This window comes from Chaetodon trifascialis, chromosome 13 (assembly GCF_039877785.1).
Source record: "Chaetodon trifascialis isolate fChaTrf1 chromosome 13, fChaTrf1.hap1, whole genome shotgun sequence".
In the NCBI taxonomy this organism is placed as follows: domain Eukaryota; kingdom Metazoa; phylum Chordata; class Actinopteri; order Chaetodontiformes; family Chaetodontidae; genus Chaetodon; species Chaetodon trifascialis.
In genome coordinates, this window is record NC_092068.1 from 68,626 (window position 1) to 1,222,058 (window position 1,153,433).

At 41.9% G+C, this 1,153,433-nt stretch overlaps 12 protein-coding genes, 1 long non-coding RNA gene and 2 pseudogenes across 20 annotated transcripts; 8 read left to right on the forward strand and 7 right to left on the reverse strand.

Annotated features, from left to right (window-relative positions):
• Positions 1–144,799: 144,799 nt before the first annotated feature.
• chchd1 (coiled-coil-helix-coiled-coil-helix domain containing 1) lies at positions 144,800–156,195 on the forward strand. The gene is made up of 3 exons (XM_070977536.1): positions 144,800–145,148; positions 151,379–151,497; positions 152,278–156,195. The coding sequence occupies exons 1-3, from the start codon at positions 145,010–145,012 to the stop codon at positions 152,386–152,388; spliced, it is 369 nt and encodes a 122-aa protein (XP_070833637.1). The 5' UTR covers positions 144,800–145,009; the 3' UTR covers positions 152,389–156,195.
• Positions 156,196–187,670: 31,475 nt separating this feature from the next.
• LOC139340971 (transmembrane 9 superfamily member 2-like) lies at positions 187,671–557,134 on the reverse strand. Of its 2 annotated transcripts, XR_011602988.1 has the most exons (18): positions 556,892–557,134; positions 555,365–555,432; positions 551,157–551,250; positions 539,527–539,654; positions 538,656–538,785; positions 538,012–538,136; positions 537,619–537,730; positions 536,291–536,370; positions 534,308–534,416; positions 529,060–529,192; positions 527,337–527,456; positions 523,773–523,830; positions 523,469–523,628; positions 523,010–523,161; positions 522,467–522,578; positions 521,835–522,006; positions 518,113–518,966; positions 187,671–187,681 (listed from the first exon to the last, which is right to left on the reverse strand). XR_011602988.1 is itself a non-coding variant. In XM_070977149.1 (17 exons), exons 1-17 carry the CDS (start codon positions 557,006–557,008, stop codon positions 518,899–518,901), a joined length of 1,938 nt encoding a protein of 645 aa, XP_070833250.1. In that variant the 5' UTR covers positions 557,009–557,134; the 3' UTR covers positions 517,359–518,898. The 2 variants fall into 2 exon arrangements, 1 of the variants encoding a protein (XP_070833250.1); XM_070977149.1 differs by lacking the exon at positions 187,671–187,681 and having other exon boundaries at positions 517,359–518,966.
• Positions 188,550–193,460, reverse strand: LOC139341467 (uncharacterized; annotated as a pseudogene).
• zswim8 (zinc finger, SWIM-type containing 8) lies at positions 266,568–692,102 on the forward strand. Of its 2 annotated transcripts, none has more exons than XM_070977145.1 (27): positions 266,568–268,239; positions 281,026–281,179; positions 289,660–289,754; positions 290,109–290,281; positions 299,181–299,288; positions 299,434–299,515; positions 299,673–299,793; positions 300,424–300,625; positions 301,986–302,161; positions 302,355–303,684; positions 305,065–305,196; positions 305,467–305,646; positions 314,352–314,535; positions 315,348–315,446; positions 315,658–315,782; positions 316,454–316,775; positions 317,901–318,056; positions 321,365–321,587; positions 328,136–328,425; positions 328,577–328,800; positions 330,488–330,985; positions 346,568–346,745; positions 346,909–347,082; positions 356,879–356,998; positions 357,659–357,837; positions 360,155–360,973; positions 692,093–692,102. In XM_070977145.1, exons 1-26 carry the CDS (start codon positions 268,062–268,064, stop codon positions 360,356–360,358), a joined length of 5,907 nt encoding a protein of 1,968 aa, XP_070833246.1. In that variant the 5' UTR covers positions 266,568–268,061; the 3' UTR covers positions 360,359–360,973; positions 692,093–692,102. The 2 variants fall into 2 exon arrangements, with proteins under 2 accessions (XP_070833246.1, XP_070833243.1); XM_070977142.1 differs by having other exon boundaries at positions 314,352–314,534; positions 315,338–315,446.
• Positions 402,067–473,777, forward strand: ndst2a (N-deacetylase/N-sulfotransferase (heparan glucosaminyl) 2a). Of its 3 annotated transcripts, XM_070977146.1 has the most exons (16): positions 402,067–402,205; positions 435,787–435,848; positions 453,563–453,607; positions 453,768–455,390; positions 459,656–459,743; positions 460,062–460,216; positions 460,448–460,633; positions 463,127–463,255; positions 464,054–464,236; positions 464,476–464,572; positions 464,656–464,779; positions 465,528–465,702; positions 465,857–466,027; positions 470,419–470,528; positions 470,716–470,818; positions 471,650–473,777. In XM_070977146.1, the coding sequence occupies exons 4-16, from the start codon at positions 454,317–454,319 to the stop codon at positions 471,773–471,775; spliced, it is 2,721 nt and encodes a 906-aa protein (XP_070833247.1). In that variant the 5' UTR covers positions 402,067–402,205; positions 435,787–435,848; positions 453,563–453,607; positions 453,768–454,316; the 3' UTR covers positions 471,776–473,777. The 3 variants fall into 3 exon arrangements, with proteins under 3 accessions (XP_070833247.1, XP_070833248.1, XP_070833249.1); XM_070977147.1 differs by lacking the exon at positions 435,787–435,848 and having other exon boundaries at positions 402,083–402,205; XM_070977148.1 differs by lacking the exon at positions 435,787–435,848 and having other exon boundaries at positions 402,094–402,468.
• On the forward strand, positions 478,633–493,055 carry LOC139340972 (uncharacterized). Its single transcript, XM_070977150.1, has 2 exons — positions 478,633–479,121; positions 491,326–493,055. The coding sequence occupies exon 2, from the start codon at positions 491,331–491,333 to the stop codon at positions 492,840–492,842; it is 1,512 nt and encodes a 503-aa protein (XP_070833251.1). The 5' UTR covers positions 478,633–479,121; positions 491,326–491,330; the 3' UTR covers positions 492,843–493,055.
• LOC139341636 (uncharacterized) lies at positions 498,534–499,498 on the forward strand. Its single transcript, XR_011603010.1, has 3 exons — positions 498,534–499,017; positions 499,082–499,108; positions 499,332–499,498. It is a non-coding gene; the product is annotated as an uncharacterized lncRNA (long non-coding RNA).
• Positions 611,955–920,678, reverse strand: piezo1 (piezo type mechanosensitive ion channel component 1 (Er blood group)). Its single transcript, XM_070977141.1, has 54 exons — positions 920,275–920,678; positions 866,979–867,074; positions 840,940–841,105; positions 837,529–837,670; positions 810,069–810,285; positions 808,834–809,047; positions 789,317–789,488; positions 782,996–783,103; positions 782,249–782,321; positions 774,518–774,621; positions 774,180–774,259; positions 773,544–773,724; positions 772,779–772,884; positions 772,106–772,287; positions 771,723–771,871; positions 770,879–771,037; positions 770,168–770,274; positions 758,066–758,232; positions 756,735–756,911; positions 746,911–747,036; positions 745,134–745,334; positions 744,646–744,850; positions 743,316–743,420; positions 742,531–742,687; positions 723,997–724,240; positions 716,854–716,950; positions 716,437–716,602; positions 715,355–715,444; positions 707,159–707,241; positions 696,132–696,200; positions 686,839–686,939; positions 684,530–684,668; positions 684,136–684,210; positions 683,405–683,577; positions 683,192–683,301; positions 682,613–682,789; positions 682,198–682,456; positions 678,883–679,071; positions 677,368–677,565; positions 676,943–677,192; positions 670,633–670,765; positions 670,251–670,398; positions 669,247–669,399; positions 667,138–667,199; positions 666,823–666,981; positions 666,304–666,451; positions 655,592–655,780; positions 649,531–649,623; positions 648,321–648,493; positions 634,825–634,947; positions 634,655–634,734; positions 634,042–634,231; positions 613,679–613,820; positions 611,955–613,448 (listed from the first exon to the last, which is right to left on the reverse strand). Exons 1-54 carry the CDS (start codon positions 920,336–920,338, stop codon positions 613,320–613,322), a joined length of 7,800 nt encoding a protein of 2,599 aa, XP_070833242.1. The 5' UTR covers positions 920,339–920,678; the 3' UTR covers positions 611,955–613,319.
• Positions 920,679–921,277: 599 nt separating this feature from the next.
• cdt1 (chromatin licensing and DNA replication factor 1) lies at positions 921,278–933,180 on the forward strand. The gene is made up of 10 exons (XM_070977489.1): positions 921,278–924,247; positions 924,526–924,660; positions 925,911–926,215; positions 926,865–927,059; positions 927,344–927,489; positions 929,161–929,261; positions 929,493–929,681; positions 929,920–930,075; positions 930,195–930,396; positions 930,958–933,180. The coding sequence occupies exons 1-10, from the start codon at positions 923,771–923,773 to the stop codon at positions 931,119–931,121; spliced, it is 2,070 nt and encodes a 689-aa protein (XP_070833590.1). The 5' UTR covers positions 921,278–923,770; the 3' UTR covers positions 931,122–933,180.
• Positions 932,881–970,569, reverse strand: aprt (adenine phosphoribosyltransferase). Its single transcript, XM_070977500.1, has 5 exons — positions 970,296–970,569; positions 968,079–968,182; positions 954,284–954,417; positions 954,118–954,196; positions 932,881–933,963 (listed from the first exon to the last, which is right to left on the reverse strand). Exons 1-5 carry the CDS (start codon positions 970,382–970,384, stop codon positions 933,824–933,826), a joined length of 546 nt encoding a protein of 181 aa, XP_070833601.1. The 5' UTR covers positions 970,385–970,569; the 3' UTR covers positions 932,881–933,823.
• A 45,254-nt stretch (positions 970,570–1,015,823) lies between these two features.
• tk2 (thymidine kinase 2) lies at positions 1,015,824–1,022,591 on the forward strand. Of its 2 annotated transcripts, none has more exons than XM_070978019.1 (10): positions 1,015,824–1,016,088; positions 1,017,468–1,017,502; positions 1,017,750–1,017,824; positions 1,018,246–1,018,299; positions 1,018,765–1,018,854; positions 1,019,032–1,019,105; positions 1,019,558–1,019,646; positions 1,020,326–1,020,405; positions 1,020,645–1,020,725; positions 1,021,004–1,022,591. In XM_070978019.1, exons 1-10 carry the CDS (start codon positions 1,015,905–1,015,907, stop codon positions 1,021,088–1,021,090), a joined length of 849 nt encoding a protein of 282 aa, XP_070834120.1. In that variant the 5' UTR covers positions 1,015,824–1,015,904; the 3' UTR covers positions 1,021,091–1,022,591. The 2 variants fall into 2 exon arrangements, with proteins under 2 accessions (XP_070834120.1, XP_070834122.1); XM_070978021.1 differs by having other exon boundaries at positions 1,015,836–1,016,088; positions 1,017,473–1,017,502; positions 1,021,004–1,022,588.
• Positions 1,022,592–1,049,931: 27,340 nt separating this feature from the next.
• LOC139341492 (spermatogenesis-associated protein 2) lies at positions 1,049,932–1,064,832 on the reverse strand. Its single transcript, XM_070978044.1, has 5 exons — positions 1,064,491–1,064,832; positions 1,056,314–1,056,423; positions 1,055,623–1,055,749; positions 1,050,802–1,052,811; positions 1,049,932–1,050,064 (listed from the first exon to the last, which is right to left on the reverse strand). Exons 1-4 carry the CDS (start codon positions 1,064,827–1,064,829, stop codon positions 1,052,479–1,052,481), a joined length of 909 nt encoding a protein of 302 aa, XP_070834145.1. The 5' UTR covers positions 1,064,830–1,064,832; the 3' UTR covers positions 1,049,932–1,050,064; positions 1,050,802–1,052,478.
• A 442-nt stretch (positions 1,064,833–1,065,274) lies between these two features.
• nvl (nuclear VCP like) lies at positions 1,065,275–1,128,893 on the forward strand. 3 transcript variants are annotated; one of them, XM_070977479.1, is made up of 24 exons: positions 1,065,275–1,065,392; positions 1,067,708–1,067,782; positions 1,068,395–1,068,465; positions 1,073,508–1,073,560; positions 1,073,906–1,073,996; positions 1,074,133–1,074,193; positions 1,076,344–1,076,586; positions 1,083,965–1,084,070; positions 1,084,428–1,084,504; positions 1,084,728–1,084,862; positions 1,098,893–1,098,994; positions 1,099,114–1,099,231; positions 1,099,544–1,099,688; positions 1,100,872–1,101,184; positions 1,102,690–1,102,908; positions 1,104,953–1,105,057; positions 1,110,624–1,110,686; positions 1,111,012–1,111,131; positions 1,112,170–1,112,269; positions 1,112,966–1,113,072; positions 1,124,954–1,125,030; positions 1,125,483–1,125,574; positions 1,127,473–1,127,570; positions 1,128,685–1,128,893. In XM_070977479.1, the coding sequence occupies exons 2-24, from the start codon at positions 1,067,726–1,067,728 to the stop codon at positions 1,128,727–1,128,729; spliced, it is 2,598 nt and encodes an 865-aa protein (XP_070833580.1). In that variant the 5' UTR covers positions 1,065,275–1,065,392; positions 1,067,708–1,067,725; the 3' UTR covers positions 1,128,730–1,128,893. The 3 variants fall into 3 exon arrangements, with proteins under 3 accessions (XP_070833580.1, XP_070833579.1, XP_070833581.1); XM_070977478.1 differs by having other exon boundaries at positions 1,083,968–1,084,070; positions 1,102,687–1,102,908; XM_070977480.1 differs by having other exon boundaries at positions 1,083,968–1,084,070.
• On the reverse strand, positions 1,093,790–1,095,025 carry LOC139341008 (THAP domain-containing protein 6-like; annotated as a pseudogene).
• A 3,562-nt stretch (positions 1,128,894–1,132,455) lies between the features above and the next one.
• On the reverse strand, positions 1,132,456–1,140,878 carry degs1 (delta(4)-desaturase, sphingolipid 1). The gene is made up of 3 exons (XM_070977499.1): positions 1,140,478–1,140,878; positions 1,135,177–1,135,919; positions 1,132,456–1,133,139 (listed from the first exon to the last, which is right to left on the reverse strand). The coding sequence occupies exons 1-3, from the start codon at positions 1,140,557–1,140,559 to the stop codon at positions 1,132,993–1,132,995; spliced, it is 972 nt and encodes a 323-aa protein (XP_070833600.1). The 5' UTR covers positions 1,140,560–1,140,878; the 3' UTR covers positions 1,132,456–1,132,992.
• Between the last annotated feature and the right edge of the window lie 12,555 nt (positions 1,140,879–1,153,433).

Consider the following 1,153,433-nt stretch of genomic DNA (forward strand, 5'->3'; position numbering starts at 1 on the left):
GTCAATTTTGACGGTCTAATGCAGCGAAAGTCACTATTTAAGATTCAGCTGTAGTGATGTATCAAACTATGTCAGAATGACAATTCCACTTTAGAAACATTCAATTGTGCATAGTGTTGAAGGACAACATAATTTATTTTGATTCCGTATGCATTTACTCTGAAAAAAGGAACAAGTGTTCATATTATCTTATTATGTGTTTTTCTCGCTCTGTAGCGTCAATTTTGACGGCCTCATGCAGCGAAAGTCACTATTTAAGATTCAGCTGTGGTGATGTATCAAACTATGTTAGAATAACAATTCCACTTTAGAAACATTCACTTGTGCATAGTGTTGAAGGACAACATAGTTTATTTTGATTCCGTATGCATTTACTGTGAAAAAAGGAACATGTGTTCATATTGCTCTTTATGTGCATTTCTCCCCCTGAAAGTGTCAATTTTGACGGTCTAATGTAACGAATGTCATTATTTAAGATTCAGCTGTAGTGATGTGTCAAACTATGTTAGAATGACAATTCCACTTTAGAAACATTCAATTGTGCATAGTGTTGAAGGACAACATAATTTATTTTGATTCCGTATGCATTTACTGTGAAAAAAGGAACATGTGTTCATATTGCTCTTATGTGCATTTCTCCCCCTGAATGCGTCAATTTTGACGGTCTAATGCAGCGAATGTCATTATTCAAGATTCAGCTGTAGTGATGTATCAAACTATGTCAGAATGACAATTCCACTTTAGAAACATTCAATTGTGCATAGTGTTGAAGGACAACATAATTTATTTTGATTCCGAATGCACTTACTGTGAAAAAAGGAACATGTGTTCATATTGCTCTTTATGTGCTTTTCTCGCTCTGAAGAGTCAATTTTGACTTTCTAATGCAGCGAAAGCCACTATTTAAGATTCAGCTGTAGTGATGTATCAAACTATGGCAGAATGACAATTCCACTTTAGAAACATTAAATTGTGCATAGTGTTGAAGGACAACATAATTTATTTTGATTCCGTATGCATTTATTGTGAAAAAAGGAACATGTGTTCATATTGCTCTTTTTGTGCTTTTCTCGCTCTGTAGCGTCAATTTTGACGGTCTAATGCAGCGAAAGTCACTATTTAAGATTCAGCTGTAGTGATGTGTCAAACTATGTCAGAATGACAATTCCACTTTAGAAACATTCAATTGTGCATCGTGTTGAAGGACAACATAATTTATTTTGATTCCGTATGCATTTACTGTGAAAAAAGGAACATGTGTTCATATGACCATTTATGTGCTTTTCTCCCTCTGTAGCGTCAATTTTGCCGGTCTAATGCAGCGAAAGTCACTATTTAAGATTCAGCTGTAGTGATGTATCAAACTATGTCAGAATGACAATTCCACTTGAGAAACATTCAATTGTGCATAGTGTTGAAGGACAACATAGTTTATTTTGATTCCGTATGCATTTACTGTGAAAAAAGGAACATGTGTTCATATTATCTTATTATGTGTTTTTCTCGCTCTGAAGCGTCAATTTTGACGGACTAATGCAGCGAAAGTCACTATTTAAGATTCAGCTGTGGTGATGTATCAAACTATGTTAGAATGACAATTCCACTTCAGAAACATTCATTTATGCATATTATTGAAGGACAACATAGTTTATTTTGATTCTGTATGCAGTTACTGTGAAAAAAGCCACGTGTTCATATTGTCTCATTATGTGTTTTTCTGGCTCTGAAAGCGTTAATTTTGACGGTCTAATGCAGCGAATGTCACTATTTAAGATTCAGCTGTGGTGATGTATCAAACTATGTTAGAATGACAATTCCACTTTAGAAACATTCATTTATGCATATTATTGAAGGACAGCATAGTTTATTTTGATTCTGTATGCAGTTACTGTGAAAACAGCCACGTGTTCATATTGTCTCATTATGTGTTTTTCTGGCTCTGAAAGCGTTAATTTTGACGGCCTAATGCAGCGAATGTCACTATTTAAGATTCAGCTGTGGTGATGTATCAAACTATGTTAGAATAACAATTCCACTTTAGAAACATTCACTTGTGCATAGTGTTGAAGGACAACATAATTTATTTTGATTCCGTATGCATTTACTGTGAAAAAAGGAACATGTGTTCATATTATCTTATAATGTGTTTTTCTCGCTCTGAAGCGTCAATTTTGACGGACTAATGCAGCGAAAGTCACTATTTAAGATTCAGCTGTGGTGATGTATCAAACTATGTTAGAATGACAATTCCACTTCAGAAACATTCATTTATGCATATTATTGAAGGACAACATAATTTATTTTGATTCCGTCTGCATTTACTGTGAAAAAAGGAACATGTGTTCATATTGCTCTTTATGTGCATTTCTCCCCTTGAAAGCGTCAATTTTGACGGTCTAATGTAACGAATGTCATTATTTAAGATTCAGCTGTAGCGATGTGTCAAACTATGTTAGAATAACAATTCCACTTTAGAAACATTCAATTTTGCATAGTGTTGAAGGACAACATAATTTATTTTGATTCCGTCTGCATTTACTGTGAAAAAAAGAACATGTGTTCATATTGCTCTTTATGTGCATTTCTCGCTCTGAAGCGTCAATTTTGACGGTCTAATGTAACGAATGTCATTATTTAAGATTCAGCTGTAGTGATGCGTCAAACTATGTTAGAATAACAATTCCACTTTAGAAACATTCAATTTTGCATAGTGTTGAAGGACAACATAGTTTATTTTGATTCCGTATGCATTTACTGTGAAAAAAAGAACATGTGTTCATATTGCTCTTTATGTGCATTTCTCCCCTTGAAAGCGTCAATTTTGACGGTCTAATGCAGCGAAAGTCACTATTTAAGATTCAGCTGTGGTGATGTATCGAACTATGTCAGAATGACAATTCCACTTTAGAAACATTCAGTTGTGCATAGTGTTGAAGGACAACATAATTTATTTTGATTCCGTATGCATTTACTGTGAAAAAGGGAACATGTGTTCATATTATCTTATCATGTGTTTTTCTCGCTCTGAAGCATCAATTTTGACGGTCTAATGCAGCGAAAGTCACTATTTAAGATTCAGCTGTAGTGATGTATCAAACTATCTTAGAATGACAATTCCACTTTAGAAACATTCAATTGTGCATAGTGTTGAAGGACAACATAGTTTATTTTGATTCCGTATGCATTTACTGTGAAAAAAGAAACATGTGTTCATATTATCTTATTATGTGTTTTTCTCGCTCTGAAGCGTCAATTTTGACGGTCTAATGCAGCGAAAGTCACTATTTAAGATTCAGCTGTAGTGATGTATCAAACTATGTCAGAATGACAATTCCACTTTAGAAACATTCAATTGTGCATAGTGTTGAAGGACAACATAGTTTATTTTGATTCCGTATGCATTTACTGTGAAAAAAGGAACATGTGTTCATATTATCTTATTATGTGTTTTTCTCGCTCTGAAGCGTCAATTTTGACGATCTAATGCAGCGAAAGTCACTATTTAAGATTCAGCTGTAGTGATGTATCAAAGTATGTCAGAAGGACAATTCCACTTTAGAAACATTCAATTGTGCATAGTGTTGAAGGACAACATAATTTATTTTGATTCCGTATGCATTCACTGTGAAAAAAGGAACATGTGTTCATATTATCTTATTATGTGTTTTTCTCGCTCTGAAGCGTCAATTTTGACGGCCTAATGCAGCGAATGTCACTATTTAAGATTCAGCTGTGGTGATTTACCAAACTATGTTAGAATGACAATTCCACTTTAGAAACATTCATTTATGCATATTATTGAAGGACAACATAGTTTATTTTGTTGTCCTTGTCCTTCATATGTCACTATTTAAGATTCAGCTGTGGTGATTTACCAAACTATGTTAGAATGACAATTCCACTTTAGAAACATTCATTTATGCATATTATTGAAGGACAACATAGTTTATTTTGATTCCGTATGCATTTACTGTGAAAACAGCCACATGTGTTCATATTGTCTTATTATGTGCTTTTATCGCTCTCAAAGCGTCAATTTTGACGGTCTAATGCAGCGAATGTCACTATTTAAGATTCAGCTGTAGTGATGTATCAAACTATGTTAGAATAACAATTCCACTTTAGAAACATTCACTTGTGCATAGTGTTGAAGGACAACATAGTTTATTTTGATTCCGTATGCATTTACTGTGAAAAAAGGAACATGTGTTCATATTACTGTTTCTGTGCTTTTCTCGCTCTGTAGCGTCAATTTTGACGGTCTAATGCAGCGAAAGTCACTATTTAAGATTCAGCTGTAGTGATGTATCAAACTATGTCAGAATGACAATTCCACTTGAGAAACATTCAATTGTGCATAGTGTTGAAGGACAACATAGTTTATTTTGATTCCGTATGCATTTACTGTGAAAAAAGGAACATGTGTTCATATTATCTTATTATGTGTTTTTCTCGCTCTGAAGCGTCAATTTTGACGGACTAATGCAGCGAAAGTCACTATTTAAGATTCAGCTGTGGTGATGTATCAAACTATGTTAGAATGACAATTCCACTTCAGAAACATTCATTTATGCATATTATTGAAGGACAACATAGTTTATTTTGATTCTGTATGCAGTTACTGTGAAAAAAGCCACGTGTTCATATTGTCTCATTATGTGTTTTTCTGGCTCTGAAAGCGTTAATTTTGACGGTCTAATGCAGCGAATGTCACTATTTAAGATTCAGCTGTGGTGATGTATCAAACTATGTTAGAATGACAATTCCACTTTAGAAACATTCATTTATGCATATTATTGAAGGACAGCATAGTTTATTTTGATTCTGTATGCAGTTACTGTGAAAACAGCCACGTGTTCATATTGTCTCATTATGTGTTTTTCTGGCTCTGAAAGCGTTAATTTTGACGGCCTAATGCAGCGAATGTCACTATTTAAGATTCAGCTGTGGTGATGTATCAAACTATGTTAGAATAACAATTCCACTTTAGAAACATTCACTTGTGCATAGTGTTGAAGGACAACATAATTTATTTTGATTCCGTATGCATTTACTGTGAAAAAAGAAACATGTGTTCATATTATCTTATTATGTGTTTTTCTCGCTCTGAAGCGTCAATTTTGACGGTCTAATGCAGCGAAAGTCACTATTTAAGATTCAGCTGTAGTGATGTATCAAACTATGTCAGAATGACAATTCCACTTTAGAAACATTCAATTGTGCATAGTGTTGAAGGACAACATAGTTTATTTTGATTCCGTATGCATTTACTGTGAAAAAAGGAACATGTGTTCATATTATCTTATTATGTGTTTTTCTCGCTCTGAAGCGTCAATTTTGACGATCTAATGCAGCGAAAGTCACTATTTAAGATTCAGCTGTAGTGATGTATCAAAGTATGTCAGAAGGACAATTCCACTTTAGAAACATTCAATTGTGCATAGTGTTGAAGGACAACATAGTTTATTTTGATTCCGTATGCATTTACTGTGAAAAAAAGAACATGTGTTCATATTGCTCTTTATGTGCATTTCTCCCCTTGAAAGCGTCAATTTTGACGGTCTAATGCAGCGAAAGTCACTATTTAAGATTCAGCTGTGGTGATGTATCGAACTATGTCAGAATGACAATTCCACTTTAGAAACATTCAGTTGTGCATAGTGTTGAAGGACAACATAATTTATTTTGATTCCGTATGCATTTACTGTGAAAAAGGGAACATGTGTTCATATTATCTTATCATGTGTTTTTCTCGCTCTGAAGCATCAATTTTGACGGTCTAATGCAGCGAAAGTCACTATTTAAGATTCAGCTGTAGTGATGTATCAAACTATCTTAGAATGACAATTCCACTTTAGAAACATTCAATTGTGCATAGTGTTGAAGGACAACATAGTTTATTTTGATTCCGTATGCATTTACTGTGAAAAAAGAAACATGTGTTCATATTATCTTATTATGTGTTTTTCTCGCTCTGAAGCGTCAATTTTGACGGTCTAATGCAGCGAAAGTCACTATTTAAGATTCAGCTGTAGTGATGTATCAAACTATGTCAGAATGACAATTCCACTTTAGAAACATTCAATTGTGCATAGTGTTGAAGGACAACATAGTTTATTTTGATTCCGTATGCATTTACTGTGAAAAAAGGAACATGTGTTCATATTATCTTATTATGTGTTTTTCTCGCTCTGAAGCGTCAATTTTGACGATCTAATGCAGCGAAAGTCACTATTTAAGATTCAGCTGTAGTGATGTATCAAAGTATGTCAGAAGGACAATTCCACTTTAGAAACATTCAATTGTGCATAGTGTTGAAGGACAACATAATTTATTTTGATTCCGTATGCATTCACTGTGAAAAAAGGAACATGTGTTCATATTATCTTATTATGTGTTTTTCTCGCTCTGAAGCGTCAATTTTGACGGCCTAATGCAGCGAATGTCACTATTTAAGATTCAGCTGTGGTGATTTACCAAACTATGTTAGAATGACAATTCCACTTTAGAAACATTCATTTATGCATATTATTGAAGGACAACATAGTTTATTTTGTTGTCCTTGTCCTTCATATGTCACTATTTAAGATTCAGCTGTGGTGATTTACCAAACTATGTTAGAATGACAATTCCACTTTAGAAACATTCATTTATGCATATTATTGAAGGACAACATAGTTTATTTTGATTCCGTATGCATTTACTGTGAAAACAGCCACATGTGTTCATATTGTCTTATTATGTGCTTTTATCGCTCTCAAAGCGTCAATTTTGACGGTCTAATGCAGCGAATGTCACTATTTAAGATTCAGCTGTAGTGATGTATCAAACTATGTTAGAATAACAATTCCACTTTAGAAACATTCACTTGTGCATAGTGTTGAAGGACAACATAGTTTATTTTGATTCCGTATGCATTTACTGTGAAAAAAGGAACATGTGTTCATATTACTGTTTCTGTGCTTTTCTCGCTCTGTAGCGTCAATTTTGACGGTCTAATGCAGCGAAAGTCACTATTTAAGATTCAGCTGTAGTGATGTATCAAACTATGTCAGAATGACAATTCCACTTGAGAAACATTCAATTGTGCATAGTGTTGAAGGACAACATAGTTTATTTTGATTCCGTATGCATTTACTGTGAAAAAAGGAACATGTGTTCATATTATCTTATTATGTGTTTTTCTCGCTCTGAAGCGTCAATTTTGACGGACTAATGCAGCGAAAGTCACTATTTAAGATTCAGCTGTGGTGATGTATCAAACTATGTTAGAATGACAATTCCACTTCAGAAACATTCATTTATGCATATTATTGAAGGACAACATAGTTTATTTTGATTCTGTATGCAGTTACTGTGAAAAAAGCCACGTGTTCATATTGTCTCATTATGTGTTTTTCTGGCTCTGAAAGCGTTAATTTTGACGGTCTAATGCAGCGAATGTCACTATTTAAGATTCAGCTGTGGTGATGTATCAAACTATGTTAGAATGACAATTCCACTTTAGAAACATTCATTTATGCATATTATTGAAGGACAGCATAGTTTATTTTGATTCTGTATGCAGTTACTGTGAAAACAGCCACGTGTTCATATTGTCTCATTATGTGTTTTTCTGGCTCTGAAAGCGTTAATTTTGACGGCCTAATGCAGCGAATGTCACTATTTAAGATTCAGCTGTGGTGATGTATCAAACTATGTTAGAATAACAATTCCACTTTAGAAACATTCACTTGTGCATAGTGTTGAAGGACAACATAATTTATTTTGATTCCGTATGCATTTACTGTGAAAAAAGAAACATGTGTTCATATTATCTTATTATGTGTTTTTCTCGCTCTGAAGCGTCAATTTTGACGGTCTAATGCAGCGAAAGTCACTATTTAAGATTCAGCTGTAGTGATGTATCAAACTATGTCAGAATGACAATTCCACTTTAGAAACATTCAATTGTGCATAGTGTTGAAGGACAACATAGTTTATTTTGATTCCGTATGCATTTACTGTGAAAAAAGGAACATGTGTTCATATTATCTTATTATGTGTTTTTCTCGCTCTGAAGCGTCAATTTTGACGATCTAATGCAGCGAAAGTCACTATTTAAGATTCAGCTGTAGTGATGTATCAAAGTATGTCAGAAGGACAATTCCACTTTAGAAACATTCAATTGTGCATAGTGTTGAAGGACAACATAGTTTATTTTGATTCCGTATGCATTTACTGTGAAAAAAGAAACATGTGTTCATATTATCTTATTATGTGTTTTTCTCGCTCTGAAGCGTCAATTTTGACGGTCTAATGCAGCGAAAGTCACTATTTAAGATTCAGCTGTAGTGATGTATCAAACTATGTCAGAATGACAATTCCACTTTAGAAACATTCAATTGTGCATAGTGTTGAAGGACAACATAGTTTATTTTGATTCCGTATGCATTTACTGTGAAAAAAGGAACATGTGTTCATATTATCTTATTATGTGTTTTTCTCGCTCTGAAGCGTCAATTTTGACGATCTAATGCAGCGAAAGTCACTATTTAAGATTCAGCTGTAGTGATGTATCAAAGTATGTCAGAAGGACAATTCCACTTTAGAAACATTCAATTGTGCATAGTGTTGAAGGACAACATAATTTATTTTGATTCCGTATGCATTTACTGTGAAAAAAGGAACATGTGTTCATATGACCATTTATGTGCTTTTCTCCCTCTGTAGCGTCAATTTTGCCGGTCTAATGCAGCGAAAGTCACTATTTAAGATTCAGCTGTAGTGATGTATCAAACTATGTCAGAATGACAATTCCACTTGAGAAACATTCAATTGTGCATAGTGTTGAAGGACAACATAGTTTATTTTGATTCCGTATGCATTTACTGTGAAAAAAGGAACATGTGTTCATATTATCTTATTATGTGTTTTTCTCGCTCTGAAGCGTCAATTTTGACGGACTAATGCAGCGAAAGTCACTATTTAAGATTCAGCTGTGGTGATGTATCAAACTATGTTAGAATGACAATTCCACTTCAGAAACATTCATTTATGCATATTATTGAAGGACAACATAGTTTATTTTGATTCTGTATGCAGTTACTGTGAAAAAAGCCACGTGTTCATATTGTCTCATTATGTGTTTTTCTGGCTCTGAAAGCGTTAATTTTGACGGTCTAATGCAGCGAATGTCACTATTTAAGATTCAGCTGTGGTGATGTATCAAACTATGTTAGAATGACAATTCCACTTTAGAAACATTCATTTATGCATATTATTGAAGGACAGCATAGTTTATTTTGATTCTGTATGCAGTTACTGTGAAAACAGCCACGTGTTCATATTGTCTCATTATGTGTTTTTCTGGCTCTGAAAGCGTTAATTTTGACGGCCTAATGCAGCGAATGTCACTATTTAAGATTCAGCTGTGGTGATGTATCAAACTATGTTAGAATAACAATTCCACTTTAGAAACATTCACTTGTGCATAGTGTTGAAGGACAACATAATTTATTTTGATTCCGTATGCATTTACTGTGAAAAAAGGAACATGTGTTCATATTATCTTATAATGTGTTTTTCTCGCTCTGAAGCGTCAATTTTGACGGACTAATGCAGCGAAAGTCACTATTTAAGATTCAGCTGTGGTGATGTATCAAACTATGTTAGAATGACAATTCCACTTCAGAAACATTCATTTATGCATATTATTGAAGGACAACATAATTTATTTTGATTCCGTCTGCATTTACTGTGAAAAAAGGAACATGTGTTCATATTGCTCTTTATGTGCATTTCTCCCCTTGAAAGCGTCAATTTTGACGGTCTAATGTAACGAATGTCATTATTTAAGATTCAGCTGTAGCGATGTGTCAAACTATGTTAGAATAACAATTCCACTTTAGAAACATTCAATTTTGCATAGTGTTGAAGGACAACATAATTTATTTTGATTCCGTCTGCATTTACTGTGAAAAAAAGAACATGTGTTCATATTGCTCTTTATGTGCATTTCTCGCTCTGAAGCGTCAATTTTGACGGTCTAATGTAACGAATGTCATTATTTAAGATTCAGCTGTAGTGATGCGTCAAACTATGTTAGAATAACAATTCCACTTTAGAAACATTCAATTGTGCATAGTGTTGAAGGACAACATAGTTTATTTTGATTCCGTATGCATTTACTGTGAAAAAAAGAACATGTGTTCATATTGCTCTTTATGTGCATTTCTCCCCTTGAAAGCGTCAATTTTGACGGTCTAATGCAGCGAAAGTCACTATTTAAGATTCAGCTGTGGTGATGTATCGAACTATGTCAGAATGACAATTCCACTTTAGAAACATTCAGTTGTGCATAGTGTTGAAGGACAACATAATTTATTTTGATTCCGTATGCATTTACTGTGAAAAAGGGAACATGTGTTCATATTATCTTATCATGTGTTTTTCTCGCTCTGAAGCATCAATTTTGACGGTCTAATGCAGCGAAAGTCACTATTTAAGATTCAGCTGTAGTGATGTATCAAACTATCTTAGAATGACAATTCCACTTTAGAAACATTCAATTGTGCATAGTGTTGAAGGACAACATAGTTTATTTTGATTCCGTATGCATTTACTGTGAAAAAAGAAACATGTGTTCATATTATCTTATTATGTGTTTTTCTCGCTCTGAAGCGTCAATTTTGACGGTCTAATGCAGCGAAAGTCACTATTTAAGATTCAGCTGTAGTGATGTATCAAACTATGTCAGAATGACAATTCCACTTTAGAAACATTCAATTGTGCATAGTGTTGAAGGACAACATAGTTTATTTTGATTCCGTATGCATTTACTGTGAAAAAAGGAACATGTGTTCATATTATCTTATTATGTGTTTTTCTCGCTCTGAAGCGTCAATTTTGACGATCTAATGCAGCGAAAGTCACTATTTAAGATTCAGCTGTAGTGATGTATCAAAGTATGTCAGAAGGACAATTCCACTTTAGAAACATTCAATTGTGCATAGTGTTGAAGGACAACATAATTTATTTTGATTCCGTATGCATTCACTGTGAAAAAAGGAACATGTGTTCATATTATCTTATTATGTGTTTTTCTCGCTCTGAAGCGTCAATTTTGACGGCCTAATGCAGCGAATGTCACTATTTAAGATTCAGCTGTGGTGATTTACCAAACTATGTTAGAATGACAATTCCACTTTAGAAACATTCATTTATGCATATTATTGAAGGACAACATAGTTTATTTTGTTGTCCTTGTCCTTCATATGTCACTATTTAAGATTCAGCTGTGGTGATTTACCAAACTATGTTAGAATGACAATTCCACTTTAGAAACATTCATTTATGCATATTATTGAAGGACAACATAGTTTATTTTGATTCCGTATGCATTTACTGTGAAAACAGCCACATGTGTTCATATTGTCTTATTATGTGCTTTTATCGCTCTCAAAGCGTCAATTTTGACGGTCTAATGCAGCGAATGTCACTATTTAAGATTCAGCTGTAGTGATGTATCAAACTATGTTAGAATAACAATTCCACTTTAGAAACATTCACTTGTGCATAGTGTTGAAGGACAACATAGTTTATTTTGATTCCGTATGCATTTACTGTGAAAAAAGGAACATGTGTTCATATTACTGTTTCTGTGCTTTTCTCGCTCTGTAGCGTCAATTTTGACGGTCTAATGCAGCGAAAGTCACTATTTAAGATTCAGCTGTAGTGATGTATCAAACTATGTCAGAATGACAATTCCACTTGAGAAACATTCAATTGTGCATAGTGTTGAAGGACAACATAGTTTATTTTGATTCCGTATGCATTTACTGTGAAAAAAGGAACATGTGTTCATATTATCTTATTATGTGTTTTTCTCGCTCTGAAGCGTCAATTTTGACGGACTAATGCAGCGAAAGTCACTATTTAAGATTCAGCTGTGGTGATGTATCAAACTATGTTAGAATGACAATTCCACTTCAGAAACATTCATTTATGCATATTATTGAAGGACAACATAGTTTATTTTGATTCTGTATGCAGTTACTGTGAAAAAAGCCACGTGTTCATATTGTCTCATTATGTGTTTTTCTGGCTCTGAAAGCGTTAATTTTGACGGTCTAATGCAGCGAATGTCACTATTTAAGATTCAGCTGTGGTGATGTATCAAACTATGTTAGAATGACAATTCCACTTTAGAAACATTCATTTATGCATATTATTGAAGGACAGCATAGTTTATTTTGATTCTGTATGCAGTTACTGTGAAAACAGCCACGTGTTCATATTGTCTCATTATGTGTTTTTCTGGCTCTGAAAGCGTTAATTTTGACGGCCTAATGCAGCGAATGTCACTATTTAAGATTCAGCTGTGGTGATGTATCAAACTATGTTAGAATAACAATTCCACTTTAGAAACATTCACTTGTGCATAGTGTTGAAGGACAACATAATTTATTTTGATTCCGTATGCATTTACTGTGAAAAAAGAAACATGTGTTCATATTATCTTATTATGTGTTTTTCTCGCTCTGAAGCGTCAATTTTGACGGTCTAATGCAGCGAAAGTCACTATTTAAGATTCAGCTGTAGTGATGTATCAAACTATGTCAGAATGACAATTCCACTTTAGAAACATTCAATTGTGCATAGTGTTGAAGGACAACATAGTTTATTTTGATTCCGTATGCATTTACTGTGAAAAAAGGAACATGTGTTCATATTATCTTATTATGTGTTTTTCTCGCTCTGAAGCGTCAATTTTGACGATCTAATGCAGCGAAAGTCACTATTTAAGATTCAGCTGTAGTGATGTATCAAAGTATGTCAGAAGGACAATTCCACTTTAGAAACATTCAATTGTGCATAGTGTTGAAGGACAACATAGTTTATTTTGATTCCGTATGCATTTACTGTGAAAAAAGAAACATGTGTTCATATTATCTTATTATGTGTTTTTCTCGCTCTGAAGCGTCAATTTTGACGGTCTAATGCAGCGAAAGTCACTATTTAAGATTCAGCTGTAGTGATGTATCAAACTATGTCAGAATGACAATTCCACTTTAGAAACATTCAATTGTGCATAGTGTTGAAGGACAACATAGTTTATTTTGATTCCGTATGCATTTACTGTGAAAAAAGGAACATGTGTTCATATTATCTTATTATGTGTTTTTCTCGCTCTGAAGCGTCAATTTTGACGATCTAATGCAGCGAAAGTCACTATTTAAGATTCAGCTGTAGTGATGTATCAAAGTATGTCAGAAGGACAATTCCACTTTAGAAACATTCAATTGTGCATAGTGTTGAAGGACAACATAATTTATTTTGATTCCGTATGCATTTACTGTGAAAAAAGGAACATGTGTTCATATGACCATTTATGTGCTTTTCTCCCTCTGTAGCGTCAATTTTGCCGGTCTAATGCAGCGAAAGTCACTATTTAAGATTCAGCTGTAGTGATGTATCAAACTATGTCAGAATGACAATTCCACTTGAGAAACATTCAATTGTGCATAGTGTTGAAGGACAACATAGTTTATTTTGATTCCGTATGCATTTACTGTGAAAAAAGGAACATGTGTTCATATTATCTTATTATGTGTTTTTCTCGCTCTGAAGCGTCAATTTTGACGGACTAATGCAGCGAAAGTCACTATTTAAGATTCAGCTGTGGTGATGTATCAAACTATGTTAGAATGACAATTCCACTTCAGAAACATTCATTTATGCATATTATTGAAGGACAACATAGTTTATTTTGATTCTGTATGCAGTTACTGTGAAAAAAGCCACGTGTTCATATTGTCTCATTATGTGTTTTTCTGGCTCTGAAAGCGTTAATTTTGACGGTCTAATGCAGCGAATGTCACTATTTAAGATTCAGCTGTGGTGATGTATCAAACTATGTTAGAATGACAATTCCACTTTAGAAACATTCATTTATGCATATTATTGAAGGACAGCATAGTTTATTTTGATTCTGTATGCAGTTACTGTGAAAACAGCCACGTGTTCATATTGTCTCATTATGTGTTTTTCTGGCTCTGAAAGCGTTAATTTTGACGGCCTAATGCAGCGAATGTCACTATTTAAGATTCAGCTGTGGTGATGTATCAAACTATGTTAGAATAACAATTCCACTTTAGAAACATTCACTTGTGCATAGTGTTGAAGGACAACATAATTTATTTTGATTCCGTATGCATTTACTGTGAAAAAAGGAACATGTGTTCATATTATCTTATAATGTGTTTTTCTCGCTCTGAAGCGTCAATTTTGACGGACTAATGCAGCGAAAGTCACTATTTAAGATTCAGCTGTGGTGATGTATCAAACTATGTTAGAATGACAATTCCACTTCAGAAACATTCATTTATGCATATTATTGAAGGACAACATAATTTATTTTGATTCCGTCTGCATTTACTGTGAAAAAAGGAACATGTGTTCATATTGCTCTTTATGTGCATTTCTCCCCTTGAAAGCGTCAATTTTGACGGTCTAATGTAACGAATGTCATTATTTAAGATTCAGCTGTAGCGATGTGTCAAACTATGTTAGAATAACAATTCCACTTTAGAAACATTCAATTTTGCATAGTGTTGAAGGACAACATAATTTATTTTGATTCCGTCTGCATTTACTGTGAAAAAAAGAACATGTGTTCATATTGCTCTTTATGTGCATTTCTCGCTCTGAAGCGTCAATTTTGACGGTCTAATGTAACGAATGTCATTATTTAAGATTCAGCTGTAGTGATGTGTCAAACTATGTTAGAATAACAATTCCACTTTAGAAACATTCAATTTTGCATAGTGTTGAAGGACAACATAGTTTATTTTGATTCCCTATGCATTTACTGTGAAAAAAAGAACATGTGTTCATATTGCTCTTTATGTGCATTTCTCCCCTTGAAAGCGTCAATTTTGACGGTCTAATGCAGCGAAAGTCACTATTTAAGATTCAGCTGTGGTGATGTATCGAACTATGTCAGAATGACAATTCCACTTTAGAAACATTCAGTTGTGCATAGTGTTGAAGGACAACATAATTTATTTTGATTCCGTATGCATTTACTGTGAAAAAGGGAACATGTGTTCATATTATCTTATCATGTGTTTTTCTCGCTCTGAAGCATCAATTTTGACGGTCTAATGCAGCGAAAGTCACTATTTAAGATTCAGCTGTAGTGATGTATCAAACTATGTTAGAATGACAATTCCACTTTAGAAACATTCAATTGTGTATAGTGTTGAAGGACAACATAGTTTATTTTGATTCCGTATGCATTTACTGTGAAAAAAGAAACATGTGTTCATATTATCTTATTATGTGTTTTTCTCGCTCTGAAGCGTCAATTTTGACGGTCTAATGCAGCGAAAGTCACTATTTAAGATTCAGCTGTAGTGATGTATCAAACTATGTCAGAATGACAATTCCACTTTAGAAACATTCAATTGTGCATAGTGTTGAAGGACAACATAGTTTATTTTGATTCCGTATGCATTTACTGTGAAAAAAGGAACATGTGTTCATATTATCTTATTATGTGTTTTTCTCGCTCTGAAGCGTCAATTTTGACGATCTAATGCAGCGAAAGTCACTATTTAAGATTCAGCTGTAGTGATGTATCAAAGTATGTCAGAAGGACAATTCCACTTTAGAAACATTCAATTGTGCATAGTGTTGAAGGACAACATAATTTATTTTGATTCCGTATGCATTCACTGTGAAAAAAGGAACATGTGTTCATATTATCTTATTATGTGTTTTTCTCGCTCTGAAGCGTCAATTTTGACGGCCTAATGCAGCGAATGTCACTATTTAAGATTCAGCTGTGGTGATTTACCAAACTATGTTAGAATGACAATTCCACTTTAGAAACATTCATTTATGCATATTATTGAAGGACAACATAGTTTATTTTGTTGTCCTTGTCCTTCATATGTCACTATTTAAGATTCAGCTGTGGTGATTTACCAAACTATGTTAGAATGACAATTCCACTTTAGAAACATTCATTTATGCATATTATTGAAGGACAACATAGTTTATTTTGATTCCGTATGCATTTACTGTGAAAACAGCCACATGTGTTCATATTGTCTTATTATGTGCTTTTATCGCTCTCAAAGCGTCAATTTTGACGGTCTAATGCAGCGAATGTCACTATTTAAGATTCAGCTGTAGTGATGTATCAAACTATGTTAGAATAACAATTCCACTTTAGAAACATTCACTTGTGCATAGTGTTGAAGGACAACATAGTTTATTTTGATTCCGTATGCATTTACTGTGAAAAAAGGAACATGTGTTCATATTACTGTTTCTGTGCTTTTCTCGCTCTGTAGCGTCAATTTTGACGGTCTAATGCAGCGAAAGTCACTATTTAAGATTCAGCTGTGGTGATGTATCGAACTATGTCAGAATGACAATTCCACTTTAGAAACATTCAATTGTGCATAGTGTTGAAGGACAACATAGTTTATTTTGATTCCGTATGCATTTACTGTGAAAAAGGGAACATGTGTTCATATTATCTTATTATGTGTTTTTCTCGCTCTGAAGCGTCAATTTTGACGGTCTAATGCAGCGAAAGTCACTATTTAAGATTCAGCTGTAGTGATGTATCAAACTATGTCAGAATGACAATTCCACTTTAGAAACATTCAATTGTGCATAGTGTTGAAGGACAACATAGTTTATTTTGATTCCGTATGCATTTACTGTGAAAAAAGGAACATGTGTTCATATTATCTTATTATGTGTTTTTCTCGCTCTGAAGCGTCAATTTTGACTATCTAATGCAGCGAAAGTCACTATTTAAGATTCAGCTGTAGTGATGTATCAAAGTATGTCAGAAGGACAATTCCACTTTAGAAACATTCAATTGTGCATAGTGTTGAAGGACAACATAATTTATTTTGATTCCGTATGCATTCACTGTGAAAAAAGGAACATGTGTTCATATTATCTTATTATGTGTTTTTCTCGCTCTGAAGCGTCAATTTTGACGGCCTAATGCAGCGAATGTCACTATTTAAGATTCAGCTGTGGTGATTTACCAAACTATGTTAGAATGACAATTCCACTTTAGAAACATTCATTTATGCATATTATTGAAGGACAACATAGTTTATTTTGTTGTCCTTGTCCTTCATATGTCACTATTTAAGATTCAGCTGTGGTGATTTACCAAACTATGTTAGAATGACAATTCCACTTTAGAAACATTCATTTATGCATATTATTGAAGGACAACATAGTTTATTTTGATTCCGTATGCATTTACTGTGAAAACAGCCACATGTGTTCATATTGTCTTATTATGTGCTTTTATCGCTCTCAAAGCGTCAATTTTGACGGTCTAATGCAGCGAATGTCACTATTTAAGATTCAGCTGTAGTGATGTATCAAACTATGTTAGAATAACAATTCCACTTTAGAAACATTCACTTGTGCATAGTGTTGAAGGACAACATAGTTTATTTTGATTCCGTATGCATTTACTGTGAAAAAAGGAACATGTGTTCATATTACTGTTTCTGTGCTTTTCTCGCTCTGTAGCGTCAATTTTGACGGTCTAATGCAGCGAAAGTCACTATTTAAGATTCAGCTGTAGTGATGTATCAAACTATGTCAGAATGACAATTCCACTTTAGAAACATTCAATTGTGCATAGTGTTGAAGGACAACATAATTTATTTTGATTCCGTATGCATTTACTATGAAAAAAGGAACAAGTGTTCATATTATCTTATTATGTGTTTTTCTCGCTCTGTAGCGTCAATTTTGACGGCCTCATGCAGCGAAAGTCACTATTTAAGATTCAGCTGTGGTGATGTATCAAACTATGTTAGAATAACAATTCCACTTTAGAAACATTCACTTGTGCATAGTGTTGAAGGACAACATAGTTTATTTTGATTCCGTATGCATTTACTGTGAAAAAAGGAACATGTGTTCATATTGCTCTTTATGTGCATTTCTCCCCCTGAAAGTGTCAATTTTGACGGTCTAATGTAACGAATGTCATTATTTAAGATTCAGCTGTAGTGATGTGTCAAACTATGTTAGAATGACAATTCCACTTTAGAAACATTCAATTGTGCATAGTGTTGAAGGACAACATAATTTATTTTGATTCCGTATGCATTTACTGTGAAAAAAGGAACATGTGTTCATATTGCTCTTATGTGCATTTCTCCCCCTGAATGCGTCAATTTTGACGGTCTAATGCAGCGAATGTCATTATTCAAGATTCAGCTGTAGTGATGTATCAAACTATGTCAGAATGACAATTCCACTTTAGAAACATTCAATTGTGCATAGTGTTGAAGGACAACATAATTTATTTTGATTCCGAATGCACTTACTGTGAAAAAAGGAACATGTGTTCATATTGCTCTTTATGTGCTTTTCTCGCTCTGAAGAGTCAATTTTGACTTTCTAATGCAGCGAAAGTCACTATTTAAGATTCAGCTGTAGTGATGTATCAAACTATGGCAGAATGACAATTCCACTTTAGAAACATTAAATTGTGCATAGTGTTGAAGGACAACATAATTTATTTTGATTCCGTATGCATTTATTGTGAAAAAAGGAACATGTGTTCATATTGCTCTTTTTGTGCTTTTCTCGCTCTGTAGCGTCAATTTTGACGGTCTAATGCAGCGAAAGTCACTATTTAAGATTCAGCTGTAGTGATGTGTCAAACTATGTCAGAATGACAATTCCACTTTAGAAACATTCAATTGTGCATCGTGTTGAAGGACAACATAATTTATTTTGATTCCGTATGCATTTACTGTGAAAAAAGGAACATGTGTTCATATGACCATTTATGTGCTTTTCTCCCTCTGTAGCGTCAATTTTGCCGGTCTAATGCAGCGAAAGTCACTATTTAAGATTCAGCTGTAGTGATGTATCAAACTATGTCAAAATGACAATTCCACTTGAGAAACATTCAATTGTGCATAGTGTTGAAGGACAACATAGTTTATTTTGATTCCGTATGCATTTACTGTGAAAAAAGGAACATGTGTTCATATTATCTTATTATGTGTTTTTCTCGCTCTGAAGCGTCAATTTTGACGGTCTAATGCAGCGAAAGTCACTATTTAAGATTCAGCTGTAGTGATGTATCAAACTATGTCAGAATGACAATTCCACTTTAGAAACATTCAATTGTGCATAGTGTTGAAGGACAACATAGTTTATTTTGATTCCGTATGCATTTACTGTGAAAAAAGGAACATGTGTTCATATTATCTTATTATGTGTTTTTCTCGCTCTGAAGCGTCAATTTTGACGATCTAATGCAGCGAAAGTCACTATTTAAGATTCAGCTGTAGTGATGTATCAAAGTATGTCAGAAGGACAATTCCACTTTAGAAACATTCAATTGTGCATAGTGTTGAAGGACAACATAATTTATTTTGATTCCGTATGCATTCACTGTGAAAAAAGGAACATGTGTTCATATTATCTTATTATGTGTTTTTCTCGCTCTGTAGCGTCAATTTTGACGGCCTAATGCAGCGAATGTCACTATTTAAGATTCAGCTGTGGTGATTTACCAAACTATGTTAGAATGACAATTCCACTTTAGAAACATTCATTTATGCATATTATTGAAGGACAACATAGTTTATTTTGTTGTCCTTGTCCTTCATATGTCACTATTTAAGATTCAGCTGTGGTGATTTACCAAACTATGTTAGAATGACAATTCCACTTTAGAAACATTCATTTATGCATATTATTGAAGGACAACATAGTTTATTTTGATTCCGTATGCATTTACTGTGAAAACAGCCACATGTGTTCATATTGTCTTATTATGTGCTTTTATCGCTCTCAAAGCGTCAATTTTGACGGTCTAATGCAGCGAATGTCACTATTTAAGATTCAGCTGTAGTGATGTATCAAACTATGTCAGAATGACAATTCCACTTTAGAAACATTCAATACTGTGAAAAATGAACATGTGTTCATATTATCTTATTATGTGTTTTTCTAGCTCTGAAGCGTCAATTTCGACGTTCTAATGCAGCGAAAGTCACTATTCAAGATTCAGCTGTAGTGATGTATCAAACTATGTCAGAATGACAATTCCACTTTAGAAACATTCAATTGTGCATAGTGTTGAAGGACAACATAATTTATTTTGATTCCGTATGCATTTACTGTGAAAAAAGGAACATGTGTTCATATTATCTTATGTGTTTTTCTCGCTCGGAAGCGTCAATTTTGACGGTATAATGCAGCGAAAGTCACTATTTAAGATTCAGCTGTAGTGATGTATCAAACTATGGCAGAATGACAATTCCACCTTAGAAACATTCAGTTGTGCATAGTGTTGAAGGACAACATAATTTATTTTGATTCCGTATGCATTTACTGTGAAAAAAGGAACATGTGTTCATATTGCTCTTTATGTGCATTTCTCCCCCTGAAAGCGTCAATTTTGACGGTCTAATGCATCGAAAGTCACTATTTAAGATTCAGCTGTAGTGATGTATCAAACTATGTCAGAATGACAATTCCACTTGAGAAACATTCAATTGTGCATAGTGTTGAAGGACAACATAGTTTATTTTGATTCCGTATGCATTTACTGTGAAAAAAGGAACATGTGTTCATATTATCTTATGTGTTTTTCTCGCTCTGAAGCGACAATTTTGACGTTCTAATGCAGGGAAAGTCACTATTTAAGATTCAGCTGTAGTGATGTATCAAACTATGGCAGAATGACAATTCCACTTTAGAAACATTCAATTGTGCATATTGTTGAAGGACAACATAATTTATTTTGATTCCGTATGCATTTACTGTGAAAAAAGGAACATGTGTTCATATTACTCTTTATGTGCTTTTCTCGCTCTGTAGCGTCAATTTTTACGGTCTAATGCAGCGATAGTCACTATTTAAGATTCAGCTGTAGTGATGTGTCAAACTGTGTCAGAATGACAATTCCACTTTAGAAACATTCAATTGTGCATAGTGTTGAAGGACAACATAATTTATTTTGATTCCGAATGCACTTACTGTGAAAAAAGGAACATGTGTTCATATTGCTCTTTATGTGCTTTTCTCGCTCTGAAGAGTCAATTTTGACTTTCTAATGCAGCGAAAGTCACTATTTAAGATTCAGCTGTAGTGATGTATCAAACTATGTCAGAATGACAATTCCACTTTAGAAACATTCAATACTGTGAAAAATGAACATGTGTTCATATTATCTTATTATGTGTTTTTCTCGCTCTGAAGCGTCAATTTTGACGTTCTAATGCAGCGAAAGTCACTATTTAAGATTCAGCTGTAGTGATGTATCAAACTATGGCAGAATGACAATTCCACTTTAGAAACATTCATTTGTGCATCGTGTTGAAGGACAACATAATTTATTTTGATTCCGTATGCATTTACTGTGAAAAAAGGAACATGTGTTCATATTATCTTATGTGTTTTTCTCGCTCGGAAGCGTCAATTTTGACGGTATAATGCAGCGAAAGTTACTATTTAAGATTCAGCTGTAGTGATGTATCAAACTATGGCAGAATGACAATTCCACTTTAGAAACATTCAGTTGTGCATAGTGTTGAAGGACAACATAATTTATTTTGATTCCGTATGCATTTACTGTGAAAAAAGGAACATGTGTTCATATTGCTCTTTATGTGCTTTTCTCGCTCTGAAGAGTCAATTTTGACTTTCTAATGCAGCGAAAGTCACTATTTAAGATTCAGCTGTAGTGATGTATCAAACTATGTCAGAATGACAATTCCACTTTAGAAACATTCAATACTGTGAAAAATGAACATGTGTTCATATTATCTTATTATGTGTTTTTCTCGCTCTGAAGCGTCAATTTTGACGTTCTAATGCAGCGAAAGTCACTATTTAAGATTCAGCTGTAGTGATGTATCAAACTATGGCAGAATGACAATTCCACTTTAGAAACATTCATTTGTGCATCGTGTTGAAGGACAACATAGTTTATTTTGATTCCGAATGCATTTACTGTGAAAAAAGGAACATGTGTTCACATTACGGTTTATGTGCTTTTCTCCCTCTGTTGCGTCAATTTTGCCGGTCTAATGCAGCGAAAGTGACTATTTAAGATTCAGCTGTAGTGATGTATCAAACTATCAGACAATTCCACTTTAGAAACATTCAATTGTGCATAGTGTTGAAGGACAACATAATTTATTTTGATTCCGTATGCATTTACTGTGAAAAAAGGAACATGTGTTCATATGACCATTTATGTGCTTTTCTCCCTCTGTAGCGTCAATTTTGCCGGTCTAATGCAGCGAAAGTCACTATTAAAGATTCAGCTGTAGTGATGTATCAAACTATGGCAGAATGACAATTCCACTTTAGAAACATTCAATTGTGCATAGTGTTGAAGGACAACATAATTTATTTTGATTCCGTATGCATTTACTGTAGAAAAAGGAACATGTGTTCATATTATCTTATGTGTTTTTCTCGCTCTGAAGCGTCAATTTTGACGGTCTAATGCAGCGAAAGTCACTATTTAAGATTCAGCTGTAGTGATGTATCAAACTATGGCAGAATGACAATTCCACTTTAGAAACATTCAATTGTGCATAGTGTTGAAGGACAACATAATTTATTTTGATTCCGTATGCATTTACTGTGAAAAAAGGAACATGTGTTCATATTGCTCTTTATGTGCTTTTCTCGCTCTGTAGCGTCAATTTTGACGGTCTAATGCAGCGAAAGTCACTATTTAAGATTCAGCTGTAGTGATGTATCAAACTATGTCAGAATGACAATTCCACTTGAGAAACATTCAATTGTGCATAGTGTTGAAGGACAACATAGTTTATTTTGATTCCGTATGCATTTACTGTGAAAAAAAGGAACATGTGTTCACATTACGGTTTATGTGCTTTTCTCCCTCTGTTGCGTCAATTTTGACGGTCTAATGCAGCGAAAGTCACTATTTAAGATTCAGCTGTAGTAATGTATCAAACTATGTCAGAATGACAATTCCACTTTAGAAACATTCAATTGTGCATTGTGTTGAAGGACAACATAGTTTATTTTGATACCGTATGCATTTACTGTGAAAAAAGCAGCATGTGTTCATATTACTGTTTATGTGCATTTCTCCCCCTGAAAGCGTCAATTTTGACGGTCTAATGTAACGAATGTCATTATTTAAGATTCAGCTGTAGTGATGTGTCAAACTATGTTAGAATGACAATTCCACTTTAGAAACATTCAATTGTGCATAGTGTTGAAGGACAACATAATTTATTTTGATTCCGTATGCATTTACTGTGAAAAAAGGAACATGTGTTCATATTATCTTATGTGTTTTTCTCGCTCTGAAGCGACAATTTTGACGGTATAATGCAGCCAAAGTCACTATTTAAGATTCAGCTGTAGTGATGTATCAAACTATGGCAGAATGACAATTCCACTTTAGAAACATTCAATTGTGCATAGTGTTGAAGGACAACATAATTTATTTTGATTCCGTATGCATTTACTGTGAAAAAAGGAACATGTGTTCATATTGCTCTTTATGTGCTTTTCTCGCTCTGAAGCGTCAATTTTGCCGGTCTAATGCCGCGAAAGTCACTATTTAAGATTCAGCTGTAGTGATGTATCAAACTATGTCAGAATGACAATTCCACTTTAGAAACATTCAATTGTGCATAGTGTTGAAGGACAACATAGTTTATTTTGATTCCGTATACATTTACTGTGAAAAAAGGAACATGTGTTCATATTGCTGTTTATGTGCTTTTTTCGCTCTGTAGCGTCAATTTTGACAGTCTAATGCAGCGAATGTCACTATTTAAGATTCAGCTGTAGTGATGTATCAAACCCTGCAGTGGCGTAGCTAGGCTGTATTCCACATGGGTTTTGAGGTCAAAGGGGCCCGACATTGCACACCCGAATAGAGGACAGAAAAAAGCCAAAAAAGTAAGGAATAAGTAAGCCAGGAATACACCATGACAGTGATTAGAATTGAAATAGCTGCCTTGTTTTATTGCTATCCATTCCCACCCTTTCCCCAGACCCTATACAAACAGGCAATACAATAAATATATAAATAAATAAATGACATACATGACCACCATAACATAAATAACATTTTCCCAACACAATCCCGATACAAATAAACACACAAAATAAAATTACAATAAAATAACTTAAGGTGCCATTAAACTCCCGTGACGGGCATATCAACACTTTCCCAATACAATACACAAAATAAAACTTGGCTCCAATAAACAACTCAAGGTGCCATTGCACCACCAGGCATAGAAATCTAAGAAAAACTTCAGTAAACACTGGTTAACTTAAAAGTGCAGCTGCATGACAGCAAAAAGCGCTATTGAAAAAATACAAAATAAATGAGTTGGGAACTTTGCATTTCTGCCACGATTTGACTTAGCCTAGAACTTTGTTTTTCTTTTCTTCATCGTAGCAAATGTCTCAACAACATCGTTAAAGTTAGCTCTCTCAGTAAGGTCTCTCTCAATGAAAAGTAATGCCAGGTTTGAGAGACGAGACTCACTCATCGTTGAGCGCAGGTATGATTTAATTAGTTTAAGGCGACTGAAAGTGCCTGAAAGCTCTGCCTGCGCACTGCTTATTGGAACAGTCAGATAGATCCTATATAATTTTTCAAGGTTTGGATAGGCCCGGTGCAGGTCATTTGCAATGAACTTAACTTGAACTGCAACTTATTGTTTCATTCTTCAGCTCCGTTTTATATATTCACACACGTTTGTTTGTCTCTGCTCCAAACCATGGATGTATTATGGTCTAAATGCGCACCACCTTCAGAGCGTCTTGTTCCCATGACAACTGACCGGAGAAAGACACATGGCGCGTCATGTTTATGGGCTTCATCTGTGGCTGTGGCCACACCAAGCAGCTGGAGCGGATCCAGGTTCGGTCACGTTCAGATTACCGGTAGTGTCGGTTCTTGTGACAACCCGAGTCTCAAGTCTGAGGTCATGATAGCGCATGTTACCGCAGACAATGCTTGTTTACGTGCTGCTGCTCGGACCCGTGTCGTCATGGCCTGGCTGCTCCCACCACGACAGAACAGATCTGTCAGCTTTGTGCATTTGGCCGCATCCTCAATTCACTTCTTTTTCTTTCTTGCCCTCCGCTTATCTGCACCACACATCTCTTTTTCTGATGGCTTCTTTCTTTTAAGCATCTTTGATTCTACCTTGCTTTTTTTTTTTCTTTCTTTCTTTTTTTCTAGAAAAATAACGGTCGCCGTCTGAGCGGCTGAGCCAATCACAATCAATAGACGCATGGATCAGTTCAAATTGGGAGGGGGCGCTCGTATCCCCCCTTATATGCAACACAATGCAGTGACCCAGTCTGATGTTACACTCCGTGCTACCTGCAGCTGCGAGGGTCAACCGAGGCGACATTACATAAAAAAAAAAAAAAAAAAAGTTTGACCACAAGAGGGCCCATGGGTTTACAAAACCCACCAACCCTACGTCATCTACGCCACTGTATAGACCTGTTCTATAGGAAAAGTATTCTCAAATGACTTATGTTGTGACCTGGCGCTATATAGAAAATAAAACCAAATCGTGGACCACATGTATTCAGTGAAAAAGCACTCTCTGCCCGCTGGTGGGTGGGTGCGCACACACGTGTGTGTGTGTGTGTGTGTGTGTGTGTGTGTGTGTGTGTGTGTGTGTGTGTGTGTCACACACCCTTCTTGCATGTTATCCTTCCTCTGTTATGAAATATTGCACATTTACACAAAAATATTTATTAAGTATCTCAGTGGAGCCAAACTGTGAGACTGCACCTTCAGCATGTTCAGAGGAACATGGCAAGTTGCCTTTACTTTGTGAGGCAGGAGGACCAAGCTGATAAATAGGCCTCAAAATGTCTTTCTGAAAGAATGAAACATACATTTTTAAAATGAAGAAGCAAATTTAATCTATTCAAGGTACATGTCTGTCCTCACTCATGTACATTCTGAATCTCCTCATCAGTATTCTGAATAGCAGATGCTGGAATAAATCCCTCTAAATTTATGTAAAACATACACACATTTTAGAGACACGATTCACTGAAATAAGACATGTCCCCAACAATGTCATCAGTATCTGACACACTGACAGTTTCCTGTATGGCAGTTACATGAAAATACAAGTGAATGAATTCTCCGCAAGTGAAACAGCAATAATGTTACATCTTAAAAATCAAACCCGCATATCCACATATCCACCATGAAACTAACAGCGTAACGTTAACGATACCATATGGCACATTAGCCAGGCTAATATGCCATGCTGAGAGTTAGCTAACATTATGCTGTTAGTTTCATGCTAGGACTTATTACAGGCTAATGTGCCATATAGTATGGTGGATATATGGCGGTTTGATTTTTAAGATGTAACATTATTGCTGTTTCACTTGCGGAGAATGTGTTCGCTTGTCATGTGTGTTGAAAGCTGGTGGGGGGTTTTTTTTTGTTTTTTGTTTTTTTTTGGATGTGCTGCATTCTCACCATAATGGGACATTGTGAGTCTCTTTTTAGCGAGTCTGGCAAAAGTGCTTTTGAAAAAATGCGCTCTCCATTTCCAGGCATGACTGAAATGGAACATTGTGAGTCGCACAGGATATGGCAATAGCAACATGAAAATGCAAGTGAACACCTGTGTGGTAGATTAAATTAGCACTTTTAACTGTCCAGTGAGACCATGCAAAACTGTTCATTTTAAAATCTTCATTTAACCTTACTTGCCAAATGTCCAGTAAACACAGATATGTGAGTTGTGGCTCTTTCAACGATACCAACGCTAAATGTTCTTTCACATTTTTACAGCATAGAGTAGTTACTCTAGGCAGCTGCCATATAGGAAACTGTCAGTGTGTTAGATACTGAGGACATTGTTGGGGACATGTCTTATTTCAGTGAATTGTGTATCTAAAATGTGTGTATGTTTTACATAAATTTAGAGGAATGGTATTTTATTCCAGCATCTGCTATTCAGAGTACTGATGAGGAGATTCAGAATGTACATGAGTGAGGACAGACATGTACCTTGAATAGATTAAATTTGCTTCTGAAAGAGTTATCAGTACGCCATTTGAACAATTGTATAAATGTATGTTTCACTCTTTCAGAAAGACATTTTGAGGCCTATTTATCAGCTTGGTCCTCCTGCCTCACAACGTACGTTGAAGGTGCAGTCTCACAGTTTGGCTTCACTGAGATACATAATAAATTTTTTTGTGGAACTGTGCAATATTTCATAACAGACGGCACAACACACAATACACAAGAAGGGCTGATTTGTTGTCACTAGGTATGATGAATTTAATGAACTCGTTATCATTGACAAGACTTTATTGATCCCACACCGGGTAAATTTATCATGCACTCTTAATGCTCTCTGTATCTGCAAGGCCATTTCTATGTGGTGATTTTTTTTTCTCAACTGTACTCTAAATCAGTGATTCTCAACTGGCGGGTCACGGTCCAAAAGTGGGTCGCAGACGGACATCGGGGCGGAACTCCGCCATGCGCGATCCAGAGAGCAGAGGAGAAGTGTAAACGTGCGACCATGTAGAGACAGACATGACATGCCGTCCTGTAAATGAGATAAATAACATAAGGATATTTAGTTTGTTTAATAAAAGGACAAGATATAGACCTGGGCTAAAAGTAGCTCTTAGTGACGTCATTCCTCGAAAATCTCCGAATTCTTCGAATTCTAAGATTTTTCTTAGAATTTTCCCTTGGTAAGATAAAAGTTATTCACAAAGCGTCTTGGGCCTTAAGAGAGCTCCTACTGTGAAAAACTGTTAGGAGGAGGGAGGAGGACGTTTACGAAGCCTAAGAGTGCCTTAAACAGACAGGGATTGCAGCACGTACCAGCGCTTCTCACACTTGTCGCAGGTGCGTAAAAGGAGAGGGAACGACGCATTGATCTGATGGGCAATGCGCTCCCAAGTCTGCCTCTTCCCTTTGGCTGTAATCCAGTTTCCCTCTTAATACTGTTTTATTTTCATCCACGAGCTGTGCAGTTTGGCTTTCTTGTTCTCTTTTCGTTTGCTGTTTTGGTCATTCTGCCAAATCTAACCGTCTTTTACAAGGACGCCAGCAAAAACAGGAATTGCTGACAGCTGAGTCCACGTGCACCATTCATATCAAATACATTAAGTAGTAAAATGAACAGCATGGACAATAAATGTTACAATAAGCAAATCAATATAATCGGCATGTGAATGAGGTACGTTCAAACATTTTGAAGCTGTGTCGTAATTAATTTCATTTTGCTGATGTTCATTATCATGACATAAAATTAATGTCATGATTACACATTTCTTAATACAGTCCAAGTTATGTGATGGCTGATTTTACTGTCCATTCATTATTAGGAGCGCGGAGCGTTTTGTGTGTGTGTGTGTGTGTGTGTGTGTGTGTGTGTGTGTGTGTGTGTGTGCGTGTGTGTGTGTGTGTGTGTGTGTGTGTGTGTGTGTGTGTGTGTGTGTGTGTGTGTGTGTGTGTGTGTGTGTGTGTGTGTGTGTGTTTTTGTTTATCACAGTTTCTAGACGAATACGTCATACCTAGCAACGGGATCAATCACACCTCCTCACTAAGATAAAAGTTGCTCTCAGACACTTCCTGAATCACTCTTAAGCTAAGATTCCTTGCTCTGAATTTGAAGGCTAATTTAGGAGCTCTGTTAGGGGACTCTAAACAGCTTTGTGAATATGAGCCATGTTCTATAGGAGAGATATTCTCAAATGGCTTATGTTGTGAGCTGGCGCTATATAGAAAATAAAATTAGATAAAATTCACTTGACCTTCAAACTGCAACCTGAATGTTCAACCTTTCCACAGAATTCTGTCTTGGCTGATTTTTAAAAGTGCAATTCATTATATTAATTGTTATTGTTAAATTTCAACAATAAAATTAAGTCTATAGACGGGCTACGGGTCAAAGTCAAAAATCAACTTTGTGTTGATAACACCACATGTACAGGACATAAAGAGGGGTCCAATTAAGTCCCCTGTGTGCGAAACAAAAAAAAAAAAATGCTGTATATAAAGGTAAAAACAATAACAATACAAGAATAAAGACAAAAACATGACAAGTGTTTAAAATAAATACAGGGGTATACAAAACTACTGAAGAGTACCAAGACATAAAAAGTGATCACAAAAAACTGTGAGTTATGAAAATCTCATATGTACGGCGCTTTGGAATAAAAGCGTCTGCTAAATGACAAATTAATCGTAATTGTTAAAAGTGTGAGGATAAATAGTTTAGTCTGGTGGAGCTTGCATGGCGCCTCAGTAGACAGAGCATATGATGGGTGCTGGGGCTCTCACTCTCCTTAATTTGTGCAGGAAGTAGAGGCAATGCTGGGCTTTCACTGCCACTGATGCAGTGTTTCTTGTTCAAGAGAGGTCCTCAGTAATTTGGTGCTGCTCACCCTCTCACAGTAGAATGATTTGTGGTAAGTGGGGGGTGTTGGGGATGGGTTCTCCAGAAGTCAATTACAATCTCCTTTGTTGTCTCCACATTTAGGGAGAGATTGGTATTTCCACACCACATGGCCAGTGGGTTCACCTCGTCCTTGTAGTTGGTCTCATCACTGTTGCTGATGCCGAGCAGTACTGCATGTGATCTCTCTGTAACAAAGTCCTGCCACCAATTCCAGAGGAGGTTGCACAGGCCAAGCTGGTAACTGCTGAGGGATGACAGTGTTGGATGGTAAACTGACGTCTGTGAACAACATTCTCATGTAAGATTCTCTTGTGTCCAGGTGGGCGAGAGCTGAGTGGAGAGCAGAGGAGACTGCATCATCAGTGGACCGGTTGGCCTGGAATGCAAACTGAAATGGGTCCAGGAGAAGTGGGAGGCTGGAATTTTTTGCATGGCGAGCCTTTCAAAGCACTTCATGATGGTGGAGGTCAGTGCAACAGGGCAGTAGAGTTTCAGCACCCATGTAACTATTAGCAGTTGAGTCTGAGCTCATAAGAGCAGTCACAAAAATGAATTAAATCACTTTTGACATGCTAAACATAAAACACACTGATGGGAAACTTGTTTTTTTTTTCATGGCAATAGATACACTGCAGACACACAGCAGCTGACAAAAAGAGACATAGACAAACTTTATTGTCATTCAGTAAACAGCAGGTGTATACTGATTGAAATTTGTATATCCAGCAGGCTCAGCACAGGGTAAAAAATAGTTAAAAATTATACATGTGTATATATCTATACACTATATGTATAAATGAACAGTAGGTGGTGAAAATATTTACAATTATCGTAAAGAATGTTAAAATAAATGGCGGTATAATTTTGCATATACAGTGTATATATAAACAGTATGTCAAATCAACAGTGTGTTCAATAAACAGTAGAATATAGGTTAAGTTAAGGAATAGCAGCAGGGATATGCGGTAAGTGAAAAACAAGCAGCACAAATATACAATTAGGTAATTTTAAAGTGTATAAGAGAAGAATGACCTGAGGTGACATCAGTGGTGCAAAGATGCTCATTTAGAGTTCAGCAGTCTGATGGCCTGAGGGAAAAATCTGTTGCAGAACCTGGTGGTCCTGCAGCGAATGCTGCAGAACCTCTTTCCAGAGGCCAGCAGGGAGAACAGACCATGGTGTGGATGTGAAGAGTCCCGGATAATGTTAACGGCACGGGAGATGCAGCATTTAGGCAGCGTTCGGCAGCGCAAAAAGAGGAGATAAATAGAGAGAAATATTAGCTTTTGTAGCTGGTAATTAGCCTTTTCAGCCACTGTCAGTATTCAATACAAACAAATTATTAGACTGTAAACCATTAATCAAATCAATAACTAAGCTGTCAGACAACTCTGCCATACTTAAGCAGTTACCTAGTGTTTCTGTGGTTGTGACAAAACCTTAAAAAAAAATATATATATATACACATGAAATATACACACACACACACACACACACACACACACACACACACACATATATAGCATTTGAATTCCCTGTGGTCTCTGGGGAAAACATTATACCATTATATCTCCCTTCAAGAAATCTGATGTATTGATATATGTATGTGTCCGCACACACACATTACTCCAGAAACACAAGATAAAAGGCATTATATGTCGGCAGTCTTCTTGTCAATTTGGCATCAAAACAATCCACAAAGACAAACTGTAGTTCCACACAAACAGATTCTTTTCAGCTTGTCAAAATGTTGCTATTATCACAATATGAATTTCAAACAGCTTCTGTGTCTGGGGATCGGACCGTCAGGGAGGACCCAGGACAAGCTGGAGGGATTATGTCTCTCAGCTGGCCTGGGAACGCCTTGGGATCCCTCAGCAGGAACTGGTGGAAGTGGCTGCGGAGAGGGCTGTCTGGGCGTCGTTGCTGAGGCTGCTACCCCCGCGACCCAGACCCTGATAAGTAGAAGACGACAAGATGAGAGACGAGACAATATGAATTTTGTAATCACAGAAATTGTACTAGCACTATTGTGAATATATGATATGATATGGCACATCCCTGAGGTGATTTATTAATTTACTGAGGAACATCCCAGTACTGTTCCAGTACTGCTCCCTTATTCTCATTTTAAATTCTCATTTTTTCTTTCCATCTCAGACACACTCAAATGTGAGTATCAATGAAGTATGGCTTAGTTTTGTTTTGCTTAATTGGAAATGTTCACCACATAAAACAAATGTGTATTTGGTGCCTCTGACACTGAGGCCATGTGATGTTGACACTGAAATCAAATGAGCGTGACTATTTTGGGTGAAGCTCTTATGAAGTGCCATTAGGTCTGAGTATCAAACTTCCAGCTCAGAGACATTCAACTGTGGATATTTTTGAAGGCTATCAGTGTGGCCCACGTACAATGACCAGCCAGTAAATTTTAACTAGTGTAGTTATAACATGAGCTCACCAGAGAGAGCATTAACACCATCTTTGCCTGTTATTGAAAACACTAAGGACAGCGATCTGGAGAGGTCTTGTAGTAGAGTATGTTGTTTAAGGTTTTACCATTTCAGAGAAGAAAGGAGCCAAAGATTGTGAGCATGTCAACTGCCATGTGTTTCATTACTTGCACTGTTGTACACTGGAAAGCGCTGTATAAGTTGGAGCTATAAAATATTATTTTGATTATTATTTTTGATAATAAGGAAATTATTTATTTCTGTATTGCTGTTTTTCATTAGTGTCCTCATATTGTGGAACGACATGGAGCGAAACACAGCGATCCAGGATCCCTTTCATCTGAGGAGGGTGTGATCTACACTGCTCAGCTTACTTGATCATACCTGTGGCTGCATCGGATGGAACAGATGAGCTTCATGAGATCTCCAGACTGCACACATTCTACAGTGGTAGCACACACACACACACACACACACACACACACACACACACACACACACACACACACACACACACACACACACACACACACACACACACACTCACACACACAAGCACACAAGAACACATAAACAAAACAAACCTTTTTTTCAAATGAAATGTCCATCTCAGACACACTCAAATGTGGATGTTCATGAAGTAAAATGTGGCTTCATTTGACTTACATAGCAGTTGCTGCACATACACAGCAAATTGTGAGAAGGTAATATAAACTTAAGAGAAGAAGCATTAATATCGCTAGTCACTATTTAAGGTTTGGCTGTTTTTATGTGCCAAACTGTTTCAGAAATAAATCTGCAGCTGAACAACACTCAAATGGGAATGTTTTTGAAGGCCAGCATGGCCATGATTCAGCTGTTGTTATATTCCAGACTGTCTTAGAATGAAAAATCCACTTGAGAAACATTCAAGTGTGAATGTTTTTGAAGGACAGCATGATTAATCTGACTTCCTTTGCAGTTACTGTGACAAAAACATGTGCTCATTATGCTTGTCTAGCTAGCTTGTCGAGCTTATATAGTGTGATTTGGAGAGAAAAAACAACCCCCATTTTAAAATTCAGCAGTTGTTTCTTTATGTGCCAAACTGTCCACTAATGACAATTCCACTTTAGAAACTTTGAAATGTTGATGGTTTTTGAAGGACAGCATGGTTTAATTTGACTTTGTCTTGATTTGTGTGTTGATTTTGTGGTTGTGTTGCTCACACAATGTGGTTTTGAGTGTAAAATCACATGATCGTCACCATTAGAGATTCATTTGTTTTTATGTGTCAAACTGTCTTAGAATGACAATTCCACTTTAGAAACACTCAAATTAAGATTAAGATTAAGATTAATTTTATTGATCACTGCACACACATGCTTCAGGGAGGAGACTGCACACACACCATGCTTCGTGAAATTATTTTCTCCGCGTTTGACCCATCTTGGTCCATCGTTCCTCCTCGGTGGACCAGGAGCGGTGGGCTGCCGGCGCCTGGGGACCCATCGTTTGTCGTCATCATGCATGTTTTGAAGTGGGGGTTATTTAAGGAGGAAACCCCAGGTGAACACGGGGAGAACATGCAAACTCCACACAGAAAGGGCCAGCAGCAGGCACTGAAGACATGGTGGAGGACATGCCACCAGCGACCACAGCGGGATTCGAACAAGGGACCTTCTAGCTGTGAGGTGACAGTGTTACCACTTGCTAGCACCAAATGTGGATGCTTTTGAAGGACAACATAGTTTCATTTGACTTCTGTCTCAGTTACTGTGAAAAATACTGGTGTTGATGTTGTGTTTGTCTCGCTTATACAGTGATTTCAACAGTGAAACCAAATGAGCATCACCATTAGAGATTCATTTGTTTTTATGTGTCAAACTGTCTTAGAATGACAATTCCACTTCAGAAACACTCAAATGTTAATGCGTTTGAAGGACAACTTAGTTTCATTTGACTTCTTTTTCAGTTACTGTGAAACATATATCTTGTTAGAAACATTTAAATGTAAATGTTTATAAAGGACAACATGTTTTAATTTGAAATCCTTCATAGTTACTGTGAAAAATACAAGTGTTGATGTTGTGCTTGTCTCGCTCAAAAAATGTGATTTTGAAAGTAAAATCAGATGAATGTCACTATTGAAGATTCAGCACTTGTTACATGCCAAACTTACAGAATGATGATTTCGCTTTGGACATATTCAATTGTGCATGTTTTTGAAGGACAACATATCCTAGAGATACTGTGAAAAAAGCAACAAGTGTTCATATTGTCTAATGTTGCACTTTTCTCACTCAGAAAGAGTCATTTTGACAGTCAAAAGCAGCGAATGTCACTATTTAAGATTCAGCTGTACTTATGTATCAAAATATATTAGAATGACACTTCCACTTTAGAAACATTCAATTGTGCATGTTTTTGAAGGACAACATGGTTTATTTTGATTACATAAGCTGTTACTGTGAAAACTGCAATAAGTGTTCATTTTGTCTCATTATGTGCTTTTCTGTCACTATTTAAGATTCAGCTGTATTTATGTATCAAAATATGTTAGAATGACAATTCTACTTTAGAACCAATCAACTGTGAATGTTTTTAAAGGACAACATGCCTTAATTTGATTCTTTTCAATTATTGTGAGAAATACAAGTGTTGATGTTGTGCTTGTCTCACTCATGTAGTGTGATTTTGACAGTGAAACCAAAAGAGCGTCCCCATTTAAGATTCATTTGTTATGATGAGCCGAACTGTCTAAGAATGACAATTCCACTTTAGACACACGCACGTGTGAATGTTTTTGAAAGACAACATGCTTTGATTCTACTTCCCTCACAGTGACTGTGAAATATACAAGTGCTCATTTTGTGCTCCTGTCACTCATATGTAGTGATGTTGACAGTAAAATCAAATGAGCGTCACCATTTAAGATTCATTTGTTTTTATGTTTCAAAGCATCTTGAAATGACAATTCAACTTTAGAAACATTCATCTGTGCATGTTTATGAAGGACAACATGTTTTAATTTGACATCCTTCACAGTTACTGTGAAAAATACAAGTGCTGATGTTGTGTTTGTCTCGCTTATACAGTGTGATTTTAACAGGGAATCCAAATGAGCATCACCATTTATGATTGATTTGTTTTGATGTGTCAAACTGTCTTAGAATGACAATTCCATTTGAGAAACACTCAAATGTCAATGCTTTTAAAGAACAACATGTTTAAATTTGACCTAATTCACAGTTATTGTGAAAAATACAAGTGCTAATGTTGTGCTTGTCTCGTTCACACACTTTGATATTAACAGTGTAAGCAAATGGATGTCACAATTAAAGATTCATGTGTTTGTCTGTGTCGAACAGTCTTAGAATGACAATTCTACTTTAGAAACAATCAACTGTGAATGTTTTTAAAGGACAACATGCCTTGATTTGATTCTTTTCAATGATTGCGAGAAATACAAGTGTTGATGTTGTGCTTGTCTTCTTCATGGAATGTGATATTGACAGTGAAACCAAAAGAGCATCCCAATTTAAGATTCGTTTGTTTTATTGTGTCAAACTGTCTTAGAATGACAATTCCACTTTAGAAACATTCATCTGTGCATGTTTATGAAGGACAACATGTTTTAATTTGACTTCTTTTTCAATAATTGCAAAAAATACAAGCGTCCATCTTGTGCTTGTCTCGCTCATGTAGTGTGATTTTGACAGTGAAACCAAAAGAGCATCCCCATTTAAGATTCATTTGTTATGATGAGCCGAACTGTCTAAGAATGACAATTCCACTTTAGACACATGCACGTGTGAATGTTTTTGAAAGACAACATGCTTTGATTCTACTTCCCTCACAGTTACTGTGAAATATACAAGTGCTCATTTTGTGCTCCTGTCACTCATATGTAGTGATGTTGACAGTAAAATCAAATGAGCGTCACCATTTAAGATTCATTTGTTTTTATGTTTCAAAGTGTCTTGAAATGACAATTCAACTTTAGAAACATTCATCTGTGCATGTTTATGAAGGACAACATGTTTTAATTTGACATCCTTCACAGTTACTGTGAAAAATACAAGTGCTGATGTTGTGTTTGTCTTGCTCATACACTGTGATTTTGACAGCAAAAAATTAAAATGAATGTCACCATTTAAGATTCATTTAAAAATCATCATTTAAGATTAAAGAGAAATACAAGTTCGATGTTTTGCTTTTCTTACGCATGAACTGTGATTTTGACAATGAAACCAAATGAGCTTCACCATTTAAAATTACCATCCTAACCATATAAAGAGCGATATGAACACTTGTTGCTTTTTTCAGACTAAATGCATACGGAACCAAAATAAACTATGTTGTCCTTCAAAACTATGCACATTTGAATTTTTCTAAAGTGGAATTGTCATTCTAAAACAGTTTGATAAATCACCACAGCTGAATCTTAAATAGTGACATTCGCTGCATTAAACAATCAAAATTGACGCTTTCAGGGGGAGAAAAGCAGATAGAGAGCAATATGAACACATGTTGCTTTGTTCACAGTAAATGCATATGGAATCAAAATAAACTATGTTGTCCTTCAAAACTATGCACAATTGAATGTTTCTAAAGTGGAATTGTCATTCTAAAATAGTTTGATACATCACTACAGCTGAATCTTAAATAATGACATTCGCTGCATTAAACCGTCAAAATTGACGTTTTCAGACAGAGAGAAGCACATAGAGAGCAATATGAACACTTGTTGCTTGTTTCACAGTAAGTGCATACGGAATCAAAATAAACTATGTTGTCCTTCAATAATATGCATAAATGAATGTTTCTAAAGTGGAATTGTCATTCTAACATAGTTTGATAAATCACCACAGCTGAATCTTAAATAGTGACATTCGCTGCATTAGACCGTCAAAATTGACGCTTTCAGAGGGAGAAAAGAAGATAGAGAGCAATATGAACACATGTTTCTTTTTTCAATGTAAATGCATACGGAATCAAAATAAACTATGTTGTCCTTCAATAATTTGCATAAATGAATGTTTCTAAAGTGGAACTGTCATTCTAACATAGTTTGACAGGTCACCACAGTTGAATCTTAAATCGTGACATGAGACGGCTTCTGAAACAGGACTCAGATGCAGAGCGGCAGAATCACAGTTTATTTCTTAAAGTACAACAAAAGAAGAAAAATAACTTAGGGCGCCGATATACGGGAACGGAGATGACAGTCTCTGCTGGAGGACACTCGACAGCTTCTAATAAAAAACACAAAACTCCATTAAGAAATGCACACGGGCAAACAGTCCAAAAACAACGCTGGAGGGAAAACTCAACAGCCACCGCAAAGAACTCAAAATCACCACTCACTGGTAGGAAGAAACTCAGGTGCTGGAGAAAACTCGACAGCCTCAGGTAAGAACTCAGGGAGGATGGCAAAAACTCCGCTGCACACAGCACACAAAAGAAAACACAAGCACTGGAGAACAACTCGACAGACACTGAAACAGAAATCTCCGCAAAGGGAAAGCACTCAGGCAGGAACAGAAATTCACAAAAATCACGCAGCGTGCACAAATGCGACAAGGCTGGATAACACGAGGCAGAGGTCAGGCGATCGGCACTGAGACATGGACACGAGCATAAGCACGGGTATCATCTGGCACCAGAGTGAGGGAGCAGCATGCTTAAGAAGGGGAGTCCTGATTAACGACAATTAGTGACAGGTGTGTCAGGTAGACGCTCAAACCCCAGCACGATCAGCCCCGCCTCTGCCTTGCTCCAGCCCTGAAAAAATACACAGAGCAGTCAGAGCAGATCACTAAACCACGGCCACAACAGTACCCCCCCCCAAGGGGCGCCACCGGGCTTACCTGGAAACTCAGCATAGAAGTCACATAACAACTAAGGGTCTAAAATCAGAGAGTGCGAAACCCACGATCGCTCTTCAGGGCCGTACCCCTCCCGGTCGACCAGGTATCTAAAACCATGGCCACGCCTGCAGACATCCAGAATGCGGGAGACGGTGAAGGCAGGATGACCATCGATGAGGCGGGGGGGCGGCGGTGGAGCGGCCTGAGGATGCAGGGGACTGTCAGCCACCGGTTTGAGAAGAGAGACGTGGAACACAGGATGGATACGCAGGGCGGAGGGAAGCTTCAGGCGGACGGCACTGGGGTTGATTATCTTCTCCACCGTGTACGGACCGATGTATTTAGGAGACATCTTCTTGGAGTCCGTGTGAAGAGGGAGATCCCCTGACGACAACCACACCTGTTGGCCGACTTGGTAATCCGGAGCCGGCGTGCGATGACGGTCTCCGAGCCGCTGGTTACGCACAGCCGTTCATCCCAGAGCCGCCCGGGCCTCCTGCCAAACCCGTCTGGCCCGGCGAAACTGTGCCTGGACGGAGGGTACGGCCACATCAGCCTCCTGGGTGGGGAACAAGGGAGGCTGGTAACCCGTCATCACCATAAAAGGTGACAACCCCGTGGCAGAGCTGATCAGGGAGTTGTGCGCATATTCCACCCAAGGAAGATGTGCGGACCAGGAGGCAGGGAGACGGGATGCCACACACCTGAGGGAGGCCTCCAGCGCCTGATTGGCTCGTTCCGTTTGACTGAGGGTGATACCCTGAGGTGAGGCTGGCTGTCGCTCCCAGCATTAAACAAAAGGCTTTCCAAACTTGAGAAGTAAAGTGGGGTCCCCGATCTGTAACGATGTCTAGCGGAATGCCATGAAGGCGGAAAACATGCAGAACCAATAAATTTGCGGTCTCTAAGGCTGAAGGCAATTTGGGGAGGGGGACAAAATGGACAGCCTTAGAGAACCGATCAACTATTGTCAATATAGTGTTACCGTCTGAAGGGGGAAGGCCGGTGACAAAATCCACTGCGATGTGGGACCAGGGGCGTGGTGGGATGGGCAGTGGCTGCAGGAGACCAGCTGGGGCTCGGTGAGACGGTTTGTTCCGGGCGCAGACCGTGCAGGCAGAAACAAAACCACGGGTGTCGGCTGCCATCGACGGCCACCAGAAGCGTTGTCGGATCAGAGAGAGGGTCCTGTGGGCGCCTGGGTGACAAGCAATTCTGGAAGCGTGGCCCCACTGAAGCACTGAAGATCTGACTGCAGGTGGAACAAATAGCCGGAGTGAGACGGCGTGAGAAGAAGGCGCAGGGATGGATCTTGTTGTCCGCAGGCAGGCGCTGGGAGAGGACGGCCCCGATCCCTGAATCCGAGGCGTCGACTTCAACCACAAATTGACGGGCTGGATCAGGGTGAATCAGAACAGGTGCGTTAGTGAACATATGTTTTAATCGTTCAAAAGCAGCTTGAGCCTCAGGTGACCATTTAAACTGAATTTTGGTGGAGGTAAGCTGGGTGAGAGGAGCAGCTAAGCGACTGTAATTTCTAATGAACCTGCGATAGAAATTAGCGAAACCTAGAAACCGTTGTAGCTGCTTCCGGGTGGTTGGAACAGGCCACCCTTTAACTGCCTCGACCTTGGCCGGATCTGCTCTGATCTGCCCTTTTTCGACCACATAACCCAAAAAATTTACAGACTTTACATGGAACTCGCATTTTTCAGCTTTGACATATAGTCTGTTTTTCATTAGTCTTTGCAACACATCCCGGACATGACCTACGTGTTCCTCATAGGTGCGAGAAAAAAAATCAAGATATCGTCTAAATAAACAAACACCACGCGGTTCAGCAAGTCTCTGAGCACGTCGTTGACCATGGCTTGGAAGACAGCCGGTGCATTCGTTAGTCCAAACGGCATCACTAAGTATTCAAAGTGGCCTAGGTGCGTGTTGAATGCCGTCTTCCACTCATCCCCCTCCCGAATCCTTACTAAGTGGTAAGCGTTTCTTAAATCTAATTTGGAGAAAATTCCAGCCTCATGGAGAGGACTGAAAGCTGAGTCAATGAGGGGAAGAGGATACTTATTTTTTTACCGTAATTTCATTCAGGCCGGTGTATTCAATACATGGGCGAAGTGTTTTATCTTTCTTTTCTACAAAAAAGTAGCCGGCTCCCACTGGAGATGAGGATGGATGGATCAGGCCGGCCGCCACTGAGTCATTGATGTATTTCTCCATCGCCTCTCTCTCGGGTCTGGTGAGGTTGTACAGCCGCTTTGTGGGGAGAGGCGCACCTGGGAGGAGATCTATTGCACAGTCATAAGGGCGGTGTGGTGGGAGAACACACGCCTGTTCTTTGCTAAAAACCTCCTTGAGGTCGTGATACTCACGGGGAACGCCGGTTATGTCCACCTCTTCAGGAGGGCTGTCGGCGTCAGGGATCTTAGCGGGGACAGCGGCTTTTAGACAGTGTGTGTGGCAGCCGCTGCTCCAGCTTCGGATGGTGGAGGTGGACCAGTCAATAAGCGGATTGTGTTTCTGCAACCATGGGATTCCCAATATGACAGAGGACATAGGTGAACAGATTACAAACAGTTCTATGTACTCATGGTGATTATTAGAAAGAATTAGGTGGATGGGTTCAGTCTTATGGGTGACCACCTCCAGTAGCTTCCCGTCGACCGCTACCACTTCCTTGGGAGTGGGAAGTCTATTCAGAGGGAGATTGTGAGTCTTTGCAAATTCAAAGTCAATGAAATTATCGTCAGCACCGGAGTCCACTAGCACCTCTAGTGGGAGTGATTGTTGTGTGCCATGAATCATACCTTGCGCCGAGAATCTTGAGGAGGAGGAAGAAGAGATTCGGCTCACCAGCACCTCCCTGCCTGCTGATGAGCCCGGCCTTTTGGCACTTCAGGACACTGTGCGAGGAAGTGTCCCTTCTGCCCACAGTATAGGCACAGCTGATCTCGACGACGCTGCTGCCGTTCTGCGGGAGTGAGGCGTGCCCGACCCAGCTGCATGGGCTCCTCGGATGAACTCGGTCGAGCTTCGGAGGTGGCGGCGAGTGGAGGGGAAGTGGGTTGCACCGATTCCCCCTGCCCGCTCCGAGGGAAGGATTGAGGACGTGATGCTCTACGCTTATAAATCTCCCTGCGTCTTTCCCTTATACGATTGTCGAGGGAGATCGCCAAGTCTATAAGGCTGTTGAGTGAGGAGCACTCATCTCGAACTGCCAATTCGTCTTTAATTTCATCCGCTAACCCCTTATAAAAAATCATTTGTAGTGCCGGCTCTCCCCAACCACTCTCCGCTGCCAGAATACGAAAGTTTACTGCATAAGAAGACACTGACTGATTTCCCTGCCGTAAGTCTAGCAGGCGACTTAGCGCCTCTCCGCCCTTCAACGGATGGTCAAACACTCTCTTCATTTCTTCGGAAAACAGGTTATAATTTGTAACTAACTCAGAATTCTGGTTGGAGATAGCAAGGGACCAAGCTGCCGCTTCTCCCGATAGTAAGCTCATAACAAAAGCTATTTTGGATTGATGGGAGGCGTAAGTGGTAGGTTGCTGGCTAAAAACCAGTGAGCACTGGAGGAGGAACTGTGCACATGTTCCGCACATGAGCCGGGATGGGTATGAATGGTTCCCTTGCCTGGAGGGTGGCGTTAAGCGGAGGGTCGGCAGCTGGCGCTGGAAGCAGAGGATCGGCGGAAGACGCAGGGGAGTCACGCTGGTGGTGAGCTGTTGGAGATGCTCCATAACCTGGCGCAGTGTGGCTTCATGCTGTCCGATCAAGACCCCCTGGCTGGAGAGGGCTTGTTTCAGCGGGTCCGTCTCTGCTGAGTCCATATTGGCCAGATGATTCTGAGACGGCTTCTGAAACAGGACTCAGATGCAGAGCAGCAGAATCACAGTTTATTTCTTAAAGTACAACAAAAGAAGAAAAACAACTGAGGGCACCGATATACGGGAACGGAGATGACAGTCTCTGCTGGAGGACACTCAACAGCTTCTAATAAAAAATACAAAACTCTGTTAAGAAATGCACACGGGCAAACAGTCCAAAAACAACGCTAGAGGGAAAACTCAACAGCCACCGCAAAGAACTCAAAATCACCACTCAAAAAAACTCACTGGTAAGAAGAAACTCAGGTGCTGGAGAAAACTCGACAGCCTCAGGTAAGAACTCAGGGAGGACGGCAAAAACTCCGCTGGGGAAAAAAGCAAACAGCACACAAAAGAAAACACAAGCGCTGGAGAACAACTCGACAGACACTGAAACAGAAAACTCCACAAAGGGAAAGCACTCAGGCAGGAACAGAAATTCACAAAAATCACACAGCGTGCACAAATGCGACAAGGCTGGATAACACGAGGCAGAGGTCAGGCGATCGGCACTGAGACATGGACACAAGCATAAGCACGGGTATCATCTGGCACCAGAGTGAGGGAGCAGCATGCTTAAGAAGGGGAGTCCTGATTAACGACAATTAGTGACAGGTGTGTCAGGTAGACGCTCAAACCCCAGCACGATCAGCCTTGCTCCAGCCCTGAAAAAATACACAGAGCAGTCAGAGCAGATCACTAAACCACGGCCACAACAGTGACATTCGCTGCATTAAAGCGTCAAAATTGACGCTTTCAGAGGGAGAAAAGCAGATAGGGAGCAATATGAACACATGTTGCTTTGTTCACAGTAAATGCATATGGAATCAAAATAAACTGTGTTGTCCTTCAAAACTATGCACAATTGAATGTTTATAAAGTGGAATTGTCATTCTAACATAGTTTGATACATCACCACAGCTGACTCTTAAATCGTGACATTCGCTGCATTAAACCGTCAAAATTGACGCTTTCAGAGGGCGAAAAGCAGATAGAGACCAAATGAACACATGTTGCTTTGTTCACAATAAATGCATACGGAATCAAAATGAACTATGTTGTCCTTCAATAATATGCACAATTGAATGTTTCTAAAGTGGAATTGTCATTCTGACATAGTTTGATAAATCACCACAGCTGAATCTTAAATAGTGACATTCGCTGCATTAAACCGTCAAAATTGACGCTTTCAGAGGGAGAAAAGAAGATAGAGAGCAATATGAACACATGTTGCTTTTTTCAATGTAAATGCATACGGAATCAAAATAAACTATGTTGTCCTTCAATAATATGCATAAATGAATGTTTCTAAAGTGGAATTGTCATTCTAAAATAGTTTGATACATCACCACAGCTGAATCTTAAATAATGACATTCACTGCATTAGACCGTCAAAATTGACGCTTTGAGAGCGAGAGAAGTACATAAAGAGCAATATGAACACTTGTTGCTGTTTTCACAGTAAATCATACGGAATCAAAATAAACTATGTTGTCCTTCAAAACAATGCACAATTGAATGTTTATAAAGTGGAATTGTCATTCTAAAATAGTTTGATAAATCACCACAGCTGAATCTTAAATAGTGACATTCGCTGCATTAAATCGTCAAAATTGACGCTTTCAGAGGGAGAAAGCAGATAGAGAGCAATATGAACACATGTTGCTTTGTTCACAGTAAATGCATATGGAATCAAAATAAACTACGTTGTCCTTCAAAAATATGCACAATTGAATGTTTCTAAAGTGGAATTGTCATTCTAACATAGTTTGAGACATTAATACAGCTGAATCTTAAATAGTGACATTCACTGCATTTGACTGTCAATATGATGCATTCAGAGCGACAAAAGTACTTAAAGAGACAATATGAACACTTGTGGCTTTTTTCACAGTAACTGCCTACGGAATCAAGATAAACCATATTGTCCTTCACAAACATGGACAATTGAATGTTTCTGAATTGGAATTGTCATTTAATGACGTTTTGATACATAATTACAGTTGAATCTTAAATAGTGACATTCGCTGCATTTGACTGACAAAATGACACTTTCGGAGCGAGAAAAGTACACAATGAGACAAGATGAACACTTGTTGCTTTTTTGACAGTAACTGCATACGGAATTAAAATAAACCACGTTGTCCTTCAAAAACTTGCACAATTGAATGTTTCTAAAGTGGAATTGTTATTCTAAGATAGTTTGACACATAAAAACAAATGAATCTCTAATGTGATTTTACATTCAAAACCACATTGTGTGAGCAACAAGTACAAGAAACAACAAGTACAAAATCCACACAAAAATCAAGACAAAGTCAAATTAAACCATGCTGTCCTACAACAACCATTAACATTTCCAAGTTTCTAAAGTGGAATTGTCATTAGTGGACAGTGTTTGGCAAATTTACGAAACAACAGTTGATTTATGACATGGGGTCATTTGTTTTTTTTTCTCTCCAAATAATACTATATAAACTTGACAAGCTAGCTATATATATATATATATATATATATATATATATATATATATATATATATATATATATATATATATTCGCTGCAGGACCACCAGGTTCTTTTTTCCCTCAGGCCATCAGACTGCTGAACTCTAAATGAGCATCTTTGCACCACTGATGTCACCTCAGGTCATTCTTCTCTTATACACTTTAAAATTACTTTATTGCATATTTGTGCTGCTAGTTTTCACTTACCGCATATCCCTGCTGCTATTCCTTAACTTAACCTATATTCTACTGTTTATTGTACACACTGTTGATTTGTAGTTTTGTGTACCCTGTATTTATTTTCAACACTTGTCCTGTTTTTGTCTTTATTCTTGTACTGTTATTGTTTTTACCTTTATATACAACATTTTTTTTTTGTTTCGCACACAGGGGACTTAATTGGACCCCTCTTTATGTCCTGTACATGTGGTGTTATCGACACAAAGTTGATTTTTGACATTGACCCGTAGCCCATCTATAGACTTAATTTTATTGTTGAAATTTAACAATTACAATTAATATAATGATTTGCATTTTTAAAAATCAGCCAAGACAAAATTCTGTGGAAAGGTTGAACATTCAGGTTGCAGTTTGAAGGTCAAGTGAATTTTATCTAATTTTATTTTCTATATAGCGCCAGATCACAACATAAGCCATTTCAGAATATCTCTCCTATAGACCAGGGCTCGTATTCACAAAGCTTCTTAGAGTCCTCTAAGAGAGCTCCTAACTTAGCCTTCAAATTCCAAGCAAGGAATCTTAGCTTAAGAGTGATTCAGGAAGTGTCTGAGAGCAACTTTTATCTTAGTGAGGAGGTGTGGTTGATCCCGTTGCTAGGTCTGACGTATTCCTCTAGAAACTGTGATTGGTTGTTCCAAAAAGTGAAAAAGACAAAAAACAAAAACGCTCCTAGTAATGAATGGACAGTAAAATCAACCGATCATATCACTTGGACTGTATTAAGAAATGTGTAATCGTGACATTAATTTTATGTCATGATGATGAACCTCAGCAAAATTAAATTAATTGCGACACAGCTTCAAAATGTTTGAACGTACCTCATTCACATGCCAATTATATTGATTTTCTTATTGTAACATTTACTGTCCATGCTGTTAATTTTACTACTTAATGTATTTGATATGAATGGTGGACGCAGACTTAGCTGTCAGCAATTGCTGTGTTTGCTGGCGTCCTGTTGTAAAAGATGGTTAGATTTGGCAGAATGACCCAAACAGCGAACGAAAAGAATACAAGAAAGCCAAACTGTATACAAGAGCATTGCCTGCTGTTGGCACAGCTCGTGGATGAAAAATAAAACAGTATTAAGAGGGAAACTGGATTACAGCCAAAGGGAAGAGGCAGACTTGGCAGCGCATTGCCCAGCAGATCAATGCGTCGTTCCCTCTCCTTTTACGCATGTGCGTCGAGTGTGAGAAGCGCTGGTACGTGCTGCAATCCCTGTCTATTTAAGAAACTCTTAGGCTTCTTAAACGTCCTCCTCCCTCCTCCAACAGTTTTTCACCTTAGGAGCTCTCTTAAGGCCCAAGACGCTTTGTGAATAACTTTTATCTTACCAAGGGAAAATTCTAAGAAAAATCTTAGAATTCGAAGAATTCGGAGATTTTCGAGGAATGACGTCACTAAGAGCTACTTTTAGCCCAGGTCTATATCTTGTCCTTTTATTAAACAAACTAAATATCCTTATGTTATTTATCTCATTTACAGGACGGCATATCATGTCTGTCTCTAAATGGTCGCACGTTTACAATTCTCCTTTGCTCTCTGGATAGGTGCGCAATAAAGTCTTGTCAATGATAACGAGTTCATTAAATTCATCATACCTAGTGACAACAAATCAGCCCTTCTTGTGTGTTGTCCTTCCTCTGTTATAAAATATTGCACAGTTCCACAAAAATTTGTATTACGTATCTCAGTGAAGCCAAACTGTGAGACTGCACCTTCAACATGTTCAGAGGAACACTACAGTTGCCTTTACGTTGTGAGGCGGGAGGACCAAGCTGATAAATAGGCCTCAAAATGTCTTTCTGAAAGAGTGAAACATACATTTTTACAATTGTTCAAATGGCATACTGATAACTCTTTCAGAAGCAAATTTAATCTATTCAAGGTACATGTCTGTCCTCACTCATGTACATTCTGAATCTCCTCATCAGTATTCTGAATAGCAGATGCTGGAATAAAATACCATTCCTCTAAATTTATGTAAAACATACATACGTAATACAAATTTTTGTGGAACTGTGCAATATTTCATAACAGAGGAAGGACAACACACAAGAAAGGCTGATTTGTTGTCACTAGGTATGATGAATTTAATGAACTCGTTATCATTGACAAGACTTTATTGATCCCACGCCAGGTAAATTTATCATGCACTCTTAATGCTCTCTGTATCTGCAAGGCCATTGCTATGTGGTGATTTTTTTCTTAACTGTCCTCGAAATCCATGATTCTTAACTGGCGGGTCATGGTCCAAAAGTGGGTCACAGACAGACATCGGGGCAGAACTATCGCCATGCGCGATACAGAGAGCAGAGGAGAAGTGGAAACGTGCGACAATGTAGAGACAGAAATGACATGCCTTCCTGTAAATGAGATAAATAAGATAAGTCTATTGAGTTTGTTTAATAAAGGCACAAGGTATAGACATGTTCTATAGGAAAAGTTATCTCAAATGACTTATGTTGTGATCTGGCGCTATATAGAAAATAAAACCAAATCGTGGACCACATGTATTCATTGAAAAAGCACTCTCTGCCCGCTGGTGGGTGGATGCACACGTCACACACACACACACACACACACACACACACACACACACACACACACACACACACACACACACACAGGGAGAATTGTAAACGTGCCACCATGGCTTTGTAAGTAATTCTCCTCCTTACTTACAAAGCCATAAATGGCCAGGCACCTTCTTATCTTAAAGAGCTCATAGTACCTTATTGCCCTACTCGAACACTGCGTTCCCAGAATGCAGGTCTACTTATGGTTCCTAAAGTCTCAAAAAGCAGAACAGGAGTCAGAGCATTTAGCTATCAAGCTCCTCTCCTGTGGAACCATCTTCCAGTCTTTGTCCGGGAGGCAGACACTGTCTCTACATTTAAGAGTAGGCTTAAAACTTTCCTTTTTGATAAAGCTTATAGTTAGGGCTGGCTCAGGCTTGTCCTGGACCAGCCCCTAGTTATGCTGCTATAGGATTAGACTGTCGGGGGACCTCCAAAGATACACCGAGCTCCTCTGTCCTTCTGTCCCTCTCCATCTGCACGCTTTCATGTCCTACCACGGCATGTTACTAACTTAGCTCCTTCCCCGGAGTCTTTGTGCTTTGTCGTCTTGCAGGTTACACAGTGGCTGAATCTGGATTGTGGATTTCAGCTGCGTCTCCTGCCTTGGCCCTGCCTGACATCCACTGCAACTGCTACTGCTATTATTACATCCACTGTCACTGTTACTGTGATTGCACGTCTGTCTCTCTGTCTCTGTCTCTCTCTCTCTCCCTCTCCCTCTCTCTCTCTGACTGCATTTCTGTCTGTCTGTCTGTCTGTCTGTCTGTCTGTCTGTCTGTCTGTCTGTCTGTCTGTCTGTCCCTCTCTTGCTCTCCCTCTCTCACCCAACCGGTCGAGCCAGATGGCCGCCCACCCAGAGTCTGGTTCTGCTCGAGGTTTCTGACTGTTAAAAGGAAGTTTTTCCTCGCCACTGTCGCCAAGTGCTTGCTCATGGGGGAATTGTTGGTTTTCTGTAGATAAAAGAGCTTGGTCTGTACCAGCTCTATATGGAAAGTGTCCTGAGGCAACTTCTGTTGTGATTTGGCGCTATACAAATAAAATTGAATTGAATTGAAATTGAATGTCATCATCCATTCCTGTCAGTGTTAATCTATTTTGTGGAAAAGGGGCACTGGTCATTCGCATAGGACGCCCAGTAAGTATCTCACAAGAAGAGAGTCCAGTTGTCTTATGTGGGCGGCCTCTCATGAACATTAATGCGAGTGGTAAAACTTCAATCCATGAAAGATTAGTTTCTGCCATTCCACTGCCCCTCCACTAGCTGGGTGGTAGGCACAATGTGTTTTCAGATTTATTCGGAGGCTGTCTGAAAGGCTCTGAATTACATTGTTAACAAAATGAGATCCATTGTCACTAGTTAACTTGGATGGAAGTCCCCATCTTGGGATTACCTCTCTCAACAATGCTTTTGCAACTGAGACAGCTGTGGCATGTTTACATGGGAAACACTCAATCCATTTTGAAAACATGTTTTCTCCGCGTTTGACCAATCCTCGGTCCGTCGTTCCTCCGCGGCAGACCAGGAGCGGTGGGCTGCCAGCTGCCAGCCGATGCCGGTGCCCACGCCCGGGGACCCATCCTTTTTTTGTCACCGTTGGTCAGGCGGTGATCTTCTTGCATGTTTTTAGTGGGGGTTATTTAGGGAGGAAACCCCAGTCAACACGGGGAGAACATGCAAACTCCACACAGAAAGGCCCCCTTTTTCCTCGAGCAGCAGGCACTGAAGACATGGTGGACACGTTAAATGTTCAAAAGGACCCTCTGGTTTAGGATGGGCTGACAAGGGCATTGTTTCACCTCTGCCAACATTGCTTGTTGCACAAATTAAACATTTTGTGCAAAAATTTTCAGCAAATGCCAAAAATCCTGGTGCATACCATAATCTATTTACAATATCCATCATCCCCCCTTTTGATACACGGTCAGGACCATGTGTCAATTTTGCTAGGAAAGGGAATATGGATTTTGGAAGAACTGGGAGGCCTTTAGAGTTTACCCAGACTCCATTTGGGAGTTCATTACACCCTTTTCGTCTCCACAATGCTTTTTCTCCATTATCTGCTCTTGTTTGCAGCAAAGAGACATCATTAAGAGAAAAAACATCATGTTGGACAGACAAAGGCATTTGCAAAATGGGGGAGACAGGTGAGAGCCCAGACTCCCATTTGGGAGTTCATTACACCCTTTTCGTTTCCACAATGTTTTTTCTCCATTATCTGCTCCTGTTTGCAGCAAAGAGACATCATTAAGAGAAAAAACATCATGTTGGACAGACAAGGGCATTTGCAAAATGGGGGAGACAGGTGAGAGAGCAGGTACTTTCGCAGCAGTATCTGCAGCTGCGTTACCCTGTGACACAGGGTCAATAGATCTTGTATGAGCTTTACATTTGCATACTGCTACTGAGGCTGGTAGAAGTAATGCAGACAAAAGGTTAATAATGAGACTTCTATGGGCAATTGGTTTGCCTGAAATAAAGAAACCACGGTTTTTCCACAAAGCATGGAAGTTGTGACAGACATTAAATGCATATTGAGAATTTGTGTAGACTGTGGTGGTTTGTCCTTTTTGACAACAATTTGACTGCCTGAGCGGATAGATTATTAGGTAATATGGCACTTTCAATCACATTATAGTTCGTACATATAGCATAAGAAACACAAGGGGAACCATTAGAGGGGTCCCTCATGGCAGAACCTGCTACAAAGAACACAAGTCAGGGTTAGACAGGGATGTGTCAAACAGCGCATCATGTGGTTTTGACACAATGTCAACCACCTCTAAGCAAGAATGAGGTTCTCCATTTTCAGTTGTAGGAAGCAGAGTTGATGGGTTAAAGACAGTGCAACGTTTTAAAGTCACATGCAACATTGTTAGTAGAACATTTTGCCAGTACAGTAGTCCTGCTGGTGTTAGGTGAACAGAACATGCACAACAAGAGGACACATAGCAACAATGCCAGCTGTGTCCATAAATGCTTCAGTAGCGGCTGCTACAGCCCTTAGACATGCTATCATAGGCCTTTCTGTTGAAAGTCGTTTTGAATAATAACCTATCGGACGCTGTCTGTCACCATGGGATTGTGTCAGGACTGCTGACATAAAACCATCACGTTCAGACACAAAGAGATTGTAAGGAATGGTGGGATTTGGGATTTAGACAAAGCTTGTTTTAACTCAGTGAAAGCTGTCTCTGCATCAGAAGTCCAAGTCAAAAAGTCAGTCATAATCAGGTGGCACGGTGGCTCGGTGGTGGTAGCACTGTCGCCTCACAGCTAGAAGGTCCCCGGTTCGAATCCCGCTGTGGGCGTGTCCTCCACCATGGGGGTTGGTGGAGGAAAAAAAAAGGGGCGGTGTGGAGTTTGCATGTTCTCCCCGTGTTCACCTGGGGTATCCTCCATAAAAATACCCCCACTAAAAACATGCAAGAAGATCACCACCTGACCAATGGTGACAAATGAGAGTTGGGTCCCCGGGCGCTGGTCAATTGGCAGCCCACCGCTCCTGGTCTGCCGTGGAGGAAGGACTGACCATGGATGGGTCAAAAAGCAGGAAAGAATTTCACAATTGCATGGCGTGTACAGTTTCCCCTCCTCAACTATGCATGTTGTGTGTAATGTGACGAATAAAGGAATTCTTAATCTTAATCTTAATAATCAAATGTTTTCCCCCATGTGTGATGTCATACAGGGGTTGGGAGATCACAAAATCACAAATTCATGGATGGCAATAGCCTGCTTGGGGGCGAATCAGGGCGAACAGGAATACTAAAATATGCATTTGCTAAATCAATAACTGTAAGTCAACAGGAGTTTGCCAGAACCTGTGACATTAGTGTTACAAGATTAGGTACAATTGGGGCTGGATGTTGAACACCCTACCCTGAGGTGTTGGACTGGTCTCCAACCCCCATTTGGTTTCTTTACAGGCAACATGGAGGTGTTACATGGTGAATTAGGGCTTTCCACAATGGCACTTTCATTTATGAATGACAGGAGTAATGTTTGTCACATTAACAGAATTAATTTAGGCGGTGTCTTCTAATGTTAATTGTACACATTGGTGGAATATATGACAACTAGTTCATCAATGTTGTCATGAGTGTCGGGGTGTCTGTGAATGTGTGTGTATGCTGCTCAATGCTGTGGCTGTGTCACTGGGAGTCCTGGAGAATGAACATAGTCCTTTAGTTGGTGAATGTGGCCAGGAGCTGGTCTGTTGGAAAGTCTCAGGGGTTGCACAATTCTGTGAGATGTGCCCGTAGCTGTCACATCTGTAGCATCTCAACTTGCCATCCAGCTGTCTTGAACCTGCTGGCTGTGGGCCCAGCCTTTCTGGTGAGATCATTTTCTTTGCCTAAGATGTTGTGAGCCCCCCTATAGTCTTTTGCGGATCAGGTAGCTCCTCAGCAATCTCCTTCAGTTCATCTCGATGCCATGGCCTGTACACAAGCACCTCTGGATCCCAATGTTCATACAATACAATACAACTTTATTTGTATAGCACATTTAAAAAACACAAAGACAGCCAAAGTGCTGTACATAAAATTATTCAAAAAATAAAATAAAATTGAGAAGATGAAAAAGAATAAATAAAAGTCAGGCAAATATAAAACACTTAAAACAGAAAACAGAAAAAACAGACAGATGGGCTCACGGCAGGTGCTGTTTCGGGGGGATGCCAGTCAAAATAAATTAAGAAGTGTTAAAAGCCAAGGAATAAAAATGTGTTTTTAAAGGAGACTTAAAAACTGGAAGCGAGGGGGCCTGTCTAACATTCAGTGGCAGCTCGTTCCAAAGCTTGGGAGCCACGACAGCAAACGATCTGTCTCTGAGCTTAAGGCTTGTTTTGGGGACTGTGAGCAATAATTGATCTGCTGATCTCAGGGATCGAGGTGGACAGTAAGGCTGAAGAAGATTGGAAAGATACGGAGGAGCGAGGTTGTTCAGGCACTTAAAAACAAATAGTAGAAGTTTAAAATTGATTCTGTAGTACACAGGGAGCCAGTGTAGGGAAGCCAGGATGGGCATGATGTGCTCACGCCTATGGGTCTGGGTAAGCAGGCGTGCAGCAGAATTCTGCACAAGCTGCAGACGGGCAAGAGAAGCCTGGCTAATTCCTATGTATAACGAATTACAGTAATCTAAACAAGTCGTGATAAAAGCATGAATTAATTTCTCTAAGTCAGGTCTTGATAAAATGGGTTTCACCTTAGCAATCTGTCGTAGTTGATAAAAACTTTTTTGTACGACACTGCTGATCTGTTTCTCAAATTTAAAATCAGGATCGAATTTGACCCCCAGATTTGTGACACAGTCCTTGAGATAAGGTGAGAGAGGGCCAAGGTCGACAGGGGTGGGGGTGCAGCGGCTTGGTCCAAGCAACATTACTTCTGTCTTATTCTCATTTAGACTTAAAAAAATTAAGTGAAAGCCATGCTTTAGTGTCGGTGAGACAGTCTATGAGTGGCTGGACTGAGTCTGCATTGTTTTGAGGCAATGGAATGTAGATCTGGCAATCATCAGCATAAAAATGAAATGACATATTGTGTTTCCTGAAAACAGAACCGAGGGGTAGAAGGTATAGTGCAAATAAGAGAGGGCCAAGGATTGAGCCTTGGGGGACCCCATATGGAAGAGGAGCTGTTGAGGACACAATGTTGTCAAGTTTAACACAGACGCTTCTGTCAGTCAGGTACGATTAGAACCAGTCGAGGGCAACACCCTTAATGCCCACACAGTGCTCAAGGCGACAGATTAAAATGCTGTGGTCAACAGTGTCAAAAGCAGCAGACAAATCTAAAAGCACAAGGACAACAGACTTGCCAGAGTCTGTTGACAAGAGAATATCATTTGATATTTTCAGAAGTGCTGACTCTGTACTGTCGAGGGCTTTGAACCCAGACTGGAACAGCTCAGTGATACAATTATCTTTTAAAAAGGGCAACAACTGGTTGTAGACCACTTTCTCTAAAATCTTGGAGATATACGGAAGGTTAGAGATAGGTCTGAAGTTGGAACAGAGAGAGGGGTCGAGGCCTGTTTTTTTGAGTAGGGGCCGTACTACTGCGTGTTTAAAAATCACAGGCACTGTACCAGAGGAGAGACTACTGTTGACAATTGCAAGGACACTTGGTCTAATAGTGGCAAGAACCTCTCTAAACAAATGGGGGGCATACAGTAGCATCTGCAGGGGAACCAGAGGGCTTCATGTGATAAACCGTGTCCTTCAAAATGGAGAGGGACACTGGCTCAAACTGGCCAAATACAGATGTGCAGGGCAGGGGAACCGAAGGGTCATGGGAAGACTGAGAAATACCGGCTCTTATTGACACAATTTTCTCAGTGAAAAAGTGGAGAAAGCTTTCACAGGTATCAGGGGAGGCATCAGAACCAACAGACTTGGTAGCGTCAAGGACTGTATTTAGTCAAGTGTGTGTGTCCAAGTTCATGAGTGGGACGAGACACAGACTGCACAAGGTTAAAAGAGTCAATAAGATTTAAAAAGCTCCTGGAGATCGGCTCATCTGGGCAACAGGTGTGAATATTAAAATCACCAATAATAAGAACAGGGTCATATTTAGGCAAAATTTCGGCCAGAAATTCCGAAAAGTCACTTATAACGTTCTTATTGTACTGGGGTGGTCGATAGATGACAGCGCATAGGACAACACGAGAGCGGCTCAGTTCAAACAAGCAAAGTTCGAAGCTTGTGAAGGCGGATTGCAGGGAAATCTGCCGACATTTAAAAGCATTTTTAAAAACAACTGCTATTCCACCCCCTTTTCGACCCGACACCCGCAGGCAGTTAAAATAGCAGCAATCCGGTGGTGAGAGTTCAGTAATACAGGCCGAATCACCAGTACCCAGCCACGTCTCCGTTACACAGAGAAGATCCAATCCACGAGACATGAAGAAATCCCTCAGAATATGGGTTTTATTTGCCAGTGATCTTGCGTTGACCAAAGACCAAACCTGGCAGGGACCAGTATATCCGAGGCATCAGCTGTTCGCGGAGCTCGATGCAGGGTCCGTAGATGGTGGGGATTCACCCCACGCCAGCGGGGATGTGATGTGATGTGGCGCTGTAGAACGATGGTTTCAATGGGGAAGGTGACCGTTGGAGGTGGCAGTGATGGAGGCAGTGGTGGCTGGGGTCTGTAGGGGGAGCTGGTATGGAAGACTGGGCTGTGAGTGGTTTGTGATGTGGGCGTAGATGAAGAGGACTCCAGCGAGGGGGTGTGCCAGGTAAACAGTCAGTCGCTTGGAGCATTTTGGACAGCGTGTTGAATGTTTGCCGAAAGCGTACAGCTGCCAAGCCTGCTAGGATGGACACCGTCGGCTCTGTAGAACGACGGACGGTTCCAAAACAGGTTAAAATTGTCAATAAAAGCAAAGTTAAAAGCTCTACAGGTGGACTGTAACCAGGTGTTGAGGGAGAGGAGTCTGCTAAAACGCCCTGCTCCGCGGGTGTGGATTGGCAGAGGACCGCTGAAAAGGACCCTCTTTCCAATGACTTTTAAAAATCTAAAAAGGGCCAGGAAGTCATTTTTAATCAGCTCCGACTGCTGTCAAGAGGAATCCATGCATCCCACATGAACCAGGACCCGGGTTATGGAGGAAGGGGACGAAAGGAGAAGTTCTGGAAATTTATTTAAAATGACCGGGACTGTTGCTCCGGGGAGGCAGTGTGTGGTGGCGTTAAAAAACCGGACATTCCTTATTATAGAATCTCCCACTATGAGAGTGGTAGGATAGAAGAGGGGGCGAGGGGATGAAGAGGAAGAGAGCTGTGAAGAGTAGTTCGCGTTGGCAGCCCTGTCCACACGCGCAGGATGGACAGCTGCAGGCAGATGGGAGGCCAGTGCCAGAGAAGGAGTTGGAGGGGTACTGGCAGCGGCTGAGGGCCGAGGACGGCGCGAACCACCGGAGTGAATCGCCCTGCAGGCCGCTTCCTTTGCAATCCTGCGCCGGGAGGAGACGGAGATGGAGGAAGTCGGGGGCCTGGAGAGGGAGAGAGACCTCGTACACTGTCCCACTGAGGACTGAAAAGCCGCCCTGTCAGCACCCACCGCGGACGGAAGGACAGCAGTCTCAGCAGCCGCTGTTGCCAGGTGAGCGACAGTCGGAGGGATTCCAGTAGATCGTGTCGTGGAGCGTGGCCGAGAGTGAAGAGATCTTCTTGAACTGCTTGTGGGCCAGATCCATACACCGTGAGAGCAGAAGCTCACTGTCTTTGAGTTTTGCAGCCAGTCGGTGATTTTCTTCCGTCAGGTAAGAGATCCTATTGTTAGCTCTGGTGAGCAGAAGGTTGTCCTTAGGTGAGGTCGGGGTAGCCGGTGTAGGACATAGGTGGTGGCTGGGGAGCTGCAGGTTAGCCGCAGGAGACGGGGCTGAAGCCATGGCGGTAGCTGGAAAGACAGAGATCAACTGCGGCAGCAAAGGTGTATTTTGTGGTAGAATGACAGTTCGCCTGGTGGGGCATCAGAAGCAGTTTGTGGCAGTGTGATGAAAACTTACGCGCGAGGACTCCAAAAGGAGTCCAGGGCGTTAGGATGGCAGTAACACAGAATAATCTGCTTGTCGACTTTCCGTGGAGCGGGCACTTACCGGCGAGGGCCCAGAAACTGGGCCCGGTGAGGAGATTAGGCTTCCGGTAAGCAGGGCGGGTGAGGTTGGCTTCAGGAGTTGACAACGAGCCGGCTCGTTAAGTTACGTCAAAAATAAAAGGTCAAAATGCTGTCAACCATGGGCTGGGTTTTTCACGGGGAAATTTTCCAGAATATAGTGAGTCGAAATGCCAAACAGCAATAAGGGAACCCAGAAAAAAAGAGGTTTAGTAAAAAACCCTTCGCCGCACGAATGGAGCTTTCGGCTGATAGCAGTGTGCTGCAGTGGTTCACACAAACTCAGTAAAAATACAGTGATCGGAAGGTGTGATCATTAAAAGCGACGGCCTGATTAAGAGACACACTTATTAAGAAGTAGAATGTAGATTTAAAACCACTTAAAAAGTAATACAACAAGTTTAATAAGAGTTTTCCTACGAGCTGAAACTAGCTGAAACTAGCGAGGAGCTGTCAGTTTAATATACTTACATACTAGACACTGAACGAGTCACAAGAAAGTTCAATTTCTTTTTTTTTTTTCATTTCTTGTTCTTTTCTTTCAGTTTTACTTCTACCAATGATATGGTTGTTGTTGATTTTTTTTTTTTTTTAAACTGAGGAATCCCCCTATTGGGAATCCAAACTTAGTTGTCCAGACATCTAAATATTTCAAAAAATTAAAACCCAGATTAAAGCCCATTTTAATTTCAATGTTCACCAAATGATTTTCGCTGAATATTAGTACAGTATTGTAGCATCAACCGCCCCTAAAGTTTAATTATATCTAATAGAACTTCCGAATTTCTATAAGGATTATCTAGAACTCCTTGCTATTTCTTAATAACACATAACATACACACAATATTGTGGGCATATATATACACACATACGCATATATGTGTATATATATATAAAATGAGCTCTTTCACGTGAATCATGATTTTCAACAGCCTCTTGCTGCACCGATATTGCTTTTTTTTTTTTTTTTTTTTTTTTTTTTCTTTTCTGCTCATGCATCTTCGTCACCAAATTGTAATGGAAATTATCCTTGTTGCTTTGTGAGAGTTGCTAATTCTTTGAAGAATTATTGACTCGGTGTGATGAATCAGGTCTCTTTAATACATGCAGCATGGAGGGAAGACTCATGCAGAGTGTTCTCTCCAGATCTGCACAATGTCTTGGCTTTTATACTTTACAACAAAAAGACAAATGGTTGTCACATACATCTGGTAATGATACATCTTTCCTTCAAAAACAATGACCATTTGGGGGAGTTCACTCATCCTGTTTCCCAGGGTTCATACTATACCATAAACTCCTCAGGTACAGTGAATCGCACCTTAAACCCCCCCTGCCCCCAATCCTGTTGGCTCCATTGAATGTCCTTTGGTCCTCTTTCTCACCTCAGTGAGAAAGGGCCACAAAGACTTTTACAATTCGTAGACTGATTCCCAGGATTAGAAAGTCTAATTGCTACAGTTTCTGTTGATAATGCCATTCACTGCTGTGTGGAGATTTTCTGTCACTGGAGTACAGCCCACCAACAATTTCATTTACAAATGTAGAATCATGATCTAATCCTATATGATAATCAGGTCAAGTTAGTGACTCCAAAGTCCAAGTGGGTACAATAAAGATGTACAGAGATAAAGAGAGAGAGAAAAAAAAAAACAACTCAGATGAAGCAGATATCAAAGAATTGAAACAATTTTTTTGAAATCACAGATGTTAATCCTGTTAGTTGTGTGCAGGATTGTTTTTTTGTTCTTTGCAGAAAAACAGAAGACAAACATTAATACAGTCTCTTTCTTCATTTCCTCTGGCCTTTTGAAGGGTAACTTTCTGCGCTGTGATGAAATATAGCTGACCATTACCATCCACCGGGGGCTCCACCAGCTGAACCTGCACTTGCTAAGGCCACCGAACCTTTTTTTCAGCATTTTGTCCTCTTCAGTCTGGAAGAGACTAAAACAAATCACTTGAATTCCAAATGTTGACTCCAGAAGGGCATGACAATTATCTAAACGAATACTTAACTTAATGAAACTTGTCCAGGTGGGGGGTTGTGAAAGATAGCAGTTGACCTCCTCCATCCTGCCACTCCCCTACAGCTGGGCTGATAATCAGAGAGGGGAAACTGTACTCACATTCTTCACTCCACTGGTCACACGCTGTATGATTATCAGCAAAAGCTCTGAGGAACTGTGGCAGGGCAGCACAGACTTCCTCCACTTTGTTGATCTGATAGAGGTGATGCCGCTGTTCTCTCTGAGGACGTCTACAGATGCTGCCACTATCTTCATCAGATGGTCCAGTTTGGTGCAGCCAGCCCCTCTGAGTTTGGCTCACAGGCAGGCAGACTGCAGTGTATGAGTCGGTAGCAGGTTATTATAAAAAAAGGTTCCTCGAGCAACCACATGCTCATTTGCGTAAAAAAATTGAAAATCTGCCATGCCTGCAGTACAAAGCTGTAGAAGGGTGTCAGTCAGGTGAAGTCCGTAACTTCAGGTTGTAAGAGAAAAAGCTGTTTATCATAGCCCAAATGGCCAGCTCTCCTCAGCAACAGACGAGCTGTGCTGAGCCAGCTTGGGCTGCAGTTATACAGCAGTCTTTGGGCAGCCTGGAGTCAGAATGAGGCAATTTTGGACTGGATGTTGATCAGTCCCTGCCCCCCTTCAGCCACTGGTAGACAGAGAGCTGCTTCCCGGACCCAATGCTAGGCAGAGCAGAAAAATTCCAGGATGGCTCTCTGAATGTCCTCTATCAAGCCTCTTAGTGGCATCAGAGCGTTGAGGAGTCGAGGCCACCAAGTCACTGGCAATCAGAACTATTCCCCAATATGACAACTGGGGTAGCAACCATTTCCATTTAGACAAACAAGCGCACACTTTTTCCCTTAACTCCCTCCCAGTTCTTAAGTTGAAAGCCCTCTGTGCCCAGAAATACTCCCAACAATTTCAGCCCCGCCTTCCCCCACTCAAATCCTCCAGGCAGACTGGGCACTGTCTGATCCCTCCACTGTCCCACCAACAAAGCTTCACTTTTTGCCCAGTTTGCCGTGCAGATGAGGCATTTTCATACAGGCACAGGGTATCCTGCAAACATTGAACATTCCCCTGGCCTGTAATAAAAATGCTGACATCATCTGCATAAGCAGAAACGGCAGGAGGACCTTCAAGTTTGGAGGAACTGCCTGAGAGAGACATCTGAGCTGACCACTCAGCCTGCACAGCAAGGGCTCAATAGCTAAGCTATATAGTTGACCTGAGATAGGACACCCCTGTCTTGTCCCCTGCTGTACAGTGATTGGCTGACTCAGCCCTGCACCTGTCTTCACTATGCATTGAGCACCACTATACAATAACCTGATCCAAGCCAGAAAACCATCATCTATACCGAAAGCCCTAAGTGCAAAAAACAGATAAGAGTGATCCACCCTATCGAAAGCTTTCTCCTGGTCCAAAGACACAATACCTAAATCAACATTATAGGATCCAAACAAATCAATAATGTTGTCCATGATTGTCCTGTCAGGTACACAGTAAGTTTGATCTGAGTTTAAGATTACTTCCAGGATGTCCCGAAGTCTGTTTGATAAGGCTCTGGAAAGCACCTTATAGTCTGTGCAGAGGAGGGCAACTGGCCTCCAGTTCTTCAGTAAGGCCAGGTCTCCTTTCTTGGGCATCAGGGAAAGCACTGCTCGCTGACAGGAGATAGGAAGCGAATCCTTCTCTGAAACACTCCAACAACACAACATGTAAATCAGATCAAAGGATATTCCAGAACCACTTATAAAAGTCAGAGGAGAGACCATCTGTCCCTGGTGCCCGTTCTGATGCCATCTGGTTGACAGTGACTGTCAGCTCCTCCAGAGTCAGGCAGGTCATCTGCTTCCTCTGTGCCAACAATCTCTCCAGACTGAAAAAGAAAGAGCTCGGGGCATCAATGTCTTTCAGTTGGAGGAAGCGAGACCTAACGAGAGCTCCCTTCACTCTCTCCGCAGAAAGGAGCTCAACTCAAACCTCTTGTCCCGCAATAGATGACCTGCAGTGGGATCAGAGTCTCTATATGGCCCCTCTTCAATATTCCTAATGCTGGCTTCAAGTTCCTGAACTGCTGCTTTGATCTTAGCAGTGGAATGAGAGGGGAACTGCTGGCAAAACACATGAATTTGTGCCTTACCAACCTCCCACCATACCTCCCACCGGCTTTTCTGATTTTCTACTGATGCCAAAAGCGTTCAAAGCTCTCACAGAAGGTATGGTCTTACAGGAGTTTATTGTTAAAAAACCAATAGGACTTAACCCTTTCACCTGGCGAAATCATCAAGTCTATACTAACAAGGTGATGGTCAGTGAAACTAACTGGGCTGATGTCACTGTGAGCTTGTCAGGAACTGAGACTTTGAGAAATGTAGATCCTGTCTAGTCGGGCTGCACTCACCCTGTTATTTCTGACCCTCACCCATGTGTATTGTCTGGATTGTGGGTGTTTAATCCTCCAAGTGTCTAACAGATCCAGGTGAGTGAGGATACTTTTAAGTGTAGTACTTGTATCACTGATACAACCCTCTAAGTTACTGCACCAGTTCTAGGTTCTGAAGGAGTGGGGAAACAACACAAAAATTAGACCAGAGACGATGTAATTTAAATACAAAAAGTGGGCATGTTACTGAATTTGACACAGATTTAAGACAAAAATAATAATTGTGTTATATTCCGATGACTTTTATTAACCTTACTGTATAAAAATTATGCTCGGACCATGGAGCTAGTTAATTGTTCTATTGCTCACCTTCAGCATACAGTGGGAACAGCCCAGTGGCACAATCAACATCCGGTTCACAACACGTTACGTCATTGTTATAGAAACCAGTAAAGGACAAATACACCACAAATTGGCTGTATCAACTGTATCAAGTGAAGGATTTCCAGTACCTCGGGGTCTTGTTCACAAGTGAGGGGACAATGGAACATGAGATTGGTCGGAAAATTGGAGCGGGGGGGCGGTATTGCATTCGCTCTACTGCACCATTGTGACGAAAAGAGAGCTGAGCCAGAAGGCAAAGCAAAGCTGGTCATGAGGGCTGGATCATGACAGAAAGAACTAGATCGCGGGTACAAGCGGCTGAAATGGGTTTCCTCAGGAGGGTGGCTGGCGTCTCCCTTAGAGATAGGGTGAGAAGCTCAGTCATCCGTGAGGGACTCGGAATAGAGCCGCTGCTCCTTTGCGTTGAAAGGAGCCAGTTGAGGTGGTTCGGGCATCTGGTAAGGATGCCCCCTGGGCGCCTCTCCAGGGAGGTGTTCCAGGCACATCCAGCTGGGAGGAGACCACACGGAGGACCCAGGACTACGTGGAGAGATTATATCTCCACACTGGCCTGGGAATGCCTTGGGATCCCCCAGTCAGGGCTGGTCAATGTGGCCCGGGAAAGGGAAGTTTGGGGTCCCCTGCTGAAGCGGTTGCCCCCGCGACACAACCCCGGATAAGCAGGTGATGATGAATGAATTCTTGAACACTTCACACTCAGTTCAAGTTCAGTTCCAATTATGTTGTTAGTTCCAGTTCAGTTTAGAGCTGTTCACTCCGACTCAGTTCAGTTTGAATAAAGGGAACAAAAGATTCGACTCTACTACCGCTCAGGCAGCGAGTTTAGCAACAGCTCAAATGCGTCAGTGGATAGTGGATAGGATAAAAAACCTGACCTGCACGACAGGTCACAAATGGAATAAATTATACTATCAATTTGAAATAAGACTACAAATTTGCAAGTTAACATCCAAGGAAATGTGGTTACAGAGCAGCATTTTCAATCTTAAAAACACTGTCCTTTAAACAGAATAAAACATTTCAAATGTGGTGACACTCTTTCACTAACACAAGGTGCAATCATTCACATTTGGTCTCCTTAATAAGCAAAAAACACATTAACTGCTAAACAGGATTAACGATCTCCTCCGCACGCTTCAACATTAGCTCTTTGCTAGCATCCATACGCATACATGTTACAGAAAACGTTTACGATAAAACAAGTGAAAACTCACCAAAAAATGTTCTGGCTAACTTCAATACAATCCTTGTGCATAGCACCCCAGTTGGTATTCTTTTTAAGGTCTTCAGTAAACTCTTTCCAAAGTATTTTGTCTGTTAATTTTCTATGCTTTTCTCATCTCCATCTCTCGTCTGCGGCAATGTGTCGTGATTAAAGGCATGAGGCAGTGAATCTCTTAAAGGAGATGGAACGTAATAATTTTTAACAGCCATACTTTTAATCATTTCCACTAAAGGAGCTTTCTGACCATTTTAACTGACTTTCCATGGATTAAATGTACATATTTCAAACAAATGAACATTTTAATCTAATTTTAATCATCAGGTCTTAACTCTTGGTGAATCAAATGTAACTTTTTTAACTGATTCAACATTTTTATGTATTTTAATTAACTATTTATTTATGTCACATTTTAAGGTGGGTTACATCAGGCTCTGAGATGACTGTGGGTGGGGGTTCCTCACTTGTCCTGTCCATAGAAGTCTACAATGTAGTTGAAGTCCCCACCAATGATCTACTGATTCCTCAGCTTGTTTTTTTTTAGCAGTGTAAAGAAATGAACCATTTCTGCTCCTTGGGTTGGGGCATATATGTTCACAAAGCAGTACATAGAACTTTCTATTTTTACAATCAACAGCCTACCCTTCACCACTTCAGTGGAGGATAAAACAGTAGCATTTGCAGTTGCTCTAAACAGAATAGCCACTCCTGCACTAAAGTTATTGGCATGGCTTAGGGCATACGAGCCTTCCCACCATAAACCCCAATTATTATCTATTGGCATAGAATAAGAAAAAGCTTTATGATTGATTTTTATGATTTTACACATACAAGGAATTTGCTTTGGTGAGGTTGGTGCATGACACATCTATTAAATTATTAGTTTGTGTCTCTTGCAAAAACGATATATCAATTCTTCTTTGAGTAGTGATTTCAGTGATTAAGGCTCTTTTATGCCTATCCCTCCCACCATTAATGTTCAAAGACCCTATTTTTTTGGTCCACATAGAGAGGCCAGAGAGAGAGAGAGAGAGAGAGAGAGAGAGAGAGAGAGAGAGAGAGAAGCTGAAATAAGCAGGCACCAGTAAAGAGAGGAATCCACTGTGCAATGCATGACCATGTTACTCTTTAGCCTTTTTTCTCAGAGTTGTAAAAATGTTTTTTTTTAGTTGGAAGCGTTTCTTTTCATTCAACAGGTCAAAACCAACCCATCTTTTCAATGTCAACAGATTAAATGAACTTTTCAGTATCAGCAAAGTAGTCAGTCACTCTGTCATCCAGAAAGTCATTTATCTTCTTTAAAGAATAGAGATCTACTTTCCTTTTAGAAGTTTGACCAAAAGATACAGTATCTGAGCCACACTCGATGGCTTCTCTTCAAAAAGATGCCTGGCTGCTAAGCACACCCTGTCCTTCATTTCTGTTCAATTCAATTCAACTCAATTCAATTAAATTTTATTTGTATAGCGCCAAATCTCAACAGAAGTTGTCTCAGGACACTTTCCATATAGAGCTGGTACAGACTGAGCTCTTTTATCTACAGAGAACCAACGATTCACTTGGCGCTTGGCGACAGTGGCGAGGAAAAACTTCCTTTTAACAGCCGGAAACCTCAGGCAGAACCAGGCTCTGGGAGGGCGGCCATCTGCCTTGACCGGTTGGGTGAGAGAGGGAGAGCAAGAGAGGGAGAGTGAGACAGACAGGCATTCCTTCAGGAGAAATGGAGTTGTAAAACATCCCAACTTTCATCTGATTGACCATAGTGAGAAGCAGATGAGCCCCCTTTATGAATCATTACTTAATCTTCCTCTGCAAGGTGAAATCACATCGCTTGTCTGAAAGCTGTCCCAATGGCGCGACAGCCTATTGCTGATTAGACATGCTTCGGAGGATAATACCATCTGCAACACGCAGTGCAAACTCAGTTTCTATTCTGTTCTTGTTTCTGTAAGTCTTAATTTTCTTGTCGTCTCTTACAGTTGTTTTTCCACTGAGTTTCATCCAGCCTTCTTTGTCTTAGTTTTGTCCACTCGTTTGGTTCTTTAAGTTTCTCCGTCTTCTGTGCTGCTCAAAGCAACACTGAGTAACATGAGTTATTCTTCAGAAGACATGTTTTGTTTTTGTCGTGAAACTTTCATTTTACTCGCCACGTTAAGCCGCATGATTTGTTTTTTTAAATACAATTCTATTCAAGTAATAATAATTTTGGAGACACTTTTTGACTGGCCATCGAAGAGGTTATCAATCTTATTATTGTTTAAATCTAAAGTCGTGCTTTGCGGTTACCAACTAAGCCAAAGACCTGTAGCCTGCTGCTGACCCGCTGGTCCGGGTTAGATAACCATCCAAAGCCATTCCTGGCCTGCCGCCAACACTGTAGAGTTCCAGTTCCTGAACATCCCTGTCCAACATCGGCTCTCAACCTTGGTGTGCCTGGTTCTTCAACTGGATCTCTGAGCAGATCGAGCCACAGACAACCTCTTTGTGTCTGTTCGGAGCAGGTCTCGACAGGAACGTTGCTGACAAGTAGGCACACATTAAGCGAGTTGTGAATAAGAGTTGGTCCGTGAGGTTATGACACTGTTAATGTGCCTAAATTCTCTCAATCATTCGTTCAAGACACTAACTTTTGCGTCCCCGGTAGTTTTTCCTTAAACTACTTCTCACTATCGGCAAACTCATTCTGCCATTGTTATTGCTATAAGTTTCTCTCTGCAATTGTTTGTGTTATTTCAGATCACCTTTATCCTCTGTCGCACTATTCATAATAAATTATTCATTACTCATAATTGTGTTTAATAAATAAGACCTTTTTATTCAACACGTGGTCAGACGGTGTCCTTTTGAACTGGATATTAACGATCCCTGTATCTAGAGTTTATGCTTCAGATTATCAGACTGGTCTACTGTTGGTTTATTCGTTAGTATTTCATCAGCATTACAGCAGTTAATCCCTGCAGTCCTTCTTAGCTGAGGAAGGTGGTGCCCTGGTATTTTATCAACGAATGCAACATCAAATTAAGTCAATTCCCCTACACCAGATATAATGAAATCTGAAAAACAGGGATAGGAAACCATTTAAAACTCTCGCGCCACAACCACCACCACTCACGCTCACAGTCACTGGAAACGAAAATGAGAGGAGAGGGGAGGAGGAGGAGGAGGAGAGGCGAGGCAGTTTAACATGAGACCAAACAGGAAGTGCAGAGTTACAGTGGTCCAATCTGACACTCACTCTGTAAACACAGAACAGGAAACAGAGTGGACGGTGTGCAGGTTTGATTCATGGTGTTTTCTCTTCACACAAAGACAGGAAATGAGTTCATAAGTCGACACGCAGCACCATCTGCTGCCTGTTCACATTAACATGACTTCTGGCAGAAACAATAAACTCAGGACTTCCTTTTGGTTTGAGTGTAGCCGTCTGTTTCCTCTCATCTGATGTTTGATGTAAACATCATAAACCTTCAGCTGTCCTGTAGACCGAACGGTTATCTTGATGAACTAACTACTAATAATTATATAACAAGAGGATGGAAATGTGTGTGATGTTTGGACAAAGGCTTTAAAGGTCACTCACTCTTCGATCTGAGAGATGAACTTGGTCTCAAACGTCCCCGGGGTCCGCAGCAAATCCAAGGTCTGTCCCTCAAACAGCAGCTTGTCCTCTAGCTAGCTAGACGATTTCTCCCAGATACATGCCACTGATCATCTTCTTAAAGCTGCAGCACAAAGAGAGGCATCAAAAAACAAGTCTCTAAAAAGGGACAAACACTTGTTCTGGAAACATTTCCTCAGCTGCTCTCAACACAAAAGATCATAAACTGAATCAAGGACTGCAGAGATGTTTTGAGGACAAATCTTCACAGCTCTGGGGATCACCTGACCTCCTCTGGTGCCACCAACAGGTCAAAGTTCTCACTGTGAAACATTTCAGCTACAGTGATGGCTCCAAGAAATCTCTACAGCTATTGAATGCACTGAAGTGGTTGTTGTTCTGCATGTCAACCGATCGTCTCAGCGGTTAAAGCATTTTCCGAACGGTCGCCGTACATACGTGTGGACGCTGGGGTTGATGGACGTCTTGTTCACCACCTCACTCCGTCAGGATGTATATCCGGGAGCCATCGTCTCCGAAGCCGCCCCACCCTGTGTTGATGCACATGCGCCCATCCTCGCCCTCCACGCGCTTCACGTTCTTCATCTCCTCCATGTAGCAGGCATTGGTTCCTGTTCCTGCAGAGGAGGAGCATGACACATCAGAGCAGACCAGATGCGTTTTTATGGCGGAGTGAATGACATCATATGCTGACACCGGGTTAGCAGAGGGGGGGATGTAAATAGCTACGATAATGACATGTGAAAATTCCCTGGGCAAATAATATGGCCTGAGCCCAACAGTCAACAGTTCAATGTCCGGGCAACAGATACGTTTCCTTGATCCTAATATGACCAGGATTACACCATCGGTTGTTAATTAGATTAGCAAGCCCCCCTCCTTTACGCTTACCGCTCTCGGTGCAATCCCAGTTGGCCCGAAAAGTCTGAAAGCCACTGATGGAGACGTTGTCGTCAGGTATGTCCTGGTGCAGCCATGTCTCCGTAAAACACATCAGACTGGTACCGGTACTCCCCCTGACTCCTCGCAAGTGCTGTTGGCTGGCCTCAGCATGATCAGCTGATCAATGGAGTAAACAATGCGGTGATGAAGTGAAGATGAAGCCTCAGCAGTCAGACTGACCCCTCTCCTGTGAATGACCTATTTCAGTAACTTCACCATGTCTTCACCCTCCACTCTGGGGCAGTTGAAGCCTTTGGTCCAGCAGATGAGGATGCTCTGTGTTGAGACGTTGACTTTGAAAATTCAACAGTAAAGACAAAATAGGTTTTTGAAGAATTTCCCTCTGCACTGTAAACCTGGATAAGTTGATTGTACTTAAACCATTTGTGTCAAGTGATTGCCTCAAATGGTTTAAGTAACTGATGGTAGAGAAAATGAATTTGTTCAAGTATAGTCAACTTAAATCTACAGAATTTAACAATTTTAAGTTATATATACTTAAATGGTTTAAGTAATCAACAATAGAAAACATTTATGGAGTCTACTTAAAAGATAGTCAGAACTTAAAATTATAACTCAGATACACTCAATTTTTTTTGTTTTATTAAAAATATGAATATATCAAAATATTATATTTGGGATAAGAAAATTCCAATTAAATTCTTCTTGACCACACAATGCAGTACATTTTATTTAGACACACATTAAAGCAAAAAATATGTATTTACAATGATGCTGTGTGAAATACCAGATGCAAATCCAAAGTAACAGTAAGACCATGTTGTCATAAAATGATCAAAATGGGTCTTTGCCAACAATTACAACAGTACATTCTTACTTCTTCTTACATCTTGCCTTACAGTACTGTTATGGGGAACATCTTGTTTAACACTTTAACATCTTGTTTTGTGCTCTGGCATACAAAAACATCTTGTCACTGTGATAGAAGGCCTGACTCTTAGCTCTGAGTCATAAATATCATGTCCCCAGAGACAATTAGTAGTGGCAAACAAGATGCCCATGGAAGCTCTCCTCCTTATTTACGATGTCCGCAAATATTATCCTCACGCCGGACACAACACACATACACACATATGGATTACTTATCACATGTTTAGAGGCTAGTACTTGAAGATGTCTAGAATGTCCTGAACTGATTAATGTACTGGGCTGGTCAATCCCAACTCCTTAAATGTGAACGATTGTCTGTGAACGGTGCTCATTCTGGCTGAGATCCTGAGGGAGCTCTGTCAGTCTGAGTCCAGCGCTGCATTGCTTTACCTGTGACCTACGATAAATACTTTGACTGTGAACTGAAGACTTCTCCGGACCGTTCTTGAGCTTCCAATAAAGAACCGAGCTTCAAAGCTAACAGTACCTTTTTATGATGCAGCAAATAGAACATGTAGTGAATTATGAAACGATTTTTCCTTCCAAATACAATCACAGCACAGTTTTTTAAATTGTTTGCTCTGTGAACAGTTTTCAAGTTTGAAAAAAAAAACAAAAAACAAAAAAACAAATGTATACTGCAAGTGCAAAAGGATAAACTGTATGCTTTGTGTGCCATGCAACAAAGCAGGCATTAAGAACAACTATGCAGTGAGGACCAGAGTTGGTAAAAATAAAACTGCAACTTCCTAACATGTGTCCTCTGTAGAATTATTCCAGTAAAACTAACAACATATGCAGTACTAGAAGTATCTATACAGTGCTGTGGAAAAAGTATTTACGCCCTTAGTGATTACTTACTATTTTGCATATTTGTCACATTTAAATCTTTCCGATCATCAAACAAATTTTAATGTTAGACAAACATAACCTGAGGTAATACAAAATGCAGTTTTTAAATAATGATTTTATTTATTAAGGGAAAAAAAAACTATCCAAACCTATATGACCCTATGTGAAAAAGTAATTGCCCCCCTTGTTAAATCATGAGTCAACTGTGCTTAACCACATCTTTTTGAAAGCTGAGTTCAATTTCACTGACCACACCCAGGCCTGATTACTGCCAGACCTGTTCAATTAAGAAATCACTTAAATAGAACCTGTCTGAGAAAGTGAAGTACGATGCAAGATCTCGAACACGAACACATCATGCTAAAGAAATTCAAGAACAAATGAGAAACAAAGTAATTGAAATATATCAGTCTGGAAAGGGTTACAAAGCCATTTCTAAGACTTTAGGACTCCACCAAACCACCGTCAGAGCCATTATCCACAAATGGAGAAAACTGGGAACAGTGGTGATCCTTCCCAGGAGTGGTCAGCCTAGCAAAATTACTCCACAAGTGCAACGACGACTCATCCAGGAGGTCACAAAAGAACCCAGAACATCTAAAGAACTGCAGGCCTCATACGCCTCTGTTAAAGTCAGTGTTCATGATTCAACAATAAGAAAGTGACTGGGCAAAAATGGCATCCATGGGTGAGTTCCAAGGCGAAAACCACTACTGACCGAAAAGAACACAAAGGCACATTTGCCAAGAAACATCTGGATGATCCCCAAGACTTTTGGAAAGATATTCTGTGGACTGACAAGACAAAAGTTGAACTTTTTGGAAGGTGTGCAATCCTTTACATCTGGCATAAAGAGAGCACAGCATTTGATAAAAAGAACATCATACCAACAGTGGTAGTGGTAGTGTGATGGTCTGAGGCTGCTTTGCTGCTTCAGGACCTGGATGACTTGCTGTGATTGATGGAACCATGAATTCTGCTGTCTACCAGAAAATCTTGAAGGAGAGCGTTCGGCCATCAGTTCGTGACCTCAAGCTCAAGCACACTTGGATTATGCAACAGGACAACGACCTGAAACACACCAGCAAGTCCACCTCTGAATGGCTTAAAAAAATAAAATTAAGGTTCTGGAGTGGCCGAGTCAAAGTCTGGACTTAAATCCAATTGAAATGCTGTGGTGTGACCTTAAATGGGCAGTTCATGCCCGAAAACCCTCCAATGTGGCTGAGTTAAAACAATTCTGTGAAGAAGAGTGGGCCAAAATTCCTCCACAGCGATGCAAAAGACTCACTGCCAGTTATTGCAAAAGTTTGATTGCAGTTATTGCTGCTTAATAAATAAAATTTGTCTAATATTAAAATTTGTGTGATGATCTGACACATTTAAGTGTGACAAATATGCAAAAAAAGGGGGGGCAAATACTTTTTCACAGCACTGTACAAAACAACAACACTGACAATTATTTCAGACTAGAAATTAGAGAGAGCAATTAATAGAGAGCATACTAAAAAAAGTATGCTCTCTATGTGTTTGGCTTTTATGCACATTGAAAGTGGAGTATACACTGCTCTGAAATTTACATTCTTTAAAAGTTTGTGATTTACTTGAAAGTGGGTACTCCACAAATATGCAAAGTATTCATTTTCAGTGCAGGGTTCAAGAAATTCGCATGAGCAGCTAAACTTAATTTGAGCGTCTACAGTGTGTGGTTGATGGCAGATTGCCGCCCACTCAGAGCCTGCTTCGGCCTGAGGTTTCTGCCTGTTAAAAGGAAGTTTTTCCTCACCACTGTCACCAAGTGCTTGCTCATGAGGGAATTGTTTGATCTCTGTAGATAAAAGAGCTTGGCCTGTACCAGCTCTGTATGGAAAGTCTCCTGAGACAACTTTTGTTGTGATTTGGCGCTATGCAAATAAAATTGAATTGAACTGAATTGAGTTGATAGAATGTACACATACATTCCTGATCAGTAGCGGAACAAATCAGTGCCGGCCGGGGGCGGGGCACATGACCGGCTCATGATGTAAAGCTCATAATAACATCACTTTCAGTGTTGCTGCGCCGCTGCAGACACGCAGATGAGACGCAGGATATGTGAACAGGAACACATGCGAGAGACGCAGCAGCTCAGCAACGCCATGCACAAGCACTAGGTGTGCTGTGTGGCCCCGACTTCAGCACCACGGAGAGCAACGGTGTCATTTTGAAGTCAATCAAACTGACATGAAGTCTAACAAACCAATAGAACAAAAACATTAGGCTACATGGCCCCTAATAATAAAACACCACAAATTCAAAGCAATTCAGCACCGTGGATAGCGACCACAATATTCTGACACCCACTTGAACTATTTCAACTAATGAGAGCACAGTAGGCTAATGTAGCAACAGCTATAAAGTTTAGTAAAACTGGCACGGCGGCCCACATGTTCACATACAAACACAAATTCAATATGAAGTACTAGACCTACTCACCACTCTTTGAAGGGCATACGACGAGCCTTGAGCTCCGCAAACTCGTCCACGATGCGCCGTATGTCCCCTTTTCTTTGGTCTCTCATTCTCTATGGACAACATGGCAAGTCCACTCAGTCTCTCCTGTCCCACTGTGCTCCTCAGGTGGTTTTTAATGAGTTTCAATTTGGAGAATGAGCGCTCAGAGGTTGCAACGGTGACGGGAAGAGTGAAAAAGAAAAGGAGGGCGGTGCAAACCTCACTGAATGCAGAAGTTACTGCAGGGTGGTTGACAATGAGAATTTTTGCCAGATCCGCAACAGACTTTTGCTTTGGTATCTGGTTCCTGAAAGAGGTTCTAAAAAAAAGCAGCTGGCCAGGGAAACAGGGGGCGATGTCCCAATTGTAGTGCTCACGAAGCCACTGGGCAGCTTGGTATAAATCCTCATCCCCTGCTTTCAGCAGTGTGTTAGGGTGAATTGCCTCAAACATCTTCACAGTCCCATTTAAGCTGGTGAATCTTTGGGACAGTTGCTGGATGATGATGTCAAGACAGGCATTGAAAATGTTCACCTGGAAGTTGCTCTCTGTGTCAGTGGGGCGACTGTCCTCAGACAGTTCATCAAAGTGACGCTTAACTTTTCTGGACTTAGCCTCATCAAATTGCTCCCTAAATTCCATCAAAACACTGATGGCGTTTTGCAGTAGAGTAGATGCTTTCAGAATGTCCGCGTCCTTTGCTTGCAGTAACTGTGAGGCAGCGTTTATACACTCCAGAATCTTGGTTTGCATGTTGACCAAAAATATGAAAGAAAATTTGCTGATGGCATTCTTGAGTGCACTTACTTCACCACGCTCATCTTTATTGTCACTGGTCAGAGATATTTTGATGAGGGCTTTTAAAATGTCTCCATATCTGTGCCTCAACGCAAAAAGAGGAGCATTTTGAGAAGATCAGCGAGCGGGACAGAGGCGTTTAAATGTGACATTTCTGCTCTCTGGCGTCATTAACTCACCGAGGAGTGCCCATCGTTTGATACTGTGACCAAAAAAGTTGTACAGCTTCTCTACAGTTTCATAGAACTGCTTCACTCCAGGGACGTTTTTAACAGAGTCGTTGAGAGCTAGGTTGAGATTATGAGCAGCACAATGAACATAATGGGCCAGGGGCTCCTTCTCTGTTATTCTTGCCTGTACGCCTGAATGCACACCACTCATGTTTGCAGTCCCTTCATAGCCCTGTCCGCGGCATTTTGACAGATCTATTCCGTTTTTCTCTATAGAGCCCAGGATTTGGTTTTCATGTTCTGACGCTGATGAGCCCACAGTCGCTTCAAACCCCCAAAACACTTCATTGATCTGTATATCTGTTGTAATATCCATGTCATTCTTAACAACAGTAACGTAACGTTTGACACATCTTGCGTTGTGTCCATGATAATGGAATAAAACGGGGCTTCGTTTATTTCATTAATTATGTCAGCTTTCACACGTTGAGATAATATGTAAATAATCTCATCTTGAATCTGGTGACTTAGGTATTTCACTGACCCTTCTGGTCGGTTGATTAGCTCTTTCAAAACAGGTTCGTATCGAGCTAATAATTTGATTATTGACAAAAAGTTGCCAGCATTTCCCTTTCCTAGAACCTCCCCGTGACCCCTGAAAGCCAGGTTGCATGAAGCCAGAGTGAGAAGCCAGAGTGAGAGTGTACATTTACAATGCGCTCCACGACCTGTCTCCAAAAGAAGGCTGCATTACGCACATTCCTCTCCGTGTCGGTGTCTATTGTGCTGTTGAGTTTCCACTGCTCGTAGACTGTGCATGCACCAAGATGTATTTGCGTGGATTCATGCTTTTCAACTTTGGTGGAAAGATGTTTCCAGTCTCTTATTCCGTTTACCCATGCATTGTTGTAATATGGGGCATTTCGGTTGGCAATAAGCCAGCAAGGCTCAAAGTAACAGCAGTCTAATTTGGGGGAATAGCACAGCCAGGAAGTTTCATCCCAACTTTAGTGGTAGAGGTGTAATAACTTTCCAAAAAACACAGATTGTCGTTATCGGTGGGAAATGGACCTTTTGGTCTGCATGGGCCCATCTTAAGGATATATCTTTTAACGTTGGCATCCTGGATGTTTTTAGCAAAATTGGCCCGATCAGTCGGAAAACACTCCAGAGGAGGGTTTACATCATCCGCGGCCTGTGTGTCACCCGTAGCATGAGGAGGAGACGTGCTGCTTTCATTTCCTGTGTCCAGCACGGGTGAGGAGGGGGGCCATGTGTGATTGGGCAAGCTCACTCATTTTCTCCAATTGCTCTCTCATCTGGACAACAGAGGATATAATGTTAACAGATTCCCCTCTCCCCTTGCCTCCCTCCCAGATCTCTCTCAGCAGTGAGAGAGGTCCCCGGACTTCATGCCCATACAAAAGTTCAAATGGAGAGAAGCCGGTGGAGGCTTGGGGTACTTCCCTGTATGCAAAAAGGAGATACGGCAGCCACTGATCCCAGTCCGTGCCACTGTTGTTAACAAACTTCCGAAGCATCTGCTTCAGGGTCTGGTTGAAACGCTTGGTCAGTCCATCAGTTTGAGGATGATATGTTGTGGTCCTCAGAGTCCTTATACCAAGTAACTTGTACACCTGTTTCAGCAGAGTGGACATGAAGTTAGTTCCCTGATCAGTCAATATTTCAAAAGGGAAGCCTACTCTGGAAAAGAACTGCAACTGTTGCAGAAAGCAACAGATTTGGCTTTTATGGATTTCAGTGGAAAAACTTCAGGGTACTTTGTGGCATAGTCTGTGATAACCAGCATGTAACGGTTTCCGGCCTTACTTCTTTCAACTGGACCCACAATATCCATCCCCAGGTGCTCAAACTGGGTGCCAATGATGGGTAGTGGTTGGAGCGGAGCTCTGGAGGGAGTTTTAGCGGATGTTATCTGGCACTGAGGGCAACTCTTACAGAACTGAGTGACATCTCTGCGCAGGCCAGGACAGTGGAAGTGATGTTTAATGTGCACTGTGGTTTTGTGCTTACCTAGGTGACCAGCCTAGGGAACAGAGTGCCCCAAGGTGAGTATGGTGTCTCTAGCTGCTTGGGGAACCACTAGCTGCAACACTGACCCTTGTTGACGGTAGAGTATGCCATTTTGCAGAATATACTCATCCCTGTTAAAGTCCAGCTCAGTTCCTCGCTCCTTCTCCTTTACTTTCTGAAAGAGAGACACTAAAGATAGATCAGTTCTTTGCATCTCACTAACACTGTCTGGCATTCTAAAGCCTAAAGGTAAATCTAGCCCAGTGCTGTCTGATGGTTTCACAACTGTATGTTGGAATTTCTCCTGCCTTCTCTGACTGTGAGTTTTCCGAGGCTTCCCGGGTGTGGCCTCCAACTCGTCATTGTAGAAGGGTAGGGCACTGAGAGTCTCAGAGTGGTCAGCGGATCCTTTTGCCTGGGCTCTGGTGACAACAACATTACTTTTTCGGCTTTGGTCAGATTCCAACAAATCAAACAGAACTGGGAGGTCTCGTCCTAGCACAGCAGGAAAAGGTAACTTATCAACAACTCCAATGTTCAACAGGTAAGTTTGTCCATCTACTTTTACATACAGGTCAGCTGTTGAATAACTCTTCTCATCCCCATGTACACAACAGATAGGTATGGAGTCTTTGGTGCTGATTACATTTGGAGGTACAAATTTCCTGTGCACAAGAGTCTGATCACTCCCCGAATCAAGTAGAGCCTTGAGAGTCATTCCATTTACTTCAATGTTTGTCATTTTGATGGACTGGTCTTTTCTTAGCTCAGGATCCACATGAGAGTGTGGCACAAAGCACATTTGAGTCATCTTGGCTGAATTTTTAGGGCACATGGGCTTTGTGTGGCCTTCTACTCCACAAAGATAACAGATTGGCCTTTTACCAGAATGTTTCAATGGTCGGCTAGCTGGCTGATTCTCCACCATAGGAGGCTTACCCGCACCGGTAGCTAAACCAGGCCAACAATACCAACAGGGGCCCTGTTGGTATTGTTGGCCTGGTTTGCGGTTGTCCTTTGTTCTCCATGAGTTGTAGCTCCATGAATGTCCCTTCTTCCGGGCAGCCACAAAGACATCAGCCAGCTTAGCAGCCTCCAGTGCTGACTCTGGGTCATGCTCTCAGATCCAAGCCTGAAGCTCAGGGGACAACATTCTCAAATATTACTCCAATATGATAGTTTCACCAATTTCCTGGATGGTTTTACCTTTTGGTTGAATCCACTTCCCATACAGTTCCTTGAGCCTTACATACAACTTCTTGGGGCTCTCATCAGGGTTGACCTCTAGGAAGCGAAATCTTTGCCTGTAGGTCTCAGGGTTAATGTTATACTTGGAGAGAATGGCAGATTTTACTTAATCATAGTCAACAGAGTCATCAATGTCCATATGCACATACGCACTTCTAGCTGTTCCGGTTAGCAATGGGATTAAATGAAAAACCCAGTCTGATTTCTGCCACTGGCATGCTACAGCAATGCGTTTAAATGTAATAAGAAAATGTTCAATGTCATCATTGTCCGTTAATTTTTCCATTCTGGGCTCATGGTGTGAGCGAGCCTGACCTGCAGGGACCATGGTTGGATTGGTGGGCTCAGTTTGGGCCTCATTCTGCTTTGTCTTTCGGGTCTCCTGTTGCCCCATGTGAGCCCGAAGAATGGCCACCAGGTCTGACAGAGTTGGCTCCCGACCTTCACCCTCAGTGCTCTCTACCACTCCAGAAGCTGCATTTTCCTCCTCTTCACTGGCTTGCCTCTCCGGGAGACCTGTCAGGCTTGCAGGCCCTCCTGGCTTCCTTCCGCTTTTTCCTCCTCGATTCTTTTAGCCTCTTTTTAATGCCAGGGGCAGCAACAAAAAAAAAGGGGAGAAAAATCCAAAAACTGAAGAAGAGAGGAAAAAAAAATACTGTTTCCTCCACTGGATGATCCCACCACTGCCACCAATTGTCAGGGACCAAGCAGTAAGGCACGAGAAAAACAGGTGTTTGGTGAAAAAGAAAGGGGGTTTTATTTACCCAAAAAAGATGCAAACAATATAAACCAAGAATTCAAAAAACACGGCCTATAAAAGAGGTCAACAAAAGATAACTCTACTCAAAATAACAGCAACAAAACAGGGTGTTAACTTAGCAAACTGACCTAACAAAATCTTCTTCTTCTTCTTCTTCTTTATGGTGGGTGGCAACCAGCTTTATGGAGCATTACCACCATCTACTATGTTGGAGTGTGGACCAGAGATAGAAGGAGGGGAAAAAAAACTAAACAAAACAAAAAACTAGACTCTTTTAATCAGATTAGTTTCTTTCATAAAATGAATTCAACCCCCTAAGCAACAGGCAAATACATTTTTTAGGCTTAGCTCTCCTATGCCCTGTTTCATGACTTCTTGCTTTAGTGTTTCTTGCTCTCTGGTATACTTTTGGCAGTGGAGAATTACATGCTCTACTGATTCCTGTACCTGACAATATTCACACAGTCCTGAACGATGTTGGTTTATTAAATGAAGTGTTTTATTGAGTTTTGTGTGTCCAACCCTCAACCTTGTTATGATGTTTTCCTCTCTAGTACTTCTTTTCACTGTCCTCGGTGTACCCACTTCTTGTTGTATTGAATAAAGGTGTCTTCCTGTTGTTCCAGTGTCCCAGTTATGCTGCCATTCTTTAGTGATGTTTCTTTTGATTATTGCTTTTGCCTCTGATTTACTGAGTTTAATGTCCATAATCTCTTCATTTGCTAGAGCTTGTTTTGCTAATGTATCAACTAATTCATTTCCACTTATCCCCTTATGGGCTGGGACCCACATAAAGCTTAATACAGTTTTCAAATTCTTGATTCTAAACAATGTTTCATATATTTCATTGACGATATCTTGTCTACCGTGAAATGTAAATGATTGTAATGACATCAGCGCGGAACATGAATCTGAACAAAGAATGACCTTATTAACTCTTAATTCTTCTATCTGCTGTAATGCTGCTGCGATTGCCAACATTTCAACTGTATATACCGATAGATGATCTGATGTTCTTCTCTTCATGGAAACTTTCAATGCTGGTATACTAAAAGCAAACCCAGTACTCCTTGTATGAGGATCCTTGGATCCATCAGTGTATACTTGGACAAATGACTGATATACTGTCTTTGACCAACACTCCAATGTCTCCAAACTCTTTATGTAATTTCATTTTTTCCGATATAAAAAAATCAACTGTCACTGGGGGAAACAGCCATGGTGGAGTCACTGATAAATGTACTGTAGGGGTTTATGCCTTCACACTCAGTGTCATGTTTCTGGCTATTTCCCCACTAGTCCATGCAAAACACTTCTTTTTGTCTCTTTCTCTCTCCCAACATGACAGGAGTACTTTAGTTGTTGGGTGTTGATCCTCAGAATGCCCTTGAAGGTTTGCCCAGTAACTCATCATTAGCTGTTTACATCTAAGATATAGTGGCATTTCACCAACCTCGACCTGTAAAGCAGACACAGGAGTTGTTTTAAACGCACCACAACAGAGTCTCAAGGCTTGTGCCTGTATTACCTCCAACTTCTTCAGTAGAGCTTTTGCTGCAAATCCATAGACAAAACAGCCATAATCTAATACTGACCTTGTTAGTGCTACATATATATTTATCATTGAGGACCTGCTTGCTCCCCAATCCGACCCTGTTAGACATCTCATCACATTTAGTATCTTTTTACACTTGGTACTTATCTTATTAATATGTTCATTCCATGTTAATTTATCATCAAACCATAATCCCAAGAACGTGAAGACTTTCACTTGTTCAATCCTTTGTCCATACATCTTTATCTGTGCTTCAACATTTCTCTTTCTTGTGAACATTACTGTTTTGGTTTTTTCTACTGAAAACTTGAACCCCCATGAATATGACCATTTTTCCACAACAGTAACTGCCTCTTGTATTTTACTCATAACATGATTAATGTTTTTCCCCCTTTTCCATAAGGCTCCATCATCAGCAAACAAAGATCTTCCGATATCATCTTTAACCTGAGAAAAAACATCATTTATCATAATAGAGAAGAGTACTGGACTGATGACACTGCCCTGTGGAGTACCGTTATCTACTCCATATCTTGCTGATAAAGCGGTTCCAATCCTGACTTGTATAAATCTATCAAATAGAAAACCTTTAATCCAATTAAATAATCTTCCTGATATCCCCATCATATTTAATTTGATCATTAATCCCTCTTTCCAAACCATGTCATATGCCTTTTCAACATCAAAAAAGACTGCCATTACAGATTCTTTACTAACTTGCGCTTTTTAAATCTCTGTTTCTAAGCACACAACAGGATCCATGGTTCCTCTTCCCCTCCTGAACCCACTCTGATGAGGTGATAGAATTCCTCTGCTTTCCATGTAATATAACAACCTTTCTGTAATCATTCGTTCCATTATCTTTCCTATGTGTGATGTCAGTGCTATTGGTCTATAGTTCATTGGACTTGACGGATCCTTGCCTGGTTTCCTTATAGGAATAATTACAGCCTCTTTCCAACTAGTTGGAAACTTTCCTGTTTCCCATACTTTATTATAAAGCCCTAACAGTTTCATAGATCCTAAAACTCCTAAATGTTTCAGCATTTCATGGCAGATCTCATCCTTCCCTGGAGATGTTAAGCCAGACTTTGCTATTGCCCTCTTCATTTCCTCCAATGTAAATGGGCATTCCATTGCACTGTGTGTATCTTCCCTTCTCTTAAGGACACCAGGATATGCTGATCTTGTTACTTCTCTTCCTCTCTTACCAGTTATCAGAACTATGGATTTAAGTAAAAGCTTTCGCTAACATCTCTGCCTTCTCCTCATCAGACACTGCTGTCTCCGTCCCCATCTTCAGTAATGGGTATTGCCACTCCCTTCTGATTCCCCTCATACCTTTAATCATATTCCACACATCTCCAATTGGTGTTGACCTCCCAATTTTGTTACAAAAAAACTGTCAGCTTTGCCTTTAAGCATTACGAATTGTTCTCCTTACCTTTGCTTGCGCCTGTTTATATTTAATTAAATCCTGAAAATTCTGAGTTTTTTTTTTAGTACCCTGAGAGCTTTATTTCTCTCCTTCACTGCTGCACCACATTCCTCTGTCCACCAGGGAACTGCTGTAGCAGAACTGGCCTCTAACTGACCTTCTCTTACCCTCTCTGCAATACTCCAGAGAAATGGAGTTGTAAACCAGTCTAACTGGTTGAGTTATAGACCACCTGGTTTGCTTACAAGGAAGGTGTTAATTTCAGAGACAAGATGTCTGGCCAAGAGGAATCTCCTCCATGTTTTCTTTTCGGGGAAGCCAGAGACAGAGACACCTCAACATCAAAGGTTGCCTTCTCCTCACCTTCTCCTCACTATGTTTCTCAACGCTAATTCTCTCCTGATAGCCCCATGAGAGATCCGGACAATAAAACTGTTTGAATGAATGGTGCCAGGCTCCAGAGGAACCTCCAAAAATCAGATAATGCTGATGGGTTGTAAATTGGACATTCCTGAAGCAACTTGTGGTGTATGCTTGTGTGTGGTTTTTTTTCTAATACTCCAGGATAACCAAACTTCTATGTTGAACTTAACTTTTGATGTTTTCACCTTACAGGGCTCCCAATATGTATAATATTGATGTTTTTCCAGTTTCTCTAACTTGAAGAATGACAAAGTTGTGATTTTAACTGTTATATAGTTTGTCTGAATTTTTACCATGGAACCATACTGCCATCTAGAGGTTCGTAATGGTCAGGTTGAATACGTTTGACGTGATGCGTTTAATAAGTAACCGTAATAGTGATAATCATCCATCCATCCATTATCTATACCGCCTATCCCTTTCGGGGTTGCGGGGGGCTGAAGCCTATCCCAACTACAATGGGCGAGAGGCAGGGTACACCCTGAACCGGTCGCCAGCCGATTGCAGGGCCACATGCAAAGACAGACAAACATTCACACTCACACTCACACCTACGGACAATTTAGAGTCATCAATTAACCTAATGAGCATGTTTTTGGTCTGTGGGAGGAAGCCGGAGTACCCGGAGAGAACCCACGCATGCACAGGAAGAACATGCAAACTTCACACAGAAAGGCCCTGCCTGACCCGGGGATTGAACCGGCAACCTTCTTGCTGTGAGGCACCCGCACTACCTGCTGCGCCACCGTGCAGCCCATAGTGATAATCATTTTGGGCAAATATAGTCTGCCTTTCTTTATTTCTTTATTTCTTTATTTTGTGTTAGTTATACCTTGAGTCATCATTCATATTAGGACGAGTATTATAAATTGTTACCATGATTATCATTTAATGTTGTCATCCAATCATAGGAATTGCCTAACGTATGTTGTGAACAATGTTGAAATGTCACTGAAAATCGCCCATTCAAAATATAGGTGATTGACCATAGTGAGAAGCAGATGAGCCCTTCGTACGAATCATTAATTAATTCCAGCCCCATGAGGTGAGATTACATCGTGTGCCACAAACCGTCCTACGTGAGCGACGGCCTACCCATTAGACACGCCCTGGAGCGAGATTTAAATGTCTGCAGCCGCAGCATGAATTCAGTGCGCGTTACTCAGTCTTGTTTTAAGTTATGTTACGTTATGTTTTAGTTTTGTTTATTACTTCTTAGTTGTCTTAGTCTTGTACAGTCGTTTTGCTCTTTAAGTTTTTCCCGTCTTCGAGCTACTCAAAAGCCATACCGAGTAGTGTGATTTATCTTTCAGAAGACGTGTTTCTAGTTTTGCCGTAAACTTTCATTTTTCTAAGTCACACGTTTTTGTTTTAGTATCTGTAAATTTTAGTCAAATAATAATAATTTTGTCGACCCTTTTCGACTGGCCATCGAAGAGACTATCAATTTTGTTACTATCAGTCTAAAATAATCCTTCACGGACTCAACCGAACCAAAACCCTGCAGCCAGCTGTTGATCCTTGGTCTGGGTTAACAACCATCCGGAGCCGTCCCTCATCTGTAACAGACACCGTAGAACCCAGTTCGAGAGACATCACCGTCCAACATCAGTTCTTCACCTTGGTGTGCCTGGGCCTTCCACCGGACCACCAAGCGGATCGAGCCACGGACAAGCACCTGGGCATCTTCGAGTTAGTTCGGAGCAGAATTTACTGGGACGTCATCAACCAAGCAGGCATGCTAAGCGGGTTTGAATAAGAGTTGGTCCGTGAGGTTAAGATACTGCTAATTTATCCAAATTCTCTCAACTATTCGTTTAATCCCTTAACTTTACGTTCGCGTCCCTATTATCCCCTTACAACTACTTCTCACTATCGCCAAACTTGTTTTACCATTGTGTTGCCATAAGTTTCTTTTGTGTTATGTTATATCACTTCATATCTTCTGTCGTACCATTCATGATATATCATTCATTATCCATAATTCTACTTAATAAATGAAATTTTGATTTAAGTCCTGGTTAGACCTCCTTTTAAACTGAATATATATGATCCCTGTATTCAGAGTTTACACTTCAGATTATCAGACTGGTTTACCGTTAGTTCATTCGTTAGTATTTTATCAGCGTTATAGCAGTTAATTTCTGCAGTCCTTCTTAGCTGAGGAAGGTGGTGCCCCGATAGTTTATCAACGAATGCAACATCAAATTAAGGTAGTTCCCCTACACTGCCTTCCTCTTCATTCGTCCCTTACTTCTAGAGATAGACTTGTTAGCGGCTTCTGATAATATATCTCTAACCTTTTTATCAATGAGCTCAACATCTTCATTTAAGTCAACTTTATCTATTTCAGTCTCACATATATTATTAAACATTTCCCACTTTGCAGTGCTAAAGACCCATTTCCCCAGTATTTCCCTTTGCTTGCTGTGGCTTCTTTGTAGTGTGAGGCTACAAGACACCGGAAAATGATCACTTCCAATTGATGTTTCTCCCAACACATCCCACTCACATAACCCTGCTAAATTCCTGGATACTAAAGTTAAATCAAGTACTGATGTCTTTCCTGTGTGCACATCAAATCTTGTCCCTCTCCTGTCATTTAAACAAACCATGCCTTTTCTCTCTAACAGCTCTAACAGCTTTAAACAATTTCCCCTCGGGGATAAATAAAGTAATTCTGATTCTGATTCTGATTCCTCAATAACCTCACCATTTGCATCTGTCTTATTCCCTCCCCATAATGTGCTATGTGCATTAAAGTCCCCACATACCACCACCCTAGTGCCATCTAACCCTTCAATTTGTGCCAACAGATTAATTTCCTACAAGCATTGTAATAATTTACAATTATAAACTCCCCTTCCCTTGTCCATACCTCCACTGTCACATTCTTGTTCATTTCCTTTACTCACCTCTCTAAATGAAATACCTTCTCTAATAAATGTAGCACATCCTCCTCCTACTCCATGTTTCTTGTATGCAAATAATATCTGGCTTACTGGATAAATCATCCAAATACTTCTTAAACTCCTGTCCATTAGCTAACAAACTTCTAGCGTTCCATTGTAGTAGGAGGATCATTCACTACTACTATCCAGCCCATGACTGTTCCTGGCTCGCTTGACTACAGAGGTCCTGCCTCACTTCCTCCCATGACAACCCACTGATGTTAAGATGGTGAACTGCCGCCTTTACAATTATTTGTATCCTTTCTGTTTTTGATTTAACCTCCATTGTTGCATTGACTACTCCTTCTTTAATGGTTTCTTCTTTGAACTGCTTCTTTCCTCAACTCCTCCTCTCTGAGTTACCCTCCTCACAGCCTCTGCGTATGTGATCTTGTTCTGGGCTCTAACCTGTTGTATTTCCACTTCTTTCTTCATCACTTCACAACCCCCATAAGCCACACTGTGACTGCCACCACAGTTACAGCACTTTGGTTGCTCCTGTTTACATTGCCCATATTCATGATCCTCTCCACATCTAGCACATCTTCTTTTGCCCTTACATGTTTTAGCTGTATGGCCAAATCTTTGACAGTTATAGCATCTCATTGGCTTTGGTACAAATTCCCTCACACTAAAACTAAAGAAGCCCAGAGTGACTTTCGCTGGGAGCACTTCCTCCTCAAACTCAAGCACAATACTCTCACTGTCCTTCTTTACTCCCTCACGAGTTACCTGCAGCCGCCGAACCCCCCCTTTAAGGTTTGCTTTTATTTCCTCCACTGAGACCCCAATTGGCACCCCCCAGATGACTCCTTTACTCCACTTACTTCCTCTGTCAATACGGCTTACACTCACCACCTTAAACCTCCCTATTGCTTTCAGCCTGCCTGCTCATTCTCTCTTTTCCTCACTCTTGCAAACAATCAGCAGATTGCCATCCTTCAAAACCTTAGCTAAGTATATGTCCCCCACCTGATTTCTCAAAACGGTTGTCAACTTCATTGTGCTCATTGAGGAAATTCCCCCCTCTTCACCAAATCTCAGCATGATTTTAAACTCGAAACCTTCCTGATCTCGTTCCTCCATCCCTGCTCCATAACTGCCCCCCATATTTTGGGTTTTCTTAGCGCTGGTTTCTGCAAAATCACCCCCTCTTTTGACACCCATTCTCTCACTACTCTGACTCATATCCATAAATTCATTTTCATCAATATCAATGTCAGAATCTCCCCACTCTGGTCCATTCACAACATAGTTGTGCCTACCCGCCGTAGCCGCAGCGTTCCTCAGATCACTGGATTTTCCCATCCTTGTAAGTTCTCCTTGTTTTCGACCACCAGCTGTCAAACGTGACTTTCGGCTGGAGTCATCTGTTAGATTTCTCTGATTGTTTGGTGTTAAAGTTTTAACCATAAATTCGCGCTCACGCTCACACTCTGTCCCCCGCTAGCTCTCAACAAAGTGAATCAGAGAGGGACTGAATGACCTCGAACACCCCACCCCTCCACGCCAAAAGCTAACCTAACAAAATGAAACACAAGGGAACATATATAATTATTTGGCCAAACCAACTAACACAAAAAGGGGAAAACAAAATGAACATCAACTAAAACTAATACAAAGGAAAACCTAACTAAACCCAAATCCCCCTCTGACATGGCTGGAGATGGTCTGGCCTGATGAGCTTGCCACAGGATTTAATGGGTCCAGCCCCTTGGCCACACCTTTTGCATCTCCCAGATGATACCTCCCACATGCAGCATGGTAACTCAAAGAAAGGAAAAATTATTAATATAACAGCCAAAAGAAACTCATTCTAGCCTTACAATGTGAAAATGTGTGCACTCCATTTAAACAGTGTAAAGCTAAATGAAAATAAAGAAATTATACATCAAATAAACTGTGTGGTGTGGACATGAATTGTTTGGGGTGTGGTTGACTGCAAATCAAATGAACCTGTGTATTGTGGTTGACTGCAAATTAAAACATGTAACTGAAAGCACAGTATTACCAAAAATTGTCCTGTGTGGCCTTGGCCATCACAATTTCTAAGGATCAAAGATCCTTTGAGCCCCCGTGAGCCTGTGCCCCTCGGAGTGCTCCCCCAAGAGCACTGTGCCCTTATCTTAACCTAAACATAACCCTTAGAAATTGGCCCTAACCCCAACCGGGATAACCTTTGACCCTGGGTGATTTTAATCGTATTTTGGTCTCTTTTTTCTAACCCTGACAGGCCTTATTATAATTTGGATACATATTGAGGTGGAGAGGCCTTTAATAATAATAAGAATAATATCTCCTTATGGATTCAGGGGCAGGGATATATATGTCTATATATGTGGATGAATGTATAAACACAATTTCTTATAAGAGACAATTGGTCTCAGTGCATGAAGACATGGTCTGAGACTCTTCTGTGGGGGTGGGGCTGCCCCATCCTGGGGGGGGGGCTGTGATGGAGTGTGCATTGATCGCGCCGTCTCTTTCATCTTTCACTCTCAAGAGAGCCAGTGCTTTTTACACCACAATACAGTGTTTTTTTGAATTTTTTCAACACATACTACGCCCACGGCCTGTACGGCGCAGACGAAAGAGACGGATGGATCCGGGTAAGCTACTGTAGAGGCCGGCTACAGCAGCGCAACGAGCAGCCCTGGCGCTCCAACCATGCGCCGCGATGGGCATCTCCTCACTTTTGCCGTGATCGCCAGCTTCCTCCAGTGAGACCATTGTATGCTTCGTTCACCAGACGCTACTCCCGGTCCCACAGCAGCTATCCAGCCTACACGACGGACCACAGCCGACCTGGTTTTCACCGTACGCCAGCAGTGAGCTACCCAGTGGCACCGCAGCCTCGGCCGCTAAACACCACATGATGATGAGATTGCGAATCTGGCCAACTTTTCTGACCCCGACTGGCAGGGCCCGTTCCAGATCGCATCAGGCTGGGCTCGAAAGAATCTGGGCCGTAGACTTAAGACAGTGACACTGCAGGAGGTCGAGGCTCTCTTTCAGGCTCACTTCCCCAGCCAGGCTTCGCTTCCCACTCCCAGTGACACCCAGAACGATGTCCAGCCCAAGCCAGCAGCTCCCACAGTGGAGCCTTCTGTTCCAGCAGCAGTCCCCCCATCAGCGGTCCAGCCCACCACCGCTACCCAGCCGCAGACACACGTGACTATGTCATCAGCGGCTCCAGCTTCTTCACCAGCTCCATCCTGTCCAGCTTCATAAGGGTCCACCATTATCACCGACCTGAGTGGAGATGACCGCTCTCCTGCTATATCCCTGGGCTCTGAGGAAGAGGCTCTTTTTCGTTCTGCCTTTCCTTCTTCCTCTCCCCTCCCCTCCCTTCCTCCATCCTCTCTCTCCCCCCTTTCAGCCCTGAATCCCAGGGACAACGAGGAAAAATCAGAGAGGACGAGGAGGCTGAGTTGTTGGATAAGACCTTAGGAAACACCAGCACCAGGTCTGAGTCTACTCCCCATCTTTTGGATTTGAGGAGCCTTTTTAGAAAGCAGTTTAATTTTATTTTTACTTTATGGATTTTTATATTCTTTTTGTTTCTCTTAACTTTTTTTTTTTACTACCCTCACGGCCTAGCTTTTAACAGACCCCAGAAGAGCAGCAGGAGACATGGAAAAATGAACTCCGAAGTGGTGAGTGAAAAACAACGAAAAGCGTGTGCACACTGAAGAAAATTTCATCTCACCACTGAAATTATGTCATCCATGGACGACTGAACTGCTTTTAACTGCTTTTACTGGCCCCATCGGAGGCCTTGGTGGTAACCTAGGGAGGGGGAAGCCTTGACCAGGCCCTCTCCCTATCCTGTCAACACATTACTAGGCCTAAACCTCCTTACTGGAGACCCACATCTGGGGGAGGCGGATGCTCCTCTGCCTCGCCTATCCCCCTGGACTTTCCCCCACTTCAATCAACCACCACTGTTTCATCTAACCCCAACCCTCCCAACCGTTCCAACACCCCTCCCACAGCCTCTACCCACCTCTCCCCTAATCTTAACCTTTCTACCCCCTCTAATCCTCCTCCTAACCCCTGTTGCTTCATCGGATCCTCCAGCAGCTCCTCCCCCTACTCCTCTTCCTCCCCTCACCCCACGTAACCCCTGTGTGGCCCATACGAGTTCCAAAATCCTGGAACTCACAGAGGGTGAACCAGCCTCATCCACGCCTGCACCGAGGACCAGCCCGACATTTTCCATGCCAAGATTGACACCGATTGTCCTCCACCCACCACCGCATGCATCCTTTTCCACTCCCCCTGTCCTGAAACTTCAGGACAACCGCAGCACTCCGGCCCCCCCAACAGGCCCCCAGACCCCCTGCTGCAAAACCCACCAAGGCCCCCCCACAGCCACTGACCCCACATTTTGGATCCCACACCACCACACGCAGACCCATGAGACACGTGCGCACAAATAAAAAATTCAGAGACTGGGGTCTGTGTGTGAGAAAGAAATACCTCATCGTCGGGGATTCCAACGTGGCCAGAATTCCTCCGTTTCAGTTCCAGGACCTGCAGATCGATAGCTATCCGGGTGCCACCTTCCAGCACGCTGAGGCTCTTCTATATAGAGCCATCTGTATGGTGGAGGTCGATGCTGTGATCTTGTCCTTTGGTCTTAACAGCAGGTCACAGAGCTCTCCTGTGGTGGCTATCAAACAACTTAAAAAAGCCATGAGTGCTGCGAGGCTCAAATTCCCTGGAGCCAAGATCATGATCCCTCTGGTGAACTTCTCCCCCACCCTGCCACGGAGGGAATGACATAACATGCAGGTACTCAACACACACATCATGAAAAACTATTATTTTATCCCCAAGCTCCCGGCCGAGGATTTCGTGACTGGTGCTGATGGGGTCCACTGGACTCACTCCACGGCTGCTAAGATGATTCAGCATTGGTCTCACCAGGTAAACTAGAGGTCCCCATGAGCCTGTCGATTCAGGAGGGGTTTAAAAACGTTCTAGTTTAGCTCAGCAGACCACATTGACTAATGCTCAGCTTTCCTTGCTAAATAAAGGACTGAACTTTATTCCGACCAGAGACAGTGGAAAAAATATTAAAGCTCAGGTGAGACTAGATCTCCATAACTATCATCGCAGATTAAAACTATTGTCCTATTATGGAGATGAGGGTACATCTACTAAACAACCTTTTACTTCTGGATCGACCTGGATCCCCCCAGAAATTAATTAAAATAGACACAGATTATTTTCATAACTATTAATTATTTTCCAGGATGAAATCCAACTTGACTCCTGAGGAGAATTTGGCCCTCCAACAACTCAGCCAGAACCAGGAAATTGTGATTAAGCCTGCGGATAAGGGAAGCGTGGTTGTGGTGATGGACCTCCAGCAATATCTGTGGGAGGGACATAGACAGCTTAGTGACCAAAGATATTATTCCAAATTGACAAAACCCATTTACCCTGAAACATTTCAACTTGTAACTCAAATCTTTCACAAAATATTTGAGAAAAAACTTATCAATTCCAAGCAACGCAATTACTTAATAGGGGACTCCCAACCCCATCCCAGGCATTTTTATCTGCTTCCTAAGATCCACAAAGATCCTGCTAGTTGGAGTAAACCTCACCTGATTCCTCCGGGGTGTCCGATTGTCTCTGACTGCAGCAGTGAGACTTACCGTTCCGCAGAGTTCATTGATTATTATCTAAATCCATTGGCCAAAAAGCATAAAAGTTATATTAAAGATACATATGATTTTATAGATAAAATTAAGAACCTTATAATCCCTGATAACTCAATCCTTTTCACGACTGACGTGGACAGCCTCTATATCCAAGAGGGCATTACTGCCATCAAAAACGTCCTGAAGCTAAACTATGATAAAAAGAGACCGGACAAGGAGCTATTACAATTGCTAGAAATTAATCTAACTCGGAACGATTTTGAATTCGACAGCCAGTTTTTTCTACAAATCAAGGGCACAGCCATGGGCAAAAAATTTGCCCCGGCCTATGCTGATATTTTCATGGCAGCATGGGAAACGGCCGCTTTAGAAAAATGCGATAAAAAACCTTTACATTACTATAGATACCTAAATGACATATGGGGGGTCTGGACCTACTCACAGGAGGATTTTAATGTTTTTTTAGACACCCTGAATAACCATAATGCCTCCATTAAATTAAAATCAAATACTCACCTGAATTCGGTCGATTTCCTGGACACAACCACCTTCAAGGGTCCCAGGTTTCCTAAACAAAATCAATTAGATATCAAAGTTTATTTTAAAGATGCATTATTGCACAAAAGCAGTTTTCACCCCAAACACACCTTTGTGGGCCTCATTAAATCACAATTGTTGAGATTTAATAGAATATGTACGCAACCTAAGGACTTTAAACAGGCGACGAAGGTGTTATTTTTGGCCTTGTCCACAAGGGGGTACTCCAGGACTTTCCTTCGGAATTGTTTTAAGACCTTCCAGAATACTAAACCCTCTGATGTCTCCTCTGCCCTGCCTTTTGTAACTACTTACTCACCAGTTACATTCATTAGACAGATTAAAAATAATTTGAAAACTAATTTTAGTATCAATTCACCGGACAATGATCTCAGGATTATTGCCGCATTCAGACAAAATAAAAACCTCAGGGATTACCTGGTGAGATCAAAAGTCAAATCGAGCCGCCACCGTCCTACCGGCCCACACAGCAGCTACTTCAAACAACGCGAGTGGGTTTATGACTTCCATGGACAATGTGTTTTTAAAACGGCCATACGGGGCAATGTATCCTCGAAAAACTGTGTCTATTTGATTACGTGTAAAGTGTGTGATAAATGATATGTGGGAGAAACTGGACTTCCATTACACTTACCCTTTCCCATATGCTAACCCTGATCCTAACCCCAGGTACCATCCTTTTAACCCTTTTAACCCCTCTAACACCTCCAACCCCAACTCCCCGCCTAGTGCTCCCCCCCACCCTTTCACTGAACCAGACACTGCTTTTCCTCCTTCCAACCCTCTGGACCCCCCTACTTCCCCTTTTAATCTAACCACACAACCTCTCTCCTCAGGCATCTGTGCACTGGTGGGGGGTGACGTTGCGGCGGTGGTGGGGGGCCCCGATGGAGTGATGCAGCCCCAGTTGCCCAGTCGCAACCCCAGGCGGCTGGTAAAGGTGCAGCTCAACCCCATCCTCCGAGCTGTACTCGACCGCCTGGGGACACAGTCGGCTGGGTCCCCTGCCGGGGCCCCCCCCGCTCCCTCCTCCTCTCCCCCTTCCTACCACCACCATCCCTCTTCTCCACACACAACCAATAACCCCACAGAGCCTACGCAGCTGTACAGCAACGTCGCTCTTCCCTGCAGTAATACCATTTCTCTGCGGCAACCCCCCAGAACCACACACACACCCACGTACTTTCCACAAATTACAGGATTCGCTGGAGGTGCGGAAGAAGGTACTCATCATACAGTAGGCGACTCCAACCTTTCCCGTATACCCACATTTAGGGACCCACACATTCAAATTGACAGTTTTCCCAGAGCCACGTTTCACCACATCACCGCCATCTTGAAGAAGCTGCCACCTCAACACACCGTCACCCAGGTCATACTTCCCGTTGGACTCAATAACTGCCTTTCAGAACATGAACCCTCCACATTTCTCAAACAGGCACAGCAGATGTGGAGCACCAGCCAGATCACTTTCCCGAACGCTACCATCTACTTCCCAGTAATAAACTTTTCACAGAAATTGGACCACCGTAAGCAGACCTTACTCACTAGACTCAACAACACAATAGCCTCAAAATACAATTTCATCCCAGAAATTAACCCGTTACTCTTTCAAACCACCGCCGACAATATACATTGGACTGCCCAGGTGGCCGGGAGGATATTCACCTAAACTTTTAAAGGGTGAAAACTGCTCACCTCCCCAACACCCCTCAAACATAACTAACCTTTCTGCTCTTTTCTCCCCCACAGCCACGCAGCTGGAGATATTAGAGAAAGGACTCACCTCAGGAAGGTCCTTCCTTCCTGCAGCAGTCAGACTTTACAACCAGCAGTGCTCCCAGTAGACCACGCACTCACAAGACTTTCAATATGACTGCACTATAATACACATTAACTGTGTTCATTCATACTGTGAAGATATTTATATCTCAACTTGCAATGCAATATATCAATTCCTATGTGTAATATAGGAAACTATTCACTATCATTACTCCAGTCAGGAGTACTATCATTTAATGTGAAATGTCAGTACTGATGGTCAATATCAGTATTGTTTGCTCATATTTCATTACTCCTTGTTTATATTGTTGGTTGATATTTAATATTTAATGTCCTTTTACTGATGCCCTCTATGCTTGCTATCCACTTTTGCTGCTGTAATATTTGACATTTCCCCACTGTGGGACTAATAAAGGTAAATCTTATCTTATCTCATCTCATCTCATCTTATCTTATCTTATCTTATCTTATCTTCATCCCGACTCCCAACCCTCCCACCCGGCCAGAACTCAGAAGGGACCTCCATGCCTTCCGCAGAAGGCTAAAATTAATTGACTACTTCCAGAGGGCCCAGGGGCGGGAGCCTGTACCCTTCACGGGACCGTCCACATGGCAACCACACCCGGACACCATCTCACCAGCCATAACAGAACTCATTACCGAAAACAATCGGGCACTCACACATTGGTACCCCCGTCCACACAGAGCACCCAACATTAGTCAGGAACATAAGCGCACCCTCAGCACACTAGGTACATGCAAACACATAGTAATCAAACCAGCTGACAAGGGGGGCCAAATTGTCATTCAGGATAGGGATAATTACATATTAGAGGAACACAGACAGTCAAACAATAGCACATACTACAAACCACTCCAGACTCCATTACAACAAGAAACACAAACACTAGTTCGGGCCATTACAGACACATTACACAAACAGAAATACATCACAACTAAACAGAAGAAGTATCTGGACGGTCCCAAGGAGCCCAGGCCCCGCCTCTTCTACCTTCTACCCAAGATCCACAAGCCCCCTGGAACATGGACGGTCCCTTCTATTGTTCCGGCCGGCCGCCCCATCGTTAGCGATTGCGGCTCAGAAACATACCCGATAACCGAATACATAGACTATTTCATCAATCCCCTTGCCAAACTTCACCCCAGCTACATTCAAGATACGTATCATTTTGTACAGTCCATAAAGAACAAGCAGGCCATACTTTCCTATTCACCATAGACATAGATTCCCTATATAATAATCCATCCATCCATCCATTTTCTCCTCGGCATCCTATGCCGCTTATCTCTTTCGGAGTTGCGGGGGGGCCGGAGCCTATCTCGGCTGTCAACGGGCGAGAGGCGGGGTACACCCTGGACCGGTCACCAGCCGATCGCAGGGCACATACACACACCATTCACACTTAGGGGCAATTCAGAGTCACCAGTCAACCTAATGAGCATGTTTTTGGTCTGTGGGAGGAAGCCGGAGTGCCCGGAGAGAACCCACGCATGCACGGGAAGAACATGCAAACTTCACACAGAAAGGCCCGACCTGGGAATCGAACCTGCGACCTTCTTGCTGTGAGGAGCGCACACTACCTGCTGCGCCACCGTGCAGCCCTCTATATATAATAATAATAATAATAATAATAATAATAATAATAATAATAATAATAATAATAATAATACATTTTATTTGAAAGCGCCTTTCAGGACACCCAAGGTCGCTGTACAGAAAATATACAAACAATGATATAAAATACAAGATAAAAAACTGTAGAGGAAGGGTTCAGATGTGGAGAGAGAAGGAGGGTGGGAACAGAGGTGCTGGTGAATGGAGTTGATTTTATCATTAAAGAATAGCATCAAGGAGTTACAGGTGTTGTTGTAGCCAATTTGAGTTTGTGTGGGTGACTGAATGTGGGTGTGTCTTTGGTGAGGCACTATGGTTGCTAGGGGTTACCTGCACACCTGTGGGCATGGGTGGTTGATTAGGCACACTAAGGTGAGAGGAGGGACACACAATCAGCAGAGGGAATCAGGATCAGGAAGCCACACAGTTTTTCAACCGTGTCTGTGTGTGTGAGGGCTGAATGGGTTTTGTATCACATTTTAGTGTTTTTGTTTTTTGTAGGAGCTCAGTTTTGAATCTTTAGCGTATGGCTTTTTTGTAGGAGTCTTGTTTGTTGGTTTTAAAGAATTGAAAGTGAATAAAGTATAAAACTCATATCCAGGAGGACCTCATTTTTGCACACCACCATGAGTTGAAAATAACTTCAGATTCCCTCAAGTGGCTTTTTTTTTGTAGCTAGATTGCCACTACATTTTGTTGAAAAACTACGCTTCTTGCTGCACCCCAGCCTACTCCATGCCAGCTGGGTCCAATCAAGCAGATGCAGACAAAGAAAGCCTGGACAAAGCAACGCTGAAGAATCACGGTAGGACTGATTGAGAATTGTTAAGCCATGTGGAAGAGATTGGCCTTCTCACAATAGGGATACAGGTAAATCCCGCTACAATTCAAATAAAGCTCTGGCCTTTAAATCAGTCAAAATGGATGACATGGCTGTAGCCGTCAATCAAGGTGAAAAGGAAAGTGAATGTGATAAAAGACCAATCAAACTCACTTTTAAAGCATTGGAAGCAAAAATTATATCACAGCAAAGGGAAAGGACTCTCAGAATAAAGAAACTCCATAAATTAACAAAGGAAGTTCAGCAACTAATGACTTCAAAGGAAAATGTGTCTGAAGTGCAAACAATGCATGAAGTGTTCTTAAAGTTGTGTGTGGAAACCAAAGAGTTGCATCAATCATTGAAATCACTATTACCTGAGGATGAAATGTTAAAACAAGATGAATGGTATGAAACCCGAATGCAATATAATAATGAAATAATACAAAAGGTTGAAGAGTGGTTGCTTGATAAAAAAAGACCAAGTTGATGATGATGACGTTGAAGGTGACAATGATGTTGCTGCTGCTGCTGCTGCTACAAATACAAATGTGTCTAACAATGATGCTGCTGCAAATACAAACATGCTTGACAATGCTGCTGTTTCTGTAGTCAATGATGATATTGCTCCTGGTGATAGCATTTCTAATGTTGGTCGTAAAACATGTTCATCAGCTGGCCGCTCCAGCCACAGGTCTTCAAGGTCTTCAGCCTCCTCTGCATGTTTAAAAGCAGAGGCTGAAAGGGCTGCTCTCCTCGTAATGGCAGCTGGCCTCAAAGAAAGACATGATCTTGAAGCTCAGGAGGAGCAAATCAGAAAGAAAAGGGAGCTTCTTGAATTGCAAAATAAAATTGCTGCTCACACTGCAAAGGTCACTGCGCTGAAGTGCAGAGAATCTGATGGGCAGAGCTCAAATCCCATTCAAATGGTATGAATTCATATCTGGAAAAGACAAAACGCAAATCATCTCTCAGGCCCTCTGCTATGGAATTTGTTCCACAAAAGTCAGACCATCAGTTCCATCATCCATCTATAGGCAGCAGTAAAGCTGGATTGCCAATGGAGGCTCAGTTCAACCAGTCAGACCATCAGCTCCATCGTCCATCTACAGGCAGCAGTAAAGCTGCAGTACCAATGGAGGCTCAGTTCAATCAGTCAAACCATCAGCTCCATCATCCATCTACAGGCAGCAGTAAAGCTGCAGTACCAATGGAGGCTCAGTTCAATCAGTCAAACCACCAGTTCCATCATCCATCTACAGGCAGCAGTAAAGCTGCATTGCCAATGGAGGCTCAGTTCAACCAGTCAAACCTTCAGTTCCATCATCCACCTACAGGCAGCAGTAAAGCTGCAGTGCCAATGGAGGCTCAGTTCAATCAGTCAAACCACCGGTTCCATCATCCACCTACAGGCAGCAGTAAAGCTGCAGTGCCAATGGAGGCTCAGTTTAATCAGTCAAATCACCAGTTCCATCATTCATCACTAGGAGGGAGCAAAGTTGGCTCAATGGGTGCACGACCCAAGGAAAACTTTGCACATGGTGGACCAAGGCCTTGTGCTCTGAATCCAAAGCCAAACATGCTTCAAGGACCTCAGGAAGCTTTTCATGTACATCACATGCAGGAACCCACCCTGAAATATATGCAGGAACCCATTCAATACGCTGACCTAATGCAAACTGATGTGGATCAATGCAATCTGTTAACCATCATGCAACGGCAAAATGACATTACAGCTCTTCTGATACAGCAACAGTCCTCATTGTCACTCCCTTCAAGAGATAAACCAACCTTTGATGGAGACCCACTTGAGTATAGTGCATTTATAAGAGCATTTCAGCACGGGGTGGAAGGAAAGGCAGCTAGCAGTTTGGACTGCCTGTATTTCCTAGAACAGTATACAAAAGGACAACTGGTTAAGAGTTGTCAACACATGCCACCCGACAGGGGATATCAAAGAGCAAAAGAACTCTTACAGGAACGATTTGGAAATGAGCAAAAAATAGCTAGTGCATATATGGAGAAAGCTCTGAAATGGCCACCAGTGAAATCAGAGGACATCAAGGCTTTGCAAGCCTTTTCACTGTTTCTCCGTGTCTGTTGTAATGCTATGGAAGATGTCAGTTATATGTCAGAAATGAACATTCCATTTAATATGCGTGCTATTATCCTGAAACTACCTTATAAATTGAGGGAAAAATGGAGGAACGCTGCTTATGAGCTGCAAGAGAGGCATCAACGTCAAGCAGGCTTCAGTGACATTGTCAAATTCATTGAGAGACAAGTATCTATTGTTTCTCATCCACTTTTTGGAAACATTCAGGACACAGCCATTTCATCACCAAGTCACAAAAATGGAAACAAAGTCTCACAGGCTCGAATCAATGGAAAGGGAAGTAGTTTTGCAACTTCTGTGACGGCTGTCAATTCTAAAACTGTGACTGAAATGCAAAAGAAAAAAAACTTACCTGATGAATCAATAAAAGTGTCTTGTCTGCTGTGTGAAGAGGGTCACAAATTGGAGTTGTGTCCCATAATGGAGAAGAAGCCACACCGAGAGAAAATTGACTTCTTAAGACAGAAAGGTGTTTGTTTTGGGTGTTTAACTGCTGGACACATGAACAAAGACTGTCATAGGCGTCTGTCTTGCAAATTGTGTAGCCTGAAGCATCCTACCATCCTCCACATTCATTCAAAGAAAGAGATCAAATCAGAGGACGCACAGCAGCAAACAAGAGAGAACAGTCATGTAGTTTCTCCTAAGACATGTGGCCATATAGGGGCCGGAGCAGAGGATTGTGTCATGGCAATTGTACCTGTACAGATCAAGGCCAACAAAGGCAGCAAGATACTGACCACGTATGCATTCTTAGATCCCGGCAGCACAGCCACTTTCTGCTCCGAGCGACTAATGAGGGAGCTAAAGGTTAGAGGAAGAAGTGCCAAATTTCTATTGAAAACAATGAACCAAAAAAGGTTTGTCAATAGTCACATCATCTCAGGACTGGAGATAGCTGCACTCAACAGTAACACCTACTTTGAATTACCTGATGTGTACACACAGTGAAAGATGCCTGTGACCCGTGATAACATTCCACGGCAGGAAGAACTGAGTGTCTGGTCTCACCTAGACTCTGTCAAAATTCCAACCATTGATGCTGATGTGGAACTGTTAATCGGAACCAATGTTCCAAAGGTAATGGAGCCATGGGAGGTGATAAATAGTAATGGTGAAGGACCATATGCCATCAGAACCCTATTGGGCTGGGTTATCAATGGACCACTGAGAGGAGGCGGTGAAACTGACAGCAGCTGTCACACCATTACTGCCAACCGAATATCCATTGCTCACATAGAGGAACTGTTGGTGAAGCAATACAACCATGATTTCAATGAAAAATCAACAGATGAAAAGCCAGAAATGTCCAGAGAAGATCTAAAATTCATGGACATTATGAACAGCTCGGCCGAACTTAACAATGGGCATTATTGCTTGAGATTACCCTTCAGAAATGATGATGTTATTATGCCCAATAACCGTCACGTCGCTGAGCAGAGGGTTCGCTGTCTGAAAAAGAAATTGGAGAAAGATGTCACATTTAAAGAAGAATACACTCAGTTTCTCAGTGATGTCATAAATAAAGGTTACGCAGAGAGGGTGCCAGAACACCAGCTGGAAGGGAAAGCAGGCAAGGTTTGGTACATCCCACACCATGGTGTGCACCATCCAAAAAAGGGAACCCTGAGAGTGGTGTTCGATTGTGGTGCAAGTTTTAAAGGCACCTCACTCAACAGTCAGTTACTGCAAGGACCAGACTTGACAAATTCTCTGCTTGGAGTGCTCACAAGGTTTCGTCAAGAACCTATTGCAGTGATGGCAGATATACAGGCAATGTATCACCAAGTCAACGTTGCAAAACAGGACAAAGATTTCCTCCGCTTCCTCTGGTGGCCGAATGGCGATCTGACACAACATCTCACTGAGTACAGAATGACAGTTCATCTGTTTGGCGCAATATCACCCAGCTGTGCTAGTTTTGCTTTAAGAAAGGCCGCTGAGGACAACAAGGCAGCATTTCCAGCACATGTCATTGATACCATCAAGCACAATTTTTATGTGGATGACTGCTTGAAGTCTTTACCTTCAGAAGCTGAAGCCACAGCATTGGTGAGGGACCTGACAGCTGTATGTTGTTTGGGAGGCTTTCAGCTGGTTAAATGGACCAGCAATAATAGGTCAGTGCTGGAATCCATTAAAGTGGAAAAGTGGGCCAAGGAACTAAAAGAACTGGACTTTGACAGAGACAATCTTCCTGTTGAGAGAACACTGGGGTTGCAGTGGTGTGCAGAAACCGACACCTTCAGGTTCAAGATGGCAGCACAAGAAAGACCATGCATGAGACGAGGTATTTTGTCTATTGTAAGTTCAGTGTATGATCCCATTGGATTTTTGGCCCCCTTTACTTTAACTGCCAGATTGATGCTGCAAAACCTTTGCAGGCTGAGCTACAGTTGGGACGAGCACATCCCTCAAAGCTACCAGCAGCAGTGGGTCAGGTGGCTAGAAGATCTACAAAGGCTCAGCACATTCAACGTGCCAAGATGCATCAAGCCCAAAGATTTCGGACAGCTCGTAAGTGCCCAATTACACCATTTCTCTGACGCCAGCGAGGACGGGTATGGCACAGTCTCCTACATTCGTCTGCTGAATGAAGAGAACCAGGTTCATCTGGCTTTCATACTGGGAAAGGCACGAGTCGCTCCAGTAAAAAAGATGACAATTCCTAGGATGGAATTAACAGCTGCTGTGCTTGCAGTGAGGGTCGACAGGATGTTGAAAGCGGAGCTGCAGTTAAGCCTGGAAAGTTCTATCTTCTGGACAGACAGTACAACTGTGTTAAAGTACATTGGGAGTGAAACAAAGCGTTTTCACACCTTCGTGGCAAATAGGGTTTCTGCCATAAGAGAAGCTACTGTCATCTCACAGTGGAGGTATGTGGACACCAAGCAGAATCCAGCTGACGAGGCTTCTCGTGGGGTCAAGGTTGAATATCTTCTTAAATCCAGCAGGTGGATCTGGGACATTGCGGAAGAAATCACCTGCTTTCCAGACTCCGCCAACGTTACTGGATCATTAATGCAAATGCTGCTGCCAGAAGGCTTCTTTCTTCTTGTGTTATTTGCAGACGCTATAGGGGAAAGTTGGGCGAACGGAAAATGGCAGATTTGCCAAAAGAGAGACTTCAACCTGACCTCCCACCCTTCACAAATGTGGGTGTTGATTATTTTGGCCCTTTTGAGGTGAAGGCAGGCCGCAGCCTCGTTAAACGCTATGGAGTCATATTCACTTGTATGGCCAGTAGGGCTGTGCATTTGGAGATGGCATATTCTTTGGATACCAGTTCTTGCATCAATGCACTGCGCAGATTCATTTCCAGAAGAGGCCAAGTATCACATTTCAGGTCAGATAATGGAACCAACTTTGTTGGGGCAGATCGTGAGTTGAAAGAAGCTCTGTCCGCACTGAACCACAAGAAAATTCAAAGTGCATTACTTCAGTCTGGAGTGAAATGGAGCTTCAATACTCCTGGTGCGTCCCATCATGGGGGAGCATGGGAAAGAATTATTCGTATGGTCTGAAAGGTATTGAACTCTGTATTTCAGCAACAACACACGGACGATGAGGGATTTCAGACTCTTCTGTGCGAGGTGGAAGCCATATTAAATGACCGTCCCCTTACAAAGGTCTCGGATGATCCTAATGATTTGGAACCCTTGACTCCAAACCATATCCTCTTATTGAAAGGCAAACCCGCTCTACCACCTGGCCTTTTTGAGAAAAGTGATCTTTACACCAGACGACGATGGAAGCAAATTCAATTCCTTGCAGATCTCTTCTGGCACAGGTGGATTCGGGAGTACCTACCTCTACTACAGGAGCGACAACAGTGGATAAAGGACAAGAGAAGCTTTGTTGCAGGAGATATTGTTCTCGTGGTGGATTCTACTGCTCCTCGTGGATCATGGCTGTTAGGGAGGGTACTGCAGACCTTTCCTGACTCACGAGGACTCGTGCGGTCTGTCAAAGTTCAAACCAAATACAACGTATTGGAGCGACCGATTACGAAGATCTGTCTGCTGCTGGAAGCTGACTGAAAACTCTTGTAAAGACTCTTATTGGCATCAAGTTGGACTGTGGACATGTGAACATTATTGATTGATTGGGCATTGTAATTGGCTCCAGCAATTCTATTGTGTTGAATTGTTATGTTATTATACAGTAACAATTAGGGGCCGGTGTGTTGTAGCCAATTTGAGTTTGTGTGGGTGACTGAATGTGGGTGTGTCTTTGGTGAGGCACTATGGTTGCTAGGGGTTACCTGCACACCCGTGGGCATGGGTGGTTGATTAGGCACACTAAGGTGAGAGGAGGGACACACAATCAGCAGAGGGAATCAGGATCAGGAAGCCACACAGTTTTTCAACCGTGTCTGTGTGTGTGAGGGCTGAATGGGTTTTGTATCACATTTTAATGTTTTTGTTTTTTGTAGGAGCTCAGTTTTGAATCTTTAGCATCTGGCTTTTTTGTAGGAGTCTTGTTTGTTGGTTTTAAAGAATTGAAAGTGAATAAAGTATAAAACTCATATCCAGGAGGACCTCATTTTTGCAAACCACCATGAGTTGAAAATAACTTCAGATTCCCTCAAGTGGCTTTTTTTTGTAGCTAGATTGCCACTACAGGTGTCAATAGAGTAAAGGTGGGGGGATAAGGAGTGGGGAGGCTGGAGGATCTTGTTGAGTAGTGAAAAAAGTGATTTGGTGTTTCCTTCGTTGGATGCGATGAGACGATGAGTAATAAGCAGATTTACTGTGTGCAATGGAGTCTTTGTAATGAAGAATGTGGGTTTTGTACATGTTCATGTGTATTGTGAGTCCAAATTTTTTATAGAGCCGTTCCAGTTGGCGTCCTTTCGTTTTCATTGTCCGGAGTTCAGGAGTGTACCAGGGAGCAGATGATGAAAAGGAAACAGACTGAGTTTTCAGTGGGGCAAGAGAGTTGAGGATGTTGTTTAAACCATTGTTGTAGAGCGCTGTGAGATCATCAGGGTTGGAGAGAAAATCCGGGATTGAGATACTGTCAATTCTGGAGCAGAGAGTGTCAACATTAATGTCCTTTAAATTCCTGAATGAGATGAGATGTGGAAGTTTGATTGCAGAGAGGGAGAGTGCAGCACTGAATGTGAGGAGGAAATGGTCCGTTATGGGAGACTAACATTAAAACCCCACTTGGCCTAGCTGCTGTACAGTCAATAAATATCCAGACCCCACTCGAACCGATGACCACATCCTACAACTTTTGGAATTAACACTCACCTGTAATGATTTCATGTTCAACAACCAGCACTATCTCCAGCTGTGCGGCTGTGCGATGGGCTGAAAGTATGCACCAGCCTACGCAGACATATATCTGGCCCACTGGGAGGAAACAGCATTTGCCAACATCCCCATCAAACCCAGACTGTATTTCCGGTACCTGGATGACATCTTCAGCCTCTGGGACAGCACACCGGAACAATTCAACACATTCATCGACACTCTCAATTTACACCACCCCAAAATAAAACTGAAACACAATTTGCAACCTCACACAATAGAATTCCTGGACACAAGTGTCTTCTTCCGTGACTCCAGCAACCAAAACAAGGTACTGGCCACCAAAGTCCACTTCAAAGACACAGACCGCCACGCACTCCTCCATAAATCCAGCTACCACCCAAGGCACATGTACAGAGGTCTGATAAAGTCCCAGCTGATACGTTTCCACAGGATCTGCACCTTCCTGGAGCATGTGGAGGAAGTCGTCAGCACCCTCTTTAGTGCACTGAGGCCTAGGGGTTACTCGAGGCGCTTCCTCAGGAGTGTCAAGGCAGAGGTCAGCCAAACTTTTAAAGACAAATATCACCATATCGTCCCCCAGCCAGCCAGCCCCACCCTCGTCCCCCTGGTAGTCACCTACTCGGAGACCACCAGCAGCCTCCCCTTCACCATCAAAACCAATTTCGAGGAGGCTAAAAGGAACTGTGATGCCTCCCGAAGGAACAAAAACCTCAGAGATATATTGGTGCATTCAAATTTGAACAAACCAACATAAACTGGGGAAGCGCGTCGAGGCTCGGCGGTTGGTTTTATTTCTCTGCCCCACATTTTTAACCCCCACGCTAGAATAGGCATCAATCCGTGGCAGGCCTTCAAACCCTCAACGACTAATGTTATATACAGTATGCTATTAGGTGCAAGGCCTGCCACAAAATGTATGTGGGGCAGACCAGACACTCAATTGCCACTAGAATAAAACAGCATTTTAACATTATGAACAACGGGAGTGGCACCAGTGTCCTGTATGTAGATTTTAAACGCCATGGCCAACACAATGTCCAGAGCATGGGCCTGGAGAGCAGAAGGGATTGGACCACGGGCCAGAGACAGGCGGCGGAGAGGAAATGGATTCATCTACTAAAGACCATAGATCCCACAGGGCTAAATGAAAAGTATGGCTGATGAGTCCATTTCCATTTGATAACAAACCTTTTTTTACAGCATTTACTAGAAGTGCTCACCTTACTTTCCAGGGCCTCTTCTCCCACAGGTTTCTGACAGGGCTCCGGCTGTGGCAATCCAAGAAAGAAACATTCTTCTTTTAATGGTCCTCTTTTTTTCCACAAATTGTTATTGTGATTTAACCTTTTTACCTTTTTAACTTCTTTTCTTAAATTATTCATTATCTATAATTGATATATTTATTCTATTTATATGTATGTATATATATGTGTATAGGTATAGATGTGTGTATGTGTGTGTGTGTGTGGGTGTGTGTATGTGTATAGATATATATTTTATGCATAATTTAAATTTTCCTTTATATACATTTTTATTAGTTCTTATTAAAATTTATAAAAGGATTATTTCCTCAAAGAGGCCTCTCACTGCAGCCTGAGCCCCAATCAAGCCTTGCTTTTAATAACATGTGTTTTATAAAAACCTGTGGGAAGTTGGTGTCATTATTATGATTATGATTATTATTAACACCTTTTATTAAGAACAAGCTCTTTTACGTTAGAATTGTTTTTTTGTTTTTTGTTTTTTTTTTAATAAATGTAAGGCTTTAGGCAAGGTGTTTCATTCTATTCTGTTCTTTCTAAACTATACCGAATGGACGACGTCTTAACTCATTCACCCCAACATGGGTCTTTATTTAATTTCCAGCAGGTAGCACATTTCACTCTCTCTAGATCTCCCTGCTCTATCCTGTGTCGCACTCAAAGCGGTCCCCGGAACAACATAACTAGGAACAATTCTATCGTTACACAAGGAACAACAGAACCATGCACGACCCTATTTAAACCCTTTGTGTATATGGATGTGTTTGTCTCTTATTTAATTTTTAACCTCAGCACTTGTTTATATTTTTATACATTGTCATTTTTACTAGCACTTATTTAAAGGCACTTTTTAATATGCTTTAAGCACCTATGTTTTACTAACCCCCCTTGTTCTGTGTCTAACTTTTTACATCTTAGCACTTATCATTTCTTTTCTTGTTATTATAATGTATAAAGCTTGCTCTTTTTAACTAATGACAGCCCTAAATGTGACAGCAGAGAAATTAAAAATCTAGTAATCTCTATTAACTCTATTTTATTCACTATTGATGTGATAGCCTTTATACTAATATAGACATACAGGAGGGTATAGCTGTCAAGAATAATTTATATCAATATTATGATAAGAAAAGACCTGATAAGGAATTATTACAATTGTTAGAGATTAATCTGACCCTTAATGGTTTGAAATTGATGAAATATATTTCCTGCAAATTAAAGGCACAGCTATGGGTAAGAAATTTGCTCCTGCCTATGCAGACATATTGATGGCCTCCTGGGAGACTGCTGCATTAGAAAAGTGTGGAAAAAAAGCCTCTGCATTATTTTAGATATCTTGATGATATTTGGGGTATTTGGACATATTCAGAGGAGGACTTCTCTGTCTTCCTGGACATTTTGAATAACCACAATTCTTCCATTAAGCTCAAGTCCACTACCCATTACAATTCGGTTGATTTTCTGGACACAACCACATTTAAGGGCACCAAATTCACAACACACAACCAATTGGATATCAAGGTTTATTTTAAGGATACTGATATGCATGCACACTTTTGCAGGCCTAATTATATCCCAGTTATTATGGTTTCACAGGATTTGTACACAGCCTGAGGATTTCAAGCAGGCTACAAGAGTGTTATTTTCTGCTTTGTCCACCAGGGGGTACTCTAGGACTTTCCTTAGGGACTGTTTTAAAACTTTCCTGCAGGTGAAGCCTGTGCAGGTTGCCACAGCTCTGCCCTTTGTCGCCACTTATTCACCGTCAACGGTACAATTAGTCAGGAATATTTCCACAGAGGAGTTTTGTCTCCTTTCTCTTAACTTTGTACACCTCACTCTTTCAGTACCACTCCTCATTGTGCCTCCTACAGAAGTTTTCAGACAACTCTGTGGTGGTGGAGTGTATAAAGGATGGATGAGAGGAGGAATACAGAGCAGCAGTGGATGATTTTGTGGAATGGTCTGGTAGAAATCACCTGCTGCTTAACGTGGCCAAGACCAAGGAGATGGTGACTGACTTCAGAGGGAACAGGATGACCACAAAACCACTGTGTATTCTGGGGGAGAATGTCATGGATATGAATGTCATGGATAACCCTGAACATCATCTTCCTGTCATGAGCCATTTCACTGTACAACAGTAATTTAAACATTTAACCACCATTCTACCAACCTCACAAACTCCAATATTTCAATTTTACATATTATTTGCACTATTGCACAATAATGTTTATTGTTTACATTTATTTATCAATTGCAGCTTGGACATATTTTTCCTGGTATATCCTCCTGAGAACCAAGGGGAAAAAAGTATCTTTTCAATTTTATTTATTTCCGATTTCCTGCCTCTTTGGCACTAAAACAACAACTCACAATTTAGAATTTTATGAAAATATTTTTCAATTTTACAGCACACAACAGAATGTTTTTACCATAACACAACGAAATCATAATAGGCTGACAAGAAAACAAGAATGCCAATCCATTTTTTAAATGAAACTGAACATTTGGCCTGTATCTTTTGTTGAACTCCTTAACAAAAGTGACATTATTAAACATTCATAAAGTTGCTATTATTTTTCCTAACATAAAGTTTAACTTAACTCTGACTCCAATTATGATTCCTGACATATTAAAAAATAAGAAAATATATGATATATGATTACCATCGTTAAAAAACAAAAAACAACAACAACAAAAAACATATTTTAACAGTATTTGACCTTTTCTCTTTTCCTGGCAATTGCATTTTGTGCAGTCTCCATTTTGTCTGCATGAAAACAAAGTTCCCCTCATCCCACCCAAACACATGAGATATGATTGGAAAGGCCAGGTTGTCCTCTATTGTGTTAGGATCCTGTTTTATTTTGGTAGCCTTCCCTCTTGTGTCTTAGTTCAATTTACTTCCTGTATGTTTCCCCACCCTGGTGATTGTGTTATTGCGTCCACCTGTGTCTGTTTAGTTCCCCATCTATTTAAGTCTGTGGGCTCTATTTTCGACTCCGCCGCCGGCGCAGTGGTATTTTCGAGCGGCGCAGGCAGGCGCACGGCGCATTTGGTATTTTGGTAGACCGAGGCGTACAGAGGTGAGCCAGGATGGGCGTTGCGGCGCAGTAGGGGGGAGGTGTCGGCATAATGAGCCGGCGCATTGGAATTTTCGACCATTTCGGTCTGTGCCGGCGGCGTAAAAGTGCGCTGAAAGCTCGCCACCTCAGACCTGGTCAACTCTGGGCGCCGGCGGCGCAAGTGGATTTTCGTAAACCGGCGGAGTTGTGCGCTCACGTCACCAACACCTCACAGTCAGGTTTCCACAGTGTCTGGCATTTCACTGCTATCAATTATTAGCAAAAGCCGCGATTCAATGCAACTATCTGAGTCAGTGCATACAGTCAGACCTAAATTTATATATTTTGATCAGTATCTCATCTGACCACATCGAAAGCGCGTTCGGCACGCGTAATGGTCACTCAACCTGACTGAATGTACACAGGTGAAACAGGGATGTCTGGTGATCTGTGACTCAAATTGCCTGGTGACAAACGTATATGCCACTTTCCCCGGGTCGGCACATGACTCGTTCATCCGGCGAATTCTAGCATCCCTACAGTATTTCAGGGGGACATCCCTCTGGATGTGTGGCTGCTAGGTAGTAACGGCTAACCTCTGAAAACGTGATAACGCCATCTATCACACCGTCAACAAGACGGCAGCGTGGTTTTAACGGTGTTTTCAGCAGTGCTCGGTCAGTCATCGAACGCACACTGCGATCAATAATTAGCAACAGCGACGATTCAATGCAGCTGTCAGCACATACAGTCAGACCTAAATTTATATATTTTGATCAGTATCTCATCTGACGACATCGAAAGCGCGTTCGGCACGCGTAATGCTCACTCGCCCTGACCGAATGCACACAGGTGAAACAGGGATGAGAACTAATCGGTTAACGTTGCTGTGCCAACCAGAAACAGCCGTGGCATCCTACAGAGCATATATACTGCATCGATCTCAGAGCACTCGAGAGACAGAGAGAGACAGAAGCATGGAAAAAACGTAAGTGATGATCGTTGTCCGCTATTACCCACGTCATTTCATTCCAAATACAAATGTTATCATAGTAATGCTTAACGTTATCTACAAAGATGGAGTACATCATTGCTTTGAGGAGGATGAGTAGGAGGAGGAAGATTTACCATCTAAGGACCTCATATTTAGACATCAGAATCAGAATCAGAAATCCTTTATTTATTCCCGAGGGGAAATTGTTTTTGTTGCAGTGCTCCTTACAATAGAATTATAATAAAATTAGAAAAGAAAGAAAATAGAGAGAACTATATACATAAAAGCAAATATAAAAACAAAATATTTATATTGAGTATATATATGTCAGGAGACATGAGTGACGTCAGTCTCCTGGAAACTTGCCATGCGCCTCGCCAGCGGTGTTCTTAAAGGTGAGGCAAGGAGCTGCTGTGATTGGTGAAAATTTGACTGGCTGTGCCAAACCCACTCCACGCCTTCTCCCCTCCCGAGTTGCGCCGCTGGGTGTGACTGAAATGAGAAGGAGGTGGAGATGCGCCGGCGGCGCAGCTCACGAAAATACCAAAGTCTGCGCGCCACGCCCCATCGGGGCAGCGGACCTGACTTTGCGCCGCGCCTGCGCCGCGCTGGTGGCGGAGTCGAAAATAGAGCCAGTGGCCAGTTTCCTGTTTGTAGATTTTCAATAAAAACTCTGCATAGAATGGGAGAAAATAAATACCTGAATTCACAAGTGAAACCGTCACTCCCAGGACTTTTTCCAGTTTTGCTTTTCTGAATTCCCATTAGAATTTCTGTTTCTCCTATTGACTGTACTAAATCATCATTCAGTTTATCCGTCACTGTTGGGAGGTTTAAGACTTCCAAGTACTTTTTCATTTCCTGCTTGTCTACTTCTGCTTCATCTGGGGTATAGAGGTTTTGATAGAAATCCCTAAAACATGAAGCTATTTCCCACTTGCCCCTCTTACTTATGAAGTTTTTATCTATAATGGTGGTTACTGCAGTTTTTTTCTCTCCGTTTCTTTAATTTAGTTGCTAATATCTTCAGTGTTATCATAGTATGTTTGTCTGCAGAGCATGAGTTTCTTTTCAATTTCTTGTATTTCTATTGTTTCCAAAGCTTTTTTGCTACAATTAATTATGTTTGTATATCTTTATTCATCCATTTTTCATGCTCTTCTTGTAATTTCTTTACTTTATTTTCCAATGCCCTCTTTTCTTTTTCTCTTTGCCTCTTTTTCCAGCAAGAATATGCTATTATTTCTCCTCTAAATGTTGCTTTAGCAACTTCCCACAGTATTATAGATGTTACTCCCCCATTATCATTTATCTCCAATTAGGACTTCATACTATTTTTTATTTTTTCCTGCTCCAGATCTCAGATTCATACCCCTTGACAAATATGATTTAAGTATTCATTACACTTGAGGTCTAATTTGAGCTATTTTCGAGTTATATTTGGAGGTTTGTGAGGAGCCTCACTCACAGTGACATCCACTCACATGCAGACCGGAAGGCCAGTGACCATCTTTTGTATGGAGTTATTTTGTGCCACAATCCTGAGCGAGTAATTGTAGATTTTTAGCACAGAAAAATATTTTGAGCACAGAACAATATTTAGAGCACAGAAAAATGTGTTGTGAGCACAGAAAAATATTTTGTGAGTACAGAAAAATATTTTGTGCAAGGACACAAATCAACTTTTGAGGACAAATTAAATGTGTGCCCTCTCACAAACTCGTTCTTAGTGCGCAAGCAGTCTGCAGCATACTTGCTCAAGATGTGTCTCTCTCTCTCCCTCTCGACTTGCCCTCAAGTGCGCTCAACTTCCTCTAAGTGCTTGCTGGAGTTGTACATGGGTGTTACGAACATAGATATACATAGAAAGGCTAGATAGCTTACAGACGCTGTGAGCCAATGAGGGCTGACGTCGCTACGTGGCGTTACCTAGGGGCTGCTGGCTCACTGATAACATTAATGCCTATGGAGCATGTACTATTTAATTAACCATAACTTGCTCAATTTTCAACCGATTTTTAAACGGTTTGATTTGTTATAAACGCCAGAGATGTAGTTACGTTATTGCATATTTATGGATAATTATAACCATGGACTTCCATATTAAATTGAAAAAGTAGATAGTAGACCATTACCTGCCATAGCTGCACACATATACAGTGAAATTAAATCGTCAGTGTTTATGTTAAACATTTAATAGTTTGATATTTTATATTTCTAATTAATACATATATTAAATATAAAGGGGTAAGTTGACCCACATGATATTTCAAACTTAACCTCAATAATGTATGTACATTATATGAATTGTGATTCATACTGGCAATTTACCCCAAGGCTTTTGGTTCATCTTGCCCCATGACCATTGTTTTGATAAAACCTAATTAATTTAATGATTCAGAATGATCTTTTGCTAAATGATTCACATAGTTCTATACATTGAATATCACTAACATGCATAATGTATAAGTTTAGACCTGGGTCCATTTGCTTTAGCATAAAAAATAATTATACCACAGAAGTCAAAGAATTCCACAGCCAGTTGGAAATGATGTTTGTGTTCTTATTTTAGGGTCTCGTGACAACTCATGTGTATAGTTTTAAAGATCAAGGGGATGGTTTGTTCATCTTACCTGTTCTACCCTACATATATTTTATTATAAATTTTTAAATAAACACATTCAGTAACATGACATCAAGGTTTCTTTTATTAACAGGTGTGCACAATTACAAAACAATTCAAGATTCACTCCAAACCAACAGTAACACTAAACCATGCAACATTCACTCCAAACCAACATGCACCCAAAGTTCCCATTGCCTCCTCTTCTCTGCGTTTTGGGGAAACCTTAAAAACATGAGAAGATACCAAGATATATGAATTATTGACAACATTTTACACCCTTCTTACCTTTAACATTAATGGTAAGGACAAAAATACTGAGTTAAATTATGATATTGTCGGGGTAATTCATGTAGCCTATGCTTGAATGCCATTATGAAAACCTAAATAACAGTAACATGTTAAAAGAAATGTGAAAAAGAAATTGTGTGGAGAGCCAGACCTTCTGGCCAGGCTTGTACGCCGGAGCTGGTCGACACCTCCGATCCGCAGCTGTTTTCATATGGTCCACACTGCGTAGGAGGACCTTGCGGGCGGCTGCCCACATGCGGTGGCAACGCCGGACCATGGCGTGAGCCGATGGCACCATGATTTCCTTTTCTGTCTCAGAGAAGACAGGGGGCTGGTAGCTGAAAACACACTGGAAAGGTGACATGCCCGTGGCCGAGGTGGGGAGGGAGCATATTCCACCCACACCAGATTCTTGCTCCAGGAAGCCGGATTTTGCGACACCAGACATCGAAGGCAGGTCTCCAACACCTGGTTGAGACGCTCTGTCTGTCTGTTGGATTCAGGATGGTACCCAGAGGTGAGGCTGACGGAGGCTCCGATGAGCTTGCAGAACTCTTTCCAGAATCTGGAGACGAACTGGGGCCCCCGGTCTGAAACAATATCTTTAGGGAATCCATGGATACGAAACACATGAGTCATCATAATCTCAGCTGTTTCTCTGGCAGATGGCAGCTTGGGCAAAACAATAAAATGAGTCATCTTAGAAAAACGGTCCACCACTGTGAGGACAGTGGTGTTACCTTCAGAGACCAGGAGCCCCGTAACAAAGTCCAGAGAGATCTCAGCCCAGGGACGGGTAGGAACAGGGAGTGGCTGAAGCAACCCCATCTGCGCTCTGGAGGAGGTTTTATTGCGGGCGCAGATGGAACATGCCTCCACATACTCTCGGACCTCTCGCTCCATGGAGGGCCACCAAAACCTTTGGGAAATGGCATGCATGGTTCTTTTGACTCCCGGATGGCAGGTGAGCAGCGAGGTGTGAGCCCAATGGATCACCTGTGGACGCCTATCAACAGGAACAAACAAGCGATTCACCGGACAACCACAAGGTGTCGGATTCTCACCATTAGCTCGCTTCACCTCAGATTCTATTTGCCAAGTCACTGCTCCTACCACACGGTTCAGTGGTAGGATGGGCTCAGGTTCCTTGACAGTAGGCTCGGGGTCGAACAGACGGGACAAGGCATCAGGCTTGGTGTTCTGGGACCCCGGCCTGTAAGACAACACAAAGTTAAAACGGTTAAAAAACAATGTCCATCTGGCTTGGCGTGAGTTCAGTCTTTTAGCTTTGCGAATATACCCAAGGTTTTTATGATCTGTCCACACAATGAAAGGCTGCTGTGCACCCTCTAACCAATGTCTCAATTCCTCCAGAGCTATTTTGACCGCCAACAACTCACGGTTTCCAACGTTGTAATTCTTCTCAGCAGGTGAAAGCTTCCGTGACAGGAAGGCACAGGGGTGAAGCTTGTCGTCCTTCTCTGAACGCTGGGAGAGAACCGCTCCCACCCCGTTGTTGGAGGCATCCACCTCCACCACGAATTGCTGGCTGGGATCAGGAACCGTGAGAATGGGGGCGGTAGTGAACCGTGCTTTGAGCTGCTGAAAGGCCTCTTCAGCTTGGGGGGTCCACAGGAATGGAGTCAGTGGAGACGTGAGAGCATGGAGGGGTGCAGCTATGGCGCTGAAGTTTCTGATGAACTGTCTGTAAAAGTTAGCAAATCCCAAGAATTGCTGAACCTTTTTACGGCTATCAGGTGTCAGCCACTGAGCCACAGCGTTAACTTTAGCCGGATCCATTTGCATCTTTCCAGGGGCTATGATGAAGCCCAGGAAAGATACAGTGTCGGCATGAAACTCACTCTTTTCAGCTTTAACATACAATTGGTTCTCCAGCAACCGCTGGAGAACCTGGCGAACATGAGAGTCTGAGTCTGGGGAATAGATCAAAATGTCATCTAAATATACATAGACAAAGTGGTTCAGGAAGTCTCGGAGAACATCATTAATCATGGCTTGGAAGACAGCAGGAGCGTTAGTCAACCCAAAAGGCATAACCAAATATTCATAATGACCACTGGGTGTGTTAAAACCTGTCTTCCACTCATCCCCCTCTCGGATGCGGACCAGGTGATAGGCATTTCTCAGGTCTAACTTGGTAAATATTTTCGCCTGCTGAAGCTGGTCAAAGGCTGATGACATGAGTGGCAGAGGGTACCGATTTTTAATTGTAATATCGTTAAGTGGACTATAGTCAATGCATGGGCGAAGTGACCCATCTTTTTTCCCCACAAAAAAGAATCCTGCACCAGCTGGAGAAGAGGAGGGCCGAATGAGACCAGCTTTTAAAGAGGACTCAATATAATCAGTCATGGCCTTCTTCTCAGGACCAGAGATAGAATACAGTCTCCCCTTAGGAATTGGGGCCCCTGGAATCAAATCAATGGGACAATCGTATGGTCGGTGGGGAGGAAGGGAAGTAGCCTTACTTTTGCTAAAAACCTCACCCAAATCATGGTAACATTTCGGAACTGAAGACAGGTTGGGAATGTCAGAGACTGCGTCACAAGTGATTGAAACAGCATTAAAAACAGTTTTCACACTTGAATCACAACATGACTTTAAACACTTGTCTTTGCAACTCTCAGCCCAGTTGACAACCCTCCCGGTGCTCCAGTCAATGTGTGGGTTATGTTCTTTTAGCCAAGGGAACCCCAAAATAAGAGAGTGCTGGGTGGTAGAGCTATACAAATGGAAGCACATGAGTTCATAGTGGTTATCAATAATTACCATCAGTGGTTCAGTCTTGTGAGTCACCTGGAATATTAAGCTCCCATCTACAGCACTGGCCTCTATAGGCTTGGATAATTGTTCAGTTTTCAAGTTGAGCTTTGTGGCCAAATCCCAATCCATGAGGCTCTCATCGGCCCCTGAGTCAATGAGTACATCTAGACAAACGGTGATGTTTTGATGCTTTACCTGGATTTCCGTTAAAGATCGAGGGGAGAAGTCAGTGGAGGAGAAGCGGCTCACCAGTATCCTCCCGTCTACTGGCAAGCCTGCCCTTTTACCGAACATGCTGCAAGGAGGTGGCCCTGCTGCCCGCAGTAGAAGCATCTGCCTTCCTGCAGGCGACGACCACGCTCCTCTGTGGACAGTTTAGCTCGTCCCAGCTGCATGGGCTCCTCTACCTCCTCGGAGAGCCCCCTTCTCCGTGGAACTGAAGATGGAAGGCATGAGGAGGTCCGTCCACTGGATGTAGTAGCATGATAACGACCAGCCGGTGACGCCATTAAGTTCCGGCTTTGTTGACGTTCCTGCAAACGACTGTCCGTTCTTATGGCTAGGGTTATTAATGAGTCCAAGTCTGGTGGCAGATCAAGGGGCACTAACAAATCTTGAATCTGGTCAGAGAGACCCTTTAAAAAGATGTCATAAAGGGCCGTGCCATTCCATCCGCTGTCTGTGGCCAGGGTGCGAAAGCGGATGGCATAATCGCTCACAGAGTCCACGCCTTGCTTGACACAACTTAACTCCCGTGCTTTTTCTCGGTCGGATGAGAGGGGGTCAAAAGCCCTCCTTAGAGCCAGCTTGAATTCGTCGAGGGATCCACTGATTGATGAGCCACGAGACCACTCAGCCGTAGCCCACGCTCTCGCCCTCCCGGTGAGATGAGAAATCATGAATGCCACTTTGGACCGTTCAGTTGGAAAGGCTGATGGCAATTGTTCAAAATGCATTTCACAGTCAACAATAAAAGGTCTGCATTCTCCAGACTCACCGGAAAACTTTTCAGGGGGAGCGAGGTGCAGACCCGTGGCATGGAAAACCGGGCCCGATGTAGCTCCAGCAGCCACTGGAGGCGATGTGGCAACTGTGTCAGGAGAGGAGGGACCTTCCCGGAGGTGAGTGAGGACTTGATGTATTTGTGCCGCCAGGTGGTTTACTTGGGTGGTCATGGCTGTTTTGAAATCCTCTTGACAGTTCGCCAGCTCCTTCATCCCACTGTGCAGGGAGGACATCTGGTCTTCCTGCTGATTCAAACGGGCGTTTTGGGAGCGGATGGCCACTGTTAATTGATCTGAGTCGGCTGGGTTCATGCTGGCTAGTTCGTAATGTCACGACTAAACTAGGGTTTGAACCCAAATGCACAACTCGAGACCACAAAGTACAAAATAAATGATTTTAATGTCAAAGTGTCAACATAAAGACGAACTAGCACAAGACAAAGGGAAACACCAACTATATATACACATGAGGGCGGGGAGACAAGACATAGGTGAAACACATTAAGAAATACAAAAGGCGGGAAAGGGACAAGGGGAGGAAGTAAACATGGAGACAATACAGGGGAAGATGAGATTATCAAAATAAAACAGGAAGCCACAAGCCAACACTAAATATAACTTGACCTATTTCTAGGATATGACAGAAATATTCAATGATTATTATGTAAACAAATGGTAGAAACATTTCTAAAACGTCAGGGTCAAAATAACTTGTATTATACAAGTACAAATCCACTAAGTTAGCAACAGTTATCCTAAATATGTCCCTCAAGTCATTTCTTACCAGTGAAAAGTGATTCCACGGGCTCTTGTTTTGAAGGAACGTTCGTTTGAGCATCCATATGCTGCACAAAAGTGTGGCATCTTGTACTGTAGGGGGGTATTTCTGCAAACACAAAGCCAGCCAGTTACTGTATCACAATAAATCTAAATCGAGGATATTTCACTAATGAAACAGCTTGGAAATCATGTTAAAGCGAAGGAGTAATTATGCCCTTCCCACCTGTATAGAATTAAGTCCAGGTTACTTTGTAATAGTCCAAGTGGCTCACATGTCTCATTCACAACCTCTTGTTTCTTTGCTAGCTAATACCCAACTGCATCCACACAAATCATTTCATTTAGACAAAATATGTTGGTGTCATACAATTATTATTGGTCTCACGGAAACCTATATAATAATTGAAGCTCCCAGATTGCAGCCTTGCAAATGGCTGTAACAAACACACAACTATGCAGCGATTTTCGAAAAGAAAAACTGCAATTTCAACAGGTCTGCGCAGCCTTAATCATAGCCACGTTAATAAGGTTTTTAATAAACCAAACCATTTGTAAATCCGTCAAGAATTAAGCAAGTTAGGGGTATTTTTGTTTGTGTAAGTCGCTCACCTTCCATTGACTACGAGAGAGTGCTCCAGAAAAGTCCCCCCAGGTAGGATGGCCGACCGGTGACGACGCCGGCGAAAGTCCCATCAGCCATCTAGCCTTTCTATGTATATCTATGGTTACGAATGTGCCACAATTATCAACCAATCAGAAAACTCAGGGGCAGGTGGGTACATTCTGATTGGCTGCTTCGGCTCCAATGAGTTTGTAGCATCCCGGTGGAGTTGTTGCTTCCTACCAAAGGTCAAGACGGAGGAAAATTGATTTCATTCATTTTCAGTCAGTATTTCACTCTAAATATTAGTATTATTGAATGATATTACATTATAATGCTGCCGTGCTGCGTTAATTGGATTAACATTAACGTTACACGTCCATGTATCTTGAGACATCGGCCGCTGAGTGACAATTTTCACTCATAACCCTCTTTAGCAATCCTGGCTGCTGCTAGCTTCAGACGATGTCTTCTGAAGCAAATGAACCACGGTCACATGTAAGTTTGTGCTTTAGTATTATGTCATGTTTTATGAACCTTTATGAAATTATGTTTGTTTTTGTCTGTACACTTTTAGCCTGTAAACCAAGTTAGCTATCTTGGTAGGTTGCTAAAGTTAGGTCAGTTAGTTAATGTTGGGGAGAAAAGCAGAAGCTTACTAACATTAATGTTACTTACATGATAGTTGGCAAAATTGACAATGAAAATAAAAAAAAGAGACAACGCATCAAAAGCCGGCGTTGCGCCACCAAACGCCCACTTCTAGTAAAATGTCTGTTGGCAATGAATAGGGTGCATCACATGGCCCGTTTCTCTTTCTCTTCCCTTTCCTTTCCCTTTCTCATGTAGTTTATTCTGAGACATCACATTACAGCACGCGAGTACAACAGGACATGTTTTAAGTATGGTTCATGTGTAATTGTTGCAATTTTAACTGAGGAGATGTTAATGTTAATCCTGAATTTATTTAGAGCCATGGTGCAGTTGAGTCAGCAGCCAGTAACCTGGTGTCTTTGCTGCTTAACACTCAAGCAGTTCAACAAGGCCGACAGAGACAGGGCAGCCTGCCCCTGCCCCTAGAAATCTAACTGTGCAGCAAGAGATGGCAAGGTTTGTTATTCAGTCACATTTTCATTTGCATTAATATGTATGTGTGTGTATATATATGTATATATATGTATAATTTGGTAAGCCCCATCTGTTAAATCCCGTGTAAATTCAAATACACATTTTGATTCACCTCCAGACAGGACTTTCGACTTTTTGAAAAAACATATACATGCTCTTTGGAAATTTAATGCATCACATGATTGATATTAAATTCACATAAAACTATACTTTTTTTTTAAACCACAGATCATTTCCTGATTATTTCAAATCAAACCTCAGTCGTGGTAAAAAGAGGTGTTTGACTGCCACCAAGCATTCTATTAAGATAACCAGTAAGACAACAGCTCTGAATTTTTTTCTGCTGCCAAAAAAAACAGCCACATACCGCTGCCACCTGAGGAGCTTGAACTCCTCCAGGCGGGCATGGGAAGACAAACTTTGTCTCTTCCTGAAGATGGTGACCACTTAGAGGTACAGTGGTCAACTCCACTTGTTTTTCTTATCATTGAAGGTTGTTTTTGTAAGATGTCACTGTAAGTGATTCTCTCTCTTTCTCGCTCTCTCTGCTCACCAAGATTTATAGGTTCCTGACTGGGTTTCTTTCTGGGGGATGGCTATTGCATAAGGCAACAGGTTTGTAAGATTAAGATTGTATTGTTGAGTTTATTTGTTTATTTATTTGTTTGTTTATTTGACAGGGACAATGGACATACACTCTTTATCACATCCCACTCTCTCATTTATTCCTGATGTACATAAATCCTTATTGTGCATTTGATCACTGACTGTAAACATTAGAGATGGTAGACTGACAAAGACCAACAAAATGTAATTTTTCCACAACCATTTTTCTTTATTTTTCTCAAAGGTGGCAGTGGTCAACGTAAGCTCACTGTCATTCCACCAGAAGCAGAGGGGTATTCTGTCAAAGCTCTTCGAGCTGTTTCTGCAGGTGGCAAAGCCACTTTTTACATTGTACCACTGCAGGAGACATTAGACACGTCTCCTCTGCCTCCCAACTCACAGCAATTTTCAAAAATGCCAAAGAAGACATGCTTCCAGTGTGATGAAGTGATGCCTTTGCAGATGCTCGCAGTACACATTAAGACATGCAAGGGAAGACTGTCCTCTGATGACACTGACGATGAGGTGAGATTTTTATTATGATCATTTTTATTGTTATTTTGTTAAACTGTTTTTACAAAATGACAAGGAAAGTATTACATGTTAATTAATCACTGTTTTGTGAATCTGCAGTCCTCCGATGTATGTGTATGTGTCGAGAGCAAGCACAAGGTAAAATCAAAATCACTTTATTTCCCCTTTTACCGGTAATCTTTTGTTTTGGCTCTCTGTAATGTAAAGAAACGTTGTTTCAAATTTCAGGCAGTTTGTCCAATTTGTACCAAAGAATTCCTAGACATTGAGATAACAGGCTATGCCTGTTATCTCAATGTCTGTGTGGAGAGAAGTAATCTGCTCTCTTCTCTGTTTACATTTTTTTCCCCACAATTAATGGCCATGTATGTATATGCAGTGTTTGGTCTTTTAAATTGCAAATTGTTTGAATTTACAGTGACTTAAGTGACAGCTTTGAATGTACAGTGACTTCTGCAGAAAATGACAGTAGTCCAAGTATGCCTGCTCAAACTGCAGCATTCAAACCAAAAAGGTACATTTTATTAGGGCGGGCTTTGCATGAGTTTATATCAAATACAGAATAAATGATGTGTGCCATCATTTACACCAGCCAACCTGGGGTCTGAAATGAGGAATATTTTAACTTGACTAATATTTCACTGACGAGAAGTTATCCCAATGAGAGAATGTATATGGATGGATATTATGTTCATAGTTTTCACTCTTCCCTGTTAATCTACATTCTATAGTATAGACAGTTATGGAATAACTAAATCTGATCAGATGGCGATCCCTGAGACCAGTTCATCAAAAAATACAGGTTCATAGCCTGATGTGTTTCAGTTGTAGGTCCTTGATACCAAAAAGGTTAAGAACCACAGATTTACACATATGCTTTTGTGTCTCTCACAACAGCTAGAAATCACATTGTCTCAAATCATTTTAACTGACAATTAAAAACACAGCACATGGTGCAGTTTTGTGTAAGCGCATGTAATCTTATTACCCTTTCTTTCCCAAACACTGTTCGGCATATTGCTTAATGACACCATTATGTGGCAGTAATGTATACAAATAGTTTAGAAATTAATTTGGGAGTTTTAATTTTCTCTTTTCCTCAAGTACGGAAGATGTGCTTCATTGAACAACAAGTTGACACCAGTACAGAGTTTAAATTGTGCGTCGACAGAGAAGAGCTTCCAGACTGAGGCATTCTCCAGTGGAAAAGGAAAGAAGCTGCATCTCCTGCCAGTGCCCTTAAGGTGGTCTATATAGGAGAGGCAGGCATTGATACAGGAGCACTTAGGAAAAAGTTTCTGACTGGTAAGTTGGTCATTTAACTGTTTGTTCTGATATGAAACAAACCCAATGGATTATCTAAACCTTGGTATTGCTTTTTTGCTTAAGATATGGTTTCAGGTATTGAAAAGAGATTTTTTTGAAGGAGCTGGGAACCAGAGTAAAAATCCCAAGTATTATTTGACAGATGTTGATAATGAGAACTTTAGGTTGGTAATATACACATTTTTGCACACTGATCATATATGGGAAAGAATTTTTTCTTTTACTCAGATTGTTTCTATGTTGCTCACAGAACTGTTTGTGAAATAATGGCAGCCTCGCACAAGGTGGTCCACCCCCTGCTTTTTTGAGGGAGTGGTGCTACAACTTCCTCCGCACAGAAGAGGTGGACTTAAACTCTCTGTCTCAGGAGGATGTGACCAATATAGAATCCTGTCTGCTCATCAGCAGGGTCAGCATTCTGTTTAGTATTGTTAGATCTGAATTAGATTTATGTTTTACCACATATTGAATTCTCTATTTTATGTTGTACATTTTCAGGTTAAAAATTCTGCAGATGGTGAGTCTCTGATGTTGTTGGCTGATGAAATTGTAACCTGTGGATACACAAAGCAGATCAAACTGGACAGCAAAGAAAACATAATTCGGTAAGTTTTCAAAGAATAACATTTTAAATATTTTTCATGCAAAAATGTTAACTTTGCAACAGTTTTGAATTTTTGTGTGCTTTTCTTCAAAGAGCAATTGTCTTACATTCTACAACAAGACTGATTCCAATGCTGCAGGAACTCAGAAAGGGCCTAGAACTGTATGGCCTGGTGAACCAGATGGCCACAAACCCTGAAGCTTGTCACTCCGTTTGTTCTGGGGAAGATCATAAAGGTAACAATTTTAACTGCCACTTTCTACACAGAAACTGCAGACATTCACTTTGCTCGTTTTTTTGTGTGTGTGTTTCAGTCATAGCCTGAGTTTGAACATACAAGAATATTTAACTGAATCTGCATTCACTCTCTTTATAGCCTGATGCTGACTTCATAATGATGAACTGCCAGTCGCAATTCAGTGAAAAGGGGACATCAAAGGAGAGAACTGAGAGGAAGATAATCAGCTTCTTACAAGATTTCTTGCAGGAGATCGAAATGTCAGGTACTATATACTGTACATATACCAAGCACACACGTCATTTCAATGTTTTACTGACTTTGTTGTACCGAGCACATATAAATGTTTTGAAATACTGTAACTATTTTAAAGACAATTACTTTAAATTGCTCTTCTTTATCTGTATTTGAATCATTAATACATCCATCACAGGTGGGGAGACAGTGCAGCTGGTGACACAGGGCCTCTTGCAGTGCAACACGTGTTCCAGTGGATGACGGGGCAATCCCACATCCCCATCCTCCCTGATGAAAAGAGATGCTTCAAAATAACGTGCAACTTTAACCATGAATGCAGAGAGCAGCAAGGACATCACTCAGTGTGTTACCCAACTGTCACTGCATGTATTCAGGCACTTATGATGACTTTAGAAGAATCATGAGTGAAGCAGTTAGATATGGTGGTGGATTCCACAGAGTCTAATACTACCAGCTTTGCTCAAATTAAAGCAAGAGGGCTGTAACACCCGCCAATGTAATAATGCCCACAAACGTAATAAACCACAAACGTTATAAGAATATGCTGCTTTTAATGTAATAATCCTGCAAACGTAATACATTTTCCACAAACGTAATAGCCGCTGCCTACTACAAACGTAACACGCGATTTCCCAAAAATGTAATAACTGTTACGTTTGTAGAGATTTATTACGTTTGTGGGGAAGTGAAAATCTTCAACTTTCAATGTTGTAATAACTTCCCACAAATGTAATAATGCAATGAATAATGGTTGTTGCTGTTGTTTGATTGTTGTTGTTCTTACCTACTAATAGCCTACTGACCGTGGGTACGGAATCCAGATGATGACTCTCGGCTCCGCGATCATGGAAATGTGAAATCTCTGTGTGTTAACTAATACGGGTGCACATGGAATCTTAGAGTGCTCGGACTTGGTAGAACAGGACTCGAAGCAAAATGTCTGTCAACTTAAAAAGTAACTTCTGCTGAGGCCCCTGCTGCCAGCTCTTTACTACAGTATATTTTAACGTTTTCATTTAGTAAGAAATGTAACTTACCCTTTTTCCTCATCACCCTGTCTGGGTTTATTTTGCGATGGTGACTTAAGAACGGTGTAACTGCAAAATGATGTTCTCCGTACACCTTATGTGTTACATCAAAATGAGTTGGAAGGAGCAGCAGTCAGTTCCTAGGGATGGGCCTGCTTAATTGATGATCGATCTTTTATAGATTTAGGCCTATTTTATTTAGGATATTTATTGTTGTTTTATTGTCAAATTGTTATGGAGAAATAAACCCCGGTTTTATTTCTCCATATCAACCAACTAACTCCATATTATCTCGCTTAATATGCCAATTGCATAATTTAGCGAATTTGCAAGTCCAGTCACTTGTCTGCTACAACCCTCCTCTTGTTCATTTGTTTTCAACTTTTCAATCAGTGGATTGGTGGATTATTATATTACATCTTACGATGTGTGTATTTGTGTATAGTCACATCTGTCGGGGCGCGGTGCCACCGACACGAGAGGAGAGACACCGGGTCCGAGCCATATTTTCTTCTTTTATTTTTTATAAAGGTCACCATCCTTACAGGTGAAGCCTAAGCACACAGACGTTCCGCTTTTCTGGGTTCTTATTGGATTCAGAATGAATACAATCCCATCTTTAATGATATGTAGGCTATACAGCCTGGTCTACGTTCAATAAACTACAGTAGATTAACGTTAGGTCGGAGGGTTTCCCCCCTACCTGTTTATCGACAGGGCTGATACTGACAGAGGACGTAGACTATATGTGATTGACGGAGGGAGATAGCTTGATTAAAAACAATCCTGTGAAATTATGAAGAAATCTGGATTTATTACTCATTTGTAAACACAACACTTATCAGTCAATAGGCAAGAATCCAAGAATCCATATTTTTATAACATTTGTGGTTTTTTTACGTTTGTGGGCATTATTACATTGGCGGGTGTTACAAGGACTCCACAATGTTTTGTGTTCTGCAGTGAATAGAGACTGGTAGTTTTGTTTCCATGATCTCTAAAATCTATGTTCTAGATGTCAGTCTCATTCTGTGAATTCTGCATCGTTACTACTGGTTGAACATTCGTTATTTCAGGCATATGTTCTGGTTGATAAAACTCCTTTAAATGCCCCTCCTATTCCCTTTTTTTTTTGCTTGCTTGTCCATTAATAAACTTGAGGCGATGTTTTAGGGCAAAGAGCTTTGCACTGTTGTAACCATCTCAGTTCATATTTCAATATTTCAGTGTCATTGTTGGCTTGACACACAGTGCAAGAATTGTGCGTACAAGTCACAACCATGTGACTGAGAATGGTCCAGGGGATCAACAGCTCTCTGAAGTTCTTCTAGAACTTCGTCATCCAGTGGGCACACAATTTCAGGAACCACAACTTTACTGTTAGTCTTCTTGTAGCATGGCACTCTCCCAGTCAATCCCTGGGTCTTGAAGATCCTACGAATTCAGAAAAGCAGTTCAAACTGAGTAAAATTAAGTTAAGGCTCTGTACTTAAACTATTGTTATGGCGGATTTTTTTGTATGTGTGTTTAAAAACTAAATGCACAAATATTACAAAAAGGTGTTTGTTTACTCAAAAGTTTTTAAAACTAATATGAGTCATTCCATGAGAATGGTTAGAATTGGACTTACATATTTTACTTTTTTTTTTTTTTAACCAAAATGTATTATTTCTATGTATATCCCACATCATTAAGGATATATTTAACTGTTAGAAAAACACATTTTCCCATCTCAGGCATTAGTTTTCTTTTATTATTGATCATTATTTCAAGATGTCGTCACTGTAATTCTTCAACCCCGTTATTGTACACTATGGAGGCTCTCTGTGTTGTGGTCCTGATTTTGTGTTTTCTGTTTTTGCTTCCTCTGACCTTCTCTCTCCCTCTCTGGTAGTGCAAGTGACGAGGGGCGGAGCGATCTCCTGGAGCGCTGCTCTCCCGGCACACCTGCAGCTCGTTCTGCCTAATTCACCTGGCTTCTTAAGCCGCCCTCTGGTAATCTCCAGTGCCGGAGAATTCTCTCAGATCCCCGCACGCGGAGCGCCTCCCGAGTTTTTCTGCCTCTCGTCACGAGTTGTTCGCTTTCCAGTTCTCGAGTTCCAGTTTGATTAAGTATTATTTTTGTTGTACTTTGTATCTCGGCTTTTTCCCAATCATTGGTGATTTTGTGTTGGAGTTTTAGTTGTTACTTTTCTAGTGAAAATCTCAGTTGTTACTTTGTTTTTGCATCGTTCTGCTGAACTGATTTTTTGTTGTTACTTTGTGAATAAACTGTTTCTTTTTGACACTCTGCTCCTGGGTCCTGCTTCTCCATTGTCTGGCTGTAACACTCTGAATATTATCATTAAATGTATTTCTAAAGAAATCAATATTTTCACATTAATCAGATGTCCCCCATACTAATTCAATAATTTTAATTAGAAAAATGACATAAAATCACACATTTTTGCTCTCTTAAATCATGAAATGTAACTAATAAGTGAAAACACTTGTCATTTTTCATCAAAAATTTTGTTTAACTGAAGAATTGTAATCAAAATCAATAATCATATGATAGCTCTCAATATTTTAGACAAAAGTCAACAAACATTAAATTATTTTTTTCAACATTTTGTAGTAGGTGTGACGGGGTTGAGACTAGCATGACGGGGTTGAAGATGGTTACGGGGTTGAAGGGACAAATACAGCTTCACATGTAAATAGTTGTTTACTCTCAAATTCAATGTATAGGACTTTCCATTAGCATTATTTCATTTTGTACAAATTGCAGTTGAATTGAGTTTTATTAATCTAAAGTAAAAACAACCACAACAGCATATTAACAACTAACAGTCATTGTAAAGTGAATTGCTGAAATGTAACATAATGTGTATAGTTTGTGTGTGTGTGTGTGTGTGTGTGTGTGTGTGTGTGTGTGTGTGTGTGTGTGTGTGTGTGTGTGTGTCTAGGCACAAGAGAGGTGTGCTGAAAGTCACCTCGTCCTTGTTCCTATAACATATAGTTAAACTTGTAAATTGATGAACTGGTTATAATAATAACAATAATTATGATTTCAATGTGTCTCTGTATCAGCGCCTGTGTCTGTGTCCATGTCAGAGTGTTTTTGCATGTGTGTGCCTGCATCAGTGTGTGTGTCTGTATATATGCATGAATCTGCCTCTTGTTTCATTGAATTCATCTTGTGAGTTGGTTCCACACCTCTTTCGAGACTTCCACATGGTGCTTTGTCACATTCTGTGGGGGTGGAATGAGTTCCAGGACATCATCAAACAGGTACCAGAGGATATCATCCTGATGCGGCCAGAAGAATCAGTTTGACCCAACATGATGCACGCATTTGACCTGGACATGTGTTTCTTGTATGTTTAGAATGATGCCTGGATACAAATCATCATCACATCTGAGAATACACCATTTACCAATCAGCTCTGGACTTTCCCACTGGATTTCTTTTTCTGGATTCCCCCCACTGGCTGGCTGTGACACAGCCGTTTGTATCTTATGACCAAAGCTGAAACACTGGGTGTTGAAGCACTTGCAGTTTAACTACTTCCAAGTTGTGCACATGCAGCTTACATCACGAACCGTCAGTTCTCCTGGAGCCAGAGTAATGACTTGGTGAATTCTCATGGTACAGCTGGTATCTGCTTTGACATTTTCTCCATTGCTTCCTCAACATCTTCACTTTTCACAAAGAACAGTTTCACATTTGTGTTTGTTTCAGACAAGGCCCTGAATAACTCCTCTGCATCTGGGATGTCACAGTCCTTTGCCACCATCATGTCAGCTACTCTTTTTAAGGCTCCCCCGACACCATATGGTGCTCCTTTTCCATGACTAGCCTGAACCAGCCTTGAATCCTCTTCTGCCCAGTTCTGTAGTGAATAGGTAGAAGTTGCCCCGTTGTTTGTATTGTGTACAGGGTCCGTCGCTTAAAAAGTGCAGCACAGACACTTGTGGATGTTGGGCTTGGAGGTAATCCAGCACAGGATTTAGGTGCTGCCATATTGCTGGAGGGCCTTTATGTCTACTGGGGCAGATGGTGCTAAAGCACACAGGCTCTGGGTGTCCACCAACATACAACACACCCGTATGAAGGGTGGCCTGCTGATGTGAAGCCCCAGAGTGGACCGCCTGAACTTGAGAACTGTATTTACAGCTGTAGTTTTCTGAGAAGTCAACATGTATCAAAGCCTCTTCCCCTGACATGTTGTTCTTCAGCTCACGGCAGAAGGCATACTGCTGCTTGATATTAAAGTGATGCATTTTAAATCTCTTTACATAGCTGTGGAAGAGCTCAATGAGGTCCTCTTGTGTGCCCTTTCTTGACTGTCACCTTGACAGTTGCCTTTTCTCCCTTTTTGTCTATCTCCTTCTCCTCTGTTACCCACTGGGTAAATGATGTGTTTGGGGTGCTGTTGTATGCACTTGTGATGTGAACAGTTTTGTCCTTGCAATGGACACATTCTCCATACATGCAACTCTTGCTGGATGAGTTGCAGCAAACCTTCTCTATCAACTCTTCAATATTGGCAGTCTCAATGAGTTTCAACTGACTGAGCTTCAGTGCCAGAAAGCTGAGATTTTGATGCAACTTACACATGCATGTGTCACATTCAGAGAGAGTTGGATTCACAACCCAAAAGGGGCGAAGATGACAGAAAAGGGAGTAGGATATCATCTGGTCTGGGTTTTCTGCCAAAAATCTTCTGTGGATATTTTGTATTGTATCCATCAGGAACCTCTTCTGCATTTTTAATTTGTTCTTTGTGAGTGTTTGTTTGGTTCCTGTGGTCATTCTACTCACATCATCCCTGAGATAGAATGCCTTGATTTTTTTTTGAAGTCTTCAGTGAACCTGCTGGTCCTCTTTCTTTCAAAATGAAGACTGTCATGATGTTTAAAATTCTTGTTTGAAAATCAGAGGGAGTCACTTGCAAATTTTTGCAACCTGTATTTTTTTATAATTCTCCCCGTCGTGATTTTGGCAATCAGCTGCCTTTCTCTGTCCTTGGTGGCTTTTTTGTATTTATTCCTAATATAAAGTGATTCATGGTAAAGTAAGTTTTTTTTTATTTGGGGGTTAATGGGGCAATTTGAAGTGAGTTGTGTTATCTTTGACTGTGGTGAATCCGAATATTTCTTTGAATGTTGGCACCTTTTTTTTGTATTTTTCTTTGCTTTTTCTTTCTTTTTCAAGTTTTTCCTGTAGTTCCGCTACTTGCCTCTTGAGCTTATTTTTTTCTCTTCTGTCCGTCTTCCAAGCCACCAGACGTTGCCTACAAAACAAAACAATAAAAGTTTATTTGGGTGTGGAAAGTTATGTCTTTTTTCCTCCAGTTTTTGAGCACTTCTTTCCTCTCCTTGCTCCTATGGTAAGCACTCCACATTTTTCTTTTGTTACATTGCTCTCTTTCACTCACTTCTTTAATTGCTTTCTTCTTCCCTGCCTCTACATTCTTTCTCCATCTCTCATGCTCACTCTGCAGGTATCTCTCCCTTCTTTCAGGATCAGCTTTAAGGCGCTCTCGATACTTCTTCTGCCTTTCTGCTGCAGTTGTTGGTGCCATCTTACTTGCATCTTAGACATGGAACATAAATCACATTCCGCATGCATGCAGTATAAGAATGTTGATTGAATATATAATTAATTTATATAACTGGATAACTTAACAACCAAAGTCTTAAAATCTCATCCCCGTCACAATCTCACAACCCCGTTACAATCAAACACATAATGGGGTTGTGAGATTGTGACGGTTGAGATTTTTGTACAAAATGGCCGCTGCTCAATGTAGTGAATACCAGACGGAGAGCACATGGCATGCATGAAATTCAGTATTAGCCTATATTCTTGAAATAACAAAAAACTTTTTCATAAGTAATAGTCTTCTATCTTTTTTTCATGTTACGGTGTCAAGTCATTGAATTTGACAACCACAATATCGCAAGATAAATGACCAAAATGAAGGAAAAGATGGGAGCAACTTGCCTGTCTCTGTGGTCCTGTTGTCCAAAAGACTTCAGTGATGTCACTTCCTGATGTATATGCAATTCTGGATCATACCATTGTATTTATGGGGGTGGGATCATTCATGTGACGGGGTTGAGGGATTACTCAGGTACAGAAATAATGTGATTTTAATGAATAATTAACAATTAATTTTGGAAAAAAAAAAATCATTACCAGCAAAAGAGCACAAATAGATGTTTAGGTTGACATCAAAATTTATTGACTTTTTAAATAGTTTTATTTGGTATTTTCAAAGTAAACTTTCATCAAGGCCATGAGGGACATGACAAAATAGGTGGTGTCAAAAGATTTTTATTTCTCATAAAAAGACAAAACTTAGTTCAGTTTTATACAGTGTAATAAAGGGTGTCTTTCAATGTATATGTAAAGCTGTTTAAATATAAAGTTTGGTGACCTAATAGATGAACTACCCCTTAAGAGGTGAGAGGGACCAAACTATTGGTAGTAGAACAGATAGCTATTGTTAATTATATACCTCTGTCAGATATGCCCCATCACTTGATGTAATGGAACTCAAAGTCATTATGGTTTGTTGATGAAAACATATCTGTCTACCCTTGCAACACAACTGCTTTTAAAATGTTTTATGTGAACTACCTTTATTATGGTGTACCTCAAGTTTCTTCCCTTCGTCTAGATCTTGTAGATGTCCCATACACCACAGCTGTTCAGGAGTGAGACCTCCCTCTGTCCACAGAGGATGATTATTCCATCCTTCAGTGAAGGTGTCTGCTCGTAGTCAGAGGACAAAAATGTAGTGCACACCAAAGAGGTGGACCACATCAGAGATGTCTAGTAGCGCATCTTCCTCCAGAGAGTGAAGAATGTCGTGGTACTTGCTAGTGACCGCAACCCAGACGTCCTGCCAAAGTCTCTGAATCCTAGAATGAAATTTTAATTGCTTGACTTGGATTTACAAAGCTATTTTTGCTTTCATTAAAAGGAAAGGCAAGCAGATATGAATTAGGGACTACTTAGAGTTAAATTCTGAGAAACTAGTATAGCAACATGAAATGCTTTGTATTTTTAAGCACTTCCCGCAAGAAATATGTAAGGTAAATGTTTAAGAAATGCAACTTGATTGATTGCTGCCATGGACATGATTTAAGTCAAATCATTTCTATTTAAGATTTTTTTGTATATGAAAAGAATAACCATCCACCCATCCATTTTCTATACCACCTATTCCTTTCGGGGTTGCAGGGGTTGGGGAGGATGGGGGGGGCTGGAGCCTAGGGGCAATTTAGAGTCACCAATTAACCTAATGAGCATGTTTTTGGTCTGTGGGAGGAAGCCGGAGTACCCGGGGAGAACCCACACATGCACGGGAAGAACATGCAAACTTCACACAGAAAGGCCCTGCCCGGGGATCGAACCGGCAACCTTCTTGCTGTGAGGTACGCGCACTACCTGCTTGCGCCACCATGCCGCCAGAAAAGAATAACTAGATGTGATCATTATTTGATATTAGCAGGAATTCCATACTGACATCTACTGGCCAATGCAATGATTCTATTCATAGCTGAGCTGTGGGGTTTGCATAATGATTTCTTAGCACTCAGATTGTTGGCAGTATTTTTTTATGCGAAACAATGATCAAGGTTCACTACCCTGTAAAAGAAGAATTCTTTGGTAGAGCTGGAGATAAACTATACACAATTTGTATGAACTCACAATGGTAAAAGAACTTAACATCCTAAGCAGCCGATTAGGATTTTATGCCTAGGCCTGTTACATCCCTGAGTGGATGTTGAGAGCTTAACAGTATGCATATTAAGCTCTAATTTGTAACTCAAAACAATCTACATTAAGCCGATGACATTAACCACACACATACACACACACACACACACACACACATGCATACAAAATCAATTACCTTCCTTGAGTATCCGTCCACTCCACCAAAGATCACAATATTGTACCTGTTCAAGAGGGGAGAAAAGGTTGAAATATAACTAAGGCTGTTCTTAAATGTATGACATGACTCCACTCCCAATATTCTGGATGTAGATAATTGCATGAACAGGCTATTTTACTTGTCAGTTTGTGATTTGTATCAATGTGGCCTAAGGAGAGAGGGCCGCGGACAGAATAACTTCACACCCCAGTTCTAGGATCCGTGAGAAGATCCCTGCAGTATCAACTCGGTGCATGGAGGCCATCATTCTCCACCACTGAATGCGAAGGTCCAGTGAAACCAGATGGCCTTGAACCATTCGGTATCCAGCATTTGGCATCTGAATTTTAACACCTGAAATTATGTTGTCAAGTTCTTGGTCAGTCACAGAACTGAATGATCCTCTTACTGACAAGCCAAATTCTTGCATTCTCCTGTAAACAGTTCTTCTTGAAACACCAAGGCATGTTGCAATGGAGAAGACTGGCAGATGGGTGTCCAGCAAACTCTCCAGTTTTCCTTTCTCTATTACAATTTTGGGGTGACCAGGACCTGCACCAACTTCTGTTTCCTGTTCCACAACAGGCATAGAGCTGACATTAATTTCCCTCTGGACAACGTGATGGAGGTTTTGGAGTGCCTCTGTAATCTCTGATGCACCTCCTATCTGCTCAGAGAATGATCCAAGTAGTACAAGATCATGGCGAGTTAGGAACTCCAAATAATCCAGATTTAGTGGTTGCTGGTTTAAGGCAGATTGCAGTCTGGGAGAGGTCTCTCCATCAACTGCTGTCTCAGTGTATCCTGTTGGACAGAGAGAGATCAATAAGAAAAAAAAGGGACTCATGGTCAGCCATGCGTTGTATTTGACATCTCGGGTTATGCCTTATGGTAATTTTTCCAAAACAGTCCTACAAATCTACAACAATCTTTCAAAGAAAGGTACAATTACAGATATAACTGTAAACAAATTGCAAGTGCTGTAACTTGACACCATAATGTCTAATGTTCTCTTTAAAACTTCCGTGCTCCAGTGAGCCAGCCCTCAACGGCATGAATAGCAGCAGCACCCTGACTCCGTTACGCCTAAATGGAATGTTTCCTCTACTTAATATATCATCCATTACATCTGTGCTTGCCCTTCTATTAAGACAAAATGGTTCCCAATAGTGTTAGAGCTTTAAAATTAGATGTGTGCTTCAGCTGTGGATGTGTAACATAAGATTATCAAACTTGATATATAGGTTATAAGTCTATTTCAGTTAATGACGACAGACATATCAATAGTCATATTAGTCATGTCAAATTTCTTCAGGTGTTATATGTTGAAATGAGCCGGAAGAAGGTGCCTAAACTATTCTTTAATTAAGACTGACAATTTTGGCAACTATCAAGTAACGTTAATGTTAGTAAGCTTCTGCTTTCTCCCCGACATTAACTAACTGACCTAACTTTAGCAACCTACCAAGATAGCTAACTTGGTTTATAGGTTAAAAGTGTACAAACCTACACTGACAAAAACAAACATAATTTCAAAAAGGTTCATAAAACATGACATAATACTAAAGCACAAACTACTTACATGTGGCCATGGTTCATTTGCTTCAGAAGACATCATCTGGATTGCTAATCCAATTAACGCAGCACGGCAGCATTATAATGTAATATCATTCAATAATACTAATATTTACAGTGAAATACTGACCGAAAAAGCATTAAATAAATTTTCCTTCGTCTTGACCTTTGGTGGGAAGTAACAACTCCACCGGGATGCTGCAAACTCATTGGAGCTGAAGCAGTCAATCAGAATGTACCCACCCGCCCCCAAGTTTTCTGATTGGTTGATAATTGTGGCACATTCGTAACACCCCTGTATAACTTGAGCGAGCACATAAAGGAAGTTGAGCGCACAGTGAGGGCAAGTTGAAAGGGAGAGAGAAAGACACATCTTGAGCGAGTACGGTGCGGACTGCTCGCGCACTAAGAATGAGTTTGTGAGAAGGCACACATTTAATTTGTCCTGATTTGATTTGTGTCCTTGCACAAAATATTTTTCTGTGCTCACAAAATATTTTTCTGTGCTCACAACACATTTTTCTGTGCTCAAAATATTTTTCTGTGCTCACAACACATTTTTTTGTGCTTACAAAATATTTTTCTGTACTCAAAATATTTTTTCTGTGGTCAAAATCTACAATTGCTTGCTCAGGATTGTGGCACAAATAAAACTTCATACTTTTGAAGTGTGGAGCACAGTTTGATTTAGGGCTGCTTTGAGGCTGTTGCCACAGGAGGTTTGTTTGAAAAAGGCTGTTAGTATATCAGGTGTTTCGGGTGAGATTAGGGATTTTTTTCTTCATCAGGGTTGTTTTTTTTGTGTGTGTGTGTGTGTGTGTGTGTGTGTGTGTGTGTGTGTGTGTGTGTGTGTGTGTGTGATTATTGGTTGCTCATGCGTAATGCTTTTTGCAGTATGCATTTGTAGGGGGATTAACTTAATTTGATGTTGCATTTTTTGTTTGTTTGATAAACTATCGGGGCACCGATAGTTAATTGTGTCGTGTTAATTCTGTTGAGCACTTTCATGTCAAGTTTAATCACTCATGTCTAGTCTTGTCCTTCACTTCCTGTTTTATTTTGTACTCACCTTTTCCCTTTCCTTTCAGGCACTTGACTTCCTCCCTTTGTGTGATTTTCCCTCCACGGTGATTATCTCTCTGGCCGTGATTGGACTCACCTGTGTTTCCCTCCCTCATGTACAAATAGTCCTTGTCTCCCTTTGTCTTGTGTCAGTTCATCTTGTGTCACATGTCAGGTGTTCTGTCTGTTTCCAAGAAATTGTCAAGTTTATCGAATCTGTTTGCTTTGAGTTGTACTTTTGGTTCTCTACAGAGAGTGTTTTTTGTTGTACCTTGTAACCTCATTGGAGAGCGCTTTGTGTTGTTTTTTGTATCCTCCTTGGTGAGCGACTTTTGTTTGAGCATTTCTCTTAAGTAAAACCTTTGTTAAAACCTTACTGCCGACTTTGAGTTCCACCACGTCCCTGAGTCAAGTTCTAACACTTCCTCCGCTAAGAAGGACCGCTAAAATTACCTGCTATAACGCTGATGAAACACTAACGAATGAACTAACCGTAAACCAGTCTGATAATCTGAAGTGTAAACTCTGGATACAGAGATCATTTATATTCAGCTCAAAAGGACACCGTCTAAACACGACTTAAATCAAAGTTTTATTTATTAAACACAATTATGGATAATGAATAATGTATCATGAATAGTACGACAGAAGATATGAATGATATGGCATTACACAAACAATTGGAGAGAGAAACTTATGGCGGAATAATGGCAGAATGAGTTTGGCGATAGTGAGAAGTAGTTTAAAGGGAAAATAGGGACATGAACATAAAGTTAAGTGGCTGAACAAATGTTAAGAGAATTTACGTAAATTAACAGTATCATAACCTCACGGACCAACTCTTATTCAAACCCGCTTAATACATGCCTACTTGTCAGCAACGCTCCTGTAGAGGCCTGCTCCAAACTAGCTGAAGATGCCCAGGTGTCCGTCAATGGCTCGTCTGCTTGGCAGTCCGGTGGAAGACCCAGGCACACCAAGGTTGAGAGCTGATATTGGACAGTGATGATTCAGGAACAGGATTTTGACGGCGAGGAACAGCTTTGGATGGTTATCTGACCTGGACCAGCGGGTTAGCAGCAGGCTGCAGGGCTTTAGCTTTGTTGGTAACCGCGAAGCAAGACTTTAGATTTAACAATAATAAGATTGACAACCTCTTCGATGGCCGGTCGAAAAGTGTCTCCAAAATTATTATTACTTGACGAGAATTTACTAAAGACAAAATAAATCACGCAGCTTAGTGTGGCGAGTAAAATTAAAGTTTCAAGGAGAGCAAACTAGAAAAGTACGTCTTCTGAAGAATGAAATCAGCACGAGAAACTTAGAAAACGACGGAACAAAAACACGAAGACAAAAGGACAACTAGACAAGAAGAAACAAAAAGACAACTAAAACTAACTGAGTAACGTGCACTGAGTTCATGCTGCGGCTGCAGACATTTAAATCTCACTCTGGGGCATGCCTAATCAGTAGGCCGGCCCTCACGTGGGATGGTTTGTGGACGCGCAATTTCGTTTTATGAGGTGAGGAGTAACTAATGATTTACACTAGGGGCTCATCTGCTTCTCACTATGGTCAATCATGTATATTTTAAATGGACGATTTCATTGGCATTTTAACACTGTTCCTAACAGGTATTAGGCAAATCTTATGAGTGGATAACAATCTTCAACAATAATCAAGACAACAATTTCTAACACTCATCGTAACATGACAACATTCAACAATAGTCAGACAACAATTTCTAATACTCATCGGCATATATATATGATTGTTCAAGGGATAATTATCATAACATAGAAGCGAAATAATAGAAAGGCAGACTACATTTGCCGAAATGAATATCACTATTATGACTACTCCTTAATAAATGTCTCATAAAGCACAATCAACTTAAACACTACGAACCCTTAGATGGCAGGAAGGCTCCATGGGGGACCTCAGACAAATTTTGTAAGAAAGTTAAAATCACAGCTTTGTCATTTTATAAGATACAAACACGGGAAAAACATTGATATTATACAGATTATGAGCTTAGTAATGTGAAAACATCCAAAGTTAAGTCAAATATAGAGATTCACTTATCCTAGTCTACTAGAAAACAAGGTACCCAGATCTACAAGCAATTTGTTTCTATCTAATTTACGACCCATCAGCATGATCTGGTTTGTGGATTCCTCTGAGGCCTGGCCTTTGTTCTCTCGGCCAGTTTTACTGTCCATATCTCTTATGGGGCTATCATGAGGGAGCATTAGCATCCTCATGACAAACATTGTGAGCAAGGTAATCTTTGATGTAAAGGTATTGGTAATCCCAGTTCCTTGGGAGAGTGTAGAGAAGATGTCTCTAAGCCAGACATCCTGTCTCTCTTTGAGTTGACCTCTACCTGTGGACATTCTAGATGGTAAATAATTCTTAAAAGTTAGTCTGTTTTACAACTGCATTTGTCCTGAGAAATGCGGAGGGGAGAAGAGAAGGTCAGTTAGAGGCCAATTCTGCTACACAGTGCTTTCAAGAAATATTACATAGCAGAACCCCAGAGGCCTGCTGAACTACATCTCCCTGCAAACCTATGTAAAAATGGAACTAAATGGACTTCCAGGGAGATATGATGATGATAGTGATGATGATGATGGTGATGATGATGATGGTGATGATGATGATGATTTATTTCTTTATTAGCTAACAAGAATATTTCCATTGACTAACAACAGAGTTTCCCTTGAGTACCCCCCCCCCCTCCCCCCCAACCCCGAGAACCACTTTTACATCCCACAATAAAGCAGTGGTATTGCTATGGCACCATCTCTGTCTGGACAAAGAAGACATTTACATTTAATACAGCTTAGTTTGCATATCTCTGCATTGTCACAAAGCCCAATGACTTTGTACGTGCCTATGTAAGTTGAATCACAGGGATACAATCTTCTGTACATTATATATACATCTTTATCTGACTGAACAATATTCTCCACTATCGCAAACCAATGTCCTACTTCAATAAAATTATCTCCCATCTTTGTGGACAAAGTAAACAGATTAGTGGAAACCTTGCACTGTTGAAAGGATGTGAACAATCCACACATCAGTGTGGATCTTCTGTAATATTGGGTTATTTGTGGAATGTGGTGCCTCAATATGTGGAATTTCAGATAACCGTTTCACTATTTGCTGAAGAGGCTGGTGTGTCCCAAAAAAAAAAAAAAAAAAAAAAAAAAAAAATATATATATATATATATATATACACACACACACAGTCATATGCACAGCAAGAAACAAGTTTCCTAGTACAATGAAATTCTTACTTTGCCGTCCATGTCAAGATAAAAAGATATATAAAAAGCAACAATATGAAACAAAGAGCAATCTAAAGAATCAAAGCTAATAAAATAAACAAGTCTGAGATAAATGAATAGAATTGCAACGGTTATAAACAGAAATTGCAAGTGAAGAGTGAAGAGTAAAGTGTGAGGTACAGTGCAGTTATGAATGCAGCTGAATGAATGAGGTAGTCCACGATTAGACTCCAGTTAACTGTTAAGGAGCCTGATGGCTGCGGAAAGAAGCCATCAGGCTCCAGATTGAAGAAAGAATTCTTCAATTTGGACGTCCTACATTTCACACTTCTGTACCTCTGGCCTGAGGGTAGAAGTGTGAACAGTCTGTGCTGGGGGTGGGTGGGGTCTCTCAGGATGGAGGCAGCTCTCTTGTGGACCCTGTGGTGGTAAATGCTCTGCAGAGAGGGCAGTCGAGTCCTGGTGATCCTCTCAGCAGTCTTTACCACTCTCTGCAGGCGTACAGCTGCTGGTGAGCTTTCTTGACCAGGTGTGTGGTGTGAAGTGTCCAGGTGAGGTCCTCAGTGATGTGGATACCTAGATATTTTAGGCTGCTCACCCTCTCCACCTCAAGCCCCCGGATAAACAGTGGACGATGTGGTCTCTGCTCCCTTCTCATGTCCACGATAATCTCCTTCGTCTTGTCCATGTTGAGGGTGAGGTTGTTGTCCTGACACCATGACACCAGACTGGCCACCTGCCTCCTGTAAGCTGCTTCCTCTCTGCCAGTGATGCGTCCTATCACTGCGGTGTTGTCTGCGAACTTGAGGATGATGTTTTCCATGTAGGAGGCGACACAGTCATGGGTGAACAAAGTGTAGAGGATGGGGCTGAGGACACATCCTTGTGGGGTGCCAGTGTTGGTGATGATGCTGGCCGAGGTCCTATTTCCATTCTGACAGACTGGGGCCTGCCAGTCAGGAAGTCCAGGAGCCAGTCACAGAGGATGGGAGGCAGACCAAGTGTGAACAGTTTGGAGGTGAGTTTGTGGGGGATGACTGTTGCAGCAAGTAGGTCGCCGGTTCGATTCCCGGGTCAGGCCTTTCTGTGTGAAGTTTGCATGTTCTTCCCGTGCATGCGTGGGATTTCTCCGGGTACTCCGGCTTCCTCCCACAGACCAAAAACATGCTCATTAGGTTAATTGGTGACTCTAAATTGCCCCTAGGTGTGAGTGTGAGTGTGAATGGTTGTCTGTGTATATATGTTGCCCTGTGATCGGCTGGCGACTGGTCCAGGGTGTACCCCGCCTCTCGCCTGTTGACAGCTGGGATAGGCTCCAGCCCCCCCATGACCCCGAAAGGGATAAGCAGCATAGAAAATGGATGGATGGAGTCTTTGTTTTCCAGGTGTGATAGGGAATGGTGGAGGGCAGCAGTGATGGCGTCTGTGGTGTATCTGCCCAGTCAGTAGGCATATTGCAAGGAGTCCAGGTTGTCTGGTATGCTGCTCTGAATGTGGGTCAGCACCACTCTCTCAAAGCACTTCATTATGATTGGAGTGAGTGCTACTGGCCTGTAGTCATTCAGGCAGGTGGGTGGGCTCTTCTTGGGAAGGGGGACGATGGTTGTGGTCTTGAAGCATGAGGGGACTGTGCTCTGTCGGAGGGAGAGGTTGAAGATGGAGGTGAGAACATCTGCCAGCTCATTAGCACATGCTCTGAGGACCTGCCCAGGAATGTTGTCCCGTCCTGCTGCCTTGCGGGGGTTGATCTTCCTTAGGGCTTTGCATACCTAGCCTGATGAGATGGTTGGTGGAGGGGAGGGGGATAGGGTGGCACCAGTGTGTGTGTGCCTCCTCTCTGTGCTGTGGCTGGTGGTCTCAAAGTGTGTGTAAAACGAGTTGAGGTCATCTGGCAGGCTGTCTGTGGAGCTGATGGTGCTGGCGGTGATCCTGTAGTCTGTGATGTACCGCAGGCCTTGCCACATTCACATTCACATTCATTCGAGTCAGCAGTAGAATAGTAGCCATCCAGCTTCTCTCTGTACTGCTTTTTGGCCGCTGTGATGGCTTTACTACTTTGCAGCTTTGTACTCCATCTCATTGCCAGATCTGATTGCACGAGAGTGGACACGCAGCATGTGGCGTACCTGACTGTTTATCCAGGGCTTCTAGTTGGGGAACTTCCTGACTTGCATGGTGGGCATGATGTTGTCAACACAAGTGCTGATGTACCCAGTCACATACTCAGCGTAGTCCTGCACACTGACAGAGGAGTCCTCCAACGTGGCTGCGGCTTTGAACACATCCCAGTCTGTCCGAGAAAAACAGTCCTGCAGGGTGCTCTCAGTGTCTGTGGTCCAAAGATTAACCTGTTTGGTGACAGGGTTTGCCTGTTTTAGTCGTTGTCTGTAGGCCGGGTACAGAAAAAGAGAGATGTGGTCTGAGTGTCCAAAGTGTGGACGGGGTGCAGCCCTGTATGCACCACGTATGATGCTGTAAACATGGTCCAGTGTTCTTTTCACGGGTGGAAATATCTACATGTTGGTGGTGTTTGGGTAGTACAGTCCGTAAATTACACTGATTAAAGTCGCCAGTGACAATAAAAACAGCATCTGGATGAGCCATCTCTAGCACGCTGATGACGTTGTGGAGCTTGCCGAGCGCTGCTGTAGAGTTAGCTCGCGGGGGTGTAAACAGTGGCCAAAAACACTGCAGTAAATTCCCTCAGCAGATAGTAGGGACAGCATTTCAGCAGTAGAAACTCCACGTCCGGCAAGCAGTGTTTATCAAGAGTCCGTATATCTCCACGCCATGAATAGTTGATAAACACACACACACCTCCCCCTTTAGTCTTACCGGAGGCTGCGGTCCGGTCCCCTCGATGTACAGAGTGGGTCTGTAGCTGAATGGCGCACTCTGGGACTTTGTCTGAAAGCCAGCTCTCGGTGAAAATTAGAGCACAGCACTCTCTTATTTCCCTCTGAGCTGTAATCCTGGCTCTTAGCTCGTCCAATTTTTTATTTTTATTTTTTTTTAATTTGTGTGTTTTTTGTATTTCATAACGTTTAATTGGACCTCAACAGTGGTGCTCACTTCACACAATCTGAACGAGTGACTTTGTTTGCAATTATGTTGCATGCAGTTCAAAAATTAATGTGAACTTTCATGCACAACACCAACCATTTTGTAGCTAGCATTAGCTGCTAACTAGCTCTATTGACTTTAACCACATAAAGTACTCATGGTCATCTTCCCTCATTGAGTGGTAATGTTTAATGCGCCCCACAAACACAAAAAAAAAACTTTGAAGAAATTTGGGGGCATCTGTTTGAAATTAAACATGATGCAGTGACTTACCAGACATTAACAGTTAGTTCTAGCTGCTAGTAGCTAGACACCTTTGCCAAATGCAATTAGCTAGCAATCTATTTTTTGTTTTGTTTTGTTTTACCATAATTCAGTTAAAACTTACCATAAGCGAAGAGGAAAGCCAAACAAGTGAAGCAGTCAAAATGGCACTGGCTGATTGTAACAGTGGACCGTTCCAAATAAGTCCATATGCGGCTGAGATATTTGTTTTTTTCTTACCTAGATGTTTGTATTTTTCTTACAGGTTACGCACATTACCCGATAATTTACACATGATAAAAATATCACAATCAATTGTCTACAGCACACTGTGTTTCACATTGTGTTTCATTTAAAATATATGAAACCCCCCTCAATTCACAATTTTTCTCATTTTGCCACCACAGCTGCAACTCATCTGCCACCAGATGAAAAATGGTTGCGTGATTAGCTTGCAAAATTCCAGCAGGCCAAGTCTACTGATGATTCTTTAAGTAGGAATAAAATGGGAACACACCAAAGTAACTTTTCTTTTTTTAATTTTCGATGATGTCAAACAGTTTAAAGAAGTTTACATGTTTTATAAAATATGCAGGTACAAAAGTAGAAAATCAAAATACCTAGCAAAATCATAGCATGTTTTTCTTTTTACACAACAAAAATTGTCTCGTGAGAAATTCCGAGAGTGTGACCTCGCATATGATTGGACGCCTCCTCTGACGCAAAGACGTTGCAGAAAACGCAATTTTATAAATGGAGTTTGGATCAAAAAAGTTAGGGTTGGGGTCCTGCTAAACTTTAACTCTGTTCATACAATGGCAGGATGTCATCTTCAGTTCACCCCAGAAGGCACTCCTCTGTGACAAGTGGACGGCCTGGCTGTAGAGCGACTATATCTAGAAAGTCCAAACAATTTAGAGAAGAAACTGCTGAGCGCCTTCAGTGGATTGTCTCAGCAGGTAATGCAGCTGATCATGCAATTGGCGAGGAGAAATGGCCGAGATAAAAGCCAGACTGCTCGCTCTGGAGGAGCAGCCCCGGCTGAATTGCAGCTGTGGAGACGACCAGAAGAGAAAGAGACGGGTGCATGAGTTGCAATAAGTAACGTTAGCATTTAATACTACATTGTGCAGTTTTTAGGCCAGCAAACCTTTATTATTCTTATTGCACTACGTTCCGAACATTTGGTAACCGTTCATGTTACATTTAACATTACAATGTATTTTTGTATTTTAAAGGAAAAGGTGTGGCGTCTGCACAATAGTGACGGAAACGACAAGCGATATGAATCTGAGCAGGGGTAAGTTAATAAAATACACAGAAATACGCAGGATATACTGTATTCTGTATTCCCACAACAAAGCGGTGACGTCACACTGATGGCAACTTTAACTGGGAGTCCAGACATGGATGGTGTGGACAGAGGAGTCCTTTTATGTAAGTTTTTTTTATTTAACCCCTTTCTCTTGTTTCTTGTTGTTGTTGTTTTTACTTTCCTGAAGCCTGTCTTAATTATTTCAAAAGAATATATATTTTCTTCCAGCGGCCTGTAAGACATATTACGAGACGGTGTAGAGGAGCTTCAGGTATGCCCAGCCAGCTCTTTCAGTTCAGACAGCAGCTGTGAAGATTTCAGCTTGCAGCAGACGGGTAATAGTTACATGAATGCCGCTTTATTTTCACAACAATGTAAAAATGGGCTGAATTTTATTTATTAGCTGCATTGTTTTTGACAAACATGGTCACATATGTTATCATGTGTTATTGTTTCTTAGCAGTACTAATATTATATTAATACCTTCTTTAATACCATCTTTCCACAGTCAGAGGCTCTCCCAACTCTGCCAGACACTTCAAGAGTGGCTGGAAAATGACACACCGCAAGAGGCTTCGCATCGAGTCCCCGTCAAAGCGACAGGCGGCAACTCAGTATGACCCAGAGGCAGCAAAGAAACATTTAGCCTTAGATTCTTTTTTTCATGCACCATGGACCAGCGGCATAGCCCAACCCAGAGACTCTTATCAGTGAACCTCTCTGCACATTTCCTTTCTTTTTTTTCCCCAGTAGTCACTGATTTTATTTGGTTTATTTTTTTTTTTTATTTTTTTTTTTTCTATTTATCTATTCGTGAATAACCGACGATATTCGGAGCAGGCAAGCCTCCCCGTAAACTGGCCGTAAATTGCCGATAATCAACGAATTTTGTGGGGGTTTACTGGTCGTAAATGTGGTTTTTCATGCAGCGGTGTGCGTGCAAAACTGTATGACTGACAACATAGATTCAACATTGATCTAATGTTTGCCATTCAACCAACCAATTAGACTTAGACTTAGACTTAGACTTCCTTTATTGTCATTGCACAAAAAAACACAGCAGTGAGATTTTGGCAACGAAATGTCGTTGCTTGGCTTCCAGATTACAGCAGAGATGGAAATTAAAAATATAGTCTATATAACTAAAGAAAAATTAAATCCAACCATAATACAATGTTGATTTAATGACATTTTTTCAACTTTTAAATTTCAGTGGTTAATCCACCATCAATTTTCAACCATAACCATAAATCAACCTTTTTGACCAAAACTCTATGTTGATACAACATCTTTTGCTAGCTGTCTATAGCTGTGTCTCAGTTCAGTGCCTCCAAGACATATTAATGTTTCTGTTAGACAGTTAAATATTTCATTGTGACTTTAATATGAAAATACAGTTATGAGGTTACTTTATGGTTGGCCAGTGGTATCTAAAAAGCCTCATGTTCAGAATTTGACAGCGTACAGAGAAAGCCTATGTTACATATAATTACATTTTTCATGAAGGAATAGCATTGAAGCTTCCTCTTTATACTTTATAGTGTTAACCAAAAAGTGAAAAATTATGTTGTATTACTAGATTTCATAATTTTGCATTCATGAGTTTGCTATTCACAAACCTAAAAATTTGTTATTGAATTTCACAAGAAAGTTTGACAGGCACAGAACACCGTCCTACCTATGGTAAATCACTCCAGTTCTGTATTACTGTCTTTGACATGTAAAGTGAGGTCTCTTTTTTTATGGGAGGGGTGATCAAGCCATGGAAATATTTGTCAGGAAAGTCATTTAGTGTTGATCTGAGGGCCTGGTGGATTATGGGATGCTACAGTACAGCAAAATCAGGGACACACACACATACTGCACATGCATATTTATACACACACACACACACACACACACACACACACACACACACACACACACACACACACGCACGCACACACGAACACACACACACGCACACACTCACAAAACAGTGGCAGGGTTGTAAAGGTCAGCATAGGTCTCTGGCAAAGTGTACCTGAACCTGGCAGGTTGTGTTCAAGTACAGACTATGGGCTCTATTTTCGATTCCCCTGCCGGCGCAGTGCAGGTGTGGCGCAAAGTCAGATTGATTAAGTCAGTTGACCAATTGATTATTTTGCATCCCCGTTTCACCTGTGTACATTCGGTCAGGTTGAGTGACCATTATGTGTGTCGAACGTGCTTGCGATGTGGTCAGATGAGATACTGATCAAAATATATAAATTTAGGTCTGACTGTATGTGCTGACTCAGATAGTTGCATTGACACCTCCCCCTACTGTGCCGCAACACCCATCCTGGCACACCTCTGTGTGCCTCGGTTTACCAAAATACCAAATGTGCTGTGCGCCTACCTGCGCTGCACAAAAATACCACTGTGTGGGGTGCGCACCCTGCGCCACAACAGCAGCAGAATCAAAAATAGAGCCCTATGTGTATAAATGTGTCAGCATGCTTGACTTTGTGTAATATGTGACTGCATGCATGTCTGATCAGAGATCCTGTGTTTTGGACGAGCCTTCTAAATAGGCTTCTTCCCTGGCAATTCATCTCAGAAGCCCCTTTTTTCCTATTATTTTAACACAAGAACATCTTGTATATTGATTGGACAAATGTTCTAGTACACTGACCATCAGGCATGTGCATACACCACACTGACATGGACACACAACTTTGTAAAATCCATTTGTAGAAGCATGTAAAAAATAAGTGTCCAGGTGTTGGCTCCAAGCCAATACTATTTGTGTTATTTATTCAAATAGATGCAGCATATTCACCTCCTCTGTGTGTGTGTCTACACTTTGATAGAAGACAGAAGGTGTGTTCTCTTATTCAAAGAGATCCTCAGTTTCTGTTCTGTATTCCTTAACAAAAAAAAGGGGAAAAAAATGAAATAGCAGAACAAAAGGCTAGACAACTAACACAAACATGTACACATGCATACACATTATCTTTCTCTCTTGTTCTCCCTGACACACTCTTCCTCTGTCCCTTTCCATCCTTTGTCCATCACATTTTCTGACACACACAGTGAGGTGCATTGAAGCAAAGCAGAGCACACAGCTGTGAATCAGCCCAGAGGCCTATCCTTGTGTTTGTGTCTCTGTGTGTTTGTCAGTCTGGACCACTGACACACAACCAGAGGTGTAAGCACATGGACAGTGAGAGAAATGTTTGGGTGATGTGTAACACACTCACCAGTTTGCTTTACAGGTAATAAGAATAGAATTCACCAGAAATTTACATTACGGCGTAGCATGTCAGCACAGCAGATACATGTTTTCTCTTCAGTTCATTTTTATAATCGTATTGCACAGAGGCCTGTCACTGAAAGTGAAACTCCTCTCTAACCTCAATTAAAAAATACATTTTGCACCTGAAAGAGATTCAGGCAGACCGATTTTTCTATGGTAACTCTCACAAAAAGAAAGGACAGGAGAGGATGAAGGGTAGCTGGAAGTGTTGCCAGTGGCTGCCCATCCTTGACAGGAATCAGTGGATTGACAGAAGAGAAAAGAGTCTGTGTCATGCAGTCAGTGAAGCTGTTCAGAGTGAGGAGATATACCTTTTGCTGTATGAGTGTTTGCCTGCATTTGTTTGGATTTACTAGCAGCAAACTGGCTTATATTATGAAGCTACCAGCCAGTGGTTGAAAATCACACACAAATACCCATACAGCTGTTTGACCATGACTGCTTCCATTGATTTAATTATGAAATATTTCTTATGCAGTATTCTGTCCTGGATAACACGTCAGGTGTCTTTAGACAGATAGCGAACACTGAAGACTCCGTAGACTTGATTCCAGTTCAAGGGTTTACTGAAAACTTGCTTGTCTGTTTGTAGTCTGTTTGTATTTTGTAAAACTGCAACACAGTAAACATACAGTATGTTACAATTATATCAAATTAAATATATGCAGCAACACTGGTTAGGCTTACACTTTCCTTTTTTCCTTTACCGGGTTATGCATTGGCCAAGTGCCCACACAATATCAACTTCAACACATCTCTTTCTTAACAGGATGTTCTCACAGGCAGATGACAAAATAAACACATTAAACAATCATAGTTTACACACGAACGCCGCACACAACGCGGATGAGGCTGAACAATAACATGAATTTGTTATGCTAATAGCGACGCTAGTTAGCATTAGCATTGTACCGTCAGTGTTGTTCACTAACCAACATATCCCGGCTTAATCCCTTGTCCTAGTTTTGTGCAACATGCCTTAGATACGAAACAAAACAAAAAACAAAAAAAACAAAAACAAAGTGGCTCTCGCTCCGACTCTGATCGTTCACTTCAAAGAGCCGGCTCTCAGGGCCGTTTTGTTCTCGGCCAACACATCATAGACATAATATACGTAGACGCCTCATTGACTGACGCTTCCTATTGGAGCTGACGTTCAGCGCAGCCGCCATCTTGGATGGGTCTCCCATGCGTCCCCAGTGCATTTATTTCTACGGAGGAAGGTGTATGTCCAGCTACAATTATCATCATAACTCCTCTAATTTTTACCCGATTTTCACACGGTTTGGTTTGTTACAAACATCAGAGATGTAGTTATGATACAGGACGCTGTCACACATTAAAAACAAATGCTTTCACACTGAAATACTTTGTCTTTGTTAAAGAGCATAATACAGACATATGGTATGGCATATTAATAAATGAATTAATTTTAGATTTTAATAAAGAAAAAGTTTGATTGTTCATTTGATTTCTCTCTCTCTCTCTCTCTCTCTCTCTCTCTCTCTCGCTCTCTCTCACACACACACACACACACACACACACACACACACACACACACACAAAATCATGGCCCTTCTGTACACACCAATAACACAGGAATTTCTTCATTTTTCTTTTTGTGCGCTGAGTTTATTTAATGTAAAGTTAAGCACAGGCACATGCACGCGTGCGCGCACACACACAACAACAACAAAAACCAGACATCTCGCATAACCTGTTGACATGCCTATTAAACTTTGAGTAAGTTTTTATACCTATTTGTGTATAAAACTTCACCAAAACAAACTGTCGAAACGACGAAGGTTTTTTCTTTTTGGCCAACTCATCATGTGTGTCGGCCCACAGTCCACTGCTGCTTTCAAACACACACACACACACACACACATACACACACACACACACACACACACACACACACACACACACACACACACACACACACACACACATACACACACACACACACACACACACACACACACACACACACACACACACACACACACACCGTCTGGCCTGACGTGTCTAAATTTAAAGAACTGTTCACAGCTTTAGGATGACAAAGATTCCATAATAGCCTGGACTGAAACTGCTGATGTTTGTGATGTACACTGATTTTAACACATACATACATACAAAGCTCCCATATATACCTGCTCAGTACATTTTTTCCTTCTTTCTTTTTTTTTAAGGCCTGGAAAAGTTAGCTTTAAAAGTCCAGGTCATTCCAGCATCCTACACTACCTTGTTAAGCTTGTAACTGGGGCTGGGAAGCTAAATAAAATAAAATAAATAAATAAAATAGAGGCATTGTTGCGCTCTTTACGTTGACTTCGGTTGGCTCTGGTGCTAGCGGAGACCCACCCAATATGGCGGCGACGCTGGATTATTATTATTATTTTTATTTTTTTTTTTAATTATTATTGATAGTGTCCACCACACAATATATACATTACAATATATACAAACACCAGTGTATATACAAATATACAATATATACAAATGTACGTACCTGCAAAATTAATTAAACATGTTGAAGGATTCGCAAATGTTCAGAGTCTTCATTGCTCTTTTGTCTTTTACACTGTGTAAGGAGGTCATATAAAACTGTACTTCCTTTACTCTACTTCCTGCTGTATTGTTGGAGGTTTTTGACTCCACTTGCACTTGTGAATATAATACTTGCCATACAATATAAGTAAATTCAAGATGTAACTCTTTCGATGTTCGCTAGAACTATTTTCATAAAAAAATAAAACATCCTTTTCTCTCAGCTGAATATTGGAACCAGTCTGTACATTGTAGAACTGCTCTACTTTTGACCAAAATATTTGACAACAAACACATTCAAAAAATAAATGGCAGATAGTTTCTGTCTCATGGTTACAAAACACACAGTTTCTCTCCACGACTCCAAATCTTACAACAACATGATTCGTTGGGTAAATAAAATGTAATATTTTAAAGGCTACTTCATTGATTTTATTTGTTACAAAAAACTTCTGATTGAACGTCCATACAGATTTCCAGTCAATATTTTCAAATTTTGAATTCCAGATGGATTTTGACTGAGGGGTTGAGGTTTGGTGGTACAATTTTTCTAATATGTTTATTGGTACATTTATTACTTATTAATTGTACTCCACCAACAAAGAGTTTTGATGAATATTGTGTGTTCTCCTCCCCTCCCCCTTGCAGAAGTGTCAGCAGTCCAGTAGGAATTGCGTCAAATACTATTGCATATTCTTTAGGAGTGACAGGGATTTTATATTTCGTTAGGAATTCTGTATAGCTGTACAGGTGTCTGTTTCTATTTAATAATTGTGTGACAAATATAACGTTGTTTCCCACCCAACCATCAAGGAACAATGTTTTATTTTTATATTTGATGTCTTTATTGTTCCAGATTAAAGATCTGTGTGGAGAGAAACTGTGCTTGTATATCATTAACCATGACGGCGACGCTGGATTACGCTCCAGCACGTAATGAGGCGTCTATGTATATTATGTCTATGGGTGCTTTTCATTACATTTAATTGTGCCTCCTCGTCTCCTCTCTCCTTCGTCGACCCGGAAGTCGTTTCCCCTCCGCCATGATGAAGGATCTTCCAATTGCTTAAATGCACCTGAAGGAGACGAGGAGCGAGGAGAGAGGAGGCTTCTGAAGGAGATCAGAGTGAGGATACACCGGTGTAGCCTACGCGGAAGTCTTTTATTATTTAAGGGGCGTGTCGTATGTGGCACACGTTTGAATCATGGCGGGAGCAGGTCTTCACAAATGTAATCTTGATTCTTGTTTCAGTTGTGTCCTTTTAACAATTGTATCTGTCACCAAGAAATTAATGAAAATTCTTGGTATATATTTACGGTTTTTTAAAGCAAGACTACAAGGCTGTTGGTTTAATCTACCACACACCCGTCCTCTGTTATGCCTCTAACGGCATATAATTGACAGCTGTGCAAACGTCATCAGTAATTGACGTCGCTTCGGACTGACGCTGTGGAGCGAGGATTTTTCATTTCGGAGTTTCGTCTCCTCCGTCCTCACGTCCCTTCCTCGCATCCCTCTTTCATGTCCTCGCTGGGCGGAGCTAAGACGCGAGGAGAGGAAGCGAGTGGAGGAGACGAGGAGACCAATTTATGTAATGAAATGCCAACACATCACTACTTTACGTGGGTTTTACGACACTGAGTTGCTTTTTACGGCACAACATGGCGCTACACACCTTCATGCTGGAATAAGGCGTTGAATTGAAAACCGTTTGCACTTTTCTTCTTTTTGTTCACAGGGACTTCCACATATCAGCGCAACGTAGCAGCTGTCCGTTGTGCTCAGGCAGAGTAACTAAGGATCGGAAGAGGTTGTAAGAAGTGAAATGGCAGCACAAAGAGGCAACTTGTTTCAAGAGAAGATTAGCAGGCTGCTCAGCAGACCGAATGGGAAACCAGTACTCAAACCCAACAGAACTCTGGCTCTGAGAGATGCTGTAGCTAACCGAAAGCTGAAGAAAGGAGGTATGAAATATTGTGTGATTACTTGGTCTCATCTGAAGTTTTCTAATTGTACTCGTATAGACTGTGGCTTCTTATGCAGGTTGACTTTCACAAGGTCAGCAGAAGAGACATCTGAAACCCGGATAGTCAACAGCATAACGTGCAACACAGTACGTCACGATAAAGAGTGGATACGTATACTCAATTTATTAAATGAGCGAAACAAGTAGGGGAGATCTGGTATGAAAATGACACTTTTCAAATAAACGTCATATTTAAAGGCAACGGCAAAGACAGAAACTGTTTGTTGTGATCAACAACTCATGTGTAAGCTATGATTCTTTGTGCGGAGGTTTCGCAGTTACATTCGACGCTGTCATTCGGGATAAAAGCAACACAGCGATATAAACTTGGAGCTGTTAATATTATTCTTGTATTTATTAAAAATCTCTGGCAATGTGCTTGTTTAAATCTAATCTCCAATATATTATGTCCTTTCTCTTAACACAAAATGTTACATTTCAAGTAGCTAAACTTTGAATTGGTTCTTTTTTCTTTCCCAAAACTCTTTTCAATAACATTAACAACAAAAATATACAGTAAAGGCATAGGTTGTTGATCACTGACCTTAACATTTAAAAAGTAATTTATACTTTTATTCATATAAACTACTGCTTCATGGATTATGCAGTTATATATGTATGTTTAAACTGTAACATCTTGTGCAGGTTGACTTTTGTTAGGCTACGTTCCCACCAAACGCCTCAAATCGCGCCTCAAATGAAATCGCGTCGCGCCAGACGCTCCAGTTTTGACGCTGGTACATAAACCCCTTGACGCTTCATCGCGTCGCGCGACAAGCCCGCCCAACAACAACATTTCTTCCGCCATTTCATTCTCTCGTCGACCACGTCCGTACGTCAGCACGTCGATGACGATCTCAACGCTGATAGGCTGTCGCGGCACGTCTTCATGCGAATCCGCCGCAAAAGTTCAATAATTTCAACTCGAGCGATGAAGCGATGACGCGATTGCGCGGCGCGATGGACGCGTTGGCTGCGAAAATCGCTCTCATCGCGTCGCCCCATCGCCATATGGACGTCCTGGTGTTCCCTCGCAAAATGAAACTGCCAGAAACAATGGAGGAGCTGCTCATCGTTGCCGTCACCGCTCACCCAGAGCTTTATGACAGTTCAGCGTAGCATAGCCCCAGTTAGCATAGCTTGCTTTACTAGCATACTTGTCTGGTTCATTCAACAATAGCTGCAATACTTTGTGCAGTACAGGTACAGTGCAGCGATGGTGGTTATTTCAGCCATGAGCCGTTTCTCAATACCAAGTACGCCAAGTTCGGACTTACGAACTTTGCAGTTCGGACTGAGCAAATTCAACTTGGGAGTACAGTCTCTCCAGGACGGGAGAGCGCAGGACTGTCATTGCATGCAATTGGGACGCCAGCGTACTTGATGACGTCACCACCTCAGCTCGTCCGTTAGCAGGACGACACATATCCGAAAACTTTGGAGCAAATTTTAAACTACGCGCTATCGTGATGAATCGACCACAGATTTTAAGTTTTAACATCCATTTTATCGCATGAAATAATCTTAAAACCACATTCCGGTCGACGAGAGAAAGAGCTGTTGCTGTCGCGCGACGCGATGCTGCGTCAAGGGGTTTTTGTACCAGCGTCAAGGGGTTTTTGTACCAGCGTCAAAACTGGAGCGACTGGCGCGACGCGATTTCATTTGAGGCGCAATTAAATCATTTTCATCGCGTTTGGTGGGAACGCAGGGTTAGGTACTACGAAGAATAAGGAAGCCTTTATTGTTGTTTGTGAGAGGTCTACTCTACCTTTGCAGATATACTAGCTGTCATTATGCATCACAGTTTTTGAATGGAATTTGACATGTAGTCCTCTTCAAATTGAAAAGCTATGCAGGGAGGGTAGCTTCTTACCCCAACTATTACCAAATTAGGTTGGTGCAATATGATATTTTTTAATAAATACTGTAACACGCACAATGTGACCACATTAGTGGCAAGGCAACAGAAATGCTCACTGTTAATCTAGAGGGGCGAACAAAACAACTACAATTAGTGATTTGGCAGACGCTTTTATCCAAAGCGACATATGTATGAATTCACACACCAATGGCACAGCATCGGGGGCAGTTATTTTGGGGTTCAGTATCTTGCCCAGGGACGCTTGTGGACTGCCAAGGCCAGGGATTGAACCAACAACCTCCTGATCGGTGAATGACTGCTCTGCCTCGTGAGCTACAGCTGCCCCAGACAGTTGTTACTATCATCCCAACAATGACCCCTGACAGCTACAGCTGACTATAACTCTGACTTGTCAAATTTCAGGATGTGTTTAAGTACTAAATACTCTGTCATATTGTCAAAACTATGACGTGAAAAAATATAACTTGATTTACACACTGTGATCCAAAACAACTTTTTCGGTAAAACACCATGAAAGTATGGATGTCTCCACAAGATTTTTTACGGTTTTGATTAAGTGTTGCATGCTGTGTGTTCTGACACAGTTAGGCCTATCAAACTCAGAGGTCTCAGAGACTTTTGTACTGGCTCTACCCAACTCTGTGGGATTGTATTCTATCATAATGCTTTAGGTTGGGCCATATGGGTGCAATTTTAAGTGTAAGTAATTGTAATTTGATATCATGATATTTATAGATAGACAGATAATACACACTTCATGCTCTATTGGTTGAATCCAATACCCAGTGGTTTAATATGTTAAATATGTGATCTTATTTTGTCCAACCAAACAAATATTTGACAAAAAAAGTAGTCTTCTACCACACAGAGTTTGTCTTGTTTCTTTACTCATAGTCGTGTGTTAATTTTTAATTGTGCTATAATATGATGATAAGATCATATTGTGTCATCATTTTAGTAAAATCTGCTATTGAATGGAAAAAGGTTACATCTGAAACTGGCAACTGATAAGTTTTGTTGTTCAAGTTTATATTTCACACTACACAAACACACATGCACACATTGCCAAAAGTATTGGCTCACAAGTGACATCCCATTCTTAATCCATAGGGTTTGATATGACGTCGGTCCACCCTTTGCAGCTATAACAGCTTCAACTCTTTTGGGAAGGCTTTCCACAAGGTTTAGGAGTGTGTTTATGGGAATTTTTTTTACCATTCGTCTAGAAGTGCATTTGTGAGGTCACACACTCATGTGGGACGAGAAGGCCTGGCTCTCTACTTTATCCCAAAGGTGTTGTATGGGGTTGAGGTCAGGACTCTGTGCGGGCCAGTCAAGTTCATCCACACCAAACTTTCTCATCCCTGTCTTTATGGACCTTGCTTTGTGCATTGGTGCACAGTCATGTTGGAACAGGAAGGGTCCATCCCCAAACTGTTCCCACAAAGTTGGGACCATGGAATTGTCCAAAATCTCTTGGCACAATGCAAGCAAGCAAGCAAAGTATATTTGTATAGCACTTTTCACAGACACCGGTCACAAAGTGCTTTACAATTACACAACATTAAAATCAAATATGTATATGTACAACAGTTATTCAATCATATACAGCACCACAAAATAAATAAATGAATAATATAAAATAAAATACATACATACATAAAATATACAGTCATACAAGAAGCATTAAGATGTAAAATGTCAGAGTTTATCCAAATGCCTGTCTGAATAAGTTGGATTTTAATTGTTTTTTACAGCTCTCCACAGAATCAATACAATGCAACTTAGCTGGTAGGCTGTTCCAGAGGTTTGGAGCTGCACACTCAAAAGTACGATCACCATGAGTTTTGAAATTAGTCCAAGGAACACTTAGCAGACCTGCGTTAGATGATCTTAATGCTCTGCCCAAGTTGTAAGGGTGCAGGAAGTTACTGATATATTTTGGAGCCTGGCCATGTAGGGCTCTGTAAGTAAGCACTATGATTTTAAATTGAATTCTAAATTGCAGTCAGACAAGTACCGTTCTCCTGGCAACCACCAAACCCAGACTCCTCTATCAGATCGTCAGATGGTGAAGCTTGATTCATCACTCCAGAGAATGTGTCTCTTCTTCTCTAAGTCCAGTGTCGACGTGCCACTGCATCTGACGCTTTGCATTGCACTTGGTGATGTATGGCTTGGATGCAGCTGCTCGGCCATGGAAACCCATTCCCTGAAGCTCTCTACGCACTGTTCTTCAGCTAATCTGATGTTTGGAGGTCTGTAGCAATTGACTCTGCAGAAAGTTGGCGACCTCTGCTGGCTGACTCCACTCCGTCATTTTACATGGCCTACCACTTCGTGGCTAAGTTGCTGTCATTCCCAATCACTTCCACTTTGTTATAATACCACTGACAGTTCACTGTTAGTTGTTATAATACCACTGACAGTTCACTGTACAAAATTTAGGAGTGAGGAAATTTCATGACTGGACTTGTTGCACAGGTGGCATCCTATCACAGTACCATTTCCTGAGAGCAACCCATTCTTTCACAAATGTTTGTAGAAACAGTCTGCATGCCTTAGTGCTTGATTTCATACACCTGTGGCCACAGAAGTGATTGGAACACCTGATTTTAATTATTTGGATGGGTGAGTGAATACTTTTGGCAATATAGTGTGTAAGGGCATGGTGACACATGCAAAAATTAAAAATGGCAAACTTTCTTTTCATTCTTTTCCATTTTATGGGAACTGGTTATGTGCAAGTCATGAATGAATGATTCAAAACAAACAATGTCTCAGCCTCAACCACTAGCAAAGAAGTGTGTGTGTTTGACCCACTGGGCTGTCATTGTCACACCCTGCACTGACCACATACAGTTTAGCAGGATTACATGGACAGGCAATTGGTCATTTGCCTGCAATTGGGCAGGACTGTACCTTAACAGTGGAATGCAGTTCATCCTAAAAGAAATGATCATCAGTTTGTAGATATAGCAAAGATAGAGGAACATGAACAAGGCCATATTAAATTGATTATACCTTGATTGGCAAGTATGTCAGATCTCGGGATATCCCCACAAGCAAATACTTTGAAGAAGGTCAGTGTTAATGGTAGTGCCTGGTGCCCTGATTATATTCTTGAAGCCCTACACATTAGCATGACTGAAAGAAGTGTGGACCCTCCTGTGTGGGCTGCAAAACTTGCACATATTTTTTTCTGGTATATAGTTTATAACTATGGCTCTCTCTCTTTAAGAATGGCTGCTTTTCTTTGTTTATGGATGTAGTTATAATGCATTTTAGTGTGTTATATTATTGTAATATGTTATATAATATGTATTATATACATATTATATAACTATTTACTTAGATATATTTTTAAGAGTTCTATTTTATATACTTATATACTTTGTTATATTTTAAAAAAATGCTCCTATTCTATGTTTATATAGTCCATTATATTTTTTAAGAACATTCTTTTCTCTTCCTTTCTCATCCTTATTCTTCTTTACGGCATCTATTTTATGTTATGTCTATCTTTAACCTGCTGCTGCAACAAAAGAATTTCCCAATTGGGATCAATTAAGTCAAGTTTAAGTCTAAAACAGTTGAAAATATGCACCCATCCTCCACTACTCTCTGATACTGTGTGGTGCTAGTTTGGGCTTGATGACACTTAAACACACCCAGTGTTGCATGACCAACAGGTGCATGTTCAGCCTTGCTAACCTGCTAAAGGCAAAAATGCACATGGTGTGTCCTCCACTGGAAATTTCTGCAATCACTGAGAACTTTTACCTTCAGTGACATATGTGAACCCTTTCTCCTGTTGCTGACAATAATCCCTGACAGTTTTTGACTACAGAGCCTCTTTCAGCTCTAAGTGTTCAAATATTTTGTGTAGTGCAGTGGGATAGGGATGCTGAGTGGACTGGCGGAGAAGTTGGACCTAGAGCAGATAGAGGACTTTGCAGAAGTAAAGCCAGCAGACCGAGAGGGAGAGAGGGCATGAGTACCAGGGCCCTGCTTTCATAGACTTGCAACACTCATTCATTACATTCATTCATTTACTTATTGAATTGGGACAGTGCACATTAATCAACATATCAGCACTAGGCAACAATGTAAATGTGCCAGAATTAGCACAATAGCTAAACACTAGGCCCAGGTGTCACCAGGAGGCACTAATCAGCATCTTGCCCAACACTGAAGTACAATGTATGGAAATACAAAGACACTGCTTAATAATACCAGTGGGAGTCATTACAATGTGTTAACCTGAACCTTCTTCTGCACAGAGGCAACCTGTATCACAGAGATGTCAGTCTTGATGGCCTGTTGGAAGCAGAACAACTTTGTGGACAGTCTGTGCTCTAATGAGATGAAGGCTTTTTACACTTGTGTCGAGAAGGCTCAGGTATGTCCACACACACAGTAATGCAACACAAGAACTGGTTTGTGCTGTAAAATGACATGCATGTGTATCTATGTACTTACCCATGGTAGAGGCACAAACATCAAAGAAAAACGACTAAATCAACAAAATCTGAAATCAACAAAATTGGTCAGGCAAAATGCTTCACTTCTGAAACGCTCTCAGTGGGGTATTAAACTGTGTTGGACATGTAGCAGCGGGAACAGTGAAATCTCCGTGTAACATTATTTATGCATCGTGGGAACATTGGTTGCAACAGTCTGGGTGCTTTCATCAGGTGAACTTTCAATACAGGATGTCTGCTTTCAATATAGATAGAGCAGGAAGTTGGGCAATGAGGTGATGTCATTTAGAAATATGTTGAGTGCAGACAGGCAACAGTTAGTATCTCCTAAATGACAATGGGAAAGCATTTTATTATGAGAACAATTTGCATTAATGTAGCAGGGCTCAGTATTTCTGCCTACTCTTGTCATGCTTAGGATAATTTCCACGGGCAAACAAATAACAACTGACAATGTTCACAGTTGTTACTACTCTTTCGCTCTCATTTTTCACTTCACAAGATTGTTGACAAACACTATGGAAACATGGTAAGTTAGCCAGGGGGTAGGGTGGCTAACTTTACAGGCTTAAAATAAGTCTTTCTGTGGAACTGTCTAACTTGTATCACACTGATAGCGAAATGTTTCCTAGTTGCACTGAACAAACACATTACTATATTAAAAAGCACTGGTAACAAATCATCCTCCTCTTTTACAGGCTGCCATGAAGAATAAATCTGAAAAAATCAGCATCCAGGGGGGACGTCTGCACCCAAAACAAGCCACAACCCTGCTGAAGAGATATCCCAACCTCTGCACTGAGATCTAGGAAACAAACTTTTTTAATGAATATGCTATACAGGTGCAGGGTAAAAAAGAGCCATTGGACTTACTTTTGTAACTGGGATTCATCATGGTGAGCTGTTGTCAATTGCTGTATAATTCAACAGTGGGACACAATATATATTTATTAAATAAATAAATCAAGCAATTCATAACAATGAAAAAGATCAATTCCACATGCAGTCTACAGAGGAAGTAGAGGGGCTGCTAACAGTTCTTAAACATAATTATTTTTTAGCGTGGTGAGATGGCACCAGAAATATCTTTGAAACGTATTAAATATATTCGAAAAAATTTGTGTATTATATATGAAGTTTAATAGTTGCTTTCAAAAGTCACAGCTTTTTTGTGTTGTGTTCATGTTGAAAGCACATTGATTGTTTTATACATTCATTGTGAAAGCTGGTGTGTAACAGTTATATAGTACAAAGTCAATATAGTAAGTATATTGTATGGAATTGGGACACTGCCCTTTCTTTCTTTCTTTCTTTCTTTCTTTCTTTCTTTCTTTCTTTCTTTCTTTCTTTCTTTCTTTCTTTCTTTCTGTGCATTGACCACCTTTTTTAAATCACAAAATTCTGTGTTAGATTAGATTCAACTTTGTTGTCATCATCAAAATGGAGCACAGACCACAAAATGCAGTTTAGCATCTAATCAGAAGTGCAAATAGTCAAAATATCCTAACATTACTGGTTGTCACGCCAGCTGTCTCTGCTGATGCTTCATGTTCTTAGACACTGGGCGGTTTTCACCACCCATTGCAGGGCCTCTATAAATATGTGTGGGGCTTGTATGAATATATGGTTAGGTACATGGGCACAGAATTGTACAAGTACAGTACAGTCCAGCCCTTAATTAGTCCTCACCATGCTCTTAGTTGGTGCTCCAAGCTCACAAGCTCTTACACCAGCATTACTCCATCACATTACATGTTCCTACCAACCATTTTCTAGCAGAAGATAGTAGTATTTTTTTAGATTTATGACTAATAATATTTTTGTTAAAGTTCTGTTGTGTTATGTAAGAAGTCTGCCAGTGTTGTATTATTTTTCTTATCTGTAACTTGACAACTGACTGCCAAATAAGCAGCCTGTTCAATGCATTGCTTCCAAATCCACATCATAACACAAGCTCCATGCATGCTTATATTTTGGCTCCTCTTCTGACCCTCTAAGAGGATAGTTCTTTTAATTAAGAGCTATTAAATGTATGTGTAGTGAATAGACTGGATCAAACAAAAGCAAGGGTATGGTCTTTAAATGGGTACTTAATGTTGTATTGGACTTTCATTGCTACTATGCAACGTACTGACCATCTGGAACAATTGGTGTCCAGTGTCTTGCCCAAGGCCACTTGTGAACAGGATGAGATGTGGATCGAACCACAACCCTGTGATTAGTGGACATTCTGCTCTTCCTATGTTTGCCAGGTTATTTTCTCATATTATGACGAATCTCATCCAGACAGAGACACAGAAGACACGCACCTAGATGAGCAAGAACAAGTTGGTGAGAGGTTTTAAGTTTCGGCTTCAATACATTTTCAGTTTATTGCCCAACCCTAAGTAGTACCATTAAAATTTTAACGATAGCTGCCCCTGTCATTTAAAAATAAGATTGCATAGAGGTATGTATTGAAATTAATCATACAGCCCTACTATAACCAAAACTCTTTTCATAATGACAACTTTCTTTTTTCATGCCCTGACTTCAAAACTAAGTCAAACAAATAATTGTATGTGAATTACACTAATATGAATGACACTAATGTAGTAACACGACTTACAAAGCATGTCCGGAAAAACTGTTCTGGGTCATCCCCAAGAAGGACTGGGAGACCACGGAGAACCACTGTGCACTGTTCTGTTACATCAGATCTGTAAGAGGGAGGGAGAGAGAGAGAGACTGCAGAGTGCACCGATTCTCCCTGACTGGAGCTTGGTATAGGAGGAGGCGACATAAGAATGGGGAATATTTTCAGTGTTGCTCTTTGGGGTAAATCACTAATGTCAGAAAGGTTACACAAGGCATTATTGAAGTCAGGGTATTCATATTGGATGGCTAATTTATATTTAAGTTCCAGACACTCTTCCAACAGCTTTACCAGGGTGTCAATGTCATCTGGTTTTTCAGGAAGAGTGATTTTTTGCATATCACTATCTTGGACAATTACCCGAATGATCTTCACCATGGTTACAAAATATTCTATACAAAAACAAGAAAATAAATGAAAAGGGTTATGATGAGAGTTTCAGGATACTTACCTCATTTCCATATGGCAAGGCCTCACCATTTACCAGTTGATATAGTGCTTCAAAGTGACATGTAACCTACCCTTGATTTGGTAAGCTGCTAAAGGTAACGGATCATTCAGTTCAGAGGGCTGAACAACTGACAGAGAGTGCAGCCTACTGCACAATTCAAAAGAGCGCAAATGCTCAATGTACCATGCAGTCGGAGGTCTGCAGACAAACAGAATGTCAGAATTTACTGTCAAAATCTTCACAATTTGCATGAAGTCTGGGAGACCTGAACACAATCCAACCGATACAACCATGTTTGGGCAGTACTGGATGCCATCAATGTGAACATTGGATGCAACAAGCACAGTACTACAACCAGTGCTCTTCAGACGTAGATGTTCCTGAATATCGTCAGGGAATGATGTCATGAGTGAGCTGCTGACCCTGTCCTTTTGGACCTTTGGCTTGAAAAATGAGCTGGCATCCATGTGATACGCTATCACCCTTTGATGCTTGTTTTTTTGTTTTGTTTTGTTTTGTTTTGTTTTGTTTTGTTTTGTTGAAGCTCTGAGCATCTCTGATCGCTTTCTTAAAGAATTTGTGCTTGCCTTCAAATCTGATTGTCCACACATTTCTGAGTGGTCCATACATCCTTATCAACTGAGGATAGTGTTCTATGTGATGGCGTTTTGGACGCAGTTTAAAGTTTGGAAAAACTTCTCTAAGCAAAACCCTGTGTTCTGAAATCTTGCAATCCAAAAACTGAATTGAATCCTCAGTAAACTGGAAAGACACGGCCAATTCCAGTATGTCTTTCAGTAGCATTAAGATTTCCCATGTCTTGTCCTTCTCTACCACACAATCACCTATCAAGAGTGGAGGGAGTCTCAGGAGGGTCCAATTTTCGTGACCATTTCCTCCTATGGTTCCCTTAGTTGCATAGGATTTCGGAACCTCCTTGACTTGAATCTCCTCCCTTGTGGCCATTCAAAATCGGCAAGGCAGATTTACATTAAAACTTTCTTGAAAATCTGTGAGTGAATGAGCACCCAAATTATTTGCCAAGACATATAGCACAGTACATTTTACACTGCGCCTAACTGCTGGACATATACTCCTTGCTGTTCAAGAGTTTTGAGATCCTGAATCAGTGGGTGGAGCACTTTTGAGTAGTCTTGTTCCTTGACCACATTAGTTTTGCACCAAAGAGCTAACTAAATAGCATGCAAAGATGATGTGTGTTTTGCTGGCAGGTTGGCAAGAACCCAGTAGATGGCACAAATCTTGTGTTTCTTCCTAGATGTCCCGAGAGGGTTAGCCACTTCAAAATCATCCATGTAAAGATTAAGAGCTGTTCTACATTCGTGTTCCAGGAAAAATGAGTTTTCTTTGTAATGCGTGCCATCCTTGTAACTCTTATATTGCCCCGAGGAATCATCTGATGTCAGCACCTTGTCCAGAATTTCTGGTTTATTCAACATTTTTTGTATGCTTAGTTGGCAACTGTAAATTTCATAGTTATGAACAGTTTCGTTTATGGTAAATTACTACAAAAAAAAAAAGAAAAGAAAAAGAAATAGTAAACCTGCTTTCAGTAAATTGCCTTTAAAAATAGTTAGTTAGTAACATAAACCTGTTTATGGTAAAATATAAATTCTGTCTAATTTACGCTAAAATACTGGCAGCTGTGGTTGCCAGTACAAAATATGGTGACAGTGTATAAAACATAACAGTATGCTTACTTGCAACCATAAATTCCATAGTTGGGAACTGGTTTTTGTTTATGGAAAAATACAATGAAAAAAGCAGATACATTGTAAACCAGTTAATGGTAATTTTAAAACCAGCTGTAATACAAACCTGTTCAAGGTAAACTATTTTAAAAACAGATATACTACAAACCTAATTGGTCTCTCAGTGAGAAACACAGTATAACTGTATTGAATGTCACTTTCTTGCAAAGTTCACTTTTACATCAAATTACCCGCAGCTGTGGTTGCCATTTAATAAATATATATATATATATATACACACACACACACACACACACACACACACACACACACACACACACACACACACATATATATATATATATATATAAGCTGCTTTTGCATTTACACAATTTCTAAGGAAAACATATTGAACTAATCCAATAACTTGTCCAGTATACTCACAAAACAGGGTTGAGATCTTAAACACATACTAAATATAAAGGATAATCCAGAGTGGGTTGAATAAGCATGGAAAATTAGCCACTTGCCCTGGGTTGATCTAGAGTAATGAGTCACTGAGTCCAGACTTCACTGAAGATGACGCTCAACATGGGATAAAGTCTCATATGGATGTGATGTTCAAGAAACTGGAACTTAAAGTGCGTGTTTCCACAGGTTCCACCAGAAGAATCATATGTTGTCCATCAGGTGTTCACAATGCACTGACTTGATCCTCTCTAGAACCAGAAAACAGAAACAAAGCAAAAGTTAGATTGATGCAGTGCTGTGGCATGATGCGTACACAGAGATAAAAACTCACAGCCTTTGGTTGTTAAACTGAAACTCTGATGAACTTTAAATAGAAGAAACCATCACTCTGAAATATAGTTTTGCTGGTCGCTTTTATAATTGATAGTGTATCAGGGTGAAAGGCAGAAAAGGACACATTTCAGTACTCAGATAGGTAGTTGGCAACTACCTAATCTTGGGCCACTGAACTTTTTTCAGTGTTGTAGCAAACAAGCATTCGTTGCTTGTTTGAGTGGAGGAGTGTGTATTTGTGTTGCAGTGTGACAGAGATGAAACAAATACTGATGATTGCTTAGTGTCCCCACCACAGTCTGTGGACCTCAGGGTACTCAAAAAGTTGTAGCTAGGTGGACAAAGCAACACCGGGGCGCAGCAATCAGTTGGGTTGAGCAAAGTCTCCATGAGGAATAAAATATCTATATACTAGGAGTTAGTAAAATCACTAAGAATAACAGATTTATTTTAAGAATAAAAGTTTTATTAAACAGTGATCAAATACTGAAAACAACTGAACAGGACTTGGATGGCTGAGACTGGCAAGAAGCTGAATCAAATTAGATCATGAACTGCATAAAAAAAAGAAGCCTTAAAGCCTTCTGTGGTTAAATTAATGTACACTGAACTGTACAACCACTCACCACTATCCTTGGTAAGACTGGTATCTCAGCAGAAGGGTAGACTAGTAGACGTAGTAAGACCTTAAAGAAAGAGCAAGGATATAAAAGAAGACAGGAAATGAAAGATGAAATCTCAAGCATCAACTCTTCCACTCTTCAATGCAGATTGTAAAATGCAATCAAATGGCTGCATTCAGACTCCAAGACATAAACAGTTGGGCTGCCCAAGTGGCTCACCTGGTAGAACACATACCTCATGTTAACCTCATGTGGCCAAGGTTTGATTCCGGCTTGGGCCCTTTGGCAGTAAAGATGGACAGGAAAAGCAGAGGAGATATGGGATGATATGCAGTAATATATAATAAAGCAGAAATTTAAAAAAAAAAAAAAAAATCTTTAAAAGTTAAAAACAGTGATCCCTGGGTCGGGCGGGGCCTTTCTGTGTGAAGTTTGCATGTTCTTCCCGTGCACGCATGGGTTCTCTGCAGGCACTCTGGCTTCCTTCCACAGACCAAAAACATGCTCATTAGGTTAATTGGTGACTCTAAATTGTCCTTAGGTGTGAGTGTGAGCGTGAATGTTTGTATGTCTGTATATGTTGCCCTGCGATCAACTGGCGACCGGTTCAGGGTGTACCCTGCCTCTCGTCCGTCGACAGCTGGGATAGGCTCCCCGAAAGGGATAGTTGGATATAGACAATGGATGGATGGATGAATATGAAAATAGCTTGCTTTTGGCATTTAAAATGGATTGGAATCTCATCATTTTCCTGGGTGTCAGAAAGGACAGCAAGTTTTTCCCTCCAAGTCCACAACCACCCATAGAAGTTTGAATGCCTGAAGAATGGCAGGAGCGCAAGACTGAAGTTTTACACTTGTTATAAAGACAAGATAATCTATACAATGTATAATGTCCATAATGTACAATAAGCCAGTTCCTATAAACGTAACAGAACCAAACTGCTTATTGAAATGCTAAAGTTGATGCTAAAGAACACTGTTCTGAATGTCATTGGTCAACAGTTCAGTCTTCAGTTCAGTTGGATAAGACCATCATTAACTCTCTCCTCTCATGATCAGCAAGATCTGTGATGAGGGTGGGGAAGGGTACTCTTGGGTTCACTGACAGTTGCTTCTTGTTTTTCTTTGTTTCAACTTTTGTGCCCTTTTCTGGATTGATGATGAAGAAACACCTTTGGGAACACAAGAATTCATAATCAAACACTATATATAGTGATTTATTTGAAAGGAAGAAAACAAAAAATTATGTCTTTACCTCTGAAGGAACTCAAGTGTGGAACCCAGATCCATGGGATAGTGGATATTGAGGCAGTAATAGCTTCCAAACATCAAACAGATGGCAGAGATGAAGGTGGGGATTTGGTCATTCACAACCATGCGGTCCACACTTAGCATGAACTGCCTTGAGGCATAGCAGGAAGTTCCTGCAAAGAAGATACAAGTAGAAAAAATACAGCACACCAGCTATTACCATCCAAAAGTTGTCTGAAAAAGTTTTTTCCAACTGGACAGTTTAAAACATGACAGTGCATTTCATTTAATACTTCCTTACATTTGCTTAGGCTACTTCAGTAAAACTGATTATCAGCTTACCACATACAATGATGCATGGCGTATCAGGCAAGCTTTCAAGTTGTACTTCTTTTGCCAGACATGTTTCTTCTACATAATGGAAGTGATTCTCCTCTTTTTCATCAAAATAGGAGAGAAGAGGCAGCACTATATCCTTGGCATCTTCTGAGCATCCCTCCAACTGTCCTCTCTGAATTTTCAGCTTTGTGGCAGCCTGCAAAACTCGTTTACTCTTGTCTGCACAAATCGTTCTCATGAAGTCCAGAAGCCGCTTTCCCTTTTTCTCTACACTGGTGAGGAAAGTCTCTTTCAGAGATACCCCAGTGAGCTCTTGGAATTGGACTGTCATGCCAACCTCCTGGAACAAAAAAGGCCACTCCTCCATGAGGGATCGCAGATCTGTTCTGTTGTTTATCTCTTTACGTTGGGAGTAGTAGGTGCAGTTCATAAGAGCTTTTACCTCATCTGGGCTGAAGTTGGTCTGTTCACGGAGCACCTTCATTTTGTCTTTCTTCTCCTGTTTGCTTCCTGGCATCTCAGTCACTGGCATGAATTCCATGGCCCACTTTATGTAGCCATATGTGTCCTGAACAGCGGCCCTTTTTTTGGCTGGAATTTCATCTGTGTCATACCTATCTGACCCTTGTCTGTGCTTCATTACCCTTGGCAATAATAAATAATAATAATACATTTTATTTAGAAGCGCCTTACAAAACACTCAAGGATACTTTACAGAGTGGTTAAAAACACAAGCAAAATATACAGAATAAATAAGGGCACAATAATTAAAAACACATCAAGTTAAAAACAAGCTAAAAGGAGAAGTAAAATTAAAGAGAGAAGGCAGTCTGGAACAGATGAGTTTTGAGTCTGGATTTGAAGATGGGGAGAGAATCGACAAGACTGTGAACCAGGATGGCAGTGGTGCGAAGGGTGAGAGAGGGGCAGAGACGATTGATGTTACGTAGATGGAAATAGGCAGACGGGGTAATGCTATTGATGTGAGAGTGGAAAGATAGTGAGCTGTCGAGGATGACACCCAGACTCTTAAACTGAGGGGAGGGGGACACTGTGGAGCTAACAATGTCGAGGGAGAAACTGTCAGTTTTGGAAAGGGTTGATTTAGTGCCAATGAGAACAAGTTCTGTCTTGTTACTGTGTAGTTTAAGGAAGTTTGAGGTGAACCAGGATTTGATCTCAGAGAGACAGAGGGAGAGGGAAGAGGGTGGGAGAATGGAGGATGGTTTACTTGAAAGATAGAGCTGGGTATCATTTGCGAAGCAGTGGAAATGGATACCAAATTTACGGAAGATATTGCCAAGAGGGAGAAGATAAATGATGAAGAGAAGGGGCCCCAGGACAGAGCCCTGGGGCACACCAGAAGAGACGGGGGAGGGCTGGGAAGTGAAGGATTTGAGTTGGATGAACTAAGTACAGCCTGTGAGGTAGGAGTGAAACCAGTGCAGGGGGGTGTTGGTGATGTCTATGGAGGAAAGTCTGTTGAGGAGAATGGAGTGAGAAACGGTGTCGAAGGCCGCACTCAGATCGAGGAGGATGAGGATGGAGATTAAACCAGTCAGCTGCCATGAGGATATCCTTGGTGATTTTTATGAGGGCCGTTTCTGTGCTGTGATGTGGCCGGACTAGGGACTGGAATTGCTCATGAAGACTATTGTTGGTGAGATGGGAGTGGAGTTGAGAAGCAACAGTTTTTTCTAAAATTTTGGAGATGAAAGGAAGGAGAGGAATGGGGCAGAGGTTATTGAAGTCATTGGGGTCTGATCCAGGTTTCTTGAGAATGGGACTCACAGCTGCAAATTTGAAAAGAGTGGGGACAATTCCAGAGGACAGTGAGGAGTGAATAATGACAGAAATGAGGGGGAGTAGAGAGGGGAGGCAAGATTTGACAAGAACTGTGGGGATGGGATCAAATCAAATCAAATCAGATCAAACCAACTTTATTTATATAGCACTTTTCATACATAAAATTGTAGCAAAAAGTGCTTCACAGGACATAAAACAAGAACCCCACCCTCCCGCCCCCATATGTCCCTCCCACCCCCCCGCCCCCATATGTCCCTCCCACCCCCACCCACTGACAGAGACCCACACATCCACTCACGCACGCACGCACGCACACACACACACACACACACACACACACACACACACACACACACACACACACACACACACTTGGTTTTTGACATGGCCTGGTACTGAGGATCCTGGTGAGGAAAGTCGCATAAAGGGGCCATCCACACCAAGAGGCACCACTGTCCGCAGACATAGGGAGCATCGCCATGGTGTGGAGGGCCCCCATGAGGAGACATTGGAGCTACTAAGAAAATAAAATGCAGTCTAACAGTAATGTCTAAAAGTAGTAAGAGCTGAGATAATTCAAAGAAATAAAATGCACAAAGAATTAGATTAAGTGAATTAAATAGATGGAAAACAATTAAAAAGAAATAAATAGATAAATGAACAAATAAAATCAATTAAACGCCAGACTAAAAAGGTATGTCTTGAGCCTCCTCTTAAAAATATCAATGGTCTCTGCGGCCCTGAGGCTCTCTGGCAGGCTGTTCCACCGATAAGGGCCGTAATGGCTGAATGCAGCCTCACCGTGGGTTTTTGTCTTAATTTGTGGAATGGTTAAAAGGCCGGTACCAGAGGACCTCAGGGTCTGTGAGGGCTGATATGATAAAAGCAGGTCAGATAAATAAGATGTCCCAAGACCGTTAAGACATTTAAAAACCAATAAAAGAATCTTAAAATCAATCCTGAAGCGGACGGGGAGCCAATGCAGCAATTCTAAAACTGGTGTAATATGCTCCCGCCCTCTGGTCCTCGTCAGCACGCGAGTGGCTGAGTTCTGCAATAATTGTAGGCTATTGATGTTCTTTTTAGGAAGACCAAAGAGCAGGGCATTACAGTAATCTAAGCAACTCGAGATAAAAGCATGCATTAGCACTTCCGGACTGGCCTGAGAGAGAAACGGGCGGACTCTGGCTATATTCTTAAGATGGTAAAAACCTATCTTTGTAATATTCTTTATGTGGGGAATAAAAGTGAGCTCAGAGTCAAAAATAACGCCCAGGTTCTTTACACATTGTGATGGTTTAAAATCTTGTAGTTTCGGTAAAAGTTTCTCTCTCTGGCCTTCAGGACCGATGACTAAAACCTCTGTTTTATCCTGGTTGAGCTGGAGGAAATTATCTGCCATCCATGACTTTATATCTAAAATGCACTTAAGAAGGGCATCAAGTGGCATTGTGTCATCAGGGTTAGGGTTAGTCATCAGCGTAACTGTGGAAACTGATGCCATGTCTCCTGATGACATCCCCCAAGGGAAGCATGTAAAGATTAAAAAGAAGTGGGCCTAAAATTGACCCTTGGGGGACCCCACATTTAATTTCCTGTGTTCTGGAGGAACATGTATCCATACTTACAAAGAAAGCTCGATCCATGAGATAGGAGCGGAACCAGTTAAAAACAGTACCAGAGAGGCAAACCAGGTGCTTCAGTCTGTTTAATAAAATGTGATGGTCCACTGTATCAAAGGCAGCGCTAAGATCCTGTAAGACCAATACTGTCAGTTTTTGGTTATCTGATCTTAGCGCAAAGATTTTTTGTCATTTAAAATCTTCACAAGTGCTGTCTCAGTACTGTGGTTCATCCTAAAACCAGATTGAAATTTCTCAAAAATATTGTTTCTCATTAAAAAATAATTTATTTGTTTAAAAACAGCTTTTTCTAAAATTTTACTTGAAAATGGTAAGTTGGATACAGGTCTGTAGTTGTTTCTTCAGAAGGGGCTTCACCACTGCCGTGGGGAAAACACCCATCTGAAGAGAGCAATTGACTATGTTAAAAATCTGTTCCTCAAAGAATTCATAAAATGTCTTGATGTGGGAATTGGGTCTAAGAGGCAGGTTGTTGGGTTTACTTGGGAGAAAGCTCGACCAAGGGCCCTTGCATCAACCAGGTTAAAACTTTCCAGTGTTTCCTCGGGTAAAAGCAGTGATCCAGGTGTATTAAGAACAGCATTCTGATGGGATAAAAGACTGGATCTGATGTTATCAATCTTACTTCTGAAGTGGTCTGCAAACTCCTCACAGAGGATCTCAGTTGGTATCATGGAGGATTTATTAATATCAGTGCTGGTTAAAAGATTGAAGGTGAAAAAAAGAAACCTTGGATTGTTTTTATTGTCTGCGATGAGTTTTGAGAAATGAGCCCTTCTTGCCAGTTTGACTGAGTTATTGTAGGTTTTGAGTTGGTCCCGGTATATTTCATAGTGAACTGTTAATTTGGTTTTTCTCCACCTTCTTTCTACACTCCTGCATTTCCTCTCAGTTTTTTGATGTTGTCATCTCTCCACGGTTGTGTTTTCTTTGTTCTTATTGTTTTAGTTAAAAGTGGAGCCACTGCATCTAGTGATGTCTTTAACTTGTTATTAAAATCATCAACAATAAAATCACAAGGTAAAACTTCGGCAGGATTGCTCTGTAAAATCTCAATAAAATTAGCAGCCACTTCAGAAGAAAGACAGCGTTTCCTCACCGCTCTCACTGGGGCCTCTTGATGGCTAAAGCTGGTGATGTTAAAAACACACAATAGTGGTTAGACACAGCCAGGTCAACAACAGAGGACACACCAGTGGACAGGCCGTAGCTTATGACCAGGTCCAGGGTGTGTCCTCTGTTGTGAGTTGGCTGTGTAACGTGCTGGTTAAAATCCATGCAGTTTAAAATGTTTAAGAATTCTCAGGACGTTGTGTCCGATCCGTTATCAATGTGTACATTAAAATCACCAGTTATTAAAATCCTGTTATAGGTTGAGTGCACGATTGAAAGTAACTCTGAGAACTCACTGATAAAAGCTTTGGAATAGCGGGGTGGCCTATAGACCGTAATACAGAGGATAGGGGGACTGCTAAAAACAAATGCATGGTGTTCAAAGGATGTGTGAATGTTAAAGGAAACTTCATGAGAGTTAAGAGATTTCAGAATAAAAGTTGCAGTCCCACCTCCCCTCCCTCCCCTGGTAAAAAATAAAAAGTTAAATCAGGTGGACAGGCCTCAGTGAGGGAAACTCCTGCCTCAGAACCAAGTCATGTTTCTGTGAGCAATAAAATACCAAGCTTATTATCTAAAATCAGATCATTTATGATAAAAGTCTTGTTTGAAAGAGAGCACACGTTCAGCACGGCCAAATTAATGTCCCTGCCGAACGTGCGCACCTCGCCACCTCCACAGGTCCACGGCACCAAGCAGCTCCGTAAAGCCACCCGGGGCCGCGGCCCAGCAGAGATGGGCCAATGTGGATGGGAATGGCGTGAACTGATTTTTACTGGGATGGGGTAGTGAACAGTGGGGATATGGTCACGGTGGGGGATAGTGGATCCATGGGGGGCGGTGTTGAGTGAGGCAGGACTAGGAGCTGCCACAGAGGGTGGAGAGGAAGAGGTCTGGAAGGGGGTGTGTGGTGCAAACCGGCGTCAGTCACGTGCAGCGCATGTGGCAGATTGCACCGCGTGTTGCAAATTAGCAGCTAGCATAGTGCTGCCCAGTTTGTTTGGGTGTACACCGTCTGGCCTGTATGAGAAAGAGCAATTCCAAAATAGATTACAGTTGTCAATAAAACCCACCTCAGTCTCTGCAGGCGGAAAGGGGGTAAAATCCAGAGCAGCAGCAGACATAAGCTTGGGCTTTGCACCCAACAATAGCCAGCGGTCATCAGACTGGAGACATGGTGGGACCGAGGCAGCCAACCCGGTTGAAGTTGGATTATCCCCAAGGCCAAGGGAAGGCTGAGAGACAGAGGCAGCCAGATGGTTAGCATCCGCGACCGGGATGGTAGAGTCCAACTCGGAGTTGACCGGCTGACCGGCGCCCAATGTGATCAATGAGTCCAGGAGCTTTCTTCATTCCGGATCCAGTAAAGATCAGAGATATGGCACTCGAGTTGTGCAATGGACTGGGATTTTTGGAGACAGCCGTCGCACCTGTGTGGGGAGGTAAGTGGAGTTGCCGTAGTGGCAGCCATGGATGTAGCAAGCGCCACCACTTTCAAATTTTCCGCCGTGTTTCCGCTCCACTTTTTGACCATCCAGTGTATATCCCTAATGGGATATAACAGTGACAGCAGACAGTGGAATAAATTATTTCAACTATTTGCTATGGATGTCATAGTCTGGTGTGTATGAGCATTGAAAAATTTGTGTGTGTGTGTGTGTGTGTGTGTGTGTGTGTGTGTGTGCGTGTGTGTGTGTGTGTGTGTGTGTGTGTGTGTGCAAGAGAGATGTGGTCTGTAATATCAGTGCGTAAAGACTACCAGCAACGAAAAGCAGCCCTGGCTGAACTTGATAATTCGGGAGTCTCTGTTCAAAGCGAGCACAGGCTTCAGGGGATCCTATTCGGCCGACTAGGATCCCCTGAAGCCTGTGCTTCAGGGAAGAGGTGTCAGGTTTGTGTGCTGATGGGGTGTGCTGGACAGTTGAAGAACACTCGCAAAGTAGCTGCCATTTGTTTACGCAGCTGCGCCTGGTCAGCAAGCTATAAACTTTAGCCAGGGCCAGAATTGTACATTTCTACCTGTCTCCAAACATGGAACGATGTTTCCAGCTCCATGTCAACCAGGAGCAAGCCATGGAAATCGTCACTAAGGCTGCATGACGCAGCGCACCTCCGCACTTCCAGCCTCAGATGAGTGGGCCTCTGCGTTACCAGAGCTTTGAGCTTTGTTACCGGGCTTTGAGCTTTACTCCCGGCCACTTTTTTCCTCCTGGCCACACAAAATTAGAGAAAATATCCGCAATGATTCACTTTGCCGACACGCTGTCTCAATCGAGATGGCTGAAGGAGGACTAGCTGGCGTCTTTTTGGCCGTTGCAAGTGGAGTAAGCATCGTCGCTCAGTGGATATAAAACATTGGAGATGACGTCTCTGTGTCGGGGAGAAGTTCGAGTGGAAGTCGAAGTCGGAGCTTCTGCTCAGTAAACAAGGACTACAGCAGAAACTAAGGTGATGTTGATAATCTTGAAAAGGTAGGCTTTAATTATTATTTAGAATTATTTGCATATTATTTACATTATTATTACTGTACTGGAGCTTCCAGGGGGAAGGCTGGCATGTCATGCCGGGATTACAGGCTCGAGAGCCCGTTAGAAACTCTCTGCCATCCCTGGGGCAGAAAAAGCCGAAATGTCCTCTTCGGTTGCCTATTTTTTGCATCCTTAGAAAGAATGAATGATATATTTGATTATGATGAAGAAAAATAAGTATTCTTTTTTCACCGTTGGGTGGCCTACTGCAGCAGCATTAATGGTCAATGTAACATCTGGCTAAGGAACAACTGGTGCTGTTGGTCGCTATTGTTAAAAAAACAATCGGTGCGCAACGCATCTTGGGATATGGCAGGCCGTGAAGGATAGTAGCGATGCATCCTCCGAAAACAGGGAAAAGGAGGACGCATTTGTTGGCTGCATTTGGAGGACCCTTCGAATTTGGACAAATTGGGACAGCCTTCGCGCAGCACTATGACGTAATTGGCCTTCAAATCCATCTTCCGAAAGATGCAGCCCCTGAATTAGGACAAAGCCATCGTTTCTATGCAAGACTCTTCAGCTATTTCTTATGGACTGATCTCCTGTTGCCGAACCTGCCTGTTTCTAACCACACCTGTTCTCCTGTACCCTGGTAAATATTTTAGCTTTTTGTCCCCGACCATGAGTCTTGCCTTACCCTTCCTGGATTTTTGTTTGCCTGAGAGTGTTTTAATGTTTGCCACACCAAACATTTAAAGAGACTCTAAGACTCAGCACGTCCTGAATCTTTGCCTGCCTGTGACAGCTCGGTGTTTGATTCCCTGTATGATACCAAATCAAATCAAATCAAATCAAACTTTATTTATATAGCACTTTTCATACATAATAAAATGCAACACAAAGTGCTTTACAAGGGTTAAAATCAATATTAACAAAAACAGAACAACATTAAAAACCCATCCCTCCCACCCTTCGTATGTATTAACACACACCCCGAGATACATGCGCGCACACACACACACACACACACACACACACACACACACACCACAAATGGTTGAAAGAGTAACAAATAACGAAGCAGAGTAACAAGTAACGAGACAAGGCAGGACACTGTGGATTGAGGATAATGCCACCTTTGGGGCCGTCCACACCGAGAGGAGTCATCATGGACTGTGAGCACAGGGGGCGCCAGCCACCCGGGCCCCCCGACCCTGACAGACCGGCACCGAGGTAGAGAGCCCCCCGACCAGCCGGGCCGAAGGGACGTGAGGATGGCACCAGCAGCAGACCAGACACAGCTCCCGGTGTGGAGGACCCCCCTGAGGAAACACCGGAGTTAAAAAATAAATGAAACAGTTAAAAGATTAAATATGATAAAATAATACAAAATATGAACCAACAAACTAAAAGGCATCAACATAAGATAAATGATAAAACATAAGAAGAATTCAATGGTCACTTAAAAAGCCTGATTAAAAAGGTGCATTTTTAACCTTCTCTTAAAAATATCAACGGTCTCTGCAGTCCTGAGGCTCTCCGGCAGGCTGTTCCACAGGTGAGGAGCATAGTGGCTAAATGTCGCCTCACCGTGTGTTTTTGTTCTGGCTTTTGGTATGGATAAAGGGGCGGTGCTGGAGGACCTCAGGGACCGCGAGGGTTGATATGGTAAAAGCAGGTCAGATAAATAAGATGTCCCAAGACCGTTGAGACATTTAAAAACCAATAAAAGAACCTTAAAATCGATCCTGAAGCGGACAGGGAGCCAATGCAGTGACTGTAAAACCAGCGTAATGTGGGCCCGCCCTCTGGTCCTTGTCAGCACGGGTGCAGCTGAGTTTTGCAGTAATTGGAGATTTGAAATACTATTTTTGGGAAGACCGGAGAGAAGGGCATTACAGTAATCTAAACAACAGGAAATAAAAGCATGCATTGGCACCTCTGTGCTGGCCTGAGAGAGCAACGGGTGGACTCTGGCTATGTTCTTAAGATGATAAAAGCCTATCTTTGTTATATTTTTGATATGTGGGATAAAAGTCAGCTCAGAGTCAAAAATCACGCCCAGGTTTTTTACAGATTGTGACGGTTTAAAATCTTGTAGTTTTGGTAAAAGTTTCTCAGTCTGGCCTTCAGGACCTATAACTAAAACCTCTTTTTTGTCCTGGTTGAGCTGCAGCAAATTCCCTGCCATCCATGACTTGATATCTAAAATGCAGTTAAAAAGGGTATCTATTGGCTTGGTGTCATCAGGACACACGGCAATGTACAGCTGTGTACCATCAGTGTAGCTATGGAAACTGATGCCGTGTCTCCTCCAAGAGGAAGCATGAGAGAGCACACTTAATTTCATGGGTTCCTGAGGAACAAGTATCCATACTTACATAAAAACATCGGTCTGAGAGATAAGAGTGGAACCAGTTAAAAACAGTACCAGAGAGACCAACCAGGTGTCTGAGACTTATTAATAAAATGTGATGGTGTACTGTATCAAAGGCGGCGCTTAGATCCAGTAGAACCAAGACTGTGAGTTTCTTGTTATCTAAGTTCCACCTGATGTCATTTAAAATCTTTAAAAGTGCTGTCTGGGTACTGTGGTGCATCCTAAAATCAGACTGATGTTTCTCTAAAATGTAGTTTCTGTTTAAAAAGTCACTGACTTGGTTAAGAACCAGTTTTTCTAAAATCTTACTTAAAAAGGGTAAGTTGGATACAGGACAGTAGTTATTAAGAAAGTTGGGGTCTAAATTGCTCTTCTTCAGAAGAGGCCTCACCACAGCTGTTTTAAAAGCGGTGGGGAAGACACCCGTCTGAAGAGAGCAATTCATAATGTCTAAAAGCTGTTCCTCGAAGAATCCATAAAATGATTTTAAAAGTGATGTGGGAATTGGATCTAAAAGGCAAGTTGTTGGGTTTACTTGGGAGAATACTCGACCAAGTGTCCTCGCATCAACCAGGGCAAAACTCTCCAGTGTTTCCTCAGGCAAGGACAACAATTCAGGTGTGTTAACAGATAAAACTTGTTGGGATAAAAGGCTGGATCTGATGTCCTTGATCTTTGTTCTAGAGTGGTCTGCAAAGTTCTCACAAAGAGCATCAGATGGCATGTTAAGAACTTTATTAAAAATTGTGCTAGTTAAAATATCAAAGGTGGAGAAGAGGAACCGGGATTGTTTTTGTGGTTTATGATGAGTTGTGAAAAATGAGAAATTCTTGCCTGTTTAACTGCTTTATTGTAGATTTTGAGTTGTAGTCGCAGAGCTTCGAGGTGTTAACTTAGACTTCCTCCATCTCCTCTCAGTACTTCTGCATTGTCTTTTCAGTTTGTGTAATTCGTCCTTGTTTCTCCACAGGGGTGTAGGTTTTCATGTGATTGTTTTGGTTAAAAGTGGAGCTACTGAGTCGAGAGTGGACTTCAGTTTGCTGTTAAAATTATCAACAATAAGATCACAGGGTGCTGGTAAAATTTCAACAGGAGTACTCTGTAAAATCTCAATAAAATTTGCAGCCACTTCAGAAGTCAGGTAGCGCCTCCTCACTGTTCTCACCGGGGCCTCCCGTTGTTTAAAACTGGTGATGTTAAAAAACACGCAGTAGTGGTCAGACACAGCCAGGTCTACAACAGAGGACACACCAATTGACAGGCCATGGGTTATGACCAGGTCCAGGGTGTGTCCCCTGTTGTGAGTTGGCTGTGTGACGTGCTGCTTAAAGTCTAGACAGTTTAAAAGATTTAAGAATTCTCTATGCATTTGTCATCAACATGTAGATTAACATCACCAGTTATTAAAATCCTGTTATAAGAGGTGTGAATGATGGATAAAAGATCTGAAAATTCACTGATAAAAGAGCTAGAGTGGTGGGGTGGTCTATATACAGTTATGCACATAATTGGAGGGCTGCTAAAACAAAGGCATGATGCTCAAATGATGTGAAACTGTTAAAAGACACTGCAGTAAAAGTCAGTGTGTTGTTTACAATTGATGCAGTTCCACCTCCTTTTCTCCCCCCCTCTAGTAGAAAATAAAAATTTAAAATTTGGTGGGGAAGCCTCTGTGAGAACAACAGATGCGTCAGTGCCAAGCCATGTCTCGGTTAAAAGAAGACAATCTAATTTATAATCTAAAATCACATCATTCATTAAAAAGGTCTTGTTTAAAAGCGAGCGCACGTTCAGCACTGCCACATTAGTGTTCCTGTTGAACATGCGCTCATCGTAGTAAATCAGTTGAATGACAGAAAACATTGGTTGGTTTGTGCGTTCTGTGGGAGATGATGGTTTTAATGGTGTGGACGGTGCTGTCCGGTAGTTCTATGGGCAGACGGGGGGTGTGGGGTGTGTGTGTGTGTGTGACGTGCAGGCAGTCAGTCACTTGGGTGTGACTGTGCCACGGACAGATCAGCTGGTGCTGATTTGGAGAGATTGGCGTGCTGCACACCGTATGCCAGGTTGGCGGACAGAATGTGGGCACCTGCTCTGTTAAAATGGAGTCTGTTTGGGCCGAAGAGGTGCCGTCTCTCCAATACGTCAAAATTGTCAATAAAACTGACGTGGTGAGAGTTACAGGCAGAGGAGAGCCAGGTGTTGAGGCTGAGCAGCCTGCTGAAGCTGCCTATCCCTCTGCCACAGGTGGGAGTAGGGCCGGAGATGAAAACACTCACCTGGGACTGAGACACGGTGTTGAAGAGGCGGGCGAAGTCCCTCTTTAAGAGTTTGGAATGCTGTCTGGCGATGTCGTACGGTCCTGCGTGGACAATAATCCTTTTTGCCTGCGGATGCGAGCGCAGGATGTCTGGGATTTTCCCTGTTATGTCCATAACGGTGGCGCCGGGGAAGGACAGGGTGGACGCCCCCCTCACGCGGACGTGCCTCACAATGGAGTCCCCGATGGCGAGTGTTGTGGGAGCGTCCACTCGATCTTCAGGGGGGAAAGCCAGCTCAGCCACCGCGCCACCAACACCAAGTCCCCGGGTGTGTTCCCTCACCTGGTGCGGGGATCGTGAGGAGTGCCAGCGCACCGCGTCTTTAACCAGCCGCCTGCGCTGGGATGAGGATGAGGAGCGGGACAGTGGAGGCCGTGTCCCTGTTGGACACCCACCTGATGCAGGACATCCCTCTGCTGGAGGACAGCTAGCCGCGAGCGGAGTAAAGGCTGTCGTGTCCATCAACGGGGGCATGATGTCAGATGCCGTAGAAACAGGCGTAGGTTCCTGGTGTTGGTCCCAGGCCGCCAGCTTCTCGCTCACGGATAAGGCCGCATATTTATTGGTGAGCAGCAGGCTTGGGGGAGAAGGAGCCCCGCCATGGGCCCTGCTCGGAGCCCTCTTCCGCCTTCAGATGACCACTTCGGTCCAGGGGGTCGCCTTGCTTGGGGTGGAGCAGACGGGTCGATGGCAGGAGGAGGACGGGTCCCAGAGGACTGTGTGCCCAACTGCAGAGGTAGCGTATTTTGGTGTGGACTCATCGGTCTGTGAGGACTCCAGCCAGCTGGACACCCCCAGGAGACGAGACCTGAGGGTGGACAGCATGGAATCCTTCCTCAGTAGCTTGTCCAATATTTGTTTTTTGTCCGCGAGAAGGTCAGCGATTGTTTTGTGTGCTATTTTTAGCAGTTCTTCCAGCTCTCCAGGTGACTCGGCAGAGCCCGGTGAAGGCATGGTGGCTCGTAAGCCACACAAAGTTCTCGTGACCAGCCTTACACTAAAAGCAGCTAAAATGCCCAAAAACTGAAGAGCTAAGAAAGGCTAAAAATCCAACTCTCAGAAGTAAGTTAAAAGGCTAAAAACAAGTGTCAATACTGAGAGCTAGGACAAGGACTGAGTGCCAAAAACACGGAAGTCAACTGGAAGTGTGCTCTCTCTCTCATCATGATCTGCTTCTCCCAGAGACTGTCTTGTTGCTGCTAATCTGGTCCAACCAAGTTTACGATTAATGTGTGGACGCTTGTAATACTCACCTTCCATATCACCTTGCTTACCTTTTTGTTATGGTCGGCTCAGCTAAAAAGGTATTAAGGAGTAGGTGTTTAACCATGAATAACAATAATCATTATCTGGTTATGTGATCAGTTTATTAGGATTTTTACCTCATAGTTTTGTTTTTGAAGCTCCAGATTCTGGATTATTATCCAACAAGTCATCCAGATTTTTTACCGCCAAGCAACCTGTGCGATACAACAACAAATTTGTAGCTTGCTCCAAATTGGTATGTAAAGCATTTAAACTGCCTCAAATTGAAACTGAGAGTCAGCGCTTTAAGATCATAAGGGATCACTTTAAGGGATTTTTACGACCCCTTAATCCCCCAAACCTTGATCAAATCCAAATAGAATTATGTAAAAGAAACTACATTAACATTGCAAAACTAAAATAATATGTCCAGCACATTCTTCTTTTTGTCGAGGGAGCAACTTTTAAAAAAGCTCAAATAACACTAGATAGATAGATAGATAGATAGATAGATAGATAGATAGATAGATAGATAGATAGATAGATAGATAGATAGATACTTTATTTATCCCCATGAGAGGAAATTCAGGTGTCCAGTAGCACATATGAACAGATAAAAACACACATTACCGATACAATAGTAAATAAGATAATAAATGAATGAATTAATGATGGTCAACAGTTTAACAGGGGCTGTTATACAGTCATATGGCAGCAGGAATGAATGATCTCCTGAACCTCTCAGTTCGACAGTGCAGGGCCAAATCACAACAAAAGTTGTCTCAGGACACTTTCCATATAGACCTGGTACAGGCCGACCTATTTTATCTACAGACACCCAACAATTCCCTTACGATCAAGTACTTGGCGACAGCAGCCTTTTAACAGGCAGAAACCTCAGACAGAACCAGGCTCTGGGTGGGCGGCGATCTGCCTCGACTGGTTGGGTGAGAGAGAGAGAGAGAGAGAGAGAGAAAGAGAGAGTGAGACAGACAGAGAGAGACAGACAGAAATGCAGTCAGAGAGAGAGAGACAGGGAGAGATAAACAGAAACAGTGATACAGTAACAATGACAGTGGATGTAATAACAGTAGTAGTAGTTGCAGTGGATGTCAGGCAGCACCGTGGCAGGAGACACAATCCACAATCCAGATTCAGCCACTGTCCAGGGGAACCTGCGAGGTGACACAGCCAGGGCCGGTTCTAGAAAATGATGACTAGGGGTGCATCTCAGATCAGAGGGGGTGTACATGCCTGGCACGTTATGCAACACTAAATTATGCATTTTCCCGTCATTTCAAGCTGAATGATACTAGCCAAACAAGAATATTTAAAGTGTCTTTCAAATGCTTTATTGCAGCAATATTGTAGCAGAACAACAAAAAAGGCTACATTTAGTCTGGGCTACCTCACCCATCAGACAATCTAGCAACAGATGTTTCTTACCCTGAAAATAAAACATAGAAATTCAAACTAATTTTATCTATACAGCTCGAAACCATCACTAAACATGACAGTCATTTCAAGTGGAATGATACCAGTCAAACAAGAATATTTAAAGTGTCTTTCAAGTGCATTTTTGCAGCAATATTGTAGCAGAACAAAGAAAATGCTACATTTAGTCTGGGCTACCTCACCCATCAGACAATTTAGCAACAGATGTTTCTTACCCTGAATATTAAACAGAAAAATAAATAACAAAAATAAATGTAACCTGTGTGGTCCATTTAATCAGACAGAAACTGCCATACCACAGCAAAAGGTGCAGGTTTTATGGGAGTGGAGACAGTCTTCTGTGAAGGCACTTCCAGGATAGTGGCACACTGACACCACCAGGGGGCACAGGACCCTTATTGAACAGAGAGAAATGACAAAGGTTAAACTAAGCTCATAAAAATAACATAGGGCACAGTAAAACAGAATTCTATTTAAAATATAGGCCCACCTAGAGGAACGGCATACCTTTACTTAGTAGAGCTGCAGCCTCCTTGAAGATGTGTTGAATTTTCTCAGCAGTTTCTCTCTCCACTCTCCAGTGAACTTTTGGGTGAAGTCCTTCTCAACAGCAATCTGAATCAGATGGGCTTTTCTTTTGTGCAACATGCTCCCTCTGTGTTCACTGAACACATTCTTCAACATAGAGAATGAATTTTCACATGTTGCAGTTGATGCGCCAAAGGTTAAGCTGAGTTTCACTGTTTCTATGACAGTTGACATAGCTGCCAGAGACATGCTGTATGTTTTCAAAATGTCCTGTTGTCCAGCTTTTGTTTTTGTTCAATTTGGCCATTTCATCTTTCAAAAAGTGCTTTGCCACAGTAAACTCAGCTTCTTTAGCATCTATCCCTGTCAAGTCCAACAGAGGCTTAGCTTTGTTGACAACCATGAAATGTTCACACTCTGGGTGCACGGCACACAGCGCCTGCACTAGTTGGCTATTTCTTTTATTAAATCTAGCAGTCATTTCTCCCACTACTGCATCCAGAGTACTGAAATACAATATTTTGCACTCTGTCTTCTCTCCCACTTTTTTGTGACGGTGACCAACTGGTGTTTCCACCACAAAGTCTTTCAAGTGACTGGTCATCTTTTCTCTTTGTCGTTTGGATTGTGAGGGCGTGGCAGAAGAAGGCTCTGTAATCTCTCTCTCTTTTGTGCATCTCCGCCAAAGTGCATCAAACTGACTGTCACTTCTAAGTTCTTCCACACATTCAAGTGCACTTTGGACAAGACGGACACCAGTGTAGAGGTCAGTGGATTTTGGCAGGGATGGTATCAAAAATCTTCTTAAAGTCCTTGTCCTTTTTAAGTGTGTAATCCATCATGGCTAAAAAAAGACCACTAGTTGTCTCACCTATTGTAACCAAAGCCTCAACAGAGCCACGGAAAGGGAGCTGGTTTACAGCCAGGAACTGAATGATGTCCACAATAGATGTCACATAAGTGCAGTTTCTCTCAAGCTGGTCTTCATTCACAAGCGTGTACACCTCAGTCTTAGTCCCTTCTCTTCTGATCCTCTCCTGCCACAACACCACTGATGTCATGTTTTCTCTGCTTGCTTCATGCCTTGCCAGTCCCTTATCACGCACAAGAGCATGGCGCCAGTTGTTGTAGCCACTAGTGGTGAAGGCATCTCTTTTACTATGGCCAAATCCAAACTTTCTACACGTGTAGCAAAATACTGCATCGTTTTTGCAGGAATATTCTAGCCATTCTCTGTTATCGAACCATGAGCTGCAAAACGAACGCTTTACTCCTCCAAAAATGATGATGGATACCTCTGCAAACGCACTTGAAGTGGCTCCTCCATACCTAGGTCGTCAGGTGGGCAGGGCGCCTGCTCTGGGTCTTGGGCTGAAGGGGGGGGGGGGGGGGGGGGTTGGGGGCTGCGGCGAGTGAGCAGCCGGACGAGGCTACTGCTTGCTCCCCAGCAGCAGCTAAGCTAACTTCACGAACCTTAAGTTCAGATCGAGTCTCGTCTCTGTCTCACGACCACCGTTGTCTGACTTGCTGGCGTGGTTGTGCTTGAACTATTTTCGAATATTCATTCTTTGTGTTAACGGTGCAGCAGAGAGCAGCATCTTACTGATGCAGGTAACTGCGTGCTGGACGCAGATGAGTGACGTGCCCTAATGCGCGCGCACTTGTCTACTCTTAAATGTAGAGACAATGTCTACCGCCTGGACAAAGACTGGAAGATGGTTCCAGAGGAGAGGAGCTTGATAGCTAACCATAGTAGGCCTGCCATAAGTAAGCCTGCATTCTGGGAACACAGTGTTTGAGTGGGGTAATAAGGTACTATGAGCTCTTCAAGATAAGAAGATGCCTGGCCATTTATGGTTTTGTTGGTAAGGAGAAGAATTTTAAATTCTGTTCTAAACTTTACAGGGAGCCAGTGCAGAGTGGCCAATATTGGAGAAATATGATCTCTCTTCCTCGTTTTTGTCAGAACACGTGCTGCAGCATTCTGGATCAACTGGAGAATATTCAGCAATGAATTTGGGCAGCCTGATATTAGGGAGTTGCAATAATCTAGCCTGGAAGTTACAAATGCATGGACTAGTTTTTCTGCATCATTTTGAGACAAAATATGCCAGATTTTTGCAATGTTAATGTTAATTGAGGATGCCGTGCACCATACTCCTCATCCTCCTTTCCACCATGGACCCCACTGATTCCACCCTCCTACCCATCACAGAGGAACACCTACTGATCAGCTTATCCAGTCTGTTACTGTCTCTAACAGTCATACTGTTTCCCCAACAGACAGCACCACAGAGGAGAACATCAGGAACCACAGACTGGTAAAAAATGTGCAGCATTTCATTACATACGTCAAAGGACTTTAGTTTCTTTAGAAAGAAAAATCTGTTCTTACCTTTTTTGTACAGCGCACTTGAGTGTACCGACCAGTCCAGTTTGCTGTCAAGGTGCACTCCTAGATATCTGTAAGACTGAACAACCTCAGTGACCTGTCCATCAATTGTGACAGGCAGACGGGGAAGTTTCTTCCTGCCGAAGTCCACAATCATCTCCTTGGTCTTTGATGTATTCAAAATGAGACCATTCCTCTTACTCAGTGAATGCAGTGATGAGTCTCCTGTATTCCCCTTCATCCTCCCTGTTCACACATGCCACAACTGCTGTACTATCAGAATATTTCTGAATGTGACACGATGCAGACTTGGAGGCAAAGTTAGCAGTGTACAGGGTAAAGAGGAACAGGGATAACATTGTTCCCTGCGGGGCCCCAGTGTTGCTCATCAAAGTCCTGGAGACACTATCACCCAGTCTAACATACTGTGGTTGCTCTGTCAAATAGTTGTGAATCCAGGAGATGAGAATAGGATCCACTCCCATCTTCTCAAGCTTACCCCTCAGAATCAGTGGTTGGATGGTATTAAAAGCACTTGAGAAGTCAAAAAACATTAGCATCACATACCCACCAGCCCCATCCAAAAATGAAAGAGTTTGGTGTAGCATGTAGAGGACTGCATCATCCACTCCTATGTTCTCCTGATAGGCGAACTGCAATGGGTCAAGTGCCTGCTGTAACTGTGGTCTATGTAGCTGGAGTAACAGCCTCGCAAAGGTCTTAATGACAGATGTGAGGGCCACTGGTCTGTAGTCCTTAACCCCTGCTGGCCTCCCTACTTTAGGAACTGGCACAAGGCAAGTTGTTTCCACCAGACAGGAAATTGCCCAGTTTGAAGACTCCAGTTAAAAATGTTATGCGGAGGCACAGCCAACTCAGATGCACACTCTTTGAGAAGCCTAGGTGAAATTCCATCAGGACCCGTTGACTTAGCAGGACGCAGCCTCTTCAGCTCAGCATGCACCTCATCCACAGAGAGGTGGAAGTAAGGGGGTGCCCCAGCAGCAGAGCTGGAGCAACTGCTAGGTGGAGCAGAGCCGGAGGTGTCAGCAGCCAAGGTGGAGGAGCCGCTGGGTGGAGCAGAGCAGGAGGTCCTAGCAGCAGAGGTGGAGGAGCCACTGGGTGGAGCAGAGCAGGGGGTCACAGCAGCAGAGGTGGAGGAGCCGCTGAGTGGAGCAGCAGCAGCTCAAATAACACAAAATAGGTGACATGTATTTACCACAAAAATGACCACAAGGCTTTAATTTTCATGCTTGGGGCTGTCTGGTGGCCCCATGCAACTTCTTAGTTTGCTATGATCCAAATGGGCCAACTGTATATGAGCACTGTTACGGCCCCAGCCACATTTAAATTGGAAATTTTTCTTTGTGCGTTGCATTAGTCTGTTTGTGGTTTAGAGTGGGACCACTTTGGTACATACCTGATGAATACCTGACTCCAGGAGTCACCTGGGGCCAGAGTACTCCACCAAAACCATTACGCACTTATCCCCTGTAGTTTTGAAAATTGCCAATTAAAAAGTTTGACGCTGGCTCCAGCGTATGGACTATGTTACTGTAGTCAGTTGCAGTGGATTACAATGGACACCAAGTTTCACAACAAAAAATATTTAAAAAATTAGGAATTTAAAATCCAATTTTCACTCAGATTGTTAGGTTACAGATTTGTTTAGAAATGTATTTTTTTTTATCGTCGTTTAATTTTTAAATTTTATACATATTACCCAAATTCCCTGACAAAGAAAGAAAATAAGGAGTTTTCATTTGTTTGCCCCCCCTGCTCTGTCTCTCTCTCTCTCAGTCTGTCTGTCTCTCTCTGTCTCTCTCTCGTACACACACACACACACACACACACACACACAAACACACACACACACAATGAATACAGACCTGTTCCCTGCATGTGCAATACAAAATAGCTCACAAAGTCAGACACATCATACACTTCTCAAGCACAATTTATCAAAAGTATACTCATCAAAATCCGAAACTTGCTCTGAACCAAAGTGTTGGACAGACAACACAATTACCACTATTGGGCCCCACTGTGTTTTTGTGTAAAATTCTTTGAGAGAAAATTGGTTTATAAAGACTGCAGTACTGAATGAATTACAAAGACACATCTTCATTCATCTCATTAGATTTGGTATTGTCTGTGTTTTTTTTAATTCTTTATTTTATCTTAAAGGTCAGCGTTTTCTTGTACTTCATATAATGTGATTTACTAGAAGGGTGTATAACTGACTGAGTGATATTTTGTGTCTGCATCTCTGATCTCATGTCAAGAAGGTTTTACACAACTGGGCTACTGGCTCAGTTTCCCACATGGACTCAGGCTCCCCCTGCCTGAAGAAGACAGACTTCCCAGACTACATGCAGCAGTATCCAGGCTGTGTGCATATTGAGGTATGCCTCCTCTATCACTCTGTCAATCAGAAGAATAGACAGGAAATATAAACTTAAGCACTAAATTTAAAATTTAGTTTAAAAGCGTGTCTTTGAGTATTGTTTTTGACACTGCAAAGTAATAATTATATTCTATGGTTATATCCATCTCTCACCTTATATTTTATGCCCTCTTCATCATTTCACCCACATCTATCTCTTGAAAATCATGTGTACGCCTGGTCTGAAGTATGCATAAGGGTGCACACATTCTCACTGTCCATTCTTCTTTAATAAGCACCAGTTTATTTGTGGAAAAGGTGTATGTATGTTTTTTGTGTGTACACATTGTTTATACATCTGGGGCTGGCTAGATAGATAGATAGATAGATAGATAGATAGATAGATAGATAGATAGATAGATAGATAGATAGATAGATAGATAGATAGATAGATAGATAGATAGACAAGTGGATGGATGGATGTCACCATAATGGGCATATTGCTTGGGTGGCCCATGGCAAACAGGAACTTCTGTGCCCTAACACCCTGTTCTTCCCACTCTGTGCAGTGTACAGTTTCACAGTGATGGAATTCTACTTGAACCCCAAATTGCTATGTGTTAATTTGATTGGTATATTTTAAGTTATAACACCTTCTTTTAAGAATATGCAGCATATAAAACAATTAAAAAACTTGATTTTGATTCAGGAAACCTCATTAAGAGAGGTTCTCGGGATCAGGAGATAAATCAGGACCATAAGGCTGTTATCATGTCAGCTGAAACTTTTAAGTGCTCTTGTGTTTGGCTGTTCCAGGACAGTTTACTTTGCGTGGTTGTTAATTTTTCCTTGTAGTGAGTGTGATCTGCTAATTGTTTTAACATCTACTGTTAGAGGGGATGGGCCTGTTGCAGGCAATGGGGTGTGGGCGGCTTTGCAATTGTTGCAGGAGGTGGGGCCTGTTTCCATGACAAGTGCAGGGCTGAATCTAATATTACAGGTGGGTCTCTAATGGCAAGATGGAGCTTGTGATGTGTAGGGCCAAATGTTCATCACAGGGCCGCATCCTAATAATCTGCTATAGTGGGCATGGTCTGTACTTTGTGAGTGTGTGAGCTGGGGTTTTTGCGTATGGACCTTGTGGTCCATCACAGGGGCAGGCCCAATGCACATTGCAAGGGATGGGTGAGCACAAATCAATGAAGCAGCTTCCCAAAGACCTTCAGACAAAATTTTACACCCATTACTTCCTATATCTTTGTTGACAGCTTCTGTGCAACACGCCAATCTTTCCGATCAACAAGCCAAATTCTGATGACTATCGGTTGGTGCATAATTAGCGCCCCATAAATGCCATTGTAGAGGCAGAAATACCTGTGGTCCCGGACCCACACACTATACTCTCTAACATTCCACATGACGCCTGGTGGTACATGGTCATTGATCTCTGCTCAGGATTTTTTTAGTGTACCACTACACTCAGACTCACAGTGTCTGTTTGCTTTCACATACCAGTAACAGCAGTATACTAACATACATCTCGCACAAGGCTACATTGAGAGCCCCTCGATATTTGACAGAGTGTTACCTAATGATCTGCAATACCTAGACCTCACGAGCACTGTGTTACAGTATATGGATGACCTACTGGTTTGCAGCACCTCCAAAGAGCAATGCACAAAAGACTCAGTCTCCACTCTGATGGCATTGGAAAAAGGAGGGCATAAGGCAAACAAAGACAAATTACAGTTCTGCCAGTCACAAGTTGAATACTTGGGCAGACAGCTTTGTGGTAACAAATGAACCATTGCACCCTCACAAATTAAGGCGGTGTCAAAAGCTCCCAAACCACAAACGGTGGGACTTGCTCTTCTTGGGGATGGCTGGTTTCAGTCGACCTGTGATTATGCTATCAAAACAGCCCTGCTGCGTGACTTAATTTGAGCTGCAGGTCAAACAAATGGCTCAGCTGAGTTGCAGTGGAACCCAGAAGCTGAAGGTGCCTTTGAGTCCCTTAAACAGGACAGGCAACAGGCACCAGCACTTGGTAACCCTAGCTATGCTAATGTGCTTCATTTGTATGTTGCAGAGAAAGCAGGATATGCAAGTGCAGTACTGATGCAGGAAACTCCCACTGGTAAGGAACCACTAGCATATTACAGCACTAAGCTAGACAACATTGAAACAGGCCTGCCTCCCTGTTATTTAGGGCTGGCAGCAGCTGCTTTTGCCTTCCAGAAAGCATCAGCCATTACAATGGGGCATCCTACCATTTTGTAGACATCTCATCAGCTACATGCATTGATCACTAACCCCAGATTTGTGTTGACACACAAAATACGAGGTAATCCTCTCAGCCCCAGAGCTTACCATTCAATGCTGCACCACAATTAATCCTGCACATGGATGGTGAAGCCTGTAGACGGGACGCCGTGCGATTGCATTGAAAAAACGAGAACAAGAACAATGTGTTCTTGAAGCCACGGCAAGATTTGCATATATAATCAGCCCATACCAGCACAACTTATTCAACCTATTTTGTCGACGGTTTTGTTTTAAGGATGCTGCAGGAAACCATGTTGTTTATGCTATAATACAACTGCATCCTAATGACACCTTTACTGAGGTGCAAACCAAGAAATATGCTCAATCTTGTTGCACTACTTGCAGAAATCAAGGCTTTGACTGCAGCATGTTGCCTGACAGCAGGAAAGACTCTAAATGTCTATACAGATTTACAATAAGCATATGCAGTTTGTCACATTCATGGCGTCACCTGCATGGGGCCTATAGTGCTGGCTGGAGACTTTGAACCTCTCACGACCTTAACATCACTGATAGCAGCACAGGCTGCAGCAGGCCCCTATGAACACTCTGTATGGCACAAAGGGGGGGGGGGGTAAAAATAATGTGACAGGTCCATCACCTGGGTTATGGCGTGGTACACGTGGACATTTTGTTCTCCCTACATCTTTAACTAAGATTGCTATTCTTAGTGCGCACAAGGGGGAGGTGCTGAGACGACTTCAGGCTGTATGGTGGTCACCGTTTTTGGCAGCTATGGTTGAAAAAGCACTACAGGAGTGTGAGGTATATGCACAATACATCCATCCATCCATTTTCTATACTGCACATCCCTTTCGGGGTCAGGGGGGGTCTGGAGCCTATCCCAGCTGACAACGGGCGAGAGGCGGGGTACACCCTGGACTGGTCGCCAGTCGATCATAGGGCAACACACAAGACAGACAACCATTCACACTCATACTTGCAACTAAAAATTAATAAAGACCTTCAGATCAAGTCATTTCTACCCTCACTGAATCTACGTACTATTACTAATGAACAAAATTAAAAATTGACAGTTGAAATAAAAAAGAGCATTACACTCAGCATTTGGGAGACTAAAGCAAATGGACGTGGTTTCAAGTCTGAGAGGTATATATCAATGTAGGAACTGTTGGGTCCATCCATCCATCCATCCATCCATTTTCTATGCCGCTTATCCCTTTTGGGGTTGCGGGGGGGCTGGAGCCTATCTCAGCTGTCAGCGGGAGGGCGGGCAGGAGGCGGGGTACACCCTGGACCGGTCGCCAGCCGATTGCAGGGCAACATATATACACAAACAACTATTCACGCTCACATTCACACCTAGGGGAAATTTAGAGTCACCAATTAACCTAATGGTCTAATGGTAAAGAAGTTTTTTGGAGATTTGGCTTCCTAGACACAGGAAGACAGATGCCAGTTCCCTTTTATAGGCAGCCATATAAGGGACAACTGCTTGAGCAATATGAAAGAGAACAAACCAGCTATCTGCGACACGTAACGCAAATACATAAAGCTGTCTTCCAACAGATAAAATCTGTTTCAGAGGAGAGGAACACTGACATTCCAGAGCCACTGAGGAAGGTCTTGTCTGGCGATTGGGTCAATGTGAAGGTGTTCAAACAGAAGTGGAACAAAGGCAGATGAGAGGGACCCTTTAAGGTTATCCTATCTACCCCAACTGCACTAAAAGTAGAGGGTAAGAGAGTTTGGTTTCATCTCAATCACTGTTGCAGAGCCAGAGATCCAAATCAAGCACTAAGGGATGGCGCAGCCGCCCTGCAGGGACCAGGAAGGGACAGAGAAAGGGACCACAATGCCGCCCTACGACAACCAGAAAGAGAAGCTGACGCCTCCCATCTGGAAGATAGACAGTCTTCAGAACCACAAGGAGAGAGACGATCACAGAGACTGGCTGAGAAGAGAAGGCATGAAAGTACAGACTCAACAAGTAGTGCAGCAAGTAGCGGTTCACTGCAGCTCAGACAGTCTCCTGAAGACAGTATGGGGGAAAATGATGAAAGCAGCCCTAGACTAGCACCCAGTGCAGAGGAAGAAGCAAGTGGAGAAGATGAGGGCACCCCTTGGTCACCATTCAGTGTAGGAAAAGGGACATCAGCACAAACATGTCCACCAGAATTTGACCCATTTAGCTCTCTCAACTGGCTGCTGAGAGAGACGGATTGGTCTCCAGAAGACTAGCTGGAGAGTTTTGATAATATTGGCCATAGGAGTGAGCCTAATACTCCTCAGTATAAAAGAACAACCACTAAGAAGTAAGACAGAGCAAGAGCAGATCATAGAATGTGCCCTGGCTGCACGCTCAGTGGCGGCTAACTTAGGAAAGATACCGCTAAATAAGACCATCACACTCACATATGTAAAATCAGCTCACTATGATCAGACATTGATTAGGACCAGAAGGCATAAGATTAAACATTCAAACAGTCCACGAACAGTGTCTGATAGAGGGGTTAGTGGCAATGAAGGTGCAATGTTCACGAAGTCAATGCACAGAAGTAAATTCGTGCCAAACTATGACTGCTGAAGAAACAACTAATTGACCCACAATGTACTGAAAAAACGTAAAACCAGAAGATTTACATGAACCCTTAGATTAAGATACTATATTGGCATAGGAAACCAATGTGTTTTATCAGTGGATAAAGTATTCGGTCAGACAGGTCAGCAGAAAAGCATGTCTGACCTGTTACAGCCCAAAGAAATTACCAGAGGTCAGGCATATTCCAGGGCTAGATAAGAAAGCTTGTAAGAGGCGGACTACTTGTTTGCTTATAGTGTAGTAGCAATGGCAAGCAAGATAGATGATGACAAGGATAAGTGGCTAGAAAACACAACAGTTTGTCCCAAACCATTGAGTGGTACGCTTCAAACATGGGCACCACCACTCACTAAATTACCTACAACCCTGCAGCCTGTTCCAGCAAGTCCCGCTCATTGTGAGCTTTTTCCTCATTTTTAATTTTGTCTTTGTAATATTTTTTTAATATATTGTGCTCCTTAATTGATCTGTGCACTATGGAGACCAAAGTCGCCGTGTTTGCTCTCTTTCTCTTGTTTTCCTCACTGTTTTTGACCATGTCTGGGAACCCCGCACGCAGCCATGGCCCTATTGTTTACAGTAGGGATCAGCTGTTGGCGTAACACCACGGTTCTGCCCCACAAGAGACCCGATGTTCCCCATGAGTTGAAGAGGAGGAGACGGGGAGTCATGCTGGAGCTGATCGCCGAGCCAGAAAGAGGAGACACAGACCCGTCCTCCCGTCCGTTATCATGGGGAATGTGAGATCTCTTCCCAATAAGATGGATGAGTTAGCGGCGCTGACCCGACACCAGAGGGACTACCGGAAGTACAGCATCATGATTTTTTCAGAAACATGGCTGACTGTGCTGACTCCAGACACGGACGCGGAGCTGGACGGCTTTAAGCTGCTGGAGGCATACAGGACGAGGGAGAGTGGTAAGAGGAAAGGAGGAGGGCTGGCAGTGTTTGAGAATAACAGATGGTGTAACTCTGGGCACATCACTATTAAAGAACAACTCTGCTGCAAGGACATTGGACTGCTGGCCGTTAGCATGAGGCCATATTACCTGCCGCAGGAATTCTCACATGTTATTGCGCTAGCCGCGTATATCCCCCCCTCTGCTAACGCTGATTCAGCCTGTGACGTTCTCCACTCTGTCACAAGCAGGCTGCAGACAGAGCACCCACAGGCCCTCCTTCTTATCTCTGGGGACTTTAATCATGCCTCTCCATCCTACACTCTGCCCACCTTCACCCAGTATGTCACATGTTGCACCAGAGACAGCAAGATACTGGATGTGTATTATGCCAACACCAAGGAAGGATACACTTCATCACCCCTCCCTCTCCTGGGAAGATCCAACCACAACTTCGTTCATCTCGTGCCTGTATACAAACCTCTTGTGCACAGGTGACCTGCTGTTTCCCGCACAGTGAAGAGATGGTCCGACGAGGCTTACGAGGCTCTGAAGGACTGTTTCAAGACAACTGTGTGGGAGGAATTCTGTGATTCTCAAGGAGAGGACATTGAGAGTCTCACACACTGCATAACGGACTATATTAACTTCTGTGTGGAAAACACCGTACCCACCAGGACTGTACGGTCTTTTTCCAACAACAAACCGTGGATTAACCGTGACATAAAGGCTCTTCTTAAGGAGAAGAAGAGGGCCTTTGTCAGGAAATAAGGATGAGCTGAAGGCTGTGCAGAGGAAGCTGAGAAGGAAGATCATAGAGGGGAAAAACCCCTACAGGCGGAAGATGGAGGATCAGCTGCAGGAAAAAAATGTCAGTGTCTGGAGAGGCCTAAAAACCATCTCTGGCTACAAGGAACCTGACTCCCAAGCTTCGGGGGACCAAAAGAGGGTGAATGACCTGAACTTATTCTTCAATACATTTGATCAGTTATCTGCCCCTCCCCCGACCCAGTCCTCCATGCTGCAGCCCCCCCTTTCCCCCTCTACAACACTCAGCTCACAGCCACCCCCCAGACAGCATGAAAAGTACTATTTCCGTCAATCATCGTCCCTGTATATTGCTGTGAAAGTTCTCTCTCAGACCCTGTGACTGTGAGGTGTTAAAATGCAAATGTAAATGCTGCAAGCTATACAAATGCAAATTGGGATTGTGTGTGTGTGTGTGTGTGTGTGTGTGTGTGTGTGTGTTCTATGCCTACAGAATACAGACTTTTTTTTTTTCATGAGGATTTAAAAGTGTGTTTAAATAATTGTATAGGTTACATACAGGATAAGTGTCCTGACTCTCAAAAGCCTTTCATTTTCCGCTTGAATTGCTAAACCAAATTGTGAAAATTAAAGCATCTACAGTTCTTGGACACGTCACAATTTTTAACATTTTGCCACCACAACACTAGATGAAAAATGGTTGTGTGATTAGCTTGCAAAATTCCAGCAGGGTAAGTCCACTGCTGATTCTTTAAGTAGGAATAAAAAGGGAGCACACCAACGTAACTTTTCTTTTTTTAATTTTCAATGATGTCAAACAGTTTAAAGAAGTTTACATGTTTTATAAAATATGCAGGTACAAAAATAGAAAATCAAAATACCTAGCAAAATCACAGCATGCTTTTCTTTCTACACAACAAAAATTGTCTCGCGAGAAATTCCGAGAGCGCGACCTCGCATATGATTGGACTCCTCCTCTGATGCAATGACGTCAGCCGAAAACGACCTTGGCGTGTCTGTGAACATTGTGACCAGGAACTCTCTAAGACGCATTATTATGAGCGTAGAAAACGCTATTTTATCAATGGAGTTAGGATCAGAAAAGTTAGGTTAGCGTCCTGCTAAACTTTAACTCTGTTCATACAATGGCCGGACGTCGTCTTCAGTTCACCCCAGAGGGCACTCGTCTGCGACGAGTGGACGACCTGGCTGCAGAGGGACCATATCCAGAAAGTCCAAACAATTTAGAGAAGAAACTGCTGAGCGCATTGAATTGTCTCGGCAGGTAACGCAGCTGATCACGCAATTGGCGGCCAACTTAAAAGGAGAAATGGCCAAGATAAAAGCCAGACTGCTCGCTCTGGAGGAGCAGCCCCGACCGAACTGCAGCTGTGGAGAAGACCAGAAGAGGAAGAGATGGGTGCATAAGTTGCAGTAAGTAATGTTAGCATTTGATACTATATTGTGCAGCTTTTAGGCCACCAAACCAAAGTTTGGTTACTGTTCACGTAACATTTAACTAGGGTTGTCCCGATCCGATCACATCGGGAATCGGGGCCGATCGCGTGAGTGCAGACTCGATTGGTTCGGACATTATGTTCCGATCAGGTATCGGATAAATAAGGTGGGAAGGACAAAGCTGCTTTTAACACCACAAACTTAATACGACACTTCAATACACTGCACTGCAGTTTACAATACACTGCACTGAGAATACGAGTTAGGAGTGCAGTTCCAAAAAGCACAATACTTGCCTTAGGCTACTTGATAACGGTTAGGGTGCAGGGTGTCCATTAAAAAGTGTTGTGGACACCTATAAAAAAGTTCTGGTCAAATAGCCTGATTGTTCTAAATCAGGGGTGGGCAAACTGTTCCACAAAGGGCCGCTGGGGCTGCAGGTCTTCTTTCCAACCAAGCAGCAGCACACCAGACTTGACTCATTCAATCAACTGATCTCACTCTTCAGACAGCTGATTGGTCAAACTGTGAACTCTTGATTGGTTGGAAAGAAAACCTGCAGCCACAGCAGCCCTTTGTGGAACAGTTTGCCCACCCCTGTTCTAAATTATTGCGCTGGCTCAAACGCTAGTTGGTAACCATGGCAACAGAAACTCAGAACATACATTAACATACGTTGTTTCACAGATTATTTATCACAACGGCAAGACGGTAGAGGACACACGCAAGCGGTAAGATCACAAGCGGTATCACGTAACATAACGTTAAGCAATCATCTCACTTCCCTCCACTGATTAGGCCTAATATAACAGCTGTGGCCAACCGAGCTGCAGGTTCTGTGGCCAGAGCCGGTTACCTTGGCAACGCGTCACAACGAGAGATATTAAATAGTCCACTCAGCCACTTCTTGTGAAAAACTCTGAAAAATGGTAAAAAAACAACATTAACGTATTAATAATTGATTAAATATTTCTTTCTTTCGTAAGTGACCTTTGTATAAGCGGGATAATGCCCTTCGAGGTGTCCATTATCAGAAATGAAAGCGAAGTCCATTCATCCATTCGGATGCTTCGCGTCGGACGGTTCACGCCTCCGCATTGTCCATTCATTTCTGATAATGGACACCTCGTTGGGCATTATCCCTTACGTATTGTTGCACTATTCCTAATGTGAAGAAAATTTTATTTCTGTGTTCTGTTCTGGGGCTGCACAGTGGCGCAGCAGGTAGTGCACGTGCCTCACAGCAAGAAGGTTGCAGGTTCGATTCCCTGTGTGAAGTTTGCATGTTCTTCCTGTGCATGCGTGGGTTCTCCCCGGATACTCTGGCTTCCTCCCACAGACCAAAAACATGCTCATTAGGTTGACTGGTGACTCTAAATTGCCCCTAGGTGTGAGTGTGAGTGTGAATGTTTATGTGTATGTGCCCTGCGATTGGCTGGTGACCGGTCCAGGGTGTACCCCGCCTCCCGCCCGTTGACAGCCGAGATAGGCTCCGGCCCCCCCGCGACCCCGAAAGGGATAAGCGGCATAGAAAATGGATGGATGGATGGATAGATGTTCTGACTTGAGACTGTAATTCAAGCCACCTCATAGAAGTTTACAATACACTGCGCTGCATGCATGCACAATTGTGCATAAGTGTTACATGTTAATATAAGAACCATTGGTAAAAAAAATAATAAATAAATAAAAAAAAGGGACATCCTGGATCTTATTCTTTGCTCTTAGTTGGTTTCATAATGTTTTATAGAAGTATCTGATTGGGACTTGTTATCGGCAGATACTCAAAATCAAATGACTCGGACTCGGGGGGAAAAAAACGTGATCAGGACATCCCTACATTTAACATTACAATGTATTTTTGTATTTTAAAGGAAAAGGTGCAACTTACAGGGGTAAGTTCATAAAATACACAGAAATGCACAGGATATATTCTGCAGAATGTAAGTACTGTAAATGTAAACGTTGCATGACCTGTTTGTACTTTTTGTGTTATACAGATTGAACTTGTCCCACAACGAAGCGGTGATGTCACATTTGCTGGCCACTGGGAGTCCAGACATGGATGGTGTGGACAGAGGAGTTCTTTTAAGTAAGTTTTTTTTAATTTAGTGTAGTTTTCATAAGGTGGATCGTCAAATAAATGAATCATTAAAATAAAATATACAAAAACAAACAAATATATATGTGTGTGTGTGTGTGTGTGTGTGTGTGTGTATATATACACACACACATGTATATATATATATTTATATATATATATATATATATATTTATATATGGGCTGCACGGTGGCGCAGCAGGTAGTGCGCGTGCCTCACAGCAAGAAGGTTGCCGGTTCGATCCCCGGGTCAGGCGGGGCCTTTCTGTGTGAAGTTTGCATGTTCTTCCCGTGCATGCGTGGGTTCTCTCCGGGTACTCCGGCTTCCTCCCACAGACCAAAAACATGCTCATTAGGTTAATTGATGACTCTAAATTGTCCGTAGGTGTGAGTGTGAGTGTGAATGGTTGTTTGTCCTTGAATGTGGCCCTGCAATCGGCTGGCGACCAGTTCAGGGTGTACCCCGCCTCTCGCCCATTGTAGCTGGGATAGGCTCCAGCCCCCCGCAACCCCGAAAGGGATAGGCGGTATAGATAATGGATGGATGGATGGATATTTATATATATATATATATATATATATATTTTTTTTTTTTTTTTTTTTTTTTTTTGGGTGGTGCACAGATGACCAATAACAGCAGAGTTGCCATCCAATCGCATGATCACTCACTCATGTGTTTGTAGTTGCTATCCAATCACATGAGGGTTTCCTTTTAAAATGCCTGTGGAATCATCCAATGGTTGTTTGTGAAGCCAGCAGGCCAGCCTGAGTAGATCAACAACGGTAGTATTCATGTACTAATTAGAGCTAGGCCGGTGGAACTAACATCCCACCTAATGAAGACCCTAGAGCGGCTGGTCCTTGTTGATCTCCACCCCCTGGTGAGCTCATTGCTGGATCCACTTCAGTTTGCCTACCAGCCTGGCATTGGGGTGGATGACACCGTCATCTTCCTGCAACACCGAGTTCTCTCTCACCTGGAGAAGCCTGGGAATTACGGGTTTCAAGTGGGCTTGTCCGCAGTTTCCATGGTGGCCCCACATGTTTGCTCATATGGGTTTCAATTGGGTTCTGACTGGGTTTCAGGTGGGCCCAAATTGGTAAATTGCACGGGACCCATGTAGGCCCCATATGTTTGCCCATATGGGTTCAAAGTGGGATCACAAAAGACCTTAAATGGAGCCCAACTGGGCAATGTACCTGAGACCCATTTAGGTCCCAGCTGTGTGACTTTAAGAGGGATCTAACTGGGCTTTAGGTGGGACCCAAGCAGGAGACTGTTATGAGACCTATGTAAGTCCCACCTGTGTGTCCCCATTTGGTCTTGAAGTGAGCTCTGGCTGGGTTTTACATGGGGCCTAAGTGGGTCAGTTCTATCGGACCCATGTAGGCTCCACCTGTGTGTTCCCATATTGGCTTGAGGGATTTTACTTAGCCTTAGGTCAGGCTGAATTTAAGTGGATTTGTACACAGGTTCCAAAGTGGTCCCACCTTTCCTCACTTGGGCTTTGATTATAAAGCTGTGTTTCACCTAGTTTAATGCTTTGGGGGAGGGTGAACAAACACACGACTTCTCATTCATCCAGGTCATTGTAAGCTTCAGGGCATTCAATCATTCGCAACTGGTCAACTGCTCAGTTTGTCTTGGAAGACGTTTCGCCTCTCATCTGAGCAGGCTTCATCAGTTCATGTGCATCAGACTACATAGGACAGCTCTAGTCTAATGAAATGGTGTTAGATTCAAGTATTTATCCTCTAAGTGAGGCCAACCCCCAAAACCAAGGATATTATCACTCTATTGTGAGGCAAACGATCCCCCATTAAGGGGTAGGGTGCAACCCTTGGGTGTCAACGACAGTCACCTCGTTAGTGTCCCATTCTTGTCATTGGGAGGCTCCTTGAGCCATGTGTGTATGGCTTTGTTTTTTTATTTTCAGAGGCTAAATTTTTGAATCTCTTTGGAAGAGATGAAAGGACAACATTGTATGTGGGAGATAGGTGGTGTCTCAGACCTCCCCCTCTGTTCAGAGACGGTTTTTCAGCCTTGACATAGATGGCTTCTCTCACTCCTCTTTCAAACCATCTGTCTTCTCTGTCCAGAATATGCACATGTTTATCCTCAAAGGAGTGTGCTTCCTCCTTGAGGTGCAGGTAAACAGCTGAGTCTAGACCTGAAGAGTTAGCTCTTCTGTGTTGTGCCATGTGTCTGCTCAGTGGCTGTTTTGTTTCCCCAATATAAAAGTCTGTGCATTCCTCACTGCACTGGACTGCATACACCAGATTGTTCTTCTGAGTAGGAGGTGTCCGGTCTTTGGGGTGCACCAGCCTTTGTCTGAGAGTGTTCCCAGGTTTGAAATATAACAGGATGTTGTGTTTGTTAAAAATTCGCCTGAGTTTCTCTGATACACCAGACACATATGGAATGACAATGTTATGCTGTCGGTCTCTCTTTTCTTCCTCAGTCACCCTGTTCTTTCTGGAAGCGGCTGAACTTTGCACAAAAGACCAGCTGGGATAACCACAGGTTTTCAGGGCATCCCTCAGGTGTTTGTGCTCCATGTCTCTGGCCTGTTGGCTGGTTGGAACATTATCAGCTCTGTGTTGGAGAGTTCTGATAACACCTAGTTTGTGTTCCAGTGGGTGATGTGAGTCAAAAAAGAGGTACTGGTCTGTGTGAGTAGGTTTTCTGTAAACCCCAATATGGAGGCTCCTGTTCTCTCCAATGTGGACATCACAGTCCAAAAAAGGCAAACTCATGTCCTTGACATCCTCTCGAGTGAATTTGATGTTCTTGTCCACTGAGTTAATGTGCTCAGTGAAGGCTTGCACTTCTTGGCTTTGGATTTTTATCCATGTGTTGTCCACATATCTGTACCAATGACTTGGTAAAAACAAAGTGTTGTCTTGTAACAACTGCCGCCTCACTGTTTCCACTGCATCCTGAGTTGGAATGCATGTGAACAACGATGTGACATCGAAGGAAACCATTGTTTCTGATGGGTCTAGTTTTAAGTCCCGGACCTTATTTGCAAAGTCCATTGAGTTCTGGATGTGGTGTGGCATTTTGCCAACCAGTGGTGCTAAGATGTTGGCCACAAGCTTAGCAATGTTGTATGTCACAGAGTTGATGCTGCTGACAATAGGTCTGAGAGGCTCTCCTTCTTTATGTATTTTCGGGAGTCCATAGATGCCCGGGATGGACTCTTGTGGGTATAATCGGTGATATTGCAAACGGTCAATGGCTCCTTCTTTCTGTAATCTTTGCAATATTCTATGATTACTCTCTTGTACCCGCTGGTTGGGTCTTGTTTCGGGCATTCATATGTGTTACTGTCATTGTGGAGTGAAAGAATCTTGTCTTGGTAATCATTTGTGTTTAGAATTACCGTGCATCTCCCTTTTTCTGCTGGCAAGATTGTGATGTTTTAATCCTTGCTCAGTGATGTCACAGCTTTTCTTTCCTCATAGATGAGGTTAAAAGGGGGAGGTTTTGCATTGGATAGAGCTGCCGACACTTTCAACCTGAGCTGTTCACCTTGTGTTTCTGTTAGGTTGTTTTTCTTTATAGCTGATTCTGTTGCCGTGATCAGATCAACTATTGGGACTTGTTGTGGTGTCATGGCAAAATTCAATCCTTTAGCTAAAACCTCCTTCTCTGGCTGGGTAAGTACTCTGTCAGACAAATTCTTAACCCATCTATTCTGTAACTCATTTTGTGTTGAGTCTTCACTTTTTTGCCTCCAGGTGAGCAACTGCATATTGGAAGTGTTATGTCTTGACTGCAAGTTCTGAAATTTCTTTGTTTGTCTGTCTTAGTTTTGTTGTGCTGGGCAAGTTGGCCTTTCAATGTGAATTCTGTGACTTTCTTACAGACATCTTCAGGTAGTGATGACATAAGTTTGTGCTGTAGGTTGTCAAATTTCACTTTTAGGCTTTCAATGGTGAAATTGACCTGCCTTACTCTCTCATTCAGCAGTTGTTTTTGAGCCTTTTCCAGGATTTTGTTGGTCCTGTAGCCTTTCATGGTGGATCGTAGGCGTAGGCTTACTGGTGTGAGGCCGTTTTGTCTGTATCTCAGGTTGAACCTGAGATGGTTTCTGTAATCTGACTTTTTCCAAGCCATCCTTTCATATTCCCGCACCATTTTTAGGGTAGCCAACCCAAAGTGTTCAGAAACATGCCTGATCATCCAAATCATAGAAGGAGCCATTGACCGTTTGCAATATCACCGGCATCAACATACAGGCATGTTTCTGAACATTTTGGGTTAAGTAAATTTTGACTTAAGTTGTTATTTGGTGCTATATAAAATAAAATAGTATTAACTTCACTTTGGGGGGGCGACACTGCAAAGTGAGGTTAATAACACATATTTCAGGTCAAATATTCATATTTAAGTAAATAAAAAAAAGTGCTACAATTTAGCAACAAACATCCCAATATAAAGTTGTTTTTCAATGAACATGTTTAATAAAACTCAAAATTTACAAGAGGGGAGAGAAGGTTATGAAATTTCCCACAAGTCAACAACTCACTACACATTTCTTAAAGGTGGCTGACATGCCAGCATCTCAATTTCTGAGCTGAGTAAACTTTAACAAGATCACTGTGTTCCCTGCTGCTTTCTGTTGTTTATTAACCTTATTTTGTTTTCAAACACATTCAGGGCAACGAACATGACATACCAAACAACAAAATAGGCAAACAGGTCAAGAGCTGCGAGTGGGCTATTATTTTGGTGTAAACGAGACTTAACTGACAGTGTGTTTTTGCGTTCCTACTGTATGGCAATGCCAGGTTACACCTACTGGGACTGCATGTCTTCTTGGCCTACCCGTCCAATTTTTTTTAAGCTCTCTCTAAGCTCTTACTGTCCTGTTTCCTCCTCTGTTACGGGCTCCAGTGAACCACTTGGAGAGGGCCTTCTCTGCATCCTTCTGGGTAATTCCTTGAGTTAATGCATTCCTCTTAGAAAAATTAATCAAATAAACAAATAAATAAAACAAAATAAAGAAAAATAAACCCCTAAAAATAAATCACAAGACCCAACTTAGTAGCTGTAGCTTGATTTTTACATTATGAAACTGTTGTGACAGACAGTCAAAACTGACATTCAGAAAGCCTTTATTAGTCTCCCGGAGGGGAAATTTCATTTCAGTTACATCCCGTCCAAGAAACATGAAAAGAACAATGACGCATAACATGGGGAGTGCAGGAGCGGGAGAACTGTGGGTCTGCACAATCAAGCAATCAGCGCCCCGTTTACTTACAGCACAGACACTGAGGGGGCATGCACGCAGCCACATTCCGGCGCCTCACGCAATGTAGCACAGCAATGTGCTACATTGCGACAAGGAAAGGAGGCGTTGAGTTTGAGGGGGGTGTGTGTGTTATATGTGTCTTCGTGCGTGCGTATGTGTAAGCCCATGTACATCATCTCCGCTCAGTCCCAACCCATTGTCTCTTCCGTCTGATGACTGATGACGAAGACACAGCCGTAACCGTGGAGACGACCTCGGAGAGTTCTGATCCAGAAACAAAGTTCACGGGAGTAGAGGGTGTTTGGGGGAGGAGATAGGGCCAGAGCATCCTGTCTGCATAACATCCAGGAGAGTGGAGAGATACCGACCTTGGGAGGGCCAGTTATCTCGGGGAGCCAATGAAGATAACAATTTGTTTGGGTTAGGCCAACACTGCAATTTTTGTCTGCCTTGAGTCTTTCTGAGTCTCCCAGTGGCTGTAATTCAAATACATCCAAATTCGGTGGTCAATTTGATCAGAGCCGAGCTGACAACTTCTCCAAGTTGGAATCCACCCTGTGAAGGAGTTCAGAATTCGCATCCAGCCTGCGATTTTGATCAAGAATTGCGTCCAGTTTGCGACTGATCTCACTTGTCGCTTGAGTCTGAGTGTTGACAGCCCTGCACATTCCATCAACCATGATGGGCAGCCTCTTGGTAGCCAAGTGTCCTGCCATCAACTTACGAACTTTGCAATAAATCAGGAAGCTGCTAACATTCATTCAAAAGTTTGTAACCACTGCAAAGTTTTTATTGGACAAGTACAGTCTGATGGGTTGGCCAGCACAATTGTTTGATCTAAATCCTATTGAGCATTTGTGTAAAAAGTTATTATTAGTTGTATGAGAAGTGTCCTACTACCCAATCACAGTATGACAAGTAATTCATGAAACTGGGTAAGATTTCAACTGATCTACAGAGACCTAATGATCCTGATAGTTAGAATGGCCAAGATCTGTAAAAATGTCCTCATTAAACACTTTGATCAAGAGAGTATTTGAAGAATAGAGCAATTAATACTTGTGTGATACATTTAAAGAACATTAGTAAATTTCAGCATCTCATAAAAATCAGCCTGAGGCATTAAAGAATGTCTATAAATTCCAAGAAAGGTTATGGTTACACCCTTTGTCTCCATCCCATAAATCGAGAATATGAACCAATTCTTACAAACAGACCACACAATTACCCTGCTTATTGAGTTTTTCCTCCTGACATTAGTGTATGTATAGAAAAGCAAAGATTCCTAAATCTCATTCTCAATATATCACCACAAGAAATTACATTTAAAATCGGTAATTACAGAACATGATCCAGTAACTATGTAACCTTAGATATTCCACATGCACTAATGTTGGCAGAACTTGTTTCAGCTATTATGCTCCCTTTAAATTGAATGAACTGCAATCTGCCCTAAAACTTGAGACATTCATCTTGGCAATTTTAAATCTCTGTTTTCTGATGTTTACTATAATTGTTGTGTTTTTGCTAATTCCTTTTTATATCTTGTTTTTTGTTGCGTTGTGTGACTGCTGATTAAGAATGTTCCTTGTTCTCAGGTCTTCCTTGTAATAGAAACCTTAAAAAAATAATGTACAAGAAGTCAAAGTCTAATCCAAACCATGCATTTGGTGAATCATTGCACTCCTAATTACTTGAAATAGAAATAGTAGTCTTTCACATTATTGAGATGTTTTGATGAATTTCATGCTACCTTGATGGAGAAAAGTATTAGGTTCCCTATAAAAACCTAAAAGGTTATCAGTAATTACAAATTTTTACAAGTATAACTTTTTCAAGTATAGGTAGGGGTATCATAAATCGCCTAATAACACAAAGCTAAAAAAAAAACAAAAAAAAAAAAACACCAAGTTGTAGCACAGAATAACAAAGTTCAAAAGACAGTGGCCTCTGCTCAGATTTGTCAGCTGTCAGCCTCAGCGTGCATCTACTTCAGTAGATCAGATATTTTGCCAAATGTCAACATTTTAAGCTTGAAACATAAAGGAAGTTACATTAGGTAACATAAACTGAAATTTACCGTATACAACATCAAAAAGACGCAGCTCTCGGAAGTTGTTCTTGCCATGACGTCGTTGGGGTTGCATGGGGGCTTCTAACACTCAGTGTCTTGCTGGGGCTTCAAACACTTGGGGTCGCACTGGGGCTTCGAACATTCAGGGTCGCATTGGGGCTTTGAACACTCTGGGCTGCACTGGAGCCACTGCCTCTTGAAGTGATTTTAGGCTTATATCCTGCTCCTGAATGACTACCAAATTCAAGAGGAGGAGAAGGTGGCACTTCATCCTCAGCACATGAGTCAGCTTCCTCCTCACTTGATGAAAGAGCCTGGGCTTTTTTGGGTGGAATACATCCAGATGAAAGATATTTTAGCAAATTATAAAAAAAATGTAATACTTAAAGGTTACTTACAAGTTACTTAAGCATAGCAATGTTTTAGTAAATATACTGGGACAACATTAGCATCAATCATCAATTATGCATTATCAACTGTTGTAAAGAATTTGGTGTAAGACCCTAAAATGTGTCAGTATGGTCCAAGTACTACAGGCATGCATACTCATAAAAGTTTAGGGAAGCACTAAAAAATATGACATAATTGCCTATCACCGAATATTGTTTATCATCGATATTGTTGTATATGTTGTTCAATATGATTCATGATGAAACTGTACAGAAACTGGCCATGGACTAGAGATGAATTCATCTTTTGGGCTACGACATCCTTACAGCAATTAACAACATAAAAAAGTGAAAAAAGATGTTTGTGCCAGTTGAAAAATCAAACAATTATTACATCCCCAGTGAGGTTTACGGTCCATTCCACAGCTATGTTCAATTGGACAGTCCAAAATGTGAAATTATCATTCATTTCACATGTGTCAGCCATGACAGGCAGGACATTTTTAGTGATCGTGCTGGCTGAAAATAATTCTGTAAAACTACATATATATGTACATATACATTTTTCATACAGTTGGACCCTACTGCCATTATACTATGACAAAACTGTTAAAATATGCAAAATCTGCCTTGAAGTATTGTGAAGGAAACTATAAAATTCCACTATGGATAGTACCAGGTTTAAGTAAATTTTCATTACCTTCTATGTTGTTTCTTTGGAACATCATTGTCTGTTTGAAGATCAGATGTAATCTCTGCTCGTGCAAGTTTATGTCGAGCATCCCCATATGTATCTTAAAGACAAAAAAAAGTAGAGGTTAATCTAAATCTCATACAGCTTCAGACTTATCCCACTCCCCCAAAATCTGATTTGTCCGCATGTCCAATTACACGCACACTGCATGTCCTCCATGAAGCATCTGGCTGGAGTTGCTGCTTAACAGCCTTAGTGATGTTAAGACTTAGGCCTGAGGGCCAAAAACAGTCCATCTTGTGTTCATCAGTAAACCAACACTATGGGATTATATCCACTAGAGTCTTTCCTTCTCTTGATTCTTCATCTCTGAACTCCACAACACTGAAGAGGGCCATGCTGCAATGTTCATAAGGTCAATCACTCATCATGTAACTGTGGAAAAGCCACACATCCCTCTAGCATAGGAAGCAGTATGAGTTTTTTTGTTAAGGCAGTCACAGGCACAGCATGAAGCTGGTCAGAGAGTTGTATCACTGTTCTGATCCCCACACAAGTTGAATCAATAGGGCAATTGTAAAAGCATCCTTGTCTCTCATAAAACTGACACACAGTGTACACGGCTCCTAATAACACCTCTAGAATATTCCTCATAACAACAACTCTGCCCTCAACATCAAAGCAGTTGTTGCCTTTAGAGCAGGAAATAATATTTGTCTCATGTCTATACTTCTTGTACTGCATACGAGCAGGGAACTCTGGGAGAGTTGGACCATCGAGATGTGGTTGTTGAAGCTTATTCCTCATTTCCTTTCCATCATCAAAAGGGATAGGATTTTCACCTAAATGGCGTACAACTTGTTGAAGGGGATTTTGTGGCCTTCTTACCAGCCGTTTTAGTGTGTCGAGATAATTTTCAAAAGGGAAACATGAAACACTGTCTAGGGCACAAAACTTTCTTGCATCATCAGCCAGGTGTATAAGACTGTGGGTTTTGCTCTGATTCATATATCCTAACAAAGTTAGTCACATAACATTTCAATAGTTTGTCTGCATAGCCACAGTATTCAGAACACAAGGCTGGGCTGAGAAGAATTCTCATTGCTATTAACAGTAGCATAAAGTTCTTACTGTCGTGTAGGTAGGCATCCTTGTAGAACCACAGGGCCTGTATACAACAGAAATTGTCTGAATTTAGTGGCCTTCAACTGACTGTATTCCATAAGTGACTGTGGTTTTCAAGAAAAATTCCTTGGGAGATGTTCTCCAATGGATTTCAGATGGCCAGTGATAACACTGATGGTGGCTGCAGAAACCCGACACCTTAAAGGTTCTTTGATCCACAGACTTACAAGTTTTCTCACATTTCCTAAGCAAACTAAATGCATGTAATCAAGTACAAAGCTCGACACCATCCCAATGCCAAGCTTTTGTAGGGGTGAAACACCATGATGATGTTCTTCATCATATTCATATTTTTACACTGCGTATCTGTTCTAAGTGGTGCTTTCATATCAGGAAACACAACCTTATTGTCCATGCAAATCCCATGCTCTGTACAGCGTTCACAGGAGTTGTAACCAGAATGACCCTTGGTACATTTAAAGAAGGCATGGGCAGGTGCACAGATGAAAGCATCCAGAAGTACAATATTGTAATGTTTTCCATTGCAAACCCTCATTAATTATTACCTTCAGGTCCTGAATGAAATCCATTAAGTAATCCTCAGCAGAAGTTGGCTTTGTTGGACCTGCATACAGACCAATGATAATAACATCAGATTTTGAAAGTTCTTTAATCTTGGACAAAATGGGCCATAACTCCATTTCTGAGCTTCTGAAGAGCGGTATTCATCATCAATATTAACACGGAGTCTTAGAGTCTTTGTTGAAGGATATGATTCACGTGACAGCTGTGAAATAATTGCATTTGACACTCCAAAATGATAGTAGCTGCCGTCTCCAATTTCTTTGACCTCACAGGTTTTTAAGGACAAAAGAGTCCTTGGATCTATGGGTAGATCCTGGCCGCATTGCACTAAAATATGCAATAGTTCTGACAATGCACTGTGTGAGATATTGTGATTTCGGGCCCAAACAGCCCATTTCTTTTTCAGTTCATCACAAGGGTTAGTTCCTTCAGTGCTAGCATCCAAATTTAATTCTTCACTAGGATCACTGTAGAACATCTCAGAATCTGATTCTTGGCCACTTTCGTTGTAAACAGTCTGGGCCTGAGAATCCAACTTTTCATTAGGAATCTGGCTGTCCACTTCAGTGACATAATCCAGATTTGAAGACAATTTGTTTTTGGCATGCAGGTCTTCCAACATCTGCAAGTGCCCTGCAACTTTGGCTTTAATGCGTCTCCATTTGGTTTGAGAACTACCATAGTAATCAATTTTTCTGATCTGTAACAGACAAAGATTTTGACACTTACATATATGCATATGCCCAAATATTTGAATATTTGTCTAATCACTTGTTGATCTGGGGCCCGTTTCACAAAGCAGGTTTAGTGAAAACTCTGAGTTTGTTAAGCCTGAAATGAAGGAAACTGTTATTTAAAAAAATCAGTCAGTCGGTCTATATGAGAAGTCCACTTTTTTTCCACTAACATGGCATGTCCTTTTGACAACGATCCCGTGGATGAAGGTGCAGCATTACTGCGCAGCTAAATATTTGTCGGGAGATGGTTATCAGACCGCGCATTATCTTTTTGAACGGTACCGTTTCACGTCACAGTCCATCATCTACACACACAACCTAATCCGTCCTTACATTTGCAACATTACCAGCCATAGTCATGCTCTTACATCCCAGCAGATATTGTGCGTTGCGCTGCGTTTCTTTGCAAATGGAAGTTTTTTGTGTAACATCGGAGATGCAGAGCACTTAAGCAAGGCAACTGTATGCAGGGCAGTCAGAAAAGTGTGCCTCGTGCTGAAACGGCTATTGCCCATCTTTGTGGTTTTCCCTGGACATAAACCCGTCAGAGTCATCAAGGAGGAGTTCCACAGGATTGCAGATGAATGATATAGAGATCCAAATGAATTTTAAATTATATTCCATTAATGACATTGTGCTGCAACCTCAGACTGGGATTAGTAATTTTAATTTCTTTTAGGATTTCCCTGTGTGATTGGCTGCATAGATGGCACACACATCCCCATCACAGCTCCCTCGCATAATGAAGCAGATTATGTGAATGGGAAGTCCATTCACAGCATAAATGTGCAGGTACATGTAGATTGACTACTGTTTCAAAATGTTAAAGACTGCATCATAATTCAACATCTGTCATTCTCTGCACTGTCAAGATCGTATGTGATGCTGCATACTTAATTTCCAATGTGGAGGCCAAGTGGCCTGGGTCTGTTCATGAATCAAGGATTTATCGCGAGTCTAACCTGAGCAACAGACTGCAACATGGCAAGCAGCCTAAAGATTTGCACAATATAATTCACCTGTCTCCCTCCTTAAATATACTCTGATGCATCCCCTACACATTACAGGAGAGTTTGATGGCCTTCTGCTGGGTGACAGAGGTTACCCATGCCAACCCAGGCTGCTGACTCCTTACCCTGACCCTGAACCAGGCCCCCAACAGAACTTCAACCGGGCTCACTGCAGGACAAGAGCCCGGGTGGAGATGACCATAGGCCTGCTGAAAGCCCGTTTTCAGTGCCTACGTCACCTCAGGGTGACCCCTGAGAGGGCCTGTGATATTATTGTGGCATGTGTTGTTCTTCATAATATTGCTACTATTAGAGGAGAGCAACACCCTGCCCTACAAATTGAAGACCCTGATGATGACCCCATCCACCCGCCAGCTATTCAGGACAGCAGAGCAGTCAGAGACACCATATGCCATAGTCACTTCAGAGATTGAGTCACCATCATCACCATCACCATCACCACAGCAATCAAATAAAGACACAATACACACTTCATTTGGTCTTCTTTATTTCCTACAAATACAAGAGCTAGATTAGTTAATGTTCCAATAGTTAACATAATTAACATAATTCACCTGTGACCATGCACCCACCTCTAATTTGTGTTCCAGTATTTCAATTTCTAAATCTGCCTTCCTAATCTGGTGGTCCAAGTATTGCATTTCTTTGTTGGTTTTTTGGGGATTTTTTCAGCAGGTGAATTTTATAAATCTCTTTTACTGGTAACACATAAGGAGGACATTAAATTATACAGTTGCACATGAATTCCACGGAATGAACTTCTGGTGTTTACTGAACATCCATCTTACTGTGTCAATCTGTGCAGTGGAAGTTGAGGGACTCTCCTGCTGCTGCCCAGCCATGCCCTGTGAAAAAGGATGAGAATGTGTTAATGCTTCAGTGTAGGATAAATGTCACACTCTATATTCCACCAGAATGTTAAGAAATGTAAATGGGAAGAGAACTATCAGTAACATATCAAGATGTTACCTCTATAGGCCTTTCTGGATCCCCCTCTGTAAAGGCAGCAGACAGAGTTTCTTCATGCTCTTAATCCTAGATGAGTGATATGTTTCAGTATACTTAAATGACCATTTGGCAAAATCTTTGGATATTGCCTACTTACAGTCACAAGGTCTGTTGTGGCATGAGAGGGCTCCACCAGGCAGATAGCACCATCAGAATCTGTTGGGACAAAAAAAAAAAAAGAATAGACTTATAAGAGATATATTGGCCTAGGCATATTACATTTTATAAAGGCACTTGTGTCTTGGGGGGTAAGCTCTGAAGATGAGCTCCCTCCAGGAATTCCCTCAGCCACTGGCCTTCCTAAATTCTGGCTTAGGGCCAGCTCCTCTGCCTCTGTTAGAGGTGGCGGTGCTGGGCCACTACCCATTTTGCAGGCATCTGCCTTCTTTCTGTTGGCTGAGCAGAAGTCTGTGTTAGTTTAAATAGGCTTAATTATTTAACAGAATATGATATAGATGAGAAGACATTTATGTGTGTGAAAACAGCATTATGTTGGGGATAAAACAACAGCCACTTAATATTTACTTTACAATGTAAAACATGATCAAAATGAGGTACCCCTATTAAATTATGCCAGGGTCTTACCTGTTTGAACGATGTTTTTATATTTCATCTTAAGCTGCTGCAAAGTGCGCTTCTCCCCCGCGGGATTGCATGAAATAAATTAATAAGCTACCATTCAAGCAGTTTTCCCCTGTAATATTATTGCGATTGCAAAGGACTGCATTTAAACTCACGCACTGACCCGAGCAGCAATGTTCTCCCACGCCGTCTCTCTTTTGCGGATGCAGCGGCAACCTCAGGACCTCCTCCCTGTAGGCTGTCTCGTCACCCCCCTTGATGAGCCCGACCACTGTGGTGTCGTCAGCAAACTTGACGATCAGGTTGTTGTTGTCGGCTGGGCTGCAATCATGGGTGTAGAGACAGTACAGGGGGGGACTCAGCACGCAGCCCTGTGGGGAGCCGGTGCTCAGTGTCTGTGTGGAGGAAAGGTGGGGGCCGAGTCTCACTGTCTGGGGCCGGTTTGTAAGGAAGTCTCTTATCCAGGCGCATGTGAGAGGGGGAAGGCCGAGCGTGGTGAGTTTGGTGATGAGAATGTCCGGAATTATTGTATTGAAGGCTGAATTGTAATCCACAAAGAGCATACGGACATAGCTCTGCTGCTGCTCCAGGTGTGACAGCGCTTAGTGGAGGGCTACGGCGATGGCGTCTTCGGTGGATCTGTTTGCCCGATATGCTGGTACGGATCGAAGTGTGAGGGGAGATAGTCCTTGATGTGCTATAGGACCAATCTCTCAAAGCACTTCATGATTACTGGGGTGAGTGCCACAGGGCAGTAGTCATTCAGGCTGGTGGTGGGGGCCTTCTTTGGTACCGGGATGATTGTGGCGGATTTCAGACAAGGTGGGATGACTGCCTGGGCCAGGGAGAGATTGAAGATCCTGGTGAAGATGGGGGTGAGCTGAAGGGCACACGTCTTGAGCACCTTACCCGGAACTCCATCTGGGCCAGTAGCCTTCTTGGGGTTCACTGCCAGCAGCACCCGTCTGACCTCATGCTCCCTGACAGTGAGTGTGGGGGTGCAGGGACTGGAAGGGGGGGAGGGCAGGGCGGAGGCTGACGAGTGTTGCTGTGATGTTTCAAAGCGGGCAAAGAAGCAGTTTAGCTCCTCTGCCAGCGCCGCATTCTGGTCCCCTGATGTTGTAGTAGGACAGCCTCTAAAGTTAGTGATGTCATTGATGCCCTGCCACACCGCCCATGTGTTGTTGGACAGGTGGGACTCTATCCCCCTCTTATGGTCCGCCTTGGCTTTTTTAACGCCTCTCTTCAGATTTGCTCGAGCAGACCTGTAAAGGAGGTCGTCACCGGACCTGAAGGCAGCATCGCGGGCTTCGAGGAGTTTGCGAACCTGGCTGGTCAGCCAGGGTTTCTGGTTGGGAAAGACACGAATGTTTTTGTCCACAGTCACATTTCCGATACAGAACTTGATATAGTCCAGTATCATTCCAGTGAATGTTTCCAACTCCTGGTGTTCAAATAGGTCCCAGTCAGTCTCTGTGACGCAGTCCTGCAGCCTGTAAAGTGCGTTGTCAGGCCAGGTTGTGATGGTCTTTGTGATGGGCCTGGCACTGCGTTTGAGGGGGGTGTAGGCTGGGGAGAGCAGGAGGGAAAGATGGTCTGACAGCCCGAGGTGGGGGAGGGGTGTAGCTCTGTATGCGTGGTTAATGTTTGAGTAGACGTGATCCAAGGTGCTATCCCCCCTGGTGGCACAGTTGACATGCTGGTAGAATTTCGGGAGTACTGTCTTCAGGTTGGCCTTATTAAAGTCTCCTGCAATTATGTGGACACCATCTGGGTGAGCCCGCTGGTGTGCGTTAATGGTGTCTGACAGGAGGGAGCGCGCTGAGTTTACATTGGCATTAGGTGGAATATACACAGCCGTGATGATCACTACAGTTAGCTCTCTAGGTAGAAAGAAGGGCCGACACCTTACAGACATGTACTCGAGGTCAGGGGAACAGTGTTTGTCTATAACAGACCCGTTGTTGCACCAATTGTCACGTAAATACAGAGCCCCCCCCCCCCGCTCTTACCGGAGTCCTTGGTCCTGTCCCAGCGTAGCATCGGCCTGCTAGCTGCATGCTAGCATCGGGTATGTCTGCGTGGAGCCAGGTTTCGGTGATAATCAAAACACAGCAGTCCCAAGCATATCGATTCCCCGCGAGTTGTAGTTCCAGGTCGTCCGTTTTATGCACCAATGATCTGGCATTTGAGAGGTACAGGCTCAGTAGAGGTGGCTTGTGAGGTCGTTTCCTTAGCCTTAGCATGACGCCGGACCTGCAGCCTCGCTTCTGTTTCCGCACCCTCCTCCGATTGCGCCGCCTCCAAGACCCGATAACAATCCACGGAGAGCCCGGTGGTCTCACTATCTCGTCTGGGATGTTGTGCGTGTGATGGTAATCACTCGTGACGAGTGTCTGGTGCTGGTTCCCGATGTCCAAAAGGTTCTGGCGACTGTAGTGGATGTTCGCGGAGCCGACAGTGCACAAACACACAAGAAAGAAATACCAAAACAGCAGAAAGAAGCACTGGAGGGAAGAGCCGTGAGCCGCTGCACCTGCGTATGCCGCCATATTAACGAGAGGATGGTATCACTCTATTGTGAGGCAAACGATCCCCCATTAAGGCGGGGTAGGGTGCGACCCTTGGGTGTCAACGACAGTCGTCTGCCTCGTTAGTGTCCCATTCTCGTCATTTGGAGGCTCCTTGAGCCATGTGTGAACGGCTTTGTTGTTTATTTTCAATTTCAATTTCAATTCAATTCAATTCAATTCAATTCAATTCAATTCAATTCAATTCAATTCAATTCAATTCAATTTTATTTGTATAGCACCAAATCACAACAGAAGTTGTCTCAGGACACTTTCCATATAGAGCTGGTACAGACCAAGCTCTTTTATCTACAAAGAAACCAACAATTCCCGCATGAGCAAGCACTTGGCAACAGTGGCAAGGAAAAACTTCCTTTTAACAGGCAGAAACCTCGGGCAGAACCAGACTCTGGGCCATCTGCCTCGACCGGTTGGGTGAGAGAGGGAGAGTGAGACAGACAGACAGACAGACAGACAGACAGACAGACAGACAGACAGACAGACAGACAGACAGACAGACAGAAATGCAGTCAGAGAGAGAGAGAGAGAGAGAGAGAGAGAGACAGAGAGACAGACATGCAATCACAGTAACAGTGACAGTGGATGTAATAATAGCAGTAGCAGTTGCAGTGGATGTCAGGCAGGGCCAAGGCAGGAGACGCATCTGCAATCCACAATCCAGATTCAGCCACTGTGTAACCTGCAAGACGACCAAGCACAGAGACTCCGGGGAAGGAGCTAAGTTAGTAACACGCCATGGTAGGACAAGAAAGCATGCAGATGGAGAGGGACAGAAGGACAGAGGAGCTCGGTGTATCTTTGGAGGTCCCCCGACAGTCTAATCCTATAGCAGCATAACTAGGGGCTGGTCCAGGACAAGCCTGAGCCAGCCCTAACTATAAGCTTTATCAAAAAGGAAAGTTTTAAGCCTACTCTTAAATGTAGAGACAGTGTCTGCCTCCCGGACAAAGACTGGAAGATGGTTCCACAGGAGAGGAGCTTGATAGCTAAATGCTCTGACTCCTGTTCTGCTTTTTGAGACTTTAGGAACCATAAGTAGACCTGCATTCTGGGAACGCAGTGTTCGAGTGGGGCAATAAGGTACTATGAGCTCTTTAAGATAAGAAGGTGCCTGGCCATTTATGGCTTTGTAAGTAAGGAGGAGAATTTTAAACTCTATTCTAAACTTTACAGGGAGCCAGTGCAGAGTGGCTAGTATTGGAGAAATATGATCTCTCTTCCTGGTTTTTGTCAGAACACGTGCTGCAGCGTTCTGGAGCAACTGGAGAATATTCAGCAACGAATTAGTAAAAAATTGCAATAATCCAGCCTGGAAGTTATGAATGCATTGGCTAGTTTTTCTGCATCATTTTGAGACAAAATATTATTTTTGCGATATTACGTAGGTGAAAAAAAGCAGTCCTTGAAATTTGCTTTACATGGGAGTGAAAGGACATGTCTTGGTCAAAGATGACTCCCAGATTCTTTACAGTGGTGCTGGAGGCCAGCTCAATGCCATCCATAGCTGCTATGTCATCAGAAAGTGACTTTCTAAGATGTTTAGGGCCTACTATTATAACTTCAGTTTTGTCTGAGTTTAGCATCAGAAAATTGCAGGTCATCCAGGTCTTTATGTCATGAAGACATGCTTGCAGTCTCGTTAACTGACTGGTTTCTTCCGGCTTCATTGATAAATATAGCTGGGTATCATCTGCATAGCAATGAAAATTTATTGAGTGCTTCCTGATAATCTTACCTAAAGGAAGCATATATAAGGTGAATAGAATTGGTCCAAGCACAGAACCCTGCGGAACTCCTTAGCTGACTTTAGTGAGCACAGAGGAGTCGTCATTAACGCGTACAAACTGAGAGCGATCTGACAAGTAGGATTTAAACCAGCTCAGCGCAGTTCCCTTAATGCCAATGAAGTGTTCCAGTGTCTGCAATAGGATGCCATGGTCAATGTTGTCAAATGCAGCACTAAGATCCAATAAGACTAGTACAGAGACAAATCCTTTATCAGATGCAATTAGAAGGTCATTTGTAACTTTAACCAGTGCTGTCTCTGTGCAATGATGTACTCTAAATCCTGACTGGAAATCCTCAAGTAAACTATTATTGTTTAGAAAGTCGCACAGCTGATTGGCAACTGCTTTCTCAAGAGTTTTTGAGAGAAAGGGAAGGTTGGATATCGGTCTATAGTTGGCTAAAACCCCTGGATCAAGAGTAGGCTTTTTAAGTAGCGGTTTTATCACAGCTACTTTAAAGGACTGTGGTACATAGCCTGTTGATAAAGACAGATTGATCATGTCTAATAATGAAGAGTCAATTAGAGGTAATACTTCTTTAAACAGCTTAGTCGGGATAGGATCTAAAATACAGGTTGATGATTTTGATGATGAAATTATTGAAATTAGTTGGTGAAGGGTAAAACAGTCTAAAACTACGACAGACTGAGTAACAGTTTCTATGGTATCTGTGTTTGAAGACAAAACAGCACCTGTTGAAGGCAGGAGCCGATGAATTCTGTCTCTAATAGTTAGAATTTTATCATTAAAGAAGCTCATGAAGTCATTACTGTTCAGAGCTAAAGGAATACATGGGTCAACAGAATTATGGCTCTCTGTCAGCCTGGCTACAGTGCTGAAGAGAAACCTGGGATTGTTCTTATTTTCCTCTATTAGTACAGAGTAATAGGCTGCCCTGGCACTGCGGAGGGCTTTCCTGTATATTTTAAGACTGTCTTGCCAGGCGAACCGAAATTCTTCCAAATTTGTAGAACGCCATTTCCTTTCTTTTTTCCGTGAAGTTTGCTTTAATTTGCGGGTTTGAGGGGTATACCATGGAGCTAACCTCCTCTGTTTAACTTTCTTCTCCTTTAGGGGAGCAACAGAGTCAAGTGTCATACGCAATGAACCTGTAGCACGATCAACCAGGTAGTCAATCTGGGAGGGACTAACGTTAGCATAGGAATCATTTGTTGTATTGAAACTGTAGTGTGTACTACCTTAATTTGATGTTGCATTCGTTGATAAAATGTCGGGGCACCACCTTCCTCAGCTAAGAAGGACTGCAGAGATTAACTGCTATAACGCTGATAAATACTAACGAATGAACTAACAGTAAACCAGTCTGATAACCTGAAGTGTAAATTCTGGATACAGGGATCGTAAATATTCAGTTCATAAGGACACCGTCTAACCAGGATTTAAATCAAAATATCATTTATTAAGCAGAATTGTGGATAATGGGTAATGTACCATGAACAATAAGACAGAAGATGGGAGGTGATATGACAGAACACACAAGAAACTTATGGCAACACAAGGGTAAATAAATTGGCGATAGTGAGAGGCAGTTGAAAGGGAATAATGGGGATGCGAACACAGAGTTAAGGGGAAGACGATTAATGGAGAGAATTTGGACGAATTGACCTAATCTTAACCTCACGGACCAACTCTTATTCAAACCCGCTTAGCGTGCCTACTTGGTTGATGGCGTCCCGTTGTGCTCTGCTCCGACCTGGCTCGAAGACGTTCCAGATGTTCGTCCGCGGCTCGATCTGCTTGGTGGTCTAGTGGAAGGCCCAGGCCTCCAAGATGACAAACTGGTGCGGAACGGGGCGTCTCTGGAACTGGTTCGGCGGTCGGTTACAGGTGATGTACTGCTCCGGATGGTTGTGAACCGGACCAAGGATCAACAGCTGCGGCCGCAGGGTTTGGTTCGGTTGAGTCCGTGACGGATTATTTTAGACTGATAGTACAAATTAAGAGTCTCTTCGATGGCCGGTCGAAGAAGGCTACAAAATTAGTATTACTTGCCTAAATTTACTAATGAAAACAAAACAAAACGTTGGGCTAAAGAGGAAGTTAACTTTGAAGTTTACGGCAAATTGTAAGAATACGTCTTCTGAAGATTATTTACGCTACCCGGAATGGCTTGGAGTAGCTCGAAGATGAAAACTTAAGGAGCAAAACGACTGTGCAAAACTTAAGACAAAAACAAAGAAAAGAACTCAGCTGAGAGTAACTAGACGTGAAAAGAAAACAAAGGAACAGGACTAAAACCAACTAACAAAAACAAAAATCTACTAAAAATCTACTACTGTATCGCGCACTACACGCAGTTTTAAAGATCGCTCCGGGGCGTGTCGAAAGGCAGGCCATCGAATCACGTGAGACTCTTTGTGACGCGCGGTGTAATCTCGCCTCATGGAGCTGAACTAAACAATGAATCATACGAGGGGCTCATCTGCTTCTCACTATGGTCAATCACATATAATTTCAATGACAAATTTTCAATGGCATTCCAATATTGTTCACAGCAGGCATTAGATACTTTCTATGGTTGGGTGACAACATTAAGTGACAACCATGGTACAATTTTATCCCAACAGGTATAATAACTCAATGAATAACTAATACAAAAATAAAGGTAATAATAAAGAGAGGCAGATTATATTTGTCAAAAATGATTATCACGATTACGGTTACTTATCGAAAAATGTACCAAGTCAAGCATATTCAATCTGACGGTTAGGAAACTCTGGATGGCAGTATAGTTTTGTGGTGACAATTCATACAACTTTTTATAAAACCGTTAAAATCACAACTTGGTCATACTTCGGGTCAGAGATACGGGAAAAACATCAATATTATGCGTACCCCGAGTCCTGCAAGTTGAAAACATGAAAAGTTAAGTTTAACATAAAAGTCTGGTTATCCTGGGGTATTGGTAAAAAGCACACAAACATGAGTAACTAGTTGCTTCAAGGGATGTCCGGTTTACGACCCATCAGCATTTGCTGATGTTTGTGGATGTTCCTCTGGAGCCTGGCGTTTGTCTCTCCAGACGGTTTTATTGTCTTGATCACTCTTGAGGCTATCAGGAGAGAATTAGCATTGACATGAGAAACATAGTGAGGAGAAGGTGAGGAGAAGGCCACCTTTGATGTTGAGGTGTCTGTGTCCCTGGCTTCCCTGAAAAGAAAACATGGAGGAGATGTCTCTTGTCCAGACATCTTTTCTCTCTTCGAAATCAGATTGCATTATAGGTAAACCAGATGGTCTACAATTCAATCAGTTGGCGGGTTTACACCTCCATTTCCCTTGAGTATCACCAGAAAAGGAGGGAAAGAAGGGGTCAGTTAAAGGCCGGTTCTGCTACAAAACATAGCATTGAATTAAATACTGATGGGGTCATATCCTTAAATTTAGCTACAGCACTATCAGACAGAGTCTGATATAAGAATTTTTGCCTACTGGCTGGTTGTCTGGTAATATAAATTCAAAAGTTATTAAATGATGGTCCGATAAAAGAGGATTCTGTGAGGAGACTATTAAGTCTTCGATTTCAATGCCATATGTCAGAACAAGGTCGAGGGTGTGGTTAAAACAGTGAGTCGGTTCATGTACATTCTGATGGAAGCCAACTGAGTCTAATACTGAGATAAACGCAGTGCTAAGGCTGTCATCAATGTCGACATGTACATTAAAGTCACCTACAATAATTACTTTATCTGCTTTCAGACCTAAATAGTTTAAATATAACTATGATTTAGTGACTCCCAGAACTTCTGAATGTCTACTGCTTAGCACTAAAAACACAGTCACTATATTCTCACTGTATTGTAGATTGCACTTACTGTTTAGCACACATGGAGGCCTGCAAAGGTATGGAAGGGAAGGAATAGAACGCAAATCCATACAATATAAACAAAAGTATGTGTTTGCAGGTTTATGTTTCTTTACAGTAGGCAAAAAGATCTACATAATAAACTAGGATTAATTGGCGCTAGACTAGGGTCTGTGTGTCCACTAATCTCTCCACATCACTCTACACAAGACATGTCTGACCGTCCAAGGGCTGACTGACAGTACGACCTGCAGATGGCAAGTAGTTCCATACTCCCTCCTCCACCTTATCAATGCAACTGGCAAACACAGATGATGACTGAGGGTTCGATCCAAGCAGTGTGCACCCATCACCTGGCCGTCCCAGCCATGCCTTCCACTTCGGGGCTCCGAGGGAACTGGATGAGCCACCCGAGGTATCCTCAACCCCCACCAAGACCAATAGATGTGCCGATGCCAGCGACCATCACCCAGGCGACTGGAGGAATGACTGGAGGACAACAACCATATGCTGAGCACTCCTATGCCAGCACATCAACCAATGTCCCAAACCCAATCACCACTGTTGATGTCATTGCTGATGCCACCCCAAGCTAATAATGCCCCCACTGCTGAAAGAGAGGCTGTGACCAGTCAAGCTGAAGCCTCCACTCACGACACCCCTATCTTACATTACATTACGCTCCTCTTACCTTTGGCCGAGTTCAAGCTCCACCTGCTAAAAAAAACACCTGCACAGTGCGCTTATATCATAGAGCAACACAGAAAGCTCCTCTCACGTGAAGCTCAAAAACGGTCCCGCCATCGAGCACACCTATATATTACAGAGAGATGGAGGAGAAAGAAATCCCCCTGCAAGACAAAGAAGCCATTCTGCATTCGAAAGAAGACCTCCAAGAACATGTTAATCACCAAATGGCAGCAATTATCCTAAGGGATGCAATCATTCGTCAACAGGATGAACTCATTCAACAGCACAAAAAAACTATTCCAATAAAAGAGGACATCATTCGGATGTTGGATGGGCAACGACCCAAACCACCAGCTTCACCAGACATCCATGCATGAATGAATGATTACTGAAGGGGAGTCTGAAAAATGATGTAAGTGTTTGTTGCTATGTATACTCATCTCATAACCATTGCATTTATCAAAGTATGATATTACCGTGTGATAGCTGGATATGCAAGTGTGTTACTACTGTATGGTATAACTGGAAATCTGATACTACTGCATGTTAACTGAAAACTTAATACCAAGTATATACACCTCACTGTCTTTGGGAACGGTTCACTGCATTTTTCTTCTTAGTAAATGTTTACATTTACAAGTTGATCAGGATCCCTGTTAATAATAGCATGGTAGAACCGGCAACACTGTGATTTTACAGTCATAAAGGGGGGAGCTGTAGTATAATTTTTTCTAACAGATATGTGATGACTTGAGAAAAACCTGTAACTAATGGTAACCAATACTTGATTTTACTGAATGAGAAGCTGTAGTAGACACATTAGAGTCATGGGCACACTGAACTCATAAAGCATCCTTATCAGCACTCTTATCATGGGCTTTCAGGGACTTTCCTATGACTCATACACATGTGTCTCTGCAGCTGCTTCTCTGTGTTGTAAAGTTAACCCTGGTAATCTCATATGGCCTACTTTCTGACAGCAGCCTTTTAGCGTGTATTCTCATATATCTCATACTCATGTGTTTTACCATAATTACTGATGAATGGAATGTTCCTATAATCTCACCATGATTTGATATAAGCGTAAAGTGCTTTTACTGACAATGCTATTGTGTGATATGCTCTTCTACTTTGTATTATGCACTTATTACTCTATATTGGGTTTTGTTAATTTTGTTTAAAAAATGGTATGGACAACAGTTAAGAAATAATGGTGTAATTTGGAATGAATAGAGAGAAAAATATAAGGGTGTGCCCTGAGGCTGCACTCTTGCTGAAGCAGCATTTACCAGGGAAGATTAGGGGAAAACCAAGGCAGATCAGCTGCCAAAAGATTACCTTGTAGCAGAACTGGCCTCTAACTGACCTTCTCTTACCCTCTCTGCAATACTCCAGAGAAATGGAGTTGTAAACCAGTCTAACTGGTTGAGTTATAGACCATCTGAACTGTTTACAGGGAAGGTGTTAATTTCAGAGACAAGATGTCTGGACAAGAGACATCTCCTCCATGTTTTCTTTTCCTCAACATCAAAGGTGGCCTTCTCCTCACCTTCTCCTCACTATGTTTCTCATGGCAATGCTAATTCTCTCCTGATAGCCCCATGGGAGATCAAGACAATAAAACCGTCTGGAGAGACAAATGCCAGGCTCCAGAGGAACCTCCAAAAATCGGATAATGCTGATGGGTTGTAAATTGGACCTTCCCGAAGCAACTTCTGGCATAGGCTGTGTGCTTTTTCTCAATACTCCAGGGTAACCAAACTTCTATGTTAAACTTAACTTTTGATATTTTCAACTTACAGGACTCGTACGCATAATATTGATGTTTTCCCAGTATCTCTGACCTGAAGTATGACCAAGTTGTGATTTTAACGGTTTTATAAAAGTTTGTCTGAATTGTCACCACAAAACCATACTGCCATCCAGAGGTTCCTAACCGTCAGATTGAATATGCTTGACTTGGCACATTTATCGATAAGTAACCGTAATCGTGATAATCATTTTTGGCAAATATAGTCTGCCTTTCTTTATTTCTTTATCTTTATTTTTGTGTTAGTTATACCGTGAGTCATCATACATATTAGGATGAAATTGTTACCATGATGATCTTTAATGTTGTCATACAATCATAGGAATTGCCTAATGCATGTTGTGAACAATGTTGAAATGTCATTGAAAATAATCGTCCATTCAAAATATATGTGATTGACCATAGTGAGAAGCAGATGAGCCCCTCGTATGAATCATTGATTAATTCCAGCTCCATGAGGCGAGATTACATCGTGCGTCACAAACCGTCTCACGTGTGTGATGGCCTGCCCATTAGACACGCCCCGGAGCGAGATTTAAATGTCTGCAGCCGCAGCATGAATTCAGTGCGCGTTACTCTGTCTTGTCAAGTTATGTTCTAGTTTAGTGCGTGTTACTCTGTCTTGTCAAGTTATGTTCCAGTTTAGTGCGCGTTACTCTGTCTTGTCAAGTTATGTTCTAGTTTAGTGCGCGTTACTCAGTCTTGTCTTAAGTTATGTTATGTCTTAGTTTTGTTTGTTACTTCTTAGTTGTCTTAGTCTTGTACAGTCATTTGCTCTTTAAGTTTTTCCCGTCTTCGAGCTACTCAAAAGCCAAACCGAGTAGCGTGATTTAATTTTCCGAAGACGTGTTTCTATAGTTTGCTGTGAACCTTCCTTTTTCTAAGCCACAAGTTTTTGTTTTAGTCTGTAAATTTTAGTCAAATAATAATAATTTTGTAGACCCTCTTCGATCGGCCATCGAAGAGACTATCAATTTTGTTACTATCAGTCTAAAATAATTCTTCACAGACTCAACCGAACCAAAACCCTGTAGCCAGCTGTTGATCCTTGGTCCGACTAACGACCATCCGGAGCCGTCCCTCATCTGTAACCGACACCTCAGAACCAATTCCAGAGACGTCACCGTCCAACATCAGCTCGTCACCTTGGTGCGCTTGGCCTTCACCAGACCACTGAGCAGATCGAGCCACGGACGAACATCTGGAACATCTTCGAGTTAGTTCAGAGCAGAACACACCGGGACGACATCAGTCAATAGGCATGCTAAGCAGGTTTGAATAAGAGTTGGTCCGTGAGGTTAAGATACTGCTAATTTATCCAAATTCTCTCGACTGCTCGTTTAAATCCCTTAACTTTACGTTCGCGTCTCCATTATTCCCTTTACAACTACAGATGCAGCAGCCTCGAAATTCCCCTCCAAGCCAGAGGCCATCCAGCTCCCAGCCGGCTGCCAGCCAGCTACCAGTCCCCCCCTCCTCTTGGGGGTGTGCCCAGAATCCACTATAAACACGCCTCTTCATTCAATTGCAGGGTGTCACCAAGAGATGGCGTGTCCCTCACAGGAACCCATCTCAAGGGCAAAGATTTTTACTCCACTACATTCATCTGCTTTAGTAGGCTTATTTGTAGTTAGGCAGTCACAGTTACTCAACTATTTTACGTTGATTATTTAGATCAACTTATTGATTAACTTATCTAGATCAAAATATTTCTTGCACAAAGTCTTAAAAAAGTCATAAATGTGTGTTTCCATCAGCCTGTTTTAATGCATATTTTCGATTTGCAAACAGGAAATTCCTAAGTTTTTCTCTCACAATATACTGTATGAATTTTTTTGTCAATCAAAAAAAACAAACTCATGTAAAAAAGTTGTATATAATCACTTCCTATATGATAATAACCATACTTCACCTTACAGAAACAGTCGAAAAGGTTCAGTTCCCATCTAAAAAAAACAAAACAGTTTTAACTTGTGAATGCAACGCATCAGCTCAAAGTTATGACATTATGTGGCGGAGATTTGGCGCAGTTGGTAGAGCGTCCGCCCCATGTATGAAATTCTCTGCAGTGGCTACGGGTTCCATTCCCTCTTTCAGCCCTTTGCTGCATATTATCTTCTTCGAAAAAAAAAAAAGGTTACAAAATCATTCCTGAGTCATAAAAGTGATGTAGCTTTACAAAACAGCCTGTGACTCCAAGAATAAACAGGCTCCATCTGTTTACATAGAGTTTGCTTTTGATAATTATCAACAAAAATGATGACCTAATTTTACTTTACATGCGCTAGAACAGAGACAGAGCTGCAGGAGCAGAGCGCGCCATCTGGAGATTCCAGGGCTCTCCTATGTTTTCTGCAACAGACGCGTGGCTCTCGGCAAAAATAATTCAATTCAATTCAATTCAATTCAGTTTTATTTGTATAGTGCCAAATCACAACAGAAGTTGTCTCAGGACACTTTCCATATAGAGCTGGTACAGACCAAGCTCTTTTATCTACAAAGAAACCAACAATTCCCCCATGAGCAAGCACTTGGCGACAGTGGCGAGGAAAAACTTCCTTTTAACAGGCAGAAACCTCGAGCAGAACCAGACTCTGGGTGGGCGGCCATCTGCCTCGACCGGTTGGGTGAGAGAGGAAGAGCAAGAGAGGGAGAGTGAGACAGACAGACAGACAGACAGACAGACAGACAGACAGACAGACAGACAGACAGACAGACAGACAGACAGACAGACAGAAATGCAGTCAGAGAGAGAGAGAGAGAGAGACAGAGACAGAGACAGAGAGACAGACATGCAGTCACAGTAACAGTGACAGTGGATGTAATAACAGCAGTAGCAGTTGCAGTGGATGTCAGGCAGGGCCAAGGCAGGAGATGCAGCTGAAATCCACAATCCAGATTCAGCCACTGTCCATGGGAACCTGCAAGACGACAAAGCACAGAGACTCCGGGGAAGGAGCTAAGTTAGTAACACGCTGTGGTAGGACATGAAAGCGTGCAGATGGAGAGGGACAGAAGGACAGAGGAGCTCGGTGTATCTTTGGATGTCCCCCGACAGTCTAATCCTATAGCAGCATAACTAGGGGCTGGTCCAAGACAAGCCTGAGCCAGCCCTAACTATAAGCTTTATCAAAAAGGAAAGTTTTAAGCCTACTCTTAAGGCTCTTAAATAGACCAGGAAGTGGCCAATAGACAGTCATATTAGTATTGGTTGAATATGCGCAAATTTTTTGCGATCGCAAGATTTCCTGGTCGGACTGATAATATACATTTTGATGCATGAGGTAGGTGGGAAAGTTGGCTTATCCATTAAGTGTAATGGAAACATTTAGTGAAGTCTATAAAGTAGCCAGCGACACAATATTAATATCCGTGGCACAAACTGATTTTTAATTACTGGAGGTACGCACTCCCCTCAGCCCTCCACCTATTTTACTGGCCATAGCTAGTCTGTGGGACAGTGGGGGCTGGGAGCCTGTTTGGCTGGCAACCATCCATTGAGTTAGAACAAAGGATACACTGTAATGCAAATAATGACTTTTCAGCCAACAACACGGCTGGCTCGACACTACACATGCCTGACAGAGTGACAGACAGGAGAACATCATGACGCCCGTGGTGATGATGCGCAATGTGTCAGTGAAACTACAGGTTTACTCAGCTCTGAAATGTGCCGGGAGTTAATCGCTTCAAATGCACAAATGCAGTGAAGTTCACAAACCACCAACAGTTTATAGAATAGGATGGACAGTCTATCAGTGGCCATTAGAGCAGCTCTCTAATAATTAAAATAGATGTCACACTGTGCGGAAGAGCTTAATAAGTTAACAAGAGATTTGGCCACGACAGCTGAAACAATGAAACAATTGGATTTATACTAGAGATACAGTATAATACTAGATAGATACAGAAATCATCATCTGAGAAATACTCATGATACTGATTTCACTGTTTATTGGCCGTTTTCATGTGTGTGTGTGTGTGTGAGCTGATTGGCCAATAAAAACAAGTTGATTGGCCCATCTACATCGGCCCATTGGCCCTTTATGCCCCACAACATTGTTTTTTTTCATTGGTCTGATTGGCCCATTAGGATTATTCATGATTCATGATGTGGGGGATGAGGCTCACTGGCTGCGGAGGGAGAGTTGATGTTGTAGTAAGAACCTGTCTGCCTGGTCTAACATGATGAAGTCATGTTGAACATTTCCGTTTCCCAAAAAAAACATTTATTTGAGGTGCAGCGGCACAATATTAATATCAAACACGCATGCACAACGCCTGACATAAAAAAAAATGCATTCTTGGTGCGCTTCTGAGTACTATGTTTACCCGCAACTATAACTTCTTTTTAATAGTTACTGTTTATATTCATTGCGTGAACAGTCTGAAAAAAGAGACAGAGACACAGAGAGGAGGACACAGACAGTCACACAGAGTGATGAAAAAGATCAGTGATAATTAACTACAGTATATTAAGCCTAGGGGCTGCACGGTGGCGCAGCAGGTAGTGCGCGTGCCTCACAGCACGAAGGTTGCCGGTTCGATCCCCGGGTCAGGCGGGGCCTTTCTGTGTGAAGTTTGCATGTTCTTCCCGTGCATGCGTGGGTTCTCTCCGGGTACTCCGGCTTCCTCCCACAGACCAAAAACATGCTCATTAGGTTAATTGATGACTCTAAATTGTCCGTAGGTGTGAGTGTGAGTGTGAATGGTTGTTTGTCCTTGCGTGTGGCCCTGCAATCGGCTGGCGACCGGTTCAGGGTGTACCCCGCCTCTCGCCCATTGTAGCTGGGATAGGCTCCAGCCCCCCGCAACCCCGAAAGGGATAGGCGGTATAGATAATGGATGGATGGATATTAAGCCTATGATGTTGAACATCGCAGTGCGCAGTGCGAGCCGTCTGCGGCGCTCCGCAGCCGCCTGTGAAGGCAAACGAAATCTGGAACCTTTCAGCTCAATGACATGGCTTTGAAAGCACCAAGTGACTTGTTTTTCTAACGAATTTCGTTAGATTAAAATATGTAGAACTGTAAAATATCACTTCCATGAGGCTGTTCAGTCAGACATTAACAGATCACAGGCTGAAATTGGCATTTCATCCTCCCGTCCCTCCCTCTTCAGCGCACTGTAAATGATTTCTGTCCAGTAATATACAGTACACACACATACAGGACTCTGCGTATTGCTGGTCGCCGCATCAAATAGCGACCCGCAAATCTAAAATGCGCTACAAACAGGAAACCCACCAACTGAAAAGCAGAGTGGCTCCGTGAATCAGGCAGAGTATTAAACATTTAACTGTTTAGCAGTTCAAAATGCTAGAAAAACGCGACGCACAACTTCTGTTATTCATGATCAATTTTCTGGGCACAAATCACTCGGCACACGGAGATGCGCTGGGAGCCTCTCCAAAGGTGGAGAGAGATGTGGAGGAAAAGGCAGGATGGGCAGATGAGCAGATCCAAGAAGTTTGTGAACGAGCACTACAATAATGTGGATGATTAAGCATAATTATATTTAAAAAACTGCACAGGGTGCTCTACTAGACAAGCAGTTTTTCTTACAGCAGTGGAGGCTATGTGCAGATCTAATGAACGACTCAGCAAAGCTGACACGGTAATAATGACTGCTCCTCCTGGTGGACTGATCGAGCGAGTGCAGGTAGTTTCCGCAAATGGAGCTTAGGGGCGTTATGAGTTGGCCCCGCGCCGATGACGTCATCGCGGGGGATCTCATTACAGTCACGAACCCGCCTACTGCAGAGCAGGGACCGGTCACGGACCCGCCAGGGCCCCAGCATGAAATTAGGGGAATTTTGAGGCCGCTACATCTGTACTTCTCACTATCGCCAAACTTGTTTTACCATTGTGTTGCCATAAGTTTCTTTTGTGTTCTGTCACATCACCTCATATCTTCTGTTGTATTAGTCATGATATATCACCCATTATCCATAATTCTGCTTAATAAATTATATTTTGATTTAAGTTCTGGTTAGACGGTGTCCTTTTGAACTGAATATATATGATCCCTGTATCCAGAGTTTACGCTTCAGATTATCAGACTGGTTTACTGTTAGTTCATTCGTTAGTATTTTATCAGCGTTATAGCAGTTAATTTCTGCAGTCCTTCTTAGCTGAGGAAGGTGGTGCCCCGTCATTTTATCAACGAATGCAACATCAAATTAAGGTAGTTCCCCTATACACTACAACCTAATGGTGTAAAGTTGGAGAAACTTTAGAAAGAACTAGAGGATGCCCAAGAGGCATGGAATAACCTGTACCAAACTGAATGTAAAGCAGAACATAGACCACTGAGGCTCAGAATCCTTCTGGTATGCATTCTGTGCGTATCTGAACAAATTCTCCTTATTGTCAACAATAAAGTCTTTGCTCTTCAGAATCTTGACTCCAGCAGATCATTATTGAACATCATCAAAAAGATTTTTTTTTCCTGAACAATTGAACACAGCTGAATTTTGATTTTTGGTCCTTTGTAGCTTGGAACTTCGGTTTCATTAGACCACAACAATGCTCTGTCCCATCAGTTTTCTCCCGGCTTTTGTGACACAGATCCTGAGACCATCTTGTCAGCTTCTTGCATCATTGAGGAGCAGAATAGTGAACCCAATCCTGGTATGGGCCTACATGCAGCCCGCATGTTTGTTCAAAATACAGTTTGTTTCCAAGTTCTTCAGTGGGGGCATTCGTATTCATCGAACCCCTTAAATTTCTTCAGTAGTCCTTCTGGTGACCTACGATCACTCAGGACACAAAAGAATTTGTGGCAGCTTGTACAGTGTGCACCCAAAGTAAAGCCTCTCATCGCCTTCCACCTGGTATGTTACACCCCCTACCCATCCCAAGCAGACCATGGTCCCATATAGACGTAGATTTTGTTACCGGCTAACCGCCTTAGCATGGTCACATTGTAATCTTAACTATTGTTGACCGCTTTTCAAAATCAGTTCATTTTGGAATGCCCCTGCCTAAATTCCCTTCTGCCTTAGAGACAGCAAACATCCTGGTAGCTGAGGTCCTGAGGTTAATTTTGACTAAGTCTTAGTTGCTTACTAAAAATCATTTTAAAATTAGTTTTAGTCTGTCATTTACTGAAAATTGGTTTGGTTTAAGTCACGTTTTAGTCCTTTATATGTTTTGCATCAAGATTTAGTCCATCAAATCCAGGTTTTGTTTACTGATTTTTTTTAAATATAATTGTATAGATTAAGATCAAAAAGACATTCATAGCAACCTAAAAAAGATTGGCAAAAGTACTTAGTTTGCTCAATGGCTGACTTGAGACAGCAAGTAGCACTGGCTCTGCAATCCGCTCCATCCTCATTGGAAATGAAACAAGTCTCTTTTTTCGGATGCAATATAAGATAAATGTTTCCACAGGTCATCTCTCTTCCTCCTTCCCACCTGACATGCTGGTGAAGATGAGGCACTCATCTTCAAGTGGCCAGCAGCAGCTAAAATAGTTTCTTTCAGCTTTAAACTAGCTAGCTTAGACGTACAAACTGAAGGCGCACTCGAACGGGTGGAACAAACAAAACTCCACGAGGGAGGTTGAGGCTGAGCAAAGGCTGGACATGGCTGGTAGGCACTGAAAAAGAGAGAAATACACATGAGGGCAAAAGAAAAAGCCACACAAATACTGAGACAGCAACTGGCAATCGACTGGAGATACTCACTAGACACAGGCTCTGGAAACTCATGGGAGAGATCAGGATAATCCAGCGACAAGCCAAGCTGACAGGTTAGCGGATCCTAACGGCTCTATCAGGACGGTCGCGATGAAAATCATCTATGAGGGAGGGATCCAAGATAAAGGAGCGGGGCACCCACAAACACTCCTCAGGACCATACACCTCCCAATCCACAAGGTACTGCCAACCCCTGCCTCACCTCCTGGTGTCAATCAACTGGTGAACCGTGGAAGCGGGGCCCCCATCGATGAGCTTTGGGGTGGAGGGAGTTCGGATGGAGGACACCAGCTTTAACTGGGAGACATGGAAGGTGGGATGGATCTTCATAGAGGGACAGCAACATTCAAACATTTTAAACAAACATTCAAACATTTTTAGTCCCACATACACACACAGTCACTCCTTCGCGTTCTCTTTCTCCTTCTCATCCTCCCGTTTTTGTCTCTTCTGTGCCAGCCACAGATCAATGGTCTTACCCTCACAGAGAGCACAAAAGTTCTCCTTTTTGTGAGGACTTCTGAGCTGGCTGTGGCCAGGGACGGACTGACCATCTGGCATACCCGACGTGCTATTTGGGCCGACAGTCGGACACTTTTTTTATTTTAAATATTGGTCTGACCAGCCCATACAGACAGTTGATCAGCGGCCTGATTGACACTGGGCTGACTTGATTGACATTCGGCTGGCCCAATCACATCGTTAAACACCCTTTCGCTTCGTCCCTGTGGCGTAATGCATTCGGCAAAAAAAAAAAAAAAGTCAGCACAAGTTGTTCATAAACACTGACCGGCACTTGCCCTCGACACACGCAGTTCTGCGGCCGAAAGGTTTTCTTCACTGACACGTGACGGGGCTCATCTCACCCAATCATATCATGAAACACTTCCCCTTTTTTATGTCGGTAACGTAATCTGTTAGGACCTTCGAGAATGGAGAGAAAACGAAAAGGAGGTGCAGAGAAACTGTGAGAGAAAAAGAAGCTGGCTTTTCAAGCCAGTGCTGCAAAATGCACAAAAATTTCTGATATGTTTGCCACAGCAGGGCCTTCATCAGCTCCCGTGGTCGATGACAGTGGTGGTGGTGACACTGAACAGGGACATGCAGTAAAATCTGCGGTAAACCGGGCTGCTCTCAGAACACTTGTAATGAGGAAAGCAACCCAACCCCTTGGTAAATCTGACAATGATAAAACGTCAATAACATATTTTTGGCTAATGTTCTATGGCCAGGTTAGTTTGTATTCTAGTTAGTTTCTAATACCTGTATACGCAGGTATTCATAAGACATTGTGTATGTAGCCCTCTCCCTCATTCATGTGTTATCATCCCTCTTAAGTTTTCAGTTTCTACACCACTATTTTTATCTTAAAGACTGACTAATAATTCTCTCTCTCTCTCTCTCTCTCTCTCTCTCTCTCTCTCTCTCTCTCTCTCTCTCAAACATACATACACAGAGTTCAAAGTTCATTTATTAGTTCAGCTACATTCATCCTTTTGGACTGGGTCACTTCACAGTTTATTGAGTACTACTCTTGGAAGGGTTAGCATCTGATCCATCATTTGTCATCTCTATTCTTTTTCTTTTTCTTTTCTTCCTCCCTGAAACACATACCTATGTGTTAGGTACCCAATAGGATCCATTCTGCTTAAAGATCCATTAATGTGATGGAGTGGTGGAATACACTTTTTTGTAGTGTTAATAAATTACACCTTTTTTTGGAAGTATTTAACGTGTCCACCCTCACTGATTCCCGTTTACTCATTGCATGGCTTAAGGTACATGGCTTTTAAGAGTTGCACAGTTGGTATACACATTCAAGAGACCGGAAAGACCGAAAAGGTCAGTGCAGTGGGTCAAAATGGTCCAAAATGCCATGGCCGATTTCTTGTCCCTGTCCGCCCCTGGCTGTGGCTATAGTCCTTTTGTGCTGGCTGACCACAGTGGTGGCATATCCTCAACTTGTGAGGCTTCCACTTTTTTGGTTTCTCCCCGCTGCCACCCTCCTCCTCCTCATCATCATGCTTCCTCTTCATCCTCCACACGGTCGTTCGAGGTATGGTGACCTCTTTGGGCCTGAGCTCCTCCAGCCACTGGTGCCCACCAGGCCCATGTTCCAGGGAACAGAAAAACTGTCAGAAACAGGTGATCTCTCCAACAGAAACACACAACAGCAATCATTATCACAGTGACATTAAATTGATGTGTGAAACACGACATGAGGTCACTGGCGTTTTGGGGGTCCTTCTCTCTCTTCTCTGCCAGCCACTCCTCCACCGAGCAGCCCTCGGCTTGGGAGCAGAAGTGCTCTCCTCTGTAGCGGCTGTGGCCAAATTCTTTGGTCTTTGGCTGGCCACAGCGCTTGCACAGGAAGTGCTCAAAAGTCTTCCTTTCCATTTCTGGAGAGCACCCAACTCTTGGGCCTGTCGCTGCTGCGCCTCCCTGAGCTTCCTCTGCCAGGCTGTGAAGCGGGGCACACTGGGGCTGGCAGCAGAGGTGGTGGTGGTGGTGGTGGTGGTGGAGGAGGAGGAAGAGGAGGAGCCTGCAGCATCACTGGCAGTGGCGATGCTTTACAGGCCTGGTGCCAGGGGTCCACGGTGAGTGACAGCGAGACCAGAGACATCCTCAGGGACAGGGAATGTAAAAGGCTGGTCAGGTTGCAAAGGCTCCTACTGCAGAGCCCTGGCTGTCGGCAGCGGCTCTGCTGCGGTCTGCTCAGCTCTGGGCCCCGGCACCTTCAGGCATGCGCTGCTCGTCAGCATCTGCTTGCTCCTCTGGTTGTGCCTGGTGGGCGGAGATTGACAGATCAATGTCACGCTGTTAAAAATCCCTGCTGTATAATTTTTTTCCTATGCAGACATGTGATGACTGAACACAAGAAGATTTTTTCTGAACAACTGAACATGTTTAAAACTTTGATTTCAATACACCACACTGTCCACCGCTGACATTCTTACAGTCACTGCATGACATGACATGAAACACAGAGTCTGTAAGGTCCTTGCAGTTGTACACATTATCTTGAATTTGGCTGTAGTCCCTCATGACAGACCCCCAGCGGTTGATCCGGACCCCGGCGATGGTACGGCCCTCACAGTGAATGCGACACAGCCCCAAAAATATGGCCTCCACCATCCTGCTGGCTTTAGGAGACTGTGCCGTACCTGCGCCCTGCCCAAGGAAGGAACTGCACAGAGACAGAGAGCTTCAGGACTGGAAGAAATCTGGCTTGTCGATCTCAAACTACACAGAGCAACAGCAAGAGCCAGATTGTGTCAGGAGAGGGACTCACAGCTCACACAAAGAAGAATGCATCTGATATGTCAGCACACACGGCACACTTATCGTTTTCACACTGTCCGCGCCTGGCGTGTGGGCACATCTGGAGTGGCCAGCCTTGAAGTAGCCCTTGACCAGACACTGCTGATGGCGCGGGAAGAAGGAGATAGGTGTCCTTGTCTGACAGCTTCTGCCAGAGCATGGCTATCTCCCTCACCTGCTTCTACGTCACAAAGGCACTGTGACGCAGCTCTACGAGGGCCAGGGGGAACATGGCACCAACCTGATGAGAGAATGAAACACGTCTTTATAATCCACCTCCGCTGTCCAAGCAGGAATGAAAGAATGTGTTTTCAATTGACTCGCAGTACTGTACCTTGCACTGTCCGGTGATGGCACAACAGTCCCGGTCCATGTAAAAAAAACCTGAGGAGGAGTCTTTCCAGCCTCTCTGTACCGCTGCATCAGTCCAGCTGCCATGGGCAACATTCCGTCCCCCTCGGAGTCAGTGAGGATGGACATGACACCTGCCCGTGCTCGTTGGCCACGTTGGTGACCCAGGCGGCTGAGCTGGCAGCATCTCCGGCAAGCTTCTTGGACATCTGTACAGGAAAAGAAAAACACGTGACACAATCAAAACAACAATGACAACAACAATTGCATGACATTATCAAGCTCGCTATCATGTACGCAGAACAATGACAAAAGCTTGCCTTCTTTGTGGAGTCCATCTTCAAGATGTCCCCAAAGATGGACGTGACCCTGCTTTGCTCTCTGCCATCCGAGGGAGGGCCTCCCTCACACAGACCGACAGCAGCCAGGGAATGCTGGTGACTGGGTGCATGGGTGGGATGGACACCTGCCCATGCTGTGCCACACCCATTTCGTGAAGCTTGCAAACCAGAGAGGTAGCTCACGACCACACCATCCACTCTCGGATGTGCTGCTCCACCAGAGCAGCACAGAGGCGAGACGCACTGTTGCCCAAGGTGTGCTCCTTCAGCATCCCAACCACCGTCTTATCGCAGGCCAGCCTGTGTTCTGAGGATGGAGAGAAGCAAGAGGCAAACAAAGATCAACAAAAATCGAGCTGTCAAATGATGTCTCAATGACAACTCCCCCATAGCTGTGCTTACTTGTATGTAAGAACAGCTGGAAAGCACTCCCGGTGTGCCGGGTCCAGCTGCTCTAAGATGTCCTGTGCCCACGCCACGTACTTCCTGTGACACGAACAGCATTCCAGGTACTCCGTGCCCATGAAGTATGAATGTCCGTTCATGTCCAAGACTCTCCGGATGGTCTTGTACATGCCGGCACCGCTCAGCTTGTGCCCACAGGTGGGGCACACCAGCTTGAATGTCCACATCCTGTGGGGCACCCACAGGAAGAAGCAGCTGTGGAAGAAGTCATGGGCTGAGGCGGGGGGCTGTGTGTAGAGGGGCCAGTTAGAGGGGAACCACCAGAGGCGGAGGTCGGCGGTGAGGACTGCCCGCTCGCGGCTCTGGTGAACAGCACCTGGCCCAGCCAGTCTTGCTGCTCTTCTAGCAGCGTCGAAATCCAGCTCTTGGGCAGCAGCTGTGGAAAAATTACAAATAAAGATTCCACCAAACAGCTCATGTGGACCACTACTGTAGAATAATTTTTCTAACAAAGATATGTGATGTGCTGAGGAGATGTCATGTGGCAATGCTTTATGATAAATCACGTGTTGTGTATTAGATTAAGGAAGTGCATTAGTATGCTGTGTGCTCTGTTTTAGATCAAGAAAGTACATTAGTATGACATAGAAGAACATGAGTTAATGAGGCTGAAATGCCTGTCATGAACTATCCATGTAACCTGACTGTGACTTTGTGTTATGTACTCTGTCCTTGTAACGTCACTGTGATCTTGATGTGATCCTAAGCGCACTTGCATAAAACTATTATTTTTAAAAAAATATCATAAGCAACAGCCAAGAATAATGGTGTCTGGAACTAGTAAGGTCAGGGCAGCGGCGGCTGCAGCTGCGGGTGGGGGGGCTCCAGGCATAGAGGGTCCAGGCAGGGTGGAGTGCCCCTGACAGCTGCAAAACACACACACACTCACAGCTGTCACTGTGATCACTGTGTTAGGGCTGATGCACAAACAGTGCGTGTGCACTCACGCTGAGATTCCACCTCCATCGTGGCGACGAGGAGCACATCGTCAGGGATCTCTGCGGATGCCTGCCAGCAGAAAAGAAGCAAACGTGTACATTGGCATTTACACACAAACACACAACTTATGCAATGCCTGTGGTGGGGGGAGGGTGTCTCACTCGATGGGGCCTGAGGAGCAGCAGAGGCGGCAGCTGCAGTGGCGGCAGCAGCCTCTTTGTCCCAGCCCACCACGTACAACTGCAGCCCATGACATCCAGGACCCCATCTTGACATTCTGCCTCCTCAGCCACTGCAGGTAGCTACAGACGTGACAATGGCAAAAAGGGCAAAGAGTTTCCTCACACGTCATCTCACCTCCACCACCACCTGCCCCCTTGCCGTTGCCATACTTACATGCAACTCTCTGTGCTGGTGGACTCGTACAGGGACCTGAATGTCTTCTGGGCATGGGCACTGAACCCCAAAAGTGTCTCGTCCATGCCCCTCACCGACTCAGAGCCCTCGCGCATCCTATGCCGCTGGATGGCTGCCACCATCTCTGGAAACAGCCAGGCGTAGGAGACAAGGGCATCTTTGTTGGCAGAGAGGGGCAACTGAGAGGTGTCCCCACCTTCCCACTCCTTCTGGTGGGACACCAGCAGGCTGCAGGCATAGCCGGCGTCGTGGCTGAGCAGCCACTTGAACGTTTGACCCTGCTACTGGCCAAACTGGAGCCAGCCTCAACACCTCCAGCGAAGGCTGGAGGGTGAGCTCGGTCGACAAGGGCTGCAGTCACAGATGTGGTCTGTAATCCATATTCTGCAAAGACTCAGACAGGAAGCACGCAAGTCAGACAGGAAGTACACTGATTTCTACGAACATACAGGACATTTCACTGGCCTGGCGTTCATGCACTGTGTGGTGGAAATTAATGGGGTGTATTAATACCCCCAATGTCACATGGTTTCCTTTCTACTCCTTGAACTATTCCCTACTATGGATATTCTATACCCACCTTCTACTTGTACTTTGTGGTACTCTTGTGGCTAGTCAAAACCAAACAATAGCTTATACCATACCTACATATGCCCTGACAGTCAACCCTCTAACTGAGGACACTTTCGACCTAATTCCTTATTAAAATGTGACCTCGAGCACTCCTCCTTGAACTGGTCCAGTATCAGTCTGTTTAAACTATAAGACCTTAGAATTCCTATCTGCTGTCTGCTAGAATGGCCTCCAAATATTATGTGACTGTGCCTCTGTCTGAGGCCTCTGTGTTGTCCAAGTCTGAGACCTTTGGGTGCCTAACTGTGCAGAAGGACTGTGATAGCAAATTCCCTCGCACACACTGCTGCTGCTGCAGCATTTATTTGAAAATGCTGCATTTTACAGAATTAAGGAAGCATTTTACAGAATTTGCAGAATTCCTAGCACTTTCCCCTGTCTATATCTATCTTACTGTGCTATTACATGTAAGAGCACAGTGACTGCATTGTTAATGTGACCAACTTGTCATTGTGCTGCTGCATGCAAACAGCACATTTAACCATAAAGAAACGCTTTCAATAAACCCAAATACATGTTTGTTTGCTTGGGTATGAACAGTACAGTGGGCTGAACTGCGCACACAATAACCAGTGAAAGACGACGCAATTATGTCATGTAATAATTGATACGCCAATATAAATAACAAGAAAAGTGAAAACAATAACTTTGTGGCCAAAAAAAAAAAAGCAAAAACAGCATTTAACATTAGCGCGGAAACCTTTACGCCGTTCATTAATATTGTCGCACACAGGCCATCACTAAGGTCAGCCTTAGCAATCGCTGTCTGTTGCCATGAATTTCATGTTAATGTTGGTTAGCAAAATGCTGCTTTACTCACCTTTGCTTCTCCAGTGAAAGACATGTCAAAAGTCAGGAGTCGCGATGCCTGAGGGTCAGGCCAGGGGCTCCGGCGCATGTGGGCAACCAATGAGAGAGCGAGAGGTTGAAAGTAGGACAGTGAATCAGACATTGCGAGAAAATTGGGAGCCGCTGATTGGACCTTGGCCAAAGTAAGACAGGCCAATAAGGAAGCCAAGAAAGTAGGACAGAAGTAGGACAGCAATCAGCGAAGTTATTCGGTGGGCGCAATATCTATAAAATATTCATCAAGCTTAACGGAATGCCATAATATGGCCGGAAATAATGTTCATCACAATAAATCATAATGCATTATGACTACACTCATAATTCATTATTGCGCACTATATCAACAGTTATGAATAACTATAAATCTAGCTTATAATGACATATAAATCCAAGGGTCTTATGAGTGCTCTTGACAGGTTATAAACTACAGACTGACTGATGGGGCTTATAATACGTTTTGACTACTTGTACCCCGCTATACACACAACTCAACAATAGACTGTTGTAAGGGCTCATAGGATGCTATAATACTCCATGAACGATCATAAGTTATCAATGTATGCTTTAAGTAAATTGAAGTTCATATGGTTGCATCTGTAATGCAGCATACCTCATTGTAATGTTTCATTGTTGGTGTTAATTAAAGGGTAACACATTTGCATGCATTTAAAAGAATCTATGCTGCAAGATGGGGGGGGGGGACTCTCCAGCGGTATTCTCCAGATTGATCTCCGGTATCCGACCTCGCCTGCAGGTGTGCATATCTTACCGCCTCAGTGGTTACAAAGAGCAGATGAACTAACTCCTAACTAACTCCTCCTGAGCCGGCTCTCTGCTCAGCACGGCAGTGTTGCTCCGGTTGTCCGTTGTTCCATGTTCTCAGTATATCGGCTGGCACTGCAATTGGGTCCTCCATTAGCCTGTTACACTGTGAGGATATGAACTCAACTATATAAACAGAAAGAACAAAAGCGAAGAAAGTGTGGCCATATATGTGGACAGAAACAAAATATGTCAACTGAACTGACCAACTTAGAATCTGTTTGTGTTAGGATCCTGTCTCTCCCTGTGTGTCTCCTCTCCTTTTTCCCTGTGTTTGTGTCTGTCTGTCTACCCCTGGATCGATGGCTGAGCAGCCCCTCACCTGCTGCTAGCTCCTCCTACTGCAACTCACCTGTTGCACTCTCCCTGATATGGGAGAGTATTTAAGACGTGGACTTCCTGCTCCTCGTCGCCGGATTATTCCTCTTCTCCATGTCGAGTTTGATCAGTTGGTTCGTAAGTACAATTCTTGTTGCCTGTTCACTTCCTCAGAGAAAGTTTGTTTTTCTGTTGTCCTTTTTCTCCAGCCATTTATTGTGCTGTGTTTTTCTTTCTTTTCAGTGCCTGTCTGCTGCTTCCACGCGTGCCTCGATCCATACCCGCTTCGTCGGTGCTCCCTTAGTTCAACCACTCCGTTTGAGTGCGCCTTTTGTTTTGTTCATCACTCCGCTCGTTGAGCGTGTTTTCTGTTCTACGTTTTGTTAATAAATTCTCCTTGGTTTTACACAATTCCTGTCTCGTGGTTCTGCATCTCTGGGTCCTAACACTTGGCGGCTGCAAAGCCTTAACAGAATAATCCGGCCAGTATGGACCCAGTAGATCCAGTGCGCAAGGCAGTGACCATGCAGGGCGCTCTGCTGGGCCAGCATGATCAATTGCTACAGGCATTGTGTGATTCCTCACAGCATATGGCGGCACAAGTAGCCGACCTGTCTCGCCATATGACCAGCCTTTCTAGTTTTCTTTCTAGCACGTCGCAGCCCACTGCTAGCCCGTCCGAACCTACACTCTCTGACTCCCTGGTCACAAACCCCGAACCGTTCGACGGCTCTCGGGATAAGTGTCGGGGGTTTTTGCTGCAGTGTAGTGTTATTTTCCGTCAGCGTCCACGTGCGTTTTTGTCCGACCGTTCCCATGTTCATTACGTGTTCAGGTTACTGCGGGGCAAGGCGTTGACTTGGGCGGAGGCACTGAACTCGACCGTGGACATAAGCTCTCTAACTTTCTCTGATTTTGAGAACAGGCTTAGACTAGTCTTCGACCATCCTGACCTCGTGGGTAATGCTTCCAGCCGCTTACTTCGGCTCTCCCAGGGCTCTCAAGCCGTAGCCGATTACGCCGTTACTTTCCTCACTATTGCAGCCGACTCCCGGTGGAACAACATTGCTCTCCAGGCAGTTTTTTCTCATGGGCTTTCCGAGTCTTTGCAGGAGGAGCTCGCCACCCGAGAGAAGCCCGCAGATCTACAAGCACTTATCGACATGGCAGTCCAGCTGGACAACCGCCGGAGGGAACGGTCACAGCGTCGTTCATCCAGCCACCCTGTTCAACTGCCACCGCGCTGGCGAGAATCAGCGTCCGACTCCCCGGAGCCCAGTACTCGTCAGCCACGCGTCTCTCCGCCTCTGCCCTCCGACAGGGAGGAGCCCATGCAGCTTGGCAGAGCCCGGCTCACTGCCTCGGAACGTCAGCGGAGGATTGCCGCGGGTGAGTGTGTGTATTGTGGGCGCACTGGACATTTCCTGCCAGCTTGTCCTATTCGGCCAAAAGGCAGGGCTCGTCAGTAGGTTTGGGGGTACTGAAGAGCCCTATTTCCCTGAACTCTGTTAACCCCAAAACCCGCAAGCTGCAGGCCCGGGTCTCCCTGGCGGTGGGAGAGGAGGTTGTAACCTGTCTGGCTCTTATAGACTCCGGCGCAGAGGAGAATTTGCTGGACGAGCGCATGGCCGCCAACCTGGGCTGTGATCTGGTGGAGCTGGAGGAGCCGATCAAGGCTTATGCCCTCAACAGCAAGGTGATGGCCGAGGTAACTCACCGCACTGCTCCTATCAGACTCATTTTCTCTGGCAATCACCATGAGGAAATTTCTTTCGTTTTTCACTCTCCACACTCACCCCTCGTTCTTGGGCATCCCTGGCTTCGTAAGCACAACCCCCATATTGACTGGAGTCAAGGCAGGATTGTTGGCTGGAGTGCTCATTGTCACGCTAACTGTCTCCGTTCAGCCGTTCCTCCCACAGCTAGAGAAGATAGGATCTCCGAATCTCCTCCGGAGCCTTTGGACCTCTCCCTGGTTCCTGCCTCCTATCATCATCTCGGGGAGGTATTCAGTAAAGAGAAGGCGCTGACTCTTCCTCCTCACCGTCCCTACGACTGCGCCATCGACCTCCTCCCCAGCGCTCCTCTTCCCTCCAGTTGTCTCTATAATGTTTCGCGACAGGAACGTGAAGCCTTGGAGACATACATCCAGGAGTCGCTGGCAGCGGGAACCATAAGACCCTCCATGTCCCCGCTGGGCGCGGGTTTCTTCTTTATGGCCAAGTCTCTCCGCCCTTGCATAGACTACAGGGGCTTGAATGAAATAACGGTGCGTAATAAATATCCTCTTCCTCTGATTAACTCTGCCTTCGACTCACTCCAACAGGCCACCATCTTCTCCAAGCTAGACCTTCGCAACGCTTACCACCTGGTGCGCATCAGGGAGGGGGACGAGTGGAAGACCGCGTTTAACACCCCGCTGGGACACTTCGAATATTTGGTCATGCCTTTTGGTCTCACTAATGCTCCTGCTGTCTTCCAGGCTTTGATTAATGACGTCCTCCGCGACTTCCTCAACCGATTCATTTTTGTCTACCTAGATGATATACTGATCTTTTCTCAGTCTCTGGAGGAACACGAATCCCATGTTCAACAGGTCCTCGCCCGGCTGTTGGAGAATTGCCTTTTTGTTAAGGCTGAAAAGTGTGAGTTCCACACAAACACCGTCTCTTTTCTCGGGTTTATTATCCAGGAGGGCAACCTGAAGGCCGATCCCGAGAAGATCAGGGCTGTCGCAGATTGGCCAGTTCCGGAGACCCGGAAGGAGTTGCAGCGTTTCCTTGGTTTCGCCAACTTCTACCGCAAGTTTGTACGGGACTATAGTAAGATAGCCATTTCTCTGACACAGTTAACTTCTTCTAAAGTGAAGTTCGACTGGTCAGCAGAGGCTGACAAGGCTTTCCGGAAACTTAAGACTATGTTCACTTCCACCCCAGTGCTGATTTCACCGGACCCCTCCAGACCATTTGCGGTTGAGGTGGATGCTTCTGACACTGGGGTCGGGGCGGTACTCTCCCAGTACGCCCAGTCGGACAATCGTTTACACCCGTGTGCTTTTTTCTCATGTCGTCTCTGTCCTGCAGAGCGCAACTATGATGTTGGCAACCGGGAGCTGCTGGCAGTCAAGCTGGCACTGGAAGAGTGGAGACACTGGCTTGAGGGAGCTGAACAGCTGTTCGTGGTCTGGACCGATCACAAAAATCTGGCATACATCAAGACTGCTAAACGCCTGAACTCCCAACAGGCTCGCTGGGCTCTGTTTTTCAGCAGATTCAATTTCACTCTCACTTATAGACCAGGTTCCTGCAACACCAAACCGGACGCTCTCTCCAGGCAGTTTTCCCCCTCCGAGGACTCTGGAGAACCTGAGAATATTCTCCCTCAGGAGCGAGTCATCGCTGCCTTCTCCTGGGAGATCGAGGGGGTTATCAGGGAGGAACAGCACCAGCACCCCGACCCAGGTAATGGCCCTCCCAATAAGCTGTTTGTCCCTCCCTCTGTCCGCTCTCAGGTTTTACAGTGGACTCACGCTCATCGCCTCTCTTGCCATCCTGGAGCTAACCGCACGATTTCCTTGCTGCGTCGCCACTTTTGGTGACCTTCCATGGAGGCCGACGCTCGGGAATACGTGGCTGCATGTACCACCTGTGCTCGTGGCAAGGCGTCCCACAAGGCACCTGCCGGTCTTCTCCTTCCTCTCCCCGTTCCCGGCAGACCCTGGTCTCACATCGCGGTCGACTTCGTCACCGGATTACCCTCCTCCCGAGGTAACACCACTATTCTCACTATTGTCGACCGCTTTTCCAAGTCCACACACTTCATCGCTCTCCCGAAGCTTCCCTCCGCTCTAGAGACTGCGGAACTCCTGGTGGCGAACGTGTTCCGTCTGCATGGCATCCCCGCAGACATTGTTTCTGACCGTGGTCCTCAGTTTTCGTCTCGAGTCTGGAAGGCTTTTGCCAAGGCGCTGGGGGCCACGGTCAGTCTGACGTCCGGGTTCCATCCCGAGTCTAATGGTCAGACCGAGAGGGCCAACCAGGATCTGGAGACGGCCTTGAGGTGCATCTGCACCGACAACCCATCTGATTGGAGCTCTCTTCTCCCTTGGGTGGAATACGCCCACAACTCCCTCACGTCATCAGTCAGCGGTCTCTCTCCATTTGAGGCCTCCTTGGGCTATCAACCTCCCCTTTTCTCCATACAGGAGGCCGAGATCGCTGTTCCTTCAGTGGCTGAATATCTGGCTAGGGTCAAGGAGATCTGGCAGAGGGCTTCCAGGGCCCTGGAGTGCAACCAGATGGTGAAACAGCGAGCTGCAGACCGCCACAGGACCCCTGCTCCCGCCTATGAACCAGGTCAGTCAGTTTGGCTCTCCACAAAAAACATACCACTTAAGACTGAATCCAGGAAGATGTCTCCCAGGTTCATCGGCCTGTTCCCCATCGTCAAGGTCATTAACCCACAAGCCGTCACTCTCAAGCTCCCGGACTCCATGAGGATTCATCCCACATTCCACGTCTCCCAACTTAAGCCGGTCTCCTCTAGCCCTTTGTGCCCACTCCCTTTGAGCCCCCTCCCCCCCCCCCCCAACTCATCGACGGGGATCCTGTCTCCTCTGTCCGTCGCCTGGTGGACGTCAGAAGGCGTGGCAGGGGGTTCCAGTATCTCGTTGACTGGGAAGGGTACGGGCCTGAGGAACGCTCCTGGGTTCCCCGGTCGTTTATCCTTGACCAGTCCCTCATCGATGACTTCCATCGGACGCCAAGAGGCGACCTTTGAGGGGGGGGTACTGTTAGGATCATGTCTCTCCCTGTGTGTCTCCTCTCCTTTTTCCCTGTGTTTGTGTCTGTCTGTCTACCCCTGGATCGATGGCTGAGCAGCCCCTCACCTGCTGCTAGCTCCTCCTACTGCAACTCACCTGTTGCCACTTTCCCTGATATGGGAGAGTATTTAAGACGTGGACTTCCTGCTCCTCGTCGCTGGATTATTCCTCTTCTCCATGTCGAGTTTGATCAGTTGGTTCATAAGTACAAGTCTTGTTGTCTGTTCACTTCCTCAGAGAAAGTTTGTTTTTCTGTTGTCCTTTTTCTCCAGCCATTTATTGTGCTGTGTTTTTCTTTGTTTCAGTGCCTGTCTGCCGCTTCCACGTGTGCCTCGATCCATACCCGCTTCGTCGGTGCTCCCTTAGTTCATCCACTCCGTTTGAGTGCGTCTTGTTTGCTTTGTCTACCACTCCGTTTGAGTGCGCCTTTTGTTTTGTTCATCACTCCGCTCGTTGAGTGTGTTTTCTGTTCTACATTTTGTTAATAAATTCTCCTTGGTTTTACACAATTCCTGTCTCCTGGTTCTGCATCTCTGGGTCCTAACACTTGGCGGCTGCAAAGCCTTAACAGTTTGAATGCATAACTGTTGAAATCTGTAAAGGAAAAAAAAGTAACATCAGTTGTTTATATAGAGCACCGGGTTCTAGTATTGAAATGTTCAAGGATTGCATCGAGACATATTTTTAAAAGATGAATCAAAAGGTTATCTTAACATTGATCTTTTAAATCCAAATAAGCACAAAATGACTGACGAATTCATTAATACAATGTATAGTATGAGCCTTTATCCAAAAATCACCAGACCGAGCAGAATCACAACCCACAGTTCCACATTAATCGACAACATATTCACTAATGGCAATACAAACAATACTGTGAGCGGATTAAAAATTATTGACATCAGTGACCATCTGCCAGTTTTTACAGCTTATGATCGCAAATTTAAAGGAAGTCACCCAGATGAAAAACTAGCACTTAAGAATGACTTGCTAGCACAAGATTAGGATGTTGTATACAAGGAAAATGAGATTGACAATGCATATGAAACATTTTTAAGGATATTTACATTCATTATCATTATATGATAAAAATTGTCCTATTAATGTCATGAACTCCCCTGAACACAGGACAGGCAGACACAATTGTGCAACACAGATCTGGTGTGAGCAAAAGACAGGTTTATTACCAGGCAGGATTCGGTACACAGGTGATCAGTCAAACGGAGCGTAGGTGTCCAAAGACGAGAGGCAAAAGGCAAGGTCGAAGTCAGCAAATGAGGTCAAACACAAACAGACTATGATGAGAATATTCAGAGTGCTGGGACGAGGACCGTGAAGTACAACAAATTGCTGACAAGACTGTGAGACACACAGGGTAAAATACAAGAGGTAATCAGGAGAGATGAGAAACAGGTGCAGAGAACAATCAGGGAGCAGGTGTGATGAGACAGGGGAAGGGCGTGCAGGAAGTGAACCCAAAACAGAGACATCCAGTTAGTGATATCAAAAAAAAAACAGGAAGGACAAGACATGAAATGTGCAAAATAATACAGAAACTTGACAGACATGACAATTAAACAATATAGGAGAAAAAATAAATACGCTGATCGACCATGGATCACGAAGGGGTTACAAAATGCCAAAGAACTAAAGAGGCAGAGAATAAATATAAAAAAATATAAAAATCCCCCAATCCATTGTCATCTCAGGATTGGAATGCTAATCTTGTTGAAATCAAAATTCAATGTTTCTCAATGCAGTGGAAGAATAAGAAATTGTTGATATTGTAAATAAATGTAAACATAGAACACCTACTGATTGAAATAACGTTGATATGAAAATTGTGAAAAGGGTCATTGAGGGAATTTCAAAACCATTAACTTTCATCCGTAACTTATCATTCCAAACCGTTAAATTTCAAAACAAAATGAAAATAGCTCAAGTTGTGCCGCTGTATAAAATTGGGGATAGATACCATAAATTACAGGCCTGTTTCTTTATTACCACAATTCTCAAAAATGCTAGAAAAATATTCAACAACAGATTAGACAAATTCATAGATAAACATTCATTACTCTCTGATAGTACAGATTCAGAACAGTTCGACATCATTTGCATTAATGGGATCAATTGAGGAAATCACTAACACTATAGATCATAAACAGTGCATAATTGGAGTATTCATTGACCTCAAGAAAGCTTTTGACACAATCAATGATGACATATTAATTAATAAACTGGAATGGTATGGGGTCGGGGGATAGTTTTGCACTGGGTGAGGAGTTATTTAACGGACAGGAGACAATTTGTGAAGTTGGGAGACTACACTTCCTCATGCTTGGACATTGCTTGTGGCATTCCCCAGGGGTCAGTACTGGGTCCAAAACTGTTCATCCTTTATATAAATGACATCTGTAAAGTCTCTGAAGTATTAAAATTAGTTGGGGTTTTTTTTTGTGCAGATCATACAAATATTTTTTGTGCAGGGGGGAACACAGGTAGATGGGCTTGACATTGTGAGGGTTCATGTAAGCAAATTTCTTGGTGTAATTATAGAAGATAATAAGATAATGTGGAAATCTCACATAAAACATGTACAAAACAAATTGTCATGGAGCATCTCAGTACTAAGTAAGTCAAAACACTTTCTGGATCACAATCACTCCACATTCTATATAGTTCACAAATATTACCATATTTGAATTACTGTGCAGAGATTTGGGGCAATACTTATAAATGTACATTACAGCCACTGTCTATACTGCAAAAAAAAAAGAGTCATAAGGATAATTCATAACACTGGGTACAGAGAACACACAAATCCTCTATTCTTAAAATCAAAAACATTGAAATTCACTGATCTGGTTCATCAAACAGCACAATTATGTATAGAGCAACAAACAACCTACTCCCAGGAAATATTCAAGAACTGTTTTTTCAAAGAGAGGGGATATAATTTGATGGGGAAAATGAAATTCAAACATCTTTGTTCTCGGATAACCTTAACAACATTTTGTATTTCTATATGAAGAGTGAAACTGTGGAACAAACCGTCGGTGGAGCTAAGGCAATATCCAAGCATGAGCAAATTCAAACAGAGGTCCAAACACATGGTATTCACAATGTACAGGGACGAAGAAGGATGTGACACAAGGGTTCTCATATTGTTAGGCTTTTCACCATTAAATAGTGGGACCCAATGATGCAGACCCGGAGACAGGGCTTATGAAAACAAAATGCAAATTTATTAACAAAAGGGACGAACCAAAAGCGCACTCGAACAAATGGACAGACAACAAACAAAAGACGCAGTCAAAAGGAGTGGGTGAAACAAAAGGAGCTCAGACGAGGCGGGTATAACAATCAAGGCACGCGTGGAAGTGGTGGGTAGGCTCTGAAACAAAAGAAAGAGCACACTATCAGTGGCTAAGACAAAACAGTGGAACAATAACTTTTTCTCAGGAGGAGAGAAGGACAAAAGAGACAGAGTACTTACGACCAAGAGACCAGACACCGTCATGGGAGGAAGAGGAATAATCCGGCACAGGTAGGAGAGAGCTCTCTCCTTATATACTCTGCCAAATCAGGAAGCATGCTCACAGGTGAGTCCAGAGGGAGGCGGAGCTGGCTGAGGTACGGACACACAGACAGACAACAAACACAAGGAAAAAGGGCAAGGAGACACACTAGGAGAGACAGAGAAGCAAGATCCTAACACATATATTGCTTGTTTGCTTGTTTATTTGTTTTATTTATTTATTTTTCTATTGTTGACACAGGCAAATATGTTTTTCTATTGTGTTTGTCAGTATGCGATGGCTAAAAAAAAAAAACATTAATTACTAAGTGGTGAAGGGGTAGGATTAAAGAAGCTTTTGCTTCTACCTACTCCTTTTCAAACATGTTAATATTGTTTAATTTGTTCTTTTGATTTTGCAGTTTTGTATTACTTTTACGTGTTTGAAATAAAGCCATCATTCAAAAAGGGTATCTCCTTGTGATGGTTTCCCGAAATCTGCATCCTGACAGGAGTGGTGCGATGCGTTGCCTCAGAGAGTATCTTGCCATTAAGCCTGTAAACCTTAATATGCTTCTCCAGGGTCTCCAACCTGCATCCCGCCTGCCCCGCCATCCATTCGTCCAGCAGGTTATCCTCCGCTCCAGAACTTATCAGGGCGAGTAAAAAATAAACCTCCCACAGTTAATGAAGCTTTAACTTGGAACTTTCGTGGTTTGGCTGAAAGGGGATAGGGCTCGTCAGTACCCCCATGCCTGCTGATGAGCCTTCTCTTTTGGCCGCAGCGGACATTTGGGCAAGAAGTGGCCCATCTGGCCACTGTTAATGCACTCACCTGCCCAGATCCCGCAGATTCAACAGATGACAAACAAGCTCTCCCCAGCTGCATGGGCTCATCCTCCGCAGGCCGGTTGGCAGGCAGTAGTGGTAGTTCAAACTCAAATGGAGAACTTGGAGGGTGATGAATGGCTGGAGCATGGCAAAAACTGTTATGAGGCGCAGGCAGATTTTTCCAACCGTCTCTCCCTAAGGCCAATTTTGATTGTTAGATTAATCAGGGTCTGTTGGTCAGTTGGCTCATCTCGCGAGGCCAGTTCATCTTTAAATTGTTCGTTGAGCCCCTGGATAAACACACTGCACAAAGCAGTGTCAGTCCACCCCACATCTGTGGCCAACGTCTGGAAACTCATGGCATAATTGGCAGTGGGACGGGAGCCCTTCCTGAGACTCAGTAGTCGACTGGAGGCATTGACCGAATGATTAGGATGATCAAAAACCAGTCTAAGTTGCTTCTCGAAAGTCTCATAGGTAAGTGTGCTTATGCAAACATTAGCATTGAATGCCTCAGCCCACGTCACTGCTTTGCCTCGCAACAACCCTAAAACAAAATGAACCTTGACGAGATTAGACGAAAAGGAATGCTGCTTGAACACTATGCTGCACTGTAGTAGAAAGCCCCGACACTTATCGTGGTTACTGTCAAACGGTTCTGGATCATTGATATCGGCTTTGGTAACCAACTAGGATTCAGAGGTGATTATTTGCAGCTGCAGGTGGTAATGCAGCGTGCCAGTCAGGTGAGAAATGTGCCACGTGAGCTCAGTAACCTGAGCTGCCATGTGCTGGCTAGTTTCACACAAGGCTTGGAGAAGCTGCTCTTGCTTGCTGAGGAGCACCCCCTGACTAATAAAGGCTCCTTTCACCAGGTCTGCTGAGTCCATACTGGCTGGATTATTCTGTTAAGCTTGTCATACATTTGGAAGTAGTTGGACTCAATATACAGACCGAAGACAAGAGTAAAAAAATAAAGAAAGGAAACAATATTATATAATAAATTAAACAATAAAGAGTGCACTCATAAAGAGTTGTACAAAAAAACTGAAGGCGCACCCGAACAAGTGGAACAAACAAAACTCCACGAGGATGGCTGAGGCTGAGCAAAGGCTGGACGCGGCTGGTAGGCACTGAAAAAGACAGAAGCAAACGTGAGGGCAAAAGAAAAAGCACTTAATTTCAAAATGTGCAGAAATACTGAGACAGCATCTGGCAATCGAGTGGAGATAGTCACTAGGCACAGGCTCTGGAAACTTATGGGAGAGATCAGGATAATCCAACGACAAGCCAAGCTGACAGTTTTCGTTATATACTGAGCCCTAATCAGGCTCATGTGCTCCAGGTGCACTGCTGGAGAGGTGGAGCCAGCTGTGAGGACACACCCAGCTGAGACAGACAGGGGAACAGACAGACAGACACATAACACTAGGAGAAAAGGGAAACAGAGAACACTAGGAACAGACAGGTTAGCAAAGCCGAATACTATGGAGCTTATAATTATTGTATGACAAATAGTAATAGCAGTTGCAGTGGATATCAGGCAGGGCCATGGCAGGAGACATAACTATAATCCACAATCCAGGTTCAACCACTATCCATGGGACCCTGTGAGACAAGAAACTTTAGCTCATTCAAAAGTCTGCAGCTCAACCACAGGCTGGCTTACTGCAATTCCTTAGTATCAAGCTGCCCCAATATATCCCAGTGCTAAATGCTCTACAGCTGCTTCAGAATGCTGCAGCACGTATTCATATGTATTAAAACAAGGAAACCATTGCCCCACTAGAACACTGCGTTCCCAGAATGCAGGCTTACTTATGGTTACTAAAGTCTCCAAAAGCAAAATGGGGGCCAGAGCCTTTAGCTATCAAGCTTATCTCCTGTGGAAATATATTCCAGTCTGGCCCCTTATGCTGCTATAGGCTTAGACTGTTGGGGGACTTCCCATGGTATACCGCGCTCCCCTTTCTTCTCTCCCTATCCATCTGTATGCATTCATATCGTACTGTCCATGTCTTCTCGTCTTTCTCATCTCCCAGATTCTCATGAATAGCATCTGAACCTGGATTGACTCATTTTAGCTCAGGGGCCGCATGGAGGAAAATCTATTCCCATGTTGGGTCCCGCACCGATCTTTCAGACAAAGAAAGAGCAGCATCACCACCTGCAAGTTGTGTCTCCCACAATGATAGCTTCAACTTGAATGCACATATGCTGTCATAATACTGTGTGACATCTTTGTTGCGCCCTTGCAGCATTTTGTTCAAGTTCTTCAAGTGCTCTGTAACATCCACCATTAATGCAAGGTCCTGCATCCATTCTGTAGACTGAAATTCTAACAATGGTTTGCCCTTTTTTTCCACGAACTGTTCAATTTCCACTCGGAAATTAAAGAAACGCCTCAGCACAGCACCTCGGCTTAACCATCTTACCTCTGTGTGGTATGGCAGACCATAGTTGTGGTCTTTCTCTCTGAGAAGGCTGTCAAACTGACAGTGATTCAGGCCTCTGGATTGCATGAAATTAACAGTTCGGACGACTACCTGCATAATGTTATCTATCTTTAATGATTTGCAACACAATGCCTCCTGATGCAAAATACAGTGAAAAGTCCAAAAATCACATCCTCCATTTGCCGTCTGCACTTTCTCTCTGAATTTTGTCACAACACATGCTTTTTTTCCCATCATTGATGGCGTGCCATCTGTAGCCAGGCTGACAGTGCAGGACCAGTCTACTCCGACCCTGTCCAGCGCTCCAGTGAGGGTGTTGAAAATATCACCTGCTGTTGTGGCCGTCACCCGCGCTGCACTTGGCCACTCTGACCACGTCATGGTCCACCTGATCCCTGCTTACAGACAGAAAATAAAGCTCTGCAAACCTGTAGTGAGGACGTCAAAGAAGTGGACGAGTGAGGCTGTGGAGGATCTCCAGGCGTGACTGGGATGTGTTAAGGACTGCCACCAACAGTCTGGATGAGTACACAGAGGCTGTGCTGTCCTACATCAGCTTCTGTGAGGACTGCTGTGATCCATCATGCACCAGGGTGAGTTACAACAATGACAAACCCTGGTTCACAGCCAAACTAAGACAGTTAAGGTTGGCAAAGGAAGAGGCCTTCAGGAGTGGGGACAAGGACAGATTCAAAGAGGCGAAGTACAAGTTTAGCAAGGCAGTGAAAGAGGCTAAACGACTGCACTCTGAGAAGCTCCAACACCACTTCTCAGCTAATGACTCTGCGTCTGTCTGGAAAGGGCTTAGGCAAATTACCAACTACAAGCCTACAGCCCCCCACTCCATCAACGATCAATGCCTAGCCAATGACCTGAAAGAGTTCTACTGCCGCTTTGAAAGACAAAGGGACAGTCCAGCAACCATCCCCCACGACGACACCTCCCAACAGCTCCAGCTCCAGTCACCTCCACCAATTCCCACCTTAAAGGACCCCCCCTCCCTCTCCCCACCCACCTCAGTGACGATTCTTTCCATTCATGAGAGGGACGTCAACAAACTCTTCAGGAGACAGAACCCCCAGAAAGCAGCTGGACCAGATTCTGTCTCCCCATCTGCCTTGAAGCACTGCGCTGATCAGCTGTCTCCAGTGTTCACAGACATTTTTAACACCTCACTGGAGACATGTTACGTGCCAGCCTGCTTCAAGTCTTCTACCATCATCCCTGTTCCCAAGAAGCCAAGGACCACAGGAATTAACGACTTCAGACCTACAGACTTCCTGTCTGACAGGAAACAGTGTGTGAAGCTGGGGAAACACATCTCCGACGCTAAGACCATCAGCACCGGATCCCCTCAGGGCTGTGTTGTTTCTCCTCTGCTTTTCTCCACTCTCCACTATTGACGCTGTGGAGTCTTTCCGTTTCCTGGGATCTATCATCTCCCAGGACCTCAAGTGGGAGCCAAACATCAGCTCCCTCATCAAGAAAGCACAGCAGAGGATGTACTTCCTACGGCAGCTGAAGAAATTCAGTCTGCCAAAGACAATGATGGTGCACTTCTACACAGCCATCATTGAGTCCATCCTCAGCTCCTCCATCACCATCTGGTACGCTGCTGCCACTGCCAAGGACAAGGGCAGACTGCAGCGTGTCATTCGGTCTGCAGAGAAGGTGATTGGCTGCAATCTCCCGTCTCTCCAGGACCTGTACACCTCCAGGACGCTGAGGCGTGCAGGAAAGATTGTGGCTGATCTCCCCCACCCCAGACATAAACTCTTTCAGACACTCCCCCTCTGGCAGGAGGCTGCGGTCCATCAGGACCAAAACCTCACGCCACAAGAACAATCCCCCGGGGGGCCCGGACACTCTTTACACTCCACCTCTAACTCTACTTGTCATTTTGACATTGCCATAACTATATGCGTTACATTAACGCTCTGCTTGGACTTCCTTTTGAAAAAAACAGACTTACTGTTACAGTTTCTAATATTGTTATATATTTTACTTATTTTTATATTATTTACTTACTGTTATATTTTTTACGGTTATGATAGCTTCTTTTTAATAGATGCATCATGCACCAACCTCACCAAAGCAAATTCCTCATATGTGTAAAATCGTACTTGGCAATAAAGCTTTTTCTGATTCCTGATTTCTGATTCTGATAATGGGCAGAATGACAAGATAGCTCCAGCCTAGTTGTACTTGCTATACTTACTCAGCCCTGGTATTTATATAAACAGTTTGCTTGCTTAACAGAATTGCTATTGCGACAACCAGTGGACACATTTAGAACAGCAGTTTCTTTCATTGAAAAATTGCAGCTCATTTATATACTTTGCAAAATCATCTTGCTGGCTGAATTAAACCCGTTCGCGGGTCTGATCCGGCCTGTGGGTCGTAAGTTTGACACCCCTAATGTAGATGTACAATGTTTACTTGATACTGGTTCCCAGGTCGCCCTCTTTGGTGAAAGTCTTTGTAATTACAAAGCTGTACAATAAAAACTACTCCAAATAGTCAGTGCAATAATCAGTGCAATAATCTGTACATAACAATCTGTAAATACTATTTACAACTTCTTAGGATGACGTTATTCTCTTATCCCACTCTTTTGTATATATATTTGTTGTTTTGAATTTGCATTGCACGTAGCACGAGTCGTCACTGCACCAGCTCTTAGCCAGTGTGGCTCAACTGGGCGGCCAACTGGCGGCCATGAGGGATCAGCTCAATCCACCTCCTGGTCCTTCATCCCATCAGCAGCCTTCAAATCAGCTCATCGACCAGCTCGTCAGCTCCACCCCGCAGCCAAGAGAGCCTTTCATCCTCATCCCGGCCAGGTATTCTGGAGACTTAGGGACATGCGCCCAATTCCTTCAACAGTGTTCATTAGTGTTTTCCCAGCAGCCTAATACTTATGCCACCCCTCAGGTTAAAATTTCTTTTGTGATGAGTTTACTTACTGGACAGACTGCAGCATGGTCACTTCCCATTTCGGGTCAGCAATCTGAACTGTTAACAAACTATCAGGCCTTTACTGATGAAATGAAACGTTTGACCACCCACTTAAAGGGAGGCAGGCCGTGGGACATTTACTAGACCTACAGCAAGGAGGTCTATCTGTTTCCCAGTACTCTTTAGATTTCCGCATTTTAGCAGCGGAAAGTGGATGGGGGGATGCTGAGCTTCAGGCAATATTTCGTAGATGATTAAATGGAGAAATTAAAGACGAGCTAGCTGTACGGGAAGAGTCCAACTCGTTAAATCAACTAATTGATCTGGCCACAAAGCTACACAACAGGCTAAAAGAAAGAGCTAGGGAAAGACAGGAGGCTCGAAGAAGATGACAGCACCCTGCAGCCCAGCCGCACGCCCAAGACTACGCTCCTCTCAGCCCCGGCTCTGATCACTCCGCTTCAGGGACTCCGCTGCTCTCCGCTGACGAACCCATGCAACTTGGTCGCACCAGACTGACACACGCGGAACGCCAGCGCTGTCTCTACTGCGACCAGGAGGGTCATTTCATCAATCACTGCACGGAGGTCCCAAAAGACCGGGCTCGGCAGTGAAAAGGGGGTCGCTGGTGAGCCGAATTTCATCATCCTCCGCCTCTTGTATACACATTCAAGGTACGATGCACATGCTGCATCACACTCTCCCGGTCGAGGTTCTTGTTGACTTGGGAGCTGATGATAACTTTATTAATAGAGACTTTGTAAAAGAACATAACCTTCCTATGTATGAACTTAGCCAGCCTAAGGAGGTTGTCGCCATGGACGGCAAACTCCTGGAAATAGTTACGCACAGAACTGAACTGGTAAAATTGATTCTGTCTAGCAATCATCATGAGCACCAGGAGCTGTATATCATTAACTCTCCCATGAACTCTATTATTTTGGGTATTCCATGGCTTAAGCAGCACAATCCTCACATTGACTGGACCACGGGCACCATCCGTAAATGGAGTTTGTTCTGCCACGCACATTGCCTTCAGTCAGCCCTGCCAACCAGAAGCCCCAGCAATTTGCTACAAACAGAGGTAAATGACTTATCAAACGTTCCATCAGAGTACCACGATTTAAAGGATGTTTTCAGCAAAACCTCTGCCAGCACGCTACTTCCCCACAGACCATATGAATGCGCCATAGAACTGCTTCCCGGATCATCTCTTCCCAACCACCAAAAGGAGGCCATGGAGAAATAAGTATCCGAGTCGGTTGCGGCGGGCTGATCCGTCCCTCATCTTCACCTGTAGGAGCCAGATTTTTCTGCGTGGAGAAAAAGGATAAAACGTTACACCCCTGTATAGACTATTCCAGACTGAATGACATTACTGTTAAAAACAAGTACCCCCTCCCTCTGATTGACTTGGCTTTCAGTCCATTACACTCTGCTTGTGTCTTTGCCAAATTGGATCTCAGGAAAACGCATACCATCTGGTTAGGTTTAGAAAAGGACGCAGTGCTCTTGGGGGAGCACTCCGAGGGGCACGGGCTCTCGGGGGCTCAAACGATCTTTGATCCTTGGGAATACTTAAAAGACTGGCCCAGTGTGATGTTAAATAAAATGTGCTTGGTGGATTGGGCCACGGTGCAGGCCGGCCACAGGAACTTGTATGTTTATCAAAGTCCCCCGTCTCTTTCCAGGGTCTCTGCTGTAACATTCAAGGCTGTCATTACTTAAAAAGAGCAAGCTTTGTACAATATAATAAAAGAATAAATAATAATAAGTGGTCGGCTGCACGGTGGCGCAGCAGTTAGTGCGCGTGCCTCACAGCAAGAAGGTTGCCGGTTCGATCCCCGGGTCAGGCGGGGCCTTTCTGTGTGAAGTTTGCATGTTCTTCCCGTGCATGCGTGGGGTACTCCGGCTTCCTCCCACAGACCAAAAACATGCTCATTAGGTTAATTGATGACTCTAAATTGTCCATAGGTGTGAGTGTGAGTGTGAATGTTTGTTTGTCATTACATGTGGCCCTGCAATCGGCTGGCAACCGGTTCAGGGTGTACCCTGCCTCTCGCCCATTGTAGCTGGGATAGGCTCCAGCCCCCCGCAACCCCGAAAGGGATAGGCGGTATAGATAATGGATGGATAATAATAAGTGCTAAGATGTAAATGCAAGGAGTCAGACATAAAACAAGAGGGATTAGTAAAACTTAAGTGCTAAAAAAACATAAAATAAGTGCGTTCAAAGAAGTGCTGTTAAAAATCACAAAATATATACAAGTGCTAAAAAAAAAACGTTAAATAAGAGAAAAGCACACACATATATATACAAGGTTAAAAATAAAATCATGCATAATACTATTGTTCTTTGTCTAAAACCTTACATTTAAAAAAAAAACAAAGGTGTTTGTAATGATAACAATAATAATGACACCAAATTTCCCAAGGTTTTGTAAAACACATTTTATTAATAGCAGAGATTAATTAGGGCTCAGGCTGCGGCGAGAGGCCTCTTTGTGAGGAAGTGATCCTTTTGTAAATTTTAATAAGAACTAATAAGAATAATATATATATATATATATATATATACACATACATATATATGTGTGTGTGTGTGTGTGTGTGTGTGTGTGTGTATATATAAAAGAGGAAAATTAAAACTATGCTTAAGAATGAGTACCTATGTAAATGAACACGCACACCCACCCACATATACATACATATACACCCACCCATATATATACACACACACACATATGTATACACATACATACATTCACATCTCAACAAACCTACATATACATATCTGCACACATTCACACATCTAATCTAAACACATATATATCCATACATATAAGTAGAATAAATATATCAATAATAGGTACTGAAATAATTTAAGAAAAGAAGTTAAAAAGTTAGCCAAGTTAAAATGACAATAAAAGTGTGTGGAAAGCAGAGGACCATTAAAAGAAGAATATTTCATTCATGGATTGCCGCAGCCGGAGCCCTGTCAGCAACCTGTGGGAGAAGAGGCCCTGGAAAGTAAGGAGGTGAGCACTTCTAGTAAATGCTGTAAAAAAGGTTTGTTATCAAGTGGAAATGGACTCATCAGCCATACTTTTCATTTAACCCTGTGGCATCTATGGTCTTTAGTAGATGAATCCATTTCCTCTCCGCCGCCTGTCTCTGGCCCGTGGTCCAATCCCTTCTGCTTTCCAGGCCCATGCTCTGGGCATTGTGTTGGCCATGGAGTTTAAAATGTGCATACAGGACACTGGTGCCACTCCCGTTGTTCATGATGTAAAAATGTTGTTTTATTCTAGTTACAATTGAGTGTCTAGTCTGCCCCACATACAATTTGTGGCAGGCCTTGCACCTAATTGCATATATAACATTGGTTGTTGAGGGTTTGAAGGCCTGCCACGGGTTGATGCCTACTCTGGCGTGAGGGTTAAAAATGTGGGGCAGAGAAATAAAACCAACCGCCGAGCCTCGGCGCGCTTCCCCAGTTTGTGTCGGTTTGTTTAAATTTGAATGAACCAATATATCTTTAAGGTTTTTGTTTCTTCGGTGGGCAGAGATCAGCCGGCAGTCCCCCAGCGCATCACAGTTCAGTTTCGCCCCCTCGAAATTAGTTTTAATGGTGGAGAGGAGGGTGGGGCCGGCTGGCTGGGGGACAATATGGTGATACTTGTCTTCAAAAGTTCGGCTGACCTCTGCCTTGACACTCCTGAGGAAGCGCCTCGAGTAACCCCTAGGCCTCAGCGCACTAAAGAGGGTGCTAACAGCTTCCTCCACATGCTCCGGGAAGGTGTAGATCCTGTGGAAGCGTATCAGCTGGGACTTTATCAGACCTCTGTACGTGTGCCTTGGGTGGTAGCTGGATTTGTGGAGGAGTGCGTGGCGATCTGTGTCTTTGAAGTGGACTTTGGTGGCCAGTACCTTGTTTTCGTCGCTGGAGTCGCGGAAAAAGACACTTGTGTCCAGAAATTCTATTGAGTGAGGTTGCAACTTGTGTTTCAGTTTTATTTTGGGGTGGTGCGAGTTGAGGGTGTCGATGAAGGTGGTGAATTGTTCCGGTGTGCTGTCCCAGAGGCCGAAGATGTCATCCAGGTACCGGAAATACAGTCTGGGTTTGATGGGGATGGTGGCAAATGCTGTTTCCTCCCAGTGGGCCAGATATATGTCGGCGTAGGCCGGTGCATACTTCCGGCCCATTGCACATCCACACATCTGGAGATAGTGCCGGTTGTTGAACATGAAGTCATTACGGGTGAGTGTTAATTCTAAAAGTTGTAGGATGTGATTATCGGGTCGGGTGGGGTCTGGATATTTACTGAAAATGGACTGTACTGCAGCTAAGCCAAGTGGGGTTTCAATGTTGGTGTATAAAGAATCTAGGTCTATGGTGAATAGGAGAGTATGACCGGATACCTGCTGGTTCTTTATGGACTGTACAAAATGGTATGTATCCTGAATGTAACTGGGGTGGAGTTTGGCAAGGGGGTTGATAAAATGGTCTATATATTCGGTGATGGGGTATGTTTCTGAGCCGCAATCGCTGACGATGGGCCGGCTGAGCGGAACAACAGAAGGGACCGTCCACGTTCCAGGGGGCTTGTGGATCTTGGGTAGAAGAGGCGGGGCCTGGGCTCCTCGGGACCGTCCAGGTACTTTTTCTGTTTAGTTGTAATGTATTTCTGTTTGTGTAGTGTGTCTGTAATGGCCCTAACTAGTGTTTGTGGGGTTAGGGTAAGGTTTAGAAAAGGACGTTTTTGATAAGAGGTGCATGTTAGGGTTAACCCTAACCCTCAGGAAAACGCATACCATCTGGTTAGGATCAGGGAGGGGGACGAGTGGAAAACAGCCTTCAACACGCATCTCGGACATTACGAATATTTGGTAATGCCATTTGGTCTAACTAACGCATCTGTGTCACAGGTGTAGAGTGAACCCAATAGCAGCACAAACCAAACAGGTATCAGTCTTAACAGTTTTTATTTAGCAGGTAAATGCAGGACGAAGAAGCATGAGTTTAGAGCAGATGGGTATGGCAGGATTCGAACCCGGGTCTCCCGTGTGACAGGCAGGCACGTTACCACTAGACCAACAGGGCAGGCAGGGACTGCAGAGAGGCTCGTGAGCAGATAGCAGTTCACAGTTTTCCAAAGATTCAATGAGGGAAGATAGCACAACTCACTGAAGTAGGAAGTCTTCCTGGAAGGTGGATGGGATGAGATGGCTCCAGAGGAGAGGGGCTGACGAGGTGAAGCTGACTCAGTGGTTAAACAGGCTGAGCAGGAACAGGCTGAGTGCCAACCAGCCACAAGCAGACGAGGAACGGACAGCAGGCAGGCAAAACTCGTAGTCGGGGTCAGAAGGCTGGTGAATTTACCAGGGCTGAGACGTGAAGCAAAGGTTGGAGACGAGTCGGGTCGATACCAGGTAAGCAGTCCGGGAACAAACGCTGGAGAGTCAGGCATGAGAGCAAAGACAATCTGGCAAAGAGTGAGCAGAGTGAAGCTGCATATATACTGGCTTGATTGGAGATGGTGAGCAGGTGACAGCAGCAGGTGGAAGCAGTAAGGCTGATGAGGGGTGTGGCTGAGCAGCAGAGCAGGAGAGGGGGAGAGCAGACTGTGACAACCTGCTGTATTTCAGTGTCTGGTCAATGATGTTCTCAGAGACTTCCTCAATCGTGTGGTTTTTGTATATTTAGATGATATATTGATTTTTTCGAGCTCTCTTGATGACCATATAAACCATGTTCGTGATGTTTTGCAGAGATTGCTCGAGAACAAGCTATTTGTTAAAGCTGAGAAATGTCACTTTCATGCTTCATCTGTCAGCTTCCTAGGTTATGTGATTGAGAAGGGACAACTCCAGGCAGATCCCTCCAAGGTGGAGGCAGTTAAGGGCTGGCCGGTTCCATCCACCCGCAAACAAATCTAGCGCTTTCTGGGGTTTGCTCATTTTTATAGAAGCTTCATCAGAGGATACAGCCAAATAGATGCTCCTCTCACCCAACTCACCTCCCACAAACAAAACTTCAACAGGTCCATTTGTTAAACTGAAAAATCTCTTCAGTAACGCACCGATTTTCGTTTCTCCAGATCCCGAGCGGCAGTTTGTGGTGGAGGTTGATGCCTCGGACTCCGGGGTCAGGGCCGTACTCTCCCAGCTCCAGCCTGCGGACAACAAACTTCAGCCCTGCGCCTTTTTCCCCCGCCGACTCTCCCCAGCTGAACAAAATTATGATGTGGGGAACCGGGAGTTGCTAGCGGTGGTGCTGGCTCTGCAGGAGTGGCGTCATTGGTTGGAGGGGGCGGCCTTCGTCGGCGCCTGCTCTGTCTCTGCCCGTATTAAAGCCTCCCACCACTCTTCTTCAGCCACTGCCTGTTCCTCCCCGTCCGTGGTCTCATATTGCGGTGGATTTTGTGACAGGGCTGCCTCCTTCAGAAGGTAACGATACCGTATTGACTATAGTAGACCGGTTCTCCAAGGCGGTTCACTTTGTCCCCCTCCCCAAACTTCCCTCCACCTTGGAGACCACGAACTTGCTGGTTTCTCATGTTTTTAGACTGCACGGTAATCCCCAAGATATCGTCTCTGACAGAGCACCACAGTTCACATCTTAAGTGTGGAAAGCTTTCTGCAAAGCCCCATCAGTCTCACATCCAGGTATCACCCACAATCTAATGGCCAGACAGAGCGGGCTCGACAGGTATGTCCCCGTTCATGGTTAACCACGGTTATCAACCTCCCCTATTCCCCAGTCAGTCTTGGGTTCAGGCCTTGATTTATCGCACTGTGAGGGCCATTACCTCAGGCCAAATTGAAAGCACCGCCCCTTGTGGGTGGGGCTGAGAGCTTCCTGCTCTTATAAACACAGGTGCAGCTAATTATTCCCTCTCTTTGTCTGTCTTAAGCTGGGTGAATGGTGTGGCAGTTTCCTTGGTGTGCAGGTATGGGGGATTTGGGGGGAGAGGAATGCATGTTATGTTATATGTAGTCTCATCTATTAACTAACACTTTTAGGAGAGGAGGGTTGGCATTCGTCCCATTTGTGCTACAGAGATCCAGTCAATCTTTCCGGTGCTGACTGCACGCAGGGCCTCAAATTGACCGAGGTAAACTGAACTGATAAGGTAGGAGGGTTAATCCCCTCTGAGGTATTTATATCAGTTGTTATACTGACTTGTCATTTCCCCTTCCCAGAATAGTGCCAGACTGCTGTTTTGCCTACCTGAATCATCTATACTGCGTGATTTTTAAAGTCATCTCTACCAGGTGGTGTTGCTGTGTGTCGGGCCTACCACTTGGGCTTTAATTGTTGGGCAGCAAGATTTTATTGGACTGTTTTAACTTGCCTTTTATGCTTTATTATTTGGATTGTTAGACTCCCTGACCGTGTTGGTGTCCATTTAAATTGTGACCCGAACCAACTGAAAGTTAAAAATTGTATTTTGTTGTTGTTGTCTTTCTTTCCTGTAGGCGGTGGGCAACCCTGTGGGGAGACCTTGTAGTGTTAACACCCCTCATTGCATGTGGTGCAGTAAGCTGAGCAGGTGGAGGTCACTTTACTCACCATATTAGTTACCATTGTAGTGTTTGCTGTGTCTTGCAGTGATAGTGCACATGTGATGGTTTGGTTGGGGCTGTTCGTAGAATCTCCCCACGGTAAGTACCCTGCCTACTCTCTTTATGATTCGGTTTACTCTGTTCTCATTGTTTTAGAATTATTTTGGAGAGTGTCTTAAAATAAAATTGTCCTTTGTGTCCTTGGCCAACTGTCTTTTTTGTCTGCCCAGGGACTCTACATTCTTTGCGTTTTATCCAAAGCTTTTAATGAATAAATCTGGTTTGAACTGAATGCACGTCTACAGGCTCTGTGAATCTTTGTATGGTGTCAAAGCTCAGGTAGTTGAGGTTGCTGGTGACCACTGTGGTTACATAGCAGGTTTCGATCTCTTCTTTCTCACCCTGAGTTGGGTCCCAGCATGTAACAACTGAATTGAATTGAATGAACTCTTTAAGAGAAAGGAACAGGGTGGAGTGTTTTCCTGGCTTTAGCTCAGAGCAGTTCACGGTCTAAGAATATTATTGGTGACAAAAAACACAATCCTGGTGTAGCAGGGTGAGATGCTCAGCCCCACCCCTAATGTGAGAGTGTGCTGTCTTGTTCTCATTTCCACTTGTAGCCAATCACCACAAGAGGGCACTCTATAAGGAACTGTGTCCATCCTGACTCCCTCTTGCTCTTTGGCTCCGAGACTGCCCGCTTCCTGGTCGCCTCGTTTCCTTTCCCTGCTGCCACCTGCGCAGGTAATGTAGCGGTAGCTGCCTGAAGTGATGGCAAACTGAGGCTTCCTGAACCACTAAAGCTCTGCAGCCCATTGATTTGCTAGAAGATTCACTACCCAAAGCTTCATTCAGTTGACATGAACAGCACATGCACAGACACCTGCTGTGCAAAGAAATGGACACTCTTTGGTTGTATATGATAAAACAATCTTTGTCACAGTTCTCTCTCACACATTTATGTTCATTTGTAAAATAATTTTGATTACAGATGCCTGTATGAACACCACAAATAATTCAATTTTATTTGTATAGCACCAAATCACAACACAAAAGTTGTCTCAGGACACTTTCCATATAGAGCTGGTACAGGCTGAGCTCTTTTATCTACAGAGACAGAGAAAGTTTTAAGCCTACTCTGAAATGTAGAGACAGTGTCTGCCTCCTGGACAAAGACTGGGAGATGATTCCAGAGGAGAGGAGCTTGATACCTAAATGCTCTGGCTCCTGTTCTGCTTTTGGAGACTTTAGGAACCATAAGTAGGCCTGCATTCTGAGAATGCAGTGTTTGAGTGGGGTAATAAGGTTCTATGAGCTCTTGAAGATAAGAAGATGCCTGACCATTTATGGCATTGTAAGTAAGGAGGAGAATTTTAAATTCTATTCTAAGCTTTACAGGGAGCCAGTGCAGAGCGGCTAATATTGGAGAAATATGATCTCTCTTCCTGGTTTTTGTCAGAACACGTGCTGCAGCGTTCTGGATCAACTGGAGAATATTCAGCATTTGGGAAGCCTGATAATAAGAAATTGCAATAATCCAGCCTGGAAGTTACGAATGCATGGACTAGTTTTTCCTGCATCATTTTGAGACAAAATATGCCAGATTTTTGCAATGTAACGTAGGTGAAAAAAGGCAGCCCTTGGAATTTGTTTTACGTGGGAGTGAAAGGACATGTCCTGATCAAAGATTTTTTACAGTGGTGCTGGAGGCCAGTGCAATGCCATCCATAACTGCTGTGTCATCAGAAAGTGAGTTTCTGAGATGTTTAGTAGTTAAGTACTACTATAACTTCAGTTTTGTCCAAGTTAGAATCAGAAAATTGCAGGTTATCCAGGTCTTTATGTCCGGAAGACATGCTCACTGGCTTCTTCTGGCTTCATTAATAAGTATAGCTGGGTATCATCTGCATAGCAATGAAAGTTTACTGACTGCTTCCTGATAATCTTCCCGAAAGGAAGCATATATAAGGTGAATAGAATTGGTCCAAGCAGAACAGAACCCTGCGGAACTCCATAGCTGACTTTAGCGAGCACAGACAAGTCGTCATTAACGTGTACAAACTGAGAGCAATCTGACAAGTAGGATTTAAACCAGCTTAGCGCAATTCCCTTAATGCCAATGAAGTGTTCCGGTCTCTGCAATAGGATACCTATTGGATACCTATAGGAATGGTGTCAAATGCAGTGCTACGATATAAGATATAATAATACTAGTACAGAGACAAATCCTTTATCCGATGCAATTAGGTCATTTGTAACTTTAACCAGTGCTGTCTCAAGTCAAGTCAAAGTGTTTATTGTCATATGTACAGCAACAAGTTTCCTAGTACAATGAAATTCTTACTTTGCCACCCACGAGAATGCCAAGATATATAAAAAGCAACAATATCAAACAAAGAGCAAATTAAAGAATCAAAGATAAATAAACAAATCTGAGATAAATGAACAGAATTGCAACGGCTATAACAGAAATTGCAAATGACTATATACATAATTGCAATGACTATACACGAAGTGCAAAGTGGTCTCATGTGCAAACTGGTGTAAACAGTAGACAGTAGCATGTGCAAATTGGTAAAAGTAAACATTAAACAGTAAGTGTGAAAACTGGTAGCAGCAACCAGTAAGCAGTAAAAAGCCCAAAATGGTAGAACTAAACCGTAAAAACACAGTAAAGTACACAGTGAAGAGTAAAGTGTGAGGTACAGTGCAGTTATGAATGCAGCTGAATGAATGAGGTAGTCCAGTTATCTGTTAAGGAGTCTGATGGCTGCAGGAAAGAAAGAGTTCTTTAATCTGGACGTCCTGCATTTCACACTTTTGTATCTCCGGCCTGAAGGTAGAAGTGTGAACAGTCCGTGCTGGGGGTGGGTGGGGTCTTTCAGGATGGAGGCAGCTCTCTTGTGGACCCTGTGGTGGTAAATGCTCTGCAGAGAGGGCAGTGGAGTCCTGGTGATCCTCTCAGCAGTCTTTACCACTCTCTGCAGGCCTTTGCGGTCCAAGGCAGTAGTGCTGCCATATCAGACAGTGATGCAACTGGTCAAGATGCTCTCAATGGTACAGCTGTAAAAGTTCCTGAGGATTTTAGGTGACATTTCAAACTTCCTCAGTCTCCTCAGGAAGTACAGCCACTGGTGAGCTTTCTTGACCAATTGTGTGGTGTGAAGTGTCCAGGTGTGCTATGATGCACTCTAAATCCTGACTGGAAATCCTCAAATGAACTATTTTTGTGTAGAAAGTCACAAAGCTGATTAGCAACTGCTTTCTCAAGAGTTTTTGAGAGAAAGGGAAGGTTGGATATCGGTCTATAGTTGGCTAAAACCTCTAGATCAAGAGTAGGCATTTTAAGTAGAGGTTTTATTACAGCTACTTTAAAGGACTGTGGTACATAGCCTGTTGATAAAGACAGATTGATCATGTCTAATATGGAAGCGTCAATTAAAGGTAAAACTTCTTTAAGCAGCTTAGTCAGGATGGGGTCTAAAATACAGGTTGATGATTTTGATGATGAAATTATTGAAATTAGTTGGTGAAGGTCGACCGGTGTAAAACAATCTAAAACTGCGACAGGTTGAACAACAGTTTCTACGGTTTCTGTATTTGAGGACAAAACAGTACCTGTTGACGGCAGGAGCTGGTGAATTCTGTCTCTAATCGTTAGAAATTAGTAATAATAATTTTATCATTAAAGAAGCTCATGAAGTCATTACTCTTCAGAGCTAAAGGAATACATGGTTTAACAGAATTACGGCTCTCTGTCAGCCTGGCTACAGCGCTGAAGAGAAACCTGGGATTGTTCTTATTTTCCTCTATTAGTGCAGGGTAATAGGCTGCCCTGGCACTGCAGAGGGCTTTCCTGTATATTTTAAGACTGTTTTGCCAGGCAAACCGAAATCCTTCCAAATTGGTAGAACGCCATTTCCTTTCTGTTTTTCGTGAAATTTGCTTTAATTTGCAGGTTTGAGGGGTATACCATGGAGCTAACCTCCTCTGTTTTATTATCTTCTTTTTTTAGGGGAGCAACAGAGTCAAGTGTCATACGCAATGAACCTGTAGCACTATCAACCAGGTAGTCAATTTCAGAGGGACTAACGTTAGCATACAAGTCCTCTGTTGTATTGAGACATGGCACTGAATTAAATGCTGATGGGATCATATCCTTAAATTTAGCTACAGCACCATCAGATAGGAGATAGATAGGATAAGAGATAGGAGTCTGGTATAAGAATTTTTGCCTAGTGGCTGGTAGTGGTAATGTGAATTCAAAAGTTATTAAATGATGGTCCGATAAAAGAGGATTCTGTGAGGAGACTATTAAGTCTTCAATTTCAATGCCAAAAGTCAGAACAAGGTCGAAGGTGTGGTTAAAACAGTGAGTCGCTTCATGTACATTCTGACGGAAGCCTACTGAGTCTAATACTGAGATAAACGCAGTGCTAAGGCTGTCATTATCAACATCAACATGTACATTAAAGTCATCTACAATACTTACTTTATCTGCTTTAAGGACTAAACCTGATGGAAACTCAGAGAACTCAGCTATAAATTCAGAGTAAGGACCAGGAGAGCGGTATACTATAACAAATAAAACTGGCTGCACTCTATTTTTCATGAGAAAGAGTGAGAACAAGGCTTTCAATTCAATTCAATTCAATTCATTTTGGATGTAGCATCCTATCGCTGATGGAGCTCCACAGTGCAGTGAGTGTGTATTGGAGGGGGTGGGAGTCATTGTCTGTCATGGAGGACAGCTTGGCTGTCATCCTCCTCTCCCTCACCTCCTCCACCTGTTCCAGAGGACATCCCAGGACAGAGCTGGCCTTCCCGATGAGTTTGACAAGCCTCTTCCTGTCAGCTGTTGTGATGCTGCTCCCCCAGCAGACTACACCATAGTGTATGTGGTGTGGTGTTATGAGTCCATTCCAGTTTGTTGTTCAGATGAAAACCCAGGTACTTATAAGATGTAACCATCTCAATGTCCCTTCCCTGGATGTTCACTGGTGATGGGGGAGAGTGCAGACACCGACGGAAGTCCACAACCAGCTCCTTGGTTTTATCCACATTAATCAGGAGGTGGTTCTGCTGACACCAGTCCACAAAACCTGGATGAGTCCTCTGTATGACCTATCCTCCCTGTCTGTGATGAGGCCGACAATGAAAGAGTCATCAGATAACTTCTGCAGGTGGCAGGTGGGTGACAGGTGGAAAAAGTCAGCTGTATAGAGGGTGAAGAGTTATAGTGGAGTTTAGGTTTAGGGTTGATTAAAAGGCTTGAGTCAAAAATGGTTACAACTCCACCTCCTTGGCCACTTTCTGGAGGAACGTGAGCATTAATATGGCTCAGAGGAGTAGCTTCATTTAGGCTAACATACACTTCAGAACACAGACAGGTTTCAGTCAGACAAAATAAATCAATATTATGGTCTGAAATTAATTCATTTATTTCATTCTCTGTACTTTTGGTTTTCTTAGTTTACATGGCTGGGGGGCAGAAACTGTCTCTATGGAGTGCTGGGTGGGTAACTGCTCTAATGGAAGTGCAGAGAAGTGTGTAGGACTGCAGCTCTGCCTGGGGTTAGGGTGAATAACAATCTTAGTGTTTTACAAATAAAACTTTGTTTTTGTGCTTTCTCCAACCTTAGAAAATGCCCTTTCAGAAGATGCAGGACAACATAAAAACATGAGAGCCAGCTGGTAAAGATGGGGATGTTGGTGTTTCTGTCTACTCCAGTGGACAAGGGGATCTTCTGTTCTTGCCAGGTTCACCTCTGCTAACTGTGGCATCTGCTGTGACACTTGAGCCTCTTCTACTTTGATCCACTGTTGTGTCGAGCAGATGCCAAAGGTCATCTAATAACTGTTAAAAGAAAAAACATTAACAATGGCACACATTACTACCATCCATCCATTCATCCACCCATGGTCTATACCAGACTATCCCTTTTCCAGGGTTGCGGGTTGCTGTCAACTGGCGAGAGGTGGGGTACACCCTGAACCAGTCGCCAGCCGATCGCAGGGCAACATATACTGACAAGCAACCATTCACGCTCACACTCACACCTAAGGACAATTTTAGACTCACCTGTTAGAGCCATTTTTTGTTGTGTGTTGTCCCTGGTTGCCCCAGTAGGTGGTGCATGTAGACAATGGCTCACGTAATCTATAAGAAGAAGAAGAGTTAATTGCTTGACAAGGGTGCTGCTGACTGGGAGAGGCACACAGTTTTTCGACCGCCGTTAGTGGCCTAACTTTGAGCCCTTTTGTGTTTATTTTGCATACAAGTTATAAAAGATAAGTGCGTGTAGATTAATCAAGTGTATTGTCAATGGGATTGGTGACCGTAAAATAAATATGTCTTGAACACGAATGGACATTGGATTCTTTGGAAATGCCACCGACGACGCGTCAATTAGTTCCCGGTAGCAGCCTCCTAATGGCTTAGGTTTTTTTTGTTTTCGTCGAAAGATCAAGTCACTACATCACCAATTAACCTAATGAGCATGTTTTTGGTCTGTGGGAGGAAGCCGGAGTGCCCGGAGAGAACCCACGCATGCACGGGAAGAACATGCAAACTTCACACAGAAAGGCCCTGCCTGATCCGGGGATCAAACCAGTGACCTTCTTGCTGTGAGGCATGCGCACTACCTGCTGCCCCACCGTGCTGCCCACATTACTACCAATTAATTTCAATTTTGACAAAACAAAGAAACAGACTACTTACTGTGGGTAGTTGTTAATGTTGATGCTGTTGTTGGAGAGGCTGCACGGTGCAATGGTGGTACCGGGTTCGATTCCCACTGTGAGCACCGGGGGCATGTCTTCACCGTGCCTTTGGTGCCTGCTGCTTTAGGAAAGAGGCCTTTCTAGTCGGGGAGCCAAAGTCACAAAAGCTCAATAAAATGGGTTGGCTGTAGTGGTTGCAACTGACACACATGGAACGGCTGCAGGAGCTGTGGGTGAAGAAGATGGGATATCTTCCTATCTGTTCATGCCATCACAGAAGCTCTGGTGTGGTAGTATGATGTTGCAGCTTCAGATCTTACATCCCTTCTCCTCAGCACCTACATACTTACCTGATGTGACACAGTGAGCTATCTGTACAGAAGAGGAAAAAGGTGGGCCTACACAACTGCTATTAAACAGCTGATGCACTGCAAGCCCATCTCTTTGTGAGCATCAAAGGAGACACGCGTTGCCTTCCACCAACTGAAGATGGCTTCCTATTGCACCTTTGCTGAGCCCTGCATCAGTTGGCTGTGTGTAATCGGGCACACATGGGTCAGCCAGCCTACCCAGCTGCCAATGATTTTGGGGAACAACTTGTCAATGGCAAATTGGTGGCAGCCATGATGCTGACAGAGGCAAAACCTTCTGAACTCAAAGACAGCAAATACTGCAGCTGCAAGAAAAGCATGTGTGCCCGAGGATGGTCCTGTGCAAGAGCCAATGTAAAGGATTGAACTTGCGCATGAAGACAGGGACACATAAGTAGGCTGTGTGTGTGTGTGTGTGTGTGTGTGTGTGTGTGTGTGTGTGTGTGTGTGTGTGTGTGTGTGTGTTGGGGGGGCATCTTTTATAGCACTGCTGTATAACCCACCCTGCCAGTCTTGTTTGCTGTTATATTTCTTGTGTGACACATTTCCATTGGGAGAACAGGGTTATGTCAAAATCCTCACAGGGAGCTGCACCTAGTTAATTAAGTTATGTTAAATTATTTTGTTCCGTTAAAGTTGCAATAGTTGTCATCTGAGGCAATAAAATAATGAAAGTCATTTTGCTGTATTATATTTCTTGTGTGACACATTTCCATTGGGAGAACAGGGTTATGTTGAAATTAAAAAGATGCCTAGGCCATGATGTTTAATAATGTGGACATTAACAACCATGTTATATATCCAGTATGTCTTTCGGAATTTTGAGAGTAGCCTAAAATTCTATTTTACCTACCTACCTCACTGATCGAAGTTTCTTTGTAAGTATGGATACATGTTCCTCAGGAACCCATAAGATAAAGTGTGGGGTTCCCCAAGGGTCAATTTTAGGTCCAACTCTTTTTAATCTTTACATGCTGCCCCTTGGGGACGTCATCAGGAGGCACGGCATCAGCTTCCATAGTTATGCTGATGATACGCAACTGTACATTGCCGTGTCTCCTGATGACACAGGGCCAATTGATGCCCTTTAACTGTATTTTAGACATCAAGTCATGGATGGCAGCAAACTTCCTACAGCTCAACCGGGACAAAGCAGAGGTTTTAGTCATTGGTCCTGAAGGCCAGAGAGAGAAACTTTTACCAAAGTTACAGGATTTTATACCCTCAAAATCAGTAAAAAATCTGGGCGTGATTTTTGACATGTAGGCCAGTACGAAGGTGCTGATGCATGCCTTTATCTCTTGTCGTTTAGATTACTGTAATGCCCTGCTCTCTGGTCTTCCCAAAAAGAGCATGCATAACTTACAATTATTACAAAACTCAGCAGCACGAGTGCTGACGAGGACCAGAGAGCGGGAGCATATTACACCTGTTTTAAAATCGCTGCATTGGTTTCCCGTGCGCTTCAGGGTCGATTTTAAGGTTCTTTTACTAGTTTTTAAGTGTCTTAACGATCTTGGGCCTTCTTATTTATCTGCATTACTTTTACCCTATCAACCCTCGTGGACCCTGAGGTCCTCCGGTGGTGGCCTTTTAACAATACCACAAGTTAGAACTAGAACACACAGGGAGGCGGCATTCAGTTATTATGGCTCCCGATTGTGGAACAGCCTCCCAGAGAGCCTTAGGGCCGCAGAGAATGTTGATGTTTTTAAAAAGAGGCTCAAGACCCATCTTTTTAATCAGGCTTTTAACTGACTCATTTAACTATTTATAATTTCTTAAGTTGACTTCTATTCTTACATTTTTTATTATTATTTTATATAAATTTTTATTTTTTATTTTTATTTTTCCATCCATTATCTATACCGCCTATCCCTTTCGGGGTTGCGGGGGGCTGGAGCCTATCCAAGCTACAATGGGCGAGAGGCGGGGTACACCCTGAACCGGTCGCCAGCCGATTGCAGGGCCACATGCAAAGACAGACAAACATTCACACTCACACTCACACCTACGGACAATTTAGAGTCATCAATTAACCTAATGAGCATGTTTTTGGTCTGTGGGAGGAAGCCGGAGTACCCGGAGAGAACCCACGCATGCACGGGAAGAACATGCAAACTTCACACAGAAAGGCCCTGCCTGACCCGGGGATCGAACCGGCAACCTTCCTGCTGTGAGGCACGCGCACTACCTGCTGCGCCACCGTGCAGCCCTATTTTTATTTTTTATTATGTTATTTCAATGTTTTATTTCAATTGTTTTAGTCATTATTTATGGTCTATTTTATACATTCATATATATATATATGATATATATTCATACATATTGTTTTATCCTCAGTTTTAGCTTCTATACCTTTTATCTTATTTTACTGTTCTAGCCCCTCGATTTTCCAGTGTTTCCTCCTGGGGGCCTACCACACCGGAATCGATTCTGGTTCACCGATGGGGGTGCTGTTCCATGGATGGCCCTGGCCCGGGTAGCTAGAGAGCTTTACACCTTGGTGTGGAGCCTCCTGTCTGCCTGGGCTGGGGTGGTCCCTGTGTCAGCGCCCCCACAGTCATGGACCATGATTCCTCTCGGTGTGCATGGCCCCCAAAGGTAGCTTCTTCCTCACCTCAGATTTTGGTACCCAGCCATGTCTCCTCAGCGACAGATAGTGGATGTATGTGGGTGTGTGTATGTTCGTGTGTGTGGATATGTATGTCGGTCCGTATATCTATATATGTGCGTGAGCGTGTATGTAATTGTGTATCTATGTGTATATTTGGGGGGGTGGGAGGTTTCGGGTTGTTTTGTTTTTGTTTTTACCCTCTGTGAGGCACTTTGTGTTGCTGCATTGTGTTAAAAGTGCCATATAAATAAAGTTGATTTGATTTGAGATTCTGAATCAACTAGTAGTGAAATCAACACAGATCCAATGATTTTTGGTTGGATTTTAATAATTTTTTTTGTGGAATGAGTATACTGTTCGGTGAAAAGAATGGCATATTGACTGATGTTCTAACTTGGGGGAATAGTTGATTGCCAGTGAAATAAAGATGAAAATATTGGAAAAAAAAAGTGAGAAAACACTTATTTTTGCATTAAATTGGTGCAAAATCATGTAGAAATATTATTTAAGACCTATTTTTTTTAGTGGATGTTGTCAGCACATGTGTTCTGTGCAGTGGTGGCTGGTGGTGAAATTTGGTGGGTGGGCTAACAAATGCATAATACCGATTCAATAGTTAACACAGCTGCAAAAGCAGCATCACCTATGATACACACAAATTACAGGTACACTATTCTTTTTTAGTGCTCTACATCAACACTCTTTCTCTCCCTCTCTCTCTCTCTCACACACACACACTCTCATTCTCTCTACACCCTCCCTCTCTCTCTCTCTCTCTCTCTCTCACACACACACACACACACACACACACATATACACACACACATGCAGATACACACTACAAAATGTGTTCCAACTGCAACGACTGCCCACAGATAGACTGCTGCAACTGTCTTATTACAACTGTTTGGCGACATGTAGTGCCAAACACGCCTTCAGTACAACAGATAACCTCAGCAAAAACAAGGTGTCACAGTCCTTTAACAGTTCTACATGATGGGCCTGCCTTATTTGAAAAGAAGCTCACATCGAAGGCCTTTCTGGGATGCAAACAGGTTCATCACCATGTCATTGAAGTCTGGTAATTTTTGGATGAAGTCCCTCTCGATAGACAGCATGGCAAGTGCATTCAATCTGTCCCATTCTCTCTCCCCATTGTACTTCGGAGAAACGATTTAATCCTCTCGAGCGTACTGAAACACCTCTCTGACTGCCAATGTCATCGGAGTTGTGATGGCTATTTGTGTTAATTTCAGTGTCTCAGAAAAGGTGCTCTGAAGGTTGTTCTCCGTCAGCATCCTCAAAAGTGACAAAGCCGACTTTAACCCCGCAAACTCCGCATTACTGTACATCACAATCAGCTCACCTTTCAGTTTCTCTTTGCAGATCATTGGGAAATGTTCACTTGCGATGTCCAGCTGCTTCTGTGGGAAGCCGGTCTTAAACAACGGAAACAGTTCAGGGTCAATAAGTTCAAAAGACTGTAAGTGTCGGGCCTTTCCAAAGCGAGCCTTTGATTGCTCCATCATTATTTCACAGCACTGTGCAGCCACTGAAACATTCTCGGACCGCCGCCTCCTCCACGGGGTTGCTGCAGCAGCTGTGTCTGCATCTGGATGTACCTGGGTGTCATCAGCGGTCAGCTTTTCCTTCAGTTCAGCTATGGAGCAGGAAAAATTCTCCAGGGCCTGCCTAGTTTTGAGAGGGTCAGTGTTTCGTTTCTGAGGGATGCTGTATAGGATATCCACATGTAGTAGAGCAGAGTGAAAAAATGATAAAAAGAAAAGAAAGTTCACATCCGCCAGCATTGCGGACAGGCCGTGGGCTTGTTGGATTGACACACTGTCCCACGATTCATCATTCCGGATTTTATCAAAACACTGTTTCAAAGTGTCCTGATGTTCAAACACGGTGTGGACAGTGCGACTTTTAAAGTTCCATCTTGTTTGTCCTGAGGCTGGGATCCTCCTGCCACATACTTCATCTTCTCTTTGGTGTCTTGGAGAAAAATGTCGCAAACGCCGAGATGTTGGCAAAAAATATTCTGACGGGTGTGAGTGATGAGCAAGCCTGTTGCATGACCAGGTTTAACTGGTGGGCGTAACAGTGCACAAAGTGCGCATGAGGGAACATTTCCTTTAATCTGGCCTGCAGGCCTGATGATGCGCCGCTCATCACAGCTGCTCCATCGTAAGTCTGTGCGATCAGTTTGTTTTCCAGTTTATGTGGCTGGAGCTTTTCCTTCAGGAGTTTTTCAAGTCCCTCCGCAGTTCTGTCCACTAAAGGTGAGAATCCGAGAAACCTTTCCACAACAGAGCCTTCAGTGATGTACCTGAGCACAATTACGCACTGGCTTACACATGCCACATCGGTTGTCTCAGCAGCTTGCACAGCCACAAATGCTGTCTGCGATATTTCATCAGTCACTTTTTGTTCATAAACAGCTAACATACAATCAAGCAACTCATTTTGGCTAGTCTTGGACGTATACTTTGCAACTTGTGTGTTAGACAGGTGATCTGCTAACTGGCTGTTTAAAAAAGAAAATTGGTCAACCAGGTCCAGAAATACGCTGCGTTGGGTTGAAGTGGAAGATTCGTCAGACCCCCGTAGAGCTAACTCGTGTGCTCCGCAAAATTTAATACAGTCCACAATCCTTGATAGTGAATGTCTATTATTTTTCACCAGCTCGTTGTGTCTCTGTACAGCGATGCGGTGGCCCTCATCCAGCTGACAGGCGATGTTAACTTTTCCTAACATGGACAGCTTGACGCTGTTTCCAATGTGACTTGTGCTGCATTCATGTTTTCTAATTTTGTCTGACAAATGTTTCAAATCCACAATTCCTTGTTGAGTCCATGCCGTATCTCCTCCAAAAAGTAAGCACGGGAAACAGAAGAGTGAATTCTTAGCTACACTTGCCGTTAGCCAGTCCTTTCTGTCAAACCAAGAAACGCAAAACCTTTTATTTGAACATTGTTTGGCCGATGTGATCCCAGTCTCTTAACTTCCAGCTTTTCCTCCAAAGACATTGTGGAAAATGGACAAGAAAGCAAATAATCCACCTCATTCATGCTAACGCCCGCCATAGCTGAACTTTTTCTCCCTCCTTCCCCACTCTGGCACAAATAACAGCACCGCTGCGTTAACTCGCTGCTATTGGTCAAAAGTCAGCGGCCTGTGGGCTGACTGAAGTTAGCCCAAATGATCAGTAAATCACGGGGGTGTGACATGACACCTGTCAATCACTTACAAGAACGAAATGAATGAAAGCAGACTGTATCTGCTGGGGCTGGAAAAAATAAGCCCATTAAGAGATATTCTATGCTTTACTTTTGACTGATTGGTGCTGTTGCTACCTTTGGTTTCACCTAAACTTAAAACAATCTGTTGTAAATTAAAAAAAAATTAAAAAATAATTTTCTCATCTTTTTTGTGTTAGCTTGGGAGGGCTTCGCCCTGTTAGCCCATTTATACCAGCCGTCCCTGGTTCTGTGTATCTGGAATGCATTTATTGACAGCCTACCCAACCCACTGAGGATTTTAGAAAAAAAAATTTTTTCACATTTTTCTGATAAAAAATAAAGGGTGCAATATTTTTTCGCAATATTTCCGGCAGAGCAGACCCTCCAATTATTCTTTCTTAGGGTCGAAGTTAACAGAAAAAAACACATATAAAAAGTATGGCAGATCATGTCAGGTTCAATCAATTTTTGAGACTTTGGCTCTCTGACTTAAAGTGGGACAAATACCTTTTGCGTGTGTTCTTAGTAGGGTGTAAAAAGGCTTTGACCAGAAAATGGCTTTAGAAAGACAAACCAACAATAAATGAGTTGATTGATATAATTTATAATACTGTATATATGTTATGGAGAGAATTACATTCAAATTAAGAACCCAAACTGATATTTTTGAAGCAAACTGGTCAAAATGGCTCAGTTATGTGTCATCTGTAAGACCTGATTTCATATAGATCACAAAGATAAGGTCAAACCCTTTAATAAGAAATGTTTTTTCCCTATTTTCAAGTAGCATCTTTATATTTTTATGTGTGATGTGCTTATGTTGGCTCGCTGTTTTACTTAATGCTCAAATTCTCCCCTCGTCATGTTATGTTGTATGTCTTTGTGCCCAGCCGGCACATATATGTATGTTACTAAAAGAAAACGGATAAAAAGTAAATAAAAAAAAAAAATGTAGTCATTTTATGTTGATGGCATTTTTGAACGAGTACTAGTTGATCTGTTAACAAGCCAAACAACTTATTTGCATAACAAGCTTGAAATAAGATAAAATAAGATATTTCATTATTAGTCCCACAATGGGGAAATTTCCAGTATTACAGCAGCAAAGTGGATCGATTATTGTGGCCCTTTGATGCAAAAGAAAATAAAATTAAAAATTAAAATAAGAAACACTGCCTTGCCCAGGTTTAAGCAAATCCTCTGACCAGTTCTTACAAATATGGCCTTTACTCATAATGAGTATAAGAGGGTTTATTCATGCAGAGTGCTTCATTCATTCATTCATTCATTCATTCATTCATTCATTCATTCACTCATTCATTCATTCATTTTCTTCCCCGGCTATCCCTTTCGGGGTTGTGGGGGGGCTGGAGCCTATCACCATTCATGCTCACACTCACACCTAAGGGTAATCTTAGACTCACCAGTTAACCTAATGAGCATGTTTTTGGTCTGTGGGAGGAAGCCGGAGTGCCCGGAGAGAACCCACGCAAGCACGGGAAGAACGTGCAAACTTCTCACAGAAAGGCCCCAGAGTGCTTGATTTAAGTAATATATCCAGAAGCGGCCTTTTTGACTGTATTGTAAAACAGCTATCAATGAAACAACCAGTTAAAACAAGATGCACATTTTTGGTCAGCCTGATTTATGGCCATATTTATGGCATAAAATACATTAATCATATGTCAAGTATCTAAATGACCAATAGCAAGTCTGAACTGTCAGTGCGCGCGACATGACAGTATGCTTAAGCTTATTTGTTTTGCTGTTACCTCGCTTGGCTGTATTGTTTTCCAGCCTAACCGCTACCCACCTGAACCGCTGCCTATGTAGAGCTGGCAGCCGGAAGCTGTGATCAGCTGACGAAGGAGGTGCTGTAAGAGAAGTGAGCCATCTTCCCCCGGCAGACTGATACTCTCTGACAGAGTCTGGACGAGAAGGATACGGGGATGCCGTTGTTATTTGAAGGAAGAGACGACTAAGGACAGCCGATCTCATTCGCAAAGGATATCTGATGGACCGATCAGAAGTTTTGCGCCCGAACTGAAGGGAGAAATATACCAGCTTTTAACGTCTAGCAGAAGGTAGTAACAATAATACAAAGAACGGAAACATTGAGCTCGGAGCCCAGAATAATATCGAAATATGAAACATATGCAACTTAGGGAAATGTAAAACTCCAGAGGATCGGCGATATAAATAAGAATTTAGTCCGTTAAGTATGGCAGGGTTCAGCCTCACCATTAAATGTAAACAAACAGCTATTCAAGCTAGTTGAACTTAGCCGATTGGGGGTTAGCTTTCTAGCACAAGTACACGGCTAACGGCTAAAGGGTATTTTTTACCAGAGCGAAGGTAAACCGACCTAAACAAACCTATTGTCGGGTTCAAAACCAAATCTAACCCTAATATAGTAGTCTGCAGTCGATGACATCTGTAAGTGTTATCTCGGTATGCAGTTATTAGCATAGATAGCTTCTCAGCCAGCGTTGGCTAAATGTTATTTGTATTAGCAGCCTAGCATAATACCCTGAAACTAACGTTAGCACACTAAATGTAGAACAAAGAAGACATTTGACAATACTATGCATGTTTTTGACAGTGGCCTATTTAAATTATAGTTTGATTGAATGCTTTCAGGACTGCTGTAATGCTACAATAAATAATCGAGATATCAAGTGTAGTCCAGTTGATTGGCTGAGAAGAGTAAGACATCGGGATGAAGGAAACCTGTTTAATGACCTCTTACAGATTTAATCACATCGCTACCCAGAGCCAACGTTGTTGCAAAGCTTCAGTATGATGTATTCGCATTCTTAGCTGCATTGTGGTTGGATTTTTTCACTTTTGCATTGTCAGTTTGTTTGATAGCAACACTGCTTAGCCGGTGTGTAGGGCTCGTTTGTCCTCTCAGGGGCAGCAGTCGGCAGTAGTACAGTCAAACAAACGACAGGTTGTAATTAATAGGTTGGGGGCCGCGACTCAACCGGGCGGTATGGAGTGGGTTGATAAATCGATCTAAATCAGTTGTTTGATTTGAATATATGAGAAACATATGAGTTACATCTAAACACTTTGTAGTTTTGTTGTGTGTTTAGTGCAGACTATTTCATGGAGAACTCCGCTTTGTCAGAATTTGTATTATGTAGTAGTGTTTGAGGGCCCATCGGTAAGCCTCTCAGCTGTGTTTTGGTTTCTAGTGGCCTCCCCTCCCCCAGTCTTGAGAGCCCTGATTCGCCGCAAGAGTTGTACACTATTCGTCGGATTTTGCCTGGATTTTTAGACTGAAGAAAGGCCGTGGCCTCAAGTCACAGTCTGCTGGACTCCGAGGTAGTTAAAAAAGTGGATGTAATGGAACTTATGTTCGCCGAGTGGGAGGATGGGGAGAGGTTCTCCTTCGAAGACTCGGACCGGTTCGAGGAAGACTCTCTGTGTTCCTTCATCTCTGAGGCCGAGAGTCTCTGTCAAAACTGGAGGGGATGGAGGAAGCAGTCGGCTGGACCCAACTCCCCAACTGTCAAGATTAAAGGTTGGAGAAGGACACACACACACACACACACACACACACACACACACACACACACACACACACACACACACACACACACACACACACACACACACAAACATTTTCATTCATTCTGACTACATCCATGAACACACACAGTGAGTGTAAAAGGCATTATGTTAGTTACAACAGGGTTAAAGGACATTGCCAGTATTACCTGTTGTTGGGAAACACATTGTATTTGTTTGTATAGTATTTTAAAAAATATAATTGTAATATACATATTAATTGGATTGATACAATAGATAATCTTTTTTGTCAGTTTAGCAATATGGCTGTAACTGTTATTATTGCTACACAGTAAAAAAAAAAAGCAAGACTGACATATCACTGAACTTTTTTGGATTTAATCAAAATTATGGTGGCAGTTTTTCACAAGTTAGTCAACAAGCTATTCCTCCAATCCCAATGTGGAAGCCTTTTTCAAAGAGGATTTGTACTGTGTTTTTAAATCATTATATGGATTATAATGTCATGGAAGTGTCCTGGGAATGTGGCTACTGGCTACAGATGCCTCATAGCAACCACAGGCTCTTCTTAGGGGTTATTCTCGAGAGACCCCTCCATGTTCCTGTTTACTAAACCAATCAACAAGTAGAAAGCCCTGTGCCACAGTAACAGCCATCAGTGCTAGTGAATGACAGTAACTGCTTTCATACGCAGCGTCTTACACTGTCAGAGTAAGAGCTCAGTTAAAATAAAAATACCTTAGTCTGAACAAACTGATTTATTGTGAAATCCATTTTATTCTATTTGAAATGTTTGTTTGAACTCCTCACAATTTGTTCCAAAGATAAAAATGTATCCTGCCAATTTGTCTCTTAACTCTGTGGCACCAGACAGTTGAAATGTGGAATGTAGAATCACGTAACCTGAATTCCTTACCTTAAGAATTCCTTTTTAAAAATAATATTTCTCTACATAAGGAAGAAGGAACTCTGCCATGCCAGGTCATCATTTTTTTTTACCTGCCACAGCCAAGATTTACCCTGTACTTGAGAGGTGCTAATTTAATTCCCTGAACGTGTCCCATAAAAAAAGAGGAATGCAGAGGAAGTAACTATTCAGCTCTGCTAATGAATGATGGTTGTGAGATGTTGTGGTGGCATTTGTAAAGAGGAACTTGATTTCATCTGTCTCACAAACAAGAGAAATTTACTTTCCACAATACCTGACGATCACACCCACACAGGTCAAAAAAAGTGAAAATATATATTTTTAAGTCGGTGGTCATATAAACAATTTGACTTTTTTTATAACTCACTAATGAAAACACTGGGGGGAGAGCTCTGAATTGTAAAGAATGCTTCATCCTATATAGACTGCAGTTCATACCTGCAAACTCCTTGTCAAAATAGGTAATTTATATGAACTGTGTTGATCCAGAGACACAAAACAACTTTTAAAGCTTTAGGCAAGCTTCTATTTTAGTAGAGAACATTAATATGCACTGTTGCTCGAGTCATGTTTGAAGGCTACAGGAAAGTGGACTTACATGAGAATGATTCTCCAATGACATGAGAGTTTGGCATGAGCACAGTTTGATTACCTGCAGCCCAAGCAACAAAAGCACAAATATTGGTACAGCAGCGACTGCCTTACAGAACAATGTAACATAAAGACCGCCACCTCCCTATGCAATGTTATCTGGTTTGGCTAGCCTTAGCTAACTTCATGGCATTTCTCAATTTACCATGAAGGTGGCAAGTTTCCAGTGGTGGAACTAAGTACTTTTACTTACGCACTGTACACCGTACAAATACAAATTTGAGGTACTTGTGCTTGACAATTTTATTTAGAGGCAAATATTGTATTTTTTACTCCTCTACATATCTCACAGCTTTAGTTACTAGTTGATTTGCAGATTCAGAGTAGCAATACAAAATGTAATTGGTAATGATATCTATAAGGTTTTATCAATCCCCAGGGGGTATTTCACAATTCATAGCAGTTAGATTGTCAAAAGTATTGATGCGTCAGTATGTTTTCAGTACCAGATGTCTAAAATGATACAATCTCCATTTATTATACATTTGATAGTGAAAGTACTGACACTTTAAAAAAGTAGATCTACAATCAGATTTTTAACCCAAGTTTGCACAGATGAAAGATCGGAGAGGAAAATCAACTGGTCCTCAATCATTACTAGTAACATTATTGTGAATGTGTTTGGGTGTGTAATGATTTTTACTAGCACTGTGTGTAGGTTGTTAAAGAACAAAGGAAATGTATCCTATTTTGTGTGCCCAGGACTTTCTTTTCTTTTTGCTATGCCATTGGAAGAAGTATAGCATATCATTTTTTAAAGGGGTCACATTATAAAAAAAATTCACTTTTTCAGTGCTTGTGCACACATACGTTTGGGTGTATTGTCAACAATGGGAAAAGTCTTTTGTTTGCACAAATCATTTGATTTCAGACAGATTTCTCAATGAGGGCCAGTAGAAATTTAAAAAAGGATTAATGAAGCTCAAGGATGGATTGATAACGACTTCAAACTTGGAAGCTGTAAGTTGTTATTTTTCTTTTGCTATGTTTGTTTTGCATGTTAGCCAGTTGAACTTGGTGTTAGCATGTTGCACGACTACTGTTGTTAGCATTTGTTATTGGCCCATGAGCTGCATTAATGTTGGAATATTAAATATTCAGGCACAGTCAAGAGAAACTCAATGAATGTTAACCCCCATTTTAAGCCAATTAAATAATGAGAGCAGTAGGCTGAATGTGTGTAACTGTTTTTCCATGTTGTTTTTTGTGGATCTTTAAAATGAAATATTGCAATGTTAGCTCAGCTAGCTTTGTTGTTGACTTGTATGGAAACCCCTTCTGCTTCTCGCTTGTCTGTGTGTGTGTGTGTGTGTGTGTGTGTGTGTGTGTGTGTGTGTGTGTGTTGCCTCGTGTAAATGTACTTGATAGACATAGATGTTGCCATACTTGTAACTACACATTTTATATGACGTAAGAGTAAACTGTTTCCTGCATAAAGTAAACTGTTTCCTGCATACAGGCCTAACCCACAACAGAGACAAACCAAGGACAGCAGAGGACTCATCATCAGAGGTGCAGGTTTGTAGCCTGATATATTAGAACTACTCTTGGTAACATTTTAACAGTTACCTTAAAAGAGCTTGGTCTGTACCTAAAAGAGCTTGGTCTGTACCAGCTCTATATGGAAAGTGTCCTGAGACAACTTCTGTTGTGATTTGGCGCTATACAAATAAAATTGAATTGAATTACCTGTGACTGGCTTTAGTAGTTGTACTGTAATGTGAAATTGTATGTATTTGTGTTATGTCATATTGCTTGGAGTTCACTAAGAAATGCATTTCTGTTACAGCTGCCCAGGCAACTGTGTCTTGCAAAGTCTGGTATCTGGACCTTCAGGAGGAGTAGGAGGGCCTGATGTGGGACGGTGTCATGTATGTGCAATCTGACTTGTATTACTAATAAAGGCCTTGGTAATAAATGGACAACTTAAAGATATAGCAATGTGCCTTTTTATTTTAAAGGAAATTGTCACAAAGTTAAGAAGAGCTTTTAGGGGAAATCATCTTCTGAAACTAGATATTATATAAACCATCAATTGTTTGAAAAAATGTTTAAACTTTCTCTCTGGGAGACAGGCTACAACTAGTATTTGTGGTAGCAGAAAAGATTTTATGAGTTTTTTTTGTCTGTTTGTTATCATATGTATCAGTTTATTATTAAATTTCTTGTGATTCTGATTCTATTGCACACAAAAAGATTGAGGTGTTTTAGAGGAAATTTTTCAAGCGTCCCAGTAAATTCAAGTAATAGACATCAGGGTCTCACAGACCCCACAGGAGAGTTCATAACAAAACTGTGAGTACTCCTGTGTACAATGACACTTGGATCTGTGATTTGGTTATTGCTTTTGATTATAAAATAGGTCTGGCAAATGAGCTTGTTCTAACAAAGTGTAACAAACAGTCTACAAAGAATACCAAATGCATTGCACACTAGCAACAACTGCTTATGTATTGAGGAAGTGGATTAGATGATTGCCACTCCTGGTGCAAAAAAATCAAGCAGCTCAGCTATGTTTGATGATTTGTGACCATCCATCTTCCTTTTGATCACATTCCAGAGGTTTTCAATGGGGTTCAAGTCTGGAGAGTGGGCTGGCCATGACAGGGTCTTGATCTGGTGGTCCTTCATCCACACCTTAATTGACCTAGCTGTGTGGCATGGAGCATTGTCCTGCTGTAAGTGGCCTAATTTATGCGTCCTTTGCAAAGATGAATCTGCCTGAGTCCAGCCTTGCTGAAGCACCCCCAGATCATCACCGATCCAATCTCGCGAGTAATTAACGTCGGTCTCTACTGTGAAGGTGGAGACATGCGGTGGTGGTGTATTTGGGACAATTAAAAAAAAAAAAAGAAAAAAATTTGAAGGAGCGATGGCTCGGATTTAGGAATGGTGGCCCGCCACTCCAAAATGAATGTAGAGGAAACACTTGTATATGTCCACATTGAGCACTGCGACTGAACATTTGTTTGCTGCTAGGTTAATCCACAGGACAATAAAAGTTATGCACCCTTGCAAAAACGTAAAAATAGTCATCCTGGTGCAACTTGGTACTGAGGTCGTGGACCTAACAAACTGAACGAACTGCTAACTGCTAACGAACTGCTCCATACTTATGTATGCTTTCATTTGGTTTCTAGAGCAAACCGATGTCTGAATGACCAGGTAGTTCATTATATCTGCTCCCTCAATAGCAAGCAAATCTTTCAGTTCAGTTGAAAAATCACTCCTTCATAACATAAGGGCCACATCCAACATATGTTCTGATTTTTTGTTTATACCTTTCTCTCGTAATATAAATTAAACTAGCACAGTAAAAACTTTGCTTCATCTTGTCCATTGTGGCACTCACAATAACTCACATAACATGCATGTTGATAGCATTTTCTTCTCATTTTAAGTGAGAAAGTTGGCAGAAAGTGAAAGACTTAAATAAGAACACGTACACATTCACAGGCAAGTGTTGTTTAGTTGTGTGTTGAGTGATAAATGGTGAAAGGCAAGCCAAGTGACTGTAAAGTTTGTCCTCCTCAAGATCTTCAACTGAGTACCACTCAGGCCTGTGCTCTTTCTGGCTTCTCACAGAAGTCTTCTCCTGGAAGATCACACTCAGAATTTACTTTGTCCGTGGTTGTTAATTCACTCAGCCTTCTGCTGTCACACTTATCACCATGACATAAGGGGCTCTATTTTCGACTCCGCCAGCGCAGTGGTATTTTCGAGCTGCGCAGGCAGGCGTAAGGCGCATTTGGAATTTTGGTAAACTGAGGCGTACAGAGGTGCGCCAGGATGGGCGTTGCGGCGCAGTAGGGGGGAGATGTTGGCATAATGAGCATTGGAATTTTCGACCATTTCGGTCTGCGCCGGCGGCGTAAAAGTGCGCTGAAAGCTCGCCACCTCAGACCTGGTCAACTCTGTGCGCCAGCAGCGCAAGTGGATTTTTGTAAACCGGCGGAGTCATGCGCTCACGTCACCAACACCTCACAGTCAGGTTTCCACAGTGTCTGGCATTTCACTGCGATCAATTATTAGCAACAGCTGCAATTCAATGCAACTATCTGAGTCAGCACATACAGTCAGAACTAAATTTATATATTTTGATCAGTATCTCATCTGACCACATCGAAAGCGTGTTTGGCACGTCTAATGGTCACTCAACCTGACCGAATGTACACAAATGACACAGGGATGTCTGGTAATCTGTGACTCAAATTGCCTGGTGACAAACGTATATGCCACTTTCCCCGGGTTGGCACATGACTCGTTCATCCTGGCAAATTCTAGCATCCCTACAGTCTTTCAGGGGGACATCCCTCTGGATGGGTGGCTGCTATGATAACGGCTATCCACTGAAAACGTGGTTGATGGCACCGTATATCACACCGTCAACAAGACGGCAGCGTGGTTTTAACAGTGTTTTCAGCAGTGCTCGGTCAGTCATCGAATGCACACTGCGTTCAATAATTAGCAACAGCGACGATTCAATGCAACTATCTGAGTCAGCACATACAGTCAGACCTATATTTTGATCAGCATCTCATCTGATGACATCGCAAGCGCGTTCGGCACGCTTAATGGTCACTCACCCTGACCGAATATACATAGGTGAAACAGGGATGCGAACTAATCGGTTAACGTTGCTGTGCCAACCAGAAACAGCCGTGGCATCCTACATACGGTGCCTATCATAAGTATTCACCCCCTTGGATGTTTTACACTTTTATTGCTTTCATAAATCAATCATGGTCAATAAAATTTGGCTTTTTTAACACAAAAATTTATTGGAAAAAACTCTTTAATGTCAAAGTGGAAACCGATTTCTACAAAGTAATGTTAATGAAAGAAAATTATATAAATGAAAATAATTGTTTGCATTATTATTCACCCCCCCTCAAGTCAGTATTTCGTAGATGCACCTTTGGCTGCAATCACAGCAGTGAGTCTATGTGGATAAGTCTCAATCAGTCTTGTACATCTGCCCACTGCAATTTTGCTCCATTCTTCTTTGCAAAACTGCTTAAGCTCTGTCAGGTTGCGTGGGTATCGGGCATAAACAGCCCTTTTCAAGTCCAGCCACAAATTCTCTATGAGATTGAGGTCTGGGCTTTGACTCGGGCACTCCAGAACATTTACCTGGTTCTTTTTTAACCATTCCTGTGTAGCTTTTGCAGTATGCTTTGGATCATTGTCTTGCTGGAAAATAAATCTTCTCCCAAGCCGTAGTTCTCTTGCAGACTGAAGAAGATTGTCCCCCAGGATTTCGGTGTATTTTGCAGCATTCATTCTGCCCTCTATCTTTACAAGCCTTCCAGGTCCGGCTGCTTAGAAACATCCCCACAGCATGATGTTGCCAACACCAAGCTTCACAGTGGGGATGGTGTGTTTTTGGTGATGTGCAGTGTTTGGTTTCCACCAAACATAATGTCTTGTCTGATGGCCAAAAAGCTCAATTTTGGTCTCATCAGACCAAAGAATCTTCTTCCACTTGACCATGGAGTCTTCCACATGCTTTTTGGCAAACTGTAGTCGAGATCTAATATGACTTCTCTTCAACAGTGGCTTTCTCATTGCCACTCTCCAATAAAGCTTTGACCGGCGAAGAACCCGGGCAGCAGTTGCTATATGCACAGCCTCTCCCATCTCAGCAGCTGAAGCTTGTAACTCCTTCAGAGTAGTCGTAGGGGTCTTGGTGGCTTCTCTCACTCGTCTCCTACTTGCATGGTCACTCAGTTTATGAGGGTGGCCTGATCTAGGCAGATTCACACAAGTGCCATATTCCTTCCATTTCTTGATGATTGATTTCACTGAACTCCGGGGGATGTTCAATGCCTTGGAAATTTTTTTATATCCATCCCCTGAATTGTACTTCTCAATAACCCTTTCCCTGAGTTGCTTGGAGTGTTCTTCTGTCTTCATGGTGTAGTGGTAGCCAGGAATACTGATCAACCAGTCTCTGGACCCTTCAGACACAGGTGTTATATACCTCAATCACTTGAAACACACCCACACCACTCAGATCACACAGGTGATCTTCATTTCACTAATTGTGAGACTATTGGCAACAATTTGATGGACCTCTATTGAATTAGACCATTAAATTAAAAAGGGGATGAATAATTATGCAAACCATCATATTTCTTTATATATTTTTATGTCATTGACATTACTTTGTAGAAGTCTGTTTTCACTTTGACATTAAAGAGTTTTTTCCAATAAATTTTTGTGTTAAAAAAGCCAAATTGTTTTGACCATGATTGATTTATGAATGCAATAAAAGGGGAAAACATCCAAGGGGGTGAATACTTTTGATTGGCACTGTATACTGCATCTATCTTGAGAGACAGACACATGGAAAAACGTAAGTGATGATCGTTGTCCGCTATTACCCAACAAAATATACCACAAAACAACAAAACAGTACACACACACACACACACACACACACACACACACACACACACACACACACACACACACACACACACACACACACACACACACACACACAGACATGAGTGACGTCAGTCTCCTCCTGGGAGAAGTTTGTCTGACAGTCCAACCCAGCTTTCCATGGATTCAGACTGAGATGATATCAGACTGAAATTATATCACAGTTACTTTCCTGACAAATTCAACTTTAATGAGAGCAGTCTTGATGTTGAGATGAGGCAAGAAAGACAAAATTTGCTTGGATCCATTCACACTTAACAATTTTGTTACAATAAGATTTCTGCTGTAGCTACTTCTGTATTCTTTGATGAACAAATCCAAGTTTGTAACACTGAAGACAACATAATAGCTTAATGTGTTTTATGTTTACCTTTGTTTGACTTTGTTAAACTTGCTATTAACTGTATGTCTATTTCTGGGTAAGTACATTACACACATTCCTTGTATGTGTACACATACCTGTTCAATATATTTTGACGTTTTTGTGCTTTTTGGCACACTATGGCTTAGCTCACTGATTTACAACCATATTCTAACTTATGAGTGGTGGTAGTCTGCTTGTCTTGATGGGTTTCCCTTGGCCTGTAACCATGAGCCCCTGAGCCTTTACACCAATGATGGCATCATATGAATGGAGTGCTTTCCTCCATATATGGTAAATAGAAGCAGTGGTAGTAGTGGCTTGTAAATGAGGTCTGTAATCTGAGACCTATCACTTTTTCGTCTCTCAGTGGCAGACCACTGTGCTTCCAATAAGACTTCTGTTATTGTGGTTAAGCTTCCCTTTCTTCAGTAGACTAACACAAACGCTATTTGATTTGATTTCTCTGTTTGGTGCAGTTTTTGTATCAACAATATTTAACAGTCTCTGCTTTTGGCCTCCAGAGGCTGTGAGATTCATTATACTCCTCTCGACAAAGTTTTGGATAGAAAGAACATGATGCTGATAATTTTGCTCTTTTTTGCTGGGACTGGTTTGTCAGTGCCAGATGTCATTGTGGTTAAATGGGAAAAAAAAAACAGGCTTTCATTCAAGTGCTGTTTCAGTTCAAGCTTTGGATCAGCTTCCTTGCCAGGTTTTCAAGGTTTTTTTGTATTGGTGTAGAAATTTGAAACTTTAAAACTTGATTTGTCATTTCAGTGTTTTCTCTCACAGTCAGCCCACCATTCTTTGTCCCGTGGCTGGTGCAAGAGGAAAGACTATGAAGGCTGTTTATAATCCAGTCGATATTTCTTACAGGTCTTTTCACCCAATCTGAAACAGACCATTCAAAAACCTAGTTGACGTGTATATGCTCATAAGCAAATAGGTCAAAAATATAAGAGAAAACAGATTGAAAACCGTATCCATATAGTCAAGTCAGTTTTATGTGTGTAGCCCAACACAATTTGTCTCAAGGGGCTTAACAATCCCTACAACATACAACACCCTCTGTCCATAGACTCTCAATTCATTTAAGGATAAAACACTCCCAAAAAGCTCTTTAAGAGGGAAAAAATAATAAAAAAAAAAAACCCAAGAAGAGCACCAGAGGAGGGATCCCTTCTGCCTGGACTGACAGACATGCATTAGATGTTGTGTATACAGTAGTATATATCCAGGATAGTGAAAACCAGTTTGTGCTATAAATGAAATTACTGCAATAGCACCCGGGCAATACAGACTTGCAGTGCATGTGTGGCAGTCTGAAACAGTGCTAAAACGTTTGCCTGGATGGGCATCATTTTTCTTTTCAAATGCTGTTTTAAATCGAAAAATTTATTCGTGTACCATATCTAACCCAGTTAGATGAAACCATGCCCTCTTCTGTATGATGACTGCCTCGACGGCTGTGTTCCCATGCAAACTGTGCTCACATGGTTCACTCCTCTGCTGTTAATTAGGGCCACGGGGCAATCGCACTGAGCCCTGTGCCCCTACAGCTATTTTAATGTTACATTTGAGTAATGGGAATCGTTAATTTTGAAAGACTTTCAGTTAACAGTTTGAGTCATGCAAAGAGGTTGTATGCTCTGGTTGTGTCTGTGTTTTTCTTGTGCTCAGTTTGTAATACAAACGGCCTGTGGCAGTGCTGATTCAGTGGATTGTGAGCTATAGTGTCCATGGTAAATACACCAACCTCTTTCAGTTATCGCTGCTGTGTCTCTGAGCTGGGCAGAACGGACAAGCCGGGTGTATGCAGTGCAGGCTGTAGACGGCCTGCCCATCCACCCACATGGAGCTTTGAAAAACGAAAACTAGCGTTGCTTGGTTTCGGTGGTGGATGTGAGCCATGAGGTGACTGTAGGTCCAACCCGTCAGCAGCCTGCACTGTGGACACCCAGCTTGTCCTCTGTGCCTAGCCCAGAGACAGTCTGGCACAAAGGAGGAGGAGTGACCACGAGAAACAGGCCAGGCAGGAGGAACCCTGACAACCAAATAGGTCGGTGTGTTTTCTAGGAAAACTACAGCTCACAGTCTGCTGTATCAGCACCACTGCTGGTTGTTTGTTTTGCAAACCAACTGCAAGAAAAACAGACACAATCAGAGCTACACATAATACAGCTTCTATCCTTGACTCAAACGTTTCCCATTATGGTTCCGGAGGAGTGACGTGGGTACTTTTTCCATGGGAAGGCATTCGCCGAGTATTTTGTCATACGAAAGTGGACTTGGTTTCATCTACGCTGTACATGATGTCATGATGCAATTTTCTTTTAGAATTTTCACTGAATAAAAAGTGATTTAATTATACAACAAACACTTAAGTTTAAACTCAATTCACAGTTCTGTTTTAATTACAGTGTTAGTGAACTGTTGACATTGTGCTAATTTACAGTTTAAGTCACATTATGTATAAAAAATATACAGTATATTCAGTGTATCGGCAAGTGCAGAATTCGAGCGTAAAATGAGACATTCTGACAAAATAATCTCACAGTTTTGTACAATTGAAAATTTATTATTTAGGGCTGCATGTTTAGAACAAAAGATATTAACAGTACTAATTTAGCTCCGATCTCATATAGAGGAATAAAAAGATTGATGTATATCATTTTTAGCATTTTACAGATATATAACTAATTACAATTTAAATCGTTTTTCTTTATCTGACAGAAGTTTGCTTAACTTGTTCTCAGGACAGTTATGTTAGCTATCCTTAGTAAAGCTAACTTACTGTGGTACATCAAATTCAACAGGTCTGAAACAATACAATATTTTATAATAACTTGGCACCTGTGAAATGCAACAGTGTATAACCCTGTTGCTTTGTTTTGACATTGAGAACATTCAAAGATGTCATAAAAGTTTGGCAGTATTAATTGAACGAGTCAAAACCTGTTGCAATATGGTAGCGGCAGAGATGCAGCTCAGAAGCCAGAAGCGTAGTCTACTGTATACGTCTATGAGCGACTTGAGCTAGATGACAAGTAAATTAAGCTCTTTGTTTGTTCCTTACAGGCTCCTTTGGGGTGTTTGGGATGTGGTTTAGAACTTGAAAATAAGAGCTTCATTTTCTCACGTTATCTATCTTAACTTAATGTCTGCCCACAGTCCTTAGCCGTGGCCAGTGTCTTGAATTTTTGGATGCTTGCTTTTGGTTACTACACCACTGTCCATGGTTGTGTAAATCGGTAATAAGGGAACAAAAACATTTTACAGATTTATACGGTATTGTTAGTAGGAACTTAATATTTATTATAATTTATGATACTGTGTCTATGATATAAATTTTCTGGGTTTTGAAGCATACAGTATTGATTTTTTGTATTGCAAGATGTGTTATGTCATTGTAATTTTGCCATTATGGGCAAATAAAGAAAATGTTTATCTGAAAGCATTTCTTGTTAAGGTTTGGATGGCACTCTCTATGCAACATAAATCACCTTTGCCAGTCACATGCCTGTTAAAATGATGAAACACACTACTTGTGGTTATGTTTAGAGACTTGTACGACAATTTTGTGGTCTGTGCTACAAAACTTCTCTAGCCCCAGTGCTATATCCAAAAACATTAGCCTGAGATCAACAAAACAAAATCACAGTACATACAAATTCTGATGACAAAAATGCAGATATATGTGGACTGTGAAACATAAGTGAAGTGTATGGATCCAGGAGGAAATTGACTTACATTTTGGTTGCCAACTGGTTAAGGACTTGAGCCACACAACCTCCTCCACAACCTGTAATACAGTATAAGGGGATTTAACTAATCCCAATTAGTTTAAATATAATATGGACCTCTCTCAGGTTGCAGGTTGGTAAAGACCTTCAGTTATTGTTGAGGAGTATGGAAAAAAATAATGGCAAATTGTCTGTCAAATTTTAGAAGTTTGCTCTGTAAATGTTATTTCTTCTTGCTTTAAAGAGTAACAACAACTGTAGGTTTTGTTTTTGCTGGCCCCCAGTTGTTAAAGTTCTCACTTTGATGCAGTGATTTAGAAGTGTACTCTAGGTGGGTCAGTACATGGTGTCATCAATGGTGGTTGTGGTTACAGGGGTGACAGTGCACACTTCTGATCACACTGAACCTGTTTCATTTGTGATACAGACAGACACTTTCAACCATAGAGGGCTGAGAAACACTGCTTTTCAACCTGCTGTTAAGTTACTATTTAATACTTTTTCATGTGGTTGAGGCATTCAACCTACAGCTTTCAATCATGTGATACTAGAGTGAAGGAACATAAATGCTTACACTACCTGAATAATTTCTTCTATCCAGTTGACTGAGCTAATCTTTCTCTCTTCTGTGGTCTTCCCCAGATGGCCAGGTGATTCCACTGGTGGAGTTGTCAGCAAAGCAAGTAGCATTCCACATCCCATTTGAGGTGGTGGAGAAGGTCTACCCCCCAGTCCCAGAACAACTCCAACTCCGTATTGCCTACTGGAGCTTTCCCGAAAATGAGGAGGACATCAGGTTAGAAATCCGACAAACCGGATTTTTTTTTCACCTTTTATCACAGATGTGAAAACCTGTCAACTATTGACGGTGGAAGAGATGAGTAGAATTCGCTCATGCCTAGGGCTGGGCGGTATACCGGTTCACACCGAATACTGGTGTATATTTTTGCTATGATATGAATTTTTAATATACCACCATACCGGTGTATGTGATTACACAATGTCCTGAACTTTGCGCCACGTGCCATTGTTTAAGACGGGACTGTTTTCAATGTTGCGCCTCTAAACAGGCATGGTGCGGGGCGTGGTGAAGGTAAACTGTAGTGCTCTGGTGTTACGTTACAGTGAAGATGGATGGGACAGACATTGAAAGTTCCGAAATCGAAGCTGCAGAACTAGTAGAACATGATGACACAGAAGAACTTGTGCCAAAAAGAGGAGCCGTGTCCGCTGTTTTTTTTGTCAGGCTAACACAAGCAATTTGCTCCACCACCTTAGCCGCAAGCATGTCTTGTAACAAAAAGACGAAAATAGCGTATGTCCACTGTATTTCGCCACTTCATGCAAACCATACAAGCCTGGTCTGATGATCACGAAGATGTCTGTCTCCTCACTGTGCGACAAAAACTCTGCGAGTTAACAGCCAAAGAGTAGCAGAAAAAAACTTCGCTAAATTATACAGTATGTCTTCCCTTTGCTGTTTTGTGGTCAAAAGTTATATTGCAGCTCGAAAAAACGCTGCTTATGTCTTCTCCTATGTCTGTGTTAGTTTGAGATCAATTACAAAGGTCCTGTTTGTTTACATAAAGAGAAGGGGGTTTCTAGAGTGGAGGGAGTGTTCATCATGCAATAACCTATCTCTGGGCTTACTTCCTTCTGGATCGTCATTGGTGTTACTACAGTGAGAGTCAAATCTCTTGACTCTGACTGGTCAGCCGAGGTGTTATTTTACTGTTTTATTTGCATTTCATCCTTTTATGAGAGATAAGAACATTAGCGAGCAGAACGAAAGTCTCTCCATATGCTTGGACGAGATAACGGTACTCTTCACGAATCAGCGCCTGGATATACCTGTGTTAAAACATCTGTCTTCCAGATGAAAGAAAAAAAATACTGTCATATACCGTGAAACTGCTGTAATTTTGAAAAATACCCTGATATACATTTTTGGTCATACCGCCCAGCACTACTGATGCCCTTCCTGCTATGAGATGTTTTTCCTTATCTATCTAGAGACAGACCTCAGAGCTCTTGTAAAAGAAACACCTGTAGACTGACTGCAGACCACTTTTTTTTCATTGATGCCTTGTCAAGAAAAGTAAAAGTAAGAAATGTTTATTGTGTTATAGTTGCAGTTGACTTATGTCATTGTTGAGACCAACACTGGTAGACCTCATAAGCAATTTGGTGAAGCACCTGATCGGAAAACATGCCCACAGACAACTGGTGGCACAGTGGCAACACTGTCGCCTCGCAGCTAGAAGGTCACAGGTTTGATTCCCACCTGGGGCGCTGTGGATGCTGAGGGCATGGTGCCTTCGGTGGCATGGTGCCTTCGGTGCCTGCTGCCCTTATCTTGAGGAAAGGGGCCCTTCTTTCCTCGTGGAGGAATGGAGGAAGCGGAGAATTTCACTAAGCATGGCGTGTGTGTGCATGTAATGTGGTATGACAAATGAAGGGATGTCTTCAAGAACAATCCTGTGTCAGACAACTGTGAGAATGTTTGGTTTGAAATAGTAGGATAGTTTTCCTTTTTTCAACAGAAAAGCATGCATTATTCTAAGAAACCCATTTTTAAATGTAAATCAAATTCAATGGCAGTTGTTCCACCTGAGGTTTGAGACTGCTGTCTACACAATTCCCAGGTATTTATCGTGTAGCAAACTGTAACAAAGCATGTTAAATTGTTATACCAAATAACCTAATTTTAATAAGAGAAAATAGAATTCATTCCAACAGAATGAATAAGCTCAGTTGGCCAAAATTAAAGCCACAAGCAGCAACAGGGAGCTTTCAGGTTTCACAAACAGGTTACTTAAAACAACACTGGGAGATCCATTCAGCCTCAGCTCCGTTGTTTAAACACAGGAACAGGTGATAGCACTGAGCAACGCAAATGTACTCCCAGTGGAAAGACCAGAGATCCCCATCGAAATAAGAAGAGGGAGGAGACTCTTAGGAGTTTTTCTTATCTTTTTCTGTTTTCTTGTGCGTCTTTTTTATTCGTTTTAGTTCTACATGTTAGTAAATGTCTGGTGCATCAGAGACATTAAACACGGTAACTCTGGTGCTACTTTTTGATCACTTTTACAACCTGTGCAACTTTCTCCGCGTCTGTGGGTCCGTGAGAGACAATGGCTTCCATTGTTTACAGTAGGGATCAGCTGCTGGTTAAGGAGGAGGATGCGGGGGTGCCGCGCTGGGATCAAATGTCGCGACAGGAGGAGAGCTTATAGACCGACTCTCCCGTCCGTCATCATGGGGAACGTAAGATCTCTCCACAGCAACCAGCTGTGTTCCGCACAGTGAAGAGGTGGTCTGAAGAGGCTCTGAAGGAATGCTTCGATACAACCGTGTGGGATATATTCAGTGACTCTCATGAGGAGGACATCGGCAGTTTGACAGACAGCATCACGGACTACATAAACTTCTGTGTGGAGAACACTGTACCCACCAGGACTGTACAGTGTCACTCTAACAACAAACCCTGGTTTAATCCTGATACTAAGGCTCTTTTAAATGAGAAGAAGAGGGCTTTCAAGTCAGGAAACAAAGAGGAGCTGAAAACTGTTCAGAGGGAGCTCACAAGGAAAATCAGGGAGGGGAAGGACAGATACAGGAGGAGAATGGAGGAACAGCTGCAGGAGAACAACACCAGGGGAGTCTGGAGAGGCCTGAAAACCATTTCAGGCCAAACTCTCAGGCAGCTTGGGATTCAAAGTTGGCAGATGAGCTGAACACCCATTTCTGCAGGTTTGAGGATGCATCTGCCCCTCCCCCAGGGGCATCAGTCCTGCAGCAGCCCTCCTTTGATCTGCCAGCACTCTGCCCAAGTACCCCCCACTGTTCCTCCCAGCCCCCCATCCACTTCATAAGACACTCAGACCCCCTGCTCCAACTAGTCCCTCACACCTGTCCAGGTGAGAAATCAGGTGGTTAAAGACAAGGGGCCCGTTGCACAAAAGTAGGATTAAGACATCCAGGATAAGTGACTGAGCTGAGTTCAACCAATCCAAAACATGAGCATCCAGGCTTAATCAACAAGCCAGGTGAAGCCTATCCTGGATAAGTATGTGCAAGCGGCTTCCTCAAATAGACCCCGCCATTGATCACAGATTCATCGATTCATCATGGCAACTAGAGTGGCGTATTTTCCCCCATCGGAGGCAAAAGTCCTCATGGAGGCTTACGAGGAGGCGAAGGACCAAATTAAAAAGAAAGGCAACACTGCCACAGTTATAAAACAACGAGAGAAAGCGTGGCAGAGTATTGCAGACTGCCTGAATGCATAAGTAGCGCTCAAATACCCACTCACTGCTCCACTGAAAACATCACAATTACAATCCAAATAGCTGATTAACATCTCTGAAAATGTAGTTGTACTCTGATTATGAAATTGTAAGTGAATTGTGTAAATGTAACTCCATCAGACCGTATAACTCCTTGTTATACCATTGTCTGGGTGAACACTCGATTCTGATTGGCTGCAGGGTGTCCGTTAAAAAGTGTTGTAGGACACCTATAAAAAAAGTTCTGGTCAAATAGCCTGATTGTTCTAAATTATTGCGCTGGCTCAAATGCTAGTTGGTAACAGAAACTGTCTTGCTTACCTTACTTCCTCGATACAGAGTGAATGGTGGATAATATTTATAAAAACGATTTAGGATAGACTTACTTGCTTGATACACATTTAATGATCAGAGTCAATGGTGGATAATATTTCTTGCAATAAAAATGATTTAGGAACTATCTGTGGACTTTGATTCTTTGAAACAAAATGTCGCATCATCCTCTGGACACACACAAGCGGTAAGAGGTGCACTTGCCCTCTGAAATGATACTTTGTGTCACGTAACATAATGTTAAGCAATCATCTCACTTCCCTTCACTGATTAGGCCTAATGTAACAGCTGCTAATGGGCACCTCGTTGGGCATTATCCCTTACATAATTTCCCTTTGGGATAAATAAAGTTGATCTTATCTTATCAAGTTAGATTGATTTGGCCTCTTATGTTTGTGCCATATACAAGCTTGCAGGCTACTGCATCCATTCATTTGTCTGTTCATTTGTTGTGTACGGATTTGTCCTGCATTTATTTCAGTGTGCAGACATGTGGGGTGTATTACAGACCTTTGAATGTGTATTTATTCTTGTGTTGTATAATATGCTTTGATTCTGTGCTTTCTACCTAAGGAACTGATGCTTTGATTTACCCTTATTCAATAAAGGAACATCATGTTGCTCTTTGATGTGTATTTATATTTCTATTGGATGTGTATTTTATATATAGTCTATGGGAAACTGTCTATCTGATGATTGCAACATCATCTAAAATCATCATTTGTCTACAATGATTGAAATTAATTAAAATTGAAATTAATGATGCCTATGTTTTGTGTTAATGTTTAAATAATGACCGTGGATCTAGTTGAATGTGATAACAATGTGTAGTGGGCAGTGGAATAACTATTGGTTTCCATTTGTGATGACTGCTGACTGAGATAAGGGATGAGATTAAATAGATCCTGCAACTTAGCCTGGTCTTGAGCACTTTCCGCTATCCTGCTTTTGTGCAGCCGAATCACGGATAAGTTGAGCCAGGATAACCAACATATCCCGGCTTAATCCCTTATCCTAGTTTTGTGCAACGGGCCCCAAGAAGGCTGCAGGACCGGACGGCCTCAGTCCCAGACTCCTCAGTTCCTGCTCTGATCAGCTGAGCAGGATCATTGGACATCTGTTCAACCTGAGTCTGAGACTGGGAAGGGTGCCATACCTTTGGAAGACATCCTGAGTGGTACCTGTGCCAAAGACCCTAAGGACCCTAGCTGCTACAGGCCGGTGGCACTAACATCACACCTCATGAAGGCCCTGGAATGGCTGGTCCTTGCCCACCTGCGCCCCCTGGTGAGCTCGTCCATGGACCCACTGCAGTTCGCATACTAGCCTAGCATTGGAGTGGACGATGCCCTCATCTTCCTCCTCCATCGAGCTCTGTCTCATCTGGAGTCACCTGGGAGCTCTGTTCGAGTCCTTTTCCTGGACCTCAGCAATGCTTTCAACACCATCAGGCCAGCCATCCTGAGAAACAAGCTGGAGCTTTCAGGAGTGGACCATCACCTCACATGCTGGATAGTGGACTACCTCTCCAACTGCCCACAGTTTGTGATTACACGGGTGTGTGTGTGTGTGTGTGTCAGGGACTGTCCTCTGCAGTGTGGGGGCCCCCCAGTGAACGGTGCTGGCACCGTTCCTCTTCACCCTCTATACAGCTGACTTTTTCCACCTGTCACCCACCTGCCACCTGCAGAAGTTATCTGATGACTCTGCCATTGTCGGCCTCATCACAGATGGGGACGATAGGTCATACAGAGGACTTATCCAGGATTTTGTGGACTGGTGTCAGCAGAACCACCTCCTGATTAATGTGGACAAAACCAAGGAGCTGGTTGTGGACTTCCGTTGGTGCCCGTACTCTCCTCCATCACCAGTGAACATCCAGGGAAGGGACATTGAGATGGTGACATAAGTACCTTGGTGTTCATCTGAACAACAAACTGGACTGGACTCATAACACCACTGCACTTTATAAAAAAGGACAGAGCAGACTCTATCTGCTCAGGAGGCTGAGGTCTTTTGGGGTGTGTGGGGCACTCCTGAAGAACTTCTATGACTCTGTTGTGGCCTCTGCCTTGTTCTATGGTGTAGTATGCTGGGGGAGCAGCATCACAACAGCTGACAGGAAGAGGCTTGACAAACTCATCAGGAAGGCCAGCTCTGTCCTGGGATGCCCTCTGGAACAGGTGGAGGAGGTGTGGGAGAGGAGGATGACAGCCAAGCTGTCCTCCATGATAGTCAATGACTCCCACCCCCTCCAGCACACACTCACTGCACTGAGGAGCTCCATCAGTGATAGGATGCTACATCCAATGTGTGTGAAGGAGCGGTATCGCAGGTCATTCCTGTCTGCAGCCGTCAGACTGTGCAACAGAAACTGCTCCAAGTAATGAGTACAATTATATGTACAATAACCTGTGCCATAACCTGTTCAATAATCTGTGCAATAACCTGTGCAATAATCTGTGCAATATTACCGGTACATAACAGTCTGCAACTACTACTTACATTTTTTTTAGGATCTTTTTATCCCACCCTTTTGTATATACTTGTGTTTAACTTGCATGCACTTGTTGTACTATCCACTTTATTGGGCTGCTGTAAATTGGAATTTCCCCTCGCGGGACGAATAAAGGAATATTGAATTGAATTGAGGGCATACAGAGCTGGGGTGAAGTGCCGTGAGAAGAAAAGACGGTATAAACCATCCATACAGTTTCTTATTATGGGGAATGTGAGATCTCTCTCTAATAAGATGGAAAAGCACTTGCGCTAACCCAACTGCAGAGGGAGTACTGGGAGTGTAGTCTCATGTACTTCACAGAAACTTGGTTGAATAAACTCACGCCATCATCTCTCCCCACCTTCACCCAGTATGTTAAATGTCACACCAGAGACAATACAACACTGTACTTAATGTGTACAAAAACCAAGGATTCATACAGGGCATCACCTGGTGAGCAGCAGCTACAGTTTGCATATCAACCAGGCATTGGTGTCAAAAACGCAGTGATCTGCCTGCTTCACAGATCCCTTTCTCACCTCAAGAGTACTGGGAGCACTGGGAGAGTCATGTTTTTTGACTTCTCCAGGGCTTTCAACACAATCCAAATATAACTGCTGAGGGGGAAGCTGGACAAAGCATCAACTACCTCACCAATAGACCACAGTATGTTAGGCTTTGTGACTGAGTGTCTGATGTGGTAGTTTGCAGAACGGGGCCTGTATACAGTGCCTGTGAAACCATAAACTCTCCTTTCAGACCACTTAAAGGGAGCAACAAGATTTAACTGTTGCCATATAGTGCTGTACTGCTTACACTCTGGGGAAGACCAAATCTCTGGAGATAACTGCTGATCCTCCTTTTCACTGACTTTATGGTTGACATAGGGACCTCCTATACCAGCAGAGGCCACAAGATCCTGGGTAGGATAGCATGTTGGTAGACCCAGGACTTGATTTGTCTTATTAACTTAATTATGTATATTGTAAATAATAATGCACCAAGCACAGAACGTTGCGGTACTATCTTGGTTATTAAGACAGCGGTTGGTGTGAGAACGTCAGTACAGATTGCCTGTGTCCTTGCAATGGGTGAGATTTTGTCATTTTTCAGTGGGACCCCCTTGGCAGTGGAATTATCTGAGCTAATGTTCGTACGGTCAGCATCTTTACCAGTAATCACTGTTAGATTAGATATATATCTAATACAGGTAGTGATTAAATTGGCATTAAGATACCAGAGGTGTTGATCTAGATAATCTCCATTCAATCAATCATAATGTGCTGTTCCAGTGCTAATCCTTTTAAACCCCTGTATGTACAAACAACTGAAACTCTAAAATGTATTTTTAATCTGTAATCAGCGTTTGCTGTCTGCTGAGGCAACATGTGTTTTAAATTGCGGGAGCCACCTAATGTCATCTAGATATTTTGTATTTTGCTGTTTTCTGATTTAGAATAGTTCAGAGAGATAAAAGGATCGATATATGATAGACTGACCTTTTAGTTTCTGAGTTTATCAGAGGCTTTTGGCAAATTGAGATCAAAAGTGAAACCAGCTATTAGAACACAGCTATGTGTTACCATTGACTTCTCTCAGATTTGTTACACCCACACTCACACAAACCAAGACACACTGACTCAGTAGGTGTCCCTGCAAAATAATGATTGTCCACAGCTGCTTTTACAAATAAGGTGAACCAGAAAACAACACGCAGCATTTCCTAGGTGGGAAGTTGATATTTTTAGAGGCTTCCACCTTTAGAGCAATTTTGATTGGCAAGTGGATGAACAAGCCTACCCAGCATCTTTCTTTACATTTTAGCGTCTTCTTCTTTTTCTTTAAGAAAAAGTTATTTGGAAATTAATTCTGGCTTAAACAGCTAAACAACACAGATAGACTCCTGACCTGTTACCCTAACTCGAACCTGGAGTTTAGTGGGATAGGCTCTAAACCATCAAAAACCCTGAACAGGATGGCTTAGAAAATAGATAGATGAATAAACAGGCTTCACCAGTGAAGATATACTCAGTTATGTGATTCACTGATTACTTACTTGGCTGTCATTTTCTCTTCCTGTCCCTTTTCCTCGCTTCCTTTCTGTTCTCTTTGGTTCTTCTGTCCCTCTGTCTGTCTGTCCTCCTCTTGATGCAGGTTATATTCCTGCCTGGCTAATGGGAGTCCCGATGAATTCCAACGTGGAGAGCAGCTCTACAGGATCAGAGCTGTCAAAGACCCCCTGCAGATTGGTGGGTTTAGTTGTCGCTCTTACCATACATAGACTCATAGGGACAGCTTTCATTCCTATTGAACTACAGCCCTATACAGTATAGTTTGCCCACTATCAAATCATCTCGACTTCAGCTTATAATAATGACATCTACAGCTTAGGTAAATCATGTGATTCTAAGGCACATCAATTACTTCTATTGTATGTCTAAATCACCCATTTATACATGAAAATTTCCATTAATAGCAATACCTTTTAGTAAGAAGATCCGAATTGCATTAAATTGAGTGAGTCAGATTAAATACAGCCTAGAGCTATGTTTCCTTGTCCAACACATTCCTGTTTGTCTTTTTTGACTGTCCCTTTTAACCAGGCTTCCATCTCAGTGCTACAGTGGTGTCCAGTCAGGCTGGTCAGTCTAAAGGAGCCTACAACGTTGCAGTCATGTTTGATCGCTGCCGCATCACTTCCTGCAGCTGCACTTGTGGGGCAGGAGCCAAATGGTGTGCCCATGTGGTGGCACTCTGCCTCTTCAGGATTCATAATGTGAGTTTTTGTCTACACAAAGGAATTCTAACAGACTGTATTACATTTTCATCAAACCAGTCCATCTCATTTTACCAACAAAAAAAACAATTTTTTTTTTAAACTATATAATAATCAGTCATTTGGAAAAAGTAATCAACACAGTGATGGACACTTCACAAAAATGACATTCAGTTATTCCCACATAGGCTCAACAAATTTGAGTATCTAATTTTTATGCAATATTTCTACCTGTATTGTTGTTATTATTAATACTACTACTACTACTGCTAATAATAACAATACTTCGCTAATTTCAGCTTGAGCTACATTTCATTTTCAATGAGTCAAAATGACGTTTTTTTGTTTTTTACCCACAATTCAGTATTAATTTTCACAATCGGATATCTGCATATTTCTACAATTTGAATTTGTATTGGAATTTAGAATATTCGTTGATTCTTGAGCCCAAGTAAATTGCAGTCCTTTATTAATCCCTATACCGGAAATTAGGGTGTTACAGACAGCAACAATAGTATCACAAATATAAAAAGAGACATAGAAGTGAAAAAAGCTAGCAAGCTAGAAAATGAAAAATCAAGCATGCATATATATATATGTGTGTGTGTGTGTGTGTGTGTGTGTGTGTATGTATGTATGTATGTATGTGTGTATATGTGTGTGCTTGATTTTTCATCCAATTTTCAATTAGCAATATAATTTTTCAATGCCCCCCTTTCTTGTATATATTATATATTTAGAAGAACGGGGGGGGGGGGGGATATTGAAATTTTTAGCAATTTTCAATTGCTAATTGAAAATTGCACATGGCAGTGTTTTTCACTATTGCACATTAGATTAAAGGATAAGTAACACAGGATGTAAAAAGAAAATATGTATATGCAGACTTGACACAAAAAAAGATTTATATGTAATAGTCAAGAAGAAGTGCCACACTGGGCACTGAGGGGCACTCTGACCATTTTCTCACACACCTGATGGTTTTGTGGTTATTTATTTACCAAAGAAATGTGTGCAGGGAGCAGATAAACCAGGTTGTGACGAGAATGGCCCAGTGGGGGGAGGGTGGGGGACAACCTGTAGGCACCTTTTGCATACAGTAGGTTCAGTGTTCTATTGTCTCTGGTATGGCATTTAACATACTGAGTGAAGGTGGGGAGAGTGGAGGACAGGGAAGCATGATTGAAGTCTCAAGAGTTGAGGAGGGGGGCCTGGGGGTGCAATGTCTGCAGCTGTGAAACTTCTGCGTTTAGGAGCTTGCATGCTGCTGTAGCATTGGCCAACAGGGGGGTATACACAGTTATCACGATGATGTGTGAGAACTCCTTCTGAAGGTAATATGGCTCAATGCTAACAGCTAACAGGTAACAGCTCAATTTCTCTCGTGCAGGACTGCTCCTTTACAGTGATGTGCCCTGGACTACATCATCTGTTGATCACAAACATTGCTATGCCCCCAACTTTCCTCTTACTGCTCTCTCTCTCCTGTCCACTCTCAGCAGTTGAAATATGTTCAAAGCAACATGCTAGTCCGGCGTGAATTTGTTTAGTCTCTGTGAAGCACAAGAGACTACACTCACGGTACTCTCACTCCAGTCTGGTTAGCACCATTAGCTCTTCCATTTTATTAGGGAGAGATCTCACGTTCCCCATAATAAGAGATGGTGTGGATGGTTTGTACCGTCTTTTCTTGTCTCAGCATGTCGCCCCAGCTCTACATCCTCTTCTCCTTCTCCTTCTCCTTCTCGTTCTGCAGGGATCTCTGGTCTTTCCAATGGAGTACATTCATGTTACACACGGCCGTTCCTGAGTGTAAACAATAGAGCTGTGGCTAAATGGATCTCCCGATGTTGTTTTAAATAGTCCGTAAAAGAGTAAAAAGCAAATCACTAGTCTCACCAGTTGTACATCCGTCAGTGTACACGATCCACCAAGACTCGTGCCAAAAAAAAAAAAACACAACAAATGCACAACAAAACCCTGACGGTCAGAGCTGCTATAAAAAGCTGCCACTACAGATACAGGCACCTAGAACTGCCAGCTGGTCCGTGACAGGGCATGTACAGATCCTTAGGAAATTCATGGGTTCCTGCTGGGTCCTTGATAGTTCTGGGCGGTATACCCGTTCACACCGAATACTGGTGTATATTTTTGTTATGACATGAGTTTTCAATGTACCGCCATACCGGTGTATTTGATTACACAACGTTTGGAACGCTGCGCCACGCAACACTGTTTCAGATGGGACTATTTTCAATGTTGCCCTTCTAAACACGCTTTGTGCAAGGCATCGTGACCGTAAACTCTAGTGCTTTGGTGTTACAGTGAAGATGGATGGGATAGACATTGAAAGTTCCAAAGTCAAAGCTGCAGAAGTAGTAGAACATGTGGACACAGAAGAACTTGTGCCAAAAAGGAGCCGTGTCTGTTGTTTGGAGGTTTTTTTGGTTTAAAAAAAGAAAAGTGTTGTCAGGCTGAAGTTGTCTCAAGGGGCGGCAACACGAGCAATTTGCTCCACCACCTCAGCCGCAAGCATGTCTTGGAATATTAAGAATGCACGAAGTTAAGATCAGCGCCCTCCACATCAGCAGGTAACACAGGAAAAGCAAAAGAAAAATCAAGCCAAATGTCACTTCAAGACACATTTGCTAGAGGGACTCTCAACGACAGAAAAATCAAGCAGTGGATTGCGATTGCAAATGATCAAGACATTAAATCCCAGGTATGAAATACTGAGCACAAAATACTAACCGGGGTTTCCTCCTGAAATAACCCCCACTAAAAACATGCAAGAAGATCACCACCTGACCAATAGTGACAAAAGAAAGGATGGGTCCCCGGGCTCCACTGTCGGCGGGCAGCTGGCACCCCACCGCTTCTGGTCTGCCGCGGAGGATCGACAGACCGAGGATGGGTCAAACGCGGAGAATTAATTTCACAAGAAAGCATGGCATGTGCATGTAATGTGTGTGGTACATGTATATGTAATGCTGTGATAATAAAAAGTACATCAGCCAAGTTGCAATCTCTAAGTTGCCCCCTGTACACGGGGCAGCATGAGGTGCACGCAGTGTAGTTGATCAATGCTCACACTGGGAAGCACTAATCCTAACTTATAGCATATCAGAATGATGGGAGAAGCTCACCTAAAAGCCTCTGCCAAGCATTGCCACCCAAACGAAACATAATTCATACAGCAATAAATAATATGTGAATGTAACAAAAAGACGAAAAAAAACACAAGCCTGATATCATATGAAAGCACAGAGTCCACTGCGCTGATTACGAAGATGTCTGCCTCCTCACTGTGTGATGGAAACTCGGCGAGCCAGGAGCCAAGGAGTAGCAGAAAAAATTTGCTAAATCATAAAGTATGTCTTACCTCAGAATCAGAATGCCTTTATTAGTCCCCCGGAGGGGAAATTTCATTTCAGTTACATCCCGTCCAAGAAACATGAAAAGAACAATGACACATAACATGGGGAGTACAGGAGCGGGAGAACTGTGGGTCTGCACAATCAGCGATCAGCGCCCCGTTTACTTCGATGAGAAAAAAAGAGAACAAGAGGGAGGAAGAGGCAGTCCCAACCCATTGTCTCTTCCGTCTGATGACTGATGACAAAGACACAGCCGTAGCCATGGAGACAACCTCGGAGAGTTCTGATCCAGAAACAAAGTTCACGGGAGTAGAGAGTGTTTGGGGGAGGAGATAGGGCCAGAGTGTCTTGTCTGCATAACATCCAGGATAGTGGAGAGATACCGACCTTGAGAAGGCCGGTTATCTCGGGGAGCCAATGGAGATAACAATTTGTGTGGGTTAGGCCAACACTGCAATTTTCATCTGCCTTGAGTCTTTCTGAGTCTCCTGGTGACTGTAATTCAAATATATCCAAATTCGGTGGTCAATTTGATCCGAGCCGAGCTGACAACTTCTCCAAGATGGCATCCACCCTGTGAAGGAGTTCAGAAGTCGCATCCAGCCTGCAATTTTGATCAAGAATCACATCCAGTTTGCGACTGATCTCACTTGTCGCTTGAGTCTGAGTGTTGACAGCCCTGCACATTCCCTCAACCATGATGGGCAGCCTTTTGATAGCCAAGTGTCCTGCCATCAACTTCCGAACTTTGCGATAAATCAGCTGCTAACTCCAGACAGCAGAAAGCCTGTTATCATAAATCCAAAAGTGTAGACATCTTCAACATCCTCAACGGAAAGGATCGACAGGCACACAATCCTCCACCTCTCCCAGGAGTCCATCGTGTATCCTGCTGCAAACGTTCCGTCAGGGCCGGAGGGCTCACCTTGACCCAGTCTCTTGGTCGAGAAAATTTGGTCGATTGCATTGAGAGACCAGCTAATCAAATCCATGATTTTAGATTTTTGGAGAGAATGCAGAGAGAGGCTCCCATAGATCAGACACAGACAGCACAAGACAAAGAGCAGCAGCAGGGCAGATAAGGGCAGGGAGGGAGCGAGAGAAGCGTCACCTTAACTGTTTTGTGGTCAAAAGTTATATTCCAACTAAAAAAAAAACGCTGCTTATGTCTCCTCCTATGACTCTGCGTTAGTTTAAGATCAATCACGAAGATCCTGGTTGTTTACAAAAATAGGAGGGGGTTTCTAGAGTGGAGGGAACGCTCTTGATGTGCTCTTGATTCTGGATCGTCATCGGTATTACTATGGTGAATTTGGGTGCTGCCCCTCAACTCTTTTGACCGTGACTGGTTGATAGAGCTGGTCGATCATCAATATTGACCAATGGGTTGCTGAGTTATTGACCGGTGTAAGTGCGCAGTTAGTTTCACCGCTCCATCTCATTGACACATGAATGGGCAGAGCGCTCACAGAAGACTCTGCTGAGCAGCCTGAGGTGTTATTTTACTTCACTTATTTTATTTTTTTTTAGGTTTTATTTGCATTTTGTCCTGTTATGAGAGATAAGAACAATAGCAAGCAGAAAAAAGGCTGGAAAAGTGTTTTCAACAGAGGTGGTTCTCTGTATACTTGGACGAGATAACAGTACTCTTCCCAGATATGCCCAAATGAGTGCCTGGACACACCTGTGTTAAGACATCTGTAAAACTTTACTTTTGCACAGTTACTCATCAGATATTAATTTACTAATTCCTAGATGAATTTGGCTACTATCCCATGATTTAAAGGTGGTTTTCACTCTAAACAATGTTTTTCTTTTTTAAGGCAGAGATAAAAATTTTAATTTTCTACTGTCTTCCAGATGAAAGAAAAAAATACCATCATATACTGTGAAACTGCTATAATTTTGAAAAATACCGTGCTAAACATTTTTGGTCATGCCGCCCAGCACTAGTCCTTGATGGTGATGAGATCCCCCTTGATGACACAGCGAATGCAGCCCACATTCTCAACTCCCCTAGGTGCCATGTGTGGAAAACAGGTGCAATGCTTTATCTTTACCACAAGGAGGAGCAATGATTATGAAAGCTCAAACTGTTTACTGCCATTAGACTACTATAGTTTGCCTGTTTTATGTGCCACTGTTGTCATGAAAATATTATCCTGAAACTTTTTGTATGATATTGATACAGGTATTTGTTTTTTGATAACATAAATAGAGGTTGTTCATTCAAAGTGAGCGAGTGAACATGAAGGTGAAGGCGCCACTCTGTGCTAAGAAAGTGCCAAAAGATGGGGGATTCAACAGAAAAATGGGAACAATATGGGTGGGAAGTTACTGATATACAATAAGAATAGGCCTAACTGTGCATGCAGTGCATTGCACTTATCTGTGCAGCTGATCTGCTTTTAACAGGGCAAATGATTTATCTTGTCAGAGTAGTCTACACGGCAGTACTAGAACACACCGAGACAAACTGACACATTGTTTTTTTATACAGAGATTGGTCCATGATTACAACTACAGAAAGCACAAAAACCTGTGTTTGCATGACTTAAGTCAACAGAGGTGTGCACACAGCTTTTGCTTTTACTTTTCTATTGCATCTTTAACGTAATCTACTGTAATGGCCATCAAAATACAGTCATGAATGTGACTCAGGCAGGTCTGAAATTTGGTAAATTAATGTCTGACAGTTATGTCATTCAGCTGTCTCTAAATGTATCTGTGATAACGCAGAAAGTTCAGTTCAGTGCTTGTCAGGTTCTTTCCTTTGCGTTTTTTGAACACCTGCAGCATCACACAGCAGACTCATCTCTGGTCAGGATCTGGCAAAGGAATGTGTTATTCAGCATAAACTCATAGTTTTAGTATGTTGCAGATCACATTCTTCTTCAAGTGAATCCCTAAATAAAACATCCTCTTTCACTTGTTTTTGTAATTTGGTCACCCACAACATTGCAAATAGGAAAGATAAAAGAAAAAGTAAAATCCTTATAATAGGTCTTATACTGTGTGGGTTTGTGTTTCAAATTGCAGTTAAGAGTGAGGGTGGAATAAGAGGCTGATCCATGTGGGTACATTTCCATGTGGACTTTGACTTCCCATACAGAAATCTGATATATGGCCATGTATGTACATATATGTGATATATTTGCCAAAATATTTTATGATATGTGTACATATATGCAATTGCAATATTTGCTTTAAACTTATATTCTCAAATACATGTGCAAACATGTAAAACAGATATTTGCTTTTAAAAATATATTTCAAAATATATGGTAAATTAAGTGGTCTAGATATTTGTATGTGACATATATTTCAAAATAATTGTTGGAATATGTAGATATTTGTTCTTTACATATATGTCAGAATAAATGCAGATATTTGTTTAGAACATATATTTCAGAATAAATGCTCAGACATTTAGTCTAGATATTTGTTTATGACATATATTCCAAAATAATTTTTGAAATTTGTTGACTAGATATTTTTGATCACATATGTTAGAATAAATGTGCAAACATGTAGTTTAGATATTTGTTTACAATATATATATGTATTTTTAAAAAAAACGTCCAAACATGTAATCTAGATATTTGTTTGACAAACATTCAAAAATACATGTTGAAATATGTAGTCTACATTTGTTCTTTACACGTCAGAATAATTTTACAAACATGTAGACTACATATTTTAATGACATACATTACAGTATAAATGTGCAAACATTCCAAAGTAAATGTTCAAACATACAAGAGAAGAGAAAGTATCCTCTATACTTAAGAAGCAAGGTGTATAAAATAAATGCAGTTTCATTTACTTATCAATTTTTATTTTATTTTAAATCATGAAACAGCATGTGCTCTCTCATCTATTACAATACATGTACAAAACATAATCCATGTGCAATACATAATATAAAACAAAGAGCACAAGTAAAATAAATAACTAATAGATATATATAAAGTTGGGGGGGGGGCTTGCTTACAGCCTTTGACAACTACATTGTCAAAGCTGTCTCAGGTTATGGATTCATATCTATTCAAGAATGTAAAAACATAGTTCACCCTTAGCTTTGGCGTATCCATAAATAGGCACTTCATACGAATAGACAAGGCAGGTATAGCTGTAAGGTGACCAGAAGAACTTTTCCAACTGGTATGAAATGGTGTGGGTTCGGCATGGATGCAAAAAATCTGTGGCGTTTTTCCTCAAAATACTGACCAGTGGCATAGCACGATTCTCCTTTTCCTAGATCAGGCAAATGTCAGACAAATGTTTCAACCATGAAAGGACTGTTATCTGAAATCGAATCAGTGAGCGATTAAGTTACTCTGTTATGCCTCTGAGCAGGTCGAGCGGTCTTCCATTTGACTGCAACTGCAACGTGATAGGCTACCTTGCCCGGTATGCTGTGTTTGATTGCACTCAGCACTCGGAACTCGGAAAGATCCGGGTCGGAAATTCCGACTTCCGAGGTAAATGTTTGGATGTCTTTCGAGCATTTAAAAATACTTCTGGGGAAGTACATCAGCTACTTGAGAGAGAGAGAGAGAGAGAGAGAGAGAGAGAGAGAGAGAGGTCATATGCTGTAAGTTGAGGTCAGAGGTCGGATCTTTCTGAGTTTGAGTGCAGTGGAAACTCCTCGCTTCGTACAGGAGCAATTGCAAATATTGCAAATCGCACCACTCATTCAGATAAAAGTAGATGGAAAAATAGGATCTAGGTTGAAAAAAAACAACAACAACAAAGAATCCCTTTAAACTGACGTGTAATAACTGGTCTTATTTTGAGAGTAATGTCTAATTTGATGTCAGTATCATGGCGGCACGGTGGCACAACAGGTAGTGCACGTGCCTCACAGCCAGTTTCAAGAAGGTCGCCAGTTTGATACCCGGGTCGGGGGGGGGGGGCCTTTCTCTGTGAAGTTTGCATGTTCTTCCCGTGCATGCGTGGGTTCTCTCCAGGCACAGACCAAAAACATGCTCATTAGGTTGTGTGTGTGTGTGTGTGTGTGTGTGTGTGTGTGTGTGTGTGTGTGTGTGTGTGTGTGTGTGTGTGTGTGTGCGTGTGTGCGTGTGCACACATGTATTACTCACATTGTGGAGACAAAAATCTGTAATACAGTCACATGTGGGGACAAATACAGGTCCCCACAATTTAAATCATTACATTTTAGGGTAAAGACTGAGGATAGGGTTATGGGTTAGGTTAGTTAGTTTAGGTTAGTTTAGGGTTAGGAATAGGCAAACAGGTAAGTCTGCACAAAATGAATGTAAGTCTATGTAATTTCCCTACAAGTGATGGAAACCCTCTGTGTGTGTGTGTGTGTGTGTGTGTGTGTGTGTGTGTGTGCGTGTGTGTGCGTGTGTGTGCGTGTGCATGTGCGTGTGCGTGTGTGTGTGTGTGTGTGTGTGTGTGTGTGTGTGTGTGTGTGTGTGTGTGTGTGTGTGTGTGTGGACATGTATAACTCATGTTGTGTCTGTCTGTCTTTGTGTGCATGTGTGTGCGCACAGGCATCAGCAGTGTGTCTGAGGGCTCCAGTCTCTGAGTCTTTGTCCAGGCTACAGAGGGACCAGCTCCAAAAGTTTGCCCAGTATCTCATTAGTGAGCTTCCTCAGCAGGTAAAATCCCAAACCAGTTGTTCTATTGTTGGACTATCTCTTGATAGTCCAAACTATTAAATAAAATGTATTTACCTATGATGCAAATAGTATATGCTGTATATGACAAAGCAAGTTTGGTGTTCATTCAGTTTTGTGTCTCCAGATCCTACCAACAGCTCAACGGCTGCTGGATGAGCTGTTGTCCTCTCAGTCTACTGCCATAAACACCGTGTGTGGAGCTCCAGGTACAGTAGCAGTAATGAAAACAAAACTTTTCATAACATACAGCGAGAGAACAACCAGGGGAGAAATTTTGATCATTTCATTTAACCTTTTATCTGAAAATAAGAAAATGGATAAGTTTCAGCTTACATTAATGCTTATTTCTGCGTGCATGTGTAGACCCCACAGCAGGCCCTTCAGCATCTGATCAGAGTACCTGGTACTTGGATGAGTCAACCCTCAGCGACAACATCAAAAAGACTCTGCACAAGTTCTGTGGCCCTTCACCTGTTGTCTTCAGGTGCACACTACTTGTCTCACTCTCTCTCCTTAACACATTTCTTAAGGGCCTCATCACAAATATTCTAATCTTCAGGGTCATGCAAAAACTCTAACCCCTCTAACCCCTCATCTCTAAGCCCTTTCACACATACCCTTCAAATACACTTCACTCTGTTAATTTTGTGCCAATTTTATGTATCACCTGCTTCTTTGAAAACACAAGTCCAGAAAAAAGTTACACTGGCAATCTGTTAATAAGACCATGGAACATTTCCATAACACATCATTTAGTCAGAATTGAATCCAGTCACACTGAGGGAAGGCTAAAGGAATACTTTTCATCCTAATAATAACAACTAGGATTTTCTGGATGTCCGAAGCACAATATAGATTGTACCTCTGTGATATAGAGATCCAGTGTTGTCCAGAATCTATTAAGAAAAGAAAATAGCCCACACCCTCATACTACCCTCATACGGGTGACCTATTTAATATCTTTAATCAGCATAGTGATTTATTCTTATATATTTTATATAATATATTTTAGTATATTTCACCTTTACTTTTACTTTTACTTTTCACTCCCTGCTTCTTCTTCATTGATGAACCTCAGTGTCTCTAAAATCGGTGCTGTGTTTGTTACCTGCAGTGATGTAAACTCCATGTACTTGTCATCCACTGAGCCGCCAGCTGCTGCTGAATGGGCGTGTCTGCTGCGACCTCTGAGGGGTCGAGAGCCAGAAGGCATCTGGAACCTTTTGTCCATCGTCAGGGAGATGTTCAAGAGACGAGACAGCAATGCTGCCCCATTGCTTGAGATCCTCACTGAGCAGTGCCTCACTTATGAACAGGTACATCCCTAATATGGCACAAGTTCTAGCTGCTGAATGTAAACCACTGCAAAGATGAAGAACTACTGACATGAACATGTTGGTGTTCATGTAAGAGTTGGCAATAGTGGGAAAATACCACATACAACATTCCATACAACAATTCATATATTTAGAATTGTAATACATTTTGCAATCTTTGTTGTGATTTTCAAATTCGATTAAATTCGATTCATTATTATTTATATAGTGCCAAATCACAACATAAGTTGTCTCAGGACACTTTCCATATAGAGGTACGGACCATACTCCTTATCAACAAAGACAGCAGTTCCCTTATGAGCAAACACTTGACGACAGTGGCGTGGAAAAAATTAAGTAATGCTGGGAAATCTGAGGGCTGTCAGAAGATACAGCCCTAGAAATCTGAGGGCTTTCAGAAGATAATGCTCACACAAGCAAAACTAAAGATGTCCTTATCACTTTATTGTCCCATATCCTGATTGGAGTTCTTTTAATATTGTGTACCTGCCAACACCACATACTCTCCTCATTTACCCCTCTGTCTGTTGTATGCACTCATTATACATTCACACACACTCATTTTGTATGCTTTAATTCCACCAGTTACATTATAAGATCTGGATCTGGACTAAATTGCAAATCTGCATCGACTAGACCATGTGCCACTTGTTAAAGGTGCACATTACGTCAGAGATATCCATGTGTTGTGAAGTCAGCATGCTAACCAGCTAGCCTGGCCTGTCCTGTAATACCACTTTGGACTTCAAGAGGAGATAATATGATAGTACAGCCCCCGAAGTTTCAGCTGGGAGATGTATACTACCAGTGTTTGCTACATTTCACAAGCTCTCTTCGATTCGACTTTGACTTTTAAGTACATGTTATATTGTGGTGGGCTCAGGATGCATGTTGTTTTTGTTACATTATGGACAACTTTATGACTTTTATTGACTGTATGTCTGCATGTTGCGAATGTTATGTTCGATTATCTATATCATGTTATGTGTATAGGCTGCACAGTGGCACAGCAGGTAGTGCACGTGCCTCACAGCAAGAAGGTTGCCGGTTCGATCCCCGGGTCAGGCGGGGCCTTTCTGTGTGAAGTTTGCATCTTCTTCCCGTGCATGCGTGGGTTCTCTCCGGGTACTCCGGCTTCCTCCCACAGACCAAAAACATGCTCATTAGGTTAATTGATGACTCTAAATTGTCCGTAGGTGTGAGTGTGAGTGTGAATGTTTGTTTGTCCTTGCATGTGGCCCTGCAATCGGCTGGCGACCGGTTCAGGGTGTACCCCACCTCTCGCCCATAAAAAAAAGTTGAAGACACATTACTCACTGAGTTGTCTGTGTGTGTTCAGATCATAAGCTGGTGGTATAGCGTTCGAACCTCAGCATCCCACAGTAGTGCCAGTGGCCACACCGGGCGCAGCAACGGCCAGTCCGAGGTGGCAGCTCATGCCTGTGCCAGCATGTGTGATGAGATGGTGGTACTATGGAGATTGGCAGTGCTAGATCCCACTATGAGCCCCTGCAGGTCAGACCAGTAGCACCAAGCTCCACACTGTTTATGGATTTCTTAAAGTGTCACATAATTTGGTCATGCCATATGATAAATCCCATGGGAAAGTTATATAGCACATTTTCACTTAAAAGATTGCATTAGACAACATATTTAAGATGGGAGTAAATTTTAAGTAGGCAAATTAATTATGTATGTCCTCTTCCAGGCGTCTTGAACTGGCAGGCCAGCTGAAGCAGTGGCACCTGAAAGTTATAGAGATAGTGAAGCGGGGACAACACCGCAAGTCCCTAGACAAACTGTTCCAGGGCTTCAAGCCTGCTGTGGAGTCCTGCTATTTCAACTGGGAGGTGGCCTACCCACTGGATGGCATCACCTACTGTAGTGTTGATAAGAAGAGCGCCACATTCTGCTGGTCCAGGGCAGTACAGCTCCAAAGAGGAGTCAAAGCAGCTGCAGGAGGGGGTGGAGAGCCTTCTGAACCAGGGGGAGCGGCAAGAGTTGAAGGTGGAGCTGGGGGAGATTATAAAGGAAGAGGAAGTGGTCACTCGTCCCAACAGGAGGTGGCAGTGCGACCCAAGGAGACCATGCTGACCAAGAGGAAGGGTCTGTCAGTGAGTGGAGGGGGAGGGATGCTGGTCCGTCTGGGAGGAAGTGTTTCTCTGTCCCTGGAGGATGGAGGAGGCAAGTGCATGTACAAAGGGCCAGCCTCTTCCTCTGGGGGGAAGCTGAAACTGACACAGGGAGGTGGGAAGGGTGCATCTGTAGGAGGACCTGGGGGAAGTGGAGGGTTAGGAGGTGGAAAGCATGCCAGTGCCAAGAGAAGAACCAGCAGTGAGGACAGCTCCCTGGAACCAGACCTGGCTGAGCTCAGCCTGGATGATGGCTGCAGTCTGGCCCTGGGGGCTGAGGCCAGCAACACTTTTGAGTTTCTCCCCCCACCACCAGAGATGCTGCCCTCCCCGAGCCCACTGCTTCGAGACTCACGCAAGTACAGCAGCAGCAGTGGGGGGAGCAAGGTGTTTGAAACAAAGCGTGTCAGCCATGCCTCAGCTGCACTTCCTGTTGCAGAGCCTGCTCCACCCTGCTTCCCTTCTAAAGAAACAGTTGTAGTTGTTATGGACATGCCTAGCACTGCAGAGAAGGAAGCAGTACTGAAGGTGGAGCCTGTCCAGAACAGAGATGAAGATGTAGACTCAGCTGGCAATAACCAGCCTTCCACCTCCACCACTACGGCAAGATCAAGTACCACTGAAATGTCTACCAAGCCGATGCAAGGCTGTAGAGTAGCAGCATCTGCTGGAGCAGCAGCAGGGAGCAGGGCAGCAGCTGCAGGTGGACTAGCTAACCCAGGGGCAGAGGCAGCAAGTGGTGCAGCAGCAGGAGGCGAGGCTGTGGGTGAGGATGACTATCAGGCATACTACCTGAGTGTTGCTTCAGAGGAGGGAGGAGACAGACAGCTGGGTGACAACCACCAGGACGAGGAGCCAGACATCTTCGCAGGCATGAAACCACTGGAGCAGGAGGGGCGTATGGAAGTAAGGAAGGAAGACAAATTGTTTATCATTGAAATGTCTTTTGTTATAACACACCCTCAAACAATTTTGTCAAAATTTGAATTACCTAAAGCCATAAAATTTAATTTATCTTCTGCTGTGACAGTGCCACCTATATTGGTGTTCTCCAGTTGGCAGTTTGGTACATATTGACAATGTTGGTACTGTAATGTGATTGGTGCAGGACCTGTGTGGGTGAGCAGTAAAAATAGGCAGACATGAGCTGTCATGGAGCCATTACTTAATGATTCTGCACAAATCACAGAGTAGTGTACAGGTGAGGTCACAGCTTTGAATTTTGAGGTGGCAGGTCTGGTTACCTGCCATCACCATATGTGGACCCATTAAAGTGAGACTTGCTTTCCCTTAGTTTTGTTAGTGTCCTGCTGTCTCTCCAGCATAGCTTGTGAGTGAAATGTTATTTTATGTGATGGGAATGATTACAAACTACGTAATAAAAAGTTATAATCTTGAAGATTTTTATTTAAATAGTTGTCTTTTGAGTCGCTATCTATCACCATGGTTAATTGATGAAAGAATTGCGATATTTATATATTTTCAGTATTGCAATGTTTATAGTGACATTCCCCCCAAAAATGCTTTATTAAGTTACTGCTAATGCAAACCCAACATTCACATTAAAGGCGTTTAAACTGGCCAAACGCAATTTGACCTTTACTAAGAAGTAGTAAGTTGAAATGCAATGTGTGTGTCTGAGTTTGACACTGACCGCTATTGTTGATCAAAAACATGTGTACAAAAGCAGACAAGAGTCAGTTTTGGCATTTTTTGATAGCAGCTCCTTGTAATGGAACAAGGAGCAACCACAGTGAGCTGTTAGATGAAGAACTGAAGGGGACAGGCTGCACACCTCCTTGAACTGTGCCTTGCTTTTTATATACTCATGCATGCAGCATTAAATCAGATGACAGTTGATACCAGAATGATGGAAAAATACCAATTATTGCCTGACTTTGTTGAAAAGACAACAGTTTGTTTTGCTGCCACAAAAATGATGGGATCTGCCATATTAAACCGCACTGGTTCAGGTGTTGCCATATCAACCAGGACTGAAATCTTCGAGAGTGCCACTTTAAGATCAGGGTTGTAAAAGATGCATGAATCTTCCACTAGTGAACAGAATGTGTGATTATTAAATCAAACTGATGAAAATTTCTTGACCACTGGAGAATGAACTAATTTGCTCATTGTAGTTCTACTGGCACAGTGTCTTTCATTTTCACTTGTGTTGACATCTAACTGGACCTAATGCCATTGAACAAAAAATTTTCAGGCTCAGCAGCATGTGAAAACCCCAGTGCTCTTCTTCCTGATCTGAATAGTGTGTGTATGCGTGTGTAGGTGCTGTTTGCATGCGCCGAGGCCCTCTATGCTCATGGCTACAGTAATGAGGCATGCCGACTGGCTGTGGAGCTGGCCAGAGACCTGTTAGCCAACCCTCCTGACCTGAAAGTGGAGCAACCACAGACTAAGGTAGATACAGTCACAAGTCCCAGCACCCTGAAACACATTCTCCTATGTTCAGTCAGCATCTTGAGCTATGTAGTCAAGCATTGAGCCTTCCTTCGTGAAGGAAAGCCATCACTTTTTTTTAAATATCTGTTTGATATTTGCATTGTTACTCTACTAAATTGTTACTGTGCCAATTTGTAAATATAACTTCTCACAAAAAATAAGAAATTAAAAGCAGTACAGTTTTGTTTCATGTTCTAACATTATTATTTCCCTGATTGTTGGATTTAGGGTAAGAAGAGCAAGGTGTCAACCAGCCGTCAGACGCAGGTAGCCACCAACACACTGTCAAAGGCCGCCTTCCTTCTCACTGTCCTCAGTGAACGATTGGAGCTACACAACCTGGCCTTCAGCACTGGCATGTTCTCCCTTGAACTCCAGAGACCACCAGCATCTACCAAAGCTCTGGAGGTCTCTCACACTCACATAAATACACACACATGCTTTGTATACATAGGTACTTGAAAAATCCTTTAGGAAGTTAATTGCATTAAATGGTTGTAGAGTTAAATTTATTGTGTCTGTTAACAGATCACCATGTTGTAAACCACTGTGGGTTTAATGTATTTTTAACACATGTTATGCAGTTAAGTGCAGAAGTGCAAATGAAGGAAAATGAAATCATATGTATGCCAAGCATTGTAAAAGGTTGTACCATATGGCGCAGTGAATGGCAGACTTGGTGCTGCACTCTCTAGTACTTGCTTTGTTTTTGTTTATTTTTCTCATTTTGTGCTGTCCCACACCAATACAACACAGTCAGGTAACTGTTAAACATTGGGAAATCTACTGGTCAGATCTTTTCTCCTCTTTTTATCAAGCTGCAAAGTTTTTCTGAACTTCTTGTTGGAGGAGCTGCAACTCTGTATGGGACTTGCATAAGACGCAGAAGGGGGAAGCAAGCCGGAGCGCTTGTTAAGATGAGACAGCAGGGATTTTATACAGTGCTTGTGTCTTTACATCTGGTCAGTGTCCGCTCTCTGACAAATATGATAGACAAAATTCTGCTCCTAAACAGAAAAAACAGACTTTTGCATTATGGACACCTGGCTCAGTGAGCACACATCAAGGCAAGGCAAGGGAAGGCAAGGCAAATTTATTTGTATAGCACAGTTCATACACCAGGCAATTCAAAGTGCTTTACAGAAGCATAAAAATACATTAAAATCATATATTTCAAAGAAAGAGAGCAAGAAAGAAAGAAATTAGAAGAGAATAGAAAAAATAAAAATAAAATAAAATACATTTAAAGGAAAATTAAAAACAGAAGCCAGTAAAAGACAATAGTTCAGCATTGAGAATGATTAAAATCATTGAGCAGATATATTTACTTTAATCAAAAGCTTTAGTAAATAATAATGTTTTCAACTCTGATGTAAATGAGCTGACAGTTGGTGCAGACCTCAGGTGTGCAGGGAGAATGTTCCACAGGTGAGGAGCATAATAACTGAAAGCTGCTTCACTTTGTTTGGTTCTGATTCTGGGAACACACAATAGACCTGTCCCCGATGACCTGAGAGGTCTGAATACTTCATATGGGGTTAATAAATCTAGAATATATTTTGGTCCTAGACCATTTAATGCTTTGTAGACCAACAGTAAGATTTTAAAGTCTATTCTCTAACTCACAGGAAGCCAATGTAGTGATCTGAGGACTGGTGTGATAAGGTCCATTTTTCTGGTGTTTGTAAGGACTCGTGCAGCAGCATTTTGAATCAGCTGTAGTTGCCTAATTGTTTTCTTGTTTATGCCAGTAAAGACTCTATTGCAATAGTCCAACCTACTGAAAATGAATGCATGAACAAGTTTTTCCATGTCTTCTTTGGACAGACATCCCTTAATTCTGGTTATATTTTTCAGTTGGTAGTAGGCTGATTTGGTAATGAGCTTTAAATGGTTGTTAAAATTCAGGTCAGAATCAATATTTACACCAAGATTTCTGGCTTTATCTGTTGTTGTCAGTGACATGGAGTTGAGGTGAGCACTGATCTTTGACCTTTCATTTTTGACCTTTCAAATACAATCACTTCTGTCTTATCCGCATTAAGCTGAAGAAAATTCTGGCACATCCACTCATTGATTTGATGAATACACTCACTCAGTGAAAGTACGGGACTGTAGTCATGTGACAACACAGAAATATAAAGTTGTGTATCATCTGCGTAAGTATGATAAGAAATATTATGATGCTCCATAATCTGAGCTAGGGGCAACATGTAGATATTGAAAATAAGTGGTCCGAGAATGGACCCTTGTGGCACCCCACACATCATCTTTTTTTGTTCAGACACATGCTCACCAATTGACACAAAGTAGTCTCTATAGTGTAAATAGGATTTGAACCAGTGTAGTACAGTGCCAGTAAGTCCCACCCACTTTTCCAGTCTGTCAAGAAGTATGTCATGATCAGCTGTATCAAAGGCAGCACTGAGATCTAAAAATACTAAGACTGAGCTTTTGGAAGCAACATTATTCAGATGTATGTCATTTAAAACTTTGATAAGTACAGTCTCAGTGCTGTGGTGTGGACGAAATCCAGACTGAAATGCATTAAAAAGATTGTTCTGCATCATGAAAGCATGTGTTTGTTGAAAAACAACCCTTTCAATAATTTTTTCTAGAAAGGGAAGATTTGATATTGGCCTGTATGTACTTATTACTGAAGCATCCAGATTAATTTTTTTTTTAGGAGAGGTTTTATTACTGCAGTTTTCAAGGCCTGGGGAAGCTGTGGACTGTTTGTCTTTCTTTCAATTTCATCTGTAAAAAAGGCTGCAAAATCATTGCATGACTTGTTGGATAGCAGTTCAGGAGGGACTGATGCTGTGGGGTTTGTCAGTCTATCCACAACAGAAAACAAAGTGAGGGCATTATTACAGTTTCTGTTGATAATCTCTGAGAATGAAAAATGCTTACAAGGTCATCAGTTGAAGCTGAGGGCAGTGTTGGTGATGGTGTAAAGACTGAGTGAAGACTGCACAGATGTTATCATTAATATAGTGCTTTTTGATTACCTCTGCTCCACTTTTGTTAAGAATAGCAGGTGTTGCCATTTTAAATGACACACAGTAATGATCAGGAAGAGCAACATCGTCACCACAACCTCAGAGATTGAGCCCTTTGGAGATAACCAAATCTAATATATGCCCTTTGTTATGTGTTGAATGTGTTACGTGTTGAGATAGGCCAAAATGATCCACAATGTTTAAAATTTCTTTAGCATCTTTGAGATTATCAACATGAATGTTGAAGTCACCCACTAACACAACACAGTCAAAATCAATACAAACAACAGACAGTAGATTGGCAAACTCATCAGAAAACGTTGCACTGTATTTTGGGGGTTTGTAATGGTTACAAAGACTGATCGATAGGGAGACTTTGATTGAATGGCAACATATTGAAAAGATTCAAACTGACCATAAGTGACTGTCTTGCATTGAATGCTATCATTAAACAAAATGGCGACTCCGCCTCCTCTCTTATGCATTCTTACTTCACTTATGAAACTGAAATTCGGAGGGGCTGATTCATTGAGAACTGCTGCGCCGTTATCTTGTCCTAACCAAGTTTCAGTTAAAAACATAAAATCAAGCTTGTGCTTGATGATAAAGTCATTGATTAAGAATGATTTGCCTCCCAAAGACCTAACATTTAAAAGAGCTAACTTAAATGTGCTAAAAAGTCCAACATCCCCATATTTTAGAACATACTGTGGCTGACATGGAATACATGTTAAATTTGATGATGTGATGTTTCTGGAGAGATGGACTGATCTTCTCCTCCTACCTATTGAGACATGAATCAATGAAGCTTCTGGCACAATGGGCCCTGGCTTTTCCTTGGGAAAGTCAGGCATAACATTTGCCTTAAAAGCTGGACTCAGAACACATCAATTACCAACACAAATAGGTGGCTGTGCTGGGCTCTCACTAGGAGACTGGAGTAGGTTCAGATCAAGTGCCCGTCTGCGCTGTGGTGGTGGAGGGGGACAAGATGGTTGTAGGGGGCGGGGTGGAATTTGGGGGAACAGGATCCCAGATGGGCGAGGAGTAAGCCTGATACCAGCGCTGACAAGTTTGTTCATTTGGTGAGTAAACTCCAGCAGGGGGAGGAGGGTGATGGGATACCTAGTGAAGATGATGAGCTAGATGGAGTTTGGGCAGTTGGAGATGGTGACCTAGGTGGAGTTTTAGTGGTTAGAGTCGGTGAATCCTCACGAGCAGTGGCCCCTGGTGGAGGACATGAGGCATCCCCTTTTTTTTGCTCTGGCATCCTTAAGGGTTAGAGCATACAGGTGGGAGGAGAGTCAGTTCTCTTTCATGTTTTGGTTTTTGCTGCTTTTGTTTGTATCACAGCTAATTAGCTGGATGTTAGCATTCTCCAGTCTGCTGTTTTGAGTCAGCGGCAAAGTGCTGTCATTTCCACAAAGTCCGTTCACTTCTGCGTTTATTTCCAGACGCTGAACTTTAGTTTCCAACACTGCAACCTGCTGCAGAAGTTTGTAGAGGTCATCTGTGGAGAAAAGAGGCATCTTGATGCTAGTTAGCTTTAGCTGCCAGCAGGCTTTTTCTGTTGGTAGGCCGAAACAGGCTTTTTCTGTCAGTAGACCAGAGCAGAGTGTATCCGTGAAATATCACAGGTCGCAAGGGTCATCCACAACTTTTGAACATTTGTCCATAAAATATGTCTTTAGATGTCCATTTCAGCCAAAAATTAAAACTTTCAAGTTTAAGGAAAATTAAAATAAATACAAAAAACAAGATGGGAAATCACAAGCCAAGACAGAAACCAGCTACCAGAGGAGGAGGAATCACTGCATTACATCTGCTGGCTTTCACCTTTCATATCATGCAGCCCTCACCTGGAGACCATATTCATGAACTGTAAAGCCTTTTATTCACCGCCAGAGTTCTTATCGTTTATTCTGGTGGGTGTTTACATTCCACCTCAGGCCTGCATTAGTGAAGATATACAATACGTGGATGACCAGATTACTAGCATTGAGCAGAAACATCCAGTCTCCCTGCTCATTTTTCTTGGGGACAAAGTAAATCTCAGTCATGAATTGTAAAAATACAGACAGCACAAACACTCCATAATAAATCCGGTGCCAAGAAAATCCTCCATCTCAGGCTTAAATAACTTCAGACCCATCGCCCTGACTTCTGTGGTCATGAAATCTTTTGAGAGACTGGTGATGACTCAGCTGAGAGACATCACAGGCCCCCTGCTGGCCCCCCTGCAATTTGCCTACCAAGCAAATAGATCAATGGAGGACGCAGTCAACATGTGACTGAATTACATCATGCAGCATCTTTACCATTCCACTCTTTGTGGACTCCAGCTCAGTGTTCAACACCATCATCCCAGAAATCCAAATAGTGTGCATGCGCCAACTTTGTCACATGGTGTGAGCAGAGCCATCTGCAACTAAATGTGGCAAAGACTAAGGAACTGGTAGTGGACCTGAGAAGAACCAAGGCACCGGTGACCCCTGTTTCCATCCAGGGGGTTGGTGTGGACATTGTGGAGGAATACAAGTACCTGGGGGTACATATTGACTATAAACTGGACTGGTAACAAAGAACACTGACACTCTCTACAGGAAGGGCCAGAGTCGTCTCTATTTTCTAAGGCAACTGAGGTCCTTCAACATCTGCCGGACTATGCTCAGGATTATCTATGAGTCTGTGGTGGCAAGTGCTATTCTCTATGCTGTTGCGTGCTGGGGCAGCAGGCTGAGGATGGCAGACGCCAGCAGACTCAACAAACTGATCCGCAACGCCAGTGACATTGTGGGGATGGAGTGTGACTCTCTGACAGTGGTGTCAGAGAAGAGGATGCTGACTAAGTTACGGGCTATCTTGGACATCTCACACCCACTTCATGATGTGCTGGCCAGGCACAGGAGTACGTTCAGTGAGAGACTCATCCTACCAAAACTCCAGACTGAATGCCACAGGAAATCTTTCCTGCCTGTGGCCGTCAACCTGTACAACTCCTCCCTCTGAATGGCCCTTGGACTTTTCACTTATACTGACACATATTTGACCAATTCAACTTTTGCACATCCTGTGTATATACTGTTTTTGACCATTGCACATCCTTTTGTATATTTGCGCATTCCTTTGTATATACTGTTTATTTTTTCTCAGTATATATATTTTGTTGTTTATACTTATATATTTGTTTATACTTACAAACTTCCTCACAGACATCCAACACCCATACCATCAGCACTGGAGCCCCCCCAGGGATGTTTGCCCTCTCCCCGCTCTTCTCTCTCTGCACCAATGACTGGTGACAGGAGACCCATCTTCTAAACCCCCGAAGTTTGCAGACAGCACAGTCATCAGCCTCACCCAAGACAGTGACTAGTCTGCAGACAGACAGGAGGTCGAACAGCTGGTCCTCTGGTGCAGTCAGAACAGCCTGAAGCGGAACATGCTCAAAACTGTGGAGATGACAGTGGACTTCAGGAGAAGTTCCACTGCCCTGATCACCATCCTTAACAGCACTGTGGAAACCCTCAGTTTTCTGGGATCCAAACATAGCTTCAATCGTCAAAAAGGTGCAACAGAGTATGAACTTCCTGCATCAGCTTGGGAAGTTCAACCTGCCTCAAAAGCTGCTCATCCAGCTCTACACAGGAATAATCCAGTCTGTTATATGGACATCCATCATCATCCGGTTTGGGACTGCAACCAAACAGAACAAGAACAGGCTACAACGGATTATAGGACTGCTGAGAAAAATTATTGGTGCGAACCTGCCATCCATTAAGGAATGAAACATTTACAGACTGGCAGGAAGCATCACAACAGACACCTCACATCTTGGACACAACCTGTTCCAACTTCCCCTTCTGGTAGGCGCTACAGATCACTGACCGGCAAAACATCCAGACACAGAAACAGCGTCTTTCAACAACCCGTCACCATGGTTAAAACGATGTGAAGAAAATGATTGTTTGTTTGCTCCCATTTTTCATGAGCTGAACTAAATCTAAATCTAAAACATTTTCTATATGCACAAAAGATGCATTTCTCTCAAATATTGTTCCCAAATCTGTTTAATATCTGTGTTAGTGAGCACTTCTCCCAGATAATCTGTCCCACCTCCCAGGTGTGGCGTATCAAGATGCTGATTAGACAGCATGAATATTGCACGTGTGCTTTAGGCTGGTCACAATAAAAGGCCACTCTGAAATGTGTATTTTGCTTTATTGGGGGGGTCTGGGGGGACAGAAGACCAGTCAGTATCTGATGTGACCACCATTTGCCTCATGCAGTGCAACACATCTCCTTCGCATAGAATTGATCAGGTTGTTGATTGTGGCCTGTGGAATGTTGGTCCACTCCTCTTCAATGGCTGTGCGAAGTTGCTGGATATTGGCAGGAACTGGAACTACTGTTGTACACGCCGATCGAGAGCATCCCAAACATGTTCAATGGGTGACATGTCCGGTGAGTAAGCTGGCCATGCAAGAACTGGGTTTTTTTCAGCCTCCAGGAATTGTGTACAGATCCTTGCAACATGGGGCCATGCATTATTATGCTGCAACATGAGATGATGGTTGGATGGATGGCACAACAGTGGGCCTCAGGATCTCGTCACGGTATCTCTGTGCATTCAAAATGCCATCAATAAAATGCACCTGTGTTTGTTGTCCATAAAATACACCTGCCCATAGCATTTCCCCACCGCCACCATGGGCCACCCGATCCACAACGTTGACATCAGCAAACCGCTCACCCACACGATTCCCCTGAACAGTGAAAACCGGGATTCATCCGTGAAGACAACACCTCTCCAACGTGCCAGACGCCATCAAATGTGAGCATTTGCCGACTCAAGTCAGTTACGACGACGAACTGCAGTCAGGTCAAGACCCCAATGAGGACGATGAGCATGCAGATGAGCTTCGCTGAGATCGTTTCTGACAGTTTGTGCAGAAATTCTTCGGTTATGCAACCTGATTGTTGAGCAGGTTTCTGAGTGGCTGGTCTCAGATGATCTTGGAGGTGAACATGCTGGATTTGGAGGTCCTGGGCTGGTGTGGTTACACGTGGTCTGCGGTTGTGAGGTCAGTTGGATGTACTGCCAAATTGTCTGAAATGCATTTGGAGACGGCTTATGGTAGAGAAATGGACATTCAGTTCACGGGCAACAGCACTGGTGGACATTCCTACAGTCAGCATGCCAATTGCATGCTCCCTCAAAACTTGCGACACTTGTGGCATTGTGCTGTGTAATAAACTGAACATTTTAGAGTGGCCTCTTATTGTGGCCAGCCTAAGGCACACCTGTGCAATAATCATGCTGTCTATCAGCATCTATCAGCATCTTGAAATGCCACACCTGTGAGGTGGGATGGATTATCTATTACTTTTCTGTTGATTGACTAATCATTTCAACCCTAATTTCATGCCATTTTTTAAAAATTTAAAATAAACAATTTGAGGCCATTCCTATTGTTTTGGATTGTAGAATTTATATTAATGTACTTCCTGATCAATTACTCCTGCAGTTTATCGAGTAAGATGCACAACCTGACCCATAGTGATAGGGATGTAGAACACATGGAACACAGAAATAAATACACACTAAAAAGTAAACAAAAAGCAAACATGCAGTAATACATGCAGATTCATGGCAAAAGTGTCCTCCAGGTTTTCGATGGATTATGTTAAGCATTATGAAGCATTATGTTATACATCTCTTTCTATCACCAACAAGTCACTAATGGTAGTTACTAATTGAGTTCTGTCCTTTTATACATGCTGGTGAGGTGTTCCAAAGATTTCAAGTTTGTACGGTGAGATCAACTGAGGTATCACATTCAACTTCAGGGGTTGTTTTGTTTTTTATTTTCATTTCAGCCATGGTCTGCCCATATCAAATTAATTTTCCCTACCCTTAAATAAAAAATATAGTGTGCCAAATGCTTTACATGTAGATAAAGAGTTGTCATTTTGTGATGGGCTTCCTTATGCCCGTATAAACGCCAAGAATGTCTAATGTATATTGTGTATCCAAACTATGAGTATACATGCTTATAGAACATGGAGACATAATGTGTATCATACTGACGGCGTGTGTGTGTTGACCAGGTGAAACTGGCTTACCAGGAGTCGGAGGTGGTGGCACTTTTGAAGAAGATTCCTTTGGGCCTGGTGGAGATGTCGACCATCAGAGAGAGAGCCGAGCAGCTCAGAGACGGAAATTTCTGTGATTACAGACCTGTGCTGCCTCTCATGTTGGCTAGCTTTATCTTTGATGTACTCTGTACCCCAGGTAAGCACCAATTATTGTTTGATTGTTGGACATTTTAAGTATAAGATTTAAAATGTTGAATTAACTTGGATGTGTGGTGTTGTTGTTTTTTGTTTTTGTTTTTTGCAGTGAATACTGTGTTTTTTTATCCAATTAGCAATTTGTTTTTCTCTTTTCTATATAGGTGTTTGGTCATATAATTCACATGCATTTTTTTTTCCACAGTTGTTTCTTCTCAGCTCAAGCTCAAAAATTACTTCAGATAACCTACTAAGAGAAATCAAGAACAGTTCTCTTAAGGTTTTATCATTTTTATTTGTTTGTCTTTCAATTAAGACTATTTTTCATGGCATTTTTGCCAGTTTTTGCCAGTTTAGATGCAAACAGGAAATGTAGGGTCAGAGATGGGTCTGAAAGGCAACAAAGGTTGGGGTTGGGGTTGGGGATATATGTAGTGTCTGAATCACTTGGCCAATGGATGTCTCGAACAAGTTTTATAGCCTAATGCAAATGAAGTTTGATAAGATTAATTATCTTTTGATACCACAATTTAAGATTTACTTGAAAGAATTATGATTTTGTTAAATTGTTGTCGTGTAATGCTGCACTCTGGAATATACCGCTTGCCTGATTTTGAGCTAGTGCCTATTCTGAGTGACTTACATGATTATTTTTTAAGGCCTAAATTATTCAATTCAATTCAATTCAATTTTATTTGTATAGCGCCAAATCACAACAGAAGTTGTCTCAGGACACTTTCCATATCAAGACATTTCAAATGGGAACTTCAAGATTTAACATCCCTTTCACTTTTCTTCATATTGTTTGTGCAGTTGTGTCCCCAACGGGTTCCCGTCCACCAAGCCGCAACCGTAATAATGAGATGCCTGGTGATGAGGAGCTGGGCTTCGAGGCTGCTGTTGCTGCGCTTGGTAAATTCGTTCTTGTCCTCTTCTTTCATTTCTGTCTGAATTAGATTCGGTCACCTTTTTTATTCTGTTTCTTAATATCTTCTTTTCTCTCCTCACCACTTATCTCACTTCTTCCTGACTTTGTGTATACTGTCCACTGTACCTTATCTTGACTCCCCCTTCACTTCTTGCTGTAATTCCTTCTCTTGTCCCATCCTCTGTGTATCTGTAGGTATGAAGACAACAGTAAGTGAAGCTGAGCATCCTCTGCTGTGTGAAGGCACTAGACGGGTGAAAGGTGACCTGGCTCTGGCTCTCATGATTACCTATAAGGATGATCAGAGCAAACTCAAAAAGGTAGCCGTCAATCACTGCTGTGACCATTTTGTCAATTTGATAAGAAAAAAAGCAAACATTTCAAACATGACTGGTATGCCTGATAGAGAGAGAGAGCTATGAGATGTATTCTTGTAGTAAGCCAGGCAAAGCGAAACAGTGCCCACATTTTCTTCCTGCTGTAGCAGAGATACCCACTGGCTTTAAAAATAGGATGAGACAAAGACTGTCCCTGGGAAACGGTATATATTTACAAACTGTTCTCTATACTTTATTATTGACACACTATTGACCCTAGAGATGACAGTTTGTGAGCTCATCACCAGCTTTTCTCTTTTTTCTCTTTATCCGGCATGCACAGTGCAATGTGTGTAAGATTCAAACCCTGTGAGTTCCTGGGCAAGCCTACACACAGTAGCAACCAGAAACAGTGGAAAATGCTATATAGAAAGCTTTTTACAGAACACAAATCCACTAAATGGCTAATGCTGGGAAAAAAATGAATATAAAAACAAAACAAATATGAATGCTAAGTTACACTAATTAGCATTTGGATCGATTGACTACTCTATGTTAAAATGAATCTCTCTCTCTCCCTCCCTCCCTCTCTCTCTCTCTCTCTCTCTCTCTCTCTCTCTCTCTCTCTCTCTCTCTCTCACTCTCTCACTTCCTCTCACACCTCCCATCTTTAGATACTGGATAAGTTATTGGATAGAGAGAGTCAGACCCACAAGCCCCAGACCCTGAGCTCCTTCTACTCCAGCAAGCCAGCAGCTGGCAGCCAGCGCAGCCCATCCAAACATACTGCCACCAGCCACAGTGGGGTGAGTGGGGCCACAGGGGGTGTCTCCAAACATACACCCTCATCTTCATCTGCAACCACTATGGCAGCCTCTTCTTCCAGTTCTTCCTCTGCTGTAGCACTGACTGGTGAAGAGGTGGCTCATCAGGCTGAACTAAACCCAGTGCAGAACAGTTCAGCGGGGGAGAATACAGCTGAGACCAGGGAGCATGGTGAGAACACCCACCACTTCTCAGGGTGGCATGTCATATAACCCGAATTACAAAAAAGTTGGTATGCTGTGTGAAAGGTAAATAAAAACAGAATGCAATAAGTTGCAAATGAGCTGTGTTTACTAACAGCAGTTGTCCGAAGAGTTCCTGACCCCATGCAGTAATGTCCTTTACAAAATCGTGCATGTCAGGAGGTGGTGAACCTTGCCCCTTTTGAGGCCTTTTCTCCTTTCCTTTTTCAAGCCCCTTTCATACACAATCACAATACTATCACCTGTTTACCCGTGGAATGTTCCAAACAAGTGTTTTTTTGTTTTTTCCACAACTTGCACAGTCCCTTGTTATTATTCAGAATAATCATATATTTACAAAAATCAATGAAGTTGATGTGGTAAAGATGACATATATTGTCTTTATACCATTTTTGATTGAGTATGTATCAAAAGGGTGAGCAAATGATGACGTTCTGTTTATTTTTATGCAGCGACACAACTTTTTTTTGGAATTTGTGTTATACTTGTACTGTATTCAATTCAATAGTCCTTTATTGGTCCCACGAGGGGAAATTCCAATTTACAGCAGCATCAATAGAGCAGGTACAGTAGTCAAACAAGTGCATGCAAATTAAAAACAACAATTATATACAGAAGAGTGAGATAAGAATAAGTAGCTTATAGTTATTAGACTTGTTCTGTTTTCACCATAGAGTAATGGTTGAAAACATACAGGTAGTTAACTTATTTATATATTACATATATTCAGCACCTCCATTACATAAAATGACACAAAAAGAAGGGAGCAGCAGTAGAAATATAACTCAGAGCCAGTCCATGAAGTGCTTTGAAAACATTTGCAAAGTCAAATGGAAAATTGGCAGGTAACAAGTGAAGAGAATTTCCAGAACAGGGCTGGCATTATCTTTTCTCTTTGAATCTGTTAGTATCACTTGATGGCCAAAATTGCCGTTTTCCAGTAGCAGTCAGTGAGAAATTCAGATTTTGGATTTGATTTTCATTTCTGAAACCTAGACCTAGATCCCATGCTATCTTACATTAGGTCATCAATTTATGGTAACACAGTATTGTTTGACATACATGGATGTCTGATTATTTTCTTAACTTGCAGTATCAGATGGGCCTCCTTCATCAAGTGAACAGCAGAATGAAACGGCTCCATTTAAGATGGAGTCTACAGTGCCCAGTCGACTGGCACTGGGGGCGCGTTGTGGATACAGCCAACGCTGCTGGGGCTCACCTGTCCGGCAGAAGAAGAAACACACTGGTAAACACTTAATGGCTATATTTTTCACAGAAGACAGACTTAACACTGTTGCTACCTTGTGTGTGTGTGTGTGTGTGTGTGTGTGTGTGTGTGTGTGTGTGTGTGTGTGAAGAAATAATAATAATTTTCTTTGTATAGCACTTTTCATACAGAATTGAAATGTAGCAGAAATTGCTTTACAATTGAAGATAAAGAAAATAAAGACCCCCACCCCCCTACCCCGCCCACACATACCCATAACACAACACTCACGTTACATCATGATGAACTAAATACTGAGGAAATGCGATCTTGAAATAAAAAGAAATGAAATGAGGAAACACAGGAGATAAATTTGAAATATTAAAACTATATTTAAAAAAATCATAAATAAAATTGAGCAAAATTTATATATATATATATATATATATATATATATATATATATATATATATATATATATATATATATATATATATATATATATATTAGTGCTGTCAATCGATTAAAATATTTAATTGCGATTAATCTCATGAATGTCATTAATTAATCGCACATTTTTATCTATTCTAAACGTCGCTTCAATTATCATTTTAATGCTCTTATCAACATGGAAGAGTGGATAGGCTTGCTTTGTTCAAATGTTCTTTAATTGAAAACGACGTGTAGTGTTATTTCACAGTAACATTCTCACTTTGAGCAGACATTCACATTTAAAGCAAAATCTCACACAATTTAACACTGTTAATAAAGAGATGACAAAAAATAAATACTTGGGTTACAAAAAAAGCCCCTTCAACAACCCTTTCTAAGGGATCAAAATAGGGTGATCCAAAATAAAGTTACAAAGTGCACATTATTGCTGTTATCGATAAACTAGGACTCAGGCTATAGTGCAGTTAAACCATGGCTTAAACTTTCCTTTCTTAAGTTTCCTTTGAGCATAACAGCATCCATATGTCTCCGTCGAAAGCTGTCCATTGTTGCCTGGTTTTGACAAGGAGGCGGTAGAGAATTCACCTTGATGGCCATCAAGTGGCATTTCAGACTGGATGTGCTACAGTGATAATTCAGTTCACACCGACAATACACACAGATAACTTTGGTCTTGTCAGTCGACCCATCTGGCAACTTTTTGAAACTAGATTTTCCATTCAAAGGAAACGGAAGTTTGGGGTCCCCTGCTGAAGCTGTTGCCCCTGCGATCCAACCCCGGATAAGCAGTGGAAGATGAGAGATGAGAGAGACTTTCCATTCAGAATCTTGTTTGCATCCATTTCAGTGTTTCGTGCTTGACATCTACACAATCCAGCAGCCTACTTTTTTACAGCTAGTGAGCAGGCAAGACCAAACACATACGTGGGGCATGCCTGTTGTTTTGTTTCCGGTTTATAACCGGATCCTGTAGTTTTTCTTACGTTACTAACGTTACAAGTTCATTAGGTCACAAAGAGCGTTAATCTCGCGATAAAAAAATGACGCCATTAAAATTGATTTGCGTTAACGCGTTAACTCAATATTTTTGAGAGCACTAATATATGTATATATAAAATGAAATAAAACACCTAAAATTGATTAAATTAAGAATTTAGTAAAAAGCCAGACTAAAAAGGTGGGTCTTAAGTTTGCTTTTAGAAGTATCAGTATTACATGTCAATTCTTCAGGCAGGCTATTCCATTAACGGGGGGCATAGTAATAAAAAGATGCCTCACCATATGTTTTTGTTCTAACTTTGGATACTGTTAAAAGGCCACTTCCAGAAGACCTGCTGGGTTCATATGGCAAAAGCAAGTTAGATAAATAAGGAGCAAGACCATTAAGTGCTTTATAAACCAATAAAAGAATTTTAAAATAATTTCTTAAATGCACAGGAAGCCAATGCAGAGACTTTAAAATCGGTGTAATGTGAGCTCTCTTTCTGGTCTTTGTCAACATTCGAGCGGCTGAGTTTTGAAGTAATTGTAGTTAGGGTTAGGGTTAGTTCTTTTTAGGGAGACCAGAAAGAAGAGCATTGCAGTAATCAATCCTGCAGGTAGTAAAAGCATGAATAAGTGTCTCTGCATTGGCTTGAGAGAGAAACTGGTGTACTTTGGCAATGTTTTTTAAATGATAAAATGCCTTTCTTGTGACATCCTTTATATGAGCCTCAAAATTCAGTTCTGAGTCATATGTTACACCAAGATTTTTAACTTGTTGACATGGGCAAAAATAGACAGCTTGAAGTTTGCTCGCTAGTTTCTCTCTCTGGTCTCGTGTACCAATAACTAAAACCTGAGTTTTGTCCTGGTTGAGCTGTATAAAATACTCTGCCATCCAGGATTCAATGTCTGAAATACAGTTAAAAAGGACATCAAGTGGGTACCCCGCCTCTCACTGTGTCATCAGGAGACACTGCGATGTAAAGTTGTGTGTCATCTGCATAGCTGTGAAAGTTGATGCTGTGCCTCCTGATGACATTTCCAAGTGATAGCATGTATAGATTAAAAAGGGTTGGACCTAAAATTAACCCCTGGGGAACACCGCATTTCATATGATAAAAACCAGATGTGCGTTCACCCATGCTGACATAGAATTTCCTGTCAGTGAGATATGATTTGAACCAGTTAAAAACAGTACCAGAGATGCCAATAAAATTTCGGAGTCTGTTTAAAAGAATGGTATGATCTACTGTTGCAAACGCTGCACTCAAATCTTAAAGCACCAAGACAGACAGCATTTTTGTGTCCATGTTTGACCTGATGTCATTGACAATTTTCACTAGTGCTGTCTCCATGCTGTGATATTTATATATAGAGTACAGTTTATATCAGATGTACAACCCCAATTCCAGAAGAGTTGCGATACTGTGCAAAGCATAAATGAAAGCAGAATGTAGTCATTTGCAAACAAACTGTGTTTACCAACAGCACTTTAAGAAATGTTCCCCAGCCCATGTTACTACATATCTTCTACATATCCTTTATAGTCATGTGTTTCACAAAGCAGTGAACCTCGCCCCATCCTTTCTTGCGAACAACTTCGCCTTTTGAGGATAGCCCAACTTGTTAAAATATGTTGCTGGCATCAAATCCAGAATGAGCATATATTTACAACAATCAATAAGGTTGATGAGGTAAAATATTAAATTTATTGTCTTGTCACTCGACTGTTTTCAGTTGATTGTATGTCAAAAAGCATTAGGAAATTATTGCATTCTGTTTAAATTTTACACAGTGGCCCAACTTTTGTGGAATTCGGGTTGTACAATGTACTTCCAACAGCTTCAAACCCAAAATGAGCCAACACACATAATAGTGATGTGAATGTGATGTGCATGTTGTTTGGACAGGCATGGCGAGTATCGACAGCAGTGCTCCGGAGACAACCTCAGACAGTTCCCCAACTCTCAGCCGGCGGCCGCTCCGGGGTGGCTGGGCAGCAACATCTTGGGGACGGGGCCAGGACAGTGACAGCATCAGCAGTTCATCATCTGATTCGCTGGGCTCCTCATCTTCTAGTGGCTCTCGCAGAGCAGGGGGTGGGGCCAGGGCCAAGAGCACAGACACCAGCAGGTAAACACACACTTCTTCCTTATCAGCTCTCTAAGACAAGTAAAAGCACACTAGCTGGGTTAATAGTAGCTTAAATTAAAAAAAGATGAGTTAAAAACAAATGTTGCTTGTAACCAGTAATTGTGACTGATTCTTCATCAGTTTGAATCTGCTTACTCTCAGGCAGTGAACTGCGTTTAGGGTATCTAATTATATAGGAAGGAATCTCTGTAACTGAGTCTGTGTCGACATACAGATGGAGCGGCCTCAAAATTCCCCTAATTTCATGCTGGGGCCCTGGCGGGTCCGTGACCGTTCCCTGCTCTGCAGTAGGCGGGTTCGTGACTGTAATGAGATCCCCCGCGATGACGTCATCGGCGCGGGGCCAACTCGTAACGCCCCTAAGCTCCATTCGCGGAAACTACCTGCACTTGCTCGATCAGTCCACCAGGAGGAGCAGTCATTATTACCGTGTCAGCTTTGCTGAGTCGTTCATTAGATCTGCACATAGCCTCCACTGCTGTAAGAAAAACTGCTTGTCTAGTAGAGCACCCTGTGCAGTTTTTTAAATATAATTATGCTTAATCATCCACATTATTGTAGTGCTCGTTCACAAACTTCTTGGATCTGCTCATCTGCCCATCCTGCCTTTTCCTCCACATCTCTCCCCACCTTTGGAGAGGCTCCCAGCGCATCTCCACGTGCCGAGTGATTTGTGCCCAGAAAATTAATCATGAATAACAGAAGTTGTGCGTCGCGTTTTTCTAGCATTCTGAACTGCTAAACAGTTAAATGTTTAATACTCTGCCTGATTCGCGGAGCCACTCTGCTTTTCAGCTGGTGGGTTTCCTGTTTGTAGCGCATTTTAGATTTGCGGGTCGCTATTTGATGTGGTTACCAGCAATACGCAGAGTCCTGTATGTGTGTGTACAGTATATTACTGGACAGAAATCATTTACAGTGCGCTGAAGAGGGAGGGACGGGAGGATGAAATGCCAATTTCAGCCTGTGATCTGTTAATGTCTGACTGAACAGCCTCACGGAAGTGATATTTTACAGTTCTACATATTTTAATCTAACGAAATTCGTTAAAACAAGTCACTTGGTGCTTTCAAAGCCATGTCATTGAGCTGAAAGGTTCCAGATTTCGTTCGCCTTCACAGGCGGCTGCGGAGCGCAGCAGACGGCTCGCACTGCGCACTGCGATGTTCAACATCATAGGCTTAATATACTGTAGTTAATTATCACTGATCTTTTTCATCACTCTGTCTGTGTGACTGTCTGTGTCCTCCTCTCTGTGTCTCTGTCTCTTTTTTCAGACTGTTCACGCAATGAATATAAACAGTAACTATTAAAAAAAAAGTTATAGTCGCGGGTAAACATAGTGCTCAGAAGCGCACCAAGAATGCATTTTTTACGTCAGGCGTTGTGCACGCGTGTTTGATATTAATATTGTGCCGCTGCACCTCAAATAAATGTTTTTTTGGGAAACGGAAATGTTCAACATGACTTCATCATTTTAGACCAGGCAGACAGGTTCTTACTACAACATCAACTCTCCCTCCGCAGCCAGCGAGCCTCATCCCCCGCACAACACCGACATTCAATCATGAATAATCCTAATGGGCCAATCAGACCCATGAAAAAAAACAATGTTGTGGGGCATACAGGGCCAATGGGCCGATGTAGATGGGCCAATCTACTTGTTTTTATTGGCCAATCAGTTAACACACACACATGAAAACGGCCAATAAACAGTGAAATCAGTATCATGACTATTTCTCAGATGATGATTTCTGTATCTATCTAATCCGTGGCATGCAATATTTCACCCCGATTTTGGATAAAGTATAAATCCAATTGTTTCATTGTTTCAGCTGTCGTGGCCAAATCTCTTGTTAACTTATTAAGATCTTCCGCACAGTGTGACATCTATTTTAATTATTAGAGAGCTGCTCTAATGGCCACTGATAGACAGTCCATACTATTCTATAAACTGTTGGTGGTTTGTGAACTTCGCTGCATTTGTGCATTTGAAGCGATTAACTCCCGGCACATTTCAGAGCTGAGTAAACCTGTAGTTTCACTGACACATCGCGCATCATCACCACGGGCGTCATGATGTTCTCCTGTCTGTCACTCTGTCAGGCATGTGTAGTGTCGAGCCGGCCGCGTTGTTGGCTGAAAAGTCATTATTTGCATTACAGTGTATCCTTTGTTCTAACTCAATGGATGGTCGCCAGCCAAACAGGCTCCCAGCCCCCACTGTCCCACAGACTCGCTATGGCCAGTAAAATAGGTGGAGGGCTGAGGGGAGCGCGTACCACCAGTAATTAAAAATCAATTTGTGCCACAGATATTAATATTGTGTCGCTGGCTACTTTATAGACTTCACTAAATGTTTCCATTACACTTAATTACATTTATGGATAAGCCAACTTTCCCACCTCCCTCATGCATCAAAATGTATATTATCAGTCCGACCAGGAAATCTTGCGATCGCAAAAATTAGCGCATATTCAACCAATACTAATATGACTGTCTACTTGCCGCTTCCTGGTCTATTTTTGCCAAGAGCCGCGCGCCTGTTGCGGAAAACATAGGCGAGCCCTGGAATCTCCAGATGATGCGCTCTGCTCCTGCAGCTCCGTCTCTGTTCCAGCGCATGTAAAGTAAAATTAGGTCATCATTTTTGTTGATAATTATCAAAAGCAAACTCTATGTAAACAGATGGAGCCTGTTTATTCTTGGAGTCACAGGCTGTTTTGTAAAGCTACATCACTTTTATGACTCAGGAATGATTTTGTAACTTTTTTTTCGAAGAAGAAGATAATATGCAGCAAAGGGCTGAAAGACGGAATCGAACCCGTAGCCGCTGCAGAAAGCTTTATACATACCAAATCTCCACCACATAATATCGTAACTTTGAGTTGATGTTTAGTATTCTCAACTTAAAACTTGTTTTTTTTTAAGATGGGAACTGAATCTTTTCGACTGTTTCTGTAATGTGAAGTATGGTTATTATCATATAGGAAGTGATTATATACAACTTTTTTACATGAGTTTGTTTTTTTTTTAATCGCAACAATCACAAAAACATTCATACAGTATATTGTAAGAGAAAAACTTAGGAATTTTCTGTTTGCAAATCGAAAATATGCATTAAAACAGGCTGATGGAAACACACATTTAAGACTTTTTTAAGACTTTGTGCGAGAAATATTTTTCTAAGTTGATCTAAATAATCAACGTAAAATAGTTGAGTAACTGTGACTGCCTAACTACAAATAAGCCTACTAAAGCAGATGAATGTAGTGGAGTAAAAATCTTTGCCCTTGAGATGTGTTCCTGTGAGGGACACGCCATCTCCTGGTGACACCCTGCAATTGAATGAAGAGGCGTGTTTATAGTGGATTCTGGGCACACCCCCAAGAGGAGGGGGGGACTGGTAGCTGGCTGGCAGCCAGCTGGGAGCCGGCTGGGAGCTGGATGGCCTCTGGCCTGGAGGGGAATTTCGAGGCTGCTGCATCTGTAGATACATAGGAACTTCACTCTTGACAGGTGTATTTCTGAGGACCCAGGAAAGTGTAGTTTGAATGAGTGGTTGTCAAAAAATGTTTTGAACGGCACTGCACTAGTTTTGTAAAAGAGGCTGAAGCTGGGTTTATGCTTGACACGGGTCAAATGGAGGTTGCAGTTCTTCTTCAATTTTCTTAACATTGTCTCCAGTCTCAACAATATCCTCCACCATCACAAACGTGAAGGAGAACACACCAAAAGCACAAGCTGACCAGTCACAGCTCTATCTGTAGTTGCTATAGCCCCAATGTGTAGTTACATTATAGCTCAAAAGTTAGGAATTGCCTGCCACAAAAGCTTGATTTGGTACAGTCAGAAGACTGGGGGCTCTGTATTTCCAGTGGCCTTTTATGCTTTTAAGTTGTATAAAGTCCTCTTTACAAGTAGATGTTATTTTGTATGAAAGGTTTGCTAAACAGTAATGTTTTGTACATGGAGAACAAAACACTGGACAATAATTGAATTAGACTAACAATTGAAAGGGCAGAAAAAGACAAAGACACTTCTGAGCAGCAGTTAAATTTAATACAAGGATCATAAATCGTTTAAGACTCATTTAAAAGAAATTGGAAGATGAGCATAAAATTCTGCACAGATTTAAATAGGAACAGGTTCCTGTTTCCGATTCAAGTGCACAGTCATGCCTAGGTGTGTTGTTTTAGCAAAGCATTTCTTCAAGCTTCACAATAGAAATAGAAGGTTGGTCAGCACTATTGGAATTGGATCACAGAGTATCAGCTGAACATAATATGGACTGACAAATCACCATTTAAACCTATTCAACCTAACCACTGAGTAGAGGGCCCAAAGAAAACCAGTTCCCATAATATTTAGAGACCAATTGCACCATTGTTGTTCAAAAATAATCTAGGGTCATTTATGGTTTTCGGGACTGGAAAACAAATTCAAAAGAATAAGCATACATAGAGGAAAAAAATGGTGACAACAGTATTCTCCCCTCTAAAGCAACACTGTGGGAACATTGACCATATAGAAGTTTTATGATTTAATTTTTCTTCTTTAAGGGCCCAAACTATTTCAAATGTAAATAATACATTGAATTGAATTATACTGTTTTTTAATCTCTGTTGAAATAACCATTTTTTATTTTTTTAATCCCAAACATTTGAATGGTAATGCATATTTAAGGAGGTTCACATTATCCACCAGCGGCATTCACTGTTTGAAGGCCAACTTGAAACTACCAAATGTATCTGTGATGTAACTGTTCAGAAGGCTACTTCAAAGCAGTCAAGATAGCTACATGTCCAGAACTTTAAAAATACAGTCATCAGATGTCAATCACAGATCACATCAGTTCACAATGACAAAGAATTAGAGCCACACACATTAGTATTGTGATGCGCTGAGATACAAGAAGGGGTGAAAAGTGAACTGCCCAATAACCTTGGTTTTCAGGTAATGTGGAAAGTGACATAATTGCCATATGATGGAAATTACTAAATTGACTGTATGAATGAAATGAAAATACTACTTGTCTGACAGAGACATGGGATAACAAACAAGAGGGTGGCAGAAAATACAAATGTAAAGAGGCCTACAATAAGCATGAGGCCTCAGGAAATGGTATAGTTTAACAATAAAAATGTACATTGGAGATGGGGTAAAGTAGGGCTGGGCGGTATACTGGTTCACACCGTATATGGGTGTATATTTTTGTTATGATATAAATTTTCAATATACCGCCACACCGGTGTATGTGATTACACAATGTCCGGAACTTTGCACCGCGCAACACTGTTTCAGACGGGACCGTTTTCAATGTTGCACTTCTAAATAGGCATGGTGCGGGGTGTGGTGAGGGTAACCTGTAGTGCTCTGGTGTTATGTTACGGTGAAGATGGATGGGACAGACGTTGAAAGTTCCAAAATCAAAGTTGCAGTACTAGTACAACGTGATGACACGGAAGAACTTATGCAAAAAAGCCATGTCTGTTGTTTTTTTTTTTTCAGGCTAACACGAGCAATTTGTGCCACCACCTTAGCCGCAAGCATGTCTTGTAACAAAAAGACAAAAATAGCGTATGTCCACTTTATTTCGACACTTCATGCAAACCACACAAGCCTGGTATCATATGAAAGCAGAGAGTGATGATCATAACGATGTCTGCCTCCTCACTGTGCGACAAAAACTCTGCGAGCTAGCAGCCAAACGGTAGCAGAAAAAAACTTTGCTAAATCATACAGTATGTCTTACCTTTGCTGTTTTGTGGTCAAAAGTTCTATTCCAGCTCGAAAAAACGTTGCTAATGTCTCCTCCTATGACTCCTGTAGCCTGTGATGTTACCCAATCAGTGCTCTTCATCACTGGGCTTACTTCCTTCTGGATCGTCATTGGTGTTACTATGGTGAATTTGGACACTGCCCCTCGAATCTCTTTACTCTGACTGGTCAATAGAGGTGTCGATCATCAAAATAGACCAATGGGTTGCTGAGCTATTGACTGGTCTAACTGCGCAGTTAGTTTCACCGCTCCGTCTCATTTACTCATGAATGAACAGAGCGCTAAGAGAGGTCTCTGCTGAGCAGCTCGAGGTGTTATTTTACTGTTTTATTTGCATTTCGACCTTTTATGAGAGATAACAAAATTAACTAGCAGAAAAATGGCTGAAAAAGTGTGTTCAACAGAGGAATTTCTCCATATGCTTGGACGAGATAATGGTACTCTGCCCCAGTGAGGGCCTGGATATACCTCTGTTAAAACATCTGTCTTCCAGATGAAAGAAAAATAATACCGTCATATACCGTGAAACCGTTGTAATTTTGAAAAATTCTGTGATATACATTTTTGGTCATACCCAGCACTAGGGTAAAGGTAAGTTCCACAACCAGACAGGCCTGGAAAGATCAGCCATTCTGTTGAGCAGGTTTTCTTGAAAACAAATCACAATTCACAATAGCTCCTTTTGTGTCTTCATTTTAACATAGATGAATTCTAATTGACATGTTGTACATTTCCATGCGTTCAGGTACAAAGGGCGACGTCCTGAGTGCCATGCACCCCATGTGCCCAACCAGCCATCAGAGGCAGCAGCCCATTTTTACTTTGAACTGGCGAAGACCGTGCTGATCAAAGCTGGAGGAAACTCCTCCACCTCTATATTTACCCAGCCCTCAGCCAGCGGTGGCCACCAAGGGCCCCACAGAAACCTGCACCTGTGTGCCTTTGAGATTGGCCTATATGCTCTTGGCCTCCACAACTTTGTCTCACCCAACTGGCTGTCCAGGACCTACTCCTCCCATGTGTCCTGGATCACTGGTGAGGGGGAGTATGTGCCAGAGTGAACGAGTTAAACAGAAACATGAAGACCCAGATTTTCAAATCCAGTGTTTTCTTTCTTTGCTTTCCTTCCTTCATCCACTCCCCCACTTTCCTTCATGCCCACATACTATATCTTCTCTCCTCTCAGGCCAGGCCATGGAAATCGGCAGCGCTGCCCTCAACATTTTGGTTGAGTGTTGGGACGGTCACCTCACTCCTCCAGAGGTGGCATCCTTAGCTGACCGAGCATCACGGGCCAGGGATCCCAACATGGTTAGAGCGGCAGCAGAGCTAGCCCTGAGCTGCCTGCCTCACGCTCACGCCCTCAACCCTAATGAAATCCAGAGAGCCCTGGTGCAGTGCAAAGAGCAGGTAATGTGAAAGATGGTTTACAGTTCGCGATAATTGATCAACATGTTGCTGAGCATGTCAGATACTTCTGAATTTGTTTCTCTCACTTTCACAATAGACAAAACCCCACAAACACCCAGTAACATCTAGCTTTTGTCTTCAGTAGGAAAGGGTACAATCAGCTTAATCAATTTCTGCCCCTTTTCTGGCATGATTATGATGTTGGTTTGTACGTTGACACTTGGATATTGCCCAATAACAGACTTTGAACTCATTGCACTTCTATTTCATTATCATCATCTCACAAAAGATATAAAAAAGTAACCACCAATCTTGTCACTGGCTTCCATGTTGCTCTCTCTCGTTCCTTGTTTTCCAGCATGTTTGGTGACATTGAATGTCATGCTCCAGAGAAAAACCAGAAAGGCAAACTTGTCTACTGTCTACTGGAAATGCAAGCTGTAGTCCCTTAATGGTGCAAGCAAAATGAAAAACTATTATTTATGGTGGGGTGTGGAGGATAAGTTGAGGAGTCTCACAGCCTGAGGAAAGAACCTGTCCTTTTGTCTGGTGGTACAGCATCAGATCACTTCTGTATGGTTTGCCAGATGGCAGTAGGGTGAACAGGCTATTACAGGAGTGGGTATTGTCTTTTAGTTTCCTTCGGACTCAAGCACCTCACATCACTGATATCATTGGCCCTCAGAAGGTGGCTACCAATGATGTTGTGCCTGTTTTTAATCGCCCACTGCAGAGCCCTCCTTTCCTCTGCCTGATGCTTTCTATTACTCCTCTGTAAAAGTTGACAGGAACTTGGCATAGGAATTTTATTTTTATTTTTTTTTACTTCAGAATACATTAGTTTCTGAGCTTTCTTTACCAGGGTATACAGGCTGATAATAGAATAGCAAACATTTAGAATTAAAGTCTGACTGAACTCAATTTGATAGAATGTAATCTAAATGTAGCAGTATGCAGGAAACTCAGTTTAAGGCAAAATGATCATGTTCCTGGAGCTGAAACAGTGTCAGCCTCTAGTTGAGCAGGGCACTGAATCACTCAATTACAGATTTGTGGTAAAGTGATTCCAGTCGCATTCTGCATTGTAGATAAATGTGTTTTTGCCCATGAGGCTCCTAGTAGAATAAAAAACTGTGTCATTGTAGGAAAGTAAACAAGTCAAGTTTCAAGTGACACATCATTAGCACAATGTGACATGTCTGACTTGTTACCATTAAATGACTTGAAAAAGGAAATGGAGATGTTTGATCTGATTGAATCAGCTCTTCTTGACTATATAGTGTCAGAAAGTTAAATCTCACATTAATCTGAATTTTGAAATTAGTTCTGACATCACAAAATTAACTTGAATTTAGTGCACTGAATGTTTTTGTTTCAGAATATGATTAAATTGCAATGACAGAATTGCAAAAGAAAAGACAAAGTGCAGGTGAATACTGTTGCCCATAGACACATTCCTGTTTAATTTTTTATTGAAGTGGTCTTAATATCAATGAAAGTCTAAAAAGGTATTAAGCTTTCTAAAAACTGCTGATAAAGAAACCATCAAAGAAAACAATACACATGACAATACATGATTTAATGTAATAAATAAAGTAAATAAATGATCCATACTGATCCATACTGCCTACTCACTCATACATTCTCGTCCCCACAATTCCTTCTCTCTGTCATTGTCTCTTTCCAGGACAATGTGATGCTAGAGAAGGCCTGCATGGCAGTAGAGGAAGCAGCCAAGGGTGGAGGTGTGTACCCTGAGGTTCTCTTTGAGGTGGCTCACCAGTGGTACTGGCTGTATGAGCAGTCAGTGGGTGGGGGCTCAGGCCAGCTGCGAGAGACCTCTGGGCGTTGTGGAGCCAATGGGGGTTCAGGAAGGAGGCCCCCGGAGTCCAGCTGTGGTGTCCTTGACCCCGGAGCCAACATGGAGTCTCAGGGGATGGCAACAGTCACAGCCTCAGTCACTGCAGCAGCTGTTGTACCTGTCATCTCAGTGGGTTCCACAATCTACCAATCGCACGCCATGCCTGGGCAGGCCATGGCTCACCCCCACAGCCAGGGCCTACACCCCTACACCACAATCCAGGCCCATCTCCCCACTGTATGCACCCCCCAGTATCTGGGACACCCTCTGCAGCATGTCCCCCGACCCACCGTCTTCCCTGTGTCTGGAGCTGCATATCCACAGGTCAGAACTCCTTCTCTTACAGTCAATGGCTTTTTGTGGCATTTCCGTTTTATTCTGAAATAGTTTAGACGATGTCCACAACTAGAACTTAAAAGTACAATTTTGTTCTTGTCTTCACATCATGACTGAAAACTTAATTAAAGGCTGCAGGCAGTCAGAGTACATCATCTGACATGTTTGACCAATTTTTACTTTTATTTTGGAAAAGCCTTCATTTGACATTCATTATTTTACATAGTAACAATATGTGGTTATTTGCAAAACGACAAAATATTTTATCAGGTGTGCCTTTCATTTAGACGGGGGTGGCATTTTTGGGGCTTAAAAACGCAAAAAAGTGAAACCCCGCTCCACTGTCGCATGCCCTTCTAAAGGGTAAAAACGTATAAGTGTGCTCCGATCTGCCAGAGCCTGTCCCTTAAATTCTGTGATTCCACACACTTTTGCGTCACCGTATGCATGCAGATTTCCCCCAAAAAACGCTTGTCTAAATGCCGAATAAAAAGTGAGGACACAACGCCACTTTTGTGTTTTCTGTTCAGATTGTTTCCGTGTAAACATAGCCTTAGATACTACAAAAAAGAAAAATAATTAAAAAGAAAATAAAAGTAGAGTAAGCTGGTAGTTAAATATAGATCATATTATATTGTCACTCATTTATTCTATCAAGTCAACTAAAATCTGACTTTATAGGCTTAATGGACTCAGTCCACGTGGTCCAAATCCAGAAAAAAAAGCCATGTTACATTCTGGAGATAAACTTATTACAAGTTTTGGAAGTGGATATTGACAAAAGTTTTTTCATAATTTCGAAAATTTCTAAAGATTTCTAAAACTATCTCTAGGTCGTGGTTGAAATAATGCTGAACTTGGAGGTATCTATAGATATCTTTTAATTACAGACCATATTTTTTCCGTAAGGATTTAGAGCTTAGCAAAGTGCCCTTCTGAATAAATGTATGATAATTAGTAGGGCATTTTGTGATTCGTTTTTTAAATCAATCATCACATCTATTTGGAACAAAATTTGTATAATATACACAGCACATTAACAATTTAGATTAATCACCTAATCCATGTAGTTTGACTGTGTCATATCATGCTTTAAATGTTTCAATAATAAATTTGGGAAAATCAGATTTTTATAACACCATCTGACTAAGTCAAAGTCAAATGCATTATCAGTGTCTAAAGTTATGATGGCTGCCACCATTTTGATATGTCTAATAATATGCAGTATCCTCATGATATTATGTCAGATGAAACCTGTCTGGTCTAATAGTTCTGAGTTCTGGTAGAATATTTTCTATTCTTCGAGACAGTATGAATGTGAATAATTTATAGCCTACATTTAATACACTAATGGGCCTATAATTAGCAGAATCTAGTTTGTCTGTCCTGTCCTTTGATATGACAAAACTGATAGCATCCCTCACTGTAATTTCCCAACAGTGGGCTGCACGGTAGCAGGTAGTGCACGTGCCTCACAGCAGGAAGGTCACTGGTTTGATTCCCAGGTCGGGCCTTTCTATGTGAAGTTTGCATGTTCTTCCCGTGCATGCATGGGTTCTCTCCAGGTACTCCGGCTTCCTCCCACAGACCAAAAACCACAGACCATTAGGTTAATTGGTGACTCTAAATTTCCCCTAGGTGTGAATGTGAGCGTGAATAGTTGTTTGTGTATATATGTTGCCCTGCAATCGGCTGGCGACCGGTCCAGGGTGTACCCCGCCTCCCGCCCGCCCTCCCGCTGACAGCTGAGATAGGCTCCAGCCCCCCCGCGACCCCAAAAGGGATAAGCGGCATAGAAAATGGATGGATGGATGGATGGATGGACCCAACAGTTCCTACATTGATATATACCTCTCAGACTTGAAACCACATCCATTTGCTTTAGTCTCCCAAATGCTGAGTGTAATGCTCTTTTTTATTTCAACTGTCAATTTTTAATTTTGTTCAGTAGTAATAGTACGTAGATTCAGTGAGGGTAGAAATGACTTGATCTGAAGGTCTTAATTTTTAGTTGCAAGTATAGTAAGTCATGATACTTTGTAATACCCTGTTAAAACAGCTCTTGCTCAACGTTGAGCTTTATTTCTAGTTTCTTTAACTTACTTTGCTTTTTTACTTTAACTTCATTGAAGTAAATTGCATCATTGACACTAAACTCACTGAGTTTGCCCGGGTGTTTCTACTGGTCTTTGCATTGTTTGCATCTGGGGATCCCGGACACAGCCATGACGCCATTGTTTACACCAGGAATCAGCTGGTAGAGCTCCGCAGCAGCAGTCAGCAGCGCTGACTTAGCACCAGCGGAATACAGGGAGTGGAGCAATATGCTGTTCACTGACACAAACACTGCATAGGACTGTTTCAAGATGATTTGGGCAGACAGGACAAAGAAGAGCCATCAGAAGAAGGGAGGAGGAATGGCAGTATTGTTAATGATAGAACAGTGTTTCCCAACCACTGTGCCACAGCATAGCAAGTGTGCTGTGAGAAATCATCAGGTGTGCCATGGAAGATTATCCAGTTTCACCTGATTGGTGCTCTAAGGCTTGGAACAGGTGAAATCTTCCTGTGTGTCTTTCTTCAATTCCTGCAAGAACATCAGCTTTGTGTTCAACTTAACAGGCCCAGGTTTCACACTGAGTAAGTAAATTAAAAAAACTGAGACTTGATTTTCATTGTATTTCAATAAATATACTTTTTGTGACATTTTTTCTAATGTGCCATGGCTGAAAAAGGTTGGGAAACACTGTGATAGAGGGTGTGACTCTGGTCACATCACTATTAAAGAACAACTCTGCAGTAAGGATATTGCGCTGTTTGTTGTTAACACAAGGCCATACTATCTGCTGAGGGAATTCTTGCATGTTATCATGTTTAGTGTATATATCCCCCTCTGCAAATGCTGATGTAGCCTGTGATGTTACCCAATCAGCAACAAGCAGGCTACAGACACAATATTGTCATGCCATCCTTCTGGTAACTTAAATCATGCCTCTCACTCCTTCATTCTGGCCTCATCCACTCAATACGTTACGTGCTACACAACTGTGTGGGAAGTAGGAAGGACATTGCAGTCTTACACACTGTATATTGGACTATATCAAGTTCTGTGTGCAGAGTGCCACAATCACCAGGATTGTACAGTAGTTTTCCAACAAGAAACCCTGTAAAAAAATAGCTACAAGAGGAAGATGGAGGATGATTTAGAATAGTACCTCATCATTGGACACTGAAAGGGGCCTTAAAATCATTCCCGAAAGTGGGTAAATGATCTTACCCTTTTCTTCAATAGATTTGATCAGTCATCTGCCCTTCCCTCTGTTCAGTCCTCCCTCCCAGCAAACACCATCAGCAGCAGCCCCTGTGCACTGCCCCACTCCCACCTCCACCCCCTTACCACAATATTTAGCTCACAGCCACCCTGCATTATCCACTTTATTTCTTGTCCAATGCTCCTGGAGAGGCTGGTCCTTGTCCATCAATGGGTCCATTGTAGTTCATCTGTCAACCTATCATTGGGGTGGATGACGCTGTCATCTGCGTCCTACATAGATCTCTTTCTGACTTGGAAAAGGTGAGGACCACTGTGAGAATCAGGTTCTTTGGTTTCTCCAGTGCCTTCAATACCGTACAGCCCACACTTCTGAGGGACAAGTTGGAGCGCACAGGGGTGGACCGCCACTTCACAACAAAAATCTTGGACTATCTCACCAATCGACCACAGTATGTGAGGATACAGGATTGTGAGTCTAACAAGCTTGTCTGCAGCATGGGGGCCCTGCAGGGAACAGTCCTGTATCACTTCCTCTATATCCTCTACACTGCAAACTGCATATACAAATCAACTAACTGCCATCTGCAAAAGTTCTCCGGCTACTCTGCAATCATCAGCCTCATCACAGATGGAGAATATAGGGAGTGCAGAGAACTGAGATTTGTGGATTGATGCCGGTGGAATCACCTCCATATCAATGTAGGTAAAATCAAAGAGCTGGTGGTGAAATTCAGCAGGTGTAAACACTCATCTCCTCCACTGGTAAACATTCAGGGAATGGACATTGAGATGGTGGAATCTTAAAAGTACCTTGGTCTTCACCTGAATAATAATTATAGAATCTGTCAAGCAGCTGAAAGAAAATGTAGGAAAACCAAGCTAGGCTTAGTTCATGTACAAAGAAGCCATGACTATCTATAAAGCAATACATCCAACAAGAAAGGATTACTTTTCCAAGATTTTACAGAGAATGCTGGGAACTCTAGAATGTTTCTCTCCACTACTCAACACTGACTCCACCCATCCGCAGTTCTCCGCATCGAATTGTGAAGGACTTCTTCAATCACAAAATAACAGAGCCAGCTTTGTTGCTGATGTAAACACAGATGACCAAAACAACATCTATAAAAAAAAAACAAAAAACAAATTTAAAACCAAAAAATACAACCAAATTCACCTGTATTACATTTAACTGAGCTCGACAAGTCTGTCATTGAGTATAACTCCTCCACCTCATGTATTGATCCAGTACCTACTGCATTTTGAAAGAAGGCGTTCAACAGTTTTTCAAGTCATATCCTGACGAATATAAATACATCTTTTCAAACAGGCATACTATTAAATGCCTTCAAAACAGCCCTAAGCCCTAATAAAGAAACCAAACTTAGATGATAATACATTTACCAACTATAGGCCAATATTCAACATTCCATTTATCAGTAAGATAATGGCAAAGACAGTTTCAGTGCAAATTAACGCCTTTCTTAAACAGGGTAATATCCTGGAGGAATTTCAATTGGGCATTAGAACAGACCACAAAGCTGAAACTGCACTTACTAACATCAGCAACGGCAAACTAAATTCTGGTGAAAATAAGGTCTCAATTCTTGTCCCCTTCGAACTAAGTACAGCATTTGATATGATTGATCATGATACCATCTTGAAAACTTGGTTGGCCTTTCTGTGGATTAAACTGGTTCAAAACATGCATCAAAGGGATAAAGTTTTACATCAGCCTTGTATACAAAGCCTTTAATGACCCCTCTTTCTATGTTCATTCTGTCTTTTTTTTTATATGACGTGCTTGCTGCATTTCTTGCATGAGTGTAATTATTATCACTTATTTACTTTAAATTCAATTTTGTTTATATAACCCCAGGGCACTGTCCATGTAGAGCTGGTACAGACCATACTCTTTATCTACAGAGACCCAACAATTCCCTCATGAGTAAACACTTGCTGTCAGTGGTGAGGAAAAACTTCCTTTTAGGTGGGCAGCCATCAGCCTTGATCATGCCTTGCTTTTTTTTTTTTTTTTAACTGACGCTTCTTTCAACCCCATTTCAAATGAAATGTTGGGACACTGTTAAATGTAAATAGAAACAGAATGTTATCATTTGCAAAACATAGAGCATTTGGGAACTGAGGTAATCAGTTGCAGTAATTTTTAAAGGTGAATGTTTTCCCATTCTTGCTTGATGTATGATTTCCAGCTGCTCAAAATTTCAAGGTCTCCTTTGTTGTATTTCACATTTCATAATGCGGCAAACATTTTCAGTGGGTGACAAGTTGGGACTGTAGGCGGGCCACTTTACTGCCCGGCCTCTTTTTTTATGGAGCCATGCTATAATCTGTGCAAAATGTGGCTTGGCATTGTTTTGCTCAAATAAGCAAGGCCTTCCCTGAAAAACACATCAGCTTCTTGTTGTGATATACCGATCAGGCACAACATTATGACCACCTGCCTAATATTGTGTTGGTCTCCCTTTTGCTGCCAAAACAGCCCTGACCCGTCAAGGCATGGTTTCCATGAGACCCCTGAAGGTGTGCTGTGGTATCTGACCCCAAGATGTCAGCAGCAGATCCTTTAAGTCCTATAAGTTGCGTAGTGGGCCCTCCATGGATTTGTTTGTCTAGCACATCCCACAGATGCTCGATTGGATTGAGATTTGTGGAATTTTGAGGCCAAGTTAACACGTCAGACTCGTTGTTGTGCTCCTCAAACCATTCCTGCTGAAAGAGGCCACAGCTATCAGGGAATATTGTTTCCATGAAAGGGTGTACATGGTCTGCAACAATGTTTAGGTAGGTGGTACGTGTCAAAGTAATATCCACGTGGATGGCAGGACCCAAGGTTTCCTAGCAGAACATCGCCCAAAGCATCACACTGCCTCCCTTGGCATGCCTTCTTCCCATAGTGCATCCTGTTGCTATGTTTTCCCCAAGTAAGCAATGCACACGCACCTGGCCAAAAAAGAAAACGTGATTCATCAGACCAGGCAACCTTCTTCCATTTCTCCGTGGTCCAGTTCTGACACTCACATGCCCATTGTTGGCGTTTTCTGTGGTGGATAGGGGGTCACCCTGACTGGTCTGTGGGTCTGCAGCCCTATACGCAACAAACTGCGATGCACTGTGTATTCTGACACCTTTCTATCAGAACCAGCATTAACTTTTTTGGCAATTTGAGCAACGGTAGCTCGTATGTTGGATCGGACCATACAGGCCAGCCTTCGCTCCCCACATGCATCAATGAGCCTTGACCCTGCGCCAAGAAGGCCGCTTTTGACAGTTACTGACCACTGCAGACCAGGAACACTCCACAAGAGCGGCAGTTTTGGAGATGCTTTGACCTAGTTGTCGAGCCATCACAATTTGAAGAAAGAAGAATTCCTTTATTTGTCACATTTGACACACATCATGCAGAGTTGAGAGGGAGACTGCACACGCCATGCATCTGTGAAATTCCTTCCCGCTTTTTGACCCATCCATGTTAAGTCCTTCCTCCACGGCAGACCAGGAGGGGCGGGCTGCCAGTCGACCGGCGCCCAGGGACCCAGCTCTTGTTTGTCACCATTGGTCAGGTGGTGATCTTCTTGCATGTTTTTAGTGGGGGTATTTTTATGGAGGATACCCCAGGTGAACACGGGGAGAACATGCAAACTCCACACAGAAAGGCCCTTATTTTTTCCTCGAGCAGCAGGCACCAGCGCCCACAGCGGGATTCAAACCGGGGACCTTCTAGCTGTGAGGCGACAGTGTTACCACCGAGCCACCTTGTCAGTCTCACTCAAATTCTTACGCTTGCCCATTTTCCTGCTTCAAACACATCAACTTTGAGGACAAAATGTTCACTTGCTGCCTAATGTATCCCACCCACTAACAGGTGCCATGATGAAGAGATAATCAGCGTTATTCACTTCACCTATCAGTGGTCATAATGTTATGCCTAATCAGTGTATGTTGTCTTTGTGCTATTTTCAGTTAAATATGGGGTTTCAATGTTTTGGAAACCACCACATTCTTTTTCTATTTACATTTTACTCAGAGTCTTTTTTGGAAACAGGGTTGTACTATTTATACCTTTTGCTGTAACACTGCACATTTCCCTGCTGTGGAATTAATCAAGGATTATCTTATTTTGTCATTCAAATGCTACATGGTCTCTCTGTAACAGCTTTTTCCTTTAAGTATGTCTCAAAGTAATGATGGTGTCATTGCCATTGGCATTCACATCTATTTTTTTTTTTTTTTTTTGTCACTCAAAATTTTATTGTTCAATTTTATATAATATACACAAAACAGATGCAACAAAACGTCAGTGTCAGCATCAGGAGAATACATACATTATTGATGTGGTTTATAAGCTCCTTCAATTACTTTTAAGTCTCAAGTGATGTCTCTGATCTGGGACTTGTACGTTGTCCATTTGACCCATTTCCTTTCAAATTCGGCTTGTTGGATTCTTAATAGTGAGTCTTTCCATATCAAATTTTGTGTCCAACCAGTTCTTCAATGTCAGAGGGTCTTCTTTACACCATTTCCTGGTGATTGCCTTTGCCAGTACTTTAATCAAATATCGGTCTCCACACTGGACATTTTCACTTGTCAGGTTACATAGGTATAGTATCTCACATGACTTTGGTATATCATATCCCAAAATTGTTTTCAACTCCGTCCATACATTATTCCAATATTTTCTCATTCGTGCACACTCCCAAAATACATGAAAGTGGTCTGCCTCTTGTTCCCCACACCGTCTCCAGCATGTTTGTTGTGTAGATAGAAATCTGCTCTTAATCTTAGGAGTGATAAAGAACCGGATTATATTTTTCCAGCAAAATTCTTTCCACATCCTGGAGCTGGTGGTGGTTCGCTGAACATCACATATGTTAAACCAATCTTCTTCAGATAGTTGAATTCTACTTTCTTTCACCCAGCTGTCCCTGATATACAGTGTGGACGTTCCCCTGTTGTGTACCAATCCGATACAATGTAGAAATCACTCTCCCTGTAGTGTTCTTATATGCTTTACTCATTGTTTTAATCACTTCATTCAACTCATGTGGAAGCTCTGGTTTTATTTTTTGTCAAAGTAGTCTCGTCCTTGTAGATTTCTAAAATGGTCAGAGTTGTCCAAGCCGAATTCAGTTTTTGAAAGTTTTTAATTTTACCCCTCTCCATTATTGTGCTTATGGCTGTAATGCCGTTGATACTCCATTGTTGGAACCGGTTATCCAATGTCCGTGGTTTAAATTTAGGATTATGAGCCAACCAGCTCAAAGTTTTGATTTCCCCCTCCAAATTGTATTTCCTGACCACTTTGAACCAGATTTCCAGATGCAATCATACTTAGAACATGAATTCCTTCTGTTTTAAATTCAATATCCTTCCATCTAGCAGTATAATCGGGATCACAAAAATTGCAAAAAGGGTCGGTGATAGACAGCACCCCTGTCTGGTGGATCTTTCTAGCTTAAACCAGTTTGTGAGATTGCCATTTACTTTAATTCTAGCCCTTGGTTCCTGATAAAGTGTATTAATTATGTTTACTGAGTCTGTATTAAAGCCAGATTTTTCTAAACAACGATACAAGTACTTCCAACTAACACTGTCAAAAGCTTTTTCAGCATCTAAGCTAAGCAACAGTGCACTTTCTCCCTTTCTTTGTACTTTCTCTATTATATGTAATGTCCTCCTTATATTGTTATGTGTTTGGCGTCCCTTGATAAAGCCTGATTGGTCCTCGTTTATTAAGTCTGGCATAAAGGTCTTAAGTCTCCTAGCTAGGATTGTTGTATATATCTTAGTAGTAGTTAAAAATTGATATTGGTCTATAATTTTCGCAAAATTCTTTGTCTTTTCCTTCTTTGGGAATTACAGTTATTATTGCTTCTTTCCATGATGGAGGGGTCTCACCTTTTTTTAAAGTTCCATTAAATGATGCTAGTAACATTGGGCCTAATTCTTTCTTAAACATTTTATACCACTCAGCTGGGAAGCCGTCGCTTCCTGGAGTTTTATTCGATTTTAGCCTACTAATTGCCTTTTCCAACTCCTCAGCTGTGATATTTGAGTTCAGACAGTCATTTTGCTTATCTCCTGTTGCTGGTAGATCTAATGAATTTAGAATGTTTCTAATTGATTCTTCATCTGCTGGAGCCTGCTGTGTGTACAATTTTTTGTAATAATTTTCGAATATTTTATCTATATTGTCTGGTTCAAATTCTAGGGTTTTGGTCATGGGACCTCTAATTTTGTGTATTGTATTCATGAGTTGATGCTTTCTTTTTTGTCTAGCTAATATTTTTGTTGCTTTGGGACCCTACTTCGTATCCTAGGATCTCATTTACTTTTGTCTTCATCTCTTTAATTTGTTGGAGTACGCCTAAGTCATTCGAGTTTTTGTGTTCTAGGCTTTTAAGTTCACTTATCTTCTTTTGATAGAGTTCTAGTCTAGCTTTCTTGAGGTATGCTGCTCATGATACAAGTTTTCCCCGCATCACTGCTTTCAAAGCGTTGTCTACTTCCCCATTATCATTCTCTTTTCTGTATAAAAGTAATTCCTTTTTGATCTCTTCAACAAATCCAGGGTCATTTAATGTACCGACATTCAATCTCCATGCTGTATTTTTTTTTCCTACTGTTTAAGTTTAGTATTAAATGGAGGATGCTATGATCTGACAGATCTGCAACCCCAATCTTACACTCTTCCACCCGAAATCTATCTATTACATTAATGAAGAAGTAGTCTATTCTTATATATACTGCGTGTGGGGCCGAATAAAAAGTATAGTCTTTCTCAAGTGGATGTAGTTCCCTCCATATATCCATAATTCCCAAATCCGACAGTATCATATTTATATAACGAGTCAGTTGTTTTTTACTGCTTTTTTTGTGCTAGTAGTGTCCATAGTCTGATTAAGGGTAGTGTTAAAATCGCCTCCACATATCAATATCCCTTCTGTTTCCTGAGCAATAACTTCAAATAAATTCTTAAAGAAACCTTTATCGCAATCCGGGGGTGCATAGACATTGAGAAGTGTGACAAGTTGATCTTCAACTTTCCCCTTAACCAAAATGTATTGTAGTGTGTACTACCTTAATTTGATGTTGCATTCGTTGATAAAATGTCGGGGCACCACCTTCCTCAGCTAAGAAGGACTGCAGAAATTAACTGCTATAACGCTGATAAATACTAACGAATGGACTAACAGTAAACCAGTCTGATAACCTGAAGTGTAAGTTCTGGATACAGGGATCGTAGATATTCAGTTCAAAAGGACACCGTCTAACCAGGACTTAAATCAAAATATCATTTATTAAGCAGAATTGTGGATAATGGGTAATATACCACGAATAATAAGACAGAAGATGGGAGGTGATATGACAGAACACACAAGAAATTTATGGCAACACAATGGTAAATAAATTGGCGATAGTGAGAGGCAGTCGAAAGGGAATAATGGGGACGCGAACGCAGAGTTAAGGGAATGAACGATTAATGGAGAGAATTTGGACGAATTGACCTACTCTTAACCTCACGGACCAACCCTTATTCAAACCCGCTTAGCGTGCCTACTTGGTTGTTGGCGTCCCGAAGACGTTCCAGATGTTCGTCCGTGGCTCGATCTGCTTGGCATTCTGGTGGAAGGCCCAGGTACCAAGATGACGAGCTGCTGCTGAACGGGGCGTCTCTGGAACTAGTTCTGCAGTGTCGGTTACAGATGCGGGATGGCTCCGGATGGTTGTGAACCGGACCAAGGATCAACAGCTGGCCGCAGGGTTTGGTTCGGTTGAGTCCGTGATGGATTATTTTAGACAAAAGAACTACAAAACAAAACTAACTAACTAACTAACACAAACTTAGACTGAGTAACGCGCACTACACGCAGTTTTTAAAGGTCGCTCCGGGGCGTGTCGAAAGGGCAGGCCATCGAATCACGTGAGACGGTCTGTGATGCGCGATCGCCTCAAAGAGCTGAACTAATCAATGATTCATACGAGGGGCTCATCTGCTTCTCACTATGGTCAATCACATATAATTTCAATGACAAAATTTCAATGACATTTCAATATTGTTCACAGCATGCATTAGACACTTACTATGGTTGGGTGACAACATTAAATGGTAATCATGGTACAGTTTCATCCCAACATGTATAATGATTCAATGTATAACTAATGCACAAATAAAGATACAGGAATAAAGAAGGCAGGCTATATTTGCCAAAAATGATTATCACGATTACGGTTACTTATCGATAAATGTGCCAAGTCAAGCATATTCAATTTGATGGTTAGGAAACTCTGGATGGCAGTATGGTTTTGTGGTCACAATTCAGGCAAACTTTTAGAAAACCGTTAAAATCACAACTTGGTCATACTTCAGGTCAGAGATACTGGGAAAACATCAATATTATGCGTACAACGAGTCCTGCAAGTTGAAAACATGAAAAGTTAAGTTTAACATAAAATCTGGTTATCTTGGAGTGTTGAGGAAAATCACACAAGCATACACAAGTTGCTTCAATGGATGTCCGGTTTACGACCCATCAGCATTTGCTGATGTTTGTGGATGTTCCTCTGGAGCCTGGCGTTTTTCTCTCCAGACGGTTTTATTGTCTTGATCTCTCTTGGGGCTATCAGGAGAGAATTAGCATTGCCATGAGAAACATAGTGAGGAGAAGGTGAGGAGAAGGCCACCTTTGATGTTGAGGTGTCTGTGTCCCTGGCTTCCCTGAAAAGAAAACATGGAGGAGATGTCTCTTGTCCAGACATCTTGTCTCTCTTCGAAATCAGATTGCATTATAGGTAAACCAGATGGTCTACAATTCAATCAGTTGGCGGGTTTACACCTCCATTTCCCTTGAGTATCACCAGAAAAGAAGGGAAAGAAGGGGTCAGTTAAAGGCCGGTTCTGCTACAGTATCGTCCTTCTTTATCTTTTAGTTCCTTTAGGGTTTAAAATTTTGTTGTATTCAAAATTAAGATTGCTACTGCCCTCTTACGTCCCTTCTTATATGTACTATAGTAAGTATTTTTAAAGCCCACCTTTTTTAAACTTTTCGTGCTCTAGAACTGATAGATGTGTTTCTTGTAGAAAATTCACTTGTGACTTTTCCTTTTTTAGCTTTGCAATAACTTTCCCCCTTTTCATTGGATTATTCAATCCATTTACATTCCAAGACACCACTTTGAGTTGGTTTCATTGCTTTTTGTCCTCTCTTAAGAGCTTCATCTTCCCTCTCAGTCCTTCCGATAGTAATGGGCCACTCTCCTTAAGCCCATGTCCCTGATAGAAGGGGAGGGGAAAATCCTCCTTAAAAAGTGGGGCCCATCTCTAGAGGTGGGTGGAGATACACACAGGTGTCTCCCTTGCCTTCTAGTACAGTCCAACATAATATCTATAGAACATCTCCACCAGTCTCTTTATTAAATTAAAAGTAGCCTTTGCGACACTGGGAGGAGAGCCGTGTCCTTATCTCTAAGCTGAATACTTACAACAGAAAATGAAACACATCAAAATACATATAAAGAATGTATTATGCTAAACCAAACCTTGTTGTTATAGTTTCATGACTATTTTATGTTGTGTAGTGGAGGCTTCGAATGATGACCAAGGCGCGTCTTTATCAAACAGAATATTTTACTCTCCATATGCTGCAGTTTACAGAGGAGAAAGTTATAGAAAAGGGGCAAACAAAACAGGCTGTTGTGGCTAGCCACCCGTGTACATAGCATCATCATGCTAGCGTCAAACATTCACCAGGTCACTTCCTGTATTTCAAAATAAAGCATCTTCTGTTGGCTAGGCTCAAATTACTATCAAATTACTATCAATAAGTAACAGATCTACACACATTTGCTGTAAATAATGTAAATAGTGTATAATACTTCTTTTAACTAAACAACATAAATCATGCAATTTGATTATCATGAACTTCCTTTCAAATGAACAATAATAATTCACAACATTTTAAGATACTGACTCACAACTCCACCTCCCGTGTCTCCAGTATTTTCTGCATCCGCGGATCTCCGAAACTCCAGCAACCTTCCATCATACTTTGTGAGGCTAGCTCTCCACTGCGTTTCCATTGCCAAGCTCCCCGTATCCGATCCTCCAATGTGCATTCCTCCTCAGCCTCCTTCATCCGGACCTCCATTCCCCTTTTCCTCAACTCTATTGCTGCCTCACGCAGGCTGTCATAGATCTGGGGTCCTTCAGTCCAGTGAATACGGATCCATGTTAAAAGGGTCTGAAACCTGATACCTTTGTCCTTCAGAGTCTTTTTAATTTCGGTGTAGGCTTTGCATTTCTGTACCACCTCTGTCGGGCAATCATGGTCAAAGAACAGGGGTACGTTATTTAGTTTAATCCGTTTCTGCCACAACTATTTTTTAATTTCATTCTTTAACTTTTCTTTGGTCCTTGGATTATTTAGAATATATTAGTCTCCAAGTGCAGATCTTGGTTTACTATTGAGATACAGTGACATAAGTACAGTATAGGACTATAGTCTGAAAAAACAATTGGAACAGGATTACACTGTCCTATTCTTTGAAGATCTCTACTGATATGAAAAAATAATCTCCTGGAACAGGTTGCATGAGGTGAGGAAGAAATGGTAAATGGACTGTGTTTATATAGCGCTTTTCTAGTCTGACGACCACGCAACTCAAATCTCGGTTTACCCATTCACACACACGTTCGTATGTGGTGGCTAAGCCACCTGTTCATTATGAGCGTTAACCATTCACACACACTCACACAGCATTGGGAGCTATTTTTGCGTTCAGTATCTTGCCCAAGAAAACTTTGACATCTCACTAAAATTCCCTTGCATTTTGTAGTCATTCTTTCAAATATTTGCTGATCATTCACTAACTGGGGGAACATACATAAGATTATCAAAATCTGCCTTCTTTGTCCCTGAGTTCTGATATGTGTTTAGAATTTACAATGCTTGATAACAGTATGGTCACTCTCCTCCAGCATCCTAATTTGTAGGAAGATGGATAGATATAAACTTAAAAATCATAAACTTAAAAAGCTTTCCCCTCCCTGTAGGAAATAACAGCATAGTTTAACATTGAACAAAAAGAACATGGCTTCCAGCACAGAAGTCTCTTCTATGACCCTGCCTGAGCCTCTTTAAAATGGCTCCAAGGTAAAGCCCCTCTTCCAAGGCCAACAGAGGGTGCCCTTGCTGAAGGTGGCTGCACCAAAAAGTTCTGTCATGCCCACATCATTATTATACTAATTGGTTAACAACGTTTCCATTATGTGTTTCACCATCATGTGTGACAGATACAGGGTTTAGAACTGGATTTGTCGAACCTTCCTGACTTCTGTGTATGGCCTTCATTTTGCAGAATGTGTGGTGCGCAGTCATTGTCCAGGTTTAAACATAAAACATTTCTTTTACCTTCGAGTATTGCTTTTGAAACTGAGGAATTTTGCCAGGATTGATAATGGTTGTGCATCATCTGGTGTTTGGGGTCTGAGTGTACAATGGGCTTTGAGGAGTTGTTTTGGGTATAACAAGAATTTTCCACTTTTCCACAAAGGAGATCATGGATGGCAACTCTTCTACCCTTGCAGGAACTTTATATTTCTTAATTTTCTCACACCATGAGCAGCTCTCCTGCTCAGTTATTTTAGCATCTAGTTTGACTGGTATCTTCAGCATTTCTGTTAGAACCCAAATCAGAATATAGCCTACCCTCAGCTTTTACTATTTGTTTTCACAATTTCTGTATTTATGTCCGCAAGCTGCTCTTTATTATCATAGCAAAAACCCCTCAGCTCCTGAAAAATCAACTCCAAATTGGCAGTCTCACCGTGAGGTTTGAGCATTACTTCACCTGCATGTTTGCTAGCTCGTGAATAGCTTCAGAGTTGCTTAGTTCCTTTGTCATGTATTTCTCGTTACTGTGTGTTTTTCTTGCTTTATAGCCTGATATCTACTGCTACAGTAGAGTTAAGTTTGATAGAAAATTTGTATTTTATATGGTTTAAAATTATCTAGTCAGGAGAGTTTTAATTATGCTGCCATCTTGGTGGTATTCCACACTGAAGTCCATTTGACCAGTTTTCAAAATACAAAACTGACTTGGTAGTTGGCAATGTGTGCATTTCGGGGATGTGTTAGGGCTGCTACTAATGCCTATTTTCATCATCAATTAATATGCTGATTCTTTCTTGATAATCAGTTGATCAGTTAGCCAACAGAATAGCCTGTGTGTGTGTGTGTGTGTGTGTGTGTGTGTGTGTGTGTGTGTGTGTCCAGGGAATGCACCCAGCCTTCATTGGTGCCCAGTACCCATTCTCTGTGGCAGCTGGCCCCCAGCCACCTATGGCAGCCACAGCTGTGACCTTCCCTGGTGTTCCCGTGCCGTCCATGACTCAGATCGCCGTCCATCCCTACCACACTGAGACTGGCCTGCCCCTGAGCACCACTGTAGCAGGTCAGGACTTCACACTTTTTTTGTATGTGTTTTTGTCTATGTCAAAACACAGTTATATATTGTACTTGTGTAAATGTCCTAGCACTATGGGATGGGTTCATTTGGTACTTCAATTGATACTTGTTGGTCAATATTTAACTGTATGATGTGCCACATTTTACAGTCGGCAGTGTCCACTCTGGCCCTACTATCCAGGCCATACAGGGAGCATCTCTCCCCTCCCTCACCTCCCAGCCCGGGTCATTGGTCAGCACTCCTTTCTCAGCAGAGGACGAGCAGCACAGCCAACCAATCAGCCAACAGGGCCTGCACTACCTGCATTCTGCCTACAGAGTTGGTGAGTTTGTGTCATATGATTATACTTACAACCCAATTTGCAAAGACATTGTGTTTGTCTCCCAGAAAGCTCTGTCATAAATTGACATTTTTATACAGTTTTTCATCCACAATTTTGCACTGGGCTTTGAGATCCTGATTGTTTTACCTATATGTTTCAACAAGGAGACTGCAGGGTGGAGCAGCAGGTAGTGCGCGTGCCTCATAGCAACAAGGTTGCCGGTTCGATTCCCGGGTTGGGCCTTTCTGTGTGAAGTTTGCATGTTCTTCCCGTGCATGTGTGGGTTTTCTCCGGGCACTCCGGCTTCCTCCCACAGACCAAAAACATGCTCATTAGCTTAATTGGTCGCTGTAAAATTGCCCCTAGGTGTGAGTGTAAATGGTTGTGTGTTTGTGCCCCACGATCGACTGGCGACCAGGGTGTACCCCGCCTCTCGCCCGTTGACGGCTGGGATAGGCTCCAGCACCCCCCCCCCCCCAACCCCGAAAGGGACACGTGGTATAGAAAATGGATGGATGGATGGATTTCAACAAGGTGATCATCTTAATTCATCTGACACTTGGATCTGAAGTTATAATTTATATTATAATTATAAGTTTAAGTTTATAAGAGTTAGAATTATAATTTTAAATTGGATGTAGCTTTCCGGACTGTCTCAACCGCTACTGACTTAGAGAAAATGGCTTTGGTGCCCCTGCCTATATAGAGTAGCACGATGTAGTATTCTAAATGCCTCATGAGGTCACATGATTTTGCCAGCAGAACTGCTAATCGTGTTCTCACATGACCTGAGAGTGATAGTTAGTGGCAGTACTGTACCTCCAATGCATCTCTGTTCTCATTTTGGAACGTTAAAGCATACATTTTGAAAGACATTTCTGTTTCTGTTATGAGGCTAATGTTTTTACATTAGGGGTTGTTTTTGTTTGTGTGCAAGTTTCAAAAATAGAAGAAAATAATCAAGAGTGATCGAGTATGGTACATTTTAAATAATTTCTTAATTGAATTTACATAGCAATTACTATACTGTGATATATACCATTGCCATGATATAAAATTACTTGTACCGTGATAGAAGATTTTGGCCATATTACCACTCCTAATTCTAAACACAGTTAAGGCCCTCTTAGTCGTACAGTTCTTAACTGGCTTTCTACTTATATTACTGAAGGATCTCTTTCTGTTTCTATACTAAGCTTGCAACTACTTGCAACTACAGATTACACCAATGTAACCTGTCTCAATTTCTGTAATGCCCTGTGTGCAAGTATTCCCATTATTGCCTTCAGTTGGTTCAAAATGCTTCTACTAGCATTATCACTGGTTTAAGAAATTGAGATCATAACTCAAATTCCGGCCTCCGTGCATTGGTTTTCCCCTCATATTCACACTGATCTTAAAGTTGTATTATTGATTTTCAAGGCTTTACATGACCTAGCCCCTAATTATATCTATCGGGCCCTTGAACTAACTTTCAAAGCTTCAATTTAGCTTTTTTCCTTTGAACATTAATACACTGCTCAAAAAATTGGGAACACTTAAATCACACATCGGATCATGATGAATGAATTATTCAATTTGAAAATCTTTACTGATGTACATTGTATAATTTGTTGAGAACAAAATGATGTAACAACGGTCAACGGAAACCAAAATCATCAACTCATTGAGAGCAGAATTCCAAATCACACTGAAAATCAAAGTAAAAAATTTAAATCACAGGCTGATCCAACTTGCATGAATTTCATCACAGCAACTCATATTGTGACTCAGTAGTGTGTATGGCCCCCCGCACTCCCGACAACGTCTGGGCATGCCCGTGATGAGTCGACGGATGGTGTTCTGGGGGATATCCTCCCAGACCTGAATCAGGGTTTCGGTGAGCTCCTGGACAGTCTGTAGGGTACGTTGCGGACTCGGGTCTCGTAGGTGCTCAATTGGATTTAGGTCAGGGCAATGTGAAGGCCAGTCAATGGCATCAATGCCTTCCTCATCCAGGAACTGCCTACACACCCTGGCTACATGAGGCCGGGCATTGTCCTACACCAGGAGGAACCCAGGGCCCACTGCACCAGGATAAGGTCTGCCAATCGCTCTGAGGATTTCATCCCGGTACCTAACAGCAGTCAGGGTACCTGACTGTATTGCTTTTGCCTCTCCATTGCCCCTGTTGTCGCTTTCATTTACACCAAAGCAGGTGTAAATGAGTCACAATCACTTGTGCTTCCTAAATGGAGAGATTGATATCCCTGAAGTTTAACTGACTTGCTGTTATACTGTGATGATTAAATGTTCCCTTAATTTTTTTGAGCAGTGTATAAACAAGCCTGAAATGCACCACCCAATTTCTCAAAAAGTTGGGACGCAGTGTAGGGGTATCAGGTCATTAAACCTTTGGGTTTAATGATGCACTCGTTAATATAAAAGGGGCACCAACCTTCCTCACCTCAGACGGATTTTATTTATTATTTCTTTTTTATGTTGATTTAATGATAATTAATGAATAAACGGTAGATCAGTCTGATAATCTGAAGCGTAAGCTCTCACTACAGTGATTGTCTGTTTCTAGCTCAAAAGGACACTATCTGACAATGACTTCAATTAAAAGTATTATTTATTTGACACAATAATAAAGAATGGATATGAATAATGATACTAGAACGACAAATGATATGGATTATATGATGTACCACTAACAACTGGATGAAGAAACTATAGGAAAATAATAAAACAATGAGTTTGGCAATAGTGAGAAGTAGTTTTGAGGAAAAATGAGGACACAAATATATTGTTGATTTTTTAAATGGATCACTAAGCAAGTCTAATGAGAAGTAAGATGGTTATAACCTATGACACCAGCTCTTATTCAAATGCAGCATGGAAACGTGAGTATGAGGCTGCAGCCGCTAGCAGTGTTAAACCCAAGGGAACCTCGACAACAACTCGAAGGGCTGATGTCTCAATTCAACAGGCATTTGAACAAAGTAAACTTTTCCCAAGAGACAGCAAAAAGGCTAAAGCCATAAATGATAAAGTTATGGAGTTTATAGCGCTTGATGATCAGCCTTTTTGTGTTGTCGAATACCCAGGTTTTCATGCATTAATTGCACATTTGGAGCCACGTTACACACTTCCAAGCCGCCGCTTCTTTTCGGATGTGTCCCTCCCAGCACTCTATGATATTGTCGCCTCGCACATCCACAACCTGATCGACACGAACGGAAAACACATAAGTTTTACAACGGACATATGGACGTCAGATGTTAGCCCGGTCAGTATGCTAAGTTAAACGGCTCAGTGGCTGGATGCTGACTTTAACGTGCAAAACACAATGCTGCATGCACAGGAGTGCACCGGGTCGCACACAGCGACAATGATTTGTCAAGCTTTTGACACCATGCTAACACAGTGGAGCATTAAAAAAGAACAAGGTCATGTTGTGCTCAGAGACAATGCACGTAACATGAGCAAAGTTATGGAGGAGTGTGGGCTTGCTAGCTTGGGCTGTATGGCTCACACATTACAACTAGCTGTAAATGAGACTGTATTGAGCTAGAGGAGCATCCAGGACTGTGTGTCGATTGGCAGGAAGATAGTGGGTCATTTTAAACATTCCCAACTCACCACCTCTCGTCTGCAGAACTTGCAAAAACGGCTTGGAATGAAGGAGGCAAGGCTACAGCAAGACGTGCCCATCAGGTGGAACAGCACCTTCTATATGATGCAGAGTTTGATGGAGCAAAAGAGGGCCCTGGCAGCATATGCAGTGGATTTTGAGTTACCTGCTTTTTTGACCCCACATCAGTGGGCTTTAATTGAAGACATGGTTAATATTCTCAGCCCCTGTGAGCAGCTGACAAAGGATATAAGCTCAACCTCAGCCACCGCAGCTGATGTTATACCTTCCATTCAAGCTTTGAGACGCTTGTTAAATAGGCCAGCTTCAACAGATCATGGAGTTAAAACCTCTAAGAGCACCCTACTGCAAGCTGTAGAACAGCATTAAAACCACATTTACACGGAGGGCTTGTTTTTTCTGGCTACTATTTTGGACCCCAGATACAAGGACTGCTTCTTTGACCCAAGAACAAAAAGGGAAGCAACAGAAGTTTTGAAGGACCAAGTACGAGCTGCAGCATCAGCTGGAAAGGACAGTGAAGAAGAGCCAAAGGAGAAGAAAACAAAGGAAGATGACAACAACAATGTTTCCCTGCTGACAATGTATGACGAAATCCTTCAAGAAAACAGCTCAAAAGAGCTGAACCAAAGCCAAACAGATCAGCAGGTAATTCATTTATTTACATAAGGCTTTGGTAATCTCTAAAAAGTAGACCAAAACATAGTGTCTCATATATATTTTTGTGTTTGTTGTCTGTTTATCTACTATTTTAGATCCAAGCCTATCTCTCAGAGGCCACGATTCCTCGATCTCAAAGCCCCATGGACTACTGGAGAAGCAACAAAACCCGGTTCCCAGACCTTGCCCCTCTTGCAAGGAAATACCTCTCCTCTCCTTGCACAAGCATAGACAGTGAACGTTTATTTTCTGCAGCTGCAAATGTTATTGATGAAAAAAGGAACCGAATTGGATGTGAGAAGGCAGAAATGCTCCTTTTTGTTAAGAAAAATCTCCTGATGCCCTCACCTAGAAAATAGAGAAGACAATGTAGACAATGACAAATGAAACGATAGTTTGGTTCAGAAATGTTGAGATAAAAAGAGAGAATCATCTAATTTTTCATTTTGAACTCAAGATGCCTTGATGCTGCCTGATGCAGTCACATATTGTTTGGGGAGAGGTTCAGAAACGAAGAAAGAGGAGATCACTTAAGTTTTCATTTTGAACCAAAGATACTTTTATGTTGTCAAAGCATGAATAATTATGCAAATGTTTAGTGGATAATCTACCTTATTTTTGAGGTTGCACTTTTATTTATTAGATTACATTTTTGTAATTGCGGTTGACAAATGTCAATGCATATATTTTATATTTGATAAATACTTGACCTATCTCCATGAGTCCATTGTTCTGTTTAACATTTCAAGGGGTGCACTTTACCTTACATGCACTTTTTTGTTAAAACGGAGTTGTGTCTTTTGCTGTTATTGTCATAGCAAATGGCAACATATTTTTGTGATGACATGAAAAAAAAAACATTTGAAAAGCCAAAAACTTGTTTGTTGTTATAGATAGGCCAAACAAGTAAAACATCAGTTTTCCATCTTGCACAAACTGCAGATTATATTCAATATAAAAATATGGGCTTATTGGTTATCTGTATCGGTATCGGGCTTAAGAAGCTGATAATGATCGGTTATCGGTATCGGTTGAAATTTACCATATCGTGCATCACTATTAATGACAGCATTCTTCAATACCCATACTAACATATATGATTTTGGAATTTCCCCTTGCGGGACGAATAAAGCCATATTGAATAACTAATATTATAACTAATAGCGCAAAGAAACAAGGAAAGGCAGATTATGTTTGCCGAATTAAGCACTACTAATTATAATTGTCTCATGTCAAGTATCTAAAACCTAACCGCTACTTGTCTCTAGATGGCTCCATGGTAGAAACTCAGACAAACTCTTATGTAAGTTAAGATCATAGTTTTGTCATTTTACAAGCTAGAAACACAGGAAAAACATTGATACCACAATTTATGAGTTTAGACAATTATTCCATGTCAGCTACAGTATGTTCTAAACCATGGGGATGTTGGACTTTTAAGCACATTTAATTTAGCTCTTTTAAATGTTAGGTCTTTGGCAGGGAAATCATTCTTAATCAATGACTTTATCATCAGGCACAAGCTTGATTTTATGTTTTTAACTGAAATTTGGTTAGGACAAGATAACGGTGCAGCAGTTCTCAGAGTCAGCCCCTCTGAATTTCAGTTTCATAAGTGAAGTAAGAATGCATAAGAGAGGAGGTGGAGTCGCCATTTTGTTTAATGATAGCATTTAATGCAAGAGAGTCTCTATGGTCAGTTTGAATCTTTTGAATATGTTGCCATTCAATCAAAGTCTCCTTGTCGTTCAGTCTTCGTAACCATCTACAAACCCCCAAAATACAATGCAAAATTTTCTGATGAGTTTGCCAATCTACTGTCTGTTGTTTGTATTGATTTTGACTGTGTTGTGTTAGTGTGTGACTTCATCATTCATGTTGATAATCTCAAAGATGGATGTGCTAAAGAACTTTTTAACATTCTGGAGCATTTTGGCACTCAGCACGTAACACATTCAACACATAACAAAGGGCATATATTAGATTTGGTTATCTCCAAAGGGCTTAGCTTCAGGGCATTCAATCGATCGCAACTGGACTTTGTCAGTTTGTCTTGGAAGACGTTTCGCCTCTCATCCGAGCAGGCTTCATCAGTTCATGCGCACCAGACTAGACTAGAGCCTCCCAATGACAAGAATGGGACAAGACGACTGTCGTTGACACCCAAGGGTCGCATCCTACCCCGCCTTAATGGTGGATCGTTTGCCTCACAATAGAGTGATACCATCCTTGGTTTTGGGGGTTGGCCTCATTCAGAGGATAAATACTTGAACCTAACACCATTTTATTAGACTAGAGCTGTCCTATCTAGTCTGGTGCGCATGAACTGATGAAGCCTGCTCGGATGAGAGGTGAAACGTATTCCAAGACAAACTGACAAAGTCCAGTTGCGATTGATTGAATGCCCTGAAACTTACAATGACCTGGATGAATGAGAATATTCACAGGCATGTTTCTGTCCAAAGGGCTTAATATCTCTGAGGTTATGGTGACGGATGTTGCTCTTTCTGGTCATTACTGTGTGTCATTTAAAATGGCAACACCTGCTATTCTTAACAAAAGTGGAACAGAGGTAATCAAAAAGTACTATATTAATGATAACATCTGTGCAGTCTTCACTCAGTCTTTACACCATCACCAACACTGCCCTCAGCTTCAACTAATGACCTTGTAAATAGTTTCAGTTCCAAAGTTATGACTATTATTGACTCCATCGCCCCAGTTAAGACCAAAGTTTTGTCAGGAAGGAAAAAGGCACCTTGGAGAAACACCACACTGGTCAAAGTCCAGAAAAGAGTCTGCAGACAGGCAGAGCGCAGGTGGCGAAAAACCAAAGTCCAGGTTCATTATGAGATTTACAAAAACAGTCTCCACACCTATAACCATGAACTAAAGAATTCAAGGCAAGCATTTTTCTCAGAGATTATCAACAGAAACTGTAATAATGCCCTCACTTTGTTTTCTGTTGTGGATAGACTGACAAACCCCACAGCATCAGTCCCTCCTGAACTGCTATCCAACAAGTCAAGCAATGATTTTGCAGCCTTTTTTACAGATGAAATTTCAAGGATAAGACAAACAGTCCACAGCTTCAGCTCAGACAAAATGATAAGTCCATCTGTACCTTCTTGTTCTCCAGTTAATCTAGCACATTTTAACCTTCTAGATCATACAAGGCTGACAGAAACTGTATCACAGTTAAATCCACAACATGTTGCTTTGGTACTCTGCTAACAAACTTTTTAAAAAATGTTTTTCATTGTATAGCTCCAGATGTGTTGCAGATAGTAAATAATTCTCTTCAGTCCGGTCAGTTTCCCCAGACCTTGAAAACTGCAGTAATAAAACCTCTCCTGAAAAAGACTAATCTGGATGCTTCAGTAATAAGTAACTACAACTACAATATCAAATCTTCCCTTTCTGGGACAAATTATTGAAAGGGTTGTTTTTCAACAAACGCATGCTTTCATGATGCAGAACAATCTTTTTAATGCATTTCAGTCTGGATTTCGTCCACACCACAGCACTGAGACTGTACTTATCAATGTTTTAAATGACATACATCTGAATAATGATGCTTCCAAAAGCTCAGTCTTGGTATTATTAGATCTCAGTGCTGCCTTTGACACAGTTGATCATGACATACTTCTTGACAGGCTGGAAAAGTGGGTGGGACTTACTGGCACTGTACTACACTGGTTCAAATCCTATTTACAAGATAGAGACTACTTTGTGTCAATTGGTGAGCATGTGTCTGAACGAAAAAAGATGATGTGTGGGGTGCCACAAGGGTCCATTCTCGGACCACTTCTTTTTAATATCTACATGTTGCCCCTAGCTCAGATTATGGAGCATCATAATATTTCTTATCATACTTACGCAGATGATACACAACTTTATACTTCTGTGTCATCACATGATTACAGTCCTTTACTTTCACTGAGTGAGTGTATTCAATGTATCAAATCAATGAGTGGATGTGCCAGAATTTTCTTCAGCTTTAATGCAGACAGAAGTGATTGTATTTGGCCCCAAAAATGAAAGGTCAAAGATCAGTGCTCACCTTAACTCCATGTCACTGACAACAACAGTTAAAGCTAGAAATCTTGGTGTAATTATTCATTCTGACCTGAATTTTATCAATCATTTAAAGCTCATTACCAAATCAGCCTACTACCACCTGAAAAATATAACCAGAATTAAGGGATGTCTGTCCAAAGAAGACATGGAAAAACTCGTTCATGCATTCATTTTCAGTAGGTTGGACTATTGCAATGGAGTCTTTCCTGGCCTAAACAAAAAAAAAAAAAACAATTAGGCAACTACAGCTGATTCAAAATGCTGCTGCACGAGTCCTTACAAACACCAGAAAAACGGACCATATCACACCAGTCCTCAGATCACTACATTGGCTTCCTGTGAGTCAAAGAATAGACTTTAAAATCTTGCTGTTGGTCTACAAACCATTAAATGGTCTAGGACCAAAATATATTCTAGATTTATTAACCCCATGTGAAGTATCCAGACCTCTCAGGTCATCAGGGACAGGTCTAGTGTGTGTTCCCAGAATCAGAACCAAACAAAGTGAAGCAGCTTTCAGTTATTATGCTCCGCACCTGTGGAACATTCTCCCCGCACACCTGAGGTCTGCACCAACTGTCAGCTCATTTAAATCAGGGTTGAAAACATTATTATTTGCTAAAGCTTTTCATTAAAGTAAATATATCTGCTCAATGATTTTAATCATTCTAAATGTTGAACTATTGTCTTTTACTGGCTTCTGTAAAGCACTTTGAATTGCCTGGTGTATGAATTGTGCTATACAAATAAATTTGCCTTGCCTTGTCTAGTGCTGCAGGAACATCCAAAGTTGAATCAGACATAGAGATTGCACTATCCCGGTGTGATAGAAAAGAAGGCACACAGACACACAAAACAGTTTGCTACAGGAATGTCTGATTTACAACTTGTCAGTACTATCTGATTTTGGAGGTTAGCATCTGCATGAGAACAGTTTAAGTGACAGCTAACCCTTTGAAGTAGAAATGTCTGTCATCTCCAGCTCCCCTGAAGGAATGTGGGGGAAGAAGGTCAGTTACAGGGCACATTCTGCTACAGCAGTGTGCAGTGTAAATAGAGAATGTGATGAATTGCAAAGCATTGTAACCTCATATTTAATTGAAAAAAGACAACATATAAAATGTTGACACTGACAAATGTGTTGTTTTTTGAAAATTATATCCTCATTTAAAATTGAGGATAGCAACACATGCCAGCAACACATTTCAATCAAGTTGGGACTGTGTTAGCAAGTAGTTTGTTGTTTTTCTTTTCTTTTCTTTTCTTTTCTTTTCTTTTCTTTTCTTTTCTTTTCTTTTCTTTTTTTTTTGAGGGACATTGAGTTTTCACCTGTTGTATGAAATGCAATGTAAATTCACTTGGCTATGGTACAATAGATTAACTGAATAAATATAATCTCTGTTGTTCTTTTGTGTTAAGGCATGCTGGCATTGGAGATGTTGGGCAGGAGGGCTCACAATGACCACCCCAACAACTTCTCCAGGAGCCCACCTTACACTGAGGATGTCAAATGGCTGTTGGGACTGGCTGCAAGACTAGGTGAGCCTGCACAAAACAGAATGGACAATAATGAAGAGATGACGTGGCTGGAATTTATTATTTAGTTATCTGGTTTATGGATTGTTAAGATATCTAGTACATACCTGAGTATGGCTGCAAACACACATCATCAAAAACAGCTGTCTGCTATAGCAAACAATCTACAATGTACAAAAGAAGAACTGATATAACAATACTTTTAATGACTGTCAGTATTACAATAAAGCTCCATGAACAAAAGGCAGAAACCTTTCTACACCACTCACTGTGGAATGGAGACAGTGTTGTGCTGATAAACAGCCATACTGAATCATAACAGAAGAAAAAGTAATATTTTAATGGCGATAAGAAGAGATTGCGGGGTTCCTTGTTGCTAACTCCATTGAATCAATAACAACACAGCAAAGCTCACATATCGTCAGAAAGTCATAGTGTGACAGTGGCTGCGGGATTAGAAATGAAGCAATAACTATGACATCAAATGTAGAGTCTCAGATATGTATATAATAATGTCTAAACTTCAATTTAAATCTGAATTGACACTCACAAAATACACCTTATGAACTCTGTTCTCTTCCTTAACGGTCGCTTCCTCTATTCCCTATCTACATATCTGATCTGTTTCTTTCTCTTTCTTCTTTCTGCTGTCCATCCTGTCAGGAGTCAATTATGTGTACCAGTTCTGTGTTGGAGCAGCAAAAGGTGTCCTTAGTCCATTTGTCCTGCAGGAGATTATCATGGAGGCTCTGCAAAGGCTGAACCCCGCCCACATCCATGCCCACCTCCGAACACCTGCTTTCCATCAGCTCGTTCAGCGCTGCCAACAGGCCTACCTGCAGGTACAACACACCTACATCCACACAGCAACTATAGCTGCATTCAGAAAGGGGTAGATGGGCAGACACCAGTGCAGTTTGATCTGTAGAAAGATCAGCCTATTCCTGGCATACACAACATCCCAGCTGATGAAAAAGGATTGCAGCAGTTGAGTTGGTCTAGGTCAGGGATGTCCCGATCACGTGTTTTTTGCCTCAGAGTCGGAGTCATTTGATTTTGAGTATCCGCCGATACCGAGTCCCGATCCCATACTTCTATAAAACATTATGAAATGAACTAATAGCAAAGAATAAGATCACGGATGTCACTTATTTTTATTATTATTTTTTTTTTTTACCAATGGCTCTTATATTAACATGTAACACTTGCGCACAATTGTGCATGCATGCAGTGCAGTGTATTGTAAACTTCTATGAGGTAGCTTGAATTACAGTCTCAAGTCAGAACAGAACACAGAAATAAAATAAAATTTTCTTCACATTAGGAATAGCGCAACATTACGTAAGGGATAATGCCCAACAAGGTGTCCATTATCAGAAATGAAGGACGCGGAGGCGTGAACCGTCCAATGCAAAGCGTCCGACGCGAATGAATGGACTTTCATTTCTGATAATTGACACCTCGAATGGCATTATCTTACTGATACCATGGTCAAGAAATAAATATTAAATCAATTATTAATATGTTAATGGTGTTTTTTACCGTTAAAATCGTAAGTTTTTCACAAGAAGCGGCTGAGCGGACTATTTAATATCTCTCGTTGTGACGCGTTGCCAAGGTAAGCGACTCTGGCCACAGAACCTGCAGCTCGGTTGGCTGCAACTGTTATATTAGGCCTAATCAGTGGAGGGAAGTGAGATGGTTGCTTAACGTTATGTTACGTGATACAAAGTATCATTTCAGAGGGCAAGTGCACCTCTTACCGCTTGTGTGTGTCCTCTACTGTCTTGCTGTTGTGATAAATAAACTATGAAACAACGTATGTTAACATATGTTCTTAGTGTCTGTTGCCATGGTTACAAAGTAGCATTTGAGCCAGCACAATAATTTAGGACAATCAGGCTATTTGACCGGAACTTTTTTATAGGTGTTTTTTATAGGTGTCCACAACACTTTTTTTTGAGGTGTGGCTTTGTCCTTCCCACCTCTCGAGATCCCAAGCTTCAAAACAAACTGCTGCGTGCTGCCGTGCTCCGCGCATGCGCTGTTCAGTGGCGTCTATCACAGACACAGACCCAGCCTGTAAAAGTTGGTAGTTAATAAATACTATTTTATTCTAATTTATTTTTAATCACTATCCCATATATTGTAAATGCATAAATATACATATGTATATATATTATTTATCCGATACCTGATTGGGACATAACGTCTGATCCATTCGAGTCTGCAGTCATGTAATCGGCCCCGATTTCCGATCACATGATCGGATCGGGACAACCCTAGTTTAAATAAGTATTGAGTCAAAATTTGCTTTCACAGGTGGTTTTTGCTTTGGTCTGTTTTTGTGTTCCATCAGATATGCAAGAACAGTGCATAACTGTCTGTCGATCAAAGCCAGAAAAGTCCTTTAGGTGCGTATAAATTATTAGATGGGGCAAGGCATAGAGCTGATAATATAATAGCTAGTCAGGATCAGGCATCATTTGCATGTACATATTTTGATTACAGGGTGTAGAACCAGGAACCAGGCTACCACCTGAGATATTTTTCTGAAACTGCGAATAAATAATGTATAATGTAATGTATGTATAATGTATTAATTGCACAACTATTAGGTCCGAACTCTGTATCAAGACTTCAATACTCAAAAACTATGTGTATGCACAGTCGGAACAGGGAGTTACCTTTTCAGGTTATGGGGAACAGCTGTGGCTTAGGAGGTAGAGCAGTCATCCACTTGTCGATTCTTGGCCTCTGCAGTCTACATGTCAAAGTTTCCTTGAGCAAGATACTGAACTCCAAATTGCTCCCCATGCTGTGCCATCGGTGTGTACATGTCCGTGAATGGTGAATGCTCATAATTAGTAGGTGACCATCATACAAATGAGTTTGTGAATGGGGGAATGCAGACTTTTGTTGTAAAAAGTGCTTTAAGTGGTTGTCAGACTGGAAAAGCGATATATAAATACCATTTAACATACAGCCCATTTTGTGAATAGCTCTCAGAATGAATGGGCTGCCATGATTGAATTTTCTGCATCATATAATACCTCTTAATTCACTCATGCCATGCTGTTCCATCTTGGTGTACATTGAGCTCAGAAATTTTATGTCCATCTAGGCTGCCTGTAGAATGATTCCTCCTTCTTTCTGCAGTACATCCACCACCGGCTCATCCACCTGACCCCTGCCGACTACGATGACTTTGTCAACATTATCCGCAGCGCTCGAGGTGCTTTCTGCCTGACCCCTGTGGGTATGATGCAGTTTAATGACGTGCTGCAGAACCTGAAGAGAGGCAAGCAGACCAAGGAGCTGTGGCAGCGTATCTCACTGGAGATGGCAACCTTCTCCCCCTGAGCATGCTGCTCAGTGGAGAGCATGCTGGCTCTGGGCCTGAGCTTGATGAGTCCCATTCAGTGCCAACTCAGCCTCCAGCATTACTACTGCCATTTGCACTGAGCTGGCCACATTCATGCTGTTTGTTTCTGTCAGAGACCCAGCTCCCTGCTATGTGGACTTAAAAACAAACACAGCACACTGGCAGTACAATCAGCTCCCATACCCCGACCCACAGACTTCCTTTTTTCTGTGTGTTCACTCACCCAGACTCTAGAGGAGAATCCAGGTCAACTTCCTGCTCTCCTCCATTCTTGACAGACTCTTCACTCATTTTTTATCATGGTTCATGTTTGTGTAACTGTGGAATTAAATTTTACTCCTTCCTTTCTTCATCTAACTCCTCTCTATTTCCTCCATTTGCCCTAAACTGAAGACATTGACAGGGATCTCTCACCTCCTTTCCTGTGTTTCGTAGTTTTTCTTAGTTTTGTTTTGAATGAGTCCACTCAATGTGGTTTATTTTCTTGCTGCAACATTCCTGTCCAGAGTGGTAGGTACTGTGAGGCCTCATTTGCCAAAAGCTTGTCACTATGGATCCGAATCTTTGCAGAATGGGAAAAATGGAAGATTTGTGTGTGTGTGTGTGTGTGTGTGTGTGTGTGTGTGTGTGTGTGTGTGTGTGTGTGTGTGTGTGTGTGTGTGTGTGTGTGTGTGTGTGTGTGTTTGTGTGTGTGTGTGTGTGTGTGTGTGTGTGTGTGTGTGTGTGTGTGTGTGTTGGGGGGAGGTGGGGGGGTTTAATATGAGAAATATTGTGAGTACAGATGAGGATTATTCACTATGTTGTTTAATCTTTTTTTTTTTTTGATACTTTGTATAGAATGACGTGTATGCAGAGAGGAACGGGAAGGGAACGACATTGTTACCGGTGCTGTTGTGTTGTGTGGGATCCATATTTGCATTTCGGTCTGCTTGAGGAGTAATGCAAACACAGCTCCAGATCAGAACCAGAGGCCACCTAACCACTGCTGGGCCCAGCACTCAATGTGCAACAGTTAGAACATCTGGATCAGTCTTTTGTTATAAGTGTTAATAGGGCTGGGTATCATTTAAATTTTTTTGATTTGGACCTCCTTAGGACCATATGGCGAATAACTGTTCTTGTTTTTTTCGTAAGTAGATTGTAGAACTTGCCACAATCCAGTGGTTGTGGAAAAAATCTGTCCGCTCATGTCCCATTAGAGGCTCCATGGATTTTCTGTATCAATCTTAGTGTGTTTTTCAATACCTTTTTTGCTGAATATAAATGTTTTTATGCAAAATATTTCTAAACATTTAATAAAATGAGAAATACTTACTCTAATGCTGTCATAATACAACTGTGCAAAATCTCAGCTAAAATGGAAGTACAGTAAAAACAAAATTAGGATTTGCATCCAGTTTACATAAAGAGACACTGAAGTCAGTGACACCACTTGTTGAAACTCAGTAATACAAACATTAATTAGTGTGTACTCAGAAAATATTGTTTGCATACCCAGCCTTCCTTCAGCATCCTATTTACTGACAAGTTCAAATTCAGACAGTCCAAGATGCCTCCCATTTAAAAGCAGTGCTGCACTGCTCTTAATTTGTCATGATGAAATTAACCTTATATACATTTGCAACTACCCAGTTAGTAGTCATCCTTGTCTTTTTCCATCTTATAAAACCAAAATATAGTTTGAAAACACTGCTAATAAGACACTACTTTTCAAAGAATATGTTTTGCATTTGCAAGAGAGAAAAGACAGTTGAGAATTAAGTTGTTGGTTTGGCAAATGTATGTTTTCAATGGGAAGCATGTCAGAGATGGTCCCATACAGAGCAAAACAGGCTGTCTCTTATTTCCAGCCATCTTATTCTATGGGATTTGGAGGTCCAAAACCCAAAATTCACTTTGTCACTCACTTGTTTCTGTTAGGCTAGACTTGTGAGTTTGCTGTGCCGCTACAGTCATTCTCCTGTCGACTGTATCACAGGGGCATTGTAGCTATAGCACACTAGTCACCTCCAAAGACCACACCTTCAGAGACCCTGAAATGAAACACAGCCATGGTTTGGCTCTGGAAACCCCTGTTTCACCGAGCTGTGTAATGCACATGAGTCCAAACACTTAACTGGACCTGTCAGAAATCAGTGTTTGAGTGGCGCCTTTCTTCAGTGTGGTTCGCTCATAGACCATGGTGCTGTTAATTTAAGACATATTGACGTTCCAACTCTGTCTAGGCAGCTGCTGTGGTTCTGATCCTGCCTCTCTGATTGGCTCTGGACCTAACAGGTGAAGGTTACTTAGTAGAAAATGTACTGTGATATTTTTGTATTCCTCAAAAAGTGTAGCTTGATTGAAAAGTTCTATATGTGCTGATTGCAAAAGGTTCTAATTTAGAGTGAAAAGAATAAAAAAAAAAGATAAAAGCAATACTAAAAGTGTAGAGTTTACTTAATAAAGACAATTCAAAACACTGACTTGCTCTGAGTGGTGTGTGGGAGTTTTCTGATTTCCGTCCAGAGGTCAAGACACATTCTGCTCTTGAGGATGCCTGTACACTGTCAGGTGTGGCCACAAGAGGGAGCAGTAGGATCATTTATCAGATAATCAGTGGGGAACTAAATGTCTGCAGAAGTTGTATTTGGTTTTCCACATTTCTATATAAAAAAAGGATGTTTTCATTAAAGCAGCAATCGGGTTGTGTTAGTTTACGTCATGTTTGTCCTACACATTGTACTTGTTCACTGACTTTTTCCTTAACTGCTCAGGCAGAACTAAGTAGGTATGTGTTCTCAAGGCTCTTTTCATTTTTCCTAAAATGGAAAACAGGTGATCAATAATCCTCCCATTAAGAGCATGGTTGTCATGCATGCATAGTCTTAAAATAACATTATGTTTGTGTCTGTGTCTTGTTTTATGCTCCCTGGCAAATTGCAGTTTTTTGTTTGTTTGTTTGTTTGTTTGTTTGTTTGTTTGTTTTCCAATTCAAGAGTTCATAAAAATACAGTAAATAAAGATGTTTCACTTCCTGACTGCAAACATTCTTCCAATGGTCAGTCAGCACCCTGTGTGGTAGCTCGCTGCCATTGGTGTGAGTGTCTGCATGAATGGGTGAATGAGAAAACCTTGTTAAGTGCTTGGGATAAAAGTACCACGTAAATGTAGCCCTTAACCATTTATATCTACACTACGCAGATCTGTGTCAAAAAAAAAAAGTTGTGATTTTCCAAATGATTCAACTGTAGCTGTAAACTGAGAATGTGTCTAATATCTCACAAGTCAGGTGTGTAAACATGACAAATAGTAAATGACTTAGATTTTGGAAGATTTTAATGAAGAAAATATTAAACGAAAATTAATGTTAAACTACAGGTATGTAACTGAAATGCAAAGGATCCAATATTCTACAAGCAATTGTGGGTAACGCATATTAACTTAACATTCTACAACGCAAACATGTAACACAATAAATTATGTTCAGCAATTACATTCATGCTAAAAATCAATGAATCACAGACTGTCTTATAGTTTTTGCCCATTGCTTGAACACTATTGACACATACTTCGACCAAAGTAGCAAAACTTGAAGTTTTTGTTACTATACCTTGAACACAGTGTAACCATACCCTACAACACACTTGCTCCTGCACACTACACACTATTTCATACATAAGACACTTTGTTCATAAATGAAATCTTCATTGTGCCATTGGGAAAACGCATCCATTCAAAACACGAAACACATTGGGTAATTGGAAATACTTAGACACTATTACAACCCAGCTCACTAGGGGTAAGGAACAAAAACAATCAGATGTAATTGGTTAAAATTGTTATTTATTTAAACCCAGGTGATTTTAAATTGTTTTTGTACAAAAGTCACAGGCCAAGACAGCGAAAAGAGCAGTTGGGTGCTTTTCAAACAAATGAAATAAACATAACCAAAAGAGGACTCTCAAAAAGGAGAGGGAGGAGAATCACAAACAAAACGGAACGGAAAAAAAACCCTCCTAAATGAGGCCTACAGTACAGGTGGAAAATGAGAACCAAAACACAAAAGGAAATAGCACCCTTAAAACTAATGAGGCCAACAAACGATATAACTAAGTGTGTGTGTGTGTGTGTGTGTGTGTGTGTGTGTGTGTGTGTGTGTGTGTGTGTGTGTGTGTGTGTGTGTGTGTGTGTGTGTGTGAGAGAGAGAGAAAATCAGTCCCCATCTTAACCTAGTTCAGTTCGAGTCTGGTTACCACAAATATACAAGGAGCACAAGCTCTGACAAATCTGTCACATCTCTCCTGTGCTGAGGACTGGTCATGAGAGATGCCAGCCACACACTGCCAGGCTGAGACAACTCTTGTAGCTGGCAGGAGATAACTGCTTGCAGGGGATTAGACACTGGCTGGCTCCGCCCCAATGGCGTCCTTCTCCAGAGGAGGAGTCCTGTTTACACACACAAGAACAGTGGCCGTAAAAGACACACACCTGAAAATACTTACTTACAAAACTCAACACCAATCAGCCAGCCACAAAATAGGCCTCAGCTAAGCAATAGTTGGCTAATGCTCCTTTTGCAACAAAAATTGGTAGTTCCGTGAAACATACGGTACAGTATAGTACATAATACTGCACCATTGAGATGTTACAGTACTGTGTACATTATACAGAACAGTACTTTAAATACAATAAAGTTTTGCGAAACATGCAGTGATTATATAGAGATGTTTCAGTTCTGTGTATGGTATATACAGTAAACAACAGTATATACATTACTGTAAAAAATAACAAAACCAATAACAATTTGTGGTTGCATTTTCCTACAGAATGACTAGAAGACCTTCTGGGGGTGGATGCAAAGCCTGTTCTCCCAACAGTAGGAACATGCCACAGTAGAAACAGTCAGAGCAAACAATGCAATCTGTCTCCACCACATGCGGCAACAAATACTTGCAGATAGGTAAGTATTCATCAACATAAATCGAGTAAGCATTACCACCATCAGATGCACCTTGGTAAAGAGCACAACATCACCACAAAGCAATTGTATAGGGTCCCATTTGAGAGGAACATTATCAGGGTCAAAGGACTTGGGTATGAATATGTACAGGTAAGTGTTACAGTCCTTCACATTTACAATACAGTATTGGTGAAATTCAGTAATAGCTGAATATGTACCATTGTATCAGTACCACATAGATGCATTCAGAGAGGGCCACAGGTACCTGTGTGTTGTGTGCTGGGGGGGGGGGGGGGGGGGGGGGTTATTTTGTCTTTGCTGCATGTACTGTACTGTAAAGTATAGTACTGTAATGTACAGTATTAAATTAATTCTGTTACACTACTTTTCGTTTTTGGTTGTTGTGAAAACCTTTATGGTTGTTGTGAAAACCTTTGGAAAAAAACAGAAACCATGTAACAAACAGTGCTGCATTGAGCTTCACAATGCAGTGTTTTATATAAAGTATACTAGTGTGTTGTTGCTACTCTGAAAGTGTATTCCCAGGGCGTCCCTGCTCAGACTGCTCCCCCCGCGACCCGGCCCTGGATGAAGCAGGAGAAAATGGATGGATGGATAGAAATTAATACATTAGCGCATAAGGTATGAGACACATGCAGAGACAAGAATCTATTGACTGTAGTTGTTTAGGAAAACAAGATGCTTCCCTGTGTAGACACACTTTAAGGAAAAAAGAAAAAAAAACTTACACACAAATTAACAACAATCATTGTGTTATGTGTCAAGTGCAAATGCTTTTTTTTTCTCAGACACAACAAACATCCTGTACAAACATTTCAATGAACCTTAAACTTCAGCGTTTACTCCTTGGGTTCAACACACTCATTGTTCCTCACATAATAATTACATTGACATCTCCATAAATAATCCCCTTATGTTAAGATTACACTTTCCCCCGTCATCACAAGGAAGTAATATGTGAGAAATCATCCTCAGCCGTTTCAAGGAGTCAGAACTGGGAACTGTGAGTTGGACATTTTCCATTTGCTGTTATGAACTTCCAGCCCACATTTTCAGTAGATATCATAAATCTTGATGATGATGAAGTGGATGCAAATGAAATTCCCTTGATTTTACATGAAGATGAGAGAATGCAGGCGGCACAGTGGCACAGCAGGTAGTGCGCGTGCCTCACAGCAAGAAGGTTGCTGGTTCGATCCCCTTTCTGTGTGACGTTTGCATGTTCTTCCCGTGCATGCATGGGTTCTCTCTAGGTACTCTGGCGTCCTCCCACAGACCAAAAACATGCTCATTAGGTTGATTGGTGACTCTAAATTGCTCCTAGGTGCGGGTGTGAATGGTTGTCTGTCTTTGCATGTTGCTCTGCAATCGGCTGGCGACCGGTTCAGGGTGTACCCCGCCCCTCGCCCATCGAAGCTGGGATAGCCCCCCCCCGAAAGGGATAGGCAGTATAGAAAATGATGGATGGATGAGAGAATGCATTAATTAAAGTGCTGAAAGAGGTTCTTGATAATGCAACATTAGCAAAATACAATCTATACTGATCATTGGTACGGTTCTCTGCTCAAATTAAATATACTCAAGTTTATTCAACTTCAAAACACTGATGTCCAGTGAGTCAAAGTTATGTTCCTTATTCTCTGTTCCACAAATGAGTACATGTACTGTATATGTGCATATGCATGTGAGGACCAATGAATGTTCTCTGTACTTTGAGAAAAATCCTGAGCTCTGCTTTACTATATATCAATAATGACATACCGCACCACCTCACCTCACCTCACCTCCTCAGCTGTCTGTGGAGATAAAATATTCATCTGGAAGGTAGCAGACACACTTTCTTAGTGCTACTATGAAACAATGACAAATTAGACACGGTGTAACAAAATATATGGCTGAACAGTAAGACAAAATAAAGAGGTCATGATTTGAATTCTGTTTTTTTGTGAGAGGGAGAACGATGTATAGACATTATGTATTTGTATTTGTATTTGTATGTGTTTGTGTGTGTATAGCTGTTTTCATATATGTGTGAAATGTTTAGGGCAAATGGAGGAGATGAGTTGTATGAAGAGAAATGTACAGGAAGGGAGAGGGAAAAAAAAACAAAAACAAACAAATATATACGGTACATGTAAACATACATGCACACCTGTATATCATAACTGGAGGTGAGACTAAGTGGTTAAGAGATGATAGCCATCACCATGTTGTGTTTGAGAGCTTTGCCTACTGGCTCAGCTCTCTTTTCATCATAATGGTGTGCCACTGCTCCGAATCTACGTGAACTCCTTCACTTGGGGCAAAGACTCATTCCCTACCCCAAGTAGGCAATCCATCGGTTTCCTGCTGAGAACCATGGCCTCAGATTTAGAGGTGCTGATCCTCATGCTGCTGCGAACCAATGCAGTGAGTGTCGGAGGTCACAGAATAATGATGCCAACGAGACCACATCATCTGCAAAAAGCAGCGATGAGACCCTCAGCACACTGAACTGCAGACCCCCCCCCCCCTTGATATCCTGTCCATGAATATCACGAACAGGACTGGTGACAGAGCACAGCCCTGACGAAGGCCAACCCCCACCGGAAACAAGTCCGATTTCCTGCCGAATACCTGAACACAGCTCTTGCTTTGGGCATATAAAGATTGGATGGCCCTGAGAAATGACCTCCTCACCCATACGCCCGCAGCACCTCCCACAAAATCCCCCAAGGGACCTGGTCATATGCCTTCTCCAAGTCTACAAAACACATGTATTCCCAGGCCCCCTCCAGGATCCTTGCGAGAGTAAAGAGCTGGTCCGTTGTTCCATGGCCAGGACGGAATCTGCATTGTTCCTCTTCAATCTGAGGTTCAACTACTGGCTGAACCCTCCTTTCCAACACCTTGGAGTAGACTTTACCAGGGAGGCTGAGTAGTGTGTTACCCCTATAATTGGCACACACTCTCATCGTCCACTCCGATGCCAGGCTCGTACGTGAACTGCAGCGGGTCCATGGACGAGCTCACCAGGGGGTGCAGGTGGGCAAGGACCAGCTGGAGTTACACCATCTATCGTTCACAAACACTGCCAGCCCTCCTCCTTTCCTCTTACCACTTCTCTCTGTCCGGTCTGCCCATACGAGTGAAAATCCATCCAGCGCTACAGTCGCATCTGTGTGCTGCATTCCCAACCACAACTCTGTGAACAGTAGCAAACTGCACCATCGATATTCCTTCTCATGTCGGGTCAATGCTGCCAGCTCATCCATCTTATTGGGGAGAGATCTTACGTTCCCCATGATGACGGACGGGAGAGTCAGTCTATAAGCTCTCCTCCTGTCGCGACGTTTGATCCCTGCGCGGCACCCCCGCATCTTCCTCCTTAACTCGCGGGGGACATCAGGTCGCTCCTTCGGCCGCACAGCTGTGTTATGCAGGGCCAGCAGCTGATCCCTACTGTTAACAATGGAAGCCATTGTCTCTCACGGACCCACAGACACGGAGAAAGTTGCTGGTTGTAAAAGTGATCAAAAGGTAGCGCCAGAGTTACCGTGTTTAATGTCTCTGATGCGCCAGACATTTACAAACATATGGAACTCACATGAATAAAAAAAGACGCACTAGACGCAACAGAAAAAGATAAGAAAGGGGTCTAAAATTTTCATCGTAGGTGCATTTCCACTGTGGGAGACAGAATCTAAAAAAAATCCAGAAATCACATTGTATGATTTTTTAAACAATTTATTTGTATATTACTGTGTCAAATAAGTATTTGATCACTTGAGTCAAACAATTTTAATATTTGGTACAGAAGCCTTTGTTAATAATTACAGAGGTCAAACGGTTCCTATAGTTCTTGACCAGGTTTGCACACACTGCAGCAGGGATTTTGGCCCACTCCTCCATACAGATCTTCTCTCGATCTGTCAGGTTTCGGGGCTGTTGCTGAGCAACACGGAGTGTCGTTGCACCCGTTTTATTTGCCCCGTGAGTTCCCCCGCCTCCAGCACCATATATGATGTCATACAGAGACTATAGACTATATCACCAGAGGCCCCGAATTTAATTTTGGGTGATTTTAATAATGTTTCCCTTGAAAAGACCCTTACAAACTTTTACCAATATGTCTCCTGTCCAACCAGACGTGGCAAGACTTTGGACTTGTGTTACGGGTCTATTAAAAAAGGCTTTTAAAATCACTTCCTCTCCCTCCCCTGGGCTCTGCAGATGATAACTGCGTGTATCTTCTTCCCACCTACAAGACTGTCCTAAAGGGGGAAAAAAAAACAAACCAGGGAGGTGAAAGTCTGGACAAATGATGCAGTGAGCTCAGTGCAGGGATGCTTTGACTGTACAGACTGGGAATGTTTGAGGAATCATGTGAGGACTTGGATGAACTAAGAGATGTTGTCTGTTCATACTCAGCTTTCTGCAGAGATATGCTCATACCCAGTAAGAGAGTCAGAATATATCCCAATAACAAGCCGTGGGTTAACAAAGCTGTTAAGTCTCTTATCATGAAAAAGAAACGGGCATTTCAACAAGGAGAAGGATCAGATCTACAGACAGCTAACAGAGAACTTAAAGTAGAGATCCTAAAGGCAAAACAGAGCTATAAAGCCACACTGGCAAACAAAATGGCTTCTGACAGCCTTAGTTCAGTCTAGTCCAGTCTGAAAACTATCACTGGCCTCCAGAACACAAGACAGAGCACTGTCATTTTAAACGGCTTCAGCTCAAATATTGATTTTGCTAATGCCCTTAATTGCTTTTATAGTCGTTTTGACATGTTTGATTTTAGCAAGGAAATACAGAAACTAAAGCTTGAACTGTATGATAACCAGCACTTCTCAGTATCACAGGAGGATGTTGAAAAAGCTTTTTTCTGTATGAAGGGCAACAAAAGTCAGAGACCAGATAACATTTGTGGTCGGTTACTGAAAACCTGTGCAAAAGAACTGAGTCCGGTTTTCCACAAGATTTTTAACAGATCCTTAGAAGCGCAGCAGGTCCCCAGGATTTGGAAAGACTCTGTGGTTGTCCCAGTCCCTAAATCCAGTCGCCCTACGACACTTAATGACTTTAGACCAGTGGCTTTGACTTCAATTGTCATGAAAATCTTTGAAAAACTGGTGCGAATGGAAATCTTGGAAAATACAGAGAGTGGACTGGACACATTGCAATTTGCCTATAGGCCCAAAAGAGGAGTGGAAGATGCCACACTCACTCTGCTCAATCTGCTTTTTAAACATCTTGAAGGAAGTCGGTGTCATGCCCAGCTTTTATTCATTGACTTTTCTTCTGCTTTTAACACAATCCATCCACATATTTTAACACAAAGGCTTTTAGAACATTTTAACTTGAGTGCAAATCTTGTGGGCTGGATTTTAAACTTCTTAACAAACAGGACACAGAGGGTCAGGGTCAATGACAGAATGGCAAAAGTGTGCTCCTCCACAGGTTCACCATAAGGGTGTGTGTTCTCACCCCTGTTATTTATTCTGTACACCAATATGTGTCAGAGCACTTTTAAAAACTATTTATTTTAAGGTATGCAGATGACTCTGTGATTGTCAGCCTGCTGCAAGAAGGTGAAAAATAATCATGGCCCAGTTGTGGACGACTTTGTCAAGTAATGTGAAGATTCTCACCTACAACTCAACCTGGCAAAGACTAAAGACGTGGCCATTGATTTTAGAAAAAACACCAAAACACCTGAACCTATTTGGATAAAGGGACAGGTCGTGGAACAGGTGCATTCATATAAACACCTTGGAACAAACATTTACTGCACTTTAAATTTCAAAGAGAACTGCAAGGTTCTGAGCAAGAAGGGACACCAGCGGCTGTTCTGTCTGAGGAAGTTGTCTCATGTCCACATTGATAGGACCATGATGACACTTTTTTATCATGCTTTTATTGAATCCGTCTGAACTTTTTCACTTGCATCATGGTTCGGAAACCTTACTTTAAGAGAAAGGAGCTCACTAAATCAAATAATTAAATGGTCTGGTCAGCTGATTGGGGAACCTCAGCTGTGCCTGGAGTCACTGTATACCAGACAGTTGCAGCGGCTCGCCAGCTCCATTTCTAGTGATGCCTCCCATCCTTTAGCGAGTGAGTTCCAGCTGTTGCCATCTGGGTGCAGATTAATAGTCCCCAGAATTCGGACCACTCACTATAGGAACAGCTTTGTCCCTGCTGCTGTCTCTCTCTTGAATAAGTTTTAATGCACTGTATTGAGGTCTATCTTTTATTTCAATTTCAATTTCAATTTTATTTGTATAGCGCTAAATCACAACAGAAGTTGTCTCAGGACACTTTCCATATAGAGCTGGTACAGACCAAGCTCTTTTATCTACAGAGAACCAACAATTCCCCCATGAGCAAGCACTTGGCGACAGTGGCGAGGAAAAACTTCCTAACAGGAAGGCAAAAACTTAACAGGCAAAAACCTCAGGCAGAACCAGGCTCTGGGTGGGTGGCCATCTGCCTCGACCGGTTGGGTGAGAGAGGGAGAGCAAGAGAGGGAGAGTAAGACAGACAGAGAGAGACAGACAGAGAGAGACAGACAGAAATGCAGTCAGAGAGACAGAGAGAGAGCGAGCGAGCGAGAGAGAGAGAGAGAGAGAGAGAGAGAGAGAGAGAGAGAGAGAGAGAGAGAGAGAGAGAGAGAGACACGCAGTCACAGTCACAGTAACAATGACAGTGGATGTAATAACAGTAACAGCTGGACCAGATTCTGTCTCCCCAGCTGCCTTGAAGCACTGCACTGATCAGCTGTCTCCAATGTTCACAGACATTTTTAACACCTCACTGGAGACACATCACGTGCCAGCCTGCTTCAAGTATTCAGCCAACATCCCAGTTCCCAAGAAGCTAAGGACCACAGGACTTAACAACTGACCCATCGCCCTGACCTCTGTGGTCATGAAGTCCTTTGAGCGCCTTGTGCTCTCACACCTCAAAGACATCACCGACCCTCTCCTGGACCCCCTGCAGTTTTCCTACAGAGCCAACAGGTCTGTAGACGATGCAGTCAACTTTGCCCTCCACTTCATCCTCCAGCACCTGGACTCTGCAGGAACCTATGCCAGGATCCTGTTTGTGGATTTCAGCTCTGCCTTTAACACCATCATCCCAACCCTGCTTCAAGAGAAGCTCTCCCAGCTGAGCGTGCCTGACTCCACCTGCAGGTGGATTACAGACTTCCTGTCTGACAGGAAACAGTACAGTACATGAAGCTGGGGAAACACATCTCTGACGCAAAAGACCATCAGCACCAGATCCCCTCAGGGCTGCGTTCTTTCTCCTCTGCTCTTTTCCCTGTACACGAACAGCTGCACTTCCAGTCACCAGTCTGAGAAGCTCCTGAAGTTTGTGGACGACACCACCTTCATCGGACTCATCTCTGATGGCGACGAATCCGCCTACAGGTGGGAGCTTGACCATCTGGTGACCTGGTGCAACCAGAACAACCTAGAGCTCAACGCTCTAAAGACAGTGGAGATGGTTGTGGACTACAGGAAAAACTCAGCCTCACCTGCCCCCATCACCTTCTGTGACTCCACTATTGACACTGTGTAGTCTTTCCGCTTCCTGGGAACTATCATCTCCCAGGACCTCAAATGGGAGCCGAACATCAGCTCCCTCATCAAGAAAGCACAGCCGAGGATGTACTTCCTACAGCAGCTGAAGAAATTCAGTCTGCCAAAGACAATGATGGTGCACTTCTACGCAGCCATCATTGAGTCCATCCTCACCTCCTCCATCACCACCTGGGAAGCCGCTGCCACAGCCAAGGACAAGGGCAGACTGCACCGTGTCATTCGGTCTGCAGAGAAGGTGATCGACTGCAATCTCCCGTCTCTCCAGGACCTGTACACCTCCAGGACCCTGAGGTGTGCAGGAAAGATTGTGGCTGATCCCTCTCACCCCGGACACAAACTATTTGAAACACTCCCCTCTAGCAGGGATTGCGTTCCATCAGGACCAAAACCTCATGCCACAAGAACAGTTTTTTCCCACCTGCTGTCAGTCTTATCTCCTCATCTTGTCACATTGACATTGCCATAACTCTATACGTTACATTAACGCTCAGCTTGGACTTCTTTCTGAAAAAGAATATATATATATATATGTGTGTGTATATATATATATATATATGTGTGTGTGTGTGTGTGTGTGTGTGTTTGTGTGTGTGTGTGTGTGTGTGTGTGTGTGTGTGTGTGTATATATATGTATTAGGGATGTGTATCTCCACCGCTGAGGCCGATTCGATATGCATCTCAATACACAGCCACCGATACGATACATTAACAATACACTGAAGCCTCTGTCGATGCGATGCGATTCGCTCCTGTTTGCAATATGATGCGATCCAAAAATGATTTGATAATGATATGACTTGCTTACTAAAAGATTTGGTTCGATATGATGTGATCCAGTTTGATACAGTTAGTTGTGGTACGAGAGTGTGCCCATATCAGATTTCTTATAGCACAATTCTGCTTTTCTCTTTGTATCAATTTGAGAGATGCATGTAATATTTGGTTTGTTTTTACTGAGCAAACCAATAAATCCTATTTTTAAAAAAGACATAATTCAGTATGTATAGACAGAGCATTAAATTTTATTTATAATAAGCAATCCTTACTCCGAATTATGTTCTCTTTCTCTACAATTTTACAAAACGTAAAAAACTTCACAGTTTAAGAGTTTCAGAAAGCACAGTATTAACAACGTGCATAGTCAGGTTCGTTGTGCTACTGACGTAATTGATAGCTGCTCTGCATTGTTTGCAGATTGCGTGCGTTTTGTCCAGTTTACCTTCTGGCTTGAAAAACCCGAAATATTGCCACACGTTTGATTTGTGTGTCTTTTTCGGTGCACTGAATATCTCCTCGCTGCTAATGTCGTTCTTGTTCTATTTCATCCTTCCTGATGAAATAGATCAGTATTCATCCTCCGTCTTGCGCATGCGCAGGTTGAGAAGTAATGCCAACAAAGTCACCTGTGAGTGACCCCCTGACGACCCCGGACAGGCTATAACTTCCAGTGTCGTCAGAGGATATGTTCCTTTTTTCCTCTCGAAGGTATACTACGGTCGTAGCATTAGCTTGGAGCTAATTATCACTGTACTTAACAGTTAGAAGCTTGTCGCCGGTAGCCTTGTGACCGCTCATTGCTGGCCGGAGCTGTGAGGTGCTCGCCCTCCAAGTGCTGTGGCAAGCTGTCCCTCCGGGAGGCCATGTGTGCTGTCTCACCGGCATCGCGGACGCTCCTTTCTTCGTCCTCATCTAATGGTTGGACTCGACCGGTAAGGTTCCGCTAACTTGAGCTAACTTTATTATTTGGTAGCAACCTTTGTTCTACCTGCTTTGTCAGTAACGACCTGTTGGTGACGGCTGTGCTTTCGCTCCCTCTCCCAGCATAGGTGTGCTCTGTTATCTTACAGTTAGCAGCAGTGTGTCCGCTTGAGCTAACTTTATTATTTGGTAGCAACTTTTGTTGTACCTGCTTTGTCAGTAACGACCTGTTGGTGACGGCTGTGCTTTCGCTCCCTCTCCCAGCATAGATGTGTTGTTCTGTCTTGTTACGGTTAGCAGCAGTGCTTTCGCTCGAGCTAATCAGACTGTTTTGGTAAAGACGCGGTTGTACTTTGCAGCGTCCCTTCTTGAGTTGGAGTTAGCAACGGTGCTTGCTGTGTTAATTTGTTTTGTACAGCATTCCTTATTTGGCTCACCTTTTTTTGGTAGTACTCCCATTCCAAGCATACATTGTTTTTTGAGAGCGACTCTTCATAATTGGTAGCGCCATTATGATGACTTCTCACTCTTGTACCGCCTGTATGGCTTCTCTGCAGCCTGAGGACGATCATGACCTTTGCCCCTCATGTCTTGGCCTTGAGCACCTGAGGGAAGGTCTTTCAGAGGACCCCTGCATGAACTGCAGCTTCATGCCCCAGGCACTGAGGGCTGCAAGACTGGCTGAGGTGGAACGACTTTTTGGTGGTGTCCCCTCACCAGAAGGCTTAACTGATGCTCACAGGCTGTCCCTAGCCCAACCTAGCTGGCCAAAGTGGCGGGCGCTGGACACTGAAGGTGCTTCCTCCAGGAAGAAGGCTAAAGAGTGCAAGCTTGCTTCCAGAGTGGACCTCCTGACAGCAGAGCTTAATCAGATGAAGTCCATCTTTTTAGCCCTTCAGACGGGGACTGGTGCAGGGAGTGCGTGCGCATCTGTCCCTCCTGTGGCCTTGTCAGGTCCAGAGGATGACATCCTCTCAACGGCGGCTTCAGCCACTGAATTTGGGGAATATGGGACGGACACTGTCTCTCATGACACCATCTCCCATCCCTCAGAAGTGGGCTCATGTTCCTCGGCCCATAGTTCAGGTGGTTGCTCAGAGGGTAGCTCCATGGGGGCCATCATTCGCATGGCCTTGGCTCGCCTGCAGCTAGACGTACCGCAAGCCCAACCGGCTCCGGTGAGCGCATTTTTCAGGCGCAGTTCAGCCCCTGCCGCATTCACTGTGCCTCCTTCAGAGGAGCACCTGAAAGAGTTGCATGCATGTTGGAGAGATTCCAAGGCTCTTTCTCATGCAACGTCTGATGGCCGAACACTGGCAGCCATGCAGGATGCGGCCAAGTTTGGCCTTGGCCACATGCCAGCTGTTGAGCCGACGGTGGCTGCACTCGTAGTCTCTCCTGATGAAGCCCTGAGGGTGAATGCGAGGTGTCCTTCACCCCAGTGTCGTGTCACGGATGATTTGTTCTCTAAAGCCTATGATGCAGTGGCTCGTATTGGACGCATCGGTAACTTGATGTCACACCTCATGCTCGCCCTCTCAGCCTGCCTTCAGGAGACTACACAGGACACATCAGCTCATAATTTGAGCGATGCGTCCCTACAGGCTTTCGCCCTAATGACCAGGGAGCTAGGGCGTGTGATGTCCACCCTGGTCCAGGATCGCCGCCAGGTTTGGCTGGCTCAGTCGCCCCTCTCAGAGGCGTGCAGAAGGACCCTGCGCAGTGTTCCAGTGGAACCAGGAGAGTTGTTCGGGTCGGCCGCTTTAGAGGCACTAGAGCGGACCGTCCAAGCCAGGCAGACTAGACAGCAGCTCTCAGGTCTCCACAGGAGTGTGCCTCCCCCTGCTCGACCTAGAAGTTCTTCAGCAGCTGCGCAGTGCCGCTCTCAGCCACAGGCTTGTTTCGATAGCTACCAGAGGCCTCAGCAGCCAGTGCAGCGGCCAGTGCAACGGCCAGTGCAGCAGCCCACTCGGCGGGCAGCTCAGGCTCTTCGGGCCCCTGATTGTCAGCCTTCTAGTCAGCCTCGGGCCTTGGATGTTAACCGGCGCCCCCCCAGAGCCTCCAAAGGCCGGGGGGCCAGGAACTGAAGTTCCTGGGCCGGTCGTCGGCTGCTTTTCCCAGCAGCAGCTCAGTTATTGGGCTGCTTACACCTCGGACCCCTGGGTGGTGTCCACCCTAGCCGAGGGGTACAAACTGCAGTTCCGACGCCGGCCCCCTGCCTTCAGCCGGGTCAAAATGACCATCATAGGCGACCCGGCAAAAGCCTTAGCCTTGGACCAAGAGCTGTCTGCCCTCCTGGTCAAGGGTGCCATTGAGCCGGTAGATCCCCTGTCACAACCCGGGGGATACTACTCGACATACTTTCTGGTGGAAAAGAAAGATGGCGGATTTCGCCCCATCCTCGATCTCAGGGGCCTCAACAGATTTATGAAGGTCATGCTCACATGCTTCTCTTTCACATGCTCACCATGGCAGAGGTTCTGCACGTGGTTGCCGAAGAGGAGTGGTTCACTTCCATCGACCTGAAGGATGCCTATTGTTCCCATCATACCTCACCACAGGTGGTGGCGGTCAGGAAGGATGAAATGAAACAACAGTTACATATGTAACTACGGTTCTATGAATCCTGGATGACCGCCAGAGCGTTCAGTCACTCAGAATCCTTGTGGTGTCGCGAGAAGATTCTGCAGGAACAGATCCTCTGACGACACTGGAAGTTATAGCCTGTCCGGGGTCGTCAGGGGGTCACTCACAGGTGACTTTGTTGGTATTACTTCTCGACCTGCGCATGCACAAGACGGAGACATTCAGTGCTTAAAGCACCGCCTCTGGCAGTCATCCAGGATTCACAGAACCATAGTTACATAACTGTCGTTTCCCTCCGTGTTGTGAACAATGCTTGTGTCCCTGAAGGAGGATTGATGGTGCATTCAGGTTGCCTCGGCTAGGCAGAGAATAGTACTAGAACATGAAATAATCGATTTAACCATGGAATTCACTGATGCAGACAGGCTAGAGGAGATGCATCGTAAATTCACCAGTAAATTATATCCGATGTACCTTGAATCTACTGGTGCAGTCACATCGCAAACGTTTGTATCGGATCACCGATATGAATTGGTGAATCTCTTTATCCCCAATATGTATATATGTATTGTTATATTTTTTACTTCTTTAATAGCTTATTTTTTAGTAGATGTGTCATGCACCAACTTCACCAAAACAAATTCCTCGTATGTGTAAAATCGTACTTGGCAATAAAGTTTTTTCTCATTCTGAACCTGTTTATGAGTGTTGTTACAGCCCTGGCCGTATTGCTTCCACACTGTTTATTTGTTCCTGTGTGGTCCTGTGGTGTCCTTTTGTCTGGTCCATGTTTCTATGTGTGAGTGTGTGCTCTGTTTTTTTAGCAGCTGTGCTGGTCCTGCCCTCCTCCATACAGCAAGTGGTGTCGCTGTCCCTGCTGCCGCATCCAGCCTGTTTTAAACCGGGGATTTTTAATTCATCGGGGGACTCAGCTTGACAGCAGTGGCTTATGTGGTTTTTGGCGTTTGACTTAAGAACTTTGTCCCCAGATCTCCTGTGCATATTGTGGTAGTCTTAGTTTTTGCACTATTTTGTTTTGTTTTGGCTGTGGCCCCTTTTTTTACCTGTACATCAGGTCTCTTTTTGTTACTAACAATAAATTTGTGGTTTACTATTGTACCTGGTTTTGGCTTAGAGTAATTTGTTGATTTGGAATCAAAGTTTGTTTTTTAACTTTTTTATGTTGCATCCCTGCTCCCCTAGCCTGGGGCGTAACAAGTGTGCGGTGGCCAGATTTAGCAGTTTTGGTACTAATTGAAAATTGGTTGGTCTTGGGGAGGGGCTTAGTCCTTATAATGCTCTGGCCATGCTGGTGCTCTCCTCCTCTGTGTGCTGAAGCAGCCGCCTTATGTGGTGGTGAATATGATGCTGGCCATATCATGTTCCTCTGAGTGGAGGGGAGATTTGGGGTCAGATGTAATATCAAGTTATAAGTGGTCAAATAGAGTCAGGTACGAAGAAGTTTTTTTTTTTTTGCTATTGTGTTGCTGTTGTGACATAATAATTTGGTATTGTCCTGTTTATGGCATCGCCTGTTGTGTCGACCCCCCACCAGACCTGCTGTCAAAAATCCAGCCTCTGCTTAAGGACTTCTTCTGGGATAGACTGCACTGGGTGCCTCAGAGCGTGCTGTGTCTGCCAATGGATGAAGGAGGCTAGGGCCTGATCCACCTGGGCAGCAGAGGGGCCACCTTCTGTCTCCACTGTAATTCTAACCATTCTTGATCATTTTTCCAAGGCTGTTCATTTTGTTGCTCTCCCCAAGCTTCCCTCAGTGACTGAGATGACCTGGCTCCTGGAGAATCATGTCTTCTGCCTTCACAGTTCCCACTGGAAATTATGTCTGACTGCGGACTGGAAAGCTTTTGTCATGTGCTTAGGACTACAGTCAGTTTAACATCTGGGTTTCATCCGCAGTCCTGTGGGCAGTCAGAGTAGGCCAACCAGGAGCTGGAGGCTACTCTGTGTTACATCACATCTTTTAATCCCTCTTTGTGGAATTCTCGGTTGCTATGGATTGAATATGCCCACAAATCCATGACCAACATGGTGGCTGGGCTGTCCCCCTTTGAAGCTTCTCTGGGAGTCTCTCCAGCTCATGAGCTTTGTCCCCTGTCCCAGTAAACACTGAGCCATACACCACCTGGATCTCCTTCCGGAAATCAGCCAACTCTCTCTCTGCCTTGCCTCACTGGTGTACTGCTGTCTGCCATCCCTACATGCCAATCTGGCTCTGCTTGCTTGGATTACATATTGGATAACTGACTGTATATTATACAATAAACTGTCTTCTTTTGCACCGCATTCTGCCTGCCTTTTGTGCTCTGCAAAACCCATTATGACAGAGATAGTGGTGTCTTCTGTGTAACTGTCTTTTTCTTCAAAAAATTTTCTACTTAAGACTGATACTTTTCCTTTTGTCATTGACAAACTCATTCTCCATCTCTCTACTCCTGTGATCCTCACTGCTACTCTCCAACCCTACCCAGTTCAGCACACCAGAATCTGAACAATTAATTCCTTTGTTTCACAATAAACTGTCAATATCCTGCATTTCAGTTTTGTGCTTTGGTGGAATTTCTACCAGGCTGTCAGAGTTGTTGCTATTATTACGTTTTTGAAACAAGGATGGTGTTTGATAGACTGAGAAATGGTAACATCTAAATCTGACTGTCTTAACTGCTTGGTTTGTATCTAATCATATGTTATCTGATTGATTTGGGTGGATTCACTTGAATATACACTGATGCTCATTTGCATCAGTGTAAAATGTGAGGGTAGTAATCATTTAAAGAGACTGCTGATTGATTGGGAAAGATGGCGCCAGTGAGGCGCTCCGTCAGCCGCTCCGGATACTGTGTGTGCTTATTCTGCTTGTAACAATTGTTGCACATAATGTCAACTCTGCTGGTGTACGATCGCCAAATGTTGCTCAATCTGAGAAACTCCGTTGAAGATCTGGTCAAGTTAGATCATCAACCGACTGTGACGTCAGTTAAACCCACAGTAATTTTAGGTAATAGTAATTTTAAGTTTTTTAGAAAACCTTTTAACTTGTGGGATCTAACTCACCTCCTCCCTGTGGTGGTTCTGCGTTCCGGGGTGACAGATCCCCGGCACAGACGGCAGCATGATGGCGGTCTCTGAGTCCTGTCTCCCCACCCTCTCAAAACTGAGGGACAGCGTCTCTAGCCTGAAGGCTGACCTCAAGGAGAGGGACAAAATCCTCATGGATTTCTCCACCGTCGCCTCGACCCAGTCAAAAGTCATCGCCCACATGAGGGCTTCCGGCGCTGGTAACCGGAGCATGATGGCCGTGGACAACACCACCCTGCCGTGGACCGGCTCCATTACCATCAGATCTCCGGCACCAGCACTCGGTGAGCTCAACGCCACTCAAGCCGAGGGAATCCTGGTCAGCGGTGACCAGAGGCGCCGGGGCCCGTCCATCTCCCCCTCCTCCACCTCCGGATCTACCGCTGGAGAACAGGTACGACATCCTGAGCCTGCAGGATTTCCCTCCCATGGGAGCGTATTCCAGCTCGCCTCCGGGACCTGTCCACCCAGCTGGTCGTGGCTCTCGCCAGCACAGCAGCCAGGATCCACGTGTCCAGCCTGGCCCCTCTTCTCCATCTTGGCCAGGAGCAACCGCGGGCCGGCGCCACCAACCCTGGGTCTCGCCCCGCCATCGGCGCACCTCCAGGCAGCCCGTGGAGCAGCGCACCCCCTCTGTGCTGGTCGTCGGGACCTCGATGATCAGACACGTGTCGGTACGTGGTGGTCGGACCGCCAGCTGCACCTGTGGCTAAAGGGATTCTGCCTGGGAAAAAGTATTCCATATGTGGACAATTTTATCGCTTTTTTAAACAGACCCCACCTTTTCAAACCAGACGGCCTACACCCAAACCAGGAGGGGTCACGGCTTTTATCAGTAAACAATGACTTGACAGTCGGGTCCTGCACCACAATCACCTCCTGACTCACTACACCCATACATACGCCCTCTGCACCTCACTCACACTCACCTTCACCCACCCCCACCTACATCATACACGCCCCTCCCTCAGTGACCCCAGTGGCACAGGACAATATTTGCACAATCATTATTATATCTTATGGTCTGTCGGTTGGTGCGCCCTCTGTTGTGGACCTGGCTGTGTCTGACCACTTCTGTGTGTTTTTTACAATCACCAGTTTTAATCAGCGGGAGGCCCCTGTGAGAACAGTGAAGAAACGCTACCTAACTTCTGAAGTGGCCGGAAATTTTATCCAGATCTTACAGATTACAGATTTTGCAGACCACTTCAGAACAAAAATCAATGACATAAGATCCAGTCTTTTATCTCAACAGCTTTTAACACCTGGATCATTGCTTGGACCTGTGGAAACACTGGAGAGTTTTGCCCTGGTTGATGCAAGGACACTGAGTCGAGTTTTCTCCCAGGTAAAGCCCACAACCTGCCTTTTAGACCCAATTCCCACACCGTTTTTTAAAACACTCTATGGATTCTTTGAGGAACAGCTGCTGTATTTGGTCAATTGCTCTCTCCAGACGGGTGTCTTTCCCACCTCCTTTAAAACGGCGGTGGTGAAGCCCCTTCTGAAGAAGAGTGAATTAGACCCCAAAGTTTTAAATAACTACCGGCCTGTATCCAACCTACCATTTTTAAGTAAAATTTTAGAAAAACTTGTTTTTTTATCAAGTAAATGAATTTTTACACTCGAAACATATTTTAGAGACTCATCAGTCTGGTTTTAGGATGAACCACAGTACAGAGACAGCACTTTTAAAGATTGTAAACGACATCAGGTGTAATTTAGATAATCATAAACTCACAGTCTTGGTTCTATTGGATCTAACCGCCGCCTTCGATACAGTAGACCATCACATTTTTTTAAATAGACTGAGGAACCTGGTCGGCCTCTCTGGTACTGTTTTTAACTGGTTCACGTCCTACCTCACTGATCGAAGTTTCTTTGTATGTATGGATACATGTTCCTCAGGAACCCATAAGATAAAGTGTGGGGTTTCCCAAGGTTCAATTTTAGGTCCAACTCTTTTTAATCTTTACATGCTGCCCCTTGGGGACGTCATCAGGAGGCACGGCATCAACTTCCATAGTTATGCTGATGATACGCAACTGTACATCGCCGTGTCTCCTGATGACACAGGGCCAATTGATGCCCTTTTTAACTGTATTTTAGACATCAAGTCATGGATGGCAGCAAACTTCCTAAAGCTCAACCAGGACAAAACAGAGGTTTTAGTCATTGGTCCTGAAGGCCAGAGAGAGAAACTTTTACCAAAGTTACAGGATTTTAAACCCTCAAAATCAGTAAAAAATCTGGGCGTGATTTTTGACTCTGAGCTCACTTTTATTCCACACATCAAAAACATAACAAAGATAGGTTTTTACCATCTCAAGAATATAGCCAGAGTCCGCCCGTTCCTCTCTCAGGCCAGTATGGAGGTGCTGATGCATGCTTTTATCTCTTGTCGCATAGATTACTGTAATGCCCTGCTCTCTGGTCTGGCCCGGCGTACCTGTGCCGCACGTCAGTGCCACTCCCTCGGCCAAAACACCACCGCCGCCGGGGTAAGCGTGGCAGCTGTCTGGTGAGGCTGAGGGCCGGGTTGGTGCGTCCTGATCGTGGCAGATGTGGAGCGGTGCCTCGCCTTTGTTTCTCTCGGCGTTGGCTGGACCCTGTTGCTGTCTGCTTTGTACCGGTGGCCGGCTCGGATGACTTGTTCCTGCCCTGCGGTCCCTGCCCTCCTCATCACTGCCGTCTCTCTCTCTCCTGCTTCACCTTCCGCTTCCAAGAGAGGGCCGTGTCAGACGGTGTTGCTACCGCTGTGGTCGGTGTGTTCGTCAATTGTTCTTACTATTATTATTATTATTATTATTATTATTATTATTATTATTATTAGGGCTGCAGGTGGCGCAGCAGGTAGCTAATGTGTTATAATGTGTTATAATGTGTTTCCGTAAAATTGAAAACACAGCACTCTCTCATGGTCGATTTCTTCAGTTTAATCTTCTAGTTCGAGTTCAGAATCAGAAGTGCAATTGTTGTTGGCATAACCGGAAGCTGCATAAGTAGCCATGCGGTTCCCTTTTAACATGCAGCTGATTGGCCGAAAATAGAACAGAAGCATGTGAATAGCCAAAGAAAGCCAGTATGCTAATTTACTGTTGAATCACCACACCCCCAACCAGGACCTAGAATTTCCTCTATAACAACCCAAATTCAAATACAAAGTTTTTGGTTTTAAGGCCCCCAATACCGTTATTTGAAATATGGAGTGGCTTCTTCATGATTTCAACTTAAATATTCTGCAAAAAAAAAATGAAAATCAATAATTTAAAAAAAAAAAAAAAAGATTTTTCTTTGTTTACACAACTTGCGCCAGGATGCCTTGTGGCTGGTTTTCTTGTGGCGGGTCACATATGACCTGTGTCCTTCACCAAAGAATCTCCATCAATTGTATGGCAAAGATCCAACTTGTGCCCGCTGCCCAACTCCGGGAACTCTCAAACATATCATGTAGGCTGCAAGACCAGTCTCACACAAGGGTGATACGCCTGGCAGCACAACCAAGTTCTGAGGAAAGCCCCATCTGCTGATTGTCTACCATTCCTAATAACTCCCGTGTAAGTGCTCACCTATTGCCACAATAGGAAGGTTAACACCTTATCCTATGTATTTCTGATCCTACTGATTGCTCTAACAATCAAACCCCGACACAGGGACTAATACAACAGCCACATAAAGCGAGCAATGCTACTGCTACAATCATAACCAACAAAAGTGACATAACTAGAATTTTCAAACCAGGCAAACAGCCTGATCCTCATTTCCAATCAGACCAGTACTGTAGGAATTAGATGATTTACTAATCCCAGGAATCAGTCTATTAAAAGTTTTTGTGACCCTTTCTTCCGAAGGTGAAGGAGAGGACAGAAGGACATTTGATGGGGGAAACAGGATGAGGGGGGCAATTTAGGGTCACATGCATTGTGTCTGAGGAGTTTATGGTATAGTATAAAACCCTAAAAAAGGATTAGTGTGCTCCTCACATGGTCATTGTTTTAGGGGAATGATTTACCAACACTAGGTGCATGTGACAACCAGCTGTCCTTTTGTTTCCAGACAGTATGAAAGTCAAGACATTGTGGACATCTGCAGAGAGCACTCTGCATGAGTCTTCCCTCCATGCTACATGTATTAAAGAGAACTGATTCATCACACCAAGTCTGTAATTCTTCAGAGAATTAGCAACTCTTAACGATCAATTTCAATTCAATTCAATATTCCTTTATTCAGCAGCACCAATAAAGTGGATAGAATAGTACAACAAGTGCATGCAAGTTAAACATAAGTATATACAAAAGGATGGGATAAAAAGAAAATGTCATCCTAAAAAAAATTGTAAATAGTATTTACAGACTGTTATGTACCGGTAGTATTGCACAGATTATTGCACAGGTTATTGCACGTATTATTGTACCGATTACTTGGAGCAGTTTCTGTTGTACAGTCTGACGGCTGCAGGAAGGAATGACCCTGCGATACTGTTCCTTCACACACTTTGGATGAAGCATCCTATCACCGATGGAGCTCCTCAGTGCAGTGAGTGTGTGTTGGAGGGTGGGAGTCATTGACTGTCATGGAGGACAGCTTGGCTGTCATCCTCCTCTCCCCCACCTCCTCCACCTGTTCCAGGTGGTCACAGAGCTGGCCAGGTGGTCACAGAGCTGGCCTTCCTGATGAGTTTGTCCAGCCTCTTCCTGTCAGCTGTTGTGATGCTGCTCCCCCAGCAGACTACACCATAGAACAAGGCAGAGGCCACAACAGAGTCATAGAAGGTCTTCAGGAGTGCCCCATGCACCCCAAAAGACCTCAGCCTCCTGAGCAGATAGAGTCTGCTCTGTCCTTTTTTATAAAGTGCAGTGGTGTTATGAGTCCAGTCCAGTTTGTTTTTCAGATGAACACCCAGGTACTTATAAGATATCACCATCTCAATGTCCCTTCCCTGGATGTTCACTGGTGATGGGGGAGAGTACAAGCGCCAATGGAAATCCACAACCAGTTCCTTGGCTTTTCCAGCGTTAATCAGGAGGTGGTTCTGCTGACACCAGTCCACAAAATCCTGGATAAGTCCTCTGTATGACCTATTGTCCCCATCTGTGATGAGGCCGACAATGGCAGTCATCAGAGAACTTCTGCAGGTGGCAGGTGGGTGACAGGTGGGAAAAGTCAGCTGTATAAAGGGTGAAGAGGAACGGTGCCACCGTATCCTGGGGGGCCCCCACACTGCAGAGGACAGTCCCTGACATACAGTCCCGTGCCCTAACCTACTGTGGGCGGTTGGAGAGGTAGTCTACTATCCAGCATGTGAGGTGTTGGTCCACCTCCAGCTTGTTTCTCAGGATGGCTGGCCTGACTGTGTTGAAAGCACTGCTGAGGTCCAGGAAAAGGACCCAAGCAGAGCTCTGAGGTAACTCCAGGTGAGACAGAGCTCGATGGAAGGGGAGGATGCGGGCATCTTCCACTCCGATGCCAGGCTGGTACGCGAACTGCATCAGGTCCATGGACGAGCTCACAAGGGGGCGCAGGTGGGCAAGGACCAGCCACTGCAGGGCCTTCATGAGGTGTGATGTCAGTGCCACTGGTCTGTAGCAGCTAGGGTCCTTAGGATGTGGGGTCTTTAGCACAGGTAACACGCAGGACGTCTTCCAGAGGCGTGGCACCCTTCCCAGTCTTAGACTCAGGTTGAACAGATGTCCAATGACCCCGCTCAGCTGATCAGAGCAGGATCTGAGGAGTCTGGGACTGAGGCCGTTCGGTCATGCAGCCTTCTTGGTCTTTAACCTCCTGAGCTGATTTCTCACCTGGAAAAGAGTGAGAGACAAGTTGGAGCAGGGGGGCTGAGTGTCTTGTGATGTAGATGCGGGGCTGGGAGGGGCAGTGGGGGGTGGCTTTCGTGGTGGTGAGCTGAATACTGTTGGGGGTGGGGGTCACTGGGGTACTTGGGTAGATTGCTGGCAGATCAAAGGAAGGCTGCTACAGGGCTGATGCCGCTGGGGGAGGGGCAGATGCTTCCTCAAACTTGCAGAAGTAGGTTTTCAGCTCATCCCCAGCTGCCTGGGAGTTTGGCTTCTGGTGGCCTGAGATGGTTTTCAGGCCTCCTGTTCTCCTGCAGCTGTTCCTCCATTTTCCTTCTGTATCCCTCTGAACAGTTTTCAGCTCCTCTTTGTTTCCTGACTTGAAGGCCCTCTTCTTCTCCTTTAAAAGAGCCTTAATGTCAGGATTAATCCAGGGTTTTTTGTTAAAGTGACACTGAACAGTCCTGGTGGGCACAGTGTTCTCCACACAGAAGTTTATGTAGTCCGTGATGTTGTCTGTCAGACTGTCGATGTCCTCCTCATGAGAGTCACAGAATATATCCCACACGGTTGTCTCGAAGCAGTCCTTCAGAGCCTCTTCAGCCTCGTCAGACTACTTCTTCACTGTGCGGGACACAGCTGGTTGTCAGTTGACAAGGGGCTTGTATACAGGCAGGAGATGAACCAGGTTGTGATCAGCTCTTCCCAGAGGAGGGAGGGGTGATGATTCGTATGCCTCCTTGGTGTTGGCATAGAAAAAGTCCAGTGTTTTATTGTCTCTGGTGGCACATGTGACATACTGGATGAATTTGGGCAGAGTGGAGGACAGAGAGGCATGATTAAAATCCCCAGAGATCAGTAAGAGGGCCTGTGGTTTCTGAGTCTGCAGCCTGCTGATCCCGGAGTTGATGACGTCACAGGCTGCGTCGGCGCTAGCAGAGGGAGGAATATACACAGCTACCACTATGGTGTGTGAGAACTCCTGCGGCAGATAATATGGCCTCAGACTAACAGCCAAAAGCCCAAAGTCCGGGCAGCAGTGCTGGTCTTTGATAGTGATGTGCCTGGAGTTACCATCTATCATTCACAAACACTGCCTCCTTTCCTCTTACCAGTCACGTCTGTGTGCTGCGTTCCCAGCCAAGTTTCTGAAAACAGTAGCATGCTGCACCATCGGTATTCCTAATAATGTCTAGTCAACGCCGCCAGCTCGTCCATCTTGTTGGGGAGAGATATTGTTAGCTTTGAAGCTTGGTTCTTTATTGGAAGCTCAAGAATGGTCCGGAGAAGTCTTCAGTTCACAGCCAAAGTATTTATTGGAGGTCACATGTAAAGCAATGCAGCTCTTGTCTCAGAGTGTCCTGAGTTCCCTCAGGATCTCAGCCAGAATGAGAACCGTTGTCAGACAAAAGTTGATATTTATGGTGTTGGGCAGGGGCGGCTGGCCCTTGGTGGGCGATAGTACACCGCCCTCCTTAAGCCACATGAGAAAAAGAGAGAGAAAAGAGTTTTTTTTGCTGGTCTAAGTCTTAATATTATTGTCCAATCAGCAGCCTGAATATTGCTGTGACATTCAGCAGCCTGAATATCAGCTTGATTGAGCTTGATTTTATGCTTTTAACTGAAACTTGGTTAGGACAAGATAACAGCACAGCAGTTCTCAATGAGTCAGCCCCTCCGAATTTCAGTTTCATAAGTGAAGTAAGAATGCATAAGAGAGGAGGTGGAGTCGCCATTTTGTTTAATGATAGCATTCAATGCAAGAGAGTCTCTTACAGTCAGTTTGAATCTTTTGAATATGTTGCCATTCAATCAAAGTTTCCCTGTCGATCAGTCTTCGTAACCATCTACAAGCCCCCTAAATACAATGCAAAGTTTTCTGATGAGTTTGCCAATCTACTGTCTGTTGTTTGTATTGATTTCGACTGTGTTGTGTTAGTGGGTGACTTCAACATTCATGTTGATAATCTCAAAGATGGATGTGCTAAAGAACTTTTAAACATCCTGGATCATTTTGGCTCTCAGCACGTAACACATTCAACACATAACAAAGGGCATATATTAGATTTGGTTATCTCCAAAGGGCTTAATATCTCTGAGGTTGTGGTGACGGATGTGTGTCATTTAAAATGGCCACAACTGCTATTCTTAACAAAAGTGGAACAGAGGTTATCAAAAAGCGTTATATTAATGATAACACCTGTGCAGTCTTCACTCAGTCTTTTATACCATCACCAACACTGCCCTCAGCTTCAACTGATGACCTTGTAAATAATTTCAGTTCCAAAGTTATGACTATTATTGACTCCATCGCCCCAATTAAGACCAAAGCTCTGTCAGGAAGGAAAAAGGCACCTTGGAGAAACACCACACTGGTCAAAGTCCAGAAAAGAGTCTGCAGACAGGCAGAGCACAGGTGGCGAAAAACCAAACTCCAGGTTAACTATGAGATTTACAAAAACAGTCTCCACACCTATAACCATGAACTAAAGAAGGCAAGACAAGCATTCTTCTCAGAGATTATCAACAGAAACTGTAATAATGCCCGCACTTTGTTTTCTGTTGTGGACAGACTGACAAACCCCACAGCATCAGTCCCTCCTGAGCTGCTATCCAACAAGTCATGCAATGATTTTGCAGCCTTTTTTACAGATAAAATTTTAAGGATAAGACAAACAGTGTGTAGCTCCAACTCAGGCAAAATGATAAGTTCATCTGTGCCTTCTTGTTCTCCAGTTAATCTAACACATTTTAACCTTCTAGATCATACAAGGCTGACAAAAACTGTATCACAGTTAAAATCCACAACGTGCTGCCTTGATACTCTGCCAACAAAGTTTTTTAAAAATGTTTTTAATTGCATAGCTCCAGATGTGTTGCAGATAATAAATAATTCTCATCAGTCCGGTCAGTTTCCCCAGGCCTGGAAAACTGCAGTAATAAAACTTCTCCTAAAAAAGACTAATCTGGATGCTTCAGTAATTAGTAACTACAGACCAATATCAAATCTTCCCTTTCAAGGAAAAATTATTGAAAGGGTTGTTTTTCAACAAATGCATGCTTTCATGATGCAGAACAATCTTTTTAATGCATTTCAGTCTGGATTTCGTCCACACCACAGCACTGAGGCTGTACTTATCAAAGTTTTAAATGACATACATCTGAATAATGATGCTTCCAAAAGCTCAGTCTTAGTATTATCTCTGTGCTGCCTTTGATACAATTGATCATGACATACTTCTTGACAGACTGGAAAAGTGGGTGGGACTAACTGGCACTGTACTACACTGGTTCAAATCCTATTTACAAGATAGAGACTACTTTGTGTCAATTGGTGAGCATGTGTCTGAAAGAAAAAAGATGATGTGTGGGGTGCCACAAGGGTCCATTCTCAGACCACTTCTTTTCAATATTTACATGTTGCCCCTAGCTCAGATTATGGAGCATCATAATATTTCTTATCATACTTACGCCGATGATACACAACTTTATATTTCTGTGTCATCACATGACTACAGTCCTTTACTTTCACTGAATGAGTGTATTCATCAAATCAATGAGTGGATGTGCCAGAATTTTCTTCAGCTTTGATGCAGATAAAACAGAAGTGATTGTTTTTGGTCCCAAAAATGAAAGGTCAAAGATCAGTGCTCAACTTAACTCCATGTCACTGACAACAACAGATAAAGCCAGAAATCTTAATAATAATAATAATAATAATAATAATAATAATAATAATAATAATAATAATAATAATAATAATAATAATAATAATAATAAATTATTGATTCAGACCTGAATTTTAACAACCATTTAAAGCTCATAACCAAATCAGCCTACTACCACTTGAAAAATATAACCAGAATCAAGGGATGTCTGTCCAAAGCAGACATGAAAAAACTGGTTCATGCATTCATTTTCAGTAGGTTGGACTATTGCAATGGAGTCTTTACTGGCCTAAACAAAAAATCAATTAGGCAACTACAGCTGATCCAAAATGCTGCTGCACGAGTCCTTGCAAACACCAGAAAAATGGACCATATCACATCAGTCCTCATATCCCTACACTGGCTTCCTGTGAGTCAAAGAATAGACTTTAAAATCTTACTGTTGGTCTACAAAGCATTAAATGGTCTAGGACCAAAATATATTCTAGATTTATTAACTCCATATGCGGTATCCAGACCCCTCAGGTCATCAGGGACAGGTCTATTGTGTGTTCCCAGAATGAGAACCAAACAAAGTGAAGCAGCTTTCAGTTATTATGCTCCTCACCTGTGGAACATTCTCCCTGCACACCTGAGGTCTGCACCAAGTGTCAGCTCATTTAAATCAGGGTTGAAAACATTATTATTTGCTACAGCTTTTACTTAAAGTAAATGTATTTGCTCAATGGTTTTAATCATTCTAAATGCTAAATTATTGTCTTTTACAGGCTTGTCCTGGACCAGCCCCTAGTTATGCTGCTATAGGATTAGACTGTCGGGGGACCTCCAAAGATACACCAAGCTCCTCTGTCCTTCTGTCCCTCTCCATCTGCACGCTTTCATGTCCTACCACGGCGTGTTACTAACTTAGCTCCTTCCCCGGAGTCTCTGTGCTTGGTCGTCTTGCAGGTTACACAGTGGCTGAATCTGGATTGTGGATTGCAGCTGCGTCTCCTGCCTTGGCCCTGCCTGACATCCACTGCAACTGCTACTGCTATTATTACATCCACTGTCACTGTTACTGTGATTGCATGTCTGTCTCCCTGTCTCTCTGTCTCTCTCTGTCTCTCTGTCTCTCTCTGTCTCTCTCTCTCTCTCTGACTGCATTTCTGTCTGTCTGTCTGTCTGTCTGTCTGTCTGTCTGTCTGTCTGTCTGTCTGTCTGTCTGTCTCACTCTCCCTCTCTTGCTCTCCCTCTCTCACCCAACCAGTTGAGGCAGATGGCCGCCCATCCAGAGTCTGGTTCTGCCCGAGGTTTCTGCCTGTTAAAAGGAAGTTTTTCCTCGCCACTGTCACCAAGTGCTTGCTCATGGGGGAATTGTTGGTTCTCTGTAGATAAAAGAGCTTGGTCTGTAGCAGCTCTATATGGAAAGTGTCCTGAGACAACTTCTGTTGTGATTTGGCGCTATACAAATAAAATTGAATTGAATTGAATTGAATTGAATTGAACTGAATTGAATTGAATTGAATTGAACAGGAAAACCAAATTAAACAATACAATGTAACAAGGTAAAGTTAGCTATCTGACTTTTATTTATTATTATTTTACTCATTGAATGGGTCAACTTAGCCGTCATCGCAACAGTTGCCCCCCCTGAGAAATTTGTCAGGAGCCACCACTGTTGTTGGGTTTAATCAACCCCATACAATAATCAGATATACGTTACAGAACGTAATTTGTTAGTTCCCAAGTCCTGGGCACAACATATCTTGTTCTGGACATGTGATAAACAATCTGTATGTGTGTGTATGTGTGTTGTCTTCAGGTGTGAGGATAATATTACAAGCGTCATAAATAAGGAACAGAGGTGCCATGAGCATCTGTTGTTATCAGTACTGATTGTCTCCGGGCAACTAGTATTTATGACTTAAGGCTAAGAGTCACATTCTTCAGGATATGCAAATGTATTCAAGAACATGAGGTGAGATCCCTCAACATGACAAGGACATGCAGTTGTGTTTAAGAACATGAGGTGAGATTTCATCAAAGTGACAAGATGTTTAAGTGTACCAAAGTGTTCAACAAGATGTTCTATGTAACAATTCCCCCTTTTGACATGATTTTATCATGTCAATACAAATAATGGAAGGTTAAATGGAGAAGTACATCAGAAATAGCAAAAAGATAAAAACTGCTGAATATAATAGTAATACTAATAATAAAACGAAAATGTAATACAATGAACACACATAATGCAATACTCAAACCTAATGAACACATGAAATAAACGTAAAACATAAAAGAAATAATACTCACTGCAATAATATAAATTCAAACCCAAAATGTAAATGGAAAAAACATAATAATATGATGCATCACAACCCATGGAATAAAGAGAATATAACAAAATTAAAAGTAACAAATCATAAAAAATACACGCTTTTTGGTCATAATGAATATGCAATATTAAATTGTTGTGACAGTGCTTAAGCAGGTCTAATGCAACGTGAGTAGTACAGAGTCCATGATATGAAAGTCAATTCAACAGCAGCTTGGAAGAGGCCTTGCCAGCATCGCTCCTACAAAAGGGCTGTCCCGAACTGCCATGAGTGGGTCCCAGTCAGTCTGTGCGGAATTGCACCACAGTGAAACCAGAAGACATGCGTGTGCACCTGGGCTGTCAGGTGTCAGTAACAGCAAAGGAGCGTGCCTTAGGATGGCTATGCAACTCAATTAAATGAATGAGGCCAGCTGCATTACATAAACAGGCAGCAAGCAATTCTTTGTTGCACAAGCATGTGGAAATAGTAAAAAATGTGGGAACAATAAAACAACTGGGTAATAAAAGCTGTCAAACAATAACACTGTGTTCGTTGGTATAATATTGGAATGAGAGAAAACTGAAATAAATGAAACCTGATGTGTGTTCAAAATAATGAAAACAAGTAAAACAACAATGAAGATATAATATCAATATAGGTAAAAAAACAGCAAACAAAAAAGTAAAATATAAGCCGTTGAATCGAAACTTAGAATTATTGGCTTCTTGAAAAAGGAATAATTAGAAATAATAAAAATAATAAAAGAAAACACCACAAAAACACACAATAAAGTATGATCTAATAATTCAAATTGTCAAACTAGCACAAACCATTTTTATCATATCAAGAGTATTAATAATGAAAAGAAATCATCCATGCTTAGGAGATCTTGGTCTCACCTCTCAATTAGAGCATTGTTCATTATGGATTACCAGCATTTATAGATTCTATCAGAACTGCGCCTCTATGTAAATGCAAGAGCTATATGTAGTGTATGGAGTGTGTTAACCATTAGCAAGTCACAGGTGTATTCAAGATCTGAGATGTACAAGCATCGATTGTCTCCATGTTCGTCCATGTCGGGGTCCAGTTCAGCTTCAGCTTCTTCCTGTTCAAACTCAGAGGGGAAGAGCATGGAAACTAACTCACCAGGATATTGTACTAATTGATAATGAGGTGGTGGTGGAAATTTATCATTAATGGCCGTGGTAATACGTTTTAGACAGAGGTGCCTGATGCATGGTATGCAGCAACATCCACATAAGGTGAAGACAGTCACTGCTGCAATGAGTGACATCAAAATGGAAGCAATTAGTGTCCTCAATTTGCCAAAAGTAGCATCAAACCAAGTAGTTAGTGTATTGTCAATCCCAGAGTCTTCTGCTAGTTCAACAGATAGTGTTCTGAGGCCAGTGAGGGCTCGGGTTACAGAGCCATCTGGGGCTGTGTTATTAGGGATGAACACACAGCAGTCTCGGGCAAAGAGAGCACACACACCACTTTTTTCAGCTAGGAAAAAATCGAGGACCATTCTGTTTTGATATGTCATTAGAGAAGTAGCAGCCAGTTGTTCATGCAGGCCTGCTACAGCATCTCTAGTCATGTTATTCAATCTTTGGATATTAAAATGGACATAATTAATACGATCAACATTTTTATTTATGGTCACCCACCAGAAGAGGAAAGATTCAAAACCTGCTGCAACTTGATTAACTAATTTATATTCATCAGGTACATCTCTGGGGACTCCAATTGCATCTATGTAGGTCGGAGTGTTATGGTATAAGCCAAATACACTACGTTTATGCCTGTGCGGAATAAAAGTAGACTGCCAAGAGACAATTTCTGATGCGGTAGTCTGAACAATTTTGGCAGGAGCTATTAATGAAGGGATAGTACATTTTCCGACTCAGTGTGGAGGCAATGTATTCCTCAGTAATTTTCCCCCACAATACCAGTACACGTCAGCACGTGCATGGGAAAGCGAGGTAGCGTTCTTCCAATTAGTAACGTTAACAGTATTAATACACCAATCATCTGGGATTTTTCCAATAAATGAGCCTGCCGGGTCTGCTCTCACTGAACAGGTGTGGTTATTCTTAACTGGGGTGAAGATTGGGGGAACCATAAGTGGTTGAAATAATGGGTAAGGTGTTTCTAGGTGTTTACAAGGGTCAGTGGGGTTGTCAGTCATATGCAATTGCATCATGCAGTAGGTTTCGTTATCAGAGAAGGGTGTGTACTGTTAATAGGGCTGGTTGGGGGGAGGAGCATACTATACATTCATCCTTTGTGGCTACATCAGCAACATTCTGAACCCAGTCTAGCCAATAGTTTTTCTGTGAGAATCCAGTCTCAATCAAAATTTTGTCATGCATGGTATACTGTTGAATGTTAAGCTGTTACTGTTGAGGGTTCCACTGAAGAATGTGCCGAGACCTCGGCATCTGCTGCCGGTGCTGAGTTATTTTGATTGTTGTCAAAGGATCCTTGCCAGGGATGTTTACCCCTAAAACCAAATAGAAATAATCACCCAGTGTTGGCCAGGGTTAATGGGAGAATCTAAGGTTCTTTACAGTAATAATTAAAGGATTGTGCTTAGTTGTGGATTCAACATGGTGATCTCGAATAAGGGTGATTTTATCTTTAAGCTCTTGCCAAATGTCTGAGATGGGTGTGGCAGGATCACCAAGTGGTCCAGAGTTCCAATACACATAAGTCCAATTAGGACACCATGAGGGGCCCTTAACAGGCAGCCCGTGTGGGAGGATGCACATGTACACATCATACTGTGTCCAACTAGTAGGAGGGTGATGTCCACACACTATGGCATCACACAAATCAAATTTAAAGGACTGATGGGCAGGTTTGCAAGCTACAACTAATTCAATGTTAGTTCCATATGTGTCCCCCTTTATGCATCTTTGATTCTAGGTTTTGGTGCAGAGTGGGTGTGTATAAGAGTTGTAGAGGGGACGTGTCGAATCATTGTTTCTCTTTTGGACAGATAAAGCTTCAAGCTGCTGACTGTCCCACCACGGGATGGGCAATGTGGTTGTGACTACTAATGTGGTTAATATAGCGACAATGAGTCAGGTTCCAAATCCAAATCTCCAGAGTGAAGTCTTTTAAAAGGCGTGATCTGCTGAGGGTGGTCTAAGTTACCATAGCTTTTCAATTTCAGTGTTAGTAGATGAGGCCTCTAAGTCAGTGCGAACCTCAGTCAATGTTCTTTCAGTGGGGTCCTGAGTAAGTGTATAGTGTATTTTATGGATCCAATTACTCAGCCTATCATCTGTTAACCAGACTTTCACACAATGTGATGTAGTTTCTGCTACCTTATATGGTCCTTTCCACCTAGCCTTGAGAGGCTGGGTGGTGAACTGCGCCGAACTTAAGTCGGATCCCAAACATCTTTTCCACTTGCCTCAGATCCTCATTAGAGAAATGAGGGCCATTATCAGATCTTATGACTTCTGGGATTCCAAACCTGGGTATAATTTCTCTTGTCAGCCAATTAATTACTTCTTTTCCTTTTTCTCTTTTGGTAGGTGTGGCTTCCACCCATCGGGAAAATGGAGCTACATAGACTAGAAGATATCTTTTACCTTCAGTTCTGTGGTCCACCCCTATATCAGTAAAATCAATTACTATTTCTTTCCATGGGGCATCAGGAACTGGGTAGCTGCCTAACCCAGCTTTGAGTGAGATCTTTGGATTGAACTGATTGCATAACTCACAAAATATGTGGTGATATCTTTAAGATTGGGATGCCACCAATGCTGTGAAATGAGAGCTGTCACCTTTGAACGAACACAGTGACCTCTGCTGTGTGCTTCCTGACACAGCATATTTAGTAGTTCCGCCGGAGCTACTATTTTTCCTTCTTGATTTCTCCAGAGCCCTAGAGAATCTTTTGTGGCTCCCTTTTCTCTCCATGTCAGTTTTTCAGATGGAGCAGCAGCTTCTCGGAGTTCTTTGATATTTTGCACACATAGATCTCTATGTGGTTTGTCATCAGGAGCCTTCTGAGGCATTTGTTTACACATACTGTACCCTGCTATCTCTTTGCTGCCATATCTGCAGCATTGTTGCCTCTTACAATTTTTCCATTTCCTTTTTGATGTCCTCTGCACTTGATTATAACAACCTGTTCTGGCTCGAGGAGGGCATAATAATGGTCAAGTAACTGATTCAGATATTTAACAGGGGTGCCAGCTGAGGTCATAAAACTTTTCCTTCTCCAATGACACATGTCCACGTGCACAGCTTGAACCGCATAAGCCGAATCAGTATAGATGTTTACAGTCTTGCCTTTTGCTAATTTGCATGCTTCGGTTATCGCAATTAATTCCGCCTTCTGAGCTGAAGCTGGTTGTGGAACGATTTGTGCTTGTTTTGTCTGTAAACCAGCTTTCGTTTCTTCTACAATGGAGTATGACGTTATTAACGTGCCCGTCGCAATGTGATGACCGTCGCAGAATAATATCATTTGAGCATTACCAACTGGCTTTTTGTGTAGAGAGGAGTGCAATTGCATCTCCTTGTCCGTTTCTGCCACACAATCATGACTTTGTACAGTATCCATCTGTAGAGCCATGTTAGTACCTTCACTAGTGAAGTGAATGTGAGGTTTATTAAGCAACTGTTATAGGCCTAAAATTCTGTGCGCTGATAGTGTGAACACGTTAGAGTTGAGACATGCTTTTACACCATGTGTAGTCTGGTTGCTCATGGTGATGTGAGATGTTTTTTGTACTGCTTCCCTATTGCTGCTACATGTCTGATGCATGTAGGATGTCCTCTTTCCACATTATCCAATTTGGAACTGTAGTACATCACAACTTTTCTGTCTGTTGCACTCCTACTCTCTTCCTTTTGAATCAGAACAATATTAACAAAGCCATTCTTTTCATCAACATCCAAATGGAAAGGCTCTGAGTAGTTCGGAGAGTGTAGAGAGCAAGCATTAGACAATGCAGCCTTGACATTTACGAAGGCCTTATCAGCCTCTGCTGTCCACTGCAAGGGAGAGTTGTAGTTTGTGTATCCAGCCTGTGTGATTAGTGCCCTTAAAGGTGCAACCAGACCAGAAAAATCAGGGACAAAGTTCTTGCTGTACGTTAGTAACCCCAGAAAATCATAGATTTAACAGTGGTTGGTTTGGAATGAGTCAAAATGTCTGTTTGAGGGTTTGTGCCTTTAATGGTGTTCCAGGGCTTGTATGTTTGACTTGAGGCATCTGATGCTGAAGAGCATCCAGCATAGCACGTGCCTCAGTGTAAGGCATTGGATGTTTAGACAAGGATGAATCATATTTTGGTTCTGTGCACTGTGTGTCTGGAGTCAAGGTTGGAGCTGGCAATTGATGTTTTGGTTGTGCAGAAGACAGAGACAGAATGAAGAATTTAAATTCTCCAATGAAACAGAGGCAATCTGTCAAAATGTTTCAGCTCTTTTTTCTTCTCTCTCCGCTTTGCCTCTGTGCAGTATTCCTGCATCGTGTAGTGTTGCTCTGGCCTGATCCCTGTAGCCAGATTCAGAAATATAATGAGATTGTTTGGCTTTGGTGGAGAGTTTTCACAGTCTCCAAACATACCTCTCATCTGCATTTCCCTCACCCAATTCACAGATCTATCCCTGCCATTATCTTTTTCTTCAGGCAGGACTTTTTTCTGCCATCTGTTGTGGTCTCGATCTGGTGCAGTGTTTTGCTGTTTTCTCCCTTCTCTCTCTCTCTCTCTCTCGCTCTCTCTCTCTCTCTCTCCTCAGCTGCAGTGCTGGAGCGTGGAGGGAGGCGGAGTCGATCTCCCGGCCACTTGAGGAGACACACCTGAGCGGCATCAGCTCATCAGCTGCTGACTACTTCAGCCAGCTCTTCCACCTGCTTAGTGCCGAAAGATTTCTTGGTCCGCTCACGCGTATCTTGCCACGCTGTTCTGCCTTGCCTGTCTCCACGCTCCCAGCTCCTGTGGTTCTCGAGTTTTTTCATTCATTGGTTATCGTGTCGTTTTGTCCCTGCAAAGGTGATTTTTTTGATCATAAGAATATTCCCAGTATTGGTGACTTTTGTGTTTAGAAGAGCGACCCTTTTGGTCTTGCCATTTTTGTTTTTTGTCATAGTTAGCCTTTTTCAACCTGCATTGTTCTTTTTGCCACTGTGTGGAGATTTTCGTTGGATTATTGAGTTTTTTCAATAAACTGTGTTACCAGTCTCTGCTTTCTGGGTCCTAGCCTTATTTCTTGCCACGAGATTCCTTAACACCATCTGGTCAATGTTTCAAACCACACTGACCCCAATGAGCCGGGTTTACATTCCTGCCACTTATCAACAACTGATTGTGACAATTTTCAGAAGTTTTCACACGTGTTATTCAGAGAAGGTGAATGGCCAAATGCCCGAGTGAGGACCCGATCAAGAAGTTTCTGTACAAAGTCTAGTACTATGTGTGCTTGATCGCTGGGGGTTTTCCCAGTCTATTCACTTTTTAATTCACCATCCTCTGTAACACCTTAACTGAAAATCCCCTTTAACCTATTCTAATGCCCCCCTTTTCAGAACTACTTGAGATCTGTGTCAGCGCAGGAATTCTCGATCAGTCTATACTGCTCGATACACTGTCACTCACACAGTAAAATATCAATCAAGTAGAAAACCACCCCACATTTAGAGCTATCTTCTGTTGCTACCATGCGCCTCTCTGGGCCAGAGCTTACCTTTGTCGCTACCACGTCCTAATGACAGAGCTTACCTTTGTCGCTACCACATCCTAATGACAGAGCTTACCTTTGTTGCTACCACATCCTAATGACGGAGCTCACCTTTCTAAATAATCTATGTGTTTATACTTTACATGTGATTCATTCATTCATTTAATAAATAACTGTTTTTTTCTTTAAGCATCAAATTATTTAGTTTTTAGCAACCATTGGATGGCATTTAGTCATCCATCCATCCATTTTCTGTGCCGCTTATCCCTTTCGGGGTCGCGGGGGGGCTGGAGCCTATCTTGGCTTGGCATTTAGTCAGACAATTGTAATTTGGTATGTCCAATGTGTAGAAGTTTCTGATAGAAAAGAGGTTTCTACTAGTGCTGTCAGGCGATTAAAAAAATTAATCTAATTAATTACAGGATTTGTAATTAATTAATCGAATTAATCGCATTTTAATCTCATATCTGCTAAAGGTACCCAAATAAAGAATTTGAATTCTAGGACATTACAAAATTGTAGTGCATGACTAATCAATTGAATACACCAAGAAGAGAAGATTTGATATCCACATTTTTATTGGTGAAGTGTGCTTCATAAATGAAATTCAGATGACGCTATCTGAAACGCCTCTTTTAGGCCCTCGTCTTCCACGATTGAAATCGGCCTGCAATCAGCAGCAACCCACTTTGCGATTGAGTTTGTCAGTTTTTCTGTCGTGGCTTTGCTCATTCGTTTTCCTAACTCAGCAAGTGTGGGTTGGCGGAGTGAGCTCACGGTAGCACTAGCGGCACTAGCAGCAACTACATATTTAGCATGGTAGCATGATGACAGCAAGTGGTAACACTGTCGCCTCACAGCTAGAAGGTCCCCGGTTCGAATCCCGCTGTGGGCGCTGGTGGCATGTCCTCCACCATGCCTTGGTGCCTTCTGCTGTTCTCCCCGTGTTCACCCGGGGTTTCCTCCGTAATAACCCCCACTAAAAACATGCAAGAAGATCACCACCTGACCAATGGTGACAAAGGAGTACTGGTCCCTGGGCACGGGCGTCAGCGTTGCCTGGTCTGCCGCGGAGGATCGACAGATCGAGGATGGGTCAAATGCGGAAAAAACTTCAAAAAATTTCACGGAAAAGCATGGCGTGTAGTGCAACTAACACCTTGTGTAATGTGATTAATAAAGTACGTTTCTTCTTCTTCTTTAGCGTTTAAATGATAATTCAGGCTGGAGCTGCTACGGTGATAGGAAAATTCTTTTTTACACAAGGTACAAATCACTGCGTTCTTGTTAATAGTCCCGTCTTCTTCTAGTTCTCTTTATAAATAAACTTTCAAATAAAGTTTTTATAAATAAACTTTTTATAAATAAACTTGCCGCTCAAAGGTCCAAGTAGACTTGCCTCGCTCTCCGGTGTCGCATCCATGTCTGTTGTCACCCTGCTTTTGACTAGTGGCGCAGGTAGGATGCGACCTGGTCACTCAAAGAGCCATATTTAAAATGCTTGCGCATTGACTTGCCACTCATGATTAACTGCGTTAATTTTTATAGCGCGTTAATTTGCAGCGTAATTAATTAATCTAATTAACGCGTTAAACTGACAGCCCTAGTTTCTACATACCTTTGATTTAGGTGCCTCGAATTGTCTGAAAAAAGTCCTCCTTTCATCGACTCTGGTGGTCATCAATAGGGCACAGCCTCGGAGTCAGCCAATCCGGGTCACGGCACCAATTTGTTAACTTTGAATCTTGGTTCTTTATTGGAAGCTCAAGAACGGTCCAGAGAAGTCTTCAGTTCACAGCCAAAGTATTTATCGGAGGTCACATGTAAAGCAATGCAGTGCTGGTCTGAGAGTGTCAGAGTTCCCTCAGGATCTCAGCCAGAATGAGCACCATTGTCAGACAAAAGTTGATATTTATGGTGTTGGGTTTGACCAACCCCCTACAATAATCAGATATATGTTACAGAACATAATTGGCTAGTTCCCAGGTCCTGGACACAACATATCTTGTTCTGGACATGTGATAAACAGTCTGTATGTGTGTGTGTGTGTGTATGTGTGTTGTCTTCAGGCGTGAGGATAAGGAAGAGAGGTGCCATGAGCATCTGTTATTATCAGTACTGATTGTCTCCAGGCACCTAGTATTTATGACTTAAGGCTAAGAGTCACATTCTTCAGGATATGCAAATGTATTCAAGAACATGAGGTGAGATCCATCAACATGACAAGGACATGCAATTGTGTTTAAGAACATGAGGTGAGATTCCATCAAAGTGACAAGATGTTCTATGTAACAGTCTTACGTTCCCCATGATGACTGACGGGAGAGTTGGTCTATAAGCTCTCCTCCTGTCGCGGCGCTTGATCCCAGCGCGGCACCCCCGCATCCTCCTCCTTAACTCGCGGGGGACATCAGGTTGCTCCTCCGGCCACACAGCTGTGTTACGCAGGGCCAGCAGCTGATCCCCACTGTAAATAATGGGAGCCATTGTCTCTCACGGAGAAAAAGTTGCACAAGTTGCGAAAGTGTTGAAAAATAGCACCAGAGTTACCGTGCTTGATGTCTCTGATGCACCAGACATTTACAAACAAGCAGAACGGAAATGGATGAAAAAGACGCACAAGAAAACAGAAACAGAGGAGAAAAAACTCTAAGAGTTTAAAGAGCTGCTCTAACAGGCTGCCGCTCGTACGGCGCCACGCACACACCCATAATACATTTTTTTTATGATATGAACGTTTTTAAAATGCCAAATACATATCAGTGAGGGTGGGCTTACTAACAATAATGCAATATGATTCAACAGCACCACAGGCTTCATCCTCCAAAATGACCAGTTGACACCTCGCTTAAATACAGTTTCAAAAGAAAACTCAACTAATGTCCATCAAGTGATTGTTCACAGGTGCTAATCTGTTTAGTGATGATAACTATGATAAATAATAAAATATTGCATTCCATTTGTCATATCAATTGGTATTTTCTGCTCACACATCATTGAACGGTTTATGTACTCTAACTTCTTTGCACTGAACATCTGTAAAGCTTAAAAAACACACGCAAGGACTTTCATTGTGGCCACTGAGGCTTCGGGGTTATCCATCAGTTTTATGAGGCAAGAGAAGAAGTATGGCAACATTACCAATGTTATCCCTTCAACCTTTCCAGGATAACAGGGTTACAGTGTCTTATTTTGAACTTTGGTCTGTGAAAACAAACATTAGATAACTATTTTTGGAGGTTAAATTTTAAACCCTCCCCCGGTTTGTGCCAGGTTTGGTTGAGTCCAGAGTGCCCGAAGATTCAAGATGGCGAACTGAGCAGGGACATGCAGAAGTTCATTTTAAACTCTAAACCTTGAGGCCTGTTATCATTCTCGTCAGTTGTCTGATTTATATTTGTGGAGAAGGTGTGCTGGTAAGTCCGAAATCACTGTCTGATTCCATATTTTGTGACACTGTCTAAAAGTGGAAACCCGTTTTTTTTGCGGAGTTCTGTGAGTACCTGTCGTAGCCTCAGTAGCTAACGTTAGCTTTAAGGTTAACATTACTCCAGGTCTCAGTTATTGCAGTGGTTACAGGGCTGGGGTTGTACTGGGAACCTTTCTTACCGGCTGGAGAACATACACTCGCGCTGCAGAGGACACGGAACACCAAGAAGAGATTTGTTCATAAATGCGGGTTAGAGAAACACCATGAGCCACTGAGAGCTAATGTTAGCAACGCTAACATTCGCGACAGACTGGCGAGGCTGTTGCATTACAGATCAAGCTAGCTATTAGCATGCTAGCTTGAATCCACGATGAACTGTTGGCTGTAGAAATGAAGTTAACGCTATCCCGCAATGATTTCTGGCTACTTTTTAGGTCGTCTTTTTCGTCTTGTTAATGTAATGATACTTTCGAATGAGAAACAATACATGCTTTGAGTGTGCATTGCTGTTTCCTTTATTATGGGGCACAATATTTCTGTCAGATTAATGCTAAATCTGAGGTTGTGTTTTCGTGTCTGACGTTTCTCAGATTGGGATCTGTGTCTGAGCTGCCGGCTTCAGGTTTTTTTTTTTTTTTTTTTTTTGGACACGAGCTCGATTGTCTGTCTTCAGTTTTGACACTTAATTGTTGCTATTTAGTGTAGAATCTAAGCAATGACTGAAGCCAGCTGTTGTTGGGTATGTGCATAGATTATCGTGAATTACTGTGAAATGACTGAAAGTGACTTCTCGATGGAGGTTTTTACTAAATTTGTCAGATAAGTTGCAGTTATATTACTGATGATTTTTTTTCCTCCTGCACTGAATATCACAATTAGCAGCAATTAATGATGTAATAGATTTTGCTGAGGTACATCAAAAGGTTTGTTTTGAATGCTTTGCGAATTCAGACCTCTGCTATGATTACTGTTTGATTACTATTATGATTACCACAAATTGCAAAGGTTGTATGCCTGGCCAGATTCTTTGCAATCCTAACTTTTCATCAAGTATTAGCTATTTAAAAGGAGAATTTTGTTGTTTCTACCTTTCATTTTTGATATGACAACTTGGAAGTCTACATTGTTGCTGTTTCTTATCCATGCCAAACAAAAAGTGGATTTTTTTTCATACTGCAATCCAACTGAGGTTAATACTCATCATGATTGTTGTTTTTTGAATTCGTGTCAGATGCTGCCTGGCTTTGGTGAATTAATGTCTCTATTGGGATGGAAACCTAATTTGTTGATATTGAGGCTTAAAAGTCATGTAACTGACCAGAGAGAGAGAGAGAGAGAAATAGAAATAGAATGCACACATGTGGGCGAGAGAGAGACAGCATGCATATGTGCTTAATGTGTGGGCTTACCTGTAACAACAAAACCAGCTGAGCTTGCATTTTAGTATAAAGTGTGGAGATAATGTTAGGTCTGGCAAGGGGTGAACAATATTACTTAAAATTTATATCAGAACTATTTTTGTTTGTTTGTTAGTTTCTTTTTAACCAAACCAGAGTTAGTGATGATTGCTGGAACAGTGGAAAGATGAACCAAGAAGGTTTTGGTGAGTTTTATTTTGTTTTATTCGTGTTTGAAGGGTTAAGGTTAGTATGTTGTACACACTAACGCTAACCCTTACAAAACGGCTGTTTCTGATTGAACAAAATTGATCTTACTCTTTAACAAGAAGGTGGATACCTTCTTGTTCTTGTTGGATGCCTTCATGTAGGGATCCTTTCCATAATGTTGTCAGATAGTTATAATAGGGATGTAACGATACTAAAACTCACGGTATGATAGTACCTTGATATTCAGGCCACAATATGATATTGTGGTATTTAAAAAAAACAAACAAAGAAAGGAAAATGACTTGGAAAAAATGTCCTTTATTATTAAATTACTGTGTACAGCATTTTTTATTAATATAAAATTTGTTTTCAACTTAAAGTGCTTCTGCCTTCCTTCTCTCATAGAACACAATACAAGTAGCCAGTCAGGGGCGGACTGGGACAAGAAATCGGCCCTGGCATTTTGGACCAGACTGGCCCACCACGTTTCATAACGCACACCTTTTCTGTCTTTTCAGTCTCTTGAATGTGTAGCAACTGTGCAACTCTTTAAAACCACGTACCTTAAGCCATGCAATGAGTTAACAGGAATCGGTGAGAGTGGACACATTAAATACTTCCAAAAAGTGTAATTTATTAACACTACAAAAAAGCATTCTCCACCACTCCATCACAGTAATGAATCTTTAAGCAGAATTCATCCTATTGGGTGTACCTATGTGTTTCAGGGAGGAAGAAAAAAGAAAGAATAGAGATGAAAAATGATGGATCAGATGCTAACTCTTCCAAGAGTAGTATTCAATAAATTGTCAACTGACCCAGTACAAAAGGATGAATGTAGCTGAACTCCTGAATGAACTTTGAGCTCTGTGTATGTATATGTATGAGAGAAGTAATAATCAAGCGAAACCGATAGCCGATATTTAGAACCTATATTCGTTTGCAGCAAAAATGAAAATTTTGGTGTCAAAATTTAGAGTAACACACCTGGGATTAAAATGAATACAGTATGCTGTTTGTTTGTTTTATGTACACTGAAAAAAAAGACCTTAACTTTTTGTAAAATAACACAAACACAAAATCTTAATTGAAATTTCTTTAAGTTTAATTATTTTTAAAACAAAAAGAACAGGGGCCTTCTAGCAGCATATCTTAAAACTCACTCAAATAAATAAATAAATAAATAAATAAATAAATAAATAAAAATAGCCCTCCCTGAATTTTTGAAACATCAACAAAATAAACTGAACTGTTCTGAAATTTGGGTCTGAGTTAGTACTCCCAATTCAGTAGCAGGAGACATGCCAGCACCACAGTTTTCGAGTCATTCGAGCTTGGAAAAGTGTTTCATTACACATGTGAGTTGTAGACGCAACGGTAAATTTATTGATTGAAAGTAAAACACAATGAGAATAATCTCCTCGACGTGTGCTCTCTGCCTGACTCATATCCCTGGACTTTATGAGTGACAGGCAAAGAGACAATCATTTAACACCAGTAGTTAAGTTGCTGCACCATAGTGTAGTGAGAGCACGAGCACTGAGGGAGAGGCAATTATAAACAAACAAGGACACCTTAGCGTGTACTGTTAAACTTCTAGGCTATAATCACCTCTGGTGTTGTTTATTGATAAACCAGGAGCTGCCCCATGGGCTGAGACATGTTAGGAGATTTATTATTGCCACGAAGTAACTGTAACTGAAAGGGCCTATATTATTATTGTTCGTCTGGCCACAGCTATAAAGCGGTTGCGGCAATTAGAATGTAGCGGTGGGTCATCATGAAATACGCCTTGATGAAGTTGTGAACAGTTTCATCTCCAGAGCCAAACAGCAGAATTCAGCGGGTTTTCCTCCCTTATGCTATAGTCTACCTACTGGTATATCGTTATGTCTTTTTTTTATTATTGTTAAGTAAGGAGCTTCAGGTCATATTCACTTGGTTACGTCTTTTTTTTTTTTTTTTTTTGTTTTTGTGCATGACACTATTTATCTTGCAAAGTCGAATGCTTGATGTGATTAGACAAGTAAGTCAGTGAAATTTCAACTCTGGGCTTGCATGTTATCACTGAAATTAATCATAAGGTAGTGGTATTTTTTAAAACTTCATCATAGAGGGTTTTTATTGCAGCTTCGACTGACTCTATCGCCTTATCTCTGCTGGATCACCGGAGCAGTTGTCTGCTTCTCCTTGTCTGTGGTACTGCATGTAGAGGCTTCAGTGTTGATTGGCTGTCACTTACTCACTTGTGCCATGTAGCCAATTAGTGAGGGCTGTGGGGGGACATTGTTACACAGCCAAGAGTGGTGACTTAAGGTGGAGAGACGGCTGCATCAGAGCCAAAGGAGTGCGTTTTAAAATACTTTAATTAACTTTATTGGTCATCTGTGGAAAAAACGGCTGATGCCAATGATTGAAAAAATGCAGAATATCGGCCGATAATTGGTCAGTCCCCATCGTTAGTGTTTAACGATGTGATTGGGTCAGCCCAATGTCAATCGGGCTGCTGATCAACTGTCTGGTATTATGGGCCGGTCAGACCAATCTTTAAAATAAAAAAAAAAAGTGGCCGAGCGTCGGCCCAAATAGCATGTCGGCCCACTGAGAAAATGTATGCCAGATGATCAGTCCATCCCTGCTGCCAGGTATGACTAAAGCATGTGCATAAAATTGGTATGAATTGTCTTTGGCAATGAACCATGTACAATTTCAAAACAAAAACAACGCAGCAGTTAGTAGCAGTCTTTTTGTAAAATAATTGGAAGAGCTTTTCCATTAGGTGACGACATCCATGACAAGTTTATCATGTATGTATTTTGTATAATATATATTTATACGTACCAATTGGCCGGTTTAACAGTTTCTGTTTGGTGGTCAGCTCAGCTGTGGTAGTTGAACTGGGTGAAAAAACGCTGCTACATTATTTAGACTGAACTGTCTCTTTAGATTTTGAAAACTGTTCACTGACCCCTTACACAGTAAAGTATGCTGTTATTCCTTGAGTTTTCCAGGCCATGAATCTTGTGTCCAAATTTTTAGGTATGAAATCTGCATCAAATGCACACCATATCAGTATTTTTATCGCTTCTTTCAAATTCTTTTGAGTTATTACCTTATTCCCCAGCTTAATTGGTAAACCAATCCAGGGGTTTCCCAGATCAGTCAATTTATTCATCAAACCCTTATCCCCTATTGCTGCTTGAACTCTGGGAACTCTGCTGTTATAGCCCCCTCTATCTCCTTCCATCTAGCACTATATTCTGGATCGCACCACCACACTAATGGTCTCAACTGGGCTGCGATGTAATAATCTTTTAAACATGGGAGCGCGACTCCTCCCTTATTCTTAGCTAACTGTAAATTCTGATATTTGATTTTTGGTTGACGCCCCTGCCAGATGTATCTGGAGATGAGTTTATCCCACTCCTGGAACTGTTGGTCAGGCATATCTAGTGGAAGGGATTGAAAAAGATACAATAACCTTGGTAGAATAACCATTTTAACAGATTCAATACGAGACCCAAAATTAAGAAATGGTATTAAATCCCATCTCCTAATGTCTTCTTTGATTTTGTTATTCAGGGGGAGAACATTCAGAGAGAACAGTTTTGATAAATCTGCTGTTATATTCACCCCCAGATACCTCATGGATTCGGCTTCCCAACTCAACTTACGAACGAATAAAACCCATCTGGTCAAGGCTAATGATTTGTGGTAACAGTCCTTCTATTCGTTTGGCCAATATGTGTAAAGATCTTATAGTCCTGGTTTAACACGCTTACCGGTCTGTAGTTACCGCATCCAGATCTATCCTTCCCCTCTTTTGGAATAAGTGAAATTACTGCGTCCCTCCAAGAGGGAAACACAGGTTTTTTTTTTTTTTACAGGTTCGTCACCGTGTTGAACAATTGAGGAAAGAGATTAAACAAGAACAATGGCGTAACATTCTACTAAAAGTATTTTTGGATGCATATGTTTCAGGCCCAGGCCAAAAAACCATCTCAAAACTCTATAAAGGTTTCCAACAAATGAAGGGCAGCTCATTGCATGTAAAGCAGAAATGGGAGAGGGAAGGAAATCTAGCTTTAAGCGAAGAAGATTGGGAATATTTGTGTGAGATACAATGGAAAACTTCAAACTCAACATTATGGAGAGAGTTTTGTTGGAAAACCCTCATCAGATTTTTTTATCACTCCAGCTCAAAAAAGACATTATACCAATTCATCAATATGTTGGAGACAATGTGGGTGCCTGGAAGCAAATCATTATCACATATTTTGGTCTTGTGTAATATTGTTGCCTTTCTGGCGGGAGATCTACAACATTTTGAAAAAAGTTTTTCAGATAGATATTACTTTTGAGTTTGTGTCATTATGTTTAGGAGTTTTACCATCGGAAAATGTATCCTCTAATGACAAATACCTATTTCAGATACTAAGTGCTGCTTCTAGAAAAGCTATAACAAGAGAGTGGCTAAAACTAGAAAAACCTTCAGTAGATGAATGGTTTGACATCATTTATAACATCTTCAAGATGGAAAGAATTACTTTTGCTATAAGATTAAAACAGGATCTATTGAGAAGATGGGAAAGATGGATTAGATAGGTCACTCCGGTCCGTCCATCCATCCTTTGTATAGATCTTATATCCATCTCCTTTCTTCATCTATGTTTTTCCTTTTCAGCCCTTATGCATCAGTATATTTAGTTCATTTATTTATTTATTTATTTTTTGGTATAACAGATGTGCACCCCAGCATTCTTGTTCTAAGTCAAAGGAGTTATGTTCTTAATTTTTGTAATTGATTTCATCTGTGGTGTGATTGAGAGAGGACCAGTCATCCCTAACTGTATATCTTGTGCAATTGTGGATGTCTGGCTGGACGGATCTGTGGTAATGTACAGACAATAGGAGGTGATTGGTGAATTGTTAACCTTGAAAATCATAATAAAAACAGAATTGGAAAAAAAAAGAAAAAACGCTGCTGCATACCTCACTCAACCAAGCAGACAGCTGATTGGCCTAAGTTCAAACCTGCTTCTGAAGCAAAGTAAGTGAAAAACATGTTATGTGGTGGGACAGTCTGGCCTCTCTCACCGCTACATCCATATTTTGTGCATTGTCACAAAACGAGCAATATCATGATCAGTGTCGGAAATTCATTTTTTCTTCAACCAGCCACCGTGGCTGGTGGATTCTAAATTCTACCTCTGTCTCTGGTTAAAAAAAAAATCCACACATCACATATAAAATATTTATTAAAATTTATAATCCCTCATCTGCATCTGAATCAGAATCAGATTCTGACACTGTTTTGCTTCCTGTCCCCTCCTGCTCTCCATGAAATCAGGCTGCCTTGGTCTAATGCTGTCTTGGTGCAAAAGCTGGATGGCAGAAGTGGGGTCAAAGTCCTCATTTGAGGGAGCTGCCAGCTGAACCATCATGAGGTCAGAGGGTAGCTACAGCAAGGCGTGACCTCCAGTCATTTTTCATAAGTTTCATCACATTAAATCCTCTCTCGCAGTGGAAGCTGGAAGAGTGAGGACAAGGTCCACCAAGCTGAGAAAGTCAGGCACTGGTGCTGCAGCATTCGATTTACCTCAGGCCACATTGTGGAATGGAGACTGTCACCCTTTTGGTACAACCTGTTTTTCAGAATGGTCCACTGCTCTGGGATGAGATTGTTTGTCACGCCCAAGGACAGAAGTACTTGCTTGAAATGTCTTCTTAGTTCATCTATTTCTGCCTCTCCAAACTCTGATAAAAGATAAACAAAGAATGCTATTAATGTTTAATTACAGTACATGGCTCTGCAAAATAAGTAAATTATTTAAATGTTGACTGAGGCCAATACAGTACCTTCAGAGTGTCCTGCATCAGGCCAGAATTTCAGATCCATGTCAGCAAATGGGTTCTGCAGGTTCTCACACAGTCTGTCAAGTAGTCAAGCCTTTGCTGTCCACACAGAGCTTAAAGTTTTTTTTTTTTGTTTTTTTTTACTGCACTCTGGCTGGTCCATGTTTTGGTCCAGGCCTGTGGCATATTGGTAAATTTAATTTAAGACAGGCATTACATGACAGCTTAAAGTTTCATACAATGCATCTGTTTCTCACCTGGTTTTGTATTTTACCAGCACTGACTGAGTAGAGGTGAGGCAGCCATGCACTTCAGCCAGCGTCACTGTTGAGGCCTGAAGTGTAAGAGAGAGGTTGCTCAAATGGCTCGAGCAGTCATGCATGAAGTTGGAGAACACCCACACAGCAGGATCCTTGCAGGTTTTTAAGAAGTGGTGTGCTTTGCTCCTCTGCACTGCGTTCACAGCTACAGCGTCTGGTGACTGAATCTGTGAAGATAGCAAATAGAGAATTTATTATACCACAAACTTGTTTAACCACCTTAGCCGTGCTTGCCCTTTGGAGCGCAGCCAGCATCTAACAACATCTGCAACCGCAGAGTGTGCATAGTGTGTGCAGTTCTGAAAAGTATGTTCAACTTCTCATGCTGAGCTGTTTTCAGACTGGACTGTGCCCTTATTGCAGCAGTTTTCTCCGGAGCAGACTTTGCTTGAATCATGCATGTCACCTCCTTGTGAGGCTTTGTGGTCCTTGATAGCTACTAACTTCAGATTTTTTTGTGCCTGCAATAAAGCCATTCGCCTTGCTGCCAGCTGGAGCGTGCTGTTGACAGTGGGAGCAAAACATTGACTGACTGCTCTCGTCAAAAACGAGCCAGTCACGTAACTCCCCACCGTTGGCCTTTCTCCACTTTAATTCTAACACCATCTATTAACTTTAGGTTCATCCGGCGTTGGTTCCTCACGACAGGGCTTGCTGGCATCAGCCACACGTTTTAGCCGGCAGTGTAATGCCACATTTCGACTCAGCTCAGTAAACCGTGGATGTATAAAGAGAGCAAACGGTCCAAATTTGCCGCCATTGAAAATGCAGCCTATGGCTTTCTTCTTTTACTAATAATGGCATCTGCGGCAGACTAGCAGCAACACAGGTGCATTTCTGCCCCCAATGGGTCAGCTGTATAACTCAACTGAATGGTCTCTGATTTAATATCTTACCTGAATTTGGCCAGTGGCGGGTGCTAATTTCCAACCCTGATCATGATGGCTGTTATTCTTCATGTTGAGCTCCCATACCAAAACAGGAGATTTCAGAACCTCAGCTATGTTGAGTGCAGTGTGTGATTGGAAAAGAAGCTGCATCTGCAGGACAAAACTTTCATTTCCCATTCGCTAGTCATAACATGAACTGTGGCTTTAATATAGCTCTGAGTGGCTTGTGAAGTCCATCCATCTGTACCGAAATGCACTCTGCTTCTTTGAGGCTCTGTATCAGTTTAGCTTTTGTCTCTTGGTACAGAGCTGCTGTCACAGTGCAACTTAAGTGTGGCCTTGATACTTTGGCTCCAGTGTCTTTACTAACCTCTGAAATTCATTGTTTTCAACCACAGAAAATGGCCTTAAGTCTTTGACTAAATATTCACAGATGCATCTTGTTATTTCTTTAGCTCTTGGACTGTAATGGGGAAACATGGCCCCTGATGCTTCTGTCAGGCTCTTTTCACCTGGCTGAAACTTTTTCTCATAGTATGTTGTCGTTGTGATTTGAGCCTTTATGGGTGGCGATGTGCTGAATGACTTCTCATGTTTGATGTGTTTCCTGTAATGTAGTTGACCGTCGTCCGGCAGTATTTGCAAGTTGCCTTGCATTTGTCTGTGTCCTTCTCACCACTGTCAGTTCTTAAAATGGGATTTCAGAAATGTTGCCACTCAGCTCCAAAAGATGGAGCATCTTCATTCTCTTTTTGATTATTGGCACATGGATCCATAATTTTCTTGTTGGGTTTATTTTTAGCTTTTTGACTTGCCTGCAAAAGATGACTGGAGTCTGTTTGCTTGACTACTATTATTATCCCCTCTGCTTATCAAACAAAAACAATATAATTTTGACAAGGAGAGATAGTAAATATTAGGAGTGCACAAAAAATTATTGCTATATCTCAACCAATTCAGAATTGATTTACAAATTTTCACGAAGCAATTCTCGTTTCAATCTTGCAGCAATGCTGTTTTCCATTGTTTTCCTTCCATGTGTCCATTATTCACAAATTTTTTTTATCTTCGTCGGAAGAAACCTGAAGTTGCGAAGCGAGGTTGGTTGCATGAAGAAAGGCACTTGCTCTCTGGTAACCTAGCAACGTAGGGAGTAATCACTGATCAGTGGGAGTGACACACTAACAGCCAATCAGTGTAACAGTTTCAAGTTTGGTTGCGCCATCTCGTCTCGTGTTTGATTCTTTGTGTGGAGTGAGATGAGAAATAGAAAATGAGTGTTGCAGCGAGCGAAGAAATTGTCGATGAAACAGGAAAGTCAACTCGCCAGTATGGCAGTTTTTTGGATTTTATCTTTTATTAAGTCGGACCGTAGTCAAACCAATGTGGTCTGTAAATTATGCTCCGTCGTCCCCACCAAGACTAGTAATACCACAAACATGCTTAACCAGCTTAGCCGCACTCACTCTTTGGAGCACAGCTGTATTTGCCAGCGTCCAACAACATCTACAACCGCAGCACCACCACACAAGCAGCAGACCACCATGGAGAGGTACTCTGCTTCAATACCTTATGACAAATCATCTAAAAGGCACAAAGACATAACGGAGGCAGTGGCATATCATATAGCTAAAGACATGCTTCCGCTCAGCACTGTCGAGAAGCTAGATTCTAAAAATCTCTTACACGTACTTGACCCACGCTGTTATACGAAAGTGCTTTTCTAAGACTGCCATTCCCAAGCTTTACCTGATGTGCAAAGAATCTGTGCAACGAGAACTATTGTTAGCCACGTCCTTTGCAACAACTTCTGACCTGTGGTTAAACCGTACTTCTGAGCCATACATTAGCTTGACCATTCATTTCATTGACCATGAATGGGTTTTGAAAACCAGATGCCTTGAGACCGCATATTTCCCCGAAGACCACACAGGAGAAGTGATAGCAGAAGGCTTGAAGGTGGCACTGTTGTCTTGGAGTCTGATTGAAGACAAAATGGTCTGCATCACCACAGACAGTGGGGTAAATGTAGTGAAAGCGACTTCACGGAATGACTGGACATGGCTGCAGTGTTTTGGCCATCGTTTGCACTCTGCCATTGGTGAGTAGCATTGTCATTTTAATGCTTGTCATCCCTGTTGGTTTCTATGTAGGTTGTATTAGCCAATAAATTGAGATTATATAATTATTATCCTTATTATTATGAAAGTAGCCTGTAGCAGCTAGGGTCCTTGGGATGTGGCACAGGTACCACGCAGGACGTCTTCCAGAGTCGTGGCACCCTTCCCACCCTTCTCAGACTCAAGTTGAACAGATGTCCAGTGATCCTGCTCAGCTGATCATAGCAGGATCTGAGGAGTCTGGGACTGAGGCCGTCTGGTCCTGCAGTCTTCCTGGTCTTTAACCTCCTCGATTGATTTCTCACCTGGAGAGGTGTGAGAGACAAGTTGGAGCAGGGGGGCTTAGTGTCCTGTGAAGGTAGCCGTCCTTCATGACAGACTGACTCCCACCTCCTCTAACACACACTCACTGCACTGAGGAGCTCCATCAGTGACAGGATGCTACATCCGAAGTGTTTGAAGGAGCGGTATCGCAGGTCATTCCTTCCTGCAGCCGTCAGACTTTACAACAGATACTGCTCCAAGTAATCGGTGCAATAATATGTATAACAATCTGTGCAATAACTGAACTGAACATGTGAAACAATCTGTGCAATAACTGAACTGACCATGTGAAACAATCTGTGCAATAACCTGTGCTATAATCTGTGCAATATTTCGGTACATCAAAGTCTGTCAGTACATAACAGCCTTTAACTATTTTCCGATACATAACAGTCTGTAAATACTATTTAAAATTTTTTTAGGATGATGTTTCTCTTTCTATCCCATCCTTTTGTATATACTAGCTGTGTTAACTTGCATGCACTTGTCTTTTAACGTTCTATTCACTTTATTGATGCCGCTGTGAAACTGGAATTTCCCAGCGCGGGACGAATAAAGGCATATTGAATTGAATTCATTTCATTTCCTTTCTGCCTTGATAGCTGTGGGGATTATAATCAGAAGAAGGTTAAATTTAAAATAAAAATGTTAATGTATTTTTCTCCTGATCCTTATTTTAAATAGGTCATAAAAAAACAATAAGCATCAATATCGACTGATATAAAACCCTGATATCGTAATACAGTTTTCAGCCATGTCACCCAGCCCTACTCTGCAGCAATGTTTTAAACTTCCAGTCAACTTGGAATGGGCAAAGAAAATAACTCAGCTCATAGTGTAATTCATTTCAGAAGACCTGCATCCCTACAGTGTTGTTGATAATGAAGGCTTTTGTTACATGATCCACCTTTTTTACTGAGAAAGCGGTGCCTCAGCTTTACCAAGACTAATGGAAATGTTGTGGCTTGAAGAAAGCACTGAGAGTGACACTAACGTGATGCATGGACATCAAAAGCATCTCAGTCATATGTGACACTTATCGCTCACTGGGGGTTTGCAACCACCGACAAGGTACTAGTTACCGATAACACTGCTAACATGATAGCGGCTACACAGCTGGGCAACTTGTATTGCACACATCAACCTTCTGGCAAAGAGAGCTGATGTCATGACTGCTGGGGGAGGATTTGGAAAATCACTGGATTTTTCCACTGTAGCACCACTGCAAATCATGCTCTCGAGCAGACGCAAGAACTTCTGGAACTACCAGCCCATAAGTTGAAGACTGATGCGTGTGAGGGTGAACTGTAGTGCTCTGGTGAAGATGGATGGGACAGACATTGAAAGTTCCAAAGTCGAAGCTGCAGAATTAAAAGAACATGATGACACAGAAGAACTTGTGCCAAAAAGTGAGCCATGTCCACTGTTTTTTTTGTCAGGCTAAAGTTGTCGCCAGAGACGGCAACATGAGCAATTTGCTCCACCACCTTAGCCGCAAGCATGTCTTGGAATATCAAGAATGTATGAAGTTAAGATCAGCGCCCTCCACATCACCAGGTAACATGGGAAAAGCAAAAGGAAAATCAAGCCAAATGTCACTTCAAGGTATGTTTACTAGAGGGACTCCCTACGAAAAAACCAAAACGGTGGGTCGAGATTACAAACTCTGTCACTATCCACCCAGCCAAAGACATGGTCCTGCATAACACTGTAGAAAAAGAAGGCTTCAGGCAGATGATCAAGATATTGGATCCCAGGTATGAAATACCAAGCAGAAAATGCTTAAGCCAAGTTGCAATCTCCAACTTGTACTGTTCAATAAGAGCGCTGTCTGTACAGGGGGCAGCGTGAGATGCGCGCATTGCAGATGGTCAATGCTCACAATAGGAAGCACTGATCCTTAGCAGAATGACTGGTTGACAGGTCTAACTGTGCAGTTAGTTTCACCACTCCATCTCATATAGCACAGTGGCACAAGTAGTAACACTGTCGCCTCACAGCTAGGTTCGAATCCCGCTGTGGGCGCTGGTGGCGTGTCCTCCACCATGCCCTAGGTGCCTCCTCGAGGAAAAAGGGGGGCCTTTCAGTGTAGAGTTTGCATGTTCTCCCCGTGTTCACCCAGGGTTTCATCCTTAATTCCCCCCACTAAAATCATGCAAGAAGTTCACCACCTGACCAATGGTGACTGAGAAGCACTGGTCCCCGGGCGCCGGCGTCGGTGTTGGCTGGCAGCTGGCAGCCCACCGCTCCTGGTCTGCCACGGAGGATTGACAGACTGAGGATGGGAGAAATACGGAGAAAAATAATTTCATGAGAAGCATGGCGTGTAGTGTGCAACTCACTGTAAACTGTGTGATGTGATTAATAAAGTATGTTTCTTCTTCTTACACGAGCAAAATAAAAAGCACTAACAGAGGACTCTGCTGAGCAGCCCGAGGTGTTTTTTTTACTGTTTTATTTGCATTAAGTCCTTTTATGAGCGATAAGAACATTAGCAAGCAGAAAAAAACAGCAAAATGCAACAGTTGTTTGCGCTTTACAGTTAGCAGCCAGCTATTTGTTTAATTTTGTTATTTGATGTATAAATTTAAGTTATTTGAAGTTTTTCACTTTATAATATGAAGTTGCAAATTAAGTTATTAATTGAAGGTTTGCACTTTGCAGTGTATCTGTACAATAATTTTATTTTTGAACTAAGCATTCATTTTACCACAGTCGAGCCACATCTGTGAATGTATTGAATTGAGAATTGATTTTGAATCAAGAAGCAAATTTGTTTTGAATTGAATCATGACCCCAAGAATCAGAATCGAATCGAACTGTAAGATTTCCTGAATCATGCACCCCTAGTAAATAACCATGTAACGTCACAGTAGATCTGGTCAGTGTCCCACGATGCCATTGAGCCATATTTCAATCGGAATATCCCAAGATTCTGTAAATCTTTGCATCCCTAATTAATGATAATCTGAGACTGTCAGAGGCAAAACTCACTTTTTGTGAATGTTCAACGATGGTGTGCAAACACCCAGACGGATTACATTGCAGTGCATTTCGTGACTGCTGGCTGCTTTGTTCTCGTTCAGTATTGAAAAAAATTAAAAATTATCATCTCCATTGTTCACATGGACACGGAAAACAGGGTCTATAATCAGATAAAATGTGACCGGAATTCCATTGGGGACACTGAAGGATGCATGGACCTGTGTAACTGTGCACACGTGATTTTGGTTGATTGAAAATGAAATGTAGGCCATCTGAAACAAGCACATAATTCAACAATGCTGAATTAGGACAGTATTTTATTTGTTTATTTTGTAATGTGTAGGTATGTAGATCTTTCAAAAGATGTTAATGTTGAAATAATTCACAAGCACAAATACTTACTTTCATTGTAATGTCTCCCTCTTATGGACATTATGCACATCAATAGATATTCGAATGGTTCCAAATAGGGCTGTCAAAATTGACCAAAAATGATGTTCAAATATTATCTTATTTTTGTGCATTATGTCCATAAGGGGGAAAACCAATACAACATCCCCAACCCGGGGATCGAACTGGCAACCTTCTTGCTGTGAGGCATGCGCACTACCTGCCCTACATTTGTTATGTTTTGTTTAAATGAGATTAAGGCACACGGTTCCGGGCCATGTCAAAAAGAAGGTGTTTTACTTGAGGAATAATTTACAATATAAAGTAATTTGCTAGAATGGGAAGCTGCCACTTTCAGCCTGCTCACTGGGATTTCAAGCCTTTTGTTCTGCTGCATTTAATGAGCTTGTAGTGGCCTGTGCAAAATATGTGTTGAGATAGTGATAGTGATAGTGAGAGAGTGTCTGTTTGGGTGGAGGAGTTCTGGATATCAGGCCATGTTCATTTGGATGCGTATTTTCAAGATGTGACCTCAGGTTACTTGTGGTGGAATGGAAGGTTAACTGTAGCTTACATAGCTTTATCTTGATGTTCCACAATTTTGCTCAAAAGTTTTTCCAAATGGGGATTTTTAGATCGCTCAGAGTACAGATCCCTCTCTCTGCATCCGGGTTGGGCCGAATTCGCTCTCTGGCATATTTTCCATGTGGTTGTTTTGCTCCTTTCAGCTTGTCCTACATTACATTACATTTCATTGACAGCCATAGTTTGAACCTATGTTGTCCTTTTCAGGCAGAATTTTCAAATATCATTTCTGACCAATTTTGACAGCCTTAATGTCTTTTGTAAAGAGTAGCCTGTCCTGTAATATATGTTAATTATTAGGTAGGATGAAGCAGCTCAACAGCATTTTTTTTTTTTTTTTTGCAGAAAACCTAAAGTACTTGTCTCCAGATTTGGTGAATTATGTGTTTATTTCAACCAATCCAGAAATGGTGATTGTTGGAACAGAAAAAAGACAAACCAAGAAGGTCTTGTTGAGTTTTATTTTGTTTTGGTCCTGTTTGAATGAAGTGTTTTTTGCCATGATGTTTCAGTTAATCTACTGTATTGACAGTTACATTAAAATATAGTCTCAGTTGCAGAAGGCAGACATGGAAAAGGGACAGGTAAGGACGAAAGGGCACCTGATAGAAAAAGTAATGATGAAGTAAAGGAGCATTTGAATGTGACCGGTGAACAGACGCCAGCAGGTGGGTCAAATGACATAGAAGCTATTGAAAAAAAAATTGCTGCCAACATATTTCTATCCAAATTCCCAAAATGGTGGAAGTAGACTGTACAGTGCACATATTCAACCAGTCAACCACTAATATGAAGTTAAGATTCTCTCTCCAATTTTAGTCCGATCTTATGTGCTAATGTTTCTTTTCAATCATTTTGATAAACTTGCTCCTCGTTTTTACACATTTAAGTAAATGTCTATTAAATTGGTATCACATTTCTTCATAGATTTTATCTCATTAAAATAGCCATATTTTGTAAAAAAAAAAAAAAAAAAAGTAATCCAGTCTTTCACATACAGTGTTCCTTTAAAGTTTGTGAACCCTCCAGACATGGTCACTGTTTTTGTAAAAAACCTTAAAATAACCTTATTAAACATACATCCAAATTCCAATTTGTAAAGCACACCTTCCAAATAATGGACACACACACAAAAAGAGATATATTCTTTTAATTCACCAAAGGTGGTTTATTTCACAAAAAATGAAAATTTAACATTAACATGTGCAAAAGTATGTGAACCCTTTTGTCGTATCTGGTGGCTCCTCTTTTTGCAGCCATTACTTCAACCAGATGTCTTCTGTAGCCAACAGTCTCTCGCATCTGCTTTTGGGGATTTTTGTCCACTCCTTGCAGACCTCAGCCAGTTGAGAGAGGTTGGAGGGACATCTGGTATACACTTCTTCAGGTCACATTTCAATTGGATTAAGGTCCGGACTGGACCAATCCAGTGTATGAATCCTCTTCCTCTGTAGCCATTTTCTTTACTGGAATACTTTGGGTCATCCATGGAAAAACTTGGAAGAGGAGGTGATACCTGGCCCAGAAGAAGCCCAGGGCCCGGGGCCTGGCTTCAACTCTTTTCAACTCAACGCTTTTCTGGCCTCCCTATGGAGGTTGGGGGCATCGAACCCGAGTGGGCAATGTTCAAAGCTTCCATTGCTGAAGCAGCGGCGGAGAGATGTGTTCTAAAGGTCTTGGGTGCCTCTTGGAGCGGTAACCCTCGAATGCTGAGGGGGACACTGGTGGTCAGAAAAATCGTCCGACTGAAGGAGTTCTTCCGGGATATGATATCTTGGAGGACTCCAGAGGCAGTTGCAAGGTACCGACAGGCCCGACAGGCAGCAGCTTCCGCTGTAAGGGAGGCAAAGTGTGGGAGGAGTTCAGAGCAGCCATGGAGAAGGACTTTTCGGTTGGCACCTAGGTGTTTCTGGAAAACCATCTGGAACCTCAGGAGGGGGAAACAGGGAACCATCCAAGCTGTGTACAGTAAGGATGGGACACTGTTGAGGCAGTCAGGAGGTGGAAGGAGCACTTTGAGGAACTCTACATGTGTTTTGCGGACTTGGAGAAGGCGTATGACTGGGTCCCCTGGGAGATATTGTGGGAGGTGCTGCAGGCATATGGAGTGAGGGGGTCACTACTCAGGGCCATCCAATCTCTATATGCCCTCTAAAGCAAGAGCTGTGTTCGGGTACTCGGCAGTAAGTCGGACTTGTTTCCTGTGGGGGTTGGCTTCCGTCAGGGCTTGTCACCAATCCTGTTATTATATGTGATATTCATGGACAGCATATCAAGGTGTAGTCGGGGGGAGGAGGGTCTGATGTTTGGTGTGCTGAGGGTCTCATCACTGCTTTTTGCAGATGATGTGGTCCTGTTGGCATCATCGGTCTGTGACCTCAGGCACTCCCTGGATTGGTTCGCAGCCGAGTGTGAAGCGGCTGGGATGAGGATCAGCACTTCTAAATCTGAGGCCATGGTTCTCAGCAGGAAACAGATGGATTGCCTACTCCAGGTAGGGAATAAGTCCTTGCCCCAAGTGAAGGAGTTCAAGTCCCTCGGGGTCTTGTTCACGAGTGAGGGGACAATGGAACATGAGATTGGTCGGAGAATCAGAGCAGCGGGGGCGCTATTGCGTTCGCTCTACTGCATCGTTGTGACAAAGAGACCTGAGCCACAATGGCAAAGCTCTCGATTTACTGGTCAGTCTTTGTTCCGACTCTCACCCATGGTCGTGAGGGCTGGATCATGACCAAAAGAACGAGATCGCGGATACAAGCAACCAAAATGGGTTTCCTCAGGAGGGTGGCTGGCGTCTCCCTTAGAGATAGGTGAGAAGCTCAGTCTGGGAAGCTGGTGAGGCACTTCAGTCATAGCACCATTGCTACCAAAGCACTGGAGAGCAAGCAGCAACAAATGAATCTTCCCACTCACTGGCAAATACAGTCCTGCAAAACAAGATGGAACTTAGTAAGCAACGTGTTTGAAATACTCTTGGATCAGCATTGGGCAGCTACGGCCGTACTGTCTGATCGCCCAGTGACCAAACTCCAAGATGATGACTTTTGGAACTGAAAGATGAATACTGGCAGCTTATGGAGGATGTAGTGCCAGTCTTGGGAGCACTCAAGTGTGCCACTACCATTATGCCTGCCGAGAAAGAGGTCTCCATCTCCAACACGTACCCAATGACCTTCAGTCAATTCCCACCTACTGAGAAAAGAGGGTGACAGCAGCCCGCTCCTGGAGTTCAAGTCCAAAGTCCGGGCCTTGCTGGATGAATGAATGGAGGTAATTACCTGCACTAACTGCACTGCTTATTTTAGCCTATTTATCCCAGATTTTTTTGTATGAATGTGTTACGTTATGTCCTGTTTATTCAGTTCATTTGAAACCATTTATTGATTTAATTGGAAGTGCTAATGTAAGGTAACTCAAGCGTAGCTATTATTGTGTACGCAGGTTCAGTCCCCGGACTTGGTGTTGTCGCCAGCACTGATTGCATCAATGTTAGACCCCCGCCACAAACACCTTGGATTTCTTACATCAGAAAAGAGACTGCTTGCCAATGCTAAGCTGCTACAGATGCAGCAGCCTCGAAATTCCCCTCCAAGCCAGAGGCCATCCAGCTCCCAGCCGGCTCCCAGCCGGCTACCAGTCCCCCCCTCCTCTTGGGGGTGTGCCCAGTATCCACTATATACACGCCTCTTCATTCAATTGCAGGGTGTCACCAAGAGATGGCGTGTCCCTCACAGGAACACATCTCAAGGACAAAGATTTTTACTCCACTACATTCATCTGCTTTAGTAGGCTTATTTGTAGTTAGGCAGTCACAGTTACTCAACTATTTTACGTTGATTATTTAAATCAACTTAGAAAGATAATTCTCGCACAAAGTCTTAAAAAAGTCAAAAATGTGTGTTTCCATCAGCCTGTTTTAATGCATATTTTCTCTTACAATAAACTGTATGAATTTTTTTGTGATTGTTGCGATCAAAAAAAACAAACTTGTGTAAAAAAGTTGTATATAATCACTTCCTATATGATAATAAGCATACTTCACATTACAGAACCAGTCGAAAAGATTCAGTTCCCATCTTAAAAAAAAAAAACGGTTTTAACTTGAGAACGAGAAGCATCAGCTCAAAGTTACGAAATCATGTGGCAGAGGTTTGGCGCAGTTGGTAGAGCGTCCGCCCCATGTATGAAGTTCTCTGCAGCGGCTACGGGTTCAGCCCTTTGCTGCATGTCATCTTCCCTCTCCTGAACCACTTTTATGGCTGCTCCTCAGCTGTCCTATACACTAAAGGACAAAAAGCCCAAAACATAACTTCGAAAAAAAAAGTTACAAAATCATTCCTGAGTCATAAAAGTGAAGTAGCTTTACAAAACAGCCTGTGACTCTAAGAATAAACAGAGTTTGCTTTTGATAATTATCAACAAAAATGATGACCTAATTTTACTTTACATGCGCTGGAACAGAGACAGAGCTGCAGGAGCAGAGCGCGTCATCTGGAGATTCCAGGGCTCGTCTATGTTTTCCGCAACAGGCGCGCGGCTCTCGGCAAAAATAGACCAGGAAGCGGCCAGTAGACAGTCATATTAGTATTGGTTGAATATGCGCTAATTTTTGCGATCGCAAGATTTCCTGGTCGGACTGATAATATACATTTTGATACATGAGGGAGGTGGGAAAGTTGGCTTATCCATAAATGTAATTAAGTGTAATGGAAACATTTAGTGAAGTCTATAAAGTAGCCAGCGACACAATATTAATATCTGTGGCACAAATTGATTTTTAATTACTGGAGGTATGCGCTCCCCTCAGCCCTCCACCTATTTTACTGGCCATAGCTAGTCTGGGGGACAGTGGGGGCTGGGAGCCTGTTTGGCTGGCGACCATCCATTGAGTTAGAACAAAGGATAAACTGTAATGCAAATAATGACTTTTCAGCCAACAACGCGGCCGGCTCGACACTACACATGCCCGACAGAGTGACAGACAGGAGAACATCATGACGCCCGTGGTGATGATGCGCGATGTTTCAGTGAAACTACAGGTTTACTCAGCTCTGAAATGTGCCGGGAGTTAATCGCTTCAAATGCACAAATGCAGTGAAGTTCACAAACCACCAACAGTTTATAGAATAGTATGGACTGTCTATCAGTGGCCATTAGAGCAGCTCTCTAATAATTAAAATAGATGTCACACTGTGCGGAAGAGCTTAATAAGTTAACAAGAGATTTGGCCACGACAGCTGAAATGTAAACTTCTGTGATGCAAAACTGTGTTTGCTTTTGATGTCTAAGTGTGAAGCGTTTTAAATCACATGCATCTTCTTTGTACTCAGAAGCACATCAAGAATGCATTTTTTACTCCGGAAATTATGAAAAATCAACAAAATATCACAGCCTAGAGAAGGATCACAAACTTTTCAATGTCTAATGTCAATTTACTAGTCGCCTTTATATTTATTTATTTACGTGCATAACGTGCTGTCTGCCACCAGCGTTGTGTGGATATACTTCAAAATATGAAACAATGAAACAATTGGATTTATACTTTATCTAAAATCGGGGTGAAATATTGCATGCAACGGATTAGATAGATACAGAAATCATCATCTGAGAAATACTCATGATACTGATTTCACTGTTTACTGGCCGTTTTCATGTGTGTGTGTTAAGTGATTGGTCAATAAAAACAAGTAGATTGGCCCATCTACATCGGCCCATTGGCCCTTTATGCCCCACAACATTGTTTTTTTTCATTGGTCTGATTGGCCCATTGGGATTATTCATGATTGAATGTAGGTGTCGTGCGGGGGATGAGGCTCGCTGGCTGCGGAGGGAGAGTTGATGTTGTAGTAAGAACCTGTCTGCCTGATCTAACATGATGAAGTCATGTTGAACATTTCCATTTCCCAAAAAAACATTTATTTGAGGTGCAGCGGCACAATATTAATATCAAACACGCTTCCACAACGCCTGACGTAAAAAATGCATTCTTGGTGTGCTCCTGGGTACTATGTTTTCCCACGACTATAACTTTTTTTTTAATAGTTACTGTTTATATTCATTGCGTGAACACACGCAACACACAGACAGAGTGATGAAAAAGATCAGTGATAATTAACTACAGTATATTAAGCCTATAATGTTGAACATCGCAGTGCGAGCCGTCTGCGGCGCTCCGCAGCTGCCTGTGAAGGCGAACGAAATCTGGAACCTTTCAGCTCAATGACATGACTTTGAAAGCACCAAGTGACTTGTTTTAACGAATTTCGTTAGATTAAAATATGTAGAACTGTAAAATATCACTTCCATGAGGCTGTTCAGTCAGACATTAACAGATCACAGGCTGAAATTGGCATTTCATCCTCCCGTCCCTCCCTCTTCAGCGCACTGTAAATGATTTCTGTTGAGTAATATACAGTACGCACACATACAGGACTCTGCGTATTGCTGGTAACCGCATCAAATAGCGACCCGCAAATCTAAAATGCGCTACAAACAGGAAACCCACCAACTGAAAAGCAGAGTGGCTCCGCGAATTAGGCAGAGTATTAAACATTTAACTGTTTAGCAGTTCAGAATGCTAGAAAAACGCGACGCACAACTTCTATTATTCATGATTAATTTTCTGGGCACAAATCACTCGGCACGCGGAGATGTGCTGGGAGCCTCTCCAAAGGTGGAGAGAGATGTGGAGGAAAAGGCAGGATGGGCAGATGAGCAGATCCAAGAAGTTTGTGAACGAGCACTACAATAATGTGGATGATTAAGCATAATTATATTTAAAAAACTGCACAGGGTGCTCTACTAGACAAGCAGTTTTTCTTACAGCAGTGGAGGCTAGGTGCAGATCTAATGAATGACTCAGCAAAGCTGACACGGTAACCAATTATAATGACTGCTCCTCCTGGTGGACTGATCGAGTGAGTGCAGGTAGTTTCTGCAAATGGAGCTTAGGGGCGTTACGAGTTGGCCCCGCGCGGATGACGTCATCGCGGGGGATCTCATTACAGTCACGAACCCGCCTACTGCAGAGCAGGGACCAGTCACGGACCCGCCAGGGCCCCAGCATGAAATTAGGGGAATTTCGAGGCCGCTACATCTGTAGAACTAGCCACCGCTATGGATGAACCGAGTCACGTTATGGCCAGCAGAGACGACAGAGGAATAGCAACCTCTGATGAACAGGGAGCTGCAACTCAGCCTGATGACAGCGCTGCTACAGCCATGATACTTCTCCTTCGGAACCAGTACTTTTCAAATGCATCCAACAGTGCTGAAAAAGAGGTAAAAAACTTCCTCTGCGACAACCCCACTCCTGTGTAGATGCATTTGTTCCAGATACTACCAGAGAGGTCTGCAAATCTCTAGAGGCAATGTGTGGGTTGGCCTTTACCTGATTTATTATTTTTCTGCTGTGCCTGGGTGATAGTTTTAATGGGCGTCCACTTCAAGACAGAGACAGAGTTGCTGTTAGGGCTGGGCGATATGGCTGAAAACTCTATTGGGGTATAAGTGTTTTATATTGGTCGATATCGATAATTATTGATATTTTTATGACCTATTTAAAATAAGGACCAGGAGAAAAATACATTCAATTTAAACATTTTTATTTTAAATTTAACCTTCCTCTGATTATAATCCCCTCAGCTATCAAGGCAGAAAGGAAATGTCAACACAACCATGGAAAACACTCAAAAAATAAATGTAAAAAAAGTGTAAAAATGTAAACAGAGAGAAACCTGAGAATTTTTTTCCTGCAGGTTTAGTGCAGAAAGCTAATTCACCCTCTGGTGAATAAAATGTTTTCAAATATGTGCAGTGTTTTGTAAACATAACAGAAACTGAGGTAGACTTGACATCTGTAACATACAAACAAACAAACAAACAAACAAACAAATAAACAAACAAACATGATAGACAGTACAGTAACACTGACTGAACTATAAAACCAGCCTAGACATATGAACAACTTTAGTCACTCTTCTTACTCTAAACATACATGAACTATTCAATTATATTTTTATTGCAAGTGTGTACGTGTAAGAGATGTTTATAACCTGGCTTCTCCGCAGTGCTCAGCGGAAGCATGTCTTTAGCTATATGATATGCCGCTGCCTCCGTTATGTCTTTGTGCCTTTTAGATGATTTGTCATCAGGCTATGAAGCAGATACCTCTGCATGGTGGTCTGCTGCTTGTGCGGTGGTGCTGCAGTTGGCGGACGTTGGCGAATAAGGCTGCGCTTCAAAGAGTGAGCGCGGCTAAGGTGGTTAAATGAGTTTGTGGTATTACCGGTCTTGGTGGGGACGAAAGCATAAATTACAGACCACATTGGTCTGACTACTGTCCGACTTAAAAAAACTCCATAGTGGCGAGCTGACTTTCCCTGTATTTTCCCTCTATCGACGATTTCTTTGCTCACTGCAGCGCTCACTTTCTATTTCTCATCGCACTCCTCGCGGAGCAACAAACACGTGACAACGACATGGTGCAACCGAACTTAATAATGTTACATGATTGGCGTGTTAGCGTGTCTCTCTCACTGATTAGCGATTACTCCCTACGTTGCTCAGTTACCTGAGAGCGAGTGCCTTTCTTCATGCAACCAACCTTGCTTCGCAACTTCAGGTTTCTTCCGACGAAGAAAAAAAAAATTATCGAATGCTTTATCGAACGCATTTTATATTGATATTGATGACGTGTCTATCGCGAGACATATCGCTATCATTTTATTGGCCCAGCCCTAGTTGCTGTCATGTTGAAGGCCCACCATTTGTAAATTATTTGTCTTATAGTGGATCAATGGAACTGGAATCTTTTGGAGATGGTCTTATACCCCTCCCCAGACTGGTGGGCTGTCACTACCCTCTTCTTCATGTCCTCGCATATCTCTTTTTCTCTGCATTGTTGATTTGTATGGGACTGCAGTGGTATGTTGGTTTTCATCTGTCTTTTAATTAGCGCAGGCCAAACCCTTTCCCAAGGATGTCTCACTTCATTGATGTGTTTCACCTGAGTCTGTTACCTGCTTGACTTAACCAATGCAGTTGGGGGGCTCACTTACTTTTGCACATACAGGTGAAACTCATGAATATCATACAAAAGTTTATTTCATTTATTTCAGTAATTCAACTTAAAAGGTGAAACTAATATATATATATAGACTCAATACATTCAAAGTGAGATATCCCAAGCCTTTATTTCTTATATTTTTGATGATTATGGCTTAAAGCTTATGAAAACCCCAAATTCAAAATCTCAGAAGATTAGAATATTGTGGAAAGGTTCAATATTGTAGGCTCAAAGTGTCACATTCTAATCAGCTAATTAATCCAAAACACCTGCAAAGGATTCCTGAGCCTTTAAATTGTCTCTCAGTATGGTTCAGTAGAATTCACAATCATGGGGAAGACTGTTGATATGACAGTTGTGCAGAAAACCATCACTGACACCCTCCACAAGGAGGGAAAGCCTCAAAAGGCAATTGCAAGAGAAGCTGGATATTGTCAAAGTGGTATATCAAAGCACATTAATAGAAAGTTAAGTGGAAGGAAAAAGTGTGGAAGAAAAAGGTGCACAAGCAGCAGGGGTGACCACATCCTGGAGACGATTGTCAGGAAAAGGCCATTCAAAAGTGTGGGAGAGCTTCACAAGGAGTGGACTGGGGCTGGAGTTGATGCATCAAGAGCCACCACACACAGACGGATACTGGACATGGGCTTCAGATGTCGTATTCCTCTTGTGAAGCCGCTCCTGAATAATAAACAATGCCAGAAGCGTCTTACCTGGGCAAAAGAAAAAACTGGTCTGTTGCTCAGTGGTCCTCTTCCAAGGTTCCAATGTCTGGAGGAAGACTGGAGAGGCACACAATCCATGTCATCTGCTAGTGTTGGTCCACTGTGTTATTAAGTCCAGGGTCAACGCAACTGTCGACCAGAAAATTTTCGAGCACTTTTTTTTTTTTTTAACAAAGAGAAGCATTTCTGCTTTCTCACATTGGATCCTGTTTCTCTTTTCATCAACAATGTGTGATGAAGCAGAGAAGAGACGCTCACTGTCCACATTTGTACATGGAGCCAAAAGGTACTGCTTTGGCCAGGGCAGGAAAGGGAGACATGTTGATTTTCCAATACTGCAGTGGGCTCTCATTTCTGGGGATGGGGGGCTCACTCAGATAGTCATGCACCAACAGGAACGTAGACAAGTGTATTACTATGTATGTCAGATAAATTACCAACAGTCTGGACATTACAACATTGCCCCCCTCCACTGAAGAGCTTTGGTGAACTTTGCTCTGAGCAGATGGCCAGTGCTAAAAGTCAACCTCAGGAGGACAGAGAAACATTACTAAATAAGGTTTTTTATAACAATTATTTTTTTCATTTAAGTATATCTATTATTTTAGTAACTCAATGGAATGTACAGCACATTAATTAAAAAAATAAAAATCATTGCACAAAGGATTTTAACAGGCTTCCTTATTTCAGTAAAAGACAGGGTCTGATAATACTATACCTGCACACTTGTGTGGCTTGTCTCCGTAGCTCTGTCGCTGTGCGTCATTGCCCCTGTATACGATCCTGCAAACTCTTGTGCATGCAAAACAGCTCTCTTCATTTCAAAGTTGTCATCAATCCACTGAGCAATAAGGCTCAACATACTCATCTAACTTGCGTCCGAACTCCATATATCCTTAGTGAAGCTATTGTCAGTCCCATTGTACAACAATTTGTGGATATGCGTGGCCATGACTTCGTGCAAAGCAGGGGAGGGAGACATTGGAAAAGTAGCGCCGACTTGGCAAGCTATAGCGGGGTTCAGTATGCTCTATCACCTGCCGAAATCCTCGGTCCTCCACTATGGAAAATGGCTGGTCATCAAGAGCAATCATTTCCATTACCTTGTTCGTTATTGACCTGGCTTTTCTGCTGTCCTTGGCAAATTTCTTGGTTTGGTCGAGTACTTGCTGTATTTGGCTCCCAACTGCGGCTGCTGCTTCTTTCATTTTTGCCTGCTGGCTAACGTGAGCAGCGTTAGCTTCCTGCCATTGTTTGTGAACTTATGGAGGCCGGTTTTTAAAATTACACATTAAATTTGTGGTGTTGAATGACTTGATGCGGCATCCTCCTCACATTACCTCGACTTTGCAGGTGTTGCATACTGCTTTTCGAGTATCTTCTTGCGACACCGTCAAAAACAACCATACCACTGATATTTTTTCTCCTCTTCAGTTTAACACCCCACAATCACGTGCTGCGTTTGTCTCACTGACACTGTCACATGCCGAAACAAATTGGTTTTCATAAGCTGCAAGCCATAATCATCAAAATGATAACAAATAAAAGCTTGAAATATCTTGCTTTGCATGTAATTTGTGTATGTTATATATTAGTTTTATTATATATAAGTTGAATTATTGAAATAAATGAACTTTTGCACAATATTCTAATTTTTTGAGTTTCACTTGTACACTAATTCCTTGTATCATGTAGTTTTTGGCCTAATTAAACAAGTCCCACTAAACAAGTATATATGCACATATATCTGACATTTCATACATAAAAACTGGTGATGATAACATAAGAAAATCATGGTAAAACAACAGAAACATCTAAACTGCTCAAGGAGTTCACATACTTTCAAGCAGCACTGTATGTCTGAAATTTGTAGGAAGCTATCCAGTTCTGACTTTGTTTAAATTGAACAGTAATAAGTAATAGAAATTTTACACTTAAACCTCCCCCCTGTGCTGGCTTGAAATTGGTGTCAAAAGCGACCCATCTCAACAGTCTAGACTAGTCTATCACAACGGTAATTTACTGTACATTCCTTAAATCAGATTCTTTGGTCCATTGATTTTGAACTATTAGAATGCTGCTCATACAAAGTTCTGCAATCCAACACAGATTCCAGATTTCCTGAGTATTTCCACTTTGCTATGATAGTAGTTTGTTATATTATTAAACGACAAATACAGGTGCAAGTTAAAACTCAATCATGCAAAGAGGAAATGTATATAAACCAGATCCAGCTGCTGCCTTCTCTGGTCCTGAGCTCAGGTAGGATGGACTGAGGCAGGGTGGAAAACTGTCCTGTGGTCTGACAAGTCAAAATTTGAAATTCTTTTTGCAAAGTCATATATCAAGCAAGAATGGGAAAACATTCTATTTAGAAAAAGACAGCGCTTGGCCTCAACAGTTTGCAGTAGTCAAGGGATTTCTGGCTATTTTAAGAGAGTGGCTCCTGAGATATTTTTGTTGCTTAAATTAATTTATTAGCAAAATAATGTACACTGCAGTCTGCTTCGAGATGAGACCAACCCGAATAAAAGTGAAACAGAGAGACGGAAGAAATTCAGAGACTTCTCTTTTCTCTTACTGCCTCTGTTGGTACAAAGACATTTAACTGGCCCAAATACCATCTCACAAAGGGGAAATGCCACCTTGTGGTGAAAACTGAGAACTCACTATACAAGGATTAGACCGTTGTACATATGACATCAGTGCAAAACTATGGTGCTTTACCTCAAAATACATACTTGCTCTACACTGTAATAAAACAATTTACTTCACACAATCAGACCATAGTGTTCTGGATGTCATTCAAGCGCAGGCAGTGAAATACAGACCGGAAAAGGCAAAAATATTATTCTGGTGACAGGGTTTGATTTTACTGGTCTGTGACAGCCAGGTCTGCTGCCCTGTCCCTCCCTGTCTTTGTCTTCCTCATCTGCCATGATAGTGGTAACAAAAGTTGCTGCAAAAGATTTGGTGGCTACATGTTTACTCTGTATAAATAATCACATTCCCCCTTATATACAGGTCTACTCTATCTGCAATGGATATAAAGGCTAAACTATTATAATTACTAATGTACAAAACATACTTTCTATCAAATTTTACTGCATTTCCTGCGGTCAGTCATTTTCACACCTTTCCAGCATTTTGTCTCTGTTGCGGCTCTTTGTGTGTGTGTGTGTGTGTGTGTGTGTGTATATGTGTGTGCGTGCACGTGTGTGTGCTGTGTCTGTAACCCCTGTCCCTCCCCCTCCTGATTAGTGCGTACACATAGAAGCCACCACGCATCATGTATCAAATCAAATCAAATCAACTTTATTTATATGGCACTTTTCATGCGTTTATAGTAATACAAAGTGCCTCACAGGGGGTAAAAACAACAACAACAACAACAACAACAAAAAACAAAACAAAAACAACAAAAACAAAAAAGAAACAGAACATTACAGAACAGTGTGACCCGAAACCTCCCACCCCCCCAAATATACACACAGATACACAATTACATACACACTCACGCACATACATGGACAGACATACATACCCACACACACAAACATACACACACCCACATACATACACTAACTGTCGCTGAAGAGACATGGCTGGGCACCGAGAACCGAGGTGAGGAAGAAGCTACCTTTGGGGGCCATGCACACCGAGAGGAATCATGGTCCATGACTGCGGGAGCGCTGACACAGGGACCACCCCAGCCCAGGCAGGCAGGAGGCTCCACACCAAGGTGTAAAGCTCTCTAGCTACCCGGGCCAGGGCCATCCATGGAACAGCACCCCCATCGGTGAACCAGAATCAAATCCCGGTGTGGTAGGCCCCAAGGAGGAAACACTGAAAAATGAGGGGCTAGAACAGTAAAATAAGATAAAAGGTATAGAAGCTAAAACTGAGAATAAAACAATAGAATGTATAAAGTAGACCATAAGTAATGACTAAAACAATTGAAATAAAACATTGAGGTAACACAATAAAAAAATAAAAAATAAAAATATATATAATATTAGAAAATGTAAGAATAAAGGTCAGCTTAAGAAATTATAAATAGTCAGTTAAAAGCCTGATTAAAAAGATGGATCTTGAGCCTCTTTTTAAAAACATCAACATTCTCTGTGGCCCTGAGGCTCTCCGGGAGGCTGTTCCACAATCGGGGGCCATAATAACTGAATGCCGCCTCCCCGTGTGTTCTAGTTCTAATTTGTGGTATTGTTAAAAGGCCAGCACCGGAGGACCTCAGGGTCCACGAGGGTTGATACAGTAAAAGTAATACAGATAAATAAGAAGGCCCAAGATCGTTAAGACACTTAAAAACTAGTAAAAGAACCTTAAAATCGATCCTGAAGCACACGGGGAGCCAATGCAGCGATTTTAAAACAGGTGTAAAATGCTCTCGCCCTCTGGTCCTCGTGCGGCTGAGTTTTGTAATAATTGTAAGTTATACATGCTCTTTTTGGGAAGACCAGAGAGCAGGGCATTACAGTAATCTAAATGACAAGAGATAAAAGCATGCATCAGCACCTCCGTACTGGCCTGAGAGAGGAACGGGCGGACTCTGGCTATATTCTTGAGATGGTAAAAACCTATCTTTGTTATGTTTTTGATGTGTGGAATAAAAGTGAGCTCAGAGTCAAAAATCACGCCCAGATTTTTTACTGATTTTGAGGGTTTAAAATCCTGTAACTTTGGCAAAAGTTTCTCTCTCTGGCCTTCAGGACCAATGACTAAAACCTCTGTTTTGTCCTGGTTGAGCTGTAGGAAGTTTGCTGCCATCCATGACTTGATGTCTAAAATACAGGTAAAAAGGGCATCAATTGGCCCTGTGTCATCAGGAGACACGGCGATGTACAGTTGCGTATCATCAGCATAACTATGGAAGTTGATGCCGTGCCTCCTGATGACGTTTCCAAGGGGCAGCATGTAAAGATTAAAAAGAGTTGGACCTAAAATTGAACCTTGGGGAACCCCACACTTTATCTTATGGGTTCCTGAGGAGCATGTATCCATACATACAAAGAAACTTTGATCAGTGAGGTAGGACGTGAACCAGTTAAAAACAGTACCAGAGAGGCCGACCAGGTTCCTCAGTCTATTTAATAAAATGTGATGGTCTACTGTATCGAAGGCGGCGGTTAGATCCAGTAGAACCAAGACTGTGAGTTTATGATTATCTAAATTACACCTGACGTCGTTTAAAATCTTTAAAAGTGCTGTCTCTGTACTGTGGTTCATCCTAAAACCAGACTGACGAGTCTCTAAAATATGTTTCGAGTGTAAAAATTCATTTACTTGATGAAAACAAGTTTTTCTAAAATTTTACTTAAAAATGGTGGGTTGGATACAGGCCGGTAGTTATTTAAAACATTGGGGTCTAAATCACTCTTCTTCAGAAGGGGCTTCACCACCGCTGTTTTAAAGGAGGTGGGGAAGACACCCGTCTGGAGAGAGCAATTGACCAAATACAGCAGCTGTTCCTCAAAGAATCCATAGAGTGTTTTAAAAAACGGTGTGGGAATTGGGTCTAAAAGGCACGTTGTGGGCTTTACCTGGGAGAAAACTCGACTCAGTGTCCTTGCATCAACCAGGGCAAAACTCTCCAGTGTTTCCACAGGTCCAAGCAATGATCCAGGTGTTAAAAGCTGTTGAGATAAAAGACTGGATCTTATGTCATTGATTTTTCTTCTGAAGTGGTCTGCAAAATCCTCGCAAAGGGCGTTATCTGGTGTCTTGGAGGATCTTTTGAAATTTTTGTTTGTTAAAAGATCAATTGTGGAGAATAAGAATTTGGGATTATTTTTATGGTCATGGATTAGGTTTTGGAAGTGAGAGATTCTTGCTTGTTTGACTGTGTTATTGTAGATTTTGAGGTGTTGACGTAGTATTTCATAGTGAACTGTCAACTTTGATTTCCTCCATCTCCTTTCAGCACTCCTGCATTCCCTTTTGAGTTTTTTAATTTCCTCAGTTCTCCACGGAGGTGTGGGTCTTGTTTTGATTGTTTTGATTACAAGTGGAGCCACTGAGTCCAGTGTTGACTTTATTTTATTGTTAAAGTTGTCAGTGATAAAATCGCAGGGTGCTGGTAAAATTTTGGCAGGAGTGCTCTGTAAGATCTGGATAAAATTTGCAGCCACTTCAGAAGTTAGGTAGCGTTTCCTCACTGTTCTCACAGGGGCCTCCCGCTGATTAAAACTGGTGATTGTAAAAAACACACAGAAGTGGTCAGACACAGCCAGGTCCACAACAGAGGGCGCACCAACCGACAGACGATAAGATATAACGAGGTCCAAGGTGCGCCCCTTGCTGTGGGTCGGCTGCGTCATGTGTTGCTTAAAATCAAGGCAGTGTAAAAGGTTTAAAAATTCTCTGGACATTAAGTCTGAGGGAAAGTCCATGTGTAGATTAAAATCACCGGATATTATAAGAGCTCAGAAAACTCACTAATAAAAGAAGTAGAATATTGGGGTGGTCGGTACACAGTTATACAGAGGATCGGTGGGCTGCTAAAAACGAAGGCATGGTATTCAAATGATGAGTAGCTGTTAAAATTGACTTTGTTCATGTGCATGTTGGTTTTTGTGTTTGAAGCAGTACTGCCCCCTCTTTTGCACCCCCTGGTTGAAAATAAAAAGTTAAAATTGGGTGGGGAAGCCTCGGTGAGAACAACAGGTGCGTCAGTGCCAAGCCACGTCTCCGTAAGGAGAATGCTGTCCAGGTTATTATCTAAAATTATGTCATTTATAATAAAAGATTTGTTTAAAAGAGAGCGCACCTTCAGCACAGCCATTTTAACATCTGTGCTGAACTTGCGCTCATCACGTCCTTCCAGTGGAATGTTAAAAACACAGTTTGATCTAAAAGTAGTCCTGGGTCTCCTATGTCTGTGTGAAATTATGGTTTTGATTGTGTAAATATTGTCCTGTGCCACTGGGGTCAGTGAGGGAGGGGCGTGTATGATGTAGGTGGGGGTGGGTGAAGGTGAGTGTGGGTGAGGTGCAGAGGGCGTGTGTATGGGTGTAGTGAGTCAGGATGTAGTTGACCAATCACATGCGGCTGGAACAGAATAAAAGTTGAGAAAAAAACAAAACAAAAAAAACAAAGCGACTCCCGTTCCAGGCAGGAGCCGGCTTCAATCATGCACGTCCAAGAGCCGGCTCTAAGAGCCATTTCATTCGCGACTGACACATCACTAGTTCACAAACACCTCGTGTTGTTGAAGAAGAGGTGATGCAAGTGGTGATGCAACACGATCCTCTCCCAACTTTTCTGAAATGTGTTGCAGGCACCAAATTCTAAAAATTATAAAATTCAAATTAGGATGTCACCTTGAAAAACAATGTATAATATGTTGTCTTAGTGCTATTATCAATTAAATATGGGGTTCCTCTGTTTTGCAAATCATCACATTCTGTTTATATTTTACAGTGTGCCAACTTTTTGGGTGGCAAGGTAGTAATTTAATCCTCTGTGGCTTTTTATACATGCCAGCGCTGATTTCTTCACTGTGGTAAGATCATGACCTGGATGGTAACTGAATATAACTTTAACTTGTTGACAATGCGCAAACTCACCATCAAAAAATATTGGGATAAATAGAGATGTTACAAATAAACTGAGTGAGTAGAAGCTGTTGGTGTGTGTGTTTGTACAGAAGCACTGGTTTCAGGGTATTATCAGGAGTTTCTGTGGAAAGTGTGCATCAATAGAGTGAACTGAGGTGGTGTGGTAAAACATGTTAAGACACACCAGGGAGGCTGTAATGAATAGTTTGGGCTCCAAGCTTTGCCCAGCCCCACTCCCTCACCCTTTTCTCCCTCAGTACTACTGTCCTTCGTGCTCACTTGTGCTCACCTAATTTCAGTGGGATTCTTTTTTTTCTTTCTTTTTTTTCTAATATTAAGCAGAATTATATATTATATATTTTCTTTAAATTCGTGTAAGTGGAGCTTGATGTTGTGAAATTGATTTTATTGTTGATAAATCCATGGGGTGGAAGAATGTGACACTGATGACAGTGATGTAACCGGTATACCGCCCACCCCATCTTGAACAACTGATTCACACTTTAATTTTTTCTTGCCTTCATTATTGTTATTTCCTCTACACATATCTCACTTGAGTGGCTCTAAACCTTTTTCCAGTTCGTTCAGAATGCAGCTAGGCAGCAGCTAGTGCATGCAAGCAAGTTAGTAAGGCTATTCTAGAACTAAGATAAGATATACCTTTATTAGACCCACAGTGGGGAAATTTCAGGTATTACAGCAGCAAAAGTGGATAGCAAACATAGAGGGCATCAGTAAAAGGACATTAAATATTAAATATCAATATAAATATCACTAGTTGACTATTCCACATTACCACTATTAATGCTTCCCTCCATTGACTTCCTGTAAAATTCAGAATAAACTACAAGATCCTGTTGATTGCATACAAGGTTCAGCATTACCTTCTCCCCGATTACAAATGGAGAAAAAACAAAGCAAATCCTCTTTTCCCACCACAAATATTTGTGTACTACACAGCCTGTACCCCTGTAGGAAAGGGGAAACACTATAGTTTTAAGTTCAAAAGCCCACAGCTGCTGCTTCTTCACCTATCTAACTTAGAATTACACAACATTCTGTTTCCTAAAGTCCCTGGACTCCATTGTAACCACAACCCTAACCCCTCTGTCCTTTTGCTTTTTCAGATGTTCCCAGCGATGTTGGGTTGAAGGTCTTGTGACAGTGGAGGGAAAGCCAGTCCAAGCAAGTCAGTACACTATATACTTTTTTGCTCTCAAGTCACTTTGGCAGACTGTGTGTAAGCTTAACATAACACAATGAATGCACAGGCAATGATACTGGAATTTCAGTAGGGCTGCAATGATTACTTTCATTGTTGATTAATCTGTCAATAATTTTTTCAATTAATTGTTTATTTTTTGGTCTATAAAATGTCAGAAAATAGGGAAAAGTGTTAATTAATATTTGCCAAAAACCTGAGATTACGTCCAGAAATGTGTATGTGTCGTGTTGTTCACAACCCGAAGACATTCAGTTTACTGTCTTAGAGAAGTAAAGAAACTAGAAAATATCTACATTTAAGTAAGCTGAAATCAGAATCTCCAATAGTAGCTGATAGGTGTGAGAGCTTAGTCAGCCGTAGATTGTGATTAGTCAGTCTCAACAGATGCCATTTTCTTCTTACAAATCAAAATTTCGCCTTTGAATGAAAGACTGTTCTGTGGAGTACTTCTGGAGCAGAGCTGAAGCGAATGACCACATAAACGTTCCCTCCCGGTGAGCTGAAGCTTATGCTACAATTTAAATAGAAGTAATCTTTAAATTTTACCTATAAGTAATAATGGAAGTGGAAACTATGAGAAAGGCAAATGAAAGCAGTCAGGGAGAGCAGAGAAGTGCGATAAAATAGTGACTGAGGAGACCATACCTGAGGAACATGATGGATGCCGGCAAAATACAGAGCTGGCAGCGGTGGACATGGAAAGTTGCACTGCTACCGGTAATTTCCAAGAAAAATGCAAAATGCAGTTAGCTAACATAAGACAGGAAATTCAACAGAAGCGAAGTGAAGCGAATTTTCAAAACTACAACTGACAGTGGGTGAAACTGAGGGTCGGATACCCAACTTCGAAGAGAGAACTGAGGGAAAATTTTATTAGCTGAAACCCCTTGCTAAAGTTGAAGTTGGAGTACAGCAGTGCTCTGGCCCAAATCACCAGAGGAGGCGTAACCTAGGTTGATGTTATATACTTCCACAAGTTTAAAACTAAATAATGGGTGTTGTGGTTTACATGAAAAAAGAAACAGGTTTACCATAGTGACCGAGGGAGTTGGACCTCGACTACCCTAGAAAAAGGAAGTCATGCACAGATGAAGAGGATCCTTTGGGGAAAAACCACCATGACTAGCCGAGCAACAAGACTTTTTTTTTGACAATGGGCCAGTGACCTAGGGGAATACAGCAGGAGCAGTTGAGGACTTGAATAAGAGGCGTTCCTCAGCTGACTGGAATGGGTCTGGGATCCCAGAGAAAGTACAGAGGACAATCTGAAAACAAAGAATGAATACAGCCAGCCGGCAGAGTCATCAGGAGCGTATTCAGGAGAAGTTGCAGGATTTTCACTGGTCAAGATAGAGGCAATGGGAATGATTTTGCATTCTGAGAGCAAAGAATTGGGTAAGCAACATCAAGTTAAGAATGTTTATTAAGAAAATTTGCAGTACCGTCATTACAGTGATAAAAGTTACAGCATATAACAAATAATGTGCTTTTTGCACCTTTAGATAGTGGCTCAAGGGACGAAAGGTGTCTATAGGGTTGGTGTCTGGTTTTAAGGGAAAGCTAGGTAAGTGGGAGCGAATGTACTGTCTAGCCTGTAAATATCGAAAAAAGTGGGTTTTTGGCAAATTGTATTTCACAGACAGTTGATTTAACGAGGCAAAACATTTGTCCACAAAGAGGTCTGCGAAGCATCTGATACCATTCCCATGCCAGGTCTTAAAGGATGAATCAGACTACGATGGAAGGAAAAGGTGATTGGAGGCAATTGGGCTCAGGAGGGAAAGACGCCTTAGGCTGAAGGACTTACAAAACTGGGTCCATATTTTAACGGTGTTACACACCACCGGATTGTCTAAAGGTTTTGTAGGAGGGGCATCAAGGGATGAACCCAGGAGCGTCTTGAGAGAGATATCTTTGCATGAATTGAGCTCCATGAGGGTCCAGTTGGGACCCTTAGACTTGAGATGAGGGTGGGTCCAGAATGCCATCCAGCGAATGTTAGTGGCCCAGTAGTAGTGACGGAAAACAGGGAGCCCCATACCTCCAACTTTTTTGGGTTTGGAAGCAAGGTTTTGTTAAGTCTAGGCCTCTTACCCTGCCAAATATATGAAGAAATAATCGAGCTGAGTGACAGAAAAAATGAGTTGGGAATAAATATCGGGATGCATTGAAATAGATATGTGAATTCCGGTAGGATATTCATTTTAATGGAGTTTACTCGTCCAGCAAGTGATAGCTTAAAGGGTGACCACTGTGTGAGCAAGGTTTTCACCTGATTTAGCAAAGTAAAAGAGTTTTCTCTCAGAAGATTTTTGAGTTGTCGTGTGACTGCTACTCCCAGGTAAGTAAATTGTTTCCTTTCAATTTGAAATGGAATGTTGCTATAATTAAGGTCAAGCGCCTTTTTGTTAATTGGAAACAGCTGACTTTTATGCATGTTAACCTTGTATCCGGATAGCAATCCAAACTGTTTGAGCAAAGCAAGCACTGCGGGCAGAGATACAATCAGACAGATAAAATAGGAGATCATCTGCGTGTAGCGAGACTTTGTCTTCTGTGTCTGCTCTCGAGATGCCGGGGATATTCAGATTTCTTTTGAGAGCCACTGCCAAAGGTTTCGATTGCTAAGTCAAAAAGGATCGGGCTCAGCGGGCATCCCTGACGCGTTCCACGACTTAAGGTAAAAGGTTGGGATATTATGCTGTTTGTTTGAACTTTTGCAATGGGAGAGGTGTACAGTAATTTGATATAAGCTATAAATGATGGTCCGAAACCCACCTTCTCCAGAACCTTGAATAAGTACACCCACTCCACCTGATCGAAAGCCTTTTCAGCATCTAAAGATATAAGGCATCCAGGTATGTTGTTCGAAGTGGGGTACAAAATATTCAATAAACATTGAACATTAAAGAATGAATGGTGGTTCTTAATGAAACCTGTCTGATCTTGTGTTATTATTGAAGGGGCCACATCATCCAGTCTATGCGCTAATGTTTTAGCGAAGATTTTGGCATCTGTATTCAGCAGAGAAATTGGTCTGTATGAGGCACAGTGAGCAGGGTCTTTTCCTTTCTTTGCTATGAGACAGAAGTGTTGAGAATTTCTTGAAAAATTCAGCCGGAAAACCGTCCAGGCCTGGTATTTTTCCAGATTGCAATGACGATATTGTTTGAGCAATTTCTATCTGGGTTAGAGGTGCCTCCAATCCCCTGCCACCTTGGGAGAGATTGTTGGAATGGACAATGGCTCAAGAAATGCCTTAATTGATGCATCATCTCCATCACATTGGGAGGTGTACAGCTCAGAGTAGAAATCTTTAAAGGTGTCATTTATTTTAGTGTGATCTACAGTTACCTCTCCACTTTTAGTGTTAATACTTCTCATGAGTTGTTTAGCCCTTTGCCCTTGTAGTTGGCTGGACAACAGCTTCCCGCATTTCTCACCATGCTCAGAATAATTACTCTTAATTTTTAACAGTATGTTCTGCGTTTGGTAGGTGGTAAGAAGGTCAAACCTAGTTTTAAGTTCCAGGCGCTTGTTATACAGTTCAGGGGTTTGACTATGTGCATACTGCTGATCAATCTCTTTAATTTTGGATGTCAAATCCAGTTGCTCTTTCTGAGAAAGTCTTTTCTTGTTTGCTGAAAACGCTATGATTTCCCCCCTCCCATTCAGAAAAGACTGAATGCACAATGCCGATCTACTCACTGTCCCAGGCCTGGTAGAAGAACGATCTAAGGTCAAGTCCAGCCAACAGTTTGGAAGTGTGAGTCAAGGTCGCGGAAGAAAGAGAAAACACGATCAAAAAAGCTGACATCATCTACATTCGGAGCGTATATATTTGCAAGGATAACTTTTGTGTTGAATAGCTTCCCAGAAACAATTATAAATCTTCCATTTTTATCCTCTATTATATTGTTTGGTTCAAATAATTTGTGATTGGCTACCAGGATGGAGACCCCCCTTGCCTTTGTCTGAAAGGTGGAGTAAAAAAGCTGCCCAGCCCAGCCCGCCATAAGTTTGGAGTTATCAGAGTGCACATGCGTTTCCTGTAGGAAAGAAATATCTGTTCTAAGCTGTTTGAGATGGGTGAGTACTTTCTTTCTTTTAACCGGGTGGTTCAGGCCCTTGACATTCCAATTCACAAAATTAAGGGGACTACCCACGGGTCCTGTGTAAATGTGGCGGGAAACGTTTCAGAGTGTAACAGACTCAGTGGGGAGGCACCACCGCAGCCTCCCTGAGAAAGAAGAAACACATATATCTGCCTAAATTAGGGCATAGTAACACATCCCTCAGTCCTAGTCCTGGAAAATCTCCCCCAAATCCCCAAAACAAAAACAAAATGGAAAGGTTATATAAAACCCAGATAGCAACTGCAACAGCAAGTAACAAGACAAAAAGTGAAGATTTAAGGCACTTCAAATACATTAAAGCTGTCGTCGTCTATCACATGTCACTGAATGAGCAGATACAGGACTATAAAAATAGTATTAGTAGTAAAATAAATTAAAAGTTAGCACCAATACTAATATTAATAGTAATGATAAATAGTAAAGATTCGTGGTGCTTTGGATAGGAGAAGTTGTAAATATTAAGTCTTTCTGGAGTTGTGCGGAGTCTCAGCCAAGTGCTGTGTACGTTGGCTTAGCTCACAGTTCCATGTCTCTGTTGCTATGCAGCAATATGTCACTGTGTAAACTACAAACATGGCGGCCTCCGTAGTAGCCATGTGAGAGTGTCATCACTGTAGCATGTTGCATAAAAAGTATTGGATAGACTACAGGGCAGCCAAACGTGCAAAAGCAACATTGTAAAAGTCCAAAGAAGACGTAGAACCCATGTATGAACCTAAATTGTATCATGAATTTAAAGTGCTCAAAAAAGAAAGAAAGAAAAATGGCTGTTGCATGTGAACAGAGAACGCGAATGCAACATTCACTATAAACATTAACTTGGCGTGCTAACATGAAGCTACTTTAAGACAACTTTAACAACTTTAGCAGCACTAGCATCGGCCATCCTGCATGAATTACCGCTATTCCCCGGCTGGTGAGTGTGGTGCATCCCTGTTACATGTCAGGAAAGCCTCGGCATCTTCCACCGATGTGAACATCTTTTTCTTCCCGTCTTTGGTTGTGATCCGTAGCCTAGCTGGGTAGAGCAGTGATGGCTTCATGCCTTGCCGGTACAGTTTTGACATCACCTCCCGGTACTCCGTGCATTGCTCAATGACCTCGGGGCAGTAGTCCTCGAATATCGCCACTGGTTTCCCCAGATAAAACAGCTCACCTCTTCGTCTTCTGACCTCCTGGATGATCATTGCCTTGATTCTGTAATCGTGGGCACGGGCGATTACTGCTCTAGGCCTGGAGCCCGGGGCTGGTTTTGTGGTGAGGGCTCTGGAGAAAAATGTTGTGGGCTGTGTACCTTCAATGGATTCCGGTAGACCGACAATTCTTAAATTATTGCGGCGGCTGCGGGACTCGAGATCAATGGTTTTAGCCTTTAGCTTAGCATAGCTCTCTTCCATAGCCGCACATTTAGCCTGTAGCATCCCCATTTGGTCACTGAGTTGGTTAGCATTTGCCTTGAGGGAGGTCAAATGGTGCCCGTGAGAGGGCTTCTTTATTTTCCTCGAGGAGCCTCTTCAGGCTAGCCGTGATGTCGTCGGTGCAGGCCGGGGTGAGCGACTCCTTCTTTTTATTGGATTTCGCAGTCATTTCTGTGTTTTCTCTGAAAAAATAGTTCTCTGTGCATTAATTGTTTGGTTCAGTTTAATTGTATATGTGAGTAAGGCTCTGAAACCGATTTATTTGTAAAGTTGAGCGGGAGCTTGAGGAACGCACGTCTACTCCATCTGTGACCCCCTATGTATTATTTTAAACTGAATTAGTTTATGTCTAACATTAATTGAGCATCGATGAATATTTGAAAGACATGTATCCCAGTATTCTATGGACAGAGGCACTCCCAGTTCAGATTCCCATTCAGACCTTTGCTTTTCTGTGCTACGTTGAATAGATGTGTTAAATTAAAATAAATATGCCTGTTAGGGATAGAACCTGTTTGATCAGGATGCATAATCGTATGTATATGTGTTTTTAAGTGGTTTGCCAGGATTTTGCAAATCCTTTTTGTTTCATTTGGGATCAGTGACACTGGTCTGTAGGATGAGGCTTCCAACTCATTCCTATTCTTTTTTAAAATTAGTGAGATGTTTCCTCTGTAAAGTGTTTGACATAACCTGCCCTTAGCTGCAGAGTAAACATACGCAGCAGGAGCGGGGCTAATTCCTCATAGAAACACTGATAAAATTCTGTAGTGAACCCATCTGGCCCAGGATTAGGTTCATGAATAAAATCGGTCAGATTTCTAGAGATGAGAGCTGCTCCCTTCAAAGTGGGATGGATGCCGTCTCTCCTAATCAGACCAGGTCTTCCCCAGAAAGTCTGCCAATTATCAATGAAGCCCACACCGTTTGCCCATCTGGCCCAGGTGTTTTGTTATTTGGAGATTCCTTAATTGTTTGTATAAGCTCTTCTATAGAAATGTCCTTATCAAGCAGAGGTACTGCTTCAGGGCTGAGTTGAGGCATGTTTAGTTGGAAAAGAAATGATTTAATTCTGTCAATATCATGATTGCCATTTGACTTGACAGCTCAGCCCCTCTCTTTACCCGAGTGTCCAAGACATACCGCCGAAGGTCAGATGATACGACTACAAAGTCGATCATTGACCCCTGGCCTAGGGTGTCCAGGTGCCACGTGCACTGATGGATACCCTTATGCTTGAACATGGTGTTCATTATGGACAAACTGTGACTAGCACAGAAATCCAATAACAGAACACCACTCGGGTTCAGATCGGGGAGGCCGTTCCTCCCAATCACATCCCTCCAGGTATCACTGTTGCTACCCATGTGAACGTTGAAGTCCCCCAGCAGAACAATGGAGTCCCTGGTTGGAGCACTTTCCAGTACCCCTCCCAGGGACTCCAAGAAGGCCAGGTACTCTGCACTGCTGTTTGGCCCATAGGCCGAAACAACAGTGAGAGACCTATCCCTGACCCGAAGGCGCAGGGAAAGAACCCTCTCGCTCAGTGGGGAGAACTCCAACACATGGCGGCTGAACTGGGGGGCTATAAGCAAGCCCACACCAGCTCGCCGCCTCTCACTGCAGGCAACTCCAGAGTAGAAGAGAGTCCAGCCTCTCTCAAGGAGTTGGGTTCCAGAGCCCAGACTGTGTGTGGAGGTGAGCCCGACTATCTCTAGCCAGTACCGCTCAACCTCCCACACTGGCTCAGGCTCTTTCCTCCCCAGCGAGGTGACATTCCATGTCCCCAGAGCCAGAGTGGTTGTCCAGGGTTTGGGTTGTCGGGCCCCCGTCCACTACTGCCACCCATATCACATAGCACCGGCCCCTTCTGGTCCTTCCTGCGGGTGGTGGGCCTACGGGAAGGCGGGCCCACATTGCTCATTCGGGCTGTGCCCGGCCGGGTCCTGTGGGCAAAGACCCGGCCACCAGGCGCTCGCCTGCAAGCCCCAACCCCAGGCCTGGCTCCAGGGTGGGGCCCCAGTGACACCAATTCAGGCGACGTACGCTTCCTTGATTTTTTTTCTGTCATCAGGGGCTTTTGAACCGCTCTTAGTCTGATCTGTCACCTAGAACCTGTTTGCCTTGGGAGACCCTACCAGGGCCATTAAGCCCCGGACAACATAGCCTCTACGATTCGATTCGATTCAATTCAATTCAATTTAATTCAATTCAATTCAATTCAATTCAGTTCAATTCAATTCAATTCAGTTCAATTCAATTTTTATTTGTATAGCGCCAAATCACAACAGAAGTTGTCTCAGGACACTTTCCATATAGAGCTGGTACAGACCAAGCTCTTTTATCTACAAAGAAACCACCAATTCCCCCATGAGCAAGCACTTGGCGATAGTGGCGAGGAAAAACTTCCTTTTAACAGGCAGAAACCTCGAGCAGAACCAGACTCTGGGTGGGCGGCCATCTGCCTCGACCGGTTGGGTGAGAGAGGAAGAGCAAGAGAGGGAGAGTGAGACAGACAGACAGACAGACAGACAGACAGACAGACAGACAGACAGAAATGCAGTCAGAGAGAGAGAGAGACAGAGAGACAGACATGCAGGCAGGGCCAAGGCAGGAGACGTAGCTGAAATCCACAATCCAGATTCAGCCACTGTCCATGGGAACCTGCAAGACGACAAAGCGCAGAGACTCCGGGGAAGGAGCTAAGTTAGTAACACGCCGTGGTAGGACATGAGAGCGTGCGGATGGAGAGGGACAGAAGGACAGAGGAGCTCGGTGTATCTTTGGATGTCCCCCGACAGTCTAATCCTATAGCAGCATAACTAGGGGCTGGTCCAGGACAAGCCTGAGCCAGCCCTAACTATAAGCTTTATCAAAAAGGAAAGTTTTAAGCCTACTCTTAAATGTAGAGACAGTGTCTGCCTCCCGGACAAAGACTGGAAGATGGTTCCACAGGAGAGGAGCTTGATAGCTAAATGCTCTGACTCCTGTTCTGCTTTTTGAGACTTTAGGAACCATAAGTAGACCTGCATTCTGGGAACGCAGTGTTCGAGTAGGGCAATAAGGTACTATGAGCTTTTTAAGATAAGAAGGTGCCTGGCCATTTATGGCTTTGTAAGTAAGGAGGAGAATTTTAAACTCTATTCTAAACTTTACAGGGAGCCAGTGCAAAGTGGCGAGTATTGGAGAAATATGATCTCGCTTCCTGGTTTTTGTCAGAACACGTGCTGCAGCGTTCTGGAGCAACTGGAGAATATTCAGCAACGAATTTGGGCAGCCTGATAGTAAGGAATTGCAATAATCTAGCCTGGAAGTTACAAATGCATGGACTAGTTTTTCTGCATCATTTTGAGACAAAATATGCCTGATTTTTGTGATATTACGTAGGTGAAAAAAGGCAGTCCTTGAAATTTGTTTAACATGGGAGTGAAAGGACATGTCTTGGTCAAAGATGACTCCCAGATTCTTTACAGTGGTGCTGGAGGCCAGCGCAATGCCATCCATAGCTGCTATGTCATCAGAAAGTGACTTTCTAAGATGTTTAGGGCCTACTACTATAACTTCAGTTTTGTCCGAGTTTAGCATCAGAAAATTGCAGGTCATCCATGTCTTTATGTCATGAAGACATGCTTGTAGTCTAGTTAACTGACTGGTTTCTTCCGGCTTCATTGATAAATATAGCTGGGTATCATCTGCATAGCAATGAAAATTTATTGAGTGCTTCCTGATAATCTTACCTAAAGGAAGCATATATAAGGTGAATAGAATTGGTCCAAGCACAGAACCCTGCGGAACTCCATAGCTGACTTTAGTGAGCACAGAGGAGTCATCATTAACGCGTACAAACTGAGAGCGATCTGACAAGTAGGATTTAAATCAGCTTAGCGCAGTTCCCTTAATGCCAATGAAGTGTTCCAGTGTCTGCAATAGGATGCCATGGTCAATGGTGTCAAATGCAGCACTAAGATCCAATAAGACTAGTACAGAGACAAATCCTTTATCAGATGCAATTAGAAGGTAATTTGTAACTTTAACCAGTGCTGTCTCTGTGCTATGATGCACTCTAAATCCTGACTGGAAATCCTCGAGTAAACTATTATTGTTTAGAAAGTCGCACAGCTGATTGGCAACTGCTTTCTCAAGAGTTTTTGAGAGAAAGGGAAGGTTGGATATCGGTCTATAGTTGGCTAAAACCCCTGGATCAAGAGTAGGCTTTTTCAGTAGCGGTTTTATCACAGCTACTTTAAAGGACTGTGGTACGTAGCCTGTTGATAAAGAGAGATTGATCATGTCTAATACTGAAGAGTCAATTAGAGGTAATACTTCTTTAAACAGCTTAGTCGGGATAGGATCTAAAATACAGGTAGATGATTTTGATGATGAAATTACTGAAATTAGTTGGTGAAGGTCAACAGGAGTAAAACAGTCTAAAACTGCGACAGACTAACAGTTTCTACGGTTTCTGTGTTTGAAGACAGAACAGTACCTGTTAACGGCAGGAGTCGATGAATTCTGTCTCTGATAGTTAGAATTTTATCATTAAAGAAGCTCATGAAGTCATTACTGTTCAGAGCTAAAGGAATACATGGTTCAATAGAATTATGGCTCTCTGTCAGCCTGGCTACAGTGCTGAAGAGAAACCTGGGATTGTTCTTATTTTCCTCTATTAGTGCAGAGTAATAGGCTGCCCTGGCACTGCGGAGGGCTTTCCTGTATATTTTAAGACTGTCTTGCCAGGCGGACCGAAATTCTTCCAAATTGGTAGAACGCCATTTCCTTTCTATTTTCTGTGAAGTTTGCTTTAATTTGCGGGTTTGAGGAGTATACCATGGAGCTAACCTCCTCTGTTTAATTTTCTTCTTTTTTAGGGGAGCAACAGAGTCAAGTGTCATACGCAACGATCCTGTAGCACTATCAACCAGGTAGTCAATCTGGGAGGGACTAAGGTTAGAATAAGACTCCTCTGTTGTATTGAGACATGGCATTGAATTAAATGCTGATGGGATCATATCCTTAAATTTAGCTACAGCACTATCAGACAGGAGTCTGGTATAAGAATTTTTGCCTACTGGCTAGTAGTCTGGTAATATGAATTCGAAAGTTATTAAATGATGGTCTGATAAAAGAGGATTCTGTGAGGAGACTATTAAGTCTTCGATTTCAATGCCATATGTCAGAACAAGGTCGAGGGTGTGGTTAAAACAGTGAGTCGGTTCATGTACGTTCTGGCGGAAGCCAACTGAGTCTAATACTGAGATAAACGCAGTGCTAAGGCTGTCATTATCAACGTCGACATGTACATTAAAGTCACCTACAATAATTACTTTATCTGCTTCAAGGACTAAACTTGATAGAAACTCCGAGAACTCAGCTAGAAATTCGGAGTAAGGACCAGGAGAGCGGTATACTACAACAAATAAAAGTGGCTGCACTGTTTTCCATTTCTCATGAGAAAGAGTGAGAACAAGGCTTTCAAATGAGTTATAGTCAAGTTTAGGTTTAGGGTTGATCAAAAGGCTTGAGTCAAAAATGGCTGCAACTCCACCTCCTCTGCCGCTGCCTTGAGGAATGTGGGTATTAATATGGCTCGGAGGAGTAGCTTCATTTAGGCTCACATACTCTTCAGGACACAGCCAGGTTTCAGTCAGACAAAATAAATCAACAATATGGTCTGATATTAACTCATTTACTAGAACAGCTTTAGAGGACAGAGATCTGATGTTAAGGAGTCCACATTTAATTCTCCTATCTTGTTGTACTATTGCAGAGGTTGTTCTAATTTTAATTAGATTCTTATATTTAACTCCTCTTCTCTGTACTTTTGGTTTACTTAGTTTACGTGGTCGGGGGTCAGACACAGTCTCTATGGAGTGTTGGGTGGGTAACTGCTCTAATGGAGGCGCAGAGAAGCGTGTAGGACTGCAGCTCTGCCTCCTGGTCTCAACTCTGAGTTGTCAGGGATTAGGTTCATGAATAAAATCGGTCAGATTTCTAGAGATGAGAGCTGCTCCCTTCAAAGTGGGACGGATGCCGTCTCTCCTAATCAGACCAGGTCTTCCCCAGAAAGTCTGCCAATTATCAATGAAGCCCACACCGTTTGCTGGACACCACCTCGACAGCCAGCGATTGAACGATGACATGCGGCTAAACATGTCATCACTGGTCAGATTTGGCAGGGGTCCGACATCGTTTTAGCATATGTACACACCGATTCCACATTAATTTTAGTGACCTCCGATTGGCGTAACCGGGTGTCATTACCGCCGTACGATCATTCGGGTGCTCAAACTCCTCCACCACGATATGGTGTTGGTTCAAGGAGGAGCATTTGACTTGTATAATTTTGAATAGAATTCCATAAAATGTGTGTTTATTTTTTTAAGGTCTGTGAGAATAGTTCCCGAACCTGATCTTATTCTGTGTATAGCCTGAGAGGCTAGGTTTATATAAAAGCGTTTTTTTTTGGGGGGGGGGGGGGGGGGGGGTTGTTGTTTTTTTAGGGTTTTAGGGTTAGGGTGCATCTGTTTGATTCTATCTAACTGCTTGTTGACCTGAGATAAGATTGTATTATATTCTTGTCTCAGGGAGATTATTGAATTCAGGGTGTTGGGATCTGATGAGATATAATTTTTCTAACTCAGTGATGGACTCGTCCAGTTCCACTGATCTTTTTTTTGACTGTTTTTTCCTGTTTGCCATAATGTCGAGTCATCGACATCTCCTGTGTCATTTGTAGCTATAATTTCTGGCAACCTTTCTGACATATATTTCAAGAAGCTTTTATCTTTTAAGATGGTGTTGTCAAATCTCCAGGTGTGAGCGCTCTTACAGTGTTTAAATCTGATATCAAGGGACACTGGAGCATGGTAACTTACCACAATATTGTGGTAATGTGAGGTTACAACATTGAGAATCAATTTTGAGTTTAACAACATGAAGTCGATCCTCGAGTAGGAATTATGTACTGGGGAAAAAATGAAAAAATGAAATACTTGTGATCCCCAACCCATGTGTAGTTTTTGTTTGGTTGTATTTTTAATGTGTGTCTCCTGTAGATAAATGATATCTGCATTTAAGCTTTTCAAATGTGCCAGTATTTTCCCCTCTCTTGACTAGATGATTTAGGCCTCTGACGTTCTAGCTCACAATTCTTGCAACATCACCATTATTTGAAGACGTAATGGTCATAGATATTTATATAGTAAGCTTAGCTTATACCCAAATGTGCTGTAAAGGCTCCGCCATTGTAGTACCAGAACACCTGCAATGCTGCATAAAAAACATGAACAAAGATACAACCAAACCATAAAGAACAATGTATTAATGTCCTCTGGGGCCCTCAGCCTCTCCTTCCCTCCCCTCTGAGAACGAACATCTCCTAGATCTAACCTGCTAGGCTCGTAAATGTCCATAATAACCTGTGCCCGCAGCCGCCCCCTCCTTACTCGAGAATGTAAACAAACTATCCATGTGTTCCGTCCGGAACCATAGCTGGAGTCAGACGTGGCCTGCGTGGGGATTCAGCTGTACCCTGTGGCTTCTTCAGTACCAGGCCTATTTGTCTGCCTCTTCTCCCAAATGACCTACCCAAAATAAATAGAGTATATCTTCACAACTACAAGGGCTGTATGAATAATCTTGGTCTCAAAGTAAGCTAAGACCTGTGAGATTACCTCTGAAAGCGCTCTGCCTATTCACTTGTGAATGACACAGAGAAGTGAAACTAACTACGCACTTACAGTAGTCAGTAGCCCCCCCCATTTGGTCATTCGGGGGGCAGGACCCAAGTTCACCATAGAAACACCAATGACAATACAGAAGGAAGTTAGCCCAAAGATAGGGTATTTGATGTGAGCACCCCCCCCCCACACACACACACTATTGAAACCCCCTCCTCTTTATGGAAACAACCAGGACCCTCGCGGTGGATCGTAAACTAACGCAGAGTCATAGGAGCAGATTGTAGCAGCGTTTTTTCGAGCTGGAATATAACTTTTGACCACAAAACAGCAAAGGTAAGACATACTGTATGCTTTTGAGAAATATTTTTCTGCTACTCTTTGGCTGCTGGCTCGCCGAGTTTTTCTCGCACAGTGAGGAGGCAGACATTGTCGTGATCATCAGACTCTCTGCTTTCATATGATATCAGGCTTTTGTGGTTTGTATAAAGTGGTGAACACAGCAGACGCTCTAAACTGGATGTACGCTGTTTTCGTGTTTTCTTTATATGCCCATATAATTTATTGCAGTATGAATTAGGTTTTGTTTTGGTGGCAATCCTTGGTAGAGGCTTTTAGCTGAGTTTCTTCCCTTATTCTGGTATGCTACAAGTTAGGATTGGTGCTCGCGAGTGTGACCTTCGATCATCGACGTGCGCACGTATCCCAGGTTGCCCCCTGTACAGGGGGCACCGTACTGAAGAGGTTACGGCATCCATCTGCCGTGGTATTTTGTTGTCATCTAAGAACCTCTCAGCACCCTTCGGGTTGTTGAATGAGCGTCTGTCTGAGCCGAGAGTCTCAGGTTGTGCTCCTTCACCGGATCATGATGGATCCGTGCGATGATTTGGCGAGGAGGGCCATCAGCTGTAGCTGCCCTGCCACGGATCTTGTGTGCACGATCAACTTTGACAGGTTTGTTGCCGAAGTTTTTTTCTCCCAGCAGCTTCGGGATGAGTTTAGCAACAAAGTCTGTGGGGTTACCTTTTTCCATTCCCTTTTTGACTCCAATAATGCGAATGTTTTGCCTCCTGGACGTGAGACCAAGTCATCCGGTCTCTCGCCGAGTGATTTAGCTGTGTCCTCCCATCTTGCACACCTGTCGTCCAAGGCTTTAATTCGGGACTTGTGCTCATTCAGTCCACTCTCATTAGAAGTCACTCTCTTTTCGACATCTGCCATTGTTTGTTTCAAGTCCGCGAGAGATATTTGGACTGTGTCAAACCTTGTGTCAACATTCTGACTCAGCCGGTTGATGGCAGACATGATGTCTGTCGCAGTTGGCGGCGTAGTGTCTGTGTGCTCACGGCTAGCTTCCATGTGGCTGCCGCTAGCTTTAGCCTCACTGTTAGCGTCGTCGGCTTGTTGTTGTTTTTCGGTTCCATTGTTTTTGTTACTTTTGCCCATTGTTCAGTTAAGCGTCTCCGACTGTTGCTATCCAGCTTTTAAAAGTTCTCCTCGTTAAACTATGTTTTTAAATTGTTAAACTTGTACGAGGGAGTGGAACCTCACTTGAACATGTCTATCTGATCTCGCGCCCCTAGCGGTCCCTTAAATACCAATTCTAATTGAACCAGGAAATTTATTGGTCGATTCATGTGAACCTGTACCCCTTGTGCAAAAACTACTGAAACACTGAACAGTTGGACATGTGCAGTCAAAAGTTTAGAGAAGGTACAGTCAAATATCCCTAACTTTTGGTGAGTAGTGTTTGCAATCCCCTACAAACTCAGTGTCCAAGCCCCGGCTGTTCACTGGTGTAGTCTGTGGTTTTCCAGTTTGTTCCCCTGTGATACACATCCAACATTGACTGTATCATCTGAGAACTTCTGGATGTGACAGCTTTTAGTGTAATGTCTGGAGTCTTATGTGTTTAGGGTGAACAGGAAAGGGGAGAGCACTGTACCCTGCGATGCCCTTGTGCTGCAAACTACCACATCAGACACGCAAAGCCTCAAATACTGTGTCTGTTGGTGACAGTTGATGGTTCATTGAATTGTGTTGATAGCACTGGAGAAGTCAAAAAAGATCACCTTCACCGTGCTTCCAGTTATGAGAAAGAGATTGATGGAGCAGGTAAATGACTGTATCCTCTACACTAATGCCTGGACAATATGCAAACTGTAGGTGGTCCAGCTCGCTGCTCACCAGGGGGTAAAATTAAATCTGTTCAAAAACAGGTTCACTTCATTTGCCCAGTGGTGACAGTTGATGGTTCATTGAATTGTGTTGATAGCACTGGAGAAGTCAAAAAAGATCACCTTCACCGTGCTTCCAGTTATGAGAAAGAGATTGATGGAGCAGGTAAATGACTGTATCCTCTACACTAATGCCTGGACAATATGCAAACTGTAGGTGGTCCAGCTCGCTGCTCACCAGGGGGTAAAATTAAATCTGTTCAAAAACAGGTTCACTTCATTTGCCCATTCCCAGTCTCCAGATTCTGGGCCCCTCCCGCTGTCACTGCTGTGGCCTGGGATAGTTTTCAGGCCCCTCCAAACCTGGTGTTGTTCCTCTGAAGGCGTTCCTTCAGCTTCCTCCTGTAGCTGACCTTGTCTCTCCTTATCTCCGGTTTCAGCTCCCTCTGCACCCTCCTCAGCTCAGCTTTGTCCCCTGATCTAAAGACCCTGTTCTTCTCGTTCTGGAGGGCTTTCAGTTCTGGGGACACCCAGGCTTGTTGTTTGGAAAATACAGTACCTAGGCACAGTGTTTTCCACACAGAACTTAATGTAGTCTGTGATGCAGGTTGTTAAACTGTCAGTGTCCTCCCTGTGTGGACTGCACAATACATCCCACTCTGTGGTTTCAAAGCAGTCCTTCAGTGATTGGTGGTTGTTTATTCACCAAAGATATGAATAAGAGTTGGGCGGTATCCAAATTTTGATACTGTCAAACCTTCCTCACATTTTCCCGGGGTATACGGTATTACCGTGACTAATTAAAAATCACTTTGCAGGGCAGCATGACATGTTCACAGTTCAAATGGTCAGTGCTCACTCTTAGAAGCACCAATCCTAACTTGTAGCATACAAGAATGATGGGAAGAAACTCAGCTAAAGGCCTCTACCAAGCATTGCCACCCATACGAAACATAATTCATACCCCAAGAAATTATATGTGCATGTAACGAAAACACGAAAATGGCGCACGTCAACGGTACCGCATCTGCTGATTTCACTACTTCACGCAAACCACAAAAGCCCAGTATTGTATGAAAGCAGGGAGTCTGATGATCACGAAGATGTCTGCCTCTTCACTGTGTGACCAAAACTCGGTGAGCTAGCAGCCAAAGAGCAGCAGAAAAAAACATTGCTAAATCATAAAGTATGTCTTACCTTTGCTGTTTGCAGTCAAAAGTTATATTCCAGCCTGCTAATGTCTCCTCCTATGACTCTGTGTTAGTTTGAAATAAATCATGAAGGTCCTAGTTGTTTACATAAACAGGGGATTTCTAGAGTGGAGGGAGCACTTTTCATGCAATAACCTATCTCTGGGCTGGGACCAACTGGGTTGCTGGGTTTGCATATGGACCATGCTGATTGCTAACTAGAAGCTAGCGGTTAGTGTTAGCTTGTGTTACATGGCAAAACACATGCTACAACACACAAGAATTCTCATTAATCTACAAAAGAAACACACAGCTGATTCTTTGTATACTTACATGTCCCTCGCATGCTGGTATTCCAAGCATAGCTGGAAGTGACCCCTCCTTTAGAAAAAGTTCCTGGATAATCCTGCCTCGTACTGACTGAGGTTGGAGAGGTGGAGGAGAAGTGGTTTGCACCCACCAACCTGTTTCTGTAACTGTAGGTGTGATGTTGTCTTCAAAAATGAATTCAGTCCACGCCGCTCTTCTGTCCTCAGTGGGTCGGAGCTGATGGAGTTAATTTTGCTCGTCTTTACTACCAACAACAGAACGCTGCGTGTGGCACCTCCACATTATGATTCCTAACACGGTGCTTTCGATAATGAAATGGCAGATCTGTGAGAAGGTTGCGCTGTATCTGGTGGGTGGAGAGGCACCGTACTTTTGCCTCGATGGGTGGGAAGATGGGGAGTCGGGTGGTGGCTGGTGGGTGGGAATATGCAAATGTGCGGGTTTCTTACGTCATTGTCCACGCCGAATTTGACCAGCTCGTTTGGAGGCTGCAGGCAGGGTGTTTTCAGAAATCCGTATCTCACTCAAAAAAGCATGGACGGTGTGTGTGTGTGGCAGCACCAGAGTACAAGACCTTTCTTGTCTTCATTTAGTGTTGAAAGTCTGTGTTTGGTCAAAGTATATGAAGCTCGTTTTTGTTATCTAAAACCATCAGAATTAAGACCTATTGTCCAATTGAAGGAATAGCGTTTTACACTTTCTTTTCTGTGTCTCCTCCCTCTCTTGCTTCTGTATCTCTTTCCTGCAGGGCTCTTCCAGATCAGAAGGATTTCAGATCTGCAATGTTTTCCAGGTGAGACTGATACACCTTCCTCAATCTGCATTATGTGTGTATATATTCACAAAATTCAAACATTAATGCTCACTTAGCTGCAGGCATGTCAGAATTGTGCAGCTTTTTGTCATACGCTTCTCTTCTTTGTTCCTCTGCCTTGTCTGTCCTCCTCTTCTAGGTGTCTTTTTCTGGGATGTCCAGGCTAGGTGACCTGAGGGTTCCAGCCCCGAAGCCCAGGCCAGCACAGACACACTACACAAGCATTTACAGATGGACACATCCACATGTCGAGACACCTGTACAGATGCTTGAAAGGGAGAACTGACCAAGCAGCAAGCAGACTGAACTTTGGACCTGATTTTCAGGATCCAACTGGTCTGCAGAGAAATAATTTTTGTTGGTGCCTGTCAACTTCCATTTCTCCCTCTTCAATTCCCAGATATTTCACATTCCAGTCATAAAATCACCATCTGTCCTTCCTTCAGTCCCTCTTTCCATTCAGTCATCAGAGAGTGTTTTTTGCGCGGCAGAGCTAGAAGTGGAGAGCAGGTAATGGATGATGCTGGCCATGGTGACCTAGTGTAAATGGCTATTCTTCAGCATAGCTTAGTGCCAGTATCTGCTGCTCAATCTTCCACCTCCACTCCCTCCTCCACTCACTCCTACTCCTCCTTCCCTGTTCACCACTGTTGCTTGCTGCCCAGTCCTGCCTGTCCCCTCCAACACCATGGTAGGTGCAGGCTTGGCCATGTGGAAACTAATGAGAGGTGTCCGCCAGCTGGAGCTTCATCGCCTCATCCTGGCACTTATCATATTCTGCTTGCTGTCCATGGCCTTCCTAGCTTACTATGTCTCCAACAGCCCCAAAATCAAGGAGGCACCCCCTTTACCCTTCAGTGACTGTGGTGGAGGAGGGGGAATATCACCTGGAGCAAGTACTGGGGCTGCCGGAGGAGGTCCAGGTGTGCAGAGAGCACCACTTTTCCTTCCTGCACGTCAGGGCCGACTACGACAGGTGAAAGTGGTGGACAATTCCAGGACACAGCCTGTAGTTCTGGTGTTTGTAGAGAGCATCTACTCCCAACTGGGCCAGGAGATTGTAGCCATATTAGAGTCAAGCCGCTTCCACTACCGGACAGAGATTGCTCCTGGTAAAGGTGACATGCCCACATTGACGGAGCATAACCGTGGACGCTACACACTGATTATCTATGAAAATGTGCTGAAATATGTCAATCTGGATGCGTGGAACCGTGACTTGTTGGACAAGTACTGTGATGAGTATGGAGTAGGTGTCATTGGCTTCTTTAAAGCTAATGAAAACTCTCTTCTAAGTGCACAGCTCAAAGGTTTCCCCCTGTTTCTCCACTCACACCTGGGACTCAGGGACTACCGTATCAACCCCAATGCTCCTTTGCTCTACATCACCAAGCCCAACCAGGTTGAACAGGGCTCTTTACCAGGAGATGACTGGACCATTTTCCAGTCCAACCACTCTACCTATGAACCAGTGCTTCTGGCCAGCACAAAGTCCTCTGAAGTACTGGCACATTTTGGAGCCAGCCCCCTCCGGGCCCTCCATGCCACAGTGGTCCAGGACTTGGGGCTCCACGATGGCATTCAGAGAGTTCTTTTTGGGAATAATCTCAACTACTGGCTTCACAAGCTAGTGTTTGTAGATGCCATCGCCTATCTGACAGGAAAGAGACTGTGCTTGTCCTTGGACCGGCACATCCTGGTGGATGTGGATGATATATTTGTTGGCAAGGAGGGAACCCGTATGAAGGTGTCAGACGTCGAGGTGGGTGAGCCTTGTCATCCATAGTTACACAAGAGACCTCAAATGATCGCATATTAACCTTAGTTGCCTCTCACATTGGCTAGTGGTTGATTGTGAGACATGCATTCATATTCATGTTAAGAGGGGTTCAGATTGCATGCCAAGGAAGTTCTTGTGCTACATAGTGAAAAGTAATTACAGGATCAGATTGCATTTTTTGTATATGTTTTGGATGCACTGATTATTGTTGAGCAATTAATATGACGTGAAAGATTACCGATACCCTTAAAGCATCTACAATATTAGTAATATTTTTGTAATGAAAATGTATCAGATGATAAAATGCAAGGAATATGTGAAAAAGGTCGCTCATAGTGATGAACCTACAGCACCAAACAGTAGACAGCCACAGTCATTACTCCATTTACTCCTGGTAAGGAAATGGAATCTGTATCCGGATATGCTGTCCGGATAATAAATTATCCAATCTTGCCTCTGTGTCTACACCTGGTATTTTTAATGCATTCTCCTTGTCCTCATTGAGATTGGATCTCTGTTCTTCAGAGCAAAACCTGTGCGTGAGTAATTTGAGTGGTGGCAAATCAGCCCCACACACAGTTTTGAGTTAGAGGAAACTTAAGAAACTTTGTTAGACAAATTCTTATTGGTTTGTCCCCACTTGTGAATTTAACTGAAGTTTATTATGTAAGTGATGTAAATTAAGTTATTCCTTTCTTTGTACAAAAAATATTGTCAGTTTGTCATGGTGTGTTGCACTTCTGGCATGTAAGCTACTCTGTGACTGGATAAATAATGTCTTCTTAACGCAGATCAGCTGTGCACAGATGAATGCAAGGCAATCTATTGCACACTGACTGTTACTGAGTATATATCATTGATTTCCCTCTGCTGCAATCACAGTGCATTTACACCTTGCATCACCATGCATTTTCCCCTTATCCAGATAACATATCCAAGTCCGGACACAGATTGCATTTTAATCCCAGGTGTAAATAGGGTGTGGGAGAGTAGCTGGTGAGCAGCTGAAGAGACAGATATTTCTTCGTAGAGACCAAAAACAAAACTAAAAGAGGGTAAACATTGGGCTTACACTGACTCCAAATTAATGATAATGGCAATTCCATTACTGATGCATAGAAATAATAAGTTAACATTAGCTAAGTTCATCAAGTGAATAATAAGTTCATCAACTTCATATTGGTGGTCTGTAAGATAATATATTGAAATATATCTGAAGCCAGTGGGCTCCTGGAAGATAAGAAAACACAATTTTCAGTCCCACTTTCATGAATTGCCAGCAATGTAAATTGTAAGCACATAACATTTTACTGGGCCTATTGTGCAAAACCACTGGTATGGCCCCCTGTGTGTGTGGAGAGTGGGGTGGGTTTCAATAACTTGTGCTATGAGTTGTGTGGAATTTTAATTAGACTTATGTCAGGTGTCTTAACAGGTTAAAAAGCATTAGTGTATATTAATGGCACACTTGTACTCTTATATTGTTGATTGCTTTAGACAAATTGTAACAACCACACCCATATTAAAAGGCTTTTCAAACAATGAGCAGAGAAAAAAGTGGATAAATCCAAACAGCAACCAAATAAGGCCAGACTAATCAAGAGAATGACAAGATGCATATTTACTGCAGATTTAGAGATATAGAGTTCTTCCAAGCTGCTGACAGTGAAGGAGGTTGAATTTTTGTTGATTATAAGATGAACTGTTTAGTGTCAAACTTAATCACTTAAGGGGCCCTTTTAGAAACTACAAATTAATGTGCACCAGATTAGCAGGGGCATAGCCAGAACTTTCCTATTGGAGTGATCAGATGATTCTTTTGGGATTGCAAATAACTTGAAAATTCTTCAAGAAATTTTGAGTGTGCTTGATGGTAGGTGTGTATCCCAGTGGTAATATTACCAGTAGTTAGAGAGCATTAATAGCAATAACTATATCATTGACGTTCATAGGCCACATGCTGTGTGTGTTACTGAGAGAGAGAGAGAGAGAGAGAGAGAGAGAGAGAGAGAGAGAGAGAGAGAGAGAGAGAGAGAGAGAGAGAGAGAGATACAATGGTTGAACAATAGCCATTGTCCAAGGACGAATTGAGGCATTGTTGATGTCCATAGTAACACCTCTGCTGAGCTACTGTAAAATTGCTATTTTATGTGTCCTGTCCTGCAACTGCAAACATGGTTGGTTTGAACTCTGCTCACTCCAATTTTCCATTGTGGTTTATGTTGGAATAAATGTTTAATAATTTAAAAATAACAAATTTTAATAACCAATATGTAATGATACACAAAAACAAGTAGTTTACTGTAAATTAGTATCATCAATGGTGTAGTGAGTGCATGGTCCAAGCATAAGAGCAGAGATCCACAAGGTACGCTGCCAAAATATGAAGTGACAATATTAAATACTACAAAATTCTTCAATTATCTAATTGATACCAGAATGCAAACCCTCCCATTTTTCTACTGTACCAAGAAAACTGAAATCACAATAATCTTGTTCTATTTTTGGTCTATTCAAAAATCTAAGTGCTTCATTCCAATCCCTTCAAGTACTTCTGCATTACACAAACCAAAGGGCAACACTTTATTGAAAAGAACACAAGCCAGTAGGAGTATTAACTCCGTTATCCATCATCTCATGGGCCTGTCGAGACAGTGGTCACCTACTTAAAGTAACTACTTAATGTCAATCAAATTGCCTCACACATTTGCCTGAGCCAAATCTGCTGTGCAATCCTCCATGCATGGCAGAGGGAACGAATGTGAGTCAGGGTCTTTCAGAATTCAAGATTTGGAGTGTTCTGCTGTTATTCGAACATATATTGAACCTCTTTTTCCAATTATTCCCTCTCATCTACTGCAACACCATGAAAGTGTTGCTTGATTGGCTGAACATCACCAACATCTATGTTGTGTCAATAATATGCCTTTGCAATGGTGTATCTGAAAATATTGCTGGGCAGCATATTTAAAAGCAAAACCAGTCCACCTACCTCAACTAAGTACCCCAGTACTGACAGCAAAGACTTAAATGCCTATGAGTTGTTCAACTATTCCTGCACCACATCCTCATCTGTCGGTATTCCCCCTCCCCAATAACTACCCCCACCAGAGAGGACACTTCAATATTTACACAAAGTGCAGGTTTTACATGGGATGTCTTTGAAGCCATAGTCAACCTAGCCAATCAGACAGAGAGCCCAAAAAACAAATCATTTGGATTAAATGCATAGTTTACCTGGACTACCTCTCTCACAGCTACCTACTACCAAGGCAGGACCTCCTCCCAGTTATGATCAGTCTCCATGCAGTAGACATACAGGGTTTGATGAAATCATTCAAAAGCACCTTGACTTTGGGGATGATAGACCAACACCCTGTTATGCTTAATCTTGAGCTGCAGCAAAACCTGTGAAAACAGCTGAGTTAATAGTAAAACCTTTGTCAGTTTGTATAACTTTGGGGATGCCAAACACAGCAGTGTATTTAGATCACACCTTAACCACAGACTTGGCTGTAATAGAGCACAATGGGCAGACTGCTGGATAGCAGCAACTATTCTTGACTCCCAGTTTTTTACAGAGGCAACAGGCAACTACATACTTCATAATTAAATTATTATGCGCAAAATCACAAAAGAAGTTGACTCAGGACACTGAATATAGACGGTTGATCCATAGTTTTGTAAACCATATTTCACATGTGGTTGGATACTGAATTGGTGACACTAATCTTGCCTTCCCAGCTTAAAACTGGTGATTGTGTGTATAAATCTTCTGTGTTGCTGGGTTGAAGAAGACAACCTGAACGGGGACACTGCTATTGTGTCTTTATCAGAAAAAGCTTAACACTTCATGGCCTGACTCATGTTCTTGTCCATTCAGTTTCACGTGGGTTTATGTACATAAATGTATATTGTATAGATATATGGTTTTGCCACAGTTTTTTAGATTTCAGCCTTCAGAATATTGACAATTATTGTACAGGTTGGGTACTGGTTCATACTGAAATTAAAACAAGTTCTTACAGGTTACAGAAATCAGCATGAAAGTACCATTATCAAATGTATTGATAATTTCTGGTTTATTGGTTTATTTTCAATGAACCCTTTAAAATTGTTAATACATTTGACTTAGGCCTTGTTGAATCATCGAGGTTAAGCAACAATGGCAAATCATTTTCTTGAATAAGAAATAAGATGTCATTGAATAAGTGTCAACTTGGGGTGTATTTTTCATCCTTTCACAGGCGTTGCTCAACACTCAAAACAAGCTGAGAGCACTGGTGCCTAATTTTACCTTCAACTTGGGATTTTCTGGAAAGTTCTATCACACAGGTACGGAACATCTGGCATTAGTGTATTAGTGTTTTGTTTTGTTTTTTTTTTGTAGTTATAATAATTTTTTAACCCTTATTCATCCGGGAAAATGTTTGTTTTAGTCTAAACTGATAACAATCATGGTATCATTCTAACCAACAAACAAAACAATTCCAATAAATCCTCATAGGGAATCTGCTAGTACTGAGTACCAGCAGATGACAGCAGGTCCATCTTTTCACAGGTTTAAAAACTTAACCTCACACAGAGACAGTATTTTATGTGAATCAGGACACATTTCCTGAACTGTTTGTGTGTGTGCATACATGTTTTTAGGAACTGATGAGGAAGATCGGGGAGATGACATGCTGCTGCAACATAGGATGGACTTCTGGTGGTTTCCTCACATGTGGAGCCACATGCAACCCCACCTCTTTCACAATGTTAGCGTGTTGGCTGAGCAAATGAGGCTCAACAAGATCTTTGCTCAGGTCAGCAGCACTGATGCTTGGTGTACATGGCCAATATCACAGTGTGTAGTTGTATAACTTTTGTACAGCTACATGGAAAGTGGAAGGGCTATGTAGCTATGGTCAATAAAAGTTTGTAGCAAGAGGATTTGTGTCTGTGGTTACAAAAAATAACTGCATTTTTGCTCCTTTTCTTCTTGCTTGTCCCCCCATTACACATCCTGTCCTTTCCTGACTCTTGCCTCTCTCCAGGAGCATGGCATCCCAACAGATATGGGATATGCAGTAGCGCCGCACCACTCTGGGGTTTACCCAGTTCACAGCCAGCTCTATGAGGCCTGGAAGTCTGTATGGGGCATCAAGGTGACCAGCACAGAGGAATACCCCCATCTGAGGCCAGCTCGCTATCGCCGAGGCTTCATCCACAATGGGATCCAGGTCTGTCCACAGTCCTTGTCCTAGTTAAATGGTAAATGGACTATATTTACTGTATATGGCATGTTCTAGTCCACTTTAACCACTCAAAGTGCTTTACAACACATGTGACATTCACACACACACACACACACACACACACACACACACACACAAAAAAAAAAAAAAAGACTGGATTGGGAGAAATTTGGCGTTCAGTATCTTGCCCAAGGACATTTCAACATGCAGACTGAAGGAAAAAACCTCTGCTGTATTTTTACCGTTAAATAGGTGGGTGTTTTACTGAACAAGGGCCTGTAGTACCTGCTAGAGGACAGAAATGGAACAGGTAGTGAGCAGGGCCAGATATGATTTTTACTTGCCTTTCTGTTACACTGTAGAGCCAAAACAAATATACAGTATGCACTCTCCAGTTGTTTCCAGCTGGCAGTGTGTAAGGGTCATGAATATAGCAGTAGGAGCACTTTGATTTGTTAGTTACCCATCTTGCAAATATTGTGTGGATCTCCAGTAATCAGAATCAGAATCAGAAAAAGCTTTTTTGCCAAGTACGATTTTACACATATGAGGAATTTGCTTTGGTGAGGTTGGTGCATGACACATCTATAAAAAAGAAGCTATCAGAACAGTAGAAAAATATAACAGCAAGTAAATAATGTAAAAATAAGTAAAATATATAACAATATTAGAAACTGTAACAGTAAGTAAAAAATCTAACAGTATAAATATATGTACACAAGTCAGGTTTTTTTTGTTGTTTTTTTATAGTCTTTTTCTTTTACAGTCTGTTTTTTTCGAAAGGAAGTCCAAGCAGAGCGTTAATGTAACATATAGTTATGGCAATGTCAATGACAAGTAGTAGTAATATTAGTAGTAATATTCTGTATATTGTCCTATGGTATTTTACGTCCGTTGGAGAGTAGTTTCTCTGGGAGGATTTGCATTTGGCCTTTGTGCATCTTCAGGAAGAACAAATACAGAAATTTCAGCTTAACTTTAACACTTGAAACTCCTGCAAAATGTCAGTGAAATACAGTACTGTGCAAAAGTTTTAGGCAGGTGTGCAAAAAGTGCTATGGAAGTGTTAATACTTTATTTTCATCAATGAACAAAATGCAGTGAATGAACAGAAGAGTAATCGAAATCAAATCAATATTTGGTTTCAGAACAGCATCAGTTCTTCTAGGTACACTTGCACACAGTTTTTGAAGGAACTCAGCTAGTAGGTTGTTCCAGACATCTTGGAGAACTAAGTACAGTTCTTCTGTGGATGTAGGCTTCTTCAAATCCTTCTGTCTCTTCATGTAAACCCAGACAGGGCTCTGTGGTGGCCATACCATCACTTCCAGGACTTCTTGTTCTTCTTTATGCTGAAGATAGTTCTTAATGACATTGGCTGTATGTTTGGGGTTGTTGTCCTGCTGCAGAATAAATTTTGGGCCAGTCATACTGGTGGTATTGCATGATGGATAAGTATCTGCCTGTATTTCTCAGTATTGAGGACACCATTAATCCTGACCAAATCTCCAACTCCATTTGCAGAAATGCAGCCCCAAATATGCAAGGAACCTCCACCATGCTTCACTGTTGCCTGCAGCTACTCATTATTGTACTGCTCTCCAGCCCTTTGGCAAGCCCTTCTGCTCCGGCCAAATATTTCAAACCAGAGCACCTGTGGCCATTTTTCTGCACCCCAGTTCTTATGTTTTTGTGCATAGTTGAATCACTGGCCTTGTTGAAACTTTTTTCCACAACCTCACCTTGATAGCAGAGTCTGGCTTTTCCTCACCCAGTTTTAAGCCTCCGCCACAGATAAGCCACAGCTGTTTGTGTTTCAGTTAATGACTGTGTTTCAACCTACATGTGAAATTGATGATCATTAGCACCTGTTTGGTATAACTGGTTGATCATACACCTGACTGTAATCCTACAAAATCCCTGACTGTGTGCAAATGTACCTATAAGAATTGATGCTGGTTTGAAGGCAAAGGGTAGTAACACCAAATAATGATTAGAGTTACATTTTTGTTTGTTTGCTCAGTTTGCATTTTGTAAATTGATAAAAATAAACAACTATTTAGGTTTTTGAAAGCATTCTTAGTTTACAGCATTTTTTCACACCTGCCTAAAACTTTTGCACAGTACTGTATATGAAAAAACAAAACACTGTGCAGTTCAGTCTGTTTTTATAGAGTGCAATGGGGAATTTGACAGCAGTACCCAGATCAAACAAAGGATGAAAAATATATCAGGCTTTGTACTGCTGTGCCTGTTGATCAAAAAATGTCCAGATCAGCCTGCAGATCACCGCGGGACATCTCTGGTCCAGTATTCTACTGGTTGAACCCTGACTTATCACTGATTTCTGCCTTTCCTTCAACCTAAGTCAGAGTCGCAACAAAGGACTGTCAACAGCTAAAATATCACCAGGTTGTAACAGTTTGTTAATGATACAAATATACGCCAAACAACTAATGATCTCCTTGTGTGCTTTAGGTGTTGCCCAGGCAGACCTGTGGTCTGTTCACCCATACAATCTTCTACAATGAATACCCAGGAGGGTCAAAGGAGTTGGACAAGAGTATCAGAGGAGGAGAACTCTTCCTCACTGTCCTCCTAAACCCCGTATGAAAACCACCTGTCACACACCAACAAACATATGCGTACACACGCACGCACGCACGCGCACACACACACACACACACACACAAACAGCTTAGCTGTAGCCTCAAGACTTTGACAGTTGCAAAAAGGACGTATTACTCAACTGACTCGTGACTTGGCGACAACGTACTTCAGGCTTGAATTCCTGCCTAATTAGTATGTGTTCAGTAGTTAGGCTTTTTGCACAGTTGCACCTTTGTTCTGAGTGTCTCATCGAATTATTTGACACATACAGATGCTTTGATTCATTAGTTGCAACTGGACATTAAATGCCCTGTTTCCAGTGCAAATAAGAATTTGGCATGACTTTGGCCATTGTTTTATTATAATTTACATCTCAAGCACTGATAAACTGGAAGTTGCTTGTTTGACTTGCAAGTCACAAAGACAACTCTACAGACTAGAGACTTGACTAGGACTTGGTTCCAAGAAGTGAAAAACAACTTTAGCATACACGCATTTCGCTAATGCAGTTTTATTTTTACTGGTTTGTTTTAATTGTAATAAAAATGTTTTATTGTATTATTTGCATCTTTAAATATGTCATTGTAGTTTTTGTGTGATTTCAGTTGTGATCGTAATTCAGCTAAATTTGTGTCTGACTAACTAACAGGTCTTGATTATTTCTCCGTTGTAGCCAACAATGCTCTCGAGCTCATGGTGCATTTCGTTGTTGTTCATTATCTAGCTGGTCATTAACAACAGCTCCAGGTAAATTTTAAACTAATTTGCAATGTACATTGTGCCCTCTCAATCCAGATCAGTATCTTCATGACCCACCTCTCTAACTATGGCAATGATCGGCTGGGTCTGTACACTTTTGAATCTTTGGTGAAGTTTGTCCAGTGTTGGACCCACCTCAGGTTGCAGACATTGCCCCCTGTCCAGCTGGCTGAGAAATACTTCCAGATCTTTCCTGAGGAGAGAGACCCACTCTGGCAGGTCAGCATGTTCATTTTGTTTTTCAAAACTAAAACGTACTCATAATCCAATCATAGTAAATAGTTTTATTAAACAAAGCTAAAATGGCCATGTGACTATTTCAGTGAGTGAATTCAAATACTACACAGGAGAGCCAAGGTGTGAACAAATGTGGTAGAAATACAGGAATTAAAGCATAGTGTTGAGTATATTTGCTTTTTGATGTGATAAAAAATTTAAATAGCCACGTTATTTTTCAGAACCCTTGTCATGACAAGAGACACAAAGATATCTGGTCTAAAGAAAAGACCTGTGACCGACTTCCCAAGTTCCTCGTCATTGGACCACAGAAAACGGGTGCCATGCTCTCTCTATCTGTATTTTAATTGTTATTCTTTTCATATATATGTATTCATTGTTATAAATGTCTTTACTCAAAGGAACTACAGCGCTTCATTCATTCCTGAGCCTCCACCCAGCAATCACCAGTTCCTTCTCCAGTCCCACCACCTTTGAGGAGATCCAGTTCTTCAATGGAGCAAACTATGACAATGGGATTGACTGGTAAAGACAGGACTACTGTACACTTCCTCAATAACTTCGTCCTTAATAACCTGAACAGAATGTGGCTTAAATTTGGATAGATTTTTTCTCTTTTTAAGATGTCTTATTTTCTATTATTTATTTATTTATTCATTCATTCATTCATTCATTCATTTATTTATTTATTTATTTTCCTCTCTTCGGCTGAACCAGTGCTTACAGGGACTTAAATGATAGCTTGAAATTTTTTCAAGTCTATCGTAATACTGTATAATACTCACATAACATACAATAACGCACATTGAAAGTGTCAGGGTAACTGGGTAACCATTCCTCCTCTCTAATACTGTGAACATGGTGGACAAAATCCACAGTTCAAGGTTACAGTTGTTTTAGTCTAAAAATTCCCTTTTGTTTCCTTGTAGTGGCAGGCAGGTTCGTTGCCGGGCCACTAAACCTTCGTGCCAAGACAAGATACTCACTGAAGACTAGGTTAATAATTGATTAACTGAAAAAACAGCAACCCAAAACAGAAAGTCAAACCTTCAAAACAACAGTGTAAAGTCCTTGTTTGGCCAGTCAGCATCCAGGTACTCACTCCAGAATCAGTGTCATACTGCCGTTCACTCACAGAGCTTGAGTGTTTTAGTAAAGAAGAATGTGCTGTAACTGCTACCAAAGGTGTCTACTACATACTGACTTGATTGTGTGAATACTTTATTAGGCACTAACTAACTGGCACTTGTTATTTCATCTCTGTTCTCCTCAGGTACATGGACTTCTTCCCATTCCCTTCCAATGTCAGCACAGATTTCATGTTTGAAAAGAGTGCCAACTACTTTGACACAGAAGTAGCTCCTAAGAGAGCTGCTGCCCTGCTTCCCAGAGCCAAAATCCTGGCAGTGCTCATCAACCCATCTGACAGAGCTTACTCCTGGTACCAGGTGAGAACCATCACCTACACTGCAAGATCACCCACTCTGCTGTTATCAGACCGTATGTAAATCCAGTACTGTGTCAGTATGTATGTGGCTCCTTAAAGCAATTGAAACTCCCTTCACTGTTTTGTGTGTGTGTGCATGTGTTAATTGACCACAGCACCAGAGGGCTCACCAGGACCCTGCTGCCCTCAACAACACTTTCCATGCAGTGTTGACTGCAGGCCTCTCGGCCCCCAGGGACCTACAGGCCCTTCAGAGACGCTGCCTTCATCCCGGGGCCTATGCTACTCACCTGGAGCGCTGGCTGCAACACTACCAACCCAGCCAGGTAACAAACACTGGAGCAGGTGGATGATAGTCTGTTCAGCAATGTCACATTCAACAACTGGTTGTCATTTGTGTATTTTTACATGGAAACAATGTAATATTATTAATGCTTCACTTCACAAAGCATTTTTATGTTCAATGGAAGTCATTTCGGTGTGTTTAATTTCTGGATGTATTCCCAGTTATCAAGGTTGCACTTACATACTGCCTTCACAAATGGATCCCTTCATTGCAAAAAACAATTTTAAATAGTGAACTCATTGAAACAGAGAACAGAACAGACAGAAAATTTGAAACACTGGTCAATATTTTCAATGAAGCTAAATCTCTGTAGGAATGGTGAAACATTAGATTAGCCTATTTCTGAGATAAGTCCCCACCAATAACAAAACATGAATCTTAAGCATGTCTACTTTCCAATTTCCTGAGGAAGACCTGGTGATAACATTGTTGGTGATATGACAGTGGTAATTCTACTTGCAGTAATAATTTTTGTAGGGGAATCAAGTTAATTTAATGTTGCATTCGTTAATAAAACGACAGGGAACCAACCCTCCTCAGCTAAGAAGGATTTTATTGATTAATTCTAATTAAATGCTGATGTAGTGATAACGAATGAACCAACAGTAGATCACTGTGATAATCTGAAGCTTAAACTCTTGATACAGGGCTCGTTTATATCCAGCTCAAAAGGACACCGCCTGACCACGTGTATATATATATATATATATATATATATATATATATATATATATATATATATATATATATATATTAGGGCTGTCAGTTTAATGCGTTACTTAGATTAATTAATTATGCTGCAAATTAACGCGCTATAAAAATTAACGCAATTAATCAGGAGTGGCAAGTCAATGTGCACGCATTTTAAATTTGGCCCTTTGAGTGATCCGTAGGCTGCAGTGGCAGGTCGCATCCTACCTGCGTCACTAGTCAAAAGCAGGGTGACAACAGACATGGATGCGACACCGGAGAGCGAGGCAAGCCTACTTGGACCTTTGAACGGCAAGTTTATTTATAAAAAGAACAAAGACGGGACTATTAACAAGAACGCAGTGATTTGTACCTTGTGTAAAAAAGAATTTTCCTATCACCGTAGCAGCTCCAGCCTGAATTATCATTTAAACACTAAACATGTAGTTGCTGCTAGTGCCGCTAGTGCTACCGGGAGCTCACTCCGCCAACCCACACTTGCTGAGTTAGGAAAACGAATGAGCAAAGCCACGACAGAAAAACTGACAAACTCAATCGCAAAGTGGGTTGCTGCTGATTGCAGGCCGATTTCAATCGTGGAAGACGAGGGCCTAAAAAAGACGTTTCAGATAGCGTCATCTGAATTTTTCATTTATGAAGCACACTTCACCAATAAAAATGTGGATATCAAATCTTCTCTTCTTGGTGTATTCAATTGATTAGTCATACACTACAATTTTGTAATGTCCTAGAATTCAAATTCTTTATTTGGGGACCTTTAGCAGATATGAGATTAAAATGCGATTAATTCGATTTGATTAATTCTTTTAATCGCCTGACAGCACTAATTATATATATATATAGCCTCTTGCAGAGCCTCTCGCAGCGAGCAGTCATTCACATTTGAATGAATCAAATCTCACACAATTTAACACTGTCAATAAACAGATGACAAAAAAAAAATATTTGGTTACAAAAAAGCCCCTTCAACAATCCTTTCTAAGGGATCAAAACAGGGTGCTACAAGATAAAGTGCACATCATTGTAAACTAGGACTCAGGCTATAGTGCAGTTAAACCATGGCTTAAACTTTCCTTTCTAAAGTTTCCTTTCAACATACAAGCAATCAGACTATACTGCTCTTCTGTTTACTCACCAGAGGCTTATCAACCCAGCCTCTTATTTCTCTCCAGAAACAATGAACATTACTTGGCTATGGCTGCAGTAAGCTTGTTCTTTGTTGTGGTATCCATATGCCTCTGTCAAAAGCCATCCATTGTCGTCTGGCAATGGATGGCTTTGGCAATGACGCCGTTAAAATTGATTTGCGTTAATGCGTTATTTGAACGCGACAGCACTAATATATATATATATATGTGTGTGTGTATATGTGTGTGTGTGTGTGTGTGTGTGTGTGTGTGTGTGTATATACATATGTATATACAGTACAGGCCAAAAGTTTGGACACACCTTCTCATTCAATGCATTTTCTTTATTTTCATGACTATTTACATTGTAGATTCTTACTGAAGGCATCAAAACTATGAATGAACACATGTGGAGTTATGTACTTAACAAAAAAAGGTGAAATAACTGAAAACATGTTTTATATTCTAGTTTCTTCAAAATAGCCACCCTTTGCTCTGATTAGTGCTTTGCACACTCTTGGCATTCTCTCGATGAGCTTCAAGAGGTAGTCACCTGAAATGGTTTTCACTTCACAGGTGTGCCCTATCAGGGTTAATTTGTGGAATTTCTTGCTTTATCAATGGGGTTGGGACCATCAGTTGTGTTGTGCAGAAGTCAGGTTAATACACAGCCGACAGCCCTATTGGACAACTGTTAAAATTCATATTATGCAAGAACCAATCAGCTAACTAAAGAAAAACGAGTGGCCATCATTACTTCGGAAAATTGCAAAAACTTTAAATGTGTCCCCAAGCGGAGTCGCAAAAACCATCAAGCGCTACAACGAAACTGGCATACATGAGGACCGACCCAGGAAAGGAAGACCAAGAGTCACCTCTGCCTCTGAGGATAAGTTCATCCGAGTCACCAGCCTCAGAAATTGCAAATTAACAGCAGCTCAGAACAGAGACCAGATGAATGCCACACAGAGTTCTAGCAGCAGACCCATCTCTAGAACAACTGCTAAGAGGAGACTGTGCGAATCAGGCCTTCATGGTCAAATAGCTGCTAGGAAACCACTGCTAAGGAGAGGCAACAAGCAGAAGAGATTTGTCTGGGCCAAGAAACACAGGCAGTGGACATTAGACCAGTCGAAGTCTGTGCTTTGGTCTGATGAGTCCAAATTTGAGATCTTTGGTTCCAACCGCTGTGTCTTTGTGAGACGTTGAAAAGGTGAGCGGATGGATTCCACATGCCTGGTTCCCACTGTGAAGCATGGAGGAGGAGGGGTGATGGTGTGGGGGTGTTTTGCTGGTGACGCTGTTGGGGATTTATTCAAAATTGAAGGCACACTGAACCGGCATGACTACCACAGTATCCTGCCGCGACATGCCATCCCATCCGGTTTGCGTTTAGTTGGACGATCATTTATTTTTCAACTTGACAATGACCCCAAACACACCTCCAGGCTGTGTAAGGGCAAAGGGGCCAACAAGTGCTAAACACCTCTTGGAACTCCTTCAAGATTGTATATATATATATATATATATATATATATATACACACACACACACACACACACACACACACACACACATACACACACATCATAAAATATATATAACAGGTTGACAATAAGGATGATGAAATATGAACAAGTTTATGGTCAGGATTATACATGTGTATGAGAAGAGGCATATAGCTACTTTATGTAAATACAATATGAAATCCTTTTTTTTTTTTTTAGAATTCAAATTGTTTAATAATTATGCCCCATTATGTGGAATATAATGTCCCATTATTGTACATTCTCTGAGTGTCCCACCAATCAAAGAGTTGTAATATTAGTAATTTCACTAAGACAGTAATCCAGAGAAAAAAAGGGAGATTAAGTCAACAGAGCAGAGCTGAAATGGAGGCTGGTGCCACAGCAGCCCCTTTCCTTTACTGTCCATTTCTCAACACGTCAGTTGAGTTGCAAAAAGCATCAACTGCCTTCTCCCTGCTGCCTGCTGCCCCAGTACACAAAATCAAAGAAAATAGCACAGGCCATGACAGACTGGTGAAACATCCTCTTCATGGTGCTGTAGACACTGAATGACCAGAGGAGAAAGTAGAATAGGCTCTGGCTGTTCTTGTACACGGCTTTGTGTTCTAAGTGCATTCTGACTTGTTGTCAGGTGTACTCCCAGGTACAGGTAATGCTGCACCATGTCCATGTCCTTCCCTTTGCTGTGGATTGAAACAAGCATATCGGTTGTTTGCCACCTGCTGAAGTCCACCACCAATGCCCACAATTGCAGAATCATCACAGACCTTCTACAGGGAGCAGGACTTGGAGTTGTATATGAAATCAGAGAGGACTAGTTTGGTCCAAACAAATCCAAAATGAAGAATTCAAATAAGAGGAAATGTATTGACTTCTTTCTTCTTTCTTTCTTTACGTGGAAGCAGCTTGTAGTCCCTTCTCTCATTACAATATCACCTACCACTGTCCAGATACAAGTTATGTATGACACTGACTCCGTGTGTGCATGCGTGTGTGTGTTTTAGTTGCACATCGTGGATGGGGCCCTGCTGCGGTCCAACCCAGCACTACTGATGGAGGGAATCCAGAGATTCCTTGGTGTCACTCCCATCTTCAACTACACCCAGGCTCTAATGTTTGTAAATGCACACACACACACACACACACACACACACACACACACACACACACACACACACACACACACACACACACAGTATGCACACTTAACAGACAGTTAAATCCAGCAATTGTCCCACATAGTGTACCATGTGTGGAAGGTGTTTTACTGTGTTGTGAAAGTACCAACTGTGTATCTGCAGGTACGATGACAGCAAAGGTTTCTGGTGTCAGCGAGTAGAAGGAGGTCGAACCAGATGTCTCGGGAAGAGTAAAGGCAGGAAGTACCCAGAGATGAGTTCTGAGGTATACCTTATAGTGTCATCACCTTACTGACTTTATGGCTTAAAACCTGTCCATTACATTGTAAACCTAGTAGCTTTCACTGTACACTCTGATCAGCATATACCTCAGCTTGATTTATAGTGACAAATCTTTGTTTTGCTCAGTCTGACGCTGTCAGTGCTTCTGTGTCACTATAACAGTACAAACTGGGATCTGTGATGTAACTATGTATTAAACAGGGTTTTTAATAGGTGCCTCTGATGTTTATTTCTTAGTTCTTGTGCTTTTGGAAATTTCAGCAGATCAGATAAAATGAGCAAATGTTGCATCTTATTTAATGTGGTGCAACATTAAAATGTACAATTGCTACAATGTAAATGATCAAATCTTGTGACATCTTGGCCTGTTCTAAGGCACACTAGCACCCCCTTATGGAAGCACTGTAGTAAAGCACCAAATGCAGATTAAGTCCACTGCTGAAAATAGTCCCTGACAAATACACTATTTCCTCCTGTTTTAGGAATGGTTGTAAAAACGAAAGTGTCCAGCTGTTTTAAGAAGTAACTGAGCCTCTTGTGGGCTTTATTTTTTGACAATAAGAAAAATACTGAATAACATAGAATTATCCCTTAAAACATCAGCAGCCAGTGAGTAAACAGAAGAGACTGGCATTATTGACAACACTCGACAAGCCCCTTGTGCAAAGAATATCATTGCATTTTCAACTTCTGTATGTTATATCAAATAATTTCTTCTGTAGTTCTGATCTTTGACTGATATCTTGTCATCTGTGTGTGTGTGCATGTGTGTGCATGTGTGTGCGCGTGCATGCATGTGCACATACACATGCAGTCACGTGCCTTTCTGGCAGAGTACTACCGTGAGCACAACATGGAGCTACTGCATCTGCTGAATCGTTTGGGCCAACCGCTTCCGTCCTGGCTTCGCCAAGAACTCCAGAGCACGAGCTGGAGCTGAAGCTACATGCTCACACAGAGATGCCGGAACTGAAATCTGTGGATGAGCCAACACTTGGCTCTGTATTAGATTGGACTAACTGATCTGCAAGCAACAGCAGCGCACACTAAGACAGTACAAGGCAAGATCTTTCTGTAAGTGTTAGTCTCTTTTGGAGAAGGATCCCAATCTCCCTCCAACTCCTGATTTGTTGCCATCCTCCTGCGTGCACTGGACAGCCCTCAATCTTTGTTGATGTGTGTTCGTAGGGAGCTGACACTGTATACGTCAGTTTGAAGTGGATCCCGAGGGCTGGGTGACCAGCAGGCATAAAGAACAGGTCAGACAGCCTTAATGCAAGGAGAGAAGCTCACAGGATGAGAGTGTGGATGTGAGTGTATACAGAATGAACACACACAGACAGACAGACACACAAAAATCTCATCTCTCCAAAAGAATGATTGTAAACCAGTTAATTTTCAAAAGCAGTTGTATATGTTAGGTGTAAGGGGCATCTGGGAAACAAACTGGCCAGCAGCCTGAAGCAGACAGTACAGAAAGACAGTCCATACCAGGGTCCATATTTGTCTGTTACACGCACGCACGCACGCACGCACGCACACACACACACACACACACACACACACACACACACACACACACACACACACACACACACACACACACACACACACCTACCTGCAGGTCAAGCCAACATGGTGATGCATTTCCTTTTACCCAACAGTTTTCTAGTCTGTTTACTGTAGAAACAGACATTTTAAGAATGGATTCAGCAAACATGATGACAGGTCAATGTAAATATAATGTTTAGATTCGGTACTTGACTAAAACTCAGGAGTGATCCAGGCTCTGCCCGACACTAACATCCTGTCAGGGAAACAGCTGTCAGTGAGCAGCTTTATGATACTTTGTTCACTATTCACTAAGGTAAAGATGGGTTTTGAATGATAACAGACTGTACTTACATTTGCTATGGTCTACCTACATTCTCCACTTTTAAATTTAGATCACCTATATACTTGTTAACTTACATAGCACAGTTTTTTGAAAATAGCCTATCCATGTTTCAGCAAATGGAGTGAACCAAACAACAGACTGTTGAGCAAAGGTTGTAGGACTGGATGATACCAAGCTGAGAGGACAAGATTAGTCAGCAAAAAAAACTGAAATATGTACAGTCCACAAGTGTAGTTGAATTTTCCAAGAGACAATGCGTTTTTACTTTTGAGGACCATTATTACTAAATGAAAACGGTCCACATTATATTTACCAATTAAATGAAATCTATAGAGGCTAAACCAGTGACTCTCAAACTTTTTTGTCATGCCCCCCTTAGGAAGCCAAAAAATGTTAAAAATGTTTATGTCCCCCCCATCCGACAATTTTTATCATTCACAATTATGGGGGAAGCAATTAATAAAAAGGATCCTCTCAACTTTGTGCCCCCGCTTGCTGTTTATTGTCTGGTAGCTGAGATAACTCGGATGACATCATTGTGACATCATCAGAGTTATTTTCTCAGACTTGACGAAGCTCCTCCACAATGATAGAAGACATAAAAATGTTTTCACAGATGCAAGGCTAGTCATGACTAGTAGATTGAGTTCAACTTCAAAATTTAGAGTGATCCTGACTTGATGTGATCATGCAGTACAGCCTTGGTCCAAGCCCATGTGTAACCTAGTGGGCTGTGTTTTACTGTGAGAGGGGGCCAGTCAGTAAGAGCACCACACCTTCAGAAAAGAAAAAGAAGCATGTCAAATATCTTCTGAAAAAACAACGCAGATGGCTACACACCTCACCCCATACACACACTGACACACTTGTCTCCATGTGAGGACAGTAACCCAACGAATGTCAGTGGACAAGAGAACAGACAACAAACATCGAAACTAGTATGGAGATGAATCAGAAGCTGCTGTCTTGTTTTCTTTTTGATTTGTATAACTGTTTAAAGGGCACTGTATCATCTCTAATAAATACATAGGGAGGTTGGAAATGATGGCTCTTGCTTTTTTTTTTTTTTTTTTACCTACCCAGTCGAGAATTGAATGGAGGATCTTTGAGCTGTAACCACTGAACCACTGTGCTACCAAGTTAAGTTGATTCATTAATGATTAGAAAGGGAAATAAAATTTTGTGCTCTGCTGCCACATGCTGTATAGCACTGGAGGTCACACGATGATATTCCCAAGAGGTTCCTCTGCTGGTTTATGCTACTGTTAAAACAGGTTTTCACGTTGGCATTTAAAACTGGTCTGTCAGCGACTTAACAGCTCCTCTCTGTGTGCAGCCTGCTAAATGTGATTGTGTAGGTTTGTGAAATTGTCATAAGTCAGTTCCAGGAGATATTTTGCATCAAATGGGTGAAGAATTATGGTGTTTTTCTGTGTTAACATATTATGGAGTTGATAAGTTGGTGTATCAAGCTTGTGCAGGATGCAGGAACAGTCTACACTGTAGCTGATGTTGTTTCTATGATGATAAACTTTTTTTCATAACCACATGAACCACAGAGATCCCCTGATAAGCTGGAGAAAAGCCAGTGGAAGAACATGATATGCACTTTGGGCAAGGAATGTAAAGTTATTGTCTTCATAACATAAACAGAGGGTTCCTTTGTCTCAGTGCAGACAGAAGAGACTGGCATTATTGACAACAATAAGGTCATGTGTTGTACTTTACTTGCACTTTGATTTCATTGCATCCAGGTTAAAAGAATCTCCTTTTAAACTAGCAAAGCCTGAAGAGGCAAGTCTGTAGAGCACCACAGTGCTGTTGGAATCGGGAACACTGACAGCAGTGATCACACAGCAGAGCAGAGAGTGGGACATAATGAAAGAAACAGTTTGAGGATTACCATCCAAAATAACTACACACATGCACTGAAGACACAGAAATATACTTAAATAATATTAAACGCTCATAAATCGCAAGTAAATAACATTGTACTGCAACATACACACAGCTGTTCCAAGAAAGTCTTAGCCTTAATCTCTGCACAGCTGTTGTTTGCCAACCTCCAACAGAGACACACACACACACACACACACACACACACACACACACACACACACACACACACACACACACACACACACACACAAAGATGAATTCTTATATCCCTAACACACACATATACTTGCAGTATCACAGCACTCTAATTCCCTATTGGAGTCACTGGGGTCATGAATAATGTTTCTAAGATAATTCACAGTGACAACATTAACATTAATGCACCAAGACCAGTCATTAAAGACATTTACATGAATTTTGAGCAAATTGCAAGGATAAGTATTCAAAATTGTGATAAGTGGTAGATTAATTAATTGGGCAGAGTTTTAAGTAGTAGTATGTGAAAAGCCATAGACAACAGCTATTTTCAAGATAGAACTATGCTCTAGATCTACCTCATCTTGCCATGTTCAAAGTTAATTGTGTCATATTCCAATGTTCAGCTTAACATTAACCAATGCCACAGATTCTGCTCCTCTGAATGTTCTTAAACGCCTGCCTATACATAGAAGCAGCTATATGTGAGGTGAAGGTCTACTGGCAACTCAGTGTGTATGCGCAGTATGTGTTTAAGAGACAGATTGACAATTTACCATGCAAAAATGGCATTTTATTTCCAGAAGACAATAATGTTCCAAGTTGTAAACTTCCTGTCCACCATGAAGACAACCTCAACAAACACATCAATCAGATAGAGGAAAAAGACACAAACACACAAAGGGGGAGGGAGAGCCAAGGACACCATGCAAACAAGGGAGAAAGACAGAGAGAGACACAAAAGGAGAGGCTGAATCTTCTGGAGGATGAAGATTCATAACCAAAACAAGACAAGAGGGACCAACAACGAGAGAGAGAGAGAGAGAGAGAGAGAGAGAGAGAGAGAGAGAGAGAGAGAGAGAGAGAGAGAGAGAGAGAGAGAGAGAGAGAGAGAGGTCGCAGGATGAGTGACGGTCCAGCAGAGAGAAGCCAGAATATAAAGACAGTACAAGGAGAGAGAAAAAGGCACACATGCTCATGTGCTTTTGCTTTGCTGTATTCTTGACAAACCTGGACTATAACTACGATGGTCAGTAAATTAATTGAAGCTGTGACACACCTGCTGGAAGGATGCAATTAAAGGATAAACAACTTTACCAAATTTTAGCTTTTTAGCTTTAGTTTAGAAAAAGGCAGTCTTGGTGAATCCTTTAATGTGCTGATCAAAGAGTCTGTGGGAATCAAACCTAATGCCAAGATTCTTAGCTGTTAAATTCTGAGAACTCATGCAGTTGTTGAGAGTTACTGTTGCTTGATGTAACTGCTGTCTATGTTTGCATATTTTGGAAGGATCATTTCCCTTTACAGGCACTTACAGCTGAGTATCATCAGTGTAGCATGACTGTATAATTTGGCCAGGAAGTGAAATATACAACCCCACTTCCAAAAAAGTTGGGATGTGTGGAAAGCATAAATAGCACTGACCAGGTTTTCCAGACAAAGTCGCAAGAGAGAAGCATACATTTTGTATGAGCAGAGGATAACTGGGATTCGGCATATGAAATTGCAGTACTGATATTACAGAAGTAGCTGGACATGAGAGACTAATTTTGTATCTAAATATTTCCAGGTGGCTGCTTTAGGCTATAGTGTCAAAATGAGTGGTCCAATTTAGATTTTTGTCATTTTTATTCCAATATCCTGTAGGTCTGCTTTAGAGCTTGTGTTTCTTCAGTAAACCATGCTGTAGACCTCTTCTGCCATCTTGTTTTGGTTGAAAGAGCTGTAACTGAATATTGAAATCACCAGTAATTAAAATCGAATAAGAATTAGTAACATGGACTGAGATAAAATCTCCAAATTATTGTAAAAGTTGGAAATAAGGGTGAGGTGGTCTAGAGGGTGACACAACGTGGAATATTAGGAGTGTGTTGTCTGTACAGTGTAATTCATAGTTGATGGACATGGTTCTACCATAAGAGTTGCAAACTTGTTGATTTAATATCTTGTTTGGAAGTTAGAAATTGACTTATAGATTAAGGCAACACTCCCACTGTGTTTAGTACCCTGACCAAAATTGGCATTGGTATAGTCAGGTTTAGAGGCTTCATTTAATGGTAAAAAAACAACAACAACAAAAAAAACATTTGGTTTTCAATCATGTTGTTGTTAAAACCACATCAGAAAACATCCTCTTTCAACACTTTAAGCATCCTCATCAATATACTTTTAAGCATGGGAGTTTAGACAGTTAGATCTTGGAGTCAGACAGCAGTCTGTATGGCTGTGGAAATGCATGTCTAACAGCGTGGCCTGGGTGGCAAACATACTCGAGTCTGTGTTGGAACTGGTGCTGGAGTGTGGGGTCAGCTCCCTCTGGCCATACTTTAGCAGTCCTCACTGACAGTTTCACACATCTAATGAGTGGTGTGTACTTGGGGGGTAGGAACAATGAAAAGGTGATCAGACTGTCCCAGGTGGGGGAGGGGGGTGGCCTCGTAAGCCTCAGGAATGTTTGCACAAACATAGTCCAGGGTTTTGTGTCCTCTGGTGGGGCAGGAGACATTCTGGTGAAATTTGGGGGGAACAGTCCTCAGGTTGGAGTGGTTGAAGTCTCCAGCAACAATAAAGGCTCCATCAGGGTGTGCAGTCTGTTGTTTGTGGATAGCAGCATACAATTCTTTCATTGCTAGTTTAGCATCCAGGTGGATATAAACTGCAGTTATCACAGTGGATGTAAACTCTCTAAAATAAAAAGGCCTGCACTTGATCATCAGACATTCCAGTGGCTCCCGGTGATAACAGTCTGTACACCAAGTTTTGTTAACGTAGATCTCAGTCCCCCGCCCCTGGTCTTACCAGAGTGCTTTAAATATAAAAATATAAATTACTGTTGTGCCGTGTATATAAAAATATACACGGCACAACAGTAACTTCTGTGGCTCCAAGCCACGTTCATCACTTTTTAGGCCTTGACCACTTGTATATGGATATTTTGTAAGTTTTCCAGTTTCCTCCTCCACCTGTGGACAAAACAAACAAAACATTTCTGTGTATCTGTGTTTACATGTAAAATGGAGTGTTTGGGAAACAATGAGCAGCATCACCTCAACTGCCACATGCCCATTTTTTTCTGTATGTAATGAGCATGCATCTAAAACAGCAATGGTGGACTGCCCGTTAGTTTATGTTTGGCTACTGCTAGGCCATGGTTTTCAATAATTACAAATAAATAAATAATTAGCTACTATTATTTGTGTTTTTAAATTACTGTCACCAAAGGAATATGAGCTCACTACACACATTTAAGATGTTCTTCTCTTGTATTTGAACATTTGGAATCATTTTTGCATTCTCATGTGTGGAGATATTTTGTAAAATGACAGTCATTTCAGGTAATTCTTACATATTATCTCGCATAGAAATGAATGGGAACCGAATCTCATCTTTGATATTTGATTGATGATTGACAGGTATCACAGCTGACGTAACAGTTCATGTTCTCTACAGTCACATACAGTGGAATGTGGAATTGAAAAGCAATGAGTTCATATGTGAAAGTGGCTGTGGCTGAGTCAATCACCAGCAGTTCCCAGCTGATTTGTTTTGCCTGTCTGTTGTCTCATTGCCAGCTGAAAAAAAACATAGAGGCCGACTGCTGTTTCCATGGCAACAGGGATGGTGATAGAGAGTGGGTTGGTGTTAGTGTGAGGGTTAAAGGGAGCTTGAGCAATAGAACAGCAGAGTATGAAACCAAACCAGTAACTGAGCTCAGAGTGGAACTGATCGTGTGTGTGAGCAATAATAAAAATGAGTGGAGAATGGAGACACTCATTCTCCATTTTTATTTTCTCTCTAGTGCACACATTCATTGATGCATCAGTCCTGCTCCCCTTTTCCTAGGTGGAGGGACAATGACGCTGGATGCCTGACTATCGCCGCTCATTATCATTCCCTACCCCCTCCATCCGTCTCCCACTACAACTGGATGAGCCAGCCACTAACCAGCTTGACTCTCTCTTACTGAGCAGGGATTTTAAGATTGCTTTCTCACATTTGTAATCAGATGTAGGAGAAGATTATCTCAAGGTCTCCTCCATCTTGTGCACAACCGGGGGCTGCTGAGACAAAGAAAGGAGAGAAGAGGATGCTGTGGAGGAGAGCAGAGAGGGATCAGAGGCAACTCAGTGAATGAAGTGAAGTTAAAGATAGAGAGAAAGGGAGAGGTCACCTGTAGATGTGAGGAGGATGAGGATGAAGGCTTTCTAAGGAACTGCAGCCATCACCTGATATATCAGAAAGGGAAGGAAAGAGCCGAGGCTAGAGCCTCAGCAGCAAGTATTTTTTTGTGAAAGGTAAGACTTTGGATAAAAATGTTTAAAACCTTTTCTTTCTTTTTTTTCTTGGGTTTACATTGATCTTGTATGTGTGTGCATGTATTTATTTCTTATTGCATCTCTTTGTGTAAGCATACTGTAAGTGCATCTGTTCCTGGGTGTGAATATTATTGTAAGAACGGTGTGCAGAAGATGTTCACACCTAAATTGCTGCATGTCATTCCCTTGAATGAGTCAGTACCTGAAAATTTCCCATGGCTGCTATGTATGTGTGCCACAATGGTAAATTAGAATATTGTATACAAGGTTATGAAATTAAATGTCATAAAACTGGCACCTGAATAGCACCTGAAAGTAAAAACATTTACAAAAGTCAAGTTTCAATTATGATTGTCACTCTTAGCAAACACAGACTTGTTGCTGTCTGGATCCTAGAACTTGCTTTTGTGATGGTTTAAGCCACTACACATTCTCACGACATAATATGGATCCAGTCAGCCATTCATTTGATCAGAATCACTCTGCAACTATTTTTGGGTGTATTAAGTATTGGGTGTGTTAAGTACAAAGCTGGAGTCAGGACATGGTTAGCCTTAGTCTTTAGACTAGAGGCAGGTTAACACCTAGCTGCTGCTTTGTCCAAAGGTCAAAAACACACCTACTTACACCTTTAAAGCTCACAGATTAACACCTTGAATATCATTTGTTTAATCTATACTGAAACTGAAATGTATATATAACAAATCCAGTATGTAACTCCCCCTTATTCCTGCTGCCATAAGACTGTATAACAGCTCCTGTTAAAATGTTAAGCTGTGCACATCATTAAGTCATTAATATATTATCTTATTTGCTATTTTTTTTTTTTTTTAACTTAAATTTTTATTAGTTTTTCCATTAGTTTTGAAGTACAAAAACAAACAAACATCCAAAAAAAAGTGTGTATGGGTCAACTGTATGGAACTTACATGTCATAACAATGAACAGTGGGGAATCGGAGGTCACAGTTCAGGTCAAACCGAGCAAAGGTAATATATATATATTCACATACGAAATCGTACATGTATATACATATATTGCAAAAAGAAAATCTTTTACAATAGGTAAAGGAATAAATCTTACACTCAATGTGAGGAGCTACATCGTGGTTGGGCTTCAAAATTTTTAATCCATTTCTCCCATTTTCTGTAAAAGGCAAATTTCCTCAGTCTTAAGGTATATGTCAATTTTTCTATCAGAAAAATCTCCCGGATGATTCCTGTCCAGTCTGAACGTTGTGGTGGGTCAGACTTGAGCCAGTTTTTTGTTATGGCCTTCCTTGCCGCTGTTAGAAGGATCTTAGTCAAGTAGAGGTCTTCTTTGTGTACAGCTGTGGCAATATTTCCTAGGTACAGTGTGGCACATTCCTTTGGGACATTGTAACCTAAAACTACATTTATCACAGTACTAACTGTTACCCAAAATGGTTGGATTCCCGGACAACTCTGAAGATGTGGGAGTGATGTGCCTCCGTGCTGCCACAGTTCCTCCAACAGGACTGTGGCCTCAGGAGTTGTTTACTTTTTATTCAATTCAATTCAATTCAATTCAATATTCCTTTATTTGTCCCTCGAGGGGAAATTCCGAATTTCACAGCAGCATCAAAAACAGAATAGAATATTAAAAGACAAAGTGCATGCAGTTAACACAAAGTATTTACAAAAGGGTGTACCGGGAATAGTATTTACAGACTTTTATGTCCTAAAATATGAGGAGTGATATTATATGAGGAGTGATAAAGAACCGAATCATATTCTTTCAGTTAAATTCTCTCCACTTTAGAGAGTTTGTAGAAGTTTGGAGTGAATGACAGGTATGGTGCCAGTCCTCTTCTGTAATTGTAATGTTAAGTTCATGTTCCCATTTTGCTTTTACATAAAGTGATGTGTATTTCTGGCACTTCATTAAGCTGTGATATAGCTTAGAAATAATCCTGGTTGTCTTTTGGAAGTAGGCACCACACAATTCATCCACCACTGGGTTAATCTTTTCTGCAACACTACCTTTGACTCCTTTGTTGTATTAATCTTTTAATTGAAGATGTCTAAATAAGTCTTGGTTCCTAAGGGAGAACATGTTTTTCAGCTCCTGAAAGCTCCTCATCTCGTTGTTTTTTTACAACCATGCAAAGTGCAGTCAAGCCTCTGTTCATCCACTCTTTAAAGGTTGTGTCCTGCCTCCCCAGCTCAAAATCACTATCTAAAGCTACGCATCTTAATAATTTCTGAGAATTTCCCATTTTTGTTTGTTTGACAAGGGTAAACCATGTTTCTAATGTAAATGTTGTGATAGGATCAATTATATCCTTAATTAAGTTTAAGATTAAGATTACTTTATTAATCACTGCACACACACATGCTACAGGGAGGAGACTGCACACACGCCATGCTTCGTGAAATAATTTTTCTCCGTGTTTGACCCATCCTGGTCTGTCATTCCTCTGCGGCAGACCAGGAGCGGTGGGCTGCCAGCTGCCAGCCAATGCCGGCTCCCGCGCCCGGGGACCCATCCTTCTTCGTCACCATTGGTCAGGTGGTGATCTTCTTGCATGTTTTTAGTGGGGGTTATTTTAAGGAGGAAACCCTGGGTGAACACAGGCAAACTCCACACAGAAAGGCCCCTTTTTCCTAGAGCAGCAGGCATGAAGACATGGTGGAGGACATGCCACCAGCGCCCACAGCGAACCGGGGACCTTCTAGCTGTGAGGCGACAGTGTTACCACCTGTGCCACTGTGCTACCTTAATAGAACATGGTACACTCCTCTCTCCGATACATACCTGGATACTATAGCTAGGGATGCAGGTCTCAGTCCTCTTCCATTTTGCTTCATATGTGTTATCACGGGCTGCACGGTGGCGCAGCAGGTAGTGCGCGTGCCTCACAGCAAGAAGGTTGCCGGTTCGATCCCCGGGTCAGGCGGGGCCTTTCTGTGTGAAGTTTGCATGTTCTTCCCGTGCATGCGTGGGTTCTCTCCGGGTACTCCGGCTTCCTCCCACAGACCAAAAACATGCTCATTAGGTTAATTGATGACTCTAAATTGTCCGTAGGTGTAGGTGTGAGTGTGAGCGTGAATGGTTGTTTGTCCTTGCATGTGGCCCTGCAATCGGCTGGCGACCGGTTCAGGGTGTACCCCGCCTCTCGCCCATTGTAGCTGGGATAGGCTCCAGCCCCCCGCAACCCCGAAAGGGATAGGCGGTATAGATAATGGATGGATGGATGTGTTATCACACCAGTTACACAGGGGTCATAGCTGCGCCGCAAAATAATACATCTTTAAATTTGGAAGTGCCATACCGCCATTATCTTTTGGTAGCTGGAGTGTAGAGAAATGTATCCTAGGTCTTTGACCACCCCAAATAAATCGAGATATAATTTTGTCCCATGCTGAGAACTGCCTTGCTTGCTGCCTTACTTCAGTTGGAAGGGATTGAAATAGGTATAAGTCGAGGCAAAATATTCATTTTCACCACATTTATCTTACTGCTAAAGTCCAGTGAGTAGACCATCTTTCCAAGTCCTGTTTAATGTTCACATTATTACAGTTATAGTTAGCCTTGTACATCAAAGGAGGGTCCTTTGTGATGTATATGCCAAGATATTTAATCACCTTTGCCTTCCAGTTTATATTGTATTCATTCTTAATTTCTTTGGGAGGTACATAGTTAAACAAGAGAATTTGGGTTTTGGGGATGTTTAGTTTGTACCCAGTGTATGAGCCAAATTTTTCTATATGTCCCATCAGTCTGGGGAGGGATGTGTCCAGATCCCCTGAGGTACAGCATGACGTCATCAGCAAACAGGCCTATTTTGTGTTCATGCTATATCCAATAAAGATTCCCTTAATTCTATTGTTCCGGCGAACTGCTTGAGCCAGTGGTTCTATATATAGGGCAAATAGGGTGGGGCTAAGACAGCACCCTTGCCTTGTTCCTCTACTTAATTCAAATTGGTCTGATAAGGAACCATTAACTTTAATCCTGCCAGTTGGTAGTTGATATATTGCTTTAATGCATCTAATTGAGTCCTTGCTAAAGCCAAATCTTTCTAAAGTTTGATATAAAAATTCACAGTTGACCCTATCAAAAGCCTTTTCGGCATCAAGGCTTATCAGGGCCACACTTGCTTTATCTTTATTGATTTTATGTAGTATATGTAGAGTTCTTCTAATGTTATCCTGCGTTTGCCTTCCTAATATGAATCCAGTTTGATCTTTGTCAATTAAGTCGCATACAAATGTTTCCGGCCTTTTTGCAATAATTGAACTGTATAGTTTATAATCTACATTTAGGACTGATATTGGCCTATAATTTGCACAGTCATCTCTATCTTTGTTTTCCTTGGGGATCAAGGACACAATCACCTCCCTCCACAACAGGGGTATCAATCCTTCCTTTAGAGTCCAGTTAATTCAATTCAGTTCAATTCAATTTATTTGTATAGCGCCAAATCACAACAGAAGTTGTCTCAAGACACTTTCCATATAGAGCTGGTACAGACCAAGCTCTTTTATCTACAGAGAACCAACAATTCCCCCATGAGCAAGCGCTTGGCGACAGTGGCGAGGAAAAACTTCCTTTTAACAGGCAGAAACCTCGGGCAGAACCAGACTGTGGGTGGGTGGCCATCTGCCTTGACCGGTTGGGTGAGAGAAGGAGAGCAAGAGAGGGAGAGTGAGTGAGACAGACAGACAGACAGACAGACAGACAGACAGACAGACAGACAGACAGACAGACAGGAATGCAGTCAGAGAGAGAGAGACAGAGAGACAGACATGCAATCACAGTAACAGTGACAGTGGATGTAATAATAGCAGTAGCAGTTGCAGTGGATGTCAGGCAGGACCAAGGCAGGAGACGCAGCTGAAATCCACAATCCAGATTCAGCCACTGTGTAACCTGCAAGACAAAAAAGCACAGAGACTCCGGGGAAGGAGCTAAGTTAGTAACACGCCGTGGTAGGACATGAAAGCGTGCAGATGGAGAGGGACAGAAGGACAGAGGAGCTCGGTGTATCTTTGGAGGTCCCCCGACAGTCTAATCCTATAGCAGCATAACTAGGGGCTGGTCCAGGACAAGCCTGAGCTAGCCCTAACTATAAGCTTTATCAAAAAGGAAAGTTTTAAGCCTACTCTTAAATGTAGAGACAGTGTCTGCCTCCCGGACAAAGACTGGAAGACGGTTCCACAGGAGAGGAGCTTGATAGCTAAATGCTCTGACTCCTGTTCTGCTTTTTGAGACTTTAGGAACCATAAGTAGACCTGCATTCTGGGAACGCAGTGTTCGAGTAGGGCAATAAGGTACTATGAGCTCTTTAAGATAAGAAGGTGCCTGGCCATTTATGGCTTTGTAAGTAAGGAGGAGAATTTTAAACTCTATTCTAAACTTTACAGGGAGCCAGTGCAGAGTGGCTAGTATTGGAGAAATATGACCTCTCTTCCTGTTTTTTGTCAGAACACGTGCTGCAGCGTTCTGGAGCAACTGGAGAATATTCAGCAATGAATTTGGGCAGCCTGATAGTAAAGAATTGCAATAATCCAGCCTGGAAGTTACGAATGCATGGACTAGTTTTTCCGCATCATTTTGAGACAAAATATGCCTGATTTTTGTGATATTACGTAGGTGAAAAAAGGCAGTCCTTGAAATTTGTTTTACATGGGAGTGAAAGGACATGTCTTGGTCAAAGATGACTCCCAGATTCTTTACAGTGGTGCTGGAGGCCAGCGCAATGCCATCCATAGCTGCTATGCCATCAGAAAGTGACTTTCTAAGATGTTTAGGGCCTACTACTATAACTTCAGTTTTGTCCGAGTTTAGCATCAGAAAATTGCAGGTCATCCAGGTCTTTATGTCATGAAGACATGCTTGTAGTCTAGTTAACTGACTGGTTTCTTCCGGTTTCATTGATAAATATAGCTGGGTATCATCTGCATAGCAATGAAAATTTATTGAGTGCTTCCTGATAATCTTACCTAAAGGAAGCATATATAAGGTGAATAGAATTGGTCCAAGCACAGAACCCTGCGGAACTCCATAGCTGACTTTAGTGAGCACAGAAGAGTCGTCATTAACGCGTACAAACTGAGAGCGATCTGACAGGTAGGATTTAAACCAGCTTAGCGCAGTTCCCTTAATGCCAATGAAATGTTCCAGTGTCTGCAATAGGATGCCATGGTCAATGGTGTCAAATGCAGCACTAAGATCCAATAAGACTAGTACAGAGACAAATCCTTTATCAGATGCAATTAGAAGGTCATTTGTAACTTTAACCAGTGCTGTCTCTGTGCTATGATGCACTCTAAATCCTGACTGGAAATCCTCGAATAAACTATTATTGTTTAGAAAGTCGCACAGCTGATTGGCAACTGCTTTCTCAAGAGTTTTTGAGAGAAAGGGAAGGTTGGATATCGGTCTATAGTTGGCTAAAACCCCTGGATCAAGAGTAGGCTTTTTCAGTAGCGGTTTTATCACAGCTACTTTAAAGGACTGTGGTACGTAGCCTGTTGATAAAGAGAGATTGATCATGTCTAAAACTGAAGAGTCAATTAGAGGTAATACTTCTTTAAACAGCTTAGTCGGGATAGGATCTAAAATACAGGTAGATGATTTTGATGATGAAATTATTGAAATTAGTTGGTGAAGGTCAACAGGAGTAAAACAGTCTAAAACTGCGACAGACTGAGTAACAGTTTCTACGATTTCTGCGTTTGAAGACAAAACAGTACCTGTTAACTGCAGGAGTCGATGAATTCTGTCTCTAATAGTTAGAATTTTATCATTAAAGAAGCTCATGAAGTCATTACTGTTCAGAGCTAAAGGAATACATGGTTCAACAGAATTATGGCTCTCTGTCAGCCTGGCTACAGTGCTGAAGAGAAACCTGGGATTGTTCTTATTTTCCTCTATTAGTGCAGAGTAATAGGCTGCCCTGGCACTGCGGAGGGCTTACCTGTATATTTTAAGACTGTCTTGCCAGGCAGACTGAAATTCTTCCAAATTGGTAGAACGTCATTTCCTTTCTATTTTCCGTGAAGTTTGCTTTAATTTGCGAGTTTGAGGAGTATACCATGGAGCTAACCTCCTCTGTTTAATTTTCTTCTTTTTTAGGGGAGCAACAGAGTCAAGTGTCATACGCAACGATCCTGTAGCACTATCAACCAGGAAGTCATTCTGGGAGGGTCTAACGTTAGCATAAGACATCTCTGTTGTATTGAGACATGGCATTGAATTAAATACTGATGGGATCATATCCTTAAATTTAGCTACAGCACTATCAGACAGGAGTCTGGTATAAGAATTTTTGCCTACTGGCTGGTAGTCTGGTAATATGAATTCGAAAGTTATTAAATGATGGTCTGATAAAAGAGGATTCTGTGAGGAGACTATTAAGTCTTCGATTTCAATGCCATATGTCAGAACAAGGTCGAGGGTGTGGTTAAAACAGTGAGTCGGTTCATGTACATTCTGGCGGAAGCCAACTGAGTCTAATACTGAGATAAACGCAGTGCTAAGGCTGTCATTATCAACGTCGACATGTACATTAAAGTCACCTACAATAATTACTTCATCTGCTTCAAGAACTAAACTTGATAGAAACTCTGAGAACTCAGCTATAAATTCGGAGTAAGGACCAGAAGAGCGGTATACTACAACAAATAAAAGTGGCTGCACTGTTTTCCATTTCTCATGAGAAAGAGTGAGAACAAGGCTTTCAAATGAGTTATAGCCGAGTTTAGGTTTAGGGTTGATCAAAAGGCTTGAGTCAAAAATGGCTGCAACTCCACCTCCTCTGCCGCTGCCTCGAGGAATGTGGGTATTAATATGGCTCGGAGGAGTAGCTTCATTTAGGCTCACATACTCTTCAGGACACAGCCAGGTTTCAGTCAGACAAAATAAATCAACATTATGGTCTGATATTAACTCATTTACTAGAACAGCTTTAGAGGACAGAGATCTGATGTTAAGGAGTCCACATTTAATTCTCCTATCTTGTTGTACTATTGCAGAGGTTGTTCTAATTTTAATTAGATTCTTATGTTTAACTCCTCTGTACTTTTGGTTTACTTAGTTTACGTGGTCGGGGGGCAGACACAGTCTCTATGGAGTGTTGAGTGGGTAACTGCTCTAATGGAGGCGCAGAGAAGCGTGTAGGACTGCAGCTCTGCCTCCTGGTCTCAACTCTGAGTTGTCAGGGGTTAGGTTCATAAATAAAATCGGTCAGATTTCTAGAGATGAGAGCCGCTCCCTCCAAAGTGGGATGGATGCCGTCTCTCCTAATCAGACCAGGTCTTCCCCAGAAAGTCTGCCAATTATCAATGAAGCCCACACCGTTTGCTGGACACCACCTCGACAGCCAGCGATTGAACGATGACATGCAGCTAAACATGTCATCACTGGTCAGATTTGGCAGGGGTCCAGAGAAAACTACGGAGTCCGACATCGTTTTAGCATATGTACACACTGATTCCACATTAATTTTAGTGACCTCCGATTGGCGTAACCGGGTGTCATTACCGCCGACGTGAATAACAATCTTACGGTATTTACGCTTATCCGTAGCCAGCAGTTTCAAATTTGATTCGACGTCGCCCGCTCTGGCCCCTGGCAGGCATTTGACTATGGTCGCTGGTGTCGCTAACTTCACATTTCTCAAAATGGAGCTGCCAATAATCAGAGTTGGTTTCTCAGCGGGTGTGTCGCCGAGTGGGGAGAACCTGTTAGAAACATGAAGCGGTTGGTGGTGACCTGTGGGCTTCAGCTTGGGACTATGCTTCCTTCGAACAGTCACCCAGCCTCCCTGGTTTCCCGGCTGCTCGGGAGCTATCGAGGGACGGCTAGCCGGAGCTGCACTTGGTCGGTCCGCACCGACTACGGGGGCCTGGCTAACTATAGCTAATGGTTTTGTTTCCATGGTGCGGAGCCGCACTTCCAATTCACTAAGCCTCGCCTCCAACTCACCAAATAAACTACATTTATTACACGTACCAGTATCACTAAAGGAGGCAGAGTAGCTAAACATGTGACACACCAAGCAGGAGAGAGCTGGAGAGGGACAGAGAGAAGCCATCGCTAGCTGCTAGGCTAAGTTGGTATAGCTAGCAGAGCAGACAAGCGCGTAGACAAATAAAATTGACGGTCACTAAATAAACAGACTTATGGGTGCTTGAGCAGAACTAATGTTACTCTAGAGCGCGGATAAAAGGCCGCTGTAACAAAACACAGAGCAAATTACACTCAGAGGAACAAGAGCGACAAACGCACACTACTCGTAAGGCAGCAACCAGAAACAGGAAGTGAGACGATACGCTTACCTCAGCACGTCAGCACGTCAGCCTGACTTCAGTTCAGCTGTGTGAGCGCTCAGAGAACATCCACAGCAGGATTCCTGCAGCCTCAACCATAAGGCCAATGCCACCCCAATGTTTGTTGGTTGGCTGGTTGTATCTAAATTATAACTGAGTATCACATTAAAATCCCTTCCACAGATACATATCCCCTCAAATTCTATAGAAATGGTATTAGATAAAGTTTTGAAGAAGCATTTATTACTGTTCAGAGGTGCATAGACATTTACAAATGTGAAGATTTTATTTTCCACTTTGCCCGTCACTATGATATATCTCCCTTCCTTATCTTTTATTTCTTTATATAGTTCAAATTTAACTGAATTTGCAATTAGGGTTGTTACTCCCCTTTTGTGGCTTTGAGTGTGCGAGCTGTAATAGAGGTTTCTATATCCAAATTTTTTCAATTTCTCATGTTCCTGTGGAGATAGATGGGTTTCCTGTAGGAAGATAACATGTTTATTTTCTTTCTTTACAATAGCTCTTGTTTGGGTTGCCTAAACCTTTCACATTGAGTGACATAAACTTAAGATCATGTCTTTGCATCATTTGTTCTAACACATTTTGTTTCTTTTCTACTCCTGGTCTACCCAACATAAAACTTAACATCAAACAAAAAAAACTGCATGAACAGATAGAAATATGCTTGGTATTAACATCAATGAAAACCAGATAAAAAAAAAAACAAAGTTTGACTCGCAAAATGGGGAATACTTAATCCCCTCTGGGACCGAAGTCCACTTCCATGAGGGAGGAAATCCCACTTGTAGTGGGGCCCCCTCCTAGCAGTAATTCTATCTATCTATCTATCTATCTATCTATCTATCTATCTATCTATCTATCTATCTATCTATCTATCTATCTATCTATCTATCTATCTATCCTAAAACCACAATCACAATTTACCTTTCTGTTTACATATGAATTTGAAACCTGAAATACAAAGTGTAAAAAAGTGAGCTTCAGACACAGGCAGGTTAGCTATTTCCTACGGTGGCCGACAAGGGCAAACGCGCCGTAAAACGGCAACAGCAGCATTGCATTGCAGCATTTTTCTCTTGCAGTGTTTTTCTGTTGCATTTGTTTTATGTGTTTGTGTGTTTTTGGCTTTGCATCATTCCTGTGTTTGCAGCGTTTTGCCGTTTGCCGCGCGTTTGCCCTTGTCAGCCACTGCAGTTTCCTCATGTTTCCAGTCTTTATGTACTAGGCCCGCATCAAGAGTCATATAGTGCAGACTATTTTCGAAATGTTGAATGATTGGACTATTGGGAGTGAAATGCAGCATACTGAATGATTGAGCTATGGGACTGTTGTTTCTTGTAGTTCTGTTTTGGCAACACAGCTGTCTTTTGTGATGCTCTCATGTCTAATGCCGCTCAGTGCAGTGTGTTTACAAATTTTGCACAATGCATTATCATTATTCTCACAAAATTTTGCCAAACTGTTAACAGTTACAAGTTGAAAAGTTGCCTTGTTTGTTAGTATTTAGTTACAGCATTAATGTGCTTTGGAGAAGGCATTTTTGGTTTGAGAGCTTGTGGCAGTCCTCAGCATATAAACACAACATCATAACACCACATGTACTTAAAATTCAGCTTTCACTCTTATTTTATGCATGAACAGATTTTGGGAAGAAAACTCAGTAAATAACAGTAATAACACACACTTCAGTCCTGATATTAGTTTGAATTTTAACTCTGAAGTGTGCACAATGTTGTTGTTGTTGTTGTTGTTGTTGTTGTTGTTGTTGTTGTTGTTTGTTGTTGTTGCAGAAGTGATTGTAAACTTATCACAAATAGTTGTCGGGTGTCCAGAATATATAGAAAAACCTTGCTGGCCATATACAACTTTATTTATTTTATTTTTATTTATTTATTTTTTTTGTCTTCACCTTTCTTCATCTGTAATCAGGGACAGTGGACACTAAGTAGTTTAAGCAGAGGCCTGTAGAGGCCAGAGAAAAAAATGACCAAGTTATCAAACCCTAAACTTTAATGTGCAACAACCCTGGAATTTTTTTTTTCAGAGACTGAACTGTTCATTCATTTTTGGCTGATCTGGGCGACAATGTATTTGTCTGTCACCAAGGACCAGTCAATAGTATCAGGTAATTACGTACTTGCTTTCAGTACTAATGTTTCAGCACAGGACTGCTGTGCATAGTGCATGGGAGAAATAATGGAGCTTAGCCACATATTGACCTGCGGTTCCTTGTCAAGTTTATCTGGCCATGAGTAACATTTGAGCAATATTGCATTTGATGGTATAAATAAGTTATGATTAGTGGTCAGATAGATAACCATTATGCTTTATAGGTAAACAATAATAATTGAATGAGGTCAGGCTTGGGTGGGCAAGTGGGGCAGCATATAAAGGATTAGTATTAGGTGGACTGGTTTATTTAGTCATTTTTTGTCTTATTTAGGACAACAACACTTTGACAAAAGTGTCACAATTGTTCAAGATGCTAGTGTGTATGAATGGAAACGCTCATAATGAGAAGGTGGCTTAGCTGCCGTACGAATGTGTGAATGCAGACTCGTGTTGTAAAAGCGCTTTGTATGGTTGGCAGACTGGAAAAGGTCTATATAAATACAGTATATTTACAATTGAAATAAGCCTAATTATAGTCATATTACAATGATGATTTTATTTATTTGTTATTGCTTTTGTTTTTCTTGACATTACATTATGAAAATAACCCAATAGCAACGAAGCAAGAAGCAATAGTCATTCTTAACTCTTGAAACTCAAAAATCTAAAATAATTTATTTATTTTATTTGTTTATGCAATTTTCTGTGTTCTGTGTGTGTTTTGTGTGTGTTTTACTTATTCTTAAAGGTTCCATGGCAGCGGCTGGGCATCCTGTGTCAAAGCTGTACCCACTTGGGGGAGCTATTTCCTTGGAATCTGCACTCTCTGGTCACTCACTCTTTCACACCTCCAAGAGCTCTACACATGCAGTATTACCCTCCCAACTGTCTGAAAGACTGGGTTACACTTGCCAGGAGGAGCCAGAGGAGGATGTCAGTGAGATCTATGAAGAACATTCAGCAACTCCTCCTACAAGACAAACTAACTGCAGCAGTGTGAAGGTCAGCAGAGAACCTGGTGAACAAAAATGGAACCCATCTGAACACTGTGTGCACCCCCATTCTTCAAGCCGCCCTCATAATCTGGCTGAGACATGTACACCCGCACGTGACCACGAGATGCATGCAATCAATGACAATCCTCAGGCTGGCAGTGTAGTACAGAGTGTAAAGCCAGCCTCCCTGCCTAGTCACTGGAGTCACAAGAGTGAAACTTGTGGAATTGCTTCCCATGGAGAAGATAAGATTATCCAAGAGGCTGAGAGTCACTCCACATTAGCCTGCAAGCAGCCCATGCAGCTGCAACAGTGCAACATTATCACCACTATTTGCAAAGGGGCCAACAGTGGAGAGGGCGGCATACAGCACCGTCCGAGCAGGTGTGTCTGTATCTCATCTCCCAAGGCAGCAGCCAAAATGGAGGGTGTTGTCAAAAAGGGCCATCTTCCCCCTAAATGTGACAAGGCACTCTGCTATGGCTCTTATATCCATCATGGCAATTTTGAGGACACATTTGCTGCCTATTGCCATCCCCAGCCTATCCCAGCCCCCTCTCAGGTGCAGCCACATCACATAGAGTCCAGCTGTGACATCCAGCATGCTGCAGCACCTCCTTTAGTGATGAACCACCTCACCCTTCCTCGTCTCATGTCCTCTGTCAGTGAGACGGGCCTGGACGCTAAACACCTGCTGCAGTGCTGCAACCTCAACTGCTCTTGGATCAGCACACTGCCTCCTGCTGCTGGGCCACAATCGCCAAAAAACTTTGGTTTAGAGGAGTGCTGCAGCTGTCCTGTTAGCCATGTCACCATGACTCGGGACATGGGGACCATGACCACCTACAAAGAGCTAAGGGATGTTGGGGTGCAGACAGGACAGACCATCACACCTCATGTGTTTCCCAAGATCTGTCTGGCAGAGGGGAGCAGGAGTGAGACCTCCTGCAGCCAAACTCCAAATAGTGACGGAGGCAAGAAATTGGGTGGTGCTCCCAAGTCCCCAGTGAAGGAGGTGAAGTGGGATGCAGAAGGGATGACATGGGAGGTGTATGGGGCCTCCGTCGACCCTGAGGAGCTGGGCCTGGCCATCCAGAGACACCTGGAGCTGCAGATCAAGGAGACAGCAAGTCATGCAGCCAAGCTATCTCACCAGAACACCATCTCCCAGCAGAGTGGCAAGACTGGCTGTCAGAGAAAGAGGGGTAGGATGATGGGCTCCATCCAAACCCCAGCCTGTTGTGCTCGGACCTCTACAGCTGTCGACTGACTGACCAGCTAACTGATGGGTGGGATAATACCTGAACACTATGTTCAGTAGCTAGCTACACATAGCCTCAGACTCAAATGTTATCTCACCCATCTGATCAGGGGAAGATAGAATAATCTGTGTACTGCATACTGCAAGAATGGCCTGCATACTAGAACCAATGCAAAAGTTTCGTAGGAAATACTGATTAAAAATTTGTGTAATCAATATGAAGTTGAGTTGAATTAACAACAGATATATATATTTTGTCATTTGTTGTTGATGGTTCAATATTTCAACTATTGTAAACCTGATTTCTGCACCTGTGCACTGCCAGTTTTTTCAGAAGGCCACTCAATATTGGTTTTTACAATAAAATCCTGACAGGACAGAGACACAATGAAACACCTCTTGCAGAGCTTATAATGAATACATGAAGTGGGAAATAAAATGAAATTCAACATGAGACACTTCAACCTAATGCTTGACCATCTGGACTGTGACATGTGCACATGGCAATGGATGCCTGGCAGAGAAAGCTTTTGAGAATTTCTGACTTAATTCTAAACCCTAATCCCCGACATCTGAGTCTACAGTTTCAAAGAAAACCAAAGAATCAACACCTCTCCTACACAGTCACAAACTGCTCATAAACACAAAATTAGTATCATTGTAATACTGTAAAACAAGTAAAAGTAGTCTACAAATTAACTTACACTTATCTGCTTTTTAAGACAATGAAGATAGATTGAATATGTCCTTTGGAAGGGACCTTCAAAACAAATCAACACAATGCATATTGTTTGTGTTTGGGGAAGTCAGACAAAGGAAACAAGACGATGGTCTTTTATTGTTTAAGTGATGGACACATTCAGGTACTTCCATGTGATTGGCTTGTTCAGCATACCTGCAGTTTGACCATGAACATGGTATAAGAGCCTAGCAATCTTAATTTCCTACATATTTATGATAAGTTTTATGTTTTCCGTGACCTGTGTTGCAATTTTGATTGTGATTAAATGATATGACACTTCCTGGATATGTTTTCCTCTTGACTGTATGAACATACAGAGACATGATCATTCTCTACAGTTAAATTTTAATCAAATATACAGATAAGACAGCATTAGAACATTTTAAACCATTTTAAGACTCTAACTCTTCACCAGTCCTCTTTGCAATGCCTGGAATCTTGTGGAATAGTTCAGTTGTATGCAATCATATGTACAGGAAATCTGAAGCACTGTTCAGATCACTGTTATAAACAAGAATAAATAATCCATGAAGAGATCCTAGTGAAATATCATAGCAAAACACCTTAGAAACTCACTATCTGATGATATAGCAACTACGGATGGCATTATGCTGGCCACCACTTTAAGTAATATAGTATCGTATAGTAATAGTATCTTTGATAACTTCCATGTAAAACAAATTTCAAGGACTGCCTTTTTTCATCTACATAACATTGTAAAAATCACGCACATCCTGTCTGAAAACAATGAACAAAAACTAATTGCAATCCCTTACAATCAGGCTATCAGGCTTGCCTTGGACCAGCCCCTAGTTGTGCTAATATAGGATTAGACTGTCAGGGGACCTCCTGAAGATACTCAGAGCTCCTCTGTCCTTCTCTCCCTCTCCATCTGTATGGATTCATGTCCTACAAGGTGTGTTACTAACTTAGCTTCTTCTCCAGAGTCTTTTTGCTTTTTTGTCTCACAGATTCCCATGGATAGTGGTTGAGCTGGGAGTGTGGATTATAGCTACGCCTCCTGCCATGGCCCTGCCTGGTATCCATTGCAACTGCTATTACTGTTAGTCATACTTCCATTATTATTAGATCCACAGTGTTGTATTATGTACATATACTATCTGTTACTAATATGTACACATATCATATATAAATATATATGTATATACAGTACTATGCTATGTACTATGCTATATATACTGGATGAATGAGAATCTTCACTGATGTTAGGTCTCTACCAGCTGTATTTAAAAAGCGTCCTGAGACAACTTATGTTGTGATTTGGCACTATATGAATAAAATGGAATTGAATTGAAAACTATGACATTTCCTATGCTAAAAGGAAACATAGTGTTGGTTGCACGTAGCTGGAAAACAACAGCTTCTTGACCCCTCAACCTCATTGTACTGCATACTGAATCCTTTCTCGTCTTCTTTATTTTTTTATTCAACCTTAGTCATTTAAGGGAATAGACTGAGGCAAGGATAACATCGGATGGGTTGGCATTTGAATTGTTTGCAGTTTTCATCGAGGTAAGTTATTTAATGTGTCGGAAAATGTGCTCAGTCCAACCTTAAAATATTTTCTGCTTATTGGATGTTGACTACTCAAAGAATCAATAACAAGTCTGAACTCCAATATTACCTGAAAATGTAGATGAATTTGTGTTCATTCAGCTTTTCAAAGACATTTTGAGTACAATAGAACTATAAATCAAAAACATTTCAGGATCATCTTTTAGTAGGAATTACTTTGGTCATATAGTTTCTGTGGTACAATATTCTAAGTAAAAATAAATAAATAAATAAATAATAATATAGGTCTGTTTACCAATACTCATAGTTGTTAAACTGTTGCATGGATCCCCCCCAAGTGAGTTACACTTAATGCAGAGTATGACAGCTCAGCTATTGATCACGAGTGAAAACATAAACTATAATACAGGAAGTACATCATTTGAATCAATTTTTAAAATATTCTTATTTGTTTCTCTTACCTACAACGATTAGGTAAATAAATATATTGAAATTTAAATTATTTTACTCACATTTTTTTATTTTTCACTAAATAGAGAATACTGCTGTGTGTCACTGACAGGTGACATCAACAGGTATTGAAACTGGTAGCTAATGTTGATGTTAATGTTTGTTTAGTATCAATATCAGAAACACTACTAATGGAAAATACATGATTTGGTTGTTATAAAACAAGTAAACCTTTTGGGATGAAACAATAAACATCCTGTTCAGAGCCACACAATAAACCACTGTGAGATTCATAGATTCATCTGTGAATGAAGCAGAAGTCAAGAATGAAACATGATTGTTCACTGAGTGTTTAAAATGTCATGTTCCAACTGTGAAACACAAGCTGACAGTTATATGGAGAATAAGACAACAGAGTTTCAGTATTCTTGCTATTAGGTAGAATCCAGTGGCAGGTGTGGCTCAGGGGGTAGAGCAGGTGAGTCATCCACCTATCAGAAGGTTGATGGTTTGATCCCTGGCCTTAGCAGTCTGTCCTTGGACAAAATACTGAACCCCAAATATCTGTGCCATTGGTGTGTGAGAGTGTGTGTGAATTAATGCTCATAATGTTACCCAAGGGAAGCTTCAAAAGGGGTAATTCCTGTTGCCAAGCTAGTAAGAGTGTTACAAGCGTACTCTACCCAGGGTAAATGAGTAGGGCATGATGTGGGATAAGTGACTGACACGCACCTTAGTGCAATTCAATTCAATTCAATTCAATTCAATTCAATTCAATTCAATTCAATTCAATTCAATTGTATAGAGCCAAATCACACTTTCCATAAAGAGCTGGTACAGGCCAAGCTTTTTTATCTACAGAGACCCAACAATTTCCTCATGAGCAAGCACATGGTGACAGTGGTGAGGAAAAACTTCCTTTTAACAGACAGAAACCTCAAGCAGAACCAGGCTCTGGGTAGCCGGCCATTTGGACTGGACCAGACCACAGTATCAGTGATGGTGGATGTCAGGCAGGGCCATGATAGGAGACGTAGCTGTAATCCACAATCCAGATTCAGCCACTATCCACGGGAACCTGCGAGACAACAAAGCACAGAGACTCCAGGGAAGAAGCAAAGTTACAGTTCTTGCCTGTTGCTTGAACACTTTTTGTAAAACTTGGCTCTCTGTGTCAAAACTCTACAAACAAGCAAATAAGACACAACACTGGGAAATAAAGCATTCACATTTATGTCAAACTGAAACTCTGCTATTTTTGAGTTTCAAGAGTTAACCTAACAGTCCTTTGTCAAAATGTCACTCTGTTGACAAAATGATACACAATCTCATCATAGGAATGCACTTTCAGATTAGCAGCAACACACTAGTGTACTTTATATAAAACACTGCAGTCTTTCATTTTCACTGTTTTTATTCAGTTTCTCAGAGCATTCTGTGAAGCTCAATGCAGCACTGTTTGTTACACAGTTTTTGTTTTTCTCCAACAAAGGTTTTCACAACAACCAAAAATGAAAAGTACTGTAACAGAATTACTGTAAGGTTACAAATTACATCAACTCAATACTGTACATTACAGCACTATACTTTACAGTACAGTACATGCAGTAAAGAGAAAATAAAACAAAAATAACCCTGACCCTTGTACAGTTTTTGCCCGTTGCTTGAACACTTTTTGCAAAACTTGGCTCACTGTGTCAAAACTCTACGTAAGACACAACACTGGAAAATAAACCATTCACATCTATGTCAAACTAAAACTCTGCTATCAAAACCTAACAATCCTTTGTCACAATGTCACACTGACCACAAAATGATACACACTTTCAACATACGAATACACTTTCAGATTAGCAGCAACACACTAGTTTACTTTATATAAAACACTGTGGTCTTTCATTTTCACTGTTTTTATTCAGTTTCTCAGAGCATTCTGTGAAGCTCAATGCAACACTGTTTGTTACATAGTTTTTGTTGTGTTTTTTCTCCAACGAAGGTTTTCACAACAACCAAAAATTAAAACTGCTGTAATAGAATTACTGTAAGGTTAGAATTACATCAACTCAATACTGTGCATTACAGTACTATACATGCAGTAAAAAGAAAATAAAACAAAAACAACCCTTACCCTAATAACGCTTACTCCATTTATGTTGATGAATACTTGCCTATCTGCAAGCTTTTGTTGCCACAGCTAGTGGAGGCAGATTGCATTGTTTGCTCTGACTATTTCTACAATGGCAAGTTTCTGCTGTTGGGTGAACAGGCGTTGCGTCCACCCCCCGAAGGTGGGGTAGGGAAATGCAGCCACTAATTGTTATTGGTTTTATTGTACTTTACTGTATATACCATACACAGTACTGAAACATTTCAATATAATCACTGCATGTTTCACAAAACTTTATTGTATTTACAGTACTGTACTGTATACTGTACAAAGTACTGTAACATCTCAATGGTACAGTATTATATACTATGCTGTACTGTATGTTTCACAGACTATGTGCTTGTACTTTACGTGTGACCATTCAGCTAATAAACAGTTCAATTTACTTTTTAATATCAAACTACTAGAGGATGGCATTACAGTTTTTCACAATTGCTAAAACAGTAAAGCCCATTCTCTGAACCAAATTCTCAGTGGCCTAAACTAATTTTTTGAATTAAACACTCTTTTGGATTTGCAAAACTCATCTGCTTTTTGTTGCAAAACCCTGAACACATTCTCAGTCTCTAAACATATTTCACACTGTGATACACTTGTGTTGCAGAATTGTAAACACTGGCAGCAAAATGTGAACACAACTCCAACACAGCTGTCATCTTTTACAAACAACAAATCAGACCAACTGGGCAGGATAAAAGCCAGTTCAGAAGGCACAGGTGGCACATGCGCTTTCATCTACAGTACAATGAAACATACCGAGTGGCAGAGGAGTTCGTATAAGAGGTGGTGGATGAGCAGTAAGGGGATGAGGAAGAGGCCGAAGAAGACCTAGAACAATCATCACTGATGAAATTTGGGCAACTATTGTACACCATCTCCTTGTTCATGGTATGACAATGAGAGAAGCAGGACAAAGAGTCGAGCCTAATTTGAGCAGATTCTCTGTGGCCAGCATCATCAGGACATTCAGAGAAGAGAACAGGTAATTGTTTCTTGTTGTACAACATTTGACATACAGAATACGGTACTGTAAGTACTGTAATGTTCATTACAATACTATTTTTACTGCCTGTATATGTTTGTAAGTGCATTTTCCCCTTTGTAGAATTGAAAGACAACCAAATGAGGGTGGAAGGACTACTCTTTTCTCCCAACAACAAGAAGCACTGATTGTTGACATGGTCCTTCAAAATAATGCCATTCAACTCTGTGAAATGCAGCAGAGAGTGATTGAAGACAATGTCAACTTTGATGGAATCAACAGTGTGTCTCTGTCAACTATTGACCGTGTCCTCCCATGCAACAGACTTAGCATGAAACAAGTGTACAGAATACACTCTGCAAGAGTCAAAGATCTAAGATATCAGTATGTGCAAGTAAGTGTAACCTACACACACTTTCAGTATAATTCTGTGCTCATAGGCCAACTGTTACTGTAGGCTAGTAGTTGCGTGGCTGCTTTTACAGTACAGTAAACTATATTGTAATGTATGTAAATCTGGAGTGTATACTGTAAATACACTATTGCAGAAGTCTGTCTTTCTGTGTCACTTGCTGTACTAAACTACTTTCTATCTATTTTTATAGAGTGTGTTTTATAGAGTGTTTGAACTGGATTCCATGGAAAGGCCCCATGAATACATTTTCATAGATGAAGCAGGGTACAATCTGGTGAAAAGGAGGCAGAGAGGCAGGAACATAATTGGTCAATGTACCATTGTGGAAGTCCCTGGCCAGCGTGGTGGCAATGTTACCCTTTGTGCAGCCATAAGTAACTGCAGGGTTCTCCACCGTCATGCAAACCTGGGGCCATATAACACTGAACATCTCCTGACATTTGTGGGGGGGTCTACAGGATATTATGATATTATGTGCATGAACAGCTGGATCAGCAAGCAGTGCATCCAATATATGTCATAGTTTGGAAAAATGGCGGTTTTCACCATGCAATCCTGAAGAGTGGTTCACCAACAACCAGTGCTTCATCAAGGTTTTCCTTCCACCCTACAGCCCCTTCAGAGCATTTCTCGGCATGGCAGTGGAAGGTCTATGACCGACAGCCCTACACCAGGGAAAATTTATTGGAGGCAATAGAACAGGCCTGTGATGATATAACTGTGGAGTCGTGTCAAGGCTGGTTTCTGCACACTAGAGGGTTCTTCCCCCATTGTCTGGCAAGGGAAAATATTGCCTGCGATGTGGAAGTCCTCTGGCCAGACCCCGCACAAAGACAAGATGTTGTAGAATGAATCTCAGTGACTTTGACTGTGCAGTAATGTGCTTTTCTTTCTTTTTTCTTTTTTTTTTTGGTTGAATTTTTGTTTCGTTGAATGTAGATATCACTTTAACTATGATAATTTCATGCTGAATGCATTTACAATAAACATTTTCTGTTAACTATGTGCCCTGGATGCTGTGTCGTAAATTTTTCTATGTAGTGTCTAACGAATGCTCTGAGGTGAATATGTTTTTACTTGCTGTGTGTATGATCTGAACACATTGATTCGTTTTGGACACAGGATAACTGGTTTTGAGGTGATACTTTGATTGTGATAGAAAAGTCTGGGGTTTTGTGAATGTAGTTTGAATTTTTGGATTTGTGTTTAAGGTTTTGAGAAAATGGGTGGAGGTTTCAAGAAATGTGTTTGAGCAATTGTAAAACTGTAATCAGACAAATTTAATTTAATGGGTCCAATGTGCAAAAGTTTCTGCCTGGAATTGTCTGAAATCAATCAGCTCTGGCGTTCATCAATCGGACATGGTCTCAGGTCACGCCACCAAATTGTTAGCCCCCATTCTTTTGTTGGAAGCCCAGACTGGAGAAATCTTCTCTTTACAGCCAAAGTATTTATTGATTGATTTATAAAGAAGAGAAGCGTCATCTGCCTCCTGTTATCCAATCTGGCTTTCACCAGTCATGCTATCTCACAGTTCTGAACAGTACAAGGACAAACATTAGGTTACACAAGTGCAGTAGGAAAGTACAGAATAAGAACACATAAAATCACTAGACAAAGCCAATACTAAATACTGCCATAGCGGGTAGGTTTCAGATACATGACAATACATGAGACAATTATAATTAGCAATGCTTAATTCACTAGATATAATATGCCTTTCCTTGTTCCCTTGTTCCATTAATTAGTTATACTATTAGTCAAGTTAGTATTAGTATTGAAGGATACTGCTATTAATCAACGAAATGTGTCTGATGCATGTATATTGGTGTCAACATATATTTTGTGAACAATGTTGATGTATGATCAGAATCAGAACCAGAATCAGAAAAAGCTTTATTGCCAAGTACGATTTTACAGATACGAGGAATTTGTTTTGGTGAAGCTGGTGCATGACACATCTACTAAAAATAAGCTATTAAAGAAGTAAAAATTATAACAATATAAATATATATATATATACACAAAAAAATTGTCACCTGTGTGTGAGTGTTGTTTTGGGTGTGTAACTAATGCAACAGACCTTACTGACAGAAAAGAGAAGTGTCATCTGCCTCCTGTTATCCAATCTGGCTTTCACCAGTCATGCTATCTCACAGTTCTGAAAAGTACAAGGACATACATTAGGTTACACAAGTGCAGTAGGAAAGTACAGAATAAGAACAAATGATATACCTAGGTAAAGCCAATTATTACAGTTGCAATAACAGCGTTCTCCTGTAAATCATTCTAAAGCAAGCAAAGGCCTTTTTGTCACAGACACGCCCCAGAGCACCAGAGGGTATATGCCCCGCAGCCCGCAGCAAACACTAACTTCTTTTTTTTTTTTTTTTTTACTTTTACCTTGACTTCAGTTCTTTACTCACTTCACTTCTTTGGCACTTCAGTTTTTCTTTAGTTCTTGCAATTTTTGCTTGTCGGTTATCTTTTTCCCACCTATGGGCACTTTATTGTAATCTTTTGTCTACTTTTGCTCACCATGTTAGACCACATAACTTTTTCAGAGTTAAAGCCCAACTCTTTTTTTCTTTAACCATTAAAGCTGAATCACGTAATAATATTTTTGTAGATATTTCCAACCAGCCATCAAAAGTATTCTCAACTTTATTATTAACCAAGAAGTTTTGCCATACGGTCGTCAACATCTTTGGACTGAAGTCCTGCAGCCAGCCTCAACCCATCTGTCTGAGTGAAATAGCCATCAAAAGAGGCACTCCTTGTCTGTTACCAACACCAAATGTCCAACCCCTGTAGCATCTTTGTCCAATATTGGTTCTCAACACTGCGGCTCAACTGTTTTCCCCCGTTGGACCGCAGCGCAGAGAATCTCGGTTCTCATTAGACTCGCTTAGTCATTAATTCAAGAAATTAACACTACATTAGCATCCTCATTTTTCTTCAGAACTACTTCTCACTATTGCCAAACTCATTCCTTTTATTATTTTGCTATAGCTTCTTCATCCATTTGTTTATGTTACATCATATAATCCATATTATTCATCGTATCATTCATTGTTCATATCAATTCTCATTATTGTGCAAATAATGATGTGAATATATGTGAATATAAAATAATTGTGTACTCACAGTATATTAAGTATACTTAAAATAGTGCCATTTTAGGTTGAGAACTCAAGTTCGACTTTTGTACTTACTGCTCAGTGTAATAAGTACAAAATTAGATGTTCCAATTTAGCACACTTAAAGTACACTATTTAATAGCCTGGACGCAAGTACGCTTTAGTATGCTCAGTATAATGATATTTAGTATATTTTAGTGCATTTTTTTTTTCACAAGGGTAATTATGTCTTGATATGGTATTAGTTAAAAAAAAAATACATTGTGGAAGTGTGGAAGCACATATATCAAAAGTTTTTGGGAGTCTGGTTTTGAAAATGCTGCAAATGCTAAAACATACAGAAAAGCTGAAAGCGCATTTGCTCAGAATTACAAAATGTACAAAATACTTAAACACATTCAAAATACAAAAAAGGCCTTCAATCATAGCAGCTGTTGCTTGAGAACAATATATCCTCCTCACCTGTTTCATATATCTAGTGTTTTTCTGTAGAATTTGGTGCACCTTTACTGTGACCTCTAGCGGCTGAAAAGTAGGATGATTAAAAGTAAAACATGCCCTGAGAAGCAAACTCATTATTTATTAAGACATTTATTTTATCAACTGTTATTTACTGTTATCTTATTTTTCTTTATTATACCAAAACCATTATGTCAACAATCAATGCTTTGAGGACCAAAAATAAGATTCTGTTCGCCTCATATTAATATTAAAGGTGCAATGTGGAAGATATGGCCAAGATTTTGACTGATTTAGTGCTAATAGCACTACTAGCTGCACAGCTTACCAAGCTAATTGGCTAATGGAAACTAGTAGCTACAGCTCTAGACGGCTACAGCAAAGAGTATAGTGAGCAGCAATTAGCAGTTATTTGGTGATCTGCTGCCATCTACTTGTTAGGAGTGACCATGATCACATGCCCTGGATAGTTAAAAAAATTAATTAAAATTAAAATTAAAATCAATTAAAACAAACTTTAATAACAAAATCAGCACAAAAAATAGTGTTCTCTGATGCTGTTGATGCCAAGCCATCTTCCTGTTTCTGTTCCATGTAGATTTTCCAAGCACGGCTCCTTAAAGTCTCATGAAGAACTGGAGCTTTCCCTGGACCTCTGGTGGTCCCTGGACCTCACTTTGAGAACCACTAATCTATTTTTTTCAGTATTCATCTCAAATGTCCCAGAAATTGTGAATTTATGTGTACAAAAAACAAATTTTTGCGGCATGCTTGGGTGGGGTTGGGGCCCCAGGGATTTCTTGCTTGGAGCCCCAAGCGACCTGAGCAACACCACTGAAGAGACAAGAAGTGTTGTGATGGTAAATGTCTCAAAATGGAATAACTTCCCTCCCCTCTGATGGCACAGCAGCGTGGTCCAACCCAAGTCACACTCAAATCAATAAGCACAAGAAGGATTGGTGTGTGTTTGACTTCCTCAGGCACTGGTACTGCAGAAGACAGAGGCCTGTGGAGACATTGGGCTCTATTTTCATTTCCGCCACCAGAGCAGCGCAAAGTCAGGTCTGCTTCGCCGATGGGGCATGGCGGCGCAGCCTTTGGTATTTTCGTGCACTGTGCTGCGGGCAACTACTCCCCCTTCACATCTCAGTCCCACCCAGCAGCGCAACTCGGGAGAAGGCGTGGAGTGGGTTTGACACAGTTGAGTCCAATCTTCACCAATCACACCAGCTCCTCGCCTCACCTCTAAAAACGCTGCTGGTGAGGCGCATGGCAAGTTTCGAGGATGAGTGAGCCCGGACAGGAAACTGTCCCATGCCCAAACAAACTCCCAGGAGGAGACTGACATTCTGGTCCGGGAGGTCCAGGCTTGCACTGGCTGTATCTACGGCCTTGTGAAATTTAATTTAATACTGTCTGTAGACTGTGTTGACAGTTTCTATGGTTACTACTACATTGGGGGGCGCGGGGAATGCTAGGTATGTAAAGTCAACTGTAGGTTGTTGGTGGTCCTTCTTAGCAACTAAAAGCTGACGGGTGTTACACCATGACTGTCTACAGCCTTCCTCATTCATGCACATCTACACTGTCTATCTGTGTAGCGTGGAAAGTTATTGATCGTCAGATGTTTTTTGAACCGATGTAACCGCAAATACTCACTTAATGACAAAGCTGGGCGGAGAGGTGCTCCCTCCTCTCCCGTGTGCTCTGCTGCTCTCCCAGTTGACACGGCACATGCAGTTCGGCCTCTCTCCGTCTTAAGTCCCTTAATGTGTCCTCCGTGAGTTCATATTGACATCCACGTCGTACAGCCATGTTGTGTAAAACGCAACATGCCAAGAAGAATGCATCGACATCTAAAACGCATTTTGAGAACCCCAAATGTGCGTTCGATGACTGACCGAGCACTGCTGAAAACACCGTTAAAACCACGCTGCCGTCTTGTTGAAGGTCTGATATATGGCGTCATCAACCGTTTTCATTGGATAGCCGTTATGACCTAGCAGCCACCCATGCAGAGGGGTGTCCCCCTGAAAAACTGTACGGATGCTAGAATTCGCCAGGATGAACGAGTCATGTGCTGACCTGGGGAAATTGTCATACACGTTTGTAAAGAGAAAGAAAGAGGAAAAAATTCATATGAAATCGTACACTTTGTATGAATTTCAGTTTACTTTTTTACACATGTGTACAGTAATTGATTTTTCAATGACAAGTCACTGTTTTGAATTTGGAGTGCTCATGATGCTCAATGAGACCTACCCCACTTTGATCTTCACTCAGCGTACTTGAAAGTATGCATCTGTTTTCTTTGTTCCATCACATTTAGAAAACATCTTCTGTTTTTATGCAGATTTAGTGCAAAATAATAACTTAATTCCAATCTGTACGTCACCCAAGGAAAAGTCTTTTCCCCTCATGTATGTTTGCAGTGGCCTTTTAACAAAATGAGGTAACAAATTGGGCCGAGTCTGCTAATTACAATGTGGTCTCATATCTCTTTTTAACATTAAATAATCAAGACTAAATAAGAATGAAGCATCATCAGGACTGTGTCTGTATGATTTGATCAGATTTGATTCAGTGTGGTTGAGTTTAGTCTTTTAGTCTTCCACAAAGTCACAGACAGAAAAAGAATGGTCTATTGAAGGCGCAGAGGCTGAGATATTTTGTGTCCAATATGGGTCAAGCTCAAAGAATTATATAGCCTACATCTCAGGTGCAGGTATAGAAACATTATAACCTGCAGCACCATGTGTGTGAATCTTCAGACTTGCCTTTTCATAATTTACAGGAAATATCTGCATATTTTTGCATTTTGAAATACCTATAAATAAATGTGTTGGTAAATGAGGTAGGTGGATATATCATGTATATACTGTATTAACTTCTCAACATTTCTTTGCACTAAGTTCCTGACTTGTATTTATAGTGTGTAAAGATTAGTCACAATAAAACAGCTAATGTTCATATTTTTGTACAGATATACACTTCATGAAACTCAGTTCACTGAACAGGCAGGAAAAAATAACAACATCTTAGAGTTTTTGCCCATTGTTTGAGCACTATTGACATGCTTTACCAAAGTAACAAAAGTTGAAATTTTTGTTACTATACCTTAAACACAGTGTAACCATACCCTAAACAAAAGTGCTGCTTTGCACTTTCAATTCAATTCAGTATTCAATATTGCTTTATTCGTCCCTCGAGGGGAAATTCCGAATTTCACAGCAGCATCAATAACAGAATAGAATATTAAAAGACAAAGTGCATGCAGTTAACACAAAGTATATACAAAAGGGTGTACCCGGAATAGTATTTACAAACCTAAAATATTGCACAGTTTACAGAAAAAAATATTGCACAGATTACAGGCTTTTATGTACTGAAATATTGCACATATTATTGCCCAGGTTATTGCACAGATTGTTTTCCAAAAAAATTGTTCAGTTCAGTTATTGCACAGAATGTTATGCAGATTATTGTACCTCCTACTTGGAGCAGTTTCTATTGTAAAGTCTGATGGCTGCAGGAAGGAAAGACCTGCGATACCGCTCCTTCACACACTTTGGATGTAGCATCCTGTCACTGATGGAGCTCCTCAGTGCAGTGAGTGTGTGTTGGAGGGGGTGGGAGTCATTGTCTGTCATGGAGGACAGCTTGGCTGTCATCCTCCTTTCCCCCACCTCCTCCACCTGTTCCAGAGGGCATCCCAGGACAGAGCTGGCCTTTCTGATGAGTTTGTCCAGCCTCTTCCTGTCAGCTGCTGTGATGCTGCTCCCCCAGCAGACTACACCATAGAACAAGGCAGAGGCCACAACAGAGTCATAGAAGGTCTTCAGGAGTACCCCAAAAGACCTCAGCCTCCTGAGCAGATAGAGTCTGCTCTGTCCTTTTTTATAAAGTGCAGTGGTGTTATGAGTCCAGTCCAGTTTGTTGTTCAGATGAACACCCAGGTACTTATAAGATGTGACCATCTCAATGTCCCTTCCCTGGATGTTCACTGGTGATGGGGGAGAGTGCGGGCGGCGGCGGCGGAAGTCCACAATCAACTCCTTGGTTTTATCCGCATTGATCAGCAGGTGGTTCTGCTGACACCAGTCCACAAAATCCTAAATAAGTCCTCTGTATGACCTATCGTCCTCATCTGTGATGAGGCCGACAATGGCAGAGTCATCAGAGAAATTCTGCAGGTGGCAGGTGGGTGACAGGTGGGAAAAGTCCGCTGTATAAAGGGTGAAGAGGAACGGTGCCAGCACCGTTCCCTGGGGGGCCCCCACACTGCAGAGGACAGTCCCTGACACACAGTCCTGTGTCCTCACATACTGTGGGCGGTTGGAAAGGTAATCCACTATCCAGCATGTGAGGTGTTGGTCTACTCCTGAAAGCTCCAGCTTGTTCCTCAGGATGGCTGGCCTGATGGTGTTGAAAGCACTGCTGAGGTCCAGGAAGAGGACCCGAACAGAGCTCCCCGGCAGCTCCAGGTGAGACAGGGCTTGATGGAGGAGGAAGATGAGGGCATCATCCACACCGATGCCAGGCTGGTACGCGAACTGCAGCGGGTCCATGGACGAGCTCACCAGGGGGCGCAGGTGGGTAAGGACCAGCCGCTCCAGGACCTTCATGAGGTGTGATGTTAGTGCCACCGGCCTGTAGCAGCTAGGGTCCTTAGGATGTGGGGTCTTTGGCACAGGTACCACGCAGGACGTCTTACAGAGTCGCGGCACCCTTCCCAGCCTCAGACTCAGGTTGAACAAATGTCCAATGATCCCGCTCAGCTGATCAGAGCAGGATCTGAGGAGCCTGGGACTGAGGCCATCCGGTCCTGCAGTCTTCCTGGTCTTTAACCTCCTCAGCTGATTTCTCACCTGGAGAGGTGTGAGAGACAAGTTGGAGCAGGGGGGCTGAGTGTCTTGTGAAGTGGCTGGGGGGCTGGGAGGAACAGTGGGGGGTGGCGTTGGAGATGGTGGGCTGAATTATGCGGGGGGGGGGGGGGGTACTTGGGCAGAGTGCTGGCAGAACAAAGGAGGGCTGCTGCAGGGCTGGTACAGCTGGGGGAGGGGCAGACCAAACCTGCAGAAGTAGGTGTTCAGCTCATCTGCCCACTTTGAATCCCCAGCTGCCTGGGAGTTTGGCTTCTGGTGGCCTGAAATGGTTTTCAGGCCTCTCCAGACTCCTCTGGTGTTGTTCTCCTGCAGCTGTTCCTCCATTCTCCTCCTGTATTTGTCCTTCCCCTCCCTGATTTTCCTTCTGAGCTCCCTCTGAACAGTTTTCAGCTCCTCTTTGCTTCCAGACTTGAAGGCCCTCTTCTTGTCCTTTAGAAGAGCCTTAATGTCAGGATTAATCCAGGGTTTGTTGTTGGAGTGACACCGTACAGTCCTGGTGGGTATAGTGTTCTCCGCACAGAAGTTTAAGTAGTCTGTGATGCTGTCTGTCAAACTGTCGATGTCCTCCTCATGAGAGTCGCTGAATATATCCCACACGGTTGTCTCGAAGCAGTCCTTCAGAGCCTCTTCAGCCTCGTCAGACCACCTCTTCACTGTGCGGGACACAGCTGGTTGCCTGTTGACAAGGGGCTTGTAGACAAGCAGGAGATGAACCAGGTTGTGATCAGCTCTTCCCAGAGGAGGGAGGCGTGATGATTTGTATGCCTCCTTGGTGTTGGCATAGAATAAGTCCAGTGTTTTATTGTCTCTGGTGGCACATGTGACATACTGGATGAATTTGGGCAGAGTGGAGGACAGAGAGGCATGATTAAAATCCCCAGAGATCAGTAAGAGGGCCTGTGGTTTCTGGGTCTGCAGCCTGCTGATCACGGTGTTGATGACGTCACATGCTGCGTCGGCGTTAGCAGAGGGGGGAATATACACAGCCACCACTATGGCGTGTGAGAACTCCCATGGCAGATAATATGGCCTCAGACTAACAGCCAACAGTTCAATGCAGCAGTGCTGCTCCTTGATAGTGATGTGCCTGGAGTTACACCATCTATCGTTCACAAACACTGCCAGCCCTCCTCCTTTCCTCTTACCGCTCTTCTCTGTTCGGTCCGCTCGAACGAGTGAAAATCCATCCAGCGCCACCATCGCGTCCGTGTGCTGCATTTCCCAACCAAGTCTCCGTGAAAAGTAGCAAACTGCACCGCCGGTAGTCCTGCTCATGTCGCGTCAGCGCTGCCAGCTCGTCCATCTTGTTGGGGAGAGATCTTACGTTCCCCATGATGACGGACGGGAGAGTCAGTCTATAAGCTCTCCTCCTGTCGCGACGTTCAATCCCTGCGCGGCACCCCCGCATCCTCCTCCTTAACTCACGGGGGACATCAGGTCGCTCCTCCGGCCGCACAGCTGTGTTACGCAGGGCCAGCAGCTGATCCCTACTGTAAACAATGGGAGCCATTGTCTCTCACGGACCCACAGACGCGGAGAAAGTGTACGGGTTGTAAAAAGTGATTACGAAGTAGCGCCAGAGTCACCGTGTTTAATGTCTCTGATGTGCCAGATTTTAACAAACACATAGATTAAAAAGAATAAAAGAAGACGCACAAGAAAGCAGAAAAAGATAAGAAAAAACTCTTAAAGTCTAGCAAGCTGCTGTAAAGGGCTGCCGCTCGTACGGCGCCGGAAGCAATTGTGTTGCAATTCTGCAACACATTTGCTCCTGCACACTACACACTATCCATCCATCCATTTTCGATGCTGCTTATCCCTTTCGGGGTCGCAGGGGGGCCGGAGCCTATCTCGGCTGTTGGCGGGCAGGAGGCAGGGTACACCCTGGACCGGTCGCCTGCTGATCGCAGGGCACATACACACAACCATTCACACTCACACCTAGGGGCAATTTAGAGTCACCAATCAACCTAATGAGCATGTTTTTGGTCTATGGGAGGAAGCCAGAGTACCCGGAGAGAACCCATGCATGCACGGGAAGAACATGCAAACTTCACACAGAAAGGCCCGATCCAGGAATCGAACCTGCGACCTTCTTGCTGTGAGGCACACACACTACCTGCTGTTCCACCGTGCAGCCCCCACACTACACACTATTTCATACATAAGACACTTGGTTCAGAAATGAAATCTCAGGGTACTATTGGGAAAACACACCCATTCAAAATACAAAACACACTGGGTAATTGGAAATACTTAGACACACAACTGAAAATACTTACTTACAAAACTGAACACCAATCAGCCAGCCACAAATAGGCCTCAGCTAAGCAACAGCTGGCTAACGCTCCTTTTGCAACAAAAATTGGAAGTTCTGTGAAACATACAGTACAGTATAGCACATAACACTGCACCACTGAGATGTTACAGTACTGTGTACAGTATACAGTACAGTACTGTAAATACAATAGAGTTTTGTGAAACATGCAGTGTGTTATGTTTCAGTACTGTGTATGGTAAATACAGTAAAGTACAGTATACATTGCTGTAAAAAAGAACCAAATCAATTAGTGGTTGCATTTTCCTACAGAATGGCAAGAAGACCTTCTGGGGGTGGACGCAAAGCATGTTCACCCAACAGCAGGAACTTGCCATTGTGGAAACAGTCAGAGCAAACAATGCAATCTGTCTCCACCAGCTGTGGCAACAAATACTTGCAGATAGGCAAGTATTCATCAACATAAATCGAGTAAGCATTACCACTATCAGATGCATCTTGGTAAAGCACAACATCACCATAAAACAATTGTATAGGGTCCCATTCGAGAGGAACAGTATCAGGGTCAAAGGACTTCGGCATGAATATGTACAGGTAAGTGTTACAGTCCTTCACATTTACAATACATCCATCCATCCATCCATCCATTATCTATACCGCCTATCCCTTTCGGGGTTGCGGGGGGCTGGATCCTATCCCAGCTACAATGGGCGAGAGGCGGGGTACACCCTGAACCGGTCGCCAGCCGATTGCAGGGCCATTTACAATACAGTATTGGTGAAATCCAGTAATAGCTGAGTATGTACCATTGCATCAGTACCACATAGATACATTCAGAGAGGGCCACATGTACCTGTGTGTTTGTGTGCTGGGGGTGTTTTTGTTTTATTTTCTCTTTACCGCATGTACTGTACTGTATAGTACTGTAATGTACAGTATTGAGTTGATGTAATTTGTAACCTTACAGTAATTCTATTACAGTAGTTATCATTTTTGGTTGTTGTGAAAACCTTTGTTGGAGAAAAACATAACAAAAACTGTGTAACAAATAGTGTTGCATTGAGCTTCACAGAATGCTCTGAGAAACTGAATAAAAACAGTGAAAATGAAAGACCGCAGTGTTTTATATAAAGTACAATGGTGTGTTGCTGCAAGTGTGTATGGAGTGACATTTTGACAAAGGATTGTTAGGTTTTGATAGCAGAGTTTCTGTTCCCAGTGTTGTGTCTTTGCTTGCTTGTGTGTAGAGTTTTGACACAGTGAGCCAAGTTTTGCAGAAAGTGTTCAAGCAACGGGCAAATACTGTAATATAACACATTTCTGATTTCACTCCATCATTCAGAATTTCATTGGCAGGAAGAAGTCTGTCTTGTTTGTTTCTTCATCACATTCCTCATCTTCCTCCTTAAGATGTTTCTGCCTTAAGAGTTGCCTTTTCTGATCACACTCATATGTTGAACAGTCATCCACTGTAAATGTACATACTTTGTTTCTGATTGTTTGTAGGTCAGCTCTGCGTTGTTTCCATGGTACCTTGACAGTGAGCCTGCTGTAGATCTGTGTCTCCGAGGGAAACTATCCCAGCACAGTGTGTTCAGGGGAAGTCCACACAAGAAGCCTCAAAGTGTGACAGCATCACACATGTACTGCGGTGTAGCTTGTGCCTTCAGTCTATATAACCTCTTGGAGCCATAATATAATTTTTGTTGTTTGTTTCATTTTTGTTTCTATTTTTTTTTATTGAAATTCATATCTGTGTATATGCTGTTTTGTGTTTAACCAGTGGGTGGTGCTTAGCACCGTAAAAGGCATATAGGTTAGCCCCGTGTATTGAGCAGGGTGTGAAGAGGGCAAACAGTTTTTGACCGTGTCAGTGTGACAAGGTGAAGTGGCTTTTCTTTGTTGTGAATGAAAATAAATGGGTCACCGAACTAAAAGACACCGGATTGGTTATTTATTGTAGTGATGGGAATTCCAGCTCTTTTAAGAGAGCCGGTTCTCACGGCTTGGCTCTCATAAAAGAGCCAGCTCTTTCGGCTCCCAAGTGGCTCCTCAGATTTTTTGTTGCTCAAATTAATTTATTACCAAAATAATGTAAAATTGTAATATTAATTACTAATGCACAAAACATACTTTATATGAAATTTTACTGCATTTCCTGCGGTCACTCATTTTCTCACCTTTCCAGCGTTCCACGTGTGTGCACTGCCACCACACATCATGTAGTTGACCAACCACGTGTGGCTTGAACGGAAAAAAAGTCGAGAAAAAAAAAACAAAAACAAAGCAGCTCCCACTCCGGCTCCCAGGCAGGAGCCGGCTCCGATCGTTCACTTCAAAGAGCGAGCTCTAAGAGCCGTTTGGTTCGCGACCGACACATCACTAATTTATTGTTGCCCAGAACATGCGTCTGAACAAGTTCTTCCCATTCACATCCCAGAAGCCAAATGTATTAGTCCTGATTCAAAGACTCTACATAACCTTCAAACTCTAACTCCCTGCAGAGTGCAACAAATGACGACTACAACAATAAACTGTAATGCAACACCTGATCAAAGCATTATTTTCTGTATTTTCTTTGTCTTGTATTTAAAAATATGCAAAAACATGTTTTTCCTTTTCTTGAAATGGCGCCTGATGTCCCTCTAGGCAGGTCAGGATGGTGATGGTAGAAGTCTTCAATCAGGGCCGGATCCAGAATGTCACAGCCCTAACCCAGGAATGCTCCTATAGGCAGTTTAGGCAATAAAAACTATGTTAGTTTTTTAATTTATGGTATGCTACAGTATTTCTTGCCAACTGGTTGTTGCATGGAGAATGCTGGAGCTTGATGAGAGGTATTGATAGTCTATGTTTGGTAGTTTTAGATCTTGTAATTATTACTGTTTTGTCAGAATTTGAAAGTTAACCATAATGAACCATTAGGAAACAAAAGTTGGAAATAATTTGCCAATAGGAACTTGTGAGGGAACACTGATTAAACACAATTTTCTTCATCAGCTTCATAGCTGATAGCAATACCTCACATTTATATTTAACTGTTTTTTGTTGTTGTTGTTGTTGTTTTTTTTTTTTTTTTTTTTTTTAGAGCTGTGTCATCTGTGACTTTGTGATTGGTAGCTGTTGTTTGTAGCTACTGATTTCTGTTAGGGTCTGCAGGTTTTCCTTCCTTTCCCAATTGTGTTCTTGTGTTTCCCTTTCCCTCCGTCTCCTGTCTGTCTCTTCCCTGTCTGTTGTGTATGTATTTTACTGCAAGGTGTAGCTGCCAGGTCTGGTAGGGCCTGCTCCTCTCCCGAGCACACCTGCTCTCAATCACTCAATAATATTTACAGTTCTTTCCAATTGCTAATACACATTTTGCAAACTAGGCTGGTTTTATCAAAATACTTAACACAATTCACAAAACTACACACCCAAACTACAAAACACCTCATATAACCTGCAAAATGAAGCACTGCAACCAAACCTGGGTCTGGCCGGACATTGAGGGAAGAAGTGCCTTATCCATCCCTGAATCGTACCCACATCAATTTCATCACATGCCTCTTCCAAAGACTGCACAAGAGGCATGCACACAAAGGGCTGCTGGTCGTATACCTTCCACCGCCATGCCGAAAAGAACTCTTCTATGGGGTTCAGAAATGGTGAGTATGGTGGGAGGTATTGCACAAGAAATGGTGGGTGGTCAGCAAGCCAGTTTTGGACTGGGGCTGCATGATGAAAGCTCACGTTGTCCCATACTACAACGTACCGGTTTCTTTGATGGTCTGCATCATACGCTCTGGTGGTATGAGAATGTTGTGAAGTCTGTCGGCTGTGTTGTATGGTCCAAGGTTGGCATGACGGTGGAGGACACCATGCGTGTTGGAGATGTCAGCGCACATTGTAATTTTCCCACCACGTTGGCCAGGAACATCTATAATTCACCACCTGACCAATGGTGACGAAGGAGTACTGGTCCCCGGGTGCCGGTGTTGGCTGGCAGCTGGCAGCACACCGCTCCTGGTCTGCCGCAGAGGATCGACAGACCGAAGATGGGATAAATGCGGAGAAAAATAATTTCACGTGAAGCATGGCAACTAACTCTGTGTGATGTGATCAATAAAGTACATTTCTTCTTCTTCTTCTTCTTATGGCTCTGTGGCCAAAGACATGTCTTCCCCTTCTTCTGGTGTTTGTTAAGTTGAACCCAGCCTCATTTCACATGAACTCATGTGAAATTGCATTAGCATCCATTTCCAGTACTCCCTGAACACAAAGAACAAAAATCAGTCAATATGGTATTATCCAGTATACTGGAAAAGAATGTTGTGTGTAGTGTACTGCAGTCAGTATTGTACTTACATCCACATATGCTCGCCTGAGCTCTTTATTTCAACACCTTAGGCACCTCATAAAGTTGTTTCATTCTGATTTGGTTTCGCTTGAGAATGCGAGCCAATGTGGACAGACTGACTTGTTGAATGTTATTGAATATGGTGCCATCTTGGATGATGTGGCTTTGAATTTCTCGTAATTCAAGAAGAGTTGATTCACTTATTTTCCAAAAACAAGTTTACAATGGCAGCTTCCTGTACCTCCTGACCATTTCACCCCTTCCTCCACCATGGTTGCGTCTCTCAGTCCTTTAGAAAAACAAAAAACAAAACTATAGGGCTTGGACAATGCAGCCTAAAGATATTTCCTACACTTTAAATTGTACAGGAAACTTGTACAGTTGGTGTATGACATCAGCCATTCATGAAGTAAACAGGTGTCACCCAACTGATATGATACTGACTATGACTATGGGAAAGAAATTTTGGTTACATACCTGTACTCCAGTCTAAATGTCCGGATGACAGTGAAATGGCCCAAGTTGGGTTGCACTCTCTGTCCAGCCTCTCGCATTGTCAGCTTATGGTTGATAACATGGTCAACTATGGTTCCTCTGATTTCATTTGAAAGTTGTTGTCTTCTTTGGCCATGAACTCCTCTACCAGCTCTACCCCTACCTCTCACCCTCCCTCTTCCTCTTCCTCTCTCTGTAACGTCTTCCATTGTTATTCTATAAAAAAAAAAGAAAAAACAACTTCCTGATTGAAGTGGTAACAATTAACCATTGAGGTGTTTGGCTAGGTGGCACATATATTGGCCAATTAGCTCATGTAGTGTCATTTTGAATGGCAGCGTTTCAAAAAGGCAAACATGTGACTTTATGTCAGATTGTTCTGTGTTATGCAGAGAACTCTGTTCTGTGCATTTTAAAAGTGCCATTTTGAATTGCAATATGTGTGTAAAGCAGAAAATGTGTTTAGAGTTTTGGAGACTTGAAAGAAGGTTTTGCTCTCTGTGTGTCAGTTTAAATAATTGTGCTATGCATGTCATTTTGGTGTGTTAGCAATTGGAAAAAAGCACTGGCCTTCCAGTATTCATCGAACTGTATGTTCATCCTTGTGGTAACGACTGAGACTCCTGTTTTTTTGTGTCCAGGTGGACTTCTGCGCTCTGTTAATCTGTCCCAGAGGAGAACTCTGGATCTGGATTCCTCTCCAGCCTGTTCACTCTCTCGTCATCCTCTTTGTTTGAGGATCTACAAGGCTCGTCTGTTTGAGAATATTCATCATTTAAACTCTACACCTGTCTGAGTTAAGTGGTTGGGTCCATTTAACTGGTCCAGGTGCAAATGCTACGTAAGAGCAGCCAGTAATTATCCTGGGCTTTCTGTGCTTTTTTGTTTTGGCCTAATTGAGGTCAATGCAGAATATGTTTAATTCTGCATTGTGTCAACACCAATGCAGAATTAAATGTTGATGAAAAGGATCTCAAGTAAAAGTCTGGCACTTGTTTGGGTTACTTGCATTGCAAGCAAAAATGTTCCCTTGTCAGAGCTGTGATCATAACTGTATCTTGATATTTGCTTCTGTAATGCACATAAGAATGCATAAAAATACACCTGATTTAACTTACAGTGTGCTTTTCAAAACTTATTGACTTTGAAGTGTCACACTTACAGACATAAGGTGTGGGTAGGCCTAGTTTGACAAGTGTAGTTGAATTAACATGTCATGTGGACTTCAGCAGTACAAGTTACTCTTATTTGATACAGCCCGGTGTGCATTTCATTGATGGACATTATTCTTTGGGTTTACAGATGTCTACACAAGGCAATTTGATGCCTGGATGATCGCCCTTGAGGGTTGTGTCATATCTGAGGGCATCACACCAACCTTTTGACCGGACTTGCTGCTGTGTTTGCACTACCTCCAGTATCAAGAAGAGGCAGCCTGTACTCATTCAGAGGTGAATTCATTCAGAGGTGCTCCTTTCATTTCACTGTTCTCATTATAGGTTTTTTGGACAATTCCAATTGTTGAAACCTGAATGAACCATAAATCATCACTTTTCACAATTAAAGGGAAACTAGCTATGACTTTCCTGATACAGCCATTAAACGTTTGTGATTTGCCTTGCACTTTTGCACTGCTGTACTACCTTTTAACTATTGCATTTTACTTGATTTCAATGCATTCTATGTACTCTTAGTGGCTTTATTTACCATTTTATGCATTGTCATTATTTTTATCCTTATTTCCTCCTGCGCAGCCGCAGGCGACGTCACAGCATTAGTTCCCACTTGTGGCATTATTTAGAAGATGCAGCTGCGGTAGGTTAATGTTAACGAAAGACAATCGACACTGGACCACTGGCTGGCCAGCCGGCTTTGGTTGGTAAAATTAATATGTTGTAAATTCAAATCAGAGCGTCTTCGTGTCTGGAATGGATGTATTCTTGAGTCTATAAGGTAACAATAATATAATAATAAGACAGCTTGTTTGAATTGTGAAATGGGTTTGACTAAAAGAAAATTTTGGTTTTGTCTATACTATATTGACTAGGTTAAATTGAATTGCATTACTATAAAGAGACTACAATTTTCATTGACTAAAACTAGACTAAAATGTCATCAGTTTTCGTCGACTAAAACTAGACGAAAATAGTCATGGATAATTCTAAAATAAGACTAAAATGCTCAGACTTTTAGTCGACTGAAACTTGACTAGACTAAAAAGAATATGAACGTGACTAAAACTGATAAAACTAAAATGACAGCTTGACACAAAGACTAGACTAAGACTAAAATTATAACAGGCTGCCAAAAACAACACTAGGTCTAAGCATGTGTCAATAGTGCTCAAACCATGGGCAAAAACTGTGTTATCAAGCCAAACTGGTAAAAGCTTCTTTATGGGCCTGGCTTTGTGCATGGTGTCATGTTGAAACAGGGAAGGGACAAACCCAGAGTTGAAAAACACTCCTGTCTTAAATACATGTATTGTCCTTTTTTTTTCATGTCTTCCAGCACCATTTAATTAGGATGCAAATACTCTAGAACTCAAATGAGAGGACAAAAAAATCTAATTTAATTAGACCAACCTGATTAACACCCAAACCATGACAAATCAGTTTAAAACACATGGATATTCTGAGAATGTTTCCACTCAAAATGTATTCAATTGAATCACTGCCTTTGAAATTTCACAAAGTGTTATTTCATTGAAACCATCCACCACCAAATCTCTGTATTTACAATCTATTTTGCCCATCTGCTACATTAATATGTAAAAAAATTAAAAAATAAAAATGTGTTCAATCCTGGATAACCTCTATCAAAGACCATGTGAGAAAAGAGGGCAAGAGAGGACATAAGGTATGATCTCGATGAGGCCTTGCACTGCTGTACTGTGTATCCACATGTCCTATACATGTATGTACAGGTAAGACAATCCATGCAGCAAAGAAGCGCCATTCCTTTATTTTTTAAATCTTTTTAAAATTTTTGAGCCAATGTGATATTGATGTTGATGTGCCTATAACTTAAGCCTAACTACTAAGCCTAACTACTTCCTGCTGGTAACATTTATTAGCCCTAAGTAAAGAAGAATTAAGCTTGGGACTGTCCTGAAACCTACATACACTGGACAACCCATACACAAAGTGCAATATGCACTGGCTGCAGACAAAATAAGTAACTAAATACCTCTCTGGGAAGCAAATGTGATACAGTAACTGCTTTTCTGCAGCAGAAGTTGATGCTGGGAAACAGGACAGGCATCAAGATTGCTCCTGGTGTGTGTTGACCCGTAATGCAACAGAGGCTGGCCCCAAAGCAGGACTGGACTTGGGCTTTCTGTTAAAACTGAATACAATACTTTTTTTTACTGCATTATGGTAGCTGTCAAACTTGGTTTATTTCAGTGTTTACCTCTTACAAGGCATTCAGCCTTTGTAGGAGCTCTCTTTCACAGAACTGAAGGCTAGTTCACTGAACCTGCACCTCCTTCCCAAATTGTCAGCAGCCGATTCATCAGTTATCCCCCGACACATCAAAGAAATGAAAATCACAATAATGTGAGGAAACTGGAGACCATAAAGTACTCACTGGTTGGGACCTCAAGAGCCTTAAGAATGAATAGACACATTGACATATCCAGTGACCGGTCAATGGATATGTCAATGGGACTGGTCAGAGAAACTAGTAGTAGTAGCAGCTGTTAAGAAGCAAACCCTTGCAACTTTATTTGCATGACTACATTTTCCAACAACATATGCAAACAGAGTGCAAGAATCATGAAACAAACCTATTATGCATGCCATGACAGCTGACAATCTCTGTCTTCAGTCTCAGCTGTGGGTCACTACACTGTGAGAGGGTGGCATGGTATGAGCCATCTTTCTATGTGTCAGATACCGGAAGGGAGCTTGTACAGTTCATTTAATTTACATAGATACTGTATGTTTAAAATTACATCCCAGTGTACACATGTTCACACACAAACACTACAGGCACAGACAGAAAAGAAACTGTCATCTGTCAGAGGCAGAAAGTCTTCTGTGCTTGAGGAAATGCGGAGGTGAGGGTTCAGGTTATAATCAGTTCAGTTTCATAGTGCTCTATGTTCCAGAGACTGACAGGAAAAAGCAACCTCCAGCCATCCCAGTCATATATAGTCTGCTGTGTTGGAATCCTTCAATCAACTTTGACCACACTGTAGATCTTGGTAACAAACCAGAAACAGGCAAAGAAGCCGATTGTACCTGAGGAAAGAGAAAATACACACTGAATTAGAGCTACAGCACTGTAAAACTTTTATGTTGGTGTGAAAAAAATGCTATAAACTAAGAATGTTTTCAAATGCATACAAAGTGAGCACACAAAAGACAAATCTAAATCAAATCATTATTTGGTGTTACTACCCTTTGCCTTCAAACCAGCATCAGTTCTTATAGGTACATTTGCATAAAGTCAGGTGTACGATGTGCTAATGATCATCAATTTCACATGTAGGTTGAAACACAATAATTAAGTGAAACAGAAACAACTGTGTAAGAGGCTTAAAACTGGGTGAGGAACAGCCAAACTCTGCTACCAAGGTGAAGTTGTGGAAGACAGATTCATGTCACAGGTCATACACCATGGCAAGACTGAGCACAGCCACAAGATACAGGTCTCTCCCAGACAAAGTTTTCAAGGCAGACTGGGGTTTCAAGATGTGCTGTTCAAGTTCTTTTGAAGAAGCACAAGGAAACGGGCAATGTTGAGGATCAACAGTGGTCGGCCACTGTGCAGTGGTCGGCCAAGGAGACTTAGTGCAGCAGATGAAAAACACATCAAGCTTATTTCCCTTTGAATTCAGAAGATGTCAAGCAGTGCCATCAGCTCAGAACTGGAAGAAACCAGTGGGACCCAGGTACACCCATCTACTGTCCAGAAAGCCTGGGCAGATGTGGTTTTCATGGAAGAGTTGCAGCCAAAAAGCCATACCTCCAACATGGAAACAAGGTCAAGCAACTCAACTATGTACAAAAACAGGAACTGGGATGCAGAAAAATGGCAGCAGGAGCTCTGGACTGATGAGTCAAAAATTTAAATATTTGGCTTTAGCAGAAGGCAGTTTATTCGCTGAAGGGATGGAGAGCAGTACAACAATGAGTGTCTGCAGGCAACAGTGAAGCATAGTGGAGGTTCCTTGCATGTTTGGGGCTGCATTTCTGCAAATGGAGTTAGAGATTTGGTCAGGTTTAATGGTGTCCTCAATGCTGAGAAATACAGGCAGATACTTATCGATCATGCAATACCATCAAGGAGGTGTATGACTGACCCCAAATTTATTCTGCAGCAGGACAAGAACCCCAAACATACAGCCAATGTCATTAAGAACTATCATCAGCGTAAAGAAGAACAATGGCCCCCACAGAGCCCTGATCTAAACATCATCAAGTCTGTCTGGGTTAACATGAAGAGACAGAAGGATTTGAGGAAGCTTACATACACAGAAGATCTGTGGTTAGTTCTCCAAGATGTCTGAAACAACCTACCAGCCGAGTTCCTTCAAAAACTGTACAAGAGTACCTAGAAGAATTGATGCTATGTTGAAGGCAAAGGGTGGCCACACCAAATATTGATTTAGATTTCTCTTCTGTTCATTCACTGCATTTTGTTAATTGATGAAAACAAACTTTCATTCATTCATTCATTCATTCATTCATCTTTCGTTCATGTAATGTATACACATATGAGGTTAAGGGGCAGCGTAACTGGGCACATGTGCATTAGTGATGTGTCGGTCGCAAACGAAACGGCTCTTAGAGCCGACTCTTTGAAGTGAATGATTGGAGCCGGCTCCTGCCTGGGAGCTGGAGTGGGGGCCGCTTTGGTTTTTTCTTTGTTTGTTTTTTTTTCCTTGACTTTTTTTCCGTTCAACCCGCACGTGATTGGTCAACTACATGATGTGTGGTGGCTTCAGTGTGTACTGAACTGAGCACTGAGCAGGAGGGGGAGGAGCGGGGATTATAGACACAGAACACACACAGAGCTGTGACAGACAAAACATGGGAAAGGTGAGAAAAGTGACAACAGGAAATGCAGTAAAATTTGTGTTAAATTTATGTTCTGTGCATTAGTAATTAATTTCACACATAATTTTACATTATTTTGGTAATAAATTAATTTGAGCAACAAAAAATCTGAGGAGCCACTTGGGAGCCGAAAGAGCTGGCTCTTTTATGATAGCCGAGCCGTGATAACCAGCTCTCTTAAAAGAGCTGGAATTCCCATCACTAACATGCATGAGACACATTTCCACTCCCCCAGTTAGCCATAAATGGATGTAGAAACGCCCTAAATCATCCCTTTATATTTCAAAGTGCAGTTTTACCAACTCTGTTGCATCAGTGAGATGTGTGTTTTTCAATTTTGACCTTTTGATATAAAATATTATCACTTCTTCAAGTTATCCCATGAGACATTTGTATGAAATGTTGTCCTAATTAGTATATGAGAGCTTGAGAAAGGATGAAAAATGTTGGTGTGGTCACAGTGACCTTTAACTTTGACCACCAAAATGTACTCAGTTCACCCTTGAGTTGAAGTGGATGTTTGTGCAAGCTGTAATGTAATTCCCTCTGGGCATTCCTAAGATATCGCATTCACGGGAATAGGACAGATGTCACAGTGACCTTTGACCACCAAAATCTAATCAGTTCATTGCTTAGCCCAAATGTATGTCTGTGCCAAATTAGAAGAAATCCCCTCAAAGTGTTCCTAAGATATGATGTTCACAAGAATAGGATCAGCAGATGTACAGATGGATGGACGGACAACCTGAAAACATAATGCCTCCGGCCAGGGCTGTTGCAGATGTGGTGGCATATAAATTGTTTCATCTTTTTTTTTTAATATTGCAATACAATATGTATTGTAGACTTTATATCGAGGTATTATCGTACCGTGAGTTTTGGTATTGTCACTAAATTCAGAGATTTCCAACCTCTAATCTGAGGACTTTCAACCAACCTTTAACCTCCAAAAAGAGTCCATTTGTAGCCGTGTTCAGGAGAAACATAACTGTGATGATCCGGAATGGATAAGTACAGCAACCCTCCCTTCTTTTTTTATATACCTACCAGTGAATAAGAAAAACATGAGAGCCATGATCATGGTGTATCCAAAATACAGGATGGTGCTGGCCAGTCCAGTGATTTGCAGCTTAGAGAAGAAGTAATGAATGGCATAGACCAGGAAATAGACAGCAGTGAAGCCGCTGGTCAGGAAAGAACGCCAATGCCAATGGTAGTCCTGTGAAGAGGAGAAAGCCAGACAGCCACAGTTGAGATGTAGGGGAAGAAACAAACTATTTTGTACATTTAGGCCCTGACAGAAGAGGATAAAGCATGGCCTCTGTTATGCAGAGATTGGTTTCCAGAGGCATGAACTGCTGGTAAGTGCTGGTGAGTTTTAAATCAATCATAGTAACACAGAAATTAGAACAAACTCATGCCCAAATACAAACAAATGTAAAACTTACGTTGTTCTACAGTATGCATCTTTAGACTTCATGTCAAATGAATATAATAAAATGAAACTCACTGCAGATGAATTGAACCTGCAAACTTATTGGGAACAATGGTTTCTTGCTGCATTGGCATAATGAGTGGCAACAATACTTTTATATATAAAACTGGTAAAACTTAAAAACAAAATATATCAGTATGAAACATGAAGATATTAAAGTTATTGAAGTGATTATACTATTCACCTCAGCACATAAGTGGAAGTAGCAGAGCAGGATGGTAGCCTCAGAGCAGGTGATGACCAGGATAATGAAGACAAGGAAAAGGAAGCCAAACATGTAGTACATTTGATGGGACCTGGACAACGGGAAGAGACATGTCTGACCTCTTAAATGGACTACAGCAAATACAATAGAAAAAATACATCCAACATATTTAGTAAATACAATACTGATAGTCAGAGCAATAGTAGATAGTAAAAGAACGTTCTGCCAAATTAGACAATTTATTTGTGGTTTTCATCTCACAGTTGAAAAGTCATTCTGTAATAATAAAATTTGAAATTGAAATTGAAAATTTAAATGAATAAAACAATGTTTTAAGGAATTTATTTATCTGTGCTTGCCATATTCATTCTAAATCAAAATCAACCCCTGATTAGATGAGCCCATGCAGCTGCAGAATTGTGCTTTTTTCTATACTTAATTCTAGTAGCAAAAACTGATTTTGCAAGGTGCATTCTGACTATCTATGAATAATTACAGCCAAACCTTTTTCTTCATTCTCACCAGATGGAGTTTAGTATGAAGAACAGCTGAATAAATATACACCCAAAAGGCAGAATTCCTCCCATGATGATACCAGGGAATGGCTTTGTGTAGAATGACTGCTCTGGGATTTGGCGAGGAATCTGATTGGTTCGCACTGGATGCTCAATACCCTTAAACAATCAGTCACAAGGGAGATAGATAGATAGATAGATAGATAGATAGATAGATAGATAGATAGATAGATAGATAGATAGATAGATAGATAGATAGATAGATAGAGAGAGAGAGAGAGAGAAGTTTTATTTGGTTTATTTTTATTTGTTTGGTTCTTTAGTGACTTGAGTACTTGACTGATGATGTTGACATGACAGCTTACTCTTTCTATAATCCACCACTGGCATTAAATGTATGGCAACAATTATAGAATGTAGTAGGTATTAATGGATGTATGTGGTATGTGGGTTTATATTTACTTACTGCCTTCTTGAAGCCAAAGTATGCTCCTATGAAGGTAAGTGGCACTGAAATACAGAACCAAAGCGCTAATATGGCGACCAGGGTCCCAAATGGCATGGCTGCTGAAGACCCTTCTCCCCACAGGATCAAGTTCATCACAAAGAAATCTGCAAATACCACACTGAGCAGAGACAGAGAGGGTGTTCGTGACTGAGAGACTCTGATCAAGTGATTGTGTCTTTATCATGCGGTAAACTTCTACCCTGGTGTTGTGTCTTGTGTCCATTATTGTGTACAGTGTTTGAGCCGGCTAAAACAGTCTTACCCAGGACAAAGAAAGGCTGTCAGCAGAACGTTGGTTTTCCACTTCTCTCCTCCAAAAGCTGACAATTCACCAAATACAAAGACAAAGAAGAAAAGGATTTTTAGAAATCAAATCAAATTGGAAAGCTGTTGTGTTATTAAATTGGATCACATTTACTGTTTACATTTATTTGCATGAGGATGAATCAACTGCCGCTGTAGAGCATGCAGTGTTTATAATGAGTATGATTACTGATACAGTAATGATTACTTTTAGTCCTGTTTTAAAAGTAAACAATAACGTCAATAAAATCTTTGTTATTTTTGACCAAAAAAAAGAGTAGTTGATGATTTTAAAAGAAAGCCTTAATTTCCTTCAAAACACAAAATACTGGCAAGGAAATTCACCATCAATTGTGCAGCGTTTGTGGCTGCTAAATCTGCATAAATAATACAAAAAGAAACAACGTAAATGTCTAAGCACCTGCAAAGGTTGAAATGTACCTCTAACTGGTTTGCCCAGCAAATACTGTCTCAGTGCTCTGGTGCCAAGTGCATGACCTTAAATGAGATAATATCTATACGTTGGGTGCAAATTCGGCCCCTTTCTATGCACATGAGCCTGATTGAAAATAAAGTCCAATTCACAAACACCAGCACTAACAACCACACACAAAGTGAAAATTATTAACATCTTCAGAGAGTTGAATGACAGTGTATGGCTGTGTATGACAGCGACATTTTTAGGAACAGCAGTCTCGACAGAATGGTGTCACATGGTGCAAAATGTGGATGACAACCTGGGTAAGAAAGATATTTTGAGAAAATGTTTGTGCTGTAATATTAACTGCAAGGGTATGGGAAAAAAATACTTTTCCTTTTAATGCTGTCAACAAATCCATACAATCAAGTTTCTGTTGTCCAGTAATTGCTGGTGCGGGAGTGGAGGCTCCTGAACCTCCTCCCACATGCGAGGGGGGCAAACAGTCCATGGTTGGCATGGGAGCTGTTACTGCTGATGCTGTGTACCCTTCTTAGACACCGCTTGCGCTGGAGGTCCTCGATGGCAGTTAGCTTGGCACCAGTGATGTACTGGGCGGTTTTCACTGCCGGTTGCACGGTCTTCTGCTTGGATGCTGTGCAGCTGCTGTACAACTACTGAGATGTAGTTGGCCAAGATGCTCTCAATGGTGCAGCAGTAGAAGTTAACTACGATTTGACGAGCCAGATTAACTTTCTTCAGGAAGAAGAGGTGCTGTTGAGCATTCTTTATAAGGGTGGAGGAATTGAGGCTCCAGGAGAGATCCTCGGAGATGTGGATGTCCAGGAACTTGAAGATGGAGATGCGTTCAACCTCAGCCCTGTCAACGTGTATGGGGGTGTGACTGCAGCCTTTAGTTTACCTGTAGTCCACGATGAGCTCCTTGGTCTTCTTGGTGTTCAAGGTCAGGTCGTGGGTGAAGAGGAAGTAGAGGACAGGGCTCAGCACAAAGCCCTGTGGCATGCCAGTGTTCAGGATCAGGGTGGCGGAGGTGTGGTCGCCTAACCTAACAGACTGGGGTCTGCTGGTGAGGAAGTCCATGGTCCAGTTGCAGAGGGAGGTGCTAATGCTGAGGTCACTGAGTTTGTTGACCAGCTTGGAGGGGATGACTGTGTTGAATGCTGAGTTGAAGTAGATGAACAGCATCCTTGTATAGGAGTTGTTGTTGTCTAGAAGCATCAGGGTGGAGTGCAGTGCTGTGGAGATGGCAACCTCCGTCGACCTGTTTGGTCGGTAGGCAAACTGGTGGGGGTCCAGTGTGGGGGGAAGACAGCGTTTGAAGTGGGCCAAGACCAGCCCCTCGAAGCACTTGGTGATGATGGGGGTGAGTGCGACGGGGTGGAAATCATTAAGGCCAACTAACTGCTTTGGTACCGGAATGATGGTCGTGGTCTTGAGGCACATGGAGACTGCTGCCTCATACAGTGACAAGTTGAAGATGTCAGTGAAGACCCCAGCCAGCTGTTCTGCACAGGCCTGTGCATGTGGCCGAGTATGCCGTCAGGGCCAGTAGCCTCACGGAGGTTCACCCTGTTGAGTAGAGACTGCACGTCATGAGTGGAGAGCGTGAGTTCATCTGGGTGGGGAGCAGTTTTGATGGCTGGTTGTGTGTTGTCTTGGTTGAAGCGAGCATAGAAGTTGTTGAGCTCACCAGGAGAGGAGGCATTGCTGGTTGGTTGGGCTGTCTTTTTGGCTGATAGTCTGTGATGGCCTGGAAGTGCGCTTGAGCTTAAGGTCACGAACTGATGGCCGAACATTCTCCTTCAAGATTTTTTGGTAGAGAGATGAATTCATGGTTCCTTCAACCATGTCGTCCAGGTCGTCCAGGCCCTGAAGCAGCAAAGCAGCCCCAGACCATCACACTACCACCACCATGTTTGACCGTTGGTATGATGTTCTTTTTATCGAATGCTTTGTTAGTTTTGCGCCAGATGTAACGAGACACACACCTTCCAAAAAGTTCCACTTTCGTCTCATCAGTCCACAGAATATATTCCCAGAAGTCTTGGGGATCATCCAGGTGTCTTTTGGAAAATGTGAGACGAGCCTTTATGTTCTTTTTGGTCAGCAGTGGTTTTCGCCTGGGAACTCTACCGTGGATGCCATTTTTGCCCAGTGTCTTTCTTATGGTTGAGTCATGAACACTGACCTTAACTGAGGCAAGTGAGGCCTGCAGTTCTTTTGATGTTCTGAGTTCTTTTGTGACTTCCTGGATGAGATGTCAACGTGCTCTTGGAGTAATTTTGGTTGGTCGTCCACTCCTGGGAAGGTTCGTCACTGTTCCATGTTTTCTCCACTTGTGTATAATGGCTCTCACAGTGGTTCGCTGGAGTCCCAAAGCCTTAGAAATGGCTTTGTAACCCTTTCCAGACTGATGGATGTCTATTACTTTCTTTCTCAGCTGTTCTTGGATTTCTTTAGATCGTGGCATGATATTTGGCCTTTTGAGATCTTTCAGTGTACTCCATATTGTCAGACAGGTTCAATTTAAGTGGTTTCTTCATTGTACAAGTCTGGAAGTAATCAGGCCTGGGTGTGTCCACTGAAATTGAACTCAGCTTTCCAAAAGATGTTGCTAATCACAGTTAATTCATGATTTGACAAGGGGGGCAATTACTTTTTCACATAGGGCCAGGCTAATTTGGATAACCTTTTTCCTTTAATAATTGAAACCGTCATATAAAAACTGCATTTTGTGTAGGTTATCTTTGATTTACATTAGAATTTGTTTGATGATCTGGAACATTTTAGAGTGCCAAATGTGCAAAAAACAAGAAAATCTGTAAGGGGGCAAACACTTTTTCACAGCACTGCAGCTGTTGCGGGTGATGTACAATTCATGGTGCTAACAGTGGTTCTTTGTGAAGTGACGCCTCAGTATTCTTGAGTCATTATCATATTAATTGTTATAATACTGAACAGACTACTAGATTATCAAAATAATCTGTAAATCACAGCCCAACAAATTTTTCTTCTTTCTCTCCTTACCCCCTTTGCACCTCCAACAACAAAAAAAAACACTTTGCTGTTTTTCTTCTCACTTACATTTGTAGAAGCGAGCAGCCACATATCCAGCAGGAGTTCCCAGAAGAACCCAGAGAACAACAGCACATGTCATCAAAGCCCCACGGTTCGCCGGAGAGAGGAACCCAAGACAGGCAAAGACTGGAGAGGGAAGAGATTACTCGGTTACAAGTTACACAAGTGAAGTTAGGATAAGCAAGGTAGATATAGAGCACCACTAAAAAAATGGAACAGATTTTGATCTCTCTTTCATTTTATTTATGGCACTACGGTGTTGTTAATTTGTCTATTTTGTTCATGGGTTTTCTTAACTATTCTGCTTTTGTTTTCTAATGAATTCATATTTTTGTCTGAAATGCTGTGTATCTTTTTTAAGATTTTGGTTTTGTTGTGTTTTCTAAAATGTGTTTTTGGCTTTATTATGTTTTCTGAAATGTGTTGTTGAATTTATTAATGATTTCTAAAATGCTGTTTTTTTGGTTTTGTTGCCGTCAAAAATAGGACATTATTGGTTTTAATGTGTTGTCCAAAATGTTGTGTTTTAATGTGTTAATATTTTCTAAAATTACATTTTTTTGTGTTTTCTGAAATGTAATTTTAGCCTTGTTGTGTTTTCTAAAATGTGTGTTTGTGTTTTCTCATGTGTTACTATGTTTTCTAGAATGCTGTGGTTTTGTTTTTGTGTTTACTAATGTGTTAACATGCTTTCTAAAATGTAGCATTTTGCACTCTGGGCCACTGTACATTCCTCTAAATAAACACAATATTAAACATTTTCAATAAGGATCCCATGAATTTAGTCATTAAAGAATCGTGACATCAGCTGCATTGCATGAGTCTTTCAAAATGCCCTTGATGACTTCCCCTTGACATCAACGAGTGACTCATCAAAAATGGTCACTCAGTAATGCAGATTAACCACCATGCATTGCAGTTTCTTGTCATTTCTGCTGTGACGTCAATTAGCTGCTGATTTACTGTATTTAAAATAGATGTTTGTGATTGGATCAAACGGAAAGAACATCTGAGCAATTTGTAGACAATCACAGTAATCATTCTCATATCAAATTTGCTTTATGCAATTACTTCACTGGAATGTTAAAAGTCCACTTTATTTGCATTCAAAACTGCGGATTTTGCTGAATTCTGCACACAATTTTACATTATGATAATGTCAGTAGACCATGCAATAGTACTTGTTTATGTTTTTATCGTATTTAAGGGTCAGCAGAATGGATGGAGCTCTTAATTGAAAGCCATTAGTAGTTAATGAAAAATACCTGCATGGAGAGTAGTTATAGGAATCACGTAGGTGCAAGGCAAGAAAAGAGTGTAAGTCAGTGTGCAAGCATTTTCTCAAGTACCCGTAAGGCACAATAAAGCGCTAGACACATAGCTGGCTGATGATCCATCATGATTACAAAGATTACTACAAGGGCATGTACCCATCTTCCCTCTGTTCTATTATGCCATTTGTCCCATTGGACTCCAATGTTTGGTGATGTTTGAGTCCCCAGATTTCAGTAATTGAACTTGTGCTAAAGAACTTATATAACCAATAGAAACTATGTTCAAGATCTGTCATTGTTGACAGCACAGCATAGCTGTTTCCAGAGTGGTCCTAAAGAGAGGCAGGCAAGGGCAAATAATGAAGCAGCAAGCCTATCAAGCACTGTCACCATAACTGACATCTATGACTGTTTTTTCATTCTACTAAAGAATCAGGAAGATATCAAAGACATACAAAGTGTAACAAAGGTCATAATGAAGATCTGGGTTCCAGAGCCAAGGAAAACCGACAGGAGCATTCCCTTCCTGGGAGGTCGGAAAACATCTCCATGGACCAACTTCCATCCAAACTCCTCCTGGGCATCCTCCTGGAAAAAACAAAAAACAAAAAACAGAAGAGCACATATGATGAGAACAACACAGCTTCACCCTTAATGTTTGCCAGACGCAGCTGTCACATGTTAGGGTCATGCCATGACTGCCTTGTATGATCACATTTCATGTGAGGGTAAATCTGACTAAATAGCGGAATCTATGTCTGTCAGCTTATCCTTCAATATTCTCGACAACTGTTCTTCAGATCGACCTCACACTTGGTTGGTGCATTGCTGAGGACCTAAAAAGGTGCAGGGTCCAGTGTAAAGTAGTTTGGATGAGCAGCTCTAAGAAGAGAAACTTTACCCTGCATGTCCAAATTGCAGTCAGTCAGTGACTATGTTATACCCAGAGCCATGTAAAGAGAGGGTTAGAATGATGATTTTCATTTAAATAAATGTCTGTTAAAGGGACAGTGCACTTTTTTCCTCTTACCTAGTGCAGTCTATCTAGTGCAGGTCCTATGCAAGTACATCGAGTGACCAGAGTCAAATTCTTTGCATGCGTATGACGCCAATTCTGATTGTGATTGTAATTACGATTCACTGATTCTTGAGAGTCGGGGCAAAACACTGTCTAAAAAACTTTTTTTGAAAATTTACACTATGTTGATTAGAGTTATATATCCATGTAGATAAAGATCTGTGCTATTTAACCATGTAAAGGTACAGGCTGGAGGTTAAAAAACATTTTTAACAAATTCACGTTTACGTTTCACGTTTAAAAACTTGATTTGTGTCAACTCCGTCAGACACACTAAAAGTACATAATTATATAATTATAATAGTCCAACAAGAATCTTAAATTCTGATGTATGTTGTAATAGTGCTTAGTTACTCTGATATGCAATAAAATATAATATATAAACTGAAGGCTTAATTTCACACTGTTATGAATACACAGATTTCAAGTCATGAAAGTCATGAAAGGTACATTTGAATATTACTATGGAATCAGATGTCCATTTACTTCACGATTGATTGATTGATGTAAAATCTTAAAGGTGCAGTGTGTGTTCCTACAACCAGATGTTGAAAACATCTACACACTGGCTTGTACAGACAAAATCAATGTGAAATGGAAGTAGTGGGAGATAAGACACAGCCATTACAATATTCCTAAGAGTATAACACTGTCACGGGGTTCTCCTTTAAAACACAGGCGTAGTCGAAAATATACTGTTGGTGTTATTTATTTGCCGGCCTCCCAAGGTGCAAACATATTTACAAAAAGTGAAATACAGACAAAAAGAAAAAAGAACAAAGTTCAAATAATATTCTAAAAAAGAAAAAAAAGAGTCCTTCAATAACTCACAATAGTATTTTTTTCCTCCAAAGAAACAACTCACACAGTCTCGAGATCAAGCAATGTTACCTCCTCTGTAACCAAGCCAAGACTCTCCATCCAGGGCCGAGCAGCCTCCTTTTAAACCAGTTGCCCCTTCCACTAGGCTCGGTATACACATAAAAAAAACATATTCAGCATTTTCCTTAACCCTGTCCATATATATAGTCTCCCAACTTCCACTGTAAATAGAGCAAAAATAGTATTTATTTTCACAAATGTTCCCCTTTAACCATCCTTAGTTATTCATCACAAAATTAACTTTACAAACAAAAACAAATAATAACGTAGGTCACATGATCATAAAAACGCGCGAGGACAGACTATTTAATGTAGCAATCAGTTACGCCCCTGTTTGGCCAACCAAACTACGACAGCGGGAGAGAGCAGGATGGACACGCAGCACACCTCCACATGGTAGGTGATAAAATGGTGGTATGAATATATGTGGAAATATATGTATGAACAGAGGTAGAACTACCAAGTGTGCACCCTTGGCCGTGCTACAGAAACGGAGGAGAAAAGGGAAATGGCTATGGGATATTTTTAATTACTTATTGAAAAGACGGGGAAAGTGAGCAGGGACGTGTGAATGAAAGCGTTTGCGTGCCTATGTGCGTGCGTATGTGTGTGAGTGCGCTGCCCAACGTCAGTGACGGAGCCGCTCCGTCACAAACACAAAATGTTCAGGATCTCTCTCTGAACTCTGCACGTGTGACAACTGATATAATTGTAACTAATAAGAAGTAGCAGAGAATGATACTGTCAGACTCAATGATCAACTTCCACATTGATTTCCTCTAGGAACCCCGCTGCAAAGCTGAGCTTCTCTTCATTCTGTGCTCTGAAGCCCTTATATTATGTCACAGTATCTAGCATCTGATTGGAGGATGTGTCTGTTTTGGACAGATCTGCCACAGAGAACACTGTACTGGAATGTATTACACTAATGAAAGGCAAGGTTTTGCACACTGTCCGAGTCAAACAGACGTGCTATTCTGGACACATAGCCTATGGATCCTGTATTAAAATATATCAATACAAAATTACCACAGGTGCACTTTTCATCTGATGGTAATGTAAACCAGATTTGAAAAAGATTTTTCATCAATCAATCAATCATGTAGTGATGTAGTGCTATATAACACACGTGCTGGAAAGTTTTTCAATAATAAGCAGATAAAAGACCGCAGCCTGCCCATGCCCTACAAATCATAAGTATATTGTAGAATAATGTAATTGCATGCTATAGATGTACATTAATGTGCCGATAAAACCCTAAAATATCATTCTATTCCTTAACTATGTTCCAAAATAGTATAATATTAGCACATTATGCGGTTATTGGTGGATTTGTCAACTCCGTCAGCTTACATGTCAACTCCATTGTCACACATAAAACCTGACGGAGTTGACAGAATTGACAAAATGGCAGTTTTTTTTTCCCTCTGCAGAAAAAAAACACTGCAGCTAGCTAGCTAGTTTTTTGGCTATTGCTAGCATAATCTGAATAAAATACTTTTATTGAAGCCACTATGGTTTCAAAAAAGTATCATAACGGTGAGACGGTGTTGAAAATTGGCATTGTTCATCTAAAATATAAAAAAATGTCAAACTAACCAGACCATGTGCGCTACTGCTGCATTCACCACAGCCAGGAGAATGAAAAGAGACCCTCTGGGAAATAGCTGGCCATGCTATTACCTGATTTAATGAGGTTTATGAAAAAATCTGACGGAGTTGACAGAAACAGGACACAACTTTGATAGGCAGATTTCTATGGAAAATATTTTAGATGCTCATGGTATGCATTGTTTTATACATTTATAACCCTTATCTTTGATTTGATAGAAATGTTTTCACAATTGTAGAGGTTTTTTGGGGCTGGTGAATATTGTGACCTCTTGCTGAGGACAAGAGAAATAACATGGGCTGTCTAACCAATGGACATTTAAACAAATATCCCCCCATAAAGTAATTATCTATGCTAAAACATAACATCAGTATTCACAATTCCTTTAGATTTAACTTTGTGAGTATGTCAATCATTATTAATTTCTTTATTTTTGATATAAATAAGACTTTTCTATGTGGGACATGTTTTGTCCCAACTCTCAAGAATCAGTGGATTATGATTGTGTTAATATCTGCTGTAGAGATGTCTGACTTCTTTTGAATATAATGGAACTAGATGGCACTCGCCATCAATGTTTACATTCTACACTGTCACAAGCATGAGCCTCTTGTCCATGAGTAGATGAATTTTTTCCTTCTGCGTAGTGACATGGTGGCAGGTGTAGTTCAGCAGAAAGAAAATCGTTTGTACGTTTAATTGCTCACAACAAAGTCTGTGGATTTTCTTGAGTGACTGGATCATGACTGGATCATGACAAAAGACATTGCTGTTTAATTGAGTTTTTAAATGTATTTTTTTTTTCTGCTTTGAGCAAAACAAGCCATCGAGTTTCATTATATTGATGAGAAGGCAGACATCTCTACAGCCACCATCTCGAGTACTCAGCAACTCGCACCAAAACAAGAGAGGAAAAGAAAGAAATTTTGATTTTGGGTTGAACTTCAGTCTCTAGCCTTTTTATCACTGGACGAGGTAATACAATGGAGACTGAGCCTATGGCCCACTGATGAAAGCATTGCAATATTTATATATGCAATATTACAAACTAGGTGTCTATGATGATATTTCCAGAAAAAATGCTGTATTAGGTTATTGCTAATGCAAACCAAACATTTCCTTCTGCTGCAGCTCATTTAAACGGGTGAAAAACGAAATGACTTTTATTATGAAGTAGACACAGGAAATTCAATGTGTTAGTGAGATTGACACTAATCATCAACGTTCATCAAAAATGCATCAACAAAACAACAGTCTTTTTCAGCATTTTTTGACAGTGGATTAGTTTGAAATATTGCAGGGAGTAATGGAACAAGGACCAACTCTTTCAGGAGCTGCAGTAGGGGCAGTTCTTCATCTCACATCAGTGTGCCATGAGATGATGAGCTAAAGGTGACAGGCTGCACACCTCCAACTTATTAACAATGTACCAACTCCTTTCACTGTGCCATGCTGTTTGCACTTATGCCGTGTGCGAATAAAATCAGATCAAGGTTGCTCACAGAATAATGGAAAAAAGCAATTATTGAATGACTTCTTTATTAAGACAAAAATAATTTGTTTTGTTGCTCCAAGAATGAAAAAAAGGTGTTGCCAAATCAACCTGGTCTGAAATCTAACAACTTTAATCCCCTCTCTCTCTCAGCAGCCCTGGTTATGTCAAACGAGGTGTGGATAATTTGAGTTTTAATGTTGATGTTTCGACAACCCTACACAGTGGATAATTCAATGTTATTAATACATAAAACAATTGTACATTTTGTTTTTATGTGAGTTTTGGCCTACGTTCAGTAAATAAAATGTCATTTAACAAAGAACAGAAATAACAATAATGATTATCATTACTATTATACATGTGTATGCTGGGTCTTGAACTGCTGTGTCTAGAACTGCAGGTGCTCTGTGGCCTTGCAGGTCAATGATATTGAGATAGCTGCAGGCAGCAATACCGAAATGCCCTGCAATTACCAGTTCTGAACAGGCACATTTTGAATGGGCAATGTACTAGTACAGTTATAGTTAAGTTAGTTAATAATCACTGTGACTACAAACCTCAAAGTATGGCAATTTTCTGACCACAGCTCATCTAAGCTCAAAAGTGTTCCAATCAGCAGCAGAGACTGGTACGTACCACAGAGTCCATCTGATTATATCTGGCAATGTCTTTATGCAGAGTCCGAAGCATGATCATGGCTACCATTCCAGACAAGAACAACACAATCACCAATGAGTTCATTATGCTGGGAAGAAAAAACAGCAAAGCTGGATTAGTTATTGCTGTGCGACTAACTGGGCTCATTACTTACATCTTAATTAATCTTGTTTCAGTATTTTGATGTGAATTGTCTCAGGTGACAAGGGTCAACCTGCTGTTACTGAAAACTGCCCCTGGATAACACAGAATTCCTGTGGGGAAAAAGGCCAAATATTGCCCGACTTCTTTAGTAAAACAACAATTTTTGTTATGCTTCTCCAAGAATTGTGTAACCTACTGTACTAAATGGCACTTGCTGTTTCTGGTGGGCAGAAAAAAACAAGCCTTTTCAGTAGGCTGCCCAAATTCATTGCTGAATATTCTCCAGTTGCTCCAGAACGCTGCAGCACGTGTTCTGACAAAAACCAGGAAAAGAGATCATATTTCTCCAATACTAGCCACTCTGCACTGGCTCCCTGTAAAGTTTAGAATAGAGTTTAAAATTCTCCTCCTTACTTACAAAGCCATAAATGGCCAGGCACCTTCTTATCTTAAAGAGCTCATAGTACCTTATTGCCCCACTCGAACACTGCGTTCCCAGAATGCAGGTCTACTTATGGTTCCTAAAGTCTCAAAAAGCAGAACAGGAGTCAGAGCATTTAGCTATCAAGCTCCTCTCCTGTGGAACCATCTTCCAGTCTTTGTCCGGGAGGCAGACACTGTCTTTACATTTAGGAGTAGGCTTAAAACTTTCCTTTTTGATAAAGCTTATAGTTAGGGCTGGCTCAGGCTTGTCCTGGACCAGCCCCTAGTTATGCTGCTATAGGATTAGACTGTCGGGGGACCTCCAAAGATACACCAAGCTCCTCTGTCCTTCTGTCCCTCTCCATCTGCACGCTTTCATGTCTTACCACGGCGTGTTACTAACTTAGCTCCTTCCCCGGAGTCTCTGTGCTTGGTCGTCTTGCAGGTTACACAGTGGCTGAATCTGGATTGTGGATTGCAGCTCCTGCCTTGGTCCTGCCTGACATCCACTGTAACTGCTACTGCTATTATTACATCCACTGTCACTGTTACTGTGATTGCATGTCTGTCTCTCTGTCTCTCTCTCTCTCTCTCTCTCTCTCTTTCTCTCTCTCTGACTGCATTTCTGTCTGTCTGTCTGTCTGTCTGTCTGTCTGTCTGTCTGTCTGTCTGTCTGTCTGTCTGTCTGTCTCACTCTCCCTCTCTTGCTCTTCCTCTCTCACCCAACCGGTCGAGGCAGATGGCCGCCCACCCAGAGTCTGGTTCTGCCTGAGGTTTCTGCCTGTTAAAAGGAAGTTTTTCCTCGCCACTGTCGCCAAGTGCTTGCTCATGGGGGAATTGTTGGTTCTCTGTAGATAAAAGAGCTTGGTCTGTACCAGCTCTATATGGAAAGTGTCCTGAGACAACTTCTGTTGTGATTTGGCGCTATACAAATAAATTGAATTGAATTGAATTGAATTGAATTGAATTGAATTGAATTGAATTGAATTGAATTGAAGGAAGACAGGCAGAATCACCTGACAGTCACTTCATACACCAGTGCTGTTTAAAATCCATTGGAGTTTGCTCTGACATGACTTAAAATGTGTATGCATGATAAACAAACTGCTCAACTCAGACCATGCATCTTAAAAGGTCTCTCAAATACGGCATTATTGCTTCCATAAATCTTTTCTCTTGGGTCAGTAGCTACAAGTTAGCCCCTGCATACTCTCAAACCTTGACTTACAATCTGTACTTCAATTTGTGTCAACAACAATTACTGTTATGAGCTTCCGAACATCAGTGACAGAGCATTTATGAACATGGGCTCAACCTCCAGAACCACAATTACTTCATCTTGAAAATATTTCTTTATTCATAATGTATGTCAGTGTGCTTGTGTTTGAGTCTTACCTGAACCACTGGATGTTGGTGTGAGGCATTGACTCCAGGATGTAGTCCCATCTAGATGCCCAGCGAATATTCTTGTCTTCCTACATACACACACACACACACACACACACACACACACACACACACACACACACACACACACACACACACACACACACACACACACACACACACACACACACAGAGTTTCGTGTTCAGCTGTGTTGATTCTTACAGGTCAACCACATTAGCAGGTAGCCTATATTAAAGGACATCTGAGCCATCTGAAGGTACTGGATACATATCTGTGTAAGTTGAAATAGTCTCTAACTGAAGAGATGATGTCATTGTGAAGCCACACTTAACCACAGCAGATGAGGTATTTAAATTATGTACAACCAGCAACAGGCTGTTCCAATTAACCACAGAAACCTCTGTGCACATGAAAATGGCACGTAACGGTATTTCCAGAAACAAAAGGGCGTATATAGAATTTTTTTGTGGTACATCAAGTCTACGGTGCAATGAAGATAGAAGACTAAACATGCAACTATTTGTTTCCAGATTGTCAGCAAATAATACTGCATGTATAAAAGTAAAATCTAACTAAAATAAATTTTCATAGTAAGAAATATTACAATTAATATTAATAATAATATTAACTTTAACATCAATAATATTAACATTGATATTAATAATGATGTTGATATTCATAACAACAATAACTGACCAAATTTAAAATTCTTATTTGATTTTATTTTTGCAAATAGGTGGTATGGTATGTATCAAATCATGTGCTATTACAGACATAAAATGTGGTGATCATTTGATCATCAACATGCCCAGAAACGTGAACTGTGTTGCAAAAACAGAGACGATCTGCTCCTGGACATATATTTGAGCTGTTGTAGTCATAATTGAAATGCTGTACATCCTCTGAGAAAAACTTGTTTGGCCTGTGTTTAGCTTATCATAGACTTGAACATGCCCAACTATAATGTATGATCATGAAAAAAGTGTCCTTAATTTTGACATTGTTTCGACCTCCACTCCAGTTTTTGAGGAACACCATGACACTAATTTGTACTGAATAAAGATGTAGAACAAAACTAAGAAAAGGCAGCACATTAGTGTGGACAGAATACAATTGGGCGGAACAGTTTTAGAGGCAATGGCTCTACAAAGCCCCATAGAAAAGCTTTCCAGGAATCTACACAAAAACAAAAAGTCTGATTTTTCACTTTTCCTCAATCTCAGCATTAGTCCATCTTCAGTAGCCTAAGTCTACTTTAGAGCCTCACAAAACATAGGCAGCATTAAACGCACCAAAAGTATACTATTGTACTAACCACAAAGTTGACAGAGTAAGTGTATGGGATCTTGAACACTCCTGTGTGTTTGTTTTTCAGGAACCTTGGCCCTCCAGAACAATCAGGGCTTTCATCATTAGGGTTTTCATAGCTGGATAGAGAAAGAAAGACAATGTATATTTCAAATGAAGGTAAAGTCCATCAATATCCAATTTGCAGATAAAGATATGCACAAAATTCAGGCAGAACCTATGACAACACTAAATAACATCACACTATCTTATTTATTAGTGAAATGGACCAGAGCTCCTGTAGCAGTCACAAAAAATTGGACCAAAAGCTGGACCAAATGTAAAAATACCACACTAAGAAAAAAAAGCATCCACATTTTGACTAGGTTGCTCCAAAGAAGCTAAAACTGTAAGTTATTACCTTTTGGGTTCAATCTTGGCAGCAACCAACCGTGCTCCGAGTTGTTCGTGTTCAACAATGTGGTAATGGATAGTAATGTCCACGTGGTTAAAGATGTAAAAAGCATCCTTTTCATTAAAGTTAGACTAGAAAACAAAGCCAAGACAGAAAAGTTCAAAGCACAGATGGAATAGGAATGTGTTACAACAGTTACAGCTATGTGCAAGATATGAACCATTCAAACTTTTGAACTTGCTGGTATGAGAAAAAGAAAAAGAAAAACTAAGAAAAAAAAAAAAAAACTAAGGAAAAAACAAAGCAACACTGTGGCAGACACTGATGCATGTGGCTGCCAACATCTGCGCTTAAAATCCTGATGTAACAGTAGTCAGTGACTGCCAACAGTGTCAACATGTCACTGATCAGAGCTTAGCATCTTATCATTTTTCTATACAGCAGTGAATGACACGAATGAATAGCCTTTGGTGAATATATTCAATTACAGAAGTAATAAAGATCTGATTAATATTCTTTTGTCTGTTTTTCATTTTCAGTTTAAAAACTGTACACCTCCTTGTGTAGGACTAATGGAAATCATTGTAAGGAAACATGAAGCCGGAACTACTCCTCACTTGTGTGCATGTGCCCATGTGTGAACCACTCACATTGACCACGCATGCATCCTTGGGTCGGCCTGCTTCTGTGACATAACAGCCAATAGGGAAACCAGGATTACAAAACTTTTGTCCATCTTCAACATCATAGCACCAGGTTACCGGCATGTTATCCACAATCCTACACACACACACACACACACACACACACACACACACACACACACACACACACACACACACACAAACTAAAACAAAAGCCTGTGATGGTCTCAAATACAACGCTAAAATAGTCAGATTATTTAAAATAACAACTCCAAAATCCCAATTTAGATGTAGTCGGTCAGCTATCACATTTGTTTTCTGCCCATGGCCACATTTTTGAGTCAATTTTTATCCAAAAAGAGTTTTAGCATAGTTTGTAGTGAGGTTAGTATATTAAGAAGCAATGATAAAGTGATATGGATGGCTGGGTACTGAACCTCGCACTTTTACGTACTGACTAAAACGTATCTGTAGAACCAAGTGTCAAAAACCCTAACCCTAACTTCCAAGTACTGAAAGCTGACATTTAATGTCTGGTCAGATTCATAATCTTGTTGATTTATTCTTTCTTCAGGCAATTCTTAATTTGAATAATTTTACCAATTTGAGACATGTATTTTACTTAGACAGAAGTTCTTGTACAGCTGGTTCTTGTGGTATTCAAACAGCTGCAACTCCAGAAATATATTTTCTTGTACTGACAATTGTTAACAACTGATTGATTATAGAGGTCAACTTGGTTTACGATTTATAGATCCCCTTCAGTATTCTGGTGTATACACAGTTAATGTGTTTTTCATGTGTCTGCAAGCCAATGTACATGAGGTTGCATTTTCCCTCATTTTATGAAATGTGTATGTCAGTGAATCATACTCACCAGTGATGCTGATAGTTGAGTAACATGCCTTTCTTGAGGAAGTCCAGTTTGGCTTTATCTGACGGATTGTTGGTGTCGTAGGTTTTGGTACACACCTTCTGACACACTGCAGGTTTCTTAAATTCAAACTGACAGACAGGACACACAGTTAATATGTGCTTTGGCAATGCAACAACTGGGTTTTGTTTGTCTGCCATCCCTGACATTAACAATGGTGCAAATGAGGTACAAATAATTAAAAAAAAAATGCCCCACACCCATCTTCAACCCACCAGCACAAAAGATATATATAATCACCACAGCTTCATGGTGGACATCCAAGATCAGTGTTACAAATTCAGTAGCACAAATGTAGAAGAATCTGTAGCCACGAGCTAAGAGGTTTTCCTATTTACTCATTCTTTCACTAAATTTATCCAGTTCCAATCTGCAAAAGAAAGTCAACTTCTTCATTAAATAGATTTCATGTAATACATAAACCCAAACACACTGAGAATAATCTCCTCAACGTGTGCTCTCTGCCTGACTCATATCCCTGGACTTTACGAGTGACAGGCAAAAAGACGATCATTTAACACCAATAGTTACGTTGTTGCATCATAGTGTAGTGAGAGCACAAGCACTGAGGGAGAGGCAATTGTTAACAAACAAGGACATGTTAGTGTGCAGTACTGTTAAACTTATCGGCTATAATCACCTCCGGTGTTGTTTATTGATAAACCAGGAGCAGCCCCATGGACTGAGACACGTTAGGAGATTAATTATTCCCACGAAGTAACGGTAACCGAAAGGGCCTATATTATTATTGTGCGTCTGACCACAGCTATAAAGCGGTTGTGGCAGTTATAGCATAGCGGTGGGTCATAAACTTGTTGAAATTGTGAACAGTTTCATCTCCAGAGCCAAACAGCGGAAATCATCAGGTTTTCCTCCCTTATACTTGCTATAGTCTACCTACCGGTATGTTGTTATGTCTTTTTTATTATTTTTAAATAAGGAGCTTCAGGTCATGTTCACTTGGCTGCGTCTTTTGGGCTACGATAATTGGTCGATCCCTACCTGTGAGGCAGTGACAAAGGACATCGTCAAAATTGCCTATGAAAGGATAACAGGCATAGATGGAGACTTTGACAGTGAAACGGTGAAGCAACGCCTTCATGAGCTGCTTAAAAGAGACTATGCTCACTCCATCTATGGTTCCACATCCTCACCTTCAAGTAAACAATCAGGTGGCAAATCAAGCCAACACTCTGTAACCTCCATTGTAGCAGCTAAAAGAGCAGATGTTGCAGCAGAATTAGCGGCAAAGGAAGCAAAGTATGAGGAGTTATTGGAAGAAGAAAAACAAAGAGAAAAGATTAGGCTTCTAGAAGAACAGCAGAGAAAAGATCTTGAGGCTCAGAAACGTGAACTGGAGAGAATGAAGGCAGAAAGAGATCTTAAAGCCGCAGATTGGAGATTTACAATCAGGAAGTAATGAGGGAAGACACTGTCTGCTCTGCTGACAACAACACAAGAGACCAGCAGTATGTATCACCACAGCAACCTGTGTCTTCAGCTGTCATCCAGCAACCCGCTAATGTTTCCTCAAGAGTACTGCCCCCACAAACAGATGTTTCATATATTGCTCAAGCAGTCCAAGACACTATTGCCTTAAACAGACTCCCAATGCCGGAACCTGCTGTATTCACTGGTGACCCAATTCAGTTCTTCATTCATATCAAGGCTTCATTCATATCACTCATATGCAGAAAGAATATCTCCTCAGCAGACAAACTGCATTATTTGAGAAAGTACATTGGAGGTCCAGCTCGAAAGACACTCAATGGCATCTTCTACAGAGAGGATGCTGAAGCCTACAAAGATGCATGGAAATGCCTCAACAGCAGGTATGGTCAGCCATTCATTATATAGAGGGCTTTCAGAGAAAATTAGCCAAAGATCCAACACAAAGATGCTGATGGATTTAGATCGTATGCTGATTCTCTCCATGCATGCCAGGAAGCCGTACCACATATTAAAGGCCTTGACATTTTGAATGACTGTGAAGAAAATCAGAAATTGACTCAAAGGTTACCAGACTGAGCAGCTGCACGGTGGAACCGCCTTGTCACTCAAGCTATAAAGGACAAGCAAGAATTTCCAAGATTCAAGAATTTTGTTGACTTCATGTTAATGGAAGCAGAAATTGCCTGTAATCCCATAATCTCCTTCCAGGCTCTTCGCTCACCTCCAGATAAACGCCATACTAAAGAAAGGAAAGCCAAATCGAACATGCTCCATACACAAGTAGTTGCTGAGACTGAAAACCAAATGCAATCAAAGACTGGTTTGAAGCCGCCATGTATGTTCTGTCGAGACAGTAAACATCGCCTGCACAGCTGTCCTGAGTTTAAAAGGAAGTCTTTGGCTGAAAGACGAAAATATGTAAAGGAAAAGAAACTTTGTTATGGTTGCTTGAAACCCGGCCATAGTGCAAAGGACTGCCGGCACAGACACTCATGTGACACCTGTAAAGGACGACACCCGACCTGTCTCCATGACCACAGCTACGCTAAAGCCAAACCAGTGTCAGTCACCAATCAGAGCAACACAGACGAAGCAGCAACCACACTGTCTTTCAGTGTAAATATTGAGGAGCCACATGCTAACACCTCCTTGAGTGTGCCAGTATGGGTCTCTTCCATCAGCAATCCAGGTATGGAAAAGCTTGTCTATGCCCTGCTTGACACCCAGAGTGATACAGTCTTTGTCGACCAAGATGTTAGTCAAAGTTTACAAACCAAGGCTCACCCTGTGAGACTGAAGCTAACTACCATGGTTGGAAAGGATGACATAGTGCACAGTGAGAGGGTCTTAGGGTATGTGGTTACACCTCAACAATGCTCATCAATCTCCCTCCAGTCTACACCATAGATTTGCATACGAGTGAATTGAAAGCACATTCTTACCTGTGAAACGGCAAAGCACTGGAATCATCTGAGCGTAATAGCAGGTGAAATTTCACCACAACTAGAGTGTGACGGTCTTCTGATAGGATACAGCTGTCCAAGGGCACTGGCACCACGGCAAGTAATCTTGGGAGAAGACAGTGAACCCTATGCAGTCCGCACAGACCTAGGGTGGAGTATTGTTGGTTCTTCACCACCTCATCCTGATTCACCCAGCACCACCAACATCTGACGCAAAGTGCATAAGCGATATGGCCTCCTTTTTACATGCCTTTGCTGTCAAGCTATTCACACTGAAAGGTTGGACAACACGTCAACAGTTGCATTTATTAATGGCCTCCGCTGTTTTATTGCTACAAGAGGAGCAGTACGCCAGATTCGGTGTGACCAGGGAAGTAATTTTGTTGGAGCTAAAAACGAACTGAATGATGCTCTCAAGCAAGTGGATGAGAACCGTCTTACTACATTTTTGGCTCAAAACCAGTGTGACTTCATCTTAAACACTCCCCACTCGAGCCATGCAGGAGGTGTATGGGAGAGACAAATTCGAACCGTAAGGAATGTGCTTCGTTCCACCATCTCACTCTCTTCAGGCAGCCTTGATTATGCCTCTCTCCGGACCTTCTTCTATGAGGCAATGGCTATTGTAAATAGTCATCCACTCACAGTTGACAATCTGAGTGATCCAAACATTCCTGAACCACTAACGGCAAATCACCTTCTCACCATGAAATCTGTTGCTGCATTACCACCTCCTGGCAGATTCATAAAAGAGGACATGAATGCTCGTAAGAGGTGGCGTCACGTTCAGTATCTTGCAGAGCAATTTTAGAGTCGCTGGAAAAGAGAGTACCTCTCTAATATCGCCATCAGACAACACTGGCATACTCCTAGAAGAAACCTGAAAGCTGGCAACATTATCATGGAGAAAGCAGAGGATCTGCCACGAAACGAGTGGAGATTGGCCAAAGTTGTACAGACAGTGACTGATAAAGATGGACTTGTAAGAAGAGTAAAGATATGTCTTGGAGACCAGAAGATGGGAAAGGAGGGACAGCATCCTAACAAGCCATCCATTGTTGAACATCCAGTTCAGAAGCTGATTCTGCTCTTAGAGACTGGGTAAGAACTCTCATCATTCTGCAGTCATATCCTTTTTGGTTTAAGAGTCTTACGTTCAGACATACTGATATAGGTGGATAAATGGACTAATGGACTAATTAATTATTTGTGTTACATTCCATATTGTTTTGTAAAACACTCATAATTTAGTGGGAGTGTAAATGACCCAAATAACATGCTGTTTATTAAGTATTTTAATCCATTTCATTTTTACAAGGTTGGTACTTTTATTTTGAAAAAAAAAAAAAAAAAAAAAAAGTAAAAAAGGAGATGAAAACGGGAAGGAGACTAAGTAAAACTCACATGAAAAATGGAGTTAAAAGCAATATTTCTGTTTGGTATAGCACCTGGCTGAAGAGGGCACAAGGCTTGTCTATGTTTTATTTAACATTGTGTGCATTTTAAGTCACTTTAGTTTACGTTCTTTAGTAGTTTTGCAGAGTTTGAGAATACGTGAGTTAAACTAGTATATCGCCATATTAACCCTGTTGTTAGTATGACAGCTTTATAAAGGGATTTTAAGAAGATATTGCATTGTTATCTGCAATTAAAATATTTTGTTTTATTTGCTTTCTCACTAGCTCTTACAGTGTGGTCAAGAGTTGTTCATGACATTCAAGGACAAGTCATTAAAGCACCTCTGAACCATCAGTCTAAAAGAGTCAGACCATTATTCAGCTAGGGATGCTACACTAACCACCAACAGAACTAATAACAAAGGCCTTTACAGAGTTTGCTGAAGTAGAATGTGAACAGGCAATAATAGGGGGAGACTTCAACTGTCTCTTGGACCCTCAAATGGATAAATCATCCTTGAATAAATGGCCCCTCACCAAAAGGGCCAGGGCAGTATTGGGATTACCTTTTACTTAAATGTCCACAAAAGTAGCTAAAAAATATGTTATTTCTTCATTCCAAAATCTAATCTGAGTCTGGTAACCTCTTGTTCTATTGGAAATATTACAATCTCAGACCATAGCCCTATATTCCTCCAGTATTCCTTCCACCATGATGTGGAAATTCAAATCTTCATTCCTTGGTGACCCAAACTTCACTTCTTATCTTATCTCTGAACTGAAGATATTTTATAAAATTAATGACACCTCTGATGTCTCTCCCTCTATCCTTTGGGAAACAAGCAAAGCGTACTCTAGAGGCCTAATAATATCTTATGTGAAAACTAAAAGATGTAAAGCACTTCAGTGCCAGAGGGAGTTAGAATCTAAGTTGCCAGATGCTGAAAGAACATACGCTAAAAATTCCTCAGACACCAATCTTGAAAAAATGTTGGCTGTCAAAGCTTCTTTAAATACCTTGCTCACCCATGAAGCAGAACAGAGTATCAGACTGGCAAGACAGAGGCTTTATGAATTCGGAAATAAACCAAATAAATATCTGGCTAGGTTGGTTAATTAGAAATCTGACTCATATTGTATCTCAGCTATTAAAGACGCTGGTGGTAAAAGAAGAACAGACTTAGAAAATATTAACAAAGTATTTGAGGCATATTATAATCAGTTATATAAGGGCAATCAACCTGTGCCAGATCAGAGGTTCTCTGAATTATTCTTGTCTGATCTGGCCCGACCTGAGTTCACAGATCTGCAGGGAGAAACACTAAATAGACCAATAACAGAGCAGGAAGTTCTGAACTCTCTTCAAGTAGGTAAAGCACCAGGCCCGGACGGCTTTGGTTGAGAAATTTTATAAAGAATTCAAATCCTTACTTATAAAACCCTTGCTTAATATGTTTCATGAGTCGTTGAAAAATAGATCTCTTCCAAGGTCATTAACAGAGGCCAATATTAGCCTTATACTGAAGAGAGGAAAGGCCGATGATGAATGTGCGTCAAAAAGGCCTATAAGTTTGTTAAATACAGATCTTAAGCTGTTGTCTACGACCCTCGCTCTGTGTCTGGAAATGGTCTTGCCTTGTATTATTAATAATGACAAAACAGGATTTATTACTGGTAGGAATTCATGTAGTAATATGAGGAGGCTTCTTAAGGTCATCCAGCTGTCCCAATCTAGGAAACTTGACTGTATAGTTGTTAGCCTGGACGCAGAGAAGGCTTTCAATCAGGTCGAATGGCCATACCTCTTCTCTACTCTGGAGACGCTAGACCTAGGTGAAGCATTTCTTAGCTGGGTGAAGCTGTTATATGATAACCCATTATCAGCTGTATTAACCAATGGCAAGAGAACACCTTATTTCTGGCTGGATCGGGGAACTAGACAGGGGTGCCCTCTGTCCCCTTTACTATTTGCAATTGCTATTGAGCCTTTGGCAGAGGCTGTGGATCAGGTGTGCCCACTCTATTTCAGGTATCTCAGTTGGTGAAAAAATTCATAAAATATCTCTGTACACTGACGATGTTCTCCTGTTTCTTACCAAGCCAGAAGTCTCAATACCAGCGGTATTAGACCTGATCGGTTTCTTCAGCCAGTTTTCAGGTTATAAAATTAATTTAGCGAAAGCGCTTCCTTTTAGGTGGTCTCCACACAAATTTCTCACCCCCTTTATCTTGCCCATTTACTGTAGATGGACAACACAGGGCTTTACATATCTAGGTATTTCGCTAACTCCATTTCTTCATCAATTTTATGCTGCCAATGTTTCACCTTCATTCAAACGTTTATATGACGACCTTAAAGGTGGACTTCCTTGCCATTATATATATTAGGCAGGGTTTCATTACTTAAGATGATTATTTTGCCTAAAATTCTGTATTTCAGATGCTCCCAATCTTGCTCCCAAAAAAAGTGATCAAAGAACTGAACGGTCGATTTAGTACATTTATATGGAACACAAAAAGACCCCGTATGAGCAAGAATGAGTAAGAAGGCCAGCTCTGTCCTGGGATGCCACCTCGACTCAGTGGAGGTGGTAGGAGAGAGGAGGATGATGGCTAAGCTGTCATCCATGATTGAGAACGACTCCCACCCCCTGCAGGACACTTTAACAGCACTGGAGAGCTCCTTCAGCGAGAGACTGCTTCACCCAAAGTGTGTGAAGGAATGCTATCGCAGGTCCTTCCTTCCTGCAGCAGTCAGACTCTACAACCAGCAGTGCTCCCAGTAGACCACAAACTCACAAGACTTTCAATATGACTGCACTATATTACACATTAACCATGTTCATTCATACTGTGAAAATATTTGCTCAGGTGTATTTCAACTTAAGTTGCAATATATCAATTCCTATGTGCAATATAGGAAACTATTCACTATCAATACTCCAGTCAGGAGTACTATCATTCAATGTGAAATTGTGAAATGATTTCCAGTCAGGATTTAGAGTGCATCATAGCACAGAGACAGCACTGGTTAAAGTTACAAATGACCTTCTAATTGCATCTGATAAAGAATTTGTCTCTGTACTAGTCTTATTGGATCTTAGTGCTGCATTTGACACCATTGACCATGGCATCCTATTGCAGACACTGGAACATTTCATTGGCATTAAGGGAACTGCGCTAAGCTGGTTTAAATCCTACTTGTCAGATCGCTCTCAGTTTGTACGCGTTAATGATGACTCCTCTGTGCTCACTTAAGTCAGCTATGGAGTTCCGCAGGGTTCTGTACTTGGACCAATTCTATTCACCTTATATATGCTTCCTTTAGGTAAGATTATCAGGAAGCACTCAATAAATTTTCATTGCTATGCAGATGATACCCAGCTATATTTATCAATGAAGCCGGAAGAAACCAGTCAGTTAACTAGACTACAAGCATGTCTTCATGACATAAAGACCTGGATGACCTGCAATTTTCTGATGCTAAACTCGGACAAAACTGAAGTTATAGTAGTAGGCCCTAAACATCTTAGAAAGTCACTTTCTGGTGACATAGCAGCTATGGATGGCATTGCGCTGGCCTCCAGCACCACTGTAAAGAATCTGGGAGTCATCTTTGACCAAGACATGTTCTTTCACTCCCATGTAAAACAAATTTCAAGGACTGCCTTTTTTCACCTACGTAATATCGCAAAAATCAGGCATATTTAGTCTCAAAATGATGCAGAAAAACTAGTCCATGCATTTGTAACTTCCAGGCTGGATTATTGCGATTCCTTACTATCAGGCTGCCCAAATTCGTTGCTGAATATTCTCCAGTTGCTCCAGAACGCTGCAGCATGTGTTCTGACAAAAACCAGGAAGCGAGATCATATCTCTCCAATACTCGCCACTTTGCACTGGCTCCCTGTAAAGTTTAGAATAGAGTTTAAAATTCTCCTCCTTACTTACAAAGCCATAAATGGCCAGGCACCTTCTTATCTTAAAGAGCTCATAGTACCTTATTGCCCTACTCAAACACTGCGTTCCCAGAATGCAGGTCTACTTATGGTTCCTAAAGTCTCAAAAAGCAGAACAGGAGTCAGAGCATTTAGCTATCAAGCTCCTCTCCTGTGGAACCATCTTCCAGTCTTTGTCCGGGAGGCAGACACTGTCTCTACATTTAAGAGTAGGCTTAAAGCTTTCCTTTTTGATAAAGCTTATAGTTAGGACTGGCTCAGGCTTGTCCTGGACCAGCCCCTAGTTATGCTGCTATAGGATTAGACTGTCGGGGGACATCCAAAGATACACCGAGCTCCTCTGTCCTTCTGTCCCTCTCCATCTGCACGCTTTCATGTCCTACCACGGCTTGTTACTAACTTAGCTCCTTCCCCGGAGTCTCTGTGCTTGGTCGTCTTGCAGGTTGTAGATAAAAGAGCTTAGTCTGTACCAGCTCTATATGGAAAGTGTCCTGAGACAACTTCTGTTGTGATTTGGCGCTATACAAATAAAATTGAATTGAATTGAATTGAATTGAATTGAATTGAATTGAATTGAATTGAATTGTCAGTACTGATGGTTCATATTCATATCAATGTGCAATCATATCAATCATATCAATGTGCAATATCAGTATTGTTTGCTCATATTTCATTATTCCTAGTTTATATTGTTTATATTGTTTGGTTTGATATTCCTTTTACGGATGCCCTCTATATTTGCTATCCACTTTTGCTGCTGTAATACCTGAAATTTCCCCACTGTGGGACTAATAAAGGTATATCTTATCTTATTCTAAATGTCTCTTGAATTATCATTTTAATACTGTTATCAACATGGAAAAGTGGATAGGCTTGCTTTGTGCAAATGTTTTTCATTGAAAACAAGATGTAGTGTTATATTTCACACTAACATTCTCAGTTTGAGCAATCATTCACATTTAAATGAATCAAATCTCACACAATTTAACACTGTCAATAAGCAGATGACAAAAAAATAAACACTTGGTTCCATCCATATCCCTCTGTTGAAAGCCATCCATTGTTGCCTGGTTTTGACAAGGAGGCGGAGAATTCGCATTCGCTGTGTGTTTGGCCATCAAGTGGTATTTCAGACTGGATGTGCTACATTGATAATTCAGTTTACACCGACAATACAAACAGATAACTTTGGTCTTGTCAGTCGACCCATCTGTCAACTTTTTGAAACTAAACTTTCCATTCATAATCTTGTTCGCATCCATTTCGGTGTTTCGCACTTCACATCCACACAAACCGGTAGCCTACTCTTTCACAGCTAGCGAGCAGGCAAGACCAAACATGTGCGTGGGGCATGCCTATTGTTTTGTTTCCAGTTTACAATCGGATCCTGTAGTTTTTCTTACGTTACTAGCAGTGGCCACAGGTTATAAAAAACTAGTTTACTAGGTGACAAAGAGCATTAATTTCGCGCTAAAAAAATTACGCCGTTAAAATTGATTTGCGTTAATAACGCAATATTTTTGACAGCAGAAATGAAAACTCGATAAAGATATTCAACAGAAAGAAAACTAAACTTGTTTTCTTTGAGGTCTGAAAACACTCCATCTTTTTTGTTATTTTGACCATTTGTTATTTTCTGCAAATGAATGTTCTAAATGACAATAATTTTACTTGGAAATTAGGACAAATGTTGTCAGTAGTTTATAGAGCAAAACAAAAGTTTTACTCAAACACATACCTATAAACAGTAAAATCAGAGAAATTGATCATTTTGCAGTGATCTCTTAATTTTTTCCAGAGCTGTATATAAGACTCCATTAACACTGATTCTAGCTGTTGGTATATTATACAAAGCCTGAATGGTCTTGATACATGTCTTGTGAAAATGAAACCTCTACAACACTTTATACAAAAAATCCCATCTAACAGAGTCAAATGCATTTTCTGCATCATGCTCCACCACTATAGCTTCTACCTGTTTTACTGTTGCATTACATGCAGAGTATGTCTAATATTGCCTTGTGTCTGTCTCTGTTTTATGAAAACTGCCTGGTCTAAATTAATTATCCCTGGCAGAATTTTTTCTGTATGTCCCGCTAAAATAGCAGGGAGCAGTCTATAATCTTGGTTAAAGACACCTATGGGTCTGTAACTTGAGCATTCAAACCTATCCTTTCCTTCCTTTGGAATAACAAATATAATGGCCTCCCTCCATTAACATGGAATTTCTCCATCCTTCAAAATTTGTAACCCCTGGAGTCAGGGGTCCCTTGCTGCTCACGTTTGCCTGGTCCATTTGTCCCCAGCAGATCCACATTGGTTGGCCCGACTTGTAAACTTGCAGTGAGCAATTACACAAATAACATGAAATCCAAATGAAGTGCCCCAAAACATTACAACTAAGTGAAGTCCCCAGGCCCCCGGGCACCAGCTGACTGGCAGCCCACCGCTCTTGGTCTGCCGTGGAGGAAGGACTGACCATGGATGGGTCAAAAAGCAGGAAAGAATTTCACAGATGCATGGCGTGTGCAGTTTCACCCTCAACTGTGCATACTGTGTGTAAATTGTGATGAATAAAGGAATTCTTCTTCTTCTTCTTCTTCTTCTTAAGTTAAGGCAAAATGAGCTCTTTCAATCCTCAGATTGTCTATAATTTCTGTGAGACATTCTTATTTTTTATGATGAAAATCCCTTATTTCTTGCAAGATTATTTCCAGATGTGCCAGTCTTTTGGTGGTCAGTTGACTTTCCTCCTTGCCTGGGCTTCGCTGGTTTGTGTCACTTGCTATCTTAGCCAGCTCTCTCGTTGATTCAGTTAGCACTTCCGTTTGCTCATGATTGCCAGAAAATTTTTTGCCAACTATTGTGATGAGCGATTATCCGCTTAACTAATTTTTCACATGAAAATGACAGAAAACACTGCTTTCAGCCTCTCAAATATGGAGATTTCCTGCTTTTCCTCTGTTTTAATATCATATTAAACTGAATATCTTGGAGGTTTGAACTAGCAAACAAAGATATTTAAGAAGAAAACCTTCACCTTGAGAAACTGGGATGGAGATTTTTCAATATTTTCTGGCATTTTATAGACCAAACAATTAACTAGATTAGCCTAGAAAATAATGGGCAGATTACTCAATAATAAAAACAGTCATTAATTGCAGGCCTGCTTTAATGAATCTAGTTTTCTAGACCTGGCCTACATATAGGATTGCATATGCAAAAAACAACCCTCTGTATGTATTTTGTCTATGTAAACATATTCACTGAAACATATTTGTGTGTGTTTAGATGTGTGTTACCTTATAGGGCGAGGGTTCAATCCTCTCCCCAAAAAGAACCTGGCCCAAATTTTCTGATGGACGTTTCATTGTTTTCTCCGAGCAGAAGTCAAACCTGCACAAAAAAGAGGTGACCGTTCAAGGTGTTTGGGGCCAAATACATGAAGCTGCACAGCATCTTTATTCTGCATAACACACTGCATTCAAATTCGGTATCTGGGACAAGGGTTTACAAACTCTTAATGCCATGTGGCTTTATCTTTAAACCCCCAAATTGTTTTTCCAATAGTCTAGGGCTGTCAATGAATATTCAAAATTTTAAAATTTCATATATAATAATATTATATATTCAATGGTTGAATTGTAAAAAAAAACAAACAAACAAACAAACAAACAAAAAACAATACATTTGATTGTGAAAATTAAAAAAAAAGCAGCACTGCCACGGTGGATGTACTGAAGGCACTGCATGATAGAAAGGAGTCATAAAACTATTCACAAACCACAAGAGTTTCCATTATCGAGTAATTGCTGTTTTGTTTTGTTTAGTTTTGTTTTACTAGGAAAATCTATTTAAGTCCAACATATTTAAGTCTGTCGAGTCTGCTGCAAATAATATTCGAGTTAGATGTGGAAATATTCTAGCTCTACATGCTGTTTTTGCTGCTTCTCTGATGTGCACACTCTCTCATTCCTGTCCTGATTTGTTTAATTAAGAGTTTATTTCAACCAAACAAGAGGTGGTGGTGATTGTTAGAACAGTGTAAAGATGAACCAAGAAGGTTTTTTCTGTTGCGTTTGAATGAAATGTGTTTTATGATCATAAAATTAGTTACTAATTAGAGATTCTGGTGGCTTTGGAGAGTGCGAACTAGGCCTGGGTGATATATCGATTTTTTCGATTAATTCAAATTTTTTGCTGTGGACGATAAAAAAAAAAAAAAAAATCTTTCGCAGAAATGCACACACACACACAGCAGCAATATGGCTACCACTAAGGAGAGCGAGAAGTTTGTTCCCAAGAAAGGTATCGTCAGTGGTATGGAACTGGTATGGGTTTAAAGCGACAAACGTGGAACAGGTGACTGCACGCTGCAAAGTTTGTCTGAAGCCCGTAGCTACAAAAGGCAGCAGCACAACGAACTTATTCCAGCATCTAAAACAGAGGCATCCCGCCGAGTGGGAGAAATGCCACTCTTTATAAGGGGAACAAGACCGCTACAACCAACAAACTCCTGCTAAAAAGCAACTTACTGTGGAGGAATCATTTACCCAAGGCACCACGTATGATAAGAAAGGGGCACGATGAAAAAACAATCACCGAAGTGGTGCAAAGCAACCACTTCTAAGGGTATGGTACCCACACACACACACACACACACACACACACACACACACACACACACACACACACACACACATATACAGTACGGGCCAAAAGTTTGGACACACATTCTCATTCATTGCGTTTTCTTTATTTTCATGACTATTTACATTGTAGATTCTCACTGAAGGCATCAAAACTATGAATGGACACATGTGGAGTTATGTAATTAAAAAAGGTGAAATAACTGAAAACATGTTTTATATTCTAGTTTCTTCAAAATAGCCACCCTTTGCTCTGATTACTGCTTTGCACACTCTTGACATTCTCTCGATGAGCTTCAAGAGGTAGTCACCTGAAATGGTTTTCCAACAGTCTTGTAGGAGTTCCCAGAGGTGTTTAGCACTTGTTGGCCCCATTGCCTTCACTCTGCGGTCCAGCTCACCCCAAACCATCTCGGTTGGGTTCAGGTCTGGTGACTGTGGAGTCCAGGTCATCTGCCGCAGCACTCCATCACTCTCCTTCTTGGTCAAATAGCCCTTACACAGCCTGGAGGTGTGTTTGGGGTCATTGTCCTGTTGAAAAATAAATGATCGATCGCGATAAACGCAAACCGGATGGGATGGCATGTCGCTGCAGGATGCTGTGGTAGCCATGCTGGTTCAGTGTGCTTTCAATTTTGAATAAATCCCCAACAGTGTCACCAGCAAAACACCCCCACACCATCACACCTCCTCCTCCATGCTTCACAGTGGGAACCTGGCATGTGGAATCCATCCGCTGCATCTCACCAAGACACGGCGATTGGAACCAAAGATCTCAAATTTGGACTCATCAGACCAAAGCACAGATTTCCACTGGTCTAATGTCCATTCCTTGTGTTCCTTGGCCCAAACAAATCTCTTCTGCTTGTTACCTCTCCTTAGCAGTGGTTCTAGAGATGGGTCTGCTGCTAGAACTCTGTGTGGCATTCATCTGGTCTCCTATCTGAGCTGCTGTTAACTTACGATTTCTGAGGCTGGTGACTCGGATGAACTTATCCTCAGAAGCAGAAGTGACTCTTGGTCTTCCTTTCCTGAGTCGGGCCTCGTGTGCCAGTTTCGTTGTAGCGCTTGATGGTTTTTGCGACTTCACTTGGGGACACATTCAAAGTTTTTGCAGACTGACTGACCTTCATATCTTAAAGTAATGATGGCCACTCATTTTTCTTAAGTTAGCTGATTGGTTCTTGCCATAATATGAATTTTAACAGTTGTCCAATAGGGCTGTCGGCTGTGTATTAACCTGACTTCTGCACAACACCACTGATGGTCCCAACCCCATTGATAAAGCAAGAAATTCCACAAATTAACTCTGATAAGGCACACCTGTGAAGTGAAAACCATTTCAGGTGACTACCTCTTGAAGCTCATTGAGAGAATGCCAAGAGTGTGCAAAGCAGTAATCAGAGCAAAGGGTGGCTATTTTGAAGAAACTAGAATATAAAACATATATAAATATAAAATGTTTTCAGTTATTTCACCTTTTTCTGTTAAGTACATAACTCCACATGTGTTCATTCATAGTTTTGATGCCTTCAGTAAGAATCTACAATGTAAACAAATAAAGAAAACGCATTGAATGAGAATGTGTGTCCAAACTTTTGGCCTGTACTATATATATATATATATATATACATACATATATATATATATGTGTGTGTGTGTGTGTGTGTGTGTGTGTGTGTGTGTGTAGTGCAATAATATATACAGTGCAATATATATGTGTGAAAAAGAGACCAACTTTATAAAAAAAATTTGAATTTTGCTAAGAGTAAGTTGCAGTGCATGTTCGTGCCATGTATCCCTGTAAGTTGTGGCAAGTTGTTGTAAGTTGTGTTTGTAGGTAGAGATGTTGAAAATTGTCAGTGTTGTGTATTTTGCTTCAGATTCAGTAATGAGAGCATTTCTTGTTAATATTTTTGAAAATGATGCAGCTTTTAATGTGAACCTAAACAAGTCTGTCTCCTTTCAAACTACAAAGTGTATTTTTGGTAACCAAACACCAGCTTGCACTTTAATTCCCGGAGGGAAATAGGGGTTACCTTAAGTTTTTGATAAATAAAAGCAAAACTTGTTTTGAATTATCTCTGTCATTTGTACTGATTGTCTTCTTTAAACAGTAGGGAAAAAATCGGAAAAAATCGTAAATCAAGTTTTTTGTGAAAAAATATGAGATTTTGTTTTTAGGCCATATCGCCCAGCCCTAGTGAGAACAAAAGAGATCTTACTAACTAACAAAATGGTCTGTCTCTGTAGGGATCCTTTCCGTAATGTTGTCAAACACTTATTATAATTATCTGAGTCTGTCAGTGGCAAAAGCACTTAGTGGACATACATTGACAGTGTGCAAACGCTTGGAATGTTGCTGTTGTTTTTACACTTTATTTATAGAGGGACCATGGACTTGCAAATGAATTCAATCACATCCAATCATGTACAGTAATGACTTTCATAATGATCATTTTGTATATCTCATTTATATTAAAACCAGTGTGAATAAAGTATAAAAAAACAAAGGGTAAACTTAATTAGAACCCTTTTTTATGCGTTCCAAATTAAAAGTTTACAAAAACCGAGATAATTGTTCAATGTTGTGAAGAACTGATGCTGTTTAATTGCATTTAATTAATAAAATGGCTGTATATATACCAATCAAGTTCTTATATTTAATGGATAAAATGTCTCACTATTGACCTAAAAACCAGCTTTTGCTTTAAACTGCAACAATAACAATTACTGAATGCTTTTTGGACAAAAACATATAGGAAAGCAGATTGGGAATCCTGAAGGAATAAGACAAAAAAAGGTGAAATGAAATAATCCTACACAAAAAATAACAGACACATTGGTACAGTGATACTTACACAGTATATTCGTAAGGCAGAACAGACTCCACTGAATCCAGCCTGTTCACAAACAGCTCAATGGTCGACTCGAAGAAAAGAAAGAAGAAAGCAGACAGATATATATTAGGAAGACAGCAGGAATGCTTCACTCTGGCTTTTGTTTTAATGTTGTTAAATTCTTATTTGCGATTGGTTGGTTTGTTTTTTTTTTTATCTTGTTTTAAGGACTCCGTTATGACATTTGGAAAAAGAGCAGTCTGTCTTCCAGAAACAATGTTCCGAATTCTGTGGATAAGTATGGAAATATGTTCAGGATTTTTTGTAATTTGGTTGAACCCTGTTAAAGTATTTTTCTAATTAACTGTATTCAAGAAATAGAACTTCTTAACAAAAATAAATAAATCATGAAAAAGTCAATGGGGGTAAATGCTTTTTTATAACACTATACAGTACATGACAGTCCCTCTGTTTGCTCACTGGTTCTCTGGGATGTTTCATATTGCACAGAAATTCAAGCTTCTCCTGCAAAATTTGGGCAGTGGGCAAAAGCTAAAATAATTCATAGATTATTAGAGGGACTTTTGTGAGATGTGCACAGAGTAAACCAGTATGTTGGAACCTGGTTTGGAGCAATCATCTATGACACATGTGGGACTCTACGATGGACCTGCCATCTGATGCTTGGGCAAATGAATTGGAACATTATCCAAGGTCTGACAAGCTGACTATCAGCTTTAGAGACTTTTGTGATAATTGACAAAAGACAAAGATGCTAATGAAACTCAACCCTGGCAATGTGATTGCAAAGAAACAACACATGCATATAACTTGTTAACTACATTAAGGTATGATATATATTATTGCTACACCTGTTCTGTGACCATGCAGTGTTTAATTCATGTTTGGGTGAATTGTGATTGTGCAGCACTTTATTATTTGTGCAAAGCTGTTAAGTTATTATGTAATGTGGCTGAACATAAAGCCTATTTACTTATGTATGATGTGTCTTTGGCTTATTGGTGGAGCTCAATCTAACATAGTCTCCTGTTATTTGTTTGGAAATTCTTTTGTATGTTCAGAGGCCAGTGACACACATGACAAAACGGCAGGGCTGTCCCAGTCTCACTAATAGTCACAGACTGCAGTTTTAGAGCATGTCACATAGTATAACAATTAGTAATATATTTCAACTCACGATAATTTACAGTAAGTTCTTTACATGTAACAAGAGTCTCATACAATCTAGCCATATCTGTTATTAGGTTGATATGCAGACTATCAAAGTCACTCTGAGATATTTAACGTTAGCCATACACAGCTAGCTTGCTATGTAGTTATTAACCGGTAGCTTTGCTGCTTGTTTAGGCTATCGTTTGTTAGCTGTTGGAGCATTGGAGCTGTTTCTAAAGTGTTGACTCAGCTGGCAACCGCATTCCAGTACCTCTTGGCTGTTTATTAACTGCGTGTACCCTACATTAACTTTGTTATTCACTTATTTTGTCTAACATCTGGTAGATATACAGTGGCTCTGCGTCATATGTTTACCTTGCAGTCTGGAACTTGGTCTTTTCCAGGCTCACAGAAGCTGACGGGTGCGAGACCCGGGAGGTAGAAGCCGGTCGCTCGAGCCAGCAGAGCGGGTGCAAGCAGCAACAACAACATATTCGCACTGGCCAATCGTTTCTAAAGACTTCCACAATTATCTCGATCCTCTTTCCACTCCACGCTATATTTGACATCTACAGCGGACAGCCACCAACATCCGGTTCTGCAACAAGCAGACGCTTCTCATACCGGATGTTGTACTTCAAGAAGCGGAGCACTGTGGAATTATGGCGAAAAACGCGTGAAGCATTATAATGGTTTATGTTATTGCGTTATAAAGTAAACGGGACATTGTACATGTCAGTAAAATCTCAAGTGAATCACGCGGAGACTCTTTGGGATAGTAAATTGGCATTTGCAGTGCGTTATATTTCTTATTTTTGTTATGCTCCAAATAATGTTATTAATATGTTGTGGATAGTAAATGTTGTGGAGAGTAAATGTAGTCTCATGGTCACCTTCCTACTACTATGTCCCTCAATGTATTAATCTCAACACTGTTTTATCTTTCTTTACCACTTCTTGTCCTCTCCAGCAGTGGCAAGCTTGACTCGACTCGAGACCCAGTCTCCTCTGGGGCCTATGACATGATCTGTTTCTGGCAATGGAATGCTTTCACCAAAAAAATTCAAGTAAATGTAGCATTGCTTGTGGTGTGGAATTTGTCTTGTTGATAAGCAACTGACTGTGAGTGTATTTGTGTATAGGTGTGTATTTGTCTCAAGGCATTGAGCAGTGAGCTACTAAACGGATATTCTGGGTTTTAACAGGAAGTGCCACTGGTGCTTTATTTTGTAAAATTGTATTTGCTTAGTTCCAGCGAGCTTTATGACATTTTTGTCAATTGCCTTCCTATCTTCAGGGAATGCGTGCATACGCACGAGGAGCGATTGTTCCAGCACTGTGGTGATGGGAATTCCGGCTCTTTTAAGAGAGCCGGTTCTCACAGCTCGGCTCTCATAAAAGAGCCGGCTCTTTTGGCTACCAAGTGGCTCCTCAGATTTTTTGTTGCTCAAATTAATTTATTACCAAAATAATGTAAAATCATGTGTAAAATTAATTACTAATGCACAAGATCTAAATTTAACACAAATTTTCCTACGGTCACTCATTTTCTCACCTTTCCAGTGTTTTGTCTGTCGTGGCTGTGGCTGTAGCTGTGTGTGTGTGCGCTGTGTCTGTAACCCCTGCTCAGTGTATACACACTGAAGCCTCCACACATCATGTAGTTGACCAATCACGTGCGGCTTGAATGGAAAATTGTTTTCGTTCGTGACCGACACATCATTACAGCGCTGTAGAGAAATAGAGGTGCGACACTAATCTCACTGCCATGCTGTGTCATGGTGGTGTAGCTTCAAACTGTTCCACTGTCAGCATGTTTGAATGGTTTTAAGTGGGACTGACAGGAGCAGCTGCTCGGTCAACGCATAATTTGCAGTGAATACGTGTCGTTGACTAGACTTTGTACAGTCTACTTGTATTTTACTGGAGTATTTCCATTTTCTGCTACTTGTGACTTGTACTCTACTACATTTCAGAGGCAAACATTGTACTTTTTATGCCACAGCATTTATAACTTAAGTTACTTTGCAGGTTCAGATTAACAATATAAAATACAATCAGCAAATAGATTATGGCTCCACATTTACTAGATCATCATTTAAGTAGTGTATGTATTAATACATACACTATACTACTTTCTAAGAAAAATTATTGAAAGGGTTGTTTTTCAACAAACACATGCTTTCATGATGCAGAACAATCTCTTTAATGCATTTTAGTCTGGATTTTGTCCACACCACAGCACTGAGACAGTACTTATCAAAGTTTTAAATGACATACATCTGAATAATGATGCTTCCAAAACCTCAGTCTTAGTATTATTAGATCTCACTGCTTTTGATACAATTCAATTCAATTCAATTCAATTTTATTTGTATAGCGCCAAATCACAACTCATACAGTTGATCATGACATACAAGGGTCCATCCTTGGACCACTTCTTTTCAATATCTACATGTTGCCCCTAGCTCAGATTATGGAGCATCATAATATTTCTTATCATACTTACGCAGATGATACACAACTTTATATTTCTGTGTCATCACATGACTACAGTCCCTTACTTTCACTGAGTGAGTGTATTCATCAATGAGTGGCATCATGAGTGGATGTGCCAGAATTTTCTTCAGCTTAATGCAGATAAGACAGAAGTGATTGTTTTTGGCCCCAAAAATGAAAGGTCAAAGATCAGTGCTCAACTTAACTGCATGTCACTGACAACAACAGATAGAGCCAGAAATCTTGGTGTAATTATTGATTCTGACCTGAATTTTAACAACCATTTAAAGCTCATTACCAAATCAGCCTACTACCACCTGAAAAATATAACCAGAATTAAGGAATGTCTGTCCAAAGAAGACATGGAAAAATTTGTTCATGCATTCATCTTCAGTAGGTTGGACTATTGCAATGGAGTCTTTACTGGCCTAAACAAAAAATCAATTAGGCAACTACAGCCGATCCAAAATGCTGCTGCACGAGTCCTTGCAAACACCAGAAAAATGGACCATATCACACCAGTCCTCAGATCACTACATTGGCTTCCTGTGAGTCAAAGAATAGACTTTAAAATCTTACTGTTGGTCTACAAAGCATTAAATGGTCTAGGACCAAAATATATTCTAGATTTATTAACCCCATATGAAGTATCCAGACCTCTCAGGTCATCAGGGACAGGTCTATTGTGTGTTCCCAGAATCAGAACCAAACAAAGTGAAGAAGCTTTCAGTTATTATGCTCCTCACCTGTGGAACATTCTCCCTGCACACCTGAGGTCTGCACCAAGCTCATTTAAATCAGGGTTGAAAACATTATTATTTGCTAAAGCTTTTAAATAAAGTAAATATATCTGCTCAATGATTTTAATCATTCTAAATGCTAAATTATTGTCTTTTACTGGCTTCTGTTTTTAATTTTCCTTTATTGTAATTTATTTTTATTTTTCTATTCTCTTCTAATCTCTTTCTTTCTTTTTGAACTGTATGATTTTAATGTATTTTTATGCTTCTGTAAAGCACTTTGAATTGCCTAGTGTATGAATTGTGCTATACAAATAAATTTGCCTTTGCCTTTGCCTACATCAATAATTACAATTGAGTAATATACATTATTCTGAAATTGGCCATTCTGCGTAGTCGGCACTATTTAGTTTTTCTACTACTTTTGTACTTTCAAGTAAAATTTTTAATGCAGGATTACTTCTTTATCTTACTTAGAGAGCATATCTGCACTGTGGTTACTTTTACTTGAGTAAAAGATCCAAATACTTCTTTCACCACTGATCCAGCACCTAGTTATGCTGCTATAGCATTAGACTGTCGGGGGACCTCCAAAGATACACCGAGCTTCCCTGTTCTGCTCTCTCTCTCCATCTGCACGCTTTCATGTCCTATCAAGGCGTGTTACTGTCTGAGCTTCTTCCCTGGAGTCTTTGTGGTGTCTTGCAGGTTCCCATGGATAGTGGCTGAATCAGGATTGTGGATTATGGCTAAATCTTCTGCTATGGCCCTGCCTGACATCCACTGCAACTGCAGCTACTATTATTACATCCACTATCAATGTTACTTTGATTGCATTTCTGTCTGTCTCTCACTGTCTGTCTCTCGCTCTCTCTCTCCTGCTGTCTCTCTCACCCAGCCAGTTGAGGCAGATGGCCGTCCACGCAGAGCCTGGTTCTGCCTGGGGTTTCTGCCTGTTAAAAGGAAGTTTTTCCTTGCCACTGTCGCCAAGTGCTTGCTCTTAAGGGAATTGTTGGGTCTCTAAGAGTTCGGCCTGTACCAGCTCTATAGAAAGTGTCCTGAGACAACTTCTGTTGTGATTTGGCACTATACAAATAAAATTTAATTGAATTGAATTTACAGTATGAATGCATTTAATTTTCCTTATGCTTCAATGGTCATAATTACTGAGATTCTAATGTTAAAACACTAAAACATACACAGACAAATGAAAAATTGAATGTCAATGAATGCCTACAGCTGCTCAGTTTAAGCCGACAAAGAAGTTTGGCCAATAGTGGAAAATGAACAGGCAACCAATTTCAATCAACAAAACATTTTATTATATAATATAACCAGGGAGAGGGTAGATACGTTTTTTCTTGAATGGGCAGTCTTCAGAGAAACTCATTTGACCTCATACAGGGAGAGAAAGATGGCAGAAAGCAGGCTAAGACAGGCACATAATTGTTCAAAATAGGCGTTGCATTCCTCCATTGCAAGAAAAGTGTGCTGCAGTCAAGTCCCTGAGCTTATGACACCTGATTGTAAGCGATCCATACACTTTGATGATCACTCAATGCCTTGAGACAAATACAAGACTCACAGTCGGTTGCTTATCAACAAGACAAATTCCACACCACAAGCAATGCTACATTTACCTGATTTTTTTGGTGAAAGCATTCCATTGCCAGAAACAGATCATGTCATAGGCCCCAGCGGAGACCGGGTCTTGAGTCAAGTCAAGCTTGCCACTGCTGGAGAAGACTAGAAGTGGTAAAGAAAGATAAAACAGTGTTGAGATTAATACATTGAGGGACATAAACACACATCAAAAGCCACTGTTTCCCAAACATTTTCATGAGATGAGATTACAGAAGTAAGAGTACACGCCTGCAATTCTGTCCATATTTGGACATTGGTATGATTTCAATCATTTTGGCTCTGTATTATCGTACAGAATCTGAAAGTAAATAATACAGGGGAATCCTTGACTGGAGTCTGCAGGGATATACATTCAGTGGCGAATTTATCAGGTACACCTCTTACAGTGTAATGTAATCTAATACAGCAGCTCAGCTATAAATTCATCTTTTATCCAACAAGTCCTCCAAATCAATACGACCAGCGCAGGTCGTATGTACAGGTCCTGGAATACGACCCAGAAGAGTTTTTCCTACTGTAAATTAGCGCCCCTACCGACGGCGGGAGGCATTTAACAAATAATTTTCGCCCCTTGGCATTATGGGTTTTTATCTTTGTTGTTGACATCCTTTTTGCAACGGTGGACAGGTTAATGAAGGTAAGTAGTTAGTTCATATATTTATAAAACAATTTGAAAATGATAGAATTTGTAGTTAGTTCTTTTTGTGTAATAACGCTGACTCTAGTAACAAAGATTACTAAGGTAACGTAAGCCTATATTCAACCATTTTGACGCTAAAATGACGTTAACGTTGTCAAAGCTAACGTAAATTTAGTTTAAAGTTATCTAAAGAAAAGTTAGCTACTGTGTACAGACAACCGCTATGATTACAAACAATACAGAATATAACATGAAGTCATATTTTGCGTTGATTCAATGTGTACTGTAGTAACTGATATTTTCGTTACTACTTGTAACGTCAATTCAGTATGTTCATGACGGAATAATTGGGCCAGGAGACGCAGATAAGACACCCTATACAAAAGGTGTGATGTATAAAACTGGGCACACCTGTTAACAAATTTTGACCTTAGTATGTTTCATTTTGGAGACACTAAAGAAGCGATACAGATGTTGATGTTATTTGAGATGAGGTGATGAAGTAAAGAGATGGAAACTAAATGAGGAATGATGCTTAATATCCTTCCATATGACACGTAACTTACAGATCTATTTTATCATAAACAGTATGAAACTGTCTGATTGCTATAAGTACATAAATACTGCAGTGACAGCCAAGCATAATGTTGCATTATGTATGGATGAATTGTGATGCATAGCACGAAACATTTCTGGGTGAAAATGGGTTTGTATAGGGTTGGATATGAGGCAGGTGTTCACATAGACATTACCAGTTTTTTATGCCTTACACCTGCCTTCGTTTGTGCATTTACACCCCAAGTATGGATCCTATACACAGTTTCATAATTGTGGCTCCAGGTCCTAGTATAATGCTTAAGTAAGCAGGAGCCTGGCTGTGACATCAGAAGCACACATCTCTGCACTGGTCAGTTCTGCTTTTCTGCTCTGATTTTTATAATTACCTCACACATTCATCAAGGATATTCTTTTATGCTTTCCTGGATGAGGGAACAATCACTTTTTTGCACTAAGTTGAAAGAACACGTGCCTTGTAAGTTATGTGTACTAAAAGCAACAAAAGGCAGCAGCTTCTCAGCCTTGGTGGCTTTCGTGCCCCCTCTGCGTTCCTGGCATTACATTGTAGCAGGATATACTGGATTTACAATTTACACAATGTCTCACCTACAGCATGGGTGAAAAAATACCACCTATCCTCTGCTTAGCATTCTCTTTTAATCTTCATAACATCATGTATGTTTTTTGCTACAGATGCCTACTCTCAAGGACTGCTCTCAATGCCAGGCAAAAATTGGAGTGGCCTGCAAAAAATGTCAGCACTGTGGTGCAAACCAGCCGTATAAAACAAAGCTAGAGGAGAAAAAGAAAAAGTTTTCCCAGGAGTGGAAGGAGCGGCAGCAGAAAAACTGCAGCATCAATAAAGTGTATGATGCCACAAATCTACTGGTAAGTGACTTTTTCATTCAAGCATTTTTTTAAAGTAAGTAAATTGCCCCATATAGTCATGTTAACATGCACATTGTTTTATTGCTGCCTAGAATTCCAACATTCATCCCTGTGTGATTTTAAAAGAAAAAAAAGTCTCAAATTCTCAATTTAGATGATGTGTGAAGTACAGATCAATGGCTGATATCTGCATTGCATTCAACACAGTAAACAATATTTTTATAACCACAACATTTGAATTTCTCAAAGGCATATGATCTAACGTATGGGTATTGTATATTAGTTTGCTAATAAGAACACAAATTTAAACATTGGAATGACCATTTATTACTAACTAAATGGACATGACATAAAAAAAGGTTTGCACAGTCAGTATCAGTAAAACATTTATTTAGATTTTTATGTTTTTATTCAGTTTGCTTGGTAGGATTGCAGAAAAAACACCAGCCTGATTGTGTTGAGACTTGGTGGAAGGCTGTTGCATGGACCAAGAAGGAACCCATTAAATGTAGTCAATAATTTGTAATGCAGATACAAAAGTCATGTTTTTTTGTTTTTTTTTTGGTTTTTTGCTAATATTGCAAGATAGGGCATCTCCCCCTCATGGAATAGAAGAAATCCAGTAGATAAGAATGATAAGATTAGCACCTTTCAAGAGCAGATTGACACAAGGGGCTTCATTGACACAAGGGGCTTCACAGCCACAATTACAGAAAAACAAAAATACATAAAGCAAACAGCTGAACAGCCAGCAAGCTAGGTCCAATGCATAGCACTATAAAAGATCAAACTCATTTATCAAAAGCAAGTTAAAATAACAGAATTTAGCTGATTTTTAAATGTATCAACTGTGTCCACATTATGGAAGTTGAATGGCAGAGCGTTTCAGAGTGTAGGAGCTACTTCTTCAAAAGCAGTCTCATTTTTTTTTTCTTTAGCCTGTCAACAGTCAGCAAATGTCCCACTTGTCTTTCAGGGCATTAACAGCTCTTACATGTAGGCAGGTGCTTCACCATGCAGGGCTCTAAATGTTATGACTAGGATCTTGAAGTGAGTTCTGAATTTTTATGGCAGCCAGTGTAAAGATATCAAAGTTTGATGTTACATTACATGAGATTGTTTAGAGGCCTTTTTAGTTGTGTGGCAGCAACATTTTGCAGTATTGCAGTCAAGTCACCAATTTTCAAGTCCAGGTCACTCTCAGGTCCCAAGTGTTTAATTTTGAGTCCAAATCCGAGCCACCTATGAAGAATCCAAGTCAAGTCATTGTTACCTGAGTCTGAGTCCAGATTCCTAATACCTCACTGTACGAGTCGGTTAAAGAATTAATCTCCACAAATATATGACACCACATTACTAACCTCTTGAGACCAAAGAATAGTGCGTGTGTAACATCAACTCTGTAATGCATCAAGTTATATGCATCATTTTTGAAAACAACCTGAGCTATCAGAATGTCTTTGTTGAACTGTCACATTCATGTGACATCATGCAATCATCATAATCATGACATCATGTGATCACATGTAATTAAATGACAATGAACACACAAAAAAAATCAAATTGAATCTCACTGAAATTTTTGCAAATCACCCAGAGAATTATTTATTAACATTTATGGCATCATTCTCACAAAGACTAAAACACCACTGCTGGTTTCCCCACACACAGAATTGTCTAATTAGTTTGCATTTTGTACATCATTTGATTTGTAATTTTTTACATCTCAGATCATCTGACCCATCCAAATCTATTGTACATGCTAATATTAAAGCCAATTCTGCACTCTCATTGTTAGTCAGATGTAAACAAATCTCTGATTGGTCAAAAGGCTCTCTCACAGCACTATGGGTAAACAAGGATGTCTGGCTCTCATCTAACTAGCAACCGTTTACCGTCGATAAGTGGATAAAAAATTCATTGAAGACATTCAGTATCAAATCTGTGATCGTGGATTTAATGTTCATAGTCCTCCAATGAATGTTGTTTTGTCCAATTTGTAAACTACTTATGGAGGTTTTGTTAAGGTGAAAAGTGAGTTGCAGTCATCAAGTCATGAGGAAATAAATGCATGAATAATTACTTCCAACTGGGGTTTTGTGATAATGAGTTTGGCAAGGTTTCTCAGCTGAAAAAAAAAAGAACTAAACTGTTAAAATGTTGGTCTAGAGTGATAGTGTGAAAACACCCAAATTGCAGAGAGTAGAAACTGTGGACGATGAAGGGTCAACACATTCCATCATCCTTGGAACAAATCATGAGAGGAAAAGATAAGAATTTTAGTCTGATGACAGTAAAGGTAATAAAATAAGATGACTGCATATCACAATCCGAATTGACTGTTAGCAGTATTTCTCTGAATTAGCCTACACATGTAGTTGCATTAATTTAATACAGAAAGTCATGAAGTAGAACTGCACTCAGAACAGTGCTTGTCTCCACCAAGTCCCAACAGTCCCCTTTATATCCACTCAAAGAGTCCAGTCTCCTAAATACACCTGTTTTTTTAATCAGGATCCATGCATTATTACCTGATAAATAAATTGATTAAAATATTTTAAAACATTCTAGATCCACAACAAAAGTTAATAGTTTATACTCTGGGCCAAGACCAATCTTTTATAGAAATCTGTCCAACAGTTTATGTGTCATTCAGCACACCGATCAACCAACAAATAGGTAAAAACATAACCTCTGTGGTGTGTGTAGTAAAAATAGTATAGTAGTATTCCCAATAACTGCAAACCTATGCAGTTGACTGGAAAGATAGTAGCTATTTTTTGTCTTACGTTTGATTAGTTCCAAGTGGTGTAATAGTTCATTTGACATTTCTATTCAGAAACTATTTATTGTTATTTAAGTTCTTTGACTTCCACTTCTCTGCCTGTTAAGCAAAGCAACAAATACTGACCTTATTAGTACTCTGAACTTAGTGTCATTTATTTTTAAGCTGTATGGTTTTGGGTCAATTGTTGCAGCTTCACAAGTGGGAACTACTGGAGCGACACCCAATCCTCCTTCTTGCCAGGAGAACAACAAAGGGCTTTTTGGCAGAGTGCTTCTGTCCATGGCAAATGGACACAGACGATGACAACGATGCCCTTCTCACCATAAAGAGGATTTATGAATGTCTTCTGAATGGTAGTGTCAACAAATGTGCATGGAAATTTTTCACCCATTTCTAACATTTATGTCTCAAATACCTACTCATGAGTAAATATGAACAGTGTTGCTTAGGAAGAACATGGAGGTAGTTATTAATCAATCTATGCATCCTCACAGTATAATATTTATTCTTGACTTTTTTCTGTAGTGGTAATATCACTTTCACTGGTGCAGTCAGAAAATAGCAAATTAATACTTATATTTCAGTTCAATAACAGCATCTCTTTTAAGAAACACATGTTGGCTGATATGAAATTTTCATGTCACAATAACCCGGTCCATAATTGCAAATATTATCCTGATGATTATCAACATGTTAGGAAAACTTATTGGGAAACATATATTTTATTGTGTCAAAAATAGAGCACACTTTGTTTTTGTTTAAAAACAATACATTCATATTTTTGTTTAAAAACAATACATTATGATAAGTAAATGAATCATCTTAAATTATAAGGTTTTCCTGCACAAATGAAGAATCTACAAATGATTGTAACATCATCTACCTATCTATTTAGTTTGCAATATATATTTTTTATACAAGCCTGGTTAAGTTGTTTATGTGCAAATACAATGTGCAAACACATCCTTCAAGCATGGTGACAAAGTAATTTCTTAATGAGTCAGGAAACCAATTGTACAGTAGAACTGTACGTCAGTGAGCCAGGCTTGTTTCTATAGTCACTCTTGTGAGAATATTTGGGATTACCTTGATTCACACTCATCTCAATAATAATTTCAACACAATTGACTTATTATTTATTTATTTAATTGATTTATGATCAACGATATATTTAATGGCCCATCTCTAGACAATTCTAAATTGTCATGCTATTCTTATCTAACATTGTTAAGACTAATTTTACGGGTTCTTGTCAGTGTTTAATACAGTGCACAAAAGTCCTACTTGAGTCAAAGTAAAGATATGTTGCAATATTAATTTGTTAAAAGTTAAAGTCACCTAAATAAATAATACTTCAGTAAAAGTCTTAAGGTGTCTGATAGTAACTGTACTTAAATATTAAAACTAAATTTCTAGCAAAAATGTACTAATATGTCTTTAATTACAATAAGTAAGTAAATTACACATATATTTACATAAATGTATACACTCTAAACTATTGTTAAATCGATTATCAACCTGGCTGATCTCTCAAGTACAATATTTGCCTCCAAAATGTAGTAGAGTGGAAGCATAAAGTGGCAGAAAATGGAAGTACCCAACTTAAGCATGTGTACTTTAAATTGTTTTTAAGAACAGTACTTAAGTAAATGTATTTAGCTACATTGCATCACTGTTTCTTGGATACGTGGCAGTTTGTTGCTTCTAAGTAATGTGCTGGCTCTGCATAAACAGCAAACCTGCAGTCACATTCATCGCTGGATTGATCATTCAATCAAACAAGGTCTACTTGTTCCCCACAAAATCACCCCAGTTATTCTAAAATGATGAATAAATGTCCAAATATAGCTATTTATTGTATTTTCAAAAATCCCTAAGTGTGCCATAAATAAATCAACAAAGCAATCCAATGACATTTTTTAATGTAAATTGTGGAGTATACTTATGTCATAGTATCAGGTATTTTGTTGAACAGCTTATACAGATTTTAATATGTGTATTTACCCTCATATTTTTTTCTTCCTAAAAGTGACTGTGGCAGCTGAAACAGCAACCAGGATGGGGGAGACTCCAGCACCACATACTAAGGAACCCTCAGCCCCTGAGACAGACACCTCAGCGACATCATCAATTGATGATGTCCTCCCTGATGATATTACAGGTGACCCAACATCACATTTCACAGCCACAACTCAAGAAAACCCAGACTCTGATACTTTAATCACACTCACACTGACTCCTGTCCCCCCCTCCATTACACCTCCTGGGTCCACCCTGCCTCCTCCCGTGTCTCCCACCCTGCCTCCTCCCGTGTCTCCCACCCTGCCTCCTCCCGTGTCTCCTACCCTGCCTCCTCCCATGTCTTCCATCCTGCCTCTTCCTGACTTGTCCTGCCTGACTGTGTCTGCTATCCTGACTCCTCCTGTGTCCTCTTGTGACCTTTTATATGCAAGCCGATTTGCTTGCATGTGCAAGTTTTTGCACAGTTGCAAGCCAGGGGTCATTGACAATGACATAAAATCGAGCCTGCTTTTAGCTGAATAAATAAAGCCTGCCACATTGGTGTTATAAATTATCAATAAGGTTACAATTCCACAAAGTGACATTTCCCTGTATCACGCTTTTGTGTAGTTATATAGTGGTATGATAAGTTTATAAGTTGATTATATAAAGTGTCACTGTCATCTTTATATAATGACACCCATGTTATTGTTTTGAAGCTATTTGTTCAACCAACAAATAATTATTATCTTGTCGCTCTTTTCAGAGTGTCCTGTTCATCATGGGGCAACCACTTTCTCCTACAAAAAAGTAGTGAGGGAAAGAATCAGGGAGGTTGGTGTCAGAAGCATAAGAAATTAGTGATTGAAATATCATAAACTGGAAGGTGGAAGGTCTTTTCTTTAAAAGGAGGGTTTCAGGTAGTTTATCAGACTGCACAAACAAGAATGACATGGCAACACTTAGAAGCCTACTATTGTAAATATGCCTGTAAACACATGACTCAACGTATAGAATATTTTTCAGATATTTAGAATTTAACGTAAAGGTCATTATGGGTTGCTTCATGTTGGAATTTTCAGCCTCTCGTGTGTGTTTTTTTTGGTGCTGCATAAATTAGGTTTTGATTGCAAAGTTGATTAATGACCATATAATTAAAAGTACTATGCCAAAAAATTGTATTACCAAAAGATCCACCTTATGGCATTGACATTAATGGAATGGAATGATAGCATAGCATGAGTTAATAAACTTTTTATGGTAACATTAATGCAGTAACTTTATTGTTATTAAGTACATTTAATTTAGGACTGTACTTGGACTTAAATTGAGAATTTCCATTTTCTGTTAACACCTCCACTCCAGTACACACATATTGTACTTTTACCCCTTTAGAATTTACTTGATAACTTTAGTGACTACTTCATTTACAGATTATAGGCTGCATCACAACCAAGGTTGTGTATTTTACAAATATTTTATTTCATTAGTTATTGGAGGAAAATCCACTGAATTCCAGTAATCAGAAAAATACTGAATATCGGATCTAATAATCAGCCAGGGTGAGAATTGATTTACCCACAGTATACAGAGTATACATACAGGCAAATATATGCACATTTACTTACACTACTGCTTTTGTTACTTAAGTACAGTTAACATTGGATACTTTCTGACTCAAGTATTATTTAATTAATTATTACTACTTTCTTTTTCTCATTTTCTCATTTTTTTCTCATTTTTATTCAAGTATGGCTTTATACTACACTACATAATTGTTTGATTTCACTTGGATTAATGGATGCACTTGCAGCTAAGCAATACATCAATCTACTTATATTGCAATGTGTTGAAAGATGGAAATTTTTATTTTATTATGTATCTGTCTGTCTTTACTAAGGGCCGTGTGGAGGTTTTGGTGCAGTGGCTTCCCTGCACAGTATGTTTTTTGATGCTTATGGTTAATGGTTGGCCTGGGGTAACTGAATTTACAAAATATAAAATTTGTTTTCATCTCAAACACAAATTACATCAATGAAAGCATGGCCAGATTGTCAAGCAAGTAACACAGTGGAAAAAAAAATGTTTGAGAAGCATAGTGTAATGGATTCTAAATGATTCAACAAAACGAAAACAAGAAATGAGTACAGCCCTGTTCAGTATGACTGATATGTAAAATTAGTTAAAGTTGAATCATCTTACATGGCTGTTGGTATCATTAGGGTGAAGTATAGGATCATAAATTTGATCTTTGTAATGCAAAACATTCTTGATTTCCATATTCTACTGAAATGCTGTGATGCAAAATTGTTTGAAGATTGGCAAAGTTCCTTGTAATTGCATGAAGTTAATGCAGCATTGATTAAAATGAACACATTCAGAAAGAGGTGTATAAAACCGGATTAAACTATAGCCTGATAGAAGATATTTTCATTATTATTAATAACTATTAATAACTTATTATTAGTCTAGCCATAACTTATTATTAGTCTAGCCATAATGGTCACCTCAATAAGCTGTTAGTTAATTTCAAGTTGAATATTTAAGTGGATGTGAATAGTTGTGTCCAATTTCCAATTTAATTTAGAAATGAGTCAATTGTCAAATTTAATGAGAATACTCTATGCACCACTCTGCAAGATTTCTAAATTTCTCCCAGTTTGAACTGTCATTGTTGTTTATACTACACCCAGTATGGTAGTGGCACCTGCATACTTCACAGCTGGTTGTTGTCTGGGAGTGCAGTGTGAGGGGGCTGAGCACATAGCCCTGGGGGTTCCCAATGTTGAGCACTTATATAGAGGAGGTGTGACTGCCAGTCTGAAATGTTTGGGGTCTGTTTGTAAGGACATCTAATATTCAGTTGATGAGTGTAGTACTCAAGCCCAGATTGTTAAATTCCAGGTCAGTTTCATGGGACGGTTTGTTTCTTGTGCACAGCTGAAGTTAGCAAACAGCTTTCTTTTGCAGCTTTTCTTACCAGGGATGTTGTCTTAAATATCCAGGGTAACAGATTCATTGGTGGCTGTCTTGAAGCAGTTGGATCACTCCCCACTAGCTCATCTGATAGATTAACACCAGATGTGCGAGTCTTTGTCCTCAATGCAGCAGCCTGGGTTGACTCCAACCTACAGTAGCAGTGATCAGTTTTTAGTAGTTGTGGTGAAGGTATTATTTGTTAAAGCTGTCCAGAAATCAGAGTTCAGAGCTAGTTTCTCCATTTTGAGTCTTAGCTCATCCTGTGTATCCTATTAAGTAGTGTATGTTTTGTCACAGAAACTTTCCGTGGCATAACATCCTGCGACACACACTATCAAAGTATCTCCTTAAATTGCTTGCCCTGTACTACATTGACCGATGATGTTTAAATTCAAATTTCCAGCTAAAATCTAAGCAAACTGTGCATCCTTTTTATACAAATCCAATCAGATAAAATTTACCATGATCAGTTGATAATGCCATTTTTGATTAGACCATGAACTTAATAGACTTAAATAATATAATTTCAAATCTTGTTTGGTTTTCATTTTAGGGTAATTTTTGGTTGCCGTTTTAATACAGAACCAGATCAATGAAAGCCTTCTTATATGTGCGTATTATCAGGAGAAAAAAGATGCAAATGCAGGCATACTTGACTCCATGTCTTTTTACAAATACAGTATCAACATAGTACTCCATACATATTCAACTGTTCAGTACAATATGATAGTAACACATTTTGCTGTGTTTCTTGCAGTGGAGCAAGATGGAAGAACTCCTGGGAGCCAAAAGAAAACATCAAAATATAAAGAAAGCTGACAAATTGTCCGTTGTACATGTTTTATTTGTTGATTGTTGGTTTGTTATTATATTACGATGTGAATGTTTGTTTGTAACCTGAGTTCTATGTAAATGTTTAAATTGTTTCATTTTTAAGTACTATGTGTTTATATTAAACAAATGACTAAACATTTTCTTTTGTTTATAGTTTTGCAAAGAAGTGATTAGTTATGCCAAAAGAGAAATCAATGGACACTTATGTACTTAGTTCCTTTTTGTAGTTTGTTTTGTTTTGTTTTTTGGGAAAGGGGGTAGGGTTTACTTGTGTATATAGTTATATATGTTATATATTATAAGTTTGTAAAGTTAATTATCTGAGTGGACAGATATTAAAATGGAAGGTCTGAAAATAAAATACACCTGTTGTTGGCTGTGTTCCTTCATTAAGATTTGTGATTGTTTGCAATTTGTCAATTATGATCCTCAATATGTGTCCTTTAACTGGAAGTGCATTGGTAATATTTTACCTTCAAGCAAAGGTAGAGAAACTTGTTTCAGCATTGAGATACTATGACATACTGAAGGGGTTTGAGCTACTGTGAAAGGCACACCAATACTGACAATAAGCCTGTTAAAGCCATTTTTTGTTGTGTGTTGTCCTTGGTTGCCCCAGTAGGTGGCGCATGTAGACAATGGCTCATGTAATCTATAAGAAGAAGAAGAGTTAATTGTTTGACAGGTGCTGCTGACTGGAAGAGGCACACAGTTTTTCGACCGCCGGTAGTGGCCTAACTTTGAGCCGTTTGTGTTTATTTTGCATACAAGTTATGAAAGATAAGTGTGTGTAGATTAATCAAGGGTATTGTTAATGGGATTGGTGACCGTAAAATAAATACGTCTTGAACACGAATGGACATTGGATTCTTTGGAAATGCCACCGACGACGCGTCAACTACAAGTTCCCGGTAGCAGCCTCCTAGTGGCTTAGGTTTTTTTTGTTTTCGTAGAAAAATCAAGTCACTACATTAAGTCGAAAAACTTCGCTTCAGTTGGTTTACCATGGCATTGAGGCCATCGTCCCATGGAGGAGGATGCAACGCTGGATTACTGCCTTGTCTGATTGCCCGAAAGACGCTTGGAAACTCACGGCGCTCACGATGATCAGCTGATTCATTCATCAGGACATCACGGCACCCACCGCTTTGAAAGGTATGAGTAGCGCTACAAATTTTATGGCCATATGAAAAATGGTGTGCACAAAACGTTGCGAGCGTAAACCCAATGCATTGGTCGCTAAAGAACATTGAAGATCGGCGCAATAAAACTGAACATTTTCTCACTCTGTCATATCGGATGTGCGCTTCGCGTGAAAATTGGCAATGAACGAGGACATTATAGACGGTAAATCAGACGTGGCTGATGCCGCAAAGGCGGCCGCTGCCGCACCTGTTGAAGTTGGACAATCTGTAAAAAGTAAACGGCCTGTTAAATTAACACACAAAGCTCTTGCTGAAAAGGTTGAAAGGCTACAAAATATAAGAAAAGATAAATTAAGTAAGGTTAAAACTCTAAGAAAGCTAATTCAGGAGCTTATGCAGAGTGGCAATGCAAAAGAGGTAAAATGCACATTGGAAAAAATTGTCTGTTTGTGTGGGGAAACAAGAAATGCTCATGAATCTTTGGTGTGTTTAATGCTTACTGAAGAAAGTGAAAAACAAGACACTTTGTGTGCCGCAAAAATGCTTGTTGAGAATGATTTCATTGCTAATGTTGAAAACTGGTTGACAAATAATGACAACGATGAAAATGATGTTCACCCTGATGATAGTATATCAAATGTTGCCAGTAGACATTCTCACAGAAAAAGTACATGCAGTGGTAAAAGCAGTAACAAAAGTGGTAAAAGCAGTAACAAAAGTGGTAAAACGACAGCTTCAGCCCACATTAAAGCAGAGGCCGAAAAGGCTGCACTTCTTGCTCGAGCTGCAGCTTTAAAGGAAAAACATGCTCTGGAGGCACAAGAGGAAGAGCTGAGAAGAAAAAGGGAGCAGCTTGAGACTGATGCTGAAATAGCTGCATCTACAACAAAACTAGCAGTTTTTCAAGCTGCCTCTGAATGTTCAGGTGGCTCACAAGCATCTTCAGATGGAATGAATTCCTACTTGCAAAAAGATGAGGAACAAAAAAGTTTCAAAGGACTCAATCCTGCAGCAAACTCATTTAAACCCCCGACATGGAGTGCAATGCCACAAAGTAACTTCTCGGCACCTCATACGGATTCAAGTAAAGGGAATCCACACTCTGAGGACAAAGGGCTTCAAACACCTGGATCAGCACAGTATAGAGACATGCAACAACCAATCCTCTCTACTGCAATAATCAGTGCGCAGTCTGCATCAGTGGATCAACAACATTTATATGGCATACCAGCACAAGGAGACTTATGCACCGTAAAGCACCGACAGAATGAAATAACAGCAGCTTTGTTTCAACAACAACGCTTAATGTCCCTACCTTCTCGAGATATCCCAGTATTTGATGGGGATCCTCTTCAATATATAAACTTCATCAGAGCTTTTGAGCACAGCATGGAATCAAAGGCAAACAAAACAGACTGCCTCTATTTTTTGGAGCAGTTTACAAGAGGTCAGCCTAGAGAATTGGTTAGGAGTTGTCAGCATATGATTCCTGACAGAGGTTATAAACTGGCTAAAGAGCTTCTTCAGGAGCACTTTGGGAATGAGTACAGGATTGCTGCAGCTTATATAGAGAAGGCTCTGGCCTGGCCTGCGATGAGAGCAGAGGATGTGAGAGCCTTTCAAGCCTTTTCTCTTTTTCTGAGAGGTTGTTGTAATGTAATGGAGGAACTTCAATATATGCGAGAGCTGGACAAGCCCACTAACATGAGAGCAATCATGACAAAGTTGCCATTTAAGTACAGAGAAAAATGGAGAACAACAGCACATGAGGTACTGGAGAGGCATAATCGCAGAGCTTGCTTTAACGACCTGGTCTTATTTATTGAACGCCAAGTTAAGATAATATCTGATCCACTCTTTGGGGACATCCAAGACACGGCAAGTGGCACGCCTGCATTAAAGAGTGGTAACCAGTTCAAATCTCACCCCAAGTCCAGCAAGCCAAGAGGTAGCAGCTTTGCCACCACAGTTGCCATTGTCGATGGAGCTAAGGGATCTGGAAGTTCATGCCCAGTCTCACAAAAGCAGGACCCAAAGGAAAACTTTAAGGTTGCATGTGTCTGCTGCTCCCAGTTTCATAAACTGGAAGAGTGTCCAAAGCTGAAAGGGAAGAAGCATCGGGACAAAATTGATTTCCTAAAGGAAAAGGGGATGTGCTTTGGCTGCCTACGTAGTGGACACAGAAGCAAGGATTGTGACAGGCGCTTAACTTGCAAAGATTGCGGCCAGAATCATCCCACCATGCTTCATATCACTGGAAGATCAGGAGCCAGCACAGGAAGTGAGCACTCTAAGGAAACGGTACATGCTAAATCACCTGCTTCAGAAACTTGTGGACATACAGGGGCTGGAGAGAAGGATAGTATTTTGTCCATCTTGCCAATTCAGGTTAAATCCATCACAGGAAGCAAGGTAATACAAACCTATGCATTCCTCGATCCTGGCAGTATGGCTACCTTCTGCTCAGAACACCTTATGCAAAGACTAAACGTTACTGGTAGAAAAACCAGTTTCCTCTTACGCACTATGGGACAGGAAAAAGTTGTCTCTACTAGCACCCTGAATGGTTTGGAGGTGGCTGGCCTTGGCAGCAATGACTTCTACAGTCTCCCAGAAGTCCTCACACAAAATAAAATGCCTGTGACCACTAGCAACATTGTCACACAAGAAGAACTGCAAAAATGGCCATACCTCTCTGATGTGCAGATTCCCTTCATTGACGCTAATGTTGACCTGTTGATTGGTATCAATGCCCCCAAGGTATTGGAACCCTGGGAGGTTGTTAACAGCCAAGGGGATGGCCCATATGCAGTACGAACTGTACTTGGCTGGGTGGTTAATGGTCCTTTTCAAGTAGGGGAGAGTAACAGGCCTAAAATGAGGTTCACAGTGGCTACTGTTAATAGGATCGCTGTCTGCAAGCTGGAGGAAATGCTGAGCAACCAGTACAATCACGACTTCAACGAAAGAAGTTCAGAGGAAGCAGGACTGTCAAGGGAGGACATCAAGTTCTTAAAGATTGTGGATGAGTCAGCACAGCTTCAGGATGGACGTTATAGCTTGAAAATGCCCTTCAGAAAGGACCAACTCACTCTTCCCAATAATCGCTCTATGGTTAAGCAGAGGTTGCTTGGATTCAAGGGCAAGTTCAGAAAGGATGAACTTTTTCACAAAGAATACACCAGCTTCCTCACTGATGTTTTTATGAAAGGCTATGCAGAAAAAGTGCCTCAACATCAACTGGAGGGTGAAAATGGTAAGCTCTGGTATATCCCTCACCACAGTGTACGTCATCCCAAAAAGGGTACATTGCGTGCTGTGTTTGACTGCTCAGCTGAGTTCAAGGGAACCTCACTTAACAGTCAGCTCCTACAAGGCCCAAACCTCACCAGTTCATTGTTTGGAGTCCTACCAGGTTCAGACAGGAGCCAGTGGCATTAATGGGAGACATTCAATCTATGTTTTACCAGGTTAGAGTGGCTGAAGAGGATAAAGATTTTCTTCGTTTCTTGTGGTGGCCTGAGGGCAATGTGAGCCAAGAGCCAGAGGAGTATTGAATGGCAGTTCATTTGTTTGGAGCTGTCTCCTCCCCAAGTTGTGCTTGTTATGCACTCAGAAAGACGGCAGAGGACAATCATGCTCACTTCTCACCGGAAGTTGTGGAAACAGTCAGAAGAAACTTTTACGTCGATGACTGTTTAAAGAGCCTGCCTTCGGAAAGAGAGGCAGTCGCCATGGTTCAAGCTCTCACTAGAATCTGTCAAAAGGGAGGCTTTATGCTGACAAAGTAGATCAGTAATAGCCGGGCAGTATTGCAAACAATTGAAGAGGAGCACAAAGCTAAGGATTGGAGAGAATTGGACCTTGATAGAGACGAGCTTCCAGTCGAAAGAGCTCTTGGGCTACAATGGTGTGTGGAGTCAGACACGTTTAAATTCAAAATGGTGATGAAAGAGCAACCACAGAGCAGGCGAGGAATGTTGTCCATAATTAGTTCCGTTTATGATCCCCTGGGGTTTCTTGCGCCAATAACGCTGCCAGCTAAAGTCATGCTGCAGGAGCTCTGTTGGAGACGTTGTGGATGGGACAACAACATACCTGCAGACATTGGCCATCGATGGATTAGATGGCTGGAAGATCTGAAAAAGTTGGCATTGTTTAAAGTGGAGAGATGCATTAAGCCCAAAGACTTTGGACAGCCCATCAGGGCGCAGCTGCATAACTTTTCAGATGCTAACCAAGATGGATTTGGCATGGTCACCTCAGGATTGAAAATAGTAAAAACAGGGTCCATGTTTCTTTCTTACTTGGTAAAGCAAGAGTCACTCCTCTAAAACAGATAACCATTCCTCATCTGGAGCTTACAGCTGCTGTCCTGGCTGTACGTGTAGATCAGGCATTGAGAACAGAGTTGGAGCTGCCACTGGATCAGTCAACTTTCTGGACAGATAGTACTGCAGTGCTCAAATACATAAAAAATGAGGACAAGCGTTTCCACACATTCGTGGCTAATAGGGTTTCAACTATCAGAGATGCAATTTACATCTCTCAGTGGAGGTATATTAATACCATAGATAACCCTGCAGACTTTGCCTCAAGAGGTATGAAAGTGGGAGACCTGCTGAATGGTAGTAGCTGGATTGAGGGCCCAAAGTTTCTCTTTGACCCAGAAAGGGATTGGCCTTCAGACATCACAGAGGCCACAATTTCAGATGACGATATAGAGGTCAAAAGGGATGCTATAGTAAACACAATCTTTACTCAGGACTCTCCTAATGCCACAGATCACTTAATATCTTACTTTTCAGACTGGAGGAGACTGAAAGTGGCGGTTGCATGGTTTCTTAAATGGAAAAGGATTCTTCTGCAGTTGAAACAAAGAAGACAGGAATTACATGCTGCAGATGGATCATCCATTAATGAGTCGCTGGAGATGGAGAGGGCAAAAAGAGCCATAGGACGTCAGATGTTGTCAGCTGAAGATCTCTGGGATGCTGAGATGTCCATCATTCGCTACAGTCAACAAAAGAGGTTCAAAGAAGAATTTGTTGCCCTTGCAGCTGGAAAATCTGAGTCAAGAGACAGCTCTATTTACAAACTGGATCCACGTTTGGAGGATGGATGTTTCAGAGTAGGAGGATAGTTGAGTAAGGCAGCCTTGCCAGAAGAAAGCAAGCATCCACTAATCTTGTCAAAAGATCAACACATTTCCACACTCATATTGAGGCACATTCACCAACAAGTGGGGCACAGTGGAAGAAATCACACGCTGTCAAAACTGCACAATAATTTTTGGATAACGAATTCCAATTCGGCTGTGAGGAAAATCATATCAGAGTGCTGCTTTTGCAGGTGGTATAAGGGAAGGGTAGGTGAACAACAAATGGCAGACTTACCCAAGGAGAGGCTTCTTCCTCATCTCCCGCCCTTTACAAATGTTGGAGTAGATTATTTCGGGCCTTTGGAAGTAAAGAGCGGTCGAAGTCTCTGTAAGTGTTATGGTGTCATCTTTACCTGTCTTGCAAGTCGAGCCGTTCACTTGGAAGTAGCCCCATCCTTGGACACAGATGCCTGTATTAACGCTTTACGAAGGTTTATCAGTCGAAGAGGACAAGTGTCCAGTATTCGTTCAGACAATGGAACGAACTTCGTGGGAGCAGAAAAAGAGATAAGGGAGGCACTAGCATCGCTAAATCACAAGCAGATACAAGGAGTTCTACTACAAGATGGCCTCCAGTGGAGCTTTAACACACCCGCAGCATCTCATCACGGTGGTATCTGGGAACGAGTCATTCGCATGGTGAGGAGAGTTCTTACTTCTGTGTTACACTTGCAAACCCTGGACGATGATGGACTTTGTACAGTTTTGTGTGAGGTCGAATCTATCTTGAATGGTCGCCCCCTCACCAAGCTCTCAGACGACCCCAACGACCTTGAGCCCCTTACTCCTAATCACATACTCCTGTTGAAAGGTAAACCAGTCATGTCACCTGGACTGTTTAACAAGGATGATTTATATGTGAAGAGGAGATGGCGACAAGTCCAGTACATCGCAGATTTGTTTTGGAAAAGATGGGTGCAGGAGTACCTCCCCTGCTTCAAGAACGCCAGAAATGGAATCACAAAAGAAGGAATTTTATTCCTGGAGACATCGTCGTTGTGATGGATTCTTCTGCTCCACGTGGATCTTGGCTTCTGGGCAGAGTTTTGGATATTTTCCATGATAAAAAAGGGTTAGTGCGCTCTGTGCGTCTCCAGACAAAGACAAACAAGCAAGCAGTTAGTGTATATCAATGTGTACAAATGTTTGGGTTTGTTTTGTTCACTTTGTATGTATGCACGTCACTTAAAATATGGCTCCATTGGTTAAAAATTTAAGGTAATTGTAATGTTAGTCACCATTCAATTAGGGGCCGGTGTGTTAGAGCCATTTTTTGTTGTGTGTTGTCCTTGGTTGCCCCAGTAGGTGGCGCATGTAGACAATGGGTCACATAATCTATAAGAAGAAGAAGAGTTAATTGTTGACAGGTGCTACTGACTGGAAGAGGCACACAGTTTTTCGACCGCCGTTTGTGGCCTAACTTTGAGCCGTTTGTGTTTATTTTGCATACAAGTTATGAAAGATAAGTGTGTGTAGATTAATCAAGGGTATTGTTAATGGGATTGGTGACCATAAAATAAATACGTCTTGAACACGAATGGACATTGGAATCTTTGGAAATGCCACCAACGACGCGTCAACTACAAGTTCTCGGTAGCAGCCTCCTAGTGGCTTAGGTTTTTTTTGTTTTCGTAGAAAAATCAAGTCACTACAAAGCCATTAAACAAGAATTCGGGTTACACTTGAGTAAAGCTTTATGTGAAAAATGTGTGGTGTGACATCTGTTAACACATCTTTATTTTTTATCTGAACCATGCACCTTAGCAGCATCATGACAGTATCTCTCACAATTGTGATGCCATTATCTTTCCGCATACAAACATTTTAACACCTGGCCAAATTACTCATATGTGTTATTTCCTGCTAAAAATTGTGCCTTCAGTGCCAGAAACACACACACACACACACACACACACACACACACACACACACACACACACACACACACTGAAAACATTACCAGCTGATGCTGCAGTGACTGAAATCAAGTCACATTTATGTAGTGTAGGTACAGTGACTGGATATTGGATAAATCAGAATACAAATATAGTATTTCATTGTGTCCAAAGTGTCCAGAATTATTAGAATGGTTATTTATTACAGTAGCACAATTACATCAATGAATATTGAAATCATTTTAACCCCCCCCCCCAAAAAAAAAAACAAAAACTGAGGACCATTCATTTTATCTGTTGAGCCACCAAAGGGCTGTCTGAATATAAGCCTGGACTAAGGATGTGTCTGAGGACGTGAAAATTAATACTCTGCTGTAGGATTAAACTTAATATATCGTTGGAAAGGTCTCGACCTGCTGAGTAAAAATATGTTGGTTTGAAGGTTGTAGGTGGTTCCTGTCAGAAAAGATTGACCTTTGACCCGTGGAATTTAGGGATTTTGGGCAGGTCGCCATTCCTTAACGAAAGGTGATACAGACATGGGGCCAACTGTTATAGATAGCTTTTGATTTGGGCTGCATGACTATACATATACTAATAATGCCACCTAATAGTTGCACTGTAGAATGTGGCAAAAATATATTTTAACCCATTTTTCAATGTGATATTTAAAATGTAATCACATGAATGTATTCCCCATCCCTTAAAATCCCTCAGTGTACTATCCTAGAATTTCCAATTTGCAATTATAGGGAAAAAAAGTCAATTTTGTGAATAAAACTACAATTCCCTGGAGCTGCGCTATTGATATTGCCATATTTGTAGTTTTTCTGGTTAAAAAACTTGTTGAAAATTAGGGTTAGGATTAGATATATCTAATGAATAAATCAAACGTGTAGTATAGCCGAACTGCTAACTATACTGAAGTTAGATGAAGTATGACAAAAAATTGTGAAGATGTCTGTGTATTTAAGAGATTTTTGGATCTGCGGTAGTTTTAAACAGACACGTATGGAGTTCTTCCTGTTTGCAATCAGGGTTGCAAATTAGGGCTCAGTTTGGATAATCCAATGAATAAATAAAAAAAATTATTAAAGCCGAATTTTCCATTACATTAAATGTATGTAAGCTATGCCAACCAAAAGAAAAATGGGGCTTAATTTCTTGTATTTTAATAGTTTCCTGAAGATGCATGATAAAAAATAGCGGCATTGTTCTACTTCTGGTTTACAGATGAGGCTGATAAATAGTGTCATTTAAGACTTATTTATGTGGTGTTTCTAAAATCTAGTGTACCCGAACTGTTAATTTCACTTAATTAATGCGATCAACATGAAATAAAGTAAATGAAGTTGGTTAATTTTCGATATTTTTAGAGCTGCATCATGCGGCTTTATATTATACGAATCCCAGACGAACGTCTGTTTATCAAAATGGGGTCGTTAAAAGATGTTTCTGCCCAATAAATCCAATAATAATTGCAGCCGAAACATGCATTACAAGTATGTATAGTAATTGTTTTGATTGTTGTATGTTTAACTTTATGCATTTGTGTGCTTAGGCTACATGAGTTTGATTTCACATTAATGCAGAGTGGCGAGTGCATGAAATGGAATGCAGCCTATCCACGGCACAGCCCATACAATGTACCGAATGAGTCCTGAAAGTCTGTCTTGTCTATCTCAGTACAAAAATAAAAATAAAAATCATGTTAACCTTGTTGAATGAACCCCACCCTCCCTTATGAAAGCAAAACAAATACATTTGCTGAAACCCCATACACCTGGTGGAATACCTTATTGAAGTAATTATTAATTAATCAATGAATTGGAATTAAATACTGACAGCATTACATCAGTGGAGGTTTTTTTTCCCATAATACACCAGACACAGCAGCCTTGAGTTAGCAATCTTTTTAATATCAAGAGTAGTTATTGACATATCAAGTGCTGAACCTGTATATCTGCCCTTCAGATGTAGTGATGTAGAATGTAAGTATTTCAGAAAGATATCTACTTTATACTTCACATGTTAAGTCTATTTTGTATTTTATGTGCCCTTACTCAGTGTCCCACTCACAGTATATGATGACAGCCAGTCAGCACTAGATAATCACAATCTGCAAAGTAACTATTATTTTCACACATAAATGTAATCAAGTATAAGCATTGAGGAGCAGAAATAAAACACTCACGTACCTCAAAATTGTAAGTACAGTACAGTACAGTACTCGAATAAACTGAAGTTGGTGATAAGCCAGCACTGGTTTTACTCAACTTTGATGATAACATTTTACTTTCCCTGCAAACTACAACTCTTCATCTGAAACCTCAGGAGTACTGTCCTCCTGCTCACTTTCCTCTTCACAATCCTCCATGTCTTCCTCAAAGATGACAGAGGGGTGTGTGTCAACATGGGCATAGGAGCAGGTGACTGTGCTTAGTTTTTGCTGCAGAATGTGCCTTTTGTATAAAAGACAGCAGTACAGTCCATGGTATCCCTCCTCCGACAGCTCTCCCAGCAATGCTACAGTAAAGAATGAATAAAGATTAGACTGTCTAATAGGCAGCTTTTCATGACCATTTTAGTTTTTCACATGTAAAAGGATTTTAACTGTCTAAGTCTGAGTTTGTAAATGTTTGCAGAAAAAGAACACATTTGTGGATTTGAGAAAAAAAATGCAATCATTACAGAACACATCCACTGTCATGCTTCATGGGACCACTTTACTGTATAGTTGGCTTTTGTCAAAAGGAATTGCTCCTTTTTACAAAAAGTGTTCAGGGATACATACTGTGGTTCTGGATGTCGTCTTTAGTCTGACGAAGGAGGCTGTCCATGTTGTCCAATGCCTTTCTCAAATATTGACAATGTTGGGTCATTTCCTTGACGATGATTATTTTCTCCTCTTCCAAACGCCTGACCAGCATGACTTGGTCAAACACTCGCCTCTTCAAGCGAAGACTCACCACTTTGGAAAAAAAAAAAAGAGATGTGGCAAAATTAAAACAATGAAACATGTTCATCTATATGTCTAGCACAATGTTGTTCACTGAGTGGCTCACCAAGCTTGATGCTCTATGCCCTGGTGACTGGCTAAAAGAAAGGTATCTTCAAGACTTAAAATAAAAGGATTACAAGATGGCTGATCAGTCTCTGTGCTGCTGCTGCTCAAAGCAGGTTAGCGTTAGATGTCTACAGCAGGTTGTGACTGTAGCGTGCGCCATCTGACAGCACTGATTTTTAAGCTAAGTGAAATGACAGTGGGTGCAGTAAGTAAGTTATGTAATCATTGTTTGCCCCACTACCATCAAACACTGGGAGCACTGACTATTGCGGTGAGCCTAGTGCGTATATACAGTAATAAAGCCTCCCTTTTTGGGGGTGCAGACACAAGTACTGACCAATCACTGTGCACTTAGGTCACTCAAAGTCCCTCTTGCGTTATATGAGTACCTACTCTGGAGCCAACAGTTCTCCAACAATTAAGAGCTTGTTAGAAAAAGTTCCTGATGTCTGAAAGTGAGAGTGGGAGGACTCAGATTGTTTGGACATGTGTGGAGAATAGATGTTGGGTATGTCAGGAGAAGAAAACTAAGGAGCTGGTAGGCAAGTAAAAAAGACAAAGGCAAAAGAATTTTATGGATGCGGTGAGGGACAACATGCATGTGGCTAGTGTAGTTACAGAGAGAGGCAAAGGGATGGAACAGATGGAAACACACAAGTTGCGTACACCCTGGAGGGGGGCATCCAAAACATTAAAAGCACCTCACTGTGGCATGTACACATTTGTGTCTGTCAGGAGTCATAATAAATGTAATAATGACTTTGAAGGAATTAATAAAGTATTAAATAAATACTTTATTAAATGACAGTGACTCTTGACATGCATGGCCACAGTGAATAATTTCCAGTGAGAAACAGACTGTCGTCACTTGGAGACTATTGTAAAAGGGTAGAACACAGGACTGTTAAAGACCTTCATCACATCAACACGTGAAATCAATATCAGCCAAACTGACGAGTTTATTTGACTACGGCTGTATCTCTATTAGTCTGAAAGTGAATGAGAGAAACAAAATTTATATAATTTGTTCACTTTTCACCAGTAATTGAGATTGAATATTATATTATTAATGAATATTACTTATTAATTATTTATTATAACAACACTGTGAGAATGTTTGCCAGCAATACTTTTGAAAGCATTTTTTTTCCATATTCTTCATTAGAATAAGCAGTGGTTTCCTTGATTTTTGTAAAGAAGTAGAGTCAAATGATGTACAAAATGCCCCACAAAGATGTATGTATTGCGAATGCAATGAAAGCATCCTCAGAGAGACTGCATACTTCTTCCAATGCAATCTTCTCCTCATGGGCAGCAACACTGTTGTAGTGCATTATCCACTCTCTCAGTTTCTTCTTCAGATCACTCAGTCTCCTCCGTTTGCGTTGCCTAGTCTGGTTGCTGTCTATGAGGTTAAAAAGTTTTTGTTTTTGTTTCTTAGGAAAGACAATTAAACAAAAAGTAGTTATGTGACATAATATCAAATACCATTTTGTCGATAGAGATCATGCTTTTTTCTTCGGAGTTAATAGATGATGTCATCAATTTCTCTCTGGAGCTCTTCTTGGCTTCTATGAGCTCCATGTCTCTCTAGAAGAAAACACAAAAACACACAAAATGTACCATTATGTACCATAAATTGTTGCATATTTGTTGTTTTGACTCATGATGGAATAGACACTACATGCTTTTCAATGGATTGCATGCATTGATGTTAACGGCACGATAGAGCACCACAACTGTGGCACAATGTGTATGCATGTCCATTGGGGGAAAAGAAAAGAGCAAAAACCCCTGTTGTGTTCTCAACATGCAATAATATAACATACCAGTAGTATTGTAGTAAATTGCTTTGCTCCACATCTCGTACCCACTGCTCCATGTCTTCTTGAGAAATACTGAGCTCCTGCTTAAGAGTCTCAAGACTGGCTGCCTCCATTTCTGCTCTCTGTGTAGTCTGTTTCGAATGTAGGACAAAAATCCATAATTAAACCCAAAGGTACATGACACATGTTAAAATTGTAAAGTCTGAATAGTTAGATTTTTGTAAGAAGTTATGGGACAAAATTTAGTTACAAAACATTTTTGAATTGACATGAGCACTTTTCCTGCCCACCCTACGGTCATTAAAAGGTGGCTAATGTACTTGACAGTATCAACAAAATAATAAGAACCAAACAATAAATCCAAAATGTCACTCACAGCTTACTTGCCTTCAAGAGTCAGTATGAAGAAAACACCGATTGCATAGTGTAATGGCACCTAAAAGGATGTTTCTCACAAATATTGAGGTCGTTTGAGTCTATTTTCCTGCTTATATACTTTCCCTCTCAGATGGTAGTAAGCATTCTTTCTTCGAGACCATGATAGAACATGACCCATTGACTTATCAACACAACTCGTTAACTGATTTTTTTTTTTTTTTTTAATAGCAGTGAGAGCAGAGAGTTTCAGGCTAAAATTGATATTTCTACAGTTGTTTTTTGCTTTTAGCATGCTGCTAAAGCTGCCTTGCAACACAGCAACCACCATTAACACCAAAAGAAAATGCTAAGGGTAGAAAGTGTATTTGGAAAAAAGAAGAAATTTACTGTCTAACAAAGCAATAAAATTTATCTTTGGAATCTTTGTATTCAAGGGTTGGAAATGTAAAGTTTTCTGATTACTTTTCATTAATCAACATGTGTCTAATGCTGGTATTCTAAACTACAAGAACCAACCAATGTTACAAATGTTTACAGTCTAGACTTACTTTGGCATATCTCTTAACCAAAGTCTTGTCAAGACCCTCCACCTTTCTGTTGTTCCATCCAATGGCAAGCACTGTTATCATATCTGCTCTGCCTGGAAAAAATGGATAGATGCACATTTAAAACAATGCCTTTTTCTTACCATTTCTAAACAGGCAGATGTTTCTGTACCAACCTGACTTGGTCATGTACTTTGTGGTCAGAGCAGCCCTTGAGAGGAAACTATTGACCTGTTCCACCTCCTCGCCAATGGTATTTCCAGCACCATCTTGGCTTCTGCCACCCCACTTAACCTGCTCCACAACATAAACACTAAGATGAACACATTTCACACTGAAATAATAATTTCCAGAACATGCATCCATAATTAATTTTGTTGTCGTTATGAAATCAAGTAAAATCTGAAATGTATAGCAACACAATCAAGCTATTTTCCACATAGCAAGTCCACTACAGCTGATTTTAGTTAAACCTTTAACCTCTTTTCATCAAATATTATTGAATCATAGATAAACAGTATCTAAGGTATATACAACCTTTTGTGGGACTTGCAAGACTTATGTTTTTGTTACTTTTGTAACACTATCTTCACCAAGTTTAACCACAGACAATATTATTTACACACATATATATAATATGATTGCATATAATGTATGTTTTCAGGAATGTGGGCTACTTTTTCCTGTTATACCCATACTTGAAGAACCAAAGGGAATACTAAAAAAAATCACGTGCATGACAGTGTTGGCTTATGTTCCAAACATACATCTTGGTCATAAAAATAATGAACTGGCACACTGTACCTCACATTTGCCAGTGTGAGCTTTAGCATGCATCACTGAGAGAAGAGGCTTCATCTCTGTTTCCTTCTCTGCCATCCGCTGTAAATATGGCCAACACCTGTAAAAGGAAAATTGCTTCGTTTTAGACAACAAATAAAGGTTGATGGTGCCTGAATATCTGCTGAAGATTAAGTGTAAAAGAGATCACATATAACTAGTGCTGTCAAACTGTTAAAAAAATCTTATCAGATTAATCAGTTTTAGTTTGTGATTAATCACAATTAATTGCGTTTTTAAAATACTTGCAAATTTGAATTTGCAAATTCATGCTAATTACTAGTTATTCCAAAAAGTTATTGAGTTACTTTATCATTTACTGCATGTAAAAATGATGACTATAAAAAAAACAACTTTTACGATACTTTTAAGTATTTACTTTAATTGTATTACCTGCATTTTCTTTTACTAGAATTTGCATTTGAACACATCATGATGACTTTTGTTTACCATCGCTTAATGATAATTTTTCTGAGCCGACCATGTCCACATCATAATATAACCTTATGGCACTTCATTTAGTTAGCCAATTACCTCTGATCCTGTGGATTTCGACAAGGATTTCAACATCGGATTTCTATTTTTAACTAATGGGACTTGCTATAATGTCTGAGGTCACTTAAGGAGGCTGCTCTGAGCAGACGACCTGTCCTGTAGCTGCAGCGGCAGCCAGAGGTGATGGAGCTGTTTCATCCAAAGACAGCTGAGGGTAACGTGACTCTACTGGAAATTGAAGTTACTGAACAAACTGAAGGCTGCTGAAGACTGAGTGGACCAAAGCTTTCTGTCTGTCTGATGCTGGCAGTCATTGCAGCACTGTCATGAAAAGTTGGATGACAAGTCTGTATGTCTCTGCACATGTGATTAACTTGTGTTAAAAATAACTATCGCATTAAAGTCTCTGGATTAATTGCGTGCCTTAACGCATTAATGTTGACAGCCCTACATATAACATTTAAATACCTAAAACAGATGATTTAATATCTAGTTGTAGTGTTGTGCCCCCACATTGAATTAAAAAAATGATTTAATGCAGCCTAAAACATCTGTGAAAAATACAGCAATGATTTGGCAATGTAATCATACCTGCAAGCAATGTCCATGCAAAAGAATGTTGCATCTGCAGCTTGAGCCAGCTCCTTCTGCAAGAACATGGGGTAGGCATGGATTTCACCACGGTAGTGATTCAGGCCTTTCAATAAGATGCCATGTCTTCACACAGCTATTTCCAGACCCTCCTCATCCACCCTTGCTCTCGACTTCTGAGAAGCCTCTCTCCCCGCAGTGAATGTGGCCGGGCCACAGCCATCATGACCAGTCCTCTGAAAGTAGATACATTAAGAATACATGTTGCCCTGGGTTAAGCACAATCACCCCCCCCCCCCCCCCCCCCCAAAAAAAAGAACAAGGTTAGTGGGTTAACTAAATCCTTTCACTCACCATGTGGCTTTTAATTTGGTCAACAAAAGCAGAGACTCTGGCATCTTCTGCCATGAACACTCCCTCAAAAAGAGAAGGTTCATCTGTCCTGTTAAATGAGAAGACAACATATTCACACAAACATTATTATTTTGTCACCTAAATTTCAATTGAACAGTTTGTGTATGCTATCAATTATTAATACATGAGTTACATATTTAAGTCTTTGTACATGACTTTTTTAATCAAGGATGCTGTGTCAAGAGTAACAGCCATAAGTACTACTGTTTCTTTACCTTATTTTGTATGACAACTTAAAATTTTATGAAATGGACTGTCAGTGCAACCGCACTAATGTTTGACCTATAACACATTTGACAACCTGCTAAAGAAAACGTAAGTTTGACACTTTCAGCTTAAAATATTTCCAATTTTAAAAAAAGGGGGGGCATCACATATTTAATGTTACTAATGTGTAATGTGTATGTTACTTTTGTTTTTCAAAAAATTTTTTGCAGGATGGACAGCAATTACAAAAAATCTCATTGTAAAATTAACAACTTCAGTATGAGGATGGTGAAACACAGCAAACTTTGCCTTAGTGGTGTGCATACATCTTGTGTCCATGTGAGCTGACAGCTAACAGATTTGGCTTCCTAGTAATAGTAATTATGTTGAGAAAGTAAAAGCTGTCAACATTTCCCTCAGAATAAACATACAGAAACAGCCATTCTTTTCCTAATAGTCTTGTCTGCTTATGTAGGCAATATAGAAACATCCATGTTTGTATGTTAAATATCTTTCCATGTGTTTTATAGTATACATTATACAGCATGTGATTAAATCTAACAAGGATGACATTCAACATAGTTAATATATCTATAACAAAAATGAGAAAAATCAGTAAACTGACCCTTTTGACTTGTTGTAGCGGTAATGTTTGCGGTTACCATCTGCTGAAATAGCAAGCATGTCTGGCGTGCATGCTGGGCACTTGAATGGTTCCCCCTGGCACAGATCATCTTTTTTAAATTTGCAAAACGAGAATTCTCGGAATGCCCGGTGGAACGTGTCCCCACAAATGCCACCAGTCTGGCAACAAAGATGGCATTATATTGGTTAATGACAGATTTTGAAATTTGAAATTCAAAAGTCTTGCGAATGAAAAGAGAGTTCCTACCCTGCCAGTTGAAAGTGATCTATGTTCTAGCATTTTCAGAAATGCTTGTTGGGATAGCGCTGGACTGGCCAGCTTCATCTGCTGAAATGATGTCAACACATCAAATGTCAACATCATTTGGCAACTGGAAGTTGCTGGCCAGTACCTGTATCCCAACAAGTCATTTATGCCCAGGGTCCATTTGCCAGGACAAAGCTGACGGGAAGCAACAGGCAGGCACAGGTTGTATGTTCCTGAAATACAGGATTAATTTTACTATTTGACAAGTATTTGTACACTACGGAAAATGCTATCATAGTAAGCCATTTATCTCTTGATCTAATGTGCCACTTTATGGTGTCACACAAAAAGTTACCAGCAGCAACATACCATTGATGGTCACCAAATCAGTCTGCCTTCCTGGAGTGGTCAAGTTCTTGCTTGGACCACAGGGGCAAAGATGTTTTGGTGGTGGAATTGGAAGAAGGCACACTTCAGTTAAAAAATATTATAGATTACTATTAGTTATTCACTCGTGTGAACACTGAAGACACAGTTACAAAAAAAAAACAAACAACACCACCACAAATAGAAAAATCACCCAAAAAACAAACAGTTACAGCAAACTACATATGTGGTTAATATTATTCTATTGAAAATGTAGTGCACATTATGGTAACATGATGAGGGTACACCTATTTAATTTTTTTAAACACACCTTGTTCACCAAGTTGATACTGGCCATGTTCATCCAGCACCACTTTGGTGGTGGGTGCAACAGGGTTGTAAAAACCCTGGAACATGGCTTCCCTGTTGTGGAACACCTGCCTCTTGTGCACCACTTCATCACATGTTCCACAGAGAAACGGAGTTCCAGAGGGAACGCAGTCCAGGCATCTGATGACCACATCCCTACTGCTGCAGTGGTCACAGATGTGGCCGGTCACGGTTTCTGTAGCCAGGGTGGAACTAAGGAGCTCTGGAACTGCAGCCCTAAATTTCTGTCCTGACTGTAACTGGCTCCTGGTCCACGCTGAAATGGTGGAAGCCTCCTCCACTTCTGCTGATGCTGGGGCAGTGACAGAACTCAGCAAAGCCTTCAATTTCTGAAGATGTTGATCTAAAATATTATTAAAAAAACAAAATGTAACAGACAATGACACCATTGTATTTTAATACATCTCACTGCATTGGCACCATCAACAAGACCACTAAATAATACAGTTATTTGCCTATATGTGAGCTTTTTAAATGTAAAAAGAAAAGGTATACATCATTAAAGCTTCCATAATTCAATATAATTACCCAGACTTGGGACTTCCTGAGGAATTTCGTGTGGCTGCCCATCCTCAAACTCTTGCAACTGCCTTGTACAAGAGCGTAGAGTAACTGCAAACATAAAATATAATTATGTAGGAAACATTACCATCTACCAATAGAATTAAAACTTGTGAAACATTATAACCATATTTTGCTGACCAGATCGACTTTTCCTGACATGCTTGGGAATGATCTGTCCCTCCATGCCCCTCTTCATCCAGGAAACATTGGAGCCATCTGTCCCCTGCTGTTTCCTCTTCTTGTGAGGCTGAAAGTAAAGATGATGAATCTACCTGTAGTGGGGCACACAAATCCTTTTCAGGACTATGCAAAAGTGTTTCCAGATAATTATATGAAAATGTCATAATAGAGAGATAATATAAGAAAATGTAACCTTTTTAGCTTCCAACTCATCTGCCTTGGATTTCCCTCTCTCCGGCCACTCCATAAATTGTTTTTGAGCCTCAGACATTTTAATTTGAGAAAATAAAAGAAGAGAAGAAAAGGATAACTTAAAAGTAAATACAAGGACAAAAGGACAGAAGAGGAGGAGCGTGACAAACAAAACGTGGGAAGAAGCAAAAGCCAGAGAAAGAAATGAGTATGAGCGAAAAAGAAACAGGAAAATGGCTCTGAAAAGAGCCTTTGGTCTGATTGGTTCTTAAAAGAACCTTTGGATTGATTGATTTTAATATTTAGGATGAGGAGATGCTGCACGGTGGCGCAGCAGGTAGTGCACGTGCCTCACAGCAAGAAGGTTGCCGGTTCGATCCCCGGGTCAGGCGGGGCCTTTCTGTGTGAAGTTTGCATGTTCTTCCCGTGCATGCGTGGGTTCTCTCCGGGTACTCCGGCTTCCTCCCACAGACCAAAAACATGCTCATTAGGTTAAATGATGACTCTAAATTGTCCGTAGGTGTGAGTGTGAGTGTGAATGTTTGTTTGTCCTTGAATGTGGCCCTGCAATCGGCTGGCGACCGGTTCAGGGTGTACCCCGCCTCTCGCCCATTGTAGCTGGGATAGGCTCCAGCCCCCCGCAACCCCGAAAGGGATAGGCGGTATAGATAATGGATGGATGGATGGATGGATGAGGAGATGTTGAGATGGACAAAGACCTGAAACAAGATTAGCTGGCATTAGTTGTGCAACTATATTCTTTACTTACAGCCACAGAACTAAACACAAACATAGAAATTACAATATAACGGAAGGTTTAGGAAACTTATTCATCATATTAATACGTTCGTTTCTGTCATGTCTCAGCCTCGACAATTTTTCCGTCTTGCTAACAGCGAAGATAATACAGACAATAGTCTCTGCTTTGAGGTTCAGATTTCAGATGCAAGGGTCCTGCAAAAGCTTTAGAAAAAGCATTAACTAATTAGCTGTACTGTTTGCAGGTAAGCTAACGCTAACCTTAACGTTAGCGGCTAACGCTAACTGACAGGTAAAATCAAATGCGGTCAATGCCTTACTCGACCGATTTGTGACTAAAAAGCCTAAACAAACTAGCATAATGTTAGGCAAGCTATTCATGAATTGCAGACAATCAACATGATCAATTAAAAACATAAACGAATAAAATTCAATATAGAAAACCTGATCGCAGACTTACCGGGTCGATTATGTTTGGCCAACTGGAAGGTTTACGCCCCCCTCTCTTTCTTTATTGCATGTTGATTGGTTAGAGAGGTCAAAGGTTATATGATGACGACCCACCCCCGACAGGCCAGATTGTTATTACTTACTAGACTGCTAGAGGTGGCGTTGATTCAAAACGTCCGTATAGGTCGTATAAAGTTGCTTGCACAAATGACTCCTCTGGTCGTTTTCAGAAGGAGGACAGGCTCCTTTTATGTTGCCTATAATGTTCACAGTATTTTTTTACAGTCATGAATTATCACCTTAATTCAGTTACATGTTTTAGCAGCAAGGTCATAGTTGTTGGTGATGTTTTACTAAGCTGCATCATATTCAGAGGTGTTTCTTATATTCTGCCCCCACGTATGTTAATAGGGAGTACAAAAAACTAGAAACATCTTTTATTTTTGGCTCTTTCAACATAAACTGACAAATGTAGCAGAACTGACCTGTAACTGACCCTCTTTCCCCCTTTTTGGCATTCCTTCAGGGGAAATGAAGTTGTAAACATTCCAACTATTAAGAGTTATTGACCATTTGAACTGTTCACAGGGAGGTGTGAATTCGGAGAGAGACAAGATGTCTGGCTGTAGAAAAACTTCTCACATTCTTTCAGGGAGACAAGAGTCCCACAGTGGCTCCCACTTCAAAGACTACCTTTCAGCCAGAATGTTTCTCATGAAGATGCTAATTCTTTCTTGATGGCCTCATGAGAGATAAGAACGGTAAACCTGTCTGAATGAAAAGTGCCAGGTCCCAGAGGAACCTACAAAATCAGATAATGCTGATGGGTTGTAAATTAGACATTCCTGAAGCAAACTATTTTGTATGTGCCGTCTTTCCCATCACACCAGGATAATGCAATTTATATGTTTGATTTAACTTTGGATGTTTTTACACTACTAAGCCCATAATCTGTATAATGTCAATGCTTTTCTGGTGTTTCTTGCTGGTAGAGTGACAATACTGTGATTTTAACTTTCCAACAAAGTTTGCCTGAGTTTCTACCATGAAACCATACTGCCATCTAGAGGTTTGTAGTGGTTACGTTAGTTACTTGATATAAGACAATTATGATAAGTAGGGATAATCATTTCGGCAAATATAGTCTTTCTTTATTCCTTTGTCATATTAACGTAGGGTTATACCCGTAGTCATCATGTTGTTCATTAGGATGAGTATTAGGAAATGTTATCATGTTTATTGTTGAATGTTGTCATTTGTTCATAAGAATTGCCTAACGCATGCTGTGAACAATGTTAAAATGCCATTGAAAATTGATCATTTAAGATATATTTGATTGACCATAGTGAGAAGCAGATGAGCCCCTCGTACGAATCATTAATTAATCCTCACTCTATAAGGTAATATAAGGAAATCACATCGCTCGCCTGAAAACCATCCCACATGCGTGACAGCCTATTGGTGATTAGACACGCCCTGGAGTGAGGATATCATCTGAAGCATGCAGCGGATGGGCATTCTAGTTTAGTTTCTGTTAGTCTTCTCTTAGTCTAGTTTTCTTTTTGTCTTCGTGCATTCTTAATTTTCCTTTGCCTCTTGCATTTGCTTTCCGCTGAGTTTCCTTCTAGTCTTTTGTCTTTAATTTTGTTCAGTGTTTTTGTTCCGTCGTTTTCTAAGTCTTTTGTGCTGCTCATAGTCACACCAAGTAGCTTGATTTTGTTTTTCAGAAGGCTTACTTTTTAGTTTTTCATCATGAAACTTTAATTTTTGCTCGCCATGTGAAGCCACGTGTTGTTGGTTTTTTTACAGTTAAATTCTGTTCACGTAATAATAATTTTAGAGATATTTTTGACCAGCCATCGAAGAGATCCTAAATCTTATTATTATTATTAAAGTCGTGCTTCACAGTTGCCAACTCCACTGAAGACCTACAGCCAGCTGCTGACCCGTTGGTTCGGGTTTACAACCATCAGAAGCCGTTCCTTGTCTATAGCCAACACCGGAGGTGTTCCAGCCCCTGAAACATCCCTGTCCAACACCGACTCGCCACCATGGTTTGCTTGATTCATCCAGCAGACTGCAGCTCAGATTGGAGCCACGGACACAGCTTGGAGCCTTTGTGTCAGTTCGGAGCAGACATCTCGACAGGAACGTTGCTGACAAAGTAGGCATATTTCGGCTATGGTTATGATACATGATCTATAGGGATGGGAATTGATAAGAATTTAACGATTTCGATTCCATTATGGATTTTGCTTATCGATCCGATTCCTTATCGATTCTCTTAACGACTCTCATTGGGTGAGGAAATAAATGAGTACAAATGGGTTTGTTTGCATTAACTGTCTTTTATATTTTCATCTCTGCACAGAAAATTTAACATATACAGTATGCACAAATGATGTGTGACGTAACCTCAGAACAAACCTAAAAAGCAGGTGAGCTACTTCTCAGAGTAGGGAATGAATGAAGCAGAACTACACGGGTTAAAATAACAACATGCAGAACTCAAATTTCTGATGATCATTTGAACAGATATGCCAGATAAAATGCAATGAATGAACATACTGAAATTCAGGGGCATCTGCAGTGGCAAAAGGGTGCAAACCTTTCACCACAAATCTAGTGACCGCTTTGTGACATTCCTTTATCCTCGTCTCGGTCATTTTACTCTTCCCTGCCTCAGTGAAAGGAGTGGATAGGGGTGCGCGAGACCTGCCGGTGCCCGCTGCAGCCTCTGAGCCAGCCACCCTGACTCTGGCAGTCATCGTCATCTAAATTTGATGGAAGGACATGGAGATGATTCATATGGCGAAAGCAGTTTACACAGTGAAATGGTGCTAACCTTAACACAACAGACACGGCTTTTAAGAATTCAACATTACCTTCAGCACTAATAATAGATGACGCCCTGGCGTTTGCTCTGCCGCTAGATTCACAAGCGTTGCTAAGTAGTGTATCAAACACGCATTCCTGCAAATGAATTGCATGCTGTGTGGACAAATGTTTTAGCATGTTGGCGGTATTTCCCCCCTTTGAAGAAATGGAAACTTTTTTGCGTGAAATATAGCCATACTTTGGAGCGTTTCTCCCTCGACGCCGTATTGGCTACCAAAACAATGCAGCATGCGTGATGTTATCGCGCATGTGCAAGACGGGCAGAATCGATAAGCAGAATTGTTAACCAGGCAGGCAAACGATTCCAAGGAATTGAACTACTGGGAGCTGGTTCTCAAAAAGAACCGGTTCTCGATTCCCATCCCTATTGATCTATGATCTTAAATTCTCTCAACCAATTATTCAAGAAATTAACTTTACATTTGCGTCCCCATTTTTCCTTTAAAACTACTTCTCACTATCGCCAAACTCATTCTGCTATTGTTTTGCCACAAGTTTCTCTGTGCAATTGTTTGTGTTATTTCATATAACCTATATTCTCTGTCATACTATTCATGATACATTGTTCATTATCCATAATTGTGTTTCATAAATAAGTCTTTTCATTCTAGTCATGGTCAGACGGTGTCCTTTTGAGCTGGATATAAATGATCCCTGTAAAGAGCTTACGCTTCAGATTATCAGACTGTTCTACTGTTGGTTCATTCGTCAGCATTACATCAGCATTACAAAAATTTAATCAATACAATTCTTCTTAGCTGAGAAAGGTGGTACCCTGGCGTTTTTTGACGAATGCAACATTAAATTAGAGTTTTGATAAACTGATTCCCCTACACAATTGTGAAATTTATTGAAAAAGAAGGAGGGAGATCCGAGGGAGATGAATCAGAAACAGAAAATCATGCTGTTATACCAACTTCAGCTCCTCTTGGTGTGGAGCTTAAACATACACTCCCATTACTGTTTGTCCTTGGTCCAGTTTGCTTGTCAGGACACCATTATTTCATCTCTCTGGGTAATTCTGGTGCTTTCAGCTGTTCTCTGAAAGTTAATGGTGTTTGCATTCCTCTGTAACAGATGTTTTCATGGGAGAAGACATTAGGCCTGGTTCACACTACACATTTTTTTTTTGTCTTAAACAATTGTCACTGTGTCAGATTTAATGATCACACTGCCAGAAACTCATGCCATGTCTTGGTCGGGTGAATGGCCAGACTACAGGTGCAGCTAAAAAAATTAGAATATCATGAAAAGTTTGATATTTTTTGTCAGTCATTTCAGAAAGTGAAATTCATATATAGATTCATTACCGATAGTGAAATATTGCAAGCCTTTATGTCTTGTAATTTTGGTGATTATGGCTTACAGCTAATGAAAACCCACAATTCAGTGTCACAGAATTTGGATATTGTGAAAAAGTTCAATATTGGAAAGTCATGGTATCACACTCTAATCAGCTAATTACTCAAAACACCTGCAAAGGTTTCCTGAGCCTTTAAATTGTCTCTCAGTCTGGTTCAGTTGGGTACACAATCACAGGGAAGACTGCTGGCTTGGCAGATGTGCAGAAGACAGTCATTGACACCCTCCACAAGAAGGGTAAGCCACAAAAGATCGTTGCTAAAGAAGCTGGTTGTTCACAAAGTGCTATATCCAAGCATATTAGTAGAAGGTTGAGTGGAAGGAAAAAGTGTGGTAGGAAAAGGTGCACAAGGAATAGGGATAACCGCAGCCTTGAGAGAATTGGAACAAGATGAACAAGACCTCCAACTGACCTGTCCCCCTTTGCATTCCTTCAGGAGAAATGGAGTCGTAAAACATCCCAACTTTTAAGAGTTATTGACCATTTGGACTGTTTACAGGGAAGTGTTAATTCAGAGAGAGATGGGATGTCTGGCTTGGAGCACCTTCCCCCATTCATTCAGGGGAGCAGGAGACAGACAGATCAACTTCAAAGGTTACCTTTCACCCAGGGGCGGGGCTACGGGTGGGCATGGGCGTACGCCCGCCCAGATTGACAGCTTGCCCGCCCAGTCAGAAATTCAAATTAAAAAAAAAATTAAATAAAACGATTTTCATAGTTATGTCCCATATTATTAAAAACTCACTTGTTTGGGTCTCTGGTGCTGCCACACATATACAAAGTGTGAAACAAGACCGTCCGCGCTTTTTTGAGTGAGATACAGATCTCTGTCAGCACCCTGCCTACAGCTTCCATACCAGCCATTTGAATTCGGCGCCACCTTCTCACAGATCCGCTGTTAGGTTATCGAAAGCACGGTGTTATGAATCATGTCCAGGCGTTGTTCTGTTATTGGCTGTAAAGAGGAGCACAAATCGCTCCATCGGCTCCCAGCCGACAGAAGAGCACCGTGGACTGAATTCATTTTTGAAGGCAAGGAGGTGCGTGCCATGAACTCTTTTTTTTTTTTTTTTCATTAATAGTAAAGGTGCATAAACTGCGTTCACATGTGTTTCCTCCACTCCAGCCATCCACTTCGTTCAAGACGACAAGACGATTTCTCTTCCTTCCTTCAAACTCCATTTAAACTGCATGTTTAACAGCCCAGTTTAATAATAAGAATAATAATAATAATAATAATCATCATCATCATCGGGGATTAAGCCCCAAACCCCCTATTAGGTAGGTGCTGAACACTTTCTAGCATAACACAGTAGTGATGTGTCGGTCGTGTGTCGGTTTGAAGTAAACGATTGGAGCCAGAGAGCAAGCCGCTTTGGGCTTTTTTTTTGTTTTGTTTTCGTATTTTTCTCGACCTTTTTTTTTTTCATTCAAGCCGCACGTGATGGTCAAATACTTGATGTGTGGTGGCTTCAGTGTGTGTGTGTGCGCACAATAAGGTGTGTGTGTGCACGCGCGCGCACACACACACCTTATCAATTTTGGCGAAGTGGTGATCAGGCCCGCCCAGACTTAATCCACGCCCGCTTATCGGTCACGTTCTGCATCCGCCACTGCTTTCACCTAGAGTGTTTTTCATGGAGATGCTAATTCTTTCTTTACAGCTAGATAAAGACGATAAACCCGTCTAAATGGATGATTGCCGGGCCTCAGAGGAACCTCCAAAATCAGATATTACTGACAGGTTGTAAATCAGACATTCCTGTAGCAAACTGTTTTTGTGTGCTTGTGTTCCTTCTTTTTTATCCCACCAGGATAATGCAATCTAAATGTTTGATTCAACTTTGGATGTTCTTACAGTACTAAATTCATAATCTGTATGATATCAATGCTTTTCAATGCAGTTGTCCACATGCGCCGACCGTGCGTGTAGCCTGTTGCAGTCGCTCCTGTTGTTTTCTTAGTTTTACAATTTTTTTTGCTCTATTCTTTATTATTACCACTTGTATTTTTATGACCATCATCTTGAAGCTGTGCCCTCTCCAAACATGTTGGCCAAGAGAGTTTCAGTCTGTTTCTTTGCTTTGGAATTGCTACTCTCACTGGGACACAGCACCAATGCGCAGCGACTTCATGGCCACATTGTTTACTCCAGAGATCAGGTGATCATGCTGACGCCGGCCAGCTTGTTGGCCAGAACATCAGAGATCCTCGCTGAAATCTGGAGGAAAACACACAGAGAATGCAGGGGAGGACAGAAACAGAGGAGGAAAAGAGCTGGGTCGAGACAACGGAGGTTTATGGAGAAGAGGAGATATAAGCCGTGTCTCCCCTCTCTCATCATGGGCAACGTGAGGTCGCTGGCAAATAAGGCGGATAAGCTAACAGCACTCGCCAGGGGTCAGAGGGAGTACTGGCAGTGTAGTCTGATGTGTTTTACAGAGACACAGTTGCACCAGGACATAAACAATGACAATGTCTCCATCAGTGGCTTTCAGGCTGTTCGGGCTGACCGGGATTGCACCGAGAGCGGTAAGCGTAAAGGAGGGGGGCTCGTCGTTCTAGTCAACAACCGATGGTGTAATCCTGGTCACATTTCCATCAAGGAACGTATCTGTTGCCTGGACATTGAACTGTTGGCTGTTGGGCTCAGGCCATATTATTTGCCCAGGGAGTTTTCACATGCCATTATCGTTGCTGTTTACATCCCCCCCTCTGCCAACCCGACATTGGCATGTGATGTCAATTCACTCCGCCATAGCCCGTCTGCAAACTCAACACCCGAGTGCATTCATCACCATCTCGGGTGACTTCAACCATGTCATCATGGCAACAACACTGCCCAATTTCACTCAGTATGTGAGCTGTCCTACAAGAGAGGAGAGAATCCTGGACTTGCTGTATGCTAACGCCAAGGATGCATACAGCTGCTCCCCCCTCTGGGCAGGTCAGACCACAACCTTGTGCACCTCAATCCCTGTTATGTGTCTCTGGTGAAGAGTCAGCATGCGACCAGAAGGACAGTAAAGAGATGGTCAGAGGAGACATACGAGACACTGCAGGGCTGTTTTGAGGTGACAGACTGGCAGGCACTCTGTGAGCTGCATGGGGAGAACATTGATGGGCTCACAGAGTGCACCACCGACTATATCACTTTCTGTGTGGACTCCACTGTCCCAGCCAGGACTGTCCATTGTTATCCAAGTAACAAGCCGTGGCTGACAAAGGACATCAAAGTCATCCTCAACAAGAGGAAGAGGGCTTTCAGAGCTGGTAACAGGGAGAAGGTGAGAACAATACAGGGGGAACTGAAGGTGAAAACCAGGGAGACTAAGGAGAAATATGAGGACCATCACTGGCTTCAGAACAACCAACAACAGAGAAGTTGAAGGCAGCGTTGACGGCCAATGAACTGAATCTGTTTTTTTTTTTTGTTTTTTTTTAATTTGACATTGCAAGCATGGCTCAACCCCCCTCCGACTCCTCTGCGGCCTGTCCTGGACGACCACCATCAACCACCCCCCCCCCCCCCCCCCCCATACCCCTTCATACTCCTGTGTGAGCCCTCTTCATACCTCTTCCTTTGGCTGCCAGACTGACTGCACTCTCCAACCTAAGGACTACACCCCTCCCCCACCTGTCACCTCCACAATGTGCTTCACTGCTAACCAGGTGAGAAGACAACTGATGAGACTCCACTCAAACAAGGCTCCAGGCCCTGATGATGTCAGCCCCAGGGTGCTCAAAGCATGTGCCCCCCAGCTGTGTGGAGTTCTTCACCATGTCTTCAACATGAGCCTAAGTCTCCAGAGGGTCCCCATGCTGTGGAAGACGTCCTGGCTCATTTCTGTGCCAAAGATGCCATGGCCTGGGGCCTCCAAGGACTACAGACCTGTGGCATTGACCTCCCACATCATGAAGACCCTGGAAAGACTTGTCCTGGAGCAGCTCCGACCCATGGTCAAGCCACTCTTGGACCCCCTCCAGTTTGCCTATCAGCCCCGACTTGGAGTTGAGGACGTCATCATCTACCGACTCAACTGTGTCTATGCCCACCTGGACAAGCCGGCGAGCACTGTGAGGGTTATGCTTTTTGACTTCTCCAGTGCTCTCTACAGGAAGGGCCAGAGTCGTTTCTATTTTCTGAGGCGACTGAGGTCCCTTAACATCTGCCGGACTATGCTCAGGATTTTCTATGAGTCTGGGGTGGCTAGTGCTATTCTCTATGGTGTTGTGTGCTGGGGCAGCAGACTCAAGATGGTGGACGCCAACAGACTGAACAAACTGATCCGCAAGGCCAATGACGTTGTGGGAATAAGCTACAGACTATCCTGGACAACATCACACCCACCTATTAGTGCTGTCAATCAATTAAAATATTTAATCGTAATTAATGTCATGGATGTCATAGTTAACTCGCAATTAATTGCAAAAATCTTGCACATTTTTATCTATTCTAAATGTCCCTTGAATTATCATTGTAATACTCTTATCAACATGGAAAAGTGGATAGGCTTGCTTTGTGCAAATGTTTTTTATTGAAAACAACATGTATTCTTATTTCACACTAACATTCTCACTTTGACCAGTCATTCACATATGAAGCAAAATTTCACACAATTTAACAATGTCAATAAACATAGTGCAGTTAAACCATGGCTTACACTTTCCTTTCTTAACTTTCCTTTGAACATACTAGCAGCCTGGTTTTGACAAGGAGGCGGCGGAGAATTCGCATTAGCTGTGTGTTTGGCCATCAAGTGGTATTTCAGACTGGATGTGCTACGGTGATAACTCACACCGACAATACACACAGATAACTTTGGTCTTGTCAGTCGAACCATCTGGCAACTTTTTGAAACTAAACCTTCCATTCAGAATCTTGTTCGCATCCATTTCGCCATTTCACGCTTGATATCCACACAAACCGGTAGCCTACTCCTTTACAGCTCGCGAGCAGGCAAGACCAAACATGCGTGTGGGGCGTGCCAATTGTTTTGTTTCCGGTTTACAACCGGATCCTGTAGCTTTTCTAACGTTACTAGCAGTGGCCACAGCTTATAAAAAACTACAAGTTCACTCGGTCACACAGAATGTTAATCTCACGATAAAAAATAATGATGCTGTTAAAATTGATTTGCCTTAACGCGATATCTCTTCCGGAAAGAAGAAAAGAGATGAAGAAGATAGAAGCGATACTGGAATAGAAAGAAGAGATAAACATGTAGTGCAATTAAAGAGAAAAAAATGCCTATATATATATAAAAAATGCCTATAAATATATATATATATAGGCATTTTTTTTCGCATTTAATTTTTATCTCTTCTTCATCTCTTCTACATCTATTCTTGTAAGGAGCACCTGTAACAAAAACAATTTCCCCCGGGAATCAATGAAGTATTTCAGATTCTGATTGCCGTGTTTCTAGCTTATAAAATGGCAAAACTATGATCCAAATATAATTACTAGTGCTCAATATATAAGCTGACGGTCCTTATTTCTTTGTTCTATTAGTTATCATATATGTTAGTAAGAATGTTGTCATTATTTATCAAAAGTTGTCTGACACATGTTGAAATGTCTTTGAAAATTGATATATGTGATTGACCATAGTGAGAAGCAGATGAGTCCATCGCACCCAATCATTAGTTAATGTTCTCTCTCTGTAAGATGAAATCACAGCGTTCACTGGTAAATCATTCTATATGTGCGAAGATCATCGTGGAGCTATAGTCCCTGCAGCGTGAGGCAGACGCTCGCTTAGTATTCTCTCAGTATTCTGTTAGTCTTCGCTTACTCTCTCTTAGTTGATTCTTAGTTGTTGTTTCCTATTATGTTTTTGTTACTCTCACATTTTTACTTTGTCTTTGATTTATACCTCAAGTTGAGTTTATACACGTCTTGACTCTTTTATTCAGAAAAACATTTTTCTAGTTTTTCAATCTTCGTGCAACTTTAATTTAAGTTAAAACCTAATCATGTAATAATATTTTTGGAGACATTTTCGACGAGGCGATGAAAGTAGTCTTAATCTTATTATTAACCTAAAAGTTTTGCTGTACAACTGCCAAACTCTTTGTATTGAAGTCCTGCAGCCAGCCTTAACCCATCTGTCTGGGTCGAAAGTCGTTCTGCGCCTGTTGCCAACACCGGAGGTCCAGACACCTGAATTATCTCTGTCCAAGATTGGCTCAGCACCGCAGTTCGACTGGCTCTCCCTGTTGGACCGCAGAGCAGACCAGAGACACGAGTGACAGCCTGGGGCCCCTTCGCGTCAGTTCAGAGCAGAGATCCACCAGAGCGTCACTGCCTGAAAAGTAGGCATTTATGCGGTTGTGAACAAAGAGTTGGTGTCTTAAGGCTATAACAATCTCAATTCTCATGAAACTGGCTTAGCCATTCATTCAAGAAATTAACATTACGTTTGCGTCCCCATTTTTCCTTAAAACTACTTTTTGCTATTGTCAAACTCCACTGCATGAAAAGTAGCATTTCCGTCAATCATCGTCACTGTATATTGCAGTGGAAGTTCTCTCAGCCCCTGTGACCGTGAGGTGTTAAAGTGCAAATGTAAATGCTGCAAGCTATACAAATGCAAAGTCGGATTGTGTGTGTGTGTGTGTGTGTGTGTGTGTGTGTGTGTGTGTGTGAGAATACAAAGATTTTTTTTCATGAGGATTTAAAAGTGTGTTTAAATAATTTTATAGGTTACATACAGGATAAGTGTCCTGACTCTCAAAAGCCTTTCATTTTCCACTTAAATCAAATTGTGAAAATTAAAGCATCTACTGTTCTTGGACACATCACAATTTTCGCATTTTGCCACCACAACACCAGATGAAAAATGGTTGTGTGATTAGCTTGCAAAATTCCAGCAGGGTAAGTCCACTGCTGATTCTTTAAGTAGGAATAAAAAGGGAACACACCAAATTAACTTTTCTGTTTTTAATTTTCGATGATGTCAAACAGTTTAAAGAAGTTTACATGTTTTATAAAATATGCAGGTACAAAAATAGAAAATCAAAATACCTAGCAAAATCACAGCATGTCTTTCTTTTTACACAACAAAAATTGTCTCGTGAGAAATTCCGAGAGTGCAACCCCGCATATGATTGGACACCTCCTCTGACGCAATGACGTCGGCAGAAAACGACCTTGGCGCGTCTGTGAACATTGTGACCAGGAACTCTCTAAGATGCATTATTATGAGCTTAGAAAATGCTATTTTATCAATGGAGTTTGGATCAGAAATGTTAGGTTAGGGTCCTGATAAATTTTAACTCTGTTCATACAATGGCCGGATGGTGTCTTCCTTTTCACCCCAAAAGGCACTCTGTGACTAGAGGACGGCCTGGCTGCGGAGCGACCATATCCAGAAAGTCCAAACAATTTAGAGAAGAGACTGCTGAGTGCCTTCAGTTGATTGTCTCGGCAGGTAACACAGCTGATCATGCAATTGGCGAGGAGAAATGGCCGAGATAAAAGCCAGACCAGAAGAGGAAGGGACGGGTGCAAGTTGCAGTCAGTAACATTAGCATTTAATACTACATTGTGCAGTTTTTAGGCCACCAAACCTTTATTATTCTTATTGCACTACGTTCCCAACGTTTGGTAACCGTTCACGTTACATTTAACATTACAATGTATTTTTGTATTTTAAAGGAAAAGGTGCGGCGTCTGCACAATAGTGACGGAAACAACAGGCGATATGAACCTGAGCAGGGGTAAGTGATAGTTTCCTCCTACAATGTAACATTGTTTTCCGTCAGCGTCCACGTGCATTTCTCTCTGAGCGAGCTAAAGTCCATTACACGTTCGGTTTGCTGCGGGGCAAGGCGTTGGTTTGGGCAGAGGCACTTAACTCGTCCGTGGACATTAGCTCGCTCGCTTTCTCAGAGTTTGAGAGGAGGCTGAGACTAGTGTTTGACCACCCCGACCACGCTGGTAATGCCTCAAGCCGGTTGTTTCGGCTAACACAGGTTACCCAAATGGCTGCAGATTACGCTGTAGATTTCCTCACCATTGCAGCTGACGCTGGGTGGAATGACACCACGCTTCAGGGAGTGTTTTTACATGGACTGTCTGAGTCGCTACAGGAGGAGATCGCCACGAGGGAAAAGCCCACGGATCTCCACGCTCTGGTCGACCTTGTGGTGCAGATCGACAACCGATTGAGAGAGCAGGCTTGGCGACGAACAACACGATCCTCTGCGAGGTCTCCACCACGCTGGTGAGGAGCAGCGCAAGTCCTCCCTGAGCCTGGAACTAATTGTCTGCTCACCTCTCCTCCCCGGCCGACAGAGAAGGAGGAGCCCATGCAACTGGGAAAAGCTCGGTTATCCTCAGCTGAGCGCAGCCGCAGGATCAGAGTGGGTGAGTGTGTTTACTGTGGACGAACGGGTCATGATCTACCTGCCTGCCCTATTCGACCAAAAGAGTCGGCTCGTCAGTAGATCTGGGGGTACTGACGAGCCCAGTCTCTCCTGGCTTGAACTTCCTCAAACCTCGCAAATTCCTATCCCCTGCTTCACTCTGTGTGGGGAAAGAGGTGCAATCTGTTCTGGCTCACATAGACTCAGGCGCAGAGGAAAATCTGCTGGATGAGCGCATGGCAGCGGACATAGGCTGTCAGCTGGAGGAGTTGGAGGAGCCCATTAAGGCTTACGCTCTTGACGGCAAGGTCATGACCAAGGTAACTCACCGCACCACACCCATCCGGATGATTGTGTCAGGCAACCACCATGAGGAGATATCGCTCCTTATTGTTCGTTCACCGCACTCACCCTTAGTTTTGGGACATCCATGGCTACATTTACACAACCCACACATTGACTGGAGCCAAGGAAGATTGTGGGTTGGAGTTCTCAATGTCATGCTCATTGCCTTCTTCCAGCCCTTCCTCCATCAGGGGGAGCCGCTGGGAGTTTGAGTTTGGAGTCTCACTAACGCTCCTGCCATTTTTCAGGCCCTAATCAGTGATGTGCTCAGGGACTTCCTTAACCGGTTGGTGTTTATCTACCTGGATGACATCCTGATTTTCTCCTAGTCTGTGGAGGAACACCAAGACCACGTCCAGCAGGTGCTCTCCGCCTGTTGGAGAACCGCCTGTTCGTGAAGGCGGAGAAATGTGAATTTCACACTAACATGGTGTCTTTCCTACGATTCATCATCCAGGGCGGCAACCTGAAGGCAGATCCTGAAAAGATCAGGGCAGTGGCAGAGTGGCTGGTCCCAGAGACCCGGAGAGAGCTACAGCGTTTTCTGGGTTTCGCCAATTTCTACCGCAGGTTTGTCCGGGACTACAGCAAAATAGCCGTTCCAGTGACCAAGTTAACTTCCTCAAAAGTGAAGTTTAACTGGTCAGCAGAGGCTGACAAACTGTCACCTACACACCCAAAAGGTGTTTGTCAGGTTGAACCCCCAAGAGGTATGCAGGAGGAATGTACCCGTGTCGTGGAATTTGAAGGCCAAATGAATGATCCACAACAGGCCAGAAATAGTCAAATTCAGCTGTCTGAGAAAAGTGCTCAAAAAGGATCTGCAGGAGTCAGGGTCCGAGATGCAAACACTTTATTGCCGCGACAACAAAGGGAGAGATATCCAGAAACACACAAGGTGTAACTCTGAAGAAGTCTCTCACCTACAATGGTCAGTGCTCTGTCTTTTATACAGTTCTGCTGAAGGTATTCCCCGCCCTTGGGGCATCTTTTCTTTTTTTCTAGGCTCTTCTATTTTTTACACCATTAGGTACTTTTTGGCTGCTATCTCCTCTTTTCTCCTCTCTATTCCTCTAATTTTAAACCATTAGTTTTGACTTTTCATGGGCTCTGTTTTTTAAGAATAACATCAAATTACAGTTTATTATCATGGTTGCATGTAAGCATAAGGACATGTCACATAGAGAATGTATTAAAAATACAGCAAAGTATATTAAATCATCCCAAACCATTATTCGTTAAAGCACAGTAAATCATAGTTATGATTATAAGACCATTTAGTTCTTTCATGATTATAACAAATGTCAAACATGGATTAAATACAGTAAGGTTATGTAAGGACATGCAGGGTTATATTAGGTCACAATCATCCTGGTCTGAAACTAGTCAGAACCGGCGAAGACAGCTGTCGGGACACCTGCAAGGCCATGGAAAACCCCGAAGATTCATGGTACAGGTGCCCTGCCCTCATATTTTTAGCTGCACAGTGTCACTGTTGCACATCACCATATCTGCACAGCAACCTCTCTTCTTATCTTTGCACTGTGTCATCTTGACCTTTTATGCGCTCTTCCTTCACTCAAGCAAACAAGCAATCAATTTCTACTATCATATCAGGCTCCACAGAGCTACTACTATTGTTCACCATTAGCTACAGTGTTATACTTGATTCTTCACATATCTGATAGAAAAATTATACTACACCCGTCACAGCACAGATGACTAGTTGGAGTGAGCTGGAACAGACAGACAGATACAACCCACATGTTGCAGCAGTTACAGAAGTTCACTATCACACAGAATTAAGTGGACACAATAGAACGGTTTATTGGTAGTCTGTTCAGCATTGGACTCTTGTCAGTTAACACTGTGAGTTTGGCTACGGTCAAATGACAAGAATATGTCCATGACAGACATGACGTGCAACTAGGGACGATGATGTTTTATTCATACATCAGTTATTCTACTTAGTGATCAAAAATGTTTGTTAATAAGCATGTAGTCCATTTTATTAAGACAAACCATTGTTGTTTTAATGTTTTGCAGCCAATCATTAATTTTATGTAATATTTCTGTACTCCCTTATTTTAATTAACTCTGAATGTTCTTTATATTCTCCAGATAATTATACATATTCATCTAGTCCTAAAAGAAGTCCATGTTGGTAGGAAATGATGTTTGTTTATATTTGTGTTTTACTTTTATGTTTCTGAAATGTTCTTATTGAAAAGAGTCCTAATTGTCCCAATGGTGTGAGGGTCAACAGCTCTTAGGTAATAGGCAACTACTTTATATGATAGGAGTGCTTTAGGTATGTTTAAGAAGGTTTTATTATTATTATGCATGCCAATATACTCGTTTGATTCTCTTTCACTAGTTAGTTGTATTTATGTCAAATGAAAAACCATGCTTTCTGTATTTGCTAAATAATCTACATAAGGGAATTACACAAATTTTGTTCCGTTATGTTCATTGATAACCTTTAACCCTGGAACGATGGATCACCCGACAGAATAAGAGCCACCTCTACTGGTGGTTTAAAAACCCACTGGTAGGCTCCAAGGTAAGGGCAACTTCTACTCGCGGTTTAAAAACCCACTGGTAGACGTATGTAAGTAAAGACATAAGCTAATGTTTAGATTTAAGTATCCAATGGAATCTTCGCACATTCCAGTGGTAGGCATACAATTGACAAATTTTGGAGTGGGAGAATAGATTGGTGTTAGAAACATGATACACTGGGGTATTTTTACATCTGGGTGGAGAGGATATCTTTAGGAATTTGTGTGGTGCTATAATGATTCACTTGTACTGCTCATTAACTTCTCCTTGCTGTCAAGCCTGCCCTAAATACTGCTGCTTAAAACATCTTCAATACAAGGCCTATTTTGTCTGCCAAAATCACTTACCCAGAATAAATAGAGATTCTCTTCACAACTACAAGTGCTGTATGAGTAATCTTGCTCTCAAAAGAAAGCTAAGACAAATGAGATTACTACAGAAGTCAGAATCAAGATATGTGTTACTGTGTCAGAGTAAATTCATCTGGAACACAGTAGAAAATTTTAATTTGTATCTCCGCCTGAAAACAACAACAACAACAAAAAAAAACATTATTTATTGCGAAAACCACCTTTGAATCATGGGATAGTAGCCAAATTCATCTAGGAATTAGTAAAGTAATATCTGATGAAAAATCTGTGCAAAACTAATTGCTAAAAAATGAACCTGAGCAGTTTTACAGATGTTATAACACAGGTATGTCCAGGTGGCCATTTGGTCACATTTGGGCACCATACATCTATCTAATCCAAGTATATGGAGAACCTCCTCTGTCCTCTTTTTTCTGCTTGCCATTGTTCTTATCTCTCACAAAATGACAAAATGCAAGTAAAAACAGTAAAAGAACCCCTCGGACCTGGTCAGCAGTGTCCATCTGTCAACCCATTGGTTGATTTGGATGATCGACACCTCTATCGACCAGTCACAGTCAAGAGAATCGAGGGGCAGCACCCAAATTCACCTTAGAAACACCCATGACGATCCAGATGGAAGTAATCCCAGCAACAGTGTTGGGAAAGTTCACTTTCTAAACAAACTAGTTAAAAGTTCAGTTCACAGATTTTAAAACGAACTAGTTGCTGCGAGCTATTATTTTTCAAAATTATTGCCACAGCCTTGATGACGCATGCGGCGGTGCAACACTGGTGGCTGGTGTTGCCAGATTAGGTGTTTTTCCGCTACATATTAAGGCCTGTTTAAGGTGTGTTTTAGCCGGGTTTTTGCCTGGAAGACTCTAAATCTGGCAGTTAAACTGAGAGAGCGTGCTGTTCACAGACACCAGAATGAACAAGTTCATGGTAATGTTCATCAGGCAGTAACACAGTACGTTCAGTTCACGTTTGCCCAAAATATGAACAAATTCATGAACTGTCATTCAATGAATACGTTCAGGCTCAACACTGCCCACCGATAGTATATTGAAGAGCGCGCCTTCCACCCTAGAAACCCCCTCCTCTTTATGTAAACATCCAGAATTGTGATTCATGTCAAACTAACACAGTCGCAATGGTGAGGCAGATATCTTCATGATCAGCGTAGTCTCTGCTTCCATATTATACCATGCTTATGTGGTTTGCTTGAAGTAGTGAAATTAGCAGAAGCACGAAAGTGTATATGCTATTTTCGTTTTTTGTTACATTCCCATATAATTTCTTGCGGTTTGAATTATGTTTCGTTTGGGTGGTGCTTGGTAGAGACTTTTAGCTGAGTTTCTCCCCGTCATTCTCGTATGCTACAAGTTAGGATTGGTGCTTCCTAGCATGAGCATTCATCGTCCGTACTGTGCGCATCTCACGCATCCCCCCAGAGTAATTAGATTTTCCCTTGTTGAACCATTTCTTCTCTCTTTCAGTAGTCCGTCCTTGTCCTGGCACTCTTTCATATCTCCCTGTATCTGGCCATGTAGTTATGGTCATTTTGCATGCAAATCATCTTGACTGTAAAGTGTTGCCACTCAGAAATCTTTTTCCATGCCTGAGATGTTATCCAGTCTTTCTCATTCCTTAGCTTAAAGCCCAAAACTTTGGTGGCTGACTCAACATAGGTTGTTTTAAATGAGTCCCACTGGGTCTTTATGTCATCAGTCTCATCAGTCAGTTGGAGGATGAAGGAGCTAGGATGGGTGTTGAGGAGAGTGATGGACTTGGGGAAAAACTGTTCAGGTGTCTAGTAGTCCTAGTACTGATGAAGCAAAACCTGCACCTGTGCTTTCGGAAAAGGCAATGAGCCAGGTGTGATGGGTCCTATTGGTCTGGTATCATACAGAATGCTCACAGGCACTTGATCCTGTCCTGTTAGCTGCCTGGCTGTTTGCATGATGCACAGGCAGAGGATGCGGGGTGTCACACAGTGATAAAGGATGTGAAGACACACTCAGTAATGGCTCTGTAAAACTAGGCACAAACTTTCTGGAGCAGGCTGAGGAAGAACATACTTTGGTGAGTTTGTATGATGACAGCAGATAAATGTGTCTCCCATCTCAGGTTGCTAGTGATTGTGAAACATAACAGACCCCATGCATGCTTTATTTGCATGCATGCTATATTTTCAGATTGCATGTCAGCCATAGAAGCTGTCTGACAGGTAGAAACATATGCACGAGACATGTGACATCTGCAGATCTAGTATATAGATGACGGTCAACAAGAGTTCTTGTGTATGATTGTCAGGCAGCAAGTATATGTAACTATTAGAGGCCTAAGGGCCCTTGTTCCATGTACAACCTAGTTTTTTTCACAATTCTGTTTAAAGATGATACATTGTCAATGGATAAGTCAATGGAGAATTGGAAGCTAGTAGAAGATTCCCTAAAATAGACAAAAGGAGTGGTATTCTTTAAATAGACCCTCCAGTGGGGGAAACTTACCAGGGAATATAAGGCAAGGTTTTCCGATTTAGTTTCATTTTCTTTGTTCATGAATCAGCATTGGTTTTCTGTATTTTGCTGAATTTACAGTAAATCTTGGAGTTGCACCAGACTCAGGGTTCTATTTTTGATTCCGCCGCGGGCGCAGCACAAAGTCAGGTCCGCTTCGGTGATGGGGCGTAACGGCGCAGACTTTGGTATTTTCGTGCACTGCGCTGCTGGCACAACTACCCCCCCAACTTGGAAGGAGGGAGGGGAGAAGGCGTGGAGTAGGTTTGACACAGCCAAGTCCAATCTTCACCGATCACACCAGCTCCTCGTCTCACCTTTAAAAACGCCGCTGGTGAGGCGCATGGCAAGTTTCGAGGATGACTGAGCCCGCGCAGGAAACTGTCTGATACCCAAACTTCTCCCAGGAGGAGACTGACCTTCTGGTCCGGGAGGTCCAGGCTCGCAGTGGCCGTATTTACGGCCTTGTAAAATTTATTTCAATATTGTCTATCTGTTTAGTGTGGACAGTTATTGATCGTCAGATGTTTTTTGAACTGATGTAACCGCAAAGACTCACTTAATGACAAAGCTGGGTGGCGAGGCGCTCCCTCCTCTCCCGTGTGCTCTGCTGCTCTCCCAGTTGACACGGCACATGCAGTTCGGCCTCTCTCCATCTTAAGTCCCTTAATGTGTCCTCCGTGAGTTCATAGTGACATCCACGTCGTACAGCCATGTTGTGTAAAATGCGTGGACCGAAATGGACTGAAACTCCAAATCTGCCGGCTGATTATGCCGACACCTCCCCCTACTGTGCCGCAACTCCCATCCTGGCGTATCTCTGTGCACCCGCCTGCGCTGCACGAAAATGCCACTGCGCAGGGTGCCCTGCGCCCTGCCAGCGGCAGGGACGAAAATAGAGCCCTCAGTCTTCATGTCTTATTTCATCTTTGAACTATTTTGTCGAATTCGAAAATGAAAATTTTCTGTCTGGAACAGAAGGTGTTTCCATGTGACAATGAGTTGGGTTTCTTCAAGAGTTTTTAAAAGCCATTAGAATCAGCTCTGTGAATCAGCACAATAAATAGACAGACATTTTTAAACTTGAAAGTTTAGTGTTTATGCCATTTTTATTTCCATTATATTGTCCAACATCAACACTGTAATTATTTGCTCCCAGAGTCAAGTTCATTTTTATGGTGGTTAGTATAATGCAACAGCAAGTACTATAGAGGGAAGTACCAGGAAATAGATTTACAGCATGACTGTCCGTGCTAAAAAAAAAAAAAAAAAAAGGAAGAAAGAAAGCAAAATGTGGTGCGAGACTAACCACGTTGTTGTTATGGGTAGTGAGGAAAAAGCTTTACACAGTGCTGAGAGCATGGCTTGATCAACCCTCTTGAGGGGCCAGCGACAAGAATGAGCACCTGATCCCCACTGATAACCTGTTTATGGTGTAATTTGATCAAATAAAAATGTATTTAGGAGTATACAATATATATTTTGACACAAGTAAGTAACATAGTTACTTGAAGGTTGTGATCATCTGACATTATGTGTAAGTGTTTCATAGTCCTAAACATATTTGCAATTACACCAATGACCACAGCTTGATGAGTCCAGCACATCAGTCAACTTATCAACTATTTACTCAATGCTCACCTAATAACCAGTGTATTTGGTGAGTGGTCTGGGACCAAACCTTCTGATATAGTATTATATCTTTAATTTTCTAAGGGTTACACACAATCATACCAACACAGAACCATCACTTAAACCCAACCATTTATGATTCAATAATACATTCTAATTTTACCTCACAACATTTTACCTGGATGCATTCAAATCAAACCTAGTGTTTGATTTGAATGTTTCCAGGTCACTTAATGTGCCCAGGACATTGCAATGCTAATTGTTAATTCTGTATTTTAGTAAATATCTATATATAGATTAAGTCCAAACTCAATATTTGGCTACTTCTTATAAGGTAAATATTACCTAAAATAGCCCTTTGAATCAGACCTGTTTTATAAAATGTTGACTCATAATGTAAATCCAACAAACATGGCTGCTTCACACATTACTTTTAGAAGACTTGATAGTGAATGAAGTGTCTTGTGTTTGACCTTTGACCTCTGACCATAAACAAACACAGCTCAGTGTGATCATTGACCCTGATCTTCCAGGGGTGTTAATGGCCAGTACTGGAAGATAGACATACACCTGCCATCCGCAGTGGGACTGCAGTAACACTCACAATAGTCTTCATGGTAATGTGGTGTGATAAAAGTGCTCAGGCAACTGTGAACATGCAACAGCAATAGGTGTCCAGCATCAGGAGATGACTCATACAGTATGTCTATTACATCTCCTTTCATGTGTCTCCTTGGCTTTAAGTCAATGTTCACTCTGCTAAGGACTGCACTTCAGAAGTATTCTATGTGTTTAAGAAATCACTGCACTCTATTACAACCTCTTGGTCAATATCTGTCTTGGTCTCGGCTGTGGATGTCCCTGGTCCATTTGATCATAGTCTCTGGAGATCGATAGAGGAAGATCAATTTGGAGTAAAGTTCCTCTTCCAACTCCAGCTCTCCTGTCTCACGTACCTGAAACACAAAAAATGTAGTTTGTGAAAGAGGATTACAAAGAAATGAATTTCCAGAACACACCAACAACATGGAGAAAACTGTGTGTTTTTTATGTATTATTTAATAGATACAGTAAGCCCACACCGATGATTAGACCAGGGGAATACTGCATATTTCTTGGTTTAAGACCATCTTATTCAAATTTACACACGTGTGTGTGTGCTAATATGCACACAATGAACACTAACCAGGAAGATGTCTGTGCACAGCTTCAGAATGCGGTCCACACAGGGCAGCTCCTCAAACATGATGGAGTGGGAGATCTCACTGAAGAACCCTCGCACAAACTTACCAATAACTAAGACCACAGACACATACAGACCCATGATCCTGGTAGGAGAGATTAGAAAAGAGAAGAAAACAATAAATCACATTTAGAAAGGTGGGAAAAAAGCACTGTACATGACTGTAAAGATTCTTTGTCCCAGTCAGGGATCCAACACTCCTCCCGCATCTTCATCAAATTCTCCAGGGACCCAACATCTCCCCCTCAAGACCTCCACAACAATCTCCAATCAAGAGTTAGTTAAAGCTGCCACACTCTGTCATATTGGTTAACTATTTAAAAACAATAACCACTGACATCATCACTCAGACGTCTATCAGAAATGAGAAAGACCACATGCTGCTTCCCTAAACATACCAGTGATGGCATTTTGGTTCATGGTCAAGCACATCGTAGACATTACAGGCCATCTGGTGCCTGTCTCGGTTATCTTAAATTTGTCAGTGTTAAGCCACAGCCAGTCTCCTCTCCCTCAGAGAATCCCTACAGCTCTTTTTAATATCAGATCATTGGCTAACAAATCCTTTTTGGTTAATGATCTGATTATTGAGGAGAATTTGCATGTTTTTAGTTGAGAACTAGCTAAACAACACACTGTAGCAACACTGATAGAAACTTGTCCCACTGATGGAGACTTCCTTCCTTCCTCCAAATTCTACTTTTTACCTCTTCTACTTCTTCTACTTCTTCTCTCTTCTTCATTTATCAGAAGAAGACTGAGGTCCTTTGGAGTATGTAGGACACCGTTAAAAACATTTTATGACTCTGTGGTAGCATCTGCAGTTTTCTATGCAGTGGTCTGCTGGGGTTGTGGAAGCTCCGAGAGGGACAGGAAAAGACTAAACAAACTGGTCAGGAGAGCTGGCTCTGTCCAGGACTGCCATCTGGACACCACCAAGGAGGTGGGTGAGAGGAGGATGTGAGCCAGGCTGACATCGATCATGGACAACCCATCCCACCCCCTGCATGAGACAGTAGGGGGCTTAAGCAGCTCGCACAGTAACAGACTGCTGCAGGGGTGGAGTGGGGCACCAAAGGCCACCGGGAAAATTCTCACGCACTGGCCCATCCCCGGCCCACCCTCACTGGCCCACCTCCCATATATCAATTATGCAAACAAAATTTATGTCATTTTACCATAATAAATCTTTTTTTTTTTTTTTCTAAATCTGGATAAAGATCCAGAATATTTCATGTTTCTTTGAGTGAAATTTCTCCATCTGTTCTAACACCAGCCAAGAAGGGCTAACGCCAGTATCATGTAAGGCACAGTGCTGTGTTGATGGTGTCTTTCTCAATTATGCATTATAAACCCATTTTTGTTTTCCAATACTGTTATCACTTCTAATATATGCTCACATTTATCCATTTTAGCTGGTGCAATTTCAAAATTGTATATTCCTCTCAACTGTGCAAAACACTATTTATTATCCATATTGGCAACAGTATTTTTATAAACTGTATATATTATGCATATACATAGTCATAGTTTTTCTCAAGTGCAGTAGTATTTCTCAGGTGCAATAGTATTTCTCAAGTGCAATACAAAACATGTCATGTCAGTAGTTAATTTTCTTATAAGACTACTAGCAACTGTCACAGTATATTCAGTTCTCTGACCTACTGCCATTGTCTCCTCATCTGCTCACGGGTGCCCACAGTACTTTTCCACTCTCAGCCACACCTCTCGCCTGCTCACCTGATCACACACCTGAGACTTATAGCAATCCGTGCAGTATATAAGCTGCTCTGCCACACTCACTCTTGCCAGACTGTCTTTGTTCTAATGCAAGACTCTCCAGCTATTTCCACGGACTGATCTCCCTTTGCCGAACCTGCTTGTTTCCATCGACGCCTGTTCTCCTTTCCTAGTAAATACCTTAGCCTTTTGTCCCTCACCACAAGTCTTACTTTTCACTTCCTGGATTTTTGTTCACCTGAGAGTTTTTGGTGTTTGCCACACCAAACACTTAAAGAGACTCAGGACTTTGTATTCAGCACGTCCCGAATCTTTGCGTGCCAGTGACTACTAGAGGTTTGATTCCTTGCATTATACCAGGGACTGTACTTGTTGCTGCTATTCTGGTCCTGCCAGGTTAAGATTAAAAATTGCTATAAATTATATCAATGTCATTGTGATTCTGCACTTGGGCCCGAAACCCCCTTTTCCCTGGTGTGGGATCAATAAAGTCCTATCTAATCTTATTTTATCAGTCAGTCAGACAAAATAGGAAAGGAAGAGGGATTGCAGCCTCTAATAAACTGAGTAAGAGAGCAAACACAAAAGACATCAAAATAGGTTTTTAGTGCCAGTAGAATGCCAAATGTTCCAAGTAGTTGTCACATCAGCCAGCTCCTTTTCTGCTGCCCCTCTCTCTCTCTCTCTCTCTCTCTCTCTCTCCACCTGTGCCATACTTAAGTGGCTCACTCACATTCACTCTTCGCCAGATTGTTCTTAGCCCTTATGTGAGACTCTCCAGTGCATTCTTTTGGACAGATTACCTGGTTTAGACCCAGCCTGCCCTTGACCTCGTCTGCTCTTCTGTTTCCTTGTAAAGACCCCTGTTCTGTGGCCCCGACTACGAGTTTCGTCTTGCCCCCTCTGGACAACAGTACCTGTGGGACTCACGTGCTTCTCCGTTCTGTTGGTGCTGCATTTGGATCCTGGTATCTCTGTTATAGTACAATCTGGCCAGTTATAGATCCAGCTCGCTCGACTTCTCCTGCCGCCACTTCGAGCAGATCGAGGAGACTCTCAAGCAGCATGAGTCCGCGATGACCGCAACCGTACCGGCGTTTACGCAGGCCATGGCAGCCCAAGAACAAGCGCTAACGGCATTAGCAGCTCATGTACAACAGATGACCATAAACAGTTCTCAGCCTGCGCCTGACTCCGGTCCAGCCGCCACCCGCCATTCCGCTGCCTTCTGTCAGCGAACCCAGCCAGAGTTGGCGCTCCTCAGCGCTACGCTGGTGTCGCAAGAGGCACCGTCATCCTTAGACGGTGTCATCGAGCTTGCCACCCGGATTGACCTCCACATCCAGGCCCGGCGACAGGAGAAGAGACGGGAAACACCAGCCCGTCAGCCCGAGACGCAATTCGGAACCAAGCCCCCCGCTGCTTCAGCCTCCAACTTCATCACGCCCCGACAGGAGGGGCCAGAACCCATGCAACTGGGACGCACCAAGTGGGCACCAGAAGAAAGGGATCGACGCAGACAGGCTAATTTATGCATGTACTGTGGCAAGGGTGGACATTATGTGACAAATTGCCCAGTAAAAGACAGGACTCATCATTAAAGGAGGAGATACTATTGAGCCATACCACTGCCCAATCCTCCGTTTTGCCCACCAGACCTCGGGTTCAAGCCAAGCTCCTCCTTCCCAAAGGGTCTCACACTCTAGCCACATTCATTGACTCTGGGGCAGATGCCAGTATCATGGATGAAGAACTTGCACACCGGCTGGAGATTGAGCTTGTTCCACTTTCTCACCCTGTCCCCGCCAGTACTCTTGACAGCCATCTGCTTGGCACATTTACCCATCAGACAGCTCCAGTTCATCTTCTGCTCTCCGATAACCACCATGAAACCATTCGATTTCACACCCTGAGGTCATCACGCATTAGAATTTAAAATTCTCCTCCTTACTTACAAAGCCATAAATGCCCAGGCACCTTCTTATCTTAAAGAGCTCATAGTACCTTATTACCCCACTCAAACACTGCGTTCTCAGAATGCAGGTCTACTTATGGTTCCTAAAGTCTCAAAAAGCAGAATAGGAGTCAGAGCATTTAGCTACCAAGCTCCTCTCCTGTGGAACCATCTTCCAGTCTTTGTCGAGGAGGCAGACACTGTCTCTACATTTAAGAGTAGGCTTAAAACTTTCCTCTTTGATAAAGCTTATAGTTAGGGCTGGCTCAGGCTTGTCCTGGACCAACCCCTAGTTATGCTGCTATAGGATTAGACTGTCGGGGGACCTCCAAAGATACACCGAGCTCCTCTGTCTTTCTCTCCCTCTCCATCTGCACACTTTCATATCCTACCACGGCGTGTTACTAACTTAGCTCCTTCCCCGGAATCTCTGTGCTTTGTCGTCTCGCAGGTTCCCATGGACAGTGGTGAATCTGGATTGTGGATTACAGCGGTGTCTCCTGCCTTGGCCCTGCCTGACATCCACTGCACCTGCTACTACTGTTATTACATCCACTGTCACTGTTACTGTGACTGCATGTCTGTCTGTCTCTCTCTCTGTCCCTGTCTCTGTCTCTCTCTCTCTCTCTCTCTGACTGCATTTCTGTCTGTCTCTCTCTGTCTGTCTCACTCTCCCTCTCTTGCTCTCCCTCTCTAACCCAACCGGTCGAGGCAGATGGCCACCCACCCAGAACCTGGTTCTGCCTGAGGTTTCTGCCTGTTAAAAGGAAGTTTTTCTTCGCCACTGTCACCAAGTACTTGCTCATGAGGGAATTGTTAGGTCTCTGTAGATAAAAGAGCTCGGCCTGTACCAGCTCTGTATGGAAAGTGTCCCGAGACAAATTTTGTTGTGATTGGGCACTATACAAATAACATTGAAATTGAAATTGAAATTCCCCTCATTTTGGGTTTTCCTTTGCTCCGACATCATAATCCTCATATTGACTGGACAACAGGAGCCATCCTGGGATGGAGAGCTTCCTGCTATCTGGTTTGCCTCAGACAGGCCGCTAGTCCTCAACACTCCTCTATCTTAAGCTCCACCCCCATTCTGTCATCCGTGCCCTCCGAGTATCACGACTTTAAGGAAGTCTTCAGCAAGGCTAAGGCTACCTCTCTGCCCCCTCATCGACCATATGACTGTGCCATAGAGCTTCATCACGGCTCATCCCCACCCAGGGGACATCTATACTCTCTGTCAGCACCTGAGAGAGCAGCTATGGAGAGCTACATAAATGAGTCATTGGCAGCAGGCATAATCCGGCCATCGTCTTCACCAGCAGGGGCAGGCTTCTTCTTTGTCCATAAGAAGGATGGTTCATTGAGACCATGTATTGATTACAGGGGCCTGAATGACATCACTATTAAGAATCGTTATCCACTCCCTCTCATCTCATCCGCCTTTGAACTTCTCCAGGGGGCCACCATCTTCATGAAACAAGATCTCCGTAATGCCAACCACCTGGTTCGTATTCGGGAAAGAGATGAGTGGAAAACAGCCTTTCACACCCTGACCGGACACTATGAATACCTGGTGATGCCCTTCGGACTCACTAATGCCCCGGCTGTGTTTCAGGCCCTGGTTAACGACATCCTCAGAGACATGCTAAATCTATTTGTGTTTGTATGCCTTGATGACATACTCATCTTCTCATGATCACGGGAGGAACACATTCATCACATTCAGACTGTCCTGCAGTGCCTTTTGGAGAACTCACTTTTTGTCAAGGCCGAGAAATGTGAGTTCCACGTTCCTTCCGTCTCCTTCCTGGGGTACATCATTGCCAAAGACAGTATCCAGATGGACCCAGCTAAAGTCCTTGCTGTCACCTCCTGGCCCATTCCTGAGACACGCAAACAGAGTATATCTGGAGTATATCTGTACTGCCCAGTGCCTCAACTCCAGGCAGGCTTGGTGGTCACTGTTTTTTACTCGGTTCAACTTTTCTCTGTCCTACTGGCCCGGGTCCCGTAACATTAAGCCAGATGCCCTTTCCCATCAATTCCAAGTTAAGGAGGAGAGCACCACCAAGACCACTCCCATCCTGCCTGCCTCCTACCTCATAGCCCCTGTCACCTGGGAGATAGAGGAGAGGGTGAAATCTGCTTCAGAGAACCAGCCCAGCCCCAGTACCTGCCCCCAGAACTGCTTATTCGTCCCTGAGAACCTGCGCTCAGATGTTCTCCTGTGGGGGCACTCCTCCAAGCTCTTCTGTCATCCTGGAATTCAGCGGACCCAAGATATTCTATGCCAACGGTTTTGGTGGCCATCGCTGGAGGAGGATGTCAAGAGCTTCGTCAACGCATGCACAGTCTGCAACCAGCACAAGCCATCCCATCAATCACCCGTTGGTCTCCTCCAACCCCTTCCTATCCCTCATTGTCCTTGGTCACACATCTCCCTGGACTTCGTCACTGGACTTCCTCCTTCCCAGGGCAATACAGTCATTCTGACTGTTGTGGATCGCTTTACTAAGATGGCTCATTTCGTGCCTCTCCACAAACTACAGTCTGCTTAAGAGACTGCTGATCTGGTACTGCAGCACGTCTTCCGAAGACATGGGCTCCCGGCTGACGTGGTATTGGATAGGGGGCCCCAGTTTACATCTATATTCTGGAGGGAGTTCTGCAGCCTGCTGGGGGCGACGACCAATTTATCATCTGGATTTCATCCTCAGTCCAATGGCCAAATGGAACGAATGAACCAAGAGATGGAAACTGCGCTGTGCTGCATGGTCTCTCAGAACCCTTCTTCCTGGTCACAACAAATCCTCTGGGTAGAATATGCTCACAACTCACTCACCAGCTCTGCCACAGGCCTATCACCCTTCCAGTGTGCATATGGTTTCCAGCCCCCACTTTTTCCTGCACTGGAGAGAGAGGTCTCCTATCCATCAGTTCAGAGGTTCATCCACCGCTGCCACCACACTTGGTCAAAGGGCTAGATCTTCTCTTCTCCGTGCATCGGGTTGCTACATCACCACCGCCAACCATCATCAGTCTAGGGCTCCAGAATACCACGAGGGGCAGAGGGTTTGGTTATCCACCAGAGACCTTGTCACATCAGCCAGCTCCTTTTCTGCTGCCCCTCTCTCTCTCTCTCTCTCTCTCTCAGGTGTGCGCTGGCTGAACAGGTGTGCAGATCTCCACCTGTGCCACTCACATTCACTCTTTGCCAGATTGTTCTTAGCCCTTATGCGAGAGTCTCCAGCGTATTCTTTCGGACAGATTACCCGGTTTAGACCCAGCCTGCCTTTGACCTTGTCTGCTCTCCTGTTTCCTTGTAAAGACCCCTGTTCTCTGACCCCGACTACGAGTTTCATCTTGCCCCCTCTGGACAACAGTACCTGTGGGACTCACGTGCTTCTCCGTTCTGTCGGTGCTGCATTTGGATCCTGGTATCTCTGTTACAGTGGTAGCCTGCATTTTATGTAGCATATAGCTCAAATTAAAGTTAAATTAAGCTTCTTTGGGGGTTCTGGTTCCAGGACTGCGAGGATGACAGCCTAATTTTCCAGCTTCCTGAAGGTTTTACCAATTAACCCCAAAAAACTTGTTTTTGTCAATCTTGGTGGACATTTTATAAAAGAATGAAAAAGGGGTTGTAAGTGGATTAAGCATGGGTTTATTGATTGACCAGGAAGCTTGAGTGCGGAGGGACAACCTGAGGATTTACGCAATACCCGAAGATAAAGAGGGCACTGATATGGCTGGCTTCCCGGATAACCTGCTGGAAACCTCACTCGACTTTCCACGTGACGGTGATCTCAAAATTGAATGGGCACATCGAGCTCTGGCACCAAAGCCCACCAGCCCACAGGCAAAACCATGCTTGCTCCATAGTGGTCAGGTTTGGTAAATGGCAGACCAAAGAAGAGGTGATAAAGAGAGCATGGCAGAAAAAGAAGGTTTTTTATGAAAACATTCATTTCTATGTTGACCATGACTTCCCTCCTGAATTGCTAAAGAAACGCAAGAATGGATTTTTCCAAGGGTATACTATTCATCTTATAAATCAGGCCATAGGAGAGGCGTGGCAACTTTGATTTCATAACAAATATCATTTGAACAGGTTTCAGAAACAACTGACAAGAATGTTATTACAATTTGTAATATTTATGCTCCCCCTGGAAGTGATTTTGCTTTTTATAGAAACATATTTGAATTGAAGATAGGGGGCGCAGGGGTCGTCATATGTGGTGGAGATTTGAATATCAGTCTCAATCCAAAAAAGGGTTCGCCCAAAAAAAAACAAAAAAACAAAACAAAACAAAACAAAAAACAGTTACTACGTGATTACATAGGAAAAATGATGCTTTAATGATAGAGCTGGGTATACTAGATTTTTGGAGGGATTTCTATCCATCAGGTTGTGACTAGACTTTTGATTCACATCACATAATATTTATTCAAGAATGGATTGTTTTCTTTTAATTACAGAGAGATCATCATAGAATACGTGATTGTGATATTGGATGTATTGGTCTATCTGACCTCGCCCCCCTCTCCTGCACTGTAGATATTAATGATAACCCGGGTAGAACTTTGTAGAGTTGAACACAAATATCCTGAATAATTCAAGATTCAAAACCCAAATGAGAGAGGGAATAAAAAGGTTTCTAGAAGAAAAGGATAAACAGCTGTTATTGGAGGGAGAATAATATTATTCTGTGCCTATGAAAAGAAACAAAAACAATTAAGACTGATAGACCTTAATAAAGAATTGAAAGATCTTGAGACACAAAATAAAAGAGAACAAAAAACAAACACTAGCTAGAATAAAATCAATTAGAAATGAAATCAATATAATATATACACAGGAAATTGAAAAAAGATGATATTCACAAGACAAACTTTGATCACTAAAAATCTTGGAGTGAAAACTCCAAGAGCAACGAGCAGACAACACCATCCATCCATCCATTGTCTTCCGCTTATCCGGGGCCGGGTTGCGGGGGGAGCAGTCTGAGCAGGGACGCCCAGACTTCCCTCTCCCCGGACACTTCCTCCAACTCTTCCGGGGGGATCCCGAGGCGTTCCCAGGCCAGCTGAGTGACATAGTCACCCCAGCGTGTCCTGGGTCTTCCCCGGGGCCTCCTCCCGGTGGGACATGCCTGGAACACCTCCCTAGGGAGGCGTCCAGGGGGCATCCGATAGAGATGCCTGAGCCACCTCAGCTGACTCCTCTCGATGCGGAGGAGCAGCGACTCTACTCTGAGCTCCTCCCGGGTGACAGAGCTCCTCACCCTATCTCTAAGGGAGCGCCCCGCCACCCTGCGGAGGAAACTCATTTGAGCCGCTTGTGTCCGGGACCTCGTTCTTTCGGTCATGACCCAAAGTTCATGACCATAGGTGAGGGTAGGAACGTAGATTGACCGGTAAATCGAGAGCTTCGCCTTTCGGCTCAGCTCCTTCTTTACCACAACAGACCGATACAGCGACCGCATTACTGCAGCCGCTGCACCGATCCGCCTGTCAATCTCACGTTCCATCCTTCCCTCACTCGTGAACAGGATCCCAAGATACTTAAACTCCTCCACTTGAGGCAGGAACTCTCCCCCAACCTGAAGGGAGTAAACCACCTTTTTCCGGCCGAGAACCATGGCCTCGGACTTGGAGGTGCTGACTCTCATCCCAGCTGCTTCACACTCGGCTGCGAACCGCCCCAGCGCATGCTGAAGGTCCTGGCTTGAGGTAGCCAACAAGACAACATCATCCGCGAAAAGCAGAGACGAAATCTGCCGGCCCCCGAACCGAACCCCCTCCGGCCCCTGGCTGCGCCTAGAAATCCTGTCCATAAAAATGATGAACAGAACCGGTGACAAAGGGCAGCCCTGCCGGAGTCTAACATGCACCGGGAACAGGTCCGACTTACTGCCGGCAATGCGGACCAAGCTCCTGCTCCGGTTGTACAGGGACTGTACAGCCCTCAACAGAGGGCCTCCAACCCCATACTCCTGGAGCACCTCCCACAGAATGACGCGAGGGACACGGTCGAATGCCTTCTCCAAGTCCACAAAGCACATGTGGACTGGTTGGGCAAACTCCCATGAACCCTCAAGCACCCTGTGGAGGGTATAGAGCCGGTCCAGTGTTCCACGGCCAGGACGAAAACTGCATTGTTCCTCTTGAATCCGGGGTTCGACTATCGGCCGGATTCTCCTCTCCAGTACCCTGGAATAGACTTTACCAGGGAGGCTGAGGAGTGTGATCCCCCGATAGTTGGAACACACCCTCCGGTCCCCCTTTTTAAAAAGAGGGACCACCACCCCAGTCTGCCAGTCCAGAGGCACTGTCCCCGTCTCCCACGCGATGCTGCAGAGGCGTGTCAACCAAGACAGTCCTACAACATCCAGAGACTTGAGGTACTCAGGGCGGATCTCATCCACCCCCGGCGCTTTGCCACCGAGGAGCTTGCGAACTGCCTCAGTGACTTCAGCCCCGGTGATGAATGAATCGACCTCCAAGTCCCCAGTCTCTGCTTCCTCTACGGAAGACATGACAGAGGGATTGAGGAGATCCTCGAAGTATTCCTTCCACCGCCCGACAATATCCCCAGTCGAGGTCAACAGCTCCCCACCTCCACTGTAAACAGTGTTGACAGAAAGCTGCTTCCCCCTCCTGAGGCGCCGAACGGTTTGCCAGAATTTCCTCGAGGCCAAACGGTAGTCCTCCTCCATGGCCTCCCCGAACTCCTCCCAGACCCGAGTTTTTGCTTCTACAACTTTGATCACTAAAAATCTTGGCGTGAAAACTCCAAGAGCAACGAGCAGACAACACAATAAGAAATATACATTCTAAAACTATACAGTATAAACAAGATGAAATACAAAGAACATTCAGAAAATACTACAAGGGCTTGTATACACAACCCCAACTAGAAGGTGGCCAGCAAATTGACGACTTCTTAAAATCTCTCAGTTTACCTGTTATATCAGAAGAGCAAAATGAGCTCCTGTAACCGAGATAGAGCTGAATAAGGCCATTTCCACCCTGAAAGCAAACAAATCGCCTGAGCTGGACGGCTTCTCCTCAGTGTTCAATAAGGTCTTCAGGTCTGAGTTAGTGCCAATCCTTTTCCAAGCTCGTAATACAACAGCAGATGCTAAAATGCCCCCATCTTGAAATTAGGCAGTGATCTCTGTTATTCCCAAGGAGGGGAAAAGCAAATTAGAGTGTAGTTCATACTGACCTATTTCGGTGCTGAATGTTGACTTTAAACTTTATACAACCATCCTCGCCAGAAGACTGGACAAGATTTTCCTTCAAGATAACATCAGACGATCATTACACGTTACATCATATCCAACAGAATAATCTTGTAGCTTGTTTAGTTAGTCTAGACGCAAAGAAGGCCTTTGACTAGGTAAGTTGGTCTTTTCTATACAAGGTTTTAGAAAGATTTGGCATGGACAACATTTTAATTGGAGGGATCCGTACACTATACAGCAAACCATTGGCCCAGATAAAAATAAATGGATACCTTTCAGCTATCATTATTCTGGAACGTGGCTCGAGACAGGGATGCCCAATTTCACCCTGCTATTTGCGCTCTATATAGAGCCCCTAGCACATTGGATAAGACAGATTATTAAAGGCATCTGCATTAATGGAGAAGACCACAAGCTATACACTGACGACGTCATGGTTTATTTAAGAAACCCTCTTAATTCCCTCCCCAGGTTAATGGTTCTTCCAGAAACATTTGGTAATTATTCAGAATAGAAATTAAATGTACAAAAAACACAAATTCTGGCTATCAACCCACAAAGCAAATTAGGGAGAAATTCCACGTTAATTGGGATCAGAATTCATTGAATCGAAAAGAATTCAAACACTGGCAGTGATAAATTATGGCCCCCTCTTGATAAAAAATTAAAGAAAACATAAAAAGGTGGAATTCAATTTCTATCCTTAGTCTTAGTCATAGAATTGATTCTGTAAGAATGAATATTCTCCCACAATATTTGTTATTATGTCAGGCACTCCCTGTAGAAATCCCCTCAAAACAATTTTCTGAATTGAACAAGATTATTTCCAGATTTATTTGGCAGGGTAAAAAACCCAGGGTTCATTTTAAAACATTACAACCTCCAAAAGAGCAAGGGGGAATGGCACTACCTAAGTTTAAAGTTTTTTATGTACCTCAGATTAGATCCCTAATTCATTTGTGTAACCCATCCTTTCAAGCCAGATGGAAAGATATCAAACTCTGTACTCTGGTTGACCCCCCCAATACAAGCAGTACTACATCACAAACATCTGGGAAGATTTGTAGATAAAGTACAGAACCCATGGATAAAAGTGCAGTTAAAAATCTGGAATATGATAAGAGACAAGTACAAATTAAGTAATAGGTTACAGATAATTCAATGGTGTGCCTATGATCCTGAGTTTAAATCTGACACCTGGCTTAGAGACACTTTGCCCCTTTGGTGAAGATGGCGCCAGTGTGTTTTGCCTGCTGTGTGTCTCCACAAACTTTGATTGCGTTTCTGCTGGTTTTATTACTTGTCTCTCAAAATGTCAACTCTCTGCTGGTATATGATCGCCAAACACTGTTAAATCACCGTCCTTCCTCTGACAATCTCGAACTCTCTGGGCAAAATGGACAGGAAACTTTCTGCCCTCCACTTCTCTCTGGTATACCGGTGTACCTGTGCCGTGCCCCGGCTCCACCTGCATGAAGAGGACGTAGATGCCGGGGGAAACGCAGCGGCAGATTAGTGAAACTAAAAGAAGGTTTGATGTACTCTCCTGCTGCTTCCTCTGGAGATGCTTGTTCATCGTGTCGTCGCTTCATTTCATGGCGCTTCCTGGATCCAATCGATTGCTCTCTGGTCCACCTGGTCAGCCCGGAAGAGGAGCAGCTGCCCCGTCGGCTCCCCGTCCCCTACCTCCGCAGGCGCGGAGTGAACCTACACAACCTGCGGCCGCTTGCTTGGGCTCCACAGACAAAACTTTTAACTTCAAGGATTTCTTCATGTCCCGCGGGTTGGAGTTTCTCTTTATAACGGAAACATGGTTGAGTATTGGTGAGTCCAGCGCTCTTTGTGAACTTTTGCTGCCTGACTGTACATACTTCAACTCTCCATGGACTTCAGGTTGTGGAGGAGGCATAGCGACTGTTTACAGGAACCGCTTTGTGTGTAAACAGCTCACGCCTACATCTTATTCTAGTTTTGAGATGAGCTAATTTGAACTCGGCTCTGTCCTCCCGGTGATGTGTGCTGTTATATACAGGCCACCAAAGTACAACAAAGACTTTATTGGTGACTTTGGTGATTTCTTGTCAGGAATAACGCCCAAATACGACTGAGTTTTAATAGCTGGGGATTTTAATATCCATGTGTGCTGTCCTGTGAAGCCGTTGGCCAAAGATTTTTTAAATCTTATTGACTCTTTTAATCTTGTACAGCTTGTGTCTGGTCCTACACAAGAATGGGGGCACACTCTTGATATCATTTTAACCCATGGTTTTACCGTTTCTAGCGTAGAGGTTTGTGATGCTGTGTTCTCGGACCACATGCCAGTTGTATTTGACACAGCTCTCCTCTGTCACACAGTTAAACCTCGCGCTCTTGCACATCACTCGCGTCTTATTAACTCTTCCACTGCTGCTCATTTCTCCACAGCGTTCAACTCAGCGTTCAGCCCAGCTGAATCCATGCATTCTAAGCCAGATGTTGAGGCATTGTCCACCTATTTTAACTCAACCTGTAAAACTGTATTAGATGCTGTGGCACCACTAAAAACAAGGCCTTCCAAACCAAGACCAAGTCCAAGGCCTTGGATAAATGACGCCACACGTGCTGCCAGGCGTGAGTGCAGGAGAGCTGAGCGAAAGTGGAAGAAGGACAAGCTACAGGTGTCTTTCCAGATGTTGCAGGACAGCTGGTGTTTTTTATCAGAGGACTGTGAAAGCTGCTAAAACCAGGCATCTCTCTGATATTATCACCTCTAACTGTCAAAATCCTCATGTCCTGTTTAAAACTGCCAACTCTGTTCTTAATCCCCCACAACCAGGCTGCTTTGAGAACCCAACTGAGGTGTGTGAAGGCTTCCTGAACTTTTTTATTAATAAGGTCATGAGCACCAGAGCCCTTATTAGCCCCCCTTCTTATGACTCCATCTCTGTTACGTGCTCGGCTGTTTTTGACCAGTTTGAGCCTGTCAGTCTGCCGTCCTCGAGAGATATAATTGGTCATATGAAGCCTGCTGGGTCTCCCTGTGACCCACTGCCACCTCGTCTTCTTAAAGAGGTTTTCCCTACCTTGGCACCACATGTGCTCAGCGTGATAAATGGCAGTTTGTCAAATGGGATTGTTCCTGAGTTTTAAGCATGCAGTGGTGACACCTCAAATTAAAAAGCCTGGGTTAGACCCTTATGTTCTCTTTATTTTTAGGCCAATTTCTAAACTACCCTTCCTGTCAAAGATTTTGGAGAAAATTGTTTACTGTCAGCTGAACTAATACTTAGATGAGCACCATATACTTGAGATCTTCCAGTCTTGGTTTAAAGCCCTGTAAAGTACTGTGTCAGCATTGTTGAGGGTTTTAATGATATTCTTTTAGCCACAGACTCTGGTCACTGTGTTGCTTTGGTTTTGTTGGACCTAACAGCAGCCTTCGACACGGTGGACCATCAGATCCTCTTGGTTCGCCTGGAGAACTGGGTGGGGCTTCAGGGTGGTGCCCTACAGTGGTTCAGGTCCTACCTCTCAGGGAGAAGTTTCTGTGTCCGTTTTGGTGCAGCACCTCTCACATGTGGAGTGCCTTAAGGCTCTATACTTGGTCCTCTTCTCTTCTCCCTGTACCTGCTTCCACTTGGAACAATTTTTCGAAAGCATGGTGTTTCTTTTCATTCTTATGCTGATGACTGTCAAATTTACCTGCCACTGAGACAGGAAAATGGGTTCTCTGCAAACCAACTCTTTGATTGCACTGCAGAATTGAAGGCATGGATGTCAAAAAATTTTCTACTTTTAAATGATAAAAAGACTGAGGTCATGATGTTTGGCCCTAGTGATGCCTCCAAAGCCTGTGTAGATTTTGGTTCATTAACACAATATCTAAAACACACAGCTACAAACCTCGGAGTAAAACTGGACAGTGACCTGAAATTTGATGCTCAGATTAAATCTGTGGTCAAGTCCAGTTTTTATCAGTTGAGACAGCTATCCAAGGTCAAGCCATTTCTCTCCAGACATCATCTTGAGATTTTAATCCATGCCTTTATCACAACTCGTTTAGACTACTGCAATGCACTTTATGTTGGGCTGAGTCAGACATCGCTGTCCCGTCTGCAGCTGGTGCAAAATGCTGCTGCTCGGCTTTTAACTGGAACCAAACAACAAGCACATCACTCCTATTTTAGCTTCCATTCACTGGCTCCCTGTCTGTTTTTGGATTGATTTTAAAATTCTTTTATTTGTTTTTAAATGTATTCATGGTCTCGCCCCACAATATCTGTCTGACCTGCTTCAGCCCTACACTCCCTCACGTGCTCTCAGGTTGACAGATCAGTCATTACTGGTTGTCCCAAAGACAAAGAGGAAAATGAGAGGTGACCAAGCTTTTTCAGTTGCTGCGCCAAAGCTCTGGAATGAGCTGCCTTTGAAGATTAGGCAGGCAGACTCACTTTCAGTTTTTAAATCCTCTATTAAAACGCATTTCTTCTCTTTGGCTTTTACCTCAGTGTGAGATGTTGGCTTTTTGTTTTCTATAGTTTTTTCATTTTTCTTTTTTTTTTTGATTGATTTTTTTTTTATTTTATTTTTTTAAAATAGATTTTATCTTCTATCTCTTTTATTGCCCTTTAATTTGCTTTTATGTGTGTACAGCACTTTGGCCAACGATGTTGTTTTTAAAGTGCTTTATAAATAAAGCTTAGTAGTAGTAGTGGTAGATAAGGGATTTAAATCATGGATACTGAAAGGAATAACAACATTCTACTCTCTTACAGAAAAGGGATGATTTAAAAACTTTGAAAGGTTGAGGGAGGACTATGACCTTGAAAGAACTGATTTTTATAGATTTCTCCAGGTACGTAATCATTTTGAACACAACCAAACAGACCTTATTGACCCGATATTGATAATTTTTATTGATGCTTATCAGAGTAAATCAAATAAGGGTGTCATCTCTAGAATTTATAAAGGCCTATTATCTAAAAAGTCCCACAGTACAGGATATGTTAAGGAAAAATGGGAGAGAGAGGGTAATCTATTGAAATCTGAAGATGATTGGCTTGACATTTGCCAATCCCAGTGGAAATGCACTAACTCTCATGTATAGCGGGAGTTTAGGTGGAGGTGTATTGTCCGTTTCTTCATTACACCAAAACAAAAGGCACATTTTACTGGAGGGGAAGCTACGTGCTGGAGACAGTGCGGACACCAGCTAGCCAATCACTGGCATATCTTTTGGGATTGTCCAGTGGTCAAATCTTTCTGGACAGAACTTAAGAGGCATATTTAACACTAATCTACATATGCAGTTTTCCACATTATTTTTAGGAAATTCAGATTTACAGGTCAGATTAACTGAATATATATTTGGAATTTGATAACCACTTGTAAAAAAGCACTTACAAGGTATTGGCTGCTTCCTGACCCACCCATAATACAGGAGTGGACATTTATCTTATGGAAAAGATTACTTTCTCCCTTTGCCTTCAGAAAAACATTATTTATTAAACTTTGGACCGAGTGGGTTAGATATCCCCTACAGACAGAAGTACTGAATGAACGATCCTGTAATGCTGTTTTTGTATTTTATTATTAAATGTTTTAATGGGCCTAACAATTAGACTTGTATTACTTATATTTTATTTCAAAACTCTCTGGTAGGCCATTCTTTTTTATTTTTGCTCTTTTCATATATGTCTATCTTTCCCCATATGTTCAAAGTTCCCAACTATAATGCATTTGACTTTCTGTATTTTGTTTCTGGTGTTGTAAACAAATATTTCAATTGTGAGCAGCAGAAGAAATGCAATTGTATGTTGTCTGAAAGTAAACAGTAAAGTACAGTATATACATTACTGTAAAAAATAACCAAACCAAATACAATTTGTGGTTGCATTTTCCTACAGAATGACTAGAAGACCTTCTGGGGGTGGATAGCAAACAATACAATCCATTTCCACCAGCTACGGCCGCAAATACTTGCAGATAGGCAAGTATTCATCAACATAAATCGATTAAGCGTTATTAGGGTAAGGGTTGTTTTTGTTTTATTTTCTCTGTACTGCATGTACCGTACTGTATAGTATAGTATAGTATAGTATAGTATAGTACTGTAATGTACAGTATTGAGCTGATGTAATTTGTAACCTTACAGTAATTCTATTACAGTACTTTTAATTTTTGGTTGTTGTGAAAACCTTTGTTGGAAGAAAGGCTGCAGTGTTTATATAAAGTACATTAGTGTTGCTGCTAATCTGAAAGTGTATTCATATGATGGAAGTCTGTATCATTTTCATTATCATCAGAGTGACATTTTGAAGAAATTTGAATTAGATAACCTTAATTCTACTATCCCTTGACAATTTTTTGAGTTTCCACATATCTTCTCCCACCCGTCTGCAATCAGTGGTAGGGCCAGATTCCTTTGCCAGGCAGTCTGAAAGTATTAGACATTTTATTGGCCTGACCAAAGATCTTTAAACACTAAAATGAAGCCTCATGGCTGGTTCCTACAATCCTCTCTCCAGGCAGCAGTGTGGGTTTACACAACGCGATCATTTGCTCGCGTGTGTAGACAATGCCCCCGCTCCTCTCTGTAAGTAACAGGAGGGCCACCAAAAAACGTCTAGAGCTGTGCGCAAACATTGCGACACAGTTCCCAAAAGCACAGTTAAAAGATACAATTAAAAAGAAGGGAAAAAACACACTGAATGAACAAAAAAAGGAATGAAAACAATTAAGCTACTGCAACAGGCGGCCACCTGACACAGTGCCATCTTGCTAGATAGACAGGTAGTTCAACAGAGGGAGAGGAGAGTGTATCAATCACTCCATCTCCTACCATGGGGGAGCCCTCTCTGGGGGTAAAGCCCACAGAGCTGAATGTCCTTGTACTAAAAGCATAATAATAAAACAGCAGCATGGGCAACCCTAGACATTCCTTGAAGACGTTGGAGGTTCCAAGAGCATCCAAGGGTGTTTCCCATCCCACAGGAAATTGTTACATTTTCTCTCAAAATGTTTAAAAAAGTGGCTGCACGGTGGCGCAGCAGGTAGTGCACGTGCCTCACAGCAACAAGGTTGCCGGTTTGATTCCTGGGTCGTGGGTTGCATGCGTGGGTTTTCCCCGGTCACTCCAGCTTTCTCCCACAGATCAAAAACATGCTCATTAGGTTAATTGGTGACTGTAAAATTGCCCCTAGGTGTGAGTGTGAGTGTGTTTGTGCCCTGCGATCGACTGGCGACCGGTCCAGGGTGTACCCCACCTCTCGACGGTTGACGACTGGGATAGGCTCCAGCACCCCCCGCAACCCCAAAAGGGATACACAATATAGAAAATGGATGGATGTTTAAAAAATTTTCAGGGTATATCAGGGATTGAAGGACATAATTTGTCTTAATCTTGTAGTGTAAATTTTTCTAACAGATATGTGATGATGTCATGTATTCACTGGAGAAATAAAATGTAGTGTTATAATCAATGGTAGCAAATGACTGAAGAAGATAGATTTGTTGAGCCTTATATTATAGTAGCTCTGATGAAGTGTGTTATTGTGATGCACTGCCCTCAGAATAACACCTGGCCACAGCCGATGTACTGAGCATGAATCTGTGATACACTGAGACGGAAGGGGGAGTGATCATGGACATGACGGAAGGAGAATGCTCATGGTCTGAGATTTGAGGACAGTGTTCGTTGCCCGAGATTTTGAAACCCCCCTTCCTCGAAACCCCCTCATCTTGAAACCCCCCTTCGTGGCCTTGCAGGTGTTTGGGCAGCTGCTATTCCTGAGATTTTGAAACCCCCCTTTGTGACCTTGTAGGTGTTTGGGCAGCTACTACTCCTGAGATTTTGAAACCCCCCTTCGTGGGGTGTGCAGGTGTTTGGACAGCTACTACTCCTGAGATTTTGAAACCCCCCTTTGTGGGGTGTGCAGGTGTTCTGGCAGCTGCTACTGTGTGTGACCTAACATAACCTCACTGTCCTGAAGTAACCTTAAAGCATATATTCTTTATAATTATGTGTTTACTATAATCACTTTATGTGCACTTAATGACCAAAGTATTGTTTTTATGCTTTCTGTTATACACTCTGTGCCTGCAATAAAGTTGTAAACTTTTTACCTTAAGTATAAAACAAAAAAAACAAAAGATAATGATGTAATTTGGGAAGAATAGAGGGAAAAATAAATTGACTGTCTCCTTGGGACGCACCTTTGATGTAACAATACAAATTTGGGAAGATATGGGATTTTAAGGACAGGGCAGTTGCCCTGAGATGACCTTACGGTGTAAGATGAGAAGCAACTCATAAAAAACAAAAGATGCCCACAGGGCGTGGTAAACACCTAGCTGAAGTGTATAAAAATAGAGCACTGACCATTGTACTTCGGAGCTCGTCAGGATTGCACTTTTTCGTGTTTCTGAGCATGTTCCCCTTTGTTGTGCACAATAAAGTATTTTTGCTCGTCGGACTTCTGACTCCTGCAGAGTTTTATTCTCATCGGACTCTTATCGGACTTCTGACTCCCGCAGAGTTTCGTTCTTATCGGACTCTTATCGGACTTCTGACTCCCGTCTTATCAGACACCTTTTTCGACTCTTTTTCATTTTTATTGGACATCCTCTAGTTTATTCGACACCCTTTAACTTTATTGGATTTTTACAATTTTTATCTTTATTGGGCATTTCGTTAAAAAAGAAGGATTTCTTTGAAAACAATTGGACGGCTATTTTTGAGTGGTTTGGGCCTGATTGTGGTTTGTGCATTTGGCCTTCACACTCCACGACAATCTTCAATATGTTCACTTTGCCTTATAAAGACATGAAAAGTGAGGACCACCTCTCCACAAGTTTTTCTCCATACTGATAAATTAATCCTGAATGGAGACCTGAATATTCATATCATCAAGAATAATGTCTCCAAATCAGAGGAGCTTGCACGTTTACTGGACAGCTTTGAACTTATCCAACATGTAAATGAAACCGCTCATCAGCATGGTAACATTCTGGACTTCTGGACTAACAACAGGGTTAAACACTGGCAATGTTTCAGTATGAGAATTAGATATTTCTGACCATCACTGTCTGTTTATTAGTACCAACCTAATCTTAACAAAGACTAAAGAACTTAAAAATCGACTAATTCCCTGAAAACAGGAAGAGAAAGAAAACAGGAAGAATCCTGATAGGTCTGTAGATGGGGTTCTGGTGATAATTACTAGATTTCAGCTGCAAATAGGGTGACTGGTCCTGGTCCTGGACTTTGGAACATCTTTAACTTTTTTTTAATGGCTCCTTTAAAATTTTATGGATTTTTGTTAGGATTAAATGCATATGGATCCAACCCATGCACATGTTGTTTGTGAATGCATGTTCCTTACCCATATCCAGCCAGGAAGCCCAGGCTGGGTGGACTGACTTTATCATTGAATATGACCATGGGTAGAACCCCACATGAAGTGGAGGTACAGCCTGCGATGGCAATGTCCCACCACTCCTGGTTTCCACTGCCTTTCAGTGACCTGTCACTCATCAGGGACAAGGTTATATTCAGGTAACCATCTTCATTACCTACAAAACAAGCAATAAGCTGTGTTAAAACAGATATTTTAAAGTGTGAAAAACAAATATTAACACTGGTATCAGTCTGAGACTGGTGTTATAATACAACATAATATTTAGGCTGTTTGTCGCTATGCTACCATCTAGTGTTAATCGAAGGGCAAACACTTGAAGAGGCACTTTATCACAAATTGGTCAAATCAATCCAGTAGACTCAAATGTAAGACAGACACTGCAAGGACTAACAGCTTTTCTCAGTTACACTATATAATGCCATTTCAGTGATAACCAGTGATCTAATGTTTGGTTATGGAAAACTATTACTTCTGACTTTTTACTTTACTTAGAATATAAAGTACTGTAGCTATTAAGTCATTTTGGTTTCCCCCTTATAACCTTATATTTTATACATTTTAACAGTAACTCAGGGACCTTTATGTAGCTGACTGACTGGTTTGGCTTCAGCTCCATTGGGGGCACGGATGTATTTAGGGAACATATTAGGAACATGCCTGGGAAAGAGAAGACATAATGTGTAAAATATATGTGTTAAATAAAACACAAAACACTTGAATTCACATCCTTCCAGACAGTAAACCTACACAGGCCTAGTGCGATTGCCAACCAGTAATGAGGCCAGATCTGCTCTGACTGGATTCCCAGGTTCCAGGTCTATAGAGTGTTTGTCAAAGGTGTGTTCCACTGTCCCTCCTTTACCCAGGTCCCTGTTCAAAACAGACACAATCAGCTTTTACAGGTATAAACATTCAATGACAGATCACCTATACCCAGTAATATTATATAGCAGAGGAACTGTGTTACACAAAGGAAAACAAACAATACAAAGTATAGGGGTCCAGAATTAACAGCTATCCATATAATCAATCTTGTATTACCTCAACTCTCAATCTTTTAAGAATACTCAGATAACAAAACTGGTTTGCATACATGTCAACAGAAGGGAGTATCAGCAACTGAATTGGGTCTGGGATATAGATGGAACAATTTTGTGAATGGAATCACTTTGGATGGACACATTTTTTTTAACCCTGTAAAAACTGTTACCATGCCAAAACAGAAAGTTGATACTGAAAATTGGTGACACTGAAAAAAAGACAGACATTAAGAAAGACTAAAAATCATTGAAAAACACACCAAAATGACACACCATGGCAGGCACTCCACTGTGTGAGAGAATGAATTTCCTTAAAACAAGCAGGAAAATAGTTGGCAGCATCTCTATGAATGATTTGGTCCAAATAGCAAACAAAGTCAATCCAGACTCCAAAATCATCAAAGTGGCTGAAAAGAGTAGCATGTGAGAGGAGATTTTCACATCTCAACATAATAAAAACCAAGTACAGATCTCATCTGTCACGTAAAGAGTCATTCCTGCCTGTGGCCATCAACCTATACAACTCCTCCCTCTGAATGGCCCTTGGACTTCACTGTCACTGTCTGGTCTGTTCTGTTCTGTTGTATATTTTACAATTTCAGTTTCTGCACATCTAATTCAATTTTGCACATTTAATTCATTCAGTATATAGTGTAATTCTAATATATATTTTCCATCTCAATTTTGCTCATCAAATTGCTCAGTATATAGTAAAAATACTTGTTTTATTGCTGTACATTTTATTGTGTGGTATATTTCTGTATATTTGTATATTTCTTATTTACATATATCCTTAATCCTTAATATTTTGTTTCTTTTTATATTGCCTTTATATATATGTTCCTTCTGGTTCTTTCTTTCTAATTTTATTCTAATCTATAATTCTATTTTGTATGGAGCACTGTTACAAAAAAACATTTCCCCTTGGGGATTAATAAAGGAACGCTGATTCTGATTGTAGTATACCGCTCTCCTGGTCCTTACTCCGAATTTATAGCTGAGTTCTCGGAGTTTCTATCAAGTTTAGTTCTTGAAGCAGATAAAGTAATTATTGTAGGTGACTTTAATGTACATGTCGACGTTGATAATGACAGCCTTAGCACTGCGTTTATCTCAGTATTAGACTCAGTTGGCTTCCGCCAGAATGTACATGAACCGACTCACTGTTTTAACCACACCCTCGACCTTGTTCTGACATATGGCATTGAAATCAAAGACTTAATAGTCTCCTCACAGAATCCTCTTTTATCAGACCATCATTTAATAACTTTCGAATTCATATTACCAGACTACCAGCCAGTAGGCAAAAATTCTTATACCAGACTCCTGTCTGATAGTGCTGTAGCTAAATTTAAGGATATGATCCCATCAGTATTTAATTCAATGCCATGTCTCAATACAACAGAGGAGTCTTATGCTAACATTAGTCCCTCCCAGATTGACTTCCTGGTTGATAGTGCTACAGGATCGTTGCGTATGACACTTGACTCTGTTGCTCCCCTAAAAAAGAAGAAAATTAAACAGAGGAGGTTAGCTCCATGGTATACTCCTCAAACCTGCAAATTAAAGCAAACTTCACGGAAAATAGAAAGGAAATGGCGTTCTACCAATTTGGAAGAATTTCGGTCCGCCTGGCAAGACAGTCTTAAAATATACAGGAAAGCCCTCCGCAGTGCCAGGGCAGCCTATTACTCTGCACTAATAGAGGAAAATAAGAACAATCCCAGGTTTCTCTTCAGCACTGTAGCCAGGCTGACAGAGAGCCATAATTCTGTTGAACCATGTATTCCTTTAGCTCTGAACAGTAATGACTTCATGAGCTTCTTTAATGATAAAATTCTAACTATTAGAGACAGAATTCATCGACTCCTGCCGTTAACAGGTACTGTTTTGTCTTCAAATGCAGAAATCGTAGAAACTGTTACTCAGTCTGTCGCAGTTTTAGACTGTTTTACTCCTGTTGACCTTCATCAACTAATTTCAATAATTTCATCATCAAAATCATCTACCTGTATTTTAGATCCTATCCCGACTAAGCTGTTTAAAGAAGTATTACCTCTAATTGACTCTTCAGTTTTAGACATGATCAATCTCTCTTTATCAACAGGCTACGTACCACAGTCCTTTAAAGTAGCTGTGATAAAACCGCTACTGAAAAAGCCTACTCTTGATCCAGGGGTTTTAGCCAACTATAGACCGATATCCAACCTTCCCTTTCTCTCAAAAACTCTTGAGAAAGCAGTTGCCAATCAGCTGTGCGACTTTCTAAACAATAATAGTTTATTCGAGGATTTCCAGTCAGGATTTAGAGTGCATCATAGCACAGAGACAGCACTGGTTAAAGTTACAAATGACCTTCTAATTGCATCTGATAAAGGATTTGTCTCTGTACTAGTCTTACTGGATCTTAGTGCTGCATTTGACACCATTGACCATGGCATCCTATTGCAGACATTGGAACATTTCATTGGCATTAAGGGAACTGCGCTAAGCTGGTTTAAATCCTACTTGTCAGATCGCTCTCAGTTTGTACGCGTTAATGACGACTCCTCTGTGCTCACTAAAGTCAGTTATGGAGTTCCGCAGGGTTCTGTGCTTGGACCAATTCTATTCACCTTATATATGCTTCCTTTAGGTAAGATTATCAGGAAGCACTCAATAAATTTTCATTGCTATGCAGATGATACCCAGCTATATTTATCAATGAAACCGGAAGAAACCAGTCAGTTAACTAGACTACAAGCATGTCTTCATGACATAAAGACCTGGATGACCTGCAATTTTCTGATGCTAAACTCAGACAAAACTGAAGTTATAGTAGTAGGCCCTAAACATCTTAGAAAGTCACTTTCTGATGACATAGCAGTTATGGATGGTATTGCGCTGGCCTCCAGCACCACTGTAAAGAATCTGGGAGTTATCTTTGACCAAGACATGTCCTTTCACTCCCATGTAAAACAAATTTCAAGGACTGCCTTTTTTCACCTACGTAATATCGCAAAAATCAGGCATATTTTGTCTCAAAATGATGCAGAAAAACTAGTCCATGCATTCGTAACTTCCAGGCTGGATTATTGCAATTCTTTACTATCAGGCTGCCCAAATTCGTTGCTGAATATTCTCCAGTTGCTCCAGAACGCTGCAGCACGTGTTCTGACAAAAACCAGGAAGCGAGATCATATTTCTCCAATACTCGCCACTTTGCACTGGCTCCCTGTAAAGTTTAGAATAGAGTTTAAAATTCTCCTCCTTACTTACAAAGTCATAAATGGCCAGGCACCTTCTTATCTTAAAGAGCTCATAGTACCTTATTGCCCTACTCGAACACTGCGTTCCCAGAATGCAGGTCTACTTATGGTTCCTAAAGTCTCAAAAAGCAGAACAGGAGTCAGAGCATTTAGCTATCAAGCTCCTCTCCTGTGGAACCATCTTCCAGTCTCTGTCCGGGAGGCAGACACTGTCTCTACATTTAAGAATAGGCTTAAAACTTTCCTTTTTGATAAAGCTTATAGTTAGGGCTGGCTCAGGCTTGTCCTGGACCAGCCCGTAGTTATGCTGCTATAGGATTAGACTGTCGGGGGACATCCAAAGATACAGCGAGCTCCTCTGTCCTTCTGTCCCTCTCCATCCGCACGCTCTCATGTTCTACCACGGCGTGTTACTAACTTAGCTCCTTCCCCGGAGTCTCTGTGCTTTGTCGTCTTGCAGGTTTCCATGGACAGTGGCTGAATCTGGATTGTGGATTTCAGCTGCATCTCCTGCCTTGGCCCTGCCTGACATCCACTGCAACTGCTACTGCTGTTATTACATCCACTGTCACTGTTACTGTTACTGTGACTGCATGTCTGTCTCTCTGTCTCTGTCTCTGTCTCTGTCTCTGTCTCTCTCTCTCTCTCTCTCTCTCTCTGACTGCATTTCTGTCTGTCTGTCTGTCTGTCTGTCTGTCTGTCTGTCTGTCTGTCTGTCTGACTCTCCCTCTCTTGCTCTTCCTCTCTCACCCAACCGGTCGAGGCAGATGGCCGCCCACCCAGAGTCTGGTTCTGCTCGAGGTTTCTGCCTGTTAAAAGGAAGTTTTTCCTCGCCACTGTCGCCAAGTGCTTGCTCATGGGGGAATTGTTGGTTTCTTTGTAGATAAAAGAGCTTGGTCTGTACCAGCTCTATATGGAAAGTGTCCTGAGACAACTTCTGTTGTGATTTGGCGCTATACAAATAAAATTGAATTGAATTGAATTGAATTGATTCTGATTCTGATAATTCTTTCTCAGCCCTGATGCACATTCACCTGTCAAAGATGACTACAGACATTTGACCCACAGACAACTGTGACCTGTGGATGGGCAAAGCTAATCAGATGCTCAACCAGGGACTGATAAGTGCAGCTTTATCATCTACCATGCAGGAAGCTGAAGCAGAAGGCAGTAAGGGAAACACTGAGGACAGTGAAGAAGATTACTGTGTATTGGGTGTATGCAAAACACCACCTCCTGGTACTAAAATGTGATGCCAGCGGGTGGTGCCAGAAAAAGTCCTGTTACAACCTAGTTTAAAAAGTTTTATCTTTTATGGGTCTTCAAACATCTCAGTCTCCTGAAGGATTGTCAGACTCAGCTATAATTTGTCATCATCAGTATACTGATACTGATGTGTACAGTTTACAGTAGTGGTTCCCAAAGTGGATGCTGTGACATTCATTAATAATTTATTATGCCTTTCTAATGTTTCACCAGTTAGAAAACTAGGCAATATTTATATGAGCCTCATTTTATGTTAGATTTTCGAACATACAAAAATAGAGAAAAATTAACCACAGGACAGAAACGTCCAATTAAAGGAAGCAGTGAAACTAGCAGCTGTTAGAATAAGCAATGGAAAAAACTGTCAATGTACAGTACAGAGTTTAAAAATTCTGATACCATCAGGGAAAGCCAGGAGGCTTACAGCTGTGAAGGGGTTTACAAAAGTTTGGAAACCACTACTGTACAGTTTTGTCATTTGTCACAGCCAGCTGTTAGCTGTAGCATGCTAGTTGCCAAAAGGTTGTTTTCATATGATGTCATGTCACGTTTTTGTTGTGGCACAAACTGCAGATGGAGGACAGGAACTAATTTTCTCTAGAGAAAGCACTTTGCTTTGTGTCCTTTACAGTTACTCAGATCGATCTAACCGAGATACCATGACAAGCTTTTATTGAGTATCAAAAGTTGTTGTTCATGAGAATTGACTGAAAAACACCAGAAAAAATGTCTTGTTAACTGTGCAGTCGGCAGGAACTAATCAGATAATGATGGAAATGGTGTAATATTAGCTACTGTTTTATATCTATTGTGATAGATTTAAAATAATAGCTAAAAGTAACATGACTAACAGTTGTTAAATTGGCGTAAACAGTTTCACATAAGACAGGTGAATGTAAATAACGCACCCTGTCATGTTTCGCGACAATCCACATCTTTAGTGGCATTTCACCAGACCTTTGACAGCGGTCAACCAAGCAAACAATTGTAATGTGAACGTCAACATTCAGTACTGCAGCGCTGAACACGTTGCTAGGTTTATCCATAGGACAATAAAAGCTACTCACCCGAACAAAAATTAAATGACGGAGCACCTTGGTACCAAGGTCGTGGACGCAACCTCTAACAAAAAAGTTGTATGCCTCCATACTTTTGTATGCTTTCATTATGTTAGCATAGAGCGATGTCTGAATGACCAGGTAGTTGGTTATATCTACTCCCTCAATAACAGGCAAAACTTTCAGTTCAGTTGAATAACATAAGGGTCACATCCAACATATGTTCTGATTTTCTGTTCATATCTTTATCTTGTAATTTCATCTTAACAAGCATATAAAGTAAATAACTTCCAACCATAACTTCCTCCATCTCCTGCACTGTGGTTTTCACTTGCTGCCCTCCATCTGAATTAAAGATCATGGGCTCTATTTTCGACTCCACTGTCGGCGCGGCACAAGCCGGTAGACAGAGGCGTACAGAGGTGCGCCAGGATGGGCGTTGCGGCGCAGTAGGGGGGAGGTGTCGGCATAATGAGCCGCATTGGAATTTTCGACCATTTCGGTCTGCGCTGGCGGCGACACATGACTCGCCACATCTGGCGAATTCTAGCATCCCTACAGTCTTTCATGGGGACACTGCGGTTCTGGATGGGTGGCTGCTAGGTGATAACGGCTATCCACTGAAAACGTGGTTGATGACGCCTTGGGCTCTATTTTCGCCTCCGCCACAGTGGTATTTTCGAGCGGCGCAGGCAGGCGCACGGCGAATTTGGTATTTTGGTAGACCGAGGCTTACAGAGGTGCGCCAGGATGGGCGTTGTGGCGCAGTAGGGGGGAGGTGTCGGCATAACGAGCCGCCGCATTGGAATTTTCGACCATTTCGGTCTGCGCTGGCGGCGTAAAAGTGCGCTGAAAGCTCTGCACCTCAGACCTGGTCAACTCTGTGCGCCGGCGGCGCAAGTGGATTTTCATAAACCGGCGGAGTCGTGCGCTCACGTCACCAACACCTCACAGTCAGGTTTCCACAGTGTCTGGCATTTCACTGCGATCAATTATTAGCAACAGCCGCAATTCAATGCAACTATCTGTGTCAGCACATACAGTCAGACCTAAATTTATATATTTTGATCGGTATCTCATCTGACCACATCGAATCTGTGACTCAAATTGCCTGGTGACAAATGTATATGCCACTTTCCCCGGGTCGGCACATGACTCGTTCATCCGGCGAATTGTAACATCCCTGAAGTCTTTCAGGGGGACACCCCTCTGGATGGGTGGCTGCTAGGTGATGACGCCATATATCAGACCGTCAATAAGACAGCAGCGTGGTTTTAACGGTGTTTTCAGCGGTGTTCGGTCAGTCATCGAACGCACACTGCGATCAATAATTAGCAACAGCGACGATTCAATGCAACTATCTGAGTCAGCACATACAGTCAGACCTAAATTTATACATTTTGATCAGTATCTCATCTAATCACATTGAAAGCGCATTCGGCATGCGTAATTGTCACTCACCCTGACTGAATGTACACAGGTGACACAGGGATGCGAACTAATCGGTTAACGTCGCTGTGCCGACCAGAAACAGCCGTGGCATCCTACAGAGCATATATACTGCATCTATCTCAGAGCACTCGAGAGACAGAAAGAGACAGACACATGTGTGATGAGTGATCGTTGTGATGATGTTGTCCGCTATTACCTACGTCATCTCATTCCAAATACAAATGTTATCATTGTAATGCTTAACGTTATCTACAAAGATGGAGTACATCATTGCTTTGAGGAGGAGGAGGAGGAGGATTTACCATCTAAGGACCTCATACTTAGACATCAGAATCAGAATCAGAAATCCTTTATTTATCCCCGAGGGGAAATTGTTTTTGTTGCATTGCTCCTTACAGGAATAGAATTAGAAAAAAAAATAGAAAAGAAAATAGAGAGAACTATATACATAAAAAGCAAATATAAAAACACTATATATATATATATATATATATATATATATATATATATATATATATATATATATATATATATATATATATATATATATATAAACAAAATATACCACAAAATATAGAACATCATATAAAACAATATATATATATATATATACTGAGAAAACATAAACAGTATATACAAACGGGTGTGCAAAGTAATACAAACGGATGTCAGGAGACATGAGTGACGTCAGTCTCCAGGAAACTTGCCATGCGCCTCGCCAGCGGTGTTCTTAAAGGTGAGGCGAGGAGCTGCTGTGATTGGTGAAGATTTGACTCGGCTGTGCCAAACCCACTCCACGCCTTCTCCCCTCCCACTTTCCAAGTTGCGCCGCTGGGTGGGACTGAAATGAGAAGGAGGTGGAGATGCGCCGGTGGCGCAGCTCACGAAAATACCAAAGTCTGCGCTGCCACGCCCTGTCGGCGCAGCGGACCTGACTTTGCACCGCGCCTGTGCCGCACCGGCGGCGGAGTCGAAAATAGAGCCCCATGTGACTGTTAGTGTGTTTTTGTGTTCTTGTGGTTTTTCCATCACTCGTCTCGGTTGATCGTGTGTACGTATGGATGTATAGCTGCTGGGAATAGTGATTTGCTTTCTACTACTTTGTGGATTAGTTAAATCAATTTCAGGAGATCCATTGAACTTAGGGTCCATTGTTTACACACAGGGACAACTGATCACGTTGAGCAACACAAGTGTGCTCGCAGTGGAAAGACTGGAGATCCCAAAGGAAATAAGGAAGAGGATGGGGGATGCAGATCTCCAGTGAAGTGTCATGAGAAGAAAAGACGGTACAAACCATCCATATCATCTGTTATTATGGGAAATGTGATATCTCTCTCAGAGAGGATGGAAGAGCTAATAGCGCTAACTAGACTGCAGAGGGAGTACCAGGAGTGTAGTCTCACGTGAAACATGGCAAACAGAGATGATGTCGGACTCACACAATTTACTATTTACAATTACAATTTGTCATTTGGCAGACACTTTTATTCAAAGTGGTGCACATATGAGATTTCAACAAAAGCAAGGTTCTAGAGAACAACAAAAATAAGTGCCCTAGCGCAACTTTCTGGTGCTACAAGACAATGCTACGAAGTAGTGACAGAGAGTTTTTTTAAATTTTTTTTTAAAGAACAAGGTGTTCAGTAAAGAGCTTGGTCTTTAGTCTTTTTTATAAAGATCACAAGGGACTCTGCAGAATGAATGGAGTTAAGTATTCATTCCACCACCTGGGAACCACAGAAGAAAAGAGACTAGGTAGAGACTTAGGGGTTTTTGGAGGTGGCAGCACCAGGCACCGTTCCTGGGCAGAGTGTAGTGAGTGGGAGGGAGCATAAACTTGAATGACTGAGTTCAGGTAGGTCAGAGCGGTATTGGTGGCAATTTTGTATGCAAGCATCAAGGACTTGTACTAGGAGTTGTGTTGCATGCTCAGACAGGTAGGGTCTGATCTTCCTGATGTTGTACAGGGTGAATTGGCATGACCAAGCAATAGAGGCCACATGCTCTTTGAAAGTTAGCTGGTCATCAATCAAGACACCCAAGTTTCTGGCATATTTTGAGGGAGTGAGCAGACCCAAGTCAAGCTGGATACTGATCTGTTGTTGTATAGAGGGACCGGCTGGGCTGACAAAGAGCTCAGTCCCTGACAGGTAAAGCATGAAGGTGTTGTTCCTTCATCCATGCCGAGATATCGGTGAGGCATGCCAATATCCGAGCCGAGACCGTGGGGTCATTTGGCGGGAACAAAAGGAGGAGCTGGGTATTGTCAGCATATGAGTGGTATGAGAGGCCATGTGAGCGGATGACTGCACCAAGTGCTGTGGTGTATATTGAGTAGAGAAGGGGTCCAAGCACTGACTGTGGTACCCCTGTGTACAAGCAGTGGGATTTGAACACTTCTCCCCTCCAAGATACTGCAAAGGATCTCCCTGAGAGGTAGGACTTAAACCAGCGGAGAGCAGATCCTGAGAAACCAAGCTCAGCGAGTGTGGAGAGGAGGATTTGGTGGTTAACGTGTCAAAGGCAGCTGCTAGGTCGAGCAATAGTAGAACAGAGGAGTGTCCAGTAGCCCTAGCTGATTGTAGTTTTATCACTACAGATAAGAGCGCAGTCTATGAAGAGTGTCTGCGTTTGAAACTGGATTGGCTGGGATGTGCAGGTTATTCTCAGAAAGGAATTCAGAGACCTGATTGAAGAATGTGCCCTCAAGAGTCTTGGAAAGGAAAGAGAGGAGTGAAAGTGGCCTGTAATTTTCAACCTGAGCTGGGTTTCTTTAGCAGTGGGGTTACTCAGGCTTGTTTAAAAGCAGAAGGGAACACAACCATTGTAAATGAGAAGTTGATCATGTGGGTTATAGCAGGGATAAGTGTGGGTGAGATGGCCTGCAGAAGGTCGAAGGGTATGCCACCTCCCGGTCCATCAGGACGAGGTGTGTGGGAGAAAGTACAGTCAGCTGAAAGCGCAGCTGGTGTGGTTGTGTTTTCTGTGGTTTCAGTCAGGGCTAGGACCTGAATTTGATGTAGGTTTACAAGTGCTTGGATAAAATCAGTTTTGTTTACAGCAGACTGGCAATTCCATAGGGCAAATGAAAAAGCAATGTGAGAAGCTGAGGTTTTTCTGAGTGAGTAATGGTTCTCAGGATTGTGTCGCCTTTTATGGCTGATGCGTTTTTTTTGTATGCCCTGTAGGACTGGAATATATTGATAGGACATGGTGTGTGTGCACAGAGAGGCAGCAGGAGTAGTGTAAAAGTAGTGGTGGGTACCTGTGTCCCCTGTGTCCCTGTTCAGTGGACTCGCACAAGTAGACTCCCAGGTCTTTACCCAAATACCCATAGAGGGCGTGACCCATGTCAGCCGACCCTACTATCGAAACTCAGAGAGTGAGAGCAAGTGCTCTGTGACACAATAACAACAGTAACAAAGTCGGCTAACAGCCTAGCTCCTAGTATGAGCCAGAAATAATGACAGAAAATACTTACTGTTCGATTGCCAACTCCTATCATCCAAAATCCTAGCTTGTTCACACATTATGCTGGACAATTTTCAACTGCTGAGAGTGAAGGAGAGCACTAAGAGGAAAGTTGGGGGCATAGTGATGTTTGTGAACAACAGATCATGTAACCCAGGGCACATCAACGTAAAACAGTAGCACTGCACTGCAATGGTAATTGAGCTATTACCATTTAGCATTTGGCCATATTATCTTATCCGAAGGAGTTTTTGCATGTCATTGCAATAACTGTGTTGGCTGATGCAGCAGCAGCATGCAAGCTACTACACACTGTGTTTTCACAACTGCAGACATCGCACCCCCAGGCCCTCCTCCTCATCTCTGGTGACTTCTATCACGTTTCCCTGTCCTCCACTCTCCCCACCTTCTCCCAGTATGTGAAATGCTACACCAGAGACAATAGAACATTGGACTTACTGTATGGAAACAATAAGGATGCTTACAGTCCATTACCTCTCCTCCCGCTGGGCCATTCCAATCACAACCTGGTTCATCTGCTCCCTACATAAACACCTTTGATGAATAAACAACCATCAATCATCAGGCATGTGAGAAGATGGTCAGAGGAGTCCATCGTGGCACTAAGGGACTGCTTTGAAACTACTGACTTGGATGTGTTGAGCAGTCCACACGGGGTGGACATTGACAGTGACAGTTTAACAACCTGCTTATGGAATACATCAGCTTCTGTGTAGAAAACACTATGCCTACCAGGAAGGTACGGCATTTCCCAAACAACAAACCCTGGGTGTCCTCGGAACTGAAAGCCTGAGTGAACGAGAAGAAGAGGGTCTTCAGATCTGGGACAAAGATCAGCTGAGAAGGGTGCAGAGGGAACTGAAACAGGAAATAAGGAGAGGCAAAGACAGCCACAGGAGGAAGCAGGAGTTTTGGAGGGGCCTGAAAATCATCTCATTCTGCATATCATGAGTGTCAGTCTGGAGAGAGTTCCAGCCCTTTGGAAAACTTCCTATGTGGTTCCAGTCTCAAAGAGCATGCATCCCAGGGAGCCCAGCCACTTCAGGCCGGTAGCCTTAACTTTCTACCTGATGAAGAACTTGGAGAGGATCATATTGAACCATTTCCATCACCTGGTGAGCAGTGAGCTGGACCCCCTACAGTTTGCATATCATTCAGGTATCAGTGTGGAGGACACAGTCATCTAGCTGCTCCATCAATCTCTTTCTCATCTAGAGCATGGTGAGGGTCATGTTTTGTTTTGTTTTTTACCTCTCCATTGCTTTCAACACAATCCAACCATCACTGCTCAGGGGTATAGCTGGAGTATACTCCTTCGGAGTATATCCGACACTGTTAAAAACATTTTATGACTCTGTGGTGGCATCTGCAGTTTTCTATGCAGTGGTCTGCAGAGAGCTGGCTCTGTCCAGGACTGCCCTCTGGACACCATCGAGGGGATGGGTGAGAGGAGGATATTAGCTAGGCTGACACAAATCATTAACCCATCCCAACCCCTGCAGTAGGGGGCTTAAGCAGCTTCTTTAGTAGCGGACTGCTGCATCCAGTGTGCAAGAAAGAACGCTGACACAGGTACTTCATCCCAACAGCTGTTTAATGCAAGCATCATGTAATGTAGCACTGTGTTGATGCTGTCTTTTCCCAATTCTACATCATAAATCCACTTTGTTTTTGCACTACTGTTATAAATGCTAATATATACTCACATTATCCATTACATCTGGTGCAATTCCTAAATTATTTCTCTCAACTGTGCAATAGCACAATTTATTATCCATATTGGGAACAGTATTTTTCTAAACTGTATATATTGTGCATATTCATTGACTTAGTATTTCTCAAGTGCAATAGTATTTCTCCGGTGCAATACAACATGACATAATAATTTTTGTCATAAGAATATTGGCAATAGTGCTCTCTATGGCAGTAGGATTTTTATGGCATTTAGTATTTGTATAATCTGTACATCCATCCATTTTCTATGCCGCTTATCCCTTTCGGGATCGCGGGGGGGGCCGAAGCCTATCTCGGCTGTCAACGGGCGGGAGGCGGGGTACACCCTGGACCAGTCGCCAGTCAATCACAGGGCAACATATACAGACATACAACCATTCACACTCACACTCACACCAAGGGGCAATTTTACAGTCACCAATTAACCTAATGAGCATGTTTTTGGTCTGTGGGAGGAAGCCGGAGTGCCCGGAGAGAACCCATACATGCACGGGATGAACATGCAAACTTCACACAGAAAGGCCTGACCCGGGAATCGAACCGGCGACCTTCTTGCTGTGAGGCACGCGCACTATAATCTGTACATAATGTACATAACTTTCTATGGCAGTACGATGTTGATATTATTTAGTATTTGTATAATCTGTTCATTATGTATGTATACATAGTTGTTTTTCTATTCTGTGTCCTGTACACTTTTTTTTTTATCTTGACCCTATTTTGCCATTGTTTTTGCTTTTTGTAATACTTCCAGGCTGTAACAACTTAATTTCCCTCAATAAAGTCTTATCTTATCTTATCTTATCTTATCTTATCTTATCTTATCTTATCTTATCTTATCTTATCTTATCTTCTTTTACAATCTGTTACTGGGTTAGATTACACTGAACCATCCATAAAGGAAAATAGCATAATGCCATTTCTTAATAAAGAGAGCAAAGGTTTTTTACCTCTGGAAGTTCCAGGCCAGACGTAGTGTTAGGTCAACAGGACTTCCAAGTAGTTCTTTAATGACTTCTTGTCTGCTGGGTGGGCTGATCCTCCACACGGATCCTGAACTGCCTTCGATCATGGCCGTCACAATGTCTTCGTAACTATAAAGAGTGATGAACTGCATGGCTACCTAGTTGCACATACACACAAAATTAACGATGAAAAATAAGTATACAGAGATGCAGTAACCGAGGTACGACACACATAATCTCAAGGTTTACACCCTTTGAATATACAGAAGACTAGACTAGCAATAGCAAAATGGACACTTACAATGGTCAGATGAAGTTTCAAGCAGAAACAGTCCTCTTAAATTTACCCATAGACAATGTTAGCTTGAGTATTTACCAATGTTACAACCTAGCATGTCTGAGAGCTAAGCATGCTAAAACAAATAATTTTGTGTCAATTATTCATTTTGAAATGTGATTTAAACCAATATTTTTATGCCTGATTGTGCTGCCAAACAAGTTAGAAATACATTTTGAGTCTGTTTTGTTCAACATGTCACAAGAATAACAAGGTATATAAAGAGGAAATTCAACTGAAACCACCCTCTCCCTATTGAGAAAATGCGGGGAAAAAGCACTGATCCTTGTATCTCAGTGGAAAGGAAGTGACACATTTTAAGGTGTATTTAGTATGCCAAAAACACAGCAATGCAAAGCTTTAGCACAATACAAAAAGTTGCATTTAAAGACTGGGAACGTGTGTGTTTAATTTGAAGTGCTTTGTAATATAATATTAGCATGGTTCATTAAGATGTACTTTAATTTCACTTAATTTCAAGTATATTTACGTAGATTTCCAACACGTGATATACTAAAAATGTACTGCAAGTATGTTTTGAGTACTCATGAATCCTGATTTTCACTGGTGTTCTTCAATACATTTAAAGTTTATAAAACTTTATGTTAAAATACTATTTAAACTTCAAGTATACTCAAGAATGACTCATGTGGTACTCAAGGATGACTTGAGACACTTGTGTACTTGAAGATGACAAAAATAGCATAAAGTTCACTTTGTACATTCTTCACATTCTTCAAAAAGGATCATTTAAGTATATTTTTTACCTGGCAACTAAAGCACCCAGACAGTAGGAAGGCCAGAAAGTAGCAGTGCAAACACACAGATGCAGAAATCAACAGTAAAATCAGAACGCACCGCATTGTCTCCAAACTTTTTTGTGAGTTGGTCATATTCAACGTCTGTGAAGGGCTGGATAGATTGTTGCTGCACACTCATGGTGAACAGGGGCTTGACACAAACAGAAGAAAGAGAAAAAAAACACTCCTGGATAATGCACATTTTATACACTGTCATGCTGTGTGGTTCGTGTTACATTTGTATCTATATTCAATTTGGCTGTACTGCTTGTAGACTGTATTATAGCTGTGATGATTATCATTTTCATTATTGTGCATCTAGAGGTGCACAGCTCTAGGTTTCTGCCTGTTAAAAGGATGTTCTTCTTTGCCAGTGTCACTGAGGGCTTGCTCATGGGGCAATTTTTGGGCCTCTGTACATTAAAGAGTATGGTCTAGACCTGCTTTGTATGGAAAGTGCCAATTGACAACGTTGTTGTGTTTTGGCACTATTTAAATAAATTGTATTGAATTGTGGGGATCCATTGCTACTGAAGAGATTTCCACCTGTGAAAGAGACGGGGGTCTTTCAAACCCAAAATTCTCAGTTTTTAACACTGACTTTCTGTAGTCTCCAATCCAAAACTGGGATAATCCTGATTACATTGTCATGGAAATGTATGACATGTCATCTCTTAGGAGAAGTGATTTCACTCTTGATTCACTAAAATGCACAACAAGGCCAAACAACAACAAAATTATAGCTGTGTTAAGCAGACATATTTAAAATAATCCCTGTATACTGACAGAATGTGTACTAATTTAACACACTGCTGATAATACATTAATTAATTAAATTACTATATTAATTAAAATAACTTCAATCAGTGTTTTTTCCATTTGTCTATGCAATTTTCTCAACACCCAGGAACCATTTTTGGGCACACCCTCTCATTCAATTGCTTGTCTTTTTTAATACATTCTGCATCTTAGATCAATACTGTGAAATGACTGCTATGGAATTATGTAACAAGCAAAAAAAACAACAAAAAACCCTTATCGTGGTGGAGGAGTTTGAGCACCCGAATGATCCTAGAGGCTATGTTGTCCAGGGCTTAATGCCCCTGGTAGGGTCTCCCAAGGCAAACAGGTTCTAGGTGATGGGTCAGACTAAGAGCGGTTCAAAAGCCCCCTATGCAAGAAAAGAAATCAAGGCAGCGTACATCGCCTGGATTGGCTTCACCGGGGCCCCACCCTGGAGCCAGGCCTGGGGTTGGGGCACTCAGGCAAGCGCCTGGTGGCCGGGTCTTTGCCCATGGGACCTGGCCAGGTACAGCCCAAAGGAGCGACGTGGGCCTGCCTTCCCATAGGCCCACCACCTGCAGGAAGGATCAGAAGGGCCGGTGCTATGTGATATGGGTGGCAGTCGTGGGCGGGGACCCCGACGACCCAAACCCTGGACAACGACTCTGGCTATGGGGACATGGAATGTCACCTCGCTGGGGGGGAAAGAGCCTGAGCTAGTGCGGGAGGTTGAGCGATACCGGTTAGAGATAGTCGCTCACCTCCACACACAGTCTGGGCTATGGGCCGAAAGGCAGTACAGAGTACCTGGCCTTCTTGGAGTCCCTGGGAGGGTTACTGGAAAGTGCTCCAACCGGGGACTCCATTGTTCTGCTGGGGGACTTCAATGCTCACATGGGTAGCAACAGTGATACCTGGAGGGGGGTGATTGGGAGGCATGGCCTCCCCGATCTGAACCCGAGTGGTGTTCTGTTATTGGATTTCTGTGCTAGTCACAGTTTGTCCATAGCGAACACAATGTTCAAGCATAAGGGTGTCCATCAGTGCACATGGCACCAGGACACCCTAGGCCGGAGGTCAATGATCGACTTTGTAGTCGTATCATCTGACCTTCGGCAGTATGTCTTGGACACTCGGGTAAAGAGAGGGGCTGAGCTGTCAACTGATCACCACCTGGTGGTGAGTTGGATTCGCTGGCAGGGGAGGAAGCGGGACAGACTTGACAGACCCAAATGTACCGTGAGGGTCCGTTGGGAATGTCTGGCAGAACCTGCTGTCAGGGAGGTTTTCAACTCCCACCTCCGGGAGAGCTTCGACCAGATTCTGAGGGAGGTTGGAGACATTGAGTCTGAATGGACCATGTTCTCCACTTCCATTGCTGATGCAGCCGTCCGTAGCTGTGGCCGTAAAGTCGGCGGTGCATGTCGTGGCGGCAACCCCTGAACTCGGTGGTGGACACCGGAAGTAAGGGATGACGTCAAGCTAAAGAAGGAGTCCTATCGGGCCTGGTTGGCTCATGGGACTCCTGAGGCAGCTGACGGGTAACGGCAGGCCAAGCATGCGGCAGCTCGGGCGGTTGCAGAGGCAAAAACTCAGGTCTGGGAGGAGTTCGGGGAGGCCATGGAGGAGGACTACCGTTTGGCCTCAAGGAAATTCTGGCAAACCATTCAGTGCCTCAGGAAGGGGAAGCAGCTTTCTGTCAACACTGTTTACAGTGGAGATGGGGAGCTGTTGACCTCGACTGGGGATATTGTCAGGCGGTGGAAGGAATACTTCAAGGATCTCCTCAATCCCACTGTCATGTCTTCTGTAGAGGAAGCAGAGACTGGGGACTTGGAGGTCGATTCATCCATCACCGGGACTGAAGTCACTGAGGTAGTTTGCAAGCTCCTCAGTGGTAAAGCGCCGGGGGTGGATGAGATCCGCCCTGAGTACCTCAAGTCTCTGGATGTTGTAGGACTGTCTTGGTTGACACGCCTCTGCAGCATCGCGTGGCAGTCAGGGACAGTGCCTCTGGACTGGCAGACTGGGGCGGTGGTCCCTCTTTTTAAAAAGGGGGACCGGAGGGTGTGTTCCAACTATCAGGTGATCACACTTCTCAGCCTTCCTGGGAAAGTCTATTCCACTGGAGTGGAGAATCCGGCCGATAGTCGAACCTCGGATTCAGGAGGAACAATGCAGTTTTCGTCCTGGCCGTGGAACACTGGACCAGCTCTATACCCTCCACAGGGTGCTTGAGGGTTCATGGGAGTTTGCCCAACCAGTCCACATGTGCTTTGTGGACTTGGAGAAGGCATTCGACCGGGTCCCTCGGGTCATTCTGTGGGAGGTGCTCCGGGAGTATGGGGTTGGAGGACCTCTGTTGAGGGCTGTACAGTCCCTGTACAACCAGAGCAGGAGCTTGTTCCGCATTGCCGGCAGTAAGTCGGACCTGTTCCAGGTGCATGTTGGACTCCGGCAGGGCTGCCCTCTGTCACCGGTTCTGTTCATCATTTTTATGGACAGAATTTCTAGGCGCAGCCAGGGGCCAGAGGGGGTTTGGTTCGGGAGCCGTCAGGAGACGTGGATGAGTTTAAGTATCGTGGGATCCTGTTCACGAGTGAGGGAAGGATGGAGCGTGAGATTGACAGGCGGATCGGTGCACCGGTCTGTCGTGGAGCTGAACTGAAAGGCGAAGCTCTCGATTTACCGGTCAATCTACATTCCTACCCTCACCTATGGTCATGAACTTTGGGTCATGACTGAAAGAACGAGGTCCCGGATACAAGCGGCTGAAATGAGTTTCCTTCGCAGGGTGGCAGGGCGCTCCCTTAGAGATAGGGTGAGGAGCTCTGTAATCCCAGGAGGAGCGTAGAGTCGCTGCTGAGGTGGTCTCGGGCATCTTTATCGGATGCCCCCTGGACGCCTCCCCAGGGAAGTGTTCCTGGCATGTCCTACTGGGAGGTGGCCCCGGAGAAGACCCAGGACACGCTGGAGTGACTATGTCACTTGGCTGGCCTGGGAACGCCTCAGGGTCCCCCCCGGAAGAGCTGAGGGAAGTGTCTGGTGAGAGTGAAATTTGGGCATCCCTGCTCAGACTGCTGCCCCTGCGACCCAGCCCCGGATGAAGCGGGTGAAAATGGATGGATGGATGGTTGGATTTTAGATTCTTAATAGCCACCATTTGCTTTTGAAAACTTTGTACACTCTCGCAGGTACTCGTCATGATCTGGTTTGTTTGGTTTTGTTATTTACTGTTTTATGCTGACAGTTTACCTTATGTGTGATGTTTTTGCTTTATTTCCTGTATTCCTGTGTCATTGTGCAATTGTGTGAGTCCTTCTTTGGTGATTTGTTGTTTTTCTGTATGCTGTGGAGCTGTGTGGGGCTTGTTTTCCTGTTGACTTTTTTCGGCAAAGGTTGTGCATGGTTTGGGAGCTGGCTTGGACACAGTTTCTGCTAATCACAATCCCGGACGGATTAAAGACTGTGGACAACGGAGGACTCATTTTTGGATTTTTGTTCTGGTTGATTCTCTGGATCTTGCTTGCTTTTGTTGGATTTATGGAGTCTCTTCCCTGTTTTGTTTGAATTCATTCTGCCATTGAACTGTTTCATGTGTCCTCCTGTAAGTCTTTGTTTGCCACATGTATTGAATAAATTAACTGAACTGCGCCTTCTTTGGTCTCCATTTGGGTTCCATCCAATGTTCCTCCATGACACATGACACCAGCTTCATGAGGTAATCACCTATAATGCTTTTCTAACAGTTGAAGGACTTCCCATATACACTAAGCACTTGTTGGCTAATTTATCTTCTCTGCAGTCCAACTCATCCCAAACTATCTCAATTGGTTTTAAGTCAGGTGATTGTGGAGAACAGGAAATCTGATGCAGCGCTCCATAACTCTCGTTCTTCAAACAGTCCTTACATAGCATGCAGGTGTTTTTCTGGGTCATTGTCCTGTTGAAAAATAAATGATGGTCCCAAGGAGGACAAATAAATCAGCAAGAGTGTCACCAGGAAAGCACTCCTACACATCACACCTCCTCCTCAATTCTTCACAGTGGGAAACGAATATGCATATTCAATCCATTCATCCTTTGTGCATCTCACAAAGTCATAGCAATTGGAATCGAACCGAGCAATTCTCTTGGTTATTTGTTGTTGGCTTCTTGGTCTCCCTCAATCATGGTTTCTTTGCAGCACTTTGACCATACAGGCCTGATTCACAGTCTTTTCTGAAAAAGTTGATGTTGTGATCTGCTGCTCGAACTCTGTGAAGTATTTATATGGACTCTAAACTGTGGTGTCATTAATTGACAAATTTCGAGGCTGCTATTGAAGATACATTCAACATTCTTTAAATTTTCCTTAAATTTTAACTTCTGAGAAGGCACATCCGTTAACTGAAATCCATTCCATTCCTGTCTTTAAGATAATACAAATAGTGTGCAAAGCTGTCATCAAAGCAAACCTGGTGTTATGGCTGTGGTCTTGAGCAAATGTTTTTTCCTCCCTTTCTGATACTGCATCTTCTCCTCCACTCTCACTCAGCAGGTTGGAGCAGGAGAGAGGCAGACTGATCCACGCAGGGAACGAGTTTCATGAGCCACATCTGCCTCTCATCAGTTGATAAGCCCGGCTTCTTAAGCCACCTCATGCTCGACTCCTGTGCGGGACTAATGTCTTAGTTCCATGCTGCACGCAGCTCGCTACATAGTGATTGCGTGTCTCTCGTCTCGCTCCTCCTGTGTTTTTCCAGCACAGTTGTATATACTTCGCTGTGAATTTTTTCATAGTCACTTTTTGTTCTGCAGTTACTAAATTATTCTTCCCAGTATGAATTTTGAGTTCTCTTTACTTTGTACTTTCGGACAGTAATCAGTTTTTTCTTATCATCTTTGTTTTGTGTACTTTTTCCCCATTGTGGTGATTCTCAGTTTTTTACTCTCTCGCATATGTTTTTCTCCCTGCCAAAGGTGAATTTTTATTTGCCTCCTTTGTTAATAAACTCTGGTTTTCATCATCTCTGCAACTGGGTCCTGGCCTTCCTTTGTCTCAGCCGTAACACCTGGCTATTTCAAGGAATGTGAAATATAAAACAAGTTTTGCTCAGTTTCACACTTTTTTGTTTGCTACATAATTCCACATGTTCTTTAATAGTTTTGGTGTCTTCAGTACTAATGTACAACATAGAAAATTATCAAAATAAAGAAAAAAACACTTAATGAGAAGGTGTGTCCAAACTTTTAAATGGTATTAATAAATGCAGAGGTCTGCCAACTTTACAGTCATCATAACTTTATTAGGTGTGTTATTTAAGACATAGTAGAAGAAATTGCTATATGATTACCTCGTATCCTCCCAGCTTGACAGTCACTGTGACATCGATGGGGTGGTTGACAACACCCACCACTGATCTGACCAATGAAATGAAGAGAAGGGGAAACCAGATGATGCAGATCAAGAAGAAGATGATGAGTCCACCCATGCCATATTTCACTATCTTCTTCTTCTTCTGCCCTTTAGGCTGTGGATATTTCTGACGGAAGAAAAATGTAATTAGTTTTTTAAACTTTGGCAAAATATAATGTTCAGTATTTCTTTACATGTAATACTAGTCATAACTAAGATAAACTGGTAGAGTGGTTTGTGTGTCACTGTGACCCTAGGGGTTGTGCTGTCAGGGACAATAGCCAGTAGGAGATGGTAGAGGGGTTGTTTCATTGAAGTTGTAGGCATGTTTGTCTAGTCAGCCTCATTCATTGATCCTTTATCTGTCTGAGGTTGGTGCAAGTATGTTTTGCCTCTGAAATATCAGTAGCCGAATTGTGCTATGTACTGTCTGTGGTGCAGCCATAGTAGATGGATTTGTAATGGTGCCTTTTTCTTTCAGTCTTGCGCTTCTGTCAGTTTTATTTTGGATCTAAAATATTTTCTAAACTGTACTATATGATATTGTAGCCTATGTACTCTATGATCAGAAGGTAAATCAGCATGTAGTCAAAGAAGAGCAAGACGATGATCGAGACACACTGTTATCTGCAGTATTTCTATAATATTTTTATTATCACTGGTTAAGCTGGGCTGCACGGTGGCGCAGCAAGTAGCGGGCGTGCCTCACAGCAAGAAGGTCGCTGGTTCGATTCCCGGGTCGGACCTTTCTGTCTGAAATTTGCATGTTCTTCCCATGCATGCGTGGGTTCTCTCCGGGTACTCTGGCTTCCTCCCACAGACCAAAAACATGCTCATTAGGTTAATTGGTGACTCTAAATTGCCCCTAGGTGTGAGTGTGAGCGTGAGTGTATATATGCTGGGATAGGCTCCAGCCCCCCCGTGACCCCGAAAGGGATAAGCGGCATAGAAAAAGGATGGATGGATGGATGGATGGATGGATGGTTAAGCTACCATTAGCTAACATTAACCCTCCCATTGGGCCACCCACTGTTAAAAATTAACAAGTCACCAATCAACTCCCAAGGCAAATTGGTCCCACATTGGGGGCCAGACTAAGGTCGTTTTCACACCTGAACAAGTGGACTCGGTTCGATTGGGGAGCTGAAAGTCGCAACATTGTTGCATTTATCACTAGTTTCGGTTCTGCTTTCACACTGTGATTTCTAAAGCGCACTGAACTTTCTGAGCAGCATCACGTGGTTGGAAAGGGTGCTCGTCGATTGGACAAAGTAGCAGGGGAAATCCCTCCCTCCCGGCCCGGAAAAACGACAGTGAACGCATCTGTTCCTATAATGCTATCGTAGCTTGTCAGGGATTGATTCTGTTATTATTTTCTAACTTTGACAATCTAACATGTGACAGCATATGAGCTCAGAGTGTAAGGAGTGTGGCTGTTGGTAGTTGTGATTTGGTTTTGTTTAAATATGCCAAATTGTGAATTTATGGGTTATTGTTGTTCAGACAATTGAGCTAAGCTAGCTAGCAACTGCTAATGTCAGCGGTCACTTGTTGCCATCGCAACAGTAAACATTCACGTAAGGACTAATGAGCTGTAAATAGAGATGCAGAATCAAGCTATATTATAAATACAGATGAGATATGTTGTATTTTAGCACAGAATACATGATTTTAGTAAACCTATAACTGTGTATGCACTGTGTATAGCGTCAGTATGTACATTTGGTCCGGTGTTTGGTCCAGTGAGCTATCACACTGTATATGAACCGAACCAGGGTTCGCTTGCAAGCGAACTGAGACCCACCTTTTCAGGTGGACCAGAGTTCGCTTGTTTGGTCTGCACCAGAGTTCAGATGAGCTTTCACACCTGCCTAAATGAAGCGGACTATCCGAGGAAATGAACTCTGGCCCGTTTAAAGCGGACCAAACAGCTCTGGTGTGAATCGCTCTTAGCGACCTAAAAGCGATTCACAGAGGATCGATGGATCAGCAGTGTCGGAACTGCAGAAGCTCATCTGGAGCAGGGAAACATGACTCCTTTCATGGAGCCAGACCTGGGAGGAGAGCTTGCTGAGACTCCTGAGTGGATGGTGACTGGGTCTTGGGCCAAGGGGCCCCATCAGACATGACATGAAGAATTAAATGAAGCCATTGTGAGCCCACCACACAGCAGGTAGAAACCTGACAATCTGCTGGTGGACACACACAAAGTTGTCAAGCTGAAGGACTGCAGGCCTTTTACTTTTGGTTGGCTAATGGGTTTTCTGAAGCACAGTAAATGTACCTGGAGTCCAGAGGGACTTTGGTGGTCACCGAAGCAAAAATCTGATCGTAAACGGTAAATGGTAAATGGACTGTATTTGTATAGCGCTTTTCTAGACCACTCAAAGCATTTTTACAACTGAAGTCTGCATTCACCTGTTTGCACACACATTCATTCAGTAGCTAAGCCACCTGCTCATTTTGAGTGTTATACATTCACACACCGATGGCACGGCATCGGGGGCGGTGTCACAGTCCTGCTTAGCACTTACCTGTGCTGCAGCTCTCCAGCCACGCCCCATACCTGCCCATCTGCACACCTAACCTATTAGGTTCATCTGGAGGGTATTTAAGCCACGCTGTCATTCTTCCCAGTTGCCAGATTGTCTTTGTGTCATGCCAGACTCTCCAGCGTTCATCTCCAGATTGATCTCCGGTATCTGACCTTGCCTGTTCCCGACTACTCCTTCCGTCCTAGCCCTGTGTCTGCAGGTGTGCAGACCGTACCACCTCGGTGGTTACAAAGAGCACGTTCCTCCTCCAAGAGTGATTTCGACCTCGCCGAAATCTGTCAGTGATTTCCGTGCTTGATCCGCTCTTCTCACACTAACTCCTTCTGATCCAGCTCTCTGCTCAGTATGGCACAGTGTTGCTCTGGTTGTCCGTTGTTGCGTGTTCCCAGTATATCAGCCGGCACTGCAATTGGGTCCTCCATTAGCCCGTTACAGGCGGTTTTGGGGTTCAGTATCTTGCCAAAGGATACTTCTGCATGTGGACTGCCAAGACCAGGAATCAAAACATCAACCTTCTGATATGTGGAAAGAGTTTGGGGAAGCTATGGAATACAAACAAGCAGTGGAATTAGCACTTTGTGGAACTCTCAAACCCAACCAACATGTCCTCTGTGGAGGCATAGTTGGTCTTGAGGAAAGTCTTATCCAGATCTCTGACAGAGGTCTGTAAGCAGCAAGGCACCAGGTGTTGACCTGAGATGTTGAAGGTTCTGGACATTGTTGGGCATTTAGAATGGGGCAGCAGCCAGGTGGAGGACAGTGTCCAGTTTGGGGACCTCAGAATTACTACTCTGCTCATTCAGATGATGTAAGTCTGTGAATATCCTCATTCATCAAGGGGCTTTCCAAAGGCAACAAGACTTGCTTGTGGTTCTAGAAGACATTTCGCCTCTCATCCAAGATGCTTCTTTAGTTCTAACTGACTGGTGGAGAGTCCCAGGCATTTATCCTCTTGCAGGATCATTGACCATTCCAGCTAAGACAGATAAGACTTTATTGATCCCACACCAGGGAAATTTAGTTGTTACAATCAGCAAGTTACAAAGTGCAAGCACAGTGGCATCAAGAGGTCAAAATAAAAATAAAACAGAAAAGTATACAAGATACAGAATAGAAAAAACAACAATGTGTATGTACACTTGTACAGATTATAAAAAATAGCAAGTGCCAAAGAATCCTACTGCCATAAAAAAAGTACTGTAGCTAGTAGTCTTCTGAGAAAATTAACTACTGACATGTCATGTATTGTATTGCACATTCAATTCAATTCAATATTCCTTTATTCGTCCCTCGAGGGGAAATTCTGAATTTCACAGCAGCATCAATAAGTGAATAGAATATTCAAAAAGACAACAAGTGCATGCAATTAACACAGTATATACAAAAGGGGTGTAATAGAAAGAGAAAGAGAAACAACATCATCCTAAGGAAATGTACCGAAAATATTGGTTATTGCCCAGGTGCACAGATTGTCTCACATGTTCATGTTCAGTTCAGTTATTGCACAGATTGTTTCACATGTTTATGTTCAGTTCAGTTATTGCACAGATTGTTTCCCATGTTCAGTTAAGTTATTGCACAGATTGTAAAACAAATTATTGTACCCCCTACTTGGAGCAGTTTCTGTTGTAAAGTCTGACAGCTGCAGGAAGGAATGACCTGCAATACTGCTCCTTCACACATTTTGGATGTAGCATCCTATCACTGATGGAGCTCCTCAGTGCAGTGTGTGTGTGTTGGAGGGGGTGGGAGTCATTGTCTGTCATGGAGGACAGCTTGGCTGTCATCCTCCTCTCCCCCACCTCCTCTACCTGTTCCAGAGGGCATCCCAGGACAGAGCTGGCCTTTCTGATGAGTTTGTCCAAAAAGACTATTGCACCTGAGAAAATTCTATTTTACTTGAGAAATACTAGGTTTATGTATATGCACAAAATCTACAGCTTATGAAAATACAGTTGTCAGTATCAGAATCAGAATTAGAATCAGAATTACTTTATTTATCCCCGAGGGGAAATTGTTTTTAGCAGTGCTCCATGCAAAACAGAATTATAGACTAGAATAAAAAGTAGAAAGAAGGACGAGAAGGAATATATATATAAAGGCAATATAAAAGAAACAGCATATTAATACTAAGGGTATATGTAAATAAGAAATATACAAATATACAGAAATATCCACTCAATGAATGTACAACAATATAAAATGTACCGCAATACAATTGGATGTGCAAAATTGAGATGTAAAATATATATTAGAATTACTATGTACTATGTACTGAATGTTGAATGTGCAAAAACTGAAATAGTAAAATATACATCAGAACAGACAGTGACAGTGAAGTCCCAGGGCCATTCAGAGAGAGGAGTTGTACAGGTTGATGGCCACAGGCAGGAATGATTTCCTGTAGCGTTCAGTCCTTAGTTTTGGTGGTATGAGTATCTCACTGAACGTACTCCTGTGCCTGGCCAGCACATCATGAAGTGGGTGTGAGACATTGTCCATTATAGTCCATAGCTTCTTCAGCATCCTCCTCTCTGACACCACCGTCAGAGAGTCACACTCCATCCCCACAATGTCACTGGCCTTGCGGATCAGTTTGTTGAGTCTGTTGGCATCTGCCACCCTCAGCCTGCTGCCCCAGCACGCAGCAGCATAGAGAATTGCACTTGCCACAACAGACTCATAAAAAATCCTGAGCATAGTCCAGCAGATGTTGAAGGACCTCAGTCGCCTCAGGAAATAGAGACGACTCTGGCCCTTTCTGTAGAGAGCGTCAGTGTTCTTAGCCCGGTCCAGTTTATTGTCCATGTGTACCCCCAGGTACTTATAATCCTCCACAATGTCCAGACCGATCCCCTGGATGGAAACAGGGGTCACCAGTGTCTTGGTTCTCCTAAGGTCCACTACCAGTTCCTTAGTCTTTGCCACGTAGTTGCAGATGGTTCTGCTCACACCATGTGACAAAGTTGTCCACAGCAGCCCTGTACTCATCCTCATTGCCCTTGCTGATACATCCAACTATCGCAGAGTCATCAGAAAATTTCTGAAGATGGCAGGTCTCTGTGCAGGAGTTGAAGTCTGTGGTGTAGAGGGTGAAGAGGAAGGGAGAGAAAACAGTCCCCTGAGGGGCCCCATTGTTGCTGACCACTCTGTCTGGCACACACAGTGTTGCAGGCGCACATACTGTGGTCTGCCAGTCAGGTAGTCCACAATCCAGGACACTAGGGGGGCATCCACCTGCATTGCTGTCAGCTTGTAACCCAGTAGAGCTGGACGAATGGTGTTGAACGCACTGGAGAAGTCAAAAAACATGATCCTCAGAGTGCTTGCCGGCTTGTCCAGGTGGGCGTAGACACGGTTGAGCAGGTAGATGATGGCGTCCTCAACTCCAAGTTGGGGCTGGTAGGCGAACTGGAGGGGGTCCAACAGTGGCTTGACCATGGGCCGGAGCTGCTCCAGGACGAGTCTCCCCAGAGTCTTCATAATGTGGGAGGTCAGTGCCACAGGTCTATAATCCTCTGAGTCCCTGGGCCGTGATGTCTTTGGCACAGGAACGAGGCATGACGTCTTCCACAGCATGGGGACCCTCTGGAGACTTAGGCTCATGTTGAAGACGTGTTGAATAACTCCACACAGCTGGGGGGCACATGCTTTGAGCACCCTGGGGCTGACACCATCAGGGCCTGGAGCTTTGTTCGTGTGGAGTCTCATCAGCTGTCTTCTCACCTGGTTTGCAGTGAAGCACACTGTGGAGGTGACAGGTAGAGGAGATGTGGTGAAATCCTCTGGTCTGTGACTGAGGATAGTCTGGCAGTCTGCGGAGGTGTGAAGAGGGCTCACACAGGAAGACGGGGGGATGTGAAAAGGAGGAGAAGGAAGAGGGGGAGAAGGAGAAGGAGGGAAGGAGAGGGGAGTGGGTGATGATGGTCGTCCAGTACAGACAGCAGAGGAGCCAGAGGCAGCATGAGCCAGGCCTGAAGCATCGAATCTGTTAAAAAACAAATTCAGTTCATTTGCCTTGTCAATGCTGCCTTCAACTCCTCTGCCGCCCGTCCTGAAGCCAGTAATGGTCCTCATATCACTCCAGACCTCTCTCAAGTTGTTCTGCTGGAGTTTCCACTCCAGCTTCCTCCTGTATTTCTCTTTAGCTTCCCTGATTCTCACCTTCAGTTCCTTCTGTATCGTTCTCACCTCCTCCCTGCTGCCAGCTCTGAAAGCCCTCTTCTTCTGATTGAGGATGTCTTTGATGTCCTTTGTCACCCACGGCTTGTTGTTTGGATAACAATGGACAGTCTTGGATGGGACAGTGGAGTCCACACAGAAGTTGATGTAGTCTGTGATGCACTCTGTGAGCCCATCAATGTCCTCCCCATGCGGCTCACAGAGTGCCTGCCAGTCTGTCACCTCAAAACAGCCCTGCAGTGTCTGATATGTCTCCTCTGACCATCTCCTTACTGTCCTTGTGGTCGCAGGCTGACTCTTCACCAGGGGCACATAACAGGGAGTGAGGTAAACAAGGTTGTGATCTGACCTGCCCAGAGGGGGGAGGGGGGAGCAGCTGTATGCATCCTTGACGTTAGCATACAACAAGTCCAGGGTTCTCTCCTCTCTTGTGGGACAGCTCACATACTGCGTGAAATTGGGCAGTGTTCTTTCCATGGTGACGTGGTTGAAGTCACCCGAGATAGCGATGAATGCACTCGGGTGTTGAGTTTGCAGATGGGCCACGGCGGGGTGAATGACGTCACATGCCACTATCGGGTTGGCAGAGGGGGGGATGTAAACAGCAACGATGATAGCATGTGAAAACTCCCTGGGCAAATAATATGGCCTGAGTCCAACAGCCAGCAGTTCAATATCCGGGCAACAAATATGTTCCTTGATGGTAATGTGACCAGGATTACAACGCTTACCGCTCTGCGTGCAGTCCCGGTAAGCCCGAACAGTCTGAAAGCCACTGATGGAGACGTTGTCGTCGGGTATGTCCTGATGCAGCCATGTTTCCGAAAAACAGATCAGACTGCACTCCCGGTACTCCTTTTGACTCCTGGCGAGTGCTGTTAGCTCATCCGCCTTGTTTGCCAGCGACCGCATGTTGCCCATGATGAGAGAGGGGAGACACGGCTTATATCTCCTCTTTTCCGTAAGCCTCTGTTGTCTCGACCCCGCTCTTTTCCTCTGCTGTTTCTGTCCTCCCCTGCATCCTCTGTGTGTTTTTCTCCAGATTTCAGCGGGGATCTCTGTTGTTCTGGCCGACAAGCTGGCCTGCCTCAGCGCGATCAGCTGATCTCTGTCGTAAACAATGCGCTGCACGTCGGTGCTGTGTCCCAGTGAGAGTAGTAATTTCAACGTGAAAAAACAAACCAGAACTCTCTCAGCCAGCATGTTTGGAGAGGGCACAGCTTCAAAATGACGGTCCTTAAGTTAAAGATATTAATAATAAAGAAAAGAGCAAAAGAATTGTAAAACTAAGAAAAGAAAACAGGAGCGACTGCTACAGGCTGCACGCATGGATAGTAAATAGTGTTATTGCATAGTTGAGAGAAATATACAACTTAGAAATTGCATCAGGTGAAATGGATAAATGTGAGCATATATTAGCATTAGAGCATATATTAGCCTTGATAAGAGTAGTGCAAATCAAAAATGGGTTTATGATGTAGAATTGAGAAAGACAGCATCAACACAGTACTACATTACATGATGCTGGTGTTAAACACTCAGTCAACATCAACACAGATGTAGGAATGAAGGACCTGTGGTAGCGTTCTTTCTTACAGACTGGATGCAGCCCTCTGTTACTGAAGGAGCTGCTTAAGCCCACCCCATCCCAGCCCCTGTCCTACAGGCTGACATCCATGATTGATGTCAGCCTGGCTAACATCCTCCTCTCACCCACCTCCTTCACAGTGTCCAGAGGGCAGTCCAGGACAGAGCCAGCTCCCCTGACCACTTTGTTAAGTCTTTTCCTGCCCCTTTCAGAGCTCCCACAGCCCCAGCAGACCACTGCATGGAAAACTGCAGATGCCACCACAGAGTCATAAAATGTTTTTAACAGTGTCCTTCATACTCCAAAGGACCTCAGTCTCCTTAGCAGGTGCAGGTGACTTTGGCCCCTCCTGTACAGGGCATCTGTGTTTTTAGTCCAGTCCAGTTTTGTTGTTGAGATGAAACCCCATGTATTTGTAATCCCCCATGATCTCTATGTCCAAAGTCCTGGATGATCACTGGCGTAGTCTGCGGTACATTCCTTCGGAAATCAATCACCATCTCCTTCGTCATGCTGGCATTTATGTGCGGGTGGTTCAGTCCACACCAGTTGACAAAGATGGTTACAACCTTTCTGTATTCCAAATCCTTGTCTTGTGATACGCATCCAGCAATGGCTGTGAAAGACATTGATAGAGCAGGTCAATGACTGCATCCACCGTGCATATCGCTTGGTGGTTGGGCTCTCTGGGATGTGCGCTCCTTGGGACTGGAACCACACAGAAAGTTTTCCAAAGGGTTGGAACTCTCTCCAGACTGAGGCTCATGTTGAAGATGTGCAGGAGGACCCCGCAGAGCTGATCTGTGCAGTCCCTGAGCAGTGTGGAGCTGATGCTCTTCGGGCCTGTGTCCTTCCTCGCCTTCATTCTCCTGAGCTCCTTCCTCACCTGGTCAGGTTTTGTAAAGAGGGTGCTGTTGGTGTCAGGGGTGCTGTGAGGGGGAGGGGAGGGTGTGGTGAAGTCTGGGCTCATGTTGGTGGGGGGAGGAATGGGTCTAGAATCAAAATCTGTTCAAAAACAGGTCAGTTCATCTGCCCATTCCTGGTCTCCAGATTCAGGAGCCCACCCCAACTGCTGCTACCATGACCAAACCTCTCTGGTGTTGTTCCCTCTGCCTCTCCTTATCCTCTCCAGTACCAGGCCTATTTTGTCTGCCTCTTCTCCCAAATGACCTACCCAAAATAAATAGAGTATATCTTCACAACTACAAGGGCTGTATGAATAATCTTGGTCTCAAAGAAAGCTAAGACCTGTGAGATTACTACAGAAGTGTCAGAATCAAAAGATATGTTACTATGTCAGAGTAAATTCATCTTGAACACAGTAGAAATTATTAATTAAAAAAAACAACAACATTATTTTGAGTAAAAACCACCTTTAAATCATGTGATGAAGGCCAAATTCTTCTACGAATTAGTAAAGTCATATCTGATAAGTAATTGTGCAAAAGTACATGCCAAAATAATGAACCTGAGCAGTTTTATGGAGGTTTTCCCACAGGCGTTCGTCTGAATGGAGTAGCAGTATCTCATTGGAGGCTCTCTACCAATCTTCTCTGTTGCAGCCGTTTTCTTTTTTCTGTTGTTTTTACCCTCATGAAAGGACAAAATACAAATAAAACAGTAAAATAACACCTCGGCCTGCTTAGCAGGGTCGTCTGTGAGCCTCTGTAAGCGCTCTGCCTATTCACTTGTGAATGACACGGAGAGGTGAAACTAACTGCGCACTTACAGTAGTCAGTAGCTCCCCCCCCCACCATAGAAACACCAATGACAATACAGAGGGAAGTAAGCCCAAAGATAGGGTATTTGATGTGAGCACTCCCCCCACTCTTGAAACCCCCTCCTCTTTATGTAAACAACCAGGACCCTCGCGGTGGATCGTAAACTAACGCAGAGTCATAGGAGCAGATTGTAGCAGCGTTTTTTCGAGCTGGAATATAACTTTTATAACCCTGTAGAGGGAGCACCGTACTGAAGAGGTTACCTCCCGTTTCAGCTCCCTCTATCTTTGTCCCCTGATTGAAAGATCCTCTTCTTCTCACTAAGTAGGGCTTTCAATTCCGCGAACACCCAGGGTTTGTGGTTTGTCATACCCCCCCCCCCCCCCCCCACATGCCTGGTCTCATTTATTTATTTTTTTTTAAATAACATTGTGGGGATCCATTGCTACTAAGTGCTGAACAGATTTCCACCTGTGAATACACAACATACAACTTAAAAGACCCCTGTCTTTCAAACCCCACACTCCCAGACAAGTACTCTTATCTCAGAAGAAGTAATTTGGTCTGGCATCACATCACTGTACTGTACTCTTAGACTTCATACCTTCTCTGTCTCACGGCTGCATTTAATGATGAAGATGTTGGCATAAATGTCCTCCACACACATCCAGTTTGATAGAGACAGAGTAGTGTCAGTCCAAACCCAGTCCATCACTGCTCTCAGCTCCACCAGGAATGGCACCAAACGAAACCTACACACATGCATATGCTTAACATGCATATCATACTGCTGGTATGGCAGGAAATGCATTTTTTCCTCTCTGTTGCATTTTTTCATTGCACAAACACATAGGCCTGAAATACACACACATGCACATACAGGACCTATAGAAATACATTAATCATTGTGAAGAGATGTCAGAATGATGGGGAAGCCACATAGTCAGGTGCTTGAAGCAGGTTCACCAAAATTACATTATAGGTAAACATAGTGTATCCACTGAATTGTGGATCTCATACTTGAAAGAAGACTAAAAAATATATACAAAAAGAATGCACCCAAACACATTTTGATTCTTGGATCCTCTATTGCAAATGTTCATTCTGTGCTTTATGTCCATACCCTTGGAAGAGAAACAGGTTGAGATGGTTGTATTTCTTGGTGAGGAAGTTGCCAAGGATACGAGTAGGGTATCCACAACGAATCTGATAGGCTGACAGGCCAAAGTAAATGCACTTGACAAAGTACCAGAGCTGGGCCACAAAATTCTGATTGAACATCCTAAACAGAGAGAATGAGAGACAGGAAAGATTGAAGCTTGTTAAAATTCATTTGCAACAGTATTCTCAAGACTACTACTAGAATGATGTTCATTGGCGATGTAATTATTTTTCATGAATACTATAATACAATAAATACATGATTTAGTTTTTAGACCTTTCAGTGACAGCAGGCAGGATGAAGAACATCCACAGGTGGATCCCAAACACAAGGGTCACCTGCAGGGAAGGAACGAGAGAGCGAGAAAAAAACAACAACAACTAAATGATTAAATACCTTGAATGCAAAAAAGTAGTAGTGATATTCTAAAAATGAAGAGCAAAACAAAACTAATCCATGCTGGATGCCACGACTCTTTGCTCTGTTTGAACTTCAACTCATGCAGACTTGCACTCAGATTGCACTCACTATTTCGTCTCATAAGGAGAAAACACGGGTAAGTAAACAGTCACTCACAATGTGTAGTGTTAAATGATTTACAAATGTTTAAATTAAGTTGATAAGTAAGTCATATCTAGAGTTGGCACAGTGCACTAGCTTAGCATCATGAATTGAAGTCAATTCGAAACATTAGCCTGCGCCAGTAAAGGTGGAAAAAACAAACGTCACAGCAACCCCAAGCTAGACTAATGGACTAAAAACACACCATATGTGTGCACATACTGTCTATGTGTGTGTGCGTCTGTCGCCTTTCAAACAAAAGTTACAAGGTGCTTCATAAAATACAAGTGTGGAGGCTTTTCTAGAGCGGAGGATAGCCATTTAGCTTGTTTTTAGTCTTCAAAAAGATTTATTTCATACACATGTGAAAATGAGACAGCTTGGGGTTGCTGTAACATATCAATAGAGGATGATATAATTGCATGCGATACCTATCCTGTGTGTTTCAGTTTAAGGAAAGTGATTTTCTGACTTAATATTATTTCCAACCAAACAATATGCATCCTTCAGGGGCAGACAGTGATAGGCAGAGAAACAGGAAGAAAAGGACTCAAAACATTGAGACCTTTTTTAAAATAAAGAAAATAAAGGCTGCAGATAACAGTGATCAAGGTATCAGTCACTGCATCTTGAATCAGTCACAGTCAAACTCACACACCACCTCTGCCACAATTGGACTAGACTGTGGAATGGGCAGTTTTAATTTAATCAAGAATTATTGATTCAATTCTGTTTAATACTTTATGTCTATTTTAATACTCTTTATTGTGGATGAGTAGAAGTGTGGTTGTTGTTTTTATGAGCTAAAGGACAGTTGAATCTATCTATCTATCTATCTATCTATCTATCTATCTATCTATCTATCTATCTATCTATCTATCTATCTATCTATGAATAACTTATTCACATTTGAATAAGTATTAAAAGTTCAGTTGATGTTACACTTGTATTGACATTTTGAGTAACTGATACAACTTTTCCCAGGAACTTTGCACAGTGATGAGGTTGAGGGCCCATCATGGGCAATTCAGCACTCTGCAGGTGGGCTAAATATTTAAGTTATAATGAATAACCCTAGGCAACTGAATAAAAACAGTGTGTGTTTAAATAACTTCTTGATGCAATAATTGAATATTTCTTTGTGTGATCAGACACTTCCCCTAGTGATCAGTTGGATCACGAACATGTGAACCATCAGGAATCTCATAGTCAAAGCTGCAGTGACAGTGAAGAGCCTCCCCATGCTTCATACCACACACCATCCCACCAACTGGGTATTTGATCTCTTTTGCTTTAAGATTTCAGAAAGCTTATACGAATAATTTATCAATGATGATCAAGTCTAGTGCATTACAAGAGAAGACCCAGCTTTTGTTCACAAGATTGTTATTGAATTCAGTATCACTGACTTCTACATTGTATATTATAAATGAAAAGTCATGTATAATGCATGGTCTAAAAATGTGTGTATAGTGTATAGTGAGACGGATTTGTTTAAGTGTAGATGTGTTCTGCATGGTTTTCTATCATGTTGGTAGAGTTGTAATAAAGCTGTTCATAACTAAACTGATTTCTGTCTCTGTAAGGTAACAAAGAGGTAGGCTTAAAAAAATGTCATTTCAGTGTGCTACCCTTCCACAGTCTATGCCCCTAGCTTGCCCCCCCAAGAAAACAATTCTAGACCACTCAATAATATCTGATATAATTTGTGATTGTGAAAGGGGGAACAAGCAACTTTCAGAGAGCCTGAGTTGAAAAACAAACAAACATGGAACCAGACAGATAGAAACATGAATGCTTATAATTGGAATACGTGAACTGAACCTGGAAGATGAGTTTTCCCAAGGCGGCTTTGCGCAGGTACAGGGCTCTGTCAATGATCATGGTACTGAACTGGATGAGTAACATCACTAGAAAGGCCTCAGGAACCTGGTCCTCTGATAGGGTAGAGGTTATATCAGCTGCTGCACTGTGTTTCTGTAGGAGAAAGATGTCAGAGTCATGAGGGATTTAATTTCTGTTTTTAAAATACAAATGTATGTGTGTGTGCGCGTGTCTGTGTTTGTGTGTGTGCATAGATAGATAGATAGATAGATAGATAGATAGATAGATAGATAGATAGATAGATAGATAGATAGATAGATAGATAGATAGACATATTTTTTGTATATACTATATTTTTTAATCAATGTGCAATAGTGAAAAAAACTGTACTTGATTGTATAAAATGTGCAATTCTCCATTCCTGTACAATTGTTACTTTTTTTCCATTTACATTAATATTTTATACACTGAAACATATTTTTTTATCTAATGTGCAATCTTAAAAAACACTGTTCTCCCTTGTATAAAATGTATGTATGCAGAGTTTTGAGAGTTGTTTTTTTTTTTTTTTTTTTTTAAATGTATTTTGTATTTTATTCCTTTCTGTCTTTTTTATACTTTTTGATACTACTACTGCTGCTGCCTTTAATACCCAAATTTCCCCTTTGGGGAATAAGGTCTTTCATAAAGTCTTTATAAATTCATAAAATCTTATCTTATCTATTATTATCTTATATATTCTCCATAACAGATGTTGTAACATGATTACCATTATGACATATAAACCAGGATTTATACTGACATTTATTATCAAGGATGATGACAAGATTCTGTCATTCATGAAGGTGTTTCAATATTCTTCAGCAACTGAAAAGCCTAAGCTTTTAAACATAGAAGTATTCAACTTGTGTATTCAACTCAGCACCCTGCTGCCTGTTGGGAGACAGCTACAGTATCGCAAAAATGACAATGTCCATCCATCAGTCTTTCTATTTATCTCTCACCCCAAAAGCCCAAAACCCAAAGACGATGACAATGAAGTCGATGACGTCAGTCAGGAACATGAGAGCATAGACATCGGTGGCAGCTCGATACTCAGCATGGAGAATTCCCCTGAAGAAACTCTGAGCGGGCCTGTAAACATTCTGAATACTGTAGAGGAAAACAAAATGGCAAGCATTACAACACTAAATTACTGGAAAAAGTAGTTAAATTTCAGTAAAACATTACATTGTATTTTAATTCCTCCAAGGATTAGAACATAATTATTTGCATTAATCTAAGACCATTTTATAAATAAACTTTTGATTATTTAATCAACCTGTTAAATAGATTAATAAATGTTTACTAAGGGTGACTCATATGGTGAACAGTCTTTATACTCACCCACAAATGAAGGCATTCTTTATCTTGTGTCCAGCAACAAGCAGTCTTTGACTGGCTGCTTCTCTCTTCAAGCCTTTCTGCTTCTTCTTCACTGGTTCTTCACAGGGATCTGCAGCCTCAGCTGTGAGCTCCACTGCAACAGTCAGAACCATAACCAAGGAGGGATTTAAACAGGATTAGCACCACAGAGAAATAAAAAGTGAAGATGGTTTAAAACCTTTCCCCAAACATATTTTCTCTTTGTTACACATGCCATGTCAGTATCTTTTTGTTAGGCTTGGTCTCAATTTAGCAGTAACTGGACTCAATGTACAGACCAGGAGACAAGAGTAAAAGGGGGAAAACAAATTTATTAACAAGAACTGCAACAAAAGGCACACTCATAAGGAATGGGAACGATAAACAAAAACACACTCAACGAGTGGAGAGAGAAACAAAATATGCACTCGATGAGTGGAACAAACAATTCTCCACATGGGAGGCTGAGGCTGGGCAAAGGCTGGGCAAAGGCTGAACACAGGCTGGTAGGCACTGTGAACAAACAAAGCATATGTGAAGCAAAAGAAAAAGCCACCGGACAAGACTGGAAATACTCACTGGGTACTGTTCTGGTAAACTCATGGGAGAGTTCAGGATAATCCAGCTACCACTCTAGTTCAGCATCACCCTTAAATAGCGAGCCTTATTCAGGCACATGCGCTGCCGGAGAGGCGGAGTCAGCTGGGTGCAGGGAAACACCCAGCAGAGACAGACAGGGAAACAGACAGACAGACACATAACACTAGGGAAATGGGAAACAGAGAACACTGGGAGCAGATAGATCTAGCGGATCTCACAGTACCTTCCCCTCAATGGACGCCTCTGGGCGTCCTAGCAGCTCTCTCGAGGTCATCCTTAAATACTGAGCCCTAATCAGGCTCTTACGCTCCAGGTGCCTCATGTACAAAGGGTGCGTATGCACAAAAACTTGGTGTATGCTCTTTTTCACGGCAAAGTTCAGATGTATCAAGAGTGAAATGACTGTGGAAATGTGCAGTGCCTCATGCCAACTTCATGGCTGGCGTACGCATGTTTCTACAGCTGTTGATCCTTTGGCGACACTTAGAGGTGATGCTGGGATGTGCACATCAGAGACACATGAACAATTAGCACTGATGAACAATTAACACACCCACGTGTCTGCAATTACATGAGTGGATATAAAAGCATGCGCAAAGTGATGCAAAAAATACCTTTAAAAACAATGGCTGCTTTAGCAGTATTAGAAGACATTGCAAATGGTGCAATACGAAGAGAGCGTTTGTTCAGAGACAGAGAGGATTTACTGGCACATGATGACAACTGGCTTATCAGCCGCTTTAGGTTCCTGAGGGCAATCCTCCTGGAACTGTGCGCAGAGCTGCGGCACCCTTGGAGCGCAACTCAGCGAGGAGCCATGCGCTGCCTGTGCCCATACAGGTGCTGACCACACTGGGGCTCCTAGCAACCGGGGCATTCCAGAGGGAGCTGGCTGACCGATCGGGACTGTGCCAGTTGACCCTGAGCCGAGCCATGCCAGCCGTGTGGGACAGAATTATTCGCATGTCACCCAGGTATATCAAATTCCCATACAATGCAGCTGAACAGGTCAACATTAAAGTGCAATTTGCAGCGAGAGCCGGTTTTCTCTATCGACTGCACACACATTGCTGTGAAAGTGCCATCACATGATAAATTTGTATATATCAACAGGAAACATTTTCATTCGTTCAATGTACAGATCATATGTGATGCGCAAATGCAATTAACCAACATTGTGGTGAGGTGGCCTGGTTCAATGCACGATTCATACATTCATGCATGGTTGGGAACAGACTACAAGCTGGCTCTGTGTGCGATGGGTGGCTTCTTGAAGAAGAAGAAGAAGAAGAAGAATTATTATTTATCACGTCACACAAGTGAGTTACACTACACGCCATGCTTCTCGTGAAATTATATTTCCGCATTTGACCCATCCTCAGTCCGTCATTCCTCCGCGGCAGACCAGGAGCGGTGGGCTGCCAGCTGCCAGCCGCCAGCCGATGCCAGTGCCCGCGCCCGGGGACCCATCCTTTTTTCGTCACCATTGGTCAGGTGGTGATCTTCTTGCATGTTTTTAGTGGGGGTTATTGCGGAGGAAACCCCGGGTGAACACGGGGAGAACATGCAAACTCCACACAGAAAGGCCCCCTTTTTTCCTCGGAGCACCGAAGGCATGGTGGAGGACACGCCACCAGCGCCCACAGCAGGATTCGAACCGGGGACCTTCAAGCTGTGAGGCGACAGTGTTTCCACTTGAGCCACCGTGGTACCCTACTTGGTGAGTAAATTTATTCATGTAATTGTCCTAATATTAATTCCCGTGATGCACATTCAGCATGTGCACCCCCAAATTCTATCCTGTCTTCACAGCATTATTACTTGTCAGTGGTTAAAGTTAGTGACTTGCTGTTTCTTGCTGGTTAAACTACAGCTTAAGATCTTTCTAACAAGCCCCTGACTGTCTGTGTGTGCAAAGTACTCATGTTAATAACCCCGTGCTTAAAGTGTGAAATGTCTTAATCAGCCTCACCTTTTCCCTGGCGCACTTCTGCACTAATTTGCAACAATAGTGTGTGATCCATGTAAGTAGTGTATAAAATTAACAAATGGAAACTGTAAATCCAGTTTACTTTGCCTGCTTTCAATTGACCCCAGGCGACCGTGGTCTGCCCACTTAAGAGCTGGAGGATGACCACTCTCACCAACCCTCAGACTGACCAAGAGTGGAGATACAATGACCTCCATTCCCACACTCGGTCAGTCGTTGAGAGGACAATCGGTCTGCTGAAGGGACGGTGGCGCTGCCAGGACAGGACTGGGGGTATGCTGATGTACAGTCCCGAGAAGGTGCCGCAATGTGATGGCGTGCGGCGTCCTCCACAATGTTGCATGCCATACCACTGCCAGAGCAGCATATCTCCGCACCAGACGAACCAGAAGCTGGACCCATGAATGTGCATCCTACCCATTCGGGCCCAGCAACATTTGATTTCAACCATGTAAAAGAGGCAAGGATGCAGAATTCACTTATTCACCAGTGAAATTATTGATTCACCAATATTTGTGAGGACGCCTATTAGTTGATCTAGGTGATCATTTATGCCACCTATTGCTCTAACGATTTCTTCTTTTGACTCCACCACAGCATGGGTGAGGACATGGCCAGTGAGGCGGACAGCAGCAGCAGCCGGTGGATGCGGTGTACTGGTGCCGGAGACACTGGGGATGCTGGAGGAATCCCCCAAGTCTGTGGCACGTGGCTGCAACTGCGTGTCCTCTCCTGTGTTTTAAAATAATAAATTGAGTAATCAAACATGAGTCAAAGTCTTAGATATCCTCTTTGATATGCTATCAAATTTAAATTGAAATTCAAAAGATTTCAAACCAAATAATACCATACATACAGTATTTATGCATGAACCGCTATCTTATAGGGCTGTGAGCAAGCTACTGTCTGAACACATTTGTTGTGAGTTACACAAATACATAAGTAGGTATTACCTTGGGGGTAATCAGAGTCACCCACATGCGCTCCCACCACCCCTGAGAGAACCCCAGTGTCACCCGTGGTGACTCTTTGTTCAATCGGGGTGGGCCCCTCTTCTCCTGTCCCCCCTGGCCACACTGTGGCGGTGCACAGCCATCCTCTGCTTCACATCCACCTTGATGTCGGACCACTTCTTTTTCACTTCTGCTTGCGTGCGCTTCTCTGACCCCACAGCACTGACAGCCTCACACACACTCTCCCACACACCTTGCGTTTGTGATTTTCTGATTGTGCAGACAGGGGAATCCCAGGTGCAGGGCTCATTTAAATACGATTTGCATATTTAAATAGGGGCCTGGACATCAAGGGGTTAGGTTCTCCAATATGTGCGTTCAATTCCACGTTGATTGGGATGTACAAAGGAAATGTGCTTGGATTCATGCGTGCGCACAGATTCATACATCTGGATATTTTTGTGCGTATGACGTTTTCTGGATTTGAGCGTACGCCATGTCTCAGTAGGAAAACCACGCAAGACTTAGTACATGAGGCCCCAGGTCCGCTGCCGGAGAGGTAGAGTTAGCTGGCTGCAGGGAAACCCAGCAGAGATAGACAGGGGAACAGACAGACAGACAGACAGACAGACAGACAGACAGACAGACAGACAGACAGACAGACAGACAGACAGACACATAACACTACAGAAAAGGGAAACAGAGAACACTGGGAGAAGACAGATCTAGCGGATCCTCACACTTTTGGTCTAAATGACACATTAGGAGTGATTACCAGGTGCGTGAGCCTGCAAATAATAAAATTTACCCAATTCAAGAGCAGGATTTACTGTCAAGCTTCCCAAAATAACACTGGTACTTGGAATGCGTGTCGCCTTTGCTAATTCCAGGAATACCAAATCAAAGCATTAACAGATATAAAAAGACTTGACACTTTCTTTCTCTTGAAACCACACATTGAGCAAATCAGTTTAGTGCAATGGCATGCCGTGGTTGAAACTTACAAGACCAATCAGAGCAAGATTGCATCAGTATGGTAGCTGTCTGAAATACAGGATTTTATGCTTGAATATCCATCATTTATGATGCACCATACAGATGACCAATGCTGTACATGCATCATTGTCTGGTTGAAGTGTTAGTGTCAGTAAAATAACACTACTGGATAATATGGTAATTTTTGACCGTCCTAATGTACAGTCAGAGCATTTGAAGTGGTGTACATTTAGAATTTTAGACTTCAAATAAGTTTTACTCAGCTATTATCACATTTAAAAATATGGTTAAAATTGGGGTTGGTAATGTGGGAGTAACCATCAAAAGTAAGATATATATTGAAAGTATCCAACGGAAATAATTCCATCCCCTCCCGCAGGCCTCCCTCTAAAGCCCCCACCCTGAAACATATGGATGTACACTGCCTGACTCCTGCTGAAGGATGAGGAGCACAGCTTATTGTCATTGCTAACTGTATCCAACTACCTCCATTCACATAAGAAAACACCTAATTATCATAATGAACAGAAAAAATGAACATAACGATTGTGCTCAGCACCTCTGGGAACTCTTTCAAGACTGTTGGAAAGCCATTCCAGGTGACTACATGAAGCTGATTGAGAGAATGCCAAGAGTGTGCAAAGCTGTCATCAAAGCAAATGGTGGCTACTTTGAAGAACCTAAAATATAAAACATATTCTGGTTTAACACTTTTTTGTTTACTACATAATTCCATATGTGTTCATTCATAGTTTGGATGTCTTCAGTATTAATCTACAATGAAGAAAGAATAAAAGAAATGAAGAAAAATTGAATAAGAAGGTGTGTCCAGATTTTTGACTGGTGCTATATATATATATATATATTTTTTTTGTCAAAGCATTTGATTTATTGATTGCTGTCAGGGTGTAAAGTGCACTTTAGCAAATATGAGACAAAATGCTTAATACTTTATTAATTCCTTGTGTCTCCAGCCATGTACCTGGGGGATATTGTGATATTATCCTCATTAAACAAAAGTTCTCACAGATGTTAGGTCACCCAATCGCCTTAATGACTATTTCTCCCAATTTTTCAGGTATGTTGTTCATCTTAAACTCAGTTAACTTGGGTGTAATAACTTGCTAACATGTCAAGAGTGTCAAAAGAATGTCTTTGTAACATTTTGATGAACTTAAAGTTAAGAGTGGCAATGTGTGTGTGAGTGGAGTCCTCACTTGGTAACAGAAAATAACACATGCCTGCAGCTGCCATTTAGTTTGAACTGTGAATTAACATATGCACGTATTGTAGCCAAATATATTTTGCACTGTTAGTTGATATTTTCCATGCACTTCAGTAAGATTTGTGAGCATCTACTCAGCTTAAGCTACTTTGTGCTTTGGCAACAATTTGAGAGAAAGTCAGAGTTATCTCTGTAGATGTCCTTATTTGTAAATTGTTATATTTTTGTTAAACTCAACTACACTAAAGTTCTCACCGAGGAAACAGGTGCACACCTTAATAATGTTTAGAGATGTTGTTTGTCTTTTTTTTACCAAGAAGGCAGACTGACAGGATGGTGAAAAGACCTTAATCACTAGAGGTGTATTTAGTCATCAGAGTAGATTTGGAAAAAAAAAAAAAGGGCAAGTGAGGAAGCTTGCTCAATATGAGATCTGTGGATGTGGGACACCTTAACGGAATGCACCCAACCTTAATGGTATTAGTCACATCTCTACCATCACAGTCCATACATAATGATGCTACAAACCTTTGCTGCACGGTTGTTTAGGTTTCTTGCGGGAGCGGATATTGCTGCTTTTCCTTGGGACACCCTCAATCTCCTGGTCACTGTCTCCCTGCACGTTATCTTTCCTCGAGCAACTGACATTCGACATGTCCTTCAGCCCAGACAGAGTTTCCTGTCTATCTTTTGACCAAGTGGGTGCTGGTTCCACTGCAGGAGGTTGTGTGGTAGCAGCAGCTGAGCTGGTACTTGGTTCAGCATAGTCCACATTCTCCTACAATGACAAACAATGGATTTAAAAAAATACGAAAGTAGTCTTATATCTTTACCTATTGATAGTATAACACTGTGTCACTGTTTGTCAGCTTGTCTTGTCAGTGGCCAAGACCACATTCTTTATAAGTGACACATTGATAGTAGTTGATAGTAGTAGAAGTATTTGTGGAAACCTTTGTAAGATGGTCCAGTTCGGTAAATTCCACATTTTCCAGGATGGATATTGAGCTGTCTCCCTCCCCCTCTTCTCCTCCTCCTCCCTTTTGCCTTCCATCTTCATTTTCTTTTCCAGTTTTTCCTTCATTTTTATAACATTCTGATGAGGGGCTCTGTTTCTGTAGCGGGCCCTCATGGTCCCACAGGCCATAACGCTGTACATGCACACATACACAGTGGACACACACACACACACACAAAAAAATCAAACTGAACGAGGCTGAAGTTATGTTGGCTAAAATGGCAAAAAAAAAACAAAAAAACAAACAAAAAAAAAAACAGCATGGGGAGAGTTTGGCTTTCTGTTCTGTCCTGCTCTTTGATGAATTTGAGATTTGTGGGCGATAAGTCTGTTTCTCAAGTAAAGATTAAATATATTGTTTAAAACTATAACAACATATATCACCTTTGTGTGGCATGTCCATGTATTTTTGCTATAGTAAGCATCTAATCAAGGTACATTAGAAATAGTCTGAGAACAATTTTCCCAATCATACTGTACCAAAACACTAGGCCTAACTAGCATTACCATGCAATACAAGAACAGTGCTGCTCCACCTCACCAGTTGGTCAGATGATGCTGAAATACATAAACAGTATGCTTTTGCCTCAGGTCTCTAGTTCCACAGTAGTGTGGTAAAGCAGTATGTGCTTACAGCATATAAGACACTAATTAAATAATGAGCTGCAGGGGTTGTCCCTTCACCAGCATCTCAGCTACTGCTATCAGTTACTGATATCACTTAGTTTATCACTTTAAGCCTGTATAATATTCACTCATCATCCTACAGGGATGTTAAACATACATACATTCTTGTATGTTATACCAATATGTTTTTTCTATGTCTTTCAAGCAATTGATATTCATCTGTTGTATTTTGTGACTTTATTTAACTTTACCTGAGTTTTAATTCATCATATAGCAATATTTGTTGTTGTAGCCTCTCAACAGTGAGGTTATGATAAGCACAGTCTGTATGTCCTATACAGAGGTGCTCTGGATAACAGGGGGAGAGATTTGTCTGTTAGTTGTATGTTACAGGTTCTATAACACTGTTAAAGCTCACAAGAGTATTTTGACCATTCAGATGAGACACACATCAGGTTCAAACACCTACAGCAGCAGCATGGACCAGCACAGCATTGGTGGCTGTCACTTACAAATTAGTGCAATGAAAATGCACCTTGACCAACTCATGAAATTGACAGCTGATAAAACATAAACACTATACTGGAACTCAAAGCCTGTGGGGCTTATGAAATGAATGGTCCTGTTTCACTGGCTGTCTAGAAAGTCACTGTCTAGAGGAAACTTTTTGGCACAAAGCATAACCATAACATTTGCAGGAGTGTAATCTGAAAAGTGGAGTACAGCCAGTTATGCCCTTGTTGTCTTCACCTCGTAGTACAAGTTTAACATTAACGTGACTTACTGGTTGTCAAGTGTGACAATTACTGTAATACTAACTGACCATGAGCAGGGATCTGTGGAAGAACAGAGCCAGCAGCTGAAGAAGATCATATCTGATGTAGTTGTCAGTCTTCTCCAGGCCCAGGATTCGAGGTAGGAAGAAAGGTTTGTCTTCATTCAGAGTCATCTCATATACACTGTTCCAGGGAAAAAATCCAAACTGGAAAAGGTATTTCACTATCACCATCACCTGGAAAGGAGGTGAGCGACAGAGCAGTGTCACTAGTTACATCAGAAAAGAGCACAGAAAAGGAAACAGTACACATGCTGTCCTCCATCCATCATATGTTAGCTTATTGTGACCTGTGTATGGCAGCCGTCTTGGGCTTATTAGTGTAATGCAGTAATTGGAATACTGAGGTGAAAGATTTCAGAATTAGGTTTATTGACAAGTAAGTTTTCACATATGAGAAATTTGCCTCGGTGCTTTGGTGCATAGCAACAAACATAGCAAGTACAAGTACAAAAAAAAGGACAAAAATAAAAAGCAAGCACTGCAATGACAATGAAATATGAAAAACACATAAAAACAATAAAAAAAAAATCTACAATGTGATCATTATTTAAATGAAAGAGTGGCACAGATTTGTGCAGGAATGCAATAGTTAACAGTATGCAGGATAAAAATATTTGAAATGTGCAAGACAGTAATCATTAAAGACATGCATTAATGTAACGCATTGAATCAAATGATGTCAATCTTACATTAACGCAGACGTACAGAATGTCATGTTCGACAGCTGCTCATCAGACTCCTGAAGAAACAAGCTGTTTGTGAAAACCGAAAAATATGAGTGTCATACCAAGTCTGTATCTTTTCTGGGTTTTGTTATTCAGGGATGCAACCCTAAGACTGACCCGAAAAAAGGTGAGGGCAGTGGAGCAGTGGCCGGTCCCAGAGACCCATGGGAAGTTGTAGCAGTTTTTGGGGTTCACTAACATGTGTCGTCCAGGATTACAGTGAGATTGCTGCACCTCTGACTAAGCTAACTTCTTCTTCAGTGAAGCTGGTCAGCTGAGGTGGACAAGACCTTCAATAAATGGAAGGAGCTGTTCACCACGGCTCCAGTGCTGGTACAGCCCGACACAGATAAGCAATTCATTGTGGAGGTGGATGCTTCAGGCATCACTGTGAGGGCTGTTCTGTCTCAAAATGTGGGTTTAAAGCAGAGCAGGAGTCAGAGCATTTAGCTATCAAGCTCCTCTCCTGTGGAACCATCTTCCAGTCTTTGTCCAGGAGGCAGACACTGTCTCTACATTTAAGAGTAGGCTTAAAGCTTTCCTTTTTGATAAAGCTTATAGTTAGGGCTGGCTCAGGCTGGTCCTGGACCAGCCCCTAGTTATGCTGCTATAGGAATAGACTAATCTCTCTGGTGTTCTTCCATGTTGTCCAGTGTGAGGAGTACTCTCGTGATTGTATTTCTGATTAAAGGTGGACTTTATCAGTGTGCCGCCAATGTCTGCTTCTCTTTTTCAGTGCCTGCCAGCCCTGTCTGCGCTTGTGTTTGCCTGCCTGTTCTTCGCTGCCCTTTTGTCTGTTTCCACTCCTTATGAGTGTGCCTTTTGTTCCTCTTGTGTGTGAAAATAAATTATTATTGTTAATTTATCTCTGTCTCTGGTCTGCATATTTGAGTCCTGAAAACTTAGCATGTGTTAAGTGTAACACCAGGAACAAAATCCTGACCCAGGTAACAGTCCATCTAACAAACTCTTTGTGTCCCGATCAGTCCATTCCCAAGTGCTGCAATGGATTCATGCTACCCGTCTTGCTTGCCACTCTGGAGCCAACCGAACCATCTCTCTCCTTCACCGACACTTTTGGTGGCCCACTCTGGAGACAGAGGCACGTGAATATGTCACTGCCTGTGCCATTTGTGCTTGGAGCAAGGCCTCTCACCAAGCCTTGGCTGGAATCCTCCACCCCCTGCCTGTCCCTGGGAGGCCGTGATCCCATATAGCTCTGGACTTTGTAACTTGTTTGCCATCCTCTAAAGGTAACACTGCCAAACTAACCAGAGTTACATAGACATACATGTTTTCAAGGTTGCACATTTCATTGCACTACAGAAGGAGTTCTAACACAACATGTTGTCAGGTTACAAGGCATTCCACGTGACATTGTTCCGACCATGGGCCCCAGTTCACATACTGTAGCACGTATGGAAGACTTTTGCTCAAGCCATGGGGGCTACGGTCAGTCTTACATCTGGTTTTCAAACGGTCAAACTGAGAGAGCTAATCAGGACCTGGAATACATCCTGTGCTGTCTCATCACAGAAAACCCTGCCTGTTGGAGCTCTCTTCTCCCATGGATTGAGTACTTCCAAAACTACCTTGTTTCATCCTCCAGTAGTTTCTCCTCCTTTGAAGTCTCTCTCAGTTACCAACCTCCTCCATTCCCAGCACAGGAATCAGAGATCCTATGCATGCAGCTCTGGATCATGTACAATACATCCGAAAAATATGGAGGGATGCCAGTGCAGCACTCGTGTGCACCCAGTACCTGCAGTACCTGGTGGATTGGGAGGGGTATGGTCCATAGGAGTGCTGGGCCCCTCCCTCATCGAGGAGCTCCACTGTGTCCACCCCGAAAAGCCTACTGGGACACCAGGAGGTGTTTAACAGCAAGTTTCTCTTCTTGTCAAACTGACACTTTGGAACAACTTCACTTTGTCTGTGCTAGCAGCTCTGCAGCTGCAACAAAGCACTTCTTCACAAATTCTCCTTCTGAATGAAGTTTCAGTTTCTTACCTATTAGCTTGCTCACAACAGAACTGAAAACTGCTTGTTTGTTGCACCAAAACTCAAGCAAAGAGTGTTAACTCCAAGTGCATTTGTCATTTGTCAACTCATAACCTTTATTCATTTTACATTTAACAATACATTTACATTACTATTTGATTGAAGAATTATAATAATTATTACAACCGAAACAAAGAGCCGAGAGAGGCTAAAAAGCCCTGTGGAGTCGAGGAAAACTGTCAGTGAAATTTAATTCTTGAAGGGTGAATCACTATGCCCTCTTTTCACATGGTGATAGAAAATTGCATTAGTTCAACTACAAACTAATTCAAACTGATAAAAAAGTTTAAATCTGTTACATTTTGTTTTGACATTTTCTCAGATTTTTTTTTTTTTTTTGACAGAAAGATTTGGACCTGTACTTCTTGATAAGCAACTGCTGCTAACACTGCTGTTTGTAACCACATAATTGTTAACATAAAGAATATTGATTGGTGTACCTTATGTGTGTGCCTGTGGTTGTTTATGGCAAAGAAGCTTCTTAAGATTCTGATGAGTGTCTCTGTGTTCCTACCTCTGTGTAGACTATAGCAGTCATCCAAAACCTCTTGGTTGGTCTTGGAACAGCCATCATAGCCCATAGGAACACCAATATGGGCAGGACCAGTGATATCACAGAGGCACTGACCACGTTGTTTAACACTATTATGAAATAGCAGACTAGCTCTGAGTTAGCTGCCAGTAGGTTGTACATGGCAAAGAGCAGCTTCAGCAGACGGTTTTGGTTGTTATAGAACTCTCTGCTCTGTTCCAGTTCCTCAATGAAGAACTGCCTGCAGAGACAGAACAGAAGGCACATGAATTTTTATTCATTTATCATTGTATTCATTGATAGTTTTTCAATGACCAGAACTATGAAACAAAACACAAGTTGTAACAGACAATAGTTTTCTTTTATACATTCATGACTTCGTGCCTTCATTATCTACCTGTCTCCCAGTAGCTCGCTAGCTGTTCTGGAGTGTCTTTGCTGTTGTTTGGATGAGACTGATACCAGCTCCATGCTGCTGGGTTGGGGTTCTGGACTCAAGAGTTTCCCAGTACTGTTGAGCCTTGGCCTGGGGGTAGACTGGCCTGTTATGCCCCCACTATATACCTCCAGGCAGCTAAGAGTGATTCAAACAAATATACACATACAAATGCATAAAAAGGAAGAAACAGATGAAACACAGATTATGGTACAGGTATGTGTTATTCAGAGCAAAACCATAAATCTAAAGCCCTCTAGCTGCCACCCTATGCAACAGGTGGGTAATACAAACATCACATTATCAGCTATTCCTAGAGCCTTACCAGTAGAGATACTAAATATGTACATTTGTCCTGAGGATATTGCTACATGAAAAGGAAATAAAGTGTCAAAAACAAAGAAGATTTGTTCTTTATGGACATACTCGGTAAATGTCAACACATCAGCACAATAGCATCCATGGTTATAGGAGTGGTGCCACTTATCTGTGGTTGGTAAATAGAAAACACAATTGACAAATGCTCTTTACCATTCTAACCTGTATCTGGTTGAGTTTTCTGCATCAGTCTCATCCAGTGAGGTCTCCAGTGTGGGACTCTCACTGCCCTGAGACACCCGGTCATCTGTGAAGTCTGCAGTTGTATGATGCTGCCAATCAAAGGAAGACAGACAAAATGTAGATATTGTTTGTGCTCAGTGTTCAATTCCAGAGGCCGAATTTGTTTAACAAAAATGTCTGTGTTGTGTTTACCTGTTGTATCCTGTGTATGATGAAGTACCGTTCATTGCACAGAACAGTAGATGTCTCTCTGTACTGTTTGGTCAGCAGGTTGAGCCACTGAGTCAGTCCATCCACCATGGCCAGAACTATGGCCCATAAGAAGTGCAGGATATCCAAGATCCTCTGAACCATCTCACCATGACCTGCAGCAAACAGAGAAATGGGGGAGGACAGAATAACAGGTGATAAAGTGGAATTTAGCAGGTTTCTGAGAAATCTTCATCTCTGGTTACATTATTTTCTATCAATTGGAAAGATTGTGGATACAGTGACTTCTGAGGCTATTTGTGAATTTAGGTACAGGAATTACAAGGAGAGCAGTTTGCACCTTATTCTCACATTTCTACTAGTTGTGTGTTGTAAATCGTGTATTATAATGACAGCAGTAATTTAGGCCTGCGGTGTGTACTGTTATCTGTGTACCATTTGATAAACATTGCTATCCCAGTCCAATTAAGTTGAGAATCTGAGCCAATCAGCTCAGTCTGAAGACTTAATGGACTGGCGTTATGAACTGAATAAGACTGTGTATAGCTTTTTAGTGTTGTTAAAACCTCATTTCCAGACCACACAACCAATGTACTGAAAGTATTTGTAAGTTACTCTTAAGAGAAAGGGAATCATTCACAACACATTGTAGTGTAGTGGACACAGCAGCATAATGAGAGGCTGAGGAAGCAAGACCTTGAATGTAAACCTACCAGACTCCTGTTCCTCTGGCTCCTCTACCTCCTCCTGGGTGACAAAGTCCTCAAACATACCATTGTCCCCACAACCTAACCCCCCTCAAACACACACGCACAAACAAAATACACATTAGTATGTCTGTCTGTGTACGACTCATCTTGGATCATGTTGACTGTGGTCATTAATTCATGCTTCAACTGCAAAATAAGTTTTGAATCATTTACTGATGCAGCCTGTGAGAGAACTGAGACTACTTTTCTTCCTTCATCATCGTATATTTTACAAATCATTGCCACACATCACGCATAAATGTAGACTTAGGCCAATCAGTCATTTTCAAAGGGCAGACAATGTCTTAGCATTTCTCTGGCATCCCTGATAGTAAAAAAGGACACAAGAATATTTAACCTATCACAGAGGAAGGCTCCTGGTGTGAATTCACTATTCCATCTCTCTCCTTTCTCTCGATCCTCCTCACGTGTCGCTGGCGTCCCTGACGTTCTCTCAAAGCCGTTTTCACACTTGTCACCCACGCTTGGTATGCCAACTAAAAGGAAGAAAACAAGAATCAACAATAAAATAAACATATGTAAATTAGAGATTAAACATTGGGCATTAACAGTAGTAACACATTTTAATTAGGGCTGTCAGTTTAACGCGTTAATTAGATTCATTAATTATGCTGCAAATTAACGCGCTATAAAAATTAACGCAATTAATCATGAGTGGCAAGTCAATGCGCAAACATTTTAAATTTGGCCCTTTGAGTGACCCGTAGGCTGCAGTGGCAGGTCACATCCTACCTGCGCCACTAGTCAAAAGCAGGGTGACAACAGACATGGATGCGACACCGGAGAGCGAGGCAAGCCTACTTGGACCTTTGAACGGCAAGTTTATTTATAAAAAGAACAAAGACGGGACTATTAACAAGAACGCAGTGATTTGTACCTTGTGTAAAAAAGAGTTTTCCTATCACCGTAGCAGCTCCAGCCTGAATTATCATTTAAACGCTAAACATGTAGTTGCTGCTAGTGCCGCTAGTGCTACCGTGAGCTCACTCCGCCAACCCACACTTGCTAAGTTAGGAAAACGAATGAGCAAAGCCACGACAGAAAAACTGACAAACTCAATCGCAGAGTGGGTTGCTGCTGATTGCAGGCCGATTTCAGTCTAAAAGAGGCGTTTCAGATAGCGTCATCTGACTCTAATTTCCAGCTACCGTCGAGAACTACAGTGATGAAAAGAATTCACCAGCTGTAATGTGAATGTCAGTGAATTGTAATGTCCTAGAATTCAAGTTCTTTATTTGGGGACCTTTAGCAGATATGAGATTAAAATGCGATTAATTAGATTAATTAATTACAAATCCTGTAATTAATTAGATTCATTTTTTAATTGCCTGACAGCACTATTTTTTTTTTTTTTTATGGGAATCTTGCATATATTGATATATATATCATCATGCATGCCGAGTTACAGTTTACCCACCAGCTATGTTGTGCAGTTTATGGACAGAGAGACTACAGCATGACCAGAGACAGTCCAGTCTCAGGAGTCAAATGTCCACCATATCAGATTATAAACAAATGACTGATATTGTACATTGCTTATAGTTGCTGTCATTATATTAAAATTAGTGCTGTCAGGCGTTTAAAAAAATGAATCTAATTAATTACAGGATTTGTAATTAATTAATCTAATTAATCGCATTTTAATCTCATATCTGCTAAAGGTCCCCAAATAAAGAATTTGAATTCTAGGACATTACAATTCACTGACATTCACATTACAGCTGGTGAATTCTTTTCATCACTGTAGTTCTCGACGGTAGCTGGAAATTAGAGTCAGATGACGCTATCTGAAACGCCTCTTTTAGGCCCTCGTCTTCCACGACTGAAATCGGCCTGCAATCAGCAGCAACCCACTCTGCGATTGAGTTTGTCAGTTTTTCTGTCGTGGCTTTGCTCATTCGTTTTCCTAACTTAGCAAGTGTGGGTTGGCGGAGTGAGCTCACGGTAGCACTAGCGGCACTAGCAGCAACTACATGTTTAGCGTTTAAATGATAATTCAGGCTGGAGCTGCTACGGTGATAGGAAAATTCTTTTTTACACAAGGTACAAATCACTGCGTTCTTGTTAATAGTCCCGTCTTTGTTCTTTTTATAAATAAACTTGCCGTTCGAAGGTCCAAGTAGGCTTGCCTCGCTCTCCGGTGTCGCATCCATGTCTGTTGTCACCCTGCTTTTGACTAGTGGCGCAGGTAGGATGTGACCTGCCACTGCAGCCTACGGGTCACCCAAAGGGCCAAATTTAAAATGTTTGCGCATTGACTTGCCACTCATGATTAATTGCGTAAATTTTTATAGCGCGTTAATTTGCAGCGTAATTAATGAATCTAATTAACGTGTTAAACTGACAGCCCTAATAAAAATGTTAAGTGTTACTACACACACACTGCACCTGCCCCTACTGCTGTCTCATTATTCCAATGATGTTCATTCTTGTTTCAGATATTTTATTTTTGTATTTCCTTTTTACCTTTAGTTTGTCAATATGTTTTTAGTTTGTATGGCTGACCTCTTCAGGAGTAAATCTTTGTTTATTTATTTTTATTTTATATATTTTATCGTGTGTTTGTGTGTGTGTGTGTGTGTGTGTGTGTGTGTGTGTGTGTGTGTGTGTGTGTGTGTGTGTGTGTGTATCAGTTGTGTGTCTGACCTGACAGGCAGTCTGTTTCTGAGGCTTCTGTTCTTCAGAGTGTAGCTCCTCTTCATCCTCACTGTCTGATTCAAATAAGTAGTACTCCCCTGAGTGGAGCACTGTCAGTAGAAGAGGCAAATTACATTTTCTTTCTTTTATCTCCCTATATGGAGATTGAAATTTCCAATTTATCTATATAGCACATTTCATACAATGCAAGCTCAATATGCTTAAGACACAACACATATGAACAAAATCAAACACCACATGAATACATATTTAAATACTTATAAAGGAAAGCCTAAAGGAAGGAAAAATTACATCACATACTTACCCAAAGAAAGAGAAAGCGTGAGAGTGAGAAAGAAAGGGAGATGAAGAGACAGACAGGGTAGGCACTGGCCAGCTGTAGGCCTGAGAGAACAGGTAGGTTTTAAATTTGCTTTTAAAAGACAGCACAGTTGTGGTACATCTTATATTGACAGGCAGTTTGTTTGAGAGATTGGGTCCATAGTAATTGAGAGCACTGTCTGATCAGTGTCTAATGATCTGACAGTTCTGGAGGATTTGCAAGCAGTGAACACTTATAATTCTGCATTTCATCTGACGCTAGCGGAGTGATTTAAGCATAGTAATATGTTCAGTTTATCTTGTCTCAATATTCTGGTTGCAGCATTTTGAAAGAGGTGGAGCTGTCCCTCATCTTTTTGGGAAGCTCTACAAAAAGGGCATTACAGTAATCTAGCCTTGAGGAGATGAATGTATGAACCAGTTTTTCAGCAACTGACTGAGACTGAGATAGATTTAGAATTTAGAGTACTTTTTAGGTCATAAAATGTTGTCCCAGCTACACTTGTAATGTGACTTATCAGGTTCAGTTATAAATCTTAGATTTCTAACCTGCTCACTGGGTTTCAGAGACAGCAGATTGGAGTAAATCTCAGTCTTGTCAGTTGTTTAACTGCAGAAAGTTTTGGGTCATCCAGTGTCTAATGTCACTGATGCAGTTGACAAGGTCATTTAGCTGAGGTTATCAAGTGAAAGGGAAATACACAATTGTGTATCAACTGCATATGAATGGTAAGAGATATTGTGCTTCTGTATGATGGAATCAAGTGGCAGCATATATAAATTGAACAGTACAAACAGTACAAGGAATGTTGAAAGAGCCAGATTTAAACTTGTCATGAGACACAGAATGTCCTGCCTGTTAGGGGGTAAGAGGGTCACTTAATGACAGAGCCAGAGTAATGCTAAAATTGAGGGTTTGCTTGAAGCACTGTTGATCTTTACATGATTAAATACTTTTTATGAGAGCTGTTTCTGTTCGGTTGGCTCTGAAACTGGATTGATATACATTGTACATATTGTGGAGTAATGAGCAACTACCCAGCTGTTTATAGACTTTTCTTTTTCAGCATTTTACTAAGAAAAGAAATGTTGCTGATTGTTCTGTCACTTGGATAGGTTTAAGTTGTTGTTTCTTAGTATTGGTGTAATAATAGCATTCTTGGAGGAGGAGGGGATGACACCTGATTAAAAAGATCTGTTTACAATAGTCAATACATCATGTGAAAGAAAGTGGAATACACGTTTCAAAAATGTTGTGGGAACTGGGTCAATGGCACAGGTGGAGGAGCTTAGTTGCTGTATTGCCTCTTGTATATCATTAGAGGTATTAGGTAAAAATTTCTACATTGTGCCCATGGTGGTATGACAGTGCAGGGGCAGAGTAAGGCCACATCCATTCAAATGCAATATTGTTCGATTTTTTTGGAGTATCAGAAACTTTTCCTTGAAAGAATAACACTTGACCTGCAAGAGGAGTTCCAGAGGAATTTATTTTTGGGGTTTAGCAGTTTCTCAGTAGTGGAGAATAGAAGTTTGTCATTGTTTTGGTTATCATACATTAACTGAAAAATTCTGTCTAGAAAGTTTCTTCTCTATATTAAAGCTTCTAAATGTAGTTTTGAAGATTTGAAATGAACCACCAGTTTGGTCTTCTGCGACTAAGACTTTCCTTGGCATTATTATTCTTACTCCATCCCCCAAGGAGATTTTGGTGTTACAGATACATTGAGTGAGAGTCCAAATTCACAATGTTCAGATAACTGTTTCAGCACAGCTACAAACTGTGATTCACCTTCAGATTCACCTTCCTCCTGGTTCCTCTTATGAAATCTGAACCTCTCTGCAATAATCAATGGCTTGGGAGAGTAGTGATTTCTTAATATTGACACAATTTCATCATAGGACTTGTTTCCTGGCTTGCCAGGTTGCAATAGACTGTGCAGTAGGTTGTATATTTTTCCTCCCATAACACTTATGGGATGTTGTAGTTGATACTACGACATCCTCTTCAATCTTGTTAGCGAGCACAAAATACTCAAATCTCTCAGTGTATGAACTCGATTGTTCTGTGTTTTCTTCAAATGGGTCAATATTTCCAACTAGTCCAGTAATTTTAAAGCAATACTTACTATTTCCTTCTGATTTTAACAATTCTTCTTCTCTTAAGTGCTTATTTAAGTTTATTTTTATTTCTTCGTGGTCCTGTTGCAACTTTTCCTCCTTTTTTTGCAGTCTCCTTTCCACCGTGGAGAGTCCTCCTTCTCCCCCCCACAGCAACGCTGGCCCGTCAGTGCCACGTCATCCACACTGCAGGCAGCAGACGCTGTTGTCTAGCAGTGACGTCGTGCTACTCACACGCGACAAAATACTTGGAAAAACTCGGACACCACAACGAGACAAAGAAGAGTTGCACGTGGCAGGTGTACTTTACTATTTAGCTTCAACTAAGGACTGATGACAATGACGTCAACACAACACAAGGGGGGTGTGATTATATGTTAAAGGGATAAACTCCAGGTGTCAATACACAACACTTCCGATGCTGTGCCATTGGTGTGTGAGTGTGTTAATGCTCGTGATGAGCAGATGGCCTGGCCACCATTGTATGAATGTGTGTATGAATGGGTGAATGCAAGCTTATGTTGTTAAAGTGCTTTGAGTGGTCGTCAGACTAGAGAAGCACTATATGAATACAGTCCATTCACCATTTTCCATTAGGTCAAAGCTAAAATCAACTGTGCAATACAGTTTTTTGCTAGTGACACCTCGGCCACTATCCAAGATATAGAAGACAAATATATTGAGATCCTTGCTAAAGAACCGGACATTACCAAAGTCATTGTACATATAGGCATGAATGGCAACTGTAAGGAGAAGTCTGAACAGTTGAAAAGTGACTGTGCACATATTCCACTCACTAAAGAGACTGGTGAGGCGGCTGTGGAGTTGGGTACTTCAGCTGGCAGTCTACACTGCCCTCAGTGTCAATTTGAATCTTTTCTGGGAACGTAAGCAGTCATTTAGACATGATGGAATACATCCTAACTGTCTGGGGACAAAGCTACTTTCTCCTCATGTGTTGCCCACCTGTGAGCTCCTCTTTTGGACAGTCAAGACAACTCTTCGATGGCTACTCCTTCCAACCAGTCCCACCACTATTGATGTCCCATTGGTCCAAGTGCCAGTCAAATAGATTAGATTAGATTCAACTTTATTGTCACTGTCAGAGTGTGACACAGATACAACAAAATGAGGTTTAGCATTTTAACAGTCATAATATCCAGAGCATAAATATATACAGGTAGTGCAATTGGCATGAGGTATAAAAAGTATGAGGTGTGTGCAGGTAGTGTAAGTAATTTAGTGCAAGTAATTTCTGTAAAACTACAAAACATGTGCAACACGGTATGTAAACAATTGACTTGTGCAGCAGATAGTAAGTAGTGATGTGTCGGTCATGAACGAAACGGCTCTTAGAGCCGCCTCTTTGAAGTGAGCGATCAGAGCAGGAGCCGCTTTCGTTTATTTTTGTTTTTTTCTAAACTTTTTTTCCAGTTCAAGCCGCATGTAATTGGTGCATGACATGTGGTGGCTTCTGTGTGTATGCACTGAGCAGGATGGGAAGGGGCGGGGGTTACAGATACAGTGCACATGCAAACACACACAAACACGGAGAGCCACGACAGAGAAAAATGCTGGAAAGGTGGGAAAATGAGTGACCACAGGAAATGCAGTAAAATTTGATGTAAAGTATGTTTCGTACATTAGCAGTTAATTTTACACATAATTTTACATTATTTTGGTGATAATTTAAGCAACAAAAAATCTGAGAAGTCACTTGTGAGCCGAAAGAGCCGGCTCTTTTAAGAGAGATGGGGGACAAATTTCAACAGGGTACCAGCTCCGGGGAAGAAGCTGAAGTAGTGTAGTTCCTGTGCCTGCTGGTACAGGAATGGAGGCTCCTAAAACTCCTACCAGATGGCAGGGGGAACAAACAGTCCATGGTTGGAGTGGGAGCTGTCTCTGCTGATGCTGCGTGGCCTTCTTAGACACCGCTTGCGCTGGATGTCCTCGATAGCAGTTAGCTGGGCATCAGTGATGTATTGGGCGGTTTTCACCACCCGTTGCAGGGCCTTCTGCTCAGAGGCTGTGCAGCTGCCGTACCGGATGCTCTTGATGGTGCAGCCGTAGAAGTTAACTCAGATTTGACAAGCCAGGTTAACTTTCTTCAGTCTCCTCAGAAAGTAGAGGCACTGTTAAGCATTCTTTATCAGGGCGGAGGAGATGAGGGTCCAGGAGAAGTCCTCAGAGATGTGGAAGCCCAGGAACTTCAAGCTGGAGATGCCTTCAAACTCAGTCCCGTCGATGTGAATGGAGGCGTGACAGGCTTTAGTTTTCCTGTAGTTCACAATGAGCTCCTAGGTCTTCTTGGTATTGAGGGTCAGGTTGTTGTCAGCGCACCACATCACCAGCAGCTGAACCTCATCCGTGTAGGCTGACTTGTCGTTGTTGTTAATCAGGCCTATCACCCTAGTGTCATCTGCGAACTTGATGATGGAGTTGGAGTCATGCACAGGCACACAGTCTTGGGTGAAGAGAGAGGAGAGGAGAAGGCTCAGCACACAGCCCTGTGGGATGCTGGTGTTCAGGTTCAGGGTGGCAGAGGTGTGGTCGTCTAACCTGACAGACTGGGGTGTGTTGGTCTGTAAGTCCAGGGTCCAGTTGCAGAGGGAAGTGCTGATGCCGAGGTCACTGAGTTTGTTGACCAGCTTGGATGTGTTGAATGCTGGGCTGAAGTCGATGAACAGCATCCTTGCATAGGTGTTGTTGTTATTCAGGTGCATCAGGGTAGAGTCCAGTGCCATGAAGATGGCATCCTCCGTCGACCTGTTTGGTTGGTAGGCATGTTGATGGGGTCCAGTGCAGGGGGACAGCAGCATTTAAGGCAAAGACCAGCCTCTCAAAGCACTTGGGGGTGACAATGAGGGTGAGTCCGATGGGGCAGAAGTCATTTAGGCCCACTGCAGCTGACGTTCACCCGGCTAGGTGCAGAATGCATGTCGCAGTTGCTCCTGTTTCATTTTCTTAGTTTTACAATTCTTTTACTCTATTCTTTATCATTGGTATCTGCAACTTTATGACCGTCATTTTGAAGCTGTACCCTCTCTAAACATGCTGGCTGAGAGAGTTCTGGTTTGTTTTTTTCATAATCTCATTGGCACAGCACCGATGTGCAGCGCATTGTTTACGCCAGGGATCAGCTGATCGCGCTGAGGCCGGCCGGCTTGTCGGCCAGAACAACAGAGATCCCCGCTGAAATCTGGAGAAAAACACAAAGAGGATGCAGGGGAGGACAGAAACAGCGGAGGAAAAGGGCTGGGTCGAGACAACAGAGGCTTATCAAGAAGAGGAGATATAAGCCGTGTCTCCCCTCTCTCATCATGGGCAACGTGAGGTCACTAGCATACAAGGCGGACGAGATAACAGCACTCGCCAGGAGTCAAAGGGAGTACCAGGAGTGCAGTCTGATTTGTTTTTCAGAAACATGGCTGCATCAGGACGTACCCAATGACAACGTCTCCAATCCTGTTCGGGCAGGACATTGACAGGCTCACAGAGTGCATCACGGACTATATCACTTTCTGTGTGGACTCCACTGTCCCAGCCAGGACTGTCCATTGTTATCCAAACAACAAACCGCGGGTAACAAAGGAAATCAAAGACATCCTCAATCAGAAGAAGAGGGCTTTCAGAACTGGTAACAGGGAGGAGGTGAGAATGATACAGAAGGAACTGAAGGTGAAAATCAAGGAGGCTAAGGAGAAATACAGGAGGAAGCTGGAGTGGAAACTCCAGCAGAACAATTTGAGAGAGGTCTGGAGTGGTATGAGGACCATCACTAGCTTTGGGACAAGCAGCAGAGGAGTTGAAGGCGCGTTGACAAGGAAAATGAACTGAATCTGTTTTTTAATAGATTTGACACTTCAGGCCTGGCTCATCCTCCCTTTGACTCCTCTGCTGTCCGTCCTGGACGACCATCATCACCCACTCCCCTCTCCCCCCCTCCCTCTCCTCCTCCTTCTCCTTCTCCTCCTTCTCACCCACCCCCCCATCTAGTCCTCACCAACCAGATGACTACACCACACCTTCCCCACCTGTCACTTCCACAGTGTGCTTCACTGCTGACCAGGTGAAAAGAGAGCTGATGAAACTTCACTCAAACAAGGCTCCAGGCCCTCATGGTGTCAGCCCCAGGGTGCTCAAAGCCCCCCCCCCCCCCCCCCCCCCCCCCCCCGCTGTGTGGAGTTAATCAGCATGTCTTTAGCTTGAGCCTAAGTCTCCAGAGGGTCTCCATGCTGTGGAAGACGTTGTGCCTCGTTCCTGTGCCAAAGACATCACGGCCCAGGGCCTCAAAGGACTACAGACCTGTGGCACTGACCTCCCACATTATGAAGACACTGGAGAGACTCCTCCTGGAGCAGCTCCGGCTCATGGTCACGCCACTGTTGGACCCCCTCCAGTTCGCCTATCAGCCCCAACTTGGAGTGGAGGACGCCATCATCTACCTGCTTAACCGTGTCTAACCCCACCTGGACAAGCTGGTGAACACTGTGAAGGTCATGTTTTTTGACTTCTCCAGTGCATTCAACACCATTCGTCCAGCTCTACTGGGTGACAAGCTGACAGCAATGCAGGTGGACGACCCCCTAGTGTCCTGGATTGTGGACTACCTGACTGGCAGACCACAGTATGTGCGCCTGCAACACTGAGTGTCAGACAGAGTGGTCAGCAATACTGGGGCCCCACAGGGGACTGTTCTCTCTCCCTTCCTCTTCACTCTCTACACCACAGACTTTAACTATTGCACAGAGACCTGCCACCTTCAGAAGTTTTCTGATGACTCTGCGATAGTTGGATGTATCAGCAAGGGCAATGAGGATGAGTACAGGGCTGCTGTGGACAACTTTGTCACATGGTATGAGCAGAACCAGGGGGGTCCAGGGGGTCGGTGTGGACATTGTGGAGGAATACAAGTACCTATTGTCAATATGTACATATTGACAATAAACTGGACTGGGCAAAGAACACTGACGCTCTCTACAGGAAGGGCCAGAGTCGTCTCTATTTCCTGAGGTGACTGAGGTCCTTCAACATCTGCCAGACTATGCTCAGGATTTTTTATGAGTCTGTGGTGGCAAGTACTATTCTCTATGCTGTTGCATGCTGGGGCAGCAGGCTGAGGATGGCAGACGCCAACAGACTCAACAAACTGATCTGCAAGGCCAGTGATGTTGTGGGGATGGAGTGTGACTCTGACGGTGGTGTCAGAGAGGAGGATGCTGAATAAGCTAAGCACTATCATGGACAATGTCTCACACCCACTTCATGATGTGCTGGCCAGGCACAGGAGTACGTTCAGTGAGATACTCATACCACCAAAACTAAGGACTGAACGCTACAGGAAATCATTCCTGCCTGTGGCCATCAACCTACACAACTTCTCCCTCTGAATGGCCCTTGGACTTTCACTGTCACTGTCTGTTCTGATGTATATTTTCCAATTTCAGTTTCTGCACATCTAATTCAATTTTGCACATTCAATATTCAGTATATATAGTAATTCTAATATATATTTTCCATTTCAATTTCGCACATCCAATTGCTCAGTAAATGTATATATATTTGTTTTATTGCTGTACATTTTATTTTATTGTGTTGTATATTTCTTATTTACATATATCCCTAGTATTAATACTCTATTTTTTATATTGCCTTTATATATATATCTATATTCCTTCTCGTTTCTAATTTGTTCTAATCTATAATTCTATTTTGTATGAAGCACTGCTACAAACTGCTACATCCCTGCATCCAATAGCTATTTTTCACTGTTTTTAACTATAATCTGGCTAAACATGGATGGATGGATGTACCTGCTGCTCGCCTTGAAATTGCCCCACAAAAATATTATTAGTCCTACTCCAGTAGGCAATAAAGAGGGGTGGAGGGACAGCCACCATATGCACTGGCGCTCTGAGCCCAAGGCATATTTCTTTTGATGTTTTCAGTTCATTTAAGTATAATGATGTCATACTCAAATCATTGGTGACTTTAATTTACACACTGACAATAAAACAGATAAGAGGGTTACTGACATTTTCCATTGGAAGATCTCGGCTTCATACAACACATTCATGACCCAACTCATAGCTGTGGTCATACCACAGACCTTGATATTACACTGTTAACATTTCATCAGTCATGGCTCTGATCACTACTTAACTGAATGAACTAATTTTAGATACACTGTGAAATGGTGATATCTTACATCTGAATTGGCAGAAAACTTTATCTTGCAAAAAGTTTATATATATCGAGTATTCAAATTCCATAACATAAACCCCCTTGGAGAAAATAGAACATCAAACCAACTCAAAAGAAACTGTTGCAAAGCTGAACAGACATGGAAAAAGATACAACTACAGGTCCACTATGATATCTTAAAAGAACACAGTACAGCAGCCAGATATGCCAATCTATCTAATTCTTCTGGATTTATAAATAAAAATTTTTACAATCCAAGAGTTCTTTTTTTCAGATGTTGACAAGCTCATGAACCTTGCCCCTACAACTACTACTAAGATCGCCTAAACTACTACAAAATGCAATTAACTTTCTGCCTATTGTAGAGATAAGATTGCAACCATCAAAACAAACATTAATCAGAAAAGAATGGCTAATGTATCAGAAAGTATTACTCCAAAATTAAATCCAAAACAATAGGCTATATTTCCAGAAAGCCCACTAAGGAATTATTAACAAAGTATCAGATCAGACACACAGTGACGCAGTTTATCTGCAGGTAGATCAGAAGTACTAGTTCATGGATAAAGCATGTTTTACACCTATCGGTGCCTTGTCTTGTGGTAATCCAAAATAAAACAGAATGTTTGCCATACCTGTAGCATGGTCCAACCATGGCTGGTGCCACTTTTTCTTCCTGGCCTTCTTCTTGTCTGTCTGGATCTCTGTATGGAAATGAGAAACTTTAGATTGGAGGAACTGCTGCACATGATAACCATGTGGGCAGTTTTGCTAATCTTAGAGTTTTCTAATAGTGGAATTAAAAACATGATTGTAACCTGAGGGTGATGCTGGAGGAGGGAATGTGGTTATTAAAATTAAATGGGTTAATCTTCATGGAAACAAAAAGCAATGTTGTAATCTGCTTGAAAACTAAATGAAACAACATGTCAGGATTGTAAGTCTCTCAGCTTGTTTTGGAGTTATTCTACCCCCTTCTGGTCAAACATTGATTCATGCAGTAAGAGCAAACATGTATTTGTGGTAAACTGTATACAAGTAACAATGAGTGGCACTCTTTGTAAAGACCACTACAATTCAGTTCATTGCTACATGAAAACCTCATACTGCTACTCTAATATTTTTGGTCTTTCAAAGAATAAAGAAATGACAAAGAAAAGTGGACAAAGAAACAAATAAATGAGGGATAAATAGATGGCAGACACTACAGAAGAATGAAATAAAGGACAAAGGAAGGAAGAAAAGAAAGATGCAAAGAGTAACAGAGACCATCCAGAATTCATAAAACTGCAGTGACAGATGTAACTCCTATTCCATTTCATTCCTACTGACCACCAGAGGCAGTGCTTAACGCTGGATGACAGTTATCAACAAAGTCACAAGAAATCCCACTTTATCTGGAGCTGTCAGTGGGGTCCTGAAAGACAGCTGTCACGACTGCATTTGAACCTCTAAAAACAGGCAAAAGTGCAAGGTGTAACCAAGGGGGCCACAGCACAAATCTCATTCAGAGGCACCCCTCTTAGTACTGCCCAGGATGTAGAGACACTCCTGGTGGAATGGCCCCTGACATTTAGAAGTGCAGGCAGATCTCTTAACCTGTATGCCTCCTCAATTACTTCAACAATCCACCTGTAATACCTCCGGTTGGACAGGGCATGCCCCTTCCTATGGCCCCCATAAGAGACAAACATACTATCAGAGTGGCGAACGCTAGCAGTCGCCTGTACGTAACACCTCAAGGCCCTCACTGGGCAGCATTCAGGGCTTGGGTGCCAGATGTGGCCTTCAAGTTGTGAGAGCAGGTCCTGCTTCCAGTGCCAGCACTAATGAACCCCTTCCAGGAGCCTGTGTATACCTGGAAATCAGTGCCTCCCAAGCCAATTTGGGGTGACCAACAGAAGTCCGTGGTTGCCATGGCGCACTCTGTGTAGTGTCACTGCTGTCAGTGGAAATGGTAGGAAGGCACAGAGGAGGTGATCTGGACATGGGTGTGCCAGAGCATCATGTGCTAGCGGAACCAGAGCCGACAAGGTTTTACATATTTCTTCCACCCCCTCTGGGTGGAGTTTCTATTCACCTGTGGGAGGCTTCTGGTGGGACAGAAAGTCCACCACTATGTTCTGTGGCCCTGGCAAGTACATGGCCCTGACACTGGCAAAGCATGGAAAGGCCCAAATGAGGAGCCACTGTACCACCTATAGTGACCGAGGCAATCTTGACAATTGACATGGTAAACAGAAGACTTGTTGTCAGGTCATACAAGAATATGCCTGCCAAATATCGTAGTGCTTTCGGAGCACCAAATATATGGCACAGAGCCTAACATATTTATATGCTCTTTTTGTTGTCAAACACAATGTAATACCACTTGGGTTTAAATAAATAACTATTTTAACCAATTACATCTTGTTATCTTTTTCTTACTACCTTTCCCCTAGCAAGCTGGGTCATAACATATGCTCCACCACCTTGCATCAGGAGGAGATTGAGCCTAATGACATGCCCCTAGTCAGAAATGCCTGTCCTTCCATGGCTGCAATGCCAGAAGGCATCCTGCTGAATGCCCTGACTTTTGGAATTTTGCAACTTTGGATCCAAATGGAGGCCATTGATCCAAACTTGGAAGGGCAGCAAGTGCAGGAAGGCGAAGCTTGAGTATGGCCTCTACTCACAGTGGAGTTGGGGTGGCCAGCATTAGGGTCAACCCAATGAACTCCCTGGGCTCTATTTTCATCCCCACCGCTGGCGAGGCGCAGGGTGAGCACCCCATGCAGTGGTATTTTCATGTGGCGCAGGCGGGCGCGCAGCGCACTTGGTATTTTGGTAAACCGAGGTGCAGAGTGGTACACCAGGATGGGTGTTGTGGCGCAGTAGGGGGAGGTGTTGGCATAATCAGCCGACGGATTTGGATTTTCGGTGCATTTCGGTCCACGCCGACGGTGTAAAAGTGCGCTGAAAGCTCGCCACCCCAGACCTGGTCTGTGCACCCGCATGACCAATACCTCACAGGCAGGTTTCCACAGTGTCTGGCATTTCACTGCGATCAATAATTAGCAACAGTCAGCACATACAGTCAGACCTAAATTTATATATCTTGATCAGTATCTCATCTGACCACATTGCAAGCGCATTCGGCACATGTAATGGTCACTCTACCTGACCGAATGTACACAGGTGAAACAGGGATGTCTGGTGATCTGTGACTCAAATTGCCTGGTGACAAACGTGTATGCCAATTTCCCCGGGTCGGCACATGACTCGTTCATCCTGGCGAATTCTAGCATCCCTACAGTCTTTCAGGGGGACACCCCTCTGGATGGGTGGCTGCTAGGTGATAACGGCTATCCACTGAAAACGTGATTGATGACGCCATATATCGCACCTTCAACAAGATGGCAGCGTGGTTTTAATGGTGTTTTCAGCAGTGCTCGGTCAGTCATCGAACGCACGTTTGGGGTTCTCAAAATGCGTTTTAGATGTCTGGACCAGACAGGTGGTTCATTAACATACAGCCCTCAGAGTGTCGGTGCATTCTTTGTGGCATGTTGCGTTTTACACAACATGGCTGTACGACGTGGATGTCACTATGAACTCGGAGGACACATTAAGGGACTTAAGACGGAGAGAGGCCGAACTGCATGTGCCGTGTCAACTGGGAGAGCAGCAGAGCCCATGGGAGAGGAGAGAGTGCCTCACCCCTCAGATTTGTCATTAAGTTAGTATTTGCAGTTACATCAGTTCAAAAAACATCTGACGATCAATAACTTTCCACACTAAACAGATAGACAGTGTTGAAATAAATTTTGCAAGGCTGTAGATACGGCCACTGCGAGCCTGGACCTCCTGGACCAGAAGGTCAGTCTCCTCTTGGGAGAAGTTTGGGTGTCAGTCATCTTCGAAACTTGCCATGCACCTCACCAGCGGCATTTTTAAAGGTGAGGTGAGGAGCTGGTGTGATTGGTGAAGATTGGACTCCACTGTGTCAAACCCACTCCACGCCTTTTCCCCTCCCTCCTTCTGAGTTGTGCCGCGGGGTGGTACTGAGACCAGAAGGGGGAGTAGCGCCGGCAGTGCAGTGCACGAAAATATCAAGGCTTTGCCACCACGCCCCATCAGCGAAGTGGACCTGACTTTGCGCCTCCACCTTGCTGGTGGCGGAATCAAAAATAGAGCCCCCTGTGCTGGCTGGGTATGAAACAAGTCTTGGCATAATTGACAGGAAGGCCCAACTGTGTGACATGAAATAACAGGGTTGTAGTATCCTACTCCACCCATTCCTGGGTCAAACCACAAACCAGACAATCAAACATGCCAAAAATGGGAGGATGTATTGCAAGGAATTGCCTTGCTAGCCACCAGGAAGTGCTGGCAGCCAAGGGCAGCTGATGCCATAACCTTGTCGAGGCCATTGTTTCATTAAAGGTGTAGGTCCATGACGGCTAGCAAACTGATGATTTGCCTGGAGTCCCTGTTCCAAGGTTTTTTCAGTCCATTCCACATGGCAGGCCAGCATTTATGAAGCTCCTCAATGTATGGCTAGGAGGGTGAGGGTGGAGGCTGCTAAGTTACAAAACTTGCAAACACAATAACTCGAAAATGGATTGAGGCCAAGATGACTGCCACTAAGCTTTCCTCAGTGCTTGGACTCAAGACAATCTAACTAAAATCTAGACAATCCTCTGTGTTATCTCCCCTAGACAATAAATCTGGGGTAATATTAATATTCTTTATCCTACTGTAGGGGACTTTTATTCCAAAGTTGTTGGATTCTCACTCTTTGGAACAATCTAAATACTGTGGCCTAATCCTGCACTTGAGTCCAGAGGATCTCCTCCTCCAAGAGCAAAGAAGAGCAACATCATGCCACCAACGGCTGGAAAAGGTGATGAAGACTTAGTCACTGCTGCACAGGTTCATGACCTCCTAGAACAACAGAAGTTCTTCTACAAGGAATTACTCCAACAAGGAGTACCTTCAAAGGTTTTCTTCAAATGCTTATGGACTCTTTTAACAAAAGGTTAGATGGTGTTGTAAAGGAACTTTGTGACATCAAATCAAGTCTACAATATACCCAAAAGGATGTGGATGACCTAAAATCTCTGACCGACAACCTGTCAATCCAGTGTAAAGAGCTGAACAACAACATCAAATCAGTTAGTTCAAGCCTCAACAACATGGATGGCAAAGTTGATTACTTGGAGAATCAGTCTCGCCGTAACAACTTGATCTCTGCAGGAATTCAAGAGTCTGGCCATGAGAAGTGGTCCGACTCTGAGGAAAAGATCAGAAAAATCTTATCAGAAAAGTTGAAACTTGACCACAAGCACATTGAATTAGAGCGAGTACACCACTCTGGTAAACCACCTGGCCAAGGAGAGGCCAATAAAAAAACAAGGGCAATAGTGGTTTAGTTTCTCAAACATAAGGACAGGCTTGCCATACTGGAGAAAGTGAAATGCCTTAAGGGTACAAACATTTTTATCAATGAAGACTTCTCAGAAGCTGTTAGACAGAGGCGCAAGGATCTGCTACCAGCAATGAAAGAAGCTAGAAAAAGGGGAGACATTGCTTATCTGAGATATGATAAACTGATCACTCATCGTTCCTCTAAAACACCCATGGAGCGAGAAAATGTTTCTCCTTCAACCTAGAGTGAGTACAATTAATGAGACTATTTTATATGGTTCCTAATTAAGACAGTTTTCATGCAATCTTACATGGATAAGGAAAACAAATGTCCAAAATGTCAAAAGTTTGTGGGTTCAGGTTTTCACTGTTCTCTTTGTAACAAGGAAATTCATTTAAAATGTACACCTGCTCCTAAAATATTATCTTGTACATGGACATCATGGATCTGTGAAAATACAAATCATAGGTTTACAGTTGATAACAGTCTGGTATTCAATCCTTTTGATATAAACAGAAATGAAAGTGTTAATCATAATTCCGATCTTGACCCTGATATAATTTTTTTTTCAGCTAGTAACATTTCTCATTCCTGTGAATATTATGATGAAATCTGTTTCAACAGTCTTATGGAATCATTTCCAGTTGGATGCAATTTATTTTCAGTGTTGCATTTAAATATTCACAGTCTTTCAAAAAATTCTAATCAGTTGGTACACTATTTATCTTCTTTAAACCATGACTTTTCTGTAATTGCCTTTACTGAAACATGGCTTACAAAAGAATCTAAAGAACTAGGCCTTTGTGAACTTTCCTCTTATAATTCTACTCACTTCATCAGACAGTCTACTGGTGGACGTGTTTCAATTTTTGTCCATCAAAATTTTTGAGTTTGTTAATCAATCTGATCTTATGTTAAATTCTGACAAGGTGGAGGCTGAATCAGTTTTCATTGAAATTGTGTCCCATAAAATCAACAAAAATGTGGTAGTAGGTAGTGTCTATCGTCCACCAGATACAGACATTTCTTGTTTTAATAATAGTCTAATGAAGATCTTAGAGCTGATAAAGAAAATAAAATGTGTCATATCCTTGGGGACTTTAACATTAACCTTTTCAAAAGTGAAGCCCATTCTCCCACAGAAAATTTCTTAAATCATTTACAAGAAAACTATTTTTATCCAACTATCAACAACCAAACCAGAATAACCAACATATCTGCCACACTGATTGATAACATACTATTTAACAGTTTTAACAATGAAACAAAGTCAGGAATTCTATTCACAGATGTATCAGATCATTTCCCAATCTTTCAGACTGTCTCATTAGAGAAAGTAAAGGTAATGAAAAATAGCTCTGTAATCAATTAAAGAAAATTTTACTCATTCAATAAAGCAATATTCAAAGAAATGCTGGAAAAGTCTCTTTTGAACAGGTATACAAGGAAAGTAATGTAATCTCAGCATAGCTGCATAGCTAACCCTACCCTAAGAAAAATTTACAAAATGTTTTCCAAAAAAATACTACAACCCTTGGTTTTCTGCTGGGTTAGAAAAGTCCTCCAAAATAGCTCCAAGATAGCTGAACATGAATGAATGAATTTCTCCTATTATTGAGCCTTTAACATTTATCTTTGCATTATCAATGGAAACTGGTACCATACCTCATGATTTAAAAAAAGCACGCCAAAGTCATTCCGTTGTTTTAACAGGTGATCCAGGATCTTTTACAAACTATCAACCAATTTCTATATTGCCTTGTTTTTCAAAGATTTTAGAAAAACTAGTGTACAAAAGAATCCTGGAACACTTGAAAACATACAATATTCTTTATAATCATCAATATGGGTTTCGTAAAAATCATTCAACTTATATGGCACTCTTAGAACTTACTGATAGAATACATGCAGCATTAGATGATAATGAATTTGCTATAAGTGTACTTTTAGACCTTTCTTAAGTGTTTGACACTGTAGACCATTCTATTTTGCTTTTGAAATTGTTTAGATATGGTTTTCATGGTAATGTTCACAAGTGGCTCAGTAATTATGTTCACAATAGAAACCAGTATGTTCTTAATAATGGTCATGAGTCAAAAAGAAATGCAATACAATATGGTGTACCGCAAAGGTCCATTTTAGGACCTTTATTATTTCTTGTTCATATTAATGACCTTGCTGCATTATCTAACACCACAATGCCTTTCCTCTTTGCAGATGATACCAGCATTTTTGCCTCAAATAGAAATTTAACAACTCTCATCAGAGACCTAAATCACAATCTTATGAATTACTCAACATGGTTTCAAACAAATAAACTTTCACTAAATGTCAAGAAGTCCAATTTCATGCTATTTGCTGGGAATAGGAAATATGACAGTGACCAAATCAAATTTCATATTCATAATGAAGAAATAGTTAAAGTTTCAACAACATGTTTTTTGGGCATTCTAATTGATGATAAACTTTCTTGGAGAGAGCAGGTTGGCTTTGTCTGCAAAAAGGTCACAAAATCGCTTGGGATTTTAAGAAAAATAAGAGATTTTGTACACAGTTCATGTTTTCTTACATTATATTATACTTTAATTTATCCGTATCTAACATACTGTAATAGTGTGTGGGCAAGTACTTTTATGTCTTATTTGCACAAAACATTATTGTTACAAAAACGTTTTGTTAGAATAGCAACTTTTTCCAAGGCTATTGCTCCAAGTGCACCTCTCTTTTTTAAACTGCAACTGCTAACTATCTTCGAAATCAATATTCTTCAAGTCTGTACATTTGTTTTTCAAGTGAAACAGAAGACTGTTGATTTACCTCTTGGTTTTAGACGTTATTTTGTCAGCAATTCTCAATTCCAATATTACTCGACAAGCCAAAAATCTTCATCTTCCATTGTATAAAACATCCCATGGTCAATTTTCTATTCATGGTATCATGGTGTTATTATGTGGAACAACTGTATGTTGTATGTACATTTAATTGATTCTTCTTTGTCATTGTCCATATACAAAAAAAAACTTAAAAATACTCTCCTGTTGAAGTCTTTTGATTTGGAAAAATAGGACCACTCTATTATTTTATTTTATTTTATTTTATTTTATTTTATTTTATATCATTGTCAATTGTGAATTATGATTTTTTTTTTCTTTATTACATGATCGTTTCAACTTGAACATTTAATATGTTTTAGTGATTTTTGTATTGTGTTTCTTGTGTCTCGGCGCGGTTTTCATATAAGCCTCTATAGGTTTCTAACCACACCTCACGCATATTTTTCTTGTTTTTTGTTGTTGTTTTTTATTATTTCCCTTATGTTTCTTATGGCTGCACGGTGATGCAGTAGGTAGTGCGCATGCCTCACAGCAAGAAGGTCCCAGGACGGGCCTTTCTGTGAGAAGTTTGCATGTTCTTCCTGTGCATGCGTGGGTTCTCTCCGGCTTCCTCCCACAGACCAAAAACATGCTCATTAGGTTGATTGGTGACTCTAAATTGCCCCTAGGTGTGAGTGTGAGTGTGAATGGTGTGTGTATGTGCCCTGTGATCGGCTGGCGACCGGTCCAGGGTGTACCCCGCCTCCCGCCCGCTGACAGCCGAGATAGGCTCCGGCCCCCCCGCGACCCCGAAAGGGATAAGCAGCATAGAAAATGGATGGATGGATGTTTCTTATGTTTCTTTTTTCTTTGTATTTATACATGTGTGAAACAAATAAATGAAATGAAATGAAACAAAAGAAGTACAACCCACAAACGAAAACCATTTATTGGGGAGCCGACGCTCCCTTATCTAAATTAAGAAAGTACAAGCTCGAATGAGCACTCTTCATGAAGCAATAAAGTAACTCTAACTACAGTATGTTGTCTACCACAGCCAGAATCGACTAAGCTGAAAACAAGCTTGGCAATCACTGCAAGCATAAGCACTTACACAGCAACAATAAATTCACATCATAAATTCAAGACACCCAAGGAGAGGTACCTGTCAAAGCCCATTCAGTTTGAAGTAAACAAAAGAAGACACCAGCCCAGCTCCAGAGCCAGCAAAAGCCTATTCGTGACATTAGTTGGTGAGAGCACTGGCAACATCACTGGTCAGCTAATTAGGAGTTCAGAGAGCTCAATTAAAGCAAAAGCGAAGCGAAAAGTAAGTCAGCTATTCTGTTTAATCGATAAAATCTATATCCATGGTTTCCTGCGATAAACTGTAAGGAATACGTTACCGCTCAAAAGTTTGGGATCACTTGCAAATCTCTTTGTTTTCCAAAGAAAAACACATTTTCATGCATTTCACAAACAATTTTTTCCATTTCACAAACATTTTTATCCATTTCACAAACAATTAAAATTAATCAGATGATTTTCAAAAAATGATCTATATTTTTGCATAGAGGCCTACTATCAACAACTGTCAGTTGTCACCATCAATCTCCTGGTATGGCTGCTAATCCAAGTTAATCATTTTATAAGGCTAATTGATTATTAGAAAACCCTTTTGCAATTGTGTTGCACAGCTGAAAACCGTTGAACTGGGAGCACAAAAGGGAGCATGGCATTCTGTAGGTTAGTTTATTGTCTGAAGCATCAGCAGTTGTTTGTTTGTTTGTTTACAGGCTCGAAATTGCTAGGAAGAAAGAACTTCCTTTAGAGACCCGTCAGTCTATTGTTGTGCTTAGAAAGGAAGGCTATTCAATGCGAGAAATTGCAAAAAAACTTAAAATCTCTTACCATGCTGTTAACTACTCCCTTCAGAGAGCAGCACAAACTGGGTCTAACAAGGACAGAAAAAGGAGTGGGAGGCCCCGATGCACAACTGTGCAAGAAGACAAATATCTGAGAGTGTGTAGTTTAAGACAAAGACGCCTCACAGGTCGTCAACAGGCAGCTGCACTAAATAGTACCCGTCAAACACCAGTGTCAGTATCAACAGTGAAGCGGCGACTTCAGGATGCTGGACTTCATGGCAGGATTGCCAAGAAAAAGCCATATCTCAGACTGACTGAGATGGGCAAAAGAGCACAGGCATTGGACACTGGAAGAGTGGAAGAAGGTGTTGTGGACAGATGAGTCCAAGTTTGTGGTCTTTGGATCAAACAGAAGAACATTTGTGAGAAGCAGAACAAATGAAAAGATGCAAGAACAGTGCTTAATACCATCGGTCAAGCATGGTGGAGGCAGTGTGATGGTCTGGGGGTGCTTTGGAGGTGGTAAAATAGGAGATTTGTACAGGGTGGAAGGGACCTTGAGGAAGGAAAGCTATCACAAGATTTTGCAAAGCCATGCCATACCCTGTGGACAGCACTTGATTGGGGCCAATTTCATCCTACAACAGGATAATGACCCAAAACACATCTCCAAAATGTGTCAGCAATATTTAAAGAATAAGCAGTCAGCCAGAATTCTGACTGTAATGGAGTGGCCAGCACAGTCTCCAGATCTGAACCCTATTGAGCTGTTGCGGGAGCAGCTTGACCGTAAGGTACGGATGAAGACCCCATCAAGCCAATCCATCTTGTGGGAGAAATCTCATCAGATTACCTTGAAAAATTGACAGCTAGAATGCCTAAGGTCTGCCAGGCTGTAATTGCTGCAAAAGGTGTTTTTTTTTGATGAAAGCAAAGTCTGAAGTACACATTCATCATTTCCATTAAAATCATTATTTCTAACTCTGACAATGTCATCATGTCCTATTCATTTGTTATATTTCCTATTCAGACTAATCTCATGTATGTTTCCATGGAAAACAAGAAAATTTCCAAGTGATCCCAAACTTTTGAGCGGTAGTGTATGACATAGGATTATATATGTTATGCTCCACGTCATCCCTGGTCACATGTGACTTTGTTGATGTTAAATACTTGACCTGCGACATCCAGATGTGTTGAGCACTGCCTCAGGAAGAATGAAATAGAACTGCAAAATATCTACAGCCATAAAAATACAGTTTTCCCTCTGAAACCTTTTAGACAGACCAACTGACTGACCATTCTTATGCCCCATAGTCAGTGGACCAACAAAGAAGACAATAAATTCAAACTTGATGCAAATGATGCACTTCACTGCTAGGTTTAATGTTTTCAAAATGACCCTGCATTACTGCAGGGGTGCTGCATCTGCAGCTAAAAACATGTTGACATGTATGTTCCTGAGAAGCCCAGAGGGACATGGCATGGTTAGAACACATGTTTACTTATTATTTTAGATTTCTAACTTACTGAATATTTTTCCAATTAAACAGTAAACCAGCAAGTCCTACCAATAGTCTGACTCATGTCGGAATCTTCAGTTGTTTTGTGTCCATCTTTGTACTTCTGCTGCTTGGAGCGAATTCTCTGCATCCTAAGAGAAGAGGACAAGAAAAGGAGGGATAGGAAACAGAAAAATGGCACATGGTTATATATATATATATATATATACAGTCAAAAGTTTGCACACACCTTCTCGTTCAGTGGTTCTTTATTTTTTTTTATTTTCTTCATTGTAGATTAATATTAAAGGCATCCAAAATATGAAGGAGCACATATGGAATTATACAGTAAACAAAAAACTGTTAAACACACCACTCTGCTCTTCTTCCTGTATACGAACTGCTGCATCTCCAGTCACCAGTCCATCAAGCCCCTGAAGTTTGCGGACGACACCACCCTCATTGGACTAATCTCTGATTGTGATGAGTCTGCCTACAGGTGGGAGGTTGACCATCTGGTGACCTGGTGCAACCATAACAACCTAAAGCTCAACACTCTAAAGACAGTGGAGATGGTTGTGGACTACAGGAAGATCTCAGCCTCACCTGCCCCATCACCCTGTGTGACTCCACTAAGGACACTGTGGAGTCTTTCCACTTCCTGGGATCTATCATCTCCCAGGACCTCAAGCGGGAGCCGAACATCAGCTCCCTCATCAAGAAAGCACAGCAGAGGATGTACTTCTTGCGGCAGCTGTAGAAATTCAATCTGCCAAAGACAATGATGGTGCACTTCTACACAGCCATCATTGAGTCCATTCTCACCTCCTCCATCACCATCTGATATGCTGCTGCCACCGCTAAGGACAAGGACAGACTGCAGCATGTCATTCAGTCTGCAGAAAAGGTGATTGACTGCTACCTCCTGTCTCTTCAGGACCTGTACACGTCCAGGACCCTGAGGCGTGCAGGAAAGATTGTGGCTGATCCCTCCCACACCGGACACAAACTCTCCGAGACACTCCCCTCAGCAGGAAGCTGTGGTCCATCAGGACCAAAACCTCACGCCACAAGAACAGTTTTTTCCCATCTGCTGTCAGCCTTACCAACAAGGCCTGGAACCCCCCCCCCCCCAACACTTTTCACGCACTCACACTGTGTATATATATTTATATATTTTTTATTTTTTAATAGCTTATTTTTAGAACATTGTCATGCACCAACTTCACCAAAACAAATTCCTGGTATGTGTAAAATCATACTTGGTGTTATGGCTTCACGATGAAGGAAAGAAACCAAGGCTCAGGGCATGACGCCGCAACATATAATAAAACGGACGACACTCAAGAGAGGTGTGAAACAAAACCACAAGCTTTATTGATCCCCATGTCAAACAGTAATAATAATAAAGGGGAAACAAAAACCACAGTGAAAGAAGAAACAAAAGGGGGCTGGAGACCACGGCCAAAGTGAACAAAAGAAGGAAAGGCACAGGACCAACCACGCAATGGGTCATCGCCCCCAACATCTCCCTCTAAACTACCTAAGAAGGAAAAAACTAAACCTAAACCAAAAGACTGAATCACCAGTAATCTCCAGCCCAAACTAACACAACAAACCTCCAGCACCTAAACGTGCATGGAGGAAAATCTGCTTGGGGAAAAAGAACCCGATGGAGGGAAAAGAGGGAACTTCTCACCACTATGTCAAGCTGCCATGTGTCTGCCATGTGTCTGCCATGTCTCTGCCCTCCCACTCTCCGCACTCTGCCCAGTTTATCACCTCCTCCGCTCTCCAGGCTGGATCGTGGTAGCAGGTAGAGGGAGGGCAGAGCTGAGAGGGAGTGGGAGGACGGCAGACTCACACACACACACACACACACACACACACACACACACACACACACACACACACACACACACACATGCCCACCCTAAACACACACATGGGGGAAGCGCCGCAAACAACATGCGCGCATTATTTTAACAGCCCCTTGACTTGCCCACGACCCACAACTTTGCCCAGCCTGGAGCTGTTGAATATGCTCATCCCACAAACTCGAGTAGACCACGATGTCATCTAAATAGGCCTCAAAGCCCGACAGAACCGTATTTACCAGACGCTGAAACACAGCTGGTGCATTATGTACGGCATAACAGTATATTGCAGGAAGGCATCAGGAGTCACAAACACAGAGATTTCCCTCGCTCGAGGAGCCACGTCACCTGCCAATACCTTTTTAACAAATCAAGCTGATACTGCCAGTGTTCCTGAAGGTTCAGCACTGAACAGCGCCACTGCTACCTGGGTTTCATTGCCACATTAAGCACTGGACAGCACCAACACAGTCTTGCCATCTCCACCCCCTGAAAATGAAGAGGCAGCCTCCCTACTCAAATGTGACCAGCCACGAGAAAACCAGCAACTAGTCTCCCGGGGGCATTTTGAGTTATTTACAGATTCTGAAAGTGTAGTTTCTAAGCTTTCCAATGATGTCTAACACATGGAAATCTGATATAATAAAATATATAATATTTGAAGAAAATGTGGCCATTTGAATGTAGACACTTCTCGAACTAGTTTAGTGCGAAATCCAGCCGAAAAGATTCTCACCTAGGGGAGCCAGGTAACACAGTGCTGCTCATTGCATCTCATTTACATAAGTGCAACCCCCTATTGTCTCTTGTAGTAGTTTGAACAATGGTTATCAAATGGAAATGAAAATTCTTCTGTTACAAAAAGCCCCTGAATAAAAATGAAAACAAGAAAGGCAATATAGAGTTAGGAGCAAATGTAGATACTTATTTTTAATATTAAATTCTGTCACTCTGTGGTGCAGTGGGAAGGATCAGTCTGTGTTTGATTATGTCAGTCAGAGTGTTTTTGCCAATGCTGAAAAAGGAAAACAAAGAAAACCCTTGTTTCAGATCATGGGTGATGCTAACAGACACATTAGCATCACAATCAATACTTTATTCATGGTCCCAAAGGTGTGTTATTCACCCGTGGGTGTGTTATTCACACATTGTTCAAGCACATCATCAGGTTCGTTGGTGTGTTAATGTGTTAAATTAATAGCAGATGCTTACATTACCATATCTAAAACTCCCATTACAACTTATAATATGATCATCTGATCTAACATAAGTTTTGATGTGCATATCATTTGCATTTTAAAACAACAATATTGAGCTAGCCAAAAACAATGTAAGGTATAGCCATAGCATCTAGTATGAAAAAACACTTTATAATCCCTGTATGTGACTCTGAATGAACATTAACTTAACATTCAACAGTGTATTAATCAACCAGTGAGCAATATACATGCATGTATGTGTGTGACAATAGAATTCAGTGCAATCCCAAGTGACAGTCCACCCCAGTTTTCCCCACAGTTCAGTTCAATCCAGTGTTTTCCTTATCAACGAAAAGTACATTCAAAAGTCCGCTCTGGGTTTTACCACGGATCTTCCCAATGAAACAGGAAATCGAAATGTTGCATACCAGGATAGCGTCTCTTAGCGCAGTGCAACAAGTGAATAAGGCGTGCAGCTGATTGGCCGAAAAAAGAACAGAAGCACGTGAATCACCGCGAATAGCCAAAGAAAGACAGTATGCTAATTTACTGTTGAATTGCCACACCCCTAACTAGGACCAAGAATTTCCTCTGAAACAAGCCAAATTCAAATACAAAGTTTATGGTTTTAAGGCCCCGAATACTGTTATTTGAAACATGGAGTGGCTTCTTTAAGATTTCAACTTAAATATTCCCCAACCAGGATCAATGGATGGCAATTGTAGAGGAAATCTATATAACGGAGAAGATGACATTCCGTATAAGGTTACAAGCGGTGCAGGGAGAACAAAAATGGAAAAAATGGACTATATATAAGAACTCAACCAACGATAGACACGAGGATCTGGAAAATGAAGACTGAAACTCCCTCTGTTTTTCTTTTCTTTTTTTTTTTCCTTTTCCAGGATTATTGTTTTTCATTTTATTTTAGTGTTGTTTATTTGTTAAATGAAAACAATAATAAAAACTAAAGTGGAAAAGAAATAAATATTCTGCAAAAAAAACCTGAAAATCTCTAATTTAAAAAAAAATAAATAAAAAAATCTATTTTTCTTTGTTTACAGAACTTGCGCCAGGCCAACTTGTTGCTGGTTTTCTCGTGACGGGCCAACTTATTGCTGGTTTTCTCATGACGACCCACCGACGACCCAAACCCTGGACAACGACTCTGGCTATGGGGACATGGAATGTCACCTCACTGTGGGGGAAAGAGCCTGAGCTAGTGCGGGAGGTTGAGCGGTACCGGCTAGAGATAGTCGGGCTCACCTCCACGCACAGTCTGGGCTCTGGAACCCAACTCCTTGAGAGAGGCTGGTGGAAGGAATACTTCGAGGATCTCCTCAATCCCACTGCCATGTCTTTCGTAGAGGAAGCAGAGACTGGGGACTTGGAGGTCGATTCATCCATCACCGGGGCTGAAGTCACTGAGGTAGTTCGCAAGCTCCTCGATGGCAAAGCATGTTGGACTCTGGCAGGGCTGCCCTTTGTCACCGGTTCTGTTCATCATTTTTATGGACAGAATTTCTAGGCGCAGCCAGGGGCTGGAGGGGGTTCGGTTCGGGAGCCGGCAGATTTCGTCTCTGCTTTTTGCGGATGATGTTGTCTTGTTGGCTCCCTCGAGCCAGGACTTTCAACATGCACTGGAGCGGTTCGCAGCCGAATGTGAAGCAGCTGGGATGAGAGTCAGCACCTCCAAGTCCGAGGCCATGGTTCTCGACCGGAAAAAGGTGGCTTGCTCCCTTCAAGTTGGGGGAGAGTTCCTGCCTCAAGTGGAGGAGTTTAAGTATCTTTGGATCCTGTTCATGAGTGAGGAAAGGATGGAGCGTGAGATTGACAGGCAGATTGGTGCAGCAGCTGCAGTAATGCAGTCGCTGTACTGGTCTGTCGTGGTAAAGAAGGAGCTGAGCCGAAAGGCGAAGCTCTCGATTTACCGGTCAATCTACGTTCCTACCCTCACCTATGGTCATGAACTTTGGGTCATGACCGAAAGAATGAGGTCCCGGATACAAGCGGCTGAAATGAGTTTCCTCCGCAGGGTGGCGGGGCGCTCCCTTAGAGATAGGGTGAGGAGCTCTGTCACCTGGGAGGAGCTCAGAGTAGAGTTGCCGCTCCTCCACATCGAGAGGAGTCAGCTGAGGTGGCTCAGGCATCTCTATCGGATGCCCCCTGGACGCCTCCCTAGGGAGGTGTTCCAGGCATGTCCCACGGGGAGGAGGCCCCGGGGAAGACCCAGGACATGCTGGGGTGACTATGTCACTCTGCTGGCCTGGGAATGCCTCGGGATCCCCCCGGAAGAGCTGGGGGAAGTGTCCGGGGAGAGGGAAGTCTGGGCCTCCCTGCTCAGACTGCTCCCCCCGCGACCTGGCCCTGGATAAGCGGGAGAAAATGGATGGATGGATGGATGGACAATCTACTCCGTCGGCAGCCGTCCAGAGTAGCAACTATGTAGTCCCTATCATTTACTTGCTCTTGAACCACATAGGGACCACTGTAACGTGCCTGCAAAGCTGAGCCGGGAATGGGCAACAGCACCAGCACCTGATCACCTGGGCTAAAAGATCTAGTTTCAGCGTGTTTATCAAACCATCTCTTCATCTTTGTTTGCACAACAGACAGGTTTTGCCTTGCCAGTTCACTGGCGCGGTGAAGCTTGAAACGGAAGTTACTAACATAATCTAACAAATTTTGTGGTTCGCCAAATGGCTCAGCAACTGCTGGGATTGGATAAAGAGGAAATGGTGGAACTGTCTGGTTCGGTTTGCCTGAAACTTGACAAATATGACAGGTCTTACAATATTTCCACACATTCTGTTTTAAGCCTGGCCAGAAAAAACACAGCAGAACTCAATCGTAAGTTTTATTAATTCCTAAATGACCAGCAAGTGTATGTGCTAACTTCAGGATTTCGTGCCAGTGTGTTTTTGGGACAACAATTCATGTCAAAACACCCCAATCATCCTGCGCAGACACTTGCGGTGGCGTCCATTTGCGCATGAGTACTCCGTACTTCAGAAAAAACCCAATTGACATGTTCTTAACTTCATCTAATGGAGAAACCTCATCAAAACAAGGAGTCAGTGACACATCATGATTTTGCTCAACCACAAGCTGGTCTCGGGACATGCATACTTTAGAACCAGGGCCCTCCACAAGAGGAGGGACCACAGCTGAAGACCTGTCAGTCAGGAGCAGCCAGAAAAGTGTCGGCCAACTCGACCTCGCTCGCCTCCTCAGATGCCCCCTGCCGTTTCGACATAGCACGAGTCATGGCACAGACTGAAAACACCTCTGGGATTTTCATCTCTAGGTTGTCTGGATGTTCAGACAGAGGAACAGCAGTTACCTCAGGATTCAGTAGCACCTTGCCCCCGGCCAAATCGTTGCCCAAAACAGTTCTTTATGGTGTGACCACACTTCATGCAGTAAAAACAAACTGTTTTTTCTCTCGCGTCTGTATGCTTGCCAAAGGACTTCATCTCACCAGAGAAGTTTGCTTTTACTGGGAAAGTAACAGGCTTGGCTACAGGAGCAACACGGTCAGTGGGCAAATGAGGTTTATCAAAGGAGTCTTTGTGTGTTAGAACATATTCATCACCTCCTCCGCTCTCCAGTCCAGATCGTGATGCTACACAGGTGTGTAGCAGGTAGAGGGAGGGCAGAGGGAGTGGGAGGGAGGCAGACACACACACACACACACACACACACACACACACACACACACACACACACACACACACACACACACGTAACAGTTGCCCACCATTTGCTATGAGGACAGCTTTGCACACTCTTGGCATTTGCTCAATCAGCTTCATGGGTAGTCACCTGGAATGGTTTCCAATTAGCAGGTGTGCCTTGTCAAGAGTTAATTCCAGAATTTCTTGCCTTCTTAATGTGTTTAGGTGGTGCAGAGAAACTGTGAGAGAAAAGAAGCTGGCTCTTCAAGCCAGCGCTGCAAAATGCACAAAAATTTCTGCTATGTTTGCCACGGCAGGGCCTTCATCAGCTCCTGTGGCCCATGACAGTGGTGGTGGTGGTGGCGACATTGCACAGCGACATACAGTAAAACCTGCGGTAAGTTGGACTGCTTTCAGAACACTTGTAATGAGGAAAGCAACCCAACCCCTTGGTAAATCTGACAATGATAAAACGTCAATAACATATTTTTGGCTAATGTTCTATGGCCAGGTTAGTTTGTATTCTAGTTAGTTCATAATACCTGTAGACGCAAGTTTTTTTTTTAAGACAGAGTGTATGTAGCCCTCTCCCTCATTCGTATGTCATCATCCCTGTTAAGTTTTCAGTTTCTGAGCTGCTATTTTTATCTTGAAGTTCATTCAGGAGTTTGGCTACATTCATCCTTTTGGACTGGGTCAGTTCACAATTTATTGAATACTGCTCTTGGAAGAGTCAGCATCTGATCCATCATTTCTCATCTCTATTCTTTCTTTTTTCTTCCTCCCTGAAACACATAGGTACACCCAATAGGATGAATTCTGCTTAAAGATCCAATAATCAAAACTCTTTATAAATTGAACCTATAAAGAGTTTTGATTATTATTTATTTTTTCCTATTTTGTATTTTATACCTTACTATGTCTTTTTATACTTTTTGATACTACTGCTGCTGCCTGCAACAGCCAAATTTCCCCTTTTGAAGATTAATTAAGTGTTATCTTAATCACTGCAGCCTGGTTCAACATCTGGTAAAAAAACCTGATGAATGGAGGCTGCTATAGCACAACATTAATGACAATGATGTTGGAATCACATCTTCACGTATGGGGAGAATGTTCAGGTGTTCTTATGTGTTTGGCCATATAGTGTATCTGTGATAAACACATATAAGCCCATATTGGCCTGGAAATATATCAGTCAGACTCCAGTTCATAAGACTAATAGTCATGTTAAAGGGTTTGTGAGGCTGTACACAACATTGCTTTGAGCTAAATGCTAATGACAGCATAATCTCATGCTCACAATAATGATGATAACATAGTGATACTAATTAGGTGTAATGTTTACCATGTTCACCGTCTTAGAATGCTCATATTTGCCAATTAGCACTAAACACAATGCACTGCTGAGGTTGAATGTCATGCAGGTGTTTTGTCAGGACTCAAAGTATTGGACAAATTAAAAATTTGACCTCATGACCTCATGACACTTATTGTACTGTGAACACTTACGATCTCTTGAGCTGTGACAGAGATTTCATCTCAGCTTGTTGGTGGAAGTTAATGTTCTTCACAATACTGGCTCTAAAGAGCTCAAAACCCCTGGAAGGAAAAAAAAAACAGCTGTCATTGCATTTGTCAGGAAGATAGCTGCCACCAGCAAGTAACCGGGCAGCCAATATCCACTGCAGCTTTGTTTCAATTAAAAAGAAAATGTGTCGAATTCCTTGTAGGAATCTCTACATTTGGGATCTACCACCACTTCTGTATCTGTATTCAAAATCTGTTGAAATGTTAGAGCATTTTGAATGTTTATATCTTCATTGAATACATAATCTGACAGGGGCTAATGACCAAATGTGGTTTTCACTGAGGCTAATATGTCAAAGATCCTCATGGTGACAGCACACTGTAAACTGTTGGCATTTCTTGTTCATGATGAAAGTGACTTGAATCGAGCACAAAGCACATACAGTGATAGTATCATTAGGATACTGTCATCTTCCTGCCCATTAGAAATTTTCAAGTTTTATCTTGTCTTGAATTGAATCAAAGATTTAATGTGGTATTTAACTACCTATGTGACTTCTGCAAACATGTATTTTGTATTCAATATTTGTAATTAAGATTACTTTGGAGAGATCTGCTTTCATTTTCACATTTAAGGGTCTTTTACTGTTGATCAGTGTCAATAGCCACATTAAATCTACTGTGATTCAAAGTTGTTTAACTTTGAACAAACTCCATTTGATGAAGAAGATAGTGGCATGTGGTTGAATGCCCTAAAAAGCTAGTGGGTGGATCTCTGAGGATAGAATATTTTCTTATATATACTGTCCCTGAAGTTCAAGAATAAACTTGAATGCTCAAAGAAACTGTTACTCATTTATCATAAACTTTTTGGTTTGTCACACATTAAAATTAAGTTCTTTCTCAGATTGATTTTTGTAAGTTTTCTTTTTATTTCATAAATGTAATTATCTGTAACAGAGATATATTGTTTTTCTTAGACTTTAATAACCTGGCGACCCCCAGCATTCAAACCACTGCATTACCTCTTTCATTCAGTCAGCAATCTGTCCATTGTACTATACCTTGAGGCCTGTTTGGCAGAAGCTTGCAGCTCTGCCACCACATGCAGGAAGTAGAAACTGAGGAAGACCCTCCTCTGCAGCAACAGGCAGAGAAAGCAGATACTGTCCCAGATGATCCCAGCTTCTTCTACTGGGAGGCTACAGGTCTTGTTACTCACTCCTTTTGCTGTCAGGACAAACAAAACATATACCAAGATTAAAAAGGCATTCTGTAGAACACAACCATAATCATATTATTGATAAAACAGCCAAAAAGGCTAATTTTGGCATTTGTATTTCTTGTGTGGTTTAATACCAACATAAACAGAAAAAAACTAAATGAAACCAAGTAATTTGTGATTAAATTATATAGATACTAACCCTAAAGTATACATCACCATTGTCATGGTATATTATTATCTTTATTTAAGCACTTACGGTCATAGTATCCTTTGACTGTGCAAACCAGGCTAAAGAGCTGAATCACCCAACAAAAGCCCTTCTGCATCTCAAATACAAACACACATGCCAGGATCTGAAAAACAAACACACAAACACAGAAATAGACAATTCAGTGTTTTCTAGGTCAAGACAGTGCTTTTATACCTGTATGCATGTGTGGAGATTTATCTTTAATTTCTTTAATGATGGCATTCCATAATCCTAAGGATTCCGGGTTGGATTATTGCAATTCCTTACTATCAGGCTGCCCAAATTCATTGCTAAATATTCTCCTGTTGCTCCAGAATGCTGCAGCACGTGTTCTGACAGGAGGAAGAGAGATCATATTTCTCCTATATTAGCCACTCTGTACTAGGTCCCTGTAAAATTTAGAATAAAATTTCAAATCCTTCTCCTTACTAACAAAGCCATAAATGGTCAGGCACCATTTCATCTTAAAGAGCTCACAGTACCTTATTATTCCACTAGAACACTGTGCACCCAGAATGCAGGCTTTCTTATGGTTCCTAAAGTTTCCAAAAGCAGAATAGAAGCCAGAACCTTGGAACTGTCTCCCAGTCTTTGTAGGAGACACAGTCTCTACATTTAAGAGTAGGCTTAAAACTTTCCATCCATCCATCCATTTTCTATGCCTCTTATCCCTTTCGGGGTTGTGGGGGGGCCAGAGCCTATCTCGGCTGTCAACAGGCAGGAGGCGGGGTATACCCTGGACCGGTCGCCAGTCAATCACAGGGCAACATATACAGACATACAACCATTCACGCTCACACTCACACCTAGGGGCAATTTTACAGTCACCAATTAACCTAATGAGCATGTTTTTGGTCTGTGGGAGGAAGCCGGAGTGCCCAGAGAGAACCCACGCATGCACGGGAAGAACATGCAAACTTCACACAGAAAGGCCTGACCCGGGAATCGAACCGGCGACCTTCTTGCTGTGAGGCACGCGCACTACCTGCTGCGCCACTGTGCAGCCCGGCTTAAAACTTCCCTTTTTGATAAAGCTTATAGTTAGGGCTGGCTCAGGTTTGCCCTGCACCAGCCCTTAGTTATGCTATGTCGGGGGACAACTAATGATACACTGAGCTCCTCTGTTCTTCTCTCCCTCTCCATCTGCACACTTTCATGTCCTACCAAGGCATGCTTCTAACTTAACTCGTTTGTGCTTTGTCGGCTCGCAGGTTCCCATGCTGTCTGAACCAAGATTGTGGATTATAGCTACCACTCCTGCCATGGCCTTGCCTGACATCCACTGGAGCTGTTGCTACTATTAGCCATACTTCCATCCATACTTCCATCATTATTACATCCATAGTGCTTTATTATGCAAATATACTATATATTAGGACATTGAGGGAGCTGTGAACTGCACGACTGAGTACATCAACTTCTATATGGACGTTGTTCCCTTAAGGACTGTACGCTGCTATGATAACAACAATCCATGGATCACAAGTGACATCAAGGGCCTTCTTAATCAGAAGAAGAGGGCTTTCAAGGACGGTGGTAAACAGGAGCTTAAGCGTGTGCAGAGGGAACTCAGAGTCCAGCTCAAGGAGGTGAAGGAGCAGTACGGAAGGAAACTGGAGCAGAAGTTGCAGAACAATAGCATGAGGGAGGTGTGGGATGGGATGAAGATCATCACCGGCTGCAGCTCGAAGCGGGGTGCCACCTTCGAAGGAGATGTGGAGAGAGGGAACCAGCTGAACAACTTCTTTAACAGGTTTGAACACCCCAACTCATTCGCACCTCACAGTAGTACTGCACACCCCTCCCCACCCTCTGTTCTCTCTCTCCCTCTAGACACCAGTACAGAGGAGACCATCCCCCCACCCAAGATTACAGCAGCCCAGGTGTGCGGAGAGCTGAGGAGGCTTCAACCCAGCAAGGCAGCGGGTCCAGATGGAGTATCCCCTCGACTGCTGAAGGCCTGCGTGTTGGAGCTGGGAGACCCCTACAGCGCATCTTTAACCTGAGCCTGGAGCAAGGGAGGGTCCCTCAGCTGTGGAAAACATCCTGCATCATCCCAGTCCCAAAGAGACCAAAACCTGAGCAGCTGAATGACTTCAGGCCAGTTGCCCTGACATCACACATGATGAAGACCATGGAGCGGCTGCTGCTACACTGCCTGAGGCCACAGGTGCTCCACACCCTTGGCGCTTTGCAGTTTGCTTACCAGGAGAAGGTGGGAGTGGACGACACCATTGTCAACTTGCTACACCGATCCCTCTCTCACCTGGACAGGGGCAGCGGTGCAGTGAGGATTACATTTTTGGACTTCTCCAGCACCTTCAACACCATCCAGCATCTACTCCTCAGAGAGAAACTGACAGAGATGGGAGTAGGCTCACACCTGGTGGTCTGGATTACAGACTATCTGACAAGCAGACCTCAGTATGTGAGACTGGGGGACTGCAGGTCTGACACCATGGTTTGCAGCACAGGAGCACCGCAGGGGACCGTGCTTTCTCCAGTCCTGTTCACCCTGTACACATCTGACTTCCAATACAACTCATGCTGTCCTGCCACATGCAAAATTCGCAGACAATACTGCTATCGTGGGCTGTATCAGGAAAGGACAGGAGGAGGAGTACAGGAGACTGATCCACCTGATGGTGCGATGAACCACCTGCACCTCAACACCACCAAGACCAGGGAGATGGTGGTGGACTTCAGGCCCAGGCCTCATCTGGCACCTGTGACCATCAAAGGCTGTGTGGAGATTGTATGGACCTACAAATACCTGGGAGTGCAGCTGGATGACAAAATGGACTGGACTGCTAACACAGATGCTCTGTGCAGGAGAGGACAGAGCCGACTGTACTTCTTCAGAAGGCTGGCATCCTTCAACATCTGCAAAAAGATGCTGCAGATGTTCTACCAGACTGTGGTAGCAAGTGCCCTCTTCTACGCAGCAGTGTGCTGGAGAGGCAGCATCAAAAAGAGGGATTCTACATGTCTGGACAAACTGGAAGGCGGGCTCTGTTGCGGGCACAGAGCTGGACAGCCTGGCAGAGCAACGGGTGTTGAACAGGCTCCTGTCAATCATTGACAATTAACTGCATCCACTGCACAGTGTCATCTCCAGGCAGAGGAGCAGCTTCAGCGACAGCTGCTGTCACTGTCCTGCTCCACTGACAGACTGAGGAAGTCGTTCCTACCACATGCCATGCAGCTCTTTAACTCCACTCAGGGGGGAAACGCTAAACATTGATGTCAACATTCCTCAATGTCCTGAATGGAATCTGTACAACTGTCTGTTCAACATGCAGCTTAACTTGCATTCTGTTTGCACTGGACATTTAAACTCTGGACATCTCATTTAAACTCATTTAAACACTTGACATTTAAACTTGCTTTCTGTTGCATGGGACATTTTTACTTTTACTCTGTTTGCACTGGACATCCATCCATCCATCCATCTATTTTCTATACCGCCTATCCCTTTCGGGATAGTGAGGGAGTTGGAGCCTATCCCAGCTTCAACGGGTGAGAGGCAGGGTACACCCTGAACCGGTCGCCAGCCGATTGCGGGGCATGCACTGGACATCTTTACTTTTAATTCTGTTTGCACTGGATATCTGTAGTTTTAGTCCTATTGCACTGGACATGTGGACATTTTTACATTTTTTACCTTTTACTTTTAATTCTTTGCTTGCTGTGCTTTTAGATTATTTATTGCATGCCTTTTACTTAAAATTTGTGGAATATGCTGGATCTATCTATCTATCTCTTCCCAATATGTACATGTATCACACACATAAATATATTATATATGTATATCTTATGGTATATATACTACATATAGTTAAGAATCTATTATTAGAACAGGCACTGTTACTGTGATTGCATTTCTGTCTGTCTCTGTCTCTCTCTTCATCTGTCTCTCTCTGTCTCTGTCTGTCTCTCTGTCTTCTCTCTCTAACCCAAGCAGTCAAGGCAGATGGCCGCCCACCCAGAGCCTGCTTCTGCCTGAGGTTTCTGTTTGTTAAAAGGAAGTTTTTCCTCACCACTGTCATAAAGTGCTTGCTCATGAGGGAATTGTTGGATCTCTGTAGATAAAGATTATGGACTTCTGTTGCGATTTGGCACTATATAAATAAAATTTCATTGAACTGAATGGATTACCATATCCCTTGATATATTTCTCTTTCCATCCTGCTTTTCACTCCTTTAACGTATGTGCATCATTTCATGGCTGTCGTTGTCTGGGGCTGTTAATTGAGATATCAGCTGTTCTCATCAGCTGGACATACAGTATCTGTCCAATAGCACAGCAAAAAACCCACATTGTTAGCACAGTTGTCAGCCACCACCCCCACCAACACTGTCCAGACTCCATGGGGGGGTATCAAAATAATCTAATAACACCAGAGATGTTTGTACAACTCTCCATTATTTCAACAGCGGAAAATGCAGTTTGAAGTGCTGATGGACTTAAAATATTTCAGCAGCCTGTGAGAAATTTTCCTTGCTCCGCAGATCCACATTTGTTTGACACTTAATTAAGTGGACATTATGTTGTTACCAAGTGAAAGAAACAAATACTGCCATCGACAGATTCAAAATACAAGTGAATATTTGACTTTGTTTCATATATGAAGACATGCTTTAATTTAAGTCATAAATAAATGTAAATTTAAATGTAACTGTGTCTGTTTGCTGTGCTGAGAAGGCAGTTTACATTTTTTTAGAGCTTTTTCTCTGAAAACAGCAGACTGCTGAACCAAACCATACAGCTGTAGGCCGGACAGCTAAAACTTAAGATGAAACATATATTACATAGCCCCACAAAGCTGAGGGGAGATACGGATTTGGGCATGATTCTATAGGTTCATCAAACCAAGTCACTGTGATTTTCATATAATTAATTATGGATTAGTTTTTGATATAATGTAATTTAAATAATCTGCACGTGCCTTAAGGAGAAGACTTACTGTGATTCTGCATCTGATATATAATAATCAGTTAATAACCACATCAAATCTCCACAATATGAAAACATCACAGGTTAATACAATATGGCCAACTAAAGTAGGGCACAGTACACACACAGCCTATAATCACACAACTCTGGGAGCATCAAATCAAAAGCAGACAACATCAGGCTGCCTACAAGGCATTGAGTCCCCATCAACAACGTTGGATAAAGTTACCACAGATGAGCACAGTCATTTCTCTGTACAAATACACCAATGCGAGGTTCACGTATCATCTTTCAATTTACCTGTTAATGTGAGTGAAATTTGATACTGCGCCGCCATGCTGTGATAGTGATTGCAAGAATAGCATGCATGCCGGTATCTTTATTAGAGTGAATCAACCCCATGCATGAATTATACATCAATAATAGCCAAATTAAACACATGGTTTAAAAAAAACAGCATATTGACAATATTCACCCAAAATTTCGCAAATCATGTTTCCATGGGAGATCATGTCCCGTTAAGGGGAGCCAAGCTCCCCCTTGCTCCCCGTGGTTTGCACCCTGCCTACCAGCACATATTCTCCACATTAATTGAAGGATACTATCATTTGCTCTGAGATTTTAAGATGTAATCTGTGTGAGAGTTTTTAAATGATAAATATGTTTAATTAAAATGTCCTATTTTCATAGTTTTTATTCAACATCAGTAAAGCTGGTTTATACTTGTACCTCCTACTTATTCTTATATGTAGTGCATACGTCTAGCTTTGATTTAAAGTTTAGCATCAGATTTCATCTGTTGACAGCATCTACATGGATACAGTGAATATGATGTATTGTGCATGGATTATATATATAGATTATATTCCTCATCTGTGATGAGTGACAGTGCTTTGGTTTACCTTGTCTCCATACTGAGTAGGAATAGGGACTGAAGTGTGCAGAGTTGCATTTGAGATGTCTTTGTGTAACGCAGTAGTAAAAACATTACTGATTCTTTCTTCAATGTGCTTCATGTTATTTTCACTGTTCACTCTTTTCACTCTTCTACCACCTCCTACCACCCTCTACCAGAATCTTGAAGGAAACACAAGCAGACAATGCTGACCGATCATATTTCTTGTTGTCTCCAGTGGTGTCTTTGTAGTTACTGTAACCCTAATTTGTAGTTACATTTTGAGAGGGTGCAAATCTGTGCATGAGTTCTGTAGCTATACCATAACCACTTAACACACAACATTAATGTTAAGTAGTTTTACATTACATTTTACATACATTACATTGGAAACAAATCCCCTGATAATCCAAATTTATTTATAGGAAAAAAATTATATTTACATTAAGACAGACCCACTTCCTGCTTTAACTTTGACCTAGTTTTCTTGTTCAATGCGGGATTAAAAGCAGCATTTCATGAGTGCTCACTTTGACTATAAAATAAAATGGTTTAAACAAACTGTTGGCTTGTTTCCAGCCTCAGTGATCGTATGGCTGCTTGTGTTTTTAAACTTGCCTAACCTTGTTATCATGTTCCCAGATCTCAGCAAATAAGTTGAGTACAATGACACAATTGACAGAGATCATAGATCCACCTGTAACCATTAAGATTTTTAAATGACACGGCTTTTCAAGAACTCTTGAATAATTAAGAATTTGATGTACATAAACAATGTTTCTCAGTTTATGAAGTTCAACAACAAAAAAAGTAAATTTTTAAGGGACTGACATTGGATGCATGCCCACACAGTGCATGCACCCAAGACCAACTGCTTTCTGCTTGTTGTTGTACTTGCACAATTAATTTCCTCACCTCCCAACATTTAATTCATTAGAAGACATACTGATGTTATAATTACCCATAGCTACCACCATATGTGGGGGCAGCTGCGGCTCAGGAGGTAGAGCGGTCGTCCACCGACCAGGAGGTCAGTTGTTCGATCCCTGGCCTTGGCAGTCCACATGCCGAAGTATCAGTGGGCACGATACTGAACCCTAAAACTGCCCCTGATGCTGTGTGAATTCATATGTATGTCCCTTTGGATAAAAGCATCTGGCAAATGACTAATTGTAAATTGTAGTATGTTACAAAACATTTAATAGTATGTTTTACTGACTACCAAGAAAAAAGTTAAAGGAACCAAGAAGCCCCTAAAAGCTGCAAACTAGCATCAAATGAAGAGCTCTATACTTACTGATAACATGTTTTTCGATATAATGACTGCCACGTTATAGATAATGAGACAGTCCCAGAGGGCGAGGCGGGTCCTGGATGGTTTGACCAATAGCTGGGTCCCAAACAGCAGAAAAAAGAAGCAGGCAAGCAGGTAGCCCAATCCAAACACAGAGATCCTGGTGGCCCCGGTGATGAAGACCACTGACAGCACAAACCAGAAGAGGTGACGAAACACCAAAACTTTAGCCATGTCCAGGTAACACCTGGAGGATGACAAGGAAAGAAATACTCAATGTTGAAACTTTCCATATTTGAATGACAGCGCTTTTATTATAAGAAATGAGCAGGAGAGGGAGAACGAGTGATAAAGGGTGATTTAAAATGCGGTCCAACTCCCTGTTTCTAAACATTCAAATGGCCATTTTGCTAGTTTCTATTAGTAATAATTCAACCAACAAACAGATCAGCATTAGAGCCTAATCTACCTATCTACCTATCTAGCTCTGCCAAATACAGTATATATTGGTCTGTCTGTATATGTACAGTACATCTGCCACTGTGGCTCAAATTAAAGATTTGTCTAAACATAAATCTGGGTACTAATCTTCCATCTACACTTGGGCTACTCAAGCATTTTGAGTCTGACCTATAAGGGCACCACAAATACCAAAAACGTCTACCTCAAAACTCAGTGGACAGACTTTCACCACTTTTGCTGTGCATTCAAGTAGTAACTAAAATCTGAAGTGCCATATTGGAGATGCCTTTGAACAATCCTAATTAAACTCTCTGGAAACATCCTGTGCTACCTCTTGAAGATTCACACTGGCACAATGATGGGGGGACAAATGGCAGAAATTCTAGAGGAGAAGTACAGGTGAGTGGTTTTAAAAACACATAAAATTACATTCAAATGGTTGAGCCTACTAATAACAATTAGATGAATACTAGATTAATACATTTTACAATATTTGAAAGAAAGAAAGAAAGAAAGAAAGAAAGAAAGAAAGAAAGAAAGAAAGAAAGAAAGAAATGCTCATTTTACTATATTGACATGTATGAGTCCAATGAATAACTTTAAGTGAGAAACATGGTACCTTCACTTAAGAGTATTGTTACAGAGGAATACAGAGGACTGATAGCGAGTTTTGTCACATGGTGCAATGACAATCACTTGAACCTCAGTATCAGCAAAACCAATGAGCTTGTGGTATTCACATACTTAGCTAATAAAGCTGATCACAAAATTGTACCAATGATAGTGTCATGAATTCAGTGTCCACATGTGAATTTGATGATGATTGATGTCACAGTGAAGTTGAGCTTCTGATCTTTTGGATGTAATGATAATAATAAACTTTATGTATGCAGTATCTTACATACAAGAATTGCGGCTTTACAACAAAGAAATCACATGCGCGTGCTTCACTTCAACAACAACAACAAAAAAAATAGAATTAACATACAAACATATTAACAAATACGCTAGAGAATAATACCGACTTAAAAATAAAAGTAAAAATAAGGATAAAAATAAGAATGAAAATTGAATAAAGAGAATGCATAACATAAGATGGAAAATAAAACCCACTGAATAGTAGTAATAAAATTGTTAAAAATAGCAACATACATAGTCCATAAAATGCAGAAAGTCGAGTAAAATACAACATTTAAAAGAAGTGCAGCAATGCACAAGTGCAAGGCAAAGCACAAACAGTGAGCTGGCTTCACTGATCTATAACTAGTGTGTTCCAGAGTTGTGGGGCATAATTGACAATGGCTGCATCCCCAATTTTATTTTCAGCTGTTGCTGGAAACAGCATATGATCGCAGTGTTCTTGGAGGCAAGTAACCTAGTTAAGATCTGAACAGGATAACACCAAGATTTGTAACTTCAGTTTTAATCCAGGGAGTTAATTTTCCCAGACTATTAAACAGCATTTTTTACTTAATAATTTACTTCTTACTTTTGGTTTTAGAACCAACTAGAATTTTAGTTTTGTCCCTGTTTAATTTTTAGAAATTACTGCTCATCCATTTATTTGTTGCTAAAAGACAGTTACTAACAGCAGTCTCTTTTCATTCAGCAGAAATTCACAGTTGTGTGTCATCAGCAAAACTATGGAAACATACACCGAGCTTTTGAATTATGCTATGAAGTGGTAGCATGTATAGTGAGAATAGTACGGACCAAGGTAGCTCACTTATGCAACCCCAAAACAGATCTCCACGACTGATGTAGAACTTCTTCCCAGTCAGAAAGACCAAACAACCTTCAAGATGATTAAGATATCACAGTCAGTTGTATCAAATGCTGCACTTAGTCTGACAACAAGTACAAGTAGTGGCACAAGTAGTGTGCCCTACAACACTCAGACAAGAATTGAGAACTTATTTCCATTGGAACTTAATTTGAAGTCACTAATTATTTTAGTAAGAACAGTTTCAGTGCTTGACTGTTGGGTACTGTTGGTCTAGTTGGTTAGTACATTACTGTCTAGGTTGGGTTTCTTTAGTAATGGATTTACAACAGCTGTTTGAAGGCATCTGGGAAGATGCCTGTTTGAGATGTTTTTCTAATCTTCAGGACTTGAAACATTGTCGTACACTGCTTTAAATGCTGTAGGTACAGGGTCATACAGCACATAAGGTGGAGGAGCTACACTCAGCAACAGTCTTGCAGAGAGCACAGTTAATGTAAAATAGGATAATTTGCCCATGGTTATATCTTTTTTGCAGAGCTTCCTGGTGTCATTTATGTTTACATCAGCAGCAACACTGAAGTTATTTTGTTTTTAAAGAATAACACAAGGTCTTCACAATTTGATTCAGGGAACTGTGGACAGGTGGGGGCAGTGTTGAGTAGCTGGTCCGTGTTGGAGAATAATATTCCCAACACTCTCTGTAATGATCTTATCGTGTCTTTTTTTTATATTACAGCAACCTGTGAGCCCAGTTTTACTCCATTTTCTTTCCACTGCTTGACAGATTTTCTTAATCTCATTAACACTTTTGCTGTTTAACCATGGGGAGATTCTATCACTCAACCCCTTTTAACCTTTAGTGGTGCAAGAGTATTTAAAGCAGATGAGAAGGTATTGTTCAAATTTTCAACCATGTCATTTAAAGTACAGTCACAGCTGGTGACTCAAACGATGGTATTACAGAACTCTGTTTCAGCCTTTCCATCTAGAAGCAAAAATTCCCTTTTAGTCTTTGTTACCATTAGGTTAGCATTAAAAACACAGAGTGTTGGTCAGAAATAGGTCATTCTGATACTGAAACATTATCAATGTTTAACCCTGATGTTATTAAGTTCAGATGTTACCATGCCGATGAACAGCATTATTTACAAGTTGGGCAAGACATCATAGATTTCCACAAAATTCACACACTCCATAGCTTTGGAGTCATTTCTTTTGTTGACATGAATATTATGGTTCCTATTTAGGATTAATCTATCATATCTCTGAAAATTCCTGTATAAACAGCAATGACTATCTCGGTAGCCCATACAATTTAATGATGAGCACTGATAACTCATTGCTGTGAGCCTGAAAGCAAGATTTTCAAATGATGTAGATTCACCCAGGTCAATGTCATTACACAAAAACTGTGAAGAAAAAATGGCTGCAATTCCTCCTCCTTTCCTGTTTTGTCTGAATGTCTGATTCGAAATTGTGTCAGCCATATATTCAGGGCAAAGAGTTTGCTGTGAGATTCGATTTGATTCCTTTCCCCACCATTCATATTGGGCCTTTCTGTGTGAAGTTTGCATGTTCTTCCCGTGCATGCGTGGGTTTTCTCCGGGCACTCCGGCTTCCTCCCACAGACCAAAAACATGCTCATTAGGTTAATTGGTGACTATAAAATTGCCCCTAGGTGTGAGTGTGAGTGTGAATGGTTGTGTGTTTGTGCCCTGCGATCGACTGGCGACCGGTCCAGGGTGTACCCCGCCTCTCACCCGTTGACGGCTGGGATAGGCTCCAGCACCCCCTGCAACCCCGAAAGGGATACGCGTATAGAAAATGGATGGATGGATGACTAATTGCTGTGACTGACAGTCGCTCCATTTCTCCAATAACAGGCAAAAGTCTTTTTTCAGAACCTCAGAGACAGTTTTTCTTCACAGAAAGTGAAAAGATCCTGCCTGAATGATAATCTTACTGTTATTTGGATGTGTAGAGAAGATAACTGGCAACAATCTTGTTTCCTTCTGGCCCTCCGCTTGTCAGGTGGGGAGTTACCAAAATTTCTCCTGGCCTTGGGCCTCACAGTGGTTTTGGGGCTATTTCTTGGGTTTTGATCAGGATTAATGCTGCAACAGTATATAAGCACCAGTGTTTTCAACCAGTATTTGTCAAATAGTCAGTCCATTTACGTGGTAATGACTGAGACTTCAAAAGAATCACTTAAGTATTTTCTTTAAGAAACTTTTTTCCCCTGTGAGTTTTTTGTGCTCAGGTGCCAAACCGTCACCTGCTTCAGTCCATGCCCTGCCTGTGTCTTGTGAGTTCACTGGATTTGGACATTCTTCGAGCAATTCATTTTCAGCCATCTCTCCATTTTTTTGAGTGAATCATCTGAATTCATCTGTCAGACATTCTTTTAAGCACTTACTAAATAAAACCTTTTTTTTACTCAGCTCCTGCGTCCGTTGTCCTAGTTTTAGCATTTGGGACCATTTGTACAAAAACATAACGGTCATGGTGGGTATATTTAGTTTGTTTATGAACCCAAGCCCAACTACAAAAAAACTATCACACTGACATTATGCAGAATGGAGGAGGCATAACAACAGAGCCTGGTCAAATTCCGAGGACCCAAAAGAAAACAAGGCAAATGAATATCAAAATCTCCACAGAATGAAAACAAGTGTCATTCTATAATGAACAATAAGACCTCAGCTATGATTGTTACTGTTTGCATGCACAGAAAATGAAACTAGAAGCATCATCAAGTTGTGAACTCTGACTAGAGACTCATCATGCACTCACATAAACACTCTCAACACTGCTGGCCCCCTTCTAGGTGAACAAGAAGGATGCAGTAGATACGAGAATGACCATAAATCTGCTTGCATACCAACAGTGACTTGAGAACTTGTACCCTTTTAATGCATGTTGGAATTCAGACGGATTAATTTGTTTCATCTTTGACAAAAAGCCAAGGATTTAATTAAAGGGAAAACCATTCACACCTTTTACACCTATTACACATACTAAGCCTAAATTGTAAAGGGTTGGTATATAGTGTACTTCTACCAAGTGACCATACTGCTATCTAGTGTTCATGTGTGGTTAGTCCGCTGCAATACCAGCACATGCTCAGTGATTAGTGACAATGGTATTTTATCACTGCTAACTGTGGCATCTCATTTAGTAGCAATACCAGAAAGCATTCATTCGCTTTTGGTAAAGTTACCAGGTGTATTAAGCATAATACACCTGGTAACTTAACCAGGTTTTAAAGTTTTTTCCTTTTTATTAACAGTGAGTTTACTTTCATATATTTTTTATTTTAGAGTTTTAATGGGAGGAGGGATGGATTGATATTTGATTTTTGTGCATAATCAATCAATCAATCAAACTTTATTTGTATAGCACCTTTCATACATGAAAATGCAACACAAGGTGCTTAACAAAAGATAAAAACGTGAAACATTAATATAATAGCACCCCCCCAAACACACCCACAGACCTACAAAACCACTGCACATCATGCACACACACACACACACACACACACACACACACACACACTGCATGAAAAGTCACATTTCCGTCAATTTCCGTCACTGTAAATTGCCGTGGAAGTTCTCCCTCAGCCACTGTGACCATGAGGTGTTAAAATGCAAATGTAAATGCTGCAAAGCTATACAAATGCAAATTGGGATTTTGTGTTTGTGTGTGTGTGTGTGTGTGTGTGTGTGTGTGTGTGTGTGTGTGTGTGTGTGTGTGTGTGTGTGTTCTGTGCCTACAGAATACAAAGATTTTTTTTTTTTTCATGAGGATTTAAAAGGGTGTTAATAAATTAATAAAATTGATAATTTTATAGGTTACATACAGGATAAGTGTCCTGACTCTCAAAGGTCTTTAATTTTCCACTTAAATTGCTAAATCAAAATTGTGAAAATTAAAGCATCGACAGTTCTTGGACACTGGTCACAATTTTTCGCATTTTGCCACCACACCACCAGATGAACAATGCTTGTGTGATTAGCTTGCAAAATTCCAGCAGAGTAAGTCCACTGATGATTCTTTAAGTAGGAATAAAAAGGGAACACACCAAAGTAACTTTTCTTTTTTTTTTTTTTTTTCGATGATGTCACTTTAAAGAAGTTTACATGTTTTATAAAATATTCAGGTACAAAAATAGAAAATCAAAGTACCTAACAAAATCACAGCATGTTTTTCATTTACGCAACAAAAATGGTCTCGCGAGAAATTCCGAGAGCGTGACCTCGCATATGATTGGACGCCTCCTCTGACGCAATGACGTCGGCAGAAAACGACCTCGGCGCGTCTGTGAACGTGAATCGAGCTTGGATTACAACAGTTACGTTTTGGGTCCTGCTAAACTTTAACTCTGTTCATACAATGGCCGGATGTCGTCTTCAGTTCATCCCAGAAGGCACTCCTCTGCGACGAGTGGACGGCCTGGCTGCGGAGCGACCATATCCAGAAAGTCCAAACAATTTAGAGAAGAAACTGCTGAGCGTCTTCAGTGGATTGTCTCGGCTGCTAACGCAGCTGATCGCGCAGTTGGCAAGGAGAATGACCGTGATAAAAGCCAGACTGCTTTCTCTGGAGGAGCAGCCCCGACCGAACTGCAGCTGCGGAGACGAAGAGACGGGTGCGTAAGTTACGTAAGTAACGTTAGCATTTAGTACCACATTGTGCAGTTTTTAGGCCACCAAACCTTTATTATTCTTATTGCACTACGTTCTGAACATTTGGTAATCGTTCACGTTACATTTAACATTACAATGTATTTTGTATTTTAAAGGAAAAGGTGCAACGTCTGGACAATAGTGACGGACACGACAGGCGATATGAACCTGAGCAGGGGTAAGTTAATAAAATACACAGGAAATATTCTGCAGAATATAAGTAAAGTAAATGTTGCATGACCTGTACTTTTTGTGTTTTACAGACTAAATTCGCCCCACAACGAAACGGTGATGTCATATTTGATGGCGACTTTAACTGGGAGTCCAGACATGGATTGTGTGGACAACAGTCTTTTAAACCCTTTCTGTTGTTTCTTGTTGTTGTTTTTACTGAAGCCTGTCTTAATTATTTCAAACCAATATATATTTTCTTCCAGTGGCCTGTATGACATATTATGAGATGGTGTGGAGGAGCTTCAGGTATGCCCAGGCAGCTCTTTCAGTTCAGGCAGCAGCTGTGAAGATTTCAGCTCGCAGCAGACAGAGAAGGAAGCGGGTAAGAGTCCCATGAATGCCGCTTTATTTTCACAACAACGTAAAAATGGGCTGAATTTTATTTATTATCTGCATTGTTTTTGACAAACATGCTAACAAATGTTATCATGTGTTATTGTTTCTTAGCAGTACTAATATTATATTAATACCTGTATTTACAGCTGCTGGAAGCAAGAAGGAGTGTCCTAGCTCTCCAAACTCTGCCAGACACTGCAAGAGCGGCTGGAGAGCGACCCAAAGTATGTGGCGACACACCGCAAGAGTACCCTTCAAAGCGACAGGCGCCAATTCAGTATGACCCAGAGGCAGCAAAGAAGCATTTCCAAAGGCCTTAGACTCTTTCTCATGCACCATGGACCAGCGGCATGGCCCAACCCAGAGACTCTTATCAGTGAACCCCTCTGCACATTTCCTTGCTTTTTTTCCCCCAGTAGTAGTGAATTTCCTTGGTTGATCCTTGTTAATGTGTGTGTCACGATTTCATTAAAGACTTTTTTTCAAAATATTTCTGTCAACTGTGTTCTTTGTGTTCTACTGTGGCGCACAGATGACCAATAGCAGCAGAGTTGTCATCCAATCACATGATCACTCACTCATGTGATTGGAGTTGCTATCCAATCACATGATTGTTTCCTTTTAAAATGCCTGTGCAATCATCCAATGGTTGTTTGTGAAGTCAGCAGGCCAGCCTGAGTAAATCAACGTCAGTAGCATTCATGTGCTAATTAGAGCTATTCACACCTTCGCAAAGGCGCGCTAAATCATGCCCCCCGTGGACAGATGGTTCTTTTCCGACGATTTTCGGAGCCGGCGAAGTTCCCCATAAACTTGCCGTAAATCGCCGAAAATCAACGAACTTCGCGGGGATTTACGGGTCGAAAATGTGGTTTTTCATGCAGTGACCTACACACACACACCCACCCCAACGAAACTGTCGGTGTAATAACATGGCAGGGCACTGATCACTGATCCACACTGCAAAGGATCACAGCCCGCAGCCACAGGGGGCGCCGCCGCAACAGAGACCCCCGACCCAGATAAACCGGGGTGGACCCCATACATAGTTCAGAGCCCCCCGGTCCCCCGACCTGGACAGACCAGGGTGGACTCCACACACAGGGCAGAGCCCCCCAGTCCTCCGGGCCCGAGGGGTCCCCAGGATGGCGCCCCGGCTGGCAGACCAAACACACCTCCCAGCGTGGAGGCCCCCCATGAGGAAACACTGGAGCTAAGACCTAAAAGATAATGAATAAAAAAGACCTAAAACCTAAAAGACAATAGAATAAAAAAGACCTAAAACGTAAAAGACAATAGAATAAAGGACCTAAAACCTAAGATTGAATAAAATATAAGGACCAAAAAGCTAAAAGACAATGGGCTAGGGTAAAACATGTCTGAATTAAAAGAGTAAAAGAAATCAATGGAAAGCCAAACTAAAAAGGTGAGTCTTGAGCCTCCTTTAAAAAAAAAACAGCGGTCTCTGCGGTCCTGATGCACTCTGGCAAGCTGTTCCAAAGCTTCGGACCATAATGGCTGATTGCTGCCTCCCTGTGGGCTTTGGTCCGAACCCTTGGAACAATCAAAAGGCCAGTGCCAGAGGACCTCAGGATCCATGAGGGCTGATATGATAAAAGCAGGTCAGATAAATAAGATGGCCCAAGACCGTTAAGACACTTAAAAACTAATAAAAGCACCTTAAAGTCAATCCTGAAACACACAGGGAGCCAATGCAGCGATTCTAAAACCAGTGTAATGTGCTGATGGGGGCGCTGCCAAGGGGACAGCTCTGGCCTGGATAGCTGGAAGCCTCTGCACCTCGGTGTGGGGCCTCCTGTCTGCCTGGGTCAGGGTGGTCTCGGGTGGCGCTCCCTAGTCATGGGCCGGGGGCCTTCTCAGTGTGGATGGTCCCTAAGGTGGCTTATTCCTTGCCTTGTCCATGTGGGTGCGCGTGTGTGTGTGTGCGTACGTGCGTGCATGTTGGTCTCTATATGTCTCTATGTATTTATGGGGGCGGGAGGGCTGGGTTTTCTTTTTTGCTGTTTTTAGCCTCTGTGAGGCACTTTGTGTTGCTTTTAAGTATGAGAAGTGCCATATAAATAAAGTTTGATTTGATTTGATTTGATTTGATTTGATTTGATTTGAGGATGTTTGCAGGACTGTTCACTGCATTAGTTTAGCTGGGTGTACATAATAAACTGGCAACTATATGTTTATAGGCTTCATAGAAACATGCCAGAAGAGTAAGAGTGCAAATAGCATATCCCACAAAGAGTTACCCACACACCCTTTTTTTATTCTAATTTTAACTTGAATATATGTTGTACAAAGTGTTTGGTGTGAGGGTTACCTTTTACTGTTATATACATATATTCGAAAAGTTTTGTTTTAAATGTATCATGTCTGGCATATTATATATCTTTGTCACAATGTTTTAAAAAATGATTTTACGCGAGACATATGTGAAACACAACGATATGAAAACACAAATATTGGCAGATAATTCATCATCAGTCTTCTTATCTTCAGAGTCAGAATCAGAAATCCTTTATTTATCCCCGAGGGGAAATTGTTTTTGTTGCAGTGCTCCTTACAAGAATAGAATTAGAATAAAATTAGAAAAGAAAGAAAAGAGAGAGAACTATACATATCCATCCATCCATCCATCCATTTATTTTATCTATCCCAGCTGTCAACAGGCGAGAGGCGGGGTACACCCTGAACCGGTCACCAATCGATTGCAGGGCAACATACAGAGACAGACAACCATTCACGCTCACACTCACACCTAAGGACAATTTAGACCCACCAATTAACCTAATGAGCATGTTTTTTGGTCTGTGGAAGGAAGCTGGAGTGCCTGGAGAAAACCCACACATGCATGGGAAGAACATGTGAACTTCACACAGAAAGGCCCTGCGATCGAACCAGCGACCTTCTTGCACTGAGGCACGCGCACTACCTATTGCATCACTGTGTCGCCCTAACTATATATATATATATAAGAAGCAAATACAAAAAAACAAAATATTTCTATTGAGAATATATATATAAAATAAAATATACCACAAAATATAGAACAGAATATAAAAACAATATATATATACTGAGGAAAAATAAATGGTATATACAAACAGGTGTGCAAAATAATACAAATGCATGTGCAAATAAATTTGGCTACAAAAGGATGTGCAAGTTGAATTTGGAAAAAACAGTATATACAAAAGGATGTGCAAAGTTCAATTGGTCAAATATGTAACAGCATAAGTGAAAAGTCCAAGGGTCATTCAGAGGAAGGAGCTGTACAGGTTGATGGCCACAGGCAGGAATGATTTCCTATAGCGTTCGGTCCTGAGTTTTGGTGGGATGAATCTCTCACTGAACGTACTCCTGTGCCTGGCCAGCACATCATGAAGTGGGTGTGAGACGTTGTCCAAGACAGTCCATAGCTTTGTCAGCATTCTTCTCTCTGACACCACCGTCAGAGAGTCACACTCCATCCCCACAACTTCACTGGCCTTGTGGATCAGTTTGTTGAGTCTGTTGGTGTCTGCCATCTTCAGTCTGCTGCCCCAGCATGCAACAATGTAGAGAATAGCACTTGCCACCACAGACTCATAGAAAATCCTGAGCATAGTCCGGCAGATGTTGAAGGACCTCAGTTGCCTCAGAAAATAGAGATGATTCTGGCCCTTCCTGTAGAGAGTGTCAGTGTTCCTTGTCCAGTCTAGTTTATTGTCAATATGTACCCCCAGGTACTTGTAATTCTCCACAATGTCCACACTGACCCCCTGGATGGAAACAGGGATCACCGGTGCCTTGGTTCTCCTCAGGTCCACTACCAGTTCCTTGGTCTTTGCCACATTTAGTTGCAGATGGTTCTGCTCGCACCATGTGACAAAGTTGTCCACAGCAGCCCTGTACTCATCCTCATCACCCTTACTGATACATCCAACTATCGCAGAGTCATCAGAAAACTTCTGAAGATGGCAGGTCTCTGTGCAATAGTTGATGTCCATGGTGTAGAGGGTGAAGAGGAAGGGAGAAAGGACAGTCCCCTGTGGAGCCCCAGTGTTGCTGACCACTCTGTCTGACACACAGTGTTGCAGGCGCACATACTGTGGTCTGCCAGTCAGGTAGTCCACAATCCAGGACACTAGGTGGGCATCCACCTGCATCGCTGTCAGTTTGTCACCCAGTAAAGCTGGACAAATGGTGTTGAATGCACTGGAGAAGTCAAAAAACATAACCCTCACAGTCCTGTCGGCTTGTCCAGGTGGGCGTAGACATGTTTGAGCAGGTAGATGATGGGGTCCTCAACTCCAAGTCGGGGCTGATAGGCGAACTGGAGGGGGTCCAAGAGTGGCTCGCTCCAGGACGAGTCTCTCCAGAGTCTTCATAATGTGGGAGGTCAGTGCCACAGGTCTGTAGTCCTTTGAGGCCCTGGGCCGTGATGTCTTTGGCACAGGAACGAGGCACGACGTCTTCCAAAGCATGGGGACCCTCTGGAGACTTAGGCTCATGTTGAAGACATGGGGAATAACTCCACACAGCTGGGGGCACAGGCTTTGAGCACCCTGGGGCTGACACCGTCAGGGCCTGGAGCCTTGTTTGGGTGGAGTCTCATCAGCTGTCTTCTCACCTGGTCAGCACTGAAGCACACTGTGGAGGTGACAGGTCGGGGAGGGGTGTAGTCCTCAGGTTGGAATGTAAAGTCCGTCTGGCAGTCTGAGGTGGTGTGAAGAGGGCTGAGAAAGGAGGATGGGGGAGGAGGGGGGGGGGGGGGGGGGGGGGGTTGATGACCACCGAGGAGGAGTCCGAGGGGGGAAGAGCCAGGCCTGAAGTGTAAAATCTATTAAAAAACAGATTCAGTTCATTTGCCCTGTCAACGCTTCCTTCAACTCCTCTGCTGCTTGTCCTGAAGCCAGTGATGGTCCTCATACCACTCCAGACCTCTCTCAAGTTGTTCTGCTGGAGTTTCCACTCAAGCTTCCTCCTGTATTTCTCCTTAGCCTCCCTGATTTTCACCTTCAGTTCCCTCTGTATTGTTCTCACCTTCTCCCTGTTGCCCTCTTCTTCTCATTGAGGATGTCTTTGATTTCCTTTGTCACCCAGGGCCTGTTATTTGGATAACAATGGACAGTCCTGGCTGGGACAGTGGAGTCCACGCAGAAAGTGATATAGTCCGTGATGCACTCTGTGAGCTCGTCAATGTCCTCCCCATGTGGCTCACATAGTGATGATATGTTTAGCCGCATGTCATCGTTCAATCGCTGGCTGTCGAGGTGGTGTCCAGCAAACGGTGTGGGCTTCATTGATAATTGGCAGACTTTCTGGGGAAGACCTGGTCTGATTAGGAGAGACGGCATCCATCCCACTTTGGAGGGAGCAGCTCTCATCTCTAGAAATCTGACTGATTTTATTTATGAACCTAACCCCTGACAACTCAGAGTTGAGACCAGGAGGCAGAGCTGCAGTCCTACACGCTTCTCTGCGCCTCCATTAGAGCAGTTACCCACCCAACACTCCATAGAGACTGTGTCTGCCCCCCGACCACGTAAACTAAGTAAACCAAAAGTACAGAGAAGAGGAGTTAAACATAAGAATCTAATTAAAATTAGAACAACCTCTGCAATAGTACAACAAGATAGGAGAATTAAATGTGGACTCCTTAACATCAGATCTCTGTCCTCTAAAGCTGTTCTAGTAAATGAGTTAATATCAGACCATAATGTTGATTTATTTTGTCTGACTGAAACCTGGCTGTGTCCTGAAGAGTATGTGAGCCTAAATGAAGCTACTCCTCCGAGCCATATTAATACCCACATTCCTCGAGGCAGCGGCAGAGGAGGTGGAGTTGCAGCCATTTTTGACTCAAGCCTTTTGATCAACCCTAAACCTAAACTCGACTATAACTCATTTGAAAGCCTTGTTCTCACTCTTTCTCATGAGAAATGGAAAACAGTGCAGCCACTTTTATTTGTTGTAGTATACCGCTCTCCTGGTCCTTACTCCGAATTTATAGCTGAGTTCTCTGAGTTTCTATCAAGTTTAGTTCTTGAAGCAGATAAAGTAATTATTGTAGGTGACTTTAATGTACATGTCGACGTTGATAATGACAGCCTTAGCACTGCGTTTATCTCAGTATTAGACTCAGTTGGCTTCCGCCAGAATGTACATGAACCGACTCACTGTTTTAACCACACCCTCGACCTTGTTCTGACATATGGCATTGAAATCGAAGACTTAATAGTCTCCTCACAGAATCCTCTTTTATCAGACCATCACTTAATAACTTTCAAATTCATATTACCAGACTACCAGCCAGTAGGCAAAAATTCTTATACCAGACTCCTGTCTGATAGTGCTGTAGCTAAATTTAAGGATATGATCCCATCAGTATTTAATTCAATGCCATGTCTCAATACAACAGAGGAGTCTTATGCTAACGTTAGTCCCTCCCAGATTGACTTCCTGGTTGATAGTGCTACAGGATCGTTGCGTATGACACTTGACTCTGTTGCTCCCCTAAAAAAGAAGAAAATTAAACAGAGGAGGTTAGCTCCATGGTATACTCCTCAAACCTGCAAATTAAAGCAAACTTCACGGAAAATAGAAAGGAAATGGCGTAGCTAAATTTAAGGATATGATCCCATCAGTATTTAATTCAATGCCATGTCTCAATACAACAGAGGAGTCTTATGCTAACGTTAGTCCCTCCCAGATTGACTTCCTGGTTGATAGTGCTACAGGATCGTTGCGTATGACACTTGACTCTGTTGCTCCCCTAAAAAAGAAGAAAATTAAACAGAGGAGGTTAGCTCCATGGTATACTCCTCAAACCCGCAAATTAAAGCAAACTTCACGGAAAATAGAAAGGAAATGGCGTTCTACCAATTTGGAAGAATTTCGGTCCGCCAGGCAAGACAGTCTTAAAATATACAGGAAAGCCCTCCGCAGTGCCAGGGCAGCCTATTACTCTGCACTAATAGAGGAAAATAAGAACAATCCCAAATTTCTCTTCAGCACTGTAGCCAGGCTGACAGAGAGCCATAACTCTGTTGAACCATGTATTCCTTTAGCTCTGAACAGTAATGACTTCATGAGCTTCTTTAATGATAAAATTCTAACTATTAGAAACAGAATTCATCGACTCCTGCCGTTAACAGGTACTGTTTTGTCATCAAACGCAGAAATCGTAGAAACTGTTACTCAGTCTGTCGCAGTTTTAGACTGTTTTACTCCTGTTGACCCTCATCAACTAATTTCAATAATTTCATCATCAAAATCATCAACCTGTATTTTAGATCCTATCCCGACTAAGCTGTTTAAAGAAGTATTACCTCTAATTGACTCTTCAGTTTTAGACATGATCAATCTCTCTTTATCAACAGGCTACGTACCACAGTCCTTTAAAGTAGCTGTGATAAAACCGCTACTGAAAAAGCCTACTCTTGATCCAGGGGTTTTAGCCAACTATAGACCGATATCCAACCTTCCCTTTCTCTCAAAAACTCTTGAGAAAGCAGTTGCCAATCAGCTGTGCGACTTTCTAAACAATAATAGTTTATTTGAGGATTTCGTCAGGATTTAGAGTACATCATAGCACAGAGACAGCACTGGTTAAAGTTACAAATGACCTTCTAATTGCATCTGATAAAGGATTTGTCTCTGTACTAGTCTTATTGGATCTTAGTGCTGCATTTGACACCATTGACCATGGCATCCTATTGCAGACACTGGAACACTTCATTGGCATTAAGGGAACTGCGCTAAACTGGTTTAAATCCTACTTGTCAGATCGCTCTCAGTTTGTACGCGTTAATGACGACTCCTCTGTGCTCACTAAAGTCAGCTATGGAGTTCCCCCAGGGTTCTGTGCTTGGACCAATTCTATTCACCTTATATATGCTTCCTTTAGGTAAGATTATCAGGAAGCACTCAATACATTTTCATTGCTATGCAGGTGATACCCAGCTATATTTATCAATGAAGCCAGAAGAAACCAGTCAGTTAACTAGACTACAAGCATGTCTTCATGACATAAAGACCTGGATGACCTGCAATTTTTTGATGCTAAACTCAGACAAAACTGAAGTTATAGTAGTAGGCCCTAAACATCTTAGAAAGTCACTTTCTGATGACATAGCAGCTATGGATGGCATTGCGCTGGCCTCCAGCACCACTGTAAAGAATCTGGGAGTTATCTTTGACCAAGACATGTCCTTTCACTCCCATGTAAAACAAATTTCAAGGACAGCCTTTTTTCACCTACATAATATCGCAAAAATCAGGCATATTTTGTCTCAAAGTGATGCAGAAAAACTAGTCCATGCATTCGTAACTTCCAGGCTAGATTATTGCAATTCTTTACTATCAGGCTGCCCAAATTCGTTGCTGAATATTCTTCAGTTGCTCCAGAACGCTGCAGCAAATGTCCTGACAAAAACCAGGGAGCGAGATCATATTTCTCCAATACTAGCCGCTCTGCACTGGCTCCCTGTAAAGTTTAGAATAGAGTTTAAAATTCTCCTTCTTACTTACAAAGCCATGAATGGCCAGGCACCTTCTTATCTTAAAGAGCTCATAGTACCTTATTGCCCTACTCGAACACTGCGTTCCCAGAATGCAGGTCTACTTATGGTTCCTAAAGTCTCAAAAAGCAGAACAGGAGTCAGAGCATTTAGCTATCAAGCTCCTCTCCTGTGGAACCATCTTCCAGTCTTTGTCCGGGAGGCAGACACTGTCTCTACATTTAAGAGTAGGCTTAAAACTTTCCTCTTTGATAAAGCTTATAGTTAGGGCTGGCTCAGGCTTGTCCTGGACCAGCCCGTAGTTACGCTGCTATAGGATTAGACTGTCGGGGGACCTCCAAAGATACACCGAGCTCCTCTGTCCTTCTGTCCCTGAACGCTTTCATGTCCTACCACGGCTTGTTACTAACTTAGCTCCTTCCCCGGAGTCTCTGTGCTTTGTCGTCTTGCGGGTTACACAGTGGCTGAATCTGGATTGTGGATTGCAGCTGCGTCTCCCGCCTTGGCCCTGCCTGACATCCACTGCAACTGCTACTACTGTTATTACATCCACTGTCACTGTTACTGTGACTGCATGTCTGTCTCTCTGTCTCTGTCTCTCTCTGTCTCTCTCTCTCTCTGACTGCATTTCTGTCTGTCTGTCTGTCTGTCTGTCTGTCTGTCTGTCTGTCTGTGCCTGTCTCACTCTCCCTCTCTTGCGCTCCCTCTCTCACCCAACCGGTCGAGGCAGATGGCCGCCCACCCAGAGTCTGGTTCTGCCCGAGGTTTCTGCCTGTTAAAAGGAAGTTTTTCCTCGCCACTGTCACCAAGTGCTTGCTCATGGGGGAATTGTTGGTTTTCTGTAGATAAAAGAGCTTGGTCTGTACCAGCTCTATATGGAAAGTGTCCTGAGACAACTTCTGTTGTGATTTGGCACTATACAAATAAAATTGAATTGAACTGAACACTCGGGTGTTGAGTTTGCAGACAGGCCACGGCAGACTGAATGACGTCACATGCCGACGTCGGGTTGGCGGGGGGGGGGGGGGGGGTGTAAACAGCAACAATGATGGCATGTGCAAACTCCCTTGGCAAATAATATGGCCTGAGCCCAACAGCCAACAGTTCAATGTCCAGTCAACAGATACGTTCCTTGATGGTAATGTGACCAGGATTACACCATCACCTCAGAAAGACAAATCAGACTGCACTCCCGGTACTCCATCTGACTCTTGGTGAGTGCTGTTAGCTCATCCACCTTATTCGCCAGCGACCTCACGTTGCCCATGATGAGAGAGGGGAGACACGGCTTATATCTCCTCTTCTCAATAAGACTCTGTTGTCTCGACCCAGCTCTTTTCCTCCGCTGTTTCTATCCTCCCCTGCATCCTCTGTGTGTTTTCCTCCAGATTTCAGTGGGGATCTCTGAAGTTCTGGTCGACAAGCCGGCCGGCCTCAGCGCGATCAGCTGATCTCTAGAGTAAACAATGCACTGCACTGCATCTGTGCTGTGTCCCAATTAGAGTAGTAACTCCAAAGTGAAAAAACAAAGCAGAACTCTCTCGGCCAACATGTTTGGAGAGGGCACAGCTTCAAAATGACTGTCGTAAAATTGCAGGTATTAATAATAAAGAATAAAGCAAAAGAATTAGTAAAACTAAGAAAAGAAACAGGAGCGACTGCAACAGGCTGCATGCACGGTCGGTGCTTGCGCACTAAGCGCAAGCGATGTTGTGGCTGTGGTTTTTGAATATCTGCTCTGTTTTGCCCCTATGGGTTTCCAGGGCTGGAGCACAGCAGGAGCGGGGCTGATCTTCTCTGGGGCAAGCAGCGATCCAACACACCTGTCATTAATCTTCCCTCATTAGGGTTCTCCTTCTTAAGCATGCTTCTCCCATACTCTGGTGCCAGATGATCCTTTGCTCATGCATTTGTGTCTCGCCACAGCCCCTGCCACATGTTCTGCGCCTCGCCCTCGTGCAGCGCTACCGTTTCTACCTGTGAGTTTTTGTTATCTGCCTGTGAGCATTTTCCCTCACAGAGATTTTTGTTATTTACCAGTGACTGTCGAGTTCCTCCAGCACTTGTTGTGTTTTGTTTGCCTGTGAGCCTTTTCCCCAAATGGAGATTTTTGTTGTGTTTCCAGTGACTGACTGGCTCTCTTTTGCTCCAGCATCTTCGTTGTTTCTACAAGGAGATAAGTGACATTGACCGTGTCTGTCAAGTTTTCCTCCAGCACCTCTTTTCCTTTTTGCCTGAGTGCCTTCCCTTTAACAGTGTTTTGTGTTCTCCTTAACAGAAGCTGTCGAGTGTCCTCCAGCAGAGACTACATCTTCGCTTGAATTACACTGTCTGGCTGATAATATTTCCGTTTGCACTTTTGTTAATAAACTGTGAGACATTGTCTCTGCATCTGAGTCCTACTTCCAGCACGTGCATAACAAGCAACTGAACACTGAGTACAGTCAAAGGGTCTGTCTGTTTGGAAGAACTACAGCTCATAGCAAATAGTGACAGGAGCACAGCAGATACACATTAGGTTCAACTGCGATGCCATAAATCAGACAGTCTGATGGTTAAAGAGACATTTATTTACCTGCAGTCGATGAAGTTGGGTGCAGGGTTAAACAATCGACCTTCCATTGGGTCAGGGTCATCTGTATTTTCCCCTGCCAGTACCATCCACTCCTCCGTGTGCTCACACTCAAACACCTTCCATTGCTGGGATGCACACATCAGCAGAACAAAGTCCGCTGTAGACACACACACAACAGCAAAGTACACATCACCATTATCTTTATAAGCCCAGAAAATTGACTGTTGCCTAAGAGCATCCATTCTGATACTGAGATAGAATTATGGGTTGAGCTTATGTGACACTGAATTAAATAAAGATTAATAAAATTGCTGAAGGTATGGTTGTAGTTTCAGTTGCTTGTACTTTCTTTCATTCACTGTGAAACTACTTTCAGTGAAACTCAATACTTCCTAAGATGTATCACATGGAAACCAACACGACGGGGGAAGAATTATACCCTTTGAGCCAGTGGATGGCTCAATAAAGTATTGCTTCATTGACAGTAGCTTTTAACCAAAGTAAAAGTAAAGTAAAGCAGAACTTTGAAATTAATCGGTTCTACAGAGTGCAAACAGTATTTCTGTTGAAAAAAAAAAAAGCCTGGGAAATTTGAATTTGTCTTTCTGCAGTGTCACTAATTGAGAACTAGCAAAGTTTTCACAATATAGTGACAAAGTAACTATCTGAGAAAGGAAGACATGATTTGTTGATACAGATAAATGAATGAATGAATTGACATACAGCGGTGATGAACAGCATACAGATACACACACAGACACAATGACATATGCACACAAACTGACCTATGAGGTTTTTGGAGTTAGGTACAGTGTAGAAGTCAGGTAAATAGATCCATTTTATGAGAGCTGAGTTCATCAACACTGGAGTGTTCCACCGCCAGGGGTAGTCTAAAAGACAAAAACATCAGAAGTAGAGATAGGTAGAAATAGGTTCACTATTTATTTTCTACAGTAGTTTACTTTCTGCTGAGTTCTACGTGATGCCATGTGAGGCATAATCTAAAGCAGAGCTGGGCATTTTACAGCCCGCGAGCCACATCCAGCCCTTAGGGCATCACTGTCTGGCCTGTTTGAGGTCAAAAATAAATTACAAGATAAATGAAAAAGTATTTATGCTGTGCATGGAATGCTTTTTACTTTAAAAAGCATGCCGTTTGTTTTCTGTTCTTTGAAGGAGAGTTTATTAAAGAATGTTTGTTGGACTCTGCAGTACTAATATGCCCAGAGAAAAAAGAGCATTGGAGAACATGCCCTCCTGACATACTGTAACAAGGAGGGTTAAGGACATTGCGGGAAATCTGGAGCTTCAGCTGAAGAACAGAGCGGTCAACTTTGACTATTTTTCCCTGGCTTTGGATGAGACCTACAATGTTCAGATGGAACTCATTGACCTGCAGTCTGACACACTTCTGGCATAGCACTGTAGGTCAGTCTCACTGCTTGAGTTTTACTCTTCCCTCGAATAGAAGAACTTTCCACACATGAGGAGGCATGCTCAGCAATGGGAGAAAATCAATATTGGGCAGAATTAAGTTCAAGTTATTGTTGGTTCGACCCTCCAACACAGCTCAGGTTTCTCATGTGGCCCCTTTTAAAAATTAATTGCCCACCCCTGATTTAAAGTTTACTTTGCTCAACATTCATTGTACTGTGTATGAGATGATTGAAGTCCTGAAATGGACAGAACTCATAAACTCCAGAATAATACACACTGAGACCTGAGGTGGGGTGCTTCTATTATTCTGTTCCCATTTTGGATATAATTGGGATGGACAAAGCACTTCTTAGTCCAATATAACGCCCCCACTATCTATAGCCTCAAAAATGACTGCAGTGTTCTTGTGAAATTCAGAACCGAAAGCTAGCCAACAAGTGGGATGGAACTTCTGCTCTCCAGAAGATTTTCAAAAATAGGATTTTTGCACGGCTACTGTGCTGACTGTCTTAACATTGTACAGGTATATCTAATAAACTTGGAATTCAGAGCCTATTTTGATATTTGCTCTATTATAATATAAACAATTTGTTGTGCTATTGATTTATGGAGAGTAGTGGTGCTCTACTCAGACACCTACAATACAACTACATACTGTAGTTTCATATCAGGACTCACCTATGCAAAGAGCAGGCGGTATGCCTACACACAGTAGATACTGGTAGATCATGAAGACAGAGAGGAAGAGACAATATCTGGGCCAGATGCTGGCAATAGCTGCACGTCTCCGCCTTACCAACATGGCAACCAACCAACAACCATGGATTATCACCAAGAAGTTCATCCGCTGACCAATCACGTTCACCGTCATCAGGAAGCAAATCTTTACGAAAGAGGGTAGGTTTTTGGAGATTGAAATTAAATAAAAGCAGGGAAAAGGTTAAATTATTATTTTACAGCCTCATTCTCTTTTCCGGAGTCAAAACACTGATGCTGTGAAACAGTGTACAAGAGGAACTCACTTTGGGTTGTCATTTTCTTTTGAATTACATCTCCAAAATACAGTAATTAAAAACTCTATATGTTCTTTTCCTTCTTTTACTCATTTTATTATATTTGGGTCTAAAAATTCCCAATTCAGCGATGAAGTGATATCTCCTCGCTACCTCTAATCCAAACTTGTAGAAGGTGTAGTTGAGCAGGTACTTTAAGCAGGGTATGAGGCCCTGGTCAACAGTGTCCCTGGTGGCGGTGGGAAATAGAGCAAGGATGGTGGGAGGAGATCGTTGGAGCTGACGGTAGTGATGAGCTTGGTGACGATACACTGTTGCCTCAAACACCAACAACATCAGAACTATTAAATGGTTCTGCATAAACCAAAAAAAAGAGAAAACATTCAGGACATTAGTTCAATATAAGTTTAATCAAACAAATCAATCATTTGAAGAGAAAGAAAGAAAAATGTAAATCAAATCAAAATTTGTGGTTACTGCCCTTTGCCTTTAAACCAGCACCAATTCTTATAGACACACTTGCACAAAGTTAGGGATTTTGTAGGATTATAGTCAATTATACCAAACAGGTGCTAATGATCATCAATTTCACATGTAGGTTGAAACAGTCATTAACTGAAACAGAAACAGCTGTGTAGAAAGCATAAAACTGGGTGAGGCAAGGCTGAGTACAGCAACAAGACACAAGATAGTTATACTGCATCAGCAAGGTCTCCCCAGACAAAGATTTCAAAGCAGACTGGGATTTCAAGATGTGCTGTTCAAGTTCTTTTGAAGAAACACAAAGAAACGGGCAACGTTGAGGATTGTAGACGCAGTGGTCAGCCAAGGAAACTGTGCCAGCAACTCGGAACTGGCAAAAACCAGTGGGACCCAGGTTCATCCATCTACTGTCCAGAGAAGTCTGGCCAGAAGTGGTCTTCATGGAAGAGTTGCAGCCAAAAAGCCATACCTCCAACAGGAAACAAGACCAAGTGATTCAACTATGCACAAAAACATAAGAACTGGGGTGCAGACAAATTGCAGCAGGTGCTCTGGACTGACAAGTCAAAATTTGAAATATTTGGCTGTAGCAGAAGGCAGTTTGTCTGCCGAAGGGCTGGAGAGTGGTACAATAATGAGTGTCTGCTGGCAACAGTGAAGCTTGGTGGAGGTTCCTTGCAAGTTTGGGGCTGCGTTTCTGCAAATGGAGTTGGAGATGTGGCCAGGATTAATGGTGTCCTGAGAAATACAGGCAGATACTTATCCATCATGCAATACCATCAGGGAGGCATATGATTGGCCCCAAATTTATTCTGCAGCAGGACAACGACATCCTGGGAGTGATGGTATGGCCCCCACAGAGCCCCGATCTGGACATCACCAAGTCTGTCTGGGATTACACGAAGAGACAGTAGGATTTGAGGAAGCCTACATCCACAGAAGATCTGTGGTTAGTTCTCCAACGTGTTTGGAACAACCTACCAGCTGAGTTCCTTCAAAAAACTGTGTGCAAGTGTACATAGAAGAATTGATGTTGTTTTGAAAGCAAAGGCTGGTTACACCAAATATTGGTTTGGTTTAGATTTCTGAAATCTAAGCATTCTTAGTTTACAGCATTTTTTCCACACCTGCCTAAAACTTACCTAACACAGATAGATAGATAGATAGATAGATAGATAGATAGATAGATAGATAGATAGATAGATAGATAGATAGATAGATAGATAGATAGATAGATAGACAGACAGACAGACAGACAGACAGACAGACACACACACACACACACACACACACACACACACACACACACACACACACACACACACACACACACACACATATACATTGAAACACATCTATGTGCCTGGCAAAGCAATGGTTAGTTTTGGATATCATTATTTTTTTTTTACACTAAACTTGGAAACATATGTACATATATTGAATATACCTTGCTGTATCCTAGTACAGTGGCATCTTTCCTGATGCCAAACCAGTTGGCTGGATCCACTGGCTCCATATACAGAGAGGAGTTCATCATCTCCTCTGGCAACAGATTGGTTTCATTTGTTAGAGGCTGTGAGGAAAAGAGAAAAGAAATACCAGCTGAAAAACACTATAGAGGAACCAGTCAGGATTAGTGATGGTCATGATGCTTCCCTTTTCTTCCAGTCCCAGTTCCCTTTTCTTGATATTCCTTCTCTTTTTATTATAAGGCATCTAGTTCAGAGATGTTACTTTGGATTAAGACATAGTATATACTGTCTCTTACACCAGTGGGATTTGCTTCTGTTGAAAAGTTGAGCAATGCTACAGTCTTGGCAATGCCTATCTATTGATCAGACATGACTGGGGTCAATTATTTTGTTTTGGGAAAAAAAGGGATAATAACATATCATGTCTTACTGATAGCTTAGTAGATAGATAGTGTGTTGATCTGTACCAATGACACTAACACTCCTTGGGTCAGATGATGAGAATTCCAATTTTCAGATCTGACTTCCCTGCCTAACCTCATACACACATCCTGGCAAGGAAGTGTGCTCTAAGACATGACTAAGGTCTTTGTTACCTGGGTGGGTAATTACACCCCTGAATCTCAACCTGATTCACAGTCAGCTAGTTTTCAGCATGCTAATCTCCAGCCTGCTTCCCAGCCTGCTAGCTTCCAATATGCTAGCCTCCAACCCTCACCCCGGCCTGCTAACCTCCAGTCTGCATCCCTGCCAGCTGGCAACAACCTGACTGCCAGCCTGCTAGGCTCCAGCCTTTGGCACAGCATACTAGCCTTCAGCCTACACCCTGGCCTGCCACTGAGCACTTCATATTCTCACTCTCTGAGTTTTGATAGGTGGGTCATCTGACGCAGGTGATACCCTCTATCTGTTGCTTTGCTGTGGAAATCTGAAAAGGGCAGGTTCAGCCCTGGCAACGAGCTATGAAGGGACACAGCTGTGGCATTTCCTTTATTTCCTGTATTTGTAGCTAGAAAGTCCCGGGTTTGATTCCCGCCTGGGGCACTGTGGGCACCGGGGGCGTGTCCTCCACCATGCCTTCATCGCCTGCTGCTCGAGGAAAGGGGCCTTTCTGTGCATGTTCTCCCCGTGCTCACCTGGGGTATCCTCCTTAAAAAAAAAAAAAACACTAAAAAATGCAAGAAGATCACCACCTGACCAATGGTGAAAAAAGAAACTGGGTCCCCAGGCGCTGGTCAGCTAGCAGCCCAATGCTCTTGGTATGCCACGGAGGAAGGACTTGCCGGGATGGGTCAAAAGCAGAGGAAGAATTTCACCAATGCATGGCGTGTGTGTAGCATGTTGTGTTGTGCAACAATAAAAGGGATGTCTTTCTTTGTTTCACGCACATCAGCGTTAACGTCAGCGTCACCCCATGTAGGTCAGCCCTTCTTGGGTGAAGACCCTTTTGTGTGAAGACCCTTTTGGGGAAAGACCGTCAAGTCTACTTGCGCAAGTCTACTGAGCAAGGACACAGGTAACCACCACTTACACTACTCCCGCTGCCTTCCTGCGCACACACCATGTGCTACCAATATATCCCACTCTTCCAGGGCATGCAAAAAAACGCATTCTGGCCTAAAAGGCAACGCAATCCTGAGAACCATTACTCATTCAGAAAAACCTCAGCTAATCCCTCTGCTTTTTCCTTTGGCCTATGGATTTGCCAGTCTGCTGTAAACAAAACAGGTTTTTTCCAAGCACTTGCAAATCTACATCAAATACAGGTACTAAAACTGACGGATCCGTCCATGAAAACACAGCCACACCAGCTGCGCTCTTAACTGACTACTTTCTCCTGCACACCTCGTTCTGATGGATGTTGAGGTGGCACGGGTGCACTAATGTCCAAAGACTGGAAATTCACCAAATTCACCCAATCACTTTGCATCCTTCTTTACCGATAAGGTTTCGAACATTAGTAACCAGTTCTCTGAGCCTGCCAAACTCAGTAGGATACCATCGGCTAACAGGACCTCAGTCTCCTCATTTTCCCGTCACAGAGGAGCAAGTCTCCAACCTACTGCTTGACTCTCACCCTACTGCCTGTCCATTGGACCCTATACCCTACAACCTCCTGCAGGCCATCTCGCCGACACTTATCGCCTTACCCCCCGAGTTACCCCACTGCTAAAGAAACCTGCACTCAACCCATCTCAGGTTGAAAATTATAGGCCGGTTTCACTCCTCACTTTCCTTTCCAAAATTTTTGAACGCACCATCTTAATCAAGTCTCTGAATTCCTTTCTGAGAACGACCTGCATGATCCTAGCCAATCTGGTTTCAAACACAGACTGCGCTCTTATCTGTCGCGGAAACACTAAGATCAGCTAGAGCTACTGGTCAGTCTTCTGTTCTACTTTCGCTTGACCTCGGCTGCTTTTGACACAGTTAAGCACCAAATCCTCCTCTTTACACTCCCTGAGCTTGGCTTCTCAGGATCTGCTCTCTGCTGGTTTGAGTCCTACCTCTCAGGGTGATCCTTTGTAGTGTCTTGGAGGGGAGAAGTGTCTAAATCCCTTCTCTCTCTCTTTTTTTGCATATTATGTATTTACAACTTGTTTGCAGTCCTGTTCTAGTAAATTCGGTGGGCCATATTTTCCAGAAATTCCATCACTCTTAGTGTGAAGAGTGTTCACTTACTGTGAAGACCCTCATATTCGACAAGATCACAAGCTCAAGCTTGTCAAGCTATGAAGGTGAAGGTGGATATGAGGCCAGTGTTGCTGTATCATCACCTCATCAACCCACACCTCCCAAATCAAATCATTGTTTTTATTCCTTTTGGTCTTTCCTTCTTAAAATTAATTGGGTGCAACTAGGGATCACACCTTGATAAGTTGGCATGTGTGCACTTCTGGACTTCTGGATCTGTTTTTTTTTCCCCCACTGAGGGATTGTTCTGTTTTTATTACAATGAAGGGCAGTTGTCTTTTTAAACAATTTTTAAAACAATTTTTAACAATTTTTAAAAAGCATCTTATTGATGCTGCTGCATCAATAAGATGCAGCAGCCTCGAATTTCCCCTCCCAGCCAGAGGCCATCCAGCTCCCAGCCGACTCACAGCCGGCTGCCAGCCAGCTACCAGTCCCCCCCCTCCTCTTGGGGGTGTGCGCAGAATCCACTATAAACACGCCTCTTCATTCAATTGCAGGGTGTCACCAAGAGATGGCGTGTCCCTCGCAGGAACACATCTCAAGGGCAAAGATTTTTACTCAACTACATTCATCTGCTTTAGAAGGCTTATTTGTAGTTAGGCAGTCACAGTTACTCAACTATTTTACGTTGATTATTTAAATCAACTTAGAGAAATATTTTTCGCACAAAGTCTTAAAAAAGTCTTAAATGTGTGTTTCCATCAGCCTGTTTTAATGCATATTTTCTATTTGCCAACAGAAAATTCCTAAGTTTTTCTCTTACAATATACTGTATGAATTTTTTTGTGATTGTTGCAATCAAAAAAAACAAACTCATGTAAAAAAGTTGTATATAATCACTTCCTATATGATAATAAGTATACTTCACATTACAGAAACAGTCGAAAAGATTCAGTTCTCATCTTAAAAAAAAAAAAGTTTTAACTTGTGAATGAAAAGCATCAGCTCAAAGTTACAAAATCATGTGCCGGAGATTTGGAGCAGTTGGTAGAGCGTCCGCCCCATGTATGAAGTTCTCTGCAGAAATAGACCAGGAAGCGGCCAGTAGACAGTCATATTAGTATTGGTTGAATATGCGCTAAGTTTTGTGATCGCAAGATTTCCTGGTCGGCCTGATAATATACATTTTGATGCATGAGGGAGATGGGAAAGTTGGCTTATCCATAAATGTAATTAAGTGTAATGGAAACATTTAGTGAAGTCTATAAAGTAGCCAGCGACACAATATTAATATCTGTGGCACAAATTGATTTTTAATTACTGGAGGTACGCGCTCCCCTCAGCCCTCCACCTATTTTACTGGCCATAGCTAGTCTGTGGGACAGTGGGGGCTAGGAGCCTGTTTGGCTGGCGACCATCCATTGAGTTAGAACAAAGGATACACTGTAATGCAAATAATTACTCATGATACTGATTTCACTGTTTATTGTCCGTTTTCATGTGTGTGTGTTAACTGAGTGGCCAATAAAAACAAGTAGATTGGCCCATCTACATCGGCCCATTGGCCCTTTATGCCCCACAACATTGTTTTTTTTTCATTGGTCTGATTGGCCCATTAGGATTATTCATGATTCAATGTAGGTGTCCGTGCGGGGGATGAGGCTCGCTGGCTGCGGAGGGAGAGTTGATGTTGTAGTAAGAACCTGTCTGCCTGGTCTAACATGACGTAAAAAAATGCATTATTGGTGTGCTTCTGAGTACTATGTTTTCCCGCAACTATAACTTTTTTTTTAATAGTTACTGTTTATATTCATTGCGTGAACAGTCTGAAAAAAGAGACAGAGACACATAGAGGAGGACACAGACAGTCACACAGACAGAGTGATGAAAAAGATCAGTGATAATTAAGTACAGTATATTAAGCCTATGATGTTGAACATCGCAGTGCGAGCCGTCTGCTGTGCTCCGCAGCCGCCTGTGAAGGCAAACGAAATCTGGAACCTTTCAGCTCAATGACATGACTTTGAAAGCACCAAGTGACTTGTTTTAATGAATTTCGTTAGATTAAAATATGTAGAACTGTAAAATATCACTTCCATGAAGCTGTTCAGTCAGACATTAACAGATCACAGGCTGAAATTGGCATTTCATCCTCCCATCCCTCCCTCTTCAGCGCACTGTAAATGATTTCTGTCCAGTAATATACAGTACACACACATACAGGACTCTGCGTATTGCTGGTCGCCGCATCAAATAGCGACCCACAAATCTAAAATGCGCTACAAACAGGAAACCCACCAACTGAAAAGCAGAGTGGCTCTGCGAATCAGGCAGAGTATTAAACATTTAACTGTTTAGCAGTTCAAAATGCTAGAAAAACGCGACGCACAACTTCTGTTATTCATGATTAATTTTCTGGGCACAAATCACTCGGCACGCGAAGATGCGCTGGGAGCCTCTCCAAAGGTGGTGAGAGATGTGGAGGAAAAGGCAGGATGGGCAGATGAGCAGATCCAAGAAGAGCAGATCCAAGAAGTAACCAATTACAATGACTGCTCCTCCTGGTGGACTGATCGAGTGAGTGCAGGTAGTTTCCGCAAATGGAGCTTAGGGGCGTTACGAGTTGCCCCCGCGGCGATGACGTCATCGCAGGGGATCTCATTACAGTCACGAACCCGCCTACTGCAGAGCAGGGACTGGTCACGGACCCGCCAGGGCCCCAGCACGAGATTAGGGGAAATTCGAGGCCGCTACATCTGTAAAGGAACGCTGATTCTGATTCTTTTTGGAAATGTTTTATTTTAAAGTTTCCTGCTCCAACACACCTGGATCCAATGATCAGCTCGTCATCAAGCTCTGCAGTGGCTTGATAACGAGCCACTCTTCTTACTTACTATTACTGGTGAGTTTGAAATGTTAGTAATGTAATCAGTGACGATGGCCTGTTAGCATTAGCCACAATGATAACAGCGGCTAATGCTAACATGAGGTCCTTTGAACTTGTTGGTACATACAGGTTTGACTTTTGATATCAGGTTGGTTGCTACTGTGCTAATGATTAGCATGCTAATGCTAACATGCTAACTTATGGTAAAATGATTCTTAAATGCATTCTAATGGTGTTTGAGATCTTTTTAATGTGTTATTTGACATGCTAATGTTAGCTTAGCATTAATTGTTTGAAATCTGAAGAATGTACACACTCCGGCAGTAGCCCCCATGGCCCTTTCAAAATGTCCCCAGGGGAAATTGTCTAGTTATATTTTCTTGTACATTGAGGTTTATTGTCCCATATAATTTCACATATATTTTTACATATATTCATTGTGTATTTCAATATATAATCTCATATAATGTGGGATGTATTGCAATACATAGGCAGGCAGGCAGGCAGGCAGCAGAGTGAAAGGTGGAATGGAAGCGTGCACGTGTCTACAATATATAATTAGATATATTTTTTTAATATAAATCATATATAATAACATATATATTTTTCAACATATTTGAGACTTATATGTTCCCATATATATCTGATTATATTTTCTTGTACATTGAGGTTTATTATCTCATGTAATTTGACATATATTTTTACATATATTCACTGTGTAGTCCAATATATAATCTCATATAATGTGGGATATATTTCACTATAAATAACAATATATTAAATAACATAACAATGTATTTATTTAATATATGAAAACAGCCATAATTGCAGTATTTTTATATATGCCACAATATATCACTTACAGATATAATACATTGTTTTATAATACATCATGACATAATATATCTAAAATATATCAAAATTTCACAAGATATGAATACACGTCAAATATATTGTCACATAATATATTGAGAAATATATTTTTGTTGCTTAAGGGTATATCAGGGGTGCAGTTCATCGAGGAAGGTCATTTGAGGCCAAGAAAATCTCCAGGACGACCATGACTGACTAGACTGAATGTCTAGAATGTATTGACTGAGATGATCGGTAACTGCTTAATCTGTGCCGCAGAAACAGGAAAATGCCAGCAAACTGACTTCGTCGTTTGTGGAGAAGACACCATGGAATCAACATTTCCCGCCAAACTGTAAATCGAAGGCTGCTTCGGCATGGTTACCGAGCAAAAAGAATGACCAAGTGTCCACACCTAACTGTTCAACACAGAGTTGTTCGACTTCGCTGGGCTAGGGAGCACAAAAGATTACAGCTTGGGCACTGGCAACATGTTATCTTTATGGATGAGAGCCAGTATATCCTTAACCATACAGATGGAAGACAGTGTGTTCGGCGATAACATGGCGAATACCTTTGCAATTACTGCAACAAGGAAACCACACAAGCTGGTGGCAGCTCAGTTATGGAATGGGCCGGTATTCATTATGGAGGAGAGACACCATTTGTAATGCTGGATGGAAAGGTCAATGGCATTGTGTACAGGGACAACCTGGAGAGCCATTGCCTCCCACATGCAAGATGGGTCTATGGGAACAACTTTAATCTGCAAGACGACAACTCCAGAGCACATAGGGCAGCTGCTGTGAGAGAATACCTTGATGCAGAGGGGGTGCAGCAGATGCAATGGCCCACTTGCTCCCCTGATATGAACCCTATTGAGCATGTCTGGGATGCCTTAGGCCGAGCCATCAATGAGAGGGACAATATTCCTCAAACCCTACAGGAGTTAGCCCAGGCTCTGACCAAAGAGTGGGATGGCCCACTGACAACATCAACAAGCTTGTAGACAGTATGCCACAACTTAATGCACTGATCCTTGTGGCCATACTCAATATTAGTGACTGTGTGGCATTTAAAATAGCAATAATGGACATTCATATGAATGAAATCTTCTTGAATATGTGTTTGCTGTTAAACTGACCAAGGCTGAAAAATTTAAACAAAGCCTTAATCCTACTGTTTCAACACCCCCAGTTTTGTTTAAGCCTGACAGTTTGTAAAGGTTAATTGTCATTTAATTTTCATCATCATTCATCTCAGTCTCCCCAGCTTGCACCAGCTGGTACAGGGGACATCTTAGAGATAGCTCAAAGTAATTACCACTCTATGTCTCTGCTAATTGTATATTACACTACACATTGTAAAAAGGTGACTCAGTACATTTACTACTATTCTACTATTACTATTCCTGGCAGCTACAAAGCCCCCTCCTCTCCCCATTTTGGTCTTTCAGACCACATTTCCCTCCTTATGTCTACTTACTCTCAGCTGATAGAAAGAGTTGAACAATCAGAAAAATAAAACTATGTGTGTGGAAAGATTAAGCAAACAGCAGCAGCTGTACAGGACTGTTTTAAGTGCACAGAGTAGTACAGGTTCAAAGATGTTGTCACCCAGGAGAACCACATCAATCTTGAGGAATAGACATCAGCAGCAACATTGTACACCAGCAAATGAGTTGTGATGTGGTGATCACAAAGACAATGAAATCTTTCCCCAAGGGCTCTATCCACAACCAAAAAATCTGTCAGAGCTGTGTCCTCAGCCCCCTCCTGTTCACATTGTACACCCATGCATACCTCAACATGGAGAGAACACTGTTGTGAAATTTGATGATGACACCACCATCATCATCAGTTGGATTTCAAATAGTGATGAAAATTCATATGAGGGAAATTCTTCAACAATCTTGCTGGATGGTGCACAGAGCTACTAAGACCTACTGCTCAGTGTCAGCAAAATCAAGGTTGATTTTAGAGCAAAGGAGGCAAAGACACACACTAAGGTGGAGCAGGTGAATAGGTTAGGGTTCCTGGGAATCAGCATCAGAGATAACCTGTTACAGATATATCACACATTTCCTTCCTGATAAAGAAGGCTCAGAAATGTCTTAGGGAAACCTAAGGGAGCAAAATTCCTGTTCCAAATTCTTATGAACTTTTACAGAGAAAGCATCCTGACTACACACACTACAAATATGCATGGTTTATGCATGGTCCAGGACAGAGGGCTCTGTAGTTGGTAATTAAAAACTGCCAAGAACATCACTGGAACCCATCTACTGAGTATCAGTGATATCGGTGAGGTGAAATGCCTGCTAAAACTCCAAAGGAAAAGAAAAACAATGCCTACCTCTGCCAGAGCATGTTCATTTGAGGATTTTCAGTCAGCACTTAGCATGCATCAAAGCACAGACAGCACTGGTCAAAGTTACAAATTACCTTCTAATTGTATCAAACAAAGGACTTAGTGCTGCATTCAACATCACTGACCATCAAATCCTATTATGAAACTGAAAAATTTAATTGCCATTAAAGGAACCGCACTAAGCTGGTTTAAGCCATATTTATCCAAATTTCATCTCCATAACATTGCAAAAATCAATCAAAGGCTGCCCCTAAATGATCAGGCGCCATCATGTCTTCAAAAACTGATAGTACTCTATTACCCCACCAGAAAATTACACACCCAGAATGCAGGCTTTTTTATGGTTCCTAAAGTCTGCAAAAGTAGAATTGGACCAGAGCCTTCAGCTACCAAGCCCCTCTTTTGTGGAGCCATCTTTCAGTCTCAGTCTGTGGGGCAGACACCCTCTCTATATTACCAGTATGCTTCACTTTCCTTTTTGATAAATCTTACACAAACTATTGGCACAGGCTTGCCTTGGATCAGCCCCAAATTATGCTGCTATAGGATTAGACTACAGGGGAAACTATCCATGACACACTGAACACCTCTTTCCCCCACTCGTACTCCATCTGTATGCATTAATGTCCCATTAGCTTGGCTTCTTTCCTACAGTCCTTGTGCTTTCTTGCCTCGCAGTCCCCATGGAAAGTGGCTGTGCCTGGATTGTGATCATTATAACACCTACTGCTGGGGCCCTGCTTGACACCCACTGCTAGTGTTAATTATTACTTACATATTTCTATCATTATTGTATTTAATGTCTCTCTGATGATTTAATCAATCCCTCTGTCTCTCTCAAACCATTTACACATTAAAGTATACTCATTATATTCTGGTATTGCCAGACATAGACTTAGTTCCAGGGGGGACAGACTAATCAGGAACAATACCTGAAATTACAACAGCTCAGTTGATAAGGTTATGGCTATGTGTGTTGATATTGATGGTTAAATGTAAAAAATGTCTCTCTTAACAGATACTGTTAATGCAGTGTGTGCACATGTGTCTTACCAGGCGACAGTTACTGGAGTATTCAACAGGGTTGACAACACTGAGCTGGTACAGCATCTTACACACGATGATGACACAAACCCAGACTGTAGACAGACAGGAAGCCATGGGCCTGAAACGACCATAGGGCATTGCCAGAGACCACAGTACCACCAGGACGAGGTTCATCACAGATGGCTACACAACACAGAGACAAATCATTATTTAGATAAATTACATTAATTAACATGAGCATTAATTAACATGAGCAATACATGGATGTATTGTGTTGTTCCAAAATCAATACATCTCATATCTAAACAACTGAATAGGTCGATTGCCAGTGACTCCCAGAGAGGTAGTCATCATGTAGTTAACATTGTGAAACTGGTGCATTTTGCTTAGGTTTAGGCACCAGAACTAATAGGTTAGAGCTAGGCAAAAGCAACTTGGTTAGGTTTTGGAAAAGATCATGATTTGCATTAAAATAAGCACATTGGTGTTAAATTTGTGACGTGACTTAAGTATATTATGTGACTTAAAATTAGTCAGAATTTTCCAGTTTCACATGGGACAGGAAAAGCAGTCTTGTAGGTGAAAGTTTTGTGTTTGACCCATCCATCCAACCCACCTCCTCCATATACAGACTTTCTTATTCTATATGCTACGTCAACCACATTCCAGCGTACTTACAGTTACTATGACCATCTGCATCTTATTTTCTCTAAACACTCATTTGCTTATTGCAGTCAGAAAGTTAAATTTCAAATTCATCTGTCCATAGGACTTCTTTCCAAAATACAGCAGGCTTTTTTAGATGTTCCTTTGCAAACTTCTGATGCTGAATTTGTGGTGAGGACACAGGAAATGTTTACTTCTAATCACTCTTCCATGAAGCAACAGAACAGTGCACCACCACTCCAGAGTCCACTCAATCTTCCTGAAGTTCTTTTGCTGTCAAACAGGGTATTTTGTATTTCTAGCAACCCAGTGAGCAGTTCTCTCTGAAGTTTTTCCCCATCTAAATTTGACCTTCACTGTTCCAGTTAACTGACATTTCTAAACTACATTTCAAACTGAGGAAAGGGCTACCAGAAAATGGTTTGCTATCTTCTTATTGCTTTCTCTTGCCATAACAAACTAATAAGATAGATAGATAGATAGATAGATAGATAGATAGATAGATAGATAGATAGATAGATAGATAGATAGATAGATAGATAGATAGCATTTGAAATAGCATAATTAACTAGGACATGACTTATAAAGAAGACACAGATTCAAAAAGGCATGTAATTTGCTGTGCAGTGTCATAAATTATTTTACACAACACCCATAGTCTCTGCCTTTACCTCTTCAAGTGCAACCCAGACCGAGAAGAAGGCCACCATCTTGAGGATGTGGAGCTCCAGAAGCCTCCAAAGAAACACTTGAACTTTGGTGAGAATGTCAGAGAACCTTCTGGACAGAACCAGCAACCTGTCCATCACCAGACCCCACTTACTGGGCATCAACTCCACTGAGTAATGGAAGAAATGGGATGGATGAACAAAGAGAGTGAGTGGATAAGGGGTAGATGGGAGAAGCAGAAAAACAAACATCAATTGGAAAAACAGATATTAAATCATCTTCCACACTCCACTGTAAATAGTTTATGGTCTGATATCAAAGGTTATGACTTTTCAGTTAAATTGATGTCCATCTCTATTTGAAAGAAATACACAGAGCAACAACTTTTTATCGTTTATTTAAATTGAAATATTAGGACAATGAAGTCATAATTCTTGTCTTTGTTATTTTAGAAGAGATATATCAGAAGAGCAGTTAAAATGACTGTCGTGGAGAACTTGCTGAAGTTGTACACACATTAGCATAAATTAGCTAATGTAGGCTCTTTGGAAGCAGCCGTAAATGACAAGTAACTTCACTGTACCCAAAACCTTGGGATTGCTCGATGAGCAACACCGCTCAATTAATGTTTAAAGTATAACATGATGACAGAGTGGCATGGCACCACGCAATGGTTGATAGGGCTTCTTCCTGCCTGTTTTGTTTACTTCCGTTGTAAGATAGGTACTACTAATATCCTTTTCTCATAAAATTACAACTTTATTCTTGAAAAATTATGACTTTATTCTCATAAAATTACAACTTTATTATTTTATTCTCATAGTACTATGACTTTTTTAAAACTGCAGTAATGGTTAAAAAATAATATGAGTCTTCTAATGTACTTTGGCTCTCTTAGTTCAGTCTTGCATTGATTTGGCTTGTAAAAATAAAGACGACATGTTATGTGTTATAGGCAAAGTTACTCTGGAGCACATGAAAAGAAAGAACAAAAGCACAGTTGGCTCTGGACATGCAAAAAGAGCAAAAAATAAAAGAGAAGACTAACAAGTGAAAAGTAAAAAAAAAAGTAAACAAGAGAATACAAAAAAGGCATCTGCTGTTTTTATCCTCCTCTAGTGGTTGTTACTGCCATTCAAGGCTTCTCTCTCCTCCCTTTGTTTCAGCCAAAAGAAGAAACTATTTCCTTTAAAAAAATTCCAATAGTTTAATCATGGGTTTGTGCGCAGAAGTTTCATATCAGTTCTCCATGAAGACCCATTCAAACACTAAAATAAAACAACATGAAATTAACCCAACCATTAGAAAGAAAAGACACAATACAAACATGATTTTCCTGACAGTCCATCATTCAAAACTTTCATATTCATATAAATCATTACTTAACCAAAAGGGAGTGAATGTTTCTATCACAGTCTGTCTCTCTGTGGCCTCCCCTGCTCCACTGCTCTCTAACCGTGAACTGCTGGCTGTCAAATTGGCCCTGGAAGAGTGGAGGCACTGGCTGGAGGGAGCAGAGCAGCCATTCATGGTCTGGATGGATCACAAGAACTTGGCCTACATCAAGACAGCCAAGCGCCTCAACTCCCGCCAGGCCCGCTGGGCTCTGTTTTTTAGCCGGTTTAACTTCTCCTTGACTTACAGACCGGGTCCCATAACACTAAGCCTGATGCCTTGTCCAGGCAGTTTTCATCCTTCGACGCCACTACAGAGCCTGAGAGCATCCTTCCCCAGGACCGGATCATTGCCTCCCTCTCTTGGGAGATCGAGGGGATAATTAGAGAGGCTCAGCGGCAACACCCGGACCCAGGTAATGGTCCCCAAAACAAGCTGTTTGTCCCACACACTGTTCGTTCCCAGGTGCTACAGTGGACCCATGCCCATTGCCTTTCCTGCCATCCTGGAGCTAACCGCACCATCTCTTTGCTGCGTCGCCACTTCTGGTGGCCCATGTTGGAGGCCGACACACGGGAGTATGTGGCTGCTTGTGCCACCTGTGCACGCGGCAAAGCTTCGCACAAGGCGCCGGCTGGACTTCTCCTTCCTCTCCACATCCCGAGCAGACCCTGGTCTCACATCGCGGTGGATTTTGTCACCGGGCTGCAACCCTCCTGAGTTAACTCCACCATACTCACTGTGGTTGACTGCTTTTCCAAGGCTGCACACTTCATTGCTCTCCCCAAGCTTCCTTCTGCTCTAGACACCGCCAAACTTCTGGTCACCCATGTGTTCCGGCTGCACGGCATCCCGGCAGACATTGTGTCGGACCGTGGACCTCAGTTCTCCTCCCAGGTCTGGAAAGCATTTGCCAAGGCGTTAGGAGCTACTGTCAGCCTCACCTCCAGCTTCCACCCCCAGTCGAGCGGCCAAACTGAGAGGGCCAACCAGGACCTGGAGACGGCCTTAAGGTGCCTCTGTGCCGATAACCCTGCAGACTGGAGCTCTCTTCTTCCCTGGGTGGAGTACGCCCATAACTCCCTCACCTCTTCAGCCAGTGAGCTTTCTCCATTCGAGGCCTCCTTGGGCTACCAACCTCCCCTTTTTCCATCACAGGAAGCCGAGATTGCTGTTCCCACTGTGGCTGACCACATTAAGAGGGTCAAGGGGTTTTGGCAGGCGGCCACCAGAGCCCTCGAATGCAACCAGGGAGTTAAACAACGTGCTGCGGATCACTACAGGACCCCTGCCCCGGCCTATAAACCAGGTCAGTCCATTTGGCTTTCTACTAAGAACATTCCATTAAGGACTGAGTCTCGCAAAATGTCTCCCAGGTACATCGGCCCGTTCCCTATCCTGAAGATCATCAATCCACAGGCAGTGACTCTCAAACTTCTGGATTCCATGAGGATCCATCCAACATTCCACGTCTCTCAGCTTAAGCCTGTCTCCTCTAGCCCTTTATGCCCACCTTCCGAGTCCCCTCCTCCCCCTCAGCTCATTGACAGGGATCCTGTCTTCACAGTGCGGTGCTTGGTGGATGTCAGACGGCGAGGCAGGGGGTTTCAATACCTGGTGGATTGGGAGGGGTACGGTCCTGAGGAGCGCTCCTGGGTGCCTCGGTCGTTCATCCTAGACCACACCCTCATCGAGGACTTTCATAGGAGCCACCCTGATCAACCTGCTGGGCCGCCAAGAGGCAACCATTGGGGGGGGGGGGGTACTGTTAGGATCCTGCCTTCCTGTCTCTCCTTGTGTGTCTCCTTGCCCTTTTTCCCTGTGTGTGTTGTCTGTCTGTTCACCCCTTTTGGCGTGACTGGGTGTCCCCGTACCTCAGCCAGCTTCGCCTCCCTCTGGACTCACCTGTGGGCATGCTTCCTGATTTGGCAGAGTATTTAAGGAGAGAGCTCTCTCCTACCTGTGCCGGATTATTCCTCATCCTCCCAGCGTAAGTCGTAAGTACTACGTCTCTTTTGTCCTCCTCGCCTCTTGAGAATAGTTAATGTTCCACTGTTTTGTTTCAGCCACTGATAGTGTGCTCTTTCTTATGTTTCAGTGCCTATCCGCCGCTTCCACGCGTGCCTTGATTACTATAACCGCCTCATCGGAGCTCCTTTTGTTCATCCACTCCTTTTGAGTGTGTCTTTAGTTATTTTTGTCCACGCTTTTGGTTAGCCTTTTGTTAATAAACTGTGTTTTGTTTTCATAAGTCCTGTCTCCGGGTCTGCATCATTGGGTCTAACTATATTTAGTGGCAGACTGCCTAAAACACCTGCTTGCACCCCGCTTGCACAAGCCATGACAGAACAATCTGGCCAGTTGTAAATCCAGTAGTGTCTCACCATGTGTTTCCTATGTTTTCCCCTCCCTTGTGAGTCTCGGTTTCTGTCTGGGTGTGGTTTTACCAGTGTATCTACCTGCACACTTGAGGTTCATCAAGTAAATACCACTGCAGTATATAAACATGGCTCTTTGCTACATCTTCACCTTAATGTGGTATGTGTGGTATCATGTGGTATCTACTCTTGGTCTCTACTCTGTGCTTGTGCTTGTTGTTGTGAGAAATTTTCTGTGCTGCATGGATTTGACTCTCCCGTTTTCCCCCTCCACCTCAGACTGCCTCGAGCCATACCACTGCCAGATTCTCCCTTTCTCTACTCCTGTGTTTCAGCCTGCCACTCTCCACTGCCTCAGCACGCCAGGATCTGAACAATTTATTCCTGTGTTTTCACAAACTGTCAAACCCTGCATTCCCTATTTTCTGTATTGTTTTTGGGTTTCATTCAGCATTCGATATGTCAAGAAGGGAATGACCAGCTATCTGTTTTGATGCCTTTAATCCATCCTCATAATCACGATGGTGATTCTATGGTTAAGTTTTAAAAGTCTGTTAACCTCCATCAGCCCACCCACCCTTTTTCCATACTGTTCAGTTCGCCAGCCTCTCTGGCCTTCAGCTCCTATCCCAGACCTATCCACAAGGTTCCACATGGTCCACCATTTGCCTCTTTAGTGGACTTTGGATTCCTGCTTGCTCTTTATTGGATTTGTTTGCTGGTGTCCATCGGATTTGTTTGCTTTCGGTGTCCTGCTGAGGTTGACATTGGTTTGGAGGCAACAGACAGGACTTTGACAACCTGAAGGACCATTTGGTTGCTGTCAGTGAGGTTGACATGTCCAACAGAGTAGTTGTTGAGTGTCACGGCAGGAAAGATAGCAATGGCCATTGTTGGTCTGGTGTAGGCAACCTGTATATCAGAGTGGTTAGGGAGCAATGGAGAGAGAATGGACCCACTTACTAGGATTTTCCTAATTCAAAATCTTGGAACATGGTACTGATAATTCAGACTTGGGAATCAGTACATCTCTCTAGTGTTGTTCTTCGTAATGACGTAGGTGAACCGAGAGCATAGCTCCATTAGAGCAGTGGCTTCTATGGAAAAGCCTAGATCAAAAGAGAGGGGGAACATTGGAAAGCTGTGCGACTTTCTAAACAATAATAGTTTATTTGAGGATTTCCAGTCAGGATTTAGAGTGCATCATAGCACAGAGACAGCACTGGTTAAAGTTACAAATGACCTTCTAATTGCATCTGATAAAGGATTTGTCTCTGTACTAGTCTTACTGGATCTTAGTGCTGCATTTGACACCATTGACCATGGCATCCTATTGCAGACATTGGAACATTTCATTGGCATTAAGGGAACTGCGCTAAGCTGGTTTAAATCCTACTTGTCAGATCGCTCTCAGTTTGTACGCGTTAATGACGACTCCTCTGTGCTCACTAAAGTCAGCTATGGAGTTCCGCAGGGTTCTGTGCTTGGACCAATTCTATTCACCTTATATATGCTTCCTTTAGGTAAGATTATCAGGAAGCACTCAATAAATTTTCATTGCTATGCAGATGATACCCAGCTATATTTATCAATGAAACCGGAAGAAACCAGTCAGTTAACTAGACTACAAGCATGTCTTCATGACATAAAGACCTGGATGACCTGCAATTTTCTGATGCTAAACTCGGACAAAACTGAAGTTATAGTAGTAGGCCCTAAACATCTTAGAAAGTCACTTTCTGATGACATAGCAGTTATGGATGGCATTGCACTGGCCTCCAGCACCACTGTAAAGAATCTGGGAGTTATCTTTGACCAAGACATGTCCTTTCACTCCCATGTAAAACAAATTTCAAGGACTGCCTTTTTTCACCTACGTAATATCGCAAAAATCAGGCATATTTTGTCTCAAAATGATGCAGAAAAATTAGTCCATGCATTCGTAACTTCCAGGCTGGATTATTGCAATTCTTTACTATCAGGCTGCCCAAATTCGTTGCTGAATATTCTCCAGTTGCTCCAGAACGCTGCAGCACGTGTTCTGACAAAAACCAGGAAGCGAGATCATATTTCTCCAATACTCGCCACTTTGCACTGGCTCCCTGTAAAGTTTAGAATAGAGTTTAAAATTCTCCTCCTTACTTACAAAGCCATAAATGGCCAGGCCCCTTCTTATCTTAAAGAGCTCATAGTACCTTATTGCCCTACTCGAAAACTGCGTTCCCAGAATGCAGGTCTACTTATGGTTCCTAAAGTCTCAAAAAGCAGAACAGGAGTCAGAGCATTTAGCTATCAAGCTCCTCTCCTGTGGAACCATCTTCCAGTCTTTGTCCGGGAGGCAGACACTGTCTCTACATTTAAGAGTAGGCTTAAAACTTTCCTTTTTGATAAAGCTTATAGTTAGGGCTGGCTCAGGCTTGTCCTGGACCAGCCCCTAGTTATGCTGCTATAGGATTAGACTGTCGGGGGACATCCAAAGATACAGCGAGCTCCTCTGTCCTTCTGTCCCTCTCCATCCGCACGCTCTCATGTCCTACCACGGCGTGTTACTAACTTAGCTCCTTCCCTGGAGTCTCTGTGCTTTGTCGTCTTGCAGGTTCCCATGGACAGTGGCTGAATCTGGATTGTGGATTTCAGCTGTGTCTCCTGCCTTGGCCCTGCCTGACATCCACTGCAACTGCTACTGCTATTATTACATCCACTGTCACTGTTACTGTGACTGCATGTCTGTCTCTCTGTCTCTGTCTCTCTCTCTCTCTCTCTCTGACTGCATTTCTGTCTGTCTGTCTGTCTGTCTGTCTGTCTGTCTGTCTGTCTGTCTGTCTCACTCTCCCTCTCTTGCTCTTCCTCTCTCACCCAACCGGTCGAGGCAGATGGCCGCCCACCCAGAGTCTGGTTCTGCTCGAGGTTTCTGCCTGTTAAAAGGAAGTTTTTCCTCGCCACTGTCGCCAAGTGCTTGCTCATGGGGGAATTGTTGGTTTCTTTGTAGATAAAAGAGCTTGGTCTGTACCAGCTCTATATGGAAAGTGTCCTGAGACAACTTCTGTTGTGATTTGGCGCTATACAAATAAAATTGAAATTGAAAATTGAATTGAAAAGTGCCTGTGAATACTTAAAGCATATGGGGTAGCATGTTCCTGCGTATGGGCACATTCTCTGAGCTGTGATGTTCGTTGGCTACCTGGCAGGCTTCAGGAATTGTTAGTCCTAAATTCATGTTTTGTGGGTAAGAGCAGGTGGTTTCACCTCAAACTCTAGTGAGTGACCATAACAAGTTACTGATGCTGTCCAGCTAGGCACCAAATCTGACAAGGACAACACTGCTGATGTAGGTCGATTTCAATTGCAACTTAAGAGCACAGACACCAACAGTGGTCACTGTGATCTATGGTAGGGGATCTCGGGGGAAATGGAAAGATTCAATCACAAGCTGTAGACTAGGACTGACTTGTGATAGATACAAACTAGATCCAAGATGGTGCCGTGGACAGCTGCCTCGGTGTGTTGGTGTGCATTGTTTTGTTTTGCTTTGTGTTTTAACTCTGTTTTTTGCTCTTCATCCTGCTGACATATGACTGCACAACAACCTACAGCACCAATCACATAGTGAAGTTTGCGGACAAGGATAAGGGTGACGAGACTCACTACAGGAAGGAGGTCAACCTTCTGACCACGTGGTGCAGAAACAACAACCTCCTGCTGAATGTCAGCAAGACCAAGGAGATTGTTGTCGACTTCCAGAGAGGCACATCTAACACCCGCCACTGACTATCGATGGTGCTGCTGTGGAGAGAGTGAGCAGCACCAAATTCCTCGGGGTGCACATCAGTGAGGACCTCTCCTGGCCCACCAACACCACATCACTGGCGAAGAAAGCCCAGCGGTGCACAGCGGTGCAAGTGCTCCACCAACCCGAAGAAAGCCCAGCGGTGCACAGCGGTGCAAGTGCTCCACCAACCCGAAAAGGAGGCACCGTTTCGGGGCAGATGGACTGCACCTGAACAGATCCGGCAGCCGTCTGTTGTCCACTGATTTGACATATGGCATCGAGCATGCACACACACCTCCATCGTCCACCTCTCCTCGCTGTAAACCTGCAACTACTGACCAGCCCATCAGTGATTGATGTCCCCCAGGTTCAAATCACGATTATTTTAGTTGCACCTTTAACAGTGATAGCCGCATTACAGGACTGGGACCCACAGACTTCTCCAACAATTCTTCTATCCCTGTCATTATTACCACCAGAGAACACATGAAATATCACAACAAAGAAATTCCCTCTATGCATAATCTCAATAACTTGAAATATCTAAATATATGTGACCCCCTGCTGTTCCTCCCCAAACATCGCAAAAGTATTTCATATTCTATTAGAAATGGTAGGAGAGGAGGAGGGACAGCCACAATTCTTTTAGCAGCACATGGTTTTAAGAACATTTTATTTGGTGAATAGGTGCCTTTTGAATATCATTATTTTCTTTTTAGCGGCCCTCCCACACTATATTTGTGGACTGTACTATATTATCTACAGACCATCCAAATGATGCATCTCTTTTATCACAGAATTCTCAGAACTCCTCTCGATTATCCATGCTAAATATAACAGGATTATTATTTTAGGTGATTTTAATATTTATGTGGATAATAAATCAGACTCTTTGAGCTTAGATTTTTTAAACTTAATTAACTGCATGAATTTTATCCAACATGTTACACAGCCCACCCACAACAGAGGACATGTATTAGACTTGGTCATAACACATGGCCTGTCAGTACACGTTTCCTCCATTGTGGATGTGGGCTTATCAGATCATTTTTGTGTCTTTTTTAAGGTAAATGATTTTAAGCAACAGGAAATTACAGAAGATACTGTAAGGAAACAATATCTTACATCTGAAGTGGCTGCAAGTTTTATTGATACTTTATGTGATATTCCCCCAGAGATTTTATCTTCTTCTTGTGATTTTATTGTTGATCATTTTAACAGTAGACTCAAGTCAGCATTTGACATAATGGCACTAGTAAAACTTAAAAAGATTAAAACAAACTCAAAACCTCCCTGGAGAAACAGGGACATAATAAAATTGAAGAGAAACTGCAGAATAGCAGAGAGAAAATGGAGGAAAAACAAACTAACAGTTCATTTTCACATTTTTCAGGAACAGTTGACCATCTACAACAATTCATCAGAATCTGCGCTTTTAAGTGAGGAAACACTGCAGAGAATTGTCCTGGTGGATACTGACATGCTTGAGAAAGTTATCTCCCAGTTAAGTTCAGCAACCTGTCTTTTAGACCCCATTCCAACATAATTTTTTTAAAGACGTTTATAGTTTTTTAAAAAATGATCTGCTGACTATCATTAATCATTCACTACAGACTGCCGTTTTCCCCACTGCTTTTAAGACAGCCATAGTAAAACCTCTCTTGAAGAAGAACAATCTGGACAAATCAGTACCAGAGAACTATCAACCAGTTTCCAACTTGCCATTTTAAGTAAGATCCTAGAAAAACTTGTTTTTAACCAATTAGATGATTTTATGACCTCAACAGATGCTGCTGAAATATATCAATCTGGTTTTAGAAAATATCACAGCACGGAGACAGCACTAGTGAAAATTGTCAATGACATCAGGTCAAACATGGAAACAAAAATGCTGTCTGTCTTGGTGCTTTAAGATTTGAGTGCAGCGTTTGCAACAGTAGATCATACCATTCTTTTAAACAGACTACGAAATCTAATTGGCATTTCTGGTACTGTTTTTAACTGGTTCAAATCATATCTTACTGACAGGAAATTCTATGTCAGCATGGGTGAACACACATCTAGTTTTTATCATATGAAATGTGGTGTTCCCCAGGGATTAATTTTAGGTCCAACCCTTTATAACATATACATGCTATCACTTGGAAATGGCGGCACGGCATCAACTTTCACAGCTATGCAGATGACACACAACTTTACATCACCGTGTCTCCTGATGACAAAGGACCACTTGATGTCCTTTTTAACTGTATTTCAGACATTAAATCTTGGATGGCAGAGAACTTTCTACAGCTCAACCAGGACAAAACTCAGGTTTTAATTATTGGTACAGGAGACCAGAGAGGGAAACTGGCTAGCAAACTACAAGCTGTCTCTTTTAGCCCATGTCAACAAGTCACAAATCTTGGTGTAATATTTGATGCAGAACTGAATTTTGAGGCTCATATAAAGGATGTCACAAGAAAGGCATTTTTATCATTTAAAAAACATTGCCAAAGTACGCCAGTTTTTCTCTCAAGCCAATGCAGAGACACTTATTCATGCTTTTATTACCTGCAGGATTGATTACTGCAATGCTCTTCTTTCTGGTCTCCCTAAAAAGAACATTTTACAATTACAATTACTTCAAAACTCAGCCCCTCGAATGCTGACGAAGACCAGAAAGAGAGCTCACATTACACCGATTTTAAAGTCTCTGCATTGGCTTCCTGTGTGTTTTAGAATTGATTTTAAAATTCTTTCATTGGTTTATAAAGCTCTTAATGGTCTTGCTCCATCTTATTTATCTAACTTGCTTTTACCATATGAACCCAGCAGAGCCCTCAGGTCTTCTAGAAGTGGCCTTTTAACAGTACCCAAAGTTAGAACCAAAACATACGGTGAGGCATCTTTTTATTACTACGCCCCTCGTTTATGGAATAGCCTGCCTGAAGATCTGAGGGCAACATGTAATATTGGTACTTTTAAAAGCAAACTTAAGACCTACCTTTTTAGTCAGGCTTTTAACTAAATTTTTAATTGTATCAATTTTAGGTATTTTATTTCACTTTATTTATTGTATTCTGTTTTATATGTGTGTATGTATATATGTGTGTATATGTATGTGTATGTATGTGTATTTTTTTCTTATTTTTGTTCAACTTTATTTATTTATTTTATTTTTATTGTTTTATTGCTTTAATATTTTAGATTTTTCTCCCGTGTTTCCTCATTTAATTTCTTTATAATACAGGACGGCGTTTCCTCTATGTATGTCATGATGTAACCTGAGTGTTGATTGTGTGAGTTTCTGATCTTATGTGTGTGTGTGTGTGTGTGTGTGTGTGTGTGTGTGTGTGTGTGTGTGTGTGTGTGTGTGTGTGTGTGTATGTTTATCTTTGACTGTAAAGCACTTTGTGCTACATTTTCTTACGTATGAAAAGTGCTATACAAATAAAATTATTATTATTATTATTAAATATACTCTTATATGTGTTATATGTGTGTGCTAATCATTTTACTTTGGACTGCTCTGAGGGCCAATAGAAAGCAAGACTCACTTAAAAACAGATGCTCAAGGGTGGATCGATTCCGACTTAAAACTCAAAACATTTTTACTGTTTTGGGGGGGTATTTTTTTGCTGGTTAGCCTGTTGAATTTGGCATGTTGCATGACTGATGTTTTAACATGTATTAAAAAAAATAGGTACTAGGTATCAAATTACTGTCAGTATGCAAGCACATTCATGGTCATGCTCTATCAACTGAGTCCTTCTATTTCTAATTCCTCTGAAAGGGGTGTCAGCAAGATTTAGAGTGTGTCTATAAGTGTGTGATGAGTCTGTAGTGAGAGAAAGAGTTGACACCTTAGTGATGATTTCAGTTCTTTTGATGTTACTTTCTCTGGGAAAGCAAACAGTCAATATCAATCAGAGGTGAGGTTTCCTTCTCTTTCACTGTAGAATGAAACTCATTTTTATTCTGTAGAGATTTTGATCACCATTTGCTTTGCTTGCTGCTGGTCTTTCCTGGAACTGGATGATTCCTCCACTCCATTTGTGTTATAGTTTTGTTATGAGGGGATTAACTGAAGATCCTTGGATCAATAAACAACTAAATGTACCATCAGCAGTTCAAGGGCAGGCCAACAATGCTGAACTGCGTCCGTTACACAATACTTGAGTAAATGTACCAAAATTTAGAATAAAATGTGTAAAAATGTAACAGAGATTCTTCTTTTTTTTTTTAATGCTATGCATATAGGTTCCAGATCCTGGTTACTGGTCTAATTGGTAACGCCGCTGAAAAAAAAAAATTGGTCAACCCCAACAGGCTATCATCAAAATTCACAAATATAAAAAGTAGACGGGTTACATTTGAAAGGCTGTCTTTTAGCATTACATTTCATCAAAAGCAGGTGATCACATATTGTAATGGCATATATCATGCCGAGTGTCAAGGACTTGTTGTGAACCAATATCTTAGATATAGAAGTGTATTATCCATGTGACAGGCAATATAAGGCCATCAAAAATCACTGTTAAAATGTATCTTTCATATATACTGCAACATATGTTTTTTACCTTCATCTTCAGATTCCTCGTCGATGTTGGTCACCAGGTGTTCCTCCTCAAAGTTCACCTCCACATTACCAGAATCAATCTGTTCAGTCCTCTCACTGTTCTTCTTCCTGGAAGCAGATTATCTCATTCATTACTGAAAAACTAAAACTATGGAAGTCCTAGGTGATAAGGAAATGATCAACATAAACACCACCACAAAAAGCAGAGGTTTGAATATATTAATTAATAATTAATTGTAATAAATATTAATTGTAAGCAGACATATTTCAGGAAAATTGTGAGTTTTCGCTTCATTGAGAGTCAGAAGTCAGCATTTTGGATAAGACTAGTAATAGGGTATATTTTCTTTTAAAGGAAATAAATAAATCTACTGATAATTAACTAGCAATTTATTGTTATTATTAAAATAAAAAAGCATTTCAAATATCATGATTAATGGATGTTACCATTGTCAGCCAAATTATTTTGACAGTGATTAGGTAAATATTGCCTTAGATAAAAAGGAGATGTTTAACTGATCTGCAGCATAATCAGCTATGCTTTTGACATCTCTGCATTTTTCTCTCAATTTTCCATAGATGGAGTACCATCAAGAGCTCCCTGTTTTCTATAAAGACAGAGCGAAATACAAAAAAACAAAAACGTTTTCCTAGTTGTATTCAAAAAGTTTTTGATGGGATATGAGTAGTCAGAGTATGTAGTTCGTGTTACTTGCGTATAGGTGTAACATGCTCCAGGTCCGTGATTCTCATGAAAGGTTTGTGGAAATAGTGCAGCTGCAGAATACAGGCCAGCAGGAAGAAGCCAGGGATCAGAATACTGGTGAACAGTTCGGACAGAGCAAATGTCTCCAGACCAATTGCTGCCAGCCTGAGGACAGAGGGGTTCAATTATTCATTCATTATTTAAGTATTGTTCTTATTCTTAAATGAACATGTTTAATTAGCACATGACAAATCTGGACAGTGGAAGGAACACAGGGTTAATAAGGACCCTGCATTTTATTTTGTCCTGAGCCCTGTACCTGTAACATGGACCTAATTACCACCATTTACCTAAAACAGGCTGTGTAGTGATGCTTGGGATACTTTGGAGTAAGTAATAAGCAAGTAAATAGTTCTTTAGTCAAGGGTAATGCTTTAAATATTATAGAATTCTATATTTAAAGCATTAACCCTGGCTAAAGGACTACTTTTCAGTATTTGTGAAGATTAACATGTTAAAAATAAAATGAAACACTGATGTAATGATTGTTTTTGTTTTTACTGTTCATTACTTCCTATTATTAGGTCCTATTTGACCTACACCACAATTTCATATATTTATATAAATATTTACAGAATATCCTTATCCTTATCTTCTGATTACCAGTAGCAGCTAATCAAAAATGTAAAATTTACTGCTTTTTACAATGGGAGAAAATTAATATTGAGCAGAATTAATTTCAAGTTATTGTTGATTCAGCCATCCAACACAGCTCAGGTTTCTCATGTGGCCCCTTGTAAAAATGAATTGCCCACCCCTGCACAACTCAAGCGTTTGTAAAAGAATGTACTGTTCTTCTGTGAAACCAGTGAAGTTTCTCCAGTATCCAGGGAAGTCTTCAAACTGGTAAGTGTAGATGCAGATCAGCACCAGCATGGTGTAGGCCACAACAAGCCACCAGAAGAGGTTCAACAGTCGCCTCCACAGAGAATAATACACCTGAGAAATATCATTGAAAGAGATTTTTGGAATTAACATTTAATTTGAAATATATGTGCAATTAACTAACAAATAACAGTATGAATAGGAACCTGAGAAACTACATTTTGGTTCCGCAAAAATATTTTTCTGAGGTGACAATTATGTATCTGATGAGCCATGTAAATGTGCCTTGAACCTCCTTTAAAATGAGTACAGTGAACCCAAATCAATGGTCTGTAGGCCTATTTTTACCTGATAGAGACAGAGGCAGATCAGGAACAGCAGCATGTAGATGATCTTGTATCCAACGAGCTTTCCAGCAAAGGAGACCACGATGAACATCCCTCCACACACATAGATCCAGTATTTGGCATAACAGCTCATCACCAGGCCTCCAAGAACCTTCAGCACTGATTCATCACCACCTCCCTCTTCTGACACGGATGAGAAGTTAACGAGGAGAGGGAGAGGGGTTTGATGTTGACACTAAAAATCCTAAGAAAAGGTCACTAGAAAGCTACTGTACATGGTAAGAGAATGTAAGGACTGTAAAACAGGGATAGACAAACATGCAGACGAGTATCTGACTGATTTCATCCATTACTTGCATTGTTGTCTAGGAGATTTTACTCAGTTTGGAATTTAACTTTTACTTAGGAACCTAAATTACAAAATACTGATGATATTACATTCTAAATTATACCCGTTTGCTGAGTATAAGCCCTGCCCTTTGTTTGAGGCCCTGCCCCTTGTTCCCCTATTTGCGTATATGGACAGCTGCAGAGCAGAGCTTATGTGTGTACCAAGGGTGGGGCCTCGTGTTGTGACAGCCCTGTCACAAGTGATAGACCCCATACCTCTCCCCTTTCATAAACCACTAGGCACCTTTCAAAATGTGTGTGAGTGTGTTTAAAAGATGTCTGACCTCCTGTAGTGACTTCCTGTAGTGGTGTGGCCATTTTCCTCTTCTTGCTGAAGTTTTCTTTCACTGACTGACGTACCAACAGCCAGAAGGTGAACGTGAACAGAAGCTGGAGAGAAAAAGAGATGGGAAAACACTGAGAGCAATAATTCAGCTCCCCAGGTTTCTGAAAAGCTAACAGAGATGTCTCTGACCAGAAAAACGACCCATCTTCTTTTGGGCTTACATAACCTACAGAAAATTTCAATTTTGTAACCATGATTGAATGATGTTGCCCTGCAAGACATGTTTTGTGCATGTCTGGAAAGCTATAGAGAACAGAGCATTTTGTGTTGGAATATCCTTAAAGAGAACACACTTTTGCAACTGCACTCTGTAAATATTAATTATATATGTGGGAAAACATTAGTTAAATAGGTCAATGTCAAGGCAACAAAATATCAGTATCTGAATTTATAACATTAACATCCCTCTTGTCTCATCATTTCGTCTAATCTCAAATTTCCACTAGAAAGTTTACATGAATGTTTCCATGAGTTTAGCGCCAGTACTGGTGCTGTGGGAAGGAATATGTATTGCATTTGGCTGTGATATTCATGTAGTCTGGCACAGCCAAGACTTATGATATTTTGCAAACAAGTGACAGGCTATACCAACTGAGCTCATGCCTAATTGTGCTGAGATAAGCCATACTGCAGGTATATCTAGTTTGTTCATTCAACTTCAAGGACAAGTTTAACATTATAATCATGTCATCCAGTATCTTACCATAGCTCCCAGTCTTAGACAGGGGTACTGGGCTCTGTCCAGTCCCAGCTGTCTGAGGCTCATGGTTCCCACAGTGGTGGGTAGCTCAGGCTGCAGCTCCATGGCCCAGATATACTGCAGACAGCATAGAGCCAGGCCATACAGCAGGATGAATGGAGAACACAGTGTGGCTGCATGCCGTCTGCAAAAAAAAACAGCTAACTGAATTCAGGTCAAAACCCTGAAACAACACATTAGTGTATGTTTAATGGTTAAGCAACATTAGACAGGCCTCTTCACTGTCTAATTTTAACTCCTCTTAAAACGCACATTTTTTCTTTGGCTTTTCACACCACTTAGGTTGTTGATTTTATGTGCACAGATATTTTATTATTTTATCTTCTTATCTCTAAAACCTTTTTATTTATTATGTTTTATTGTGTTTATTTTTACTGTACAGCACTTTGGAAACCTTTGTGTTTAAATTTTGCTTTATAAATAAAATGAATTGGATTGGATAATGCAATGGAAATCTATACAAATACAAACAGCATCTGTGGGAATTATTCAAAAGATAGAGCAAGAATCAATTAAAACTCATATTTAAAGATAGGTCGTAGTCAGTTTTCCAGTTTTTGCTGCAGGTGTTAACAGTACCTGCCACGCAGGATCCAGATAAGACAAGCCCACAGCAGCAGCACAAATGTCAGCCAGCTGTGGTATGTGATGCTCCAAACCTGACCAACATGGAAACAGCACATGAGAATCGGAACAATGCCAGTCTGTAACATCTATAATGTTATTTTGTCTTGGTATGCCATTACTTTAGGTACAGGAACTATCACCAAGAAACAAAGGTGCCAAAACCAGTGAGCAGTCATAAATAATTAAGTGTAGTTGTGTGAGTTGAATAAATAGGCTGAGATAGCAGAAAATATTGTATTGGCCTTGTGTCATTTTAAAAATGCATGAAGTCACAGTTTATTTATATTTACCATCATGGCTATGAGAGCACAGACATAGCTCTGCTGCATGACCACCTTTCCTAGCAGGAAAAATGGACTTTCACTCTGTTGGTCACTGGGGGCACCATTAACATCTGGCAAAAATAACAATCATCTCAGTATGCAATACATTATATAGAATAAGAACAAATCAACTGAGGAAGGTCATCGAGTGATATGATGTGTTCTATATCATCATATCTGAGAAGTAATGGGTTTTTTCTATTGATATTCTTGAAAGGTGACTCCAGCTCTTATTTTTACAGTTTTGGTCGTCATCATTTCAATCAGTTAGAATATCATCACACCAAGTTAATGAGATCTGGAAACACAGTAACATCAATTCAATTCAATTCAATTCAATTCAATTCAATTCAATTCAATTCAATTCAATTCTATTTGTATAGTGCCAAATCACAACGGAAGTTGTCTCAGGACACTTTCCATACAGAGCTGGTACAGACCGAGCTCTTTTATCGACAGAGACCCAACAATTCCCTCATAATCAGGCACTTGGCGACAGTGGCGAGGAAAAACTTCCTTTTAATATGCAGAAATTTCAGGCAGAACCAGACTCTGGGTGGACGGCCATCTGCCTCGACCGGTTGGGTTAGAGAGGGAGAGCAAGAGAGAGAGAGAGTGAGACAGACAGAGAGAGACAGACAGAAATGCAGTCAGAGAGACAGAGACAGAGACAGAGACAGAGACAGAGACAGAGAGACAGGCAGACATGCAGACACAGTAACAGTGGCAGTGGATGTCATCAATACAATTAAGTCAGAAAAAGTTAAGAAACAGGAGCAGTCAGATGATCAGACAGGTTGGAAACGAACCAACAGTTTATCCAGATTATCGAAAACACTTTTTGGAAGTCAACTGAAAGTGAGTTCACCCTGAAATGTTGTTTACAATCCCTCATTGAACAGGATGACTGTGTAGTAAACATAAGTAAGCAAAGTAGGTCAAAGCTGAAGAAGGAAATTTGTCTGGAAACTGTGATGGATGTTTGCAACAGGCAGTTTAGGTAATAATTTTACTGTTCACTTCTGTTTTTTTTCTCTAATGAAGTTTGACTAATATGGGAACCTTGTTTTCTTTTTTTGTCACCTAAAATTTTATTGTTCAATTTTATATTTTATATTTTATATAATAATTATATAATACACAAAACAGATGCAACAAAACATCAGTGTCAGCATCAGGAGAATACATACATTATTGATGTGGTTTATAAGCTCCTTCAATTACTTTCAAGGCTCAAGTGGTGTCTCTGATATGGGACTTGTACGTTGTCCATTTGACCCATTTCCTTTCAAATTCGGCTTCTTAGTATATGAGTGAGTCTTTCCATATCAAATAGTTTTTCAATTGTGTCCAATCAGTTCTTCAATGTCGGCGGGTCTTTACACCATTTCCTGGTGATTGCCTTCTTGGTCGCTGCTAGCAGTACTTTAATCAAATATTGATCTCCACACTGGACATTTTCGCTTGTCAGGTTACATAGGTATAGTTTCTCACATGACTTCGGTATATCATATCCCAAAATTGTTTTCAACTCCATCTATACATCATTCCAATATTTTCTCATTCGAGCACATTCCCAAAATACATGAAAGTCGTCTGCCTCTTGTTCCCCACACCATCCCCAGCATGTTTGTTGTGTAGATAGACATCTGCTCTTAATTTTAGGATTGATAAAGAACCGGATTATATTTTTGCAGCAAAATTCTTTCCACATCCTGGAGCTGGTGGTGGTTCACTGAACACCACATATGTTAAACCAATCTTCTTCAGATAGTTGAATTCTACTTTCTTTCACCCAGCTGTCCCTGATATACAGTGTGGACGTTCCCCTGTTGTTTACCAATCCTCTATACAATGTAAAAATCACTTTCCCTGTATTGTTCTTATATGCTTTACTCATTGTTGTAATCACTTCATTCAACTCATATGGAAGCTCTGGTTTTATTTCTTTGTCAAAGTAGTCTCGTACCTGTAGATATCTAAAATGGTCAGAGTTGTCCAAGCCGAATTCTCTTTTCAATTTCTGAAAGTTTTTAATTTTACCCCTCTCCATTATTGTGTTTATGGCTGTAATGTGGTTGATACTCCATTGTTGGAACCGGATATCCAATGTCCCTAGTTTAAATTTAGGATTATGAGCCAACCAGCTCAAAGTTTTGATTTCCCTCTCCAAATTGTATTTCCTGACCACTTTTTGGTTTGTGGGAGGAAGCTGGAATACCCGGAGAGAACCCACGCATGCACGGGAAGAACATGCAACCTTCGCACAGGAAGGCTCCACTCGGGGATCGAACCTGCAACCTTCTTGCTGTGAGGCATGCGCACTACCTGCTGTGCCACCGTGCTGCCCTACTTATATAATTTTAATTTCATTTTAATTTCCCTAGGTGGGGTTTTTAGATAAGCCTGTGATGGGTTTCTACCTCACCTGCACATGTGATGTATCTTTTGCTGTTTATATTTGAATTTTCTTCAAGAATGTGTAAATAAACTAAACTAAACTAACAGGCTTGGTTTGTGCAAATGTATTTTTAATTGAAAACAACAACGTGTAGTGTTATATTCCACACTAACATTCTCACTTTGAGCATCAAATCTTACACAATTTAACACTGTCAATAAACAGATGACAAAAAAATAAATACTTGAGTACAAAAAAGGCCCTTCAACAACCCTTTCTAAGAGATCAAAACAGCATGATCCAAAATAAAGTTACAAAGTGCACATTATTGTAAACTAGGACTCAGGCTATTGTGCAGTTGAACCATAGCTGAAACTTTCCTTTCTTAAGTTTCCTTTGAACCTAATAGCATCCATATGCCTCTGTCCAAAGGCATCCATTGTCGCCTGGTTTTGACAAAGAGGCAGCGGAGAATTCGCATTCGCAGAGTGTTTTCCATCAAGTGGTATTTCAGACTGCATGTGCTACGGTGACAACTCAGTTCACACCAACACTACACACAGATAAGTCAGTTGACCCATCTGGCAACTTTTTGAAACTAAACTTTCCATTCAGAATCTTGTTCGCATCCATTTCGGGGTTTCGCACTTGACATCCACACAAACCAGTAGCCTACACTTTTACAGTTAGTGAGCAGGCAAGACCAAGCATGTGCGTGGGGCGTACCTAGTGTTTTGTTTCCGGTTTACAACCAGATCCTGTAGTTTTTCTTACATTACTAGCAGTGGCCACAGCTTATAAAAAACTACAAATTCTTTAACGCATTAATACCACAATATTTTTGACAGCACTAATATATGTGTGTGTGTGTGTGTGTATTACCATCAAGGAACGTATCTGTTGCCCGGACATTAAACTGTTGGCTGTTGGGCTCAGGCCATATTATTTGCCAAGGGAGTTTTTACATGCCATAATTGTGTTTAGATCCCCCCCTCTGCCAACCCGATGTCAGCATGTGACGTCATTCCCCCCCGCCGTGACCCGTGGTCCGCAAACTCAACACCCTAGTGCATTCATCGCTATCTCGGGTGACTTCAACCACGTCACCATGGCAAAAACACTGCCCAATTTCACGCAGTATGTGAGCTGTCCGACAAGAGAGGAGAGAACCCTGGACTTGCTGTATGCTAACGTCAAGGATGCATACAGCTGCTCTCCCCTCCCCCCTCTGGGCAGGTCAGACCACACCTCACTCCCTGTTATGCACCTTTGGCGAAGAGTCAGCCTACGTCCACAAGGACGGTGAGGAGATAGTCAGAGGAGACATACGAGACACTGCAGGGCTGTTTTGAGGTGACAGACTGGCAGGCACTCTGTCAGCCGCATGGGGAGGACATTGATGGGCTCACAGAGTGCATCACGGACTACATCACTTTCTGTGTGGACTCCACTGTCCCAGCCAGGACTGTCCATTGTCATCCAAATAACAAGCCCTGGGTGACAAAGGACATCAAAGTCATCCTCAATCAGAAGAAGAGGGCTTTCAGAGCTGGCAACAGGGGGGAGGTGAGAACAATACAGAGGGAACTGAAGGTGAAAATCAAGGAGTCTAAGGAGAAATACAGGAGGAAGCTGGAGTGGAAACTCTAGCAGAACAACTTGAGAGAGGTCTGGAGAGGTATGAGGACCATCACTGGCTTCAGGACAAGCAGCAGAGGAGTTGAAGGAAGCGTTGACAAGGCAAATGAACTGAATCTGTTTTTTAATAGATTTGACACTTCAGGCCTGACTCATCCCCCCTCTGACTCCTCTGCTGTCTGTCCTCGATGACCACCATCAACCACTCCCCCCCCCCCTTCTCACCCCCCCCATCCTCCTGTGTGAGCCCTCTTCACACCTCCTCAGACTGGCAGACTGACTTTACTCCCCAACCAGAGGACTACACCCCTCCCCCACCTGTCACCTCCACAGTGTGCTTCACTGCTGACCAGGTGAGAAGACAGCTGATGAGACTCCACTCAAACGAGGCTCCAGTTCCTGATGTTGTCAGCCCCAGGGTGCTCAAAGCCTGTGCCCCCCACCTGTGTGGAGTTCTTCACCATGTCTTCAACATGAGCCTAATTCTCCAGAGAGTCCCCATGCTGTTGAAGACATTGTGCCTCGTTCCTGTGCCAAAGACATCACGGCCCAGGGCCTCAAACGACTACAGACCTGTGGCACTGACCTCCCACATCATGGAGACCCTGGAGAGACTCGTCCTGGAGCAACTCTGGCCCATGGTTAAGCCACTCTTGGACCCCCCTCCAGTTCCAGCCCTGCGCCTGCAACACTGTGTGTCAGACAGAGTCGTCAGCAACACTGGGGCTCCACAGGGGACTGTCCTCTCTCCCTTCCTCTCCACCCTCTACACCACGGACTTCAACTATTGCACAGAGACCTGCCACCTTCAGAAGTTTTCTGATGACTCTGCGATAGTTGATGTATCAGCAAGGGCGATGAGGATGAGTACAGGGCTGCTGTGGACAACTTTGTCACATGGTGAGAGCAGACTGCAACTAAACGTGGCAAAGACTAAGGAACTAGTAGTGGACCTGAGGAGAACCAAGGCACAGGTGACCCCTGTTTCCATCCAGGGAGTTGGTGTGGACATTTTGGAGGATTACAAGTACCTGGGGGTACATATTGACAATAAACTGGACTGGGCAAAGAACATGTTCTCTACAGGAAGGGCCAGAGTCATCTCTATTTTCTGAGGCGACTGAGGTCCTTCAACATCTGCCGGACTAAGCTCAGGATTTTCTATGAGTCTGTGGTGGCAAGTGCTATTCTGTACATTTTTGTGTGCTGGGGCAGCAGGCTGAGGATGGCAGACGCCAACAGACTCAACAAACTGATTTGCAAGGCCAGTGAAGTTGTGGGGATGGAGTGTGACTCTCTGATGGTGGTGTCAGAGAGGAGGATGCTGACGAAGCTATGGACTATCTTGGACAACGTCTCACACCCACTTCATGATGTGCTGGCCAGGCACAGGAGTACGTTCAGTGAGAGACTCATCCCACCAAGACTCAAGACTAGGAAATCATTCCTACCTGTGGCCATCAACCTGTACAACTCCTCCCTCTGAATGGCCCTTGGACTTTCACTGACTTTTCACTGCCTGATATTATACGGATACATATTTCAAATTCAATTTTGCACATCCTTTGCACATCCTTCTGTATATAGTTTTTCTCAGTATATATATTTTGTTTTATATTTTGTTGTATATTTGTTTTTTTTGTTTTGTTTTGTTTTGTTTTTATACTTGATTTTTATATATATTTTCTTTCTCTTTTCTTTACTTTCTAATTTCATTCTTGTATGGAGCACCTGCGACAAAAACTATTTCCCGTCAGGGATCAATAATGGAATCTGAAAAAAAAAAAAAATATATATATATATATATGTGTGTGTGTGTGTGTGTGTGTGTGTGTGTGTGTATATATTTTTTTTTTTTTCTTTTTTAAGAACAATATGTTCATGTGGGTGGCACAGCAGGTAGTGCGCGTGCCTCACAGCAAGAAGGTCACAGGTTCGAACCCTGGGTGGGGCTTTCCTGTGCGAAGGTTGCATGTTCTTCCCGTGCATGCGTGGGTTCTCTCCGGGTATTCCAGCTTCCTCCCACAAACCAAAAAGTGGTCAGGAAATACAATTTGGAGAGGGAAATCAAAACTTTGAGCTGGTTGGCTCATAATCCTAAATTTAAACTAGGGACATTGGATATCCGGTTCCAACAATGGAGTATCAACCGCATTACAGCCATAAACACAATAATAGAGAGGGGTCAAATTAAAAACTTTCAGAAATTGAAAAGAGAATTCGGCTTGGACAACTCTGACCATTTTAGATATCTACAGGTACGAGACTACTTTGACAAAGAAATAAAACCAGAGCTTCCATATGAGTTGAATGAAGTGATTACAACAATGAGTAAAGCATATAAGAACAATACAGGGAAAGTGATTTCTACATTGTATAGAGGATTGGTAAACAACAGGGGAACGTCCACACTGTATATCAGGGACAGCTGGGTGAAAGATTCGATTTGATTCCTTTACCCAACATTCATATTGGGCCTTTCTGTGTGAAGTTTGCATGTTCTTCCCGTGCATGCGTGGGTTCTCTCCGGGCTCTCCGGCTTCCTCCCACAGACCAAAAACATGCTCATTAGGTTAATTGGTGACTCTAAATTGCCCCTTGGTGTGAGTGTGAGTGTGAATGGTTGTGTGTATGTGCCCTGCGATCGGCTGGCGACCGGTCCAGGGTGTACCCCGCCTCTCGCCCGTTGACAGCCGAGATAGGCTCCGGCCCCCCCACGACCCCGAAAGGGATAACCGGCATAGAAAATGGATGGATGGATGGATGTTCATGTGTATTGTTTAACCTGCTACTGCAACAAAGGAATTTCCCAAATTGGGATTAATAAAGTTCAGTGTAAGACTAAGTCTACGTTACAGTTTTTCTCAATCACTTTGATATATTTCTCGAATCATCTTCGACATTTGCAAAACAGTAAGTGCATTTGTCAAAACAATTCGTACAAATAGCAAAACACCATGGATTACCTGCAGAAGGCAGTTATTTGCAAAAAGTAAATATCTGTGTCAATGAACATGTCAGTACCATCAGAATAACATGTTCTTGTGTCAATGTGTACAGATAAGACAGTCAAATTGCTTAGTCATGTTGTCAATATAACAGTGTACTCTGGAGGGATGTTATGATGTAAACTATGGCTAAAAATTTGATGACAATTATTGTAAATTGTGAGTTACACCTTAGTGTATGTGGGAGATTGATTGCACGAGAATGGACAATGTTCACATTTACGCTTCTACTGTTTGTACTGTAATTTGTTAACAGACCATGTCATTGCGATGCAGAAAGGAGAAGACAGCACTGGATAGCACAAAGAAAGAAACAATAAAACAAAAGTAGAAATGTGAACATAGGACAATCTCCTTAGGAAAAACTGTACATGCAGTGCTGTAGGAATTACGGTGCAGTCTTCCTTTACCTCCTGACGTTCCACAAATTTCCCTTCATTAGATAAAGTCAAGATTCACCTGGGAGCAATTTACCAATTCAGAACAGATTTAGAAAAAAAAAAGTCTAATGGAAATGTATATAAATATGCTTGATTTGGCTTGATAGATTTTACACTGTTGTAATGTTGTCTTTTCAATCTTTTTTTAATGACACATACACAAACTGTTTTAGTTACGGATGACTTCTGAGAAAAAAATTGTATTTCTTACCCAGATCTGGCAAACTCTCTTCAGCCACATTTCCTCCTTGGTTGCTTTCTGTTCCCATAGACAGGAGCATGACCTGAAAGAGAATCACACACATATACCCAAAACATGATTGTGTCTGTATGATTTGTCCTTTATGGTGGACATTGCCAACTACCTCTCAGGGGCTCTGTTGGCATCACAGAGTATGGCCTTTGAATGATGTCTGAAGTGATAATTTTCCCAGAAGGTAAAATTGTCACTTAGGTGATAGGTAATTTTGACGCATATCCACAGTCCACAATATGAAAACAACTTTCAGTAACCACGGATCTGTTCTCAGCATTCCTTTATTTTCACATTTGTTCCACAATTCCATTATTAATTTGAATCCATGACAGCAAAAAGTCCAAGCGCATAATTCATGATTCAAAAATTAAACGGTCAAAAAACATTTGCCGTGACACTCTTCTTCACCTTCACAGAACAAAAGGACTAACCATACCACCTGTGCGCCTGGCCATATACAATTAGATACTCCACCCATAACCAAATATTACTAAAATAAATTCAAACTAAGAGAAAAATAAATAGTTTTCTTTCCTTAATATTCATAACGTAATGCAATTCATAATTTACTGTCTACTTAAATTAAATGAAACTCAAATTCACTGTAAAACTAAACTAATAAAGACCATTGTAAAATGGCTTCTACAATGTCCTTAAAAAAGGTCGAGATATGAGGGTTTGTTTTTGTTTTGTTTTTTTTACCTGTGTGTCATCTTCCTGGTTATCTTTCTGTTGATTCCATGACTGTAACTCCACCATCTCCTCCTTTAACACTTCCCTTTTCTCCTGCTTCTGTTCCTCCTCAACCTGCTAAACACAAATATAGCATCTGAGAATAAATAGATATCCAAATTTACAGCTTTTTCAATTCAAATGAATAAGAATCTACAATCATTGTGCTAAAGTTTTGGTTGGTAGCAGAGTCAGGGTGGATGTTTTTCCACTGGCAACACAGGTGTTAAATGCACTTGTATTCCATTTTAAATCCTTGCTCTACCAAGGACAAAGTCAATTGTGTGTTTGAGGTCTGAGCTGGGCAGAGTGGGCCATGTTAGATATTTGTTTGAAATAAATGTAATTTCCCTATTTTTCAGAGATGTAAAAAAGTGTAAAACAACATTTAGAACCAGGAATATTTTTGGTAATGTGAAAAACCTTTCTTGTTCTTTAGAGATCAACAGGGTTGATGTGAACAAAAATAGATTGTAAATTGACTGAATTTTTTCAATATTAGTTCTTTTACTATATCTAAGAATGTTACCAAGACCAATATCTTACTTAGAGAAATATGTTTCTGAAGATTCTCATTCATCCAGGTCATGGTATTTCTAAGTGCGATACAAATGTAATTGGACATGCTTGAGATTCTATAAGACTTTCAGATTCAGATTCAGATCCAGTCGGCTCCATGCTAAGGAAGAAAAACAAAACAAAACACAGAAACAACCCACGAAGACAGTAATAGACAAGAAAATAATACATTCAAGATGTCAGGAGGTTATTGCAGATAGGGGAAAGTGGTGAACTCTAATTTAATAAATACTTGTGCCTATTTTCCAAAAGTGCTTAATCAGTGCCATTCAGAAATTGGACGGCTTGGGGGAAGAAACTCTTCCTTCACTTCACTTCCAGCGCCGCACTAGTGGCAGCCTGTTACAGCAGCTCCCGCTCACTGTGAGCTTTTTTCCGTTTTAGTTTCATCTTTTTTTTTATTATTCTTTAATATATTAAAGTGTTCGCAATTGATTGGGGCACTATGGAGACCAAAGTCGCCGTGTTTGCTCTGGTCTTTCTCTTGTTTTTTTCATTGTTTACGACCGTGTCTGGGGACCCCATATGCATCCAGGGTCCTATTGTTTACAGTAGGGATCAGCTTTTGACACTCCGTAACACCGTGTTGCTGCCCCACGAGAGACCCGGCTTTCCCCGTGAGCTGAAGAGGAGGAGACGGGGGGAGCCGTGCCGGAGCTGATCGTTGCGCCAGAAGAAGGAGATACAGACCCGTCCTCCTGTCCATTATCATAGGGAATGTGAGATCTCTTCCCAATAAGTTGGACGAATTAATGGCGCTGACCCAGCACCAGAGGGACTACGGGAGTGCAGCCTCATGATGTTCTCGATCTGACCACAACCTGGTTCATCTCCTGCCTGTGTACACTTCTCGTGCACAGGCAACCAGCTGTGTCTGTGAAGAAATGGTCCGACGAGGCTGACAAGGCTCTGAGGGACTGTTTCAAGACAACTGTGTGGGAGGAATTCTGTGATTCTCACGGAGAGGACATTGAGGGTCTCACACACTGCATAACAGACTATATTAACTTCTGTGTGGAAACACCCTACCCACCAGGACTGTACGGTGTTTTTCCAACAACAAACCGTGGATTAACCCTGACAAGGCTCTCCTTAAGGAGAAGAAGAGGGCCTTTAAGTCAGGAAATAAGGATGAGCTGAAGGCTGTGCAAAAGAAGCTGAGAAGGAAGATCCGTGAGGGGAAAAACAACTACAGAAGGAAGATGGAGGTTCAGCTGTAGGAAAAAAATGTCAGTGGAGTCTGGAGAGGCCTAAAAACCATCTCTGGCCACAAGGAACCTGACTCTCAAGCTGCAGGGGACCAAAAGTGAGCGAATGACCTGAACTTATTCTTCAACAGATTTGATCAGTCATCTGCCCTTCCCCGGCCCAGCCCTCCACGCTGTGGCCCCCCCTTTCCCCCTCTGCAACACTCAGCTCACAGCCACCCCCCACCGCTCACCTCATCAACTCAACCCCCCACCCACACCCTCCAGCACACAGCCCCCCTGCACCAACTTGTCCCTCACAACAATCCAGGTGAGAGACCAGCTCCAGAGGATCAAAGCGAGGAAGGCTGCAGGCCCAGACGGCATCAGCTCCAGGCCGCTCAAGTCCTCGCAGATCAGCTGTGCGTATAGTTGCTTCGTCAATGAAAATTCTGACTAAATATCGTCGTCAATGAACCGTTATCACGTGACGAAAACAAGACGAGACGCAACGTAAATGCTGGTCATGTGACAATAACTACAATTAAATACATAATGCAATATCGTTTACGAATAAAAACAAGACTAAAGGTGGTTTGCAAAATAAAAACTCTGCTAACATGTCTCTTCATTTTCTTTGCCTAAAACAAAACGAGACGAAATGTTCTAACGTTATTTTGGTTAAATAGAATTGATTACTAAAAAGAGACTACAATTTTCATTTACTAAAACTAGACTAAAATGTCATCAGTTTTCGTCGAAAACTAGACAGATAATTCTGACTAAAATAAGACTAAAATGCTCAGACTTTTAGTCGACTGAAACTTGACTAGACCAACAAGAGTATGAACATGACTAAAACTAATAAAAACTAAAATGACAGCTTGACACAAAGACTAGACTAAGACTAAAATTATAACAGGCCGCCAAAAACAACACTAGCTGTGCGGGATTGTTGAACACATGTTCAATCTGAGCCTGAAGCTGGGGAGAGTGCCACAGCTATGGAAAACATCCTGCGTGGTACCAGTGCCTAAGACTCTGCACCCCAAGGACCTCAGCAGCTACAGGCTGGTGACACTAACATCCCATCTAATGAAGACCCTAGAGCGGCTGGTCCTTGTTCATCTCCGCCCTTTGATGAGTCCATCATTAGATCCACTTCAGTTTGCCTACCAGCCTGGTATTAGGGTGGACGACGCCGTCATCTTCCTCCATCACCAAGCTCTCTCTCACCTGAAGAAACCTGGGAGTACTGTGAGAATCATGTTTTTTGATTTCTCCAGTGCTTTCAATTCAGCCTGCACTTCTGAGGGACAAGCTGAAGCACATGGGGTGAACCATCACCTCACACACTGAATTCTGGACTATCTCACTAACCGTCCTCACAGTATGTGAGGAACCGGGACTGTGTGTCTGACATGGTCGTCTGCAGCCCAGGGGCCCCGCAGGGAACGGTCCTGGCTCCATTCCTCTTCACCCTCTACACTACAGACTTCTCATACAACACACCCACCTGTCACCTGCAGAAGTTCTCTGACTACTCTGCAATCATCGGCCATCACAGATGGGGATGAGAGAGTACAGAGAACTGACGCAGGACTTTGTGGACTGGTGCCAGTGGAACTGCCTCCAGATCAACGCAGGGAAAACCAAAGAACTGGTGGTGGATTTCCGCAGACGAACACTCTGCCCCCTGACACCGGTGAACATCCAAGGAATGGACATTGAGATGGTGACATCTTATAAGTACCTGGGTGTTCACCTGAACAATAAACTGGACTCACAACACAACCGCACTTTACAAGAAAGGCCAGAGCAGACTTTATCTGCTCAGGAGACTGAGGTCATTTGGAGTGCAGGGGGCACTCCTGAAGACCTTTTATGACATCAGCCATCTTTTATGGAGTGGTCTGCTGGGGGAGCAGCATCTCGACGGCTGACGGGAAGAGACTTGACAAACTGATCAAGACGGCCAGCTCTGTCCTGGGATGCCCCCTCGACTCAGTGGAGCTGGTAGGAGAGAGAAGGATGATGGCTAAGTTGTCATCCATGATTGAGAATGACTCCCACCCCCTGCAGGACACTTTTGCCACATTTCCACTAGCGCGGCTCTACTCGACTCGACTCTACTCTATCCTGTTGTTTTGTGTTTCCATTAGGCATAGTACCTGGTACCCGATACTATTTTAAGTACCTGCTCTGGCGAGGTTCCAAGCAAGTAGAAGCGATACTATATGTGTGATGTCCACAGCCTGTTGGCCACTGATTGGCCGGAGAGTGTCGTCACTGGTCTGCGACGTCCAACACCGGAAAAATAATCCCGCCCCCTCCACTGTAACGCCAGGCAACAGCAACCGCTGACTTTATTCTTTATCCTCACTCGAGGGAAATGGCTGCTCATAAAATATCACTGTGGTCTGTCGACAAGGTCCAGACTAAAAAGCCACAAACCGAGCAGCAGATACAACATCGCCTCGATGTCCTCCATTGTTTGTCGGCCCTGTTTGCGTCACGTACAAATTGACGTCATGGCAGTTTTGCGCAGCCGTGGTATGACGACCCCGCCTATGTTGAGGAGGTACTATGAAGTACTCAATTGTAATGGGAACTCAACCAAACCGAGTAGAGTAGAACCGAGTTGAGTAGAGCTGGAACTGTGTAATGGAAATGCGCCATTTAACAGCACTGGAGAGCTCCTTCAGCAACAGACTGCTTCACCCAAAGTGTGTGAAGGAATGCTATCGCAGGTCCTTTCTTCCTGCAGCAGTCAGACTCCACAACCAGCAGTGCTCCCAGTAGACCACACACTCACAAGACTTTCAATATGACTGCACTATAATACACATTAACTGTGTTCATTCATACTGTAAAAAAAATTGTCCAGGTGTATTTCAACTTAAAGTGCAATATATCAATTCCTATGTGCAATATAGGAACCTATTCACTATCAATACTCCTGTCAGGAGCACTATCACTCAATGTGCAATGTCAGTACTGATTGTTCATATTCAAATCAATGTGCAATCATATCAATGTGCAATGTTCATATCAATGTGCAATATTAGTATTGTTTGTTTATATTTCATTATTCCTTGTTTATATAGTTTGGTTTGATATTTAATGTCCTTTTTACTGATGCCCTCTATGTTTTCTATCCACTTTTGCTGCTGTAATACCTGAAGGTTCCCCACTGTGGGACTAATAAAGGTATATCTTATCTTATCTTATCTTATCTTATCTTATCTTATCTTATCTTATCTTATCTTATCTTATCTTCCTGAATCTCCCAGTCCTTGCCGCCGATGTGCAATGTCTGCTTCCTGAGCGGAGCAGAGAGAACATACCATAGTCTGGGTGGCTGGGATCTCTCAGGATTTTGGTGGTCTTGTCCTTGCACCACTTGATATAGTGATTTCACTGACTGATGAGAAGTCCCAGGCATTTATCCGCTTGCAGGATCATTGACCCATCCAGCAATCAGTCAGCCAGAGTCATTAGGTGGTGGACTCATGGTGTTGTTGGCTCTCCTGTGTTGTGCCATGTGCTTGTGAAGTGGTTGTTTTGTTACCCCATTGTACAAGTATGTGCATTCCTTGCTGCACTGGACTGCATACACTGCACAGGATGGGGTGGCACGATGGGACAGTAGTAAAACTGTCACCTCACAGCTAGAAGGTCCTGGGTTCAATTCCTGCCTGAGGCGCTGTGGGCACTGTGGGTGTGTCCTCCACCATGCCTTCGGTGCCTGCTGCTCAAGGAAAGGGGCCTTTCTGTGTGGAGTTTGCATGTTCTCCCCGTGTTAACCTGGGGTATCCTCCATAAAAAAACCCACACTAAAAAACATGCAAGAAGATAACCACCTGACCAATGGTGACAAGAAGGAACTGGGTCCCTGGGCGCCGCTGTCAGCTGGCAGCCCACCGCTCCTGGTCTGCCACGGAGGAAGGACATCCAGGATGGGTTAAATACGGAAGAAGCAATTTCACCAAAAAAGCATGGCATGTGCATGTAGTGTTGTTGTGTTCACTGAAGCACAGCATATGCTTGTTGTGTTGTGTTGTGTTGTGTTGGGTTTAATTAATAAAGGAATTCTTGATCTTAATCTTAATGCCATTCCGTTTATGGTTCCTTCAGACCTACACACCTACATCTTAAGACAACTGAAGAAGGCCCTTGGATGAGAGGTGGAATATCTTCTAAAACCTCAAGCAAGTCCAGTTGCCTTTCTCTAACACTTTGAAGTGACTTTGAGAAATGTAAAAATATTTTTCAGCAAAGCTACTTTTTATTTCCCAAATCAAGCCAAAGTCCTCAAGTAAGGCTATATGTATTACTTTGCTTCAGCTTTTTCACAAAAATTGTGAAAAAGAAAATGTGATTTGAAGTCATCGAACTTCCTAAAGAGAGTAGCTAGAAGTGTGTCACCATACATCTGTGCCATCTTACCCATCATGTTATTCCCAATCATCCAAACATTTCGAGAGAAATCAGTCTGTGCCAATAAAGAAGAAGTATTAGATACCTGGTTAGGTGTTCCATGACATCCTGTCTTGAGAACAGTTGATATGGTAATGTAGAGGAGGAACAGTATTCCTGGGTTGACATAAACTGGCCAATCATGATGGGTATTAAGGTTGAGGTCATAGGGCGAGGAGCAGTTTCCGGGTATGACGATATCCTTTAGGCCAAACAGTCTAGAAAGGAACAGAGTTAAAGAAATAAATAGTGAGAGGTTGGGGATAAAGACGGCAGCACATGATTAGCAAATTGCATGTTGAACAAATGCTTAACAGAATTAGTTGGGATTAATGCAAGTGTGAAAAGGTGGCATCAGTAATCGACATCCAAACACAAAGCAATAATCTGGGGGGAGGGTTTGGAATGGTACAGTCACAAGAGAGACTAAAAGCTATACTGTCAGTTTTTTAAGTTAGTAGTCATGTGGAGTTATTGAAAGACGAGTCAACTTTCACTGAGAAAATCAGAATGAGAGTCTGCCTTAGTGGCCAAGTTCAGACTGTTCTCTGTTGTGGCCGTGGTTTAGCGATCTGCTCTGATTTGTTCTGTGTATTCTTTCAGGGCTAGAGCGAGGCAGGGGCGGGGCTGATCGTTGCTGGGGTTTGAGCTTCTACCTGACACACCTGTCACTAATTGCCGCTAATCAGGACTCCCCTTCTTAAGCAGGCTTCTCCCACACTCTGGTGCCAGATCATACCCGCGCTTACGCTTGTGTCCACATCTCAGTGCCAATTACCTGACCCCTGCCTCGTGTTCTCCAGCCATTTGCCTTTGTGCACGCTGAGTGACTTTTGTGAGTTTTTGTTCCTGCCTGAGTGCTATCCCCTTGTGGAGATTTCTGTTTAAGTGTCTGTCGAGTTGTTCTCCAGCACTTGTTGTTTCTTTTGTGTACTTTGTGCTCTTTTTCCCAGCGGAGTTTTTTCCCGTCCTCCCTGAGTTCTTACCTGAGGTTGTTGAGTTTCTCCAGCACCTGAGTTTCTTCTTACCAGTGAGCTTTTTCCCCGAGTGGTGATTTTGAGTTTTTTGTAGTGGCTGTTGAGTTTTCCCTCCAGCGTTTGTTTTTGGACCTTTTGCCCGTGTGCATTTCTTTAACGGAGTTTTGTGTTTTTTCATTAGAAGCTGTCAAGTGTCCTCCAGCAGAGACTGTCATCTCCGTTCCCGTTTATCGGCGCCCTCAGTTGTTTCCTTCTTTTGTTGTTACTTTGAAATAAACTGTGATTTCTGCCGCTCTGCATCTGAGTCCTGTTTCAGAGTCCGTCACAGTTCTCAATCAAGCACAGGGACCTAACACATACACATGTCAAAATAGAATACTATGCAGGCCCACATTAATATATGGCCTTAATTAATTGCTATTTTACTCTAAAATAAGAATGAATTCAAAACCCACATTATTTCTAGTTCATTTGACAATTGTTCTATCTTTACATATTTCACAGTTTGATTTCACAAAATAGAAAACATGGAGCCAAAGTCCAAGTCTGAAAAGGCCTGTAACACATCTGACAGGACAAATCATCAACAGCATATCAGAGGTACGAATGGATACGGAATAAAAAGCTAATACCCATCACGAGGCACAAATCAAATGCAGTGTGCCCAGGTCAACGGGGGTACTAAGTTAAGTTTAAGGTTCTTGAAGGACTTATCACAGATAATGTGATAATCGTTGAATTAAGATGCTTAATGTTACAGTTTATTGACATGATACATTCAAGTGAAAGCAATAATATAGCATTTCACAATATAAAGAAACTATTACTACATCTAACCCTGACATAAATCTTGCTACCTTGAACATTGTTTCAGTAGATGATAAAAGTAGTAGTAAAAGTAGAAGTTAAAAAAAAAAAAAAAAAAAATCTTCACTTATCACACAGTCCTGATTTGTTCCTCCTTGTTCCCAACTGTCTTTTTTAGTTGTTGCCTGTCCAGGCCCATCCTGAGCCCACAATTGCTATTCCCATCCTGCCTTGATACCATTTCCTAAATTACCAAGCAACCAAGACCCCCAGTCTTCTAGAGGAAAGTCCTGTGTTTGACCCATCCAATCACCAAATGCAAACATTTGTCGCTCTTTAAACTACAGCACCTGACTTCAACAGCACATGAAAGCATTATGCTAAAGAGGGGCATCTAAGAAATGACACTAGAGAGGTTCCAACAGCAACATATTGATGCGTATGATCTGTGACCAACCTGCCATATTTGACATATATTTGACTGGCCTACTATTAACTTGTTTTGAATGTTTTCAAATTAACAGTACTTTTACTGAAGTAAAATATTATAGTACTCTTTCCATCTTTCCACCACTGAATACAACAGCACACAAATTGGAACACATTTTATAAGCCATCAGCCCACACAATGCCAAATACTCAAAAAACATAAAAAATAATTGTTTGATAAGATCAGATAAAACTTTATTGATTCCACGCTGCAGAAATTTAGTTGTTACAGCCAGCAAAGTATTAAAAAGTAGGCAAAAACAGTGGCATAGAAGGAGCAAAATAAGGATACAGAATAAAAACAATTAAAAAAAAAATCAACTATGTCTATGTATATTATGTGGAAGTCCAGGACAGAGCTAGCTCTCATGACCAGTTTGTTTAGTCTTTTTATGTCCCTTTCAGAGCCTCCACAACCCCAGAAGACCACTGTGTAGAAAACTGCTGATGCCACCACAGAGTCACTAAAAAGTTTTAAACAGTGTCCTACATACTCCAAACGACCTCAGTCTTCTGAGCAGGTGTAGATGACTTTGGCCCTTCCTAGACAGGACATCTGTAGTTTGTCCAGTCCAGTTTGTGGTTGAGGTGAACACCCAGGTATTTGTACTCGTTTACAAGTACAAATACTTGGGAAGAGTGCGCATGCGTTAGCGTTGCATCGGCGTTGTGTCTCTCCACCAAACGCCTCGGTCAAAACGGACTTTTTATGATATTTTAAGCAACATATTTATGGTACACCTTTCAGATCTTGTTTCTTTTTAACTACTCCTCCTAATCAGAGAAACAATTTCAGTAATCGGACGCCTCGATCTCAAGAAAAGTAAAGTAGCTGAGCACAGCTCAGCAAGCCATGGCTCCACTTACCTCGCCATCCGGCTGTCAAAGCTGTTTCGCCCTCGGCAAGAAAATCGCTGAGCTGGAGCAGAGGATTTCCACTCTCTACAAACTCCAGGAAGCTGAGAGACACCTGGACACTATCCTCTTTGGCCCTGCACAAGTCTCTGCTTCCAGTTAAGACCTTGAGGCCACGGCTCCCTACTCGACTACTGACTCCACGCAGCGCACGACTACGGCCCCGGCCGCAGGCTTCACTCCACCCGCTGCTGCTCCTGCTCTGGCCGCTACCACCACTGCCTCAATACTCGGCTCTACCGCACCGACCGCTGGTTCCACTCCATCCGCCTTTCCTGAGGACCCCTGGTTCCACCTCGGGGCTAAACCCAAAGTCCCAGTCAGCTCCACTCCTTTACACACGGACACCTGGGTGGTTGTTGGCGACCGCAAGAGGAGGGAGAGGCTGTCATTCCATGCTCCCTCAACCTGTGACATCCAGCTTCAAAATCGTTTTAACATCCTGGACTCACACAAATTTCCACCACTGGCTGCGAACCTGGAGCCTTCTTCTTCACCTCCCAGGATTTTAAATGATTTCAGCGGATCTCCCACCTGTCCTGGTGAACGCACCTAGGCGAACAACTCGCCCCACACCCCGCCGAGCACAGCAAAATTTCACCCCAGCTCCGCGGGGCTCTTCTCAACGGTCCTCATCCCGGTCCGCGACCTCTTCTGCCTGACGTCAGATCCTGAAAGAGGCCATGCTCCAGCGCTCCGGTGGTCTTCCTCGTCCGGAGCCAGCGGGGAATCCCTCTCTTAGGCCCGACAAAATATCCCCTACATTGCACCCGTCTGTCTGGACGCACAGCGCTGACCACGCATCATCTAGCCATGGGACCTCACAACCTCCACCACTTCGTCCGCTCTTCCCTCCAACCACTTTAGTAGAGGGCGATTCAATAATCCGGGGAATTTGCTTTTTCAACGCAGCCACTCACTACTTTCCAGGAGCCACAGTCCCAGTTATCCTGGAGAAACTTCCAGGTCTGCTGCGGTCACTCCCATCCTCCATAAGCCGTGTCTTAGTACACGTGGGCTGCATTGACACCGCTCAGAGGCCATCTGCGCTGCTCAAAAGGGATTTTAACAACCTTTTTAACTTCTTAAACAACTGTGGTAAGTCCGTTTTTATCAGCGGTCCTCTCCCCACACTGTCTCATCACGGAGCATGGCGAGCAAGCTACTTTATCTAAACACTTGGCTACAGTCCATCTGCAGAGCTTTTAACGTTGGTTTTATTGACAATTTTAACCTGTTTTGGAACCGTCCCTCCTTTTATAGGGCCGACGAAGTTCACCCCAACAGGCTCGGCAGGCAAATGCTAACTGCTAATATTCACCACGCCGTCCAGTATGCTCCACGAGACTGACTGTTTACCTGTCACACCCCCTCCCCAGATTTCTCTTCTCCATCCACACCAGCTGTTCACAATACTATTACACTCACTATTACACCCCTACAGTCCACAGCTGTCATTACCACCGAAACCGGACATCTTTATTATACAAACCATTACAGGCAGACGTTTTCCCCGCACTCACAGAGTGCTTTTAACAGGGATAACCTCATACACCCGGTCATTTTATCTCCCTGTGATCATGAGCGCAAGTTCAGCAAGAACATTAACCTGGCTGTGCTGAACGTGCGCTCTCTTTTAAACAAATCTTTTATCATAAATGACCTGATTTTAGACAACAAGTTAGATGGGTTACTTTTAACAGAAACATGGCTTGGCACCAGTTGTTCTCACTGAGGCTTGCCCACCAAATTTTAACTTTTTATTCTCCACCAGGGGAGGCAAGAGAGGAGGCGGGATTGCATCAATTTTTAATAATGTTTTATTGTCAAAGGAAGTCTTTTTTAACAATTATTCATCTTTTGAGCATCACGCCTTTGTTTTTAGCAGTCCTCCTGTTCTCTGCATCACTGTTTATAGACCACCCCATCATTCCACTGCTTTTAGCAGTGAATTTTCAGAGCTTTTATCAATCATACACACCACTTATAACAGAATTTTAATAACTGGCGATTTTGACCTGCACGTTGATAACACCTCGCACTCACTGTCCAGAGAATTCTTAAACCTATTAAATTGCATGGATTTTTAACAGCACGCCACACAGCCAACTCACAACAGAGGACACACCCTGGACCTGGTCATAACTTATGGCCTCTCTACTGGTGTGTCCTCTGTTGTTGACGTGGCGGTGTCGGACCATTATTGTGTGTATTTTAACATCGCCCGTTTTAACCATTAGGGCACCCCAGTGAGAACAGTGAGGAAACGCCACCTAACTTCTGAGGTGACTGCAAATTATATCGAGATTTTACAGAGCACTCCTGCAGAAGTCTTACCTGCACCCTGTGATTTTATTGTTGACAATTTTAACAGGAAACTGCAATCAACTTTAGACTCTGTGGCTCCACTTTTAACAAAAACGGTAAAAACAAAACCTTTACCACTGTGGAGAAGTAAAGATGAAATTAAAAAATCAAAAAGACTATGCAGGATTGCAGAGAGAAGGTGGAGAAAAAACAAACTCACAGTTCACTATGAAATATTCCGTGAACAACTCAAATCGTACAATAAAACAGTCAAACAGGCAAGAATATCCCATTTCTCAAACCTCATCTCAAATAATAAAAACAACCCAAAATTACTTTTCTCCACCTTCGATCTTTTAACTAACACCATTTCTAAAAAATCCCCCGAGACACCAACGGATGCCCTCTGCGAGGACTTTGCAGACCACTTCAGAAGTAAAATCAACGACATCAGATCCAGGTCTGTATTACATCAGAATGTAACTTTTAACGCACCTGGACAGTCGATTTTACCCGAGGAAACACTGGAGAGTTTTGACCTGGTTGATGCGAGGACACTTGGTCGAGTCTTCTCCCAGGTAAATCCAACAACCTGTCTTTTAGATCCAATCCCCACATCACTTTTAAAGACATTTTATGGATTCTTTGAGGAACAAATCTTCATCCATCCATCCATCCATCCATCCATCCATCCATTCTCTTCCGCTTATGCGGGGCCGGGTTGCAGGGGGAGCAGTCTGAGCAGGGACGCCCAGACTTTCCTCTCCCTGGACACTTCCTCCAGCTCTTCCGGGGGGATCCCGAGGCGTTCCCAGGCCAGCCGAGTGACATAGTCACCCCAGCGTGTCCTGGGTCTTCCCCGGGGCCTCCTCCCGGTGGGACATGCCTGGAACACCTCCCTAGGGAGGCGTCCAGGGGGCATCCGATAGAGATGCCCGGGCCACCTCAGCTGACTCCTCTCGATGCGGAGGAGCAGCGACTCTACTCTGAGCTCCTCCCGGGTGACAGAGCTCCTCACCCTATCTCTAAGGGAGCGCCCCGCCACCCTGCGGAGGAAACTCATTTGAGCCGCTTGTATCCGGGACCTCGTTCTTTCGGTCATGACCCAAAGTTCATGACCATAGGTGAGGGTAGGAACGTAGATTGACCAGTAAATTGAGAGCTTCGCTTTTCGGCTCAGCTCCTTCTTCACCACGACAGACCGGTACAACATTTTAGAAATACTAACAACATTTTAGAGAAATATCAGTCTGGTTTTAGAGTGAACCACAGTACAGAGACAGCCCTCTTAAAGATTGTAAATGATATCAGGTGTAATGTGGACTCACAAAAACTCACAGTCCTGGTGCTACTGGATCTAAGTGCTGCCTTTGATACAGTAGATCACCACATTTTATTAAATAGACTCAGAAACCTGGTGGGCCTCTCTGGTACTGTTTTTAAATGGTTTTACTCCTATCTCACAGACCGTTGTTTCTATGTAAGTTTGGATACATGTTCCTCCGGAACCCGTGAAATGAAATGTGGGGTACCCCAAGGGTCAATTTTAGGTCCAGTACTTTTTAATCTTTACATGCTTCCCCTTGGGGATGTCCTCAGGAGACACGGCATCAGTTTCCATAGCTACGCTGATGATACACAGCTTTACATTGCCGTGTCTCCTGATGACATGGGGCCTATTGATACCCTTTTAAACTGTATTTTAGACATTAAGTCATGGATGGCAGAAAACTTCCTACAGCTCAACCAGGATAAAACAGAGGTTTTGGTTATTGGTCCTGAAGGCAAGAGAGAGACACTTTTACCAAAACTACAAGGTTTTACACCCTCACAATCCGTTAAGAACCTGGGCGTCATTTTTGACTCTGAGCTTAGTTTTATTCCTCATATTAAAAATATAACAAAGATTGGTTTTTACCATCTTAAAAATATAGCCAGAGTCCACCCGTTTCTCTCTCAGGCTTACACGGAGGTGCTGATGCATGCTTTTATCTCCTGCCGTCTAGATTATTGTAACACCCTGCTCTCTGGTCTTCCCAAAAAGACTATCTATAACTTACAATTACTACAGAACTCAGCCGCACATGTGCTGACGAGGACCAGAGGGCGGGAACACATTACACCGGTTTTAGAATCGCAGCATTGGCTCCCCGTGTGTTTCAGGATCAACTTTAAGGTGCTTTTATTAGTTTTTAAGTGTCTTAACGGTCTTGGGCCATTTTATTTATCTGACCTGTTTTTATCATACCAGCCCTCGCGGATCCTGAGGTCCTCTGGCACCAGCCTTTTGATTGTTCCAAGGGTTCGGACCAAAGCCCACGGGAAAGCAGCATTCAGCCATTATGGTCTGAAGCTTTGGAACAGCCTGCCAGAGTGCATCAGGACTGCAGAGACTGTTGATGTTTTTAAAAGAAGGCTCAAGACATACCTTTTTAGTTTAGCTTTCAATTGATTTCTTATACTCTTTTAACTCAGACATGTTTTATCCGAGTACTTTATCTTTTAGCTCTTAGGTCCTTTTATTTGATTAAATTTTAGGTTTTAGGTCCTTTATTCTATTGTCTTTTAGGTTCTAAGTCTTTTAATTCTATTGTCTTTTAGGTTTTAGCTCCAGTGCTTCCTCATGGGGGGCCTCCACACTGGGAGGGGTGTCTGGTCTGCCCACCGGGGCATCGTCCTGGGGACCCCTCGGGCTCAGAGGACTGGGGGGCTCTGCACTGCGTGTGGAGTCCACCCCGGTTTGTCTGGGTTGGGGGTCTCTGTTGTGGCGGCGCTCCCTGTGGCCACGGCCGGTGATCCTTCACAGTGCGGATGAGCTCCCCGTAGGTGGTTTTCTTTTCCTTTTTCCTCTCATGATGCCTCAGTGCCCTGCCATTTTCGTTGGGGTGGGTGTGTGTGGGTATGTGTATGTGTGTGCTTGTGTGCGGGTGGGTGTGTGCATGACGTATGTCTGCAGGTGTGTTGGGAGGGGTAGTTGCTTTTATATTGCTATGTTATGTTTTTATCTTTTGTTAAGCACCTTGTGCTGCATTTTTATGTATGAAAGGTGCTATAGAAATAAAGTTTGATTGATTGATTGATTGATTGATTGATTGATTGATTGATTGATTGATTGATTGATTGATACAATGTCCAAACCCTGGATGTTCACCGGTGTAATCCATGGCACATTCCTGTGGACGTCTGTCACTACCTCCTTTGTCTTGGTGGCGTTTATGTGCATGTGCTTCAGTACACACCAGATGACAGAGTTGATGATGACCTGGATGACCTCCCTGTATTCCAGTTCGTTCCCTTGTGATACACGTCCAATGGTGGCTGTATCATCTGAGAAATTCTGAATGTGGCTGTGTTGATGTTGTGTCTGAAGTCTGATGTGTAGAGGGTGAAGAAGAAAGGATAGCAATGTCCCCTGTGGAGTCCCTGTGCTGCAAATTACCAAATCAGACATCAGAATCAAATCTGTTGAGAAACCAAACTCCATCACATGAAAATTATTGATTCTTTTTGCAAGCTGTGCTCTTTAAAAGCTCGGGGCGCGTTTACTCTCATGTTTTGGGAATGCACTCCTGTTGGACAACTGTGGAGCAATGTTGCATCAAAATTATCTGATTTGATACAAGAATGATACTCATGATACTACTGCTGTGTTCTGTGGTATCCAATGGCCTTGGTTTGTTATTTTGGAAACACTGTACACTACTGGTTGGCATCATGTTTTCCACACAGAAGTCAGTGTAGTTCGTAATGCAGGTTGTCAGTTTGGCATCCCTGTGAGGACTGTACAACACTTGCCAGTCAGTGGTTTCAGCACAGTCCCTCAATGCCATACTGGACTCCTCTGACCATCTTCTCACATACCTTATGATTGGTGGTTGTTTATTCACCAGAGGTATGTATGCAGGGAGTTCGCACACTGCTGCATTGGCCATCATTGTGATGACCTGCGAGAACTCCCACGGGAGATAATATGGTCGAAGGCTAACAGGTAGCAGGCTCTATGTCTATGTGCCCTGGGTTACACCATCTGTTGTTCACAAACATCACTATGCCCCCATCCAAGAAAGAGTAAAAACCAAATCACTTGTCCCCCCAGTTGTACATCTAAATTTAAGCACGACCAGCTGAGACTAGTGAAGGAAGAAACACGAGAAAAGCACAAAAAGAAAAAAAAAAAAACACTAAAACAGCTGCCATCATGACATGATCAATTTAGTGGTGCAGATTTATTATCACTTGCCATGATCAACTATGTAAGGATTATCCTATTCCTGTGAGTCAGAAATAACAGAAATTATCCAAAGTATAGAAATAAAAACAGACACACACACACACACACACACACACACACACACACACACACACACACACACACACACACACACCCTCAACTGGGTAAAGGTCAAGGTTAAAGTAAAGGTCAGACTTGGCTGATTGATGAACAATCAGTTAAATGATACTCACACAGAACTGGCAGGAACTCAGGTGATGAAAAATAAGAGAGAAACTGTTGTACTCAACAGTGGAATGCCACACTGCGTGTTCATCTTTCAGTTTAGCCAATAAGGCGAGGTGAGCTGATGAAGTGTCAGCTGCTAGCTAGTCATTCCATACATACTAGGGCTGTCAGTTTAACGCGTTAATTAGATTAATTAATTACGCTGCAAATTAATGCACTATAAAAATTAACGCAATTAATCATGAGTGGCAAGTCAATGCGCAAGCATTTTAAATTTGGTCCTTTGAGTGACCCGTAGGCTGCAGTGGCAGGTCGCATCCTACCTGCGCCACTAGTCAAAAGCAGGGTGACAACAGACATGGATGCGACACCGGAGAGCGAGGCAAGCCTACTTGGACCTTTGAACGGCAAGTTTATTTATAAAAAGAACAAAGACGGGACTATTAACAAGAACGCAGTGATTTGTACCTTGTGTAAGAAAGAATTTCCTATCACCGTAGCAGGTCCAGCCTGAATTATCATTTAAACGCTAAACATGTAGTTGCTGCTAGTGCCGCTAGTGCTACCGTGAGCTCACTCTGCCAACCCACACTTGCTGAGTTAGGAAAACGAATGAGCAAAGCCACGACAGAAAAACTGACAAACTCAATCGCAGAGTGGGTTGCTGCTGATTGCAGGCCGATTTCAGTCGTGGAAGACAAGGGCCTAAAAGAGGCGTTTCAGATAGCGTCATCTGACTCTAATTTCCAGCTACCGTCGAGAACTACAGTGATGAAAAGAATTCACCAGCTGTAATGTGAATGTCAGTGAATTGTAATGTCCTAGAATTCAAATTCTTTATTTGGGGACCTTTAGCAGATATGAGATTAAAATGCGATTAATTAGATTAATTAATTACAAATCCTGTAATTAATTAGATTATTTTTTTTAATCGCCTGACAGCATTAATTATTATTATTATTATTATTATTATTATTATTATTATTATTATTATTATTATTATTATTATATTAAAATACCCTCCGACAACTGGTCAGTCCTCTGCTGTGCCTGGTCCTCCCTAAACAGTGTAGGTCTCATCAGATACACATTCCAAGTACTCACACCCTCCATCCTATATGCCATTAACAAATAAAGCATGTTAATGAAAAGGTTTTAAAACAGGTTTGAGGTATTTGTTTATCTCCTGACCACAAATTTAGTACAGAACCCATTTGCAAATATAGGAATTAAATGACTTACTAATCCCAGGAATCAGTCTATGAATTGTAGTTTTTGTGGCCCTTTCTCCCTAAGGTGAGGGAGAGGACAGAAGGACATTCGATGAAGGAAACAGGATGAGGGGGGGCAATTTAGGGTGAAATTCATTGTGCCTGAGGAATTTATGGTAGCGGTACGGTGGCACGTGCCTCACAGCAAGAAGTTTGCCGGTTTGATCCCCGGGTGGGGCCTTTCTGTGTGTTTGCATGTTCTTCCTGTGCATGCGTGGGTTCTCTCCGGGTACTCCAGCTTCCTCCCACAGACCAAAAACATGCTCATTAGGTTAATTGGTGACTCTTAAATTGCCCCTAGGTGTGAGTGTGAGTGTGATTGTTTGTCTTGTGTGTTGCCCTGCAATTGACTGGTGACCGGTCCAGGGTGTACCCCGCCTCTCGCCCGTTGACAGCTGGGATAGGCTCCAGCCCCCCTGCAATCCTGAAAGGGATAGGCGGTATAGATAATGGATGGATGGATGGATGGTATAAACCTTGAGGAGGATCAATGCAATCCTCAAATGGTCATTGCTTTGAAGGAGGCATGATTTATCAATACCAGGTGTATGTGACAACCAGTCCTGTTGTTGCGGGACAGTATGAAAGTCTACAAATTGATTTGTTTTTATCAATTATCTATAAATCTATTACAACCCATTAATATAAAACTTAACCTGGTCTGTAATCAAATATAAGGTCATTTCTGCTGGGCAGTGCTCAGAGCACAGAATACTGTGGGAGTGCACAACTGTAGAGAAAATAATGGATAAAAATGAATAAGCTTGATTAAAATTAATTTAAAAAAAGCACTGATATATGCAGATTACAGAGGCTCTCACACTCTCTGGTCAGTTTCTTCAATTAATATATTCATTAAAGTTCTGGTAACAGGAAACTCTACACGTCACAGGCTGCATAGACTCATAGACTAACTGCACCAGCTGTCACAAATCCACCATAGCATGATTTTCATGGTGTTTAGTGTTCCATTCTCTCTGGCATACTGACTCTTATTTCATTCCAGATCCAGCCACTCCCTCCTAGCCCCTTTCCAACCAGTTGTGGCTCAGGAGGTAGAGCGGTCGTCCACTTATCAGAGTCAAGTATCCTTGAGCTAGACACTGAATCCCAAATTGCTCCTAATGCTGTGCCATCAGTGTGTGAGTGTGTGTGAATGGTGAAAAGCTCATCATGTGTAGATGGCCTAGCCACCATGTGTGTGTGAATCAGTGAATGAAACTTGAGTTGTAAAAGCACTTTGAGTGGTCATCTGACTAGAAAACAGTCCATTTACCATTTACTTTATTTTCCAATTGAGGGTCCCAGTTTACATCTCGCTTTTGATTTTGCAGCCTACTGGGAGCCACTGTCAGCCTGTCCTCAGGTTTCCGTCCCCAGCCCAACAGCCAGATTGACTGCACGAACCAGGAGATGAAGGCACTACACTACATGAACCATGCATCTTGGTCCAGGCAGCTCCTCTGGGTACAGTATGCCCACAACTCTCTACTCAGCTCTCACACCAGCCTTTCCTTCTTCCAGTGTTTCCATGGCTACCAACCTCCTCTTTTCCTGAACCAAGAATGAAAGGCCAGCTTTCCATCTGTCCAAAACTTTGTTTGCTGCTGTCGCACCTAGATGCTGGCTTGCTCCACTCTCCTCCACACATCCAACCACCACCACAGAACCATCAACTGCAACCATGTCCCTGCTTCCCACTACATCCTAGGATAAAGGGTTGACTATATATATGCTGGACTTACCACTCCAGGCAAAATCCTTTAAGTTGGCTCCTTAGTTTGTCTATCCGTTTCCAGTCTCCAAGGTCGTCAATCCAACGACAGTCCCCATTTCATCTTCCCCGGGCCATGCACATCACCCCTTCCTCAAGTCAATCAAGGAATGCCTGCTTCAGCCTTCCTCTAGACCCCCACCACCTGCCCAGCTTATCAGTGGGTATCTGCCTACACTTTCAGTCCAATTGATGGAAGGGGGTTTTCAATATCTGGTTGACATCCTTCTCATTTTCTGCAATCAGTCCACTGAATTATTTACCATTTTAGTTCCATCAATGCAGACTTAAATCTTCAAACACAACACTGGGATTTAAAAGTAAAAGAACTTGTTGCCAGATTGCTTTCTACCCAATTGTACTACTTAAATCACAAATGGACAACATTTATATAGTGCTTTTCCTGTCTGCTGGCCACTAAAAGAACTTTAAACCCATTTATGCACGCATGCATGCAATGATGACAGAGGCTGCCATGCAATGTGCCTACCTGTTCATCAGGAGTGATACCGTTCTTTCTATCCAAAACACCCCCCAGTGATTCTGTGCTCACCCATGGTACAGCCATATGAAGCATTTTGCCCAAGGACATTTTAACATAATTGTTTGTGGCCTTTTGTGACTGTTTGGGTTACATTGCAAGTTAGGATGCATTCCAAAACTATCTGTTAGGATCCTGCCTTTCTGTCTCTCCTCGTGTCTCCTTGCCCTTTTTCCCTGTGTGTGTGTCTGTCTGTTGACCCCTGTTGGCGTGGCTGGGCATCCCCTTACCTGCAGCCAGCTCCGTCTCCAGCACTCACCTGTGAAGCACACTTCCTCATTGTGTGGAGTATTTAAGAAGTGAGCAGTCTTCTCTTCCTTGCCGGATTATTCCTCATCCTCCCATGACGGTGTCTGGTCTATTGGTTGTAAGTACTAAGTCTCTTTGTCTTCCTCTCCTTCCCGAGAAATTGCTAGTGTTCCACTGTTTTGTTCCAGCCACTGATAGTGTGCTCTTTTCTTTTGTTCCAGTGCCTACCTGCTGCTTCCACGCATGCCTTGTTTGTGATACCTGCTTTGTCGGAGCTCCTTTTGTTTATCCACTCCTTTTGAGTGCGTCTTTCGTTTGTTTTTGTCCACTCGTTGAGTGCGCTTTTTGTTTGCCTTTTTGTTAATAAACTGCCTTCTGATTTTCATAAGTCCTGTCTCCGGGTCTGCATCATTGGGTCTAACTATTTGGTGGCAGACTGCCAAACACTATCAGGTTCCAGATTAGGGTACATTCCAAAATTAGGCTATGTTCCAAAGTTATCAGTTTCCAAATTAGACTATATTCCGAAATTAGGCTCTATCCTCAGTTAGGATATATGTAAAGTTAGGCTATATTCCAAGTTAGGACATATTCTAAAATCTGTAGATTCCAAGTTAGAATATATTCCAAAATTAGGCTATATTCCAAAGTGAGGCTATAATACAAGTTAGGATATATTTCACGTTAGAATATTTTTGAAAATTAGTAGACTACAAATTTGGATTTATTCCAAAATTAGGCTACATTCCAAAATGATGCAACTGTACATTCCAAAAATAGTCTATATTCCTAATTGGGATATATTCCAAATTTAGGCAAAGGCATCCTATATTCCAATAACCTTGTAAAGCACTTTGTAACTTTGTTTTTTGAAAAGTGCTAGTGCTCATCCTAGTATGACTGAGATTGAAAGGGCAGTCGCTCAGCTCGACACACAGTGATATATGATGAAAACCAAATGTCATATCAGTTTACCTACAACCGAGTTAAGACTTTTTTCCATCACAGTTATATAGTCTTTCAAAGCTCTGTGATGATATACAGTATATACACCATCAGATTGTCAATCCAATCTGCAAACACTAATCAATATTACACACTAGCTCATTAACTTTGTACTGTATACTGTGCAAAGCCTATCCGTAAATGTTTTGTAAAGTATTAGCAAATTGCTAAGTTAAAATGTATCAATTAGTCTTTAATAACTGTTTGCACTACATAAACGGCAGCACTAGTATGCCAGTGGCTGCAGCACACATACATCTGCTGCTTGGGCAATGTATATTTATATTTGAGACATTGTGAATTTATATTTCGGAACTTCAAGTGCTCATTAGCATGTGTCCTTCTCCACCTGTTGCTGCTTTTACAGGGGATGAGAAGTGCTCATATGATTGGTCATCACTCTTGCTCACCCTCCACCTGCTGATTCTGTATTCCTCCTACTGAAAATGTATTCAGCCTTTCTTCTTTGTTGCAAAGGGCTACACGTCGTGCCAGTGCCTGTGGTCACCAAAATTGTGAAAATGTCCTTGTCATACCTACATATGATCAGGAGATTGGACTTGGGTTTGTGTCGGCATCCTGTTTCAGGATAATAGAGCCCTTATTATCAAATTTGTGGTGACAAGGAAATTTTCTATTTAAAAAGGATCAGTGTTGCTTCTGCAAATTAATGAACATTCTGCAATGTTTTGAACATCAGAAAGAACCACAGTATGTAGTGTAGTGTAATTACCTGTCTTCTCACCTTGTAATGAAGTCATCCTAGAGCTCAAATATTAATGAGATCATTTGAGAGAATTCGGATCACGTGACAAGTCAGGACTGGCATGCTAGTCACTCTCGCAATCACAGACCTTAATGCGCTTAAACTCTGCCTCCGCCTAAACAAACAAACACCATAAATGGTGCCAACTGTATCTAAATACTCCAGTAATGCATACTGCTGCGTGGATGTCAGGAGAAACAACCCATTGAGAGACAAGACAAAGAAAACGTGACACTGAGCACGCGGCCCATAAACAAATTATGGGTGAGGAAGAACCGCAGGCTTGGGCCCAACAGCTTTTGATCCAGATCAACAGCATTAAAACCTCATTTGAGTCCACATTTGACGAACTCAGTGACTCTATCAAAGGGCTGAAAAAAGACACCAAAGCAGTGCTGAACAGGATGAACAATGCTGAGGCACGAATAGGAGAACTGGGGGATGCAATACTACTAAGAAATTTATTAAAGAACTCACCAAGGACGTGGATTATCTAAAAAACAAGACGACAATGTTGGAAACCCACAGTAAAAGAAATAGTCTAATCCTGATGGGTTTAGAAGAAGGCCTGCTGGAGACAAGTGGACAAAAGGAGCAGATGGCGGAGATCCTCCGGTACGTCCTGGACCTGAAACCAACAGACCCGGTACCAGAAGTGGAGAGACAACACCACAGCCTCCGTCCTCTACTACGACTACTACGGTGGGATGAGCAAAACATCTTAAGAGCGGCAGGTAAGAAGAGGCTGGTCTGGAAAGGAAAGCCGTTCTACATTCAACAAGATTTACCTGTGGAGCTCCAACGCAAATGAGCGGAATACGTGGACATCAAGAAAAAACTCCGCGGTACAGATTACCAATACTGCATCCTGCACCCAGTGAGGCTCATTGTTACTATTGATGGGAACAAATACATCTTCAAAAGCCCAGAGGATGCGGCCACAGAACTAAAACGGCACCTTCCAAATATTTTTGGATAACGCGAGGCACTGCAGATGCGCACTGGCAGACTGATGTGAGTTATTTATGTTTGTTATCTTAATAGGCCACCGATTATTTTTGGACTACTTAGAAATTTTGAAATGGATCAGTCAATGTGATGACAGAACAAAGTGGCGCAATTAATGTGTTTTATGTTATCATAGGCTATTGGCTGTCCAATATATCTATCTGTTTTCCTCGGTCCTCAGGTACAATTAGTGTAATATTAATGGCCAACGGCACCTAAATCGTCGGGCTGGTTAAGATGCCACTTGCAGAGCCTCAGCTAAGTTCAGAGCTGAATAACCCACCAGCTTAAAAAGGACTGAGTACTGAGTAAGATTGAAGATAGGGAGAAACTGGAGACATGTGTTCTGGAAACAGAGGTACAATCTGCTATTAAAGCGCTCTCATCTGGAAAAACCCCAGGTGAAGATGGCTACAGTATAGAGTTTTATAAAAGTTTCCAGGACACACTAACTCCATTTCTCACTATGCTCTACAATGATGTTATCTCTAAACAGTCAATGCCAATGACTATGTGATCTGCTATAATTTCTTTAATCCCAAAGCCAGGAAAAGATCATACACAATAATTTTTCTGACCATTGAGTCTCTTAAATAATGATTATAAGCTATTTGCCAAGATTCTTGCAACACGCCTGGAAAAGGTAATCCCCACATTGGACATCTGGACCAGGTTGGCTTCATTTGAGGCCGCCTGGCCTCCAATAATAAGAGGAGACTCCTCCATGTGATGGTAAGAGCCTCAACCCTTCAGCATCCAGCGGATGCTGAAAAAGCCTTTGATAGAGTGGCCTTTTTTATTTTATGCATTAACCAAATTTGGTTTTGGCCCAATATGTATGCAGTGGATCAAGGTAATGCATTATCAACCAACTGCTAAACCAAAACAAATGGTGTGATATCTCATCCCCTTCAGATCCACAAGATAAGGCTGCCCAGTCTCACCAGCCATTTTTATTTTAGCACTAGAGCCACTGGCCTGTGCCATACGAGCAAATAAAAATATCGGGTATTAATTTGAGTGAATATGATTTTAAAGCAAACCTTTATGCTGGTGACATTTTATTGACATTATCTAACCCAACATACTCAATACCACATCTGTTAAAACTTATAGAAAAATTTGGTCAACTGTCTGGATATAAAATGAATTGCAATAAGAGTGAGTCTATTCCTCTTAATCACCATACCTTTGCAGTACATCTTGTCTCTGCACCCTTTGTGTGGAAACCTCAAGGTATGAAGTATCTTGGAATAAACATCAGATTCCCAATCAGTAAGATATTTGATTTAAATGGCCCTAGTATGTTGAAAGCAAGTAAATAAAGAGATGGACGGTCCTGCCTTTATCGCTGTGGGGAAGAGCAGAGGTAATAAAGGTGAACCTCCTGCTCAGATTTTCCTTTCTCATATCAGCCATACCATTAAAGTTTCCCCAGCAATGGTTCAAGGAAATTGACAAATTATTTTCAAGATTTTTATGGCATGATAAAAAGCCTAGAATCAATCGTAAAATGTTGGCCATGCCTAGAAGGAGGGCTGGGTATTCCAGATGTTCATTTTTATTATTTAGCATACCATGCCAGATATCCACTGTCATGGCCATACAAAGATAAAAATCAATACGCAGTAAGTAGCTGGGAGTGGATGGAGGAGAGGACCATATCTGAATATAATAAATTGATTTCTATAAAGTCATTATGGTACCATCCAAAGTATGATTTTAAACTAAATAATGTGTTAATTGAATTCTCTTGTGAAATTGTAAAGGCAATACATAAAAAACTGTTAATAAATGGAGTGTCTCTACCATCATGCCCAATCTGGAATAATCCGCTGCTAACTGCTGGTGGTAAAATACTGGCAGAGAACAGTTGGCAAAATCATAATGTCTCCCAGGTGGGGCAGATTGTAAGAGGTGGAAGTATCATACCATTTGATGAGATTAAAGCACAGTTTGGTTTGAATGACTCTGAATTTCTACAACACCTACAGCTGAGATCCATCTTTAAAAACTAACATCAAAGGGAATCGTACTGGGATCTGCAAGTATCCTTGATGGTAAATTTAGCAAGGCTGCTACTGGGCGAGGAGCTGTCTCAAATGTATGTAGGATATTAAGTCTATCCCTCCCTGATAGCACTATTCCCACCAAAATACAATGGGAAGGCTAATGGGCTCATCCCTTACTTCAGATCAATGGGACTTAGTATTGAAACGTTCAACATCTATGTCCAGCTGTGTCAGATATAAAATTATTCAAATGAAAATTATACACAGGGCGTATATTACACCATATAAATTAAAAAAAAAAAGATCCAAATGCTTCTGAACTGTGCTGGCATGGCTGTGGTAGGGTTGGTACTCTTGTGCACTTACTGTGGTCCTGCCCAGCGGTTAAACATTTTTGGACTGAGGTAATAAATGTTCTAAAGACTATATTGAATGTCCATATTCCACAATGTCCTGCTCTGTGTATATTGGGAAATAGTTTAGAAAAAGTTGAAATACACAACGTATTGTTGCATTAGCCTTCTTCTGTGAGGACAAGAGAAGGACAATACTTATGAACTGGAAATCCTGTAAACCAGACTGCTATAATATACAGAACTGGTTAAAGGACTTCCTGGATTTACTTTCAATGGAGAGTGCAGCCTCAACACAGACTATGACACTGGACAATACATGGGTAACAGAATAATAATCTGACTGCCTCAGAATCTTTACCCTAAAATGTTCATCTGAACCAAATCTGTACATCTATACCCCCTTCCCCCCAACCCCCCGCCTTTTTTTTGTTTTTGTTTGTTTGTTTGTAGGTATGTATGACACTGTAACCAATGTTGCACGGGATGTCTTGTAGATTATGTTGTCATTATCTGTTTTGCTCTCTTGAAAATAAAAAAATATAAATATAAAAAAAAAAATAATAATAAAAATAGATCATTTGAAGGTAAACATTTTATGGTTTCATGTACAGTTTGCTACAGTCTTACCTGGCCCACAGACTTTGTGGGGGGAACAGGGCCTGGGCCAGCTGACTCTGGTACAAGTACAGACAAACCATGTGACCAGAGGTGAAGAAGCCCACCATCACGCATAGCGCATTGAAACCAAGGTGACTGATGGGAAGGTGGCATGCCCACCATGTGCAAACACCAATGAAAAGCAGGAAGTAGATGGCTGAGAAGGCAGAGGGCAGTGTGATGCCTGGATGGAAAAAGGATGAGACAGACATTCAATATACACAGACACACACTCATAATAAATGAATCTTTAAATACTTGCTGTCAATTGTAATCCTTGGAATTTAGTGTTTGATTGATGATTGATGATTCAATTTGTGTGTTGTGTTTATAGGTTGGTTGGATTACATGAAAAGCAGTGCACATTCATTTCCCTATACTGTTGACTCATCCAGAGACAGTCACAAAAACAGGGTTATGTGACTGTCTGAATGGGATACTATCATATCAGGAAAACACAGAGAAATAACTAATGCTATTAGTGCTGTGGAAAATAACATTGTAGTTAATATACAACATGAGTCATTATGGTGCAGCTTACAGCATTTTTAAACATTCCTTGATTTTGATCTGATCATTATTTGAGATTTACATCAGAGCATTTGAGTGTGCCAAATTAGATCTCGTATGTGGCATATACAGTATGTCAGCAGGGGGTGTGATGGGGAAAATAAATTTGTGCTCCTAAAGGAATAACTCATCCACACAAATTATTCATTTGTGCATAAAAATACTTTCATGTTTCTCTCTTTTAACAATTCCTTAAACATGCATTTAATTGTAAGATGTATTGTTTAAGACTGTTTTACCCCACTACATCTGTCAGTTTTTGTAGTTTTTAACAATGTGAACAGAAAAATCAAATATTTTCTAAGCTGTCATATATACAACTGCTATACCACAAACTCAACTTCTGTCATGATTATACAGTGTAGGCCTAGTGGAAATGATGGTATAGATCAGATTAGATAATTAGACATGACGCTAACAATGCATTTTCTGGGTATTTATTTATGCATAGTCAGTATCTCAGAATAGCGGTCAGTAAATGCTGTCTCTGGATATGAGACAGATATACACTTGAATGCATGTAAACAGCCTGGTAAAATAAATCTGAGTAAAAATTTGAAAATGAACATCTAGTGTACCAGATACCACTGTCTGAACTGAAACCTGAGAAGGTAATGTTGTTGCACAGATCCTACCAGCCAAAGCTAGCAGGCTGATTGCCAAGATTCTCCCCAAGTCCCGCAGAACTTTCCGGGCTGTGGCCTTCAAACGGTCAGCCAGCTGCTTGGCTCTGGTTGCTGTGGAAATCTCCTCTTCAGGGTCACCAGGTAATGACTCCTCTTCTTCATCTTCATCACCAGACACTTCTTCCTTCTCATTACCTGTAATTTTGTCTGTTGGATCATCTTCCAGCTGAGGTGGTAAAGAGACAAAAAGAAAGTTCTAATTACAATATACAGTGCATTTAGTTACCACATTAAATCACAATCGTGTACATTTTCTTTGCTTCAGACAGTGCAGTTGCAATGACTGCACAAGAATGTATTTACAAGTCAGGCTGTATTCATGAAACACCAAAGAGCTAATAATAGCTCCTAACAGATAGAACTGGGAAAAACTTTTAAGACTAAAAGTAAATGATTTTCTGCCATATCATCAGGTCAATGATTATGACATTCGATCACATCAACTGAAACTATGGTGTAAGATCGCTGTCAAAAAGACGTGTCGATCATTTAAGTTTTGTATTTGTAAAGTTAACAATTTGTGTGTCATAAAAGTTGTTTTACACAAAATCCCGCTGTCATACGTGTCTGTGAAATTGGGTTGGGGTTACGAGTGTTTTTATATGAGTATGAGTCTAAAAGCTGTGAGTGCAAAGTCTTGAGAATACGACTCACTTTTCTACGACTACGAAGTCTTCACTGTGGATATGAATTCAAGTTTACGGGTACAACTCGGAAAGTGCTGAAATGATGTCACTGAGGTCACAGTCAAGTCGCAGGGGAAAGTAATCGATCGGCGATTCCTCCAACTGTGCATGCGTATGCCCCAGACGCAAACATGCAGGGCAACGCCACCATCCCCGGGGAGACTTCACTGGCAAAGCTCTAAAGTCTCACCCATTGGGCGTGAGACACACGCACTTCAACCCATTCACATGCCCACACGCCATATCTTGTATTTCTCACACAGAAATTACCAGGATAACGCCCACCAAGTTGCGCCACTATTTTATAACGAAACGCCTCGTAGAGCCACTCTTTGAAGTGAACGATCAGAGCGGTCTCCTGCCTGGGAGCCGGAGCGGCAGCCGCTTTGTGTTTTTTTTTTTTTTTTATGCTCTGAGCAGGATGGGGAAGGGCGGGGATTACACACACACACACACACACACACACACACACACACACACACACACACAGTTACAGTAAGAAATGCTGAACTGAATAAATATTTTTATTTGTACCAATTTATGTGTCATTTATCAGATCAGGGGCCCGTTTCACAAAGGAGGTTCAACAAACTCCGAGTCTAATCCTGAACCTTGAGTTGATCTAGCCTGAGATAGAAAACTCAGAGTTTCCAGTTTCAGAACAGGTGATTTGAGTTCATTCAATCAACTCACAGTAGATTAACTCAGAGTTAAGCACGTGCACCACAACTATAAAAAGCCAACATCAATGGAGCCCCGATTCAACGAGTCACCATGGCAACGGGGAAGAGGAGGGCTGCGTTTTTTACCACACTAGAGCTGGAAATCTTAATGCGCTCATGCGGCGAGTTTGAACACGTTTTGAGAAAAAAGTGCAACACCGCTGCAGCTGCAAAAGAGAGAGAGATGGCGTGGGAGAACATTGCTGCTCGGGTCAATGTGTAAGTTTAAATGCAGTCCTTTGCAATCACACTAATATTACAGGGGAAAACTGCTTGAATGGTAGCTCATTAATTTATTTCATGTAGGTGCAATCCCGTGGGGGAGAAGCGCACTTGGCAGCAGTTTAAGAAATGAAATATAAAAACGTTGTTGTTTTATTCCCAACATAATGCTGTTTTCACACACATAAATGTCTTCTCATCTATATCTTATTCTGTTAAATAATTAAGCCCATTTAAACCAACACAGACTTCTGCTCAGCCAACAGAAAGATGGCAGATGCCCGCAAAACGGGTGGTGGCCCAGCACCGCCACCTCTAACAGAGGCAAAGGAGCTGGCCCTAAGCCAGATCCAGAAAGGCCTATAGAGGTAACATCTTGATATGTTACTTATAATTCTCTTCCCATTTACATTTCTTAACATTCTGGTGGAATATAGAGGGTGACATTTAGCCTACACTGAAGTATTAACACATTCTCATCCTTTTTTCACAGGGCATGGCTGGGCAGCAGCAGGAGAATCCCTCAACTTCCACTGCACAGATTGACACAGTAAGATGAATGTTCAGTAAACACCAGAGGTTAATTCTGTGGAATTCATGTGCAACTGTATAATTTAATGTAATGTATGTATTCCCAGTTACCAGTAAAAGAGATTTATAAAATTCACCTGCTGAAAAAAATCCAAAAAACCAACAAAGAAATGCAATACTTGGACCGCCAGATTAGGAGGGCAGATCTAGAAATTGAAATACTGGAGCACAAATTAGAGGTGGGTGCATAGTCACGGGTGAATTATGTTAATTATGTTAACTGAACTGGAACATTAACTAATCTAGCTCTTGTATTTGTAGCAAATAAAGAAGACCAAATAAAGTGTGTATTGTGTCTTTATTTGACTGCTGTGGTGGTGGTGATGATGGTGACTCAATCTCTGAAGTGACTATGGCATATGGTGTCTCTGACTGCTCTGCCGTCCTGCATAGCTGGCAGGTGGATGGGGTCATCACCAGGGTCTTCAATTTGTAGGGCAGGGTGTTGCTCTCCTCTAATAGTGGCAATATTATGAAGAACAATATATGCCACAATAATATCACAGGCCCTCTCAGGGGTCACCCTGAGGTGACGTAGGCACTGGAAATGGGCTTTCAGCAGGCCTATGGTCATCTCCACCCGGGCTCTTGTCCTGCAGTGAGCCCGGTTGAAGTTCTGTTGGGGGCCTGGTTCAGGGTCAGGGTCATGTGTGGGCCATCTATACAGCCAATCACACTGGGAAATCCTAAAAGAAATTAAAATTACTACTCCCATTCTGAGGTTGCAGCACAATGTCATTAATGGAAAATAATTTAAAATTCATTTGGATCTCTACATCATTCACCTGCAATCCTGTGGAACTCCTCCTTGATGACTCTGACAGGTTTATGTTCAGGGAAAACCACAAAGATGGGTAATAGCCGTTTCACGGCGAGGCACACTTTTCTGACCATCCTGCATACAGTTGCCTTATTTAAGTGCTCTGCATCTCCGATATTATACGAAGAACTCCCATTTGCAAAGAAACGCTGCGCAACACACAATATCTGCTGGGATGTGAGAGCATGACTAGGGCTGGTAATGTTGCAAATGTAAAGACGGATTAGGTTATTATATAGATGATGGACTGTGACGTGAAACGGTACCGTTCAAAAAGATAATTGTCTGGAAATGCCAGAACATCTATGCGCGGTCTGATAACCATCTCCTGACGAATATTTAATTCCCTGCGCAGTAATGCTGCACCTTCATCCACAGGATCGTTGTCAAAAGGACATGCCATGTTAGTGAAAAAAGTGGACTTCTAATATAGGCCTACTGATTGATTTTTTTAAATAACAGACGGCAGAACTATGTTATGCCAAAACTCGCCTGCTGACTGAATGAATGATGAAATCAAAAAAACGTGTGTGGCTGACAGAGGGCGGAGACAGAGAGAAACTCGAGGTTCATTGAGAAAAACCTGGTCCCGACCAGGTTAGGTTCATAGAGTCTGTTACCATGGTAACTGACCGAGAGCTTAAGTTACCTCTCTCTGTGAAACAGGCATAAGTTACCCCTCTTTCTCTGGTTTGAGTTACCTCCCTTTGTGAAATGGAAAACTCTGAGTTTCCTTCATTTCAGCCAACTCAGAGTTTTCACTAAACCTGCTTTGTGAAACGGGCCCCAGACCCCCGTCCCCACCCCAACCCTCACTGCCGCTGCCAAATCTCACTCTGAACTCAGTTCAAAACTTGAGAGCCCTGCACAGATAACGTCAATAATAACATGCATAGCCATTATTTATTTCATAAAATCAAACCATTTTATATAATATACATTTCTTGAACTCACATACTTATTGCTTTAGCTTGCAAGATAAAGATATTTACATGCCGATGAAGCTAGTTTAGTGCTATCGTTACTGGGATTAGAAGTGGGCCAGTGCTAATTAGTTAGCACTAGACAGCTATGAAACATATAACGTTACCCCTCAAAAAATGCACTGTCCTCATCATTTTCGACCAGAGCATTAACAGTCAAGCCAGATTTGGGGTGAGTTAACGTGAACCAGTAAATTATTGTCTCAAATTTATAATTTCACTCATAAACCGTGCAATAAGATGATTCATCATGTCTGGGTTTATTTCTCCATATCAACCTTCTCCCTCTTTCCGTGTTAACTTTACACAAAGTTATGAATGATAGCACACAGTAACGATAGCACTAAGCTAGCTTCATCGGCATGTAAATATCTTTAGCTTGCAAGCTAAAGCAATAAGTATGTGAGTCCAAGAAATGTATATTGTATAAAATGGTTCGATTTTATGAAATCAATAATGGCTATGCACGTTATTATTGACATTATCCGACGCCACCATCTCCCTGCATGTTTGCATATGGAGCATGCGCAGTTGGAGGAATTGCTGATCGATTACTTTCCCCTGCGACTTAACTGTGACCTCAGTGACGTCATTTCAGCACTTTTCGAGTCGTACCCATAAACTTGAATTCGTATCCACAGTGAAGACTTTTCTAGTTGTAAAAAAATGAGGTGTATTCTCAAGACTTTGCACTCACAGCTTTAAGACACATACTCGTATAAAAACACTCGTAACCCGAACCCAATTTCACAGATACGTATGACAGCGGAATTTTGTGTAAAATAACTTTTATGACACACAAATTGTTAACTTTACAAATATGAAACTTAAATTATGGACATGTCTTTTTGACAGTGATCTTACACCATATGAAACAAAGTACGAATAAAAGGTGCGCTTTAGATTTTATGTTTTCAGATTTTTAACAAGCATTTATTTTCCATAGTTCCATATTCTGTAGATATAACAGAGAACCTGTAAAATTGTTATTTCATGGGTATATATTGAATTTACATGACATCATGAGAATGATAAGAAGTTAATAGCTGCAGCAATGCAAAAGCTTATTTGTGATATAGACAAGGAGTTGTTCAGTGTTGTTCTTGAATGACAGAGAGATGGAAACTTATTGTGAGTATTGTGAACTTTGTAATCCCAGTATACAGTATGTTTGACTTTAACTGTGTTAGCCTCTAATAGTGTGAACTGATGTTTGTACTGCTGAAATGGAAAGGCAAAGTAGTGAGAAAAGACGAAGTTCTGTGCACTTTGCCTTTTCTCAGCACACACTCTCCTAATCATTCTATGTATATGACAAAGTTATTTTTGGATATGTTTTTTCCCTTAGACTGAACGTTGGAATTTATAAGTTGCTTATGTGCTTTAGTCTATGGTGTGTTATGTGCACATACAAGGGACAGACATGTACGATGTAAAACGATTTCTTAATTTCACGATACTTGAATCCAGTGCCTATATGTGTGCAACATTTCGGGTTCATTATACACAAACAATTACTTAATATTTATTGAGTGGTTATAAAAATCAGCACCATGTCACCATTGTTTAATTCTTCTTTATTGCATATGCAATATATGTCTAGTTTAGGGAAGAAGGCAGCAGCCCAGCATCTCCATGAGCACAGTATAGAGGAATACCAGCAAAACACTGCTATGATATGCAATAACAGGTGGCAAAGATCTAGGGCTCTATTTTCGACTTTGGTAATTTCGTGCACTGCGCCGCCAGTGCATCTCCTCCTCCTCTTCCTCATTTCAGTCCCAAAAGAAAGAGGGAGGGGAGAAGGCATGGAGTAGGTTTGACACAGCCAAGTCAAATCTTCACCAATCACACCAGCTCCTTGCCTCACCTGTAACCTTTTCAGTACGGTGCCCCCTGTACAGGGGGCAACCTGGGATGCACGTGCACATTGATGATCGATGGTCACACTTATAAACACCAATCCTAACTTGTACCATACCAGAATAAGGGGAGAAACTCAGCTAAAAGCCTCTACCAAGCATTGCCACCAAAACGAAACCTAATTCATATTGCAATAAATTATATGGGCATAAAACAAAAACACGAAAATAGCGTACGTCCACTTCAGAGCGTCTGCAGTGTTCACCGCTGTACACAAGCCACAAAAGCCTGATATCATATGAAAGCAGAGAGTCTGGTGATCACGGAGATGTCTGCCTCCTCACTGTGCGACGAAAACTCGGCGAGCCAGCAGCCAAAGAGTAGCAGAAAAATATTTCTCAAAAGCATACAGTATACATTTGCTGTTTTCTGGTCAAAAGTTATATTCCAGCTCGAAAAAACTAATGCTAATGTCTCCTCCGATGACCCTGTGTTAGTTTGAGATCAACCGCGAGGGTCCTGGTTGTTTACATAATGAGGAGGAGGCTTCTACAGTGGGGGGGAGTGCTCTTCATGCAATAAACTGTCTTCGATGTTACTTCCTTCTGGATCGTCACTGGTGTTTCTGTGGTAACTTTGGATGCTTCCCCTCGAATGTCTACACTTTTGACTGATCCATAGAGGTATGATTATGAAATACAACCACTGGGTTGCAAAGTTATTGAGTTGTGTAAATGCACAGGCGCACACTGCTGATCAGCCAGAGGCATTGTTTCACTTTCTGCACTCGCATTTTTCGACATTTCGTGAGAGGCAGCAACAATAGCAACCAGAAAAGAGTCCGCAAAAATGTTTTCAACAGAGGAGGTTCTCCGTATACTTGCAGTAGATAGCAGAGCTAACGTTTACCCGGAAGACTCATCGAGCGATGACGAAGATTTGGGCACGCATCCGAACAGTAGTCATGGCTCTGGTGAATCTGAGTCGGATTATATTCCATTGGATCTATCTATCTATCTATCTATCTATCTATCTATCTATCTATCTATCTATCTATCTATCTATCTATCTATCTATCTATCATTTTACCAATATTGTTACTTTGTTCGTTCGTTCGTTTGGATCTACATTTGATTTTCAAAACAATACAGCAGCAAATTCATTCATTTATTTTATCTCTGGTTCCACAGTGATGATACATCTGATGAGTGTGCTGGTACATCCACATCTACTCCAACTTTGCATCATGTCCCACTCCCAACACATATGTGAGTGTTCTCTACCCCCCTACCCACACAATGGCAGTAGGTGCTGTTTCCCCCACCCCCACCTACCTCAGACAAAGGGTGCAAAAAAGCTGTTTGGCTGCTATTGCTCTTTCTTTTAGGCCTCTGAATGAAACATCTACTATCCACTGTACTTAGTAAATGCACACACAAAGAGAATTAGTTTACCAACAGGGCTTGTTTACCCTATATTATTACTTGTCTGTTTGGAGATAGACTTTCAAAACAAGGATAAATAATAATTCCAATAATAATGATTTCGACTCTATATTTCTTTACTCATTGTACAACTCCTCCCTCTGAATGGCGCTTGGACTTCTAACTGCCTGGTCTGATATATATTTGACCAACTCAATTGCACATCCTATTGTATATACTATGTCAGTATATATATTTTGTTGTATATATATATGTATATATATGTATATATATGTATATATATGTGTATATATATATATATATATATATATATATATATATATATATATATATATATATATATATATATATATATATATATATATATATATATATATATATATATATATATTCTTAGCATAAATATTTTGTTTCTATATTTGCTTTTATATATATGTTTGCTTTCTCTTTTCATTCTAATTCTATACTGCTATCTTGTATGGAGCACCTGCAACAAAAACTATTTTCCCCCAGGGATCAATAAAGGAATTCTGATTCTGATTCTGATTCCACAGTGACAATCGTGATGATGACGTGTTTGGGGCAGCTTCATCCACCACTTCTGCTCACGTGACTGTCACTCGGATAACCAGGCGACACACATCTGTTCCAGCGTCTCTCCCTCTCCTCAGCAACAGCCTGCAACAATTACTTCCCAAGTAAAGAGACGGCGTGTTTCTGCTCCCCTCCCTCCACCATCATCTTGCGCCAAGCTAAAGAAAAAGGCAAAGCATGGTCGAGGTGGATCTGCCTCTACCGCCTCAGTGAGGGAGGAAGAGGAGGAAGAAAGGTGGCACAGCAGAGGAGATGGACACAAGACCTGACCCGGTGAGATTCATGCCAGCCAGGACCCTGGGCCCAACATTTAACACCACAGCACCATGGTCTCCCCTTTCACTGTTTAGACTCTTTTTTAGCACCTCTGCAGTACGCAGTATTATTAGCAATACTAACGCTAATGCTGCTAAGAGAATAAAGGCTGGACTGAAGTTCAAATGGATGCCATTAACCAATATCGACTTTTGAATATTTTTGGCCATCATACTTTTCACAGGCCTTGTGTCCATACACCACAGATCAGACTACTGGAGACAGGAATGGCCAAATGGGTTTTCCTTCCCCAGGAACAAAATGACACAGGAACGTTTTGAAACAATCTTGTTCTCGCTGCGCCTCAGCGATCCCAAAGAGGATGATGAAAATGACAGGAAGAAGAACACGACCGATTATGATAGGCATTTGCATTGATGAGCGGATGGTGGCGTCCAAGGCCCGCATGTCCTTGCTGATGCCCAAACAGCATACACTGTAAATTTTTTTGTGTACCAGGGGAAGAATGAGTCCACCACAGCCCACGGTCTGACCTTCTCCTCTGTATGGGACCTGCTGCCATTTCAAACACTGGGTGGGGGCTACACACTGTATGTCGATAACTATTACACCAGCCCTGCCCTGTTTGAGGAATTGGGAAAGAAAAACATTCGCTGTTGTGGGACAATACGAACTAATCGGGTTGGCTTTCCTAAAACAGAGGTCAGTAACCTGCCCAAAAAGGCTGAGAGGGGAGACATGCGGTGGCTCAGAAGAGGTAAACTTCTGTTCGTGAAGTGGATGGACACCTGTGAAGTTACCATGTGCATGACTGCCCATGAAGCCTATTCTGGACTAACAGTGAAAAGGAGGGTGAAAGAGGCCGGTGTCTGGAGCATAAAGGCTGTGCCTGTGCCCACTGCTGTATTGGACCACAACCGGTTTATGGGTGGTGTGGATTTATCAGATGCATTAATAAAATATTATAGTGTACAGCACAAGACAACTAAATGGTACAAGACACTGTTTTACCATTTCATTGACATTGCAGTGGTGAACAGCTTCCTCCTCCACAAGGAGCTGTGCAACAAAAAGAATGAGAAGCCACACACCCAGAAGATCTTCAGAGAGAAGCTTGCTAAAAAAATGCTGGACTTCAGTGTAGGCTCAGCACCACTACCACAACCACCACCACAACCACCACCAGTCACCTGCATGCCAATGTTTTATGGGCCTGAGGATACTGAGGGAGAAGACAAGAGGAAGTACTGCCAGAGGTGCCATGATGCTGGGCACAAGCGTGTCAAGACGCGTGTGCCAGGTCCCTCTGTGCTTTATCAAAGATAAAAACTGTTTTGTGGAGTGGCATGATGCAAGACAGTAGTGTGACTGATGAGACAGCAATGCCCCACAATATTTTTGTTTATGCACATACAGGTGCTTCTAGTTATTGTAAATATGTGCAGTCTTTCTGTTTGCTTGATTATACACTTTGTTTATATATATATTTCAATGTTCTATGCACATACTTTTTGTTAGTAATATATCTGCTCCAGTTAGAGTCTATCCCAGCTGTCAACGGGCAAGACACAGGGTACACCCTGAACCTGTCGCCAGTCGATTGCAGGACAACATACAAAGACTACCATTCACACTTACACTCACACCTAAGGACAATTTAGAGTCAACAGTCAACCTAATGAGCATGTTTTTGGTCTGTGGGAGGAAGCCCGGAGAAAACCCACACATGTACGGGAAGAACATGCAAACTTCACACAGAGAGGCCCTGCCCGACCTGGGGATTGAACCAGTGACCTTCTTGCTGTGAGGCACGCGCACTACCTGCTGCACCACTGTGCTGCCCAGTTGGAGTCAAACTTCACTTGGGTTTTATGGTCTTATTCGAATGGGAAAATGTATACAGGTTTGGTTGAGTTTTCAAAATGAGTCAAAAGCATTCGATTTGGGTGGAATGAATAACCATAGTGATGTATCAGTGAAATATAATTAGCTTTCCAGTCTGGTCCCTGAGAAAGGCCAAATGGCACATATGGTGCCCAAATGTGCCCAACTGTGCCCAAATGGCACACTTGGTATTTCCGCCTGGACCTACCTGTGTTAAAACATCTATAAAACTGCTCAGGTTCATTTTTTTTGCATGTACTTTTGCACAGTTACTCATCAGATGTTAGTTTACTAATTCCTAAATGAATTGTGCTATTATCCCATGATTCAAAGGTGATTTTCACTCTAAATAATGATTTTTTTTTCTGGTGGAGATAAAAATTTTAGCCCTGCAATCGGCTGGCGACCGGTTCAGGGTGTACCCCGCCTCTCGCCCATTGTAGCTGGGATAGGCTCCAGCCCCCCGCAACCCCGAAAGGGATAGGCGGTATAGATAATGGATGGATGGATGGATAAAAATTTTAAAGATTATTCATACAGCCCTTGTAGTTGCTGGTCTGCACTCATATTGCTCCAGTCTAACCACACCTATTTATTTTGGGTAGGTCATTTGGGAGAAGAGGCAGACAAAATAGGCCTGGTACTGAAGAGGTTAAATACGCCACTGGAAAGGCGCATGGCAAGTTTCGAGGATGACTGAGCCCGAGCAGGAAAGTGTCCGACGCCCAAACTTCTCCCAGGAGGAGACTGACGTCACTCATGTCTCATGACATCCGTTTGTATTACTTTGCACACCCGTTTGGATATACTGTTTATTTTTTTCTCAGTATATATATATATATATATATATTGTTTTATATTCTGTTCTATATTTTGTGGTATATTTTGTTTATATATATTCTCAATATAAATATTTTGTTTTTTATATTTGCTTTTTCCTCCTCCTTGAACTGCCACCTTATCGTGGTGGAGGAGTTTGAGTACCCGAATGATCCTAGAGGCTATGTTGTCCGGGGCTTAATGCCCCTGGTAGGGTCTCCCAAGGCAAACAGGTTCTAGGTGACGGGTCAGACTAAGAGCAGTTCAAGAAGCCCCTATGAAAGAAATTAAAGCAAGGAAGCGTACGTCGCCCGGATTGGCGTCACCGGGGCCCCGCCCTGGAGCCAGGCCTGGGGTTGGGGCTCGCAGGCGAGCGCCTGGTGGCCGGGTCTTTGCCCACGGGACCCGGCCGGGCACAGCCCGAAGGAGCGACGTGGGCCCGCCTTCCCGTAGGCCCACCACCCGCAGGAAGGATCAGAAGGGGCCGGTGCTATGTGGAATGGGTAGCAGTTGTGGGCGGGGGCCCCGACGACCCAAACCCTGGACAACGACTCTGGCTATGGGGACATGGAATGTCACCTCACTGTGGGGGAAAGAGCCTGAGCTAGTGCGGGAGGTTGAGCGGGACCGGCTAGAGATAGTCGGTCTACGGGCCGAACAGTAGTGTAGAGTACCCGGCCTTCTTGGAGTCCCTGGGAGGGGTACTGGAAAGTGCTCCAACCGGGGACTCCATTGTTCTGCTGGGAGACTTCAATGCTCACGTGGGCAGCGACAGTGACACCTGGAGGGGAGTGATTGGGAGGAACGGCCTCCCCGATCTGAACCCGAGTGGTGTTCTGTTATTGGATTTCTGTGCTAGTCACAGTTTGTCCATAACGAACACCATGTTCAAGCATAAGGGTGTCCATCAGTGCACGTGGCACCAGGACACCCTAGGCCGGAGGTCAATGATCGACTTTGTAGTCGTATCATCTGACCTTCGGCGGTATGTCTTGGACACTCGGGTAAAGAGAGGGGCTGAGCTGTCAACTGATCACCACCTGGTGGTGAGTTGGATTCGCTGGCAGGGGAAGAAGCGGGACAGACTTGGCAGACCCAAACGTACGGTGAGGGTCTGTTGGGAACGTCTGGCAGAACCCGCTGTCAGGGAAGTTTTCAACTCCCACCTCCGGGAGAGCTTCAACCAGATCCCGAGGGAGGTTGGAGACATTGAGTCCGAATGGACCATGTTCTCCACTTCCATTGTTGATGCAGCCGTCCATAGCTGTGGCCGTAAAGTCGGCGGTGCCTGTCATGGCGGCAACCCCCGAACCCGGTGGTGGACACCGGAAGTAAGGGATGCCGTCAAGCTGAAGAAGGAGTCCTATCGGGCCTGGTTGGCTCATAGGACTCCTGAGGCAGCTGATGGGTACCGGCGGACCAAGCGTGCGGCAGCTCGGGCGGTTGTAGAAGCAAAAACTCGGGTCTGGGAGGAGTTCGGGGAGGCCATGGAGGAGGACTACCGGTCGGCCTCGAGGAAATTCTGGCAAACCGTTCGGCGCCTCAGGAAGGGGAAGCAGCTTTCTGTCAACACTGTTTACAGTGGAGGTGGGGAGTTGTTGACCTCGACTGGGGATATTGTCGGGCGGTGGAAGGAATACTTCGAGGATCTCCTCAATCCCTCTGTCATGTCTTCCGTAGAGGAAGCAGAGACTGGGGACTTGGAGGTCGATTCATTCATCACCGGGGCTGAAGTCACTGAGGCAGTTCGCAAGCTCCTCGGTGGCAAAGCGCCGGGGGTGGATGAGATCCGCCCTGAGTACCTCAAGTCTCTGGATGTTGTAGGACTGTCTTGGTTGACACGCCTCTGCAGCATCGCGTGGCAGACGGGGACAGTGCCTCTGGACTGGCAGACTGGGGTGGTGGTCCCTCTTTTTAAAAAGGGGGACCGGAGGGTGTGTTCCAACTATCGGAGGATCACACTCCTCAGCCTCCCTGGTAAAGTCTATTCCAGGGTACTGGAGAGGAGAATCCGGCCGATAGTCGAACCCCGGATTCAAGAGGAACAATGCGGTTTTCGTCCTGGCTGTGGAACACTGGACCAGCTCTATACCCTCCACAGGGTGCTTGAGGGTTCATGGGAGTTTGCCCAACCAGTCCACATGTGCTTCGTGGACTTGAAGAAGGCATTCGACCGTGTCCCTCGCGTCATTCTGTGGGAGGTGCTCCAGGAGTATGGGGTTGGAGGCCCTCTGTTGAGGGCTGTACAGTCCCTGTACAACCGGAGCAGGAGCTTGGTCCGCATTGCCGGCAGTAAGTCGGACCTGTTCCCGGTGCATGTTGGACTCCGGCAGGGCTGCCCTTTGTCACCGGTTCTGTTCATCATTTTTATGGACAGGATTTCTAGGCGCAGCCAGGGGCCGGAGGGGGTTCGGTTCGGGGGCCGGCAGATTTCGTCTCTGCTTTTCGCGGATGATGTTGTCTTGTTGGCTTCCTCGAGCCAGGACCTTCAGCATGCGCTGGGGCGGTTCGCAGCCGAGTGTGAAGCAGCTGGGATGAGAGTTAGCACCTCCAAGTCCGAGGCCATGGTTCTCGACCGGAAAAAGGTGGCTTGCTCCCTTCAGGTTGGGGGAGAGTTCCTGCCTCAAGTGGAGGAGTTTAAGTATCTTGGGATCCTGTTCACGAGTGAGGGAAGGATGGAACGTGAGATTGACAGGCGGATCGGTGCAGCAGCTGCAGTAATGCGGTCGCTGTATCGGTCTGTCGTGGTAAAGAAGGAGCTGAGCCGAAAGGCGAAGCTCTCGATTTACCGGTCAATCTACGTTCCTACCCTCACCTATGGTCATGAACTTTGGGTCATGACCGAAAGAACGAGGTCCCGGATACAAGCGGCTGAAATGAGTTTCCTCCGCAGGGTGGCGGGGCGCTCCCTTAGAGATAGGGTGAGGAGCTCTGTCACCCGGGAGGAGCTCAGAGTAGAGTCGCTGCTCCTCCGCATCGAGAGGAGTCAGCTGAGGTGGCTCGGGCATCTCTATCGGATGCCCCCGGACGCCTCCCTAGGGAGGTGTTCCAGGCATGTCCCACCGGGAGGAGGCCCCGGGGAAGACCCAGGACACGCTGGGGTGACTACGTCACTCGGCTGGCCTGGGAACGCCTCGGGATCCCCCCGGAAGAGTTGGAGGAAGTGTCCGGGGAGAGGGAAGTCTGGGCGTCCCTGCTCAGACTGCTCCCCCCGCAACCCGGCCCCGGATAAGCGGAAGATAATGGATGGATGGATGGATGGATATTTGCTTTTTCTTTCTTTTCCAATTTTATTCTAATTCTATTCTTGTAAGGAGCAATGCAACAAAAACAATTTCCCCTCAGGGATAAATAAAGGATTTCTGATTCTGATTCTGATGTCTAAATATAAGGTCCTTAGATGGTAAATCCTCAGCCTCCTCCTCATCCTCCTCAAAGCAATGATGTACTCCATCTTTGTAGATAACATTAAGCATTACAATGATAACATTTGTATTTGGAATGAAATGACGTGGGTAATAGCAGACAACGATCATCACTTGCGTTTTTTCCATGTGTCTGTCTCTGTCTCTCGAGTGCTCTGAAATAGATACTGTTGTGGCTCTGTTTTCTGTTATGTCTTTTGGTTTTGATCACATTGACACTCTCTCTCTCTCTCTCCGGTAGTGCGAGTGACGGGGGGGCGGAGCGATCTCCAGGAGCGCTGATTCTCCTGGCACACCTGCAGCTTGTTTCTGCCTAATCATCTGGCTTCATAAGCCACCCTCTCGCAAGTCCCCAGTGCCAGATTATTCTCTATGCTTCCCGTACTTCCACGCAGCTAGAGATCATCCGCCTCTCGTCACGAGCAAACCACAGTGTGTTTTTTCTCTCGAGTCATTAGTTTATTCTGGTTGTCTTTTGTTGTACTTTGTCCTGGCTTTTTTCCCTACCAAGGTGATTTTCTGTTTGGAGTTTTTAGTTGGTACTTTGTTGTGAGTATTTCTGTTGCTACTTTGTTTTTTGATAGTCGTTCTTATGAACTGATTTTTTGTTGTCACTTTGTTAATAAATTATTGTTGTTGAACTCTGCTCCTGGGTCCGGGTTTCCATTGTCTGGCCATAACAGATGTAGTATATATGCTCTGTAGGATGCCAAGGCTGTTTCTGGTTGGTTAGTTTGCATCCCTGTTACACCTGTGTACATTCAGTCAGGGTGAGTGACCATTACGCGTGCCGAACGCGCTTGTGATGTGGTCAGATGAGATACTGATCAAAATATATGTCTGACTGTATGTGCTGACAGTTGCATTGAATCGTGGCTGTTGCTAATTATTGATCGCAGTGTGCGTTCGATGACTGACCGAGCACTGCTGAAAACATCGTTAAAACCACACTGCCATCTTGTTGACGGTGTGATATATGGCGTCATCAACCACATTTACAGTGGATAGCCGTTATTACCTAGCAGCCACCCATCCAGAGGGGTGTCCCCCTGAAAGACTGTAGGGATGCTAGAATTCGCCAGGATGAACAAGTCATGTGACGACCCGGGGAAAGTGGTATATACGTTTGTCATCAGGCAATTTGAGTCACAGATCACCAGACATCCCTGTTTCACCTGTGTACATTCGGTCAGGGTGAGAGACCATTACACGTGCCAAATGCGCTTGCGATGTGGTCGGATGAGATACTGATCAAAGTATATAAATTCAGGTCTGACTGTATGTGCTGACTCAGATAGTTGCATTGAATCGTGGCTGTTGCTAATTAGTGATCGCAGTGAAATGTGGAAACCTGACTGTGAGGTATTGGTGACGTGAGTGCACGACTCCGCCGGTTTTCGAAAATCCACTTGCCCGGCAGTGCTCCACTGGTGCATAGAGTAAACACGGATACCTATCATTGCCTCTCCTACAAACATCCAAACACACAGCACGCACATGCAACACAGATTACCCACAAAGAGCCTACTTAATGTAATGAGTTGGTGCTTGTGGAAGAAGTTGAGCGGTACTGACTAGATACAGTCGGGCTCACCTCGACTCAAAGTTCTCTGGGTCTCTAGGACGCAGCTTCAAAACCTCTTGTTCTTCCTGGAAACAGTGACATCACTAGGGGCTGGAATTGGGATATGTTGGTGCCTTGGGCCCTCGGAACATGTCTGGTGAGTTTCAATCTCTTGCCTCAGGGCTTTCCTGAGTTTTGGCCCATCGTCTCTTCACAGACCAGAGCCCTTAGTGTGGAAAGGCCAACATCGGTCCAATTACACTGAAACTGACATGGCACATTCTTGAGGTCTCATGAGCCAACATATTCAGATTTGATTTGATGATTTTGCTTCTGAAATTGCTATTAGAATTTGAATGGTGTCAAGACACTAAGGGTGCACTCACACAAGGTAATCCGTACCATGCCTAAGCACATTCAATTCAATATACCTTTATTAGTCCCACAAGGGGAAATTCAAATTTTTTGACCCCAAAAGTCCGATTTGTGTGACAAGTGTGAGCGCTCCTTACCATGTCCAAGCACAGCACACATGGTCATACGGAGGACTTATTCAGGATTTTGTGGACTGGTGTCAGCAGAACCACCTGCTGATCAATGCGGATAAAACCAAGGAGCTGGTTATGGACTTCTGCCGCTGCTGCCCGCACTCTCCCCCATCACCAGTGAACATCCAGGGAAGGGACATTGAGATGGTCACATCTTATAAGTACCTGGGTGTTCATCTGAACAACAAAATGGACTGGACTCACAACACCACTGCACTTTATAAAAAAGGACAGAGCAGACTCTACCTGCTCAGGAGGCTGAGGTCTTTTGGGGTGCGGGGGGCACTCCTGAAGACCTTCTATGACTCTGTTGTGGCCTCTGCCTTGTTCTATGGTGTAGTCTGCTGGGGGAGCAGCATTACAGCAGCTGACAGGAAGAGGCTGAACAAACTCATCAGAAAGGCCAGCTCTGTCCTGGGATGCCCTCTGAAACAGGTGGAGGAGGTGGGGGAAAGGAGGATGACAGCCAAGCTGTCCTCCATGACAGACAATGACTCCCACCCCCTCCAACACACACTCACTGCACTGAGGAGCTCCATCAGTGACAGGATGCTACATCCAAAGTGTGTGAAGGAGCGGTATCGCAGGTCTTTCCTTCCTGCAGCCATCAGACTTTACAATAGAAACTGCTCCAAGCAGGCGGTACAATAATCTGCATAACATTCTGTGCAATAACTGAACTGAACAATTTTTTGGGAAACAATCTGTGCAATAACCTGGGCAATAATCTGTGCAATATTTCAGTACATAAAAGCCTGTAATCTGTGCAATATTTCTCTGTAAACTGTGCAATATTTTAGGATATTTTATAAACGTCTGTAAATACTATTCCCGGTAAACCCTTTTGTATATACTTTGTGTTAACTGCATTCACTTTGTCTTTTAATATTCTATTATTAATTGTTATTAATGCTGCTGTGAAATTTGGAATTTCCCCTCGAGGGACAAATAAAGGAATATTGAATTGAATTGAATTGAATTGAATTGAATTGAATTGAATTGAATTGAATTGAATTGTCACTGTGGCATAGTTGGTGGAGAGATGGGCTTTGCCACGGTAAGGATGCAGATACACGAGCACAGTCACAGAGCGCCAACATTGCTGACTGACTGACTGTGAAGGATTCACCTAAAGCTCAGACAGACAAAAACATACAAAGTGTGTACTACAGAGTGGTGAAAAAATCCACGACTGTATTTTATATTACTGATACCAGAAAACAATTTAAAAATTTATTACAAAACAATGAAAAAAATTAGGGTAAAAATATGGGTAGCACTCCATAGCGCTCAGGTGTGGTTAGACTGGAGCAATATGAGTGCAGACCAGCAAGTGGGGGGGGGGGGCATTTGTGCTTCTGCATGGTATGGGACAACTGGGACAAGTGTTAGTGGGCCCTCAAATGCCTGTTTTGTGGGGTCTGTTTTGTGCTGGAGCAAAATGCACAGGACCAACTCCACCCTATTTGCCACCTCTCTTGGTGCAATTTTTGGTGTTGAAATCATGCCAAGGACACTACGCCTGCTAAATTATTTTGTCATAGAAATGTCACCAAAATGCATTTTAATGCAGAATTTAATTTAAAACATTGCACTCTCCCCTGAGAATGTAATGTCTATGGAATGTCTGCCATTTTGTTTTGTTTTTTTCCATAGCAACCACCATAGAAAAGTAATAATAGAAACCAGAAAGATCTTCATCATAACAAACTAAAGATCATACATTGACCTAGGGCTGGGCGATAAAACGATAGCGATATGTCTCACGATAGACACGTTATCAATATCAATAAAAAATGCGTTCAATAAAATATTTGATAATTTTTTTTCTTCGTCGGAAGAAACCTGAAGTTGCGAAGCGAGGTTGGTTGCATGAACAAAGGCACTCTCTCAGGTAACCGAGCAACGTAGGGACTAATCGCTAATCAGTGAGAGAGACACGCTAACACGCCAATCATGTAACATTATCAAGTTCAGTTGTGCCATCTCATTGTCTCGTGTTTGATGCTTCGCGAGGAGTGAGATGAGAAATAGAAAGCGGTGCAGCGAGCAAAGAAATTGTCGATAAAACAGGGAAAGTCAGCTCGCCAGTATGGCAGTTTTTTGGATTTTATAAGTCGGACCGTAGTCAGATCAATGTGGTCTGTAACTTATGCAAGACTGTCGTCCCCACCAAGACCGGTAATACCACAAACTTATTTAACCACCTTAGTCGCGCTCACTCTCTGGAGCACAGCCGTATTCACCAACGTCCACCAACCACAGCACCAACGCACAAGCAGCTGACCACCATGCAGAAGTATCTGCTTCAGTGCCTGATGACAAATCATCTAAAAGGCATGAAGACATAACGGAGGCAGTGGCATATCATATAGCTAAAGACATGCTTCACTGAGCACTGTGGAGAAGCCAGGTTACAAACATCTCTTAAACACACTTGCAATAAAAATATAATTGAATAGTTCATGTATGTTTAGAGTAAGAAGAGTGACTAAAGTTGTGAAAAAAAAGTTCTCAGGTTTCTCTCTGTTTACATTTTTACACTTTTTTTTTTTTTTTTTACATTTATTATTTATACATTATTTTTTATATTCCTTTCTGCTTTGATAGCTGAGGGGATTATAATCAGAGAAAGGTTAAATTTAAAATAAAAATGTTTAAATCGAATGTATTTTTCTCCCGGTCCTTATTTTAAATAGGTCATAAAAAATATCAATAATTGTCGATATCGACCAATATAAAACACTTATATCGCAATAGAGTTTTCAGCCATATCGGCCAGCCCTACACTGACTGAACAAGCTACATTTGCTCCGGCAGGCTTTTTTTTTGTTTGCTGTGTTTTCAGAGGCACACATTTTAAGCAAACGCAGTCTTTTCCAATGCAAGCACAACTTTGCGTTTTAAGAAGGATGGGATCTTGTTTATATATTTAATATTGTGTGGTTGCGGGTTCCCACTATGTAACAGCAGTGTTACTTTCCCCGAAAGTTAGGTACCAAACAGCGCTGCTGTAAATATCCCCAAACGCAATAAAATTGCCCTCTCAAGTTCAAGCAGTCAGAGTTGATGATGATCGAGGTTTCTAAATAAAACACAGCAACAACAGACAACCTCCCTGTGTGCTGTCAGTGTCTCTGCTACAAGCACAGAGTATACTTACATACAGCCGCTCTCATACAGATGGCATTCACTACTGTGCATCTTATACAGTTCAGCAGCACTTTATGGTTCAGTATATGAATTTAATTTTGGGCCATTCATGTGTTTCTTCTCACTGCAATAGAGGAAAATATTTCATCCTCTTTTATTGACCCTAATGACTTGCATAAAGTACAGTATGTTATGTTCAACTTAAACTATCCATGGATTTTTACAGTGGGCCAAAAAAAGTATTTAGTCAGCCACCAATTGTGCAAGTTCTCCCACTTAAAAAGATGAGAGGCCTTCATCATAGGCATATCTCAACTATGAGAGACAAAATGAGGAGGGAAAAAAATCCAGAAAATCACATTGTCTGTTTTTTAAAGAATTTATTTGCAAATTATGGTGGAAAATAAGTATTTGGTCAATAACAAAAGTTCATCTCAGTACTTTGTTATATACCCTTTGTTGGCAATGACAGAGGTCAAACGTTTTCTGTAATTCTTCACAAGGTTTTCACACACTGTTGCTGGTATTTTGGCCAATTCCTCCATGCAGATCTCCTCTAGAGCAGTGATGTTTTGGGGCTGTCGCTGGGCAACACAGACTTTCAACTCCGTCCAAAGATTTTCTGTGGGGTTAAGATCTGGAGACTGGCTAGGCCACTCCAGGACCTTGAAATGCTTCTTACGAAGCCTCCTTCATTGCCCGGGCAGTGTGTTTGGGATCATTGTCATGCTGACCCAGCCAAGACCTAGCCACGTTTCATCTTCAATGCCCTTGCTTATGGAAGGAGGTTTTCACTCAAAATCTCACAATACATGGCCCCATTCATTCTTTCCTTCACATGGATCAATCGTCCTGGTCCCTTTGCAGAAAAACAGCCCCAAAGCATGATGTTTCCACCCCCATGCTTCACAGTAGGTATGGTGTTCTTTGGATGCAACTCAGCATTCTTTCTCCTCCAAACACGACAAGTTGAGTTTTTACCAAAAAGTTCTATTTTGGTTTCATCTGACCATATGACATTCTCCCATTCTCTCCTCTTCTGGATCATCCAAATGCTCTCTAGCAAGCTTCAGACGGGCCTGGACATGTACTGGCTCAAGCAGGGGGACACATCTGGCACTGCAGGATTTGAGTCCCTGGCAGCATAGTGTGTTACTGATGGTAGCCTTTGTTACTTTGGTCCCAGCTCTCTGCAGGTCATTCACTAGGTTCCCCCGTGTGGTTCTGGGATTTTTGCTCACCGTTCTTGTGATCATTTTGACCCCATAGGGTGAGATCTTGCGTGGAGCCCCAGATCGAGGGAGATTATCAGTGGTCTTGTATGTCTTCCATTTTCAAATAGTTGCTCCCACAGTTGATTTCTTCACACCAAGCTGCTTACCTATTGCAGATTCAGTCATCCCAGCCTGGTGCAGGTCTACAATTTTGTTTCTGGTGTCCTTTGACAGCTCTTTGGTCTTGGCCAGAGTGAAGTTTGGAGTGTGACTGTTTGAGATTGTGGACAGGTGTCTTTTATACTGATAACGAGTTCAGACAGGTGCCATTAATACAGGTAACGAGTGGAGAACAGAGGAGTCTCTTAAAGAAGAAGTTACAGGTCTGTGACAAACAAACAAACAGGTCTTGTTTGTAAGTGACCAAATACTTATTTTACCAAGGAATTTACCAATTAATTCATTAAAAATCCTACAATGTGATTTCCTGGATTCTTTCCCCCAATTCTGTTTCTCATAGTTGAAGTGTACCTATGATGAAAATGACAGGCCTCTGCTAGAACTGGGAAACAATTGAAAATTACAATTTTTTTTTTTTTACCAAATCACTTTCAAAGAAATTCAGTTTCAGAAGTAATGTGGATATAATAAGGAAGTGGGTAAACGCAAGTATCAAAACAAGTAAACAACTATCAAGGCATATCACTGTCAAAAATGAACATCTCACTTCATGAGAACGATATTGTAGCCTGAGAGAAGAAAACCATGTTTTGAGCATGCGCAGAATCTTAACATGTACTGTCAATGCTCTCCTGCTCTTGAGTTTCGCCTGTTCACTCATAAATGGTTTTTCTTTTTGACAGGAAGTGGGCGAACCCAGTCAGTGTCATATCCCTAAATAATTCGTTATCTTACTGTCTTTCTGATTGGCCGTTTGCCTTGGTATCTTTGAGAGGATGGAAGGAGCTGATGATGATAGTGTGTATCATCATAGTTTACACAAGCTAATAAGCCCTAAAAGAAAAAAAAGAAAGGGAAAGATGGATGCTGTGGCCTTAAAAGCGGAGGTTCCCGCCTCTCTGAGAGTGAACATTGCTTCAGTCATCAGGTCAGAGCTGAAAGGTGGTCTTTCCGACGAGCTTAATACTATTAGAAATGAGTTAAGAGAACTCGGATCTACTATCCGCTCTGATATGGACTGTGTGAAGGCACAGTTGCCAGTGTGGAGGAAGGCTTAACAACATGGTCGGATGAAGTAACCGCGTTACAAACGACTGTCGCTGAGCTAAAAACGTAGGTTGCAGAACTGAGAGAGAGGAATGAGGACATTGAAGGGAGACTGCGGCGGTGCAACATTCGTATCGTCGTTATCACAGAAGAACCAGGTTCGAGCTCCACTGCTTCAGTTTCTAAACTGCTGAGGGAAGTTCTGCACTTGGAGAAAGACATCCTAGTGGACTGCTCATACAGAGGCCTCACACAGAGGAAGCCAAACAGTAAACCACGGGTCATCATTGCTAAACTACATTATTACCAGGACTGCATAGACGTGCTACGCCGTACTCAAGAGCAGCGACCACTGCGTTACAGAGGGCAACCGATCGCTATTTTTCCGGATTACACAGCAAGAGTTGCTAAAGCCCGTGCTCCGTTCAATGATGTCAGGAACCTGCTCCATGGCAAAAGTGATGTTAGCTATGGAATACTGTTTCCTGCACATCTCTGCATCTGATACAACGGGGACACCAAAGAGTTTCCAGACCCAGAGAAGGCAATGGCCTACGTGAGGAGCACTGTTGTGTCAGCTGAATCTACAGGATAATATTAACCAGACTTGTGCTTACACCTCGAGGGGCACCTTTTTTTATTCTTTTATTTTTTTTATTGTCTCTCTACTCCTGTGTCCCTCGTTGGGCGCTAACTGGTGAGAATTTTGAGCGATAGACACACGCAGTTCATATATTATGCTTACAATGATGTTCATAATATGCACTGTCTTTAATTTCAGTTTGTTGTAATTGTGCAATATTAATAATGCATCTTCAATACTAAGGGGAACTGGCTGGAGCTACCCTGCTGTTCACTTTGTAGTTCCCAGTATCCACATTCATGTGTGATTTATTACAAGATAGGGTTTATTGTCATCATGTTCTTTTAGATGACAGGGGAGGGAAAATTGGGAAACCTGCTGGGCCTGCGTCATTAGGTCATACCCTGATTTTTTTTTGCACTGCCCCATTGCTATGAGAGGTTCAAACTGTCTGGTTTTCTATGTAATCAGGTTGACGTTTATGTAGCAGGACATGTTACAGGCTGCTCGGTAAAATTTGTAAGCTGGAATGTTAAATCACTGAATCATCCGGTAAAACGTAAAAGGTACACACACACCTAAACAATCTTCAGGCTGATATTGCTTTCCTCCAGGAAACGCATCTCCGTGTTGCTGACAAATGTAGATTGAAGGGAGGTCGGATTGGACAAACCTATCATTCTAGTTTTAGCTCTAAGACAAGAGGAGTAGTGATTCTTATCAGTAAAAAGATTCCATTTATAATGTCTAAGGTAGAGTCTGACCCTACAGGACGCTATGTGATAGAAGTGGGCCATCTGTATGGATTTCCAGTTATCTTGGTGAACATTTATGTCCCCAACTGGGATGACTCTATTTTCTTTAACAATATCTTCTTTCGATTACCTAATATGGATTCACATCATCTTATCTTGGGTGGAGATATAAATTGTGTACTTTCCTCAGTGTTGGGTCGTAGCTCCCCCAAGGCAGCAGCAGGCTCAAAATCAGCGCAGGTAATTAAATCCTTTCTCCAGACATCTGGAATAACTGATGTCTGGCGTTTCCACAACCCTACAACCAAGAGCTATTCCTTCTTCTCTCCAGTTCATAATTCTTTCTCAAGAATAGATTATTTTTTCATAGACAAGAAACTCCTCCCCAATGTGATAGATTGCGAATACCAATCTATTGTCATTTCAGACCACGGTCCTCTAACCATGACAATGTGTATCCCTGGAGTGGCCCCTGGTTACCGGCCTCAGAGACTTAATCCTATAGTCCTCTCTGATGATGGTTTTGTAACTTTTATTAAATCAGAAATTGAGTTCTTCCTTTCCCATAATCAGACTCCTGGAGTTTCATACTCCTTAATATGGGAATCACTGAAAGCTTATTTGAGAGGGCAGATCATCTCCTTCAGTGCAAAGCAAAGCAAAGCACATACAAATCGTCTAATGCAATTGGCTGATGATATTTTGAAGCTAGACCTGTTGTATAGTGTTTCACCTTCCGATATCTTGCTTAAACAGCTAACACTCAAAATGGAATTTGACCTCCTCTCGACCCATCAAGCAGAAAGTTTGATCTTGAAATCTAAGCATAAATATTATGAGCATGGGGAGAGAGCTGGTAAAGTCCTGGCACATCAGTTACAACAGAGAACTGCTAACCAATATATATCAGAAATTAGTGATGAACAGAATATAAAATATACGGACCACTCAGAGATTAACAGGTGCTTTTATAATTATAATTCACATTTATATACTTCAGAGTCCCTAAAGGAGAAATCCATGCTGGATGCCTTTTTTCATAACCTAGAAACTCCCCAGTTAAATCCAGAATTAGTTACCAGGCTCAAAGGTGCTATTTCCACAGCAGAGCTGGTTGAAGCAATAAAGAGTATGCAAAATGGGAAATCGACGGGACCAGATGGCTTTCCATCCGAATTTATTAAAACCTTCTCTGGACCACTTTTCTCACTCTTACTTTCAGTGTTTAATGAATCCCTGTCAACAAATTCTCTCCCACCAACTATGCACAAAGCCACCATCTCTCTTATTTTAAAGAATGAAAAAAATCCCCTTCATTGCAGTTCATATCGGCCTATCTCTCTCCTCCATACAGACATAAAAATTCTTGCTCGACGCCTGGAACACGCCCTCCCCTCAATTATTGCACCAGACCAAACTGGTTTCATGAAAGGCAGGTATTCCTTTTTTAACCTTAGGCATCTCTTCAACATCCTTTATAATCCGTCCACAATAGACACCCCAAGAAATTTATAGATATTTGGAGCTGCGTAGTTTTGTGGCTTCCCATTGTAATTGTTTTCTTTCCCGACCCCCTGAGTCCCTCCTAGACTTTATATTTAAACTTAAATCTAACACAAAACAGGTTATAGGCAGAGTTTACAAACTTCTCTGTTCACATGATTCAGCACCTTTGGAACAACTAAAAAGAAGTGGTAAGGAGATTGAAAGGAGCAAATCTCAGATGCAACTTGGCAGAAAGTCATCCACAGGATCTACAACTCATCAATCTGCCAGATCCACTCAAACAGTTCTGTTAATCTAGACCTGTGTGTATCTGTTTTTGTTTTCTTTGTTTGTTTGTTTGTTTTTCTTGTTTTCTATCAACCTGGGGCCCGTTGCACAAAAGTAGGATTAAGACATCCAGGATAATTTCAATTCAATTCAATTCAATTCAATTCAATTCAATTCAATTCAATTCAATTCAATTTTATTTGTATAGCCCCAAATCACAACAAAAGTTGTCTCAGGACGCTTTCCATACAGAGCTGGTACAGAGACCCAACAATTCCCTCATGAGCAAGCACTTGGCGACAGTGGCGAGGAAAAACTTCCTTTTAACAGGCAGAAACCTCAGGCAGAACCAGGCTCTGGGTGGGCGGCCATCTGCCTCGACCGGTTGGGTTAGAGAGGGAGAGCAAGAGAGAGAGAGTGAGACAGACAGAGAAAGATAGACAGAAATGCAGTCAGAGAGAGAGAGAGACAGAGACAGAGAGAGAGAGAGAAAGAGAGACAGACAAGTGACTGAGCTGAGTTCAACCAATCCAAAACATGAGCGTCCAGCCTTAATCAGATGCACAAAGACCAAGCCAGGATGAGCAGACGCGGATTCATCAAGCCGGGTGAAACCTATCCTGGATAGTATGTGCACACGGCTTCCTCAAATAGACCCTGCCATCGATCACAGATTCATCGATTCACCATGGCAACTAGAGTGGCGTACTTCTCCCGGTCGGAGGCAGAAATCCTCATGGAGGCTTACAAGGAGGTGAAGGACCAAATTAAAAAGAAAGGCAACACCACCACAGCTATAAAACAACGAGAAAAAGCATGGCAAAGTATTGCAGACCGCCTGAATGCGTAAGTAGCGCACAAATACACACTCACTGCTCCGCTGAAACCATCACAATTACAATCCAAATAGTTAATTAACATCTCTGAAAATGTAGCGGTACTCTGATTATGAATCAGTTGAAACTGTAAGTGAAATTGACTGCAGATGTGAGTAAAATTGTGTAAATGTAACTCCATCGGACAGTATAACTCCTTGATAATTTCCCTTTGGGATAAATAAAGTCTTATCTCATGTATGTCATTTATTAGCAGATAGATAGATAGATAGATAGATAGATAGATAGATAGATAGATAGATAGATAGATAGATAGATAGATAGCAGGCTTACAATCATGCCCATGCCAGGACAAGGGCCAGGACTGAAATGACCTTTGGCCTACCTGAAGGCACGCTTTCATTGTCTTCATGACTTACAGGTCAGCCCTTTGAGGGCATGTGACATCCCTGTGGCCTGTGCTGTCCTCCACAATGTGGCCTGCCTGAGGGAGGAGAAGGCCCCCAGAGAGCCATCACACATGGACTGGGACAATCCTGCCATCTTCGCTGGCTCATTATGCTGACACCTCCCCCCTACTGCGCTGCAACGTCCATCCTGGCGCACCTCTGTACGCCTCGGTTTACCAAAATACCAAGTGCGCCTGCGCCTGCCTGCGCCGGTCGAAAATACTACTGCGCCGGTGGCAGAGTCGAAAATAGAGCCCACTGTGTGAGTTCAGTATTGAAAGGAACTGATGCTTTGATTTATCCTTATTCAATAAAGGAACATCATGTTACTCTTTGATGTGTATTTATATTTATATTGGATGTGTATTTTATATAGTCTATGGGAAAGACTATCTATCTAATGATTGCAACATCATCTAAAATCATAATTTATCTACAATGATTGAAATTAATGAAATTAATTAAAATTGAAATGAATGATGCTTATGTTTTGTGTTAATGTTTAAATAATGATAGTGGATCTAGTTCGATGTAATAACAATGTGTAGTGGTCAGTGGAATAACTATTGGTTTCCTGCTGACTGAGATAAGGGATGAGATTAAATAGATCCTGAAATTTAGCCTGGTCTGGAGCAGGCTAGCTCCACAGAATAAATCTCCATGGTAACTTATCCCATAACATATCCCACTTTCCACTATCCTGCTTTTGTGCAACCGGATCACAGATAAATTGAGCCAGGATAACCAACATATCCTGGCTTAATCCCTAATCCTAATTTTGTACAACGGGCCCCTGCTCATCACTTGGCTGTGTTTTTTGTTTAATTCTTTTTGTAGCCTGAAAAATGCAAATAAACGGACCTTGAACAAAAAATAAAAATTAAAAAAAAATAAAATAAAATTAGAACAACACAAAAAAACAGAGAAAAATCCAAATCTGATATCACACACACACACACACACACAAAATTACTCACCGATGTAATATTGGCAGCAGCCACCATTTCTCTGTTTCTGACCAATCTGCTGCAGAGGGTGATTGTTACCAAGGCAATCACACATACACCCAGGTCAGGACACATGAGGCATAACACACTCCATGGATCATCCAAGGGAAGCCTATGAGACACATACATGTATATGTGTTATTTCCTAAAGTATTCCACACAGACTGTAGTCAGGTTCTACAATTGCATTGCTCACAATAATGCTGTAATTCCTGCTTTTGTTCATTCTTTATGTGCTAAGATTGCTGACTGCTAATAATACACATTTATATTTTGTATTAGTATTATTACTACGATTAAGATTCCACTTTATTAATCACTCCACACACATGCTACAGTGAGGAGACTGCACACACACCATGCTTCGTGAAATTATTTTCTCCGACGGCGGCGCCCGGGGACCAGTTGCTCTTTGTCACCATTGGTCAGGTGGTGATCTTCTTGCATGTTTTTAGTAGGGGTATTTTTATGGAGGATACCCCAGGTGAGCACAGGGGGAACATGCAAACTCCTCAAGCAGCAGGCACTGAAGGCATGGTAGAAGACATGCCACCAGCGCCCACAGCGGGATTCGAACCAGGACCTTCTAGCTGTGAGGCGACAGTGTTACCAGTTGTGCCACCGTGTTGTATTTTGCTGCTTGATTAATCTTCTATACCCTACATTGTGACTATGTTATGTTTGTTCTGTGTAAATGGCTGGGGCAAATACTCTTGTAAAAACTGTTGTTCTAGATTATTATTTGATTATTTGAAATACTGTATACAGTTAGGTCCAGGAATATTTGGACAGTGACACAATCTTCATGATTTGGGCTCTGCATGCCACCACATGAAATGAAACAACTACAACAGAATTGAAGTGCAGACTTTAAGGTTTAATTCAAGGGGTTGAACAAAAATATATGATTAAACATATAGGAATTGTCGCTATTTTTATACAAACGCTCCTCATTTCAGCGGCTCAAAAGTAATTGGACAAATAAACAAAACCCTAAGTAAAATGTAACTTTTCAATATTTTGTTGAGAATGCTTTGCAGGCAATGACTGCCTGAAGTCTGGAAACCATGGATATCACCAAACGCTGGGTTACCTCCTTTGTGATGCTTTGCCAGGCTTTTACTGCAGCTGTCTTCAGTTGTTGCTTGTTTGTGGGCCTTTCTGCCTTAAGTTTTGTCTTGAGTAAGTGAAATGCATGCTCGATTGGGTTGAGTTCTTTTGATTGACTCGGCCATTGAAGAATATTCCACTTCTTTGCTTTAAAAAACTCCTGGGTTGCTTTATTTTGGACCATTGTCCATCTGTACTGTGAAGCGCCGTCCAATCAACTTTGCTGCATTTGGCTGAATCTGAGCAGAAAGTATATCCCTATACACTTCAGAATTCATCCGGCTGCTTCTGTCTTTTGTCACATCATCAATAAACACAAGTGACCCAGTGCCATTGGAAGCAATGCATGCTCATGCCATCACACTGCCTCCACCATGTTTTACAGAAGATGTGGTGTGCTTTGGATCATGAGCTGTTCCAATTCTTCTCCAAACTTTCTTCTTCCCATCATTCTGGTACAGGTTGATCTTAGTCTCATCTGTCCAAAGAATGCTGTTCCAGAACTGGGCCGGTGTTTTTTTGGCAAAGTCAATTCTGGCCTTTCTATTTTTGAGGCTGATTAATGGTTTGCACCTTGTGGTGAATCCTTTGTATTTACTCTCATGAAGTCTTCTCTTTATGGTAGACTTAGATATTGATACACCTAATTCCTGGAGAGTGTTCTTCACTTGAGTGGATGTTGTGAAGGGGTTTTTCTTCACCATGGAAAGGATTCTGTGATCATCCACCACTGTTGTCTTCCGTGGACGTCCAGGCCTTTTTGAGTTTCCAAGCTCACCAGTGCACTCTTTTTTTCTCAGAATGTACCAAACTGTTGTTTTGGCCACTCCTAACATTTCTACTATCTCTCTGATGGATTTCTTCTTTTTTCAGCCTCAGGATGGTCTGTTTCACCTCCATTGAGAGCTCCTTTGAGTGCATGTTGTGTGTTCACAGCAACAGCTTCCAAATGCAAACACCACACCTGGAATCAACTCCAGACCTTTTAACTGCTTAATCAGAATCAGAATCAGCATTCCTTTATTGATCCCCGAGGGGAAATTGTTTTTTGTACAGTGCTCCACACAAAACAGAATTACAGATTAGAATAAAAAAGAGAGAAAGAACAAGAAGGAATAAATATATACTGTATATAAAGGCAATATTAAGAAACAGAATATTAATACTAATGAAATAAAATAAGAAATATACAACACAAATTAAGAAATATACAACACAAAATATGCAACACAATGAAATGTACAGTAATAAAAATAAGTAATATACTGAGTATATTGGATGTGCAAAAAAATGTGCAAAATGGAATCAGATGTGCAAAGTCAAATTGTAAAATATACAACAGAACAGACCAGACAGTGACAGTGAAGTCCAAGGGCCATTCAGAGGGAGGAGTTGTACAGGTTAATGGCCACAGGCAGGAATGATTTCCTGTATTGTTCAGTCCTCAGTTTTGGTGGTATTAGTCTCTTACTGAACGTACTCCTGTGCCTGGCCAGCACATCATGAAGTGGGTGTGAGACATTGTCCATGATAGTCCTTAGCTTATTCAGCATCCTCCTCTTTGACACCACCGTCAGAGAGTCACACTCCATCCCCACAATGTCACTGGCCTTGCGGATCAGTTTGTTGAGTCTGTTGGCGTCTGCCATCCTCAGCCTGCTGCCCCAGCAAGCAACAGCATAGAGAATTGCACTTGCCACCACATTGATGACATAATTGATGACAGATTAATGAGGGAAGAGCCCATGCAGCCTTGTTATTTATTTATTTATTTTTTGCAGCTTTCTGAGTCAATTGTCCAATTACTTTTGATCCCTTGAAAAAGAGGCGGCTACATATTAAAGAGATGTAATTCCTAAACCCTTGCTCCAATTTGGATGTGAATACTCTCAAATTACAGCTGAGAGTCTGCACTTTAAGCCCATATAGATACTACAAGATACTGAACCCAAATTGATCCTGATGCTGTGCCATGCTGTTCCATGTGTGAATGGTTAAAAGCTTGTAATGAGCTGGTGGCCTAGCCATTGTATCGATGTGTGTGTGAAAGGGTGAATTCAGACTTCTGCTGTAAAAACATTTTGAGTGGTCGTCAGACTAGAAAAGCACTATATAAATAAAATCCATTTACCATAACATTTGCACCATGGCAGACTACTGTGTGGAAAAAGAAACTGTCAACACCCTTTCCCTCAATCAGCATTCAACCATCAGTGGCTGTGGCATGAATAACAGGTGCTACACTTCAGCAATCAAACACTAGTTACATACCTGGACACTCCTATATGTCTGCTTATGGTGTCCCATTGTGAACAGTTATCACCCATGGCGATGCTGAGAGGAGGATATGTGTATAGTACTGTCTGGAAGCAGATATGAGCCAGTACAAATAGTAGACTGGTACAGAACACCGCTCTGATAAATCGACCTGTGTGACCTGGAAGACAAGGAGAGGAGAGGGATAGATGATGAAGATCAAATCAACAAGGTCAGTGTATAGTCAACTTAATAAAAAGAACATAAACAATAATTTAGGAGCATTCTAGCATGTTAAAGTTTTTGCCCATTGCTTGAACATTATTGACACACGCTTAGACCAAAGTAACAAAACTTTAAGTTTTTACTATACCTTGAACACAGTGTAACCATACCCTAAACAAAAGTGCTGCTTTGCACTTTAGTTGCAATTCTGCAAAACACTCGCTCCTTTATGCAACACACTTGCTCCTGCACACTACACACTATTTCATACATAAGACACTTCGTTCATACCACTACCATTGGGAAAACACATCCATTCAAAATACAAAACACATTAGGTAATTGGAAATACTTAAACACACACCTGAAACTACTTACTTACTTACAAAACTGAACACCAACCAGCCAGCCACAAATAGGCCTCAGCTAAGCAATAGTTGGCTAGTGCTCCTTTTGCAACAAAAAAAAGTACTGTGAAACATACAGTACAGTATAGTACATTCTGTACCACTGGGATGTTACAGTACTGTGTACAGTATACAGTACAGTACTGCAAATACAATAAAGTATTGTGAAACATGCAGTGATTATACTGAGATGTTTCAGTACTGTGTATGGAACATACAGTAAAGTGCAGTATATACATTACTGTAAAAATAACCAATCCAATAACAATTTGTGGTTGCATTTTCTTACAGAATGGCTAGAAGACCTTCTGGGGGTGGACACAAAGCATGTTCACCCAACAGCAGGAACTTGCCATTGTAGAAATAGTCAGAGCAAACAATGCAATCCGTCTCCACCAGCTGCGGCAACAAAAGCTTGCAAGTATTCATCAACATAAATTGAGTAAGCGTTACCACTATCAGACGCATCTTGGCAAAGCACAACATCATCATAAAGCAATTATGGGTATAGGGTCCCATTTGAGAGGAACAGTATCAGGGTCAAAGTGTTACAGTCTTTCACATTTACAATACAGTATTGGTGTAATCCGGTAATAGCTGAATATGTACCATTGCATCAGTACCACATAGATACATCCAGAGAGGGCCACAGGTACCTGTATGTTTGTGTGCTGGGGGGGGTTTAAGGGTTATTTTTGTTTTATTTTCTCTTAACTGCATGTACTGTACTGTATAGTACCGTAATGTACAGTACTGAATAATAAGAGTGAAAATGAAAGACTGCAGTGTTTAATATTATTATATTTTATAAGTACACTAGTGTGTTGCTGCTAATCTGAAAGTGTATTCGTATGAGGGAAGTGTGAATCATTTTGTCATCAGAGTGACATTTTGACAAAGGATTGTTAGGTTTTGATAGAAGAGTTTCAGTTTGACATAGATGTGAATACTTTATTTCCCATGTCTTTGCTTGTGTGTAGAGTTTTGACACAGTGAGCCAAGTTTTGCAAAAAGTGTTCAAGCAACGGGCAAAAACTGTAATAAATCATCTGGTTAACCATCCCACCCAGAGTCAGATGAGAAAATTGGAATGGTTTAGCCTGGCTCAGCAAAAAGACTGGAAGCAGATGGAACCTAACAGTGTAGCTCCCACAAAGAAAGCTTACACAACAATTTTATGGATAAACTAGACAATTTCCCCTGGGGAAATTTTGAAATGGCCATAAGGGCTACTGCCAGAGTGTGTACATTATGATGAGATTCTTCAGAGATTTCAAAAAATTAATGCTAAGCTAACATTAGCGTGTCAAATAACACATTAAAAAGATCTCAAACACCATTAGAATGCATTTAAGAATCATTTTACGTAGGTTAGCATGTTAGCATTAGCATGCTAATCATTAGCATATTAGCATAACAACCTGATATCAAAAGTCAAACCCATATGCACCAACAACTTCATAGGACCTCATGTTAGCATTAGCATGTTAGCATCACCTGGGTCCTCTCAAAACTGTAGGACTAGTAGCAAATCGAAATTTGACATGGAAGAGGAATAATAATAATAAGAAGAAGAAAAAACACGCAGTATAACAATAGGGCTCAAGGCTTAACCTCGTGGCCCTAATAAGAAGAAAAAACAGGCAGTATAACAATAGGGCTTGGGGTTCAGTATGATTGCCCCGTGGCCCTAACAATAATAATAATAATAATAATAATAATAATAATAATAATAATAATAATAATAATAATGGATGGCTGAACAAAATGTAATTACCTGTTTTCTACCACCAGTAAACATTGTTGCTTTGACCATGATCATGATTATTTCCAAAACTTAACCTTAATATTGAAACCATGATAACAAAGGCCCTCAAATATTAACAAAGTCATCATTTTAACTCACAGCAAGACGTTTTCCTAACCTTAACTAAGTAATTGTTAGGATCTATTCCTATTGTTTTCTATTTGTCTGTTTCCCTGTCTGTCTGAGCCTACGTTTACACTTAGGGAAAAAGCATATGTTTTGATGCGGTTTGCCTCTCCTTTACATGCAGAGTTTTTTTCACGGAAAATGATAATTTTTGAAAACTCCAGCCAAAGTGGAGATTTCTGAAAACGCCGGTTATGTGTTGCATTTTAGGTTCCGAAATGTCACAACATGCGACTGAAAATACTAAACACCATGTGAGCGACCTATGTTTACACTCGCGCCCATAGGTTTGTCATAGTTATGATGTGCTCAACCGCTGAGGCCTGTACCATAAAGCTTGATTAACCTAGCCGGGCTTCCTCTTACTTATCGGGCTTCACTTAACGAGACATCCGCCCTCCGGATTTTCGGTACCATAAAGCCGGCTATCAACTCACTAATTCAATTCAGGCTTGTCCAATCTAGATCTGTGCGCGCTCACATAAAAAGGGCAGAGTTTGCTGCATGCGAGCAATCGCAAACATGGAAAAATCAGCCCGAGCGCATATTTCACTATGGAGGAGCAAACAATAATAATTAATAAATACGAGGAATACAAATCAATAATCCAGGCAAAAAGCAACACAGTTGCAGCTGCCAAACGGCGCAAGGATTGCTGGCAAAAAATCGCTGACTGTGTCAATGCGTAAGTTAGTGCCATTATAATATACTTCCCCACTATGACTGCACTTGTATATCTGACTACAGTAACATTTGTGTGTTCCATAAATATATGTGTGTATGAAATTTTTCATTATGGCATGTGATTGTAGCCTTATTATTTCAGATGCAACCCGAGTGGAGCAAAGAGAACATGGGAGCAAATCAAACATAAGTATAAAAATATACTTCAAAGTGGTCAGTACGCTTACTATATCTTATACATGTAGCATATGTATATGTAGGCCTACATGTTGGAGGCTATATACAATACAATATACAACGGCAAACATCCCAGGGCTTAGTCTACATTATGCAAATTACACATCAACCTTGCTTACCTGCGATGTCATAAAAGCCCTCTTTGATGCATTGCGTGGGCAGGTGGCCAGGAAACACCACGAATGCATCAACAAGCTCAGTCAGGGCCCCCGCGACTTTATGAATAGCTCTACATACTGTGTTTTTCCCGAGGTTTTCGGCATCGCCAACAGAATACATAAAAGTACCTATGAATGAATAAATCAATCCATGATTTACTTAAACAAATAATTGATTAATGGCATTTTATCTGTGGCTTGCTTGTAACCCATCCAACGAGGGATTTAAAGACATCATAATAATTACAAACATCACTAAGAAATATATTACCTGTGGCAAAAAACCTCAGTGCAATGCACACTGTCTGCGGGACTGTCAGCGCGTGGTTGCGGTGCATTACATTACTGATGTAAGGCTCCAGCAGCTGACAGATGTATTGTAACCCCTCTCCCGAAAACCTGTACCTTTCGTACAGTGATTGTTTAGACAATTCGAACGGATTACAGCGATCTCTAAATATTCTCCTGAGCACCTGAGTGCTCTTCGCACAAGCTGTGCACCAAGATCCACCAGGTTCTCATAAAACGGACAGGCCATTTTCCAAGAGAACTGATTGGTCAGTAGGTGGGGCTTTTATACCTGCTGAGCTCTTATCCTGAACTTATCCTGCTCCGGAGCAGGTTAGGTGTTCAGCATAGGTTACCACGGCAACGTAGCCCGATAGAAAGTAAACCACCTTTATGGTACCGAAAAGCCAGGGTTAAGCCTGAAGTTATCTCGCTAAGCCGTAATCCAGCTTTATGGTACAGGCCTCTGAATTATCTGGGTTCATGTAAACGACAACATTTTTGAAAACGATTTTGTGTGCACAATGTTATTTTTTAAAATGGAGGGGCCAAAATATCAATTTTTCAAAATTCCCCGCTACATGTAAATGTAGGGTGAGACTGGGTGCCTCCTCTCTCTCTGCTGGCTTCTCCTAATCACCTGTGCACCTGCTGTGCATTAGGCTCATCAGACTGGCAGTATTTAAGGTTGGATTTCTGCACCCATGGTTGCCAGTTCATTCTGATCTCTCCCATGTGTTCAGTCAAATCTCTGAGTGAGAATTGTGAAGAAAGCTGTTTTGAAAACCTCCCTGTAATTTGAAGATTGAACTCGTGTGGATTTTTGTTCATTTTACTTTCTGGACTCTTTTGCTATGTGTGTTCTCTGTTACAGCATTCTCCAGCCATGTTCGGTGTGCTACTCTGCCCCAGTTCTTCAGTTTCTGTTTTGATTATATTTCCACTCTGAGTACATTTTCTGTCCGAGAGTTTTTGCCTTTTGTTTTAATAAATTCCTTTGTTCTTTTACTTCATATCGTTATGCTTATTTGAGTCCAGTAAAATAATCATTTCAAGGCTCGGCCCTAACAGTAATAATTTAATAAAAAACTATAATCCCTAAACCTAACCAAATAATTTTATGCCTAAATATAACCAGACTGTAAATGTCTTTATACCTTACTTATTCATAACATTGTCACATCATAAAGCAGATTTTTTTTCAAACAGTATGACAGTTTTGGAAGGCATAAACAGTTGATGCCACCCTGCCACTAGGGGCAGGTTAAAAATATATAAAATACATGTTTGGTACTGGGTGTTCACATTGTGCTGCTCTGCACCATCCAGACACTAACATGATTCCCTGGAGAAGCTGATTCTTTGTTTGGTGAGGTACTGTCATCATGCTTCAGTGTGATTGGCTCAGCCCCTGTATTTTGAACCATACTTCTCTTGCCCAGAACTTAACTGAATCCCAAAGCCACACCAAACATGCCCAAGGCCAGCATCCAACCAGCTCACAAAGAAACTTTCCACAATTTGGATTCCAAAAAAGCTGGGACACTGTGTAAAATGTAAAAACAAAAAGAATACAGTGATTTTTTCCATATAGAACCGGTATAGGCCGAGCTCTACAGAGACCCAACAATTCCCTCATGAGCAAGCACTTGGCGATAGTGGCGAGGTCAAGTCCATGTGTTTCACAAAGTGGTGAACTTCACCCCAACCTTGCATGTATCAGGTTTTAGAACTGGCCATAGCATATCACTGCGGCTACAACTGTGACCAATGATATCATTAATGCCTTGGACAGAAAACAGCACTACACTGCTTTATTTGTTGATCTCTCTAAGCCATTTGATTCAGTTGGCCATGAACTGCTACTAAACAAATTAAGATCTATTGGTTTCAGTCCCAAGGCTGTAAAGTGGTTCAAAAATTATTTCACAGATTGTACTCAGTGTGTCTATGCAGAGGCCCACAAATCTGAATTTCTGAAGATAACTAAAGGTGTCCCCCAAGGATCCATTTTGGGGCCTATTCTGTTCTCTATCTTTATAAATGATACGGGTAAAGACATTCAAAAATACATTTATATGCTGATGATACAGTTATTTACACCCATGCTCTCTCCATAGTAGGGACAGTGCAAGAACTTCAGGCTGCATTTCAGTCATTACAAACTTCATTGCTTTGCTTAAAACTGGTTTTTAAAACTCAGAAAATGAAGTTAATGGTCTTCACAAAAGCACGGTCCTATTTGCTTAGTGATTTTGGCATCTTCGCTTCTGAAGGTAAATCCATTGAAAGGGTTCCCTCGTACAAGTACTTGGGTACATGGATAGATGACAAGCTTTCATTTAATGTACATATAACAACCTTAGTCAGGAAGCTTAAAGTGAAGATTGGCTTTTATTTTAGAAACAAGTCTTGTTTTACCTTCAGTGCTAAGAGAAAACTTGTGGAAGCTACTTTTTTGCCTGTGATTGATTATGGTGACATATTGTATATGCATGCAGCTTCCTCCATCTTACGTAGTCTTGATTCAGTGTATCATGCATCTTTACGATTCATTACAAATGCAAAGTCCCTCACTCACCACTGCATTCTTTATAATCTTGTAGGTTGGACATCACTGACCATTCGCAGGCAAAAGCACTGGTACATTTTCATTTTTAAAGCAATACTGGGCAAACTTCCAGCCTACTTCTGTAACCTCTGTGTCAGCTCTGTTAATTACCAGCTACGCTCCTCCAAGTGGTTACTTTTCAATGTACCCCGGGTTTTAACTGATTTGGGAAAAACTGCCTTTTCCTACTATGCCCCATGGGCTTGGAATAATCTGCAGAAGGACCTTGGATTAGAAACACTCATATCAATTAATACATTTAATTGCATCATAAAGAATGTGGTGATGGAGACATGTTGTTGTTTTTCTTGAGAGGTCCGCTCCGCTATTTTTTAAAAGTTGTCTTTGTTGTTTTATTGTGCAATATTGTATGTTTTTTGTTTGCTTGTTTGTTTGTTTGTTTAATATGTCGTATTTGTAACATTTTAATATGTTCTGACTGGCTGCTACCTTGGCCAATCATACGGTGCAAAATGTATTTCCAAACCAGAGTGTTTGGCTAGGGTAACACGAGCAACTGTTACCAGCTTTGTGTGAGTCCAACCAACACATGGTGACCCAGATATGTGAACTATCTCGGCATCTGTCTCACCTAGCAGCACCTAATGGTGGCTCTCAGTTCCTTGTACTTCATCTAATTGAGACATCCCACCTCCCATTTCGTCACCAGGATATGAGGTCCTTTTGTGTTTTAAATTCTGATGTCTAGACCTCTTAACATCTACATACAAAATCCTGCAGGATGTCTCCGGTGCGAACCACCCCCTAGGGAGCCGGCACCGATACCTACAGCAGAGCAAAAGGTTTGCCACCACCCCAGACCACTTCAGTTGACATACCTCCCATCAAAGAGGTTCAGGTGACCGACCCAGAACCCTTTGATGGGACCCTTGATAAATGTAGAGGGTTCTTGTTTAGAATGCGGCATAGTTTTACTTCAGCGCTCAAGCTCATTTATGTCTGATCAATCTAAGAATTACTGTGTTATGGGGCTCCTCACAGGCAGAGCACTGGTGTGGGCTGAGGAATTAAGTTCCAGCATGGGTTTAAGTACACTCACTTTTTTTGGACTTCCAATCTCAGTTTAAAACTGTTTTAGATCACCCCAACCATGCCGGGAATGCCTCGAGTCATCTCCTGAGACTTCAGCAGGGGTCCTGTTCAGTGGCCAACCACATGGTGGATTTCTGGACTCTCGCTTCAGACTCCAGATGGAATGAGGCGGCCCTTCGTGGTGTCTTCGTCAGTGGCCTCAACAAGCAAATCAAGGATGAGTTAGCCAACTGTGACAAGCCTGTGAAGCTGATTGATCCGATCAACCTCGCTACCCGGCTGGACAACCGACTTGGGGAGAGGCGGTTGAAAAGAACCATCCATCCATCTATTCCATTCACTCTACGGTCCACAGAATTCTGGCAGATGACTGCGTATACTGTGGGAAGGTAACCACAAGTTCAAGGTTCTGGCCTCTCATTGACCTACACACAACTGTTAACATTGTTTTAACACACATGGGAACAAACAACGTCATGATGAGAAATTTCAGCAAACTGCATGCGGACCTTGAGTCTCTGTGCTATACAATTGAGAGTATGGGAAAACGTGTGATGTCTGGCCCCATTCCAACTCTCTCCAAAAGCTCTGAACATTTCAGTTGACTTTTCAGTCTACATCACTGTTAAAAAACTTCTGCTCTGCTGCAGGATATGACTTTACCTCTAACTCTGATTACTTTTGGACTAACGCAAGCCTGTACAGAGCAGATGGTGTACACTCCAACAGAAAGGGCACAGAACAGCTGACCACAAATTTTATAAATTTTCTAGCATTCTCATCCTGAAATGCACTACGGCAAGACTGAATCCAGGCCTCTGTGTCTCCCTCTAACACTTCAAGTATTAACTGTGTGAGTCCTGCCACTGTGTGCTTTGACTCCCAAACGCAGTCTCTGAATAACTGTAGCCATCCTAGGCCCAAACCTACCTTAACTGACCATTCCACTTAAGCATCACGCACTTTAAACATGGCCCTTCTCAATGTCAGATCCCTTACTAATAAAACCTTCATTGTAAATTATATTATAAAATCCCATCAACTTGATCGTGTTTTACTCACTGAGACCTGGCTTGATGAAGCTGGTAGTAAGGAGCTGATTGAAGCTTCACCATCAGCTCTCAAATAGAGCTGGCACAGACCAAGCTCTTTTATCTACAGAGAACCAACAATTCCCCATTTTAAAAGCCAATTAAAAACGTATCTTTCTTGGCAAGCTTTTAGTTAGGTTTTAATTGTAGATTTTATTTTTTTATTTGTTTTGGTAATTAGTATTATTATTGCTATTATCTCCCTTCTAAGAATAATGATAATAATAATACCTTCTTATCGTGTTTGTTTTCATCATGTTCTTTTTATCTATGTTGTTCTGCTTGTTTTTATATGTAATACTTATGTATCTTATATTTACTTATATTATCTATGTTACTTATGTTTCTTGAAGCACAATGAGTTTACGCTTGTCATAAATGTATTATATAAACACCGCTCCTGGTCTGCCGCAGAGAAAGGACGACCAGGATGGGTCAAAAGCGGAGAAAGAATTTCACAAAAATGCATGGCGTGTGTGCAGTCCCCCCCAACTCTGCATGTTGTGTACGTAAAATTGTGACTAATAAAGGATTTCTTCTTCTTCTTCTTTTTCTTCTTCTTCTTCTTCTTCTTCTTCTTCTCCCTCTTCTTCTTCTTCTTCTTCTTCTCACAGACTCCGTGGCAGAGGATAATCTATTGGACGAAGGGGTTGCAGCACAGCTTTTGCCTTTGGAAACACCCATCAAAGCATATGCTTTAAATGGAAAAATACTCACTGAAGTAACACACTGCACTACTCTCTTTCTGTCTGGTAATCATCACAAAGAAGCAATTTTTCATATTATAAAAGCTCCACACTCCCCACTTGTGCACAGTCACCCATGGCTAAGTCTCCATAACCCCATATAGACTGACCCAGAAAAGGTGAGGACAGTGGAGCAGTGGCCAGGCCCGGAGACGGGTAAGGAATTACAGCGTTTTTCAGGGTACACTAACTTCTACTGGCGGTTTATCCGGGATTATAGTGAGATCACCAGACCTCTGACCAAGCTGACCATGGGATGGGAATGGGAGCATGGTGGCTCGGCGGTAACACTGTCACCTCACAGCTATTAGAAGGTCCCTGGTTCGAATCCCAATGTGGGCGCTGGGCGTGTCCTCCATCATGCCTTTAGTGCCTGCACCTACATGCAAGAAGATCACCACCTGACCAATGGTGACAAAGAGGAACTGGTCCCCGTGTCCTGGTTGACTGGCAGCCCACCGCTCCTGGTCTGCCGTGGAGGAAGGACTGTCCATGGATTGGTCAAAAAGCGGGAAAGAATTTCACATATGCCTGGCATGTACAGTTTCCCCCTCAACTCTGCATGTTGTGTGTAAAAATGTGATGAATAAAGGAATTCTTCTTCTTCTTCTTCTTCTTCTTCTAACGGTTCTCCCCATACACTTTTTGTGCCACAGTCTGCTTGTTCCCAAGTATTACAGTGAATCCATGCTTCTCTTTGTGGTGGTTTGCCACCCAAGAGTTGGCTCACACCATCTCACTCCTCCGCCGACACTTTCGGTGATCCTCCCTGGAGAAGATCGCACTTGAATATGTCGCTGCCTGCACCATCTGTGCACAGAGTAGTAGTAGTGGTCGTAGTCCCATTGAGCCATGGGGGTCAGTTTAACTTCTGGCTTCCACCCCGAGTCAAACGGCCAAACAGAGACGGCAAATCAGGATCTGGAAGCTGCTCTGCGCTGCCTCACCACTGAAAATCCTGTCATCTGGAGTTTACTCCTTCCTTGGATTAAATACTCCCATAACTCTCTAGTCTCTTCCGCCAGTGGCTTCTCTCCCTTTGAAGTCTCCTTGGGTTACCAGCCTCCTCTATTCCCAGGAGGCCAGAGCAGCTTTCGTGCCCACCCAGGAGGTTAAAACAAAGATCTGCTGACCACCACAGGAACCCAGCCCCTCCCTACGTGCTAGATCAGTCAGTCTGGCTGTCTACTAAAGACATTCCTCTTCGAACTGAGTCTTGCAATTTTTCATGATTGCATTTATTTGTATGTTTAATAGTGCTTAATTGCATATGTCATTAATAGGTTTACAAAGAACCTGGTTATGTGATTTTGTGTGCATTACAGTTATTGTATACATGAGTCAAGAATTTAGTAGCAACCTCCTCAATTGAGACTGAATTAATTAACTGGCTATCTTTTTTCTTCTTGTGGAGCAAATGGTATGCTGCCCTTGTCCTTGGAAGAGACAGTAGCATACCAGATGGTGATTGAGGGAGTAAGGATAAAATCAGCGATGGCGGTGTAAAAGTGCAACATTATTGATTGATGTTCAGCTCCCACTTGAGGTGCTATGCAGAGCTGAAGTCCACAAAGATTACCCTGGCACAAGTTTGGAGTGGCACTTTATTGATTCTACACCGGGGAAATTAAGTCGTTACAGCCAGCAAGTCTTACAAAAAGCAAAAACAGTGGCACAGAGGGGTCAAGATAAAAAAAAAGTATAAATGATACAGAATAGGAAAAAAAAAGATGTTTATTTACATTATGTACAGATTATTTTTAAAAAATGCCATAAAAATTCTGCTGCCCATAGAAAGACAATTATATGTGTGTGTGTGTGTGTGTGTGTGTGTGTGTGTGTGTGTGTGTGTGTGTGTGTGTGTGTGTGTGTGTCATGAGAAAAACTGCTAATGTCATATATTGTACTGCACTTAAGAAATACCACTGCATAGAAAGGATGGTTTTCAGGCCCCTCCAAGCCTCTCTGGCATTGTTCCCCCTCCAACTTACAAGTTACAAATGACCTTCTAATTGCATCTGATAAAGGATTTATCTCTGTACTAGTCTTATTGGATCTTAGTGCTGCATTTGACACCATGGACCATGGTATCCTATTGCAGAGACTGGAACACTTCATTGGCATTAAGGGAACTGCGCTAAGATGATGACTCCTCTGTGCTCGCTAAAGTCAGCTTTGGAGTTCCGCAGGGTTCTGTGCTTGGACCAATTCTATTCACCTATATATGCTTCCTTTAGGTAATATTATCAGGAAGCACTCAATAAATTTTCATTGCTATGCAGATGATACCCAGCTTTATTTATCAATGAAGCCAGAAGAAACCAGTCAGTTAACTAGACTACAAGCATGTCTTCAGGACATAAAGACCTGGATGACCTGCAATTTTCTGATGCTAAACTCAGACAAAACTGAAGTTATAGTAGTAGGCCCTAAACATCTTAGAAAGTCACTTTCTGATGACATAGCAGTGATGGATGGCATTGCGCTGGCCTCCAGCACCACTGTAAAGAATCTGGGAGTTATCTTTGACCAGGGCATGTCCTTTCACTCCCATGTAAAACAAATTTCAAGGAATGCCTTTATTCACCTACGTAATATTGCAAAAAACAGGCATGTTTTGTCTCAAAATGATGCAGAAAAACTAGTCCATGCATTCGTAACTTCCAGGCTGGATTATTCCAATTCCTTACTATCAGGCTCCCCAAATTCGTTGCTGAATATTCTCCAGTTGCTCCAGAACGCTGCAGCAGCATTCTCCTCCTTACTTACAAAGCCATAAATGGCCAGGCACCTTCTTATCTTAAAGAGCTCATAGTTCCTTATTACCCCACTCGAGCACTACGTTCTCAGAATGCTGTGGCAGTATTTGCTTGTCCTTACCTACTTTTTTAGCTCCCTCTGCACCCTCTTTAGCTCATCTTTGTCCCCTGATCTAAAGGCCCTCTTCTTCTCATTCAGTAGGGCTTTCAGCTCTGGGAACACCCAGGGTTTGTTGTTTGGGAGACAAAGTGCCTTCCTTGTAGGCACAGTGTTTTCCACACAGAAGTTATAGCAGTCCGTGATGTAGGTTGTTAAACTGTCAATATCCTCCCTGTGTGTTGTGCACAACACATCCCAATCAGTGGTTTCAAAGCAGTCCCTCAGTGCCATGCTGGACTCCTCTAACCATCTTCTCACATACCTGATGGTTGGTGGTTGTTTATTCACTAAACGTATGTATGCAGGGAGCACATGAACCCGATTGTGATCGGAATGGCCCAGCTGGGGGAGGGGTGATGAACTGCAAGCATCCTTCTTGTTTGCATACAGTATGTCCACTGTTGTATTCTCTCTGGTATGGCATTTAACAAACTGGGTGAAGATGAGGAGAGTGGAGGACAAAGAAGTATGATTGAAGTCCCCACAGATGGGAAGGAAGGCCTAGGGCGTGATATCTGCAGTTGTGAGACCGCAGTATGTTGTAGTTGGCCGGCTGCTGTTGCTACAGCCGACGAAGGGATGTACACAGTCATCACAATGGCATGCGAGAACTCCCTTTTAAGATAGCATGGCCAAATGGCTAACAGATCAATGTCTCTGGTGTTGGTCTGTTGGGGGCCATTATCCGGAAGTGGAAAGAACATCACACACTTCACCTTGAATCAGCCACGACAAGGTGCACCTCGCAAGATTTCTAACAGAGGAGTCAAAAGAATAATCCGAAAAGTTGTCCAATTCTGAATTTGATACCAACAACATATTTCAAACAAGTTGGGACAGGGACAACAAAAGACTGAGAAAACAGCTGTTCAATTGTTCAGCCAGTATCAGCTGGACTGTGAGTTCAGCCGGACACCTGGCTAATTTGTCTGGGAGTGTTGTTTGGAGCGAATGTGCCATACAAACTTCCCAGTAGATGTTTAATCAATAGTGCTAAAAGGTTCTGAATTGTAAAGATTAGGTGAGCTGATGTGACTGGATTCAAGGATTCAATGTGGTTTTAAATTACTAAGGAGTCGTACAAGGTTTGAAGAAGCTCCTTGAATTGAAAATGATAATGTCAGTGATCAGTTGGTGACAGTGAATAAAGATTAGTGAATATGGTGGTCTCTGGGGCAACTCTGGGTTGCGCCCTGTTGGCAGATAAGGCCCACAGTGAGATTACATCCATGGGAAGACGTTCTGGGGCGGCTGAGAAATGCTTGCTTCGGTGTGATCAAGAGATGTGGTAAATCTGTATCTGTACGGTGTGATCAAGAGATGTGGTAAATCTGTATCTGTACATGAAAAGAGAGAGAAAATTCTGTTGTGTCTGAGAACCACAGAAGAAAAAAAGAGACACCAGACGGAGAGTTCTTATAGAGCTTCATCCAGATAATTTCAGAAGCTGTACCACTGATAGGACGCTAAAGCAAATTTATACACTATGGAGATTTAGATTCTGCAGAAGTGTTTGTTGACATATTGTTGTTTGTTGTTTGAAAATGCCATTGATAAATTAAGTGAAAGTTAAAATGGGTAATAATCAGTCCACAGCCGAGGCTAGAAACAAATCCTTGAATAATCAGGTGAAATATGGTAATTCGGGAAAATATTCCAAGAGTTCCAAGAGAACAGTCCACTGGTAGGAAGGAACGGAGTGGTACAAATGTGAGAGTGAATGAAAAGCATTGTGATGTTTCTATACCAGTTGAGTTGAAAGAAACCATAGACAAATGCACTGCCTGTTTTGCTCCTTCTCACGTGCCTTTGTTAGAGGCCACATTGCAAACTAGAGCTGCAGAAATGAAGAAAATTAAAGACCGACACCAGAATGACATCACTGCAAGTGTGAAATCAATTATGTATGGTTGGGTGAGACGTCAAAGCAAACCCGCCTCAGACAGCGTGTTGACAGTACTGAGTGAGGCTCATCTACCAGTTCCAATTGCATCATGTAGGAATGATATGTGCTCCAGGAATGTGAGTAATGACACAGATTATACGACTTCGCTGTATCCCAAATTACTTAGTGAATCAAGGATTGACAGAAGGCCAACAGATGATGATTTTCTTATACATGCTGCAGCTGCTGTAGTGCGGAGACGGCAAGCTGAGTAAAGACGGCAAGCCGCTGAGGCACAGTTAGCTGCCCAAATGCATGAAGTTGAGCAAGAAGAGGGAGAAGCTCAAGGTCAGAGCTCTGCACAGGGTGAGAGTAGAACACTAACTGACTCAGATTTAGAAACAGACACCTCCAAGGAGGAGGGGCCATTCGAAGACACACATCCACAGGGAGCAACGTCATCACATGCAGTTACTGAACACAAAGTCACAGAGAGAGGGACAATGGGGCCAGCATACTACTTAAACACATAAAACGCATCCCAATAGTGACTAGATCCCTAGACAGAAAAACAAAAGAGTCAGAGCCTGTATTAACAGCTCCAAAGATCATGATAGGAGAGATGGCTGTGTAAACTGTGGACCCCATCAGAAATTTTGGACATGGTACACAAAGCCCCAAATCCAATTGGCAATCCGGTGGAGTACCTCATATGGCTCAAACAAGTATGCACTGTTTACAACTGCCTTGTACCAGACGTGAAGCAGCTAGTATCCTTTACATAGGGTGCACAATGGACACTATGTCAAGAGTCATTTGTGTTTCCTAATACAGGAGAGGATGGACAATGGCCTGTAAGCAAAACATTGCAGGATTGGTTAGCTGAAGATGCTAAAACCGCAGTTGCTGCATGTGCACAATCTTGCAGCGATTTTTTACAAGTTGCCCAGTGTGCGCAAGGAAATAAAGAGCCCTTACCAGAATTTATACAGAGATTTATTAAAACATGGGATACTCATGCTGGAATCAAACGTGAAAACAATGATTTTTTCACTATTCAAACCCTTTTGCAAAATGATAGTGGAGCTACTGTTTCGGCTGTCAGGGCTGATGAGCAGGTGTGTATTCCAACTTCTAGTTATGTCACCACTGTAGGTGTTGCGGGCATTTCCACTACGGAGCCAATGTCCACGAGATCAGATGTAATAATTGAAGGTTCAGAGATTCAACATTCTTTTCTGATTTCTGAGAAGAGTCCAATTAATCTAATGGGTCGAGATCTGCTATGCAAATTGCATGCTGTTATTCAGTATACACCAGATGGATTGTGGCTAACCATTCCAGATGACAGAGCTCAGGTCAGGTTGAGAGAATGAACTCCACCATAAAAGAAAAACTGACCAAAACAATGATGACTACAGGTCTGAAATGGCCTGATGCATTACCTATTGTGCTGTATTCAATTCGAAGCACGCCAAATGCAACGACTGGATTAAGTCCTCATGAAGTATTGATGGGGAGATCCATGTCCACAGGGATAAGTCCACCTTTGACATCCCACAAGACTACTCTGCTTTGGACTGATGAATATATGACAGAGTATGTTAAAAGACTAACTGACATTTTGAGAAATTTTCATTTGCAGGTGTCAAGCAGACTCCCGAAGCCATCAGAGGAAAATATTCATCCTTCTCATGTGGGTGATTTTGTACTAATCAAATCTCTGGAGAAAGTGTCTCTGTCCCCTAGGTGGAAAGGACCATTACAGGTGCTGGTGACAACCAGAACAGCCCTTAAGGTTGAGGGTAGAGCAGAATGGATCCACGCATCCAGATGCAGACCAGCCCCGACCCCAGCCGATCATAAGGAGGAAGGAATCCATGGCAGAACAGAGAATGGCTGCTCATCTTCCTCCTGCTGAGTGGATTCAATCAAGGGGTTGGGTGTGGTAATCCATCTGATACAAGCACTGAGCGCACATGATCTCATATTTCAGACACTGACATGGTTACTGATTCTGCACAACACATGGAATCGCATACTAGTAAAGAAAGAAAGCGTATTAGTGATAGTGAACCTCGACATCTCGTACTCTTTTCATCATATCGCCTCCTCTCACGAAATAAGACATTAGGAAGAATTAATGTTGTGCCAGACATCCCTAAATCGAATGCAGCCATTGAAATGATGATTGACTATGCACGTGAACGTAATTTCAGCCATTGCTGGATATGTCAGAATATGCCAAAATCTATGCATTCTCCAATGTTTAACCCCATTCCTTTTACAAAGACTGACTACGAACTGTTCAATTGGAATGATCTAGCTACCAGGATGGAGGACAAGGAAGGAGACTGCTACACTCCAACCTATCCCTTGAATGTTGGTGACTATGAGCAGTATGTGAGTATTGCTGAGTACGTTACCAAAAGAATTAATGAGCAATACCTCCCACCAGGACTTAATTTCACACATCTTCTGCGTGTCACGTATGTGCAGGCATATGTGAAGGTAGAGTTTGACTATAGATTCCTGGTGACTTTTGCTCAAACTAATTGTTCAAACCCACCAGGAAGTAATACATGCATCCCTCAACCCTACAGTCCTATTGTCCTGGCTGAAGTGATGGTACATACACAACCATGGTTCGGGGCAATGTACTTAGGATCAGTTAAATTGAGAGTTCAAAATTGTTCCGCGCCATCACAAGACACTGCGAGACTGTTCAGTGTATCTACCACCAGTATCTGTGCATGCATTGCAGAACATTTCTCAGTGTTTCCGAGGAATAGGGACAGGAAAGAACAAATATTTAGGTAAGAGTGATTGTGAGGCTGTTATAGATGTGGTTCTGAATCAATCTGCCTTGCCAAGAAAAGTGTTCCTTGTTTGTGGTGATAAAGCCTATAGTTGTGTACCTTATGATGGATCCCAAGGTATTTGCTATTTAGCTTACCTCATTCCCTTGATCAGGAAGGTAGATGCCTCTGAGATAGCCACATTACATCCCGAATTTCATAGGCATAGGAGAGAAATCTCTGTGCCCAATCAAGTTGCTAGTATATGTAAGTAACGTATATGCCATGGGAGTTTTTCTCCCATGGTACGGCATATACGTTACTCAACAAGAGCTCAAATCCCTGTCCACAGTTGTAGAAAGACACCTTAATGTTTCTAGTAGGATAGCCTTAGCTGTAAATAAGGAGTTGCAGGAGGTTAGAACTGTAGCTTTGCAAAACCGTATGGCCCTTGATCTCTTATTAGCATCCCAGGGAGGTACATATAAGGTTATTGGTACTGAATGTTGCTCGTACATCTCAGATGCAACAGCTGAGATTGTGGATATGGTTCATGACACGACTGCAGGTATAAAAGAGTTGCACATCAATCATGGCTTCAACTGGGGAGATCTGTCAGCTACCTTTGGTTATTGGGGTTACAGTTTGGTGAAATTTTTATTCATTCTAGCAATAGCTGTGTTCGTATTCCTTTTCCTGTGTGCTTGTTTGCTAACTGGCTGTAAACTAATGATTCACAGGGCTAGAAACATAACGATCCAGGCCCCACAGCAGGTAGTAAGAGAGACTGGAGGAGAATGGGAGTTTCCATTTCAGACAAATTCGGATGTTTCATCGATCGATGGTTCAGTCGAGAGCGAAGGATATGTTTGAGATTGAGATCTAACAAAGCGCAATTAGAGAACAGATAGGGTTACTTTTGTGACATTCTAAGGCAGTACACTTAGACATTTGTAAACACCATCTCATCATTGTGTTGTTTTTCCTTTTAATCTACTAATGTTTTTTTTAACTATTTTGAATATTTTGTAATCCACTATTACTTTTTGTATTCAGATCAATGCTTGCCTAATTTGAGTAAATCGATGTACACTTTCTATAGTGGCTAATCACATGTGAAAAGAATATAGAAATTGTGTTGTTTTTGTGATTTTGATTTTAATTAACCTTCAACCACGGACGGAGGGAAGCCTGTGAAGAAAGAGCCACCTCTACTGGCGGTTTAAAAACCCATTGGTTGGTTCCAATGCAAGCATCTAAAGACACTGAAGAGAAAAGGAGATTATTAGTGTAATGATTTGGTTTAATTTGTTCGATTTCAAATGACATAAGTATGTTTTTGCTTGTCATGCTTTTTTAATTTTGATAATTACGCAGTTTGAATTTGTTATTGCTTATGCTGAAGTTCTTGATGATTAGAATAATACTTTGTATTGAGTTACAATTGTATTTCTTTGAGATTATTGATAAAGAAAATAATCAGAGGTTTTAATTGGTGGTCACAGCGCCTTGTACTCCAAATCTAGTCTGGAGATGTTTGACCTGTGACTGCCTCTTCGGAACACATTTGTATTGTTTGTGAATCACATATACATCTATTCGGTGTGTTGCGGTTTGTGGATAGCGTGACTATGGGCCGAAGGGGGTTCAAATTTAAGGGCTTGATGCAGTGTTCATACATTTATTGCTTGATATTTAAAAATACTGTTGTGACTGATTTATTGTTGAGGGTTTTGCTACTTTAAATCTGACAGGTGTCCTTGGATGTCACATGGTTCAATTGGTTGATTATTGATTAGTGTTGATCTCATGATCAAAAAGGGGGGAACTGTGAGGGAATTTTCTTAAGGCCTTCTGTGGTAAGACGCCCAAAAGTCTCAGGGTTGGACAACACAGAGGCCTCAGACAGAGACACATTAACATAATATTTGGAGGCCATTCTAGCAGACAGTAGATAGGAAGTCTCTCCTCGTGAGGTAGCCAAGGTCTTACAGATAAACTGTACAGACTGATATCGGACCAATTCAAGGAGGAATGTTCGAGGAGACATTTTAAGAGAATTAGGTCAAAAGTGTCCTCAGTTAGAGGGATGGATGTCAGGGCATACGTAAGTGTGGTATGAGCTATTGTTTGGGCTTTGACTATCCAATAGAGTACCAGAAAATGTAGAAGGAGGGTACAGAATATCCATAATAGGGAAATAGTTCAAGGAATAGAAGGGAAAACATGTGACATTGGGGGTATTAATACACCCCATTAGAGCGGACATCTTCAGAATTTGGTGTGGCACTACCTTGGTTCACTTGTGGACATTGTGTTGCTCGTCAACTTCTCCTTGATGCATCAAGCCTGCAATAAATACCTCTGCATAACACATCTGAAGTCTCCTGGTGAACTCCCTCCTTTAGCTCACAAGAATTTCCACCACACATGGAACCACTCTTATTCTTCAGTAGTAATGGCTTCATGAGCTTCTTTAATGATAAAATTCTTACGCTTAGAGAAAAAAGTAACTACTGATAGGTACTGATTTATCATACGCAGAAAACATAGAAATAGCTATGCCGTATATTTAGACCACCTTTCTCCCATTGACTTTCAGCAATTGATTTTAACAATTTCTTCACCAAAATCATCAACCTGTATTTTAGACACCATAATAGCTTTTTGTTTTTTCCCAGAATGCCGAAATACAGCATTGCAGAAAATATGAAAATATTCCATTTCTGAGGTATTGCTATCAATTTTTATCAAACTTGGACAAGTGTAAGAGTTCACGCTGTGGTCCCATTGTGTTTTCCAACTAATAGGTCCCATATATAGTCATCTGCATACATCTACACTGCTCATAAAATAAAGGGAACACTTGGAAAATGATGAAAGAATTATTCAAGTTGAAAATCTTTACTGATGTACATTTTATAATTTGTTGAAGACATTATGATGTAACAATGGTTAATGTAGGGCTGGGCGATAAAACGATATGTCTCGCGATAAACACCTAATCAAGATCAATAAAATATGCATTCGATAAAACATTTGATTTTTTTTTTTTTTTCTTCGTCGGAAGAAACCTGAAGTCACGAAGCGAGGTTGGTTGCATGAACAAAGGCACTCACTCTCAGGTAACCGAGCAATGTATGGAGTAATCGCTGATCAGTGAGAGAGACACGCTAACACGCCAATCACTTAACAGTATAAAGTTCGGTTGCGCCATCTCGTCTTGTGTTTGATGCTCCACGCAGGGTGAGATGAGATATAAAAAGTGAGCGCTGCAGCGAGCAAAGAAGTTTTCGATAAAACAGGGAAAGTCAGCTCGCCAGTATGGCAGGTTTTTGGATTTTATAAGCAGCAGCCCACCATGCAGAGGTACTCTGCTTCAGGGCCTGATGACAAATCATCTAAAAGGCACAAAGACATAACGGAGGCAGTGGCAGAGACATGCTTCCACTGAGCACTGTGGAGAAGCCAGGCTCTAAAAATCACGTGTTTTTTTGTTTTTTTTTCTTAAACACACTTGCAATAAAAATATAATTGAATAGTTCATGTATGTTTAGAGTAAGAAGAGGGACTAAAGTTATTCATATGTCTAGGCTGGTTTTATAGTTCAGTCAGTCTTACTGTACTGTCTATCATGTTTGTTTGTATGTTTGTTACAGATGTCAAGTCCACCTCAGTTTCTGCTATGTTACCAAACACTGCACATATTTGATTTTTCTCCTGGTCCTTATTTTAAATAGGTAATAAAAAATATCAATAATTATCGATATCGAACGATATAAAACACTTATATTGTGATAGAGTTTTCAGCCATATCACCCAGCCCTAGGTCGATGGAAACCAAAACTACCAACCCATTGAGGGCAGGATTCAAAATCAAATTTTAATCACTGGCTGATCTAACTTGCATGACTTGCAGAAGAGGGAGAGTTTTTAGCTTTCTGACAGTCTGTTGGATAGAGCTGAGGGTAGAGAGGGGAGAGACTTTAGCATCCTAACAGCCTGATGGATAAAGCTGTTGATCAGTCAGGTGATGCGGGAATGGAGGCTCCTTTACCTCCTCCCAGAGGGCAGGAGGCTGAACAGATTGTGTGTGGGGTAGCTTGCATCGCTCACAATTGTGATCGCTTTGCGGGTGAGGCTGGCGGTGTATATGTCTTGCAGGGAGGGGAGTGGGGCACGAATGATCCTTCCAGCTGTGTTTACTATGTGCTGCAGGGCTTTCCTGTTGTAGTCAGTGCAGCTCCAGCCCCACACAGTGATGCAGCTGGAAAGGATGCTGTCAGTGGTGCCTCAATAGAATGTGCTCCTGATGGGTGGTGGAGCACTAGCCCACTTGAGTTTGCACAGGAAGTAGAGGCGCCGCTGGGCTTTTTTTCACCAGTGATGTGGTGTTGGTGGTCCAGGAGAGGTCTTCACTGACGGGCACTCCCAGGAATTTGGTACTGCTCACTCTCTCCACAGCAGCATCATCGATGGTTAGTGGCGGGTGGGTGTGGCCTCTCTGGAAGTCAACAACAGTCTCTTTGTTCTTGCCGACATTCAGCAGGGGGTTGTTGTTTCTGTACCACGTGGTCAGAAGGTTGACCTCCTTCTTCTTGTGTCATCCGCAAACTTCGCCATGTGAACTGAAGTCTATGAACAGCATTCTCACGTTTGAGTCTTTTTTATCCAGGTGGGTGAGGGCCGGGTGAAGGTCAGGGCAGATTGCATCCTCTGTGGATTGTTTGGCTCGGTATGCAAACTGGTAGGGGTCCAGGGTGGTTGGGGGATGGATTTGATGTGTGACATGGCTAGCTGTTCGAAGCACTTCATAATGTTTGGATTAGGTAAAAGCGCAGTGCTCTTGGGGGAGCATTGCGAGGGGCACGGGCTCTCAGGGGCTGTGGGGATCCAGAGGATATTAGGACCCTTTTATTTGAGATCAAACGCTCTTTAATCCTAAAAAAAAAAAAATACTTAAAAAACTGGCCAAAATTATTATTTGAAAATGCACGGTGGATTGGATGATGGTGCAGGCTGGCAGTGGGAACTTATATTTATCAAAGTACCCCATCTTTCCAGGGTCTCTGCTATATCATTTAGGGCTGTCATTACTTAAAAGAAGCAAGCTTTATACAGTATATTAAGATGTAAATAAAATAAGTGTTGGGATTGGATTTAAGAGGGCAGACATAAAACAAGAGGGGTCAGTAAAACATAAGTGCTCCCTTCGGTGGGCGGAGATCAGCCGGCAGCTCCCCAGCATGTCACAGTTCCTCCTCGACTCCTCAAAGTTTGTCTTGCGGGTGGAGAGGAGGCCCCTGGTGGTTTCTGGATTGGTGACCACCAGGGAGATGAGGGTGGGGGGCGATATGGTGGCACTTCTCTTTAAGGGTGTGGCTCACCTCCGCCTTGACACTCCTGAGGAAGCACTTCGAGTAACCCCTAGGCCTCAGCACACTAAAGAGGGTGCTTATGGCTTCCTCCACATGCTCTGGGAAGGTGCAGATTCTAAGGAAGCGTATCAGCTGGGACTTTATCAGATCTCTGTACATGTACCTTGGGTGGTAGCTGGATTTATGGAGAAGTGCGTGGCGGTCCATGTCTTTGAAATAGAGTTTGGTGGTCAGTATGTTGTTTTGGTCGCCGGAGTCACGGAAGAAGACACTTGTGTCTTATTTCAGAAGCACACAGAACAGACAGAGTCAGACTAGGTACTCAGTACTCATCATCTGGGATCCTCCTGAAGCTGCAGCATCAGTAACAATAACGATGTCTCCTGGAGATAAGCTTCTTCTTGGCCAACTCACCTTTGTCTTTTCCTTTACACAACTTGCACCAGGCCGACTTGTTGCTGGTTTTCTTGTGGCGGGTCACGTATAATTACAATTAGTCATTTGGCAGATGCTTTTATCCAAAGTGATGTACATATGAATTCACACACCGCTGACACAGCATCGGGGCAGCCATAAATTTTGTCCATCTAAGCAGAGGCAATCTTGTGCTCCTTACCAAAATTTTCAGCAAGATGGGACTATGCTACTCTTCCTCCAGAGTAATGCTTTCACATACCGATCGTGATGTGTAGTTTCGTGCGATGTGCATAGGCCTCTGACTCTCCAAGCACCGACATGTCTTTCAATATGACAATCCAACAATCCTCTTCACTGTGTGTGCAATTCAAACTTCCACGATGGTTTTGAACAAAAAAGTTTTGCAGGAGGTTTTTTACTTTGTGTAGTGGCGATTTATCCTCCTAAATCATAATAAAAAATAAGGAAGCTGTAACAAACTCAAATCAAATGGCCACTGAGACACCCAGGGGATGACTCTTACGCAGGGAAAAAATAAGTTCATTGTCCAGAAAAACAAATACTGCAATACCTGCCTGCCCCTACATATAGATCTCCAGTGCTCCGTGGCTTCAAATAAAAGCATTAATAAGTACATAAAGACTTGGATGACCTGCAACTTTCTGTCACTAAATTTGGACAAAACTGAAATTGTAGTACTTGACTGAAAACACTTTAGAAAATCACTATCTGATGAGGGGCATTATCTTTGATCAGAATATGTCCTTTACCTCCCATTTAAAACAAATTTCAAGGACTTTTTTCACCTACGTAAGATTGTAAAAATTCAGCCACATCTTGTCTAAGAACTAGTCCATGCATTTGTTACTTCAAGGCTGGATAAGTGCATTTCCTTTCATTGCTAAATACTCTCCAGCTGATCCAGAATGCTGCAACACATGATCTGACAAAAACAAGGAAAAGAGATCATATTTCTCTGATATTGCTGAGACACACGCATTTCAACCGGTTAACATGCTCACACGCCACACCTTGTATTTGTAAATACTAATAAAAAGAATAATAATAATAAATCATAAATGATAAATTAAATGAATGATAAATTACCTGGATAATGCCCACCAAGTTGCGCCGCTATTTTTTATAACAGTGGAACAGGTAGAGAAATTAGTGATATGTCGGTCGTGAATTTATGTGTCATTTATTAGATCAGAGCCCCCCCCCATGTCGCTGCCGTTGCCAAAATCTCACTCTGACCTCAGTTCAAAACTTGAGAGCCCTGGGAAAGCACTAGACTATAAGTTGTATTTATTTAGAATTTTATTTCACAAAACAGATAATTAGCTACACAATAGCATAAAAATAACATACCTGGGAGGCTGAATACGCGAAATTAACATAACAAGCCAGCAAGTCCAACAAGCAAATTCACCAAGCTCCCGATCTCATTCCACGTCCCTGAATCCATTGAAATCTTCATCCTCGGTGTCGCTCCTGAACAACTCCGCCAACTCCGGACGAATATGAAGCGCTGTCTCCTCTTTTGCAAGGATGCTGTCAAACTCAGCATCAGCTCCAGTTATTCTGGCCTTTCTGAACCCCGACAGGATCATTTCTGTTGTCACTGAAGTCCATGCTTTGCCAATCCATCCAAGGTGGATTGGTGGCACAGTGAAACACTGTCGCCTCACAGCTAGAAGGTCCCGGTTCGAATCCCGCTGTGGGCACTGGTGGCGTGTCGTCCACCATGCCTTCAGTGCCTGCTGCTCGAGGAAAAAGGGAGCATTTCTGTGTTGAGTTTGCATGTTCTCCCTGTGCTCACCTGGGGTATCCTCCATAAAAAATACCCCCACTAAAAACATGCAAGAAGATCACCACCTGACCAATGGTGACAAACAAGGAACGGGTCCCCTGGTGCCGGTTGGCTGGCAGCCCACTGCTCCTGGTCCACTGCGGAGGAAGGATGGTCCAAGGATGGGTTAAAGGCGGATAATAAATTTCATATATGCATGGCGTGTGCAGTTTCCCCTCCTAACTTCGCATGTTGCGTATAAAAAATATGACTAATAAAGGGATATCTTCTTCTTCTTCTTCTTCTTCTTCTTCTTCTTCTTCTTCTTGCTAGAAAGTTGCATGTCGCATCCTCCCGGTTGCCATGAAGCTGTGCTCTCCATCCACCATCCACTCCTCCTACAGGCAACGCAAGGCTGCCTTAAAGCTCCAGTTCACAGAGATGTCGAGTGGTTGGAGTACTTTAGCTTCCAGGGATGATCACAGATATGGAGTTGCAAGCTTTTATTTTATTTTTGATTTGTGGCGTTATGTGCGCTCACATACTGTCCATCACAAGCAGGGCTTTGCATGTTTTAAAGAAGCCATCAGGATGCTTAGTGTAGCACTTTGTAAGCCAAAGGTTCATCATTTCTTGATTCATCCAGCCTTTCTTATTCACAGCCACGACAACGTTTGAGGGGAGGGATTCGTGTTTTGGCATGGTTTTCCGTTGATGACCATCGGTGGCAATTTCGATCCATCTCCACAACATGCCAGTACCACTTCGGCCCAATGGGGACATCAAATGTGAGGGGGACCTCGTCCATGTTGATAATATGATTGGGTGACACGTTGTGTTCAGTTACCTGCTTTTCAACAAACTCACAGAAACTGCTGACCTAAGACTGGAAGTCTGCTGGCAGTTTCTGACACACTGATGTCCGTGCTCTCATGGAGAGGAGGTTGCATTGCATGAGGCAGTAACATCAAGAAGGCCCCCGTGCAAAGTCATTTAAGTTCATCTCCTTGGCAACTGCCTGGGCGTGGAGACGTAACTGCACCGTTGACAAGCCTCTCCCGGCAGCATGTTGCTCAAGCACCCACCTGTGGACTCCTTCTTCCAGCTCTGGCCATTGTGCTTTAAGCGCGCGATTAGCTTTCTTTGTTTTTTTTCATTGCAGTAAGAGAAACCTCTGCTTTTGGCCAGTCCCTCACAAGTTACGACTTATAGGAAAATACGGTATATGAAAACTCTTGCTGGTTGATAAACTCCATCAATCTACATCTTGCATTTTTTTATTTCACAAAAACCCTGTTTTACTATCAGATGCACAGGTAGAATTGGGTGAGAATGAACACCAGATAAGGTTGATTACAGGACAGAGTACAGGCAAACTGCTTCCTGAGGTTACAGTAATATATATCTAACATATAAACACAGATGGTCTTACCTCTGATTGTGTGTTTGTTGGGACACAGGAACCATGGCAGAATCAGCAGATAGAGGAAGTAAACCAGCGACAGGATGTTGTAGCGAAAAAGACAAGCTGAGAAGATAAAAACAGTAAAGTCAAACAGGAGCGTGTATTTAAATCTACATTTAGAGATTCTAGCATGTATGACATGTTGGCTGAGGGCCTTGTCTTCATTGTGAGACATATGGGGCATTTGTGGTAAAAGAAATGTCCCACATCTATAAAACTGCTGAATGATGCAGGATGGACTGTATGATACGTCACAACTCAGCTGTACAATCTGGGCAAAGACACAGGACACTACACAGTTGTATACATTAATAAAAGCAAAATTGCTTCACATTGCACATGAAAACAATTAATTAAAATCCAACCAACTACAAAAGACAAAGTAGACTATCAACACAAATAAGTCAAAATATGAAAATCATTATTCATTGGCATTTGTCTCTGGACATTGTCCCCAACTATGAGTGATTGCCCTATGTTTGTTGATTCCACTGTTGTCAGTGTTTTAGATAGACCTTTATCCAATATGATACACATGGTGTAAGCAGCCTCTCCTTTTTACATGACTTTTATGAATGTTGTTGGTTGGCTGTTGAAACATAACACCCACCAACATACAGTTTTCCTCTTTATTTCCCTTTAAGTATCTTCAACGTTGGAATAATCATATTCTTCTCTGCTTGACTGTGTCTTGTTCTGTGCATTATGTATCATGTTGATCCAGCGCTTCATTGAACATCATACAGTTTTCCTCTTTATTTCCCTCAAAGTATCTTCAAGGTTGGAAAAAACAGTCCATAACTTTAACCAAATAATTTTGTTACCTAAAGCAAACCAGACCTTTACTATAAAAATGGCAAATCAGAAAACATTTGCATGAGTTTTTTTTTTTTTTAAGAACAGGTATAAATGGAATGACATCAACACCAACACCATCATTAAATTTGCTGATGATACCACCATCATCGGCTGCATCACAGGTGGTGATGAATCAGCCTACAGAAAGGAGGTGAGAGCACTGACGTCATGGTGAAGTGACAAAAACCTCCTGCTCAACGTCAGCAAAACCAAGCAGATGATCGTGGACTACAGGAGGTTTCAGGGAGGAGAACACGCCTATTAACATTGAGGGAGCAGCAGTGGAGAGAGTCAGCAGCTTCTTGTTCCTGGGGACCAAAATCAGTGAGGACCTCAGCTGGACTCGCTACACGGACCTGATTGTAAGGTCTGCGAGACAGTGCCTCTTCTTCATGCTGCATTTGAAGAGGTTTGGCATGAACACTGGGATACTGTTAAACTTCTACAGATGTACCAATTCCGAGTATCCTGGCTGGAAACATCACGGCCTGGTATGGCAGTTGCAACCATAGACATAATATATGTAGACGCCTCATTACGTGCTGGAGCGTAATTCAGCGTCGCCGCCATATTGGGTGGGTCTCCGCTAGCACCAGAGCCAACCGAAGTCAACGTAAAGAGCGCAACAATGCCCCTATTTTATTTATTTATTTTATTTTATTTAGCTTCCCAGCCCCAGTTACAAGCTTAAGAGGGTAGTGTAAGACGCTGGAATGACCTGGAAATTTTCCAGGCCTTAAAAAAAAAGAAAGAAGGAAAAATGTACTGAGCAGGAATATATGGGAGCTTTGTATGTATGTATGTGTTAAAATCAGTGTATTTCACAAACATCAGCAGTTTCAGTCCAGGCTATTATGGAATCTTTGTCATCCTAGAGCTGTGAACAGTTGTTTAAATTCAGACACGTCAGGCCAGGTGTGTGTGTGTGTGTGTGTGTGTGTGTGTGTGTGTGTGTGTGTGTGTGTGTGTGTGTGTCTGTGTACGTGTGTGTGTTTGAAAGCAGCAGTGGACTGTGGGCCGACACACACAAAGAAAAAACCTTCCTCGTTTCGACAGTTTGTTTTGGTGTTTTATTCCCACACAAATGAGTATAAAAACGTACTCAAAGTTTAATAGGCATGTCAACAGATTATGTGAGATGTCTGGTTTTTGTGCGTGTGTTGTGTGTGTGTGCGCGCGTGTGCACGCGTGCTTTTGCCTGTGCTTAACTTTACATTAAATAAACTCAGCTCACAAAAACAAAAAAGAAGAAATTCTTGTGTTATTGGTGTGTACAGAGGGGCCATGATTTTGTGCGTGTGTGTGTGTGTGTGTGTGTGTGTGTGTGTGTGTGAGAGAGAGAGAGAGAGAAATCAAATGAACAATCAAATTGTGTCTTTATTAAAATCTAAAATTAATTCATATATACCATATGTCTGTATTATGCTCTTTAACAAAGACAAAGTATTTCAGCATGAAAGCATTTGTTTTTAATGTGTGACAGCGTCCTGTATCATAACTACATCTCTGACGTTTGTAACAAACCAAACCGTGTGAAAATCGCGTAAAAATTAGAGTTATGATGATTAAAGTAGCTGGGCATACACCTTCCTCCATAGAAATAAATGCACTGGGGACGCATGGGAGACCCATCCAAAATGGCGGCCGCGCTGAACGTCAGCTCCAGTAGGAAGCGTCAGTCAATGAGGCGTCTACTATGTCTATGGTTGCAACGCCCTGGAGCGTAAAGCACTGCAGAAGGTAGTAAAATCAGCCCAGCGCATCGCCAGAGCAGAGCTGCCAGCCCTCCAGGACATCTACAGCCAGCGCTGCAGCAGGAAGGCCAAGAGGATCCTCTCTGACCCCAGCCACCCGAGCCACAGACTGTTTATGGTCCTGCCCTCCGGCAGGTGGTTCAGGGGAATCCGGACTACAACCAGCAGGTTCAGGGACAGTTTCTACCCACAAGCCATCAGACTGCTAAACAGTTGAACTGCCACACACACACACACACACACACACACACACACACATATATACACACACACACACACACATATATACACACACACACACACACACACACACACACACACACACACACATTGTGTTTTTTTCACTTGTGGGGACATTACATAGACTTACAATGATTTCCTGGAGCCTTACCCTAACCATAACCACTATTTGCCTATTCCTAACCCTGTCCTCAGTCTTCACCCTAAAACTTAATGATTTACATTAAGGGGACCTGCATTTTGTCCCCATAAGGCAGGTGAGTCCCCACAATGTGACTGTGTAAACAGCTTTTTGTCCCCACAACATGATAAATACCAGGTCACACCAATACAGACAATCACATACTCACTCTTGCACCTCTAGTGTTTTTATTCTATTCTAGTGTTTCTATTCTGTTTTTATAAAGCTGCAACCTTTGTTTTATTCATATCTATTTTTATATGTATATATTTTATTCTTGAATATTTAGCACGTGAAGTTGAGTTGGCGCCAAGCAAGTATATGACAATAAAGAATATTGAATCTTGAAATCTTGAAATCTTGATAAATGGACTGTATTAAAATAGTGATTTTTTTCTAGTCTGATGACCACTCAAATGCTTTTTACATAAGTCTGCATTCACCCATTTACACACACTTTCATATAATGGTGAAAGTGCAGCCACATAGGCCATCTGCTCATTATGAGCTTTAACCAGTCACACACCAATGGCACAGCATAGGGAGCAATTTGGGGTTCAGTGTATTGCTGAAGGATACTTCAACAGGTAGACTGCCAAGGTCAGGGATCAAACCACTGTAATTATGATAAATGGACAACCGCTGTACCTACTGAGCCACAGCTTCCCATATAGGTCAAAGATACTGACAAAAAAACCTGTTTAGTTTTCTTGGACTGAGAATGTGAGGTTATTCGGACTATGTAGAGAACAATCAGAGAGGCTGAGTGAAGAACTTTTCCTACCCCACTCAAAGTTTTCCTTCTGATCAATCTCTAATCTAATAACACAGGTTAAATACCAAAAAATATGAACCATGCCATTTTATCTTTAATCCCTAAACCAAACAAAGAACCACAAAATGTGCAAATTACAGATCCATAGATGTAAAAAAAAAAGTTATGAGCAACTTTCTGCTTGAGATTAGAAAATGTCGTCCACCGTCTAATACATCCAAACCAAAATCACTCCTCAGAAAACACATTGTTCAATTTGATGAATAAAGCTAAAAAAAAAATAAAATAAAATAAAATAAAATAAAATAAAATAAAAAATAACCAGCACCACCATCCTTTGCTGTATTACTACTTGCAGAAAAGGCATTAAAAAAATGGATTAAAAAAATCTCTCTGCAGTCAAACACTTTAGTATTGTATCATACTTAAGCACCTGGATCAAAATATTTTACAACAAAATATTTTCAAACATCAGTGATAACCAGTGGACCATATACTGTATAATATCATACTTCATCAATACTTCAGTAAAATCTCAGTTTACATCATAAATTGTTCAATATCCAATATTCTTCCTCTTCATGGTGCACATTTGAATCCTGAGGATTGGAACATGCCTTTTAAAACAACCTCCAAAATCATGTAAACATCAGATCTCATGAAACCTCAGAGATCTTCTGTAATTTAATTTTATACCCCTTCTGAGAAACATAAACTTGGCTGAATGGAACAAATTGCCACTTTTCTTCATAGGAAATATGACAACCATAAAAAGGAATATAATATAAAAACTCAATAACCTTTTTCAACTGACCCCAGTTACCCCTCTAACAACGTGATTTAATAAATTCTTCGGAAAACAAAAAGACCCACAATCAAAATATCAATCTTGCAACACCTGAGGTTGTTAGGAGTCTGAGAAGCACTCAATTTCTACCTATTATCTATTTACTTACCTATTTTAGATCTGCTCAGTTTCAGTATGATTTGTGTATGGACAACATACACAAATCACACATAACCATTAGACACATAACACCCCAGCTCCTTGTCACTCAGTATGAAAGATGCCATCAAAAGGTTTCCACAACCAAATAATCAGCTCTCCTAGTATGGTGGGCCATTAGCCAACCCAACAAGTCTCAGAAGGCTATATTGAGCCCTGCCAATCCAACTTATATCAATCGTCACTCCCTGCAAAACTCCAGTCTTTCAGCAATAAGACTATGTTCTCATATTTATAAACTCTGTGCACTACAAACAAGTACAATGGACAACTGACCTTAAACTCTAATGATACATACTCTCAACACATTCAATATGTCAGGTAATCAGTGTTGGGCAAGCTACTTGGAAAGTGTAGTGAGCTAAGATAACAGTTACTAAGCATTAAATGTAGGCTCACTACACTGAAGCTACCCCCTGGGAAAATGTAGCAAGCTAAGCTACAGCAACATGGAAAGAGTAGTTTATTACACTTTTTTTTTTAACACTGTATCAACTTCAAGTGTAGGTCAGTAAAACTGTCAGTCAACTCAAATACACAAGCAGGCAAAAAAACAACATAAACTACCAAGAAATTGCTGTACTTGAACTTCAGAAACGCTTGGCAAAATGTAGCTTGTGTGGATACTAGTAGATGGAATATAAGATTCTATATGGAACACACCTGACTAAATTAGACATCACGAGACTCAAACCAATGTCCAACATATCATCAAATAAATAATCACATCCATATATTCTGGCTTTGTCAGAGGTCTCTAAAAGAATCTCTCACATTCTTGATCTGAACCTTCTAATGGCACAATCTCTCTGCTTACTCATAGACCTCTCAGCAATCAGCGTCAAACCATCTTATGAGAAATGTATACTAGTGCTGTCAATCGATTAAAATATTCAATTGCAATTAATCTCATGAATGTCATAGTTAAAAGTGGATAGGCTTGCTTTGTGCAAATGTTTTTTAATTGAAAACAACGTGTAGTGTAATATTTCACACTAACATTCTCACTTCAGTCATTCACATTTGAATGAATCAAATCTCACACAATTTAACACTGTCAATAAACAGATAAAAAAATAAATACTTGGTTACAAAAAAGTCCCTTCAACAACCCTTTCTAAGGGATCAAAACAGGGTGATACAAGATAAAGTTACAAAGTGCACATTATTGCTATTATTGATAAATTAGGACTCAGGCTATAGTGCAGTTAAACCATGGCTTAAACTTTCCTTTCTTAAGTTTCCTTTGAACATAATAGCAACCATATGCCCCTGTCGAAAGCCATCCATTGTCGCCTGGTTTTGACAAGGAGGCGGTGGAGAATTCGCATTCGCCATGTGTTTGGCCCTCAAGTGGTATTTCAGACTGGATGTGCCATGGTGATAATTCAGTTCACACTGACAATACACACAGATAACTTTGGTCTTGTCAGTCAACCCATCTGGCAATTTTTTGAAACTAGACTTTCTCCATTTAGAATCTTGTTTGCATCCATTTCGGCATTTTGCGCTTGACATCCACACAAACCGGTAGCCTACTTTTTTTACAGCTAGCAAGCAGACAAGACCAAACACGTGCGTAGGGTGTGCCTATTGTTTTGTTTCCAGTTTACAACTGGATCCTGTAGTTTTTCTTATGTTACTAGCAGTGGCCACAGCTTCTAAAAAACTACAAGTTCACTAGGTCACAAAGAGCGTTAATCTCGCGATAAAAAAAAATGACGCCATTAAAATTGATTTGCAACACGGTAATAATGCAATATTTTTGATTCTTTTTAGCATTAGCAAAAAAGGTAATACTGCTAAACTGGAAGAAAATAACCCACGTCTCAGTTAGGCAATAACTATATTTACTCCCAGATCATTTATATATGGAAAAGTCAAATTTAACAATAAAAGGCAAGATCAAAACAGAATCACAAAATGTAGTTTCCATTTATCTGCTCCATAAAGACAGCTATTTTTGTTCTTTTCAATTTGTCTCAGTGTTGTGTTTAGTAGTATGTCAGATACCACCAATACAACAATAGATCTACATCTTAGGTGTCAAATACCACATTATCCAGCTTTTAAAAGTATTACAGTTACTATTTCTGTCACTACTGTATTATCATTATCATTAATCTTACTATTGTTATTACTACCGCAGCTTTTGTCTCAATTATTGAGATAAGATAAGATAAGATAAGATAAGATAAGATAAGATAAGATAAGATAAGATAAGGCTTTATTGATCCCATGCTGGAGAAATTCACTTTTTACTTATTAGTGGTAGAACAAAGAACAAGTCAATGAAAAAGACAATAAAAAGATACAAAATAAAATCTACTACAGAGGCTATGTACATTATAAAAAATATTATATTAGAAATTATTATAAAGTATTGTAGTATGAAGTATGTATGAAGTATTTCATCTCAGGAGGAGCACACGGCGGGGGGGGGGCTTACTGTTTAGCTGATCAGTTCTTCAGAAAAAGAAAGCTTCAAAGTGTCTTTCTCCTGCACATACAGTACAACAAGGGGGATTTTAAGGTGTTGCTGGCTTGAATGAATCAAGATGATCTGCCAACATTAAAACCAGGAAATAAAGAAAATACACAGTGTTTCATCCTCCTATTAAACACATGCAGTGATACCTATTAGCTCACCTAGGTTTAAGGTCTGGATTAATCTCTGCCTATTGAGATCACAGTTTGAGCATGGAAGTCAGAGTATTACCACACAGATTCTCGCATTTAATTCACTGTTTAAGATTCATAGTTTATTTCAAGTTCAGTTTCTTTCATAACAGTCAACAAACAACTATGAGACTTCACATGAAAAAACAAACAAGCAAACACAGCCAGAATCCAAAGAAAGAAAGAAAGACATCCCTTTATTAGTCACAGAGTTACAGAGGGGAAACTGCACATGCCATGCATTTGTGAAATTCGTTTCTCCGTATTTTAACCCATTCCATCAAGTGTGCGGCGCCTGTGGATCCAGTTCGCTTGACGCCATTGGTCAGGTGGTGATCTTCTTGCATGTTTTTAGTGTTTTTTTTATGGAGGATACTCCAGGTGAACACGGGGAGAACAAGCAAACTTCACACAGAGAGGCCCCTTTTTCCTCAAGCAGCAGGCACTGAAGGCATAGTGGAGGACACGCCCCCGGCATCCACAGCAGGAATTGAACCCGGAACCTTCTAGCTGTGAGGCGACATACATTAGCATACATTAAACAATGCAACAGAATATCTGGCATATCTTCAACATGGTAAATACAATGTATAGGCCTCCATAGTCTTGCTTTGTAAATATGATGGAAGGCAGCTTTCCCTCTGTGGTTATTTCATTAAGTGACAGGTATTCCGTAATTGAAATAATAATCAAATCAAACTTTATTTACATGGCACTTTTCATACTTAAAAGCAACACAAAGTGCACGCACACACCCGTGCACACACCCATACGGACAAGGCAAGGAATAAGCCACCTTTGGGGGCCATCCAGGGGGTGGATCCACAGACTGGATCTGATGTTATCAATTTTGTGCCTGAAGTGGTCTGCAAAGTTTTCACACAGGGTATTTGTTATTGTCTTATGAGATCTGTTAAAATTAATGTTTGTTATTTTTGTGGTCAGAGATTAGTTTTTTGAAGTGAGAGATTCTTGCCTGTTTTATAGTGTTATTGTAAGTTTTGAGGTGTTAACGTAGAACTTCATAGTGGACTGTTAGTTTTGATTTTCTCCATTTCCTCTCAGCACTCCTACAGTTTCTTTTCAGTTGCTTAATTTCCTAATTTTTCCACGGAAGTATAGGTTTTTTTCTTAATTGTTTTTGTTAAAAGAGGAGCCACTGAGTCCAGCGTTGACTTTAGATTGCTGTTAAAATTATCAACGATAAAATCACAGGGTGCTGGTAAAATCTCTGCAGGAGTGCTCTGTAAAATCTGGATAAAATTTGCAGCCACTTCAGGAGTTAGGTAGCGTTTCCTCACTGTTCTCACTGGTGCCTCCCGCTGATTAAAACTGATGATGTTAAAAAACACACGTAGTGGTCGGACACACCCAAGTACAGGCCATAAGTTATTACCAAGTCCAGTGCCCCTGAGATGTTGTCGATGTGTAGATTAAAATCACCGGTTATTAAAATCCTGTTGTAGGTGGTGTGAATGATTTATAAGAATTCAGAGTATTCGCTGATAAAAGAGGGTGAATACTGGGGTGGTCTGTAGATCATTATGAAAAGAATAGGAGGGCTGCTAAAAACGAAGGCATGGTGCTCAAATGATGTAAAACTGTTAAAAGGAGCTGCATTTGCAGACACTGTAATTCTTGTAATAGATGCAGTTCCGCCTCCTTTTTTGCCCCCCCTAGTAGAGAATAAAAAATTGAAATTTGGTGGGGAAGCCTCAGTGAGAACAACAGGTGCATCGGTGCCAAGCCATGTCTCCGTAAGGAGAATGCCATTTAGGTTTTTGTCAAAAATTAAATCATTTATGATAAAAGATTTGTTTAAAAGAGAGCGCACATTCAGGACAGCTAATTTGATATTTGTGCTAAATGTGCGCTCATCATGGTGTTTTAAAGGAGTGTTAAAAACAGTGCTGGGTCTAAAAACATTCCTGGGTTTTAAATGTCTGTGTGAAGTGTTGGTTCTAATGGTATGAATATCCTGAGTTTTTGGTGGCAGAGAGGGGGTTAATGATGGAAAGGTGTGTATGGTGCGGATGAAACATGTAGTGGGTGAGGGTGAGGGTGAGGGTGAGTGTGGGGCAGAGGGTTTGTGTGCATGAGTGTTACCAGTTAGTCAGGCGGTGGCTGAAGTGCAGGGCCGGACAGTGAGGTCAATGTTGACTGATAAAACTCGTGAACCCTCCTGATTGGGGTGGAGATCATCCCGTTTAAAAAGGCAAGGCCTGTTTAAAAACGCTATAAAATTGTCCACATACGGGATGTTTTTGGTCAGGCAGTATCCCTTCAGCCACAGGTGCAGCTAGCGAAGCCGGCTGGTGATGACGTCACCGTAGCGTGGTGGGGGAAGCGGGCCGGAGATGATTAGGCGCTTCCCCGTGTCCAACAGGCGGTCGATCAGCGACACGAAGTCCTTCTTCAGGACATCCAACTGCTGGTTTTTGACATCATTGATGCCGGCCTCCAGGACCAGTGTGGAGGCAGGGCTGTGGTGCGCACACAGCTGAAGAGCAGCGGATGCAACCTCCGTGACGCGGGCTCCAGGGTGGCAGAAAGTCCAGCTGCCGAGCACTGCCACGTGCCTGACCATGGAGGTCCCCACTACCAGCACTGAGGGGGGAGTGCACTGTACCACTGGCTCCCTGGGGGTGCGGCGGGGGTGAGGTGGAGCCTGCTGTTGCCGTTGCATCATGGTTGCTCTGGGCCGAGCTGGAGGGGAGGGACCATGCTGGACTGGCGGATCCCGGTTCCCGGACTGGTGAGAGCCACTGCCAGCTGGGTGGACAGGTCCTGGAGGCGAGTTGGACCAGGCACTGACAAGAGGGAAATCCTGCAGGCTTAGGATGTGGAACCTGTTGTCCAGTGGCAGATCCGGAGGTGGTGGAGGAGGAGCTGGGCGAGCTCCAGCGCCCCGGTGCACCACCAACCGGGGTTCTCTCGGCCTGAGTGGAGTTGAGCTCACCGGACCCTCCACCCCACCCTCCCTCTGCAGCAGTGTGACTCCGCGGGGCGAAGGCAGGAAGTGGAAGGTCCCGATGACTTGGGCTTGGTTCCCTGTCGGTGCCAGCGTGACTCGGCCGGAGTTGGTGCCGGAGTTTCGGTGGTAATCGAGCCGGTCCACGGCAGGGTGGTGTTGTTCGTGGCCGCCATGTTCCAGTCATCAGCGCCAGATCACCTCAGGTAGGCAATATGTTTCGCCTGGGTCGTGGCGACAGTGGGGAAATCCCGGAGATTCTTGTCTTTCTTTGAGGTCGGCCCTCAGACCAGAGATGCTCTCCCTCAGTTTCGAGAGGGTGGGGAGGCAGGACTCACACACCGCCATCATATCTCTAGCCTCTTTAGGCTTAGGCACCCCGGAACACAGTACCACCACAGGGAGGTGAGTTTTGTTTGGGTTCTGGTACCGGTAACACTGGTAACGCTCTGTTAATGGTTTATATTTTACTTATTTCGTTCAATCTTCCCGCTAGCGTTCTTCACAGAGCTGCACGCTACGTCACGAACTGATGACGTGGTACTGCTGATCAAACCGGAAGGAAGGGGACTCACTCTAATCAAACGCTGTTGATGGTGGATGGAATGTGATCCAAAGCAGATATCTGAACAACTACTAGTCAGAATGTCACAGATTCTTTGGATTGGATTGGATGACTCCCTAACCTTTTGACACAGATGACTGTGAACTAAATTTTTCCTAATTTTTTTTTTTTTATGTTGAATTTTTAGAGATTTTGGAATATTGTTCTGGATTCCTCAAAGGATGTGATTTGATGTTAAGGGGACCACTTGAGCTGAAAAGTTTTGCCTGTATACAAGAAATATCAAAATCTAACAGGTAGGTGAACCCATTTATGTTCCCCAGATGTTGAACCATTTCCACATTGACTAGTACATGACCTTTCCGCAAGACAAACGTTACATTTGTAGGTCCATTATTGCCAAAGCTGAAAGTAGTAGTAGTAGTTGTTATTATTAGTATTTGAAGTATTTGTTCCTACACTTTAGCTTTGTGGCGGTAGCAGGCCTGTAATCTTTTGATATTGTATTTGTTTCATTTATTCTATTGAGTCAAAACCAGGTCAAATCAAATCCTTTCACAGCTGAGCCACTGTCAAAGTGATCTCCTCTGGCATAGCTTCCTCTCAGCCTGCGCATGGCTCCACTCCACCCATTAAAATTTCTGAATTTTTTGGATTCGACAAAGCTTTTCCTGAGGTGTAAAATACATTTTAAAACTGCTTTTTCAGTCCAAGTATGACTCCACATGATAACTAAACCAATCTTGATATGTAAAATCTCAAATAAAATTCTGTTCACCTCAACTGGGGTGGAGATAGAAGTCTGTGGGACACATGTCTCATAACTGCATGAAAAGGTACCAGAGTAATTTTTATTTGTTTGTTTTTTACTGTGCAGTATTAAAAAATGGAGTGTCAAAATTTCAGTCAAACTTTTTTAACCTAGATGGAGTATTTACAACTATATGGAGAGTAAACCCACTAACAGTAGAGTTAAAAGTCAGTGTAAAATTCTGCAGACATGCAGTGACAAATTTAACTCTACAGAGTGATGATTATGCACCAGTCTTGGGAATATTATTTAAGAATTGTTTTTTAACTAAACATGGTTTTATAGTTTCATCGATGTCGATTGAGGATATGTTGTGCACATATAACCCTCTATTGGTCGACATGGTCGAGTAACTACATGCAACATACATAGCCTTCAACAAACGTGCTACAGTTTATATGTTTGGCATGTGCTATTAAGATTCACCTTCAGTATGTAGCTAACATGTTAACTGTGTATTTATTCTGAATGCTGGCGAGACATTAATGCACGCTGCTTGTCTTATGGTAGCTTTTTATCTTACTGTTTATTTGTGTGCTAATTGTTAATTAGCTTGAAGCATTCCACTACAGCAAAGCGGCAACTGCCGTGGTGCCTTCCCCTCTTATGTGGCCTCAATTTCTGACAACAAATGTCACTTTGCCGTTTTCTGAAGTGGCCAAAGTGTTGACACAAAGACAGTGGCGATATTGCACAGTGCCACAGCCATTGCGCCACAGACGCGGTAGTGTGGTTCACGGCCACTGACAAATAAAGTTATAAAGTGGTGTTTTTATGCACAGCGAGACACGTATGTTTACAGCGGGCGATGAGCCGCTTTCACTGAAGTGAAATCTCTTGTCATGCTACTGTAGTCAGTGACTGTGAGATGTTCGAAGTTGTGTAGCATGAATGATTGTTATCATTGAGCTAACTGTGGTAATAAGCTTTCAAATCAGCGGTTTATTTGATATCCTTCTGCTAACTTTGAGGAAAACCTAAAATGAAGAGGGGCTGCTTGGAGACGAACTGGACAATTTTGAGCATATAATCTCCCAGTTAAATATGATTAAAAGGTCCCCCTATACTCATACTAAACTAGACACAATTTAGGTCCTTCTGTTCTACTACCTGTTGGACTTAAAGGGAAGTATTTTGTCTTTGTCATAGACTATTAAATTTTGCCCTCAGAGTGCACCAGAATGATCCATTTGACTTGAAACCCCCAACTATATTCCCTCAAAATTATGTGAGAACCACTTTAGTTAACTGATAGCATTATGGATTTGTTCATCTGAATTTAACTGTATTATCTTTGCCTTGTTGTTCACAGTAATTGCAATCAAAGTGGACCAATAGCTGGTAAGTAGGTTCAAGTTATGGAACAATATACATTAATAGGTAACTGTTTAACAGCTTTTTCTCAGTTGTCATTTTTTCCCCTTGTGTATTTTAATAAGATATGCTGCTGTGTGTTTTGTTTGGTGGGGAGTAGAAGTATGTTAGGCTGTCTGACCTAATATTCGACGCTTTCATGAAAGAAGGTTGGTGAGTACGACAGGATAAAACAATATCACAACTTTTTACTTGGTTAGTAATAGGGATGCACCAATCCAACATTGGTATCAGTATCGGCCCCGATATTGAAGAAAATTCTTGATCGGTGACAATGGACCTGATAATAGGGGCCGTTGTATTCAGTCTAACACTATGCTATAGGCACTGTGAGCGGCGTCATGCACAAGCAACACACAGTGCTGAAGCGCACATAATGTGGACCACATTGTTTTCAAAATGGAACGAACGAAAGGATCGGCTATCTGGAACTTTTTCAAACTACCTCAGCCTACAAACTCGACAGCTATTTGGAATACCTGTGCAGTAAATGTTCTAAGGGACAGTGCAATATTTCAGTGCACTGTGCAATATTTCAGTACATAAAAGCCTGTAATCTGTGCAATATTTCTCTGTAAACTGCAATATTTTAGGACATAAAAGTCTGTAAATACTATTCCCGGTACACCCTTTTGTATATACTTTGTGTTAACTGCATGCACTTTGTCTTTTAATATTCTATTCTGTTATTGATGCTGCTGTGAAATTCGGAATTTCCCCTCGAGGGACGAATAAAGGAATATTGAATTGAATTGAATTGAATTGAATTGAATTGAATTGAATTGAATTGAATTGAATTGAATTGGTAAAACGTCAAGTTATAACACAACCAACTTAATCAAGCATCTACAGAGATTTCACGCTAGGGAGCACGCTGAGTTCATTGACCTGAATAAACAAAGAGGAGGCTGTATGACGCAGCTAACTTTGAAGGAGATGAAGGAAAGAGGTGAAAAATTTCCACCTAATAGTGCAGGCAACAAAAATCACGGAGAGGATGTCCCATGTCACTTTTAAGTTAAACTGCACACTGGCTGGAGGAGAGTTACATGCCACAGGATGCAATGCTAAATGCTACAAACTTCCATGGGTCACACACCAGCAATGCAATTGCAGCTACCCTAAAGGAAATAATCCGGGTATCATTCGTTCATCCTTTTTTCAAAATAAAACCAAAACCAGAAAAACGAAATAACGACTCGTTTTTTCAATATTTGTTTCCAGACCCAAAACGAAAAAACGGATAACGAATCGTTTTTCCGATTTCCAATTTTGTGCACTTTTGGAAAATGGATAAAACGGATAACGGGCGATTCTCCAATTTGGAGAGTTTAATTTGACGCAAGCCGTGTGACCCGGAAGTGAACTTTGGCCTTGGAGACGAGAGAGAAGAACGGCAGCAAACAGAATGACAGAATAACCAGAATAACTCTTGGTATTGTGTTGTTAGTACATGTTAGCACCGCTTTGATTCAGACATTCACAGAACCTCCTCTGCTGTATATTTCTCCTGTTTTCTTCTTGCCATTGTTGATTAAAATTCCACGATCAGCCTCTGTGTTGCCTGCCGGCTGCGTCCTGCGCATATGTGCGTAAACTCACTGGGCAGTCCGCAGGGAGATATCTCGGCAACCCATTGGTCAATTTTGATGATCGACACCTCTATCAACCAGTCAGAGTCATGAGATTCGGTCGCTACCACCAGTTACCTTAAATGCCCATATTACAGCTTGGGGTTTAAATTGTGTTTCTCCCCCGTCATTTTGGTATGCAATATGTTGGGATTGGTGCTTCCTAGCGATGCCCACCCAGAAGGCATAGATCATCTGTAGCGCACGTATCTGACACTGCCCCTTGTAAAGGGGGCTCTTGTGATGAACAGGCTAGGAATGCTGTTACTTTTGCCTATATTCATAGGAAGGACCAGCCACATATGCCGACACATCAGTTCTACGCACCTCAGAATTAATAACACAACAACCCAAATAAAACAGAGCAAAATAATAGAAGACTTGTTCGGAGCCCTGGACCTGACATGGAAAAAAATAATAATAATTCGTGCGAACGAAATACTAATTCGTGGGAACGGAAATAATTAATTTGTGCGAACGAAATACTGGTTCCCGCGAATTAATCACAGGGTTATGCTGCTGCCGATCGCACGTGGCACAATGCTTATTGTCAACAAAGCAGCGACACACAGCCACATAGGCAAGCACAGTCTTTGATATGTCATCAGATAAGATGGGACAATCAATAAAGATAATTTAATGTAGTAAATAGTGTTTGTTGTGGTTATTTTGCACAGAAATGCGCCTGACTTCTTCTTTGAAATCTGTGTGTGTGGGCGTGTTTACACATGGCTGCTGACAGACAGGAGCGAGGGATCAGACGAGAGTCACAGAGTTGCACAGCTGATCATAGCTTTTATATAACTGTGTCTCTGGTGAAATTCATAACTTAAACTACAGCATTGGATCTCACGATAGTGCGTTTTGGTGCCATGTGTTTTATACCACATTGTAGAGGAGATCGTCCTGTTTAATTTGATATGCATATCGCCGACCTCCGCTGTACAGAGACCTATTTAACACGAACTCAAACATGAGCGTAATTTTAACCACACTTCGCGTGTTTCGGTCCCATTGGGTTAAAAATGATGTTATGGTCAGTGCAGCGTGCATCCACTTGTTCCAAAACTACACACACAGCTGTTCATCGCCGGATCTGCAGACCATTTCCCTACGGATTGGTGGAGTCTAACGATCCGTTTGGAGCGGAGTCCCATCTTGTCACCTCCGGGTTGATTGGTGATGAGACACTGGTGTGCCGCTGCACTCTCGGAGTGCGTATTCAAGCAGGTGGGAGCGGGGAGCGCACAGCAGATAGCCTACTTCAGATATCCAAATCTGCCTGGGAGGTTTTGCAGACTTATAGCCTATAAGTTATAGGCCTAAGCACAGCGCACAGGTCAGCCAAATTACCACTTCACTGACTGTATTGTGAGGAGCGGAGGGAGAGCCCAGTAGCCTATCTGCTGTGCGCTCCGCGCACCCACCCGCTTCAACGCGCTCTCCAAGAGCGCAGCGGCACACCGGTGTCTGTTAGAGTTACATAACTTGTGTGCAGCTTATAGTTACTGGAGGGCTTGTTGATTGTATTACTATGTGTATTTAGCTTATTAAGAGATGAGAGTATAGCCACACAGGCAATGTGACCTTCACTAACCTCAGAAAACACAGAAAACGAAACTTAAGATATCTCGTGTCAGGTAACACATAATTTACATATAGAGGGGGGTCTAGCTATCTTCTGGGCTGGGACCAGCCTGTGGACCAAGGAGGGAGCACTAAACTCTTAACCACGATGATCACCACCTGTTTTGACCAATCAGATAGCTGCACATTTCTTTTTAAAACTCTTTATAATCGTAAGTCAGGCATTCTCATTCTGGCGGGTGGTTGCAGCTAACTGCTTGCAGTCTTTTCCCAAAAGACTGAGATCCATGTATGTTCTCTATTTTATCAGTGTGTTAATAAATATCCTTAACTGAAGACAGAATATCTCCTGACCTCTTTCTGCAAAAACGACCACACTCACATGTCTCATCACCAATCAACCCGGAGGCTGGAACATCATTTTTAACCCAATGGGACCGAAACACGCGAAGTGCGGTTAAAATTACGCTCATGTTTGAGTTAAATAGGTCTCTGTACAGCGGAGGTCGGCGATATGCATATCAAATTAAACAGGACGATCTCCTCTACAATGTGGTATAAAACACATGGCACCAAAACGCACTATCGTGAGATCCAATGCTGTAGTTTAAGTTATGAATTTCACCAGAGACACAGTTATATAAAAGCTATGATCAGCTGTGCAACTCTGTGACTCTCGTCTGATCCCTCGCTCCTGTCTGTCAGCAGCCATGTGTAAACACACCCACACACACAGATTTCAAAGAAGAAGTCAGGCGCATTTCTGTGCAAAATAACCACAACAAACACTATTTACTACATTAAATTATCTTTATTGATTGTCCCATCTTATCTGATGACATAGCAAAGACTGTGCTTGCCTATGTGGCTGTGTGTTGCTGCTTTGTTGACAATAAGCATTGTGCCACGTGCGATCGGCAGCAGCCTAACCTGTGATTGATTCGTGGGAACCAGTATTTCGTTCGCACGAATTAATTATTTCCGTTCCCACGAATTAGTATTTCGTTTGCACGAATTTTTATTTTTTTTTTCCATGTCAGGTCCAGGGCTCCGAACAAGTCTTCTATTATTTTGCTCTGTTTTATTTGGGTTGTTGTGTTATTAATTCTGAGGTGCGTAGAACTGATGTGTCGGCATATGTGGCTGGTCCTTCCTATGAATATAGGCAAAAGTAACAGCATTCCTAGCCTGTTCATCACAAGAGCCCCCTTTACAAGGGGCAGTGTCAGATACGTGCGCTACAGATGATCTATGCCTTCTGGGTGGGCATCGCTAGGAAGCACCAATCCCAACATATTGCATACCAAAATGACGGGGGAGAAACACAATTTAAACCCCAAGCTGTAATATGGGCATTTAAGGTAACTGGTGGTAGCGACCGAATCTCATGACTCTGACTGGTTGATAGAGGTGTCGATCATCAAAATTGACCAATGGGTTGCCGAGATCCCCCTGTGGACTGCCCAGTGAGTTTACGCACATACGCGCAGGACGCAGCCGGCAGGCAACACAGAGGCTGATCGTGGAATTTTAATCAACAATGGCAAGAAGAAAACAGGAGAAATATACAACAGAGAAGGTTCTGTGAATGTCTGAATCAAAGCGGTGCTAACATGTACTAACAACACAATACCAAGAGTTATTCTGGTTATTCTGTCATTCTGTTTGCCGCCGTTCTTCTCTCTCGTCTCCAAGGCCAAAGTTCACTTCCGGGTCACACGGCTTGCGTCAAATTAAACTCTCCAAATTGGAGAATCGCCCGTTATCCGTTTTATCCATTTTCCAATAGTGCACAAAATCGGAAATCGGAAAAACGATTCGTTATCCGTTTTTTCGTTTTGGGTCTGGAAACAAATATTGAAAAAACGAGTCGTTATTTCGTTTTTCTGGTTTTGGTTTTATTTTGAAAAACGGATGAACGAATGATACCCGGATTATTTCCTTTAGGGTAGCTGCAATTGCATTGCTGGTGTGTGACCCATGGAAGTTTGTAGCATTTAGCATTGCATCCTGTGGCATGTAACTCTCCTCCAGCCAGTGTGCAGTTTAACTTAAAAGTGACATGGGACATCCTCTCCGTGATTTTTGTTGCCTGCACTATTAGGTGGAAATTTTTCACCTCTTTCCTTCATCTCCTTCAAAGTTAGCTGCGTCATACAGCCTCCTCTTTGTTTATTCAGGTCAATGAACTCAGCGTGCTCCCTAGCGTGAAATCTCTGTAGATGCTTGATTAAGTTGGTTGTGTTATAACTTGACGTTTTACCAATTCAATTCAATTCAATTCAATTGAAACTCTCCAAATTGGAGAATCGCCCGTTATCCGTTTTATCCATTTTCCAATAGTGCACAAAATCGGAAAAACGATTCGTTATCCGTTTTTTCATTTTGGGTCTGGAAACAAATATTGAAAAAACGAGTCGTCATTTCGTTTTGTCTGGTTTTGGTTTTGGTTTTATTTTGAAAAACGGATGAACGAATGATACACGGATTGGAAATGTTTGACAAGTGGCAAATGAGTAAAGTCCATGTGATTCTGAGGGACAACGCCAGCAACATGTGAAAGGCGATTGACAGCATGAGAGTGCCAGTTTAGGCTGTGTTCCACGTACAAAATTTCAATAATTAAAATGTATTTAATTATTATATCATATTATTATTATTGTTTATATTATTTGTTATGATTTTTATGATTTGTTGTATTTGTTTAGTGTATCCTGGATGCTGTGTGTCATCCTGGGCACAAGAGTGTGTGTGTGTGTGTGTGTGTGTGTGTGTGTGTGTGTGTGTGTGTGTGTGTGTGTGTGTGTGTGTGTGTTCTGCTCTCTCTTACAGGTTGGGAGGCGTGGTTGGCCGGTGCTGCTACTTCAGGGGGAGGTCAGTGGACCGTCTCCCTCTCCTGCTTATCCTACCGCTTCCAAGAGAGGGCTGTGTCAGATGGTGTTGCTGCCGCTGTGGCCAGTGGCTGAGATTGTGTGTGTTCGTCAACTGTTATTGTGATTATTGTAAATACTATTAATATTATATTAGTATTATCCTAACGAGGTGAGTCTTATAGTAGCTGTAGGGGAGGGAAGCTGTTTAAGTTTACTTGATTTTTCTCCTGTTTTGGTTAGGGAGGATTAGAGTTTTGTATTTTATTTTATTTTATTTTACTTTGGACAGGTAAGATTCAACAAAATGGAAGTCTTTTGTTTGTTATTTTGGCCATGCCTTCCCCAACGCCATTGCTACTTGATTAAATAAATAAAAAACCTTGTTAGACTGCAGAAAGTTGTGACCGGCCTTTCTTGGGAGCTGGGAGGAAGAGGGGAGCCCTTTTGTGTTGTGTCCTGGTTCCCCTATTCTGGGGCAAAACATATTATTTAACTTATTTAATAAGTTACTTACTACATTTACAGTGCTTAACAAATTTATTAGACCACCACCCAAAGTAAGGTTTATGCCACAGCTGCCCTAAATTAACAGCACTGGTAATTACCAAAACCATTTTTTATGTTTCTGTAATGGTTAATACATCAATATGTAGAAGCTCTTCAACCGAAATCATATTTTTAATGCTAAAATATAATTATTATTGTTATCCATGAATTTTCAAATTTACTGATTTGTAAAAAAAAACTGAAAAAAATAGTAAAGCACACTCACACACGAGTATGGCAAAACAGAATCCGCTCATCTCATTGGTCGAGGTACTGTTGCTTGCAAAGAAGATACCAGCTGACAAGAGACGACAGACAACAAAGCAGCATGGGTAACATAGACAACACAGATTTTCGGGTCTCGGACACTGCCGACGGTACGAGCAGTACCGTTACTACTCCTCCGAGGAAAAAATTAAAAGGCTGCAAAAATACAGACCCGAATGGGAAATATCTATAAAGCGCACTGCACTGTCTGCTGGCGCGCTTTTTCTGTAGCCCATGATGGACTATTTGATGTAAAACAACAAGCATCTTGTGGTCTACACATTAAAAATGCTTTACGAAGAGCTTTATGAAGTGTGTGACTGCAAACAGCCTTCTTGAGTGCCTCACTACAGTACCTCAGCAGAAGGAAAAGTGCAGTCCAAGGGAACAGCAGAGAGGTTGATGCAAGTTCTCCAGGCAGCAGACCTCCCCAACATCCAGGCTGGGGTTTGTGAAGAGGACTTTCTGGGTTTGTGAAGAGGATTTTCTCTTTCATGAAAAATAAGTGGACTGATGTGCAGAACAAATGTTCTGCTGAATTAATAGAACTGAGCTCATTGTCAGTCTAAATTATAAAATGTCTTGCTCAGAGATTTACTCTGTAGCACTGAAAAACAAACTGCATACTGCAGCAAGAGCTCAAAAGAAATAGTATGGTATGGAAAAAATTTCTTACTTTCTCCACCATGATGTAGCCTTGGGCTTTTCAGTTCATGAGTTCAATCTTTTTTTGTGTGTGTTTTACTACAACTGTACAGTCATGGCCTTTGAGGCACAAAGTGCTTATGTTTACAACTTTTCCACAGACTTTCTGTTTGCACTTTTCTTATTGCACTAAATGTGCACTTTTTTTTCTGTCAATTTTCTGTTTTTTATTGTTTTCTATTATTTTATTCTGTTTTCAGTTAAGCAGGACAGATTTATGTTACAGAGATTTGTTATTTTGAACTGAAAATAATAATTTGTTTTCCATGCATTCATATCACTCAAAAACATGCATCTAATTAAGCTCAGAATCAAAAAGTTAGTTGGTTAAAAATTGTTTCACACACACAAAAAAAGGCAAAAAATTTCACCATGCCAGGAGGGGTGAAGGCAATCAGGTCGGCTGGCCCTGCCAACGAGGTGTCCCTTATTTATTTTTCAGGGAGTTGACAACCCTACTCTGAACAGTGTGAGAACACCTCAATGTTAAATATTTTTACACATTTCATTGTTAATTTTGAAACTGAATTGAATAAAATTAAATCTGGCCATAGAGTAAATTTTACACTAATTTTTCGGCGGGATCAAATGTTATCTGAAACTGAGTTCAATTCAACTCTCAGAGTTTAATTGACACTGTTTTTTTACTGTGTGGCGTACAGTGGCATTTTGATTAAAAAGTGGAGTTTTTTTTAGGTTTTTGGCTGAGCTCATTGTTTTCTGAAGGGGTTGCCGAAGAAGGAGGCTCATTAGATGCAGTGAACAGTATTGGGCTTGAGAGCACTGAAAGAATTTCCAGTCTTCTATATGTAACTCATGTGGTTGGTTATCTGATATTGTGGTAAATTGCTAAGTCACTCTGGTCATCCATGCTGTGTGTCTATATGTAGCCTGTAAGCTAGTTCACTGCCAGTCCCAGTCAAGTAGCTTGGTACAACTTATTGTTCTCCAACAGGCTGAGAATTCATTACTTACTGCAACACATCACTGAACAGTAATGTCATTCCTCAGCTCTGTTTTTTCAAGACATGACTTAATGTACTAAAACAGAAGATGCTTTCTGGGAATCTTAAAAGACTGAATTCGGAGGACAACATAATAAAGAGGAAAATATGAAGGATGGTAGTTAACACATTGTGAAACTGTCATCTTTTTCACATGTGTATTCACCACAGTATAAGGTTGTTGCAGTAATCATACCTGGCAGTACATACTGGGCTTGATCTCAAAAAGTTTTGGTGACCCTTTTTGAGAACACAAATCTAAAAATGTTAAGTCGTTCCTGGTGGTGGTACTACAGGAAATGTCAGGAGTCAATGTGGGAACTGCTGCTTTTGATGCACCTTCAAAATGTGAAGCTCTACTTGCATCACATACTGATGCACACTACCACATCATTAATTGTTAGCCATTTCTTAATTTATTGGCCACTCCATAGTTCATGTTTGTTAAAAAAAATGGTTACAACATTTTAAAAGATTGGGAAGACCAAACGAAAGACTGGTATGGAATCAGGTTTTGCACATTTAGTTTTGCACATCCTTCTGTATATATTTTGTCTCAGTATATGTATATTGTTTTATATTTTGTCGATTTTTATATATATATTCTTTCTCTGTTCTTTCCTTTCTAATTTCATTCTTGTATGGAGCACTGCCACAAAACAATTTCCCCTCGGGGATCAATAAAGGAATCTGAATCTGAATCTGAATAACTTAAACCAAGCTATCAGAAATTCCTGGATCAGACCTGATCCTCCTCCTGCAGATGGACTTTGCAACAAAGATTCTCAGAAGTAGCTCATTATTGTCCACAACTACAATATCAGTCCCAACATACACAGCAAGCTGGGTGTTGAGCAGCTCCACCCTACTGTCAGTCTAATCATCAAACACACCCAAAGGGATGTCTAAGGACCGACATGATAATACTGTTCACTAACCACAGTGTCTATCTCTCTACAGCACTCTGACCTCTGCATGTCAAATATTCAGGCACTAGGCATTTAGTTTCTTTTCGTTCTTTATTTTTGTTGAGTGTTTCATACAATAGCTGTCATTGTTTTGATGTTTTTCACATCTCTCTTCACTGGCACACTGTGGTAGGGAATGTTGCAACACTTCATTCCAGTGCTCAGATCTCTGCCTCTGTTTCTCTTTCTCTAACTCTCAGCACAGTCACTCTGTTGAGGAGCAGTTAGAGGTCTGGTACATTGGAGGGACCCAATATGCAAACTGTTCAAGGAGACTTCATATCTAAATGAAAATTACAGACAGCATTCACCAGTGGAATAACCCAGAACTAGACACACCATAAGATACATGAAGCTAATCATGACTCCACATTCAAACCAACCAGACTACATGGAAATGGCCAAGCAACCATCCAAATGACATAAAGTGAAAGTACTGGCAGCCCTTAAGGATGAGACTAGGGTAATCCTTAAACAGACCCCAAGAACAATATCTAACTTAACTGCCACCAGAAAAAGGGAAAATAAAGGAAAATTATCAATAAATCAGTCTGAATTTGTATGACATACAACAATCAATTTATGTTGAACAGATTGCTAAATCTGTGACATCAATTTGGTTCACTTTCTTCAGCTTTTTTTTTCTTGTTGGGTTGGGCCTCTACTCTTGCCCTGATATACATGATAGAGATTTCCTTTCACTCCTAACACACAGACAGCAGAATCACACAAAGTGATGCTGAGGTCATTGTCAGATGGTGTATTTGCTTCTGTCTAGCTTTTAAGAATACACAGTTTAAGTTATTTTTGGTATCACTGGGCAAACATTCTATGATAACCTTTCAGCATATTGTTGTTAAATTGGTCTGAGAGAAAACTAGACTTCTGCACCTCCTCTAGCCTTTAACAGGAGACATTGGCCAATCACAGGTCATTTCAGAGAGAGGGAATTGCTGTTGGCTGTTCAGCAAATGTAGATGTGCTTCAGCCTAGCCAGACCTCCACACTCCACACTTTGTTTTACAGTTGTACCAGAGCTGAAGAAAGGGAAACCCAGCACATATGTATACAAATTAGCCTTATAAATTTCCAACAGGCCGACCTCCTTTGACTAAAACATTGTGTAGTACAAATATCAGAGGCTCACACCATAGATAGCAAGCCCTACAAGGCATGAGGTTCCACAGGGTAACTGACTTGATGTGCTGCCACTCGGACTTGTGGGTTTGGCGGGAGGGGTTTAGTGGAGTGATACAACGCCCGAGAGGCAGAAGGTTTTGCATTGAGTATGTTCTACTGTTGCCTATGGCAGCTTTAAAGGAGTCTTGTCATGGCAGAAAAATGGTAAATGGACTGTATTTATATCGTGCTTTTCTAGTTTTACTAAACACTCAAATGCTTTACAACCATAGAGTGTATAAAATATGGGCATAGTCTCCATCATGTGACCCACAGGTTTCTGAAGAGCCTGTCACTCAGTGACAGTGCCTCTACTTGCCGTTGTCTTGGCAGAACCTGACTCTGAGCCAAACTCCCAACTAATAGTCGAATGAAGCCTGTTTGTCTAAACCTAGCAGCTTGCTGTACCCAAAGCAGCCATGCCAATAATGATGCATAACTTTAACTCAATTCAATTTCAATTTTATTTGTATAGCCAAATCACAACAGAAGTTGTCTCAGGACACTTTCCATATAGAGCTGGTACAGGCCGAACTACAGAGACCCAACAATTCCCTCAAGAGCAAGCACTTGGTGACACGGAGAAGGAAAAACTTCTTTTATATAATAATTCACCCCCCGTACAGCGGGGAAAACAGCTATAGAGACCGAAAACAGGCTGTAAATGCCGCTGTAAACTTTATGGTAATATGGAGATTCCTTTTTGGAGTCCATCTCAAGTGGCCATTCGAAGAACTGCAACTTTTGGCAATTCTGCTTGGCTTCATTGTTCAGGCCTGGAGGTTGCTGTTTGTTATAACACAAGTTAGCATTCACCCATTCCAACACACATTCATACACTTGTTCCCTGAACATACACAACGTTCAAAAGTTTGGGGTAACTTAGAAATGTCCTTATGTTTTAAAGAAAGGCACTGTTTTTTTTTTCAATAAAGGTATGATTAAATTAACCTGAAATACAGTCTAGACATGTGGTAAATGACTATTCTTGTTGCAAATGGCTGATTTTTAATGGAATATCTACATAGGTGCACAGAGGCCCATTTCCAGCAACCATCCCGTAGCTAATTGTGTTAAAAGGCTAATTGATTACAAAAACCTTGTGCAATTACATTAGCACAGCTGAAAACTATTGTGCTGATTAGAGAACTAGTTAAAGGGGACAGGAAACATTTGACAAAGTTTACAAAAATTAATGCAGGGATTTCCACACTAAAACATTAGCCAATGCCTAACATTGCTGATAAGTTGTAATAAAAGAAATTAACTCCCAAAGTTTATGTTGTCAAACAAGGGTGCAGCCATATTGTCTTGGCATAGAGCATGACGTCACGAGGTTGGGTGGATCGAGGTGCTTCAATATTCCACTGGTGACAACAGTGACAAAATGGAACCACAAAGAAAGAAGAACTGCAAGGGAGGTCATTTTTGTATCGCTCCAGGCTGTAGCAATAAATTCTACAGAGGAAAAAACCATGGCAAGACTGTACATTTTCATGTTTTGCCACTAAAGCGGCAATCGGTTCTCCGTCACTGGCTAGTCGCTCTCAAACGCCAGAGTCCCCCCTCTCAGTCCCACAGCTGGGGATTGCAGCGAGCACTTTGTAAATGAGGACTACACTGTAGAGAAGGCTTTTGAATCAGGTGTCCTGGTGACTCTTAAAACAAACAGGCTATCATGACAGGGTCATGACATACTTCTTGACAGACTGGAAAAGTGGGTGGGACTAACTGGCACTGTACTACACTGGTTCAAATCCTATTTACAAGATAGAGACTACTTTGTGTCAATTGGTGAGCATGTGTCTGAACGAAAAAAGATGATGTGTAGGGTGCCACAAGGGTCCATTCTCGGACCACTTCTTTTCAATATCTACATGTTGCCCCTAGCTCAGATTATGGAGCATCATAATATTTCTTATCATACTTACGCAGATGATACACAACTTTATATTTCTGTGTCATCACATGACTACAGTCCCTTACTTTCACTGAATGAGTGTATTCATCAAATCAATGAGTGGATGTGCCAGAATTTTCTTCAGCTTAATGCAGATAAGACAGAAGTGATTGTTTTTGGCCCAAAAATGAAAGGTCAAAGATCAGTGCTCACCTTAACTCCATGTCACTGACAACAACAGATAAAGCCAGAAATCTTGGTGTAATTATTGATTCAGACCTGAATTTTAACAACCATTTAAAGCTGATTACCAAATCAGCCTACTACCACTTGAAATATATAACCAGAATCAAGGGATGTCTGTCCAAAGAAGACATGGAGAAACTGGTTCATGCATTCATTTTCAGTAGGTTAGACTATTGCAATGGAGTCTTTACTGGCCTAAACAAAAAATCAATTAGGCAACTACAGCTGATCCAAAATGCTGCTGCACGAGTCCTTACAAACACCAGAAAAATGGACCATATCACACCAGTCCTCAGATCACTACATTAGCTTCCTGTGAGTCAAAGAATAGACTTTAAAATCTTACTGTTGGTCTACAAAGCATTAAATGGTCTAGGACCAAAATATATTCTAGATTTATTAACTCCATATGCGGTATCCAGACCTCTCAGGTCATCAGGGACAGGTCTATTCTGTGTTCCCAGAATGAGAACCAAACAAAGTGAAGCAGCTTTCAGTTATTATGCTCCTCACCTGTGGAACATTCTCCCTGCACACCTGAGGTCTGCACCAAGTCTCACCTCATTTAAATCAGGGTTGAAAACATTATTATTTGCTACAGCTTTTACTTAAAGTAAATGTATTTGCTCAATAGTTTTAATCATTCTAAATGCTAAATTATTGTCTTTTACTGGTTTCTGTTTTTAATTTTCCTTTAATTGTATTTTATTTTTATTTTTATATTCTCTTCTACTCGCTTTCTTTCTTTCTTTCTTTGAAATGTGTGATTTTAATGTATTTTTATGCTTCTGTAAAGCACTTTGAATTGCCTAGTGTATGAATTGTGCTATACAAATAAATTTGCCTTGCCTTGCCTTGCCTAAAGCCAGAAGTTCATCTTACAATGTAGGGTCCACAGACCGCCTGACACAGTCTGGCGGCAGCAAAGAGGCAACTGTGCTCCGTAAGGCAAGAGCACAACACCATGCCGTTGTGGCAGAGCAGAGAGAGATGGGTTGGCTGATGGAGATTGCTAGTACTATGCACAACTGATCAAACTGATGTAATACATTTAGGTCATTAAAACGGAAACTGACTGCAGTGGCTAGAGCATGCACTCTCCTGTGTGCATGTGGTTTGTGCACCAATGACACCATCTATTAGTCAGAACCATTACATCATCATTTATGGCACGACTTAAAAAAAAAAAAAAGCTTGTTATCTACAATATAATTTGCCTTTTATTTCTGGTAACACTGTAATTTAAATGGACCACGGATACAAGTAACACATTTTTCCACTGATGGCAGGCTTAAAAAAATACTGTGGCATAGTTATTACATAATAACTAAAATGATGATAATTTCACTTCATTTTCTACAATAATAAACATCAAACTATCAATTCATGTAATTAATAAAACACTCATTCAAGATTCTAGAATATTTTTCCCATACACATAAAAAAAACTATTTTCAATCCATGTTAAATCTCTTGTGAAATTCGCAGATAGTTAGAGACCCACTCAGTCTGCAATCAGTGTACATTGCCTCATCGCCTCAACCATCACATGATCTGCAGCCACAGGATCCACATTTCCAATCTGCCGTCCTCGTAATCGATTCCACACCATTCCTCAATGTAGGGGTGACAGGATGCTGCCAAGTATACAAAGTATTTGTAGTATAATGTGAAAAAAACCACAGGTGCGCTTCCTCTGCCTCCTAGAGGGATGAGACAAGTAAGCTAAGGTTAGCTAGCTTACGCTCTTTTTAGCTAGTAAGTTAGTTCTTTTTCTAATGTGGTGCTAGCAAGGTAATGCTACAATAAACCTAACGTTACCACACTGGTAAACTTACTGGTGTGACTTTAGCCAGCCGGTTCACTAGCTACTTAGTGTGTGGTGTTACGCTACATGAGTTTGCTGTGGCATTATGGCTACACAAGTAAGCTAACTAGCCAGTGAGCTGGTTGGCTAATGACACGCTAGCAGGTTTACAATTGTGGCGCACAAGTAAGTTAGCATGATTAACCTGCAATTTTGATGAGGACATTAGCCAGTGAACTATAATGCTGGCTAGGGCAGACTGTATTCTGGACATAATGATCTTTCAATCAGTCGAGCCTTTCCAGCTCAGCAATTAATGTTACCATTAAATTACCTGCTGTTAATGGGGCGCACCACGGCCTCGGCATGGAAGTCTTTCAATAAAAGCATGGCCACTTCCAACACTTCCCTCTCACAGCAGAGCACCTGGTACAGTAGGTGCGGGATGAAGTGATGCAGGGAAGATCCCCGAGATGATAGTCCACGTTCGCCTCCCGACAACAAATACAATCTGTCGGGATGCGCATTTCCCCGCAGTTGCCACACCTGCACCACACTGTATTGCGCACCCTCTCAGCACCTGCAGAAACCATCAGCTGCTCTTCCTCCAACTCGTGGCTGTGTTTGAGGTGTTTGTCTCCTCAGTGGCTCACTTACTTCGAAATTCTGCTCAATTTCATCCTCTTCCATTCTTTCTTTGCACTGCCAAGCTAGCTTCATATCCAACCTGATCCAACCGACCAACCTCGTGACATAGCTGATGCAAGAACAACATGGCAGTGCACTGTTGCTGACACAGTTGATCAGCACAAACAAAAACCTCTTCTAATATTATGTAAAAGCACTTTTCATCTTTAAAAAATCACAGACGTATACCCACACACTTAATTCTGTGTGAAATAAATAAGAATCGGAGTGTTTCATGTCCTCTTTAAGTATCCGGAGCATCAGCATTTGTGGGTTCCATTATACTCTCAAAATTGCCAGAAAAAAAGAACTTTCTTCTGAAACTCAGCAGTCTACTCTTGTTATGAGAAATGAGAAATGAGAAATTTCTTGCTATTCCATGCAAGAAATTGCCAAGAAACTGAATATTTCCTACAATGGTGTGTACTACTCCCTTCAGATAACAGCACAAATGGGCTATAACCAGAATAGAAAGAGAAGTGGGATGCCCCGGTGCACAACTAAGCAAGAGGACAAGTACATTGGAGTCCCTAGTTTGAGAAATAGATGCCTCACAGTTCCTCAACTGGCAGCTTTATGGAATGGTACCCACAAAACACCGGTCTCAACGTCCACAGCGAAGAGCAAATCCAGGATGCCATATCTGAGACTGGCCAATAAAAGGAAAAGATTAAGATGGGTAAAAGAACACAGACATTGGACAGAGGAAGATTGGAAAAAGGTGTTATGGACAGATGAATCTAAGTTTGAGGTGTTTGGATCACACAGAAGAACATTAGTGAGACGCAGAACAAGTGAAAGGATGCTGGAGGAGTACCTGATGCCATTTGTCAAGCATGGTGGAGGTAATGTGATGGTCTGGGCTGCTTTTGTGCTGCTAAAGTGGAAGATTTGTACGAGGGAAAAGAGATTTTGAGTAAGGAAGGCCATTACTCCATTTTGCAATGCCATGCATGTGGACAGCGCTTGAATGGAGACAATTTACTCCTACACAAGACATTGACCCAAAGCACATTTCTAAACTATGCAAGAACTATTTATGGAAGAAGCATTCAGCTGGTATTCTGTCTGTAATGGAGTGGCCAGTGCAGTCACCAGATCAACCCTGTTGAGCTGTTGTGGGAGCAGCTTGACCATATGGTACATAAGAAGTGCCCATCAAGCCTATCCAAACTTGTGGGAGGTGCTTCAGGAACTGTGGGGTGAAATTTCTTCAGATTACCTCAACAATTTGACAGCTAGAATGCCAAAGGTCTGCAAGGCTGTAATGGCTGCAAATAGAAAATTCTTTGACAAAAGCAAAGTTTGAAGGACAAAATTATTTCAAATAAAAATCATTATTTCTAACCTTGTCAATGTCTTGACTGTACTTTCTGTTCATTTTGCAACTCATTCGATGAATAAAAGTGTGAGTTTTCATGGAAAACATGAAATTGTCTGGGTGATCCCAAACTATTGAATGGTAGTGTATGTTCATTGATATGCTCAAGTTAGACTTTGGCACACTTGCACGTCAAATTGTTAACTCAAAATTTAATAATTCAAATCACTGTAGAAAAAGAATGAAAAGTGTAACTCTCTCAGGATCAGTTCCTCTCCATCGTCACCCTCTGTCATATTTCCATCAAGTGAACTCAAGCTTGCGTGTCTGTATTCTCCTGCAGCAGAGATGTTGTAAGCGTGAGCCCAGGGATTGGTACGTGACATCACTGTCATCTGATCTGAAGTGTTTCTGTTGGCCACACATACACGACCATGTATGGCATGGCAGTGACATCACTTACTAATCCTTATAAATTTTATTTCAGACTGATGTAGGAAGCTCCACTGCATTTGACCTTCAGAACTGCTTGGGAAAATGTAGTTTGTGTGGACACTACCACACTACTTGATCAATAAAAGTGCTAAGTTACTGAAAGGTATTGGATTCCAAAAATAGTAACCATACCATACCACCATGCTACTGAGAAACAAAGCTCTGGTGGAACTTCTCTTCCTTCTTAGGCCTGTATCTTATTTCTTATACCATCCCACATTCACTCCTTTCACGCACACTCACTGATTAGGTTTGTTTTTATTCATGAAGTCTGGTGATTTATTGCTTACATTGGCCAACTGAATTAGTGTTTTAACAATTCTTATTATTTTTCATTACTTCAACTATAATCACTTACTTCCAGTGGGGCTTACCTTAAATGATAAAAGAGATTTGTTGATGAAATGATAAATACAAAATATCAAGGTGGTGATAGATGATGAAACTAATTTTGGCTTAGTTAAATCATACCTGCATATATCAATTCACACACACACACACACACACACACACTGCAGAACTTGCACCCTTTGAAAATTACGCATTACGAAACATCTAATATGACAAAGGAGACGACAAACTGTTGAGCAGCTGAAATTGTACATCAAGCAAGTAAATGGTAATGAACGTAACCCCGTCAAAACTTTTTTGAAACATGGTGTTGGGCTCAAATTCATGCATTTTCCTTAACTGATAGTTGAACACATTAACAATCAATGATTGATTAATCATTAATAATTAATAATATACAAAACACATCTTTTTCTCAGTTTAAGTTTAATTTAAACAATTTCAACACCACATACATCCTCAATAAGCTGCCAGTATTCATCTTTCAGTTCCAAAATTCTATTCATTCTTTCAAACATGTCGCTTACTGAGTTCCATCTTGTTTTACGGGACTGTATTAGCCGCTGAACTGGTAGTTTCATTTTTTGCTGCTTGCTCTCCAGTGCTTTGGTAGCAATGGTGCTATGATTGAAGAGCCTCACCAGCTTTCCAGCTGCGGCAATGACCCAGTGCATATAGCTGGCAAATCCATCATTCATGGCAAACTGTAAAGTGTGCGTGGGATTGTTTGCTGCCACGATATTTTTTGCTTTGTCATGGACACATGCTGTCACTCGACCAGCTAGCCCCCACATCCGTACAGCCTCGTTCAAGACAGTGTCGCAATATTTACATTGAGTATTGTCCTCTTTTAAAGTGTAATGGTCCCACGCTGGACTAAGTTTCATCCTCTTCATAATGCCTCACCATTTCTCGTCCCTGATCACTTCTTCCTTTGTTGCGCCAATAGTTTTTCTGAACTACAGAGGTGAAGTATGCCCTCTGGTGGTATAAAAGTTAAAATATGTGAGCTCAGAAGAAATCGCACATACATTGTCGATTAAAACATTTTTTAATCAGTTAAATTCTTACAGGCAATTAATTGATTAATGATTAATCATTAACATCCCTAGTGGCAACTCACCTTCCTTGTGAGGACCCCACCCAACCCCGTAATGTATATCATTCAATTTTAGGGTGAAGACTTGGATTCAGGTTAGGGTAAGGTTTGATTTAGGTAAGGATAAGGTCTATGGTAGGTTAGGGGACTGTAGCGGAGCCGCCTCTCCAAACACACAAAATATGAACGTTGGGCGCCAGACAGGAGGTTACTCACACTGTCAAAAAAATAACTTCAATTTTTATATTGATATAGATAGGTGGAGAGGTAAGAAAGAGACCCAGCTATTGTCTCCCCTACAAAATAAACACCATGAGAAAACCAAAATCAATTGAAGGATTAACTCTTCTTTAAGTTTAACAAAAATTAAAATCATTGAATTCTCCAATTCTCAGACAAATTCCAAACAAATATATCAACAATCAAGTCACCTCAAGTTCACGATCAAATTAATAATCACATCACATAGATATCATAAAACAAAGGTTGATTAAAAAAAAAAAAAACATAAACGACAAGTCAATATATATAATACACTATAGTCAAGTCCTATAGTGATGTGCGTGCATGCATGCGTGCGTGTGTGTGTGTATGGGTGAATGAATGTAGTAGAGTCCAAGGGGGGAGAGTTTGGGGGTGAGTACGTGGAGAATTTAGGGAGAGAGAGCAGGTCAATTGGCAGCCAGGTGGAGAAGCCTGGCTTCTCCACCTGGGAGAATAGGTTAATAAGGGAGAGGAAGGGACTTATCTGAGGGAGTGTGGCATTTGACCCAGCTGGAGTATGGTTTTGCTGATTCCAAAATGGCCTAAGGCTGTCAGCCTGTTCCAGGGAGCTCAATCCTCCTCTCCTTTAACCAATCATTTAATATGCCACCTCCAGATCACTCAGATTGTTTAGTTTTGGATCCCAGTTCCAGTTTCTTTCTTTCTTCCTTCCTTTCCTTATCCCACTTCTCACACTGAGCTTCAGCCTCCTTTGTTCTCCTTTGTTCGAACTTCCCTCTCTGATTTGTAAACTTTCCTCCCCCTCCTTGTGTGTGATGTCACTTCCTATTCTGTGTCCTGCACTGCTACACTCCTCTCCCGTTCTCCAAAACCACAGATGGTGGTCACTCAGATTTCCTCCCTTGCGTTTTTTTTTTTTTTTTTTTTTTTTAGCCCAAGAAACCACTGAAATCCTCATCCTCAGAACTTTCCTGGAAGATATCTATGATCCTTTTCCTTTCCAACTGCTCCAAATCCTCTGCAGAGGGGTAGAAAGGTCTCAGATTGCAGACATGTACAGTCCGTACATTCTCTCCAGTATCCTCTAAAACTACACAGTAGTTTAAGGGTCCCAGTTGTTGAACAAGTCTGTAAGGTCCTTTCCATTTTCGTGCCAGCTTAGCTGTAAACTTTTTTTCCATATGTGACTGAGGGAAATTCCTTATCCGCACTCTTTGCTTTGGTTTGAAACCCGTATTTCGGCAGTTTTTATTGTAGCTCCGCAGCTGCCTTTGATTTGATTTCCTGATGTTTTCCTCCACTTTGAGTTGAGTCAACTGATGGACAACATCATAGGAAGGGGCATTAGGGGGACAAACTTTTCCTTTCAGCACCTTGTCAATGGGACTCTGAAGTTTTTGGCCAATCTGCAGTTCAGCAGGGGTGACTCCTGTAGTTTCTTGAACAGCAGAGTTAATGGCAAATCTGAACTCTGGAAGATACTGATCCCACTTGGCATGATTATTGTCCACATCAGAGGTGATCATACTCTTCAAGGTACGATTAACTCTTTCAGTCATGTTGGAGCAGTTGGTGATAGGCAGTGGTGAGTTTGGGAGTTACAGTCCATTGGTCGCAGAGTTCACGAAACACCTCAGACACAAACTGACGTCCTCGATTTTTCAGAAATCGGGCAACAGTTTGGGCTGTAGCAGGGGAGTAAGCTCAACCCATCTATCCATCCATCCATTTTCTATGCCGCTAAGCGGCGAGAGGCGAGAGGCGGGGTACACCCTGGACCGGTCGCCAGCCGATCGCAGGGCACATACACACACCATTCACACTCACACTCACACCTAGGAGTAATTTAGAGTCACCAATCAACCTAATGAGCATGTTTTTGGTCTGTGGGAGGAAGCCGGAGTGCCCGGAGAGAACCCACGCATGCATGGGAAGAACATGCAAACTTCACACAGAAAGGCCCGACACGGGATCGAACCTGCGACCTTCTTGCTGTGAGGCACGCGCACTACCTGCTGCGCCACCGTGCAGCCCCAAGCTCAACCCAGTGGGTAAAATAATCCACCACAACCAAAAGGTACTCATGCCTCTGTGGACTTCTGGGCAGAGGACCCATAAGGTCAATGCTGAGAATTTCATTCAGAGCTGTGACTTTGGTCTGCTGAATATTCCCAGCAGGTTTCTGGTTGTCAGCTTTTAGGCTCTGACAAACTGCACAGTGTCAGATGAAGGTTTTCACATCGGTCCACATCCCTGGCCAATAGGCTACCTCATAAAGCTTCTTATAGGTTTTAAAGATACCAGCATGACCACTTAGAGGGTTTTCATGATAATTCTGGAGTAACTCCTGAACCAGGCTATGGGGGATGTAGAGTCGGTAGTGGAACTGATTTTCTGATAGTTGATCCTTATGAGACAGTAGCCATGCCATTCCCTCGGATGAAGATGGCGTCTGTGTGTGTGGCTGGCCGTCTGCTGCTCCTGCAATGTTTGGTGTTTTTACTGTTTTTAAACATCAGCACTAAACAGATCAAGTTTCTGTTGTATGATCGCCAGTCCCTTTTGCTTCTCTGGCAGAATGTCAGAGATCTAGGTGCGTTTAATCACGATGGACAGAATAATTCGCCCCCGCTCCTGGCGGGGATTCCACCTCACCTGTACCAGGCCTCAGCACTACCTTCTCAGCGGAAGCATCCCCGGTGCCGCGCCAGACATGGCGGTCGGTTGGTGAAGCTGAAACTCCGGCTGGCATGGGCTTCATCCATTTCCCGGACAGGACATGGATTATTCCCTCCTTTTGCTGTGCCCCGGTGTTTCCTGGATCCCATCAATGTCTGTCTGGTACCTCACCGACTCATCTGAGGGACTCCAGCCCCGCCGCCTCTGCCCTCTACGGCTCTCTCAGCACGGGGTAAACCATCGGCTCCTGAGGACGCTGCCCCGGGCTCCCTGATCCACTGGACCACAGGCCCCAGCTCCCACCAGGATTGGCTTGGTGAACGCTAGATCCCTCGCAACAAAACCTTCATCATGAGGGATTTGTTCAGCTCCCATGGCCTGGACTTCCTCTGTGTGACAGAGACTTGGATTGGTGCCGGTGAGTGCAGCGCACTGGTGGAACTTCTACCTGCCGACTGTTCCTACTTTAACTCCCCGCAGGTGTTGGGTCGTGGAGGAGGAATGGCGCCGGTTTACAAAAACGACTTTAAATGTAAGCAGCGCATCGCCTCGTCCTCTTTTTCCAGCTTTGAGATGACTGTGCTGTGCGCCGTCATCTACAGACCCCCCAAATATAATAGGGCCTTTGTGAATGACTTCTCTGGTCTTCTGGCTGAAATCATGCCCAAATATGACCGTGCTCTCCTTCTTGGGCATTTTAATATTCACGTGTGTTGTCCTGATAAGCTGTTGGTGAAGGACTTTTTAATCCTTTTTGACTCTTTTAATTTGGTGCAGTGTGTATCTGATCCCACACAGGAACATGGATACACATTAGACCTTGTCCTCTCTCATGGGTTATCTGTGTCTAACTTGGAGATCTGTGATTTCTGATCATATGCCTGTCTTGTTTGAAGTTACTTTCTCCTGTGCTAAGGTTAAATCTTGCTGTTAGGATCCTGTCTCTCCCTGTGTGTCTCCTCTCCTTTTTCCCTGTGTTTGTGTCTGTCTGTCTACCCCTGGATCGATGGCTGGGCAGCCCCTCACCTGCTGCTAGCTCCTCCTACTGCAACTCACCTGTTGCCACTCTCCCTGATATGGGAGAGTATTTAAGACGTGGACTTGCTGCTCCTCGTTGCCGGATTATTTCTCTTCTCCATGTCGAGTTTGATCAGTTGGTTCGTAAGTACAAGTCTTGTTGTCTGTTCACATCCTCAGAGAAAGTTTGTTTTTTGTTGTCTCTTTTCTCCAGCCATTTATTGTGCTGTGTTTTCCTTTGTTTCAGTGCCTGTCTGCCGCTTCCACGCATGCCTCGATCCATACCCGCTTCGTCAGTGCTCCCTTAGTTCATCCACTCCGTTTGAGTGCGTCTTTTGTTTGCTTCGTCTCCCACTCCGTTTGAGTGCGCTTTCTGTTTGTTTATCATTCCACTCGTTGAGTGTGTTTTCTGTTCTTCGTTTTGTTAATAAATATCTCCTTGGTTTTACACAATTACTGTTTCCTGGTTCTGCATCTCTGGGTCCTAATACTTGGCAGCTGCAAAGCCTTAACACTTGCGCTCCTGCTCAGAGACGTCGGATTTTTAACTCTTGTACTGCCAGTCAGTTCTCCGTGACTTTTGATCAGCTCTGCGTCCGTCCTGCCTCTGTTAACACAGAGGAGCTCAGCTCCTGGTTTCACTCCTCCTGCCAAACCATACTGGACTCTGTGACTCCATTAAAAACTGTGCCGCCCATAGCTAAATCTGAGCCCTGGTTTAATGAAGGAACTCGCACAGCTAGACAGGAGTGCTGCAAAGCTGAGCGCAAGTGGAAGCCGGACAAGCTGCAGGTTTCCTTCCAAATCCTAAAGGACTGTTGGTGCTGATACCAGAGCACTGTTAAAGAAACAAACATCATTGAGTCCAATCGTCGTGTGTTATTTAAAACAGTCGACACTGTTCTTAATGCCCCACAGCCTGTCAGCTTGGAGGCATCTCCTGAAATGTGCAATAGCTTCCTGCACTTTTTTATTGATAAGGTTGCTACTGCCAGGGCCGTCATCTCAACTCCTGCATCTGATCCCTCTGACCCTGTCCCATTTTCTGTAGCCCTTGATAAGTTTGAGCCTGTGTCTCTGTCGTTTTTAGAAGATCTGGTTGGCCATATTAAGCCATCAGGTTCTCCCTGTGACGCTGTCTCTCATCGCCTTTTTAAAGAGGTTTTCCCTAGTATACGGCAGTCAGTTTTAGTGAACAGCAGTCTGTCTTCTGGTGTTGTTCCCCTAAGTTTTAAACATGCAGTGGTGCAGCCCCTACTTAAGAAACCTGGCCTTGATCCCAGCGTGTTGGCCAACTTTAGGCCCATCTCCAAGTTGCCTTTTATTTCTAAAATCTTGGAGAAAGTTGTGCAAGCTTGGCGGAAGTCTTCCCTGGATGAGCATGGTGTCCTAGAGGTCTTTCACTCGGGTTTTAAAACTCTGCATAGCACCGAGTCAGCTTTATTAAAAGTTTTTTTTTATGATATCCTCTTTGCTAATGACTCTGGTGACCATGTAATTCTGGTTCTGTTGGACCTTACTGCTGCTTTTGACACTGTGGACCACAACACCCAAGTGGCTCGGTTACGTCACCTAGTGGCCACCTGTGGCACTGCACTGGAGTGGTTCAAATCTTATCTGGCCGATAGGACTTTGAGTGTAAGTGGAGTTCAGCTCTGCTCCACTGCTGTATGGGGTTCCACAGGGGTCGATTTTAGGGCCCCTGTTTTTCTCTATATATTTACTGCCACTTCTGTCATGTCTTGAAGACATCAGAGCCTGGATGGCCTCGAACTTTTTAATTTTCAATGAGGAAAAAACGGAAGTGATGTTGTTTGCCCCTAGTGGCCCTTGTGACCCCCCTCCTGTTGACTTGGGCCCTTTGGCAGGCTGTGTAAAGCCAACAGTCACAAACTTGGGTTTTAAGATGGACAGTGATTTTAAATTGAATCGGCAAATTAGTGCTGTAGTGAAGTCCAGCTTTTCCAGATTAGGCAGCTGGCAAAGGTGAAGCCTTTCCTTGCACAACAGCACTTTGAAACAGTAATCCATGCCTTTATCACGTCTCCGCTGGATTACTGTAATGCACTTTATTTTGGAGTCAGCCAGTCTTTCCTCGCATGCCTCCAGCTGGTGCAAAACGCAGCCGCTCGCCTCTTAACTGGAGTGCATAAGAGGGAGCACATAACTCCTATCCTGGCCTCCCTCCACTGGCTGCCTGTACACTTGAACTGATCAAAAGCATGTTGACATGTTTAACTCCACACGAAAGGGGTTCCTTTTTTCTTTAGGTTGTTCAAAGGTTGGGCTAGTTTGGAGAAGTCTGGCACAAACTTGTGATACCACCCAGCAAGTATTAGGCATCTCTGGACTTCCTTGAGGTTTGTGGGAACTGGGTAGGATCTGATGGCTTCCACCTTATCAGGACCAGCGTTTACTCCTTTTCCAGAGACAATGTGTCCCAGAAATCTAATTTTCGTCAGACAAAATTTAGATTTCTTCAGGTTGATGGTTAAGTGAGCTTTATGAAGTCGATGTTGAGCTACAGAGGATGAATACACAATAATGTCATCTATATATACCAGACATATGTCAGCTCTCAGGGCATCCAGAACCACCTCCATTAGCCTGTGAAAAGTGGCTGGCGCATTTTTGAGCCCAAAAGGCATCACATTGAGAAGGTACAGTCCAGCCTGAGTGACAAAGGCGGTTTTGCTTTACTATCAGGGTCCATTGGTACCTGCCAGTACCCACAGTCTAAGTCGATTGTGGAGAAAAGAGGCCGCCATCTTTCTTTGGAGGTAGGACTACAGGAGAAGCCCACCCAGAATGAGAAGGTTCCACAACTCCAGATGCAACCATATTTCTTAATTGCTCCTCCACAATTGCTTGTTTGGCGTCAGACATCCGGTAAGGTCTCTCTTTGATTGGTACACAGTTAGTGCTGTAAATGGTGTGTTGCAAAGCATCAGGTCTCCCAGGTTGATTTGTATAGACCTGTGGTTTAACCTTGAGGAGCTGTCGTAGCTGTTTTTTTTTTTTCTTCACCCTGTAAATGAGCATCGGACACAGTCTTATTAATGTAATCTTTTACTTCCGATCACACAGGTTCCAATGTGAGGATGGAAGGTGGAACAGAGCTCATCAGAGAAAGATTTCGACCTGGACTGGGTTTTGTCACATGAAGGTTTGGATTTGATTTCAGAGGGGTGTTCTGTGGGAGTGAAGCACTGCCAGGCTGGAATGGATAAGTCACAGAAGAAGTGGACAGAAAAATGTAAACTTTAACAGCCACATTGATGATCATTTTCACATTAGAGATGAAATCAAGGCCAAGAACCATACCATAAGCTAGAGCTTCTTGCCCAAGTACAGCAATAGGCAGAGTGGACACCTTGCCCTGAAGGGCAACACAAAGGTTTTCCCACCCAAGTTGGATGGCAGCTTCGCCATTAGCAAGATAAAAGTGACTCTCTGCCCATGGTTGGAGGTCATTCTTTGACCCCTTTAACTCCACCCACAGATACTCATGCATGAGAGTACAGCTAGCTGTTGGGGAGTTGTTGGGGACTTAAGGAGGACTCCAGATGATTAGAAGTCTCTGATATGGGTACTTCATGACGCGGCTGAGCCTTCGATTTGAACTCTTTTTTTTTATTTTCACAATGGTCACGGAACCATTACCAGATGGACTCTTTTGCGTTGGAGATCATGGGAGGTGTTTTGGCGGCCCCTGCTGCCGATAAGGAGAAGGAGAGTTGGCACTAGGTGAACTATGATGTGGGCAAGAGCCAGGAGCGCGGTCTCCCTTACATTTCCTACACAAGACAGACGATTTGGGTTTATCATTAGGGTGAGGAAAGGCAAAAGGTTTGTGATGGGGATGAACATTTCAAGCTCCCAAATGCTGATTGTATTCAAGTTGCTGGATATGCTCTTTTTCAAACTGGTGACCAAGATGCACCAACTCTTCAACGGTGTCAACCTGACCCCTGAGCTGACTAGCAAGAAGAGGTTTGATGTTTTTCAAGATCATCTTGACAATGTTAGCCTCAGTGACAGCAGGGTTCCACCTTTTACAGAGATATATAGGAGAAAGCAAAGTCTCTTATGGGTTCATTCTCTTTTTGTCTGCAGGTTCTGACACATTCAGCAAGTTCGTCTTCATAGTCTTCTGAGAGGAAAGCAGATAGGAAGACAGTTTCAAACTGACTCCAAGTAGTGACCTCTGATCTAGCGATCCCCCACCAATCCCAAGCAGTGCCATAGAGGACGGTTCTGAAAGTTGCTAGAATATCAGCATCAGCTAAAGGGTGTAAGGCAAGAAAGTCATGGCACTTGGACAGATAATTAAGGGGGTCCGGATCATCAGTAGGTCCACCATAGGTAGGAAAGGTCAACCTAATATGATCACTTTTTACCATGGGGGGTGTTGTAGCCACAGCTGATGACGGTTTACTCTGACACTCACTAAGACCAAAAGACCCAGAAGAGAAGAAGGTAGATTTAAATTCTGCCATGAAAATTTCTAGCTCCACTGTCCTCATGTGTGTGGTCAGTTGGGTTAGTTCATCAATACTGGCTTCAACTGAGAAGCGTGGAGAATAAGGGAGAGGAAGGGACTTATCTGAGGGTTTTGACGTTTGACCCGGCTGGAATGTGGTTTTGCTGATTCCAAACTGGCCTAAGGCTGTCGTCCTGTTCCAGGGAGCTCAATCCTCCTCTCCTTTAACTGATCCTTTAACGTCCCACCTCCAGATCACTCAGATTGTTTGAATCGCTGCATTGGCTCCCCGTGTGTTTCAGGATCGACTTTAAGGTGCTTTTATTTTAAGTGTCTTAACGGTCTTGGGCCATCTTATTTATCTGACCTGTTTTTATCATACCAGCCCTCGCAGATCCTGAGGTCCTCTGGCACCGGCCTTTTGATTGTTCCAAGGGTTTGGACCAAAGCCCACGGGGAAACAGCATTCAGCCATTATGGTCCGAAGCTTTGGAACAGCCTGCCAGAGTGCATCAGGACTGCAGAGACTGTTGATGTTTTTAAAAGAAGGCTCAAGACTCACCTTTTTAGTTTAGCTTTCAATTGATTTCTTATACTCTTTTAACTCAGACATGTTTTATCTCAGTACTTTGTCTTTTAGCTCTTAGGTCCTTTTATTTTATTCCAATTTAGGTTTTAGGTCCTTTATTCTATTGTCTTTTAGGTTCTAGGTCTTTTAATTCTATTGTCTTTTAGGTTTTAGCTCCAGTGCTTCCTCATGGGGGGCCTCCACACTGGGAGGGGTGTCTGGTCTGCCGGCCGGGGCGTCATCCTGGGGACCCCTCTGGCCCAGAGTACTGGGGGGCTCTGCACTGCGTGTGGAGTCCACCACGGTTTGTCTGGGTTGGGGGTCTCTGTTGCGGCGGCGCTCCCTGTGGCCACGGCCGGTGATCCTTCGCAGTGCGGATGAGCTCCCCGTAGGTGGTTTTCATTTCCTTTTTCCTCTCATGATGCCTCAGTGCCCTGCCATTTTCGTTGGGGTGGGTGTGTGTGGGTATGTGTATGTGTGCGGTTGTGTGTGGGTGGGTGTGTGCATGACGTATGTCTGCGGGTGTGTTGGGAGGGGTAGTTGCTTTTATATTGCTATGTTATGTTTTTATCTTTTGTCACACACCTTGTGCTGCATTTTTATGTAAGAAAGGTGCTATAGAAATAAAGTTTGATTGATTGATTGATTGATTGATTGATTGATTGATATTATACGGAGTAGTCTGCTGGGGGAGCAGCATCACAGCAGCTGACAGGAAGAGGCTGGACAAAATCATCAGAAAGGCCAGCTCTGTCCTGGGATGCCCTCTGGAACAGGTGGAGGAGGTGGGGGAGAGGAGGATGACAGCCAAGCTGTCCTCCATGACAGACAATGACTCCCACTCCCGCTGCAGGAAGGAATGACCTGCAATACCGCTCCTTCACACACTTTGGATGTAGCATCCTGTCACTGAGGAGGAAGATGAGGGCATCGTCCACGCGAACTGCAGCGGGTCCATGGACGAGATCACCAGGGGACGCAGGTGGGTAAGGACCAGCCGCTCCAGGGCCTTCATGAGGTGTGATGTTAGTGCCACAGGCCTGTAGCAGCTTGGGTCCTTGGGATGTGGGGTCTTTGGCACAGGTACCACGCAGGACGTCTTCCAGAGTCGCGGCACCTTTCCCAGTCTCAGACTCAGGTTGAACAGATGTCCAATGATCCCGCTCAGCTGATCAGAGCAGGATCTGAGGCGTCTGGGACTGAGGCCATCAGGTCCTGCAGCCTTCCTGGTCTTTAACCTCCTCAGGTGATTTCTCACCTGAAGAGGTGTGAGAGACAAGTTGGAGCATGGGGGCTGAGTGTCTTGTAAAGTGGATGGGGGGCTGTGAGGAACAGTGGGGGGTGGCGTTGGAGGTGGTGAGCTGAATACTGCGGGGGGGGGGGGGGGGTACTTGGGCAGAGTGCTGGCAGAACAAAGGAGGGCTGCTGCAGTGCTGGTACAGCTGGGGGAGGGGCAGATGTTTCCTCAAACCTGCAGAAGTAGCTGTTCAGCTCATCTGCCCACTTTGAAACCCCGGCTGCCTGAGAGTTTGGCTTCTGGTGGCCTCTCCAGACTCACCTGGTGTTGTTCTCCTGCAGCTGTTCCTCCATTCTCCTCCTGGATCTGTCCTTCCCCTCCCTGATTTTCCTTCTGAGCTCCCTCTGAACGGTTTTCAGCTCCTCTTTGTTTCCTGACTTGAAGGCGCTCTTCTTCTCCTTTAAAAGAGCCTTAATGACAGGATTAATCCAGGGTTTGTTGTTGGAGTGACACCGTACAATCCTGATGGGTACAGTGGTCTCCACACAAAAGTTTATGTAGTCCGTGATGCTGTCTGTCAAACTGTCGATGTCCTCCTCATGAGAGTCACTGAATATATCCCACACGGTTGTCTCGAAGCAGTCTTTCAGAGCCTCTTCAGCCTCTTCAGACCGCCTCATCACTCTGCGGGACACAGCTGGTTGCCTGTTAACAAGGGGCTTGTAGACAGGCAGGAGATGAACGAGGTTGTGATCAGCTCTTCCCAGAGGAGGGAGGGGTGATGATTCGTATGCCTCCTTGGTGTTGGCATAGAATAAGTCCAGTGTTTTATTGTCTCTGGTGGCACATGTGATATACTGGATGAATTTCGGCAGAGTGGAGGACAGAGAGGCATGATTAAAATCCCCAGAGATCAGTAAGAGGGCCTGTGGTTTCTGAGTCTGCAGCCTGCTGATCACAGAGTTGATGACGTCACAGACTGCTTCGGCGTTAGCGGAGGGAGGAATATACACAGCCACCACTATGGCGTGTGAGAACTCCCGGGCAGATAATATGGCCTCAGACTAACAGCCAAAAGCTCAATGTCCGAGCAGCAGTGCTGCTCTTTGATAGTGATGTGCCTGGAGTTACACCATCTATCATTCACAAACACTGCCAGCCCTCCTCCTTTCCTCTTACCGCTCGTCTCTGTCCGGTCCGCGCGTACGAGTGAAAATCCATCCAGCGCTACAGTCACGTCTGTGTGCTGCATTCCCAGCCAAGTCTCTGTGAACAGTAGCAAACTGCACCGTCGGTAATCCTGTTCATGTCGGTCAGCGCTGCCAGTTTATCCATCTTGTTGGGGAGAGATCTTACGTTCCCCATGATGATGGACAGGAGAGTCGGTCTGTAAGCTCTCTCGCGACATTTAATCCCTGCACGGCACCCCCGCATCCTCCTCCTTATCTCACGGGGGACATCAGGTCGCTCTTCCGGCCGCACAGCTGTGTTATGCAGGGCCAGCAGCTGATCCCTACTGTAAAGAATGGGAGCCATTGTCTCTCACGGACCCACAGACGCGGCGAAAGTTGCACGGGTTGTAAAGGTGGTCTCAAGTAACGCCAGAGTTGCCGTGTTTAGCGTCTCTGATGCGCCAGATATTTAAAAACACGTTAAACTAAAAGAATTTTAAAAAAAAGACACACAAGAAAAACATAAGGATAAGAAAAACTCCTAAGAGTCCAGCGAGCTGCTGTAAAAGGCTGCCATAATTTTGTCACTTTGTTTCTAACCATTTTTTGTGTGTCGTTTTGGAGTAAATTTTGTAGAGGTTTGTAGTAATTGCTGTCGCTCGTCTATTTGCTTCCCATAAATAATTCTTAAAATCCTGAATGCAAATTTGTCCTCCTTTGTCCGCACTTTTTATGATTATATCTGGGTTATTTTTTAAGTTTCTAAGGGCTATTGTTTCTTCTGGGCTGATGTTATGACTTTTGTTTAAATTTAAAATCCTGATATAAATGTGATTTAAATGTAAGTCCCTGTGTACCTTGCAGTGTCGTGGCATGTTCGGTGTTGGAATGAAAGTTAGTCCTTTCTCAAGCAGGTTACTCTCAGCTCTGTCTAATTGAAAATTTGATGCCAGATTTAAAACATTTGACCAAGGAGGAGGTAGTCCTTTCTCAAGAAGGTTAGGTAAGCACCGGCTTTGGTTAAGGTTAGGGTAACTCTCCAGGAAATAAATGCCAGTCTATGTAATGTCCCCTTAAGTTATTTATACACGGTCATGAGTGTGTGCGTGCACGTGTGTGTGTGAGACTGAGTGAGAGAGTTTAAGTCAGTTCCTCAGGAGTGAGTGAGAGTGTGAAGAGAGAGTAGGTTAGGTGTGGAAAGTTCAGTCTGTAATCAGAGAGCAGAAGCAGTCACATTCCTCTCTACCAGTCTATCTGCGAGGTGACGTGTTTTATACTGTTCTAGGACTATTTAACCATCACTGGTTGAGGGAGAACTAAAATCAGTGTGTGCATAAAAATCAATACTTTTAGTAATTTAGTCGTAAAAATGACTAAATATAAGCCTATTCTGTGTTCATCTCATCAACATGATTCAAAAAACTTGTCATTGCCACTTATTTAAATGGAAAGAATTTGACAATAATTAGTCTAGATGAGCCAAGAAATACCTAAATAAGCATAATAACAAATGTGTTTGTTATGTGTTTTCTGCCATTACCTAAAATTACACTTACTACACATGAATGCAGCCAAGTGTGTACAAGGTGTAACACTAGTTTGTGTAGGATTGTAATGTGGTCACAGGGTAGGTTCAGATTTTAATACATTATTCAACATGCCAAGTACGCTATATACAAAAATTATTAGTCACTGTCTTCAGTCATCCTTTTTAGTTAGACATGTCAAGTTGGGTTCTTCCTGCTCAGAGGAGGCACCTGCGCAGAAAATCCCATGTATCTTTGCTGTGTACTATGCGAGTTGTGTCCCTATATATATATATATATATATATATATATATATATATATATATATATATATATATATATATATATATTTGTTTCTTACTATAACTATAACCCAATTTGAGCTATAATCAAACAGTTATCTCTGTAATGCTAAACCATTAAGATTAACAAGAGGAAGCAGACTACAACACACCAGGATGAAAGCCCAGCATTAAACATAACTATGTGCGTCTACAAAGATGAAGATACCCACTCAACTTGGCTGACTGAGCCACCCTGAAGCTCCCTATATCTTAATATATTATTATAAATAATCAAGAAGATTATGCTTCGAGAGATGAAATCAAGATAGGTTGTGAACCGGCTGGAAAATGTTTATTTCACATTACTCTTGTTTTTTTCCTTTTATGATGAAGATATCAGCAATGCCCTGGCATGTTGAAATTGACTCCGAACTAACAGTCTGCTTGTAGAATAACAGCAACCATGTCGGAGATTTGATCATATTCAACCACTGCTAAAGGCAGCAAATTTACATCCACCAATAATTCTGTAAGGTCTGTCAATGTGTTTTATTTAATTTTATTTATTTGTTTATTTAAAAGGGACAATGCACATAAATTGCCATTTTTGCTTATACTCAAAATGTAAATGTGCCAGAGTTAGCAAAAAAAGCTAATTTTCATCTGTAGTCCCTTGGCACAACACACCAGACACAGGAAAAAAACTAAAGGTCTGCTGTGGACCTTAAAACAGAGAGCAGTGAAGCTTGCACTCTCACAACTTTTCTCAATGAGCTACATGTGGTAACGGTGCTGTCCAGTGCAGCTTTTTTTGGAATGGAACATTCTGCGTGTGTGTATGTGTGTGTGTAGTTGAGTCCATGCTGACCAGGTTTCCTGTTTTTGTGGAAAGAAAATGGTCAGACATTTATAATTTTCACGTATTCTCTCTCTCTCTCTCTCTCTCTCTCTCTCTCTCTCTCGCACACACACACACACACACACACACACACACACACACACACACACACACACACACACTATCTAATTATACAGTCTAGTGCTGTAATGGTGCTGAAGGTAATTTAAGGGTAGCTGATGTTAAAATCATCGGTCACCTGTTTGTACATGTTAACATTAGGAGACCAAATACACAGAATACCTGCATGTTAGATCTTGACATTTCCATGACCTGTTCAGTTGTTCAGTTCTCCAACCACTTGACTCATCGGGAGCCACTAGTTAGCAACTCCACAACTATGAAAAAACTTTTCATGAATTATGTCCCTGGATCTGTCTTACCAAAGAAAAGAAAGTCATTTCAATATAAATCTATGTGTGGGTGTCAAAATGCCTCTTACTATCTGCTGTTACATTGAGTTCGGGCCACAACACTGAGAACCACCTTCCTCTTTACCTTCACAAACACTCAACACAGCCTTCCACAGTTATTCACTTTGGCCTTAAGATACAACACTTTCACTTTTCATAGTACTGAATCTTTTTTAGGGGAGCCATCTTTTTTGTTGCATGTCAATGTTGTTGCATTGAATGCTCATTCTGGGTTTAGGGTAATCTCTTTGATTATATTATATTATATTATATTATATTATATTATATTATATTATATTATATTATACAGGGCTCGAAATTATACATAAGTTAATAATAATAAGAATGCTTTCTCTAATGCTTTCAATATGTAATAGATCCACCCACCTGCTTATTATGAAGGTTTCAACACATCCACACAAGTGTAAGCTCGCCTGTTTCATTCATTTCCCCTTTGACGCACAACACGTGACAAACGAGCATTACAACCAATTGCTCACCTTATACCACAGACCAGGAGCTCATACTCCACCCTTCAGACAGTGATCTGTTCAAAGATCAGCAGACTTTCAAAGCGCACTCATGTTGGCTCAGCAAGCCATATTTCCAGATGCTTTTGGCCTTCAGCCTCTGACAACTCCGACATCGTCAGTCCCTTGCTTACCAGAAACTCCATAGTAACATCTCCTCCTCAGCTCTTAACAACTCTCCAACCTGCTCGAGGTCCAGTCTCTCCAGCAACAGGTGAAAACACTGCGATGTTGATTTGCCACACATAAACCGACCGCCGTCCAGCTTCAAACATATCTGAGTGGACAGTAACTCACCTGAAGAACAATCTCCGCACTCGCCCCCTCATCTATTCATCCCTACGTCCATCAACTCAAATTGAAATGCAACATTATTACACAACAGCCTGGGGAAAAAATGTTTGCAATGCAATTATAAATAAAGTCATATCTCATCTCTTTCCGTCTCATACATTGTTAAAAAAAATATTCCCGCGGATCGACTGACGAAGGTTACTTCAAGATACAATCTCAACGGGAGACACAATAAAAGCCAACAGCAGACAAACAACGTGTTTAAAATTGATACAACATTGACACTACTCATCGATGACATGTCTTGGTGATACACAGATCGATAACAGTCCAACAAACAGTCCGGAAACATCCACAAAGGTTCAGACAATCCACTGCAGTTAAAGATATGAGGTCCAAACAAGATGTAATCCTTTGTCCCCCATTACAACTTACAGAAACATATGCAGAAAGGTGCTATCTTGCCTCCAGTTACTCTCTGGAGCCTCAGCCTTCAAATGACACCTCATTTGACCAATCACATCTGGCACTTGAAGCCTAGCAACCAGAGAAGCCAATAACAGTCTGAGTTGAACAAGGGTCCTTCTTCTCTTACCATGTGTAAAGACTGAAGCACGACTGATGCTTTGAATAGCTATGAAATTCTGAATACACTGATATGCCCCTTCAGAATGTCATTTACAGCTAACCTCAAATCAAGGACTTCGGGGATAACATCAATATTCTTCACAACTGCAGATGCTAAATGTATATAACATTATGTATGCGTGCAAGAAAACAATATAATATAGATTCTTATCCTTGACTGAGCAGCATGGCTCAGTGGTGAGAGGTTTTATACATACCACATTATCTTTGCATTCAAAGCCACAGGGCAACTGCAGCATTTTCAACTAAGGTACTTACTGGAGAACACTAGATCATGAGGTCTGCTGTTGTGTTTTGCAACTTACTCTGTGCTGAATCGTGACCTGTGCTAAACACCATTCCATCCAGCTACAGCTTGCACTCTCATCACTTCTTCAAATCTCTACCATCCTCTGGAGCCTGGCCCGACACCCCATCTCAGAAACAGGCCAAACAAAAATCTTGTCCAGATCTGGAAGACATTCTGCTGGACATCCATTCTGGTCTGGAGCTGTCTCTACGGCTTCCTGGCAGGTAATCCCTGAGCACGTTATCAATTCTTGGCTGCTGGTCTCACCCTCTGTTCATCATGTACATCCGCTATAATCTGACAGACATCAGAAACGCCCATGAGCAGCTTCTCTCTTGAAGTTCCTTTGGGGCTTTTACTAAAATCTGAGAACAGGGGAGCCTCAACTCCCCTGATTCTATCCTGTCTCTACACTGGCAGCTCACACTTGTCCATCGTCACACTCCATTCATCCGTCCACCCCCTACTCCGTCATCTCTCTACCATCATTCCTCCATCCCTCACTTCTCACCCCCTCATCCTTTCATCCCTTGACCCTCATCCTCCTCCTCCTTCTCCCTCAACCCTCATCCCTCCATACCTCAACCCTCGACCTTCATCTCCTCATCCCTAGACCCTAATCCTTTCATCCCATCATCCCTCCGTCCCCTGATCCCTCCATCCCTTATCCCTCATCCTTTCACTCCTTTCTCCCCTCATCTCTTAAACCCTCCTTCCCTATTCCCTACCTTCCCTTCATCCCTTGATCCTCATCCTCATCAAGTATTATCATTCATCAGCTATACTCTCCTCATAATACACATTAAACCAGTGGTGTCGTCTACGTGATACGCAGGTATACGCTGTGTACCGACTGAAAAAGGTCAGTGATTTGCGCATACCCAGTGGTTTAGTCTGTGTGATACACCAGTATACGCCCTATACTCGCTAGAATTTTTTTTTCCACTTGATGCGCGAGCATATGTAACAACGTCATCTTGTAAAAACTTTCAAACGCTGATTAATTCATTATATTAACCCTGTCTGTGTTCACATGACTTTTGGACCTCAAAGACTTCCGTCGCCCGTGACAGCAACAGCAACACAATTCTTTAGCAGGCATTCTCCGCAGTATTGGATAAAGGAGTGAATTACAAAGACATGAAACAAAAACAATGCCAGACAACACTTTTTCCAGTGTTTTCCGAAGTGTGCCACTGAACCCACGGCCACTTTGGGTGCAGCTTCAGCAGAAGAGGTTGGAGAAAAAACAAAAAAGCCAGATGAGGATGAAGCTGAAACTTCTCTAGATACCACGGAGAAGGAGCCCGACGCTGACACAATGCCAACTGCTAAGTGAAATTAGCATAGCAGGGGATTGTTGGTATATTTAAATATGTTGTAGCGTCACTTGGTACATAAACCACTACCATCAGGTGGTTTCTCAATGCTTTATTCGTGAACAACCAGGCTTCTGTGGGCCGTAGCCAACACCAAAACAAGCAAAGTCAGCTGACCAGCTTTTAGCTCGGCTCTTTCACTTGCTGGCTTACACACTCAGAACATTCCCAGTTCCCGCCCGCCTCCAAACAACCCACATTTATCACATTCATAAACATCAAATCACAGAACTATGAACAGTTATACAATATCTAAAAAAAAAGAGTGATAACTTAGAGACTGTGTGTGGGTGTGTGTGGGTGTGTGTGTGTGTGTGTGGGGGGGGGGGGGGGGGGGGGCATTAACAGAACATCATGTTCATATCTCCTTGATGAGACAGGTGAGAGTTCCTGGCTGGCCTGGTGGAGTGAAAATCAGGCTAGGGAATTTAAGAGCAGGCATCCCTGGTTTTATTCATGTACTAAAAAAACATCTGAATCTGAATCACATTCACTATGCAATGATAATAATAATGCATAGCCTACAGTATACATCTTGAGAGCACTGTGCAAGACTGGTTATGTTATCAACATGTTAGGAAGCAGCATCAGACACAAGGTCATGATGATGCTTATGAGGTGTTACTCCAAGATGGTTGTTGTTCTAAGACATGTTATTCTGGAACGGGTGAGTACGAGTATAGACAGTATACTCACTACAAAAAACTAGACTACACCACTGCATTAAACCATTATAAATCTCTATCTTATCTGTGCGGTCTTTGTTAGTGAAAGTGTTTGGCAACCAATTTGGTTGAAGTTTGGAGAACTGTACAATAGATGACATTTTTACCATGAGATGTTTATGTTCACAACAGATGTCTAGATTTGCTGTTACAATATACCTAAATGATTACTGAGAAATCTGCTAACCCCTGACAATTGTTCACCTATGCCCCTGTAGAATGTAATTAAATAACTTTTGTCCTGGTTTACACAAGTTTACATAGCATCTACATTTCCCAGAGAGTCACTTTTGTGGTCAGCTATTGTATGGGTTTGGACCATGAAGCTTTACAGCATTATAGAAAGGTCAGTCTGAGCCTGGGAGCAGACACTGTCCTGAACTCTCCAAACATACCAATGCTCTTAATATGTTAGCTCAAACATGCAACAGTGTGTCTTCACCATTAAAACTGAGGCCAGCACTAAGGAAAATCTGACTTTGCTCTGCAAAGTGTCAAAAGTCCGAACTCTGCAACCATCTGCAGTCATCCCTCCTCTCTGGCTAAATCACGCAAATCCCACACATACACTCTAAGTATCTCTCACTAAGCCATGAAGTTATAAGACTGCAATGGCACACACACACACACACACACACACACACACACACACACACACACACACACACACACACACACACCACAACACTTTTTGTCTGTGGACCAAACAAATTAGAAATATTCATACACTTACATTCTGAAGCATGTGTACATTTTAACCAAGTTGCTCTACAAGCCTTCTGAAGTTGCACTATACAATTGTATAACCATAGTGACTAAGAAACAGGATCAAATGTGGACTACTCATCTTTGGCTGATACTTGACTTGTTTCTTTGATGTTGTCAACATCAGCACAAATACTATCCAAGTGTATCATGTCAGTACAGCATTTATATTGACAAGTCTAAGTCAAACACACACAATAACACTGTAATATATGTAAGGGAATTTACTTTTTAACTGCCAAGAAATGTATCCAGGAGATCCTGTAAAACCTATTACATATGTCATCAAAATTCCATTGAATTTACAGTCTAAACAACTCAGCTCGACATATTCTCTATTCAGCTGCTCTAAAGATAAACTTCAATTTAAAAAAAAATATCTAAATCTAAAATCTGAAAACAAAATCTAAAAGCTTCTGATATCAAATTTACTTTTAATCGAGCTCCATTAAATCTCCATGTTCTGTCTAAAATTACATTTAAATTCCCAGGCTGACAAAGGACCAGTCGGGGAGTGCTTCATACCAAGTTGGCTACTTCACACAGGTAACCCTTATCTGACAATCAATCCAATCAACATCTCTGCCTTACTGTCAGTAACGATGTGTGTTCAGTTCCACTCTGCCATCACATCTTGGCATATTTCACTTCCTTTGACTCAGTACAAACTCATGTGAACTGTTGACGTAACACTGCGAGTTCTAGCTTGTGACATCCTGCGGGAAGAGACACACACGCTCTCTCTCTGCTTTCTCTCTCGATCACCCACATACACGTGTGCACTGAGCAGGTATAAGAGGCTTCTGTAGTAAAACCCTTTGGTTCATTTGTATTCAGGATTCCAGAAAGTGATTCATACAATATACACAGATTATTCCAGAGTCCATATGTGAAGAAGTGACAAAAAAAACTGCTAATGAAATAGCTGCCAACTGAGAACGACACATACACACATCATATTCATTGAAACTAAAAAGGATTGCTCAACACCACCTCCAACACTTCTTGGTAATTACTGTTGAGAGTTGGCACTCACAACCATAGCAACCATTGCTTTTTAGCAAGAATAGTGTAAATAAACAACCTGCCACTTCATGTTAGTTGTCTTAATGACTTCCTGACTGAGATCTTCTCAGTCTTTCCAAACTCAAACTATAGTGATCAAAATGTCACTGTGAACACACCTTTAAGTCTGTGTTATGAATACAATCATTATAAGGTAAAATAATCTGATTCAATTAGAAGTGCAAAAGTCCTGAGTGAGATTAGCCTAGATGTTCAAGATGACACCATTTCAAGCAACAAGATGAGAAGATGACAAAAGAAATCTAAAGTATGGATGGCAGGTCATATGGTCTGAGTAATATGTATAACAGAATTAATAATATTAAGATAATAAAAATAATAATAAAAGTGCACCAGTCCCATGCCTTAAAAACAGTTTCTGCGCTAAGAAGATATTGCAGTGTCCACATATTATTGGCCTGTTAACTAGTAACTTGTTAAGTTTCACATGCATCAGGGCTCACGTTGGCTTTTGTGTAGGATACGCATAAAATCTCTGTAATATTAGTAAATCAGTTGAATTTATTTGCTTGTCAGCTATGGTGCACACGTGTAAACAGTAATTTATACCCTGTTATGTGGGTTGGAGTCATACTTCATTCGGCTCATATTCCAACACCAAAGCATGTGATCATCACTTAAAACAAATCATTTCATGATTTCCACAGCCTCACCCGTTCCCACTGTCACATTTCACAACAACGTTACACCATGAGACGCGACACAAACACCCATCCCAAAAAAGACTGACATTTTCTTTTAAAAACATGAACTTCGCTCATAGATTTACAAGTTCACCATGTTGGAAATATGAAATCCTGAATATCACTTACAGTCATGTTGTCTGGACTCGTTATCACTGTAGTAACCGGAGACCCAGAAAAAAAACTTTCACAAAAATAGTCGAAGTCAAACCTTGCAGCTGCTTCAGATATTAAGGGAACAGTTACCACCCAGAACGTTAAGGGTTCCAGAGCTCACGTCAACGTGTGGAAGCAGTGGGTTAGTTATGAAAACATTTGTTGTGAGACATGTTCATGGTTATAGTTCCTCTTGTAAAAAAAAAAAAAAAAAAGAAGAAGAAGAAGAAGAGAAAGAGGAAAAGAAGAAGAAGAAGAAGAAGAAGAAGAAGAAGAAGAAGAAGAAGAAGAAGAAGAAGAAGAAGAAGAAGAAGAAGGTTACTTACCTGTTAACAGCACGATGGGCAAAAGAAAGCAGTAGAACAGCCAGACAATCACCTGAAGATCCATGTCAGTGCAGGTCAATAGTCACTTTGCGATAATCAACGATATATCAATAACTACCATGAACCCGGGCACAAACACTGGGTCACTCACTTAAACGGCTCCATTGTGGTTGTTTGATTAGAAAAAAAAGTGTGACAAAGGAATCAAAAGACCATTATTCGCTCACGATCTCTCATCAAAAAGACAAAAAAAAAAACTACCGGAAAGTGAAAGATCTAAGAAAAGTTTCTAATTAGTCGACTGATCCGTCAGCGCTCAGCTGAATATGCGACAGAACATCGACTCGTTTCAGGTGTTAGAACTATCAGAAAGGAAGAAATGTTTTGTTGCACGCGTTCCTCCGGAGGGGCCCAGTCTGAAGTAACAGTGTTGTAGGTGGAAAATGTGATTCACAGGGAAGTGAGACTGAAGGGCGTTCATAGAGGAGCTATTCACCACTGAGCTGCTGCTGCCGCTTCTGCTGGTCACCTCCCTGCTGCAAGTCTCAAACCTCCAGCCCAGCCAGCACTACACAGCTTGTGTCTCTGCTGCACTGCTTCATAACTTGCAGAGTTTTAGCATAAGGTTAGTGTATGCTCGGCAAAGAAATGCATAAAAACAATCACATAGGTTATTTTTGGAAGTGTGTTGGCATGGGTATCAAAATGTTTTACATTTATGGACTAGTATTTCTGACATGACTACGTCAATCCAGAAACAACTCTTTGAACTGACGCCAAATATGTTTTCATTCTTGTGTTACTTGCGCCCCCCTGCGAATAATTAAGCACTGCATTAACATGTCGCCACTATTAGTCACATTGAAGTCCCATTAAAATAGTTATTTGTGAATGGTTAAGGTGTTAGTGTGATCATGGGTTATGAGCAGTTCAACCAAATACTCATTTCCCTCTCTTGGAATGCTTCTTTTTTCTCTCTCTCTCTTTTTTTTTTTTTAAATTTGAAAGATTTTTGGTGACCAAAGAAGATGAAAGTAACCTATACCCTTTAACTGTCTTGTGATCAGCTATCAAGCTCCTCTCCTGTGGAACCATCTTCCAGTCTTTGTCCGGGAGGCAGACACTGTCTCTACATTTAAGAGTAGGCTTAAAACTTTCCTTTTTGATAAAGCTTATAGTTAGGGCTGGCTCAGGCTTGTCCTGGACCAGCCCCTAGTTATGCTGCTATAGGATTAGACTGTCGGGGGACATCCAAAGATACACCGAGCTCCTCTGTCCTTCTGTCCCTCTCCATCCGCACGCTCTCATGTCCTACCATGGCGTGTTACTAACTTAGCTCCTTCCCCGGAGTCTCTGTGCTTTGTCGTCTTGCAGGTTCCCATGGACAGTGGCTGAATCTGGATTGTGGATTTCAGCTGCGTCTCCTGCCTTGGCCCTGCCTGACATCCACTGCAACTGCTACTGCTATTATTACATCCACTGTCACTGTTACTGTGACTGCATGTCTGTCTCTCTGTCTCTGTCTCTCTCTCGCTCTCTCTCTCTCTCTCTCTGACTGCATTTCTGTCTGTCTGTCTGTCTGTCTGTCTGTCTGTCTGTCTGTCTGTCTGTCTGTCTGTCTGTCTGACTCTCCCTCTCTTGCTCTTCCTCTCTCACCCAACCGGTCGAGGCAGATGGCCACCCACCCAGAGTCTGGTTCTGCTTGAGGTTTCTGCCTGTTAAAAGGAAGTTTTTCCTCGCCACTGTCGCCAAGTGCTTGCTCATGGGGGAATTGTTGGTTTCTTTGTAGATAAAAGAGCTTGGTCTGTACCAGCTCTATATGGAAAGTGTCCTGAGACAACTTCTGGTGTGATTTGGCACTATACAAATAAAATTGAATTGAATTGAATTGTGAGACCCCTCGTCAGGGATCTACTTCCCCATTCAGCCCATAAAAGCAGTGATACTTCAGTGGAAAAACACAATTAAGCCTTGCATTGAACAAGTATGAAGACAAATCACTTATTTTAGATCTCGGATGTTGCTTAAGCCTTTCAAATTAATGATCAATGTGTATGGAGTGGGTTATCAGGATACAGTAAGTAGTAAAGACACTGACTATTGCTATTACTTAGCCTTACTCTCAGTCCTTTGCCAAGCAAGAGGTAACTGCCCAAAGCACAAAAGGGTGTGATTTAAGGGACCCTGAGTTTATGTCATATAGATTAAGAGATTATTGACACAGAGAACTGAAAAGTACTGATTCCAATGGAGATTTTGCTTGGTTAATGATTGCTGTGGGTGATCAAGTGAGGTTTATCTGGCTACTAGATCAAATTAATTAATGTTATGGCTGTGTAATCTACTTTTATCTTTTATTCTTATAAAATTAGTTTTGAAAGTAAAATCTAATATGTAATGTCACTAAACTTTTTTCAATACTTTGTTTAGCTTTTAACATATTTAGGAAATTTTATCTGCAGTCCATTCCAGACATGTAACCCAACCAAAGCAGAAAAATTCAGTGTTTTGAGGAAATGAACATAATAAAGGGCAAATAATAAAAAGGCAGTAGCTTGTGACAATTGCTGTCAGTGAAGATACTTGTAGCAGTTCTGTGTCTGTGCCATTGATCGTGATATGTGAGGGCAGGTGATGATTTTCAAAAATGATTAATCATGTCCTTAAATGTTTGGAGACATTCAACTTCATCCTGGAGTGATTACACCAGCACATATTTGTTTTTAACAAAACATACATTTGTGTTCAATCTTGAGAGACTTTAACATGAAATACTCTCAACCAATGTGATACTTGAGAACATCACATAAATATTGATTCATTAAACTATAACAACATTAAAATGCCATTACACATTCTCAGCTATGGAAGCTAATGTATTTGATGAAGTGGAACCTTTTCAATGTCAGGGTCCAATCTGTAAAATAGCCATTCGTGTTTTTATCTCCTCAGCTTTGATGACTAGCACTTAGGTGGAACAATCACCTAATCAGATAATATGTTTCTTGATAACACCCAGCCTTTTCTAAAACCTGATGTGACTGATTTTCTATCATACGTCTTGTTACAGCAGAGATAATATAAGATGGATGCGTTGGTGTCGTCATAGGATCACGTGTTTTGCAAACACTAATTAATGATCAAAGAATCAGTCAATCAAAAAAGGTAATCAAAACAGCAACAGGTGTTAGCAAGTATTTTTTGTCATATAGCACAATGTTGATCCAACAAAGAACACGTTTAAATTTAAAGCGAGTACGCCATTCAGCAAAGGCCCCATCCTTCTTTAACAATCCTAGGACGTGGCCCTGGGCGTGGCTTTGTTGAATTCGCGCGAAAGTCCATTTCTTCTTCCTGTTAACTGTGAGCATTTCCGGAGGTTATTGTTGATGGACACCATATGTGTACCGCCTTCTGTTAGTAGAGTGGTGCGGTTTTTTAAGTTGAGGTTTCTTTGTCCAGCAGCAGCAGCAGCTTCAACAACAACAACAACAACATGTCTCAGGCTCGAGTTACTGATTTCTTTTCCCACAAAAAGAAAGGCATCGGTGGTCCAGTGAAACCAGCTAAACGCCGCAGTAGCTCTGTTGTCAGCCGTGGCTCATCTGGGATCAGCGCTAACATTACCTGCGTACGGCCAGGATCCTCTAAAAACACAGACGATTTCCTTTGTTCGTCCTTCGTCCATGAAGAGTTTGTCCGAGTTATCGACAACGCAGTGGGGCTAAACGAGGAAGAGTCTAACAGTATTACCGCGAAAGGTCCCCCCTCCGGCTCCAGGACACCAAAACGGACCTCGTCTGACACAGAATTTGACCTCGGGGCTGCTGTGTTTTCAGCCACCGCCGACCACAGCACAGCCAAGAAGAGACGACAAGTGGAGGCCGTTAGAAACGCTAGCGCTAACGACCCGGAGAAAATTACGGGAAAGAAAGCCAGGAAGAAACTCGTCCTCCCTCAAGACACTCAGCAGGTAATGTGGTTCTGGTTGAATCCAACTTCTGATAGATTCCTCCATCTTTGAGAGAGACGTGTGTTAGCTCCAGGCTGTTCTTCTCCCACACCCAATGTGAAGTTATAAAAGGTCGTCTTTATTGTTTGACCCAAGCAAAGATGGCAACCAGAAACTGGCTTAACTTACTTTTTGGATGCCAGTTTGCGAAACCTGAAAAAATATGATTACATATACGTCTGCATTATACCTGTGTAACGCGGTGACTGAGCTATGTCTATTCAACTGTGTTTGTCCAGGCCCTGCCCAGTGAGGGAACCCAGCAGCCCGCAACAAAAGCATCCCATGTGCCTGTGCAAAATGCCCAACAGTCCAACAGCTCTCCACAGAGGGCTTCAGCCATCAGCAAAAACAGTGGAGGACACGCCAGCACGGTAATGCATGGTGTCTGGACTGACCAAGCGTTTGACTCTCACACGGTCTAGAGTTTGGTTTCTGGACTTTAACAATTCTGATTATGTGTGTATTCTTAAGGATTCTAAGGGGTGAAATCAAAACAGGTCAGAGCCAAGTTTAACTTTAACTAGCAACTATTTAAATACTTATCATTTTTCATAGCAAAACACTTCATGGTTCCAGCTTCACAAGTTTGAGGATTTGATACGTTTCTTTTTAAACATTTCATAATGTTAGTTTGTTTAGTAAATCTGAGGTTTATACTATTATTGTAAACAGACATTGTGAAGGTGTCACTTTGGACAATTTGGGTAATTGTGATGGGATTTTTCACACACAAATCAAACAGGTTAATCTACAATGGAAATAATCATTAGTTCCAGTCCTGTGTGGGGCATTTTTCTGCATTGAGTACTGTGTCGGGCTTGTAGTATTATTGCTTTTACTTAAGTACAGCACCTGAGTACTCCCTCCACCACTGCTTCTCCCTGTCTATCAAGGTAAACAAACATGGGATAATTGTATGAATACAATGTTACTATGGGCACAATGGGTACTATGTTATTTTGACAGTTTAGGTGAGCACATGCACAGCTTTGCTTAGGAACCGGTAAGCAAACATTTAATTTTTCATGATTCCTTCATGAAATCTGAATTTTGGAATTGGTTCTTGATGCCCAACCCAAATACAGTCACCAAATTGTGACAGAGCTAAGTTATGCAATTCTTCAGCGTTTCAAGGTAATACTGCATGACTAAGTTAAAAACTTAAAGAAATTTAGCGAAGCATTGCTTGGTGAGTGCGACATTGTGGGAAATGGGAGAAACATACCTTAGTGTCGGTGTGTCTATTAAAGATGCATTTGTGAACACACTATTTTAACCATGCTACAGAGTGTGTAGTTACCCTGAAAGTTAGCAGTGTAGCCTCATACAGATGGTGCTGCAAAATACAAGCTACTACGAGCATGGGTATGGGCTCACTGTGGTGTACCTGTGTAACAGTGAGTGGCAGTCTTGTATAGCTTTAAAAAATCAATATTGATGTGTTTTTAATAGTTTTTGGGCAGCAGTTGAGCTCTATGGCCTAAGAACAATAGATGCATCAGACATTGGTTACACACAATACTTGGCTCTGTGTGTGAGATAAGTTGACAAGAAAAAAGTTAATTGCCAGACTTTTAAAAAGTCCTGAACTCATCAGCATGGTAATCCCTCATTCTTTCAGGCTCTGTGTAAAGAGGGAATTGCAACGCTCAAGTCTCGCCTTCAGAGGATCAAGAAACACAGAGAGGAAATAACCAGCACTGCCTCCTTTTCCACTGTCTCCTCTTTCACCTCTCCTGCTGGTACAGCAGCTACCAGTGCTACTGCTCCTCGTGTCCGTAGAACTGTTACGCTGCTCACCTCTGATGCTAAGGCCTCCAAGTTCACTGTAGCACGGGCCACAGCACTCGCAACTAAAGCTCAGAGGATGAAGGAAATGAGAGAGGCAGAGGAGAGCAAGCAGAGTGAGACACAGACACAGGATAGGTGAGTGTGCGTGCGCGTGTGTGTGTGTGTGTGTGTGTGTGTGTGTGTGTGTGTACGTACGTGCGCGTGCGTGCGTGTGTGTGCGTGCGCGCATGGGGACAAAAATCTGTTCACACAGTCACATGTGGGTCCCCACAATTTAAATCATTACATTTTAGGGTGCAGACTGAGGATGGGGTTACGGGTTTTGGGTAAGGTTAGGAATAGGCAAATCGTGGTTATGGTTAGGGTAAGTCACCGGGAAAGCAGAATCAGCATTCCTTTTTTGATTCCCGAGGGGAAATTGTTTATGTTGCAGTGCTCCTTACAAGGATCGAATTGGAATAAAATTAGAATGAAAGAACAGACAAGAAAATATATGTATAAAAAACAAATATTTATATTTAGAATATTTTGTTTTTTATACTTGCTTTTGTAATGTAATGTAATGTAATGAGAGAGAGAGAGAGAGAGAGAGAGAGAGAGAGAGAGAGAGAGAGAGAGAGAGAGAGAGAGAGAGAGAGAGAGAGAGAGAGAGAGAGAGAGAGAGAGAGAGAGAGAGAGAGAGAGAGAGAGAGAGAGACTATATTTTCAGTGACAGTAAGTCCTGCTAAGTCTAAATCAGAAGTCAGAATCTGAGGTGTTTTTTTTCTCCTGTCTTGTCTCTCAGTACTGAACAGCCAGCATACCAGCGGTACCACACCCTTGCTCAGACAGCCCACCCCGGTCTGTCTTTGCCTTACCAGTACAAGATCCTGGCTGAGATGTTCAGGAGTATGGATACGGTGGTAGCCATGCTGTACAACCGCTGTGAGACCGCTACCTTCACCAAGATCAAACAGGGAGTTCAGGACATGATGCACAAGTAGGTGGAAGGATGGAGAGATATGGAGGGTGTAGATTTAGATGAGGATGAGTGTTTCTTTCAAGTTGGGGATGTAATGTCCCATCAGTGACTCTTTAATATTATGGGATGGAACCTACAACACTCCATTCATCATCTATGTGCAACTGCTATTGTCATAGGTCTGCTTAAATTCCCCCTCTGTATTTCATCGACACTTTTAACTTTGATTCCCTGAAGGGAAGAGCTGGCCATCAGCCTGCAGAAGTTAATATTTCCTTTTTTATTCTTTATCCACTTTTTAGGCGATTTGAAGAGAGCCACGTGGGTCAGATAAAGACCGCCTTTCCTGAGGCCTACACATTTAGACAGGAAAAGAACATCCCAACTTTCGACAGCAGCATTAAGAAGAGCAGCTACCAGCTCACTGTGCAGCCGTCTTTTCTTTCTGGTTAGAACACCTAACACAACCTAACACACACACACATACATATATATATATATATATATATATATATATATATGAGAGAGAGAGGCATGATTAATCTCATAAATCTCATAGTTAACTCGCGATTAATCGCACATTTTTATCTATTCTAAATGTCACTTGAATTATCATTTTAATACTGTTATCAACATGGAAAAGTAGATAGGCTTGCTTTGTGCAAATGTTTTTTTAATTGAAAACAACGTGTAGTGTTTTATTTCACACTAACATTCTCACTTTGAGCAGTCATTCACATTTGAATGAATCGAATCTCACACAATTTAACACTGTCAATACATACAAAATAAAGTTACAAAGTGCACATCATTGTAAACTAGGACTCAGCCTATAGTGCAGTTAAACCATAGCTTAAACTTTCCTTTCTTAAGTTTCCTTTGAACATAATAGCATCCATATGCCTCTGTCGAAAACCATCCATTGTCGCCTGGTTTTGAAAAGGAGGCGGTGGAGAATTCACTAATTCATCAACTCTGACATTCATGAGATTAATCACGATTAAATATTTTAATTGATTGATACCACTAATACATACATACATACATACATACATACATACAGATAACTATAACTAAATCCTGAGCATAGTCCGGCAGATGTTGAAGGACCTCAGTCATCTCAGAAAATAGAGACGACTCTGGCCCTTCCTGTAGAGAGCGTCAATGTTCTTTGCCCAGTCTATTGTCTGTGGTCAGTTTATTGTCAGTATGTACCCCCAGGTACTTGTAATCCTCCACAATGTCCACACCGACCTCCTGGATGGAAACAGGGGTCACCTTACTAATACATCCAACTATCGCAGAGTCATCAGAAAACTTCTGAGGATGGCAGGTGGCAGGTGAAGTCTGTGGTGTAGAGGGTGAAGAGGAAGGGAGAGAGAACAGTCCCCTGCGGGGCCCCAGTGTTGCTGACCACTCTGTCTGGCACGCAGGCACATGTACTGTGGTCTGCCAGTCAGCTGGTCCACAATCCAGGGCACTAGGGGGGCGTCCACCTGCATTGCTGTCAGCTTGTCACCCAGTAGAGCTGGACGAATGGTATTGAATGCATTGGAGAAGTCAAAAAGCATAACCCTCACAGTGCTCACTGGCTTGTCCAGGTGGGCGTAGACACGGTTGAGCAGGTAGATGATGGCATCCTCAACTCCAAGTCGGGGCTGATAGGTGAACTGGAGGGGGTCCAAGAGTGGCTCGACCATGGGCCAGAGCTGCTCCAGGACAAGTCTCTCCAGGGTCTTCATGATGTGGGAGGTCAGTGCCACAGGTCTTTAGTCCTTGGAGGCCCCAGGCCATGGCATCTTTGGCACAGAATCGAGCCAGGACATCTTCCACAGCATGGGGACCTTCTGGAGACATAGGCTCATGTTGAAGACATGGTGAAAAACTCCACACAGCTGGGGGGCACAGGCTTTGAGTGGAGTCTCATCAGCTGTCTTCTCAGCTGCTCAGCTGTGAAGCACACTGTGTAGGTGACAGGTGGGAGAGAGGTGTAGTCCTCAGGTTGCAGAGTAAATGGGGTATATGAACTGTAGATCTAATTGCATGTTTTTCTCATGATAATGTGTCCTCTTACCTTCATGTATTTTGTTCATGCATGCGTGTGTTTTGTCCTCCTCAGACCAGAATGAAGCCCGCCCTCTCTTGTCAGCCTCTTGTCTCCTGGAGAGGAGACGCATCTTCCACCTGAACCTGGTCTTGATTGTCAAACAGTACCACAAGGTCAGTGGTTGCTCCAGTATAGCTTCTCTTTAGGTTTCATATGGTGAGTTACAATTAGCCTCGCGCAGCAAATGGGAAGCAGGTGTAAACAAGGCATTATCCCAAGTTTTTAAGTAAACCATTTGTGGAATGAGCTGAGACTGGCATTTCCATTGACACACGGGAAATCATTTTGGTGACTGATGGGTTTCTTTGTGTCGACTACTTTTCACGCCACCTCTCTGTCTGCAGGATTTTCTGTCCTCGTTGGTTCCTCCATTGTCTGTTGCAGAAGACAAACTGACCCGCTGGCACCCTCGCTTTAATGTGGACTCTGTGCCAGCCATCCAAGCTAGTTCACTGCCTCAGCCTCCTCACACTGAGAAACTGGCCACAGCTCAGGAGGTGCTAGACAAGGCCCGCTTGCTCATCACACCCAAGGTACTGTATCAATTTTAAAGTGGTCACTTGGTAGCTGTTTTAAATTCTAATTTCTCTCTCTATCTTGCTTTCCTGAAATTTATATATATGTATGTTAGTTAAATGCATGCATAATGAAAGTCATGCTTCATTTAATAATGTCAGTTTATTCATGAACAGTATTTATTCGGTGTATTAATCCAGTTTACCTAGAACTGTTTTGTGGAAGTCAAATGATATTCTTTTGTCCTGCGTTCAGATGGAGAAGGCTCTGGTCTGTATGGCTCTAAAGTCTGAAGATGAAGTTGCAGAGAGTAAAGAACTGACATCTCCACAGAACTCAACAGTCCCCCAAATCTCGACTGCTCCACTCCCAACTGCCCTGAAAGGAGTGTCCCAGTCCCTGCTGGACAGGGTAGGTTGGGGGAACTTGACTGTGCTTTATAGGTATATAGGCATGGTTGAACTATCCATTGCCCCATCAGAAAAAACGTGATTCATCATGTTGTTTTGGGTGGTTTGTTGGTGTTTCAGATTCGGGCAAAGGAGGCCCAGAAGCTCCAGACGGCCATGACTCGAAACCCCACCCAGGAGGAGCGCCTGCTGATAATGTCACGGCTCCCTGAGTTGGCCAGGATTCTCCGGAACGTTTTTATTGCAGAAAAGAAAACTACTTTAATAATGGAAGTGGCCTGTAACAGGATGGTGTCCAGTTACAGATCTGCTCTCAGCACAGGTTTGTTCAAACACCAAGAGATAAATGCAGAACTGGATGAAAATTTTGTAGCTTATTGAAGACATGACGGCAATCTCAATACAATGTTTTCTGAACTATTTTTAACCAGGAGACATCTAGTTAGTCAAGTAGAAAAGGCAGAGGTACATATCATTTGACTGTTGCTTTCGTAATTATTTTGTATTTGTAAACTTGTTGCTGTCTTCTAATGCCTCATTTCCAATGCATGGTATGGGTCAGCTCCAAGCTGAATTGATGCTAAAGGTGGAGCAAAAGTGAAAATGCTGCAGACCACTGATTGGTCAGAGAGAATAGTCATGAACGCGACACAGTAACCAGTCAGATGATGTAGGATTTCCCAAACTCTCCTGTTTTGTTCTTTCTTTCTTTTGTCTTGCTGCTTTCAGCCTTTGTCTATTTGCAGTGGGAAACTAAATTGAGAAAAGTACCTGGTACCAAAAGTGAGTTGAGCTGAGCTTTACCATGCAGTGGAAACAAAGCTTAATAATATTCAGTGAAGAGCTGTTATGTGATTGGTTGTTCCCCTTCTCTAATGAACAGGTGAAATGGAGAAACATATCTGTCTGCTGGCAGAGGTGACTGCTGATTGGCTGACTATTCATCCAATCAGGAAGGACTTGTACCTTAAGTTGAACAAGAACATGGAGCTCAACATTGTTCTGGACAAACTGAGCAACAGACTGAAAGAGGAGGAGAGAATCTGAGAGACATTAATGACTGAGTGATTTGGCCTTTCACAGTGAACCACTTACTTTTCTTAGGCCCCTGCTGTATGAGCTGCCAGCAGACTTACGGCAAGTTGCTAAGAAGTACCATATTTTTTCAGTGAGTTTATTGGTTTGTGCCCTGTGCTTCAAGCTGTGAATGCAGAAATAATCCCAGATTGATCTAGGCACAGCTCCAAGACACTGGTATCAAATCCTGGGGTCATGATTCTAACCAGACCTAGTCTTGGTTCTCTCCTGTGTTGTATACAGGTTCTTTTAACCACATTTCTGTTACAGTAATGTGCTTCTTTTTTTGTCCATGAAAGTGTAACACTGGTGTGTACATGTCTGCCTCCAGTCTTTTTATGGGTCAGTTTTTTTTTACAGTGTAGAATTAATGTTTATACTTTTAAAGGCCACTGTTTAAGAAATACAACCATTCGTCAGAGCCCCACTGCCTCATTTTTTTCTGTGAATACAATTTATTAAATATAATGATCTGTATAGCATTGATTATGTTAAAGTGATGGGAAGTTATTTCTGTCAAGATTATACAAGAGAAAAGGAAGGTGTGGAGAAGTGGTAGTAAGGAAAAAATGGGGGCATCTTGTCATGTAGAAAGTAAGCATTTCATTTGTTTTTTCAGTTTTTTAGGTTTCTGTCTCCACTATAATGGTGGACTGAATTGAATTTGGGGTTCTACCATTTTAAAAAAAAAAAAGTAGTCCAATTCCATTTTTAAGATAAATGAAAGTGCATGTGGGTTTGGTATTCTACCCAGGGTTTCTAACTGCAATACTTGCGAGTTTTGTGGAAAGTATTTGGGTATGTAAAACTGCCAAATAGCCACAGTGGGCATTGAACTTCGTTTACCTTTTCTTTAATCAGATTACTTACATTTCTAACTACACACTAGAGAGCTTATAAAGCCACAAAAAAGCCATTACAAGCTGTGATACATGGCATTTGGGGTGTTACTAAGTACTGGTCATGCAGCATGCCCAAACCTTTGCTTCAGGCCCTTTTCCATTTTTGTAATTTTAAAAGATGGAAATAAAAACTGATCTCACTTGAAATATCAAAGAAATGTGTTACTTGTACATTTACCTATGTTGAGTGGAAATGGGGCCATCATTACTTGCTTAGCTATTCACAGAAACAGAAATTTTTACAAGGCTGACCATACTTTTCCATGTCACTGAAGGCTGAGGCCAAAACGAATCAGGTGCCTGTAGTTTCTTGACACCCTCTCCAACTCTGCCTGGCTCCTGAGCCAGGAAGCCAGAAGGCAGAGAGAGATGTCGCAAAACTTTTGAATTGCTGGATTTACAAATCTAGGGGGAAGCAAAACACAAAAAATGTCAATTTTTTTTGTAGCATTTGAGTGAAGACTAATGGAGATATAGATGTTAACTGATTTCACATATTTTGTATATATTGCATGTGCATAGAGTGATGGACTTCTGAAATGACAGTAGGTTGCAATGACGCAAATCTTTGTCACAGTTCAGTGAATGTACTGAAAAAAAAAATCGATTCTGTAGGACATACAGATTCAGTATTTTGAAATTTGGAAAGTGAAATGTCTAGAAATTCAGCTTTGTAATAAGACACACCCACTTTAATTAATCATTATTAATTTTTATAGTGGTCACAGGTCAACTACTAACAAATAATTACCAAATAATTTTTTAAATAGAATAATCCTCATGAATTAACACATTAGTGTTAACAAAAAACAAACAAGCATTTAGCAGTTATTTTAGTTATTTATTTGGCCTTCTACTGAACATTAATTTGGCTTTTTACTGTGTTGAAAGATCTTACTATTTTAGCAACCTCCTTAATGCTATAAAGTAGTCAATGATAGTGGAATCATATCAAGAGTCTCCCCTAATGGGAGAGGAAGTCATGTCTGGATACCTCATATGTACATCCATCAAATACACAATTCACAGAATTTGAATTATACAAAAGAAAAATGCACAATTTTCATGAAATAAAGTTTCATAACATTAGGCTACAATTGACAGTTTTATTAAAAATACATTCATGTATTCATGAGTTTTGTTGTTTATTAGCCAGCATAAGGTGCTATAGTTGGTTAGACGTTAGAGGCCTCAAGTCTCAGAAACACATTTCTATGCTTTCAACTGATACACCTCTTGCAGGAGTGCAAGCTATTTCATATACAGATATTTTTTTACATTTGGTCATTCAGTCTGCAACAGATAAAATGTTAAGCATTTCTATATCATAATATCACTCCATCCATCTTCTATACCTGCTTCTTCCTGCACACATAGATTCATGGACTGATCCCAGCATGCATTAGGTGAAACAAACAGAAGATTCTCAACATTTCGAGACATTCAAGAATCCTTCAGGAAGCGTGGACACCAAGTCTCATCCCTTCCAAGAAGTTCCTGTCTTCCTGTCATAAGCTCAAAGCATGCTTTGTAAGGCTCCAACCCTTGCAGCGAGAGTGTGAACAGATTTCTCTGTGAATTACAAAACATTTTATGTTTTAGCAATAACTGAAAATCTAAACATGACAGAAATGAAAAACTATCAAACCAACAAATGTTTGTGTGAGCTGAAGGTTTCTTTTTTTTCCCACAATGATGACCTGGGGATGCACCTGACCGGAAGCAAGTCAAACATTGGTTTTACAACTAGTGTGGCAGCTACAACGGTCCTCAGTATTGAACCAGAGAGAACACAGTGTGTGGTTTCAGTTTCTCAATGCCATTCAGTTCTTTGAGCTCGATGACCACCATGCAGCCCAGAATCTCAGCCTGCTGTTTCTTCATCAACTCACAGGCTGCATACAATGTCCCTGCAAAACACACACACACACAATTTATCGATATATACAAGCAATTTTGAAGTTGACATAATTGTGAGTTTAAATGAAAAATGTCAATGACAAATGTCCATGTGCATTATTATTAACCCCCAACCCTCAGTAATTGGTAGAGCATCGTTTTGCCTTGAATCTTGAAAAAGCAATTTCAATAAGTGCAGACAAGGTTCTTGAATCTTTGCTGATTCTTCTTGTCCAAAAGTTTCCAGTTCATTAAGGTTTGATACCTTCTATGCTGCAACTGCTTTCTTTAAATCACACCAAAGATATTCTGTGGGTTTAAACCCAACTTTGGATCATACAGACTAGCAGTAGGTTTTTAAAATCAGCAATATATTTTATAGGGGTTAAATAATTGTGACATGACAGTATTAACAAAATATCCATCCATCCATCCATCCATCCATCCATCCATCGTCTATACCTGACTATCCCTTTTTGGGGTTGCGGGGGGGCTGGAGCCTATCCCAGCTGTCAGCGGGCGAGGGGCGAGGGGCGACCTGAACTGGTCGCCAGCCGACCGCAGGGCAACATACACATACAACCATTCACGCTCACACTCACACCTAAGGACAATTTTTAGAGTCACCAATTAACCTAATGAGCATGTTTTTGGTCTGTGGGAGGAAGCCGGAGTGCTGTGAGATGTCTGCCCATTCACCATTGCCCTAAATGTGCAGAGAGCTTTCAAGTGTGGCACCAATATGCATTCCCGTGCTATGCAACCACAAAGCGCCCCTTCAGTCTCTTGTAGTTTCCTTGATTGTGGCGCGGCTACTCTCTCATTCGAGAACGGAGACTTCGTGAAGGTACATGACACTAATATGAAATTAGTCAAGGAAGGGCTGATCTCTGTGTTGTTAGTTATCAAACCCTACTGTGAGTGTTCCAACTTTTCAAATTTTTCTGTCCTCCTTGTTAGTTTGATGTCAAGCAGACATTACATGGTGTCAGAAATAGTGCAGATAACCAGGACGGATCCAGATGTTGAAGTTTATCCTCCACAGGAGTTTAAGTTTGCCAGCCCAGGAGAATGGATGGAGTGGAAGCAAAGATTCTCAAAGTTCAGAATAGGCAACAAGATAAACAGAGAGGACAGGGAAGTCCAGGTCTGTTTGCTCATTTATGCCATGGATAGTGAAGCTGAAAGACACTGAAGAACATAAGAAAGACTACAACACTGTTAAAGAAATTAAAAATTGGGCATGTGTGTTGTTCCAAAATACTAGGCGAAACTATGGAGAGTCAGGGACAGTTTCAATTTATGGGGGAAATCAGTGAGGCAGCAAGCCCGGATAAGTGGATTGTTAATCTTCACATTAGAAATGCACCCCTAACCTTTAAGATAGACACAAGGACAGATGTGAAAGTCACAAGTGGAAAGACATTCCTGACACTCCCAAAAGCGTGTAAGTGTCCTGCAAACACACCTTTTCTTGGCCCAGGGGACATGTTCAGATGTATAGACTGTGTCAGAGCTAATACTGTCAACAGAAGCAAAGAACTGACATTTCCTGTGTATGTGATTAAAGGAAACAGTTTAAGTTTGCTCAGTCGCACAGAAGCAGTTAAGATGGGTCTAGTGAGAGAGTGGAGCAAGTAAGCACTGTGTTCTTAACAGTGGCCTGCTAAATATGGAACCTGTTAATTTCATTCTCAAGCAAGACGCTCAGCCATATGCAGTACTGCTAGATGCGTACCACTGCCACTTATGCCTAAAGATAGAGCTGCAGCAGTTGGAAAAGGAAGGCACCTTTGAGAAGATGATACAGCCTACAGAGTGGTGTGCCACTACAGTCCTGGACTTAAAGCTTAACAGAGAAACAAAATCGTGACACTGGGAAAGTATGTGGTACCCACTATAAAGAGACAATAGAAAACTTTGATATACGTTTCATTTATACTGTTTTTATTCCTACTTATTAGATCTTCTTCACTTCATTGTATTGTTTCCTCTGTGCTCTTGTCCCTCGGCTTTTTTCTCATTTTATCTGCCTCATCTGGTTTCATTTTTTCTTTTGTAAAACAATTTGTAATGTTGGTTAGAAAAGTGATATACAAAGAAAAGTTATGATTGTCACTACTACTGCAGTGAGTAGCCTAGTTTGAACATAATTTCTAACTTGAAGTTTGCATGCTACATTCATTTTAAAGGTTGCACCAGCTGGAACACTTTCAGTGTATATGTTACGTTGCAACTTAAATTTCATACCTGACCCTTAACAGGTGTAAGATCCTCTATAAAATAGTTAGCATGGAGCATCATTTTGAAAAGTGAGATAACTTAAGTTGATGAGGAGGTGCAAATTATACCTGCTGTTTTGTGTCAGCAATACGTTCTCTATGACAGTACATAAACTACTCTTGTAACAGCACACAAACTAATGTCAACATAGCATTACACTATGTTATGTGCTTGCAAAGCTGGTAACTTGACTGAACTGGACATTAGACACCAACGTTGGCAAGCAAATATAAAGGGTAACATAACTTTGTAACTAACAACTACGAATCTATAAGTTTGCCAGTGCATTATTATTATTGCAGCTATATGTGTTACAATATGTGTTACAGTTTCATCTGCCCAATAACACGGTACCTTTATATTTCCCTATGTTGATAGTTTGATAGTATAATATTCAGAATTATGTTTTCATCAGTGTATGATCACCTGAAAATAAGAATTGTCATGTTTGCAATACCACAGAATGAGGCTTATATATCTACAGTTCATTTATCCAATATTGATTGTCCTGATGATCGCCATGGTTTAAACAAAGAAAGAAAGAAATTCCAACATCTTGCCTTGAAATCATGTTAAACATTCAGTGTTGGGAAAGTTCACTTTCTACATGAACTAGTTCAAAGTTCAGTTCACAAATTTCAAAATGAACTAGTTCAGTTCATAGTTCATAATGCAGAAAAACTAGTCCATGCATTCGTAACTTCCAGGCTGGATTATTGCAATTCTTTACTATCAGGCTGCCCAAATTCGTTGCTGAATATTCTCCAGTTGCTCCAGAACGCTGCAGCACGTGTTCTGACAAAAACCAGGAAGCGAGATCATATTTCTCCAATACTCGCCACTTTGCACTGGCTCCCTGTAAAGTTTAGAATAGAGTTTAAAATTCTCCTCCTTACTTACAAAGCCATAAATGGCCAGGCACCTTCTTATCTTAAAGAGCTCATAGTACCTTATTGCCCTACTCGAACACTGCGTTCCCAGAATGCAGGTCTACTTATGGTTCCTAAAGTCTCAAAAAGCAGAACAGGAGTCAGAGCATTTAGCTATCAAGCTCCTCTCCTGTGGAACCATCTTCTAGTCTTTGTCCGGGAGGCAGACACTGTTTCTACATTTAAGAGTAGGCTTAAAACTTTCCTTTTTGATAAAGCTTATAGTTAGGGCTGGCTCAGGCTTGTCCTGGACCAGCCCCTAGTTATGCTGCTATAGGATTAGACTGTCGGGGGACATCCAAAGATACACCGAGTTCCTCTGTCCTTCTGTCCCTCTCCATCTGCACGCTTTCATGTCTTACCACGGCGTGTTACTAACTTAGCTCCTTCCCCGGAGTCTCTGTGCTTTGTCGTCTTGCAGGTTCCCATGGACAGTGGCTGAATCTGGATTGTGGATTTCAGCTGCATCTCCTGCCTTGGCCCTGCCTGACATCCACTGCAACTGCTACTGCTGTTATTACATCCACTGTCACTGTTACTGTGACTGCATGTCTGTCTCTCTGTCTCTGTCTCTGTCTCTCTCTCTCTCTCTCTGACTGCATTTCTGTCTGTCTGTCTGTCTGTCTGTCTGTCTGTCTGTCTGTCTGTCTGTCTGTCTGTCTGTCTGTCTGTCTGTCCCTCCCTCTCTTGCTCTTCCTCTCTCACCCAACCGGTCGAGGCAGATGGCCGCCCACCCAGAGTCTGGTTCTGCTCAAGGTTTCTGCCTGTTAAAAGGAAGTTTTTCCTCGCCACTGTCGCCAAGTGCTTGCTCATGGGGGAATTGTTGGTTTCTTTGTAGATAAAAGAGCTTGGTCTGTAACAGCTCTATATGGAAAGTGTCCTGAGACAACTTCTGTTGGGATTTGGCGCTATACAAATAAAATTGAATTGAATTGAATAATTACAAATTTTGAACAAAGTTCACCATTCAAAAAATGAACTAGTTCAGTTTTTTTTCCCATATGTTGCTGCGAGCTATTATTTTTCAAAATTATTCCCACAGCCCATATAGAACCACAGACAGCAATTATTTTATCAGTTTTAACACTGTAACTATGCATCAGAACATACCTTGAAAGGCTAGCTGGGTGCTTCAGTTCAACGTGCCGTTTGCTGTGGATGTGACTGAAGTGTAGATTTTATTTTTGAAAGCCGGCAGGCAAAGTTTGCACAGAAATGTAAGATTTTTTTCCCATCCTCACCGACCTTGTCATAAAACTTGTTTAAATGATCATACGACGCCTCCTTGCTGCTTTGTTGCCTACATGCCGCTTTTTGTTTTGATGACGCATGCGGCGGTGTGACACTGGTGGCTGGTGTTGCCAGATTGGGTGTTTTTTCCGCTACATATAAAGGCCTGTTTACGGTGTGTTTTAGCCGGGTTTTCGCCTGGAAGGCTGTAAATTTGGCACCCTATTGAACGAAGTTAAACTGAGGGAGCGTGCCCTTCACAGACACCGTAATGAATGAGTTCACAGTAACGTTCATCAGGCAGTAATACAGTACATTCAGTTCATGTTCGCCCAAAATATGAAGGAGTTCATGATCTGTCGTTAAATGAACGCGTTCAGGCACAACACTGTAAATATTGCACATTAAGGTACCATAAACACTCCAAATGACGATGAGCGACACCTAACACGTACTTCATCATAATATTAGTTAATTAGATAAAAGATTATCCATATATTATTGACTATAACCCCAATTAATATGAATAAACTGCTACTTACATTGAAGGCTAATCAAAGCATGACTTCCACTGTCTAACAGTAAGAGTGGTGGGACAGCCCAGGGTGTGGCGCCAAAAAGTTTCCCTTATTTTCAGATTCCAATGCTGACAGGTATGGTAACCGGCATAGTGGGCACAGGTAAAAGAACGTGTTCCTCAGAAGATGACACCTCTTATGACACAACACATGCATACACATTCTCTATAGCCTGTTCATTGCAATGCTTTCTGAAACAGCCAACTCTGCAACGGAATTCCAGCATACAGCCATGTGAACAATAGTTTACTGAAATAAAAACAGTCCCATTAACGTGAGGTATTACAGAAACCCTATTTTCCCATTTAGATAATTCAAGTGTCATCTAAATCAAATATCCTCATTTCAAAATACACCGATCAAAAAAACACACAAGGAAAGCTGACCAGTATCTGCTCCTTTGTGTAAGGAACAGGAGGAGCACCGCCAGAACCCTACAAAATGACCTCCAGCGGGCATATCCTTGGAGGGTCGCACACACCTCCATGTCACAGTCAATGGTACCCTGACTGCTGTTAGGTACCAGGATGAAATCCTCAGCAATTGTCAGACCTTACATTAGGGCAGTGGGCCCTGGGTTTGATCAGAGACTTAATCTAGAGGTTGAACTGAAACTGTGGCAAAAGAAGTGACTTCACAAATGAATACTATCCAGTGTCATAGGGGTGTCCAAGCAAAGGCCAGAACTCTTTGGTTCAGATATTAGTATCCTGTTCAGTTTCTGCATGGCATAACACTCTAGAAAGGTTATATTGTGATGTCTGGTCACTGCTATTGTAGCCTGTTTCTGATTTTCAGCTGCTTTTGTTCTTACTTTGAACAACATTGATGATTGACGTCATCAGTTCGCGACGTAGGCAGCAGCTCTGTGAAGGACGCCAGTGGGAAGTTTTTTACGTAAAAAAAAAAAAAAAAAAAAAAAAAAAAGGAGTTTGAATGAAATAAGTCAAACATAAAGCATTAACAGCGCTGTACCAACGTTACCGGCACCACACTCTAAAGACAGAAACTCACCTCCCTGTGGTGGTACTGTTTTTCGACCTGCCTGAGCCTATAGTGGCCTCAGGTATGATGGCGGTGTGCGAGTCCTGCCTCCCCACCCTCTCAAAACTGAGGGAGAGCATCTCCGGTCTGCGGGCCGATCTCAAAGAGAAAGATAAAATCCTCCTGGATTTCTCCACTGTCGCCACGACGCAGGCGAAACATATCGCCTACCTGAGGCGATCCGGCGCTGGTGACCGGAACATGGCGGCCACAAACAACACCACCCTGCCGTGGACGGGCTCGATCACTACCGGTACTCCGGCACCAGCACAGGCCGAGTCCCGCTGGCACCGACAGGGAGCCAAGCTTAAAACATCGGCACCTTCCACTTCTTGCCCTCGCCCCGATGAGTCGCACTGCTTCACCGGGGAGGACGGGGTGAAGGGCCCGGTGAGCTCAACCCCACTAAGGCCGAGGGAGCCCTGGTCGGTGGTGCACCGGGGCGCTGGAGCTCGGCCATCTCCTTCTCCACCGCCTCCGGATCTGCCACTGGACAACAGGTTCGACATCCTAAGCCTGCAGGATTTCCCTCCCGTCGGTGCCTGGCCCAGCTCGCCTCCAGGACCTGTCCACCCAACTGGCCGTGGCTCTCACCAGCCCAAGACCCGGGATCCGCCAGTCCAACATGGCCGCTCCCCTCCGGCTCGGCCCGGAGCACCCGCGTCGCGACGCCAGCAGGTTCCACCTCGCCACCGACGCACCCCCAGGGAGCCAGTGGGGCAGCGCACCTTCCCCTCGGTGCTGGTGGTGGGGACCTCCATGGTCAGGCACGTGGCGGTGCTCGGCGGCCGGACCTTCTGCCACCCTGGAGCCCGCGTCACGGAGGTTGCATCCGCCGCTCTCCAACTGTGTGCGGAACACAGCCCAGCCTCCACAGTGGTCTTGGAAGCAGGCATCAACGACCTTAGAAACCAACAGTCGGAGGTCCTAAAAAAGGATTTCATGTCGCTGATCGACCGCCTGCTGGACACTGGGAAGCGACTAATTATCTCCGGCCCGTTTCCCCCACCACGTTATGGTGACGTCATCACCAGCCGGCTTCGCCAGCTGCACCTGTGGCTGAAGGGTTACTGCCTGACGAGAGACATCCCATATGTGGACAATTTTATAGCGTTTTTAAACAGGCCTTGCCTTTTTAAACGGGACAACCTACACCCCAACCAGGAGGGCTCACGGCTTTTATCAGTCAACATTGACCTCACTGTCCGGTCCTGCACTTCAGCCACCTCCTGACTAACTGGTATGACTCATGCACACAAGCAATCTGCTCCACACTCACCCTCACCCACTACATGTTTCACCCACACCATGCACACCTTCCCGGCAGTAACCCCCTCTTCTCCACCGAAACCTCAGGACATTCACATTATTACATCAATCACTTCACACAGACATTCAAAGCCCAGGACTGCTTTTAGACCCAGCACTGTTTTTAACATTCCTTTAAAACACCATGATGAGTGCACATTCAGCACAGCTATCAAATTGGCTGTGCTGAATGTGCGCTCTCTTTTAAACAAATCTTTTATCATAAATGACTTAATTTTAGACAAAAACCTAGATGGTATTCTCCTTACAGAGACATGGCTCGGCACTGATGCACCTGTTGTTCTCACTGAGGCTTCCCCACCAAGTTTTAACTTTTTATTCTCTACTAGGGGTGGCAAAAAGGGAGGCGGCACTGCATCTATCACTAGAACTTCAATGTCTGCAAATGCAGTTCCTTTTAACAGTTTTACATCATTTGAGCACCATGCCTTTGTTTTTAGCCGTCCTCCTATTCTTTGCATAACGGTCTACAGACCACCCCAGTATTCATCCTCTTTTATCAGTGAATTCTCTGAGTTCTTATCAATCATTCATACCACCTACAACAGGATTTTAATAGCTGGTGATTTTAATCTACACATTGACAACAACTCGGACCCAGTATCCAGAGAATTTTTAAACCTCTTAAACTGTATGGATTTTAAACAGCACGTTACACAGCCGACCCACAACAGGGGGCACACCCTGGACCTGATCATAACTTATGGCCTGTCTGTGGGGGTGTCCTCTGTTGTGGATCTGGCTGTGTCCGATCACTCGTGTGTTTTGTTTTTTTTTGTTTTTTAACATCGCCAGTTTTATTCAGCGGGAGGCACCAGTGAGAACAGTGAGGAAACGCTACCTAACTCCTGAAGTGGCTGCAAATTTTATCCAGATTTTACAGAGCACTCCTGCAGAGATTTTACCAGCACCCTGTGATTTTATCGTTGACAATTTTAACAGTAATCTGAAGTCAACGCTGGACTCAGTGGCTCCGCTCTTAACAAAAACAATTAAGAAAAAACCTACACCTCCGTGGATAAATGAAGATATTAGGCATCTGAAAAGAAACTGCAGGAGTGCTGAGAGGAAATGGAGAAAATCAAAGCTGACAGTCCACCATGAAATTTTTCGTCATCACCTCAAAACTTACAATAACACCATTAAACAGGCAAGAATTTCTCACTTCAAAAAACTAATCTCTGACCATAAAAATAATCCCAAATTTCTCTTCTCCACAATTGATCTTTTAATAAACAGTAATTTTAACAGATCTCATAAGACAATAACAAATACCTTGTGTGAAGACTTTGCAGACCACTTCAGGTGCAAAATTGATAACATCAGATCCAGTCTTTTATCGCAACAGGTTTTAACTACCAATATGTCTGGATCACAGGTTTTACCTGAGGAAACACTGGAGAGTTTTGCCCTGGTTGATGCAAGGACACTTGGTCGAGTTTTCTCCCAGGTAAACCCCACAACCTGCCTTTTAGACCCAATTCCCACACCGTTTTTTACAACGCTCTATGGGTCCTTTGAGGAACAGCTGTTATACATGGTGAATTGCTCTCTTCAGACGGGTGTCTTCCCCGCCTCCTTTAAAACAGCAGTGGTGAAGCCCCTTCTGAAGAAGAGCAATTTAGATCCCAATATTCTTAATAACTATCGACCTGTATCCAACTTACCTTTTTTTAAGTAAAATTTTAGAAAAACTGGTTTTTAACCAAGTAAATGATTTTTTAAACAAAAAGAACATCTTAGAAAGGTATCAGTCTGGTTTTCGGATGAACCACAGTACCGAGACAGCCCTATTAAAGATTTTAAATGATATCAGGTGCAACTTAGATAAACACAAGCTCACAGTCTTGGTACTACTGGATCTAACTGCCGCCTTCGATACAGTAGACCATCACATTTTATTGAACAGACTGAGGCACCTGGTCGGCCTCTCCAGTACTGCTTTTAACTGGTTCGTCTCATACCTCACTGACCGACACTTCTTTGTAAGTTGGGATGCATGTTCCTCAGGTACCCATGAGATCAAGTGTGGGGTTCCCCAGGGGTCAATTTTAGGTCCAACTCTTTTTAATCTGTACATGCTACCCCTCGGGGACGTCATCAGGAGGCATGGCATCAGCTTCCATAGTTATGCTGATGATACGCAACTGTACATTGCCGTGTCTCCTGATGACACAGGGCCTATTGATGCCCTTTTTAACTGTATTTTAGACATCAAGTCATGGATGGCAGAAAATTTCCTTCAGCCCAATCAGGACAAAACAGAGGTCTTAGTCATTGGTCCTGAAGGCCAGAGAGAGAAACTTTTACCAAAACTAAAAGATCTTAAACCGACACATTCTGTAAAAAATCTGGGCGTGATTTTTGACTCTGAGCTTACTTTTATTCCACACATCAAAAACATAACAAAGATAGGTTTTTACCATCTTAAGAATATAGCCAGAGTCCGCCCGTTTCTCTCTCAGGCCAGCACGGAGGTGCTGATGCATGCTTTTATCTCTTGTCGCTTAGATTATTGTAATGCCCTGCTCTCTGGTCTTCCCAAAAAGAGTACTTCAAATTTTCAACTACTACAGAACTCGGCCGCTCGCGTGCTGATGAGGGCCAGAGGGCGGGAGCACATTACACCAGTTTTAAAATCGCTGCATTGGCTCCCCGTGCGTTTCAGGATAGATTTTAAGGTTCTTTTATTAGTTTTCAAATGTCTTAACGGTCTCGGGCCTTCTTATTTATCTGACCTTCTTTTACCATATCAACCCTCGCGGACCCTGAGGTCCTCCGGCTCCGGCCTCTTAACCATACCAAAAGTAAGAACTAAAACACATGGGGAGGCGGCTTTTAGTCATTATGGCCCCCGACTGTGGAACAGCCTGCCGGAGAACCTCAGGGCCGCAGAGACCGTTGATGTTTTTAAAAAGAGGCTCAAGACTCATTTCTTTAACCAGGCTTTTAATTGATATGTCTGATTTTTCTCATTCCTTTAATCAGGCTTCTTATCTTATCATATTTTAGTTGTATGTTCTTACGACATGACTATTTACTATTTATTTCATTTACTCAGTTTATTACTAGTTTATCTATAGCTTTCATTTATAGTTTATTTACTATTTATTCCTTTTATTCCTTTACTCATCTCATTTCACTCAATGTTCATGTTTTATATATTGTATTATTTTACTCTATCTTATCTACTCTACTTATTATCTTATGAACTTTTCTTCTTTTAAATGTTTATTTATTTATTTATTTTTTCAACTTATTTATTTATTTATTTTTTAATTCCAGTGTTTCCTCGGCGGGTCATCCACACTGAGAGATGTGTCTGATCTGTTGCAGGGGGGGCTGTCCTCGGGCCCTCTTGGCCCGGCTGGTTGGGGGACTCCCTACCTTGGTGTGGGGCCTACCGGTCTGTCGGGCTCGGGTGGGCCCGGGTGCGGGTGCCCCCTGTGCTCACAGTCCCTGATGTCTCTCGGTGTGGACGACCCGAAAGGTGGCCTTTTCCTCAGTCATTAGTGCCGTGCCATGTCTCGTTACCCCTGCCATCGTCTGCAGTAAGAATGTGTGTGTGTGTGTGTGTGTGTGTGTGTGTGTGTGTGTGTGTGTGTGTGTGTGTATGTATGTATGTGCGTGTATGTGCGCATGTGTGCGTGTGTGTATGCATATAGTTGAGGGTGGGTGCTTGTACATACGGAGGGTGGGAGGGATGGGTTTTTATTGTTGCTTTATTTTGATTTCTATTGTTTTTAAATCCTGTGAAGCACTTTGTGTTACATTTTATTATGTATGAAAAGTGCGATATAATTTAAGTTTGATTTGATTTGATTTGAACAACAGATTTTCGTATCATGGTCTATGACACAGTTGGTTCCCCATTCATTTATATTTGGAATAGAGGGAGACACATTTGTTTCTGGTAGCGACCTGACCAGCTCTCTAATACCCAGCCCATTTGAGAGAGGGGTTGGGACTGACCTCTCATTCATGAAATGTTGATTGGTTATATTCTTGTTTTATAACTGATGCTGAAATAATACATATATAGCAAAAAGGAGAGATGCTGTTCAACTTTAGTGAGTGCAAGGACAGCAACAAGGGTTTAGTGACAGTAATATGTTTGATAAAACACTGCACAATACAATAACAACTTAATGAATTGTTGTTGTTAGCAAGTTAGCCATGCTAGCTACCCCGGTTTATGTTTCCAACCCTTCTCCAGCTGTTTTGTCCAACCATGCTTTTAGCCACACCATATGAGGAAATTTTGCCTGTCATATTCAGGTCTGATTCCCTGTTGCTTCTGCTTCACATTAAAAGCATTCCATTTGTGCATTTTTTGTGAAGCTTTTATTGTAAAGTAAACTTTGGTGTTCACCTCAACAACAAACTGGACTGGACAAATAATACAGATGCCCTGCACAGGAGGGGCCAAAGTCGTCTGCACCTGCTAAGAAGACTGAGGTCCTTTGGAATATGTCGGACACTGTTAAAAACTTTTTATGACTCTGTGGTGGCATCTGCTATTTTCTATGCAGTGGTCTGCTGGGGCTGTGGAAGCTCTGAGAGGGACAGGAAAAGACTTAAACTGGTCGGGAGAGCTGGCTCTGTCCTGGACTGCCCTCTGGACACCATCAAGGCGGTGGATGAGAGGACGATGTTAGACATTGATCTTGGACAACCCATTCCACCCCCTGCATGAGACAGTATGGGGCTTAAGCAGCTCCTTCAGTAACAGACTGCTGCATCCAGTCTGTAAGAAAGAACGCTACCGCAGGTCCTCCATCCCAACAGCTGTCAGAATGTTAACTCCAGCATCATGTAATGTGCTGTGTTGATGCTGTCTTTCTCAATTCTACATCATATAAGGCCACTTTTGTTTTGCACTACTTTTATCAATGCTAATACACGCTCACATTATCTATTTCATCTGGTGCAATTTCTAAGTTGTATATTTCTCTCAACTGTGCAATACTATTTATTATCCATATTGGCAACAGTTTGGCTTTTTTTACACATAATACACAGATCAAGCATAACATTATGTCCACTAACAGATGACATGAATACACTGATTATCTCTTCATCATGGCACCTGTTAGTGGGTGGGATATATTTGGCAGTAAGTGAATATTATGTCCTCAAAGTCGATGTGTTAGAAGCAGGACAATGGGAAAGCATAAGGATTTGAGCAAGTTTGACAAGGGCAAATTGTGATGGCTCAATGACTGGGTCAGAGCATCTCCAAAACTGCAGCTCTTGTGGGGTGTTCCCAGTCTGCAGTGGACAGTATCTATCAAAAGTGGTCCAAGGAAGGAACCATGGTGAACATAGCTCCATGGGGAGCAGAGCTTTCAGCCGCTCTGCTCCCCAACTCTGGAACTCACTGCCACCTGACCTCTGTAACTCTGCCACCCTGCCCATCTTCAAATCCAAACTCAAAACTCATCTATTCAGACTTGCCTACTCTCTATAAACTGCTTCACACGGTCCCCCGTCCCTATTGATTGTATCTTCTTTTTTATCTTGTATTTTATATCATTGTTTGCATATTTTCTGTGCAGCGACCTTGGGTGTCCTGAAAGGCGCTTTCAAATAAAATGTATTATTATTATTATTATTATTATTATTATTATTAACTGGTGACAGGGGCATAGGCAGCCAAGGCTCACTGATGCACAATGGGAGCGAAGCCCAGCCCGTGTGGTCCAATCCAACAGACAAGATACTGTTGCTCAAATTGCCAAAAAAGTTAATGCTGGTTCTGATAGAAAGGTGTCAGAATACATTGTGCATCGCACTTTGTTGTGTATGGGGATGCATAGACGCAGACCAGTAAGTGTGCCCATGCTGACCCCTGTCCACCACAGAAAATGCTAACAATAGGCATGTGAGCATCAGAACTGGACCATGGAGCAATGGTCTGATGAATCTCATTTTCTTTTACATCATGTGGATGACCGCGTGAGTGTGCGTCGCTTACCTGGGGAACACATGGCACCAGGATGCACTATGGAAGGAGGCAAGCCAGCAGAGCCAGTGTAATGCTTTGGCAATGTTCTGCTGGGAAACCTTGGGTCCTGCTATTCATGTGGATGTTACTTTGACACATACCACCTACCTAAGCATTGTTGCAGACCATTTGACAACTCAGAGTTGAGAGGCAGAGCTGCAGTCCTACATGCTTCTCTGCACTTCTATTAGAGCAGTTAGCCACCCAACACTCCATAGAGACTGTGTCTGTCCCCGACCACATAAACTAAGTAAACCAATAGTAAAGAGGAGTTAAACATAAAAATCTAAGAAAAATTAAAACAACTGCTACAATAGTACACTCCTTAACATCAGATCTCTGTCCTGTTTTTGTAAATGAGTTAATATCAGACCATAATATTGATTTATGTTGTCTGACTGAAACCTGGCTGTGTCATAAAGAGTATGTTAGCCTAAATGAGGGTACTCCTCTGAGCTATATTAATACTCACTTTCCTCAGGGCCGTGGCCGAGGAGGTGGAGTTGCAGCCAAGTTTGACTCAAGCCTTTTAATCAACCCTAAACCTAAACTCAACTATAACTCATTTGAAAGCCTTGTTCTTACTCTTTCACATGAAAAATGGAAAACAGTGCAGCCAGTTTTATTCGTTACAGTGTGCTGCTCTCCTGGTCCTCATTCCGAATTAATATCTGAGTTCTCTGAGGTTTTATCAGGTGTAGTCCTTAAAACTGATAAAGAAATTATTGTAGGTTGATACAAGAATCATTCAATTTCAAATGGAATCAAAAAACAATCAAATATTTGGAGTCTACATTACTAAAAGTTTAACTAAACTATATAAGGTGAATTATAATAATGTAAATCGAGATATCCAAAAGGACATAGAAAGATGGTCCACTTTAAAATTAGATTTCAGTTCACGAATTGAGGTAGTCACAATGAATATATTGCCTAGGCTTTTATATCTGTTCCAATCTTTTCCTATAGATGTCCCCCAAACTCAATTTATGAACTGGGAGAGAATAATATCAAGGTTTATTTGGGGAGGAAAAAGCCCCAGAGTAAGGTATGAAACTCTCCAGCTACCAAAAGACAGGGGGGGGTATGGGTCTCCCAAAATTAAAGGAATATTATTATGCAGCCCAATTTAGATACATAGCATGCTGGTGCAAGCTGGATTACGTGGCTAAGTGGAAAGGTATGGAAAAGGAATTTGATGGGTACCCAATTCAGAGTATCATTGGAGATAAAGAAATCTACAAGAAAATACAGGAAAAAATAGACCCAATTACCTCATTCACTTTGGAGTTATGGTTCAAAGTAGTCCAAAAACACAAGATAAAGGATATAAACCAATTAAAATGGGTGGCATTCGATAATAATTTCAAGCCGAACAATGACGGGATTCAAATCATGGGTAAATAAGGGAATTACAGCATGGTGCACTTTAGAGGAGAAAGGGGAGCTGAAGAGTTTCAAAAGTATGAAGGTAAGTATGATTTGGGGAAACAAGATTTTCACAGATATTTACAACTAAGGGACTATTCTAAGAAAAAATCAGAAGGGATCCCTCCATGGAAGTGTGGAGTGTAACTCAACTTCTAATCAAATCATACTCAGGAATTTCATTTAGAATTATATCGGCCTTATACAAAGCATTGATAGCAAATAGAAATACAACAAATTATATAAAAGAAAGATGGTAATCAGACCTCAGTATAGACATTACGGATCAGCAATGACAAGAGATGTGGAAAATACATCAAACATCCACCAGCTCACAGACTTGGAGGGAGTTCTCTTGGAAAAATCTGATACGATTCTTTATCACACCTAAAATCATGAACAAATATTCAAATATCAAGTACAAGAGTTAGAGAGAATGTGGTGAATTAGAAGTAGACCATGGTCATATTTTTTGGAAATGTAATAAAATAGCAAGCTTTTGGGGAATAGTACACAATGTCCTGCAGAAGATACTAAGTTATAATATCCCCATGAACTGTATGACTCTATATATGTGTAACCTTAATGAAGGACGCATACATGTTGGAGATAGATATTTGGTAAAAATATTATTGTTAGTAAGAAAGCTATAACTAGAAACTGGTGTAAGCTAGACCCACCCAACCAGGATCAATGGATGGCAATTGTGGAGGAAATCTGTATAATGGAGAAGATAACATTTCGTATGAGGCTACAAGTGGTGCAGGGAGAACAAAAAATGAGAAAAATGGACTATATACAAGAACTCAAACAACGATAGACACGATGATCTGCAAAATGAGGACTGAAACATTCAAGAAGGTGACTCCCCCTGTTGTCTATGGTTTTTTTGGGGGGGGGTTATTGTCCTTTGTGTCACTGTTGTTCTTTCACTGTTTGTTAAAAGAAATCAACAATAAAAACTAAAGTGAAAAAAAAAAAAAGTAATTATTGTAGGTGACTTTAATGTACATCAGTATTACACTTAGTTGGCTTCATTCAGAATGTACATGAACCTACTCACTGTTTTAACCACACCTTCGACCTTGTTCTGACATGAGGCACTGAAATTGAAGACTTAATAGTCTCCTCACAGAATCCTCTTTTATCAGATTATCATTTAATAACTTTTGAATTCATATTACCAGACTACCCGCCAGTGGGCAAAAATTATTATAGCAGACTCTTGTCTGACAGTACTGTAGCTAAATTTAAGGATATGATCCCATCAGCATTTAATTCAATGCCATGTCTCAATACAACAGAGGATTCCTATGCTAACCTTAGTCCCTCCCAGATTGACTACCTGGTTGATAGTGCTACAGGTTCATTGCGTATGACACTTGACTCTGTTGCCCGCCCCTAAAAAAGAAGATAATAAAACAAAGGAGATTAGCTCCATGGTATACCCCTCAAATCCCCAAATTAAAGCAAGCTTCACAGAAAATAGAAAGGAAATGGTGTTCGACCAATTTAGAAGAATTTCAGTTGGCCTGGCAAGACAGTCTTAAAATATACAGGAAAGTCCTCAGCAGTGCCAGGGCAGCCTATTAATCTGTGCTAATCAGCTCCTGCCGTCAACAGGTACTGTTTTGTCTTCAAAACACAGAAACTGTTATTAAACCTTTCGCAGTTTTAGACTGTTTTTCACCTTCACCAACCAATTTCAACAATTTCATCATCAAAATCATCAACCTGTATTCTAGACCCCATCCCAACTAAGTTGCTTAAAGAAGTTTTACCTTTAATTGGCTCTTCCTTATTAGACATGATCAATCTGTCTTTATCAACAGGCTATGTACCACAGTCCTTTAAAGTAGCTGTGATAAAACCTCTACTTAAAAAGCCTACTCTTTATCAAGGAATTTTAGTCAAGTATCGACCGATATCCAACCTTCTCTTTCTCTCAAAAATTTTTGAGAAAGCAGTGACTAATCTGTGCAATTTTCTACACAACAATAGTTTATTTGAGGATTTCCAGTCAGGATTTAGAGTGCATCATAGCACAGAGACAGCACTGGCTAAAGTTACAAATGACCTTCTAATTGCATCAGATAAAGGACTTGTCTCTGGACTAGGCTTATTCGACCTTAATTCTGCATTCAACGCCATGGACCATGCCATCCTATTGCAGAGACTGGAACACTTCATTGGCATTAAGGGAACTGCGCTTAGCTGGTTTGAATCCTACTTTTCAGATCACTCTCAGTTTGTACACGTTAATGATGACTCCTCTGTGCTCATTGAAGTCAGCTACGGAGTTCCGCAGGGCTCTGTGCTAGGACCAATTCTATTCACCTTGTGGCTGTGGCTCATGAGGCAGAGCGGTCGTCTGCCAATCAGGAGGTCAATGGTTCAATCTCCGGCCAGTCCACATGCCGAAGTATCCTTGGGCAAGATAGTGAACCCCAAAAGTGCCCCAGATGTTGTGCCATTGGTGTGTGAATTCATATGTAAGTCACTTTGGATAAAAGCGTCTACCAAATGACTAATTGTAATATATGCTCCCTTTAGAGAACATTATCAGGAAACACCCAATAAATTTTCATTGCTATGCAGATGATACCAAGCTATATTTATCAATGAAGCCAGAAGAAACCAGTTAAGTAGACTACAAGCGTGTCTTCAGGACATAAAGAACTGGATGACCTGCAATTTTCTGATGCTAAACTCATACAATACTGAAGATATAGTACTAGGCCCTAAACATCTTAGAAACTCACTTTCTGATTACATAGCAGTTATGGATGGCATTGTGCTGGCCTCCAGCACCACTGTAAAGAATCTGGGAGTCATCTTTGATCAGGACATGTCCTTTCACTCCCATGTAAAACAAATTTCAAGGACTGCCGTTTTTCACCTACAAAACATTGCAAAAATCAGGCACATCTTGTCTCAAAATGATGCAGAAAAAGTAGTCCATGCTTTCCTAACTTCCAGGTTGGATTACTGCAATTCCTTACGATCAGGCTGCCCAAATTCGTTGCTGAATATTCTCCAGTTCCTCCAGAACAATGTAGCACGTATTCTGACAAAAACGCGGAGGAGATCATATTCCTCTGATATTAGCCACTCTGCACTGGCTCCCTGTAAAATTTAGAATATAATTTAAAATCCTCGTTCTTACTCACAAAGCCATAAATGGTCAGGCACCATCTTATCTTAAACAGCTAATAGTACCTTATTACCCCACTAGAACACTGCGTTCCCAGAATGCAGGCTTACTTGTGGTTCCTAAAGTCTCCAAAAGCAGAACAGGAGCCAGAACATTTAGCTATCAAGCTCCTCTCCTGTGGAACCATCTTCAAGTCTTTGTCCGGGAGGCAAACACTGTCTCTACATTTAAGATTAGGTTTAAAACTTTCCTTTTTGATAAATCTCATATTTAGGGCTGGCTCAGGCTTACCCTGGACCACCCCCTAGTTATGCTGCTATAGTATTAGACTGCCGGGGGACCTCCACAGACACACCCAGCTCCTCTGTCCTTCTCTCCCTCTCCATCTGCATGTTTTCATGTACTACCATGGCGTGTTACTAACTTCACCAGAGTCTCTGTGCTTTGTCGTCTCACAGGTTTCCATGGATAGTGGCTGAGTCTGGATTGTGGATTACAGTCTCCTGCCATGGCCCTGCCTGACATCCACTGCAACTGCTACTGCTATTATTACATCCACTGTCACTCTCAGCAAAGACTCTTCCATCTCCGACAGCTCAAAAAGATCAAAGTAAGGTCTCATCTCCTGCTCCGCTTTTACACGGCCATCATTGAAAGCATCTTCACCTCATCCATTACAGCCTGGTTTGGCAGTCTTGACACACTCTCCCGAAAGAAACTACAACCCATCATAAACAGAGCATCCAAAATTATTGGCTCACCCCTACCATCCCTTGAATCACTCCACCACAAACGAACACTATGCAGAGCCCACAAGATAATCTTAGGTCCCACCCACCCTGCACACTATGCCTTCCAGCTTCTACCCTCCAGGAGGCATGTCAGGACAACTGCCACTAGAACAATCCACTTCAAAAACAGTTTAATTCCCATTGCAATAAACATTCTGAACTCTGAATGCTCTTTTGGCAGCAAAATGGGGACCAACACAATATTAGGCAGGTGGTGATAATGTTTTGCTTGATCAGCGTACATGGTCCTAGTATTTCTCAAGCGCAGTGTTAATTTTATCAAAGAAAATTCCGACGATAAGTATTCATTGACGTCATTTTATTGCGTGACTAAATAATAATGACAACGTAAATGAAAAAGCGTGGCTAACAAAAATTACAGCAAAATCTCTGTTCATCATGCCCTCACGAGGGAAGACGAGACGAAAACGTTGTTTGTGTTCAGGCAGACAACCTGGGTGTTTTCATTTTATCACTGTGTGTTTTTTAGTAATTTGTTATTCAGAGCAGTCTTGTTAAAAAAATGACATGGCTATGACATGGAGGCCTGTGTGACCCTCCCCAGACCATCACTGACCCACCACCAAATTGGTCATGCTGGATGATGTTACAGGTAGCATAACATTCACCATAGCGTCTCCAGACTCTTTGATGCCTGTCACATGTGCTCAATATGAACCTGCCCTGATCTGTGAGGAAAAAGGGGAGCCAGTGGCAAACCTGCCAATTCTGGTGTTCTCTGGCGAATGCCAATCAAGTTGCACAATGCTGGGCTGTGAGCACAGGTCCCACTAGAGATGTCAGACCCTCATGCTACCTTCATGGAGTCTGTTTCTGACAGTGTGGTCAGAAACATGCACACCAGTAGCCTGCTGGAGGTCATTTTGTAGGGCTCTGGCAGTGCTCCTCCTGTTCCTCCTTGCACAAAGGAGCAGAAACCTGTCCTTCTACTTCCCTGGCCAGCTCTCTTTGTGTAACTCAAACCTATTTTTCAATATTTCTGACTTTCTGACAGTGAGTGACTTCAGTTTTATTCCATAAATGACGAAACTCAGCAACAGCATGTGTTTGATCTCCATTCAGACTACAGCACTGAGTGAGTTCAATGCAGAGTGGGTTGAAGAGGGGCAGTACAACAAGAGTGTCATTGCTGTACATGTGCTGTGTGGGGTGGCAAATGAGTTAAATGACAGCCAAATCCATAATATCACCACGATTCTCTCATTTTGAAATGAAAACAGAAGAATCAGAGGTGTCAACAAAAAGAAAGATTACATTATATGGACCTTTTTTTTTTTCATTTCCTTTCTATGTGTTTTGTTTATATATGACAGATCCAGAATCCAACGAACATGATGGTTACAAAACAAATCCAACCAGGGGATTTCTCACCTCCAGTAGCCAGAAGGTCATCAATGAGCAGAATCTTCTGTCCTGGAGCCACTGCATCCTCCTGGATCTCTGCCTCTGCCTGGAGGAACAGAATAAGCACGGTCACAGCATGCTTCTCAGCAGCAGAGGCTGACGTTTGTAGCGTGTGTGTTTTTGTGTTCTTTACCTTTCCGTACTCCAAATCATATGCTACAGACACAGTGTTTCCAGGCAGCTTGCCTTTCTTTCTGATCAGGACAAAGCCAACACCCAGCCGCTGGGCAAGCAGAGGCCCAAACAGGAAACCACGAGCATCTAAACCTGCACCAAAACAGCAAACAAAACCATGTTATAATACAATAATAAAAGATACTAATTCAATACAATGTATAATAATATCACTAAGAATAAGAATAAGAAGAAGAAGAAGAGGAAGAAGAAGAAGAAGAAGAAGAATGCAATCAATAACAATAACAAAGGGAGCAGAATCAGGGGTGACAGTGTCGCTAGGTAGATAGCTCAGAGTCCAGTGTTTGGTTATATGGGGGTAAGCAGTTTGGCACTTCTCTGTCTGAATGTATAGTCCAGAATCTACTACCTGATGGTAGGGGGACAAATAGGAGGTGACTTGGGTGTGTAGCGTCACTGATGACGCAGTGAGCTCTGGGTATCTTTTATGGGTGGTAGAGCACTCACTGTGATTCATTAGGCTGTGTTGACCACAAGCTGCAGAGCCTTGTGCTTAGATTATGTGGTGTTACAATACTGAACCTTGATGTAGTTGGCCAGTATGCTCTCCACTGTGTTGATCTGATAGAAGGTAGTGAGAATCCTGGGCTGTAGGTTGAGTGCAGGCACTGGGGTGCTTTTGTGGTAGAATCTGCCTATGCAACATGCACTAAAAAATCTTGGAAGTGTTTAGACAGTGAGTAAGGTGTCCTGTGAATGTTCAGATCATGGAAAAACAACAGAAATATTTAGGTCATGATGACCAAACAATAACAGGATACAGGATGTGAACTAATGTGAGCCATTGTGATGTTGACAATGATGGCTGGGCATCCTCCCAAAATGAACATGTACTTGTCACATTAACACAGTTGGTGTATGCATGCCTGCTAAAGTATATAAATGAATGTAAGACAGGATATGAGGGGACCTTGCTTTTGAACGTCTGCATGTGTGAGCTCACTAAATAAAGTCCCACTTTGGTTGTCTCTTCTGCACCATGTCGTCAGTGTCATTTCGCACCACAACATAATTGGCATTGTCGGCACGATTGGATCGGGGTTGGAGTATGTGTTACAGGAGTAGGGGGTGCATTCGGATGATATATGCCATCCCCTCATGTTAAGTCTGATATCCAAGGTCGTACTTTTAGAGCTCAAAAAGGCAAGAAACCAACAGACTGAGAGACTTATCTATGTAAAACCTATGTGAAGTAATCCACTAGAAATGAGAAGCATGTAATGTGACATGTTACTCTAAAGTTCATTCCAATCTCCAGAAGGCACGATTATGGGAATACTATTCTAGAGTGACGTCATATCTTTGTAGACAAATGCCATAGTTGTTGAAAGACCTCATAAAATAAAGCAACAAAAATTTCCAATAAGAAAATCAGGAAAACATTTAACAACTGGGCTCAGGAGATATTAAGGTAATAAGGAGGTCAATACGGAGGAACTGATGTTGTTCTCAGTTCTTCAGGTGTCCCAGATAGATTTATGACACTCAGGTGGGGTAGAAGAAGGGTTGAGAAACAAAAAAAAAAAGACGTTTTAATGTATAAAAGCACTGCCCAATCCAACATCTCCTGAAAAATTAAAACAACCAACAAGAACCTGGCCTGAGCAGACTGACTGAAATATAGTTTTGGGCACCGTTTGGATTTTAACGATTCCGATTCAGATTCTCAATTTCGATTCTTGTTCTGAACGATTCTCAATTCCGATTCTTTGAGGTGCAGCTCAACAGGTCACAGTAGGGCTGGGCGATATGGCTGAAAACTCTATTGCAATATAAGTGTTTTATATCGGTCGGTATCAATAATTATTGATATTTTTTATGACCTATTTAAAATAAGGACCGGGAGGAAAATACATTCAATTTAAACATTTTTATTTTAAATTGAACCTTCCTCTGATTATAATCCCCTCAGCTATCAAGTCAGAAAGGGAAATGTCAACACAACCATGGAAAACACTCAAATAATAAACGTAAAAAAAGTGTAAAAATGTAAACAGAGAGAAACCTGAGAACTTTTTTCCTGCAGGTTTAGTGCAGGAAGTTCACAAGCTGATTCACCTTCTGCTGAATAAAATGTTTTCAGATATGTGCAGTGTTTTGGAAACATAGCAGAAACTGAGGTAGACTTGACTGAACTGTAAAACCAGCCTAGACATATGAACAACTTTAGTCACTCTTCTTACTCTAAACCTACATGAACTATTCAATTATATTTTTATTGCAAGTGTGTTAAAAAAAAAAACAAAAAAAAACAAAAAAACAAGAGATGTTTATAACCTGGCTTCTCCTCAGTGCTCAGTGAAGCATGTCTTTAGCTATATGATATACCGCTGCCTCCGTTACGTCTGAGTGCCTTTTAGAGGATTTGTCATCAGGCACTGAAGCAGATACCTCTGCGTGGTGGTCTGCTGCTTGTACGGTGGTGCTGCAGTTGGCGGACGTTGGTGAACACGGCTGTGCTCCAAAGAGTGAGCGCGGCTAAGGTGGTTAAACAAGTTTGTGGTATTACCGGTCTTGGTGGGGACGAAAGTCTTGCATAAGTTACAGACCACATTGGTCTGACTACAGTCCGACTTATAAAATCCAAAAAACTGCCATACTGGCGAGCTGACTTTCCGTGTTTTATCGACAATTTCTTCGCTTGCTGCAGCGCTCACTTTCTATTTCTCATCTCACTCCTCGCGAAGCATCAAACATGTGACAACAAGATGGCGCAACCGAACTTGATACTGTTACATGATTGGCGTGTTAGCGTGTCTCTCTCACTGATTAGCGATTATTCCCTACGTTGCTTGGTTACCTGAGAGCGAGTGCCTTTGTTCATGCAACCAACCTCGCTTCGCAACTTCAGGTTTCTTCCAACTAAGAAAAAAAATTATCGAATGTTTTATCGAACGCATTTTTTATTGATATTGATGATGCGTCTATCGCGAGACATATCGCTATCGTTTTTATCGCCCAGCCCTAGGTCACAGCTTATTTCACAGGAGAATTTTTTCATTTGAAAAAGCCTTTACACAGGCCATTTTTATTTATTCACATTGCCAGATGACTTGATACAATGATATATTCAATTACAAGGGAGGGTCCCCTACTTGCTGAAATAACACTACAAGTTGGCAGCAGTCTAAAACACAAAGAGCTGCAGCCCAGGTGGATGTTGAGATATGAAACAAAATAAAACAAACTCAAACCCTGGAGCAGTCATGTGGCAAATTAAATAAAAAACAGTTCTTGTTGAGGAAGATTATCATATCTTCCTTCTCAGGCAGTAAGCGTGACTGTTCCACACAGATTGTGTTTCCTGCAGTGGAGAACACACGTTCACTAGACGTTAAGGAGGCCTGGACACATAAATACAAGAAGGCCAGACATGACAGTAAAGGATAAGCTTGTTTCTGGGTCCAGAACCAGGCAGCAGGGTCAGACGATGTGATGGTTGGTGACATTTCCCAGTATGTCTGGATCTCCTTTTCAGCACGCTCTTCCATGGACATCAACCTCTCCTGTGAGGTCCTCTTCATGGCATCCTCCTCTGCAAAAAGCTCCTCCAGTGGAGACTTTTTGGATTGTTTGGAAGGAAGAGGCTGCTACTGGAATCATATCCCTGCAAACACAAAAACAAACATAAGATATCTTTAGTACACTTAATTTAGCATTTAACTTTTAAACAGAGCACAAGAGCAATGTGCAAAAAATACACACAAACAATTTAGCACACGTCCATATGTTATGATGTTTTTAAATGAAACAAGCAGTGTATCAAAGACAAATCTGCCAATAAAGTTAAAACTAGGTCAGGGGTAGGTAACAAGTAGCTACCAGCTACGTTAGTTAGCTTAACATCATTCTTATTTGCTTACCTAAATGTGGGCGATTCGACATCTGAAAGGGGATGCAGCCTTTTCACCACATAAGCTGTTACTTTTCTGTGGCACTCTTCTACTTGCTCCACTGACAGCGTTCCCCTTGCTGCCACAGTGAATGGGGTGTCATGTTTCTTTGCTGGCTGAAGAAACAACTCTGCTGGCTGGGGTCGCTGGCTGGTTAACGTAGCAGCAGCAGGCTCAGACTGGCTAACATTAGCATCACTCTGTGGGCGTTCAACAACTATGAACAGATTTGACACAGTTTTAGCAATTGGTAGTCTGTAACTTTAGCTAGTCTGTTAAGAATAAGACAACCATAATTTTCATGTACCTGATTCCGTTCGCAACAAGGAGTTGCTGGCTGATGGTTGACAGTCCGAACTGGATGAAGCAACAGGAGCAGGAGAGCGACGCAATGAGTTTAACACGGTACACTCATTAATTATTATACCATGCAGGAAAAGGTGTTTTGTCATGTTTGTTGTGCATCCTCCTTTGGCAGTAATAAGTTTTTTCAAGTGTTGCACTGTGCCAATCCATCCTTTTTGAAAGTAAAATGAAGCCAGGCTTTCGAGCAGGGTTTTTTGCAGTCCATGTTCAGACGAGTGATGTAGTCTTACGAGCGGAGCAGAAGCCCGCCAGGCGGAGTAATAAACAAACTAGTGCAGGAATTTAGGAACCATAAAAAAGAATCGAAATTCAAACATCTTCTTAACGGTTCCAGAACCAGACGCTCCTATTTAGTGCCCAACCCTACTGAAATAACTGTGCCCAGAGTGTGTGAGTATTTACTTTGTATCTGTGTGTGTGTAAAAGAGAAAAACGGACACTTTCTGCTAATGCCTGTCTCTTTTTCAACCAAGCCTGACATATATGCATGTCATAATAGCCAGTCATATATTACTTAAGCCCATACTTTCATGTTCATAATAGTCTGTCACAGAGCCGGCCCAAGGCATAAGCGTACTAAGCACCTGCTTAGGGTCCCACTAGGGGGCCCCCAAGAGCAATTAACAAAAGATATATATTTTTTATTTTCTGCATGTATGAGTGATAATTTCTATATGATCAAAGATATATTATTGTACAAAAACAAATTTTTATGTCAACAGAATGCTGCTGCTGATGTGGGCCTAGTGATTCTTACTGCCTCTCTTTAAATTTCAAAGCTCTGCTGCTCCAGTAATGCGTGCCTCCTGCCGTGGAGTGCGCACTGCGCATCCAAAGCGCAGGTAGTTGAAGGCAAAATAATGTTGCAAAAAAGGACATAACCTTCAGGGGCAGAGAAAAGAAAGAGGAAGAGGAGAAAAAAAACGCCAAGATAAAGGTACGTTTGCATGTCTTTGTAATGGAATGTCCATGGGTGCAGCGGACATGGGGTACATGGGGGACATGTCCCTGCACTTCCCGTATCTCAGAATCAGAAAATCAGAAAAAAGAAAAAGCTTTATTGCCAAGTATGATTTTACACATACGAGGAATTTGCGTTGCTGAGGTTGGTACATAACACATCTATTAAAAAAAGAAACTATTAGAAAAGTAAAAATATAACAGTAGTAAATAATATAAAAATAAGTAAAAGATATAACAATAGTCGAAACTGTAACAATAAGTAAAACATCTAATATAAATATATGTACAAAAGTCAGTTTTTGTTGTTTTTTGTTTTTTTATAGAAGCACAGTCTGTTTTTTCAAAAGGAAGTCCAAGCAGAGCGTTAAAGTAACGCATATGGTTATGGCAGTGTCAATGACAAGTGAGTCAGAGGTGGAGTGTGAAGAGTGTCGGGGGGGGGTTCCAGGCCTTGTTAATAAGGCTGACAGCAGACGGGAAAAAACTGTTCTTGTGGCGTGAGGTTTTGGTTTTGATGGACCGCAGCCTCCTGCCAGAGGGGAGTGTCTCAAGGAGTTTATGTCTGGGGTGGGAGGGATCAGCCACAATCCAGCAGGCCTCAGGGTCCTGGAGGCGTACAGGTCGTGGAGAGACGGGAGATTGCAGCTGATCACCTTTTCTGCAGACCTAATGACACGCTGCAGTCTGCCCTTGTCCTTGGCAGTGGCAGCAACGTACCAGATGGTGATGGAGGAGCTGAGGATGGACTCAATGATGGCTGTGTAGAAGTGCACCATCATTGTCTTTGGCAGGTGGTGGGGGTGACTGGGGCTGGAGTTGTTGGGAGGTGTCGTGGGGGATGGTTGCTGGACTGTCCCTTTATCTTTCAAAATGGCAACAGAACTCGTTTAGGTCGTTGGCTAGGTGTCGATTGTTGATGGAGTGGGGGGCTTTAGGCTTGTAGCTGGTCATTTGCCTAAGCCCTTTCCAGACAGACGCAGAGTCATTAGCTGAGAAGTGGTGTTGGAGCTTCTCAGAGTACAGTCGTTTAGCCTCTTTCACCGCCTTGCTAAACTTGTACTTCGCCTCTCTGAATCTGTCTTTGTCCCCACTCCTGAAGGCCTGTTCCTTTGCCAACCTTAGCTGTCTGAGTTTGGCTGTGAACCATGTCGCCAAGTGCTTGCTCATGGGGGAATTGTTGGTTTCTTTGTAGATAAAAGAGCTTGGTCTGTACCAGCTCTATATGGAAAGTGTCCTGAGACAACTTCTGTTGTGATTTGGCGCTATACAAATAAAATTGAATTGAATTGAATTGAATTGAAATTGAACCAGGGTTTGTCATTGTTGTAACTCACCCTGGCGTGTGATGGAACACAGCAGTCCTCACAGAAGCTGATGTAGGATGTCACAGCCTCCATGTACTTATCCAGACTGTTGGTGGCAGTCCTGAACACATCCCAGTCAGTAGAGTCGAAACACGCCTGGAGATCCTCCACAGCCTCACTGGTCCACTTCCTTGATGTCCTCACTATGGGTTTGCAGAGCTTTAGTTTCTGCCTGTACGCAGGAATCAGGTGGACCATGACGTGGTCAGAGTGGCCAAGTGCAGCGCGGGTGACAGCGAAATAAGCATCCCTGACAGTGGTGTAACAGTGATCCAGAATATTATTCTCTCTGGTCGGACATTTAATAAACTGTCTGTATTTGGGGAGTTCGTGAGTGAGGTTACCTTTGTTAAAGTCACCAAGGACAATAACTAAAGAGTCTGGGTTTGTCCGCTCCACACACAGTATCTGGTCTGCGAGCGTACGCTGTGTATACGTATTTGTGCCCTCTGTCCCCCACAAGTTTTACAGCCATTACGACCACTTAATTCATTTTTAACATGTTGAAATGCGTTTCTCCAAGCCATCTTTAAACGCATCATGAGTAGGCTAAAAGGAGGCAAACAAACACCGCTGCCGTGTGTCATCAGAGACAGAGGTTGTGCTCCATTCAACATGTTCAGCAAAGCAACCAAGAGGCAAAAAACTTCAGACAGTTTTTTCCAAACTAACCGTGTAAGCTGAGTAATGCTGTTACATGTAGATAATGTTTAACTAAAACAAAGACATTCTATATGTATATTATTGCCTAGGACATTGGCTAAAAGATGACAAATAGATGTCAATTTAGTTAGCCAAGCTAGCTAGTTATAAACCCACTCCTCCTTAATTTCTGCACAGAACATGTACTCACTATTGTTTTGCACATATTTTTGAATCTTTATACAATAGAAAGAGCAGTGTGAGGGAGGAAAAAGCAGTCCAGAGGCCAGCAGCAGGGATGGGCATGGAGGGTCTTCACAGCAGGTGAGGATAAATTATAACTTATTGGCCTATCACAGAGAAATATGTATATTTCATTCATTTTTTCATTTATATAGGTCTAGCCCCGATACAAATATTAATATCACAGTTATTTAACTGTAGAGGATCATCAACAAAGAGACTTTTTACTTAATACAACTGTCATTTTATTTTGATTATATTATTGTTTCTGTTTGGGTCTAAAAGAAATCTAGAAGGGCTGCAGGGCTGGTACAGCTGGGGGAGGGGCAGATGCTGCGTCGGCGTTAGCGGAGGGAGGAATATACACAGCCACCACTATGGCGTGTGAGGCAGATAATATGGCCTCAGACTAACAGCCAACAGTTCAATGTCCAGGCAGCAGTGCTGCTCCTTGATAGTGATGTGCCTGGAGTTACACCATCTATCGTTCACAAACACTGCGAGCCCTCCTCCTTTCCTCTTACCGCTCTTCTCTGTCCGGTCCGCTCGAACGAGTGAAAATCCATCCAGCGCCACAGTCGCATCCGTGTGCTGCATTCCCAGCCAAGTCTCAGTGAAAAGTAGCAAACTGCACCGCCGGTAGTCCTGCTCATGTCGCGTCAGCGCTGCCAGCTCATCCATCTTGTATCTAGTATCTTTTACTAGATTATTCAACAACTGTCAATATAATGACATTTTGCACTTTGAATTTTCAGTTTCTCAGGTATTTAATTGTGTGTTTGTGATTTATTTATTGTGTTGAAAGCACTGAGTTGCAATACTTTGTCATGTATGTTTATTTCTGAATTTTAAAAAAAAAAGTTTAGACTGGTTTGGCTCTGCACTCTCCCTTCCTGAACTTTGGAAAGCTCAGTTTAAAAAGAGGATCCCCTGATGATGTGGTGGCTTGTCCTCTGTTGGCATTCTCGTTGTAATGCAGTGCAGTCAGGTAGAGTCTTGGACAGTAAAAGAAAATCAAACCTGAAAATAATTGCAAGAAATGGGCAAATGTTCTCAAGAAGTAATCACAGTTTAATTTACCTGCACATCATTCCTAGATATGGATAGACCACATTTTTTGGAGCGAACCGCATGATCATGCTGAGAAACGCCTCCAAGAGGATGTCTGATGGTGGGGACTGAGCTTTGCAATGTCCTTCAGGACTGTCTTCTTGGTCAGCTCCTTCTCCAGGTGGTAGAATGCAGGAGTTGCTGAAAGACAAAAACATTATATATTACAGCAAAGAATCACACTTATTGTTAATGACCGTAATTGCAGCTAATCAATATAACCAGTTGAATGAAACAAACCTGGTGAGAGCCATTTACTCTTGTCCCTTGTCCTGCGAGTTGTATGTAGACGTGGGAAGATGGGGTCGTCAAGGGTATGAATATCCTGATACATTTGATCAACAGCAATTTGCAATCTAGAACACTACAAACCTTCGCTTCTGTAATGTGAATGAAGAGTCTTCAGAGAGAGTTGTGTGCCAACACTGTGTCTCTGTGGTGGCTCAGTCTGGCAGCCGATATCTCTCTGTAGTGATGCACTGGCCTATATACAAAAAGAGAAGTGACATCAGCTTTAGCTTACATGTATAGCTATGCCAAAAGCTACAGAGAGCATAAACAAGGATCACTCATAAACAATATATAGTACCATACCTTTTTTACTGATGCTCTCTACTTTTTGCTATCCACTTTGCTGCTGTAATACTGGAAATTTATGCACTGTGGGACTAATAAAGGAATATCTTATCTTATCTTATCTTAATTAACTCCAAGAGAAGAAACTCATTGCACAGAGTGGTTGGCTTGGAGTGTAAATTGTGCTGTGATGTAGCAGTCTCAACCATACACTCGTTTTGCCCTGGGCTTTCCTAACATACACCAGTTTTGAAGATATTTCCAAATGCATTATTTTCACTAATTCCTGAAGCTTAGATGCGGTGAAGCGTCCGTGTATGTATCGCTTGACCGACTGGGTCGCTGGGTTTGCATATGAAGACTGTGCTGATTGCTAACTAGAAGCTAGCGGTTAGCGTTAGCTTGTGCTATATGGCAAAAAGCTACTTTGTTAGTTCGTGTAGAACTGAAAAATGAACACAGCTAAATATTTGTAAATGCTGGCATCTCCCTCGGACATGCATTAAATCATTTGCAAGATCAGAAACGTGGTGTGATGTATCAGAATGTACGGTAGCAGCGAGCTAAAGTTTGATGGCTGAAGTCATAGTCTCGAAGCTAGTGGTTAGCATTACGTCGTTCTCAATAGCAAAACACACACACTACAACATGCAAACATGAGTTCGCGCTCATCTACAAAAGAAATACACAGCTAATTATTTGTATACTTACATTTCCCTCCTCTGCAGATATTCCACGCAAAGTGTGAAGTGACCCCTCCTTTAGATTAAGTCTCTCGGCTAATCCTGCCTCGTACTGACCGAGGTTGGAAAAACAGTCAGCCTTGAAGTGGTTAGCACACACCAGCAGGTTTTTGCCAACTGTAGCGGGGACGTTGCCTTCAAAAATGAATTCAATCCACGCCACTCTTTTGTCCTCTGCGGCTGGGAGCCGATGGAGCGATTTGTGCTGGTCTTTACAGCCAACAACAGAACAATGTGTGTAGCGCCTCAACATGATCACTGCTTACATGGTGCTTTCGATAACGAAATGGCGTATCTGTGAGAAGGTAGCGCTGTATCTGGTGGGTGGAGAGACACCAGGGAGATGGGGAGGGGGTGCTGGCTGGTGGGTGGGAATTTGCAAATGTGCTGGGTTGTTGCGTAACAATAAGTGCCAAATTCAAATGGCTCGTTTGGAAGGGTGTTTTCAGAAATCCGTATCTCACTCAAAAAAGTGCGGACGGTCTTATTTCACACTTTGTATGTGTGTAGCAGCACCAGAGACCCAAAATAACACCCCAAAACCCAGAAAAAGTTGGTTTTTCATAATATGGGACCTTTAAGGCTATGTAAACGCAGATCCTTGGAGCACTCACTATGAAGAACCTGCAACAATAGTGCCAATGGGTGGATGATAATTCCAATGGCAGAAGGGACTGAATTCAATGCTTATCAAACTGAACTGCGGAGAGCATTGCGCGCAGAATATCACACCAAATAGACCTGAAATTGCTGAAAGGCAAGCTACTTGCTGAAGATGAGAATCCAGCTGCCTATCATCAACCAACAGCTTAAAAGGTGGAAAGAACAAGACAGAACTATCCAATTCTCAGGAATAACGTAATTGATTCCATTGACAGCGCCAGTGCAACGAAGCTACAGAAGGTGGTGAAACCATAATAATGAATCCTAATATCTGACCAAACTGTCATCAATTTAATAAGAGATGTATTGTAAAAAGTAAGAAGTATCACTGATAAACTTTGGGAAAATGCCAATCGAAATGGGTGGTACAAATGGGTATGGTATACTGTAAACGAAATGAATTCTAACGAAAGCATGTGTACAGAAGCCCCAATAACATCACCCACAGTTGTTCCAGAAAAGTACACATTTGAAGAATGTGCCAAGGTACAGCAACATGAGTGTAGAGAAGGTACATTTGTCCCACAACAGGACTTAGTACCACTTTTAGACTCCCTGTGTGTGGAATCCAATATAGATTTTTGTATGGATCTCAAAAGAATCATGATTATCTGGACCGTCATCCTGAATTTCAATTTTGAAAAAATTTTTGAAAAGTGTGAAGAACTTAGGATTTTGCACCACCAACAAGCTACAAGGTAGATTACTTGGCAGATTATAAATGTTTTGCTAGTGGAGGATTTTCAACAGATGACAAAGGAGTTTCTGTAAAGTGACTTGACTAATATCTTGGTTTCCTCATGCCAATATGACTCCAATATTTAGACGTATACCAGTATGGTATGAAAATCCAGTGCCACTAAATCAAAGCTGTAAGAATATAACTGACCATTCCCACTCTTCACTTGCTAAGTGAAAAAACATACAACACCACAGATAGTTATTTGATGTGTGGAGATAATATTTTGCTAAATGTTTTGCCAGCTCGCTTGGATTTTGTGCATTAGTATGAATGATGAATGAAATGAATGAACAGCATTCTGCCAAAAGTGTTTGATTTGTCAGTGGGTCAGTGCAAGGTGAATGACTGCAGAGATTGCATCCTCCATGGAGTGGTTTGCAGAGGAGGCAAACTGATGTGGGTCCAAGGTGTTTGAAAGGCTGGCCTTGATGTGTGACATGACTGGTCTATCAAAGCACTTCATGATGATACATAACAGGGTGCTAGCCTTTCAGCAGCTTTATTCAGTATAGGTTCTATTATTGTGGTGGCCTTGAAGCAGGTCTATGTACCTTGTATGTATGAAACAGACCAGGCCATTTGAAACAGTTAAAGCCTTTTCTACATCTAACGATGCAGCAATTATTGGCTGAATAAGGAAGTTAGCCTCCCCAACAAAATTTGAAAAAGCTATGCATATTACAAAACCCAAAACCAGTGAAGTTGGCACGTTGTGTAAATCGTAAATAAAAACAGAATACAATGATTTGCAAATCCTTTTCAACCTATATTCAATTGAATACACTGTAAAGACAAGTTACTTAATGTTCGAACAGGTAAACTTTGTAATTTTTTGCAAATATTAGCTCATTTGGAATTTGATGCCTGCAACATGTTTCAAAAAAGCTGGCACAAGTGGCAAGAAAGACTGAGAAAGTTGAGGAATGCTCATCAAACACTTATTTGGAACATCCCACAGGTGAACGGGCTAATTGGGAATAGGTGGGTGCCATGATTGATAATAGAAGCAGCTTCCCTGAAATGCTCAGTCATTCACAAACAAGGGTGGGGCGAGGGTCACCACTTAGTGAACAAATGCGTGAGCTGATTGTCGAACAGTTTAAGAACAACATTCCTCAACGAGCTATTGCAAGAAATTTAGGGATTTCATCATCTACGGTCCGTAATATCGTCAAAAGGTTCAGAGAATCTGGAGAAATCACTGCACATAAGCGACAAGGCCGAAAACCAACATTGAATGCCCGTGACCTTCGATCCCTCAGGCGGTACTGCATCAAAAACCCACATCAGTGTGTGAAAAACATCACCACATGGGCTCAGGAACACTTCAGAAAACCACTGTCAGTAACTACAGTTCGTCGCTACTTCTGCAAGTGCAAATTAAAACTCTACAATGCAAAGCGAAAGCCATTTATCAACAGCACCCAGAAACGCCGCCGGCTTTGCTGGGCCCCAGCTCATCTAAGATGGACTGATGCAAAGTGGAAAAGTGTTCTGTGGTCTGAGTCCACGTTTCAAATTGTTTTTGGAAACTGTGGACGTCGTGTCCTCCGGACCAAAGAGGAAAAGAACCATCCGGACTGTTAAAGGCGCAAAGTTCAAAAGCCAGCATCTGTGATGGTATGGGGGTGTATTAGTGCCCAAGGCATGGGTAACTTACACATATGTGAAGGCACCATTAATGCTGAAAGGTACATACAGGTTTTGGAGCAACATATGTTGCCATCCAAGCAACGTCTTTTTCATGGACGCCCCTGCTTATTTCAGCAAGACAATGCCAAGCCACATTCTGCACGTGTTACAACAGCATGGCTCCGTAGTAAGAGAGTGCGGGACTGGCCTGCCTGTAGTCCAGATCTGTCTCCCATTGAAAATGTGTGGCACATTATGAAGCGTAAAATACAACAACGGAGAACCCGGACTGTTGAACAACTTAAGCTGTACATCAAGCAAGAATGGGAAAGAGTTCCACCTGAAAAGCTTCAAAAAATGGTCTCCTCAGTTCCCAAACGTTTACTGAGTGTCGTTAAAAGGAAAGGCGATGTAACACAGTGGTAAAAAGGCCCCTGTGCCAACTTTTTTGCAATGTGTTGCTGCCTTTAAATTCTAAGTTAATGATTATTTGCAAAAAAAAAAAAAAGTTTCTCAGTTTGAACATTAAACATCTTGTCTTTGCAGCGTATTCAATTGAATATAAGTTGAAAAGGATTTGCAAATCATTGTATTCTGTTTTTATCTACGATTTACATAACGTGCCAACTTCACTGGTTTTAGGTTTTGTATTTTAAGCTAGTCGGCCTAGTATAATTCCAAGAAGTTGTGTCAACAAACACTTTTAAAAAGGTACTGTTATCACTCTCCTCGACAGTTCCTTTAAGTCTCCATAATACTAGCTTACATTAAAAAATGCCTTGCTTTGTTTTCTTACCCACAATCAGATCAACCTGCTGGTGATTCTTCCTCACATGTTCCTCAAACAGGTCGATTACTGCTGTCAGACTGGCTGGATCCCTTAGAATGGGACAGATATCTCTGCAGGATACACACACACACACAGATGACATTAATTCAATAATCAGAAGGTCTATGGTTCAATCCGTGGCACTGTGACTCAATCACTGTCTCTGCAGTTGACATGTCAAAGTGTCCTTGGGCAAGGTACTGAACCCATCGATGTGTGAGTGTGCATCCATCCATCCATCCATCCATTTTCTCCTGCTTCATCCGGGGCCGGGTCGCGGGGGGGAGCAGTCTGAGCAGGGACGCCCAAACTTCCCTCTCCCTGGACACTTCCCCTAGCCCTCCCAGGGGGATCCCGTGGCGTTCCCAGGCCAGCCGAGTGACATAGTCACTCCAGCGTGTCCTGGGTCTTCCCCGGGGCCTCCTCCCGGTGGGACATGCCACACCTCCCTAGGGAGGCATCCAGGGGGCATCCAATCCAACTCTACTCCCGGGTGACAGAGCTTCTCACCCTGTCTTTAAAGGAGCGCCCTGCCACCCTGTGGAGGAAACTCATTTCAGCCGCTTGTATCCGGGACCTTGTTCTTTCGGTCATGACCCAAAGTTCATGACCATAGGTGAGGGTAGGAACATAGAATGACCAGTAAATCGAGAGCTTCGCCTTTTGGCTCAGCTCCTTCTTCACCACAACAGACCAGTACAGCGACCACATTACTGTAGCCGCTGCAGCTCACGCTCCATCCTTTCCTCACAGGTGAGTGTGCATGTGAATTTTTATGGCTCCTGATAAGCAGATGACACCCTGCATGGTAGCCTCTGCCACTCGTGTAGGAATGGGTGAATGCTGGCTGTGTTGTAAAGTGCTTTGAGTGGTTGACAAGACTTGAAGAGCATTATATAAATGCAGTCCATTAGTCTTCACTCATTTAAAATGAATATGATATGAAATACATTTTCTGGAGAAGAGAGCTGTTTCAGAGCTTCATATACAACTCTGGTTCCAACGGAGCTAGGAGGCTGTGTAAATCCAAAATAAATATCAGAATCTGTGGTGTTAAAGTGGGAGCCGAAGAGAACTCCCTGTCTTTAGTGCCCTATGGCAACTGTGGGAAATACAGTGGTAACAGAATGAGAGAAGTCTGAAACTGTGTACCTTCAAATATAATGATTTCCTTCAAATATAATAAATCAAGTGGCACAAGAATGTGTTTGATGTCATTCTCATGAAAATATTAGTTAATGAGAATGGAAGATGTTAGTTAATGAGAAGGATGTCAGGTAAGTAGTGGCTGGGAGTGTGCTGATATTCACTATATTCAGTTAATGAAAAGGCCAATAAACGTCACAGGGCAGTGATTTGTGGTGGAAAGAACAGATAAATAATGTCTTGGCCAAAAAAGCCAAAATAAATTTGGATTGAAGCACCACATTAGTAGTTAAAAACAGGTTTAAATGAGTGATTTCTGTTTGGCGCTATTGAGTATGAGTGAATAATAACATGCTGTGAGACTCAGCCTTCTGGTAGTGGCAGTATTTGTGTGTTGTTGTCATTATTTTTTTGGTTGTCCGAACTGAAAAATCAGAGATTGCAAATTGCAATGACGCTATTAAAGTTAGAAACAGAGTAAACAAGCGAATGTCGAATGTAAAACTAAATTTACCACAATAAGTGAATGTTCGTTGGTTAAGACAGTAAAAGGGGATCCAAGCGCTAATTTAAGACGCCAGTGACTAACGCCAGCATGTACTTGAGTTACGGACCGTAAGGTGGTACACAGCTAACAGGTACAACCGCAGTAACGTTCCGAACTGTACAACACGCGGTCCAGTATTAAGCTAGAGCAAACATGACCAGGTGAACGAGTACAAAAAGAGAAAATGAAAAAGAGCTGCTAATCCATAACTTTATAAGTCATCGATTCAAAATGTCAACTGACTTTTTGACGAGATCATCTGTTGACTATCTCCATTACAACAGGTTCCCAACATGTGTGTTAAAGCTTGTATCCGCTGCGAAGCTCGGAGCTCCTTCCTTCACCTTTTGTGTGTGAAGCATTTTGGCATGTCGAGGTCTTAACGCGCTGCCTAAGTTAGGCATTATTATTTATGTGCCTTGGGCAGCTTAATTGGTAATAAATGAGGTCTACAATCCGCGTGCCGATTTAAATGGTATTTGGTGTCTTACCTGAACACGATGCCTTTCTTCGGAAAGTCTGGAAAAGGTCGAATGTGTCTGAGAACCTGATTGAGCTTAGATTCTGAGCCTGCTGCCATTTTCGTAGAATCACCAGATTCCTTTTTTCTGCTCTCCTCTTGTGTCCGCTTCTTTCCTCCACTTGGCGGCCGCTACTGTTACTGTTGCTATTGCTATTTCTTCTTCTTCTTCTTCTTCTTCTTCTTCTTCTTCTTCTTCTTCTTCTTCTTCTTCTTCTTCTTCTTCTTCTTCTTCTTCTTCTTCTCTCGGATTTTTGGCGGATCGCAAACAACTAAAAGGTGCATACCGCCACCTACTGTACAAGAGTGTTTAAAAGCCTGTCAATTACTTAAATTCTGCCTAAAAGTGGACGTTTACATGGTACCGTGAATAAAAGAAAAGCAAAAAAAAAACATCCTCATATTCTGCCTGCCCTTGTTTTGATTCTCACTTCACTTAAATGCCATTCTCTTTTCTTTTCCAGAACACTTGTGTCTACCTTAACATCAGGGATAAGCCATGGTGGTACACTGCTAACTGGAGTGGACTTTGTGAATTCTTTGGCCTCCAGTCCATACTTTTTTGACATTTCTTCCTCTGACCATCCAAACCCACATCTCTGGAATCTGGAGTATTCCCAGCATCTCTGTATTGTTTTTGTTGCAGGATTTTCTTCCCCACTTCCTTTCAGTTTTACCCAGTAAGCCAATGCCACCCTTTCTCTCCTTAGCTCCAGGGGTGTCTCCCCTGCTTCTATAAGTACTGCATTTATGGGGGTTGTTCTTATGACTCCAGTGCATACACGATGTGCTCTGTACTGCAATCTGTCTACTTTCTGTAGTGCTGTCTTGGTTGGTGCTCCATACATTATACACCCATAATCTATTGTTGACCTCATAAGTGCTCTGTAGATGTCCACTAAACTTTGCTTGTCTGCCCCCCAGTCACATCCAGCCACTGCTCGCAACAGATTTATTACTTTTTTACATTTTGTTTCCAAGTGCTTCATATGTGTTTTCCCTGAATATTTACAATCTAACCACAGACCCAGATACTTAAATTCTGATACTCCCTCCATTGGCTGACCATACAGTGTTAGCTTCTCAGTATCAACTTTGCGTTTATTTGTGAATATCATGTAGCATGACTTGCTTGCTGACAGCTTGAAACCCCACTCATGTGACCATTTCTCTACCTTATTTATTGCTATCTTTATGTTCTCTATTACATGTAATACATTTCTTCCCCTCATCCATATAGCCCCATTGTCTGCATATATTTGATACATCCATCTAACTTTTCAAATATGTCATTTATCATGATATTAAACAACAGCAGACTAATTGCACTGCCTGTGGGATGCCATTTTCGATCTCAAAATCCCTTGAATAAACTGCTCCAACCTTGACTGTAATTTTCCTATCTGTCAAAAAGTTCATTACCCAGTTGTACATCCTTCTCCCAATACCTATTTTACTTAACTTGATCAGTAACCCTTCCCTCCACATAGTATTATGCGCCTTTTCTATATCAAAATATACTATTGCCATTATCTCTTTCATTTTACGTGTTTTTTCCACATCATTGCTCACTCTGACAAGTGCATCTACAGTGGAGCGACCTTTTTGGAACCCAAACTGATAGTTATTTAGCTGTTACGGTCGGTGACAAGGAAGGCCAGGACCCAAAATGCAGAGATAAAAAACATTCCATATTTATTTAACAAAGTACAAACAAAAATCTCCTTCAACAGGGAAAATGCTTACAAGCAAAACAAACTAAGAGTCACCACAGAGGGGAACAAAACATATCAAAACAAAGCAAAATAACGAGAACTCAAAACTCACCAGAAAAAGAACTGGGGGGTATTCCAGGTAGGAGGTTCAACAAACTCTGAGTTTATCCCTGAACTCTGAGTTGACTTACCCTGAGATGGGAAACTCTGAGTTTCCGGTTCCAGAACAGCTGATCTGAGTTAGTTCAATCAACTCTGAGTATGTTAACCTTGAGTTGTGCACGTGCACAACCACTATAAAAAGCCAACATCAATGGAGCCCTGATACCACGAGTCACCATGACAACTAACAAAAAAAGATCAAGTTATTTTACCCCAATGGAGTTGGAGGTGTTATTGCAGGCCTACAGGGAGTATGACCACGTATTTCTACGTAAATGTAATACCGATGCAGCAGCGAAGGAGAGAGAAACGGCATGGGAGAAAATTGCTTCCCGAGTCAACGTGTAAGTTTAAATGTATTTCAGTGACTTAACATTTAACTGTACTTAAGATCGTAGCATACAGTTATGAATATGAATTGGAATAAAATCTGCTTTTCATTTAGGTGCAATCCAACAGGGGAGAAATGGACTTGGAAGCAGCTGAAAATGAAATATAAAAACATCATTCAAAAAGGTAAGGCATATTTTGCTAGGCTATGATTGTACCTCACTTTGATTTTAATTTTATTTCTTTTTCTTAAACGACCTAGGCTATTAAACAAAGTAAATCAGTGGCTACTTCAAGTAGTAATTTAAACCCCTAACAAAATGTGTACATTAACACTTGATACAATATTTACACATTTTTATTTTATACATATTGAAGTCATTTAAAATGTGACAATGTCCACAAACACTCAATAAAATACTAATCTAAAAAAAGATTAACATTTGAGTTCTGCTAAGCCAACAGAAAGAAGGCAGAGGCCCGAAAAACAGGTGGAGGGCCACCTCCACCACCTCTGACAGAGGCAGAGGAGCTGGCCCTCAGCCAAAACCGTGACCGACCGGTGGCTGAAGGCATCCCCAGGGTAAGCTCATCTGAGCCTGTCAACCCCCAGGACACAAGTGCCTTCATCAGATGCAAGTATACATTTATGTCTTTTTAAAAAATAAAACATATATAACACTTCCTATATATGAAACTATATGAAATCCCCCCCCCCCCAACAGTTGTGGATGGTGTCATCTGCCTCATTCAGCCTCCTAGTACAGAAACAATTGAACACCCTGCAGCTGTAAGTATTTCATACTCAGATCTAGCCTCAGATGGTAGTTCAAAATATTCTGAAACAGTATCTTTTCCTTCATCACAGGAGGATAATGATGATGATGATGATGATGATGATGATGATGATGATGATGATGATGATGATGATGAAACGCTGTCTGCTGCCACAGGGAGAGATCCAGAGAGGCCTACTGAAGTGTGTCTTATGTATAGCTACTGGCAGTGCTCTGCCCATTCACATTCCTTTACATTCATGAGTGGAATTTGGAGTTGGACATGTACACTGAAGTGATGTGCATAGATAAAGGACAAACAACTAGCACATTCTTGTCCTTCAACAGAGCATGGCTGGGCATCACCAGGAGGAGGGTCCATCAACTTCCACAGCGCAGCTTGACACAGTGAGATTTTAGGTCAATACCATGTTAAATCTGTATGTAGAACTGTAGGATTTAAATGTCGTCCATATGTTTCCCAGTTACCAGTGAAGGAGTTGTATATAGTCCACCTCATCAAGAGTATAAAGAAAAGTGAAAAGGAAATGGTCTATCTGGATCGCCAGATTAGAAAAACGGACCTTGAAATTCTATTAGTGGAACGCCAGTTGAGGTGGGTGCACTTCAAAGGTGAAATATGTTAATGGTTGGAGCTATATTACAAATCCTGACTGCTGCTTTTGTACTTTTAGGAAATAAAAAAGTCCAAACCACATGTGAATTTGTCATTATTTGACTGTTTTAATCAAAAAAATTTCTGCTGTTTAGGTCCCTTACAGCCCTTCCATCCTGCATGTCTGCAGGGTGGATGGGATGGTCATCCTCAGGGTCATTCATTTGTACAGCAGGGTGTTGCTCTCCTCTAATAGTTGCAATATTACAGAGAACAACACATGCCACAATGATGTCACATGCCCTCTCTGGGGTGACCCTGAGCTTATGCAGGCACTGGAACCGGGATTTGAGTATGCCTATGGCCATCTCAACCCGGGCTCTAGTCCTGTAGTGGGCCACATTAAAACATTGTAGGGGCCCTGGCTCAGGGTCAGGGTAAGGGGTCAACAGAGTGGGCTGGCATGGATAGCCTCAATCCCCCAGTAGGCAGCCATCAAACTCTCCTGTAATTATAGAGGATATATATGAGTGCATTAAAAAGGGAGACAAAGAACATCTGTACAAGTTTTAGCTTCCTTACCACGTGCAAATCTGTTGCTTAGACTACACTCCCAGTAGATCCGGGAGTCATTTACAGAGCCGGGCCACTTGGCTTCTACATTCATAATGATGTAGGCTGCATCACATATGATCTTCACAGTGCAGAGAATGACATGAGTTACAGTGTATTGTATACATTTTCATGTACATACATCATGTTAAAGATGGTAGGTCATAAACCTGGACATTGATGCTGTGAAAGGATTTTCTATTCACATAGTCCCCTTCGTTTTCTGCAGGCACTGTAATGGGAATTTGTGTCCCATCTATGCATCCTATTACATTTGGAAGCCCTGCAAAATGACAGCTAATTAAGCTACTCAACCCACTCTGAGCTTGCAGCAGAATGTATATCGTGATTTAAAATAATATAATATATGATTTTTACAGTTACCTGCAATCCTGTGGAATTCCTCTTTGATGTTTCTAAGAGGTTTGTGTCCGGGGAACACTACCATCAGTAAAATCTAAGTCAATCCATTGGAAACATACTTGTCAGGGGATTCATTTTAAGCGTATATAGTCATTAGTGTACTGTTTAAAGAAAGTGGGAAGTGATCCTTTAATACTGAAATTAAAGTGACATTGCTATTCAGTCGAGAGAGTTCATAATACATAAATAGAGGGTTAACTAACTCATAAGGGAGTCAAATTTTATGAACCTAGGGCGCTGCCTAAGGTAATAGGTACAGGAAGCGCTACAACCACCATTATGTTTTCATCCACTTTGCATTTATGTGTACATGCAGTCTGAATGTGAGCTGGTGCTACATGGATTGGAGCCTGATTTTCCTGTGCATTCCTTTTCCTTTGTCCTACCTTACTTTGAGCCACACCACCATCATTCCTGCTGTTTGCTCCCTCACTTCTTACTTTCTTTAGTGCTTCTGCATATATATTCCATTATTTTAACTCTCTGGGCTTCTCTCTGTACTATACAGCCTCCAAATGCTGCACTGTGTTCTCCTCCACAGTTGCAACATTTTACCGTGGCATCTTTTTCACATTTTCCATACTCATGCTGCCCTCCACATCCTGCACGTCTTAGCTTTCCATTACATTGTTGCGCCATGTGTCCCATTCTCTGACATGCATAGCATCTGAGTGGCCTGGGGATGTATTTCCTCACGTTATGGTTCATGTACCCCATCTGCATTGATTTAGGGAGTGACTTCTCAAACATGAGGATAACTGACAATGTTTCTTTAAGCACACCATCCCTTTTGCTTTTAATTCTTGTGGCCTCACTTATTTTACCACCTTTAATTTCATTTTTAACATCTTCCATTGTCATACTCAGTGGTACTCTTGAAATTACACCTCTCAGTTTGGCTAGTGCTCCAAGGATACAGGCCTTCATCCTTTCCCCTTCAAGTGATGTCATTCTGAGTATCTTTTCCTGTTGCTGTCGACTAACTGCATGCATTAGTACTCACTTGTTTTCTGAGTATGCGGCTATTTCAGCAATTTTCTTTGTCAAATGTTGATTTATGTACACCCCTGTGCCCTTTGGTTTTTTTTCCTGTCGTAGTAAATTAATCTTATACTTTCTATGGGTAAGATGAACAACAATCGTTGGTTTGGCATTTTTATCCTTACATGGAAGGCTGTGGCAGGCTGAGATGTTCTCACTGTCCAGATCAATGTTATCTAGTTATCTAGATGCTTTGTAGTCATCTCTCCACAATTTTTACTCTTCTTAATTTTGGTTTTCAGTGATATATCTACCTCCACTCCTGATAACAACCATGGAGGGATATTTGGAAACTGCTGAACAAAAATCTATGCCTATTATCCCTAACTTCCCTGCTTCTTCCTCTAATGTCCATCCTATACATTTTTGTTTACTGTTACTATGCTCCCATGATGGTTCCAGAGCCCTCCTTCTCAGATGATCTTCTTTATGTCCTTTTAAATTTACCTAATATACCAAGCTTATTTGAAGTCTTCTTAAATCTATGGGCAATTCCCCCATTTCAACTTGCAATGCAGGGATTGGGGTAGTTTTACAAGCCCCGCAACATATCCTTAAAGCTGCACTATTGTATCCATATGCTATACATCCATAGTCTAGTGTAGATCTTATTAACCCTATATATAGCATTTTCATTGTTTTCGTATCAGCTCCCCACTCTCTTCTTCCTACACTTCTCATTACATTTAATAATTTTTTACAATTATCAATTATTTTATTTATTTATATGCATCTGCCATGTAAGTTTGGTATCAAACCACATTCCTAAAAACCTTATCACATTCACCCTTTCTAAATTGTTGGTTTCTTTGTAGATAAAAGAGCTTGGTCTGTACCAGCTCTATATGGAAAGTGTCCTGAGACAACTTCTGTTGTGATTTGGCGCTATACAAATAAAATTGAATTGAATTGAATTGAATTGAATTGAATTGAATTGAATTGAATTGAATTGAATTGAATTAAAGTTTTCCCATATATTTCGAACTTGAATTCCTGTTTTAGTTTCTTTTTGGTAAAGAACATAGTTTTGTTTTCTCCACCGAAAATCTCAATCCCCATTTCATAGACTATGACTCAACATTATCAGTTGTTCTTTGTAAACTCTTCACAATATATTTTACATTTTTCCCCCATTTCCATAATGCTCCATCATCAGCGAAAAGAGATCTTCCTAAATCACTTGCAACTAAACTATATATATCATTTATCATGATAGAAAATAAAATTTGACTAATTACACTTCCTTGGGGTACTCCATTCTCTACCGGCAAGCACTCTGAAAAGCTTTTATTTATTCTTACCTGTATTTTCCTGTTATTTAGAAAATCTTTGATCCAATCTTTGAAACATGCTTCCATCTATTCCTTTTTTTTTAACCAATGCTCCCTCTTTGCTGCTGCTGCTGCTGCTGCTGCTGCTGCTGCTGCTGCTGCTGCTTGAGTATGGACCTGAGTAACTACCCTGTGTCATAAGGCAAACAAACCAAAACAGATGGAAAAAAAAAAAAAAAAAAAAAAACCCACTAAATTCTTTGGATCAGCCCTGTTTCAGTGAGATAATTGAATAAACTATCTACTCCACTGGTAAAAATGTCTTTTAAGGTGATCTGTTCAACTCTCAGTTTCCTGATTTCCCTCTCCAAAGTTTCTTGTCTTTAATATTTCTGACAATGAAGAATGACATGCTCCACTGATTCCTCTACTGGATTCTGCTCACACAGTCCTGTAGGTTGTTTATTTATCAAATGATGAGTTTTGTTCAGCCCTGTGTATCCTACTCTCAGCCTGGTCAGAATATTCTCCTCTTTTGTGCGTCTTTTGTCTGTCCTCACTGTACCCACATCTTGCTGTAATGAATAAATGTGTCACTCTGTGCTTCCTGTGTCCCAACTGTGCTGCCACTCTTTGATAATGTGCTTTTTAATTAATGCTTTTGCTTAATTTTACTGGAAGATATGTCCATACTTTCCTCCTGATGAAGGGCCTGTTTTGCTAGTGAATCTGCTATTTTGTTCCCTTTTACCCCTCTGTGAGTTGTTACCCACATAAGGGTTGTAACTATATTTTAACTATTAAATCGGCACAACATTTCATATATTTCATTAACAATGTCCTGTCTACTTTTTGATGAATATGAGTTCAATGACATTAAAGCTGAAGATGAGTCTGTACAAACAATGGCATTCTTAATCCAGAGTTCTTCTATTCGTTGCAGTGCTGTTAATATTGCCAACATTTCCGCAGTAAATACCAAAAGGTGATCTGTAGTTCTTCTTTTGTCAGAGACATTTAATGTTGGAGCCATCTGTAAAAACTGGGACATAAGTTTGGTATACTGTTTGCAACCCGTCTTCAACTAAAGCGGCTATTCCTTTATAAACCTTATCCATAAAACAAAAATCAGCCAACACTGGGGGGAACAGCCAGGGTGGTGTTACTGACAATGGAACTGTCAGTGTAAATCTGTTCTACTTTAATTTCATGTCTCCAGCCATTTCACCACTGACCCATGCAAAACATTCTCCCTTGGCTCTTTCTTTTTCCCAACATGGGATCAGTACCTTTGTTGTAGGATGGTTCTCAGCATGGCCTTGTAGGTTTACCAAATAATTCAGCATAAGCTGCCTTCATCTGAAATGCAATGGCATTTCACCCACCTGAAACAGCAGAGCAGACACAGGAGTTGTTTTAAAAGCACCACAGCATAATCTTAAAGGTCCCATATTATGAAAAACCCACTTTTTCTGGGATTTGGGGTGTTATTTTGTGTCTTTGGTGCGACCACACCCATGCAAAGTGTGAAAAAAGACTGTCCATGCTTTTTTTGAGTGAGATACGGATTTCTGAAAGCACCCTTCCAAACGAGCCGATGCATGCTCCCACCCACCAGCCACCACCCCCTACTCCTCTCCCTGGTGTCTCTCCACCCACCAGATACAGCGCCACCTTCTTACAGATCCGCCACTTTGCTATCGAAAGCACTGTGTCAGGATTCATCATGTCCAGTCGCCACACCCAGTGTTCTGTTGTTGGCTGTAAATACCAGCACAAATCATTCCATCGGCTCCCAGCCGCAGAGGACAGAGGAGAGGCGTGAATTGAATTTTTGAAGGCAATGTCCCCACTACAGTTGGCAAAAACCTGCTGGTGTGTGCTAACCACTTCGAGGCTGACTGTTCCTCCAACCTTGGTTAGTATGAGGCAGGATTAGCCGGGAGACTTTCTCTAAAGGAGGGCTCACTTCCAGCTTTGCATGGAATACGTGCAGAGGAGGGAAATGTAAGTATACAAATAATTAGCTGTGTGTTTCTTTTGTAGATTAGAGCAAATTCTTGCATGTTGTAGCGTGTGTGTTTTGCCATTGAGAACGATGTATGGCTAACCGCTAGCTTCGAGACTACGAGGGAGATGCCAGGATTCACATATATTAAGCTGTGTTCATTTTGCAGTTTTACACGAACTAAGCAAGAAGTGTTTTGCCACATAGCACAAGCTAACGCTAACCGCTAGCTTCTAGTTAGCAATCAGCACGGTCTCCATATGTGAACCCAGCGAATGTATTGGTCAAGCGATACATACACAGACACTCCGCAGGGTCTAAGCTTCGTGAATTTGAGAAAATAATGCATTTGGAAATGTTTTCTAAACTGGAGTATGTTAGAAAAGTCCAGGGCAAAACGAGTGTTTGGTTGAGACTGCTACATCCCAGCACAATTAACACTCCAAGCGTTTTTTCTCTGGAGTTTTTTTATGAGTGATCCTTTTTTATGCTGCATGAAGCTGTTGGCATAGACACCAGGACCACCACCGTCAGCTCTCAACAACTGCAGGGGGGAAAGGGAAAATAAAATTACTGGGGTTGCACTCACCAAAATCATTAACAGACTCTCCCAATCAAATAACAAAAACAAGTAGATTAACGAAATAAATCAAAATACGACAAATCAAATTAATATCAAAAGCCCAAAGTTTTACAGAACTCAGGAATGAAATAATCTAACCAGCCACAGAACGAGAATAAATTAACACAATATAACTTAACCAAAACAATCTTTAGCCATCTTAAACTCAAAACAAAACGTAACAAAGCAAAATCAACAATACGAACAAAATAAGGTAAGGGCGAACCCCGCTGTTCTCACTCACACACACACACACACACTTAAAACCAAAGCTGTTACGCTTAAACCCCAGTGGCACAAAGCAGCATGAAATAGTCGCCAATGTAGAGTGAAGCAGGGGTGGGGCAACGCAGCGTAAAACTACGCTACGGGAAGCAGAACAGTGTCAGGCAAAGCAGCGTCATGCAAAGCAGCGTCAGGCAAAGCAGCAGCAGTCCCCAGCACTGCCTCTGTTCCACTGGACCTGTGCCAAATCAATCAGATTAATAGTTCACTGACAGCTAAAAGTGGGCATGACAACAATCGCCATCCGGCTAACCTACTGATCAGGTGGCATTCGACCACCTGAGCAGGAGTGGAAAGCTTGCACTGTTCAGCAGCGGGAGGAGGACAGCCAGGCAACTTGGGAGAAAGGCACGTGAGTTGCGACTTCAGCCCAGGATGGCCATGCGGGACACTATAACAAGCAAAATTTGCGAGGCAAACAGCCCAATTCCCACACAAGTACAGGCCACTATTGCTTCATTACCTGCGCCGGTGGCAGCGGAGAAAGGGAGCGAGGCGACCAGGAAGTGGGTGGTCTCGGAGCCAAAGAGCAAGAGGGAGACCGGATAGACCCAGTCCCCTCATATAGAGTGCCCTCGTACGGTGATTGGTTAGGAACAGAAATGAGAGCAAGGAAGCACACTCACACAGTAGAGGCGGGGCTGAGCATCTCTCCCTGCTAGACTGACTTTATTTAGTTTATTATGGCGTATGAACAATGAAGTTGGTTATTATAGATGAAACTCACTGCTCTGTCCCCCATAGCTGTAAAGGACCGTAGTCAACCCTGTAAGTGTTGTATGCACATTTAGGCAAACAGGTTCCAAAACTGGATGGTCGATCATACATGGAGACCTTTCATCCAGCTGCTGGTCAGCAGTGTCGTCTGTGTGCTCTGCCCATTCATGTGTAAATGAGATGGAGCGCTGAAACTAACAGTCAATGTCTCAGCAACCCAGTGATTGCTAGAAACCCCCTCCCCTGTATGTAAACAACCAAGACCTTTGGACTCTCTGCTTTCATATGATACCAGGCTTCTGTGGTTTGCATGACGTGGTGAAATCAGCAGACGCGCTAAAGTGGATATACACTATTTCCGTGTTTTCGCCACATGCCCATATAATTTGAAACTGTTGGTTTCTTTGTAGATAAAAGAGCTTGGTCTGTACCAGCTCTATATGGAAAGTGTCCTGAGACAACTTCTGTTGTGATTTGGCGCTATACAAATAAAATTGAATTGAATTGAAAATTGAATAATTTCTTGGGGTATGAATTGTGTTTTGTTTGGGTGCCAATGCTTGTTAGAGGCTTTTAGCTGAGTTTCTCCCCATCATTCTGGTGTGCTACAAGTTAGTGTGGCGGCACGAGGGCGGGAAGAAAGTAGATGGTTGCTTAGTGAAGAGCAGTCTACTAGTAACTCCAATCAGGACAAGCCGGACAACGCCACCTTGGGAGTTTTGCCCAAGGAAATAGTTAGAGCCACAAAACCTCAATTTAAGGCACGCAGGTTCACTCTACTATGAGGCAGGAGACGTGCTTCCAAATGTGGTCATAAAATCAATACTTTATTGCAACATACTGTTGCGGAGAACATCTTGTTTAAACACTATAACATCTTGTTTTATACTCTGGCATACGAAAACATCTTGTCGCTGTGATAGAAGGCCTGACTCTTAGCCCTGAGTCATAAATATCATATCCTCAGAGACAATCAGTAGTGGCAAACAAGATGTCCATGGCACCTCTACTCCTTATTTACGATGTCTGCAATATTATCCTCACGTCCGGACACAACACACATACATACATATGTTTTACTTATCACATGTTTAGTGGTTAGTACTTGAAGATGTCTAGAATGTCCTGAACTCATTAATGTACTGGGCTGGTCAGTCCCAACTCCTTAAATGTGAACGATTGTCTGTGAACGGTACCCATTCTGGCTGAGATCCTGAGGGAGCTCTGTCAGTCTGAGTCCAGCGCTGCATTGCTTTACCTGTGACCTGCAATAAATACTTTGACTGTGAACTGAAGACTTCTTCGGACCGTTCTTGAGCTTCCAATAAAGAACCAAGCTTCAAAGCTAACAAATTGGTGCCATGACCCGGATTGGCTGACTCCAAGGCCGTGTCCTGTTGATGACCAGCGGAGTCGATCAGGGGGGGAGAACCTTCTCAGACAATTTCAGGCGCACCTGACTCAAAGGTAAGCAGAAAACCTTTTCTAAAAAGAAAATTTCTGCACATTGGATATACCAAATCAAAAATTGTTAAGTGTCATCCACTGATCTCTAAATTCTGTGAAATTTGATTTGTAATAAAGGAAATTGTTGTTGTTGTTGTTGTTGAACTGGTCACATGTAAAGTATTAATCACATAGTCTCACACGAGGGAAAAGTGAATAAGTGTCCTGTGTGTTGTCTGTGTTAGTTTATAGGTATAGCTCCGTCAATAGGACGTGGTAGCAATGACTGTTCAGTTACGGCCCAGGGAGGCGCGTAGCTGACTAAGATAAGCTCTGGCCCAGAGAGGCGAGTGGGAGTGACAAAGGACAGTTCCAGCCCTGGGAGGCGCGCGGAGCTGCAAGAGAAAAAGCTTTGGCTCTGAGTGGGGTGCTGAAGCTGTCAAGAGAACGACCTCCGGATCTATAGGCCGACTATAGATGTGTGTGGGGTGGTTTCCTACTTGATTGAGGTTGATTTCACTGTGTGAGTGACAGCGTATCGAGAAGTACAGACTGATCGAGAATTCCTGCTCTGACACAGATCTCAAGTAGTTCTGAAAAGGGGGACATTGGAATAAATTAAAGGGGATTTTTCAGCTAAGGTATTACAGAGGTTGGTGAAACGAGTGAACAAGACTGGGAAAACCCCCAGCGATCAAGCGCACATAGTACTAGACCGTGTGTAGAAGCTTCTTGATCGGGTCCCCACTCGGGCACTACGTCATTCTCCTTCTCTGATAACACGTGTGAAAACTTTTGAATATGGCACAATCTGTTGTTGACAATTGGGAAAAATGTTGGGTTTGGGTTCGTTGTTGCACACAACTTTGACTAGATGGCAGAAAAAGGTTATGCCCGAAGAAAAAGACAATGGCAGGGATAGATTTGTGAACTGGGTCAAGGACATGCAGATGAGAGTACAGCAAAAATTTCATCCCTGATTTCTCTGGCTTAGTAGCACCTCTGAGAGCACTGATCACACAGGCTGGATACACAAACTATAACTCTCCTTTGCAATGGACAGCTGAGGCTGATAAGGCTTTTGTTGATGTTAAGGCCGCATTATCTCATGCCTGCTCTCTGCACTCTCCCAACTACTCAGAGCCTTTCCATTTGGATGTTAATGAAAAGAACGGCTTTGTCAATGCCGTTCTGTTTCAAAAGGGGGAGAATAGAAGTGCAACAGACAGAAAGATTTTGATGTACTACAGTTCAAAATTGGATAACATGGAAAAAGGGCACCCTACATGTGTAAGACATGTGGCAGCATTAGGGAAAGCAGTACAGAAAACGTCTCACATCACCATGAGCAACCAGACAATAGTGCATACTACACAGGGCGTAAAAGCATTTCTTGACTCTAACGCGTTCACATTATCAGCAAACAGAATCTTGGGCCTACAACAGTTGCTTAACAAACCTCACATTCATTTCACTAGTGAAGGCACTAATATGGCTCTGCAAATGGACACTGTACAGGATCATGATTGTGTGGCAGAGACAGATAAGGAGATGCGGCTGCACTCCTCGCTACATAAAGAGCCGATTGAAAATGCTCAGAAGATCTTGTTCTGCGACGGTCATAGTCACCATACACCAACAGGGACATTAATAACATCATATGCCGTTGTAGAAGAAACACCAACTGGTTTACTGACAAAACAGGCGCAAACTGTTGCACAACCAGCATCAGCTCAGATGGCGGAATTAATTGCAATCACCAAAACATGTAAAGTGGCAAAAGGCAAGACTGTGAATATCTATACTGATTCGGCTTATGCGGTTCAAGCTGTGCATGTGGACATGTGTCACTGGAGGAGGAAAGGGTTTATGACCTCAGCTGGCACCCCTGTTAAACATCTGAATCAGTTAATTGACCTTTATTATGCTTTGTTAGAACCAGAACAGGTTGCTGTTATTAAGTGCAGAGGACATCAAAAAGGAAATGGCCACATTGTAAGAGGCAACAATGCTGCAGATATGGCAGCAAAAGAGATAGCAGGATACAATGTGAGTAAACAAATGTCTCAAAAGGCTCCTGATGACAAGCCACATAGAGATCTATGTGTGCAAAATATCAAGGAGCTTCAACAGGCTGCTGCTCCATCTGAAAAACAAGCATGGAGTGCAAAAGGAGCCACCAAAGATTCTCTAGGGCTCTGGAGAAATCATGAGGGAAAAATAGTAGCTCCGGCTGGACTACTAAATCTACTGTGTCAAGAGGCACACAGCAGGGGTCACTGTGCTAGTTCAAAGGTGACAGCTCTTATTTCACAACATTGGTGGCACCCGCATCTTAAAGACATCACCAACTACTTTGTGCAGTCCTGTGAAATATGCAATCAGTATAACCCGAGGATCTCCCTCAAAACTGGGCTAGGCAGCTACCCAGTTCCTGATGCCCCATGGAAAGAAATAGTAATTGACTTTACTGACATGGGGGCAGACCACAGAACTGAAGGTAAAAGATATCTTCTAGTCTGTGTAGATCCATTTTCTCGATGGGTGGAAGCCACACCTACCAAAACAGAAAAAGGAAAGGAAGTGATTAATTGGCTGATAAGAGAAATAATTCCCAAATTTGGAATCTCAGAAGTCATAAGATCCGATAACGGTCCCCATTTCACTAATGAAGATCTGAGGCAGGTGGAAAAAAGATTTGGCATTCAGCATAAATTTGGAGCAGTTTACCACCCGGCCTCACAAGGTTTAGTTGAAAGGGCAAACAGAACTATTAAGGAAGGCCTTGCAAAAGTCTGTGCCAACACAAAGTTGACGTGGATTGAGGCCCTGCCTATTGTACTGTTTAATTTGAGATCCACCCCTAATGTGACTCTGAATGTCAGTCCACATGAAATTTTCACAGGAAGAAAAATGCCCTGTCCTTTCACCACAGCACCATCAGACTCACCACCTGTGGTGCTACAACATGAAAACATTTGTGAGTATGTGGAGCAACTGCATAACTCAGTGATGAGTATCTCCCAACAGGTGATACAGATACTCTCCAGGGAACAGGACCAGGAAGCCTCACCTGTAGGAGTGGGAGACTGGGTCCTCAGGAAAGTCAACAAGTTCAATTGGTCCTCCCCCAGGTGGAAAGGACCATACAAGGTAGCAGAAACTACATCACATTGTGTTAAGGTCTGGCTGACAGATGACAGAGTGAGTAATTGGATTCATAAAACACACTGCACTCTTGCTCAGGACCCTACTGAAAGACCATTGTCTGAGGTCCGCACTGATTTACAGGCTTCATCCACTAACAAGGATGATGACTGAAGCTCTGGAATTAAAGAGCTATGGTAGAATGGGTCTGCGTATTATACCCTCTAGGAAGACTTCTCTGTGGAGAATTGGATTTGGAACCCGAGTCACTGTTGCCATGTTGATTACACTAGCAGTCATAACTGTACTGCCCATCCTCTGGTGGGAAAGTCAGTTTTTCAAGAGTCTCCTGGTTCAAAAAGGAAACGTTGATTCTAATCATACGGACACCCTCTCTTCACCAAAAACTAGAATCAAAAGACGCATAAAGGGGGACACGTATGGAACTAACATTGAATTAGTTGTAGCTCACAATCCGGCCCCTCAGTCCTTCAAATTTGATCTGTGTGATGCCATAGTATGTGGACTTCACCCTCCTGCTAGTTGGACACAGTATGATGTTTACATGTGCATCCTCCTACACGGGCTGCCTGTTCAGGGCTGCTCATGGTGCCCAAATTGGACTTATGTGTATTGGAACACTGGACCTTTCGGTCACACTGCCACGCCCATCTCAGACATCTGGCAGGAACTAAATGACAAAATTACCATCATTCGAGATCACCAGGTTGATTCATCAACTAAGCAAAATCCTCAGATTATCACTATAAAGAATCTAACTTTCTCCCGCTTGCCCTGGCCACCACTCGATGATTATTTCTATTTGGCGTTAGGGGTAGACGTGCCAGGTAAAGATCCTTTGACAACTATCAAAATAACTCAACAATCAGCCACCGCAGACGCCGAGATTACGACACCTCTATTAACGGAACCCACAACAGTAACTAAACTCAACATTAAAAATTATACCATGCATGACAAATTTTTGATTGAAACTGGATTCTCACAGAAAAACTATTGGCTTGACTGGGTTCAGAATGCTGCCGAGGTATCCACTAAGAAGGAATGCATAGTCTGCTCCTCGCCTCGACCAGCTTTATTAACAGTTCCCTCACCTTTTTCTGACAACGAAACCTACTGCATGTTGCATCTGCACATGACAGACAACCCGACGGACCCTTGTAAACACCTTGAGGCACCTTACCCACTGTCTCAACCATTTATGGTCCCCCCAATTTTCACCCCTGTGAGAAATGACCACACCTGTTTAGTGAGAGCAGATCTTGCAGGCTCTGTTGTTGGAAACATCCCGAATGACTGGTGTGTTACTACGATTAATGTTACTGATTGGAAAAATGTTACTTTGCTTTCCCATGCGCGTGCAGATGTGTACTGGTATTGTGGAGGAAAATTACTCAGAAATACATTGCCTCCACACTGGGTCGGAACATGTACTATTCTCTCTTTAATTGCCCCAGTCAAACTTGTTCCGACCACAGCAGATGAAATTTTATCTTGGCAGTCTGCATCCTTCCGATCTACAATTATTCCCCACAGGAAGAAACGTAGCTTATTTGACCTATACCACAACACTCCCACTTATATAGATGCAATTGGCGTTCCCAGAGGTGTACCTGATGAATATAAGTTGGTTAATCAAGTTGCAGCAGGTTTTGAATCTTCTCTCTTTTGGTGGGTGACAATAAATAAGAATGTTGACCGGATCAACTACATCCACTTTAATATTCAGAGATTGAACAACATGACTAGAGACGCCGTTGCCGGCCTGCATGAACAACTTGCTGCGACTTCTCTAATGACATATCAAAACAGAATGGCCCTTGATTTTCTCCTGGCTGAAAAAGGTGGTGTGTGTGCTCTTTTTGCTCAGGACTGCTGCGTGTTCATCCCTAACAACACAGCCCCAGATGGCTCTGTAACCCGAGCCCTCACTGGCCTCAGGACATTATCTGTAGAACTAGCAGAAGACTCTGGAATTGATAATACCCTGCCCACTTGGTTTGATGCTACTTTTGGCAAGTGGAGGACACTAATTGCTTCTATTTTAATGTCACTCATTGCTGCAGTAACTGTCTTCACCTTATGTGGATGTTGCTGTATACCATGCATCAGGCACCTCTGTCTAAAATGTATTACTACGGCCATTAATGATAAATTTCCACCACCACCTCATTATCAATTGGCACAATATCCTGGTGAGGCTGTTTCCATGCTTTCCTCCTCCCCCTCTGAGTTTGAACAGGAAGAAGCTGAAGCACAACTGGACTTCGACATGGAGGAAGATGGAGACGAATGCTGCTTGCACAACATGAATACACATGAGAGACGCTAAGGGTTAACACACTCCTACATATAGCTCTTGCATACACGTAGAGGCGTGATTGGATTTGATTCTATTATCTCTAATTGTCATTGATATACTCAGAATGAGACTAAGTACTCCTGCATGATTTCTTCCATTTTTTACGATATTATTCATTTTGTGATTTTGTTATCTTAATATTTACAACGAAGCTTTTTCATTGTATGCTATGTTTCAGTATCACATTGTGTTGAGTTATGTTTTCCTGTTTTGAACACACTACAGCTTTTCCAGTGAACACAGTACTATGTTACGTTTTACAATTTTATATCTGATTGTTTTATTATTCTTTTATAACAATTTAGTTCCAATTGTTTCCGACATGCTTGTGCAACGAAGATATGCTTGCTGCTTGTTAATGCAATGAAGAACAGCTTACACATATTGCTCACATATAAGATGCGAAGACACACACACAACAATTTCTAATGTTTAACCTTTAATTTTTAATCCTAAACACCTTTTATGTGTTTTACAGTTTACTTTATTCATTTTAATTCTATATTTTACTTGATTATTTTTACAGTTTACTTTATATTCTATATTTTACTTGATTATTATATCCTTCACAGTCACAGTCAAAGCTCCTATTAATTATGATATGTTTTTCTATTTCTCCTAGTGCAACTGTGCAGCAGGGGGCAGCAGCTCATTTGCATTTAAAGCTACAGACACCAGAAACAGCACATTCTGAAAGGGACTGAAACAGAAGGAAATAGAGGGAGGCAAGAATCTTTTCCCAAAAGCTATTTCCAGCAAACAGCTTCAGACACATGTTTTATAAAAATCATAGACCTACGTAACTTATCGAAAAAGCTTCGTAATATGTCACCTTTAAAGCTTGGGCTTGAATCAGCTCCAGCTTCTTAAGTGATGTTTTTGCTGCTGGGCAATACAGCCATAATCCAACACTGACCTGATCAGTGCTATGTAAATATGTCTAATTGCAGCTCTGCTCACTCCTCATTCTGATCCTGTTAGACATCTCATTACATTCAGGACCATTTATCATTTATTCTATTACTATGTTCATTCCAAGTAAGTCTTGAATCTAACTACACACCAAGAAACATTAAGACATTCACCTGTTCTATTAATTGTCCATACATCTTAACCTGTGTTTCCACATTTCTTTTCTTCATGAACAACACTTTTTCATTTTATCAACAGAGAACTCTTGGTTCTGGTTCATAGTCAAGCTGCAGAGTTTTGAATTAGCTTAAGCCTGTGGTGGCTCAGTGGTTTTTCTTCTGAAGGTCAGTACCTGGGGCCGATCCGGGATCTGACCCGACACACACGCACACTAACAATAATAATAATAATAATAATAATAATAATAATAATAATAATAATAATAATAATAATAATAATAATAATATCAACAACCCGGGCCGGATCAGGGGCCCGTTGCACAAAACTAGGATAAGGAATTAAGCCGGGATACGTTGGTTATCCTGGCTCAACTTATCTGTGATCCGGTTGCACAAAAGCAGGATAGCGGAAAGTGGGATATGTTATAGGATAAGTTACCATGGAGATTTATTCTGTGGAGCTAGCCTGCTCCAGACCAGGCTAAGTCCCAGGATCTATTTAATCTCATCCCTTATCTCAGTCAGCAGTCATCACAAACTGAAACCAATAGTTATTCCACTGACCACTACACATTGTTATCACATTCAACTAGATCCACTGTCATTATTTAAACATTAACACAAAACATAAGCATCATTAATTTCAACTTTAATTAATTTCAATCATTGTAGATAAATGATGGCTTTAGATGATGTTGCAGTCATCAGATAGACTGTAGGTAAAATACACATCCAATATAAATATAAATACACATCAAAGAGTAACATGATGTTCCTTTATTGAATAAGGATAAATCAAAGCATCAGTTCTTTCCAAACTGAAGTCACACAGTGACTCTACAAGATAGAAAGCACAGAATCAAAGCATATTATACACACAAGAATAAGTACACATCCAACGGTCTGTATATAATACACCCCCCACTGCACACTGAAATAAATGCAGGACAAATCCGTACACAACAAATGAACAGACAAATGAATGGATGCAGGAGCCTGCAAGCTTGTGTACAGCACAAACATAAGAGGCCAAATCAATCTAACTTGATAAGATCACCTTTATTTATCCCAAAGAGAAATTATGTAAGAGATAATGCCCAACGAGGTGTCCATTGTCAGAAATGAATGGACGACGCGAAGCTCCGCTTATACCATGGTCACTTACGAAAGAAATAAATATTAAATCAATTATTAATACGTTAATGTTGCTTTCTACCGTTAAAATCATAAGTTTTTCCACAAGAAGCGGCTAAGTGGACTATTTAATATCTCTCATTGTGACGCGTTGCCAAGGTAACCGGCTCTGGCCACAGAACCTGCAGCTCGGTTGGCCGCAGCTGTTACATTAGGCCTAATCAGTGGAGGGAAGTGAGATGACTGCTTAACGTTATGTTACGTGATACAAAGTATCATTTCAGAGGGCAAGTGCACCTCTTACCGCTTGTGTGTGTCCAGAGGATGATGCGACATTTTGTTTCAAAGAATAAAAGTCCACAGATAGTTTCCTAAATCGTTTTTATTGCAAGAAATATTATCCACGATTCACTCTGATCATTAAATGTGTATCAAGTCTATCCTAAGTCTATCCTAAGTAAGTCTATCCTAAATCATTTTCAGAAATATTATTTACCATTCACTCTGTATCAAGCGAGTAAGTAAGTAAGGTAAGCAAGACAGTTTCTGTTACCAACTAGCGTTTGAGCCAGCGCAATAATTTAGAACAATCAGGTCATTTGACCGGAACTTTTTTATAGGTGTCCTACAACACTTTTTAACTTTTTACTTTTAAGAGATAACACGAGATGACCACAACTTGTATTTCCGAGAGACGTGGCAGGGACCAGGAGAACTGTCTGTAGTGAGACACAGGCGACACGTGCAAGAATAATCTGACACCAGAGTGGTGGAAGAAGTCAGCTTAAAAAAGCAGAGTCCTGATGAGCCCAATTAGATACAGGTGTGTCCAGCCACCGTTCACCTCAGAGAAGATTGGCCCCGCCCCTGCCACGCTCCAGCCCTGAGGAAACACAAAAGCAGAAATCAGAGCAGCCAGAACACAGCTAGAACAATTTGGATTGTAATTGTGATGGTTTCAGCAGAGCAGTGAGTGGGTATTTGTGCGCTACTTACGCATTCAGGCAGTCTGCAATACTTTGCCACGCTTTCTCTCGTTGTTTTATAACTGGCGGTGTTGCCTGTCTTTTTAATTTGGTCCTTCACCTCCTCGTAAGCCTCCATGAGGATTTCTGGGGAAAAGTACGCCGCTCTAGTTGCCATGGTGAATCGGTGAATCTGTGATCAATGGCGGGGTCTATTTGAGGAAGCCGCGTGCATATACTTATCCAGGATAGGTTTCACCTGGCTTGTTGAATCCGTGTCTGCTCATCCTGGCTTGGTCTTTGTGCAACCGATTAAACCTGGACGCTCATGTTTTGGATTGGTTGAACTCAGCTCAGTCACTTATCCTGGATGTCTTATTTCTAGTTTTGTGCAATGGGCCCCAGTGCCGGAGATCCGTCTCGGGACACACAAACACTAATGATATTAATAATGATAATAACAGCTGGGTCAAGTCAGCTTGAATAAAAGGCATGAATCAGTTTTTCAGCATCCGACCTGGGATCTGACCAGGGACCGACCCAGAACTTTCCTGGAACTTTCCCAGGACTTTTTATCGGGTCGGTCCTGGCAATGTCCCGGGGAAATCTGGGTAAGTTCCGGGTAAGTTCCAGGTCGGTCCCGGCAATGTCATGTAAAATTTCCAGGTCGGTCCTGAGTAAGTTCTGGGACTTTGCTGGGACCAACCCAGAACTTTCCTGGGATCGGACGTGGGATCTCAACCTTGGATCCGACCCGGGACACACAAACACACAAATAATATTATTATTAATAATAACAAAACAAAACAAAGGAATGGAGCAGACGCATGCATTGCGCTCTCCCGCACTGATCTGGAAAAACATGGCTTTTTATAACCCAAATTCGACATGACTATTTAGTAATAGTGAGTAACATTTTTTACACGCCTCATGGCCTCCAGAACCAGGCTGGCTAAAGAAAAAGATACCAAAAGAGACGATTCGTCCGCTGCGGCTAGCCAGATTAGCATGCCTGCTCTGACTAGCTTGCTGGAGGAGCACCACCAGTCCATTTCGGCAGTGCTGTCTGCTGAGCTCAGGTCGGTGTTTGCCTCTCTTGAAGCTAAACTAGACACAGTACAGGCTACAGTGACTGACTTTGGTGAACGAATTACACGTTTGGAGACCAACGCCAATTTAACTGAAGAACGCATCCAGGCTCTTGAAGTATCATGCTCCAGTTTATCAGTGGCTTGTGCTAAGCTCAAAACCAAAAATATCGATTTGGAAAGACGAAGCCTACCTAACAACGTCAGGATTATCAGCCTGCCTGAGTCCATAAAAGGTCCACTACCCACGACCTTTTTCTCCGGTGTCTTGATGGAGATACTCGGGAACCAGGTGCTACAAACCCCACCTGAGCTAGACCGGGCACAACGTGACAGGGAGACAGGCCCAGACCCAGGATCATATGTTTTCACTGACACCAGACCAAGGAACTAGTAGTCTGGGAGGCCCATAAATGGAAGAATGACCTGAGGTACCGTGATTCGCCGGTCCGCATCTACGAGGATTATTGCCCCAACATCCTACAGCAATGTGAGGCCTACCGCAATGTTATGGCTAAGCTGTACAACCTGGACCTCCGACCAGCTCTGCTTTACCCAGCAACGCTTCAAATCACCAGGGAAGATGGCAATAAGAAACGTTTTTCCTCAGTCAAAGAAGCTACTGCCTTCGTGAGTTCCTTGCCTGCCCCATAATGTTGCCTAACTGACCCAACCCTGCAGATGATGTATGGGGTATCGGCTAATGTTAACACTACTACCATTATGGACTTTGGGTTGATCCGCCCAGCCGGTAAAAGTGTTTCAACGTGATACTCTTTGATGTACAGTGACTCTTGACAGTGAACTCTTGCTGATGTCATATGATGCTTTTTGAACAATGGTTCTCTTTTAGTCTTTGTGAAACTCCACCTGGGCTTGTTGAACCGATGTTGTGTATGTAGTATGCCCCTGTTTGTTTTGGTTTACTATGCTGCATGGCCCGTTTAGCCATTGACCATACTTTTAATTTTTTTTTTTTATTAGGGGCAATATCGGTTAAACGTTTAATGCAAAGATGCCTGTTACATTGCAGTGAGAGTCATGATGCATGTTTTTTTTTTTTCCTATGTTACACTAAGCTGCACCTCTTTCTATTTATGTCTTTGGTTCCTTTCCCGGGGCATATTGCCCTTAACTGCTATAAAGGTGTGGAGTAATGGGAAAACTTGCAGTTTTTCACTTTTTCTAAAATACTCTGGGGGGATTGTTTCCATACTGACTGTTGTACTGAAATGTTTATGCTCACACGTGAGTAGTTTGGTTTTAAGCCTTATAACAGGGGTGGGCAAACTGTTCCACAAAGGGCCGCTGTGGCTGCAGGTCTTCTTTCCAACCAAGCAGCAGCACACCAGACTTGACTCATTCAATCAATTGATCTCACTCTTCAGACAGCTGATTGGTCAAACTGTGAGCTCTTGATTGGTTGGAAAGAAAACCTGCAGCCACAGCGGCCCTTTGTGGAACAGTTTGCCCACCCCTGCCTTATAATATGGGAGGCAGCTAAACTTTTCTCTGTTATTGTGTGATCGTCTGTGCCACAAGGGTTATACTCTGTCCCGCGGGAGTGATGAATTCATGGGGATCATTGAGTATAAAGAATCTTGAGAGGGATAGCGGGTTTGAAGAGTTTTGAATGTGTTAATAGGGTTTTTTTCTTCTTCTTTTTCTCTCTTTTTTTGGGGGGAGGGGGTCCCTAATGGGTGTTTCAGGCATGTGATTTGACATCCTAGTCATTCTAGTGAGTGACAAATTTATTACCCATCTTTTTTCTTCCCTTCCTGATATAGACAGTCATTACCCGATTATAGGTGGCAATTTCAATTTTATTCAAGACCCTGTTCTAGATAGGTCCTCCTCGAGACCCCTCACTTTGTCCAACTCTGCTACTACTTTTAAATCTTTTCTAAACCAGCTTAGCCTAAGTGATCCTTGGAGATCTTTTAATCCATCCACGAAAGCCTTTTTGTTTTTCTCCCATGTTCACTGTACATATTCAAGAATTGACTATTTTTTTTTTCATTGATGGGCTATTGATTGATAGGCTATTGCATTGGGTCAACTCTGAGTATCACAGTATAGTGATCTCAGGCCATTCTCCTCCATCGGTTGTCATAAATTTCGCAAACCACAGCCCTCCACATACACAGTGGAAACAATTCAATTCATTTCAATTTTATTTGTAGAGCGCAAAATCACAACAAAAGTTGTCTCAGGACACTTTCCATATAGAGCTGGTACAGGCATAGCGCTGTTATCTACAGAGACCCAACAAATCCCTCATGAGCAAGCACTTGGCGACAGCGGCGAGGAAAAATTTCCTTTTAACAGGCAGAAAGCTCAGGCAGAACCAGGCTCTGGGTGGGCGGCCATCTGCCTCGACCGGTTGGGTGAGAGAGAGAGAGCAAGAGAGAGTGAGACAGACAGAGAGAGACAGACAGACAGAAATGCAGTCAGAGAGAGAGAGAGACAGACAGAGAGAGATAGACAGAAACAGTGACACAGTAACAATGACAGTGGATGTAATAACAGTAGTAGTAGTTGTAGTGAATGTCAGGCAGGGCCATGGCAGGAGATGCAGCTGTAATCCACAATTCAGATTCAGCCACTATCCACAGGAACCTGCAAGACGACAAAGCACAGAGACTCCGGAGAAGGAGCTAAGTTAGTAACATGCTGTGGTAGGACATGAAAAGGTGCAGATGGAGAAAGAAAGAAGGACAGAGGAGCTCGGTGTATCTTTGGAGGTCCCCTGACAGTCTAATGCTATAGCAGCATAACTAGGGGCTGGTCCAGGACAAGCCTGAGCCAGCCCTAACTATAGGCTTTATCAAAGAGGAAAGTTTTAAGCCTACTCTTAAATGTAGAGGCAGTGTCTGCCGCCCGGACAAAGACTGGAAGATGATTCCACAGGAGAGGAGCTTGATAGCTAAATGCTCTGGCTCCTGTTCTGCTTTTGGAGACTTTAGGAACCATAAGTAGGCCTGCATTCTGGGAACGCAGCGTTCGAGTGGGGTAATAAGGTACTATGAGCTCTTTAAGATAAGAAGGTGCCTGACAATTTATGGCTTTGTAAGGAGGAGAATTTTAAATTCTATTCTAAACTTTACAGGGAGCCAGTGCAGAGTGGCTAATATTGGAGAAATATGATCTCTCTTCCTCGTTTTTGTCAGATCATGTGCTGCAGCGTTCTGGATCAACTAGAGAATATTCAGCAACGGATTTGGGCAGCCTGATATTGAGGAATGAATGCATGGACTAGTTTTTCTGCATTATTTTGAGACAAAATATGCCGGATTTTTGCAATGTTACGTAGGTGAAAAAAGGCAGTCCTTGGAGTGAAAGGACATGTCCTGATCAAAGATAACTCCCAGATTCTTTACAGTGGTGCTGGAGGCCAGCGCAATGCCATCCATAACTGCTATGTCATCAGAAAGTGAGTTTCTAAGATGTTTAGGGCCTAGTACTATAACCTCAGTTTTGTCTGAGTTTAGCATCAGAAAATTGCAGGTCATCTAGGTCTTTATGTCCTGAAGACACGCTTGTAGTCTTCTTAACTGACTGGTTTCTTATGGCTTCATTGATAAGTATAGCTGGGTATCATCTGCATAGCAATGAAAATTTATTGAGTGCTTATATAAACATTTATAAGGTGAATAGAATTGGTCCAAGTACAGAAACATGCAGAACACCATAGCTGACTTGAGTCATCATTAACATGTACAAACTGAGAGCAATCTGAAAAGTAGGATTTAAACCAGCTTAACGCAGTTCCCTTAATGCCAATGAAGTGTTCCAGTCTCTGCAATAGGATACCATGGTCAGTGGTGTCAAATGCAGCAATAAGATCCAATAAGACTAGTACAGAGACAAATCCTTTATCAGATGCAATTAGAAGGTCATTTGTAACTTTAACCAGTGCTGTCTCTGTGCTATGATGCACTCTGAATCCTGACTGGTAATCCTCAAATAAACTATTTTTGTGTAGAATGTCACACAGCTGATTAGCAACTGATTTCTCAAGAGTTTTTGAGAGAAAGGGAAGGTTGGATATCGGTCTATACTTGGCTAAAACCCCTGGATCAAGAGTAGGCTGTTTAAGTAGAGGTTTTATTACAGCTATTTTAAAGTACTGCGGTACATAGCCTGTTGATAAAGAGAGATTGATCATGTCTAATACGGAAGAGTCAGTTAAAGGTAGAACTTCTTTAAGCAGCTTAGTCGGGATGGGGTCTAAAATACAGGTTGATGATGTAGCAGAACCGGCCTTTAACTGACCCCTTTTTTCCCTCCTTTTCTGGTGATACTCAAGGGAAATGGAGGTGTAAACCCGCCAACTGATTGAATTGTAGACCATCTGGTTTACCTATAATGCAATCTGATTTCGAAGAGAGAAAAGATGTCTGGACAAGAGACATCTCCTCCATGTTTTCTTTTCAGGGAAGCCAGGGACACAGACACCTCAACATCAAAGGTGGCCTTCTCCTCACCTTCTCCTCACTATGTTTCTCATGGCAATGCTAATTCTCTCCTGATAGCCCCAAGAGTGATCAAGACAATAAAACCGTCTGGAGAGACAAACGCCAGGCTCCAGAGGAACATCCACAAACATCAGCAAATGCTGATGGGTTGTAAACCGGACATCCATTGAGGCAACTTGTGTATGCTTGTGTGATTTTCCTCAACACTCCAAGATAACCAGACTTTTATGTTAAACTTAACTTTTCATGTTTTCAACTTGCAGGACTCAGGGTACGCATAATATTGATGTTTTTCCCGTATCTCTGACCTGAAGTATGACCAAGTTTTGATTTTAACGGTTCTATAAAAGTTTGTATGAATTGTCACCACAAAACCATACTGCCATCCAGAGTTTCCTAACCGTCAGATTGAATATGCTTGACTTGGCACATTTATCGATAAGTAACCATAATCGTGATAATCATTTTGACAAATATAATCTGCCTCTCTTTATTCCTACCTTTATTTTTGTATTAGTTATTCATTGAGTTATTATACCTGTTGGGATAAAACTGTACCATGATTATCATTTAATGTTTTCACCCAACCATAGAAAGTGTCTAATGCATGCTGTGAACAATGTTGAAATGCTATTGAAAATTGGTCATTGAAATTATATGTGATTGACCATAGTGAGAAGCAGATGAGCCCCTCGTATGATTCTTTGATTAGTTCAGCTCCATGAGGCGAGATTACACCGCGCGTCACAAAGAGTCTCACGTGATTCGATGGCCTGCTTTTCGACACGCCCCGGAGGGACCTTTAAAAACTGCGTGTAGTGCGCGATACAGTGAGTAGATTTTTGGTTTAGTTTGTTTGTTTTTAGTTCCGTCTAAATTTGTGTTAGTTAGTTAGTTAGTTTTGTTTTGTAGTTCTTTTGTTTTCTTTTTCACGTCTAGTTACTCTCAGCTGAGTTCTTTTCTTTGCTTTTGTCTTAAGTTTTGCACAGTCGTTTTGCTCCTTAAGTTTTCGTCTTCGAGCTACTCCAAGCCATTCCGAGTAGCGTAAATTATCTTCAGAAGACGTATTCTTATAATTTGCCGTAAGCTTCAAAGTTAACTTCCTCTTTAGCCCAACGTTTTGTTTTGTTTTCATTAGTAAATTTAGGCAAGTAATACTAATTTTGTAGCCTTCTTCGACCGGCCATCGAAGAGACTCTTAATTTGTACTATCAGTCTAAAATAATCCGCCACGGACTCAACCGAACCAAACCCTGCGGCCAGCTGTTGATCCTTGGTCCGGTTCACAACCATCCGGAACAGTCCATCATCTGTAACCGACCGCTGAACCAGTTCCAGAGACGCCTCGTTCCGCACCAGCTCGTCATCTTGGAGGCCTGGGCCTTCCACTAGACCACCAAACAGATCGAGCCGCGGATGAACATCTGGAACGTCTTCGAGCCAGTTCGGAGCAGAGCACAACGGGACGCCAGCAACCAAGTAGGCACGCTAAGCGGGTTTGAATAAGAGTTGGTCCGTGAGGTTAAGAGTAGGTCAATTCGTCCAAATTCTCTCCATTAATCGTTCTTTCCCTTAACTCTGCGTTCGCGTCCCCATTATTCCCTTTCGACTGCCTCTCACTATCGCCAATTTATTTACCATTGTTTTGCCATAAGTTTCTTGTGTGTTCTGTCATATCACCTCCCATCTTCTGTGTTATTATTCATGGTACATTATCCATTATCCACAATTCTGCTTAATAAATGATATTTTGATTTAAGTCCTGGTTAGACGGTGTCCTTTTGAACTGAATATCTACGATCCCTGTATCCAGAATTCACACTTCAGGTTATCAGACTGGTTTACTGTTAGTTCATTCGTTAGTATTTTATCAGCGTTATAGCAGTTAATTTCTGCAGTCCTTCTTAGCTGAGGAAGGTGGTGCCCCGACATTTTATCAACGAATGCAACATCAAATTAAGGTAGTACACACTACAATGATTTTGATGATGAAATTATTCAAATTAGTTGGTGAAGGTCGACAGGTGTAAAACAGTCTAAAACCACAACAGGATGATCAACATTTGAAGATAAAACAGTACCTGTTGATGGCAGGAGCTGATAAATTCTGTCTCTAATAGTTAGAATTTTATCATTAAAGAAGCTCATGAAGTCATTACTGTTCAGAACTAAAGGAAAACATGGTTGAACAGAATTATGGCTCTCTGTCAGCCTGGCTCCAGTGCTAAAGAGAAACCTTGGATTGTTCTTATTTTCCTCTATTACTGCAGAGTAATAGACTGCCCTATACTCTGTCCCGTGGGAGTGGTGAATTCATGGTCATTCATGATCAGTGAGTATAAAGAATCTGGAAGCTATATCAGGGTTTTGTGTCATGGTCTCGGGTTTTGTTCAGGCACTTTAATTTATATTTACCCTTTTTTTTTTTCCCTTTGCTTCAGCTGGCTCGGTGCGGAGAGGCAGGGCCGTCAGCTCGGGAGCGAGGCACACGAGACGCACCTGCAGCTCATCGACAATTAGCCGGCTTCTTATGCTCCACTCACACTCATTCCTGTGCCAGACTATTCCTCAGTCCAGCCGTGTACTCTCGTGTCTCTCGTTCTCGAGCTTTTCTCTAGCCTTTGGTATCCGTAGTGTGTAATTTGAAGGTATCTGTGCCATCCGCCAGTTTTTGCATAGGGCGTGTTTTCTGTTAAAAGCTTTTGTAAGTCTTGTCTCTCCCTTTTGGAGTTTTTCCATTTGTTTGAATACTTTGAGTTATCTGTAGAAGTAAATCTTCCGCTAGTTTTGTATTGGGCATGTTTTCTGTTACAAGCATCAGTAAGTCTTGTCTCTCCCTTTTGGAGTTTTTCTGTTTGTTTGTATACTTTGAGGTTTTCCCCTCGTGGTGATTTTTAGTTGTACTTTGTTTTCTAATAAATACCTGATTTGTGGTTCTGGCCTTGATTTAACACACGTAACATTTTGGATGTGTTAATAGGGGTTTTTTTTCTTCTTCTCTCTCTCTCTTCTGTGGAGAGCTTTCCTGTATATTTTAAGACTGTCTTGCCAGGCGGACCGAAATTCTTCCAAATTGGTAGAACACCATTTCCTTTCTATTTTTCATGAGATTCACTTTAATTTGCGGGTTTGAAGGGTACACCATGGAGCGAACCTCCTCTGTTTTCTTCTTTTTTACTGAAGCAACAGAGTCAAGTGTCATATGCAATCAGCCTGTAGCACTATCAACCAGGTAGTCAATTTGGGAGGGGCTAAGGTTAGTGTAGGAGTCCTCTGTTGTATTGAGACATGGCATTGAATTAAATGCTAATGGGATCATATCCTTAAATTTAGCTATAGCACTGTCAGATAGGTTAAAACAGTGAGTCGGTTCATGTACATTCTGACGGAAGCCTACTGAGTCTAATACTGAGATAAATGCAGTGCTAAAGCTGTCATTTAACGTCAACATGTACATTAAAGTCACCTACATTAATTACTTCATCTACTTTAAGGACTAAACCTGATAGAAATTCAGAGAACTCAGCTATAAATTTGGAGTAAGGACCAGGAGAGCGGTATACTATGACAAATAAAACTGGCTGCACTGTTTTCCATTTTTCATGAGAAAGAGTGAGAACAAGGTATTCAAATGAGTTATAGTCGAGTTTAGGTTTAGGGTTGATTAAAAGGCTTGAGTCAAAAATGGCTGCAACTCCACCTCCTCAGCCACTGTTTCGAGGAACATGAGCATCAATGTGGCTCAGAGGAGTAGCTTCATTAAGGCTAACATACTCTTCAGGACACAGCCAGGTTTCAGTCAGACAAAATAAATCAATATTGTGGTCAGCTTTAGAGAACAGAGATCTAATGTTAAGGAGTCCACATTTAATTCTCCTATCTTGTTGTACTATTGTAGTGGTTGTTTCCCACTGTTTACTGTTGAATAATCCAAATTTTAAAAAATTCTTCCAGGAAGGAAGGAAGGAACTTTTTTCAGATAAATGACACCCCAGATATCACGAGAGGCACTCTATGGGAGGTGTGTAAAGCATATCTGAGGGGACAGGCTATCTCTTTTGCCTCCGACAGAAGGAAGCAGACATGGAAAGGATGGTCTGGCTCTCGGATCAACTATTGAGATTTGACACACAATATGCTGCTGCTCCCACTTCTTGTCTCTATGACCAACATCTTAAATTTCAGGCTGAGTTTGACCATTTGTCAACATCCAAGGTTGAAACAAAATTGTTCAAAACAAGGCGTTATATTTAAATGGGAGATAAGGCGAGCAAACTTCTCGCCCATCATGCTAGAACCGCAGCTCTTTCAAGATTGATCTCCAGGATAAAATTGCCATCAGGGGCAGTGGTCATTGATCCCAAATTGGTAAATGATGCGTTTTTGAATTTCTATTCTGACTTGTACATCTCAGAGTAGTCGCTTGAAATCTGGAAGAGCCACAACCCCCTAGAGATGCTTACATGTCCTAAAGTCGAGAGTAACCTGGCTGACAAACTTGGTGCACTGATCTCATTGACGGAAGTGCAGGAGGCAGTTAACCAGCTACAAAATGGTAAATCCCCTGGCCCAGATGGGTTTGTAGTAGAATTCTAAAAAGCATATTATAACCTAATAACTATACTGTGACTATCAACTTTAAAATTATTCACTGAGAGGGAGAAGGCAGGGATCTGCCAGACACACTGAGTCAAAAAAAACATAAAGCCATTGCTGCTGTTTCAGGGTGTTTATTGACCCTTTCAGTGAAATCACACTTTGGACCTTATCTGGTATGCTGATGTAATTGCACTACTGGACTCTAGATGTAAAATAGCCTTGCGGTCAACAGAAATATGGGCACCATGCCTCACCCTCACTCAACAAACAAAACTGATCCCTAGGTAGGTGCAGGTGATATTAATCAAGCAATCACTTTGCCCCAGTGACACTCACACCCAGCCACACCTCCACATAGACACACCCACACACAGTGACAAGGTGAGATCATACATCCCTGCTCCTACAATAACCCCACATTAGGTTAATGTCTACAATGAATCCTTTACTAGCGGCAGACTGCCCCCAACCTTATCTGAAACTAACATTTCTTTTTAGTGAAAAAAAAAAAGACAAGGATCCCCTCAAATGTAGCAACTATAGCCCCATCTCACTTTTAAATGTGGACCAAAAGATTCTCGCCAAGGTCCTAGCCACTCATCTGCAGCAAGCACTGGCTACACTGATTTCCACCAACCAGACTGGCTTCATGGCTGGAAGGAATTTGTCATTTAACACCAGAAGACTTCTTAACATTATTGGCTCCCCCCACCCCATCACACCTGAGGTGGTAATCTCTTTAGATGCTGAGAAAGCGTTCAACAGGGTTGAGTGGGAGTATCTGTACTACATCCTGTCAAAATTTGGTTTCAGCCCTGACTATTGCATGGATTGGACTGCTTTATGACTCCCCAACTGCCCATATCCTTACAAATGGTGTGAGATCACCCCGGACCATCTGGCTCCGGGGGGAGAGGAGAGTCGGGGGCATCACCAGGAACAACATCACCCACAAGCTATCTCTGTATGTGGACTATTTGCTATTATATGTTTCAAACCCGGGTTTGTCCATCCCTGTTATTACAGACATTCCAAGCCAATTCGGCAGATGCTCTGATTATAAATTAAATTTTAATAAAAGCAAACTTCTCACTATCAATCACCTGTCTAGAAAGATGCCACCATCTTCTTTCCCATTCAGAGTCGTTTCAGAGGGGTTTCAATATCTAGGCATATTTGTCACTGCTTCTTTCGAGGACCTTTTCAACAAAACTTTTCGCCCTCTCATTGATAAATGTAAGCTTGATTTGCCCTAACTGGCAGAGCTAACCTGGTAAAGATGGTGATTCTCCCCAAATTCCTCTATTTGTTCCAACATATTCCAATTTTCAAGAGAAGATCATTTTTTCAGCAGCTAGACCAGACAATATCATCACTTCTCTGGCTGAATAAGCCACCCCATATTAAAAAAGCTGTTTTACAACTCCCCCAAAAGATGGGCAGTCTCACACTGCCCAATCTTATTCAATATTATTGGGCTTGCAACATTAACAAACTTAGTTATTGGCTTGATAGACGAGCTGACACAGGTCCCTCATGGGCTCAGAGAGAACTACGGTCTTCAAAGTTTTCTTTACAGTCCCTCCTTACTGCACGACTGCCCCTCAAGATTCATAATATCTCACAGAACCCTGTTGTTACCAACTCAATGAAAATTTGGATGCAATTTCATAAATATTATGATTTGAATGAACCTTCAACTTTAGCCCCGATTGTTAAAAACCATCTATTCCCACTCTCCCTGTCAGACCCTACTTTTAATGTCTGGTGAAACAAAGGCCTGCTACATGTCAAGGACCTTTACAAAGAAAATATTTTTACTGATTTTACAGAACTTGCAGCCAGGCTCGAATTACCTCAATCTCACTTTTTCTGTTTTCTTCAAACTAGACACTTTGTCTAAACCGCCCACCTGGGTCTTTGATTGACTCTTTGCTCACCATTGACCCTGCACAAAAACGCTCCATTTCCGTGATTTACATCACTCACTTGAAGCTGAGCAGAGAGGAGGAAATAGGAGTACCAATATCAGATAACCAAATTCTTAAGCTAGTCCACTCGTCCTCCATGTGTGCTAGACACAGTTTATTACAATGTAAGGTTCATTTCAGAGTGCACTACACAAATGCTGGGCTGGCACCAGTGACAGTTGTAATAAGTGTAAGCAGTCACCTGCTGATCATACACACATGTTTTGGTCCTGTCCGAAGCTGACTGATTTTTGGTGCCAAATTTTTGACAAACTTGCAATAGTGCTTGATATCTTGGAGCTATATCTTGATAGCTTGGATCTTAGTATTGAGCCTTGCACGGCCCTGCTTGGTTCCCCCCCGTTACGAACCTGGCTCAAAGGTTCACAACAAAAGGAGAAGAGTCCACACACCGATGTAGTGCAACAAAACATTTATTTAACTAAACATAACACAACCTAAACTGTGTGAATGTTACTTATCAGTGGTGTAGAGTGGGTGTATGTGTGAGTGGTAAATAAGGGAACAAACTCAAACCAAACTGAATTTCCCCTGGCTGCCAGAACAAAAGAGAGAGTGAGCCTCTTCTTCTTCTTCTTCTTCTTCTTCTTCTTCTTCTTCTTCTTCTTCTTCTTCTTCTTCTGGTTTAATGGCGGGTTGCAGCCATAACTTATTAGGTGCATACCGCCACCCACTGTACCGGAGTATGTAGCATGAGTTACTACAAGGATTACTGTATATCACTTAATTGATATTTAATAAATAGAAGTTTTAAACAAACAAAACAAAACAAAACAAAACAAAAAAACCTCAGCTAACCTTAAATTCTACAATATAATCTTGTCTCCTTCAAATACTCTACTAAAGCTTTCTGTCTGTCCTGTACCCCTTTTCCTGTTGTTCCCAGAATACCTTCGAGGCTCCATACTCTACCTGCCTCCGCTATCTTTTGCGTTAGTTCTGTCCTCTCTCCCCTATATTTCCAACAATGCATCAATACATCTTCCACATCTTCTGTTATTTTGCACTCCAAACATTCATTTGAATTACTTTTCCCTATCAAGAACATTGTTTTATTAAGACCTGTATGATCAAATCTTAATCTGGTTAATACAGTCTCCTCTCTTCTATTACCTCTATATACACCCTGTGTTGTAATGGATTTCTGCACATTATAATATTTCCTTCCGCTGCTATCCCTGTCCCATCTGTCCTGCCATTTCGTCATTATTTCTTTTTTGAGTATTGCCTTACCTTCTCCTTTACCAAAGGGTATATCTATAATATTTGACATTCTGGTTGCTTTTTTGGCTATTTTATCTGCTCCCTCATTGCCTTTTATTCCAACATGGGCAGGTACCCAACGAAATTGTACCTCCACCCCAATCCTTTGAAGTCTGAATAAAGTTTGCTGAATTTCCAGCATTAAATCTTCCCTGTTAGACAATGTAGATTGTAAACTTAAAAGGACAGCCATTGAATATACACAACACACTACTCTTTCAGGTCTTACTTCCTCTACCCACTGTAGTCCCATGATGATTGCAATCATTTCTGCTGTATAGACCGACATCTTATCAGGAATCCTATTTCCAACATTAATATTCATTAAGGGTGTATATATTCCTGGGCCTACTCTATCATTTTCATCCTTGGATCCATCTGTATATATATATATAAATAATTATAATATTTGTGTTTAATATAATGACTTGCGCCCTGCGATCAATTGGCGACTGGTCCAGGGTGTACCCCGCCTTTCACTCATTGACAGCTGGCATAGGCTCCAGCCCCCCGCAACCCTGAAAGGGATAGGCGATATAGAAAATGGATGGATGGATGGATAATGACTTGCTAGATATCCTATCCCACTCTCTTCCCATTCTTTCTTTAATTCTGTTATTGAAACGAATGTTTTCCAATCTATATTCCTGTGATTTAGCCTTTGTTATCCACCCAAATCCATTACCATGAAATTCATTATATTCTGAACATTCCTGAATTACACTCTTGGTAGCGTTTTCATTACCACACCCACATAGACTTATCCAACATGTAAGTGTAAGTTTATGTCTTCTTAGATCTAATGGAACTTCTCCTAATTCTACCTGTGCCTTGATTGGTGTTGACCTTATTGCCCCAGTGCATATTCTAAGTGCTTTTTTTACTACTCTATCAATCATATCTAAGTGTGTTTTGGCAGCTGCACCATAAACAAAACAACCATAATCTTTTATTGATCTCATCAAAGCCCTATAAATATACATCAATGCCTGTTTGTCTGCTCCCCACTGTTGCCCCACTATCACTGTCATTAAATTAACAACTTTACAGTTTATTTCCACCTTCTCCACATGTGTCTTCCATAGGCCCTTCTGTTCTAACCAAATGCCCAGATATTTAAATGTATCTACTTTCTTCATGTCTTGTCCATATAGTTTCAGGCTCTGTTTATTTATCCCTTTCTTCCTTGTGAGGAGCATGTAACAGGATTTGCTTGTAGAAAGTTTGAATCCCCAATCATATGACCACTGTTCAGTTTTACTTATTGCTTCCTTAATTTTACCCATAACTCTCGAGAGATCTCGTCCCCTTGCCCAGATGGCTCCATCGTCTGCATAAAGGGCTGACCCAATCCTTCTGTCCAGATTCATAAAAATATCATTAATCATAACATTAAATAAAACTCGACTAATTACACTGCCTTGTGGTATCAGACAACTCTGAACCTACCTTAACTCTGAATCTTCGATCAGATAAGAAATCTAATACCCAATTATAGAATCTTACTCTAATTTCCATCTTGTTCAGTTTAATTAACAACCCTTCTCTCCACATAGAATCGTAAACTTTTTCAATATCAAAAAATACAATAGTCATTAGTTCTTTCATTTTAAATGTCTTCTCTATCTCATTACTTACTTTTACCACAGCATCCATTGTTGAATGTCCTTTCCGAAATCCACTTTGGTATGCTGCAAATAACCCTCTATGTTCTAAAAAGTAATTAAGTCTTCAGACTAATATCTTTTCCATCCATTTACATAGATGAGAGGTTAATGCCATAGGTCTGTAGTTACCAGCATTGTTCGGGTTTTTACCAGATTTGTTAAAAGGCAGTATTACGGCACTCTTCCAGCTTTTTGGCATTTTCCCTTCTTCCCATATCTTATTAAATCACTGCAAAATTATCTTTAATACTTCTTAAGGTACTTTTCTGAACATAGCATAACTCAGCTGATCCTCTCCTGTTGCAGTATAACCAGTTCCATTCAATGCTGTTACTAATTCATTGTTACGACTACAGTCGTAATTTCTGTTAGTGTTTCCTTGTCTGTGTTATGTCATTCCCTTTATGCAGATTGGAGTGTATCATGGCGAAGACGTGATTGGTCAGTGGTTTCCGGTCTTGGCTGGTGGATTGGCTGTTTCCAGAAGTGCCAGCTATAAAAGGATCCAAGATGGTGGCCGGCGGTGGGACAGTAGCAGGCATCCAGCATCTTCCTCTTCTCCCAACCGGCCACCCTTTTTTTCTAGTAGGGGTGGGCTGCCAGTCTTGTTACCTGATTGTTTTCTCCTGTGTAGTATAGTTAGGGAGGTAAGTTTCATGTCTTTTGGTTCTTTTATTCTGATAGGTAAGTTATATCCTCCTCAAGTAAGAGTTGTTTTGTTTGTTGTTTTGGCCTTGGTCCATCCTGAAGCCATTATCGTTTGGAACCTTCTGTTAATCCATTTTCTGTTATAATTAAATATTATAATCACTGGTTAAATGTGCGCTGGATCTGTGGCTACTTGGGACTTGGGGAAGATGGGGGGACTCTTTTCCTGTTGTGCCTGTGCATCCCTAGGCCAGGCGTAACATTCATTCATGTTTTTTTTCTAAATCCATAGCACTTTCCTCGTTATCTTTCTTTCTATATACATCCCTATTTTCATTTAGAATCTCCTCTTTCTGTCACAGTCTGCTCTCCCCTTCTCCTGCTCTGCTGCTCAGCCACACCCCTCATCAGCTTTACTGCTTCCACCTGCTGCTGTCACCTGCTCACCATCTCCAATCAAGCCAGTTTATATGCAGCTTCACTCCGCGATTGTCTTCACTTTCATGCCTGACTCTCCAGCACTTGTTCCCGGACTGCTTACCTGGTATCGACCCAACTCGCCTCCAACCTTTGTTTCATGTCTCAGCCCCGGTAAATCCACCAGCCTTCTGTCCCCGACTACGAGTTTTGCCTGCCTGCTTTCTGTTCCTCACCTGCCTGTGGCAGGTTGGCACTCAGCCTGTTCCTGCTCAGCCTGTAGAACCACTGCGTCAGCTTCACCTCACCAGCCCCTCTCCAAGGATTGTATAAGTTAACTATTATTATGTTCCCATCTGTTTTACATATTTCTGTAACTACACATTCCATTTCTGATGTGGTTTTTATCCTTCTAAATGCTATCCCGTCCCTAATAAAAGTTGCACACCCTCCACTCCAATTTTCACTTATATCATACCTCACTGATTGATAACCAGGTAAAATAAAATCAAGGTGAGGCCGAAGCCAAGTTTCTTGAACACAAACAATATCAGGTTTACTTTTGGATTCTGCTATAAACTTTTTGAATACCTGACCATTTACAATTAGGCTTTTAGCATTCCACTGTAAGAGACGGAATACCATTATAAGGATAAACAACATTCTGTAACCCACCACCGTCTTAATTCTGTCGCTTTTCCTTTCTTGTCTTGTAGCTACATTAACAACTTTACACACGAAAGCTACAAAGCTTTTCTACAAGGGTGGTGTTCTCAACATTGCATTTGTGATTACATGTTCGCTGTGGAGGTACTGGCCTTTCTGGTTGGAATCTCCTTATGTTTGTTCTCTGGGGTAGGCCTTCAGTATAGTATTGTATCTCACTGTCATACATGTTTTCATCAGGCCTACTCTGCTTCCTTTCAATGGTTGCAACACTCTTAACTGCCTCTGCATATGACACCTTATTCCCAATCTTATATCTCTGTACTTCTTTGGCTTGTTTCTGTACCACACAGCCAGCATATGCAGCACTATGCTCACCTCCACAGTTGCAACATTTCAGCTTAGCATCCTTACTACATTTCCCATAATCATGCTCCCTTCCACATTTTGCACACCTTTGCCTCCATTTACATTGCTGTACTGTGGGTCCCATTCTTTGGCATTTAAAGCATCTTAAAGGCTGTGGGGTGTATTCTCTCACCTTATAGTTAATCCAGCCCATTCTCACCTCAGTTGGTAGTATTTTCTCAAACACCAATAATACTGACAAACTATCAGATTTGACACCACCTTTATTAGTTTGAAGTCTTTTGGCCTCTATAACCTTTCCACCATGTATCTCTCTCTTCACTTCTTCCATGGACATTTCCAATGGCACATTTGTAATCACTCCTCTCAACTTTGCTGCCATTCCTGGTATATGTACCTTAATTTTTCGCCATCCAGGCTGCCAATCTGCAGTATCTTTTCCTGTTGTGTTTCGTTTATTGCAGAAATAAGGATTCTACTATTACTCAGCAGTTTTGCATACTTTATTTTTCCAATTGCCTTTTCAATTGCTTTTGTCACCTGAACTGGGTGAAAGTGGCCTTTATCATTACTGAGTGTAATAATAACTTTCCATTCCCCTTGTTTATCATCATCTCTGCTCTCATCTTTGTTAATGGTAGCTCTGATCTTCTTGGTGTTGCGACTTGGACTATTCTGTCCTCCTCTCCTCTACTTGCTTCAGACCAAGACTGTTTTCTTGCATATTTCATGTGGATATACTCCATCTCAGAAGCCCATGTCTTTCCATCTGAACTATCACCCATTGCTACTGTGGCGAGCTGGGGGTGTGTTTAAATATCAGTATCAAGATTCAGGTGTCTGACAACGCCACCTGGGGAATTGCACCCCAGGAAATACTAGACTAAGATTTTAACTAGATCAGGTCACACAGGTTCGTAAACCACTGGGGCGAGACGGTTTGTAATTTTAAAAACAAACAAACTTTATTTAACTAAATTATACAGAAGAAAAGAAACAATATGTCTCACACCACACATAATATGAAATAAGCACTTGGGCAGGGGAGGGGAATAAGGTCAGGGCTGGGGCTTACCATGCGGCAGAAACCAAAAAGGAAGAAAAAAGTGAGACATTGTGATATGTCTATATATCCTAACAAAGCATAGAGGGGGAGTTTAAATAACGTCAAAACATCGACAGAAATGAGAGGAAAAATTGGAAGTCCACACAGGTTTCTGCCATCTTGTTTACTAACACAGGGCAGCAAAGTCAGTGGGTTTATATCCGAACAAATACATCACAATATAGCAAGGTGGTGCATGACAGAGTTGTAAAATAAATAAATAAACAGCAAAAGGTCCAAGTAAACAATGCCACTCGCTGGATTCGAACCTGCAAGCTAAAAGAACACTGATTACAGAGCAGGAGTGTAAATGACTCCTATAAAAGGTCTGTTGATCAGTTCATCGGTTTTTGTAAGCCTTTGTTTTGTTAGTGTTAAAATAACCGTTCCCCCCATGTTTTTTTTTGTTTTTGTTTTTGTGTGTGTGTGTGTGTGTGTGTGTGTGTGTGTGTGTGTGTGTGTGTGTGTGTGTGTGTGTGTGTATTTTAATGTTACGAGCTCTTATTTTGGTGCCTTTCCGGCGGTACAGGAAGTGTACAGCTAAGAAGCGTCACTTGACATGAGGGAGACGTATCCATAAAGTACGAAAAATCATATGGGAAGAGGAAAAACGGATTACACGGTGTTGCTGTCCAATGCAAAGGAGATGTGTGTTATAAGCGCCTAGCCGGAATGGAAACAAGCTCTTATGGTGTTTTGTGGAGAAAGGAGTGAAGGACAGAAAAGTAAATTTGTGTTCAAAACAAGGCTGACGGCTGAACATAAATAAATGCTTTGTGAAACATCAGTACGCTTCACCATTGTCTGGCTGGGGTTTGCTACAAGGAGCTCTAACCACTGCACCACTTCCTTGCTTCAATCCTCAGTGGCTACACCAGTCAGAATCAACAATGACATAGAAGCATTAACCACAAAGAGAAATAAATAAACGATGCATGGAAGAGGAATTTAAAATAATGATGAAGTTAATATATGGGATATATTCCCGCCTATCATCCAAAATATTTACCTATGAGAAACTACAAGGTAAATTAGGACAAACTTTGCCACAACGGAGATCTGTGCTCAACTGATTTGGTCTGCTTGTCTTGATCGGCGATTGGGCGCAGACACTTCAAGTTGAGTGGCCGAGAGAAAAGAAGGGTGGAGATTATTGTCATACTGGGAAAACGCCGTCTTTTACGCGCATTGTGATGTGCACAAACGCGCGTATTTTACGCGCGTTGTGGTGCACAAAATGGCGTCTTTTACGGGCGTTTTCGGAGGACTTTATTACGGCGTAAAAAGCGGCGTTCTTTTTGCGCAAAACGCCGTTTTGACAGGAACGGCTTGCCATACATTACGGCATAAAAACGGCGTAAAGTCTGAAAAACTGCGTTTTTTACGCCGTAATGCAGTTGACACGCGACTGAATGTGGCGTATTTCTGACAGGAACGGCTTACCATTGTTAGAGTTACATATCTACTCTTATCTCTTAATAAGCTACATACACATGGTAACACAACCAACATGCCCTCCAGTAACTATAAGCTGCACACACATAGCCACACAGACAATATGACCTTTAGTAACCTCAGAAAACACAGAAAACAAAACTTAACATATCTCGTGTCAGGTAACACATAATTTACACATAGAGGGGGGTCCAGCTATCTTCTCTTTCAGGGCACTGTCACCTATGGATTGGATGGGTCGTGTGCCAACAGGCTGGTACTAGCCTGTGGACCAAAGATGGAGCACTAAAGTCGAAACCATCATGATCCCCACCTGTTTTCACCAATCAGATAGCTGCACATTTCTTTTTAAAACTCTGTATAATCGTAAGTCAGGCATTCTCATTCTGGCAGGTGGTTGCAGCTAACTGCTTGCAGACTGCGATTTCCCAAAAGACTGAGATCCATGTACATGTACTCTATTTTATCAGTGTGTTAATAAATCTCCTTAACTGAAGACAGAATATCTCCTGACCTCTTTCTGCAAAAACGACCACGCTCACACCATACCATGGTGCCATGGTGGTTATTTTACACTGTGCCGCCATGTAGAGTGAAGGCTTCATTAAGTGTTTGTGTACTGGGAATGTTGAATGTGAATAAACGGCATACTCCTGGAGTCATGCGGTGTATGTGGCACAGGATTTGCCATAAAACTGAGATATCTGTCTGATGAGGCTTTCTTCCACACAAATAGCCACATTGGTGTTAAAAGTGGGATAAGACAGAAAGATGGACAGGGAGATCCAGGAGCTGGAACAAGCCATTGAGCAGATGTGTAGATGCTTGGAAAACCTGGAGCAGATCTTCTCCTCTGCTGCCTGCTGTTTAGCGAGGACTAACCAGTGGGGCTTGTGGACCACTCTGGGTAATATGTGGCGACAGGCTTGCAAATGAGGCAGTAAAGCCTTCTCGTTGCAGAAACAATAGCAGGGCTCCCACTAATTACAGCAACTACATTTAGGGTAATGGTGAGGTGTATTTTTGATAATTTGTTTTTATTTGATTCTATGCCAGTCTGGCAAATTAATGCTTTTCGTGAAACCGGTCCGTGGCACAAAAAAGGTTGAGGACCACTGTTCTACTGAGGTAATAAGGTATTATGAGCTCTTTAAGATAAGATGGTGCCTGACGACTTATGGCTTTGTAAGGAGGAGAATAATAATAATAATATTATTTTTAATAATAATAATAATTCTTTTTTAATAATACTCCAACCTGGAAGTTACAAATGCTTGGACTGTTTTTTTCTACATCATTTTGAGACAGGCTCAAAAATAAGTAAGTAAGGAATTTTAATAATTCAACCTGGAAGTAAGAAATACATGGACTAGTTTTTCTGCATCATTTTGAGGCAGGGTGTGCCTGATTTTTGCAATGTTACATAGGTGGAAAAAGGACAGTCTTTGAAATTTGTTATACATGGGAGTGAAAGGACATGTCCTGATCAAAGATAACTCCCAGATTCTTTACAGTGGTGCTGGAGGCCAGCACTGTTGCCCGTTGACTGCTGGGATAGGCTCCAGCCACCCCGCAACCCCGAAAGGGATTAAGCAATCCTCCCTTCTGGTGCTTTTCTTCTCCTTCTCTCCCCTTGTTTTCCAACCCACCTGTGCTAGAGTTGTTTTTCCTTCTCTTACAACTACGCATTCCTCTGCTTCCTCTCAACATCTCTTTCCACTCACTCTCCATCCTGTCATCTTCCTTGCTTAACTCCATGCTGTTGTCACCACTAGTCTCCCTCCCTGCCATCCTGTCAAAGCTTGCAAGGAACAATGCAAAAATATCATTCCAGACCTATTCAGGCAGACATGCTGTAAAATCTAAACTAAAAATATTTTTGCAAAATTCTAAATTGTGAGTTATTTTAGCTCCAAAGAGGCAGGGAATCACAAAAAATAAATAGATAAATACATTGAAAGATACTTTTTTCCCTTGGTTCTCAGGAGGATATAGTAGGAATAACTTAATTTGATCAGACAACACAGGAATTAGAAAGACCCTAGTCATGAGGTCCAGATCACCCCCTCTCTTTGTTTTTAACATTCCAACACTCACAGTAACAATTAAGCTGCACATTTTAGATTCATTCTCATCATCTCACTCATTTAGTGTTGTGTTTCCAGATCTGCCATCCCTCATTAGACAGGCCATATAGGCCTTTCAATCCTTGCGCCACAATAATCACTAAGTGTGTAACAGTGCAATGTGGGTTTTGTCTTGTTGTCGTCTAAGTTTTGCAGTTTAATGCTCAGCCGTATTCACTTTAACTCTTGAATGCACTGGAGTCCGAAAAAGACTTCTCAGTGATGAAAAGAAAAGATTTGCTGCTCATCTCTGAACAGCTCTCAAAGTAGCAGTGGAGTCTGAACATAACAATGAATGGTTCATCTATCATAAGCTCGATCCTTAAGCAAACAGTGCATTCCCGTCCCTTAGGTAGAGTAGTTCTTTACAGTAGAAAGAAGATGGCCACCTTACTGTGCTATCGTACTGGACCAGCAACAAAATAATATGTGGGTTAGCTAGAATCAAACAATAGAAAGAATGCAGAAAAGAAAGCTGGGATAAGGGGAGCATGGAAAGACTGAATGAAAGAAGGATGAGAAGGGGTGTTTGTTCTGTAGAGGTGCTTATTCAGTGGTTAAGATGAGAACGGGTGTCCCAGAGCAGCTATTTAGCTCACCTTATAGGCACTGATTGATGGAGGCCAACCTTGACTTAAAGCTGCTGCTTAGAGGTAAAACCACTGCACGAACTGTACCAACACTGTCCATTATTTGACTAGAACAATATATTCAGGTGGACAGATACCAAAAGAGAAGAGAGGAAAAAAACTGCTCTTATAATTTTATAAGCGGCTGTCATAAGTCATAACAGTAGTATTTTCATAAGATCTGTTTTCTACTTGTCAGATCGCTCTCAGTTTGTACGCGTTAATGACGACTCCTCTGTGCTCACTAAAGTCAGCTATGGAGTTCCGCAGGGTTCTGTGCTTGGACCAATTCTATTCACCTTATATATGCTTCCTTTACGTAAGATTATCAGGAAGCACTCAATAAATTTTCATTGCTATGCAGATGATACCCAGCTATATTTATCAATGAAGCCGGAAGAAACCAGTCAGTTAACTAGACTTCAAGCATGTTTTCATGACATAAAGACCTGGATGACCTGCAATTTTCTGATGCTAAACTCGGACAAAACTGAAGTTATAGTAGTAGGCCCTAAACATCTTAGAAAGTCACTTTCTGATGACATAGCAGTTATGGATGGCATTGCGCTGGCCTCCAGCACCACTGTAAAGAATTTGGGAGTTATCTTTGACCAAGACATGTCCTTTCACTCCCATGTAAAACAAATTTCAAGGACTGCCTTTTTCACCTACGTAACATTGCAAAAATCAGGCATATTTTGTCTCAAAATGATGCAGAAAAACTAGTCCATGCATTCATAACTTCCAGGCTGGATTATTGCAATTCTTTACTATCAGGCTGCCCAAATTCGTTGCTGAATATTCTTCAGTTGCTCCAGAACGCTGCAGCACGTGTTCTGACAAAAACCAGGAAGAGAGATCATATTTCTCCAATACTAGCCACTCTGCATTGGCTCCCTGTAAAGTTTAGAATAGAGTTTAAAATTCTCCTCCTTACTCAAAAAGCCATAAATGGCCAGGCACCTTCTTATCTTAAAGAGCTCATAGTACCTTATTGCCCTACTCGAACACTGCGTTCCCAGAATGCAGGTCTACTTATGGTTCCTAAAGTCTCAAAAAGCAGAACAGAATTCAGAGCATTTAGCTATCAAGCTCCTCTCCTGTGGAACCATCTTCCAGTCTTTGTCCGGGAGGCAGACACTGTCTCTACATTTAAGAGTAGGCTTAAAACTTTCCTCTTTGATAAAGCTTATAGTTAGGGCTGGCTCAGGCTTGTCCTGGACCAGCCCCTAGTTATGCTGCTATAGGATTAGACTGTCGGGGGACCTCCAAAGATACACCGAGCTCCTTTGTCCTTCTGTCCCTCTCCGTCTGCACGCTTTCATGTCCTACCATGGCGTGTTACTAACTTAGCTCCTTCCCTGAAGTCTCTGTGCTTTGTCGTCTTGCAGGTTCCACAGTGGCTGAATCTGGATTGTGGATTGCAGCTGCGTCTCCTGCCTTGGCCCTGCCTGACATCCACTGTAACTACTACTGCTATTATTACATCCACTGTCACTGTTACTGTGATTGCATGTCTGTCTCTCTGTCTCTGCCTGTCTGTCTCTCTCTCTCTCTCTCTCTCTCTCTCTCTCTCTGACTGCATTTCTGTCTGTCTGTCTGTCTGTCTGTCTGTCTCACTCTCCCTCTCTTGCTCTCCCTCTCTCACCCAACTGGTCGAGGCAGATGGCCGCCCACCCAGAGTCTGGTTCTGCCCGAGGTTTCTGCCTGTTAAAAGGAAGTTTTTCCTCGCCACTGTCGCCAAGTGCTTGCTCATGGGGGAATTGTTGGTTTTCTGTAGATAAAAGAGCTTGGTCTGTACCAGCTCTATATGGAAAGTGTCCTGAGACAACTTCTCTTGTGATTTGGCGCTATACAAATAAAATTGAATTGAATTGAATTGTCTAAGTATCAGAGCAGCAAAGGAGTAATAAAATGTGAGACAGATTAGGGAAAAAAATCGAAATCAGAAAATGACATATGATCATCTACTACATGCCAGCATTAAGGCAAATAGCAAGGCTCTGGGATGACAATGACTGGGGGGCAAAATCGTATCAGAATAGTCATGATTAACATGTGGCAGAAGGGATGGACAGAAATTATTACAGAATCCAGTAAGGACAACTGTGTGCAGGTCAGGAAACGTTAAAAGCACAGTGTTGTATTTTGTATAGAGGATTTGGAGCACTCGGTTGAATTAGTGCCATGACCGTACACATCCCTGTACAATAGATGGCGGTGTGCGTCTGTAATGTTGCTTAATGCCACTCGAAGAAGAAATCCCGTTGCTTCCTGTTTGACACACGCCAGCGACAAATCATGTAACCACATCTGTGGGTGTACGTGCTACGAAATGTTTGCAGCTGGTGTTCGTGCGTCGTTATTGTTCAGGCATGTTAGACTCATATTTGTTCAGTGTGCCGTGGCTCCGTCATCATGTCGTGTTGTTGGATGTAACAGAGACATTAAGTTACCTGCTGGCAGCATCACACTGATCCAGAGCAGAGCACGCAGCGCCATGAAGCATGTTGTTACACGTAAGCGATGCTGCTGCCTTTTGGTCTTGCCTTTGGTCCCTGTTAGTAAACTGGGATACTCTACACAGTATTCAATGCAGTTGTTAGCCAGCAGTGTACTCATTTCTGTTTGAGAGAGTTTTTTAATCCCTGAACCGCATGCAACTCCCTGTTGTCAACAAATGCAGCCTTATCGCACGAGGAGTCCGTAGCCAACAATAATAATAATAATAAATGTACAGTATGGCGTTATACCCCGAGAGCCGTATGTAATGATTTTCCCGTATTGACCTGGACGATAAAACCTAAATATGCTAACGGTAGCCGAGTTAAGCATTTAGCAAAGACTAGCACTGTAAAGTTAATTATGTGAGAATCCCTCTCCCTAGCCCAGGTAAATGCACAGTGAGTCAGGAGGAATTGGTGCTAGACATGTCGAAATGTTTCTGCTCCAGCAGGTAAGTGATGTATTATCTGAGCTCTTGGATTAAAGTTCCTCTTTCCCTCACGTCTGTTGTAATGATGCAGCTGTGCTCCCTGACTGCAGCTGCTCCCTTCAGACCCTCACGTCTTAACACAAGACATTCCTTCAGCACTCCTCTACAACATTCAGCATTAAGAACTGTCTGTAGAAACATGTTCATCATTCTGTTCATCATTTAGCTGGTGACCAATGTATTACAGTTACACATTGGTGCAAAAGTGACCTGTCCTTTGTCCTTTTATACTTGTTTTAATAAGGCATTTACCGAAAAGAAGTTGCTACAGCCTCTGTGAGACGCTTTAGTCCAATTATTAAATTAGATGCATTTTCTCAGGTGAAACTATAGTGTTAAGCAGACACAGCCATTGATTTTATACATGTTTTTGCCCAATGATAATAATAATAATAATAATAATAATATATTATATATTATATATTTACGTAAATTTGTTTCTCTCTAATCTGACTTCAGTGGTTTGAATTTCTTTTTTATTTCATTATTTGTGTGGCCTCTCCCATAAATATTGCTTTAACACTAGAGTGATATACTACTGTAGTAACAAGATGAGATGAGCCATGTCAGGGCAGTCTGTAAGTTTATGCTTGTCATTGTTTTGTCTCTGTACTTAAACAAATTGTACATGAAATGACAGTGACAGTGTTGTTAAAGTGCAGACTTCTCTATGGGGTTCTTTGCATCCATATTGAATGAAGAAAAAGGGCAACTTCAACACTGTTTATCAGATTCTAGATGTAAATACTGTCAAAGCTTTCAAATTAAAATGACTTCAACTGCATAGTCACTGTCATTTCAGCTCAATTCAGTTTTCTGGAAAACAGGGCCACAACAAATCTGTCCACCTACTTGCACACTAGAGGGTGAAGTCTTACCTTACTATGTCATCTTTCTTCCAAGGGAAGCTGGTACAAAATGGAGAGGATAAGAAAGTGGTAAGTGTTCACTGTGAGATTTCATTTTCCCTCCTCTCAGTGCAGTACATACCTGAAAATGACCTATACTCATAATGTTGGCTGCGTTTTCTACTGTGGTTTACAATATTACCTTTTTACAGTGACTACATACTAATCATCATACTTCATACTTTGTACTAAAATACCTGACATCATAGTTTCATCCCTTTTCTTCGTCATTTCTGTGGGCCGGCCTTTAACACCTGTCTCTCTATCATTGTTTTAGATCTGTATTGAGGGGAACATTGCGAGTGGGAAGACAACATGTCTGGAGTATTTCAGCAAAACCAGCAATATAGAGGTACAACAAAGCATGGTCCTTAAACAGCAAGATTGCACAGATTTGTGTGCAGGTGCTCCCCATCACTCCAGTTACCACTGTAATTGCCTTGAGTTGTAACAAAGCTGCCATTTGATATGAGGTTGAACAACCCAAAAGACTGTGGTCTTTATTAAAGGAAAATACCTGACACGCACAGACTGCATGAGAGACTGCAACAGCCATGTAACGATCACTGCTTTTCGCCAAAACGGATTTAATTCCTGAAGAAAGTTGTATATATCACATACACACCCATTCCCTCCTTTTGAAATGAAGGCATTCAAAAGGATGAAAACAGGGTTACTGTTGAGTCATGATTTGGCAACCCCCAATTACTTGAGATGTTCAATAACATCACATCACATCATCACATTAATCTCTCCGTTTGTTGTTGTTCCAGGTCCTTACAGAACCAGTCTCTAAATGGAGGAATGTCCGTGGACATAACCCTTTGGTACTGTGCAAGATAGTGCTATTATTAGACTTTCTAATCAGGTCTAGACCTAAAAGTACTGGGAGGATATGTTCTGTGAGCATTAAATAGAATAGTACTTTTGAAGTTAAGGCTGAAATGAAACAAAACTAAGATATCCAGAGCTACTATAAGCCCACGGGAGCTGCGTTGTCTGTTGCAATTTCAGAGACTTCTAAACTACCTACACAGATACCAGCAGAGGAAGGAGAGAATTTTTTTCTCTTGAAATTATGTGAAGTGATGCTTTAATTTGATGGAAATCTCTCTCTGTGATATGGATATATCCTGTGTACTGGATGTACACAGTCTAGTGGTGGCACTAAATTTAGAAATGTTAGCAAAAAATATCAAGATCCATTCTCCAGTAGTTCTGCTAGTAGTTGAAGTGATCCCTTGTATATTCACCATGCTGGTTGTTTAAGGTGTTTGTTTCTGTCCTTGCAGGCACTGATGTATCAGGATCCTGAGCGCTGGGGCATCACACTGCAGACCTATGTTCAACTCACCATGCTGGATAGACACCTGTCAGCCACAGTAAGTGCACTGTTAGCTAGAAACACGCCCATTTTATTGTATACTAGTTGATATATACTGTGTCTAGCTGCAGTGCTGACAAACATGTTGTTAGATGTGGACTGGTGTTGCAACCATACTGTATGACCTCATCAGAAAATCAGCTGTTTGTACTTTAAAGTCTCTTGTTGGTTGTAGTTAGCTCCTGTCAGGATGATGGAGAGGTCCATCTTCAGTGCCAAGTACATCTTTGTGGAGAATCTCTTCAGAAGGTATAATTTCAGTCCCTAATCAGACCAAGAGACAAGATGAATAAATACAAACATCATACCATTTCAGATGGATTCTGTTGTCTAACACTTGAAGCTCTTAGTCTAAATTTAATACGTCTTAGGACCTGGGATGTATATGTATCACAACATATTATATTTTCTCAAACCTCCAGATTATACAGTAAATTAATTACCTGCTACATTAAGATACTTCATAACATTGACTCAACTGTTTGGTTAACCCAGTATTGCCATAAAACAAGCCCTGGTTGACTTTAATAAAGTATTAAAAGAATCACAAACAGTACAGAAAAGTCTTGGTTTGCAAAATTTGATCATATCATGGTTTATATTAGATATTGCCTAGTTCAATAGCATACTGACATGTTAAATTCTGATGTACTTTTGGTTGTTGTTGTTTTTTTTTGTTTTTTTCCATATTTTTTTTCCAGTGGGACTATGCCAGAGGTGGACTATGCTGTTCTTGGCGAGTGGTTTCATTGGATCACAACTAACATTTCCATTCCTGTGGATCTGATTGGTGAGAATACACAAAGCAGAAATACAAACACACATTTTTAGTAAAAATTATAATAAGTAGTTGTCATGTTTTTTTTAGATATATATTTCTGACAGAAATTCATAGAAACAGTGAGAAAACAATCATAATGATTGATTGGAAACTGAAATCTGTAATGTTTTTAGTGATGATAATATCTATCCACCATTTGGTATAGTGTGGCTACATTTTCTGACATCATCAAATAATATATTCATGTTCATGTTACCTAATCAGTAAATAACATTTTCATTGCATATCAACAACAGCAAAGTGAAATATTACATGACATATTCTTTCCTCTGTCAGTTTGTCAAGCTTGCAGCTTTCAAAACTTACCTTCCAGATCAACGCTAAACAATGAATTTGTTTTACAATATGCCTTCTTTTTTAAACATTAGATATGCAAGTTCTGTTTGCTCAGTAAAGGTGATATTGAATATATTATCCTTGACTACATTCCAGTGACAGAAGTTGCAACATTATTTAGCACTGAAAATCAGCAAGTCATCATCCACAGAAATGACACCAAACATCCATAGTCAACAGTCATCATTATCAAAGCGATTTTTAAGATCTTTGTTTTCACTCTTTTTTTATCACACTAGAAGCTGCAACAGCTTTTTAATGTACTTTTTGCCACTGTTTCCTCTGGCTCCAGTCTACCTGCAGACTTCTCCTCAGACTTGTTATGAGAGGTTAAAGCAGAGATGCAGAGAAGAGGAGAAAGTCATTCCATTGGTAAGGACGCAATCTCAAACAAGTGGTTTCACTTCACAAACAAACTGTTAATTCAAACCACTTAAAAGGAAATTAATGGGTTTTTAGAGAATTGTGAAGAGTAGCATTTTCTGAATTGGTCACCAGTGTGCCATTTTGTGCGCGCGTGTGTGTGTGTGTGTGTCTGTCTGTCTGTTGCATGTGCGCGTTTGTTTCTGTTTCTTTGTGTTTGTCTGTTGGTCCATCAATCCATCCACAAGGAGTATCTGAAATCCATCCACCAGCTGTATGAGGATTGGCTCATCAAGCGCACCTCCTTCCCTCTTCCTGCTCCTGTTTTGGTGAATAACCATGCACATCCACTTCAATCTTTGCTTTGTGATTATACTGTACGTACAGCATAATATGTCCAGGTATTTTAAGGTAACCACACAAATGACCTTTTGCCACTGACTCGTATCACACCATGTGCTTCCACTTAATGCCTCTGTGTGATGTTATTGTATATCCAGTTGTTGTAGTGGTCTTGAAATCTGTAGTTTCTTTGTCCTGCAGCAACTGCTGGCCTGTAATTTGGATGTGTTTATAATAAATAGGAAAAAAAATGTTTTTTTTGCAGGTGATTCCTGCTGACCATGACCTCCAGAAGATGCTGCACCAATACAAAGAAAACCATGACAAAATCCTAGCAGCTAGTTACATCTGATACCCAAACATACCAGTTACACACACACACACACACACACACACACACACACACACACACACACACACACACACACACACACACACACACACACACACACACATACACTCACACACAGTCAAGTCCCTGCATTGAGACAATCGATCCCAGAAAGCTGTTTACAAACCATTGTTATGCAATTCATCTGTTACATTCACTGAAGGTTTTCCACAACCAACTAGAGTGCAATATTCTGATTTTAATATTTAGCAATTTGACAATTCATTTATCTCCATGGGACAACTTTGTATTTGACTACAGTTCAGCCAGCATGTGTTGATTAGGCCAAATTATTCAGTAGTTTTCAATTACAAAATGTTCTTACAAAGTGTATATTAAGTTTTCTAACCCACAGGGTGGACAAGCCTCAGAAACAGAGCTAACTTCAAACCAAGCAAAATATTCCCCTGGCCCTCAGCTTTTCATTAAAACAACCTGCGAGTTTCTCAAACGGACCTGAAAAACATTTAAGTGTCACAGACTTTTCTCAGAGGTCTTCAGACTTCACTTGAACTGTGAGATTTAACTGATTCATTCTACATTTTAAGTAGTTTCTCGTGCATTTATTATTTTTATTTATTAGTTTGCTTTTTATTTCACTATGTCATTAAAACACTTGAAGTTTCTCCCCAGAACTTCCATTTTGCTTTCACCCAGGTATCAAATGTAATGTGTCTTGATTTTAAAAAAAAAAGAAAACAAAAAAAAGATCACTGGATGTTATCAATGAACAAGTGCAGTGGTTCACTCAGGCACATGTGTCTTTGAAGTGAAGACTAAAAGTGTCACTAAGCTCCTGCTTCAGATATAGTGTACATAGTGTATATATACTGTACAATGATACCATTGGTTTTTGTGTGACCTGATGAACACCATGTAGTGTTGAAGTGTGTCTCTATTATTCCTTTGAATGATGGAACCTATGTTCTTTTATCTATGTTTTGCTATACTAAGTTAATGTGTAATCCAAATTTTGATTTAACAGATTTTTGTATTGGTCGGATATGTTAGTTGAAGGAGTTGGCAAGAAAGAAAATATTACATTTAGTGTTTCTCAAACATTTTAAATGTCATTAGAATCTTAAATTGTATGTGTAGATGCTGCGATGAACTGTGTTTACCAACAATGGTTTTACGAGCTCTTCCCGAGCCAGTGTATACAATTATACATTCATGCGCTTCACAAAGTAGTGAACCTCAGCCCATTCTTGTTTATGATTGACTGAGTCAAGGATGCCACTTTCATACCCAGGCATGATACTGTGGTTCCAAACAGTTGGGTTTTTGTTTGTTTTTTTTTTCTTCTTGAGCACTGCAACTTTCCCCATTTTTTGTTGCCCCTGTTCCAACTTGTTTCAAACGTGTTGCTGGCATCAAATTCAGAATAAGCATATATTTTTAAAAAATCAAATCAATCAAATCAAGTCTATGAGATAAAATATTAAACATATTATCTATGTTCAGTTTTCAGCAGAGTATATGTCAAGAAGAAGTAGCAAATTATTGCATTTGTTTTATTTACATTTTACACAGTGTCCCATACAGACAGTTGTAGGTAGACATTGAATGTAGACAGTAATTCATGGTTGGCCCCTAACTTAATGAGTATGGACAGGGGAGGTCCAAGTGCCATATTCCATCTAGTAACATATGGGTTAACCTGTGTAAGAGTTGCTGCTCATCACTGTATAGAAGCAGTGTAGTCTGGAGTCATTTCTTCTTGGTAAAGAATATTTTCAGCAAATCTGGCCGTTAATTTTCAAAATACACAACAGGACCAGAAGTAAGTCAACACTGGAACATCATACTCATACTGTAAGTGATAGTTGAACATGTAACTTCAAAATCATGGCTATTAATGTGCTGCTATAAGAGCCTGCACTCTTCTGGTCTCAAGCTTCCCACCAGATGTCGAACCCAGGTGCTGGGATTTGTTTGAGATGCTATCTCTAGTGTGTACCAGCAGAGTTCTTAAAGCCCCTTAAAAGTTTATTTCAAAACTTAATTCTAAATCATTAAATATAATAACATAAAATATTCATGACTAATAAAACAACCCTCAAAATTAAATTACAATTACAATTAGTTATTTGGCAGATGCTCTTGTCCAAAGCAACGTACATATGAATTCACACACCGATGGCGCAGTTTTGGGGTTCAGTATCTTGCCCAAGGATAGTTCATCATGTGGACTGCCGAGGCCAGGGATCAAACCACCAATTTCAGCAAGCAACCACACAACTGTTACCACATTCTATTGAAATCTTGCTGAACTGTAACTCGTGCATACTCGTGCCACTTAAAACTAGTGAGAACAGCAGGGACAAGAATGCAAATACAGAAAAGTTGGGGGGGGGGGGGGGGCAAGAGAATAAAGCATGAAAATGTGCATAACTAACCAACAGTTCATCCAGTCATCATAAATCTTGGTACATATCCTCAGGCCATGTTTGGGAATAGGCCCCCTGAGCATTTTAAGGCTGACCAATAGTGAAGCCTGACCAATAGTTCTCAGCATAGTGAATAAATTCCAAGAACATATACCTCAAAAGCCAATGAACAGATTTTCACAAATGTAGGCGTTCATGTTCTGGGGCCAAGTATTAACCCACATCTGGGGGGTATTCCAGAAAGCGGGTTATGGGAAAACTCGGAGTAAGTTAAGCCTGAGATAAGGGAAACTCAGAGTTTTCTGTTCCAGAAAGAGAGGTAACTGAAACTCTGAGTCAGTCACCATGGTAACAGACTCTGTGAACATAACCTGCTCACTGGCAGGTTTACTATAAGAAACCCTGAGTTTCTACCTGTCCTCCCACGTGAAGAAAGCTGTTGGACATGGACATTCCCAATCTGACTGATATCGAAGCCCAACTGATTCGAAATGCTTGATGTCGCGAGAGAATCTTCCGACCCACATGTCCTGTTATTTCCAGAGGAATATCTGTTTGAATGCTACAGCTTTTCATCTCGCTAACATTCTCTTTGCCACCACCGTCACCAAACTCACACACCGCGGGGCTACGTCTTTTTGTTTGTTTGTTTGTTTGTTTTTTGGCCGCCTCCATTGGCAGCGCTTTTTTCTTTTTTTGCAGACGCACCTGGACGTAACACGTCCGTGCACTCGGTAGGTGGTGTTTGAAAGATGGAAAATAGGAAGAGCAAGGGTAGAGGGAGAGCAAGGGAGAAGGCAAGAATTAAAAAGAGGAAAGTTCTGGAAACAGACGCAAAAATTTGGCAACTTTTTCACTAAAACCAGCTGGCGGTTGGAAACGACAAATGAGGACGATGAAACGGCAAGATGTTGAACTTTGCCTGCAAACCACCAAGTTAATTAATTATCATGTCAATGAATTATGTAGCATTGTGGCATATAACATAACGCTATTTAAATTATAATATGATGCGACGCCACATAACTGGGAAACTTCGTCTTGTAGCCCCTCAGAAGCAAGATCCAGCACCGAGTCAGAAGCAAGATCCAGCACCAAGCACCAGCCATGAGCCCACAGGTCCAGAGTGGGCAGGTAGGATTGCTCACTGAGTGAATATCATTACAATTAATAGAATGAAGAGTATAGTGTAGACCTGCTCTATATGAAAAGTACCCTGAGATGCTAGATGATTCAGCACTACATTAATGAAACTGACCTGAATTGATCAGAAGGCTTTGTAAAAAGTTGAGATTTGTACTGATAATTCTCAGCATTTTAACCATGACCATTTTTAAAATGTGATTTAGTGTTGAAGGAGCCAGTAGTGATGAGGGGATTACTCCTGTCAGTATGGAAGGAACAGGTGAGTTGTAACAGTGTGTGAACAAGCAAGCATTAGTTCCAATATAACTACTTTCTGTGCCCAAACGGACACTTATTTGAACAGAATATAGATTCAGATATTGTTGAAAAGCATGTGTTGTGAAGAATAAAGTTGAGGTTGTGCACTCATGTTGATATAAATCTACATTGTGAAGCAAACCTTACTTGCACTGAACTGGAAATATTTTAGAAAAATACACTGAATTACAAGGCTTTACATAACAGTGCGCTATTGTAGACTTAAAATGTAAGGTTATAATTAGATGATTTTAATAATAATAGGCCGTGATCTAAAGTGGGCTGGTCTGAGGCATGAAACTCCAGGGCTGAAAATGAGTCTCCCCTGGTTTAATCCCTATATTTTGTTTGACGTTTTTGAACGAGTTACTTTGCATTTTGAGCAGCGCCATTAGATACATGCATGTGAAGTTTATTTGTCTCCTTATATGAATGCACACTTGCACACATTCACTCATACATTCAGCTGTCAACGGGCGAGAGGCAGGGTACACCCTGGACCGGTCGCCAGCCGATCGCAGGGCACATACACACAACCATTCACACTCACACTCACACCTAGGGGCAATTTAGAGTCACCAGTTAACCTAATGAGCATGTTTTTGGTCTGTGGGAGGAAGCCGGAGTACCCTGAGAGAACCCACGCATGCACGGGAAGAACATGCAAGCTTCACACAGAAAGCCCGACCCGGGAATCGAACCTGCGACCTTCTTGCTGCGCCACCGTGCAGCCCCAACCTGAACCTTCAACCAACAATTCATCCCCTGTCAGTAACCCAAGAAAATGTTTGAAAGCGCATTAGAACGCGTATGAGACTGTACCTAGGCGTCCTGTAGCCAACACACCAATGATGGTAGTGGCTGGTGACTGATGTAGAAATCATATATTCTATTATTTTAAATTATGATATAGATTCTGTTGCAACCTCAGTGGGTTCAGTAGCTTAATTAGCTGTCAGTTTGCAGGGCTTCCGAATGTAATAGGATGCATAGATGGGACACAAATTCCTATTACTGCGCCTGCAGAAAACGAAGGGGACTATGAGAGTAGAAAATCCTTTCACAGCATCAATATCCAGGTTTATGACCTACCATTTTTAACATGATGTATGTACAGGAAAATGTATACATTACAATATACTGTAACTCATGTCATTCTCTGCACTGTGAAGATCATATGTGATGCAGCCTACATCATTACAAATGTAGAAGCCAAGTGGCCCGGCTCTGTACATGACTCCCAGATCTACTGGGAGTGTAGTCTGAGCAACAGATTTGCACATGCAACAAAGCTAAAACTTTGTACAAATGTTCTTTTTCTCCCTTTTTAATACAAATGTGTCCTCTATAATTACAGAGTGTTTGATGGCTACCTACTGGGGGATCGAGGCTATCCATGCCAGCCCACTCTGTTGACCCCTTACCCTGACCCTGAGCCAGGGCCCCTACAATGTTTTAATGTGGCCCACTGCAGGAGTGGAGCAGGGTTAACATGGCCATAGGCTTACTCAAATCCCGGTTCCAGTGCCTGCGTAAGCTCAGGGTCACCCCAGAGAGGTCATGTGAAATCATTGTGGCATGTGTTGTTCTCTGTAATATTGCAACTATTAGAGGAGAGCAACACCCTGCTGTACAAATGAATGACCCTGGGGATGACCATCCCATCCACCCTGCAGACATGCAGGATGGAAGGGCTGTAAGGGACCTAATCAGCAGAAATTACTCTTGATTAAAACAGTAAAATAAAGACAAATTCACATGTGATTTGGTCTTCTTTATTCCCTAAAAGTACAAAAGCAGTAGTTAGGATTTGTCATATAGTTCCATCCATCAACATTTCACCTGTGAAGTGCACCCACCTCAACTGGCCTTCCAGTAATAGAATTTCAAGGTCTGTTTTTCTAATCTAGCAATCCAGATAGACCATTTCCTTTTCACTTTTCACTTTACTCTTTATGAGGTGGACTCTATAAAACTCCGTCACTGGTGACTGGGAAACATATGGACGACATTTAAATCCTACAGTTCTACAAACAGATTTAACATGGTATTGACCGAAAATCTGACTGTGTCAAGCTGCGCTGTGGAAGTTGATGGACCCTCCTCCTGGTGATGCCCAGTTGAAGGACAAGAATGTGCTAGAATGTGCTAGTTGTTTGTCCATTATCTATGCTCATCACTTCAGTGCACATGTGAAACTCCAAATTCCACTCAAGAATGTAAGGAATGTAAATGGGTAGAGCACTGCCAGTAGCTATACATAATATTAAGACACGCTTCAGTAGGCCTCTCTGGATTGCTCCCCGTGGCAGCAGACAGTGTTTCATCATCATAATCCTCCTGTGATGCCAGAAAAGATACTGTTTCAGAGTTCTTTGAACTACCATCTGAGGCAAGATCTGAGTATGGATACTTACAGCTGCAGGGTGTTCAATTGTTTCAGTAGTAGGAGGCTGAACAAGGCAGATGACACCATCCACAACTGTTGGGGGGGGGTGGAAATTTTATATAGTTTTATATATAAGAAGTTTTATATATAATATACATTTTATTTTTAAAAAAGGACACAAATGTATACTTGCATCTGATCAAGGCACTTGTGTCCTGGGGGGTGACAGGCTCAGATGAGCTTCCCCCGGGGATGCCTTCAGCCACCGGTCACAGTTTTGGCTGAGGGCCAGCTCCTCCGCCTCTGTCAGAGGTGGTGGAGGTGGCCCCTCCACCCATTTTTTGGGCCTCTGCCTTCTGTTGGTTGAGCAGAACTCAAATGTTAATCCTTTTTTAATTTAGTATTTTATTGGGTGTTCGTGGACATTGTCACATTTTAAATGACTTCAATATGTATAAAATAAAAATGTGTAAACATTGTATCAAGTGTTAATTTGCTAAGTGAGATGACATGTTAAAACAACATTTTGTTAGGGGTTTAAATTACTACTTGAATAGCCACTGAATTAATATTTAATGTTTAATAGCCTAAGTCAATTAAAAAGTAAAATTAAAATCAAAGTGAGGTATAATCATAGCCTAGCAAAATATGCCTCACCTTTTTGTTTTTAAATTTCATTTTTAGCTGCTTCTTTCTCCCCTCTTGGATTGCACCTAAATGAAAATCAGATTTTGTTCCTATTTATATTCATAAATGTACGCTATGATCTTAAGTATGGTTAAATGTTAAGTCAATGGAATAGTACATTCAAACTTACGCGTTGTCTTGGGTAGCAATTTTCTCCCATGCCGTTTCTCTCTTCTTCGCTGATGCAGCGGTGATACATTCATGCCGAAATATGTGCTCATACTCCCTGTAGGCCTGCAATAAGACCTCCAACTCCATCAGGGGTAAAACAACTTGATCTTTTTTTTTTTCAGTTGTCATGGTGACTCATGGTATCAGGGCTCCATTGATGATGGCTTTTTATAATGGTTGTGCACGTACGCAACTCAAGGTTAACATACTCAGAGTTGATCGAACTAACTCAGATCAGCTGTTCTGGAGTTTCCCATCTAAGAGTAAGTCAACTCAGAGTTCAGGGATAGACTCAGAGTTTGTTGAACCTTCTACCTGGAATACCCCCCAGGAGTGCTGTATTGATTGGTGCAAGTGGGATTGGCCTATCTTGTATATGCAGGCAATGATGGCTATTTTCACCTCATCTGCATTGGACAAAACCTTGGTTGCAAATTAAACAGGGACAATTTGTGGTCATTCAGGAAGAAGAAGCTCAACAAATAGATATATCCCAGAGGAGCTGCTGTGTTTGTATGAGTGGCAGATTATACACACAGGGCTAGGATAGATATTCAGACAGACTTTATTTCATTACACTTTGCTCACTAGGGTGAGATGTTAAATATGGGTTTGTGGGTCAGTCAGATAGAGAAGACCACCAGCTGAGGAAACTGAAACACCCCATGTTTTCTATAACCCATAATTCAAAATCTTTAAACAGCACTGAGCACTGGCACTATCCCACAACATTGTTGCCTAGCACCGTGAAATCCATAATATTCGAATACTAAACAGTCTGTATCACAGGGTATGGACAGAGGTTCTTTATACAGTGCTATAAAGTAGCTTGCCAGAGGGCTTCCATGACCACACCTACCACATTTGGGAAGTAAGTGGCACTTTAAAAATAAATAAAGACTGAGGAGAAGGTAATCACCCACACACTCCTTTTTCTGACCAGTGGCTGTTCCATTTTGCCCATCCTATAATGTATAAGTCATATTCTGATCTCATGAGGAAAGTCAGTCTTTCCATCTCATGTAATTCTGTCATGACTTTCATGACTGTAATCTGTAATCATTTACGAGTGATTGCTTTTTTGGCTACTGCAATCATTATTTTCAAAAGATACATATCATTTCTTGTTATTCCTTCTGGCAGATCACCTAAATACAGTGTTAAAAAAGTAAAACAGATCTGCCTTCCTAAAATATGTTGCATAATTCTTCAAATACTCTCCCAAAATAATTGTATCTTAGGGCAGCTCCAAAAAATGTGGTGGTGATCTGCTTCATCATTTGTCATTTGGCGTTTTTATCCAAAGTAACATACATATGAGACTTTCATACATCACAAGCAAGATAGACGGGATAGAACAACAAGAGTAAGTGCCCTAACGCAACTTTCTGGTCCAAGTGGACCTAGGTGCTACGAGACAGTGCTATGAAGGAATGCAAAAAGTGCATATAGTCACCAAGAGGTGTTTTTTTTTGTTTGTTTGTTTTTTTTATGAAACAAGGTGTTCAGTAAAGAGCTTTGTCTTTCGTTTTTTATAGAGATCGAGAGGCAGAACAAGTGGAGTTTGGTAACTTGTTCCACCACCAGGGAACCACAGAAGAAAAGAGTCTAGCTAGGCACTTAGGGCCTTTTGGAGGTGGCAACACATGGCGCCGTTTGCTTCATAATCCCCACAATTTCTCCAACAAATATAGCTTTATAGCTAGCTTTCACATATAGATAAATATGACTTAATTTTAGGAGCGTTATTAAACACTGCTTTTCATCTATCGACCTCATAGTACCCTAATACCAGTGGTGTAGTCTAGTTTTTTGTAGTGAGTATACTGTCTATACTCATCCGTTCCAGAACAACGCGTCAACAACCATCTTTGAGTAACACCTCATAAGCACCATCATGACCTTGTGTCTGATGCTGCCTCCTAACATGTTGATAACATAACCAGTCTTTCAGAATGCTCTCAAGATGTATACTGTAGGCTATGTATTATTATTATCATTATTATCTCATAGTGAATGTGATTCAGATTCAGATGTTTTTTTAGTACATGAATAAAACCAGGGATGTCTGCTCTTAAATTCCCTAGCCTGACTTTCACTCCACAAGGCCAGCCAGGAACTCTCACCTGTCTCATCAAGGAGATATGAACATTATGTTCTATTTATGCTGCTTTGCCGCCCGATAAAAATACATACATCCACTTAACAAACAATACAAACAAATTCCATACCATTGCACAAAAACAGCTGTATCAACATGATTGGATACTTCATACGACAGAGTACTCAAAACAAGTGAATGAAATTGATACGGGCAAAGTTAAATAAATAAATAAATAAATAAATATACACCTCCAGAAGGTAAAAAACAACAAACAACCACTAGTTAGTGATTGTTGTTAAAAAATCTGACTGCTGCAGGAACAAAGAAGCGTCTGAGTCGTTCAGTAGAACACTGAGGCATCACTAACCGCTCACTAAATGAGCTTTTGAGCTCCTTAAATGTATTGTGGAGTGGGTGGTTTTTTAAGAGAAGGACTGTTTTCAACTTGGTGCTTGTTCTCTTCTCCACTATTACCTCAAGCTTGTCTGGGTTAATACGAATCACTGAGCCAGCCCTCTTGATCATCTTATTAATCCTGTTCTTGTCATCAATAGATATGCTGCCTCCCCAGCACAGAACAGCATAAAAGAAGATGCCCAGCAGCCTTGGGCTGAAGTCAAAGGATCTAAGTTTCCTCAGAAAGAAAAGCCTAGACTGAGCCTTCCTCAATAAGACCCAGTGTTTTCCTTCCAGTTGAGCTTATTGTCCAAATGGACACCAAGATATTTGTAGGACTCCATAATTTCTATTTTTTGATTATTAATTGTCACTGGGACACTGGGATCCTAAAATCGATGATAAGCTCTTTTGTTTTACCAACATTTAGCTGTAAAAAATTTGTATTGCACCATTTGGCAAATGAGTGTGCCTCTTTTTTGTAAGCCAGGTCATTGCCATGCCTAAGCAGACCCACAAGTGCAACGTCGTCTGAAAACTTCTGTATTAGAGAGGATGGCTGACTATATCTGTAATCAGCTGTATAAAGCGAAAATAAAAAAGGAAATAAAACTGTCCCCTGTGGAGCTCCTGCATTGGTTGAAATGATGTCTGAAGCTTTGTCAAACCTGACATACTGGGGACGAGCTAGAAGATAGTCTAAAAGCCAGGCAATGGTTTTGTTATGCAATTTAAAATTACTTAGTTTATCGACTAAAATGTGTGACTGTATTGTATTAAAAGCACTTGAAAAATCAAAAAACAGGATCCTGACAGAGCTGGCTGTGGTATCGAGGTGACTGTGAATGTTATGCAGCATATAAATTAAAGAATCATCTACTCCCATACCCCTTCTATAGGCAAACTGTAAAGGATCCAAAAAAACAGACACCTGCGTAGTGAGATGATGCAGGACCACTCTCTCAAAACACTTCATGATATGAGACGTAAGGGCTATTGGTCTCAGGTTAGCAAGGTCACATGACACATTGGCTTTCTTAGGAATGGGAACAATGCAAGAAGTTTTCCACATAACTCGAATCTTAGTAGATGACGGTGACAAGGAGAACAGTGAGGTAAGGACAGAGCACAGCTGATCAGCACAAACTTTTAGGGTGCAGGGATGAATACCATCAGGGCCCGCAGCCTTGTTGGCCCTAATACGCTTTAATTGCTGCCGCACCTCCTCAGTTTTTAAAACAATACATGGACTACAGTCCTCAGAAGTAGAAGTACTCTGCTGAGAAAATCTTTTTGTGTGTCTCAGAAAAGACAAATTTCCCTGATGTTTATGAATGTGACAAACACTCGGGGGCTGAGAAGCCTGTCAGTCATTGTCGTTCCCATGACAATGGGTTTTTTTGGAGGTGGGCGGGAACTGGGAATGTTCTGAGTGTGTAAGCGAGTGAAAGAGCCTAGCTAAAAGTTGGTCAGCTAAGTTTGCTTGTTTTGGTGTTGCCTACGGCCCACAGAAGCCTGGTTGTTCACAAATAAAGCATCGAGAAACCAGCTGATGGTAGTGGTTTATGTACCAGGTACACTACAGCATATTTAAATATACCAACAATCCCCTGCTATGCTAATTTCACTTAGCAGTTGGCGTTGTGTCAGCATCGGGCTCCTTCTCTGGGGTATCTAGAGAAGCTTCAGCTTCATCCTCGTCTGGCTGTTTTGTTTTTTTCTCCAACCTCTTCTGCTGAAGCTGCACCCAAAGTGGCTGTGGGTTCAGTGGCACGCTTTGGAAAACACTGGAAAAAGTGTTGTCTGGCATTGTTTTTCTCCTTTATGCAATACTGCAGAGAATGCCCACTAAAGAATTGTGTTGCCATTACGGGCAACGGAAGTCTTAGAGGTCCAAAAGTCATGTGAACACAGACTGGGTTAATATAATGAATTTATCAGCGTGTGAAAGTTTTTACAAAATAATGTTGTTACGTATGCTCGTGCATCAAGTGGATATACGGAAGAATAAATTCTAACGAGTATAGGGCGTATACTGGCATATCATGCAGACAAAACCACTGGGTATACGCAAATCACTGACCTTTTCCAGTGGGTATATGCTGTATACCTGCGTATCACGTAGACTACACCACTGGTCTGACTGTATGTGCTGACTCATATAGTTGCATTGAATCTTGGCTGTTGCTAATTATTGATCACAGCGGTGTGTCGCTGGCGCACAGAGTTGACCAGGTCTGGGGTGGCGAGCTTTCAGCACACTTTTACGCCTCCGGCATGGACCGAAATGGAATGAAAATCCAAATCCGCCAGCTGATTATGCCGACGCCTCCCCCTACTGCGGCGCAACGCCCATCCTGGCCAGTGGCGGTTGGTCAATAGAGGGCGCTAGGGCGCTGCCCCTCCCATGAAATATTGACTCTTTTATATATCTGCCAAAATCAACTATGAATCAATCAAACCTAACAAATACGAAATAAATAAACAAAAATTCATCGCGTTTTTACTTGTGCAATGATGTAGTGGTACCCGTCAGACTGCCAGCAACCATTAAATGCGTCCAACTTTGGGCTAGACTTGCGATTTGCCATTCGATATAAAGCCCTCCTCCTCAAGGGTGCCGGTAATACCAGAGTCTATGAGAGCTGTTTACGAGCAGAGACGGCTTTTCATTGGCGCATGAAAATTTGCTTCTAGTTTGCATCTGTGTGCGCCCAGACCAATGGCATTGTTTTCCAATTTTTTAATGTTAGTGTGATTGGACAATTCATCGAATCGATCACGTCCATCAGCAAGCATTCGCGCCACAGCTGTAACTACTTCCAGAGAAGAAAAAAGATGGCTAGTGGTGACTGAGAAGGAAGGATGGCGACTGTGGTGAGGAAAACTCGATTGTTTCTCTACGTAAAACTCCATTTTTTCGTCGGTCGGATGTGGACAAGAAAAGGGTGAAGGATTTGGGACCCGACTGTCCAGATTTAAACATTTTGCAGCAGACTATTCATACGCACTGATGCGTGCTTGGACTATACGCACAACGCACAAAAAAAAATATACTCACAGAGCGCGCACTCGGGACACTGCAAGATCAACATGGCTAGCAACTACAACTCCATCATTTCATTAAGGCAATTACCGTTCAGTCGTCAAGTGATGAGTGAGTGTGTTATTAAATGGTGAGTTGTGTTGTACTCTCCAAATGTTGGATTGTAAATAATTGTATTGATTGCATATTGCCAGCCAAATACTGTACTGAACATGTTCTGTTAAGATTTGATTAATTACAGTTTTGATGATAGTATAATTTGATTTGATTTGATTATTGCTATGGCATCCATGGTGCCTATAAATTGTAGACTGTGCTAACAGTGATTTCATGGGCAAACTAGTAGATGACAGTGTATCTGTTGATGGCCACGGTGGAAGTGTTTTATTGTGGAACCTATTTTATTGTATTTGAGACATTTAACTTAATAGAGCTACACAAAAATACTGTACAGTGTACAATTCATGTCTGGTGTTGCCATCTAGTGGTTGAACAGGAAAACCAAATTAAACAATACAATGTAACACTGTAAAGTCAGCTATCTTTATATATCTTTTATTTATTATTATTTTACTCATTGAACGGGTCATCTTAGCCATCATCGCAACAGTTGCACCCCCTAAGAAATTTGTCAGGAGCCGCCACTGATCCTGGCGCACCTCTGTGTGCCTTGGTTTACCAAAATACCAAGTGCACTGTGTGCCTGCCTGCGCTGCATGAAAATACCACTGTGTGGGGTGCATACCCTGTGCCGCGCCGGCAGCAGAAATGAAAATAGAGCCCAATGTCTCGAGATTTAAAAGTAGACTTTAAACTTTCCTTATTGATAAATCGTTAGTATAGTTAGGGCCCCTAGTTATGCTGCTATGGCATTAGACTCTCGGGGGACCTCCATAGATACACCTCTCCATCTGCACGCTTTCATCTGTATCATGTGTGACCTAAGTTTTTTAACTGGGGATACAAACTTAGTTGTTTTACCATATCAAACCAAGTATGTAAGGTAGGGACACCTTTACATTCCCTCTCCAATGCCTTCCATTTTGCCTTATATCGATTATCACACCAGAACACTATGCTTTTTAATTGGCCAGCACAATGATAGATTAGGTAATGACATACCACCTCCCTCCTTATTAATAGTTAATGTACTGAATTTAATTCCTGGTTCCTTCCCATTCCAAATAAACCATGAGATTAGTTTGTCCCATTCATGAAACTGACCGTTTGGAACTTGAACTGATAGGTAATGACATAAATATATATAACAATTTAGGTAAAATAGACATTTCTATGGTCTCAATTCTTGCACGTTCAGAAGGGGTGTTGACCAGGCACTCAGATCTTCTTTAATTTTCTTACCGTTTCATAGTCTTTTTGATAGAGATCATTAGGATCATGCATCAACCAGATACCCAGGTATTTAATTGCTTTTTGAGATTAGTCAATCGGAAGTTTGAGCTCTGGAGATGGATTGTAATTAGTGATACAGTGCTTTGCAATGAACACAGCAGGGGCAAAGCACTGAACAGTCTTGTTCTTCTGCGTGTTTCTTCTTCTTCTTCTTCTTCTTCTTCTTCTTCTTCTTCTTCTTCTTCTTCTTCTTCAACTTATTAAGGATATAGTGCTGAGCACTGAACACTCTTGTTCTTCTGTGGATTTTTTCTTCTTCTTCAACTTCTTATTAGTGATACAGTGCTGAGCACTGAACACTCTTGTTCATCTGTGGGTTTCTTCTTCTTCAACTTATTAGTGATACAATGGTTAGCACTGAAAACTCTTGTTCTTCTGCGTGTTTCTTCTTCTTCTTCAACTTCTTCAACTTCCTATTAGTGATACAGTGCTGAGCACTGAACACTCTTGTTCTTCTGCGTGTTTCTTTTTCTTCTTCAACTTCCTATTAGTGATACAGTGCAAAGCACTGTTAATGTAGTCTTCTACTTCCTGCTCAGAGCAAAGGCTTCTCCTGCATGCACCCTGCCTTGCTTACGTTCTTTTGCCGATATCCTTGTTTTTCTCTGCCAAAAGATTTGAAAAGTGGATCCTGGATACTTATACATGATAGAGACTTAAATTAATGAAAGAAACAGAAGGTTACTGTTGTGATGTGAGCATTATTAAGTTAATCTTATCAGAATAAGAGCACTAGAGTTATGTGTCCACCAGGGGTCGATGTTCCTTAAGTTGCATTTATTTTGAAGGAGACCTCCACTCTGATGAACACTTCCGTCTCTGGCGTTGTTGTATACTTGACCTCCGGCCGACAGAGATGTTAACAGACTGGCTCCAGTTGTAATGTTAAGTTTGCCAATGTTTATATAAAGTGCAACTTCGGTCACGACGTTGTCGAGTGGTTCTTTTCCAGTTGAAGTTACCACAGCTACCACCATATTTTTTTTTAATAATTTTTACTCTTTCTCAGTACTCAGTACTGAGCATGAAGTCTAAACAGTGCAAGCCTCTTTGTTGTGTCTATGACTGGCAACCTGTAATCAGGATAGAGAGAATATGGCAAAATCTGTGAGCTGCACAGACTGTGAGCAACTGACAAAATTGCACAGCTTGAAAAGAAGATTGAAAGGCTGCATTAAATATGTGAGAATGAGCAGTTCATTGTCTCTGTATCAGCCTCTATACATGTTGCTGAAAACGGACACACTTTTATACACAGGATTACTTCAGCTGTGGAGCATCCTGTCAGATTTGGCTGACATGCTGTCCTTGATGTGTCCGAAAGCCACTGGATTAGCTGCTGAGGCTGCAAACTAGCCTTCCCTAGTGATGTTTCTTACTGGCACAGCCCCAACGCCCGGCCAAAAGCATCGGATTCAGCCAGGACTTGGCCGACAATGTCTGCTGCAAAGGACATTCCAGCAAGAAATTAAATAAGAGGGCACCAACACTCACTTCATCACTTGAACCCTCACTGCAAAACAGGTCTGACCCACTAACTCTGAATGATGAAAGGTGTGATAATACTCACTATGTGAAACTAATCACACCACAAGCAGTAAGGCTGGCCAAAACCCAACAAATAGCTCCAAGACCATTGGGAGGCCCAAGGTCAGGAGAAATATTGCTAACCTCCCATCTGACACGCCAAGGGCATGTCAGATTTGCATCTCAAGGAGGAAGCACACTCCTTTGAGGATAAAAATGTGCATATTCTGGACAGAGAAGACAGATGGTTTGAAAGAGGAGTGAGAGAAGCCATCCATGTCAAAGTTGAAAAACCATCTCTGAACAGAGGGGGAGGTCTGAGACACCACCTATCCCCCACATACAATGCTGTCCTTTCATCTCTTCCAAAGAGATTCAAAAACTTAGCCTCTGAAAATAAACAACAAAGCCATTCACACATGGCTCAAGGAGCCTCCCAATGACAAGAATGGGACACTAACAAGGCAGACGACTGTCGTTGACACCCAAGGGTCGCACCCTCCCCCCCTTAATGGGGAATTGTTTGCCTCACAATAGAGTGATACTATCCTTGGTTTTGGGGGTTTCCTCACTCAGAGGATAAATACTTGAACCTAACACCATTTCATTGGACTAGAGCTGTCCTATCTAGTCCGGTGCGCATGAACTGATGAAGCCTGCTCGGATGAGAGGCGAAACGTCTTCCAAGACAAACTGACAAAGTCCAGTTGCGATCGATTGAATGCCCTGAAGCTTACAATGACCTGGATGAATGAGAATATTCACAGGCATTCAACATTGAAGTTTGGTTATCCTGGAGTATTGAGAAGAAGCACACAAGCATACACCACAAGTTGCTTCAGGAATGTCCAATTTACAACCTATCAGCATTATCTGATTTTTGGAGGCTCCTCTGGAGCCTGGCACCATTAATTCAGACAGTTTTATTGTCCCGATCTCTCATGGGGCTATCAGGAGAGAATTAGCGTTGCCATGAGAAACATAGTGAGGAGAAGGTGAGGAGAAGGCAACCTTTGATGTTGAGGTGTCTGTGTCTCTGGCTTCCCCGAAAAGAAAACATGGAGGAGACTCCTCTTGGCCAGACATCTTGTCTCTGAAATTAACACCTTCCTTGTAAGCAAACCAGGTGGTCTATAACTCAACCAGTTAGACTGGTTTACAACTCCATTTCTCTGGAGTATTGCTGAGAGGGTAAGAGAAGGTCAGTTAGAGGCCAGTTCTGCTACATATGTGCACTCAAAAGGAGTGGAAACAAGCAAAAAGGCACAAAGGAATGGGCAGGCAAACACAAGAACAGACAGAGCTGACAAGCACTGAAACAGTAATGCACACGTTATTGGCAAACAAAAAGTCCAACATTAATCAAGAATACAATCATAAAGAGTACTACTCACACTGGGGACAACATGGAAAAATCCCAGAAAGATCAGGACAATCTGGCAACAGGTAGCAAGGGAAGACACCCTTTTATTCTGTCCACTAATCAGGTACATGTGTGCCAGGTGTGCTGCTGACAAGGAGGAGCCAGCCAAGTGTAGGGAAACACCCAGCTTAGACAGACAGGGGAACAGACAGACAGATAAATAACACTAGGGAAAAGGGAAAAGGAAAAAAACTAGGACAAGACAGGTTAGCGGATCCTAACATTAGGGGAGTTCTGAATTCAATATGTTGGCAGCCATGTAGAATTTTGTGGTCAGTGTCTCTTCCTCACAACTCTCAAGGCCATTAAAACTGTTGTATGCTCGCCTAAGCTGCTGCTAACTTAACTTCACTTTCCAACTGTATCTGTTGCAACCTTGTTTTTTTTTTTTGAAAAGTATTTTTATTAACATTTTTGCAAAATGCAGAACATACAGAACTGCTCAGACACGATAAAAAAAATAAAATAACCAACAGAGTGTTGGCATGTGGGTACAGTGAATATAAAATAGAAGTAAATAAAAAATAACTAACTAACAGTGGGCATAATTCCCATCCTGCCTTCTCCCTTTCAATCTCCTGCAGCATAACAGGGCAGTATCAAAATGACAACCAATACAGAGTAAACAAACATAACAAGGCTACAAGGTGCTTGTTGGATAGTGAGCATTTATAACAAAGTCACAAAGACAGGCTAAGCTGATCTGGGAAATCCACGCAACAAGGAAGATGACAACATGGGCCCAATATGCTGCAAGTAAGGATCCCAGACCTTATAAAAAACATCTATTTTGGAGTGAAGGATACATGTGATATATTCACTAGGGATGCAGTCCATAATAATGTTGTGCCATGATTTTTTTGTTGGGACAGCATCCTTGATCCAGAAGAGCAGAATGTTCTTTCTAGCAGCAAAAGTCAGTATGTTGAAAAGTCTCCTGTGATTACTGTCAGTGATCAGACCATCTGAGAGACCAAGTATAAGGCACATAGGATCCATCCGTATTGAGACACCAAAGATAACAGACAGTTCATTCACAATACCAGACCAGTACCTTTGTAACTTCACACATGACCAGAAACAGTGAACATAATTACCAGTCTCAGAACCACATTTACAGCAAAGCGGGGAAATATTAGCATCCATTTTGTTCTTGACAACAGGTGTTATATGCGTGCGATGTACAATTCTAAACTGTGTGGATTTGGTTCAGTTACACACAGACATATTCATAGCCTGAGACCAGACTTCCTGCCAGCCAGCATTATCTATAGCGACGCCTAAATCTTTCTCCCAAGCTTGCTTGGTGGTTTGAGAGGTAAGAGGAGAATTGGAGTTTAGGGCTCTATAAAAAACAGTGATGCATTTCTTACCAATCTGTAGGGACAGGGCTTTTTCCACACATGAAGTGGTGTTATTAGTCATTAAGGTGGTATCTTTAACTATGAAATTTCTAATTTGTAAATATCTGTAGAAGTCACCTTGGTTAAATAAGCCAAATTGCTGTTGCAACTGCTGAAAAGATAGTAAAATCTGGCCTTTAAATAAATCACCTAATTTCTTTAGGCCTTGGCTGTCCCATACTTTAAAGCCCTGGTCTTCACAGCCCGGCAGGAAGTCTGGGTTATCAAGAATGGGAGTGAGAGGAGAAGATAACTGAGCCCGGCCTTCTATAGAGCGAATGGATCTCCAGGCTCTGATGGTACTGAGAGTAATAGGGTTAGTGCAGAGGTTTTTAACAGATTCAAGGTTATTCAAAAACAACAGATTCAACAAAGGACATTTCAACTGAGAGGATTCGATGTCATGCCAAATCAAGGCTGGACCACACTTGTACCAACTTATAATCACCTGCAGGTGTGATGCCAGTTGGTAAAATCTAAGATTGGGTAAATCTAAACCTCCATCACAACCTGCCATTTGAAGTTTGGTCATCTTAAGGCGGGGCTTCCTTTTGCTCCAGATGAAAGAGCTAAGCCAGCCATCAAGCACCTTAATAACCCTGTTGGATAACAAAAGAGGGATCATTCACAGTGGGTATAGTAGCCTGGGCAGGACGTTCATTTTAATAAGAGCAACCCTACCTAACCAGGAGAGAGGGAGAGGGGCCCAGCGGTCTAAATCTGCCCTTATAGCATCCAAGAGGGGCGGGAAGTTAGACCTAAACATCTGACCAAAAGTGGGCGTTACATGCCCGCATAAGTGAATGAAACCGGTGGGAGACCAGCGGAACGGGAAGGGCTCAGCCATACTAGGAACACATGTTAACGACCCCAGGGGCATAGCCTCAGATTTCGCAAAGTTAATTTTATATCCCGAAAAGACACTGAATGACGAGATGACCTTGACCAGACAGGGAACAGAAGTCTGGGGGTGCGATAAGTGTATCAAAATGTCATTCACGTATAAGGTAATTTTGTGTTCTCTTCCACCAACAAAGATACCAGAAATTAGAGTGTTCTGCCTTACTGCTTGGGCCAGCGGCTCTATAGCAATATCAAAGAACAGGGGACTGAGGGGGTCGCCCTGCCTATTCCCGCGGTGGAGGGGGAAGTTGCTGGATCTCAGCCCGTTAGTCAGAACTGCCGCCATTGGAGTGTTATACAGAACCCTAATCCAGTTCACAAAATTATCACCTAGGCCAAATTTCTCCAGAGTGTAAAACAAGTACGACCACTCAACCCGGTCGAATGCCTTCTCGGCGTCAAGAGACAGCACGAGGACCGGGTCCTCAGAGTTCTGGGTTAATTGGATAATGTTAAGGAGCCTCCTTACATTATCACAGGAGTTCCAGCCCTTAACAAAACCGGTTTGGTCCTCCTTGATAATATGGGGCAGCACCTTCTCTAGGCGTAAAGCCAAGATTTTGGAGAGCAGTTTTTGGTCAGAGTTAAGTAGGGCTATCGGCCTGTAAGAGGCGCAGCTATATGGGCATTTTCCTTTGTTAAGGATGAGAGAGATGTTGGCCAAGAACAAAGCTTAATACTGTTTAAATCAGACATGGCCATAAAACACTATTCGCCATAAGAGCAAGATAAGAAGACGGTTACACCTTCGCTCGTCCTGTACATGCATCCCATGACCCACATAATCAGATGCATAGGACAATTACGTTTAGAAAGAATGGAAAACGCCACACTGGTACCCAACTTAGATCTTATACACATCATGTCATGAACTAAGCACATAAAGCACACTGAACAAGCATAACAAATGTACAACAGAAAAGAACAAATTGAGGGTCTTTCCCTAAATAAACAGGGACTGATCACCATACAAGCACCTTTCAAACTCACCAAGAGCGAACTGACAGCTTATGATGAATAGCGTGCCAACAAAACTGAAAGAGTCCTCCCTGTGGGAGTAATTGAGATAAGATGGAAATGCGACATTCATGTTACAAGCAGCTGTGCCACTCGGTTAGAAAATGTTCAAGATGTCCATAGTAGTCATGAGTGGGTTACGGTGTCCGGAAACATTTTTACCTTCACCTAACCTTACCTAACCCGTAACCCTATCCTCACCCTAAAATTTAATGATTTACATTAAGGGGACCTGCCTTTTCTTTCCATAAGGCAGGTGAGTCCCCACAATGTGACTGTGTAAACAGATTTTTGTCCCCACAACGTGATAAATTCCTGGTCACAGGTAACATAAACATGCCCTCAATGTCAGCACAAACTGACATTGAGGGCATGTTTATGTTACTGACATAATGTTACTAGTATTAATTGTTTGAAATCTCTGAAGAATCTCATCATAATGTATACACTCCGGCAGTAGCCCCAGTGGCCCTTTCAAAATTGCCTTCTTCTCATTAAGCTTGCTCTGATATATTTAGCAGACAAAAAGCATTTGGCTGTATTACACTGTATGACCTGTTTACTTAATTTTTCTTTTTCTAGATTCCTAAGTTTTGTGTGACCATGTAACTCTGGTCTTTTTGAGTGACAGCTAGCCATGGCAGCTAGATTTCAGCAACCAGGCTTTATTCTGTCTACCTTAACTCCACCTCTTTGTCCAGTTTTTGGATTAGCACGTTTTATTGTCTCATAGAAATTACTTGCACTACTTGCACCTACCTCATAATATTTATACCTCATGCCAATTGCACTACCTGTATGTATTTATATTTTGGATATTTTGACTATTTGCACTTCTGGTTAGATGCTAGACTGCATTTCGTTGTCTATGTGCTGCACTCTGACGATGGCAATGAAGTTGAATCTAATCTGATTCTAATCTAAAGTTTTGTGAAGTCAGGTGTGTGATGGCGACAGCCAGAGACAAAGTCACTTCAATGATGTCATAAAGACTATGATCATGTTTTATACAGTCTATGGGCACATATCTTCAGGCTGTGATAAGGAATAGGCCTTCCGAAGCATTTTGAGCCCGATCTCTAGGGAGCGCCATAAAAAACAAAAATGACCAATTTTGATGTGCATACTCTGAGCGCAAGTATTAACCAATATCTGAAGTGCCACCTTGATTTGTAAAAGTGGGCATAATCTATTGTGTTTGTTCATAATTCATTCATAATAAAGATCAAGATGTTGCCGCAAATGGCTGCCTCGGTGTGTTGGTGCGCATTGTTTTGTTGTGTTTTGTTTTGTGTGTTAACTCTGGTTTTTACGCACAGCATTACTGGGAATATTTCTCTCTAATGTGCGTTCACTGCCCAACAAACTGGAGGAACTGCAACTGCTGTTGGGTAGAAACAGGGACTTCATCTGCGGTTTTGTGCTTCATCGAGACGTGCCTCTGTGGATTAATTCCGGACTCTGCGCTGCAGTTCGCTGGCTTCCAACTCCTCCGTGCGGACAGAGACACGGAACTTTCCGGCAAAACTAAAGGCCGATTCTTTAGTTATTGTCCTTGGCGACTTTAACAAAGGTAACCTCACTCACGAACTCCAATATTCTGGATCACTGTTACACCACTATCAGGGATGCTTATCACGCCGTCCCCCGCACTGCACTGGGCCACTCTGACCACATCATGGTCCACCTGATTCCTGCATACAGGCAGAAACTAAAGCTCTGCAAACCCGTAGTGAGGACATGAAGGAAGTGGACCAGTGAGGTGGTGGAGGATCTCCAGGTGTGTTTCGACTCTACTGACTGGGATGTGTTCAGGACTGCTACCAACAGGAGCCTTCAGGAGTGGGGACAAAGACAGATTCAAAGAGGCGAAGTACAAGTTTAGCAAGGCGGTGAAAGAGGCTAAACAACTGTACTCTGAGAAGCTCCAACACCACTTCTCAGCTAACGACTCTGCATCTGTCTGGAAAGGGCTCAGGCAGATCACAAACTACAAGCCTAAAGCCCCCCACTCCATCAACGACCTGAATGAGTTCTACTGCCACTTTGAAAGACAAAGGGACAGTCCAGCAACCATCCCCCACGACGACACCTCCCAACAGCTCCAGCTCCAGTCACCTCCACCAATTCCCACCTTAAAGGACCCCCCCTCCCCCTCACCACCCACCTCAGTGAGGACTCTTTCCATTCATGAGAGGGACGTCAACAAACTCTTCAGGAGACAGAATCCCCGGAAAGCAGCTGGACCGGATTCTGTCTCTCCATCCGCCTTGAAGCACTTCGCTGATCAGCTGTCTCCAGTGTTCACAGACATTTTTAATACCTCACTGGAGACATGTCACGTGCCAGCCTGCTTTCAAGTCTTCAACCATTATCCCAGTTAAGTCCCACAGGACTTAATGACTACAGACCCGTTGCCCTGACCTCTGTGGTCATTTGAGTGCATTGTGCTTTCACCTTGTGCTTTACAACTTTAACAGCTTATTAACCATCTATACTAGATGTGTCATGCACCAACTTCACCAGAGCAAATTCCTCATATGTGTAAAACAGTACTTGGCAATAAAGGCTTTTCTGATTCTGATTCAAGATTCCTTTTAGCAATCCTGATTAAACTCACTGCAGACATCCTGGGCTAACTTAGAGATTCCCATCGAGTTTTGTTCGCATCCAATGTAGGGGGAACAAATGGAAGAACTTTTACTCCACAATTATTGAGATGCTGCAGGTCTCACTCCTTTGAGAAGCCTGAAAGCCCCTCATCAATGCTTGGGGCTTTTAATTTGGCCCATTCAGTTGCTTCCTTCTGCAAAAGCGATTGAACCTGAAATTTACTGTTTTATTTACTCCATGGCATGTTTATTACCCTGAATTTTAACTTTTAGCTATCATTCACTTGTTTTTATTGCTAGCTGTTTTATTTGCAAGCATTGTTTTACATGTTGACAGCATTGTAAATGAGGATACCTCCTCAATGAATTTTTGACCTGTTGTAGATCTGGTTGTATTTAAACTTTAGTCACTTTGATTTAAATTGTTTTTAAACTTTTTTTCCCCCCAAACTTTCAATGTGGAGGCCTTACTCTTTTTTACTGATGCTGATTTGCATTAGATCAGAATATGACACACACAAGCTATGCTCATTAGATCAGTTTTACAAGTTCATAAAACATAATACAAATGTGAACCATAGCTTATCTTCCCAGGCATACAATGAAATTCAAGAATGGGTCATCTGTGTATTTCTACATTCTTTCTTGTTATTATTTCTACATGTAAGACAGGTGTGGGTCCCAGTGAGGATAAAGTTCACTTGTGATTTTATTTAAAAAAAAAAGAAAGAAAGAAAGAAAGAAAGAAAGAAAGAAAGAAAGAAAGAAAGAAAGAAAGAAAGAAAGAAAGAAAGAGGAAAAAAAACAAACTGTTTAGATTCAGCAAACTAACATACCAAAAGTGTATTCTTTTGATACTGGTAATAGGCACCACAATTGCCAAAAGTGTGAAACATTGTTTAATGTTCATGATTCATGTGTTGAGACAACAATCTTTCTCCAAAACACAGAAACTCTGTAAATTGTTTAAAAGAAGCTGTGAAGTTGTTATTTCATCAGAATAAGATAACATATGGACAGGATATAAGAGAAAAACTTTTCATAGAATACAAAAGTGTTGTGAATGGTATGGTTGTTGTGACCTCCACCCAAAGACTATTACCTTTAGACTTGACTTATGGCTATGGAAATGATTAGTTTTGTCCTACATGTGTGATGTTCAGTAGCAAGGATGAGTTTGTTATCTTAGTTACAGTGTATTCCAATGGTAACAAATATCCTTCAGCATTTTACACTTACCTGCTGTCCATCCATCCATCCATCCATCCATCCATCCATCCATCCATCCATCCATCCATCCATCCATCCATCCAGTATGTTCCTCCTCAGTAGTGACTTGACTAGACAAAAACGAAAAACCTACAAGCCACAGAGGGGCTACTATAACGGTACTGGTCTAACTGACATGTGTTTAATATAATTGTTAAATAATCCACAAACGTCCATATAGCCATACCAAAGTATGTTTATTTGTACACCATCTAATCCATCCACAGTGACAGCAATCTACATGCAATTATATCACAGTATCTCAGCTCAATGAATATTGATTTTCTACCTAGGTACTCTTCCTGAATGGACTGAAGCACCATGTTCATGGGGAGATTTCAAATGATGGAAGTGGTGTTAAGTCACCCTTAACCGTCCTGTTGTCTTCGCTGTCCTGTTGTCTTCGCCCTCATGAGCAAATCTGACCGATGGACAATTTCTCTCTCTAAATTATGTACTTAATTTCATCTGTTTGTCATAAGGTTCATTGACTTTGTTCACACATGGCATCTGAACACACGAAATGAATTTTGAGATTTGTTTTTCAATTTTTGATGTTTTATTGAACTTATGTACACCCTTGGTCTTCCTGGCCAGAAATAACCGGTCATTAAAAATGAATGGATAAGATTACAATTAGCGTATAAAATAGAGGTATGTGTGTGTGTGTGTGTGTGTGTGTGTGTGTGTGTGTGTGTGTGTGTGTGTGTGTGTGTGTGTGTGTGTGTGTCTCTAAATTAACTTCTGTGGCAGCACAATGGCTGAGGCTTCAGATTATTTCTTTGACCATGACACTGATGAGGAGGGGAGAGGGAATGAAAATGAGATTGAAGATGCCTTGGAAGAAGAGGCGTTAGACGAAGAAGATAGAATATGATCAAGATGACTACTGATGGGATCCAGTGATGAAGAGGATGCTCCTGCTGTGGTTACATTTCAGTCAAAGAATGGGACTTTGTCCTGGTATTTATCCCCACCTGAGAGGAGAGGTCAGGTGTCAGCAGAAAATGTCATCAAGAAGACTCAAGGGTCAAGGTATACCATATCCTGGGTGGATGACATAAAGTCCTGCTTAGAACTGTTCCTGACAGAGGAAATCCAAACAATAGTCATGAACATGACCAACTTTGAGTAGAGATGGGTGTACAAAGATGCCTGGGAGGAGGTAGACCGAATGGACATTCAAGTCCAGTGTCTACAGATCCAAGAATGAATCCACCATCAGTCCATGGCATAAAGATTCTGTAAGTAAGTAGGAATCTGCAATCTTTCGAGCGACAATGGCCCTGAAGACTTTTCACTGTCGTGGGTGTTGCATTTCGACGACCAGGACACAAGAGAGTGAGAGATGTTCAAGCATTGGAAGCAAGAGCCACCAGGAAGAGGTGCAAACTGTGTGCACCAAGAGATGCCAGAACCAGCCCTGTGTGCGACAAATGTAGTACATCTATTTGCAAGGCACATGCCAAAATCACACACTGCCCAACATGTGCATGAAAACACATGATGTGATAGATTGTGAAATTTTTTTTTACTATATTTTTTGTTTTTGTTTTTGCTTTTAATTTTTTCAAAAGGACCCAGAGAAACAGAGAATAAGATTAGTTTTTTGCTTGGGCTTGATTTTGTTCATATGCTTTGTTCTCTACTATATAAATCATACGAATCAATTTTGATTGGGGACACAGTATTTTGTGTCACTATCTAAAATTTTTTTTCATCCTGTGAGCCCACCACCTACAGGAGAAACCGCTGGGGGCCGGTGCGCTGCCATATGGGTGGCAGTGAAGGCCGGGGATCTCAACGGACCGGACCTGGGCGGCAGAAGCTGGCTCTGGGGACATGGAACGCCTGGGTGCCTCCCCAGGGAGGAACGTCCACCTGGGAGGAGACCACGGGAAAGACCCAGGACTAGGTGGAGAGATTATATCTCCACACTGGCCTGGGAACGCCTCGGGATACCCCAGTCAGAGCTGGTTAATGTGGCCCGGGAAAGGGAAGTTTGGGGTCCCCTGCTGGAGTTGTTGCCCCCACGACCCGACTCCAGAGTGGAGTCGCGGTGGATGATGAGGATGAGGATGATCTAAAAATTTTCAATGGTTTCAAAACAAAAGTCCTTGTTAGACATTGAAACTAGGTAATCTGTGAAAAAGTAGCACAATATGTCTAATCTAATCTAATATATATACAATATAATGGTCATTGACCACAAATTGGCATGGGTGGGTAGGCATGGTGGGTCAATGTCAGGCAATAAATAAACTGGTATTGTTCACAAGAATTTGAGGTGATAAAAAGATGAAACACAACATTAGGTGATAATATAAAAATATTCATGGATTTATAATCAGGTAGGAGGGAACGGTCAATTTTGACCGGGAAGGCAAAGGTAGTTAACAAAAAATGAAGACAACAGGAGGGTTAAGGTTCACCTTCATTTTCATCCTTTGATTCATGATAACATGATGGTTAATTATGGCCAAATAGCAAAATAATCATCAGAACTCAGCAGGCACACTTCTGGGCAGAGCAGATGAGGACGTTAATCGTCAGTATGCTAAGGAGAGAGCAATGTTCGCTAAATTTGAGGAAGCAACTTGGCATCCTTATTTTTATTTTCAGAGCTCTCAGTTACAGCAATAGTTGTCTCACTTTTTTGAAAATACAAACTGAGAATAGAGCAAACTCTGTTAGACATAACCTGGAAGAGAAGAATTAGAGCAGACATCTTAAGGCTTCTGATCTGCTCAAGCAGTATGTTAAATGTTTAAAAGAATTTAAAGACAACATGTGATTTGAATCTAAGCAAACAAGTTATCCCACTATCAAAATTAAATTACAGCTGGAGTCAACAGGTCAACATTTTCAATTATGGTCGGTTGAGAAACAACCAAAACGCTGTTTTTTCATCTACAAGTGCAACTCTTATACCCTGCAGAAAAATATACCTGTAATTTCTCTGATAAAATTAAGATTAAGGGTCTTTAACGGTGAAAAAAACAATAGCCTAATGCTGTGCTAATGTCATAATGAGCATTCAAGTAGGAAAACCCATTTCCTTCTGCCTCTTCCTATTCTGCGTCAGAAATTGTAGAAATTTCTGATTATTTTGATATCTTCCACATGTGGAAAAGAGCAACAGAAGTACCAAAAATGGGGCAAAGTGGCTTCAAAGCTGTCACTGCAGGTTGTCACAGTTATAGTTCAATAAAATCCAATATTAACAGTAATTTCATTTAATTAAACAGAATTTATACACTGGGGGTGTTTGTATGGTTTCACAGACTATTTATCTGGAGAGACTTCTGTGGAGCAAGAGCTGCTTAAGAAATTCCTGAGACCAGGTAGAGAAGATTTCAAACTGGGTGTGCACAAAATTGGGACTGGCCATTAAAGTCTGTTGTTTTAAATATCCACTCATGTACTGTTAAATCTCGATTTTACATGACTGTTTCAAACAGATGGTATTTGTTCTGGGTTTGCTTATTAGTTTTATTATTAATAATATTCATACATGCAAATTAACCATGTTATTTCTTGTGACGTGTGGTCAGGGGAGGCAGTGCCTCACCTGTTAAAATATAATTAAAAAAAAAAAACTTGCTGTGCTTTATAAATTCATTAAGAGGAGGAAATTCAGACTTAAGCTCATGATTGTTCTATTAATTTGTTTTCTGTATTATTTCAACATTTCTATAGTCAAAATCGCTAAATTTACGCATTTCCTGTTAAAGTACGTGGGAGAAGGTCAAGGTTAGGCAGCGATGAGCTGTTCCTCACTCCTGACGGCGCTGTGCCACACACACTGACTGATGCAGGCACTTGGTGCATGCCCATTGCTGTCCATAAATGCGCAGTGAAAATGCTCCGGGTGAGGCAGAAAGTACCGTGCCTCACTGATAGGTGGCAGTGTTTAGCTCCATCCATGTAATGCACATCGCTGCATGCTCTCCTATGCAGAGGGCCATAGTGAGTGTTAAATTTTAATTAAAAAAAGAGAGATCAGCCAAAAAAAAATTCAAATTTAAAAAAAAAAATTTCAAAAAATGAACTTATATTAAATATTCTTTTGTTTTTCTTGCTATCGTATTGTTGAGCAGTGTGGAATTGATTAAAGCATGATTAAAAGCTCTTCAAAACAACTAAATGTTTCAATTAAGGTCAAAATTGAAATATAAGCTTCTATTTTGGGTTCATTATATTTTTACATCTGACTCGGACTCTGGAGTCAGTGCCTCACCAGTCATGAACCTCACCGCACATCACTGGGACTAGCTGCTCTTCCTCTCCTCGGCCTGTTTCAGCTTTTTCAATGCCTTCTCCTTCTCCTTCCTGCTGGCCTGTGCTGCCTCCTTTACAGCTCTGACACTCTGCTGTCCTGATGGTCAGAAGAGAGGGGTGACACACAGTTGGCTGCTTCTGTTCTTTCATCACAGCAGGATCAGATTGACAGGATCTCATCCATCTTCTGGCAGCATGGTTCAATCCTAGACCTGTCTCCATCATCATCCTGAGGTTCTGCTCTTCTGCCTCTCTCTCTCTGCTTGCCTTTTTCTCCTTCTTCCTCCTCTCTGTATTTGTATTCTCCTCTCCTTTCTTTTCTTTTTTTATCTTCAATTCATTTTTGGTCTCCTGTACATTGAGCTTGCCAACTCTCTCTACCAATTCTCTCAGCTTCTGATCCTCATCCATGGAGCTCAGTGAGGGAAGCCCTGGATTGGGCAGTCTCTTATTCTGTAGGTCTGTGAAAATCAAAATTTCAGATGTATACTTCATTTTCAGTACAGCGAATGACAAAATCTTTGTTTGCATCAGCACATGAAAGAGAGTCAGTAATGTAACAACATAAGGAAAATTAGGGATGGGCAGTATAATGACATATTGTATTCTATTAAATGAGATACATTTGTCAAACGTTAGACATTTTGCCACAGTTTATATTGTGGAAGCTATCCTTTCAATATCTTAGATCAGTGGTTTTCAAAGTGGGGGCCAGGGGCCGCACAGGGCGCTAGGGGGGCCTCAGAAAATTGGAGGGAAGTCAAGAAAAAAAAGAAAAAAGAAAAACATGTTAGTTAATAATATTCTTATGCTAAACAAATGTAATAATTATTGAATAGTGAACACACACAATTGAGAGGTTTGATTCATTCTAAAAGTTGATGTTTCTTTACATATTTTGTAGCATTGTTAGTGGGTTTGCAAAGGGGGTCCCGGGCCAGAAGCTAATGCTGTTTGGGGGGCCATGGCATGGAAAAGTTTGGGAACCCCTCTCTTAGATCATTGTGGATTGAACTACCTTAGTTTGTCAGGTATTTAATTTTTAAATAAAATACATGTCATTTAGCCATGTTGTCACAGTGTGTGTGTGTGTGTGCGTGTGTTTGTGTGTGTGTGTGTGTGTGTGTGTGTGTGTGTGTGTGTGTGTGTGTGTGTGTGTGTGTGTGTGTGTGTGTGTGTGTGTGTGTGTGTGTATTACCTGCTGTTGTCTGCTGTTGTGTCCAGGTAGAAGGGTCTACTGTGGGCTGAGGCTCCCCAGGTTTCAGCCTCTGCTCTGCCACGGATCCATCTTTCAGTGTGATATGCAGGGAAATTGCCTGAGGATGACTGAGCCCATCATCAACTCTGCTTCCATCAGTGTTACTGAACCTGCTGCTAAAGGTGTCTCCTGGGGTGTTTCTGTCATTAAAGCTACTGCTTCTGCCACTGTCAGCAGATGTGCTGCCATGATTTTTACTGCGGACAGTTGTAGCAGCAGCTTCAGTGTCTTCAATACATTGTCTCACGGGGAGCTCAGCAGCTTTATTGTCGTCACTGTAGTTATTACTGCTGGCTGTATGAACATCTTTACTGCTGCTCCTGTTGGTGTTTGCTCGGTGAGGTTTGTCCGGTAGCAGAGGACGGCCCCTGAAGGCCAGGTCAGGGTAGGTCATCTGCATCTCCATAATAGACTGGTCTTCGCTGATGAGGTGGCAGTGTGGAGGCCTGGGCTGGGGGTTCACTGCAAGCCTGGTGTCCAAATAAGGAAGTATCTGCAGAAATAAAACAGAGATGACTTCAGTGCAAACTGCAGCTGGTTTGTTTAGGCTGGTTATATTTGTTAACTTGGTTCCTCAGTCTGTGATGTCATGCAGTGTTTTGTGATTTAATGATGTAATAAGAATGTATTACCACTGGCAGAAATTGAGACAGTGCAGTTGGTGCAGCCACATTAGGGCCAATGGTCAAAGTATGTGTGCTGTCTGGGGGGACACCACCACTGTAATACTGTGACCCTGGCAGTGTGCTCATAGTGTTTATTGGTCCAAAACATAGTTGGACCAAAACAGGATATATATCTTTCAGTTAAAGAGGCTGTCAAGGCGGTCTTCTTTGCTACATGGCTCATGTCAAGTTTTTAATGTGAAATATTCTGCCTGTGACAGTCTAAAGGTAAGGAGAAATAATATCATATTATTCTAATAGTGCAATTCTTGTTCATTACGGTAAAGCATAAGGCAGCTGTGGCTCAGGAGGCACAGCCAGCTTTTAGAGCCATCATCTACCTATCAGAGGGTCGGTGGCTTGATCCCTGACCTCAGCAGTCTACATGTCGAAGGGGAGAAACACCAATGCTGAAATTTCAAACAGGAAATAAGTGGAAGTCTGAAGAAGCAGTCAACCGCACTGTAATGAATGTTTTTTTCCGATAGTGATGGTACCTTGAAGACATCAGCATGTTGCGAGACCTAGGTACAAGATGTTTGTATGTATAGTATATATCTGAGTATATCTACTTTTATGTTATTCTGTGTGCATGCGTACATGCATCTGTAAGTGTCTGTGTGTGTTTGTCTGTTTACTTGACTGTGCATGAATCTCAGGTGAGTAGGGACTATAAAAAAATTCCACTGAGGCAACTTGCTGATTCTACTGTTACACTCACATACAGTATGTAAAAAAAATTGAATGCAACTAGCAGTGTTTCCCTTGTGAAGTAAATGGTGAGATAAATTTGGTGACAGATGAGATTTTATCAAACTTGAAAACCAAACACACATGCTGTCTAATGTCACATGAGTGAGCTGCAAAAAATTTGTTCTCAAAAACACTTGAAATGTTACTGATACCACCTTCAAATGTCATTATTTCTTAATTGTAACCTGGCAGGAAGGTTTTATTGGTGATGTTCAAACATCTGCTGAACACAGCATGAAATCAGAGTTTGATATTTCTCTCTGGTATCACTGGTTTGCTGACATCTTCTTCTCTTCTCTTCTCTTCTCTTCTCTTCTCTTCTCTTCTCTTCTCTTCTCTTCTCTTCTCTTCTCTTCTCTTCTCTTCTCTTCTCTTCAGTCAACCAGCCCTCTGCACTCAGCCCTACCTCTTTTCCATCTGCCTCTTCCTTCTTCTTCTTCACCTCCTCCGTTGGCCCTATCATTGTCTTCTTTTCTGTGGGTGCCTCCAGTTTTGTAGGCCTCGCTCTTCTCTGGAGAACCTCCAGCCACTTCTGCAATATAAGATTACAACTGTCACATGGAAGCCATGAAATGAGACAGAGTTACTGTGACTATTGACCATGTCCTTTGGCTGCCATTGATTTGCATATACGTCAGGCAGAAGGCAGGGAGACATGCAGTATCACTATGGCATGGCATATGGCATGTTTATATTCCATATTAATGAACTACGCTCATTTACACTGTGTACTCAATCACTGTTGAAAGCAAAAGTCATTCAATATTATGAGCCTAATATATGATGCATGTGTGGTTTTTTTTCTTTTGTCATAGTTGTACTTAGACTTTGCTCATTTCAGTCTGGAACAATATTCTTCCTTCTGTCTTTGTATTCAGCTTTTTTAAAGCCACTTTGAGTAAGATTTGAAAATGCTTCAGACAGCAGACCCTCTGATCAGACCAGAAACACATTGACTGCACCAGTTTTCATCAGTGTTGATTTATTTTTCGACAAACAAAAATGTCATGTCATCAGAATCATTTGAAAGGTGCTTTAATTACACAGACCATCCACAGTGGCTGTTTAAAGAAGTATTACCTCTAATTGACTCTTCAGTATTAGACATGATCAATCTCTCTTTATCAACAGGCTATGTACCACAGTCCTTTAAAGTAGCTGTGATAAAACCGCTACTGAAAAAGCCTACTCTTGATCCAGGGGTTTTAGCCAACTATAGACCGATATCCAACCTTCCCTTTCTCTCAAAAACTCTTGAGAAAGCAGTTGCCAATCAGCTGTGCGACTTTCTAAACAATAATAGTTTATTCGAGGATTTCCAGTCAGGATTTAGAGTGCATCATAGCACAGAGACAGCACTGGTTAAAGTTACAAATGACCTTCTAATTGCATCTGATAAAGGATCTGTCTCTGTACTAATCTTATTGGATCTTAGTGCTGCATTTGACACCATTGACCATGGCATCCTATTGCAGACACTGGAACATTTCATTGGCATTAAGGGAACTGCGCTAAGCTGGTTTAAATCCTACTTGTCAGATCGCTCTCAGTTTGTACGCGTTAATGATGACTCCTCTGTGCTCACTAAAGTCAGCTATGGAGTTTTGCAGGGTTCTGTGCTTGGACCAATTCTATTCACCTTATATATGCTTCCTTTAGGTAAGATTATCAGGAAGCACTCAATAAATTTTCATTGCTATGCAGATGATACCCAGCTATATTTATCAATGAAGCCGGAAGAAACCAGTCAGTTAACTAGACTACAAGCATGTCTTCATGACATAAAGACCTGGATGACCTGCAATTTTCTGATGCTAAACTCGGACAAAACTGAAGTTATAGTAGTAGGCCCTAAATATCTTAGAAAGTCACTTTCTGATGACATAGCAGCTATGGATGGCATTGCGCTGGCCTCCAGCACCACTGTAAAGAATCTGGTAGTCATCTTTGACCAAGACATGTCCTTTCACTCCCATGTAAAACAAATTTCAAGGACTGCCTTTTTTCACCTACGTAATATCGCAAAAATCAGGCATATTTTGTCTCAAAATGATGCAGAAAAACTAGTCCATGCATTCGTAATTTCCAGGCTGGATTATTGCAATTCCTTACTATCAGGCTGCCCAAATTAGTTGCTGAATATTCTCCAGTTGCTCCAGAACGCTGCAGCACGTGTTCTGACAAAAACCAGGAAGCGAGATTTCTCCAATACTCGCCACTTTGCACTGGCTCCCTGTAAAGTTTAGAATAGAGTTTAAAATTCTCCTCCTTACTTACAAAGCCATAAATGGCCAGGCACCTTCTTATCTTAAAGAGCTCATAGTACCTTATTGCCCCACTCGAACACTGCGTTCCCAGAATGCAGGTCTACTTATGGTTCCTAAAGTCTCAAAAAGCAGAACAGGAGTCAGAGCATTTAGCTATCAAGCTCCTCTCCTGTGGAACCATCTTCCAGTCTTTGTCCGGGAGGCAGACACTGTCTCTACATTTAAGAGTAGGCTTAAAACCTTCCTTTTTGATAAAGCTTATAGTTAGGGCTGGCTCAGGCTTGTCCTGGACCAGCCCCTAGTTATGCTGCTATAGGATTAGACTGTCGGGGGACATCCAAAGATACACCGAGCTCCTCTGTCCTTCTGTCCCTCTCCATCCGCACGCTCTCATGTCCTACCACGGCGTGTTACTAACTTAGCTCCTTCCCCGGAGTCTCTGTGCTTTGTCGTCTTGCAGGTTCCCATGGACAGTGGCTGAATCTGGATTGTGGATTGCAGCTGTGTCTCCTGCCTTGGCCCTGCCTGACATCCACTGCAACTGCTACTGCTATTATTACATCCACTGTCACTGTTACTGTGACTGCATGTCTGTCTCTCTGTCTCTCTCTCGCTCTCTCTCTCTCGCTCTCTCTCTCTCTCTCTCTGACTGCATTTCTGTCTGTCTGTCTGTCTGTCTGTCTGTCTGTCTGTCTGTCTGTCTGTCTGTCTGTCTCTCTCTGTCTGTCTCACTCTCCCTCTTGCTCTTCCTCTCTCACCCAACCGGTCGAGACTCTCGCCCACCCAGAGTCTGGTTCTGCTCGAGGTTTCTGCCTGTTAAAAGGAAGTTTTTCCTCGCCACTGTCGCCAAGTGCTTGCTCATGGGGGAATTGTTGGTTTCTTTGTAGATAAAAGAGCTTGGTCTGTACCAGCGCTATATGGAAAGTGTCCTGAGACAACTTCTGTTGTGATTTGGCGCTATACAAATAAAACTGAATTGAATTGAATTGAATTAAGCAGAACACTACATAATTTAGTGCATGATTGGACTACAATATTGCAAATATGAGACATAGCTGGATGATTTCTGATCTTACCTGTGGTCCCAGCTCATCCTTGTCAAGGAGTTCCAGGAGATGGTAGCATTCCACCCTGGCCAGGAGCAGCTCAAAAGCCACCAGCATGGCTCTGTCTGGGTTAGCATCCTTGCTGAGTCTGTATTCACTGAAATACATCAAACAGTAAAGAGGACAACTAAGGAGAATAAGACAACAAGAGATGAGAAGAGCAGACCAAATGACCCTTTCACAGATGAAAGAAACTTTGTTGGATCCAGCATGTTGGTGGCTTCCCCCTTTTGTCCCAAGATTAACTCCCTGATTTTGTTAGAGCAACCGCAAACCCCCAAGTTTCCTCATCACTAGACATTTTAAAACTCAACACAATTCACAGCTGTTTCCAAATTTGAGATTTTGTGTGAAAACTGGGTGCTGTCCCTCAATTTTTCACAAATAAATTTAAGAGAAAATATGAAAACATTGATAAATGAAACTTACTACTACTATTTTATCTGAGGTGCCATTTTCTTGATATGTTTTGCCCAGACATTTAAGTCTCACCCACTTGACTGAAGTTAAGGCCTATTAAACTGTTTGCAAGTTGATGTATGTATAGTGTTATATGTTTGTCCTGGCATAGAAACCCCCTAACAGCTGTAAGAACAGACCTTGTGGCTTGGTGTCAGCATTTATTGTCACTCTTCTGGTTTGTTTTCTCCTTGCTCCCTACCTTTGCCGTGTGTCAGTATGGGGCAGGTAGCCAATAGAGGCCAGGACTGACTGAATGGTAGAACTGCTAAGAACTGGCAGGAGACAGTAAACAAATGGACCTGTAAAAGTCTGAAAGAAACACAGAGAAACAGAAAGATATTTTATCTGTGACTAAGTGAAAACATTAATTTATTAAGGATGTCTTACATTTGGTCATTAAAGAACTGTGACTAGTCAGTGCTCTCTTGAGGACAAACTACATTGTTGAGATATTGGGTATTGCATATTATAAATGCAATACTATGGACTAATTCTTACAGAATTTGAGTATGCAATGTGTTGACTGAAAAAGTGACAAAAGTAAGTATATTCAAAACACAATGCACACAGTGTCACAGTGCAATGCAAAAAGAGGTGGTGTTTAAAGCCGGAAAAAAAAGTAGCAGGTGGTGTTGAGACTCTGACATTGAAATATACATTTTGACAATTAATACACTGTATCGTCAATGCTGTACACATTTAGCATATTGTACAGAACTGGGACACAGCTATGGTTTCTAAATGACCTCATATACATCATGTTCCTTACCAACTGACAGACACACCAATGAAGATATGTAAGTATCTGCTAAAACCAAATATCAAACAACAATATCAGCCTATCAAAATAATTGATCATTGATCAAGACATCAAGGATGGATCTGACACTGCCATCATCAAACTCAGTCACAATAGCAGGAAAAGAGTTTTTCAGCTTTGGGTGAATATATCTGTTTGACAAAGGGATCTCTGGAATGCTGAATCTCAACCGTTTCAGATGAAAACTTCTTTTCATATCTGTTCCAAGTGAAAGAAATATATACATATTTCATATTACATATAAGTGTAAGTGTTTAAATATTAGAAAGTATGTTTCCAGTACATTTCTATAAATGTGTACTTACTTTAAATTGATTAAAATCATACTTTAAATAAATATATTGCAGTGAAATATATTTTTAGGAAAATTTAAGTGCACTTTTAAGATAATTTCTGTAGAATACTTTTCTAGTATATTTGTAGTAAGTGTGTTAAAACACGATTAGCATAAGAGTGCACTTGAAAAAAACTTATACAGTTCAAAAGTATATTAATTTTATGTTGTCATGACACACTCAAAAGTATATATTCACTCACTAATCTGTATATACACACACACACACACACACACACACGCACACACACACACACACACACACACACACACTACTACTACTACTGTTCAAGAGTTTGGGGTCACGCAAAATGAATAGAAAATATAGTCAAGACATTGACGAGGTTAGAAATAATGATTTTTATTTGAAATAACAATTTTGTCCTTCAAACTCTGATTTCGTCGAAGCATTCTCCAGCCTCGCAGACCTTTGGCATTCTAGCTGTCAATTTGTTGATGTAATCGGAAGAAATTTCACCCCACACTTCCTGAAGCTCCTCCCATAAGTTGGATAGGCTTGATGGGCACTTCTTATGTACCATAAAGTCAAGCTCCTCCCACAACAGCTCAACAGGGTTGCGATTTGGTGACTGCGCTGGCCACTCCATTACAGACAGAATACCAGCTGAATGCTTCTTCCATAAATAGTTCTTGCATAGTTTGGAGTCTTTGGGTCATTGTCGTGCTATAGGAGGAAATTGGCTCCAATCAAGTGCTGTCCACAGGGTATGGCGTGGCATTGCAAAATGGAGTGATAGCCTTCCTTATTCAAAATCCTTTTTACCTTGTACAAATCTCCCACTTTACCAGCACCAAAGTAGCCCCAGACCATCACATTACCTCCACCATGCTTAACAGATGGCGTCAGGCACTAGATTCGTCTGTCCATAACAGTTTTTTCCAGTCTTCCTCTGTCCAATGTCTGTGTTAATCTTAATCTTTTGCTTTTATTGGCCAGTCTCAGATATGGCTTTTTCTTTGCCACTATCCTGGAGTCGCCTCTTCACTGTGGATGTTGAGACTGGTGTTTTGTGGGCACCATTTGATGAAGCTGCCAGTTGAGGACCTGTGAGGCATCTATTTCTCAAACTAGAGACTCTAATGTACTTGTCCTCTTGCTTAGTTGTGCACCGGGCCTCCCACTTCTCTTTCTATTCTGGTTAGGGCCTGTTTGTTCTGTTCTCTGAAGGGACTAGTATACACCATTGAAGGAAATCTTCAGTTTCATGGCTATTTCTTGCATGGAATAGCCTTCATTTCTCAGAACAAGAATAGACTGTCAAGTTTGAGAAGAAATATCTCTTTTTATGGCCATTTTCAGAGTATAATGGAACCCACAAATGCTGATGCTCCAGATACTCAATTAGCTCAAAGAAAGACCAGTTTTATAGCTCCTCTAATCAGCACAACAGTTTTCAGCTGTATTAACGTAATTGCACAATAGTTTTCTAATCATCAGTTAGCCTTTTAACACAATGTACCATTAGAACACAGGAGTGATGGTTGCTGGAAATGGGCCTCTCCACACCTATGTAGATATTCCATTAAAAATCAGCTGTTTGCTGCTAGAATAGTCATTTACCACATTAACAATCTCTAGACTGTATTTCTGATTCATTTAATGTTATCTTCATTGAAGAAAACAGTGCTTTTCACCCCAAACTTTTGAACAAATATTTGTGTGTTTGTGTTTGTGTGTGTGTGTGTGTGTGTGTGTGTGTGTGTGTGTGTGTGTGTGTGTGTGTGTGTGTGTGTATGTATACATATACACATATACATTTGGCATTCATGTAGCACCTACAGACACACAAAAACATGTTCATACAAGGCCTAGCTCATACATAAACTTATTTCACACTTCTGTCACAACAACAGACAAAGGTAGTGTGTCACATTTTTGAAGCTTGTTTTATTCTCCAGAATGCTGTCAATGACATGAAAAATAGGAAGTGACAAATATTTTCCAAGGATCAGACAATAAGAGATGCCAAACATTTTAAGGACAGGCAGGTATTAATGTGTACTGAATACATACTATATCTGAGGACATCTATGTACAATACATATATTTCAGTTGTACTTTAAATTGAAGACTAACATGAGAAAATCTAAAATAATTAGTATATTTGCAGTATATTAAATATATTTTAAAAAGTCCCATTTTAGGCCAATCAAGTACACTTAACAAAACTTCAGTTGGACTTCTGTACAACTTATATACTATATTAGTGTGATAAGAACAAAATTCCAATTTTGCAAACTTTAAGTGCACTTTAATAGTCTGGATGCAAGTATGCTTAGTATACCAATATTTCAGTATAAATTCTGCAAAAAAAACAGCTGGTAGAACATGTGACAATCAGTTAGGTTAACTGGCAACAGGTTAGTGATAATGAGTGATTGATGGCTATAAAAAGAGCATCCTAGAGAAGCTGAGTCTGAAGTAAAGATGGGGAGGGGTTCATCACTCTGTGACAGACTGTGCTGCAAATTTGGGAATTTCATTGTCTACAGTGGCGGCACGGTGACGCAGCAGGTAGTGCGCGTGCCTCACAGCAAGAAGGTTGTCTACAGTACATTATGTACTGTAGACAATCCATCCATCCATCGTCTATACCCGACTATCCCTTTTTGTTGTTGCGGGGGGGCTGGAGCCTATCCCACCTGTCAACGGGCGAGAAGCGGGGTACACCCTGAACCGGTCACCAGTCGATCAGACAGACAACCATTCACGCTCACACTCACACCTAAGGACAATTTTAGAGTCACCAATTCACCAAGTCACCTAATGAGCATGTTTTTGCTCTGTGGGAGGAAGCCGGAGTGCCCGGAGAGAACCCACGCATGTACGGGAAGAACATGCAAACTTCACACAGAAAGGCTCCGCCCGACCCGGGGATCGATCCGGCAACCTTCCTACTGTGAGGCGCAGTGACGCAGCAGGTAGTGCGCATGCCTCACAGCAAGAAGGTAAGAAGCTAAGATGAATAGGCAAAGGGCCCAATACATGAGCGGGTTCCAGACAGGAATACCAGGGGAGCCAAGCACCAAGATCAATAGAGGCAGGGGTCTACTACACTAGACAGGACTAGGGAACGACCAATTATTGGCCTGGCCCATAATATCGGCCGATATTCAGCATTTTTTCGATAATCGACATCGGCCGTTTTTTCCACCTATGACCGATAAAGTTAATTAATGTATTTTAAAACGCGCTCCTTTGGCTCTGACGCAGCCGTCTCTCCGCCTGAAGTCACCGCTCTTGGCTGTGTAACAATGTCCCGCCCACAGCCCTCACTGATTGGCTACATGGCACAAACGAGTAAGTGACAGCCAATTGACACTGAAGCCTCTACATGCAGTGCCACAAACAAGGAGAAGCAAACGACTGCTCCGGTGATCCAGCAGAGATAAGGCGACAGTCAGTTGAAGTTTTAAAAATACCAAAACCTTGTGATTAATTTCAGTGCAAGCCCAGAGTTGAAATTTCCGACCTACTTGTCTAATCACATCAAGCATACGACTTTGAAAGGTAAATAGTGTCACGCACAAAAAAAAAGACACAACCAAGTGAACATGACCTGAAGCTCCTTACTTAACAATAATTAAAAAAAAGACATAACGACATAGCGGTAGGTAGACTATAGCAAGTATAAGGGAGGAAAACCTGCTGAATTCCGCTGTTTGGCTCTGGAGATGAAACTGTTCACAACTTCATCAAGGCGTATTTCATGATGACCCACCGCTACGTCTAATTGCCGCAACCGCTTTATAGCTGCGGCCAGACGCACAATAATAATATAGGCCCTTTGGGTTACCATTACTTTGTGGGAATAATAAATTTCCTAACGTGTCTGAGCCCGTGGGGCAGCTCCTGGTTTATCTATAAACAACACTGGAGGTGATTATAGCCTATAAGTTTAACAGTACTACACGCTAATGTGTCCTTGTTTGTTTACAATCGCCTCTCCCTCAGTGCTTATGCTCTCACTACACTATGGTGCAGCAACTTAACTACTAGTGTTAAATGATCGTCTTTTTGCCTGTCACTCATAAAGTCCAGGGATATGAGTCAGGCAAAGAGCACACGTCGAGGAGATTATTATTATCAATTAATTTACTGTCACATCTACAACTCACGTGTGTAATGAAACACTTTTCCAAGCTCGAAGATATGAAAACTGTGGTGCTGGCATGTCTCCTGCTACTGAATTGGGAGTACTAACTCAGACCCAAATTTCAGAACAGTTCAGTTCAGTTTATTTTGTTGATGTTTCCTAAATTCAGGGAGGGCTATTTTATTTATCCATCCATCCATTTTCTATGCCGCTTATCGCTTTCGGGGTCGTAAACTTAAAGGCATTTCAATTAAGATTTTGTTTGTGTTATTTTACAAAAAGTTAAGGTCTTTTTTTCAGTGTACACAAAACAAACAGTATACTGTATTCATTCTAATCCCAGGTGTGTTACTCTAAATTTTGACACCAAAATTTTCATTTTTGCTGCAAACGAATATCGGTTCTAAATATCGGCTATCGGTTTCACTTGATTATTAATAATCTGTATCGGTATCGGCCCTGAAAAATCCATATTGGTGGATCTCTAGACAGGACCCCAGCTGCAGGCTGTGCTCCTGAGACAATTCAGCACATAGTAGCAGGGTTTAAGATGCTGGCATGTAACAACATCATCGAGACATGGCTCTGTGGATTAATACCGGACTCTCTGCTGCAGCTTGCTGGCTTCTAACTCCACCGCGCGGACAGAGACACGGAACTCTCTGGCAAAACTAAGGGTGGAGGAATCTGTTTCTACATCAACAGTGGTTGGTACAACGATGTGACAGTGATCTAGCAGCACTGTTTTCCTGACCTGGAATCTTTTACCATTAACTGTAAGCCTTTTTGTTCACTCCGTGAGTTTGCTTCATTCATTCTGGTTGGCGTTTACATCCCACCGCAGGCCAACATGCAGGACGCACAGCGCATACTCACTGACCAGATACTGCGCGTGGAGCGGACCAACCCGGACTCTTTAGTTGTTTTTGGCGACTTTAACAAAGGTAACCTCACTCATGAACTCCCTAAATACACACAGTTTATTTAATGCCCGACCAGAGAGGAGAATATTCTGGATCACTGTTACACCACTATCAGGGATGCTTATCACGCCGTCCCCCGTGCTGCACTGGGCCACTCTGACCACATCATGGTCCACCTGATTCCTGCGTACAGGCAGAAACTAAAGCTCTACAAACCTGTAGTGAGGACATCAAGGAAGTGGACCAGTGAGGCTGTGGAGGATCTCCAGGCGTGTTTGGACTCTACTGACTGGGATGTGTTCAGGACTGCGACCAACAGTGTGGATGAGTACACGGAGGCTGTGACGTCCTACATCAGCTTCTGTGAGGACTGCTGTGTTCCATCATGCACCAGGGTGAGTTACAACAATGACAAACCCTGGTTCACAGCCAAACTCAGACAGCTAAGGTTGGCAAAGGAACAAGTTTAGCAAGGCAGTGTAAGAGGCTAAACGACTGTACTCTGAGAAGCTCCGACACCACTTCTCAGCTAACGACTCTGTGTCTGTCTGAAAAGGGCTCAGGCAGATCATCAACTACAGGCCGAAAGCCCTCCACTCCATCAACGGTCGATGCCTAGCCAACGACCTGAATGAGTTCTACTGCCACTTTGAAAGACAAAGGGACAGTCCAGCAACCATCCCCCACGACACATTCCGACAGCTCCAGCTCCAGTCACCTCCACCAATCCAAGACATCACCGACCCTCTCCTGGACCCCCTGCAGTTTGCCTACAGAGCCAACAGGTGACAGACGATGCAGTCAATTTGGCCCTCCACTTCATCCTCCAGCACCTGGACTCCGCAGGAACCTACGCCAGGATCCTGTTTGTGGATTTCAGCTCTGCTTTTAACACCATCATCCCAACTCTGCTTCTGGAGAAGCTCTCCCAGCTGAGCGTACCTGACTCCACCTGCAGGTGGATTACAGACCTCCTGTCTGACAGGAAATAGTACGTGAAGCTGGGGAAACACGTCTCCGACGCAAATTCCATCAGCACCGGATCCCCTCAATGCTGCGTTCTTTCTCCTCTGCTCTTCTCCCTGTACACGAATAGCTGCACCTTTAGGCACCAGTCTGTCAAGCTCCTGAAGTTTCCGGATGACACCACCCTCATCGGACTCATCTTGTCACATTGACATTGCCATAACCCTATACATTACATTAACACTCTGCTTGGACTTCCTTCTGAAAAACAAAAAAACAAAAAGAAACCTGACTGTGTTCCTGAAATAACTGACTGTGCTTCAGACTTGTATATATATATTTATATTGTTATATTTTTACTTTTTAATAGCTTCTTTTAATAGATGTGTCATGTACCAACTTCACCAAAGCAAATTCCTCATGTGTAAAATCGTACTTGGCAATAAAGCTTTTTTCTGATTTCTGATTCCTGATTCTGATTTCATAACCAAGTGGCAGGCATAGTGTACAGGAACATCTGTACTGAGTATGGGCCACACCATGGTTCTGTAGTGGAAGAGTCTTGTGCTAAACTGGCCTGCCAATCCTAACTTATCACTCATTAAAAATGTTTGGTGTATTGTAAAATGTCAAATATGACAAAAGTGACCCTGAACTGTTGAGCATCTGAAATTCTAAATCAAGCAAGAATGGAAAAACATTCCACTTTCAAAATTACAGCAATTAATTGGTCTCCTCATTTCCCAAACTTTCCAACTTTTTTTTAAAATGTGTAGCTGGCATCAAATTCTAAATGAAGATATAATTTTCAAAAACAAGTAAATTGCTCAGTTTAAATATTTGATATATTACCTTTGCTATTTTCAATTAAATATGGGGTATTTTGGAAACTGGGTTGTACATTTTTGCTGTCCAGTGGAATATTTTCGCGACCGACACATCACTAATTCCTCTACCTGTTCCACTGTTAAAAAAAAAAAAAGCGGCGCAACTTAGTGTCTCTCTCCCAATGCGTGAGACTTGAGAGCTTTGGCAGCATATAGTACAAACTATATAATTTAAATTCATAACTGTGAAAATATTAATCGGCATCAGAAATGAACACAGAAGACACAGAACTTGAGAGCAAGGTGGAAGAGGATGGAAGGAACAAAGAAAGAAAGAAAGAAAGAAAGAAAGAAAGAAAGAAAGAAAGAAAGAAAGAAAGCGTGCGACCTTAAGTGTCTTGATTTCCTTTTTCCAGGGCTGAAGGAATAGATTGAGGCAAATCGTTTCCAGCAGTTCGGCGGCTTTGATAAAAGCAGACAGAAGTTTCTTGTAGTCTGTGCTCAGGGCTCCACAACCCTTACCCAAAGCCTGATAGAATGGGAAAATTGTGAAAGTTCCACTGGGTACAGGTTCCATCAGAAGATACCAAGCCGCCTTCTTCAGCAGGCAGGTATCGCGACACGGCCGAACATCTGTACACTGCTGAAGGTAACAGTTTAAATAATCCTCATAAACTTCCTGGCGAGAAACCCGCATCTGATCCTCTGTTCTGATGCCGTCCTTCATTGCCAACACAAAGCTAGTTTTTGTAAAACTATGAGGAAGTACTGCAGTCAAACACATGGCCAAACAACTTGAAGGAGGAAGTGAAAGTGACAGCAACGCTGCCGCCACTTCTTTAATATTTAAAGTTAACCCGAGATTAAAAAGCAAAAACAAATAACAACATAATTGAACAATTTATTACGTACAACTTCACGAAACTGTACAATTGCTCAAATGGTGAACCTGTATAGTTGTACTGTGTAGTTACTTCCGTAGTTATGTTTTTTTTACGCATTCATACATTTTAGGAACTTGTAGGATGGTAGGAATCTTGTTATACATGGTGAAAATGCTTAAGTAATATATACTAGGATGTTTTCACGCATCTGAAAATGTGACTCATCAATCATTATTATAGGAAATACTTTTTTATTTTGAAAACGCTCACCCGGATGTACTTGTATTTAATTCCAGGGTCAATTTCTTGCAACCGCGTTGGAAACGCGTACACCGTAGACCCAACGTGCAGTCATCATAACAGAAGAATCGGTGACATTTGGTTATATGTTGGTGCTTTTGTTGAGGTAAGTAACCATGTGTCACGTTAAAGTTGTCAGTTTTTGTTTGGGTTGTCATGTATGTGTTCACCACAGCCAGTACTAAATGTACGTTTTGTAACTCGTACTTACTGTTCGTTTTTTCGTAAAGGCAATGTTGTACCATGACATCGGGAGGTCAAACCCACGACATTTTGATTGCTTGATAATAATTTTCCTAATGCTTTACCACAGCCATATACAATATTATCTCTCTATGATATAGCTAGTATCTAATAGTTACTCGGTGTAACTTAAGTTACATGAGTACGAGCGTCGCCTCGACACACTGAGATAGCTATGCACAAAACCATGGATAAATAAAACGTGTGTTTTATTTCAATACGGATAGATTCACTGCAAAATACATTTATCATGATTCTTTGTTTGTTGTGTATTTACATATCTTGTTTACGGGGCCAATGTATTTACAGTTGGTTTGAGTGATGTAATTTAAGCCAATCAGTTTTCTGGAGAGCTGCACTGCAAGCCAATGAGAGATCGTTTTGGGTGGGTTATAAAGATTGTGGAAGGCATACGAAAACGTGGAAAGAGAGCTGTAAATTGGTGTGCGGCAACAAATAAAATAAAATGTAAAAAAATAAATAAATAATAAAAAGAAAAAAAAAGTAAAATAGTATAATAAAAAATAGCGTCCAGATGGATAATATATGTTGATTAAGTGTTGACACGTATTGTACATTGAAATGCAAATTCTTCAACTGTAACTCTTTACTTGTTTAGCTTGTTAATCTTATTATTGATACATGTGAAGTTTGTATTCAGCCAAGTCAGTATTTTTGGATTAGCACACAACAACACACTTGTACCTACACACTAGACACTGGTACACATACATACAAAGCAGTGAGAGTCCTTTGGAGTCGTATGTAAAAATATATGAACCCAAAATAGAAGCTTATATTTCAATTTTGACCTTAATTGAAACATTTAGTTGTTTTAAAAGCTTTTAATTATGCTTTAATCAATTCCACACTGGTCAACCATATGATAGCAAGAAAAACATAAGAAACAAACAAAAAAAAAAAATTCGATTTTTTTGAAATTAGATTTTGGGGGGGGGGGACTGATCTCTCTTTTTTTAATTAAAATCGAACACTCACTATCGCCCTCTGCGTAGGAGAGCATGTAGCGACGTGCATTACGCCGATGGAGCTCAGCACTGCCACCTATCAGTGTGGCACGGTTTCTGCCTCACCCGGAGCATTTTCACTGCGCATCAATGGCCGATATAAAGAGAGACAGCAATGGGCATGCACCAAGTGTCTGCGTCAGTCAGTGTGTGTGGCACAGCGCTGTAAGAAGTGAGGAACAACTCATCACTGCCTCACCTTGCCCTTCTCCCACGTACTTGAACAGGAAATGTGTAAATTTAGCGATTTTGACAATAGAAATGTTGAAATAATACAGAAAACAAATTAATAGAACAATCATGAGGTTCAGTCCGAATTTCCTCCTCTTAATGAATTTATAAAGCACAGCAAGTTTTTTTAAAATTCTGTTTTAGCAGATGAGGCACTGCCTCCAGTCACCGCACGTCACTGATACACAGATATGGGTTGTAATAGTGAAGATTTGATTTTGTGGTTAGGACAAATGCTTTGTTTTGTTCATGTATTACTACGGCAATATAAGGTTACTGGGTTAACTGATTTACTTGAAACATATATTTTTTGGGGGGTATTTAAGTATTACTGTGAAGGAAAAGAAAAGGGACTTGTTTGGAAAATAACAAACATTTTGATGGAGTACCAGGTAAGAAGTAGACATAACACTAGAGAGTAAATTTGTTTCTGTTACTCCTTTGACATTGGTGTCCTGAATATATTATTATATTAAGGTTTAAATATTGCTATTTGGTATACTTCACATTGGTTCTGGGGAATACAACTAAAGATCATAGTGTATGAGTTCAGGTATGAAGATTTTCTGCAGGCACAGTCTATTTTTATATTTTATATTGTTATATTAATATAAAAAGATTACAGTGAAATAATTGAAATGATGCTTGATAATGGAAATAACCATTTTCCTTGCTTCAGATATACATATGTATATTTAAGTGTGTATATGTGTCATTGCTTTGACAGTGTGTATAAATCTCCTGCAAGGTCTGCATATTAACTGCAGAGTCCAAGATGAGCCTGTCTGTCATGTGTGAACCCACCGTAAAATCACAGAATTTTGAGAAGCATTCATGTTCGGTAGATTCTTTTTAACTCTTGATTTCATGCTGTTATTACATTTCTCATTTTAATTTTGTTCTGAATGTCCTGCTGCAGGCTTTAAGAAGCACTGTCATGAAGAATAGAAGTGGTGGCTGGCCGGACAGTCGGCTCAGACAGAGAGTGAAGCAGGTACATGTCTATCTCCTCATTTTCCTAGGCCTGTATGTTCTGAGTTCAGTGGTTTTGATTTTCACAAAAGAGCCGAAAGGGAAATATTTGTGTAAGCTTCCAGGTTAATAAAAAGTAGACAAGCTCCTATACTGTTATTGCACCATTTCACTTTTCATTACTCATAAGCAAAGTAATATGGGTAATAATAAAGCTTAATTTATATGGCACTTACACTATATGGCTAAATGTCAGTGGACCCCAGGTGGAAAAAACACCTGTTAGCAATGGGTATGGCTGAAACACCCAACCTAATAATTAGCAGGCCTGTCCACTAACTTTTGGTCATATAGTGTGTCTCAAACAGTAACTGAGCAGGAGACAAGGATAAATGTCTTAAATCATGGGACAGTATGGTAACTATCCTGCCATCACCGGACATCATGAGGGAGACAAAAGCACCAATGTCACGTACAAATAACATCTCAAGTTTCTTCTTGTGCTTACATGAATGACATGCTGTTTGCAAGTTATTTTTCTTTTTAAATTGACTTGTGATCAGAGACCGTGTCTGAATTTTTGATATTGGTGTCAGTCATCTTGAGCCTGTTTCATGTTGAATTCTGTTTTCAGTATTTGATATCCAGCCACAGTGAGCATGTGGACCTGTCAGCCATTGCCCTGGAACTTCAAAAACTGTACAGGCAAGTTCTTCAGAACAATGGTTTCTTTTTTCTCCTCATACTCAAGCAGAGGTGGTGACTCTGCATAATTGTTTCAGTCATCCCACACTGACTTTTGTTGTTAGGAAATCATCCAATAAATTAACACATGCACTTTTATGAAAATGTATAGATGAATTTTTCTTTTAAGCTGCTGATATGCTCTACTCTCATTGATATGCATGAGGTGAAACATCCAGGGAAGGTTGAATTAAGGGAAGCCGGTCTTTGTTGTAGAAACTTGCAAGCGTTTCACCTCTTATCCAAGAGGCTTCCTCAGTTCTGACTGGTGGTGAGTCCCAGGTATTTAACCTCGGTGGGGTTGTTACCTGTTGAAGTCCGACATATTTAAGCCTCTTCTGTTATACTATCCAGTGAAAATAATTCTTGAGATAGATGTAAAATATATTGTTGCTCAACTAGCAGTTTTTGCTGTTTCTCTGATGTCCACCATCTCTCTCACACCTTTCCTTATTCTTTGCGTTAGTGATGATTGTTGGAGCAGTCAAAAGGGCATGTGAAATGGCGAAACTGCTGTTTCTGGTCAGACAAAAAGGGAAAAAAAACGATTTTTTTTCTCTATGGATCCTTGATATGAGTATGAACAATCAGTACTGACATTGCACATTGAATGATAGTACACCTGACTGGAGTATTGATAGTGAATAGGTTCCTATATTGGACATAGGAATTGATATATTGCACCTTAAGTGGAATTCACCTGAGCAAATATTTTCACAGTATGAATGAGCACAGTTAATGTGTATAATAGTGCAGTCATATTGAAAGTCTTGTGAGTGTGTGGTCTACTGGGAGCACTGCTGGTTGTAAAGTCTGACTGCTGCAGGAAGGAAGGACTTGCGATAGCGTTCCTTAACACACTTTGGGTGAAGCAGTCTCTTGCTGAAGGAGCTCTCCAGTGCTGTTAAAGTGTCCTGCAGAGGGTGGGAGTCATTCTCAGTCATGGATGACAGCTTAGCCATCATCCTCCTCTCTCCTACCACCTCCACTGAGGGGCCATCCCAGGACAGAGCTGGCCTTCTTGATCAGTTTGTCAAGTCTCTTCCTGTCAGCCATCGAGATGCTGCTCCCCCAGCAGACCACTCCATAAAAGATGGCTGATGTCATAAAAGGTCTTCAGGAGTGCCCCCTGCACTCCAAATGACCTCAGTTTCCTGAGCAGATAGAGTCTGCTCTGGCCTTTCTTGTAAAGTGCGGTTGTGTTGTGAGTCCAGTCTAGTTTATTGTTCAGGTAAACACCCAGGTACTTATAAGATGTCACCATCTCAATGTCCGTTCCCTGGATGTTCACCGGTGTCAGGGGGCAGAGTGTTCTTCTGCAGAAATCCACCACCAGTTCTTTGGTTTTCCCTGGGGTGATCTGGAGGCAGTTCCACTGGCACCAGTCCATGAAGTCCTGCGTCAGTTCTCTGTACTCTCTGTCATCCCCATCTGTGATGGCCGATGATGGCAGAGTAGTCAGAGAACTTCTGCAGGTGAAAGGTGGGTGTGTTGTATGAGAGGTCTGCAGTGTAGAGGGTGAAGAGGAACGGAGCCAGGACCGTTCCCTGCGGGGCCCCTGTGCTGCAGACAACCGTGTTGGGCACACAGTCCCGGGTCCTCACGTACTGAGGACGGTTGGTGAGATAGTCCAGAATCCATTGTGTGAGGTGATGGTTCACCCCGGTGTGCTTCAGCTTGTCCCTCAGAAGTTCAGGCTGAATGGAATTGAAACCACTGGAGAAATCAAAAAACATGATTCTCACAGTACTTCCAGGTTTCTCCAGGTGAGAGAGAGCTCGGTGTTGGAGGAAGATGACGGCGTCGTCCACCCCGATGCCAGGCTGGTAGGCAAAGTGAAGTGGATCTAGTGATGGGCTCACCAAGGGGTGGAGATGAACAAGGACCAGCCGCTCTAGGGTCTTCGTTAGGTGGGATGTTAGTGCCACCGGCCTGTAGCTGCTGAGGTCCTTGGGGTGCAGAGTCTTAGGCACTGGTACCACACAGGATGTTTTCCATAGCTGTGGCACTCTCCCCAGCTTCAGGCTCAGATTGAACATGCGTTCAACAATCCCACACAGCTGATCTGCGCAGGACTTGAGGAGCCTGGAGCTGATGCCGTCTGGGCCTGCAGCCTTCCTCGCTTTGATCCTCCGGAGCTGGTTTCTCACCTGGGTTGTTGTGAGGGACAGGTTGGTGCGGGGGGCTGTGTGCTGGAGGGTGTGGGTGGGGGAAAGGGGGGGTTGCAGCATGGAGGACTGGGCTGGGGGAGGGACAGATGACTGATCAAATCTGTTGAAGAATAAGGTCATTCGCCCACTTTTGGTCCCCTGCAGTTTGAGAGTCAGGTTCCTTGTGGCCAGAGATGGTTTTTAGGCCTCTCCAGACTCCACTGACATTTTCTCCCCTGGGAGGGAGGGGTGATGAAGTGAATGCCTCCTTGGTGTTGGCATAACACAAGTCTAGTATCTTATTGTCTCTAGTGCAACATGTAACATACTGGGTGAAGGTGGGCAGAGTGGAGGATGGAGAGGCATGATATAAGTCTCCAGAGATAAGAAGGAGGGCCTGGGGGTGCTCTGTCTGCAGCCTGCTTGTGACAGAGTGGAGAACATCACAGGCTGCCTCAGCCTTAGGAGAGGGAGGAATATACGCAGCTATCACGATAACATGCGAGAATTCCCGCGGCTGGTAATATGGCCTCATGCTAACGGCAAACAGTTCAGTGTCCTTGTAGCAGAGTTGTTCTTTAATAGTGATGTGTCCAGAGTTACACCATCTGTCATTCAAAAACAGTGCCAGCCCTCCTCCTTTCCTCTTACCACTATCTCTCGTCCTGTCCGCCCGCAGCAGCTTAAAGCCATTCAGCTCCGCGTCCGTGTCTGGAGTCAGCCATGTTTCTGAAAACATTGTGAGGCTGCACTCCTGGTTGTCCCTCTGGTGCCGGGTCAGCGCCGTTAACTCGTCCATCTTATTGGGAAGAGATCTCACATTCCCCATGATAATGTACAGGAGAACGGGTCTGTATCTCCTTCTGGCGCGACGATCAGCTCTGGCACGGCTCCCCTGTCTCCTTCTCTTCAGCTCGCGGGGAACGTCGGGTCTCTTGTGAGGCAGCACCGCGGTGTTATGGAGCGTCAACAGCTGATCCCTGCTGTAAACAATAGGGCCCTGGCTGCATATGGGGTCCCCAGACACGGTCGTTAACAATGGAAAAAAACAAGAGAAAGACCAGAGCAAACACGGCGACTTTGCCCCGATCAATTGCGAAGACAGACGTGATAATATATTAAAGAATAATAATAAAAAAAAAGACAAAATAGTCTAATAGTAGTAGCAGTTGCAGTGAATGCCAGACAGGGCCATGGCAGGAGACATAGCTATTATCAAAAATCCAGGTTCAACCACTATCCATGGGAACCTGTGAGATGACAAAGCACAAAGACTCTGGGGAAGAAGTGAAGTTAGTCACATGCCTTGGTAGGACATGAAAGCATTCAGATGGACAGGGAGAGAAGAACAGTCCCCCGACAGTCTAATCCTATAGCAGTAGGACTAAGGGCTGGTCCAAGAAAAGTCTGAGCCAGCCCTAACTATAAGCTTTATCAAAAAAGCTTGTGGAGAATTTAGGAACCATAAGTAAGCCTGCATTTTGGGAATGCAGTGTTCTAGTTGGGTAATAAGGTACTATGAGCTCTTTAAGATAAGATGGTGCCTGACCATTTATGGCTTTGCAAGTAAGGAGGAGGATTTTAAATTCAGTTCTGAATTTTACAGGGCAGAATTATGGGGTAAGGTTACTGTCAAAAGTTTCGTGCGTGCACACATAAAAATCGTGCACGTATTAAAAATGTGTGCGTGTTAGTCTGTAGTTGTGCATAAATAAAAAATTTGTAAACTCTTGTTTAAGTCAAATCATGCATAGATTATGCAGTGTATAAATTATCTGTGAGAATGCAACTCGTAAAGTTACAACTTTCCAAAATTACAAATACGGATTGCAGTTTACTTGGCAGTTCGGACTTAGCAAGTTCGACTTGGGAGTACAGTCTCTCCAGGACGGGAGGACGCAGGACGGTCATTCTGCAATTGGGACAGCAGCGTACTTGATGACGTTAGCAGGACGACACATCTCCGAAAACTTTGGAGAAATTTTAAACTACGCGCTATCGTGATGAATCGACCACAGATTTTAAGTTTTAACATCCACTTTCTCACATAAAATAATCTTAAAACCACATTCCGTACTACTAAAACAGCAGTATTTCGAAACTTGTAACTTGTAGTTTTGAGTCCTCTCCTCCGGCATCGTTGTTACGAAACGCATTCTGGGATACGTGGTTGCCCCAAGTCCGCACAAGTCACCATCCGACGCATTGAATTGGAACAGTAATTGTCCGTTTCTCAATATGCGTTCTTCTCTGTACTTGTGTTCTCGTGTACTTGAGAAACGTCATCACTCTGAGTCCAAGTACTGTTCTGCCGAGTTCGCATGCCAGATTTCTGTCTGATAAAGAGACAGTTATTGTGTCTTTCCATTACAATTAGGATCTCTATTTTGCTTCACTTTGAGTACCTTTCCCTTTCTCCCTTTTTACTAACTCACATATCCACGTGCCTTTACAAGCATTCACACGTAGACCTTAAAGGCGCAAATAGCAGTAGTGTAACTCAGCTGTGCTCGCCTCCCTCTTGTTGTCTGAGACGTTTAAATACTTCCTCTGTTATGCTTCTCATACTTCTTTATTGAGCCTCGCTGTCTTGAACCTTGCGTAATGAAGTTACTGATTTGACCTTGTCCACCATGTCCAACAGCAGTGCCATCCACATCCCTCAAAATGACCACACAGTTGAATCAACACCTCTCTAAAAGACACCTTCATGAAGGTGGGAGTTATTGCAGGGTAGTTGGATTAGACTGCATTTGTTTCAGTTAAAAGTGGCACTGAGTGTGTTAGGATATGTATTTATGTATGTCTGTAAATTTAAAGTCATAAAGTGTTTGGTTGATGTTGTATCCTTAGAATGGAGTATGGCAGAAGAAACAAGATAGCTTTCAGGATTCAAGTAGAAAAAGGTAAGAGGCAAAAATAGATTGATGGCTTATTATTCAGTGACAGTGCTATGTGTTTTCAGAATGAAAATTCACTGTTCTTTCTAATGGAAGGGCACAAGGGATAAAGTTGAAGTCATTGTTATGATTTTAATTAAAATAAAAAATTTTATTTTAATGGAATTGTTCATGTGGGATCAGAGGAGAAACAACTTAATGTCAAGATAAAATAAATATTTTGTAATTCTGGGAAAACAAAAATAATTACACTTCATGTAACAACCAGTCCATTCCAGTTTCTATGATCAAACTCTTCTTTTGGGATCCTGTGAGGAGCTCTGATTTGTCTTTTCTATCTGCCTCTCTTAGTATATGAAGCAATCATGAAGGAGTCTGGACTCAGTGATCTGGAGAGCAAACATTTGGCAAAGAGAGCCAAGCACAACCACAATGACACTGGGTAAAGGACACCCTCTGTTTACTGCCTAGTTTGAACCAGCAAGATTAATTCTCTCACCTCAGGGCCTTCTCTCTGCTATGCTCATACTCTCTTTTTAAGTGTATAAGTAATGCCCTTCAAACCTGTGTGTTCACAGTGAAGGCAGCAGCAGCTCAGAGGATTCTTCTGAAAGTGACGACCAGACTCTGGAGAACAATGTAAGAATTGGTTTGATGGTTGAATCTGATGGCAATCTAATGAATTATAGTAGAAGTGTGTTGGTTATAGAATTTTGATGGGAAAAGCTCATATTACTTCCATCAACCCACACTGTTGGTTAATTTAGCAAAATCAGAATCGCTTTAATTGCCAGAGGTACAATGTACACAGGAGTCTGACTTGGCAATGCAGTGCAGTGAACAAGAAAGTTAAAAATGGAAAGCTTGAGTTAATAGTTCAAGAGTAAAAATTACACATACAAGAATGCTATATAATAATAAAATATGCTAACTTATGCTACATATACTCTTTGACATATGCTCCACTGTGATGCATTTGCACACACTCAGAGGATTAGGGACAGCTCAGGTGGGTTGTTGTGGAGATGGTGTCAGGGAAAAAATTCTTCAAATGTCTGGTGTTCGTGGTTCTGATGAAACATGAATCTACACTCAGATTAAATCTTTTTTTAAGAGGCAGTTCGCATGATGCGCTCCAATCCTTGAACTGGAACCAGTCTATAAACTTGCAACAAATATAATTCAAAGTAATTTTTGAGATATCCTGATAATTAACAGAAAAACAAATGGGCAGATACAATTCAATAAAAATAGATGAAAAGGTACATTATATACAAAGAGTATAAAAATAAATATTGCCAAAATACCGTGTCCTTGGGTTATTACACAGTAAAAAAAAATATTGTGTATTTTCAGTCTGACTAACATTTTGGTAAGTATACTTGTCAGCTTGTCAAACCCACAGTAAGATTAGATTGCTGATTACCTCTAGCAAGCTAACTAGAAAGATGTGTTTTGAAAGGTGCATACACTGGGTGCACAATTATCAGGTAAGTGAGTATCTTATCATCATTTTCGTGCATATTTTCCAACTCCAAGCTGTATAAACTGGAATGCTAACTGAATTTAAGCATTGTCAGGAGATGTGTGTTTGTATAATGAGGGGAGGTGTGGCCTAAAGGTTTTTTTCAAAGGTTTTATCAACGGATGAAATGAGAGTGACTTTTGACCTACCAGGTGGATTGGCCTGTGGCTGGATCACTAAGGGGTGCAGAGCTCCACTTCGAGTCAGATGCCAGCAAGGTGGAGGTGGGGTACTGGTATGGGCTGCTATTATTAAGGATGAACTAGTTGGACCTTTTTGGGTTGAAAATGGACTTAAAATCAACACCCAAACCTACTGCCAGTTTTTAGAAGACACTTTCTTCAAGCAGTGGTACAGGAAAAAGTCTACATCATTCACAAAGGCCATGATTTTCATGCAGGACAATGCTCCATCATGTGCATCCAAGTACTTGAATGCGTGGCTAGCTAGCAAAGGCCTTAAAGATGACAGAAGAATGACATGGCCCCCTTCCTCACCTCACCTAAACCCTATTGAGAACTTGTAGGCCCTTCTTAAATGTGAAACAGTGAGGAAAGACAATACACCTCATTGAACAGCATTTGGGAGGCTGTGGTTGCTGCTGCATGAAAAGTTGATCATAGACAGATCAAGAAACTAACTGACTCCATGGATGGAAGGCTCATGACAGTTATTAGAAAGAAGGGTGGCTATATTGGTCACTGAATATTTAATGAAATGTCATCAGTATTTTGAGTTCTTTATATGTTATTCTTACTCTAATAAATGAAAATAAACAAGTGAGATGGCTTTTTTTTTTTTAATTGAGTCGCATAATAATTGTGCACACTAATAGTTGCCTAATAATTGTGCACACATAGATATTCTCCTAAGAAAGCCAAAACTCACTTTTCCTTTGTTAAATACTCACATTACTCACTAACATTTTAGATTGACTGAGAGCACTGTATTTATTAAGAAATAAAATTAATCCTCAGAAATACAACTTGCCTAATGTGCATGCAGTGTATTTACTTCTTTGGTGTAGCTTGGCTCACAATTTCCCTCTCTTTTTACTTTTTGTACTAAGGTAGGCTAAACACATAATACACCTATGTCTGCACTGGATGCTCAGACATGAATCTAATATCAGTAATGTCAGCTGATTCTTAGATAGATGGCCAAAAGCAACATTTCCCACATGTTGGATTGTTACAGTATTCTTGCAGCCCTTCTTGACAGTAATATTTAACCATACCTTGCCACTGCTTTTTGCCATCTACAGCCCACCAACCACATGAACAGCTCTCTTACATCTCTGTACCGGAAGGGACACCTTGACTCCAGCACTAGCTCACCCAGAAGAGATCAGCTTGCTGTCAGCAGTCCTGCCAGTATAGTCAACCCCGCTTTGAGTGCAGGGACACAGGTTTCCACTGCAGGCTGGTTCATTGATCGAGGCAGACGACATGAGAACAACATCTTCATCGACCTGTGTGAAGAAGAGCCAACTAATACAGCAACAAATGTATGTACTTGTGGAGAGCATGTTTGTCCTGAACGTCTTTATTTTTGACATGGATTCCTTAAATTCAGGAACTCTGACCAAGATGTACTTTGCAGGACATTTTAAACTAGACAATTTGATACAGATACAGATACAGATGCTGATGCTGATATATTGGTCTTGCTTTCCTCGTGATGTCTGTGATGCATGACTGACAGTTATCGACCATTTAGTGCTGAGAGGAGGAGACTTGCCGACCACTGTGCTGAACAGTACAAGGACTATTAGAAGAAGACATCTAGAATACATCCTTTATTAGTCACAAACAACACAACATGCAGAGTTAGGGGGAAAACTGCCTACTCCATGCTTATGTGAAATTCTTCTCCGCTTTTGACCCATCCTTGGTCAGTCCTCCCTCTGCGGCAGACCAGGAGCGGTGGGCTGCCAGCCGACCAGCGCCCAGGGACCAGTTCCTTTATCATCACCATTGGTCTTCTTGCATGTTTTTAGTGCTGGTTTTTTATGGAGGATACCCCAGGTGAACATGGGGAGAACATTCAAACTCCACATAGAAAGGCCCCTTTTCTTGATCAGCAGGCACCGAAGGCATGGTGGAAGACACGCCCACAGCGCCCCTAGTGGGAATCGAACCCGGGACATTCTAGATGTGAGGCAACAGTGTTACCCCTGTTCCACCATGCCACCTAATTACAGCAGAAACCTGGACATGTGGGTGGATTTTCCTCACTAAGAACATTAATCCTACCTCACTTCATGACATGGAGAGAGGATATTTACACTCGGTGCATTTCAGACATTAAACAAGCAGCTTGAGAGAAGGATTTATTGCAGGAGACGTCTCTAATGTTGGAATGTTGGAGTCATGTTTATGGTAGAGTTATGTCAATTAACACAGCTACTCATAGAAGCTGATCGCATAGAAGATCGCATACTAAAATTACCAGCATGGTACAAAATGTGAATAGCTTACTGTGCAAGTAGATTTTCCTAAATCACTACTAAACTAGGACTCATTGCTAGAAATTTTTAGGCTAAGATTGGTGTTCTCGGAGACAGAGCTGGCCCAAGCCTCCATGGGGCCCTAAGCAAAATTTGATTTTCAGGCCCTCTATTTCTGCCAGTAATATTGACTGTTGATCATTCACACACCTACTATAAACGAACTGCAGTTCTGGCAGTGTTGTTTATGTTATCCTATTGTCAGCCTGACATGTCTTTACACATTTAAGGGGGTGGCCCAGTTAATAACAAAAATAATACCAATGCAATAATAATACAAATAATACCAATGAACGAATGATGAATGATGTTCAGGTGCCACATATGGTTTTTAATCTCAAAATGTAGCACATTCAGCTACAAGAGCTGCCTTGGGTTGATTTACACAACATTCCAAGTGATAAAGCATTGTATTAACTGTAAAAGTGTCATCTGGTTTGTTATTTTTGGTTTCAAAAAACTGCAACAGCAATGTGCAAAAATAATTTGTAGCAAGAACAACAATAAAGTGCAACAACAAATAAATCACTTAGATATATAAAAATAATAACAAATTCAATTGTACAAAAACAGACATAATTAAATCAAATATCAATCAAATACTTATAAAGTTGAATAATTAGGTCATAAAACTATGTAAATGTATGTAACTATGTGCAAAAGCGAGCAGTTCAAATGGGGTCATCTGTGCTTTAGGGAGTTCTGGAAGGTTCTCCATCTCTGTAGCCAGTGCACTGCCATCAATATCAGACTGTTCTCCAAAGGTGAGGTTGTCTCTGGGAAGTTTACGCTGGTCATCCCTTGTCTGCGGGCACAGAGGATGGGGTGCGAGACAGAACTCTGTCGAGAATGGAGATGGACCTAAGATGAAATACATACATACATAGATACATAGATACATAGATACATACATACATACATACATACATATTAATGAGATATTTCGACTAAATTAATTTCCCTTTAGATGTAATTCTTATACTTTGAAATTAAATGTATACTGTATGGTAACAGTCTTTCCCTCATCTGATGCATTACCCACAGTTGAGCCCGAGGATGTGGACGGGCACTGGGCTGATTCTGTGCCTCCAAAATACTTGCACAGAATCAACTCAAAGTTAAGCTATTACACAGATACAAAGAAACATCACTTTGGGTAGCATGGTGGAACAAGTGGTAACACTGTCGCCTCAGCTAGAAGGTGCCTGGTTCGAATCCCGCTGTGGGCGCTGGTGGCGTGTCCTCCACCATATCCACCAGCCTGCTGCTCGAGGAAAAAAGGGGCCTTTCTGTGTGGAGTTTGCATGTTCTCCCCGTGTTTACCCGGGGTTTCCTCCTTAAATAACCCCCACTGAAAACATGCAAGAAGATCACCGCCTGACCAACAGTGGATGGATGCCCCCGGGCGGCTGGCAGCCCACCACTCCTGGTCTGCCGCGGCGGAACAACGGACCAAGATGGGTCAAAAGCGGAGAAAATAATTTCACAATGCATGGCGTGCGTGCAGTCTCCTCCCTGTAACATGTGTGCAGCGATCAATAAAAGAACTCTACTCTTTGATGAATATTCCCAGGGGCGTAGCCATCATTTTAGAAGTGGAGGGGACAAATTGTACAGAGGTCTATTCAGTGATTTTTAATCCTCTCACATTCAGTTGCACCTCTCCTTAGCAGCTAAAGAACCACATAACCACAAACAGCACAGCACCTCTTTTAAAATGATATAGTATCTATATATTTTGACTACTGTAAGTCAAAATCTAAAATCTAATGCTGCCAAACTCTAGTTGAGTTGACATAGAATGACCCTTGGGCATCTACTGGGTGAACAGCCAGATAATTAAGTGCCAAATGAAAACACTGAACACCAAAAGTTCTGTAAAACACCATTCCTGTTTAAAATTATCAGCACCAAAATTAAATAGAAGTGACAAGGTAACAGGGTAATAAGCCACATAAATTAATTTAATGGCAAGAAGTGACAAGTGAAAGTGACACAACAATAAACATATCAACATTAAGATTAATTATTAAGAAAAGTGGTATGACCTATGCCTGCTGCCTAATACAGTAGTCAAATAATATCTGCAAATAAATAAATAATAAGCAAATAGACAAAAAGTATCTTTGTAATTACATATAAACTACATCTTTAAACATCTGTGTCAGTATTTCGCCTTTGAACTAATGGAATCAAAAGCTACAGGCTCTCCTGATTAACTATATTACAAAATAATATCATCAGTTCTAGATTTCTTTTAGACCTAAGCAGAAACAATAATATAATCAAAATAAAATGACAGTTGTATTAAGTAAAAAGTAACTAAGTTTCTTTGTTGATGATCCTCTACAGTTAAACCAGTTAAACTGTGACGTTAATATTTGTATGGGGGCTAGACCTATATAAATAAAAAAAAATGAATGAAATATACATATTTATCTGTGATAGGCCAATAAGTTATAATTTCCCCTCACCTGCTGTGAAGACCCTCCATGTCCATCCCTGCTGCTGGCCTCTGGACCACTTCTTCCTCCCTCACACTGCTCTTTCTATTGTCTAAAGATTAAAAAATATGTGCAAAACAATAGTGAGCACATGTTCTGTGCAGAAATTAAGGAGGAGTGGGTTTATAACTAGCTAGCTTAGCTAACTAAATTGACATCTATTTGTCATCTTTTAGCCAAAGTCCTAGGCAATAATATACATATAGAATGTCTTTGTTTTAGCCAAACATTATCTACATGTAACAGCATTACTCAACTTACACGGTTTGTTTGGAAAAAACTGTCTGTAGTTTTTTGCCTCTTGATTGGTTTGCTGAACATGCTGAATGAAGCACAACCTCTGACACATGGCAGCAGTGTTTGTTTGCCTCCTTTTAGCCTAGTCTACTCATGATGCATTTAAAGGCGGCGCAGAAAAACGCGTTTCAACTTGTTAAAAATGAATTAAGTGGTCGGAATGGCTGTAAAAAGTGCAGAGGACGGAGGGCACAGATGCGGGAAGTGCGGGGGACATGTCCCCTGTGTACCCCGCGTCCGCTATGCCCATGAACATTCCATTACAAAGACATGCAAACATACCTTTATCTTGGTGTTTTTTTTTTCTCCTCTTCCTCTTTCTTTTTTCTGCCCCTGAAGGATATGTCCTTTTGTGCAACACTGTTTTGCCCTCAATTACCTGCGCTTTGGAAGCGCAGTGCGCACTCCATGGCAGGAGGCTCACATTCCCGGAGCAGCAGAGCTTTGACATTTAAAGAGAGGCAGTAAGAATCACTAGGCCTACATCAGCAGCAGCACTCTGTTGACATAAAATTGTGTTTTTGTACAATAGTATATCTTTGATCATATAGAAATCATCACTCATACATGCAGAAAATAAAATATATCTTTTGTTAAGATTGTGGCCACGGGGCCCTAAGCAGGCGCTTAGTTCGTTTATGTCTTGGGCCGGCTCTGCTCTGAGAGGACTGAGAATGTTTGTGAATACGGCTGCATGTGTACTGATACTCAGTGTTGAGCATGAACAATGTTCCATTTGGTTCAGGTTAATCTTGTGTATTACTCATTAAGGATTGGCTTAAAGAAATCCTTAATGAGTAATACACTGTTACTCATTAAGGAGTAACAGTGTATTACTCACCAACATATGCCATGGTTTCTGTGTTGTAGTAGCAACCATATCTGCTCAGATAAGATAAAATAAGATAAGATAGGCTTTATTAATCCCGCAATGGGGGAAATTCACGTTACAGCAACAACAAGACAGAGTACAAGAAGTCAGAGGACAAGAAGACAAAAAAAAAAATTGCACTAAGTGTGATATACCCTGTGGTAATTTACAATATATACAATACATACACACTTAGGTAATTTAAAAATGATGATTGCACATGATCAGGCTATTAGTACAACTTGCATTTGAGTGGATGTTATTGTGCACTGTTATACAGTCTGATGGTTGTGGGCAGGAATGACCTGTGGTAGCGCTCCTTCCTGCACTGGGGATGTAAAGTCTTGTGCTGAAGGAGCTGCTCAGGGTCCTCACAGTGTGGTGCAGGGGGTGGGAGGAGTTGTCCATGATGGATGTCAGCTTGGCTAACATCCTTCTGTCCGTCACCTCTTTGATGGAGTCCAGTGGGCAGCCCAGGACAGAGCTGGCTCTCTTAAGCAGTTTGTTCAGTCTCTTCCTGTCTCTGTCCGTGCTGCCCCCTCCCCAGCACACTATGGCATAAAACACTGCAGAGGCCACCACAGTGTCATACAAAGTCCAGAGTAGAGACCTGCACACACCAAAGGACCTCAGTCTCCTCAGCAGGTGTAGGCGACTCTGGACCTTCCTGTACAGGGTGTTAGTCTTCATATAATAGAAACTCATTCCTCCACCCTGAAGTCAGAATTATGTTTTTGGCTGGACCACAGAAAAGTAGTGGTGAGTCTGCTCCCATCTAACTGAGTAGATGTGAATGTTAGTAACTCCTCATTCAATGAGTATAGGCTTTGTTTAGCTTAGCTTGGTTTATCTTCTCAGGCTATCGCTGGTGGGATAAGGGAGAAGCAGGATATGGTCCATGGCCCATGCCCCACTGAGGCCACACACACAACGCACACCTACTTCACAAGGAAAGGAATGAATGTGAGTGGATTCAGCTGTGGGAGAAAACATTTACCTTTAATACATCAACAGATAAATTAAGGAATGAACACAGGTTTGCGTGGCCACTTGATAATCTGGTCTGGTAATTTCATATTGATATCTATTTTATACTAGGGTTGGGCGGTAATCCAGTAATAAGGTATCCCACGGTATCTAAAAATAGCAACGGTATAAGTTTCATTACCGTCATTAAAAAAAAGAATAAAAAAATGCTGCGCATGTAGGTCTATAGGGGCCTAACATAATTGTAGCATCGTCATAACAAAAATGAAGTCCACTCTGTTCAGTGTATCTGGTTGAATTTTTACTTGAGAAAAAGGTGAAAAAAAGGTCAAGACAAAAAATGAACCTGCGCAGATTTACAGATGTTTTAACACAGGTATGTCCAGGCGCTCATTTAGGCGCATCTGGGCAGAGTACCGTTATCTCGTCCAAGCATACGGAGAAACATTTTCAGCCTTTTTTAATGCTTGCTATTGTTCTTAGCTCTCATAAAAGGACGAAATGCAAATAAAACAGTAAAATAACACTTCAGGCTGCTCAGCAGAGTCCTCTGTGAGCGTTCTGCTCATTCATGAGACGGACCGGTGAAGCTGACTGGTGGTTACGCCGGTCAATACCTCAGCGACCCGCCCAAATTCACCATAGAAACACCAATGACGATCCAGAAGGAGGTAACCCCAGAGATAGGTTATTGCATGAGGAGCGCTCCCTCCACTCTAGAAACCCCCTCCTCTTTATGTAAACAAGCAGGACCTTCGTGATTGATCTCAAACTAACACAGTCATAGGAGGAGACATTAGCAACATTTTTTTGAGCTGGGAAATAACTTTTGACCACAAAACAGAAAAGGTGATCATCAGACTCTGCTTTCATGTGATTCCAGGTTTTTGTGGTTTGTGTGAAGTGGTGAAATCAGCAGATGTGGTACCCTTGACGTGCACTATTTTCGTGTTTTCGTTACGTGCGCATATAATTCCTTGGGGTATGAATTATGTTTCGTTTGGGTGGCCATTCTTTTAGCTGAGTTTCTCCCCGTCATTCTGGTTTGCTACAAGTTAGGATTGGTGCTTCCTAGCGTGAGCATTGACCGTCTGAACTGCGTGCATGTCACGCTGCCCTGCAAAGTGATTTTTAATTAGTCACGGTTAACACCGTATACCCCGGGAAAATGTGGGGAAGGTTTGATGGTATCAAAATTTGGATACTGCCCAAATCTATTTTATACTATATATATATATTTGGTGGTACGGTGTCACAGTAGCAACACTGTCGCCTCACAGCTAGGAGGTCCCGGGTTCGATTTCTGTCTGGGGCGCTGGGGGCGTGTCCTCCACCATGCCTTCAGCGCCTGCTGCTTATCTTGAGGAAAGGGGCCTTTCTGTGTGGAGTTTGCGTGTTCTCCGTATTGCGTATTCTCCATAAAAGATCACCACCTGACCAATGGTGATGAAGAGAACTGGGTCCCTGGGCGCCGCTGTCAGCTGGCAGCCGACCGCTCCTGGTCTGCCGCGGAGGAAGGACATTCCAGGATGGGTCAAATGCGGAGAAATAATTTAACAAAGAAACATGGTGTGCATGTAGTGTGTGCATTGTTGTGTTGTGATAATAAAAGTACATCTCTTCTTCTTCTTCTTCTTCTTCTTCTTCTTCTTCTTCTATACTATATGCGTTCAATTGATGATGCTTGACTCCTCCTGCCATTTGTTTTTGTCACAAGCAGACAGATGTTTCCAGTCTGGAGCCTGACAAATCTCAGAAAAAGTCAAACAAAAGGACAAAGATCTCCACTGAAACTACTGAGCCTCGCACCCTGAACAAGAAAGGTACCACATCATCTAGTTTGTCAGTCTAACCATATAGTGTGTGTGTGTGTGTGTGTGTGTGTGTGTGTGTGTGTGTGTGTGTGTGTGTGTGTGTGTGTGTGTGTGTGTGTGTGTGTGTGTGTGTGTGTGTGTGTGTGTGTGTGTGTGTGTGTGTGTGCGCGTGTGTGTTGTGTGATACACACTTATTATTATTGAACACCACATATAATGTTTATTTATCTAGGTTGTTAAACTGACTAATCGCTTTGTCTGTTTATCAGATATCTATAACATTACTACAGTCCACTGTGATGTCTTTTACAATACACTATGTTAATTTACAAGTATTCTTTTCTCCATGATTTACTTCCTTCTCAGCAAAATCAAAATCACCAGAGCTGCAATATCCCTCTCTGAAATTTGAAGATGTAGGAGGTAACGAAGAGACCTTAGCGGTTAGTATTCTTAACCTTGCAATGTTGTTTGTTGTTTCCTTCTATTGTGAAATGGGTATGGCTGCAGTACATTGCTGTGAGTCACAGTGTCCACAAGGACTCACCTAATTCAGAAGTTTTGAAATCCTACATAATGGGGCTTTCATTTAGCAGTCGTGAGTGTATGTTTTTTAATTCATTTGTCATGTAGTTTTCCCCATGTTATTATTTGACATTGTTGCAGGAGGTGTGTAAGCTGCTGATCCACATTCATCACCCAGAGGTGTATCAGCAGCTGGGAATGGTTCCTCCAAGGGGATTTCTCCTTCATGGACCTCCTGGCTGTGGAAAGACCCTGCTGGCTCAGGCTGTTGCCGGGGTGAGTACTGGACAGCACCAACCCATGGGGAAAATGTCTTCCCATGGAATATGAAAATATTGTGTTACATTAATGGGTACAAAATAGGAAAAAGGTTAAAATTGAATATGCACATACAGTTGCATGCAACATTCGGGCACCCCTTGTCAAAATTTCTGTTACTGTCAATAATTAAGGGAGCAAAAGATGACCTGATTTCAAAATAACATAAGGCTGAAGATGACACATTTCTTTAATATTTCAAGCGAGATAACTTTAATCCTATCTTTTACAGTATTAAAATAATGAAAATAGAAAATGTCCCAAAGCAAACGTTTGGGCACCCTGCATGATCAATACTTAGTAGCACTCCTTTTGGCAAATATCACAACTTATAAATGCTTTTTGTACCAAACTATTAGTCTTTCAGTTCTTGTTTGAGAGATTTTTGCCCATCTTTTCTGCAAAAGGTTTCGAGTTCCAGGAGATTCTGCAGTGCATGAACTGCTCTTTTGAGGTCTATCCATAGATTTTTGATGCTGTTTATCTCAGGGGACTGTGACAGCCACTGCAAACTGTGGATTTAGTGGTGTGTTTAGTAGGGATTGACCAATAATATCGGCCGATATTCGGCGTTTTATCGATAATTGGTATTGGCCGTTTTTTCCACCAATGACCAATAAAATGAATTAATGTATTTTAAAACACACTCCTTTGGCTCTGATGCAGCCATCTCTCTGCCTGAAGTCATCGCTCTTGGCTGTGTAACAGTGTCCTGCCCACAGCCCTCACTGATTGGCTACATGGCACAAACAAGTAAGTGACAGCCAATCGACACTGAAGCCTCTACATGCAGTGCCACACACCGGAGAAGCAGACAACTGCTCCGGTGATCCAGTAGAGATAAGGCGACAGAGTCAGTCGAAGTTGCAATAAAAACCCTCTATGATGAAGTTTTAGAAATACCACAACCTTATGATTAATTTCAGTGCTAACATGCAAGCCCAGGGTTGAAATTTCAACGACCTACTTGTCTAATCACATCAAGCGTACGACTTTGAAAGATAAATAGTGTCACGCATATAGTTGCTTTTGTCCACGAAAATTATGACTAAATATCGTCGTCTACTTACAAAATAAAAACTGCTAAAATGTCTCTTCATTTCCGTTCACTAAAACGAAATGAGACGAAATATTCTAGCGTTATTTCGTCTCGTTTAGTCGCGTTATTATTATTTTGTAGTATTTCTGTTTCCCGTGTCTCACTTCAGGGGCTGCATCAGGTTGCACTGCACAGTCGCAGGCAACGTCATGGCATTAGTTCCCACTCACGGCATTATTTAGAAGATGCAGCTGCGGTAGGTTAATGCTAACGACAGGCAACCGACTTAGAGAACGGTACCGATGGCCAGCTAGCCGGCTTTGGTTGGTAAAATAAATATGTTGTAAACTCAAATCAGAGCGTCTTCGTGTCTGGAATGGATGTATTCTTGAGTCTATAAGGTAACAATATAATAATAAGACAACCTTGTTCGAATTGTGAAATGGGTTTGACTAAAAGAAAATTTTGGTTTCGTCTATACTACTAGATACTATATTGACTGGGTTAAATAGAATTGCATTACTAAAAAGAGACTACAATTTTCAATGACTAAAACTAGACTAAAATGTCATCAGTTTTCGTCGACTAAAACTAGACGAAAATAGTCACGGAAAATTATAACCAAAATAAGACTAAAATGCTCAGACTTTTAGTCGACTGAAACTTGACTAGACTAAAAAGAATATGAACGTGACTAAAACTAATAAAAACTAAAATGACAGTTTGACACAAAGACTAGACTAAGACTAAAATTAAAACAGGCCGCCAAAAACAACACTAGTCACGCACAAGAAAAAAAAAAAAGACGTAACCAAGTGAACATGACCTCAAGCTCCTTACTTAACAATAATGAAAAAAAGACATTACGACATACCGGTAGGTAGACTATAGCAAGTATAAGGGAGGAAAACCTGCTGAATTCCGCTGTTTGGCTCCGGAGATGAAAATGTTCACAACTTCAACAAGGCGTATTTCATGATGACCCACCGCTACGTCTAATTGCCGCAACCGCTTTATAGCTGTGGCCAGATGCACAATAATAATATAGGCCCTTTGGGTTACCATTACTTTGTGGGAATAATAAATCTCCTAACGTGTCTCAGCCTGTGGGGCGGCTCCTGATTTATCAATAAACAACACCAGAGGTGATTATAGCCTATAAGTTTAACAGTACTACACGCTAACATGTCCTTGTTTGTTTACAATCGCCTCCCTCAGCGCTCGTGCTCTCACTATACTATGGAGCAGCAACTTAACTACTAGTGTTAAATGATTGTCTTTTTCCCTGTCACTCGTAAAGTCCAGGGATATGAGTCAGGCAGAGAGCACACGTTATTCTCAGTGTGTTTTATTTTCAATCAATAAATTTACCGTCGTGTCTACAGCTCATGTGTGTAATGAAACGCTTTTCCAAGCTCGAAGATATGAAAACTGTGGTGCTGGCATCAGTGGCGAACTTAGCCATTTGGGGGCTCCAGGCAAACAGTCATTTGGGGGCCCCTGCATCTACCAGTCTAATGTACCTTATATGTATATTCCATGGACATTGCAAACTCTCATACTGTCTTAGAGCGTGGATGTATGCAAATAGATTTGAATTTGTCTCAAATGTAGTTTTCCTGGTGTTCTTCAACCCCTGACTAATGCATGTTTCACTGACAAGATAATCTTGACTCTTCAAGTCTGAATAAAGATGTGACCTTTGTTATACAATATTAGTAAAGACTTGACAATTGTTATTCCAGGATGAATAAAGATTTATTTAAAAAAAGAATAAAATATGTTGAAAGATAGGGTTAGGGAAAGGGCCTTGTGGTCAATCTTGTGTCACCTGCAAAGTGAGAATAGCATACAAAACAATTAGATCAATTATGAGACGCATTATGACACAGTGACTGTTAACCTAATATGTCCTTATTGCTTCCGCTGACTCCGCTGCTGCGGTTCCGGTAAAGAAGCTTGACAGCTTTGGCAGCTTTGAGATGAACTGCTGCCTTTGGTCCCTCTTTTTCTTTTTTTGCGATCCACTTTCGTATGCTCGCTTCATGTCTCTTTCTCTCTTTTACCGTTTGTTTGTTGTTTGGATTTTACGCGCCGTTATCATTTCCGCATAAACACAGCGCGATCGAGCGTGATACGTAACATGGAATAGTCCATGCAGTGCAGACTGAAGGGGGTGCACGGTTGGTAGAAAGACGTCAAAACATGAGTAATTGATCAAATTAGACATCTCGATGCTACTATTGTGAAGAGATATTGATTGAATAGGCCCCAAAGGCCTTACATGGGGCCCGGGGCTCCAGGCAAATGCCTGGTTTGCCTAATAGTACGGCCCGACTCTGGCTGGCATGTCTCCTGCTACTGAATTGGGAGTACTAACTCAGACCCAAATTTCAGAACAGTTCAGTTTATTTTGTTGATGTTTCCTAAATTCAGGGAGGGCTATTTTATTTATTTATTTATTTATTTATTTATTTATTTATTTATTTATTCATGTGAGTGAGTTTTAAGAAATGCTGCACTTTTTGTTTTAAGAATAATTAAACTTAAAGGCATTTCAATTAAGATTTTGTGTTTGTGTTATTTACAAAAAGTTAAGGTCTTTTTTTTCAGTGTACACAAAACAAACAAACAGTATACTGTATTCATTCTAATCCCAGGTGTGTTACTCTAAATTTTGACACCAAAATTTTCATTTTTGCTGCAGACGAATATCGGTTCTAAATATTGGCTATCGGTTTCACTTGATTATTAATAATATGTATCGGTATCAGCCCTGAAAAATCCATATTGGTCAATCTCTAGTGTTTAGGATTGTTGTCATATTGTAGAAGACATCCTCTTTTCATCTTCTACTTTTCCTACCTGAGGATGGATGTCTCTATCTCCAGTCACATAGCCAAGGTAGTGGACCTCAGGCTTGGCAAATATGACACTTCTTCACTTTGCAAGCATTGAACGACATGAGTTGCAAGATGTTGCACTTGCTCTATCCAGGTCTGGCTGGATATCTCATCAGTTTAGGCTGACGTGTAGTCCTCCACTCCTCTCAAAACTTCATCCACTTTATCCAAGTCCATTGAATATTCTGTTGAGGGCATCTGCCAGTACCCTTTGCAGAGATCAAAGGTTGTTATTACGTTTGCACTTCCCAAGCGGTCCACCAGGTCCTTAGTCCTTGGCATTGGATAGGGATTAAAGACAGACACATTATTCAGCTTTGAGAAGTTGACACAGAATCTCAGTTTAGGGTCATCCTTCTTTGGAACCAGCACCACAAGGATACACCTCACTGCAAGAGGGCTTGATGATTCCTTTTGCTAGCATCTCCTCTACTTCATGCTGCAGTTCAGGAGAAAGTCTGGCTGGAATGCAGTAGGTGGTGTCCCTGATGGGCTTTGGCTCTGTTGACTGCAGATTGACCTGATGTTTGAGATGAGTACGACTTGGCTTCAGACTTAAGCACTCTTTCGCCAAATAAGCTTGCAGCTCCTGGTGTTTATCTACAGTTAGATTACTTAAATCTGGAAACACTGGCCTCTCAGCTGAAGAGGGACAATACTGCTCCCAAAGTTCTTCCTCATCAACAACAGTGCGTGCCCACAAGCTTTTAGACTGCTCTGGTCAGTCTACCAACTCTCCTGTATGGCTCCTGCCATTTGGAAAGTAGACCACTTTCAGATGTTGGCAGCGGTACAAGAACTTTCTGGCCTTCCTTTAAAACTCTCCTCCTCGAAGCCTTCTCATAACTCTGCTTCTGAAGTTGGTCCAGTCTGTCTTTCATTTTCAGTACATATGAGTCACTACACTGCTGTTGTGGCATGGGACCCTCCCAGGCCTCCTTGAGATATTCATTGGGCCCCCACACTGAATATCTGTATAGCAGCTGGAAAGGTAAAAACCTGGTTGATGATTGTGTGACTTCTCTGTATGCACATAACAAGAATGGAAGCCATTGGTCCCATTCACAGACTTCCTAAGCGTGGACTTGAGGGTCTTATTAGAGCACTCATCTAGGTCATCTGTTACTTTGAAGGCTCAGATACATGCTCAGCTACTTTCTTCCCCTTACTCTGTCCTAACTTTCACTGGTTTAGCTATCCCTCACCTCATGAGACTGCTTGCCTATCAAGTCAGCAAGGATGAGAAGCTTGCAGGCAAACGCCATCTGATAGGGCAGTCATTCAAATACCGTTGCTGACAGCAAGTAGTGTTGATCTTCAACCTGGATAGCTACTTAGCTATGGGATATCCTATCTTGTCATCACGAATGCAGATAGCATTGGCTGTCCCTCCACAAAAAAATACATCCTGCAGTAGACTGTTCCGGCTGACTAGGGTGTGATTACTTCTTGAATCTAGAAGAGCTACACAGGGTTTGTCTTCAAGTAACATTACTATTCAGAATCAGAATTGGCCTTATTGGCCAAGTATGTGTGCATAGGAAAAAAGGACATACACAAACAAAGTCGAAACATCCTGGATGAGAATAGGGTTCCTTACGACTAAACAGAAAGTGTTTAAAATCAAATATCTTTTTGCCTGATTTCAGGCAATTTCAGGCAATAGGCTTCGATGTGGTTTGCTGGATTTTGGTAGCAATTTCTAAATCCTTGTTCCTCCCACTCTCTCCAGCTGGGTGTTCTTTTTTTTTCTTTGTTCTGTTCTGTCTGTAGCTTTCTATTAGCTCTCTGTTCAGTGGCTTAAATATCTACACCTGAGCGAGTGGTGAGGCATTCTGTGTGCTGTAGTGTGTGTTATGGGAGCCATTTTGTGAGGTGGCTAATCCTGTGTAGGAATGTAGCACCCCTCCACTACCTGGCAAACTATAGAAATAAAAAAAAAACTTTCGGTCTTAAGGGTAAATAATGTGTGACAAAATAGTACCTGCTGTGCAAAATCAAAACTGTAATGCATCCTGGTCTTCTTGCTTGCGATGGGGAGGGTCCAAAAGACAACTGTGAGTCAGCATGTCTTTCTGCTGGCAGCAGTCATCTTGTACACAGCCCTCTCTTTTTGCACAAAGGCAAGATGATCTTGTTGTTTCTTGACCACTTCAGACTTTCTCGGTCCCGGACCCCGCAATCACAGCGGGAGGCCTCTCCATTCATCGCCAGGACTGAACGGTGGAGTCCGGCAAAAAAAAAAAAAGGGGGTAGTGTCTGCATTATGATGAACAATCGGTGGTGTGTGGACACTAAAACTTTATCGTCGGGATGCTCCCCTGATCTCGAGCACCTAACGATCTCATGCAGACAGCTGTGGTTCTCACCGCTGTTTATATCCCCCCACAAGCAGACACCACACGGGCAGGAGCTGTACAGAGTTATCAACCAGCTTGAAATTTTACACCCAGAGGCTGCTTTCATCATGGCTGGTGACTTCAACAAAGCCAACCTGAGGAGAGTTCTGCCGAAATATCACCAACATGTAGAGTTTCCTACTCGCGGAAATAACACACTAGACCATGTTTACTCATTTACTCCATTCAGACATTTGTACAAAGCCCTGCACCTGCCTGTTCTTTCGGCAAATCAGATCACTCCTCGGTCCTGCTGTTCCCATCCTATAGGCACAACGTCGTCCTGCGGGAGTGTTTCTCTTCCACGGACTGGGACATTTCGAGCTGCTGCCGGCAACAACATCAATGAGTACACTGAGCATGTGACAGGATACATCAGCAAATGTATCAATGAGTGACCACACGGACATACCCCAATCAGAAGCCGTGGGTTAGTGGAGCGGTCTGCTCAGCGCTCAGAGCACGGACAGCAGCCTTTCAGTGAGTACAAGAAAGCCCAGTATGAACTCAGAAGCTGTATTAAATCAGCTAAGAGTCAATACAGGGAAAATTGCTACAGCAGGAACATGTGTAGAGGGCTCAGCACCATCACAGACTACAGGGGAAAGAGCTGCAGCGTGGGGGAGGTGTCTGCTTCTTTCCCTGAGGAGCTGAACTCCTTCTATGCCCGTTTTGAGGACAATAGCAAGCAGGAGGTGTTGCTGGAACAAAACAACTGCCTTTTCCAGCTATCCTGGGTTGATGTGTGTAAAAGCCTTAAAAGTGAATGCATACAAAGCTCCTGGACCGAACAACATCCCAGGCTGCGTCCTCAAAGCGTGTGCACACAAACTGGCAGATGTCTTTACAGACACTTGTGACCAGCCACAAGAAAACCAGCAACAGGTCTCCTGGGGGGCATTTTGAGTTATTTACATATTCTGAAAGTGTAGTTTCTAAGCTTTCCAATGATGTAAAACACATGGAAATCTGAAAATATTTGAGGAAGAAGTGGCCATTTGAATGTAGGCACTTCTCAAACTAGTTTTTTGAGAAATCCAGCCTGAAAGATTCTCATCTACCAGGGGAGCCAGGTAATAGTGCTGCTCATTGCATCTCATTTACATAAGTCCACCCCCCTAACCATTGTTCAAACCATTGTAGTAGTTTGAACCATAGACATATACACGTAGACGCCGCATTGAGCTGGTTGGGCCATTGCTGTATACGTCAGCGTGTCCGCCATATTGGATGTGGCAGATCTGTTCCGTAAACTAATGCAAGGAAATGATGATGCCTTGTATTCACCCATTCACACACACACACACATACACACACACCCACACACACACACACACCCACACACACACACACACACACACACACACACACACACACACTAATATATTTGGGAATCAAATAGGCATCAAAAATATCATATGTAACTTTTAATGTGATGTGATAGTGGTTATATTCTTATAGTATTTTTGCGACATTTTACTAGAGCAACATAAGATTGCACCACAGGAACACTCGGGAGGAAACAAATTATAGCCTTGAAGTATTATACAGGGATGGTAGCAGTACCATAGAACACCACAGAGTTATTAAACTATTATGGACCCTAAGAGATCTTATACGTAGGATTCCTATAGACCTTTTTTCATTAGAGTACAAAAGTACCAAACCAGGGTATGTTTTTTAAGTTGTTACAGCTATCAATGTATGCAACACTGTAATTGTGATGATAAATATTGAAATATTAAACATCTGTTTATAATAACCAGATCCTGAATTTTAGATGTGATGTGGGTTTTCTGAATAAAGAGCACAAACATTTATATTTCACTGATTTTGATTCATCATTTTTATATTCAATGATTGCTGATCATATATACATACATATATCTATATCTATCAATCTATACATTTATACAACTAGTCTCTCTGTGTGTACTGCGTTTGTGTGTGCGTAAACTAAAAGCCTTGGAAAAGAATGGTCTTGCAATGCTTTTTCCGTGTGTTGCCTTTCTACAACTGAAGAGTGTTCATTTTGGCAATGTGGTGCAGCCTTAGTTTATGCAAGACAGACACGACTAATGACATCAGCGCAAAATGGTGGTTATCAATCCCAAACTGTGTATCTTGAATGTGCACCCCCCCAGAAAAAACACATCCTCACACATCTCAGTCCGGACAAACTGACTGATCAAGGCCAATTTGACAGCTTGCCCTGCCATTGACTGGCGAATAAACCACTCAGCTGATCTGACCACCTTTACTGTGCCCTTAGAAGGGGTCAGCCCTCCTTTGTTTTTCAGTGTGAGCAAGTGGTAGCTCTGATCAAATGATGCGGGTAACGCATCAGTTACCAAGCTACCACGGCACACATGACAGGACAACTTTTTCAGAATTTGGCACACAACAAACCCTGAAATGTACACTAATGCATTATCCACAATACCACCGAAGCAGGTAGGTAGGTAGTTATGGTCGCACACTAAGGCAGGAATGTTCACAAAAGGGGATGGAAGCTCTTCCGTTTCTTCTGCTGCTGGAGAAGACTCAAAAGCAGTTTGCATTCCTCCTCTCTTTTTCCAGACTCTCCACCCTATTCACGGCTTCACTGAGTCTGGCTCTCAGATCATCATATGATGAAGGCAGAGCATAGGAGTGGTCCTAGTACAAACAAGGATGAAAATGGTACATCATTACGTCACTTTTACGTTACGACAGTCCATAACATCTTTACTAGTACAATGTGCTGTCCAATGTTCCACATTCTTACATTCTTAGTTTTAGCTCTGCTCAGTTGTAGTGCCAGCAGTGTGTGTGTGTGTGTGTGTGTGTGTGTGTGTGTGTGTGTGTGTGTGTGTGTGTGTGAGTGTGTGAGTGAGTGAGTGAGTGAGTGAGTGAGTGAGTGAGTGAGTGAGTGAGTGAGTGAGTGAGTGAGTGAGTGAGTGAGTGAGTGAGTGAGTGAGTGAGTGAGTGAGTGAGTGAGTGAGTGAGTGAGTGTGTGTTTGCACAACCAGCTTGCAGCTGTTTGAAGCATAGCTAGCACTTATTACTCACAAAACCGGGCACAGGCAGGGGTTCGGTCTCCTGGACAAGCTGGGAACAGTACGGTGACAAGTCTCCTGTGCCTTCTTTGAGATCTGAGACGTCCTGGTAGCCAAGGGCTAAAGTGAAGGATGAAATATGGAAATGGTCTCACAGTGTAAAACTAAATACATCACTGACTCCTTCACACTCAGAAAGGGAAACCGTTGTTAGCATAGTGTGGCACTGAATGATCTAATCCTTACAGCCTATACACCTACCCTGTGGAGATGAGCTGGGAAACTGAAGACAGAAGGAAAATCTCCATCTCTCATCCTGACTGTCTGACCTGTCCTGTCAAAATCCTCTGGTCTGAAGTGTTCACTGCAGAGCATGGATGACTGACTAGCAGAAAACCCGTCCCACCTGACAGCTGTTTCCCACTTCTTTCTGAGCTCTTTATTTTTGGGAAACCTACAGAGTATATGAAAAGTTAACCAACTAACAACAATCAGCATAGTTACTTTGGGCCACTTTAGTCAGGAAAGACTTTGTCTGATGTGCCTCCGAACATGCGGGACTTCATGTTATAGCCACAAAGTCAGCATATTCTGTGCGTAAAGTTATGTTATAATGGCCACATACAATCAAACGTTTACCTGTGGAAGGTAATCCCTTGCAATCGAGTTTGGAGTGTAAACCTGTTGGTACAATTCCACGCTGCACAGGAATATCGCATCTTCTCTGCTCTCTCTTGCCACATTCAATATGGCGGCGATGTTGATGTAGGACTCCAGCGCTCAATGCGGTGTCTACGTGTATATGTCTATGGTTTGAACAATGGTTATCAAATGGAAATGGAAATTCTTTTGTTACAAAAAGCCCCTGAATAAAAATTAAAAACAAGAAAGGTAATATACTTAAGAGTTAGAAGGTGCAAATGTAGCTACCTATTTCTAATATTAAATAAAATAAAATAAATTCTGTCACTCTGTGGTGCAGTGGGATGGATCAGTCTGCTGCTGAATGAGCTCCTGTGGCTGATCAGCACATTGATATCTTACGCTCCAACTCCTCCGCTGCGAGGCCGAGGGATTCTCAAGTCAAGTCAAGTCAAGTCAACTTTATTGTCAATGCTGCCATATGTACAGGACATTAACAGAGGCCGGCACTTGATGATCATAAACTCCACGAGGGGTGAACAGTGTCTACAGTGAGTACGATAGATGGTATAGCTGGCTTGTGTGGATTCGCCGCTAGCCTAGCCCAGATACCCCCGCACTTTCCCCGCTTACGCCTCCTCTCGCACCGCCTGCGGCGCTTCCTCTGCGGGTGCGCAGCAGTAGTGGGGGTCGGTGTTGAAACGGACCACCGGCGTGTGCCAGGTTTAATTTGCAGATTGCTGTGTTGCCGATGTCAAAAAGAGTCCTACAGCTGTATGTGCGCATTGGGACAAACAAGCGCGACGAAAACATAAAATCATTCAAACACATTGACGAAGACAAACATGTAGACACCACATTACCAGCATTGGCATAACCAGAAGCTGCATAAGTAGCCATGTGGTTCCCTTTTAACATGCAGCTGATTGGCCGAAAAAAGAACAGAAGCACGTGAATAGCCAAAGAAAGCCAGTATGCTAATTTACTGTTGAATCGCCACACCCCCAACTAGGACCGTGAATTTCCGCCAAAACAACCCAAATTCAAATACAAAGTTTATGGTTTTAAGGCCCCAATACTGTTATTTGAAACATGGAGTGGCTTCTTCATGATTTCAACTTACATATTCTGCAAAAAAATGAAAATCACTAATTAAAAAAAAAAAAAAACGATTTTTTTTTTTGTTGTTGTTGTTTACACAACTTGTGCCAGGCCGACTTGTTGCTGGTTTTCTCGTGGCGGGTGACATATGCTACTAACAATTAGTCAATAAACAATATTTACAGCGGAATTTATAATAGGTATAGGTAGGTAGAGGCAGGTATTTACAGTTGCAATCAAAAGTATTCAACCCCCATTGCATATTAGGCTTATTGGCAAAATATACAATTTCTCAGCTGTGTGCAATAAACAAATTACACAAGAACTGTTTAAGTAGTTCCGTGAAACTAATATTACAAGGGTTTTGATCCAAATTCAACACAAAATGCTACTTTTAATGACTACTGCAGTCTCAAAATGATTCAACCCCTTCATGACATGCATCTTCAATACATAGTAGATCACCCTTTTGCTGTTATGACCTGCTGCAAATGTCATGCATCGCCAGACACCAGCTTCTGACAGCGTTCCTGAGGAATCTTAGCCCATTTCTCATGGGCAATGGCCTCCACTTCAGTAATATTCTTGGGTGTGCGTTTTGCAACCGCCTTCTTCAAATCCCACCAGAGACTTTCTATGGGGTTCAAGTCAGGCGACTGTGACGGCCACTCTAGAATCTTCCATATCTCCTTCTGAAACCACTCCTTGGTGGACTTTGAGGTATGCTTGGTATCATTGTCCTGTTGGAAAGTCCAATGACACCCGAGCATCAGCTTCCTCACAGACGGCATGACGTTTTTTTCCTAAGATTTCCTGGTACTTGACTGAATCCATTGTGCCCTCCACACGCTGCAGATTTGCAGTGCCAGAGGCAGCAAAGCAGCCCGAGAGCATCACTGAGCCACCGCCATGCTTCACTGTAGGCAGGGTGTTCTTTTCAGCATATGCTTCATCCCTCTTCCTCCAGACATACTGCTGTTCCATAGGCACGAAAAGTTCCAGTTTTGTTTCATCGCTCCACAGAAAAAGAATTCCAAGACTTCTGTGGCTTATTTATATGGTTTTGAACATACTGGAGCTGACCTTTCTTGTGTTTTTGGGTCACTGGTGTACATCTTGGAGTCCAGGCATGGATCCCTTCAGTGTTTAGTATGCGCCTTACTGTGCAAACTGAAACCTCAGTGCCTGCTGCCACCATATCTTGCTGCAGGTGTTTTGCAGTTTTTGACCACTTGCCTCCTCAGGAATCTGGTGGCAGACACTGATAGTTTCTTCTTTCTGCCACGTCCAGGTAGTGTAGCCACTGTTCATTTAACTTTGAACTTGCGAACTATGCTTCCAACTGTATCTCTAGGAACATTCAGGGCTTTTGCTATCTTTTTGTATCCTTTTCTTTGTTTGTGCAAGGCAATGATCTCTTCTCTGAACTTTTTGGACAATTCTTTTGACTTAGCCATGTTTCTAACATACAATCAAACGTCAATCTCAACAAATTCCTTGCCAGTCCAGGTATTTATGTGTTCTATTTCAAGCACAGCTGAACTAATGAAGCCCTTGATTAGTTGCACTAAGTGTGCTTGAAACAAGGGGTTGGGTAATTTTGAGTAGTTGCATCAGGTGTGCTTGAGACAGGGGGTTGAATAATTTTGAGACTGCAGTAGTGATTAAAAGTAGCATTTTGTGTTCAATTTGGATAAAAACCATGGTAATATTAGTTTTATTAAACTATTTCAGCTGTTCTTGTCTACTTTGTTTATTGCAAGCAGCTGAAAAATTGTACATTTTGCCAGTAAGCCTAATATGCAAAGGGGGTTGAATAATTTTGATTGCAACTGTATGTTGATGGCAACAGTGAGTGATGAATGTACATGTTCAAACTGTGTATTAATGGATGATAAATGGCCAGTCAGTGGATGTTTTGGTGTCAGAGAGTTACTGACACTGTATGATTGGCTAACTAATGTTCATCAGGTTGACGCCTTGTGGGAAGAAACTGTTTCTCTGTCTGGTTGTTTTGGTATTAAGTGATCTGTAGCGCCTACCAAAGGGGAGAAATTGGAACAGGTTGTGTTTAGGAAGTGAGGGGTCTGCAGTGATGCTTCCTGCCTCTTTCCTCAGTCTGGAATGTCCATCCATCCATTGTCTATACCAGATGCTGATGGATGAGCATAGAACAGACTGGATTATTCCTGTGTAGAACTGGATCAGCAGCTGTTGAGGCAGGTTGAACTTCGTCAACTGATGCAGGAAGTACGTACTCTGTTATGCCTTTTTGATGATTGAGACTATGTTTGAAGGCCCTGAGAAATAGTGGATCCCAGAAGATTTCCACAGTGGAAACAGTGTTATTGAGGATGGTGATAGGGGGTATTGTTGAGGGGCTTCTCCTGAAGTCCTCTATCATCTCCACATTTTTGAGCATGTTCATCTCCAGGCTGTTCTGACTGCACCAGAGGACAAGCTGTTTGACCTTCCATCTGTGTGCAGACTTGTCATCGTCTCGCATGAGGCAGAGTTTTGTCATCTGCAAAGTTGAGGAGTTTAACAGACAGGTCTCCTGAGGTGCAGTCGTTTGTGTAGAGAGAGAAGAGCAGGCGGGAGAGCACATGTCTCTCTTGCTGCTTCCTCTCTGTGAGGAACCTCCTCCACTGACCTGTTTGCCCAGTTGCCAAACTGTGGGGGTTCCAGCAGGGGGGACTCTCTCAAAGGATTATTATAGAGCATTCAAAGCATGAAGGAATTTAGGATTAACCCTTTGATGCCTTTGATGCTATTTTACAGCTAGGCTTGAGTAAGTGGGAAATAAACAAACATTGTGTGTATTTTGTGAGCATGTTAAACAAAGGCATGTAATCATGTGTTTCAGGAGCTGCAGCTGCCCATGTTGAAGGTGTCTGCTCCGGAGCTGGTGTCTGGAGTGTCTGGGGAGTCTGAGCAGAAGCTGAGAGAGCTGTTTGACCTGGCTGTGGTCCGTCTTGCTTTTCCTCTTGCTGATACAGTATAAGTGCTATTATTGATGTATAATTAATAATGATGGCTGTTTTTCTCTCTGAACATGATTGTTTATTTTTTAATCTCCCCTTGCAGACCTCTGCCCCATGTATCCTGTTCATAGATGAGATAGATGCCATCACCCCCAAGAGAGAGGTGGCCTCCAAAGACATGGAGCGGAGGATTGTTGCCCAGCTGCTAACCTGCATGGATGGTAGGATACACTGCCTTCAGAGTGACATGTAATTCCTCAGAGATAATTTTACACTTGCTGTAACAAGCATACTCACACGAAAGTCTACATGGCACTGGTATTACTTTTTAGGGCCAGCTATTTTAATTACTGATAATTTCTGTGAATTATTTCAATAAATACACTTTCTTTCAACTGCAATTGTTGAAATATTGCTGTCCACACATGCAATTCTGTACATGTGTTAAACGGATGCAGACAGAATGCTATCAAATCCTTAATCTGGATTTCTACAGATGAAATTACATTTTTCTGGTGCTTGCTTCCTGACAGACTTGAATAGTCTGACATTAACAGCACAGGTCTTGGTCATCGGTGCCACCAACAGGCCAGACTCCCTGGACCCCGCCCTCCGCAGAGCTGGACGCTTTGACAGAGAAATCTGCCTGGGTATTCCTGATGAAGCAGCTCGTCTCAGGTCAGCCATACCGGATTACAGAGATATGAGTATCCATAAGTATTGTAGTTACAGTAATTGAGATTATTAGGCTCAAAAACATTTGCAACAATTGCACTTTTCTCCTTATTTGGTGGTTTTGTCAGATCTCCATATATCATCCCTAAATCTCCAGATTTCCTCTCGCTCACTGTTGATGTGTTTGAAAATCTTTATAGTTCACAGCTGAGTTTCACAACATCAACAGATAGTGGAGAAGAAAGCTGTAACAAAGCCTGTTTGTTTTCTTCTTCAGTCTGACAGGAGCTGCCGGTTTTACAATTTAACTTTAATTTTTGTCACAGTGCTACGTATTAGCTGTACATACTTCCTTCATTTTTTCATCATCATATACAGTATATTTGTACATGTACTTTGATATTTAACATTCATTCATGTCATGTACAGAAGAGGGCCATCTGTGTTTCATGGATGACATACAATCTGCATGTTAGATTTTGATATTTTTTGTGTACACGTGGAAAACAGTGGCATTAGAGGAAAGGTCGGGGGGTCAATACATCCTTCATTCATAGTACCATAAATATCCACAGCAGTTTCATGGTAATCTGCACAGTAGTTCTTGAGATACCATGAGCCCTTGACCAAAGGGACGGATGGATGGACAAGAACTGACACTATGCATAAAAGATAAAAATAAGTTAGTGATTTTGTCAGCTGCACATATATATATATGTATTTACTTAGAATGCAAGATGGCGCCAAACAAGTGGTAGCTAGTTCCAGCACCTCCGGCCGTTTTGTGTGAAAAAGAACACTAGAGCAGGTCATTCACTCCTACAGCTGTCAGACTGTTTAACGCCAGCATCATGTAATATAGCACTGTTTTGCACTACTTTTGAAATTTAGTGTCCTTTCTATGCAACAGCATTTCTCAAGTGCAATACAACGTGTGACATTGGTGGTTTTTCCTCATAAGGATATTGAAATATATCTTAATATAGTATGACTGTGTCTGTTGCTCTCCTTGGATTGCATCCAAAGCCTGTTTCCAGTAGATTCTTCCTTCTTTGAGGTAAACACAGGGATAGTATGTGTGTGTAAATCATTTGAATTTAGGCATTTACCAAATGATCACAGTCTTTGACTCTGTTGATACTCATACAGTTTGAACACTTAAACAGAATGCTTTCTGCTCTGTCAGGATCTTGAAGACGCTGTGTCGTAAGCTAAAGCTGCCAGAGGACTTTGACTACCAGCAGCTGGCCCGGCTCACCCCAGGCTACGTGGGCGCAGACCTTATGGCTCTGTGTCGTGAAGCTGCCATGAGTGCTGTAAACAGGGTTCTCCTGGAAATAAGAGGACAGCCACAGAGCCATAGCCAGAGCTCTACAGAAGATCTGTTAACAAGCAGAGTTCAGACTCAGCCTGTTATGACAGATAAAGAGATCAGACAGCAGCAGACAACAGGCATCAACCCAGTACCTCAGGAAGAGTCAGGGCAGAATCAACAACAGGTATTGACAGCTACAACAATACTCACAACCTCCACTTATTATGATACTGTACCTTTGGCAACAGATGACCTTTTGCCCATCATAATAAAAGGTGTGTTTTTCAAAAAGTTGCTGGCAGGTAATCCGTTAACAATCAGACAGATGAAAATAGATGATCCTTCCTAAATAAATTAGGTGTAAAGGTCCCGATTCTTGTTTGAAAAAATGTTTTATCTCTTCTTATAAACTTTTCATCAATATTTATACAGCTAGACTGTCTTATACCATGACAGTGTAGTTTTAACTCAAAGCCTGACATTAATGCCAATCATCTTCTGAGGCAGGCTGCCATGTGTTTTCATATCTGCCAGGCAAGTTTCCATTTTCAGTCAGGATGAAAATTAACCTGTAGAACCTTAAAACCCATTAGAGATTTGTCTCTGTGGACAGTATGTCTTTTGTACTATTATTGTTGTCAAAGTTTTACTCAGACCATCATGGAAGTAGAACAATTTATTTTGTTGTTTTTTCACTTTTAACACATTGTTGTCTTTGTGTTTCATAAGACCAACTCAACAGTTTGTGTCGTATCTGTGGCCCGAGACTTGTTGTATTTAATCAGTTATATAATTTTAGTTGGGCGGCACGGTGGCGCAGCAGGTGGTGTGCATGCCTCACAGCAAGAAGGTCGCCGGTTTGATCCCCGGGTCGGGCAGGGCCCTTTCTGTGTGACGTTTGCATGTTCTTCCCGTGCATGCATGGGTTCTCTCGGGGCACTCCGGCTTCCTCCCACAGACCAAAAACATGCTCATTAGGTTAATTGGTGACTCTAAAATTGCCCCTAGGTGTGAGTGTGAGCATGAATGGTTGTCTGTCTTGTATGTTGCCCTGTGATCGACTGGCGACTGGTCCAGGGTGTACCCCGCCTCTCGCCCATTGACAGCTGGGATAGGCTCCAGCCCCCCTGCAACCCCGAAAGGGATAGGCGGTATAGAAGATGAATGAATGAATAATTTTAGTTTGTAAAGATTCTGTTAAGGTCCATTTTGAAATACCTGTGACAGGAGTTTGCAAATGTTTAAAGGTCCAATCTGTAAATGTTTGATCATATAAACAAGGCATTTATTTAAAAACACATATTCATTTAGAATTTCCATAAGATGAGAGAAAATGCCATCACAAAAGAAACTTATTTTCTATAAAGGGTGGTGAGCCTGCTGCTCTCTTTCAGCTGGAAAAACAACCACTCTTGGATGTGTGGAACCATAAAGTTGTGTGGAAATCTTTCTTTGCCTAGTTTTGTTCTGTTCTTTCTTTTAGAAAATAAAAAAAAGAGCCTTACACACAAGTAACAGAAATATTCACAGGTATAACTGATGAGTTGAAATGTTGCCTGACAATTTGTACAAGTGAGAGCAGTTTCTAGTTTGTGTTTTGAATTTTGGTGGTGGGGCCTTTAAAGAATGTTGGCTTTTATGTCCTTCTTCCCTGTATTATGCTGATGAATTGTGTGCTGTATCAAGCAGATGGAGCTGTGGCACCTGCTGCAGCTGCTGAAGAACACTAAGATTCTGTCAGAGGAAGAGCTCGCCAGCCTGTCCATCCTCATGTCAGACTTCCAAGCCTCTCTGGCCAGTGTCCAACCCTCAGCCAAGAGGGAGGGCTTTGCCACAGTGCCCGATGTCACTTGGGAGGACGTGGGAGCCCTGCAGAACATCAGAGAGGAACTCACCATGGCCATACTGGTAAACACCTGGCTTCTTCCCATTTCACATCCATGCTCCTCCAGACTGAGAAGAAGCTTCATCCCCATCTTTTCTGCCTTGTGTTCTCTGTGATCTTGATTTGAAGTCTTCATCTTGACTGGAGGCAGTCACCCTGTACTTTGTCACATATTAGAGTCAGCTGACCCCCTGCTGGGACCACTGAATCCTACATGGGCAGAGGATGTAACAGAATTTTATGTGGTAAACCTTGTATTGTTGAGTTATTCCATGACTGCGGACATTCTCAAGAATATCTATGTGTACCACTCAAACTGTGAGCTGGTTCTCCACCTTTTGTTGGACACACATTATGAACAGACTGGGTTCGTTGGAGTTCAGTGGTGGACTGGCCCTACTGTGATCTGGCTCACATTTCATCGTTGTGCTACTCCTGGGTGTTAGCCATAGACTGTATAACACATGGACATAGTCTGCATCATGTCACAAATAGGTTTCTGAAGGGGCATTATGAAGCTGACTGACAGTGGCTGCCAAACCTCCTGCTAATCCAAAAGTGGGCAAAGAGGTGGAGTGGAAGTGGAGCTGAAGCAGGCCAGATGAAGCCTGGTTGCTGAAAACTAGCGGCTAGCTGTCACTCAAAGCAGACATGCCCATAATTATGCATAAATGAATGAGTTATAGAAAAATTCATCCCCCGTACTAGGATTGGGCGGTAATCCGGTAATAAGGTATCCCGCGGTATCTAAAAATAGCAACGGTATCAGTTTCATTACCGTCATTAAAAAAATGCTGCGCATATAGGTCTATAGGGGTCTAACTATAATTGTAGCATCGTCATAACAAAAATGAAGTCCACTCCATTCAATGTATCTGATTGAATTTTTACTCGAGAAAAAGGTGACTGCGCAAAAGTACATGCTACAAAAAGAACCTGAGCAGTTTTACAGGTGTTTTAACACAGGTATGTCCAGGCGCTCATATGGGCGCGTCTGGGCAGAGTACTTTTATCTCGTCCAAGCACACGGAGAAACTCCTCTGTTGAAAACACTTTTTCAGCCTTTTTCTGCTTGCTATTGTTTTTAGCTCTCATAAAAGGACGAAATGCAAACAGTAGAATAACACTTCGGGCTGCTCAGTAGAGTCCTCTGTGAGCGCTCAGCTCTTTCATGAGACGGAGCAGTGAAACTAACTGCGTGGTTACGCCGGTCAAAAGCTCAGCTGCCCAAATTCACCATAGAAACACCAATGATGATCCAGAAGGAAGTAACCCCAGAGATAGGTTATTGCATGAAGAGCTCTCCCTCCATTCAAGAAACCCCCTCCTTTTTATGTAAACAAGCAGGACCTTCGTGATTGATCTCATATTAACGCAGAGTCATAGGAGGAGACATTAGCAACGTTTTTTCGGGTTGGAATATAACTTTTGACCACAAAAAAGCAAAGGTAAAACATACTTTATAATTTAGCGAAGTTTTTTTTCTGCTACTCTTTGGCTGTTAGCTCGCTGAGTTTTCATCGCACAGTGTGGAGGCAGACATCTTCATGATCATCAGACTCTCTGCTTTCATATGATACCGGGCTTTTGTGGTCTGTGTGAAGTGGTGAAATCAGCAGATGCAGTTCCTTTGACGTGCACTATTTTCGTGCTTTCGTTACATGCACATATAATTACACATATTGCACATATTTCGTGGGGGAATGAATTATGTTTCTGTCTGTTCTGTCTTGACTGTCTGAACTGCACGTATGTCACGCTGCCCTGTGCATTAGTCACGGTAATACCGTATACCCCGGGAAAATGTGGGGAAAGTTTGACGGTATCAAAATTTGGATACTGCCCAACTCTACCCCGTACAGTTGTCATGAACTGGGAAATAAGATAGGGACCAAAACTAATATGGGGGTCTGTGGGGATTGACTTACTTTTGGAGCCAGCCTCAAGTGGTCATTTGAGGAACTGCAGTTTTTGGCACTTGCATGTTGGCTTCATTTTTTTAGCCCCTTGGTATTGGCATAGAATAACACAGCTGTGTTTGTCTGTTTCTGTCTGTGTCTTGTGCAGGCTCCAGTGCGCTCTCCAGAGCAGTTTAGAGCTCTGGGGCTTAGTGCTCCATCTGGTGTGCTGCTAGCTGGACCTCCAGGATGTGGAAAAACACTGCTTGCCAAGGTTGCCCACCACACCAACACAAATCACATGTAACACAGCATAACAGTATAACACAGCATTCTTTCTTTGAACAGCTTTAGAAAAATATAATTTAAAATGGTTTACATAATCTAGTATTCTATTATGGACTATCAGTTTACCACATATTTCACAAATTATTTGTAATCAAAATATTTCCCAAATAATCAGTGGTAAATGGACTGTATTTGTAAAGCACTTTTCTAGTCTAAAGACTGCTCAAAGTGCTTTTACAACACAAGTCTGCAGTCAGTGTTAATTTTGACAAGAATTTTAAATTTAGTTTTAGTCTTAGTCGCTTACTGAATATGATTTTAAAATTAGTCTTAGTCGCTTAACTGAAAATTGTAGTTAATTGTAGTTTAAGTCACATTTTAGTCTTTCATTTTGTTTTCGTTAAGATTTAGTCCGTCCAATCCAGTTTTTCTTTAATTTTAGTCAAATGTTTTAGTCGTAATTTTCTCAGACAGTTTCATGATACTGTAATGGATTTTGAACTATGCATTTAGTCAGTAGGTTGAAAATGTGTTAGTGACTTTTATAAATCACATAAAAATGAATGCCTAAAGTGTGCTAGATAAAGTGCAATAAAACAATTATGTTTCCTCACAGGTCATCCTATTTATTTTCTGTATACATGGCACTGTGACTGGATGTACAATAAAAGTGAAGCAGACCTTGTAGACATGGCACACTGCCGTCTTCATTTGTATACAACCTGAAGAAATAGAAATACTGTGAAATTATTTGGTCCAATTTATATTCCTATTCATTGACTGGGGGGGTCATTTTTACTAACAAGACTCCTCTGAAATGCAAATTATTGAAAAACAAGCAAAGAACACGCAAAAACAGTTCCCTCCAGAGCTTGAGACTTGAGACAATGAGTGGCATTGACTCTGCAAACCGCTCTGTCCTAATTGGAAACGATACAGACTTTTTTTCGGATGGAATATAAGAAAAATCTTTCCATAGGTCGTCTCTCCTCTTCCTTCCCACCTGACATGCTGGTGAAGATGAGGCACTCATCTTTGAGTGGCCAACAGCACCTCAAATTTTTTCCTTTGGCTTTTAGCTAGCTTAGACGACATGTGAACGTTAGCTTGCCTTGTTGTTATCTATGAGCGGGCACCCAACATGCATCTGGCATGCATCAAGCAGGGGGGAGAACATCCATTGAGATGGGGCAGTGAGAGACTTTGACTTGCATTTGCAGAAGTGATTGGTTAAAAATGAAAAAACATCCAGGTTGTCCGCACAAACACAGACAAATTTTTCGTCTCATCTTTAGTCGTTAGGCAATGATGAACAGAGATTTCGTCTTGTCAGGGCATGACGAAAAGAGATTTCACTGTCATTTTTGTTAGCAATATTTTTTCATTTACGTTGTTGTTTAGCCATGGAATAAAATGACGTCAACAAATACTTATCGTTGGAATTTTCGAAAAAAACGCACATTTGTATGGCAGCTAAGCCACCTGGTCATTACGAGCGTTATCCACTCACTCACCGCTGGCACAGCATCGGGGGCAGTTTCGGGGTTCAGTATCTTGCCCAGTGATACTTTGGCATGTGGACTGCCGTGGCCAGGGGCCGAACCACAAACCCTCTGATAGGTGGATGACCACTCTACCTTCGGAGCCACAGCTGCCACACTGGTCTGTTTTCTTATTGCTAATTGATATTCTTTATTCTGTTAGAGTATGTTTCTTTAATTCACAGAGCTGAGGCCTGTCAAGCCTCTCAGAATTAGTACTAGGAATGGTCCTGAAAGTTTAATTTTTGAGATTTGCACTTATTTCATTAGTTATTCATGATGCTTCCTGCAACTACAAGTCCTTTGACAACAAATGTAAAACATTTTGAGACAGTGATGCATCATTTATACATAACAGGTTATAAAAATGAGTAAAAAAAATAGTTTAACATTTTCAGAATTAGCATTTCTGTCTGACAGTGAATTGAGATAATCAATAGCAATCTCATGTCTGTGCATTAGGTGCAGATCAGCACATGGTTGGCCTAGTGCTGCATAAAGAGAAAGTTAAAAGGTACACCTACTAAACACAGAAATAGCACCTGCAAATCAGAAATGTAAAAATGACAAGTTGTGATTTTAGAGTGGTTACATGCTGGAACTGTTTCTTGTTAAATAACAGCCAGGTGAAGTGACAATGTGCAGATTCCTTTCATCACAGTGAATGCCAGATTTGCTACCACCATGCCTGTATGGAGACTAAAACATGTCCTCATTGACTGTATCTGGCAACCAGCTGCACAAAAGTGCAGGGGCTGATGGAACTGATTTTCATAAAGAAGTCAAGTCAGTACTCTCCTACAACAGACGGAAAAACTTTCCAGGCTCAGAAATTTGATAAAATGTTTTTGTTCCTCTGCCCAATATCAGGGCCAACAAGATTAGAGAGATTAGATTGGACCTTATTGATCCCTTTGGGAGGACCCCTCAGGGAAATTGGAGTTCCAGCAGCTCAAATCGATACAGAGAAAGGGTAATAAAATACGATAGGAATAGAGAAATATATGTGCTATATAATATATACAATACTCTTCCCACCCTCTGTCCCATGTTACCTCCTCACCCAAAGTGAGGAGTTGTACAGTCTGATGGCATGAGGGACAAAAGAATGTTTCAGTCTGTTCGTCCTGTCCTTGAAGGAGCAGTCTTCTGCTGAACAGGCTCCTCTGGTTATTGATGATGTTTGCAGAGGATGCCTGGCATCATCCATAATGTCCAGCAGTTTTTGCAGCACCCTCTGTTCTGCCACTGTCACCAGAGAGTCCAGCTTTGAGCCGACCACCGAGCCAGCCGCCTGATCAGTTTGTCCAGCCTGGATGTGTCCTTCTTGGAGGTGCTGGCCCCCCAGGCACTACCATGTAGAAGAGGATACTGGCGACCACAGACTGGTAGAACATCCACAGGAGTTTGTTGCAGATGTTGAATGACTGCAGCCTCCTCAGGAAGTACAGCCTGCTCTGAGCTTTCCTGTACAGGTGGTTGGTGTGTGTTGTCCAGTCCAGTTTGCTACAGCCCGAGGTACTTGTAGGAGTCCACAGCCTCCACCTCAACTCCCTCTATCAGAACTGGATGTGGTCTGGGTCTGGACTGCCCAAAGTCAATGACCAGTTCCTTTGTCTTTGAGTTGTATATAGTTCATGTGGCTCCAGGCAGCAAAGTCTCCCACCAGACTCCTATACTCCTCCCCTCTGTCGTCCCTGATGCATCCCACGATGGCTGTGTCATCGGCGAACTTCTGAATGAGACACAGCTCAGAGTTGTAGCAGAAGTCTGATGTGTGCAGGGTGAAGAGAAGAGGAGCAAGCACCGTGCCCTGGGGGCTCCATTGCTGCTGATCACAGTGTCAGATGTGATGTCCTTCAGCCTGATGTACTGTGGCCTGTTGGTGAGGTAGCTTAAAATCCAGGCAACCATGTTGGGGTCCACTCCCATCGTGCTTAGTTTGTCCCGAAGCATAAGGGGCTGGATAGTGTTAAAGGCACTTGAGAAGTCCAGGAAGAGAATCCTCACAGTGCCACTTACCTTATCCAGGTGAGAGTGGGCTCGATGTAGCAGGTAGAGGATGGTATCCTCCACACCAACACTTGTCTGGTATGCAAACTGCAGGCTGTCCTGGGCGTGTTGTACCTGGGGTCTGATGAGGCTGAGGAAGAGCCGCTCTAACGTTTTCATCAGGTGTGAGGTGAGTGCCACTGGTCGGAAGTCATTCAGCTCACTGGGACGGTTCTTCTTAGAAACTGGCTGCAGGCTAAGGTTGAAGATGCCTTGTAGTGGTTTTCCAAGTCCAGTAGCGCAGGTCTTTAGTAGCCTTGCGCACACCTTGTCTGGACCTGCTGCTTTTTTGGCGTGGAGCTTCCTCAGCTGTCCTCTGACCTGGTCCACAGTGATGTAAGGAGGAGATTTTGTTTGAGTGATGTGGGGGAGGAGGAGGTTGCCGTGGTGTCTGGAAGGAGGTGTGTTGAGGGAAGGAGGAGGGGTGGCTGCACTGAGGCTGACAGTGGGGCGGCCATGGACTGGTTGAACTGGCTCCACCTTTCTCCTGTAGTTGTCTTTAGCTTCCCTCACACAGTGTTTCACCTCTTGCTGTGCTGCCTTCATGGCCTCCTTGTCTCTGCTGATGAAGGCAGCCTTCTTCCTGTCAAGGACAGCTTTGACTTCCCACGTCACCCATGGTTTGTTATTAGGGTAGTAGCGGACACTCTTTGCAGGGGAGACCACATCTATACAGAAGTTATGGTAATCTGTCAGACAGTGCGTCATCCCCTCTTTGTCCTTGTTGTGTGGGCTGATCAGCACGTCCCAGACCTAGGTGTGGTTGCAGTCTCTCAGGGCACCTTCCATCTCAGGGGACCACCTCCTGATGGAGCGAGTTGTTGCAGGCCGCCTTTTGACCGGGGGGTGTACTGTGGCTGTAGGTGGACCAGGTTGTGGTCATACTTCCCTAGAGGGGGGAGGGGGCTGGCTCTGTATGCATCCCTCACATTAGCATACAACATTGTCCTGTTGTTCCTTGTTGGACAGTCCACAACTTGGTGAAAACAGCCAAAGTAGAGTCCAAAGTTGCATGATTAAAGTCCCCAGAAATAATCACAAGCGCCTCAGAGTTCTGTGTCTGTAGCTTTGCTGTGACGGAGTGAATCTTCTCACATGCAATGGCAGCCTCCGCTCTCAGAGGAATGTAAACACAGATGGTGATCATGTGACTGAACTCCTTTGGCAGGTAATATGGCCGCAGACTAACGGCTAGCACCTTGAGGTTCTGACAATACAAGGCCGTCTTTACAGAGATATGTCCTGGGTTACACCAGCAGTTGTTTACATAGATGATGAGCCCCCCACCTTTGCTTTTCCCGCATGCTTTCGTGTCTCTGTCAGCCCCCACCGCAGTGAATCCCAGCAGGTCCACATTAGCATCCGGTAGGAGGTGCTTTAGCCATGTCTCCGTAAAAATAAGTAAGCTGCTCTCCTGGTAAATCTGCTGGTTTTCAGTGCATACAGCTCGTCGATTTTGTTCTGCAGTGAGTTCCCGTTCCCCATGATTACGGAGGGAATCAATGGTTTAAAGCGGCTCCGGTTTTCCGCGAGTCTAGCCTTTAGCCTTGCCCCGGCTTTGCAGTCCCTGGGTCATGGGGTGTCATATCCGGGCTCCTGCCATTGTTCTCAGTGCCAGCAGCTCCTCTCTGGCTCCTGGTGCATTAAAAAGTTAAAAATATCCACAGGATACGTAAAAAAAAAGGCACACAAACTCTCTGCAATAGGGGCAGAAAGTAGAAAAAAGTGGGAGAAAGAATTTAAAAAGAGGTAGAGGTAAAACTGAAGAGCTACTGGAGAGGCAGCCATCTCTCACAGCGCCACACTACACACAACAAGGTGAAAAGGATAGGGCCAGATTTTTCTACTCCAGGTTATGTCAAGACTATTTATGTCTGTCTCTACAAAGAGTCAAAGAGAGTGAAGCTGGTCATTATTTCACTGTGTTTCACTGTGCATTACTTTGTCATCTCCTGACAGGCAGTGGCCAATGAGTCAGGCCTCAACTTTATCTCTGTCAAAGGTCCAGAGCTACTCAACATGGTAAGTCACTGAGCTGCAGGAGCATGTTGATGTAGTGGATGCTGCTTGTGCAGAATTGCATTGTTGTGGAGTTGGATAAGTACATCGAGCAGAAAATTGCTTATTAGCCTATAATCTCTGCCTCAGTTTGTTCTGCTAGCATCACGTCCAAGTGCTGTAGCTGTTGTTTCTGTATATCTTGATGATTTGTTCAGACTCTGCTCCCTTTTTCTTGAGTTTTCCTTTTTATGACTGTTTTAGAGATCTTACCACAGCATGAGTCAGAGGGGGTTGATGTTACAATCAGCTGGTTGGACTAAGCGAATCTGTGTGTTTGTCTGTACAGTATGTGGGAGAAAGTGAGCGGGCGGTCAGGCAGGTTTTCCAGAGAGGACGCAACTCGGCTCCTTGTGTCATCTTCTTTGATGAGATTGATGCTCTGTGTCCTCGCCGCTCAGGACATGAGGTGAGAGGGATGCACTACTTGACTTAAAAAGGAATCCATGAGTATCATGTTCAAGACATCAGATTCTACAATACAACACGCCAGCTGCACTGTGGATATTCCTGTCTGTTGACACCAGTACCACACACTAGATGCATTATAGAAACAACAGAAGCAGTTAGGGTACAGTCTCTGGTTAGCACTTGAGAAAAAATTCCTACTTCTCCGGAGAGTTGATGCACATCTATCTTGGGAAATAGGAAGTTGCTATCTCCAAACAACATGACATTGTTGGTGTTTGGAAAAACAATGCATTCAGTTGTTTCGTGAGTCATGTGCAGCCAGTGTCTCCAGAATAATAAATTACAAATGTAAAATAATAGCTCTTTTAAAATGTGGGATATGTATTTTTCTAGGTGTTGGTCATGTAACACTTCAACTAAAACCATCAAATGTCATCCTCAGCCCCTCAGTGCGTATCTCTTTTTCCATTAACTTTTTTTTGAGGAGCCTTTCAACACAACATCACATATTTATCTAAAGTATATTAGTGTGCATTTTTTGGAGGTCTATAAATCATTGACTAAACTTTAACTGGATTCTTTAGTTTTGGATTCCTATTTAAGAGAAAGTTTTCTATTAAAAAAAAAAAAATGTAGTCAATTTTCAGAATTCCCCAAAACACGATGTTCATTAAATAAACATCTCTATCAGTGTGAAATATTCTTTTGGTCCTACAATATGGACAAAACTGCAAAAATGTCCATAAGTTATTGTAAAAAATGGGACCCAAAAAAAAAAAAAAAAAATTATAATTTCAACAAATACCAAATCTGCAGATGCAAGACTGTTGTCATGTCAAACTAGAAGACTTTTAAATTGAATAAAGGTTTGAATATCTCCTAAGTGTAAAAAATATATATATATATATATATATATTTTTAGGTCACATTTCTGAATCATTGATTTCTACACATGATAATTACTGTTCATACTGCTTGTTTTTATAATGGTCTGGTGACTCTAACCCTATATAAAAGTGTGTTTGTGTGTGTTTAGTCAGGTGCTAGTGTACGGGTGGTCAACCAGCTGCTCACAGAGATGGACGGCCTAGAAACTCGACGGCAGGTCTTCATCATGGCTGCAACCAATAGACCAGGTACATATCTAGCGTCAGTCAGACCTGAACCAAGCTGAGATGGTTGCAATGGCAGAACAGCTGGAAGAATTGTATTTTTAGGCCAATTTTCATCAGTGGTAAAAAGAAACTAAGTTTATTCAAATTTTTATGAACTTGCACTTTGAGCATTTACGTTTTATGTGATTTTATACTTTTATCCACTACATTTCAGAGGGAAATGTTGTACTTTTTACTTCACAACATCGATCTGCATTTTAATAAAGCTTATAAAATACAATATTTTTGGCTTGTGATCTCATCCAAATAGACATGTGTAGTTTGTCCCTCTGTATAAAGTATAATATGTAAGTAAGTGGTTCAAACTAAAACCGACAGACAATTGCTCCTTACACACTGATGCATTAGTATTAAATATTTTATGTCATACATAATCAGTCACAGGGGACATTTTTCTGTGGAGTAATTTTACATTTGACACTTTGAGTACATTTTCCTGCAAGTACATCTGTACTTTTACCCAAGTAGAATTTATAGTATAGGTGTTTTATTTGGAAGGAAGTATGTTTACATCGGTTTATTGGTGCTTTTAATGAAGTATAGGATCTGAATACTTCTTCCACCACTATTTTTCAACCGCTAACAAGGATTTTAAAATTAAAATCATTATATGTTGCTTTTATAAATACTAAATGTCACTGTCTTGTCTCTTGATAGATATCATTGACCCTGCCATACTCAGGCCAGGTCGTCTAGATAAAACCTTGTATGTGGGTCTGCCACCTCCAGCGGACCGCCATGCCATCCTGCTCACCATTACTAAGGTGAGATGTAGAAAAGTAAAATGACTCATTATGTAATTTCAGGTAGCTGGATGTTTTTTTGCTGGCTTTTTGCCACAGGTGTGTGTTTCAGAAATAAGACTGACCCCATGTTGCTTCCTTAGACATATTGGTATTCTCAAACACATTGTAGCAATCACAGACCATCTGGTACCTCAGTAATCTTAAATTTGTGTTCAGACACAGCCTGTGCCCTCTTCTATCACAGAATCCCCAATGCTGAAATTTGCTCTTTTTAATGTCCAATCATTGACTACCAAATCATTTTTTGGTAAATGATCTGATAGCTGAAAAGAATTTGCATTTGATGTTTTTAGTTGAAACATGTCTAATCAACACTGCTGGTGTAGCAACACTGATAGAGGCTTGTCCTCTCTCCCCTCTGTGTGTGTGTGTGTGTGTGTGTGTGTGTGTGTGTGTGTGTGTGTGTGTGTGTGTGTGCGCGTGTGCGCTTGTGTGTGTGTGTGTGTGTATATATATATCCCTGACAAAAGTCTTGTCGTTTTATCATTTAATTTGAACAGAAAGGTCAGATTTTTGCTTGTACCAAAGTCTTGTCGCATACAAAAAAATAATGTGCGATACTTAGTATACTTCATTTTGAATACACAAATATGCTACAATAACATCAGAACATAAAGCCATGGTGCCTTGGGAAAAAATAATTAGTATCGTGTATGACTCCCATGAGCTTGGGGGACTGCATCCATACATGTTGGCAATGACTCAAATAACTTATTGATGAAGTCATCTGGAATGGCAAAGAAAGCAGTCTTGCAGGACTCCCAGAGTTCATCAAGATTGTTTGGTTTCATCTTCCAAGCCTCCTCCTACATCTTACCCCAGACAGGCTCAATAATGTTCATGTCTGGTATTTGGCTGGCCAGTCCTGGAGCATCTTGACCTTCTTCGCTTTCTGGAATTTTGATGTGGAGGCTGAAGTATGAGAAGGAGTGCCATCCTGCTGAAGAATTAACCCACTTTTGTGGTTTGAAATGTAATGGGCAGCAAGGATTTCTTGATACCTCTGGCTGTTGATGTTGCCATCCACTCTGCCAATCTCTTGCACACCTCCATGCTGGATGTAACCCCAAACCATGATTTTTCTTCTACCAAATTTGACTGTTTTCTGGGTGAATCTTGGGTCCATGCGGGTTCCAACAGGTCTTCTGCAGTGTTTGCAGCGATTGGGAAGCAGTTCAATGGATGATTTATCAGATATTCGACAAACCGTTCTTGTAGATACAGGGGTTTCTGGTGACCAGTTCTCATGTAGCTCTGCTGCAGTTGAAAAAGGGCTGGCCCTGGACTGTCAAAGCAACAAACTCTCCTCTCAAACAGTTGTCTATCTGACGTGGGCTTGTCATTAAAGTCACCAGTTTCTTCATATCTTTTTCTTATCCTCTCCACTTGACATTTGGATACATTGAAGATGTCTGCCATCTAAGCAGCAGACTTGGTCTTCAGGCTCTTGACGGTCAGCACTTTGGTCTGTGGTTGAATCTTTGGCATGTTGTCAGAGGTCAGGTTGCACTTCACATGAAGGTCTGGTGTGCTGGGATTCTTTTTATACACACCTGGCAATGCAGTAATTCCAGGATTTGTCACAGGTGAAGCTCAAGTCTTTGATTGGTTGACTCATTTAAAGACACAACAAGACTTTTGTCCTTGCAAAAACATGTTATGGGCTTTACCAAGCTGTGAACATCAAGAAACTTTTTGACGGTTTAATTTTGCACCCATTTATTATTGTGAAAGCCTTTGACAATAAAATAAACCATTTATTGTAACAATTGATTTGAAATAAAGTTATATGCCATTTTAAGTTACTATGTCCTTATGCGACAAGATTTCTGTCAATGACTATATAACATATTAGTGCTGTCAAAAATATCGCATTATAAACGCATTAACGCAAATCAATTTTAACGGTGTCATTTTTTTTATCACGATATTAACGTTCTTTGTGACCTAGTGAACTTGTAGTTTTTTTGTAAGACGTGGCCACTGCTAATAACGTTAGAAAAACTACAGGATCTGGTTGTAAACCAGAAACAAAACAATAGGCATGCCCCACGCACGTGTTTGGTCTTGCCTGCTTGCTAGCTGTCAAAGAGTAGGCTACTGGTTTGTGTGGATGTCAAGCGCAAAATGCCGAAATGGATGCAAACAAGATTCTGAATGGAAAGTTTAGTTTCAAAAAGTTGCCAGATGGGTCGACTGACAAGACCAAAGTTATCTGTGTGTGTTGTCGGTGTGAACTGAGCTAGCACATCCAGTCTGAAATACCACTTGATGGCCAAACACACAGCGAATGCGAATTCTCTGCCGCCCCCTTGTCAAAACCAGGTGACAATGAATGGCTTTCGACAGGGGCATATAGATGCTATTTTGTTCAAAGGAAACTTAAGAAAGGAAAGTTTAAGCCATGGTTTAACTGCACTATAGGCTGAGTCCTAGTTTACAATGATGTGCACTTTGTAACTTTATTTTGGATCACCCTGTGTTGATCCCTTAGAAAGGGTTGTTGAAGGAGCTTTTCTGTAACCAAGTGTTAATTTTTTTTGTCATCTGTTTATTGACAGTGTTAAATTGTGTGAGATTTTGCTTCAAATGTGCATGACTGCTCAAAGTGAGAATGTTAGTGTGAAATATAACACTACACGTTGTTGTTTTCAATAAAAAACATTTGCACGAAGCAAGCCTATCCACTTCATGTTGGTAAGCATATTAAAATGATAATTAATGGGACATTTGTAATAGATAAAAACTTGCGATTAATCACAAGTTAACTATGACATTCATGAGATTAATCGCGATTAAATATTTTAATCGATTGACAGTACTAATATATATATACATATATACACACACACACACATATATAGGCATTTATTAGGCAGCAAGTGAACATTTTGTCCTCAAAGTTGATGTGTAAGAAGCAGGAAAATGGGCAAGCGTAAGGATTTGACCAAGTCTGACAAGGGCCAAATTGTGATGGCTAGTTGATTGGGTCAGAGCATCTCTAAAACTGCAGCTCTTATGGGGGTGTTCCTGGTCTGTGGTCAGTATCTGTCAGAAGTGGTCCAAGGAAGGAACCGTGGTGGACCAGCGACAGGGTCATGGGTGGCCAAGGCTCATTGATGCACATGTTGAGCAAAGGCTGGCCCTTTGATGAACTGTTGCTCAGATTGCCAAAAAAAAGTTAATGCTGGTTCTGACAGTCGGGTGCCCATGCTGGTTTTCCAGTTTCCAGACCCGTTTTCAGTGGGTTGTGGACCTTTTGCCTGGGCAAATGCAGCGGAGTGCCATCTTTATTCCTCAATTTGGGTTGTGGCTTGTTATTTAAGCAATGGAAAAAGGTGGCCTGGTCTGATGAATCGAATTTTCTTTTACATCATGTGGATGGCTGGGTGCATGTGCGTTACTTACCTGGGTAACACATGGCACCAGGATACACTATGGGAAGCAGGCAAGCCAGCAGAGGCAGTGTGATGCTTTGGGCAATGTTCTGCTAGGAAACTTTGGGGACTGCCATCCATATGGGTGTTACTTTGACACGTACCACCTACCTAAGCATTGTTGCAGACCTTGTACATCCTTTCATGGAAACGGTATTCCCCTGCCTGTGGCAGGATAATGCGCCGTGCCACAAAGCAGGAATGGTTCAGGAATGGTTTGAGGAGCACAACAACAAGTTTACAGTGTTGACTTGGCCTCCAAATTCGATCTCAATCAAATTGAGCATCTGTGGGATGTGCTGGACAAACATGTCCATGGAGGCCCCACCTTGCAACTTACAGGACTTAAAGGATCTGCTGCTAACATCTTGGTGCCAGATACCACAGCACACCTTCAGGGGTCTAGTGGAGTCCATGCCTCAGCGGGACAGGGCTGTTTTGGCAGCAAAATGGGGGCCAACACAATATTAGGCAGGTGGTGATAATGTTTTGCTTGATCGTTGTATATATATACACTGCTCAAAAAAATGACAAAAAAAATATGTATCTGTGCATCCGATGCAACCAAGTACCATCACAGACTGTCCAGGAGCTCACCGATGCCCTGATCCATGTCTGGGAGGAGATCCCCAAGAACACCAGCCTGTGATTTAAATTTTTTTCTTTGATTTTTCAGTGTCATTTTGAATCCTTTCCTCAATGGGTTGGTTACTTGGGTTTCCCTTGACCGTTGTTACACAATTTTGTTCTCAACAAATTATACAATGTACATCAGTTAAGGCTTTCAATCTGAATAATTCATTCATCATGGTCCGATTTCTAACTTAAGTGTTCCCTTAATTTTTGATATCTGCAAATGGCAGTTGCTATCACAACTAGAGATTAATGAGCTACAACAACAATGCTACGGTAAGGGAGAGCTAGGTCGACAGGTCAGAAGGGAGGTGCAATCATCCTCTCCACACTCTGAGATTGGGTACCAAGCCCCAGCAGCCAACACCCGTAACACAAGGGCAACTGACCTGAGATTGAAGATCATGGCAAAGCAAACCACCCAGCACCCTCGGACCCAACTGCCGCAACTGAGTGATAAACTACCGTCTGAAAGTCTTGAAAATGTAAATGCAGCACTACGAACTATCCCTAGACCAATCGGCTGATGTACACCACAGCAACAGTGATTATAGAGATGCACGGCTATAAGATGAACAGTGTGAACAGCCACAAGGAGCAATACTCTCCATGGAGAAGGAGGCTGGAGGCCAAGATCAAAGCAACACAGAGAGAAGATCATCATTTCTCAGAGCTCCAGAAAAGTGTGAGGAAGAAAGGGACTCCCAGAAAGTACCACCAACTGTCCTTACCAGAGGCACTTAAAGCCGCCAAGCAAAGACTCACAGGTTTGGCTACTCACCTGCAGAGATACACTAGAGAAGCAAAAGCCAGGAGAATAAATAGGATGTTCCCCACTGAACCATCCAAAGTGTACTCTGTGGCAGAGTAATACCACGAGAGTAGTTCCACCCAGAACTGAGACTGAAAGGTACAGGAAGAGCATATTGGAAAAAGAGGCATCACATACCACCAATGCTCAGTGGTTAATGGATCCAAGAAAGAGTGACAGGTCTGAAGAGCTGGACAGCACGGGGCCTGGATATGATCCACACCTACTGGCCAAAGAAGCTAACTGCAGTCCATGAACCCTGAGATGAACCAACTACTCATTGATGGAACTCACCCAAAGGCAGACTCTCCTGATCATGAAGGACCCCCAGAAGGATGCGATCCAATCCAACTACCTACCATTAAACTGCCTCTGTACAACATGGAAGCTCCTGTTAGGCATCATAGCAGCTAAGATGAATAGGCAAACGAGTCAATGAGCGGGGTCCAGAAAGGAATTGATAGCAATACCAGGGGAGCCTAGCACGAACTACTGGTCGATACAGCAGTCACCCAAGACTGCAAGACTAGACAAACCAACCTGTCCACCTCCTGGATTGACTACAAGACAGCCTACAAGTCAGTGGATCCTGGAATGCTTGGAATTGTACAACATCAACAGGACACTCAGAGCCTTCATCAAGTACTCAATATGGCTGTGGAAAACAACTCTGGAGACCAACTCAAAGCCAACTGCACAAGTGACCATGTGCGGCATATACTAAGGCTATACACTATTACCACTGCTGTTCTGGATCAGCCATCTCCTCTACATGGATGGCATCAAACTGTGTGCCAGGAATGAGCAAGACATTGACTCCCTGATCCACATCTCCAGGATCTACAGCAACAACATCAGGATGTCATTCGGACGAGATAGATGTGAGTGGATGGTATCAAAGAGAGGGAAGATGTTCAGAACCAAAGGCGTTGAACTACCACAAGGCAGCATTGCAGATGTTAAAGACCGCTACAAATACCTTGGGATACCACAGGCAAATGGGAACCACGACCACCACCATCTACCTGCTTCACAGATCCTTTTCTTACCTGGAGAATACTGGGAGCATGGTGAGGGTCATGTTTTCTCACCTTCTCTGGTGCTTTCAACACAATCCATCCATCACTGCTCAGAAGAAGCTTGAATGAGAGGGAGTAGACTGCCACCTTGCTGCATGGACCATCAACTACCACCAACAGTATGTGAGGCTTTGTGACTCCGTGTTTGATGTGGTAGTTTGCAGTATGGGCTCCGCAGGGCACAGTGCTCTGTCCTTTCATCTTCACCCTCTACACTTCAGACACCGACAGCTGGCTTCTTGAGCAGTGGGACCTTGCGGGCACTGCAGGATCTCAATCCATTAGGGCGAATTGTGTTACCAATGGATTTTTCGGTGACTATGTAATGGTTGCCTAGGTCCACCTTGCTGAAGTTATTTTGAGATGGAGAGGAAGTGACTTTTTTTCTCTCTGTCATCTCTCTTTACCTTTATTTTTTTTTTAAGCAAAGTAATGAATGTTGGCTGTGGCCACATTGATGCAACACGAACAGATGGACTATGAAAAAAACTCTTTGTTATTAATTATTTTATTTTATGAGTGCTTCAAAAGTGTTAAGTGACAGGTGGAAGAGGAGGAGAGAGAGAAGAAGAAGAGAGCGTTCGGAGGTCAGCAACGTGAAAAAACAATCAACCTACTTTCCTTGGCTGGTGGATTCAAAACCGAGGGGTTGATTGGTTTTTCGGGGTCTGAAGGGGCCTCTGCAGCATCACAAGTGGGATTGGATTTCCAACGCGACGTATCTGGTGAGATAGCGCAGTTGTTTTACAGAACGGAGCTACAGCACTCGCCACACACCCACCTCTCTCAGTGTAATTTTTGTTCTTTTCTTTTGGTCTTGGACTTCTGAGGAGGGGAATCATCTCATTGTTTGACTAGTCTCTGGGGGTGACCTATCATTACACACATCCAATCTGTCCATGACCTAGAGTAAAGCGTAGTAGCATTTCCCCTTAGGTTTTCTCACAAGTAGGGAGAATTGTTGCAACTGTGGTCCCAGCTGCCTTGAGATCATTTACAAGCTCCTCCAGTGTAGTTTTGAGCTGATCCCTCACCTCTCTCATGATCATCCTTACCCCACAAGGCGAGATCTTGCATGGAGCTCCAGAGCGAGGGCGATTAATGGTTATTTTGTATTTCTTCCATTTTCTAATAATCACACCAACATTGGTCTCTTTCTCACCAAGCTTCTTGCTGATGGTCTTGTAGCCCATTCCAGCCTTGTGCAGGTCTACAGTCTTGTCCCTGATATCCTTTGACAGCTCTTCGGTCTTGCCCATGGTGGTGGAGAGGTTTGAATGGAAGAGATTGATTCTATGACAGGTGTATTTTATACTTATAATGAGTTGAGATTCAGAGAACTTTCTCTCTCATGGTGGCACAGAGGGTTGGTGGTAACACTGTCGCCTTACAGCTAGAAGGTCCCGGGTTCGAATCTCGCTGTGGGAGCGTGTCCTCCACCATGCCTCCGGTGCCTGCTGCTCGAGGAAAGGGGCCTTTCTGTATGGAGTTTGCATGTTCTCCCCGTGTTTACCTGGGGTGTCCTCCTTAAAAAACCCCACTAAAAACATGCAAGAAGATCACCCCCTGACCAATGGTGACGAACAGGAACTGGGTACCTGGGCGCCGGTCGGATGGCATCCTGGTCTGCCCCAGAGGAAGGACGGCCAGGATGGGATAAATGCGGAGGACATGTTTCACCAATTGCGCATGAAAAATTGTGTGACAAATAAAGGGGATTGTCCCTCTGATTCTTCTTCTTCTTAAAGTGACGGCTCTAACTGGTCTGTGGGGGTCAGAATTCTTGCTGGTTGGTAGGGGATCAACTAATTATTTAAAATGATCAAATGCAAATCAATTTATTATCTTTATATAATTGGCTTGGTGAACGCTAGATCCTTGGCGAACAAAACCTTCATCATGAGGGATTTCTTCAGCTCCCGTGGCCTGGACTTCCTCTGTGTGGCAGAGACTTGGATTGGTGCCGGTGAGTGCAGTGCTCTGGTGGAACTTCTACCTGCCGGCTGTTCCTGCTTTAACTCCCCGTGGACGTCGGGTTGTGGAGGAGGAACGGCGACGGTTTACAAAAACGACTTTAAATGTAAGCAGCGCACCGCCTCATCCTCTTTTTCCAGCTTTGAGGTGACTTTATTTGAGATGGGTCGCTCCGACCTACCTTGAGTATGATAAGTCAGTAAGGAATAAAATTACATCATCAGCAAATAGCGCTATGCGATGATCCATCTGTCCTAACTTAATCCCAGAAATATTATTGTGAGCTCTAATTGCCATGGCAACGGGCTCTATGGCTATTGTGAATAAGAGGGGTGACAAGGGACATCCTTGCCGGACCCCTCGATTGATATTAAATGGTCTAGAAATGACATTATTAGTAAGGATTTCAGCAGTGGGGCATATGTACAGTAATTTTACCCATTTACAAAAAGTGGAACCAAAACCAAACCGGTCCAGAGCTGCAAATAGGAAAGGCCATTCAATTCTATCGAATGCCTTTTCCGCATCGACTGAGATTAAAGCTGTGTCAAGTGCATCCCTCTTTTCATGTAGTACATTTAACACCCTCCGTACATTATGAAAACCTTGTCTCCCTTTAATAAATCCATTCTGATCAACCTCTATAATATCTGGGAGTACAGATTCTAACCTAAGTGCTAATACCTTACATAAAATTTTAATGTCAGAATTTAAAAGAGAGATTGGACAGTAAGACTGACATTTATGGGCCGGTTTATTTGGTTTTAAGAGTAAAGTGATCATGGCTCCTCTCAGTGAGGGAGGAAGCGAACCATTATGGTAGGATTCACAAAACATTTCCATAATAGGAATTACAAGTTTGTTTTTAAATTTTTTATAAATATCTATTGGTAAGCCATCGGGACCGGCTGCTTTACCTGGATTCATAGCATCAATTGCTTCAACAATTTCATTTGCAGTAAAATCAGAATCTAAATTAGTTTTTGCCTCTCTTGAGATAAGCGGGAATTTCAAATTATCTAAAAAGGAGGTTTGTGCATTAGAATTAGATGGGTATTCTGACGAGTATAAGGATTCGTAAATATCTCTAAAGATGTCATTTATCTCTTTAGGGTCCACTGTCACTTCGCCACTCATATTTTCAACTGCATTTATCGCTCTTTCTGATTGGAGCTGTTTAATTTGCCAGGCCAGAAGCTTACCTGGTTTCTCTCCCTGGTCATAAAATGACTGTTTCAGTCTCAATAAGCTGTTTACAACTCTCTCTGTGGACAATTTGTTGTATTCTGCTTTGAGAAATAATAGTTCCGGATTTGGGTCAGCTGAACCAGCTAAGAACTCATCTCTCTCAAGCAATTTAATTTTAATTTCTAGCTGTTCCATTTTTTGATGGATATGTTTCAGTTTAGGAGAGGTAAAACATATAATTTGTCCTCTTAAAAAGGCCTTGAAAGCCTCCCATTTTGTAGAGGCCGAGGTTTGTGTTGTATTAAAGTCAAAAAACATGTCTATTTGATTCCCAATGAATTTAATAAAAGCATCATCCTGTAACCACTTAGTATGAAAACGGCATCTTGGAGAGCTTTTGACCAGTTTAGAATCTGAGTAAGAGAAAGATATTGGAGCATGATCTGATATTAATATACTATCACACTTGCAGTCTTCTATTTTATATCTAATCTGTGCTGAGATTAAGAAATAATCTATTCGTGAATACGTTTTGTGACAAGAGTGACAAGAGTATTCTAAATTGTTATGGTTGTTATGGTTATGCTCACGCCATATGTCTAATAGATTTAAATCCTTCAGAAAATTCAATATGACTTTTCTTGCCCTAGTATGGGACGTATCACAGCCCGTGGACTTATCTTGTAACGGGTCCAAGGTGACATTAAAATCTCCCCCTATGATAAAGTTCAATGCTAGCGATGACAAGGTGAGAAATAGGTTGTCAAAAAATGCAGGGTCATCCTCATTAGGCCCATAAATATTCACTAAATTAATTTTTTCATTCACCAAACCAACCTGAAGAATAATATATCTACCTTTGGGATCAGTAATTGAGTTAAATACGTGGAAGGGAATCATTTTATGAATCAAAATTAAAACTCCACGAGCATGGGAGCTATAGGAAGCTGAATACACTTGTCCCTGCCATCTTTTTTTAACCTTAGATATATCACACGGCATCATATGAGATTCCTGAAGAAAGATTATATTAGAGTGTTTTTGTTTTAACCTACTAAGTACCTGTTTCACTTTAGTTAGTTTGCCTAAACCCCTGCAATTCCATGATGTTACATTAATCCTTATAGATTCAGACATACCTCAATCTAGCTTATTATTGGAGATAATTGTTCTAAGACAACAACACTTTGAAACAGTAATCCATGCCTTTATGACATCTCGGCTGGATTACTGTAATGCACTTTATTTTGTAGTCAGCCAGTCCTCCCGCACACGCCTCCAGCTGGTGCAAAACGCAGCCGCTCGCCTCTTAACTGGAGTGCATAAGAGGGAGCACATAACTCCCATCCTGGCCTCCCTCCACTGGCTGCCTGTGCACTTTAGGGTCCATTTCAAGATTCTTTTATTTGTTTTTAAATCCTTAAATGGTCTCGCCCCGCCTTACCTCTCTGAGCTCCTTCACCTCTACGCTCCTGCTCGGTGCCTCAGGTCAGCTGTACTGTACCTGGAGGTACCGAGGTCAAAATGGAAGCTTAGAGGGGACAGAGCTTTCTCTGTGGCGGCTCCAAAATTATGGAACGAGCTACCATCAAACATTAGACTAGCCCTGTCACTGTCCATTTTTAAAACTCGTCTTAAAACCCAGTTTTATTCCTTGGCATTCAACCCCACATGAGACTCTGCTCTTGTTTTAGTGTTTATGGTTTGCTTTTACTTATTGTTTTATTGTTTTTAATTGTTTTTAAAAACAATAAAACAATTATTTAAGTGTTTATTCCTGTTTTATTTTATTGTTTTTATATTGTTTTGTCTATATATGTACAGCAGTTTCAACTGTGGTTGTTTTTAAAGTGCTATATAAATAAAGTTGAAGTTCTTAGAAACTGTATATATTGTACATATACATAGACTCATGCAATTCAGTGTTCTTTCTATGCAACAATATTTCTCAAGTACAGTTTCGACATATGGCATTGGCAGTTTTCTCTTAAGAATATTAGTATTTTTATAATCTGTACATAATGTACATATACATAGTTGATTTTTTTATTCTGCATCCTGTATGTTCTTTATCTTGACCCATCTGTGCGACTGTTTTTTTGCTGTTTTTTAATACTTGCCGGCTGTAAGGACATAATTTCCCTGGTGTGGATCAATCAAGTCTTATCATTTCTATTCTTTTGTTGCCACTGTCCCAACTTTTTTGACATGTGTTGCTGCCATCGAATTCAAAATGAGGATGTAATTTTCAAAAAACAATGAAATTTATATGTATGTATGTGTGTATTTTCTGCCCCCCCCTTTTTTTAATTATTATTTTATTACAATTCAAATCATACATTGGCCATCTTATCAGTTTGTAAGGTACTTTGGACCAGTTTTCTTAAACTACATTCAACCAGGTCTTTAGAGATAGTAATAGCTATGTAATATTGGGAGGGTAAAAACATCCTTTCTGCTTGGGTAACTAGTGTGTCTTAATCCTAAACCTGTAGTTCTGAAAAAGTGCTACCTGAAAAACAACAGAAGTGTGTCACTGGGAGGTGTCAAGGCATAGTCCTTGTTTTTCAATTCAAATTTTGAAGGAGCTAGGCTAACAGTATCCCTGTGTTTCCAGTCTTTGTCCTAAGCAAGGCTAACCGCATGTCAACCCTTCTTTGAATGTACAGATTAAATAGCTGTTGATTCTCAAGTGACTCAGGATTCATATGTTGTAGGGGGGGACCAAACCTCAGCTGGAGCAGGATGTCTGTCTTGAAGAAATCGCCTTTGATGAGCGCTGTGATTGTTTCACGTAAGTCCCACCTAAAAAAGAAAAGCTGTCCCAAGTAACATATCCACACTATTTCTCCTGCTTTTAATATGAAAAATTAACTGGTTTTAAACAGTGGCTGAGGTCGACATGTTTTTTCTCAAGTTGCAATTTCAGCTTTCTTAGTGCCCATGACTACTACTACTACTAAATGTAGAAGCACCAATTGATAAATGGTAAATGGCCTTCATATAGCACTTTTCCAGTCTTGCTGGTCTTTCAGAGTGCTTTTCAACTCAAGTCAGTATTCACACACACATACATACACTGGTGTATACACTACACTATATTCACATGAACACTGAAATCCCAATGGCACAGTTACTGGGAGCAATTTGGGATTTAGGTTCTTGCCAAAGGACACTTCAGCATGGAACAGAATGAAATCTGATACGGACTGAGTTTTACTCTGTGTTTGTGTTTGTTTGATCCAGTGGTGCTGACCTGACTGCGTTAGTGAGGGAAGCATCTGTTAATGCCCTGAGGGCCTACCTGAAGTCCCAGAATTCCTCAGCGTCTTCTTCTGGTAACTTAACTAAAGATGTAACTGTTAACAGTTTGACATGTTGGAGTAAAAGTAAGTGTGTGTGTGTGTGTGTGTGTGTGTGTGTGTGTGTGTGTGTGTGTGTGTGTCTGTCTGTCTGTCTGTCTGTCTGTGTGTGTGCCTGTCTGTGTGTGTGTTACTGTGTGCTATAAATATTCTTGATGGTTAACCCAATTTACAGTTAACCATAACCATTGACATACCTAATATGTATAGTGCCAGTCAAAAGTTTGGACATGCCTTCTCATTCAGTGGTTTTTCTTTCTTTTTTTGTTTTCTTCATTGTAGATTAATACTTATCTTATCTTATCCCAACCATCTGAACTGGGTTTAGGTCAGGTGATTGTGGAGGCCAGGTCATCTGACATAGCACTCCATCACTCTCTTTCTTGGTCAGATAGCCCTTACATTGCCTGGAGGTGTGTTTGAGATCATTGTCCTTGAATAAATGACCAACAGTGTCACCAGCAAAGTACCCCACACCATTGTATCTCCTCCTCCATGCTTCACAGTGGGAACCACACATGTAGACACCATCCACTCACCTTTTCTGTGTCTCAAAGAGACATGGTGGGTGGAGCCAAAAACCTCAGATTTGGACTCATCAGACCAAAGGACAGATTTCCACTGGTCTAATGTCCATTCCTTGTGTCATTCACTGTATAGACCTTTGTACCAACCCTACCTCTGTACAACACAGCTGATGGTCTCAGACACATTAAGAAGGCAAGAAATTCCAGAAATTAACTCTTGACAAGGCACACCTGCTATTTGAAGACCATTCCAGGTGACTGCCTCATGAAGGTGATTGAGAGGATGCAAAGCTGTCATCAAAGCAAATGGTGGCTACTTTGAAGAAATTTAAATATAAAACATATTCTGGTTTGTTTAACGCGCTATTTGTTTACTACACAATTCCATATGTGTTCCTTCATAGTCTGGATGTCTTCAGTATTAATCTACAATGAAGAAAATTTTAAAAAAGAAAGAAAAACCATTGCATGGTAAAGTGTGTCCAAACTTTTGACTTGATTACCTTCAACTCTGATCTTATGTGTGATAATTATGATAATAAACAAGTACAATCTTGTTGAATGAAAAAAATGAAGAACAGACCACTTGAGTCAAAAGCAGATTCCATCCACTCAAGACAAAATCCACATTTGGGTCGAATGTTAGTCCACACCAAAACAAAACAATGCCCATTCAATTTCCCTCATTTTTTGTCATCTTTTTATTCATCGTGAAGAGAGTCAGATGTTACGCCAATCACTTACTACAGTTCTTTGGATGTAGAAAAGTTTGAAATGTTATAGGAACAGTAGAGAAAACTGACCAGCAGCCCCTCCAGTCTTCCAGAACAGCCAGCAACACTGGTCAGGTCAGGCAACTAAAATTGGTAGAGATGGTCAAGGTAAAGAGTATAAACGACAAGTCTGAGATTATAGAATAATGGCGCACATGAGTACTACAGACCTTCTAATCATTGTTAAACAAATTAGATCATTTTTACCATCGTCTGACTGGGACAAAGTTATTTGTGTTTTCCAGAAGCGTTTACTTGGTGTCAACCACCCTGAGTGGCATTGCCTACTCATGTCTTCAACTCATCCATAAGCAGAGTCCCAGCTGTGACTACATTTAGCTTATTTGTGTTGACTTCTGGTTTGTGTTAGAGTACTACGTGTATGAAAAGAACTGCCATGAAGTTAAAAAGGGGGAAATTGCAATTTAATTGTACATTGAAATTAGCACTTTGATGTTCATATGAATAGAAAACGCAAGCTGGAAAACAGTCACTCACATCCAGGACTGTGTCTCATGCTGAGTTGACATACTTCATTTCATTGACTTAAAGGTATGCTCTTTGTCACACACAGGTCACACATACTCCTCTGGTTCTGTCACTGACATCAGAGTGAGCAAACAGAACTTTGAAGATGCCTTCAAGAAAGTTTGTCCATCTGTGTCCAAAAAGGTAAGAAAGTTTGTGACCATACCAGAAGAAAGCCTTGGGCCAATGCCAATTTGGCCACAGTGGCCAAATTCAGACAAGAGTTTTAAGACACATGCAGACAAATAATGAACATTATTTAAAGTGTGTTTAAATAATGTTCAGAAACATTTGCACATCTTGACTAAGGCTGGGTATTTCTCATTATATCTTTTTTTTCACTACCTGACTTTGACAAATGCAAGGATACATGTGCTCCTACAAAACCTCTGATTTTGATCTAACAAAAGGTCAAAATGTCAAACATTAAATGTTGTTTAAACACACAGAAAACTACTTAAACTCTGTCAGATGTTGTATATACTTTGTAAATAGAATATACTCTAAAACTATAAACATTTTGATTTAAATCACAATCTGATAAGAGGTTAAGTCAAGATTATGAATCTGACCAGACAGTTAAATGCCAGATTTTGGTACTGGATATGTGTTTTGACACCATGTACCACAGATGCATTTCAGTCAGTACCTAAAACTAATGAGGTTCAATACCTAGCTCTATTCTTTAGTGTAATTCCTCTTTAATTGTCCCCTAAGACCCCAGTATCATGGAACTATTTCTTTATTGAAAAGTTGTATAGCTATGTTGTGCAGTAACACTACTTAGTGTAATGCAGTTGTTCATTATGTATCCATTACTGTGGCAGCATTCCAAATGCTGCAGATAATTACAGATTGTGTCTTCCACCTCAGACCACTCTGTGCCATACTGTCTATTAGATCACTGTCCTATAACCTCCCTTCCCAGGAGAACCAGTCTGACTAGTCCCACACTAAACACTGTTACATTAAATTGTGGGACGCTGTACTCGAAATTCCTTCATACTCAATAATTATGTAAGCATTACAAAAATAACACTTAAACACCATCAACAAATATGAGCATAGACTGTCAGACAGAAATACAGAGACCTCTGTGTTTCCCCGCCTGTCTCAGTCATTCAGACAGCTGAGGTTTGTTGTGAGGAATGACACGGAAAGAGGCAGGATTGAAATTCTTGCTCAGGCTCTGCTTTTGTTTTTTTTTGTGTGAAAACCACAAACATGCACTAACTGTGCCTGTGTGTTCCCTGTGCAGGACCAGAGGATCTATGAGCAGCTCAGAGAGTCCCTCAGCAGATAAGTGCAAGACCAGAAGCACAGATGTCACCAGCAATAGTTCACTGTGAAAATTTTATGTATCTATGCACATTTTATTGTGGTTCAAACAGCTGATTCCTGCTCTTACAATAAAAAAAAAACTTTGCGTAGAAACCAAAGATAAAAACATGGCCTGGCATGTACTCTTACAAAAGATTTAGTTTTTATCAAATGCACAGATCAGCTACTGCTCTGTTATCTGGGCTTTCAATAAACTCACCATTCTACCACTGTGACTGTAAACTGACCGATAGCTGTAGTGTATAAACCCACTGCATTTTATTGCTGTTATCATTTTTTTTTTCACATTGCCAATGTCAGTAGCTCACTGGTAGACAATGTAACCATTCCACCACAAGTTATGTTATGTTGCTTTTTTTTTTTAGAAATCCAAAGTTTGCTGTAGTAAATGACGTCTTTTACATTAAGAAGCTGCTGACACAAGGAGCAGAGCCTATTCTTAGGTTACACAAGAACTACATACGATTCCTTTATTGCTCAAAGAGCTGGAACTTAAGGGTTTGGTGCAAGAAATTTATATGTGTAATATATATATGTGTCCGTAAGAAATATATAATGCCAGCATTCTTAAAAATTTATATATTGTAATATTATATAATTAATAAGGGTATTTTGCTCCATCACACATTCAAAGTAATTCCCCACACTACAGTAAGCCACTGAAAGGCATCGACTTGAGTGCCATTAGCAAAAGCATATCCCCTGTGCATGTGTCAGTAGAGCTGGTTTGCTTAGTTTAGTCTGTCTAGCTAACTGTTCTGATTTGAACTCTTTCAAAGAAAAGGGAGATGTTACTGGTGATTGGTGTGTCCCTTTATCACATTTTGACACACAACTTCTCACTGTAGAAAAACTACAGGTGTAACTCTTAACATTACTGATTGCTCTGTTTCATTTCTGTGTCAGCCATACCAGTGAACCAGCATGCACAGTGACCTGGACCATGATAAAGTAAAACATTGAATGCAGTGCTGTGTGGAGATATGGCATACCCAGATTATGTAGTAACTTCTAAGTTAACACTGCATTATTAATCATTTTATTTGTACTGCAGTTTAACCATAGACAAACCCCCTGTATCAATTGTGATGTAAACAAAAATAGACACCTGTAGATTGTGATGTAGTCCCAACAGTCCACTAATAATTGTTAGTAGTAATAACAATTGGTATTTGGTCAATCATTTTGGTGTTGAGTCAACTCTGGGGTCATTTTAAAGCTGTAATTTGTAATGCCATTGTATTAGATGCATTATGTGTTTATGCTAAGGTGGATAAAATATGAGAGTGGGTCACCCACTAATCAGGTCAGTGGTTTGATCCCCAACTCCTCTAATCTCCATATCCAAGTCACCTTGGGCAAGATACTGAACTCCTGTGAATGTGGCATGTGTTACAAAGCACTTTGAGTGGTCAGTAGACTAGCAAAGTGCTACATAAATGCTGTCCATTTACCACTTAAATAAGATTCAGTCCAACGCAAAAGCATCACAATGTATAGTCCCAAAATATGCCACATAATCAAATCATCAGACATCTAAAGTAGCACTCTTCAGAAAAACTAAACATATTGCCTGCTTGATCTGGGGCTTTCAATACACAGCCACGTGGTCTTCATCAAAATGTCATGGAGCTGTTCTGGAAACTATAAACAGATAAAGTAACAACAGCTTTGGATACATAAACCAGCAGAAATGCCTCGGGGGCACTTAGAAATATCTTGATTTAGTTGGACACTACATTCATTAGGAAACCCTAGAAATGAATAACATGGCCTGTGGTCCCCAGGTAATATCAGTTTGAGGCCCCTGGTCTAAATGCTGTTTCAAAACCTTCATAACGCTGCCAGAATAACACTGTAAATGGTAAGTCTTTTATTTGTTCATTAATTTTATTGGCTTAAAGGCAGTCAAAGTTAAGTAATAGTAATAGTTAAGTAATAAAATCAACCAATTCAGTAGCAGCCATATTTAATTTGGTTCCAGGTTGCTAAATCTCCAAATTTATCACACAGAGGACATGACCAATATACAGCTACAGCTCTGCCTGTCCAACCTAGAGGAAATCAATTCTTGGAATACAGCTTTTCATCAAACTGAATAAATTCCTAAAGTTAGATAAAGGCTACTAACGCAGAACTGAAAACAAAGCTCAAGGCACTGATGGGTAATGCACTTCCTTCTCACATACAACACAACTTCAAACTTACTACTCTGAGTGTTACAGTCACAGTTTGAATATTAGAATGATGACAGGTTGTACAATGTGGTACATTTAAGGGCTGCCTATTAAAAAGTAGAGCAATTGTGGCAGAAAAGGGTTGGGCAAGGTTAATGTTTACATTTAACATGAAGCAACTAATACATGTGATAAAGCCCATTAACTCCATACATGGAATATCAAACTGAGCAGATCACGCTCACTTGACAGCAATATGTTGAAACAAACTCAATTCATAAGGAGGGATCTTAATGAGAGGATTTACTCAGTTCAACTTTGGTCCACTTTAAGACACACACATACACAGAGACGCTGTTGTCGAATAGCAAATGTATTGCTTGACAGCATCTCTATATTTGGAGATTATATTGTTGCCCTCCAACTATAGAATCCAAAATGGAGGAGATGTCAACTGCACTCATTCTGGTCATTTAGTCATTAAAGCTTAAAGGACCACCGTGAGTGCAAATCACACTCACCTCCAATTCTCACAATGAATTTACAGATCAATTCCGTGTGAAATTAATTTTTAAACATTATGAGAGACTGAACTCTACTGCCTGTTTTTTAAGTAAGGGATAATGCCTGACGAGGTGCACCTTGAAGGGCATTATCCCGTTTATACCATGGTCACTTACAAAATAAATAAATATTAAATCAATTATTAATATAAGTTTTTCACAAGAAGCGACTGAGTGGACTATTTAATATCTCTCGTTGTGACGCGTTGCCAAGGTAACCAGCTCTGGCCACAGAACCTGCAGCTCGGTCGGCCGCAGCTGTTATATTAGGCCTAATCAGTTGAGTGAGAAGCATTATGTTACGTGATAAAAAGTATCATTTCAGAGGGCAAGTGCACCTCTTCTTATATTCTCTTCTGCTGCATCCCAGTCTTCAAAATTATCAAATTCACCAAATAGGTTAAAGGAAACTATAAAATCACTCATGTTGTCTACTGTCTTGCCGTTGTGATAAACTGTGAAATAACGTATCTTAACATATGTTGATGTTGTACTAACTAGCGTTTGAGCCAGCGCAATCATTTAGAACAATCAGGCTATTTGACCAGAACTTTTTTATAGGTATCCTACAACACTTTTTAATGGACACCCTGCAGCCAATCAGAATCGAGTATTCACCCAGACTGTGGTATAATATTCAACAGTGTACAAGCAGTAAGAGTCTACAGCCATGCAGCTCTGAGGTTGAGGCTGAGGCTGTACAGTTGTACTATATGTTAACATTTACAAGCTAACACCCTCACAATGATGTTAACACTGATGTTTAGCAGGCATTATGTTTACTATGGTCACCATCTGACTTTAGTGTGTTAGCATGGAAAGAATAGAACAATTTAATGGATATGTCATAACCCCTCGTGTCTAATGGTTGTGATAGCATCACATTGTGGTTCTGCCATGTCTCCAGTATGATTTAAATGTCTACTGTAAGTATTTAAGAAGCATGTCTTTCAGCAGTATGTTTATATTTGAATGCCCAGAGATGGTGAAAATAGACCCAATGTATAAAGGGCAGTCACACATCCTGTAGACATTAGCACAGAAGCTAGAATTGCAGCAGATCATCTGACAGCCGTTAGGGTTAGTTGTAAAATAGAGGACAAATTCAATTTTTGAAAAGTCAAGAGATCACAATTCAGGGAGACATGAATGTCTGCATCTAATTTCATGGCAATCTATCAAATACCTCAATTCAAAATATGTAGCAGACTGAATGCCTATCCCAAGTTTAAACTACTTATTTGATCTCAGCCAAAGCCTTTGTGCAACCAGTCCTATGTACTGCCTATAATCGCAAACTCCAATGTAATTTTTTTTAATGTAATATCAATGGGCTTGGTTTTTCTGAACTGGTTAACAAATAACTGCCACCATTTTCTCTTGTGGGAGAAAAGCACAATGTGTTAATATGCAGAAGTTGTTAAGTTTATACGATGGTGAGCCGGGATGCTGTCATGCTGGATGGTGCAGAAGCTTTTGTTGAAGTTATTCCTGTTTGACATCGCCCTTAAGCTTCCTCTTGACTCGAGAGTATGGGCTCAGCGTATCGTCCATGATGAAGTCGTACAGGACCTTCACCCATGATGTGTACTGAGGCAGGTCATCATAATACTCTGCTGCTATTTTCTTCACCTGGAATACAAGAAACAGAATAAACAAATGTTGAGTGCTGCTTTTAGATGACAATTTAGATTTCAAAGAGCCTTTACAGTTCACATAGCCCATAGTCTGAATCACAGGAAGTAGTCGGTATAAGCCTGCCATTGGACAAGTATTTCAACTGGCATTCTCCGATACTTCCACGATCTGCATGTCACGTCCTGCATGTTGGCTATACAAGTCTACACAGCTCTCATGTTTGAAACATACCTACTGATCATGCTGAAGTTTCACTTTTGTTTCTACACAAGTGAAACCACAAGGTTGGGTGTTGGTGATATGGCTCTGACAGACCTGTTATTGATGTGATTAACTGTACTTTATTAACAGCCAGTGTAGAGAGTCTTTTAGTCAGTGCACAGCAGCTGAGCTGATGCAAAATGTGAAATCTTTCCAGAGTATAGTACACAAGTGTATATATAAGTATACAAGTATACAATTCAGTGTACTGAACAGAGAATAACATTTGCAATAAATGAATAATGGATGAATATCTCCTTGGGTTTGAAGGAGCCTTTTTCCCCAGGAAAATTCCAATTCTTCCAATAATTACAACACTACATAGTGCTTTCCAGGAAATCGTTGACCTTTTAAATACAGCAAATACATATACTGTAAGTTGGCAAATAACTTCCACCAACAAAATCTGCTGTTTCAGTCTGGTCTCGACTATGTAGGGAGTGAACTACATTATCTGAATTTGACCCTTTTTACAGCCTTTTATCTAACACGCCTCAGACTGGATGATGCTTGTACAGTTTGTTAGTATATAATTGGGGTTTTATAATGTCCCTTATCTTTATGGCTGAAGATGAGTTTATATTTCTGCTCTTGTTATGTAAGACAGGTGCCAGTTATATGTGAGAAAAAAGTTATATCTGGTCCAAAAGTTTCTTAGCCATGACTGCGGTTGAAGTTTTAATTTAATGAAAGGAAAATCAAATCCTATCTAATCTATGAAGTAAGAATATAAACACACACAGACAAACACACTCACAATTTTACAATGCTAAACTTTACTGTGAATAACTTAGCATGTTAAAAATTTTAACTTATCATTGTAAGCACACTAAGGTTAGCATCCAACTGACTGAGATGTGCTAAGTTTCAAAGCAACACTGATCATGTCAGGCTGTGGGACGGCAGTAGCCACTGTAACAATTCCAGTACTTATCTATATGCACTTCTCTGCTGTTTGTCCTTTTCGAGTAAATGCTTAAGTATAGTGAAATACGCTGTACTTAATCTGTGCTATGGCTGAGCAAAAATTGAATGTAATCTAATCAGAGAGTGTATCTTTACAGTCCTTATACACATTACAGAAAGAACCAGATAGTAAGAACAAAGTACTGTTCACAACCCTCATCTACACATTCAACACAAAAGGGAGTTTTGTTTTTTTAATTTAAATAAATTTGATTTGGGCCCACCATGTGAAATCAAGACCTTATTATCTCATTATCTGGAGATAGCAAATGGCACAATTTTTTTTAAAGGTTCTAACAAAATACTGATTTAATTTAGACTTATCTCAATATCAAACACATTATAACAACCAAAAACTCCCTTTGTCTTGAGATGATTGGCTTAATAAACTAAAATCTAAGTCTTGTAACTTGATGCTGGATTCTTGAAGTTTGTCCTTATCAATTGTCTTGGTGAAGACAAAGACAATTTTAAATACAGTGGACCGACACTACTAACTATCCAAGATGTTTGAGCATGAAGTTACCCAAAGAAGCAAAAAGAGACATTCAAGAAAAGATCAGGGCATAAATGACAGGATATAGTATGACTGTCATATTTAATATGACTTAACACTTAATAGTTATCAGAGAGTAACAGTTTTTCAAAAACAGTGTTTGAGAAGCACCATTCTCACACAGCAACATGGTTGTACATGTTTGTCAGAGGATTTAATTTAACTGCTACCTAGACAGAACTATCTCATATGATTTCTTCATTTCTAAACTCTTGGAAATACCCCCACAATCACCCAGCTATACTAACCATGGGCAGCCTGCGTCCTGGGATGCTGGGGAAGTCATGGTGCTCATTGTGGTAGCCCACATTGAAAGTGAGCAGGTTGAGGGAGCCATAGTAGGAGTAGGTCTCATGGCCCTTGAGGAACATGTAGTGCTCAGCTATGAAGTGACCAGAGATAGGATGCAAGCCCATCCCTAGCATTGAGCCAGCCAGCATGTAGACCACAGGCTTGGCACCCCATAGCCAGTAGAGTAGGATGTCAAAGGTGAGCTGAAAGGCCACGTTGGTCAGCTCCAGCTGAGTGATGGGTTTGGGGTTGATGCAGAGGGGCCTTATGGCATAGAACAATGGCTGCAGGATAATCCAGATGAATTTGCGGAAGCGTGTGCAGAAGAACCAGCCTTCAAAATCAGTGGGAATGTCCACATCTACACCGTCTCCTCCCAGGTAGCGGTGATGGTCCAAGTGATAGCGTTTGAAGGAGGCAGAGTACGGCAAGCCAATGGGCAGGTTGGCAAACATGGCAAAGTAGCGGTTCCACATGGCCTTGCTGTTTCCAAAGGCAGTGTTGTGGGAGACCTCATGAATAGCAAGGGTCATTGAGTGGTTGATACAGCTGCCAAATGCATAAGTCCAAAACAAAACCCATTTCCAGTTCAAGTCTTTGACCAGGTAGAAAGCTAAAAACTGTATAACCACCATCATGCACACAACCCATTTCAGCCTAGGGTCAGGACCCATCAACGACTTGATTTCTGGATATTTGGCTGTAGGAGAGAAACAAGAGACTCGGTAAAGATTCATGTGCTACAAATTAATCTTTGCATCAAATCATCAGATTTCACAAGATAACAAACATTTAGATTCTGAAAATGTAATGTACTGTCAAGAACACGCAGACTAGGCACAAAGAAGCATATCAGTGGAGCTGAGTCAACTATTGATTGGCACCTTCTGAAATGTATTTTAACTAGTGCTGTCAAAAATATTGCGTTATTAACGCGTTAACGGAAATCAATTTTAACAGCATCATTTTTTATCACGAGATTAACACTCTTTGTGACCTAGCGAACTTTTTATAGTTTTTTATAAGATGTGGCCACTGCTAGTAACGTAAGAAAAACTACAGGATCCGATTGTAAAACGGAAACAAAACAATTTTGATCCCTTAGAAAGGGTTGTTGAAGGGGCGTTTTTGTAACCAAGTATTTATTTGTTTGTCATCTGTTTATTGACAGTGTTAAATTGTGTGAGATTTGATTCATTCAAATGTGAATGACTGCTCAAAGTGAGAATGCTAGTATGAAATATAACACTATACGTTGTTGTTTTCAATAGAAAAACCATTTGCTCAAAGTGAGAATGCTAGTGTGAAATATAACACTACACGTTGTTTTCAATGGAAAAAACATTTGCACAAAGCAAACCTATTCACTTTTCCATCTTGATAAGAGTATTAAAATGATAATTCAAGGGACATTTAGAAGAGATAAAAATGTGCAATTAATTTGTGATTAATCACGAGTTTACTATGACATTCATGTGATTAATCGCGATTAAATATTTTAATCCATTGACAGCACTAATTTTAACATTCAACCAATCTCAGATAAGTGAGAAAGCAGCAGCAAAAATAAATCACCTATAGTACACACCATGGCAAAAAGTCACTGTATACACACCCTCTACATTACATTATGATATACAAGCACTTGAGTTGAATATTGTCAAAGTGTGTACAGTAACTAGGTTTCCATATGCAAAACATTAAAAAGGAATGCAGAACTCCTTACACCAAAGCTGTGGACTGCTTCCTCTCATTTCCGAAGATACTACTGTATAATGAATAAGAAGGCTTAGGCTGTAAATTGTGATCTTATTGTACTAGAGTTGCAGCCATTTTTTGCTCAGGGCCCTCAGTCAACCCTAAACGTACACTCAATTGTCAGTAATTTGAAAGCCTTGGTCTTTCATACCCAACCTGGAAAATACTATAGCAAGTTATATTATTGTTATTGTTATAGTGTCCCATGCTCCTGGTTTATCTGAATTCTGAGTTTTTATCAAATTTAGTCCTTAAAACATGAAGTGATATTGTTGGTGATTTTAAAAATAATCTGGATTTCAATAATGATAGCATTAGTACTGTGTTCTCATCTCATTATTAGATTAAATTGCCTTCCATCCCCACTCACTGTTTCAACCACACCTTCGACTTTGTTCTGGCATATGGCATTGACATAGAACATAGTCTTCACAGGATCCTATTTTATCTGACTTTGATTTGATTAGCTTTTTAATTCCTATTACTGGTTTACACGCCATTGGCCAAAAATTCCTACACTAAATGTTTATCTGACAGTGCTACAGCAAAATTTAAGAAAGTGATGCCATCATTTATTTCTGTGCCATGTCACAATAGAACAGGGGGCTCCTAGTAACAACATCTTTATTAACAAAATTTAAATTTCTAGTCGCAAAATTCATCACCTCCTGCCCTTAACTGGTACCGACCTATCTTCAAACACAAGGAGCAACAAGGCTGCTCAAAGAAGTTTGACCTTAAGTTAACCATTACTTTACTAGATAAGGTCAATCTATCTTTATCAACAGGCTATGCACCACAGTCATTTAAAGAAGCTATGATTACACAACTTTTCAAAAAGAAACCAACATCTAACCTCGCCTTTCTGTCTAAAATCCTTGAGAAATCAGTCACCCATCAGATGAGTGACTTTCAACATAACAACAGTTTATTTGAGGATTTTCATGCAGGATTTAGAGTGCATCATGTGATAAGCCTTCAAATACAGCCTTTAGCAATTTGTCATAATGTCAATACATTCTACAAATCAATCATGCCAGACTGCTGGCAGACGGCTGATAATTGCGACTTCTGGCTCTCACCTCTCTTACTCGGGCAGCAATGGAGATCTCGGCTGTAACTATGCACTGAATCCCTTTATTAAATCTTTGATATCTTAATCACTGATGGGAGACTGAAGAACAGTGTAAGGGAATTTCAGGTGACTTCATTCAGTCATTCATTAAACAGTCAAGGGATTCCCATACATTCATTTACTGTGGGTTTACTTACAACATTTTGTTGTTTTGTAAAAGCTTGTAAGTGCACCTAGTTGGTACCGTTGTCATTTGGATCATGTTGGTTTTGACAGTTTTGACAGGCTACGCCATTAACAACAAGCCTCCTCCAATATGCAACCCACCCACTGTTGTGAAAATGGAACTGTGGGTAAATAAATCCAGAATGTGAGTTGGGCTTTTTGGGCGACTTAATAGAACATACTGTTGACGAAGAAGAGATTTTAATGTCATGAATGGCACTTTAACATCTGAGACAGTCCACAAATGCAGGTAGGAAACATGCTCTGCTTCTGAAACACTCCTGGTGCGAAATGAAGCTGTGCAGAGGACAACAATAAACTGTGAAAAACATGTGATGTCACAGAGCAACACCTGGTGGAACTGAGAGATACATTTGATGCCAACTTTAAGCATGGATATAATAAAAATGTTTGTGGAGTTTTCATACCCAGCCCTAAATAAACTCAGTACCCTGTTTTTCAGACACTACATCTGCTACTTCTGTGGAAATACATGTCCAGCAGCCTTACTCATCTGTAGTGTGGCAGTGCCTTAGAGTCTCCTTATACTGTTGTATTCAATGTGTACTAACGTGAATAATTCAACCCAGGAGACAGCTCTCCTGTTAATGAGTATCTTTATCCATGGATCTGGTGTCACTCTAAACATAATGGCACTATTTTGTGTTGACCAATTAACTTAAGTGTGTGTGTGTGTGTGTGTGTGTGTGTGTGTGTGTGTGTGTGTGTGTGTGTGTGTGTGTGTGTGTGTGTGTGAGAGAGAGAGAGAGTGAGTGAGTGAGTGTGACAGAGAGAGAGAGCAACATACTAGTGAAAAGGAATTAGAGATACAAAATGTACACAGAAAACACATCCTCAATCATACTAAATTAATCCGTGATCCCAAGGGACTCGGGCAGACTACCTACTTTTCAAAAAAGTCATTTTGAAAAAAAGGAGGCCTTTTGTTTGCTGCAATAAAAAGGAGCAGTGCATAATGGGCTGCCCCTTGAATTAAATTATGTGAATTATCCACAACAGGGCCTCCAGTAAGACTGTTGAGTCATCAACTGCCCAGTTATTGTTTTTGTTTTTTATTTCTTCTTCAACATATTCATACAACAATAACACCTTACAGTGACATTTAGTGGAGATCCAAAGGTTAGACAGTTAAGATGTTGGTCAGAATTTTACAGGGAGGTATACATTTGGAGTTGGGGGTTGGAACTAAAAATTATTTTCATTATCAATTAATATGTTGATTATTTTCTTGTGTAGTCAATTAATCATTCAGGCACATCATTACAATCTATTAGAGACCCAGGTGAGATCTTCACATTTTTCTCACCAGCAATACAAAATCCAAACATATTAAATTTACTATAATATAAGACAAAGAAAAGCAGCAAATTCTCATATTTAAGAACCTAGAACCATAAATGTTTTAATAATTTGAATTAAAACATTACTTAACAATTAACTGCTTAATAGAATAATGGTTAAGATAATAAGTCGAGTAACTGATCGACAGGCAAATAATTAAATCTGTAACTATTTTGATAATACATTACGTTTTCGGTAACTTATCAAGCAAAAAATGCGGTCTCAGAGTTTTTGTTTGTCTCCATTTTATACCATTGTAATGTAGTGTGCCTTTGGATTTTCACTGACATTGCTTTAGAATGTAGTACGCAATGTAGCAAGCGATACGAGGTTAAGCCAAAAGTTTTCTTTTTCTGTCTGTGGCAGTTACTGTGACAAACGCAACAGTAGGTTAGCGTTATGTCAGTTCAGGGAGTGGCGAGATGACTACTGTGGCTGTTACGTTGCGTTGCTAATGTTAATATGCTACATTAAGCTTACTAGCTGCAACTAGCTAGCATATATACATATACATATACATATACATATACATATACATATACATATACATATATATGGCGGTTATATATGTGGCGGCTGTCAGTCATAAAAGAGACTGACGTTAAACGTAACCTCGGCGTCTCTTGGCTAAGAAATGTACAGCGGATGTGGAACCGTTAGCTTAGTTACGTTGGCAAACCAAATCAGCTACTACTGAGACAATATAGCTACTACGCACCATTACACGTTTAACTTGCCTAAGTGTTTCGAACAGCCACCAAACTGAGTTAACATACGTATAGCTAGGTAAGTTAACTACGGGTTTGTCCAAAATTTGCAAACGGATAAGCTAACTCACCCAGGATCTCTTTTCTTCTGTCGGCATGCGGCTGGTCAGTATACACCCATTCGTAGTCTTCACGGGCGACCCGATTCCCCATCTTTTTTTTTAATTACTGTGTTAAACAACTTTCTTCGACAAACAACTATCCAAATACAACGAGGTCGTTTAAACAGAGGACTTCACTGATTCCTCTCCAGCGTTCTCTGCTCAGTCTACGAGCCCGTGTTCTACCGAAGTGTGTTCCGCGTCGAATAGTGTTCCCTTGCAGTTACTGTTGTGGTTCCTATAGTGCCACCTACCGAGTAGTTGGGGTTAAGGATAAGGTTGGGTGCAGGTTAAGTTAAGGGGAAGCTGCACAGATTTCGACACAACACCCGTCTGTTTGACCTGAACAAACAGCAGTCAGCTCTGCCCTCTTTCTGCAGCTCCTCCCACCAGCGCGTCCATCACTCTCATGTTGAATTACATGGCAGTGCTGCTCTTCAGCTCATCCTCCTTTTATTATTAGATTAGGCAATTTACTATTGCACTTATAAGCCAGTTACAGGCCTCCCTGATGTGTGATGCACAGGCCCATTATTATTATTCCTCATCATTCTTCATTTTTATTATTAATAATTAATTAATATTATATCTTTGTTTTATGTACAACTTGTCCTAAACTCTTGCTGGTACAAACACAAGGCCAAAGCTAAAATGTCAATAAGTGTAGAAGCAAGTGGTAGTGATACCACCCCCATGTGGTGAGAAATCAGCTAACAAATCTTACATAATGTTATGTAATGGTGGTAATGGTTAATATCTCAGTAACTGTAGGTCAAAGAAGAAAAATTCTGGTTGTAGTATCAGAATCGCTAAATTTGCCAAATGTACAATAATATGCTAATGAAATGTACAACAATATGCTAATGAAAATGATTTTAAAAAATACAGTAAATATGCTGCATTATGGTGCATTTGTGGTCATGGCAAATATTGCATAGTACATAGTAGGGGGCTGCACTTGTACTGTGTGTGTGTGTGGAAGGCATATGTGGGGAGGTGTGTGCGTGGGGCATTGGCTACAATTCATAGTGGGCAGTCAGAGAATAAGAGAGAGAGCAATGGGCTTAGGGGGAAAAAAAAAACTGTTCAGGTGTCTGGCAGTCCTGGTGATGAAGCTGAACTTGCAGCACTTTCTGAAAAGGCAGTGAACCAGGTGTGATGTGGCTGCCACTCCTGGCCTGCTGTCTGGCTCTGGCATGCAGAACACTCACAAGCACTTGATCCTGTCCTGTCAGGTTCACATGATGCCTTCCAGTCTGTTTGGCGTGGGCTGAGGATGCAGGGCACCACACAGTTATGGAGAAGGTGAGGACATATTTGATGGTTGCTCTGTAGAACTGGGTGCAAACATTTTGGGAGTTCTTCATCTTCCATTGCTGTGTTTGGATGGCCCCAAAGACTGACCACAGGTTTGATTTGAGATTTCAAGTATCATTTTTTCATGATTGATAAACACACTTTTGTGGATGTGGCCAAATTACTTGCTGTACTCATGAATACTTTGTCCAGTTGCAACCAAGTGCACTTGCTGGTACTTCACAATAATAATGCCTTTCAATGAGGAGCTCCATCTCTTCTTCCGACCAATTAATATAATAATGACATAACAGAAAACAGTCACTATTGTGTGGACTACTGACATGACTATCACTGATGTAAATATTGATTGGGCCCGTCTGCAATGCAGCAACACTTGTACCAAGAACAGTAGTGCTTAACTATCCCACAAACTTCTCCTGTAGCAGCACACAAACTAATGTCAATAGTCTTACACTATGTTATAGGCTAGAAAAGCTAGTAACTTCACTAAATATAACATTAGACACTAATGTACTAATGTAACTTATCACACACATGCACACAAGGACTTTTCCACACAGCAGTGTACCTGTTGCAGTTAATGCAGTCTAGTGCCCTCTAGTGACTTTATTCTGGTGCAGCTCAGGTACTTAATAAAGTTACCAGGTTTGAAATGGCCATTTGGCTGAACACCACACTGGGGGAAAGAAGATATGTTTGCTCATGAAGAAGCATAATCTGGGATATAAAATAAAATAATTAGAACATAAACAAACAATCTGTGCCGACCATTCTTATAAATGACGTAAATGGAATTCATAGAAGAGGGTTTTTTTTGAGGGAAGTTTAAAGTTCACTAATCAAAAATATTATGAATATGGCAACATGAGAAGTAGATTATTAAGGTTTAGAAAGAGAAAACAATAATTATCTAATCTAAAGAATAAAATGACAAGGTGCCTTCACTATAAAACCAGATAAAACTGATGAATGTTTTTGGAATCCTTATACAAGTAAATGGATATCTGCACTCCTGACGTAAAACTCTGCGTTTCTAAAGCATAAAAGTCTCTGAATTGACTGAATTAAAGGATAAGGAGCTTGAGCCAATTGAGGAATGCGAGATCAAGCAGGCAATTTCAACACTTGAATTTAAGATTTGTTGTCTCCTTTTTTATTAAAAGCATACAATTAAGCCCAGCGATTAAAAACTATGGCACCATCTTGGACAGATGCAACCATAGTGGTCATATTAAAGGTACTGTAATAAGTAAAAAAGAACATAAAATATCCCTTTATGTGGATGATGTATTATTATATTTAAGAGAACCTACATCAACAATACCACATTTAAAGAAGCTGATTTCTCAGTACAGATATTACTTCAGATATAAGATAAATAAGGTAAAAATAAAAAAAAAATTAATAATAATAATAATTGATCTCCTCAGACAGGTTTCTTTAGATATTTACAGTTAAGAACTTTCTTGATGACATGTTTTGTTAAGTTTGTGCTGAATTTACAGGACCCAAAGTGCCAGGCTAGGACAAATGAGGCAGGGGGCGGCAGTTAAGTCTTTCAGTGAATAAAGGTAATGACTAGGTTCAAGTAAAGCCAAGTCCGTATACTGAGCTGAAGGGCAGACAGATCCAGTCCCTTGGCGAGAGTAGGTATGTCCATGACCTTGGTAGGAGCAAACAGACTGATCCAAGTTCTGTGAGAGCAGACTGGCAGGGCACAGACAAAGCAGGTGTGTGTTAGGAACCTGAGCACAACAGGGAAAACACAACCGATTAGGTATACTGAAGGTAGAAAAGACAAAAACTGAAAGGAACTTAGCATGAGCTTCAGGTCTGGTCATTACCACACAGCAAAGCAGATGATACGATGAATACTGGTTGTAATCCGGGTGCTTGTATATTGAGTGAGCAGGTGGGTCTTGATTGATGATTGCGTGTTGGTGTGTTCAGGAGGCCAGTCCCAACCTGCTGGCCACGCCCTGCAGCAAGACACAGACTATACAGACAGGGGAGAGGCAAACACCAGGAAGGGGGAACACTGGAACACAGAGGGGAAGACTGCAGATCGCTACATTTCTATTAGTTAGACAAAGGGTGAATGGGAAAAAAAATATAAATCAATAAATAAATAGTAACTTATATCATATATTTTTATCTATGCATCTACATAACTCCCTATTAAAGTGGAGATGGAAAGCAGAATTGATCATTTCATAACATTTTCTCAAAACACCATAAATAACTTAGATGGGCCCAACACATTACAGTTCATGTTGGAGCACACATTGCCAATCACACCTATATACAGCTTTGTTGAGCATGGGTCTGAGTGGCATCAGGAACAACTTGTTGAGGGTGTGTGGACTGTGAAACATTAGCTGTTTTTGTCGTGCGTGTGTTGACAAATTGAGTTTTTTCTTTGGCTATTGAAATGTTCATTGACATAGTCGCTGGTGCATAACAACTGCCGTGCTGATGAGAACACACTAGATATCTGTATTCGCTTGTTATCTAGATCAGCAGCTGCTGATGCAGCCTTGACCTCACCCTCTTCCTCAAAGGCATCTATACGTGCTTTCTCCACTTCCCTTTCATCTCTATTTGCTGTGTTGCATAAGTAGCCTTTATATATGCAGCTTCAGCTTTAGCACATGAATCTATTGCCGCTATATTGACAATGGATTTACTTGAGCATGTACTGACACTCAAGTTTACAGCATCTAGACGATGCCACTGATACATTCTGATCCATCCTCCAACTTATGATTGGTTTCTGAGCTCTGGGTTAACCAACATGTTGCTCTCAGAGTGACAACTCAGAGTTGAGACCAGGAGGCAGAGCTGCAGTCCTACACGCTTCTCTGCGCCTCCATTAGAGCAGTTACCCACCCAACACTCCATAGAGACTGTGTCTGCCCCCCGACCACGTAAACTAAGTAAACCAAAAGTACAGAGAAGAGGAGTTAAACATAAGAATCTAATTAAAATTAGAACAACCTCTGCAATAGTACAACAAGATAGGAGAATTAAATGTGGACTCCTTAACATCAGATCTCTGTCCTCTAAAGCTGTTCTAGTAAATGAGTTAATATCAGACCATAATGTTGATTTATTTTGTCTGACTGAAACCTGGCTGTGTCCTGAAGAGTATGTGAGCCTAAATGAAGCTACTCCTCCGAGCCATATTAATACCCACATTCCTCGAGGCAGCGGCAGAGGAGGTGGAGTTGCAGCCATTTTTGACTCAAGCCTTTTAATCAACCCTAAACCTAAACTCGACTATAACTCATTTGAAAGCCTTGTTCTCACTCTTTCTCATGAGAAATGGAAAACAGTGCAGCCACTTTTATTTGTTGTAGTATACCGCTCTCCTGGTCCTTACTCCGAATTTATAGTTGAGTTCTCGGAGTTTCTATCAAGTTTAGTTCTTGAAGCAGATAAAGTAATTATTGTAGGTGACTTTAATGTACATGTCGACGTTGATAATGACAGCCTTAGCACTGTGTTTATCTCAGTATTAGACTCAGTTGGCTTCCGCCAGAATGTACATGAACCGACTCACTGTTTTAACCACACCCTCGACCTTGTTCTGACATATGGCATTGAAATCGAAGACTTAATAGTCTCCTCACAGAATCCTCTTTTATCAGACCATCATTTAATAACTTTCGAATTCATATTACCAGACTACCAGCCAGTAGGCAAAAATTCTTATACCAGACTCCTGTCTGATAGTGCTGTAGCTAAATTTAAGGATATGATCCCATCAGTATTTAATTCAATGCCATGTCTCAATACAACAGAGGAGTCTTATGCTAACGTTAGTCCCTCCCAGATTGACTTCCTGGTTGATAGTGCTACAGGATCGTTGCATATGACACTTGACTCTGTTGCTCCCCTAAAAAAGAAGAAAATTAAACAGAGGAGGTTAGCTCCATGGTATACTCCTCAAACCCGCAAATTAAAGCAAACTTCACGGAAAATAGAAAGGAAATGGCGTTCTACCAATCTGGAAGAATTTCGGTCCTCCTGGCAAGACAGTCTTAAAATATACAGGAAAGCCCTCCGCAGTGCCAGGGCAGCCTATTACTCTGCACTAATAGAGGAAAATAAGAACAATCCCAGGTTTCTCTTCAGCACTGTAGCCAGGCTGACAGAGAGCCATAATTCTATTGAACCATGTATTCCTTTAGCTCTGAACAGTAATGACTTCACGAGCTTCTTTAATGATAAAATTCTAACTATTAGAGACAGAATTCATCGACTCCTGCCGTTAACAGGTACTGTTTTGTCTTCAAACGCAGAAATCGTAGAAACTGTTACTCAGTCTGTCGCAGTCTTAGACTGTTTTACTCCTGTTGACCTTCACCAACTAATTTCAATAATGTCATCATCAAAATCATCTACCTGTATTTTAGATCCTATCCCGACTAAGCTGTTTAAAGAAGTATTACCTCTAATTGACTCTACAGTTTTAGACATGATCAATCTCTCTTTATCAACAGGCTACGTACCACAGTCCTTTAAAGTACCTGTGATAAAACCGCTACTGAAAAAGCCTACTCTTGATCCAGGGGTTTTAGCCAACTATAGACCGATATCCAACCTTCCCTTTCTCTCAAAAACTCTTGAGAAAGCAGTTGCCAATCAGCTGTGCGACTTTCTAAACAATAATAGTTTATTCGAGGATTTCCAGTCAGGATTTAGAGTGCATCATAGCACAGAGACAGCACTGGTTAAAGTTACAAATGACCTTCTAATTGCATCTGATAAAGGATTTGTCTCTGTACTAGTCTTACTGGATCTTAGTGCTGCATTTGACACCATTGACCATGGCATCTTATTGCAGACACTGGAACATTTCATTGGCATTAAGGGAACTGCGCTAAGCTGGTTTAAATCCTACTTGTCAGATCGCTCTCAGTTTGTATGCATTAATGACGACTCCTCTGTGCTCACTAAAGTCAGCTATGGAGTTCCGCAGGGTTCTGTGCTTGGACCAATTCTATTCACCTTATATATGCTTCCTTTAGGTAAGATTATCAGGAAGCACTCAATAAATTTTCATTGCTATGCAGATGATACCCAGCTATATTTATCAATGAAACCGGAAGAAACCAGTCGGTTAACTAGACTACAAGCATGTCTTCATGACATAAAGACCTGGATGACCTGCAATTTTCTGATGCTAAACTCGGACAAAACTGAAGTTATAGTAGTAGGCCCTAAATATCTTAGAAAGTCACTTTCTGATGACATAGCAGTTATGGATGGCATTGCGCTGGCCTCCAGCACCACCGTAAAGAATCTGGGAGTTATCTTTGACCAAGACATGTCCTTTCACTCCCATGTAAAACAAATTTCAAGGACTGCCTTTTTTCACCTACGTAATATCGCAAAAATCAGGCATATTTTGTCTCAAAATGATGCAGAAAAACTAGTCCATGCATTCGTAACTTCCAGGCTGGATTATTGCAATTCCTTACTATCAGGCTGCCCAAATTCGTTGCTGAATATTCTCCAGTTGCTCCAGAACGCTGCAGCACGTGTTCTGACAAAAACCAGGAAGCGAGATCATATTTCTCCAATACTCGCCACTTTGCGCTGGCTCCCTGTAAAGTTTAGAATAGAGTTTAAAATTCTCCTCCTTACTTACAAAGCCATAAATGGCCAGGCACCTTCTTATCTTAAAGAGCTCATAGTAACTTATTGCCCTACTCGAACACTGCGTTCCCAGAATGCAGGTCTACTTATGGTTCCTAAAGTCTCAAAAAGCAGAACAGGAGTCAGAGCATTTAGCTATCAAGCTCCTCTCCTGTGGAACCATCTTCCAGTCTTTGTCCGGGAGGCAGACACTGTCTCTACATTTAAGAGTAGGCTTAAAACTTTCCTTTTTGATAAAGCTTATAGTTAGGGCTGGCTCAGGCTTGTCCTGGACCAGCCCCTAGTTATGCTGCTATAGGATTAGACTGTCGGGGGACATCCAAAGATACACCGAGCTCCTCTGTCCTTCTGTCCCTCTCCATCCGCACGCTCTCATGTCCTACCACGGCGTGTTACTAACTTAGCTCCTTCCCCGGAGTCTCTGTGCTTTGTCGTCTTGCAGGTTCCCATGGACAGTGGCTGAATCTGGATTGTGGATTTAAGCTGCGTCTCCTGCCTTGGCCCTGCCTGACATCCACTGCAACTGCTACTGCTGTTATTACATCGTCTGTGTCTGTCTCTGTGTCTGTCTCTTGCTCTTCCTCTCTCACCCAACCGGTCGAGGCAGATGGCCGCCCACCCAGAGTCTGGTTCTGCTCGAGGTTTCTGCCTGTTAAAAGGAAGTTTTTCCTCGCCACTGTCGCCAAGTGCTTGCTCATGGGGGAATTGTTGGTTTCTTTGTAGATAAAGAGCTTGGTCTGTACCAGCTCTATATGGAAAGTGTCCTGAGACAACTTCTGTTGTGATTTGGCGCTATACAAATAAAATTGAATTGAATTGAATTCAGTGTTGATGTAGGTTCCAGGTTGCTATTGACATGAAGGAAATTGTTTTATTCTTCTGCCCTCACTACACTATATGTAATTTGTTAGTATTCAAGTTTAACACTCTTCCACAAAGGACCCAAGACAGGAGGTTAATTTAGGTGTTTTTAATGGAAGCGGTACACAGAGTAACAACAAATATCTGTATAAAAATGAAGTATATGCATACACATAAACCACATGCTACACATATACTGCAAGTACAATTAAACATTGGATAGGAGGGCTGAGTACCACTGATTAATGAGCCTCATTGTATTGACAAAGCCATGACAGGACGCTAATGTTTAATAAATATGGGTTTTTGGAGCCTCAGCGAGTATGTAATTTGCTCCATCTGATAAAGGTCCCATACTTTTGGATCTACATATTGCAAGTTGAGGGATCTGGTTTCAGACATCTAAGGTATTTCTTAGCCTTTCCATTCAGCCCCTCAGGTATCACTCCCAACAGTGCGAATATCCTTTTGGAAAACCACTTTGAAGGCATCAAATACTGTACTTCTCTCCAAAATACACGTAGTTTAGGATATAGCTACACTGTAAAAAAAAAACTGTAAAAAAACGGTAAAAGCACTGGCAGCAAAGTTTCCAAACGGATACCGTAAAATTACAGTAAATAACAATATCACAGAAGTATGTACAATAACTTTAAAAAAACAGAGCAGATTTTTACAGTCAAATATAATTAAAATACAGCATATAGTTGATAAATGCCCATTACACTGTAAAATATCATACATAATATGTCAAAAAACATTAAAAAACAGATAACCTTCTAATCTCTGTAATTTTACAGTATTATAAAAACTGTAAAAAAAAAAAATGGTAAGAGCACTGGCAGCAAAGTTTCCAAACAGATACTGTAAAATTACAGTAAATAACCATATCACCGAACTACATACAATAACTGTAAAAAAAAAAAAGGTTTTTTTTACAGTCAAATTTAATTAAAATGCAGTGTATTACAGTGATAAATGCCCATTATACTGTAAAACAACATACATATTACAGTAAAAAACATTAAAATCAGATACCTTTCAGATTAATCTCTGTAATTTCACAGTATACATTATTTATTTTAGGAAATAGCCAAGTCTATCTACAGTAACTTCATGTTAAAATACAATTTTTTCCATGTACAATAACAAAGTTAGAACGTATAAAAAAGAACTAGGTTTATAAAATTTAGGATAACTGTCTGCAAATTAACAGTATTAATCTGTCATTTTATAGAATTTGTATATTAAAAAACAACCATTGGACAGTGGAAAAACAAGCTAAATACATTACAAATACATTGAAAATAGCTACATTTAATGCCTCTCTTTAAATTAAGGGTATTTAGCATTTATTTAATGGAGCGGTCTCGTCTACCTAGAGTAATTTCCTGTTTATTGTTCTTTCATGTACAATCACTAAGAAATAATGTATAAAAATGCTAAAAATGCATTTAACGAACGATGAATGTCTGCCCATTCACAGTTTTAATTTGTCATTTTAAAGAATTACAAGATTTAAATATGTTTATTGGACAGTAGAAAAAAAGCAGAATATATTAAAAACACATCAAAATTACCTATATTTAAGGCGAATCCCTGTAAATTAAGAGTATTTAGTAGTCATTTCATGAAACTGTTTTGTCTATCTACACTGATTTGCTGCATTATTGTGGCTTCCCCAAGTACAAAAACAATGACACAATGTATAAACAAAATATGCACCTTTAATCAAATAGGAATTTCTGCACATTTACAGTATTAGTTATTTTAAACAATTGGACAATGGAAAATTAAACACTGTACATCAAAATACATCAATATGTACATTTAAGGATAATATCTGTAAAAACTTCACTTTAGTATTTTTAACCCTGGGCCCAAATGACATGTTTTCAGTCACAATCCGATCAGCTTTCAGCAGCTGCTCCTGTGCTCAACAAGTAAGTTACATTGATTAGACCTCCATATACAGGGCAAAACTGGAAACACCCTTCATCTATAGGTAACATCAGCATAAGATGTTCCACTTGACAACATCGAGAGGGTGGACTTTAAGTCCTATACTACAGCCAGCTACCAGGGGGGTGATTGAGATGTTTTGGCTTCACTTGAGGAGCTGTCATGCTGTCCATCATACTGTATTACTATTGTGTGTACTATTACCATGTACTACCATTTACTATTCATACAAAGCATGTTAGATTGATTATGTAGTGATCCAGCTGCATAGTATGTGGATTATGTAAGCAGGAAACGCCCGTATGTATACTAAACTATCAAGAATTTTTGAGTATGCAGTGTGAGCTGACTGCACATACTCAACTTAATGCATTGCTAGCCTGATAAGACCAAATTGCCATTTGGGTCAATGACGTGACGCTTATTTTTTTGTGTCCATGTGATTTGCTTACATTTAAAAAGGTAAAAATTTTAAAATAAACTTACATATTACTTGCATACATTCCTTTTTTTGAAGACCTAGTCTAAAATATATGGTTTTAATATATTTTGAGAGAATATTTGAGGGATAATGGCAAAAATGTCATGTGGTGTAACCCTAAAAACTTGGTACCAAATAGTTTAACTTGCTTAAAAAGGTTAAAATTTTCAAAGAAGCATGCTATCAACTAGTTTGGCATAATCTTACATTAGATATATTTAATAGTAAATAAAAGTAATAAAACACAGTTGTTCAGAATTTTATATTTTATTTGGGGAATTTTGTCCGTCAAGTCAAAATCCTGAAGTGTCAAGGTGGTGTAACCACCATTCAAATATCTAAATACTGACATATTTAAATTGATATGTCAAATAGTGTAACCGGTTACACCATTTGACTCCTATTACAAACCTCTCTGTTATAGGTCAATTTTATCAAATATCAGTAGTTTATGATGCTGATTTATGTTGTAATATAAACTACTTATTATGTGAAACTATTTTTAAGTGTTAAGTATTAATTTAATAATGTAGCAGAATTAAGTAGGTGTACAGTGACACCTACCTTTCAACATAAACAGCAGCTTTAAAAGGCAAAACTTCAATAATTTAGTGATAGGATAAATGTTAGTCCATCCATCCATCGTCTCCCACTTCATCCGGGGCTGGGTCGCGGGACGCCCCAAACTTCCCTCTCCCTGGACACTTCCTCTAGCTCGGGGTATCCCGAGGCGTTCCCAGGCCAGCCGAGCGACACAGTCACTCCAGTGTGTCCTGGGTCTTCCTCGGGGCCTCCTCACGGTGGGACATGCCTGGAACACCTCCCTAGGGAGGCGTCCAGGGGGCATCCGATAGTGATGCCCGAGCCACCTCAGCTGACTCCTTTTGATGTGGAGGAGCAGCGACTCTACTCTGAGCTCCTCCCGGGTGACAGAGCTCACCCTATCTCTAAGGGAACGCCTTGCCACCCTACGGAGGAAACTCATTTCAGCCGCTTGTATCCGGGACCTCGTTCTTTTGGTCATGACCCAAAGTTCATGACCATAGGTGAGGGTAGGAACGTAGATTGACCGGTAAGTCGAGAGCTTCACCTTTCGGCTCAGCTCCTTCTTCACCACGACAGACTGATACAGCGACCGCATTACTGTTGCCGCTGCACCGATCCACCTGTCAATCTCATGCTCCATCCTTCCTTCACTCGTGAACAGGATCCCAAGATACTTAAACTTCTCCACTTGAGGCAGGAACTCTCTCCCAACCTGGAGGGAGCAAGCCACCTTTTTCCAGTTGAGAACCATGGCCTCGGACTTGGAGGTGCTGACTCATCCCAGCTGCTTCACACTCAGCTGTGAACTGCCCCAGAGCATGCTGAAGGTCCTGGCTCGATGGAGCCAACAAAACAACATCATCCACAAAAAGCAGAGAGAAAATCTGCCGGCCCCCAAACCGAACACCTTCCAGCCCCTGGCTGCGCCTAGAAATTCTGTCCATAAAAATAATGAACAGAACCGGTGACAAAGGGCAGCCCTGCCGGAGTCCAACATGCACCGGGAACAGGTCTGACTTACTTCTGGAGATGCGGACCAAGCTCCTGCTCCAGTTCAACAGAGAGCCTCCAACCCCATACTCCCGGAGCACCTCCCACAGAATGACGCGAGGGACACGGTCGAATGCCTTCTCCAAGTCCACAAAACACATGTGGACTGGTTGGGCAAACTCTCGTGAACCCTCAAGCACCCTGCGGAGAGTATAGAGCTGGTCCAGTGTTCCACGGCAAGGACAAAAACCGCATTGTTCCTCCTGAATCCGAAGTTCGACTATCGGCCAGATTCTCCTCTCCAGTATGCTGGAATAGACTTTCCCAGGGAGGCTGAGGAATGTGATCCCCTGATAGTTGGAACATACCCTCCAGTCCCCCTTTTTAAAAAGAGGGACCACCAACCCAGTGCCCAACTGCCACGCGTTGTTGCAGAGGGGTGTCAACCAAGACAATCCTACAGTATCCAGAGACTTGAGGTACTCAGGGCGGATCTCATCCGACCTCAGTGCTCCGCCACTGAGGAGCTTGCAAACTACCTCAGTGACTTCAGCCCTGGTGATGGATGAATCGACCTAGGAGTTCCCAGTCTCTGCTTCCTCTACAGAAGATATGACAAATGTTTTTCTACACTGAAAAAAATAAAGTTCAATTAAGCTTGAATTCATTTGAATGTCATTCTTGATTTTCAGTGTCATTTTTTTCAAGAAACAGTGACTTTTGTCAGCAACATTGTCAGGTGGTGTAACTGGTTAGTGTCAATTGGCATAACCAGTATTTTTCATGAAAATATTATAATATACAGAAAAAATTAATGTGGAATATAAAGTAACCATCTATTGCAGTGCAATAACATGTTTTTAAACATTTTTTACATGATTTGTCAAAGATTATTTAGAACACAAGAATGATTACAGTATACGTCCCACTCAATGTATTTAAAAAAGCCTAAAATGTACATTTGGAGGTAATCCTTATAAAATCTATTTTCATGTGATATTTTAAAATCAGGTAATTATTTTTATGGCTGTATTTATATGCATTCTAGGTGGATTAGATTTTAAAAATTTGTCATTCTTTTTCGGTTACACCATTTGACATT

Bases quoted from the DNA above. Each gene is read 5' to 3' on its own strand.
- degs1 (XM_070977499.1), bottom strand. From the start codon at position 1,140,559: ATGGGGAATCGGGTCGCCCGTGAAGACTACGAATGGGTGTATACTGAC. The intron at 1,135,920-1,140,477 runs GTGAGTTAGCTT...TCTCTCCTACAG, and splicing joins CAGAAGAAAAGAGATCCTGG to CCAAATATCCAGAAATCAAG. The intron at 1,133,140-1,135,176 runs GTTAGTATAGCT...CTTGTATTCCAG, and splicing joins CAGGACGCAGGCTGCCCATG to GTGAAGAAAATAGCAGCAGA.
- LOC139341492 (XM_070978044.1), bottom strand. From the start codon at position 1,064,829: ATGAAGGACGGCATCAGAACAGAGGATCAGATGCGGGTTTCTCGCCAG. The intron at 1,055,750-1,056,313 runs GTAGGGAGCAAG...GATGTATTTCAG, and splicing joins CATACTGACACACGGCAAAG to TGAATACAGACTCAGCAAGG. The intron at 1,052,812-1,055,622 runs GTAAGATCAGAA...CTTATATTGCAG, and splicing joins AGGATGAGCTGGGACCACAG to AAGTGGCTGGAGGTTCTCCA.
- LOC139340971 (XM_070977149.1), bottom strand. From the start codon at position 557,008: ATGTTGTTGTTGCTGCTTGCACCCGCTCTGCTGGCTCGAGCGACCGGC. The intron at 536,371-537,618 runs GTTAGTACAATA...GTGTGTATGTAG, and splicing joins CTTACTCTGTCAACTTTGTG to GAAGACAAGAATATTCGCTG. The intron at 522,579-523,009 runs GTGAGAATGAAG...CCCGTTGTCCAG, and splicing joins TTCATACTAAACTCCATCTG to GTCCCATCAAATGTACTACA.
- tk2 (XM_070978019.1), top strand. From the start codon at position 1,015,905: ATGTTTGCAGCTGGTGTTCGTGCGTCGTTATTGTTCAGGCATGTTAGA. The intron at 1,018,300-1,018,764 runs GTACTGTGCAAG...CTGTCCTTGCAG, and splicing joins TCCGTGGACATAACCCTTTG to GCACTGATGTATCAGGATCC. The intron at 1,018,855-1,019,031 runs GTAAGTGCACTG...TGTTGGTTGTAG, and splicing joins ATAGACACCTGTCAGCCACA to TTAGCTCCTGTCAGGATGAT.
- piezo1 (XM_070977141.1), bottom strand. From the start codon at position 920,338: ATGGATCTTCAGGTGATTGTCTGGCTGTTCTACTGCTTTCTTTTGCCC. The intron at 756,912-758,065 runs GTAAAGGCAGAG...TGTGTTGTGTAG, and splicing joins TCTGGGTTGCACTTGAAGAG to CCATCTGTGATGAACCTCGT. The intron at 684,669-686,838 runs GTCAGACACACA...TCTTCCTTTTAG, and splicing joins AGAAACAGACTGCCTGTCAG to TTGGCATACCAAGCGTGGGT.
- LOC139340972 (XM_070977150.1), top strand. From the start codon at position 491,331: ATGGCAGCGGCTGGGCATCCTGTGTCAAAGCTGTACCCACTTGGGGGA.
- nvl (XM_070977479.1), top strand. From the start codon at position 1,067,726: ATGAAGAATAGAAGTGGTGGCTGGCCGGACAGTCGGCTCAGACAGAGA. The intron at 1,076,587-1,083,964 runs GTATGTACTTGT...TTTTGTCACAAG, and splicing joins CAACTAATACAGCAACAAAT to CAGACAGATGTTTCCAGTCT. The intron at 1,102,909-1,104,952 runs GTAAACACCTGG...TGTCTTGTGCAG, and splicing joins AACTCACCATGGCCATACTG to GCTCCAGTGCGCTCTCCAGA.
- chchd1 (XM_070977536.1), top strand. From the start codon at position 145,010: ATGGCAGCACAAAGAGGCAACTTGTTTCAAGAGAAGATTAGCAGGCTG. The intron at 145,149-151,378 runs GTATGAAATATT...TCTTCTGCACAG, and splicing joins CCGAAAGCTGAAGAAAGGAG to AGGCAACCTGTATCACAGAG. The intron at 151,498-152,277 runs GTATGTCCACAC...CCTCTTTTACAG, and splicing joins CTTGTGTCGAGAAGGCTCAG to GCTGCCATGAAGAATAAATC.
- zswim8 (XM_070977142.1), top strand. From the start codon at position 268,062: ATGGAACTTATGTTCGCCGAGTGGGAGGATGGGGAGAGGTTCTCCTTC. The intron at 299,289-299,433 runs GTAAAATCCCAA...TTGTGTCTCCAG, and splicing joins TTAGTGAGCTTCCTCAGCAG to ATCCTACCAACAGCTCAACG. The intron at 321,588-328,135 runs GTAAACACACAC...CCATGCGTTCAG, and splicing joins AAGAGCACAGACACCAGCAG to GTACAAAGGGCGACGTCCTG.
- ndst2a (XM_070977146.1), top strand. From the start codon at position 454,317: ATGGTAGGTGCAGGCTTGGCCATGTGGAAACTAATGAGAGGTGTCCGC. The intron at 464,573-464,655 runs GTGCCATGCTCT...CTTTACTCAAAG, and splicing joins CATTGGACCACAGAAAACGG to GAACTACAGCGCTTCATTCA. The intron at 470,819-471,649 runs GTATACCTTATA...ATACACATGCAG, and splicing joins ACCCAGAGATGAGTTCTGAG to TCACGTGCCTTTCTGGCAGA.
- aprt (XM_070977500.1), bottom strand. From the start codon at position 970,384: ATGGCAGCAGGCTCAGAATCTAAGCTCAATCAGGTTCTCAGACACATT. The intron at 968,183-970,295 runs GTAAGACACCAA...TGTATCCTGCAG, and splicing joins AAGAAAGGCATCGTGTTCAG to AGATATCTGTCCCATTCTAA. The intron at 933,964-954,117 runs GTGAGAAATCCC...TGTGTTTTGCAG, and splicing joins TGACCTTCTGGCTACTGGAG to GGACATTGTATGCAGCCTGT.
- cdt1 (XM_070977489.1), top strand. From the start codon at position 923,771: ATGTCTCAGGCTCGAGTTACTGATTTCTTTTCCCACAAAAAGAAAGGC. The intron at 926,216-926,864 runs GTGAGTGTGCGT...CTTGTCTCTCAG, and splicing joins GAGACACAGACACAGGATAG to TACTGAACAGCCAGCATACC. The intron at 930,076-930,194 runs GTAGGTTGGGGG...TTGGTGTTTCAG, and splicing joins CCCAGTCCCTGCTGGACAGG to ATTCGGGCAAAGGAGGCCCA.